This window comes from Phalacrocorax carbo, chromosome 11 (genome assembly GCF_963921805.1).
Source record: "Phalacrocorax carbo chromosome 11, bPhaCar2.1, whole genome shotgun sequence".
Lineage (NCBI taxonomy): Eukaryota > Metazoa > Chordata > Aves > Suliformes > Phalacrocoracidae > Phalacrocorax > Phalacrocorax carbo.
In genome coordinates, this window is record NC_087523.1 from 16,038,085 (window position 1) to 17,049,057 (window position 1,010,973).

At 42.7% G+C, this 1,010,973-nt stretch overlaps 11 protein-coding genes and 1 long non-coding RNA gene across 45 annotated transcripts; 5 read left to right on the plus strand and 7 right to left on the minus strand.

Moving 5' to 3' along the window:
• The first annotated feature begins 1,234 nt into the window (after positions 1 to 1,234).
• PASD1 (PAS domain containing repressor 1) lies at positions 1,235 to 97,370 on the plus strand. Of its 5 annotated transcripts, XM_064463205.1 has the most exons (23): positions 1,245 to 1,305; positions 51,998 to 52,045; positions 67,897 to 67,988; positions 69,494 to 69,550; positions 70,932 to 71,086; positions 71,871 to 71,962; positions 73,802 to 73,891; positions 74,950 to 75,070; positions 76,264 to 76,377; positions 77,061 to 77,179; positions 78,051 to 78,133; positions 81,860 to 81,966; positions 84,681 to 84,828; positions 86,941 to 87,022; positions 88,943 to 89,066; positions 89,849 to 89,958; positions 90,435 to 90,521; positions 91,462 to 91,620; positions 92,167 to 92,370; positions 93,229 to 93,431; positions 94,203 to 94,295; positions 94,776 to 94,983; positions 96,267 to 97,370. In XM_064463205.1, exons 4-23 carry the CDS (start codon positions 69,519 to 69,521, stop codon positions 96,435 to 96,437), a joined length of 2,502 nt encoding a protein of 833 aa, XP_064319275.1. In that variant the 5' UTR covers positions 1,245 to 1,305; positions 51,998 to 52,045; positions 67,897 to 67,988; positions 69,494 to 69,518; the 3' UTR covers positions 96,438 to 97,370. The 5 variants fall into 5 exon arrangements, with proteins under 5 accessions (XP_064319273.1, XP_064319276.1, XP_064319277.1 ...); XM_064463203.1 differs by lacking the exon at positions 51,998 to 52,045 and having other exon boundaries at positions 1,235 to 1,305; XM_064463206.1 differs by lacking the exon at positions 51,998 to 52,045 and having other exon boundaries at positions 1,235 to 1,305; positions 76,267 to 76,377.
• An 8,414-nt stretch (positions 97,371 to 105,784) lies between these two features.
• TBC1D8B (TBC1 domain family member 8B) lies at positions 105,785 to 146,916 on the minus strand. 4 transcript variants are annotated; one of them, XM_064463212.1, is made up of 22 exons: positions 146,880 to 146,916; positions 135,794 to 135,904; positions 135,558 to 135,615; positions 131,931 to 132,049; positions 131,306 to 131,531; positions 130,129 to 130,369; positions 128,466 to 128,673; positions 126,691 to 126,858; positions 125,208 to 125,357; positions 121,219 to 121,369; positions 119,615 to 119,829; positions 119,048 to 119,165; positions 118,057 to 118,342; positions 116,199 to 116,328; positions 111,111 to 111,209; positions 109,827 to 109,895; positions 109,372 to 109,612; positions 108,433 to 108,498; positions 108,045 to 108,128; positions 107,116 to 107,172; positions 106,704 to 106,804; positions 105,785 to 106,361 (listed from the first exon to the last, which is right to left on the minus strand). In XM_064463212.1, exons 2-22 carry the CDS (start codon positions 135,881 to 135,883, stop codon positions 105,951 to 105,953), a joined length of 3,288 nt encoding a protein of 1,095 aa, XP_064319282.1. In that variant the 5' UTR covers positions 135,884 to 135,904; positions 146,880 to 146,916; the 3' UTR covers positions 105,785 to 105,950. The 4 variants fall into 4 exon arrangements, with proteins under 4 accessions (XP_064319282.1, XP_064319281.1, XP_064319280.1 ...); XM_064463211.1 differs by lacking the exon at positions 146,880 to 146,916 and adding an exon at positions 146,708 to 146,841; XM_064463210.1 differs by lacking the exons at positions 135,558 to 135,615; positions 146,880 to 146,916 and adding an exon at positions 146,708 to 146,870 and having other exon boundaries at positions 106,704 to 106,801.
• Positions 146,917 to 151,764: 4,848 nt separating this feature from the next.
• On the minus strand, positions 151,765 to 193,144 carry RNF128 (ring finger protein 128). Of its 2 annotated transcripts, none has more exons than XM_064463214.1 (7): positions 192,721 to 193,144; positions 164,674 to 164,921; positions 158,211 to 158,282; positions 157,525 to 157,607; positions 155,610 to 155,706; positions 154,608 to 154,776; positions 151,765 to 153,152 (listed from the first exon to the last, which is right to left on the minus strand). In XM_064463214.1, exons 1-7 carry the CDS (start codon positions 193,127 to 193,129, stop codon positions 153,034 to 153,036), a joined length of 1,197 nt encoding a protein of 398 aa, XP_064319284.1. In that variant the 5' UTR covers positions 193,130 to 193,144; the 3' UTR covers positions 151,765 to 153,033. The 2 variants fall into 2 exon arrangements, with proteins under 2 accessions (XP_064319284.1, XP_064319283.1); XM_064463213.1 differs by lacking the exon at positions 192,721 to 193,144 and adding an exon at positions 182,703 to 183,218.
• A 1,147-nt stretch (positions 193,145 to 194,291) lies between these two features.
• On the minus strand, positions 194,292 to 222,604 carry RADX (RPA1 related single stranded DNA binding protein, X-linked). Of its 2 annotated transcripts, XM_064463217.1 has the most exons (15): positions 221,774 to 222,603; positions 220,834 to 220,976; positions 218,964 to 219,156; positions 215,622 to 215,730; positions 215,376 to 215,467; positions 215,159 to 215,281; positions 213,861 to 213,968; positions 212,068 to 212,235; positions 211,341 to 211,501; positions 210,673 to 210,836; positions 209,419 to 209,478; positions 204,073 to 204,152; positions 199,728 to 200,021; positions 198,242 to 198,424; positions 194,292 to 197,352 (listed from the first exon to the last, which is right to left on the minus strand). In XM_064463217.1, the coding sequence occupies exons 1-15, from the start codon at positions 222,348 to 222,350 to the stop codon at positions 197,207 to 197,209; spliced, it is 2,601 nt and encodes an 866-aa protein (XP_064319287.1). In that variant the 5' UTR covers positions 222,351 to 222,603; the 3' UTR covers positions 194,292 to 197,206. The 2 variants fall into 2 exon arrangements, with proteins under 2 accessions (XP_064319287.1, XP_064319288.1); XM_064463218.1 differs by lacking the exon at positions 212,068 to 212,235 and having other exon boundaries at positions 221,774 to 222,604.
• On the plus strand, positions 222,245 to 242,478 carry LOC135315370 (uncharacterized). Of its 3 annotated transcripts, none has more exons than XR_010374823.1 (6): positions 222,245 to 222,336; positions 232,899 to 233,042; positions 234,255 to 234,306; positions 235,879 to 236,015; positions 236,116 to 236,183; positions 239,023 to 242,478. It is a non-coding gene; the product is annotated as an uncharacterized LOC135315370 (long non-coding RNA). The 3 variants fall into 3 exon arrangements; XR_010374822.1 differs by lacking the exon at positions 236,116 to 236,183 and adding an exon at positions 238,773 to 238,891; XR_010374821.1 differs by lacking the exon at positions 236,116 to 236,183.
• Positions 232,193 to 336,904, minus strand: NRK (Nik related kinase). 2 transcript variants are annotated; one of them, XM_064463215.1, is made up of 31 exons: positions 336,597 to 336,904; positions 331,778 to 331,843; positions 302,102 to 302,158; positions 294,422 to 294,547; positions 293,522 to 293,632; positions 291,608 to 291,698; positions 289,406 to 289,536; positions 286,532 to 286,586; positions 284,242 to 284,320; positions 283,366 to 283,541; positions 281,535 to 281,607; positions 280,927 to 281,122; positions 279,885 to 280,049; positions 278,973 to 279,134; positions 275,286 to 275,438; positions 267,417 to 267,548; positions 266,514 to 266,581; positions 264,792 to 264,907; positions 261,813 to 261,910; positions 260,472 to 260,590; positions 256,660 to 256,753; positions 254,018 to 254,191; positions 253,060 to 253,189; positions 252,517 to 252,675; positions 250,756 to 250,899; positions 249,375 to 249,509; positions 247,237 to 247,337; positions 246,519 to 246,668; positions 243,113 to 243,272; positions 234,172 to 234,311; positions 232,193 to 233,349 (listed from the first exon to the last, which is right to left on the minus strand). In XM_064463215.1, exons 1-31 carry the CDS (start codon positions 336,651 to 336,653, stop codon positions 233,266 to 233,268), a joined length of 3,702 nt encoding a protein of 1,233 aa, XP_064319285.1. In that variant the 5' UTR covers positions 336,654 to 336,904; the 3' UTR covers positions 232,193 to 233,265. The 2 variants fall into 2 exon arrangements, with proteins under 2 accessions (XP_064319285.1, XP_064319286.1); XM_064463216.1 differs by lacking the exon at positions 275,286 to 275,438.
• A 20,796-nt stretch (positions 336,905 to 357,700) lies between these two features.
• Positions 357,701 to 752,807, minus strand: IL1RAPL2 (interleukin 1 receptor accessory protein like 2). Of its 9 annotated transcripts, none has more exons than XM_064463223.1 (11): positions 752,677 to 752,807; positions 739,919 to 740,019; positions 552,476 to 552,749; positions 537,445 to 537,631; positions 531,927 to 532,080; positions 470,814 to 470,888; positions 386,774 to 386,903; positions 380,309 to 380,454; positions 374,563 to 374,706; positions 370,182 to 370,352; positions 357,701 to 360,983 (listed from the first exon to the last, which is right to left on the minus strand). In XM_064463223.1, exons 2-11 carry the CDS (start codon positions 739,998 to 740,000, stop codon positions 360,286 to 360,288), a joined length of 2,061 nt encoding a protein of 686 aa, XP_064319293.1. In that variant the 5' UTR covers positions 740,001 to 740,019; positions 752,677 to 752,807; the 3' UTR covers positions 357,701 to 360,285. The 9 variants fall into 9 exon arrangements, with proteins under 9 accessions (XP_064319293.1, XP_064319290.1, XP_064319291.1 ...); XM_064463220.1 differs by lacking the exon at positions 752,677 to 752,807 and adding an exon at positions 752,048 to 752,394; XM_064463221.1 differs by lacking the exon at positions 752,677 to 752,807 and adding an exon at positions 751,660 to 751,892.
• COMMD5 (COMM domain containing 5) lies at positions 710,141 to 901,597 on the plus strand. 2 transcript variants are annotated; one of them, XM_064463230.1, is made up of 8 exons: positions 710,141 to 710,146; positions 882,951 to 883,117; positions 886,709 to 886,869; positions 888,000 to 888,028; positions 891,969 to 892,019; positions 895,944 to 896,039; positions 897,880 to 897,955; positions 901,078 to 901,597. In XM_064463230.1, coding segments are annotated over exons 1-8 (684 nt in total). In that variant the 5' UTR covers positions 710,141 to 710,144; the 3' UTR covers positions 901,180 to 901,597. The 2 variants fall into 2 exon arrangements, with proteins under 2 accessions (XP_064319300.1, XP_064319301.1); XM_064463231.1 differs by lacking the exon at positions 710,141 to 710,146 and having other exon boundaries at positions 882,715 to 883,117.
• On the plus strand, positions 836,809 to 846,111 carry ESX1 (ESX homeobox 1). Its single transcript, XM_064462733.1, has 5 exons — positions 836,809 to 836,911; positions 836,992 to 837,220; positions 837,303 to 837,348; positions 843,201 to 843,487; positions 844,721 to 846,111. Exons 1-5 carry the CDS (start codon positions 836,809 to 836,811, stop codon positions 844,944 to 844,946), a joined length of 891 nt encoding a protein of 296 aa, XP_064318803.1. The 3' UTR covers positions 844,947 to 846,111.
• FAM199X (family with sequence similarity 199, X-linked) lies at positions 869,727 to 882,685 on the minus strand. Its single transcript, XM_064463229.1, has 6 exons — positions 882,498 to 882,685; positions 879,490 to 879,709; positions 877,589 to 877,738; positions 877,090 to 877,251; positions 875,151 to 875,411; positions 869,727 to 874,250 (listed from the first exon to the last, which is right to left on the minus strand). The coding sequence occupies exons 1-6, from the start codon at positions 882,683 to 882,685 to the stop codon at positions 874,080 to 874,082; spliced, it is 1,152 nt and encodes a 383-aa protein (XP_064319299.1). The 3' UTR covers positions 869,727 to 874,079.
• Positions 901,598 to 908,733: 7,136 nt separating the features above from the next.
• Positions 908,734 to 929,781, plus strand: LONRF3 (LON peptidase N-terminal domain and ring finger 3). Of its 3 annotated transcripts, XM_064463245.1 has the most exons (12): positions 908,734 to 909,487; positions 910,512 to 910,630; positions 911,228 to 911,350; positions 913,526 to 913,681; positions 915,085 to 915,328; positions 915,993 to 916,083; positions 919,278 to 919,392; positions 920,411 to 920,532; positions 921,181 to 921,339; positions 922,388 to 922,550; positions 923,392 to 923,541; positions 924,266 to 929,781. In XM_064463245.1, the coding sequence occupies exons 1-12, from the start codon at positions 908,848 to 908,850 to the stop codon at positions 924,422 to 924,424; spliced, it is 2,241 nt and encodes a 746-aa protein (XP_064319315.1). In that variant the 5' UTR covers positions 908,734 to 908,847; the 3' UTR covers positions 924,425 to 929,781. The 3 variants fall into 3 exon arrangements, with proteins under 3 accessions (XP_064319315.1, XP_064319317.1, XP_064319316.1); XM_064463247.1 differs by lacking the exon at positions 921,181 to 921,339; XM_064463246.1 differs by lacking the exon at positions 913,526 to 913,681.
• A 17,224-nt stretch (positions 929,782 to 947,005) lies between these two features.
• On the minus strand, positions 947,006 to 1,005,907 carry KIAA1210 (KIAA1210 ortholog). 11 transcript variants are annotated; one of them, XM_064463235.1, is made up of 12 exons: positions 1,005,778 to 1,005,907; positions 976,510 to 976,586; positions 971,382 to 971,550; positions 966,955 to 967,084; positions 964,258 to 964,416; positions 963,143 to 963,208; positions 959,149 to 959,361; positions 957,949 to 958,051; positions 955,254 to 956,846; positions 954,336 to 954,487; positions 953,545 to 953,650; positions 947,006 to 949,198 (listed from the first exon to the last, which is right to left on the minus strand). In XM_064463235.1, exons 2-12 carry the CDS (start codon positions 976,574 to 976,576, stop codon positions 949,026 to 949,028), a joined length of 2,931 nt encoding a protein of 976 aa, XP_064319305.1. In that variant the 5' UTR covers positions 976,577 to 976,586; positions 1,005,778 to 1,005,907; the 3' UTR covers positions 947,006 to 949,025. The 11 variants fall into 11 exon arrangements, with proteins under 11 accessions (XP_064319305.1, XP_064319302.1, XP_064319304.1 ...); XM_064463232.1 differs by lacking the exon at positions 1,005,778 to 1,005,907 and adding an exon at positions 992,077 to 992,263; XM_064463234.1 differs by lacking the exon at positions 1,005,778 to 1,005,907 and adding an exon at positions 992,077 to 992,262 and having other exon boundaries at positions 955,269 to 956,846.
• Positions 1,005,908 to 1,010,973: the final 5,066 nt, after the last annotated feature.

A 1,010,973-nucleotide genomic window follows, 5' to 3' on the forward strand; every position in this document is an offset into this window, starting at 1 on the left:
CTTGCCTACCGTGATGGTTAAACTTTCATTGTCCAACTGATTTAGAGGCTACAACCTGTGTTTAAAGTTAGGCATCAGAGATGTAGTCCATAAAAACCCCTTCATGGTCTAGTCTCAGAGAAGACTGGCACCTGTTTGCTGCCCTGGCCTTAAACCCCATGTTCCCAGAAGGTCAATCACAAACAATACTGTGAGTTAAAAGTACTTGGTGGGAAAGGTATGAGGATAAATCCTCCAAAGCAATGTAAGACAGAGATATTTTTAGGCAGAAAGGTTTTCTCTTCCATAATGCTGTGGATTTTATTTTTTTTTAAGTGTTGCATACAGATTGTGACCAGCTCTAAAAAGTACTTAAAAAACCTATGACATTAGGTAGACTAAATTCTTTCCTATAGATTTTTGTTTAAAGCATACAGTAGAATTCATCAAGAGGTGTCATTCTGTTCATGTCTGTGCCAGTGGATCAGCCATCAGTGCAGAATTCATCTTTTTGTCTATGAAGCTGAATAAAATAAAGTTTTGAGTTTTCGTATTCTCAAATCTTTGCTATGTAGGTATTAGAAAATCTTTACTAAATACTGCTGTTCTACTGAAGTCTTTAAAGGAACCTCATCCAAAAGTTTTACTTTGCAGGTGAGATTCAATTCCCCAGTAATCTGGGACTCTGCTGCCATCCAGAATAAATTAATTAAAAAAATGTGCAGACATCAAAGAACATTAGTAAATTAAATTACCAGGGTTAGAAAGCTGCCATTACATCCCTAAAAATAGCTCATCTTGCAGGAAGGTGGCGTAATTTAAAATCAGTGGCACATAAAAGAAAAGAGGCCCTAATGACCATTTTGGGCAAGAGTGAGTCTTAGTGAATGTAGGTCTGGTTGTTCCAGACATTGAACATTTCTTGGAAACTGGGCCCTTTCCAGGTTTGGATGTCCTAAGCCACTTTTCAGAAGTTTAACGCTATTTGTCTCAAGTGAATCTGGCCACGGTGTACAATGCACACATGCAGAGTGTGTTCTGGAAATCCAGCTGGTCACTGATTGCTTGGCCTGCCCTGGACCGGGGGTTTATTGGAGGAATTTAGTTGTAAATAACATTTCCACTGTCTAGATCTTTATCGTTGTTAGAAGATAACTTACTCTGAAGGGGCCACTGATTGCATGTGAGCTACTGCTGGCTCTCACAAGCCGGCTGTGTTTACACAAGCTAGGGTTTGTTCCTGGAAAGTGGGAAGGTAGGCACTCTGCTTCCGCCAGCGCGCAGGGGGACAGCTCTGCAGCCTGGGCTCGTCTTGCTCGCTTCACGGTAAGTTCCAATTGGGCTCCACCAGAAGGTATTTCTGCAGCAGTTCTGTCAGTCTAACATCGTCCAGCTACCCATAAATGCAGGCTAAAGCTGATAATTTTGTTTGGGGTGGTTTTGGTTGGTTGTTTTGGGAGGGAAGTCTGGGGTGGTTTTGATCCTTTTGAGCTAGATGCTGTGGTTAAGGCTTCTTTGTAAAGATGCTAAACTAAGGAAGTTGATCCACGTTAGAAATAACATGGGTAACATATGCAATCTTGCCCCCTGCTGAATTAAAACTATTGAAACACAAAAGCTGTGAAAAGTAGACTGAATTTTCATCTTGCACAGCAGTACTTTGTTGAATAGGGATGAACCTGAGCACGAGCTCAAGTTTCACTACAGCATTCGCTGAATAAGGGGCTTCAGCTGTGTAGGGACTTCTCACACATACAGTCCCATTGCATTGCAATGCCAAAATGAAAAATTCACTTTGCATTCACCAGTGCTGAAATTTGGTGGTTACAATAGATTTGCATTGCAAACAGCTCAGTAACAATACACTGGGTGACAGTGCTGTTGAAACAGAAGATAGCGCTGGTGTTTGGAAACAGCTCACATATGGGAGAAAAAAAAAAAGCTGTTAAGACATTCTTTTGTGAAATAGCTCCTGAAAAAGCACTGAGCACACAGCAGTGTGTAGGAGAAGAAAAAAAGTGCATTAAGGCTTCTCTATCTGTTGCACAAGTCATCAAAACTTATGTAAATATGCCTTCTTATAAGCTGTATTTATCTTATTCATATAGAGGAATCAACAGAAAGGCTTCTGTCTTTCCTGAGCAGCAGTGGTGTAGGTGTGGAGTATAGTATTTTGATAAGTAGCATTACGTGTGTCCAAAAGCAATTCCCCATGACCATTACTTGGAAATTTAGACAAAATCCCAGACCCTCTAATCCAGGATGGTAATGCTATCTAACCTGTTTTTGAAAGACAGGTATGAGAGTCTGAGTAACAATTCAGTTTAAAATAATCTTCCTTTCTTTTTTTTTTTTTTTTCCACTTTTATGTGTCTCTGCATGTGCTTCAGCAGGAAGTCAACATGAGAAAAACAATGTATTAATAATGAGAAGGATACTAACAGATTGAAATTTCATGGGGTTTTAAGGATGAACCTCTGTCTGCTGACGTCAGAGGCAGCTTTGCCATTAACAAGGGTATTTAGTGACTGTGTAGTGTAACAGAGTGCAACTGCCTTAATGGACTAGAGTTACCTAAAAGGGCATTCTGTAAATGTCCATCAAGGTTCGACTGGGGTTCCTTGTGCATTTTATTGAGAGTAACTATGTTTTGGACAAGATAAAATATTTTTTAGAAATCTATCCATACGTGGAGTACTTTGGAAATTCACCTAAAGGTAAATGAGTAACAGACCCAATATTCCTAGGTTTCTAGTGCTGGAATGTTGAGAGCTTCTCTGAAGAAAAAGGGACTTTTTAATGTAATGTATGATGAGCTTTGCAGATGGTTTTGGATTTGGGCCATCCTTTCAGCCACTGACATAACCCTATGCTACAAACTTTAAACCTCCCAGAGAAAAACCTGAGGTCTTTGATGTTGTACCGAGATCCTCGGGTGCCACAGAGCTACTAGTGGCCACCATAACAGGGAGCCTGGCATCAGGCCTGTGAGGTTTATCCTGGCTGTCTCCTTACTGATGTGTTTGCCTGATGTTTGAACTCTTTGCAAGTTGGCTCAGGGGATCCTAGATTTTCAGCTCTGGAGCCCTGGAGAACAGAAGGGAGGCTCTTGGCTCCAGTGCCCTAAGCGGGTTGTCCTTTGTCCAGGACAGTGCATGTTATTTTTTCCCAAGCAAATATTTACTAAGTGCATGGGGGAGAGTTCGTATACAATTTGTTGGCATTATGTCAATACAGATTTGTTCTGTTGTGTGTTTTAGAAGTTTAATTAACATGAGCTTTGCAATATGTGCTGGAAAGTAAATAGCAGGCGCATCTTTATTTACTTGGCAGAAGAATAACACATCTTTAGAAGATACGAAAGCTTTTCCTAGTGCGTACAACTCTATTCACCAGTACCCTGCAGGCCATTCTGCAGCACGCACGCTTCTAGAATTCCCTGTAAGCCCAAATATCAGGCTGAGGGGAGACTTAAGTGCTGTACAAATCTTACGGTGAGCCTTTGCATGGGGGATGAGTTTCATCCTACCATCTGAACACCAAGCAGGCAGACCCAAGACCAAAGGAGATGATCGACTCCATCAGTTTGGCTCTTTTGCAGAGCCATTTATGGGAAACAGTTCAGATGCACAGGCTGATGCTGCTTTGTGGATTTTATCATGTTAGTGACCAAAATTATCCAACATGAGCAGAATACCGACAACTAAACAATTTTCATTTGGAAAGACTTCTTGGCTGAGAACTTGGCTGTCCACTGAATTATAAATCTTGGCCGGCAGCATTTTATAACAGGAGTCCTGATATAACCTTTAGCAGAGAATCACAGATGGCAACCATGTGAGAAGGCTACTGTGCTCTTAATGGCATCTGCATTGTAATCACCCCCATAAAAAGTGTCATATCCTGTGACTGATACATCATCCTCTGATATCTCATCCCTAAGGTCTGGTTCTGGGGCCTTGCAGATTATTTACACGTGAGGTTTCCATTGTGGAGTCCAAGGTTCAGGCTGATCGGTGGTGAAAAGTCACTGCCAGTGATGAGCTCTAGTTAGAGATAAGAAATCAAGACCTACTGGAGCTGTCAGACCTGGGAATGCTTTCTGAGATTTAACTTTTAACCATCTGAACAATGGGTCCTCATTAGCTTCCCTGGAATCACCAGCGTGCTCAGGGCCAGTTATAGGTGTATGCATCTTCAGGCCTTGGGCTCAGGTGGAAAAGGAGAAAAGCCCTTCTTTGGGAGAGTTCCTTCCACATCATCATATCCTGGCTCACAGGCAAGGTCTGTTTGCCCTAGACAGCATCCCCCAGCCTGCTGTAGACATTCTTGTGCTTCCTCTGGTCCTTTTGGCGTAGCATCTCACCTCTGGGATAACAATGTCATTGTACTCCCTGCTTTCCAAGAAAAGCTGTAATTGTTTCATAAGCGGCTAAAATAGGCATAGCCACTAACTTCGCTATTAACATAACATTTACAACAAAGACCAGATTTCTTGTTGGTGACTCGCCCTGTTGGGCTGAACTGAACACAAGAGTCAAACTTCTCTTACTTTTCTCAGTGCTTCTCCTGTTTGTGTGTAACTGACCTTTCCCCCTCCTTTGTTCCTATTCCTGTTCCTGGTTTGTTCTTTGAATATCATTTAAATGATGCTTAATGTGAATTAAATGCTATAGAAATGCTACTAAGTGTTCCTCTGTTCAGATTTGACAACTCCGTAATTCTAAGGCATCGGATTGCTAAACAGTCATCTAACACCCTGATACCATTAATAGTTTTCCAGGTTGTCATTCGAGAGAGGTAGAGTAGATGTATATTTTTTTCCAAGGTTATGCAAGAATAAGCATAATATTTGTTAATTGTCCCTCATATCCCCATACATGTTTACTGCTCTGCTACTGTGAATAGGTTATTACAGGCTTGTTTGTAGTCATCACCCGCACTTCGATAAAGAAATTGCAGTGGGTGATGTTTTTTCTCTGGACCTCTTTATAACTCTTCTTACATCTGCCTCCTGATTTTTCTCTGCCTATTGAAATTTCATGCATTCTGGGGGGGCTGGTTGCCCAGATGTTTTCATGACAATGGTGTCTTTATCATCAGGATTTCGTAATTAGGCAATTATTTTTTTACAATACAGTCATTCGAGGATTTTTGTGTAATAAGCAGTTAGATATTATCATCTGCTAGAAATGCATTTTCTGTGCAAGTATGGATTAGAATAGATTTTAATTTTACAATTTCAGAGATCTAAATTAGACATTGTAGTAAAGAAAAATGACTTTTTATGTGTATCAGAACATTTACTTTCGTGTTGTGCTTATGCCAGCTAGAGTGAAATACTTCCATATGTTTTTAGTCTTAGGTTAAGTTAAAACTGCTGGTAAAAGAGATGGTGGAAAACCAGTTTGTGATGATGCAAGAAAATGTAACTAGAATTTTTAAGATACTGCAGTGCCCTGTCCCCTCCTGCTCTGCAATAGGGAAGTCAAAGTGTCAACAGAAATAAAATCTTAGTCAGTCTGAGCCAGCTGGAAGGTGGAATAACTTCAAGACATTTCATTCTGATTATTTCAACTACTTCTTTTTGCATGTATCTGGAATGTTCGACCAAAAATTATTTCATTTCCACCTCTTCCTATTTTTTTTTTTTGTGTGTGTGTTTCAGCTGAGAGGTGCAATGGAAGAAATCACCTGCAAAAATTGGCATATTCCAGTAAAGAATCACTTCCCATTGTTTCCCTAAAGAGCTCCCTCTAATTTCTCTCACTCTGCCTTACTACTCTTGTTTTCCCTGATGTCCAGTAAAATATTAATCCTTTCAAATGTTAAGTCTGAATTTAGTGTTTCCGTTTATCTTTTACTTCCTCATGGCTAGTATTGAACACTGATTTCTAAAGATGTTCACAGAGGCAGATATAGTTTCAAGCAACACTGGATGGATATAATTTTCTGTTTCTGTGCTGCTTTTATTTCTAGCAGAAAACTGCCTGGAAACTTTACTCCTAGTCCATCTCCATTTGTGTTTTGATGGGAAAACTCACGATGGCTTTAGGCAAACAAAATTCTTTTGAGGATGTAGACAGTGTTTTGCTGAATTGGGGCCCCATTAAGCTCTCTGTGGTCCCGCAATGCCAGGGCTGTGCTGAGACACCCTGGCACTCATGGAAGTCTTGCAACTCTGATTTCTTTTTGCCAGGCTTCTGGATAGTTTTCCACTCGTGACTTCTGCCATACTCTGCAAAGGCCGCTCAATATCTCTCCACTAGCTCAAGTGAAATGTAGACTACCAAAACACCCAGCAAGTCTTCTTGCTCCTTTCTGCGTTAGCATTGATCCGATGATCCAGCTCTCTTCCTTTGCTCTGTCAGGAGAGTAGCAGTAGTATAACTGGCTTTTTTTTTTCCCCCTGGAAGTCCCAGGAATACAACATGAAAATAGATGATGTGAGACAAATACTAACTTTGTGGCTGGTGTTTGTTGCCTGACCCATTTGGGGACAGCAGGTGTTACGCGTGGACTGTCTCTGGATGATAAGTGCCACGGGTTGCCCCTTTTCTTGTCTGCACGCTACCAACACTGTATCCAGGTGCATTTCAACCAGTGATGCCACTTTTTTCATTAAAAAATGAAGAGAAACTCTAAGATGCAGGAGAAAATTCCCAGTACCCCAGGAGGTGCCCGGAGAAAAGGGATGCTGCATATCCTTGAGAATACATCTTTTCCTGCCGTATTTAGCAGTTCCCCGAGATCCTTCACTAACCTGAACAGAGGTGGCAAAGTGCATGAGAACGGGATCAACTTGGCTGCTCCTCGGATTGAAGAGAAGCCTGAGATGGGGGAGAGATCTGGGGGAGCAAAGAGGGGAAGAGGACGGCGGATGCCATCCCAGAGCTGGTGGGTGTTGATGTCTATTGCCCCGTTGAAGAGAGAACAGGCATGGAGAGCTATCGCAAGAGAGCAGCTTTTGCTGGTCACAGGGGTCCTCAAGTCTTCCCTGTCTGACTGAGCTATGTGGTCTCTGAATACCACATCAGGTCAGGTTGGAGTGAAAATAGCTAAAGCAGCACTACAGATATAAAACAGGTCTCCTTCATACAGTGTTCGCTCAGACAATTTCTTTACCTGTGGCTGTGATGCTGATGGTGGCACTCATGCTGTAGACAAAATTTGAGGTTGCTCTATATGTCAGCATGATGGACTCCTACGTCCAAACTCTGCTGCGTGAAGCATGCATGTTCAGACAGTGGCTTTCAATGACTTGAGGTTAGAAACCGCTCTCTGCATTCCTGTCTAACCTAAATGATTTTTGTGGCCGGAATGAAGTAAATGATGACCACATCTTGTCTAACTCTTCCCAGCCAGACCCACTATTTGCTCTAAGAAGTTAAGTAAGAGGTGACGTTGCAGTCTGAGCTAGGGGTGGCTTTCATGTTAGGTGGTGCTCAAAAAGTAGGTTACTGGGTCAGGAGCAGCAAGTTCTGACTGTTTGCCAGCTCGGCCTTTTTTTTTTCCCCCACAATGTTTATACTGCTGTGACCTGCCATGCTAAAATGAGTCTAAAATGAATGCAAGCAGTGCTTTAAAACAGTAAGATGTGTTTGAACTTGTCCTCCTGTACATGCATCAGATTATCCATTTGCAGGATGCTTGCATTATGGTGGCTTCCTTTTTAGAAATGAAAAGGAAACCTAATTGGAATCCAGTTGCTAGAAAAAAAGACCATCCTTCTTCTTAAATTATTACCTTGAAGTCAAAAAACTTTCTAAACTCACTGGAGAGTGCAGAGATGTGGGGTCACTCAGAATTCAGTACTGGAAGAATTTGCTGCCAGATCCGGCAACAGGTTAAAGAGGATCCCCTGGGACACCTGCAAAATTTGAATCTAACTCAGATGAGTGAATTTTGGAATAAAGAAGTTTTGATTCAGGCTCTGATCTGTTTGAAACACCCCCCAGCTGTTTGCACTCTTTGTCCAAAACTGGTTCCTCCACCCGCAGGCATTCTGTCCTTTTAAGCTTCCGCAAAGCCAGATCTCCTGATCGTGCTGCCGGGCATGCGGACGGAGGGCAGCTGCCGACGGGGTTGGATCCCCGAAGGAGAGCAAGGTGTGGGAAGCCTGACGGGGAATACAAAGAAGGCAATTACAGCCACCTTCCCAGCGAGAGCAAAGGGGCAGAAGGATTTTGGTTGGACTCAATGATCTTAAAGTTCTTTTCCAACCTAAATGCTTCTAGGATTCTATGATTCTATGATTGCAGAGGTGAAGCCGACTCACACTGCATGTGGGTTTGTACCTGCCCCGAGCATCAGGCCCCGCAGTGCCTCGTGTGCTGCATGGTGGCAGCCTGGGAGCAGGCTGCTTGTCGTGGTGCTGCCATAGTCTTCATCACCCAATGAGGGGAGCACGAAGGCAGCAGCAGCAGCTGCTTCATCAGCAGGGCTGGCACGAGCCCTTTCTGGGCCTGATCGCTCCAGAGGTCGCATCCAGCTGCCATTAACACCAGCAGCACACAGCAGGACTGCCCCAGCCTTGCAGTTGGGTGTATGATGTTACATCCAAAGGGAAATTCCTTCGGTGTTGGAGGCAAGCTTTCGCCTTGATCAGTGCCTCTGTGCCCAGGTTTCTACAGCCTGATTCTGCAGCCCCAGTTAAGTGCAAAGAGTGGAGTACAAAAGGGATGGGTGGCCTGGCTTCAAATATTTTAATAATCTCACCATTAAAAGTATTACTCGAAGCGAAGCCTCAGAATATGTTCAGTGGCTCACTGCCAAAGCTGACTTAAGAGGAAACTATGTAGGCCATTCAGCCAAGTGATTCATTGAGTTTTCAGTGCTTCTGAAAACTCATCTAAAAGAAATTAAAGAAAAAAAAAAGCAGGATTTGAAGAAAGATTGCACCTCGCAAAATCTCTCTCTTCAATCACAGAGCGCTTTCTGCTGCCAGACCAGATGTAGCAGGACAGAGAAAGAACAGCATCACTTAATGCTCCTCGCTGAGCTAAAATGGCATCTAATCACAATGCATCAGCAGCGCACCCAGAAAATGGTTCATGCAGCCTGCAAAGGCCACCCTCAGCACTATGGTTTTCACATGCCTCTTCATGTTTCTTGCCCTCAACTTGAAAATATCTGACTTTCTGCAACTGGAAGAAAAATATGTTGCTCAAAGAAGGGCGAGGTGGGTAACGCAGCTAATAAACCCACACGTCTCCATATCTCAAAGTAGGGATCAGCTCATTTTCTTACCATTTAATGAAACGCAAGTCAAACTCCAGCATCTCTTAGAAGACGTATTATTTATGAGAGAATATCAACCTCTCAGAGCTGTAAAGGTTCCCCACTGGTGACAGCTCAGCAGGGCCTCGGTTATCACCGCTGACTTACAGTTCCCTCTCTGCTGGCAATCAGTTCAGTGACTACCAGAGAATGTATGTTAAGCCTCACCCTGAAGACCCCAGTCCTGCAAGGTGCTGAGTGTTTGGCGTGGGAAGCAGCGCTACATGAGGCAGCGAGGAGGCGAACGCTGCATGCTCCCTTCTTTCTTAGAGGGCTGGATCAGATTCTTAGCTGATAAAAGTAGACGCAGCTCTGTCGCCTTCAGAGGAGCTATGCGGGTGTACTATGGAACAGAATCTGGCCAGGCGTCTATTTAGAAGCAAAAGCTCTAAAGCTTTAAGGAGAGGCATGCATTTAAAATGCAATATATCCAGCATTTGTTCTTGATGGCCTTGTTTCTTAGGGGATTGTATTGATGCTAACTTGGCCTGGAAGTTGACCTGTATGAAAATCCCTGTCTTTCTCTTGGGCACGAAGTCACTGGTGAGTGTGCAGTCATTGAGAGCTCAGTTCTGCCTTCCCCCTTCCCGTTGCAGGGTTAGCGAAGGAAGTGACGGTCTGTTGGTTAGAGAGCACTGCCACATCACACGTGCTCACTTCTGCTTGTGCCCTTGCTCTGCTTTGTTGTGTGATCTTATGCAAAGCCCGTAGCTGTGCTTGGCCTTGATTCCTCTCTCTGCAGAACGATGACAACAGCGCTATCTGAGTGCTTTTACCTAGACCTTTTTTGGGTGGAAAGCGACATGAAAGAGCAGCAATCTGTGTCTGTTCTTCATCCCTGCTGCACAAATAGCTCTCCAACCCAGCTTTGTCACTTCAACAGCTGTAGCATGAAAGTAAAAATATCAAAGCCTGATATAAGGGCTCCGCTTAGGAACTCGCAAACCATTATTATGGCAAAGGAATGCCCTAATAATACTCTGCTTCCAGTCAAAGAAAATACATATACTCTCTGTGTATGGGATTCTGACCTATGAATCTAGTTACACTTAATAAGATGTAACAGTTGCTCAGGGGCCTGATAATAGGATATAGAGTCCTTTATCTCCGTGTCGCGTGTTGAAATCCAGACCAGGCCATTAGCAATTAAAACGTCTTACCCTCTGAAGTCTGTCCAATGGCCTGTGCAAAATGAGGCTCAGGTCAGCAACCAGTGCATCAGTGCATAAACTTTGGGGGTTTCAGGTGCTTGGGGGTTTTTTTCTCTTTTCTTTTTTTCTTTTGAGGGGGGGAAGCATCTTTTGCAATCCCGATCCTGCCTTCATTAGCACCATGACCAGCTGTTTGTGGGCAGACAAGTGGCCAGGCAGGCATGGGCCTGTGGTTTTTTCTTTCCCTAAAGATGGTTTTCCAAATCAAAGCAGAAGTATGTTAGAGCAAGGCCCTTGGGAGAGCAGCCAGTACTGGCTCTACTCATACTGAGTTTGTTTTGGGACTAAATACACAGTCATGTTCTCTTGGCTTCTTAATACAGCAGCTATTTAGGAATATAAAAATAATAGCTTGTAAAGAATGATGCATGTCTTTCCTCTCTTTCTGTCTCTTGCATGAAAAATACCCCAAATATTTATTTTCAAGAATTATTTGAAAAATGGGAGAGAACGGAGAAAACCTATAGTTACTTTGGTTTCATTCAGACACAGACATGTTTGTATTCCATTAATTATGGTGCTGCTTTATATTATATATATCTTTCACATTTGTTTATACCTGGTAAGATCTTTTTTTCCCCCCATCTGAAAACACCTGATGAGTGTGAAAGGTTCCATAGTTACCATGTACCATGACAACGGCTGTGTCAAAGGAGGTATTTATTTTTCTGTCATCAAGACAAGGCCACAGTAATGTTCACACACAGATGTTTGTGTTTTAGAGAGTTTTATAGTAGCAAAGACCATTGTTACCAATGGCTGGTCAAGCACCGAATTCAAATTCCCTGCGAGCTGAACCCAGGTCTGTGACTTGCAGCTGTGGTTTGAGCAGTCCCCCTCTGAGCAGAGGGGAAGTATGGCTTATCAGGGCCCTGCAGCCCCATCTTCGTAGTCACGTGCCACCAAGTGAATCTGTCTGGTTCCTCTGCCACCCATGTCTGCCTCGCTGGGAACATCAAGGAGGATTCATGGCTGCCCTTTCTTGTAGGACTGGGAGCCCAGCACTGACCTCCCCAGACCACGGCCACATGAGAGCCAGCCTCCTGCCATGGTCCTCACCCAGCTCCAGAAGAAGGTCCTATCTCCAACACTTCCAGGCTTTTGTGAAACGTCACTGGGTTTGGAGGAAAATGGAAAGAGAAGGAGAGGACCCAACTGAACCCCAATTGCCTGGAATATGGTAGCAAAAACTGCCACTTTCAAGCAGCTCTTGAGCAATGTCATCCACAGTGAAGATCTCAGTCTTGGGAGATTCCTTCCCAGTGGAATTACTGCACTGGCAGGACATTGCTCCTCTTTCATCTGTTTTGAAAGATGCACCTACTCCCTGTCGTAGGTCCTAAGGAAAATTTGCCAAATGGAGTGCCAGAACACCAGGGCTGGGAATCTCCCACCTCCTTTTGCTCAGTATCTTTGGGAGTTTTGAATTATTTCATCAGCATTTATATCCCCTCTTAGACAACAACAGCATATCCATCAGCACAGCCTTTATCTAGTGAGAAGGAAATGCAAAGCAAAATCAGCGAGCCAGATCACTGACTGATGTGTATCATTGTTGGTCTGCTCCCAGTGCTTCACACCAATTAAAAGCATGGCATGGCAGTCCCCGCAGTGCTCCTTACTGGAGCTCCACAATTACTTACATGTTACCTTTTTGTCACCTCAGGATCTAAAATTTTCGCCCAGAGCCTGTCGCTTCATGACAGCCATTCTGGATGTGAGCTGGGGTTTCTCCCTTTCCAGGGCATATATAATACGTTGTGATGTTCCAAAAATTGGCAAGTGTTTTTTTTCTGTGTTTGTAAGGAGGACCCCTGTGATAACAAGGGAAGGCAATAGGTAATACAGCCTCCCTGAGTTTGCAGAGGGCAGTTTCTAACAAATTCCTTTGGGTCATCTCTTTATGTAAGCACTGTCCTGGTGTACCTGCCCTGAGCTCCCAGGGGCAGGGAGAAAGACCAGCTCACGTGCAGCACAATGACTGCTGGAGCTACATGAGCTGTTCTCATGTGAACAAATCCTGCCCTACCTTAGGGTCCCAGGAGGAACCATGCAGCCTCTCAGGCACGTTTGCAGGAATCAAGCTTGGTTCCAGCCTTGCTTAGTAGCTCAACGGCAGCCACACCAAATCTGTGCTGCTTCTACGCCAGCACCTTCATTGCCTCTGTACCTGGTCCTGTCCACCTCTGCCATCTGCTCCCCAGGTCTCTGCACTTGAAGTAGTTAAACCCTTTCAAGAAACCAAGTTGAGCCTGATCCAAAGATCCCAAGCAGCCATCAGCTCTGTTGCCTCCATCACCATGGCGTGGCTAATCCCAAACCCAGACTGACTGCCTGCAGGTACCTGAGATGATGCTGCTGAGTGATGCTCCTGGAGACACTAACAGTGCTGGTGGTCCTCACTGCTCAGAGCCCACAGGTGTCTGTGGTCCCACTACATCCATTTCCTCTCTGGTGTTTGAAGTGAGAGTCAGCTAACACCTGGAATAACTGGCCATGGCATAGGAGGTGGTTTGCAGAGTTTACATCAGAATATAATTAATATACCTGCAGGGAGAATTCTTCACAGAATATTTTTGTTTCAGATTTTGGAATGTGACAAAGGAGAAGAGATTGACAATCTCCACTTCGAATGAACTGGAGAATTTAACTTTATTCCCTTCTGGGTTCACTATCCACCTATCCATACAGACACCTCTAAGACTGCTCTTGTGTTTTTCCACTTTTGCATTTAATAGTCTGAGCTGATGATGGGTGGAGATGCCATTAAGATAAGCACCTGACCTATACATAGAAGGATCACAAGCATCCTCCTGGATGCCCCTAATAAAATTTTCAGCTCTTCTTAAAGAAGGAAGAGGACTGTGACACAGATCAAATCATCAGATCCTCACCAGCTCTTGGCCTGCTTACCTCTCTGCAGCTCCCCAGGTGCTTGGCAGTACTACTCCAGATGAATTAAGTGGACAAAGCCATGTTCTCTTAATTGCACCAAAATATGGGGGGTTTTTTGTTCTTATGAAAAGGAAGTGATCAAGGCAAATTAATTTTAGAGTAGGCTTTTTTGGCCACCACAGGGAGTGATTAACCTTTTAAATACTAGACTCGTAGAAAAGTCTTGAAAGCCCACAGGAGGCTGTCTCCACGCTTGTTGCTTATAACTATTTAATGGTCCCCCATGAAGCATCAAGTTAAGAAGGTTAGCTGGAAATTGGGCAAATCGGCCATTCTCAGGGACTGTTTGAACATGGTTGGGGCATTTAGTCACCTCAATCCCAGATTTGCCAAAGCCTGTAGCGATGGAGTGGTGAGCCCTGTGCTCTCTGCAGATGACTGAGCACAGCAAGCCCTGAACAGCCTCTTCCCTAGACTGTGCGCCAATGAAAACCAGTTTTATTTATATTTCATCGGAAACTACAGAAATCTTTCTCTTTTCTGCTCCTGCCTCTCACCCCTTTCAATTTGGTGTTACCTGATAACAAGGTTTGAAATGCGGTTGTTGCTACAGGGGAGATATTCAGGGAGACTGTGCAGCTTTGGGGGGCTGCAGCCTTGGATGCTGCACACAGGTGCTTTGCTTTTGGACCTGCGGTCAAGCCGACATGCAGCACCTCAGGGCTGCTGGAGCCATCCTCCTCCTGGCCTGAGGGGCCCTGACCACTTGTGGGATTTGTTGGCTGAGGAAGGGCTGTTAATTCCGGCTCCGTGGCTGAGTGCCCATAGGAAAAATGGTACAGTCCCTACCTGAAATGCCCCCTGTGATTTTGATGGTAGAGCTGCTTTCCCACACCTCCTGTCCTAGGCTGGTGGGTCATGCCCCTCTCTTGCTATTGCACTGCTGCCTTTTACCCTAGACTTGGCTGGGCTTCACCCAGCGATAAGTGGCTGTCTGTCCATCTGGATTTGTATTGCACTTTGGGTGTCCCTCAGCTGAAAGGCTCTATTTCAGTTTTATAGGAAATTATTTCATTCCTCCATCCTCTGTGGCTTGGGGTTTTCCGTAGGCAGGTCACTTGCTACTGCTTCTCTGACACAAGCAGCCAGGGGTTACTTAACTACCCACATCTCTCTAAAAATAGAAATCCATGGCTCCAAAATACTTAGACACATTTTAGTTATGTATACAGTAAGTTTTCTCCCAGCTATCCCAGTCTATTAATAACAGCTCCAAAGCCTTTGGTTTGCCTAAGCGTTTAGGAAAATTCACTTTTTCTAAACAGGGGCTGTTGGTATTTCTGTACTCTGAGATCAGAGCTGCCATCCTGCTCACAGGCTTGGTGGTGGAGAAGGGGTGTGTGGCTCATATACCCATTTCTTTCTTTCCTGTGGCCTGCTCTTCCCCGAGGAGCATGAAAGCATGAAGTGGGCCACGTCTTTTACTTACCCTTTTACTAAGAATTGATCACAGAGAAGGGGACAGGGAAGAATCAGAAATCAGGAATTTGGATATGCTCGAAAGTGTAGGAAATGGCAGAGAGAAAGAGGAAAAACAGCAGAGAAAAGAAAGCAGGGAAAGGTGCCTTTTTGTTGTGAAGGGATTAGCTGAGAGCCAGCTTTCAGATGCTTTTTAAATAAGGCATTCTCCTGGAAAATACAGATCCTGATCGATTATGAAACCCTCGGGGATTTTTGAGGTCAGAGCTCCCCCAGGAAAGGGGACAAATGAGACTCAGCAGCAGTGCCATTTGCAGATCATTTTGTTACTTTTCTGTGAGAAATGTGACCAAAAGATTTTGTGGAGTTTTGGTTTCAAGTAAAAATGTTCTTTTGTTATTTCTACATGTGGCCCATGAAAAACTAAAGACAAGTTTTTCTGAGGCTGGGTAACGAGGTTTGCCTTGCATGATTAATACGAACAATCATGCCTAGACGACATAGAGAGTTCCGGATCCACAGCAGGTGTGATTCGCACAGACCCTTCAGCTCACACTGGTGAGGGGCTGTCCTGAGCATCCTTCTGCCCTGCGGTATGTAGGTGCTACCTGTGGGTCATCTGCCACTTTTACCTTTCTGTGAGGCTCAGGCCATAAGCAGGGGAAGTTCTTCCTCTCCCTCTTGTTTTTCTGACACTTCCCTCTGCATCCTTCATAACATTTGCAGAAACCCAGCCCCGAGGTGTCCGCAGCCTGTGAGGTGCGAGTCTTCTGTGCAGAAGAATGGTCCTTCCTCTCTGGCGCTCCTTAATTCTCTGCTCGCAGCTCGAAAGGTTTAGCTGAGACACAGGTTGATTCCTGATGAACTGTGGAAATGCTGCCCTACCCATTTGTCTCAAGGTAACAATTCAGCCCCTGCTCTGGCTCTGCAGTCCTGATGCCTATTTGCATTTTTCTGTACATGGTTCTTTCCATTTCCACACACTAATCTTTCTTTGTTAAGACTCTACCCCACGCTGAACAGACAGGAGGCACAGATGGCTTGATGCAGGGGTTTTTTTTTTCTCTTTAATTTCTACAGTTCATTGAACAGCAGCAATGTTTAAGTTACATAAACCTTAAATATCTTTTATTTTCAATGGAAATCACACTTGCTTAGCCTAACCCTCCGCTAATCGCCTTGTGCTCGAGAACATTTCAACTTTATTTTCCCATGTAGCATTTGGTTGTGCTGAGGAAGGGGCGGCACTCCGTCCATGCTAGGAAATAATCTCAGGCTGGTTGGAAAAGGGAAGATTATTTTGTTCCCCTGGGGATAATTTTAGGACATCCTTTGGAAGTCTCTTCTCCTTGGCACTTCTTTAATCAGCGTGTATGCCAGCAGCGATCGACTTCAGCACCTGCTACGGAGTCTGCGTTTCAGACTTTTAACGTCCAGTCAATGGAGATACTTTGGGTACCTAGGTACTGTAGGTGAACACCTAAATTAGCATAGGGAGCATGGGCTTTGAGTGTATCCCTTCTCTTTGTTGCCAACAGGGACTTAAGAGGATGCAGCCCTGGGTTATGATGATCCTCTTGGGCTCAGGACAGCAGATGCCCAGGGCAGCACCACTCTGGATCTGGGCCAGTGCCCCAGTTAGGGTCCCTGCGCAGGCTTCCCCGGGCCATCCCTGCAAGGGGACCGCAGACAAGAGGGGAGGCAACCCGGCTGCTTGTACCGGCCTGCAGAGGGATGGGCAGTGTCCTCCATTTCAAAGCCAAATCTTAGCTCAGCCACGCGCTGCTTGCCAGCCAGGGCAGCGTGCTTCGGAGGCGGACCCAGTGTTTCGAATGTTGCTAGAATTCCTTGTAAAAAGTTACAGAATAGAGCAAAAATTTCCCCACATGCTTCATTGCTTCGCCAGTTGCAGGTTTCTCCCTGCGCCTGGTAGACTGAGGTGCTGTGGCAGTGACGTTGTTCTTGCATGGGGCGGGTGCCTGGGGCTGCTCTTTGCAGTGCTCCTCCTGTGTGCCCCCGCTCCCTGCTCGCTGAGCTGCCAGTAGTAATTGGGACACCTCATTATATTTTAGAAAGCTGGTTAGAGGTCTGATTTATAAAATACAGATCTGTCACACAGACAATGTAGATTTTTAATGTGCTCAGGCTTTAAAATAGTGTGTTTTGACTTTTTCCAAGGTTTCCTTTTTGGCAGCTCAATTGCAGTGCTCCCTACTGGGATTTATTTAAGGGGAAGAAGGGACATAATGTACTTACAAGTGTAAATGATGTATGTTTATTCCCCTGAAATGAGTAAGTGGCAAACCCAGAGGGTGAATAAGATAAGCTCGTCAGCTAGGTACTCTTAACTTTCTTTCCAGCATTTAAAATGAGGTTTGTACCTCCCTGTCAGTTCTGCCATATAATAATACCAGGTAGTCATGTAGCTTTTATACTAATCGCAGAGCGTGAAGGCACTTATCCTAGCTCCAACATACAGAGCCCATGAAAATGGGGTTGAAGGTATTTAATATCAATTATTGTATTTTCTATTTGTATTCAAAAATGGCCAGTTTTGTTATATAGGACAAATTCAAAATAGTTCAGCTGAAGTTGCGAAGCCCAGATTTACACCCTCACAAACACAAAATCAATCTCCCTCCAGAGTGTTCTCGGAAAGCTGACTCAAGTTTCTTGTTTCTAGATGAGTTTGCTTACATTATTTCAGATGAAAAATTTTACATATACAGAGAAAGAAAGAGAGGGAAGGAGAGTTCCTCTTTCCTACCTCACAGCCTCAAGAGGCTGGGCGAGATGGGGGCCCAGAGCTGGCTGCAGCCCACAGTATATGGGATGGGTCAGGATGCAGAGATGTGGGGACTGGACCCTGGCATGGTCCAAGATCATGATGCAGGTCCCGGTGCAGGACTGATCAGTCCTCCGTGCCGCTCATCCATTCATCCGAGCCAGCACAACGTGCTGCCCACTGCTGCCATCTCCAGCTCTGCAAAGAGTTTTCATGAGAAACCGTCTGTGTTTTAGCCACTGCCTGGTCACCACAGGGCTGCTCAGGCTCGGTTCCTTCTTCCATTCGCTCTGGAGCTCATTTCAGCTGTTGTGGCACAGTCTCTTTGTCAGTTTGAACTCTGCTTGTATCCTTTCCCTTCTGGGCTCAGAGATCCGTGTTTTGGCACATCCTCTTGAACAGCTTCAACCAAGTGTGAAGGGAGGCCGGGTGCTGATCCGCAGTGCTGCAGTGCCGAGGGATTCCTGGCAGCAGACGTGACCCTGCAGGTTCCCATACAGCTGCGTTTGCATCGAGGTTCAACTTACCCTTTTGTTAAGCATTAGGATCAGTCTGCAGCTCGGGGATGCATGTAACCTAGTCTTGCCTGGGACATGATGAACTTCTGTCCTTCTCAACTGGTTTGTAACTGCTGACTGAGGTCTATACTCCTTTCTGGCCAGTTTGCAGGAGATTGTTTTTTTCACATAGCGACCAGCCTATGAGTCCTCTTCGTCGGTTTTGATTTCAGTGCTGAAGGGTTCACATCGTCCCTGGTTACAAGAATGACGGTCATCATGCTCAGGGCCATATTTTCCCTTCTGGCCTGCCACAAACACATGAAATCCAGCACCAGGTTATGAAGAAGGGGTGACACTGAGTCCACAAAGTGCCTCCTCCTCCCATTCCCTGACCTGCACCAGCAGGATTAGCATTACTGGGTGGAAGGGGCTGGCAGAAGGGACCAGAGCCATCAGGCACAAGGGGACCTTCCCCTGAACCTCCCAGCATGAGGTTTAACCTGAGCCCAGCAGCAATAACTCCAGTCCTTACAGCTCTCCTGCTGCTGGAAGAAGACAAGGTCATGGATATAAGTAAAAGGTTTCTGTGGGTGGGTTGGGAGCTGATGATGGCAGAGAGTTCAGGTGTACCTCCAAAGGCTGCTCTCGCAGCTGGCTGCCCACCGTGAGCACGGTGCTGCTCCTCCAGCTCTCAGCTGGATTAACCACCAAAAATAATAACAGAAAAGTCTTCCACAGCCTCATTAGGTGCAGTCCCAAGGGTGCTGGTGGTGGTACAGTGATGCTCAGGAATGCCTTCAGCTCCCTTTTACAGCTCTCTGGGATATATGGATTGGTTTTTACCATCAACAACTGAGAAAGAGCTGCTGCATCTGGCTTTGCACTTCTTCAATCTTCATGGTTGCAGCTAATAGCCACTCCTGTCCCTGTACAGCTCACTGAGAATTTGATTAACAGATGACATATTTTGCTGCCAGGCCATCAGAGCAAGAGGAAAATGAAGATATTACCATCATTGTTGTTTGTTGTCTCTATGGCAGTGAAGATAATACCTGGGCCATGCTAAAGCCCACAAATTGCCTACTCCTTTTACCTGCTTCAAGATCTACCTCTACGCAGAAAAGACAGTGGAGGGAGAGAAGACACAAATTGTCCTGCTGCCTGCTGAAGCCCAGGCAAGAGGCTCGCCGTCTGGTGAGGGATACTCAGGTGGTACAAAGGCATTGCTTCCAGTAGTCTGCAGGCAAACTCTTTTGAAAGTTACTGGGCTTAAAAGTCCATGAACAAATATTCAGTTCTCTCCCCACTTTGTTGTTTATCTTCATAATTTATGTTAGGTAAACATAGAGAATTGTGATTAGAAACATACCGTAAACACCAAAAATCAAAAGAAATAAATGTAACTCAAGAAGGAAAGATCACAGCACAGCTGGGGCTGAATCTTGCCATCTTTTCCTTTCCCAGTCACATTTCTAAGTCCCCGCAAAAATATTGGGCTATTCATTAGTCAGATTGCTTCTCCTTTTCTAGGAAGCTGATGCAGGAAAGCAAGATGTTCCTTCCTTTTCCAAATTATAGAAGCAAAAAATGGTGTATTTGTGCAAGCTGACAAGTAAAGTTTTGCAAGACTGCTACTGCAAATACTGCTTGAAAAGAGACTCCAAGCCTTGGCCATATATATATATATATTTTAAGTTCATTACAATTTGAATACACAGCAGGACAGGTGCAATACACATTTCAAAATAAAATGCACCATCAAAGAACAATCTCCTGCCAATTGTAGAGGGGCTGTGGAGGTAACGAAGTAAACCCACTCGCAATTGTTCTTTTGCAGCAAGTGCTGGTACATTTTTAAGCTACTCAGAAGCCTGTTAAATAACTGGCCATCTTTTAAGCTCAGGCACCCTGTAGTGTAGGAGGCGAATAATTCTCAGGGGGGATTTAACACAGTTATGTAAAATAATCTGAAGCCATCCTGGTTGCTCCAGAAAGATTATAATTAAGCGGGGTTGTTTTTTTAATGTCTGCTATCATCAGTTGATTTTTCTTTGTAACAAAACAAAACAAAAATCTTGTTCTCATTTGTTTGAGAAGCAGTTTCTGTTCCTCTCACGAAGAGGAAGGGGGTTCGGATGTGCTGCTGAATGCACTGCTCTGAGTCTGGATATTTATGACACAGAATATCTTTTGAATAGTAATTTTAAACATCTGATTAATCTTCCATTCTGTTTGAGTAGAGAAGCACCATCATGCTGGGCTGGGTACAAAAGGTGCTCAGTACTCACTAACCAGCAGTCACCCTCTGCAAAGGCTTTCAAGCAAAATCCCTTGTGTCCATTTTCAGCCTTGCCAGTCAGGAGGTTGGCAACTGCTTAGCTAAAAGTTGGGGGACTAGATTTTTCTCCATAGGAGCCTGTGACAAGTAGATTTTCAAGCAACCATCCGGCATTCTAACGCATGTCTAGGATGCACACAGTGCAGCCTGCGCACCCTGCACGCACCGTGTCCCCGTGCTGGCCATCGCAGCCCTGTCCAGCGGGCAGCAAGGTGAGGATGGGACCTCTGGACCAAGCTGGACCTTCTGTACTTTGTTACGTTCTGGTTTAACCCATTTCTCTCCTCTCCCCCTCATCAAGTGTCTTCTGCTCCCTTGTTCACCCCTTTCCTCCACATGACACAATTTTTATATCCTGAATAAAATAGTTTTTATATTACCCTGGCTCTGTCATGGGTTACAGAGAAATGCCATCACCATGCCAGCTGGCTTTAGTGGGATTTTTGCTATCTGTGCCATTGCATTAGCTGCTACCCATGCTGTGCAGCTGCAGCTCTGAGAAGGAAACCCTCAGCTCATGTTTGGTAAGTTCCTAGCGAAGGCAGATAAGCCACCATGCTGCTGATGGCCTCCCACAGCTGCGTGGTTAAACCACAATGGCAGGAGTGGAGGGACCATTGTGGAATATATTAACCAGTACCCATTTTTTTTTATGAAGAGGGTGATATTTAGCAGGCCTGAATATCAGTGGTGCTGCCATTTTTTATTCCACTATAACTAAAGCAGAACTTGTCGCAGATGACTCTGTTTAGGGTTGTTTGGATGCCCTGCAATATGTTCACATGTTTTCCACTGCTGAATGAAAAGGAGAAAATGAGTATGATGCTTGCTGTAGGTGTCTGCCTTGCTTGCGGATGGTCTAGATTTCTGCATAGCTGCTTCTCTGTTACACGGGGCTTTCAGGTTTCACTATTGATTAGAGTGGTCGTTTTTCTAATTAAAAGAATTCCCAAGTCTAACTATTGACTTGGGCAGTAAATGTGCCGGGTTATTAAAGATAAGAGGCTTTAGTCAGAAAATATATTGCCCTCTCTTGCAAAAGAGGTCAGTGTAACTCGAGTAAACGCTGTCCTAAAAATCAGAAAACAAGCGAAGGAAACAAGAAAGTAGGAGCCAGGCAAATGCTGCTTATGTAATTACTGCAAAGCAAGTAGGACGGGGGGGACCAGGCAGTCGTGCTCGGCTTTTGCGTGCCCATTTCTCAGGGCAAAGTATGACTGCATGTGTGATTCGTGTTCCTTCTGTATGGGGGGGCTGATTTCACTCAGCAGAGGCTTTATGGTTAAAAAGAGAGCAAATGCGCTTGCCCGTCATGAAAAGACAGCGGTGGCAAAGTGTCTCCCGCTGGGATGAGCTTTCACAGGGCTTCAGTGTACAGCTGCTTGTGTCAAAGGGGGTTTTGAAGGTACATTTCATCCCCTTCTTTGAAATATTCCTTCTGTTCTCTTGATACACATCCCCAAAATACTACAACAGTGCAACCATTTCTGTTATGGAAAACAGAATTGCCTACAATGCGGCCGAAGTCACCTGGCAGCCACCCATGCCTTGCCCAACAAGCTGCTTGTCCATGGCAAGAGACGGGCCCTTCCATGCCATCTTCATTGGAGAGTCAGACCTGGAGTCTTTGAAGGAGCCTCTCTCCCTCCACGATTTCTAGAAACGAGCCTACACAATTAGCTGGGAGTAAGCAGTGAGCTCTTAAATAACTGAAGTCGGGTGAGATGAATCCTGCCCTGGGGAACCTTAATTCCTTAAGGTAATGCATAATTACCCTTGCTGGAAGTTGTTCACACCTTTGGACATAGGCCTTGTAATGTTTCTCAATGTGTAGTGGTAGTTACAGGATTTTCAATATTTTATTTGTATACTCACATCCGTCACCTGGGGAGGTGAAATTCCTGCCTGTAAGTGTCAATAGCCAGGTATGCTGCTGGGCAAACAGAAGTGAATGTGCATCAGCTATGGAGCTATAAACAGCCAGCCTCGGCACCCTTGGTGTAATTTGTAGCCCTGCTTGGTCTCAGGGCACATGAAGGCACTGGGCCGCTTTGATGCTGAACAAATGCAGAATAGAAAAGCAGTCAGGACCCGCAGGAGTGTCAAGCGTAAGACGGCGTGGGAGGCAGTGGGTGGATCCAGAGGGCGATGGGAGAAATGCAGGATAACCAGGCAGTCTAGCCAGGGTGGCTCCAAAGGGCCATGCTAAGCCTTTGTGGTACAGGTGGTTCAGAAGCCTGTGTGCTTCTGAAAAAGTCTTTCACACTTGACAGCAGTCAAGTGCTAACAAGATTGCTAACAATAAGATTTTGATAAACATGCACGCTTAGAAGGCCATACGTGGAAGAAGTAAATGTGTCTTTGGACCTGCTCTCTTCATGTCATTAACTGGACTTTTTTTTTCCCATTCTCCATCTCAATTTTTTCAATTTTCCTATGCTTTTAGAGAGCTTTTCCCTGCATCAGATGACTTTTTCCACTTCCTTGTATAAATTTTACCCTTGTCTCCAGTCCTGAAGTATTTATAGCTCAATGGCACACGTAACCATTGGGCATACAGTAATTTCTCTTTGAATACTTTCCATATCTCTCCTGTGTGCTTTTCCACCCACGCATGTTCCATTGGCTTATCCCGAAGGAGATCTTTATTCCTCCTTTATACTTTTGGTTTCTCTATTGTTTTTTTCATGCCTTTCTTCTTGATAGGTTGGGTGGTTTTGCACATCACAGAGCTTGAAAAAATTTTCCCTTCAGAGTCTTTCATTGAACCAAATCCTATTCATCTGATATGCACACAGACTAAAATTCAATCCTGAGTAAAAGCGACCTACCTGCTGCAGGGAACCTATTTTTGAAGAATTTTTGGGACAAAGGCCTTAGATTGGTCTCCACAGAGGAATTAACTTCACCCACAAAAGACTCCCACTGGCCACAGCACAGTTGTGACCTCTAAGGTTGTAACTGTATCTAGATATTTTTGTTGGGATTTTCTTTCCTATCATATTTTTGCACAAAAGCAGGATACTAAAATTCTGTTCTTTTCAAGTATTGACATAGTTTTTCTGATGAAAAAGTAAGAATAATGGTGATTCAAATTGTGCAGTTATTTTTTTCCTGGTTTTATTTAGACCTGTAAGGTAATACAAAGGGACTAGCTACCTGTGGCAAGCACATAGCATTTGTTTCAGTATGGACTGATACAGGGTCATGCTTCAGAGGACAAAGATGGGAAGGTAGGCTCACAGGATTGAAAGCAATGTCTCTGAACAAGACTTTAAGGGTTACAGTTAAATAGCCACAGTGCTGTAGTTAGAAGAAATACAACCAGAGATATTAAGTTATATTACTTCTATTATTTGGTGCTCATGGCAATGCTGATGCAAGCCTTCCTTTAATTCAAGAAGGATGATGAGAAGCTGCAAAGGACCAAGAGTGACAGAGAGACTGGAAAATGCATATGTTGGTGAAGGACCCCAAGACTTCCACCAGGTTGGCTTAACAAAGAAACGGTTTAGGGCTGACTCAGCTGCAGCCTAGAAGAAGTTAATATACCCAGGAAGGAACAGTATTAGTAGGGAGCTGTCCTGTTTAGCAGATAAAGGCATAATGAGAGTCAATGGCTAAAAGGTGAAGTTAGGAGAATTCCCAGATCATTTCAATTTGCACAGATCATTGTAGTTCATCAGGGATCAGAACAGATCACAGAATCGCAGAGCCTTGCATGCAGGGCAGTGCCAAGCCCAGACAGACTGACTTTCCGAAATGCCAGTGGCTAGCTCGGAGGTGCTCCAAGCCATGGACACTGGCAGCACCACCTCCTGTACCTCCATGCAAAGACAGCATGGAGTAGCCAGCAGTCGTGTGCCACACTAATTGGTGGCATATCACTGGTCTAACACTCTTTGTGTGCTTGAGCTTAGTTCGGGCAGGAATTAATCCAGGCATCATATGTCCTGCATTAATTCCCAGACCCCTAATGAGATGGCCAAGATAGATTTAGGTTATAGGAGCAATATTAGCCTTTATAAATGCTGCAAAGAAATATAACACTGTTTGGCCTGATTTTTCTAAGATAAAGTACACCAGGAATGAGTTGAAATTTGCTTAGCATTTCTGAAAATCAAGCCATAACTAATTAACCCCTGCACTCCTACATGCTTAATTTTTTTTACCACTTCATTTAAGAGAGGAAAAGAGAAACTTTAGGCTTCACAGAACTTTGCAATAAGTTTGTGACATCATCAGAACTCGGAAGATCCTGAATAATCTCCCCATCACTACTTCTTCCCTCTTTCTAATTAACTCAGCTTTTACTATCACCAATGCAACCTATGATAGAACGTAGACCATACGAGCTACAGGAACAAACCCCAAGAACACACCCAACCGCATTCCCGTTCAGAGCTGTGATAAGCCAGCCAGGAGCACATCCTGCCTTTAATTACACTGAAGAGGTCTTGGTGATTTGGTGTCCTACATCAGTATTAGGAAGCTTGGGCATTGAATTGCTATAAATCAAGAGCTTTGCTGCTCTCACAACAAGCCCAGTGGGAGCCTGACTTTCTCAAAGAGCTTAATTAAAGAGTGCTTATTGTCAGCTCACCCCTGTAGCCCATTAGAGCTCCGCAGAGATTTCTGTTCTCCAACATCATTGTGAAAAGTGGGACAGCCCTGGCTTCTTAGGAAGCTCTGTGTTCATAATCACTTCCTCACATGTCAATACGGTCCTGGTGATCTTATAGTCATGTTGCAATTAGTTGGTGCTAGGTGTGAACACGGCATATCTGAGTAACTGTTTATGGACATCCTATTGGCTAGACAGTTATTCAACACAGTCATAATTTTCCTCGTAGCTAGTACTTTCTCTGGCTGTATCTCAGTGTGCTTTGGAAAAGCAAGATTAATGTGTGACATTTCCCAAAAGCGCCTATTTTCTTTCCTCAGAAGTGTGTATGTCCTTGCCTTCTGATGAATGCAGCCCCTTGTGATTCACAGAGAGGGAGGAACCCAGGTTTCCGTGTCACAGAGGCCCTTCAAAACAGTACTCACTTTTGGCTTGAAATCCATGTCACTGTAGTTAAATGAATTATTCAGACCATAACCTCTGCTGGTTGGTAGAACCAGCTTCTGGGGTTTTTGTGTGCATCGGGGTGGTGTACTCAGGCACCCACCCATCTCATCCATCTTGAACGAGGGATTGGTATGTGCTTTAATATTGATAAACAGCCATCAGACTTTGAGTTGCACAGTTAGAAAAGCAGGTGGGAAGAGAGCAATAATGTTTTAGGCCTGTACCTGTGCTGTCCATTTGTGGTATTATCACTTATAGATGTGGAACCGAGAGGGTGGTGGTGTCGTCTGGGTTTGACTTGCACTACTCATGGTGCAGGGCCACTTGCAGTGCAGTTCCCAGGCTTGTCCCACCCTCTCCCTGAGCCGTGCAGAAGCTATCACGCACAGTCATTACCCACACGTGCCCCTGGAGTGTTGAGAGGGAGGTTTTCTGTTTGATTCAGAACGGACACTTCTCCACATCGCACAGGCACAAACGGTCACCTCCCTTTATGCTGGGCTCAGGCAGTGTGGCAGTGGGGCACATTCCACCGCTCTGCCAGGGGATTGCCCAACTTCTGGCTCTGCTGGCTAACCCACATCTCAAAGGAGCTCAGGGGACTCATTGATTCAGGTTTGTCCGTTACTAAGTCTTATCTCCCAATGCATTAATGAAGCCATCTTACTTCCAAATTCCAACCCAGAGAAGTCAGAGATGTTGGGAGGCTTTGAAGGAAATTTTGGACAGCAAAACTGAGAGGAAATCTCATGGGTCTAGAAGTTGTCCTTATTTTGCATGTCCTTCTTACAACTTTCTCATCCTTCATGATTGCAGCGATGAATCAATATAGTATTAATTTTAATTAAACTCTGGCCAACTAAATGTGCCAAGAAGATTAAGAAGCGAAGTGCAGGCTGTCATCCTGCCAGTGACATGCCAGTGCAGGCTGACCTCCTGGCCATTCCTAGAGCAAAGCTCACTTTAACGGAGCCATCTGATAGACAGGGAGTTCTTTGCAGTGATGCCACAAGGAAAAGACTCCTCTGACTGGGGTTCTTCACTATTACCGCAGTGTTTATGAACTTCCTATGGGTACTTGTGTCCTTCACTGTATAGTAAACAATCCATAGATTGCTTTAATCATATGCATCATCGTCGTCTTCATGACATCTGCTTTCCTACCCAGGGAAGTAAATGTTTGCAGCATCCTCATGGAGGAGGAGTTCATCCTAGAGACCAAATGGTCCTCGAAGGGAAGTTCTGCCTGTCAGCAAGTTATATATTGTAATATGCAAAGCTGGCAGTCACTTGCTTATGTCTCATGGCTCACGTGGTGGTTTGTCCAGAGTCCTCCACCCTGATGTTTCACTGTGATGTCTTTTGTGCAGATTCGGATCTGTCCAAACACAAATTCTATGACTGCCTTTTGGCGCAGGTGAAGAAACTGTGCAAACCCCACTATGCCCACACTCAGTCACTGGATGAAAACTCTCCTCTGGCTGCAGCCCTGACCAGCGGGCAGGCCAGAGGGCTGCAGAGCGTGCTGTGCAGTGCCTGAGCACCATGCTTTAAATGCCTGCAAAGTCAGGTGGCTTTCTGACATGAAACAAACCAGTTGTTTCCCTGCCACTCTGTGTACAGCAGATGCCGTGCCATAGTCTGTGACAGCTTTAGGTGTCAGCTGCAGCATGCTGGATTTGGGACCCAGCTGAGGATGGAGCAAGGGAAGTTCCACCCCTGGCATGGGACACCTGCCTGTGGCAGTCAGTGCCTGAGCAGGGCAGCTCAGGGAGGCAGGATTTCCCCACCTAGTGTAATAATTTTCCCCAGTGGAGCTGGGGAGCAGGCTTGATTCATCAGGCACGTGGACATGGAGGTTCCCAGACACCTGGCAAAGAGAAAGAAGATGTGGCTCCCATCATCTTGGCATGACAGTGATCCAGTTCTGCAGAGCAGGTGGGCTCGTGGTTTTTGGAGAAGGGACGTTAAGCAGCAGAAGTTCCTGAGCTGGCTCTGGTGGAGTATCCCCTAGGACAGTGCCCAGTGACTGAAGGGAGCAGCTTTTGAGCAACATGTGTAATGAGTGACGAAAATACAATTATCAGCTCATTTGAGCAATATAGTATATTTAGAGAAAGAGCCAGCCAAACCAAACCAGCCCATTTTATCAGGCCAAACCTCACTCTATTCTTCTGTTACCAGAGGAAAGGACGTTCCTCTGATCCAGTTGAGTTTTTAATGTCCAGTGATACTTCTTCTCTGCCAGTGCCTACAGTTCTGGTGTGCCATAGCGCTGCCTCCTCCACTGCGTATTTGGGCTGTTAGGGCCCAAAGAAGGGAACTGAGACCCCATGTATGGTCACACACACAAGTTATTGCCATGGAGAACCAGTATCATTCTTCTTCACATGTCTTTATCTAAAACTGCACTTTGTTGGTGGTGAAAATGCATTCAATAAGAAAACCAGAAGCAAATGGGTGTGGAACATAGCGAATAATATGAGGAAATTGAAGAGCAAAGGCACACTCATAGTTGCTATGAGGCTGACCCAAACAAGTACAGATCAAAATCCAAACTATTCCAGCAGCTCAAGTTTTTTTATTCAGAGACTACTCTCTTCCAAGCCCGGAATGCAAAGGTAGCTTTCTCTTGTTCGCTGTAATAGCTGTGGTAGTGGAGGCTGCATCTTCCTTTATTTTTGAGCCTTTATTGCAAGTGGATGACTGTGTTCCATAGATGCTGAAATCCAGAGGTGATGTAGGCTAGTGCTGTGTGCTTGATTGCCCTCCTGACCAATATATTTTGTGAATGTTATTGTTGAGTGTGTTAGTCATAGGTATGGCTGTGCCACATCTGGAGTTATTATCAATAGAAGAAAAGCCTACTTGTGCTGCTGGGTTATATAAAATGGGAAGAGCTTGAAACACATAGGGCAGTAGCACTGCCATTATCTTTTTAGCTTTATGCTTGTGTGAAGTAGGGATTTAAGATTGCACTTACATCAAAGGGCTGCAGGTATGAATTGAGGATACTGGGTTGAACTTCAGATTGAAGAACATTTAAGTTACTGAATTTCTACCTGAAAAGCAACTAATAAAATAAATGAAGGTAACTATGCATTGCCTGCAAAGTCTGAACTGTTTAAACAATAAGCAGTCATTTAGCTCAATTAGTTAAGGGCATTAATGATGGAAGCCTACATGTGGCGGGGCATCCAGCTCTGGGTGGAGTTGTTTTTTTTAACTAAACTTAACCTGTTTTTTATCCATCTGCAACTGGCATATGACAGCAATAATAGCAATAATAATAATAATAGCAACCTTGATAAGTGTCATAGGCCTGCTATGTTTTACCACAATTCACCCTAAAAGCCTTTTCTGTCCTGCAGAACCTTGTCCTGCAGCTATGGCAGAAGAGGTAATGTAATTTCTAATAATTATAGACTAGCGACAGAGTTCTTATTTCCAGTGAACTTCAAAAGAAGAGTTTTGTAGAGGACAATGATGAGTCTTAGAAATAGTAACTCCCATCTTCACAATGCTTTATCAGTGTTAGTAAGGGCTTCCCCATACAAGAATAGCTAAATAGCTATTATGATATCAGTTTTAATGGTGTGTTGAATTCTGAATACTTTTGCAATGAAAGCGCTGCGTTCAGTGTTATATTGTGGAGGTATTTTCTACATACCAATTTCAGGATTGGGTCTATTAGTTTTATTCTGGAATGGAGTGGATCAAATAACTGGAAAATGCATGCTCTGTTCTGAATGTACGAAATCTATTCTGCTTTAGTATCCTCTGTACTTTGTCACTGTTCATCTGATGCATTTAGGTCTCAACTCATCCTTTTAAAGAAGGATAATGTCAGGCTGCTCAAGACTGCCTACATTAGACTTCTCAGTCTTGGCTGACTGTGTCCCAAATTGAAGGATATTGATTAATTTTGACAGTTCCTGAAATATATTCCTGCATTAGAAATGAACCACATACTTGGCAAACTCGTGGTACTGTAGCAACACCTAGAAGTCCATTCTTTAAGGATAAAGAGTGAGAACAAAACTCCATTTAGCATGCTGGTAACAACAGGTGATAATAGTGTGGTACGTGGGAAACGATGTAAGACATTGATGGGCATGCACCAAATCCTGGCAGCACTGGAGGCAATGTGCTGCGCCCAGCGTACCTGCTGGCACGAGCCTCAGGGGTGTCTCCCCTCTCTCCTTAGGATGGGTATTCTAAAATCTCCAGAGCTCTCTCTATTGCATGCAACGTTTCACACACTTCTGCAGTTCCCTCAAATGAAACAATCAACCCCTTGAAGAGGTATGTATCCCCTTTCACTGCAAATCGGCAGATTTCCACCTGATGAACTGACTGAACAAGTTTCAAGCTCCTGGGCTTTACCGGTTCCTTTTCCCTGAAAAGACTGAAAACAGAAAGCTCTGCTGTATTTACCAGCCTTCAAATACAAAATGAAGATCTAAGAGCCTGAGTATACTAAAAGTTATGGTACTTCTTATCAATGCGCACCCAAAGCTACTCCTTCATCCCCACTTTAACCAGATTATCTATAATAGTAAGTAGGATAGAATTTTCCTCCTTATTTACTAAAATAATGCTGGCAAGAAAACCTTATTTTGCACTATCACTTCTCAGTCTAAAACACTTCTAGGCTAAATATATTCTTCTAAGATATATGCTTTGGGCATCTGTTTTCATGCTGCATTCTCTCTGCAAGCGGCACAGACGATGCCTTTCTTTGCCATCACTGTATGCAGCGTGGGTAGACCTGAGAAGAGAATTCTGCCTGAAGATTTCTGTTGTCTTTTCGTTCAGTCAAAGGATATAGCTCTAATTTCTCCCATTTGTAAATTGCACACAAAACACAGCATTACGCCTGGATGGAAATCTTGGTTATACCTTCTAAGCTATTCTAAAAAAACCACTCAGGCCTTGCAGTCCCAAAAAATTAAATCTAGTGCTCCCACATGCAAGGTAGCCTAAAAGGGTGTGCTTCTTCATAGCACACAGATATCGCCCCTGCACTCGTTACAGAAGAGAATTGATATTCATAAAGGCTTTAAAATTTTGCCCATTATGTGTTTTATGAGGACACAGGAGCAAAGGTCCCTTCTATTAGCATTCTGAGAGGGTTTCTAGAAAATGTAAGTTCTTTCACTGCCAGACTTCATGAAGGAAGGGACGCCTTTCCACTCCCTCTGGGAAGCATAAGCAATACCAATTTTTTAATCAAAAAATACCACCTGGTTGTTCAGCTTCATTTCTACTAGTGTCAGACTTATGCAAAGTTTAATATCGCACCTTTACAGGTCAACAGTGCATATTATTCCAAAAAGCTCTCCAAGGCAAATCTTTTCAGTCTTAGAGGTCATGTTCAAATTAGCCATCACGAGGAGGCAGTGAGTCCCACCCAAGCAGTTTTGCTCTGTCAAAAATGCAGTATTTGTTTCTAGCATTGCATTTGGGCTCTTGTCTCTTAGATCAATCAAAATGTTCATTTGCTTACAGTCATCTGAATGAGGAAAGGTCATGATACAGAGCCATTTGTATTTGTGAGCAGCAGAAAGGCTATGTAAAGGAGGAAATGATTCTTCCAGGGGTGGCAAATCAGGCAATATCTCGGATGCCTTCGCTCTTCCAGTCAGTGTCAGGATGAAGAGTCTGTCCTGTGGATATCCACATTTCCAGCACCCAGTATGCAGGATTCAAATGCTTTTACCTCTTTTTCCATTTATTGTGCAGTCTCTCAATGCTGCCACCTTTGTGAACAGGGGAAGCTGTGCGTTCAAACCACTGCTCCAACCTGGTCAAAGGAAAGCTTGCATTACTCCTGGTGCAGACATGGTTCTGAGGGTGTCCTGGATATTTGAAGTCCACTCTCAAGATAACTTGGTATGGGAAAGACCCATGTTGAAAAGAGTGGGCTCCACCTTCTCATCCAGAAAAGCAGCCCCAAAAAGAGCAAACAAAACATCCTTGGTTATTCTTACAATTCATGGGCAGAAGCTGGTCCCTGAAGTCCCTCGGACTGAAAATCTGAACAGTCAAAAGCAAACTAACTTCACAGAGAATAGCAATGCTCCCAGCTCCCTCCCCTCCCCAGGCTGTCAGCACCACCTGAGACTTATCTGGGTTGGGTCACAGCCAGCTTGCCCTCATTCAAGCCCTGATCCTGGCAAGAGAGTAGGTAAGCTGATGAACTGCTCCAGCCAGCTCCAGCAGCCGAGACCTGAAATAGAACCGTGCAGCTGAATGTTGACCATGCACGGGAAGATCTCCAGTGTCCTCGTGGAGGGAGGAGGAGGACACCTTGCCCAGAGATCATTTCATTGCTCTCTGGCCCCAGTATGTTTTGGTCAGTGATAGAAAAAGTGCCTGATGTCCACATGTGGGTTTTGCCTGTGGCAAGTAGGCAATTACTAAGTCAGTCGGTTCAGCCCCTCAAGCTGTAGGTCCTCCTTTTAGAGAAAACCTGCTGAAATGTAGAGGCTTGCCCATCCCCACCAGAGGCTGTCACTCTAACCTTATGTACCAAAGTCTGAAGATTTAAAAAAAAACACAACCCAAAACCGTAGTCTCACAATCACTAATCTGTCACGAAAGCTGCTTTTCAAAGAAGAGGACTGATCCGACTTCTGTGAAATTAAGATATACTCTCCCTGCTCTCAGGGGCTGTGATGAAACCCTGAGATGTGTGATGAGATGGGCAGGAGCAACGTGAGACCACGTGCTGCATCATCCCACCAGAAGGGCAGGAGTTGCAGGTCTGGTTGAATCAGGAGATCTCTCGCTCCAGCCCAGGCACCAGCAGCAGGTCTTGGGCGTACACGGGCAGGCAGCTGAAAGCATGTGCTTAATCATGGCTGGGCAATACTCCTTGCTTCCTCCTAACATAATGGTCTTGTTTTCAACCCCTCTTCTCCTTTGGTCCCATCACCCTCCCCAGGGGCAACTAGGCTCTCAGCACCATCCACCAGATGTGCTGAGTGACTGCAGCATCTATGCCGGGGTTCACCTGACAGGACCCAGAAATAGCGGGGTGGTGAGACACAGACAGCTATGCTTGCTGAGGATTTACAAAAGGCACGTGCAACAGGAACAGCCTGTTCCTTTCTCATCTTTAATAAGGAGTGGAGGTAACCTGGCCTCTAGAATGAAATTCTGATTTTTAGTGAAAAAAATAGTTGGGGCTTCTTATCGCTTTAAGCACTTTAATCTGTCTGCAGCTTTTTGTACTAGTTCTTCTACCTCAGACATTCCCAAGAGGTTTGTTCAATCTGATAACGCTTTGTTCACAAGAAGCTACATATTTATTTACTGAATTGAAGACAGCCAGAAGGATTTCTGAGCAGATACAAGCGTGTGAACAGCTAAGCAGAGACTATTACGACAGCTTGTGTAACAGCATGATTGACGGACAGGTAACATTTAGTCAGCTGCCTGCTTGGGGAGTTGGGATGGGGAGTGATTTGCCTCGGCACTTTCTGAGACGTGAAAATCACACAGGCTGCCCCTGCCAGGGGGGTCCCCCAAATTACTCTTCTTTTCCTCTTTACTGCAAAACTGATCTGTTCAGGGAATGTAAGTCTTTGCCCTTTCTAAGAAAACACGCAGAGATGGTGGGCAATCATGATGCAAAAGTGCACACCATGGGGATGGAAAAAACCCAGCCCTTCAATCTGAACTAAGGCCTGAAGTCACTGTTAATTCTTTGCAAAATTTACCACCTACAGAAACACGAAGGGTTAAAGCCACCAATCAGACAAAACGCTTTCTTGGCCACTATATTCAAATGAAGCATCTATGTGATTTATATTTGTCTGTTACTCAGCTGGGGCAGCACATGAACAGCGTTTCATAAGACGCTGTTAAAGGATACGTTGGCTCCTTGCAGTATGTATTGGATTCCACATCTTCAGAAACAATGTAAAATGCAAAACAAAAAAAAAAGAAAAATTTGGAAAGTAGATTATTGCCTCCATATACGCATGGAAAATAATTCAATTATGAAATGAAATGGCTGTACAGCACTGCCAAGAGGGCAAACAAATGAGAACTTAACCAAAAGGAGAAAATTGCCAGTCTTTCAGTGCATAACCATTTTGTTCTGAACAGCAGCAATTATGGAAATGTGCAGAAGACTGTTTCACTGATGATAAATCGGCAATATGTCAAGCAATATTTGAAGATTCATATTTAATTACTGTGACTGCACAAATTAAACAGTGGAAAAAATTGTCAATGCTGTTTTTTAAAGTAGAGAAATAGATCCAATGCCAAAAGCAACATAGTTAATGTTGGTAACTAAAAAAGAGTGTTTCCCTCTAGGCTAAACCTTGTGATAAAGGAGCGATGCCACTTATTTGTGCACTCTTGAACATGCCTGGCAAGGTTAAGAGGTAAATAGCCAGAATGATTATCATCTGGGCTGGTAATGGTTTTCCCAGCCACGTATTTACTATGAGCGCATTCTTCGTGTCCCAGGTTACTCATAATTCTTGATCACAATTTGCTGTGTTTTTTTTTTCCCTCCAGAAATCATTTTAGGGCAAATAACTTTAGAAAACTCCATGCTCCACTAGTGGCCAAGGCAGGACAGAGCTTCAATGAGTTCATATCGTTCAGTTGAGCGCATCCCAGCCACCTAACTTTGCGGCATTCCTCGGCCCTGTGCTCGCAGTCCGTGCCTGCTGGGGAGTGGCGGGTCTCTGCCCTAGCGAGCAGCACGCAGTTTGGCACGAGGCAGCCCGTCTGCCAAAGCGAAGCAGAAGCTTGCAGGGTATTTGGAGCTGTGGGTTGACCAGGGTGAACAAAGCAAGGACAGCGCGTGCTTTATTTCCGTGTGCGCAACTCAGATCAGCAGCAGCACGCATATCCCCTCCGTGCAAATGGGGAAGAATGTTTCCAGAAGCATCTTCTGGAACAAAATGTTACAGGGCATGTAATCCTTTCCTGCAGTGTGCTGGCTGGCACGGGGACTGCCTCCGTCCCCAAGCCTGCCTACAGCATCCAGCAGTCATGAGCCTCCAGTCACCAGCTACACCACAAACCAGGGTTCAAGTGAGAGCACTGTGGTGTGTCGCTCCTGTTTAATCAGAGATATGGATGCACTGAGCTTACTGAAGTTTTCCCCAGCAGCTGCTCTGCCCTGACGGTGCAGATTTTGGCTGCAGAGTTCACAGGGCCATCCTACCCTGTTGCTATTAGAGCTGGGCTCCTGTTACCCTCAGGTACCGGCCCAAGTGACGTGGGTGCAAATGCTAGTCCTGATACTGGTGTGCTGTGGGGCCTTACGGGAAACTTTTTCCCTGAATTGCTCATCTGTAAAATAAGCAGAGTATTATATTTTTTTTTGTAAGGATTACCTTTGCAAAGTACTTTCAGATGTAAAACTGAAAGGGCTATGTAAGAACCAAGTCATAAATAGTATTAGACACCGGGCAATATCCCACGTAAAATGCAGAAGAAGTAATCACAGTGCCTGAAAACCCCACACTGAATTGCCCTCAAGGACACAGAATTTTGTAGTATGTATGAATGGGAGCTGTTCCTTAAGCAGATGCTCTGTGTGAAGTGGATTGTGTGCCACGCTCTGCTGCAGTTGTCATGGCGAGTATTCATATTTCCCATAGCAACAGAACCAGTAAATAACTGCATAAAAAGCTGCATTAGGTGACCAGGGCACAAGTTAATTCTCTCATCGGCATCCTTAACTTGAGCACTCTTGTATAGATGAAAGACTCCACTGAAAAGCAAGCTTTTCCTTCGCTTTGTGACATGTTTCCTCTTCATAGTTTCATTATGATTCACCCACCGGTTGCTACGCTAGTGACACTATCTGCACCGTGTGCGTACTACTGCATGGTGTCTGAATTAACTGAAGGAGATGATGACAGGGCAGCAAACCCACAGCGAGTGCTGTTTTTGTAGCACTTCATGCAAGTGCTGTCTAATGCAGGTCAACCGAAGTTCTGCAAGTGAAAGGACTGAAGCTCTACAGGAAACAATGCACTTTTTTTAAAATTTATTTTTGGAGTCTCTCTCTCTTGTTTTTCCTCAGTTGAAATTACTCGTTATCCTGCAAACTAGCACCACCACCAGTGTTAAGGGATTTAATGTTAAACAGGCAGATGTATTAAATGGGCAAGCGGAGGATGAAAACTGGGGGAACTAGGAGATGCCACTATCACAGCAGTGATGCTCCAAAGCAGGACAGTCTTTCATTTTAATGAAAAGAAATTTGTTGTAAGCCAGCATTTTCCTAAACAGTGGTTTGCAGTGCTCTGAGAAGCCCTGGCCTCTGCTCTGCAGAGCCATGTTGTTCGTATTCTCTGCTGAATGCAAAATGGGGTACAAAGGTGGATGACAACCATGAGAAACACTGCAACGTGACAGAAGTTGGTTAGTGCAGAACAGCTAGGAACCATTTTCGGGGGGGGCGGGTGGGGAAAAGAAAGACAGAAAACCACCCAAACCTAAAACCTCCTTGTGCGCATCTGGCTGCCCACAAATGTGCTGGGAAGGTGCTGCTTGGCTTGCCACAGAAGATGGATGCTCCCCTGGAGTAGGATCACAGAGAGGGGTTTTTTGATGTGGAGAGGACCGGCGGGATCTGTTGCTAAGGCAGTCAGGGGTGCAATGGAGGGTCTTGTGGTCAGGATAGGGGTGGCAGTACTTAAGTGCCTGCATGGTCACTGCCATATTGGGGCCAAGAAAAGAGACAGCTGTCTGAAGAAAAAACATCCAATCCATTTCCCAGAGGTCTTGCTTCTGCAAAGTATGTCCCAAGCTTCATGACAAGCACATTCACTACACAGGTCCTCTCTCTGGTCCCAGCCCCTCATTCACAAGCCCTGACCAAAACTGATCTTGATATTCCTATTTAGACAAGAAAATTCCAACCGTCTTGCATATTCATTTCACATAGACACACAGAAATGTGATCAGTCACTTACAGCTGCATAATAGAAACTGATTTCACCAGGTCGGTCAGGGGTTTGTTTCCACTTATTAGGACTGACTTTTTGCAACACTCACTGCTTGTAGACAAAATGAGTCACATAATTCTAGTTTCTAGCATCATAGTCAATTCACTGATGTGTTCAGCACCTCCCCTGTGCCCATATAAACCATGTGCATTTCGGTGAGTAGAGAGTGCAGTAACATCCCACTCAGTTCTGAATATTTTTTGATACATTTCAGTATCATTTAGTGGTAAAACACAGTGATAAAGTCTCGCAGACTTGCATTTTAATGTTCTTCTGTTTAGGTGTGAGCACAGCAGCACAGTATCAGCAGCACATGATGCTTTGGGTCTATCCTTCTCCGAGGGTAAAATCTCTGTTTAAGATCAGGCCACTTGTTTTATGCATTCATGCATTTCTTTAGAAGGCTTCTCTGTTTTTAAAAAAGGCAGAAGGAAAACAGTGGAAGTTACTCAAGAAGCCTGTTGACTTTTGTGCACTTGGGATCAAGGACACACGTTTTCTTTCCTGCGTGTCCTAAAAGAGGTGTTTGGAGAGCTGTGCCCTGAGGCCTGTGCTCCGGGCTCCTGTCCTTTTGAGCATCTGGGTTGTGTTGACAGTGGTCCCTCGAGACACTCAGGCTGCTCAATTCTTCTAAAGAACCACTGGCACAGCTTGTACTTAGGAAACCACCGCTTGACTTTTATAATCTGGCTGCCTGTCAAACTATGCCCGGTCTTTCCTTGGTGGTTAAGTACGTACAACTGTTTGTGGTGAGTGAGTTTGCACGGTTTCAGATACATACACAGATATATATGTATTGTTTTTTCAGCCTTTGCCAATCAGGGTGTGGTGGAAGGACTGTCAACCCCGTGGTGTTCTAAATGCGAACACCCTGTCTGCTGTCTACTGAGGCTTCAACAGCCTTGATTTTAATGTCGTCTTGTACAAGCTGCAGAGCTGGGAAAGGACTGCACTGGTCACTTTGCCTTGGAAAGGAAGATTTTACTTTCCTTACAAAGTAAAATCAGGCAATAGCTTCTCTCAGCACCCTGTTGCACGTGGTTTTGCAGAGGGAGGTCTCTCCACCATCAAGGCTGCGCAGGGGGCGAGCGGGGCCACAGGAACTGCAGGACTTTGTGCCTGCAGGTCACAGCCATCCTAATGCCACTCTCCGTCCCAGTTACCCAGTTTCCGAAGGAGATTAGGATGTAGTTGGGAGCCCTCTGGCTGCAGACCAGACCAGGCAGAGCAAAGGAGGTGAATGTCAGTAGCTGGAAGACAGGTGGGAAGGTATGGATGGAGAGAGGTCCTGTCCCAGCCCAGCCTGCTAGGCCCTCCCAGCGCATGTCCTTTCTCACCTGCATGGGCAACGCGGGGGTCTGCTCAGACCCTGGGTTATAGTAGGAAGATCAGGTGACAAGGACAGCTTTCCCTCTGCCGTATTTGTCCAGGACCATTTCTTCTTCTCTTGGAGACATTGCTGCTCTAACCCATGATGTTGAAAACTCCATTGATGACAGCATTAACATCACATATGCTCTGAGTAAAGGCCAGAGAGGAGAAGTGGAAATTTTTCAGTGCAAGGAATAGCTGACCTGCAGAATTCCCAGCTACTATGTATGGGGTCAAGTAACTAAGAACAGGCAAGGAGCAGGGAGAAGCTTTAAAGTGTTACCACCTTGTATAAATAAAGCTTAGCAATAGCAGAAGTATTAATAGGAAATATCCATGTTTATCAATGTGGATTTACTGTGCTAATTAGTAACAACTGTGATTTATTAGGGAGGAGGCACTCACAGATGACGGACAGTAGTTCTCCAATGACTTGCCCATTCTTCCTCTGTGCGTCACCCATGGGTGATACTCCAGCTGTTGCCATTGCCTGCTGCTCCCTCTGCCCATTTGTCCTCTGACTGCTGAATTCAGGGGATTCGGGCCTTTAACATAATTATTATTAAGTTTCTATTTTATGTCTCTCTTCATGAGGCCCCTCAGTAGCTGATTATACTAATCAGAGGTGATTATTGCCTTTGCCCACTTAACCCATATTTAAATGCAGCAGCCTGAATTTGTCTTCAGCACAGTCTCCAGAAGATACAAACACAGCATCAAAGAAAATTAATTAATAGGTACATTATCCTATGGGATCAAGCAAAACTGTGGTCAAAGACCTTTAGAGTCAGTGTATACTCTCATGGAAGGATACAGGCAGAAGAAGGTAGCCATGTTCTTGTGTGTGCAAGGTTTTTCTCCCCCCTTCTTTGAGTTAGGCAGAATAACAGATCAGAAGAATACTTATCAGAAAATATTTTACTGCAGCTAAGAGAGAACAATTTTCCTTTATAAAAATACTAATTATTGTTGAAAGTATGATCAGCCACATTAAAAGTATCCTTTTATGCTTTTTCCTGGCCAGACCTCTGACTTGGGCACTTCTCAGCTTTTCAGATGAACACATTTATCTGGCCATGCTATTACTCCAGCACAAGGAAATACAGGGCCTTAGATAAACACAAAATTTGGATACCAATCTTGCCTCTACAAGAACCATATTAAACCATTTTCTACAAAAATAAGGTACTGGATGATGGAAATGAAACCATTCCAGTTGGCTCTCAAAAGCTTAGGTGAAATTTTGTCCTAAATGGTGATTAACTCATTTATATTCCTAATCCTTTTAAGCAGTTGCATAAAGATTCAAAGTCGCAGCCAGAGATGCTGGGTAGGACAGCAAGTAGCTCCTTCCAGCCCACAGGGATGCAAGATTTTATGCTAAGGGGGAAATCCTGTTCACACTGGAGTAAATGTGGTTTTTGCTCTGCCTTTAATGGAGTTTCCGTTCCTTTTTCTTAACTTAAACGAGAATGGGATTTTACCCATCTTCCCACATGATTGTGGTGCAAACCTGAATTTTATTTCTGAGTCTTTTTAAAGGGGAGAAATGAAGGTGAAACTGTACAAGCCCAGAGAACAGATGTATCTCCAGATAAAGGACTCTAATAACTGTAGGGTGTTGCCTGAAGCAGAGAGGCGAGCTCTAAGCAAACAGGCCCGGCAGTGCAGCGGCAATGCCAGCAGTGCTCCGGCAGCTGCTGCGAAGCCTGCCTGCAGTTCTCGTACAGGTGGCAGAGTTGTGCCTGGCCAAAATGCACTTCCTCCTCCGCACCGCAAGCGTAGGGGATGTTTGGGATGAGGAGGAGGTCATAACACCACAGAAAGGAAAGTGCACTGCTCTTTCCAGGACTTTTCAGTGAAGCATTAGAATTCACAAACATAAGGGTAGATAAAGGAATTGCAGGGACAGAGTTTCACATAGACAAACTCTTGGGCAGTATATTCTGACGTTGCAAGTAAGCGTGACTAAAATATTCCAGAAACTTCAACAATATTCTTTACATTAAATCCAATAATTATTTATTAATCTCCCAACTTTGATTTTGTTAAATAACCAATACTATAATTCAGAGGAAAGAATTTAATCCACAGAAAATTCTGCCCTCAGAGAAGATCAAAGTGAGCCCTGTGGTGTTAAGCACACACCTACAGCACTTGATGCTGAAAAAAAATTAAGTGCACGTTTCGGTCAGCCTATTCCTTCTTACTGGTTCCCATGCATTAACCTAAGCCTCTGCCTGAACATTTTCAGTGCCAGGATCAAGGAGATCTCCACACTGGGAGAGCAGAGGTCTGAAAACATAGCAAGCAAATGCAGGAGAACACCAGCAGGCTGTGCTGGCAATGCCAGCTCGCTCCTCTGCATCTCCCAGTGCTACAGTAAAAGACTGAAAGTCTCTTGGGTGATATAAATACGCAAGATAAGCACACACACTAGAACACAAAGGTGAAACGGCCCTGTTTATCAGGCACAATTAAAATCAATAGAGGATGACTAATAAAGAGGCAGTTTAAAATCTTTGCATGACAACAGCATTGTGCAATAGCACTGACACAATTAACGCCGTGTCCCTGCCTTGGACAGTGCCCGGAACGGGGTTCCCCGCCAGCCTCACCCCCACACTCTCATGGCAGGTGCTGGGTGGGCTCCACCGCTTCAGCTCTCCGCTCGCTGCCCCATTCCGGAGTCGCTGGGGAACCTACACAGAACCAGCCTCTTTGGATCGAGGCAAGGGTATTTTCTCCACTTTGCTGTCTCTGTTCTTCTTTATCCCTTTGGTTGACATTATCCAAAGCCTCGCCATTACTGCTGTGTGAAAAGCGAGAACATCATGTTGAATTTCTGGGCACACTCCGGCATGAGACGAAGCTGAGGTGCCTGATCCTGTACTGGAGCTGGTTCTCGACTTAGCACTGCGCAACACAAACACTTCCTGGCTATGAATTCTTGCAGTATGTAATTTAAATGCTAGTTTGGACAACCTTTTACTCTGGATGAAAGATTGTGCATGGGAGTGTGATCTTGCAAAATACAGCCCAAGCTATCCCTCTGTTTCTTTGTGTAATTGTTACTCCTTCATAGTGCCTGCCAGGCTGCAGGAATCTCTGGTGCGCTGGGTGAGTACAGCAGGGACAGGCTGGTTTATATATATATGTATATATCTTCTTCGTCGTTCGTATTTTCTGGGCAAAACCGTGTTTCTCTTGGCTTTATTGCTGCTGGCATGTCTTTGCAACACAGCATTGTTAAAAACTAATAATATAAATAAATCTGAGGCTATGCCAACTGTTGCAGAGCACAGCCAAAGATGCTCAGTGCTGCAGCTTTCTGAGCAGTGTGTGAATTTTGTGGCGTCAGAAATGTCTTTCCCCATTCTTTTTTAACTTTTGGAAGGATCTTAGTGGAGAGTGTGTTCTTCTAAACAAGATAATTAAAGTCATCAACATGAAAACTCTTTCAATATTGCTATAGGAAGAGTGGCCCCTGCGTTTGCCCAGCCTGCTGTCTCTACCTGCCAGGGGCTGCAGGACAGTTGGTTTAAATACTTCAAATAAAACATGATTGCTGGGTAGAAAACCATGTTACTGCAATTAATGTGTAAAGTGGTATTTCTGAGTGTGTTGCTTTATTAGAAGAGAATGTTGGTGCTGTTTGCTGTGCCTGCCAGGCTTGTGGGACGGGGGGTGGCCGTGGAAGTGTCCCAGGTGCAGACATGGCCAGGCAGTGCCAGCACACCCAGCCAGCTGCCAGCACAACCCGGGGCAACGGCTGTGGCACTTGGTTCCTCCAGGGGAAACCTGCCCCAGCCCAGCCCCTCTGGGGCAACATCCTACCTGCGCTGCCCACAGCATCCATCCACAGGTGCTTAATTGTAAGTGCCTCCGCTGCAGAATGCAGTATTCTCTTATTCTTGAGCTAATTCCCCAAATATGTATTTCCATGCCTACGTGCACAGGCAATGGCATCCTCTGAGTGACCGTCACTCGGGTGACGGGGCTGCACTGCCAGCTGCACTGCCAGCTGCAAAGACACACCTTAACTCAAGTTAAAAAAGGAGAGAAACGCTGCTTTCGATATGTGTTTGTATCTTGCCTGAAAGAGGACAAGCAAGAAGCATTTTTCCCACATGAACGAGGGAAGAGTTGCTGTGTTTCGTGTGATGAGGCTGCGTGCCTCAAAAACCTGCTCTCAGCAGGAAAATAAGATTGGCCACTTGTGGCAGTCAGCACAACCACGCTGTTTGCTTTGCCTCCGACAAGAAAGAAAATAAGAAATAGTAACTGCATGCAGAGTTGCCCTTTCTCTTGTCTTCATCAATAATAGCCGATGTTCCTCAGGGTTATTGCTGTAACAATGTCACTTCCCTTTCCTCAGTGGCACCAGGTTTATATTAAAAAGCCTTTTGTCCACTGTCCCCTTTTTGGTTCTGCTTTTGTCCCCTGTGCTGTGCTTTGGGGCACTGGCAAGTGCAGGGGACGGGGCCATGCAGGCAGGCTACCTGCCTGCTGCCTTCCCCTGGCAGAGGAAGGGCTACAAGAGGAACACGAATTTTGGCTGAGCAAAAAAAGCCAGTGGACAGGTATGCTGGCTGTGGGAAATGGCTGCTGGACAGGAGTGTGCTTCCAGGAGCAGCTCTCCTAGCATTACACAGGTTGAGGAGCAGCTTTCCAAGAGGAGTTGAAGGGGGGGGAAAAGAACCCTCAACCCCGCCAAAAAAAAATACCCACAAAAAACATCTAACTTGTTAGTAAGAGGGTGTGCACTTAGTTTTGGAAGGGGATTACATGATGCAGCTTGCAGCAGCCTGCGACCTGGGTCAGGCACCCAAGCGGTGCCCCAGCCCCACTTTCCCCCAGGTCACCCCAACTACGGCATAAAACACACGTTTCCCACAGCAGCACCCCAGTGAGCGCTAATCCCCTCCTGGTAGTACCTTGAGAAGAGAAAGGAGGAGGCTATACACCAGTCTGGATGTCACAGCTTTTGGTATCTACTGCTTCCAGAAACAAGAGAAGGATAAATCAAATCCCCGCAACCAGCATTACCTAATGGAACAAGTGAAAAGCGGCCGCACCTCCGGCCCGCCGGAGCTACCGTGGCCCGGCCGGCGGGGCCCGCTGCTCCTGCCTCCGGCTTGCCCCTCTCCCGGGGCTGGGCACGGCTCTTGTGCCGGGCAGGGGGGCAGGAGCAACCCACCGCTCCTGGAGAGGAGGGAAAATAGTTACGGTAGAGAAAGGGAAGAAAAAGAAAAAAAAAAAAAGAAAAAAAGTCGTACGAGGAAGGAAGCAGCAAATGTTAAATCAGTGACTCATGGTATGGGATGACTAATCCCGTCAAAGGACAGCTCGTGTCGGGCATGGAGTTGGTGCCGACCGCCTCGTGGGGAAAGCAGGAAGGCGGTGGGAGCCGGCAGGGGCAGCCCGGGCCGCGCCTCGCTCCCGCCGCAGGGCGCCCGGCAAACACCCCGGAGGGGAGGGCCGGTGCCCGGCCGGGCCGCCCGCTCAGCCCGGTGCCGTGGGGAGCGACGGCGGTGACCTGCTTTCCTCCGGCTCCTCCCGGCGGACGGCACCGCCGCTCCCCGCCGCCACCTGCCCTGCCCGGGCTCCGGGCGCGCCTGACTTCTGCGCCCCTCTTGCGCCCCTTCTGCGCGCCCGCGGGCTTCCCGCGCCGGCGGGGGGGGATGCGGGCGGGGAGCGATGCGGGCGAGCTGCCGGTGGCGGCGGCGGGGCGCGCAGGGAGGGAGGGACGGAGGGAGGGAGGGGAGGAGGAGGAGGAGGAGGAGGAGCGCGCCTGTGCAGTGCCGGGAGGACGGGCTCAGCCCCCCGCCGCCGCTGCCGCCGCGTTACACAACCGGCCGCCGCAATAGGCGAGTTTCCCAAGTCCCGCCGCAGCCCGCCGGCAGCCCGCACCCCCGTCCGCGCCCAGCCCTCCGCCGCCTGCCCTGCCCCCGGCCCTGCCCGCCCTCATGCCATGCCTGCTCCGGGCCCCGGGACCCCGCGGCGGGCGGTAACCCCTGGCGCCGGGGGAGCAGCGCGCCGGGGCTGGGCATGGCACTGAGAGCCGCGCCGGGACGCGCATCCTCCTGGACGGTACGTACCGCCCGGCGGCGGGGCCGCGGGGCGCGGGGGGGCGGGAGGGGGCGCCCCGCTCGGAGCCCACGCGGGGAGGGCTGCCGTGCGCCCCGGAGGAGCCCCCGCTGCGGGGCAGCCGCCGCTTCCCCCTGCCCTGGTCTCGCACTTCCAGGACGGTCCCACCTAAGTTTCGGAAAGGAAAATTTAGAGCCGCAACTTAAGTCGTCTGATTCCCATCCCTCCAAAAAAATCCGTGCAGGGGCAGGACGGGGACGGGACGTGTCGGTGGGTTTCCGTTGCAGGGGCGCGGCGGGGCGGGGGGGGTCCCCCGGTGATGCGTGCCGGGGGGGATGCGGGATGCGCGATGCGGGAGCGCGGCTGCATCCTGACGGCCAGGGAGCACCTTCCCCCCCCGGCTCGGGAACAGCCGCGGGGACTGAGCAGAGCCGAGAGCTGAGGGGTGTTCGGGTGGGCGGAGACCCATCTTGTGGAGGTTGACGCGGGCCCGATCGCAGTTTTCTCCTTCTGTCTCGAAGTTCTGTCGTTCTGGGAATGCGTTTGTCTGAAAACACGGTGGGAAAAAACCTCTGAAACCGAGTCCTGCACCTAAATATAGCATCTAAAATTCAGGTTGAAAAGTTACTCCTCCCACCAGGGTTATCGTGTAATTTGATTTTACAGACTGTTTATGTTATAAGCGGGGAACTATGAAGGCTTTAAAGTCCCCCACATGTTTCAGCTGTGAAACGATAACTCCAAGCCTTGCTCCTTAATGGCAGAAACTGCAAACTGATTGCTCTGGGTAGCTTGTGCTGGAAGCGCACTTCAAAGCTGAGCCTGGCATGATTCATAAATGAGGTGTCATATGTACTTTAGAGAGCACTTGTCCTTTGTACGGTGCCACAGTCCCCAAAGGCAGGCGGCTCCCGAGCCATCCGCAGAGCAGGTCCCTCCTGAGTGGGTTTTGGGGAAGTTGTGCACTGCGGTCTCTCTTTTTGAGGGCAGAACCGGCACCTAAGCGCCAACTAGCTTGGGTGAAGTTGTCTTCCTCAGCAGGGGAGTAGCCCTGGAGATAAAGTACCTGAAATCAGAGCTGTTAAAATGTCCCGTGCTTTCCCCGCCTGCGAGGGTGCAGTATAACCTGGGAGGGCAGGGTTATTTATTAGCCTGAGTTTATTTTGTCACGTGCAGCGAAAGCGGCAGTGCCGATTTAACTAATGGGATGAGACGTTCTGGTGTGTAGACAGGAAAATGTCAGGAGCAGCTTCATTTTTCGGCAGAATGACGGTGCTCCCCTGTCCTTACTTTGCTGGATCGCTGCTTGCTAATCCCTAGCTCTGGAAATGGAAATTTGGCTTAAAGAGACAGCTAGCTCTTCGTGGTTTTGATAGATAGGCTTTAAGGTCCTCATAGGTCCTAAGAACGTTGCCCGAAGCAGCAGATCGTTTCAGCAGTATGCAGTGCGAACCCCCGGTACTGAACAACCTACAGCATGTGCTGTTTTGCTTGGGAAGCGTAATTTTTATAAACTTCCTAGGCTGCAACACCTCTCTGTAATTACCCAGTCAGGAGAATACATTTGGATTTTTGGTTGTCTAGAAACTGTGTCTAAAAAAAGCTAATTTTCCTGTAATGTGCTAATCAGAGTAAACGCGAGTGTCAGCGATGCGTCGCAGAGGCACTGAGCGCCGTAAGGACAGCACTCGGGGCTCTGTCGCCGACGGAGTCCTGACAAACGCAGCGAGCGCTAATGAGGAGAGGAGGCTCAGGAGCTAAGCCAAACCTGGAAGTTTGTGTGGAAGGGGGACATCTGTATCTCTTGGGCTAAACAAGTTTGCTACTGAATCTTTATAATTTTGCTGGAAGATGTGACAGGAAAAATGCAAATGGCTTTAGGAGCAGTTGCTTACTGCGCATTTATTCTGTGCATTAGAGCTGTGGATTAGGGTTATTTGAGCTAGAGGAAAAAGTAAAATTGGTTTGAATTTTTTTTTATAAACTACAAACTTCAGTGAAATTTGGCAGTAAGGTATGTGATGGTTCCTGGTTTTTAGGCACTCAGACTATGTCTGTATTAAATGATTTTGCTGGTTTAAGACATGTATGAAGTGCTCAAAAATAGCTCAGGGTTAAAGATTAAAATTAGCAAATGAGTAGTTCATAATTAAAGTCTCATGGTGTTGGAAGCAGCATTACATGTCAGAGGTACTGGTATTGAATCCAATTTCTGCTCATTATTAGTATCAAAAAAATGGTAGGATGTCTTTACATTTTGGAGCTAGGGCTTGTCTATACACAGAAGTTGCATTGTTTTGCCTTAAATTACACAACCTCCCAAGATTCACATGTAATGATATAACAGTTTTGATGCCAACATAGCTCATCCCTTCAAGGCTGGGGGAATAAGCTACGCGCCTGTACCAGAGCAACTGAATCCAGGCTTGTGCTGGAACAGTTATGGATTCTAGTGGAATAATAGGGCTTTAACCAAAATAATAACCTATTAAAACCAAAATAGTATGGACCAGTCTTTGCTTGTATTGTTAAAATTATACACCTCTGTATCATTTTAGTTCCAAACCTCAGTTAAGTCAGTCAGGCAGGTACAAAAACTGTATTTGTTACCATATGGATGACACCCTTCTTTCATGGCAACCTTTGCTCACCAAAGGTCACGCTTTGCTTGATGTGCCCCACGTCGTCCCACTGCAATAGCGACTCTGCCCGTCGGCACAGCTGCAGCGGTGGGGCTCGCCTGGCGGCAGCCCTGCCATGCCTGTTCCATTCTGCTGCCCAGGCTGAGGCCATTTCTCTTTTTTCCGTATTTCTCCCCTGCTTTTGGTGCACGCATGAGCCCATGTGCCGAACGAGCAGTGCCCCTGTGCAGAAGCCCTCTGAAAGCCTCTTTATTATTACTCCAGTCCCACTTGAGCCCCAGTATCACATGAGGCCAAGGTGGTGGCAAGGCCTTGACAAGTGCTCCCTACACAGCTGGGCTTGCTGGCTGCACGTCTGCTCAGCCCCAGAAGCAGCAGATTCAGTCAAACCGCAGAGGTGTGTTCAATTAATGACAGACTTTGACCTACTTCATATTCCATTATTGGCTTTGGCCGTGTCTACATGGGGAGATTACACCAATTTAGTTTAAGTCTGTTTTTAAAGTGATTTGATTAACCTGATGTGACCTGCTGTAAGGACATTCTTACTTGGGTTTGAATGAACTTATTTTGGTTTGCATGAACTTATTTTGGTTTGAATGAACTTATTTGGGTTCAAATGAACTTATTTGGGCTCAGCCAAAACCCACACTTAGTCAATTTACACAGAACTGAAATTGGCTGTGCCTAAACTGAAAGGAGAACTGATGTCTCTAAATAATGACACAACTTTCTCATGAAAGCAGAACCTTCTGCAGAATCTGGAACAGAGTGTCATTACTAACAAATCTGCAGAGGACTGAAAGCAATTCATAGCAAAGTTAGAAAAAAGGAAAGAAAACAAGCAAAATTTAAATATCTTAGTGAGACAAACAGAGAAGTGCCCCTAACCCCACTGCTGGAGTACTGAAAGCAGTGGCACAAGGCCTGCACGGCTTGCAGCAAGGCTGTCCCATGGCTCTTCAGCTGCAGAAGAGGGGAAGCATTTGTGTCCTGTACATGAAGTCCCTATACAGTCAAAAAATAAAAAAGCGATGCAGGGAACTATAGGCCTGCTGATTTGAATGCAGTTACGCAGTGTCTCATGACGTATTTTGTAGGAAAGCATAATTAGACATGGAAATAATGAGGAAGCAGGCTAAATTACAACAAGATTTTATCGAAGATGGATTGTGCTGGACTAATCTAACATCTTTTTTTGTATAACAGATTATTTAGGTGGGGTAAGGCAGGAATGTAATTTATCTAAAGCCAAGCACTTGACACCATGCCCCACAGGACATTATTGCTTAAAATGAAGATGGTAGTTCGATACAAGAATTGAAAGGTGGAAAAGGAGCAGGCTAAGGAAAAGATACAACAGTTGCGTGCAAGTAAAGTTGTCTGAATGGAGAGAGGTATTCAAAGAAAGTCATCAGGATGGAGAGAGATTAGTGCTGTTGCTCCCTTGGGATGAGGCTTGCGCCTGTTGAATGGAGCTGCTCTGACCTGTGGGTAGGATTTGGGTGTGTGCCCAGGAGCTGTGCGGGATGACACAGAGTTGGGAGGTATTGTCAATATGGAGGGGGAGCATATTATCATATGAAAGGAATTCAGATGACTCTGTTGATTTGAGTGATAGAAATAAAATGACATTTAATAGTGCTGAGTGCAAAGTCATGCAAAGTTTTAAGCATGGAGACCAGTAACAAGAATTTCCAGTGTGAAACAGGACCTCGTCAGCTGTCTGTGACAGAAGGGAGAGATGTGGATGCACTGGCTGATCAGGAGATACCTGCAAGCAAGCGGTGAGATACAGCTGTGAAGGAGACTGATGACATCCTTGGATATCCGAGGAAAATAGTATCAGAAAATCAAGGAACTGTGATATTACCATTGTAAAAATGATCATGCAGAGCATCGGTACAAGAGCTTTCTGTTGCTCATGGAGTAGCCCATTGGGATTTCGCATAGCTCCAGACATCCCAGTCAGGAAAATGTTAAATTACAACAGTAGGAGGGCGAGAGAAGTGTTTACGCAAATGGACTGTCTATTTTATGAAGTGAGGTTAAAGAGCATAATTTGTTTAGCTCTGGACAGTTGAACAAATGAAGGGACAGGCTACAGTAGGTCTTTTTACACAGCGTTGGGGCTAAACAGCAAGAAGGCAGAAACTAAGTCAAAAAATAGCATCCGCACAAGATCAGATTGTCTAAGTTGGTCATGAATCAATTTGGATGGGAAATAAGAAGAAAGCTTCTAGCTACCTAAGGATTGAAGTTGTGTAATAGTCTTTCAATTAGGGTAGTTTTGAGATAGATCTTGATAATCTTATGAAAGAGATTATACAATTAAATTAGAGAGTTCCTGGAGATAGGAAATTAAGTTTGCAGAGTTAGTCCTTTGGCCTTCAGTACAGTCGTATTTTTAACATAGCGTTGAAAGGAGAATGCACCTGGTTTTGTTTGCACTATTAATCCCATGCATCAAGGCTTCTCCCAAGAATGCGAGCCAAGGCAAGAATGAATTTTTCCTATTGCTGCAGATTTGAATCTTCTTTTTCCCCATGCTTGCCTTCCTCTCAAGCACTAGACACTGAAAGTGTGCAGTGCAGAGGTTTCTTGTAGCATTAGACGGGCACAATTGCCTGCGTTTTTTTCTGGCGTGCTCCCTGGTTTAACCCGTTCATCAGATTTTGGGCCAGAGAGGCATTTTTCCTTCGGGTTGTGTTGCCAGTAACCATATTGAACTTCATGGTATGTTTTCTGGGATCTGTTGCTAGCACTGTTTAATGAACTTTGTGTGGATACAAGGACATGTGGTACTGGCAGTGATCTTCACCTGCTCTTCTCTGTGTCATAACACGGTTAAATCTTCTGTGCTTCTGATGTGTATCATAAGTTTATTGTAGGATGTGAGGACGTGTTTGGGGTTCCTGGTGCATCTTGGACAGTTGAAGAGAGGTTGTGAAGTAGCCATTAATAGTGTTGTTTTCCGAGACTGGAGTGCTGGGGTTAGTATCCCCACTGTTCCATTTCTACTTGATATTCCTAAATAAGTTGCAAAGCTGGACTTAAAATCAGCTCTGCTCTGGTGCTGATTGGAGCAAAAGTCTGTCAAGTGTACAGGATAATCTCTAGAAGAAAGAAGTAATTGCTGACCATTAGTGATGGAATTGTAATTTTTAAAACACAGTTTTGTTATAGGAAAGTTGAATGTATAATATACATTTTATTACAAGAAAGAGAGGAGGAAAGAAAAAGAATGACAGAGAACAAGCAGGCAAGCAAGAAGAAAAACAGCTTGACTTAGCCTGAAGCAGAGATCACGTACCTGATAAGCTGCCTGTAAAGAGAAATTGAAATATGGAAAGATGACAGTGCAGATGAGGATAATACTGAGATGGTAGAAGAGGAAGTGTGTTAACCAAACTCCACGGAGCTGTTGAAATGCATTGAATCATCTGACTGACTTGTATTCTTAAGCAAACGCAATTGTATAATTGATTAATTTGTCGACATTTCTTTAGCGCATAAAACTATGGTAACCAAAAGGCTCACTAAACATTGTCAGAGAGAACACTAAAATATATCTTTCCTTAGGAGGAGGAGAGGGAGGCAGAGGAGGACCTTGGAGCTCTAACTTGGAGGGCTGGCGCACACACACAAACACACACAAGCACACCCAGGAGAGTTGGAAACAGCCTCCTGTTGATGGTGGTGGAAGATGAGCATAAGATGGTTTGCTTGTGATGTACATGCTCTGGGTATGATCGAAGAGGTGACACTGGCTAACAACTGCCTTGAACACTAGTGCTGCCTGCCTTTTGCGGAGCAGATGGACTGGGGACAGCTATGCCACCCTCCTGCTGGGTCTCTAACAGCCAGGGGTCCTGAGCAGACAGGGAGAGCAAAGGGCTTCGTCTTCCCCACACCACTGCTCACATGGCGTGGAGGACTATGCCACCCTGCATGTCACCCTCCATCAGCTTCGGGGACCTCAGTCCTCCGGGGCTGCTTCTCAGGGACCTGTTGCATGAAATAGAAATGTGTGGGGTTTTGCACTGAGTACCCTGGGCTTGGCCAGTGCCCGTGTTGGACCTGCAGTTGTCACCTGCGCTGCTCTCTGCGCCCTGGCTCTGGGCAGGGATTTGGGCCAGCCCCTCTGTTCCCAACGGCAGTGTCACGGCTCAGCAGTCCCTTACGCTGGACCTCTGTCTCCCCATGATTTTTGTTCCCCTCACCTATGGGTGGTCTATAAGTCAATGTGAGGTGCTTTGTTGAATGGCAGCTATAGGCAGGTTGATTAATTGATTGACTAATAGATAAAAGCAAAGATATTTGTAGGTGTGTTTATTCTTGTTTACAAACTGCCCAAGCTTAGAAAGGATTTTCAAGTATGTAGCAATGTCAGGAATCATATCCATAAAAATGCTAATCTCCTCTCTTGCTTCATCTGTTCAGCCCACAAACACACGCATATACACATGCTTAAATGAAATTAATAAGGTTTGTTTGTTCTCTTCTGGGCTCAGCCTACTTTAATCTTGTTTTAACTCACAGCACAGCGTGGCTCATTGCTTCAGGACAATAAAGTTTTGACCATCAGCAACATATCAAATAAACAATTTTTCTGAGAAATAAATGAACAATAGATGAGCTGATAATAGCTCCCATTGCCATTCTTTTGCGTAGACGCGGCAGCATTATAGGAAGATTTTCAAGTGAACTCACAGGCTTTGTCTGAAGCGGGTGAAATGAACCCCTGACCATAATCAAGGCAAAGGTTGAACTTCCATGAACTTCTGTGCAGCGAGGACCTCTCCCAGAGTATCACCCAAAGAGAAAAATAAATGTCCATGGGAGTCAGCCCTTGGGTTTAGGCTGTTTCAGGCTCAATGGTACAAATGGCAAATATATTTTTATGTACAGAGGAGGGTGCTGTGTGTTTGGTCCACTGTTGGCTTGTCACAGCAAACACAGCAATTAGAGAGGCTGTAATAGCTGGGGAGGGTCACGCCCCTTGCTGAGGAAGTTTGGCCATAAACCTGTTTGTCCTGTCTCTGAGTGCAATGTACACTGGCACGATTTACAGTAAATTAAAAATATTCACTCTGATCAAGCTGTTTCCAATCACATTTTATTAAGTGTGTGTGTTGAGTGAGTCATGTGCAGTAAAAAGGTGGGACTTTGGTTGACTCCGCTACTGATGTATATATTAAAGATTAATATCAACAGTTTGCTTTTTCTCTCAAATAGAATAATTGGAATGGCTTCACTTTGGGGCAGGCTTTTAATGGAAGGGGCATAGTAGGAAGTATTAATAAAACAAACTCTTTGTGCTAATCTTAACACCTACATTTGCTGTTTAATCTTGCTTATTGCAGAGGGCTGAGGCTTGTCGTTAGTGGAGACAATGTGTTAACACAGAAAAAGTGAGTTACTTTATTTTCTTTCCATCATAAGCTCTGGGGTTAGCCTCCCACATAGCAGTGGTGATGTGGAGCTGTGTAATTGCAGAGGGAGTATACATTGGCCCTTGGGTGCCTGTCCTGGGACCGGCGGTTCTCATTGTTCATTCTGCTGGAGCATGGACTTCTGTGAAGCTAAATCACTTTCTTATCTGGGGCATCTTCACATCTCTTGGGACTTGGCTCTTCAACCACAAGACCTCCTGGTATCTGTGTCTCATCGGGCCTGGAAAAGAAGTCCATTATTTAGGGAAGTTTGCACAACTCAGGAACCCTTGCTGAAAATTTTAGTACGTGGGAAATTGTCTACAACTCTGTTTTTTTACTTTCTGGAAATAATTCAGAATTTGGAAGTAGAGAGTCTGAGAAGAAGGTTGTTAGGGTAGAAGAGTGTATATGATTCTGTAGTAGTCCCAGTATACTGTCTGGAAAGGGCAAAGACCCATTGCCTAAAATGGGAGAAGAATAAATGCAATGGACTCAAGTTGCCACTAAATCTTTTGGAAACAAGAAATGAGGCTGAATCAGAACTTTGTCTCGTGAGGGCACATGTTTTGAATCTTGAGCTGATGTCCTTATCTTGGGCATATAAAAAGGCAGCTAGTAGAGCTATCAAGATGTAGAATGTTAGACTGATTAGTTTGTTGGTAGTAGGCTGTTGTGACTAGAGCAGAATATCTGGTTTTGCTTGAGGGATGGAAAGAAGACTAACGCAAAGAATAACTTCTGTGTTTTGATTTTTTTTTTGAAGGAAAGCATATGAATATTAATAAGTGATCCAGCTGGAATAGCATCTTTCTTTAAAATTGTCCTTAGAGAGAGTGTATTATATTAACATGAATTTGATTGCACGGTAAGTAAGATTTTATAAATATAAATCATCATCTTATTTCAAAAGCTGCAGTGCCAAGGAAACTATTCTGGGATTTTCTAATATAGTCCAGTTTGAATTGTTTGAATAAGAAGAGATATCAGTGCATAAATCAGATAATGAGCTGCTTTACATAGAAGGCATAATGCCTATTTATGATGTATAGAAGTCCTAAGAGAGATGAATTGTCAGTTTAATCTTCTTTGGATTGTGTTTGAAATCTACTTTTATGAGGCATTCCTGACTGTTCCAGAGATTACTCTTCAGACACTTATATAGACTTCATTTATATTTTATTTCCAGCTCTACAAGGTCATTTGCAGGCAAATGTTCATTTTCTTCAGTTGTTTTTATTTGGTTCCTTGACCTTCAAGTAAAATTTGTAGTGATTACAGGTGTTGCCAAAGTTTTCTTCTTAGTTGCTCTTGTCAGAATTTAAAAAGCACTGTTATCTCGACAGATGCACCGTACCAGAAGGAGCAGTAATATGGATCATCTCCTTTGTCACTGGCATCTTTAACACAACGTTGCAATGCTGAAGAGCTTTGCAGTTGACCCGAGGGGGACAAAGATTTCTCCCTTGCTCTGTGTAGTAAAGAAGAGTACAGAGTTTGGAGCCATTGCGATAAATACATGTTTTTTCCTCCTTTTTTGTAAGTTCTTGTTTCCTGTGGAAAAGAGGATTGCTGGATGAATTAAATCAGATTAACTAAACATTAGATTTCTCTCTCTATTTCTAACAGTGGATTGGCATTGACTGTTTACCCATAAAACAGCTGGTTTTTGAGCAAAAATGTGGAATTTATTTTTGTGTCTTTCCTGACATGAACATAGTGTTTTATCAGGGAATCATCTCAATCAGCTTTACTAGCAGCTGATTTTCCTCCCAGCCTTGCAACACTTGCAGCATCTTCAATCAAAGCACCCTGATGGGGAAATGTTGCTGAAAGGATGACATGCAGTGCTGGAGTCTGGTAGAGCAGGATTGCTGTTCTGCATAGAGGAAGCAAACATCTGTGAGATATTAAAAACTTTTGACAGGGATAGGAAGATAATTCTCAAGATAATTCCACGTCAAGCTCTACTCTAACTTCTGTCTCCTGCCAGGCTTCCTAAGCCCTGGGTCATAAGGTTAAAGAAAATTGTGGGCTGATTGTGTCATCCTTCACCTGTAGATACAGAACTTCCCAATTGCAGTCAATTGCCACCGGACCCGGACAGCCTGTTGTCACCCTCCTATTAAGGACGACTGTTTCTGAAACATTAACATTCATGTCAGATCTAGATATGGATCAGCACAGGCTTAAATCATTGTCAGGAACAGATGTGAGATACCTAATCAGTTATTTCCTAAGGAAAATGAGTTTGATTGCATGAATAGATGTAAATATTTCATTCAGCAATTCAGCTACTGTGGCAATGGTAAACAAGCTTCTGAGGCTGAAGAGAAGCATTTTGTGGTACTGTACTTGATTTCTTATTCATTTAAACTTTAGCGTAGAAGAAAGCAGCTTAGGTACTTTGGATTACTTTTTGTGACAGCAATGATCATAACCAGGGGCTCACTCTGAAGGGAGCGAAACATGCTTAACGCTAATAAGCACGGCCAGCTTCATCCTGGTTTGCAACATGCAGCATTTGTCCACAGGATGAGCACAAAGCTGCAGATTTTGCCACTGCAACGTGATCATGGCACAGGAATTAATTTTGGGTTCAGTAGGATGACAACAGCCTAAGCACCAAAATGACCATCCTCTGCCTCGGTTTTGCACCTGCCCATCCAATGCCAAGCTTTGGTGGTGAGCGTAGTCCTTGGCTGGGAGTTGAGCCAGGACCAGGTGCCCTGTGCCCCTGTCGTGCAATTGCTATGCAATAACTCCACTGGCTCTTTGAAGCACTGGCTGTACATAAGCAATAATTAAGAACAAGGCTTTAATTTCTTGTTTGCTTTGCACTTCTCACTTGTTGAAAACAAAATTGAATTAAATTGGAAGAAACTTTAATGTTAAATCAGGATGGGTGTAATAGTAATTTCAGGGGATAGGAATTTTACTACTCATCTTTTGCAGAAGGGCTGATGGGAGGAAGAAAAGGAAGCAGGAAGTTAGCTTTTCTCTCTGCCTAACTGAATGTTCTCCCTGCTTCAGTTTTGGCTAAACTATTGTATAGTTTGCTTGTAATTTTTAGGAGACATGCACAAAAGCAGTGCGTGAAGGAAGGAGGTTGGGAGAACAGATGATATTTGCCTCTCGAACACGGTGTGAAATTCTGAGGAAAGTGGGACTGCCAGCTAAAGGTCATGGACATTTTTAACTTCTGCTGCTGGCTTCGTGCTACTGCGTAGATGTTTGTCAGGGATATTGCTGGCCTTGGTGGTATTACGTAGTCAGATTATCACAGAAACAAGCTCCCTTTTTACCCGTGTGGTTTTTATGCATGCACATTACAGTATGATTCTTTCCATCAGCTGGTTTTAATGTGTATTTTCTCGGCCAGCATAACTTTTTTTTGTTTTAAATACAGTATGGACATTTTTGGTATATGGATTACTGTTTGAGGTGCTTTGGTCAGGAAAGCTCTAGGTAATAAATTAATGTTTATCCTAATTCTGGAAAGCACAAATAAATCCTGTTGTTTTCACCCAAGAATTACACAGATGTTTGAGAAATGAGGCATGTGCCAATGGATCTGGCTAAATCAAGGGCCAAGCTTCTCAATGCTCTTTCCACTCTGTCCCAGGTGAGATGCGATCTCACACTGCAGCGTTTTCAGCTGGCCCAGTCTCTTACTCAAAAAACAGCGACCACAGATACCTCTAGGTACAGATCTGCTGTCCTTGTCAGCCACATCCATGCATCCAGGATTGCTCGGCAGGATGGCATGATCCGTCATTGCTGCCATTAACTACTTCGTAGAGGATAATTATCCTTCAAGAGAGATGGACAGAGCCTCTGTGAGGGCATGATAGCAGAAACGTTGCTGTTTGAGCCGTTCCCCTTTCCCCTGAGTCTCTGTGTTTACTCAGATCTTTTTCATATGAACATTATCTGGGAGGGACACATATTTTCAGGTCTTAAATAGTTAAGAAAAAAAAACCTCCAAGAGAATCCCCAAAGCGAAGTAGACATTCAGTTGTGCTGAGTCATATTTTGTTATTATGGATGATTATCCATCCAGCCATGCAAATAAACTGCAAGGGAAAAAAAGGATGTGCGTGAATATCTTATCTACGACAGAATGAGGCCTTGGGTCTTTGTGCATAATATGTGTAACAATAATGACCTAGTATGAAAGTGTTCCAGTGACTGACATATTTGCAGTCTAAAAAAGATAACAAAGTAATGAGAGAGAGATATCTGTGGATGTTTATCTTCTCTGTTCTTCTTTCTGAAGGAGAGTTTTGATTTCTCATTTTTCTAGTGCATATCAGTGGTATCATGCAGAATGATGAACATGATTGCAATTAATTGTTTAAATATTCTTTTATACCTGAGGCTTTCAAAACAAATAACCATCTTCTGGGGAGCTAGCTGAGAAGTGAGGTGGGCAAGCTAGTGCAAAAGAGAACATTGGATGTGAAGTTAAAAGTGCCTCAGAGAAGAGAAAGAGAAGTGGGTGGGGGGGTGTGTTTTAAAGAAGGAAAGAAACTGGTTGAATTATTAACAATACCAGTAACATAAGTGGCAGCAGTTCTTCCTAAAAAAAAATTTGTAAGCTTCAATAGTTCAAATCCAGCCTTGGTGTAACAGCAATGGAATTACACTTGGATCAACGTCTTTTCTGGTGCATAAGTCGTCTAGTGTTACTTAACGCAAATACTACAAATGAGCATGACTTTGTCCAAAATACGTTTGCTGACTATATTTATTATCTGTCTTCTTCACAGTAAACAAGAAGAGACATCTACAGAGAAGATTTGGTAGCCGTAGAAAATACTTTGCATCGTAGTGTCTAACTGGTGCCGTTATGAGCTATTCTCAGCTCAAAGAGCTGTTCTTTAGGGCAGCTGAGACACAAATGTATATTTGGTTTTGGGACCCTTTGCAACCGTATTATAGATTTGTAATGCAGGAAGTAAAACACTGAATGGAAAAGTGCACTTCAAGACAACTGTGAGTGATTTTGGAAATTCTGAGTAATGAGATGAGTTTTCTCACAATAATGCTCAAGTCCAGCCCTTAATCATACACTTGAAACAAGTGGGCTCAGGCCTTATGAAAGGTGTTTACTTATTCAGCTTTAAGGCACAGGCCAAGAAATAACTTGATCGGATTAGCCGGGTTTGAATAGGAACAGCAGCAAATAGAATCAAATGAGTGTGAACGATGCTGCTGTGCTTTCTATTAGAAAAATATCTGCCAGCTGCCGTTGTAGACTATAATCCTGCAAGATGCTGACGCCTCTGGTTCCCATTGCCCGAGGGAGCTGGGCCGGGGCACTTCAGGCGCCCGGCTCCCATTACTCACCTTAGTCAAACAATGGTTTTTCTCTGAAATCCTTCTTTTCCCTGTTATATAAAGGCTGGTTCTTTTCTACCTCCTCTTTCTTGAAAGGCTCTTGATGCTTACAGGGACTGGGTGCATTGCTGGTTATTCTCAGCTGCAAGATTACAGAGATGGCAGCGGTAAGGTCAGTGGGGCATGAACACGGCTCAGCTGGAGAGCAGATGTGAGCAGATCATTTAAGGAAAGCAGCTGAAATTCTCAGAGCCAAATGAGGATAAGACAAATTTTGAAATGTAAGGGCTTTGTTTAAATTCCTTTTGACTTATGTGCACATTATACCTGGAATGCTCCAAAATTAAACACACCAAGAGGGTAAAGAAATTTCTTATGCTTGAACTTGGATGCATGAAGCCAAAGATTGAATGAGGTCAGTTAGCTCAGCTGCAGTGAATCCTTTGATATTCATTCAATGTATAAGTAGCTAAAACTCTAAGTAAGCTTGCATGGGAGACTTTGAATTTTAACTACTAAAGCTCTCTATAATTTTCTCACAGGTCTTTTACATAGACTGGACATTAGGAAGCAGTTCTTTACTGAGAGGGTGGTCAAACACTGGAACAGGCTTCCTGGAGAGGTGGTCAATGCCCCGAGCCTGTAAGTGTTTAAGAGGCATTGGGACAATGCCTTTAATAACATGCTTTAACTTTTGATCATCCCTGAAGTGGTCAGGCAGTTGGACTAGATGATCGTTGTAGGTCCCTTCCAACTAAAGAGTCTGTTCTATAGGGCAGTTTTACTGTTCAGACATCTAGTGCTGTTCCACTTCTGCTGTAATACCACTGCAGGTCTCCTCAACCTGTTTTCTCATTTCTTCTGTCTCTGTGCGAGAAGTGAGAGGCAGGCTGGTTCTGGGAAATTCCACCATTTTGGCAGCCTTTGGGTTTGAGATTTGGGCTGAAGTCAAGAAGTTGAACTCTGAATCAGGAGCTGAATTCTCCTCTGGTATAGGGAGGCTTTCAGTCTGGTTCAGACCTATCTCTAATCCTTTTGTCGTAGTATTTCCTTTTTTTGAATAGCTTCCTTATGTATTGAGTTCCAGAAATTCCAGGCTGGTGATACACATGGGAAACAGATTGCAACAGAGAGCAGATTAAATTACTCAGGTCTAGGATTACTGATGCAGAACATTTTTTCTTCGTGTTGTTTGAAAAGGGAGAAGAGTCTTCCTTTTTTTTATTTATAGGAAGAAGTTTGAGATCAAATGACGCTGAGCTGCCCTTTCATTGGTCAGTCAGTGATCACCTGAGGAAAAAATAATGAACTGGGTTTTTTGCCCCCTCCTTCATTTGAAAATCTGTTCTTACCAGTGCTGCGTATTTAAGGGAGTTCTAAGACTATAGTCTGATGCTTCAGGAAGCTTATTTTAGGAAGGAAGACTTGACTGAGTGCCAGTAGACAGAGCTAATCATCAGGACATCTGGATTCACTTCTTAACTCTGCTGTGTGACCTTGGGTCAATGATTTAGGTCGAGCTTTTCCAAAATGTGCATTATTTGTAGGTGCTTATGCTGGGTTTCAACATTACTGAAAATTAGGCTGTAACTGTTTAAAATTCAGCTTCCCAAAACTGGGACACTCATAGAAAGAGACAGAAGTAAAATGTGTGCCCCTGTTTCCTCACTTGTACAACTAGGATACAACTGTGTTTATGGAGTGCGTTGAGGCTTCTTGATGTAAAAAACATTAGAGGAGAGCAAGGATGGCAGCAAACTGCTTGCAGAGCATCAGAAAGTACACATTGTTCAGCAGAAATCAAAGGACCCTGAACAAGAACCAGATTTCCCAGACCTCCCACTTTACCAGCCAAAGGGCTCCCCAGATCATGTAGAGGACCAAGCAGATCTAAGGAAGTGCAGAAATGACAGAGCCGAGGATAGCCGGCTATCTGCGAACGCTCTGTACAGCACCCAGCTGCCTTCCGTGTGTTGCCCAACAGCAGCGGAGGAGCAGCTGAGTTGCCCTTTCTTGGAGGGGGGATCCAGGGGCGTAGCACTGAGTGTGGGCAGGGCAGCGCAGGTGTAGCAAGCCGTGTGCTTCCAGGAGGCTCTGATCTGTGCCGCATACAGTCAGGCTGTGCGTGCCAGAAAGGGGCAGACCTATCTGTGCGGGTGTGAATCAACTATGCTAAACATCTGGTCATGGAGTGGAAGAGTCCTGATACTATCAGGCCCCTTTCATTAAATGGGCTAGGGAGTTGGCAGGCTCCTCTTGCTTTCACGGGTGATAGGAGTGTACATCACTTTCACAGGCACATCCTGACTGCAAGATCGACTGTGGTTGCTCTTGGGCTTTGAAGTGAGTTGAGACACATTTTTAGGGCAATGGCCAGGGAGTACTGTCCATAGACAGAAGATGTTTGAGTTTGAAAGAAAATCCTCCAGTCCACAAATAGCTCCCACCATCTGCTGGTCCTGCAGCCTGTGAGCAGGTGGACTTTGAAGCCAAGTCACACACAGCATTATTCTTCTCACCGCAGCTGAGCACTTTGGAAACGTTGTCCTGGAACCACCTAGGGCCCACCCTTACCCATTTCAAGGCCCCTGCTTTTAGTGTGCAAGGCAAGCAGCCCTCAGGCCTTATGAATTCAACCTCCAGCATAAGGAAACACGAAGCACAAGTGCTCATCTCCTCATCTGTACCATCCTCAAGCATCTCAAATGTACAAGACTGAGAAAGACAAAGAAGAAACAAAGCAAAAAATGCATTGTTTGAGGAGAAAAAGGAGAAAAAGGGAACAGCTACGGACATGAATGCTACTATTGCCTCTTTCAATGAACTGGTAGTTGCTGGGAGTGGTATCTGGCTGAGAAAAGTAGAGGAGAAGGTATTTAGTTTAATTAGCTGATTTTCTTTGTTGTCTGATGATTACACTTATTTGTGCACAGGGTGAGCACAAGGCATAAAAGTAGCTAGTTTAATGACACAAAGCCTTTATGTAGCTGTCTGCTTGGGATGAGTTTCACTTGTAGTAAATAGAAGAGAATAGGAATTACAAGAGGGATTTCAGGGTAAGACATCCAAAAAGACAGCTTTGACGTGTTTGTCCTAGTATCTACACAGTTGCCAAAACAAAATCTGAAACCGAAAAAGAACCCAATGACCTCACTTAATGCCATAAATACAGTTGATGCAAGCTATGTCCTCCTGGTGGGAGTAACACACAGCACCTCCCAGGGAGAAGCTCCAGCTGGTGATCCCTGAAAACGGAGCACAAGGCGTCAGGGTGCTCAGCACCCGCTTTATAGGCAGTTCCGCAGTAGGTGCGGAAGCCAACACTGTCGAGTTAGCAGAGGGTGTTGGTTTCTTTTAAAAATGTTCCTAACTGGTTTGTTCAGATAGTGGTGAAACTGCTCCAAACAAAACCCTGAAATTAGCCAGAATTTCAGCAGTAGATTTAGGGTCAGGTGTTGTCCGAATTGTTTAAGCTGCAGAATTAATATCATTGGGGTTTTTTTAGCTTGTTGAGCCACTCTTTTCATTGCTGAAACATATTGTGTTAACCTTCCCACACACACTCCCATCCTTCATGATCTGCCAGAGAAGTCAATATGATAGAAAGTGGCCTGAGGCATGAGAGAGGGAGCTCCGCTCACCTTCCCATTGCATGTACCCAGCAGGAATGGTTACTTAACTTCCAACATCAGGAGGTGAGCGGTGCAGGATGTCACCACTGCTTTCCTTGGTAGAAATAGCTCTGAGTATTTTTTTGCAAATTGCTCTGAAGTGAAACATGTGTTTATATATGTGTGTCTGTGCGCCCACCCACCCACACACACACATTCGCACCGTCAGGATCAGCCATAAGCAGAAGCAGAGCTTTAAGAGCATTCATATTTGCTGGAAATTTTGGAGAACATTCTGTTTAAAAGGCTTCTGACTGTTAGATTTCAATACTGCTGCCTTCTCTTTGGCTCTATGTGCCTTTCCTGGAAATAGTCCCATGAAAACACACATCTCAATTTCTTCTGAAGGATTAACTATGGACAACTACCTTTGCTCCCAGCCTACACGAGGGAAAACTATGTTATTATTTGAGGATTATTTGGCTCTATGTATGACTGAGTCAGGTGTGTTAAAGAACTGTTTATAGGTGTCGTGGTTTAGCCCCAGTCAGCAACCAAGCCCCACGCAGCCGCTCGCTCACTCCCCCCTCGTGGGACGGGGGAGAGAATCAGAAGAGTAAAAGTGAGGTAACTCATGGTTTGAGATAAAGACAGTTTAATGGGGAAAGCAGAAACTGTGCGCAGAAGCAAAGCAAAACAAGGAATTCACTCACTCCTTCCCACAGGCAGGCAGGTGTTCAGCCATCCCCAGGAAAGCAGGGCTCCATCACGTGTAACTGTGACTTGGGAAGACAAATGCCATCACTCCAAATGTCCCCTCTTCCTCCTTCTTCCCCAGCTCTATATGCTGAGCATGATGCCATGTGGTGTGGGACATCCCGTTGGTCAGTTGGGGTCAGCTGTCCCGGCTGTGTCCCCTCCCAGCTCCTTGTGCACCCGGCAGAGCACGGGGAGCTGAAAAAGTCCTTGACCAGTGTAAGTGCTACTTAGCAACAACTAAAACATCTCCGCATTATCACCGCTGTTTCCAGCAAAACTCCAAAACACAGCCCCATACCAGCTACTATGAAGAAATTTAACTCTATCCCAGCTGAAGCCAGGACAATAGGTTAGATGTCATCATTTCATACTGCAACACTATTTACCTTTCCTGTAGTAACTGAAGGGCTACAAATGAACACAGGTATTCATCCAAGACTGCAGAAGAAGTATTATTTGCATTTATGCATATATGCATTTTTGTCGTATGCTACTTGTGCCAGTTGAAGTGTAGTTTTGTACTACTTAAGGCTGTGAATCAGCAGTTCTGCCTTTTGCCATGTTTTGAGAGTTTTAAGGGGCTATTAGACAAATTGATGGAATTAATTAAATGCATGCCCTTCTTGTTACAGAAACTCTGGAGACATTTTAAATAATATGCTACAATGTTGTATCTTGTACCTACAAGGTTCAGTAATTTGCTGGAACAGAACAAACCTGGCCAGCTATTTTCTCCAGTATCTGACAAAAATCCTAGAGAACAAAATGTTCCAGTAATGGTCTTTTATTTTCAAGTGCCTGTTAGTTTTTAATCCTTTTCCCCCTTTCTTTTGTCAGAAAATGGCATATCCTGGTTTAAAAAAAAAACCAAAACCATCCAAAAAAACCAAACAAAAACCCAACACACCACCATTGTTCCTCCCTGTATCTTTCATTTCATTTCTATGCTGAATCACAGTGTTCTGATACAGCCTTTTTTATGGTGTAATTGTTTTGTATAATCCATTTTCTTTGGGCACCTCTTAGCTTCTGTCTGAAGCTGTTGCTGTTATAATGAATGTAGTCATAAATCTGTCACAGGTAACAAGCTGAATTTAGAGCTCAATAAACCAGGGGAGGGTATGCTGTAGATAAGTGAGTGCATTGAGATGCAGTAGGTACAATAGCGGTACAAAAAGTCCACTTCTGACAGATTAACAAAAGACGACAGAATATTTGGTTCCCTCACCGATTCGCCACCATTACCTACGTTCCAGTAAACAAAGATGCCATGTGAAAATATAGGTGCAGTCATGGCACATCACCTTGCCTTGACACCCCCAAAGAGTGAAGGTGTGTGTTAGCTGCCACAGATGAGTATGCTGTACTGGACCATTTCCCTCAGCCATCCCACAGTGGAGATGTAGGGTGGTGTTCCTGTGAAGGATGGAGCTGCACGGCTCTGCCGCTCAACTGAGGGGGATCCCAGTTCCTCCAAAGGGTCTGAAACTGGAATTAGGAGCTTTCAGGCAGGACAGGACCCAGTGCTCCTGGACCTGGACAAGGGTGGTGTGGGAGACAACTGTGCGGAAGACACCTGTCCGATCCCCACCAGCATGATCCCTAAGGCAGCGTGTCCCTAAACAGAATTTGGCAGTTGCACATGCCTCAGACCTGGGCAAGCCAAGAGTTCCCACAGTTAAATGGCTGACTGATTGTCAATACTGAGATCATGATAACATTTTTTTCTCTTTTGAGAAGAGGAAAGTGAAGAACGTGGAGAAGAAAAAGCAATGGAAAGATGAAGGCAGATGACATGAGAAACAACAGGATGGAGAGAAACCACATTCAAGAAAGATCCAATTCTCTGAATTGCAAACCAGTGGATGTTAAGTAAGGGGGATAAGTGAAAGAAGAGCAGGAAAGAGTGAAGAACAACAGAAGGCAAGGCATGGCAAGGAAAGGAGAGGGTACAATGCAAGCAGGAAAAAATGAGCTAGTAGGTCAAATAATGCAGAGATGCAACTCCTTTGCCACATCTGTTTTAGACTTCGCATTTCTGCGTCATGATTTCACGCTGGGCTGTGACGCGGTGGTGGCGAGGGACGGCCATGTGGGGTGCTCAGGCAGAGGGTAATGCTGAGGCCATACTGAGCAGCTACCGCTGCTGTTGCCTGCTTGCTCTGGTGCTGGGACAAAGCCTGCCCAGAAACATTTGTCCCAAAGGTGGGTAAGTTTGTCATCGAGCCAGCTCGGTGTAAGAGAAAGACCTTTGCAGCGGAGGGCAGTGAGAGCCGCTGCCGTGGCTTTCCTCCGTGCTCTGTGTGGCGGGCGAGTGTCCGGGTACTCAGCGGTGGGTGGTGCGGGACTGGTGGCAGGGCTTCGGTGGTCTGGTGCGTGAACAAAGGCAGTGATCACTTCTCTGCTAAACTGCCATAAAGATTCAGTGGCACTGTTTGGTTTTTCAAATGTCATTTACATTAGCATCTTATAATTGAATAGTAGCACTTCACTGAAAAGGTTAAATTCTGCCTTTTAAAAATTAAATCAGCTGTTCAGCTGCCAACTACAGTCATGCCCTCCTGTTGCCTCAAGAAGAATGAAACATTGGCATATTGACATATAAATCGTATTGCTGGAGAATGCATTAACTCTCTTATTTATGACTGCATTGTGCCACAAAGTGATGCATCTTGTAATTGAGGACTCTCTGCTGAATTAGTTGCATGTAAAATCTGTGGAAATTATTAGCACAGCACATTTCCATAATTAAAATAATTTCTACAGTATAGATTTGAAGACTCTCTAACTGCCGTACATTACTCAAATGCAAAATTTTATGAAAATTTAAATACAAGCACAACAAAGTTTTTATGGGTAGAGAATATTTTAAATTAGAGCAGTTGATATAGTTGGGAAAAGCAATCAAATTATCTGGGTTCAGGGACCCTTTCTAGGTGACCAGTGATCATTTATTTGTTGCTAATCACAAAGAAATGTGCAGCATTACACTGGTAGAGTGATCTTTGCCTTGCCATCAGTGACATAACCAAATAATTAAAATTAAAGCTATAACGAAGCATTCATAGGAACTGTTGGTTTCAGGGGATAATTCTTACTAATGTGATGTTCAATTAAGAATTATCCTAAGGTAATGTTAATATTTTGATGATTTGCAGCAAGCCAATAAATAAATGTTTTCTTTAGTCAAAAGTTTGTAGTTTTAGATAGCTCCTGAAGTCGTACAGTTCTGCAAAACAAAGAATTTTTTAAAAATACCCTCTCCCATTCTCTCTTCAGTAATTGAAAAAGTGCCAGAGTATTGCAGATAGCATGAAATAGTGCGTTAACTATTGGCTGTGTATCTGAGAAGTCCATTTGTCTTGTTAAGGCTGTCATACTACATTACCCTTTCTGTAACCCTGGAAACAACTTCAAATACTGTGATATTTGAAATGTCTAAAATATAAAATGCTATGAGTGTTTTTTCAGAATCCCTGTACAAGGGAAGAAAAAAATCTTTTCACTTCACAGAGGGCATTAAGCAATGATGGATGTGCAATTCTTTGTAAGAAAGCTGATCCTCACCTATTGCAGCTGGGGGTGAAAAATAGCGCTAGCAGCATGCTAATGATGCTAGCTGGCAACATGACAAGTGTCCTCTCCCTTTACCTGCCCATATAGTTCAGGAATCCTCTCTCCAAGTGTTGCAGGAGAGGATTTTCAGGAGGCAATAAATAAATTTTGATCCCTCTGGTTAATACAGTTAAGGTCAAAGCGATTCTGTCTGGAGCTATTTAAAATACTCTTAACATGCAGACATACTGCTGTCAGTAGTGCTAAGTGCCTTATCTTGCTGAGGAGTGTATACAACCCTTACGAAACTATTCTTAAGTATTCTGGTTACTATATTTAGCTCTGGCTCATAACAAGACAAAAAGCACTTAGCTAAATGTGGTCCTGAAGTGCTTAATCCAGTTAAGAATATTTTGTCCTTAGGTGTCTTCTACTAAGACTTTTTGTAGCTCACCATCCTGCTGCATCATGCAAGAAGCATGTGTGTTTGAGCCTGAGAGTTCTCTTACGGCCGTTTATTCTGCTACAGCCTTGAAGTCTGGTGTTGCCTGAGGACACCTCTCACATTCATTGGGGGTGTCCCACTGGGCCTGACCTGGGAAGTCTCATTCCTCTGCCCCTTACAGCTCACATCAGCCGTATGGCAGCGGGATGTGGTAGCGGCAGCTAGAGACTGGAGAATCTGGGCTTTGTTTCCCAGTTTAGACTCGGTGAGCAATAACTGGACTGTTGTCGCTCTCAGTGACCACAGCTTCCCTCAGCTTCCTGCTATTCAAGCTGTCTGGGAGGGCGGCCACATGTACAAGGTAGAAAACCTGTCAGGCTTCCCGGGAGTTTTCAGTTTTCATACGACCTATGGACAAGGCAGTGTGAAGGTTTCTGCAGAAAGCTTTGCACTAAAAGCTTGGGAAGAATCCTTTTGTTTGGCTGAATTTTTGCATACTTAAGCCCCTATAGAAAAAACATTTCCTGAAAAATCTTGATATTTTTTGAGCATTTTTAATAATTTAACCCATTGCTTTAAAAAGAATTTTCTTTGTACCATTGTATCTCTGCAATTATTACTAGTTAGCAAAATTTCTGTATGGGTCATTCCTCTAGCGGAGAAACAACTATATGATCTTGATAGAACAGCACTGACCAATGAGCAGCAGTGACTAAGATAAGCACCTCAGTTCTATGAAAGCTCAACAGGGTAACAAATAACATCACACGCTCCTTTTGAACTAGAATAAAAGCATGTAACTTGACCAGCATACGATGACAGAAGCCTAGTGAGATCGACTCTGTTTAAACTTGTTACGCAGGTGTTGTTGGCAGCTGCAGCTTCACTGGGGATATTGGGGGTTGTGTAAGATTTTCCCTGGAAATTCATGTCCCAAACTGAAAATGACCACTTCATCCCAACTGCAATTTTTACTGAATCACTTACCACTGAAACACGTTACGTATTTTATATGTTACTCCTGTACTTTGTCAGAAGGTTCAAGCCTCTTGCAGGTATCGTCCATATTACATTTACCACCCTATCACACTTTATCTGAGCCAATTTTTTTTTACCAAATGGACTGACGTAATTTCATTTAGCTGCAGTGAGCAGGAATGTGGCCTGTTGTCTCACGTCACTCACCTAAACCTCCTCTCAAAGTACTCTGACCATATCAGTGGTCAGGATCTGTGTTGTTCACCAGAGTTTGCAAATATGTAATCCTTGGTAGTGGCAACAAGTATTTTGGAGTATCTTGAGCTGACATGGGAACTAATGGTAACAGGAGAAACAGCCATGAACTGGCTCAAAGCAGGGAGGTCACTTCAAGGGCATTAAAAGCTTGTTAAATTTGGAAGCCCAGCATTTGACTGCTGTTGATACCACTGTCTGTCGTGGACAGTCTGGTTGCATCCGTATCCTTCCTGAGAATGAGGCTCCTCTGAAGCCAAACTAATTTCAACAGCGATGGTTTCAGAGGGGTGGGCACTGTGGTGTGGGTATAGTCAAGAGTTCAGGGTGTTCATTAGTAACCGTTTAAATTGGAAAAAAAAAAAGGAGACGTGTGTGTCCTGTCAGTCGCATACCTTAGTGGGAGGCCTTAAATCCATCCACAGGTGGGTGACTGTGGCTTGCACTGACTTTAGGTGATCATGTTCATCCCAAAGGAGGTTTTTAGTTGCAAGATTGGATAGATGAAGTATGGATCATACTTGCTGGTTTTCATAGCATGCATGCCAGGTAAACTGTCATACTTGGGAAGGACTCTGATCAATCCTCAGTGGCCCCACGCTAGTAGGGTCACTTCTCCACTCTGCTGGGCCACGGGGCTTTTTGGACACGGGAGGTCAAGCTGGCCTTCCCAGCCTTCTGCAGCAGCAGGCGGTGCACAGAGAGCCAGGAGCTCGAGAACATGGGCCAGCTCCCATTCCTGGAGGCTTTGCTGAGCTTTCACCAGTTACACCTGAGCATGTTTCTAATTTATGGTGGTAGACATTTTCAGCTTGAAGTGACTGCTGCTCTCTAGGCTGTCTTGTCTGCAACTGTGTTTTGACTGGGTTTGCTTTTCTTTCCAGGATTAATTTTTCTCCGTCTCTATTTACATGGTGATAAGAAGTGCTAATCCCACCCCATCAGTCTGGACTGATGAATCTGAGGAATAGAACAGGTAATTTTTATTTTGGCTCATAGCTTTCAGTGGCTGAAGCAGTGAGAACCAGCTCACTGCTGAGTGAGAACCCTCCCCATGGAGTACATTCCTATTCTGGGACAAAATTATTCATACAGTTTCTTCTGCCCAGGTCATAAGCAGGGAAAGAGATCCTTCCCCGGAGCAGGAAAGGGGGGTAAATTTTTGCAGCTTTTACTGTGAGCAGCGTCTTTGACTTCCTCTCAGTTGTGGGTGGTTTTATTTCGTGTTACTTTTAGACCCACCAAGTTTTTTTTGCTTGGAGTAGTCTCAAAGCAGGGAAAAACATTTGGATGTACCCACTGAAAAATGCCCCTTGGGTGGTGGGCAGGGTGGAGGGTTTTGCCAGCGAAAATGCTCTCTAGAGCTGGAGGTAGATTGGCGCTGATGCCAGGGATGGGTGAGATGTCCTCATTGGAGGTGTCTGAAGGAGAGGCACCCCAGCAGAGCTGACCCAGGTGATGCTGTGTGGGGTGATGGCAGCCAGCTTGCCTCCATCTGCCTGGCTCCCCGTCCCTTAGATTTAGCCCATCTGAGTCTCAGAAAGCAGGTCACCAGTGAAGAAGTTACCCTCATGTTGAATTCTCCATCATTTCACAGGGCTTGAAAGTACCATGTCCTTACTGGGAGTTGTTGCCAACTGTTATCCTTAGCTGTGCTGCAGGAAGTCAAGATAAAGCAAAGACAGCAGCCCACAATGACTGTTGTGGTGCAGGGACATATAGAACCCAGGGAACCCAGGTCACATTCCCTTCTTTTCACTGGTTAGTGCTGGAAGAGGAAGTTTTAACTTCAAGTCTTGAATCCCGATGGCAGGACACAGCTCAGGTGGTGTGGTGGAAGCCCACCAGTGCAAGCAGCAGTCATTAGCTGCAGGGTGCTTTGCATGAACCTGGCTATCTCATCATCTCCTAGGTGTCCTGATAGTACCCTGCTGTTGCCTAATACTAATCCTTTGGGGGATTAGCACAGTTTCCTTCTTCCCCCTGTGCCCTTCCACTGGGAAAGAAATCTCAGGTGCTTTTCAGGCATTGCAATGCTTGAAATCAACCAGCAGCCTGTTTGATTTCCCAAAACAGGACCAGGTGCAGTGCTGCCTGATACAGACATCAGAGTCAAATCGGCTTTCACATTTGCAGGGGAGATGCTGATTCCTGTGCAGAGTTCAGTACTTCGGCAGGGTTCCCCATCCTATGGCAGAGGGGAGTGCAAAGGCAGGCTGAGGGGCTGCTGCTTCTTAATGGTTTCCCTTAAGTCATGCTTATTGTAGCTGTATGTTTGGGCATATAGCAATAGTTTCACTTCTCAAGCCTCAGTAGCTGACAGAACAAGCAAGAAACTACATACCAAGAGTGGAGTTTGGGAAAGGGAAGATTGAAGCATTCAGGAGGTCATAAAATACAAACTAGCAAGCTCCATATTCTGATATACTCAACAAGATCAGGGAATATGTCTCAGTAAGTATGTCTGTCTTTTCCTTCCAGAGCCCTGTGTTGTGTAAACGAACTGATGGATGAAGATGAGAAGGACAGGGCAAAGAGGTATGAAGGGATGCACAGAGCATGAGAGTGGAAGCACTCTCGGGGAGAACTGTAAATACTGTGTTGTCCGATGCTTGAAAAAGTACTCGGGACCACTGATGTCAGAGGCAAAACCCCCATGCAGTTTACAGGCTCTGTATAGCAGACCACAAACAGCATAATTATGTCACCATTTTCAAGCTTTTCATAGTGTCTTTGACCACCCCTACAACGGGTTAATCAGATAAGCAGTCCTTAAATTATTTTGTTGTGCCCTCAGTCTTGTGTTATCCCATGGCTATTTATTATCTTGATGCAGGACTCCTGACCTCTGATTTTAATGACATCATGCAGTGCTGCCCACCTGGGGTAGAGTTCCCCGTGAAACTTAGAGAGCAGTCCTGCTTTAGCACAGGTATGAGTTAGCCTCCCTTCAGAGAAGCATTTGGCTCAGTTCTAATTAGTCATCACACATGACTGCCAAAACAGAGACGGCTGTGAATATAAATGCTGGATCTGAGAACCTCCAAATGCCAACCTGAATATGAATGGAAATGCTTTCTGGATACCACGCTCGGTCTAGATCACAGGAATCAAGTATCATCATGAATACACTTGTAATGAAAATTAATTACTACTGGAAGAGATTGTATGGAAATAGAGTTATCTCAAATATGAGCGTTGGAAAGAACATTTTGGAAGAAACTGTTTTTAATGGAGGGGAAAACCCTAATAAAACATTGTTAAATTGTATTAATGCAAGCTGGAAACTTGCCTGTGGTTTCCGCAGCCAGACTCTTAACATTCCCAGTTTCATATATCACAGCAGCAGATTTTCAAAACCAGATGCAAGAGCAGGTGCTTGACTTCATTCTGCAGTTGAGATGTCTCTGCATAGTATTGTATCTCTATAAGTTATTTTTGCAAGTACAAGTCAGGTAATAGGGAATCCTTTGCATTTTGAACTTTATATGTGTGTGTACTAACTGCAAAACAGAAGTTCATAAAAATGAGGTGGGCAAAACATGAGCACGTAGATGCCAGGACTTCTCTTACTAGAAGAATTTTGCCCATTACACTTTCATCTCATTATCACTATTTTTGAAACAATGGGACCTGCCGCTGAAATGTATGTAAGGATACACTCTTGCTCAAATGATCGTAAATAGTATTTGTTTCCTCCAGGTGTTCCTTGTTGGTGGTAAGCTCTGTTGCGCTGCAAGGCTCTAAGCCCCAGCAAGGCACTTACACCTGAGTCTCAATTTTAAGAAATGAGCAGGCCCAGCAGAGTTTAGATTCTTGTATTTAAAGTGTTTTACTGAGGCAGGGCCATTTACCTCTCCCTGGGTCGAGCTGTAGGTCCTTCATTTTGCTTAATGGTATTTATGTTTCTGTCACCCAGGGCATCACGCAACAAATCTGAAAAGAAGAGGAGAGACCAGTTCAATGTCCTCATTAAAGAGCTTTGCACGATGCTGCAGGGCCACGGCCACCCTCTCAAGATGGACAAGTCCACAATATTGCAGAGGACCATCGACTTCTTACAGAAACAGAAAGGTACTGGGGGGTGCTGGCCTGCTCCCATTGAAGGCACTAGCTCTGCATCTCTCCAGCAGCCAGTTTCCACTCAGAAGATGAAAACTGTTTTTTCCATGCAACTAAGGCCTCCAGAGAGGATATGAACCTAAGCAGGGGGCAGAATAAGGCATAGCAGTTGGCCTCAGGAAATGGACTAGGCTTGAATACAGTGATGACCAGTTAAACACAGATATACTTGAAAAGATGCAGTGCTGTATGCTTTTTAATGTAGCGACACAGCTCCATTTCCCTCGCTGGCCTCCACACCCCCTGGCACACTTTGTACGCTCTCAAACAGAGCACGAGGGAGGAAGAGCTGAGGAACAGCACGCACTACAAAAGCCAGGGGAAAGGTGTTTCTCTGCCCTGTTCCCAGGTCTCCTGGGGTAGGACATGGCTGGGTGCAGCCTGTTCTGCTGCCTGGGCACTCCCCCGAGCCTTCCTGAAACAGCTCCAGAGCCACGCACACCCTCTGCTCACGGTGATGCTCAGCCACTCTGAAATTAGCCCATTGACCTTAATTTTTGAAGGACTTCTTCAGACCTTCCAAAATGTCTCCTCTTCCTTTTCTTGATTTCTAATGCATTTGTATTGTGATGGCGTGGAAAATGACTGTTGCATACAAGAAGGCTTTGTGTGGAGAATGATCTGAGGATGTTTCCTCAGAAAGCCTCTTAACAGAAATCTAGTGTTACTTGAAAATGAAAAAAAAAAATTTCAACTAGCATGAGTCATGTTGCTTTTTTGATGTTTTCTCTTTAAGAAATCACAGCACAGACAGAAGCCTGTGAGATTAGACAAGACTGGAAGCCTTCATTTCTTAGCAACGAGGAGTTCACCCAGTTGATGTTAGAGGTAAGAAGACATTAAAGCTGCATAGATTAGTGAGGAGTAATCAGTTCAGTGTAGTAGTACAGGGATATAGTTCCTTTTCACCTGTAGGTCCCCATAATGTTAATGATTTCTACTCTGCTGGCACACATAATCCAAACCTGACAGGAACCAATGTTGTGATAAATGCTTTGCAGACACAGAATTAAAAATATGATTGCATCCTCTTAAAGATAAACAGCTTTTCGTTTAGGAATGAAGACCAATTTGGCCTGGTGAGAGAGAGGAGAAAGAGAATTTCCCTTCGCAGAAGAGCTGCTAGAGCTAGCAGTTTTAGCAAAAACTTGAAAGGACCTGGAAAAAACAGAGCAGCTCTCTTCCTCCCACATCCCATTAGCCAGGCAGCATTTACTTTGCTGCCTGTGCTGCTGCTAGCTCTGCGGTGCTGTACTTGTGATGTATCTTTTGCTTGGATTGCCTTTAAGTGCATTCAGGAGAACAGTTCTGATACTCTCACCTGCAAAAATGCTTAGCTGATCTAGAAACAGCCCATGAGCCTACCCTTTTTCCTTTCTTAAGGATGCTGCTTTGGGTTTGTGCTGCGTGCTGATCTGGCGAGGACATCTCCTACCCTGCGTGGGCAGCTGTTGCTCTTTGCCCCACCAAAATAAGGGTGTATGCTGGGCTGAGCTGGGAGGTGCTGCAGTGCCTTAGTTATTCTTTTTCATCAGGACGTCGTGACTCACCTCCCTGGAAAAGTCTGTTCGTTCTTTCTGGGAATTTTTCTCACCAAACAGGCTAGTTTGTTCTGGCTGAGTCAAAATAAATTCCCCCCTTAGAGGTGGCAGCAGAGAGAGAGCGCGCCCTTTAATAACCATTGGCTTGATGGACTATGTTAGACTATTGACCAGTTCACTTAAAATCAGTGTTTTCTTCCAGAGAGGGCTTATTTTCAGCAAAGGCGGAGTATGATGGTGAGGTGGGGAATAACTGGCTGTGTGGGAAGATGGTGAATGCTGCATCTTTGGCTCCCCGTAGCTAAGCTGCAGAGCAGCCTAACAGTATCTTTAGAAGAGTTGGCTTTGTGCATGGTGCTGACCAGAGATTAAGAGGTTAAACCTCCCAGACCTTGGTAAGTGTTAGAGAAGAACAGGGACAGACACTGGGTCAATGGTACAAAAAGATGCTGTGAAGAGTAGGGAGAGCACCCAAAGAAAAAAGCACGTGCTGTGACTTAAAAGGGACAGAGAACTTTGACTGTGGTACAGAAACTGTTGTGAATAAGAAGAGAAAACAAAAGAAACTTCAAAATTATTGTGTCACTAGCCTGACAAGTGAGTGCTATAAGCAAAACAAATAAGCCTTTAGATCTTGTCCGTATTGTCTATAAAATGCATTGTATAATTTTTCTGTTTGTGCTTATCCATCCATCTGCCGATCCATCTATCCACAATGCTGGGTTTGCCATGATGATATCTAACATCTCCTTACGCACCAAATTGGTTAACTATTGTGTAAGTCAGAACACATAATGAAGTGACTAAAGTCACCAGGATTGTGTGGGTGTAGAAATTTTAACCACCACTGTCTTGCTTCATGTTAAATAAATACACACTGGGTGAAAAATACAAGTCAATTTGATATTAATGAGCAAAGAAGAATATAAGAAGAATGTTGAATTAGACAGCATGTGTAATTCTTTTTTTTTTTTTTGCATTGAACTATCATTTCTGTAATTGTTTAATGTTTGTTTTAGGCCATTAGAAGTATCACCATAGAATAAATTAGCCTATTATATTTTAAGTTGTTCCCTTGCCTAATTCTTTTTATTTTTTTTTCTTTTTGCCTGCCTTTTGTCATTAGGCACTAGATGGCTTTCTCATTGCTCTTACCACCGATGGGATTATTATTTATGTATCTGATAGTGTTTCGTCTCTGCTTGGACACTTACCGGTAAGTTCTGACAACGCGATGTGTTGAAGAATCATTCCCCTGCCTCAACACAGCCCCGGCACTGCAGGGCTGGTTTTGTCCAAAAAGGCAACTGACTGTGGGTGGGAGAAAAACCAACAAAATCTTAGGGAGCTTTTCAAGCTCCTGTGAATAACAGATTCCCTGTCAGGGTCTGCAAGTTAGCTAAAAAGAACCTATGCAAAATCACTGTACTCGTAGCTCACCGCTTGGTAGCGCATCTGAAGGAGGGTCAGGGTAGTGCTTATCCCACCAGGTATATGGAAAATCTCGTGCTTGTGAAATCTGTGCATGCTGAAGCTCTTCTCAGATAATTTAAAGATTATTTCAGGACTGAGTGTATGCTCTTCTAATGTCATTGGGTTTTTTTCTACTTTGAGCCCACGGTCTTTAGCAACAAATATGTGGCCTCAGTTTTCTGGGAGAATCTCTAGGCATCAGTTAGCTGTTGGGTATAGAAATTTCTTCTGGGCCCTCGAAAACAGTAACTCTATGTGAGGGCAAATTTGAGCACACAGTTAACCTGGCTGAATGTCCTAGTGTGCAAAGAAACAAATACGTGCTGACATTTTGGTAGAACTCCTTTAGTCAGGATGTGTGGGTTTATCAGCACTGAAACGCTTGCAGGTTGAGCTGATTTGGCCAGATGTTCAGCCTAGAAGACAAATGGAGGATGTGAGGAGGAGCTCTCCCACTTCTGTCTTGTGTTTCTAAAGGGAAATGTTTACAATTTTAGTTTTTATTATATTTCTCATCATGTTGTATTCCTGTGGTACCAGGGGTTCTTTCCTAGCTTGCACCTGCTGAATTGAGGGGCAGCCTCTGGGATCCGTTCAACCTTTTGCAAATAGATAGCAACCCTGGGGTAAAATAACCTAAGGGTTATATTCTGCCCTAGATCCGTCTGCAGATTGACTGGGCTTCCTTGTCTTACGCATCCGCGCTAGACCGGCAGTGTCTGTGCTCTGCTGCGGGTTGAAAAGCCGTGTGGTTGTGTCAGGCTGTACTGCTGAACATGACAAAGCATTCTTTTGTATCAGTCAGATTTGGTGGACCAAAATATATTAAACTTTCTGCCTGAGCGGGAGCAGAGCGAGGTGTACAAGCTCCTTTCTCCACATGTGCTCATGACAGATCCTGTTGCAGCTGATTTTCTAAACGGTAAGCTCTGCTCTTGTCTGTCACTCAGGGAAATTTGCCAGAGGCAAACAGCTCCCAGGGGAGCCTGCACAGGGCTCTCCAGCTATTTAACTCTCCTGCCTGCCACTTCTGTTTTGCTGCAGTTAGTATTTCTGGGTTTTAATGCAGCACATCATCTAATGTTCCTACATGCTCCCAATATTTGGTCTTTGATACAGACTGCCAGTGTTTTACTGTCTGCTTTGTATCATAGGACAGTGAAGTAGTTGCCCTCATTAGATATTTTTCCCAGCGCAGGTTGCTGGACTGAGCCTGTGAAAGGAGTGAGGGGCTTGGGGGAAAGAAAAGGGTAGGAGAAATACCAAAGGGTTTTGGCAGTCTGTGTTCCTTTGGAAGCTTGCATGTCTCGGGACACCTGAGAAACCCAATATGTAACTTAAGCAACAGCATTCCTATCTGAACAGTCCACCCGGATCTCTACTGCTGGCTGCTGTCCCACTCTCAAAATGTCCCTTTGCCCCAGAAAATATCTCCAGCACCAGAGCAGGTAGCAGTGTCTTCCTAGCAGCCACGTTTCACCAATCCTGTGTTGAAAGCCCCCCTTCCCCGGTGGGTTCACCATGGCCAGGCAGTGCTAGCCTCCCCTCTCCACTGCCCTGTAAGCATCAGTGGGAACTGGGCAGCCCTCGCGCTCATGCTCTGCCCTGGGGTTGGTTTCCTTCTCACTGAAGACCACATAGCCTAATCCATGATGTTCAGACCTTGGGCTGAAAACTGAATAAGAGCTTGGCACAGTGCCCTCCACTGCTAATGGAATGGCTTAGGGTGACTTCAGTGCCCTTTGGATCTGGGTGCCACTGAGCAGTGCCAGAGCAGAGTACTGCAATATCACTTAACAGCTTTGCATGAAATCATTCATGCACAAAGTTAGGGGAAAATACTGCCGATGGGTGTTGCCAGGGCTTCACGCCCAGCGTAGTGGGGTGGCTGTAAAGCCATGGGAGGAAGGGTAAGAATACATTTCCTTAAGCAGAACCAGCTGATCATTGCTCCTAGTAGTTATATATTTACTTACAGGTACCAGGAGCATCCCAGCAGGGTGTACTCAGATACCTCAGCAGCAGGGTTGGTATAAACACCTAAATAGATTTGATATATGAAGTGCAGACTTCTAGTAACATTGTGTATGTCTCCCTCTCTTTCTCTTATTCCAGCAGAAAAACAAATAGAGTTTTGCTGCCATTTAGCAAGAGGCAGCTTAGATCCGAATGAACCCCTGATGTATGAATATGTGAAATTTGTAGTGGATTTTAAATATTTTACTCATGGTAAGTTACTGCTCCAGCCTATCTTTACCTCTCTACCTCTTTCCTTTAAATTGTGTGTTGATCTGTAGCCTCCTAAAGGCCTTGTTTCAGCTGAAAGTGCCCTGTAGTTGGCAGGGATGGAATGAGCTGTGGATATATTGGAGATATTTTTCATATAGAAGGGGGGGGGGGTTTCTTCTGTTAGTCAGAAGAGTGCACTCTTCTGTGTGCCATGCTTCAAGAAGTGATACCAGACTGATCCTACTTCCATTTGACCCACTGCCAATTGTAAAACAGCCTCTCTATATATAAATAACCAGTAAAATGTGCTATAAAATATGATGTTCTGTTTCACTTGTGGCAATCAAATTACACTTTTTGAAGATTAAATAGATTGAGAAACCTATAAAATCTTGAATCTTGCAAACGTTAAGTTGGAGAAAGGCTGACAATGAGATTGCACACTGTGAGCTGCTCAAAGCTGCCTTATGAAGCTTCCCTGCAAGCCAGGGGTAGGTGGTTACAACTGTGTAACTCAGAGCCTAAAGGGTCGTACTTTAAATGACACCAGCGTGTATCAGTGTGGCATCGCCTTGTGGGTAGGAGGAGTTTGTTGCTTGGGTTTCATCAGTCATTGTACCTGTCTTAACATGAAAAGAAAGCTCTCCTTCCTCTTCTTAAATAAATTGTCTGGTTGTGTCTAGTGCCTACACCCTCCTGTAATGGCTTTGAGTCAGCTATTGCACGAGCTTTCAGGTCAGCCACGGAGGAGCAGATTTGCCTCGTAGCAACTGTTCGTCTTGTCACACCGCAGTTCTTAAAGGTGAGAGCTCTGTGACTTCCCTTCTGTGTGGGGATCAGCTGGTGCTCAGTGGCAGAGCTGCACCAGTATGACGAGCTGTGTGCTCGGCTGTTGCAAGGGGAGCCACGTTGCAGCAGCCTCTCAAAGAGGGTGTTTGGCAGCACAGATTCTTTGTGTAAAGGGTCGGTAAATGAGAGAGGACATGGCTGTGTTTGTGAGTGGGAGATGATGTAAGTATGTATTTAGGAATGACGAGATATAAAGCGGGAGCTGCTTTTGAGAAGAGGCGGTTGTGTGGTGGGGTGTCTCAGAGCAGTCAGCCCAGGAAGCGCCAATACAAGGTGACCAGCTAAACCACTTGAAAAGTTGCAGCCTTTAAAGAAATACATCCCACCTCTCCTATGTGTAAGAAGGCCACCTACATCTTGAAACACTGAGAGCACCTTGCTTCATGGGCTCTTTCTGCTGGTCTATAAGTGCCCCATGGTGCAGTGCAGTGATGACAGGGACAACAACCGTAGGCGCTTCTCGCTTGGGAGAGCGTTAGCCAGCTCGGTTTGAGGCTGGACCTGGTGCTGGCATCCATCTTCAGATAGCAATATTTACAAAAAGCTGGGGAATTTTGCCTAAAGACTGCAAGATGAAGCCCTTGGACTATTTGTCCTAGCTCTGAAGTTCAGCTCAGGGTAAATTATTCATCCACTTTTCATCAGTTTAGGCATCTACAAAACAAGGCTTATATGTTCCTTGGAGGAAAATAGGTCAAGTGCTTTAAAAGCCATGTATTTTGCTAGTGTTTCTTATACCAAGAAAATGCATCCTTGGTCTTGTTAGAGGGCTCCTTTTGGTATTTCATAGACTTAAACATCTGAATGTGCCAACTATTTTGCAGGAACTCTGCAATGTTGAAGAGCCATGTGAAGAATTTACATCGAGGCATAGTTTGGAATGGAAGTTTTTATTCTTGGACCACAGGTAAGATTTGGTTTTTGTCACTGAAAAATAAATAAACTGTAGTTTAAAAATGGAAAACTTTGTGTAGGTATTGCCTGAGATCCCAAGTAGAATAGCTATAGTTAAATGCAACTGAGTAAGTAATAAAACTCTGAATTTATTTATAAGGCACCCTTAAATGCTTTGCTCTTTTCCCTATTTTAAGCAGGTAAGGAACCATATAAAACAGTGGGAAAAGGCTAGAAAAATGTCTAAGTTCACCAAGATATTAGGTCATTAAAACAGCAGTGTGGGTCCTGTTCCCTGTATTGGTTTAGCCCTTCTCTTTTCCAGCTACAGCTTCCAGGAATCCTTCTAAATATTTTACTCTGTCAATAAACTTTTGATTTTTCACCTTGAGAAATCATGGCATTTATAAAAAGAAAAGAAAAAGCAGTGGATTCGTTTATTTAATTGCAGATTTCTTTTTGACAATGCCATACGGTGGGCTAGGATTCAGCCTGGTGAATGAAACAGACTGGAACCACTTTATTAAGCTGATCAATATACGATTAATTTTCTTCAAAAGAAGCTGGAGGTTTTTGTTCGCTCTTTTGCTTCTCTGTATTTGACATGTACGCATAAGCACATAGCAAAATCCTACCCTTTCCATTGCACCAAGCTGTACAAAGGTAGCCATTACTGGGAATAGAAGACTAGTAAATAAGGCTGTAGGAAAATAATATTTGGGAGGAAAAAACCCTAAATATCACCTGCACATTTAGAGCAAGAAAGAGAGAGAGCAAATATAAAGGAATAATAACTTGCATTCACATAATTATCAAGAGTGTACCTCACACATGATACCTTGAAGCATGGAGGAACTGATCCTGTAACAGCCCCAGGTTGATGCTGTGTGGTTTGGGACAGTCGGCTTGTTATTCAGGTTGTCGAGGTCTTGTTCGAGTGACTTTCGTAGACTTCAATTGACCTGCCCAGCAATGCACATTTTCAGAATCGAGTGATCAATGTTAAGATCTGTAAAAGAGCCCATAGCCCCTTATTTCCCTGTCTGATGAAGTGAGCTGGTTTTCCAAAAGGCTGTGTCTCAGCAGCTCCTGTGAATAAGGCGAGCAGGAGCTGCTTTGAAATCTGTCAAAGAGTCTTTTGATGAATCTGGGTTATGACTCAGAGAGGAATCTTTCAGCGCTGGGTGCTTGCAGCCAGTCCAGTCCCACTGATATCCCTAGTGAGGAACCCATTGTTACTGAGAGTAAATTAAGCTGATGCAGATGCTGAGGCAGAATTTGTGACAGCCCTGGATGCGAGCAGTGAGCCCAGACCCAGGAAGGAGTGCAGGATCGTAGGGGTCGTCTCATTTAATCACCAATTCAAACCTCTCTCCAGCAGAGTCTGCAGGACGCTGTGAAATGTTGGTGGGTGTTTCGCTGTTTCTTGCTTATTTGTGTCAACTCACACCACCTGGCACTGAGGTGTGCCATCAGCAGGGGCAGAGGGTACCCAGAATGAGTTGGAATCAGGACCTTTGCTATTATGATGACAATATAAATTGGAGTAAAGATAGATAATGCGGAAAGCACTCCATAGATCTGGATAAACATTAGAAAACTAGGAAAAAAAGATCTGTATTCTGGGTCTACATGTATGTGTAGAGGAAGAAAACCTGACAACTTTGATAATGATCTATTTCTCTTCTGCACTGTAGTCCTCTCCTTATTTCCCTTCATTTGTTAAAAGACTGCACTCAAAAGGGTCTCTGAAGACTGTGCATTTCTATATGCACCGCGAGTTGCAGGCCTCAAGGCTGCAACTTAAGCTAACAAGACCCTTTTAAATTGTTCCACAAGCAAGGCAGCTTCTTGTCAAATGGCAGATGAGGAGGATTTTGTGGCTGCTTTCTCATTTAAAGCATTCTGGTGAAAGTCAGGAACGCACAATACTTTCCCGATCAGCTTAAATGTTTATCTGATGTGCATCTGAAAGACATTATTGTTTTGAATATAAGCATGTCATTAAAGATAGGAGAGACACTCGTGTGTTCTGCCAAAAAGACAGCAAGAAGTACACTTTAATAAATACACATATTATTACCATTAATAGAAATCTGGGTCACATGAGGAAAAGCAACACAGTGCTCTATGTAAAGTTATTTGAATAAATAAGGCTGTATTGTGGTGGAGACCACTGTGTACTAAGCGCACTCTGTTTCAAGACACTTGCCATCAGGGAGCGTGGAGGATTGGCTCTTCCAGCCAACCCCTTGTGCTGGGACTCAGGAGCTCCTGCTGAGACCTTGATCCTCCTGGGGCTGCTGTTGAGCAGATCCCTGGCTGTCCTTCCTCTTCCCCTGTTTCCCATTTGGTGCCAAACTGCTCGTGGTTGTGGGGGAGAGGTTATAGACCTGTCTGGGCTCTCTTTAGTTGAATATTCTATGCCCACCATGTCTCTCAAGAGTACAAATGTGGAGCTGGGCCGCTCAGCCAGGACACGGGAACTTCACATATTAATATCCAGAAGACCTAGGATCGATTCATCCAAAGCCAAATGTACTTGCACTTAAATAATTTTTGCTCATACACTTGGCCACTTTATGGCATTCACCTTCCTTAAGAGGGTCACTCCGCACACCAAGAGAAAGGCAGTGGGAGAGGCACAGTTGATAGGCAGTGACACCTTCAGACCGCCCCGGTTTTGAAACGTTAACCGTTTTGCTAACACACCGCTGCTTTATTCCTGAGGAACACGCTGAACTTGGCAGCTGAGCCTCATGCTGTCAGCACATCCAGCAGCCAAAACAAATAGGTGGAGCCAAATTAGCACAAGTCCAACCTCACAAAGTATGTGCAGTGCTTGAATTGGTGCAAGCAGGAGTGTACTTGGGTGCTAGGGGACAGAAGGTGGCCTGGTGATCCAGGGAGCAGAGGCAAAAATAGTGGTTTTTCTCCTCACATTTCAATATTGTTTCCTAATCAGAAGGTAGCAGGCTCTGGTGAAGACTGTGCATAACCTCAGTGTTGCTAGAACACCTGCTTAAAAAAAATCTCATATTTTGCCTAGAAAATGGAAAATCTAGAATTAGCAGCAGAATAGTCAGGTAAGTCATTGCAGTGTGCCCATCTAAATACTTCAATTCCCTCTCTACCTGCCGTAGAAATAACAGTCCTTAAAATCAGCCCCATGCCTATTCTTATCTTTACTACCAGCATAGAAATATTTTTTTTGCTGGTTATAATTTCCTAAGCTTTTCCTTTCCCAAAGTATTTGGGAACAATTACTTTTTCTTTTACCCAAGCTGGTCCTGACACTCATTGCAGCTTCCCACTTACTCTGTCTTCTGCAGTTACTACCCAGATGACATTTACATCCAACCTTCTGGATAATTTTACTCGAGCTCCAAGTTATTATGCACACAAACAGCCGTAGCGTTTCTCAAGCTATGTGTCTCACAAGCGTGCTTAATGAATTGAGTCACCTGCATACGTACATGCCTTTCTCTACACCCACATAATGAATAGGCTATGAAACAGTAAACACACACCTTTTCATTTTCTCAATTTTTACCTCTCCCTCGCTTTTTTTTTTTGCTTGTATATGAAAATACATTGTTGTGCATATGAAAATCCACTCCTCATTTCCCTGCCAAATGAACATACGAGATGGTTTTGGTTGCTTATATCGTAGTGTATCTGCCAGGATGCCGAAGTGTCAGGTTTTGTGCTCACTCTCTGCCCTTTGCTTCCCTCCTAGGGCTCCGCCTATTATAGGATATTTACCCTTTGAGGTTCTGGGAACGTCAGGGTATGATTACTACCACGCAGATGACCTGGAGCTCCTTGCTAGGTGCCATGAACACTGTAAGTTCCTCTCCCTCTGCAGCGCGTGCCTGTCTGAGCTCATTTGTCATTCATGCAAAACCTTTTGCTGTCGTCACAAAAGGCATCTTTATCTGGAGCACAAGGGAGTTCTCTCTTCCCATGACAGACTGTCATAGCGGATGCTTACCTGGGAGGTTCAATCCCTGCAGAATTCACTCAGCTCAGGAACTGTGTGCAGGTTTCCCATATTGGCAGATACCCTGTTTGAGCACAGGTTGGCTGAGAGTCAAATGAGATTAATAGATGGGAAGTCAGAACTTTATACCCCCTGCCCCCAGTTTGTGAGGGCAGCCCCAAACCCTGGGTGTTTTGTTGATTGTCACGGTTCACGGGGTCTTGCTGTTCCCTGAGCTCCGGAGTCAGCCAGGAGGCTCAGCTCACCAAAATGCCTTCTGAAAGCAACATTTGGATTGCCTGCCTGTGCAATTAGATTTTGTGAAGGTCACTTAACTATTAGTCAAATGCTTCTGGAGATTCAGACTTTTTTTTAATATAAAAGTATTGAATACATATTCCCTGTGGGTGAAGATGGCTCATTTTTGGTCAACCAGAAAGTAAAGCAAAAAATCAGAAAAGTCCAGATCAGGTTGATGTATGAACACCAGAGAATGTCCATGAAGTTCATCTTCATGAAAGGTGAAATATTGTGGCCTGCAAGAGCGCAGGAGGAGCCAGGTCAGAAGGAGCACTTAGCCCGAGTACGGCAGCAGTGCAGCCCGCTGCTGAAGCACCATGTCCTGTTGAAGGGCAAAAGGTGGCAGCAGGCATTGGTCTACTATTAATCAATGTGCTTTTCCTACCTGATGGGCATGTGAGATGTTTTATCCCTGAGACTGTATCTTTCCATTTTGTTACATGCACTTCAGACTGAGATACTGAGCTAGAATTAGGTCTGTCCTCCAGCTGGCTTGCCTTGCCAAGCACTGTAATGAAAAGGAACTGCACACTTTATAATAAGCATCTAGGTAATCAGATATTTTGCCAAGAAAACCTACTTATATGTTTCCTGTCGGGCAAGCTCTCTGCCTGTTTGTGTCTCTGCTATCTCTGTTTGAGGGTGTTTTGTCAAAAGGAAACAAGGACACACAAAGAGTGGAGAAAGGGGGATGCTGTAGCTGCTCTGAGATGCAGAGCAGCGCAATGCAGGGACGCCAAGAAGCTCCCCCAGCGCACTGGAGCTAGACAAGCTGCTTCATCTCTGAGTTGCAAACCACCCCCATCTCTACCACCTACCTTCTACCACGTAGACATATAGGACATTGAAGGACCTAGCAGAGAATGGAGAAAATGGCTTCTTCTCTGAATGTCAAGTTTCCCCACTCCACTCTCCCGATGGCTTTTCTGTCCTGCTCAAGGCAAAGCGCTGGTACAAAACAGGCAGCAGGGAAGCGAGTCGCCCGGCTGAGCACCGAAGGAAGCTGTGAAAGGGGCCAGACACAAGTTGTGTCAAGTGCAGCAAGGGTGTAGATGGGACTATTAAAGGAATATTTTAATTGCTTTCAAGTACAGTACTTTTTAGTGTTGTCGCTTAAAAGACCAGACAGAAATGAGCTACTTAACCAAATTATTTTCTTTTGGTAATACGTGTGTGCAGTTTGACGTAGACACTAACTGTATTGAGAGTGGGGTCTGTTCATTCTGCAGAGAATCTATTTAGTGATGTTCTACATCTCTGCTAGCCATGGATCCCCTCGAACATATTAAAAGAGTGTTTGCACAACACACCCGAAGGAAAGGATCTTTTAATCTTACTGTGCAGGGGGACAAAGTAAGTTGCTTCAGCAAATCTCTGCCAGGACTAGGAGCTGAGTGATCCCCAGCATAGCATGTTAGCCAGAAGACCTTCGCTACGTGCCTCATCTAAAGCCCATCACTGTTAATGGGATCGCTAAAGAAGTTAGTCCTGATATTTAACAAAATAGAGGTTTGCAGGTGAGTAAAAATACTTGGGTTAGTGTGGCTTGCTAAGTTCCTGTTTGTCAGGTTGACCGCTCTGGGCAGGCGTCTTGCCTGCTGTGAAGTGAAATGGGTTCGCTTAAACCACGTTTGTATTTTCCTTTGTATAATTATGGGTATTTTAAGTGAGCATGTTTCATTTTGCACTCCCAGCAGTCCAGGAACAATTAATGTGGTTATTTAATGTAGTTCCCCTCATTATGTTACAGTTGTATTACACCACTTGAGATTTTTCTGGACATACCCTGATAATGCATACTGGGTCTGGTGTATTTAGGTCATCTCTTGCAAGAAAACTCTCAGTTAAATTGCTGGAACTCCACTATCTTATTGTTTTGTGCCATTATTAGGACCCTGACTTCAAGCCCCCACTCTTTAAAATGCATTCTCATATATTTGAGAAAGACCAATACTTTGTTTAATGTTATTTATGCTTATTTCAGAGGAATCCACAAATAGTTATAAGAAAATAGCTAGTTATATAGTTATGCCAATTATTAGTTCTAAGAAGAATCTCGGAATAGCGAAGTGTACTTTCAGAAATCAGTAGCAGAAAAGAACACAACTAAAAGCTCAGTACGTGGCTGGGTATCATCTGTCATGTTTATAAAGCCGCAAGAGCCACTTCAGTGCAGTAGCAGACTGCAAGAGGACTACGGGACCAAGTGTTTCTTCTAATTGCTTTTGCACCATGAAGTTTCTGTTTGCTATAAATTGCCTTCTCTTTTGTTTAACAGTGATGCAGTTTGGAAAAGGGAAGTCCTGTTACTATCGGTTCCTGACCAAAGGCCAGCAGTGGATATGGCTGCAGACACACTACTACATCACCTACCACCAGTGGAATTCCAAACCCGAGTTCATCGTTTGCACGCACCTGGTAGTCAGGTAGGAGCAAGCCCCAGACACTTTACAACGTATGTCCCATGTGCTTATCCCTTATTTTTTTCTAGCTCTGTTTTGTGTTAGCCAAATATTTGCTTTGCATACTGACATGCTAAGATGGTATGTAATTCCATAAAACCATTACAACAGGGAACATGGGGAAAAGCATAATGTTTTCATTACTCTTTTTTTTTTTTTGCAACCGGGCCAAAGGCCTGGAAGCCACCGGGGGCCAAGTCTATCTGTGTGTTACATTCCCCTTTTATCTCTAGCGATGGCATGGCCGTAGGAAGAATTAAAGCTGTTAGGAATCAGACGGCTTTACGGGCATGAATGGGATCATACACCTCCTACAAAACCTTTTGGTCAGAGCTTTAAATATGTATGACTTGAAGTTAGCTGCTGTCCTGCTAGCCGTATTCCTCACCTGAAATCCAGCCCAGGATCCCCCCCTAGTGGGAAGCTGCTTGTGCTTGGTTGCAAACCCATGCTGCAAGGCAGTGCGCGTGTGGGACGCTCTGTGATAGGCACCTTCTGGAAGGGAATCTGCTTGATCACCACTGTCGTCTCAGAAAAGACTGTGTTAAGACTGAGAATATATTTACTGAAGGGCTGGAAAAATAGTGACATACTGGTTTGCTCTATTAACTTGAGTAAACATATTGCTCACTGCGGATTTCTTTACTGCCAGGAATCAATTTGAATTTTTTTCTGGTCCCCCTTTTCCATGTCAGACATCTGGAAGAACAAACACTAGTAAACTGGGGTATTCTGAAATACAGACTGAGAATCCCTTACACCTCTAAACAGGTGTAAGTGGTTAGAGCGGTGTGTGCTGATATAAAGTACATGCCAAGTGTTACTGTAAGCAAATGCTAGACAGAGGGATTGCTTCTGAGTTGTGTTGCTTCTGCCATCCTTCAGGGAATTCAGCTTCACTTTAAGCTCTGACTTTGTTGTGCATGAATTTGTTTCTTCTTTCTGCTTCCAGTACCTCTTAAATATAGTGATATAGTCCTAAATAGATTTTGAAATTCAGTTCTGTCTCATATAGTTGAGGTTTATAATATATTATTGAAACACACAAGTTAAAACATGATTTCAGGAAAATTCATTGCCTGCAATGGTGTGAGTTCAGTTCAGCAACTTCTCTTGCCTCCCACAAAGGTTATGGCCCATTAACATTTCAGCACCTTCAATTCTGGCACCTTTCAGTGCCCACAATCCACAAGCACTCAGAGAGTCTTTAAAACATCCTCTCCAATTTATCCCAATGGTAAATCATGTGGCATTGTTTACTGTAAATATTTTATTATTTAAGAGAAAAAATAGTAAGGAAAGCAAATACACACTTTTAGAGGCACATTCCTGGGGATTCCCGCACCCCGCAGCCGACGCCTGGGCAGCCGTCGGTTTGTGTTCAGAGCATCCGCCGGAGTGAGGGACGTTAGCGCTGATGTAGCACGCTGCACGGCGCCGCGCACCCGCAAAAGAGGGGACCCAACCTCCTGCTCCTCAGGGCACTGGCGTAGGTCTCGCTGAGCTGCCATACAACATGCAAAAAATTGACTCTTGATCATCAGCAGGCTAGAAAAGGAATGTACGTTTGCTCTGGCAGTTTACCTGCACAGAAGCTGTAGGAGCATTCTTCTGCCTGATTATGGAAAATGGGAATCTCCTTTCTTCGGAAAATTGTACTGAGGACAAAGGCACCCATTATGTCTTCAATAACCAAGTGTACTTTGCTTTTAAATTAGTTTTGCTTGAAGGTATCCAGGGCCAAAATTTTCAAAGGAGTATCTTCGTTTTTGCTTGGAATAATTAGTGCAATTAATCATATAGGCTCTGCAGTCCTGGCTGCAGTGGGAATGGGACACTGCCCGGTTGTTTCTAATCTGTGGATATTCAGCATATGCAGTTATTCACAGATTTCAAGGCTGTATGATGATGTTCCTCTAAGAACCTTGTATACGAGAGAGTGTGTGTGTGTGTGTGCGCGCGCGCGCTGTGCAAAGCTTGTGACTCAACAGGAAAAGTCCGTAGTGACCTGTGTGGTAGGATAGTTATCATAGAGTAAACAATATCCAGACTGAAAACCTGGATTTTTTTTTTCAGTTATGCGGAAGTTCGAGCTGAAAGAAGGCGAGATCTTGGCCTTGAAGAGTCGTCAATTGAACTGGCTTCCTCTTCTTTAAAGGTACCATGTCCCTTCACAGCTGAATGAGTAGGTGCTTAAGCCAAACTGTGTAATTGCTTACCAATCTTAGGAAAATATCTGTTCTTTCTTCTGCTTTTCCTTTACTCCCATCTCCTTCAAAACCTTCATTTGGGTTATGACTCAGGCAGACAAGAAGCCTTCCACTGCATGGCTCTAAACCACCCATCTTGGTTCAGGCATGTAACTGCGAATTCAGCAGCTGCATTGCTGTTCTGCTATTCATTATCTTTCTGAGACTGTTACACAAACAATAGGTTAAACCACCTCAGTTCAGAAGCAGAAAAGCAGAGCTGGAGCTGGAGGCTAGATTACTGTACCTGTCACCGTTCGTAAGGCGCAGAGGATCTGAGCACAGGGCAGTGCCATATGGTACCTCTTTTGTTAATGCCAACTCGTCACTGATACTCAGACAAAGATTGGAAGTGAAGGGAGAACACTTATTCCGGATTTCAGCTCTGTTTACACCATCGGGCAGGATTGCATCAAGTGTCGGATTGTGACCAGAGCAATAATTTCCGTGGCTTGAATCAGTCTGGCATTCCAACACACCTGCCCAATTAACAAGGTCATTTTAATTACTTTTAAGTTCTTCCTCTCAGTAGTTTACAGATAAGATCAGTAATCAAAGTAATTTCAAGTGGATTGTGTGTAATTATCATTCCATTAGCCTCATTGCTCTTCAGACATTATTTTATACAAGCCGTTTATGGGGTGTATAGAGGAAGCTGTCCCAGAGACCTTTTGCACTTGAGCAAGGACCGTTCTTGCAAACAGCTGCTTCTCTGTCACCACAGCACACTCTGTGTCTTTTTCCCCTCTCCACGTGAGAGCTGAGATATTTTTCTGCAGACTTTAAGCTGCCTCTGTAGATGTAAGGCAGCTGGAGGAGAGGCAGAGCAATCACTCCCATTGCTTGATCTCCTGGAGGGGAGCGGGAAGCTGGGGAGCTCCCTGGGAAGCATGGGGATGGTGGTGCCACAGCCAGTGTGGTCACCCACGTCTTGTAGGTGAAACAGTCTCCTACTGCCCAACAGTTATGGGCTGTTTGCCACAAACCATGTGCCAGGTGGCATCTGTCATTTTGGTGTGACAGACCCAAAGCTGTTAATGTTCCCCAGCGTAGGCTGTTCCCCTCTGCAGATGTGCAGCCAGGCTCCTGCCTAAAGCAGCCTGCCAGGAGCGACAGCTCCCCAGGGAGCGAGCGGCCAGCGGGGTTGCAGCTCTCAGCACTGCCGGTACCTGTCCCCAGCAGGAGCCATTTGCTGTAGGTTCTCCTAGAGCTGCAGCTGATGCCCCTGTGCCACTGGTCCCTGCCCCTTCCCAGCCATCTCTCTCCATCTCTGCAATGAACCATTCCCCAGCCAGCCCCTCCTGCCACCTTCGTTCCCTACCTCCGCCACTCTACCACTCCCCAGTGTGCCTCGGCCAACGAACTGTGACATCCCTGAAGAAATCAGGCAGAAGGAAGCCAATTATAAAAGCATATTTCCACTTGCACACAGCTCCGCGGGCAGGAGAGCAGGAGGGTGGCACGCCAGAGCGCGGGGCACAGGCAGCAATCCCCACAGCGTTTGCCTGACGTGCAGGGCACCCTTTTCACTGCCACTTGCTGCTATCAGATGGGTGTCCTGGGACAGAAATAACGCAAAATCTGGGGGTGCCTGGGGTGTGATACTGAGGGTCCTGTCTGCATGGAGATACCTGAAGGCATTAGGGTGAACATTGAGGGGCTGCCCAAATACTGCACTGGCTTTGGTGGTGTGGTGCTGCAGTGCTGGCCTTCTACACACCTCGTCTATTATTTTTTCTCTGCAAACAAGCAGTCGGTGAGGTGGAGGCCCCCTCTAGCGCTCTCCTCTCCTGCTGATGGTCTTGCCGCTTGTGCTTTGCTCCCCGCAGAGCCACAGCAGCTACCTGGACGTGGGGCAGTGTGGCAGCAGCCAGGATGCCAGCCGGGAGGGAGTGTCGCTGTCGTCCCACAGCTCCCGTCGCTCCTCACACACCGCCCTCTCCGACTCTGCGTGTAGGTGCCAGCGCGGCCGGGGCAGCCCAGCGCGGGGCGAGGAAGGGGCTGGAGGGCAGAGCGGCCTCCGGAATACCCGGGTTCGGCTGGGAGTTGACAGAGTCAGGGCGGGAAACGGGTGCTCAGCACTGGGACTGACGTGCTGTGCTGTAACAAGTTATGGTATGGCAACAGAGCCGCAGCCATGGGCTGCCTCCTCCCTCTTAGCCCACTGCCAAGGTGAGAGCAGCTTTCCCTCCGTTTGCTACCACCTAAGGGTTGTGGTGGTTTGCTGTGGCTCAGGGGACAGGAGGTGACTCGCTAAGCTGAATCAATGTGACCGAGCCCCGAACCTCACGGACAAAACTTTTATGATGGGGTAGTTTGGTCCCTGATGATAAACCCCTGCAGAAGGAGGGCAGAAGGCTGCCTGCCTTGCTGGCAGTTTCACGCATCTCCCACGAGTGTCCCCCCTGCCCCGGGGGCAGTAGCGAGGTGACCGCGGTGCCTGTGTGGGGCCTTGGGTAGGAGCTGACTCGGGGCTTTTCTTGAAATACTTGCCAGGGGAGAGTGGGAAAGCTCATCTGGAGACACCCATGGAGGGAAGGCTGAAACATCGGGGGCGTTAGCATCAGAAGGGAACCCGCGAGTCAGGCAGAGAGCCAGAGAGACCACAGGGGGGCAGTTTGGGGACCCAGTTTGCAGCGTTTGGGTCTCTGCTCATCTGTGTACACGGAGTTCAGGTTTGCCCAGGGTACCCAAGCACAGGTCTGCCATTTCACAGTAAACTGTCTCTTTTCCAGCTACGTCATCCACGCGGCACACGGACACCAGCACACCCACCCGGCCGTCGGTGCCGGGGGGGCAGGCAGAGAAGGCAGCCCTACGGCTGGCATCGGCTGGAAGCACTCAGGTCAGTGGTTCCTGCGAGCAAAAGCCTTTCTGATGCCGTAAAGAAATGAGCTCGGCAAACCTTGATCACACCCTCAGCAAGGCTGGGTCCCCACTGCTGAGTGTGCTGAGCCTGAGCGTGGGATTTCCTGGGGCTGTGGGGAATGCTGCTGGCCAGCTGAGCCGGCGGAGAGCTGCTAGAGGCTGCCTTCTTTTGGGGTTCAGTTTGCTCTTCCAGGCCAAACACCTTCTCACACCATGAGCCTGGTTTTCTTGGGGTTTGTACACATGAAATGACCTTTATCCAAAAATGGATACTGGCACCAAGGATTTGCAGTTAGCCAGGGGCGTGCAGGAGCTCAAATTCTCCCTTCAGACTCATCCTCAGATCACGTGGAGTTGCCCTGCACTTATTCATCACCAGTATGAGCTGGTATCTCACCAACTCGGCACTAGAGGTGCTATGGACCTACAGTAAGGCAAAGTTTTCATTTCTAGGCCATAGCAACTCCTCACGCCCCTGGTGAACACCTCCCTCAGCATCCCGCGGCTCAGCCGGCAGTCCCCTCTCAGCACGCTGTGATGGTACGTGGTTTATTTTTGTTAAACGCACTGGCATGGCCAGTCAGCAGGGCAGACTCGGTGGCTCCAGTTCACTGCTCTCACCTCCTTCCTGGCTGGTCCCAGTGTGGCAGCAAAGTTTCAGTGCCTTTTTTGTTGCTGTTACTGAGATTTACCTGCAAGCAAATTACTGCAACCACTTATTTCAGTGAGGAGACAGAGCATGTAGGACACCCAAGTAAACAGCTTAATAGAAGAAGGTTTACGTCTGTCAAAACCATTGGGGGCTGCTGAAGGCTCATCTCTGAATTGCTGGCAGCTAACGGCAGGCTGATACGGTGCTGAAGAGTTTTATTCGCCTGGTAGAAGTGGATGTCATGGAGGGTTTGAGTTAGGCCAGAAAAAGGAAAAAAAAAAAAAAGACAAGAAAAATGTGGGAGTCATAAACCATAACCATGAGGCCTGTGGAGTAAACGTTCAGACTATCATACAAGGATTGGAGGTGGCAAACATAGGTGTGAAGGATGTTCCCAGGGTGGGATTGCAACCCAGCTCAGGCCTGGCATTTGGCAAATATGATCAGCAGCACAACTGAAAACCCAGCCTGGAGGTGTGGCAAGGGTTAGCACACAGTGTCTGCCACAAAGCAGAAGTGGTCCGAAATCAGCAGGGTGTCACACTAAAGGGACAGGGGAGTCCCATGCCCAGACACTACACCTGCACAGAAATTGAACAGACGAAGATCTGGAGTGAAGCATTGAGTATGGGCCAGTTGTGCTGCTGCTCTGGAAGTACAATCGTACTTTGGTTAAATATGCAATTGCCATTTTTTGTCAGCATCACATTTTCTATGGCAAAAGCTGAAAAGCAGTCATTTTTCTGAAGGCAGCTCCATACTCATTCACTATGAATGTGAGTAGCAGGACTGGTCCTACCCAGTGATCTTGTTCTCTATTCCCCACAGCCGGTGTACCATTTCCCGACCCAGCTGGGGATGATGCATCAGCTGAAAGAGCAGCTGGAGGAGAGGACACGCATACTGCAAGCTGACATCAAGACGCAGCAAGAAGAGCTCCATGTCATCAAGGAGCAGCTCCAGCTAGTGCAGGACTCCAACCTGCAGGTACCCACTGCACCAGTGTTCCCAAACCCACAAACCATTTGCTTTTCCTTTGAGCACGTAGATCAGTAATAAAATTGTCAGTGGCAAAAGCATTTAGAAGCGAGTTGTGGATAAACTGGTAGATTGGCCTCAGATGTGGGAGTAGTGTCTCCTGAGACATGAGTGGTGTCAGTATCTGCTTAAGTATTGAATCAGTAATTTGCGTTATTTAGAAAAAAACAATCCCAAGCCAATCCGAAGTCCTCCTGCACATAAAGCTTGGTGGTTCGGTGGCTGGTTAGTGCTGCTGGATCCCCAGTGCCATCCCTGCAAAATGCAACAAGCATAATGGAGCTGGAATGGTCGCGGCTCTGAATAAATATTTGGGCACAGGCTAACATTTGGTTTTCTATTATTCATGGTTCACTTTGCCCCTGGATTTAGAGATGTTGCCACTACAGTGTTACATATGCTGATAGAGGCAGCCTGGGAGCCGGAGACAGTATCACCCAGGCCGTACAACCACGGTATGAGCTGCAACAACTCATATGTCTCCTTTATTCAAAGATGCTGATGCAGCAGCCGATCCCTGTCGTCTTTAACAATGTGCAGCACCCGAGCCCCAGGAGGCCGCCGGCACCGGGAACGCCCAGGCAGACCACAGCCAAGAAGTCACAACAGCAAGGCCTTGCGGGGATGAAGCACTACTGCGGCACCCACCTGCCCTCACCGCGCCAATTCCTCAGGGACCCCTGCGGCACGGCCGCACAGGTTGCTGGCTGCTTCTTTGTCTTCATCATCCCCTTTCCCAGCTTTTTAAATACTTGTCTGCCGTATCTCCCCACCCCGTGGTCCTGCATATCTCCTCTGCTGGTTTTACTCCATAGCTGGCATTACAAAATCAGTATCGAGAGTCAGTTGCGAATGCTGTCATCCAACTGTAAAAACTAAAAGCCGGGTAGGCTAAAAGCACCAAACCCTGGGGACCACTGGAGCCATCCTGGTGACCGGGGAGGAACTGAGTGGGAGGTCTGGGCTCTCGTTCGCTTCTGTTTGCGACGGGAACATGATGTTTGCTCGTAGCCAGCAAGAGTTGTGACTTTGTAACGTGGGGAGGTAGGCATAATTTTAAAAGATTAATTGTCTTCTGCCTGAGAAGTCTTGGAAGGCAGCTTTGAAAAACAAGTTCGTCATCACGACACCTAAATCCACTATGTAGATGTTCACATCTCCTTGGGAAAGAATTGAGGTGTCCAAAAGCAAAAACCACCAAAACTACTGCTTTAAAGGACAGCTGAGATTCTTTCCTTGGGGACTTCATTTTTACACTCCTCCTCCTCTCGTAAGCTGGTCTCTTCTCTCTTGAGCCTTGCATGCTCTTACCCTTGTACTCTGATTTCTCAGAGACCATCTGCTCCCACCGCTGGGGATCCCAGCACCTGCCATGCAGGGGCAATAAATGCAAACAAGACGGTCATCCTGAGTAGATGTACTGTTCCTACTGCTGTGTCCAGGGAGAATAGCCCGCTGTTCCTTCTCCTTTTCCCATCTGCATACTGGAAGCAATTATTTTAGCCCTCTATTAGGGAGCTTTAAAAACTTATGCGGGTGTCTATGTCTTCATTTCAGGTACAGCAGCAGCAGCAGCACCTAATGAGAGGAAACCAAGCCCAGCAAACGTGTGTGCCGGGGCAGATGAGCATTTCAGTGCCCCTCTACAACAACCCCGTGGTGTTTTCGCAAACACATCCCATCACAGTGGCTGCACAGGTGCCAGCTGACAGCAGCGAAAGGCAACCGCAGTCCGACTACAGCCAGGACAGGAGCCTCCGGTACAAACGCAGCCCTGCTGGGACCGGCCTGATGGCGGTGGTAGAAAATAGCAATACCTGGGTGGCGGGGAAGGCAGGCACAGCAGGGCTCGGCGGGGTGATGGTCTCTGGGTGCCAGAGCAAGGGCGTAGGGATGTTCCCTCCTGCAGAGAGCTGGGTTAGTGGAGAGCCCGGTGTGCGTGCAAGCAGGGTGCTGTGCACACCATGCCCCTCAGGGACCTGAAATACTTTTCTCTCCATATTTCCATAAATTATCCATATAGTTCAGTAACCGTTGGACATCTGCTGCTGTCAGAGGGACTGAACAGGAAAAACTGGCAGGGACAGCCTTTCCCAAAACTGTGTCTGCTTGCTCTGGAGCTCCCGAGTGTCTTTCTCCAGATAGGACAAGTGCCACGGCAAAACCATTTTTCTTTTATACAACACTGGAAACATTGTATAAAACATCTATAACTGCCCCAAATTATTCAGCCACCTTTCAGGGAGGTATCTTCAGCTGTTTTGAAATACTGTGTAAGGAAACAAGATAAACCCTAGAGATCTTACCATCTATAAAACATATTTCTTACATGAAAGCATTACCAAGTTTCAGCTCACCTCTGCAAGTGCATGAGACAAGGTGATAATAAGCATACTATTTCATTAGCTTTTTTCAGGGTGATGGTCTGCATGCTTTCAGGGAGGATTTTCAGGGATATGCTTTTAGAGACTGCCAGTCAGGAGTCCGGGCCTCTCCCTTCCCTGACCACCCTCTGTTTTTCTCCACCGCAGGATGCTGTTGGATCAGTCTATCCAAGCCATGATGCCCGCCACCAACGGCAGTGGCCAGTCCGCGCAGAGCAGTGCCAGCAGGCAGCAAGGAAAGTGAGTCTTGGCTGGCCCTTGTTTCCATGCAGTGTTTTATCAGGGCACTTTATGGTGCTGAAAATTACTTTGAAAAACTTGTATATGATCATGCAAACTCAGTCAGTCTCAGTCTTAAAAGAAACAAAAGCTCAGGTGGTTAGGAGAAAAAGTAATGAGAATATTTTTTAATTACAAAGAACTGTGTGATACCTAAAATGCTTTGAAAAAAAATTGTTTTAACCGTTTCCTGGATTTGTAAAGCTTAAAATCCCTAATCAAGTCATGGAGGAGATGTACAGCCTTAAAACCTTAGTCAGCTGCAGTTCCAGTCCATGCTTGATGGGGAGGCATAAGCCTGGGGCCTGCCTTCAGCAGGCTCTGCGTGGTTTGACAGACCCTGCTCCTGGCCGGTTCCTGCAGCACTTGGGCTCCCCAGGGCCTGCTCCTGTGGTGGGTCTGGGTTTGGGTTCTCACATCTTATTTTCCTCCTCGTGACAGATTCGTTGCAGAGCAGCAGATCTTGCCTCCCCCAATACAGATGCAACCGGTTACCTGTAGCACCATCCGACCTCCAGCCCCATCGCCCGTTTTCTCCCCGTCTCTGATGATCCCACACACCAGCTTCCCATCCCACCAGGCGAACACACCGGTTCATCTCCACCAGTGGCCACAGCAACAGGTTCAGCAGCACCGTCTCTACCTTCAGGTAATGGAGCTGGAACAGGTTTGCGAGGATGCACAAAGATGGCTTTGGGGTTGTGTTGGGTTTTTTGGCTAATCAAACCTGGTCAGTGCACACGCACGTCCTCCATGCCCGTTGTATCTGCACGTACCCAAGTGCTCAGCCTTTTTAGGCTGGCTCTGCACCGGTTCAAGGCCATATTTTCTAAGAAACTCAGTTATCACTTAGTGTCCAGAAGATATACCCAGTCTTCAAACGCAGCTTGTTGTCCAGAGGAACTCTGGTACAAATCTTGCTGTTGATGTGAAACATGATAAGGGATAAGCTCTTTTGAAAACATGCCTCCTGCTGTTATATCTCAGCACAGCAAGGTTTTTTATCAGCTGCCGTCACTGCTTTCTTTTAATAAAAGATTGTGTTTCACAACACAAATCTCTGGAGAAGGTGATTTTGGTTTTTCAAAGCACAGCTTCATTAGTGCATGCCAAACCAGTGACGCTGCCAAGGAGAGGGGTTGTTGAAACTAATAATTGTTTAGTAATGCACTCTCCAAGGCTTGCCTCCTTGGCAGGAGTGAGTTACGGTCCTCCAGGCAACGACGGTCGAAAACAAAGCAGGAGGAGTAGGTACAGCTGAAAGTAGCCATGCAGCAGGACTGGATTTAGAGCAAGGAATGCATTGTTGTTGTCAGCAAATGTGGGCGTGAGCTGACAGTACACAAGCACAGTACCCCACTTGGGGTACGTGTGCTCATGGACTGCACTGAAGTCCTGAGGACTAGCCATATGGACAGCAAAATGATGATGCTGGGGGAGATTAATAGCTCCAGAGCAACAGAAAACCAGGCTTTGGTGCCACAGTGCCTTTAACTGGGTGTGAACCAGCAAGTCCAGGCCTTTGGGATACCAGCCATGGGGTGGTACATGGACATGGTCACAATATGGCCTCTTAATTGGTTGCCTGAAGGTCCTTCCCATGGAAAATGGAAGTTGCATGTCCTGCAGATTTTACATCACATCCAAGGAGCTTTTGAAGGTCTCCATTCCTGCTGGGCTCCCTGTGGGACTGGTAGGACAGATGGGGCCTGCTACCCCTCCATACTCGCCAGGCATTGCTAGTTGTGCTGATGGCAGCACCAGCTTCCCAAGCCACTTGGCCACAACTTGTATCCTCAATGGGTGGGGGTTACCTGTAGGACTTGGTGCTCACGCTCCTGGGTATGAGCCTCAGCACCAGCCCTGCATCAAGAGAGGGAGCTGATGGGTGTTAGGGCAGGTCTGACTTGTCGGATTTGTGTCTCCCAACAGATGCAAGGTCCCGAGCCGGTGCCTGCGGGTCCGACACAGCGCATTTTCCAGCCCCCCAACACCTCGCAGCAGAACCCCCTGAGCTACTTCCTCCACCCGCAGCAGCAGAGCCGCCACGCGCAGGGCCAGGCCTGCAACCTGCCAGACCTGCCCGAGATGCAGCTGCCCTGAACGCCGGGTCCGGGAGGCAGGGACCACCATGGCTGCAGCTGCTCGGCGCCCTGGGCGCATGCGGAGGGGAGGACGACGCCGTCAGAGCACGGGATGGGTGAGGTCGGGCCCCACGGGGGAGGTGGTGGCTGGAGGGACGGTCCCCGCTGGGGACAGACGGCTCCGGGGCACCTTGTTGGTTGGGATTTCCACGCGGCCGGTCCGTGATGCTGCTCCAGCAGCCGTGCGTGCTCTTGCCCAGCACAGCAGTGCAACTGGGAGGCCATGGCTTTCTGGCTGCAGGGCGGTTATTTATCAGGTCGCCACGAACATTGCTTTGCAATGGAGAAAACCCTTTTCCATTCAGGACTTCAATGCTGAAAGTCACTGTGAATTTAGCCCAGCGTTTGGAGCACATACACAGACTGTACCGGTCCGCAGGACGCCGTTGCATTACCATGTACATAACTTCTTTCGCTGTAGTAGGTCCCTTGTGGATTTTTTTTTTCCTTTTTTCTATACCTCAGTCCCGCAACTTTTTGTTTTCCAGGAGATTGGATAATGCTGCTAATTTACATAACACCACTTTTGCCTGAATTTCTTACTGTTGTTATACCAGCTCACATCGCAGCTAAGATATTTGTCATATTTTATTTTGGTTAACAAGTGCAGATAAATTTATATGATTTTTACTCCCTGTAACCAAATATTTTTTAGGTTACAAAGAATCCTTACTCATTCTTTTTTTGATTGTTTTGTTTCAAGTGACGTAGTTGTATATGTTCCTATACATGAAGACAAACAAACAAGCATAGAACAGCATATGACGGCAAACTTTGTGGTTTTGCTGGGTCATGTTTCAATTTGGTGAACCTGATACGTATGGTCACAATGACACAAGCGTTGTTACAAGCCCATAGGGTCAGCAATAAATTGTATTTTTGTAAATTGTCACTTTTTAACTCTAAGTTTATATTTATGAATTGAGAAAACAGTTTATTCCTCAGTGGGTGTATAATTAAGTGTCCCTGCTGTTTGTGTCTTTCCAAAGGAAAAATGAAAATGTACATTTTTGAGGCATTAGTAGCTGAGTACTAACTTTGGGCACTGTTAGAGCCCGAATGAAGGAGATGGGTTAGGCCATTACTCTAAGTTTGCAAGAAAATGATTAGTTAGGGCTAGGTCCATCTAGCAGCAAACCTCCCTCTGGCAGTCAGAGCAAGGTGTAGGGACGGGTTAGTTCATAAACTCTGTTGAATCCAAGCAAAGCGTGCTTTTTTTGCCTTTTTTTTTTTTTTTTTTGCATTTGTTTGCTTTTTGTCTTGTGCAAGCCGCTTTCTTGGCTCTTTGCACCACTGCAGCAGCTCGACACTGGTGCTTACTGATGGCACAGCCTTTGGCACGAGTGACCCCAAGCAGCCCTGTGTTTCAAGAAAAGTGGGAAAGGTAGCATGCAAAAAAATAGGTATAGCTAATGGTACATATATCTATAGCTACAGCATTAGATATCTCTAGCTATTGCTGTATCTATAGCTAGCTCGCTTTCCCCCACCAGCCACGCACACTTTCTGCACGGCAGCACCAGGAGGATTTCACTAGCTTTGGGGCCAGGCGTGAGCGCGTGGGCTCAGTGGCACAGGGGCAGAAAAGCCTGACTGTTCCAGCCTGACTGAAACAGGTTCCTGCAGCCCGAGTTGCCCGGAGCGGTCAGGAACGAACCGGGAGCGCGACAGATCTGCCCCAAAGACGGGTTTTGTTTTGGCTGCGGCCTCCCTGCTGCCTGGCGTGACTCACGCCTGCCCCGGCCGTGCCCCGGCCCCCTTGCGCAAGGGGCTGTTTCCCACCCACCGGGTTTTTCCTGAGGAAGGGGACGGGGTTCTGATGTGCCGGGCTGCACGGGGTGGTGGTGGGAGGCCAGGCTGACGGAGCAGCGCGGCACCCGCGGCGGCCGGCAGCTTTCTCGGGACTGGTGCGAGGCACGGGGCTGCTTTGGGGTTTTGGCTGGGGCAGGGGTGGGCATGAGAATAAAAGCTGTGCAAGCCCCCAGCTTTCCCCAGGGCCCCTCCCTTGGCAAAAGCATCAGCACGGGTTGGCTTTGGCTGGGGTGTTTGGGCGCACACCTCCCGGGGATGCCAGCGGTGACGGATTGCGGCAGAGCAGGCAGAGGGGAGGTGCAGCCTCCTGGCCACGAGCAGTGTTTTGGGGAGCACAGTGGGCCGTAGCAGAGATGCAAGGAGGTGCCCGGCAGCCCTTACCCTTGGGGTTACAATATCGGGGCTAGTGCCTTGCGAGTGCAGCCCCTGGCTGGGGCCCAGCCGGCACACACAACCCCTGGGCACCAGGGGGGCTGAGCAGCTGCCGTGGGCACAGCCTGAACTGCCCCTCCCCATTTCAGACCCCTACAAGTAACTGTGGCTACAGCAGAGCCATGGGCCAGGCCCCCCTCACTGCTGGCAGTGGGACGTGGAGCACCGGCCTTTGCTGTATGATGTGGAGTGGAAATAACAGCCTCAACCCTTAGCTCTTAGAGCCCAGGTCCTGGGGAGAGTGGGGCGGGGGGGGGGTGTCTTTCCTGCCCCAGGCAGTTTGTGCTGCAGCATCACGTGAGGGGCTGTGGCAAGGGCCAGCACTGAGCCTTTGAGGTAGGATATTATTTTTTAGAAAGCACTATTACTTTTAGGGTCTCCCCTTCCCCATCCCAAGACAGTAGGGTTGCGCAGGAGGTGGAGCAGGAGGGGTTGCTGTATTTTTGGGGGGGGTGGTGGTTTGGTTTGTGGTTTGGTTCCCCCCCCAGCCTTGGTACATAACGTTAGGGGGAGGCAAGCACACACGTTTCTGTTAGGGCTCCACTGTTGTAGGCAGTCTGTGGCCTGCTGTGGCTGGCAGCAGGGAAAGGCCGTGCATCTCCCTGTTTTGCCCATTAAACCTGCATCTCCCCAGTGCACCACCACAGCTGTTCTGCAGTGCCCCGTCACCGTGCACGAGCCCAGCCGTGGCAGGTATGAATCAAATGTATCTCAGAGGAGGTGGTGGTTGGGGTCAGGGGCTTGGGGGGTGGTTTTTTTTGAACAGGCCTTGGTAGAAAGGGAGCCGAGGCAGAGTAGTTTTCTGGCATTGTTGTGGCTTCAAAAGCAAGTCCAGCAAAGAGGGTTGAGAAGGGGGTTGGGGGCAGCGGGCGTGCCGGATGGGGCTGTGCCATGGACACAGCCCTTCTGATGGCAGCGCTGGGCTGCACAGGGAGGGCGGGGGGGGGGTTGGTGGGGAGGTGCTGGCACCGCTGCCCCTGCTTGCAGCCTCTCTGGCAGGCGCACAGGAGGTTTGCAAGGTGTTTACATGTTAGATTGGCCTTGCTGAAACAAGAGATCTAAAAATGCACTTTATCATGTGCCCCTTATTCCCAGTGTCCACCCCAGCCGCTTGCCTAGCTGCGGGCGGGCGGTGGGTGGCTGCGTGGTCCCAGGCGCTGTTTTCCAGACATGCTCCAAAGGACAAAATCCCACAGTCCCTTTTTGGGGCTTGCTCGGTCCCTGCTCCGTCTGCCTCCAGGCTGGAGGAAAGCTGAGCCAGGCCATGGGATTTTTGCCTTACATTGTTGCTCACTCTCAAAAAAAAAAAAAGACGAATAAATAAATCTCTTTATTCAGGTTGATTTGTATTTGTTTACCTCGGTGTTAGCTATGACCTGTGTTTTTGGGACCCATTTGGAGCTGAGGGTTGCTGGCGGGTTTGGGTCACACACACCCCCAGGTGCTTACAGGAAACCACAAGCACAACTCAGTGGTGACAAGCAGAGGGTAGGAACGTGACAGATGCCGCCTGCGTTGGGACTGGGCTCCAGTGTCGGTGTTGACCTGTTAATGTTCTGAGGTCTTCTAGTACACAAGCACCTATATACTATCTCGCTCTCTCTTTCCAAATATATAGATATGCAGATATATATACTTTCAATATACATATATATATATGTGTATATCTATATATAAAAATATAGGCCACACAATTCCAGACCTCTGAAAACACAGGCAGCTTTAATTAATTAAGTCTTGCACTTTTAGCATATTTGTATGTATAAGCTAAAGCCTGGTGGGTATAATCAGGCTGGTTTGACAAACACAGTGAAAAGTTACTGTATATATTGTATATACTCCATGTAAAAAAAAATAAGAAACTAAGAAAAAATCTTAGAATTGAGTATAAATCTTGGTTTATTTTATATGATGTTGACTATAGATACATTTATAAATGTTATTATTCTTAAAAGTATTTTGTAATGGGAAAAAGGAAGTGTCTTATGAAGATGAACAGTAAAGATTTTATTCTTGTCTTGAATCTATGTCCCTGCACAGCTCCATTGACTGGGAGCCCGTGCATTTTGATGAGCTTTAAAGAGATTGTACATAGTATTTTAAAAGAAATAAAATACTACTTGTAAGACCTCTTTCCCAGATTGTGCTGTTGTTATTCCTGGGGTGGTGTGGGCCTGTTGGGGATCAGCAGCTGTGCCTTGCTCTCCAGGAAGCACAAGAGCATCAGCCATCGCCTATCCATGTGTATAAACAGCTGCCAGGCTGGGGCTCAGGAGTGACTGGGAGTTCCAGGACCCATGCCAGAGGCAATGGGGCAACACATAAGTTAGAACCAACAGTGCAACAGAGTCAGTGTAGACATGTCTGCACACTGCAAATCATAGCCTCATAGCATGGTTTGGGTTGGAAAGGGCCTTGAAGATAATCTAGTTTCACCCTGCCATGGGCAGGGACACCTGCCACTAGACCAGGTTGCTCAAAGCCCTATCCAGCCTGGCCTTGAATATTTCCAGGGATGGTGGGGCATCCACAACCTCTCTGGGCAACCCCCTCCAGTGCCTCACCACCATCATTGCAAAGAATTTATTCCTTACGGTACACCTAACTCTACCCTCTTTCAGTTTAAAGCCATTACCCTTTGTCCTAGCGCTACATGACTTTGTAAAAAGGTCCACTCCAGCTTTCAAGTAAATGTTTTAATTTGGATGCAAAACCCAAGTAACAGTACTCTTCCTGGGCTCACTCACTTGCTGGCTCAGCACTGACGCACGCTTAGGCCGTACACAGGCTAAACTAGTCCCAGGCTTCAAAATCTGGGTCTCTTCGGTTTGCTTCCACTTCTGGGGAGGTTGGTGTCCCAGCATGGTTTTTGGCTTGGTCCTTGCTTTGGAAGGCACTGACTCAATGTGGCTTTAACATGACCAATGCTCTTGAAAGAACTTCTGAAACAGGCCATCACAGGACATAAAAGTGCCTCAAACACAGGCATTTTCTTTTTTTTTTTTTAAGTGAAACGATTTTTTTATTTAACACCCCATTTGTCTTACAGTACTTCTGCATACAATACATTGTATAAAAAGCCAACCTGCCAACACAAACATGTGTTACCTTCTTGGTAAAGTGACAAAGCTATAGCAAAAAAAGACAAAATAGCCCGGTTTTTTGAAAACAGATTGGAATAGCTCTTTCTGGGTTAGTCCAGATAACAACTGCAATCGCAATCAAGACCCTTGTACGGTACAACTGGATGAGAAATTTCTAATAAGATCAACACACAGCTAGGTCTTAGTCACTATGGTAGTAAACGCTTCTAAAAATACCTTATTATCTAGCCATTAGTGATGAACAAGTGGTTTGTTTTAGGAACGGACAGAAACACAGCGTGGTTTTTTTGACTCATGTCACAGGGCCAATTTCCATGTCCCGGGAAATGCTACCAGCTGACCTGCACGCAGTTCTCCCCCATGGTGGAAAGGGCTCGTGGTTTTATCACCAGGAGTTGCGCTATTTCCTCACCTTGCGTGTTCAAGCGCTGACCTGGGTGCACAAGGGGTCAAGCGGCCAGCGCCTCGCGGCGGTCAGCGCTGCCACCATTCACCTGGAGCGCAGGGACCGGCGCCAGGCTCCCGGAGCGCGACTGCGGGAACATCGCAGCTCTGCTGGCCGTCAGCAGGTGTGACAAACCGCATCTCATGTGCACAGCAACGCTAATGGCCGGGCGACGAGCAAGGGCTGCGCAGGGCTCGCTGACAGCCACTGAGGAGGCTTCCGGGTTACCAGCCATGGCATAGCTGCCAGGTCACACCGGTGACACTGCAGCAAGTAGTGCAATTTTAAAACTGTATAAACAGCTTCGCTAGGTTTAGCAATCTCTACCCTACCTACGACTATGTTGTACTGAATGATGCACATTCATTTATTTCCTATGAATGAACCAAAAAAATGAAAAGCACAGATAACTTAATGAAAACTGTACAGGAAAAACAGAGAAACCATAGATACGTGAAATGACACATCAGTACTCACTTAACCGCGCTGCTTCCTGGTGGTGAATGAACTGCTCAGGGTTCAGAAACACTTCTAAACACTTGCCAGTTACAATGTGAATGGAAAGTCCCCCCCCTTGGGAGGCAGCTGAGTAATTCTGGGTCAGACTCTGCAACCGCCAAACTCGTTGCTAGCACTTCTGCTTAGTCCCCAGCCACATGTGGCAGCTGACCTCCTGCAACAGAAGTGTGCACACCCGCAGCGTCCTACGGCAACGTGATGTGAATCTGGGTTCATCTTTACATCACCAAGAACTTCAGATGGCCAAAAAGCTGTACCGCATGCAGATCTAAAGCCCTGCATAGTCAGGGACAGAAAGTCAAGGCATCACCCTTTGGGACCGAAGAGGAGGAAAGATTTGCTAGCCAGCCTATCCCCACAACGGGCAAGGGAAGGAAAGGAGCCAGACACTAACTCCAGAGCTACTCTGTCACAAGCAACACACGAGTGTCCCTCAGTGTTATGGCACACTGGAAGCAGCCCAGCAAACGCACCTCTGGGTCATGCCCCTTGGAAACAGCCCGCATTTGCTACATCTAGATGTCCCCAAAGGACCAGCCCGTGATCCACGTGCTCCAAAAGGAAGAACCTGCCACTTAGGCAGTTGCCCGAGTGCTGCTGGCCTGGTGGAAGCGGCCTTGCTCCACCCTCCGTCCTGCTGAGGGTGCCTGCTTGGCCGCTCTGACTAGTCTTGCTGGATCAACCTGCAGGGATGATTTAAAGACACTACCCTTTGGGGGAAAAAATAGAAACAAATTGAACAAAAGAATCTGTGCAGTTAATAAAAGTTAGTGTTCCCCTACATATCCTAACTTCTCACCTTAAATCTACTTTTAGATATATATATATATATATGCTGGTAATCTCTATACATAGATACAATAGCTGACAAGAGCTACTACATAACTGTTAATGGCTCTACAGTCTCTTGGATTGATACTAATAGAAAATGGCACTTTAAAAAGGCGCTCGGTTTTGCATAACCAAACCAAGTAATGTCACAAGGCTGTTGTATTTTGCAGGTTCCTTCATTAGAGTCTTCTGTACTTACACCTTGGCTCTCAACCAAAAAATGTCATTGAGTTTTTTAAGAATTTCATATCTCTGCGCTACCTTGCTTAGCAAATAGTTCATGGCTTTGACTACTTCCTGAAATTAGCAATATCCATCATAAACCTACAAAAGCTTTTCGGATGGGCAGCTGCATCTATTTTCATGGGGCTCCATTAATTTCAGCACAGCTATTTGCAGAAGAATTACTCACCGAGCAAACCTTATCTGAGTACATCCTGGACTAGAACAACAGTATCTGCTTTTTATTTCTAAAACAACATTAGGAAAACAGTGAGTAAATACATTTTAAAAATAACAGTGTTGCCCTACTTTGCCTCAGAAACATATCCATATGAGTGCATAAATTAGTTTTTATATTTTACGCATAAAAATACAGATCAGTATTATATTGTATCAAGTGTAATTACTTTGTGAAGGCTTCTGAAAAAAGCTTCCTCATTTCTCACATATATGACATAGTTTTGGAGTTACTGTTCATTCCGTAAAACTTTATTTTACATTAATACCTGAGAGTATGGGCGACAGTATAAGAAATAATTCATAAATTCATTGCTCCTGACCAAAACTGTATTCTCTAGAAGCAGCATCAATTTTCCATCAATTGCAATGATGGTATTTCACCAAGTGCTTGTAACATAAGTCAGAATTTAATTTTGTTCTTCATTCATATTAGTATTGCAAGAAAAGCCTCAGTGAATGACACCATCCCCGTTCTGCTTCTTTACAAAAAACGTGCACAGTATAAAAATAATGCTGCTCTGCGGAGAAAGATTGTCATACAGGCTTTAGAAACAGCCATTAGTTTGGCACAGACTCCCAGTTTGCTTTTTTTTTGTTGTTGTTAAAATACAAGCTCTTCCCCTCTTTCTCTAAACTCATTCTAGCACCAGCTACCAAAGGTTCAAGGTCAACATTTATCAGCATTAACGCTGGCAGAGCTTGCCTCCACAGGATCTTTACTATATCGTCTTTCATATATTAAAAATTTCAAGTCAGATTCCAGAGGGTTTTCTTGTTGCCATAAATCCTGGCAGATAGAAAATATTACAGCATCAGTATTCCAGAGAGCTGTGGAAAAGAAAGAACCACTAGGCTGAGGTGTGGACTCAGAGTAGGCAAAGGAGTAACAACTGCCATCTGTCCCTAGCAGTTCAAGTGTCAGCATTCAGCTAACTTGGAAGCAGCTAAAGATGGTATGCGCTGGGGCTTTCCAAACACAAGCAAAACTATACATTTCATCAACATGCTCCTAAGGAGCCAACAATGGCTCCTCTTGCACGATGAGTGACAACCACCACGTGGTCAGACAGGTTTAGCTGCTGCTTTCCTTTGCTTTCTACGCTCTACACCAGCTTTTGCATCCCTGTGCAGCCTGCATGACAAGCTTCCAGCCTTTCACCTGTATTTTAGGAGGATTGGTATGAAAATGGGAAAGAGAACTCATATATAGGCAGAGCCAGGAAAGCAGGAAACCAGTTGTTTGTTGCAAAAAATGAGACACGGGCTGGGAGAAGGCAGCCTGCAAACTGCCGACGGGGGGCTGGAATCTGCAGGAGTCGAGGACCGTCGGTAACACCAAAGCAGAGGAACTGAGAGCAGGGCAACTTTTTTCTCTAACTTCGTGCTCTACCTACCACAGCCTCTATTCTTAGTCTTCAACCTGCTTTGAGCCCAGTTCACATGCAAGTTTGGAAATAATTAAACTAACCTGGAAGCTGTCAATACTCCTTTTAAGTGAAAATGGCTGGAAGTCATTCCTTTTATCACAGTAATAGAAATGAACTTGGAGAGCACACACCGTAACAGTTGGCATTCAGATAGGTTTGCAACAGGTCACATTCAGTATTTCCAAGCAATGTTGCATATTTTAATAACATGGTAAAGACAGTTTATTATTCAGTCTTTTTTGGACTGAAACTTATGAACAATGCAAGAAAATGATTGTGCTTCGAACTATTTTTATTTACATTACATATCAGTAATCTGATATTTAAAGCTAACTCCCCAAAATCCATTCCCTATGTAAACACCAGACTCAATCTCCATAGCAACAACCTTCATTTGTAAGCGCTTTATATGGTTAATTCAGAGTCAATGGTAAAGACAATCACACTGTGGTTCTTGCTTTAAGTTGCAAATTTTTAGCACACTCTATTTTAACTTTTATGTCATGAGATTTCTCAAAAAATCTCACAAAGGCTGGCTCATTTAATAAGGATGCCAGAATCTGTTCAAAGGCAAATGACCATTCATGGTTTCCACTCAAACTCTGTGCTCTGCTGCTGTCAGTCTGCTCAGAGCTGCTTTCCTCCTGCCCTTTTCTGGGGATCTCAGCAGGCACCTCCATAACAGCAGCTGGACTTTCGACTGGTGATGTGGGACTCTGCAGTCTTCTCCCAACTTCTTCCATTTTCAGCAGGAGGCTGGTAACCACCGCTATAGCCCGATATAACAGTTCCTCCTCAGGATCCCCATGGAACAGATTGTACAGAGTTTTTGAGAACTGGATGAACTGAGACTACAGAGGGATATAGAGGAGACTATTCAGAGAACAGCAACACAACTGTTCTTTTCACTATACACTGTGACCTTAATCCAGTGCCTGCTGCTGCATGTGGTACAACTGCTCTAATGACAACATGGGCACAGACCAGCCCTGATAAACCTAAGTGTGTCTGAAAGTCCCTCTCTTCGTAAGCTTACAGTTACAGCAGTTCAAAAAAACCCCACAGTCTAATGATTAATGTGAAGGTCTGAAATTTAAGGGATCCTACAAATCCTTTAGAAAACTACTAATAGAACTTAAAGGATAAACAGCAGTCAAAAATAGACTTAAGTAAGACCCAGGCAGACAGTTTACCTGATTCATTCTTGGCAAATCCTTAATGTTTTCTTCTTTTTTAAGAAGTTCATCTTGCCATTGCTTCAGATATGCCTGAATATCAACTTTCCCCTTCCCTACTTGACAAAAAAAGAAAAGGGAAAAAAAACCAAAGTGAACAAGCAAGAACTAAGAGCTTCCCATGAGGGGCGATGAGCAAAAGAACTGGCATCCTCAATGTCATTCCTTCTCAACAGGGTGGTGGGGCCAAGGACTAAACAGGATCAGAGTTTACATTACCCTCTCACCCCCCCAGGACTGTACTTATAAAAGTGTATATAATGCTAGCACTATGCTAGAGATGATGTTACTCAGTATACTTTGTCACCACACACTTCCCCAGCTCTGCTTCCCCAAAAGACAGTTACCAAATGTCTCCAGGATTTGTTACCTTTTTCAGGGCTGCTCTTCAAAGAATCACTTTCAAGACTATCCCCAACAGATGAAACTTTAAAAGTTTAGGAGGAGAAAAAGAAGAAAGGGTTATTTATTTGAGAAAGGAGGACCAACGGTTCGTTTCCTTTTATCAAAAACTCCTTCCTTAAGGAGCAAGAACCTCACCGACCCCTATGTTCTCAACACAAATTAGGCCAAGAAGAAACATGATAAGATTTGCATACTTTCTATAAAAACAGAAGCCACCATGAGGCTGGAGATCACAAAAGAAAATGCAATCAGTTATATCAAATAAATAATCTTCAAAACATTCATGGCTCACGTCTTGAACAGTGGTGAGAACAGCACCCATGTACTACAGATAAGGTACTTCTGTATAGTTCCGAAAAGGATCTGTCTTCCAAAGAAGTAAAACAGCACAGCTTTCGAAACCAAATATTTTATCAACTCTGTAAACTTAGACCCTGCAAAACTTTTTTCAGCTTACTTCGTTTAAAATGGAAGCAAAGAATTTTGAAACACTTACTTATGGGTCTCAAAATAATTACAGATTTGGCTATTTTATTTCTTGAGGTGGGAAATACCATCCCTTTATGCCTTGAATGCAAAAATGAAATGGACGTCACTTCAACAATCACCGCAACAGGCTGCCCGCTATGCTGAAAAATGCTGACCAGATACACTCCCCTATTTCCACGTAAACACCCTTGGCCTTTGAATTCAATCATCAGACTAACTATCCACAAATTCTACTTTATTTACTTTATTGTACAGTACATCTTCGCCGAGGATTCTTGTTAACAGTGATACGATTTTCTGGATTTACTAGTCCTCAGAAAGAGCTCCCCATTTTTTACCATAAGATAATTAATAGATTCCTTATCATATTCTGCAGGCAAAACCTGGAGACACTCTGGAGCTTACCACTGAGCTGGCTGAAGTGGATCAGTTCTTCTTTTGAAAGATCACCACCTTTGGAAGGGCTCAGAGATTCTACTTCAGTAAAAGCTGCAATAAATAAATTAATGAAGTGGTTTTGGGGCTCCCAAGCATTACCAAAGCAGTGATAAAAAGCAAAAGCTTTGTACAGACAAATGGTCCCTATGAAGAGAAATGGTGTTAGAGCAGATTAAGAGTCCTTCCCAAAGAATACATCACTCTGGAAGAAACACACATCTATATTACAGCTATCGGACTGTACCGTAGCCAGGACTGGTGACAACAGGAGGAAAAGTAAAGCTAAGAAAAAAAACATGCAAAGATGATAAAAGCCAGGAACATCCCTCCCCAAATGCCACTGCCTCTCACTTACCTGGAGGTATGTGCAACTTAAAAAGAAGCTTGAGTTTGTCAGTGAAACTTCCATTATACATGGTATCTGTTAGAGGGAAGAGGCAAGACAGTCTGTTCAACCAGACCAAACTTTAAAACACCCCCTTAAACAAATACAACCTAGGGAAGTTGGAACTGGCCATGCCTCCTATCTAACATGGAATATAATTCAAGATGAAGCTTAAGGAAGGCAGTACCACCTGCAGCTGAGCCTGGGGTTTGCCAACGCTGAGGAAAGAACACTAATAATGCCTATGACTTACTAAAACAGTAAGTCCTGCACAGCACCAAAGAAATACAGCACTAATGTGTTCTCAGAATTTTCCCTCAAATTTTTGTTTCCTGAACAATATCACTTTGAAAACAAGATGAAGGGAACAGAATAGTAAGTGAAGAAAACTTTCAGTTCCCCAGAGATATAAGGCATTGGTCATCTTGCACGATCTCTGCATGAGATGGCTTAGTATGAGGAAGCATTTATCATCAGCCTAACAGGCTGGGCAATGAGATCATACTATTTCCTAATTTTCTGATATTTTGATGGTAAAGCCAGGAGATTCTCCAGAGGGTTAAAGTCTCAGAAAAGTTACTAGTTTGTAAAGTTTTGTGCTAGCTGTTCCATGGTGAAATACAGACAAGAAAATGAGAGCACTGTTCTGTAATGTAAAGCCTTTATCATTCACCTAAGTAGTGTAGCTCCCACTCTCAAACTTATAAATATACTTGGAGCATTTGGCTTGCCATTCCAACAGCCTTTGCATTTAATGTCACATGATAAAAACCAGACTATGTGACCCTCAGTTAAGAGGCTAGTCTCCTTCAGCTCTTCATATAGCGTAAGAAAGGTGATACACTCCAGGACTACTCCCATGATGGAGTTCCCATGTGAACGTGCTACATATATGTGCTGTTCTCATACCAAGAACACAGGCAAATTGTTTGAAGTTTATAAGGCAATCGGAGCTCTCATCCATCAGTCTGAATGTCCACAATGCAAGCGAGTCTCTGTTTGCACAGTGTGACCAGGGGCTCAGGAGATGACACAGAACCCTGAATTGCTGGCAATCAATCCGGTATTGGTCAAGATATGGCAGACTGGCATCGTGATGTTGCAAGACAGGACTATTTACATTCCAATAACAGGAAAGAAAGTGCTCCTTCTGCAAAGGAAAGATAAAATGTTAGGTTTTTCTGAAACAATGACTCTCTCTGGGTTAAAGTGTGGGCAGCTAACTACGTAATTTGATTTAAAGCTGATATGTAAAACATATGTTGAATCTAGCTTTTACCTCAATTTCTTAAAGCTATTTCACACCCATAACACAGTCCACCATTAAGATGGATGTTTGGTAAGTAAGGAAAACGGCTCATTACCTTGAATAATTCATAAAGTTCTTCAAGATCACTAGGACTGAATTTTACATCCTGAGACACAACACGTAACTGAAACAAAATCAAGAGAAAATTAATTAATGAGTCTTCCCTCTTTGGAACAAGCCCGTAGAATAAAGTTATGGGAGACTTAACCTTACATTAAAAGACACTGGTACTGGCATGTTACAATTAGGAGTAAGAATAGAATTTCTTTTTTAAAAGCAGTCAGAATATTATAGACTGAAAGAAATTATTTCTCCCAAAAAAGAGAACTTAAAGCTAGTCACATTACTTGCATACATAAAGCCTACACTATGAAAGCCAGGAGATAAAACTCAATTACTTATAATGATATACAGTATATACATTATATTCTATATTATATTATAATAATTATTAATAGAACCTATTATAATTATATTACTAGAATATACTATATATAACATTATATACCTTATAAACATATAGCTTTCTTTATAAAGGGCAAATGCATGTTCAGCTGAACCCTAATTTTTTCAATTAAAAAAAAAATTGTTCACAGGTTTTTAAAACAACGTTAGCTGCAAAACCAGGTTTTATCTTCACAATATGTATGTTTTGTAAAATGAAGTACAACAGTTACCATCTTAGCACAACCATCAGCATTTAGTATCAGTTGCTACAAGCCACGTTTACTACAGAAAGCAGCACCGCTTCTTAAATAGACTAGTGTTATCACCAGCACCTTGCAACCTCCATCTTCATTTAGGATTCTGAACTTAAAGGACAATATTGGCAGCTGAAGAGCTACCACTCCACGCACGCATTACCAGACACCCACACACACCACAGACAAAAAGCAACCCTTGTTGAGTGCAGTACAATGATCTCTTCAGTGGCATTTGGGATTGCTTTCTGGAGTAAAAATGCAGGTGATTGTTTTACTGTAGCACTGTGGACATTTTACAGTGCTCTATGTCTCTGAGAGAAACGCTTTAACAATTTAACTACAGCAGAGAGAAATATAGGTCAGCCTGTTCCAATCAATGCACAGCATCAGATATTGGCCAGCCTTTAGAAGTTGTCTGTGATGGTGTTACTTGTACCAAGACCAGAAGGTCGTGCTGTGATTCACAGACTGAAAACGTCATAGGCCAAACCTCAGTTAACAGACACCCTGCAGACGAGGAATTTCAGCATATAAAATTATATATTTGGCCCTGGAAAATGTAGCTCTTCTCAGAATTTCCCAAAAGGGAATGAATTTTGTCAGAGGGAAGGGTCTAGCTCTTCCAAGTCACTCACCACATTCTGCTTGGTCGTAGCTTCTAATGTCTGGATCACATACAGCCTGTTACTGCAGCGCATGCTCTCAACATCCTCATATCGAATATTGCCGTATCGCTAAGAAAAAAAGCATTGTTCCGTGAAATCAACTTGCTAGACAGATCTAAGCAGATATTTTTTTTCTTGCATTTAAGTACAACACAGGATAAGGGGACAAAGGAAAACCCCAGAAACTTTGAGCAAAAAATCATTCATTAGAGTACTAACATTCTCCCTTAACAGCGTAACTTTTAAAAGGGCAGGTGTTTCAAAGAGTGATGGAGAAAGAAGAAACTGAAGTAGTTCGTTTGACACTGTCTCCCACAGCATCCTCACAGGCGAGCTAGTGAGGTGTGGGTTGGATGAGTGGACAGTGAGGTGGACAGAGAACTGGCTCAGCAACAGAATTCAGAGGGTCATGATCAATGGAGCAAAGTCTGGATGGAGGCCTGTCACCAGCTGTGTTCCCCAGGGGTCTGTGCTGGGTCCAGTCCTGTTCAACATATTCATCACTGACCTGGATGAAGGGACAGAGCACACCCTAGCAAGTTTGCTCATGATACCAAGCTGAGAGGGGTGGCTGATGCACCAGAAGGCCGTGCTGCATCCAGCGAGACCTGGACAGGCTGGAGAGCTGGGCCGAGGGGAACCTCATGGAATTCAACAAGAGCAAGTGCAAGGTCCTGCCCCTGGGGAGGAACAACCCCATGCACCAGCACAGGCTGGGGGCTGAACTACTGGAAAGCAGCTCCACTGAGAAGGACCTGGGAGTGCTGGTGGGCAGCGAGGTGACCCTGAGCCAGCACTGTGCCCTTGGGGCCAAGGAGGCCAACAGTATCCTGGGATGCATTAAAAGGAGTGTGGCCAGCAGGTCGAGGGAGGTTATCCTCCCCCTCTACCCCACCCTTGTGAGGCCACACCTGGAGTGCTGTGTCCAGGTCTGGGCTCTCCAGTTCAAGAAGGACTGGGAACTGCTTGAGCAAGTCCAGCGGAGAGCTACCGAGACGATCAGGGGACTGGGGCATCTCCCTTATGAGGAAAGGCTGAGAGACCCTGGTTTGTTCAGCCTGGAGAAGAGAAGGCTGAGGGGGATCTCATCAATGCTTATAAATATCTAAAGGGTGGCTGTCAAGGGAATGGGGCCAGACTCTTTGCAGTGGTGCCCAATGACAGGCCAAGGGTCAATGGGCACAAGCTGGAACACGGGATGTTCCACCTCAATATGAGAAAAAAACCCTTCCCTGTGCAGGTGCCAGAGCAGGGGCGGCACAGGCTGCCCAGAGAGGCTGTGGAGTCCCTTCCCTGGAGACATTCACACCCTGCCTGAACGTGGTCCTGTGCCCCCTGCTCTGGGGGTGCCTGCTCAAGCAGGGGGGTTGGATGAGATGATCTCCAGAGCTCCCTTCCAGCCCCTGCCATTCTGTGATTCTGTGATTCACTGTGTAGGAAGACAAAGGAAGGGGTTTTTACTGCGTGCCAGCTCTATATCCATCTCTGCTATTGCATGGTGGCTACTACTGTAAGGCAGCAAATTCTAAGATGTGTATGTTGTCAGGGCTTGAAGTTCACTGTAGTTAACTCTAGAAATTAGCTGAAGTAATTCCTGAACCATTCCTAGCTACCTCTGGAATTTCTGGAGGACAGGGAAGGCATCTGAGCACTGGAGTAGAATAAATACATTTACCTTTAAAGAAAAGTGGGATAGTAGGCAAAAACTAGAAACAAAGAAGAGAAATCATGGAACAAATTATTAAACAATTAAAATCTAAATAGAAACAGGTAAGATAAATCAAAACATGCCAACATTCTTTATCAAGGTCATGTGAAATTGAATTAATTTCCTCATATCAGGCAATTCAGTCTACTGTGTAGAACTGAAACAGCAGATAGGATACATTTTTACTTCTGTAAGGTTTTTGACACTCTTCAGCAACACATGGAACCAAGAAGACATGGCCTACCCTTGGTCACCATGCACAATGTGCACAACTGCTTCTAATACCAAACTTTGAGAACAAACAAGTGATAAACAACCAAACTAGGCAGGATTTTCAGAAGTTTCTTCAGCAGTGTGTTTTGTTACCGTTTTCAGCAATGCACTTTAAACAAGATGTGACAAACTGCAACACAGTCATAAAGAGTCTGAGCACATAAGCTTTGAGGAAAGTTTAGAGGAAAGGGTTGTGCTGAATCTATAAAAAGGAAAGATCAGAGTTGAAAGGGTAAGTGATGAACAACCACCACCTAATAGCAACAAGGAACTGCAGAGAAAACTGCAACCTACTATCCTCAATAGCACTTTATAAGCATCCAAGGGGAACTATACTGAAAATAAGATATTTTCTGACAAGGAGAGAGAAACCCTACAATGGGCTAAACTTTTTGCAGATTCTCTTTTGTTGAAGAGTTTTAACAACATTAGACTTATTTCAAGGATGATCTGGGTGTATGCTGGACAGGGAGCTGAACTGGATGACCTGTTGAGTTCTCTTCCAGAACAGTATTTCTAATGTTCCTCTGAAGATCACTTGGAACAAAGAGGAAGCAGAAAGAACTTGCATCTCTGAATCATAGCTCATTCACTGGTCTGGTTTCTGGTCACTGATATTGTGCAATGGCCTCAGTAAGAATATAAAGAAGCTGTATAATCTCACTCTGAATTAGTGTGATGTGATAAAATGTTACACGTTCTTCCATTCCCTTGTTAAACATGACTTCTTCATACCTGATTAGACTGCTAAAGAATAAGACTTGCGTTTGTGCCTGAGTCATAAAGGCATGAAATTGAACATAATTTTAAAATTCAACTCCATATCTTTTCACATAATTTCGTTTATCTTGTGAACGCTCATGCGAAGCAACAGTATCACAGAGACGTCTCTGTTCACTTATTCATTATTTGTAACTAGACCTATCTGCAGAATGACAACTCTCCATTGCAGCAATCTTCCCATTTCAAAACTTCTTTTATTTTATTTCTACAGCAATATGAAAATAAAACCCTTTACCAGAACAGAACTGTGTTGAAATTAACTGTCTGGTCAAAATGGGAAGCAGAAAATTGACTCTCACTTTGTATCAGCAGTTCTCAAACAAGGGGTTGTGACACTCACCAGCACTGAAGAAATTCAGTTTCAACTGAAGATAAAAAATTGCATCCAAAAAGAAAGGGCTATGAGATAGAAATGGGGGTACAGGCCTAGGAATAGGGCTGTCAACTTGCAGGTGGGAGATTCAGGTTCAAGGATCTGCCCAAATCAATGTTCAAAAGCCATACCAAATCAGAGACTATTGCTTTGGTCCAGTCACCTGCCTGCAAAGGCACGGGAAAAATCATGGAATCATAGAATCATTAAGGTTGGAAGATGATCCTTGAGGCCTTAAGTCCAACCGTCAACCCAACACCCCCAGGCCTCCTAAACCACGTCCCGAACTGCCGCATCTACATGTTTTTTGAACACCTCCAGGGATGGTGACTCCACCACCTCCCTGGGCAGCCTGTTTCAGTGCCTGACCACTCTTTCAGTAAAGATATTTTCCCTAGTATCCAATCTAAACCTCCCCTGGTGCAACTTGAAGCTGTTTCCTCTCGTCCTATCGCTAGTCACCTGGGAGAAGAGACCAACCCCCAGCTCACTACAACTTCCTTTCAGGTAGCTGTAGAGAGCAACAGGGTCTCCCCTCAGTCTCCTCTTCTCCAGACTAAACAACTCCAGCTCCCTCAGCTGCTCCCCATCAGACTTGTTCTCCAAACCCTTCACCACCTTCGCTGCCCTTCTCTGGACACGCTCCAGCACCTCAATGAAGAAAGGAAGTTTCTTTTGCTTTGTCTTTCAGTAATGATTCCACCTCTGTGAAAGCATCAGTTTACACTTCAGAATACAATATACAGCACTTCATTATTCACCATCTCTGTTCTTTATTCTGCAAGTAGTCATCCTCACTATGAGATCTCACCATGACAAGGAAGAGTTTGCAACTCTTCTTGCAAGAACTTGAAGTGTTTTACAAACATGATACTTCAGTATAACATTCTTGTGAAACAATACTGATAGCAGGACAGACTTTTTATGTGATTAGCCCAATTCCATAAAGACACTTCAAGGGAACTTGAATTTCTGATTCTTGTCTTTGTTCATCCTACTAAAGTGGAAGCCCTCTTCTCAGTAAAAATCAAAAGACAGTTCCTAAATCCTATAAATTACAGTTAGTTGTTCTTTTCTGAGTCAAGGCCAGGACATTTTTCCAAGAGACATGTATTGTAGATCTCTCACTAGAAACATATAACTGAAAATCAGAAAAGAAAAAAAGTATAATACAGATAAAAGAAACAAGCTAATAGAAAAAACAAAATGCGAACAAATCTTTTCTCTCAGGTTGCCCTTCACTTCAGGTGGACTGAGCAGAACCCCATCTACAAATGCATTAATACCCTGATATAAATCATGCTAAGGAAGGAAACACCTCATGAAAATCTAAGGACAAAAGGCGGAGAAGCTAGACCTACTTCCTCCCCAGTGCAGAGCTGCAAAGCTAGGCGCTGCAGAAAAACTCACAAATTGAAAGAAAGAGTTAAAAATTCATAACTGGTCTTCCTCACCCAACACATCTCTGAACAGTCATTTAACCCCTACAATAAACTACTCAAGTACGCAGTTACCTGCACGGGTTGTTACATAGAATGTTACCACTATCTGCAACATGTAGTAATCAGTCTGAAATTAGTAAATGCAAGGGCTGTTTCTGCTCTACTTTGTCATTTAATTGACTTCTAATAAAGTGAATGAGGGATGGAATACATGACCTGTGATGAACCTAGGGAACGCCACTCAGGACAGCCTCACAAGCACATTGCTGGCAGATAAAAAGCCAAAACAATACAAAACCAAACCTACCCCATAACCTGTAAGATTTTCAGGGAGGCTTCACAAAATATAGAGCCCAATTTCTACCAATCTAGACAGACTTTCTACTCTTGTTTGTACAATGCAGCTGCACTATTTTAAGGTAGCCCATGCAACATAAAGACCACATGGGATGCAAAAACATACCCACAAGAACACATACTTCATTTGACTCTCGGATCAAATCAGTAATGTCCACTTTTGGGTGGTCACTCTTTGCATTGCTGAGGTTGGAGCCCTGCTGCACAGCTGGAGGCAAAGGACTGTCTTTGTTAGTGACACTGTCAAAAAATCTGCACAAAGCAAACACACGAGAAGTTATCAGGAACCAGTTTATCACAACAAAACTATAACATCAGCATCTCGTGAAGAAAAAGTGCATAGAGTATGGGAATAGCCAAGAATATCAGCATGACTAGAACAAATACGCCCTAATAGTAACAAAGATATACAAACATGGGAACCAGCTACCCAGAGAAGGCTGTAGAGCTTCCAACCCTGGAGTTCTTAAGACCCAGCTAGACCGTAACATGGCTGATGTGATCTAGTGCTAGCAGTAATCCTCTTTTGAGCGGGAAGTTAGACTAGAGACTTGCCAAGGTCCCTTCCACTCAGCATTCCCCCTGTTCTCTAATCCATCTAGCAAGGTTGTAACACATAACTGGGAGAGAGGAAGAGAGGCTTGTCCTGAACTGTGACTGAGGCAATCTTAATTCCCTTGATGCATAAGCCAAGACATGCCTGATCTGCACCTATTCATCACACCTACTTAACCAGCCTAAGCAGATCCATTATGGACGCTGGCCAATCCCCTTGCCAACACCAGGGACATGTTTCTACGGACTAATAGCTTCCTGTTTCTTGAGGAGAAGCAAACTACTGTAATAATTTTTTAAATATACCAGCATGCTGCAGGCTGGATTAACTGTGCAATAGAAGTGTTACAGCCAGAGAAAATGCTGAAAGCAAGAGTTCAAAAGGAGTTCATAATAATCTTCAGAATCTTGGGTGTCAAATGGAAACATCAGCTTGCTCGGTTCAAGTGAAAATTAAAATTTCACCACAATTCCAGACTTTAAATTTTAATATATTAAAACCAGGTGAATGTGCTCTTACTGTTAATTTTTTAAGTGTTAAATGTTTAAATGAGTACAGCTAGGTTCTACAATAAATACCAGGCCGCATGGTCTCTTATAACAAAAATTACATTTTCCTCATTAATTCTGTAGCTCCAACCCTATTCAAACATTTAAAAGTCTCACTAAAAGGAAATGCTTATTATCAGTTCTTAACAGTCATAACTTGGTGACTCCTACAGCACAGTCATTTTGCTGTTTTAATACTTTAATTTTTAATACATTTTTTAATTTTAATTTTTAATTTTAAGTTTTTAATACATTTTGCTGTGATACACAATCACAGCAGCAATAGCAGAACTTGGGTAGGTAGTGAAGCAAAACCTGCAACTGCTTGCAATACATCAGTTTAAAATGCACTTCATGTTGCACACTGGAATTTATTCTTCAAATGCTAATATAGAACAAACATCTGGTCATGATTGTCCTCATTGCATTTTTTATTGTCTTATTTCTATTTTAAGCCATTAGCAGCAGAGGAACCTGTAGCCTAAACTACAAGAACAGAGCTGTAGAATATGGTGTAAGTTGATGAACTGTTTGGAACAGTCTTAGTATGCTCTAATTACCTCATCATTAAGGAAAGCCACCTTCTATAAGTGACACACATTCCAGAAAAAAAAAAAAAAAGCATTGTTTTTACTTTAAAATACACCAAATGGCAATGGTTTTAGAAGAACTTCAGTGGAGGATGGGATTTTCAGAGGATCCAGGCACACTTTCCAGCCACCCCTTCCAGAATTTTTGCCCCAGATCAACACTTAATTCATCTGAAGCCTTTGGAAGTCTTGGCCAGATGTCTTCTCAGCTGCCCCAGAATGGCTTATCTATTTGCAGTTATAGCAGCTGCTACACAGCCTGTAAGAATAACAGTTCCACTGATACCTGTTGAGAACGGTGACTGCTTCGGCATCATCCTTGCAAGTCAGCAACTTCTCCATGTTGTATTCCAACACTGCCAGACCCAGCTGCAAGATTGCCTTTATTCCATCATAGAAGAAACAGTCCACCACGTTGACTGCACTTTCAATAGGCAGCACGCTGATAAAAAGGGTAAGGAACCAGGAGAGAGAGACCGAGGAGAAAAAAGTCATGTCCGTCATGTGGTCTGTCAACTGAGGCAGATGAACCTTGATGAGGTCCTCAAACACTGCCTGATCTACCAAGGCACCTGCAGGGAAAGGATAACAAAACCACCACCCAAATCTTAATACAGAGAAGCACACTTTTCTCAGAGCACCGGCCAGAAATCAAGCCCCTGTCCTAATACAACTTTGTGGTAAAAGCAAGCACAGGCCTAGCTGCGTGGAACCACCGGCTTCGCTCCCTACACCGGAAGCTATGGATGCTGTGCATAGGTCCAGAGCCTTGCTGCATGTTTTAAAGCATGTTAGCACTTCTGTGGGTGTGTGGCTACTTCCAGTGATTCTCCTGACAGCCAATACACACTCTCTGCAATTAGAAACTTCACGTCCAATTTTCTTCCAGCATATACATCTGCAAGTACTGAGTATGAGATCAAAGAGTAAGTCTGGACCTGGAGTAACTGTTTTTCCTTCATTTAAGCTCACTAAGTTTCAAACAGATAGTATGAATTGCAGTTATAATTAAAAAAAAAATGGTATAACAGTCTAATTGGCTACCTCCTGAGTAGTTACGCCTAGGGTAATGACAACATCTGCAAATCATATCCACTCCGGCTTAAGGAGGAGTCTTGGGACGTTCTCTGTAACTCCCATTTTCTACTTCACAATACTGAACCAAATGCAATGGTTTCTCTTCGCTGTTCAGCCTTCAGCTCATTCTTTACATTTGTTCTTAATGAATGGTCATTTACACTCAATTCTAGATAGATAAAAAGACAGACGGATGTTACCAATGATTCGACGATTGAAATAATCGGGTAGCATCCTTTCACACACAGCAACCAAAAGCCAGAATGCTTCCTCCTCTTTAGCATACAGCAGAAGTACTGATGTCAAAATATTCATTGCCTGTAACATTTAAATAGGAAAGGAAGCATTTATGAGGAAAGACTGTGAAAACACAACTGTTGTCATTTGCTAAAATTTGTATTTCTGAAAGCACTTTACAGCACATTTTAGAATGCTAGGATAACCTACAGCTGTATCTAGTATAAGACCTTTTCCTCTGTATTACTAAATACAGAGCATAGTATTTAAACTACATAAACATATTTTTAAGTGTCGAAAGTCTAGTAAGAATACAAAGGCATATATGAAGTCGACATGACAGCATTTATCAACAAATTCAAGTACAATGCAAAAACTCACGTTACACAGTGGGATGAAAACAAAGTAAGTGAACCACCGAGCAAGGAACCATTACATATTTATGTGATTGAATTTATGAGGCGCCACTATACAGCCATCATGAGCTAGTATGTAGACAACCAACACTAAGAGTCTCAAAACTGCTGTACCTGACAATATCCAATTTGGGGATTCCTGTATGCATAAGCTGTAAGAACTCTCCTGAGTGCAGAAATTCCTGTGTCACTTTGAAAAGCGGGATGCTCAGGTAAGGAGCGACGTAAATCTCGTTCAATTTCATCAGTAGCTAAAGTGCACGTTCCTAAGGACTTTTCCACCAACTCAGTGTAATAACCAGGGTTGGATGCCATATCGTTTACAGCACCTGCCAATACATTGTATTGCACCGTATTAGAGGACAACAATAAATATCTACATGATTGTCTGCAATTTGTACAAAAATTTTTGGTGACTACTGAAGTACCTCACGAATCTCCAGATGTTACTGCAGTAATGTATCAGAGTAATTCTACTGATATTAATGGAACTACTCTGAAATGAAAACAGAAAAGCAAAATAAAATAAGGGTTGGAGGAAATCTAAGTCACTTTCCATAACAAAGTTGATTTTTACTTACTTTTTTGATTCATTGCAGAGGGAGGGGAAAAAGCTTCCTTTCACCTACAATTTTGACCAAGTTTTCTGGCAAACACAATACCTTTCCATTTGTAGAGCTGGGAACAGATTAGAAAAACTAGGCAAAGGACTGATATTTACCTAACTAATTCAATAACTTCTACGTCAACACCTGCCAAGACAAAGATATCGGTCTGGTAACAGAAGCACAAATGCCTGTGTAAACGCTCAAAGGACACTAGCAAAGACAAATTCATGTCAGATGTCCTCAAAAGGAATGACCATAAGTAGGCTGAATGAAGAGTATAAAATATATTTGTTATGATAAACAGATCTTCCAGAACAGCAGGAAGCTCTGCTGGGGGGAACACAGTAAGTACAGATAGCAGATAAAGTCCTGGGTGGCTCCTCAAAATCTGCAGCTCATTTTCTGAATCTGACACAGGCTTCCTGCATGACCCTGATCAAGTCAGTGGCTGCTGCTTTTCTAAGTGTTTCAGGGAATAGGAATAGAAAGCACACAGATGTGTTGTAAAGCAGTGTCTTAATTCCCCGGGCCTCCATTTCCTCAAGTTAAGCGCTCTGACACAGGTGTGGTCTATAGAAGAAAGCCAAAAAAGCACATTCAGAGCTTTGGCAAAAGATCCCATATGTGTCAAAACAATTCCTGTACATCTACTCTTTAAACCAAGCAACAGCATATAGCAAAGAGCTGCCGATAACTGGGGCCAAATGCTCTGCCAGGAAAACTTTTTTTTTTTGGTGTCGGGTAACACTATTCTCTCAGAAAGCTTAAACAAAAACAATTGAAACGCAGTCCCACAAACATGCTTTTCTTTTTAGCAAGTAAAGAGGCTTTGCTGAAACTGACTGTCCCCTGGAACAGCATGTATTCTTATTGTTGTTTTTCAATTGAGTTTGTTGTAAAAGAAGCAGATGCAGGTTTAGTTTGAATCACTGCAAAACAAAATAATAGCCAAAATTATCCCGTTCATCACTTTGAAGCATCTTCCTTCAGAAAGATTTGGATAAATTGCCAGAGGTAAGAGCATTTTTGCCAGACTACGTTCAGTCAGTAACTAGAACATCCACACAGTGGAGTCCACAAAATAAATGAATTGTACTTGCTATGCAATACCTGAGAAGAGCAGCCAGAGCTCTCCTCTTAATGCCTCTGGGATCCCTCTTACAACAAGGTCTCGAGTCTTCTTTGTTCGAAACATACTGACACCATGTCCACGTTCAACAAAGAGGATGTTCCAGGACTGTTCTTTCATTTTTTCTTTCAACTATGAAAAGCAGAAGACAACAAGCATTACGTATACTGGAAGATTTTCCTCCTGCTTCAGAGAACAGAATCAAATTTTGCTCTCTGTTAGCAAATTGCTCTCTGAACCCAGGCAAACCTGCCGCCTCCGAACTTCACTTGAAGCCCCCCTGTTACTGTATTAAGACAGCAAACAATCACTCCCTTTCACCTTTATCAAGCCACTACGAAGTTCAACTTTCTCCTTACTTCCCACTTAAGTTACAGGTTACAACCCGTGAACAGCAATGACTGTATGGAAGCTGGATTTTCATTTTAAATTAAGTCATCACCATCTATTTATGTTTATTTTTCACTATTCTGCCAAACTTTTTTTTTTTTTTAATCAATAGATAAGCAGCCATATTTGTTACCTCTAGATTGATCCATTTGCAACTTTGACACCACATCAGCAAAAACTACATTATTATCAAAGGACCATGAAGTACTAGGGACTTAAAGGGAGTGAATGAAGCAGTAAAATAGCTAACCAGTGCAAGGTGCAACTGTGCAAATTCTCCTGAGGCATTCCAAAAATGCATTGCCAGCATAACGGATAAGAAAATGCAACATTTGATGCAATTCCTACGGCAAAAAATTAAACGTACAGTAAAACTTCCTGTTTTAAGATTCTTTTTCAGCTATTTCCATGTTTGTATGATACATGCAAACAAATCTGCTTATTATAACTTGGGCCAATTTTAACATATCCCATTTTTTGTCACTGCTTTGTTTCATGGAGCAGATCATCTTGAATACCATTATGTGGCATGTGCAGGACAACCAGGGGGTCGGGCTCAGCCAGCATGGGTTTACAAAAGGGAGGTCCTGCCTCACTAACCTGGTCTCCTTCTATGATAAGGTGACCCGCTTAGTGGATGAGGAGAAGGCTGTGGACATTGTCAACTTGGACTTTAGTAAGGCCTTTGACACTGCCTCCCACAGCATTCTCCTGGAGAAGCTGGCTGCTCACAGCTTAGACAAGTGCTCTCTGCGCTGGGTTAAAAACCGGCTGGACGGCCGAGCCCAGAGAGTGGTGGTGAATGGAGTCAAATCCAGTTGGTGGCCGGTCATGAGTGGGGTTCCCCAGGGCTCAGTGTTGGGGCTGGTCCTGTTTGATATCTTCACTGATGATCTGGATGAGGGGATTGAGTGCACCCTCAGTAAGTTTGCAGATGACACCAAGCTGGGTGGGAGTGTTGATCTGCTGGAGGGCAGGAAGGCCCTACAGAGGGACCTGGACAGGCTGGATCATTGGGCTGGAGCCAATGGTATGAGATTCAACAAGGTCAAATGCCAAGTCCTGCACTTGGGTCACAACCCCATGCAACACTACAGGCTTGGGGAGGAGTGGCTGGAGAGCTGCCTGGAGGAAAAGGACCTGGGGGTGCTGGCTGACAGCTGTCTGAACATGAGGCAGCAGTGTGCCCAGGTGGCCAAGGAGGCCAACAGCATCCTGGCTTGTGTCAGCAATGGTGTGGCCAGCAAGAGCAGGCCAGGGATGGTGCCCCTGTACTAAGGACTGGTGAGGCCGCACCTCGAATCCTGTGTTCAGTGTTGGGCCCCTCAGTACAAGAAGGACATTGAGGTCCTGGAGCGTGTCCAGAGAAGGGCAACAAAGTTGGTGAAGGGTCTAGAGAGCAAGTCTTATGAGGAGCAGCTGAGGGAGCTGGGGTTGTTTATCCTGGAGAAGAGGAGGCTGAGGGGAGCCTTACTGCTCTCTACAGCTACCTGAAAGGAGGTTGTAGCGAGGTGGGGGTCAGTCTCTTCTCCCTAGTAACAAGCAATCGGATGAGAGGAAATGGCCTCAAGCTGCGCCAAGGGAAGTTTAGGTTGGACATTAGAAAAAGCTTCTTCACCGAAAGGGTTGTCAAACATTGGAACAGGCTGCCCAGGGAGGTGGTTGAGTCTCCATCCCTGGAGGTATTTAAAAGAAGGGTAGACATGGTGCTTGAGGATATGGTTTAGTGGTGGAATCAGCCGGGATAGGTTAGCGGTTAGACTCAATGATCTTAGGGTCTTTTCCGACCTTAACGATTCTATGATTCCATAAACAGTGTAACATTTTCTTGGTAAAGGGTAAATCAATAGAAGAAGGAAAAAAGATGAAATTGAATAAAGCAGTAGAAAAAACAAGCAGGAAAAGCAGGGTGAAGAGAAGGTTCAGATTGCTTATGTGTGGTGGCAGGTGTCCCCTGTACTAATTTGAGAGCTCTAACAAACAAACTAAAAAAAAAAAGTATTTGGCCATGATGGTGCAATGAAATCAAGCAAGTGATTATTTGCAAAGTCAACTCACCATCACAGATACCTGCTTAATTATTCTGATAAATTAACCTACTTCAATTTCAATGTGTCTCTGAACTGTTCTTCGCTAACAACAATAAAAACGTAGTAATTCTGTAACAGATGAAATAATATCCCACAGAAACTCAACAGGCAGAGCAGGTTGCTTCCTTTTTTTGATTCATCATGCTTTGTTACATTATATTAGTTGACAGATTTGGAACAGAATGGCTATAAATGGTGGAAAGCACACAGATGAATGGCATGACATCAGTGTCATTCTCCCACATTTTCTCTATCTTTCCTTAGTTTATTTACATGAGCTTCAAATAGCACTAGGAGAGAATCAATCATCAGGCAAATTTGCAGAGGAATGAAGTCTAGTTCGATTAAGGAGGAGAACTAATAGCTAAAAACATTTATTCTCATATAGGTTTTACATTTAACCAAATATTTATCTATCAGATAGAATGTTTTTACAAACTAGCAATTTCTATCAACATAGAAGTCAGCATTGTATGCATCTGCGCTTCATTCAGTAGGACCAGCCATGTAAGTAAAACCAGAATGAAAACTGGCAAAAATTTCCCATTCAGACAAAATTGAAATTGCCGACATTTTACCTGCAGAGTAGGAGGTGGCACAGATAGTAGAAACATTAAAATAGATCCTATGTAAAGTACAAGATTACTAATAAACTATTGATTATGCACCTAAACCAAAATTCAAGTTCTCTGAAGCAAAGCAACTGATGCTCAGGTACTCCAACTGATGCAAGGCTCCAGGGCTGAGACAGGGTGAACTTTGCCACTGCATCTTCTGTACACAGCAGTAAGATTTAACATTGTTAAAGCAATTAAAGGGGCTGAAAGGAAAAGCAGATTTTGTCCACTTTTGTTCAACATACTATAAAAAGCAGAACTTAAAAAATCTGGATTCCCTTTTTTCCTGCCCAAAGGTTGTTTATTGTCTGATATTTCTAATATCAAAAATTCCATATCTTAATTTATGCAGTTCTGCTTAGAGAATTATTTTTAAAATAAAACCTTTCTGTCTTCTTGCACACACTATGGAGAAGCTAAATAGGATGTTCTACTGCAGAAACAATTGAAGAAACGTTCTCTGGAGCATAACTTTGTTAGACAGAAGTACAAAAGAATGAAGCACAGAAGAAATTAAGTCAACGTCTTGATAACATTCTCCTTGCTCCCAAAGAGTTTGTAGTGACTTTGTATCTTGACAATTCAGATAGATATGAAACATGCTCACTATCATAAAACAAAGAGCCAACTCTTCCCTGAGGGGTGGAAGAACAGGAGGAATTAGCTCCATGAAGATAAGGCATATTGTTATTAAACAAGATGAGCAGAAAATTGAATGGAGCCATGAAGAAGCACCCTATGGGCTCCAAATGCAGATGAAAGAAGATTGGCAAAGCCCCAGAGGAAATCACCAGCCTTACTGGAATACATTTTGAATATACTTCAGTCCTTTCCAATTAGATTCAAAAAACTGTTGGCCATTTTATCCCTTACCATTTTAGAGTCTAGATTCTCAGCATCCTGAGGATGGTAGACAGTCATTAGAGCTTCTGTACCGACAGTTTTGCTGTTATCTCTCTGTCCTGTCTTTGATGGTCCCACATCAAAATCCTTTGAAGTGTCAGAGGCAGAACTAGCTGCAACCTTGAAAAAAATTTAACAGTGGTAGTTATAAATGGCAAACAATCCTTCAAGAAGCATACTGATAGCAGAAATGGTTTGGTTCTAGACCATCATTGTTTATCATACTACGCTACAGGTACCAAATACAGACTTGTAAAACAAATGAAAACCAGCAATTCCTGCTCTGCACAGCTGGACTTTCAGGAGGCAGCACTTGAAAAAAAAACCCATCTCTACAGCCAAAAACTTAATTAGGAAGGGACAAATATTCATGATGAGAACTGTAATAGACAGGGAGGCCTGACCATCCATCACCACTGAAGCAAAAAAGAAAAAAACACCACCATTAATTTAAATGGAGCCATATATTGAACCATGCAGAAATGCTGAGAGCATTTAAAAACCAGCATTAGAACCTGGATTGTTTTTCAAAACTTGATGGAAAACAAAGTAACAGAACCCAAACCAGAATGCATTCACAGTAGCACCATTGTTTAACACATTCTCTGGCATATGGGCACAGAGTTATTTATTTTTCCACAGCTTAAAACCAGAGGTATGTGACTTAGCATGGTATGTCAATATAATGCAGATAAAACCCCAAATAAGGGAATCAAACGGGGAATGCCCCTGAGCAGCAGACCTTACAACTCAGGTCTCCCAGAGCTGTGCTGAACATTTCTGCTGATATCAAACTATCTTGCTTTTATTATTCATTTTTGCCTTTTAACCCCTAAGAATCAAAATCTCAAGGTAGAGATTTTCCTGATACACTGATCATTTTCTATGAAAAGGCATTTATTTGTATGCTTCTCCACTCCTAACAACTGTCACTTTAGAGGCTACTCCAGCTGATTCTATTTAAAATTTTTTTTTCAGAGGAAAATCTTCAGGGAAGAGGTACAGCAACTATAATAAGTAATGTTAGGGATGTTTTGTCATTGCTTTCTTATTTCTCATGCATGAAACTACACATACAGGTTTCTTCACATCTAGAAATAACCTTACAACCACTTCATCAACTTCCTTGGTCAAACAGCCAGCTGGCAAAAACTGACACAACTATACATAATTTTAGATCAGTCTGGTAGACTTTTGTTTTAATGAGAAGCGTCTGAAGGCAAGAGATGGGAATATGAGTTTTTAAAGAGGAAAAAAACCAATATTTAGACAACTTGAAATCTAGAGGTACAGCAGACATTGTTACCTATCTTGTGTCTAGATTCAGGCTTAAATATAAGTGTACTGCATTACACAGCAAAACATTGACAATGATAGGTAAACTCTTAGTAAGACTACATGGCCTTATTCCTAGGAGCAGGTACTAAGAAATTAGAATCAGCAAAGCAATTACCTCTGTATTTATGATGTGTTGTGGACTTGAAGTTGCATTGCATTTCATTCTGAGCTTTGCCACAAGCTGTTCGAAATCTCTAACCTCCGTGAAACGAAAAGCTGTTTTTCCTTTGGTACTAATGCTGACTCCTCTGTTGGCTGGATCTGCCTTATCCACCCCTGTGACCTACGGAAGCAACGATACATAAATTAGGCAAGAAATTTTACCAGCTTGCTTCTAAAGGAGAAAAGCCTGTTAAAAATACATGTGTACATAAAAGAGTGATATGAAGCACCACACAAGCAGAATTAGTAACCCAAGTAACAAACTCACTACTTTTAAAGCTCAGTGGTCTGCAGCTATTTTAGCACAAGGTAATAAGTACTATGCGATAGATTTCCGAGAGAGTGCCAAAAACCTTTGAAAAGTTTTTCCCAGTTCTGAGTGCTGAGCTTATTTGAAAATCTTGCCTCTTTCTATCTGCTGAAGCTGTTACCTTTTTTCTTACCATCCAAAAGCAGACAAAACATGGCTTTTGCAAGTAATCACATGAAACAAGTTTCAAAAGAATGAATTTCCACTGAGAATACCCTCTCAAAGACAGCTGTCATAACACATGACAGCTGGAGCTGATTTTAATTGCCATGATGGAACAGTTACAGATTAAAGCAGTTACGACACTTTAATAATGCAAGTACAAGTGAGACAATCATGAATAGCTGGACTGACTGCCATTGCTGATGGTTTTACATTACATAGGTAAAGAATGAAAGACCACTGAAATAAAGTAACTCTGCAGGACTGTAGAACAAATAGTGAGGGCCTGACAAACCACAGGAATAAATTCAGAGTCAGCTCCTTCAACACAGCCTGTTCTTGTTTTTCACAGGTTTTGGAAATCTCTATTGTTTGCCCACCTATTTATAGACGATCAAATAAATTGCTTTATCTGGGTGGGGAACACCAAATGTATTGCTGAAATGAGCTCATCTCACACCCCTATGTCAGGTGTCTTATGTCAGGCAGAATGTACAGAGTATGTAGAGCAATTACAGAACTTGGTTAATTTTTAGGCTATTGTAAAGTATGTCTGGGTGCTGATTAAAACCTTTAACACTGGAAAACCGAAATGTAGCAAAGTCCCAGATCATATGAAGTCAAGAGACAGATGGAGGAGGGTTTTTTCCCCAGAAGTTATTCCACAGTCTAGCTATAATACTCTAGAAATATGAACACTGTGTCCTTTACAACATGGTCCTTATTCAGTCTGTTGAGAATATTAGCTGTAATGGCATTAATACTTGTTCTCTGATCACTGTCAATGGATTTTCCTATAGACTTTTGAACAGACAGCCCTGCTCAACTGCTGCAAAAAGAATTGCACTACTGAGCTAGGAAAGAAACACGGCAGAGCGATTACTAACCTTCAAGATCCTCTGCTTTCTCCAATAGCTTACTTTTGATCTTGAGAATCTCTCATTAACACAACTTCAAGAATTAAGCATAAGCTTTTTCATTAAAAAAAAAGATGTTAAAAAATTTGGATTCTATACCCAGCTACAGAAATCAGAGTAAATAGAAAAGGGAAAGAGGATACAGGGAAGAAAGGTGAAACACAAAAGCAGTTCTATAAAACTACAAATAGAACTCCTACATGCATTATCGAAGGTAGGGGGAAACGTACGACATCATGTAAAGTAAGCAGATTCTAATGAAAATCTGCTAAACTGGCATTCAGCTACGCAAGTGCAAAACTTCTGGTATAACTGGCTCTGACTTGTAGTTTGCATTACCTCTCTTAATGGAATTATTACACTGCACAGGCTGCCATCCTGGCTAGCAAAACAGATGTAGTTTTCTGAAATGCACATTTTGCCATGGGTGTTGTAATGACTGAAAGGAACCCATAAAAAGCACTCATGAACTTCCTTCAAGGTCTCTTCTTTGGGCAGCCTGAAGAATGCACTGAACTGCTCACTGTGGGCGCGGCTCTCTAGGCCTCTAGATTCAAAACAAAACAAAAAACAGAGGGGAAGAGTAAAAAGAAAAAGTAAATTAGTTTAAAATGTCTTTACAAATACAAAAGTTAAAAATACCTTGGGAAATGACAGTAAAACATCATGCTCTCCCATAATCCATGGGGTTCATCTGGAGTGTTCAATGCTTTGCTTGAGGAGGCAACAAAGGGCAGGACCACACCTATCTATACACACCCACTTAACAAAATGTAAATACTTCACTAAGCAGGAACAGATCCAAGCATGTTCTTACACAGTAAAGCACTTAGCTAAATCAGGGCCTATAGGTAGTGCAGAAAAACATACTAATAGCCTAATCTGCGCTGTTTCCCCACCCATCAGAATAGTCCATTTAAACCTAAAGCAAGTTTTGGCTTGACAGAGGGTGAGTTAGCTAGAAATGTAGCACACGTTGTAAACACCTACCATGGGCTAGTTCTTCTCAGGTGACTGCCACCAGAAACAATATTTTGGTTGTAGAGCAATATCCCTCTCTAGTATTGCTACTCAACTGAGGTGTCAATTACCCAGGAAATACAATCGAAACCAGGTTTTATTATCAGTATACTATAAACTTAAATAGCTTTATTTTCTTAAATCATAGGTGCATGGAGCTTTAAGTAGGAACAATTATTAGAAGAATGCTTTATCATAATTTCTGAGTTGCAGATAGGTAACGTTTTCCAACAAAGATTTAGTCCCTTTACGTGAATTTAAATTACCTACAACAGACTTGCTTTTCCTGGTTACTTTTCACAGTAAATAGCTGTGGTCCACGTTTGAGTGAGAATTTGGACAGCTCTCTGAGGAAAAGGCAACATTTGCTTCAATAGAAACCAGAACTGAAGAGAAACAATAAAATTACTACAAGGAACCACCACACACCTTCCTTGAGAAGGAAGGACCTTAACTGTCAGGTTACTTACATACACATCTTTCCCACTGCCTAAAATACTGTCGTAAATAAGGAAAGCCATGCACCCACCTGCAACTCATTGATTTTATCTCCCATCTCCAGTGGCAGAAAAGCCATGCAGTTATTATTTACACATGCCTATTAAATGATTTATTCTCTACCTCCTCCTTCCTCATCAGGTCTCTTTGGAGACACTGCAGCTTCATTCTTGATTTTCTAATTGTAAATGCTGCTGGAACACCTTTTAAAAACAAAAACTACTAAAAAACTCATTGCTGAAGCCCTGCTCTGAAGGTTTGATCACTTCCTGCCTTCATATAGCCTTTTGATACTGCAAAGTAACAATAAATTACAATGCTTACATTGCTTTCATTCCAAATTTTAATGACACACTTCTTTAAGAGAACACCAGCTTTGCTGCTGGTGTGATATGGCATGTACCTCACTGAGACAAGGATTCTCTTCCCCTTTGCCTAAAAAAGTACTGGGCCTAGAGCAGACAGACTATAAGTAACATGTTACCTCTTGGTGATCTGCAGGGGGTCATGAAGGACTGGGTCATTTTCAAATGTCTCCTTGTCAAAAAGTCTCCTAACAGCATAGTTTGCCAGCTGCTCCATGAGAAGGAATGTTTCACTGATGTGCAAAAACATGGAAAAATAGTGATCTTCCCCACGGGAGCACACATGAATGCTCTCTGTCAGAATCACATTGGAAGTCTTCTCAAGTTTTGATATTTCATCCCAGGAGATAATAAGTTTTACTGAAAATACAAATATAAGCAGACGTGAGTAACTTCTTGTTAGCTGCTACCCTCCTATTAAAAAAGAAAAGTAGCAGTCAAGAGCACTAGTGAAATATAATTAAGCAATATAGTTAAATGATTACACACTTATAAAGGGCTACAAACTCACAAGCACAAAAAACGCCCTCTTCACAACCCCTATAAAATAATTCCATTAGAAATAATTTTATAGAAAAACATTTAAGACACACCATGTATGAAAACACAAGCTTACATCACCTCTTCTTTGCTCTCATGTAAAACTGCAAATTGCAAACAAACACCATCATATAAGCTACCCCACTTAACAGTTTACCAGTAGGCACTCTTAAAGTAAATCAGTCGTGTGTGGGCATTTAGAGGAACTGTGCCCATTAGCTATGACATTTCCCAATACAAATGAAAATTAGCTTAGAAAGGATCCCACCTACCTTATACTTTCTAGTTTTCACATAAATACAGTTATAGCTCGCACTATTAGAGGCATTAGTTTGCAAATTGCAAACTAATGTTACACAGGGGAAAAAAGATATGTGCAAATGTCATCAGCGCATAGTGCACCCGTGTGAAATATTAAGTCTGTGTGTGAAGAAATAACTCTAATCCTCACAGACTGAATTAATATGCAGCATGAACTAAAGATGACAGACAACTTTTAGTTACAGTCAACTGCAACAGGTCTGCCTTCTCTCTGAAGCTCATAGAGAGGAAGAAAACTAATGGCCATTGCGTAATAAGTTACACAAATGTATTCATTTCCATAAAGTATTTTATGTTTTCAGTTTTTTCTATTCTGTGTTGACATCTGCTCATGCAGCAAAATAGCTCCCTTAGGACATAGGAAGAATTCTTCCAAATCTGAAAGATAAACAGTAAAATGTGAAGGGACTAGGCTTAGTATCGAGGCTTACTTACTTTCTGCTCCCAGCAAAAACGAGTAAAAGCTAAGGAAGTTGGTACTAAGATAAAGCCATCCTTGACAGGGCACTCTGCCCTTCCAGTAACTGCATGAGTAATAGGTAACCAACTTCTCCTGCTCTGGTAATCCGAAACACTTTTCAAATTTCATAAGACCTTCACGAAACTTCTCAGGATCTTCTTCTTTTGTGAAAGAACCTTTTCCCTCTTCAGCAATCAAACCCTAAAACAAAAGAACCAGTTACTTTATATATGCATCCATGTGGGTGGGTGTCTTGTATGTACTGCATACATACTATCCTGTTAGGAGAACGTAAGTTTTAGAACAGGTAGTCTGAGGATCAAAACACAGGTCACAAATCAAATGTGCTGGTTTCAGACTCATCCACCAAGTTTCCCACACAACATAGGCAAGACACACATTCCCAGATCTCCTCTTCTGAAACAGACATTTTATTCACTTAGTCACAAGAATTCCTGGGCTAAACATTTAGTATATATAAAGTGAACTGTTGCATTATGATGCTGTCCTTTGATATTCTGAAGAGGACATGTTATTCGTGTACATTTAGAGAAAAAAATGCTTAGCCTTTCCCAATTATGTCATGTGATTGTTACTTACTCTTATCTTTCCCTGGACAAAGCTCGTAATATCTTCATTTGAATCAAACACTGACAATGTCTTCATAACATTGTGTTCTAACCAGTCCCAGTGTTCTGTTATTTCTTCTCTGCTGGACCCTGATTGAAAGAGAAAGTTAGTATTACTTAAAATTAGAACACACTTCAATCATTTCACTACAAATATTAATCAAGAGAATACTTCGCAAATTCCCAATTCACAAAGTAATTTAGATGCACAAGTCCAAATCACAAATCTCAAATTTATAGTCCAGCTCTTCTGCACACTAAAAATGATTTGGTGTACGTTAAAAATGTATACTGCTGTGTTTTTATCTTTCAAGCCCTTTACGCAGCTATATGTCTAGCCTTTACATCCAGGAATATCTCAGCTTTGTCAACGTTGTGTGGCTTAGTGCTGAAGCCTGACTTGGACTGACAGCTCCTTCAGCTCAGCAGTAGCTCCCCAGCATGGATGGCAGAGCATCGTTAGAACACTTCCAGTCCAATAGTCTAGAAGGTCCGAAATGTGAGATCAAATTCATGAGACTAAGAAGAAAATGAAAGCTGGGCCTTTGATATCCTCAGCTGTGATCACTGGTCCACAACAGTTTCCAGAGTAGGACTCCAAGGCTTAGACCTGCTGTGCAAAATCCCTTCTAACATGGGTAAGGGTGTAAAGAATACATCAACGTAACCAGGAAGGTAATGAAAATTTGCCTTTGGATACTTGAAACAACCATTTATGCTGCTTACAACAATCAATTGCTACTTACTTGTGCTCAGAATAGGTCATGATTTTATCTCAGTCTCCATCGAGTCACATTTTAACTATATTTCTAACCACGCTAAAGCTTAGGCAACCACTGTTCAGGAACCAATGTCATCCTACCTATAATAAAGTTCTGCTTATGCTGTAATTCCAAACAATACGTTGCTTTCATGCAGTTGCAGGCTTCTACAAGAGGAAAGAAGCACACCCCATATGGAAAACGTACACCAGAACTAACTCCTGATGCAGGAAAAAAGGCTCTCTGATTGATATAAGCTGAACGATCCTTGAAATAGTGTTTGGCACCACCAGAATTAGTTTTTCTTTTTTCTTCTGGACCCTCTGGGACCCAAATTAATGGGAATAAGGACTGTTTTCCTTCATTAGATATGTGCAAGAGGAGGAATAACTTAAAAAACCTGTGTTCAATAACCATAACGAATGTAGAAACCATAGAACTAAGATAAAATTCAATGTTCCAAGAATATAAATACTGCATTTTCAAACACCTTAGAGAGAAGTCAACCTTGTTACTTTATTTACTTTACACTGCTTTTTGATCTAGGTTTTAGAGATCTATCACCTACTATATGGTGAATGTCACTGCAACTTTATAGCAAAGAAAAACCTACCTCACCTGAACTTTCCAGAAATACATTTAGATTACTGGTCTACTTTAAATACAAAGGAATACTCTTACCTACTGGCTACTTTTATAATTAGAGAAATGCGGTAGGCCAGCTTCAAAACACTTATGATGATTCATCTCATTCTTTTCACATACTCAATTATAAATAATGCGAGAGGTAACAGGTAATAAGCAGAGATGATCCTAGTGAAACTACTAGAAAAGGTCCAGCAAATTCAATATTGAGTCAGTTCTTTCAAGCCAGGTGGCTCCCCATCAGAGGGTGGGAGACAGGGAGAGGGAAAGAATTTACATAGGTTTGCATAAAGGGATTCTAGAAAATAAAATAATTGGCAGTTTCATCCTCCACAGGAATACTCACAAATAAAATCAGTGTAATCACATACTACCAATACCCCTAAGCAAGACACCTTTACAAAGTAAATTGAGAAAAAAGAAATTGTTAAAGACTAATTAAACAACTTTCAATGGACTCCACAGAATTAAAGTTGCCTTGGGAATAAATAGCAGTTGTTCCAAATATGGTCAAATAGCTAGACTGCACTACACAAGGTGGATTTGCAACAACACTTTAAAAGATTACATGAAGAGTAATTAACATAGCAATTAAATTGCAAACAAATTATTTTTCTCAGACTACAGGTGTAGACCAATTATTTGAGTCATAGTGTGAATCAGAGGCACAGATGTGACACAATAAAGATGAAACTTTTTAATAAATATTTACATTATTTCGGAGCACTGTTTCAGATCCTTAATATGTAATAGAAGGAACAAAATGTAGTCTCTTCAATTTCTTCACAGAAGGAACAATGTGTTTCCTAGCACAAAGTACAACTACGTTATGAAGCCTTTTGTTTTAAAGTATACTTGCACAGCACAGAATTGATAGAAATTCAGTCCTAAGGTGAAGATTACCCTTCGTATTTTCCCAAGGGCTCACCTGAAGGCATTCAAATTCCCCAGAGTGTATTTCCAACATACTTACCAAAGTAACTTTCTGGTAGCCTGCCACCATCAGTTCTGACTTCTTCAGCAGCAGTCCTAAAATTTTATTTACTGCCAATTCACAAACTGTTCAAATTCTATCAGCTTTATAAGGCTGCCCTTTTAAAGTGACATGTAATGAATTACATTACATTGTTACTAAACAGTTCTCTCACTGACTACCGCCCTTCAGAGAAGTCCTTGCAGATCGTGAACAGGAACAGATCTCTGTATTTTGAAAGTAGCTAACTATATAGAAAACACAGCAAGAGGCACAATTTTTCATTTAAGGTGAAACAATGAAGATTCATAATAAAGCAATAACATCAAAATCCAATGTAACAACAGCATAGCACTTACTAGTGGCATTACTCACACATGTGTTTGCAGTATGGCAGATTTCCTGCAAAGCTCATTTTTGCCACAGGCAACTAAAAGGAAGGCCTAGAGCCTGGAGAAATCTAGATTGAGTCTTGTTTCTTTACAGAACGCTACTAATTAAAAAAAAATTAAAGCATGGAAAAATGAACTAAAATATATGGTTCTTTTTCACTGTAATTATAGATGTTTTCAGAGTTTTCAATAAGCCTAAAAAATAGATTAATTCCACAACAGTGACTTTTTAGCATTAGACCACATGACAATATTAATTAATTTCAATATAAAGACAAGACCATGCCTCAGAAGAAAAACCAATGATACATGTAAAGAATAAAAAACTCCTCTCAAGTTTTGGAATGGAGGTCTCTTTGGACACCCAGTAGTTAAGCAGCCTGTAGAAAGGAATCAAGACTTTATTTCCAGCAGAAGCTGCAAAACTTAAAATAAATAAAAAAAACACCACAACAAAGTAAACCCATGCATGCTATCAAAAAGCAAGCTCTAGGAAAAAATCACATACTCTGCTCTCAAGGTCAATTTTCATTTTCATTTCCTACTGATTAATAGCACAACATAAGAAAGAGAAAGACCTTCTTATGCTACGAGAGCAACAGATATGAGGAAAAATTCAGCTCTGACCATGCCTGGGAACCTGGCTCATTTTAACAAGCAAAGATAAAACAGAAGAAAATATTAGGATAAGCAACTCCTGTTATTCCTACCTACAGCACACTTAGTACTCCCAAGGGTCAACTATCATCCTAAACTGTGCCAAGTTACACCAGGAGAACAAAAGATTGTGCCTCTGTTATTCTAAGAGAACAACAAGGCTTTAGTACCTGATGGACTACTGCAGAAAGCAGGCAATCGAAGTTGTAATATATCCATAGACATATTCTGAAAAACCAAAACCACATACGACTGTCACTCACAGATTTGCAAATCATTTGAAACCATTCAGAGGTCATGGGAATGAACAGAGATGTGAGAGGATCAACCCAAAAATGGATCACATACTTTGTACCCTCATTTTTCACTTTACAAACTCAGTTAGCCTCTAAATCATAGTACATACCGCATGCAATGGACCAGTAGACTTGAGAGTCTGGTGTCTGATGCAGGATGCGAAATGGGGCGACTTTCGATGTAGAATCCAACACCGCATCTAATGTTCCCACGAGAAGACCTGTTGCATTCAAGAAAATGTATACAGCACAGTGAAACTAAGGTTTTGAAATGTATGCTCACTTCTGATTCCTTCCTTAGCGAATAGGAACGCCACCCAAGTAAGGACTAATGAATTCTGAGAAAATGAGAAGCACAAATGAGTAGGGCAAAACATGATCCCAGAGGAACCTCTTTGGGAGGTGATGATATTTTGATCCAGTAAAAGGCATTACAAACACAAAATGAGGATGAAGACGTTTTTTGAGATAACCCCCTTGGAAGCAATAGCCATGTAGGATGATAAACGAGAGGACAACCTGAAAAGCAACATGGTAGTTCCCAGCCTTCAGTAAGGACAAGCATTAATCGAACTACCTCTTAATTAGTCATTTACTGTTGCTCTGTTTTCCAGTCACAGGAAACAGCTCTTAGGAGACTGCAATTCCTTTATGTCTGATTTTTATGAAAATCCCACTGCTTTTACATGAGCATACCATACCGTACTTTCTGTACATACGAAAGTTTTGCTGCTCATACCACACTACAGCTAGAAAATGCCTGCCGTTCTTCATAAACAGTCTATGAGATGACTCCTACTTAAAGTATGGAACACTAATATTTCATCCTACCATCACATGCCTAAATATATTACATAAATTGCATTATTTCCATATAGATTATACATCCGGGATACAACAGCCGTGTCACCTCCCTGCCACTAAATATTGAATTAGCTCCTATTAAACAGAGTTCAGATCGAAATACACTAATTTCACTAATGAGACACACTTCATCTCTCCATAACTGGGGGCAAAATGTTTCCTGAGAAAATGAGTATGCATTTTATCTTGGCTGCCAAAACCATTCTTTCTGATAATAAAAATATTAGACAAGATATCTTAAAAGTTCCTTTCAAATCTAAGATGCAGGGAATTCTAAAAGAGGAAAAATGCATACACAGAAAATACAAGCTTTTGGATCCTGACGCACAAGTAAAACTTTCTTCTTTTTACAACACAAACAAAAATACAAGCAACAATATCTTATGCTTCCCTCCTGTATTTCCTATGTTTGTCATCCTTTTAACATAGCCACATAAATGCAAAATTCAACTAATGCAAAGCTACCAAAGCAATCACACAGAGGTTTTATTCTCCTACATAAGAATTGCAAAATAAGAGATGAGATTACCAAAAAAAATATGAGAGATGCAATTACCCATAGAGATGCTATAATGTCTGTTCCACAAACCTGCTGAAATCACGGATGCAAGGCATTCCCAAAAAGATGCTATTAGGGTAGAGAGCTTGTATGCAAAGTCAATATATCCCTTACAGTACCTCTAAGTATCTTTCCATGTTCAATGACAATGATCTTTTGATTCAGGTTTTTAACATTCCATAGAAGCATTAGATTTAGATAATTTCAAATGCATTCCTCAAAAATTATTTTAGAATTTTTAGCTTGCTTTCTGGTACTTTTTGTTCCACTTTCTCTCCATTACCCCTCCCAAATTCTGAAAAATAACAACTGTGAGAGAATACAAAAAAGCAAAGTAAGACAAAATTGAGAAGGCTAGACAATCATCCTCAGAACATGGTTTTCCTAAGGATACGCTTTCAGCATAGAGCCTGTGTGACTACCTTACTGTGGCTATTCAAGTTTCAGAAAGCTTTTGTTTATCTTAAAAAAATTTGAAGTGAATAATAGTGAAAAAAAAAACAAAACAAACAAAAAAAAAACCCCAAAGACCAGTACATTACATCAAAAATACCATCTTGTCTTGTCTGCTATTCATAGGTGTAAGGTACTGTTGGAAAGTTGAATTCTTCTGTAGTTTCTAACTGAAGTCAGACATTGAACAGATAACGTTTATGTCTGTTTAAAGAGCTTTGTCTTACTGAATGAGTCATAACACTGAGCTGATCTCACAGTGGGCTTCCCTTCAGCAAACATTTTATTATTTCATTCACAATTCTCCTAAAATCATTTTCTGCTATGATATACAGGACAAGGACATTAGGCACCATTTATAAGGCTAATGCAACTGCTCTGCTTGAGAGAATGATTACAACAGCGCACTAGAAAGCAGCACTCCTCAAAATGCCCCAACAGTTTCCATCTACTCGGAAGGTCATTAGAATTTAGACACGATAAACTGCATCACACTACTATCAGTCACTAGCAGTCCCGCTAGTCAATACTGCTTTGTCCACAAATGTGACATAGACTACAGGTTTGTGCTTAAGCTGATAAATACCCAGTACATTAAGAAATAATTCCACAGCTATGGCCACTGGCATAATTGTGAGGAATCAGCAGTCTCACCTTCTTACCCTAGTCCTGAAAGTACTCTAGGAGCTGTGAATTTTTTGAATACTGTATTATCAGTGAGGGGTTCCATAAGTACCAGTTGTGGGGTGCTTCTCAGCAAGCACTCCCTTTTATTGCTATTTCTCAATGGGAAATCAAGAATCCTGTTCACCCAGGCAAGTAAGACCGCTGCGGAACAGTTTGCTGGCACTCTGCTAACTCCATTCGCACAAGCCTACTGAAAAATGATTCACTTCCAGGGTTGCAGAGATGTAAAATTCACCTGTATAATGACAAAGATATTAACTGTAAAATAAAGGAGTAGGTCTCGGCCCAGACACTAGCATTATCTCCACAACAGAGGCAAGGGGAAAGAGCAGGTCAGGCCATACTTGCAATCCCTCACTAATGAAATGCAGCACGTGTAGCTCTCAAAGAACCAATTTTAGGGACAACCTACAGAAGGTTATATACTCTCATCTCTGCTCAGAGCCAGACCCCACAGTTTCTACTGGGGATTCCATCTAAACCATTCTCTTGCCTTACTCAGGGAATGACTTCAGCTGTAGATAGAAAAGTGATGCACATTTACATGGAGAAAGGGCTCTGCTTTTAGAAAACATTTGCAATTTCACAGCTACTTGAGTAAAACTACTGGGAAATATCCTAGATACTTAAATAAATAGGGTAAAATATCCCCAAAAAATAAAATAAAGGGCAAGGAATCCAGAACAGCTTTGAAATAAGGATGCGTTCTTCCCAAGAGCCTCTAAAACATTTGCTTAACAAAATATCAACATTAGCTGCAGAGGCATGCACCAAAACATATCAACAAGGAATTTTGCTCTCAGTTGTACCAATTTATAGCAATAAAGCCAATATGTTACATGAAAATAACCGCCCAGCATTTTGTCATTTGGGGCGTTGCTTTGTTCTTCTATATTTATTTCACCGCATACATCAAGAGAGTACTAATATTTGCCTTTTTTTTTTTTGTCCTTCTCAACCCACAATCTCAAAGATTTTTTTTCCTGAAATAGCTGTCAGTTACATCTTTTTTACTACTGACAATCATCTTTAATTTAAATACGTATTTCATACCCAGCAATCTGACTACTTCCCATCCTTTGTGGGATTAGTGTAATGTAGACAGAGTAATATAAGTTCCATTTTCCCGAGGAAGAATTGGAAGCAAAGAAAACATGCTGTTGTCTCTTTTTGAAAGAGCACTATTGTTCTGAAGCAAAGTTACCACAAGCCTGTTCTCTCCTCTAATGCATAACAGAACCTTTGAGGTCAATAATTAATTATATTAAAACTGGCTCAGAGAGCCTCCTGATTTGCTATATTAGAAGTGTTATGGGACACAAAATATTTATAAGACTGTAAGAGTCTCTTACAAACAGAAATGTTCTATTAGCACAGCACTGGTCAGACCTGTTGCACTAAGGATTTTGAGAAGTAGACACTTTGATGTACAATTGAGTTCTCACTCTTATTTTATTTACATCATCATAAAACGGAGCTGTCTGAAAATACTGTAAAAGCCTTCCCTGAGTGGCAACTGCAGGAAGTGATATTCTGCAGCTGCAGTCAGCTTCATTTCAGCAATAACTGCTCACTTCTACAATCTGAAGAATTCAAAGGCTAATCAGAGCAGAACCAAAGGAGGAAAAAAATACTGTAAAACAAGTAAGTTTGTGATAGACAGCTGTGGTGGGTTGGCGCTGGCTGGACACCAGGTGCCCACCAAAGCTTCTCTATCGCTCCCCCTCCTCAGCTGGACAGGGGAAAAAAAATATGATGAAAGGCTAATGGGTCGAGATAAGGACAGGGAGATCACCCAGCAGTTACTGTCACAGGCAAACCAGACCTGACTTGGGGAAATCAGTTTAATTTATTGCCAATCAAGTAGGGTAGGGTAATGAGACAATAAAGCCAAATCTTAAAACACCTTCACTCACTCCCTTCCTTCTTCCCAGGCCCAACTTCACTCCCGATTTCTCTGCCTCCTCCCACCCAAGCAGTGCAGGAGGACGGGGAATGGGGGTTGTGGTCATCACACATTGTCTCTGCTGCTCCCTCCTCGTCAGGGGAAGGACTCCTCACACTCTTCCCCTGCTCCAGTGTGGGGGCCCTCCCATGGGAGACAGTCCTCCATGAACTACTCCAACATGAGCCCTTCCCACAGGCTGCAGTTCTTCAGGAATTGCTCCAGCTGTGGGTCCCTTCCACGGGGTGCAGCCCTTCAGGAACAGACTGCTCCTGTGTGGGTCCCCCACAGGGCCACAGGTCCTGCCAGGAGCTGGTTCCAGCATGGGCTTCCCACAGGCCCAGAGCCTCCTTTGGGCATCCACCTGCTCTGGTGTGGTGTTCTCCACAGCTGCAGGTGGGTATCTGCTCCACTGCTAACCTCCATGGGCTGCAGGGTACAGCCTGCCTCACCATGGCCTTCACCACGGGCCGCAGGGGAATCTCTGCTGCTCCCCCTCATTCCTCACTGACCTTGGTGTCTGCAGGGCTGTTCCTCTCACATATTCTCACTCCTACCTCTGCTGCTGTTCCACCACAGGTCCCCCCCCACACCTTCTTAAATACGTTATCCCAGAGCCGCTACCACCATCACTGATGGGCTCAGCCTTGGCCAGCGGCGGGCCCGTCTTGGAGCCAGCTGGCATCAGCTCTGTCAGACATGGGGGAAGCTTCTGGCATCTTCTCACAGAAGCCACTCTTGCAGCCCCCCTCGACTACCAAAATCTTGCCACACAACCCCAATACAATAGCAAACATCCCTCATTTTGATCAGATATCTGCCAGACTTCAAGAGCCAAAACCATTTACAGGCATTCTAAGCTTTACACATGATTCTTAGGTACACAGAGTCCATATAACCCTACAGAGGATACCTCGCAGCAAGAAAGCTTAGAGCAACCTTAAGAGAGGTTTTAAATATCTATGTCCTAACAACTAAAATTTCCAGGTTTGAAGAAGTATAAACGTGAAGAATAAAAATAATGAACTTAAAATTATTTTTTTTAGTTGTTTTTGTACCATAAAGTCAACCCGTTAATAAATGGTGAACTAAAAAGAAGAAACTAGAAGGCAATGTAATATCTAGATACAACTGCAAGGAATAAAATCAATATGAATAGTATATGAAACATACAGATTTACTACAAAACTGAAAGCATAAGGAAGCAAAGACAAATTCAAGTATCCTAACTACACTTCAAATGGACTATATTTTTCAGCAAAACCTTTAAAAAAATATCAGAAGATGCAGGTCCATTGAAACCAAAACTACCAGAGTAACATAGCAGACGCTATGTAACTTCCGCGAAGGCTTCTCTGGGGCAGGATATAATCTCAGGGGAGAAACACATATCCAGAGTGAACTGTTGCCAAATTACAGTGCTGGAGACCCAAACTGTAAATCCCCTGTAAATATTTACTACAGTAAATATTTCTTTACAGAGACAGGATAAAGCTTGATTCTGTTACAGCAAATAGTTCTACACAGCATTTTGGTTCAGTTTTAAAAAAAAAAAAAAGACTGAAGGCCCAGTTTTCAGTAGATAAACTACAATACAAATACATACCATATAAACCATGAAAAGCAATCATCTCTGTGTATCTGATTTAAAATACATGAATGCCAACTCGTGAATAAGACCCTTTTCTCTATTTCCTTAAATTAAGCACAGATTTTTTTTTTGCTTAATTTTATTTCCCAATCACTTGATATCATGACTAAGAAACCTCAGCTTAATAAAATACTGAGCATGGGCTGAGATGCAAATATTCTTAGTCAACTGAGATGTAAAACAGGTTAGTTTAAGGCTTCAATAAAAAAAGATTTCATCTCCATTTACCATAAGTCAAGTACATTATGGTCAGTGGTTATGACTCAGGTAAGACAACGGTAACTCGTTAAACTAAGGTGTGTATCCAAACCCTTGTGTGGCAATCTATCTTGCCTATCCATGGCAATAAAGATATCCTTAAAAGAAGGGAAAATTAGAAGCACAACTCTGAAAAAAGGTAAGTATTAGTCTCCTTGGTAAGTACTGGTCTTCTTGGTAGGTACAAATAAAAGTATTGCAAATATCACAGCTCATCCTTAACTTTGCACCTGTACAGCTGAAAAGCTGCATAGCATGAACTGGGAAGTGTGTGCTGGCCATTTTCACACCTGTCATCCCCAAATGTAAATACGCTTCCTAACAGAGCAGTGTTCTTTGTGTCACAATTCTATGCACTGCAAAATAATCTTTGCTATAGCTGCTGAAAATAACATGCAGCAGAGATCATTTCAGATCTTTATTAATCTAGCGAGTTTTCCTTTTGATTCCTATCACAGCTGAGGACCTGCAGCAAGGCAAGCCACGCCAAAAGATCAGGGTGCTAAAACACCAGCAGGTATAAATGATTTCTGCCATTTATTCTACTACTGTGTATTTAGTGATGTCACAGCACAGACCTTTAAGTTTTGAAAAGGAAGCATCACCTTTGCTGCATATCAAGTCTAGCTACAGCACAAGTTTCCTCTCCTCTCCTGCAGTTCCTATCAAAATAAATTTCTTTAAGTTTGGACAAAGATCATCAAGTACTTTTTAAATTGGTCCACCAGGAAATTCTGTTAGAGACAAGGTCCTTGCCATTGACATCCACTACTTGGTAACACTTTAACAGTATTCCTTTTAACAGATACCAGATAAGCAAAATTTCCCCAGAACACACATACAAGCCTACCGCTGTCTCCCCTTTCTCCAAAACTCCTGTGCCTGTGAGCTAGCTAGCAACGGCACAGACAACAAGCTACGTCTTTTAAAGAGCAGGAATACCAGCAGGGGCCTTCTACAGATTCAGGATGGCAATAACTGCTGCAGGAAATTAAGGACTTGAAGAGTCAGGGGTTTTCCCTACCTTTCCTAGCACGGCACATAGAACATGCAGGGAAGACTAGTTCCAACCATGTATTTCATTGATAAGTTTTTCTCGCCTAACAGTTGCACTTTACTTAAGTTTCTCAAGCGGAAAGAGGCAAATTGAAGCAATGGAAGCAGAAAACAAATAATTTGTTTTCTGACATTTCAGTGATAGACTGGTATTTTATGACACCAAATACTCACTCATATAACTACTCCTGGAATACCCATCTCTTAATTAAGGTCCTGTCTAAACTATAACCAATGCAACATCTTTGTCGCCAGCATGCTTTATCTCACTAGACCTTGGTTATGGCACACGCATTCACAACACAGGTTTTGTGTCATCCTAACCGTGCTTCAGCCTAACTACGCCCTTAACAATACAGTCTTGGAAACCTGCATAGCTCTCCCACTGCAGCTCTGCAGAAGACAGAACAACCAGTGGTCACACAGCTGCATGGCCAGACATACTTTGGGACAGTCTATTGCATGCTGAACAATCAGATTTAGAACCAGTCAAACAGGTTACAGCATCTATGTCTTTAGGTGAGGCCTAAGAAACAAAAGAAAATGAAATGTAAAGGTAAGCAGGCAAATACCTGCAGGAAGAGGGCCAAGGCTAAGCAAAACCAGCACTAGATATTTCTGTCCATTTATATCCACACTAGTCAACTTGGAACTATGCTGCATGTGGACACAAGCTTTAAGAGCTCACTGTATCATCTACAGACTACAGACTGGTCCTGCTCTAACCGTCAGTCCAGAAAGGTCACACAAACAAATCCAACTGCAGCCTTCTTCCTAGACCTAGGACCGCACGCAGAATTCCCACCCTTCCTTTCAGGTAAATGTCTCTGCCGTCACCTCTCTTTTTTTTCTTCCTTGGTCTGTACCTTCTCTAGCTATTGGCTGTGTCCTCAAAACTCACATCTCCCCTCCTTAAAGCCTGTCTCACCAAGTGTACTCGTATATTCTTGGGAATCCTTTGCTACTGCCTCCTCAGCTAGTCCCCACTACTGCTATTCAAACCCCATAGCACTGTTCATCTTTCTTCCCACTCCTGTCTTGAGGCACTGCCCTTCTCGTCCCTCACGGCTTAGTCTTGCACTGCTGCCTGCTCCTCTCACTTGCAACTCCCCAGGCCCCCAGTGCTGCCAATCAGCTGTAGCCTTGTCTCAGCAGCACAAAAATTATGTTCAGGAGAACAAGATTTTACTTGGCACATTTGTGATGACCTCATAAGACAATAGCTGTTCACCATTTTTTACTACAGTAAGCGCTAACTTTCTCGAGTGGCACATAGCAATATAAAATCTAAATCACGCAAATTATGCCAGCTTATACCTGCAAGCACAAATGTAACTGCATTTTTTCCAGTTTTCTTGTTAATCTTTCTTAATCACAATTTTAATTCAATAAGATCTCACTCTTTTTGTTTCTGTCCAGTGAAAAACATCACTTGCACAGATGAAATCTGTATGAATCCAACATTATGAGAAAAGCTACAGAAATAAAATGTGTAATGCCACATTAAAAAAAAGCATTCTACAGGAACTATCCCATTCAAGTGTTTTTCCATGCTGTCAAATCACATCAAGGACACCTTCAACAAAAACCAAAGGGCACTCAGAGGCCCCAGCTGTCTGTCCAACCGTAAGCCTATGAGGATATTTTCACATGAACACCTAATTCTAGTTCCTATTGTTTCGCTTTAGTCACAGTTCTTAAATGAATTTTGTCACGCAGAAAGACAACCTTCACACCAGCTTAGCTTCCTTGGTTTCAAAAGATACCAGGGTAGAGAAAGGCCCACCTAGCCTGATGACGACAAGATTTCTAAGGTTGCAAAATAACACCCTTGGTTCTAAGCCGAAGCCTAATGTTATCTATCTACCTATAAATCTATGGTATCCCTACAAGAGAATGTGGGATTTTGTGATGCTTTCTTTTTACACTTTCCTCATGCCCTGCAAGTGGCTCCGATGCCAACGAAGAGTGCCCCACCTCCGAGAGTGCTATTTCTATATCTGAAATTCATCAGCCAAAAGTTTGGACTTTGTGATTTTGTCCAGTAGAATGAATAGATGTTTCAACAAGACAATTACACTTTGTGACGACACAATTAGAGAGAGCCTAGAAAACCCAGAGAGATGCAATTCATGCAAAACACCCAAGAACCATATCATAGAATCACAGAATGGTTTGGGTCAGAAAGGACCTTCAGAGGCCATCTAGTCCAACGCCCCTGGGGTGAGCAGGGACATCTTCAACTAGATCAGGTTGCTCAGAGCCCGATCCAACCTGACCATGAACATTTCCAGGGATGGGGCCTCTACAACCTGCCTGTGCCAGGGTTTCACCACCCTCATTGTAGAAATATTTTTCCTTATATCCAGTCTAAATCTACCCTCCTTTAGTTTAAAACCATTACCCCTTGTCCTGTCACAACAGGCCTTGCTAAAGAGGTTGCCCCCATCCTTCCTATAGTCCCCCTTTAAGCACTGAAAGGCCACAATAAGGTCCCCCTGGAGCCTTACCTTCTCCAGGATGAACAACCCCAACTCTCTCAGCCTGTCCTCGGAGAGGTGCTCTAGCTGTCGGATCATTGTCGTGGCCCTCCTCTGGACCCACCCATATCCCACCCAAGCATTTCTCCTTGACGGTGTCAATGACAGACACCACCAGACTATGAAGGAGTCAGTTCTAGTCTGAACAGCTACCACCACAACAGAGGTCTCAGTGGTAACCGGGGTCCCTGCAGCGTGTAAGGATATAAACAGGCAAGGATTAAAAATTGAAACTTGGCTCCATACCTTGAAGTTCTCATGAAATAAAGTTTATTATATGATGGTCAATGCCCTGTTACTTTCCTGAGCCACCCCTCCTGACAAGCTCCAAGAAATCACACCCTTGTTTTTAAAATAAGTGATCAGAAATCCCTGAGCAGGAGCTTATGTCAAGCAGCCGCAGCTGCATGCAAGAAAACGGATTTGGAAATGAGCATCTTGCCAAAGCAAGACACATCGTTCGCTTCTTCTGACGTCTCCTCTTCCAACAAGCTGCAAATCTGCCTCTGGCAGGGTGTCCGCCGGAGCAAAAGGCTGTTCAGCGAGTACCAAGTGCTGGCGTACGCCGACCTCAGCCCTACGAACGCCGGCAGCTGGCCCCGAGCAGCCCCCGGCCCTGCCAGCGGGCACATCCCCGCACGCGGGCGCCCTGCTGCCCGAGTGCCTGCGGGCCCCTTCCCACACCGAGCCTGCCGGAAACTTCGGCAAACCCGCCTCTTCCCGGTGGGATGGATGCCGTCTGAAATGCCTCCCTCGTGCAAGGGAAAAGGAGGGGGGTAAGGAGGAAAGAGAACCACAGGAGAAACCCCATGAAGGTCAAGGGCTCCAAAGCTCGCCCAGGCCCCCCCTCCTCCCTGCCCCTCTGAAGCAGGGGGTCCCAGGACAGGCAAAGGGCCATACTACACCCTCCAGCACTTCCCCCAGCCCCTGAGGGGCCCGCCCTGAGGCGGCCGAACCGCGGGGACACCCTGCCCCGGCCTCCGGGGGGGAGGTGGGGGTGGGGGGCCGTACCTGCCAGCCCGCCTCCGCCCTCCTCGCCGTAGCCCCGCCGCCTCTGCAGCACGAAGTACTGGTTGGAGCGCTCCTGCACCCACAGCTTGAGGGCATTTTTCAGCAGCACCTCCTCAGGCTTCAGCCACATCGCGGCAGCCCCCTCACTCCTCCTCCCCGCCGCCGCCCATACCCGCCGCGCCGCCGGGCCTCCCGCTCCCACGTACACAGCCCCGCTGCCAAGCGCCGCCGGCGGGGCGGGGGTGGGGGCGGGGGGGCCTGAGGCATGCTGGGAACTGTAGTCCTCGCGGCCAGCTGACCGCCCAGCGCCGCTGCCTCAGGACTACACCTCCCGTCGGGCCTTGCGCGCCCGCCCGCCTCCCGCGCTGTGAGGCCGCGGCCTGCCCGGCCCTCAGGGGCGGCTGCAGCGGGAAGGGAACGTGCCGGTTCAGCGCCCTGGGGCTCGCCCCGCGCGAGGAGGCTCCCTCTGTCCCACCGGCGCGGGGCGAGGCGCTGACTCCCGGCCCCAGCCTCGCTCCTGTCAGGCGGGGCCGCGGCAGGCCGGGACCCCCCGGCGGGCCTCCAGGTGCCCCTAAAACCCCTTCAGAAAGTGGCTCGGGGACTTTTTTTGTCCTCTCTGCTAACGAGAGAAGTCCCATTTTCAATTTTGGCCAAATGTTATTCCATTTTCAGCCCAGAAGACAGAAGGACGTCACCAGAGGCTTGGGTTGGCTTTTACATGCGTTTTCCTGGCGGCCCGGAGCCGGAGGCTGCAGCGGGGGGCTGGGGCGCAGCAAAACAGCACACGAGAAACCTGCCGCGCAAGGAAGGGAGCCGTGACCGCCGCCTCCGCCGACTGCAGCCCCCCAGTCCCAGCGCCCGTGTGTGTGTCCCCTCCCGGGTCGCAGGCCACGCCGGGAGCGGAGAGGCAGCCCCGCCAGCTGCGGAAGCAAGACATATGGTCAGCGTTGCCTGTTTACATTTCACGTTACAAAAAGACAATCTGCCTCATTGCTTCTATCACCCAACGCGATTCAGCGCTAATTTGGAACAGATGTTTTAGTTGCTTCAACTTGCTTGACTCATGGTCTCAGTATTTTCATGCTTTGTCTGCAAGAGCTTCAGCACTTGTCCTCAGTGACTAGCTCTTCAGATTATTTGCAGACTGACTTCACGAGCTGTTCTGTGCTAGAATAAATTAATCTAGCCTGTTAAGGAACAAGACAGCGGCTTTCATACTCATAGGGACTGCACTTGAGTATCTGCTCTTATTACTGTCTTCTGTTGCTGTCTCCTCCTGATTTAAAGCAGTTCTCCCACAGCCAGGTTTCAAAAAAAATCAGGTGCTGGAACTATTGCGCTACATGTACCTGGCAGCCGAGGGTTTCCCAAGTCTGTGGGACGACCTTGGGAATTGCTTTCCATGAGCACTGGTCAGCAGAGCTTAACTCCCAGCTCCCCACAAAGTCATGATCACAGCCACCCAACCACTCAATCCACCCATTATTGAGGCCCCTTCTCTTGCTGTTTCTTCTCCAATCTCTTCACTACATCCCAAGGAGCTCCAAACCTCTCCTTGATGCCTCCCACTTGAGAGCGCTTTGCTTCCTAAATGGTATCTTCTGGTGCTGACCGAAAACACAAACAAAAACCTTCCAGGAGAGGAAGCCCTACTGCCTCCTCTGCTCCAGGTTGTTGGTGCTGGGGACTTCTCAGAGTTACCGTCTTTTCCCACCTCCATGCACGATTCACTCCCGGTCCTGACACAATCTGTCATTCGGTACAAATGAAGCTAGCAGGACGTTCCCATTTCCCAGGAGCTTCTCTTCAGTTTGCTGTCCTGTTGAATCCTTCCCTTAGCACACTCTTTCCTGCATAATTGAGCTAAGATTTTTCAAGAATAATGCTTTATTGATTGTGTATCATACAAAAAATTCAGCAGAGAGTTGTTTAGACTCAGCCTCTACTTTGAGATCTTTCTAAAAAAAAAAGTAATTATGCACATCATGCACTAACACTAGGTTGCAAACATGGCACTATTGCTTTATCCTGTCTTCTTTTCATCCTTTCCGAGTCCCAAATGTACTTCACTACCAAAAATGCTTCTGCCAGCACTGGTCTATTTGCAAACAGAGGCACAGCGAGATTTTGCCAAGCACTCACAGGAAGATGTTTGGCAATGCCCGTCCAGTTCCAGCTGTGTAAGTAACTGCCTACCCAAAGGCACCAGCGTGAAAGAACCGAGCATGCAATCACATTTAACTCACTGGAAGGCTTCAAAACTGGGTGAATTGCACTGATATGAGACTTTTCCTTTTCTTCTAATCACTCACTGCACCACACCAAGAGAAGCTGTAGTATTAAAAAGTTTTACCTTTGGGACTAAATACAGACTTAACTAACACTAGTGGTGTTTTTACCTGTTTTCATAATGGAGTAGGAAGCAACAAGTTTCTGGTGCTTTACCGTTTCTAGAAAGGAAAAATGAATTAAAAGTCATTAGCCAGCACGCGCTAACACAGATAAAACATTAATGAGACAAGGCAAACAGCTAGACACACTAGCACATCGCTCCTCGTGAGGCAGTTTCTTCCATCCCCCACTTGACGTGACTGCGAGTAACAGATGTTAGTGGGTTCCTGGAGATTTACCAGCTGAACTGATAGAGTGATTCCTGCATGGATGCCGCTTCTCTAAGCATTCCCAGAGAGAGTGCTTACCATTTAATTTCCCCCAATTAGCCAAGCCCTTGGATGGGAAATACCTATTAAGGATCTAACACAGGTCTTCTAATTCCGATGCTAATTGTAAAGAGAGATGCCCTTGGCATTTCCAATCCAGAGCTTGGCTTTCCGCATCTCACACACACTGGACATGTTAGGACATGCGTTGCTTTCTTAAGTAAGATTCAAACTTTGTTAACTGGATAAAAATTTAACAGTAAAATGCTGCTGCTTGGAAAATGTCTCTTTTGTTTTCCTCTCCCTTGGTACAAGTCTTGAACATCTATCTTTTTTCCAGTTCCCTTGGGCACTGGATTCTTAACCAAATACTGTTAAGATGCAGAGCGCTCCTCTGTCAGCCTGGAGGAATTTATTTACAGGCACTGAAATTCTTTCTTAATCAGTGCACTATCATCCTACATCCTGATCAATGCGTTCTACAGCAACAGCGATCCCTTTAGTGCTGCAGAATTTTTCTTTCACTCTATTAGAGACCTCCTAGAAATGTTAAATTACTTCCCTCGACTAACCATAGCCAAGATTAGATGAACAGATAAATAACTATATAAATAAATGTTGGCTTCACTCTGCATAACCAACAGTTGAACAGAGCAGAGAATTACATAGTTGTTAATTCACAGTGGGTGAATATTGCAATTTGGTTTCAAGGTTTCCCCTAGAACCAAAAGTAAATCGTCAAAACCAGTAGATTTTCTTTCATCTATTCCAAAAGACCAGCCATTACACCCCTGCGGGAGTGGAACTCTGTTCATATCTCCACAGGAAAAGCACCAGTCTAAACCTGGCTGAAAAGGCAGGGCTACCTGCTGCGCTGGTGTATGTTAAACACCGAATTGAGTTACATTAAATCACACAGCCAAGATAAATGTGTATATTTATTCTGTCTGACTGTCAGGTCGTTTGACAAGTGCAGATCTTTCCATCTAAAGACTGAGATGGACTAAGTCTCTCCATTTTATGGGAAGAATCCAACTGCCCTTTTGATTCAAACTGCTTTTATATTTACAGCCCCTCATCAAAAGTCCTGTTTTTTGCAAGCAAAAGTCTCAGCTATAATTACATTTCTATAGGGATACCCAAAGATTTTCCTCAATATGAGAAAATTGTGTTCTTTTGATTTGGGATTTCAAACAAAACCCTGCTGCTGAAAGGCCTGGTTTACAAGAAAGCACAGTGATCCAGCACCAGGTGACAAGGCTTCCTCTCCTGCAGGGATTAAAAAAAGTGTTTCCCAGTCCCCCTTCGAGAGCATGCAAGCTTTTGAGTGAAGTGCCTAGATCAGAGCTTTCCTGGGGGAGAGAGAAATGACAGCAGCGAGTAAACACTTGGAGATGATGCTGGGACCTGTTCTGCTCTCTCTTTGGGCGCAGAATAATTGACATGTCTGTGAGAGTCAATGGGAATATTAAGAGTCAAGAGGCATGCATTTTAGCAACCATTACCACTTGTGGGCACAGAATCTCCAGCATCTTACATGCAAACATTAGCATATATAGAGTAAAATCCAAAACTATTGCACACTAACAGCAAGCTTACACTGCATTTCAGGAACGACCCCATCCCCAGGCACATTCCAGTTTGCCTCTTGCTTAGAGGAAAGAGCCCGTCGTGCCATAGCGCGCGCACACACACACACCACAGAGCCATTCCAGCCCGCAGAATCACCAGAAAAAAAGAAAAATCTGCTGCACAGTGATCTAAGCAGGGTGAGCTAAAGAAAGCTGCTATCCATGGAAACTTGAAAATACAAAGTGAGACCAGAGCTTTGAATTTTCTTTTAAGCAGGTAGAACTGTAGCAATGTTCTCAAAAGGGAGAAACTTCTGCAGAGTTCAGTGAAATAAGAAAATGTTTTTTTCACAGTCAGACAGCAACAGACCCGAGTTCAGTATCAAAGACTGTGTCTGTGAACTTCGCACACTTTCATTTTTAAACAGAAACCCTTGCATAGCTAATACTTACAAATAAATCTGCACACACAAGAACATGGCAGACTCGCAGGTCTGCCATGCGACCTGTCTGATCTGAAGAGTTCACGTAAGACCGCTTTATGCCAAGCATGCCTAGAAGAACAGTTCAGAGGTATATCAAGCAGCTCACTGAGCACACCCGAAGGTGCTTGGTTTTTCTTTTATATAGAGTACAGCTACTAGGCTTAAGCCTCAATGCAATTTCAATCCATGTAACAATTGCACCCTGCACATAATTAGCATTCCTTATTTGTATTAGTTTGAGCGAGCAAGGCTGGCTTCTTGCCCTCCCAAAACTGAATGAGGCAGATTCAGCATCTGTTTCCAAGTAAGAGCTGGTAATCAACATTTAATGTCAATCAGGGTCATGAAAATATAGTTTTATTTACATTTTCATATTCAAATTCAATACAAATCATGAAATATTTACAACAATTTTAATTGTACTATAGATAAGAAAATGCATCGCTTTTCCCCTCCAGATTCAATAGGCCTTTATTGTGGGCTTTAAGACAAAGCTCTGCTAACATTAGAAACAAGCTATAGATACAGAGATTAAAAAAAAAATAAAGTGCATCTGTAAGATGTCTGTAGTTACCTTCGCTGGACAAGGCCCTACCCTTCCTGTGGAGGCACCCAGTGTTCCTCCTCAACCCCAGTTCAACTCCCCACAGATGGCAGACAACTTCTCCAGTCATCTGTTCTGTTTACAGGACATCAACTCTCCCTGCAGCTTTAGCACACAGGCAAGACAATGCACAGCTATAGTCCCAACATTTTTCAGAGGCTGGGTCATTTTCTGAACAAAACACGAAGAATCTATCTTTTCATCTTTAGTTCAGTCTTCCTGAAGTCACCACAGACTCTCACAAAGCCAGGACTCTGGCATACGTATTGCTGGTGCTAGAGATGGTTATAACTCCAAAAATCATGGAGGATATTTCAGACTGTCTAATATTAACAGTTTTGAAAAGCTCATGCAATTGTTCCCTTTACAGTATTGTGCAAGTCAGATTTGGCCTGTCAACTTGAAGCTCTCTTTCTCCCCTTTAGGAATGTGTGGTTGGCAGGTTGGAGTTGAGAGGTAGAGAATAAATCAGTTTACTAGAGAACCAAAGACACTGCAGGCAAACTCCAGTTTGACAGGCATTAGTTTGTACTTTCTCCTATCAAATTAGTGCACCGAAATATTCAATACAGTCTTTCTTTAAACTAAACTGTCTGGTAAAGAAGTTTTAGACCAGATCATAATCTGTGTTTACAATGAAAATCCACTTGAATTAAAACAATAAACAAGAAAACCCAAGTCAAAACAATTCCCAGTAAAGAGAACTACAACAAAGAATCTTCTCCGTATTTAAATGGTTCAAACACTGAAGAGAAGCTTTGCTGAAGATGGAACTTCTGGTTTAGTGTTAGAATTGATGCTTTTATTTAAGACAGCTTTATCTGAAGAGTGCTAAAACTAAATTCCACATGGAAGATGCAGTTTTAAGAATGGCAAACCATACAATTATGATTTGAACAAGTCTTTGATCTCAGCATTGCCAAGGCAATATTTTTCTGCTACAGTCTTGCAATGTTTGGTACACACACGATGGCAGTACGCTTACTCCATGTTGCTGGGCACATTCTTATGACCTGACTTCATGAACTTGCGCCTCGTCTGCCTCAAAACTTGGGTTGTCAACGTGTGGAAGGACATTCACAGCTGAGGGTTGGGATTCATTGTATACAAGATGCATGTCATCATCTGTCCAGAACAAAACCGAAAGGAGACATATTAAGAAGTGTCATAGGCAAGCTTTACTTTAAAGCAAACCATGATTGCTTTATTTCCACAAGCCCACTGCAGTAGTCTTTTTCCAGCACTTTTCTTGCAGAGTGGGAAATCCAAGGCCACGCTCCAACTACCACTCGTTAGTTTGCAAGCCCATTCTTGATGCTACCTGCTGTTTCTAGAGGTATCCGCTCAGCTCTGGAGTTTACTTCTTACTAGTGCTGAGCAAGCCTAGGTTGTGTGCTCAAGCGGCAGAAGGCAGTGAGGCTTCAAAATCCAACTACAAGGCAAATGGCAATTCTCATGACTTTAGGGCTGCTTCAGACAGGCATCAAGAGAAACCTCCAGAGACTAGGTTCAGGATAAACTGTGGGACATAGGCTCATTCTGAGAGGAAGGCCTTCTCCCTGCAGACTAACCTTGTTAGGCTGACTTTAGTGTGCATCCTTGCCACTCAAAATGAAAATACATGAGGGCCTGAGCCATATAACTAATCCAGCATCACTTCAGTTGCTTATAGAGATGCAACTTCAACTTCTGCTGTTTAGCTTATAGCAAGTGTCCTCTTGCTCTACTGGAGTGGCCAAACAGGGCACTCCCGTACATGTCACTCATTGGAGCGTCATGGTCCACAAGTGGCAGGCAGCAAATCCCACACTTTCCTAACAGCTAGGCTTCCCCCAAGAAATCTAAGCAGACACAGCCAGAGCATCCCTTTCACCTCTAAACACTTCCCCACTTACTCTTCTTCCCAAGGCCATTCCACAATCCAGGGGACAGTTACTTTTGTTTGTTTACCTGGAACCTTTCAATTTTTAGAAATCAACAGGAACACTCAGCATCTGTGGCAAAGTTGAGCACTAAAAAGACATTTTCAATTAGTCTGCTCTTGTTCAAAAATATAAGGTATTTGGAAAAGCTGATTATCTTTTTGAATTAAAATTCTCTGAGAGTGTTCAAGGATGACTCAGCCTTGGCAAAGTCTGAAATTCGATTGAAGTATTTGTCATTTCTGTTTTGCATCATCTAAGCTAGAGTAGGACTGACTCCCCAAAAGTTCTCTGTAAGTAATTAACTACTTAATGCAGACAGATTTGGTGGCAGATACTCATTCATCCAAATGAAATCTCCAAAGAGACAGCAAGACGAGGGACGTCAGAAAAATCATTTTGGCCTTTAAGTAGTAAGCCTCTGATTTTCAACTACTCTTTTCATAGACTTCAATTTAATTCACATTGAAGTTGTGTTTCGTTTGAACACAAAGACCAAGTATCAGAGCCAAATACCAAAACAAAAGGGAAGATTAAATTTACCCTGAAAAACAAGGTATTCAGGTGCTGTGAGACGTTAAGGCAAACCCCCATAATTCACAGCATAAGCAACAAAGTGCAATGCAATCTAGAAAGACAGATGAAACAGCAGACATACTTTCTGATGGTGCATGTTCCTCCAGAACAGATTCGTCTCCTCCTTGTACAGAAGCATATCCAGATGATGCTGTTTCACTACGATTATCCTCTTCATTAACTGTAGAGACATTTGGTGTCCCACTGGATACTGTGGCTTGCACAGACTCGACCCCTTCTTCTGTATCCACCTTCATTAAAAAAAAGAGGAAATGGTTTGTAGGAGGCTGCATCTTTCCAGGACACTAGTGCCTGTGAGGACTGGAGTCTAGTGAACTTTTACCAAGAAAAAAAAAGACATTAAAAAAGCTGCTGTTAACCTCCAGCATCATAGGTGAAAAGCAGTTACTGCCTAACTGAGCAGGAAGTTCAGATGCAGCTTCTGTGTTCTTTGGCCCGCTCTTCCCTTTTACTGCCCAGTACCAGGAAAACAGATTCTTCCTTCTACTCAGTGCAGATCTCCCTCCCCCCAGGCAAACTCTGGTATACATTTTAGCTGGTCCAGGCAGTGTCAGGCATTGGCAACAGCATCTTCCCCTGACACCTGCCACTATGAGCAGTTGCAGAACACATCAGGAATTCTTTATGTATCCTAGGAAGTCATGTGGCTCCAGGAAAGCCATTCATGCTAACACAGTCACTTTTCAAGAACGGTGGGTACTTAGTAACTGAATAGAGGCTGGTTTCAGGGACAGTATGAGTTGTCAAAGTCTGCCTAAAGCTTTGAGAAACACCCTTAGCTGCAAGTGCAAGAGCTAAGAGCAATTCTTCAGTCGTGCATTACAATCAGTTTTGATTGACATCCTGCCCAAGGCTTTAGATGACACCAAGTCAGACCAGGTCAGCTGCAGGCTTTGCTAAAGGAGACACAGCAATCAGCCCTGCAGCATCTCACCACCGACATGGCTACGCCTGTGCTTATCACCTGCACTCTAGAGGTAGCATGAAATAACCCAATGTGTGATTACTACACTAGTGTAATACTGATAGCGGCACCTGGGACTAAGACAGACTACTGGCTTACCTCAAAACCCAAAGCTTTGAGTATGTTACATTTGCACATTGGGCATGTCCTGTGTTCCAGAAGCCAGGGGTCAATACAGTTCTTGTGGAAGAGATGGCTGGTGGAAGAAGATAACCAATAGTTAGGCTTCACACCTGGAAAACTGTTTATGCGACAGCCATGAAGGCTTATTTAGGAACACTGAGAATTTATTCATTCTAGAATGGATTACCTTATTTTGCCACAAGTTTCAGTTAAAAGTTATGGATAGTCAATCTTTCAACCTGCAGCTGGCTTATGTTCATTAGTATCTTCATACAACTTTCTAGAACTCAGCATTATCATCTTTGCCACATCAGTCTTAAGCTTTTAGAAAAAACCAAACCAACCTGCGTACAATACATACCCAGCTGATAATTAATACAAATATTGACCTCTCAACCTTAGCTTTAAGGTTAACTTCTGTCACGCAGATGCAGAGGGCTAAACAGCACTTGTTTCTGTTAAAACTACATAGAAAGATAAACTCATGGAGTTGTGCCCTAAAGATAAACTATACTCCCACACATTTACTTTGTCTATGCAGTCACTGTGTATTCCAAGGGGATATCTGGCAGGCTGTGTACTCAAGAAAGTAAATATATTTCAGCCATTACAGATGCAAATGTGTGCTTCTATGAAGACAGTTCCACAATGGGTCTGAATTAGGCCACAGTTTTAGGAGGATGACTTGAAATCGTGTAATCTGCCTGTTCCCTCAGCCTGAATAGAAATAGCAAGGCAGACAGGCACTGCTCAATATTAATCAGAACTCTATTATGAGACAAGTGCAGAGATCACTGCATCTAGTGCTCAGTATTCTATGCCCCAGTATGACACCAGGATTCTCCAATTCAGTCCACGTAACCAGCACCGCCTTCCAGCTGCACCAACATAATGTCTAGAGCACAACCTGAAACTTCCTTGATGCATGACTATTTTAAGTCCTTGGACTTAATACTGGTCTTGTGTACCTCTGCTACTATAAATGCCTTCAGTTTAACTATCTGGACAAGAATGCCTTCTGCAAATACACACATCCCAGATACTTAGCTACCACTGATGTGACTCACAGCATCATTTGATGGCTTGTTTCTTTCACGGATATAATTAAATGCTTTCAGCAAGTAGGGTCTCAGTGCAACACTGAGGTCAACCTCCAACATCAAGTATGTTCTCGCAGTAAACATAAGTTTAACTCATGTGAGAGAGAGTTTAATATTGTTCATACTGGCAGAGATCACTACTGGTGAAGATTATCAAGTACACGCAGTCATCTCAAGCTAGTGCCTCTTAGAGCTACACTTGGGCCAAAGAGGAATGAAACATTACAAATGTATGTGAAAATAGTCTCAGAGCAAAGCATAATGCAGCAAATTTGCATACAAAGAATACGTTCAGAAGTTACTCCCCTCAACCGAGTAAATCATGCTTTTTTTTTGGGGCAAGTTCATATCAAGATTAGCAGGGTTTATAGCGAAGTAATGAGAAGTCCAGTCTCCTATCAGCCAACCAGTAATCAGTACACTGAGTAACAAGAAATGGGCATAGTTTTGCCAGTTATCTGCAATTTAGAGGTAACATTCTTATACACCAGCAAAGGAAGAAGTCTTTAAAAAGCACCGGCATCCCCGGGAGAGGTACTGTCATTTGCCAAGTTGTATCTGTCAATCCACTCACAGGGGAAGTTATGAACACAAGCCGTTGGGGCACACTATGAATGTGTATTTACACGGTTCCTGTTGTTCAAAGCATTGTTTCACAGAGACTCGAGAATTCTTGCTGTGTAATGGCTTCATTAAAATTTGATCAGCTTTGTTAACACAGCAGAAGGAACAACCAGTAAGAGGCATTCTTCCAGATTGTGGATTAAGGGGCAGTTTGGAAGACAACTTACTTGCAAGTCAGAACACGCACTACTTCATTTGGCTTGTACGGCTCAATGCACACAACACAGCTATCTCCATCAGAACCAGTTTCCTAAAGCAGTGAAATGAATTTACAGTGTTAACAGACTTTTACAAGCTTCCTTTGAACTACAGACAGATTTCCTGCAGACAAAGGCATCTAAGGTAAAGTAATCTAGGATAGCTCCGGTACATAATCTTTTATATAAAACACATTGTGTGGATTACTCAGTCAAACTGACACTTTAACAGAAGCATTAGAAGTTTAATCCCATGGTTTAGAAGTCCAGTTGCAAACCATCACTGGTTTATTTGAGGCACTACTGTAGAGGTTTAGAAACTGCTACCTCCAGTTTTAGTTACAAAAATAGCAGCCAGGGCAGATGATTAGATATACTAGTTTACCTTTAAGCATCTATGCCAGCAAATTAGGACCTCTCACCTCATCAAGACTACAAGCCAGCAGCTAAAAAAATAATCTGATTTATGAGAATGTGCAAATTGGAAAGTCTTGCACCCCAGGGAAGGGCTTGGTCTGAAAGATGAACCATCTCTGCAACAGACGGTTACAGGCTCAGAGAGACTTCTGCAGCCCGCGCCAGTACTAAGGACCACTCTCAGGGTTCTGTGCGAAGGGTGCGTCATAACGCTCAGGGAATTATAGGATCAGTCATACCTTGTCCCCTTGCTTCAGGGTGCGCAGCTGTAACTGTTCAATGGCCTTCTTAGCCCTGGCCTTCAGTTGTCGCTGTAACAGAAAGCCGTCCTGGTTAGTCACAGTCATTTTTCTCTTAAGCGGTGGTTACTAATACCTACCAAGGTGCCTACTGCAAGCAGGCATCAGTTTTATAACCTAGATGTTACCCAAACAAGGCAAGTAAGCATGACCATGCTATTTAGAGACAACAGTTTCGGGACATACTGATGTGGTTATTGACTCTGGATTACATCCAGACAAGACATTTGCATATGCTTTGTTTTTACCTAACCTTTTCACAAAGCACAGGAATTTAAAGAGTTTCTTTGAGAATATGTAAGATAATACCTTGATCAGATTAGACCTAGCCAGAACAAACAGAAGCCTTCAAATTGACTTGGTGCAGAAGACTAACATCGAACGTTGAATCCAACAGTCCATAGTTTTAACTATTCACTTCCTGCCAGAAACTCACATCCTGATGAAAGGCGAGATTCTTTACCAATCAGCTCAGCTACCACCAACACACCCTGAACCAGTCCTCTGCCACAACTGCTTTACAGCATGTGCAAACAGCTCAGGAGCCTCCTAGCACTGACTGCTCCTGTCAAGTGGGGGAATGCAGTCTTATCTCAATATTGGTTCAAAGTAGCATGCACAAAGGAATCAAAACAAAAGAAAAAAAAAAGAAAAAAGTGGGACTTGGAGCTACTGCTCCCCCTCCCTGTGACACAAATCAAATGACCAGCCCCAGGTGGATTACAGGGCAGCTTTAATGAAAGCAGAGGAGGAAGCATTCCCCTTCGTGAAATAATTTGCTTGCTGCTCCCAGGATAGCAGGGCAGAGATGAGCACACAGCAGAAGCCCAGCTTGCCTGGCAACTGTGGCTGTCCAGCTGTCACTGCAAAGCATTTAACTAGCACAGAAGCCAACATCTCTGTTTAAAGGCTGCAGGTTGGTGCTGTTCCACTAGCACAAAGAATGACTGTCCTCTCCATTCCCAGGGCGCTTATGCCTGAGGCATATGTCCTGAGGCAATATCAGGCAGCTCTGGCAGTGCTGTCCCAACACAGCACTTACCTTGGGGACAAACTAGAGTCGAGTTTTGCAGCTAAGCAAAAATCCTCTTCCCAATTCAGCTGCTCAGGGCACTCACTAACCCTGTGCTGTTAGCTTCCCACCATTACTTCCCCTTATACATTTTAGCTCAGTTACAAGAACCTTTCCTGGGATGAAGGTGCGTTGCTGGTGGCACACGTACAGAAGGAACAAGTGGGTTGAGGGCTGCTGCTGACACCTAACAAACTCAGTGAGACTTGGTAATTCAAGTCTGCATAAGACTCCCAGTGCTGAAGCAGTTAATAGCAAACAAGTAGATTTTATGTGGTCCTCTGGAACCCTGTCAAACAGTTTTGGTGCAAAATGACCTATTTGTATGCCAGCATAGTTTTGGGGTCCTAAGATAGCATCAAAGTGCACACTTATGAATTTAATAGTTGATAGCTATCAACAGCCAAAGAGACACATACAATCCAAAGGTAAAGGATGCAAACAAGCTTTCAGGTATACTTTTTAGGAACAAGAACTAGTCAAGTTTTCTTTGAAGGCTGTAAAGTTCTTCTGCTGAAGATATCAATATGTTTCTGTATGTCACTTAAGGCTAACTTTAGAATGATGTTCCCCTTGTCAATGTTTCAGACTGAAGCCACAAAGAAGCAGCCACATACTCATCTCGGGAAACACTGAGGCCCCCCAAAGTTTTAGCAGCAAATGTGGTAACATCAACAGAGCAGAAATGCAGCAAAAGTAGCATTTCTCATATGTAGCCAGAACTATCTGTCACCACTACTTAGTATTAATTGAAAACTAAACTTTCTAGGAATATACTCCCTCACACAGTATCTAATCTACACACCTAATGTCAGGCCAAGCATATCAGACAGGACCCAACTGGCTGTATTGTTAATAATTTACTGAAACAATATTTTAAGTTTTGCCTGGGCACAAGTTTAATTGCTCTTCATTAAATGCACCAATGGCAAAGTCACCTTTAACATTGATTTTGATAAGTACAGCAGAACACCCCTCCGGGGGGATGGAGAAAAGTTGCAAGCGGAAGCTTTTTATTGAATAGCCTACCAGGAGATCCAGGATACTCGAGCTTGGAATGTCAAAGCATTTTGTGAAGCCAAGTTTTTCAAGCAAAACATTAAATGTTAATAATGTTAAAAGTCTAAAAGCCGCAAGCCAGCAAGTCTAGAAAAAATACCTAAGTTGAGGCAAGAAAAAAAAAAAAGAATCAAGATACTACAAAACAGGTCAGGTCCCAGCTCCTCAGTTCTCCCTAGTCCAATACTGCCAATCTCCAACCCTTTCTCTCTATGGATGCCTTCCTGGCACCCTGCGAGCACAGTCATGGCAATGCAGACTGGCAAGCTATATGGCTGTTAGGAACTCTGGCTTTTCCCCTGTAAGCTAAGGAAGTTCTTCCCCACAGGTAGCTGCTTGCCATGAAAACAGTTTTGAATTGTGGAAAGTTGAGCAACTCACCTCCTCCAAAGCCATTAATTAGGTAATTTCTCAGCTGCAACATCTAATCTTTATGAAATCAACGGTGGTGAAGACTTGAGCTTAAATTAGAAACCAGGCCACAGATAACATCACTGGCCCTTTTGCATTATTAAGAAAGGTTAAGACGCTGAGGAACTGAATTTGCCAGTTCTCCACTGACTAGAAAGGTCACGAGCCACCTACCACACTTGCCTTGTTTTTCCACCTTCTTGCTCACAGGCCTCACGATGCAGTAAGAGATCACAGAGGTCAGGACTTCAATTTCAAGCCCAGAAGAAAATATGCATTCAGATAAAAACTAGCAGCTTGTAAACAGTTTAGCTAGCTGGCTCATGAGGAAAAAGCTACTCAATTTTAATTCACAGTTAGGAGAGATGTTCTACTAAACTTATGTTTTCGCTTGGACCACAAGACAACATGACGGGCTCTTCTCAATAGTCACTCAACTTTTTAGAGAAACCCTTTGCACAGTTTTACATTACAGACTTGTATGCAATTCCTGCTCAAGCTGAGTGAGAGACAGCTGCTGCCTTCAGGAAAAGTCTGTGGAGGAAAACATGTTTAAAACCTGGGTTATGTGATCAAACCATCCAGAAAAAGGGCCTTCACCAGAAGCAGCAAGCAGTCATACCAAGTGCAGAAACTGTATTGGCAAACAGCAAAGTTAAAGGTACTCAACAGCCTGACTGTCTATAAAACAAGAGATTGCCTCAGAAAGCACTGAAGTCTGAAGATATTTCTCAAGCCAAAAGAAAAGGAAGAACATCTTGCCAATATAATAATACCTGGAAGCCATCCAGTTCAAGCAGGGGTTACTACTAGTCCCATGCACAAATGAAACACGTATCTAGCCAGGCTCTTGTTTTCAAGAAGCCTTTGTAGAAGAGAAAGCATCTAGAAAATGGTCTCCCCTCTTTCTGTTCTACCCCTTAGTAAGCAAGTGGGAATCAATCTTCATCACCCTTTTCAGTCCAGGGCAAGGGCTCTCCTGGGGCTGTGGCTCAGTCCACAAGAACAAGCCAAATCTTCAGCTTGTCTTTTTTATGTTCATGTACCTGAATAGCATCATTATCACATATCACAATTGCTCATCATAGCACTCAGAGCAATTCAAAAGTGTTTGTTTTTGTTCAAGCGGTAGACCGACACTTTAAAAGACTCCTCACAATAGCAATATAATCCCACAGGGAAAGTAAAAAAGCAGACAGATACTTTGAAGAGTAGTAACAGTGGGTAAAGGGATGCATTCAGAACAGCAGTTCACTGTAAAAGAGGGAAGATTAGTAATACTTAACTATCAACACACTGGACTGCTTCCTAAAGACACCCCCCCAAAAGAGTGTATAACCCTTCGACATCCATGCAATAAAGGAGACCAAACACACTCCTTTACTCCACCAAACACCAGACTGATGTCCAGGCAATCCAAGTTTCCAAAGGGCTGAACGATGTGAGGAAAGCTCCTCATGTACCATGTAAACTGGTAAGTTGTTTGACTAATATTCAGTATTTCATGGAGCCAAAGCACTTGCAAGTCTCAAACTTTAGCTGTACACTTAAAAGCCACTCAGCTAGCTAACAGGGAACACTGTAGCATCACCTTTTATAGTCCACTTTCACTAACAAGAACTTCCTTGTTATTCTTTGCTTATCTAATCATTGTGAGGTCAGTTTTTGATACCAGGGTATAAAAACAATTGAAAACAATTCTTGATTGTCTTGAGTTTCACTTTTATGAAACTGTACATTTTTACCCCCAGTAGCGGAGAAACTTTCTTCTAGTCTTATACTTTATAAAGCACTTTTTAAGGCTCCTTAATTTCAGTTCAGCTGAAACCACACAGAACTGGCATGTCATTTATCAATGTTATTTCTTCAGTCTACAGTAAAGCCCTCATGCACACAGAGCCCAAGATACAAAGAGTCTGTGAAGGTGCTAGCCAAGCAGACTGGATTTTCCCAGTACTGTCTACCACTGAAGCATTAATAACATTTGTAGCTTGTGGAAAGCCTGATAGCTCAGAATAGAGCTGGACTGCCACAACTGCTCTGTTAAATACCTTCAAAGGAGGGAAGATTTTCATGTGATTTGATAAACAGTGTCTTTTGGAGACCAGCTTCTAGGGCACCCAGTTTTTCCTGCCCAGGTTTGTTTAGTATTGAACAGAGTTCTCATACTAGGGTAGATGGCAGGGAACGAAAGAGAGAATTCATTGGCAGGAGACAGTGTGTATCTCTGTCCACAGATGTCAGCATCAAGTTACAGAGCTCCATGTCATCCCTCATGATCGCTACTACAGAGACTCCAGAGGACATCCAGGAGTGGCAGTGCTACATCTCACAGGCAGTTGACAACTTACAATACTGTTCTTTCAAACTATTCCCTTATTGTGTCCTCACACCACTTCCAGGTGTGGCATAACAACAGAACATGCAAATAGGCTGAAACAAAGCACTTAGAGGAGGTCTAGTCCAGAAGCTGAGGCAGATACAGCTCAGGTGAGGCACAAATACAGTTTCAGCTCACTGTTAGCTCTCTAGTCCCAGTATGGATATGGCCAGCTGGCCATCATCCACAAGATTACACTTAAACAACAGGATTTCAGAACACAAACTGGATGGAGTTAGGTTTTACTAGACTCTGATTACTAGAGAGAACCCAGCATTCAACTCTGGGAACATTGCTGTCAGTCACCCTAGCTAGTCTTTCTGCCTGCCAAGAACAACAACGGTTCATGTTAACATTTTAAAGAAGCCAGCCTTAAAATGTTACAGAAGCTTGAAACTGGCCTGAATTTCAACACCTGTGTCCAACTTCTGGCTTCATCAGCTTATTTCAGAAGGATCTTGCTCAAGGGGCCCAAAATCTCCAAGGCAGCCGAGAAGCTCAGTAGGGGAGGTCTTCTGCAATGGCACTTCTTTAGCTATCTAACCACTGACCCAGAGATAATTCACATACTCTGAACCCAGACAGAGAAAAGATGCTCGTGTTATTGCTATCTGTAGGAGAGAGCTCTGTAACAACACCTCTTTCAGAGTTCAGGGAGCTCCTGCAAGAAGCACTGCAAGTACCAATGGTCTCCTTTGCAAGATCCTGTTCCTGCCCATCACCTTTGACAGGCGGGATGCCAGGACCTTCTCACTTCTAAGGCTTTTGCTTAAGCCCTGAAGTAGCAGGTATAAAGCAGGTCTGATCACACTGAAGACAAAGCTGTAAGTACTAGTCCTATCAGCTCATCAGATTGTTGCAGAGAAAAGAGTTACTTGGAAACTTAACTCTGGAGCAACTCCCTGCCTGGGATTTAAAAAGAACACATTTTAACACTGCTGTTTTTTCCAACTTGTAATTGAGCCTCTCACTGCAATTCTCAGAAGGCTTTCAGTCAGAAAGCAGCTTTCAGCAAGCAGCAGTTTCCCAACTGGTGGTCTTTAGAGAGCTGGCCAGAGGCATGCACCATTTTGCAGACACATTTGCAGTCGTGTCTCACATCACAGCTAGCACATAGACAGTACTACGTGGGAAGTGTGAGGGTCAGCTATAAGCAGTTTAGCTCTCTCACCGCCTCCAATACATCAGCGTTACACCTGCACTGCAGCTCAGGGAGTAAAATTTGTGACAAAGTTAGCTAAACATGATCATTTGCTTTTTCCAGACAGTTTACTTCTGCAGTTTCTTTGGAAAGTTTTAAAGCTGTTTCAAGGTATCTCTTAGCATTTTGAGGATCACACTCCTTCCTGTGGAATGAACAAATTCAGTAATTTTGGTTCTCAGCCAGTATTTTGCCCACAAGATCCACAGCATGGAGGCTCAGGGGTGAGCGTGTGTATATATGTAACAAAACAAAAAACCAAGGGCATGCACAAACTCACCTGATTCTTGGACTGAGCCCTTGTGATCCTGAGTCTCCGAGCAGAATAAAAAATAAAGTAGCCCATGGTTGCTGCCGTGACAATGAAAAACGAGACCGAGATGAAGAAGATGGAGTACTGATTCATCCAAGGACCATGCTTTTTCCCCACTTCAATAACCATAGACACTTTCATGCCACTCTCAATCCGGTGTAAGATCTCCATGCCTTTCAGGTTGCTAATCATAATTGCAACGATGCTTTCAGCACCTGCAAAGGAAAGGGGAATCCATGCTCAGTTCCCAGGTGTGATATAAATCATTGTTTTAGATGTTCCAACTCAAGTGCTAAAGAACAGACTGAATTTCTAACTAGCATTTGCAGATTCAACATGAGCTGCTAGAGTGTCATCTCCATGCGCTTGTTCAGCTGAAAGGTATGTCTGATTACTTATGAGCTGCATAAGTGAACCACATTTAGATTTCGCTCCTCTCCATCGCACTCCTCACTCCTATATAGGACACACATTGTTGTTATTTTAGACTCAATACTTTGGCAATTTATGTTTTAACATGCCTTTGAACTACATGAAGTTAAAAACAAATCCTATACAGAGTGAGGTCACTAAGGATTGCGGTATCTCCAGGAGCTCAGGGATGCCAGGTACACAGCAGGTGGCTTAGGGACCCTTCCTGTAAGGGATCTGACTCCCTCCCTGCTCTGCTGCTACTTCTTAACACCTCTTTTCTGAATTGACAGTACTGCTGAGTACTTCCCCAGACACTGAGCAAAGCCATAGATCAGCCTTTACTTCTGTATTTTCAGGAGCAATCAAGAAACATTTGAGTGAAATTTGGTTGCACTATAAATGTTGTTGTGGGTTTCTAATGCAAATTCAGAGGGAAGCAAATATTGAAGTGTGCTTGGCTTTTAAACAGTTGGTGACAGATGGCACCCTCCATCCAGATTTTAACAACAGATTTTGTTTACTCAGTTGCACATCATGACAAGTCAGAGGAATCAATGGTTTTATGGTAAGACGACACTTCAAGCAACTCTGGTCACCAAATACAGACCAGAACAAAGCTGCTTTCATTTTGGTGACAAGCAAGTGCTTGAGGACACTTGATACTGTTTGCAGGAACGTCAGGCAGTCCCAATAAAACATAGAGGCATTTAGGAGGGGAAAAGAAAAAAAAAAAAGGAGAGAGGGAGATGAGTAAATTGTCACTGGCCTCTAAACTAAATACTAGCCAGTCAGGAATCTCACTGCATTAAAACATCAGCTGCACAACATTAATATTGATATTGCATGATGAAGGAATAAAAGGCTATTACAGAAGTGCTATTTTTAACTAACCTCCCAGCCAAACACTTTTTAACAGGAAGACCATTTTTTCCCCTCCATTAAAAGAAACCTTACCAAACATTCAGCTATCAAAAACCCTAGAATTAGTGTTAAACCACAAAGGCTCTCATTTGAGAAAGCGCTTATTAGTTTTCCAGCTTGTTCAAGTAATGCCTTTGATCCAAGATGGCCAAGCATGATGTCTAGCAACTCTGCTCAGTGTGACTAAACTCATCTTTTATTCAGAAACCTCCTGTAATGAGAAGAACATCACACAGAGGAGGTGTGGGCAAATCAGACAGACTGCAACTACTGTTGTTTCTGATGAACTAGGGCTTATACCTCAGTTATAAAATGAGCTGGAATCAGGTGTTAGGACCAAGTAAAGAATTAAGCGTGGGTCAAGTCAGAAGCCGAGACTTTCATAAACATGGAAGAAAATGTGGAAGAACAGGCTGTGACAACAAGAAAATAAAAAGCCTGCCAAAAAAAGCAAAAAAGCTCATTCTGCCTTATTCCCCTTCTGCATGTCTCACTAGTCAAATATAGCTTGTGGTTATGCGCAATGTGAGACATAGTGTAGGGATTCCTGTTAATGAAATGTCACCGTCAGCCTGCAAAACCACTTCAGCTACTAAGACACCAGCTGTGAACAAGTTTTACCCTTAAAGAAAAAAAAATAATGTTCCATTTAAGTTTCAGGCTAATCAGTTCACCAGGATGTCATTAGATGACAGATTGTTTATCCTGACACTTTTCCCCCCAGAGATTTCTCTCACAGTTTCAGCTCTGCTTTAGATAAACACACAAGTGGTCAGCTGGTGGCTTTGACACTGGAACACAAGCGAGAGCGCTGTTATTTCCATCAGCAATCCGCACTGTTTCCCCCCACCTCCCCAACCCCCCCCCAGCCTTGGAGCAAACTGCCACTGACGTACATCAGCATCCATCTTCAGTATTTTGTAATGCAAACTCTTAGGACCAACAATTAATTTCTAAAGGCAAGTACAGGTGAGCTAACTTGACATCACATGAATTTAACTAAATGCCTTGTGCCAACAACAGGGGAAAAGAATCCAGAAACCACCCTAATTTCTGGCCATCACTAGTACAGGAGTTTAGTCACTTCAGGATGTCCTTTTGGACAGGGACTAAACAAGGCTCTGGCACCATCACACGGGGCCTGTCATGGGGGCATCACCCACCATTCACCAGGTGAAAACTGGCAGGAAACAAGGCCTCCTTCACCTGCCAAGAGATTCAATGATGTATTATTAGCCTGAAGTTAAGACAGAAGTCCAGAATCCATGTTTAGGACTACTGCTGTGCTTCTGGACTAGAATCAGCTAGAATCACCCCCACCCAACACTCCCTGAGCTGTTAGATGGGTCCCATCATGACAGGTACTGAAACATATTACTGTGGCATGGAAACCACCAAACTAGACGGGGGCTCTTGACAGTGTTTGGGCATCTTAATGGAAATGAGCTATTTGAGTGCACATCTGCAGAGGTGTCTCAAGCATAGCAGCTGCCCTGAACTGTCAGCTTCCCCCCACCCCAAACTCCAGAAAAGCAGGAAGAAAGTCAGTTAGTTGTACATGGCAAAAGACTCACAGACACCCAAGTCCCTTGCCCAGGCGTCAGCTTTTGTGGTTCAGGTAAAGCTTTCTGTAACCGTTTTTAAGGGACATTAGAAGGTGAGATTAAGCTGCTGCCTGTTTAGTTAATAATAGGCTCATTACTAAACAGAAGCAAGACCTGTTTAAACATTTGCCAGCCCCTCTCTCATCTCCTGTGAAATTGGACAGGGAAAGTTATTCCAGTCTAGACAAATAGAATCTGCCTCTGTAGATGTGGAGTTTTGCAGAAGGTACCTCCCAAATCATAGGGCAGCACGCTGGTCAAAATCTGAAGGACGCTGTTTTGCAGCTACAGGTTGGCACAGACTAAGCACAAGAACTACAATGGTTTGTTGGGCTGGAGGAAGAGCTGGGACACAAGCACAGCTGGCACACAGAGAGAGTGCATGACTGGGATTAAAGTTTTACCTTCCTGTATCAGGTTTACTTAGATGCAGAATAGAGCTGCATCTATGCATACCAATATAAATACCTATATTAAAGTCTGCCCTGCAAAAACGTCACTTGTGCTGCCATTACACGTCTCTTCCCTGTAAACATGAAGTTACAGGTTTGGCAATCCAGCAGAGAAACGCGATGTGCAAGAGGTTCACAGAACTGGGACTATTAACTTTTGCACAGTAAACACCTGCTTTTTCACATTCATGAAGGGGATTACTGTAATCCAGTGCTACTCTTTGTGTGCTACAGATAAGCCTATTTTGAACCAAGCAAATTGTGGGTCCTGGAGAACTGTCACCCCACAATATTTAGCAGACTGCAATGTAATCTAATCAGTGCCTTCAAAGCAGTCATTTTTAGCTCAAACCCACAATCTGTTCATGCATTAAAGCACATCTAGGCAAGGATTAGATCTTGGGGCCAACCAAATCCCCTGCTTCAAAAACAAGGTATGCCAAAGCATTGCTTATCTGATTTAGATTAAGTGTACACGGTGTACAGGATAAGCAGAACTGTAGCATTCTGAGCCATCACATATGACTAAGTGCCCGAGGAGTAGGTCCCTGTGTGCCATTGCTAAGTGTGGTGGGACTCCATGGCATACATCAAGGCAACACTTGCATTGCAGATCCATGCTGGAGCACAGCGTTGATGCCTCCGAGGTCTCCGCATCTCTCACAGCTATCATCATAAACCCCCTCCTCACAGAAGCAGCTTGGAAGAGCTGTCACAGCGTGTCCAGGGTGAACAAAGCTGCAAGCTGATTCCCACAGGAGGTGGGATTTTCAGACTTGCCTAATTTTTGTCCTTCTTCCCCCATGCAAGTGAAGGAATGAGAAGCCTTAGCAGCTTAGAGGAACTACTTCCTTCCCAGGCATATTATAAGTACAATTACAACTTCCAGAAACACTATGATCAGGTTTCTCTAGGTGTAACAGGGATTATTTTTTTTTAATAAAAAGGGAGCTGTTTTTCCTTAGATACTGATTATTAATATCCAGTAATGAGCACTCCTTTCCCACTCCTCTTTTGGGACCCGTTGAAGTTGTCCAACCTTTCAGGTAGTTACAGTACAGCTTCCAGGTGGTCTGGAGTTCAAAATGTCAAGGAGATTCAGAGATTAAGGAATGCACCAGGTTTTGCAGTAATTAGAGGCTACATGACTGAAGGCTTCCTCCCCAGCCCCCAAAACTCACTACTATTAAAGCCTTTCTATAATAGAGAAGGAGAAAATAAAACATTGGAGGGGAACTATACTAGTGCTCCAGGTGGAGTAAATACAGCAGAGTAAGACTTAAAAGCCGAGACTACAGCCACAGTGTGCAGACTTACAGGAAGGTTCTGCCCACAAGAGACTCTGCAAGGGTGACACCGAGGTTGCTCGTGGTCTTGATTTGAAACCTGTACTACAGGGGAGCACAAGCAGGCCCCATCAGCCCTCCAAGAGCACAGCTGCTAGCTATATGTGTAAACATAACAGGCAGATTTCATCACCTGGGATGAAAGTTAAATGCTACCTTAACCATAATTAAAATTTATCCCTAGTGTCCTGCATCTCCAGCCTTGCAGCTGAGCTACTCACTGCATGAGAACATCAGAACAAGAATAGAGCACTGCCTAAGCTTCACCCATTGCTGCTTTCTCAGCAACTATCCCTTCCAAGACAGCTTTGGTAAGCAAATCTTCCCCTGAGGGGAGCAGGGTGTTGCTATAGCAGTGTGTTTTTCAAGGTAAATTCTGCTTCCTGGACACCAGTGCAGGTTCCTACAAGTTGAAACCACTCCACACACAGCAGCTGACTCCAGAGGACAAAAGGGTCCTCTTTGTGCATGCTGCTCTTCCTCAGAGCTCCAACCAGTTTGAAGCTGTTGCACTTTTAGATCTTTGCCTTTTCTTCCAAATCTTAGAAAAAAACCAACAAAACACACAAACCAACAACAACAACCAAAAAACTTTGCCCCTATCTTAAGCTTAACGTAGCTTTTGCATTGTGCATTTAATAAAACTGAAGCACAAGCTGGAAAGGGGAGGACAGAGAACACCTCCAGCAATTTAAATCTGCTGTGATAGCAAAACCCCCTCAAGTTATGAAGGCCACATTTCAGTTCCCCAGCTAATTAACTGCCAGAAAACAAGTTTAGTTTTAAGGAAACATTTTTCAGTGTTTGAATTTAAGGAATCTTTATTGTAATACCATGTTTCTTATTTACCACTTGAGTTTCATAACCAAGAAAACCAAACTGGCTCAGACCCCTAAACACAACACCAGCTTTCCAGCTGTATGCTCTTCTCTGGTGCAGCCCAGCACCTGACAGAAAATGTGCCTTCAAAACTTAAGTTAAAAATTCAGTTATGAAACCTGCCATCTCTGCACACTTTCCCTTCCTCTACCACTGGCTTCGATACCCCACCTAACATCAGAGAGTCCATTAATTCAGTCTAAGAGAAATGTTTAATGTTTTCTCTGCGCAATACTCTGAGGCAACACTGACAAATGCTGTGTATGTTTTTCCAACTCCTGTGAGGCCATAGCAAAGTGAATAATTAACTCCCAGCTGTTTGACAGCTTTGCATGTCATGGAAGCCAACTCAAGAACTCCAGCTCTAAGTCAGCTCCTCCAGCCTCACTTAAAATTGGTTTCTCAGCTCATTCAGGCATTGAAACTGTCTTGCATTGTTGAAACTTGATTCAAACCAACCAAATTCAGATTCAGTTAAGTCATGAAAGACCCTTTTATTTCAGCTTAAAGGCCTCAGTGTAACCTGGGGAAAGTTCTATAGATCTTTATTTCCTCAGATAGCAAAATCCAAACCCCTCTGATGTCTCTATCACCTTTACCAAGAACAGACAGTAAAACACCACAATGGGACCCTTTCCCCTTTGGGAGCGGACCCAGATACAACATAGGTGAAAACACTTGAAGTCAATAGTTTTATAGGCATTTTTAAGAAAGAAGGTATTAAACATGATAAGTAGGCAAGTTATTTCAGAACAAGGAAAAAGCTAGCATGCAACACATGTGCTCTAACATTTCAGATCCCATAATTCCCCCCCCCCTTCTGATGTCCAAAGCTCTGCATCATCATTAATCACGGTGAAATTAAGCACCCAGAGTTTTGCCAGTATTATTTCACTTTGTACAGACAGTGCCTTGTGCAACCCACACATCTGCCATGGCACAGCCGCAGCTTTCTCTCCCCGAGAGCCAGCACAGCACACCCCGTGGCTTACCAAACACTTCACTCAGGCATACCCATAAACAGTCTTTGGTCTTAGTGGCATCAGCAATCCACTTCAACAATGTAGAATCACAGAATAGAGTCATAGAATCATTAAGGTTGGAAAAGACCTCTAGGATCATCAAGTCCAACTGCCAACCCAACACCCCCAGGCCTCCTAAACCATGTCCTGAAGTGCCACGTCTACATATATTTTGAAAACCTCCAGGGAGGGTGACTCCACCACCTCTCTGGGCAGCCTGTTCCAATGCCTGACCACTCTTTCAGTAAAAAAAAATTTCCCAGTATCCAATCTAAACCTCCTGGAGCAGCTTCAGGCCATTTCCTCTTGTACTATCACTAGTAACTTGGGACAAGATACCAACACCCACCTCACTACAGCCTCCTTTCAGGTAGTTGCAGAGAGCGATAAGGTCTCCCCTTAGCTTCCTCTTCTCCAGAATAAACAACCCCAGCTCCCTCAGCTGCTCCTCATCAGACCTGCTCTCCAGACCCTTCACCAACTTTGTTGCCCTTCTCTGGACACGCTCCAGCACCTCAATGTCCTTCTTGTACTGAGGGGCCCAAAACTGAACACAGGATTCGAGGTGGGGCCTCACCAGGGCCGAGCATGAGGGCACCATCCCTGCCCTGCTCCTGCTGGCCACACCATTGCTGACACAAGCCAGGATGCTGTTGGCCTCCTCGGCCACCTAGGCATGCTGCTGCCTCATGTTCAGACAGCTGTCAACCAACACCCCCAGGGCCTTCTCCACCACGCAGCCACTCTTCCCTAAGCCTGTAGCGTTGCCTGGGGTTGTTGTGACCCAAGTGCAGGACCCGGCACTTGGCCTTGTTAACCTCATACAATTGGCCTCAGCCCATTGATCCAGCCAGTGCAGATCCATCTGTAGAGCCTTCCTACCCTCATGGAGATCAACACTCCCACCCAACCTGGTGTCATCTGCAAACTTATCTGAGGGTGCACTAAGTCTCCTCATCTAGATTATTGATTATATTAAACATCTATATATTATATAGATTATATTAAACAAGATGGGCCCCAAAACTGAGCCCCAGTGAACACTTCTCATGACCGGCCACCAACTGGATTTAGCTACATTCACCACAGCTCTCTGGGCCTGTTAAAGACTGAGGCAAAGACGGCGTTAAGTACCTCAGGCCTCTCCTCATCCTCAGTGGCACTGTTCCCCTCTGCATCCAATAGAGGATATTCTCCTTGGCTCACTTTTTGTTAACACATTTGTAAAAAAAATTTTTGTTAGCCCTTACAACAGTGGCCAGATTGAGCTCTATCTGGGCTTCTGCCTGTCACCAAAATCACCAGATTCTCTCTGCAAGACCTAACGAGATCCCCGTACTGTCCTTGAGTCGCAGGCCTCTTCTTCCAGAAGTGTTAAACTCTCCTTTTTTTCCCCTGAGTCTCAGCAAAAGCTCCCTGTTCACCTAGGCCAGTTGTCTTCCCCGCTGGTTCATTTTACAGCACACAGGGACAGCCTGCTCCTGCACCTCCAAGACTTCCATCTTGAAGAACGCCCAGCCTTCCTGGACCCCTTTGCCCTTCAGGACTGCCTCCCAAAGGACTCTCCCAACCAGTGCCCTGAACAGGCCAAAGTGTGCCCTTCGGCAGTCCATGACAGTGGTTTTGCTGACCCGCGTCCTTACTTCACCAAGAATTGAGAACTCTAATTTCATGGTCGCTAAGCCCAAGATGGCCTCCAACCGCCACATCTCCCACCAGTCCTTCTCTGTTTGTGAACAGGAGGTCAAGCGAGGCACTTCCCCTGGTAGGCTCACTTACCAGCTGTGTCAGGATGCTGTCTTCCACACACTCCAGGAACCTCCTGGACTGTTTCCTCTCTGCTATGTTGTATTTCCAGCAGACATCTGGTAAATTGAAGTCCCCCACAAGTACAAGGGCAACCGATTGTGAGAGTTCTGCCAGCTGCTTGTAGAATGCTTCACCTACCTCTTCATCATGGTTGGGTGGTCTATAATAGACCCCCAGCAGGATATCTGCCTTGTTGGCCTTTCCCCTCATCCTTACCTATAAGCACTCGACCTTATCATCACAATCACTGAGCTCTATGCAATCAAAACACTCCCTTAACATACAGAGCCACCCCACTGCCTCACTTTCCTTGCCCATCTCTTCTGAAGAGCTTATAGCCATCCATTGCAGCACTCTAGCCGTAAGAGTCATCCCACCATGTCTCTGTGATGGCGGCTAAGTCATAGCTATCCCGCTGCACAATGGCTTCCAGGTCCTTGTATTTGTTGCCCATGCTGTGTGCATTGGCACAGATGCACTTGAGTTGGGCTGTCCATTTCACACCCAGCCTTGGTATGGCACCCCTAGGCTCCTCTCTAGCGGGCCTGGCTATATCCCCTTCTCCCTCTGTGAACCTAGTTTAAAGCCCTCTTGATGAGCCCCACCAACACATGAGCAAGAATCCTTTTCCCCCCCCTTTGAGACAGCTGAACTCAATCTGCTGCCAGCATGCCTGGTGCCATGTAAACCTCCCCATGATCAAAATCCAGTGACACCAGCCTCTGAGCCATGTGTTAATCAGGTGAGTTTTCCTGTTCCTTTCAGTATTATTCTTCCCAGCCACTGAAAGGACTGAGGCAAAACACTGCCTGTGCTCCTGATCCTTCAACCCATCGCCCCAGTGTCCCAAAGTCCCTTTTGATCGCTTTTGGGCTTCCCTCTGCAACCTTATCGCTGCCCACCTGCACAACGACCAGCAGGCAGTAATCAGAGGTCTGCACCAGACCAAGGAGTTTACCAGTGACATGTCTGCCCCAGGCCCCAGGGAGGCAGCAGGCTTCCCTGTAGGGTGGGTCTGGTTGGCATATTAGGTCCTCTGTCCCCCTCAGAAGGGAATCACCTACAACAGTTACCATCCTTTTCTTCTTATCAGAGGCGGTGATAATGCGTGGGGATGACTGACCCTCCCTAGGCACCCCCCGGATGGACCTTCACCTACATCCTCATTTGCCTGGCTCTCAAGTTCCAGAGCCCCGTATCAGTTGTGTAAGGGCAGCTGGGAAGGTGAGGGAGGCCCGGAGGGGATTCACCCATCTCCTCAAGCAGGGACCTGTTTCCATTCCCCCCATCGCTTAGGTCCCCTCCTTCTGTTCAGTGGCAAGAGGGTAGGGGCCCCTTTTTTCCTTGTGGAGCCTCCATCCGCCACCTTGGCCCCAGGGATGGCAGGGTACAGCTCCACCAATTTATCTCCCTCTCACACTCCCTGATGCTCCTTAACCTTTCCACTCCCTCCCCTCAGCTCTGCCACCAGGCAGAGTACATCATTCCCCTGGACGCACTGCAGCTGCCCTCCCATACGCTCAGGCACCCCCTGCAGCTGGAGGCCTGGGCAGCTGCATGGTTGTGTGGGGCTCTGTCTGGGTCATCACATTCCTTCTGGCAATGGCTTTTGGGCAAGTCCTGGAGCGCGATGGCCACTAGCTGAGTCACCCTTTAGAGCCAGGAAGGGGGACTGTGCCCTGCCTGCACGAACCGCCAAGCTGCCATGCGAACAGCCGCACTACGCCCTGTTGGTACACCCTGCTCCTCACGCTCCCTGGGGGCTGCTCCTGCATGCAAGGGGCTTTGGCCGCCATCACCCGTGTCCCGGCCCACGCCAAGTCAGAGCTGCCACTCGCCAGGAGCTCACGCCTCCCCGCCCTGGGGAGGGCTGGGGTAGCCTCTCTCTCCCTGTGCTTTTGCCCTCATGGTTTTGCTGCTTTAAGAATGGTCCCCCGGCACAATCCTCCACTCTGGAGCTCTTCACCTTGGTGACTTCACCATATATTTTAACCTATTATCCAACTAACACTAAATTTTCCTTAGTATTCAACTGGGTTTTTAATATCAAAGAGAAACAGTTTCACAGAAGTCACTGGAGTGGGAAGGAAAGAATTACTGTACTGTTTCCTATCTGAAAGTTAAACATTATCTTTCCCTGAGTAGAAGGGGTTTTCTGACAGGCTAGCCATGGCTAGCTGATTGGAAGTTGTTTAATATCACCATGGCAGAATGAGTCAGAATAAAATTCATAATTTATCTGGTTTTTTTTTTAAATGATATCCTTTTTGTTTTATGAAGGAATTAAACACCAATTCAGCAGACAACAAGGAACTGTTTTCTTTGAATGCTTTAAAAGGACTGAGAAATGAAGGACGCATTAACAGATTAAAGGCTGCAGGCATTCTGCTACAGCTGAGCAAGTTCTGCCAGAGAACTACTACAGGATGAAGAATTTTGTTTTTAAAGAGCTTGTGTGATCTTGCAGAGAAGTCTTCAGATAATGCAGTCACACAAGAACTGTTCAAAATACCACAGCAGTAACCCATCACACACCCTTTCTGCAGCTATAGAAAGCCCCAGCTGACATGCTCAGAAGATGCAAAATGGAAGAAATTACTTTTTATTTTGATTGCTTCACATACAAGAAGAGCAAAAAGCATACTTTAGAGTTTGAATTCTGAAGGAAACGATAGTGATTCTGCTGTGGTTAAGGAGAACCTATCTGAAGACTCTTTAGAGATGAGATACAAACCCTGGCCTTGGTCAGATGGTGGCTGGATCTTTGCTGTTATCTACATGATGTGGTGCTTGCAGCACAGACAACCAGCACTAGCTGTGCCTTCAGCCTTAGTCAGAGGAGCTAGGACTATTTGCCTGGCATCCCTCCAACTGCCAACATCAGCAAAAGGCATCAGGAGATCAAGCCAGCTCCTGTACTCTGACATGAAAGACACTGTCAGTTGACTCTCCAACGATTTCTTACCAGATTAGTACACCTGGCTCTTCAGGCATGTAAGAATAATATTTACTACACTGTCTTTCAGGTTCAAAAATGAAAGACACAACATCTTGAATATACTTTATCTCACTGTATTGAAATAGTAAGAAACAGGATTTCTGGTGGTTATCAAACAGCTTGGTACAAGTTTAAGTTTACTGTTATCTGTTACAGTAGAACGGAAAATAAACTAACAGTGTACACAGCCTGAGCCAGTTATTACGGACATGATGTAATTCACCACAGATGAAAGCCAGCGCTGCACACAAAAGCCATTGTGTCTCAGCACCATGCTACAGACCCAAGGGCTATACCCAGCCTCAGAGAAGTACTATGAAACCAGATGCCTGCACGCTAGCTCTGCTCTCATCAATGGCACAATGTTGACCAAAAAAAAAAGTAACAATTGCTCTTGTCCACGTGCACAAGGGCAAGCCTTATCAGGAACACAGTCTGACCGAGCAGCACCTATCCCAGCGCTCATTCTCCATCACAGACACTGTCAGAGGAAACGTCATTCTCATGTCTTTATTGCCCTGCGATAAGCTCTCCCCTTTGCAAGAAGGGAGGGTGACTGAACTTACAGTTCCAGGAGCAATTTAAGCCTGGAAAAGCTGACATGTAGGTAGGCTTGTCCCTCCCTCTTCTCCCACTCTGCATGCTCTCCACCCCAAACATTACCTGGCACCAAGATAAAAGAATTGCTCACTTCCAGGCTACTTTGCAGTTATTTAAAGCAACAGTCCCTTATGATCCCAACTTTTTGGTTGAACTGTCTTCTTGCTCACACTATCAACTAAATTTAATGAAACCTACTTTCAGCTTGCTTTACTTGGCAGCTGGCACTAGGCCTGATCTCTTCCTCCTCAACATACAGGTCTTTCAAACTACAGAGGTAAACATTCAACAGCAAGACACTTGAAGAAGTAGCAAAAACTGGCAGGAGTACTCAGGAACAGGAAGCAATAGCCAGAGCTTTAAAAAGAAAATTAAAGGAAAAAAATAAAGAAAAAGGGAGAGGGAAGAAGGAGCATTACAGAGAAATTTAAAGATGACAGCAAGCCTTAGAAGATCCTCACCATGCTGAGGACAAAAGAGAGGGAAGCAGCAAAATTCCCTGTGCTAACTGGTGGTTGTGTTGTGCAAAAGTGACACCTATTTTTAAGAATTCATGCCCACCACAGTCTTTGCCTGGGAACACATACCACCACATGCTCCTCACCAACACTACATTTATTAATAGGACTACACTGCTTGGGAACTACCGCCCGTGTTTGTCTAGGGAGACTCTTCGGTGAGGTTGGCTTCCAGATCAGTCACCCAACAGTTACTGTGTGGATAAGGAAGATTTCTACACTAGGAAGTGTGGGGAAGCTTTGAAAAAGCAGGCTGAGTGTCTAAAGGAGCACATCAAGATCAAATGTAGTTTTACATGACAGGAGTTTCCATGGGTCCCCAGGGAATACTAGAGGTGGAAACCAACCTGCACTATTTAGTTTAAATAGTCTTAAAAGTTATTATTTGCCAAGGGAATCCAACAATTATCAGTCTTTTTTTCCCCCTCCTTTCCCCCCTGGGCCTTTAGGCTTATGTAAGTGCTGCCTGGCCCTAAATCTTAGAACATGAAATCATCCTTTAAAACAGCAGCCAAGACAGTACACTTAAGGGCACCAAGATGAATGAGCTCTGTAGGACAGCTCTCTTCACATGCTGTTTAGTCAGTGGCACTTGCAAGTGTAAAGTATCATCTTTCAATCTTGCAAACAGCATCTAAAACTCTCTGGAGAAACAGTGATCAACATTCCCTCATGAAAATTCTTCAGTGAATTTACTCAACAGCTTTCAGCCGTTTTGATTTAGTAAATACATTGCTTGCCCTCTTCAAATGAGATTGAGCTCACAGCTAATATCCCTTGCTCTCAACATACTGGTAGCGGTTAAGTGCTTACTGGAAACAAGTAAATTTGAGAAAGCTAATGATAAAATAATGCAAGTCAGCATGGTGTAAGCCAGAAGGCATCTGTCTGCAGAAAGACACCAGGTCACATATGATACAGCAGGAAACAGTGCTGAGTAGGGCTGCTGTTCGCTCACTGGCACATTCAAGACTGGAGGCAAACAAGCACCATCATTGTTTTAGGGCCATATGTCCCACACAATGAAGCCTCTTCCACCACAGCTGTCACTTAGGATTTTAATTCATCCTTCCACATTTCAGCAGCCCAGTAAACCCAAAGAGCAGGGGCACTGCACAGAGCTGTTCCACGCTATTTGTGGATTGGTGCCTACCCTGCAGTTTTCCATGGCACAGAGGTACCTAAATTAGACCAGAAAGTGCAAGGGCAGGGATCAGAAGTTGCCAGTAACATCAATTAGTCTATCCTGCTTCTCAGTGCCTCTCATGCTTGCTCACAGACAGCTGTGCTGTGGGCAACCCCAACGCACTGTTGCTCCCCCCCACCATACCCTGCAGGTGGGAGATCAGGGTCAGCATCCAGACTCCATGTACCATGGTCAGTTACCTGAATGCCACTATAGCTGTGACATTAATTTAAACCAGGCAACCAGGAGAACTGAACTGAGCACATAAAGACAAAGTTGCAGCACACGCACATCAAATAGCTATTCCTAAAGAGGTACAAACTCCAGGCACTACAGACTGCTAGTATAATCCAGGCACAGCAGATCATGTTCCATCTCAATAAGGAGCTGCTGATAGGAAGGGCTAAACAATCTGCAGAGGCTCACACCTTATGTGGCCAGGGAACATGGGAGAGCAAGTGTCACTAATTAGACCTTGCATCCTCATTCCTCACCTCAACTGTGCTCAGGGCAAGTCTTCACTCACTGCAGAGGCAAGGCGTGCTATTTGTTTATATAACATTTACAAAGCATCAGCACAGCCTGCCTTGGGATCACTATTCTGTCTGTCTTCAACGGGAAGAGTTTTACAGGTCACATCAGCCTTTTAATATCCTAGCGAAGTTTTTAGCTTGTTTCTAAAGATCACGCCTCACACAAAGCTGGAGCAGAGCACAATTACACACTTTTGCCATATACTACTTCCTCTAAGCATATGGGGATTAGCCTTCACCTCAGTGAAATTCCTGCAGAACAAGTTAAGTGGCAGTACTACATATTTAACCTTTCCTTCCCCTTTCACCCACTGATGCAAGTTTACACTTGGACCAGATCTTGTTAGCCTGAGACACGCCGTTACTCTTTTAGCCAGAATTATTTAGCTGTGTTCCCCCAGAATAAGCCCTCTGCAGATCAGGTGATGTGTTTCTCAAGGCTAGGTTACACGACAAGAGGGAAACCAAAGAAAATTATCACAGTAGCTTTCTGACCTGCAGAGAATCCTTCTTTATCAGCTGCAGGGAAATACTTAATACCAAAGAACACTTTCCATGGTTACCACCGTACCCTGACGCCAAAGCCACCTTCCAGCCTGGTTCTATCTTAAGTCAAGGTCCACCTTTAAAACAAACCAACTCTTGTCATGCACTTTTTCCCCACATGCTGCTGTTTTTCTCCAATCAAATGTCTGTTTCAGAAGGTCAATATAGATTACAGAGAGGTACAATTATAAGCACACAGAACTGTACTTTGAAACCCTGCTCAGCCTGCCACAGAGCGGTACCATCTTCTTAAAAGGAACACAACTGAAACTCAAGTTTGCTACCTGATATGGTTTTGTGCTTATAGAAGTACAAAGTAAATACTACTTTGGGCTCCATTAAATCCTTATCATTCTGTGTGTTAGGGAGGATTAGGCAGGATTTTATCATATCTGATTTGGCTATTTATCACATTCTGTTGGTTTTATTGCCAGGGTAGTTTTGTTTCTGGTGGTTGTTTTTTTGGGGTTTGTTTTTGTTACAAGTTGGCACACCAGAAAGTTTCTGCACGGAGCACTGATATAAGCAATAAAGAATTCATCCAACTAAACATGATGATTCTAAGAAAAGAAGTCTCTGGAAGCAGGATGACCAGGACAAACACTGCTGTCAAGTACAGGTACAGTTAAGTCTCTAAACAAGAAAGTTGCTTCAGAAGCCAAGCTTGACAGCCCCAGGAAAAGGCACACAGTACTTCTAAATACACCTGCATTCTCTTGCTAGCAAAGTTCTGCAAAGAAAAGCATGTTGTGCCATATGTTTTATCAAAGCCCACCCACGGGGATTGTCCTTCTCTGCCAGGCGGATGAGGGCTCCCATGCCCTGCTCCTGTGAGAGGAGCCCTGGGCACCACTGCAGGGCAGGTAGGAAGTGCTACCCCAGGCACCTCTGAGATGAGAAAGCCCTAAGGCTTACCTCCCCCTCACCCCAGCAAAGCCACCTCCTCCCAATTCCAACTGCCTCAGCTTGGAGGAAGTGCTCAGCCTTGTTTGGTTTCACTTGATGGCAAATGATGCCCCAGTTACAGCAGAAATGAAGCCAATTAGGAAACCCAGATTGTGAAGTCACCGTTAGCACAGCTACGGCCGTTACAGCCACAGCAGGAGTTGTAGTTGCACAACAAAATGTTCTTTAGAGAGCGGGGCTACAGAACAGTTAAGAGCATCCAGTGCCACCACTGAAGGCCAGAAGAGGAGACCCATCACAGTTCACACAAAGCACAGTTCAGCAAAGGGCAATCTGACCAGCTCCTACCTCAAAGTTTGAGCTCAGTCTACAGCACTGCATCTCAGAGAGAAACAAAAGGGAGGGTGGAACAGGAGAGAAAGTGAGGAACTAAAACAAGGACATGGAATAAAAGCAACAGCAGCAACCAGCTTAGCCCAGTAATTGTGCTAGGACATGGCAAGGAAATGTCACGGAGATGAAATAAGCGGTTTGACAGAAGCTGTCTTCTCTGAGAAGTCACTGTCCCGTTTGTCTGCAGTTCAGCTGGGAAGTTTCCACATGCCCTCGAGCCCATAACCCATCATGCAGGATAATCAGGACAGCTAGAGCCGCTCTGACATAAATCCCTCAGCAGAAAGATTAGAGGCAGCCTGGCAGAGGAGGGAGCTCCTCTCAGAGCAGATGGCTTATTTCTAGAGGCAGCTGCCAGCAAGATTAAGATGCTGTAGGTGTCCCAGTGGCCAGGGTAGAGGAGGGTGCAGGAGCACATATGCCTTCCTCTCAAGAACAGGTTCAGCAGGGACCTACCCAGGTCAGCAGTGCCCGAGAAGCTCCTCTGAGAGCTGCAGGGTTAGGCAGGCATGCAGAGAACAGGGCTCAGGGCAGGGATGCTACTGTCAGTTCAGCAGGAGGAACTTGCCCAGCGATAGCCAGATCTGGCAAGCATTTTTCAGCAGATGATCTGATTACACAAGAAACCTCTGCCTCAGAAAGGCCAGAGCCCATTCAGATTGTATGTTTTAAATTCTTAAAGCGGAGTACAGACCATCACACAGCTCATTAAGATTGCATTCAACGAACCTCCAGAGGCAGCTACTGTTTCCTTGTCTCACCTCCACCACTGACAGACAAAAATCCTCATCACCCTTGTCAGAGGGGTGCTGCAAGGATATAATTATTTTTTTGAACCAGTCAAAGCTTTAAGATTCACTATTCATTTTCACTATTGTATTTCTCTCTGGAAGACGCAGCTTCCCAAAGCAGTGCCACTTAACAGAATACCAACAGGCCACAAGGCACGTGCTCATCAACCCAACAGCTGGGCAGAGCCACCAAAGCCCTGTCCCACCACAGACAGGGCACCTGCTCCTGCTCTGACCAGCGGGCAGTTACGCAGCTTTCAGCCCAGGGCTGCTTCTTGGGAAACAGCGGCCTGAAATACAGCCAAGTCTCATTCTTCATTTGAAAGATGCGCGGTTTGGGGGAGAAACAAAACCCCAAACCAAACTACTGCTGGCAAATAGGAGGCTTTCTGCAGTGAGAGAAGAGGGACTCTGTCACCAGCCTCTGCAAAACAGAAACAACCTTTAAAGGGCTCCAGCCGCTTGTGTTAGAAGTGGCATTTTGCTGGTGAAAAGTTACCTGTGGAAAAGTCTCATATTCTGCCCGTTTCTGAGCTGGTTCGTATGCAGGACGTGGGGAAAAACTGTCTGTGAGTGTGGAAACCCAGCCTGTTTTGGGGCCCAGATCTGCTCCGCAGACTTCACAGGCTTCAAAAAACCCAGCATCCATCAACTCTGGGCGGCTTTCTGATCACACTAGAAACCCAAACAAACCCGAGGACAATCTTCTCACCTTCGCCCCACACACACCTGCACCCAGCCCAGCCAGGCCAGAAAGCTCAGGCAGCCGCCTGCTCGCCCTCAGCCCACAATAGCAGCCTCAGCTATCAGACAGCGTTACTCATTAATCAGAGAAAAAAATTCAACAGCAGCAGCGCCTTGAACAGGCCCGGCTAGTCCGGGCAGAAACTCTTTTCGTGTAGGAGAGCCAGAAAGAAATTCCACCAGTTCCCGAGCACCGCAGCTGGGGACGCTCAGCGAGGGGGAACCGGCGAGGGGGGGGGGGGGCTAACCCCGCGGCGGGCCCTGTTCCCGCGCCCCCGGCGGAGAGAGCAGGGACCCCCCCCCGGCCCCCCTCCCCCCGCCAGCCGGGGCTCACCGTGGTGGGACATGGGCAGCACGTCGTTGCCGGTGCCGCGGTAGTTGTAGATAACGGCGGCGGCGGCGCCGCGCTCTGCGGCCAGGCGGATCTTGTCGGCGAAGGAGCAGCCGCCGCCGCGCTGGATGAGGGCGAGCCAGCCCGGGGAGCTGCCGGGGCCGGGGCCCGGCGGGGGGGCCCCGCTGAAGTTGGTGCGGGCGCTGCAGGCGTTGAAGGAGTCGCTGCCGTCGGGCAGCACCAGCACCCCCGCGGCCGCCTGCAGCGGCGAGTCCTGCCCAAACAGGCCGCTCTCGCTCGCCTCCCAGCCGCTCCGGTTGCGGTCCGCGCCGTCCTCCCACGACACGTTCAGCCAGGCGCTCCACATCGCCGCCGCCGCCCCCACGCCCCCGCCGCCCCGGGGACCCGGCGGCGGGGCGGCGCAGAGCAGGGCGGCCAGCGCCAACAGCGCGGTCCCCAACGACATCCCGGCTCGGCTCGGCTCCGCTGCCGTCGCCGCCTAAAATCGCCGCCGCCGCCACCGCCCACGGGGGAGGAGCGGGGCCGCCCCCGCCGCGGCACGGCACGCCCCCCCCCCTTCCCCTGTGGAGAGGCCCCGGCCCCGCCGCAACCTCCCCCCGCAAACGGCGCCGGAGCGGGGACCCCGCGGGATGGGGGGGACACCGAGCGCTGCAGCCCCGACGGCGAGGGGGGTGGCTGTAGCGGGGGGTCCCCCGCCCCCGATCGTCTCCCAGGGCGGTGGGTCTCCCCCCCGGGTCGCTTCCCGGGGACGATGCGTGGGTCGCCTACCCGGTCACCTCGCAGAAGTCATGGCTCCTCCTGCCATCCCCTCTCTGGGGTGATGGGTGACCCCCCGGATCGCCCCGGGAAGGGCGGATCACCCCCTGCCATCACCTTCCAGCACAGGGGGTGACACTCCTCCGGGCTGCCCCCCCCCCCCCCCCCAGTCTGCCCCAGTGCCCGCAGCGGGCACAGCATCAGCGGTCGCGGCAGGAACCCCCTGAAGCACCCTGCAGCACCCCAGCACCAGCACCTGCCGCCCAGCCGTGACCCAGCCCGCTCTGCGCCGGTGAGTTAATATTTGCTGAACACTCAAGCAACACACGGTATCGGTCCTGCCTGAAATCAGTTTCTGGAGTACTAGGTTAGCTGTGTTAACTCACTGGCCGGTGTTCTCTGTGTCACTAGACAAACGCTATAAAACTTCCACTTGAACCAAAACCGTACTTTTCTATTTATGTATTAGTTGTGTTTGCATAGTTAATTATTATTTGATCTATGGAATTCGCAATGAAATGTCACGTTTCTCCAGGGCTCTGCAGTTACTCTTTGGGCAGCCAGTCTGCACGGAGAAGTCCCTCGCTCCGGCACAGGCATGTTTTTGCAAGGTTGCCCCACGTCGGGCTGCATGGGCGGAGCGCTCGCAGAACCGCTGCAAGCATGAGCATGACACGCTGCAGAGCCCCGCCAGGGAGCTGGGGGCAAGAAAGGAAGGTAACAGGAGAAACAAGGACACTTTGAGCTCCTCTTCTCCACAGAGCGCTCTGCGGATTGAGAGGCTCCCGTCAGCTGCTCTGCAGGGATTGCCCCCAGCGCCGGGAGCTGCACGAACACACCCCCGAAGGGCCCCGTCTCACTGCGTGCAGGCTGGGTCTCTGGATGGGAGCCCATCATTTAGAAGGGATTATTCCAGTGCAGTGATTACATGGCACAAGATCAGCTGCTGCCTGTGCAATCACCAGCAAAATTAGTGTTAACACAGAGTTAAACCCTTTCTGATACGAGTTGGCACGGCTTAGTTTTTAATTTTGGCTGATTCTGAATCCGTACGGCTGATAACTGGTAACTCGGCGCCAGTCTGTGGTGCACATTTTCCTTCACTTGTACCTCTGCTAAATGCAGGACAACGGCGTTACGCAGTCAAATGTGGGTTTGAATGACTACCTGAGGACTGGGGCTTCGAGACCAGCCCGCTCCACCTGCGTCCATCCCTGCCAGCACAGCAGCTACGGGTTTTGTTGCTCAGTAGCACAGGGTGATCGGCATTTGGTTTTGCTGCTGAAATAGCAGCATGCAGAGCAGGTAATGGAGAGCAGATGAAGCGATTCACTAAAGATCAATATTGCTAAGCACACAAAGCTTACTAAGTGAACCCTTTTGTCCTAATCTAAACAAACCTCTCATTTTCTCACTCCACCTCTGAGAACTTATTTCTACAGTAGCATCTCTAGCTATAATAAGAAGTATATCTGTAAGCAATCAGTGTGACGTGGTTTTGTTTTGAAACCTGTTGCATGTAGGTGCAGGGAAAAACTTATCTGAAAATACATCAACAAACTTTATGCAATGGACAGCAGCCAAACCGCCCAGCTGCAAGTGCCTCCAAAGCTTTGGGGATGTTTAGCTCTGGCATTTCCACTGAGACAAAACTGGACCAAAGACAAAGATTGGCACCTCCTTGGGATACAAAACTTCCTATAGTTCTGGGGAGTTGGAGTTTAAGGCTTAGCTGCCGTCTCTTACGCTTCCATGCATCACAGTTTGCAACATGATTATAAGAAAGCGCCGGCATGGGCGCAGCCGGTGCAGCTGCAGGTGCACAGGCAGCTCTGCGGCAGGCAGGCTGCCGGGGAGCCCACCTGCAGGGCGGCGAGGCTGCTCTCTGTTGGGGCACGGCTCCTCGACGGCTCCAGCCTGGCTTTGGGTGGTAGTAACGAACCTCACTGCTCTCCGGCAACTGTTGGGAAATGCGCACGCTGTCCAGGCTATCCCCTGGTGGCAAAAAGTCCACAACACAGTAATCTCACCAAAATGAACACGGAACCTAAACTTGACTTTCTCACCGTGCAGCGCAGAGAGCGATAATGAGAAACAGACTTGCTCTAAGTGTAACTGCGGACATTTCGCTGCCATGGCATTATTTTGGTAGCACGTTTCTGAGTCCTTGCTCAGTCAGTGTTTCCACACGCTTGAAAACAACCGAGCAAGCAAAGGGCAGGCACAAACGGAAAGCTTGTTCGCCGTGATTGAGGAATTTCACGGGCTAGCAAAGCAAAGGAAGCCGGGAGTTTGTATTGAGGCAAAAAAGCGGCAGCTTGTGCTGACGGTGGTCGGTCCTTCCGAGTAAATGCTGGAAGCCACCAGCCTTGCTTGGCTTGGCACGGAAGCCACGTGCAAGAGGCCAGCGGTCGCGGTGCGCCCCAGCACGGCTCGCGGCTCCTGCAGGCCAGCACCACCGAGAGGAGCCGCGCGAGGAGGCTGGGACAGTGTCAGAGCGCAGAGGGACACTGCAGCAGAGTTAAAACAATATGTTTTAAAACCAGCATGCCAGTTATACTATTTTAAGCTGCACATCTCACATTGAGAACTTTCTGGGCTCTCATTCATTAAATCTTCTTCCAGAATGATAATTAATAAACAGAGCTGCAGTTTGAAAATATGGTTTGTCTGATGGCTTCCAGCTCAGTTCCCTGCAATTCACAACAGAAAAGGTGTGTATTGAGTAGCAGTTAAAAACAGTCACTGCTACCAGGAAGCCTGAGGAGGGCTGACAGGGTATTTTGCTGGTTGGGTTTGTTTTTTTTTTTTTTCCTTCCTTTACATAAAAAACTGAGATATTATAGTTTGGAGAAAGCACGTTTTGGGGAAAGAGGCCAGACATTGTAGGGGCTGTGACACGTAGTACAACATATTAACAAGTAGCACAGCTTACTTTTGCTACATTTGCGAAAGCTTTCTAAAAGTTTCTGAAATTAAAAGCACTGGAGCCCATGTTAAACACAGGTGTGAAAATGATAGGGTAAGCAGCATTAATGAGCTGCCCCAAAAATCAGAAGCAGAATTACATCTAAAATAGGTACAGCATGAAGGCATTTCTGGCACAGATCTGATTTTTTTTTAACCTTAAAAGATTTTTGTTATTTAAAAACTTATACTGTATAATTTTGCTTTTCTTTTTTTTCCCCATGACTACTGTGGGTGGCTTCAAGTTCAGAAAGTAGGGCACAACTTCCAGATAAACAAAGTGAAATCCTGGGAACGCCGTCACTGCCTTCTACAGGGATGGACCCTATCATTATCTGGCGCTTTATCTTATTTGAGTAAATATTTAAACAGCTTTTTTCAAGATTAAAAAAATGCATATGCTATATGTTGCCTTTTAATGTCAAGCCAGATGGCTCAGGGTGTCCCGCTGATGAGGGACCTGTACATTTCTGTCCTCCAAAACTGCATTTGTTTCTTATTCAAGCACCCAGCTCTGGATCCCTGTCCTTGGAGAAAAGCTCACAAGGACACGAGAACAAAGCCTTACAGGAGCCAGCACTGAACCCTCCAAGCGCTGCGTATAGATCTGAACTGTCTCTGGGCCATCTCCACTGAACAACAAAGTGGAAAGGAGAAGCACTTACAAAAGTGGAAAAAACAATCAAAAAGAGCACCCTAAAATGAAACCCAGGACTGAAAGTCATGGGACAAAAAAAATCCATGAACAAACGTTACCCTGAATCACAAGTTAAAGACAACAGATGTTGCATTTCCTTATCCAAAACCAGCTCATGTCCATGACCAGCAACGGAAGGGGCTTGGGCAGGCGAGTTCCTCTAGCAGGCAACAGTGTGGGCTACAGCATCCTGAATTTTTAAGCTAGCTGAAAAATAATTGAGGTATGAGAATGGAGCTTGTGGTCCTTTGCCACTTTGCAAAGAGGACAGGCTCAGGCTGGAGGCAGCGCAGAGGCTGGAAACCTCTGCACCTCCTGCCTGTGGGGCTTAGGAGCTTCCAGGAGAATCTGAGGTGATCCCTGTGATTCGATGCAGAGGACACATGGAGGCTGCCAGTTCCAGCTAAGTTTCACTAGGAATCTGGGAGCTTGTTTGGCTCTAACACAACTAGGAAACTCCAGTCCACAGCTCTCTGCTCACTGGAAGTGGAAAAAAGTGTGCGTCAGATCGCCCCGTGCGCTGCCACTGAACGCTTTGCCTCGGCTAGGCAGATGTGCGCAAGAGTCCCCCGGTGCCAGGGAAGCAAACATTGTTTCTCCATATTTCTGGCACACTGGGACCAATTGTTGCTACAGTGCTGCTTGTGCCCTCTGCTGCCCCAGAGAATATGGGTAAAACACTGTCAGCAGAGAAGGGAGGTACAAAAGGGGCGGATGCTCATACACCGACCAAAGTTCGCATATGCTCTTCCTCCCATCAGAGACACCTGCAATTTCATGACATGATGTTTTCCATCTTTCTTTCATGTGATCCCAGGACAAGCCTTCTGCTGGTTTTCCACAGAAACAGAATCTGGGCTCCCCATATATGTTTGTCACCAAGTTTATGGATGAACAAGTGGGTCACAGTATGTAGTCACCTGCAATAAACCCAGTAATCGTCACATTGATTACTTTGGAAGCTAAACAAACATGCCAGCATGGTGAGGTCCTGGGCTTTGCTGGCTCCGTGTTCTGGAGCCTCTGCAGAATCCCAGACCTCAAGGCAGGCTTCTGGCAGCCTGTGCTCTGCAGAGGTGAGCACAGCCCGCAGGGGGTTTTATGGCTGCTCAAGAGCCTTTCTGGAAGGAAAACGCTGTCTGCTCTGGAGCTCGGACAGTCCAGCCTGGCTCGGAGCAGGGCAGCTGCAGACAGTGTCCGGCTGGGTTTTGAGCATCTCCAAACATGGAGACCGCACAACCTCTCTGGGTAAACTGCCACCCTCAGAGCAAAGAAGTTTTTTCTTACGTAATTTCTTGTTTGTGCCCGAAGCCTCTGGTTTTTTCACCGGGCACCACGGAGAGGAGTCTGGCTCCATCTTGTTTACCCTCCTTGGCCCCATCAGGAATTTGTACACACGGATGAGAACCACTCAAGCCCTCTCCAGACAGACCCGCCCCAGGTCTCCCAGCCTCTCCTTGCAGCGCCGGCTCCCACTGGTGATGGGCTGTGTGTTTCACCCTTCCTGCCGCTGCCCTCCCACCTCTCACTGCATCAAAGACGTGAAGCCACTTAGACAATAAATGGAGGAATTTAGTCTACGCTATGAGAACATTGACTTCATGGAGGCATCTGGGCGGCTGTTAGCAGAGCCACTTACTTCACAGGGAATAAATGAAAAGGGAAGTTCAGGGCATCTGCTTTGCATAGAGGTTAATTTGTTTTCACGTGCGGGTCCCACAAGCTGTTCAAAGCTAGGAGAGAGACCCTGGCTTTTTCTCTAGTAAATAGAGGAGATAACTCAAAATGTGTTGTACACCCAAAATGACTCCGAAGATCGAATAAGCAATCACACTTTGGAGAGTGAAGTTGGGGAACCTGAGCAAGATTTTATACCAGCCTTCAAAACAAAAGATAGGACCAAATTCCATTGTCAGGCATTTAGCCCACAAGTTTATAATAGGTGTTGCACCAACAGCTAATAAGATCATATCTCAAAATACTTCTGAGATAACAAAAGTTAGACTTTGAGGCTACAGAATGTCCTGGAAACAAGTTGCAAGGAAATGCAAATCCACAACTTTTTTTTTCTATTACTGCCAGGACTGTCCATTATTTCTATTGTACAGACAAACTGGGATATCTGCTTGCTCCTGTTGTACAACAGTGCTGCCAGGGCGCTGTTCTTCATGGGTCTTGGAGGCTTTAACCAGCAAGACACTTCTCTTTCACTGGGTCTTAGTAAATCCCTTGGATAAAACCTTTCAGACCACACTTGATGGTTTAGCTTAGCTGCTATATTGGACTAGTATCCAAACGGCAGCAATGTTGTTTTGCAATGGCAGTGTTTCATTTTGTTTTTATAGTCCTATCATCAGTCTCCTAATTTTTCCTGTTAACAAATGGGGAAAAAAGAGAAAAGCCACAGTGACAAGAGGATACAGCCCTCTGCCGGCCCGTGCCAGCACTGCTTACACAGCCTGGCCCCGACCAGCTGCTCCGTGACTTGCGGAGCCGTTACCCTGCCTCCCTCTGGGGTCTGGTGTCTGCTATTAAAAAAAGGAGCCCCAAAATACCTTGTTTACATTTGACTGTCCTTCCATTTCCTTATAAGTTTCAAGGAGCGGTGCTGGAAAAATGTTGTTACAGATGTTTATTCTATTTCCTTTCCAAAGAAAATCTAGTAAGTGCTGGAACTACTAAAAAGAGACAGTTTTCTTCTAGCAAAATCTTAATGTCTGTACCATTGGATCAATCTAACTTCATGTAAATAAGACACAAACACCTGCAGAAAATCTTTCATGTGGAAGATTTCCCACCAATGATTTTTTGTAATCCGAGAGGAATGGGGAAGTTGTTACTGATACCTTGACCTCTAAAATTTTCCATTGTAAAAAGCTATTGATGTATCAGTTTTATCTTATGTGTGTGTGTAACAACAAACCAATACCCAGTAACAGGTAAAACTGATGACAGACAAAAGGAACAGCGGTGCAGGATAAGGAAGGAGTCCCCGAGAGGGGAGTTTTTTCCTTTGTTCCTTCCCAGCACCTTTAAATTACCAACGTCTCCTGCACACCTGGACTTTGTCCAGAACAGATTATTTCATTGCTGTAAGGCTGAGCGGGTGTTTTACAGTGGCAAATGCATACATATTGTACTGTTGTAACAGAAAACAAGGTTGGCTGGAAAGCTCTATTGATTTTATGTTAAAGTCAGCAGGAAGGGAGAAGGATGGCGGGAAACTGCAGCCAAGGCCCCAGGGCCTAATAAATAACCAAGGTGATGGGATTCCTACAGCCCTGCACTGCAGCAGAGCAATACAGAGGGATGGCTGAAGATGCCAGGGCTGGCCCCAACCAAGGGCCGGCCAATAGCCCTGGAGGCTGCCACTCCTTGTTTAACCAGGAGCTCGCAGATCGCTGGCAGCAGCAGCAGGGCAAGTTTTTCTCTCGCTGCTCTGCCAAGAGGGCGCCTCCTCTCCAAAGGCCCCCTACCCAAATGGCAGGGTCTCCTCAGACCTCTCTGGGCGATGCCACCATTGGCAGATTCCAGCCAAACCAGAGATTTCCTTCCCCAGCCCTGTGAACAGCTCTACTGTAAAACAGTGAAGCATGTCCAAGTAGTCTCTTGCTCTAAGCGCTGTGCTGCAAAGACCACCCCTCTCCCAGGCCTTTCTGTCTTACCTAAACACTGTACGGCTCCACACTTTGCACTGAGGGAAACAGAGAGAGGATGCTTCTCTTATACTGGTTAGACGAAGCGCTCATCTCACTGCCCTCACTGTGTTTAACACACGTTGACTACTGCACTGATTTATAAACCCTCTTTGCCACCAAATAGATTGTAATAACCACTTTAGTCCTATAGGACAACTATAGGAAATAGTCCTATAAAAACAACAATTTGCCTTTGAGAAAACTAAATGAATTAAATTAAGAAAGATGGGACTTCAAGTCTCAAGAAATCCACTCTTAGGTGATATAGCTGTTGCTTTCAAGATTAAAAAAAAAAATCTGTTTAGTTTTGAAAAAAAAAATCTGAAAAATTAGGCTCTGCTTTCAGAGCTCATCCTAAATAATTATGTAATCTCTGGAGTCTGGTCTGTCGGGTTTGTGACATCGCTGTTACCCAGCGTGTCTAAACAAGGTTCCATCCCATTGTCCTCCGCTGACCACCGGGGCACAGGCCGCCCTGCTCCTGCCACGCTCACGCCTTGGGCCAGCTGGGGCCACCACCGCTCGCAAGAAACACAGCCGGCACTGATTCTGCACTAAATAAAGCCAGTACAATTCTTTCTTTATTCATCCAACGTTAGAATGAGCCAGCACGCTCCAAAACCAAATAAAAAAGACAAGTTAATCTGAAGCTTGACATGCCAGCCACTGAAGTCTAAACCATTTTCTCTGGAGGTAGAACAAAAGCTTTGGTTTACTGGCTACACATTTCCAGTAAAACGTTTAAGCTCCATTTGCAGACAGTAGCCCTGTCACGATATCAGGAGAGACCAAGCTGTCTGCATAGTGCAACAAGCCACCGCACTTTCATTGTCGTACAGCACTTTTTTTTTAGTGTTGTGCAATACCCTGCTGAGGATGCTTTTTTTGAAGGGGGGAGCTGAGCCTCACGCGATGGTTAGGTTTGTAAAGCACCTGTGATGCGCCTGCGGGCGGATCGCTGAGGCTCTGAGCCAGCCTGCTCAACAGCTGGTGTGGGCTGACTCCTCCAAAGTGCCCAGGGGCAGGTGCCACCGCTAGAAACTTCCTGAGGGGCTGATTGCGTGGGGATGCGATCAGTAAAACGCTGGCTCATCCCTGGATTAAAAATCGCTCAGTTTGCTCACAAAATCAGAGAAGCAAGACTTAAGCCCAAGGATTCCTAGCGCAGCTCCACCAGCTACCTTTCATGGAATAGCTATGCATATGTGTGCTGTGTACTAAAATGCTGATTAGACAGGTTGACCTGGAGGGACACGCACAGACATAAAAGCCAAGCGATACGGTATCACAGTTAGCTTTTCAGTTCTTCCCTAATGACAGATCCATAGCTATTACGGCCAGAGTGGGTGATTACAATCATTTTGTCTAACCTTTCATTAAGGAATTAGTAAATCCCAGAAGAGGATGAGATCAGCCATTATTCAGAAAGTATGAGAACAATTTGTGGGGGGGCAGGGGGGAATAAGCAAGATCTAGCTTGCAGTCTGCAAGGCATATACCTGTGCTGCAGGCACTTGCAGGTTCATTTGTGTCCTCTAACCTCAAAAAATAGACTAGTGACTTCAAAGCAGACACTATGGGTTTCTCTACATCACTGTCTAAAGTAATTTGTGTGCTGTACAAGTCAAAAATGGTACTAACCTCAGAGACTCACTGGTTTGGCTACACTGTACCAAGCTCAGAACATAACAGCAGACCGCTTATAACTAAGCCCTGAAGTCAAGACTCAAATTGCATAATACAGTCTTTCCCCCATTGAATTTCTTGATTAAAGCAACCAACACCCACAAACACAACTGCTTCCTTAGTGCCGTGCTGTGCTGCCCTGGACCAAACTTCAGAGAAATGACCAGGTTTCAGCGCTTCACGCAACGCTACTCACCCAGATGGGACATCAGGACGGTGCCATTGCCTGCTTCGGGCGCATTGTAGATCACAGCTGCTGCTGCACCCCTTCTGGCCGCCACCTTAATTTTTTCAGCAAAACTGCAATTGCCTCTTTTGATCAGTGCTATCCACGGCGGCTTTGTGACGGTGAACCAGGTGTCTCCATCGCAGGCTTGAAGGTTAGCAGGTTTAGGAATGCCCACAGTGCCCTGAGCACTCAGCAGGGGAGAATTTAATCCATAAAGGCCACATTCGCACTTCTCAGACACAGATCTGTTGCTAGTGCTGTTGAAATAGAATAAACTTAGGGAGGCTCTAACAGCAAACGCCTCCGTAGTCTTGAATAAAATACTAACAACCACCAGGAGACAGAAACACCTGAACATACCCCCCACTCGCCCCATCGCTTATTCGTATAAGCGCAAAATGTAGGTGCCTACAGGTATTTTCGGCTGGTGGTTGTTGTTCGCTCAGAGCTTGCTGAGGAGTTTGAAATTTCAGTTCCAGCAGGAACCTGACACCACTCGGGTACGCCCCTGATGTGTCAAGTGAGCTCTCTGGCGCGGGGGCCGGGGCAGGACACGCCTGCCTTTTGTGAGGCAGAGATGCAGACTGGGGGCCCTGCAAGCAACCCTTGGCCCGAACTCTCTGCTCCTTTTTCACAAAGCATCGTTCTCCCCCTCCTTCTCTCCCGCTACTGCACCAATTCTAGCTCTGATGATGCTTCCCAAGAGATTGTTCGAGCCCCTGGCTCCTATTTCAACCTGAATGTCACTTCAGAGGAGCAGGTCATCCTTCATTCAGTGATGTAAGCTCAGGCTTCTCGCGTCACAGCGCAGTCTGTGATATAATGACCGTGTTAAAAGGTCAAAAGTGGAGGGAGGGAGACATTGAAAAAAATGTACTCATCTTACAGACTAAGATAACCAAGTCATTCCCCACATTTCTCCTTCTGGATTCTTTCGGTCACGTACTCTGTCAGGTCCAGCTTGTTCTGGTGTTTCTAATGAACTGATTTCAACATTGATTTATACCAGAGCAAGAGATGGAGAATCCCCTGAACTGATCACAGAAGCAAACAGCCTCTTTCAGCCCATTTTCACGCTCTGGCTCACTTTCAAGATTCACACTGAGATGTTTGAATGACTGTCACACAACTGTCCATTTCTGGATGTAGGGTCCATAGAGTCTTTCTCTGAATTCAGTCAGTGTTGTATTCCGTAACAACCACTATCAACTCTTGTTTTCTTATATTAGAACAGAAAAATGAAAACCTTACTAATGTCAGAAGTCTGTAGTCCACAATGAAAATAAAGGACAAATTGTAAAGTCATCAAGACCTTTTCCCTGTTTTTCTGCAAAAGCCTTGCTGCACACAGTGCTGAAGGCCAAGAGAAGCAGCAATTGGTGGCATGTATTTTGTCAGAAGCTCGACCTAGTTCTCCTGTAAAGATTCTTTAAAAGAGTAAACATGACTGCAGAGAAGACTCTTGGAAAACTGAAATAGCTTTCAGAAGTGAAAAGGAAATGGAAAGAAATTGAAAGAAATAATCCAAGACATTTACATGTATCAATTCATTTATTTGCTTTCTCCAGTTTTCTATATCACATGAATTCGAAACTGATCTTGCCACTAAGATCTCTCACTTAGCAAGTTTTATATCCTCAGATGTACCGCTAGCTACATAGAGTTTACCTTCTTCTGCTTTTCTTTGAAATTAATGCTGGAAATACAAGAAACATGCAAATGCAAGAATTTAGAGTACAGTTCTTCGGTTAGGGAATGTGCTCTGACAGTATTTCACCCTCGGCAGTGGCAATACACAGCAGAAAGACAATTCCTATGACATTTTGCCGGAGTAAAGACTTTATACCTTGGTTTAACATGGCAAAATTAACATGTTTTGACAGACTCAGAATCAAAAATACATTGGTTTTATACTTGTGTCAGTAAACACCAAGTGAAATAAAACAGTAAGTAGTTTCTTTGCAGAGACGACCAGCCCTACAGTGCTGGTTTGGCAGGGAGGAGGGGGACGGTGGTGGAACCGTATATTAACACTGCAACACTTCAGAAACTGAAGTTGTCATATTAAGTTCAGCATAACTTACAGGGATGGCGTAAGTGCCTCTACAGAATGACCCAGAGTATTGAAATTCCAAGTCTACTATGGGCATTGAATGTTCTCTAGCTACACACAGAAAGCTTGTGCTTCTAGAGTTGGCACTTCGTTCTGCAGAAGCAAACATCTCTCCTTCCCCGCTTTCCCCATTAAAAATTTCAAACAACACTTCTCTAAAATAAAATTATATAAAGTCTTACATCCAAACCATTTTGAAATGTCTTTTAGAGTTAGGAAGTCCCAACATGGAGGATGAAATGATTAATGCTACATGTTTAAAGTGTACTAAGCAGTGCAATGCAGCCAACAGCCTGTGCTGCATTTCTGTTGCACGGGGTGGACGAAGTGGCTGAAAACAACTGAATAGAGTGGTTCTGCAACACTGTCAGCCACATCAGTCCTTTCATACAAAGATAATTAACTTTAAAAATTGCTTCTAGACATAAGGGTTTCATTAAAATTAGACTTCGATCTGAAGTATATCTAAATAAAAAATACTGGCTGACACAGTCAGCATGGCTCAGTTTGGTACACGAAGTGCTGGTGCTTATCTTTCTCACTCTAGAGCAATGGCCTCTAATCTTCACATACCCATAAGCAACAAAATTACACAAATAACGTATTGCAAGCTCTTCGCTGGCTGGTATGTTTTCATTTTGCCTTCTGCGGCAAGGTTACAATGTACTCTGAAAGGCATGGGTTGACAAACATTGCTCTAGAACTAATACTCTATGATGCATACAAAATATAAACATAAAATACATAGTCACATTTAATTAAGTTTCAGTCTGTGTGCAATTTAAGTTAAACTTTCCTCATTAGTACATTTTAAAACTGCAAACCACACTAGGGAGACAGAATAATTTCATCAATTTCTTTAGAATGTTAAGGCTTTTTATCTGAAGTTGCCTATGAACTCTAATAAAGACAGTTTCTCTTTCAGTTACCATCGATGGAAGTTTGGGTACAGAATTTAAGTACTTGAAGACAAAGTCCGCTGTCCCTTGGGCAGACGAATGAGCTACTAGTTGAAAGAGAGACTCCCCAGTTACCAACAGGCTGCTAAAACATGCCTAGAAGTTTTCCACAAAAGAATAATTCTGTCCCTATAAATTAACTCTGTGGGCTTTGGTCAATAATGGTACAATTCAATTGGCAAGCTTCCATAATTCAATCACTTCTTCTTGAAGAATTGAACTGAGACCAGCATTTCACATGGACAAGGTGACAATGTGTTCTAGCTCCTGCTTGAGAAAAATTTCCTAAGGATCCAGTTGTATAAATGATCTGAGGCTGTCTGACATGGGATGAAAAAGTGGGACTTGATCCTGAACTCAGCAGGAGCCAACTGCTACTTAGTATATAGGCAAAAAGGTGGCAGAATTTTACAGAGCCTCTTGCTTTTGTGGAGGTAGCAGCTTCTCGCAGCTGCTGAGCTCCTTCATGTACTCAGAACACTAAAAAGAGGATAGTGAAGATCAACAGGAAAAAACCTAATGGTGTGACAAACTGTGTATCCTGCCATGCTAAGCATTCCTTAAACACAGTTCTTTTGCAAAGCTAGAAGCAAGTTCAACTACCAAAGTTTCTTTTTTAAAATATTTCATTATTTTTTAATTAATAAATTAAATACATTAAAACTCTTTGGATGCTATACTCACTACCCAACGCCATATATACAAAAGCAGACATAACAACAGAGCAGTTGACCTTGCTCAGGTAGAAAGAACTGAAAGTGGCTTCTTGGATCACTGAGTCCAGTCCCAGGTGCTAAAGGCACTGTGGTATTTAATCCCTTTCACAAACACAGCTAATCCTCAAGCCTAAGGAGCAGTTAGGCTGCCCCTATCACCTCCCACTTAAAGATCACTATAGAACATATCAGAGCTCTAATCCTAAACATTTTTCTAATTTCCATCCTAAATTTATATCCCAGCCAGTTAACTCTTTTGCAGACATTGCCTTTAACATTGGGAAAGTCTGCCTCTCTTCTCAGTTCTCACCCTGATACATACATTTCCTGTGTATGTATGTGCACAGGCAGAGAGAGAGAGAGAGATGGCAGTCATACTCCTCAGTATCCTACCAAAATATAAGCTCACTGCATTGCCTATTCGTCCTTCTTGAACATAAGTGAGCAAGACATTGTGTAATCTTTTTCAAGACTGCCAAAAAATAAGGACAACAATCGTCCTTCTCGGTTACTCGGATGACCATTACAATTGCTCTAAGAATCATAACTTTATGTTTGTGTCTGCTACTTCTAGGAAAGTGCAATGTGTAGAGGGTGTATTCAAGTTACAGCAATTTTATTTCCCTCCTTTCAAAGAATATAAATTTGGAAAATAAGTTATTAAATTACACTGGATCCAGCACACCAGGCTCCACTGTCTTGTAGATTTTGCTCAGAAATACTTCCACCTTATCATCACCCAAGTGACAGATGTCCAAGATGCAGACAACATGTTTGCCGTCTAGATCCATTGCTGCTTTTATAATTTCATCTAGAAGTTAAGAAAAGGTGTTTTAATATACATACAGTAAAAAGGTATACTGAATTTACATTGTTTTCCATGCAGTAATGTGGATATGTTCAACCTTCTTTCAGTGAAAAAAATTCACTCTAATTATTTTAACAGAGTGCTGGCCTGCTGGGATTTTTATTTTTATTGGTAAATTCAATCATTAGAAATGACAGCACCAGAATTTAGATATGGAAAAGCTGAAATAAGCATTAAGCATTACTTAATCACTAGTGATTCTCAGATTTCATAGTATTATTCAAGTAGAAGTAAAGATGTATTTAAATAAAGTCAGATCTGTCTATATAAACATGCAGGAAGACACAATGCTTTAGTACTTTGCAGTGAGATACACAACAACAGTGTTCACCATAGTTGTTGTGAGGTGCCAGGAATTCAAAGCATAATCTGAAGGAAAATAATTCAATAGCAAACACCCCAGTTTATGGGTGCTGCAGGTTGCGTTGAAGACGCTGTTCAAAGTGACATCAGTGAAATGGATTGATTCCACTCTTATTGCAAAGCAGATCAAGCCAAATATTCACATGCTCAGGCACACGTGCTGACTTCTATGTCAGTGTAATTCTGCATCAACAAATAACTGTGAATACTATCTAGGTCACTTAGGAGTTTGTGGCTTGGATATTAAAATACTATCTTCAGAGTATGAGAACAGCTCCAGTAAAATTTGCCTTGAAAGTTCAGTATCACGACTAGTTACTGAACGTGGTTGCACAGAATTCACATATTTTTCACTGAAGAGGTGAACAACGTCTGACCTACAACAGAGATTTCCATAGAGGATGAGCTCTTGCATTGAAAGATAAAACAAGAACGATAAATGAGTAACGTCAGTGAAAGCCAGTCTCACTTGAAAGTGGAAACATGTCACGAAGCCTCCCATTGTTAGTGGCCGCCTGCTGACATGCAGAGATGCAACTCATACAAGACAATAATGTGTCATTTTGAATGTCTTCTAGCTGGAATAAGTGGGGGTCTTCAGGACAAAACAGTGGAAGAAATGCAACATCTATTGCTACATCGTGATTTATACCTGTTGAAAAAAAATTTAAGTTAGCAGAAAACTTCAGCCTATTAGCAAATTCATGCGCCACTTCTTCTTTCTTTTAAAAACCAAACTATTGCAGGCTGAGCACTGATTTTTCATTTACTTGCTCTTTGTCCATTAACTAATACCTGACATCTAAAAAGACATATCTATATATATCTGTATATCTATTTATACATACATTCAAATTGATATGACGTTATAACATACTACGATTTAGGCTAACAATGTTGTCAGCTCAGAAAATATTAAACCAACATTGGAAGCCATTTCATGCCCCTTTTTAACTTTATCGCTGCTACAAGGGCAGAGAAATTAATTTTACAACCAGTGTACCTATGCAGTATGCGGTGCAGTATTTGTGCTACTTTCGCCCTGAATATTATATTGTAAGTTCCAGGATTCTAACGACCGTAAATATTCAAACACCTTCTCTGCAAATGTCCCTTAACAAATAATGGAAACTTTTAAATTATAGGAACTTAACATGAGCATCGTTAAGCTAGGCAATTTTCTTCTCCTTTTAATGGGAAAACAAAATCAAACAGATTAATATCCCACAGGAATGCTAACAGATACACATCATCTTGCATGTTTATATTTTAACAAATAAAGACCAATCAACTGACGCTTTGTGCTAACCAGAAGCAGCAGAGTAGTTTATGAGCATGGCTGAAATACAGCCCTTAATTTTCTGGCATGGAAGAAAGGCACTTTAGGAGCAGCTGTACTCAAAAAACAACTCAATGAGACTAAATCTCAAAAGAAGCATTTATAGTTGTCCTTGTCCCTTTAAGAACACCAACTGGCTTCTGTTTAATACCTCTCCAGCAGGAAAGTCAGCTGACAATCAAGTGCAATTGAATAGTTTACTTCATTATGTCAGACTGGCTGAACTAGGGAACAAGGCCTACCTCTAATTGTAATAATCAATAGCTTAAGGACTACACACATTCTTCAAATGATACACATAAACCCATCACAAAACTGCAATTATATGAAATATGATACTAGAAATAAGATATTAAATAATCTCATTTATTGGTATTTTTTGAGAATTATGGCTTTCCAGATAAAAAATTATCCTAAATCATGATTAACAAAAACCTAACACGTCAATTATTTTTTTAAACTTCAAGAAATACTTAGAATTAAATGACTCATTTAGAGAAATCCATTCAGTTTCTGATGAACCTTCAAGTCATTCTCAAGTTAATACAGCAAAAAGCCGAGATCTTATACTGCCCTTGCTTAACCTTTTTTAGAAGGCGAGCTACCAAATACTTACCCAGAACTGTCACTTCGTAATACCCAAGGCCACTCGCACTTTTGAACTCATTGATATTTTTATCTGCTCTGGTTTCTTTTGGCTGGTGCACCGCTGCATGAAGGTTGTACTGTTGCATAAGTAAGTCTTTGTGCACATAATCAAATTTACGCGGGATGCTTTCTGGGAAAATTGTGCTGTGATGCAAATATTTCATTAACTTGTCTTTCACTTGTGCCCATAGGTCACTCTGCCATGAATCACAAGTTCTTCCAGTCTCTTCAGTTTCAGGTCTGTCACTCATTCCTTCTCGGTCTATTATAAACACAGAAAATACTTAGTTGCTTATGTCTAATAGAATTGTATCACTTCTCTGCCAGATGAGAAATATTTTCTTTAGAACCTGTCAACTAGGAAGACATGGCAGAATGGTCAAAACATACAACACAATGAATTAAACAAGGGTTGAAATGTGAGTAAACTGATAACCTTAGACACTAGACTTATAGTGAAAAGACTTATTTCACCACATGAAGAGCCTCATCATGGTTTGGTTTTGGAAAGCATGTAACTTGTTTAAAGAACAGCCAGAAATCATGAAAACAAGTTTAAATTGGTACAAGTGAAGGTAAACTTCTCCATCCCTTGCACAATAACGATATGCTTACATTGAAGACTACACTACGTTTAAAATTTCTTGCTATATTGTCAATGATAGCTCCATTCGTCCTTCCTGTCACATGTGATTTGAGGACTGTTAATGGTAAAAGCTTATATAACCATCGCTTCCAATTTTGAAGGCAAGTTTTAACCCCACCTTTTGAGTTTATCTAGAAGCTCATTTCAGAATATTCCCAGTATATCCTTGTATCTCCTCCATCTCCTGTGAAACAACTTCTCATCAAGTAGCCTTCTGAACTGAGTACATTATCCACCCAAACATTTCTCTGTGAACATTTTTTTTACTTTACTTCTTTTTAGTGTCATAAGTGCTATGATAGAGTATCGGGATGTTAAAAAAAAAATGAAGAAACCAGAATGTACACAGACAAACTTGACACAACATAGGCAAGAACATTCAACAAGGAAAATAAGCGTCTTGCTGCACTGAATTAGACAACAAAAAAAAGTTAAAGAAAATTGACATTAATACTGAAATGGAAAGCATGCTCTGGATTGCATAAAGCAGTCTGCAGTATTTTTCTCACAGAACTGGAATTCATCATATAAGGTAAAGGGGCACATGAAAGCTGCTACATGAAGAAATATTTTTCTCACCATTTTACTTGGAGAATTACAGTATTCTCTACACACATGAAGGCAATACTATACATTAGGCAAATAAAGTACAAAAAAGTTTCAGAATATAAGTAGTGGGATTAAAAAAATCCCTTTCTCTTTCTAAAACTTCAATCATGACTTTACTTTCCCCCCCTCAATATATCATTGGTGCTGTAATACGCTCATTACTAACTTAGCATAAGCAGACGTGTAATTAGGACAGCACAGCAGAAGCACACGCCACTGGTTTTTTAAGCAATAAGATGCTAAAACCTTTAACAATCTGACCACACTTTAGAAGAAAAATAATGCAAACGTTTGAACTCCTCTAGCTACAGGAGCCTCTTGGCAGCAAAGACACCTTTCTTTAAACCAATCAAAAATATAAAAATGGCTATCGTGAACATTTAAACACGTGGTTGCCCACAAAAAGCAACTGAGATGAACCCTATTTAGAGTTCAGTGAGCTGAAGGATTTTTTTAAATCTACTGTATAATACAGTATACAGCAGATTTTTTCTTGTAAAAATTAGAAGTTAATTTCGTCATCAGCCTGCACCATTACTATAAAATTTCTTTCTTGCAAACACTTTTGTTAGTGAATCTGCGTCAGTGCATTTCTGCTTTACAGTTATATTTCACGTTATCTTACAGCAGAGTCTGCAATCTTTTACTCCTCCTTTGTACCTCTTGCAAAAAACAGCACCTGGAGTAAATGAAATTCCAGTGAGTGAACCTGATCACAACACTGCCCGCGCCCTGCCCGCCCCGAGATACTTCAACATTTAAAAAACACTCCTTAATGATTTATTTTGTTTTGGATATTTCTATCAGCTCTTTTTATACATCTACCCAATGACTATTCAAAAAGTGTTACTTTGATGCAGGCTGCTACGACATGGAGCTGCTAAGAGACAGAAGTGTCAGCACCACTAATACATAAAGTTATAAAGGGAGGGGGCGGAAAATATAAAGTTCCCATAAATAGTTTCTAAAGGCAGCTAATGGCAGTTCCCTTTGCTGGTATTAAAAAACCCCCAAAGCTCTGCCTGGGACCATGGCAACAATACTATGAAGCTTAGAGTAACACTCTTCCATTTTATATGGTACCTATGACCTGCATATCAGTAAATGGAAAAGTAAGTATACGCTAGGTAAGTAATTGATATACAATCTCAGAATACTGAAAAAAAAAATCATCTTCAAAATCTGAAGGAACACAACACAGAAAAGTGTTCACTTTGATACATACACCATAATTAGTAGGCTTGTTAAGCAAAATATAAACATGCTGTTATTTAGATAAAACTAGCATCAACTAAACAATTAGTATTTTACATAAGACTAACAATATTGCCAGTAGGACTGACGTAATGTGAGAAAAAATATGTGCATATGTTTAGTAGCTACATTTACTAACATATTAATGTAATTATTGCATACTTACATTAAATGAAAGATTGGTTCATTTATTTTGGACTACACTCAAAATACCATCCAACTGAAGTTAAATAGGGTTTCACATGCAGTGACGAAGTACCAGTGTAAATGACATTTTAATTTGAGAGTATCTAAATATATCTGCATTATCTGGATCTAAACATATCTATATTTTAGATATAAATATCTAAATAAAACCATAAGTATCTAATGCAAGATTTCTTTACTACAGTTAAAAGATGAGGCATGTATTTCACTGTACATCTTCACTTTTTTTTTGACAACCAACCTTTTCAACCAACTCACTGAAACCACATACATGCATTCATTTTATGAGATCTACACGATATCGCAACAATTCTAGAGCAAGTAACAGTAACAGCACAATAAACACTACAGTTACCAGAAATAATTTCAGGTGAGAACACTCAATCTTATTTCTCATTTTAAAAAGCAACAAGAAATTTCTCCAAAGACTAACAACTAATAAAGTAATTAATTATCAAACTTGCTCATGGATATGGTTCTCCTACTTTTGAAGAACAGATCTCTACACAGTGGTTGCTCTTCCTCTGGAATAAAACTTCACCTTAAACAGTTCCCTGTACAAATTTTTCTCCAATTTGAAAGCTTCCTCATAGTTTCAGCCTCTTAATGCATTAAACATTTGGGAAAATTCAATGCAATTTCTATTGCTTTAAAGCAGCACAACGGAGTACATCGTCATCAGTAGGCTACAAAGAAAACCTATCAAGGTCATTACTACATTAAGATGAACTGCTGCCTTGCAAAAAGAAAATGATGGACAACGTTATACGTAATATAGCGACCCATAGAAGTAAATTGGCAGATATTAATGTTGGGACAGATACTAGTAGCAGACAAACTTTTAGATAAAATTACATGACTCAGTATATTCAGTCAGCTTTGAAAAGAGGAAAATGTCAAAATATTTGCATGAAATAAAAAACAGGCCAAGCTGCACATAATGGCAACAGTCAAATTAGACTCCTTCCTTCATCCAAACAGAGATATCAAGAAACTGCCCGCTGGGTTAAACCACAACATAACTGCATGGAACACAAATTTATTTTTCAATTGCAGACAAAGAAAGAAAAAATTATTAATATTAACTTAGAAAAATCCCTAAACCAAACACCATTCTTGTTACTGGCTTGAATGTTTCATCCATTTCCTCCCACATCATGTATTTGGTTTTTTAATTAGGTGCTTAGATAGTGTTGGGGCTACCTTCCCCAAGGGGACGATTTTATCACATGCAGATCACTATAGCAAGAAAACTGCCAACAGAAAATGTGAGGTCTTATGCTACTAAGTGCTTCTGAGGTGCAAAACTAACTTAACATCTGTATAAAGCAACACTGAGAATTTATGCCCCGTACTGGGAAACGGCCCAACACTGTCCTTCCAGCCACCCTTCAGAACATGTCAGGGACATGACTGAGCAGAATGACATTAACAATACGTTGCTACAGTGGCTCCTGAGAGGTTGATGCAGCCAGACGTACAGAAGAGCTGTCTTGACCAACAAGGGTTATAAGGATATCTTGGCTGCCTGTTTTGGACCTGAAGAGAAGTAGGCTAAAAGCTCCTGAGGTTAATGTAACAACTATTTGCAACATACCTGTGCAGTCCTGTAAACTGTCTGATACAGCCTGTCTGATTTTGTCTTGCACAAACTCTTCATGTTGAAATTCATCCAAGCTATAAAAAGAAAGTTTTATAGTGTATATATACTTAAAACCTATTTAACTTCAAACACTATGCAGCAAGAGCTCAGGCGATCATTTCTAGTGATAAATGATACAAGCTTGAATGAGTGAGCACTAGTACCTAGTTTCATATCACAAGACATGTAATATAGCAACTTGGCATAATGAGACCCACTACACTCAGTGTTGAAGAGCTTAGGACAAGAACTGCTGCGTTTCTTTGCGTTATGAAGTAGATTGGAAAGTATTTCACACTCAAAAATCAGTGTTTGTTGCCCTCTACTGGGCACCTACTGGAAACAGCATGTGCAACAGTAAAAGCTGAACATCACAGGTGGCCAACAGGTTTATTACTTCATTCTAAAAAACGGTTGCACAGTGTGTGCTGCCCTTTCATACCAGCACCCTTCAGCATTCAAAAACAAAAAATGAATGGAGCCGCATCATCACTCCAGAATCCAAAATGATAAATTCCAAATATGTATTTTCCTTTGGACATACTACCCTGTTTTAACAGTAATTTCAATCAAGCAAACTAGACTTTTGTCATGCTTTCATTTTTAACCACAAAATTTTGAATTAATGGTAAGCAAATATTCTCTAACACTCTCTAATGAATTACCTAGGATAATAAGCAGGAGAAAAATGTAACATATACTTTGCAGCCACAACATGGTAAAATAAGCTCTTAGGCCCATTTATTCCTTTCTTCTTTGCTCCATTCCTCTTATTATAAACTTACCATCATGTCTGAATAAACTTAGGAAAAAGACTATCTTGATTATCTTGCATCAAAAGCAGCAGAGACATAGGCAACACTTTGTTAAGGTACAATTAAAATTCCAGACTACCAAAGCAGTCACCAATAAAATATTGTAACTACAAATACACAGGGACAATATATAGAGAGTGAAAAAGGAATCAAAGACAAACATGCTGTTTAGTGGGACACTCTGTATTTCAATCATAAGGATCTACAGTTTCTTTTTCAATTTTTCCCATTTCATACTAGCACATGTCTTGAAAATTTCACGTCAATGTTTCATAACAAACAGAAAATATCTGAAATCTAGTGAAAAGATAACAGGAAATACATTGTGGTTTTTGAGAATGAAAGTACATTTTATGCAATGCACTATCACCATGGTGTGGGCTAAGTACTGGAGTGCCCTTCTTGTGATGTCCAACAACAAAAGTGTCTTCACTTAAGAAGCACAAACTGTGCAATTGAGGTTTCAGACCCCTAATTGTTGTAAACAAAAAAAGCTACCACAAAGGGAACTTTAAAACAGCTTGGACCTACTTGCTTCCCACCATCCACCCAAGCTTCTGAGCAGAGTTGTGTTGAAAATAGTGTTAAATGAAAATTTGTATGTGTTTCTATGTGACTTTGTAGTCCAAAGTATTCTTCAAATTTTGAGGCCCAGAGCAACCACAGAAAGATAGATGGAAAATGTCAGATCTAAGTTTATGCAGTGGTATTTTTATGTTTTCTGATGAAAGGTAGCAGGAAAGTTTGTCTCTTTCTAAAAATGATAATTCAGTAATTACATTGTGTTTCCTATGGTATTTCTAGATAAAAGCATGTTTCCATGAAAATAGTATCTTATGAAGAATTAATTCCTTTTACAAGAACCATCACGGAAAGTAATTATTGTGTATACATAAAAATAAATTAAACATTCGCATACCAGCTATACTAATACATTTTTCAAGCATTAGAAGACATTTTCAAAAGTATTAACAAAAGTAGTCTAATTAAAAATTAATGCCCACAAAACTAATTCATACTTTCGAGACAGACTTCTCAACAAGAAACATGAAAATCTAGCACAACGTTAGGAAAGGCTTGCTCAGAAATCATTGTGTCAGCTTAGATACATGCCAACTTCCCTCTTCATTAAAGCAGAGGATTAAACCAAGTCATACTGCTGACAAGTTGATATTATGGAAATAGTTTATTTTCCTTTTAAAATTGTCTAGTTTTCGAGGTAAGCTCTGATTTAGAGCTAGCAGAGCCTCTGAAAAATATGAAAATAACTTGTTACAATTTTTCCCAACAACTTCTTTCACAGATCTATAGCTGGGATGATTTCTCCTACCTGCCTGACATGTTATTCCTATAGGACTGCTTTGTGCTGGATGTGTGTACGAGCGTAACTTGAGCTAGGTTCCTAAGGGAAACCTACTTGTGCATACACACAGTTTATCTACTACTTTGCCAGCCAGTATGTCTGCAAGCCACCTGATATAACCCAAATCCTTCTGTTTACTGCAGTGTGCTGTGGCTGTTGTACACCAAAACACCCACATTCCTATTTTGCCCATGCCAGCTTTATGAGAACTTGTGCCGTGCCAAATCTGCTATTCCCAGCCTACATTCTGTAGACTCCCCTTTTCACAGATGTCCACTTGCAAAAAAGCCTTTATTCAATATTTCCAGATGCATTGGTATTCACCTTTTCAGTCTTTTTACTTTAAAATATTGTCAACAAAAATAACATTAATCAAAATAGATGGCAGGTGAATACTTTAAGAAAATACTGAGAAAATAAGCATGTCTTGTGCTTCACACCTATTTCCTAAGCACTGGGACTATATGGGATGAAAAAAACTAAGGAAGAAATAGTTACAACTTGTAGCAATGCTCAAATGATGCAAGGGATTAAAGTGCCTCAAAACAACAAAACAAAACACCCCACTCACTGAGACAACTGGTAAAAGCCTTATTTTATAGACTGGTTTGAAATGAACTTAACTGTCATGACACCATTATGGTATACCCATCTACCGCGCACATAACAGAGAATCCAAAGAGCCTTCCACAAAAATTTGACAAGCCTATACAAATGGATTGTTGATTCCTACCAATTTCTCCCTGAAAAAATCTGATTTATGTGAAAAAGGGGTCTGAAGGAAACATCAGATTCTGGGAAACTTTCAGTCATGCAAACCTCAAGCTGAATTTCCCCATATTGTAGAATCCCCATCCCTTAGATCTCATCAGAGGGAAAGGAAAAAGGAGAAAAGCATCTGAGTGATACAAACATTTAGAACTGAAACTGAAAGGATAGAAGTATACAAACAAGTTACTTGCAAGCAGCGTAGAGTGTGAGCACGTAGTGTACCAGCAACTCCATGCAGTGCTAAACTTCTAAAGATGAAAATGCTAAGAAAAACACCATGGGTTTTTCTTTTCACTTCCACATAAAAATAAGCCTTTCTGAAATTCCTGATCTTCCCCCATTCACAACAAACTAGCAATTAAACTACTTGGGGTATATTAAATGCTTAAAAGTACATTTATGTTGAATGTCTCTACTAGCAAGGATATACAGATCAACAATAACATTAAATTAACCAGTTTCCTCTTACCTTGTTCTTTCTGAAACCCTTAGTAATTAGATAAACAAGTTACCTCAGAAGTGTAGGAACTGAGGCTGGCAATAATGAACCTTAAAATAAACTTTTGCTGTTCAAAAACAAGAAAACCTTAAAAAATGCAACTACATGCTGAAAAACTGCACAAAATACTTGACACAAAATAATCTAAGAATATGTACTTCAAAATGTATCTCTACTGTTATTATTTCATCAATGTACTAAAATATTTCAATGAGAGCTGTCATTCTGCTACTTCTAAGCAACAGAACAAAAAAACAATGCAATTTTAAGGTATGTCAGGCTAACGCTCTCTTCTTCTCCAGTTGGGAGAATTCAGCACAACTTCATAGTTAATTACAGAAATACACAAGTTACCTTTTAATTATATAGAGTGAAACAGCTTTCCATAATCCAACACAGACTTTCTCCTCCTTTAGTTGGGGTTCTAGCACTAATGGCATAGAGTGGACACACAGGTAGCGAGGAGAGTAGCAGATTGAGAAAAGCAGAGAACAAAGTAAACATGCCTTAACTTTTTGCTTCATTTTTAAGAAATGGGGAGAAAACATTCTTCCCACCCTCCACCCCCGAGAAGAAATGGAACATTTCTCAGTAAGCGAAAGAAAACAGGATTCCTCATATTCCAAAACTCCTGATTCTCCTATGGATTTGTGCCACAAGTCCCTACAAGCTCCTGCACCACCTGCAGATATGCAACCCTAAAGCCACGGTGTCATGCTCTTAATGAGCTGCAAAACCAGGCAACCATTTTCCCTAGAAGATGCAGTACCTACCAAGAGGACCAGAGGGAAAAATAGACATGTGGCCTCAGGAGAGTCTCATTTATCCCACTGAAAAAAGTTTTGCAAATTAGCTTCCAATAAATGTTTTTCAAGAAAACAGGCATGCTTGTAGGGCAGTAATACTGGCAGAATGGCCAACAACTTATGATCAACTCCACCGTTACTACTGTTGCTGTATCCTTCGTACCATGATTCTTTGTTTTAGCAGGGAAGAAAGAGGTGCTAAAAGTAAACTAAGGTGGCAACTGAGGGGCATACATACTCAAGAGACAAGCCCAAATCACCGCTGCCGAAAATACCAAATATCTGAAGTTACTGAGACAAAAGAGTTCAAATAGCCAAGTTACCGAGCTGTGTTTGGAACAAGTGACAAGGATTCATGGCCCTTAAACAAAATGTATGAAGGAAAGTAGCTTTTTACCCCAAACTAGCAAATAACAACATTCACTCAGTTTTCTTAATAATTTCCCATTTGTAGTTATTGTATGAGGTTCCAGACTTGGATTTGAAACTCCTACCTGGATTTTTTTACAAAAATCCTACTCTGGATGCAGCCTGAGTTCAGTAAAGACTGAGTGTTAGGTAGTGGAAGGAGCCAAGTGGTTCTCAGGGAGAACTATACTTCCTATGTAGCACCAAGGATGATGCATAGCTCAACCACCACTAGCAAATCCATTAATGCTATTACATTGTTCACTCTGCTAATCAAGCATCCCTCCCCCTCCTACCTTTGACTTTCCTACTTAAACTGTCGTCTCTCTAAAACAAAGACTACATATATTACTTCGCTTACCGTGATGGACCCGTTACTATATATTCCCCAAGTAGCACTAGTATCAATATAAAAATACGTTTTAGTAACACACTTAAAATTACATTTTCAGAATAAAATAATCCAATATATTTCAACTAGAATCAACACAAAGGAAGCGAATAGAAAATATTAAACTTTACCCTGATCTATTCTTTCATTTCACTTCCATACAGATTCTTGACCTCTAAAAGTTTCACTTCAAATATCATCGTTTCATCACTGCAATTATTTAACATAAGAAACTTCACATGACTCACCCAAATTTTCTTCTTGCAGACCGTGTGAAATAGGGGTAAGGAATAACAGATGCACTTCCCCTTAAAGTAGAAAATTCACCATTATTTTGTTAAATGGAAATACACAAAGCAAAGAACATGCATGGTTTTTCTTTCAGGTGGAACAAACCTAAAACACTCAAACGTAGGAATTTTCCTTAATGAATGGAAATCCACTAACAAGTCTGCTGTAACACTGCCAAGACAGAACTTCTATTCACCAGGGTTTTCTTAGTCTTAAGTTTTCATTCAATCCTAATTATATTTCATCTCATTTCCGTCAAAATATTCTAAATACCCACCCTCTTCCCACATTACGACTTTTGGATGTGAAAAGTTGAGAGGAGAAATACACCCTTTACAGCATGAGAAATCCACTACACAACAACAACAACAAAATAAAGAGGACGCAACTGGGTAGATTTTTGCAACATTAAATCTGTCACTGTATACACCAAGCTTTTAATATTACATATGGGTACATTAGATTTTGCACAAACATTGCGAAAGGGCAATCTTATACAAGGTTACTCGTGAACCTAATACAGTTGTATCAGACAAGTTATTTTGTCTTATTCCATTTCCTTGTATCAGAGTGATACCCTGTGTCTATGTCTGACTACATGCAATACAATTTCACGAAATCCCATCAGAAGCAGAGCCATAGTTGTTCTGAGTCTTCAGGTTGGCACAAGATTACCATCTATTCGCTTTTCTGAAGGCAAGTTCTGGCTACATGCAGTACATTCCATTAACCAGAAAGGAAAAAATAAGGTATGTTTGAAATTAAGGAACAGGTATACCAGATCCTGATTCTGCATTTTCGCTGAAGAAATCTTATTTCCTCACACCACTGTAACTGTTGCTTGTTCCACGGCTATATCACTAGACTATATATGGTTTGGGTATTAAGTACTTTTATTTCACATCTATGAGATTAAAAACAAAGTAGCATAAATATTAATCAGAAGAGAGCATTGCATACCAGACACATGCTTTAATCAATCCTTCAATCCTGAACAGTATAACTGTCATCATCTGATGCTAGGAAAAGTACCTAACTACCTTTTAAAGATGAAATTATATATGCTTTTAAAGCTTTCTTATGTATTTTCTATGGCCTTGGCTCTAAACTGATTTCCATAATACTTTTTAGAAGATCCACTACATATTTATGAAGAGAGGTTACTGTTCTGCATCTGTATCTGATCTGCACGTATCTTTCTCTTGACTGACCTCTTTTTTGACGGTAGAGCTTGGTGCTGATGTTGTTCCCCAGGAGTGCAATGTGGCCCCAGAAAAGACTTAACTTTTTTATTTTGAAGGCTGGTGTTTTTTCCCTTGTGAACACAGTCTTCATTGGACATAGCAGAACTTTCAGGACACTGAGCAGTATCTTTCTGCAACAACAGTTTAATTGTTTAAGAGTTTCAAAGCACTTAAAGCTACTGCTTCCAACTCAAAAACCTGCAAGTTTTGAAGTAACTTTTAAAGGAACAGAACAATTTATCCTATCTTCTGGAAGTCATGTTACATGTAGCAGAAATTATCTTCTAATCATATGAATAAGATAAATTTTGCCTAGAAAGTGACAGTGAGTACGTTGCAGTAGTTGCCTCTCCCACATTCTAATTTACATTAGGTTATACAGTCAGTCAAACTAGTAACTTCTAAACAGTTATGTAGTTTCACAGAGGACTGTCATAACACTTTCAGAAAAGCACTAAATCATTGCTTTTGAAAATGTTCTAAATTATGACTTTCAAAAATTTGGCTCTCAAAATAGCAAATGAAGTTAACTGAGAAACGACATAACTAGGTTCTGAACTCAAGTGCAAAATTCTCCCTTCTAATTACAATCATAGTTGCTTAAGTGCTATAGCATTAATTCTCAAACACTGTACCTGAACAAGTTCCACTCCTGAGGCTTCTTCAGCCGCATCGCTACAGCTGATGTATCTTATGGCACTAATTATTCCCTGAACAGCGATGCGCTTGTGTTCTCTGTAGTGCAAGTCTTCAATCTCTTTCCCCGTTTCACCTATGGCTTTCAAAACTGATTCAACTGCAAAACAGAAATTTCCATAAGCAAGTTTTAAAGAAAGACAATACCAAAATGTCTGACCACAGGACTTGAAAGAAAAGATAATTTGTTACTAAATATTAAATTGATTTAAAATTACACTTTTGAAGAATTTTACATCTTTTTGGTGTTTATGTCACATGGAAAAAAAATTTAAACAGTAGACCTCTTCAGCTCACAAGCATCTGCACCATCAGATATCACAATTTCTGTTTCAGGTGAAATTTCTAATTCACTGCATTCTTCGGTATAAACTGTCTTTAATTCTGATTTACCAGAATATTCAGAGTAAAACTTCTGACCAATATGTAGCGCGTGTGAGCTGCTACAGTTCTCCTGCAGCTCATGGTGCCACGATACATTCTGTAAGATGAGGACTTGGCCTACCATACATTCAGTCATGAAAGGGAGTTTTTCTTAAATGGCATTACAAACTTGCATAATCACTAACAGTATCCATGTTGCTTTTTAACTGATGCTTTAAATGCTTGGAGAAAGACTGAACTGAAAAAGGCTGTAAATCTTGAAGATATTTGATGGTATGATACCTTTATTGTTTTTACAATATTTCAAAAAGTTATCTGGAGGTCGTGGAAAAGGATAATAGCCACCAATGACAGTTTTCTTCATTTGATCAGCTTCATTTTGTGTTTTAGTCCACTGAATGAAGTTTTTCACTTTGGTGTCCTTGGTGTATGGCTGGCCCTTGTGCCACCCTTTTAAAACAAAAATAATCAGGTATCAAAACCAAAGCAGGTTACTGTCATCTGTTCTCATCTTGAAACTATCCTGAACACTACGTAGAAAAAAAGAATTAAGAAAAACTGGGCTAGAGAATACAAAAAACATCTTTCCTCTAGTCAACAGTGTTTTATGAAATTAGTATATTGAATTCCTTGCCTAACACTGCATTTGACACTGAAATTTAACAGATGTTAAGTAACAGAAAAATAAAACAACTAGCAGGACTGCTACTAGAATACTTTCTCACAGGAGCATACAAAACAATAAAATGATCAGAAATGGTTTTATTAGCAGGAAAGAGCAAATAAACCATCTTCATAGGGTTCAGCAAAGATTGCTACTGACAGGTAATTGGCCAGGTATGTATTCACTGTTGGCTGGTTTAAAACCAAGATATGTACTAAATACCAGCTTTATCAAATAAATTGTATTCCAACCAGGTCTATGTCTAAGCTGTGAACTGAAACAGATCTTATCCAATGGTCTGCAATCTCCAGCTGTAGTTCTCATTTAGGACCCAGACAGACAGACAGATATAAAATGAACTAAAGTGGGGCGGAGGGAAGCTTAAGTATTTGAATAGAAAATTAAGCACAAAACATACTGAAAGAAACCAAAGGGAAAAAAACAACCTCTCAAACCCTTTATTTAGAAGTAAATTAAATCATTAGAAACCTATTAATAAAAAGACTAGCTTGCTTTGCTAGTCCAATTAAGCACAAAACACCCTACCCAGCTTGTCAGGAAAGACCATGTGGATCGAACTGACCATGTTCAGGTACCTTTCAGCACATATTTTTCTCTATTCCTACTTGTCAGTGGAAAGATTCAGACTGGGTGACTGATATGTTAGGAACACTGAAGAATGAGCTGGATAAACACAGGAAAGAGACACCTATTGCATCTTATACCCCCTTGCAATTTGGCCACTACATCACTCGCATGCGACACTGCTATAGTCTGCCTCCTGATTCAGGAGCAAATACACTGAACAGCTGTGCCTGGTGCTGCCTGGTGGTATACAGTGTACAGTATCACAGGGCCATAAAGAGTACCGTAACTGCGGATGGGAGTATTCAAACAAGACTATCTAGAAGGATTGCTCCTTCAATGCAGCCCAGCACCACATCCCTTCCCACACCACATCGTCTGCATAAGACCCTGTACATTGGGAAAGATGAAACATTATAGCTCTCCAAATATTTGGTGAAAAATATTAGCTAAGGTAAATTTAGGACAACTATACCTCCCCCCCCTTCTTTTTTTTTGTAAGAATGAAATCTGTAAGCCAGAAGAGATGCAAGTTATTTGTAACATTTTTAAGGAAGTGGTAATCTGCATTGCTACACTATCAATAGATTAAAACAGTCTGAAAAAATTAGTAAACATATGACTTAACCTAATAATACTTAGAAACTTTTCCTAAGATACACCCATTAACATCTCACAAGAATGCAACTGTGTTTCATTATTAATTCAAAGTCATTTCTGACAGGGGAACTAATACTACGCACTGATTATTTTGCTGTAAAATGAAAAAACCCTTGCCAAAGAAATCAAATGAGAACTAGATAAAACTGAAACTAGTTTAAATTACCTGTAATGAATATTTGACTTTCATTTGAAGTTGTAAGGTAAGTTGTGCTGGAAGGATTCTCAGTGAGGTCCCGTACCACTCTCATCTGTGTACACACCAAATATGTCACTAGAGGGAAAAAAAGATCTTCAGTTTTTTTCCTGATAATTCATTGATTTTAGAATGTCAAGACTGATGCACACTAAATTAATTTTATTAAGTGCTCTAAACAAGACATTTTAGTTCTTGACCCTACAAATGCTTCAGCACATACTGAGCCTCCATTATAAATTACAATATGGAGATGTAATTAAATTTTCAATTTAATAACTGTGCATGGGAATCTCAGCATACACATTAGGACTAAAACATGAGATACTTCATCAGATAGGATATCAATGAATGAAAGAGTAAAAACATGGCTATTAGATGGCTGTGTTTCTTAAGGATAAAAAGCATAAAATCATGGAAAGCACAAAAAATCATGACATGCCACTGCAAAATTTCTAAATAGAGTACAAAGTCACTCTTTTGTTAATATCTCAGTTAAACACTGGAATGTCATTCTTTGCCATTTCCCCAGAACACTCAAGATTGATGCAGCTGTAATCGTAACTGGGTTATACAGCTGGTCCTGCATCATATGATAGAAAAAAAATGCATGTGACACCAACCAGTGTTAATGGAAGGATGAGTGCTTGGAGGAGAAGAGAAAAGCAGCAAGAAGAAATATTTAAAGCTCTTAAAATTCTTAATTAAGGATTCTCCAGTTTGAAGTTTATCATTCTTAGCTCACATGCAATAACTAGCACAGCTGGGTGATGATCGCTGTTTGGCCAAAAAATATTTATTCAAAGAAATGAAGCTTTTCCACTTTCACTTCTCCCTTCCTCCAGTCCTCTTAAATTATTCCTGTCTATAAAAAAAAACCCAAACCCAAAAAACAACTTATTTACAGGACAAAAGAAGTAATAGATTTGACCAGCTGCCTCTTTCTTTGCCTTTGGTGCAAGAGATGTTGTCCTAGGTGCTTCACTTAAGTTTCTGTTGAAATTAATGAGATCAAACAAGCCCCAGGCCCAGCTGCCCATCTATTTGTTTAGACTAACTGGCAGACTGCAGTATGATAAGGGTTTCAAATACTTAAACTAATTTTTTTTTTTAAATTTATTTTAATTCCTGATCAGCTATTTTCTGTTTGAGGAGATAAACCATGGCAATTTTTTATTCAGTAGCAATTATACTCAGAATTTGAAATTAGCAACCAACTAGAAAAACACGATAAATAATTATGAAAAGTATTATAAAGAGATGAATACTTGGGTGAATATGCTCGAACACATCTGGCTGAGAAGTTGCAAACAATTCCAGTATGAATGGTTGGTCCGAGGTCCCATCAATGGCATGTGCCCAGCGATAGAGCCAGAAGTCTTCACCGTGTTCTAAATAAACAAATGTTAAGAAAAATGTATAAACATTTATTCAGAAAGTTAAAAAGTGTCTGGTAAATTCTGAAAGTCATATTTAGAGAAAAACCTCTCTTCCGTGCTCGTTCAGCCCTTCCTACAAATGTCACAAGACCAATAACATCACAGGAATGATTGTTTGGCAAGCCATCCAGTTCTGACCTAAAACCAAACCAGAACAAAAATGTGGGTATTTGTTAACAACAAAACATAAAGTTTTTCTCAGAAACTTTTCAAAATACATTTCCAATTGACGTTCAGTGTAATGTAGTGAAATTTGAGTTCCAGGTTGACAACCAACAAAATTCTATTTTACCTTGTGATAAACCGATATTTAACTTCAGGTAATCCCCACTCTGGCTTAACTGTTTCTTCTGGAATAATACTTATTTTAGTAGGAGGGTCTCGAACATTAAGGCTGATTTCTGACAAGGGAAAAATAAAAGTCACATTTAAGGTATAAATACCAATTTAAAAAAAACAACTTTAACAAAACCAACTACACAAAAAAAAAGGTAAAGTTTTGTAAATAAAGTGTTCCAACTTTGTCTCACTGCTTGTGAAATTATTAATCAATTCCTCTGACTATGTTTTCGGCAAAATAATGTAACGAATTCAGGTAAAGCATTCAACAATGCAATTTTATAATCCAAGCAATGTTAAACTTTCCAATTTCCTACATGTGCCAATTAGTCTGATCCAGACAGTTATTTTAAAAACCAGTAACAGAAACTAATACTACAATACTGATTAGGTATTAAGTACTTTTTACATTAGCTTCATTCTCGAATGTCACTAGGATCTAAAACTGACTTGCACATACTGGAGTAGAACAGAAAACAGAACTATCAGATGAGAACTTCTACATCTGATACCAGTTCAGGTAGTACTTAATATGATAAAAGTACACCATGGCCGTGGAGGAAAACAGAAGGTCTTCTCACGTCTATTCTATAGCACCTGGAAAATTTAGATGCTGAATAACAAACAAGGTGGAGCATTTGGGGAAGGCAGGGGGTTTGCAACCAGATAAAAAGTACAGAAGGAATGGCTTCAGCATCTCAAATACACAAGGTGGTACTCTATTGCCTTTCTCATAACAAGACAAATCTTGCTGGTAAAAGACAGATTCTGATGAAGTTTCTAGAAGATGCTTGGGTTTGGGTAAGGGGTTATTCAAATAATGCATCCAGAAAAGTAACTGAAGAGGTATAAATAATATATACAATCATTTATATAATTATGTCCAGCCCCTCACCCTAGTGGTGCAACATTTGGAAGGTGGTGTACTTGAAATCAGACCCTCTACTGAAGAATTTTCTTTTGGGTGCTGCTTTCTAGAAATGTATTTGGAGGACAATCATGGTTTTGCATATCGTGTTTTAGGACAGCATCTCAGACAAAATTCCTGAGAACAAAACTTTCCCGTACATCAAAACCATTTACCAGTTGTTTTGTCACTTTGAGATTAGATGAAAGTCATGTACTCAACTCAGGACTATATCCTAGAATGATTCAGAAGCTAAGGTCTGTCCAGGCTATTCGAAACAGCAGTTTTCATCAGTATCCCGTAAATTCAGAGATCTGTGAAATGCACACATTGCCTAGCAGTGGAGTTCAAGGTGTGGTACTGAGCTCCAAAGGTTTTAGGTCCTGAAACAGCACCTGTCAGCATGCCATACAATGCTGCAGCTGCAGACAGAAGCAAGCAATGCAGAACTCGCTTCGCAGAAATCTAGGAATATGCCAGAAGCATTCTGTCTTGCAAGAACTTTTAATTTGGACAGCCCTTTCCCTTGTGGCCTTGCTAACCCTTCAGATATGTTTTACAACATTTACAGATGGCTGTAAGGGAACGCTGGGAAGCTGGGATTTGATGGAATTACAAAATGGAAATAGATGATGAAAAAAGTAATTGTTACTTAAGTAATTCAGTGTAACTGATTGCTTTAACTAGCTAGCTGAACTTCTGGAGCACTCATTGTGCATGCTTAAAAAAAACATTGAAATATTGCCCCATATTGGGCATATACAGAAATATTTATGTTGACAGAGTGATTAGCAAGGCATTAAATTTCACTTCATCTGAACAAAAGAAAAAAACCAACAAACAAAACCATGCACCAGAAGTTGCATAAAATCGATTTCATAACTGATCTAGAAATTTTTTTGGTTATTCTGTTCTCTTTAGACTCTCTTCCTACAGGATATATGGGCATAAGATCCATCAGTGCATGGTATTATGTGCTTTGTAAGTTCATATGAAGACAAAATTCTGAGCTCTGTGCTGAGAAAAGAAATAAGATATTGTACACACATTGATATGAACTGAAGATCAGCAATTTCTGAAGTTTAGCTGCAGTCTGCAAATACACTATGGCACTTTACTATAGACTGACTTTTAATTCTTCCCTTACACACCTATTACCATGTACAGCCCACTGGCCTTGTTTTCCATTTTGATTTCTTCATTAACATTTCTACCCCAATAATGCTTGCAGAAATCAGTAGTGCAGTGTGAATGAGGTCATTAAAATGAAGTGATATTTGCCCACAGAGAAAGTTACCTCAGATGGCATATTTTGTTCTGTCCTTCTCCCATAGAAAGTTTTTGTGGCAATTATAATTGCTTTCAGGGCTGGCTTGTAATCATCATCAGCTTCCCTCACAAGCTTCCATTCCTGGCTACATGCTTCTCCCTCTTGCCAACTCACCACAAACACCTCAGACATTATGATCTGGTTTTAGGGCAAAGACGCATTAGGCAAGGAATACACTGCTTATAGCAGTGAAAATATTGTTTATTTCTGTGCACTGTAGCAACCCCATTAGGAAACTGTCACTGTTGATAAATTATACATACATCATCCTTCACTAACACACATATTTGCTTGTTTCAAGGTTATTTGAATTTTCTGAATGTTGGCTGTCCTTTTGTTCTGAGTATAAAAGCATAAGAAAGAATTAATGTTCTGCAAAGTAGGAGAGAGAAAGAAAAAAAAAATCAAATCCAGTTTGGAAGGGCTATTACTGTTACGTTGCAGCCTTTGTATTTCTGTAGCATAGCTTCTTTGAATATCTGTCACACTGAACAGCTGCAAGTAAGAAAATACTTTTACAGCCAAGGAATATCTTCATATATGCCCTCCCATGGTGCTGCTCTTGCAGCACAGGCAGCAGTCATCAATGCAACATTTTATTCAGTGGAGCTTTGCAGATACTTTGGGCCTTGACCATATACACTAAAATCTAAAGTCAGATTAGGCAACCGTGTGCTTCAATGACATGGAAGAAGGCATGAGCAGTGCACAAATGATACCTGTATTATTAATCAGAAAGTAGAATCAGATTAAAATTCAGTACCAGAGGCCCGTCTTTATGATCCCAGTACTTAAATCAGGGATTAGATTTTTATTTATTTTTTTCTTAAATAAAGGTTTTAACTAATTGTGGCAATAAACTCTGTAGACATGATCCTAATATAAACAGGAAACAGTAAGAACTTGGATGGTAATCCACCTTTCAAAGCTAATATTTAAGGATAAATACCTTATCAATTTGTCTCAGCAATGGATCACTTTCTATTTAATTTCTTTGAAGAGCTACCTTTTTACAGCTATATTTCATTGAATCAAAACAGGTTTCTGCAATACTTAACCAATTGTAGCAAATCTCTTCATCTGTGAATCCCCTGGGGTTGGCTGTGTTTTAAACGGGTAACTGGTTTTGATAGCATACTGCTCAAGAAGAAGTACCGTGCCAACCTTCATACTGTTATACCATTCAGGACATAATGAATTCCACAAAACCATTGACATCATGCCTGAACCATCAGCAACTTCAAAGTAAGCCTAAAGAAAAAAAAAAAGACAAAATACATTCATCTTTATTTATCATCACTCTGGTATTTATTTTGGATAATGCATCGGCTACTTGACCCATGAACAATTTCTCTGCTGATTACAAATAGATACAGAAAAACACAGTTCCAAAACTTGTATTGAATTCTACACTTGAAGAAACATTAAAACTCTTTCTTGAACATATTTAACACCTTATGTGTTTTTCCCCATTTCCCCCGTTTTCCTTATTCCAATTTCAATACAGAAATTATACGTCAACACTTGTTAGTTCGTTCTAACATTCCTAATCAGTCATGAAGCATACATCCTCAAAAGTAAACAAAAAAGAATTTTTTGTTATCCCAGCAGATTTTATCTAATAACAATACCCAATACATAACACCATCTAAAGAAGGAACGCATAAAGCAAAAAGCATGTAAAATCTGTCTCCTAACTTCTTCAGCTCTGGGTGTTGATTCTACAACTAATACCAGGAAATGTGACTGATGAACTGCCATGAAAGTGAGGAGTACCATCTAGACTGTCTACTGAGAAGCATCTCCAATAAAAAGACCCTCATTTATCTTCATGTGCAAAGGGAACAGAAACTTGGAATAAGAGACCGCAACAGCCCCTTTCATTAAGAAGTTTCACGCCTCTCTCCCCATAGAAGAATTCCTATGAGTTATTGGCGCTCTTTGTAAAGTGTTGCCCTCCTGTACAGGGTCTGGCTGGGACAGAGGTTATTTACTCTGTACCAGCCTGCATGGTGCCCTGTTTTAGATCTGTGACTAAAATAGCACTGATAGCACACCGATGTTTTAGCTGTTGCTGAACAGTGCTTGCACAGTGTCAGGGTTTTCCCTGTTCCTCGCTCTACCACCCCAGCCAGTAAGCTAGGGATGGGCAAGAGGCTGGGAGGGGACACAGTTGAGACAGCTGACCTGAACTGACCAAGGGGATATTCCATGCCACGTAACATCATGCTCAGATACAAAATGGGCTGCTAGTCTTCCCAAAGTACCCACTGTTCAGAGACTGGCTGGGCACTGGTCTGCTGGTGAGAGGTGGTGAGCCTTTGCATCACTAGTTTGCCTTTCCCCACCACCCCTTCACCATATTAAAACTGTCATCATCTCAACCCATGGGTTTTCCCTCACTTTTGCTCTTGCAATTCTCTCCCCCACCCCTCTGGAGAGGGCAGTGGAGAGCAAATGACCAACTGGTGAGTGCTTAGCTGCTGGCTGGGACCAAAACACCACACCTCCTGTCTCCACTTCCAAGAAGCTCTAGACAAAAATACCATGAGTAAGACACATTAGGAAAATCACTAAGACTTTTACAGTAAAACAACCTATCTGGAATTCACCAGGTGAGAGCACAGAGACCAGAAACATTCAGGCTGTTAAGCTATTAAAAAACTCCAAACGTTTTTTTTCTCTCCACAAAAAGCTCAGCTGAACTATAGTTACTGAATGACATCCACCAAAGTTTGTACATACGATCACTAGATTCACCATTTCCTGCTCGAAAGGGCTCAGCATTTTTGTAAAGGTAGCATTTTGAATATAAAGCAGCTACAACGTAAATCTTAACTTTATGTGTCTACTGCATGGGAATAATGATTTCCAAATATCCTACAGCTATTTGTTCAAGTGTTAACCTATGTATTTATCCCTCTTTACCTGATAAGGCATATCCAGTTTTTTGTCTGGTTTCCCGTAGTACCTTAGTCTAGATTTGTGCAGGACTCTCACAAGAAGTGGATGGAAGTGAACTCTGCTTCTCCAGGTCATTTCCAGCTGACCAAGAGAAGTCAGCTTGGAGACTAAGGGGGGGAAAAAAAAAAAAAAAGACGAAAAAATAGCATTCATGATTGAACGTTTAAGTTTTCAGAAGTGGACAGACCAAGACATCACATGCATTTTCTTAAATGTTTCTAACATTTAAAAAGGCTTAATTGATGATACTATTCACCATGAAATCCCGTTCTGAGCTGTCTACACACAGTATAGTTTTGTTTTGGTTTCCTTTTCTAATTGAAAAAGAGAGCGATGACACATGTAGAATGACACAGAAGTGTTGTCAGACGGGCAGAAGAGCTCCTACAAAAGACACAGGTGTCATCCCACAGGGCTCCTGCACAAGTCCTGCTCATTCCTCCCTCCTCACCAGGCTTCGTGGACTGGCCCAAGCATGCCAGCACTGGCTGTGTTTTAGGCAGCAGCTTCCAGGTGCCAGCTCCCAGTCCCACGGACTAGCCAACAGGCCGCTACTGGAACGTATGCTTTTGACACCTCAGAAGACTGGCTACAAGCACCACAGCTCCTTATTTTCAGTCAACCTTTCGTAAAGCCCAAAAAACCCTCTCGAAGCGACACGAAGGCGCAAACTGCGATAGGCAACAGCGCGTTTGCGATGGCACCCAACACAACCGGAGGGTCGTTTCTGACCGGGGCGCTCGGCCCCGCTGCTCAGGCGAGGTGAAGTGACCGCACCTCGTCACCTTCGCGGGCGCCTTGGGGTGGCTTCGGTAGCGCGGGCCTCCCCAGGGCGCTCCGGCTGCATGAGGCCGGCTTCCACCTACATCCCCTTTCCTCTACAGCCGCCTCCTTCTCCGCTTACCGTCGACGTCCACCTGCGCCTGGGGCTTGTCCGCCACCCACATGTCACCGTAGGGATCCTCATTGTTCCACAGCGGCAGGTAGTGCTTCTTCACCCCGCCGCGGAGGGGCGGCGGGCGGCGGCGGGGCGGCTCGACGGGGCTCCCGGCGCCCCCGACCCGCTCCAGCTCCTCCAGGCAGAGGAAGCCGTAGTTGAGGCGTTTCTCGTCGTACAGGTAGGAGCAGCGGGTGAGGCGCAGGCGCGCGCCGGCCCGCAGGTGCGCGCGCTGCACCAGGCCGTTGAGGCGCGGCGCCAGGTAGCAGCGCTCCTGGCAGGCGCCGTCCGCCAGCGTCACGTCGTACCAGTACTGCGGAGCGGCGGCGGGCGGCGGCGGCGCCTCGGCCAGGTACCGCTCCACCGCCACCACCGTGACGGCGGGCGGCTCCGCCGGGGCCACGCTCAGCTGGGAGGAGCCCCGCACTTCCTCAAAGACCCTCTGGAGCCAGGAGGCACCGCCGCTCGCCGCCGGCCCCGCCGCCCCCCGCCTCTCCTCGGCGGGGCAGGCGCTACCGCCGCGTTCCGGGGTAGGGTCCTGCATGACAGCTCGCTGGCGGCCCCTCCCACCGCGCCGCGCCGCCGAGGGCGAAAACCGGGGCCGCTGCTGGGGAGGGGGAGGGCGGCGGGAGACGGCGGCCTCGGCCTCCTGCTGCTGTCACGGGCTGAGCCAGGGTGCCGCCATGGCGCGCGGGGGGGCGGGGCTGCTGCGCGCGCGCGCTCGGCGTCCCATTCAAAGCTCCCAACGGTCGCGGAGGGGGAGGGGTGGAGCCGGCGGACCGTTGCGGGGGGGGGCGGGTGGGGGGGACAACGACCGGTGGCGGGAAGCCGGTGACAGGAAGGCGGCGGAGGCGGCGGGGAGAGCGGGCGCGGCGGGAGCGCGGGGGAGGAAGCGGGGGGGTGGTGGGAGGAGCGGCCGCCGGCCATAAATAGCAGGGGTCTCTGAAAGGTTTGGGGCACCCGCCCCCCTTCGGGGCGTCCCCGGGCGCGTCCCTCCCGTAGGCTGCCGCTGCTCGGCTGGGAGGAACGGGCGCGGGAGGGCCGTCGGTACGTCCGCCCCGGGGCCGACCTCGCCGCGGAGAGCCCCCGGCACTGCCCGCCTTCCGAACGACGCGGAGGCGCTTTATTCCCTCCTCCCGTGAGGGACTCTTTGCTGCACCTGCTCCTGATTCCGTTCTGATCTACTCATGATCCCTTCCACGTCGGCGTGGAGCATCGTGGCTTGTGTCGGGAATAGTGTGGCCAGCAGGAGCAGGGCAGGGATGGTGCCCCTGTGCTCGGCCCTGGTGAGGCCGCACCTCGAATGCTGGGTTCAGTTTTGGGCCCCTCAGTACAAGAAGGACATTGAGGTGCTGGAGCGTGTCCAGAGAAGGGCAACAAAGTTGGTGAAGGGTCTGGAGAGCTGGTCTGATGAGGAGCAGCTGAGGGAGCTGGGGTGGTTTATCCTGGAGAAGAGGAAGCTGAGGGGAGACCTTATCGCTCTCTGCAACTACCTGAAAGGAGGCTGTAGTGAGGTGGGTGTTGGTATCTTGTCCCAAGTTACTAGTGATAGTACAAGAGGAAATGGCCTGAAGATGCTCCAGGAGGTTTAGATTGGATATTGGGAATTTTTTTTTTACTGGAAGAGTGGTCAGGCATTGGAACAGGCTGCCCAGAGAGGTGGTGGAGTCACCCTCCCTGGAGGTTTTCAAAATATATGTAGACGTGGCACTTTGGGACATGGTTTAGGAGGCCTGGGGGTGTTGGGTTGGCAGTTGGACTTGATGATCCTAGAGGTCTTTTCCAACCTTAATGATTCTATGACTCTATGAATGCATTCCTAGGAATTGCAGTTGGAGGCATGTTGCACCAGCTCTAAAATTGTATTTACCTTTTTCATAGTTGTAGTGTGTCAGTAATCCTGGGTGTTTCTCCTCTGTTGTTTCCAACAGCAATATTTGAGCTTCCACCTATATGGGGAAATTCTTACTAGTGGTCCCTAAGCACGCAGCCTTACTTTCTTACTTCTCATCCCACTGCTGCTGTCAAGCTCATCCTATTTGTCTTTATGATACCATGATCTCTCATGATATTAATGAAACTTCTGAGGATTAAGAACTTTGTATTTAATACTTCATTAGCACTTGCTAATAGATGGGTTTTTTTCTGTCGGGGGAAACACTGGGCTATGAAGCAGCAGGACAGAGTGAGGAGAGAGGGATAAAGATAAAAGGGCAGGAAGAAAAGCAGTTTCCAGTATTTATAGTGTCACTGGTCCAGATAGACTTCGGAAATGCAGAAGACCAAAGTGGGGCTGTTGCTTAGGCACAGCTGCTTCACCCGCTGGGCCAGAAGCAGTTTGCCAAGCTCACGGCTTGGGAATGATTGTAGTCTTAGTCTGCTGCCTTTGCCACTGTGGAGCATTTGCCTTAGGGAAATTGGAAAACTTGTTGCTGGAATAATTTAAAACAGATTGAAAAACTACACAAGGGCCTTAAATCCAAGCCTTTTCTGGCCTTTAGACTGCCCTAGGAATGCTGTGAGTTTATGGATTTTATGTAACAGTGTACTCCTTAGAAAATTTAAAACTCCTCAGTCATTCTTCGTTTATATTGAAGCCAAGGTACTGAGTAAAACTTCAGTGTGGCATCTTTTTTTTTTCTCCCAGTAAACACATGATCTGTTGTGTAGACTGATAGAACAGCATTTACAATTCAAAAGATGAATGCGGCCCAAATACCTTTTTGCTGAGATTGCACAGGATGTGGCTTCACGTCACACACAAGCCTTACACAGGGAGCTGTGGCGTAGACTTTTTTCAGCTATTAAGTGGATTCGTAGGTACAGTGAAGAAATCTAAGGACTGTTCCCAGCTTCTCTCTGCTTCTGTCTGTGCTCGTGATATGACTTGGAGAAGTATTTTATTTATAGCAAAGGAAATTGTTACATGTACATCTGTTGTCAGAATTTTTTTATTCTTGTAAGTCACGATGGTTTCGGTCGTGAAAACAAGCTGTAGCTCTTGAGGAGTGATAATGGACTGATAATGGAGTTAATACTTTATAATTTTGGATAAATTTGTATGCATTGCAGTTTCAGATACAAGATAGTTCCCTTTCTTAGGAGCTTGCTCCTGTTACCTTCTTTCTCACCAGCAGAGGTCTGGCTAACATACCAGTTTCGAAACTGGAACAGGGTAGAACCTCTCTTGCTGACCACATGTCGACAGCACGTTTTAATGACTGGTTGTGCCTGTGAATTCCTGTGGATGTGGTTTCCCTGCTGTACCTTACCAGTGGGATGGATGTGATTGTATCAAAAATGGGAAGTTCAGAAACATCTGGAGAATCAGTATGGACTGCTGATGAGCCATCAGCAGATGGCTGTATCGGAATCACGAAAACTGAGCTCAGTGTGTTATGTTGAGTGGTTCCATCAGGGCACGTAAGAAGCTCTCTGAAGACAATATGATTTTTCATACCCCTATAGCTAAATGCACTGAGCTGTACCAGTGTCGACCTTGGGTAAATCAATACCTAGTCTCAAATTTTCAGACATAATTAGTAGCCAAGTATCTCAGTTTTTCTCTACAAGCACCTTAAGAAAAACAGCAGTTAGCCTCTACAGCAATGCTGGTGAGGAATGGGCTGTGCTGTATAGGGGGATGTTATTACATTCTGTTAAACATTACATTTAATATATGTTAGAGAAATAAAAGGCACAAAAGAGTAAAAGGTGATGCTGGAGATTTAAAAGAAAAACAGCTATTGTGCAAAACCATAAAGCTTACTGTTAAGCACAGTTGCTTGCCACAAAGTGTTTTGAGGACAAAAACAGCAAAGGCTTTCTAATACATTTCACCATTATCTCCTAGTTGCTTTTGTTAAATCAATCTAGAAAATATCAGTAAGCACTTAAATAATGCTAAAATAACAGTTGAGGTGATTGCCCAGCAGACCTCCTTTTGCCCTTTAATCAGCTCCATGCACTTTGAAAAGCAGTTCAAGAAAGTGGTGGGCTATCAGCAGGAAGATCTCTTACACTTTTATTATGTGGAACCTTGATTTACTGCACAGGTTTTAGAACCTATAGAAGCCTTTTTATATAGGTTGCAGGTTTGCTCATGTTTCATTTAACTTAAATATAGCTGTCTAAACATGGAACTGAACTTGTAAGCTAACTTTTATGATGGTCTTTGGAGAAGCAATTTCATTCCAGAGTGATTTGGTGCCATGAAAAAACCCTACTTTTAAATGTAAAACAAGTCTAAAATTAAAATGCCATTTCATTTGAGCTCCAATAGCAATAGATAATACAGAGCTGCTTACAGTTGATTTGATATATTATGTAACTTGCATTGTGTGTGCATGCGTGTGTGTAGCTGTACCTTACTGCCTAGCTCTATGGTTTGGCAAATAGTTGTAAAATAAAGAAGATACTTTAGTTTTTCCTATGATGAGAGAAAGCCTCAAATGCTTTTCACTTTGCACTGGCATTGTTTTGTTTACAAAAGTGTGTGTTGTGGTGGTGAGATACAAACTTTTATCTACAGCTTTAGGTGCAACATGGATAATACAACTTCATCAGGGCAATTCTACTGTCAAGTCACAGTAATTCTGAAGGGTCCTTAAGGTGAGGCAGGTGTCTGGCAGGGAGAGAGGAATTCTGCATGTTCCTTATCAGTGCCTGCTAATTCACGTCTCCCCTTCCTAGCTTTTTTTGGCTACCTTGCAGAGTCTAAAGAAATGGTTGCTTTTTTTATTATGTTGGATAAAATCTAGTGGCCGTCTCACTATTGCCTTTTTAGTACTGATAGGCTGATTTTGTGCAGCACCTCACAGAATGCAAAACACAAAAAAGATGCAGACTTAGAAGTGTATTGGGCTGGAACGAAGTGTGTGCATGAAGGAGGAGGAGGGGACAAAGTCAGTCATGTATTAGCTTGATCATGGCTGCTGCCTTATGAAAGGGCAAGTTAAAGCCAGGTCTTGTATGTTGAAACCTGTATGTCAGATAAAGTTGTTCTGGAGTCCCGTGTGCACCTCTTCTGTGACTTGCTTGTGTGCTGGAAGCCGTATCAGATGAATTAGTGTACGGATGGATGCTCCTGTGTCTCCAGGTGTGTTCAGTTTCTAGCAATTTGCAGCCTTCTGTTTCCTTAATAGTGTTTTAATTGAACAACTCAGGATAGGAAAGCAGCAGAGGATCATGAGCAAGACTAATTTTATTTTGTTGTAAGTTGAATTTTGCATGATAGTCACACAAATAAGTGCCATAGTTGGGCCCAGTTTGCTTTTTGTTTAGTCAGTATTTGCCACAGAATATTCCTCTACTAAGGGGAGGATGAGATGACTGCTCTTGATTGCTGGCACACCCCTGACTACATGGGTGTGCTGCCTACCTGCATGTCAGTCAGGGCCAGTGAGCAAGGGGTGGGCTGGGAGATTTTAGTTACTAGCCCATGTAATGCTTCTTCTGACATTCCTTACAGCACCTGCCACAGGGATCAAGCTTAGTATATGTATCAGCTAAAAATACAAATAATGTTTTAGTAGGAGCCTAGACATGGTAAATCAACCCCCAAACCTAGTAATTGCAGGTTAGACTTAGAATTGCCTTTATTTGCTCTCATCTCTGGGCTTTTTGTCCAGTTCTACTTTGCCTGCAGACTTCTAGCAGGTATTACTTGTTCCAATTTCAACAACTGTAGCTTCCTTTCCCACACTACCTTCAGTGCTGGTTTTTGGCTGGGCTATTGGGCCCGAGCCCAGAACTGCAACTGCAGAAAAATGTCTTTTTATGACCCGGCCATTCAGGCTGGGGCAACGTGCCTGCTACGAGTCTGGGAGACAGGCTTTGTGAGAGGTTATATTGAGCACATGTGAACATTCATTTTTTAACTCAGCCCAAAATTGAGAAGTCTTAATGGGGATGACAAATGAACTTCTCTTTTCACAGGAACAGTAAAAGGTGCAACGACCAGTTTATTCACTGTTTCTCATGTTCTGCTGCCTGAAACTTTTATAGAAGAGCCTGCCAGTCTGCTTATCTTTTTGGTTTTGGGTTGCTTTGGGTTTTTTTTCTTTTGTTTGTTTTGTGATGGGAGAAGTTTGTCTCTTTGTAAAAACAAACACAGACAAGACAAATACTGTCCCTAGTGTTTTTCCTGGAAACTGCAGAACCATGATGGTTAAAGTTGGGGGTGGGTGGGGTGGGTGGGAATGAACTGGTAATAGTTGATACAGAAGATGGAAACTGTAGCCTGCTCTGAAAAATCTGACATAATATTAGAAGCAAGGGGAAAAGCAGGCGCTTCAGAGGATCAGCACTTCTCACTGTACATGTTACTAACCTTTGGCAAGGTAACACACATCTACAATCAGAAAACAATAAAGGATCACGTCAAAAGAGTAAAAAAACCCTTGGGTCCTCACCTGCAGCTCTTTTCACATATATAGGGCTGGGTACAAAATTTTTCATGCTGGTTCTAGAAAACAATACTTCTCATTTGTTGTAGAAAGAATTTATCAAGATTAAGGACATCTCCCAATCCACTAATAAGGCGTTGATGACTCACTGTACTTTTTTATAGCAGAGACATCGGCGCAGACCTGAATCATAGGTGAAGCAGGAAGCCAGAACTCCTGCTCTTCTCTGGTTACTACAATTATTCATGCTTTTAAAGGATGTAAGGAAATAAAAAGGAGAGAAACTGTCCTGTCTAACAGACAGAATTGTACTGGAACTCAAGCCTGATATATTTCCTCTTTTGCTGGGGAGTGAAACTTATTTGAAGTGATTGGGGTGGTATAATCCAGGTGTTCTGAATTACTGAAGCTTAGAAATAACTTTTGATGGAAAGAACAATAATGACTGGCAAAGCTAAACTATCTACCCAAGCAACCATGATATCGTTAAACTTAAAATACAGATCCCACGCCATACATGAAATGCTGGAAACAAGATGCTCTGCTAGCTTAGAAGAGATGTAACATTGAGAGATAGTCTTCATTTAAAAAAAAAATTAAGAGAAATCTTGCCTCATGCCCTCACCCTTTCCAACTCCCAACACTGGCATAAACAGCAAATTTTCTAATTCTTACTTGTAAGTGGTACAGCTACAGTGTGCTATCACAGCTCCTGTTATGTGTAGCAATAAGTTTTATATGTGGCAAAAAAGACTGCATGAGCATACCTGAGAAAAAGTATGAGAACCTGTCATTCAGGCCAATACCTGTGCATAAAAGCCAGCTCTTGCAGTGTGAATGACTGCAAGCTCTCATTTCACTCTAGTTCCACTGCCCTCATCCCACTGGGTATTTCTGTAAAGAGAAAAGCAGAAGCTCAGCAATTCACTTGGGAAGCTCGTTAGCAGCAGGCACAGCACAGTGCTGCCTGTCCCCCTTACCCGCACTCCACCTAGGCTGAACTCCCACACTGTCACCTCAACATCTTTATCCACTGCAAGGAAATATATTCATTTTGTCTCTATAGGCAGATGTAGATGTTCCCCTAGGGATACTGACTGGATTTATGATGATGGCATTAGATGGGTGGGCAGTGAGGTAGATTACGAACTAGCTGAAGGGCAGAGCTCACAGGGTTGTGATGATCTCCAGAGGCCCCTTCCAACCCCCACCATTCTGTGATTTGGAAAACAACAACAAAGCTTTTACAAGACCGTATGCCAATATAACAGAATTTTACAAGCACAATACTAGTTTTGACTTTCAGAGTATTTTTTATTACCGTTTCAGCTGTAAAATTCCAACATTAGGGAACAATACAGAATGTACAGTACATAGCTTGCATTGTTCCCAGCTTTTAAAGTCATGTCAAGGTTCAGGCTGCAAAAGAGAGTTCACCATTCCTAAAATGAAAGCAGGCACATACAATACTAGCTTGCCGCAGTATTGGCACAATCTTGTTTGGCAAATACAACATTAGGAGCACCACCTGCCATTAGGATACTGCATGTACCAAAGGATTACGGACATGGATCCTTAACGTTCTGGCCCAATAGCATTTGTTCACATCAAAGTGACATCACTACAAAAACCACATTGTTAAGCAGTTCACTCCTTGGTTTTAAAAGTTAATGAAAGGGTACAGCTAGAGAAACACCTCACAACATGAAACTACAAATCTGATACACATTTTGCATAGTTACATTTATGTCAGGAAAAACTTGGATCTATGGAATTTTTTTTTTTCTTCCAGCCTTTGAATTTTTGCTTTGAGCTGAACTGTTGTTCAGAAGACTCTCTCATGCCCTCATAGGTCCCCGTCACTCCAGATACCTTTCAATTTCTTGGATTACTTTCTTTTCCTAAACATCTCTTTTTTTATTCCTCCTACAGCAATACACTATTCCAGACATCTACTCCCTCCCCTTTGACTACTCGTATTTATTTTGTTCAGCTTTTCCCTCCTCTTCAGTCACTTCCACTCTCTTCTGTTAGCCTTCTCAACATCCCTAGTCTCTTTCTCATCTTCAACCATTCTGATTTTCTCTTGATAAAGAGAAAAATGACACAGGGTTCTCCTTGTTGCATCCAGTTGCTATTCCTATTTGCAATACCACTTGAATCTTTTAAAAGCATTCACTTCTAAGGGCCTCATTCTTTCCACATTTACACATGGATGTAACCCAAATAATTCCAACGGTTTTACATGCCAAGTGTCAGATGAAAATCCAACCCTCTGCCTTGAATCGCAGCTGGAAATAAAAGAGAGCTAATAGAAGGAAACAGAATGAAAAATTAAAATCTCAATGCAACAGTGCACATTCCCTCTCTTGAACTTGCTTTTTTCCCCTCCCTCTTGGTATGGAGATAACATCTTTGCAGTGTGTCAACTTACTGTCACACTTTTCTGTTAGAATAATATTAAACAAGTTTGATCACATTTGCTTCTTTAATCTGTTGATAAGGTTTGTTTTAAATTCCCACTGTTCTCTGCTGAATTCTTTTTAACTAGTGCCTAGCATCAGGGGAAGAGTCTGCCTCTGACTTGTGACACCAAAATGGGAAAGGGAATAAATTCACATGCATCCCATGTAATGCCGAGGCTGCAGAGATGAGCACGCTTTAAAAAAATACTATAGGGCAGCCTGGATCACTGATTGCTTTATAGCACGAGCAGTTTGGCAAGCAAGGTTTGCACACCTACCAGGTACAAAATGAAAGCTGTTCTTTCTTCACAGTCTCTTAGACTTCAAGTCAAAAGCCAGTAAGTTGTATTTCTGATTGTCTGCAGATATTTTTTTTCCTGTAATTGTCTTTTGTCTGTTTCTGTTACAGGTTTGGGTTGGTTTGTTTTGGTTGGGGTTTTTTTGGTTGGTTTTTTTTTGGTGTTTTGGGTTTTTTTTTTGTGAAAGTTGAACAAAACAAGCCCACTGTTCGGTAGTGTAGGGAGCCAAGCCACGTTTTGCTCATTTGCCCCAGTCCTAGCACTGGCAACAGGTAGGAACGTTGCTCCAAATAGACAGAGACCTCCTGTTTTCACACAGCTCTGCCCCAGCACAGTATACCATACAGATTTTAAGTCTGCACACAGGCTGATTACTTGCATATATTAAGGACCACTTTGAGTATTTTAACTGCACACATTTTTTAGTATGGCCTTAGGCTTATTTTTCTGTAAATTAAAAGGAAAATACTTAAAAAAACAAAACAACAAAAAACCCCACAACAAAACATACATTTTGAGATAAGTTAGTGCTTGTGAAAAGTGCTAGGTTAATGGCTTTGGAAAGGGCAGTCCTCCACACAGCCAAAGAACATCGACAGCAAGAGCGTGGGCATCTCTGATCTGCCTGCAGCAGTTGAGGTGCCAGCACGGGGAAGGGGGTAGGAGGGTGATTAGCCCCTAGTTTAATTCTCTGCTGATATATACAAGGACACCAGTTCTGGAGCTGATGGTTGCAGTCTGAGCACCTGTCAGTCACAGCATGACTGCTAACACTAACTTAACCTGACATACTGCACAAAACAGCTACCAGTTTTAACAACTTGATTTGTCCCCTTCTTAGTCAACTTTGAATCATCAGCCTTGAGGTAGACGACCAGATATTCCAACACACTTTCCCTGCACCTTTCAGTATCACATATTTCAAGTAAAAAAAAAAAAATCTATTTTCAAACACTGTAAGTAGCAACTTCACTTTTGCCTACAGCATCATCCATACTGTGTCATGTCTAGAATGAGCTTTTTTGTACTACGTTTGATGCTTTACATTTTCAAAACACATCCAAAAATCAGCTAAATGAGGATTGCGTTAAACCCTACAATTTAATCATAGTATATGATTATATATAGTGTATATATATTATATCTGTATAGTTTTATGGCCAAGTTACAAGCCCCTGAGAACAGAGTTTATGCAGAAACACTGGCACCAATAACACTAGTGGATGCAGCTTTATTTAGATGTAATTAGCATAGAAAGCACCTGAAATTAATTATATTTTCTATTTATAACAGATTAACTCTTTGGACATTTTCATAACTATATTAAGAATACATTTGTTAATCTTAACATCCGTTGTGAAAAGATTATATTTACACACAAATACTTGAAGACTTGATGCTGAAAGAGCAAGAAGGGAAGAAAAGAAGGTGCCTGATCCTGTGCCCTTATATACATGGGTAGTGCCTTTAAATCCACTCATATGAGCGTGAGTCCCGTGTCTGAATAAAAGTTACGAGTTCAGATCCATAATGCTTTATGCAAATATGATTTTGACAAACTACTATTTAAACTATTTTTACAAATACATTCTACAGTAACTGTGTCTGTGGGCTCAGGCATCCAGCCCCAAGAGTCTGTCCCCTACCAGATGGGGCACATGTCTAAAAGTAGCTGCTTTTACAACTCTGCAGTGAAATGCACCTGCCTGCCTAGCACAGGAGACGATCCCTCAAGTGTTCCAGTCTGCGTTAGGCTGCATCATGAACAGTTGCTCTTTCACCGATTTTAAGTCTTGGACAAGTGATACAGGTGAACCAGGAACAGCTTGCTTAAAATGCAAAAAGAGCCAACCCCCATTCAAACTCAGGTAGGTTCCGGTTTGTCACCCAACTTGTCTGGGGTTTTTATTTCTACCTACAGATGCTGCTCTCCGAAAAAGAAAGAGTCTTCAGTTCAAGATAACAACTTTACATCATCTGTGAAAATGAAACCATACACTTTTTGGAGTACAGGAGCTTCTTATATTGGCTACATTCTTCATTAAAGTTCTTCTCGCCTAACACTGTGAGTACAATCTTGGTTTGCAACATATTTTAGAAGACAAACTAAACATGTTTGCAGTACTTCGAAAGGAAAATTGAATTCTTTCCAAACTGAAGGAGTATGAATTTTGTTAATGACGACAACATTTTTGTAGGTTAAAAGTGCAAATTTATGTATATTACCTCGGAGAATTGTACACTGCTACCTACAGGGAATTTTGAAGCATCCTTCATTTTGATGTGATTTACCAGTTGAATAGTACATTTTGACCAAGAGTCATAAAGTATATTTGACTGCTGCCGCCTGACTGTACAGATGCAAAGAACACCTTGAAAGGGAAAAGGAAAAAAGGGGAAAAAAAAAAAAAGATATGCTACTGTCAGTTTACATTTATGAGAATATTTTTACCCATACAGGAAATCTGAGAGAATGCCACAGTCCCAAATAGGAGGAGATAGCTATATCAGAAATCAATTTTAAAGTGAAACTGTGCTTGTGGTACAATTGGGATATATTTTTTGGCATATTTCTTTTCCTATTTGGAAAGACACAAGAGGACATTTTAAAATAATTAATCTAAGCAGTTTTGGGGCCCCAGTTTTCTAAATAAGTCAGTGGGACTAAGGAGGTTTCACAGAACATTTATCAAGAACTGCTATATGCAAGAAGTCACACTTGGTTATCCATCCTCTAGTGCCTGCACTATCTCAAATATTAGAGCGCTGGGGATTTTTTTCCCCATGATGGCTGCTCTGAATTGCCTGTAATTTCAGGAGACCAGGAGAGGCAGTTCTGTAGTCGGGCATTGTCGGGGCTGGCTCACTAGCCCTCCCCACTCCACCTGTTGTGCTGGAGTCTGGCCAGTTAGCAATGTTTGCATTTGTTACCACCTCTGATAGCAGTTAAGGTTGGGTGGAATAGAAGTTTTAACAGAGCTGGCCGAGGTAGGGTGGTGTGAAAGTGCAGAATATCCATAGTGATCTGTGGGGGTTTGTGGGGTCAGTGACTACATTTGGTTTGAATGGGGCAGTTTTACTCAGGTAAGAAATAACCAATGTAAAAACAAAGTTACAAAAATTAAATGGTGTTAGTGTCATAGTCAACTATTACTTATTTTTGTTAAATCACCACACTGTAATAATCACTGTACCTTGTCATTTCTTTCACATAGAAATTTTAGCTTCTGTGCTTTCTTGTGCATAAATACTCCTTCCAAATTTCCTGTTTCCACAGAGCGCAGTTCAATCGCCTTCTCTCCCCAGCCCATGACCTGATTAGATTGAAGGTAAGCTGAAAAAAAAAAAATTGATGCTATTTAACAGCTGAAAGACTGATTCTTGTCTCATTTATGTCAGTATGGATTTGAAACATTTCTCCTTGATAACAATGTATTCTGAATTATTTGTATTTTAAGTTTACACAAAAAGCCTTGGGAACAGTAACTAAATTTCAGTTTATCCTCTCAAACTTATTTTGGACTCTAGGCATAAATCTTAAGAATGCTACTGTTGTACCTTTTAGAATCACAAAAGGTTGGAGGAAACCTCTGAAGGGCATCTTGTTTAACCCCGGTCCCCAGGGCAGCACCAAATTAGACAGAGTTACTCAGGGCCTTGCCCAGACATGTTTTGATGGATGTTTCACAACCTCACTGAGCCTCTGCTGCAATGCCTCACTGCTTCCGAGGTTAAAAATTTCTTCTTAATACCTAGTTGGAACTTCTCTTGGTGCAACTCGTGCCCATTTTGCCTCTCATCCTTTCACTGTACATGTCTGAGAAAGTCTTGACTCTCTTCTCTATACCCCATTAAGAAGTTGGGTTTGTATTTACTGTGGAGTTCAGCTTAGTCTGAAACCTAAATACTTTTGAATCTGAGACTATGGCATGATTAATTTGGTGCCCTTAGCTATTTTCTTCCCATCGCTGGTTACATGCAGTATCTCCAAAACCAAAAGAACATCTCCAGCACTGTGGAAGCTGACTCTGTTACTCCCTTTAAATCTGGCCATTAGATGAGAAATTGGAATAGCAATGAAGGAGCTGCCACCACAGGTTTCAAATTAGGCACAGTTTCAGTGAACGCCCCCGATTAGTGCATGTATGGGCCTCCAAGGTAAAAACACATTAGCTATGCTCCATTGATAGCCAGTGCTCAGAAATTGTTGTTCTTGCTCAACTTTGAGCTGTTATTTCATTAGTCTGAGAATTCTGGTGCTCTGAAATGAGGTAGAGGGAAGGTGTGCATTTGTCTGGTTTTTAGCTTCAGTGGACAGTGCTTGCCTGCCCTACATTATTAGCACGAGCAATGTCTGCTCCTTAAAACCTTCCATGTTGATTTAGATTTTTGTCTAAAAATTAAACATTCAGAACACACTGATATAGGAAGCAGCAGCCCGTGATCCTACGAAGGACAGTACAAAATAAAGGCAATATGCCTGAGTGACTGTAGATCCTTCTAGTAGCTGTTGATTTAATATCAACTTGGAATCCTTGCTTTATAATTCTTGTCAGAACAAGTGTATGAAAATTATACCTCCTTGGAAACGTGTGTGGTTTGGCTGCAACGTTGCAATTTTAGTTCCCTCAAAGCCTACAAATTTCCCCTAAATCTGTTTAGTATACTTTCAGTTATTCTTTCTGCACACTGAAGGCTTCCCTGTCACTAGAGCTGAGAGCAAGAAAATTCTTTCCCAGTATCCCAGCCATGTGGAAAGGGGAAGAAACCATCCTGTTTGAAAAGCAAAACAGCAGTGAGCAACTGAGGATATGTGGGAGAAGAGTAGCGGGAGAGGGGTATTTTCTAAAAAGCAAACACCTGAAATAAATACATTTTTGAATCTTTTCTTTATGCTTCAGTTCCTAGGCTGTACAACAGGTCACTACTGCTGTAGGCTGTGAGGAAGACTGTCATTAACGTTTCTGAATTACTGCAGCAGCAGCATGACGAGCCACCAGGGCAGCACCCGTGCAATGTGCAGTTAGTATCTAAAAAGGTAGGTCCAGACCACACATAAGGTGAAGACGACAAAAATCATACAATACTCAGAAATTTGCTATTTTTTGTAACAACTGATGCCATGTTAACCTTTTCAGACTTCGCTTTTAAACACAACAGAGACAGAGGCACACTATGGTTCTGGGGGCATGGGACAGCGAGACAGGTGCGTATATATAAACAGCATGAAAGCGTTCTATGGCTATGCTGTTAAGTATAGGCCATACAGGTCCAGCAACAAAGACCTAATCCACTAATAAGTCTCCTTATCTTTTCCACCACATGAAATCTGCACTCAGGTTGTCAATATGCTGTGTCTGTATCAGCTGTACCCATGCCTTTGGCTGATTTCAATTTGATAGCATCCTTGTAGCTCTCAGTAACAGCTTAATTAGGCTCTGTTGCAATCTCTAGGTCATCTGGGATAGAAAGCCCTGGATGACTGGACCGCTACTGCTGTGTTCAGAAGAGCCCTGATCTCCAAGCAGTATGACAATAAGAACGTAATAAGACAGATATACCAAGTTTAGGCACTGATGCTGGCTGGCGGGCCAATATACTGAGAACTTGTCAGTTGACAATGGAAAATTTTAGTTGAAGTACAAGTAGCACAAAAACTCAATCTTGTAGCAGAATCAAAACACTCTTTCTCAGATTGCACCTGTGGAATAACCTGCCAACAAAAAGGCTCCATTATACTATTTATGGGCTTGTCCAGTTTTAAGGATTTATCCATACTTGGAAATTAACTTGGAGGATAGCAGGCTGTGAATTCAAAAGTCAGTACTGTGTCTTGATAATTCTCCATGTGGGAGCAGTTACAGGTGTTTCATGTGAAATGAATTGAGAGCAGATTAAATACTAAGAATAAAGTTGTCTTATTCAGGAACAAAAGCTCCTATTCCATGAACAACTTAGGAATAGTTATTTTGAGTCCACTTTCCACCTCAACGAACTTTAGACAAAAATACCCTCTGCTTCCAGCTGGCAACATATAAAGGTGTTTATATTACACCCAGTGCAAAGTTGTACTGGTTTCTAGCAACCCTAGACTTAGACAGCCACTCCGGTCCTTTGGACAGCAGCTCAGCAGAAAAGGCATATACTGGCTCAGGCTGATGGCGTGCCAATATTGCTTAAGGTGTTGGAACAAAGTTATTCGGAGTTACCTGAAGCTCCCCTGCTTCACCCAGATTACCACATATCTTAAAAGACCTACAGCTGTGCATGAGCTGTGGCTCTTGTTACACCATTTACACCAGAATTACTCCCCGGACACCAAAGAATGTATGCCATAAAATTAGAATAGCAAAGTGAGCTCAAAATCAGTTTCTTAACATCATGAAAGCATTAGCAATGCTCTAAACTTGGGGTAGGACTTGGTATTTCCTGTTTACACTGTGCATTAACATCAAGTTGAGTGGAGCCCCCATTCAGGGAAGTGACTGCTTCAAGGGGAAATAGCTGAGGGAGGTGGGAAAGGTGAAAGAAATTACTGAGCCACATTGGATCCATTAAATTCTATGAAGTGCCACTGACATGAGCTAATGATCTCAGTCTCACACCAGTAGCATACTCATAGTCTGAACGAGCCAACTGCACTTGGTGCCACAGAACGCAGGCACTGCTGCAATCTCACTTCCCTTCTTAACCCTTCTTCTCTTTTTTAAACCCTTCCCTTCAAAAATCCCTTTTCTGACCTCATGTACTGAATTTGGCTCACTGCCCTAAGCAGTTATTCCCATCTGACCTCTGCATAAGAGCAGAATCAGGCCAGTTTTTAGCAAAATATCATAAAATCAGGCTTTACTGATTAGTGTTACAGAAATAGGGCAGGAAAGGACCTTAATGCACCTTCTCTTCCATCCACATCTCTGTGCTACATCAGTATCACTTCTGACAGCTGTTTGTCTAACCTGACCTTAAAGACCTCTAGTGATGGAGACTCCAAAAATTCCCCAGGCAACTGATTTCAGATAAACCAAGAATTACAAAATGAACAAACTGAACAGAAATTAGAAGAGTCCAACCCACTTCTGTGTGCCCGAGTCATGATATCAAAATCCATTTCTTAGGGTAAAAGAGATGGTATGCTGCTTTACTGAATTCCTTTCTGGAGACATGTGCATGGGTGAAATTCAATGCAAAAAAGCTACTGACTCTTGCTTTTGTATGCATGTTTGAGAAAATTGCTTCAGGCAGGTATGCAGCTGGGCACGAACATTAGGAAGAGAATATCCAGTGATGACTTTGCTGACAGTAAAACATACCAGCTATCAGAGACCATATTGATCTTAAAACTGAGTACACTTAAACCCTTCTTTGGCCCTTCAGTCAAACCCAGTATGCTCTGTGAAATCACAACTTTTATTGGTTCCCCACTCTTTGGGGAACATGTGTTTATTCATTTATCTTTAGACAAATGGAAGGGAGGCGTACATGTTGAGGATTGGGAATGGAAATAACCCACAGAGATACCAACAGCGTCCTGTGATGTAGCAAAGCTTGTCCCAACTGAAATCCAGCCTCAAGCTCTCCAGTGCTGCTGCTGCTGATCACTGGTTAGGGGCTGATTAGCTACTTGCATGTACTTCTGTCTGCTGCTCATGCTTTAAAACTTACTGCCCCCAAAGTTAAAAAGTTTTGGGTAGGAAAACTGATGAAGGAGTCGGTATCTTACACAATTCTGTTAAAGAGTTTTACTGCTATTATTTGTGTTACCTGGATAGAAGTGGGTATATTTTTCTTCCTCCAGTCACAGCTGTGGAGAACTTCTACTAAATAAAAGGCTAGAGAGTCAAAAATCAGGAAGGAAAAAAATCCTAAGGCTGAATAAAGTCACAAATGGACAAGTTAAGAAACTGGCCATGGAAGGCAAGTGTTTTTCTGCTGTATGTTTTGGTTAGATTGCACTGGACAAAAGGCTCACCCATATACTTCCCTAACCGTCCCAAGCAAGCTAGGAATAAGTGATTGACTAAATCTTTTTTTTTTCCCCTAAACAGGTATGTTTCAAGGCATCTCTGTTCCAAAGCTGCTCTGATTCCAGTTGTTGCTCATGCCTTTGTAATTATTCTGGTAGAACTGACCACCCAACCCAGACGTGTGTCTGGGGTGACAGTTTGCTTGTTCCAATGCTTTTTGCTGTTTCCTGGAGAAAAAGTGCACAGGAGATCTGACCAACAGGAATCATTCAGATACGAGCAGGCATTTTCTGTGCATGAGCCAGACAGCAACCATTTGAAAAACTGGTGAGTATGTTGACAGAGCACTGAGGCAGTAATTTAACCACCTTTTGGTGACGCTGTCTGTTTCTCTACATAACATCCTTTTTGCTTCTAAAAAGAGCAAAGGAAATAAGGGCTTTTATTGGTTCCCCACTCTGGGAATATCCAGTTTTGTGCTAACCCTCCAAGAGTACATACTGCAAATGATTCATTCCTCACGCAAAAGGGCAAAAGTGCTCCCAAATCTTATTAACTTGATGTTTCTTAAACCCTTTTTTAATCCTGTTTTATAGAAAGAAAATATTACAGCTATGTTTGTATTTAGCCCTACATGTGCGAAATATCTTTCAGATTAAACATAGATAACTTCTACAATTTTAATTTCCCATGGGATTTGAGTTTCCTTTCCAATTTCTGATTAACAGATTGGTCACAGAGGTCCCAACTAAAAGACTGTGAGAGTAAGCTATATTTAGGTTCCCTGCCCTAAATCCATCAATTATAATACAAACTATTTTTTTTGTAGTCAAGATATTTTCGCCAACGACAAAAGTTTTCTTTCAAAATAATTGCTTAAAGAAATCAAGAAATGAGAAAAGGATGACTAGAGAGCACCACAAGGTAAACACAAGACCCTTCTACCCCTGAAACACAGGGTGAAAATTTTGAGATAAGCTCATACACACTTCAGGAGGTCTGAAATGGGTCTGGAAATTCCAGGAAAACGGGATCTCTTATGAATTTTTCAAGTTCCCCCAAAGTCTGGCCATGCAAATAACACAGTTATTCACACTTCTCTCATGAGAGTTAATGTTTTTGTCTGGACCCAAGAATTTCAAAGGATCAAGAAAATTAATAGGAGCCAGTGGGAAACAATTATTAAACTAATAGTTAACAGAGCTCTTTGTTTAAAGTTTGAGTTGTGTGTTGAGTTACAGGTTGGGTTAATTTGTTTTTAGTGGAAATGTGATTCCAATCAGAAGTCAAATTAATCTTGTACCACAAAGATTGACAATTCCTGTTCCAAAGAAATCCATAACTGAGATACTGGAAGTGCTGCAGCAGCAGCAGCAGCAAGGCAAGGGTGCTCAGGCTAACATATTGGAAAACTTTCAAATGACAACTGAGAGGGCCAGTTTGGAGGCTCCCTCCTGTCAGCTGTGGAATCCATGGTAGTGGAGACAACAGAAGAGACAGATACCTTTCCTTCCAGAGAAAACCTACACTGGGAGAAGTTCTACGAAGAGCTGGCTGTTTACTCAGCTCTCCTAACCTTACCATACAAAACATACAATCTAACTCACCCTCTGCTTCCTCAGCAGGGTGTTTCACTGTACCTGTCCCTGGCTGGGCACCACCTTCCTGTCTGGTGGTGCCCAGTTCTCTAGACTGACTACAGAGCAAATCTAAACTATTCACACAGACAAGACTCCTAACTTCTCTATAGTAAAATTCACCAGACAGAATGCCACCCTCAGAAGCATCTTCTCCATCCTCATCCTATTTAACTGCCCTAAAATACTGTAAAAAGACTGTTAGGCAATTTCATACTGATAGCTTTCCATGCAAGTGATTATCATAGTGGGGTGCTGAAAAACAGGAGAAATAGCTGCACGAGCACGTGGAAAGGCGAATGTCCAAATGGCATTCCTTCTATTATGATGTAATGAACCTTGAGAAATTGGGAATATAATGCCTAGCCGGAGGTGTACCAAAGGATGTTTTAAATTAGAGTAATTAACTGGCAGAAAAGCTCATACATTCAGCTGGTCCAAAGCGGTGAGGCTTTGTTCACTTCAGTGCCAGCTGGGTATGCACAAGGAAATTTTTACTGAAGTCAAGGCAGTGTAATTTCCAGGCCACAAGAATGCTTTACAAACCTATCTCTCATATCTGTGGGTTTGATGATTCAGTGCTTCCAGCAACATTAGGAAGAAAGACTTAAGCTCTCTCTGGTCCACTTCTGAGGCATTCCTGCGAACTCTATCTAGATTAAGTGAAAAAGCTTTGAGAGCAATCGGTGCCCAGTGACACAAACTGCAAACTTCCAAGCAGAAGTCGTAGATCGATGTGACCCTTCCTGTAACATCCCCTTTTCTAAAGCAGGATGTAAGAAAGCTCTTTGTTCCTTATATATCATCTGTCTTTGAAACACACTATCTAGTAACAGTGACTCTTTAGGACATAGCACACAGTGAGAATAATACAACTAGAAAAGCCTGTAATAGTTACAAATAACATCCACGGTTTAAAAAGTATTGAACATGAGATTAGGGTTAATCTCTGCAGGACACACATAAATGGATCTGATTTTAAAACTGTTTCTTCCCAAGGCAGGAAAAAGGAGTTCTAACCAATGAAGTACATGTGGGAAAACAAAGGAGAGTTTAAATATTTATGAAAATCATGTATCATACATGTACACTACAAGATAGGTAAGACATTACAGTTTGAAGAAAATGTTCATGTTAAGTAAGCTTGCTACTTTCAGTAAGGCCTAAGGAAGCACATCCCATAACAAAAGGCTTCTTGAAAGCTTCTGTCTCCTTCAGATAGCACTTGTCAGTGCAGCTTCCAATTATGTTCAATATTTCTCATTAGAACTCCTCTTACCCTGGCTGAGTAATTGCTTTTTGATTATTGATTATTTCTTATGGTGTTTCTGGCATTAATTTAGAGGGGATGTAAAATTTCAACATATCAAAGACAATTAGATATTCCTATGAAAAATAGGGAATTGATACATTTTAATTATGCCCTGTAGCTCTGAATATGGGCTGAAAATTGGAGATAGGGCTATTCAGTGAAGGGCAGGAAACACTACATAGTTACCTTATAACCTCATACCTGTTTTTTGAAACAAAATCAGTTTTGTTGCTGAATTTTATTGAAACAGTGCTAAAATAAGTTGTCTTGTAATGATTTGCGCTCCAGAGGTGGGCTTCTTGCCCGCAGTACTGTTAAAAACCCTCTACAAATGTTAAGCCTGGCATTTACTGAAGTGTGTTATTCTACTGATTTTAATGGACTTAAAACTACCCAGCTAGAAGTGGAAGGAGAAAGGTGAACATCCTTGGTTTTTCACTGTGGCATCCAGTTTCTGCCAAGCTAATAACATGCCTTTGTACAATCTAAATGTCTTGGGCTTTTTTTGTTTGTCGGTATGTTTGTTGTAAGATGCAGAAGAACAGGAGTGCGCCAGAAAAGGCAACAAATAATAAAACCAAAAATCTGCCTGTGTTGTTCTTGGTTTTCCCCACACTGTTAACTCCGAACCCTTTGGGAAAGGTGAAACAAACAGCTGTTCTGGCTACGATATGATCAGAATCTCCTCCTACAAAGCCAACTGCAAGCATGGGGAGATTGAGAATCTATTAGGAGTACACTGGGCTGGCAGCACTGTGAATTTAAGGTGATAAAATTAAGAGGCCATTTGACAGCGGTTACAGACCTCTTCAGCAACTGACCTCCCCACAGTTGTGATTTTTTTACATAAAATGCTACAGGCTATGAACAATCAAAGCAGGAAACTAGCACCTTTTCTGCCCTCTGTAATTCCGTCATTCTCTGTGACAACCGGTGGTAAGCTGCCTCCTCAGTGAAGCTTGGCTGTATAGTCAAGGTATGACGCAACAAACAGTGTGCCAAGAATACAAACTCCACGGTCCAAACGTGAAGACCCTATTGCAATCATGGGCTGTCTCAACACAAACATACATAAATCTGTTTACTCTTTACACATCTGGTTTGCTCAGAAGTTGTTTTATGTGCTGTAAGAACACTTTCATATGGATACAGACCTCATAAAGAAGTCAGGCTTCATCCAGCAGAATCTTATATTTAATAAAGTGCCATTTTTCATACATACCTACAGATGCTGGCATTTCCCCCCACTGTAAAACAGTCTCCTTTGTGAAATGCCCGTATATATCAATGTAGATGCCTTCATCTTCATAGGCGAGTAAGAGCTCCATTCCGCTGGTATTCGGGAGGATGATAATGGCATGTGGGCGAATAGTCCCCTGGATCTAGAATCATATTTTACTAAGGTTTATATCAGAATATGGACAGCAATTTTAAAGACTACATTGATCTAACTCACTTGGCAGAGCAATAAAGAGAACTGGCTCATGGAAAGTGAAAGAAACGCCTGTTTGCAGAAAGGCTGTATAGTTTGCTAGGTAGCCCCTGAAACAGGCTTTCTCCCCTCCTCCCCCCTTTGAATATGACAGTAGGTTCGCAAACAAATCAATGTTCAATATTTCACTTAATATTTACCACTATTAATTGCTTTCAAGAAGCCATGGAGCCACTGAGACACAATAATATTTACTTTCTCACTCACAAAACACTTGCATTATATAAACAGAAGAAAGGTGAAATAAATTTGAATTCACAATTATTTCAGAAGATGGAGGAAGGACAAAAGCTTCCACATTCCAGGAAATCAGTGCTTTCACTTTCCATGATATTTCCCTGTCCCCACTCACAAGCTAAAACCTGTAAATTTAACAATATTTACGGCAAGTTGAAAAGTTACCTGGACCTTTCAAATAAAAGCCACTCTCTGTCCTTCCCTTCCCACATCCTTCACTAAAAATATTCCCCATTTAAATGCTGTTCAGCGTACATTTTCTGCACACCACAGGAACAGTGCATTTCACTCACACAAATTATTTTAACAGCTGTTCAATGCACTAGAATCTCTCCCAGAAGCCAACATGTCCCAAGTGATAAAGTCTAAGTACACAACCATGAAGGTAGGGTTTTATAAAAGCGTTTTTGAAAGAAAAAAAAAGGACAGCCTTAAAAAAAAACAGTAACAAAGCATTTCCTTGTTTAAAGCGCTACTCAAAACAGGGTGTTAAATAGTAAATGAAACCACTACAATTAATATTTTTATAGAAGCGTATGACTGGAGTTGCTACACCATTTTCACAAGCCAGCGACACACAGATCTTTTTTTTTTTTTTTTCAAGCACATACATTTATGCACACCGTAAAGGCACAATGAACAGTAAAAGAAGCACTGAAGCTGTACTTGCCAAACTGAATACACCCAGGCCAACCACTTGACTCCGTGCCTCCGCAACAACTATCCGTAACACTAGAACGGGTATCCAGAGTCGCAGAGCAATTTTAATGCGTTGCCTTGGTACTCGCATGAGCGATCGAAGCAGGTAAGAGATGAAGAAAGAGGTGGGGAACCAGGAAAAGAAGCTACCAGAAAGCAAGAGTATCTAAAGTCAGCCTGTTAAAGTCTGGTCTGTTGCCACCACAAAGCTCCTTGAGAGAATTATCCAATTCTAGCAGATGCTCTTTAAGATAATAAAATACTGAAACCGACAGAGCCACCGTAGCAGCAGATCTATTCCAGGTCTAAGACCCTAAAGGGAAAATATATTTTTAGCCCATGCTAACTTTTGGTTGAAGAGCACACACCCAAATGGAGTCAGTCTTAAAGGTGCCCCACATATTCAGGACAGTCACCTGGGAAATCTCTCACATCAGGTACATAATTATATTTCCAGCCCGTTGGAAAACTAAAGCCTCTACAAAGGTTCACTTTTTTCTTTGCCTTTCTCATCTTGGGCAATTATGCTAATGATCTTTTTGAGAGGTCATTATTCACCTTGCTTAGCAACCAGCTTCCAGGGATGGTACACAGGCACCACGCTTAGATTTATACGCTGATGTGAATTTTTTCATAGTTGCATGGTTAACAAAGCTACTCATTGTCAGATTAAATAAACCCTCTAAAAAACCCAAATATTAAGTCCCTTAAGAAAAACCCAACAGAGAAAACCAGCACAAGCTGTAGCAGGTGATTCAACAGTTTGTTCTGAGCAGCTAGAAAAGTTACTTTAATTAAGAGAAGTTTGTAAGCAGCCATCCTCAAACATTGCGTCCATCAGAAACACAGGTCTGACAATTTGAAGGCTGCCGCTTGTCAGGGTGGCAGAGTGATCAAGTGGCTTGCACGGGAGGTGTGGGTTTGAAAACGTGGGGCTGAGCGTGGGGAAAAAGAAGTTAAAAAATAAAAGGGTTCAAGGCACAGGCTGCAACAGGCAGACCTGGGACGAGATTTCTTTGGACCTCCTGAGCGTAACTTTGGGAGACATTGCCTTGGGACAGGAGGCGGCCGTGGTACCCGGATGAGCTGACCCTCTGCCCCTGTGGAGCTCTGTTGACTTTAGGGAGGTTTTCAAGTGTGCACAGAGGTTTCCTTGCCAGGAGCCTCCCATCAGAGTGGAGCACGGGAACCTGCTAGTTTTCTGGACCTAAGCCCCCAGGTTTCTCTGGCATTTGGGACTCACAGCTTTGAAAAGAACTGTCTAGAACAGCTAAAAAATAAGCAGACAAACAAAAAGATTAAAACCATAGCACATAGACTTCCTGTCGGAGAGCCCCATGCCAGTCATTCACTTCTGCAGGGGAATTACTTTGCTGTTACCGGAGTTTAAGCAGGAACTTAGTGATCACCATCACCTCAATGAACAGATGCACAATGCAATAGGTACACATCAACCTGAAATCAACATCTTCATGCCAACTTCTTGACAATCTAATGAGAAAATCCTGAGGAAAATGTAAAAATTCCTTTGAATTTAAGGACTGATTTCACAGGCATCTGAATGTTAAAAAGATCAGCAAATTCATTTAGACTGCAAGTTGGGTTTCTGCAAAGTCATGACTGAAAGGAACTCACATTTTGCACACAGATCCTGGATCTATAATCACGTGAAACAAATGCAACTTTACTCCATGGTGAAGAAATTAGGATTATTTATGGGTGCACATGTATACCTGGCTCCTCTAGCTCCAGGTACTTATTGGTGCAAGATCTGCTTGCAGCAGATCAAGATTAAAATATATTGCAAGAATCTTGGTAATCCAAGCCAAATTTCAGTGATAATCTTGTTAGTAAGATTGAAAAGCACAGTGGCAGATTGTAAAAGTCACCTAAATTCATGTAGATATTATTGTGTCTTTGATTGCTTAAGTAGTCCTAAATTTCCAGAATCATCATCAGTTAAAAATAGTACTGTCCATACAACAGGCTTTCTGACATTAAAACATTAAAATTGATATTCTAAACATGATAAAAGCCTTTTAACAGAACTTCAGTGTTACAAAAGTATGTGAAAAGTGGTTTTCTATTAGCTGGCACACAATAATTATGTTTTGAAATACAGCACAACTCTTAACCTGATCATCAACATTATACAGCCCAAAGAACGGAGGCATTGACATAATTTTTTGGAGTGTCTTACGTGCGTTGGAAGGTACAGGTCATACACAGATCCAGAATCCACATCAATAGCGTGAAAGCCGACTACTGAGCCATATATGACTTTTAATCTTTGTCCATTTTCAACGGTCAGGTCAACTGACAGTGGTTTGTGATGGAGTGAGGTAAAGGACTGGAAGAAAAGAAATACAGTATATAGCACAATAAAGCTGTTGGCTTACAGATCTACATATATGATCTTAAGAATTTTCAAAACTCAAAAGTTAGAGAGCTATTTTTGTTGAATAGTGTGTTACATTTAAGGAGCTAAGTATCCGCCACCCACTGGGCTGCAAGGAGAGCTGGACAATTCACTTGTGTTTTGAAAAAACTCCAGATTCTAGAAGCAGACTGGGCAAAAATTAGGCTGAGTACCGTTCATGTTCAGTTGTCTCCTCTTTTGAGGGAAATTAGCATCAACTTTGTGAACTCAAATGTTCACAAGCTACAAATGTTGTTCCGCAAATGTTGGCTCAGCACTGAAACAAGATATTCACATCTAGTAGAATCAGGACTGTGACAGTTTTATGCCTGCCAGCTCCAATCTATGTCAAATGAGCTACACTTTCTTTAAAAGAATACTCATTTTATCTTTAACTAGAAATAAACATTATACAAAGCAACAAAAACCAAAAGCAAATCATGGATGAGAGGCAGCGAGAGACAGCGATCCATCTGAACCAAAGCGAAGTTTCACTTACCTTAAAAGCCATGAATTTGTGATAAGGCTTTGGAGCCCAAGCATAAACCTCCACTGAGTTTTTCAAAGCAATTACAAGGAATTTGATTCTCTCATATTTTACTGTAATACAAGAAGAACAATTCCTTAGGTACCAAACAGACACTTAAGTCAAAGACCATCTCATCACATTAAATAATTTCAACGGACTAGTTGTAGAGGTAGATGTTATCTAGCAAGGGAGACTAATGGATTCTGGACATCAGTGTTTGGTACCACCATTGACAATACCTTGACTGAAACCCTATAGTTCATTTATTCTCAGTAAAGCCAGATGACTGTTAACAACATTTATATATTGCTTTTCAGATATCTATTAAAAATATATATATATATCTTACTAGTCAGGAAAAAGGTCTTGACCCTGCAGCTAAGCCAGCCTGCTTTAAGTGTGAACACACAGCAATGTTGCTGGTTGTGAATAAGTGCTTTTGGAGGAATGGTGGTTGTCAGCTGAACAACTCAGTTACGCTCTGCAGGATGAATTTTCATTTCACTGTTCCTGTGTGGGGTTAAACCCCCAGGTGCTAGTGTGGGTAAAGGAATCCCGTGTTTCTGAGATGAGTAAGCATTTCAAAGACAAGCAATTTGTCTAAGTTGATAAGGTCCTGCTGGGCCCATCAAGAATAGATGAAGAATCAAGCACTGAAAATTCAGGCTTCTTTGCATGTTGTGTTTTCACTCTGCCAGAGACAAGCATGTGCTTTGGAAACAGAAGGCTATGGTATTGCATCCCAATGCATTCACCCTTCATTTTATATTCAGCGTCTGCTTGGCAGGGATTTTTAAAAGATGCAGGAGTTACACTGCTGAAGCAAGGTTTCTTTTCTGTGGGAGGAGGGCTTGATCGGCCCTTGCTGCTTACAAACGGAGCAGTTTGCACTGACCAAACATATAGCAGAGGCTTTAAGAGCGGATAGGGACGGGCACTTGTCGGGAAAATCTCACACAGTGAGAGAAAATAAAAAAAAACAACCCCAAACTCCACCAAAATGCAGAACAGCACATCCGTTTCCTCTTCTGCCTGGACAAATGGCTGTAAAATCAAAGGTCAAGATACAAGATTCACCAAGAGAAAAAAAAACCAGCAGCTGTTTTGTCAAAGACATAAGAGTGGATTGTCATATGTAAACACAGAAGCTCCTACCAAATGTTTGCCTAATTTTAGGATAATTATTTTTAAAAAAGAAACACCACCACACCAAACCCAAAGATGAGCAACTGAAGTGGAATATGTGGGTGCTTAGCTATAAACACAAAGAAAGTAACAACCCACATCTGTTTCACATTCTTTCTGGGATTTAACCCTTGCCACATTTAAAACCATGAGATAAAACAGCAAAAATAATGCAAGGTATTTATGAGCGCCAGCCGCCTCCTGCTCTCCTCTGTATCATTCCTCTATTTGACTTTGAAAAAAGTGCCACTTTCATGTTGCATCTTTCACCACAGCAAAACTTGTGCTATACATCACACCCCCTCACGCAGTTAAATGACAGAAACTATCACAATACTGATGCTCATCTTCAAGAATGAACTGCCTGAAAGCCAAATAAAAGCAAGATGGTTTATCAACTGCTATGGTAGCATTTCCAGTGTCTAAGTTTAAACAAAGTTATATTTACGTCTTTTACGATCTAGAGACAGGGAGGAGCTGCAGCACATCCAATCTGATCCAGCTATGGACGACATCCTACAAATATTATTTACTAGCACTCCACTAGTCCAGTTTCTCAGCAGTTACTCAGGGCCAGGAGAGGAGCTGAAGAGCGTGGAGATGGAAAACATCAGTCTAATTAAAACCTTATGTAACTACAGAGCTTTAAATCACTGACTGAGCAACACAGCAAGGCTGGCACTCCCTTCTTCCAGCCATCACAGGCAATACCCATAACATCACGTGGTAACTGCTGCAAGAAGAGATGCTACCTGCAATGACAGGGAGCAAAGCATCTGCCATGTAAAACAAGGAGGTTTGAAAGAACTCTGAGATATTCAAGCTTAATACAGTCCTGAAACAGAGCTGAAGAAAAATGCTGGTGTCACGAGATGCAAAAGGATGATTAAGCAGCTCTTCAAGGAATAAACAAAAGTCCTTACCGACTTTGTAGTGTACACAGCCTTCCAGGTCACCCACAGACACCCAGCCTTGCCGCTTCTCCACTTCTGGATCATTGCGCAAAATTTTATTTCTCAGCCATGATAAGTAATATACCCTCAACTTATTCTTCTTCCCTAGGATTTGGGGGGGGGGGGGAAGAAAAAAAGACATCACTCCAACTCACTGAAATACAAACTCTCCCACACTTCCAAAAAGCCAGAGTTTTGCGACCTTGAGTACAGCGGGTCTTTGGGCCTCATCAAGGTGAGAGAAGAGTTCAGCAGCACAAAAGAAAAGCCCTGTGTGATGGTGACACGCAGGAGGGAACTGGAACATGGGCAATTCTACGGCATTTGGCACACTCGCACTTACCTTCTGTCTCAAGCTTCCTGCAAGATTTTCACACCCAATGAAAATTCTTCCCTAAGGCCAAAGAACAGGTCTCTATAGACGCATGTATTATCAGAAATAATCACACTATCTGGCATTTACTCTTTGATGCGAAGGCAGGAACACAGGTATGGCCTACAATGGCCATTTTGAATAAGTGGCTCATTTAGTGCTAGTTAACTGCTAATCTTCATTACAAGTAGCTATTCTCTTTTGAATGCCTTTCCAGGTGAAAATTACTTTGTCATCTTTCACCTCAGTCCTTCTGTTGCTTTAGTTCGTAAGTACATATGGCCAACAACAGTCTGGGATCACAGGTTAGTCTAAAAGAGGAGGACTGTGTCACGTAAGAAACTGGACCTGGCAATAAGGGACAAACAGCTCTCACCATCACCTACCATGGCGAGCTACCACAAGGAGCTGCTGTTACTTGCTGGACCTACATCTTTCCCCTTGTTATGTACTAAGCATCCTTTGAGGTCACTCATCCATGGGGAATCGGGCCTCAGCACCTTGCAGGGCAGAGTCCAAACGTTTGCTGACAAACGTCAGCAGAGGTTGAAAACGCTACTCCATTTAATGTTACTGATGCTTTCACAGTATAGATTACTCTCATGTTACTGCTCGTGCATCTTGTTGAACACAGAATGGGGTTATTTAATGATATTTTAATAGAATTGCACTTAGGTAGTGGCTCACCCATCACAGGAACAAGCGAACAGACTGACAAACTGTAATATTTTAAGGATATGAAACACTTCATACTTCCTGCAAACCATTTTACACATTAACCAGGTAATGAAATATCCCAAAGCCTCTCTGAAATGAGAATGTAAATGTTTAAAAATTCAAGAGAGTTTTCCTATTAACAAGAATAACTGTCCTGTGATTTTCTTTAAGAGGAAATTCCTCAACCTAGTTTATAACCTAATTCTTTTTAATTGCTTCCAACCCCAATGCAGGTCAGATACTTTTAGACACTGAACTAACCTGATATAGTAATTAGCACATTGAGTCCTTCCAGAACATCCATTTGCTGGAATCGTCTCCTTGTAATCAGCGAATAAACTCTTCCTTGCCCACTTCTGTCCAGCAGCCACAACCCATTCTCTGTTCCCACCAGTAAATTTACTCCTGTTGATACACGGGGAAAAAATACTGCATAAATCACCAGAGATTCAGAAGCTGCTGAGTGTTCATTGTTTTGAGAACTGATTCTTACTTAGTCTCACCTAATGGTACCTGATAATATCTCTGTTGCTCTGTGGATGACCTCCCAGAAAAATGAATACAAAAAAAAGGACCTCACCATTACAGTTTTTACCCAGCAGAACACTTACACACCCACGTAACTTGAAGGATGAGCAGTTCTGCTGAAGTCAATGTTGATTTAAACAAAAAGGAAAATGTTTTGCAAACCTGAACTTGGAAAGTGTCTGTGAGCACTGCAAAAGTCCCAGTCCAGCACCACTCCACTGGCAACACAGGAGGTCCAACTAAATCATCTAAGGGTCTCTACTAAATTAAAAAAAAAAAAAATCCCTCTTTCCCCAAATACAGCTCAAATCACAGCAAGGCCAAACTTGTGGGAAGAAGGGCTTCTGTTACGAGGAAGTGGAGTGTTTGTTTGAAAATAGTCTGCGTTTTGCAAGAATGCATTCAAATGCTGAAGTAAAGGAGTGAATCCATCTGAAATCCAACTACTCCCAGGGAAGCGAAGGCTCCAGTGCATTGCTGACATCAGAGGATGTCAAAAACTGTGTTCAGCTGGCATGACAGCTACGCTTCCTAATCAGCAGGTTCTAAAGAAATGACATGAGGTATCCTGCTGTAACAAGCAACCTCCTCTACCGGCAATGCTCTGACGAGTACCTGGTGCTCTTCAGCCTCAACGCACATTTAATTACAGACCTTGCCACACAGCTCTGTTCTTAATTTAAAATCTTGGACTCCTCCAAACATACATTAAACAAAAATCTGTGAAGCTGTAAACTGGAAATCTACATTTCCTTTGGATAACGTTTAATATACTTCATTTTCCATTCCAGACTCAAAAAGTGAGGAGGAGTAAAAGGCTGGGTGAGTCCCACAGAATCCATCTATTCTGAAGTAGAAAGACTGTTACAACTCAAAAGATTAGCTAGAGTGAGACTGGGACATGGTCTACAGTCCTTGAAGACTGGCCTGACTACACTCACCTTTGTTTTACACCATGTGAAGCTGACCCTGTAAAAAGGGTGATCTAGCGAGGTTCTGAGTTAGCACTGACAGGAGCACCTAAGGAAGCCAAGCTTTTGGAAAGACTGATGTCTGACCCGCTTCAGATTGTTGGAATACCTAACACTCGTGACTACAAAAGGCTTCAGGTTTGGATTATTTCCACTGGGTCAGGGCTTAGTGCGGTCACCTGTACTCGTATGCAGCTAAGACAAGAGTAAGCATCGGGAGCTGCGTAAGTTACTAAAACATTTGCAACTTTTGGCTCTTCCAACGAGCAGTTTCAACGTGGTGCCAGATCAAAACGTTTTCTCATTCTGATGCACAAAATCCTTTGCAACCCTAAGTCGTCTGTTTGCCATCTTCCACCAGGAAGCGTCACGCGAGTGGCACAGGTATCTGCTCAGTGATCCACTCCAGGACATTCTGACAGGAGAGCTGCGATACAAGTGTGAAACCTGCCTGGCATATACTGCCAGCCTCTCCTGCTGCTGCCTTCCCTCCATACACATGCCCAAGTACTTCTGAGCTTACCCCACAAAGCAGCGCAAAGGACCTCCGAGTTGAATTTCTTCTTGTATTTACGGATTTCTGGACTGTCACTCTGTGGGCGGATATTCGTTGGGTTGACGTTGACAACGGAGCCCTTCCTTGCATTTTCTCTCCTGACAGGCTCAGGTTTTGCACTAGGTGCTAGAATGAAAGACACGTGCAATCATGAAAAATGTGAGTGTTTGGCTACATCTCACATTTGACCTGTTTATGGCAGAATGAAAGAAACCCAGAGGGGTGTGAAAACACCTCAGGAACATTACATAGCCAGAGAAAAAAAATGTACATCTGGAAAATTTCTCAGGCATTCCTGAGTAAGCACTGTGGTAACACAGCAGCAGGGTAGAGCAAGCCACATCTGGAAGAAGGGCAGAAGCAGTACAATGGAAATTCACAGCAACGTGGAGTTTCAGTTTCTGGAGATGTTACTGACGGTTTCCATTTTCAAGCAACAGGCTCTCCCTGCTCCCCCAAAAAAGAAGAAACCAGGAGTGGCATTTTATGAGAAGGGTAAAGCATACTCACGAGAACTACAGGAAGGTCCTACTGGACTGGTGGGAGGGGTGATTGGCAGAAGTCTAGGATCTATGAATGAAGTAAATGATGTTGTAGATGACGTACTGCTCTTTGAAGGTGTGCTTTCAGTGCTTGGGGTCTACAATGAAAAAACAAGAGCTGCTTCAGGGAGACGATGCTAGGGGAGCAGACAGCACAGAGCAACGCAGTGCCTCTGAGAAAGAAGTGTGCATGTGGCATAGTTAGACATGACGAACAGTCTCAAAGCAGTACATACACGGTACAAACTCAGCGACAGAAGAGAAGGCCCGAGCAGGGGGCCATGTCGGGATGCTTAGCCAGGCACTGCACTGAAATAACCAATCCCCAGAGGAAGAGCATGCCCATCACGCCCTGCTGTCCCATCTGGGGCATTGCTCAAATCTCTTTGCAGCCAGAGGGATGCTGTTGCCTCAAGCAAAGCAGTTTAGGAGGTGACCCCTGTCAGAGCTGTTATCTGCCTCCAGTGGCACACTTCTCCCCAGGAGACCCCTAGGCTCACAGTGTTGGGGTCCCTTTGGGGCTGCTGTGACACGCTGCCCCGGCCCCCGTGCACTCCCACCTGACACTTGGATGTCGGAAGGCCGGGGACAATGAGCAGAGGCCAACGAGAGTCCTGCATCGCTGACATGACGGATAAAGGAGCAGAGGGTACAAGACCTTCTAGCTTGTGTAAAAGGGGAGGAAAAAAAGGAAGGAAAGAAAAGGGAGCAGAGAGAGAGATGGGGGCAAACAAGTGGAGCAATATAATCTTTTGGGGAGCTCAAGATTTCTCTAGATAAAACTCAAAGAAAAGAAGGGATGTGGTGAAAAATCTCATCATAAAAAGAGGCAGGTAGATAAAAGTTAAAAGGCTCTCAATCTCAGGCTCCTAAGGGCTGGAGGAATATGATGGTACAATTCATTCAATCAGTAATTTATCTCTTACCTTATTCAGAGGTTTGTTCTGAGGTTCTTGGCTAGTCAGTGGCACTTTTGGCAGGTTCACAGAGGAGTCTGAGATTTGGCTTTGCTGGAGGAGATCTGGCAGGAGATAGTTCTGGTTGTTTATTCCCCAGAGGCCTTCTTGGGTGCTAGAAATTTGTTTCCCTAAAATCTGATCCTGTACGTGAGAACATACAGTTAAACTCCACATTTAGCGTTCTTCCAATGCACTACGCAACTCCTGTTAATTAGGACAATAAATAATGAGCATATGGGGAGGTGTACTCTGCATGATGCATCACGTAAAGACAAACGCTATGGAAATTTAAAATAAAAATTTAAATACAAAAAGTGTGTGGCAAACACCTGAGACCAACACTGGTTTCCACTCCTGAAGTGCTCCACAAATGTTCCTCATCAACAGTACCTCAACCACAGGTAAAGAAGCAACTTCATCCTCAGAGACACTTGAGACAGAATCAAATGACTTGTCCTGACATTACAGGTCTGACCTCTACCTACCACAGTCAGAAGCAGGTACTTCTTGGTTCTGGACCTGCATTTATTTCAAAGCCCCTTACCATTCATTTCATTGCTACTTTCCATTTACTAAATTAGAAAACCTTATTCTAGAATGATGACATTCAGTAGGATCCAGTATCAGCATTTCCAGTACAATGATGTTTGGTACTGCAGACCTCCTTACAGGATCCCACCAGCTTCAAGAAATACTTGTAAACTATGCAAGGGGTGAGGCGTGACACCAGCTCTCTCCCCAACAGCACAAAACACGGAGTCGGAGGTCGGTTTCTGGGATACATGGCTAGAAGCTTTGAGAGGAAAAAAAATGGGATGTCTAAGGCAAGTGGTGTCCCAGATGACGAGGGCACTGCAGAATGGTCTACCTCTGGCCGTGATCAGTCAGTGTACCTGAACACCATCGACACGGGAACGTAGAGGGTGACAGGAGCAAAGTGCTATGCTAGAAAATGCCTCCTGAATTACACAGAAGCAAAAAGCACCACCAAACTCAAGCAGCTTCTGGTGTGTTGGATTCAAGGCAAGTCTGTACATTGTGCTGACTTTGATAAACAACCTACTGAAATCAGATCAGCTTTTCTGAGCACTGGCCAAAATATGGAGAAAAAAAGAGTAGATAACTCTAAATAAAAGACATTTGCCTTTTAAAAGCCAAGTAATTGCCTAGAAATCCAAAACAAACCAAAACACACACGTCAGTATTTGAGATTAGGGAATCAAGCCCGTATAGGGCTTTTTTGTTCAGTTTTGAATCAGACTCAGTTGAACTGAACCAAACCCCCTTTTGAATCATTTGGGTAGTTCAGTACACCCTAACCACTTCAAACCAGTTCATGCTGCTGGGCCAGGGAAAGGGATGTTGGAATAAGTTGTGGTGACTCATGATGGCTGTGGTTGGTGAAACAGAGGTGGGAAGAATGGATACAATTCTCCGGGAGAAGGAGGGAGAAGACTGGAAGGCATCAGAGAGATTTGTGAGGAGAGGTGGCAGTCGTCTGTCTGTTCTCCCTCCTGCACTGCCCTCCCCAAACCCACCAGAAAATATGACCTCCACTCTTTTCCATCCTCTCTCATCCTCACTCTGAGCCTCAAAGACCCCATTCTTCTCCTTTTCCTCAAGCAGCCTAATTCCAACGCCAGGTTATCAAAGGGAAAGGGAAAGCACTGGGCTGGTTTTGCCACAGAAAAATACTGGGTTTGCCCCATTTATAATTCCCTGTCTGAAGCAGGGTCATTTCTCCTTGAGGGTGGTGGGAGGAAGGCAAAGAAGGACTCCCTCCCCAGTCAGGAAGGATGCCACTCTGGTCTGAAGCTTAGAAATCACACCAGAGGTAAGGAAAACTCCTTTTTCTTCCTAGCCCTGCCACAGCTCACGCTAGCAGCTCTGGGAAAAACACCAGTTTCACAGCAATTTATTTTCCCTATCTGTGAAATGAGAGTACACTCAGTAATATGTGAGAAGTGCTCTGATGCTGAGTGCAAGTCTTATTATTGCAATTTTTTTTTTGTTTTCAACCACAAAGAACATTGTTCTGCTTTGTCTGTCTTCGTCTTTTCTGCACTAATATTTATCACAGGGGAAAATCCACATGACTCGAAGTCTCTACTAGAAACTACAGCTGGGGAGTAACCACAACACGACATACGAGAAGACGTGTATTTTTGCTAAGCCAGTAGGGAAAGATGAAGTGGTTTTCCCCTCTTCTGGTAATATTTTAAATAGTAGGAGGTAGTTCTCTTTAAATTGGAATAAAAAAGGTCAAGATTTCTAAAAATAGCAACAATGCACACCAACAATAATCAACAGTATTGCTTTCTGCAACCTGCCCAGTGCCTTCAAGAAATATGTTGCCATCAGAAACTACTATCAGGTCAGTAACAAGGGCAAAGAAGCGCAATTTCATACCTAATTGTAAGCATTTTTATAGGAAGCACAAAACCTGAAACTACACAGTTTTTTCAAGGCTTATAGCTATAATTTGCAATGATAGAGCAGGACTTCAGAGTGAAAATGCTGCCAAGAAGAAATGGATACAGCGTTTATCATGCACATTAACGATCTGACGCCCCCCGCTGTACCCACCCCCTTACAAACGGCCAAATTACCTTCTGTTCTGCGACGGTGCTTTGGGGTTTCAGTTCAATTCCATCTGGTACTCTTGTCCTTGAGAAATCTGCCACTCTGCTGCTTAGCAGTTGCCTGGTAACAAACTTCAATTAATGAACAGAACTACTTCAGGGGGAAAAAAAAAAAAAGAGCCCAAAAAGCAAAAAGCAAACACCCCCACGTATACATGTTCAAAAGTGAGCATAATTAACATTCACTAGTTACACTTAAAGGTTCTTGTACAAAAGCAAGCTGATTAGTGTGTGGATGTGCCTGAACGGGCTTGAGCCTAAAGACCACTCACGCACGGCAGGAAGCTCGATGGAGAGCATCCCTTCATCTCCCTGCATTTCACCCATCATTTTTCAGACACTGCATAGCTCAGGCAAGCAAGAGCTGGTCCTTCAAACTGTCATTTCAGAAGCGTCTACTTCAAAACTTCTCCCGTCTTCCCTTGTACACTACACTCCAAGGTACAGTTGTGACCACCCTGCTCTCCAGAGAAAGAGCATCAGGTGCACGTGCAAGGGGGAGAGCCCCTGCTCCCCTACATGCTGGTATCGGGGACCTCTCTGCCAGTGCCTGCTGGGACATTTGTGGAACAACTTTTGTGGCTTGTTCCACTGGAATTTCATACTGTGAATCAGTCCCTGAAACATGGACATCCTCACCTTACATACAAAGAAACAAAGAAAACGTTGCCCAGTGCACATAGAGACAAGAGAATGTAGGAGCTGCTGGACTGGCTGGAGCCAAAAGCCCACCTAGCCCAGTATCCCATCTTCAACAGTGACCAAAAGCAGATACCTAAAGAAACAGTAAGAGCAAGGCAAGCATCTGTTGTGACACACCCCAGCATGCTATTGCTTCCTACACAACCAGCGGTATCTTTGCATTTTAAACTTTTTCACCCAAGTGGAACTGCCTCACACTTCTGTCAGCAAGGCTCTGGCCCCAATTCTGTGCATTTCCACCCCACGTTACTGATTTATTCCTGTAATTTATTTATATTCATTTATTTTTATTACTGTAAGCCTACTACGTTTCTGCCTCCTTTCCAGTAATTATAAAACCAACTGGATTCAGGATGCTGATGTGAAAAGCAACACCACAATGGCTGGGGCAGTGTAAAGGGTTGGTTTGATTTTTTTTTTTTAAAACATTGCCTACTGCAATAACAAATAAAGTTTGGTGAGAGAGCTACTGACTTAAGATGACTGTGAAGGAGCACAAGTTTTTGAGGTTTTTTTTGTTGTTTATTTTTTGGTTTTGAGTCATGTGTGTCTGTCCCCCCCTTCTATGGGAGGGATAAATATTTGCATACTAAACTTAGAAGGAATGGCAAGATATGGAATAGGAACAATGGTGAGCGTGAGGACCTGTTCTTACCAGGAAAGCAAGCAGCAGCTGATCTTAAATGATGTCAACCTCCCGCTTATTAGGGGGAGAAAGTCATTCCTAGCCAAGCACACACCTGCATCCACCTTGTTCAAATTTTGGTAGGGAACAGCATACAAAGAGCAGGGAGAGGAAACTGAACTACACAAAATGAGTCCCAGGAAACTCAGTGTATTAGGGGGACTGTGAATGCTGCAGGCATTGGAGGAAGCACTCTCAGAAAAGCAGGAGAAATTAGCGTCAATGGAATAGAAAGCCTATACAAGCAGGTAAGATGCTCGATCACATACGCTGACATCCCTAAAACAAAAACTCGATGTGCCTGAGGAAGAATTCTGGCTCATCTCACTGAAAAGAAAAACAAGAGCAGAAGTTGTTTTACTGGTGAAAGACAGCTGCCCTTAGTACTGGCTTCCTCAGAAATGAGCCTTCTCAGGGTGGTTAACAGGGTTCGTCCAAGAGAACACGAAGCTCTTTCTCTTGCATATATGCATAACCCAGGTATAGTCCTATTGGGCACCTCCATGAAAGCTGGAGCGTGGACATCAAAAGCTGTTCCACAGCCCAGGCAAGAACAAGAAAACACAGACTGTTTTCAACAGCCAACAAAGACTTGGCCCAAGGTGTCTCAGCCAAAGCCCGCACAGAAATACTCCTGCAGACTGCAAGGGGCTTCATGTCCTGCATTCACGTGCTTTAGGCAGCAAGAAAAACTAAAACCTTCACTTTATCCAGAATATGCAAAGTTTCAATGCTGGCTGCTCCCTTCACTTTGATCACTGTCTTTTTTGCTATTTACTTGGTAGTAATCAGGAGGTATTTCCCAGAGTATCTATCTCTTAATATAAATGATGTTCAGTTGAGGTGAAGGGACTTTGTTAATAGACAAGATTATACTTTTAATTTTACAGGAGTTCTTGCAGTGGCTGTGTGCACAGGAAGGCAAACCTGACAGGGATCATCTTGCTCATTCCACTTCTCTAGGGGCCGGTGGATCTCACACACAGAAGAGATGCAAATAACACATGCAGATTTCCAAAGGCAGTGATACCACTCCTTCAAATTGTTACCACATGCAACTATCACAGCAATCTAACACTTACACAGCAAAGTAATTTCTACAGGGCAAATCCGTATTTTTATGTAGAGACTTTCTGAGCTCTAGGATGAATTCTATGACCTAGAGTGAATAAAACTTTTTACAGATCAGAATAAGGTCGTTTGGAAGAGGAGCAGTAAGAGAAGAAAGGCATTACAGTAAAAAGACAGGTGTTTCAGGTGCACTGAATAAGCTACAAGATTTTTAACATTCTCCCTCCTCATCCCTCAGTTAATCTGAAAATGAACTTCAGAAATGCAAATCAGGAGCATATGCAGATGCAAAAACTCTACCTTCTTCAGAGCAGCACAGGGAAAGGACTGGTACCAGGCCAACGAAATAGTTTGCCAACAGTGCTACAAATCTGTGCATCTCTTCCTGAAGACTGACAAAACTGCATGTGCAGAAGAGCAAGAGCCCCATCCCAGAGAGCTCTGTAGCCCTGTCATGCACTTCAAAGTAAATCCTAGAACTTGAATTAAGCTGAAGTCTCTTTGCAAGCAATACCAAAAAAATAATTCTGTTTGCTGTTCTGAACAGCAGGGCTGGCCAACTGATCGCCTGGCTCTCTTTCACTTGGACTAGCATCCACACTCCATTATTTCTCAGCAGAATACACATTTTGCATGACAGGTAAAACACCACAAGATGTCAGTCCCAAAATCAACAAGAGAAACTGGAAAGCTAGAGAGAAACAGTTCAGGTGAGATCAGTTTGGTACAAGCCACAGCATCATCTGGCAACCACTGCAGTCATGCAAAACAATAATATTAAAAATACGGCAAATTTTACAAAACCAAATCCTGCTTACACTATCCCTGATTTATAAACAGCCCTGGTGAAGGAATCAGCCTTTCAGTGGTAATTTTTTCTGCCCGAATGAACAGACTATCTGAATACAAGGGTCGTGTTTGCCTTTTTTGCCACCATAACCTGTATTTTGCATGAACATGTACAGTTTTCTTTCCCTCTCCTTTTTTCTTTCAAAAATCCCATTTAAACATAGATCAATGTGAAGTAATCTCTATAAAAGCACTACCTATTGATATTCAGTTAAAACGAGACATTTCCTCATTGTCCCAGGGCAGCAAGTCATCAAAGCTTATTACACTGCATACATCTGATGGAGCAAACATTCACCCCTGGGATTTCATTATAGTGCGATTAAATTGCTTAATTACAACCGACATAAATGACTAAGAGTACCTTCAGAGGGAAGGTAGCATTTATGCATGCCAACTTTTTCCAGATATTTAGAAGTGTGTAATACAAAGGAAGAAAATAATGATATTTTTTTAAAAAAATCAAGCCAACCTTGTGTGGTTCATATCATCTTCATCACTGCTGCTGACTTCATCGCTTGATGAGGAATAGTCTGCTGCTTTTAATAATGAGTTGGCGCTGTCCTTTCCCCTAGCAAAGGAGCCTGGACTCTGAGTAAAGAAAACTCAGTTGATTTTTTTTTTCTCTCATGGGCTAAACAGCATGTGCAGTATTTTACTGTCCCAGCAAATACAGTTATTGTCAATTCCACACCAAAAAAGTTGATGCTTTCGTTGGTCCATCACCAGTGGGTATTTCACACAGGAAAGTGACCTAAGCCAAAACACCTGATTTTCCTAAAAGTGAAAGGCGACTAACTTTAGTCAGTACATTATTTTGAATCTCAAACGTTTATGAGTCAATCTTCGCACTTTGCTGGAGCACAGAAGTACTTCCTTTTTCGCATAAGAGCAGCAGTGCTCTGCACCAGGGCGAAAGGATTACACCGGCTTGAGTTTCATTCCAGCCCTGGAGTACCCTGAGGCTTGCGGGGCCGTGCCTGAGCTCAGGCTCTGCCTGTGCAGGCTGGGTACGAAGCACCTTTGGGCTGGAAAGGCAAGACCAACACAGCCATGGCTCACACCCACAGGGCAGTCGGACACCCCAGTCCTACGGGAGCTTGTATACGGGCCTCCCACATTATTGGCCACGGCCTAAATGCAGAGTTTTCTTCGAACCTCTGGTCCCTGACAAGCCGCGGGGGGCTGGGGACTCCAGCAAACTGCGGATGTCCCCTGCTGCCCTGCTCTGCAACCCCTGGAGCCACCCAGGCCTGCCTGAGAAGTTTTAAAATGCCAAGCATCCCACATACGAGCTCCTGCACAGGGCACCGTGAGCTCCAGTTGCCTGACAGGCATCCCTCTCCTCCCTCCCAAAACACCACTAAGGAAAAGAAGTGCCTCAGTAAATAAGACACAGGAGCAGCAATCACCCTTTCCATCAGCAGCATGTCAGCAAATGGAGAGCCAGGACAGTCTTGAGTGTGTCACAGCCTGGTAGCGCGTATTCTGGACTTCTGGGTTGCATGACAAGTGATCGATGACTTCTTGAAATATTAAAGACATACCCTTCCTTTCTAAAGATTTATCATCAGGCAGGTTCAGGAAAACTGAACTCTCTGCTGACAACCTGAGCTGGACACAAGTCAGACCTGGGCCGAAAGCTGATGAGATACATTAATGCGGCAGTAAGCTTGAGCCAGCCCCACACAGCCTCTCGGATGGACTCATTAGCTAGCAAACTCGAGCACCAACAGTGGAGCTGTCTGCATAGACATGCCTTAGTGAAAAGTATGAACAAATAAAAAATATAAGCAGATTTAAAAGAACCTACTGCAATCTGAAAAAGTTTCCCATCCAGGCCAGACTTCTTATGCAGCTGCAAGTGGTTCTGGGACAAAGGGTTCTCTGCCTTGGCCGGTCCTGGATTCCCTGAAAACAAAATTTTCCTTTTTAAATGCACGGGCAGCAGAGTGAGAGAAGAGACCAGTAAAGTCAAGCACATATAGTTACCACTCAAAGCAGACACCAGCCTCTGCTGACAAACTTCTTTTTTCTCTTTGTTGCAAAGGGAAATCTTTTCGCTCATTTCCCAGTGGTTCTGGATGCCACAATATTATGTATATAAATAGATCCTGGTGCAGTTTAATGCTGCAAGAGTGAGACAAGCAGACCAAAACCTTGACAGCATACTCCCACTACGCACCAGCAACAGATCCATGGACTGGAAGGCAGCTTGCAAGGGAAAAGGATGAGGGCATGCTAATCCTTTCCTCTGATCCTCATCTTGAGGAGAGACAGCTCATCATATCAGCAACTGCTGGATATATTCCAGCACTGAAGGTGCCCCCCAGCTATAATCCTGTGACTGCAGACAGAGGTCAGGGAGAGGGAACAGGAGCCTAGGCCCCTGATGCGCATTTTCACGAGCAAAAGTCACGGTCCCAAAATGTGGCCTTCATAAAACTGTTGCACAAAAACAGTCTTAAGGATCTGATTCTCTAAACCCAACTGGGCTGGGGGCAAACAGCTGCACTAAACTTCATTCATGAGCAGGGGGTCAAGCTAAAAGCAGAAGAGGATTCACCACTTTCCATGGCAGCACAAGGAGAACCATCTTCCAGTTCCTACTTCCCTTGGGGCACACGGAGCATCACTTCTCAGCTCCCACTTCCACTCCACACTGTGGGGAAGTAGGTAATAACAGACCACATTTTTGCGGAGAGAACTGGCCTCTGCCGCGGGCCAACTCAGTGTCGGGTGGCACCTCATGACACTCTGCCCAAGGTCAGCAAGGAAGCTGTGGCACTCTGCTTCCCTCCCAGGCGGCTTGGAGACCTACACTTGCCACCACGCTTGCACGGCTATTGAATACCCAAGCAAACAGGACTGGAGGAGCTGGAGTCCGTGTCCATGTGCTGATGCCTTGTTAGGAGGGATGCTTGCAAGTAAATAAGTGAATCTTCCCTTCAGTGCCCCCACTGCCCACAAAGCTACCTGGGAAAAGCAAAAGCAGCCTTGGAGAGATGCTGTCTCTGTACATAATTCCTGATGCAAGTGAAGGGAGGGAAAGCAGATGTGCCCTCACCCCGCCACTGGGACACAGTAGCCAGCTCAATGTCTATCTCGTTCAGCAATTTCTCCCATTACTATCCCACTGCTACCAACAGGACCCCTTGCAAGTTAAGTGAGGGGAATTCAAGCTCACACAAATCAGGATTTCTATCTGGTAATTTAGATAGCTTTATCACAACGGCTTCATATATTCATGCATTTTGCAAAGCTTTTAAGATTCAAAATTCCTTATTGGTCAATGAGTACCAAAGCAACTCAGCAGAAGTATTAGCTTCAAAGTATTTATAGCCCTTTCCTGCCCAATTCATTATCCCTGTGGGTTTGAGAAAGCAACAAACTCTTTCTGGAACACCATATGCCAGGACTAGCTGTAATTTAATGACACTTAAGAACCCAAGGAGACAGTTTAAACCACAAGGGTGGTTTTCTATTCTTTCCATTGCTGGTGAGGTTTTCATTTCCCCATGCCAAAATAGCACAGGAGTTACACATCACACAGACCTTGCAAAGTTGAGCTGGGCTGTTGCACATTGTTCATCTCTATGCTGTTATTCAAACACAAAATGACATAAGAGCAAAAAGAAACAAAACCCAAGCAGTTTAAAGCGTGCTTTGGATTTCTCTTGAAGCAAAGCTTCCTATTGTGTGCAGTTAGTGAAAGCAGAACTGGCTTGATTGTGTAAGTGTAATAAATAAGCAATTTGTTCTTAATTTATCAAGGGCTTGCAAATTAACGACGTGAGCCTCAGTTTAAAAATAAATGACCTCAACAGCTCACTGGTGTGGTTTCAGAACAATTTTAGCATCCACCCTGCTTTGCATTGGGTGTGATTCCCCACGTCCCCATCTTTAGCAGCTAACCTGGATGCAAAGCATTGTAACACACCACTGCTTTGAAAGAAGCTACACAAGAAATTGCCCTACAGTTGACCCACAGAAATTGCCCTTAGGAATAATAGAGGAATAAAGCTGTCCACTTCTGTTCCATGTCCCCATCTGCCAGAATCTCAGGTCGTGCCTCCTCAGGAACCAGAGTCTGCACTGCAAAAAAACCTGCACAACCATGAGCAAGCCCGCTGCGTTCCTACACCGCTACCAGCGAAACCAAGATAGCTTACAAAGTTGCACTTTGCTTAAAGTGGATGAGACTATCTCTACCTTTTAACTTCTTTTGCCTTTTTTTTTTTGTTCAGTTCCACTACCTTTCTGCAAATAAAAGAATATTGGAGGAATGTTTCATAAGGGGCTGTACAGAGCCTTACGCTTCCTTCAGCCAGTACATTATTAGAGTGCAGAAATATTAGTGTACAGCAACTGCTCATCTGTATCATCTTATCACTAGGCAATGCAAAAAAGCAGCATACGGTTATGCAAAAAAATGCCAATGGGTGCACATTAGTATTGAATTACATCTGCACGTCTGTAATGGCTCTGCTGAGTTTCAATGGTGTCAGTAAGCGTAACAGAAGTTATTTTTTTCAATTCTTAATTGAAGCAATTCAAATTTTCTATACAGATATATGTTCACGTCACTTTTTCACTCAAAAGAGGAAGTGTTTATATTTTAGCAGCATGGAACCATAAAATCCAGAGGGCTTTCAAAAGCCTATCATTAGAAGACATCACTGAACAAAACCCATCCCATTTGCAGTGCAGCACTTGACATACTGCAGAAGCTCGTTTCATGTGACAGGAATTTTGCACGTTTTGACTGATGAATCTTTGACTTAGGAATCACCTGAGGTGGACTGGCTGCTCTGATGAGATCCCATCTCCCACTGCTTGCTGCCAGGAGCGCTGCTGCTGCTGTTTAACTTCAGAGCATGTCCCCCAGGGGATGACTGATGAGTGTTACTAAATAGAAAGACAAAAAGCAGATCAGACTATCTTGTATACAGGAACACAGACTGGAACAGACCTCCTAGGCCACTGAATCGAGTTCCTTGCTGTTACTGCATGATGTAATACTGATAAACACAAACTTTATATTCATTGCTCCTCCAAGCAGGGCCACCTAGTAGTGACAGAAGAACATGGAGGGGACAGCTTCCTCTGGGCAGTCATTCTGGGAGATTACAGAGATTCCCTGATATTACAAAATATCCTACTATATGTACTTCTCCCTTGGCCTCTTCAGATCTGTGTCACTCCTGATTCCAAAATCTCATGGCTTTTACAAATAATGAAACCTGCTCCAGTACCCTCCCAGGAGATATATCATCACCCACTTATCAACGGAGAAAGGAACACAGTTCCTTTGGACAGTGAAACAAACTTGTGAAGTAAAACCGCAGCTCACCCAGAAAACCAGGCACAGAAGCCACTCACTTGTAACACTGTGGTTTACTTACCTGTTTCTTTTCCACTTTGCCTCCTATAATTCCTCAGTAGAGAGCAGTTAGGGCTTGACTTCACTCAAAAGTTATTTCAGATGATGTTTCTGACTCTGGCTCATCAGAAGTGCTGCACATTATTTTGTTATGTCAGCTAAATCTACTTCCCTTCCAAATCTCTCCAACTCTCATTTCCCACAGCATTATGTTCCCTGATTAGTCATCCTTTGGGGGATACCCTTTATCGCTGAGCTCTCTGCATCCTTGGTCTTTTCTCCTGGGATATGAAAAAGTACACTAGCCTTAAGGGCAGACTGCCAAAACAGTCAAGATACACCTACAGACAGCGTATTTGCCTGTTCAAGCTACTACCAGGCAAAACAAAGCTACAGGCACAAGCTTCACAAGCTACAATTATAAGTGCCTATACAGGGAGTTAGGGCCAGACCCTCGCTCACCAAAGTATCCGGGCATCTAACTCCCCTTGGAAACCAATGGAGCCAGTGCTGACGTAGAGCATCTGCAAGAGCATCCAGGCAGCCCTGACCAGCACCACTCCCACCTGCCATCATCCGTGCCAATAGGCTTGGATCTCAAGGAACCTGCACCTCCAGCAGCCACCCACTCCAATGTGGCGGGGAAGTAAAGCGTCACCAAATCACAAGAAGTTAAATGACTTCACAACGTGCTGCCCGTTAACTGGGAAATGGACACACAGCTTGCATGCAACCCACTCGGGCATGCCACATGGGCTGAACCACATGAAACAACTCATTGCAGATGGAACAGCACTTATGTATTAAAAATACTGCTTTCCACCAGAAGACAGAACTAGCTTGCGTGAAAAGGAGGAGGCTTGTTTCTCTTTAAATCGCTTATGTCAATCATTAAAAGGAAGCTGGCTCAGACACTTCCTTCACATTTAAGATCAGGAAGTTTGGTTAGTTATTTTTGTGGACAAACTGACTCAAAAGACAAAATAATTGTAACTGCTATTAAATGAGATATGAACCCATGTCAGTGTTGGTGTTACTGAGGTTATGGTTTTGTTTTTAATAAATTGGCTTTAGTTTTCCTAGTGACAATAAATCAGCATTAGTATAAACATAAAACACTTAAAACCTTACCTTGAAAGGCACCTCTGATGGCCAGGCTGATCCCTGCTGTAAAATTTAGAGGTTGTCCTTTCTGGAACCTTAAGGATTTAATCAAATGTTTTAAGGTTGCTACTGGTATTTTAGACTCAGTTAATAAACCTAATGCTTACCCTGTATCAATGCAAAAAATAAGACTAGCCAACATAAATGAATACAACTTCAGTGGGACCTGTGGAGAGGCCTTCCATGATATCAGTACTGGAAGCTGCAAGTCAGCAGCACGTGCTTCCAATTTGCTCCAAGCCTGTGCAATCTACCAGGGTGCAGACTGCAAGTGGTTTGCACCTTTCCCTAGAGTCAGCATTATTTTTGGTCAATATTTAAAGCAGACAGGGAAGAGCATCTGCAGTCACTTAATGCAGCTTTCCCTAGGTGGTGGATTACCTTATGTTGCTACCAAAGGGCTGGGGGAAGAGACACCCCGCCACCACCACCTGTGAAGTAATAAAAACAAATACGTACACGCGCGTGCACATACATACACATCCCCACACAAATATTCTTGTACTTGTTCTGAGAAATTCTCTAAAAGAGAAATACACCATCACCTGAAGTACACAAACTAATGAGCTTTTCTGCAACAAGCCAGATTTTTCACAGAAAGGGCAGCTACAGATAGTTGGTCTAATAAAAGCAGCGTATCTGCATTCACTGATCCCGCCGATATTATATACATATGCACAAACTCAGAGCACTGACCTGCTTATAAATTCGTACCTTCTTTCTAGATTACTGAGACCCAGTTAATGTACAAGCAATGAGATTTTCCACTGGGTTTCATGAAGCCCGGAGGATGGGTACTACACAGTGCAGGGGAACTGAGTGGAGTGCTATTAACCACCAACAGTGCCAAACACCCTGAGTTTCACATACCTTTGGGGGTGGTTCTTCGTTTGGACTCATGCTCCAGAATACATCATCCTGCACAGGACTGAGTGGTGCCGTCACCATATCTGACAGTGAACTGCTGTGGTACACATCCTTACTAGCCCGGAAATTTTCACACTTGAAACAAATGAAATACATGTTGAATTGTACTTCCCTGCCTCTATAACAGGTCCCAGTCTCAACAGGTGTCAATGGTTCTGTTTGGGAGATCAAATTTTTAGTAAACGTACAAGCAGGATTGTATTTGGATACAGCCCTACTCATCTTATTCCCTGTGAAGTTATTCCCTTCCAGCATATTAGCACGTTAGGCACAAATATTGCAAGGTGAAAGGTACAATAAACAGAAATAGTAAATACATCTATGTTGTACATATATCTCCCCTTCTTAAATCTAGGGAGAAGCTAACAGGTCATTGGTGATGCACAGCAAGCTAGTTAACTGGATGATGCAGGAATTACTGTTGAGTAAGTATATTTCATTCAAACCTGAGCAACACTTCCATTTCAGAATTTAGGTAGTATGATCCCTGGGGGAACCCACCTCCCCAAGTTAGACGTTGACTTCCAAACTAGTCTTTGCAAGCCCACCACCAACCTAGAGTCAATGGAGACAAACCACCAGCTGGAAGCACTTTCAACTCTCCAGTGATTATGAGGGTGCCCTGGCCCTCCTCTGTAACAGAATTTCAATTACTTGAAAGAAGGAAAAAAAAAAAAAAATCAAACTTGAGGATGCAGTAAGAAAGAAATAAGAAACTATACTCAGACTACACCTCATGGGTAGTCACGTCCAGGTGCTCCCATTGCAAATTAGGGTATCAAATTAGAACATTAGGATAGCAAATGCCCTAATCATGGCCATGGGCAGAGGGAGGGGAAGAAAACAAATCACTTCCTTACAAAGTCTTCATTCCAAGAGAACAACAAACAAGCAGTGTAAAACTCAAGTTACGATACTCAAAATTTGGTCCTCTGATTCTTTCTGTATTTAAAGGAAGAAAGAAAAAAAAAATTCTAAAAGAAGGTAAGGTCCCTTAATTTCTACATGCTAATGATCTATTACACCAGCATCTTCCAAAGGGGAAGAAAGGCAGAGATGTAAAAATGTCAACCAAAGGCACTGATCCTCCCTGAAATGTGAGATCCTCTTGGACACGAGACTGGGACAGAACACACAGAAACAGTGTGTGAGTGGGGCCCATCTTGAGGGATTGCTATGCTTGGACCAATTTGATGTTACAGAAACAGGGGAAAAAAATATTAGAGAAATGCCTGAAGCTATACCACTTTCTGCTTTATCTTGTCAGACCTCCCATGCAAAGCAACACCAGGGCTCTCCACATACACCCGCAGCTGGCAGGAACACCACAGGCCGGTGTCCTTCCCGCATCGGGAGGGAGCCCGTGCCCTGGCACGCTAACACACCTCTTCCTCAAACGCACGGCAAGGCCAACATCCCCACCACTTGCAGGCCTAAGAAAGAGGCCGGCAATTTTTGCCTGTGTCAAAGTTCAAACTGTTGTGTCCTGACTGAGTTACTGCAACTCAGATCAGAGGCAGCTGCAGCTCAGTTTCCCCAAAGAATGACTCAGATGAATATTTTATTGATTTATCAGCCCAAGTGTACAAAATTCTCCAGTTCCCCAGTCTTAAAAAGTAAAACACAGTTACTGAGAACTGCACACAGCTTTTCAATAATATGGTATGATTGTAAACTCCCTATAATGCTACAAGACTAATTATTTAATAGGAACAACATTCAAAAATCACTTAAATATTGACGGGTAGTAAATCTAAAGATAGTTAAAAATGCCAATCATCCATTCAAACAACTCAACACAACCTCCCTGACCAGCATGGCAAAGTCAACTGTTGAAAAACAGTCCTGAGAAGTTCACCTAGTTAAATATTCAGGTGCTTTTTCTGTCTTTTTGGGACAATATGCTCTGTTGACTCCCTTTAGAGAAAAACAGCTTCTTCAGCAGTTACAACAACTCATAATCCATGTCCTTTCATTTTGTCAAAATTACTTTTTTGTCTAACATGATTGTCACTAATAGTAGTTTTTAGTTAACCAGAATTATTTCAACAGCGAAGTGTTCCCCTGGAATGATTCAGCGTGGGTACAGGAATAGGTTTTATAGCAAGTGTATTATTATCAGAATATAGGAAGATTTTTTTTTCCTTGCAACTTTTTCAAGAAGATACTTACATTTCTTCCTAAATTCCAGCTTTTGAGTCCTGCAGACTATCAGCAAATTATTTGTGCTTAAGAGCACGGGTGAGCTATGCTGAGTCATGACATAAGTGACTGGATGAATCCAAACTCTGCAGACGGTACCTACACACTTTCCTTAGGAAGAGAGAGACCAGTACACCGGTTCCTTGTAAAGCCAAGAAGTGACGCCTGCTTTTGGGATGATTTCCATAGGACCTACAAGACCTCGCAATTCCACAGCAAGCCAAAAATGTCTCACATAATCCCCAAAGTCATAGTTTGATATTTCCCTTAAGTTTTAGAGATAAAATAATTTGTACTGGGGCCAAATTTTCAAAAAAAAACCCCACCTAACAATGATTTTAAACTACTCAGACTTGAGTCTTAAATTGTTTTAATTTAAAGAATATTTGAAAGAACAGCAGCTCCTCTCATGCATGGAAAGCACTGGTAGACCGAGTGTTACCTACTCCTTGTCTTCAAACCAGAAATGCACACCTAACAGAGCTCAGGAAAAGGACTCTCTGCTTCCTGAAATTATAACATAAGGTGATAGGGTACAAAAGACTGATTACTAGAGTTAGTTTAAGAAGATTTAGGAGCAAGAATTTTTAAAAAGTCAGGCCGCACTGCTTTTCGGAGGAAGCCTAAGTTACGAATTTGAACTGAATCTGCATACAGGGGGTAGATAAGCGCAACTGTCGTTACAAAACGGCATAAGTAGAAGGATTTTCTTAAACTTCTGAGCAGATCTGCTCTGGGATACTGGGTCAATCCATGACCTAATGCACAGCTAGTTCTTCTAATATTATTAGCTTTCTTGTTCTGTTTCAGCCACATTCCTCCAGACAATAGAGGAGATCTAGCTAGCAAATCCTACAGGAAAAGCATAGAGCCAATTAAAAAACACAAGTTCATTTCAGATGTGAGCTAAATTCCTCTGCTAGTCAGGCAGCAGGAGACGCTGGGCAGAGAAACAGACTCAGTGGCTTCGTTCAAGAAGTCTCTGTGAAATTCTGCAGGGGTCCCAGAATGGCTCATCCCACACCATCACAACCAGAGCGCTAGGTCTGCTGCGGCACTGCAGCAGACAAACCAGGAACAAAACAGGTGGAAATGGTACACTCTGATCTGGTAATATCTCACGCTTCCCTTTCCAGACAGATAGGATACAAGACACTGAGAAATCATGCTCCCTGCACCTCAGGGGCTGTGTTAAGATTTCTAGAGAAATAATTTTGAGAGAGATTTGGGCAACCAGGATGTGCCAAAAAATCTCACAGAATATGACAGTTTAAAATAAGAAGTCATTTTTGTCTGAGCAGAGCAGTGATGACAGATGATCCCTCTCTGACAAACCTGGCTGGAAGTTCTTCAGCATAGACATCTGTGATGAATTCAGCTTGCATTTTAATTCCTCAGTTCACTTTTATTTTAAATCAACAAGGCACCCACGTATCAAACTTCACAAGTATATTGCTGTGAGTCTTTTAATCTCCAGGTGTCTAACCGGCCCATCACTCATGTTGCCTTAACACTTCATACAGTTAATGCAGGCAGCTTATCCAAACATGCCGCTATTAGCATCAACAGCTGCTGCCAACCAGCAAAAGGAAACACAACCCTTCAGAGGATTTATAAATTACCCACTGAAGTTCATCTGGTCTCCATGCTAACACAGCAGGTAAAGACTGCAGATTGGCTTCTCCCTGTCCACATAGCCTCTAATCACCTGAAGCAGTGACTGGCGAGTGGGGAACAGGGCAGCTACCAGCAGAGAGTGAAATCACACGGTAACAACTGTGTATCACTTACTGCTATTATGCTTAAGTAACACCATCACTTTAAACAGCATAAAATTTTTATAGTGCAGTTTCCATCATGGAATGTGAAAGAGGTTGGTAAATACCGCTTCAGTCCTCACCACTCCCCTCGGCAGCTGGGAGAGGTACTACCAAACAGAGAAGCACCGACAGGGCAAAGGAATGAAGTGACTTGTCCGAGGTGACACCGCCAGCCTGGAACATAGCTCCTTTCATCCCAGGAGTACCATTTTAACAGGGCAGGACTATCCTCTATACAGCCACTGTGCTCCTGCAGAATCCCAAATGCCCTGCAATAAACTGTGGACTCTCCCACTTCTATTGCAGGGCTGAAATATTTGCCTCAAGGAAGCTGCCACCCCCTACCCAAGGCTAAGATACAAATGTCCTTCTTGTAGACCTTGCAACAGCTCTCCAGTGATTTGATGCTACAAGCCAGGCCATCAACTCAGCCGGTTAAAATACTCGTGACTTGAAATGACAAACAGGCCCTGGAAAAAAGGATGCGAGAAGATACACTAATATTTTCCCAGGTAAGAGCTAACAGGTGAAACAGGGCCTTTCCTCACCCAACAGCTGTCTATGGTGATTATTCCATCACCAAACAGCAACGTGAACAGAAAAGGCACTGGGAAGCTTTGATTTAAAGACGCTAACAGCCAGCTATTACCTGCCTCCCACAGACTCGCTCCACGGAGAAGAAAAGCAGAAGGATAGGGGAGAGCTGAGCCAGAGAGCCTGATCGGCGAGGACCCTGGCTCTTGGGGAAGGAGGAGCTACGGAGTGCTCTGTGAAGCACAGCCTGAGAAAAAGGCAGAACAGAAAAATGGTGCTATGAAGAGGGCCGACTCAGGACATGCTGAGCTTGGCACGGCCAGTATAGGGAGCTGCTAACGAGGGCATGGATTTTAAGGCAATTCCATATCTTGCTTTATAAGGCACTATCCATATCCTGCTGGGGGACTTCAACCACCCCGACATCTGCTAGAAAAGTAGCACGGTGAGCTGTAGGCAATCCAGGAGACTCCTGGAATGCATGGAGGATAACTTCTTAAGCCAGGTAATAGCCCAACCAGAGGGAATGTGATATTGGACCTGTTGGTCACCAACACAAGCAAGCTAATCGGTGATGTCAAGGTTGGAGGCAGCATGGGCTGCAGTGATCATGCACTGGTGGATTTTGTAGTCCTAAGGGATATGGGTCAGGCAAAGAGTAAAGTCAGGAGCCTGGATTTTAGGAAAGCAAACTTCCAGCTCTTCCTAGTGGCCTTCTGTAATGGAGTGACTACATCAGTGGACAAGGGAAGAGCTATGGATGTCATCTATCTGGACATGGTCCTCCACAACATCCTTCTCTCTAAATTGGATAGATATGGATTTGATGGGTGGACTGTTCGGTGGATGACAAATTGGCTGGATGGTCGCACCCAGAGGGTATTGGTTGATGGCTCAATATCCAGATGGAGATCAGTGACAAGTGAGGGGTCTGTTCTGGGACCAGTACTGTTTAATATCTTCATCAATGACATAGACAGTGGGATTGAGTGCACCCTCAGCAAGTTTGCAGATGACACCAAGCTGAGTGGTGCAGCTGACATGCCTGAGGGATGGGATGCCATCCAGAGGGACGTGGACAAGCTCAGGTGCAGCGTCCTGCACCTGGGTCGGGGCAACCCCCGATACCAATACAGGCTGGGGTTTGAAGGGATTGAGAGCAGTCCTATGGAGAAGGACTTGGGGTACTGGTGGATGAAAAGCTGGACATGAGCCAACAACGTGTGCTCACAGACCAGAAGGCCAACCGTATCCTGCACTGCATCCCCAGCAGCGTGGCCAGCAGCAGGTCGAGGGAGGGGATTCTGCCCCTCTGCTCTGCTCTGGTGAGACCCCACCTGCAGGGCTGCTTCCAGCTCTGGAGCCCTCAGCACAACAAGGACATGGAGCTGTTGGAGCAGGTCCAGAGGGGGCCACAAAAATGATCCGAGGGATGGAGCAGCTCCTCCTCTGAGGACAGGCTGAGAGAGCTGGGGTTGTTCAGCCTGGAGAAGGGAGGGCTGTGGGGAGACCTTATTGCGGCCTTTCAGTCCGTAAAAAGGGGCTTATAAAGAAAGATGGGGTCAAACTTTTTAGTAGGGCCTGTAGCAACAGGACAAGGGGTAATGGTTTTAAACTAAAAGAGGGTAGATTCAGACTAGATATAAGGAAGAACTTTTTTACAGTGAGGTGAAACACTGGCCCAGGCTCCCCAGAGAGGTGGTAGATGCCCCATTGCTGGAAACATTCAAGGTCAGGTTGGACGGGGCTCTGAGCAACCTAATCTAGTTGAAGATGTCCCTGCTCACTTCAGGGGGGTTGGAAGGTCCCTTCCAAACCAAGCCATTCTGTGATTCTACAATCTTCCATGCAGGATGTTTGCCAGAAGCTCATGCATGCCAAGCTTAACGAGCTTAAGAAAAGCTTGGAATAATACAACCTAACCTCATAGTAATAACCCATAATCAGAGGTAGCCTCAAAGAAGTACACAGGCTCACCCAGCTGCTAGGGCTTTGCGGTGAGGCAGCACAACATACTCTGAAAGCAGCTGAGCTGAAACTAATAACTCCTCCTCCTCTGCAGTCTGATCTTACTCCTTTAACTCCCAGATCCAATGCACAAGGAAGAGGCCACAACATGCCACAGTACGACACAAACAATACCTATGCCTGATCTGAGTGCAACTCTGCTGTGGGTCCCACTAGCTAAATCCCACAGAGCAATTGGAGAGATGGATCAAAAGTTGTATATCCATCCATCCACGAGTCCAGCACAAACTGAGAGCTGCCAAGAATAAAACAAGTGCTATGACTATATCCTTGTGAGGGGATGAATGGATGCACAAATGAAGTGTTATGGGGAACTGTAAAGGCAGTAAGATTATTCCTGCCACTGCATGTTTTCAAAGCAAGTGGAGATTTCCAGCTTAAATGGTCCGTGTTCACACTTCCAGTAGTTTATTCCATTTCAACTTGCTGTCTTATTTTTCTTCTGCTCACAGATGCTTACAGTCCCTTCAAAACAGAGTGGAGGGAAAAAATGTAACCGCAGTCTAAACTACTTATTTCATATACTATGAAAGAGTAGGATGTTGAAAGGAAGATGAGATTTTGGGCACACTGTGAGACCCCTGAATCACCTCTCCCCAGACTGGTAGGTACAGCAGGAACTGAGTTGTTTTGCAAGAAGGGTTCCAATGCAGAACTTTGAGTGCTTTCACGGTACCGGTACTGTTTAGGTACTGCTTCTAAAACTAATACTGAAATTTTTCAAGTCACAGACCTTCTGAGCTCTATCCACAGGCAAAATCTGCCCCTGCATCTGTCCTTATTGCATTTCCATATACTTCTAGATTATTTGATAAGATCACTAACAATCTTGCTTGTTTATATGGTCTTCAGGGACAAAAATTCTGGCTTTGTACTTGTTCTGTAAAGTGCCACATATTTATGGCACCATATAAATAATACATCATCCAGGGACTGCAACAGCACAGCCATTCAGGTTTTCAGTGAAAAATCTAAGAGTAATATCACGGAATCAGCGATCTGGCATCAAGTATATAAAAATAACTGTATTCTAACCCTGATCTGCAGTGCCTAAGTATAATTCCACATAGTACTTAGCAGTGTGTGGTGGCACAAAAAACCTCTGAGCCAGTTTGCACAGGCCTCAGTCCTTTGTGCCAGGAGCGAAGGGAATCAGGTTTCCAATGCACTGTTCTGCTTAGGAGCTACCCATGCTTTCTCCTCCCCATCCGGGGCAGCAGTACCATACCTGTACTAACACGGCTCTCTGTGGCGCGGGGGTGCAAGGGCTGGAACTGCTGCCAGATCCCATCCTGGCGTGTGGCGTGGCTTCGTGCCCCAGCACCGCTGGCCACTGGAGGGAAGGCTGGATGCTGTCGCTTTTCTTTTTTCTGTCCTCGGCCTGAGAAGGAGAAAAGCAGCAGCATGTTGCACACTGAGCCTCAGGCTTCGCAGCCTGGATGTTCTCCAACAGCAGCACGGTGTGCATTGACTCTGATGGGCCTCCCCATCAGGGAGAGGTCAGCCCTGGCACAATACGAACCAGTATTGCCTCTCCATTTGCAACCCTTCCTTTTCCATCAAGTTTCCCAACCGCAACAAGGAAAAGGGCCTGAGTTGCCGTCTGCTGTATTCCAGGCCATCCCATTCACTGCAGGCTGGGATTTTCGCCGGGAGGAGTCATCTGTCTGTATTTACTTATCTTTGACAACATGCAGCCTGTTTTGCTGTGCATTTATTACCCACTTCTACAACGTTGACATTGCTGCATGTTGCTTTCTACTTTAAATCGCTTTTAAGACTATCTTTTGGTATGTTACTTGCACTATGGAACAGACTAAGCAACACGATCTGGAAAGAATAAAGGTCCTTTTATTCCTGAGAAAATTGCTCATTATAAAAATCTTTATCCTAGGGTTTTGACCCCACTGCTCTTTCAAGTTTCATTCAACATGACTAATTCCCATTCTCTAGGTTAGATCTTTAGCATATCCTCCAGTTCAGGAGCCTAGAAACAGCTGTACATACTAAACTAGAGTTTAATGCCATAAATACACTCCGTTATCTGTGCCTGGGTGGGCATTCTTAATGGCATCTCTCACTATATCTGGATGTTTGTGCCTACATCAGGAAGGTAAGCATATTCTTAACACAGCCCAGGAAACTGCTGAGGAGATGGAAAATGATTCCACTTAGTCTCATAGATCTTGACTAGGGAAAAAAAGAACACCAAAAAAACCTCCACAAAAGAAACCTTATTAAAACAAGCAACCACAACCAAATACCATGAAATTCTAGCCCCAGTGAACTCCATCGTTACATTACTCTTGAGGCCAGATTTTCATTACTTGCAACTTCTAATAATGAAAGGCAAATCTTACCATAAGCAAGAAAGAAAATATAAAAATTAGAGTGGTTTCACTAAACTAGGTATGATAATTTACGTACTACCTCAGTGGCCAAAGGGTGCTTGCATGCAATATATTATGATCCAGGTGAAAACTCATGCAGCCAACACTCTTGTCTCCCAGAACTGATGCCAGCAGCCCCTATCCAGGCACTGAACTAGTGCAGCATCAAGCCTGAGCTTGGAGTCCTTGCCTCTCAGCTCATTAGCTCCAGTGCTGGCGGGACCAGACACACCACAGAGTGAGCCCACATCTGCACACAGCAGGGGAAACCTGCCCTGACCTGCCTGCGACAGGAGCAGTGCAATGGCGAAGATGAGGAACTCCCAAGAAAGGGTTCTGTGGCCCCAAACGTGGAACGTGAAGCTTTGGAGGGCTTTAGGGGGGGTTCAGTTTGTTTGTTTTTAATGCCTCAATGCAATGATAATTCTGGAGAGTTTTTTGTGTATCAATAACAGGTCCTGCAAATGCCAATGAGCCCTAAAAAGTATGTGAGCAAACTCGCTCCTGAGCGGGCTATTTCCATCCCTGTGTACATCTCTCCCAACACAGAAGCTAGCATCTCTTTGCCTGGTAAACCGGGAGAGATCAATACCAACAAGAACAAATTCACTGAGTTATCACTGGTAAACACAGTCAAAACTTTAAAGCATTTTTAAGTTGTTGTGAACAATTATGACTGCTGACATAATTATGAAGTCTCAAATGTCAACCAAAAAAATGCACCCGTGTACCACTAATTATGATTTTAGTGGAAGGATCTGTGACTTCCAAGACATTCTGAGACTAAATAAGTAATATTGTAAAATCATTTGCCCTTAAAACTAGAGTATATTATGGTAGCCGTAACAACAAGAGCCTTGTGCTGTGAACCTAAAGGGCAGGCAGCACTTTATCTGCAACTAGTGGTATTTTATTTCACCACTAAATTAAAAGTTAAATGACTGCACGCTAAATTCCGTAATACGTTTCACTCTGCTACAAAGGGGTCATTTACAAAACACATGCCAAAACCACAGATGAGTATTTAAGCTGACATTTTGCAGTTCTTTTGACTTCTAACTACAATGAAGTAGAAAAGAAAGTTAAATTAACTCAACTGAGTTGCATTTTCTCCCCACCCACCGAAAGCCTAGCAAAGGCAAAGCATTTCTGTTGACTTTGATGTTGTGTATTTAGCAAAAGCAGCTTACTCCTCTGTCCACACCCAATTTACTCCCCAGCTGAAATAAGACCCAGCCCTCCACCATCAAACAAATACTGATTTCAAGAGGAGTTCATTCAAATTTCGGTAATGATTTGTTTAACCAGTCAATGCAATAAAGCCTCTGAAGCTAGGGCATTTGGTTCTTTGACACTTAAGTTGTACTTCAAATAGAATTATTCTCCCGTTTTTACAAACTGCTACCCTAACCAGAAGCAATCTTTTGTTTTTCTGATTTCACAATGGCTGCTTAGCTGTTTGCAGACTCTCTTCAGTTACTAAAATTCTTCATTTCAACAATCCTAGCAGTTTCTTTTAACTGTTTATCAATATAGAAAATTGCAGCTAAGGGAACCAGCTGCAGCATCCATGCACACATGCACGCTCACACAGAGGTGACAAAGAGGGCACTTGCTCAAAGACTGCAGCAAGATGTTAAGAAGCAGTGCTCTGCATTCCTCCCGCATACATGTGCATGAGCTCTCCTCACGCCTTTGCCTGGGTATTTTGGGAAGATACTTTGCCGTGAATGCAGAGACCATCACATCCACTACTTACACACAGCCACCCAAGGAGGCACCTGTGAGCTGCTGAGATTTCTGACATCAATCCAGGCTTTAGTAACACAACAAATCACACCAGCTGTAGAACTGGGCTCACAAGTTGGGATTATAACATAAAGGAAAATAAGTGTGCTAGGAATGATGAGATAACATACGTGAAATGGACCCATAGCTTTTCACAATATGATAACAGTAAACAGAATGAGTTGGTGGGCAGAAATACTTTCAGAGTTAGCAAAAGAGTGACATGGGTTACAATCTTAATCAAGGACTACGTGTGGCTACCCCTGATCCATCGACTCTTACCTACCTAAAATCCTGGGAGACAACAAGAAAAGGCATTACAGCCTGACATTGGGGCACAGAGATCTGTGCTTGGGAGGCATGACACCATTCTGTGTCTGGGTCAATTTTATGAACCCTAAAATCAGACAAAGACATCTGTTAAGCCTTGATGATACTACCTTAATTCATTACTCTTTGGAAGACAAGCAAAAGACACCTGGTTGACCAGAAGGACCTTTTTTCCCCATTCACCAGTCAAACCCTTCTCTGAACACAAGTAGAAGTGACAGAGCAACCTCTCCTTTCCCTTACCCTCTACATTATTGGAAACCAAACACTACTGTAGCATAAGTGTGTAGTAAGACACAGGTCGAGCTCCAGATTTAGGTTTATAGATCAGCCTGTTCTCTGCTGCAGCATTACCACCGCATCATAAACTGGAAAGCACCAAAATGCTACATTGGCTGAGGTGGTACCTCTTTGCTTGTGCTGCTTGATGGAGGATGCACTGCTGAATGGGAACTCTTAGAAGGCTCCTTCTTCTTCTGCTTGTGGTCATGCTGGAGAGACAGCAGCTGTGTCTGATCTTTGGGGAGAGTTCGAGGCACCTTCCTGTTATGCTGCACATCTTCCACCTTCTGAAAACAGAGAGTGATGAACATCAGAGAGAAGAATGCCTTGGAGGACCAACCAAGCTGACCACTGGAAATACTGCCTTTTTAGAGAACAAAGCAAGCACAATTCCAGCAGGGCTGACAGAAAAGCCACAACCCTGAGCAATAGGAAGCATAAAGTGACCCCAAACACTCTGTTTGGCTATTGAGACAGCACATCAGAAAATCCTATTTCTTCCTTTGTACTTTTCCTAAAACCAGAGGGCTTTAATCAAACACCCCGTGCTTCTGTTTGATTACAAATCAGTCTGTTGCTGAAACATTAGAAAAACATTGTCGCCGAGGTGCCAGACTTGTCAATGAGACTTCAGCATTAAAATTAGCCTCTGCTCCATTTTTGTTTGTGAAAAATAAACGGTCCTGACTACAACCTGAACAGAAACTGGAGACTGGAGATTTAAGCTTAAGTTGAGCTGTTTCTGGAAGTTTTCAGGGTAAAGAAATTTTAAATCACATTGAAGTGATTGAAAACCATTCCAGCACAGAGAAATGGCAGGGACAGATGTGGGAGAGGCAGTAGGGTAAGGAAGACGATAAGTAACACATAAGTTAACTCAAAAGAAGGCTGAATCTGAAAACAAGAGGCAGTAAATGCATTTAAAAAGTCCCCCTCTGGTCTGTGACTCAGAGGATGCGAACACCCTCGGAACCGAGAAAGACATCAGCTACAGGAACAGGGAGCTGTGAATTGCCGTCAGTAAACACTTTTCTTACCTGCTTCTTTTCTGATTTCTTCTGTCCTTCTACTATGAACCGTTCATCTTCCACAGCCCTTTTGTCTTCTTTACACCTCTCCTCTTTCCTCTGAATGGCCTTAGCCTCTGGCCACCTCTGCTCACACTCCTGCTGCCTTTGTAGCTCCTGCTCTCGCCTCTGATGCTGGAAGAGAGCCAGGGAATAACATCGCACATTTTACTTTACTTCTGTACCCACCAATTACTTATGCCAGTGTTCATTAATCACAAGGCCTGTTTCCTGCTATGCTGTCACTGATAGGGGATACCTGATACACTGCACAGCAAAAGCAGACAGCCACAAGCTCCACCACGACGACTGCCAGACTTGAAGTGAAACCTTTGCCCTTTTGGCAGCCGAGGGCAGATTTGCCATTCATTTAAGCAGGCATGTGAGATCTCTGTGATGGCTGGCAGCTAATCTAATGACAAATGTCTTCCTGTCATTTTGAGATGGAAGGGTTTTTCCAGAGCCCCCCCGTTTTGCTGGAGCAGCACTTTGCTTCACAAATGCCAGCACCGGAGTGTTTGCACAATGCTTGAATTTCATGAGATGCTCATGAGAAGAGGCATGTTGGTTATTTAGCAATGCCTCCAACACCATGGTGTGTCAGACAGCTGAAAAGGCAGCAGCTATCTTGTAACATCTTAAACAGAAGCAGGGCCAGGACCCTGGATTGGACAGACAGACTCTGAGCTGGGCAATGCACATGAGAAAGAAATCAGGATCTCTCATCCCATCTGCCTGGGCTTGCACCACCGAACAAACTCAAGCAAAATGCCCTTCCTCTTCTGCTCCCAAAGCTCAGGGCAGGTTGTCAGCAGGAAACCGACAGAGCCCATTTAAAATAATTTAAAATCCTTGTGTTCAAAAGTGACAACAGTTCTCCCAAGGCTAAAGACTACAATCCAGGTCGTGCTGACAATTTAACACAGCCTTCTTGCCTTTCAAAGCCTACTCTCTACAGGCACATTTTTTATTTGTGATGAGACATGGAACAACAATACAAGCCAGTCCCTACATCCTCCAGCCGCCTCCTCTGCTCCTTCTGCTGCTCGATCCGTTTCTGCCGCTCTGTCAGCAGCTGCTTCTTGTATTTTTCCTGGTCCTTCAGCTGCTGCTGCTGGCGATGAGGGTCAGAACGGTTTTTGTTCTCCTGCTGCAGCCTCAGAAATTCACGGCGGAGAGTAGACTCCCCTGGTAGATTAACTATGGAGCTGAAACAGAGGGGAGGTTTCTGCATGACTAAACGTAACATTAAAGACAGAATACAAGGTGCACTGGGAACTGCTTGCTGTCCTGTGTTAGCAAATTAAGATGTTCTGATAATCTCCAGCATGTTGACTACGCATCCACACTTACTGTGCTACAAAACAGCCTGAAGCTGATTATTAGGTCTTTCATTTGAGAGTTCCCTCCCTCTTGCAGGGGAACTAAGAAGCAGCTTATTACAGACATCTTATACTCAGCCTCTGTATTTGATAGCTACAAAACAACTAAAGCTGCCAGAGGGGATACAGGAGATAAGGGATTCAGTGCAAGTTAAGAAAGCCATTCTGGCTGAGGAGGGCTGCCTTCAACGAGAACAGATGGGGCAGTTGAATTTCCCATTCCAGTAATAAAATTAACCTTGGTTCTCCTTCATCTTCATTCAGCTCATCATCTTCCTCCTCACTTCCACTGTAATCATAGTCCGTTTCTTCTAAAAAAGAGAATAAACAAACCCCAGTGGAGGATGCTGTTATTTAAGATACAATCTTGAACTTTGTTTCTGAGCACTGAACCTGAACTACATGTAGCTTAGCAGGAATTTAAAAGCCACAGGTCGCACTGGGAGGCTGAGGGGGGGTAAGATATCCACATATATAATTCAAAATCTAGTTCAGATAATATTTCAGGGCAGCCCCTTTACACACTCCCACCTTTTCCCTTGACTGACTGTATTGGTTTTGCAAAACTAACCTACTTCCATAATCTGAAATAAATTAGGCTAAACCCACAGAGAAATCCAACCCCGATAACAACATCAGCAGTTCTTCAGAAAGAAATTTAGATAGGACATAAAAGACTTGTACTGCCCTTCTCTGCTCTTGTATACCTGTTGTATGTCTAAGCTGAGGCATTCAGTAAATCCAGGTTTCCTTTTGTATTAATTAATTAAAAAAAAGAAACAGGGATAATAAATTGATGCTAGTTTTAGCACAGAGGTTCAGAAGAAGCTGATCCACGCTTTTAAAGTTCTCTGCAAGACTTACACAAAGGCAGCTTTAAGGGATAATTTCAAACTGGCCCTACTCTGCATTGCTGGCTATATGGGATGCTAAAGTGGGTCTTAATTTTTTTTTTAAGTCCCTGCCTTGAACTGTATAGTCTGACAATTTCACACTGTTCTCCCTTTCAGGGGAGCTTTGATTAGAAATAACACTTCTCAGGCAAAAATATAACTATCTATCAAGAAGCGATTGTTATCATTACACTTCCCGACCCCGCCCAAGGGCATTTGTGAGAAACTCTTACTTGCTATCTTTCCATTTGAATGTGCTTTGAGATTCATAGCTGAAAAGAAGCGGCAGAATTTGCAACTACTACTGGAGTCAGTAAATCTATGTTGCAACAGCAGTTTCATTTTAGGCACAAATATCCCTGTTGTCAAATCAGTACCTGGAGTTTATAAGTCACTTTCCGACTGTATAGTGCTTTCCGAGTTTGCCCTCATAGTCACTGATCTTCACAGTGCCCCTGACAGTATAAAATATATGGAAAAGGAAGAGGAGAGAGGGGGCAGGGAAAAATTGGTGGGCAACAGGCTATGGCTCTCTCTCCACTTTGCATAGCCCTTAGTCTGCTGCGCACAGGCATTTATACAAGTATCATCCTCACTCCAGCACTGCCTCTTCCAGCTTTTGCTCTGAAGAGTAAGTCTGGCATTTGGAAAAAACTCAGATTCTCTCTTTTTCTTCAACCACCATGTAAGCAGATGATTCATTATCCCCTTTCGTGTTTTGCTGGAGCTTGGAGGCCTTCTTGAGGTCTCTTTTGTGCACTCCACTGCAAAACGCTTCTGCCCCCAAAGAACTCGCAAGCTAAAATTACATGGAGATGCAACAGGTAAATTAAATGGACTGGGGACAGAGAGATTAACTAAAAGATCAGGAAACACTTGTTGAGTACTACTTAGATACTCAAGAAATTAGGGTCCTAGACTTGAACTCCTCGCTCACGTTAGCATTAGGGTTGCTCACAGTCAATCAGCGTCAGTGAGGCTCCAAAGACTTAAACCCACCATTAAGGACCTGGGCTTTGGCAGAGATCTTCAAAATGGCCCCACTGCTATCAGGGACAACACTTTCTCAGTTTTCCTGTTCTAGTATTTCAGTTGCATCCGCCTTGTAAGCTGCTGCCAAAATTGGAAGAGGACCTACTCTCTGCAGTGCCTTTTATTTTGTCTTTGCCATGTTACCCTTTTCTCCTTTTTTCTTCCTGGTCCTGTCCAGGTGGTCTTTCAGCATGATGCGCACTTGCCGTTCATTCTGCATGTCTCGGATGAAAGAATGCTTAAGCAAGGTTTCAGTGGACGGACGATGCAAATAATTTTTTACAAGGCAGCTTTCGACAAAGTTTAGGAATTTCTTTGACCTGAAAAAGACAGAAAAGTGGAGGAAAACAATAAACCTTTTCACCTTGTGCACCAAGCGCTACCCCCAAGTGATGGAAACCACTAGATTTGCAAGGTTTCCTTTTGCGCTGGAACTGCACGAGACAATTTGAGTCTTGCCACTGGTGTGCCGCCTGAGACCAGCACAGTGCTGAGGCCGAAGGATGGGGAACTCCACCTCAACCGCCCTCCAAGTGGAGTTACCCTGAATTTACATCTGGATCAAAAAACCACAATCTGGCCAACGCAACTTTTACAAAAATGCCCTGACCTTTTTGATATGGTAAAGATTTTCTTTATACACTTCATTTAAAAGACACACTAAGTCTCTGTAATCCACAGTGATTTCCATTAGCCCCACAATGTCCATGCAGCCTTCTGACAAAGCACTGACCCCAACTAGCCCATCTAAGCCTTGCCTGCCCCACAATTTCAGCCACCCGTGCCAAACTTTCACAACTGCAATGACTGCCGCAGTTCAGGCAGAGTTGAAAAGAAAGGTGTTGCTTCCCAAAGGTAAACTACATCTGCACCTGTGGCTTAACCCAGCACTAGAAACGTCCTAGGAAAGACTTCACAGATCACTGTAGGATTTAACAAGACCATTGTCTCCAGACAAGAGAGCTCAGAATCCTCCTAAGCCAAATGCAGCAAAAATACAGTTTTTACACATCTTTTTACCATTTTCTGGATTTCAACTTTGGGGGCGGGTTCCGTGGGATGAGGAAGAGCGCTCTCATGGGGTGCATGTCACACAGGGCTGCAAAGGAAACCACAAGCTATTGAAGGGTGCATGTCCCCGCCGTGTCCCTCCCACAGCCTAACCACGCTGACCCAGCTGGGCCAGGAGCCTGGTTCTCCCGACAGAGAGGAGCAGTCCTCCACAAACACTCCACTTCCAGCAGCACAGCATCCGCCGCAGAACCGCACTGTTAGTCAACAAAATTTGTACTGCAGCCAAGAAATAAAGTCTCTGAGCACACAGAAACCTTTCATGACAATATGCTGTTATTGCCAGTTAAAAGAGATTTGAAAGAAAGGCTGCATGGCAGGAACAAGTACAACTTTCTCCGTATTTTTTAATGTAAGGCTTCAGAAGGACATTAAAAAAAGCTCACCTTTCTAATACACCAAAGGGTGTTTTTGCATAAATAACAGAAAGTTGGGACTGAAATACTTATCTAGGTTATTATGTCTGGCTTGTGGTTCAGATAAATGATAAGCTAAATTTTAAACAAACTTAGCTACATCGTTCATGGCATAAGAGAAAATGCAGGATGAAGGAAACCTGATGCGAAGCGGAGAGCTCATGAACTGTGCAACTGGTACAGAGCGTAATAACTAAGCACACATTTCATCTATTCTGTGTTTCAGGAGTGTGAGCCCCATTATTAGACAATCTGCAACAGATTCTACTCATGCATTCAGACACTGGTTTCTCTCCAGCCCAATGTACTTCTCTTTAGCGTTACTGTTGTGGAAAGTTGAAGCTACAAAGAACACTGCAGAAGGTAAATACCATCACATCTCATCTATCGCAGGCATTTTGTATGGAATTATGAGTGTGCTCCATTGGTCATGAGAAATATCGAGTGTCAGAGGTCTTCCTTCACAAAACAGAGCTACTGAATGACAACTGATAAGAACTATGCGGAGGCTGATTTCTTATGATATATAGGTGTTCAGCAGTGACTCTCTTAATAGGAATGGACTTACAGCATTACAGAACTAGTAAAAGTGAGAAGGCTGTGGTCTGGTAAAGCCTTCACTGTCTTCTATTAATTCCTCTGCCTGCATCCACCTGCCGTCGTTTCTCACATCTGGGTTCTGGGTTTGAATTTTTTGTTTGTATTTTCAATAGCATGTGACACAGTGGCGTTGGGGGATAGAATAAGTCTGCTTTCTAGCTCTGGGTCCCAGACACTGTTGCACTACAGTAAATAAAACACAATGCAACAGAACAGAACCCATAGCATTTCCCTGCCAAAACTAGTGAAAACATGAAATACAAGTGGCATAGGGAATTAGCATGCAAAGCTACAAAGTCTCTCACAAAGAAGACTCCCCAGGGACTCATGTCTCAGGACTAAGCTTCAGCTAGGCTGAAGCACAGTGTCTGAAAGTGCTCCTGAACTCCAGCTGGCTCCGGAGCACTGCTGAAAACAAACCCTGATGGGAGAACAGCCAAGTGTGTTTCTTTTAAAAACACAGCCTACAAGCTCTCAAGCTCAGGCCAGAGTATAATTTATTTCATCTCCTGCGCTCTCAGCAGTGACCAGATACTCCATCACTTCACATCTGCTTCGCGGGCACTGGCGCAAAGCAACCGGTCCTCCGTGGAAACAAAAATGCACAAGGTCTTTGCATCCACGCTGCAGCCATGGATCTCTGCCCAACGGCTGCGAGAGGCTAACGGGATGAGGAAGGGGGACAGCTGGCAGGCGAGGGCAGGCTGTAAAGCTACAGCAATCTGCTGTCACGTTGAGAATGTGGTCATGGACCGAAGCCATTATGTGAGCAAATACAGTATCCTTCCCAAAACCTGTGAGAATCAAGTCAGTCCCAGAGTAAAACTCTAACCTTTAGGCCTAGCTTCTCCCACAGTCATATTTTTGCAGTGACCTAAACCCAAAGCCACCCTTGTCAATTTTTTCTGCTAAGGTGTAAATCACTTCTGCTTAGCTGTACCCTCAGGCAGTGATCAACAAGTGATGCTAGCAAGAGTTCGAAGAAAAAATTTTAGTTTCCCTAGGAAATGAAAGCAAGGAATCAAAATATAGACTTAAAGGGTCTAAAAGGAAGAGGAAGGCAGAAGAGCCCAAATAAGGAAAATTCATAGATTATTTTTAAAGATACAGCCAGAACCAGAATTCTGTACATCTGCACATTAGCCAAGCATGAGTTATTTTGACACATTACATTACATCTTCACAAAGCATAGACACCTCCACTTTTATACCAAATCACTTACGAGGAGCTCCTTCGGCCATTTCAATAGCAGTGATTCCCAGAGACCACAGGTCACTCTGCAGGAAAAGAAACATTGCACATTGCAACTTGCAGCATTCAAGCTTTGTTTTGTCTGGTTTTGTTTTCTCTTGGGTTTTTGGTTTTGGGTTTTTTTTTTGTTTGTTTTTACAGTTTCCCTAGATTTCTCCTGGATCAGGTCATTTTAGTTGGAGTGCCATACATTCTGCTCCCTCCCATTCCCTACTGAGCTTTTAGGAAATGTACTAACAGCCAGGAGCTTCCCATTTCCCATACAACTCTGAACAGCTGATTCATCATTTAAGCAGCCAGCCCCAAAATGCAGACCTTCTGCATTCAGAAAACAAGAGCCAGAATATAGCAGGCACCGTTTAAACATATGTTTTAAATCTTTTAATCTGTTCTCATGAGGCAGTGAGACACAGCAGTGCCTCACCCCCCGGCTCCTGGCCAAAAAAACTCTTGGTCTTAACGCTTATTTCAGAGCAGTCGTTGCTGAATTTCTGTGCTGATGGAACAGGAATTATAGTCAGGCCTTGGGGTCTGACTTTTTCTGCCTACAAAGTCTCCAGTCACATGTTTTTGGGCACATGAAAGGAGAGCGCATCACACAGGCAGATTTACGCCTCAGTATATGTTCAGCTCAGTTAACTTCCACTGGAGTTCCCTTTCTCAGCTCAGCTGGATGCTAAGGGCCAGGTTTTGATCATGGAAGGTAAATCGGAAATACTACCAGCGACTGCAAAAATTTTGCAGGTTTCCACCTGATTAATCATGTGCATTATCTTACTATTTTTGTGTCTAAATGTAGCCAAATTAGAGGCACGTGACCAAACCAACTTGCAGGGCTTCTCTAAAACTATCCTTTAAAAAAAGGGAGCGGCAGAAGACAAACCCTCAAAGATTAGAAGCAATATAGCATTACTTGAACAGGAGCTCATACCCAGCCTGGCACTTGAACTAAATTTGACTTTATCAGCTCAGCCTTCTCAGTCCAGCTGCCCTGAACTGCCTTACACAAGCTGAAAACCAGTTCGCATCACAGATTGAGGAGGGATTTTACAACAAAACTGGTGGGAATTTAAGAGATTCACAGTCCTGACTTGTTATTAAGCAAATGACTGAAAATTAGAAAAGTCTTCAAGGGGTAGTACTGCAGGTTTTGGGGACAATGGGAGAAACAACCAGGCTACAAAGAGTTTTTGTTTGGAGTTTCAAAGTGTGAGAGGCACACAGGTGAAAGGGAGGATAACAGCAGTGTTTCTACAGGTCAGTGTACGTAGATATTTTTACTAATTTGTTATAATCTTTCTCTCTTTTTTTAAATCATAGCTGGATCAGCAAGAAGTTACAGAGTGACTTCCTGCTACTTTGCTCATCATATCAGCTATAAATCTCTGTAGAAAAGACCGGCCCCATGCCACCTTCTGACTCATAGCCCTGTCTGCATAAGTGCTTCCAAAACCCTCCACTGATCCGTTTTAAACTACCATCTGCAGAATCTATTCAGAAGCAGAGATAAATGCGCACAGATGAACAGTGATTATTACTGAAGGCAAAGAAACCTCAAGAATTAGGGGTGTATGTTCCTATGCTTATATCTTCTGAAAAGTACACATCCTGAAAAGGAAAGAAACTGGGAGCAGGGAATGAAGACAAGAGATTAATTTCTTGAGGTTTCAGTAGAAGATTTCCATGGTATGAAAAATAAAATAAAATCCAAGAACATTCTTTGGTCGTGACTGACACTCACACAACGTGACCTCACTCTGCCAGAGCAGCGCAGAAGGTCTCAGCAAGGGAGAATCACAGCCTCCGAATAACTAGAAAATGGAAGCAATAACAGGTTCTTATAAGAAATATTTCTGAAGCCACAATCAGAATGAGAGGTGCAAAGTGACAACCAAGAGAGCATCTGAACAAGCGAGTGACTGGAGGGTCGCTCAGAAAGCCATCCCTGGAAAACATCCTGCATTATAAGTGACAACACCACTGGAAACAGGCCAGAGGACAAAGAATAAACTTCATAAGTCTCTGTGGAACAGCATCAGCATATTATAAGAGTTAGGAGGAGAACCAGAAAAAGTGCTGGATAGCTGTTCTTGGGCTCCCCAGTGCAAGGAAGTCATGGACATATCGGAGTGGGTGCAGTGAAGGGCCACAAAGATGTTTAAGGGGTTGGAATTCCCAGGCTCTGGGCTGAGAGAGATGGAAGTGTTCGGCCTGGAGAAGGGAAGGCTCAGAGGGATCTCATACATGCATAAAAACTCCTGATGAGAGGGGAGTAAAGAAGACCAAGCCACACTTATGAGCGATGGCCAGTGATGGGACAAGAAGGAATGGGCCTTCTCACTTCAGCCACCCTGCAAATGACCAGAAATCATTATGGGATGGGAAACCTCTTGCAGTCATATGCTCATAACTGAGTGAAGTGATACTAATTTTTGCCAATTAACTCAGGATTCACAGCTAAGTACAGAGTAGAACAGCCCTATCACAGAGGAGAGCAGTAACATGTCATAATAGTATTACACTACTTCAAGTATTCCTTCCAAATTTACCTCTTCCTTTCTTTTCTATCCTGACCTGCAATACCCATATATCAGGGGTTTTTTTTTGCATAGAAGTTCATGAAAGTGTATTTCATGTATTAACAATTCACAAAAAAATATTCATAACGAAACTCCATTCTTAAAAAGCCACCACCCACATATTACAAATACTTCTTATTAGTACAGTTCCAATAGTATCACTGTTCAAAAGGAGGGAAGTTTGAACTTTTCAAATGCAGCATTTGAGCAGGATTTCAACAATAACCTGCACGTTCTGCTACCTTATGCAGAGTTGTAATGCTTACTCTGTAATCGTATGTAGAATCTGGGTTCTCCTCACAAGCAATGACCTCAGGCGCCATCCAATACGGTGTGCCAATAAATGTGTTTCTTCTCCCAATAGTCCTATCCAGTTGAGCGCTTACACCAAAATCCACTGAAAAGCCAAGCAGAGGTAAAGAAATTAATGAGGTGTTGTATCCATGTGGCAGAGTGCTTGCTTGGTTACATTCATACTGTTTAGAATACCAAACCTTTGGGCTACAATGCGTATCAAATCTGAGTTCCTCCAGTACATCTTGTCCAATAGTTGAAATTTAACTGCCTTTTGGATCAAATAAACAGCATGCTAAATCTGGCAGGTTACAGCAGGCAGGAATTGCTCTAGGAAGACATTACAGAATAATCTATGCTTAATCTAAACACTACATTGAGTAGGACTTGAGGTCTTTAACTAGTATCTGAAAAGAAAAAATAGTATCCACAGACAAGGCGAATTTGGATGTATCCAGTATGGCCATTCGTGAAAGCTGGAAAGAACTATCACATCACTTCATTTTGAGGTGTTTGGAATAACTCCTTCCCTACATTCAAACACTACCTTAGAACAAGCTGGAGAGTATACCAGTTTATTCTGATCTTAGACTCATTATAATGACAGAATGTTGTGGTGCTCGTTGTGCTGAGAAGGGTGTTACTTTCGTCAGGATTGCACAGCAAAATGGTTTTGCTCAGATATGGAGAAGGGCCCACACAACCAATAATTATGCGATTGTATTTTTCTTTGAACAAACCTCTAAGATAAACTAATTGGATCCACTGGGCATAGACTTGAGTGCTGTTTACAGAGAAGACAAAATAGAAGGGAAAAGAAAGGACTGAAAGACAGCCCTATGGTTACCATCGGGGAACACATTTTCTCATTTATGTTACCTCACTGCAGATCATCTGTAAACTACAATCATTTGTGCTACTAAAATTTAATGTGCCTGTTCTGCAAACCTTCTCCAACAATAAGTTGGACCTGACCTTTGGGATCGTCATGTGCTCTGTGCTTCTGATGGGAAGTTATGCTGAAGTGGAACAGAACTGGACTAAGGACCTCTTGGGTTTCTAGCTTTTTTACTGTAAGACACATGAGCTAAATCTCTCTGGAAACAACTTTTTTTTTTTTTTTAAATTGTTATACTTAGTAAATCTGTTTTAACTTTACCCTGAGTTAGAAAGGTTTAACTTTCTTGTCAACCATGTGAAGAATGGTGGGAAGAGTAACTATACAAGACCGTAAACACACACAAATCCCCCATCTTGCCAGTTTTAAGAGGGAATAATTGAAAACTAGTACATACCTTTTAGAGACTACAAGCAAAATCCTGCCTTCAATTAATACAACAGCAAAACTCCCTTTGACTTCAGTGAAACGAGGATTTCGACATAAGGTTAAACCATAATGAGATTTGAAGTACTTAATTTTACTTGCTCCAGCCGAACATCCTACCCCACATCCACAGGCCATGTTTATTATTTTTGTTCTCCAATCCTACAGTGAATTCTTTCAGTTAAAGAGAGAGGGAGCATGAAGATCATCCCAAATACGAGAACTGCTCTCCTTGATACTGCTCCTTTAAATCATTGCCATGCATTCTTTGTGATGTCTTCCCAAAACATGAAAGACGTCCCCTCCTCAAGGGAGATACGTACTTGAGTTTAGTCTTAGGAAGTCAGAAGTTGTTAACACTGACATGTCACAGCTAGAAAAGGAAATTAGTAAACTCTCCGGCATTTATGACAGATGACTATTAGTAAGAGCTACCATTCAGTGGCAGCCCCGACGCACGAGTAATTTCACCTATTCTCATTTTTATTAAAATCTCTAATACCACTTCCCTTACAGAAATGGATTAGCATAATGTATTCCCCCGACTTTTTTATGTTGGAAGTCTTCGCACGCCAGGATCTGCTGTGAAGGCCTGATGGTGCTGTGACTTTCTAGACAGGTTCTGTGTTTAACTGCCCAGTAGTTGTACTTCCCACAGGCTGTGAGTGACATCCTTGCAGAACATGTCACGTTTTCAGCTCTTTCTACATGTCAGACACCTTATAAACACAAGCATCAATGCTACTTGACATATTTGTGGCTCTTAGGTTACTGAAGGTTACCTTTGAGACAAGATGGAAATCTTCACTTCTTATGCACAGGTTTCTAGCACACGTTTAAGGAAACTTACCCAGTTTTACTTCTGCATTTTCTGTGAGAAGGACATTCTGTCCTTTAATATCTCGATGGATAACATGGTGAGCATGAAGATGTGCCAAGCCCTAAAAGAAAACCAGACTTCCCTTATTCTTCCTTCCTATCATTATCATGAGCGTGGCATTGATGCCTTTTTACACTTTTACCCTTCTCAGACTTTATTCATAGGGAAAGTCCTTTAGATGTTACTAGCAACATGAAGACCCCAGTTTCAGGGAGGAAAGAGGACAACTGCAAGTTTGATTGTCGTCTTTACCCACAGGCCTGACAGTAGTGGAGCGTCTCTGAAGTCAAGGGTGAAGAGAACAAGGTAGCAATATTTTAAACTTCTGCCTCCCAGTCAAGGGATACCCCCTTATACTATGTGTTAAAAGCAAACAGAAGAGGGAGAGAGTGATGCAGAATGCTCTGTATGAGGACCAGTGACAGCAGCTGGTGGGCCACAGTGGCTTAAATTCTGCATTCAGCAAAACCGTACTCAATGGTAAGTGGACCACAGAAAGTTCAAAATACCACGTCAGACCTCTTTTTGAATGCAGCAAATGTTGTTTTCATTCAGCTAATATTTGCAATATTCTGCCTCCTCCTTCGTTCCAGAACTGTCTGTCGTTAAACGAGCATAGACATGAAGGGACACACTGAACTAAAACATTATAGTAAGCCAGGGGATGCTTCACTCAAAGACTCTGTAATATTAATGACTTCAAATAGAGCTTCCACCCAGCTTCTACATTTTCCAGAAGGAAACATAGTAAACCCATGTCCAACTTGGTCATTATGTTTTGAAAGAAGCATGATTAAATCCAATCTCTTGTTTTACACCAGCATGATGCTATTGTTTTCAGTTGCATGAGTGTAAAACAGATTTTTAACATAAATTTTTCGAATAGAGATATTACAGCCACACAACTGAAGGGCAACTTGAGCAGACCATTGAGATGATTTTTTGCAGAAGAGCTCTCCCCACACTCTCCAGCTGTAGTTATTACAATCTGCAGCCTAATGCCAAATCCTTGTAATATGGCCAATGTTCTCTACTGAGCACACTTCTCAACTTCTCTGCTCCAGAAGCAAAGATTTACCCCTATTCAAGCATTACTTTGGCATGCCATTTAAATTCCAGCTCCCAGAATACACATTTTTCTTACCATTATTTAGAAAAGCAGTAAAACTCCGTTACAAGGAAGACGGATCAGTAACTCTGTAATGGGTTTTGAATTTAGAATGACAGGTTCCAACATTTTTTTTTTCCCCCAGGCTAGTTCACTAGATTGCACTTGGGAATTGTTTCATCCTCTGTACTTTCCAGGAAGAAGAAAAAAGATTTTAAAAAAAGCCCTAAGCCTGCATAGAATTAAATATAGCCCCAAGAACTGTCTTGGGGAATATCGCCCCAGCAGGGCCAGCTTTAAGATTCTGGAATGCTGGTTAGTCAACATTGCTTCTAATAGTGCGGAAAAGAGGCCCCTGAGTGTGTGCAGGTAAAGGAATTATGAACAGAAAGATCTTACACAGCATGAAGAGCAATGAGCAGTAAGATCTCCTGATGTGAAGCACAGACTTACTGAGAACAAAATTTATTTACTTTTCTAAATGCCCAGAATCTGGACTCTCAGAAGATGGCTATTTGCCATAGGAAACAGGAATTTTCTGCTCTTCATGCAAAAAAAAAAAAAGGGATTAACTGCAGTAATATGCGATGTCAAGCAGCCACCATGCTGGCTCTTTGGGCTCTTCTGAAATCAAGGACCACAGCCCGTGAGCCCCGTGGGTCAAAACCTTCAAACGAACATCCTTGTAGCTCATTAGTGACCTGTGTTAGTGACCAAAGGCTTGGAAAGGCCTTTTTGTTGCAAATGAGCAACAAAGCTCTGTTGGCAGGACTCACCCTGAGAACCTCTCTGCAGATGTACGCAATCCAATCTTCCTTGAAACAGTTCCCTTTCGTCTTCTTCACGAGGTCAGTGACAGAGCCCGCACCGCAGTACTCCATCACCAGCTGCAGGAAGACAAACGCAATACACCTTTACCACAGCACTGACAGGGCGCCACAGAGATACCATGTGCAAACACCCACTCCACCACAGTCAAGGTGTGGCAAACTACATGCGCTCTTCCTGGATGCCAAGTGATATAAACTCTTATTTCCTGAATCACACACATTGCTGAATAAATAAAAAAACCTCAGAAAAAACCTCAGCAGTGCTCCTCTCCTACTGCAGTTTATGGGTACCTTTTATTTTATTTTTTTTTTAAGAAACTACAAAAATCAGAAAAACAAGTGCTAATAGCATGGAAAAACATGGGAATTTTTTCAAAATTCGAAATGTCTCATTTTGCTGCAGAGCTTCAAAAATCTTGCAGCCAAAAAAATTGGAGGATTCATTTTTCTTTGTTGCTTTATTGCCAATTCCTCTGTTGCCTTTTTTATTTTCCAAATGACAAAAGGAGAGGAAAGCAACAAGAGAAGAAGGGAAGAGGACAAGCTCTCTTTCACTTCTGTTATTAAAAAAAATTACAGAAATGTTTAGATTGGAAAAAAAAAGCTTGAACAACAAATCAGAATGACAGCACAAGTCACAAGCATCATAACATACTTTATACCCATCCTCAAAGGAAATCACAGAGGATGGAAGACATGTAGGGAGGAACAATTTTTCTCTTTTATATGTTATTCTCCAGAACAATGACTTCAGAGTTTCACTGAGACAGAGTCCAAGCCAGGCATACCATAGCTCTAAAGAAAGGAGCTGTAAATCTGATGAACAGAAGTGACATAAACACTTACCCAGAGCTGATCATCTTGGCCTGCAGGACTTTTCTTTACAAATGCACCATAATATGTAGCAATATTCCGGTGATGGGAGTACTTTTTTAGCATATTTATCTCCAGCTTGATTTCTTCCTCTTCATTCTGTAGCAAAAGAGAACAGAAGGCTCCTTAGGTGACCAGAGATCACTGAGCTCCAGGGCTGCCGGGCAACCTCGGTCTTTGGAGACTTTCCACACCCAGCTGGAACCAGCCCTGAGCAACCTGGTTTGATCCCATGGCTGACCCTGCTTTGAGCAGGAGGTTGGACCAGAGACCTCCTGAGGCTCCCTCCAACCTGAGGTATCCTGTGATTATGAGACTGCAACTGAAGGACCGGCTCTTAAACCAATGACTGAATTGTCCTGATCCATCAGCCTAGAACAATGAATCGCTACGGTTTGACCTAAAGAATCAAAAATGCCCTGATTTGGGTGTAACAATATCATATTGTCTCCTCAGGGGGCTTAGACAGGACCTATTACTCCCCCATTTGCAGTTTCTGTATGCAGTAATTTAGTCTTGGCGAAATTAACCAGATTCAAACAAAAATAAAAATATTCCTAACACTCCATTACTTAAATACTTGGAAAAGCACTTAGAGCACACATCAGCCAATTTGTCTTCCCAGTCCTGTGGAGGGTCTTGCTGAGAGGAAATCAAAGCCAAGGAGGAGGCAACTCGCCACAAATCAAACTCCAGAGCCAGTGCAGGGTGAGGATCTGCTCCTTCCTTCCAGTTGTGAGGCTACCCCACTGGGACCGTGGAGTTTTTTCCCCCCTTCCTAACACCATGCCATCAGTTAAGTGTCTGGCACGCTGGGGGCTAGCACGCCCCTAGGCATCTCCTTCCACTCACAAGCTAGCTCTGTTTTCCCACTGTCTTTGTTTCAATCTCTTCAGGGCAGAAGTTTTCTTCTGCCCAGTGCAGCACTGTGCACATTAAGACAACTAACGGAAATGCAAGTTTTAATAATTACAGTAGACATAAATGCCCTTTTTCAGAGAGAACTGTCTGATCTGAAGAGGTCCTCTCAGAGCTAGCCTGCTTGCTACGTTGCCACCAAGAGAAACTGTGTGCAATACCCAGTGAAAGGCATGTAGATTTTGCTGTCTCATTTGCTTTCATAGAAAACAAGTGGTGCTGCAAGGTATCCTTGCATCAGTTAAAAGGAGTACGACAAAGCTGAAAATTAATTTACCTTGCTGCAAAACATCCCAGTCAGCACTTACTAGCTGAAGGGGTAAAAAAAAGGTGGCAGCAAGAACAGCTCAGCCCCACAGAACATTTTTCTGCATGTTCCCCCTATTTTCCAGTAAGCGTTGCCATCGAAGCATTCCTTTGACCATTACTACAGACTGCTTACAAAACCAGCTGCATTGTTCTTTCTACCTGTAGCAAAACATCAAAGCCTGACAGGTTGAAGCCAAATTCCCTAAAGCATATGCATATGCATGCGTCTTATTAAACCCAACCAGACAAAAATCATTCCCAAGAGAAGAGAAGGGACCAGTAAGTTTTCCCCAATAACATCAATCCACAGGAGATATGTTACCAGACCAAAGCCTAAATGTCTTAAGCTTTAGGAAACGGGAAACATAAAATAACTCCACTTGAAGCAAAATGAGCCATATCAGGTTTCAGAACAGCCCTTTTGTAGAAGGCAGGCTCTCAAGCTGCACGCGTTACACTAGATATTTCTTTTATCTTTTGTTTGCAATTAAGGAGAAAGCGGGAAACTTAATCCTCAGCTTGATACAGCCCTGGACTGCTGTATGACTTAATTAGCAAGGGTAAAGAGGAGCCCGGGGCAGCATCTGGAGTCTCCAAGAGAAATCAGAGCCAACTCCCAGAAGGCATGCAGGAAATCCTCCATGAGCAATGTCTTATTTCTCTCTGCACGTGGCCAGGGCACAATCAAAGGGATCTGAGAGCTTGTGCTGATGCTTTCTGGGAGGGGAAACAAGGCTCTGCTCCCTTTTGGACTCCAAATAGTGCACGTGAAAGGGTGGAAACAGGCAGGTGAGGAGTCAGAGAATAAAAGACGGGAACCACCATCCTAGACCTGACCACGAGGGTCCTGTCACTGATAGGACTTTCTGGTAATGGATCTTTAGGGAAGAAAGGCAGAAAGTGGGACAAACAGGGAGGACTCCCTTCCTCTCCCTGCTGTCCCTCCTGCATCCTGCCCACTCCTTCTGCTAGGGCAACCAAACATGTGGAAAGGCAACATTAGTAAAGGTCTTCCCCAAATTACTTAAGATCTCTTCAGAACTTAAGGTTTTGGGGTTTTTTAACTCTGACCATCTGCACGAACTTTGCCCTGAAAAGCTTCCCTGCTGTGCCCTCAGCACCAGCTTGCAGCTTTCACAACGTTCCCCTCGGGGAGCAGGCTGGTCTCAACCACTTCCTCAGAACTATTGCCTCTTTTTCAGCTCCTCTTCCTTTGCCCAATTAATTTACTGGATGTTGGAACCATGCTGGCACAGCTCTCATCTAACGACTTTCTATTCCTCTGCAATCACACCTCCATGTTTTTAAAACAAAGATAAGCATGTGCCTGTTTGTGAACACAGCTGGAATACCAGGTAGGCTCTTCCACACCCACTGGCAAGAGCCATGCTGCACATGTGTAACACTCCTTTCCCATTACCAGCAAGATTATCCAATTCCTGCTTTATCTCATGTCCTCATCTATTTACCCAGAAGGCTGGAACCTGCTCCCTCCCTGCACCTGCCTCTTCTTCCCTTGCCCACGGAGGCAATTACCTCTCCTTGCACACTGCTGTACGCTGTTCAGGTGCAGAATGAGTATCTTGGGAAGACACTGCTTAGACTGGACAGTGGACTTCCCTGTTGAGCCCCACCACTGCTGAGCAGAAACCCTCTGAGCCTAACTCTTGCATCCTCCAAAGAGAGATGTGACTTCAAATATCAGTCAGTTTGTCAAGTAAAAGACAGCAGGTGGGCATTTCACAGACAAAGTACTGTCTTCCCAGTGTTGGAATGAGTTTTGGAAAAATTACTCTATTTCACATGGAGTAACCAAGGCAGAAGGGTAAATGTGAGTGATTCTGTCCCACAGGCCATGTCTGAGGCCCAGCCAGGAACTGAACCTGGACTTGCTAAGTCTCAGTGGTACATACATCCTTCAAGCAGTGTGACTGGGGACAAAAGCACCCTCAACTTCCCAGTGCATGCACATACTCAGGATTCCCACTTTCCACCACCCCTCTTGTCAGTGTTACCATTAGCCACATCTCCCAGGGGTCTAGAAACCTGCCCATAAATCATGCTGCTTAAGAAAAGGAAACAAGCTCGCAGATGTGCAGGTGCAAAAAGCTGTTTGCTTTCACAAACCAATGCGTTTCTGGGCACAGATGGCTGCATGCATAAAGATGACAGGTTCATGATCAAAGGCTATTTTTGAAGGCGTGGGCCTGTCTGCAATGACATTAGGAAGCAAAGAACTAGAAAGCACACGCCTCTGACCTCAAATGGAAACAAGATCATCAGCTGATAAGTACTCCATCAAGAGACCCCTTAGTATTGGGGCAGTTCTAATGACAAGTTTCTCATTTAAATGTTATTTTGCTATCTGGAAAGACTGAAAGCAATGACAGAAAGAGAATGACCTGCTGCACAAGAGCTCTTTGATCATCTGCACCAATCGCTGAAGAGAAAATCAGCAAGAATCCAATCTCTTTGCAAGGACTCTGCTTGTTTGGCACCATCAGATAACAGGAAGCAGAGCCTGTGTGAAGAGGCGCATGAGTGCACGTTGCCATCAGCTCCCCGTCAACCATTTCAAAGGGCTCCCCCCGCTCCCCCCGTAACATGACACAGAGGCACTTCCTGACAGATGTCCAGAGGATCCCGCAGTGACCACAGCATCCTGCTGCCGCTCTTAAGAAACAAGCCCGGGGCTGCAGCTCATGACTGCAAAGGGCAGATTTGCTCAGCTCTTGGGGTGCCCCAGATCTTAGAGCTGGGGCAATCACAGCTGGAGCTGGTCAGGGAATTTCTGATGAAATGATTTCTTGCTGGAGGAAAAAACCACAGATTTGGTGAAACAGAATCTTTTAGAAGAAATGTACTGGTTATGATAAAGCATTAGATGAATTACTTCTTAGGCTGCATTTTCTAGGGACAAAAACATGATGCTGGGGTAGCAAAGCCCACTGCAGAATATCCAAGTAGCAAGGAAGGAGCTCAGACCCCTAGGATACGAGATGTCCTTGTTCGATCCTATCCTCTCCCAAGTCAGACAACACTGACCTGTTACCAAGCAGGTTAGTGACCAAACCACCACCACCCTACACTGGCACGGGGCTCTGTCAAACTCAGCCACTGGAATTGCCTCACTTTGAATGAGAGAGATCACTGGAGGCTTGAACCAGGGAGTCCTCTAAGTAGGTACACAAATCACAAGGCCAATCCAGGCATTCAGCTCTTCTCCGTGTTTTGTGGCAACGGGCAAAGAGAAAAAGGCTGCATTTGTCTTGATTTTTTCTTAACCTACCTGTCTTCTACCACGTGAAATTTTCACTCCATAAGAACTGTTCCCTGTGCAGCACTAATCAGATCATATAACCACCCAAAGATGAAAATGGCCACAGGGACTAGGAGCCTCCTGCCTCACTCAAGCAGGTTTACCTTGACAGCTTCCATTTCTCACAAGCCAAACTCCATGTGAGATGTTGCTCCCAGGTGCAATTTATACATAGGACATCAGAGATGAGGATTTCAATATTTTAAAAACTTTATTTAATGCCTCGAGCTAGCTTTTCAAGACCAAAGGATCAGAAAATAACTTAAACTTGAGCAGACTAACAATGCAAGAGAAATACAGAATCCTTGACAGGCTCTGAATTTATGACACTGAAATTCTGAAGATTGAAAGGATTTCTACATCACAGTTAGGACCCACTACTGCTGTGAGAGGCTGCAGTAACCATATGGTATGAAGCAGAGAAAATCTATTGCTATTTCATGGGAGAACTGAGCCTCAGAGATGCCCTGGACATCAGCCTCAGCCGCTCCCATCCTCCTACCTACTACAACTGCAGAGCAGGAATGCATTGGCTTCAACCACCTCATCTACACTGCACTACAGGAGACCAGCAGCACGGTCCCTGGCCACACAGATCCGCTCAGGAGGCCAGCAGCAACCCCATTTCTAGCAGCCACGTGGCTTACCCCAAGCACTCTGGGAATTTGCACGAAGGTGTCTCAACAGCTCAGGACCGCAGCTGCCAACCCCACCCTGCCGCTGACACAGCTGTCCACAGCCCACTGTGCCGAAAGCAATCGGGGTTTACCGTAACACACCGAGCTGCGAGATGTGGTGGCTGAGGGGAGGACAACCCCAGGGCAGAAGAGACAGCTGCCGGAGGAACCGGCAGCTACTGGCAGCAACCGCCTGAATCACTCCTGCAGCGGTCTCCCAACATCTCACAGAGGCACTGCCGAGGGCCTGGAGGAAACCAGTGATAAAGCAGAGGACTGCATCCAGGTCTGCCAGCCTCTGCCCTAGCAGCGGGAACGCAGCCAACCCCACGTTAAGAGAGTGGAAATAATAACAGAAAGCCTTGCACTCACTCTGCACCATGGTCAGAAAGCAGAAACACTCAAGTACAGCTGAACTAGATTTGTTCAGGGTTTACTGGGGAAGAGGACCAGGGAAAACCCCTCCAGGTGGCTGCACCAACATGCTCACTACTAGTCAACTGTCAAACTGTCATGACTGCTTTCGCATTAAGTGACTCAACATGAAAACAGCATGATCTGTTATCATTGCCCCTCAAGCAATGGAACAGGTTCCCTAGTATGACACTGGCTCTCTAGCCTGCAAGGAAGCAGCAAATCAGACCTAAACAGCCTTTGTTCCCAGAATCATGCAAGCCTATCAATGTGAATTCCTGAAGCTGGACCACAAGGTTGTCCTCCATTTAAATTTTGTTTCCAGGCATTACTGGATGCTACAGTTTGTTGCTTACATACAAAGGAGACCATGTTATGTATAGCAGACGGAAGGAAATCTTTCCAAGGTTCCCTTCCTGCAGTTTTTGCTTCAATTGTTTCATCAAGGAAGGGACTGTCACTGGTGTTAACATGATGGCCCAAAGTGACATCTCTGGCCAGCCCTCATACACAGTTGACTAACTCAGCAAAGCATAAAAGCAGTCCATACAACAGCTCGGGATCACTTCTGAGTTCTTGCCAGGATTTGTCCTGTCAGCTTCTCTGTCAAAGCACGGAGGTGCTCTTATCTCAGGAGTCTGTCTGCAACCCAAACCCTACTCCCTCTCCCTTCCAAAATCCTGCAGCCTCAGGGTGACTGCCAATATTTAAAGGCAAAGCACCTGATGATGTACGTAGCTATAGAGCTAAAAGCAAAAATCTCACCAATGTAGTGTAGCACTTATTTAAAAAACACACCCTCCTCTGTGCACACAGAAAAGCAAAACTGGCAATTCAACTACACATGCATATTTTACAAGGTAGCAGTCATAGCCAAACTAGCCCTTAGACATGCTTTGTAAAAGCATTACAGTAGCATCTAAGTTCAAGAAACCAATGTGCAAATCAGACCACTTGCTGCTCAGGGCTGGGTTCCTACACCATCAGCAGAGAGAACTGTCCTGGGCCTGCTCTACGTGACAAGGCCCATGCAGACACCAACTTGTTCTGCTGTCGTCCAACACAATCAAAAGACGTATGAAGATGCAGACGAGGCTTGCTTGTGCTTGCCCAAAACACCACGTGTCGATGTACCTCTGGCAGGCTTGGCCCAGAGGACTTGGCCCTGTTTTTTAGTTCAGGCAATAGCCCTTCCGCAATATCACAAGAGGACTCTAGCTTGTGATTTTGGAGTTTTGTACTCCACATCTACGCTGCCAGAGTGACAGAATGGGGAGCTGGTCTTCAGTAAGACTAGGTGCATCCTACCAAACCACATCCTCCCAGTAAACTCGGGAAGAGAAAGCAGAGAGTCTCCCCAGCCGTTCTGGGGCTCAGGCTAATACGGTCTCAAGGAGGCAACCTGCTTCGCTACTGGCTGCGCTCTTAAAAGGAGACACGAAAATAATACTTAGCAACTTTTTCGACACCCTGTTCCAGCACTAACACTACAAATGTGAGCAGGGACAGTGCCAATTGAACCGTCTCCTTCTCTCATCTGTCAAACAACAATGAAAAAGTGCTACATTGGCATTTCTAACATGTTCCTGCTTGCTGGCTGTCAGGATAGCTACTCTGAAGAATGGCTGGCACGAGAGGGGAGAAGACTATGATGAAACACAGCAGGGGCAGTGCAGAGCTACAGGAAATCTTTTACTTGCTATCTCTTGAAACAAATAATCAACTAAGAAATAAGCAGGAAGAGGGCTCTCCTCTTTGTTATTATAGACCATCAAAACACACGGCAATGCGTTCCCGTATTGTCACCATTGGTCAGGTACAACTGTATTAACTGTAATTAACTGTATTAACACCTCTCAGTTCTTAATAAAACACAAGCCGGTGCGCAGGAACCATAATTTATACTTCTGGATCGCCTTTTTAAGTTATTCATAAGTTAAGTTATTCTCATAATCTGATTGTTTATTTTCCCTTGCACCTTGAAAACAACTTTTTTATTTTTGGTTCTGCACTCACCTCGGTAACATTCATCACTTTGATTGCTGCTAGCTGCCCAGTCTTAACATGGCGACCCTGTTAAGACAACAAAAGACTGTAAGTATAACATGAAGGCAAACTATGTACACAGTAACAAATTAGGCGTATAACAACTAGGCTTGAGTACTCGCTTTCAATCATGTATCAACACCCTTTCAGCAATACAAAACTACCAAGGTGAAGTTTGGTGATTTGTTATCAGACCCACACCCTTACCATGACCTGAAGTTCCCTGAGTTGCCTTTGCAGGGTTGAATTTCCCCCTTTAGCACAAAGCAAGCAGCAATGCTGGGAGACCTCTGCTGTCAGAGTACAACGTGGCGTGAGTTTATGGGTCTCCATCCAACTGCTGTTCTCCAAGCGTTACCGCCCCCAAGTCCCCTCTTGTGGGAAAGCTCAGCACAGGCCCCGGGTGACCTAACCAGAACAACCTTCTTGCCCTGCAATCCAGGGCTGGCGTGCGCTGGGGAAGCAAGGCGCTGGGTAGCTGGCACTGTCCCCACCTCCCCACCCCACATGTTCTGGCTCACCCCCGGGGTAAAGAGAAAACTCTGGGTTTCAGTATATCAATCTGGCAATCTGTACGGAGCTGCCAAGAAACCAAAGCTGTATGTACCTTCTTGTTTGTTCGTTTGGTTTTGGGTTTGGTGTATTTTTTTTTTTTTAAAAAAAGGACTTTTACTGTGAAATGCTTGGTTTTAAAAATTCTTATTGCAGCTGAGTTAACTATATCTCAGCTACCCCCAAAAAAACATGTGGAGGCTTTGTATTTAAAAGGTAATCTTCTGTGGTAGCGGGGAGGAACTCTCCCAGGGCTTTGACTGCATGTGTGCCCACATAAGTATATACGCTTCACTAGTGAAATGCCCACACCCCACAATCATTATTAAGCAACAGATAACTGGTAATTTTACACTAGGTAAGTGGCTAGTTTTTTAAAACAAAGCTAGGAAAAGGGAGGTAATAGGGAATAAAGCTATTAAAAGAGCAAACTTGATTCTGAGACTGACAAAATGTGGTTCACAAGAATGTATATTAGAAACACAACCAGGAAACCTGCTCTAAGTTGCATAGTTTTTTGGCTTGGTTAGATCAAGTTGCTCAACAGATGCTGTAGATGTAATGTTTTGCCATGATAACCAACACCAATCTCATACTGGAGGATGGTATCAAAAGATTTGTATGAAAAGTGGATTGGCTACACATCCTTACTCCTTACTTCCATCAAATGTTCGGAAGTGGGTTTGAAGCTTCAAGACTGCAATTTTGTTCCCGAAATAGTAGTGCCTGCAAAGCTGTATATCGAAATAACCAACTGACATCAGTTAAGTAAGCCATAGGAAATCAGGAAATCAAATATAAAATACTGCAGTTCGCAGACAAAATGATTTGCAGGTGCAATTTACACCTGCAAAATTAAAAGCTAGGTTGATATAATTTTAAAACCCATGTCCTATCTGCACAAAATTGTATATAAGTGTTATTTCTAAGACTAAGCAATTTTGCATCAAAGAAAAATGATTCCTCATTCTCAGTCGATATGTCACAGTCATGTTTTCTTTTACAGAAAACTAAATCCTGCTGAGTTTTTGTGTAAGTGTCCTCTTTCTGTGGAAGCACTCCCGGGATTGCAAAGCTTTTTCTCATAAACTAGAATGATAGGATTTATATACTATCCCAGACCTCAGGAAGAAGACAAACAGGGCACACCCTCACCCGGCCCACAGCGCACACACCACCGTGGCTGCGTGCAGATGGGCAGCGATGAGTGCTAGCCCAACAGATGCCGGTGTTTGGTCAGCATCCATCCCAGCTGACGTCAATCCCAGTTAACAAACTTCCTCCACACAGCAACAGCTCCTTTGTTGGAGGCCATTGTTTGCAAATGTTTCCAGGCATTGAATGTCTTGGCAATATAGCGAGAGAGGACCTTCCACAAAGTACAGTCATGCTAGACACGCTGGCACCCTAATTTAACTCCAGAGTTCGTCTGGAGTCAAGTACACTGGTAATTCCACGTCTCCAGCCACCCCATACAGCAGGCAACTAACCCATCCAAACAACAAGGCTCTCCTGGGCTGCCGTACATGCTGCAAGGGATGACATCAAGAACTAACACCGATTTTCATAATTACAGTAAGTCATGGAGAGGAGCTTCTTTACTGAAAAAATAAATCAATTGATACTAGGCTAGCACTGCACTTGCTACTGAATCTTCATAAGAATAAGGAAGGGGGAAAGGCTTGGCATTCAGTTTTGATTTCAAAGCATGATACCTGGTCAAAACCTCCCTCTGTATAACTGACATCCATTATTTTGCAGCCACAGTTATTTCCACTGGATGCAAACCTACTGCTCTCACTCACTTCTGCCGTTCCAAATGAGAATACTAAATCCCCCCAGAAAGGTTTGGAAAAATTAGCCTTTGTGGGAAAGAAAACAGCAAGCTCTTTTGTTTTGTGGGTCATGATTCACCTTTGCACAACAAACATGTCCCCGTTAACTGAAAAGCACAAATCGATCCTGCTCCCGCATTCCTAAAAGCTCCCATGCCTGCAACTGGGCTGACTGCTGGACAAGAGGAGCTTAGTCTGTGCAGAGAGGGCAGGATCATGGCTCGTGCTTGTCTCAGTGCCCTATCTTCCTCACACCGTGCAAAGTTGCTACTAGCTGGAGGGAAATACGTAGGCTCACATCCAACCATCCCCCTGCACAGGCTCACCTGCGATAAATACTCTCTCACTGGGTAACCCAGGCTTCACATGGAGTTAAATTCTGCTACATGCATTTCACACCCTTACCTTTTCTTAGACCTGTTTACCCTGGAAGAAAATAGAAAGTGGTTCAATCCACTAGAGAATCCAAACCCCTCTCAAGAGGCTGAAAGGAGCAGTAAAAACTCATTTCCTGTTGGTTTGCCCTAGTCCTCAACTCACAACCATTTATTGTCAACAACTGTTATCACACCTTTTGAAAAGGGTCTTCCATGTTTCTTGGTTGTATTAAGCTGGAGAACCTCATCTTTATATCTGCCTTTCATCAACTACCTAAAGGGGATGAATTAGTTTAAAAGTATGTATTTAAAAAAGTATCTTGGAAAGTTTAGCTAAATATGTATCTACAGCTATATAAAAACATTTTCATCATGAGATACTAATTTTACTGCTATCTTGGCAGATTTATTTTTGATTACACAGTTTTACATTTTCCCATAGTAAAGGATTCATCGTTATCAAAGAGCAATACATCTCGGAAGTCTCTGCACCTGCTAATGTATGCAACAAACAACGTGGCAAAATTACACAGCATGCACCATCATTTCTCCTTACCGCTGACATCATCCCAACACATGCAAATAAAACCTTTCCTTTAAATACTGCCAATGGAAAAGGTTCAGTCAGTGGACACAAAACAAGCAGAGAACACTGGAGACATTCTAAATTTTATTCCTTCTCCTCCCCCCAGCTTCACTATCTACTCAGTTAGCTACGAAAAAAAGGGGGCAGAAGCAAAGCCACCCACAGCCCACCCAAACACCAGCAGTCCCCGTAAGCAGCGGCTGCACACTGGCACCCTATGGAACTCGGCACCACCACCCAAAAAAAAGTGAGTGTGCTATTTGCAAGACTCCACGCTAGAAGGGCTGATGGTTTCAGAGGACATGTGTGTTCATAGGGAGAAGCACCATCAGTGACTGTGCAGGTTCTCCGAGCAGGGAAACGTGCTTCGCATTACGCTTGCTTTAATGCACAGACTGTGACTGTGCTGGCAGTCAGAACAAAAGTCACAGGTTTCTCTCCTTTACACTGGTTTTTCAAAGTGTTTCGAGTTCATTTTTCCTTGACATCTACAAAAGCAGTAAACATCCTGAACCCAGCGCTGGGCTTCTTGTTAACTTACTGAGACTAGTGCCTAAGTCAGGAAAGGTTTCAGGGCCTGGCCCCTTATTTTTTCGTTTATCAATAAATCTCAGAGGTTAGTCAGAGTTCATGGGAACTCACACATTGCTGCTTTTGCTGAAGCCACAGGCTTGAGCATGTTTGAACTGTTTCGAGAAAGGTGATGTTTTGATTTTTTGCTCCTAGGAGTAACTGGCTGTTTTAAATGTTTCCCAACCAAATGAGATCAACAGATGCATTTACTCCCAGTGACGAGACACACAGAAGTGTATCCTTTCTCATTTAATCCAAAACAAGGGGAGGAACAAGAGGCACTGCCCTCCCAGCCCTCAGTGCAATCCACCACTGCCCATCCTCTCCAGATCATTAAAGGGAATCAGCCTGTTGTAACTGAAGATCCTCCGTTGCATATTTCCTCAGAAACTGGACAGAGGGCAGGAATGGTCTGTGGGCCCATTTCCCTAATAAAAGGTTTCATCTTTTGCCCAAATGCTCAATTTGAGAGCAGGTTTCAACTCTGGCGAATGCAAGTCATCCATATTCCCATCCAAGAATTTAGCATTAAATGCTATCAAGCTCATACAGAGCTTAGACATGAACAATTCCAAAGCTCAATGACTTTCTAAAATTGAAGTTCTTTCCTACATTTTGATGAAGTATCCAAGCTGGAAGAAATTCTCCCATTGGCACTGAGTCCAGCTAAATTCCTTGTCTCCTCCAGACAATATTTCTGCATAAAGTCTGCTGCAGTTGCCAGTTAGTCACTACAGTAACTGTCAGCAAACCCAGAGCCAGCATTCACATTTTTCAAATCTGCATACTGCTCATTGCAGCCACATCTGTGGAAGATGCTTAATGCCAAAGATCTGGTTCTGATGAGTTCCAACCATGCATTATTTCTGCAGGGACACATAGGTGGAATAGGACAGATTGCTCAGTGTTATTTCTATTGGATATATATTTACCTTTTTAGCTCAGTTAGATAAAGGAACTGCTTATCTACGTCCTCTACTAGGGTCAAGATGTGTACTTTTCTATTTACATCAAACAAGAGTATCAGCATGAGTGGGCAAGCTATTAGCTGATAAAGGGGCTTTACATAAATTAAGTATATTTACAAAAAGACACATTCAGTCACGTGTAGCACCTTTTCCTGTTAGGTCCAAATAAAAATTTGGCGCAGTCCCGGGCTTGGGCCACGATTACAGCCAGAGACCCAAGACCCCAGTGACACACACCTGACATTGCATGTGACCCACAGCCTTATTGAGAGCTTGGTTTCACAGTTTCCCTCCCAAATCCTGCACAGCCCCCTCTTCCTAGGGGTGGCAAACAGCTCCCATCAGCTTCTCTCCCCACTTGTGATCCGACAGATTTGAAGTGGACAATTGCACGTCCAGATGATACAACCCAGCTGCCCTGTTCCAGTGCTGCACACCATGCCAAGGCGGCCCACGGCAGTCCCATCACTCGCTTCCTTTTTGGCAACAGGTGCTCATTAATGTCCACGTGTTTGAGTCTGATGTAGCTGTCCCCATTTAACCGCGGCAGGAAAAAGCACACGTGAAGGGCAGGGGCTGCCTGCTGCATGATACCAAGGCAGCATGAAGCTGGTGGTTTTGACTGTGCAAAAGTCCCCATTTGTGTCCTTGTGCTGTCTGCAACCAGAAGCACAGCCTCACTTTTCTCTCCCTTAAAAAGCAGCATTTTTGGCAAGGCTGTGAGGTGCGTATGTGCAGGGATACCTCCCAGGCGCCTCAGATGCTTGCCAGTTTGCACCTTTGTGCCCACACGGAGGGCAATTTCACATCGAACACGCTCTGCCATCAGGCACGCACACGCGCAGTTGCGCTTCGGCTGTGCGCTGGCACAAACAGTTCACATCATCTGCGCAAGGCTGCGGAACCCCCAGGTGACCCCTCACAGCACTGCCTGCCAGTGTGACCCAGAAAGCTGGCAGATACCACAGACTTAACTCTTGGGACCTTCTCTGGTTATTGAAGGTTTGTATTTGAAAGCAAGATCTGGCTGTTGGAGGTGGAGGACTTCAGAGCCCAGAGGACTTTCTCACCCAGAAGCATTTATTACAGGGTAACTGATGCAGGTTGCAGCCACCCGCCCTTCGGGAGTGGGGTGAAGGTACAGCTGATTCACTGCAAGCTCTTACTGAAAGTGAGCTTCAGCAAGCAGGTTTCCTGTTCAAAAGCCACTTATGATTTTCAAATTTTGAGCCCATCTTGGGTAAATCAGTGTGTGGCCTTGTGGTTGCTGGTAGACTGCCAGCTCAGCCTTCTGTGCCCTGAAGGATGGAACCCCACCCTTTTGCCCCTCTCCTCTCTACCCTTTCTATCCTGCTAACACAAGGAAAGCCTCTAAGAGACTATGCATCAAATGAACAATGCTCTACATAGGGATCCAGGAAATCCTATGTCCTATGCCACGTAACCTTAACAAAGTCATGATCTTTCTGTTTCCCCTTCCACCTACACAGGGCTTTCCCATTTAGACCCAGTTCTTCAGAAAAGATGAGCAACATTTGCTATCACCAGCCCCAGAACCAGCCTGGCAACACCAGCTTTGCCTGCTCACGCTGCAGGCGGGCAAGGGCAGCCTCCCATGCAGCCACGGTGTGTTCCCCAGAGCACGCCGGTGGGTTAGCATGGCAGGGAGGAGGACCACAAGAACATAAAACCTCAGATAGGCTGCTCTTGCACTGCCGCTTAGACACAGCCGCTGTTTTACAGCATATGGCTGCTCACAGCGGACGTCCTGCTGACCCTTGGCAGCTTGACTAACGCAAACCAGTGGACAGGGTTTGCACATCTGGGGCTGTAGCCTTTTGGTGCTGACAAGTGTCACCTGAGAAGCCAGTTTACAGGAGAGCTCTATGAGGAAGACCGGTCTGTAATCCTTGTCTCAGCAACTGGCACCATGTGAGATGACCCACTGTAGTCACGCTTGGGGCTCTTCAGCCAAAAATGCAGCAGTAACGCAAAACTTGCAACGGGACAGGAATAAATTCCAAGGAAGAAGCTATTAAGCGTTCGGAAGCTCACAGCTTGTTTTGTTAGTTAATGGTCTGAGGCAGAGCTCAGGTCAGTCATGAACTGAATATTAGCACTGGATTTCAGAAATTATCCATTTCATTGTAAACTATGACATATAATCCACACCAATTCTGCTAGTTTTAAAAAAATAAACACAAAAAACACACAAAACCCCCAACCCACCACAACAGGTCAGATAATTACTAGTTTCAGAAAGTCTTTTTTTTTTTCCTAAACCCCCCATCCAGGACACCAGCCAGGTGGGAGTGAGGCTATAATTTTGATTACAGCTTCAGCCTTTCAGTCATGCAACTCAGACTGCCAATAGCCTGCTTTGATCGACATTATAAAGTTTTGATGGCACTTCTGTCACAACGTCTCGGGATGTCTGTTGTATTTTGGGGCTCTAAATCAAAGAATTGCATCCCCCTAGAGCACCTCTTCTTTGAGATACTGGGAGATCTTGAGATTTGGAAGCCTGGGCCTTGTTCCAGGTCACCTCTACGGTAGCCCCCAGCTCCATCTCCCAGCTGGAGCACGCCCTCCTTCCCTTGTCAGTGATTGCTTTCATTCCAGCAGCGCAGGATGCAGGGACTTCTGTAAAACCACAACCCAGCTGCATTGCCTAAATGCTGACCATGTGGATGCAACACATTTGCACTTTCACCCCCACATCTGGCACCCAATTTCCAAACAGCCCTAGGTCTCACTCAAAACCACCTGGCCAGCATAGCCACATGTTGCATTTCCCCTTCCCTAGGCTCCATAAACACCCTCTTACAACGGCAACTGGAGAGCATTCTCTGCCACTAATTCTGTGCTATCGAGAGGAAGAGCACGCAGCAGACTGTAGCACCAGAACGAGCTCCTGAGATTACGGCTTCAGCAACATAAAGGTCCTCCGTTGCTCTCAGACTATCCAACATCGGACACCGCCAGTCAGTCCCTTAGGTTGTAAAGGGACTGCTTGACTGAGTTAGACTTAGCGTTGCTTTCAGAACTGACCATAGATATCTTCCTACCAGGGAAGACAATGTGTCACCTAAACACTACAAAATATGATCACCCTTGCCCACAGCTGGTCGTGGCAGTGAACAACATAAATATTAACACACTGTAAATAATCAAGACATGCTCTTCAAAGTTTATGGTTCTTTTTTTTTCCTATGTGCTAACTCCCACTTTACGATTAGATATGTTCTGTTAGCTAAGATTTACAATGTTCAGTATAGACCACACTATGAAGTTGAACACTACTTAGCATGCAACTTGGGTTGTAAAATATTAACAGTAGTGTCTGCACGTAAATATATAAAGAACAAAAGTTCATTAATAACACTCAGTGCACTCTAAGACAAAGCATGTTACAGTAATGAAGAAATTAGAGATATATGCTATGTATAGAGAACTGAAAAATTGTTCAAAAAAATAAAAATGTTACACTGCATTCCAAACAAAAAAGGATAATTTTGTAATGGTTAGCAAATTTATATAGCAAAAATGACTTGAATATTCAGTGAAGACCAAGCTCCTTTCCTCACAAACACCACTGCCCTATTTCTGTGCAGAACAGGTCACTCTATCCCTCCCATCGCTTCTCTCTCCCCACCTCATCTCAGAAGTGGGTAAGTATTTTGCCCTCACTCAAAGTGAAAATATTAGTTTTATAAAGTTTTTTAAAATTAAGTTTTAGACATCTCAGGGGTAAGACATTAAAAAAAAATCAGGAATTTCTCTCAGGGCCCCTATTCGTGTCACATGCTTAAACAAACAAACAAAAATATCACTGTAACTCATAACACTGTAGAAGACAACTAAGTTGGCCATGGTATAGGACGACTTCCCCTACACTAAAATAGCAACACATCAGCCAAGAAAAGAGATTAGAACATATAACTTCTATCAATCACATAAAATTCTACCCAAGTCCATGCTGGCTAGGAGGGAGGGATGAATAGGGGTCATTTCAATGGTATGGGATCAAACAACCTTGATCTCTGGAGGAAAATGACAGTTTTTCATCCCTACTGCAAGTGTCTGTACCGCAGCCCTCATGAACTGTAAAACCCAAGAGGCACCAGAAGCAGCTTTTCTGTCCAGATTTTTTTTTTCCCTTTCAGTTCCTATTTCCTCCCATTGTACAAGTGGAAACGCAGATTGTTTGCTTTGCTTAATGTTTGTCTGTCTCTGACTGCAAACCAGTGGGAAAAGAAAATGAAACAAAGGAACAAAGTCAAGCCCTTTCGCAAACATGTATTTGAATACCTACATTTTTGCAATATCAGTATGGTCAGTTGATCAGATTACCACCCCTACGCAAAACACGAACCACTCGGGGCATTTGTATACAACTGGACTAGAGATTGCTCTTTTGGGATTTTTGAAATCCGCTCCCAAAGAAGTCATTCACGTTGTGATTAGCAAGATCAAGCAAAGCACTACGCACTTTTGAAAATACCATGCAAGTCATACTATGAAGAAAGGAGGTTTGTCCTCTACTTATTTGAAATGGGTGGTGTCTGCAGGAGAACATCCCATATAACCTTCTGCAGCTCCAAACTCATTTGGAGGAATCTGGAAAGTACCCATTCCTGCAGCTTCTCCTTATTCAGCTAACATGCAGACATGATGCTTTAGATATCCTACTGCTATTTGAAGTTTCTGAACAATGTGCAAGAAGGAAGAGCAGGAGCATTCCTCCTGGGGCAGGTAAAATCACAGTGGCCCTTGGTGGGTAACAGCAGAACATCGAGAGCTGCAGCACACAGCGCAGCAGGCAGCTTGGAAAGCTAACTTTGGACTGCCACTGCTGCCATGCTCAGGGTCGACACTGGCTGGGAATACAAGGGGTTACCAAAGGCGTAGCTGCTCCTGGTGAAGGACCAAACTCCCATTGACTGTGACAGAGTTGGATCTCACCCAACCTGGTTTGTATCTGGAGATACTTCAGGAAGGTCTAAGGGGAAGACAAACACACTGAAGCTCTAGCTGTCCTCTGTTCGGAATGTTATCCAGGTGCTTCACTTCAGAGATAACTGCAAGGTCCCTGAACTCCCATGGCTTCTCATCACGCACCCAAAGCAAAGCATGCGCTTTGCCAAGTGGCCTGCATGGGAGCTGCTACCAGCAGGGAAAGAAAAGCGATGTTTTGGGGCCATACGTGGGTCAAGGAACAACTCGGACAGCAGCACAGTGAATGGGAGGAGAGGTCTGAAAAGCAGGCAGTGCAGTTATCCCCTTTTCCTCACACTATTTATTGTGAATAAATCCTGATTTCTCTGAGTCTAAATTTCAGTATTTGCACAAATATCAGTTTCAACAGCCTTGCCGCTCATCCTGGGCTTTGGCATTTGTCACGCCTCTTAACGTCTGTTGAAACACGCTGTTGGGCTTCCAGCCGCTGACATCCCATCACAGCTTGCTACCCCTGCCAGCGGCGCGGAGGCTTCGCAGACACAGGCAGTTCTCTTCTTCCAGTGGGTGCCGTGCCTTGGGCGTGCCTGGGCTGGCGGGTCTGCAGGCAGCCAGTAGCAGCAGGGACCCTGGCTGCCCAGCGTGGGGTGGCGGGGATGCAGCGCGGTGGGGATGAGGGGTGGCAGGGACGCAGGGCGTTTGCAGCCCCCGTGGCTGCTCTTGCTGTGAGCAGGAGGGTTGCAACAGCCTTGGCACGGGGCCAGTCCCGCTCAGCACCTGGGGAGCCCAACAGTGATTTATGACAAAAAAGGTCCACCGCGCTGAAAGTCTATTCATCCAGAAAAATAAACAGTTTAGGAAAAAGCCTCAGCCTTTGGAAGGGTCTCACTCAGCAGACCAGGGGCCATCAAGAAGCTAAGTCTAGGGAGAGGTACAAACCCCTCCACCCCAGTGAATTTTCACTGCCTGACTTATGTACGTCTGTTTACAGAAGTACAGGGTGCTAGAGAAAAATCTATACACAGCACATCTCTGCTGGATGAAGTCACAAGCAGTTAAATGTGTCCTGCCAGCCCCCATCCTGCTGAAAGGAAGTCAGGGCTGGACTGTACGAGGTCAGCTGATGGGTGGCCAGACTTTGGGAGCAGGAATCCCTCAAAGGAAGGGTTTTTTGGCTCACCATCACTATGAAGCTCTGAAGGTCAAGCTGCACACAGCAATTACAAACGTCAGGTTATGACAGCCATGTTTTAACTTTTTAAGTAATACAGCCTTCCCAGGCACATGCTAATAAGGAAAGGCTTTATTAGGTTTCTGTCCCACATCAACGTAACTTCATGAGCACATTAAGCTCTCAGCAATTTTATAACTGAACTTTTAAAAATCCTTCAGCATTCTTGTGAACAGTAAGTGTAATGTAGTTGAATTTTCTCTTGCATATAATGAAGAACATGGACAAGGTTCTGCATGGGTTAAAATTGTGTAGCTGGGTTTTTTTAAAAAGGCTTTAAGGCAGGGTACACAGCTTGGACTGCAAATTCCAGCCTAGACGGTGAGAGCTACAAACACCTTAAATGTGATTTACTTTTTCATTCCAGTTCTGCTGGTGTTTTTCTCACACAGATTGCAGTACCATGCGGGTATGCACCTCTCTGCTGATGACTGTGTGAGACAGTACATGTGGCACCACACAGGACAGCCCAATACTAACAACTGCCATTAAATGGGTTTTCCTTGGGGTCTCTGAGCCTTTCCTTCAGCACTTCATGGCAAATAACCTCCCTACAACTCTCTTCACCCGAAGAGGTGAGACCTGAAGTAAAAAACTCTACTGAGTACTGCTGTCAAGTTCAGAAGATCTGAGGTTTGCCTAGGGAAAAGGTCATAGTTTTCACACACATAATAGGTCTTCACAGAGCATTTAACCGAGGGAAAAAAAGAGCATCTACTCTCAGTGCCTTTTCATTTGGCTGTATTTGACGCATCCTCACCAAAAATAAAAAGGGAGTTAATGGACACAATTAGTCTGTGAGAAAATATATCAGTCTCCAGATTTCTGAATGAGCTCTGTAAGAGACGAACTACATGGCACCGATCTCGCAGCAGCAGTCAATTCCTATTTCCTTCCAAAATCCTACTGGCCAGATGGTCCACACAACTCAAGGGAAAATTACTTAAACATTTGGAAAGGCTTTCAGTATTAAGTTGGTCTCCAAAATGAAACCAGACTACCCTTCTAATTATTATTAAAAGTAAAGTATACCTTGCTTTTCTAATTCAATTTAGGCAGAGCCGTGCTTCCAAGTTCACTTTCCTAAAGAAAAAAATTCTGAATTCAAGATGAGCCTTGGTGCTATTTTTTTTTTTCTAAACTGATCGAATCAGCTTTGTACAGCAGAAGCCTGGCTGGCAAAGGTTCTCCTCTCCAGCAAACTACAGGTCAGGTGTGCAGTAATAGTTCCTGAATAGCTACAAGCACTTACTGTTCAATGCTCTGTCTTCCAATTTTCTGTACTACTTGCAGGGATTGAAGTCAATCGCAGCAGAGAGAGAAATGAACAGTGAACTCTTAAGAAAAAAAAAAACCACCCCTGCAGAATAATTTCAATAAAATGGCTAAACACATTACAGCTGAAGAACCACAGAGCCTTAAGCAATGTAGGCTAGCATAATTGCCAGCACGTACGAAGCAAAAGCAGCAGCTAACCGTTGGAAGAATTGGTCACAAATGGGACCAAGAGTTTCCTGCAATTAACCACTGAAGGGCTTTACCAGATTTTGAAACCCTCATCTCTTTGCCTTGCCTTGTTTAAACAACCCAAGTTCATGCCGTACAGTGTAAGATGAAGCAGTGCGCTACAGAGTGAACTATGCATTTGCCCCCCGCCCCGATGCACTGCTGGCCACGATTCCGAGCAGTTCCCCGCAGGACTTCCCACCAACAGCTACTGATGGTTCCTCCTAACGCTTGGGTTCTTGCATGCAATTCTGGCTCCACTGATGTCCACAGGAATTTCTGCTGTTGAATTTATTGGATCTGAATTTGCCCTGTAAAAGCTCAAGTTTCTCAAACAATACAAATCCCACTTTGCACCAAGTTTTCCACTGAAAAAGTGAGTGTATTCAATGCTTTCTCTGTTGGAGAAGGTGTGTTCACACTGATCCCATCACAGGTTTGAGCCAGAGCTGATGGAAGAAATTAACCTATGCCATTACTGCAGGGTGTCCATTGGTGTAAAAGTACCCGACAACCAGCTGCACTACTACTACCCAAAGCTCACTGCCTATTGGAAATAAGTCTCTTCATAAAGCTGCAGATGGAGGCCAGATGGAAACAGAGAACACTTGCTATTCTGATTCATTACAGATATATTTACATTCACAGCCATATAGATTTGACTGGATTCCTCTCATTCACGGCTGGTCAGTTGGTACATCACGGGAACCTTTCCCAGGCAACAACAGCATCTCTGTAAACTTGCACAACACCAAATACAATGGGGCCCAAGGTACCATGAAAAAAAGTGCATGCACATGCACACAAACGTAAATATTCAAAACCATAAAACTGAAATCCACTGGCCCAGCCCACGAAACCTTAGGTGTCAATGAAGCTGTACCAGAACCCCTCGTGATTCAGTCTCAAACCCAGTTCTCATCTTCCAAGCTCTGAGCTCTATCTGCTTCCTTTACCTAGTAACGGCAATAGCCACTCCAACCAGCTGCTTCGCATCACAAAGCGGCTGTCAAGCGCAAAAAACCAAAACAAACCAGCAAAACAACCTAAACATTCCACAAGGCATCCAGCTAATGGTAGAAACTTGCTGGAGAAATGTGGAGTAGCAAGTATCTGTTTTACACACATAACTGAAAGCTTTAAAAACTTGCATCTCTGTTTTAACATCTTCTACTTGTATTCACTTTAAAATTTACTCTAAAACTTTAACCATCCACAAGTTTCAAAATAACTTCCTTTTGCAGCTTCTTTGCTTATTCTGTCATCCACATCCAGATGCCAAAATACACCACCAACAGCTCATTGCTCCTTTGGATAAGTCTGGTAATACGCATCGGAGAAAAATTTCGCAGGGTCAGCTAAAACTCCACGGCATTGCCAATGCACATATTTAAATAACAGAAATTTAAATAACTAGGTCTCTATTTACAACAAAAGCATCTTAAAATAAAAACAGTAATCAAAGAGCATATGAAAACACCATACCAGAAAACCTACCTCCCAAGTGCTTTGTATTGCCTTGTAGTTTCTGAACCTTTAGGTTCAGGGAGGGACATGGGGTTACAGGGAATTGCAAGCTTTCCTCCACTATCAAAGGCAGAAGCTTAGCCAGGTTTCTTAAGAAAACAAGGTGCACATGATTGTGCTGCCCTTGCACCCAACCGTGTTTTAACCTGTCAGCCCGTTTCAACCAGAACTGACAGACAGATAGAAGTCTCAGAGATGATTCAATTCCCGCATGCTTTGTGAAAATTGGAGACAAACTCCCTTCCTCCAGAGAGGAGGGCTCCCGAGTGGGCTCTGCGGTTTCCCACCGCCGCCGCCTGCCAGCTGGCCAGCCAGGCAGCACGTAGCGATCTGCAGCCAGCCGTAGCACAGGCTGCTTCTTGCCCAAAGGGCAGCCGATAGCCACAGGCGGCAGCTGCTGAAGCGCCGGATCGCAGGGGGTGCCTATGGAGCGAGCGGGGGCCACGGGTGTACGTGCTCGCAGAGATCCTAAAGGACTCGCAGGATTCGGGACTGCTGAGGTCAGAGGTGGAAGACAGGATAAGAAAGGACAAATTTGCAAGCAACTGCGTTTTGTTAGTTTTACTATTTAGTTTTTCCTCAAAAGCCAGGAAGTTTAAACAACTTCGTAATTTACCTTGATATATAAACTCATCTCTCATCAGTGCTTGTATGCTACTTGCCTCTAGTCTTAGTAATAACATTGCAAAAGTGTTTTCATGTTTGCACCACCGAGGCTTACAGAAAATGTGTATTTTTGACATGTTTACTCAAGAAAACAACTATATTCAATAATAGAAGGGTTACAGAAAACCAAATACCTAACAAAAAAGGGTTCTGAAATGAGTCACTGAGCTACCGAGCCATCTTTAGGGATTGGCTCCCCAACAATGACCCTTATTTGCCATTTACTCTGTAATCAAATGAGTGCAAGGTGAGCATAAAGCACTAGCATGCCACTGTTAGCATTTTATATCCATTTTGAATAGATAAAACAAATGACATCATGTGCAAAGGACTGGAAAATAAAAAGGTTCCAAATAATTATTTTTGAAGACCTGGTTTGCACACATGGTTTGACCCAGTTTAATTAGAAATGTATTTCCAGCTCAGTTTTCTTAAGTGTGGACACCCTCACTGGCCTGCATCGGTTTTGTTCGGCATTTCTTTTTCATCGATTCAGCCACACTGGACATCATTTCCCAAAGTCCTCATCTTTTGCATAACTCCATCTCTGTCCATGCAGTTTCACAGTAGCTTTAACAGAAGAAGAAGGACATAAATGGGCATTTCCAAATAACTCACCATTAATTTCTGTTACCAGCTTTTTCTTCTTTTTAAAAGAGTTTGGTTTAGGAAAGTCAGCAATTAACACCAATTAAAAAGCTAATGGTGTACGCTTAATATTCATATATCTCATGATCGAATGAAAAAGGGGTTTTATCGCTAACTGGGACAGCAAATGTTAGCCACAGCCAGGGGCGGGTCCAGCTAGTGGTTCTGCCCTCACAGCAGTCATAGGCGAGAACATGTTTCTGGGGCAAGGCAACAACCTTCTACCTGCTAAAACTTCCTTTTGTTTTTGCCAAGGAAAAAAAAAGTCAAGAATAATAATATAAGAAGCTATTTTCTGCCAAACCTCAAGAGAGCTGCTGTTCTGCTTCATCACCAGCTCCAGGCACACACCCCGTTACGCAACGACACCAGCATCCCCGCAACCCAGCCCAGAGCGCGCCGATTAGAAATGCTACACCTCAGAAGCACACCCGCAGAAGAGAACGGCTACGCCGATGGCGGACGTGAATACGGCAAACACAATACAGGGAGGAAAAAAAACTAAATCCAGAGGTAAAGCCCTCTGTGTCGTCTCATGCATTTCAGACACTGCTTGCTAATAAAGGTTCCTTCAGCCAGTGCTGATGCAAAACATGGATCTCCTCCTCAGCAGTCAGAACAGAAGCCAGACGTGGCTTATCAGATCACAACTCCTGGAAACACACCTAGAGAAGTGCACAGTCAGCAGCCTGCCCCAGGGTGGGGAAAAATGCAGAAGCAACAGCTTCCCAGTCTCTCTTTCTGATCATGCTCCCAATTTTATAAGGGGATCCCTGGGAATGGAAATGCATCATGCAATCTCCAGGGACTTTTCGTATCACGCAATGACTATCAACAGTGAACAGCTGAGATAACAGGGCACTGTATAACGACATTCATGCTACTTGCTTGGCAATAAAGGAAGGGAAACCCATTGCTGGCATATGCTCCCATAAGCTGAGGGAACAACCCCTCTAGATGTTCAGGCAGTGTTTACACACAACAGGATTTAACCAGCCAGGCCCTCTGTTAATAATCACAGTTTATACAGCACAGCGTCATCTCCATCCCGAGCTCCACCGGCACCTACAACCCCCATCCGGTCCCGGTCCGGCTGCCATGGGAAGGCTCAGCACTGCCTCTGTCGCGAGGGCAGCAGAGCTGCCTGGAGACCCACAGTCGTGCCTGTCAGAGCTGGACTAGAAGCCCATCTCTGTAATATAAAGAATTACTCTATTTTAATATTAATAACATAAAAAGGGAGAGGTCTCCCAGAACTCTGTAATGTAAACAATGCAGGATACAGCAACCACAAAAGCTCAGAAAGCCAAGTTGTCTTTAATCCACTCACTATGACATCTGAAACCCATGTGCATGACAGATATGACAAGTGCCACGCAGGCTCCAAGCATCGCCCAGGCTGATAAGGCCATTTTCTTTGATTCCTGGTCAGAGAACTGTGTATTTGGGGGGAGCAAGAAGCCAAATGGCATTACACAACCTAACCAGGAATTTGTTGCGACCATTTGAACAGCCTCATGAACGCACTAGGTGCTTTGCAAACATATGCACAAACCTGATCACTCATGCACGTCAGTAGGTACAGATTCCTGTGCCAACATGAAAATACTCTAACTCCAACATGCAAGCCAAGGATACAGGCCAGGCAAAGTCTTCCACCAAGTGGGTACCTAGAAACTAACGTGATGCAAAGAAAGGAAGAGAGGAACATAGGAAAGGGTGAATGCTGAATCCTCTCTAACCTTTATTCTCCAGCCTGTGGGATCAGAGACCTGAGTTTCCAGCCTTTGTTTTGCTACTTCCTCCATTCAAAACATTTCTGACTGAAATCTTTCAAGTGTCCAAAAGAAAGGAAAGTTGGTGCAACTCTTTCTTCTTTCATCCCTTCTCCATTTTTCAGGCATATTTATGGAGAACAGGCTACAGTACACGTAGCTTCTCCAGATGCAACCTCTTTTTCTGCCAAGGAAACCGTCCCAGTTGGGCATCCTGCAATCTGCTATGCCCTATGCATGTGCACACCTACTCTACAGCATGTGAGCTGGCAGCTCACTCCATGTGGGAAACATCAGACCTTCTTAGGCTGATCTGCACATGCACAAAAAGCCCAATGTACCCTGAGTGCAGCACGTGCACTGGCACGTACCACCTCCACGATGTCCAAACCGTCCCGGGCTTCGCAACTGCTGGGTTCACTGGGCATACCCTGAGCCTCAAGTGTTAATTTGCCTGCCTGCAAAATCCCAGCAAAATCTGGCAAACTTCCACTGGGAGAGACGACAAAACATATTCTAATGTCTGGAAATAAATCACCCTTCATCAAAAAGGAATCCCACAGGAGGAATGGTCTGGCGCGCCCAAATCATGTATAGGTACTGCCTGTCCTCTTCTGCAGGGTGAATGCACACACAGGACCAGCTCCCACTGTGAGCAACTGATGAAAAACTGGAAGACTTCACCACAGCAATTTGATTTTCAGAGCAGCAGGGATACGCTGGTCCACAATACCTAACTGTACCCTCTGATATTAATAAAAGGCAATTGGATATCTGCTGCTATAACTTGGCTTCTGGAGGAAGAATGTTTGCAAGAAGTCTGTTACCATAAATATTTCATGTTAGACTAGAAAAAGCAAATATTAAAGTAAAAACATTTTTTTCCTGGCTCTTCCCTTTTTCCATATAACAAGAGAACATCACGGGCAATCTGTGTAAATAATACATTTGAGAGTCCATTATCTAAGCCATATGCATATTTATTTTATGTTGGTTTTGTTGCATATTTTAGTATAATTGTTCATAGGTTTAAAGCCAAGAGTGAAACAAGAGTAGACAAATCTAGTACAGCAGAAAGAATCAGTAAATTGGTTAGTCTTGTTATTTTTCAACACTAGGAAAAATCCATGCTAAAATTTAGCATAATAAAGAAGAAAGAAAATTCCTCAAGTTCAGTAAAATAAATATTTTCAGGAGGCCACCACACGCTTCTCTTATGCCAAAATGTCTCCACTTTTAACAATAGAAATAGAAAGAAAAAGAGCATCAAAGGTGCTCATATCAAATGTAGCAACTGCACAACTGTAGAGTCAGGACATAGAATTTAGTCAATTCCAGTATTCAGTAAACCTCAACAAAATGTCAGTATTTTGCCAACCGGTCTCGCTTTTAGTTGCAAACATTCCTCACGGAATGGAAAGTCAGAAGAAGTCACATTAATATTTGCATGCTTACTTGGCAATGGCAAATTATTTCAGTATGATGGTACCTTTTTCCCGGGCATGCAGTACTAATGACAATCTATGAAATATTAAACATCCTGCTAAACTAAAACGTATGTTCAAATGAAGCAAATGAAATGCAATGTTTTGACGTTTCTGAAACAAAGTTAGGAAACAAAAGCCAACTCATTTCTTAACATTCTCCCACTAACATTTCTGTTGAACTCAACATGTTTTGATTTGGGTGAAACTGTTTTCAAACAGCATGTTGCTCAGTAAGTGGCTGCTAACCAATTCTCACAAATCACCTCCGTAAGTACACTAATTCCTCTTAACCAGAGTCCCAAGATGCTTTAGAAAAACAAGGACTGCCTCCATTTTAATAGCAACAGTCATAGGGAGAGCTCCCCTTCCAGCAAATTCATGTGTTTTCAAGCAACGATGAGAGGCAGAGGCAGAACGTAAAGCTAGATCTGAACCGCAGCTGCCCACATCAACCCCTCTCTTACCTTTATGAAAAAGTATATTTCTTACACCATGGGAGCACCTAAAAAGCACTGCCACAGATCACACGCTAGCTATTACGTATTGGCTAATAGCGTTACTTGCGCAGGGCACTGAAAAGACCACAGTTTGCTACAAAGTATGTCTCCCAGATTGTTCACTCCCTAAGATCTCAGAAGTTACTGAAGTTTTATATTTTCATAGGCAAAAAGAAGGGGATGGGGAAGAAATGAACTTTGAAGAGGTGCTTCTAAAGCAAATCATAAAAAGCTTTCAGGAATCCCACTAAGTCAGTAGGTTACAAGGGCAGGATTATAACACACAAGGGCTTTAAAAAATAAAAACATCCTACAAACAGCTGAAAAATAGTTTCTTCTTTAATTTTATTCCCAAGATCCATATTCACAGATCTGCACAGGCCAGGAAAACTACTGCTGGCCAGCAGCCTGAGAACAGCTGAATACCAGACAGGAGAAGCACAATTTTAATCACATTTATGGATTTTACAACTGAAATTGGACATAACAATTTAAAATTACTTACTGGAAATTTCATTATGTCAGGACAAGGGGCTGACCCGCACCCGTGCCTACTGGCCGAGCAAGCTGTTTGACCCCAGATTTCCCCACAAATGCCTTGGGAGGGTGGGATCAACAATTGTCCCACCAGATTTTGCTGCTGTCCAAGCAGGCAGCTGCAGTCCGAATAGCTGTGCTACCACCAGACCCAGCCGTGCCTGGCTTTCAAGGCAGCAGGAGGATCACGGCTGGGCCAAATGGTGTTTTCCTCCAGAGCACCAGGACTGCGATGCCCCCAAGAAACTCACAGGAGCATGGTCACAGAGCCCTTTGTGAACCTGCGTGGCACTGGGAGGCATCACAAGATGTGCTCCCTGGAGGAGCTCTTCCCAGCAGCAAGCACAAAGACCACGCTGTTAGCGGCGCCGGTTGTGCTGCCAGCTCTGTTGGCTGGTTGTCCTAACCGCCCCTCTCGCCCTGTGCCCTGCACCTCACTTAGCCGGTGGTCCGCACAGTGCTGGCCCCTGTTATTTGTAGGGTGATTCAGAGAGCGTGGAAGAGGAGCTGCGGCAATCATCCACAGCAGCCGACCATGCCAGGGTAAAGCTGTGGGAACATCCCTCATGTTTCAGCACTTCCCATCCCCAGAGCTAAAAGTCTCGCTGCCTGACTTGGCAGACTTCTGTGCAACCTTTACACAGATATAAATCAGCATGTGGTTTGCACAACAGCAAATTACCAGGCCCACGACTTCACCTGAATAACAAACAGAAACAATTCTTTAATGCTATTTACTTCTGCTTGCTCCAGAAAAGCAACACAACAAAGGCCTTGCTACTGCCACAGGTTCGCTCCAGTCCTATCCCAAGCAGTGCCCTAAGCTCAAGTACCGAGCACACATGGAACCTTACCTGCACAAGCATGGTAGTGCTTTTAGCTGCCGGATGGCCTTCACAGGGCGAAAGTCCCATCTCTACAGCTACAACTCAGCAGCTGCTAATACAGTTGCTTCTTAGAGTGTTATTTCATCATGTGCCTACTCTCACACAAATCAGACTGACCAGGAGGAGTTAATGCAAGCTCACCTCTCTAGTGAAGATATTTAACTGAGGGCAAATTGAACTATAGATGCATTCTGCAGTTCAAGCAGACCAACATCCATTCTACTCAGAGGAGAAAAACCCACTAGAGACTGATCAGGTACTGGGGAAGATAGAAAAAAGTGAAAGCAGGGAAATCAGAGATAGGACAGAGCTCAGCGAGGCGCAAGCTCATGGTCACGGTGCCAATGCAACAGACACCCTAGCAGGAGATTTCAGAGTTCACGTGAAACAGGAGCTAAAGGGAACAGCTTTGCAGCGGTCCCACTGCGCACAACCACTGGTCTGTGCATGCTGGAAGTGCTGCACTATGCTCAACCCATGGAAAATATCGATCCATTACAGACCTCGGCAGGAGAGTTTGCCTCTTTGTGGGCTGACATTTCTGCTGCTGGATTTTCCAGCAACACCTGCAAAGCACTACTGCTGCAGGATTACTGGAGATCCCACTCAACACATAAGTAAAAAGCCTCCTTCAGAACAGGATCACAATTTAGATTTCCCAAACATATCCCAGAAACTATCTTTTGGTCCCCAAGATCTCATCCTGCAGGACTTAACTGTTTGGCCTAATGTAATGGACTTGTTGAATACTTGAAGAGCAAACTATAAAGCACTATTACGGATGATTGTATAAAAATGTGGGTCCCTCATGCGTAAGCAAATTCAAACACATTCTTCTGAAAAAAAAAAAACCAACAAATGCTGGATAAGTCCATGAAATACACATAACAATAGTAATAATAAAAAAAGACAGGCAGACTATCAATATTTTTAAGAAACCAAGTCATACATTCCTTTATTATGCTCTACTAGCTATAGTCCAGCAGTACGAAAGAGGGACTTTGAAAAACCGCACACGCATCCTTCAGGTCATTAAAGCAGACCTGGAAAGTACCATTCACATGGAGCTGCAAGAAAGCAGCACAGACATGGAGAAATGTGTGCTTGCAAGGCACTGAAGTTCTGCAATTCATTCATAAAAAGGTACAGTCACTAAAGCTAACCTGCAACAGGAGTCATCTCAAACATCTAGAAACAACATGCAAAATCTTTTGCAGTTTAAAATTAAGTAATACCCCGGTACTCGTTCATTGACTCCAATAGCTCATTATTACATGTCTGGGAGGTTTTCTGGACTGCAAATCAACAACTTCTCACAAGTTTTCCCCCAAACCCACTGACCTATTTTGAAGAAGAGATAACACACACAATTAAATAATTCTCAGCATGTCAGGTATTGTAAAACTCAGGCGTGCAAAACGCTGGTCACTCTGATGCATATCTCCTTGTAGGCATGATTCTGGGAGCTGCAGAGCACTCAGAGCATTGAAATCGACGTCACTAGTGAGGTGCTTGAAGTGTAGCAAAGTGCTTGAGCCGGGAATTAAAGATCTTGAACTATTTCCTACTGCGCTCATATTATCACCAGTGCATTTTTAGCACGTTCTCTTACCTTCAAAATAGCATGTCCCAGTGCCAACATCTGAAGTGTTATGCAACATGAGCTCAAAATGCCACCAGTTTGGGATGCAAATGCATTGCCCTCTCCCATATGGACATTCAGGTCCAAAACATGGAGGAGCTGGGAGCAGCAGGCCTGCCAACAAATTATTTGCAAGGATTTTACTATTCTCTAATGGTTGATATGGCACATCTAGTTATTGTACATTGCTCTGCTCAGTCGAAGAGCCTTTATTGTATACAAGCACTCCACAGCTGAGAGTTTTTTTCACATCCTTACTCTTCTATTTTTGATAAGCTAGTCTGACACTTAAGAATCTTAATTGAATTCCTCTGAAATATTCACTAACTAGAACCAGGACTTCACAATTTGCTAATTAGTTTCGCATGTATGATCCATTATTTTAAATTCCAGTGCTGAATATAGTTTGGCATTGCCATGCAAATGAGCAGGGAAGCCAAGATAAAAAACCACACACACCCCCACAAAAAAAGAAAAAACCCACCAAACAAAAAACCACACACACACTACTGATAAAATGCTCCTGGCTCTGACAACTAAATATACACAATACAGTACTAATTTTTTATATATATATATATATGTTTAAAATAAGTCATTCCCCTACTTTTTTTTTGTATTCTCCAAGTCAGTCACTGACAATCTAGTAGGCTGGATTGATAGTAGGTATGTTCTATCCACTGAGATCCACACATCCTGTACTCAGGGAAAGTCCTGTACTCAAATCAAGATTGGAAAAGACCTCTGGGAATATATGGTCCCACCTTCTGTTGACAGCAGAGCCTTAAGTTAGGTTATCCAAGACAATGTCAAACAGCGTTGGACATTTCCAGCCAGGGTGACTCCACCAGCACCCTGGGAAACCTATTCCAATGTTGACTTGTTCTCATGGTGAAGAATTTTTTTCTTACATACAGATGGAATTTCACCTGAGCAACCTGCACCTGGTTCCTCTTGTCCTGTGCATCCCTGTACTTCCATCTTCTGTACAATCCATCGTTGAAGCACCTGAAGACTGTGACTACATTGCCCTCAGCCTTCTCTTTCCTAGGCTGAAAAAAACCCAATTCCTTCAGCCTTTTCTTCTTCATGCATAAAGTTCTCCAACCCTCTAAATGTTTTGGTGGCCCTCTGCTGGATCCGCTCCAGTTTCCCAACGTCTCTGGAACTGGGGGAGCAGAGAGGGGACACACTATTCCAAGTGTGGCCTAACAAGAGCAGGGGGAAGCAATCACATCCCCTGATTTGCTTGCTACGCTCTTGCTGATGCAGCCCAAGGCACGGTTTGCCCTCGTTGCTGCAAAGATGCATTGCCACCTCCACATCCTTTCTGATGAGGGAGGAAAAGGACGATACGATGGTGTGGAATCTTAAGAGAAACATGCAGACATGTATAAAAGTGTATTTAGGAGCTGCAGGCAACTGAAAGAAGAGGAAGAAACTCATCTAGTAGTACGTGGACTTCACAGGTGTTATTAAAAAAATCAAAGGCACGAAGAAGCTAAATACTGAAACACCAAACCATGCCTCTCCAGTGTATCAATGATATTACAGCCATATACATTAAGCTTTCAAGGCAAGCCATTCATAAGCACCACAGCATTTCAGATCTTATTACAATGGCAGTAGCATATATTAAGCTCAGACTTATTCCTGAAAGAGATCCCTGTTGCCAGGATTAGCAGACAATCTCCATTATTTGTTTGCACCATTGAAGCAAAGATCTACGCAATGAGTTGTTGACTCCATCCAGTACACTGCAGCAATACTTCTTTATACACTGCTGCCTACAATAATTAACTAGTTTTTCATGTAGACAAGATAATCGGCTATGCTACCAAAAACCCAAATAAAGAAAATGAATAGACAAGCAAGCACTTCTACCAATCGCTAGTGAAACAGAAAATAGCTTTTTGTCATTTCCATAAAGAACAACTGATTTCCCCACTTGACTCATCAAAATCTCAGTGCCTTGAAGGCTACGATTGGCTTGAGGACTGTAACTGACCACGAATGATAACAAAATACCCCAAGACCACACAACATTTTTACTGTCTCTGCGGCAGTCTGGAGACTCTGAAATTGTCTTTCAGCCCCAAGACACATTCTTCAGAAGGTGGCCACTTCTGACCCACACCCAGGAGGGATGGTTTTGAATTTTTCAGCTTACCTTCCAGAAGTTCACCTTCTGGATTACACTGAACATAACTGTAATGTTTCTTACATTTAATGTTCCAGTAACTGCCTGAGGTGCTACCATCAATTAAGGGTTTCAATACAGTCCACAGACTTTAACACTTCATAACTTTGCACGGTCTTGTGATTCTTTCCACACAGTAACAAGTCTCAAAAAAAAAAAAAAAAAACAAACAACAAAACCCCAAAACCATGTTGGGTCTCCCTGCTCCTCCCTACTTGGTCTCAATTACTGCAGCCATCCATTCAATGAAATGAATTATGAAGAACTTAGCAGACTTTCAAATTTTTTAAGATAAACTGAAAAGTCATATTTATGCTTCACTAGGCTCCTGCCACTGTACATCAACAGTGGAGTAACTCATAACTCACGTCAAAAAATGAAGCATGATTCAGTGCCAAGAAGCAGCAGTATCATAAAACAAAAAACAAAACCCGCACAACCCCCCCAAAAAAAACCCCAAACACTCCCTTACTCAGACGTGTTTCCTTTTTGTACCCAGAGTCTTACATTACTACACAGAAATAAAAATATTAGCTGTGCAGAGCCACTACAGGAAGGCAGGGTTGCTTCCACGCTCTGCTAAGCCTCAGCAGCAGCACTGCTTTGTCTTCACCAGGTGCATTACCAGAAAGCCACTTCTTCCCTTTTGATGCTCACAGTCCCAAACCAGAGCTCTTCTGTTCCTCGTGCCTTTAGACTCCATTAAAGGTATGACCATTCTGCACAGACAGCAGCTGGCAAATGTGTCATGGTTTATCATCAGCCTGCAAGATCATACTCCAGAAAACATCAATCCCTGGAACTCGCCACAGACACTGACCTCTCACTCCCTAGGCCACTCAAAAATGCCGACCTCAGGAGGGGGCTAACCCTCATCATTAAGACAAAGGAAGTCAAAAGCCCTGGTCAGGTGCCTCTTGACATGAGGAAACAAGCAGGTTGCAGAGATGCCGCTGATGACCTCATTTGGCCTATGAAAACTTTTTTAGAGGATGAGGACTCTCAGAGCACAGCTGAATGAGTAGGATTAGAACCAATTCCTCTTCATCCTGATAGCTAAAAAACCAAAGCAGCTATAAACTGAGAGTCCTACAGTCTCTCCCAGAGCTCAAGAGCAATTGTCTGACCCAAACACTTCAAAAGTGGCACCCGCTTCCATTGCCCCATCTCTCCCTTTCCTTTTCCTTTCACCTATTAGAAAAATGACCCTGCACTGAAAATTAAAAGATAGAATATGCATTAGCAGGCTCCTACTGAAGACTCACCACTCAAATAATATGAAACTAACTGCTGAAGTCTCTGCAAAAAAAATATTTCACCCACCAAACTCACACTTTAGTTATTACTAAATGCACGCGCACACGCCCAGATACAGCTGTGCTACATCAAGAGCGGCACACGATCACTCTCCAGCTCTTCATAGCAATAGAGCCCAACTGTGGAAGGAAAGCAAGGCATCCATATAATTAAACTTCTGGAGGTAACAGGAGCAGGCAAAGGATTATTCAAATCACAACACTGTCAGGTCTCGACAGCCATACCTACATTGCAAGATACAGCCTCAATCTCACTAAGAGCAGCCCACATAGCCACAGACGTTGGCTTCACAATGCTTTCAAAGGTACCACCTCTAACAGCACACCGCGTGACCATAGCATAGCAACCACTAGCAAGTTAAAAAAAGATGGTATTTATAAGTCTCCTGGATCATTTTCTGCAATCCCAAACCACACTGATTCAAGCTTCCCCAGGCAGCCTGTAAAGGGGGGTTCCAACGCACCACGGCTGCAGCCCAGGGTGGAAGCAAAACCCAAGAACTTGTGGGTGACACCTTCAGCAATCTTGCTTCCTCCCAGATGCCACCAACAGTTAGGCAATGCATAAACAGTGCTCTGCCCTGCCTGAAGGTCCTTACTGATCAGCAGCTCTATATAAACCCAAAATCGCTGGCCCTCATACTTTGGAAAGCAACCCCACCCCCCCAGACAATCTTTATGTCCCTGGGCTTGAGGGTTCCCAGGAAGATGGGCAGCCCTTGCAAAAAGCAGTGCATGTGAAGTTCAGAAACTGCTCTGTCCCATACGCACTCAATGGAGATGGTGCATGGAGTGGACACAGTCTGACCTGCAGCACTTCAAAGTTCAGGAAACAAAGGCACAAAAGAGTAAACACTCATACTTCTGCAACCACCAGCAAATGCACTGCTTCCAACTGCCTTTGGGGAAGACTCTCTGCTACCACCTTCCATGGCATTATTGAGAATCACCTCTTACGTGGTACTGTTCTTCAGATTTCAGCTCCCGGAAGCCAGCAATTAGCTGAAAAACTCATCTGTCGCTTCAACAGATAATGAAGCCTAAGTCTCATGACTTCTCGGTACCATCTAATTTTTTTAATATCTAATTCATATTTTCCAAAAGCCTGAAGTTGCCAGTACTGACATATTTATGTCCCACTACTTCATAAGTTGTCAAAAAAATCTGCTAGCTTTTAGTCAGTTGTTATATGCAAATCCCAACTTTATAACATTTCTAGACAGCTCTAGCATTATCATGGGTACAATTTATACCCCCTCCATTTCATTTAAATAGACACTGAACTGGAACTGGTCTGCAATAATTCAGTATGAACAATACTCTCCTTCAATAAATCTGTTAAACATTGTTTTCCAAATCTAATGATGAATCCTCTAAATTTTATTTTCATTTTTATGGAGCTGCATATATTAAAGCATATAGCCTTATGAATCATCTTCACAGCCAACCAAGCAATTTAGTAATCTTGGACATAGTTTATTTAGCCTGAAATAAGCTTTGCTTTGATTATGTGCAAACTACTGTGTATCTATTTCTGAATGTACGGAAGATTCTGACACCTCTGGAGAATAAAAACATGCTCTAATGGCATGAGTACGTTATATGGATAACTGACATTACTTTATAACTTAAATATTTATGATCACAAGCCTATACTAGACAAACTGCACAATCATTCCAGCATTCCCTAATTCACTCCATCAGTCCTAGCATTATATAGATCGAAGGACATATTACACAGCAGTGAGAAAGAACAGTGAATACCACAGCCTAACTTTTTATGGTCACTTCAGAAGCAGTTGTTTTCATTGCAGCTGCCCTCCCTCAGAGAAAACAGACACGTGCTCTGGTTGCGAGGCCAGCACGAGGGAGGTACCACCTGAGTGCATTCAGCTGGTGCTCAGCATCTCCTGCAGAGGTAGAACCAAACACACTGGAGCTTTGGGCCATGTGAAAACTGTTCACAACAGACACCAAACTGACTGCCAGTTTGGAGCACACACACTTTGTATCTGTCCACCTCAGCTGTCATCATCTATCTTCTTCAGCTCCACGGCTCAGCAAAACTCCCTACGTTCAGCAGTCACATGTATTTATATGAACAAAGCCTTTGTTATGGGTGTGCTTGCCCAGAGCCAGGGTTACACCCAGTCCATCATCTCTCCATCGTGTGATGCGTGCGAACAAATCTTCCCCTCAGCCTTGAAAAACCCCATCTCTCAGGGCTTGCTTAGATGCTGCAGCTACTCCAAGTGCAGCATGAGCTGAGATTCGAATTGCCCATTATCCAGAGCTGTCAGACCATGGTCTCTTGCATGCTCAGTGGAGAGCAGCCTTTGGGTACACTTTTTAATGGTCATTGTTAGTATTTCTTACACGTTCTGGCAACTAACATTCTAGTGAACCACAGGATAGCTCAAAACATTTTCTTTTGCAGCAGAGAAGCAAACTATATTGCTCCTTCCTGCTTCTGCCATGATTAAGCAGCTGATTCACTCTCAACATCCTTAAAAGATGACTAGATTGAAATTTTTTCTCTCCCAATATAAAATAAACCCAGGCATGAAAAGAAAGGCAACTACTTCAGCTGCCATTTGGGAGCTTTAGCATCTTTTTACAGGTAGAAAACTGTGATTACACTGACAGCACCCGTGAATGTCTCCCGGTTTCTCATCTGTCCATGTGAACCCCTGAGCCTCTATTTTTCATTTAGTAGTACTGACCTCAGTATCTGAATGACAATCTCAGAAACAACACACTTAGTCACAGCAAGTGAGTTATATGAGAAAGATCCTGCTTCTGACACAAATAAATTAAAAGAATGTAGTATGGGAAAGCAGGAACTTCCCAGAACTGCTTCTGTAGAGGATTTTCCAGAATCTTTGAGAGAGTATCTATAGCTTCAAAGGGTAACCAAAATGTGATCACAGGAGATCTGCCAGAGGATGGACACTGAAACATAACACACATTCAATGCACCAGATTCAGAGAACAAACAGTCCTCCTGCATTTCTACATGGGGGGCCCACTTCTGCATTCCTCCTGCAACAGGGGATCAATGCAGAAAGAGCCTGCACTGATAAAAAGATGTGTCATGCAGGAGCTCATCAGCAGTGGGATCTGAGGGAGAAGCATGACCAGACAGCTTCCTCCAGTGCCGTTACCCTTCTGGTGTACCTCCAAGGTTCAGCAGCACGGCCTTTTCCTTCCTCTGTCTTCTTTCTCCAAACTGGAACAACGCAGACACTGTTCCCTATTTTATCATGTCTATTTTCTCTTCTTAGATCATTCTGAGGAAAGGCTTCACAGTGAAAGAGCACTTTTCTAGGCTAGTTCTATTAACTAAATATAGGTGTGCACTGCATTGCGTGCACAGCTTGTTATGGCAGACAACATTTAATTGCTGTGGTTTCCTGACTAGTAGTTCTGCTTTGATATCACAGCGACAAAAGTAATAATGGGAATAAAAACTTCATGGTCTGCCTGAAGAGCAGGATTAATTGACACCTCCGTCTTGAAGAGTCACTCAAGCCAGGCCAAATTTAGCCACCATTGATGTTAATTTGAGCCAGTCACCTATTAAATAGTTTTGAAGAAGAGAAAATAATCACAGGACAGAAAAACAGGGCAGAGGGAAGTCAGTATGAAAGCCAACACACTTATCTGACCTGTGGCAGCAAAGAAACGTGAAAACAGGGCAGAAGGAAGGGGTACAGAGTTTCAGGTGACACCATTTTGCATTGCACAGAAAAGACAGCAAGATAAAACAGGCTATTACTGGAACAATATCATCCACCTTCTTAAATGGTGCTCATTTCTGCTTTAGGAAAAACAGCTTTATGAAGAACAGCATCATAGATTAAAGATGCAACCAAACCTTATAGACTTGTCCATATGTCCCATTTCCAACAACCTGCACCAGTTCAAATATCCCCGCAGGGTCCTGCAAAAAGCAGAAGAAATAACAACATTATTTGCAGCAAAGCAACCACTTTATAATGGAGCATAACTGTACAAAATCAAAATGAAAACGTCTGTGGCATGCCTCCTCATGATCTGTATTGCACGCTAAAGGGGAAATAGCCAAGTAACAGTATAAGAAATACATTAATTTTAAAGTTTTCAGTCAAGTTGCTCAAAACTCTATACATAAAACAACTCGGTAGAGATTCATGCATGGCAACATGGCAGATACAACAAATAAATGGAGATGTGAAGAATACAAGAGATTCGGTTCAACAGTTCAACAGATTCAGTTTAGCAGAACAAGGAATAAACTCCAGGCTTCCTAAGCCTTAAAACGCTGAGCTAGCCTAGAGGCTAGGCTGCCGTTTTCTGCTATGAAACACTTAGCACTAGCAATGTAACAAAGGAAAGGACCTAAATAATAGAATTGAAAAATACTATACAAAGCACCTGAGCCCAATTACCTTACAAAAGGGAAATGTATCATCCCAGGCAATCTTAACACTACAGGTAGGCTGAGAATGCTCAATTGTCCTGTTCTGCAGACGTAAAGAGGTGAATTTGACTGATGTACCAGTCAATGTCTTGGCTTTGAACCCAAACTAGACTGCTGTTAATTTACACAAAAGATTCCTGTGTCAGGTGACCGGCGTACCATACCGCATCAGCCAACTTTCATCCTACTGGTTTAGCAACAGTTGCTCTAAAAGCAACCGCTGCAGATGTCCTCCTCCAGTAATGAGATGCTGCAGCCTTTCAGATATAGGAAGACCATCTTGTGGCAGGGCATGGGCAAGTAAATGTTCGCTCCTGCATGACTGAGCATGTTAAGAAATCTGTTGCTTCAGTTAAAACTCACTTGAGAGATCTATATAAAAAATACTAAGAACTCAGGAGACCAGTTTCTTGGTTTCTGGCTGAGCCATTTATCAGTCAGCTCATTTCTTGGGATGATATCATTGAGAGATTTATATAAAATATTATTAACACCATGTGTCAGTTTTACCACATCTGTTTCAGCAATCTGTCACATCAAGTGATGTCTATTGGTACTGCTGAGGGATGCGATACAGAAAAACATTATCTCAGAAGTACAATTTCTATGACCCTGGTTGCAAAACATCCTTTTTTTTAAGGTATAAAGCTACATCTCCACTCATATGTTAGTCTTTTAACATAAATAATGCTTTCTGCACATCTGATATGGAAACGTTTACTTAGGCAAAAATCCCATTGGAAACATACAGGCTTTTTTCTGATCACATTCTGCCTTTACTGGCACAACTGTCCTGATAAATGGCAATAGTTTTCACTGTCAGAGCAACACAGCACAGAATTCCACAACTGAAAGCACTAATGAGTTAATTTAGCTCTGCCTTTAAGTTAACGGAGTTTTAATCTTACACTTTCTGGATTGTCATCCTCAAGACTTTTTTTTTTCTTTTTTTTTTTTTTTAACAAAAACCTGATTAACAATGTATAAACCCCATCAAATCACTTACTTTTGACCTATGCACAGGCCAGCCTATGTCATTTCTTTTCTGTCTCTTATTTTTAAGACAAGGTAGTCAAGGCATGGCCTTCTAGACTTCAACCCCAATTCCAAAAGCCCTCACACAAAAGGAAATCAGTGGGACCACTCGTGTATGGAGCTAAGCACAGGCATAAGAATACAAAGACGCCAATGTTGCAAACAAAGCGCTTTGCTTCCTTCTCATTTCTTCATTTTTCATTTCCATAGTCCTGGATATGAACCATACACACTGCTTCAGCAGAGCTGAAGTCACCAACAATCCATCGCCACTGCTAAAGGAACACGTGGGTGCTACAAACCTCTGCCTCTCGCGCAACCTTCCCGGAGAGCTGTGCCTTGGGCTGCACGCAGTCCGTGCGGTAAAACACACGGCGACTCTCTGGGGAACTCTTCCAGACAAGGGTCTCCATGCACAACACCTACTGTACTCCGCAGGAGACACGAGCAGCACTCCATTTCCCCACCTCTTCTGCAGAAAGTAGCGCTGCTGAATTCAGAGGTGTCTAGAGTGTGCGGAAACCTAGAGGAACCTTAACTGCATTTTCCACTCAGAGTTTCCAGCTGTCCCTCTCACTTAAATGTGTGCTCTGTCCTCACTCTTCTTCTCCAAGCTTATTTATTACACACATAGAACAGTTTAATGTGCCTCAAAATCAGCTTCTCTACCTCTAATCAATTTCATTCTGATTTAGCACCCTAATAGCTTGCTTCTAAAGGTTTCAGACACTCTAGGAAAAACCCAAACAAGAATCTAAATAAATGTTAGCATTAACTTTAATATAGCAAAAATCCTACCGTGTCCTTGCTAGACAATTGAGCATTAATGTCTCAAGCCTCCGCAGCTCAGTGCGGCCAAACTACTTGGCCATCTCTCTTCTTCTAATCAGGACACCATAGTGAACCGAGCCTTGTTAAGAGTCATAAAGGATATTAATCTGGGCTCTGACTTTGGTCCTTGGATTGCCCTTGTTTGCTTGGACATCAGCATCAGCAGAATGACTGCATCATTCGCTGGCATTCTTCATGATGGGCCAATTTCTCAATTTTCTTGGAGTTAGGTATCATCGTTGATGTAGCACTTCCCCTCAGCTACCATTTAAGCCCCGTGGTCCATCTAACCCTTCACCAGCCAGCCCCTGCCAAATTTCTAGGTTCACTTTGACAGATGCCAAAATCCTGGCCTGAACATTCATCACTTTAAGGTTAATTACTGTAATGCACTGTACCATATGGTGGCCTTCTTGCTTTTCTGCAAGTCATCTGCAGAGTACTCAAAAGGCAAGAGCAAGGCTGCTGACCCAGAGGCACCCAGGCCACATCCATCTCCTCTGCAAGGCAGAATGAAAAACAACGCACACAGCAAGAGCCCAGCTGAAACACGCTTCTCTCAGTCTCTGCAGCTAAACAAGATACAGGTGTCTGAAGCTCAAGTTCTCTGCACCTCAGCACGTAATGCAGAGATCAGAGGCTTCTTCAGCATGTAACTGCCCCGATGAGCCCAGGGCAGAAGCACCCCAACAAGATGCTCCCACAACATTTAGAAACTACAGCCCAAACCACCTCTTTCCAGGAAAAGAGGAAAGCCTTGGCGAGCACCCATTCAGAGGGGAGGAAGGCCAGCTCGTGCAGTTTGAAGATGACCCCAATCACTACTGTGCCTCCCCCGCTGGCCACCCTGACCGCCACGAGGTTGGCAGGAGTGCAGCGCCAGGCAGTTCCCACTGGCCTGGGAACACCTGACAGGAGGCAAAGGTAAAGCCCCCATCTTTACCTAATTTCTAGAGCCCAGCCTCACCCGCCTTTCATTTCCCGGTAAGCACAAACCCCAAACTACGGCAGCTGACGTGCTGAAAAGGTTTCCTCTGAAAGGACACATTCATCCCTTCCCCTGTCAAGGCCAAAACTTGCCACGCTTACAGCCCCTGGGAGGTTTCTGCACTGGATGGTTTTGCCACAAAGCCCATTGTCTGGTTTGCAGCACTACTCTCTTTCAAACTTACGCTGGTTTCTTATCATTTATTTAAGAAGATAAGCTTCATCTGCTAAAGCACTGAAGAAGAGCCTCCATTATTTTGTCTTACACCCCTGAGCAGAACCAGGTCAAACTTCTGCTTGCCTCACCAACAGCCTTGTGCCATCTTCACAAACTTTGCTGTCTCTCCTGCCTTCCTTCTTTCTGCCTCTGGCCTGGAACACCCTCCTCGCCATGTGATTATTGCAAAGGCTTCTCCCAGCCCTCCTTTTTTTTTTTTTTTCTCTCTGATATTTTTAGAGTAGCTTGCTTTGGTTTCACTGTCTGGGGCTGACTGCTTTTTGCCGCAATTAAACTCTTCCCTCTTCTCCAGTCGAGAGTGCCCCAGAAAGAAACCTGCCTTGGTTGGACTGGGTCGATAGATGGTCAGCTTCTATGTGAAACAGCCAAGTAGAACTAAGGGGCAACACACACAGCCCTGTTAACTGTGGGTGTGAAGCACGAACAGTGAGGCTTTTAATGTGGCCAAAGTTTAGATTATGTTAAAAACCTAAAAACACAAGAGCATGATGATAAAAATTTGCAGTAAACTAGGTGAATGCTGACTTTTTTTAGCTTTGGGGATAAAAAAAAAAAAGCCCAAACCGCAACAAAAAACCACAAAAGCCAACACGCACACACCCACACCCATATTTTCTTCCAGAACATCCTAAATTCTCTCTTCTCTCCACAGCTCACAGCATTCACATCACCCCGGGAATGTCAGTGGGAATCGTCCGTGATCTTGGGAGGGGAGCGAACCTCCCCGGCGAGACACCCGCGGCAGGGCAGAGCCGCGCTCCCGTGGGACGGTCCCGCCAGCGAGGGGACCGCGACCTCCGGAGCCTGCGCGGAGCCGCGCTGCGGGCCGCCCCACGGCCCCCCGCGCCCGACGCACCGGCCGAGCCCGAGCCCCGCGGCCGCCGCCCCGCTCTCCCGGGCCACGCCGGCGGGACGCGGCCGGTGTCAGCGGCGCGGGTGTCCCACGCCGCTCCCCACGCGCGGCAGAGTGGGATAAGGGGGAAGAAAAATTAAACCCGGGTGAAGCCTTTGCAGACCCCAGCGGGGAGGCTGCGGGGGCGAGGAGCGGCCCCAAGCCCGGGGTGTGCGTCTGTGGATGCCTCACCGGGTATCCCCCCCCCCGCAGCCCCCACGCGGGACGCGCTCCCCGCCGCCCCTCCTTACCCGCAGCGCCGCCAGGTCGATGCCGTCCAGGCTGCGGGCGGCGCAGTCCCGGGCCATGGCGCTGCGCTCCGCCGCCCCGCACCGCCCCACGCCGCGCAGGACCGCGGCCGCCCCGAGCTAACGGTCCCGCGGGCGGCCCGCGGCGGCCCGGCCGTGCCCCGGCGAGCGCAGGAGGGCGGGCATGCCCGGCCCGGCCCGCCCGGAAAGCCCTCCCCGCTCGGCGGGCGCGGAGGCAGCCCCCGGGGCCGGGCCGCCGCCGCCACCGGCAACTTCCACGCAGCGGGTTCCTCGGGAAAAAGTTTGCGAGGAAGTGACGTGACGTGCCGGCGGGGGTCGGGGCCACCTGCCGCTGCCGGGGGCGGCCCCCACGCGCGCTTCCCCACCCCCCCCCCCACGCGCGGCGGGATTTGAAAAGCTCTGCCCCCCCCAACACCCCATACCCTACGCTCGCTCCCGACTACACCAGCGCGTGCACGCGCTCGCGTGTCCGTGTCGTGTCCTTCGTGTGTCCCGTCCCCCCCCCCCCCCCCCCCCCCTTCCCGTGCCGGAGCTGGCGGCGGGGCCACGCGAGGATCGGGTCCCCTTGCCCGAACCCTCGGCCGGGAATTGCAGCCGGGGCTGAAGGGGCGGCAGGAGGCAGGCGGTGGGAGAACCTGCGGGTCCCCGCGCTCCCACCCGGCCCAGGGCACGTGGGCTCTGCCACAGGGCTGAAGGACATCACAGCAGCCATAAAAAAAAAAAAGTAATAATAAAAGAAAACAAACCAAGAAACCAACCCAAACCTCAAAACCCCCAACAAACTACTTAAGAAAAAAAAAAAAAAAAGGAATACACACAAACACTTCTAGACCCTCTCCCTAAGGCGACAAGTGCTGCAAATACTGAGGTGATGGCAACGATCTCAGCTCAACCCAACCCCACGGTCCCATACGCAACAGGGGGCGACCGGCAGCGGTGAGTCCGTCAGGGTGCGGAGCGGGATGGCAACCCCCTTGGCCAGCCCGTCCCGAAGCGCTGCGGCGTGCTGCGGAAGGCGGCACATTGCTATAAACGCTGCTTTTCCATTGCAGATTCTTTCACCCTGTAATTATGACCGCAGAAAGAACATAGTGTATAACTCTATTGTGCTGGGGTGGAAGGACTTGGGGATATTTTTGGGCCTCGCACTTAAAGACAAAAAAAAAAAGCAAAAAACAAAAAAAACACCCAGAAAAACCAGTGGAAATGCACATTACTGAGATAACATCCTTAACTATTCCTCAGCGATGCGCAGGGACAGGACATTGTCCCCTCACAGAAAGCAAGCAAAGGGGATGAAATTCTGAATCAGTATTTTCACAGTCACAGCCGTGAAATCAAGTCAAAGTGGTCAAAGCATCTTTGGTGCCTATTAGCACACCACGGCAGACACAATGCCAGCAGCGGCGTGGCAGTGTTGTAATAAAAGCATTTGGCAATTTCCTTGAAAGAAATGCTGATGCATCATCCAACTTCAAAGTATTCTTTCAAAACAGCCCACGCTGGGCACATTAACTAAAGCGACCCTGGCTATTTGGTCTCCGTCCATCTGTAGGCCAACATAGTGATGCGCTGCTAAGAGGTTTTGAGGCCCATTGCTGCATTAAAGAGTAAATTTGTTGAAGAACTGAACGTACCCAACGCAGCTACGCGTGACGGGCAGAAATCCGCACATGGTGACGGCCCAGCCCAAGCCCCTCTCTGTGCCCAGCCCAGCTCCCCGCTCTCCCCTGGGCAACAGTTGGAAAATGCTGGCCCTCACGTCACCTTTGACAAAGCTAAGCCACAGTTTTGCTCCCCGTTATAGCCTTCCTGCCTTACATAAATCCATCATTAGCCTTTTTGCTTGTGTTATTTCTCACAATCCCTCTTTATCTCTCCTCTAACCTTCGGGGCTGTCCTTTGTCTCCTGCCACTTTCCACTTCCTTCCTGCTTCCCTGGTGAGAACTGGTGTGAAACTCCCGGCTGTTGTCTACCAAACGCCCTCTCTCTTGCTCCATCCCTTAGATTCTTTGCCAAAATTAATTCTACCTGCCTTGCTCGCCTCTGGTGAGTGCTCCAACCTGAGGATTAATTTCCATGTGACAGAAAGCTTTACCCAAAAATGATACGAAATCTGGTTTTAGAAGGATGAGATGGCTCGTAGTATTTCTGCAGGCATCTCTCAGTATCTCTTGGCTACATGCTTTTATGACCACCTTTCACTGTCTTCCCTCCACTGAACCCTGCTGCTGGCAGTTTCTGTGGATGCTCCAGTCCCATTTGCACCGTTGCGGGCAGAGCTTCGTAAGCGATTCTTCCCTTGCTGCTGAAGAAGGCAGCGCATCTTTTCCCCATGAAGGCCCTGCACGTCAAACAGAAGCAACACCTGGTTTTGTCACCGATATTCACAGCAGATCTGTTGAGGGTGAAAATGCCACCAGGACAAGGGTACTTTTCAGAGCAGAGCCAGATTTACAAGCCCAGAGTTCTTTGCCACCAGCCTGACGGCTGGTTCTGCCAAAACAGAAACTGCGCTCCAAGTGTCCCCCGTGGCCTCGAGCCCTGCCCCTGCTCTAGCGCTCCCCAAAGCACGACACAGACAGGGCGGCTGTGCTACAGCTGACTTGCAAGTGGGCTGTCACCCCTTGCTGCTCTGCACAAAGCCACGTAGCAGAATAACTCCCAGGAATCAGGAAATTCAATGCCTTAGTGCAACCTGACTGTTAATAAACTAGAAACCCACATTCACCTTAACAATAATAAAAAGTGAGCAGGTTCCCTTAAGAATAAATTTAAAAAACCCAACAACAACAAAACCAAACCAAAACATAACCCAAAATGCAACAAACACAAGAGACAACTGAATGCTATGAGTGCAGCTTTCCTCTCCAACAGCCGTAGTCAAGCTCCTGCAGTCAAATTCAGCAACCACAGACCTGAACATAAAAACATCTCAAATGTCTATGCGCATGCAAAGGATGTTTTGTATTAAAAGGGAAGTACAAGCACGAAGGGAGAAGAACTTCCTTTGTTTCAGCAAAGGAAATGCCATTGTACCCCAGAAGCATGGGCGAATTCTGAGCTCTGTCTGCATCCCACCCTCCCAAACGCAGATATGGGTCCATAATAGTACTACTAATAGGAACTACCCCTGCCAGATGTGACACTCGGCAAAGGAAGAGAGTGTTTAAAATTGAGGCTCAAATTGACACGCTAGCTTATTTCCTTTAGCTTATTTTTACGCTGGGGTCTCAGCTACAGGTGTGAAGCTGGCAGAGACAAAAAACCCAAAAGATAACTCATAAGAGAACAGGATTTCCACTCTGCAGGAAATAAACAGCTTCTTAAAATGTGGTTTCAGTCTGAATTGGATGAACTGACTCTTTTCAGAACTGTAAATTCAGAGAAATTATCATTCAGAAAAAGTCAGACACACAGGACCTTCTCCTTGAAATAAACCCCCTGATGCTGCTCAGGGAATCAACACCCCTGCCGCTTCCATGGCTGGGGAACAGCCAGGCTCAGCAGCTCATGCCACATCCGTGGCTCCAGAGCCAACCCTCTGTATATACTTCCCAGCATTTTCAGGATGATCCAAATCCCAGCTCTACGAGGAGCTCAGAAACCCCAAAGCTCAAGTTAGGCTCTCTGCTATAGAGGTAGGAGGCGAAACCCCCGCTTCGAGCTTTTTGGCTCCCCCGCTCCCAGCTCCACCGCAGAGCGCCAAAGCCCAGCCCCAGCACGCTGGCCTTCCCCAGGACTCCTCTCGGCAACGGCTCCCCAGCACTTGCTCCAGAGTCACACAGGATCACTGTAAAGACCAGCTCTCCTTAGCACCAAAAGATTTCCCCAAGTGATTTATTTTGCTAGAAGTTTTCTTACCTTCTGTAAGGAAACAGCATTCTGCCAGTGCCAGAGGTGCCTGATCAAATTGATGCAGACTGTAATGCTCAGACATCAGCACCTTTCTCCCAGAATAAGAATCCTTTACAAAATTCCCCATAAGTTTTGGTTTTTTTCATAAGACCTAGAGATCTTAGACATCTCTCTTGTTCTTTAGGGCACAGCCTTTAGCCGAGAGGCAGCCAAGTGACACAAAAGCCCATGAAATCTGCTTCTAACTACAGACTTCACCCTCCACTTCCAGAAGCTGGCTCGAAAAGGAAGGCTGATCTTTTTGCCTAATGCTTTCAGAAACCATTTTGTCCTCATTTGGTTGTACCAGAACCAGAAGATTACCAGCTGTTAAATGCTGATTACAGGAGAGTCCATGGGCGGCAATGGCCAGCATGGTACTAAGCCCAACATTCATCCATGAGTAGGGTCTCTTGGCCGCCACTTGAATTCATTACCATTTACAGCATCATTCTGGAAGTGATTTATTGTTACTAATGGTTTTTATGAAGTCCTGGAGTACAAAAAAAAAATCTTGATTTATTAGGCCAGCCACTAACTTTAAAGTTGTCCCCTTCCGTTTCCAATTACAGTGTAGCTTAGTACTGTGGGTGGCTTTGCTAGACTGTCAGGATCACGATTACACATTTAAAACTGGGTAGGATTGTATACAGCCCGGGTACGGCTCCACGCTGGCTTGGTGGCAGGCACACAATGCCAAGAGTGCTATGTGATGAACACAGAGAAGCAGAGAAGACTTCCGTCAGGTCACACTTTGGACAATACCAGTACGACTTAGCGCAGCTGCTGCAAAGATTCTTTGGGTTGCAGGAGAAAGATTTAAGTTTCAGGCCACGGACACCCAGCTACTTACATTCCAATTTAGTTAAAAGAGATGAACCACCAAACCCTCCCCCAACCCAATCCACTTCATAACTGCACTATTTCTGTGGCCCATCCCTGCAGTGCTTGCAAATCACAGTAAGATGTCTTTGTTTTCAATGGATTGTTGGATCAGGCTCTGAATATTTCTCATGCTTTCTCCCATTTGAACTAAAGAAAATTCCACTTCATTCCAAACACATTAAGGCTGGGCCAGAAAGTAATATTTAAACCCAAATCTCTCTTCAGATTTGCACTTTGCAGAGGCTGCTGCATTAGGATTGAGAGACGGGGTTACCACCTTGGGTAGACTGGGAATATGGGAAATCCAGACAGAGAAACCAAAACAGTAATTTCTTATACAATACTCAGTAGCACATACAGTAGTTTTCAGCTCTTTAAAAATTAAATAACTTTTTTCAGTTCCTGGCAGCCGTGCTAGTTCAGTTTCACAGGATATCCAAAATGAGACCAAACAGCTTCCTTCCCAAAGGATTCCTGAGCAGACAGGCAAGCTGGAAAAACTGCCTCTCACTCCTGTAATCACAGCCAGGATGTCCACCTCATTTCCCAGGGTAAAGCTTAAAATATAGGTCTCCCACAAAACTTGCATTAGTCCAAATGCCGCTCACTGGGACTCCTGCAGAATATTTTTTCTTTTCAGTTGCCCACAGACGAGCCTGCCCGAGGAAAGCGTGTCCCAGTGCGTTGCACAGAGAGCACGAGGAACCCTCTCCTTGCAGGACTGATAACCCTCTTTGGCTGCATGACCCATGACTTCACAGCATTGTTTCAGCACAGCACTTCAGAATTTCTCAAGAACGCTGCTGCTGGAAGTTTCCCGTTTCCCGTCAGCCCAGCACACATCCCTGCTATCCCTGACAACAGCCGCACAAACGCTTTCAGGGAGAAGAGACGTATTTTCTGGAATTATGATATTTTGCACTTCTGGCTTTTGGATTCTCAGTTCCAGCGCCAGCTGAATCCTCAGTTGTGACTGTGAGCCGTAATACACAAATCACACAGATAACTGTTTCCCAGTGTGAATGCGATTTCTATTACATTGTCTCCCCGTGAGACTTTTTCCTACTCAGATTTTCTTTCCTCTCCTACCTCACCGGGTATTTCACTCTGACTGCATGCCTAGCATCTGAATACCAGCGCAGTACCTCCACGCTATGGTAATACCGGTGCACAAAGGCTGGCTAGCAATTTTGCAAAGTTAAGAGCAAGAAGATTTACTGAAATAAATCTAACTCATACATTTTATATTACTATTGTATATTACTGTTGTGCAGCCATCTGCCTAGCTGTAAGTTTTTCCCTTCCCTCCCATCTTCTGCAAAGTTATTTCTTCATTCAAAGTGGCAACCATTTTAAACACTTTGCAAGGAACAGTAGCTATATGTTACTAGGTCATCAGATCCCAAAGGGGTTTATGAATACCATAATGAATTTCAGCCCAACATCTGTCTGCTCTCTGAAACAGATGCAATTATGGGAAAAAATAGCTGCTGCCTCTTCACAGGCAGATTTTTCAATAAAAAAACCCCAAATACAAAGAAAACTGACATAGCACAGTTTAATCGCTACCACATTGAATTTATCAGTCAAAATATCATGTGGCACGCTTTTTTTTTGTGTGCGTGTGTGTGTGTAAGCAAGACAAGTTGTGGTAACTTTCCTGGCAGACAGGCAGAGGTTTTTTGACTTTTAGAAAATCTTGCAGGCATGGTTTGGGTTTTGCCAATCAAATGCTAACCTTGGATGACTCAGACCACGGTTCCCTTTTATCCAAGCCACTGAAGTTGGTGGTTAGCTAAGTAGGAACTGATATCTGAATCACCCTTGGTTTGGAGGAATTGTCAGATAAAAGTCTTGGGAGCAGCGTGTTTGTTGGGTTTTTTGTTGCTCTCTTCCCCAAAGGGAAGAAAAAAATTCAACAGCTTTAAAAGTGGGGACACATTTCAGGATACTTTAAAAAAATTTTTTAAAAATCAACTTTATCCTGTCTTTTCAACCTTTTCAATGTCATGTGTCAGTCTGGGTACGTTATTCTCAGTAAATTAAACAGATTTTTTCAGTCATGTTACAAGCCTAACCTGTGCCTCACAAAATTACACAATTTTAACCTTGTCTTTAGCTACCAAAAAAAAAAAGCCTACCTCATTGCTCAAGTCCCAGTTACATATTTGCAGTTCCCAGACCCCCTGCTTCTCCTTTTCTTAGAGGAGGATATAAAAAAGGCAAAGAGGAACTGTAATTTATGAGCCCCATCTAGCCCTCTGGAACAAAACCTGCCCCATGACCTATTAAACATCTTCAAGGAAGTCTCCTCTATTCTCACTCCAATTTCTATTTAGTTCCAAGTTGCTTTTCATCTTCATAGTTTGTCAAGTTTGCACATTTCAAACACTCTTGGATACCCCAGCACAGTGCCTGAGCCTTTTAAATCCTCCTCTTTTCCTCAAGGGAAGTGTACCCCATCTTTGGGATGTTGCCTAATTTTTTATTTTTTTTTTTTTGGGGGGGGGGGGGTGCTGCTGGATGGGAAAGGCAAGGGGAAGCTCATTTCAGCCTTGAGCAACAGAGTCCTCTTCCAACACTAACTCATGACTAAGTCTATGCCTTTTCCTGTATATCCTTGCCAGTTCTATCTAAACATTCTCTATCTTTGTGTATTAATAACCGGCATATAACTTCCAGCCAAGTTTCAATTATGTCTGTAACACCACGCTCAGTCTGGTAACAGGCAACACGGCTCTCATGAGGGTCTGTCAGTACTCTCAGTGCACTTCACAGCGTATCTGGGAAAGCAGCGGGTAGGTGCACTCGCCTTGATATTGCTGCTGCACAGTGCAGCTGTCAGCTGAGACTGTAAACATTTTAAAAATTAAATTTGACAAGTTGTTCAGTGGCTTGGGAAGAATGGGAAGTCTCTGCACATCTGCCAGTCATTCACTGGTATTTAGTCATGGAAGTTTTGTGGGCAAGGAATGTGTTTGTGTATTCACTGCTTTTATTGATAACCTGGAAACAAATATCAAATAGTCGCTGCTAGTTCACAGAGGGCACAAGGAGGTAGTGTGGCAAAGCGGCACAGAGCTGCAGCACATAACACTTGTGGCTCAGTGACCTAAATCCATTTAAACAATACTCATCTTAATAGCAGCTCACGCCAGGTCACGTGCAAGCCCAGCCTGCGTGTGGTGGGCTGGATGGGCTGTGGCACAGACCCCCCTTCCCATGCCAGCCTGGCGGCACCCAGCACAGCCTGGACACTGCCCAGAGCACTGAATCCCAGCGGCACTCACAAACTACATAAACAGAGCAAATCTGTGGGAACACCTTGGTGCAATACTGTGGCAAAAGGGCTGATGGGATCACGGCTGCATAAGCAGAGAAGAAAGACTAGGGAAGGGACTTCACCTCCCATATGGCTTTGCTGAGATGGGTGCTGCAACAGCAGCTACAGCATCTTTCTAATAACGTGCAGAGCAGAAATGAAGACTTGGATTCGGTGCAAGGAAGTGGCACAAAAATTAACAACCGAGGACAAAATGGCTTACTGTGCCCATGTTGAACAGCTAAAGCTCTTACCTTATTAAAAAGAAAGGTGACTTGATATTTTCTCCTGAGGAGAAGACCGTGGGTATTTAATCACAAAAAAACACAATGAGAGCCAGTAGCTGAAGCAGAAACCAGACAGTAAAAAAAAACCCAAAACCAACAAAAAGAAACAAAGCACCACGTGTTAACAGACCTGTTGCTTTCCATTTCTCATGGGCCTCTTGCTTTCTGGTTCCCAGGGTAAGTGAAAGAGTTCTCAGACCTCCCCAAATTACAACTGCTTTCAACAGCCCCTCAGACTATTTCACTAGTCCAAAGTAACTGGTGAACAAGATGTCCTGACCATAGCAGCCTCTGCGCCACCCAGGAAATCCGTCCCCTCTGGAGGGCTGCCTGGCTGCTTTACAGTAGCTGAGTCCCAGCCATGCCCAGAACTGGCACCCTATAGCGCATTTGGGCTTAGCCTTCCAGCAGGGAGAATTGGGGATTTAAACCAGCTTCCCTTTTCACAGCAGCTTAAGTTCTTTAAGGAGTTTAGCTCCATAAACCAATTAAGCATCTTTAAGTCCTTGAGCTCTCATACCTTCTCCAAGCAGTTTGCATGCTTACATTGCTTTAAGGGGTGAAAGCTGATTTCATCTAGCTGAGACCTGAGCATCTTAAGAGGTCATGGGGCGAGCAATCCCAAGCAGAGTCAGTGAGTCTGGAATCCTCTGCAGACCAAATCTGGGGTGCTGCACTCCTGTGGCCTCATTTCTGCAAGCAAATTCTTACACGCTTGGAAAAGACCAACTTCACCTTCAATTCTTTGCTTTCCAGAAGCCCCAGTTCTAGGTTATGAAGTAACAGATTGCCCATGAGCTCATAAACTTTAAACACCAAGAGTGGGAGTAAAACAGCTATTACCCGCAGTTACGCATCCACTGTGGTAGCGTGGGCAGACATAACCGGTGTGTCACCCCCTCGAGCCCCATCCCAGCGCCTTGTCTGCCCTTCCTGTCCTTTTCCTTTGGATTAGTTAACACTAAAAGAAGGAGAACACTAATAGTCATGTGATATTTGACTATGAAAGCTTACAACCAAGTCTCTGAAGTACTGTTTTGGGGGATTTTTTTTTTAGTTGGTTGGGGTTTTTTGTTTGCTTGTTCATTCGTTTTGTGGTTTGTGTTGTGTTTTTGTTTTTTTTTTTTAACTAGACAAATCAGCAATATCTTGAAAGCCAGAAAATCACATCGTAAAGTTTTATGTGAATCTATCACCAGGCTTCTTTGTTTCCTGTAGGTTATATCCCACACAACTAGATGTATTTATACATAAAGTATCTAGATTTGCATTATATATATATAAATAAAATTACAGAATTTAGGAGATATGCAGTAATTTTCATAGACATTCTTTTTAAGTCAGCTAATAACTATACATCATTACGTTGTGTTAAAGTACAGTTTGTAACTAACTCCTGCACAGGAAAAGCAACTTGCTGCGGTAACAATGTGATTCTGTAAACAGTTGTGGATTAACATTCAGTGACCACTGAATCTTCTCTGTGATTAAAAATCCCCACCAGCTGCCCAAACAGCTTTTGTCAGTAAACTCTGCACCATTTTACAGCAATAAAAATACAGTTTGCCCACTCACTTGAGGTAAGTCATGTGCTTATGCCTGGAGAGGGGCCTTTATCGAGCGTTACGTGAAGGGCAGACCTGCTCCATTGCTCTGGAACTGCTACTGCTGTTGCTTCCTTACAAGGTGACCATCTCTGTTTCTTGTAGAACAGTGACAAATCATCCCAGAAAACACCCCATCCATCAGCTCTGCCTGCTCAGCACCGAGGTAGTGCCCTCTGCATTAGGTTCACCCGAGGAGGACATGGCACTGAGGCACAGCCCCTGGACCCTGAAGCACATCTGGGGGTGTTGGATCTTTGCACAGGCTTTCCAAAATGAGCCCTCTCCCAGTAAGGCACTTCGTGTAATTCATCACCTGAACCCAACTCATCAACAGGTCCAACTGTAGCTCTAACCATGAAACTTCCCAGCCTAAACCCCCCACAGACAGGAGGTATCTCAGCAGTTCCTCCCTCCCTGCAAACACCGGTGTTTCCCCCAAACACAGATGGTATTTCAAAAACTTACCTCACCTTTGATTCAAAATTCCCCAAGGCCACACAGCTCCTACTGAAGCATTTCCAGCATAACTGTGCCTGCCGGCTCAGACCGTACACCCTCATCACACCGCCAGCAGCACTGGCCCAGAGCCTCGAGCCCCAGGAGCGGGACCATACAACCACCTGCCCAAAGCTGAGCTCCCTCATCAGGCAGGGACCCAGCTGCCAGCAATCATGGGTGGTAAAGAAGGTCAACACAAGTGTGGCTGGTTTGCACAGATTTTTATACTCTGCCTCTTTGATAAAACCTTTACATGGGCCCCTTCCTTGAAGAGACAAAGTGGGGGTGTTTTTTTGTACAACTTGGGGGCCTACAGCAGTTGCAGCTGTCACTTGCATTTTGCAGCGTACCTGGCCTGCTGCAGCACAACAGGAGTCACAGCCGCACGCAGCAACACCCTCCACCATGGTCCATCACACTTCCTCCAAAGCTTTCTGCTCCATTAGTTTTAGGGCACCCCAGCTGTAACATGGAGGACAGCCCTTGCCAGACAGTTTCTCTTCCTCTGTGTGAGCACAGAGCTCCTGCACCCTGCCTGCCCTGTGCAGGAGGCTTGTGCTCACCCTGCGCGAGCAGAGCAGGAGCAGACCCCTAACCCTAAGCGCCCCCGGCCTGCAGCCGTGCCCTGCTCTGCACATGCTCTCGCTCAGGCACGAGCGCCCAGGGCGCTGCACGCCCCTGCGCCTTTGCAGAGCCTGCCCTGTGCCGTAGGCTGTCCGCCTTCCTGCTCCACCCTCAGGCCACCACCGCAGCTCCCACGACCCTGCGTGGGGCAAGCTGGCCCCTGCACGGCCCTGGCCACAGCCACCTCCTCCTGCCCGCGCTTCGGAGCAGAGCGCTGGCAAGCAGCCCGCACCAAGGCCCCGTGTGCTCCCGACCCACACGGGGACAGATCCTTGCAGAGACAGGCAGACCGCGACGCGGCAGCGGGAGGGTAGTGACGAGTTATTTCGTGGTTTTAGCCAGCCCAGCACTGCTCCCCTTTGGCCTTGGCCCCTGGCTGTGCTGAGCTGTTTGGGATGCAGTGGAGGCTGGCTCGTCAGCCTGGCTGTGCCGTAGCTTCCCCGGCACAGATCAACACCCTTGTTCTGTGCACTTTCCCGTCTTTAATCTGCTCTCTCAAACCAGAGGTGTTCCTTGTGGTGACTGTGAACATACACGCACACACTGTGGGTACACTCACACCTCTTCTGAGCTGCCTGCTTCATGCCAGCTCTTGCTGTGAGGCAGCAAGAGCTCTTCCTTTTTTTTCCTAGTGTTTTTTTTTTTAATTAAAAAATTAATTTAATAAATTTGATTAAAAAACAAACAAACAAACAAAACAAACAAACAAACAAAAAGTCAATGAACCAGGAGGACTTTCAGTTTAACTCTGCAATACTTGAACCCTTTTGTTCTTTTTGCTGGACTTGGGTTACCCTACAGAGATCACTTGTCTTCTTTCTTGTCCAGACATGTCTTCCTGCTCAGCCAGATAACAATTTGCTTTACTTTTGTGTGGTTGTACGAGTTTGTGTTGTCCCTTGACTTTTCTGTGAACAACGTAGCGAAGGTCGGTGTTGCGTATCCCCGCTCCCTCTCTCTTTTTGGCTTATTTTGATGATTCTCCCATACTGATGCTGCCTGTTTTTCCGGTTGTGTTTAATCCCCTTTGTGGCTACCTCCACTTTTCCAGTGCAGATGCTGGCATTCAACTGCCTGTTATCCTGTCCTAACTTCCATGTTACAACTGCTGGGAGGATAGTCAGAATTCATCTATCTTTTTTCTCTTTGCTGTGTCCCTTTGCATTGTTTATTCTTCATCTAGATTGGGAGGTCCTGCAAGTCCTTTCATGACTATTATTTTTTCCACATGTCCAAGCTCAAATTGAGCATTAGGACGCTTCCAGGGCTGATCCCTACTTGGCCAGCATTTCTATTGCATTTTTCTTTTTAACCTTTTGAGAGCATTTTCTGCAGTTTTGTCTTCCCAGCTGATCAGATGGGAAACCAGAGGCGGCAAGGAGGGCTCACGGGGGACCAGCCCCCAGGGTGACTCTGCACTGGAGATGTGCTGAGGCCCTTTGCAGAGGTGCAGGCTAGGCGAAAGGTAACCGAATTTTAGTTAGGCTGAAACCCAATTGCCATTGGGGTCAGGAGGGACAATTCTGGCCTCTGGGCAACATTAACTTCATGCTGTGACTTCCGTGGTCTTTCACAGTCCATCTGACTCTGGGAGGGTTTGGTTGGTTGGAGTGGGGAAGCATGGTTTCAGCTCACTTAAAATTTAGTGAAGTCCTTGATATCTTACCCATGTAAATCTGGCAGGGGGGAAGGTGGCATGGTTTTGTACTCCAGATGGCAAACTGAAAATACGGCTGGTAACTCCCCTCTGTGTTAGAAGGAGTCACAAGTTCTGCCAAGCCACATCACATTAACTATTCTAGTTACAAAAACACAGACCCTGTAGCTCACAGGTCTTTTTTTGTCCTCAGTAGAAGCTGTTGGATCAACTGAAGGCAAATGCTCAATGTTATTACAATCTCCCTTTTAAGCCGCTCAGATTAATGGAACAAGTTCTCATTCAGAGAAATCAGGTACAGATCCCTAGCAACTACACTCATTTGACTCTGCTTTTGAGTAGTACAAATTACAGCAGAATATCGTTATTAATTTCAGCTGCCCCCTGTTCTGGCAAATTATCATTCATCTCCCAAAATGGATATCTTAGCTGGAGACCTTTATTTTATCATCTTAGTGTAAAAAAAAATCCCCACTGCTTCCTCCCTCCAAATTAGCAGTCTGTGATTTCCCCGGGGAAGTCTGTCTTAGGTACAGTGCTATGACTTATGCTTGACTAATATCACCAAGACTAGACAGGGCACCAGCACATTTTTACCTTCCAACACATACCTGAAATCTCTCACCAGGTCCATGACTGCCTGCTCAGGAGTTAGTCACTTCCTCCATAGCCTGTAGGGAAAACAGCAAAGTTAAAGAAATGTTGCTTTATTTTAACAAAGCTTACCATCAGTGGCTCACTGCTCACACACGTGCTGAATTCATCTTACTCCATATGAAAACGTCCTAGGCTGCAGGCCAGGGTCTGATCGTGGTGTCCTTAGAGCCTTTGCCTGGTTTCTTGCGTTACCTGGTAAGCTCCTGAACTAACCAAGTACCATAAAATGTAATTTTTAAATATTACAGCACGCCTCACTGCCCCAGTGCTGCATTTCAAGCTGCCCGTAAGAAGCCTTTCCCTTCCCGCAGGCAGGGACTCATCTAGCACGGCTCAGTACAAAATACGAGTTAAACACGAAATCATCAGGAAAATGGTGTAGTGCCTGTGCAGGGTGGCTGACGGGTCAGCAGGGATACCCCCAGAGCGTGGTAAACCTGGTGAACACTAGAGAGGGCTGGGGCAAGGGAGGTCAGCCCAGGGGGAGGTTTCATTCCCGGTGGTGCCAGACAAAGCCGCACGGACACGCTGAGGCTGATGATTATCTGAGCTTGTTCTGCTTCAGCTACTTTGTGAAAACACAGCTTCCACATCACAATTTTTAAGTACTATTTAAGAAGCTAATAACTTGCTACAAGTTGGACTGGTCCTGACTAGGCTACCTGGTGACACTTTAGTCCCACTCCAAGATTGTAGCTTTGCCACCAGCGCCATTCCTGTGGTGTTCGCTGGCTCAGGGGGAGTAAGCCTTAGAAAATGGACACTTTGGTGAGGTTTTGGGTCCAGTGAGGCCTGGTGGAAATGTGTTTAAATGCAGTTACATCTTCTGCTGAGGAAGTGACGGTACTTGGAGCCCTGTGACCTGGACACTGGCCCCAGACAGGCGTCCCCGTGCCACCCCTTGAACACTGTACCTCTACCCTGCGGCGACTGGGAAATAATTCAGTCTTCGGGCTTGCTCTAGCCTCAGCCCCTTTGTTGAGCGAAGGGTAAAGGCTGCCAAAGGAGAGGTCCAAGCCTATCCACTAGGAATGGCCCCAAGATCAGCAAGTATTGTCACAGAGAAGTGACCGTCGGACGGCAGCAGCTTTGGGCGGGCAGCCCACGGCAGGGTGACGGGCGCTGCATTTCCCCGTTGTATGGGGGCTGCCAGCCCTGCAGGGCACTGTGTGAGATTGGTGTCAGCCATGTCGCGTGGACACCCTGGTTTCTGTCCTTCTGCCTACTCCTGCCTCAACTCCTGTCACTGCCCTGCACAAACCGCTGCATTTTCCCCTGACTCTTGGGGAGAGTTTGTGCTTTACAGTCTTACTCTAAAATAACAAGATGCAGGCTTCTAAAATCAGGAAGTTTCTCCGACAGGCTTCTGTGCTTCTGCTATAATCACTCCACATGCTCCTCTGACAATTTCTGTGACCTTATTTCGCAAAAAAAAACCCCAAAAAGAAGAAGAGACAACTCCCATCATCCCTCAAGTCTCAGTAGAGCCCTCCACACACTAAAGGAGAAGCAGAGGCTGCCAGCTCTCTATCTGGAGCTCTTCTTACACATGTTTGTTAACCCTCAGGGTATAATGGATGTTGAGAATTACTCTTTCGTAACATTTGTTTGGCTGCCAAAAAGGAAAAATGATTAGCAGCTCAAAGGTTACACTGCTGTATTTTACAAGAGAAGCCCTTGTCATGGGCTGCCTCTATTTTGCTGACTGTAGATGTGCCATCGTGATGCTCAGCTGCCTGCGGGGCACTGGGGTACTTTGCCCATCGGGCTGAGCCACTCCAGCTCTCTGTCCCCGTGGTGCAGCGTTGGAGATTTCCACTGCCACCCTGCAGATGCGTGTCCTCTCCTCCTCCCATGGACGGCAGCGCCCAGACCTCGCAGGTGGTGCCCAGACCTTGCAAGCAGCCTCCTAAGGCCTCATCTCCCACTTAATCTGTATGACTGTGACCAGCTTTACACTGTGCATAAAACACTCCCTGCTACAGGCAATGCTATTTCTATACTCTCTCCAGGGGCTTCAGTATCTTAAAGACAAGTAAGATGATGAGTTTATAAGATATAATTAATGGTTTAAGAAAGGGATTTAAAACATATTGCTGAGTTAATGACTACTGTTATTGTTCCCTTTATTAGCCCCTTACTAGCCTGTTTCCTGGGGGCTGAGCTGTTTGGATAGGATTTACCTCTCTTTGGAACCTGGGGAGCTCAGGAATTGGGTACCATGAACAGTTTGGTAGCCCTCTTGCAGGCCTCAGAGCAGGCTGCAGTGACCAGGAGAGGCTGAAGCCATCGCGTCCAAGCAGTGCCCATGCCCTGTGCATCCCCACCAGCTGCTGACATGGGCATGTCTTCTAGGCAGGCGGTTGTGGGCTCCAGCCCTCACGCACTCAGCTCCTGCCCTCTGTACTCCGAATCGCCGCTCCGTAGCACCTCTCAGATACGCTCACCCAGCCTCACTGCCTCTGCCACGACACTCTTCTTACAGGGCACTCGTGCCTGTACTGCACAGCTGGGGGAGCCTGCCAAGGACAAGCCAGGTCAACCAAGTTCATGAACATCCTCCTTTATTTTGCCATCTCAGGCTCCTCTCTTGTTCCACAATAAAGGGGCTGTTTTGAAGTCTCCGTGCACTAAGATGCAATATACCTGCATTGGCCTAGGCATTTTGCAAGGAGAAATTGTTCAGAAGGAGGCTGAAAACTTCTGGCCCTGGATGGAAGCCTTCCTCACAGACTGGCACTGTCATATCACAGATGCTTACTCTGTTCATTATGTTGATGGATCTTAGCAATAAAGTTTGAACTTTGTTCAGATTTTCCCCAAGTCTGGCAGTGTAAGAGCCAGAGTTCTGATCTGGGTTCAGAACTGGTTGTTAGGTACAAATTATCTGTCAGTCCAATTTTTTACCCCTCTACCTCCTTTTGCCAATAATTTGCTACAGCGCAGAGATTTCCTGTCATCTCGTCAGCCTGAGTCCTTCCAAAGTCACTTCATTGCCCAAGATTAGCTTCTGTCTTTTTAGTTCTCTGCAGTGAGCTGCTGATCCCACAGGGAAGCATCACGATTTGCTCTGGGAAAGCTCTCCTGTGCCCCCCAAAACAGCCACAGCGTGACCCACTTAAGGGACATTTAGTGGTTGGTTGTGCAGATTGGAACGATTGTTTTCTGTTGGTCAAGAGACGATGCGGCCCCAGAGCCAGGCCAGGGCAATATGCTGTGGTCGGTCTGGTCCAGGGAATATTATCTACTGGGCAAAGCTCCGGATTGGGAGACTGTAGGGCTGGCCCCAGCTCTGCCTTTGGTTTTTGGTAGGATCTCGGGCAAAACGGATCCTAATCCTGTTTTTCATTTGCTAAGGGGAGGATGAAAACATTTCCCCAGCAGAGTTAGGTGTTAGATTGTTTCATGATCATAAAGCCTTTGATATCCTTTAATCAAAGAGCTGTTAAGGGTTTTAAAGGTTGTTATCATTTGTGGAATAGATGTTAATTTTCTGTGCACAGTCTACACAGAATATGGACTCTAATGTTATTTGGGGACTAAGTATTAAATGTTCCCTTTTAGATGCTGGCAGAAGTTACCTTTAAGCCGCATACACACACTGATTATATTGTACTTTAAAAGCTTCTTCACATCTCATTAGACTTTCTCTTCTTGAGTCACCTCATAAGAAGCTAATTTACATTAAGCCTAGGTCACGTCAGGTCTGGATTTCTCATAAAAATATGTCTTGGTAGTAAAGAGCAAAGCCCCTTGTGCTCTCTGCATGAGAATCACTAATTCTCTCCTCCACATCATAAATTCCAGGGCATGTTCTGAATCACAAATAATTGGGATTTAGAAAGAAATGCGGTGCACAATTCTACCTTTGACAGTTTTCATTTCCACCTTGGCTTGCCTACTTTGCAAATCCCTCTATACAGTACAAACACAGTCTGAACTGGTGCTATATTCTCTAGGCATCGCCCAGCCAAATACTTGAGCCCACCCTGTCACGTGTGAGCACGGTGGCTACCCCACTGCGCTCAAACGTAGCCCCGTTGGTCTGCTAGCTCCGACAGCTTCAGCAGCAGCTGTTGGTGTTCCCACTCCAGCAAGCCACTTTGCATGCCCATAGTGGAAACTTGCAGCCAGGAAAACATTTACCACCCACTGCTGTGTACAAAGGAATTATTTTACAGTCTTAGAAGAAATTGCAAAACATGTTTAGAATAAAATACAGTGTTTTGTCTTTGTGTTTGTCCTGAAGAGAAGAAAGCTCTTAAAACCTTGTAAAGTCAATTACGCTCTATCAAAATGAATTAGAGGAGTTGTTTATAGAATACCTACTGTGAGAATCTGGCTCAGTTTGACAAACTGTATTTTTATTATTATTATTTATTTGCCTTCCTGCTTGGTCTGTAGCTGTACAATGATATTGCAATGAAGAGAAAATGCTGACAGGTCATGTTCTGCTTCCATTGGCAGTGCTACTGTTTTATATTTAAAAGACAAATATCCTGGCAAAGCTCGGTAACTTTTACTTTATGTTTTCTTTTTTTTTTTAGACTTTGTTTTATACCTCTTTGGTATAAACCTTATTAACCTTTGAATTTCTCCTGTGGCATTGAAATGATCAAATGGCTTATTGCAATAAGCATTGAAAAACTGTCCTTCCTTCACCATCACAAACACTTCATGTCATTTCTTTAGGGAAGCAAAGTACATTTCAGAGCACTGTTCTTTGTGTTTGCGAGAATGTGACGTGCCGTTACTTTCCATGTTCAAATTTTGCTTTCCTCCTGTAACAAAGTATTCAAAAATCCCATATTTTTAACATTTGCTGTGCTAACCAGTGCTGAAATGGAACTGTTTTAATCACTGTTATTTATGAAATTTCAGAACCTTAAATACCTTCAAGACCACGGAGGAAGCTACTTTTATGTATTTTTCATTATTTTATACGCAAATAGACCAATATTGGTTACATTAAATGACCATCGTCGCAATGTTCAGATACCCGTTTTCCTCCTGACCTGCATGAGGAAGCGCCCGTTGGCTCGCTGCCGCCTCGGTGCAGCTCTTCCAGCTCTGCTGCTCAGAGCAGTCATTATTTCTCACAGTCTTAACTAACTAATGTTGGTAAATACAAGAACTGAGGGCCAGGAATAATTCCATTGGGCTTTTGATAAGATCTGATTCCTGTGTTGCTTAAGTGCTTTGGAAAAACAGGCTCTGGCTGTGATTGCACTGCTCAGCAGACTGCAAGCCCCGGGGATGGTACCGATGAAAACCGATAGGGCACCCAGCAACCACATGTTGCAAGAGCTGCAGAACTGCTGTTGGGATAGTCCTAAACTGTAATGTTTAGTACCTACTTTCCTCCTGACTCTGGACCACGCTCATTGGAAATGTACATCTGGTGGAACAGGGCAACGGCAAAAGCGACCAGTTTGGTTTGCTGACATGCCGGAGCCAGCTGTCCTCTCCAGCAATGGGACCCACAGCACTGCAGTAACCGGTCACCTCACCCACCTCACCAGAGGTGATCTAGTAATGGATAATTTTAAAAATATCAAGACAAGGCTTCTGGAGCAAGTGAGCTGGCAAGAAATGATGTTTTTCTAGGGAACTTTGCCCAGCATCCATTGAACAGTGGACAAACATGATGCATTCATGCAAGAGCTGTCATTGTGCTGTACTGAATCAGCGTTTCTGCCTGGGAAACACTTGGACTCTGACTGCTCTCTTCTTCCCCTCCCTTCTTCACACTCTCCTCTTATTTCTTAGCGTCCCAGCAAATTTGCGGCCTTAGCACGAACCTCAAAGGGTGCACAAAAGAAGGGTGCACAAGAGAAGGTGCACGAAATGCTGCATGGAGGCAGAGGTTTCTTGCAGATAGTATTTCGAACCAAGCCGTCCCATGGCCACTGCCCATGGGGTAAGCTCCCAGTTGCCCAACTGGGACACAACGAAAAAAGCTGTTGTTCTCCCATCTACCATTGAGTTTCCAGGGAGATGTCACTGCCAGGCTAACAAGCACTGGGGTCTTTCTCTCTTGTAACCAGGACTGTGAGACCTGACAGCTGTTCTGCCATAACATTCGCATCTATTCAGAGACAAATTGCAAAAGCTGTTCTGAGGATCTCTGTAAGGGCACAATACTAAAGGCTGCTAAATGCCGTGATTTCTGGCACTGAAATACTCTTCCAGGCCCTTGCTTAGTAAAGTATTTCTCACTGAATTAAGGGGATTTTAAGTATGTGCTTATGCATTGGGATGAACAGAGAAAGCCTGTTGAATCAAAGGAACTACTGATAGCAGAGTAGAGCCCTTAAAGATCATGGGTTTTTTTCCCTAAAAGTTTCTGTTATTTATTCCCAAGCTCTTATCTTGTTTATAACAAAGAATGGACAAAATTCCTTTCCCAAGGCTGGATAGTCCTGGAGCATATCCGCACCAAACAGGGACAAAAATAAGCTTGATTTTAGGCAGATTAAATAAGCGAATGCGTCTTAGTCTCTTGACTGCTTTCTCTCCCTTTTGTCTTTTTTATTCCTCTGAACACAGTAAACCTAAGGTTTTATGGTCTTATCCAGTCTGCTGAATTTGATGGAACTCTTTCTGTTGACGTGAATGGGTTTTGGTGCAGGCCGGTAGGCAGAATACGACATTATCTTTATACAGGTTTCTCATCCACTGTCTAAAGAAATATTAATATATTAATTATTAAAACACTGGCCCAGCACACAGCCCCCAAGAACTGTCAGTATTCACACTACTTTGTTACTTAATTTAAGATTACCCGGTTTTCTCTCTAAACTTTCTTTAGGAACATAAAATCTATAGAAGCTGAATAGGTTTCCGATTTCTAACTCATTTTATACACATCCTTCAAACCATAATTGCTGCTGGAGCACATCACGCGCAAAGACACGCATACAAACAGTAGTTTCCAAACATTATAGTAAGCCATCTTTAAAACGAACGTGCCCCACATCAGAAGCCCCGTGCGGCTGCAATAAGGACGTTTGCTGCTTGTGCTGTTGTCACTGGGGAAGGCACAGCCTGAGAAGCCAGGGGTGGCAAGGGCTGCACAGTCACGCAAGCGAGATGCGGCACCAAGCAGTGTCAGGGTAGTGCCCCGGCCTCTTCCCCGATAAATCCAGCTGAATAAGTACACAGCTTTGGTGAGACAGCGGAAGGCAAAATGCCCTTATGCCCTTCTATTTCAGCTAATGAAGTTCGCATGAACGAGCTAGAACATTTTCACCACCAAGGCCCTGACCCAGCTGTCGCTGCTGCCAAGAAGGACCCCGCCGGAGGGTTGCTACAGAGGTGATTTTCACAGCGGGAGAAGCTCCCTGTCTCTGTGCCACCCAAGTCCCACTAACGGATGCATTTCACTGTTTGAGGGTTCTTTTTTCAGACCTTTAAGTGCTACCTACGGCAACTCTTGGCCTCTAGCATGTCGTACTGGTATTACATGAAACCAAGCCAACAAGAGGCCTCCTGTGCTCAGGCCCCCATCCCCATACTAAAAGCAGAGGGGTACAGGCGGTTCTGATTCATGTATATATTGTTGTAGTACTCAATATACACTTTGAAATCTTAAAGCAGATTGTGACTTGTCATCTATAACTAAAAGATATCAATACACAGACACACAATGTGCTTTTGCAAAATGACAGAAAAACTGTTCTTTTCATGTTACCTCAATGCAAACATGACCGCATTTTGCTTTTGAATAGCTACTGCTCTATGAGACGTATTATCATCAGGTAAATTAATTTGATACCCATATTTAGTCATTGTGAATAAAAAAAGCAGACCAGCTTGCATATGGGGTTTTTCTTTTTTTTGGAGTTTACATGCTTAATACAGAACTAGTAGGTTTAAAATCTCACTGAACATTCTATGTGAATTAACCAGATTCCAGAGTAATGTGGAAAGGAAAATAATGAAAAGTACAGCTTTTCATTTAAACATACGCACCTCTTTTCATGCAGGGTTTTCTTTTAGTTTTTTTTTTTCTCCTTTTTTTAAATTACACTTTGCATTAAAGAACATAGCCAGTGTAAACACAGTCTGTAACACTTATAAAACAGTGCAAATTTTGTAAATTTCTGGGAAGAGGTTGAAATACATATATTTATAATGGAGGTAAAATCACTTTCTCAGTAGAAAAATACTTATATTAAACACCTATATGTCTGGAACTTAACTTCACAAAAGAGCAAGTTATAGTCCTGTTCTGTGTAATAAATTAATATCTTTTCTGGAGTTCCATTTTCGGTGTTAGTGTCAAATGCATAATAATGCTAGAAAAACCAAGAGAAACATGTATTATTTAGAACCTTGTGAAAACCTTACAGATAACAGCTGGTGTAAGAGGGCACAGAATTAAGAACTGGGGAAAGAAGCAATGGAAAAATACCGACCTCTATGAATTATTGCACATTTGAGATCATTCTCATGGCCTTTGGGCCAATTCTGGATACTTTTAAGTCTTAGGTCAGTGTTTGTTTCCATTTGACTGTAGGCTACAATTTAGGAACCACTGCAAAATGTCAAGGATTTACCAAACTTGTTTGCTGATGAGACCACAGGCAGCTGAGCGCAGAGTGCTAACTTTTATTCATGCAATCAAAGAGAACAATGCTAAAAACAGACTGAAACACAGGCAAGATTGCCTGCCATAAAAATAGTTCTCGGAACTTGCTCCAGCAGATCTTATTGAGACAAAACTCTCATGTCTACTGTGATTTCATTAAAGCCATCCCAAAAACTGCAAAACTGGCTTCTGCCTTCATGATTTAGGGCTTTTTCCTTGAATACTGTTGTCTCCATGGTCTGACTCTGCAACCCTTAATCAACTGAGTAAGGAAATCGCCATGAAACATACTGGTCCAAAGAAAACTCAACTTACTGAGTAGTAATGCCTGATGCTGAGTACCTGTATAACCCTTCTCATCCACAAGCAGCAAGAATGCTTTCCATGACAGATAAATGACAGTATCCTATTTGACTGATGGGATCACTCGCATAAATGAGAAATGCAAGACCTTACCAGCTGCTTAAAAATATCACTTTTCACTAGTTGCACAGAGAGAAGAAATACTCCTGCTTCAGCCATGGTTAAAAGGTACATAAACTGACAGGTAGAGAAACGGAGAGAAAACTGTCTCAGGTGATTATCACTGCAATTGAAGTCAGACTACTAGCAAACCTGAATAATTTAGCACTTCATCTCTGAATATTGCTGTAGTAATTCTTTTCTATTGCTGATGTTCTCACAAAAAGGTTAATTCCAAATTGGAACTACAGATTTTTGGAAAAAAAAAATCATATGTAAAATTACATTGCCTTTGCTACAAATCTTAAAAGAGCTCAAGAGATAATAAGAAATTTCAAATTAATGAATTGAACAACAGTAAATTTATACTTAAACTGTTTAAAAAAAAGTCATTAAAAATCTGCAAAAAATTGTGAAATAATCTATAATCGACAGAAAAACTGTTTAAAATCCTCCTAAACATCTTCCGATACTATAGTAAGTTGTTTAATAAAACCACATTGCTAACCATTGACTAGAAATACAACATGCCTCAATAATAAAATGAAGAGATGCTGATGTGAGCAGGTGATCTATTCTGCAGCAACTGTTACTATGTACTTTATTGATAAAGCTTCATCTGCATTGTTTCAGCTGGTCATCTTCTAAAATGTATTCGTGAGACAATGTTACCGGGAAGGTTTCTTCCTCCTTCCTTTTGAGACGGATTCACCCCTTGTGGTCTGTGCAGGAGATAATAATTTTCGTAGCATGATTAGAATTTCAAACTGTACTGGAGTCTATGTGAAAAACCCAAGAACTTCCATGTATTTCAAATACTATTACTTAAATTTGTATGGACACTGGAGATCATATACAGTGACCTTTTATCCATCCCAGATTGTAAACCTACTGTAAAATGATGGGATGTGTTTTTTCTACCCCGCCCCCCGCCTCCCCCGGCCTTTTTAAAGAAGCAATAAAACTGTACATTAAAAGACAGGAAGGACATTACTGAGTTACAAAAGAATGCCCCCTTTGTCAATAATTTGTAAATGTAAACAAAAAAGTTCAGGTAGAAAAGCAAACAAGTGTGCCGCTGCTTTGAATATGTTTTCTCACCCCATGGGGTGAGGGCAAAGTTCTTTAAAACTGTGTCTTCATGGTGGTCATGAAGCATCTCAAAAAAGTCCTGGTCTTCACTACCAAATATCACTGGTGAAACTAAGCTCCTTTGCTGATAAAGGTAGCAATGGGTTGTTCCTGTGAAATTCTTGGGGATCCTTCATGGTATTGTTAAGAGGTAGCTGTCCATTTAGTAGTGTCAAAGGTATGTTACAGTATGTGTGATGGTTGCTTATGGAAGCTATTGGCAATGTCGCTGCTGACACATCATATTCGTATCCTCTGGAATAATGTCTCATTTGCACAGAGTCTGCTTGGTGGTAATCAGTTAAATCAGCCCGTGATTCTACCAACGTGGCAGAAGTGCCTGTGACGGCAAGAGAGGGTACAGTCTGGAGGTCTCCAAAAAGGCCCTGCTCTGCAGAATCCAGGACCTGATGCCGAGACACCACCTCCTTTTTCTTCCCTGGCATTTCAAAGACCAGGCGCTTCCAAAACTTAGAATTCAGTTTGCTGCTTTTTGGTCCTTTCCACTTGACCACTGAGAGAAGCTTGATGGTGTGCTTTAAAGATTCCACTTCGTGATAATTCACTTTCCCTTTTAATTCAGTACACTCAATCAAAATAACTTTGATTTCTCCACTGACTAGCATGTTATGGAGTCTGTTTTCCATCTCAAAAATACTCCATCCTCTCCTGAGAACATAGTCTGGAGTTAACACGATAATGAGTCTTCTGCTTTGTTCAACACATCTTGTGAGATCTTCAATGTAGGCTACAAATTATAGAAAGAGAGAAAGAGTAAAGAATAAAGAAGTCTATCGTATCAAAACATCAGGCTTGCAATCAACTATAACAAAATCCTACAGCTTACTGATCCGCACCGTTTAAGACAACGGGCGTTTCACAATATACTCCAATGAAAATAGGATCACAACATATTTCTATTTATGGAGTAAATATAGAAAACTCCTTAATAACACCCTCCATCCTTTACTGTTTTCCCTCTTCATCTCAACAGAATGACATTTACATAATATCCTCACTGTGTAGCTGCATTAGTGACTAAAAATACACTGTTCACTTACTGAAAAATATAGGTCAAAATCAATGTAATGTTTGTGTAAATTTTAACGTTAACGCTGGTTATGACTAACATCGCATTGAGGGAAGCACACTCTGCAAAGCAGTTCTTGTGTGTCGGATGCAAGGACATGAGGGTGCTGCAGGGTGTATGAACTGTAACTTGCAAGAGCTCAAAAAGAAATCAACCCTCATCACATGCAGAACTTGTGCTATTGCATAGAAGCATCATGGTAGCTCTTTCTTCTTTAGGTGTTGACCACAAAAGCATAATAACATTCTTTGTGGCCCAGTGGTCTGTTTTAATATCACAAACCCGTGCTTCTATGTACCCCGAGGCATTAACAGAAACTTCACAAGTGACAGGCACAAATGGAAAACTTAAAATATATTGGAGGTGTTTATTTGTTGAGACATTGGTGACAAAGGAAATAGTATTCTTCTTTTATTCATGCATGCCAAGTAGTTGCAAATGATCAGTGTAAGCAGAAGTGCCAGCCCCATCATTAGCTCCACAATGTCAGCTTATTGAACTACAAAATACTCTTGAAATACTCTTGAAGTTGGACTTGGTTCCCTGAGTTCCACTTGTCCCAAGGCAGGGAAGAGAAGCCAATTACACTGCTCTGACACGGAACAGGATGGGAAAGAGATCTACTTACAGACCTGATCCAAAACCCATTCAAATGAACAGACCTCAAGAAATTTCAATGGGTTTTGGGTCAAGACCAGGAAAATGAAATCATTTGAAAAAACCCACTAAGGTCAGACGGGTGCTCATTGGGCGCATAGCATTGTGATGGAGAGCTTAGAGAAAAGATATACATTTTTTTCTTTAACTACATGAACCTCTTGACCGTGCTACTTAGAATGTGCCGCCTGACAACAGAGCATGTGTTATAAATGAAGACTTGGACACAAGAGCTGCACAGAACAGATCTTTACTCAGCACAGGGCAGGGCCTCTCTTACACACACTGCCCTCTAGCAGGAACAACGATTACAAATAACATCATTAATCAACATCTGTTACTGCAAGACTCATTTTTATAGTCCCAGGCACCGTACCACAGCATGCTTATTCACACCACTTCCAGTAAAGTAAATAGCTACAAAATAGGCCAACAGGAACATTCTAAAATAGCTTATTTTCATGAGACTGAAGGCATAGTTAGCATCAAATCTGCCTTTACCAATGTTTTATTTCACCACTTAGCAGCAAGAAGAATTTCTTTCACAAATGGAAAAAAGAGGCAATTGCAAACATCCCACAGACACACAAAAATTTAAGACATACACATACATTACAAATGTCTATGCAACAATCCTGACTTTTAGTTAATGTTTTATGACTCTTTAATCATGCAGCATTTACAGTTTGGTTTTTTTTTCTCTTAAAATATTTTATGAGGAAAACCCCCACATTGCTTTGTGTGAAATAGTTACTCATTAATGAAAAAAATTCAACATTAAAATCCATGGGAGAGGCAGCAGAGAGGGGAGAGAATCATCAACAATGAGAAAATGATAAGCAGAACTGGTGAAACAAAACTTAAGGAAAGGTAGAAATGTTCAATACAATGGAAAGAGATTATCCCAATGTATCAACAGCTCAGACTCTTCATTTTCTTCCTTTCTTTCTGCTCCCAAAAAGAAAGAATTTAGGTGGGAAGCTTCATCATTAGAGGTTGAATCTGCAAGATACAGTAAAACAACAAACTATCATGCATCTTTCCCCGGACATATTCATCCCTCCTTCAAACAACTCAGAACACTGCTATGAACAAGACAGTTCTCTGCAGGACACAATACTGGTCAGTTCCACATATCCAGGTTAGTGCTAAGCACAGCCATGCATATAATATATGCATCCAATTAAAAAAGGACAACACACAAAAACACCAAACAAACAACAATACAAACAAAAAATCACTGCACTTCCATCTCTTCAAATATCCAGCAGCAATAAATTCAACAGCAAGAACCCAGCAATAATCCATTATACCATCTCAACCAAAAACTCACCAGACTTTGCTTTAGTCAAACAAGGAACGAGGTGGGAAGAAGACAGGAAAATTCCCTATTTTCTCAGATGGATACTTCTCCCCTCTGTGCCTCTCCCGTACTCTGGCATGCCCACCTTACTGACTGGATATTGCAACAAGTTAGAGCTTTCTACAGACGACTACACAGACACCTTGACAAATGACCGTGAGGTGCACCTTCACATTCCAAGTTTGCAGCTGGTTCACTGATAGACATGGCCAACGTAGAGGGGGTTTGCTGGTGCACTGAGGATAAAATACATTGTATTATAGGAAACCGGAATCCCAAATGAACAGGCAAATGCATCCAGCCATCTGGTCCAGAAGTACTTAGTACGCCAAGTAACTTCAGCTTGGGACTACTACTGAAGGTAGGAGACAACTTCCCTCGAGCATATGGTGCCACTGGGTGCACTCTACAATATGTCCAATGTGCACAACTTAAACCTGTCTGCCAGGAAAAGCATGGGGCGACAGATTCCTGTCTGTGGAAGTTCAAGCTTTATTTTTTCCAGTGGTACCAGACTGACTGCCTAAACCTGTGAGTTGCTAAATCACCCACCCTCCTTTCACTTCAGAATATGACACTGCTCAAAATACTGCAAGTTGAGTTGTCTGAAGTGTTCAGCCCACTAGAAGGTACGAAGCAATCTATATTGCAGTGTAGGATGGAGAAAGAGCTGTTTCCACCTTTCCAGTAAGCTAAGTAGTAATTGTCAGGCAATGGCTGTTTTGCTTTCAAGAAAAAAACTGAGCAGGGGTTTCAGGAATGACATCACTAACTAGGATCGACTGTAAGATTCCAGACCAACACATTTCCATCAGAGAAATATAATTTTGCTGAAACTTCACTTTCACTGCAGGAGGTGTCAACTTCAATAACATTTCATTGTGAGGGGAGAAAAAAAATCGCCTTGACAAAATCAGGATAAAATTATTCATTTTTTTATTCCCAAAGAATGTATTTTATCATAAACTAGTATGTAAAAAATAAAATATCAGTGTTAGATTTAGCCCACTTGATTTTATTGAAAGAGAACATTTTAAATTTGACCCTTTTTCCCCCCTTGAAACACCATTTTGCAATATGGCACAAAACCCATTTTCAAAATGGCAACATTTCCCATAGGTTAAAAAAAAGTTAGAATTATGAGTAGCTCTATCGGTACCTTACTTGCATCATGCCCAATGCAATGCCCAAGAAGGTATGGACAGCAAGAACTTTTGGGCTCATAAACATAGTTTTTGCATGGTTGCCCTTTAGTAATGAAGACAGATCACCTGACAGCGAATATGTGCTCACCAAACACTAGCAACGTGTAACGATGCTGAACTGCAGTTAGAATCACTGAAGAAGAGGAGTCCAAGGCATGCATCCCATTTGCAGTTAAATCATGCATAACTGCCTATTGAATCTTGAATGAGCTACACTAACCACAGGCTGGAAGGAAACCCAGACAACCTAATATGCAAGCAGACTGAGAGCAAGGAAATTAATGAACACCACGGACAGAGAGTTGCTTACACAAAGAAATGACTGACTAACCAGATTCAGATGTTCTGCAGAAGCAGTTGAGGGAGAGGAAAAGAACACCAGAAATCATATAAAGCCCTACGGATATTTTTGGGAAGCATGGTCTGCAACACCACAAGAACCAAAGAGTATCTACCATCAACCCCACACTGGCTGGTTCCTGGTACTCTGAAAATAACCAGGCTTTCTGCATTTGGCTATGTGACTATCATTTGAGAAAGTTATTTATAGAAGAATAATTCAGTCCTGGTTTCCTAACTGAATAGTTCCCAAACCCTAACTCTGATTACTTTATTATAACAAAAATGATTGCATGTCTTGCTTTTCCTATTTATTAACTATCTGTTGCTTCTGTTAGCTCAGACCAGAACAGCAGTGCAGCTGGAACTGCTGAAACACAGAGCAGAGTGATGGCCCCTCCCCAGAGAGGGCCCAGTCCCAGCATAGGCTAAGGGACGGCTGATGAGTTCAACATAAAGAAACAAATAATGCAGATCAGCATGACACACTGCTCTCTTATCATACCACTCTCTTAGCCATTGTCGGACTTTCTGTATTTGACATGAAAAAGGACAGAGGAATTAAGGAGAAGGAAAAGATGGTAGCTCTGGGGATGCCTCCTTGAAGACTGAAGCATCTGAAGTGGGTGATTTTGGTGAAATTGTTTTGATGATAGATGTTGGAATCAAAATTCTGGATATTCAGAATGAAAGATCCATAGACTCATACAGATTAGAAGGGGGCTCTGGAGGTCTCCAGGTCAATGCCCTGCCCAAAGCAGGACCAGCTAAGATTGCTCAGGGCCTTGTCCACTACAGTTTTGAAGATTGGAGGCTTCTCAGCATCTCTGGGTTCTGTTCCGGTGCCTGATCACCCTCATGGTGAGGAAAACTTTCCAAATGTTTAAACAGAATTTTCAGTGTTGCAACTTGTACCTGTGGCCTCTTGTTCAACAGCTATGCACCTCTGAGAAAAGTGTCTCCATCTTTGTGCTTTTCACTGGAAAGACAACAGTAAGATTCCTCCTTGGCTTTGTCAGCCTTTTCTTCAAGAAACACAGTTCTTTTGGGCTCTCCCCTTGTACTGTGTACCCCAGCTCCCTGACCAACTTGGTGGCCTTCAGTGGACTGTTACAGGGTAGCCAGCCTTGCTGGCTTTTGTCCATATTTCTTCCACTTTCAACTGTCATTCCTCTGTATCCCTGCTACCCCTGCCCATGCCTGGCATTAAGATTTGTACAGAGTAGACAACCAGGGACTTCTGAAAGGAGTTTGTGGAGCTGGGTACTCTATTCCCATTCTGCATAAACAGTGTCCCATACCTAATTTAGGCTCCTTGCGAACCCCAGGCACACAGTCCGACCAGGTTTTCTTCATCCAGGAAGCTGCAATTCACCAGGCACAAAACACGCAGATGGGCAGACAAAACTACAAAGTGCCAGAACCGCAATATTGACTGTTGGTTGCTTTTTATCACATGCCTTAGGTGCTCTCCTGTTGTGCTGACAACCTCTCATTTTCCAGGTAAAAGCAAAGATTTTTATTCCATCACCGTTGCTCTTTTCAGTTCCTGATCTCTATACCCTGGGCTGAGCTGGAGTGAATTGCTGGTGTTTTTTCAATCCTGTCAAGATCAAATGTACATATGCTTAGAGAGCAACTAGATGATGCTCTAATAGATTTGTATTGCTGGTATTAAAAAGCCAGCTTGACAGTTTTGACCTCTTCACTCTCCGGGTTGAAAATAATTTGCAGAAACCATGTGAGAAAAAGATCTTCCTCTGATGTAGTCCCAATTTTAGAAGAGTCAAGTGCAAATAGATCTTTCTCTCTGAGGACGCATCATCCTTAGCAAGGCAGAAAATGGCTCAAGTAGAAACATAACTAGTCCTATTTCCCCCCTCAACTATTCAGCCTCCTCAGGTCTCGTAACACTGAATTAAAAAGCTCACAGGGCTTGAGGGTCTGCTTGCTGTGGGAAAGGGTTTGTTAAAAAAGCCCTGAAAACTAATAGGGTGGAAAAAATGATAACTGCCAAGAAACTTTAGTAACAACTGCAACTGTATCTCAGGGCACTCAGTCTCCTTACACAGGCTAACATGTTCAATTATGCCTTAGTTACCTAGGCAGAAAGGTGTATGTGCTGTCAGCTTTGACAGAATGAAGAACACACACTCTGTTAAGACCAAAGAATATTCTTTAAGAAAGAATAGCTGCTATAGTACTTCCTATAATATGCAACTCAAATCCTGGGTTACAAACTTGGCCTTGCGGCTTACACAGCACACTGCACGTCATGTCTCTCTGCCGTATCGCCCCTCTCATCCTCCAGCCTGCATGGCCACAGGGGCTTCTGCATGAGTGAGAGCAGAGAAGCTGTGGCTGCCTGAGCCCTGCTTCTGTCTTGCCACTTCGTGTCTGTGCTACTCTCAGGCAGCACCATGAGTCACTGCAAAGGTCCTTGCTGGCACCGTGAGGTTGGCATCACCGAAGCCCTTGGCATCCTTCACAGTGGTTCTCCCACTAGGACAGAATACTCCACTGGGGTAACACTTGTATCCCAGCAGGGCACAAAAACCAATGCCTACTGCAAAACATGACTCAGCCCCATATGACCTGAAATCCACATGTCCGGGATCTGCTTCCCAACGGTGAGGAGATGGCCTCAGTCCCCACAGCCATCCCTTCTGTCCTCCTAGGGACAGCAACAGTTGCTCCATGGGCATCCCTGAAACAGACGGTCCTCAGTGCGGAGCCGAAATGCAGAGCTCAGATATGCAGCACAAAGGAGCTCACTGCTGGGTGCGCGCGTCCCAGCTAAGGCGCATCTGGCTGTAATCTCTCCCTTGGCTGCAGGGGACATGCAGAGCCTATCATAGCTTTTCCCCAGAGGTTAGATATGAACCAGCTGGACAAAAACATGATCGGACTTGTCCCTGAATTTTTCTGAAGTCAGCTTTTTAGTTTATTCAGAGAAGCGTGCAAGAAAGTTAATGAAATACTATTTAACAAATCTATTTTTTGCTTGCTCTCAAATCCAAGTAGCAGCTGTATATATTGCTTCATGCCAGGAAGCAAGCGCAATAATGCACACCCTCCTGTGGCAGCACCTTAAAATTGCAGAGATTATATGAAACCACCAGCCTTACAAAACACTTGCTGTACTAGTAGAATGGCACACATTTAAGTACACAAGATATAGAAGGAAACACATCAGAAGGGAAAGCATTACATTTCACTGAAAGTCATTTACACCAGAAGACAAGGAAATGCAGTACATGTGAGGAGAGATATTTCCTAAAATAAAAAAGATAACTGTGATCAAAATCCCATTTTTCTACAGAAATGTAATCTGAAGAGCTATATATTTTGTTATATCTACCACTTTATAAGATAGTCACTCTACATATATTATGTTTACCTCTAAAGTTTCTAGCAGGTCCATATCACATCGCACTGCCAGCTCTCTTCACTAAGCACTGTGTGTCACCAAGACTGGTGAGCGTTAGGCAGAACACAGCCACGTTCCATTTCTCCAGCACATCCAGAGAGCTTACAAATACAGGAGCCTGAGTCTTCCCTCCTTCCCCATCACCTCTCCCTCCCTCTTGCCCCCTCAAAGTGCCTTCTGCCATATCTTTTTCAAAGCTAAAGCATGCAAATCACACCCATTTCAGTTCCACATTTTAGTCTGCATTGTCATTATGTCTGATTAAGTGTTCTTGAGGCTCCACGTGTTAGAATCAGGCCCTTTCATAAGGTGAAGGAGTGAGTTTGAGAGGAAAAAAGACGTATTAAATCTGTGAATGTTCATAAATGAGAACTGACATTTTCAGGTACCCTACATTTTCAGAAGAGGTTTAATGAATACCCAAAGCGATGACAAGTATTTGCTGAGTGTCTGACTGACAAAAATAGACAAAAATAAAATACCATGCTGGCTGGTACAGCAATTGGAAAGAATAATTTAATTTCAGATTAATCTGTGCTTCAGTATAGTTATCATAGAAGGGCTAGCTTTAAACTCTTTAATTCACTTGTATAATTGCTATGCATAACTCTGGTATATTGTTGGATATGAAGCAACTACCTACAACAGTTCTGTGATTTTTAACACAAAAAGATGTATTTTCTCTTAATAGTGTCTAAAAATTTGGTACTACTTGCTTGTGCTGTCTGAAATAAGGCGGCTACAAGCCAAGTCCCCTTTCTGGAATGTGTCACTAAGGGAGTAAAACTCACACCTTGCAGAGGCAGGGGAAAAGGAATTGGGGAAGCAGCTCTAACCTAGGAGCTGCAAATGCACATGACAAATTCAAGCCACTACACGGGACTTTGCCCAATCTCTGACTCCTCTTTCCCAGTGGTACAGGATTCAGAGCTCTCTTTCCAGCTCCCTCAAATGTCAGAAGTAGGCTCCAGCTTCTGGGGCAGGCACTGGGGTTTGGCATCAGCAAGGCAGGAGTTTTAAGTCTTTTGGCACGCAGGTTGCTAATGCAGCCATGTTCTAGCTGTTTCGTGTTTGGGGACACCTGCTTCAGCACAGCCATTGCTTTGTTTTCTTCTTCATATTTCCTATACAGTAGCATATACAGAGATAAGTTCATCTTCTCTTCTAATATTTTTCAGGGAATTCATTTGTAGATAGAATTATTTTTTTTTTTAAAAGCTTATTTTTGACAACGGTAGCATTTCAAATAAATGACATATTAAAGCAAACATACTGTGTATTCAAAAGTCATCAACATGATGCATATGACTCTTGGTCTTTTTTGACTTGTCCAAAAATGAATTTGGAGGAAACTTGGTCAGCACTTGGTCAAAGCTCTAATGAAAAAATTGCACCTATACCATTAACTGGGAAACTATTGTAGCTATTTATGAAACTTTGAAGTTAGGAAAAAACCCCAAGAGACAATAGGAAAGATGACTTTTACCTGTAAAGCTGCTGTAGACAAATAATTACTGGAAAAATATAATAATCCCATTTTGAATGATAAAACAGAGACTACAAAATCGTTTTTGGAAGTTTCCTGTTTAGCTACCTGTGTCCGATGTAGAGATTTTGGTCCACAGTATTGCTTCCAGTACTGCAGCCTTCCCTGTAGGAAGGTCTAGCTCCTGCCTTCACTGAAATCAATAGCAGTTTTCTCTGATTTCAGCGTTGCAGGAACAAGCTTTAACCTGGAGCTTAAATTTGCATTAGTACTGAGGAAACTTCCAATCCTCACAACCACCTCCCATATCTAGTACTTATCACGCAGTCCAGGCCTTCATGACACATCAGAGAGAATTAAAGCCAGAAATACTTACTTCCACTAGGGATCAGGTCTCTGTCCGGAATGAAGAGCTTATATCCATAGTGCTTTTCTAGAACATCTGGCAGAATTTCAAGTGCAAACTGCTCTTCTTCATTATTATCACAATCTAATGCATCAGGATCCACTTTGGTGTATGAAAGATATGCATCATATTCTTTGTTGTCTGTAAGAAAACAAATTCATGTTCAGGCTGCTGTTTGCAGGAGCACTGCAAAGAACACAGGGAAGTACTAGGAAATTGTATTTATTCCTTGAAATGATCAAGCATTTAGTAACTCTGCTTCACGTGGTCAGTGTATACATTTCACTTCCGAAAAGATTGTGGGCAAAATTTTGACACAAATACTAAAGCTGGAACTTTTTATTTTAATTCTTTACGTATTGCTAATGGAAATTTTTTAACTCCTATGCCTCAAGGGTGCTATGATGATGAGGAAGTTTTGAGCTTGGAAAACTTTTTGAGCCTGGAAAACTTGGGAGGTTTTGAGGAAAGAAAATTTCCTTGCACAAATAATTGTGAGAAAATACATGTCTTAAAATAATACTGAATATGTAGAAAACAATGGCAAATACAAATAGTCCAAAGCATTTTTTTTTTTTTTCAGAAAATCTTGTCATTTTTAAAACTAATATCGTAATTTTAGAGGTCACCCAATCCAGGACATTTCAAATACTTGAGGCTCACAGTATGAGAGAGAGGAATAACTCCAAGAGCAAAAGGGGCGCAGGGGGAGACTTGCCCCTCCATTCTGCCTGCAGCTCAGGGCGGAGGCAAAGCCTCATCAAAAGGTGGAGGCAGGCAGTGGGGGACAGAGGGGACCCAGGCAATGCCACATGAAGACAGTGGGGCTGCAACACAGCGGTTTGGCTAGGAAGGGCAACGCTCCTCCCTCCTCCTCCTGAACCGCACTGGGGCTGGCCTCCAGCTCCCTGCATCTGAAACATGGAGCTAAGAGCTGGCGACTGTGCCAGGAACAGAACTGGCACCACTGTTGGGCTTGGGATCCATGCTGGGATCAGACTGTCTTAGTGACATTGCTCTTTGCTATTCCTCTACAGTAATGGAAAATAGTATTTTGAAAAAGTCAACCTTCAGCAATTCAGTCTCCAGGGAAGAGCACAGCTGCCATTATTTACAGAAAATGAAAAATCAAATAGTTAATGTTGTGAGGACAAAACTGCATGAATGGAGGATTGCTGAGTACCAATTATCTGTAAAGAATAGTGCACATGAAAGATAATAAAAGCAGTTAAAAATCATCAATATATTCTGATAAAAAGAAAAAATAGCTAATCGTAATACAATGCATTCCTTAATGACCTTGAAATGATGGTTACTTCCTTATAATTCTTGACACAAAGCCAAACCAGGAGGGTCAGAGCTACAGACAAAACGTGAATAATTATATGTCTGTAAAAGGCAATTTGCCTAGTGTCACCATAGCTGTATGGGAGGATGTCCACCTGGCTTGCTGATATTTCTCTGAAATCTACAGCACACAAAAATAGTGGTTACTGATGGAAAGATGACAGAAGAACAAACAGCAAAGAAATAAAGGCCAGTCAGCATTGGAGGCCTGTCCAAACCTGCTTCCCTGTCCGTAATGAAGCTCACAAAACCTTTTAAGAGAAGCAGCCACCAAGTGACCCGGGAAGCAAACATTCCTGCAAGCATTTGAGAGGTCTGCAAAGGCAGCAAAGCAAACCCCAGAGCATCGGCATGCCTGGTTATGAAGCAGCGTGAAAACTGCGCACGGATTGTGCGCAAGCAGTCCCTGAGCTCCCGGCCCCTTCCAGCCGCGTGGCTACAGCTGCCCTCTCCAGTCACCTCTATTCACACTGCAAGTAAGCAAGGCATAGACAGAACGAGTTCCCCCAGGCTCCTGTGAGTCTGTATGCTTGTGTTACATCGCTACGGTCTCAACTCCCTCTTCGCAAGCTTCACATACACAGGACACAGCAGAAGGAGCCAACCATGCTTGCCCGCCACTTGCTCTGTGTGCTTTGGATGAAGCACTGTCTGGAAGCATTTTCTAAAAGGCTTCCCTTAATCCTCAGTATCATTTTTTTTCTAAAAACAATGCTATGCACAGCTCAGGAAGTGAATGCATCCAACATTGCTTACAGAGGATATTTTTAGAAATAGAAATAAAGCAAATCTGTTGAGTTCCAAGTCTTCTATTTTAAATAAATACATGTATAAATGGAAAATGTCCCTGCAATTGCCTCTGTAGAGCTGACTGCCCATGGGAGCTCTCTATGTTCCCACTATAGCCTGCATAAGTAGAAAGAAACATCCCCATATACACTTTGACTTGAGTAACATTCTGCCTCCATCTTTGATTCTGCAGGATCAGAATAAGACACACAACTGCAATAGTTCTAAAATCATGCACTGGAAAAATAAAAGGTTGTTTTCAGAATTAACATGCACACAAAATCCCCTGCGTACTCATGGGGCTTCCTCTGCACAACTAGAAAATGAAATTGTTTCTTAAATTAAAAAGTGATTGAACCAAGGAAGTGACATGAATAAAAATGCAGCAGCTTCACACTGAAAACATGAGATAAAGGAATCAAAGCAATCTGGAGCTAGCACTTTGGGTCACTTTTTGTTGGTGTGAACCAGGGATGTTATGTTGGTATAATCCCAAGGTGTTAGAGGTAAATTACTTCCAAAACCACATAATATCACCCTTCACTTTCTTCTAGGTATAAGTACTGAGCAGTATTTTATAGTACCAAAACCGCATCATTTTAGGTTTTCCCACTCACACATGAAGAGGAATTTTCTTGACCTCTATTCCTGCTGTTTATCATAGAATCATAGAATCACAGAATGCCCTGAGTTAGAAGGGACCCACAAGGATCATCAAGTCCAGCTCCTGTCCCTGCACAGGACAACCCCAAACTCACACCATATCTCTGAGGGTGATGTCCAAGTGCTTGGAATATCGCCAGGCTGGTGTCGTGATGCCTCCCTGGGGAGCCTGTTCCAGGGCTCCACCACCCTCTGGGGGAAGAACCTTTTCCTAATATCCAACCTGACACTCCCCTGGCACATCTCCCTGCCATTCCCTCAGGTCCTGTTGCTGGATGCCAGAGGGAAGAGATCAGCGCCTGCCCCTCCTCCTCCCCTTGTGAGGAAGCTGCAGACCGTGATGAGGGCTGCCCTCAGCCTCCTCTGCTCCAGGCTGAGCAAACCAAGGCACTTCAGCATCTCCTCATATGGCTTCCCCTCTAAATCATTCCACATTCTAAAATCCCCTGGATGTCATTCCACCCGTTCTCCAAAACTCCTATGGATTTCATTGTAATGAAGAAGTTTCACACTGCAACAACCCAGTGTTAAACAGAAACACTTGTTATTTTGATAACAGTGAGGCTAACTGCTGGAAGTAACAGGCCTGTGCAACTGCACATTGTTTTGGCACAACAGGGGAAATGTGTTCCCTGCAATTTTTTTCAAACACATTATTGTTTCTTGATATACCATGCCAGACTGCAGTGTTGCAGTAGGCTACGAAAACCACCTGTGCTTGAATACTGTACTTTAGATCTTTAGCAGATACTAGTTATACGCATATTAATAACACAGTAATTATGCTATAATAGAAGCAGTAAGAACATAATAATAGGATTTAAAGCACTTGGATTTAGTTTACCATGGGTTACTGCAGCTTCATAGGAGCAGGAATGTTCTATATTCAGGAGAATTAAAGCTTCAATTTAAAAACACATGTTTAGCTTTAAGCACCAAACAGAATACATGCTAGTGAGAGGGAAGTGGGGGAAAACCACTGAAAAATAGCCTAGTTTATTCCTAAATATACTCTCCAGGCAAGCTGTACATTTCCACTAAGTTATTTACAGTCTCCCAATTAACTGATGTAACTAGTTAGGCTCAGTAACAATCACCTCTCACTAGTTACTGGAGTTAGTTGGAAGCCTGAAGACAACTCAGTGGAAATGTTCAATGAAAAATACCTGGTGAAAGGGCTGCCCACATAGAATATGGATCTCAGGAGAAGTGATCCTGGGTATATGTGGCACTGGGACACATGAACGTGAAGATTTCCCCTGAGGAATTGCTTCACAAATGACATTCAAGCCTCTGTAACAGACTCATGAACAATTCTGACTCCCATTTGCTTATGGCATGGCCCAGTGACATTTCAGTGAAAAGACTCATTGACTTCAGGGAGCTCTGGGAGTCTAAAGTCTTAGGGCTTTACACTGCTGAGTGCTTGTTAGTTTGAACTTAAACTCACAGCAGGTATCTTTTGGGATTCACTTCAATCTAGATGTTTCACTACTTTGGGCCTCTGAAATATTTCCATTACATATATTGAGTTTCCTGAGCAACTGCTTACCGTCAGCTGCTTCGTCTCCTCCAAAGTTCTGTCTGTAGAACAGCATTAACTCTATGTTGTAGCACTTATAGATGGTGACGAGCAAAATAAGCAGAAGAAGGATGGCTCCCAGTCCTCCAGCAAGCTCTATTTTGTAGATCAGATCTAAAATTAGCAAGGAAAGACAAAAAGGTTATGATCTTTCTGAGCTTTATTTGCTCTAATCCACTGTACAATTCCACATAAAACTGTGCAGCTTCCTGTTATAACCACTGTAACAGTAAGGATGCCTAATTTTTTTGTTCATTACCTATTACTTAACTTTACCCATTTACTCCATCTACTGCCCCTCTGAAATCACCATCCAGAATGCATTTGAGGCTATAATTGTAATTCTTCTACAAGGGAATTATGTAGTGATTTTACACGGAGGATTAATCAACTTTTAATGAGCTTGTAGAGTTTGCAACTTCTGTATTGGCAGAGCGCATCAAATGCTGTATGCAGCATGTGAGAATAGATATACTAGATATATTGTACCCCATTTTGGGAGGCTCTAGTCCCCCCAATAATATTAAACTTTGGTTTTATATTTGTGAAGCCAGTAGATGAGCTGATGTGACCTGCCAAGCCAGGACTTCAGCTGAATCACTGGAGAATGAACTGAGCATCCAGAATGCCCAAGACAATGTGAGAAGCCAGGAGGCTGCTAAGAGCCACTTTGTTTGAGTTGTGATGGCTACTAATGGAGTTCTCGCATGTTTGTTTACTACACATTATACTTGGATGAGAACTAGTGCTAGTTAAAATTTCCTACTGGGATGCTTTTGTTAGGAAACATCACAGGCAGCCTGCCTCAAAGAACTTCACAAATTCATCCAAATGCAATTATCCATCTTTTACAGCTGGGGAAACAGAGGCATAGAAAAGTGAAGCGACATGTTCAAGGTCATTCAGCAAACCATTGCCAGAACGGGATAAAAACCTTGAATACCAGTCCAGCGCTCTGCCTGATGTAAGACACTAACTTTAACAGTACTGCTCTTTAGCCTGAAATGTCCGCGGAACACAATATTGCTCATAACACCACTTGGCATATTACTTATCCATAAAAGACAAAAGATGACAATTTGACAATAGCTACCTCTAACAGCCTATATTAGTTTAGATAAGACGTCATGAAGATATTTGCTGCTGCGATAAATACAATGTGAAGATGTAAAAACTGTAACACTGGCAAGACAGTTTTCGTGATCTCTACGCTTCTAAAACTTAGGTCAGAAAAAAATACTGGTATGTCATTTGTGTCATTTTCAAGATAAAAAGCAAATTAGTCGTGTATCTTTTGGGGTTATTCTTGCCTTGCCGTGCCTTGTATTTCAATAATTAACATCAGATGTCAAGCTATTCCCAGTTTACAGTATCTCTGATGTCTGTCTGGTAAGAAGTCATGGACTATTAGATGGAAAAAGTCTATTATAATAGCTATTTAACCTCTCTGAGAACACAGGGAATTCATAGGACTTTCATTACACTGCATGATAGAGTTAGCATATGCTCTGGGGATAAATCTGGTCAAATGGAGAACAGAGTTGGTTAAAATCAATTTCTAGGGAAAAGATTTTGTTTGTACTGAATCTTTTTTGCTAGGAAAGCGAGATGATGGTAAAGCTGCCAACTTGGAAGGAGAGAAAATGCTGAGCTTTGATCACCTGCAGCCCACAAAAGAGCACAGACTTGTGTTCACTTGCAGAGGGAATGTCAGGGTATCGAGCAAAAACACAAAGTCTAGCTCAAAAAGCAAAATCGATCTGCTTTTGCATGTCCTGTATTTGTCCTACTGCCCCATAAACTCTCCTAGAGTCCAGATGTAAGGAGGCAGAAAGCCAAGGCTCTTGGGACCCTTACTTCCTTTCCAAAGTGGAGGCAACAGAGAAAAAAACAGAACATTCAGTTTTCTTGCCTACTCCAGCCCTTAGCCTCTGCCTCTGATTAACGCCTTACTCCTCAAGTGGTCATCACTGAGGTCAATAGGGAAGGCAGCATACTCAGCATTAGGAAAGGAGTTCAGTCTCGGCTCTGTGCTATAATAGTGACTGAAAATTAGTAAATAATAACCTTCTGAGAGTTTCTAATGTAAAATAATATAGAAGGGCTTAGCCAATACGTATCACAGAGGATTACGATCTTTAAAATACTAAAAGTCTCCTAAACACCCAATAAATGAGACAAATATATTTTAGAAGGTTCCTCATCATTTAGTACTATATCAGTATCAAAAAAACCCCAGATTCAGTTTCCTGCATGTCTTGAATAAAGACAGCCTCCTTGAAGTAAATGGTGAGCATACATCAGCATCATATTTACTGTTATCTATTCACTGCTTCTTTCCACTAAAAGCACAGCTTGATTTTATTCTGCAGTTCCTGACAAGTTATTAATGTTCCAGGTCAATTATATCATAGACTATGTAGACTTCAATCACTAAAATACCGGCCTGTTTTCATATTCATTTGAAGGGAATCCTGAACTATTTCCACAACTAAGGGACAAGCGGGTGTATATTGTGTTTCCATGTAATTTCAGCACCAAGCATGCTAGGACAGCATGGAGAAAAAAGAAAAGCAAACTCAGGATTGTCCAGAACTTATTTTTGAACTATTTGAAAGGAAATAACAATGTGGTCTTGAATTAAGTCAGTAAAGAAGAATGCGATAGCAGACAGGGGTATTCAGGTCTCAGGAGCGTGCTTGATTCTGTCTTTGTATGGGTAGCTTTGGGTATTTGAAACTGGATTTGGCTCTTTTTCAGTAAAAAAAAAAAAAATCCTAAATGATAATGCATGCTCTGGGGCTATCAGTGCACTGGTGCCGTACAGACAGCACTCTTGTGTTCTCCAAAAGCATTTGTGAGGACCGTACCACTAATACAGCAAAAGACTTCAACAGATTTTACCTTAAATAGTTGAACATTTCCTTTTTCTTCCATAAAGCAAAGTATGTGCTTAAAAACAACCACCTGATATCAAAGTAAAAACTAACTCTAGAAATTCTTATACTAGAGCTATGACTTGGATTTGGGGCTTATTCCTGTTTCTTATCCAAGCCTTCCCAGTTTAGCAGGACTCATGACTTACGCTCGCTTGTGTACACCTGACGTACTGCAGTCACACCTTTGAACAGAGGGCAGACATAACTTACAGCACTGTGACAAGCTGGAGACAAACTGGAGCTACGAGCACCTCTTGCCAAACAGGGGTAACGCAGCCCTTAGCAAGTAAGACTTTGGAGGGAGGGGGATTTCTCTGGCTGAGAGATCTGTGCTTCCTCTTTGCCTTTCCTAAGTGCCCCAGCATCTGGAAAGCTGCAGCACATTACAACAGGAACCCCTTCTTTGACACACACAAAGGATGCTGGTCAACAGCTTTCCACCAGTCCTGTCCTAAATCTTGTTGCAGGTCTGTAAATACAGTAGTATTTCCTGGCTCATGAATACTCTACAGTCAAATCCAAGCTGGAGAAAGCCAGGACAAGAAGTAATTACACCAAGTTGCAGAAAGGAAAAGTTTGGTCAAGTATTTATAAGGACTTAATAAATAACGAACAGGACAATGGGACAGGCAGTCAAAGGACACAGTGAAAATACTGTTATTTTAAATGACACTTTAATAGCTCGAAAATCAACTACTGAGAATGCCTGAGGGGAATATAAGCTTTCTACAGACACAGTGCAGAGAGAAATGAAATACTAGCTAAGAAGTGATCCTTTCCACCTCCAAATTCTGTATTCAGCAGTGCTTCTTCCATAATTTCAGCAGAGCTCTGAAATGTCTGCTTTTTCTTGTTATAAATAAACCTAACTTGTTATTCTAATATATGCAACACAGCTGAACATTTAACAGCGTCAACATAGATATACTTACTATCAGTTGTGTATTTATTAGGTTCAGTGGGTGGAAAGGTAGAAAACTTTTTGCACTGAAGAGGCTGAGCCTTCATCGTGATGACCAGATTCCTTAATTAAAGGTGTGACATCCTGCAGTTTAGATGTTGAATATACATCTGTGTGTGTGTTCCACATCACAGCTGTGGGCCCTTGATTCTCAGAGCGGTTTGCACCTTCCGTATTGTGTTTTATTCTTACCACTTAGCATAAAATATAACCTCTGCTATGCCCTTCTTTCTGGGAGGACATAAAACTCATGTACAGAGGAAACTGTGTAAGTAGGACTTGATTCAATTGATTTTAACAAGATTGCATACTGTACTTTCACTCATATAACCTGTGGGTCACATAAACGCATAGCAAAAAAAGAGGACATTGACCCAAAAGTCTCCCCTCTCTAGTAGCCTTTTTTTGTCCCAATACCACACCCCCCCATACCTTTCCTTTTACACAGATGATAGCCATGAAACACAGCACTTGGCATCCAGCAGGCCTTTAGGTGAACTGATGACTATGGACATTTTCCAGAACATCTAGAGAGGCCTGGGCTGGTTTTCCTGTTCTTCCACTTGGCTCTTAGTTCATTTGTCCCACGGCGATGTCTACCCTAGACTCAGAGGTCAACCTGCAGCACATTCAGGTACTAATAGTATATTTAGACCTTCTCCAAATGGTGACACTTTTGTGGGATTTAGCTGCAAGTGTTATGATGGAGAGCACTGGCTTTTTTAACTGACACTAACACTGCAATCCACAACCTCCTGAGAAGCATGTTCCTTGCCGTAGTGCTCTGAAAGCATACGAAGGACCGGAACAGCACTTGCAGATGTGCCTCGTGAAAATATTTCTTCTCCTCTTTTGGTAAATTAGTTTACAGCCAAGAACAACGACAGAAATCTGGACAATGTATTAACTCTTTAGTCAATCTCCCGTGCTGATGGCTCTGTAGTTTCATGTTACGTCTTTATCCCGAGTGTGTAATCTTCCTTTGCTTTCCCAACAGTTACTGCCTTATAGCTTTTGTACTACCTAACACACAGTATCTTAGAGAGATCACCATCAAATTTAAATGTCACCCTACTTATGAATAGGAGAGATATTTGAAAAAACAACATAAGAACTGTAATGAGATACTGTTACACTCCGCATGATAATGACCTCTACAAACAGAAGAGCATAGTAGCACCTTTTAATTTGGTGCATTCAAACGCAAATGGTTTCCTTCCTACTACAGATAACTTGTCAGTAGTGGTATTCCCAATTCCAGGTACAGTACCAAGCAAAGCAACCATGATCAGGTAATTCTCCATTGATTGTAGCTCCCGTTGCAATGTTTTCATTCCCGATGCAGTTAGAAATCAAAATGCATGGCAATTGTTCAAAGTTTTCAATTTAAACAGCAAAGCCAGGGAGTGGAGAAATGCGAGAACATCTGACTTCACTGCTGAGGTACACATTCTAAGAAATGCACATTTTAACTCCATCACACAACTACCTCTGCTCTAGTCAGTCAACTCTGGGTCAAATTCATAGGTTGTTTAAATCAAAATACTTCTACTGATTATATCGGTGCTTTATGGGTGACTGTATTCCAGGCAAGTGCATCACCTGCAAGACTGATTCACTAGGGACTAAAGAAAAAAATCATTAAGTTTTTTTTTCACAAATGGTAAACTGAAGCTGCACCACAAACTTACTTCAGCTCCAAGGAGGCACACAGGAGTCCAGCCTGGCTCAGAGAGGTCAGCAGGACCTTCACTACTGGCTGACCTGTTGCTGCTGAGGCAGGCAAGAGTACAGGTAATTAAATAAAGAGAATTACCTTTCTTGCGCAGAAGAACACTGGCATGTTTCCGTCCATTTCTATTTTCCACATGGCACGTATAGTTAGCCAGGTCTGCTTCCTCTACAGCATCAAAGATCAATGTCAATTCAACTTCTTTTTCTCCAAGATGTTCTCTGAGGAGCCTGAAAGGAAGGATACAGTCTTTGCTTAACGGAATTAATTCAGGTGGAAGATTCCCAAAAGAACCATGACTTGTCAGCACAAGATACACTGTTTTTCTGGACTCCACTCCTGGAGAAGGACTTATAAAGAGACTCAAAATGCCTCAGAGAGACTTCACAGAGGCATTTTCTCCCACCATGTCTGTAGCGAGGAGCTGAATCAAGTGCAAGAAGAATGGCTGCAAGTGCAACGGTTAGATGTGGCTTGTTTACCTCAGCTCCACCAGAATGAAATCCTAAAAACAACATTTCTTTTAAAAGAAGCAATAAATATTCACTCTCCAGAGAAGTAATACGCGCTACTAAGCCACCACTGAGCAAATTATAAGGCAATATTTTAAAGGCTGGGTATCGTGATATGTTTTAATGCAGTCTGGAAAACCAACGAAAGGAGCTGTGTTACTCTGTGGAATTTTCCTCTATTTTGGGGGGCTAGATCCTGACTTTAGAAGTGTCAAGAACAAGAGCTTTTTGCTACTTTGAGAAGACAGAGGAGACATGCAAAATCCTCACAAAGGAAACGGAAAGTTCTAGCAGACTTTCAGGCCAGAGGTAGTGTCTTTTCATGTCATTGTTCTAATGTGAATGTTAAAAAAAATGCAAAGTAAATGCAAGTGTTTTCTGATGCTGACATTAAGTCTAAAAATACAATGCCCTATTCTCTTGAAAGGCTTCTTATCAGTTGCTCAAGAAAAAGTTACCAGTCCTCTGAACAAGGAAATGTAACATCAGGTAAAAGCTACCAGATTCATTTGATCCTGGTAGTGTACTGCTGCATAATGTGTAAGGGATTAACATAAAACATGTGATGCCCTCGCAGCCACCTGTGAACTCACCATTGCACGTAGTACTTCAGTGACTCTTTCCTCTGAAAAACTAGCATACGGCACTAAGAGATAAAGCTATAAATAAGATCCAGGTTCACCAAACCCGAAATATTTTCTCCAGAGACTAAAGGGGGGCAACTGGGTACAAAGTCATTAACTAGAGCGCTCTTTGTGCTGGATGGGAACTGCTTCTGGAGAGCTTAAAATTTTTCAATAACAACAACAAACCCCAAACTTCTCTATTACAAACCAAAGGGGTTTTTTGAGTTTCCAATGCGCACACAAATTTTCTTACATGCTAATTTCATGTAACATGGAATTCCAAATCTTAAAACAAATCAGAAGAGAAGTATGAAGGCGTTGCACTAGACAATCAAAAATACAAGCCTGACTGCTATAACCCACATATTTACAGTAAGATTTCACATAGCACAAAGCCTTTAAAGGCTTGTGTGATCTGACAGAGCTCAGAAGACGTACCAGAGCATCCACAACAATTCAGCCTCCTTCACTATGGCTGCGTAACTTGCAAAAAAGCAAGTGCAAAACCATTAGTTTAAGAACAGGCATGTGTGTTGCATTTGGAAACTTGGATGGCATCTTTTTTTTTTGCTAATTGACTCTCATTTATTGTGTATTTTTGCATTTATTTTTTATTCTGGCCCTGAGTCCAAGTGATGAAAATAATGCAAGAAAGGCTGAATTTGCATCATTTCTGGCCAGAAAAGAAACCTCCCAAGACAGCCTGATCTGTTTGCAGACTCAAATCAGTCTAAATCATTGGGGTCAGACAAACCAATTCTCATTTACCTATGAATAGTCCATATTAGCGAAATATTTTAAACTCAAGAAAGTCTTTCTTCTCTGTTGGTAAACAATATGTTCCACAACTTTTGGCCTACAAATCGTGCTGCAAGGAACAAGTAAAATTATTAACAGCGAGGATATCTGGGACAATAATCTGGAGCACTGTGTGAATGTTCCGATTGTCTTATGTTTACTATAATCAGCATATTTTCCGCAGAAAAAAAATGAAGATAGATTAGAAGTAAGATAAACTATTATTCTGAATCTATTTAAAATAAAATAATCGACCCTTAACCTAAATTTAAATAATACATGATCAGCTAAAAAGCAGCTTTCATAAAAAAGAATATGCATTTGGACTGAGAATTTTTTTCAATTATTTTCATGCTAATTACAATCTTTAGAAAAAGAACTCTTTAGAACGGGATCTATCATGAAAATGCTGACAGACACTTAAACATTATGCTGGTAGCAAAGTGTAGAAAGCTTTTAGTGGTGTTAAACCTTTCATTCCTGCTTTTTTTCTTCTCTCTTTTCTTTCTTTTAACCAGTACTCTACTGCTAATGATGCATTATTGCCACAAAAATACACAGTTGGTCACCTACATTTTTTAATATGTATGCAGCCTTTAACTGATTGCATTTCGTAGTTGGTTCAGAGAACATTGAGCACAATATTCGGGGGGAAGAGAAGGAATACAGTATCAAGACGTAGGAGCTTAAAGCTGCAACAGTATTTGCTGCACACCCAGAGGATGAAGCTCTGCCCTATCTGGGCTGGGGGAAATTTTGCCAGCAATGCTGCCAACACATGCCAGCGCCCACAAGTTGAGAGAATAATGGCTCTTTTTTCTGGTTTGATGAACAAACTGTAAGAGTAATTACATCATTTAATACACAGGTAAACCAATGGTGCTTGACAGCTCACAACAAACAGGAGGGAGGGAGAGAAGAGGTGGGTGGAGTGAAGAAAAAAACCAAACAGTGCTTTCTTCTTCTTCAAGCTGAAGCATTTTATTTGATCTGAAACAAAACACTGTGTATACTGATTATTTTTCAGTTAAGAAAATATTAATTAAAAACAGAACTGTCATTTCAGAATACAAATGTTTTCTTTGAAAAATATTCACTGTTTCAGATTTTTCAAATTTTCTGTCATATTTTTCCAATGCATTTATGCACTAAGCTGAATCTGATATTAAAATACTTTTCCTTTGAAACCACATTTTCATAAAATTTTCAGGCTTTGTGTGATTACAGATGTAAAGGTCATAAGAAAGCTTCAGCTGGGTCTCTTTGAAAGACTGAGACATTAATTCCAAACCTTTACTGCCCTGCGTGCAAGTTGGGACTTATCAAAAAGGAAACTTTTATTCCATATATAGTTGAGGATTTGGACTTTGAACAGGGATATGAACACTAGTCCCTTCCTTCTGGTCCTTAACAGCTGTCTGTAGATGAAAGGAGAAATGTGTGTGTACATCCTAGAGGTCTTTTCCAACTTTAATGATTCTATGATAAGTACCTCTCCAAAGAATAGTTCAACTAAGAACATGGCACAGCAATCTTCCCACTCGTTTCCTGTACCATGTGTCTCATTCTCTGCCCAGAAATTGTCTACTTGAACAGTATGAGCTTTTCAGGAGAGGGCTGTCATTTCCATACTTCTCTGCAAAGTACCCAGCACATTAGACAGGCAGTGATGGTAATTCTGCCTCCCTCCCTCAGCATCCCCCCCTCAGAAGAATACAACATCCCCATCTCGTCTGAGCGTTTTGCAACCATTAGTTGACTTCTGTGGGTGAAAAGACAGAATGTAAAATTAATCAGCAGGAAGAAATAAGGCTGCAGTTCAGAATGTCTCCATTCACTTCTTTTCATGTCTTTAGAATGAGTTAAACTATTTCCACTTTAAAAATGGAGAAGAGAGGGAAAAAAAGGACAAACACGCTTTACAAGCTGAGCATTATGAGGCACCTGCAAACTGTTCAGCAGTGTTACCTGAAGAAGAAAAAGAAGCAACCCATAAGGTGGCTGGAAGAGTACAATTCATGCCTGGAAATAATTCTTTTCCATGGCAGAGAGACAGCGTTGAAATTTTCTGTGGGCTCCTTTGATAATTAGGTACAACTGACAACTCTGCAGGCAGGCTTAAAGACACTGATTCCTTCTTTAATAGCCTTGGTTCAATTTAAATGACATTTTTCTTACCGCTGTGAAAAACCCAGCTGGCAAGCAAAGCCTCTTTCTCCTTTTCCCCTATGCATGTCTACATTTGGGGATCTTAATTCAAGGGAAAGCAAGGAGGCAGGTTAGAGAGGGGGTCACTGCCTCCGAGTCCTGCAATGCTGATTAGTTACTTTTTATTATGAGGCTCTGTAACAAGATCTAGTAAATACCTAGAAGACCAGAGCTACACATATATTACTCATGGTGAAGTCTGCTTACCAAAAAACAGTTCCACAGGCTTGATTTTAACATAACTGCTCAAGTCACATGCATCCTTAATTCAGTGCTTTCATAAAAGCAGACTGACTGGTAACCATGCATGCTAGAGGATGCAAACTAGTGATGGATGTTTTGTACTCCCACACCACACTGATCTGCAAACCTAAACTTTCACTATATACCGCAAATCCAGCAACAATGGATGGGTACAGTCCAGGGTAAGGACAGCACCAAAAATTCAGAGCGCTACTAAATTTGTGAACTAATTCAAGATAGGGGATGCAGAGTTAAAATGTTAGATATCTGCCAAAGGAATGACCCATGGAGTATCTTGGTCTGGTAACAATTCCCAGTTACCTATAGTTTCTCAACATTAACAGAAACGGGCTGACAATACCATATAGAAGCAAACTGATGGGAAAAGCATGTAACCAGCAAGTTCACTGGGGCTCATCAAATTTGAAACATACATGACTTTTTTTGGAAGTACATCAATAAATATGACTGGGTGGAAGATGCAGGCTGGCTCAGGGCACTGACAGAACAGTTAGTGCTGCTTAGTTTCCCTGAAGCAGCATACCTGTAATGGCACACACAAGCAAGAGCTGGTACTGTGAAAAAAATAATTTGCAAAAAGTTACTACTGCAGTTGCCATAGCTACTTCTAAATGAAGAAAGGGATGGACTGTGGGATCACTGGTAATGATGCAGTAGGTTTTGGTAAATGCTATGTTTTTTATGCTGGCTCTGATGCACAGGAGATTAAGTACGTGATAAGTAGCATTATTGAAGAGAAGATTCACTGAATTGTGATGGGTCTGTAAACTGAGTCAAAGCATATTAACGGAGTGAGAAAAGAGAGTTGTCACAAAATTAATGTGAATCATGAATGTGTAATGAGATGGCACAATGAAGGACAAATACAGCTTTTTCAAACTCAATTTCACTAACAAATGCACATGAAGGAAAAGTTTTAAACTGTGCTAGGGCTGAAGAGCTCTTTAAATACAAACCTCAAATTGTCCTGATGCAGAGGAAGAACGTGACCAAAATCACTCTGCTCATATATATATACACACCAGAGAGGACACAATGTCGTTAAAAGCTGATTACTTGCAATGGCAGAAGTTTCCAATAATTGTATTTTGTGGTCAGAAGCCCAAAGAGGATTGTACGCTTAAAGCCATTCCGGCAATATATGACGAATTTTATCTGTCTGCAATTAAGGTACAGTATTAGGTCAGTTATTTTAGTGTATCTTAATAACTAGTGGCTAAATGGCTGAACTTCAAAGTATTGATCAAGTAATAAAGCAAAAGAATGTCTCTTTCTGCCTGCTCTCCAAAATCACTTTTACTAGAAACAAACAACTCAGAAATGAGACAAAAAAAAAAAAAATGCAATGGAAGGTGCAAAGACCTTGGTTTTCTTTATAATCTATATTCATTGTGTCTACAGGAGTTGGGACCACCTTGTCCATAGCATAACCATAGCTTAGTTTTTGCTCAAAGAGCTATTAATCAGGTAATTATTAAACAAGGAAGACAAGAAGATGCTGCTAGGTGCAAATTCCATTAAAGTTCATGGGGATACAGATGTTTGTTTTCTTTACAACTGGTACAGCAAATGATAACCAACACCTGGAACAAGCCAAGCACAAGTTGGATATGGGACATCCTCACACAACAACTCCCTTCTCTCCCTTAAGTGTTAAGCATGGAGGAAAAAATGCTTTGAAAGCCCTGGTTAAGGCATACCGAGAGCTATATCACAAGCAGACAACACATTCAGTAGAAGAGGGAAAGTATGGTGGCTTTGACAGGAGACCATTCATCTTTAAGATTAACACTGATGCTGAAATGAATGTCATCTTGCCAAGGACTGCCACAAGGGGCAGCTGCAGTGGATAGCATCATTTCCATGCAGGGCTAAAACCAACCCCCAGAACACTCAGACGCTTCAGCTACCGTCAGGGGAATTTGGTAACAGATTTTCAGGCACATAGATAGCTACTATGTCTTTAGAGTTTATTTGCTAGAAAGGAGAGGGAGCAACTCACACTGCCCTGGTTCCAAGTCATTCGTCACTCTCTAGACAGAAAATTATTTCCACTTCCAATTAAAAACATTTAAAAAAAACCAACCGAAAAGGCTTTTGGGATATATCACGTTTTTAACAGTAAATACTCCAAAAAGTACCTGACTTCGCCTTCTCTAATGTGACCTTCTAATTCTTCTATGAATTTTTCCCCTTTCATCCAGTAGATCATTGGGCCTGATTCTCCACTGAATCCAAAGAAAGCTTTGCAGGCCACAGTCAGAGGGTTTCCTGAGGACAAGAAGAAAAGAGAGGGTTAGACACTTTGTCATGGCTACTAGTGAGAGCATGATTATGAGAAATCTCAATGCCTAAGATTTAAATTGGGGGGGGGGGGGGGGATAAAAAAGAAGGAATAACTATAAACCATAGGAAAAATGGTGTTGTTGATTTGCAACTAAAGGAAATAGCTGTGAAATGAAACTCTGAGGTTACCCATCATTTCATTTTTCCCAGGAAGATACTACATGAACAATGAGAAGGTATGGAAATTGTGGCAACATAAGGTGATGTCAGATGGGTTGTTAAAAAGAAAGAGATGACTTCTTTGTCAGACTCCTGGGATCTCTACCAGGACTGGGGAGTGTGCCCTAAGAGGCAGGTAAATCAATGAACTTGCTTACTGCTGCCTACCCACGCATAAAAAAAGACACAGTAATAATTTCTTCCTCACTTAGATAGAAAGAAAATGTTAATGAAATCCTGGTAAGCTGTTCAGAGAGCTTTTAAAGATCCCCAAGTAATACATGATGCCAGGGAGCACCAATACCACTTATGTTACTGTCAACAGGCTTTTGGCAAAGGATCAAACTTCAAAGCATTACTCAAGCAACAGAGTAAAGAACACTGCCTTTCAGCTCTGCAAAAATCCAAGAGAAAGAAAATAAAACTTGTAAACTAATCACATTTATTTTCTCTCCAAGAATTCAGCATTTAGATGGGTTTTTGTTTGGCTACAGCTTTAGCTGTATTAGCTAGTCCAGGACTGTGCTTATACTGCCAGGACAGATGGTTGTCTGCCTGCAGAAGACAAAAAAAAAAAAAGAACAAAAAACCCAAAACAAAATAAAAAAACCAAAACCAAACAAGCCAGGAAATTCAGAAGCATGTCCATTCCCTTAGTATGCAAATACAGCTGCTGCACCCCACTTCTCTTTTCCTGTTTTACCCAGCACAGGTGGTCCAGGTTACAAAGCAGCTGTAGAGTCACCAACTAACATGGGAGGACAGACCTCATTTAACACCAGCGGAGACTCCTGCTGAATCTTCCAGGACTTGGATCAAGTATAGAAAGTCCAAATAATGCATTTTACTGTATTTGGAAGAAATGTTTTATTATGCTGGCCATTTTCAGTGCCAGCAGGAGATTCTTCCGACACAGAAATAGAACAGGCCTACACTTTTCAAAAAGGGCTAGTCATTTGGAGCACGTTGCTTGGTTGAGCATGGGCTCATGGTTTCATGCGATTGACTTACTGTGCCTTAATCTGTTACCTCTTGTCTGCTCAGCAGTGATAACTCGCTGTGTGCATACTCAGAGCATATCAATGCTGTGTGTTAAAGCATCTTTGCCTAAAACCCCAGAGCTGTCCTAAGTCAACTACTTGCACTTATCTATCCATTATTTCAGTGCCCAATTTAAGACATGTCAAAAGAGTCTGATTAGTCAGGAAGTGCAGCATTTCCAGCCACTGAAAAATCAGCCGCCTTCAAATTGTTTCCAAGTCAAGATCCAAAATTACAAGTCCTTTTGAAACATTGGGAAACAGCAAGAAAAGGTTTAAAGACTGCACTTCAGTCTCTGTTTCTCAAATAGCAAAAGACAAAAATGGAAAATGTTTATCCTGAAGATGTTTTACAGAATCTTTCATTATCTCCATATTCACTATGAACTCTGGTACCACAGCTGGCCACTGAACACGTGCTGATGCTGACAGATTATATACAACCCGCTCAAATATCCAAAATATAAGCAAGGGTGGATATTCACAGTTATCTGTGCACCCCACAACATTGACCACCATCCTAAGAGAGTTCTAAACTTCATTAATAATGAGAGTGAGAAACACTTCTAGGCAGACATTAAATTCCACTACAAGACAATATTGGAGCAGTCTGTTTCCTTCTACTCCTAACCCATCCACCCAGCACTGCGAGGCGCTGCGTGCCCTCCCCGGGTGGAGGGGAGAATTGGAGCCTCTGGCTCTACCCATCTCACATCCCCCTAACATGCTCAATGCCTGTGTGGTGTGAGGACGTCTGTGCCGCTTGCCCCAGAGTCGTGACAGGCATCTATTTAAATACCACTCAGTGATTCCTAGCATGTGGCTGCTTAGTCCATGTTTGATTTTAATGGAAAAAGACAACTGTGGCAATGTGAAAAAGAAAAGGGGTAGATGTGGCCTATCAGCATTGACAGTATATGCCTTTTTCCTGGCACACCGTGCTGGGCATTGTTACAGGCAAAATATATTAAAGGGTGTGATTTTCTTCAAACCAGTAGATTTTTACTTAAAAGACAAACTCTGAAGAATTGAAAATATTCCAAGGTGAGTCTAAGATTTCTACACATGCAGAGTAAATATCCTGAGGTAATACGTCTGGTCTGAAATAATAAGAAGTTTTCTATACAAATAGGAAAATCTAAAAAAACTAGCTGTTGGTACGCAGCTTCTGTAATACAAACAAACCCAATATAAAGCATCAGTAGCTACTGTGACAGCCTACACGCTCTGAACATGCCTGGGCAGATATATTTCCCAGCTTTGCCACCAGGGAAAAACAGCAGAATAAACTAATACCATCAAATTCAGAGCGAATTAGTATTTTCAGCTCAAAGTCTGGGACTGGCCACACCTGAAAAAAACCCATGGTCCGTCTTATCTGCAAATCCGTCACTGATCAGAGGGAGGTATAAGCAACTGTTTCTCATGGAACAACTAATTTTTATCTCAGTAGCAGAATGTTGCACATCTGGGTTGGGCTGATCTGTCCTGAGGTGGAAAGCGCTTGTGGCTTGATGACACTTCAAGGTCCCATCCACAGCCAAACTCTCACACACTGTTGTTCTACTCCTCTCACTCTTCTGTAGCTCTCTAAAGCAGCTTCTGGTTTATAACTCTCATCACTCCTTTGTGACTCTATAGGCAGGACAAACCCAGAAAAGGTAATGTTGGCTCTTCCTTGCAGAAACACTTTACCTTGCAGAAACAAGCAAGCCTCCATAAGGAAAGGAAGGAGGTTTCCCCTCTCCTACTACGTTAAGACACAGCTGGCCACAGCAGCAACCTGTTAGTACTGGTTTACAGGGAACTCCAACCAATTCCCATCCAGAAAAGAACATGGCATGTCTCATTGCCTTTCCCTGCAAATACGGAGATCCTAAAACTGCAGCTGAATTCCCTGGTTCCTAAATGTACACTTGAATGGGGAGAAACAGGCACTGACCATGGAAACTGACCTTTGCAGGTCCTGTTTCTGGGGCTGGCTTCAAGCCATGTGGTATCACACCGAGTCACAGTTCCAGGCAGAAGGAACTACAGGCAGTTTGTAACTCCAACAACTCATCTTGCGTAAGGCCCAAACTTTTGCATATCATTACTGCTATTCTGCAAGACACTAAGTAGTTCCACTACTAACTGTTCTTATTACGAAAAATTCCCCTTGCATCGTTTAATTAACAACAACAAAGTTCCTAGAATGAATGGTATCCTGAAAGTTTTCCATTTTCAAATGGTTTCTGTTTAAATCAGAAATTTCAGTTGCAATGTTACTTAATGAAATAATTTGCCAAGAAACAGAGAAAAACATTAGTGAGACTTCTAATGAATCAACACTTAAGAGAATGTTTTAAGAAACAAGGGAAAAAAGTAGAAAGCCTGCTTGTAGATATCACTTAATGTACTGCTTTGCTGGGGTCACCTTGCTACCGTAAAGCCTCAGGTTCCAGCAGAAGCCTCTGCTTTAGCTTTCTCCCCTACTCTGTCAATCAGGCAGGCTTGTTGCAAACTCCCAGCTGATAAGACACAACCGCTGGCAAAAGGAATGACTTTTATTGTTAAATCTTATTGTACATTTTTCACCTGACCATTTTCACTATAAATCTGTGTGAACTCTACCATACATTTTAGCAAATTTTTCCTGAAAATGAGAATTCCAGAGAAATGCAATTATTCAAGCAAAATAGCTGCCTGATGGAGGTAGGAGTACTGGCTAAGGATGGAAAAAGTGTCTGCAAAAGAGTTTAGCCAGGCGTGATTCTGAATGTGCTTACTGTGGGTCCAACATGCTTTGAAAAAGAATTGCAAATCCTGCAGCACAGTCTCTCTTGACGAAGGCACACTCCAAGCATCAAGTAAATAGAGCTTAAAATACCTAAAAGTTGTTTGGTCTTTTAAAAACTTAAGTGCCAAGGCTAGATGACTGACCAGCACGGAACACAAAAGCTGTTCACAGATCATAAGATCTGGCTTATGCCAAGGCATTTTTTCAGGGATTTTTTGGAAAATGCACATTGATTATTTGTTCTTTTTCAATCGTTTTGCACAAGTAGGTGTATTCTGTGGCTTATTTGCAAGCATCCATTCAAAGGTGCAACATGGGGTCCATATTCTTTAATGCTGACATTCTGCTGGTGCTCTGTTCCTCCAGCAAATCAGGCTTTCACTCCTGGAGTAAATCATCGCAGAGCAACCCCATCAAACAGCCAAAGTAACCTGTGAATCTTTGGGTGCTTTTTTTTTCTTCCTGTGGCTTGAAACATCAGTGTGTTTTCCAATTCTTTCACATTTTTGTGCCAGATAAAACACCACTCTCAACAGGCCTGAACTGAAGCATATGATCCTTCCAAGCTAATGGCAGAACTGACTGAAAGTGCCAATGGAAGACCTCTTTTTTTAACCAAGCAACATCAAAAGTCAATCCTGCTAGATTTACATCTTCAGCTCCACCTGGGTGTTAAAACCATTGACTGTAATATCATTATTTTTATCTATTTCAGAGCCAGATGCATAGAAAGGAAGACAGGTGCACTGCTGCCACCAAAAATCATTCCCTCACTCCAAGTCTCTTATCGATGCATATGCATCATGTAGCTCCTCTCCGATAACAGTGCCTATGTCTCTTTCCCTATAAGACTGACAGAGAAGTGTTTGCAGAGGAGCAGCTTCCCACTCTTGATGTATGCAGATGTTACACAGGCACTTCATGGGCTTTGTTTCTTCAGTTTGCTGAGACAGAGAACGAGAAAGGCAGGTTACTTATCACATCTCAGTAAGAGTATTCTACAGGTTGCCTGCAGAATCAAATCTTACTTTCCAGTCTGTGAGGTTTGCAAGGCAAATCAGCATGTCATTGACAAGAACATTATTGTTCTAATGTGCTTTACAAGTGCATGAAACTGGCCAAAGAGCAGCAGAGTGATTTAAATTCCCCTGGCAAGGCAGGCTGGATTGTATACAACCGTGAAGTAAAGAACACATTTCCTTTTCCTTCAGAAGGCCATCCTGGATAAGAAGATATGGGAGACAGAGCTTATGCCGGCAATTTATCCACAAAACAAATGCCAGGGGCAACACAGACCTTGACTCATGAAAAACAATCTCTGTGTGTGGTAGTTTCTATCTAGTTTGCAGAGAATGTCAATTTTCTCTAAGTCCTTTGCAAGGACATCCTCTGAGCTGTTCTCCTGTGCTCAGCAATAACAGGAAAAACCCCAAAGCACAACAAGGTGGTGCCGCCCAAACCAAACCATGGGTTTGGCTCAGCTGGCTGATGCTGAATGTTGGGCTGAGCTGCTGCCAGGGATGTGAGGATGGCAAATGTAGCAACGGTGTCCGCTCGAGGCCACTCTTGCAATCCTGTGGCTGAGCTGCTGAGCCACTGACCTCTGCGTAGGGCTCATCCACAACGGGATGATCTCCTGAAGACATCAGGAGGCATTTGGCAGGAGCAGCTAAGGACATGCTTTGGTTTTGCTCTTGTCACCCAGCACAGCTGATCACCTGGGTTTCCCAGTCCGCTCTCAGCACAGATCTAGGCACTGCAGTACCACTTCACATCAGGATCTTCGGATTCCGTTCCTATAATCTGCTAAGGCAGCACTAAATTTCTTCACAGATTTACCCCCTACTGAACTTGTACAGAGCTACAAAACCCCACAAAAACCTCAGGTACATTACCAACTCCCTCCTTTATTTTTCCCTGGCCATTTCCCTTCATTACTTGATCAAAGGTTCCATATATTGTTTAGTACAACAAGATTTATAAAGTCGACACCAATTACTCTACCTGGGCTTCTTTTTCCTCCTCTTTCACTTGGCTATTCTATAGAATACATGCCTAGCTGTGTGCTAAATCATGTTACCTCTGTTTAGGTGAATGTCTTATGGAGTTCAGTGACTAGTTTGAGCATTATTAGAACCAGTGAAAATAAAGCATAATCAAAACAAATTATTTTCTCTGAACAACAACAACAAAAAATTACAGAATATCCTGTAATGTTTCAAAACTCTATTCCAGCAGCCAGTAGATTCATGACTGGATATGATCCTTCCAAACATTTGCATAATTAAAGATCAGCCAGAAATTAATGGAAAGCATTTTAAATAAAATTAAGAAACCTGCTTTGGGTAGTGATAATAATTGCTTTAATAAGATAAATTTATAGCAAAATCAAACCTAAATAGCCTCCAGACATTTCAGATCAGTTTAAGAGCATTTACAAACGCACACCTTTTTTTCTTTTACTAGACTGCTTTATTCTCCAAGTTTCTACAAAGAAACAGACTAAAGGAGGTGCTCTTCCCCTAACTACGGCCCCGTGTTATGAACAGCATATGCTAGCCACTAAAATAATATTCTGGTAGCTGTATTGATAGGTAGGAAAAATAAATGGCAGCCGTACGTGACACACATGAAATTGGCTCTTCGCTCATATAAGAACTTTTTGACTACGGCAAGCCTTTGGCTGTCAGTAAAAAGAGCCCAGTAAAAACTTTGACAAGAAAAATGCAAAAGATCTTCAGATCTTGTTTTGTCCTCTGTAGTTTATGATCTTAATTCTAACTTACTTTCTTGGTCTGCTCTTATTTCTTATGCCCTGAAACATCACAAAACACACGGCCATGAGATATTTGTGCTTTTTTGTCTCACTCAAGTGAGCAAATGGCATATATAAAAAGTAGCATAAAAATAACACTGACTAACAGCAAGCAGCAAAACCCCAAACATGAAACAAAGCAATGAAGCCTCTAGACAGTTTGTTGCCAAGAACACAAGTCAATGCATATGCTGTCATTCTACACAGCCTCAACCATTTCTAATTTAAACAACACAGTCATGACCCACTGCAAACGCTGCTTGTAGGCTTGGCTATTGACCGCAGCTTTCACAAAAAGAGAAAAACAAAACAAAAATACACACAAGGCTGAAATGTTGCTGATAAAAATTTATCGGATGTTCCAAAAATGAATCAATCAAGGCAAAATCTCCTAGAGCAATGTTCTTCCAAAAGCACACCCAGAAAAACATTCCCCTGCCCCCACTAAAGTAAACCTCACCTAAATCCTGTAAAATCCTTCAGCCCAATTTCAGAACTGCCTTGGGGTCAGAATTTGAAGTCATTAGACTTTAGTCATTGAGAGCTCAGGTATAACTGAAAGTCAAGGATTTTAGTTTTTCAGTTATTCACCTACGATGAAGACAGATGCTTAGTGGGATTTCCAGAGGCAGCTTGACAGCTGCCTTGTGCTGACTTTAACTTGTGCTCAATGCTGAGGTCCTTCTGAAAATCTAATTTCTGTGCATTCTGAGGCACAGAAACATTGTTCAAGAGAAATCCCCTGAAGAGATAAAAACATCCCCTTGGTGGTAGGGTTCCAAGGGCTGGGGAAGCCCAATGGCAACAGAACAGTGACATCCAGACTAAGATGAATTAAACAGGGAATGAGATGGAACAAATCATGTTGCTATGGCCTGGCCAGGGCACAGGTATGGCCCCATGCTGTCGCAGCAATCATTTCTCTCTATTCTGATATTGCTTTTTAGTGTGACCAAAATAGGTAGTAACACACTGGTGTGTTGCTCTGAGAGAAGGGCAGGAAGGGAAAGATTATTCAGAGGGTCACTTGCTTTCTTAGGTCACTGTCCCATGGTGAGAAGGGGAAACAGCCAACCATTTGCTGAGGTACAAAGAGATGAACCATGAAGAGATGCTCCTGTCACCCCCCAGAGATCTGCTGGCTCAAGGGGAAGGTAAGGTCCTATCCCACACATTGCTGCTTCTTGCCAGCTTCAGGACTTTCCAACACTCCAACTTGCCCCTACATAAGATTTTCTATGACCATTCATGCCTCACATTTCAGATTCTTAAGCAAGTACAGCTTGATCTTGCCTCTCAAGGGAGAAAGAGGATGCAATCCAGCATCTCTTTCTAGAGAATAATCCGGCTTCATGTGAAGAAAGTGTATGGAGGGACCAACCTAACCAAGATCTGCTACCATCACTGTGGCCAAATTCTGAACCTTACTCACATGAGTATGTAATGGGTATCCAGTCGTACATCTTAGTGACCTCCTTTTTAGTACACAGAGGGGTACATTCAAGGTTGCTAAGGAAACCAGCTGTGGGCTGCAACAGACTACAGAAATTACCTAAACCTCTTCCAACTTCTGCATTGATTTTTCAACAGACAATGACTGTAGAATGGATAATTCTTCTTCACTTAGAAAGGACAAAGCACATGTGAAGTTACGCTTCATGCTATGGATGTCCTGTCCTATAAACAAGGTGAGACTCCTTGAAATAAATGTATACTTGAATATAAGGAGTCAGCTGGGGTATTTTCATACTCAGTTTGTGACTGTTTGCTCAAATCCTGCTTAGATTTTGTCAAACCCAGCTCATGCTAAGGCCTGATGTATGCTGGGAGAGCACCAGGTAGGCAGGACAGGTGGCCAGACAGCTAAAGTGCCATTATGCACCACTATCATCTGCAAATTGCTGCGTCCAGCAGCCATTATCTTTTGTCTGGCAGTTTCCTCAGAATCCACTAACTTATGGAACTGGTATAGACCAACCTCCAAGCTGGAGGGTGTAAAACATCAGTTTAGGCAAAAAGCTTTTGAAGCAGATCCAACAGCAGCTGGACTGCTGAGGCTTTCACGCTTCCCGGTGTGATACAGGGGATGCCGCAGCTTGACGGAGGAGGAAGGAAGGATGAGCACTCTCATCGTTGGCTAGGTAACTAATTCTTTTCTTTTGCTCATAGGTGCATGATATTAAGAGCTATGGGTTCTAAGTTCTGAAACCTTAGACCCTGAATGGTGAATAAATTAATTCACATGATAAACTAGTCTGGGCAAAAGAGGCTTGAGCCCTGTTTGTAATTTTTTTTCTGTTCTATTTCTTAATTAGCTCATTAAATAAAGCTTAAATCACAAAGTACATTGTCCTGTAAATTTGAAAGATCCGAACGGACTGTGACATCGGTTTCATATGAAGATACTAATGAAAAACCTAATTCTCCCTTAACAGCTTGCTAATATCTCCATAGTGCCCTGCAGCAGGTGTGTAGGGCCAGAAATGTTAGTGTGGTTAGTAAGGTCCAGAATAACACCCTGATGCACGTATTTTGATGTGAGCTAAGTCCTTTCCTCTCTCTGCTGCCATGCTTCTGACACAGCGCAGGAGAACTGGGTGGGAGGGCTAAGAAAAGGGGCCAGACACAAAAGGCAGTAACTGCTGCAACCTTCTGATTTCTCCAGCTCTCCTACCCTTCCTAAAATAAATGAAATGCAGTGCTGGGTCCTGGTCAAGGGGATGAAGAGACAGATATCAATCACCTCTGATAACAAATATAACCACAACTGTCACCTCACTTGGCCTCAGTTATGCAGGTGGCCTCTCATCCACAGGGGACAGGAGTTGCCGTGGCTCGTGATAACATGACGCAAGTTCCCACTTCCCCTGCACAAAGGAACGAGCAGGGACACAGCTACCGAGATCAGCCTGTACTCAAATGAGAATCTACAACTGATTGGTGTGCTTAAAACTCAGAAAATGCTCAAACATTTTGCTGAACAGGGAGAAGGTTCCCTATTGATTAAATTTAAGCACATATTTAAGTGCTATGCTGAGTAAGGGTAACAGTGAGTTCTAAATAAATACTGTATTTACGAAGAAGATTCAAAAAGAAAAACAACAGCCACAGAGCAACATTCTCTCCAACCTAACTCCAGTAAATAATTCCCATTTATTATTTACTTAAATTTAGAGATAAGGTACAGGGAGAGTAGGAAGGTAAAACACAGTTCAATACATACAACCTGTATTTTGCTTATTGAGTGAATTAATATTGTTCATCAGTTGCCCAATAAAGAATTTACAGGGAAGTTTAATCTCTTCTAATTTGCAAAAATTAAAGGAAACTTTTTTATTTGCCCTTACTGTTGAAAAAGAAAGTCGTCATTAAAAAAAAGTAACATTAAGGTGGATAGTATTTTAAAAAAAGTCAATCACAGAGAAAACTCACTGTTTTCCTTTTTTTTTTTCTTTTATTTTAAACCTTGGGTTAAGAATCTTTTAACCAAGACACAAGACCTAAAACAGGGACTTGTATTTTGGGTGTAAGAATTTAGCAATTAAGGATGTAAGAGTCCTAAGAAATGTTATAAATTCAGACAACTTCTCAGAGTTAAAACTACTCCTTTCTAAAGAGATACAGAGGCATCCCCTTGTACTCAGTAATCTGAGCCAAAATCTATCAGCTCAGGTAAGTGCCATGTTGAAGATGACCTTGGTTTTTTTTCTGACAGATGTGATTTACAGAAGTCAATAGACTAATTGCCCTAAACCTATTAGCAGCGAGGACTCTAAGCCTCTTGCCTTGCATTCTGTTGATAGCATTCACATTAACCACACATTAAATGTAATTTTAGTTGCACAGGAGTCTAATAATCTCAATTTTCCCAGGGTGAGTGCCAAACCATGAAGTCTGTAACTCAGAAGCTCTCAATTCTGGCACATTACGTTTTTTCCCCTCGAACTTTACACACAGTGAAGGCACAGCCTGTGGTTGCACCTTCCCCAAATGCACTTAATTCACCCTCATTCTCAACACTGCTGACTGACAGTGATTAAAAACGCTCCAAAAATCAAAAAACCACTTTGCTGGCCCAAGCAGAAACTCCTGCAAAGGGGAACTACTACCCTGTTTAAAGTCATGGTGATACAACATCACATGCTTGCAGGAAAGAGTGGGAATTTCAACACTTAGTGGAGAAATCATCCAAGGATTGCAAAACTCTGCTGGGTAAACAGGGAAGGAAAAACGTCTTTGCAAGGACTAACATTGGCCTTCTCCAGATCACAGCAAAGCACCCTTGAAGGAGGGTAACATTGTCTTTGGCTCACAATGTCAGAGGAGCAGGGGTCAGCTTTTGTGGACTCCTCTTCCAGGTTTGAAAGGGGGCAACTGTCTCCAGAGTAAGCTATAGATACAGACCCCTCTGAGTGGTACCAGCTTTACCCTGCTTGCCGCCAGCATGGAAAGCAGCAAAGCCCACATCTCATGTGCCTGTGGGACTACACTGGGAAAGAGGGGAGCACGGATTCACCCTAGGTGGTCCTTGGGGATTTCCCAGGTGGACATACCGCCTGGCTGTGGGCTCTCCACAGCTAAGGCAAATGGCAGAAAGAGGTCACACTGTGAGAGAATAGAGGTCTCAAAGCAAGAGATCCTCAGACCTCAGTGTGATATGGGAAACAAATGCAAGGATAAGAAACCTTTCTGAAATAATAAAAACCCCAAATCATAATAATAAATAAAGACTTTTACCTCCACCCCCTCCCCCCGCTCCCTCACCTCGTGGGGAGAGGGATGTCATGTCTTCTTAAGACTTACAAGAATATGTTATGAATTTGCATTTGAAATACATGGAGAAGAGAGAAGCCATATTGCTCCACTGTGGAGAACTCAGCATGAACTCCTTCCATTTAGGAGAGTCATGTAATCAGTTAATTCAAAGCAACCTCCTGAGAATTTAGTGTGAACCTACGTGATTGATCTTAAAAAGACCACTTGCTATTTGAGAAGAAAGAGGAATCAGGAAATAGGAGTCCTTCCTCTACCATGTGGGCAGAGCTGTCAGACCTGCAACACACAGCAGGCAAAGCACGAGTGAGCTACTGCCTGGCCCAGGTAAGAGCTCAAGCCTGCCCTTTACTCCAGCACGCTGTGAGCAGCCGCGCAAGAGCACTCAGCACACAAAGCTGGCTCCCACAGAAAGCAACTTTGATTTCATACAGTCCTGGAGCCTCGGAATACCCCGCCTCATGTCTTGCCCACAGTTGTGTTTGGATATAAGGCAGTATTTTAGAAGCTCAGAGCGGGATCTTAAAAAATACCCTCCTGAGAGAAAAGCTTTCCTCTTGGTTATTGCTTATCTCTTTTCTTAGCTGTGCTAGAGCTGAGAAATAAATTAAGCTGCTCCCTGCAAGATCTAATGTGAAACCATGGCCATTTCAGCGTCAAGATTGTTATCTGAGCTTTATTCTAGTGCCAGAAACCTTTATGTGGCCTTCACCTCTGAATTAACCAGAGAAGGTTACAGACTTGCTTTCCCCTCCCTTGGGAAAGCTCCTGCCACCATCCAAAATGATGCAAGGACCCAGGTAATTGTGATCATCTGGAAGTGTGATGGTCTAATCACACACAGATGTGCAGGAGCAAGACAAAGGACTGGCCTTTAGAGATGTGCATCTGCTACCTTGCAAAGCACTAAATAAAGCTGTGCCTGCAGCTGATAACAGGCTGAGGCAAACACCTGCCCCCAAAGTCTTGTGAATATTTCTTTTAAGGATATTTGAAGGGATGCTGCATATGTTCTCAAAAGCTCATGTAGCAATACAAAATAGAGACAAATACAACAGAAAAAGCCTGCTCTACCCCAGAATGGATTTCCAAATTCAGGAAAGCCACTATTGTTCTGTGTATAGGGCAACGTGGCCATGGCAGTGCTTTGCTGTTATCTCCCAGCCCAACACCCAGAGGAACACTGGCAGAAGGTACCCAGTTGTTGTGGTTTAGCCGCAGCCGGCAACTCACCCCCTCGCAGCCGCTCGCTCGCTCACTCCCCCACCGGCGGCATGGGGGAGAGAATCAGAAGGGTAAAGGTCATGGGTTGGGATAAGAGTAGTTTAATAATTAAAATAAAATAACAACAACAACAACGCAATGAAAAAGAGAATAATGAGAGAGGTGAAACCCGGGAAGGGGGAATGAACAACCCAAACCAACAGCACGTGAGGCAGCCGCCCACCTGATGCCGCCAGTCCCGAGCCCCAGCCGCCCCCCGCGCACCAACTGCTCCCGGTAATGCACTGGTCATGGTGTCACATGGCACGGAGCAAACGTCCCATTGGCCAGTCGGGGTCAGCTGTCCCGGCTGTGGCCCTGCCCCCCCAGCCTCCTGCCCAGTGGCAGAGCGCGGGGAGCTGGAGAGGCCCCTGGCTGCTGCAGGCGCTGCTCGGTGACACTGAGCCGCTGCTTAACGGCAACTAAAGCACCAACGTGCCATCGGCACCTCACCAGCTACAGGGAAGAGAATTAGCTCTATCCCAGCCAGAACCAGCACACCCGTGCTGGGTGATACCTGTCAGGAGTTGTTAGCTGCCCCAAGGGTCTGTTGCACTTGGAAGTCTTTTCTCTAGGTCTTTTTCTGCTGACTCTGCTGAGTATTAGAGACAGAAAAGGCCAGGTAAAATTTCCTTCTGTTTGGATAATTATCTTCTGTGCTACCTTGTTGACAACCAATGTGTCTGAATTAATTTTCTTCATTTCTCTGTCAAAAACATAATTACTTCCTTAGCTGATTCATTCTTCCTTGGGCTTGGGCTCAGAACAAGACACCACCTCAGGTCAGTTTGCCAGGAATCGTCTTGACTGAACTCTCTTCCCCTCAACCCTCAACTCCAGAGTCAGCCTTCCTAAAGACTGAATCTCCACCACTACATCTGTGCTGATTCGGTGATGAAAGCTTCTTTTCTTGGGTATAGTTTATGTACTCTGGGATTTCACTGGAGGCCTCTAATATTTTGCCTTATATACTACTGCTGCTGCATTTCAGCCTAGTATTTCTCAGCAACGTTTCTCTTTGCTGATTTGTACAGATAATGGGCAAGATGCACTTCTTAGCTTTGCCAGGTGGACCCTTCTTTGACAGAAAGCCTGCCTGGGGGGAGATGGAGATGGATATAGCATCTGAAAAATCCTTCCCATGCTGCAAAACTCAAACTGTGGTCAGAGCTGCCTAAAGAGCAGGGGAGGTGGGGCAGTGGTGAGAGAGGCTGAATCTTCACAGGTAAAGGAAGGATGCTGTCGGCTCTCGTCATGGGGAACAGGGCTGACTAGAGGCTTGTTGAGGAGAGCCTCAAAGCCGCACTCCCTTGGTAAGGTTAGGACAGATTTGTGCTCTGTGCTACCTATACCTGTGTCATTTCTCATTTCCCGCTAAGGATAAGCTCTCAGCCCAGCTCAGAGAGCGAGCACAGACCCCTGCAGAGCATTGTACTTCATGCCTCGCAGTGTGCTGAAAAACAGGCTCCCTGGGTAGTTATCAGCTAAACAGACCAAATAATACTCACTATTCCCAAATGCCAAACAAATTAGCTACACAGACAGTTCCATGCCCCTTCAGTCCCCCTAATGAAACCCACTTTAAAAGTCAGCTCTACACAGAAACGTGGCTCTATTTGCTAACAAGTTTGGGTTTTTTCTTTCTCTTCCAGTGAGTTGCTGTATTTTTCTCATTTTCCCAACAGACGGAAGACATTAAATACTTCTGTACTGACTCCTGTACCACTAGTTTTTCAGCCTTTTTAGATTTACTGTCCCCTATGCATTTTCTGTTGGAGCTGCTGACCTTCCCAGAGAGCCCTTGCCCCCGCTGACATAAAGGTACAGCCTAACACCCTTTCAGAGCCCTGAGGAGCAATCTGCCATGCTCCAGAGTTACCAGCCACTGCCTTGTGAAGTTACCTGCCAGCAGTACACATAGCGCTGCATTTGCTGAGATTACAGAGTATATGTAGCAGTTTACCGGGGATAGCTGTGGAAGGCAATCCCTTCCAGAAGACTGCTTCAAATGGGAGAGTAGTAAAAGGGCATTTCAATGAAACGAGAAATTAAACCTCAGCATAGGCAAATGTTTCCCTTGTGCCTGGCACAGATACATGAGGGGACAGGAAACGAGCCTTTTGGGCAGTGAAGGACCCACCTAGGAAAATAAAAATGACAGGTTGTGGCATCCTTAAAGATGCGTCAGGTGGCTCCTAACGCAGCCACCCCACACTACATCTGCTGGTCCTGGACCGCAGCGCTGCTGTTCCCAAGGTGTGGGGCTGCCACAGTGGAGGTCCTTGCCTATGCTTCACCAAAAAAGGCTCAAGTACAGTTTCAGCAGTGTAAGCAGTAGTATTACCAGAGGCCAGGGTTCCCTAGAGAAGCTGACTGGGGAGGGTTTCCCTTCAGCTGATGGTAAAAGGTGACAACAAGGTGTAGTTTCATGGGAGAAAAAGAGAAGCAAAATCTGCCCCACTTGCCAATGGAAATGTAAACGCATGGCTGGCAGTGCACTTGCTCTGTTCTGGCCCTGCAAGGGAAGATACAGCCAGGGAAACCCAGATGTCGCTGTCTGGCAGGATCGGCCATGCAATGGCAGCAGCATGTCTGCCCCTTGGGGCTGGCACTCCCATCTCTGCTGCCCACAAGCTCAGAGCAGCCCAGGGTGGTGGACGGTCCTTGGTCCAGCCACCATCTCCTGTCTCCCACCTTTACAGCTCACACTGCCCAACCCACGGACCCTGGGCTATCTGGGCTGCCGCCAGGCTTGGCAGGCACTTGAGCTAACGTGGCTTTTCTTAGGGGGTTAAAGAAACCTCAGCCCCACTGTGCACAACCACTGCTAAAGTAGGCCTGCCCCACTGGGAGAAGGGGTCTGCAGGGCCCATGGGGTCCCATCCAGCCTTGCTCCCTGAAACAGCCTGGCCTCTTTTTTGGTTGGCTTTAGATGCAAAGGAGACGACAATGTAACAGCCAGTTTGTGGGAGCTACTGATTGCTGGCACCCTGCACTTAGCTTTTGTCATGTCGAGTCATCTGCAAGCTGCTCAAAGCCTATGTGATGGTGCTTTTTGCTTGCTCAAATGTAAATGAAGTAAAAGCCAGGGTGACATGCACTGCTGTGCAGAGAAACAAATGCAGAGCCACAGAGTAGCATGTCCTCCTAATCTGAGGCCATGAGCTTCACCAGTGCCTGGGGAAAGGCTACTTCACAGAAAGGAATTTCACTTTGGACTAAATGAAGACAAGGTTTATGTAACCTCAAACCCAAAAGCAATCAAAGGAGTGTGAATGGGCCCACAGACGGTTGCTGCCCTGCTTTTGTCTATGTTTTCCCTTCTTCAGTTCCTGGCCACCCTGAAGCACTTCAGGCGGGGTGTTTACAAAGCAGAGTTCACTAACCCTGACGGTCACCTGCCTTTTGCACAAGCCAGCCCTGGTTCAGAGGCTCTGATCATGTGCTGTGAAACCTGAGCATCTGGCAGGGTGTAAGCAGGGCTTATCTGCTGGGCTGACAGCTTTGCCAATGGCTGGCGGACTGCGACAAAGCTGCAACCAGCTGCAGCGGGTACCGCAGACACCTGATGGTTTGTATCTATCCATACAGACGTGCCCAGCCTCTCTCTCTTTGTCTCTTTCTTTGTCTACCCCCATGTAAAGGGCAGGTGGCTTTTTGCACAGTTGTTTTAGTATGTCCCTCAACCTATGAAATGTGGGCTGGAGTAACTGAGAGAAATGCCAGAAGCCCAAGGATACTACGAGTCACTCCAGAGCATGATCTGACCCATTTTAGCTCAATCAAAAGTATCTTAACTCCCCCACAGCCCCATAGTCTTTCCAATATGCTAAATTTCTGGAAAAAATCTAGTTTTTCAGTGATTGCAAAGAATTTTCTTAAGAAAATGAAAATAGATGTTTACTCCTGAACAAAAAAATATGTTGTTTGCACTTTGGGACCACAGCTGAACAGAAAAGGAGAGAAGCCTTATGAGGACAGTTGAGGCAACAAAGCTTTTGGTTGCAAACAGACTTTGAATGGTAAGATCTCAAAACCATGATCACACTTTCAGTGGATTTGACTCCACATAAAAACCTGAGTAGTGAGACCTGCTGTAATCACAGGTGACAGATGGAACCGCCGTGAGTCATGCTAGTAGTTCACTTCCCATGCACAGACACACAGATGCAGTTGGCAGTTGATATTGGGTCCCTCCCAAGTGAAAATATGCTCAGATGTCTCCATCTTGAAAAAGAGAATAATAATAATAATCTCCCAAATATACTCATTTTAAACAGAAGAGATTCAATTTTCTTTTGTTCTATACCAGATGTGCTTCAGACATCCCAACTTGGTCTCTAAAGACTTCCCTGCCTACTAGGGTCTCCTAACTACTCATGAAAGCACGCTGGCTAAAAATTTTCTTCCTCCACATCACTAGTCACCAATGTGACCTTGTCATTTCCTTTCTGACACCTCTTCTTTTCCCCTGCCCTGTATCTCTGCAAAGTCTCATCTCTACAGCTTATTGCCATTGGCTACTAATGTGGAACAAAGTGCTCCCAATTTCAAACATAATGAAAACAAAATCAGTAACACAAATGAGAAAATTAACCATGGAAACCACTCTCCCAGGGTTGGCCAGGTTCTTTAGGTTCAACACCTGAATCTGCTTTACAGAAGCACACAGACTCCCCCTCTGCTGCTGTTCTTAATTTCCTCTGGAGTTTTTTCCACCAAATAATCTGCTCCCAAAGACAGAGGAAGAGCTTTGGGGTGAGTGCCAACCTGACAGATGCCCTGTACCCTCCTAAACAGCACAAAAGCACTGTTCTGCCCCCAAGATCTTCCTCACGTATACAGACAGGCACACCTCCATATCCCCCCAGCAGCCTAAGATCTGTTTTACAACAAGCAACAATTAGGAGACATGAATTATCCCCTCATTTTTTTCTGTTATATGCAAATGAGATGCACCTCTTTCCCCTGTTCCTGCTGGAATTCCAGCAAGCTGCTCTCACACCAGATTTTCACTTTAAAAAGCAATTTGTCTGTACGAGTGATGCTTAAATTTTAAAAGGTAGTGACTAGTGCTGGGATTTGGAATCTCAGTCCTGACCCGGGCACACCAAATCAGGCTGCTGCCTTCTTGAATTGAGGGTTGCTAGCCAAAACTCCATTTTGTGCCAACTGCTATTATTTAAAATTTTGAAGTGTTAGAAATGGCATCTCAGGAGGTGGGTCTAAAGACAGAGCCTGTGTTCAAGGGAACTTACGAAAGCACAGAAGCATTCAATGTCTTATTCACCCCTACAGCCATTTGGCTGTGACAGAGAAGGAAGACAAAAGCAAGCAGGTCTTCCTGTGGGACACTGTCCCTATCTTACCCAATGTTTCTACATCTCCTCGTTTTTCACCAGAGACCTTCCTCCTTCAAACTGTTGATGAAGTTTTGAAAGGGTCCCCACAGTGTCTCAGCAGGCAGACAGGGATTTGCTTACAAGCCACAGCCTCAGGAAATGATTATTGTAAAGGAGTTCAGGGAGGCATCTCAAACCTATGAAAGAACCAGCCTCCAAGGACAGGACATATCCATGCTTGGAAGCACATGGTAAACACTCTTAACCATAAACCAAGAGGTGATGAAGGAACTTAGGATCAATGATTCTTGTTTTAACAATTCTGTCAAGCAAGAAGAAAGGAGACCAGGGTACCACAGAAAACAGTGACTTCAAGAGCTGTGGAAAGAGCTCTTTAAGTCCCTGGAAACCAGAAAAAAACAAGCAAACTACTGAAGCACCAGTGTATTATCACCACTGCTGGTTCATCTTCTCATATTCCTTGATGGCCAAGAAATGATCTGGCATGGACTTGCACGGCCAACTGTATCAGCAGTCCCATAGGGCTGCTCCTTACCCCTTATCCATGCATGAGAGCAAAGAAGGGGAAAGCTCTGGGCTCTGCTTCAAAGCGAGAAGCAATTGCCTAGCTCCATTGGTTCAGGGGCTGCTTCTAACAGCTGCTATAAAATGCAACAAGGAAAAGCAAGTTCTGGCAGCATCACAGGAGGCTTTGCAACTATTATCTTTCCAAAGGAGCACCCACCTACTCTGTGAAATGTACTCTCTCCTTAGAGCAAGGGGTCCAGCCTCAGAGGACCTGGCCTTGTACTTCTGCCCTCATCTTGCAGAACAATGCACCATTCCTTACTTCTCGTCCCAAGTAAACTCACGCTTTTATCCCAGAGCAGTACACAGTTAATAAATTTGGCTAATAAATCCTTCAATTCTTTAAATGATGCCTTGCAGAAAATTATATTTTTATTAAAACAAAAGATAAAATTACATGAGAAAAAGTCTCACTCCAGCTGATAATCATAAAGCAGATGCAACATGCTTCAGAAGATTTGAAGATTACCTTCCAAGATTTGCAAGGCTTTGCACTTGACCTTGGCCCCAAGTCTACTATAGTAAATTTTGTACAGACATTAAATGTGCGCACACACACCTGCAACACACAAACACGTGTATATGGGAGCTTGAAGAACATACTTGATAACTTGCTTTTGACTGTTGCCTTCCCTCAAAAAAGCTGCAGAATGGGGACTAGGCACAGCTAAATCTCCTTCAATGAGAACCCTTTTGATACTGCGGTGTGCTGGTTTTGGCTGGGACAGAGTTAATTTTCTTTGCAGTAGCTAGTACGGGGCTGTGTTCTGGATTTGTGCTGGAAACAGTGTTGGTAACACAGGGATGTTTTCGTTCCAGCTGAGCGGGGCTTGCACAGAGCCAGGGCCTTTTCTGCCTCTCACCCCACCCCAACAGTGAGGGGCTGGAGGGGCACAAGGAGCTGGGAGGGGACACGGCCAGGACAGCTGACCCCAACTGACCCCACGGATGTCCCACACCACATGGCGTCATGCTCAGCATATAGAGCTGGGGGAAGAAGAGGGAAGGGGGGGATGTTCAGAGCAATGGGATTTGTCTTCCCAAGTCATGATTACATGCATGATGGAGCCCTGCTTTCCTGGGGATGGCTGAACCCCTGCCCATGGGAAGGAGAGAGTGAATTCCTTGTTTTACTTTGCTTGCGCATGCGGCTTCTGCTTTCCCTATTACACTGCCTTTATCTCAACCTGTGAGTTTTCTCACTTTTACCATTCCAATTCTCTCCCCCATCCCACCGGGGGGAGCGAGCGAGCAGCTGGGTGGGGCTTAGTTGTTGGCTGGGGTTAAACCACAATAAACTACTAAAGCAATACTGTAACATTTCATATATTCACTGCAGCCAAGAAATAAAGTCTCTGAGCACACAGGCTGAGAGAGTTGGGGTGGTTCATCCTAGAGAAGAGAAGGCTGCGGGGAGACATTATTGCAGCCTTTCAGTACTTAAAGGGGGACTGTAGGAAAGATGGGGGCAACCTCTTTAGCAAGGCCTGTTGTGACAGGATGAGGGGTAATGGTTTAAACTGAAGAAGGGTAGATTTAGACTGGATATAAAGAAAAAATTTTTTACGACAAGGGTGGTGAAACACTGGCCCGGGCTCCCCAGAGAGGTGCCCCATACCTAGAAACATTCCAGGTCAGGTCGGACGGGGCTCTGAGCAACCTGATCTAGTTGAAGATGTCCCTGCTCACTGCAGTGGGGGTGGACTAGATGACCTTTTAAAGGTCCCTTCCAACATAAACCATTCTATGATTCTATGACTTAATCTGTAAATGAATCAGAAAGTGCTTTCCCAAGGATGTGTGCTCCCATTACAATCTCAATAATTATCAAGCACTTTCTTTCCCCTTTGCAGTTTAAGGCGAGTCCTCCAAATGCCAACACACATGAGCCATTTGAAACACTGATCAAGTTAAGTACTCTTACATACATTTGCCAGATTAGGGTCCTAGATACTATAGTACTTTACAGTTTGAAAAAACAGTGATTTACTTGTTCACATTGTATTTTTGCAAGGAAACACAAATTTGAGCTTCATTTGTGCAAATACTGGGCTGTTCTGCACATTCCCAATGTTAGCTAGGACACTCGCTGATGTTGCACACTGCCTTGCTTATTTCCTTTAACAGCTGCAGATAGAGCAACCCTATTACTGCTGTGCTTTTTAAGACACTGACCTGAATTTTCCACACATTGTAGTGTAAAATGGGAATAATGGTGACAGTCTGTGAAATTACACAATGGGTAGAGAACAAGAACTGAGCATAGTGATGCTCATGTTGATTCAAAAAAAGAGGTCTTGGAAATCTGCAGGAGTCTACCACACAGTATGCTGCTTCTCTAAGCCAATATGATTCAAGCTGAAAACAGAACCTCTCTCCTGCTATTTAATCTCTGTTTTTTTACTAGCAACCACGAGTTCACTTGTCTAATGCTGGTTTGCTCCTCTGTTAGGTGCACTGGGCTTTCTGCAGGCATCATAGATTTTTAAGGCCAGAATGGGTCATCAAGACCATCTCTCCGTATCCCCACTCATAATGGTGTTCTTACTGATCCTTACACTGTGCCCATTAACTTGTGCTTTGGTGACAGTGTGTTTGTAAAGAGGCTGAGCATCTGTGTGACTGGGAATGAGAAATGCTCTGTAATCTCTGAACCGCTGCTCAGAAAAGCTGTGGTGTAAAACTGAAGACACAAAGGGAGCAGAGTGTGCCCTCAGCAGCTACCTCTCCTCCTCCTCCGTGGACTGGTTGGACAGCCTTGGGCATTCCCTTGGCACCACTACAGAATCAGCCCCTTTTTTTCAGATCTATGACTCCTTATTTTAGGGAGCTTGCAAGTAATGCATCTGTACCATCCTCTCCAGGGCTTGCAGATTTTTTAAGTGCTGGCTATATATTTTTTAAATTTTTTAAAATATGAAAAACAATGCCAAACTAATAAAGCATTCACATGCAAACCCTTTAGCTTATTTTATCTGTTCCTGGAGAAAATACTGCTGTGACAAAATATTTTCAAAGTACTGATTAGGAAGGTATAAATGATCTGCACTCTCTGTATTCAATAGTAAACATACTTTGGAAGAGAGGTACAGCTACATACTCGGACATTTAATATCATAAAGACCCTGCCCAGTCCCCAGCAGATATTTGTAAATTTGGCAAATCTCAGCACTGTGGGCAGGCTCTGCTCAAGAGAGAATGTAGCAGTGACAGGAAGGCTTTTGTCAGGATCAATTTACTTTGGCAAGAGGTATTTAAGAGGTCTTGCAGAAAATATTGTCCTGTTATAGATAGCTCTGGCTATGCCAGGAACTCTCTTGCATGTACTGCCCCCAAGGCAAGAAAGGCTTATGGCTTCTTTGTCCTCAGTAAGATAAAAATCATACCTAACATCCTTCTCTTCCCTCCTTTAGCACCCCCTCCTTCTGTACACTACCCCTAACCCACCTTAAAAAGAACTTTGGCAGAGTCATCTATCACTTTGAATATAAGAGCAGGTATTTCATGAAACTTAATAAAACTAATACCCATATTCTTCACCCAAACATAAAACATGATAGATATGGATTGGTTGCCATTTTTTATAGCATCTGCCCAGAGCACCAGTGGATATAAATTATGGTAAAGGGCAAACTGCAAGTTCTACATGACTTGGCTTGTAGTAATGAGAAACCAGTTCTGCACACAGTGTGTCACCAGAAGACATACTATTTTTCATAGTTATCATTAGTATCCATTAACTTCTTGTTGGAGGAATTTTCCATGTATTTAGCTATTTCTGTTCATCAGAGCCCTTGTTAACAATTCAAGCAGTTATGGTTGTTCAGTCAAAATCGAAGGCCAGTGACCAGTTATAACGATCCTTGTTTTTTTGAAATCTAATTTGCTTTTAAGAAAGGAAGAAAAGGGGAAAAGAAAAGGATCTTGCTGCTTTTGCAGTATGCATGATTTCTGTCATTCTAGCATTTCCCAGAGGTAGGTCTTTAAGTCCAAATAAGTTAGCTTTGTCTTTCTTGATGCGTTCATGCCTCCTGTTACATATGGTGGCAACATTCCTATCATAATGAGGAGTTAGAATGCCAGGCTCCGATTCTGTAACTGGGTGCTAGTGTGGGATGTGCAGAAGCCTAATACAGCCTCATCTAGGACTTAAAAAAGAGAAAATAAAAAAAAAAACAAGCAGAAAAAAAATTTTCTCATTTAGAGAGAACATGGCCTACGTGCAAATCACCACCACTTTGAGAGCTCCTCCTTTTTGCCTGAGATCGAGGAAAACAAGCTATTTCAATATGTTTTGACCCACTTCCATGAGCACATGGCTGTTACTTAACCACCTTGGGAAGCTGGCAGAAAGTCAATGCATTGCTGCCATGTTCTTCATAGCTAGTGCAAAAGTTTCACATAGACTTCTCTCAGCAGGGACCTTCCACCTGGGGGCAGGTGGGGGCATTTCAACCTCAATATTATGGGATTCTTTTTGGACCCAAATCCCCATAGTGCTGACCCAAGAGGACAAGTGCAAGCAATATACTGGGGTAAGCTAGACATGATTAAATCTGCTTGCTTCAGCAAGATTAAAAGGGATAGAAGGAGTCAAGTCAATCAGGCAGTGGTAGTCAAGTGCGGGCTGCTGCTAAGGCTACTTCTGACTGCAGGGAGCAGGAGGCTGCTCAGCATACAACTGCCTATCACTTATCTTAAAGATATCAGCCAAAACCCACACAGGCTTTTGATATTTACTGCAAGACAGACACAAGGCAGAAGAATTTCAAAGGGGACTGAAAAACCCAAGCAGAGACCAAGAGCCAAGAACCTGTCCCCAGCGCACTGCAAGGCTTCCCTCTCAAACCACAAGAACTTCCTGTTACAAGAACAGTGTCTGATTGAGTTTATACCATAGTTGGTGATTAATAAGAGCACACAGGGCAGGCTGGAGTCATTTCTCCATTTGCAATTCTTTCTCAACTTCTCACATTAGTTGAAAAACAAACCATTGTGTCCAAAGCAGAGAACAAGGGGAAGAGGCAGGCTGGGACAGCACCGTGCCTAGATCCTCCCTTACTGCTCTTGGGTACCTCAGACATGCACCCTTTCCTTCACCCACCTTACCAACACGGCCAGAGCTGGGGACAAGCTCCAGCCGAAGGGCAGAAACAACTTTGCTTTAAATTATATTCTCTGCTGAGCAGCCGATGACACGAGAGATTCAGAAGATGGAAAAGTGCCAATGCCAACTCTTGCAGTTGTATTGTGGGGCTCGGCTGTAATAGGTTTTGCACAGATTGGTGCTCTAATGCTTTGCCTCCTTGCGGCATGGGTTTAGAGGAGAATGTGAGGTTTTATACTGATGGTTATAGAGAAAATTGAAGTTCAATGATCTAATTCAAGTGTGATGAAGTGCCCAACAATGCCTGAAGACCATTCTGGCATTTATATATATTTTAAAACTATCTCATGTATTTTTGGAGCCTGTCTTCTGTTTTCTTTTAACTCTTTGGGTTGGCAATAGTAGAAAAGAATAATCCATGTTTCAGCTCCCTTCAAGGAAGTACAATTGGCAGAGAATTAGATCAGGTGCTCTTAGCTTAGGGTCGGGGAATGGTTCTAAGGAAGGAATCGTGACTGATCCCTCTCTCTTGATTGCAGGACTGGATGGCTGAGGATGAGGAATTCTTAGGGGGATTCATGCAAAGACAGTGTTTGTTGGGAAAATTACCACAAGCAACCCACACTGAAGTGTAATGCAATTTACTATCTAATCCAAACCGGAATGTGTGTTTTTTGAACATACTTCATTAGAATTCCCATGAAGCTGTTTTCCTAAAAGACTTCAATTTCTTAAATGCAGGCACTGTATTTCTTACAGGCCCAGAGAAAAGCAACAGCTCTACAGAGACCAGACGGATACATGTAAGGGTCAGAGAAGGAAAAGAGGGCCCTTTCTGTGCTTTCAGAAAAGCTCCTGGAGTGCATACAGCTTCTATGAGACATCCAGCTTCTTCCAAGAGGTATCACTAAGGCACTATTTGGGAATGTATTGATCGGTGGACATTTACAATGTTGTCAGTCCCAGACAAGATGACCTAAGATCAATTATTATATTGGGTACTGCTTACAAATGTCAGAGGCATTACTCAGGAAATTGATCTTGACTTTATGCAATTTAAAGATCAATAGAAACCAGCAAACAATTAGCAGGCTATTAGTAAGGGTGCACTGAGATTCTTATTGACAGTTCCCTTGGAATTTATGCACTCACAGATACACATACTGTGTTTACATACCTATCATCTATAGGCTATCTGTACCCTCACCAGATGCACACAGCTCGCACTGGCTTGCACAGCTGCTCCAGAGTCCCATCCCTTCTGTGATTTGGACCCGTCATTACTATTATTACCTCAGTACCATCATAAGCTTGTGCATGTTCTCCTTGGGGTACACAGGGATACACCAGCAGTGCTCAGCAGCTGCCTTTCTTAACAAGTGCTTCAGGAGCCCATTTATTACAAAATTTGATAAAGTCAGTCACTAGGGGACAAAAGAAAAACAGAATTCTGAATTGTTGTTACTCCAAAACACAAAATGATAGCAAATATGTTTGTGTTAGTGTCCTGAACTAATCCTGAAGTATAAAGAAGTCTAGGAAAGCACAGCATTTCTTATTTAATTGTGTTTGCGTCTTCAGAACTGACCTTTGCTATCAGAACCCTACCACCACCCCTACGAAGGAAGATGTTTCGGTTTGGGTTTTTTTTTTTGTCACACAACTCACAAGTGTCATTTTAAACCCCTGTCACGTCCCTGGCAGGTAGTGTTTGAGTAAACACAAAGCTGTCCACGGATTACCCGTATTTTCTTCCAGTCTGGCTACCTGTTGGATTGTAACTGCTTTCCTATCTCTAAACTGTCACTACTTTGAAAATTCTGCATTTCATCAGGGCCTTACTCTAAGAATAGAATTCTCAAAAGAATTTAGGAATGTAGAAAATGTAGCTTGATTTCCTTTTCTTCTCTTAAAGAAACTCGTTAGCTAGTTTAGCTGCCAGTGTTTTGAAAGCATATGACTGTCCAGTTGCAGATGAACAGAAACCTGATACCCAAACCTCTCAACTATGTTTAGAACCCCTTGCTCCCATTTTGATTGTTACAACTCCGCAAATCCCAAGAGTGAGGAACAAGATGAAAGGCCGCCTATGATTATTTATAGTTGCGTAAGTAACACCTGCTCAGTCACCTCATTCTCTCCCCACCTCCTTCCACTTAAGCACTTCAGTTTTAGTCTGAATAGCCTGGAGGAGGCTTGCAGAATAGTGAACGCCCATGGATACTGAAGATCGTCAGAAGTTCTGCCTGGGGTTTACTTGCAAGTGCTCTGCATTGCTAGCTTGAGAGCGGCTTGAAGTGACAGAGATAAGAAGGGATTTAGAAAATCTTCTTTATTGCCTTTCTGATCCAAAGCAGAATCACAGACAAGAAACTCCTCCGTTAGGCCTATTCGCACTTTCAGGGTGATGCTTTAGAGGTATCAAAAGAAGCAAATGGAAATATAGGTGAGCAACTCTACTTGGAGTCAAAAGAGGCTAACGGAAGGAGCAGGGGTGCTTTTTTGGACACAGTCTCTGAAAAACAAATGTCAAATCAAGTGACTGAAGCAAAAATACCACTGCTGCCTTACAGGCTATAGAGTCTTCCCATTTCCTTGCTGATTTGTCAGAAAAGCATTAATATTGAAGGATAGAAGCTAGTCCTCTAATGCACATGACCCAAACACAGAAAGTCATTTTGGGGGGTCTTCAGATGGGGGAAAAACTCATACTTCTTGGGGTAGAACAGAGAGATGAAGATTCAAAACTCAACAAGGACTTTAACTTTCTCACATCCAACTTACTTTTGCAAAGCGAGAGCCACTTATTCTCTTCCCTTGCCACTGACATTGCAACTGTCAAATGAATAAATAGTAATGTTTCAAAGGAACATCACACATTGGGAAGAGGGCATCAAGGAAATTAGAACACTGAGCAGGAGCCTGACTGTCACAGGAAGCATGTCAAGAAATGACTTTGTAACTCTGCCTGTGAATGCAGCTGTGCGGTCAGTAAATACTGGCACAGCCTTTTTCTTTTATTCCTACCGGCACAGCTGGCAAAGGAAGGGCTGCTAATTTAACAGATTCCTGCCAAGTACAGTAAGGGAAATAGCCCCATTTGTGGTGTCTGAGGATTTCGTTAGATGGCACTATGTTTTAAAGCCCCGAAAGACCTGTCTAATGAAGCCTATACACTCAGGTGTTGGTATGGGCAAGTTCTTTGATTTAAGTGTACTTGTCCTTTTGTTGAGTAAACAAGCTGTGCTTTTGCATTTTTGATGTGTGTGTAAAAGCAACATGATATGACATCCAAGCAGCTCCCATAGCATTGCTCACAATCTCTCTTGCAAGAGGAGCAGAAGGCATTAGTAGCACCTAGGAATAAATAAGAAAGAATCCTGCTGATGTGATCTACCCTGTGCCGAAAAAGTTAACATTCCTAGAGATTAAGCAGTCAATGATGTGACTCAGTGATTACATTTCAGCAAGTTGTGTGCAATTTCTTTGTATGCCAAATGTGGACTGGCTGACTGCAGCAAATTTAACTAAACTACTTGGCAGCATCCAGTGCTGAACAACACTTCTCTTTATTTCTGTGCAAAGGCACAGTCCAGCTCCCATTGTACCTGATAGGAACTCTCAGTGAATGCTATTTTATCTACTTAGCCAAATCCTCAATTTACCATCTTTGGTCAAGAATCTGTTAAAATTTCCTTAATTACGTAGCTAGTTCTGCTACAGTCACTGAGTCTTGAGATGTTGGTCTTGCCACCAGCTGAGAAAGGGATGCAGGCAGAACCCCTGGGAAGGCCAGGGAGAGGCCTTAGAGGAAGAATTCAAGTACCAGTATGTTCAGTTTGTCAGTAAGAGGATTAAAAAGCACCTACATTACAGTGTACAGGGATTTCACTTGGAAGAAATGCAAGACAGTGGAAGATTTCTTAGTACAGCAGAAAAAGCATTTCAAGAACCGAAAGGGGAAGCCAGAAAAGTTTTAATTGCAAATAAAACACCATTTTGAAACTGAATCTAAACAGCAATTGGAAGAAGCGAATCCAGGAAACAGTGGATTCTCCAGCTCTCAACACCTTGAGAGCAAGGCAAGCTGTCTTCCTGAACTATACAATTTCTTAAAAGATGCTGTGTTGGGCTCAACACAGGGGGTGACCTAAAATTTAATTGCCCATAATGCACATGAGATGAAATCAGGTGAACTAAAAATCCTGTCTCCTAAAGCTCTGTGAGTCTATGGACTAACGTTGATGGGATTACTTGCCTGAAAACTAGCCAAATCAATGAGAATTTGCATGACTGGGTCAATTTCTAGTGAAAACTCCTCCCTACAGATATCGTCTATGGGATATACCCCAGCTCAATGACACAAGGTGACCTACGGCTTAATTTAGAGGGAAACAGTAGCACTTGGGGACCTATGAAGACTTTTAGCAAAAAGTCTGTGGTCCTGTCCTGTCCCCCCAAATAATTTATCAGTTGCTCAGGGTGTTTTTGTTTTCTGCAGACTTTACTACCGAAGTGCTGTTTCCCAAATCTAATCTCAGCACTTTTTTCATATTTAGAATTTCACACATGTAATGAAATCTTCCTCATAACTCTGCACACATTGTTTGGTTTTATTCCTGTTTTACGGAAAGGAAGACACCCTATTACCCCTTAAATGTAGAGGTCACTAATAGGATTTAGGGAAAGGTTATTTTAGCAGTTTATCTGCAGAAGAAATGTTATTCAAGATACAAAACATGAAATTTCTTAAATTAGTTTTAGGTTAAGAGGAGAAACAAACAAATACAAAAGTGGTCCCCAGGCTTGAATGAAAACCTGCTTATCTGTAAATTGGCCCCTTTTCAGAGTTCTCTTGGCAGTTTTGGCCTGAGGGAAGGTCTAGAATGATATGGCTGCTTTCTCAGTAGAGCAGTAAGATTAATGGGACAGATTCTCATTTGCTGTTTATAGACCATTCTCTGGGACTTACACTATCTGAGGGTCTAGCCCAATATAATTTCACAAATCTGGATTTGACATAGACAAACCAATTCTTAAAGGGGAGGGTTTCATTTTAAAAGGGTCTGAACAACCTGATCCAGTTGAAGATGCCCCTGATCATTGCAGAGGGGTTGGACTAGACTTTTAAAGCTCCCTTCCAACAGAAACTATTCTATGACTCTACGATTTTGGCTGGTAATGCTAAAAACGGACATTTCCCCATCCTCCTCCTAGCAGCAGAAGGTAGTGGACATTTTGTGATTCATTTCTAATTCTGCAGTTCATCTGAGTCTGCTGTGCTGCTCTGAGAATGTCAGTCCAGCTCACACTGGCAATTATTCTGAACCAAGAGGACATCTTTAACGAGCCAGGACTCTACTGCTGACCTGTTTCCAACTCATTAATGCTTTTAAAGTCTTTGCCATCTTTCACTTCTGCATCAATTTCTTCACAGATGCACTTACTAGTACACATGGCACTTCGCTAACAAATGATATGGTGCACAGCTCTCAGCCTGGAGAGATCTTATTACAAAATTAAAGCCACACTTTAGAAGTGCGTTTGGAGTGACAGTCAACTCCATCAGTTCTTGACTGCTTATTAAATCAGCAGCACCTCAGTCAAAACCTGTGCAGTTGTCCAAGTCTATTACCATTTTTCACTGATGCCATACTATTCTAAAGACTTTCTTCTTTGCTCTTGAATAATTAACAATATCCTTGCAACATAAAAACAGCCATACTGGATCAGGCCAGAAGTTCATCTATCCTCCTATCATTTCTCTGACAGTGACTGGGATGAATGCCAAAGGAAAACAATGATCCTTCCCCTGAAACACACTTCATCCTTTCAGCAATCAGCATTATAAGGACTTCCTGAGCTGCAGGTTGCCTTACATTTCACAGCTGCTGATGGTAATACCCTACCAGCCTCTGTCCCAACCTGTTTTGACATGCTGAGCCTCTTCATAATAGTGTCTGGCAGCAGAATAATTTTATCATCTGAGATTGAAACCAATCAATTGCACATAAATGCCAATAACAGCATATATTATCACATATTTATCACATATTTGAACTAACTTTGACAATGATCATTCTCCCTGATTATATAACAGAAGCATAATAATTACCAAAATAGTTCTGATCTTGTCGCACACAAAAGTCAGCTTGTGACAAGACAGAAATAAACTTTTTCTGGGGGTTTAAAATTTATTTCCATAGTAATCTCCCTTGTTATCATCTATTTAATTGTGCTAAACATTATTAGACTGTAATTATTTGTACAGAGACTGAGTCATGTTTTCTCCAGTACCTGAATCCAGTTATATTTGATATGTGTTTTGCTGCCTGAAAGAATACTGAGTTTTGTTTCACATTTTTCCTGTATTTTGTAAAGTAGGTATCTTAAGCCTTCTGCAGGACAGGCACTCCTGGAGTTGTGGGCTATTACACAGCAAATCGCTCCTGGACTGAGTAAATGGTGATACAGCGCTGGCACTGTTACCCTGATGGGGCTGCTGAATTCCTGCAGTGTAAACCCAGGGGTGAGGTAAAAACTGCTTAGGACTCCTCCTCTGTAAATGTAGCTTTAAAACTAAGGGTTGTGTCCTGCCTGGACACACAGTAGTGCTCTAGAAAAACACATATCTCTTGAGGAATAGTTGAGATGGCCACAGTGCCTCTTGCTGGGAGCTCTGCCATGCAGAGCACCTCTGCAGAGACTGACCTTGCACTGGGGAAGAATGGAACATCCCAGGCAGCCTCAAAAGGGAAGGAGCTGGTTGAGAGTAAAACCCTGGGATGAAGGGTGGTTCGGTTATCCTGTGTGGGTCCTGTGCTTCCTCTAAGTCAAGCCACAAATCTAGGACACCTTCCCTAACAAGCCAAGGATGAGGGGAGTGAGTGCTGCTTCCCCTTGCTTCCTCTCCTACTTCCTGCACACCTACTCGGCGGAGGGCAAGAGACAAGACGGGCACACGTGAGTGATGAGGGAATAAGAAGAAATGCAGTTCCTCCCTACAGCCTGAACAGATTATATGTAATCAGGGCACTAAAGCTGTCACAAAGCAAATGTGCTACATTGGTTAAGATGTAAATCGTCTGCAGAGAATTACTTACAAATACAATAACAATAATTCACCAAGCAGGCAGGTGCAGTTGAAGGTGGAAACCACACTAGCACCAAAGCTTACCTGTCTCTCAGAGCTTTTACTGCCTGGATTTTGATGGTATTCCTATGCTGACATGGCTGGTGCTCTAAAATAGACACATGCTTTGTGAGAAGATTAATGGCATATTTATCCAAGAAGTGTCCTGGTAGCCGTCAGTGGCGAGTCTCTCATTCATCATGCTGTCCCCTATCGTAAAGGGAGTTCATCTATCCCACAGCATATTCCGATAACCTAGTAGCACTTTAAGCGTGCACTCTACCTATTGGAAATCATCAGCGAAAGACAGGTTTGTTGCCTCTTACCTCCATCAGCAGAGAGCTGCCATCACTTGCATTCAAGTTAATCTGCATGTCATTTGCAACACTCGGAGCCTAAGCGACCAAGGACAGAGCAGTTCCCGTGGAGGAACATGCTCCTGCTGCTTTCTCTGCAGGCCGACAGCTGCTATGTGTTTAGCTCTGCATTCCTGACACAGGACACACCGCCGTGCTAAAGTGGCATCCGTGGAGAGCCCATACAAGTCTCAGGTGCTGTTCCTCATTTTCTTCCTTGAAATGCAGGCGATTTATTATGTCTACACTAAGACCTAAAATTCTTAAATGATGTAGTGTCCCAAAACAAAGCCTTCCCACCATCAGATAGCAAGGGCAGCACCCAGTTTGCACAAGGTCAGACTGCTTGTCAGTCTAAAATCCCAAACACACTGCTGAAGACCTTCCCAGGGCCAAATACAATCAAAAACCAGAAATGCCTTGAAAGCTGTAAATGCTTTTGCTGATACCTTCCGTTCAGGGCTTCACGTGATTTTTATTCCATGCAAGAACAGCTTCCCCTGAAGTCCCTGTTCACCAGAGTGTTTAAAAGTATGTAAATTTTAAGTGCCAACGTCAATGGAGTACTTGCATGCTTAAAAGTCCTGCTAAACAGAGGCCTTGGGCTATGTCTCACTGCAAAAACAGGTCTCTCTCTACATCAAGACTCCTGTGCCAGGCCAGTTGCTTCAACATAAATGCTGCTGGTGGTATGGTACAAGAATTCTCACACTACTGCAATGAACAGAGGTCACCTTACTTCTGGACAAGGACTACACCACAACTATCTGGACTGAAGTAAAAGAAAGCATCAACTCTGGTGGGACTTTGCATGGACACTACTACAATAGGACAGTTCCCAGGTGTAGCAGGGTTGCAGCGCATCATTATTCCTTTTTGTGGTGGGATTGGCCCTCACCAGAGAAAACAGACTGAGTAGCTAAAAATGCCTGTCACTGATTTAACAAGGGAAGGAATGTGCCACAATCAAAAGTCTGTCAAATGTTTCTCCTCCAGAAATAAAAACTAAGAAATTACATCAGTGGGGAATTCTACAGATCTTCTCTGTATTACAATAGGATAACAGACAACTATAAAGCGAAACAGCCGTGAGAAAGAGAGGAAATGGTAAGAAATATGGGCGTCCTCCTTCCAATCAGAACGTAAATATTCCCTTAAACTGTAGGTAGAGATGGATGAATTTTCCCCAAGGGAAAAATAAAGCTAAAACTATTCATGAAATCCACCTGAATTTACCAGTTAGTCATCGCTTGAAATCTAAATAAAACAAACTTTATTTTCATTGGAATTCTGTAGGAGAAAAAGTCTTCTTATCAAACAGCAAGGAATGCACATTGGGAGGAAGCACACCATTCTCCCTGCAAATCAGTATGGGAGAAAGCCATGGATGCTCGTGGAGGTTTCTGGTGCTTTTTATGGACACACGAACCTGAAGCAGCACCCACCCATCCTGGCTGCTTCACTAACGAGGACCATGCCTGCACACCCACATCCTCCTCACTGCCGCTTCTGTGACAGTCTTGTCTCTGTGCCTCTTCCTTCTCTGTGTACAAACATCTTAGTGTCCAAAACAAGATCTGTCAGTTAGGCTTTAATATAGCTGCCTGCTAAACAAAGCTTCCCAAGGGTGTCCTCCTCCATTCCTTCATGAGCCTAAAAAAAACCAGTCCCTAAATCTGAGCTGAAATTAATTCCTTTTATCTTTTGCTTTAACTACTAACCTTAAAAAAAAGATAAAAATTATTTGGTCGCTTCTTTGTGGTGGGCAGCATCTTCTTATGTATTTGGACAATACCTTTTGTAATTGGATCTTGACTCATTATCAAAGAGCTTCCAGATACTCCCACAACACATACAAATTGCAGTCACAGAGAGCATCACCAAGACACGAAGGGTGCAAAGGCAAGTGCTTGAGAGCTGGGACTTATCTGCAAACTTAATACAGCCTCCTTGTGCAAGTGCAGCGCCAGACAGCCTAACTGCAAGTACCCATTATATTTTTTCCACAGAGCCACTGCCTCATGCACTGCACAGGATGAATGCTGTCCACGTAAAGAGCAGCTATTCAATATTTTGTTTTCTCCCCTTTGTTCATTGTGTGGTGCCATGCCTTATTTACTTCCCATCATTGAAACACTACTCAGAAGACAGAATTTAATAATTTCCTCCTCATCTTCTCTATGGAGTTAATCTCTCTAGTTTTCTAATGGCTTGACAAACAATAACAAATCTAATTTTCACAAGTAGGGTGTGTGTGCACTGAATTCAGTCCACAAAAAACTACCATGCATTACGCATAAGATCACTGCATGTTGGATTGAAAACTGCCTTGGGCAGTGATTTTTCCTTACGGTAAAGTGCCACACGTACCAATAAATCCATACAGAGCAGCTGTAACATTACACGATGTCTTAGTTTTTCTGAATACCATGCCACAAAAACCTGCATTAATGCCATTTAAAGAATACCTTTTAGAAATGAGAAATGATTTCCTGTTACTTACATGGGTACAGACAAGTCGATGGAGATGGGCTAGTGAGTAATGCACAGCCAAGAAGGGCCAGCGCCAGATCCAAATTCCCCTGAAGTCCAAGGAACGCACACTCTCCGGAGTAGCTGATCAGGCCCTAAAGGCTAACGGTGCAGTTTTTCTTGAGAACTGGCAAACTTTTTCAAAAGCATGTTTTCCACTAGCGGAGAGGTCCAGAGGCTTGTTTATGCAGGGTGGCCTGGTGGTCTCCGTTTTAAAAATCTTTTTTTTTGCAAGCCACAAAGAAATAATGCTATAGATTGCCAGGGATTTATAAATACCAGTGGTGTTAGCACCATTTTAATCACAGGATAAATGTAGTGCAAAACATGATTTTTAGGTAACAGCCTCTGTTCTGGATGAATGTTACAGACAAAATTCTCAGCAGGGTGATTTTGTAACCTCTTTGCAGAAACCATTTACAGTGTTTGATATATTTATATATGATACCTCAGAGAACACTTTTTTAGTGTCAAAGGAGAAAATCTTTTGCAGAGGGCTTGAGATATTGGTCAAACCTTGTTAATTAGTCAGGCTGTCAGCTTGTCAGATGAATTATGTGGTTTTGCAGGTAATAGCTCATTAACAAGAAATAGCTGCTGCTAATTATAACAAGGTCATGAAAGCAATATAATTCCAAATTTATGAAGGAATTAAAAATAATAAGGCAAGTGTCTTTTCATCTGAATGCAGATGAAATGAGTAGTAAAAGTCTTTTCTCAGTATAAAGTAGTTGGTTATGGTATTTGAAGTTATAGCTAGGTATCTCTTTTACTGGAAGATGAGATTAAATTAGAGAGGCCCCACTAATTTAACTTCACCCATTATTTGACCATGCATATTGATTTACAACAAGTACTACCCAGCCCTTACTAGTTATCCTCTTAATATTATTTTCTATGCCAAGACCTTTGTAAACAACCACGTGTGCAATTACATAATTTTGCTTTCCAGATTAGCTGGTAAACGGGTTTAACTGCCGCAAAATGTCATGTTTGTAATAAATTACTCTACTCTGCAATTTGGTTCAGCCTAAGGTAATGACAAATGTAACTTCTTTTGAACAAACAATTTACAATTTGCATGTAGGCAAATATTTGTATATTTAAATGTTCCTGGAAGCTTCTGTTTGACATCCTGGAACTAGCAATATTGACTTAGCACATAAAGGACGAAGTACTCGCATGAGTAAACTCCGCTTTTTGGGGGATGGAAACAAAAGTCATTCCAGTCCTCTCTTCTTCCTGCATGACACACTGCTTTTAAATATTGCTGAAGTCCACTGCCTAACCACTGCTCCCTTTTGCAGGGCAAAATTCTGGGTTGTGTTAAATCCCACAGGAAATTTGTTTTTGATTTCAGGAGGACACAAAATTATAATATCTTTTTATTATTTCATATCACATTTAATATCTTGCTGTGGCCACAATCATAGATACTCTTCTAAAATCCATGACTCCTGGGCAGCTTAACAGGTTACAGTCCCTAAATGTTTGCCTGGCCATCAGACAGATGTTACTACCCTGGTAACAGAGACGACAGAATAGGTGTCAAGTCCGTGATACTCTACCACATTTTACAGCCTGGCATATAACTTCACTTGTCCCCAGATTCCTTTACTTTAATAATACAGGCTGTGAATTGCACAGGCTGTTCTGTCCCCTCTTGCTGTGAGCTCTGTCTCCAGCACCGGTCAGCCTCGATCGCCCAGCATCAACAGACAAAGCTCGCAATTTGACAGAGCGCTCATTCTCACTCGTGAACCAAGAAGCGAGCCGTGCCCTGAACCATGCCTGCTGGCAGAAGAGAAGCAGGGCAGTGAATTAGAAAGATTGATACACAGCATAGAAAATTTTGGTCCACAAAACAGTCACTGGCTTCTTTTCTGCCAGACCTAACTGTGGGCAATGGTTTCTTCCTGGTGGCTAGTATGGGCAGAGAGGGAGTGCTAAAGCATTTTGAGAAGCAGTTTGTAATAATGTCTCAGTGACAAATTCCAGCAGAATTAGCACAACAAAAGGCAGCTGTTATATATATTTCCACTACTGAACTTAATATGACCTGAAGCAGCAAATTGGGACTTTTACTTTGCCTCACTGTTAAGGAAATTTCACAGCGATCTCCTGTACCTGAAGGTCTTCCACTATGTTGCCAAAACCCAAGGACAAGTCATTTCCTCTATGAAATGTGAACAGAAAGCAGTTTAAAATGTGGCCTGAAGTTCCAATCTGTAATATTTTTAACTACCCCTACTGAACACAGAATGGTTTCCCTGCCAAGGAACTCTGCAGGGCAACAAAGCAAAAGAATAGCTTGTTTTGTATAAAAATGGTAACGTTTTTAGAATATGGAACCCTACTGGATAGTTTTCCATGAGGATTAAAATGTCCGTTTGGAACACACAAGCCTCTAAAATGTTTCTCACAGTAGTTTAGATAATTGTTCATCTCTGTTGCTTTGGTGGGAAGTATTCCCACTGAATCGAGTCTGAAATGCTAGAACAAAGAAAGCTCATAAGCGCAACAGAAAAGCAGGCAGTGCGTGGATTTCAAAAACAAAAACAAAACTTGCTTTACCTCCTAGGAAAAGCTTTGCAGAAATGTGCTTAGTAAAAGTTGCAAAAAAATTACAGCTACACCAGCATTAGCAGCCAAGAAAGCCTCTTTACTTTTAAAGATGAAAAGGCAGATCCAATTTCAAATTACACTTGTTGCGGTGTGACATATATAACAAATAAATAAAAGGAAGGGATTGAATTCATCCCTGGACACCACACATGGTGCACATTTCCAAAGTGCTTTTCTTTGTACAACAAAACACAGCCGCATTTCAGTTGTTTGAAAGGCTACCTGGATTTGTAAGTTACTAAAATGGACAATAAACACTGATGTTCTCTGCCAGTGATGATTATCTCCAGTGCAACTAAGCTCCCAAATCAAATTGGGAAATTATTGTTCCTCCTGGTTATGCATCACGCTTCTTAAAGAAATTCAGTGCTTTACTTGCAAAACTTTGTTACATTTGAAGAATTATTCTCTAGGTAACTTTTTCCATTACCACATACCAAAAGAAGTTATGTAACTGGAAGCAATACCAATAAAACGAAAATACACGCTTTCCCTCTGTACTGCAGACCTACCACGGGGCACATCTTGTCGAAGCTGCACAAACTCCACAAAGCATTATCACTTATTCTGCTTACAGATCTATCTGCATCATGACTGACAGACCACCACTGCTGAGGTTTACATGTTCTCCAGGGCCAAACTGCCTTTTCTGGAGGTATCTCAAAGTTGAGGAGCTCAGCCTAAAGGAATTCACTCTCTGGATTTCACCCCAAACTGCTAAGCGCTGGAATCCCACTTCAGGCAAAACACTGTGTGTTTTGGGTTGTGCAACCAACAGGCGAAAGGTAAAAAGAAATGGGGAACAATTTACTTCAACATAAATGTTTGAGGCTTTTCCATTTCCTTAAGTTCCGCTTCTTGAGAGCAAACACCAATTCTGCCAACCAACAGTTTACAAATGCCATCCTGCATCCCTCAGCGCCCCCCGCCCCCGCCTGTGGAGGATCCTGCAATTTGCCTATAAAAGCAGAGCTCTGTTCCCAGCCAGAATCCCCCAAAAAGAGGCTTCAAAGACAGTGGCTTTCTACACTGGAAGTCAGATTAGGAAAATGCTCTTGGTTTCTCACCTAGTCAGTTTTACTGTATAAATAGCAACGTATTTATCACTGCTTTTATCACAATCCATCAAACTACCCCGAACCTACTAAAAACTGCTGTAGCACTATGAAGTGGAATGAACGAGTAGAAATAATTCTAGGTTTATTACTGAAGTGAGGGTTTTGTTTATACTTAAAAGCTCAGTCTCAATTTCATAAGTCAGAAGCCTGAAGCCATCAAACGTGGCAATTAAACATTTTTGGGAAAGAAGGCAAATGTAAATCAGAGATTGAAGAAGACATTTTGTAGAAAACACAGGGAGTTCCTAAGGATTTCTATTTGCTCTGGAATTTTTCATCTCAGCAGGACTATAAGCACCAAAAGTTTTAATGAACATTAACAAACTATAATTCATGTCTCTATTTCAACTGCACAGCCCGACTTCACATGAGATTTGGCAACTGAGTCCCAGGCTTGGCACCAATCTATCGCGTGCTCTCTGCTCCGTACGCTGCTCACCATCTGTCCAAGCAACAGCCGGAAAAGCTCCCCGTCACAGTCCTAGAGCGCTCTGAATTACACATGCTGCTTGCAGCTGCCCCCGACATGCTGGGACGAGGCGTGCATAGGCCAGCGCCGGCCTGAACCAAGCAGTTGGCTGATCCATCTCACATGTTTCCTACCAGAGTGCGGTTGGACCAAACCACTGCTGCAATATTGCTGGGAAGCCGTGACATCTTGTTTAATGCCTGATTACTTAAAACATTAAATGTGATGAAAGGAGGACCTGTATACGCCAAAAGGCAAGTGGGATGTATGACTTTCCATGAAGTTATGACCATCTTGCCAATTTTAAGGAATTCCTCATTAAGCATTTAATTTCACTGCTTTTTTTTTTATTTCCTGGAAAATGCAACTCCAGTAAAGATTTGATGTTTCCTTTAATTTATAACTTCATTTTGTACAGATACTACAGTGTGCTGGTATACCCACATAAACAGATGTACCATAGATTGTGTGGGTATACACTGATACTCAAGGGGAAGGAAAGGAAACTCAATCATAAGAGTTACAACCAATTGCCAAAGGACCACCAGTGTATAAATGATGTCGACTAAATTAATGGTAAGGATTCATCTAAAATGGCTCTGCCTGTGAAAAGTAGTAATAAATAACACAAACACCTAAATATATATGCACATGTACATATTTTACCTGGGAATTTCACAATCCACTAACACTAGCAATTATTTTTCCCACTTAAGGAATGACACAAGCAAAGCACAGAAGGATGCTCAACTTGTCTCATGGCCTAATGGATAAAAGCAAGACAGAGTAATGGAAATCTGGGTTTTACTCCTAGCTCTGCCACCAGCCTGCTGTGTGTCCTTGGACAAGTCTGTGGGTGCCAGTTTCCCCATCTGTAGAGCACTGGGCTCTGTGGAATCAGGCTCTGAGCTGGAGACACTGGAGCAGATTTACCCTGAGCCAACCTATCTTAGCACAGCTGGTGCTGAGCTGGAACTATGTCATCCATCTGGATTTTTCTTGCCCTTGCAGAATTGCCTGACTATCCCTGTGTCCTGCTCTGCAAGGCTCCCAGCAGAAGGCGCAGCATTTTGTGGGCTGAGCAATACAGAAATGCAGGACCAGCTTGAATCTGGTGCTGCTCCCAAACTAGAAACCTCGTCTGAAGCCTGGACAGTTGGGGAGCAAATACATTTACATCCAGATTGGCTTATTAGCTCTAACTCTGTGTGGACCATCCCAAAATCTGCACTGCCCCCAGCAGAAGCATTGAGCGTGTGCCCCCTAGACCTCCCCAGGCTCTTCACTGAGGAACCGCAGCACAGAAAAGCCCAGGCTGGCTCACCACATACCTCGGCTCCGTGCTGCACAAAAGCAGTGAGGCTGCATCCTACCCAGGCAAACCAGAGACCCAGCTCCATTTCTCTGCTTCCCTGCCACACAAATAAATGGCAGTGAATGTGATTATTTACCTCCTGCTGAGCCCTACAAATGCCATCAGAGAGAAGATGTATGGGTTTGAATTATTATACTGGAAGAAGGAATCTCTTTTCAGTGTCTCAAAACCTGAGTATCATACGCTATGTCCAAATGTGCTCTGTCAAAGCCTTCTTGCTTATTCATACCAGCAGTCCCATTGAAATCAATAAGGCAGACAAGATTTGGCCTGCTGTTACTAAGCTAGAAGCAAAGAGAATGTAATTTTCAAGGACTGTATTCACTGACTACAATGAATTAGTCTCCAGTGAACCTGCGCACATTTGGGTATTTTGTTTTATTGATGGCTTTAGAAGTTGTTAAACACCTGGTTCTTGCTACCTAAAAAGATTTAAAATAGACTATTTATGGAACAAAATAACTCATCATATGGATGAGTGGGGCCTTTGTGTGCTAACTAAGTAAAAGTTTGAGTACTTACAGAACGTAGCTGCAAACCTCCTACTAACTTCACAGCTTAAATCCGCAGGGATATGGCACAGAAACTCAGCATGGCCTTACCAACCAAGTTTTTAATCTCTTAATTTCTTCTTCCTCCCTGCATATATCCCTCGACCAAATTTTCAGCTTATACTTTGTACATGCAGAGTTCCCACTCTACTTCAATACTTAGTGAATATCACTAACAGAAAGAATTACTATACCAATAGAAATGGAGATTTTGAAGAAAATAATAATATGTTCTCATTAATAAATTAATTTCTGACTTTTATTTGGTTTATACTTAGGTGGACTCTCAAAACACATAAAGGCCAGCCAATCCTTCCTTAAATATCACCACGATTTAGCATCGCATCTTTTAGATGCTTTGAAAGTCACCACTTAATTATTCATTTTAAATATTCAATAGCATGTATCTAGGAACATTTTTCAGTCAGCTATATTGACATGCTCTGACAAGTGAATATAATAATGTTATTAACAGTCCAGCTGTGAAACAAAACCCTTAAATTCTCTAACTCCTGCCAGATAAGCAGTTATGTTTTGGCAGGTTTGGTGAGCTGCTTTGGCTTGCCCGTTATCCACTCATCTTCCTCCAACAGAAATATTAGGAGTCTTCAAAAACCACAAGACGTGTCTGTCTATTCATATCACTGTGAAGAGCCTATGCCACAAACTCATGAGCGTCTGAAGACCTGGACTTGGACTATTTCCTCTCTTTCAGTAAAATGCAAAAGCTAAGAGCAAAACTTTGAATCCAAAAGAACTCTTTACTGGTTTAAAACATATAGACAGAGTTGTCTAAATCATGGGGCAAGGGGATGTCAACTATCAGCATGAATGATTTTTCAGGTAGGACTGAGCCTTAAAAGTGGGTGCCCCATAGGAAGGGTTGCAAAGATGAACACTCATGCCATTTCTGTGGTCTGGAAATTCTGTGTGACTGCAAGATGAGTTTTGGATTTTTGTTTTTCCTTTTTTGTTTTCATCAATGACCTGGAAGCAAACACAGGATTACTTCCTGACATATTTGCAGGGGACATATTGAGGCTCAGTGACACACCATGAGGAGGACAAGCCAGTGAAAATTATGGGGATCATTGGCAAGCTGTGCCCAGTCGAAGTGCATTTTAATTAAGCCAAAAGCAAGACCTTTAGAAACAAGAAACGCAAATCTACTTGCAGGAAGGGGGATGCTTCTGCAATTCCAGAAAGGATCTGCGTTATTGTGAAGAACTATACACAGACATCTACACATACACACCAGCTCCCAGCATTATCTTAGCTGTATGAAAATGCTAATTTATTCCTTAAATTTTAATACCGAAGGGCAACAAGAAGTAGGGAGGTGTATACAGTACTTGTGAGACCCTGCGTTAGCACACAGCATGTTCATGTCTTGTCTTAGAAACAAATTGAGAGACTATAGAAAACAGCCCCAAAAACTTGACTACTGGAGAAAAATCCATCTAGTGAGACCACAGAAATCTCAATACATTTAGTTTATAAAAAAGAAGATTGACAAGTGACTAGTTTATACAGTGTAAGCACTTTCCCAGGGAGAAAACAAACACCGAGTACTTACAGCCTCTCTTCTTTAGCAGGGAAATTACACAAGAAGAACTAATAGCTGGGAACTGAAGCCTGACAAATTCATTTGGGAAACAAGGCATTACTTTTGAATGCTGAGCCAAGCAATATAGCGAGTTCTCCATTTCTTTACTTTTCAGTTGGAGAATGCCTTCGGAGACTAAGCATTTCACAGACACAAGTTCTTGGGTTCAGTCTGAGAGCACCAGGTAAACTCACAATCAGGGGATAAAACACAATGATCTTCCACTTTCTTCTGACCTGAAAGTAAATAAATTTATCCATGTACACAGACCTTTTGCAACTGTCAAAGGGATGTAATAGTTTCCTTCAATCATCAAACACTGCAGTGCAGTGATGGGGACGAATTTGCTACTGCCAGGAAGCGACACGTTTCACAATAACCAGACACGAAAATGGTCTGCCATCAGTGCTGCTGAGGGGACACGTTATATTAGCAAAGTTTTAATATTATACTGTGAAGGACAGCTCATTTAGTATTATTAATTCTTCCCTGGTGATATTTCCCACAACATCTCATTGGCAATTTCATGCTCTTCTCTGAACTAGATCTAGTTCCATTTAGGAGCCCTTAATGGGCTTCCCGAAACTGTTCATTCACTTTCGGCACAACAGAGACTTGCAATACTACTACAGATTGGCTCCACTGTCAATCAGCAACAGACACGATACTGCCAAATGCAGACAAAATCTACAGCATGCCACTATAGATAAGAAGGAAATCCCAAGCCCAAAAGCTCAACAAATTATATCGGTAAAACCTGCTTCAGTACTTGGGCAGCCTGTCTGTGACAAACACTATGAAAGATCCAAAAAGAAAGACTTGTGCCTGCATATGCATTAGGTAGCACCTCCCTGTGTTGGAAACCCTTTTAACTCATATCCATGTTGCCTTCGTAAATCATTAGGGATGTCCCTAAATTACCTCTCTTCAGCAACTTTAATTTATCCAAAGAAACCCTGATGGACTTAAAGGTGATTTTACATAAGTGAAAAATCCAGGCAGAATTCGGAATCAGGCTTGAAATAGGAAACAAGCACTCATTTTTAAATGAGACATTGCAAAAAGAGAAAAGAAACTAAATGAAACAGCATTGCCTCTGCAACATAAAACATGTTTTAATGTTCCAGCTCTGGTCACGTCTCCAAAAGCTTGTTAGCTGATGTTAGCTCCATTTGCAAAAAAACCCAAACAACACCAAAAACACAAACAAAAAAACCCCACCCTGTAACAAGCTGAGAGTTTGCTTACTCGTTTTGCCTTATTATTACATATAAAACCTGAAGAGAGGAGCTGCTCAAGCAGGCCTTAGACATTTCTCTGTCTACTATCAGCTGCTGGTAAGCAGAGTCACTGCAGTAACTGCAGTATGGCATGCTTCCCCATCCCAGGATTACTGCAGCATGTGATTGGCCACAAAATTCCTGAGGAGTGCTTACATTCCCCTGGATGAAGTGCCTGGATGAAGCTCAATACATCCCACGCCAACTCTGCAAACTCCATTTCAGTGATGCATGGGCTCTGGCAGGTCAAGAGCGTGTGCCAGGTGGAGATCCCTCATCCCTTGTGTGCATAGGAATAGTGTCATTGAGGACACCACCATAGGACCTGACAGGGTTTGGTCTCTCACAACACAGTTGTCACTGTAGCACCTGAGAATGAGACACTGAAGAATTCCTCTACTCCACGCAGCTCCTGAATCACACACTCTTGTGACTCTGGTCCTCACTAACTAGCTACTGGGACAACTGAATCAGATGACAAGAAGCAGAACGATGGTGCTCTGTACTAATTTAACATTTCTTCCTCCCTCCTTCAAGCACAGCAGAATTAGCCTCTTGTTACAGGAGCCAAAGCTACAGTTCATTTAACTAAAGTAAGATGAAGAGCACTCTACAGCAAACATGACCTAGCACTCTAAATGGAGAGGTACTCCTTCAATACAAGGTACTATAGGCACCTGCAGACTCTGTTAGAGAAAACTTTAGCATATGAGTTTTTGGAAAGCAGGAGGATACGTATTTACAAAGATAGGTTTCTAGTGAAATTGTATTAAAAATGCACCAAGTTTATTTTTATACAAATGGGTTTCCAAACAAAAGGTTAGTCTGCAGTTCATTAAATGAATTAATATATTTTTAAAGTGCTGAAGCTAGCCATCACTAGGATCATACAGTCTAGCCTCCAGTGTAACATAATGGTAGGATCTGGAAACAGAAAACACATAATCATTAGGGAAACTGCAAAAAGAAAAGAGCTACTCCATCTTTTGGGGGCTAAACCACAAGCAGTGGAAGCTCCTCTTGTATCAGGGGAAGGTTGCAGCCCTGAAAAGCTGTGGGTTTGTTTGGCTGATGGTGTCAGAAAGAGCTTTTTGTTTCCATGAAGTTAACATGGAATTGCAACACCAGACCCTCCTTCTGCAGGAAGTCCCTCCCTTGTGGGTGCACCCATGTCTCAGTCCCCATCCAGACCTCAACGATTACAGCCCACTGAAGGTTTAGTAGTAGTAGGTGAAACCCTTATGGTGTCTCAAAGCCCTGGCTGAAGATGGCCATGCATTGTATTCTAGGCCTCAGATTAGCTCTCCAGCTCTATTTGGCAAAGCACAAAGAAGCAGGTAGCAACAGAAAGTAGCCCCAGATTTGATAGGATATAAGCATACGCTCGAGAATTTAGCAATGGACTTCAGCACAACCTTTGCCAAACTGAGCCCTAAAATTTCAAATTTTACTGCCTTTGTCATTACGGCGAAGAGCTAACAGATTGCCTAACGCATCACGCACACCACCAGCAGCCTGCTCGCAGTCCCTCTTTAGCTCTGTGTTCTCTCCCTGTAAACCCGCACAACTTTGCGATTTCTAGGTAACTGGAAATTATCAGTGTATGGTACTTGGGGGAGGCAAAAAAAAAAAAAAGGAGAAAAAAAAAGAAAAAAGAAGGATTGGTTTGGAATATTTGGAATATAGGTGATAATCACAACTAGCATTCTAAGCTGGTTTTACTAGAAGAGAACAAGAGGATTTGACCTGAGCTGTTTCACCAGCACTAACTCACACAGAGAGTAGATAAAACAACAGATGTCCCCAAAGAGCTACAAAATGACCAGTATTTCCAGTACCCCCAAGCAATGATGGGATGCTATTTTTCCTCTGGAGGAATTAGGGTGGCAAACCAGCACCGAAATGGTTAAAAATGAGTTGGACTAAAGAAAGTGAGTTTCAGAAGTTCCTGGAGTAGGCAGATAAATTTAGCAACTACAATTCAAACAGCCATTGATTTCAGCAGGACAAGAATTAAACTCCCTGGTCACTGCCATTGTATTTTCTTCATCATTTTCCCTGCCCTTTAAAAGCCGAATTTTGTGATGTGTGCAATGGCCACGGCAGTAGTGAAAAGCGGTGTAAGGCTGTGACCTCAGATGGTCCATTTTGGCAGTGGCAGGAAGGTAGAGCAGATAGTTGTCTGACTTCTTCAGACGTGTCCCTAAAGCAGTATAATTTCTTTGGCTTCAGAGGTAGCAAAGGAAAACTATTTATAAGATTGACTGCTACTATTTCATCTATTTAATGTTGCTGATATAATGTCTCTACACATTTTGTGACTTGAGTTCTTATTTATGCTTGTAAATCTGTGCTTAACATTTTACATTATTACAGAAATAAGCTTCTTTGAAATGTTCTGCTATTTTTTATTTATTTTTATCAGAACATGCAAATCCTCACTGGCTTAGTTTCCAAGTGAACACATCAGTTCCCAACCCCTTTTTGCTTCTGAAATAATGGTTTTCTTTTCTGTGGCATTTTGCAAGTTGTTGTTTTTTCTTACAGCCTGGTCTTTTTGGGTTACTTGTAACGTGCCATCTCAAACTGCCTTACTGGTCACTCAGGAAGATGAATTCAGCAATTACAGGACTTGTCATTAGTAGACTGAGGCACTTCTGAACCACCTCTTTAATTACATACCAGAGTTGCCCAGGGCTCTGTTCTCTGCTAAGGCACCACATTCATGCAGAAGGTCACAAATAGCACCTGAATTCCTGTTCTTGCATCCTGTTGCAGGGGAATCACTACTGATGCCCAGCCACTGACTTTACCTCACCAGCCCTGTTCACATAAGCATGGCAGATGATTCTCCAACATGCTCTGGTCTGGAGCACGCATGAAGGCATCAGAAGAGCATAACCTGGCCCACCAGAATAATTGGTTTAAATTGGATTTGAGTTCCTCTCTAGCAGAGGGAAACAAACGCAGAACGACTAACTGTTCTGGCTACAGGATGTCATCCTGCACCATGTAAAACCAGGAAAAGGGTTTATTTTAACTGCCATTAGGATTAGATCAAGCCCACCATAGTCTGTCTTCAGGTCACCTGCTGCTTTTACTTATCCCAAGAAGGGGTCAGTGCCTTATTTCCCACGAGCAGCGGGATGTTAACAAATGAGTTACTGAAAAGACCCTACATCCAAAGCTATTATTTTTATTCTTTTCAGCAACTTCTGAATCAAACATGAGATTTTCAGTTCTCCCTTAAACTCTGGCAACAGGCTATATATCCCTCAATCTCTATCTCTGAGGAAATGATTTTTGTATAGCCTTAGCTCCCTTCTCCTTCCAGCCCTTTGAATAGCAAACCATAGTTAGTGTCTAAGAAATTTTTTTCTAGCTGTTGAAGGCTGCAGCTCACCATTTCTCTTTCTCAGGACCACTTATTTAGCAGCTCCCTTCCACCTACAGATTTCCTCTTTAACATTAGTCATATTTTTCTCTAGGGGGAATGATTTCAGAGGAGCTGTTCTTGACAGGAGAACAAATGTTTAAGACCTGAACCCATTACTTTTACATTCCTGGCAAGAATAAGAGTTCATAGTCACCTTTTGTAAAGCAAGAACTTAGATCTGACTTCCAAAAAGTAGAAAAGATGTTATAAAAGAAGAAAACGCCAGGAAGGATGCTTTTTCCTCTTTAGTCTCCTTATTCATTTAACTACAGCGCAACTCAATGCTTTGGAGATAAATTCTGGCAGCATCAAAACTCAAGCTCCCAGAATCCCTAATTTGCAAAACAGTGACGCACTAAATGGACAAACTGGAATTATGGAGTGCCACCAGCCAGCACAGTAGGCATTCATTTACATTACTCTAACATGAATTTAAATTAAGCAACACCTGATTATGCACATCCCAGTACACAATATTAATGCAGTGCTATTAATAACACTTATAAAGGTTTGGGCCAGCTAATTCAAAGATTCATCATAACAAAACACAGCATTTTGAACAACTCCAGGGTACATTTGTTAAAGTATCTGAGTGAATTAGTACTTGGTGTTCCATTGATTTTTCCCACAGATGTCTAAATCACTAATATATATTGCCAAACACCATGTGGCTATCGCATCCCAACACCAAGTAAAACACCAGGCACCCAGTTAGTCCTTTCAATTCAAGGAGCTGAGAGTGCCTGATTTTAAATCTATTTGAGGAGAGAAGTTAAACATGTGCTAACAACCTTTGCTGAGCAAGGAAGTGCTCTCCTCACTGTCAGGGAGTCCCTCTTGGTATGGTAGAACGAACACATAAAACAGGAGGGAAGTCAGGTCACACGTGCAATCCCAAAGGAGGTGAAACAGTTAATCTGAGGACATGCGGGGTTTGTGGCCTTTTGGTAAAATAACAATTTTATGATGTTTTCATATATCAATGCATACTCAACTTGGGATTGCTTATGCTCTTATCCGCAAAATATGAACTGTGTCAGGATGACTAATACTGGGTAGAGCATCCGGCTTGATATTTGAAGGTCTTCCAAAAAAAGAAAGGAGGTGCCAGTTGCCCTCCCCTCTGATCCTGTACTAGATAGTAGAGGCGAAGGATGCTCCACTACAGTCTCCAAGCTGTCCTGTCTTCCGGGAGCCTAAGCTGAACTGAGTGGTGGGCTCTGCCCTGGGTGTAGCTTCTGACTGCTGTCAGTCTTTTGCAGTTACAGCTGGCGAGGTCCTTCCCTGCCAACAGGATATGATGGCAGTTCTTCTAGTGGAAACGCAACTTTTATTGGCAAGTGCCCAGCAGTAAAAGTACCCAGTATTTTCACATTAGAACGATGCAGAACCAATGAGCTACTCCATAACAGTAAAGGATACTTTTCAGAATAATCAGACATAGTTTAGGGCTTCCGTTAGCACAAAAACATATTGCAATGTAGCAACCAATCAGTTGCCTCCTCATATCTTCCTCCATCTTTTAACTATCAAAATTTTTAGCACACATCTGACTCTGGGCAGCTTTTTTACATATTAGAAACCTGCTACAAGAAACCTTGGACACGGTACTTCTTCATTTTATTACAGCAGTGGTGAGAGAGCCATCTAAAGCCTCTTCATAACAGCAGTTGTGTCAGTCTGTGTAGTTTTTATCTACCCAGACAACTGCCACCACTACAAAAAAGAGGCTCAGGAAAGATGACATTGATTCTTTAAAGCTGACAGCTGTAAAACAAGGTTCTTAGGACTGCCTAAGAGAAAGACACCTCAAAGATTGGTGCACCCTAGTAATCAAATGAGTTGCATGTTTCTTTAATTTTCAGCTGTCTCTAGGCTTTTTCCTTACCCAGCACTGCATCTGAAAGCTGACTGATAGAGATTAGGTGCTACTCACAATTAAAGCTGCAGGAAAACTATAAAGATCCCATTTCCTTTGATGTCTCTCTCATTCTTTGAGCTTGTAATCAAAAGCCCATTTAGTAAGTTACAAATATCTAGACAATGATGATAGATCACCAAAAGCTTCATATCGCTGGGATTTAGTATAAGATGAAAGCCTGCAAGTAAGAAGGTTCAGATCCTTGTTATCGTACTTTACAAAATGCTTAAGTGCCCTCTACGTACATGTGCCTTGTCTCTAAGAGCCTACCTGGCCCGTTTGCTGTATGTTCTCCATGTCCTTGCCCTTTAAACGGTGATAAGGTATCAGGAGGACAGGGCAAAGAGATCTCACAGTGCCAGGCACCAGCCTGTGACTAAGATGACAGTGGCAAAGCCCAGGCAGTCTGATGAAGCATCCTCCCAGCAGACCACTGGCTGCCTTTCACTTCACATTGAAACTTCAAGAGAGGAGGGAGCTGAGAATCTGCAGACAGGCTGGGGAACAACAGTGCGGCAGGAGAATGGGGCACTTTGGGGAGTTGGTGCGTGGAGGCTGAGCTGTGGGGAAGGAAGATCAAGCCAGGACTGGAGCCACTTTTAAAGAGTGGGTACAAAACTCCTCTGGAGAACTGCAAGGGTGTGGAAAGGGTACAGCTGAGCGCTTGCCCTTGCTACCAAGAGACATTTATGACAGCAGCAGTTGTGCCACGTCTGTTGTTTTCCAGAGTCTTACAGCTCTGATTTTGAGTGGCATCTGACCTCTCCCAAATCCCCACCGCAGCAGTTCCCACCTCAGTGTGCTCATGGGAAAGTGCAACCTTCATGTGAAAGTGGAGAGGCTGAGGCTCAGACGCTCGAAATGCTACTGCAGACGTGGAGAGGGCCCCAAGGAGGGAATGATGAGGAGCAAGGAGAAAGCAGAGACCTAGTCTGGACCTGTGCGAGCCAAGGGGAGCTTTTTCCATCACCTTCCTCATGAGCAGGCTCTGGCCGGGCAGGTGAAGGACACAGAGTTGGAAAATTGGCTTGAAAATTTCTTACTTGCACTATTTTCCTAATTGCACTGTTTTCAACTACTTTTTATTAGTCACCCTCAGATGACACATCCAAGTCTATTTTGTTTTATGATTCTCTTGGGATGACCTAATCACATCAAAAATAGGGAGGTTGTTCATGTCTAATCAGATGGCTGTGTGATTAACTCATTCACAAGCATTTTAAAGGCAATTTTATAAAGGCATATAAAGGCCTTTGTCTCTCAACTTGAAAAGTCTATTTCAGTGTGTGTACACAGTCAGGCTGAGTCACTCCCTTTCTGCTAGTCAGCAAAAAGACATCCTATTATAGGACACTGAACTCTTATCTATTTGCTGGTTACATTTATAGTTCAGAAAGACTCCAATTATTTATTTATTTTTGCCTGCTGCACAGATTTAGTGCCTGGGGACAAACGAGCTAGGTGACACCAGTGTCAGGCCCGCCCAGAAACTATTTTTAAAAAACGGGCTTTTAAACCCAACTTCTTCCCATATAGAGGGGGCAGCATTGCATAGTGTTATCAAGAACTGGGGAGGCCTTGTTCCAAAGCGTAGGAGCTCAGGAAGAACTCATGCAGAGCCCAATCATGCCTCGTATCAAAACATTCTGTGCCTCTCCTATAAAATGGGGAGGGCAGCAGTTTCTCTGCCCTTGTCCATGTGTACGTACCATACCCTGCGCACTGGCATCTCAGTCCTGCATAAGGCTTTCAGGGCACTGGAAGCACTGAAATAGTTATTTGCACTACGGTAGCACTCAGAGCTCCCATCCCACTGTAGAACAGTAAAATATTAAGAATCCTGCTTTAACACGAAAATCCTTTTTTTAAAAAAAAACTTGTAAAAAAATTCTTCCTCCAGAAGAAAAATGGGTATAGCTATTCAATAGTGTTACACTACATTTTCCCCTGAGTTTTATAATATGACTGAGACTGTGGGTGAACAGCAGCACACAGATTCCAAAGGGAAGGCTTATGAATCTTAGTAAAAAACAAGTTTGATTATGAGCAGAATCAAAGTGCTTCCTGAGTCAGTAGCTCTGAGCTAAGTAAAGCAAACGTAAGGTATAATTCCGCTCCAGGTTATGATTAATTTTGTCATAAGGACAAAGACAAAACTTACACCCATTAAGTGAAAGTACTAGAACAAAACTTGACACTTAGCAGATTTAAAGTACAGATTTCCTAAATCCGTTTTTCATGATTATTATTCTTTAGAAGCTGATTTGGCAATGGCAGATGTCACCACTGTACAAATCTGGATACACATGCACAAATATCAGAAGATTTCTTAGGTCTCACTAAAAGTTGTCTACTGATGTGTGAAAAAGGAGGTTTGCTCCAAATATTTTTCAACATTTAAACCAAAACCAAATCGACTTACTACCAGAGTTAAACTGTAGCTCTCCACCACAGGGATTATCTGTAGCAAAAAATTCAAACAGGCCTTGACTTGCAAACATTTGGGTGCACGGGGGGCACGCGTACTCTGTGCAGTGCATACAGAGGTCTGAAGAACCATGCAGACAGATCAGAACTGAATGCAGCACAGCTGTCACCACATGGTTTAGTAACTCAGCTAATGCTGCTTCCCAAATTCAATCTCGCTTCTCAAGGTGGTGGTTGTATGACACTGCCAGGCTGTTCAGTGCTACCAGAGAGCCAAAAGCGCTCTGCTCTGCCTGGTGACCGCAGTTCTAGTATTAGGCATTCTCCTGTATGGTATGCTACAACATAAGGGACTGCGCCTTGTGGTCCCAGAGTCCCATTTTGGCTGGGCAGAGGAAAGGTGGGACCAGACCTCTCACTCTGTTGAGCTGCTCCACGTAGGCACTTCTAAGGCCCTCCTAGAGAAGACCAATTTTTAGATTAGCTGGGTGTAGATACAACCTTGAAAACACCACAGTTTGGGCTTTCTATTAACAACTTGCAGAAGCTTGCTGAGAAAAACTAATCTCAACCCATTCTTTCCTCTCTGTACCTATGGTTCCGTGCAGCTCACCACCCTGCCGTGCATGCCTGGTTAAACTAATAAGGTCCTACAAAAAGCATCTGCTATCCAGACTGCCGGACAGCACACTTCTTGTACAAGGTGCGCTTAATTTATGCTCAACAAGCAGTGCTGCTGAAATCACATAGGGCAACTCAGTGGTTCAAGTGAAGCATGGGGGCCTAAATAAATAAGGCTTTATCATTAACCTGTCAAAGAGGCCAGGTCCAAACCCCACTGAGGTCAAAAGAAAGATCTTATGATTTTAACAGGCTTTGAGTAAGTCCCCAAAAGCATTAGGCCATGCTAGCTATTGTCTCAGCACTTGTACACTGGGTATGCACAGCAGTAATAATACTATATTTCAGCTGTATTTGCATTAGCAGCATATCTATTTTGCAATAAAGGAACCTTCAACTTGTAAAAAGAAATTACTAGAAAAGTCAAAGTGTCTCCCCTCTGTTTAATAAATGTAAATTTATTTAGCACTAGTGAATGCAGTTTGTACTATCAATCTGCATGTGTAACTAAGACCAAAGAACAATTTTGAAGACTTTTCCTTACATTATTAAATTGCAATTTAATACTGGTAAAAGAAATTGGTAGAAGAAAACTGAAAACCAAGTCTCTTTATTGTGCAGGGGGGTGGGAGTGGTGCGGGGCATGGAAATCCCAAAGTCAAAACAGGATAACACAGAGCCCAACATGATACAGTTCGCAGGGAAGATGCTATTGTGTGCCATGTAAATGTCTTATAAGAGGATTTTCAAAAAGCACCTGTGCAATCTGAAGACTCTCTGGTTTCCATTGAAAAAATCAAGGATATTTGTACTTCTATAGCAATTGGATTTGCATTGAAAATCCCATCCCTCTCAGCCTGTGAGGTTCTCTGATAACAGTCTGTCTGATTTTTTTTTCTGCTCCACAAGTCCTGCCGTTCCTTTTACTATCATTAGCTAAAACCAATTCCTGCCAAGTAGTGTACTATCACCGACTTCTGACACAGGAGCTGATGTCTACAGCTATTTTCTTTTTTAATTCCATTTCTCTTTTTGCTGAGCTGCTTCATGCTGTTATTGTTATTCTCTTCAACAATGGAGGCAGGACTTTCTGTATCAATGCATAATAGGTTTGTTGCAATAATAAACAGTCTTCTCAAGACACCCCAGCTTCAATCAAATAAAAAGTACCCACTTCGGAAAGACAAAACCCAAAGGTGATTATTACCTGACTTGAAAGCAACAAAAAGAGGAGAAACAAATTGCTCACATGGGATTCAACTAATATTTAAAAGGTAAAAATGCAGGCAAGATTGATGCCATTTAAAATTTTACTGGTTCTAAATGAAGTCTTAGACATTTAAATTAAATGATGCATTTGTACACAGGAAATAGCTAAGATTAATAACACAATGAAGACGACAGCTCCTGCCACAGCAATAAAAGAAAGTTTCAAATGCAAACTACTGAATATTTAACTCTTGTGGAACTGATTTCAGTTTAAAAAGCTGGAGGAAGTATAACTGCATAGCAAATATCCTGAAGTTTACAGGGAACTCTGACCAAGGATGACAACCAGTGTTTACCAGGAAGGGAAAACGGACCACTTTGCTCCACACTGCTGGACATCTCCGTCCTGTCCTGGGAGGTCTTTCTAAACCAGGTGAGCCTGTGGCGCTGCCGTACCCGCAGCAGAGCGGAGCCAGGCTCACGATGCAACTGTGAGCAGCAGCCACAAAAGGAGTGCTTTTGAAAAAAATAGGTAATCCAGCTCAGGATTAACGACGACTGTGTAGCTGTGGAATTTATTCAACTAAATACAAGGCTGTCTGCCCTCAATCCAGCTTTCAAACAGTTTTTGGCTTTTGGCCCATTTCCACTTAAAGGCTATTTTTAAGATGATTTATCTCTCCCTTAATGAAGACAAGTCCATTTCCTCATCACAAAAATTTTCTTTACATGGCCAGTGGGAACATACTTTCTTAGTGCTGCAGAAACATCCCAGAGACTAATGGGATTCCGCAAATTCACACTGTCAAAGAAGGCAGCATTGCCAGGTTTGTTCTTATCTGCATTCATCAGGTATCTTGATTTGGCTCCAGACAACAGATCCACTGGTGAGTTAAATCACAACTAGCACTAGCTATTTTCTATCCTCTTCCTAGATCAGACACTGGGATGAGGTACTTCTCTGCAGAGAGGGTGAAAGCAAAAGTTTAAACCTGTTCTCTCCTACAGGTCACCTCTGGACCGTCTGTCAGTCTAACAGAGCTGTCTGTGCCACAGACCACAGTTGGTCTCTGCCTGGCCAGCTGGATCAGAGAGGTTGGATCCAATATTGTTTGCCCATGTAGGCAAGCCCCAAATAATGACAGCAAACATAACACCTGTGAGAGGCTGGGTGTTCATCTGCACTGTGAAGGGTTATAGCTTGGTCAAACTGAACAGATTTTTCTAGGCAATGCCAAATGATACATTCCTGAAATCCATGTTAACTTTCCTCTCCAACTAGCAAGTTTGTGTTTACAAAGCCCTAGTTAAACAGAACAGTTTATTTTGCTTTGCTCCCAGATACATCTGCATTGCTTGGATTTAAATTAATTGTTTTCCTGGGGCACACTCCCTCCAGATTGGGAAATTTGAGTTCAAAGATTACATTTTACCCAAATTAAATGAAGACAAATGAAAACAGTGTTTTACAGAGGAGAGTGTCCAGTAATCTTAATAAGACAACAATATGAGCACTGCTTATAAAGCAGAACATCTACTCTCACTTTTTAGCACTGCATAGTGAAGGTTAACACCCACAAAGCATATGCCAAATATGCTGTAGTTGGAAAGAACTAGTAACAAAAGTATAAGATTTCGTGTTGTTCCTTCACATCTGAAAGAAAATCATCCAGGACTTATTCCAGCTCTGGGGTAGGGGGGTGGGAGGATATCCATCACTTTGTCAGGTCATGCTGGACAGTCCTTGTTCTGTCAAATGAGCCAGGATACACTCTTGTTCCCAAGGCTGAGAGCCGAGTAAATGAGCCATGTTCCAATAAAACTGGTTGTGCTGCCCTCATAGATCGTAAACAAGTTCAACAAATTTAAAGTAATGAATTTGTCCTGGTTTGCAAATGCCAAATGTGGACTTTAAATCAGACAGCTACGAATGTATGATATGCCTTCTATGCTATCAGTGCAAATGTGTTGATAACATCAATTTTACACCAACTGTCCATACCATATTTGCAGATATCAGGAAAAAAAACCCAAACCCAAACCAGAGAAGACAAGGGAAAACTATGAAGTGATTGGCATTTCCATTAGCAAAATTTGAACCTGGACCCTAAGAGTCACATAGAACTGGGTTTCAGCACACACAAAGAAATAGTTCTGAGGTGGGCAAGTCATGTTTTGGACTGTTACCTGACAGCACAAGCTATATTCCATTTGCAGCTTTCAGATAAAGGCAGATAATAAGTGATATAACACTACATTCATGTGACCATGAACTCAGCTAGTGTTCTGTGAGTAGAAATTAGGGCTCTAGATCAGGCAGCCTCGGTATTTCTGAACAGGGTCTTTGTCTTAAACTTTCAAGGTCTGAAGAGATTCTTCAGTTATAGCACTCCCAGTGACGTTGCAATATACGGAAATAATGTGCCTCTGTGGCATGGAGGTGTTTAAAAATGGGATTTCTAAATGCTCTTAAGCTTTAAAAGTTCTGTCTGAATAAAGTACACCAATGTTTTCTGTAACAGTCCTGGCACTACCCACAAAGTACAGGAGATGCAGAAGAGGAACTTCTGCTGCTGTGCGTGAAGGCAAAACTACTGACATCAGTGGACCCTAAGTGAGATCAGCGTTCCAAAAAATGTACCCAGAGGCTCCATTTATCTACAGGACTCAGTCCTCAGGCATGCTTTCCCACATCAACCATACATATCTCTGGGGGTTTTTTTGATTGAGAGTAAGCTCACATACTCACTGGTCGGATAATTATTGGTTCATCTATAAGCGGTGATTAGATTTGTAAATCTAACTTGCAGCATCTAAATCACATGGGGAAATGATTTGAAAAACAAGCAGACTATTAGTGCCGTAAACCACTGAGCTGATTGGCACATTCTGAAAGCATTTTGCATAACGCTAATTCTTTGAAAGCAGTCATTTCTACAAGAAGCTGCCACTTGGCACAACGTTAAACCCTTCTGCTTTGCCTTGGGCTGTTAGCTGACTAAATGATCATTAATTCTTTGGAAATAAAAAATACCTCTGAGATTACCACTTTAATGTTGAAGGGAATCTATTTTGGTACAAGGAGTGCAGAGAAATATGATGCCAGTTTTCTGCAGTATTAATATTTCTAATTATCTTGAACACATATTTTAATGTCGTGGATATGGCCAGGATTTAAAAAAAAATAAAATATCTATTTGGGTTGCAATATACTTACTTAAGCATCTGCTCTGGCTAAGGCAGTCTCTAAACTCAGGTCATTGGTTCTCACAAGCTGCCACAGATTCAGTGCGCCAGATCTCACCCCCTACGCACTGAAAAGATCCCATAAATTTCCATGAACGTGTTCATAAGTTGGGATGTTGGACCCTAGGTCTTCGGTGCGCTAGCTATAACCATTACTAGAAAACCAAAGTCAAAACCTGCTTGTTCCACAAGGCCACAAGAAGCATGGAAGCAGGAGGATCCGTCCTACAGAGAAGGCAGATGTTTTACATGAGGAGAAGGGCTCATGAATGCTAGGGGTGCTCCACAGTGCATCACGCTGACTATTTGAAGAGAAGCACTTCCTCTTAGCCACACACTATATATATATGGGAGAGTTTTCGTGGTTTCAAGTAGCCAGATCTTACTTCTTGGGTGTAGGATGCTACTTGAACTTGTAGGCTTTGTGCAGGGGTGGTGGCACGGCAAGGTGCACAGGAAGAGACTGTGTTTCTCTCAGCTCCTCATTCCAGGGAAGGTCAGGATTTAGCCTTTCTCAATTTGAGTATAGTTCTCAGATACCTAAAATATAAAAACTTCTTTCTGGATTAAATCAAACAGACATCTCTAACTTTCTCAACTAATGCTACCGATGGCTTCCACAAATTTCACATTAAGATAAATACTTAAAGACATCATGACATGCCCAATCTGCAAGCATTTTCCACCTTGTTAAAATGAGATCAAAGTGACACATCAGTAGTTTGCCGTTGTGTTTTCTCATTATAACCAAAACCCTTTTTTTGTTACTTGTCACATCAGCTCGCTGGAACATTGATGTCATCAGTAGCTAATGGTTGATATAGTTGATTCCTTGAAAGTCATTGAGCATTCGTCAGTCTCCTTTGTTGCTTCAGGCTAATGAAATATGGCAGCTAAGACACAGGCATAATTATCCCATGAGTTGGCTGCACTTCTAAATTCACATAGTCTTTTTGTGCCTTTTCCAAGAAGTCTTTGTCAGACATTGCAGATGATTCAAAGACAGTTTGAGAAAGCTATCATCCCCTTCCCCAAGGGATTTCATCATCTGCAGATCAGCCTGTATCAAGTCAGAGATCTGGGCCCAGGTCCTTAGCAGGAATCTCAGCTCTACCACACCACCCTTGGCAGCAAGGGCACAGCAAGAGCACAGCAGCAGCGGTGTAGCAGTTATGTCCTAGTTTGAATGAAATGTTATGAATCTGAGTCCAAAGCTTTCCTCATCTTCTCACAGGCAGCAGAAGTGGGTCTGAGTGAAGGACACCACCACATTGGTGATCTTTTGCTACCTGGAGAGACTGCTGAGCTGCAGATATTTTGCAACTGACTGAAACTGGAGCTTGTTTCTTCAGAGTGGCTTCATCTCACTAACACTGATACCATCAATGCTACTCTGTGATCTTAAAACGTATTTAGCATAAAAATGAAAATAATCAGAGCCATGAAGTAATTGTTCCCTCCCCCATAACTCCTTAGAGTTTGCAAAGGACTGTTAGAAATTCAACACTTGCGTGAAACCTGCAGCAATCTTCTATGAAAGCATAACAACTATTTTTACCAATGTCATAAACTATTCAAAACAATATGGATTACCACCAAATCCCTTTACAGCTCTGCTCTCTGAAGTGCCAAATCTCCAAGGAGACACACATACCGTATTATCTACCACTTTCATGCAAAATGCTGGAAAATAGATGCCAGAGAAGAGAACAGGAACTATGTAATTAACAGTCACAGTGAAGTAAATGGGAGAAGTTAAATGAGGGGTGGCAGCTGGGCATACTCAAAGTTTCCACTTCGTTTTGAAATAAAGAACAAGCTTTTTATTTATAGGACAAAATTCTGACTCATGTTGCAATAACCTGAGGGTTGACCTTAGCCTCACTGATGTCAAAGGGACTGTCTTTTCTTCAATGTCCAGTGAGAAACACATCATGCCTGAGCAGGCAGGGCACCCAGCATGCATCAAAAAATGCTAACAGTTGGCAGACCTCCATATAGCCATGTACGCTGCACCCATCCACCCCTGAACCTATCTGCGTTTTCTGGTACATGCATGATCATTGCAAGCGTAATACTGTGGGATTCTGCCAGAGTAATAGCAACAGAATCTGACTTATTACATGGCAAGCAGGGAACTCAGCTGTTTAAAAAAGAATGAGGCAAACTAGGGTATCACCAAATAACTAACACCCAAGATTTGCCCTAATAAATCTGTGTATTACCAAACCCACTAAAGAGAAGCAAACTCCATGTGTTCAACACCACCTTCCCATTATTTTCCAGAAAAATAACGTAGAAATGCAGTTTACTCTAAATTATGATGGTATGAGAGATAGCTCTTTTCATGATCTGTCAGAGTGTAATATACATGACAAATGATATTGTGTCCCTTGGTAAAGGGCTTAGAAAAGAGTTAGTGGCTAAGATTATACTGAGGGATTCTAACTTCTGCCTTTATGGAGCATAACAGGGTTAGGCACCGTGGCATCTCAGCCAGTCAGAACTATGACAGCGACACAATGTATCGGATGACATCAAACCGGAAGATTTTCAGATAGGATCAAACTGGGACAACTGAAACAAAAGCAAAATATCAGAAAGCACCTGCAGAAAAGCTGCCTAACAGTATTCTAAACCACGTGAAACAGATGTGATGAGATTTGATTTTTAACATATTTACAGGAAAGACTTCAACATTTAAAAACAATGACAGTCTTTCATGCAGCAGCCTACAATAATTTCTCTGAGGCACGGAAGAGAATATCTGCTATAAGTACGAGTATTCACTAGTCCAGAAGAAGTATTACATATGTATTTTCCAACCATTACCTCTAGCAAAGCCTTATTTTAAAGGATAACTATTTTTCTCATGCTGCTATAGTATTAAACTCAGTGATGCTGAGTTATGTAATGGGGGACTGAAAAAACCAGAAGCCTGTATTTAGAAATACAGATAATCTATTTAGTGCACATAATTTAAGGAGTAATAGTCCAAATCTCTAAATCCATCTCTCCCAAGCATTTAAAGACTTTCAAGAAAATAAAGCCAATATCAGTTTCTTCCACCAGGAGCTGTTCAAAGCATACTTGGATAGAGAGGGCATTCAGAGCAGAGCGCAATGACGTTTGCAGTTCCTCTCCTTTCTTTGGCATGTTGATGCGCTGTGGCACAGATCATATGCCAATAATTTTCCAAGGGTTTCTTTATAGCCAGACATTTACTTTAAAAAAAAACAAACCCTGTCTTTACAGCCGAGAGTTGTGTCCCTTCCCAACTCCGCTGCTGATGTGATGCCTGCTGGGGACGGGAAAGAGGGTGGCAGGGCATGTGAACTGATTTTGGTGCAAGCTTGGCCTGGGGTGCATGGATGGACAACACCTTTTGGTTTAAAATGAAACAATAGCCTCTGGTTAAAGCCCAAGTCTGGGCTAGAAGTCACCAACACTGAAGGTCAAAAATAAGCAGACCAGATTTTAAAGGCTCTCCTCCTCCTTTCCCATATGCTCTGTTCTGGACTGTCAGCTGCTCTAGAATTCTCTCTCCCTCTGAAAAAAAACCTACCCATACAGCAAAAACCAACCAAACCAATACCACCTTCCCCAAGTATTTTGAAATCTCACAGCTCAAAGAAGAATGGGAACCAGACATCCCCAATGGAACTCTTTTCCCCACACCATCACATTTACGATGGAAACTTAAGAATCCTTTTCCAGAAAAGCTCGTGCAGCAGCAGCTGCCCACTTCCAGCTTTGTTACTACTGAGCTGAAATTGGGTGAATCGTCTCCAAAATTTTTCATGTCATTGAACTTTAATATCATTTGAGAATAACCACGCACTCCTATTGCATGATCCCTGTCCTTTATCTGAGTTGAAGTTAAGTAAAAGCATTTGCACTTTCCGCTTCTAACGAGCATGCAAGCTGGCTGGGGGGAAGCATGAAGGGGAACTTTCCGATTACTTCTGAGTGAGGATTATACAGATGAGACCATAAATAATATCAGAGCTATTGAAATGACCTGACAGGACAGTAAGATTTATTTCATAGTTTATCTGAACACTTTTGTGAGCGAGACGATGGAATGAAGCTTGAGCGTTCAATTTAATCCCTTCCTCCCTTTTCTATTGAGTCAGGAGATGTTTAAAGAAATTTATGTAGCTCTTTGAAAGTCAGAATTTTTAATAAGTGACACAGAAAAAATGATTACAGTGAGGAAAAGACGCAGATAACACAATACTGTACATAAGAAAAAAATGCCTTTGCAGTGACTTTCCCTATGAAGGCAGAGGGGCAGAAGTTATTTTTTCTGATTTATCCATACAGTTTCCTTAACCAAAGGAAGGAAAAAAAAGGGGGGGGGGGGGGGGGGGGGAAGAGAACCTCACTGTGGAAATGCAATATATGGATGCAGAACTTTACAGGGACACAGCGTACCTATATGAATATATGCATGTGAGATGGTGATCAGGTACGGACAGGCTGGGTATGCTGACTTACTGTCTGCTCAAAAGCAGAATCCGTTGCTCAGCTGTCCACGTGGACACACGGACAGTGGTGTAAAACGTCATTTCCATCAGTACCAGCTTTATCATTGACTTCACCTTTCACACTGACTTCTCAGCCTAAATCAAGGTGAGCAAAGCAGCTGAGAAAGTTTCATGAACTCCTACACAAAATGTTTTCAGGGTTGTGGGCACCTCCACTTAGAAGGACATTTCTCACTCTGAATCTTGACTTTTTTCACCAGTTAAGAGATGATTTTGAAATGGTTAAAACGCCAAGTTCATAGTATCACCCTCATTCACGTCAGATTTACTGTTGATTGCTAATTAAAAATTCACCTCAGATTTAAACAAATTGAGAATGATTTAGATTTAAATCTCATGTAACTGTAGTTTCGAACACTTACTTGCAAGCTAAATATCATATATACGCAGAAATCTGTTTCCAAGATTCTGCATGAAGCAGAAACAGCAATAATTCATCGCTAAAGGACAGCTAAAATATGCACTGCTTTGAATTCTTTCAATATTGTGCACAAGGGATTGGTGAAGACAATCAAGTGCCTTATGCTGCCTGGTTGTATGTATCAGATGGATAACAATAAAATAGAAAACAAAATCATTTAGAACCGTTTTAGGGCCATATGCTCAACTTCACAGGCAATAATCAACGATAACTATAATACTGCATGATTCAAGGCAAAGGGCTGGAGAGATAATCTGTGCTCATTAGGAAGAGTGTTACATAACTCACCACATAAACTCTTGCTGCCCTACTTGTGGCACAGCTTTATGCATTCCTCAAGAAACACACGTATGTGCGGACTCATCCCATTACATACACCCAATACAGATTAATTCAAACAGTCACACATACTTGCCAACAAATATGAAACGTAAGAAGAGTCAGGGTCTGCTATGAGTTTCAAGGTAATCCTGCCAGGTTTCAGGGAGTGGCGAGCATGGATGCCAGTGTTTGAATGTAATTGTAGGAAATTATTCACACTTTAATAAAACATATACATCTGAGTAAATGCCCAGGAAAAGAGACATACCCTATTTATGTACCTCATTTTTAGGACAGCTCTCCTGGGGCTGGACGCTAGGTAGAGATGTTTCTTAATTCTCTCACTTTTTCTTTTCTCTGTCTTCTTCTCCACTAGGACCTTTTCATTTTGCTTTTCTTCTCACTGGTAGGTGACGCAGCTTTCTGTTTCTCTCCTCCTGTCTTTCTGCCATTTCTTTTTTTCTTTCCCCCCAGACAGCTTTTTCCTTCCCTCCCTCCAACCCCTGCCCCACTTTTTATTTTATCTCCTCATATCTCTCACTTCCTTTCTCTCCTGCTGTTACATCATCCGCATTTCACTACCTTTTATATGCCACTCATCTCAGAATAGTTAAATTATACCAAAGAGACCCTGTACAGAACCCTCTTGGAGTCCCTGGAAAAGGAAGAATCCCTCAACACCATCATTTTCACAACTTTTAAAACATAATCATGATTTTTTGTGACATTTAGATGGTTTAACACTATCATTATGAATTCTTCATGTGAATCAAAGCCTACTTACTCTGAGTAGCACACGGAAAAGTTGACAACTAATATAGGTAAACAGAGAGTGGTGCTAAAAAAAGTGAACAGAAATACAGTTATGAAGGTCCCTGAAGAATGTATGGTTGACTAGCCATTGTCTTTATGGTTGGAGCTGCAGGTTACATTTAAACGAAATCCCTTTCAAGACTGTTAAACATTTGATTGTACGTAATTATTAAGCTTTAATTCCTTATCACTGGTTCTTCCTTTTTTTGGCTGGGAGAATTCCATTAAATCATATGATACATAGCCAATACAGCAACGGATGTAGGATGTTCTGAGTCTACATAACAGCATAATTGCCCTAATTTATTCTTAATAATGACAACTTGGTCATAATAAATTACCCCTTTTGTCTGAATACCCAATGACAGCACACTGCAGGCAAAGGGACAAGTTATTTGAATAAGGCAATGGCTCTGCTGAAGTTTGCATCATTTTCTCCAATAATGGAAATGTTGGGAAGTGGTAGGGGACAGGTTGGAAAAGCAGCAACTCACCTTGGGCAAAGTTCACTTGAAGCAAATAAAATTGGGTCATTAACAGCCTTGGATAAAATACCAGGGCCAGATTTAATGACTTCCCTGGCAGTTTGCCATACCTTTGAAAATGTGGCTCTCTACTTCTGAGAAATGGGGGAAAAGCATATTGCCTCCAGAGACATGACAGACTGATAACAGTACTATATGTCAAAGAAAGCCACAGCCTAAAATGGAACAATTAAAATTCAAGGAATTAAATGAGGAAAAAGCAGGTAAAAAAAAAAATATCTATGAGCATCTGTTTTCATTCTATCTGCAACCTGAAGCTGCAGACGACAGTAAAACCATCAGGTACAATGAACACATCCATTCCCGGTACAGCTATTTATGACCTCATCCTTCAGGTAGTACAGACCAAACTTGAGATTTACTAAACAGGATAAGGCTTTATAGGCTCCTAGGCAAGCCACAAGGTTTATATATTACTTTTTTCTTGTAAGAGGCAGAATCAGACCACGCACCTCTATTTCCTTGGGAATAGTTCAAAAAAATTTTCTTTTCTAAAATACAGAACAGAGGAAAAAAGCAGGTTATTCCGAATACTAGAAACAGCTAACCTTTACAGCCTATTTTCCTCTCCTACATTAAAATGATCCAAAATGGAATTTTCTAGCAGAAAATCAGACCTAACTGTATTACAACAACAACTTCTGGAATCAAATCCCTCTTTGCAGGCATTTAGGCATATGTAACTAGAGCTTAGCTCTTTATTTATAGAGAAATAAAACCAGAAATAGAGTCAGCACATAAAAAGCAAGCATAATCTGATATTTGTTTTGTGTAAACTCAGACCATCAAAGGGGGTTATTAAAACTATATGTTACTTCAGAATCTTCAAGTACAAGCACAGACAAGAAACTATCTTGGAATATAAGGTACCTTTGTATTGGCATAACTATGCAGCAGGGAGTCCACCGGCATAATTATTTGAATAACAAAAAAAAGAAAAACCCAACACCTTATCAAATCACACCTTTGCCACGCAGGTAAATCTCCCAGATTTCCAACAATTACAAGTTAGCTTGCAGCAAACAAAACTGGCAGTCTAGGAGATGTTTTGCAGTGGCATTCCATCGGTATATGAGCGCTGTTTTGTTCTGGAGTAAGACAATCACTCAGCCTCTGGGGTCTATACCTCAAACATACTCTGGTTTGACCAGTTAGCAGAAATGAGAAATTTTAGCCTGAATTGGACTGTTTTCTCTCATGTACTGTTCCTCTACAGAGTGTACTTGTAAAAAATAGAGCATTCCCTCAGAACTAACAATTTTAGACCAGGAATTTCACTGTGGCTATGTACCATGGCCCAGATCCTATTGACTTTGAAAGGGCTACAGATGCTCAAAACATTTTATAAATCAAGTCACTTCTATAACTACAGGCTAAAGAGCTTAACACCAGATACCCAGCTTCTTTCGAGACAACAGAAGGGCCCACTGATCTCCGACTTTCGACTCTCTCATTAAACAAGACACAGGATGAGTTCAGGCTACAGCATATCTTGAATTGAGCAAGGCTCAATTCTTGACTTAAGAATCAACGCTGATGGAGAGGATGTACTGCTTCATTACCTTTCCTGGTAAAAGCATGTGCTATAAGTCTAGCGTATACTCACCTACTGTCCACTCACAGTAATCAGATCTTGTTATACACTTCAGCTTAATAGATACAAGAGCTCTCCATCACCAAATTTCAATTCCCTCTATATGTAATTCCTGACTAAGCTATTTGGCACTGTGTTGAACACAGCAGCCACAGTTCCTAGGTCTTTTACTCTTCCCAGTTCTTTAGCCTTTCTTATAGGTCTCCCTTAATTGCTCCCCGTATACTCAGCTTCCCTGAAGTGGTAACAGCCAGACCTGGAAACTGTAGTGCTGTAAGGATCCCATCAAGATGCCAGATACGGAAATATCATTTCTCCAGTCCTACATGAGTGTCCTCCCTAGGGATTGTGTTAGTCCTTCTGGTCACTGTAGTGCTCCTGAAGCGCTTCCCAAGCAGACCCCCTCATCTTTTTTATGGCCTGTCCTCTTATGGCCATGACTAATTCAGCTGTTCTGAAATGCCTGCTCTCTGCTACATCCGTGTTACTAAGTAATGTACTGTCCCCATTTCAGTGGTAACTCAGGAACTAAGTCTTCCTCGCTATTGGCTTCTGAGGTTTTCACTAAAGTGTTCTCTAACTTTTCCCAATTCTTAGCCACACAGTCCTACAAACTGATTTGCCACATCACTTTTGTCAACACTGAATGTAGCTCCTTTAAAGCCACAGATTGGTTATCCTAATTTTGACACAGGTAATACAATTGGAACTTTTCAACAAAATTGATACAAAAAAGAATTTCTCAATTCAACAAAGCACCCCAGTGCTATTAAACATTTGGATGACAACAGTTTTGGAAGAGCAGTGGCTGGGGGCTCTCCTCTCTTCTCCCCTGACGATCTAACTTCTCTTGGGAGAGCAGACAAGGTAAGTACAAAATACCACTGGATGCTTCTGTGGAGCAGAGATCTACAGGGAAGGGGAGCAGCAGCTACTGAAACAGCTGGTGATCACTGACACCATCCAAATGTTGCACGACAATCAGACCAAACAATACTATGGAGTCTTATCATAAATCAAGCTCTCTGGGCAATGGGAGCAGAGACTACGGCGTAAGATGAAACACAGGCAATGTTATGATAGCATCAGTGACAAATAAAGCTGATATCATGCAGTATTTCTCATTTTTAGAAGGTTTTTTCACTCATTTTGGCTTTTCATATATCATGTGGAAATAAGATTGCCAAATCATAGGCCTTCTACACCTATTTAAACTCAACTAGCTTTTAGCACTCTGGTGTATTCCTCTTTGCTGCTCAGGATGAAGCTAACATATAAATCCCCTGCTAAGGATGTAGTACTTCAGGTAGATGTTTTATTGCTGACAAAGTGTGATTTCCAGCTTACTGTGATGTGAATGAAATGCAACACAATGGAACAACTCCCCCAGCCCTTAACTAATACAGAAAGGCTTCCCAATGGGTCATCCTCCTCCCCGCTGCAAAAACGTGGTCTGCAGAGACACCAGCCCATTTCCCATCCTGCTCTTTCATGGCTACAGCATCGACTGATACGCATCCATCAGAAACTGCTTCTAGGTTCTCAGAAGCAGCAAATGACGCCTCTGACAGATGGCTCCTCCTCCCGTCATCTGCTCTTAAAAAGGTTATAAACATGGATTTTAACACTCTCATCATGCAAATCATTCCCAACAGACTTCTATTCTATCGACTATGTTGAATTTAAGCCCACATGTGTACCATTCTTTTTCTTCTTGTTTATTACCCAGGTTTCTTGCATGGGTGTGTAAGCATTTAAAAAAAAACAAAACCTTTACATCCCCTGATGGCTTGATTAATTTTGTTCTTGACATCTTGATTTTTTGCTAAATGAGTGCTCGTTTGTTCTCTTTCCACCTTCCCTGTTTTGTAGCTATTTTAATGCCTGCTAGACTACTTCATTTATTCATCTTTGACTAGGGCTTATGAAGTCTTTGGATACGAGAAGCCCTCTGAGTCTCAAATTTCTACTGTTGTGGGGCTGAGCTTTGAAAGAGATCCCTGGCATTCATTTTCACAAGGAAAGTGCACATCTTTGGAACACAGCAGAGCTGCACAGAGACAGCTTTTCCTGATGTGCTCAAAGCAATCATACCAGTACATACAGCAGGAGGACATAACCTCAGCATTAGGCTGCTCGTAATTCAAAAGGCTGCAAGTTCGCATGCCTTAGGAAGTCACCCACATTAGTAGGCCGTGATAACTGGCAATACATGCACTTTCAGCTGTTTGCAAATGTGATGGTTTATTTAAATCTCCCTAAGGAAAAAAACCCAAACTAAACAAACAAACAAAAAAGAAAAAAAACGAAACCATCACCAACAGAAAACCAACACTGCAAGAGGATAAACAATGGTTTCTACTTACTAATATTCACTCTCTCTAGAAATGGCTCAGGGCACAGGAAGTCCACAAGTCCACAAAAAGGAAAAGACCAAACCCACAAGGTTGTGCAGTCCTTAACATACTGAATCACAAGACAGGCTGTGGAGTTCAAACACACCTTCTCTGCACTGAAACCTGCCAGAGTTAAGTAATACTAGAAGACACAGAGCTGTGGTGGAGAGGGAAAAAAAAAAATCCAGACTGGAGAATATACAGGGACAACATCATGAAGAAATATTTGTAACTCAGGCCTGATTCTCAGGGCATCGGTCAACGTTTTATTAACGTGCATGTCTTTTTTTTTTAATTCTCATTTAACACACAACTGGACAACAGAAATACATGAGGCTTTACACATCATACCGAACAGTTTTATTTTCCAAAGATTAAATGTACTATGATTGGCTGATAGAGCAAGAATGAATGAACATCGAGGGAATAAGTAAAAAGAAAAATTACCAAGTTTTTGACGGTGCAATTGTGTTTTCTCTTTGTGAACATCTGAGAGAAACATTAATTCATATTCTGAATGGGAAAAGGCAACTGAAACAGGTGGTCTATTACTGGATCCATTAAACAAGAGATTTATGCATTACATATCCATCTTGAGGCAATTAGGCTGATCATTTTTTTTCCTCTTTTATGGCTTCATTGAAAACTTCTGGCAATAAAGCAATTAAAAAGTAACTATCCAAGCATTTATCTAGGATATCAAAGACAACCAGCCTTTCTTTTATCAGAAAAAAGCTGCTTCACTTTCCATCCTTAGAAAGTACAAATTTAGAGGCAACATTCACTGTTAAGACAGTGACATAATGCTGCCATTGTCCAAAGTCTGAATGGTGAATGATGGGGTATGGACTTGCTAAATCATTGTTAGCTTTCTATTTTGGAAAATGATTCTTTTAAGTTTTACTTTAATCTCACAAGGCATGGGAACAGCAAGCGGAGAAATGAAGTTGCCATAAAATTAATCTTGAAGTAACCACCTTGCTTCACGTGCTGCAAGGGCACCTGCAGCTTTGGGTTTCTGCAGGCACCATCCTCACAGGTGAGCACAAAATCTTCAAGGAATAATGACTTTCAAAACTCAGGTTGATGTGACATCAGAGTCGGTCAGACACAAAAACATAAAAGGATGGCACCAGGAGTAAGATGCAGGTGTCACAAAGCTACGTTTTTAGAGGTGTTTCACATGACTGGTGGAAGCCGGTCTGTGACACAGGCCAACAGGCCCTACAGCCTCCTTCCCTCCCCCAAGAGGAGGTGACAGAAAAGGTATTTGTGGACTATAGTCCTGTCCTCCACAAAAAACACACTCATTTTGTAGGTTCTTTCCTAAATTTAACTACTGAATAAGCTGAAGTTAGTTCTGTCTGTCAGTAATTTAGATAATCCAGACACCAGGCACCTGCTGACTGGGAGCAGACTACAGAGACTGATATAGTTACTTCAGATGTAAGCACCTACCATGGCTGCAAGATTGTACCTGAGCATGGCCTGGAAGTGACTCTTTGGAAGTCCTAGAACAACACAGTTATTTACTCATCCTCTGTAGCAACAACTCCATCTACTTTACAAGATAATAGGAGATTCTTGTGCACATGTTGACTGCAGGGATTCAGGTGCTTGGTCAGGGCAGCGCAGGCACTAAGGGGGCCAAGCAGCTATGCAAATACTCAACTTTTCCTCTGCAAGCAAGATCTACAACTTGGTGACTTCTCTGAAAGTGGCAAGCAAAGAAGAAAAAAACAATGTTCAAAGAAGATTGAAACAAACAGAAGCCTGTTTAAGTGAGTTTTTTCTGCTCCTAGGAGCTGCCCTTCCCCTGCCCTCTTGCAGTATGACAAAAAGAAATGCTCTGTAACACAGAAGCTCTGAAAAGCAGGCCAGAAACAGTCTGAGATGAACAGTCTGAATATCACAGAGGTAAACTGGTTTCAGGCCTTTGGTTTGGTGCAATTAAACCAAGGAACCCAACCAGCCACATGCACCAGGTACGCCTTGCTAGTGCACAGGCACAGCTTTCTCTTTTAGGCCACTGAACAGTAGTTTTCTTCAGTTTGCTTTGTCCATCTGCTATGGATGATTGGAACCGCAATGTGGAAATCCCAAGCATCTGAAAGGTTTTAAGCTCAAACACCATCATCAAAGTCAAGTCCTATGATACCAGAAACTATACTTGCCACTTCCTGCAGTCTAGCTCACTCACTAATAAAAGACAAATGCAAAATTACTTAAATCACTTAAATTCCACTGGCTCAAAGGTGGAAAAGGTTCCAGCCATACCTATGTGTTTCATGATTTCCTTATACTCCTTAGGGATCATAAGCATTTAAGCGACCTAAGGATGGAAATCAAAAAAGCTTCAATGATTTTGGGTGCAACAGATGAATACAACTCTCCAACCCCACACACTGATATGTGCTAACAGCAAAGATCAGAAGTGTAGTTAAGCAGCAGACAAATGAAAGCCATTTTAATAATTTCAATATGGAATTTAAATTAACTGCAATTAAATGGTCTACAGAAAACAGGGACAGGTAAGATGATGTACACTGCCAAATTCATCAACATTTTGGTATTTTACCATAAGTCTCAATCTTTTTAAACTCTCCAGCTTCTCAAATCCTAACATAATGGATACTAAACCAGGAAGGGTCTTGAGAGATCAGCTCATCTCTCCCTAGCTCTCTGACGTAGCTCCCAAGGCTGGTCAACTATTAGTAAGCTAGCAACACCCATTTTCCTACTGCCACTCTGAGTAAATTATTACACAGTCTGTTCCCTATTGCATGGACAGCGAGAGGTGGGATGACCTGGAAAGCCAAAAATCGATTAACATGGGTACTATGGGATATACTGTCAGAAATGGAGAAGCTGGACAGTATTTTTCAAAGTGCAGTTCTAATAATTTACTTATAGGTAGAGTATAATCTACAGTTACAAGAAACAAAAGGCAAAAAACCTCTTGAGTCTGATAGGTAAGTCAGTCTTGTGATTTATAGATACCCAATTCATGACTTCTGAAAGCTGCTAATTCTGTGTGTCCTAAAAAGCGGTGTGCACAACCACACAACATTCTATAGGATTGACCACGCTACTAAAATCAGCAATTACAAACCACCTCTCTTTCAGTTCAGAGGTAGAGGGAGAGCTGAGCACACATTGCATACAGAGCTCTTGGTCTTGTTCCACCCTACATTAGATAAGTTCAGTAAGTTCTGGAAGTACTGCAGCACATTGTGAATGATGGATGAAATGAAAAATCTCTGCTCAGTGCACAGTGAGTAGCCAACTCCCTTCTGTGCTGCATCACTTGCTTTCAAGGTACTTAATATGCAACTTTGGTGAGAGACATTCAGAAAATCCCAGTGAGCCCAGCTGTCTCAAAAATAAAAATAGAACATTGCAATTTTGTCCCAGAGCTTCAGTTGTTTTTATTCAATTTTAATTTTATTTTTGCCTACCTCTATCCAGTGACCTCCCTTGTCACGGTGCATTACAGACTCAAACTTCTACCACTGCTGGTCGCTCAGTTACAGAAGAGGTTTAAGGGTCTGGTTGCTTCGTCACTCACTAAGCAGACAGAGTTTGCACTGTATGAATACTTCTTTTTGAAAATGTAATGTAAGAATGAATAAGTGGTGAATAATCAGCTCCATCACATTTTTTAATCAGGGGCCGCAGAAACATTGTTTTCCTAGCACTTTGGGTAGGTCGATTTCTATAAAACATAAATCAAACCACAAGCAGTTTGGATTGGATTGGCTTCCGCTGATCTGACTTATCATCAAATACAATCTGCTGGGCAGAAATGCCATGGAGGATGAAAGATTTGGGAATTGTATCTTGTTAACAAGCAGCACAGGTTGGCTCACAAAAATTTATGGCGAGGTTTAAGTCACAGCTTCACTTTTGCTGGGTTAGAAATTTGCTTCTCCCCAGCTATATCATTATGCTGCTTCAGGCTATTGGATTGGGTAGATGGTCAGCTACTTTACTGCTCCTGAAAGGTTAAAATTGCAAAAAATCGTGCTATTTCATTGCTTTGTCTCTCTAGTCCCTCACTTCTGCCTGCTTGTATCATCAATTTATTATTACTTGTAACAACTGCACAGCAGACTATATATTACTTATTACACGCATGGGCAGAGATCAGAAGAAGTTGCTTTACTCTTGTCTAAGTACAACGGCCTCTAGTTGTAACACCATTAGGAATGTTTAATAAGAAAAGCAATAAAACAGTTTAATAACTGAATCCACTTCCACTGCATCTCTACAGTTAGCAGTGGGGCAGGGAAGGAAGAAAAAAGGATTAGCTCTATCACCACTATTTCTCCCCCTGGGCCGTTTCCTTCTGTAATTTAGATTACATAGTGTAATAGTTTTATTTACTCTTTTATTGGCACTGTAAGGCTGTACACACAGCAATAGGCCTTTATACATAGAATTTAGATTGTTCTTCCTCAGGAAAATTTTGTATCTTTATTACTAGGTCTGGAATGTCAGTGACCGCAGTAAGTCTTCACTCCATATGCCAAGCTCTCTTCAAAGCCCGTAGGCAAACAGTGCAAGGAGCACATTTAGGACAATGGAAACATGTGATGCAAGGTTTGAACTGATCAGCTGCCCTAGCTCCTTTTAGCTGACACGGTGGTGCTGACTGCCAGGTGTCAGGACGATATTTCTGTTTCTCTCTCACCAGCATCCAACCCCACTAAAAAGGTTTGGGCACCTTTCTGGAGCCAATGTAAAAGTAATACCCACCCATGGGAACGCCCTGGGTGCTGCATTGATCCATCACTGTTTACCATTCAGCCAATGAGGTATTTCCGTAACACCTAGCTCTAAAAATGTATTTATTTTTATGTACATATCAAAGCCATGGCTGCTTTATTTGCTTGGACGGGAGGGCGGAACTGTTCCAGCAGACTTTCTATTTTCCACCAATTCCCTCAAGAAGGATATTAAGAGTAGAGAGCACAGCGGGTAATTCCCATCTCTGGGTGGAAAATGAGTCAGACTAGTTATGCAATAGAGGCTTTCACTGATTAAGAAGGATGCTATATTCAGGTAGACAACTGGCCAGAAACAGATGCTATTTGTGGGCATAACTGAGCATTAGCAAATTGGCTGTTTATTAAAACAGGTGTTTGTGGGGACTTACGTGTCTGACACTGCAGATGCAGCATTCTGCTGAGAGACAGCGTTAGAGAACATCGGTTTCCTCCCCAGTTACACTTATCCTTCAACTGAGTTGATGCAGGAACTAAATTAGATTCAACAGAGTCAGCATCGGCTTTGAAAACTGGTGATTTCAATCAGGGATATAGCAAGAAAATACAAGTTTTTACTCATGCCAGCTGTTCTGTTGCCCACTTTTGATCTCATAATCATTCATTATTGTCTGGTTAAAAAAAAAAACTGTATAAAAAAGTTTCTCTGGCTTCCATTAAAACAACAACAAAAAATCCCCACCAAACAACCCTCCACACACACACACTTCCAGAATTCCCAAAGTTCTAGACAAAATACACCCTATTCATACCACCAGAAACAGGAACACAAGGAAAGCAATGCCATCACAGATTGAAATTTAGCTAGTGTCAGACCAGGAACACTACATGTCACTATGAGTCCATGCATCCTTTCCTATAGGAGACATCATGCTTATTGACACTTGAGTGCTAGGTCTGTTTAAAGTTTTTATCATTTTGATGACGTTGGCAGCAGGCCATCAGATATTCTGAGTTTAAATTACATTCTGACAATTGTTTTCTATTCTGAGTCAAAATGAAAAAATTCTTGAACTTCCAGTGACAAGAAGATGCCAGGCCCTCTTCCTGACCTGCTTCTACCCAAAATTAGTATAAAAACAAAACAAAAAAAAAACCAACCCAAACCCACTTCATTTTGGAAATTTACATTATTGCATTATTTATTAATTTAAACGGTATACCACAGAGGCAGTAGTGTATAACAACATGGCAAATGTAATTTTTTGACACAACAAAAGACAACAAATATTCCATGTTTTTTGTAAACATGAAGCATGGCTGTTTCTTCACACCTCCTCTAGACAGAAGTACCTTTGCCTTGTCTTATAACAGGCTATCATGAACTAGACTGGGCCTGGGTATCTCAATGCTGTTTTAGCATCTCTGTTCACAATTTAGACCCTCAGCCACTCCCATTTGTCACTGAATCTTTGCTGTGCCAAAAGTCAACATACACCAAACTTCTGATAACAGAGCTCCCTAAATGCTTGCACTGTTGTTTCTGAATATGATGCACTTTTGAGATGGTTATGTAGGATCACAGTATCTCAATTCAACAACACTAATTGCCACAGAAATTCCCCAAAGCTCTCTCAAGCAAGTGATTTTTGTAATTTTAATTAACATGGTCTTAGAAACAAGATTAATGGCAACTCTGAAGGGGATTTCAGTACTTGAGACTGTAAGGTACGTAACTGTGGAACAGGAAACAAGACAATGATATACACCCACATTTACAAGTTAGAGGAGCCTTACACCACACAGGAAAAAAAAGAATCTGCAAGGTCAGTTTTGCAGAAACATTGGTAAAACACCTCACTACAGAGTTGGCACAGAATATTGTACAAGACAGGTGTCAACCAAGGACCTCATACAAACTTAGCACAGAAAACAAGATGCTTGCAAATTCCCAGAGAGGACTTATTGATGTCTCTTCTAGAGTAGCTATTCTAAAATAATTTAAGACAATCATGCCTGCTATTATACACTACATGATGTAATTCGCTTGGGGATTTCCTGGTTTTGTTACAGGCAAAACTATGGCTCATAACCCCCAAATGTTTGCTGATAATTTAGGTGTTTGAAATCACAAGTTTGTTAAAGTGTCTTCTGACTGAAGAGGCGTTTCATAAAAGAGAGGCCAGGCTGTGAAGGGATGTGCTGGACTGTGAGATGCTGGGATTTGAAATCCTGAAACTGAGAGAAGTAGTATGCTTGCCTGCATCTGAATAAACGCACAAATGCAACAGATCCCTTCTCAGAGGCCACGTGCCCACAATGCGAATGACAATTTGATATCTACACACCACTCCCTTTGCCAGATCTTATTTAGAAAAGCAAAACCGCAATCCTAAATAAATGCGCTTGGTCAATGATCCTTGGTAAAGCACATTTCTTATTGCACACAGTTCAATCTCTACAACTTCGTTTCCGAAGTGACTAAAGCATGAAAGGCAGATGAATTCAGATGAAATTAAACCACAAATATCTGCTGCACTTACAAATGAAACCCTCTGCTTACTCTATACACATCCACTTCATTGGGGCAAATGCTCAAATGTTCCAGCAAAGCAGTTTTCTGCCTGTAATGTTTATTAATATCAACAATTTAAATGATAGGCTGCAGAATATTATCTATAAATTTGATTTCAAATTCATCAATGCAGATCAGGAAATCATTAAAAAGAGTTAACAGTAATGTAATCAGGAAACAGAAAGCTTGATTTGATCAGCCTGCCCAATCTAAGCAGCTTTACTTTTCAAGTCCTGCATATTCAGGGCTTAGCAACAAACTATTCAAAATAGTGTGTCAAGTCCAGAAGCATTTAGAGAATGTATCCAAGGGAAGATCCACATGGACAATCTTTCCCTTCATAAAAAGAGACAAAATTCACAGAATTTACTCAGCTCACTATCAGTGAAAAAGCACACTTAACACACCAGGTTTTTTTAAGTGCATCTGAAGTATTTAAATTCTCAAGTCAAACCACCAAGCTTGATCAGAGAAACGTGGAAAACAGTTTGAGTTTGCAAAGAATTATGTAACACTTGGCCAGTAAAGCACGTAGCACCATTTGCAAACTTGCACTGAGATTATAGCAGTGGCATATGCAGTTCACTTACATTTTAGACTGTTAGATATAAATTGAAATTTACTTATGCCTTTTAATTAATGCAGTGTGCAAGCAAACCACTGAATTTTGTATTTGAGCAAGATAAAGCATTACTCAAAGTGTTTAATCCTACGCTCTTCTGAGCTAAAGTAACTACACACCTACCTGACTGTGCACCAAAGAAATCTCAGTGGATGTTTTCATGACTAATCACATTCATTTGTTCATGGGACCAGGGCCAAGCATGTTAAAATTAATAAGCTTCCCATATAGTATAAGCAGATAACAAAACCAGACTCAGCACTAGAAAGTTAGAGTCATCATTTACTGTGAGGCTGGTTTGTTAAACTAAAAATGTGTGGTAGAAAACAGTGTGCCTCTGCTACCTTTCCACAGATTACTGCTTTCAGTATTTTTACCTTCCAGCCAATTAGGGGTACTGAGAAGTCATGTAGTATGTGTCCTCAGTAGGCAATACAGGTATCTCTCCATTTCAAGAGAAATCTTGCTTTCACCCTCTTTCATTTGGTCTTCATTGGACTGAAATGTCTAACATGAGTACAGTAAATCAACCTAGTTTTAACGGTCAAAGTTCAATTACCTAATACAAGCTACTTGTGTCCGTAGGATAGAGACAAACGCAAGGGTATGGAGGATGAAGTTAAGAGCAACATTTATCAAACATGGATTAAATGAAGCAAAGATTTGGTGAGTAGAATTCCATCGCATTTCTTTTGAAGGACTATGACAGTTTTGATTTTCACGGCCTCTAAGATCATGACATTACGATGTTGAAATTTTAAGAAATAAAAATTATGCCATCACTCTTCATTTTCTGCACTGTTGCCTTTAGAACAGATTACAAAGTACAATTTTCTATTATTTTTCAGTGAAGAAGGAAAAATCATGAGAACAGTTCGTCTAGGTTTTAATCTTCACTGCCCACTGAACAGCAGCACTGTGATGCATGACCCTGACCTTTTGCAGCCCGGTATATTTTGACTGTTTGCCTACTCGGCTCCATCCCTACATTTTAGTGAGGCCGTAAACAAGAGATGTGGAATGGCATGCCCAGCAAATCACAGAATGCTGAAAAGGTCAAAATAGTAGCGCCGAATGTTTCTACTCTGTAATTTACAGAATATATGAGGCATTCACAGCCTAATAACTCATTCATATGACAAACACTGTAGAGAGAAAGTAAAATGGCAGAACATGAATTCCTTCCAGTGACAGTGTTTCTAACAAGCACAGAAAATGGTGCAAACTTTGCCCTGTGGCTCTCTTTTCTGGAACATTAATATTGCCTGACTTTCAATGCACAATAGCATATGTCGGTGGACTGTGCAGTCAAATGTCTGCATTTTCAGTCAGGCTCAGAACCCAAAAGGCAAGGTCCTTGAGAAAAAACTCCTGGCCAAAGCCTTCCCTGTCTCTACTCCTTCTCACCCTTCTCAGAGCATTTCCTCAATACCAGGCGATTTTGTTGTCACAACATTCCTGGAAAACAGAGAAGTACTATCCTCACTTTAAAAGATGACACACAGGCTCCTGGCCAAGGTCAGGAGAGCTACAGCACAACATATGGTAGTTGAAGTGATGGTTGCGTTTGTTAATGACAGCTTAGTCCTAGTGAGGTGCTAAAGATGTATGCCCTGGACACCCCCCCACAACAGTCACCACTTTCTCTGAAAGTTTTACTGGTACAAGATGATTTGAGGCATTCATCAATCATTAGAAGCAAGCTAACGCCCTTGGATGAATGCCATCAAACAACTGTAAGCCAGGACATGCTGGAGTGTTTCTTCTTTACTACTACTAAAAAGAACACGACAGATTTATCCAAAGTACTGCTGTTTCAAACCCGACTGCAAGGGTATCTATCTGACATCAATTCATCATTTTTTTCTATAAAGACAGTCTCATTTTGTCCTCAGAGTATATATAAAGATTGATCTAACGACAACTGAAATCAACATAAGCAATAAATAGTTTAAAGAATTAGAAAGGAAAAATTTGGAAAGTGCCACATCTTCCTTTCTAACATATCTGTGCCGATCCCATGGATCCCAATGGATGTAAAAACCACGGATCAGTAGCCAGAATTTGGCCTTCTCTTCTCCAGTCCATTAAAACAAAAGAAAGAAGAGCGCAAATAAGCTGTTCTCTGCTTCATAGATGTAAATCTGAATTAACCATACAAAAGGCAAAACAACTGTGGATTTACACCAGCCGAACAACAGATCCCAGCCTCAAGGCTCTGAAGTACAGCATTTCACCATTATCCCTGAGAGAAGCAGGGATATTAACAACGTACCAAATTAGCATCAAAGCATTAGCGGTAATACACTTAGGGTATTTAGGGAACTACTTCTAAACGTAAATGTCAGACAATTTGTCTCTAATATTTCCTGCAGATTAGTACAAAATGATTGTAATAGATGTAAATCCTGCCTCCTTTCATACAGGCACGTACAGCTGGAATAGCTGTGGAGCTGTGTCCCTTGTGCTGCAGAGGAAGGCAGGTCCTAAAGAAGATACCCACGGTTTCCCTTCATTTCCCAGTGAAAATTGCTCCTTTGTGTGTTTCTGTGCAGGCACATGAAGCTTTTGGTATTACAGTCTGCGCCGCTGGGAGGAAGAGATTTTCCAGCACGAGTCTGGGGGCATTTACACAGGAAGTCTCTAACTTCTTGAAAGGAGGGGAATAGTATATGAGGTTTGGTCTCCTGTGGGAAGAAAGGGGATCTCCCAGCTTATCTGTGGGAGGAGGTGGGTGCAGTGGAGAGCCCTGGATGGCTGGAAGAGGGTGTGGATGAGACAACAAGGAGGGTACCAGCTTGCTCCTCGAGAGCGCATCAGTGCATGGGGGTCTTGGCTGTGAGATGAAGGGGTGGTGTGGGGAGAACTGGGGATGGAAGGGATCAATTTTTTGCTAGTGTTGGGGTAGAGGAGACACCACATGCCTCCTCTCCCTCTAGTCCCATCTCCCCTCTGCTCTGCCACTCAGTTCACACAGGCCTAGAGTCCTGGTATGGGGGTAGGGGCTATTCCACCTGGACAGAGTAAGCCAGTAGGATATGATCTGGGGCAAAGCTTGTCACCCATCCCACACTCAAGTCTTGCACAAGGAAAGAGCAACTGAGTCTCTATGGACAACTTTCAGTCTCCTCTCTGTAGGGCACTCAGCGCACAATTTAACCACTTGGATGCGGCACCATAAGACACTACTCCACTTAAAGTACTATTACTTTTAATAACATTTACAGACTATTCTGACAGGAAAAGGAGGTGTGTCTTGAAAAGTTGGATTCTACAGAAAAAATGATATTGCTGATTATTATTGTATTTCCCAACCAGAAGAAATACAGTGTACATACAGGTAATGCCATCTCCTATCAAAGCTGTTTTTTATAAGGCTTTGGTTTCACATGCTTATGATTTTGTACTGATTGATCTGTTAGGTGAAATCAAAGCTGCAATATTAGTTAATTATCTTAATTAGAGATTTTTAATTTTGGAAGACAGGAAGGGGGAGGGATCTATGTCAAAAACATCAGGCATTCTCACAGAATGGGCAAAGAGAATAGGGATAAAAGACATTTCCTTCCTTCCGTTCTCCTTCTTTTCACCCTAAGAGAAGGGACATCCAATCTGATGGCCAATATTCTCTATACAAGACATTCCCAGGAAAATCCTCCAGAGTTTAGCCAGGCTATAAGCTTTCAGAAGAGTCAGTCTGAACATGTTCTGTGGCAACTCAGGCATCAGCTGCAGAAGCCCAGCACACCTCCATGCCCACATCTTGCTCCCACTGGCTCTGAGAACTTCTTGCAAATGTGTATTTGGGCTGCCACCACATTTCATACAGAGTGACAAGAGCTACAAATCTCAACACAAAATGAAGAAAAAAAAAAAAAAATCTGCAGTCCCATCTCCTCCTTGCCCTCTAAGCTTTAATTTCATCCTCCTCAGACATCCTTTTCTTGGTCTCAGCTACATCTTTCTCCCAATTCAGTCTCTTTGTTCACTCAGGGCCCATTTGGGTCACGTCACCTCTGATTCCTCCAGGTTTGTCTTTCTGTGCTGCCCCAGCTGAGCAGAAGGAGCAGGAGCAGCACAAGGAGAGAAGGCTACTGCCCTCAGAGAGGTGCAAAGCTCAGGATTTGACCCAGCTCACAGAAAGCCTCTGCTAAGCTCTAGGCTGGAGAATACCTGGTGGGAGTTGAGGGAAAGAAACGCAGAAGCGTAGCATGTAGCTACCCACATCTAAGATACCGGTTTTTCATACATGCCTGAGTAGATGTCATATGTGATCATTTAATTAAAGAGCAAATCAAAAGGCATGCACACAACACTCAAGCCCTGACCACAGAGGAGCATCAGTGCTCTTTTCACACTGAAAACACACTAATACAAATTCCTTCCCAAGTTCGCTTTCAAATCAATTGGTCTGTTCGAATTACTTTACAGTTCAAACTTTCTGTATTGTTTTTTGCCCAAGATCACCACCCTGTTCAACTAAAACATTTATGAAACATCTGTATTTTTAAATATGAAGAAAGCATGATTTAATCAACAAATCAGTAATGACAGACACTGCTGGATTGTCTTGAATGGACAACCTTGGTATGAAATTTACAATGAAATAGTCTCTGAAAGATCTGGCAGATTTATTTTTTAATCATTATTATTTATTTTTAAGAAGAGAAGTGGGGTCTCAATGAAAATTAAGACTGTGGACAGCGAATGCAGTATCTTAAAAACGTTAGCATAGGCATGGATTGTCACTTCTCAAATGACTCCTTCCAGACAGTGCTTCAAACAAAAAGGACCTTTTTTTTAAAAAAAAATATTTTCATTCTATTCCCATACCTGTCAGCAATGTAACTTTGTATATTCCCTTGCACTTGTTTTACAGTAGCTCTATTGATCTGCTTAATAACTAGTCCCAAGGAATTGCACTGCTAAATCTTCTAGGAACAAAATCTTTCTGACCAGGTCAGCTATTAGGAAAAATGAGAATCCTCATACGCTGCATGTTTTCTTTCCTCAGCATCTTTATAAGCAGAGAAACTACCATGACAGAAGTGAGTTAAACCCCTTGACATTTTCCCTGTTCAGCAAATGAATTAACATAGATGTTTCTTGTTTTGTTTTCTAAGACTGCTACATATCTTAAGTAAATGCCTGAAAAAAAAACTAGTGCACAGTTGAAAAGCAAATGATACATAAATGATATATTCAATTAATATAGACACAAACATGCAAACGTTCATTCTGGTCTCAACTAACTCATTCGTAAGGAAAAGACTAACTTAACATTGTAGTCACTGAAATACATGGTAAAGAGTTAATAGACAGACTTAGCTTCTATTTTGATATTGTATTTTTAACTTTTTTGATACTCTGTGGAATACACAAGTGTAAAGTAGCAGGCACGGTGCAAGCCAGATGACTCTGGGAGCTGCTTATACATAGACTAGCTAGATACAGCTCCTACAAGATCCCTCCAGACCCTTGTCCAGCCAAGAATCAGCAGAGCACAACCGTGACTCCTTTCTTCCACAAATGCTTATGCCCTGCCATGCTGCTTTTACACCAGCCAAGAGCTGGCAGTGCAATAACTCACAGCTACCCATCTATCAGTCAGCTTTTGGCTTCCTGTTGCTACCAGAACTGTGCAAAGGAGCTAGTTCAGAGAAGAAACCTACTCTGTAATCATGTAATCAAAACACAAAGGATTGGTTATCTTTCTTTCCACGTTCTCAAAGCACTAAGAGTGAACAAAGCTAGCTGGAAAAGAGTTTAAAAAATAAATCAAGAAATCAGCAGAGTGATGTACCAACAAGTCATCTTAAGACTTACAGCACAACATGCTCCACTTACTGTCAAGAACAGCTGTACGTGAAAATAGATAATAGATCTTTAAAACTTGCTGCACTACAGCCTCAAGACTTTTGACTGGGGTTTTGATCTTTACTTTTCTAAATCACATAAGGAGTTCTCTAACCTCAGGGATTTTATATGAACAATCCATAGACATGGTGAGGTTTATATGGTCAACCAAAGCAACAAGTTCCTGCTCTAAAAAAACACAACTACTTTGAATCACACTGGCATAAGCTTTAATAAATTCACATTCAGAGCTTTACATGGGAGACAGTCACATATTACAAACAGAGTTTGTAGGAGTACAGAGTCATGGCACAAAACTCTTCAAAAGCAATCTTAAGAGCCTTCTGCTAAAGCTACACCATCTCCTGAGCAGAAGACCTAATATGTATTTTGGCACATTCTATCAAATTTGATTTTAATGTCATGAAGACAACTCAGGGATATCTTTTTTCAGGAAGAACATGATATTATCAGATTCATGTAATATATTAGCAAAATCATATACTATATAGTGCAAATAACATTATTTATTAAAACAAGATATAATAAGATTTAATATGCTGCGTATTATGCAATCAAGAGCTATTATGACACTGACCCCAATGCAAAGAGATAAAGAGAAATATAAAGGGGTTTTAGGTCTGTTTTTATGAAAAGGAGGCAGCAAATGAAAAATAAGAAAAAATTCTGTCATTATTTTCTAGGTTGGCCCAGAGATGAAGTGATTAGGTGACCTGGTAAAGCATCTGAAACAGTGAAATTGCTTTGGACTATTTCTCCAGTCCTCTGGGATGCTCTTTTGTCCTCCTGCCAATGCTCCCCTCTCTGGCTCTGTTTCTCCAGCACAAGCAAATACAGAAAACAAGAAAGAAGCGAATTCCAGTTTCTGCTTCTCTCTAACCTTGACGAGGTTGGTTTTGATCTCTGTCACATTCCAAAGGAAAACAGAAAAAGCAAAAAGAACATTCATGCTCCTTAAGAAGAACAGGGGAGGCTCTGGGCCGTGTTTGAAGTCTGAAGGAACTCTTTTATCCACTGTCAAAAAGAATTGTGCATACCTATTTTCATTTGAATCTTCTTCTAAAAGCTGAAAGCCAAAAGGTGAATATTGAAGTCTGCAATCAGGTCAGATAAGCTGCTAAATAGTTAGGCCACTGCCTAGAGTTCTAGGAAGATTTTGCCTTGCGTTGTGCTAATCATTAAGGAAAAAGACAGTAAGCAATTATTAATCTCCTCTGCTTACAGAGCAAAGACAGCTATTTATTAAAGATTGGTTTTCCAATAGGATTCTGCAGAGATTATTTCAGATCAAGTAGATGGATTAAACTCCATTTCTTTTACAGTTTAGTGGCATGTTCATCCTTGCACAACCACTGAAAAAGCAGGTATATTGGGTCATTTGACTCCATGGGCTCAAGGCCCTATAAAACACAGAAACTTTGCTTTCATTTCTAATAAAATACTGAAGAGTGTCACTTGTTCAAAACTCCTAGGAGCTTAACAAGATTTCAAAAAAGTATTCCAGCAGATGACCTTACATACAACTTTCTCCTCCATTCCTTTGCTGCAACCAAATGATTTGCTTTCCTGCAAAGCTCTAGAACATGGTGGGTCTGCAGCATATTGCAGAGGTCAGCACAGCCTCCCAGCCCAAAGCTGCAGGTGGCCTCCACAAGATGAAGGTGCTCCCTGAAAATTTGATAGCTCTATCTGCCATTTCAAATCAAGAGGGAAATCAACAAACTTCACTGTGTGTTAAAGAATAAGTTCAGGTTCTTCCGTAAGCATGAATCTTTTACACATAATATGAAAATGGTTTAGTAGCAATAACCAAACTCATTAATATATCAGAAAAAAGCACCATATGTAAATTCCCTGATCTTAGGGGACAACTAATGGATTACATTCCAACATATAAAGATGCAAGATTCATATTTCCCACTAGGGATATTCCAAAATCCTATTACTGAGCCATATCTCCAAGGAGAGGAGGGTATTTGTTTGTTTTCATTCTTTTTAATCAAACCTCTTTTTAATCAGTCAGAACAAAATGTTTTCACGCAGGAAAAAAAGTAGAAATTCATTGCAAAAATAACAGAGTCCTGATGGAACAGGGGAACTTGGAAGAGAAAATGAACATGGAATAAAAATGCAGGAAACAAAGATGTGCACTCTTTGAGTGCCTTTATTACACCAATGTATGCAGGAACTGTTTGCTCCTAAAGGAAATCATTAGAAAGTAGACTTTTAAGAAGCTGGACCAGGAGATTCAATTCAGCCTTTTGGGCTGATCCAAACTTTGCTGACTGTGTTTTCCTGTTAATTCTGGTGGGCTTTTGACTATGGCTCCAGAGCCGTTTTGTGTTTTCCCCTTTTAGGGCCAATTTCTGTTCAGCTACAGACACGAGTCCTGTGGAGGGGAACCTGCACAGGCACATATGCAACTGTCTGCTGAATTCATCTGGCGCTGGCTGCTTCCCAGATCCACTTCCGTCTTCCCTGTGCAAGCCCTTACAGACTCCTGAGTCATTTCAGGTATATGAGAAAAAGCTAGCCTAAGATTAGCTAAGGTCACAAATGATTCATATTCTCACCACAATTCAACAATCACATTCAAGAACTCAAGCCCCATTTTCAAATACTTCACAGCATTTTAAGTGAATCACTGAAATTGTTAGGCACCTGGTTTAAGAACAAGGATGTGCCTTTGTACTCAGCTCAGGGACTCACTGTACCCAGCTCTAGGGTCTCACAAAAACAAACAGCTGTACCACAACATTATCAGGCCACTTAAAATGTTTCATTCTGATCTTGCTTGCCTTTAAACAGCATTCCACCACTGAATCCTAGCCAACTTTGGTATAAAAGGAAGAAGAGAGTCAAGCTCAAGAAGAGGGAAAACGCCACAGTTTCAGCAAGGAGTGAATAATCCACATCTGCAACACCTCTCGTAATTTAAGCTCATGGCACCACAGTTCTTAACAGCAACTCCAATTCTGCCTCTCAAAATTAGAAATCTATTTTCAAGTCACTGAAAAAACACCACTCAAACTTCAAAGCTGAGCCATTCTTTCAGCACCAAGATGCCCCACGGCTCCCCAAAGTTAGCAGAACACTCTAACATTAGAGTTTCTCAACATGAGAGAAAATACAGGCTGCCAGCTGAGATTCAGAGACGTGCATTCACAGAAGAATATATTACAGGAGTGAGAAAAGCACACAATAATTCTAGTCAAAAATCCTTTCTGGTAAGCATTCAGAACAACTTGAAAATGCACTGTTTTACATTAACTTTTAAAGGAATCAGCACTTCTTTTATGAGAATATTTGTCTTAGGGTGAACATCATCTGATCAATACAGTACTGACGTAGACATCTATTACTCTATCAATCATACATTAAAAAGAGCAGCAGCGCTTTATATTTAATACCCGGTGTAACCAATTAGTACCGCCATCCCCTGATGTTACACAAGGTCATTCTCTTAAATTGCCACGGCAGTAAATTCTACAGTTGTAAATGAGAAGCTGCAAATTAATTTGCATGTAATAACAGTACCACTAAACCTTTCTTACCACTTTCAGTTTTTCCCACCTGCTACCAGAGTGGAAGTTTAGGATCTATTATTCCCAGAAGGGGACTTACCCAGCTGGACATCTATAACAGTTGGCTGGTTCTCCATGGGGAACAATGGCTTTGGAGGTTTGTCTGTGAGTAAAGCTAGAAAAGAAAATGAGAAAGTGTAATGGAAAAATTGCTACCAATAACTGCAAAAGAAAAGCTCTGTCATGTAAGCAATTGAATGTTTGTACGCTTGATGGCATGTCAACATTTCTTACATGTTATGGCTGTACGCTGCCAATGTGTTAGTGCTTTCCTAGTGGCTGTGGTGGCCCACTGCTTCAGTGGAAATGAGCTATCTCAAGAATTGCATTTTTAATACAGGCAGCAAAACAAACTCCATTTCTCACTTCTAATCTACATATAATATCTAGATCAAGCATTTCAGATCCTCGCCTTGCAAAGTTAACACACTTAATTAATTTGAAATGCCAACCAAATCCATTTCAGTGTGACCAGTCCCAACATGGCTTTATGCTTGCCCAAAGCAGTATTTAGATGCTCAAAGAAAACTTGCACAGAATTTTGGCTGCTGAACCCCAGCAGCTTCACACCTAGCTTACATTCCCACCCAGCTGGGTGGGGCTCCTTGATGCTCTTCTCAAAGCCCCAGTGGGGACCCTGCTTTCTGCTAAACAGCAGTATCTCCATCTGAGAGCAGCCTGGCCCTACGAGGGGACTGCTCCAGCCTCTAGGACAGTCACAGATAATACTATCCCTGAAAAGCACAGCTACAGATGGAGACTTCATGACCTGGTTGAGAGTTCAGTGCCAGGCTGTGCAAATAGGTTTTGTAAGTTGGGACTAGCTTGAAGTAAGTGCCTGAGTATACCTGGAGATGGGAGAACTGTTTTTAATCAAATACAGCATCTTGTACCACACGAATTTAAACATTTCAAAATTACTTCAAAACTTTTCCAGTTAAAATTCATCACCTGAAATTATTTGATCTGAGTTTGTAAAATGAATTCGCATTTTTCAGTAGAAGACTAAGTCAAAATTGCGCTGACCTCCTCAGAAGCCTCAGCACTTACTGATTTGATAGGAAACAAGTCTACCCAGTTGTTTGGTAGCTCAAGCTGAGAGTTGTCCATGGCTGTGGCAGCAGGTCTCCCTGAATCAAGCAGAGGGAGCTTGAGCTCTACAAGCTCCTGGCCTATGCTCCCGGCTCAGCCTGAGCCACTGGCATGCTGGGAGGACATCTCCCCCATCACAGTCTGCTTCAGCATGAGTCAAAGGTTCAACACACCTTCTCTAGGGCTTTCAAACAAGCTGGCTAAGTGGCTGAAGCATGGGGGGAGCAGTCACGTGTTTCAGTAACGTGGCTCTGATAACCAGCTTTCAAATGACAGCTGCGTAAAGCTGGAGGTAGCTGAATTATTCTGCTACAAAAAAAAAAATCAGCAACCTACAAAATATTTCTGCATGCACATCTACAGAAAGTGACAAACTGTATTAAAGACATATCTGTTTGATTTTGCTTTACAGCTGACACTATTATTTTAAACTCCTTAAGAAATGACTATCAGCACAACCCACTTCCCCAGTCCCATTTAAATGAAAATGGAGTTCCTTCCACTGATGCTACAGCCACGCTTTGCTTATCACATGCCTATTATCACAAAACGGGCATTTTGGTAACAAGTCAGCAGCCAACATTTCAGATCAAAATCATGTGCGTTTGTAAGAACTCCTTGTACAGTTCACCCACAAGGACAACACAGGAATCTCCAAAGTGATTTAGACAACGTGTTATTAAGACTAAAACCACAAGCAGGGCTAAGAATGAAAGATATATGGGGAATTCTGTTAACGAGCAAAAATGTTCATCCAATGCAAAGTCACAAGACTGATCCAGAAGCAACATCAAGGCTACCTGTAGAGTCGCATTATTTGCGGATTAGTCTGAGTAGAAAATTTCTGTCAGAAACAAATAGTTAATTTGCTGTGCTAATGCACCTAAGTAATCTGAATGTCATTAGAGAATAAGAAGAAAGTACTGCCAAACCTACATGTGGAAGTACAGTCTAACTACTTGCTTTTTAAGGAATTTCAATCCTAACCACAGCTGAAAACTTCTAAGTAGGAGCTTTAGGCATCAAACCCAAGTGACTTTGGAATGCATTCCACTGATGATTTTTTAAGCAAGATATGCTTTTAAATTGCTAAAAGCTTCTGAGATGCTCGTCCTCATAAAATCCCACTGCATCCAAGGGGAGATGGATAACTATTTCTCCAGCTTCACCACAAATTCCACCCTAATTCAAACAGTAAGTTTCTCACTTGAAGGTCCCATCTGCTTCAAGCAAAGCTCATTCCCAGCACTCCAGGAAAAAAGTAAATTTTCCAGGAAGTCCTAATACGTTGATAGACAGAACATTTGGAAAGGGGGAACATGAAAGTCAGAGTATGTTTTCAGTAGTAACATTTTTCTGTTCAACATGTATAAAAGCTTTGCTTTTCTTATATTCTAATTCCTCACATGAAAAGACTGTCAATAAATCACTAAATCACAGAATGGTAGGTGTCAGAAGGGAGCTCTGGAGATCATCTCATCCAACCCCCCTGCTTGAGCAGGCACACCCAGAGCAGGGGGCACAGGACCACGTCCAGGTGGGGTGTGAATGTCTCCAGGGAAGGGACTCCACAGCCTCTCTGGGCAGCCTGTGCCACTGCTCTGGCACCCGCACGGGAAAGGAGTTTTTTCTCATATTGAGGTGGAACATCCCGTGTTCCAGCTTGTGCCCATTGACCCTTGGCCTGTCATTGGGCACCACTGAAAAGAGTCTGGCCCCATCCTCTTGACACCCACCCTCTAGATATTTACAGGTATTGATGAGATCCCCCCTCAGCCTTCTCTTCTCCTAGGCTGAACAAACCCAGGTCTCTCATCCTTTCCTCATAAGGGAGATGCCCCAGTCCCCTGATCATCTCGGTAGCTCTCCGCTGGACTTGCTCAAGCAGTTCCCAGTCCTTCTTGAACTGGAGAGCCCAGACCTGGACACAGCACTCCAGGTGTGGCCTCACAAGGGTGGGGTAGAGGGGGAGGATAACCTCCCTCGACCTGCTGGCCACACTCCTTTTAATGCACCCCAGGATACCATTGGCCTCCTTGGCCCCAAGGGCCTGGTGCTGGCTCAGGGTCACCTTGCTTCCCACCAGCACTCCCAGGGCCTTCTCAGCAGAGCCGCTTTCCAGTAGTTCAGCCCCCAGCCTGTCCTGGTGCGTGGGGTTGTTCCTCCCCAGGGGCAGGACCTTGCACTTGCTCTGGTTGAATTCCATGAGGTTCCCCTCGGCCCAGCCCTCCAGCCTGTCTAGGTCTCGCTGGATGGCAGCAGGGCCTTCTGGTGTGTCAGCCGCTCCTCCGAGTTTTGTATCATCAGTGAACCTGTGGAGGGTGCGCTCTGTCCCTTCATCCAGGTCAGTGATGAATATGTTGAATAAGACTAGAATCGGCACAGACCCCTGCACGTTAGCAAGAAGCAAGAGCCACTAGACTAGAATTACATTAGCTGAACTGCAATCCACTGCCAGCCATAAGCAGCACCTCTTCACAGGTATTGCTTGTCATTTTCTCTCAAGTCATCACAGAAAATTAGAGGTAGTGTTGTCTGGCCCAGGCAGCTGCTGAGGGGGAACCTCATCGCTTGAGTCACAACCTGACAATATTGCTTTCCTGCAATTTTGGTTTGGTTTCTTTATTGTTTTTTATACTGTCTAGGCAGACTTCCTCAGACCACATGCTAGAAGGAGACAGGAAAGGAAGTACTATAAAGGTATTAAAAATTCAACAATGTTCTTAACCACCTCTGTGCAACCGAGGTCAGTAACTTCTTAAATGACCCTAAGTCTCTAGAAAATGCATTTTAGCCTAGGAAGTGCACAATTTAGACTTCTTAAGAAGGTAACACGTTGGCCTGTATCTAAATGCAGGAGTACCCCAGACGCTCAGCACAGAGAGAAGAGAATGGCCGTTGCCAGAGACATGCAGCTATTTGCTGCAGCTTCCGCACAGGCCTGCTGCAAAATGTGCTTGAGGGAGTGGAAAGGTCACAGTGGCTGCAAAGGGAGTTTGGAATTTAGCCCCAGAACTAACAGATTAAGCCCTTTGTCCGGACCAGGCCAGAACAAGCAACACTCTCACTGACCCTTTACAGGACTCCTTCAGGAGACATTATGATGTGTTTAAAGCTCAGCACACACACAAGACCTCCTAAGTAAAGCGAAGGCTCAAATGCAGAAAGAGATCAGCTTGAGAATGCAACTGTAAACAACTTGATATACCAGGTAAATTTTGTTTTGGGTGGAAATCTGATTGGGGGGGAAGGGGGGAAGGGAAAAGCCCAAACCCCCCACCCCCCCACCCCCCACCCCCCAAACCTTTCATCTCAGTTGAGTGTGGTCCCTTGTACTTCATGGAGAGCCTCAGAGTTTTACTTTGCGGTAGGCTTTTGTTCCTACCTTTAGGCTTTTATTGTATTATTATTTTTCATCTCTGGTACTAAATTGTACTCTGTGTGCATTGTAGGATTTGGAGAAAGCTTGCTGGGGTAGCTGCATCCATGCTGTGCCAGCGTGCTTGGGCCTTCCTTGCTTAATGCTCTTTTCGTATCTTATTCCTACCTGCTCCCCTTCCAACCCAATCTGACCAGGGCTTCCCCGTTTCCCTTAGCATTGCTTGCAGACTTTGGATGTTTTCTAAATGTGCTCCTGCGTGTCACATTTTACATGGTTATATTTTACCATATTGTTCTTGGAGAGTAATCATTATAACGAACTGGCAGCCTGTCAGAGCTCTTCACATAGGAACTGAAATGGCCCAAAGGGATTTTAAGTCTAGAAGGCAATGAACTGCCCGCTCTTCAGTGTCATATGTGTTTACAGAAAACAAAAGCCATTCTTATTTTAGAGGTCAGACATCAGATCACTCATCTACCTTACGAAATTCACTTTTGGTCTTTCCTATACAGTAAGGCAGTACAAGATATTCTGAGCTACGAGGGATTCTAATTTTTCATGATCTCTGTACTTGCCCAAAGGCCATAAACAACCTTTATTCAAATTCCCATTCCTCTAAAAGAGTTTTCCTTAATTCTCAGAACAGTTTTATAGATGTGCAGCACTCTCATTTCCAGCCTTGCTAGAAGGGGGAGCATAACAAAAAGTTAATGCTGTCACTGTATCAACATGCCTTTAATAAAGCTAACAGTATTATGCATTCTCATCTAACTCTTACTTCACCTCCCAGAAAACCACTTTAAATTAAAACAATTAAATGCACTGCAAACATTCTTGCTGTTATTAAAGGTAGAGCAGTACTTCTGCAAAGAATCATAGAACGGCAGGGGCTGGAAGGGACCTCTGGAGATCATCTCATCCAACCCCCCTGCTTGAGCAGGCACACCCAGAGCAGGGGGCACAGGACCGCAGCCAGGAGGGGTCTGAATGTCTCCAGGGAAGGGACTCCACAGCCTCTCTGGGCAGCCTGTGCCACTGCTCTGGCACCCGCACAGGAGAGGAATTTGTCCTCGTATTGAGGTGGAACTTCCTGTGTTCCAACTTGTGCCCATTGACCCTTGGCCTGTCATTGGGCACCACTGAAAAGAGTCTGGCCCCATCCTCTTGACACCCACCCTCTAGACATTTACAGGTATTGATGAGATCCCCCCTCAGTCTTCTCTTCTCCTAGGCTGAACAAACCAGGGTGTCTCATCCTTTCCTCATAAGGGAGATGCTCCAGTCCCCTGATCATCTTGGTAGCTCTAATGTGAATATACCTCATTAACTGTCACAGGAAGAGCTGGGACAGATTTCCTCCCCAGGCCTGTTGGAACATGCCATGCCCCTGGGCTGCTCTAAGCAGCAATACTTACATGGTGAAGCCACTAGAACAAGGATGATACTAGCTCCCCAGAGCAACAATTCCTGCTGTCACATAGATAGGCCTACCTTTGCAAGATACTAGGTCTGACACTACAGCCCACTAAAGGGTTTCTCTGACTTTACTTGCCATTCTAGGATTTCATCCCATAAACAGGCTGGGACAGCTTCAGCTGCACTTGTTTATGCAGGTATCAGCTGATACAATACACTACTGAAATAAGACTGAGGAGGGTTCATACAGAGCTTCTGTGCTTTGTCCCAGGGTAACACCTGGGGCACCACTTGAAGTCACAGGTGCTGGATGACAAGCTGGAAAGTAATCTCTTTACCTAGAGGCACCTGGCAGTTAACGTGCCTCCCGCAATAGCTTGGTGGACATGGCCAGAGGCTGTTTAGCAGCCAGGCTGCTAGGAGACTGCATAAAGTGCTGTTTCCTCCTATGCTTATATCCACCCCATTAGAAAGTAATACACAAACTTTAAAACAATTATCAAGTTGTGTTATTTCAACAACATTTGTCATGGGTTTTTTCATGAGAGATTAAAGGCACAGTGTTGTACAAGTCAATATACTGATCCAATCCCCTGCAACTGTTCATCCAGGTGCATTTTCTTTCCCAGAACACGATACTTCTATTCTCTCTTTTGCAGAGGTACAAGGAATATATTGTCCCAGGAGAAGTGCCTCAGAAAAGCAGAGAAGAGACCTCCAAAAGATTTAGTCTTTCCAATTAGTTACGCAGTGATCTTTAGCAGACAAAGAAGAGCATGACTTGCTGCACAGGGCAGCATCTAGCTACCCACAGGACCAACTGAGGAAGACAAGAGCCTTGAAGGAGCAGCTCCTGCTTCTAAGTACCAGTGCAGCATAAGAACCTAGAGAGTCATTTTTTCCCACCACAGCCTTACTGTTTTATAAATGTCTCATTCCATATTCAAACATACATGACACACTAATGAGTTCTCCTGAAAAAGTGCAAAGCCATCGAAAACAAACAATCTTAGGATATCATTACTTAGGGATAAGCAATAATAACCAGTTAGAAAAACTAGCAGGCATCTCTATAAATACCAGTTCCTTCACAGTTTGCTATTTAACACAGCTCTATTTCCCTACGCTATTTCCTACCTTCCCCCTGCAGCAGCCTCAGTACTCTCCCCACTCCAGTCAGACTTCTTTTACAGCAGCCACAGTGAGAGCCAGACAGCCCAAGCTGTTGCTGTAACAAACGCAAGTATCTTACCACAATTTTTGAGTGGCTCAGCTAAACACAGCTTCTGAATTTAATGGAGATCACCTTCCCCCATGCCATGTAAAGGCATCTAAGCCAACAGGCATCACCTGTGCTCCACAGACCTGAATTGTAACCAGTGTGAACCCAGTCAGCACCACGGTCATGCACTGAAACCCAGCTGCTTGTCATTTGAAGGGCCACTTTTCTGTGAGTCAGCACAGCTGGAGTGTTTTCCAGACCAGATAACTCTTCTAGGGGAGATGAAGGCCCAAGGCTAAAAAAGTTAATTTACATGTGGCTAAGAACTGCTCAAATGCTGGGGAAGTTTTCTTCTTCTTCCTCAGGGTGCATAATGACTTCTCTTCTTGGGATAAGCACCCAAAGTACATTTGCTGTTCTCTAAGTTTGCTATTGATGTACCTCCTGGACATTTGTTCATGTAATTTGCAATGATGAAAGGAACAATTATACAAATATGTAGCAGAATGCAAGGAATCTAACAAAAATGTTTCAGGTCTTCTATGAGACAATTACATGCCAACCTACTTCCTTCAATCAAAGGATCTGGCATTTTCCCACCGTTAATTACCTCAGAGCCTCTAGTATCATTCAATCAAGAATCTGGCTAACCTTTTGACAGCAGAACCAATCTGTTTGAATAGCGTCCTCTGGGGCAAATAACAGCATGCCAAATTCTTAATCTGAAACTAGTTCATACCCGAAGTTAAGCTTTTGTTCACTCCTAGTTCAAATACACATGCTTCCAGGCATGGCTTAGATCTACTTTGGCATCTAAAAATCTTGGCAGTGACATTGCAACTTTCGCACCATAGATGAAGACAGAACTAACTGCGTGCAAATTGCTAAACCAATATGTTAACCAGAGGGCACGTGTTGCTAAGAGAAGCTCAGCATCACACCTTTTAAAAAATATGTACCTAATTCCCTATGGCTCATCTGAAATCCCAGCTGGTGCCAACAGATTTTTCAATGGCTGACAGTAAAATGCTTCAGGCCTGACCTGCTACTGCTTTGTCTTTTATGTTGCTGCTTACACCTAAGCAAATGTGTGAGCCAATTGTGCAGATGTAAATGAAAATGTGACAGCTATAGTCTTGCCTGCCAGGGACTGAACTGTGCACTTGCTGAGTTAGAAGCTTGTCTAAAGAGCCAAGGGTTCCCACCTGGACTTGCAATAAGTATACTTTGTGGACTGAGCCTCTAACACACATTTACCAGCAAGTCCCGCTACCAGATCAGAATGACTGCTTTTCATTTTCTTGGCACAGCAGCAAACTACCACACAAGGTGAGAAGCAGTGGAAAACCACATAAAGCAACTCATTCATAAAATGCAGCTTTGTGAGGCTGTGTTTATATGGGGACACCGTTCTCTAATTAGCTGTATTGTAGTGTGTTCTACCAGTCAGTCAAAACAGACTTTTCAGCATTCAGCTATTGTGCTGCCTTTCCTTCACCACAGTATCAAGCTGACAAAATGACTGCACCTCCATCCGTCATTTGCTGTAACAGAAATAAAGGCATTGCAACCAAATGTCAAGGGATAAAAGTCTCCACCTTTGAAGATAAACACTGAACGCTTATTCTCAATAAACTCAAACTCAGTAAACTCCGAACTTGTGTGGAAGCCAGGCGTTATTAACCAGTGACAGAGTTTTTCTCTATTATTACCATTCTCTAGTATTACCATTTGAGCAGGAAATGCATGTTTTGGGACAACAGGGTGAAATGATACAGCAACTGGGCGCCTCCCCCTCTGCCACCATCACCATGAATATGACTTTTTGAAAACTCTACCTAGGATCAAGAGTGCCTTAATGCACTGTTTGGTCTGCCTCTGTGGGACAACTTTCTGCAAGTTTAGTATTTTTATATTAGCAGTAAATAATTGGTATTCATCACATGAAGTCTTTTTATGACATAGAAAGAAGGGCAGCACAATCACAGTTTTAAGGAAGATGCTATGTCCATGCTGAAATGCAGCTCACAAGGGAAATGATTTTTGGGGCACTCAAATGCTCTTGGATCATTACTGGTGGTTTTGATTCTAACCCATTAAGCCCTCAATGACTTGGAACAGATCTATGTTTGACAGGTCACACTACTGGCACCAAGAAGAAGCTGGCCATGACTGTACCCCCTTGACTCTTAGAGCAGTCAAAATCCTAAACAACTAGCTGTGTCTGTCCTTTTCTTGCCAGCTTCTCTGACAGCTATGGCTGCAGGCATGACCATGCACCCACTGTAACTGTTTAAAACTTGTAACAGCAGCTGGTGATTCCATGTGTGAAATCACCTCTGAACAAGAAGTCTTGCTGCCAGTCTTCTCACCTAAGATGTCTTCAGATTCTGCACACGGGATGCTATCAGAGTGCACGGAGCTAGCCAAACTGCTTTGGAGAGAAGAGCAGGAGCATCAGGTACTAGATGAACTCAGGTGAATTCATGGAAATGTTAAGAAAAGCAGAAATTAATTAGATCTTGGGTTTTGGATCTTCTGGTTTTCAGATTTGTGCAGGACCTTCTTTCCCCTCCTTACAAGGCAACCAAGTCACGTAGGGCTCTACAAAATGAAATGGTGAGATTCTAGTGGGAATGAAGCAACAGAATACGACTTACGAGGACTCTGGTGAAGTGGATAGAAACAACGGCATAGATTGCACACTACGGGAGCACAGATGGCAAAATCCCATAAGGTGCCCATCACAAGATAATTACAATAGGGCTGAACACTTAACGCTACTGCAATATACATGTTAAATGCAGCTGACTGTTATACATCTCCTGGTGTGAAACTTTCAGTGACACTGACGGTATGGGTTTGGCAGTGCTGTCACTACAGTCATTGCAAGGTGGGTGCTGGAACGTAGAACTCTGTGTCAGCAGGTCTCTCACTGTTCTGATGCTATCAAGTCTCCTTGCTCCTACGGTTGCCAACACACCTTTCTTTTCACTGCATTTCTATATTTCACAGACTGGATTAGATTATGCATGACCATTTTATTCCTTCCTAAAAGTGGATCATGCAGCCTTCTTTTATGAAGCAAGCATGAATTTCCTCTGAAGGAGAGAAAAAAGTGTAATAAATTGTTACTAAGTGTAAATTACATTTCCCTGCATTATAATTCATTAAAATCTCAAATGGAGTGTGCTTTATTTAATGAACGGAGTGTATTTAACACAAAGGACACATAATTTCATCTGCACTCAAAATGTTTCTCTTGGACTCTTAGCAGAAATAAGATGCTTGAAATTACCCTCTATTTCAAGGAGATCTGCAAAGAACATTTTATGACATTTTATCTTTTGGCTTTTTAATTCTTTTTTCTTTCTGTCTTATAAAAAAGTAAAGAAGTGGTGACGGATGAAGCCAGATCCCATCATCCATCTTGAAGGGACAGCTGGAGACTTTGCATGCAAATGAAAGCTATCATTCTTGTCAACCTGAAGCCAGAGTACCAAAAGCCTGCAGTCCACGGCCAATTAATATTCCATGATCAATTTGACCACTCGTGCACAGTGAACTACTGCACCACAGCACAACCCCAGTAACATGAATTATCATGGAGTGGATTTTGTGTGTTGTTTTAATAAAACTCAAAGCAATCCATTATCCTCTGAAACTATAAACCTCATATTAAATGTAGACAGCGTACCAAAAGAGGATTATTGTGGACGATGAATGGCAGCTGAGCTAAATATTAAGCACCTATTGCACTAGATCTAGGAAACACAGTGGGTGCTTTCTGGGGGGGTGGGAGAAGACATCTCTGAGCTCAACAGCAGCCTCAAGCCAGTGCACACCACAACCTGGCAAAGGAGGAGCCAGTGTCATTTTGCCACCTCTCTTAGTTTGCTGTTTCAGACAACTACACGGCTCACCTGTGCCCTGAGACAGCCCTGAGTCATAACCTTTCTTACAGACCAAACATTCCTGTGCAGTTTTTCAAAGAAGAAAACAGAGCTACTGAAGATCAACATTAAAAATGTATTTCACTTGAAGTCTCAAAGGCAGTAGGCACCATTTAAAACTTGTACTTTGGACATGATTAGATGTTGTACAGTGTAACAGCTCAGCCTGCTTTGATGTTCAGCAGGACCATTACAATTTCAAAGCTGCCGTACAGCAAACAATTTTTAGATGGAATTTCAATTGTAAGTTTTTTAGGCTAACGACATTCACAAGTAAGAAACATGGAACTTCTGTTAAGTCATCTCTTGCCAATTGACTTCGCTCTGTAGGGGATTAATGAGTAGATTTCACCCTGCTCCATCCAGCCTATTAATTCTGATGCATTCTTTGGAGTAGCACCCTGGCTTCCAAAGCTTGCTACAATTATGAAAAATGTTACTATACTTGACAAGGAAAACCTTTTCATAAAACGTTTATGCAATATTTATGTAGGTACTTTGTCTCTAATTTGCCTTCAAAAGCTGCAGAATGTATTCCACCAGGTTTTGGTATTATTTTTTTCATTTTACCACTGAAGTTTTGAATTCTATTATTCACTAAGCACATGTAGCATTGTTCAGAAAAAACTGGGCTGAATCATGTCATTTTTGGTTGGATGAGCAGGAAAATGAACAAAAGCAGGCATAATACAAGCATGTAAGGAAATCATAGATACGCTCGCTACTGTTTATCCTGCCTCATGACCGAAGATCAAGAAAATGTAAATCTTCTGATGAAAGACAATGCTTTAAGAAATGAAGGAGACAGTTATCCCATGAAATTTGTCATCTTATTTGAGGCAAAGGATTTAAAAGAATTATCAAAAAAAGTCGCATCCATAGAAATCTCTGGCGGGACGACCCACTTTCAGAGTTGGCAGCACTGCCTTTCACCACTTTCATCGGAGTTTATACCAGCTGATGGGAAGCAGAATAGCCCCCTGAGGACCAGCATGGGACCTGAGCCTTTCAGTATCAGCTACTATCAAACACAGTGCAGTTTTCTGATCTGAGAATGCAATTTCTTTTTCATAAAATTACACCAAACATGCGCAAAGCACTGCCTCAAAGAAAGATGCTATGGGAAACTTCATAGCTTTGATAAAACAAGTTCCAGATAAATGATTCACATCCTAAGTCAGTGGGCACGCTCTCACTCCCATGCATCAGGTTTACAGGAGGCAACTAATCAACAATAAACACGTAATATTTTAAGACTAAAATATTACTTGAAAATGTTTAATGGTCAGTGGAGATGCAAAGAACGGCAGCAAACCTCCAAGGGGAACGTGACTAAAGGCTGCATAGAGAGTTCTACGTACAAACAGCACGAGGACAAATGTCATTCCAGCGCCCACTGGGGCATCTCTATGCACCGCTGTTGACAAGCCCAGTGATACGAAGCACAGCGGAGAGGAACAAATTAACTTCCCAGTGAAACAATTCAAAGACCTTGTGGCAACTCTAAAAGCAATGGAAAAGAGTGAAGACATGGCCAAAAAAATGTTTTTGGGACTGTACTTGTTTTGAATCTATGTGACCATTGCTAAGCACGCTGTCAGCCCACCAGACATTTTTATCAGAGGAGCATAAAACCAACTTGACAGCAGAGTAAGCGATGGATTGTGCTGTCCCACAGGTCAATTTGGGCATAGGTTATACTGTATGCAGCAGAAACTGCAGGAGGGCCTAGCTTCCAAATCCCCTGAAATGTGAGATTAAACAGTCCCACAGGCACTTCAAATGGCTGCAGATAAGGATTTAATCCTTCAGTGTATTTCCTCTATCCTTTATTAAAAGATGAAGATAATCTTTAAATCAAGAAAAAAATAGGAAAAAAAAAACAATGGAAAGAGCCAAAAAGCATCAAGGAGAGGGAGAGGAGAGGAGAGGGAGAGGAGGAGAGCACAGCTTCTACATTTCTCTGCTGTTCTCAGAGGGCCATTCATTACCCAGCTTGTAGGTTTTCTGCTTTTTTCCAGCAGCCAGATAGAAGTTTTTCACCAGGAATGTAATTTCTGAGAAATTTTTCATGAAACTGTGTCAGTTTGTTGTAACGAACCTCCCTGACACTTCATTTTCCTGTTGAAAGTGTCTTCTGTTTGTCATGTGTTGAAGCAATTTAAGATTTTGCTTTGACATTTTCAACAAGAGAACAAGACGAGTCAATCTGTTCTAGGTAGTAACTGCCATTACATTTAAACTACATCATTCAAATGAAACTCAACATACTATTTTGACTGCTATTTTATATTTTTTATATGATCATGTAGAACCACTGCCCCAGCTCATGGAACAATGTTCAAGCAGCAAAGTCATTTAAAGAAGACATCCCCCCCCAGATTTTCCAATAATTCCACCCTGAAACTTCCATTTCTTTCTGAAACAGCGTTCTCAAGTGGCAGCCTTCAGATGTGCTTTTATAAGGGGGAATTTTGGCTTTTATCCCAATGTAAAATGAAGGCAAAATCTGAGAAAAAAACACCAAAACTTCCTCCCAAATAAGAAATATAAATCTCTGACCATCTATAATACTTCATTCCCAAAGGATGGGATGTCTGGCTGATGGAGAAGCTGAGCACAAACTCAGCAGTGGCAGTGTAGGAAACAGGAAAGGCTGCATTACTTATCACATTCATCATACGGTGAGGGTGATAACCTGCCCCAGGTACTTGTGATTGTTTCACCTACCCCCATTTGAAAATTTTTCTCCATTTTATTGCCTGCTTTAAAATGTATTATGCACCATGTTCAGTCCTCTCCAATCAACATGTACATGTCCATCAACTCCTTCTGCACTATAGTTATCAATCGTGCTTTATTTATTACAGGAGAAAGATTATGTCTTGTCCATCAAGTCTTTCACTTCAATTCTAAAGTCCATTTTCTAGAAATGTAAGGCAACATTTTAAATTGAAATACATTAAATGCATAGTTAAAGAGAATGACAGTTTCTCAGGAGGTGAACAATATTTGGATAAATAATTACAGAACAAAGTATTTTAAAAGGGTAATATGAAGTTAATCTAAATACAGGATTACAAGTGGGAAATATTAACACCTTCTCTTCCAGATTTTAATTAATAGTTAAAGAAAATCTTTGTGTGTAAAAGCACACTTGTAAAATAGACACTCTATAAAGATCACTTATCTACAAATTATATGATATCATTGCTTTTTACAGGACCAGCGGATTACATAGAGAAAGGAAGGGCTGGGGTCTGGTTGTTGTTTGGGGGTTTTTTTTAGTAGTGAAAGCATGGTGGCATCATAAAAGGGTTGGATCACAGAAGCAAAACCACAATACAGCAGTAATGTTAGATACGTTTTTAAGGCACAATGTCTGTCTTACTGTGTTATTATTCTCAGATTGTGTCTAAAGACTACTTTTTGTACCATGCCTTTGTTGACTATTACCCATCCAGAGATGCATTACTGATATCACAACAAAAGGGAGTATTCAAATGCAACCGTGGGACTGGGCTCCATTGCAGCTAATACACCAAAGTCAGAGACCTCTCCCAGCCCTTGGTATTATTCTGCAATGATGTGCTTGCTTACCAAGGTGCTGTAAAGGGACCTCATATACTGTACTATAAATAGGCAATTTTGGCTGAATGCACGGTAGCACTATTTTTTATCTGCTCCAGAGCTGACATTTAGGGAATTCTGAGTTGTGGCTTCAATGCTTCTTTTCTCCTCCTACATACTCTCAAGTTAGTATATCTTTTTCTGTTGGTAAATAAGCACCTTTGTGTTCAAAAGTAGTCTAGTCCGGAGCTGCATAAACCAGTTAAATTATCATTAACACCGTATACTGATCTTGCAAGGAGTTGAAAACTCCAACACAGTTTCATATCAAAGCAATGGAGCTTTAAGCTTTTGCGTCTATGAATGATGAACAACATTACTTCAAATGACATCTTTTGTCAGAGTTGCTTGAGCTAAAGACAGAGTGAATCCATTTGTATAAATTGTGGCGTCGCTGCTGAAAGATTACAAAAATATATGGTGCTGTCCTTAAGTCTCAAACCATTAATATAGTTAAAATATGCCATCTTTTCCCAGGAAGAACTAGCAAGTCCTTAAAACACTATCATCAATCACGACTAATTCACTAAATATACAATTCCAACAGCAATAGAAAAAGAAAATACAGTATAGTATATCATCTGTCACTACATGAAAAATCTCTATTTTTCAATGGAAACTGCAAGTCAAGATTTCCAAGGTCTGTGATATAGATGGTTCATAACCGAATTCCTTTCCACTGGGATCAGTCCTTTGTTTGTTTTCTATTTGTCTGATAGATCCAAAGCTAGATATTTTTATCTGGAAAAGCAAACAAACATTAATTTCACCCCCAAGAAAATGTATGTCTGGATGCTATAGTTTAATCATTGAAGTACTTTAAAAGTTATCATCAATCAAATGGATTTCATAAAAGATATTTTGATTCCTCAAACCTATACATTAACTAATTTATTAGAATTATAAAGATTTTATACTGCCAGGGTGTCCAAAACCACTACAAGGTGTGGGCTAGGAGTCCACTGTACTGTACAAAAAGTTCCTGTGCGCTGGTACTATCTTGTTTGACTCAGATCATTGCCTTTTCTGTTGCATTCTCATCATGTTATGTCTTGGTTTGGAGCAATGAGCATTTCACTATGCAAGACTGAAGGTCATACTAACGAAAAGGAACACTAATGGGGTGAAAATTAATATCATGGGGACAGTAAATCATTCCTGGAATCTTATTTAATTGATCATTTTGTAGCTGACCTTGGTTCAGCGGAAGTCAATGGCAAAGCTTACATTTCTGTAGGTATGAACAGGATTGGGTCCTTCAAAGTATGGCATGTTTTATGAATGTTGAAGGTATCATATTTTACACTAGAATTTTCTTTATTACTTCTCAATACAAAACTTCACCAAGAGTGCCAAATTGCTGTATAAACACACCCCATAATACAGTACATTAATTTAATACGTGATACATTTTCCTGCTAGTAATATTAAACGTTGTCATTTTCAGTACACAGATGCCTAAAAGAGCAAATTTTCTCCCCCATCTTCCTCCTCAGTATTTTCCTCCCAGATTTTACAAACATGTCTATCACAAACTACCATCTCTCCATCTTTGGCTGGCAGCCTGACATTTCATTTAATAGTATGTGAACTACCTCTGAGGCAGGGTTCTCCGCGAGACCCAGCCCCCCGCAGCACAATGCCCGCAGCACTACGACAGAGGCTTTTGCAATAGGATTTATGCTTACTTGAAATGGAAACGAACCAACAAGGATTATTCTGCAGCCGTGTTTTTTAGCTTAAAGAACCTGACTTAACAGACTCTGATGTGAGTCATGAGAGAAGCAGGCAGCTCGGGGTCAGGAGTCTCTGCGCTCGCCTTGACCATGGTGGCTGAGGCAGATGCTGAGTTGAGCTGGCCAGGGCAGGCAAACTGGCTTGGAAGGAGCTTAGGCTGCGTCTGAGGAAACTTGCTCATTCTCTCTCTTCCCTCATGTTATCTTAACCAAAGAGATGTCACTGTCTCTTTTGTACATTGATCACTGTTAGTCATAACAAATAGGCTTTGATGAAGTGTTTTCAGAGGAGCACGTGTTTCTGGTGCTCATCTCTGCTGTATCAGCATATTTGGAGATCTGGATTGGGGCGAGTGGCATCCGCCAGGGAACGCTCAAAACCTCCAAATCTGCACTACTGTGGGAGCCAACAGCACAACTAAGTGTGCTCCTTCCATCTCCCTGATGGCATGCAGGCCCCCTTCCTCCTCCTTTCCATTTACCTCTGTCTCTTAGAAAGATGATTTACCAATACCATCCACTGAAACGTCTCCTTTGGGAAACAAGTATGAGGGATCCTAGGTGGGAACAGGAGAGGCACATACAGTACAACTGCAAGTACATGGGGGCTGTCAGAGATGCACTGAGATAAGCATACAGATTTGGTATGGGGCATTTCCTTGAGGGACTCTGTACAGGAAACTGAGATGCGAGACGTGGGCTTTGACAAGGTGCCCTTATGGGAGCAAGCTTTCTGCCACCAATGAAGCAGTGCTTTCCTCGTGCCCTAGGTAAAGGGCTAGTCTCGTATTAATCAGTGCATTTTGGACTGATGCAGGGGAAGCACAGTTTTAAGAGCAGGAAAAAACCCTCAGAACAGGAAACTTTCCAGCCTTAATCCCTCTAGTGAAGTAAATTTCATTCGGAGATGGTTCCTTTGAGAGACGAGGCTGCAGTCTCACAAGCGAGCACATTCAGGGCAAACAGAAGCTTTGGGCTGATTATTGTCATGCTGCTATTTATCTTGATCCTTTATGGTTTTAGACCCTCTTGACTTTCTGTGGTGTGAGTGGGATGACCCTGAGTGCTGGCACAGGAGCCTGCCACAGGGGAGAGTAAATTTGGCACCTGAATTCCAATCTCCCAAATTTTGGGGGTAATAATTTGGCAGTGAGGTATCTGATTGTTAGTGTTCATTTTTGCTGGTACTCTTGGCAAGCACATTTTTTCAATTCATAAATTTCATTACAAGTTTGGGTGTATTACAACTGTTCCCAAATCTCACCCCTCTCAAGTTTTAATTCCATTCTTTTTTTTCCACTTCTACATATTTGTTTGTTCTATTTAAAATACTAGAGTGAGAAAAAGCAGAAACTAGGAGTTTCCAATTATATTTTTCACAGTGTTTAAACACTGAGCAGTTCTTAGATACTCAAGATAGGAGCCCAGCTAATTTTTTCAGACAAATGGTTTATGAAGGAAAAGAAATGTGTTATTGGTTGCCTGAAACCATTTGTAAATTAATGTCAAATTCAGTTTTAGATAAAAAAACAATAAAAAGAAAGGAAGAATAATATACTCCTTCTCCCCAAATAGGAACACCTTGGTGTGACATTCTTCCTATATGAAACATAGTTATATATTTTTCTCCAGAAAATTATGACAAGATCTTTGAAGCATATTGAACTTCCTCTGATCTAAAACAAATAGACTAAGGAAGCTTGTAGGGAAAAAAAAGAAAAAAAATCACATCACTTCTTTTCCCAAAAATATTATATTTAACTACTGTACTGAGAAAATTGCTATACAGCACTTAACAAAGGCTCATCTTCCCTTTCCAAGGGTCTTAAAACCCCACACAGCTGAATTTCTACATAATTTCCCCAATGTGTCCTTTTATACCTTGCCATTAATTTGATTAATCTGGGTGTAGGGTTTCAGGATATTGAATTTGCCCTGGTTTTGCATAATTTCATATGATGCTTTCATTATTTCATTAAGCAACTGAATTGACTGAAATGACTTACATTTTCAACCTTCAGATTCAGGCAGATATAACTTCCTAATTTAAACTCATATTAGTTTTGAAAGCTTCTTTCACAGCTGTACCAGCTAGAGCCTTAACTTTTGATTTTGTTGTTTAAAAAAAACCCCAAAATTCTGGAGGAATCTGGGGAAAACCAAACTACTATCTGTATCTCCCATGTCACAACTTTCAAAGGAGGAGTTTCCCATCCCTCGCAGAACTCAGCTGTAGGTGTTTTTACACGAACTGTCTGTTCCTGCACAAGTAGGCTTCTTTTGGGTTGGCAGACTAAGGCCTCAAAGACAATGGAAGAGCTGTTCAAGATAGCATGCCTTGCAAGATATTATACTTCTCTGAATGAGGCTCAAGAAAACCCTGCACTGAAATCCAAAGCTATACAACAGACAAATTGATTTGAGGTATTGCCTGAACTGAAAGAGAAAATGGAAAATAAGCACAGAGATGAAGTTTGAGAGTTCCCTGTTCATGTCTCCAAATGTACAACCTGTTTTATAACAACATTTAATGTAGATGAGTGAACTTCTACTCTACTATGTGTTAAAGCTATGGCCAGGGGAAGAAGGAGTAAGAAAACTTGCAGGAGTATTTTGAGATTGGAACGAAGGGGAGTACTTCCTATCTCTGCTTGACAGATAATTTCTGCTCCTGAACACCATGGCACAGGGTTGCTCCATGCTCATATTGGCCCAAATGAAACTATAACTGCAACTGCAGCCACCATAGACTTAACACAGAAAATAAGCAACAAAACCAGCTTGTGAGCCAATGTCAGCCAAGACTGCCTGCCACGCAGCACCGTGCTCATGGCCTCTGTGAGAAAGGAGTCGTCAGCACACACTGAAGGGAAAGCTCCAGCTCCAGCAAGAAAGTTTCTGACAGAAACTCCAGAAGAACGGTCTGTTTTCCTTTGGCAGCCCCTCCCCAGCACCTCGTCAACTAGAGCATTAGGTTTTGTCTCTGTCCTAACCCTATCCGAAGCCTAAGCCTAGTCTTTAACTGAGCCTTAGCTCAAAGACCTGCAGCCATTGCATGTGCTTGACATTTAGCACAAGTGTAAATCACTTCCCTGTTCTGCAGAGACCTTGCTGGGCTGGACACGCACTTCATGTACTGCTGAAGTGTGTGGGGCACCCAAATGGTGACTCTCTTAGTTTCCTTTAATTTTTTTGTACATTTGAAAATTGTAAATCACCAGCTTCTAAAATGTGGGCATGTAAATGACTATTCCCAGGTTGAAATATGCGTGTGCTAAATCCTAGGTCAAGCTATTTTAAGTGGCACATTTATAATAGACCAATATGCAGCAGGAGCTTGACTCTGATACTAGCATGTCATACTAGCTATACTAGCATGACATACTAGGATGGCACGACTAAAGAAAAACAGACTTGCCATTCTCCTCCTCATTAGTGTTATTTCCCTCATGAGGTCACACAAAAGGCATAAGGCCCATTTCTATGGGGTAAAGAAGGCCATTACTTTGAACAGAACTAGACCCAACAATGCCGTACAATGCTCTGTCAAAGGATCTGGGGACAGGTAGGAAATGAACCCATCCTGGCTCTGCTGTAAATCTGGGTGACAGGTAGGAACACACAAGACAGGGTCATCCAAAAAGATCCACGATCTCTCCCCAATGTAAGCCATTACTTTCTGCTTGTCGATTCTTCTCTGAACCAAACAGAATGAGCAGAAGCAGAATGAAACGTCAGCTTGTGTCACTCATGAGCTATGAGCATGTCATAAACCATCTGTCTCTCTCTCACATGAAACTGTAAGGTCACAAGGATGGTCCAAATCACATTCACCTTCACTAGGAAAGCTCAGCATTTTATTTAAATGTCTATGCCCATTTGCTAGGACACATCTGTGGAACCCTTTTCCACATGGATCTTGACAGAAGGATCCAAAATTCATCAGAGTGCCTGTCATCTCCAGCCTGCACTGAAGATGACACTGAGAAGTGGTGTCCCGTCTTGGTGCTAGACAAGATGGCAGCCAGGTACAAGACCTGCACAGTTGAGTGCATTTACTCTGATGGAAACTGCACAGAAGTTCTCCCTGCTGAGGGCTCTGGTCGGCAGCTCTCCACAGTCATCCCAGACACCGAACTACTGCAGGCTGATCGAGGAATATTTTTGGTGCTATGTTCTTGACCCTGGTGTGCACCAGCCATAGTAAATGATATTGGCTTCTGTGCCTGGGGGCTGTGATGCCCTAAGTGGTAAATAACGATGATGGCCAGGCTTGCAAGTAATAAGTAAATATAATCCCACACTCAGATTAAACACTTCCAGATGTCCCTTGTATGTCATACATGCACAGAACACAACATGCCCTTAAACTGGTAACATCCCAAGCCTGGGCTTTGAACCTAGTGGCTCTTCATTTTGAAGCCCACTGCTTCTTCTTGAATAGCATGGTAAGATGCTCAGCTCCTAAATAAATAAATAAAGTTGGTGAGTTTGTATCATGTACTTCCATTCTCAGTTATTACAATGACTTTTGCTGTGAATTTTCCTCCTGCTGCTGTTTTTTCTTCACAAACAACGCCTCCTATTCTTCCACTTCCCAGTTAGCCTGAGACAATAGTTCATTCTCAGTCTCATCAGTGAGCACTGCCCATTTGTCAAGATCTTGCCCAACATTAAGCCCACCCCTCCAAGTCTCTGTAGCATTTTTAATTAATTGCTACTACACAACTGAAAATTAGCACGTTTTCTCACTATTCAGAAACCAGTGAAAATCAACACATTGCTAACGCTAGGGAAGGCTTGCTAAAAGGTTTCCCCGGTCCAATTGCTGCCTCAATGATCACTGATTCTTTAAAAAAAATCGTTCCATATACACAAAGCCAACAGTCTGTTAGCACAGCAGAGTCAAAGAGCCACAGCTGACAAACACCAGTTACTTTGCACTCCTATACTAATATTCCTCTTGTGTAAATGATTCACAATGAAGTCATGTTACACTCCTCTAATCTTGCTTCCTGAATGCAGACAAATGAAACAAGTACAATTTAGGACACAATTGCCAGGTTCGTATGTCAAAATCCTGACCCTAAGTAAGACGAACTTGGGCTGAATCGAGTGGTTGAGATGGTACTTCTGAGCTATTTCAAATGAAAATGATGGTTTTATATGTATATTGGGGGTACCTGTGTGTGGTTACAATCCTTTAATAGAACGTATATGAAAACCAACAACCTGTAAATGTCTTCTTTAAAATTAATCATTTTGAAAACTGGATGAAATTGATACCATTGAATAGCAGAAGGGGCAAGGACGTTTTATGAAAGTCTTTTTATGAATTTTAAATATGGCATAACTTCAAATATCATAAGTAACTATTATTATTATTAAAAAACTCAAACCATTTAACTCTGCAGTGAGAGTGATCTCAAGACCTAACACCCATGGTCTTGATATTTCTATTCTCCTCATGATTTTTGTTTAAAAGGAAGAAAAGACAATTTGGAAAATCTGCAATCTGTCTGTCCAAACAAAATGATTTATCTAAACCAGAAAATACATTACATTAACAGCTGCTTTCTCCTCTGTAAGAGTGGATAATCTCAGGTACAGTCACCCTGCCTCACAAAAGACTTTCATCGTAATATAATGCAATATCATCACCCCTCCACCTGCACAACAGCAGGAATAGGAAGAGGTGTAGTGCCTGACAATGTATGTTTATCTTATAACCAAATTTAACTTACTGATCCAATATTCATCTTTTGGTTGGAAATCCTCCTGTATTCAAATTTCTGATTCTTCAGGACAGCAGCTTTGTAGACCTTGCTCTCAATAAAAGAATATAAATAACTCTGCACACGGTTAAGTCGCACAAGCTGAACTGCTCTCATATAGCAGATGGAGGTTTCTGTCTTTTAACATAGCCTCATCAGATACCTGTGTGCAAGATCCAACGTTTTCCCCAAACACACCATTATTCAACCAATTTACAAGAAAAACATAGCCTTCTATCAGCTGGTCTTCCAGCCAGCACAGTAAAAAGCCAACACACTCATACTCTCTCCATGTAAGTACACATTGCAGATGCCACACCTCACCAGAGCTCAGGGGCTGGCACGTGCTGATGCTCATCCTTCCTGTCCAGCCAGGAGAGGCCAGGGGATGGAGACAGCACTGTCACCATCACATGGACACTTCGCTCAAGTGTTGGCAACTTGCTGCTGTGTCCTGTACAAACCTGTCTGGCTTCACTTGGCACCTTCTAGCCTCTGCTTTGTCTTTTTCAGTGACTGTCAGTGAGCCCTTCTATGTGAAAGCACCAAATACACCATCAGAAAGGCACCTTCCCAGTACTTTTGTCAGTAGAGAGATTAAATTCTCTCAATATAAAGCCCTTTCGACAGGCTCTTATCACCAGTCTCTTCCTGCCAACATCTGCCCTGATCACGCACCACGGAACCGCTGTAGCTCCATCGGCCCAGCACCACAACCTGCTTTCACCCCTGGTCCCCTGAAGGTGCTTCGGGTTTTTAGGATCTACTTTGTAGGTGCACCTGGCTCCCCTTCTTGCTGGGCACATCACTTTGTACCTGCTAGTGTTAAAACATATTCTGGTTTAATATACCCAGCTTGACAACTGGTCTGGATAATGCTGTGAATTTTTAATAAGATGAGGCCTGTTTTGATCAATAGGCGTTTTCTAAGAAAACAGGATCATAAATAAAACAAACTCAATTTTTAATAATAGAATTAACATCTAATGGAAACCCTAGCAAGGCAGGAGCAAAGCTGTTGTTATAACCCTTATTTTAAAGTCTTTATTGTCTTGGGAACTTCTGCTAAACAATTCTTGCCTGTATAATACATCTATTGCTTGTAGATTTTCACATCTCATGTCTCAACCTCCACTATTTTGGGAGGGCATTAGAAAGACCCTGCAGTACCTTTGGGAAGCTGGCAGTACATTTAATATTATTTACTTAGGCACACAATGCCCTGACCCAATTTCAGATCCCCACTAAGGAAAGGGCTCCCTGTACAGTGTCACACAGTGGGAACATTTGTAAGGAAGGACTATGGCAACAAAATCCTATTTGGAAATTCATCTTCACTTAAAAGAACAATGTTTCAGCTAAAGGATATCACTGGCACTGGAACAAGTGGCTATAATTGACCATGAATTCATTTATGCTATGAAGAAGTATTTTAATGACCAGAAAAGCGAGCATTTAGAATAGGCTTTGACTAAAGAAAGCAGAGGCAAACCGCCCTTAATTTTCATTTAAAACAACACTTACCAGCTTATAATATGAAATATTTGATGTGGTTATAAAAGAAATGACAGAAACAGATGACCTGGGAAGTCCCTGCCAAATGCTGTTCTTATTTTTACCAATAAAGAGAAGAGAGTCTTGCTGTAGGAAAAGAAGGAATTTGCAAACACTGGAAAGCAGCTTTTCATACCTTTACTATGTTGCCATTTGAAAGCAGACAAAACTTCTTGCTAAGTGGTAGAATCTCTTTTTCCATTAAAATGCTAATAGGAAGGTTAACTTCAGCTTAAAACCATTGCAAAAAAAAAAAAAAGCAGCATAAGCAAAAGAGTTTAGCTTGAGGTTATACTTTGGAAAAAACCCCCAAGTTTAAACTAAATGGGATTTCCACTGAGAAGAAAAATTCACTCAAACAGGAAAAAAAAACATGCAACAAAAACCAAAGTGGTGAGCAATTCTAATACCTGCATCTGCTTTTGTGGCACGACCATGGACTACTGTTTTCCTTTAAGAAACACAAATTCTGTAGCAAAAGCTAATGCCTCCTGAGGGGAAACATATCACATGGTAGCCTTGCCTTTTGGATACTGTAAAATTTACTAAAACATGTCACTCGCCTATCCCCGTGCTGTAAAGAGAGCACTGAGCAGTCCACGTGCTGATTTGCGTGGGCAGGCAGAGAACGAGTCCTTAAGGTCTGTGCAGGAATCAGCAGTACAACGGCTTGCAGAAGCTTTTGTACATGTTCTGCAGTATCTCAGAGATAAGGATCAAACTCCATAATGATATGCCTGTGTGGGTGATGAATGCACCTCCGCCTTCACTCTTTCATCTGAGAATTGGGGCTTTTATTTCATGCTCGATTACGCTGATGTTTGTTGACCAGCATAAGGGGAACATGCAGGCAGGTGAACATTTTGACTTAGCCAAAATTCAGCTGTGACTACCAAATGGCCTCATCCTTCACTGGTGCAGACACAGACTTAGAAGCTGGTTTCATACGGATAGCTTCCCCCATATTGAGCACATGCCCCTTCTTGCCCTTTTGACAAAGAATATTGCACGCAGTATAATGAGCGCCGGCCATGGAGCTGGGAATCCCTAATTATACAGTGCACATGAGCTGGTGCAATATTCCAGATTAAATAAGAATTTCAGACCTGAATACAGTCAAGGGTCAGAAGAAGGTAAAGGCGCAAGGAGGAAACATCTTAGTCCCAACTAATTTCCACTGTGCAGCCCTGAACTGCACATCCCTACTGGTCAGTAGGCAGTGGTTTCCAGTTTCATTTCATGAGCAATTGCATCAAAGCTACGTGAAAACTTGTTTTTCAAGCAAAGACCAGCCCGCAGCCTCCAACATTCTTAGATTTACACAAAATATGAAACCTGCTTGTAATGTGGCCTAAGTTCATTTCCATTTTACATCAGGGTCCCTTTTAGAATCTAGCTTTTATTCTGCAAGTAACAAAATGAGTGGAGAAAGGATTTCTTCTGAGGACTGCACTCAATATTTTCAGTTTTCTACATCTTTCCAGGAACAGAGGAATCTGCATTCACTGGTGCTAATTCTAGTCTGAGGAATCCAAATAGTAAAAGTTGTCTCAAGCTGGAACACAAGATGCAGTGATTTACACCAAAGTTCTATAAGCCTGGACCATAAGGAAGTTTTTATTTCAGGGATCTATCACAAAAGTGGGTGAGATAACGTTCAAATCTGAGAACGCAAACAATTGAGTCCAGTGCTGAGCAAGTATTTTCTACAGCATGAGGATGTCCTTGTAAAGATACAACACATCTCCTTGAGTTCAAAGTATTCCACATGCAGGAGGGAGGAAAATCAGCACGTTGTCAATATGAAGACTACAGAACTGAAAAACTAAAGTGCGCGCCCTGCTTTTCTTCACATTTTTGTGCAACTGCTATGCGAAAGGCTGTCTCTTCACTGTCATTCTGAGACTCTGCAAACACAAGCACTCTGGAGGGAGGCATTCTCTCAAGCTGTTTAAAATGGCAAAGTTCAGGTGCACATTGTAGTATGACAGCTAACCTCCCTGTGGACCAACAGAGAATGCAGCTGCGTAAAGTGGAGTAAAACTATGCCATGAAAACAGAGTTTGAGGAATTGAGCCCACCCTTTCTGGTGGGCTCTTACACACACCAAGTAAGTGTTACAGCATGACATGCAACATAATTTGGAGTTGGCTTAGATGCTCTTCAACCCCACAGATGAGAGATGTTACATACAGAACTAAGGAAACTCACAGTTTTCAGATGTATATATTTTACCTCAAAGCATAAGACAAACATGAATTCCCTCATTGGCTTTATTTTGGAACGATGGAATAGATGGAAGACTGAAGAAACATAATATGCAGTAACATCTGCCCTATCAGCTGTGACAGTGTGCAACTTTACGCCAATTTATAAAGCGACCTTCCCAATGGTTGCTGTAATTACAATATTACCAACAAGCATAAGACTACAAATAGCAAGAAGGTGTCATTCTGCTATGTCCAAACATTTTTCACAGACACAGGACAGAAGCCAGAATGAAAAACCCCACAATTTCAGAAGTGCCTTCCATAAGTGTTGCCTCTGCTAGTAAAACTGCAAGTAAATAAATAAATCCCTCTTTAAATACGTTTGACTTAAATTCTAAGAGACTATCCTGTATATTATTGTTAAACAATAACTTCCAAAAGATGATGAATGTGTTATCCAGCCAAAGTTGGACTCTTAATCCTTTTGGGTTTGTTTTGAAGGCTCACACAGAGCCTGTCTATTTCCATGGACTTTTTAATATATCATGATTGTCTGCAGGAGAACTGCAGCTGTAAATTCATAAAATAGTTTCTCAGAGTCCGGAATCAAGACATTAATATAACAGACAATGGTTTTGATTTTCTGCAATATTTTGGGTGCAGGGTCTTTCATACGTTTTAAAATCTAATATTTCAAAATGTCATTTCCTTGCCTAAGGACAGCACAGAGAATGACATTATTGACTCAGACAAACTGTGCGTTTGGATGTTATTCCTGTTAGTAAGTTTTTTACATTAATCTGCAACCTTTTTAAATGATCCAACTGTAAACAACTAACAGGATGTTCAAATTTCTAAGACCAAGGTACATTAAAATCAATTGTACAACTGTTGGTCACAATTCTACTGCCAAATAACTGGGCAACTCAGTACACTGAGTATTATTATGAAGAATTAAATGAGACTGACGTGATCACAGATTGCACACACACACATATACACACACCACCAAATCTCCATATATAGTGGAGTTCTCCTCGTGCTCCAGGTACCTTAAGTGCTTGAAAGGGTCTCAGGAGTAGAACCAATGACAGACAGAGAAATAAAAGCAGCTACATATATTATCATTGCTGCATTTTACTGAGGGCCAACAAATCTCCTCAACAGAAAATGGCAAGATACCCCAGAGACCATCTTTACCATTCCCCCAATCCAAGGGAGGATCAGCTCCACCTTCAACAATTCTCTACTACCACTGCTTTCTTAACAACTGTTGATCGAAACTTTTCTTCGATATTAAAATAAGATACTCAAGGCGTCATGGGGTCACTGTCTGAAATGTGCTTTGGAAGCCCGTTCTTTAATACTTCAGGCATTTTATACAAGCAAAGCTCAAGTATTCTCAAACTGAGCTGAGGTATTTAGCCCAAACTGAAGTACTCCAAGTGAGCTAATGCAAGTAAACATGCTCAGAATCAGATAGCACACATATCGTTAATCAAAACAAAAAAAATCATTAGGTGAGCATTGATTCTCCCATAACAAGAACAAAGTCAGAATGGACATGCATTGCCTTCTTCCCTTATCTTCTGACCTTACCCCCCCGCAATGTATCTCGGTGTGTGGTTTGTCTTATTTGCAATCGAACACACTGTTGTCTCATTTTCAACTTGGCATCCACTGTAACCGCCAGGCCCTTTCTAGCAGCCCTCTGTGCAGGAGTAAATTGCAATCTCTGAGATTGTTCACACACGGCCAAGCACTTTCAGCTCCCACTGGCACAAAACTACCTAAGTTTTTACTGAGATAAGGGTATCGGATTCCTGTAAGTTTGGGTTCACGGCATGTCAAGCGTTCCCCACCTTCCCTTAGGCAACTCCTGAAATGTCTTAATACTCTGAAATCTGTTTTCCCCTTCACACGACACTAACGAACAACTGGGAATGGTAGGTTCCCAATTAAGTGCCTTTCTTCATTAGAGATGCTTGAGAAAGGGCTTTAACTGTATTTTTGCAATGAATTAGCCATAATGGGAAATAGCTGAAACTTTTCCAATTATTGAACTTCTAAAAAGTTATCTGAGGGATAGGAACGTGTAGCTACATCATATTCAGTGATTAAGTACAATAGCTGGGTCAAATTACAATGGCAAAAGAGAAAGTTGGCTCGAGGCTTTCAAATCTCTGTTCTGTGGTCTTATGCCTAAGGCATATTTTTTCAGGTCTTATTAAAAGAAAACCCGTGAAGTATTTCCTGGAGGACTGCATCCTTATCTTATTCACAACAGTCTTCAGTTCAGGATTCATCATTTTTTAAATGGCAGGTGCTAATGTATTCTTTTATAATCTTTTTTTAATTATTATTATTATTTTACAAAACTCTGACTTTGTCCTGCACTGTGCTTAATTCTTTAGTTTCACTGTAAAAATGTTCTTAACTTATTAGATAGGCAATCATTAAGATGCAGAGTCTTCCTTTGACAGGAATTGTCCCTTGATGACACCTTTGCCTTAAATGTTAGACTATGATCTTAATTTCATGCACATACTTCTATTTCCAGAACAGAAAAGAGGTTCAGAAGGGATACAGCGAACCAGCTGTCTGCCCATTCTGCAAGATCATCTACTAATTAGCAGTCACTCCTGCATTAAGAGGATCTTTCAGTAACATTTTCTGTAAAACGCTGCAGCAAGTTACACTCATGCAGCAAGAACCAGCAAACAAGCAACGTGCAGAGAGCAGAGGCAGTACGCTATTCCGACCACTGCCTGGTTTGCCTCCGCAGCGTTTTCCACATCCAGCTGAAGCTGCTCAGTGCCAGAGGTTTATCTCACTTTGAAAACCGAAGGCATCTCACAGAAAGCTTCAAAGGAGAGCTTAAAAAGCACAGGTAACGTATAAATTTCTCCAAGATGCTGGCTACCTCACACTGATTTTCCTCTATTTTTTTTCCCTCTTTTTTCATTTCATTTGAAATCCCATGCTCCAGCAGTGACAGCACTAGAGCACACGCAATTGGAATATTCAGCACTGGAAGGAGCCAGTATGCACACACCAGGTTGCATCTTCATTCAGTTAGGGACTTCCAACTTGTAGCACAGAAATAATCTTTGAGAAATTGCCACAAATTGTCCTATTAATACAAAATTCAAGACCATGAGATTCCAGACTTATTTATCACTTTGGGCTGGAGAGTCAGCTGGAGCTAAGCAGCCTATCTCACCAGACTGTAATGGGAGCTACACTGATTTTCACCAGCATGGTTTAAGATAATGAACTAAAAACAACGGTTCAGTTGAGAGTAGGAAGAGTACATGCATCTGCATACATGCGAGCATTTGTGAGCGTCATATCTTGCCACTCTGATTTATGAGTTCTTTTGCACTAATGGGAATAAATGCATTATTCTGACTACTGAGGATAAAGCTCATAACTCACAACCATTCAGTTTATGTCTTAAAAAATATTTCATTGTCAAAATACCTTATGGACTATTTAAATCTGTATCACTCTGCATGCAGCATCTCAAAAAATAGTTTTGATAGGTACTGTGATTCTTCAGTAATTTAAATACCAAAACTATTTTAGACTTTGGTAGATAACCTTGAGAAATAACAGAGCATTATTTTTCAGACAAGTTCCGACCACCACGCAGTAAAATGGAATGCCCAGAGGTTAGCCGGTTTATAAGCAGTTGATTTCTTGTATTATTATTTTTTAAAATCTGTTTTTTTGTGAAATTATATTGCTCAAAATAAATTGTAAAACATACAAACTGTGATGTACAGCTCCATGACCAGACCATGGTTTACACAGTATATTAGAGAGATTAGAGATGGAAAGGTAAGCGAAATACTGATAAATTGGTACAAACCACGTTATGTACTGTGCAGTGAAAGAACGTAATTTTATTATTAAAGTTAGGATGGATATTGTATCACAAGGCTCTACAGATTTGTACACAATGTGATCAATATTAGTTGCAGGTACAGTGGATGCTTTTAAAAATGCTTTGCCATATGAACTAATTGCAAAGCGGCAGCAAAGCCCATACTGCCGCCGACGCCCTTGCCTGTGGAGGGGTCTCAGCATCTGACTGGTACGTGCCCTCCCTCACGCGGGTACGCACCAGATAAATAAGTGGAGTTCAGCACAGCATGGGAATACTGGAGCAATTGTACTGAGGCAAGCACACCCCGTGGATACGAAGCATGATTCCCACATGCCTGTCTTTGAATTTCACTATTTACTTAGATAAACCCTCCTGTTTAGAGAACAAGCGGCTAGGGGCCAATATGCAGAACTGAAGCTGAGGCCCCTTGAAGGCAGAAGTCCCACAGGATTTTAGCAAGAGAGAGATCTGACCTTTCTGCAAAATTAAAAAGTCCAGCCATATAATTTAATAGAGTTAAACTGCTCCAGAATGCCCCTCCACCATTTCAAAGCAATCTGCAAAATAAATGTGATTCTGGGGAGAAAATAATTTTTCTATGGGTATTATTTGAACAGAAGAAATTTTCTTGTTTTAAAAAATTGATGTACTGCTGGACAATAAAACGCAAATCATAAAGTATATATTTGGGGGGCATCTCTAGGCTCCATCCATAATGTAAGGAAGTAGAAAACAAGCAGTAAGCTGGCTAAACGACTTCAAAATTTATCACTGGGACTAAAATAATTGACTTACTATTCTGCTCTGCTCTGCAAAATGTATGTTAATGATATGCAAACCATAACGGTACTTGAGATGAACATATAACCCAAGGATTTCCTAACCAAGTATAGCTCAAACTGATGCTTCTCTCTTTTACTTTTTTCAGGCTTTTTGCCCCACTTCTTTTTCATGCAGCAAACCACTCTTAGTATGTCAGACTACCCATACTATGCTCTCTCTGCTTTTTCTTGGGAAAAGAAACCTCTTAAATCAAAGCTCTCACCAAGATATAAGTATCTCCCAGATCAGGATACCCATATCAAGAATATCCCCAACCCTCCCGCAAAGCAGTAATCTACATAATTTTGAGGAGTCCTACTGAAATGAATGCACTACGGCAAGGCAGAGCGCTACAGGAGGCTGAGCCTGCCTCCACCGGGGAGATACACGCAGGGAAATCCCACGCTTCCACACAATCCTGCTGACTGTGACACAGCAGCAGGGACATTTGGTGTCTCACCAAGCCCCGCCGTGTTATCAAAACAAATAGACACAAGTATTTAGGCTACAAATAAGACTAAAAACTAAGTTAGAGATTACACACACATTCTTCCCCTCTGCTTGTTCCAGTTGCCTTTCTCTGTGCAAAGATACCAGGACAGTGAAGCGCTGCTGCAGAGGTGCCCACTCTGGCCTGAGATGATTCTCCACTAGCACTGACCGAAAAACTGAGAATCAACTTCTCTACAATTCAGTTCATCACTATACTCCCAAGAGTGTCTATATTTGCATTTTACAGAGGAGAAAGGAGCACTACCCAGGTCAACGCACTGGAGCTGTAGCAGAGTGGGGTGGGAACACAGGTCTCAAAATGTTCAGTCTCCTAAGGTTTTGTTTGTTTTGATATGGATTAATGCTATAAAGCAAATCTGTCTCCCTGGAAAAGCCCTGTGTCATACCAGCAAGTCAGGCAAAAGGCTTGGCTTGGGTTCAGCCTCATCTCCTGGGGTATGTCCCAAAGCTAAGCAAGCACAGAGGGGGTTTACTCCTTACACTCAGTTCCCATGGGTTCCCCCTCCTGAGCCAGAAGCTGTGAGAGATACCATAACATGGTTCCTTAGTCATCACCAATGGGAACAGGTACAGGGCAATGGCTTGGGTTTTTGGTGAAATACAGGAACATCCCCACTGATTTAAAGCAGTGCTACAACCTTACAACCCATTTCCTATTGCCAGTTCTCCAGAAAACATTTCAGGTGTTAATGCTCTTTAAAGACCTTATAATATCCAATCCTATGACACAGCAAAAACCAGGACAGAATAAAGACAAGTGTGAAAAGCAATAAAAGTACTTCCTGCCATTTACAGAAAACAATTTTCTGAACAAAGTAGCTCTCTAGCAACAAAGTAATGAAATCATACAATATAATATGGAAAGAAATATCTTGGAAAGCTATGTTCAAACTAGTTACACAACTACAGGACAAAAAAGAAGTCTTGGGAACAGCATCTAGCAGAATCAAGAAATACACATGCAAAGCCACATAATATATATTAAAGTATCATCACTTATACTGACACGATTTCACGCTAAGAATTCCTTGGCAGCCAATTATTTATCATCAGAAATACAGCTTGCTTCTTGTGCTACAAATCTCAATTGACTCTAATAAGGAACTAATTAACAAAGATTAGCACCCTTTTTGTGTAACGAGCCACAAAGCCAATCAAGACAAGATGATAACAAGATGCAATCAAGAAGTATTAAAGACAACAAAATAGTGCCTAAGACTAGGGAGAAATATGCTGCAAGAAAAGAAATATCCAGCCACAGAGGAGTCTTCTTCCTAATTAATTGTTTGCTTCACATTTTAAAATATTCACTCAAATGTTGAAGAGAGGGCAAGGTTTGCTCTGACAATTGAGACCTGTGTTGAGTTACTGAGATTTCTGGACTCTAGTAAAATCTTTGTCCTGTTGTCATCCAACACCAGTAAGGGTCTTGCTGCCAGGGGACATAACGCACCTGCCTTGCGCTACCGTGCACACAGCTAAAGGACATACACTACAATTCACAGCCGAAGGCATTGGAGACAAGAACATCAGCCTCCTGGCTGTTCCTGTAATACACTCACTTTTGCCAACACCTTGGCATTTCCACCAATATCCATGCATTTCCATGGCCAGGTCCATATTGATGAGACAACATTTCACAAACAAAAAAAAAGGTTTTATTTAAAAGATTTTGATAGACTTTCTTGTCAATTAAATATGTATTTTTAAAAATGTAACGTCTCTTAATCTTGTGTAATTGTATGAGGCTGGGTTAAAACATAGCTGCTAATGTTAGGAGCTAAAACAATCCCAGTTGTAAAGAGTTCTTGAGTAACACCTAAAGCTTTTCTAAAAAGCAACATTCCAGTTTTGTTACAAATTTCTGTTAAAATGTAGATACAATAAAAAATGGGATACTTTCATACCTAGTCTGTATGAAAATATAAATCACTACAAAATAATTCACATTTGAATCTGAAAGTCATTTAATTACTTCTAAATGGAAATAAGATGGGAGTTAAAAGGCACTGTATTCACTTAAAGGCCTGCGATCACATCTGATCTCAATAGAACATCTCAATTCTTAAAGTATTTGCCCTGTAATAGCATTAACATTCAACTCACAAGACATACTTTATCAGCTTCCTTTGTTTCACCGAAAAGATGTTTCAGATTTCCATTCCCCTATCAAAACCCGAATGTAGTAACAGCCTGGCTTCTGTAATGAATTCTGCAGCAATCTGCTTGCTAAACCTACATTAAGACCCAAGCATGGAAAGATATATCGGATCTGAGATAAACCACACTGATGGCGATCACTGACTGCTGCCGTTCCTCCTCCCTGCCCTACCTGATCTTGGTGGGGCAGAAACAGGCAGTGGGAAGGCAGCCGTGCTGTTATTTACTAGGAAAGTGCAGAACCACTGCTGGTATAATATTTACCTGGGGTATTTTTAAGACAGATAAATTCTCTGCTTACATAGGATAGCAGAGCGGTTCCCAGTCCTGTTCATGGCTGGGACAGAGGGAGTGAGCAGCAGTGCCTTGTGCTGGTGCTGCCCACACCAAAGATCCAATAGCACTGGAAGGATCAGGCCAGCAACTGACCCACGTCCAGAATTGCAGGATGCCCATGCTTGGCAAGGTTGCCCACTGGCTATGCGCATCCTGCAGGCCTTCACACCTGCGAGCTAGAAAGAACTGCCCCCAGTCTCTGCGTCATCCACGCTGTCTGCTCAGGAGCCATCTGCTCTGGCCTCTTGTGCCCTAGCACTGATGTGACGTGCACTCCTGCCAGGCAAACACAGCCCCGCACCTGCTTTGTGGAACCTCCCACTCAACCTTTAAAGTTAAAAAAAGGGTTTCCTAGAGAAGGAGGCAGCTGTGGATTTTATCATAGGCCTGTCTCAAAATGAATAAATTACACACTATAATTTCATTATTATGCATACACCAAATTGCATAATGAGAGATCACTGCAGTAGTTCTGTAACTACAGAGGTAGCCAATGGTCAATGCAAGGTAATTAAAATAGACTCACAGGAAAAAAAGCACCTGAAGCAACCATACCGCAAATGAGAACAGAGAGCCACGTACAGCCTAGAACACCTGTAGACCAGAATGAGAGCACAGCCGCCTTTCCTGGCATGGCACTGCATGCAAGAGCTCATTTTAAAAAACTGCTATGCCTGGGTTCAAAAGCCTCTATTCTTTATGGCAAATAATGAAGCATTCTGTCTGAGTAAAGTTAGGCAGGTGCCAGAACGTGTGTAGGCTGACAGCTTGTATCGATGGAAATACTTCCACTCGGGATGCCTGTTTCTAAGCTTGCAGTATTTAGTCATCATGTTTTTGCATGCCTGCGTCTGTCTGCACGTGTACATGAAACTTCCCCTCTAAGTAAACACTGGGGAAGTGAAGAAATAATGCATCTATTCTCCTTGCTCACACAACTACAGAGAACATCTGGGGAAATGGAAAAAGCAAAACAAAATCCATAACCACGAAAAATGCCTGGAAAAAAAGCTATGGGTGGATGACATTGGGTGAGATCACTCATAAAAACAAAAAAGAAAACGTGCCCACCTCTTTCTCTTTGCCTTGCCTCCCCATGTCTGAGTGTGCTGGTTTTGCCTGGGACAGACTTAATTTTCTTCACAGCAGCTAGTATGGGGCTGTGTTATGGATTTGTGAGGGAAAGGCCATGGATCTTGTCTACCTGGACTTTAGAAAACCTGTCTGCATGGCTGAGCTCCGAGAGTTGTGGTGAATGGAGCTAAATCCAGCTGGCAGCCGGTCACGAGTGGGGTTGCCCAGGGCTCAGTGTTGGGGCCAGTATTGTTTAATCTTTATCAATGATCTGGATGAGGGGATTGAGTGCGCCCTCAGATAAGTTTGCAGATGACACCAAGTTGGGTGGGAGTGTTGATCTGCTCAAAGGTAGGAAGGCTCTGCAGAAGGACCTGGACAGGCTTGATCGATGGGCCAAGGCCAATTGTATGAGGTTTAAGAAGGCAGAGTCCTGCACTTGGGTCACAACAACCCCATGCAATGCTACAGGTTTGGGGAAGAACGGCTGGAAAGCTGCGCAGTGGAGAAGGACCTGGGGGTGTTGGTTGACAGCTGTCTGAACATGAGCCAGCAGCGTGGCCAGGTGGCCAAGAAGGCCAACAGCATCCTGGCTTGTATCAGGAATAGTGTGGCCGGCAGAAGCAGGGCAGGGATGGTGCCCCTGTGCTCAGCGCTGGTGAGGCCACACCTCGAATCCTGTGTTCAGTTTTGGGCCCCTCAGTACAAGAAGGACATTGAGGTGCTGGAGCGTGTCCAGAGAAGGGCAACGAAGCCGGGGAAGGGTCTGGGGAGCAAGTCTTATGAGGAGAGGTTGAGGGAGCTGGGTTTATTTAGTCTGGAGAAGAGGAGGCTGAGGGGAGACCTTACCGCTCTCTACAACTACCTGAAAGGAGGTTGTAGTGAGGTGGGTGTTGGTCTCTTCTCCCAGGTCACTAGCGATAGGACGAGAGGAATCGGACTCAAGCTGCTCCAGGGGAGGTTTAGATGGATATTAGGAAAAATGTCTTTACTGAAAGAGTGGTCAGGCATTGGAACAGGCTGCCCAGAGGGGTGGTAGAGTCACCATCCCTGGAGGTATTTAGAAGATGTGTAGACATGGCACTTCAGGGCATGGTTTAGGAGACATGGTAGTGTTGGGTTGACAGTTGGACTTGATGATCCTGGAGGTCTTTTCCAACCTTAATGATTTGATGATTCTATGATTACTGCTGAGCGGGGGCTTGCACAGAGCCAAGGCCCAACAGCCAGGGGCTGGGGGTGCACAAGGAGCTGGGAGGGGACACGGCTGGGACAGCTGACCCCAACTGACCCCAGGGATGTCCCACACCACATGATGTCATGCTCAGCATATCGAGCTGGGGGCAGAAGAGGGAAGGGGGGGATGTTCGGAGCAATGGGATTTGTCTTCCCAAGTCATGATTACGCGTGATGGAGCCCTGCTTTCCTGGGGATGGCTGAACCCCTGCCTGCCCATGGGAAGAAGGGAATTAATTCCTTGGTTTGTTTTGCTTGTGCACGTGCCTTTTGCTTTCCCTATTAAACTGTCTTAATCTCAACCCACGAGTTTTCTCACTTTTACCCTTCTGATTCTCCCCACCATGCCAGGAGGGAGAGTGAGTGGGTGGCTGTGTGGGGCTTTGTTGTCAGCTGAGGTTAAACCACAACACCGAGACCGTGTGGAGTGCTCCCTGCCTGAGATTTTATCATGTGTTTTCACTTCAGAGCTAGAAGTACACTTGCTGGATTTGCAGGCAAGCGGGCCTTCTCCAGCTACTGCCAAAACCTGCTGCCGCTCCTAATCCCATATTTCTCCTGTTCCTCTTCCCCCTCCCAGCCACAGGAAAGCTCTGTGACAGCTCTGGGGAGACAAAGTCTCTACCACAATAAGGCAGGATTGTCTGAGGGTAAGAAAATAAGCAGCATCTCTGCTGAGCTGCCCCAGCCACCAACATCCACATCTCCATGCCTGGCCTCCTGGGCCTGTTTGAGCAGCCTGTGTACAAAGGAAGAATAGGCTTCCATGTCTTATTTCCAAGAAAATCAGGTTTGGGATTTAGTCCCGCATGCACCTGTGATACCGTACCTTGCAAGCAGACAGAAAACATTACCTCTGTACACACGACTAGAAGCCAGACACACTGTAAAACGATATGTGGTACTGTGGAGAATAACAACTTCTTGCACATTATGGACAGGCTGTTAGGACTCACGGGGACTCTGGTTGAGCAACACAGTGAAAAACAAAAAAGTCTTGCAGTAATCAGAGGAGTGCTGATGGAGAGGCTGCAAGACGGCAGGACCAGACTGCTGCCACTTCCAGCACTGAGGAGAAAGCAGCTAGAAAAAAAAATTTCTTCACTAAAGACTGAAAAATAGCTTAATATAAAATCTAAAGGGCCAGAGGCAAATTTCATATTTCTTGCAGGTTGGGGAGGTAAGTGCACTCTGCTTGGACAATAGCAAATAACAGCGAGTAAACAGTAGATATTACTTGGGAATGTCTCACCAAATGCAATAGCACTTTCATCAGAAGCAAAGAAAAAAAATTGGACTTCACTGAGTGCTTCATTGAGTCCCTACAAGCTTTGGCCTCTTAACTGCATCAAAGCAAGGAGAAACCTGTAATTTCACAGATCACCTTTAAGGAAACTATTTTCAATTCCTGTAAATGAAATTAATACAGAAGTAACCCCAGGGGCAGGGGGACTCTGCAGAGACTTGGGATGGTGCTCTCTCATTTTGTGCAATCAAGATTAATGTCAGATGTTCCCAAAACCAGGAGAGACGCCAGCTACAATGCACGTCTCCAAGCCCTCTACATTCCTGACAATGGGTTAGGTCCATTTTTGCAAAGTCCAAATTTCTTGGATTTTCTTATAAATGGCATTTTTAAACACAGTTTTAAAAGCACTCTTAATCTGCAATCTGAAGCAAGCAGTCATAAACGGGGCTTTGACACTGTCTCTTCCATTGAAAAGATGATAATCCGAATGTCTAAAAATCTACCAATATAAAAGCAGTTCTTGAAATGGGGCAATTTCTCCTAGCAGCTACATTCCTGATATCTTTTCTATTATTTGAACCAGACTTCTTCTTGACGTTAACAAGAAATAATCACAAAAACAGATAAAGGGCAAACCAATACATTCCCTTCCTGTACACTGCTGACCAGGGTTTTTTAGTAGCTATAGTATATGTAATCTCTGCGCTCATTTAGAGGAGTGGCAAACTCTGCACCAACCAAAGAATGAGCTCAAGAGAATCACAGTAGCCTTCACAGTTCTCCAGTGTTTCTAGCAAACTGTAAGAGCAAAACAACCCTCACACCTCCTCCTCCACCCCTCAAAGTGCCACTGTCTACATAGCCACTGGGTAATGTATACACAAGCAGTAGGCAGCATGGTATATAAAGGACAAACTGCACCAGACCAATTTATTGCTCTTTGGCAGAATTATAACAGTAAAGGTAGGCGGCAACACAGGTGATAAATTCAGATGTTAGCAAAGTATCTGATATTGCACCTTAGAAATTAATTACGAAAATGTATAGAAACATCCCAAGAAATACATGCTGGCATGTAAGCTGAAATCTGGCTCCTAAGTTGGACGTAAAAGGGAGTTACAAACTCTGACCCCTGCCAGAAGGAAGAACAGTCCCTTACAGAGATGGTGCGTGGAGTGGGGCACACAGCATCAGGGAAGAAGGGCTCCTCCGAAGAGAAAAGTATGGTTGGTTCTTTATTGGTTTTGTACTTCCTATGTCTGTAAGTAATTTTTAAAATGACAGCTCAGTCTGTCACAGAATTGCCTGCAAGCCACTTGCTCAGGGAGGACTTTCAGGAAGTAAACAAAAAGAGCAGGATTCTGCAGTCCTGCCCGTCCATCCCCACCGCACCATTCAGGGAAGGCCAACGAGTCTCCATCAGGGCGGAGGTTTGTCCAGTGAAACTGCCAGAGGAAAGAGCTCCCTGAGCTAATCCCAAAAAACATAGCATGGCTATTACCTGAGCAAAACCTACTCCTCGCTCAGGAAGTTATTATGCCTTAAAAAGTGTGAATGTGGACACACAAATCATTGGGATTGGATTTGCAAACTCTTACCAGGTGAGGTAAGCTCTAAAGCTTCTAAAAATGAGAAACCTGAGCCATATAAAATCTCTTCAAAAGACCTATTTTTAAAGTATTTCCTATAAATTAATATTTTAACTCAGAAACTGCTTATGTGAGAATTATTTCTTATCTCAAGGCCCTTCAGCATGTCCAAATGGACAAATCCCTTTTGTCAGCTGAGCTCCATTACTCTCTTATGAACGAACGCCTCTGGGACGGATATAATAGATATAATTTTTAACAGCATATCTAGTCTGCTAATAAAATGATGCCAGACACTGTCTGCACAGAGATTTAACACCAGTAGGACTCTCCAGCAAATTTCTGCTCCTGTTGTGGTGGCTAACTTCCGAGTAGGTCTGAATCATATGGTTGTCATCCAGATCTTTTTATTCCCTAGGAAGAAAATAGCTAATATGGAACTACCTGAATAGAGCTGCCTTTCTAACAAGAGCGCTAATGTCACAGACACCATGATAAATAGACTCCTTGCTGTTATTTACCACAGTGTTACCTGGGATTTGTGTTACCCCCCAAGAAGCTGGGGGAGCCCAAGATCAGGTGCTGTGCAGCACGGTACCCTTCATTTCTAAACCTGAAGTGACAGGCCAAAACTGGAGGGTGCGCACCAATCCTCCTCACGCTCCCAGGTGACTGATTTAATGTCTCTGAATGCATCACCATTTTTCTGATTTCAGGAGAGACCTGAATTTGGTCTGATCTGTCTTAAAAGTGTTTGGATGCAGGACAAATACTGTAACACTTTACAGCAGTATATGGCCGCTATTCTTCCCCAGCTTCCATTTCTTAGGACTGGCATGAATAAGCTAGTTGAACGCTGTCCTGCTGGCATATTACCAATTATATAAGAGTTATTTGCTGGGGCATGGGCTTTCCTACAATCACCTCCACATTCCCAGCTAAAACACCCTCTGAGATTACATGATGACTTACCCAAACATGAAAACTTTTTTACCAAAGCCAAGCGCAGGAAGAATTAGGAGTTACAGCCCCAGTAGATAACAACAACTATTAATTTTGCTTCTATCCTACCTACACAATATTGGAAGTATGAATTCACCAGTTTCTCTGCACAAACAGCACGTATGCTTGAGCTTTTGTTGGGAGGGGAAATGACACACTCCAAATCTAATAACTTGTTCAAAGCCATGAGTTGAACGGGGTGAGCAGCAGAGCTGAAACCCTGAAGGTTTATGTTTTGGCAGCTTCAGATCTTCATGCAGAGACACCAATCAACCACAGTAAGGGAATACTGCTACTTGCAACCAGCTGTGACACATTTTTATCATCCAGGGACAACCACTAGTGGGGGACAAAGACTCATTCTCCACCAGTGTGGATTACATCTGCTGTAATGTACTGATCACAAGCACCTCAGTAAGAGATGAAGATTCATGTCCACTAAAAACAGAAGCACTTGCACCTTCAGGGAATGTTCAGATTCTTTCTTTAAATTTTTTTAGAGTTATTTAAATAATATTGAGGTAGATGCAGTGCAGGCTTTGTTACTGAAAGAGGCCCTTGCATTGAAACTCAATATCTTTTCAAGCTCTGTTTTACAGCACCAAGTGTGCAAATCCTTCACAGCTTTCTGTAGAGTTTGGAATGCAGACTCCCAGCAAAGCAAAAATGTAATAAGATACACAACTGCTCCTATATCTACGTGAAAAAGCAAAGCTGGCAAGTATGTATGTTAATTACAGGCTAAAAAGCTATATGACTTTCTTCAGATCAACTAGAATCTTACATTATTATTTTGAAGAGATGATTATGTGTCTGCTGTTAAAGGGAGTCACTAAATTACATTATTATTTAGCAGTCAGCAAATTCACAGAAAGTTGCATGTGCTGTAGGAGTACAACCAACATGACATGGGAGCAGTGACAGACATTATGTACATATTTATATTAAATTTCTTTCTGCACTAATGCCAGAACTCAGAGTGCTTTGAATTTCAATGACCACTAGCAAAGTTTTATATTTCATTAAGCTATTTTGTATTTCACTAAAAATATCCCTCTTTAATTAAAGGCCGTTGTTTTTCAAGGGCAACAGAACTAAAAATTTTCTTCCTTTTCCATCTGAATGTGAGATGAATTATAGCAGCCAGAAAGATTCTTGTTTGAAAGGAATTTTTGGTCTGCTCAGATCATAATGGAAATAACCCCCAAATCGTACAAGTGAATGTGCAACTTTAATAAAAGTGAACAAAATGTTTTCCCTGAGTTCCTTCCTTTATAAATAGATACTGTGATTTTCCAGACTGAATTCTCCACTACTAGTTCATCAACACATAATGGTTTCTAGGATGACCTGTATTATTGCCGCCTCCTCTTCTGAATGTGTTCTGCGGACAGGACTGGTGGTGTGCTTTAGAGATAACCACACTCCTCCCTCGGAGCTCTCACAGGCATTCCTGTAAATTAATGAATTTCTTACCTTTCCTTTCCCGGAGAGGAAGTGTGCAGCTGCCCCATACTTAAACTGAGATCTACCTGCGTAAAATCTCCAAAATCTGTAAATCTGGTTTGGTTTTAGGTACTCAGGCTGACCAACACTTCCTCCCTTATTCGCCTCACACCAAATGATGTAGCATCATGCAACCCTGAGGAATACATCAGTGCTAAGGGAACCATCTCAGGTGATGGAGCCCAAGATCCAAATGCCCTTTTAACCATACTTTGCATAATTACACATGTGATTTATAGTCAGAAAATTATTTCCTCCCCTTATTAACCTTGGTATTATCTTTAGCCAGCCAATTCCATACTGCACTTAAGCTTCTCATAGATCTTGTACCTAATACTTCCTGGACATCTCCCATACTTATAATGCGTTGTAATACAGAAAAAAGACTAATCCCAGTGATCTTGATTTTTACAATTGTCTTCTGAGAGCCATTATCGCCACGTCTTGTACAGAATTATGCAGTGTCTTATTGCTCCCCTATTTTTTCAAAATCAACAAAGCTTGCAAAAAACCTTTACTTTTTAACAGAAGGCTATTGATAGCAGAAAACAAGCAAAGAACTGCAGGAAGACGCGCAGGAGGAGTGTGGGTTACACCAGGGCATGCTCCATATCTAATGCAACAGTCTTTTGCTCCCAAATTGTTGTCTGAGGGTACTACTGTATGGGATTGCCACTTCCATGCAGTTTGATGGCACCGCACTTGGCAAGCAGCTTTGCAAAAGTTATTTAAAAGAAAAAAAAAAAAAGAGAGAGAGATAGTAACCCCAATACATGCCTGTCCCAGAAGAATGAAAAGCGAGAAGTGCCTCAAGTCAGAGCGGGATTCTCCAACAGGTGTTGAAATCAGAAATAAGTTACACCAGAGCTGAGCAACCATTTACTCATGTGTACTATCTTGTTAAGATATCACCTCTTCCTTCAAATCCAAGATCACATGCCCTACAATGACAGGGAACTTTTCCAAAATCTTTAGCTATTACATGCTCCCAGTGAAGAAAGTGTCTCAGCAGAAAGAAAAATTGAATCTCATTCAATAGCCTTCAAATTCCATAGACAGTTGTGGGGCTTATTTTTCCCTTGTTCTTACCCTTGCAGAATTAACTACTGACAAATTGAGCCCAGACTGTGTCCACATTATTAAGCAACACTTTGTTCAAGCTGTAGAGATTTATGTATCAGGTGTCCATATTAGGTACACCAAGTTAAAAAGCCAAGTATGTAACTGACTTATTGTTCTAGTCCTGTGTTTTGTTCCTGCTTTTCTCTTGACTCAATGGTAAAGTTCTGAGATAAGTTTGTTGTAGAAGTGATGGATGCCACCACTGTTAATTATTCCACCCATTACAAGACACAGTATAAATCTCTTTTTGTCTGGTGACTGTCGCACTGAATTTGTAGAGCACAAAAGACACTGCAGATCTGTGATATGGCTCTGTTCTTCTCATTACATAAGAGATAAAGATATGCATGCTTAATAAATACATTTATTTTAACAAGATGAAGATGTGCCTAATTCAAGTAGTAGCACTTTCTGAACAGTTTTTTCTTTATTACCATTATTACTTGGTACATGAGTACAAGACAAGTTTTATGTTCAACACAACCTTCACAACAGTGCATGGTTTTTTTGCCATTTGTGTTCCTAGTAGCTGCAGCTGAAAATGCCATTCAGAGATGAAACTGCTGCACAAGTACACTTTGTTCAATACAAGGGACAAACATTCATTTCTATCATCAGCTCTGTAAGAAAAGCTTCCTTATTCATAAGGTACTGATTCAGCATAAGTTTCCCATATACTTTCAAGTGTTTGGGATTAGAGGGCATTACAGAAAGTGACTGGATGTTTTACAACAGTGGTAGCTGCAGTGCTGTCACAGCTGGAAAAGCTGCGCTCTGACATGTGCCAGACTTGCATAGTCAGGCTGGAGGTGAACAGAGGCAGCCTTGGGAGATGGAAGGACCCTGCAAAGGTTTTCACATGCACCGCTTCTCTTATCCACTCCTGTTCTGCCAAAGTCTGTGTGACTGCCCTTAAGCATTGTGCTTAAACCTCATCGACTTCAAGGAGAATATAACACTTATGTTGTGCTGAACAGCAGCAGACAGTTTGTTAAGGGATGGTCAACAGCCTCATGCTTAATCTTGGTCCCATAGAAATTAATTAAGGCCCATGAGTACCCTCCTGACATTTCTGACTAAGGGACTTCAGAGTCAGAATCAAGACTAGAAAGCTCAAGCAGCTCATGAAGTGTTTCTCCACACACGCAGCTAAACCACCAGACAAGGAGGTAGAGAATGAGGAGCTCTGAGTAAACTCATGTGTGTAGCATCATTTTCACAATACACAACAAGACGTATGCGCATGCCTGCTCCTGGTATCCATGCATTCCCACCTCTACCTTTAAGATCCTCATATTTTTCTGCAGAGGTAAGAAGACAATCTGAAAATCAAATGAATAAATTATTTTGCTGTTAAGAATCAACTGTTTCCTCCCTTCTCCTCTTTGTTTACTTTTTGAATGAACCATTTAACATAAAATATATTTTTCATCTGCTAAATTCTTCAGGGGAATTTTTAAATGCTTAGGGATTTCACAACTGACTTCCATTTCAAAACTCAAAACTTGATTTGAACTTAATCCTGGATGAAGGCCTTTGCTGTGATATGCTTCCAAAATCATAACTATGAAATGAAGCAGCAAAGTAATTTGAGAATAGTTTACTCCTTGATAATTTTCACAGCTGGAACCGCATGTGTTTCTGTTTAGATGGGAACAAGGCATGGCTTGAAAAGCTTGCTCTCCACAGCAAAGGAAACAACACCCACCAAAACTTCACACTCTTCCACAGATATGGAAGCTCTTTTTTTGCCTGCTTCCCCTCACCTCTTACTTTTGTAACTCTTTAGCCTTTGCATCTGCACAGCTGTTCTCCAGCACTGCCACATATGTCTGAAATGGACCAAATGCTCAACTGTGCGCTGGTGGAAGACCACGGAGTACGACGCAAGTTACTTTGATTAACATTGATAGAAGCCAGACTGTTTATTTCAGATGCTTTGCCCCTCCAGTGACACAGGAGCGAGTGGCACACCCATCTAATTGCTATTAGATCAAAAACACTACCCTAGATAAAACCAGTTTAATATACATGTTTGCTTTTGAGTCCTAGATTTTTGCTACTGATGTTAACTGTCTAGAGTACCATCACCTTCATCTTGGGAAGTTGGCAAATACTCTTCTTTCAGTTTCATGTTATGATGGATTTCTTGCAAAGCATGTACTATTTACTCACTTGGTTACTTTTCTATCTCCTACACTTCTCACATTGCGTTTTGTCATTTTGAGTTTTCTTTGGTAGGCGCACATTAGCCCTTGTTACAACAGCTACAGCTATACATACACGTACACGGGTTGTGCTTCCACGCTAAGTCAGTGACTTACAAACCTTCCCCTTTCAGGCTGAAATTTCTCAGGGTTGATCAGAGGCCAGAGTTGATTTTGCTGTTGCCATCTTTGTTGCAAGAAAAATACCTGTTCAGATGCTCTTTGTCCTTTTTGAAGGTCAGAAAATCAAAACTAAGGTCAAATTTAGAAAAAATACTTTGAAAATATTCAAAGCCTAGCACCAGTTTCCCATTAATTTTATACCAATGTAACTATCAATTTCATTGATTATGTTCTTCACACAAACCAGTATACAGGATACCATAGCCAGCCCCCTTGCAGATCAGGTCTCAGCCTCCCACCTCTAATACAAATGACTGCTTTGAGAAAATCAAAATGAGGCTGTAAAAAACAACTTGCGCTCACATGTTTAATTTTAGCAGCTGCTCAGACAATGAGCCACTGTACATGTGTTTACACGATGCGATGGACCGCAGCACAGAGGGCTTTCAGCAAGCAGTGCCTGCATTAGCAGTGCAGAAGCACCCAGGCAGCCGGGGCGTGGGAGCTGTACCAGCCAGCCCACCGCACAGTGACGCAAGGATGCAGCACCATGTCAGCATGGTGGCATTTGCCCTTTCCCTTGGCACAGGCACCATGCCCTCTGACAGAGATGGAACAGAGCTACATTCCTCCACCACTTTATATTACATGCGCATCTTGCCTCCAGGACAACCCTCGGACTGACATACTGCACACACAACGATAACCCCATCGCTACAGCAGTGCATCTGTTATGTTGACAAATGAGCTTCATACAAGAAATTGCAGCCACATGCTTTCCAGTGACTCCATCTCTCCCCCAGTTCTTGCTCTGGCTAAAGGGAAAATAGCATTTAATATTTCAAAAGTGCTCCTGCCATGAAAGGGTTTATGACAAACACTTTAAATAATGATTTTAAATAGTAATTGGTGCACTAGGTCTTCAGACAAGAGAACAATCACTCTTGTTGTTACTTGTGTTATCTTGCAATGCCCTCTCCAGTGGCAAGGTCCTTGGCATATACGACAAGCCGCAAGCTGAATCTAAATGAACAGGAGCAACTTTTTAAACCCACCTCCATAATAAGCAACTGAGAATTAAATATAAAGGCCCTCGGTCAGTACAAAGCAGCACTGTCTCCTAGATTTTTACTGCTGATTTGTGCCAGTTGAGGTTCTGGATTATTTTAGGCACCTGTTTTAGCCTCCTCCTTCCAACTCTCCACCAAGTCTTTGGACTGATTTGGACTACTGAGGCTGGGTCACCAACTGCAGATGCCCTTTTGGAGACTCCCTCTTTCTCCCTCCACAACAATATAGCACAGCCTGGTTGTAAGTTCTCAGCTAGAAATGAAAGCATGCATTAGAATGAAGGAGAACCTCAAATGCAAACATGGAAACAATCTCTGCTTGGGTTTAACTTTTATTTGGTTGAGGTTGAATGGGCTCAGCTATGCAATAGATTTGAGAATTCAAATTACCACTTTCCATATTGCGGATGTTTCTCATGTCAGCTGGGATTTGAATATGCCTTATATTTAACAAACATAAGAACAACAAAAAGATTTGCTCTAATTTAGGCATCTTTGCTTGAAGATAAGGATGTGCGTTTTCATTTCCTGTTCTTATTTTCATAATGTAAACCCAGCAAGCTGTTATTCACCAAGCATGCTACCAACAGTGAAAGCAGAGAAAACGCAAATGTCTGTGAATTAAAGCAGAATCAGAGCAGTACAAGCACACTAAGCCAAAACCAATCTTATTTAAAGGATAGAAACATGCCACAAGGTGTCCAAATATAATTGATAATGTTCTTGAAATGTAGTATTTTTACCAAAATGGGCGCTCATCTGTTTTCCTTCATTGCCCAGAAAATTCAAACAAAAGAACAGCCTATAATGTTTAGATGAAAGTATACACGTTGCACAGTAACCTAGACTTTATTATCAATTTTTAAAAATATCACGTTTCAGCAATACTTTTCTATCCCACAGCTCAGATCTTTTCACCCAGATACTTCAAATGAAATCCTAACAAGTGAGGTTGGTCTTTTTGTAATGTTAGGGGAAAAAAAAAATAAAATCACTGTCTGTCATACTGGAAACATGAGAATGATTCAGAATCAAAGGAAGGGGATGTCATCAAAGGTCCTGGGAGATGATGAATAGCTTCAGGAAGGAAATGGGCTTTTTTAATGCACAGTTTAACATTGAGAATGAATGTAAATATCTAGCCAAGTTGTGCAGAGGGATGGAGGAGTTCAGGGAGAAGGAACACGGGAGAAGATACAATGTACACAGGAGGGTCTACAGCAGTATGCTGCAGACTGGGGGCTGAGTGGTTTCTTCCATGTTTTTCTCAAATTTTGACTGCCTGTCAAAGTAAACAGCCCCAATTATATTCAGCCGGATTGACATATACAGAGCTCAAGGCCGGGGAGAAGAATATTTCAATAAGCAGTTGAGTTACTGTAGGCATGAAGACATCAAGTTTTAGTCTTGCTTCCTCCTCCCCCTGACATTTTAAAATGTCAAGCTACTGTCCACATTGCTGCCTTATTTCCCACCTAGTCTTCAAGTGAGCAAAGGAAAGTTACCTGTTTACTGCATAAAAAGAACCACAGTATCACTGGAGATTTTAAAATGAGAAATATACAACCACAAAGTTGGGAGTAATGGCATAACTACAAGTCAGGAACTATAATGTGGTCAATTTAAAATTCTTATTTAAAAGACATAAGGTTGCAAATACCACAGACCCGGACAAATCGGTGAGGGCTCTGTGCTGGATGGGATCACACAGCACATCAAGCTCCTAGCTCCATTGATGGCTGCATTCAGTGTCAGGCAGCACTTGCTCCGCAGGGAGCTTCACTTGCATACCGGGGCAACTTACAAGTTCCTGTCACCTTCAGCTGAAACCCACACGTCAGCAGCAGAGCCAGCGAAGAGCACCTCATCTTAATGAACAAAGCTCTTCTCTTACACCAAAGAAAAGCTGGTGCAGCAATGCAATATTTAAACTCTACAAAGCCCTTATTAAATGTGACAGCAACAGCTGTAGCAGCTAGAGCACTGGTAGAACGAGTAAAAGAATTAAAGCCCTTCTGAGGGCTAGAAAAAGAAAAGAGGTACCATTTTAAATATTAAAATAAGGCCTAGGCTGATGAGGAATAGAGATACGGTGGCAGATAGCCAGACATCTTGGAGGTGCTGAAAGCCATTGCTCTGACCCTCCCACAACTTAATGAGAAGGAACCATCTTTAATTCTTTCCAGTCAATATCCTCTATATTAAACTAATATATATAATTGCCACTCTTATCTTCAGAGTATGATAGGTCACATTAACCTCTCCCCCATGTCATGAGCTCCAGCTGAAACAAGCCTCAGTATTTGCTTATGAAATACACAATTCCAGTTGTGATGCAGGACAGTGGATAGTGGGGAACAGAATTATTCACATTTGGGAAGTGGAGAAAAAGCAGAAATCAAAAATAAAACACAAAATGGGGCATTTTTCCATATGGGTAGAATGATACAACATGTACTTTTCAGATGTGCCCAGCTTCTCTGACTGATTTTCTGGAATGAATTGATAACTATCAAAACTAGCATTGATAACTATCCTTGAGGGAATGGTTGGAAATACTTCTGTGCTTTACGATACTGTTTCAGTTATGTTGGCATAATCTATAGGAACTTGAATTACCCTGTATGGGAAGCCACTAACATGGAAGAGAAATTTCTCTTCGATAAGTTTGTTTAAAACAAAGAATCCCAAGTGAATTAACTTCAGTATATGGGTAAACTATGAACCATTTCTTTGCATAGGCTGTATGAAACATGTTGAAGATGAGGACATAACAGACTTTGTCATTGCTGGAGGTGTAGGCACCACAATACTAACTGCTGAGCACCACCACCTTTCCAAACTGACCTCTCTACCATCTTTTCTACTCACTCCCAGACCGTGATCACAGTATTTCCTTCGAGTGCAGCTTCTTTGTCAAGTGATGGAAAAAGTCTTTTGGTTAGGAAAATGGAATTCTCTCCCTCTGGAGAACACCACAGAAAAGTTGCAGTTTATCCCAAGATGGAATTTTTGCTACGGAAGAACAAAGAATTTCATAAGGGGACAAATGCTAACATTCCTCTTTGACAAAACTCATTATTTTTTTCAGAAAACTCACATTTCTTCAGCAGCCTGAAGCTTTGCTTAGGTTCTTCACCAGTTTCAAACAGACTTTTTTATCAGAAAACTCAACCAAGTACCAAGGTCTTCATCTCTGACCGTCCAATCCTTCCCACAGTATCTCTGAGGCCCCTTCCTCTCACATTGTCACCCACACCATGATGAAAACCCCATTGAGTACCTCTCATTCCTATTTTATTTATGAATTAAGTTGTCTGTATTTCTGCAACATTCTGTGTTCCAAGAGAAGCACAACTGAAATGACATCTCTAAATCAGATCACTTTACTGCATAGTCATATGCACATATATGCAGATAACAATAATCTGCCTATATACAGTTGCTACAGCCACTTAGAGGTTACAGAGCTGTCAGAGCCCCAGCAGGGTCACCCCTCCCTTGTTCCAGATGCACCTCTTTTCCCATTTAGGAAGAAAAAGAAGCATGTTAGTGTATTCCAGAGAAGTCATAAGGGCATATACGGCTTACGGCAAATTGGCTCCTTCCCTGCCAGAAACTATAACCACTCATGGCCCAGGATGGGCAACTCAGCTATCCACAACTACTAATGTGATATGTACTCAATAAAAATGAAAAGCCATCTGGTGCTTGAATCTAGTCTGCTTTGATATAACCAGAGGCCTTTTATCATCTCAAGCCGTTATGAAATTATCTCAGACCAATTCCTGGCAGACAGGTACCCACACAAGAGAACCAGTACCAGCCAAGATAAAATAAAACCTGAGACCCCACAGACCACACTGCCCATTACTAGTAGAAACAGTCCTTTAGGTCCTCAGTTGGGCTATACCAGAAAAAAAATATAGGATAAGAATCCAAAGCTGCCTTACAAATTTACAACTATATTGTTCATTAATTTTACTGATAAATCATTTTGGTTTGCAACTCTGCCCTTTGCATTTCCTGAACTTTCTCAGAGTACTTCAGCCCGTAGGGCTTGTCATAAACAACACCTCTGAGAGCTTTTCATTTTAAGCCAAAGAAAAAGATGAAACGTTAAATCACTTACTGTTCCCTTCCCATTGTTTGCAAATTGATTTTATTTACCGAAACATGCTTGCATTGCAAGTCACCACATGAAAGTCTAATGTAACCTAGTAGTTACCTATCCTTTTGAAATAGACTGGAGTCATAAACACCTAAATACAAATTTAGTTGAATCCTTATTTTTCTCCTGCTTACAAGAGGTCAATCAATACTATCAAAGACAGAAAATAGCTTGGTTGGTCCTGATAAAAATTAAGAACATATATCCCATGCTGCTTCATGCTATTAAAGACAGACAGGGTACTTAACACACATACCATATTTTCGTATGACCTTTCAACTTAAAAATTGCAAGGCACAGAATCAACCTCAGTAAGTTACTGGCTTCAGTCTTCTGGTGAACTTCATAAGGGTAACAACAGAGCCTGAAGCAATACTACTACTGTCAGATCTCATAAGCTAAACAGGGTCAGGCCAAACAGGCACTTGAATAAGGCACCTTTGAGGACTATATAAGCGCAGCAAGAAATAATGCTGACAATTCAGTAGTGAGCTCTATTTCTTCCACAGCAGAACTTCTCACCTCAGATACTCAGCCACAAGTGCTATCCAGTATAAACCAGCTCCGAAAGGCATCGACATTGTGCTGAGAAAACACAACCCTAATCCCCAGCTAAAGTTACTACAGTTCTATTAAAATTTCTCCAGTCATTTCAAAGGAACTAGATAGTCATTGCTTCCTATACTCACAATTTTGTTATGAGACAAAACATTAGTCAAGATTTGCAGCGTTTCTCTGGGAGGGTGGGAAGGCTTCATTTTTAGTGCGTAAAGCAATCTGCTCACTCATGTGTATCTATTTTACTATTAGCAAAATGGTTTCAGGGGCAGCATTACTCCATGTCTGTGCATCTATCTGCCTATCTATTATTAATAAAGAAGAATGAGCACCCAGCCTACACTTTCATGATGAAGGAAGCCTCTTTTATATAGGAAATGAAAATGTACAGTTTATATCAGTGGCTGCACTCTACCTCGCTGTTGTGGGCAAAAAACCCACAGTCCTATCCTTTATACTAAATCACCTCCACTACTGAAAGCTCAACACACTTAGAGAATGTGGCTCAGCAGCTCCCAGAATAAAAGGCAATTCTTAAAGTGGGAGCTCATATCTGACATTTACAGTATATAGTAAGCAATTCAGCAAGCTACAGTTGCTGTGCACAATGACAGATCATTGGACAAATAAGCAACCGATAACAAGTGTGGAAGCCTTGGCTGCCCACATCAATAAATTAGACAATACCAAATAATCAATGCTACAAACTGCAAACTGCCGATTTACGGCTGAAGGGAAAAAAAACTACATGATGTTCAAGAACATCACAGAGAACTAGAGGGTATCACAGGTCAATAAAAACTAATGCTATTTGCCATTCTAATTACTTTGCATGTTCATGAGCTAGGAAGGCCGTTTGTGAAGCTGTAAGTAAAGCACCAAGAGTACTGAGACTATATATAATTCATAGACTGCAGCATATCGCTACATTTCTCATTGCCCTTAGAACTTGTACGTGCTGCAGGAAATATGGAGGTAATACTTAATGTTTATCTTCCAAACTCATTTTTCATGAGCCCTATATTAACAGGTCACTCTGGTGAATGGGAAAGTCATCAATCTGGATCATTTGAGGGGCAGAAAATGAAGGAGCTTTTATCCTTGCGGATATATTGCATTGTTACTTCAACAGTGACACAGTTCACACAGCAACCACGAATGGGCACGTGCATCCTTTAGATACTGTCCAGATCCTCAGCTTACCGACTTTGATGAGGTGCTCTTTAAACCATCGAGTTGGGTCAATTTATCAGGACCTTGCCGGGTGTCAGGTGAAAAAGAGATGTTAAAAGACAGAATGTGACTGGCTGTGTCACTTCTTCCAGGTAAATGGGCACCTGCATTGTATCTCGCTCTGGATTGTATTTTCCTGGTGACTCTTCGCAGGCACAGAAGTTCCTGCAGATTTATGTTGGGGTTTTTGCATGGTTGAACAAGGAACACTCTGAAAGAGGTAGAGAAATTGCTCCATTTTCCAAATGCGGTCAAAAGCAAACGGCCACATTTCTCTTTCTGGAGCACACTGGTTTGCCTGAGGTAGCTAGAAAAATTAAAGTCATTATAGAAATTACTGGCTATTAAGCGTGCTTTGACCACAGAAACATGCTTAGCTCTCTACAGCAGTTAATAGGATGCTGCTGGCCAGACATGTAACAAGTCAGAATCCGAATTAGAGGTTTAAGATAAATACTTTACTGTAAGAAACAGAAACCTAATATTTACAAAACAAGGACCTTGATAAAAATTAATACAAATCACATAAAATATATCAAAAGAAAACTCTAATTTTTGGCACTTCCTATATGTAGCTTTAAATAGACAGTTATTTCAGTAATGGTTTGAGAACCCAGCTGTGAAATTCATTTCCTGGTCTTTAAGTACTGTATTTGTCAGCACTTAACCCATTTCTGGCCTGGTTTCTGTCACAGAAAGGAAGGTTTCATTTAGAAAATCAAAATACTAGAAGATGCAATATATCATTTACATGAAAATGCAGCAGAGGAAATGCTACATACAGTATCTCCTACTAAAGGAGACTGACTAAAGGTCTTTTAAAGTTTGGGACTCTCAGTAAAAACTTAATTTGGACAGGTTTTCCTCTATCCTTTGCATTTAATGAAAAAGTGATTCCCTGACTGTGTCAAGATATTGCAAACAGGGAGAAGAGACGAAGTTTTGCTATGGAAATGTGTAAGTTATAGCAGCAGGAAATGTCTCTTCGGATATGATGTAAATGTTATATATTTTTACATGTCAACATTAGAAGGGAACAGGAAGGATCTTCTGTCCCCAAACAATCTGTAGTATCCCCCAGAAGTACAGAATTTCTGCAGACTTAGCTAATAACTACAGTTATTAGAACTGTAGTTACAAGCAAGCTGCTTTTCTCTTTGCCTTTTGTTTTTTGTAAGTATTTTCCCCCCAAGAATAGGTTTCTCTAGATTTTTCTTCATTTATTCTCTTTTGGACTCAAACACTGGTAAAAGTTCTGTTCCAAAAAAAATATTAAAAGGTGTTTTCCAGAAGGAATGAAGGCCCTGCTGCCTCTACCTCTACCTCTACAAATACTGTCCATTGCCCAATGGCATGTACTAACACCATGAATTAAAAAGGAAATATAAGTCACTGTGAAAATCTCACATGCTTATTACCCTTCCTAACTGCTTGCGCTATGTTTGATGAAAGTCTGAAAATGTGTACTTTATTTTGAGCTCAGCAGCTCTGGTCAGTTAATCATTATATCTTACCTTGTGACACTACTAGAGAATGATACCTAATGCCCAGTGCAGCGCACGGGCAGATGTCAGGGAAGCCACAGTGTGACCCCCATCTCCCTGTGTCCTCCTGAGGCCAAGGCATGAGATACGGCCTCACATCAGCCAAGGAAGTGGTGCAAACATCTATCATGCCCTTACTCTGGAAGCATTTTGCACAGTGATTTGCTGTCCGTATTACTAAGTAGAGGGGGGAGTTACAGCTTACAGATAAAAATAGCTTGTTAAGTACAAAATTGGGCTCTAAAGTAGAAAGCACCAATGTTCTCTGACTGCACTCCAGCAGCTCTCCATGAAGTTACGGAGAGCAGAAGTTGGGCCTTCGGCTGGAAACAGTACATTTCCTGCCAAGAGTGAGCTCTAGCCAGAGCACTCACATGGGATACGATGGGGGACAGGCACCCTAGGCCATATGTCGAGAGTGGAGAGGACTGCCAAACACTGAGAGTGAACTGAACATTGTTCATGGTGGGGAAAGAAGGGCTAAAGCTGCCAAGCTGGGAGAGAAAGGAAAGAAGGAAAAGCATGTTCCTGTGTCCAACAGCTGCTGACAGCTTCAACATCACTTTAGATGCGATACAATTCTGGTGAACACTAAATAGGGGAAATTTTTCATTTGGAGATGTGGAGCTAAAAAAAGAGCTCTCTAGAAGGAGCAGCTGTTTCCAGGAAAAGGGAAACAGCTCCAAATGCAGCAAACACTTCCCATCCCAGTCAGCATGCAGAAAACTCTGCTGAATACTTTAAGTTCATCCACTTTTATTCCTTAGCCACCTGTTTTTTTAACTGGTGTCTTATGTTGGCCCTGCTTTTATGTATATTCATTCCCATCTGCACACCAATATTCAGAGCTCAGTGACCTTTTAGAGCTAAAAGCAGGGGTTTTTTTGATAAGTAGCTATGTGCCGGTTTTGGCTGCGACAGAGTTAATTTTCTTTGCAGTAGCTAGTATGGGGCTGTGTTCTGGATTTGTGCTGGAAAATAACACAGGGGTGTTTCCATTCCTGCTGAGCAGGGCTCGCACAGAGCCAGGGCCTTTTCTGACTCTCACCCCGCCCCAACAGTGAGGAGGCTGGAGGGGCACAAGGAGCTGGGAGGGGACACGGCCAGGACAGCTGACCCCAACTGACCCCACGGATGTCCCACACCACATGGCGTCATGCTCAGCATATAGAGCTGGGGGAAGAAGAGGGAAGGGGGGGATGTTCAGAGCAATGGGATTTGTCTTCCCAAGTCACGATTACATGCATGATGGAGCCCTGCTTTCCTGGGGATGGCTGAACCCCTGCCTGCCCATGGGAAGGAGTGAGTGAATTCCTTGTTTTACTTTGCTTGCGCATGCGGCTTCTGCTTTCCCTATTACACTGTCTTAATCTCAACCCGTGAGTTTTCTCACTTTTACCATTCCAATTCTCTCCCCCATCCCACCGGGGGGAGCGAGCGAGCAGCTGGGTGGGGCTTAGTTGTTGGCTGGGGTTAAACCACAATAAACTACTAAAGCAATACTGTAACATTTCATATATTCACTGCAGATTACTAAACTGCTTGTGCCAAAACATAATGCCGTTGGGATAGAATTATAGTTAAATGTCTTCAGATTTTTAAGCAAATAACAATTCTTATATTTTACATTATAAAAGTAAATCCCTTACAATCACCTGAATTCCAAAGGACATGTTTCAGTGCAGTTCAAATAAGCTTTTAATTTATCTTAACACTTTTTGCTGTGGTCGTTCTGGAGACTGTCAACAGCCAAAAATGTTGTCAGTCATCATGTCATTTGTATGATTCTGTTGATAATACTTTACCTACTTTAAACTAATAAGGTTTAGGGTGCAATTACAGATTAATGCAGGTGTAAATTTGTACTGATCAGCACCCATTGATTCCTGGCAATGTGTCACTAGATTAGGCTACAAATAATGTAAAATAGCATACCCAGTTTAGAGGCTTAAAAATGTGCAAAAAAAGCAGCTACCACCAAACAGCGGATGTACATTTTAGCTCATATCCTCACTTTTTCTGTGGTAGCTTGCCTCTGTATGTCCCTAGAGCTGCCGGAGAGTATGACTAATCATTTGCATTTCAAAATCCAATTCACCCCCTTGGCTTAATAACAGCAAATCACCATCAATTGCTTGTGCTAATAAAGGGGTCCCAAACACACAAAAAAAATCTAGCAACAGCAGCAGGTGTAATTTGAAAAGTGGGCAATGTAATAAGGTTTGAAAGAATTTAACTGAAAAACTATGAGCAAAGAGTGAATTCAGGCAGAATCATTCAATCCATGTAACTGTGTGGAATAATTTGTCATTTATGATGGTCAAAACAAATATTGCTGCATAAATGACTTTTAGGAACAGCCAGGCATTTTAGCAGCCTATGAAGAATATGACAGAGAGTGAAGGAAACTTGGAGGATAAGGCTGCTGGACAGAGTGGCCCAGTAACTCCCGCACGTCACTGCAATCTATCACCAGCAGTTTATGAAGTTGGTCAGATGGGCAGCTTCTGCTATCAAACTGGAAAATAATTCACTGGTACAAGTTCACAAACCACCTCTTTTCACAGAGCGCAGAAGGAACAAGGCAACCTCTCCCACTAGCATAGCTGTCCATGGAAAAGCACATCCCTGCATGATAGCCCCATTTTCCAGGGGACACCTGGGACCTGAGAGCAGGGCTTGCTCCTCTCCCAGGGGGGTCAACCCTTTCCCAACCTCCAATGTACATCTGCTTACATCTTCTTCTAAGCCTGCATCCTTACAGACCAGTGTTCTAAAACTAAAAAAGAGTGCAGAACCAGCAGATAAACATAGCAGGTATTCTCCTTAATTGCACATTTTCATCCCAAAAGCTATTGAAACATTGCTTTGTATCAAGACAGAGTGAATTTGTTGATAGGGTTGGGGAAAGTGGGAGGTCGCCTAAATTGCCTTTCAAAACCGACATGACTTTTTATGCTTGGGTTTTCCTTTTTATCTGAATAATATAATTGTTCTTCAATAAACACTGGCATTAAAAATACTAATTAAAATGCTTGTGATTTCTGGTATTCCTGAATATCTGTAATTTTTCTAAAAACTAATAAATTCTGATATTGTTGATTATCTGTAACTTTATACTAGTATGCTCATCTTTTCTATGTGGGTGGACTCTAATTTATTATCTAATTAAAACCCAAGTTTCTGTTACATTTTTAGGCTTTAGAACCCTGGATCACATTTGATAATTTCTCTCATTTGTCCACAACAAAACTACCAAGAAGCAAAGTGAAAACATATATATATTATTTGTTTTTACATAGACTGAAGGGTTACATGTTACTTGCTAAGAGATAACGCTGTTGTCATGTTTCTTCAGCAAAAAAGGCTGACGAGACTTGTTTCACATCTGTCTGCATAATATAACAAACCCATGAAGAAAGAGTGATGAAAAAGCTGTTTTGTTGACAATCTATGATTGTTAAATGCACCCAAACACTAAGATTTAGGCAGTGCTCATTAGTGCTGTATTGTAGCTCAGGATTTTGTCCCTATAAATACTTTGTCATCAAAATATTTTCCGAATATATTCTAGGCTGCAAGCCTCTTCCTTACAACCCCAAAGAGCTATAGCCTCTGAAGCCTTTTATAATCTTAATCCCACTCGCCTGTACCTTAACCATCAAAGCTATATGAAAACATTACCAACCACATACAGTACTCCATGTGCAGTCAAACTACACGTTTCCACAAATGCCATTTTACCAGTTTGTTTTGTGCTCTTCTCATCTACTAATACAACCCAGATCTCTGTCTTTCTTATTGTGGCCAGGAGTTACATTGATGGCTTTCAGTTTCCATCTGTGACTCCAGAGATTTTTTTTCTTACAAATTATCTCATAGTAGCTAGTATCATGACTTAGTCACAGGTAGAAGAAAGGAAGCAGGAACGCCCCTTCTACCTCTAACTGAGCCACTGAGATCTTCGTTTGGGTCTGCACAAGTGAGAAGGCAAGCCTGGATCTGACGAAAGCAGTGCCTGGGGACCGGCACATGCTGTCCTTGCAGTTCCCTTGCACAGCCGCAGCCACTCAGGCAACTGCTCTGATGCTCTGGCACAGGAAGTTAAGGCAGCACCTTCTAATAGCTCTAATGACTTCACTGGAACTTTGCTTAAGTAATCGCTGGATAACTAATAAGAGCAGGGCTTTGCCCCTAATTAAAATTCTCACCTAGCAGACTCTACTTGAAATAAATGCTTAAGCAACACTAATATGAATACCAAATACACAGTCCTTCTTCACTTAGTCCACCACTGCTCTCTTGTCTGCAATTAACTTTGATCAGGCTGCCTTGTGGGATCACTTCTTCAGTAAAGCTGCTGCATTAGTCCTGGATATCATTAACTCTTCTGATTACCTTTTCCAACAGCAAGTTAAAATGGTGCTTCTGGCTCCTGCACCTTTAAACTTTCCTGAAGCCTTCTGTTATTCCCATTCCTGCTATGTCAACACTCCACTTATTCTGATTTCAAGTCTCACTCTTTAGATGCCCATACTGCATTTACCTATGAATATCAGTTATTTCATATCGCTACTTCCATAACTACCAGAATCTCCAAAAAGGACTTAAAACCTCACGTACCAGATTTGATTCAACTTTAAACAAACAAAGATCCTTGTCTTACAATCAAGAGATAAAGTAAATAACTGAATTGGCTTAACTGGCATTTCAAGTATTGTGTACTTTAGCAAATGCCTGAAAGACTACAGGGAATCTAACCCCGCCTCCTCTCTCTCCATGGCAGTGCAACTCTCCTTGCTTGAGGGAGATGTGGAGTTGCCTGTTTCACTTTCAGAATAACTCTTTAATAACAATTTCAGGTTACCATGGCTGCTAGCAGCAGCACACAGGGTCTTGCTGTTCAAAATCTTTACTGTTAGAGGAACTCAGGCACTTGCCAATAAATGCCAATTCAGGCACGTTAATATGTAACAGCATTAGAAACAGCATTAGAAAGTTCCTGCAAAAGAAAACAGTAGGCAAGATCCTTTTCTCCATATCTGCATTGCAGCACAGCAGAGACAACTCTACCACAGCTTTGCTGGTAAGCCTTCAGCAGTATTCGCTGCCAGTGATTTATAAAGACCAGCAGGTTCAGCAGCCTGAGCCCTGGTCCCAGCCTACCTCCTCCTGGTACAGTATTTTGATGAGAGCTCAGTTTTCAGACAGGTGAACAGTGTGGCCCAGTGCGACATCAATCCCACTACAAGAAAGGCACCACAAAGATGATTAAGGGACTGGAACATCTACCTTACAAGGAGAGGCTGAGAGAGCTGGGGTGGATTGGTCTGGAGAAAAGGAGGTTCATTGGGATCTTATCCATGTGTATAAACACCTGGTGGGAAGGTGTAAAGATGTAGCCAGACTGTTCTCAATGGTCCTCCGTGAAAAAAAATAAGAGGCAATGGGCACACAAAATGAAACAAAACAAATTCTGTTTAAATTTAAGAAAAATCTTTTTCACTGTGAGGATGGTTGAACGCGGTGGCAGCTTTGCCAAGAGAGGTAATAGGGTCTGCATTCTTAGAGATAATCAAAACCCAGCTGGGCACAGCCCTGGGCAGCCTGCTGTAGCTGGTTCTGCTTGAGCTGAGGGTTGGATGGGATGATTCCCAGAGGTGCCTCCAACCTAGATCTGCACTAGCCACAGGGAAAGCAAACTCTCAGGCTGTGTGTCAACAGCTACACCTGTACATAGTTTTCTTTCTGCCTCCCATGAGACTTATTCTTCCACAAAGTCCCTGAGTATGTCATGTACCTGCTCCCAGTCTGTGATCTGATCTGCCTCAGGACCCTCCACCCGACAGGGCCAGCCACACAACACAGGTAATTCACTGCTGGTTGTTGTATGAGTTTTCTTTGACCTCTCCCCCATAAAGATCTAAACCCACATGCATATAAAATTCACAAACTGAAACAAAACAGGAACGGGAGAAAGAAACTTGGTGAAGCACCAAGCTATAAGATAATATGCTTACATGGTTCTATGTATTACATTCGTAGTTCTAATCCATATTTTCAGGTCATCATCTACATAAACTTACTAGCCTATTCCAGGTATCTAGGGAGGTTCAACCAGCAAACTCATAACATCAGATATGTCTCCCAAAAACTTAAATCTACAAAAGGTGTTTACTAACATATGTGCTTTTATAAGCTAAAGGAAATTTAATAAAATAATTTCACACCAAATTACAAGGGGAACAATCTCCTGGTTCTCAAGCATTTTGCAAAAAGGAGAACATTTGCACAGTCCATATTTACATTTTTAACAATTCAGGTCATAAACATTTTAATAAAACAACTTTAATAGATACTATAGTTCATTTAGGACAAATTCATTAAATTGTCCTAAATTAAATTAAATTAAAAACCATGAATATACCACCACACTGTTCAAATAATGAAGAGAACACATGAGTTCTAGCAAGGTCACGATGAGAGGGAGAACACAGAATATCTGTTATCTGAAGAATATCCATCATGGGGAACTGAATTAGATGCATCTCATTTTCACTTTGTCACACTTAGTTCATATTCTGGTTGAAGAGCAGCATGCTACCTAGGACAGCAACTATCCACAGGGCAGGTATTACATCTTCATTTGACAGGTCTGGGGTCAGGTAGGTCAAATCAATACTTTAGAGCTCTGTCCATGGTCAAAAATGGACAATAAAGAATCAACATGATATATGAATCTGGCACAAAGGGAGAACAACTCATTTAAAATAAGGAATAAAGATAAGAAAAATGGATTTCAGTCAAAACAAAGGAAAGAATTGTATTTCAAGAACACATGAGAAATACTACATGGACTAATTCAGTTTCATATAAGAAAGTAGAATTCTACTTATCACCGCTATAAGTAGGACCCCATTTTAATCAGTATGTTGAAACACAGATGGGAAAATACATAACCATTTGTTGATACGGTTTTGTGTGAAAGGCTGAAAAAGCACTCAGCTTTTTCAGATACTTGCAAAGTTCCACAGACACTGAAGGCAAAATAATAACTATAGATGGCATGCTGTACAGTGGAATGGAAAGGAATCAGGAATATATTTGTAGGTAATACTATTTTACCAATTCATTTCTGGTACCTGACGGAAGGAGACAGAAAAATACTGTCAACTAGTAGATTACTACATGGAATCAGAAACACACGATGTATGATCTCCTGAGAATCGGGTTACTTTCCCCCTGACAGTCCAATGTTCCTAACTTCATTCTTGCAATGGGCTTTGCCACACTCTTCACTAAAGACAAACCCTAGATGAGAGAGGTTGATCATCATAAATTAAACTAAAGCTTAAAAATATGGAACAATCACTAAAAAAAAATTCAATTGCTCAAGGTGTCTCTTTTGGCTGTTTTATTCTAGCACAAACCTCACCAAAAGCCTGTTCTACAGCTTCAGTCAACATTCCCTCTGTTTAGCATTGAAGACAAAACTGGAGTCTGAATTACTTCCAGTATATAGGGAGGACTTAGGTACACCCTACCTTCTGCTTTATTACCAGCATTTCCAGGTTTTGTACAGAGCAAGAGGTAGATGTAGTCTTCTGTGGAATTTTATAAGATCTTGTTATAAATTTCCCCTAGTTTGGGACTGCTCGGCTATTGAGATTTGGTTTGGACTTACTTCTATCAAACAGAAGTAAGAAATGTGAAAAGAACTTTTTCTTATTATTTCAAAGCTTTATTTTTCCTATTGGCATAGAACAAAGATTCTTACCGGTAACCTTCAATTCAACTGTTCTTCGTATAAGCTTGCCTTCAAACTTCAGTTCACAGGTATAATTTCCTCCATCTTCTTCCTGGACTTCTTGTATTGAGAGAGTATTTCCCTTCTGAATTACAATGCTTCTCCACATTTTTGGTTTACATTCCTGCAGAAAAAAATCCATTGCCAAAATTACCCAGCGTGTATGACAGAAGACAGTGTTGTCTGATCAGATTTTCGTTATTATACATAGGTAAACAACCATCAATATATTTTGCAATTCAAATTCAAATATAATTTCAGAAAGTACAGAGACCTGAAACTGGAATTAAATTGAAGACAGAAATTAAACACAAATGTTTTATGGTTCACTAATTCCCACTGTATCACATGGGCCGTGTTTAATACGTGGTGCCCTGAAGCAATGGTTAAGTATCTTCTCTTTTTCATGATGAAAAACTGCCAAGACCTCTACTTTAGCATGGACCATTAAAATACATCTCGGTTTGAAGGGAGTAAGGGCAACATCTGTTAAGAGTTAGCCTGAAGGCAAACTTTACACACAGTCTCAGGCTAGAAGCATTTACCAACAGAAGAAAACAGGCAGAACAACAGCAGTTTTGTGAGCAAGAGAATTCAGGAAGCCTGGTTTCCTTATGGACTTGTTTCTCATCACTGGCTTCTTTGGCACCTGATGCACTCCGATTCAGCCTTTTCCCACCACTGGGCTCTTAGTAACATCACCCCCACGTGCACTCTCTGAGGGAATACATGGTACTGATGGCCTGCAACTCTCACTGACTTTGCCAGGCAGACCTTAGCTGATATCTGGCAGATTTAGGTTCATCATTACGAACTGTGGTCCTACTGGAATGGCATTTGAGTCCTTCTGTATAGTGTGTGATACCGTGCAAGAAGAGGCTCTCCCCTTCCTAACATTCTGTATCCTTGCAGCTACATCAGTCACTTTCCATGCTGACAGTGCTCATGACCGAATACCTCTTGGAATGCTCTGAACTAAAAGCATAGGCACAATCTTATCATTGTCCTTTTAAAATGGTACTTTAAGATTATATATAGATTATATATAATCTATATCTATATCTATAATCTATATCTATAATCTATATATATAATATATAGATTATATAAGATATATATAAGATTATAAGATTATATATATAAAGTTATCTCAATAACTTTAACATCAAGCCTGTTCTGCCTGCAAACAAAACCATGCTCTCCTCAGTTCTGTAAAACAGTAGTGCTCCCAACAGTTTGGGAGGCTCCGGCTAATTCTGTACCCAGAGCACACAAACCAACACAGGGCCCAAGTACCTTTAATGCCCCTCTATCCCTTCTCGTGAGGTGCCAACATGGAATAAGCTCTCAGACTGCAACTAATAATCTCGCATCAGTTACATCAGGCTCAGCAGCTTCAGAGATTCATGTAAATAGCCCACACGTATGCCCCATTTTCTGCTCGTCTGCAACAGCAGTGTCAGAAATACAGCAAACAAAATAGAACAAAGCTTTCTCTTAAGAAAACAACCAAACAAGAAAATGCATTGACTTGCATGACAAGAGATCAGAACGACACAAACACAATTTCTTCATGGGGCTCCATTCACATTCCAAATCCACAATGTCAGTTTCTAAATTAAAGGATAATAATAAAGAAATAAAAAAAAAGGGGACTGTGAGCTTTTGGCCTTGCACTTGAAAATGGAGTGCTGAAGCTTTTATCCCTATCCCTAGTACGCCAAATTCAGTTACAACATGTTTGAATACTGAAACTGTGCCATTCTACTGCAGGTAACTGAGTGTTCAGGTTATCTTTCTGTTTCCAAAGTACAGTCGTAAGGAAAGCGTAATCTTGTCTTGCATGTGGACTTTAGTTAACACTGATGACAGAGCATGATCAGAATGCAGATCCTATCTGCTGTGCTAAGAAGAATCAGAGCTTATTTTTGTTACTAAATTGCACTGAGTCGAGACTCACGCAGGACACAGACCTGAGCCAGAAAATGCCATTAAATCCTTTCTGATTTGCACTGAATTTTTCAGTCCTGTTTAAAGGTGCATCAACCCCTGACTTGGAGGAACTAAATCTGAACACTGGGCAAAGAATATGATTCCGTTCTATTCAATCCTAATTTAGAAGGAACACAATTCTGAGAATAAACAAAGTAAGCATATTTCAGATATGCACCCTGTTTACCTGCTAGAAGAATCTGAAAGTTTCCTTCTCTGGCCTATTTTTTCTCCTTAGACATCTTAAATATTTTGGGCTTTCCCCCCAATAATTAAGTTGTGCATTCTTATGCTTCTTTTTCTCTTCCTTGAAATTTAAGTGGCAGTACCTCAACAACTGTATTTTTCTGTAGGGTAGATAACAACTACCTGACCTGACATTTTGATTGTTTTCACAGCCCTTCCTTCATCCCAGTAGTAGAAAAGAGATGGTGGAAATGGATTAAGACTCCACATTCTAGATGTAATATGCCTTTTTCCTCTGCCAGCTGATTTTTGGTGAAACTGCTCTTACTGTTAAATCCCATTCATTCAATCATGCCTTGACACATACATTTATTTTAAAAAAATCCTTATACTTCTTGTCAAAACAGTTCTAAGAGGCGTAACAGAGCTGTGCGTATATCAATAGCATTAATCGTGGAAATCTTTAAAAATAAATATTTCATGCAGCATAATTCTAGCCAGAAGTGAAGTTCATACTACTGTTAAATCCTCATAGCAAATGTTTTATTACTTACCGGGTGTGTATGTGGAAATCTATTCAGGCATAATTATTTTAAGACTGTGTTTAAATTACAGTTAACTCCCTGTAAATTGATGCAATTATTGGCTCAGATTCATTAATCTCTCCACAGAAAGAAGCCTTCTGGAAGACAGGGTGAGTCCTGCACACAGTGGGCTTGCACCATTACTGTCTTGTCTGATGGTATGTCATCAGTCACAGGTCCAAACTCCCTGAGTACCAGTGAACTGGCAGGTTCTCATGAGCACAAGGATTTATCTTTTCAGCCAAAGGTATAAAGAAGGAACCTCAAGGACTTCCTCATATTTATCTTCTGTTCCATTTTGGTCAACTTACGCTCTCCTCCTGGATGAAAATCTTCTCTAAATATTTCATCATAATGAAAAGGAATTGCACCCAGTGCCTCTGGAGCAGATTTGCACAAGAAGATAGCTGATTACACCTGCATGTGCATGTCAAACTCAATCGCAAAGGTGGAGGGGAAAAACCTGAGGATTCAGTGGGCTGTGACTGGGAACAGATGCCTTCTTCAGAAAGCGGGAGTCAGATCCTAAAGTAGAACATCACTTTACACTATTCTTTGGGAGAAGGGACTGGCTTTTTGTTACACGTTGCCTCACAGACCATGATCCTAAGTCCCAGACTGTGGTTTGTAGGGGTTACCTCAGTACTCATCATATTATTTTGAAATCCAAGTAATTATATATTTTCTAGAAACTGGGTTTATGCTGTTTTGAATAGGCAGAATTCTATTAACAGTTATTCTGGTTTTCTTCTGTTCTTCTATTAATAGAGAATTAATGGAATATTAGAATATTTTTCCAAAACCCTGTTTCAGGAATAAATTTCAAGGGACAACCTGACATATATACCTTCCACATAACATTGATATTGACATCTCACATTACTGACTCAGGTCCAGATAACACAGGTGTTGTCTAAGTAGTGAACAGATAGCACGTTATCGTTAATCATGGATAAGGAGGTACATGTAGTAGGTTATTCCACTAATGTCTCCCTTCATTATCAAGCCAGACTAAGGGTTGTCAGCTTTGATTGTCTCACTGTTGCCGTCCAATCACATCACTACCGCTCAGTTTCACCACGGTGATGACTTGTCAGTCAGGTGTCACACTCCAGCCTGGTGTCACACAACCTGTGTATGCAACCCAGATAACGTGTGTGGGTATATGGAACAAAGACCCTTCCGTTCCCTTTCTTGGTCAGCACAAAGCATCACTGATGCAGGGTTGTACATGCACCTTCCTTAAACTGATTTCTGCTCCATAACAGCTGAAGATTATTCCTGCTGGACTATTTTTGCCACGTGCTCTTACAAATAAATGAGATGTTCAGTGATCTGGTGTTCAGTAACACCTAGGCAGGAGGGGCAAGAAACACCTTCTCTCTAGTACCCTCTACTTTCCAAGATTTCAGACTTAACTGAATACATATATTTTGTGTGTGAACAGCACTGAAGGTATCCACCCATACGCTGAGAGAAACAGCTTCAATGGCTGAAAGAAAAATTTTGTTTATACTAACAGTGGATTATGGCACATGTTTTGTTACTATAAAATAGAACATGTGAGAATTCTGTAAAAAATAGAAATACATGACAACTTTTATAATTGCTCTTTTCTGATGCAACCTGCTAAGGAGGAAAAAACCTGCAGCTCTGCACAAAATACTTATTTCACACAAAATAACTATCTTTAACTAATGCTATTAAGGTTGGCAAATAAAGCACTCAAAAGTTAGGATTCAACTAGTTTGTGTGTTTCTGTCTTTGTTACCTGAACCAAGTTTGTCCTAAACTCGTTCTGCCTTTATCCCTACAATCCAAACTCTACTTTCCACAGACCCCACGGAGCTCTCCCTCTTGCCCAACTATTTCTTGTTCCCTCTGACTCTCAGCTCTTTATTCTTTTTCACTGCTTCTTGCAGCAACTCATACTGGAGGGCTTTTCAAATATCAAACTTTGGTCCAAGTCCGGACAACAGGTAAAGATTACCAGACCCTGCTATGGTCTTGGTACCTGATGTCTGCCTGACAATCCATATTTTAGCCGTTCTTCTGTTTTCTTGGGGAGCTACAAAAACACATCATCAATACATCTGCTGCTGAAAGCGGTTGCAATTCTTGACAGGCCTTGGAGAAGGTACAGCCAGCCAAGGTACCTGCCAAGCAGTGAAAGTATCTAACAGACCTCAGTTAAAATTAACAGACCTCAGTAAAATTACTCAATGAACCTCAGCAAAAGTAAATGCATCTCTGTGAAATTACCCAGTGGACTTTGGTAAAAATTAACAAGCCTTGGTGAAATTACCCAACAGACTTCATAAAAATTAATTGGGTAGCACTGCTGAAGCTGGTGGTGCTGATACACCTTTGGCTCCATTGTAGGTTGCCTCCCTTTGTTTCTGCTACAGTATGAGGTAGGGAGACATCCCACTAAGGTGGAAACTGGTACAGAGGCACAGTGGTTTGGAAATGTGGTATTGCTGTTAGAGAAATCACGTGACCTCCTGTACAGAACATCCTCACTGATGCTGATTTCTGTTGGACAATGACTGTGCTGGGTAGTTTTGCCTGTACTTTAGTATTACTTCTGTAATACTGGGAGAGCATCCTCCAGAGCAGTCACAAACCACCGCGGGCTCAGAAAAGGCCATCTCTATGCCTCAGACTGAAAACAATGGAAGTTTTGTATAGTTTCACCACAATAGCAATAAGACAGCGATAGTTACCTTGTACCACACCACATCGGGCTCTTGACTGGCTGTTTTGTAATCCTCAATATCAGGACAGGAGATTGTCTTTCTCTTAGTGACTTCTGATTTTTCCAGATATCTGATCTTACTGTTGTAGCAAAGCCCGGATTCATTCTCAGCTACTGTCAAGGACATGGACACCTTCATGCAATATGTTGAGTTTCTGCAGGGACAGAAGGATATTTTCATTTATCCTGCCTCCTTTTTACCATGTTTGTTGCAGCACAGTAACTTTCTTTGTTATGCTGTCATCTTCACAAACACTTCAGCGACACATTCAAATAGTGACTGTCATGCTGTGCATTTCCAACACAGAGGAATTACTAGAAAATGTAAAGGCTGATTTCTCATTTACTGTGAAGACTCCTGTGGAAATTTTGTTAACAAGTGATCTAACCCAGCACAGCAGCTCTTCCAAGCCTGCAAGTCTATGAACCCAGGAACCTGTTGGCATCTCAACTGTTGGTCAGGATACACTGTCCCATTTCCTCTGTGTGTCACACACACTCCTCTCCCTCTTTCTCTCCCACCTTCAGGAGATTTCACTCCAGCATGCAGTGCTGTGCATTTGAGAAGAAGGGCTACATGTTGGATGTAAAAGCACATCATGCAGGAAGAATTCCTTCCCCTGAAGGAGGAGGAATATAAAATCCTATATAAATTCCATATAAAATGCTATATAAAATCCTACAGCATGTGATAATGTGGTGGGTTGACCTGGACCAGCTGCCAGCCACCCACCCAGCTGCTCTCTCACTCCCTGTCAACAGGATGAGAGGAGAAAATAAGATTAAAAATCTTGTGGGTTGAGATAAAGACAAGATAACTTACCAATTACCGTCATGGGCAAAACAGAGTCAACTTGGAAAAAATTATTTTAATTAATTGCAAATTAAAATAGGTTTGGATGGTGAGAAAGACAAAAAAGCTAAACTACATTCCCCTCACCTCCTTTTTTTACTCCTCTACCTCTCCCATCCCAAGTGGTGCAGAGGTGGGCAATGGGGGGTTGTGGTCTGTCCGTAACGGCTCCTCTCTGCACTCCTTCCTCCTCATATGTTCCCCTGCCCAGCGTGGGCCCACCATGGCTGCAGCTCCTGCCAAGAAAACCAGCTCCCCCAGGGTTTTTCCATGGGTGCAGGGGGTCTCTGCTTGGGCCTGGAGCCACTCCTCCCTCCCCCTGCCCACCCCTCGGTGTCTCAGGGCTGTGCCTCACACTTTTCCCCTCACCCCTCGCTGCCCGGCAGCGTTTTGCCCTTTCCTAAACACACTTCCCCTGAGGGGCTCGGCCGTGCCCTGCGGTGGGGCCACTGGAACCGGCCATGTCCGGCACGGGCAGCCCCTCAGCTCTCCTCAGAGGGGACCCTGCCGCCCCGCTGCCAGCCTGGGGGCACGGGCACCCAGTGTAGATACGTAAGAAGTCAGACTGCTGGTTACACGGATACATTTTGGCCTTAAAATCTTAAAAAATTTAATCCCTTAGCACTTCAAACCATTGCCTGCTCTATCACCAAAGAACCCTGACAAAGTTAAATCCAGGTAAGCAGATGGCAAGCTACACCTAGTTTTTCATAATATCAAGGTAGAATAAATACAACCAACCCAGCTCCCGTGCCTCATAATCATAAAAACGGGACTAAGTTAAATTCCTTCAGACTTGCATCTGTAACAGAGCTATCAGACACACAATGGAAATCTCCCAAACTGGCATTTGCCGTGGTGTTACTGTGAAGCATTTGCACTTTGCACAGGATTGTTGCAACCCAGAACATCAGCTTCTGCCCTTCATTAGTTGTGATGGCGAACAGAGCTCTTTAAAAGCAAACTACAAAGTACAAGAGACAGTGTAATGAGGCTTTTCCTCCCATCGCACATCATTTTGTCATTTTAACTGACTGCACCACAACTAAAAAAGCCTCGAGTAAAACTGACGTGCTGGGTGGCTACTCCCATCAAAGGGAGCTGTGGAGAGCTCTTGCAGCAGACAATGCCACTTTGCCACTGCCTCTTCCATCACAAACTGGTTTAGCTGAGGCAAGAGGGTGGCACAGCAGACCAAAACTGCCCTGGTCACCCAGAAAGTGATCCATCAGTCAAATCCTGACACTAATGATACCAGCCGCTTACTCCCTCCAATTAGACTCAAGACAATGCTTTTAATTAAAAAAAAAACAAACAAACCACACCAAAAAACAAACCAAAAGCCAACATTCTCCGTAACAAATCTTTTCTTATGCAGTGTTTCAACGTGTCACTCTGTCAAGTGAGCCTGTAGTTAGGAAGAAAATAAAAAGGTCTATAGGGACAATACATCACGGCTCTAAGCTTCACGCTAAACAAGAACTGGCAAAACTGTGCAAATGGTTTCTTGTCAAAGGTGTGCCATGAGCAGGTATTTGCAGAAGGAGGTATTTGCAAGGCAAATCAACAGGCAATCTTCAGAAACCTCCTTTTTTCAGCGCTGTTAGTGTTACGTATTCAGCAGAACCACAGACTTCCCCCTTCCTACCCACTCCTCTTCAAAATGCCACCTGTACATTTATGTACTAAAATCGGTGGGTATTTTCTCTGTCCCTCACCTCAAAGTGGAAAGGCTTACTTTGCACACTGCCATGATGAGTTTCAGTTGAGAGGCTATCAAAAAGTCTCATCCTCACAAACTGCACAAAATGTAATATTTTACCTGAAACAAAAGTCCTCTGGACATAAAAAATTGCATCATTTTGTATGGGCTTTTCAGAAATACTTATATGATTTAGGGAATAGAAGTCAACTTTCTCCCAAACTTCTTGCTTTTGAAAAGGATTACCGTTTTTTGTAGGTAGGAAGAAAACAAAACATATCTGGAAAGTTTCAATGCTTCCTGATACAGTACAGAAAATCCACAAGATATGGATACAACCACTAAGTATAATCAATAGTGATTAATCACTAATGATTATTTAACATTCCTGAACGACTACAAGTATTACTGAGTACAGATAAGATCACATGCTCTCAGTAATAATGATCCAGGCTAATCAAGAATAATGACTTTTAATAGTGTCCATTACTTGGTGTTATTTAATAGTGCTGTATTTTCTGCTAACAATCTTGCATTATTTAGATTGTATTTTGAGCAGCGCTGGAGGCTACTTCTATTTAAAATGCTTCCTGGAACCACGACCTAAAAATATAGTATCTTTTTCATTAGTTACAACTAGAATTGAGTAGAATTGAGAAAACTGAGTGCCTGGTGAGCACTCTCACTTTTGTTCTCACTCCATGACTAAGACAATAAAGCTATTCAGGCTCCTGATGAAGAAAGCCCTCACTAAGCCAACAGCAACAGACTCAAAAGCTTAATGAATGTTTCTTTACTTGCCACTCCCGTTAGTGCTACTGCTGGTAATTCAGAAAAGGGCTACTTCTGCAGGAATTGGAGTGAATGAAGCAGCAGCCTTCCTTTAACCTAGTCGGTTCAGGATACCAGTTATAATTCAGTCATGTGCAGAAAGAAACAGCAGTTCGATCAGCCTCATTGTTTTTCTCAATTTTGAGGCAGAAGGCTGGGAGCTGAAGTTTGCAGAAGACATGAGCCATTCCTCCCTGCGCTAGACAACCTGTTCCCCAGGATGGTATGGCTTTCACCACTCAGGCCTCTGAGCACGTGATGGGTCTGTGCTGCCTTTTTATTGGAGACTCCCAAGGCTACCATTTTTCTGTCAGCTCAGATGCAATGAGACAGCTTCCTAAAAAGATACATCCCCTCCGTTTTAACCAGAAGACTGCCATGGAATTGACCACGTTCGTTCTATGCAGGAATTTGTTAGTTTTTCTGCACAGAAAAAAACCCTTGTAATCTGAACTGCAATTTGCAGAAAAACATGTGTTTGGTTTCACTGGCACATGGGAACATGCTCTCTTCCCTCCCTTGTGGGGCCCAGGGCATAAAGGGGCTCTCTAGAAGGTGACAGCTGGAGGGAGAACTCAGGAAGGGGATCACAAAGCAGTTGATGGTCACTACAGAATTGTTTTTACCACCTGGGTAAACAGGCAGGAACATTATGGTGCTGGCAACCACACAGGTCACTGAGGGGTGGGAACTCAACCACAGAAGTCCCTCAGGAAGCCCACAGAGCTACTGTGCTGGGAGGGATCCAGTTCTTTCTTTCCAGGTGTTTTCAGGACCTCTGTGTCTGCAAGGGCTCTCCCTGATGAGCTGCATTTAAGTTGTTTATGGTAAGGGTCTTTTTAAATTTTTTTCTTTTTTTTTTAAGGGTGTGGAGAGTGTCAAGCACGAATCCTACATTTACTGCTTTTCTTTTTAAAGCTAAAGAGATGGCCTATGAATTATAAAAAGGAGGATCTGCTTTTCTTTTCAGTACATGGTCACAGAGCTTGGTGAGGGAGGTCAGTGCCCCCAGCAGTTTGCAAAGGAAAGGTTACGTGACTGTATTTAATGAGGAAAGGTGGAGCACACGATGAACAACAGATAACAATAGCAAAGCTGATAACCTGGGTTTGCTGACAGGATCAGTGGCTAAAAGGAACAAGAAAGAAGCATCTTCCAGGTGGATGAGGAAGATGCTGGAGGGCTTTCAGTGGTGATCTCAGTTGCATACAAGTAGAGAATATTGGAACCCAAATGAACCTGGCAGACTGCAGACAGACCACTTTCTGCATGTAAAGGAAATAAGCCCATGAGTCTGAAAGTGGGTCTTTTAATGGTTTGTCTTTTCTGAAAGGTTTCCAAACCACTCATTTTCCAGGGGAGTCGACTTCCAATGGTTTCCATTTCTATAGATGGTAGCAGTGGTCATATGGGGAACAAGAAGAGGGAAAGAAAGAAAGAAAGAAAGAAAGAATCACTCCATAGTACAAAAAAAAATTCAAGTGTCTTATGTTTTCACACGGAAACTAAGATGTAATTCCCTGTTTCAAGGGACTAGTTATAAACTGGGCCTACTCTCTCAACTGGAAATGTGAAGAAAGGTTTAGCTTTGCCAGAGCTCACAAAGCTGTTTCCTTTGTTCTGATGGCAAGGCATTTGCAATCCCCAGGCCACCTGGAACTGGCTCTGAACCACAAGCAGAAGCCAGCTCAGAATCCAATAGAAAACCACAGGGAAAACCAAGGGAGTTTAACAGGTCTCAAAACAAAAGCAAGCAAAATTTTGAGTTTGGCTTGACTTCGAAGCAAGGACAAGAGGGAAAAGGTGGGATATAAAGAAATGGATAAGAATGATATTTGAAATTGAAGTTCAATCCCTACATTATTTTTCATCTTGTTTTGGATTCAAGACAATTCATCAGCCCTAAGGATTAATTCAAATTAGAGGAAATATTTACAACTTTGGAAGAAACTTTTACCTTCGGCATTTGTGTTTCTGCTAGTGAGGGTGCTTTGTTAAAAGAGTCAAGTGAAATAATTTTGGTTTTAGTATGCACGGAACCTTCCCCCCCTTCATCAATTTTCATATAAAGAGGAAGGAGGCAGCAAAGTGGCCGAGTGCTTTATATCTACTAGATTGACAAAATCCCTAAATTTTAATTGCATATTTATACAAGAGGATTTGATTTTTTTTTTTTCTTGCAGGTTCATTTTTCATTATGTGTTGGGTTTTTATTACACTAAAGTTCTATGAATTTGGTCTCAGAACTAAGACTCCGGTGGCAGATAAAAAAGCTGGGAAGTGCTGTTACCAAAGCGGTGCTCAGGGAACAGCAGAGCTCAGACTTAGACCTCTCCCAATGCACCTAAACACGCTGGCTCTTCTAATGACATTTTCATTGGGTTACTGCAATACTCACTGCAGGAGTGTGTGGGCCAACTATCACATTCATCTTCGCTCGTTCTGAGTTAAAGCAATAGCAGCAATAACTACACCACCTGCTCTTTGTCCATCTGAAGGTCCACAGCAATTAATGCATTACCAGATCCACTACTACCTGCTATAAGAATGTGCTACGTTATTGGCTTTCAGACTTAACTGAGCATTTGATTGCTTTCCTCTCTCCTCATCAGAATTTTATAAATGTATTCCTGTCTAAATTTCACACTTCACATAACAGTTACCAAGCAGTTTCATTGGTTACTGAACTTGTTTCGCTCAGATCAATAAGGTCATGGTTTGCTGATCTGCTTAAGGAAAAATGAGTGATTTATTATCATTGGTTTTTTCAGATCACACAAATGTAACATCTTTCCTAAAAACAAATGGATTATTTCTTACTCTTTCAAGGTTTCATTCAAGTGCTAACTTACTTCTGGGTGACGACCACTGCTACACCTTTGGGGTCACTGTCTGGCAAACGTCAAATTCCTGCTTATGGTGTAAATCACTCTCAGAAGTTACGAATCACAGAACCTTCAAAGTTTTTGCATTTTTTCTTCTTATCAGTTTGTTAAGTGAGAGAGCAATGCCAGAAAAGGAAGAATTTGACAGGTGGCTGGCACTGCTGCAGTTGCTCCCTGAACCACAGGCCAAGTGGCACAGTGATTCTGCAGCTTGTGTGTGGGGTACCTGGCCTTGGCACAAATCCAAATATTCCTGTCTTGTATTTTGCTTGCTGTTATAACTGTAATTCTAATACCAACTCCTATGCATGATAAGGAGAAATCCTAACCCCATGGTACCTCTCCTTCAATGTCTGATTGGTTTTAAGATCGTACTAGTAAAAGAAAACAACATCTGGAAGTATGATCTCAGAAAGTGCTAAAACACTACCATGTTACGAACCAATGTTCTTGCATTATCTCTGCTTCCTTTGATCCTCCACCAGAGACCTGCATTGTGAATGCAGACAGAGGTACATTTAAGGCCTCATCACTCTCTAAGACTTTTCAGTCTTTCGGTACTTTTCTCCTAAGATTCAATCCCTACACACAACTCACTAGAAACAAGATGACAGTTTGAGCTTGACTAAAACATACTAGATGTCCCAGGGGTCCATGTTTTACAATAAAGAAAGGCTATACCATCACTATTCAAAAGAAACAACTCCTGAGCAAAGTCACTGGAAGGTAATTTTAAAAGGCTCACATTAATGACAGCTTGAAAAACAGCTGTCTAGGGATGTCTCCTCAAGTTAACCGTCAGGAATATAGTTCTCACCAGAGGGACTTAAAAGCAAGACCTGTACTCCTCACTGTGAGTTTAGTCCTGCTTAGGGAATTTTTAGGGTTTCTGGATACTGGGACAGAGAAGAAAAGATGTCCAGATCTGGCAGTTGGACAGTTTCTCACAGCTGGCTCTCTCTCACCAAAGCTTAGATCTAAGTTTAAATTAAAGTTGGACTTCAGCTAACATCCCTATTGAAAGGGAAACGTAACACCAAAATGTCAGGATGTGCCCAGTACGGTCAGTGATAACAGCCCGTAACAGCAAGGCCATGATTTAAAAATTCAGGGATAATCTCTAGTATGTTTCTTAAGTCTCTCTGAGAATAGTGACAGCCAGCCTGATTTGCACATGGTTAAGGGTCAGGAGGAGCTATTTCTTTTCTGGTTGCCTTCACGCACACATGCACTGGTCCTGCTGACCTCTGCATCATGGCAGAAGCAATTGAAAAACAAACAAATCAGCAGTCAGTCATTCCAACAGGGACTACTCAGGCACAGAGGGAAAATCTCCTAACATTTAAGTTGAGTAACATGGGTCAACAGTGTTTCTTGGGTTTGGTTTGGTTTGGGTTTTTTTTTAAGTCTTCAAAAATGTTAGTTATTAGAAATAAATATATGAAAGAATGAGATAGATAGATAGATAGATAGATAGATAGATAGATAGATAGATAGATAGATAGATAGATAGATAGATAGATAGACAGATAAGAAACGCAGAAGCCAAAAGAACACCAAATTATCTCAGCATATCACACCTAAGTTCATGAACTATCTGGTCTCTGTCAGCTTCAGCACATCCTGTTCCAGCAGAAGAAATCCTGTAATTGCCTAGGTTTGCTCTCAGGGAAAATTTCTCCCATGCCCTTAAGAATTACAAGGCAGCAAGCTGCCCTGAAGTTCACTACTGCAAATGACTAAGCCCTTTTCATTTATTTCCTACCAATTTTCTATTAGAACTCTGGATATTACTGTTAAATTATACTGTCTTACTGAAAAGCCCCATTACGAATGACATAAATCTGAGGCACAGGGACAACTGCTCCCAGGAAAGTATTAGGAAATCCCCTTCCAATAATTTTGCATTTGCAGTACCCTGTTTCTGAAAGCACTGAGTACTTTCTCCTTCATTTCTTCCAACCCACACAGCAGGTGAATTATTCTGTCTACTCCTCTCTGCTTCTTTTTTATGAGACATCTAGCACGCAACACACAAGTTGTATTCAGGATACCCATCACGGTTGTCTGCATTGCCAAACCTCCAGGATTTTGTTGCCTCCAGGAGTAGTAAAACCTGTGGAGTGCATCCTCCTTCATGCACGTAAGTCCTGTTTGTAGATGCAGTGAGGAAAAGCGATCCCCCCTCAGTTTGGGTATGGGCAACTGAGCACGTGAAGCAGAGGATCATTTATAATCTCACAGGGTATACAAGGAACGCTACCACGAAGAATCACAAAGTGACGTCCTTATGCCAACTTGCAATGAGAACTGTTTGAGTCCTGCAGCTGAGGCCTCCTGGCTGTGTCTGCCCTTCAGTGTTTGCCAGAAAAGAAAAAACTATCCTCCAGGATCACTTACCAAACACCAGCGTAACTGCCTATGGTTTTGTCACCTTGTACTTTGGGCATGATGGATTTCCTCAGGAAACCTTCCATTTGTCTGTCCACTCACAGGACACATACAACATTGTTCACGGACTTGTTATAGCCACAGTTGGCTAGGTGTGGGTTTCAGCAGGAGTGGTACCTGGGTAAGCACATTCTCCTACACTGTTATTTGGAGAACAGAAGGGAAATGTTGGAGAGGAGATGGGTGAGGAGGGCAGAACATCATCTCGGCAACAGGTCTCCCGCATGCAAAGTTGACTGCATGACAGAGCACCCGCTCCACTTTGCATCCCTTCTCTCCACCAGGCAAGGTTTGAAGCCCACCAGGGAAGGCACTTCTTCCACAAGCAACCAGTGACAGTGAGCTGAAACGTTACTGATGCACTGCAGCACATGGAGCTTTCACTATGACAATCTCTTTGGACTAGAAAGTAATGTCAGTTATTTTAAAGGTACCTAAAGCTGGAATTTTACTATTACAAAAACTGAAGGATATACAATATTCTCATTCTTGTGCATGCTGCTGCAACAGGGAAGTCACTGGATGCTCTCCAACCACAGAGCAACAGGGCTATTTCTGCTTGAAGGCCTGACTGTTCCTGCAGCTTCTCATCAACAGTAAACACTGGCTTCAGAAAGACAGAGGATGGATATTTTCTTCTAAAGCTTTAGAGAGGTAGAGTGAGTGAGCAGAAATATACATATCACCAGGCAAAAGAAACAAATCTTTTTTTCTGCAAGTGTAAGTGTCAAAAGAACAGATAGAACTGATTTCTCTCGATAAAGACAATGTCATCAAAATGATTTGCAGGAGCACCATCAGTTTTTACACAATTTTAGATAGAAAAGTAGAAGCATTCTGATTCTACTCTCCTCTGCATTTTGATAATGCCAAAACATTATATCTCAGTAAGTTAAATTTTATTTTATCATGAATCATACTGACTTTATACTGTATCTGCTCTAACACTATATTCAAGTATTGAATACCATATATCACAGGGATTTTGTTTATACAGTATCAGTCACTTTTAATGTGGGAAATGTCACACACTTTTAATGTGTGACATTTTATGTTAGTGCCATACAGAGCCTGGGAATACTACACCATGATGAATCCATGCTCTTGCTCTAAGCGTGAAATTTAGCTGGCTTCTACAGACATGCCTGGGACAGTACAGCCATGAAAGCTGATCATGTACTAGTGTGCAAGTCTGAGAGGTAACTATGAGACGTGTAATCCGTCAGCTACTTTGATGTGCTCCTCTTGGACATCTGACTGTTAAAGACACTGGCCCACTAGAAAGTGTCATCTTTGGATCTTGTCAGAGTAAGTCTATGGGAGAAAAAAAAGCATTTGCCAGAGAGCATATGGAAGGAGGTACACTATGACTAAACTGGAATTACAACACTGCGTTCAAAGTGATTTGAGATACAAAATCACCTTTGTCATGAACATCTGAGCACTGAATAAAGCCAAAGCACCTGAACATGAATCATTCTGTAATGAGAAGATATTGCCTCCAACAAAATGAATGACTATATTAAAACACATATCGCAAGAACCATGAGAGACGGCTACAGAGAAAGCAACCTTCCCCCTACACATTTTCACATCATGATTTAGTCCAACTTTCCTCTTTGGTTTCTGTTTGGACCTGAAAAAAACCTCCTCTTTCACTTGGAAGTCAGGCTCTCAGTGCTCAGAACAGTGGCGTAACTTCTCCGGGGACGATGAGTGCATGCCGCAGTCCAGGTTGCAAGCATTTGAGACAAGTTCCTCAGCCCTCCTAACACCCACTGAAGAGAAGGGACAAAGGTTATGCTGCAAATGAAGTTTTACTGACAGCCCCTTGAAGACGTCTAAATCTGATTTTGATTTGCTGGTCATGCGCTCCAAAGACATTCAGAAGCCTAAAGGCTTAAAATCTATTATCAGTCTATTTTATTACCGCTCAGAAAGTAACATCTCAGTATTTCACCAATGGCTCAGCAAAGGCTTGATTCTTCTGTGCGTGTCCATAGCAATCCTGCTCTCCATTAAGAACTGTGCAAATAGGGACAAAGTAAGGGAAAAGGGATACGCAGATTTCCTAACTTGATTTGTTGGCAGTTCTCTGGCATCAAATGCTGGTATTAAAGACCTACAGACTTATTGCCTCATAGGCATTCAAGGCCCTCACTCCCCTGTTATTCTGCATCCTGTACAAAAATCGAGGCTTAGCTCCATCAGCCAGTCTGGTGATCACAAACCTCTGCCTCCTGCTACCTCAGCACCCCCTCAAGGCCCAGAATTTCTACCCTCCTGATTCACATAATGGGAACTGAGTTATTTTATTTCACCAACAGCTAATTAACACTAAGTTTTACTGGTCTTGCTCATAAAGCGTTCATTCAGTACTTATTTCAGAGCTGGGCCCAGTTAGGAGAAAGGGCTCCAGGGGTGATCCCTGGCTGCGGACAAAGGTGAGGCTAAACTTTGCCAAGATTTCTTCCCTAGTTCATCTTCTCTTCTTTCATCAGGCTAAGAAGATCTAAGTAGGCCCCATTCTTCTTCCCTCTTTAAAAAAGAGGCTTTAACACAGAAAAACAAATGTATTTGTTTAGAGAGCAAAAGCAGCAAACAACCTGGCAACTGACTGTCTTACACAGTCAGAACTTTAAGGCCAGCCTGTGCATTTACATCTATTTTAGTTTCCAGGTCTGGTTTTGGTGCTCTCATCTCTGAATCCCTCAGTGAAGATTCTCCAATCCAGAGTGCTGATGCAAAAATCCCAGGGCACCAAACTTCTGTAACAGAAATGCTGACAGCTTTATCGGAAAGTAGCATTGGCGGGTGCTGGAAGATTAATGGCGTATCCAGGGCCTGTACTGCAAAGAGACCCCCAGAACACAGCATTTCCCTATCGGGCAGTAAAGTCACAATACTAATGTCCCAGCATTTATCTGGGAACTGTAACGAAACACACATCTATCAATTAGCCAGGATCCCTTTTGGATGTCACTGGATCTCCCTGATTTGGCACAGAAAAGGCACCCGAGAACAAAGCAGATCCATGGCATTCACATGGATTAGCTAACACAGCTCAACTCTGCATTCTTTTAAAAGTCCCTGCAGAATCAGGACCCCTTAATCTGTTACAGTCATGCTTAACGCTCGAGAAAAATACCACACCGGTTTGCTCTAAGTGTCAGCTCAATGTCAAAATGTATTGTGAGAAGAGAGAAGTAAATTTTAATGCAACAACAGTTTCCTCTTGTTATACACACACCCCCCCACACCTGGCTATGGAACAATGTCTAATTGGTTAATAAAGGAGAGGCAATATTTAAATTATGGTATCAGACCTCTTCAGCCTGGAGAAGTAATCTCTTTCATTAAGGCTGCTCTAACATTCAGTATTACGGGTTCATTTACAAAACAGACATTACAATTATTGAAATGACAATCCTGTATAAGAAGGAATTTATTAACACATTTAATTTTTACCCATCTCCAAATCAAGTCATATCAGCCTACCCTTCACCTGCTCATACCCACCCTTTTCAAGCAGCTTCTGAAAAATTCCTTCCAACTGCTTCAAAGATACTCATGCCTTGATCCTACAAGCACCCGTGAGCAACCAGAAAATGCAGCTTCTTCAAAAACAAGGTGTTTTTTTAGAATTGTGAAGAACCTTTTCAACAAATAGGAAATTCACTGAAATGTGCAGTTGCCATTTTCCCCATACAGTTTGCTTATTCGCCACCAGGAAAAAAGTAACAAGTTGGGGAAGAGTGAATGAGCATAGCTCTCACTATTGCCTGTGACGTCCCTTATGTATGACTTCCTAAAAACCCCTGGTGTTCAATTCCCTTCTCTCAGAGATGTTCCCAGCTCGAGAGCATGTCCCTTCTTTCAAACCATAAACAACTACTGGGACAGGGACCTCTTGTCCCCACTTAGCCTTAGGGTCACATCCAACCATCTCACTCCCTTGTGCTGTTTTGCATACGAATTCCAGACAGAAATTCTAAGGCAAGAGACTTGAAGTGGTTGAATGCAGCACACCACGGCCACTGGGACACACAAATGTGGGTTTTCACCCTTCGGGCAGCACAGGGAATTGCACCAGGGCTTCCCACATCCTTGATGAGTGGCTAGAAAGGCATCAATTTAGATGTGAATTGCTTCTGATTTTCTCTTGGAGAACCTAAATGAAAACCTCTTTGTTTAAATTGTTTTAAAAACTTAAAAATTTTTACGTTTATCTTGAATCAAAAGCACTTCCCTTCCCAATTGTTTTCACTCAGCTACCAAACCAAAAGACTCAATGATGCAGTGTTGCACACTGATGGACACAGGCACCTCCATTTCCACTGCACTGGGTTCTCTCTACCAGTCTCTATTCATTCAGTCTACAACAGAAGGCACTTGTAAAAGAAAACGTTAATGTTTCTAGAAAATAAAATAATATTCTAGAATTACTGCTCTCATTTGTGACCTCTTAATTCTCACAAAGCAGGTGATTCTGGTTAATGGCTAAAAAGCAAGCATCTGCTTATGCCCCTCCAAAAAATGGATTAATAAGGCTGAAATTACACAGATAGTGCTGTGGATAGTTTACCACAAAAGTGTGATCATATTTCAGGACATTACATCTAGCCCAATTTTAATGAAATTAAAATAAATTGCTATTGCTATTTCCTCAGCTATTTCAAGGCACCTATGATTTCATAAACAGTAACAGCAAGGATACATACCCAAATTTTTGGAAGAAATATAGTCTTTTATGTGTAACCACTATATATAAAATTCTGCACTCTGACATAAATCTGAAAAAGGCAAAAATATCTGTAGTTATATAAGAAAGTTCTAGCCAAAGCAGGAAAACTGACAAGGAAGATCTTACTGCTGTGTAATGCCTTGCAAGAAACATGCCACGTAGTTTTTATCTGAAAATGAGGAGAATGCATGAATTATTTAAGAACTTGTCCATTTTTTACCAAAACTACTTCGTCATGCAAATGAACAACGAGTTTTGAAATTTCCCGGAAAAAAGTATGTCCCAGAATTTGATCCAAGATCAATTCTTCATTGCTCACATAGGATTTGCATTAAAATTTCCAGAGTATTAAACTACTAACTTGATTACCACAACAGTGACTCCTTGTGAAAAAAATATAGCTCCCCTGAAACATGTAAATCACTGTCTTCCCATAACATTTCAAAATCACAGAGATCACATTACACCAAACCTGTGGCAGAGCAGCTAATAAAAGAATAAACTCCAAAGGCTGCAACACAGACTTAATAGTGACTTTGGCAGATGCGTCTGATATTTAAACTGGACGCTGGTCCCCAGTACAAATCACCACGCACCACAGCACAATCCTGGACTTCAGTAGCGCTCTTCAGGATCAAAATGGACTGAGGCAGCTGAGATGAGGCAGCAAGACTTAGCAGAGATGAAGAGAGAGCGAATTCTGGGCTCTGAACAGTGCTGTTACTTTGCTGCAAACATTTGATATTAAATTCATCAAACTTGGGTATAATTTCAGTATGGAACAGCAGACAAGCAAGCTTCATTCTCTGAAACTAAATAGTTTAAAACCGAATCATATCAAGTATCTATAAACTCCTTTTGATTCAAAACTGGATCATTTAAGGGATATTTATTCATCCATTCTTAAAGAGTCCCCCTTTTTTATCTCCTCATTTTAGGATGTGTGCTGACATCAACATACACATGATGGAAATCACAAGCTCCAGCAGACACTTAATTTAAGGCTCACCCAACAGTTCCAAAATACTTCTGAGACACGCATTTCAGTGCCTTACCAAACGAGGTCTGCTTAAATTTATGACAAATCATAACTGTATATCAAAATAAACATTTCTTGAAAACCAGACAGAACTGCAACTCCCCACGGCCTAACCCCATCAGAATAATTCAAACTGTGTCTACCTCTTGAATAACTCAGAGGACTTGAAAAAGAGCATTACTTAACCAAAATACTTCATGATTTAAGAAGGTTCTGATGGTTTATGGGAAATTAAGAATTTGCAAATGTTGGGCTTAAAAAAAAGTAATTAAGTGAAAGCACATGTTTAATTATAGCTATTGGAAAAGGTAACTGTAATTACTAGGGAAACTAATTTTGAGACAAAGCATTATGTGACATATATAATTATGAGAATAAAAATTATGAGTATATATTAACTGGAAGAATATCTTACTCCTGAGAACTAAATTTAAACTTTTTTTTTAACCAAGACAATCTATACATTCTTAGTTATACTTTAACACAATACCCACCTTAGAACACACGTGTAGAAACCACTGTCTTGCAACTCAACCGAGTGAAACCATATTGAATCTTCATCCTTGCTCATCCTAACTTCAGAAAATATAATGGGTTCTTCTAAATCTCCTTTGTTTTTGTACCACATAAGCCTAAGACCTGTGCTTTGGGCCATGCTATAATTAGTTCTGATATAGCTGTAGAAAAGGGCACATTTCACTCGGACTGGTTCACCTGCCAAAGCCATGTATGTCTTGAGATCCACTGACCAGTCAATGCAACCATCAACTGAAAGCAAAACAATAATAAAGAAATATTAGATACAAATATATTTTTCAAGATAGTGAAAGGCAGCTTGTGAAATGCAATGCAATGAATTAAAAGAAATGAACCTTTGTTTCATAGCAATGTGAAAAATCTGAAGCAGCTATTGGCAATTAAAGGGTTTTATACACCTTTTTTAGTTACACGTAAATGCGAATGTGCAGGCAATAAACAGAGCACCTTGGGCCAGCTCAATGCCATTTCTTTTGAATATCATTACTTTCATCCCCCAAACACTAATTCTTTCAGAAATAAACCAAGTGTTTTCACCTTAACTACTTGCCCCAGTAAATCAGTTTTGATTTGTTTAATTCCTTGTTGGAGGAAAATGTACGTTGCATTCTGATCCCCATCTTATCCCTTAAAATTTTCCATCCACCTCTGCTAATTAAGATACATAAAACAAACATGTAACAGATGTGACATTTATCATTTTCTTTTCAAGGCAGTTCCACACCGCTTTTTTTTTACCCTACAGCCTATTCAGACTGTAAAGATATGTATTATATACAACAGGATACAATTACAACACACTACCTAGGCAATGAAGCTTAATACAGGAATTGTACAAACACAAAAAGGGATCTTTTGGTGTTCTGCTTAGCAAAAACTTTTGAAACAGTTTTCTTGATATTTCACTTTAAGAACATATATCAGGCAGTTTAATAAAAGACTACTTCTCCTTAGAATATTTCTCCCATTATTTTAAATCATCTTAGTTACAATATAATCCTAGAACATGCATAGACATCAACATGCAACTCCCCCTCACATATCAGAGACCTTTTAATTAAATCTTTTTTATTGCTGGAAAAACTGTAAGCCTGAAAGACACCTAGGAATACAAGCAAAGAAAAAGACTGCCAAGGCAGATCATCAAGAAGCAAATATACTGCCTAAAATTAATAGCCTTGATGAATATGTAGCTTTTAGAATGTACTGATCATAACCAGCTACATATAAGTGGAACACCTTTACCCTTGATGTAGTTACCTCAAATTCAACCAAATAAAGTCCAAGTTTCCTCTGCATTTGCAGTATCAATTCTCAATCTAAGTGTTATTCTCATACACTCTTCATTTCATTTACATCTTCAACAGCATTCCCTCATTAAGTGACCGTTTTATTTACTTCCTAAACAAATGTAGTGAGCCAGAATTTCTACACATGGTGGAATACCAGATCTAGTCCAAATCATGTACTGAAGTATTTGTTCTCAGTGCATCCCCTCCAGGTTTATAACAATCTTCATGACCACCAAAGCTGCACACTATAACTCAAAAGTTCTCTTGCAGGACCCAATGAAATACTGCATGCACCTCTCTCTGCGATGGTGTTATCCAGACATGGGCAACCAGCAGCAGCGCTGGAAAAAGAACCCAAGTCTCCTAGTCCTGCAAACCCAGCCAATCCCCTTTTATTAAAGCCTGGTTCTCACATCATGAATTATTTTATATAGGTGGCTTTGAGGGCTTTTACATCAAGCGGGTATCAATGTACTCCCGCACAAAAGCTCTGTGTCTTTTTTAAGCCCTGCTCTTCAGGCTGGTGTGAATTTACAATTAGAGAGCAGTGCAGAGCTTTACAGTCACCTTCTCTCAGCAAGGAATGTGGAAGGCAACGCTAAGCTGGAGAGATGGCTTGTCCCTGTTCTCCAGGACATACAGGTATTCTCAAAGGCACCCTTCCTCATGTGCTTTAGCAAAGTCACGCAAGTCTAAGCAGGGGCGTAAGCTGAAATGAATAGGGCTGTCCAGAACTGGGATTTAGATCCAAACTAATTCAGCCAATCTAATTAATTCTGTCAGTCTTTTGTCAATCTAATCCTGTCATGTCATCTAATGCTTTTGAACCTGTGCTGGTTCAGCAAAGTTGAACTACAGTAAAGAATAACTGACATTCAGACACAAATGGAAAGCTTATGAGTCAAGCAGAAAGGTGCCAGTGTGTCATTCATTTCACGAGCAGAGCCACAATTAGGAAGAGTTGCAGAGTTAGGTACTGACCCAATACGGAAATCCAGCTTTGGAAGCTGAAAATGCCTCTGCTTCCAAAAAAATTTCCCCCATAGCCACACCAACTTGTCAAAGCACAGCTCAAACAAACACTGAGCACCCTTCAGTGGCATTCAACCTGCCTCATCGTCCATTTGGAAATTTATTCTCCCTTCTAGTGTGCACTTCTCTACTATTTTATTTTCAAAACTACAACTGCTGGAGTATACAAAGCACAGTGGAATAGATGAAAGACATTCGAATGGTAATTTACAGCCAGGTCATTAGAGTGGCTGAAACCCATCTCCAGCTGCTCCCAGCAGAGAAGATGACTGTGGGGCCGGTGCACGGCTGGCCATTGCCAGCACGCTGGTGGAAGCACTGGGAACGGTGACCTGACCCCAGCCCAGCACCAAAAAAATAAAAGAAGATATACCCTAGAGCTTTTCTTCCCATTAACAGTCTCCAGAAGAAAGCATTCCAGCAGCCAGCGGCGAGGCTGACCCCAACACAGCGAGCGCAGCGCAGGGGGAAGGTGCAGGCAGGCTGCCGGCCCATCACCCCTGCCTGCGCCGGCTGCTCCCCTGCAGCAGCTCGCTCCCCGCAGCATGCCAGGAGGTGGTAATTACGGAGAGGAGAGCATATCAGGAACGGAGTAACCATTCATTATAGGGTTGATGACATCTGTGGAGGGGAGAAGTCTCACAGAGCGCCTTGACTAAATCTTAATTATTGAAGAAAGACTAATCAAACAGGAGACGACACTTTCCCCTTGCTCTTTTTTTCTTGTTAAATACACAGTCAAGAATGTTTCCTCTAACAAAGCTGTAGAGGCTAAAATCTAGGTCAGGCTCCCCACGCTCTCATGGAAGCTGGAATTTTTCCTCTTGCCACACTGTCAGTCACTGGAGCGTGAGCATTGTTAGATCCGTTTGGAGCATTCTCCAAGCTGTCATTACAAATGACTGGAGCTGCTTAGGTGGAGTTTAGCACTCCATTACCCAGAACAAAGTTTGCTGTCATTTTTGTTGGGCTCGCTCTCAATACATAATATAATCAGGGTGATAAAAAAGAGAAAAATAATGGCATTAGAGAGAGGCACTTATTATATAATAAATGTATATACATCTTTCCTCTGCTACCCCATAATCAGCTGATCCTTAGTAAGTGCCTGACTGAAAGACCATTCAAATTAAATCCTGTCTATTGTGGGTGTATTTTAGACACTTTCAATAAAGACAATTATTTGAAATATTTTCTAAAATTTGGAGCATTGAGAGGATATAGAAAACATTGTCCCACTTTTAGCCCAGCTTCCTGAGGAAGAGGTTTGCCCATCTATCTGTCAGTCCCCCCACCCCGTTAGCGTCGCTTCTGACCCAACTGACTAAATTCAATCCTATTTCATAGAACATGAAAGCGTTCGGGTACACGAGAGCCCAACACGAGTGCAGGAGAGAGTCCCGATGCCCCCCCATGGGCAGGGAAACCCAGCAGCAGTTAATCACAGCGGGGCCCCACTGGGCCCATCCCAGTTATCTGTCCAGGCTAACTCAACCTGAGGAGATAGTGAACTAAAAATGAAGGTTTCAAAATTATTAAGGAAATTATAGATTAAGTTGGCTGACAATATGTTACTGTACTTTTATGTTAGCAGTCACCCAAACTGTGTACTGCATTTTCCTCCCCAACATTTCCTGGTAATTTCCCATTATTCTTATTTTAAATAAATGCAGTTGTCTAGGGAGTCTAGATGCATTTTAACATGAAGCATAATAATTTATGAGCAATTATAGAAGAGCATGTACATAGTCTCTGAATAATTTGTCTTTCTGCTTGCTGTCATATGAATAATTTTTTGCACTGCAAATCTGCCAGTAATAATTCTTGTAGGGATCTGTCACCTACAGCAATTTATATCATGGCATTGTTAAACATGTTAGCCTACCTTGTTACCTGAAAAGCTAATTTTAAATTGAAATAATCTACAAATAAATAATTAAAAATCATATACTAGCTAATGTATTAAATTTATTACTCCACAAAGCAAGCAATGCTTGTGACTGTAAATACACAGTCAGAAAAAAAAATTCTCTGACACAGGAGTTGTACTTTTATTTATATATTAGCCATTGAGCAGCAGAGTCCAGAAACTAATATGCATCATGCTTGGGGTTTGCAGACATGCAGCAATGACAGATGTACTCCATTAAGGAAGTCCAAAAAGGGATACAAATTTTTTAGACTTTTAAAGGGGAGAAATCAGTAACAGCCCATGAATTTTAGGCAACTTGGTATTTTCAGATCTTGATTCTGGAGAAAAGGGAACACACCCTACCTTTGAGCGAACACAGTAATGCCTTTAATAGCTTTGGCTGGATGTGATCTTCACAAGGGGTCAGGGTGTTAGATCAGGCTCACCATACATAACTGGTTTCACATCTCTGGCTCTGCTATGCTAATTCTGCTACGGTGCTTGCAGACCCCTGCCGGCATCTCATCACAGCCCGATGCTGCCGTATGAGACCTGTCTGTCAGCTGCGCCCAGGTGCGGTCCCCTGCCACCCTGCCTCCTCCTTCCTCCCCACACCATGAGCCGAGTCAGGGAGCTGAACCGCCTAAAAACTGACACCAACCACCACCCCCTACCCCTATTTGCGATTCTTTAAATACTCCAATATTCAGAGATACACTTGTTGGTCAGAGAACACATTTCAGACAAAACAGGCTATTGACCGCTTCACACACTCTTCAAAATCATGGATGTCACCTCGAACGGAAGGTAAGGTCTTTGCTTGTAGAGCTCCCTCGGCCTAGCTGACCTACCAAACTGGATGGTCAAAGGCCACTCTTACAACAATTAATAAAAATCCACTCTTGACATGGAAATCCACTTTCTGACATGGAAAGCAAGTTACCCAGTTTTACAGGGGAAAAGGAGAAGCTCACACTGGCAGTACTTCAGAAGAGAGCGGAGGGTGGCCTCCTCCAGCAGCAGGGGAGCCGATCTCAAATAGCAAGCAGGGAGGAAAGGAGAAGGAAGTTCAGGTAAAGTGTCTGTGATGTTTCTTTTCTGTGAGTTACTGTTTCACCCTTCTTTCAGTCAAGTGAACACTAGTTTTTGCCTCTGACTGTGCTCATATTTTAAACTGCATTTTAGGAAAAAATAAAATAGTTGGCCCCTGAGGGATATGGTAAATCAAAAAAAAATGTATCTGTTAGAAATGAAGACCACTTTAAAAACCACCTTTGATCTTGAGAAAAAAAACAAGTTTATCATGATTCAAGCTGGGTGAATTTTGCAATGTTTCTCCTACTACCCTGTTAACAACTTTAATTAAATAATTCATTTCTATCACAGTAACATCTAGATTCAGGAATCATCAACCAAGACTATTTTGCTGTAGAAACACAACATCTAAGAAGACAATCACTCACAGGCTTTGTAGATTCTCTGCTCTGATGTCCATTTTCTGAATGTTTCCTAGCAAGATTTACACCATTCAAACTTACTGGCGAACAAGCCTGGGACTTTGAAGACATGTAAAAGTGCAAATATTTCCAAATTCCTAAGTCAAATAATGATGAATGCAAAAAAATTTCCTTAGGTTTACCAACATACAAATATTTCTCCAAATCTGGCTCATAAATAAGGAAAAATGCATTTACTTATCCTTATATATTGGCTGAATTTTTTCCAAATTTTGATCAAAGCTTCGAATTTCTGTGAGATGGGCTAAAAGGTTTTTAAGACTTGTATATGCTTCACTTTTTTTGACCAGTTTTTCTCATGAGCCTCAGCTAAACAACCAAACTCAAATGTCAAATATTCCAGCCGAACACTCATCATTTCCTTCGATGTCAAACAAACTGTAAGTATATACTGCCAGAGGTCCAAATAACAACGGATTGCTCTGTCCTGACTTACGTATGCATATGGAGCCAGAAGCATTTTAGTCTTATATCGAAAATGCAAAACAAAGAACATACTAGTAGATCACCAATCCGTAAAATTCTCTAGGGAGAGCAAAAAACCAGCTTGGACCCTGAACAAATTCTCAGTTTCCAGGAGCGATGGCACATTAATGAGGTCGAGACTTAGAAATTATACTTGAAGAACAAATATGCTGAAGTAGTGTCAGTAGAAGTTACTGGACAGGCATTTCATCCTGTAGCAGTTGTCAGAGCCAGCTTTTCAGGTGGCACCTTATCACAGGGATTTTCGGGAATGCTTGCTGATGGAGGGAAGAGCAAATCACAGCTGGCAGGTTAGATTTTGCTGGAGACAGGGAGCTCTGAAACACATTCTGTGATGGAAAGGAAATCTCTGGTCTCATCATATTCTTTGCTACCTCTTCAAAGTCAGATGTTCCTGGAGACAGATGGACCTGAACTGAAGTGCCCTCCCAAAGCTGTACTCTTTGCTTTGAGCGGATTGCTCTGCTGAGCAAAGAGAAAGAGGAGGGCACTAAAGCAACTGTTTAAAATGCAGCATATTTACCCTAAAAATGAGTGATTGGTGACCTTGATCTCCTAATCACTTCAATATCTGGCAGGTTTTTAAAGAGGCTGTGTTGTAGTAAACAGTACAGAAATTGGAACTTATAAAGTGGTGTGGTTTGGTTTTGAATATTCAGTGTAATGCTTTGATTCTCCGTGGCTGTCACCATGTTAGAAAGCAATGTAAAAGGCACCTTGAAAATCAACAGCAGTAGAGCCAGGACATGAACAATAAAGAAAACATACTTCACGGCTTTACGCTGTTGCATATTTTGTGAAGTCCCAGACATGGGTTCAAGGACTGTGCCCCAGCCTGTCCTGCCTTCTCAGCCCCTCCTGCACCCCCTGTCCCCTGCCCTTCCTGCTGCAGCTCCCCTCCCGCACTGGGGCGGGCAGATCTGGAAGAGTTCTGGGAAAGTTCGTTTACAAAGCTTTTGCCTCTGCCCAGCCTCTGTCTTTGCTCCCACAGAAGTAAAGCCAAGTGGGTGATCTGCAGTGAACAAGTTATTTGAACAATTAAATTTCTTTTCTCGTTTGTGGATCTATAAATGAATCCCCATTTCTTCATAGTCAGCCATGAAATAATGTCAGTAAATTATTTTAAAGAAAAAGTATGTTGCTCTAGATTGGAGTGGCCAGATCAGTTACGTGACATTACGTCTGCCTCTTGGACTGAACAAGCAACAAAACTTTCCTGTTAAATACTAAAATTTGAATCCCATAAACAAATAATTCAGGCACCCAACAACCAGTGCAAACACAGGTATGAACTCAACAAAGACTGTAAATTAGCTGTTCACCCAGCTCTGAAACCCATCTGAGCTCAAATATTTTTTTTTCACGTAATGCCCACAAAATCTAGTAAATAAAAATACTTCCACTTTCTAAGCTCCAGAAAGGGGAAAAATAATTTTTTCTAACATCTTCTACAATTAATATTGCCATTTTTATTAGCTCTTTGAATTCCCAAGGAAGTCAATGAACAATGGAAAAGCACAAAGAGAGCTTTCCCAGCATCTCTGATACTTCTTTGGTGCACAGAACTACCTTTAGGCGAATTAGATAGAAAAAGAAAACAAGAAGAATCTGTATCTAAGAAAAGGGAGAATAATAACTGATTTAAGTAAAGAGTTAAACAGATTGAAAATATTCCGTTGCGTTTATAAATAAAAAATTTATCCTAAGAATATCCTAAGCAACACACTGAAAACACACTTTATACCTGAAGGTATACGCAATTAATATTTTAAGCGGTGTGGCTACACACAAGCTCTTTAAGGACACTGTCTGAGATGGTTTTACTATTCTCCAGCCAACCATATTAATCCACGGAGACTTTCACACACTTGCTGTTTTCAAGTCTTTAGCACCATGCAAACTTTGGGAACAAAGCTGAATTCATTTCAATAATTGATGAGTCTCTTTTCATTAGCTCCTTTGAATAAAGTTACTGAAGGTAAAGTAAATGGAAACTAGATTCCCAGATCAGGTAGTTGCAGTCTCAAGTAATCACACAATTAGGAAACTCTATATCCACCGCTTGTTATTCCCAGGAGGGAATTGTAGGAAAGAGCTGTAAGTAATAAGAATTTAAAATTAAAGAGAATGAAACTCTATTAACTTGCTGGTCCCTGTGGGGCAAAGGGACTGGTGTACATGCACAAGATTATTTTATTTTTCATGTGTTTTTCAAGTATGTGGACAGTTTGAGTTGGATTATCTGCTTTGAGGGCACAGTCCTCTTGAGTTTGGATTAGGTTAGGAAGACAGACTCCCTGTTGAATACACCAGACTAAATTAATTTCTTTTACGGTCTGCAGAGGGGAATCTTTGAGTGACACAGGCCTGCTGTGAGGGCTCTTACTACATCTCACTTGTGGCAGAGGAAGACTGCTCAACAGAAGAAAAGAGCAAGGAGACTATCAGAAGAGCGTAGGAATATTGCACTCCACCACAAGCGGAAAGCAGGACTCAGTTACTCCTGTGGATGAGCTACATCGTATTTGTGGAAGGTTTAAGCAATTATTCACTGCGACACTTCAGTATGGATATTTCTGGTAGTCCAAATTCCCCACTTACTGTGGGCAACTCACACCTGACCCACGTGCCTGCCTTGCCCGCGCAGCCAACCATGCTATCATGCAAGGCCTTTGAGCAGGAGCGCAGTCTCTGGGCCTCCAGGGGCCTCTTCCAACCTACCTGACCCCAATGACTTGGTCTTACCACCAACACAGCCCTTGCTGGTCACAATTTGCAGACACATAAAGGGAGCCTTTCTGACAAATGCTGTATCTGGGTGTGCATACTCACTACCCTACTCATTAATCATTTATCTTCTAGCTTACAAAGACGCAGTCAGTTCATCAGAAGATTACCAAATGCTTTACAAAACTAGTTCCCCATCATAAACACACTAGGTAGAATGAATCTTTTGGGTCTTGGACGTTTGCAAACTGCTTGACCACATTGCAGTGTTTAAAAAAAAGAGAAAGAAAAGAGAGAATGCACAAATCAGGACATGCTCATGAATAGAAAGGAACAAGTCAAGTTCATCTGAATTTACTTGCAATAAAAACCAGCCTTGGCCATTTGCTTTGTCTTTACACATTTACCTTTGGGTAGACATACTTACCATTTTACAATTGCTATGCCATTCCTCCTGTTATCTGGCACAGACAATTTCAGCTGCAGTGAGCCAATTACCATTTCCACTTGCATGACAGGTGGACCTTTGTTTGAAAAGGTTGTGACCCATGCTCTAACCTAGGTTGTAATTCGTCTTCTCATTTTAATTTATTAGCTGCACGTATGCAGCAGAATTTAAATAGGAAACTATCCTGACTGCAGAACACACCAAATTTCATTTCAGTAAAATGAACACTCACAAATCAAAATAATATTTGCTTTTATAGGACAACCATGAATGGAATTGTTAGAGGGTTATTTGACTAAAATGTGTCTGTAACTGATGAATTACGAAGTGCCTTCAAAATGAGATACTTTTAAACAGTAAATGTCATTCTTAAGACTTTTGTTTCTATTTAAAATAAACAAACATTCAGTTATCCTTATTGCAAGCTATTATATTTACATGTAAGAAAGAAAAATGAAAGACGATTGAAAAAGTAGCCATTACAAGATCTACCTGTGTTACAGATGCGTCTCTCAAGGTAAAGCAGCAAGCGGTAATGGAGCGCTGTGCTCCACAACACAGCATTGCACTTTTCTTTAGGTACACCTTTACCATTTACATGGTAAATTAAGTTTTCTAAAACCTGCCTATAACAACATCCTGCAGCACTGCACCCACCCACAGCTCCGCACACCCCAGTAATATATCTCCAGTGAAAACAAGGGCCATGTTTATGGGGCCAAATTCACTTTCATTTCTCAAACACAGACTGTGAAAAGGGGGCTGTGATAGCAGCCTCCCCCATCTGCCAGATCCCCCAAATCCCAACCCACTTCCAGAGCAGCTGTGAGCAGTGACCCTGGCTCCAGCACCGTGACTCCTCTCAGTCCCCTCTCAGGCTCCCATTCCCAGGGCCTCACTCCTGCCCAGCCCCAGCCCTGGTGATGGGCCTATGCTGGGGAGAGGGGCCATTTTGTTATCACCAGGGCCGCAGCTCCCCACACGGGCACGTTCCTGGAGACTTCACCTGCTTTCCAGTTATTTTCCCAAGTCTTGACTTGTAAGACTCAAACCAGGGCCAATGGGCCAACGTCCGACTGAAACCCCACAGAAACCAGCACTGCTTTGAGCTGACAAAAAGCAGCAACTCTTTATCTTTAAATAAGAACCATCATAAAGCAGACAGACCCAAAATCAGCCTGATTTACAGCCTTTTCCTCAGGCTTCCCTAACTTCATGAGCCAGAAACAAAACTGGCGGCAGGAACATTTCATTTATTAGTAAGCAAAAGCGACTAACTGCAAATACTTCATTACTAATACATCATTTGCTCAGAACAGCACAAAACAAACAGGTCTGTGTTTTATTCATGGGCCTCCTGTCATCCTCAATGGCCCCAACTCACTCTGCAAAACACGCAGCTGCCATGTGCTTCACCAAGCAGCATCCAAGACAGGGGCGGGAAGATGGAGAGATGTTTGAGCTCCGGGCTGAGGTGGGCAAAGATGGGAGTTGGGATGCGGGAGGGGAGCCAGGGAGCCCTTAGCACCTGAGGCCTTTCTTTGGACGACACCATGTCCTCCAGATGGGACACTCTGCTGCAGCCCCACCATCCATGAACTCGTTATTAAATCATCACAGCTCAACGTTAAAAGGCTCTGAAAAATCATCATAAAAGCCTCCACGTGAGCTACTGATCAACTAGAAAAATTACCTAACTGAAGTAACTTTTTAAATTAATGTCTCCCCACATGTACTGACTGGTTGCTCAACACTCAGTAAGCAATGTGGAGACTGCTCATTTTCTGTCGTGCTCCTGCCCACTCCCAGTTTCATGACCTTACCCCCAGCCATCATTTACTTTCCCAGCCCTGGGAACCGACTGCCATAACAGTTTGAGGGCAAGTGTTTAAGTAGTATTTTAAAATTATTAATACAACAAAGCTCTGAGGTGGCTACACCTGGATTGCCTTCTGTTGGGATCACCCCAAAGAAAACCAATATGTTTTCCACTTAGGAAACCATGTTTTAAAATATGGAAATCAGTACCTAAATTCTTAAACAGAAAAAAACTCACAGAGATTAGGGCAGACAGGACAGAAATATGAAGCTGGATACCTTCTTCTTCCATCCATCTTCTTCACAAAGAGCGTGCTCATTTCCAAGCCTGGCTGCAGTTATCTCAAGGAGTCTGAGGGGCTCCAACTGCTCAGTGCCCTGGGGACTCCCGTCCCCACTCCCCTCGACAGGCTTGGGGAGGGCTCCTGGCTCCCAGCTCAGGGCTGGGGCTCTCCTGCCCCCCGGTCCCCCATCCTTCCCTCACCACCCCTGCTAAATGCAAGCTGAATTCAGCAAATAGCGTTCAGTGGGAAAGCTAGGGATGAGGGGGAGGATTAATTTCGACAACAGTGTTGTGAGTGGATGCATTCCCAATTAAAAATGTTCTATTTAATTCAACCTAGTCAATTTAATTATTATTTTGACTTAAACTGAAAAAATAATAAAGATGACAGATTTTTCAGTTCAGAACAGACTGTCATCTGTCCAGCTCTACATCTGAAGGAAAACAACTGTTCCCAGCCAGAGGGGAAAAAACACACATGAGGCATGTGACCTCAGGGTAGGGATTTTGGGCTACAGACAGGGAAGTGAGGCGAGAGGTCTCCGACAGTATAACACAGGCTCCTGGGGCACAAAAAAAAGCACTTTACATCGGCTCTCATCAAGGTTAAAGCAGAATTTTATGGCAGCAAATCAGTCTTGTTTTCATAAGATACAAGGTCCAGCTTTAGAGGTGCTGATGATGTTCAACTCCCAGAGTGCCCTACACAACCTCTGCATCCTACAGCACTGGGTGCTGATCCTGCTGGGAGCACATCCCAACAGAAACCTCTCTTTCTGAAAGGAGGAGGGTAAAACGGAGAGGAAGTGTGTGAGGACCAGAGATATGAATCAGAAATAAAGAGATGCAGACATCATACAAACTATGTTAAGGGAATTGCTGACAAAGAGAAGTTCTTCAGAGATGAAAACACTGTTTTATTTCTCTTAAAAATAAGAGTATCACAAATGCAATCATATTTTTTCATGTGTCACTTGTGAAATATGATATTTCACTGTGAGGTTGACAGTGTAAGAAATGCAATTAGAATGATTTGCATATTAAAGACATTGTTATGTCTTCATTGTAAATATTTCCATCATGATGACTTTGAATAGAATCTTTGCAAACACAAATATAAATATCCTCATGCCAGATTTCACACAATCTGAAATCATGCTGTGTCAAGCTGTCAAATTTAAGAATTCTCTGAAGCCATTACAAATCTGATTTTAATCTCTCTAAAGACTGATCTGATTTTACATAATTGAAAATAACCACTGCTTGTAATGTGTTAATTTCGATGTGCAGTGAATAACATGGTGCCAGAACCCTTCCAGCCAACCACTATTTTGAAAAGCTGTGCCCAGTTTTCAATTTCCAGACTTCCCAGGGCTGCATAAACCTTTACAATGCATTTTTTTGCTATTGTGTAATACTAAATATTCCAAAGTATGTCACCAAAATTATGAGAATCTGATTTTTTTTTCCTCTTCCCTGGGGCTGATCAGTGTGTCTTCAGTAAGAAAGATAAACAAGTACAACCTCATTAACGAGCTACAAACTTGAGATAACAAAAGGCATCGCTAATAGCCCAGTTGCTATTGGTCTGCTTCTCTGTGTAGTAGCCTCCTGTTAGAAGAGACAAATCTACTCAGCAGGCATAAAGGCATAAAGGACCCTGCGCTTCTTTGCTTCTATTTGCATATATTCAAAAATAGTCTTGGCACTCTACAGAGCACAGATAACATACTTGAAGGGTGGGAGGAATGACAGCAGTGTCCCACTAGACCCAAATCAACAGCCATGCAAACACAGGCATGGACAGAGGGGACTGGGGTTACAGTCTTGAGTCTCAACAAAATTCACAAACTTTCACTGCACACACACGTACATAAATCAAAAGAATATGGTGCAGGAAAGAGTGACTTTCAACCTGTTTTTGCAAACTTTACATTAGCTGGGAAAGGATTTCTCAAACACCCGTACATCTCCAAACTTCGTGCAGGGAAGACCACTTACTTCTAAATGACAAGCGTAGGCTGCATGCAAAATATTCTGAATTTTTTGTTCTCTAAATTACTGTTAACCCAACATTATTCCTGCCTACCTTGGGTTTTTAAATGGAATTACATGTAGCCTGCAGCTTCAAATCTAAATGAAAAATGTAGCTCCAATTGAACCTTAGGAAAAAAAAAGGCAAAAGTTAATGAGATTTAAATTAGTAACAGCCAAAGCTTTCCCTTAAAGAAAACATTATCGATTTTAAAGAGCTACCAAATGAAAAAGAATGGCGCTCATTTAGACTTTGCATGAGCTACATTAGAGATTCATTTATAATAATAAATAAGGATGTGCTTTGCAGTGCAATGAATCAGCAAAATTTATGTACATATTTTTATGAGTTAACTACACATTCCTTAAGCCTTTAATCACAGTTTTGGGCAAATTGGTGATGGTAGGAAAGAAATTGCAGTTTCTAAGGCCCAGACCATCAAAGATAATTAAGTACCTATTCCCTATAAGAGTTAAACACCTACACAACTCTGGGGTTTATAATCTATTCTTCATTTGTAAAATGGAAATGGATACTGTTTCCCTCCATTCTTTATTAAACAATGTTTCTATTTTAAGTTCAAGTAACTAATTATTGGAAAAATTCTCCTCCTATGAATGCTCTGCGGTTTTTTATACCAGTAAGTACAAAAAATGAGTATTGCCAGGAGAAGGTATATATACACATTCTTTGCAAATTCCTTACATAGGTAGGAAATTTGTCAAGCTGTTGGTTTTCATATATTTTCATTCAAATACAATTTTATACAATCGCAAGATACTTCATCATATCAGTACAGCTCAGGAATATAATACTGTGCTCCTACGACATTTAAATATAGAACACTGGTGACCGTGCACAGGTAATTATCCAGTTGCACTTCCTCAGCTTAGCGAATCTGGTTACTTCTCTGAGAACTGCTAAGAAAACAGATGAAGTCCAAGGTCCTCCAAGCAAGTTTCAAATGGCTTTTAAAACTAAACTGCTTATATGAAAAGTAAGCATGCCTGGACCCAGTCCAAACAGAATTTCACCTAATAATTTATTAAAGTTCCAGACAAAATCGATCAGAACAAAAGGAACACACAGTTCATTTGCTGAGATACCTGAAAGTGCTAAAACTTTAAACTCTAGAAGCGGTCAAATTCCTTCTATCTCAGTCACTGAAACCAAGTTTGGTTGGGGGAACCCCAAGCCCCCAGCCTGGTTCTCCAGCTCCCACCCTGGTAGATGTCTGCTCAGATTCACTGCTCAAACGCACCTCCAAGGGCTGTCATGGTGCTACAAATGGGCAGACTGACCTTCATGTAGTATCGATGACAAAAGGTAGTGTGTAATGCCTCAGAAACTCTGAAGCTGAAATTTCTCCCACATACAGCAAAACCGGTAAGAAATGTAACTACAGTTCTCTCAATAAAGCAAGCAACACGTTCTTATGTCTCAAACTAAGCTGTGTGTGCCAAGATAATAGAGAACATGCAAAGGTCCCCCAGACAGTACCAACAAGTACCACAATCCCAGTACAGCACTGTTTTTGCAATGCAGTTCGCCAAGACATCATTTTACAGGGGAGATGATGCTTGTCAAAGCATGTCTAAACTGTTGGACTTCCTTTTTGCTTTGCTAAAGCAAAAGATAGATTTGCAGAGAGATGTATTTATTTTTAACAAAAAGCATTCATACACATTAATTTCACCTGCTACAAGACTGTGTCTTCATGAGATTCTTTAAAATAACTATATTAAATTTAATCTGCCTGTTTCGCAGAACTAAGTTACACCTGCCTATTTGTGAGCTGGCAGACTTCCTCCCCTACCTTCAGCATCCTGCTGTTCTCCACCTTCACATGATTTTGATCATCTTACCCACATCATCATTACAATTCGGAGCAGTAGTGCAGCTCAATCAAATCCCATCATTGTCCTCACCTCTCTCAGTTCAATCCACGAAGTGGTTTTTGGTGTATAGAAACTCCATTTCATCAGGAGGATATTATCTCAGAGGCTCCACTGCAGGTACACACACATGCACTCCCACCCCGAATGGCGACAAACACGCCTAAGTCAATGGTTGGGCTTCAGACAGCTCCAGAGCAGACATGAGGTTGGGAGATGTTCAATGCCAGCGATCAGCAGAATCCCGGGATTCAATCTGATTTCAAGCAACCCCCGACAAACCACATACCATTTAGATGTGGATGCTTCTGCCCCACATCCTTTGTTCTAATGATCTGCTCTTGCTGCACCAAATTACATGCTAACATAGATCTAGCCCAGGGTACCCTGCGATGGGAGTTTCTATTCATTTTGAAACTGATATGCTTCAGAACTCATGCATTAAAAGAAGAGCTCCCAGAGGGAAGCCAATTCTCAAATACATAATCTTTGGGAAGAACTTTTGGTGGAGAGAAGTAAATTATAATTGAAGTACACTAGATTGGTTTTGTACTTTGTTCTTCCTTTCTTTAATTATAAAGTAAATTAATAATCGTGAGCACTGTGTGTGTTTTTAACTATGGTATTCCCTAAGGCATAACAAAAAAAAATTGAAACTGCAGGAATTGCATCCTGGAATGGATCTTAAGGGAAGTAATTAATAAAACCTACTCTATCATTGCTTGTTTCTCTAAACTATATATTCTAGTAATGTTCAATAAAATTCCTTGAAGATCAACATAAGCCAGGCCTTTCTAGTCCATGCAAATGTGACCAGAGTACATTGTACATCAGGGAGATGCACCACAGAAGAACCGTGATGGCTTAGGAGAGTGATGTGGATGGGAATGGTCACTTCTGTAACCCCAGCTCTGGTTTAGATCTAAGCCGAAGGGACTAAGAATTACCAGTGGACAGGGGACATCAGCTGGCAGTTGAAACAGTCCTAAACTGAACAAAGACCTAAGCTAGGTCTGAGGGAAGCAATAAACAGCTGTTACTCACCCTGCTCCATAGTGGCTTTCACATCAAAATAAGCCTAAATTTTGAAATGTTTCTTCTGCTTTATACCACACTGTTTCTTTTCAGTCTTTTCATAGCTGATGCAGGGGTCACTTTCTGATGTATTATGGACCACATCTCAAGAAACCCTGATTTAAAGCCTGCTTCCCAGCAAACCAGTTTGTGTACAGCTCAGCCTCCTTTGACAGCGTGCAGCCTTGTTCTTCTTGTTAACATCCTCTAGATTTTAATTACTGCTGCCTACATTCAGTGAAGAAAGCTTAGCACATCGCCTCTGACTTCCAAACCTTTCACAAGCAACAGGCTTCCATGTGCTTTTTTTTTTTTTCTTTTTTTTTTTTCGCATGTCTCCTACAGGTTGGGGTTTTTTTTGCACTGTTTCAATCTGGAGAGTTTAACTAGGTTCATATGCACTTTGTACGCCACTAAAATCTTCAGAACTCGGACATTTAAAGTTTGCCTTCCTCCCCAGGAACCTTCACATGAGTGTTTGTTCTGTTTTAAACATTCTATTGGGAATTCCTACGAGCACCTTGCCCTTTCCTTTCTGCCTGCAGAAGGATTGTCGCTTTCATTGCGGGGAGACAAAACCTAAAAATAACCTGGTTGTATACACCCAAGCTTCCCTAGTGGAACGATGTACAAGAGACATGGTATTTCTTTGGGGATGGAAAAGACGGTGTTCACAAGGAGGTGGCTGATCATTCAACTATTCATTATGTCTGGAACTCTGAGTCTCTTTTAAGCTTTGACAAAAGTTTCATAGTCAGGTGAGACTAAGCGCTGTGCTTCAAACTAAAAGTGAAAGACAACCTCCCACAGAAAGTACCTGAAGATCATTTTTTCCAGCTTTGCCACGGCCAGGCTTTCTCCAGTCTTACTTCTCCCCATTTGGTGAAGGCTTTCTTAGGATGCCCTTCTCGAGGAGACAAAGTCTGCCCACCATTCAGAGGCAAGATTAATATGCTAACAAAATCCCTTGGCCATTAAAGATGTAGCTTCAACTCTGATTTGTTTTTGTTAGAAAAAATTATCTAGTACAGACTTTGTCAAAGAGCTTTGTTAACACTAACACTTGCAAAACAACTATGCTAATATGACATTTTCCATCCGCTTGTTCTTGTACTTTTATGTCACTTAGCAATGAACTACAGCAAATCCCTCCCAACCCCTAATATTTGCCCACGTGAGTATGTGGGAGGCCACTTTTTTACTACTTGTACTGAGCTGAGTTATTGTCATTTACATAGAGTACACCTGCACTTTAAACCTGACTAAATGTGCCATCTGGCCAATAGCCTTGTTGACACACTGTTGGTTTATTAAAAATGGTTATTATACTAGTAAACTAGTATGCTAGAAAAAAGCATTTTTGGAAAGTTCATTTCTACGCATGCAACATCTCCATGCTTTCATACAAAATACACCCTGGCCATCATCTGAGCACACAGAGCAGCTGTACCTCTTACTCCTAGTCTCAGCGTAGAAACCTGAATGAAGCTGAAAAGGGAAAGTCTTGGGGAACTCTGACAATTAAAAAAATCATATCTGGCTGTGACACTGAAACCACATTTAGAAAGGGGTCAAAATGGCCATCCTCTCTTAACTAGCATTTTTAAAATGCACAAGGGTTTTCAAAAAGCCTTAATTCTGCTGTTCAAGCATGCAAGTAAACTGGTACTCGTACAGCCACCAAGGTTTAGCCACACAGCACTTGGTCATCTCCTCTGTGTGATTATTATGCACATTCACCACTTAGCCTGCTGAATAAAAATCACAGGCCATGCCCAGAAGTTTATCAAACAGATAAAAATGGGCTTATCCCCAGGAGTATACAAGCTTGATAAGAAAAGTAGATAAAAGGAGGTAATAGTTATCCCTGTTTCCTAAAGAAAACAGAAATTTTGAAGCTCCAAGGCAAGAAAACATTTTCATACACAGTAACTCTTTAAGAAAGACACTGTTCAGACTGTTCCTGATGAAGGTAATGGTAGCGAAGGGATCTGAACACAAATCTGCAGTCCACAGCTTTCACTGCACGAGCATCCTGCTCATTGCTTGCTCAGTCTCCAGGTTAAAAAAGTAATAACAATCAAAATTAAACCTGGGCTGAAATCGTCAGCCTCTCGCATTAATTTCACCTCAGAGTTGTCAGAGTCCAAGAGCAGAGGCCACAATTTAGAATTACACCACAGGCGTCTCTGCTAAGCCCTGAGCACCGAAGGACCCCTGAACTGTGACAGAGCCCTCCTCAGAGGAGCTGTGTGCACCTAGCACCACCCATGGGCACCCCTCCCCATCAGCACCCAGAAGCTCCCTGAAGTTGTGGGTTTGCTCTGTGATGTGGTTGGGTTGGGTTGGGTTTTTTTCCATCTTGCCTCCCCACTTTTTCCCCCACCAGCTTTTCCGTTCCAATAGATGAACAAGAATGTTCTACCTGAACTTTTAACACCCCAGTCTGCTTCTGGAGACAGCTGGCTACACAAGTCTGCCTATTTATAACTATTTTTAAAATACAGATGAAAAGAGAGGCATTTAGATTAGAGGGGCTGGCTGAGGACTTGAAGTGCACTGTTTAAAAAATAAAAAGAAAAAACCGAGGAGCTATAGCTGACCAACTGCATCATTTATATATTTGATTTCCCTAACAGCTACTGTGATTCCTGAATTTAGCTTTCCTTCTCATTTATAAAAGCCTGTTTCTGATTGTACTCAAAATAACATTATTTGCTCCCTGGAAAGACCTGGTGCTGCCTTTCTTGACTTGTACCTTCTTTTCCACTCAGCCCCAGCTTTTACACAATACCTGCCCCAACAGCTCAGCAGTAAGATCTTGAGCATTCCTATTTCTATGGAGATGAGGTGAGGTCCACGTGGGGAAGCCATGTGACTCAAATACACGGCCCCAAACCATTCTGCAATAGACAGATGTCTGTAACATCATCACCAGGAGAGACACTGTGCTGCTAGCTGGACTGCAGCGGCGAGGGCGAGCCAGCCCATACAGAGATAACAGCGCTGTCACCCACGCGTGAGCCAGCGAGCAATGTTTAGTGCCATATGGCTGCATTACGTTGAGAGCGATCCTCATTAAGGGGACAGTGTGGCACTTGCTCTTATTCTCTGAACAGACAGAGCCCTAAAATGTCCAGGCTGTCAGTTCAGTAGGAAAGAAAAACTCACTTATTTGGCCAATTTCTTCACACAGTTTTTTATTTGTATTTCAAAGCTTTCATCCCCAAATCACATCAAAGGTCAAGCATCACTGCCTGTCCATTAAAAAAACAGTAACTGCATTCCACCCGTACCTGCAGTGCATTATATCCATGAAGGTATAGCTCAAAAAAGGTGAAGTTTTTCTACAAGTGCTATAAAAGATCCTTCATGCTACAGTGGAAAATCACTGATGTGCACTTTTCATGCAGCTAGTGGGTGAGCCAGCTGTGGTACAAACCTTCCATGGAGCCGGGACGCTTTGCAGGACTCCAGACAACTGCTCGTAGATCCCACAGAGTCAAGTTTATGGTTCAGGGGAAAGGTTGCCAAAAATTTTACTTGTGGCCACATTGAACGGGTGGCTTCTTCCAAACAGGCTGCTGTATCTCCGCATTTGTCACGGTGGAGTTCAAGGGCTGCAAGCCAGGTCTTCACATTTCACAGCAAGCTATTTGCAAAACTTTGCTTTCATTTGAAAGCAGGAGGAAACCTAATAAGCATCACCAATTGCTCTCGCTATCCTATTAGACCGCAGCACCAGCACGTGTGAAGCGGTGGCTTGTCTCGGCTGGCAGTGGTTCCTGGCCGTGCCCTGCAGGTTCGCTGCTTCCCCCACCCCACCCCGCTTCTCCTCCGACCCACGCTGCTCTCGCCTGTGCTTCAGAGCAGGCAGGAAAAAAAGCATCTTCTAAAAAAATCACGTTTTAAAAGGAAATGTATACCTGAGGTGATTAGTGACCCTGATTAAAGCTTAATTGCCTTTTTTTCACCTTGGCTCACTTAAAGTATGCGACAGCAGTCACGCAGTGCCAGGAGCCAGTGTAAACGGACACATAAAAGCCAGATTCCAGAATATTATGGTAACTGGCAAGATCTTTCCTCTTATTCTTACTTTTCCTGCTTTTTTTTTTTTTTTTTTTTTTACCTCCTGCAAGAAGTACCTAAGAGCAGCACCTGGGAGATCCTGCCTTCCCAGGATGGTCAGCCAAGGGGCAGGTGGCCCTGGGCAAGTTCCTCTGCAACCAGTTTGGGGGGGAACGTGAATCTCCAAGTTGTGCAGATGGTGAACCCCACTTGGCAGAGTGCCCTGGGTGTGCTGTGCCTACCTCCACAGCGGGGCACCATGTGGGCAATACTCCTCTTCTGGAGGACCCATTCTCCCCAGAAGAGCTTCAGAGGGCTGGTGCTGACAAAGGGAAACATACACGCAGGCATCTCTCTTTAATTGTCTTCTTTCCAGCAGCAGGGTGCAGGTATGAGTAGGAGAGCACACAGCAGGACCTCAAAGCAGCATCACCACTACAAATGCATGCTGCCTCTTAGCAGAGCCTCCCCGGTCCCGCTGCACAGCCCCGGCAGCCTGTGGGCATGCACAGCAGCGAGGAGGCTGCATGCCCCCGAGCACCACCCCCAGCGAAGGAGCAGTCTCAAGGGACACATACAGATACCGAGCCTTATAGGACAGCACCAAACTGCACACACATGGCTTTCAGATCCGCACTGCATGCTTTTAAACTTGCCACAGCTCTGACTTCAAATGCCCGTGATGCATTTACAAAAAGCTGAGCCTGGGAGCGCTGCCAAGGCACTGGGCTGCAGCGGGGCCGGTGCTGTCAGCACCACGTCCCCACACACCTCGTCAGCACGGGCCCCAGTAAGCAAGTGGGAAGGCTGAGGCTTCCCCTAACCAGACGCGGAGCAATCTCCTTGCACGGGCGTGATGATTTACAGCTTGAGCACCGTGCAGGGCTGGTCTTGTGTGGCAGCACTGACCCATGAGCAGCCAGTGGTTACATGGGCTCCTTCTGCTCGCCGAAGCAGAGAAAAGCCTACGGGGACTCTGCTTACTAGCCTCCCACAGCAGTCATCACACGGTCCCTCCGCATGCTCTAATCAATATTTAAATGATGGTGACAGCATTAGAGGTCATCCCCCATGCACTGATATGGTGCCTCCAGCCATCCCATCTGGCCAAGGTTTGAAGGAAAACGAAAAGATGAGCCTGGTACTGTATCTCAAAGGTCAGTAGGTTCAGGCACATTTGAAAGTTTAACTGAAGCTTTGTGGCAGGTCATCCCCCTATTTCCTGATGCGGAAACAATTTTATTTAATACTTCATTGAAATAACACACCGTTGCATAATACCCCCGACAGCAGACTTCAGTGCAAATCTGCCGCCCCAGACGGGTAAAGCTCCACCACAGCGTAATTAACAGACTGTGAATTAAAAGCTCTGTAACGTCCACCCGAAGCTGAGGCACCCATCCCTTCCCTTTCCGCATCGCTGCTGAAGCAAGGCAGCCGGACACTGCGCCGAGGCGCTGCCCTGCCGCGACCAGCCTGTGACCACTCAAACCTGCAGCCTCCCCGAGAAAGCCTCAGCAGGTCACCCCAGGCATGCCTTTCTGCTCGCTCCCGCTCTCACTGTTTCATCCGCAGTCACGGTGCAGTACATTACTGATGACACCACTACTGCAGTTTCCACTGTGAGGCACAATATGGCTTTCCCAAGAGCGGAGGTGGGAAACTGCGTTATGATAAAATGTTACGCTAGCTGCTCGGAGGCACCACGCCGCGAGGCTGCCCAAGTAACCACAATGGGGTAAAGTACCTTTCCCCTCTCAACACACAACAAAAGGCAGTGTCAAACATACCGTGCTCTGCCTATCGCTCAACCGCTGCAGGAGCGCCACACCTCCTGTATCCCCTGAGCCTGTGATGCCTGGCATGCAGGCAAGCCGAGAGGAGTGCCCCATTCTGGTATGTAAAACAGGAATACATCAGGAGGTTCCTTGCTCCTAATTCTGACTTTCTTGCTGGTCCTTACTTACTGTCTTCTTATTTTCCTGATTTCTGAGGTAGCACTTGCTTACACACAGAGAATCTCTGTCAGCTCTGCAAGAATTAGACCATTTGGGCTGAAAAGAAGGTCCCTGCTATGCACCAGGGACTTTGGGATACAGCAGGCGATGTCTATTCGTTCACCTTTCAGAAGAGGGGGCAGGAAAAGCAGAGAGAACAGAAGTGAAAAATGTTTCCCAAAACCAGTTTTGCCCAATAAATCACACCAGAAGTTTAAAAAGAAAAAAAAAAAGTGGCCACACTTCATTCATTCACATTTCATTGCCTGAATTTCACCTTGGAACTGCTTCCAGCTTGAACAAAGCCCTTGGCAAAAGCCTATGGTGTGTGGTGAGTTGAATCATCCAACATCAAGCTGCTGAAGACTGTGGAAAAATTCTTCTCCAAGACACCAAGAGCAGCAGCAGGCAGGGACCAGCATGACTCTCTGCGGCTGTCCCAGGACACCAGCCCCACAGCCAGCTGCACTCCCTCCAGCAAAATCACTGGGGCTGGGCGAGAGCATAAATGGCAAAGCCAGAGATGCCAAAAAGCAGCAGGGAGGGGAAGGATGGGAAGGACACTTCAGGGAGGCTCAGATTAAAGACTCAACGTCTGTTTTAAAGATGACTTTGAAGTAAGGCAGATGCTAAAAATCTGTGGATGGCTCAGAGTTTGTTTCTCAGCGAATGGCCACTCACCAGGACTCTCTGCCCACCACACACAGAGGCAGAACCCATCAGACAGCCAGACAATACACAGTTAACAAAAAGCATTCTCAACCACATTTATATTTTTACTCTGCTCATCAAATACAGTCAGAAATTAGATTTTTCCATCAAAGTGTTCAACTGCTACTTTTCTTACTCCAGACCAACAGAAAGTACGTATGAGGAGTCGCATTAGGTTTGTCCATCTTGGTCAGTTTTCGCTGACTGCAAAGAAGTAAGAGTTTGGTAAGACTTTGGTAAGACTTTTCTATTTGATGGGAAGACAGAATTTGGAGCCAGTCACTAACTACAGAGCAAGATCCACATTTTTAAGGTGGATGGCTCTACCTTTAAAAAACTGGAGGGCGAGCAGCTCACGGAAAGCCCTGCAGATTCCCATCAGCTTGAGGCACAGCAGTTTTGCCAGATATGAAGCCCAGACATGGATCTAAATGTCTCCAAAGATCAGATGTTTGCCTGCAGCTTTAAGGCACAGGGTGAGTTTCGAGGTTTCCAGCAGCCTGACTACGCAGATGGAACTATTTTTTCCTAATCAGAAAGTCTAACTGCAGCTTGCCACTGGCAAGCAGGCCTTGCTAGCCTTCTGTAAGAACGACTATGACCTTCCAGATACCGCACTGACGCCAGCATCAACATTTTTCACACTTCTCCATCACAACATTAAAACACGCCCGCATTATCTGCATACAGACACTCGTGGGAGCGAGCATTAAGCAGACTTTCACAAGATAGCACAGATTCAAACAGATGGACAGACCCTGGTTTTTAAGCTGTGCCATTCCACGGGGTTTCCTTTAGCCAATTTGATCACCTCCGAGGAAAGGAAGCTTTACACCTGATGCATCTGTGCTGAAAGACCCCCTGCCTTTAAAATGACTTTTCTGAGTGTTATTGGAAACAACAACATTAAGATAATGGCAAGACTGGCAGTGAGAAATTCACAGGGGATGCAAAATAAATGAAATCAATTAGTATTATAAATACAGGGCAAGTTTCACGTGTCTCATGTCAATTATTCATACTGAACTTTTGAGACTTTATTATTAACAGGTTTGTTTTGGCAAAAGCTATAAAAAAATGAATGGAAAAACCCAACAGTGCTATTTTAAACTTTTGCCATCACACTGCAGTTTACGTAGCTGCAAATAAAATGGAAGAATATTTTTATTAGCCATCAAATGGCTTAGCTAATACCAAGAGGCCTTTACTGAAGCAAAAATGTTGAACAAGCCTGCTTCACAGCAAGCCCAATTTTGATTTTCCCAATTAAACGAAGAACAATTCATACCCGTATATGGAAGTGGACGAGCTCTGTTTAAGTATCAGCTCTGGTGGAACGTGCATTAACCGAACACATCGGTTTTGAGGTCAGCTGTCATTCTTTCCAAATTGCTCCCTGAGCAGATCACAGAGCAGATGGAAAAGGCCAGTTTGACATGACTCTTTGGCTTAATTATAGCATTACGAAGACAGCATATGGAGTTGGTATGTACTGTAGAATTTTATCCAATAACTTTATTTCTCATAAAATCAGTGATCTGTTTCATTTGCTTTTACTTGATATTCACTAAGTACATCCACTGCAATTGAATTATTTTTACCTGTGCATTACTAGGTCAAGCTTTCTTAGCAAGTACAAGAGCTGTAAATTCACATTAATGTTCAAAGAATCGCAGAACTTCAATTCTCTATCAAGTACAAGATCTTTTCCAAAACATCCGTATTTAACTAATTCACTGTTTTCAGCACTAAATGTGTCAGATCCCTTGAGTTATCCTGTGACTGCTCAGAGACGAGCAATGCCAGACTGGTCTAGTGACAAAAAGTCTTTGTATTACATAGACTAACACCCCCCAAAGAATCATCTCACAGCATATGCCTGCCCATATGCACAACGCACCCACAACACAGTGCTATGCAAAGATAGCAAAAATAGGTCCAGTAGGAAGAACAGAACAGATAAAATCCCTCACACGCTACCTGGAAGCATGGATGGTTTAGCCTCTTAGCACAGCACTGCTCCATTTCGATATCCCTCGGTTTACAGAAACCACTGCAGTGTTCAAATCTGCAAAGTAATCACCTACCAACAAGAGATTTAATTCCTGATGCTGATTTTCTGTTGGAAATTTTTTTAGGAAAGGTGAACAGCAAATAAAATTGAAAACTGTTGTTCTGCCCTCTAAATACTGCAGTAATGTACGTTTTTATAACAGTTACCTATGTCAACAGTTCCATTTGCAACACTGAGAAACTGTTCAAGGTTCAGATGGGATATCAGGGTATGTTGTAGGTGCTGACATGATAAAATAAGAGAATGACCTGCCATCGTGGAAAGGCATACTTTAACTGGACCGCAATTATCACTAAAATTCCTCCAAGATCTATTAAGGCATAGAGGGTGCTTTGCAGCACTGGGTTGAACAGAATCCCCTATCACTGCCAAATGTATCAAAACCAGGAAGCAGGAAAATCTAACTCCTACTTGATTATTTTAATACCCTTCGGCTGTTTTCCTAAAAAGAGGGAATGGGAAAAGGACAGGGCTGTCAAATTGCAAGAGAAAGTGGTTAATTTCCACTGCCCTCTTTCTAAACAGTTCAGCTTTTTCCTGCTGGGCAGGAATAGAAGGTGGCAGCTGTTTGAAATGAGGAAGGGGGAAAAAAAACACCACCACCACAGAAAACTGTTGGGTTTCTATGATTTCTAAATAGGACTTTCAGGAAAAAGTTTAATTTTGTAATTTCATCATGAAATTGAAGAGAAAATAAGGATTTTGCTTCTTAAAAATGTTACCTTTGAAAACCAATTTTCGAACAAGATGATGTAATTTTTATTCACCTCTCAGCTCTTTGCTGTAATACAAAAGACTTCTAATGCAGCAACTTGCCCTGACAAAGCAGACTGTCAAAACCCCGTTGAGAACCTCTTCCCAAAGCTGACTTAGGACTCCCAAAACATCTTTGACACCTTTTGTTTATCACTTCACCTTTTGTAGAGACAAACACAATTCATATTTAAAAATAAGGGTGGAAAAAGACAAAACATAGAACCAAAAATGTAAGTTTGAAAACTCTCACTGCCTAAAACATTTAAATGCCTGACTTTAAGAGGCTGGTTTCTCACACTGCCACATTAACAAATGATCACCATCAACCTGCAGTTTAACCACTTACATTTATAATCTTAGTGCAAATAGATGGATGGTGGTTAATGGCTCTTCATTTGTTTCCTGGGCAAGAAACAGACCCTATTTCACCAACTGGCAAGGAGGTACAAGCTCTCTGAGGTGCCACAGAGTCTGTCTGCAGCTGCTCTCAATTCCTTCTCAGTGTTTTCAGTGTATCTCACATCTAGGACCCACTGCAGACCAGACCGTGTGTGGCAAGTGATGGGATCTGAACCCACAGCAAGCACAGCCCTGCTGCGAATTGGAACCAGGATCAAGTAACCGACAGAAGAATATCAAACAGGGAAACAAAATGAGGAACGAGTGCGGAGAAATAAATAGGAATCAAATGAGAATTTATGGATGCTCCTCACAAGGCACTCTCTCTGACTCACTTGATTCTTGCTGCACTCAGCCTCAAATGCATGTAAGCCCGCGCCTCAATATTTTCTCCAACCCTAAGGAAAAAAAGAAAATCCTCCTGTATTATTACAATTCCAAAACACAGAAATGTCTCCTCTTGATTCTTTTGAAGAGGTCAGTTTTGGCTGTTCCCTCTGCATCTACTCTGATATCCATGGAATCCATGCATAATGACAGAGTCACTATCCCACACAAAGAAAGCTGCAGTTGCTTGTGCCAATCACAAACACTCCGTCCTCTGACTCCCATCCTTACACAACCTAGAGAGTTAGAGAGGGGATGTGGAGCACCTATCTTCTGGGCCCCAGCAGGAGTAGCCTTTGGATTCAAGACGACTGGTCCTATTTTAGACGCCACCTCAAGCCCCAAATCTCATTAAAGCAACAAGCTCTCTGTAACTGGAGCCACCTGTGACCTCGTATTGAAACTCAAATCCAAAAATGCCCCAACTTTTGAAGGTACTACTTACTCAGTGTTGTAACTTCAATCCATTTTTATGTTTCCGCTAAGATTTACTTGACTTACATTAATACAGTTAAGGGTTACAGGTGGGGAGAGGGGGGAAGAAGAAATTGAGATATTTATGGCTGAGGCTTTTAAAAGATTTAGGTAACCAAATGTCCCTGGGAATTCCGAGCTTACAAAATCCAGTTCTATATACAGAGAGCTGCACACCCTCACAAGATCATACATTTCAGCATCCTTAGTACATATTTTAGCTATATTTTTAACATCCAATATTTAATGTTATAAAATTACTTTATTCTGTATAGCTTGTTGACATAAAAAAAAAATGCAACGTTCATGTAAGGGTTATCAAACTTTCATATACAAAACTTAGAAGGTTTCTTATTCACATTTGGCTTGGAGTAATTTTAAATCAGCCTGTTTCTATCCAAACAGCTTTGCACAATGAAGTGCATATCTGAAAGACAAACCACGGCCACACATTAACGACACACAACAGCAGTAAACCTGCAGTCAGTTCCAAGCACTGCAAGTTACAAACACACCTTGCAGAAGTGATCCCCCACACTATTACTCTCCAAGGGCAAATGGAAGCTTGAAAGAGGTCTCCTGAGAGATGCTTTTACAATCACTGCACAAAAGCACAGGTGAAAGGCAATTTTTCCCACAGGTGCATCTCGCAAGAAAAAATAATTCCTCCTTCATCTTGGGGACGCAGAACAGACTTTTAGATAACCTAAAATAGAAATTATTTGGGGCTATTTAAGCAAGAATAATATATTGCTTATACCTAACACCTAGCTGTTAGGATTAGGAGCCAAACAGCATTTTCACTACAATGAACTTTCAAGGCAAAATTGGAATGTTTCAACTTGACAAATATAAAAAACCATAGAGGAAAAAATGCCCACCTAGGTTTTAAATGATGTTTTAGATAACTCAGTTTGACACTTCAAAATACAGAATTTAGCTTGTGCTGCATCCTTCACAACAAGGAAGACACGCTACACAGGATATAAAAGATGAGGTTATCTGCTGTGCTACTACAGGCAGGACCTTGGTTCTGTTACCTCCTTATGTACGGCCTAATTAAATTGTCCTACAAGAACTTCCTTATTGGTAGAAAAGGCAAAATCATAGAATCACAGAAGCATTAAGGTTGGAAAAGACCTCTAGGATCATCAAGTCCAACCGTCAACCCAACACTACCATGTCTCCTAAACCATGCCCTGAAGTGCCACATCTACACCTGTTTTTTTAACACCCCCAGGGATGGCGAACCCACCACCTCCCTGGGCAGCCTGTTCCAATGCCTGACCACTCTTTCAGTAAAGACATTTTTCTTAATATCCAATCTAAACCTCCCCTGGAGCAGCTTGAGGCCATTTTCTCTCATTCTATTGCTTGTTTGCTGGGAGAAGAGACCAACCCCCACCTTGCTACAGCCTCCTTTCAGGCAGTTACAGGGAGCGATAAGGTCTCCCCTCAGCCTCCTCCTCTCCAGACTAAACACCCCCAGCTCCCTCAGCTGCTCCTTATAAGACCTGCTCTCCAGACCCTTCCCCAGCTCTGTTGCCCTTCTCTGGACACGCTCCAGCACCACAATATCCTTATTTCCCAATAGAAATATTTACACAAGAACTGGAGTCAGCTCTCCAAACCAGGCCACTTTGTTTCATGTGGAGCAGCACAGAGTGAAGTCCCCAGAGGTGGTCTGCGGGCGAGCTCAGCAGTGCCCAGTCTGCTGCAGGGTCCCTCATGGGGGTGACCTGGGCAGCAGTGCCAGAGGTAGGCAGGCAAAAGCAACCTGTAATGCCCGAGGTCCCCCTTATAGATGCATGAATAAAGATCTTGCAACTCAGACACTATTATAGGTGAAGACCATACAAAAAAAAAGACAGAGGGAAGATGCCAATGCAATGGTTTGACCGAACACACAACCGGTGAAGTCATAGCAAGATTGTCCGCTGAATTATTAAATACAATTTCCTGAAGTCTCCAACCATAATATTTTCAGTGCCTATTTAAAAAGTAAATAAATAAACAAAAAAAAAAGCAGCAAAGTGGATTTAACTGACATATAACAGAAGAGACGCTTTGTTCAGGTAACAAGTTCCCAGAGTAATATCCTCAACTCAGAAAACTGTACACAGTTCAATAAAACACAAAGGTGTTTTCTTAATGAGAAAAAAATATGTAGCTAATAGACTCATCTATAAAGGGTCTTTTCTGGGGTGGAGCAGGAAAAAGAAAGAAACTTTGGTCATCTCCAGTATTTGTCATAGAATCAATTTAAACATAATTAATGGTTTTCCTGCAGGCAGAGATTCTTGCAGGTACGCTGCCGACAGACTAATTTAACCTGCTCCAGACTCCGAGGATGACAGAATTCCTGGGGAAAATGCAGTAAGAAGTCTGTAACTACAGCATTATCATACATAAAGAAAAGTTCATGTATTGAGTAACTGTATTTTGGATATTTCTTTCTTATCATAAACTCTGGCTTACAGGCACAGGAACTCTACAAAGTGGCATCAGAAGCAGCAACCGAGCTGCACGCTCCTGGGGAATTCAGAGAAACAGTTTTCTAAAACTATCTCCTCGTCTTTAGATATGATATTCTCAGAGACTACCCGCTAATCTATGCAACTGGGAAAGTAGTGAGCAGAGAAGCAGGACGAATAAAGTAACTCTCCAACTTCTTACATTTCTTCAACAGAGAGCAAAACCTTTCTAGACTAAGTTTATCAGGGAATAAAATGCAGTTTCTTTTGAAGAGTTTTTAGGATAAAATATAATTTCTGGATCTTAATCGAGTCTCCACTGGGAACAGGAAGAATCTAAACAGTACAACAGAATTACTGCCAGTTAAAGCAACAGTTCAAATGTTAAACTTATCCCAAACACAGGCTCAGTGCCTCGCTTGGAGTGACTTGACCTGATTAAGGATTACACGTGTGAACAGAGATGTCATCAGCTCACCTCATCCAACATCCATTGAACAGTTAATAAATCTCCCAGCTGCTCTTTAGAAAAAAAGATCATAGTCAAAGCCTCCCAGTGAAAAAGATAAGTATCTAGATAACTTACTTAAATGTCAATCATCAACTCACTCAATTTTCCACTCTACTCCCATGGAAGCCCAGGGGAGTTTGCTATTGCTGCTATGATGAGGCCTTGCCCAGTGGGAGATACTCTGGAGCTGCCAGCCCACACTCTCACTCTCAGCTCTCTGGGTAGGTTATGCAGAAGACAAACGCATCATTGAGGTTGGCTCAATATTAGCAAAAAACCTTCACAGATGGAAAAACTTTATTAGGATAAAATCACCACAAATACATTGGCATTACATTAATCTTTTGGATAAAGTTTGATTTTCCCCTTTTTTACATTATGCAAATTATAGTCTGTGTAAATCTTAAGCCTTGATAACCTAAGATTCATTAATAATAATTTAGACACTTCTCGTAATTAAAATTACATGTCATCTGATTTCTGTCCATACTAAATCATCCAGCAAAAGCTTCCCTTCTCCCTATTACTCATGAACTGAGGGATGAAATTTTGCATGTTAGTTTGGTCCAGAGATGAAGTTGGTCAGACTACTTCAGAGATAAGGGGACAGCTGAAGATGGCTGAGTCACCAGTCAAAAACTCTCCCACTCCCATCACTTAGCTGAAGATCTAAGGTTGCAGAATTTCACGCTTTCCTGACCAAGCAAGGAAAAAGGTTTTATTTTCTGCTCCCACTTAGGACATGGGTCCTTCCTACCAAGGATAAGAAAAACCTAACAACAAAATACTGCTGCAGAGTTCAGTCTGAAAGAGTATATGGTTGTATGCGTGGAGTCATCCACCTCTGGAAAAAACACACAGAGGCAGGTTAGCAAATGTGACACCCACCTACTATAAGAAGGGCTGGAAGGAGGATCCAGGGAACTACAGGGCTGTCAGCCTGACCTCGGTGCTGGGGAAGGCTGTGGGCTGTGTAGATGTGGTGCTTAGGGACATGGTTTGCTGCTGGACATGGCAGCATTAGTTTTACAGTTGGACTTGATGATCTTAAGGATCTTTTCCAACCGAAATGATTCTATGATTCTATGATAATAAAAGTACTGTTCTGCAAAAATCTAGCATTTTCTATCCCTGTTTTCCTTACACACATATTGTCATTTACTGTTGTTTTTAACCAAGAGCACAAAGTTTTCATATTACACAGTGCAGCCAAATAAAACTGTTGGTATCTAACGGGAGGAATTCACTCTCTCGGGTGGATTTTCAGCATTAATGTTAGATTAGCGGTACTTGCCTAATTATCATGAAAGGATCACAAGGAAAACAATTCTGTAACAAAAGTTGTAATAGCTCATGTTAACAGGAAGACTATTGGAGATTATACTCATGTTTCAGGGTCTGATGCAGTCTGTAATGTTTACAGACCGGGGAGGGAGAGCGCTGCTTCCTGTAAGATTTTTTGCTTGATTCTCCACAAGATCTAATTCTGCCTCTTGGATCTCCAGTTTGAGCTTTTGTACCCAAATGCTTATCTAACCTTCCCAAAACAACTGCAGTGTTTAGATGACATAAATTTATCTGGAGATTTGCCTGGCGAGGATGAAAGATGATCTGCACCTCCCAGCTATTACTCATCTGTTACCAGTCCGATTGGCAACTCAGCCCTCCAAGAACCTTTACACACTTTTTCACCATCAAAACCCTATTCAGTGGCTTTTTGTAAACAAGTTTTTGCTCAAGTTTTGGAAACCCACACCCAAAACAAAAGCAGGGCTTCACTTTGGCAGAGTAAGCTAATACAGTGGTGATGAGTAAAGGGTGGGATGTGAAGAGTCAGGAGCAAGATCTGAGTCGGATGCTTGTGCCCAGAAGGGTTTGAAAGCCCACGTGGAAGAGGACCGTTCTGGAGGACTCTCAGGACTGCAGTCAGAGCCCAAATCAGAGCATCCCCATTTCAGTCCAAAAACAATCGTGCCTGAACTACTGAGTTCAAAGAGCTCCAGGTTCATTCTCACAAACAACTGCCATGATTTAAAGGGAATAATTTGCTCATTGGAGATGTTCTGAAGTTAAGGAGCTACCCCACATCCATGACTTTTACTCTGTGCTGGAAACAGAGTCTCTGAAGCTAAAATAATTTTTCTCCACAGCAGTTGGAGTTGAGGGCAGGGAGGATCATTACTGATGTACACCTCCGTCATTCTGGACTATTTCCAATTTTCAGCTCCTGTTCAGACCCCTTCATTCACCCTGAATTACTGACAACTGGAGGATAATTAGTCCATCATTGATTGGAAAAACTAGAAGGTTTTCTATATTTCCTTCCAATCAGTTAAGCTGGCACACGGTAGTACCTTATACCACAATTTTGCACTTCACTCTTATTAAGGTCTATCACCTCCTGTTTCTTAACACTAAGATACTGAACAATTCCTTGGCTTCATTCTAAAATAAAAGTTACATTTCATTTGAGCTGATGCCTTCCAGCCAACCTCTGCCAAATACAATTTGCTTAAAAATCTAAACCTATCCAGCTGGGGCTGGATAAGAAACTTGTGGCAAAAGCTTTATAAATAAATCTTGTACTCTTGCACTTAAAAAAAAAAAAATTTTTCACACAGAAACTAGAGAAAACCTGACTCCACATAACCAGAGGAGGCATTCAACTGTGTCAGTACACTCATCCAAAAGGTTCTGCTAATTAAAACCAAATGACTCCTTACAAATGGAGCAGCAGTTTAGCTGGGTTTGAGTAGGCAGCATGTGACTCTCTGCTTTCAGCTCCTGAAAATGTGACAGACATAACAGACAGACATTGAGTAAGAAGCCACTGCCTCCACAAGGCGCTGAGGGCCAAACTTCTATTTCCTTGTAATGGCACTGTGATTCTGAAACAGAGTATGAATGGGTTGGAGGTTTTTCTCCCTGAACGTACTTATAGACACATTAGAATTATTCTGATGGCCATCATCTATGGTCTTCTGATGGAGGAAATCCTCCACTGCGCTTCTTTCAAAAGCTGTATTTGGACCGATCTAACAAAAAACTTCAGATTTTAAACTCGGTGCTACAAATCTATCTTAACACGGTCAGAAAGCACTGAATGTGTTTAGAAGTCTTTCAGAATATTTATCATATGCTCAAGGTGTTCTTTTTGATGCCATGAATCATAAAGAAAAATCAGATCTCCCTTCCTCACACATGCTAGGCATGCCTCTGAAAGCACGTTTGATCCACCTAAAGCATAGCTGGTTAAAATACCGCAAGGATGACAATCATGTGAACTAGGGCAGGCAGCCTTAAAGTAGGGGCAATAACATCATCAGCTACTTATTAGGGTTTTCATAAAAAGGCTTGGAGTTCCTGTATAAATATCATTAACTTCTTATACATCAAGAAAACTGTTTCAGACCAAAACTCTTCTCAAGTAATTACACGTCACTGGTGACCATCCCTAGCATAAATTTCAGGTATTCAATGTCTCTCAATATTTAGTCGATCCGACAATTTGGTCAATCAAATATTTGACATTTAACAACAAGCTCTTGCTGTGCCCTGAAAGCTATATTGGAAAATATATTGATAGTGACACAAATAGGAAATAAATTCCATATTCTCCAAGATTTCAAAATTTTTCTTTTTGAAAAAGGAAGCTAGTTTTAAGAGAAAGCAAACTGAAAAAACCTTGAAAATTTAGGAGGTAGAATGGAGAAAAATAAAACTGCCTTTCATAAATAAAGTAATTTTTAATGAAAATTCCAGAGTCAACTTTCTATGAATCCTTTCAGACACCATAACAACTGATTGTTTAAAAAAGAACAGGAAAAAAACCCCACCCCAAAAACACCATTCAGTTGCACATGCTAATTTATAAAGCTCCAGCTGATCATCACTTCTGATCCTTACTAAACACTCAGCGTGTTAGATGTAGAGTGCTTTTGTCTTGTCTACTATCAAGTAAAAAGCACAGTTATTTGTTATCATTAGAGGCCTTGTAGAGATGCTTTGAGAGGCTCTCTTCTCCTGATGGAAGCCCATTTGGTGGAAAGAAAGGAAATCTGGGCTCTTGAACTTCATTGAGAAAGTTAAGTAGGCACCTATTGCACTACCTGGTGTATTTACAAAATGAGTTCATTAATCTATCACGTATAATTAGTCTTTTGTATGACTACAGAAAGGGAACAGGATAGCAAGGGTAGGAATTTATACCAGAAGCTTGATAATAAACTAGTAGTTCCTTTGCCTTCACAGGAGTTTCTGGAAAGCTCACGACACCAGCCCTCCTCCCAGAGAAGAGAGTAAAAAGCCTGGAGGTGATCCTGAGGAATAACTCCCATGTTAAGTCTAACTGGGATGGTGGTGGGTGAATATGCACGAATGTATGGGCTGAAGAGACTCTCTTTCCCAGGAATGAAATCTGAGGCCCAGGGAAAACTGAAGAGATGCAGAAGAAACCTGCAGACCAGAGCAGGTTTCCAGTAGTAAGGACCTGGCATTGCTGGCCCCCAGGCTGCTGCTTCAGCCTGTGACGTGGAGATACATGAGTACTAAGGGGCTACGTAGAGGCAAGTCACACCAGCCTACGCATAGCATGCACAAGGCAACACTAGTGGAAAGAATGCAGAGAGCCTCTGCCCCTCCATGAGAAAGGAGCTAGCCTGCTGCCAAGCTGCGGGGCCAGCAAGGAGAGAACCGCTCCCTGTCACAGCCAATCCTCTCAAGGGCTACAGTAAATAATTAACTTCCAAATTCAGAGAGGAAAATGGAGATGAGCACAAAGGACACCAAAGCTGTAGAGCTTGGTCAACCTCTTGCACTGTGTCACATTCATAAGCAATAACCCTTCTTCTGCACCAGACCAGCATACAGTACACCTCATCAACAGGTTCTGCTGGGTGCCAAGCTCAATATTGTCTCCTTCCCATGACAAGCAAGTTTGCACAGTGTGATTTTCTATCTGCCAGTCCTTCATTCTGGTCATGTCAAATAAAAAAAGCAAAAAAACATACCAACCACAAAGACCAAGCTATAACTGAAATACTGACAACATCCTAAATCAGATGTGACTGTGACCCACATCAGGAGGGGAAGAAACAGTAATTCATCCTGGCACGCAAATTAATTATCACACAGATTGATTATTGATTTTCTTGTGTTCGCTCTGATACCTTATGAAGTACACTCATTTCATGCAAACTTCTCACAGAAAGGCAGGCGTGGGCAGATCAAAAGCAGATGCAAACACACAGGTAGGTCAGGTCTCCGCTTCTGCAGAGGGGCAGGGCCAGGGGTAAATCCATCCATCCACAGCACTGAATCTCAGCATCAAGAGACTCATCTCTAGTCCCACTCATAAAGGCTGAATTCTTCAGTAATGACCTTCCAGTGAAGCAAACCGGCCCTTGCTAATAAAAGCAGTCAAATTGCCAAGGTCATTCCCGAGTCACTTCAGCTTCTTGACAGCTTCCTGCATTGGACAATAGGCTGAGCTCCCAGGAGTTATCTAACAGGACATTTTCTAATTATAGAATTAATTACTGCCACAAAATAAACAGCAGAGGCATGTCAGGCTGGAGGTAATGATTTGTACCATTAGCTCTTTCACATCAAATAAACATTTACAGCTGTTCTTGAACTGGGAATTCATAATATTAGAAGGTCCAACTGTCATCATCCCTGGAAAACCCTGCTGCTACAACAACCAAGTGAAAACTGTTTACATCTCACCTCTAAAATAGTACGAACACATGCCATTTTAATTGTTGACTTTCTTCAGCATGTTCTGGGTACTAAGGAAGCATCCTCACTGCAAAGGTTTTAGTCTCCTTTATTGTGTTTTGATTGGGTAACAAACTGGTTTCTAATGCACGATCACAGAGAAACTGCCTGTTCTTAAGACATGCCTATAGAGAAGTGTCGTAGTGATCAAGGAAAGTTCTTGTGGACATCATCCTGTTTGCTTGTGCACAGGGAAATAGCTACGGTGTCATTTCCAGCTCTTTGCGCAGCCACTACGATCGTCATCCTTACAGTGATAAAAGCAGCCTCTGAAGATGTTTGTGTCTAGCAAAAAACCTGTCAAAGACGAAGCATTAACAACCTCAGAAAGGGGCTAGCATATGAAAGGGCCTAATTTTGTGGTCTAAAACCAAACATGAATGAGCCAGCAAAAGCACTTACAAAGTTGCATAGCTTTAAGCATGAAACTTCTTGCTAGATTCAGCTACAATTCAACAGAACATTAACAGAACCTAAAATCAGGATTAGCCCTTGGTCTGTCATCATCCCTTCAAAACTGCCAGCACCCTGTGCCATGCTGTATTTCTCTCCAGATTCTCTGGATACCCCTTAGGGACACGAGGGCCAGTGTCTGGCAGAGCCTACCAGGTCCATCCAAAGTCACAGGCTGGGGGAACCCGGGATGGGCCATATTCTGCGTAGCTCATAGGAAGGGCTCAAATAGTGTCAAAGTAAGACCTTTTCCAGTTTAACAAGGAGAACTTTTGAACATTAGACAAGAGGTACCCAGTTTTCTTAATAGGTTGGCTGGGCTCCAGCACTTCTCTGAATTTGCAGTCTCCTTTCAGCCAGCTCTGACTACATCATTTTGGCTCGTATTTCCTCTCCCAGCAGCATGTCACCATGAGGATCATCCACAGCCTCTGCATTGAGAGCGAACCCTGTGCTCAGGGCCAGCAAGAACAGAGAGGCCTAGAGCTGGCTAATGGCAAGTGTGTGCGACACAAGGGCTGCTGTACAACCCTCAGCTAAAGGGGCTTCTTGCCTGGTAAGTAAGTCAGACTCCACCGACATCTGTCTTTCTTGTCCGGAAGCACCAGCTCTGTAAATCTTGTAAAACCAGCCTTTCTTGTGAGATTGCTAATAGCTGCTTCAGCAAGCACAGAAACACAGCAAGGAGCTGCTAGGTTTCAGCATCCCTGTGGGAAGCAGATCCCCCACAGCCCTGAGCACCCAGAGCAAGAAGCCAGGTTCAAGACCTAATGTCACACATTCCTGAAAGCGACAATGCCAAAGGTGACAAGGTATCCTCTGAAATAAACGATGGTAGTAATGACCAAAAATACAGAATATAATCCAAACCCACTTATTTCCGCTCCAATTTGACCTGCAAGTGTCTCTTTCCAGAATGGGTTGCAAAGTCTGGGAAAAATTGGAGAATTCAACCAATTTACAAACACGTTGAGGCCTTCGAGCTACAGTCAAACTGTGGATACATGTGAAAGGCGACAGCCTTGCTCTGTACAAGTGAATCAGTGCAGATGTATGCAAATTCTTCCAGTCATTTTTGTGACAACTTGCCTCAAAAGTTACCTTGACAACCTTATTGTCTCTGATGTCGCATAGCTGCCTGCTATAGGAAGGCTGTCTCATCTTTGAACTGCTCACTTAAACAGACTGGCTTGTTGAGGCAACATTGCCATTTAAGGCTTACAGAACGTGCACCAGTCTGCTGAGGACACTGGCAGTTATTTACAGCTCTACCACTGACAATGGCATTTGCAAAGACTGCAATTAAAAAATAGGTTCCTTTTATCAAAAAAAACCCCACATTAGTCAAAGAAACAAATTCTTCTGGGACCAGCACTTCTAAGAAATTCTGCTTTCTCCTGGATTCCTTGTGGTTGGACTCCATTGTGTTCCAGAAGGAGCAAGCTTGAATCAAAGCTTTCCATGTGGCTGCTGCACCCACCTCTCTCTCCTTCCAGTTTCCAGAAGTCTGATAATCAAGCTTGTCCTTCAGCCTCCTCCTCCATACCAGCCATTCATACCTCTACCTGGTACTCATTTGCATAGAACTGTAAGTGCCTGTAACACCTCCCTTGTCAAACTGAGGCAATGGTTTTTAAGTTACTGGGAAGAGGGGAAGGCGGAACAGCGAGGATATGCGTGCCCACACATGAGGTGACCATGTTATCCTCATTTCCTTAAGCAAGCAGGCTAAAAACAATCAGACAAACCACACTGAAAATATATAAACTCGTACTTTGTAGCTCAGGCATTCTGCACAGTGTCGGGGCAGAAAACCAAGTCAAACTCCCTGCAAAGCCAGGATATCTCATGTGAAACACCGGTGGAGAACACCAGTTTTTCAAAGCCAAAGCCCTCAGCAAGAACCTCCCAACAAGTGAAAAACAGACACGCTCTGAGCCCAAACCCCTCAGACCACAGGGGAGTCACCCATGCGCTGGACACCACTCAAAACCCCTGTGATGCACCAAAGCAAATACGGAGCAGATGCCTGAGGAGCTTGCAGCGCCGTGCTAAGCTCCCATGGAGAACCTACAACAGCTTAACTGCTACGAGCCTGAGAACAGCACATTACCCCAAATCCCTCCCACAAATGGACCCTTTAGGATTGAAGAATTAAATTAGGTACCCTAAATTAACCTACAAATCAACCACCAAGATGGGAATAACTAAGGAGTCCTGACTCCTTTTTCATTTAAATTATTTTGGACACAATTGACCTCAGACGCAAAGGTGCAGGTTTTGGGGAAGCACGTACTTGGTGAGAGGGGCTCGGTGCATTAACGATGGATATATGGATCAAACTAGTAGGTCTGCTTACGAAAAGTGATGAAGAGTAGAGTGCGCTTTTCCTGTTCTAGAGGAAAACATAAGTAATCTACTTAAATGAAAATCAATTTTAGATGTTCCTTTATTACACTTTATGGTCTGTGAAGTTCCTTTCTTTTCATGCTGTTACGTGAATGGTATGTAATTCCTACACTGGCGATAGATTTTCCTTTAGAAAAGTAGTGAAGGTCTTAACTTTTTAATACAAATTATTCCTCGGGAATCCTTAGCTGCTATTCAAGCAGTTTAATTCAAAGAGTCATATCTCTCATTCAGAAAACTTTAACTGACACTAATCAGACCCAGCTATTTTTATTATTAATGTACAACAATGCTAATCTGGTGTGACTAGAGCCTTTAGCCAGAGTATTAAGGGCTTCTTCTCCCTAAAGTGGTATTTAATAATAAAAAATTTACATTTTTGCATAATCTGCTTACGTGTGCTGCAACTGCTGAAGATTAGCTCCAGCATTTTATTCTCTTTTCTGATCCTCAGCACAGACATGCACATCCTAAAAATGAAACGACGCATGTTTGTGAGCTGATGGGGACCTGGTTTGGTGTGCTTGTCACAGATGCATCATGCATTACATGATAACTTGCAGTCCCTGTGATAATCCATGCACAAGCCTCAGCAGTTACACCATCATAAAACAGCTGACAATTTTCATGTCACTTTACGTTTTGAAAGATCCAACAAGGGCTGCACATGGCAGGTATGATTCTCTTAAACCGTACTAGCTTCACATCACCTTCTACAGGTAGGGCTGCACAAACCCAGCATCTGGCCTCTGTCCATAATGGTTTAAGCAGAGAAGGCAGCCAGCACAGCAGATGCTTGCACGGAAGGCTGATATATCAGTACATTGAATTAACCCGGGTACTTATTTTCTCAGTGACCAAAGTGTTACAAGTAGTAAACTTTAATCAGACGTTCAATACAAATTGCAGTTCAAGCATACTGAAGAGCCACAAAAACACTGAATTAGGCTGTGGAATAGCTTTATTTATCTTTGTTGGGTGTTGTTGCTGAAGTATAACCAGACTCATAAAATATCACCCACTCTACTCAAAAATAGGGCACAGAAATCCAACTCCCTTCACTGTTTGATTTTGACTAGTCAAAGGTAAGCAGCAGGCAACAGAGCTCTTGTGATGTCTGCAGGAATTATGCTTTTTGTACATAAGTTGTTCTCCCCTTGCAATATGCACTGATGCCTATTTTTGTTGCTGATCCCTTTTTAGCGCAGTTCAGAGCCACTCACTTCCAAGGGCAGTGAGCAACACAGCTGCTGTCCCCCTCCGAGCCACAGCAAGGCACAGAGTGAATCCTCTCTGCAGCTCTTGGAAACCAGCTGAATTGAAAGACAGACAAAATGCATCACAGACCAGAAAGAGATCTTGATCTCTGACATACAGCCTGACCTCAAATGAACTACATCAAGACCTGTACTAAGAAACTATTTAGAAAGCTCCTGGAAAGAGTATTTTTTTCAAGTCTCTTTCCAGATGCACACTTCAGACAGGTGCAGCCCCCCACCGCAGCGCTGCGTGCCTGCGGGTTAGGGGGAGCCTCCTTCCCATACGCCTTTCCACACGCTCACTGTGGGCAACACAGCGCAGCTGATGCGGGGGAAACCACCATTTTGCAAAATCACCAATTCCTCCAGGAGAGAGCAAAACAAACCAAAAAACCCCACAATAGCAGCTTTCCTGTAACACCAGAGGCAGGGCTGGAGCTGGAGCCGGAGCTGGAGCCGGAGCCGGGCCGGGGCCAGCCAGGGCTTGGCTCGCGCAGGGCCGTGCGGGGCAGCTGACGGAGCTTGGGGTGCTACCAGTCCCCAGCGGGGGCAAACGAAGACCCCAGCCCCCAGTCTCAGCAATCAGCTCACAGGAGCTTCCATGCAGCAGATTAAGCAGCTTGTAAATTCTCTTCCACTTTGCCCAAAACCAATTTCTGCCTAGAAATCTTTCTGCCTTGGGTTTTAAGGACTTTCCCCGCCCCCCCAATTAGTTTCAAAATTTTCTTTTTAGCTTTTTGTCCAGCTTTGAAACATGTTTCATTAATGCAAAGCAACTCAGAGAAAAGACCTTCTGAGCGAAAAATGAACAAGATTTCAGGTCACTGCATTAACACTGATAGCTTTGAAACAATAACTGTGCACCAGGTGCAGGGCAGGATATTTTGCTACACAGCTAATACAGCATAATACCGTGCCATTACCACAAAATCTAATTCAAGTTTATAGGGGTAAAAACCTAATTAATTTAATCCAAAGAGGCAAGAGATTTCTGTGTCTAAAATACACAGGAACGCTGACCCGCACTGCCAAATGCCAGGCAGCTGGCTGCAGCCGGGAGCTGGCACCCCCAGCCAGCCAGGTGGTGGCACCTTCATTTGAAGTTGTGCTTTCCCTTCTACATGCAGGCATGCTGGCTAGCTTTTTTAAAAGTGGGGTGAAAGGCCAGGCATGTTATGCAGCCACAAGCAGTTTTCTGAGCGTAATTCAGCTCTGGTCTATATTACCCCAGGATGGATGAAGGGTTTCGTTATTCCCCGCTGTCCCCCCTGCTCTGCCTTAGCCCCTATGTGACACTTGCTGAACCTCTGAAAACTATACCCTGCTACAGTATGAAAAAAATTGATGCTGCCCTACATTAACAAGTCAGGCTGTAAAGTGACATGTCAGGAGCTGTAAATGATAACTACATTACTACCTCGCACCTTATAAAGTTAAGGTGAACAGCGGTCCAACCCTGACAGGGCTCTGAAGCCTCCTGTCACTTGAGCTCCTCTGGTAAAGTCCTTTCTGCGGAGCATTAGCATCCCGTGTAAATGCAGCATGGCATTTCATCTCACATCAACAAGCAGGACTGACGGGGAAAACACTGGCTTTATGAGGAGAAAGCTTCCCGTGCTAATAAGATACAGCGTTTGAAACATTGATACATTTTTAATCATATTCTTTCAGTATTAATTTTGGCTAATGCAGTGTGACAGTCTCTAATATGATCAGTCTTTCATACCCTACTGGTGGCAACTAACACTAATTCAATATGATTCTTATGTGATGGGATGGGTGGAAAATTGTTGATGTGGTAAAAGAGCAAAGAAAAGCACCTTCTAGTAGACTTTTCAAGGACCAGATTCAGGCCTACCAGTAATTTTCAAACAATCAGATAATACCTCCTCAAATAAAGAAATACAGACCCAGATCAAGACATGTCTAGTTTTGGGTTTTTTTTTACCTTGTGCCAGATAAATACATCTAGAGCCTTTAATAACCCTTTATAAGGCAGCTTTATGAATTTGAAATTACTTTCATAATTCTTCCCAGTTCTTTTCAACCACCAGCACGGGACGTATTGTGGTAACTGCTAATACTGTATAGAGCAAACAGCTGCCTCTCCCCGCTTGCTATTTCAGAGCTTACATGTTCATGCTATTCCTCTTAACCACAGCTCTGCATCTTGGGATCATGTTTAATAGGCTCTCCAACATGAGCACCCTGTTCAGAGCCGCTGCTCTCCAGACACAGCTCTCCATCCAGGTAAGCACAAGCTACATTCTTATCCTGGGATGCATCACCTGATCTCCAAACTAGTTTAACAGAAATGAATCCAGTTTACCATGTTGACTGACTTCGCATCAATCATTATTTACAGCATTGCCAACATTTAATCCTTCTACAAACTAAATCAGAATAATTTTTTTACTTTCACTGAAAAATTGAAGAGTGGTAGGAAAGCACAGACCCTGCAGAATATCCCAGATGACTGTTACTTCTCATTAACTTTTGGTCCATTTGGAGGAAGGCAAAGCATTAGTACTTTTTTCATCTCTAAATCATTTCACACAGCTTGTGATCTGAAACATAGTCCTCCATTAATCTAAAGAATATATTGGAAAGAATTTTTTATTTTAACTTTGCAAATTAACCACAGCAAAGAATCCTTCACGCAGGACATCACATCGGCAAAGATGTCACATTACATTTAATTTAGTGAATACACTGAAGCAAGACGTCAGTATTTCAACACAGTTTCATCAGAGCAGAATCACTTGTGAAGGTATTGATGTAACTTTATAAATCCTGGGAGCATACAGAGCACCGGATTAATAAGCACAAGTATGCAATGCTTCGTATTTCTAACACTATCAAAACAATTATCTGGCATTGATATCTTATGTAGATAAAAAGGATGACCATAATAGCAATGCCCTTCCTATTCCTTTTTTTGTTTTATGCCATAGCAAAGAAACAAGAAGAAAACCCACCTAATACTGGTTATTGTCATAAGTTGTTCGCAGCCTAGGAAGACAGCAAATACTAATTAGCAATGGGACTAATGTTACTAAAGTAACAGGACCCTCCGCTTCTGCAGATTACAGAATGTTATTTTTTTGTTTTTCCCTGAATACAGCCCTTGCTGCATGAACAGAATCATTGTTCAGAAATCAGCTGGACAAAACTTACATTGACTGTAATGAGCTTTGGCTCAAATCCTGTGTTGATCTGGTTTAGCCCAAAATAAAACGGAGAAACACAAAGAACTCTTACGTCTGTACATGTGGCATTAAAGTCAGATTCAAAGACTCAAGTTCAACTGCTAAAGCCGATGTATGCCTCAGTGCTGTGGAGAGGAGATCTACTCATTGGTATAAACACTGAAGAGCTCCTTTTGAAAAGATTCTACTAATTTCTGCCATAGATTAAAATGAACAATGCCTCGATAATACATTTATTAGGAAAGCTGCAAATCACAGCCACATCTGCATTGCTCTTCAGGGAATAAAATCATACATCTACTGCGTTTCCTTATGAAGTATATAAATCTCTGCCTGACAGCAGAGAAAGATCTTTCCTTTTGCTTACCAGACCCCGCTAGTGCAGACAGCATGGCCAGGATTGTATTTTTAAATATTTGTAGTAATTAGCCAAATATACTGTCCACGTGGTCCTCTGTCTTTATGTACGTATGTAGTTTCCATTCTAAAATCTGACAGGCCATCACTCACCATCATCGCTCTTCTACTGAAACTTACGTCTACGCATCAATGCCTTCATTTCAATTGATTTAATTCTGCCTTGTACTTTCCCCCCGATGGACAGAGACTTCACATTTGTCTCCACGCCTTGGCCTTGCAGGGCTGTGTATGCCATTTAAAAATGCTTCCATGAATTTAACTGATTGTGAGCCACAGTAGAAGAACAGGAGCTTCAGATGACTGACCGATCAGAAGATGGCAGCCAGCAACACAGAACTACTCTTTCTTTTTATTATGAGAATACGCAGAAGTGCCATGCAGGCACAGCATCTAGCTGTGCTAGCTGCAACACAGCTGGGCAACTGGATGCGTAACCATGTTCCTCTAGCAGGATGAGACTTAAACCTATTGTAGAGACCTTCAGAACAGGCGTGAGGATGGGGGAAAGAAAAAGAAGCAGAGAATGAAATAAGATAAGAAAGCAGCACATACAGGTGATCTCATGAGTCTGCAAAGCCGACATGGCTCCAGGTCCCTGCTACTACGTAAAGGAAGAGTCATAGAAACTTCAGATGCTGAATTTTCCTAAATTAACCACTAAAAGGCAAGTTACATACTTCTTTAGAAGATCCTTTCAATGACACATCTGGGAACCAAGCAGTCCCGCACTCTAGTCTTCTGGGTCTTCTTGTTCCCTCCTGCAAAGTTAATAGCAGGAGTGAATAAGTTTTTAGGGTAGAAAGCCTCTTGTCCGTATGGCTGCTTGCCCACGGCATAGGATGCCAGGTAAGAAAATGTACCCAGCATGACTAACCCTGATGGCCCAAGGATGTAAAGGAAATAATATAAACTAGTAGAGAAAAATGCCTTAAAAACAGGCATTAAGCATAAAAGCCTACATAAGAAAAGAGCTGAGACTGGGCATGTTCTTTCACAATAAATTAATGTTAAAATATTGAGTGTTCTGAAAAGCAACAAGAAGTTTCACTCTTGATTTAACTGACTGTAACAACACATTAGTCACTCGAACTCCCACTCTCAGAAATGCTTTTTCACCCTCTGAAAAAAAGGTAATGAGAAAAAGATCAATTTTTTTTTTTATTTCTGAAGTTTCACTTAATTGTAATTTTTATTTGTCACCTCTAATTAGTGGGCACACAGAGTCTCTCTTGATATTCTCAAACATTTGGTCTCTCTTCGAAGAATGTTCTGGTGGCACCCTGGGATAAAGATGGCCCTTCATGGGCATCTACAGAGGAGCATGTCCAGCTTCAGAAGATGGTTGTTTTTCCCCACTTCAGTGGGAAACTTCAGACACAACTGAAAGAGGACAGAACACCATGGTACGCTAGATATGGATTACACCAGGTCAAGCGGCTGAAAACAGGCGTAGATGGAAATCTGAAGGATTTCAGAACAGGCTTTGCAGCCCCAGACAAGCATGACTCACCCAGAACCTCTGGACGGTAGAAAGCCGCTCCTTGGCAAAGCACAATATAAACCTCCTTCAAATATGTACATGCGCTGTGACAATAAAGATAAGGGCTCCAAGAGAGAGAGATCCGAAACAGCGATAGCTTTCAAATTCTGGGGTAATGCCTTTACGTTGTCTATTTTAGCAGATGGCTGCATTCCTGAGCCAAGCTGAAGGTAGTGTGTAAAGCCCACTTCTTCAGGCTTACCGAGACTGAAGAACTAAGATCTAAAATTAAGGATTTCGTTTCCCAAATCTTATGAGCCTGGAAACATTAAATCATCTGTAAGACTAGGCAGATTGGCCTTTCACACCATTTCTAGAAGGCCTGTAATTTGCTTGACAAGAAGCAGCTGAAAGCAAGTAATTGTGCGAATTACTGACAGCTCAGAAATCATTACGCAGAGTTCAGCCGGTTGTACCCTTCTATACCCCACAGGCAGCAAAGGTCGAACTGCACGGGCCTTGGGCCATCTCTGGCTGGCAATGGCTCCTGGCAGAGCGGGTTTCAAGTACTCCGCAGGGGGGCTGAGGGGGGGGGCTCAGCAGCCCCTAATTCTCACACCTTGAGACTCCTTTGATGTGCAAGAGCATGTTCAACTGCAACCAACGGCCCTGGTGCTCAGCTCTCTCTTACAAAGACTCATGTCAAAGCTGTCCCAGCCAGCGAGCAGATGCCAGCTGGGGTAAGAGGGGTCTGGATGAGGCCCCGCAGGAAAGGGGGCATCTTTGCATGCAAGCAGCAAAGAGCACTGCAAGCGCTGAAGCCAGGTGGCCTCACTGGACAAAGACCTCTTCTGCGTTTGCAAACCATCTTCAAAGGCAGGTGTCTCCTGGCAGAGCCACCCAGCAGCTAACGCTGGCGGAGCGCGTGCCCGTAAGCACTGCAGCCTCCAAAAAGTCCATTTGACATCACTTTCCCAAGTCTGTCAGTCCTCGAGCATTTACAGCAGGCAGTCTTCAGAGTTAACAGAATAAAATATAATGGCCTTCCTACAACATATTTACAAATATTTGTTTCACCATTCTAAAAATAGTGTTTTCAATCACCACCACTAAGATCATAATCTCAGCCTTTAAAGATCAATAAAATATTTATTTCCTTAAGTTAATACATTCTCCGTATTACACAGACTGCCAGTGTTTAATTTCCAAGAGCTCCATGTGAATATTGATATTTGAAGTATACAGACATAACTTTATTTACTGTAGAAAAGTATATTAATACTGATTTATTTAAACACTTTACCAAAAGCAGCAGTTCAGTTTAATCAAATACTGAAGTAATTGGGTTATGTTTGATTTTAAACTTTGAAAACCCAACTCTAAGATTTATCAAGGGCTGAATTTAGCAAAGTTATCATCATTAAAAATTGATATTATGTAGTGGGGCTACACTGGCTTCACTGGCAAGTCGCCAAGCAGCAGACCTTTTAAGAGACTAATTGTCCACGCCTGCGTAATTCCCAAAGCGCTCTGCACGGCGGGCCACTGGCTCACAAACGCCGAGTCAAACCGTGCCAAAAGCACCAGGAGGAAAATATTCCCCTATTACTGAATGGGGGAAGCACGCTGTTCTTTCATGATACCAAATCCGCACACGCCCCAGACGTTATGGTGATGCCAGTGAGCATGGTGCCCTCCCTGCTCCTTCCAGTCCTCACCCCAAAGATCAGTTGCTTCCTGATGGGGGAAGGAAAGGGGCAGACAAATTCCTGCAGTGAAGTGCCTGCAGAGAGCTGCGGGAAAAACCCGTGACTCCGAGCAGCTTGCCGAGTCCCTGGTGTATTTACCAGCTTTGATTGCTGTGGGATTTAGCAAGGCGAGGGGTGCTCCCACTGCCTCCCTCCAGGAAAACGTGCAGAGGTCAATTATTTAAATACCCTAAGCTCACTCATCTCAGCTTGAATGGAAGGGGTTAGGCAGAGCTCCTGTGAGCAGGAGCAGGGACCAGCTGGGAGCTGGGCAGACCCTCAGGTGCATCGCCAGCCCCCAGCAGCAGGGTCCAACACCTCCACCCATCCACGTGGATGGCCCCAGAAAGCCAAAGCATGGCAGAGAGTTGCAGTGCAGCCCAGGAGGCAGCACGGGCAGGGACATCTCACACTGGCACCGACCACCTCTCCGCTGGGGGCTGCATGAGGACGGGGACAGATAGATGTGCCACCGCATATGCACTCCCTGTGAGGTCTTGGACCTCTGGGGGGAACAGTGGCAAAGTCCCACCACCAAGAGGGAAAAAGGGTGGATAAAATGATTCTTGAGAATTTAAAGGAAATACTTCTTAACGAATACTGCTATTGAAATTTCCATATTGTTTGCCCTTTGTTTTCTGTTTTCCAAATCACTGAGGAGTTCACATCAATGCTAAGCACCTGGCTTCATCACCGTGGATCCTCCTCCCTGTTCCCTTACAGCTCCATGCCCATGGATACCTCCATCAGAGGTATTTTTGCTATGAGAGACCACACCTCAATAGCCAGTAGCTACCCCAAGGAGCAGATTCCCCATGTGTGCATTATCAGCCTAAATCCGTTACCTTCATTAGGGCCACATGTGACTTCCCTATGGTCTTGCTGCTGGACACCAGATCAGGATTTATCCTTACTTTTCCGAAGCAGACAAGGAGCTAGTTTGCACTACTCATCTGACAATCCCATACGTGGTACTGAAACTTCGAGGTCTATCTCTAATTATCAGCCCTCTTCTTTGCCTCTCCAAGACACGCTCCACGGGTGAGGACTGAATAATAATCCTCCAGTCCGTGACCCGTGGGGCACAACATAGTGCAGAGTCTGCGGTACAAACACAAGGAGCTGCCAAATTTAAATAAACAAAAGCTCTTGCTAGGAAAGGCTGATACAGACGCACTCACACTTAATTATTTTTAAAATCTTTTCTCAAGAGTGTAGGAACAAGAAAGCAGTGACAGCTGGAGGAAAACCACTACATCTAAACATTCAAAATAATCTTCTGGAAGGAAATCTGTCCCATTGAACTGAATTTTTCTCATGTTTAAAAAAAAAACTCTTGACAGAAGCAACCAAAATAGAAGACATCTAAAAAAGCTGAAATCCTTGTGACAGCTTGTCAGATTATTCTTCACCAATAAATGATCAGATCATTTGGGTTTGCACAGAGAGGTAAGTTCCTACACCTATATAAGCTAATTATTCCAGAATATGCATTTTAAGTGATACACTGTCCAAAAATCATTTTTCCCAGAACATCAACATTTTCCATAAGTGAAAACCTTTGAAAATGTTAGTAAGGACATGTGGAAATTAAAAAATGCCTACTCTCTCAGCTGAAGCTGAACGTATCATTCCACAACATCAGTTCAAAATGAAACACTTCCTCCCAATGATCCCCTCGAAGCGAGGAGCTGGGTTCACACCACTGGCCCTGCGAGCAAACCCCCCACAGGCGTCCAGCTGGCTGCTCACAGCCGGCTCAGGTAAGAGGTCTGGGCAAGACATGATCTGAAGTTATATGGTAAACTTTTGCACCCATGAATTCAGCTTTGCAGTACTCAGCCGCCCCGCAGGAGGAACATGCTGCTGACTCACAGGTCCTCCTTGCTCTGGCAGGGACCCAGGGCAGGTGGACAAAGATTGATGCAGTCTTCTCGATTTCAGAATAAGTAGCCTGGGACTCCCTGAAGTAGGAGCTGGATTCAGAGAACCATGTTAAGCAGATTTGACAGACCTATCCTCCATTAACTTATCCAATGAATTTTCAACCCCTCTATATATTTGGTCTTCATAACACACAGTACCAATGAGTTACACAACTTAATTTCATGTCTCATTTAAACATACTGCTTTTATTTATTTTAAACCTGTTGTCTCAGGCCTCATCAAGTGCCTTCTATTTTTTGTATCACGGGGAATGATAAATACTTGCTCTCTAGTCACCTTCTCAAGTCAGTTGTTCCTAGTGTCAAAGTTACTAAATCTAGGTCAATAATTTAAAGCAAATATTTACAGTTTTTTAGTGTACAAACTACAGACTGCATGCTCATGACAGTGAAGATAATGAGAATTCTGCTTGAGGAACTACAGATAAGACTACCAGATTTCTTGGCAGAATCAGTTTTGCCTTACTGAAACTGAATTTTAATGAAAAAGCCACATAAGCCCTAGGGAGGTTGTTAGAATGTGACCTGCAGCCCATGATTTGTGCCTACCTTTAATTAAACCTAATTAGCTTTCCTCTTGCAATATGGGTTTTGCACCCTACCTTCTTACGAGCTGTCTGTGCTATCTAAGGGTACCGCAAATTTCATGACTCACTGATACCAGAAAACAGATTCCAACTATTAATTTGCAAATTATGATGGCAAGAAAAACACACAAAATATCTGCTTCAAAATGTGCTCAACTGAGTCCATCAAATAGCTGAAGTCAAAATTTTATGATTGAAGGTGGTTTTAAATCTCATATGAAAGTTGCAATGAATCTTATATATTTTACTTGCAGTAATTTTTCCTACAGTTTAGGGAACCCACTTCACAGTGGCCTATTTGTACCAGCAAGCTAAATGAGCAAGCTTCAGTTAATATTGGAAAAATACTTAAATCTTTATGTAGGAAAGGATGACTTCTATTTCCACAAAGTTTTAGTAAATGAATCTGAACTTACACGAATTTCTTCCTTTATTCTCCTGGCAAACCCAGCCCAAAGCTGCAATAAGGCTCTGAGATATCCCATTTGCAGAGATCTTCATCATTTCTCTTAGTAACACTGTCTTGCCCTTTTTCCAAAAGCATCCATTCCCCACCTGACTGTAACCCAGCAGAGTGATCCCTCCCCAGCCCACTCCAGGCCATTTGCACTGTATTGCCCTAACAAAGATTAGGGTATTTGCATTGTATTATGCTAACAAAGGCGTAAGTGGCAAGTGAGGGCTCTCCACCCTCCTCTGCATCAAGGTGAATTTCAGCACAGATTATTATCCTGACAGCTCACATTTAAGACACATTATTGACCTCAGCAATGCTCATCTCCCTGCAGGAACCATGGCCATTAATGCAGTAACTAAAATGAAAAAGAAAAAAGACTTTTGAAAATCATGTCTCATCTTGTAAACATGAATGGATTTCAGGAGCTTTTAAAAGGTGTAACTATTAAAGATCAGTTCTAACAACTTCAAACGATCCACCATAATGCATTTCATAAAAACCTTTCAAGACCTTTTTAAAGTTCCTCCTCTTCCATCGTTAGAGCCCGTTGCTCCGAGAGCGCTGGAAGCTCAGTAGGTGGATTTCTGACATAAGGTCAAAAACTTTTTATGACCAACTATAGAGGTGGTTCAAAAGTAAGTGAAATATCGTTCTTTGAAAGAAGTTATCAATGGTGCCCTGCCTAGACAGGCTGGATGTACTCAGTGGTGCCCTGCAGGAGTCTTGTTTTGGAGTTTGGAGCCAGTTTTATTCCCCAAATCATTCTACACCTTCCCACACCACCCCCCGAAAAAAACAAAACAAAACAAAACAAAACAAAAAAACCCCAAAGAACCAAAACAAAAACCAAATAGAGAAATGAGGATGCTAAGCCCTCCCAAACACCTCTGCATAGCAGGGGATGGTCTGGCCCCACAGACATGAGGGCTTGAGCCATGTGTGGGTCTGCCCATGGGGCATCTCCACGCTCTCTCTTCCCCATCCGTAGTTACTCTCCCTCTTCTACCACCCTAGCAGAGTCAGCAGCCAGATTTTGGCTTCAAGCACCAGGTCTCTGGAAGCTGTGGAGGAAGAGGTGGAGGAGGAGGGGATGGACCAAGGCCAGGGCTCACAGCTGAGTCTACACAGTTGTGTCAGATAAAACCCAATGCGTGAGTTCATGGCCTGGTTTATAGACCAGGAGCGCTCTCAAACCCACTGTGCATGTTTGGACAAATGACTTTGCCTCTCCACATTTGTTTCCCAACATTTCCCCTCTCCATGAGACACTGAGCACTGATGACCCATTGTGGAATAGTGCAAGGTATTAACTTTGAGTATGAAAAGGCAAGTGTAAAACCCCTGCAAATCACTCTTTTTCCCTTGGAAGCGTGAAACTACTGGAATGGGAAATCCTTCCCTGAAATATCTCTGCACTCTGTTTGCTTTAACGATTCAATCTTTTGACCACCTTATGGTCCCCCAAATAAAATAAAAATAAATGGCCTCAAACTAAGTGCTGTGGGTTTTGTGTGTTAAGTTTCAAAACAATTTTAGCAGTTATAAAGAAGGAAATCCCTCCGTAGTAGGGGGGATGATTTAAAAAAATGCTGAAAGCACATCAATGATAATGACACAAATAACCATGCTCTAATTGACAATTCAGGAGGATTATGGAAAGGTATGGTAGCCATAGCTCCTTTTCTTATTGTTAGTGTTTCCTGCTCAAGCAGCTTCCAAAGTGCTGTGATATCTGCAATCTGGGTTCTTACTGGCCTTGGAAAACAAGGCACACCAAAATATGGGCAGGTAGAGGCAAGGCATCTAGTTCCGGTACTAATACAGCAAGAAAATTTATTGCATTAATTCTTCAAAGTTTCTTGATTTGGGGGCAGTCCTGAACTCTCAGCTCTGCTGGAACACATGCTAACACTACTCACATTTAATGACATTCAACATGCACAAACCCATTAAATTAGGGCAGGAATTTAAAAATCATTTAACGCTTCCTAGAACCAGTTTGCACAGACACCAGGTCCCTCAATACTGACCAGTCACCTCAAAAGCCAAAGGAGTCTGTGGCGGAGCACTGCTGAAACTTGTCTCCTTCCTTCCCTAGACTGAAAATTTTCTACCACCCTACAAAGCCTTAGCACCGCTTTCAAAAACTATTTTCAACAACCAAACAATGCCGCAACTCCATAAAAACACACTCAGCCATAAACAGCTTGCTTACAATTAAACAAAATCTGCTGCCAATGCTTTGCACTCATGTGCGAGAATCTCCCAGTGCTTTACAAACAACATTGCAGACTGTAACTCCCGTACCCTTTGTTTTGCTTTGTTTTCCTTAGGCATCTATCACCAGGATATTTAAGCATCCAACAGTTAAAGAAAACACTCAACAAATTATAAAAGGGAAAACAGATGAGAAAAACTAACAGTTTACCTGAGATTTCATAACAAGGACTAGGAATGAGATCTAGCAAGGTGATACTATGTGAACGGCTGATGTTGTGTTGCTGCTAAGCAGACAAATTGTTGGTACCTGCCTTAAGCCTCTGAGATGTCTCCACTGCAAAACAAGGGGGCAACACTCCAAAGCAGATCTGTGTGGCTTTAAAGCAGGTCCCCTTGACTTGCATTTAAGAGTCACCAATTTTTTCCCATTTGAAGACATAAAACTGAGTTTGCAGCCTACAGAACTAGTGCCTGGTCAGACAAGTCTGCCCTGTCCATGCTGTTGGCTTGGCCCAGGGACAGCTGCCCAGCCTCAGCTGCATTTGGCACTGAGTGGGACCAGAGCAGCACCCAGTGCCATAGCCCTGCCCCTCCTGTGTCCCACCGGCTCTGTTTGGCCGCCTTCTCTAGCTTAATGTCTAACCTGAGAGCTCAAGAACTCAGGTAAAGCATTTTTAAACACCTGTAACACAGAGGTGCAGTCGTGAGCTCCTGGGATACCTCTCCTGCGAGCTCTCATTCCAGTTTACTGATCCGGACAGCCCTTCCTTAGAGCTGTGCTTGACCAGCCCGTTCTTCACTGCTAACAACTGCAGGCCCTCCAGCAAGGAATAGCAACTGCACAAGTACATTAAAGCGCCTCGTTCTGCAGGTAGAAGGACACACAAACCTACTGGAGAGAGAAAAAAAAAAGCCAGAACCTGGAAAACTTCAGAGCTAATGCTTGGAAAAACCAAACAGCCCCAAAGCGCATTTTAATAAATCCTGCAAAGCAGATGGGAACAGCTCAGCAGAGTCTTTTAGAACTGTCACCGGGGAGAGATTTCTCTGACGAGGAGAGAAAACCCTCAGGATCCAAACAAGCAGATCTATGGGGCCATGTTCTCAGCTCCTGCAGACAGACAGGTTTCTCAGAAAAGGCAATATAAAAGATGTGCTTTATATTTAGTGCAAGTGATTTGGTATAGCATGTGCTCAACTGCCAGGTGACCAGCACGAAGAGAATTTTTCTAATCACCTCTTGTGCAAACCCAGCTCCAGCTCTTCCCCATGCATGTACCAACACCAGGAGTGAAGCTTTTGCAGCCTGCCTTACTTACGCCAAGGGATATTCTCAAATGGAAGCAGCAACAAGACACTCCTGGTTCAGTGTAAATACCATGAAGGCTTTTAAATACAGAACAGTGTTTTTTGATAATTTTTATGTTCTGAGCTCCTAATACTTTCCAAGCATAGAGTGCCACACACAATATATGGAAATGTATCATCTTTCACAGACCCTTTCCAAAGCTGCCTGTAAGACTACCCCACCGCGTTGAAAATAACTGATCAAACCAGTATCAACTCTCCCTATCCTGTATTTATTGAGCGTGTGAGACCCCATGTCTCAGGCCACGTAGCAGGATGGGGAGACAGCTGGCTGCTGGGACAGGGCAGATGGCAGCACTAGAGATACTTGCCCCCCACAAAGGCTCCTTGGTGGCCGCGAGCCCCACAGGCCCACTGCCATGGCCTCCGGGAGCCAGATGTGCCCCCTCCACAACATCTGGGAGCACCTCCCAGAACCATCATGACACAGGATGGGTAAGTCAGATGACAAAGCCACTCTGTGGTGACCCACAAGCAAAAAATCCTCAGCAGATGGTGGAGCTGAACGGTACCAGCAGTTTAGCTTTCCATGAAAGAGTACGTGTCGGGGGCTGGACTGGCACGCCTCTCGCCAGCACTGGCACAGCCAGAGACTGCTGTTTGCTTCACTCCTCCCTCTTCCCTTCGCTTGCAGTGAGACATTCGGCTGCTGCTCCTGTGTCAGAGGGTTCCTTTTTAAATGGGGAAGAGGGAAGAGTGATGCTGCTCCGTAAGAGGAACGCGCAATTAAAATAAAAAAAAAAGTTATTAAAAGTGTCTAGAAAATGATTCATATTTATTGACTACTTTGATCATTTAGACTTCGGTCATCCTTGTGAATATGCACTTGATTTTAACACTACTATCAGTACTTTTTAAAACTACGGCTGCCTAAATTGCTAAGACTAAATGAAAAGCTTGGAATGAAAAGCTTGTAAATTAAACATACAGCCATCTAACCCCCCTGCAAATGTATATAATTTAATATAATAGCACTGAAATAGCATTTCCTTCGCTCAAGTTAGTACTTACAAATCTAGATGGGTATAAAGGTTTCATTATCTAAATGATATGCTAACACTTTTTGAATTTCACAAATTATAAGTTAGCGGCAGCTTCTATTGTACTGCAACTCATTTCAGTATGAAATCACCTTGTACAGAAACCAGCAGTGGGGTTTCAATTATTTTTGGGAAACATCATGTATTTCCTAGAGTATGATTAAGTTTAATTTGATGCATTAAAAATAATCAATATTTAATTTTTGCCTAGTACTTCACAAGTGTTCTTCCTGGGGGTTTCCCAAAAAATTTTCATTAGCTAACGAGGCAATTCTACCATGAGAACGTTAGTCATTAGATGAGTCTAAGTAGTAAAGAAGCATCTGAAATCATACTGATCTTAATAGTTATTTCTGTCAAACAGATGGTCTATTGTTCATGTCTACACTTCCCTGACTTCTTAATTGCTAATGTACATGCTACTACTAATTGTACAGTACTAGTAAGCTCTGTACAGTAATAAATAGGTCAAAGTTTCTTTCAGACCTTAAGAGTTTTGGTTCTTATGGTTACAGCTTAATGAATCATCTACCAGCCACAGCACAGCTTTATGTTACACAACAAGACCACAGCAAGTCGAGAAGCAATTGCTTTGTCCTAACGTACAAAAAGGGACAACACTCAGCTCTGCAAGGAGGGAGGCTTGTGCTTGTCTGAGCGCTGAATGGGGCCCTCGGCAGGCAGCAGGAGGTGGTCAGTATGGCACTTCAGCTGAAGTTTGGGTTCTTCAGGTCCTACACCTTGTTTCTTTGTTCCTCCGCGGTAGCAGCGAGAGCTTATGGCCATGCACATCTTCTCCTGCCTGCTACGTTACCAGGGCTGACTGGCCATCATCTTCTCATGACACGAAAAGAAAATTAGTTTGTTGGACATGAAGGGCTTATACTTTAAAATATTGGTGCTTTAAACATCTAACATTTGTAAACCAAGCATCAGAAGTAAAAGCAGTTAAAAAGCTTCCCTGAGAAGACCAGGGAGAGAACTGTAGCAGCAAGGGAAACAGATGCTAAAAGCAACAAATCTAAGGCTACTCCAGCACATGGACGCTTAAGTAGAGATGCCCTTCGCAGTGAATTTTCCTACCTGAGCCACGTCTGGTTGCACAGCGCAGTACTCTACAGCTGTGCACTGTCATCCACCAGCGTCAGGTGGCTGCCAGAATAACTCAGTGGAGTCATTGTTTGCACTGAGCCAGAGCAGCAGTGCTAGGTTTAAAAATGTGAGGTAACTTTCAGAGACGTGTACATTTGCAATTCATGACTTCTTTTCACAGGCCTGGCTGCTTTTCAAAGAGGTTTAAAAACCAGATGTGGAAAATAAGATTGCTAAAATCATTTGGCAACTTAATAAAGGGGTGCTGCATGTTCCCAGGGTAGATTTGCAACAACAGAGCACAACAAACACATGAGAAAATGCTTTCAGGGCAAGGGGGAAAGGCTTAGAAAATATAGCATCATAGGAGAATGAAATATAATGTTTTGTTTACGTGATTTGGTTTTTCCATAAAGTATTTTTGTCTATCTTCATGTAAACATTTTTGAGAAGTTTAAATTCTTATTTTCTGGGAGGGGAAGGATCAATCTCAATTGCACGTGATTTCAGTTTTGAGTCCTGTTTATGTTGTCCTGTCTCGTTCCTAGATTAGGCACCATAATATACATTCCTAATACTACAAATAAGAACAATATGAAAGCTACAATTACTATTAATCATAGAATCATTCAGGTTGGAAAAGACCTCCAGGATCACCAAGTTCAACCGTCAACCCAACACACCCAGGCCTCCTAAACCATGCCCTAAAGTGCCACGTCTACACATCTTTTAAATACCTCGAGGGATGGCGACTCTACCACCCCTCTGGGCAGCCTGTTCCAATGCCTGACCACTCTTTCAGTAAAGACATTTTTCCTAATACCCATCTAAACCTCCCCTGGAGCAGCTTGAGGCCGATTCCTCTCGTCCTATCGCTAGTGACCTGGGAGAAGAGACCAACACCCCCCTCACTACAGCCTCCTTTCAGGCAGTTGTAGAGAGCGATAAGGTCTCCCCTCAGCCTCCTCTTTGCCAGACTAAACAACCCCAGCTCCCTCAACCTCTTGTCATAAGACCTGCTCTCCAGACCCTTCACCAGATTCGTTGCCCTTCTGTTATTTAGTAATATAAAAATAATTTGTAAACTGGGAGTAAAATTGGAACAACAATGCAAAAATCAAGAACAGAAAAAAAATCTCAGACAGCACTGGCTCTCAAACACAATGCAAAATCCTACTTGGTCAGGCCACCAGGTAACAGTGATTCGAGTACCACGAGATTCACCCTCAATTCAACCAACTCTGTCTGGACAAGCCACGCCACACTTCTCTGCCTCTATTTGCCATCCCAATACTTGGTTATATTTTTCTTTCTCTAGACATTTTTCCTGAAACATCAAACACAATGTGGAAACACATTTTACAACATACAACAGAAAATAATGGTAAGACATCTAGTGAAGAGCTTGAAAGGTTCCTGAGGGCTAGGCAATCTCCTGACATATGCAACTACAAAGCATGCTCGGCCCAAGGCAGCAGCTAAGAACAGACATCGCTTAGGCTCTGGGTATGGGAAAGGCAGAGAGAGGAGAGAGCTGCACCCATGTGGCTGGTCAAAACTCTGAGCTGTTAGAGCCAGTAAGAAGCTGCATTTCTGGAGCCCTCAGCCAAGTGGAGAGGCAACGGCAGTGGAGCCACCGCTTGGGCCCTCCTCCTCTTGGGAAGGGATGCAGCTGAGCACGAGGAGGGACCCACAGGCAGCCTGGGGAAGGGTGCAGGAGCTGCCTGCTCCCCACTCAGTGCCTGCAGGGATGCTGAGCACCCTCTGTGGGTGCAGCTGCTTTCCAGTGCCCTTCCTGAGACGAGAAGGGGAAGAGCAGCAGCTCCTTTGAGCAGTTTCCAGCCCACAGCTGAACACACTGACTTTAAAAGAAATAAAATATATTACTACAGGTGGCACTCAGGACAAAAGGACAACATCCACTGGGAAAAATGAACGCAAATCAACCAGAAAACCAAACCCAAGCTGTTGCTCACAGCCAAGCTACAAAGACCACCCTCCCAGACAGCAGTGCAGATCCCGTTATCTGCGGTACGTACAAGAATGGAAGTCACACTCAAAAACTCAGTGCATGAAATTATCAAACCCGCTTGGCAAAAGAAAGGGCTCAGCCCTCAGTGGGTATAAATTGGCACCACTGCCACCTCTGCAGCCCCATCTGTTCACACAGAACTGAAGACAGAAAACCATGAAAGCAAACACAGACATGCAAAATGCAAGAGAGAAGAAAGGAAATCTGCGTACTGCTGGAGAAGGGCTGCGGCGACCCCATCAGAGAGCTGGCTTGCCTTGAACTTCATGGGCAGGGTATAAACACTTGGTATTTAGAGAACAGCCTGAAATAGGAATGCTCTCCAGAGGTATTTTGCATGCCAATTAAATAGCCTAAGTTTATATCAAGATTATTGTCACCTATTTAATGGCTCATTGATTTTAGAAGCCATACCAATTTTCTCTTCCCTTTCCGTCAAGTTAGTTACAGCAATGACTAACCATAAAAATTAGATAACATGCTGAAATGTGATTTTAAAACATCTGTGCATTCAATATCTCTACTTTTAAGTGAGAGATAAGTTAATATCCCCCCTCCTTAGCCCACATCACCACCTTTGGCTCTGTGACTCCAAAGACAGAGCAAGACAAGTTAAATTAAACTGAGCATCATTTAACACCCCCCAAAAAGAAATCCTGGAAACTCTCAGCCATTTCTTCTGTGGTCCTTTGAAGCACCATGTAAATACACAAAGAGTCCAGTGTTTTTTCTAGCTGAACAGCTGAAGAGCTGGTTTCCAGGGAAAGGCTCCAGCCTCCTCTGGAACCATTTCTGAAAGATGCCTCAGAAACATGCATGCTCCAAACTGTCTCTGTGCCTGTCTCCACACCCCGCCTTCAGAACACGTCAAAAATCACGCCACCATAACATTTCCCATCAGATGAACACATGCACAACACCTGATTTTTCCAACATTGCATCCACTTACACATTTTTATTTAGAAAAAATGGAAAATATCTGGAAAATGCAAACAAAGCACCACTTCTCTGCATTTATCTAGCAGTAGGTTTCAATTTTTCATTTCAAGTAGACATTATTCAATCCACTAAACTTCTAACTGAAATATTTTAAAGAAAAATGAGAGAAAAAAATCTGAAGAACACACTGGAAGTTCACTCAAATCAAATATTCCAACAGAGAAAAAAAATATAATTTATTTAGCAAAGAAAGTTCTTACTGTTTTTTAATCTTATGCAGGGTACAAAAAACGTTAAAAATCTTTAAAACTTTTTCCCCCATAATAGAAAAAAAGTTTTTTCACACCAGGTTAGCAAATTTCACCCCCTTGATTCCCATTCCCCTTGCTACTGCTTCTACCTGCCTTACGGAATTGTTGTTTCCAAGTATTTGATTCAAGAATATTATGGGGTTTGGGGACCATGCAGAGGTATCCTGCCCCTATTTCTTCACAGCACTGTCTATCTACCCTCTCCCCAACCCAGCAGGGTTGCATAGGCTCACGTTAGCAGTGAATGTTCACTTCATATTTTCAGCTACGTTTCCAGCCAATGTAGAAAGCCCCCCAAAATTCAGTTGCAGCTGACCAGAAGGGAGATCACCAGCATTTCTGAGGTGTTGAAACCACAATTTCACTTCGCCTTCATTGTTCGAAGGCATTCCTTTTCTTCTGAAATATGGCATAACTTTATCTTAGAAAGAGTGCAGAGGGCACTGCCTGTGACACCTCAACCAGCAAATAAATCCATTCCTGAATTGGGTTTGCGTGTCAAGGTTTTGGTCATGGGGGGCTGCAGGAGTGGCTTCTGTGAGAAGATGCCAGAAGCTTCCCCCATGTCTGACAGAGCTGATGCCAGCTGGCTCCAAGACGGACCCGCCGCTGGCCAAGGCCGAGCCCATCAGCGATGGTGGTAGCGGCTCTGGGATAACGTATTCAAGAAGTGGGGGGAACCTGTGGTGGAACAGCAGTGGAGAGAAGGGTGAGAATATGTGAGAGGAACAGCCCTGCAGACACCAAGGTCAGTGAAGGAGGGGAGGATGCTCCAGGCACTGGAGCAGAGATTCCCCTGCAGCTTGTGATGAAGACCATGGTGAGGCAGGCTGCCCCCCTGCAGCCCATGGAGATTAATGGCACAGCAGATATCCACCTGCAGCCTGTGGAGGACCCCACACCGGAGCAGGGAAAGAGCAGGGAAGAGCATGAGAGGATAGGAGCAGCAGAGACAACATGTGATGACCTGACCACAACGCCCATTCCCCATCCCAGGGCACCACTCAGGGGGAGGAGGCAGAGAAAATCGGGAGTGAAGCAGAGCCCTGGTAGAAAGGAGGAATGGGGGAAAGGTGTTTTTAAGATTTGGTTTTTATTTTTCATTACTGTACTCTGATTTGATTGGTAATAAATTAAGCTAATTTCCCCAAGTTGAGTCTGTTTTGTCCATGACGGTAATTGCTGGGTGGTCTCTCCCTGTCCTTATCTCAACCCATGAATTTTTCTTTATATTTTCTCTCTCCTGTCCACCTGAGAAGGGGGAGTGATAGAGAAGCTTTGATGGGCACCTGGTATCCAGCCAGGGCCAATCCACCACAGTTCCCCAGTGGACACTGGAAACTTCATACCGGTAACACACCAGCACTTTACTGTCCATCTTTTTACATAGTTATCTCACATTACTGCTTTCACTCTGCAATAATCTCAATGTTTATTCCTTAATAATAAGCATCTTCTTGTCCTTGGCTATTTTTTGCATATCCTTGTTCAGATATGCTACCCTTTTTCTTTAACTCCCAATATTTTTATTGCTAGGTAACATGGGTGACCTTTGGGCATCTGTTCAAATATCTTTGAACACTTTTCTTACTCCCACCTGTGTCCTTTGTGGCGCTCTCATTTGATTTCATGTAATTATTTTCACAACTTCATCTGTCCCACAAAAATTGATTTTTAAAATTTCATTTTAGCAGCAACTAGTAGATCCACGTGATTATTCAAAAATGCTCAGTGGGCCTTCTTTCTTTTGCTGCACCTCCTTTCAGTACCCCAGGGCTGCAAATCACCCAGAGACAACTTCTCTGAAACAAAGCGTGAGTAGTTTTGCAGAACATCATCAGTTCAGAGCGCTGAACATCTCATACCCCAGCCGTGACTGTAACATATTAGCTGTTGACAACACAAATCCTTCACAACCTACACATGCCCTATCACAGACTTGTACAAAACCCATTTACAAATGAGCTACAGGCCAAAAGCTACTCATTAAATAATTTGGCAAATGCTCTTGAATTAAACTTAGAATACAGCTCTGCTCTTTCAGGCATTTCACATGCCCCCCAACCAAATCCATTTGATAAACGACTTATTATCCTAAGCTGCATTAAAATTCAATCTTGATTGTGATTATTACTGATTAAGTACTACTCAAACTGTACACTTCAATTCAGTACAGTATCTGTGACTCAGAAGATGAGCAGAGTGCCTGTTGCCCATGTCAGCATTAATACACACTCCAGACATGGCAACCAAAGTAAGTTCTAACTTGACATGTACAGCTTTTCAAGCAACTGGGCTTCATTACTTTCATAAAAATTGTGCAGCAATATTCACAATTTCAAAATTATTTAAGACCTTCTCTTAGCCACTCTTTAGTTCTAGAGCCGTGAGCCAGTTCATACCCCATCTTCACGTTCTCCGTACACACACCTCAGTTCTCCTGTTCCCAGGCTTATGGCTAAAAACACTTTGATCCTTCCTTTATCCTTCTGCTGTGAGTGGTATGTTCTAACTCCTGGAACTAACCTGAGTTTTAAAGCCCTGGACATACCAGCAGGGAAACCTATGGCTTGCAATCTCCAAAACATCTGGAAGACCAAGTAATGACAACTCCATGTAACATAGGAACTTCACTGCAGCCGAAAGAGCTGACACCACTGCAAAAGAGCATTTATAAAATGTAAAAGCAAAACACCGGCAAAATTCACAAATTAAAGCATAGAATGTGGTCCCCAGCCCTGCACACATGCCCATGCTCCACACGTTGGCCAAGGCTGTGTTCAGGTCATGAGGGTGAAGGCCCACAAGGGGCACAGAATCACTGAATGGTTGAGGTTGGAAGTGATCTCTGGAGGTCATCTGGTCTAACCCCCCTGCTCAGTCAGGGCCACCTAGAGGAGATTGCCCAGGACCATGTCCAGATGGCTTTTTAATATCTCCAAGGATGAGGAATCCACAACCTCTCTGGGCAGCCTGTGCCAATGCTCAGTCAGCCTCACACTAAAAAACTGTTTCTTGATGTCCAGAGAGACCCTCTGTTTCAGTTTGTGCCCATTGCCTCTGGTCCTGTCACTGGGCACCACTGGAAAGAGCCTGGCTCCATCCTCTCTGCACCTTCCCTTCAAGTATTTATATACATTGATAAGATCTCCCTGAGCCTCCTCTTCTCTAGGCTAAACAATCCCAGCTCCATCAGCCTTTCCTCATGTGAGGTGCCCCAGTCACTTCAGCATCTTTGTGGCCCTTTGTTGGACTCTCTCCGGTATGTCCATGTCTCTCTTGCACTGGGGAGTCCAGAACTGGGCACAGCACTCTGGGTGTGGCCTCACCAATGCTGAGCAGAGGGAAAGGATCATCGCCCTCAACCTTCTAGCAATGCTTCTCCTAATGCAGCCCAGGATATTCCAGCACATTTGCTGGCTCACAGTCAACTTGGTGTCCGCCAGGACCTTCAGGTCCTTTTCTGCAAAGCTGCTTTCCAGCTGGGCAGCATAAAGTGATGGATGATCAGGGTGAGCTCAAGGCTTTCACACATGAAAGGCCACATACCCTGCACACTGCAAATGAGCGTTTAGTTCAAAAGCATATATTTCATTTTGCTTACAGCCCTTGACCCAGATGGTCTGGGTAAGAACGGTCCCAGTTTACTGAATCACCTGCAACTTTGGTAAGACTTGTAGTAAGCTCTTTATCAGCCACTGTTTGCCTGCCTTTAAAATGTATATGTGGCCAAAATATGTGTTCGTGTTGAAGAATGAATCCACCCACTGCATTTGTTGACTATTGGTCTTTCATTACCTGTTGTACATCATGTAGATAAAATTAAATCCTCTGTGAACAAACTTCTTTGCAAATGTGAAATCAAAGCAAACAACATTAAGTTGAAACACAGCTGATAATGCAACATTAATTTCATTGCAAGGAAGAGGTTCAATCCTTGGTATTTGATTTTCTCTGAATAATAGATAGTACCTATTTACTAGACCTAGAAGTAAATAATTTTTCCAATTCTCTACTGGTAAAACACAGTAGCACATAATAGCATGATTTTGCCTTTGCTGTATGATTGAAAAGAGGGTCAGTATTTCAGTAATATTCTTGTTATCAATAAGGTTACTCAGCAGTCATGAAGCATAAGCTGAACATCCTGTGGCTCTGAAATGTTAAAACATATCATTCCAATCATTTTTCCACTCCTTGCTAAGTACCACTGCGACTCAGATTGCAGTGTCAGCTGCCTAGATAAGGATTATATAACCCAGGGAAAAAATAGCGTGAACATCTAACTGCAAGTCAGCATGAAAATAAATGACTCGAACATGGAAGAATTCAGATTTTGAGACTGGCACCGCAGGTCACGTCTGGGTCCATTTCTGTGCAAAAAATACATGTTTATTACCAAACGAGAAAAATATTTACATTAGCTTCTGCAAAGAACAGATATATTTCATTGAAATATTCAGCTCCCAGACTGTGGTGTCATCCAAGAAATAGTACAAATATTATCAACAGAAAATAGAGGTTTGGTAGCTCATAACAAAATTACAGCGCTTACAGTTTGTCCAAAAAATAATTGTGTAGAAAGGAAAGCAGTCAAAGCACAGCCAACACAAGAAATAAAAGTTGGAAATCCAGCACTACCAAGTTTTTAAAAAACTGAGAAAAAATTTTTTTTGAGAGGAAATTGTTCACAAATTACTTGAGACACACTCAAGCCACAGTATAGAAAAGACAACGAACACAGTTGTTTCCTCTGTCAAAAACCACCAGATGTTTTCAAATGTATATAAAAAGCAAATTTTAGAATGAGACAGGAAGCTGCTCAAAAAGCCCCACAGCCATTAGGATTAACCTGTGAAGCTGGTTATCAATACTGTTGCAAGCTCCAGAACAAAACTTAGGGCAGGGTAGTTACTTGTGCTGAAAATAAGGTCCTCGGCTCCACAGAGCAATTAAGTGCCACTGTCACAGTTGATTTCAACACTGAGTCTTTGACCACTGGTATTTATGCGTTTTCAGAACTGGAGGTTCTAGAGAACAACTGTATCTATAAATATATTGTTCTGAGCCAGGTGGGCATCACTGCTGAACCTTCCCAAGAACAGCAGCATACCCAAAAACAGCAAATCAGCTGGCAATGAAGATATACAGGAAGGTTGAAAGAGGGAGAGAAGAAAGCCTCAAAACCTCTTTCCCAGGAGTGGAGTAAAGGAAAAAAAAAATAAAGGAACAAGGAAGACAGGATTAAGGCACTGGAATTTAAACAGAGGTGTGGATGAATGGAGAGACTGGGAAGTGCCACCTTGGCACAGCAATATTTGTTTAGGGAAACAAAATGTTTACAGAACGTCTAATGGCTGTATTTAGTATTCGGATTAACCTTGTCCCCTAGAACAGTTTGACACTATCATTTACAGGCTGGTTATGTTCATATCCAAACCCACTAAAGTAGACTAAGTAGCTATGCCAAGCTGTAAGCCAGATGGGTAAGCAGGGGTTAACAGGCAGGAGGGGAGAGTGAAGTGGAGAGTAGAGAATTGAGGTGGACCCTGAAGGGACCTGGGATGCAGTAAATGGATTTGAGCAAGATGTTCAAGTCTTCAACTTCATTATGAGCTAATGAAAATCTAATATCAGGTAGCTCGCTGACAGCAATGTAAATCCTTCCAAGGATGAGGGAGAAACAGAGAAAGAATAATTTGCTCTGAGCTTTAAATCAATATGGAGTTTTCTTATTCATCGGTACATCGGGAAATGTCCTGCTCGTCTGATCACTGCAGCTGGGTGACAGCTCCCTTGGAGGCCATTAGGGACCTGGGGACTTCCCAACTACAGGTAGATGGACTAGTCTTTTCAAGAGCTTCTGAAGTGTACGGAGAGACAAGAAAGGCAAAGGCATATTTAGGAAACAACAATAAAGGAAACCACCTGAGTGAAGCCCAAACTACTAGCACTTCAGAGGCCTAAATGGCATGTAACACTAAATACGTTAAGAGCCTCTCAGAGAGCTGGTAGACTGGATCTTACCAGACACTGCTCTGAAGGGCAAACAGGAGCACAAGCGCTGGCTAATCTTCAGGGATTACCTCCATGGAGCACAAGCAAAGCCCATCCCAAAGTGCAGAAGCCAGCATGGCTGAACAGAGAACTCCAAACTGAGCTGGAAAGCAAAAAACAGCAAGGTCGGGTCAGGGACAGGCTGTCCAGGAAGAGAACAGAGGCACCTCCAGGCAGGCAGGGAGGGAATTAGAAAAGCCAAAGTCTCATGTTCCTTCCTAAACTCTGGGATTGCTTTCTATGGGAGTGTGCTGAAAGACTATAAAAGTTCAAAAAGAGATGGGAACAATTCATGGAAGAAGAGATGCCGCAAGGACTGTTACACTTACACACAAAGTCAACTCTTCTGATCTGGGAAGTCTCTAATGCACGAGTTGCTTGTGTCTAGGAGAATACTCTGGAAAAACTGCCACACATGCCATCTGCCTTCTCACCATCGCTCACATCTGTCCATTACTGGCCCCTGTCACGGGCAGAATACTGGGCAAGTGCAACCTGCCATCTGGCATGGTATAGTCATCCTCATGTCCTCTGGTCTGTGCTCCACTGCACTGTACCTGTACATGCTAGATTTGTATTTACTCACATTTGGAGGTCAGCCCCACCTTCCAGCACGAATATTTTTAAAAACAAAGATGACAGGAATTAGCACAGAAGGGAAAACATCTCTGTTCTCTGTTGAAAAAACATCAAGATCTCCTAAGATAGAGTAGCATGCCATCTGAAACAGTTTTTCCTCTGAAGCTGTTGACCTACTTTGTTAGCAATACAATTTCTTACAAATTTACTATATTATAACAGCTGTGTTCATGCTGTTCTAGTGTCAGCACTTCTATTCTAAACCCCATTTTTTACACACTTCCGTAATAACTCAGTTATAAAATTTGGGCAAAATGTGGCTCTCCACAAGCCTTTTCTTCTCCAGAGTATATTTGACCATCCGCAAAAATGCACCATTGCAAAATGCCAGATTGCCCACTTGGGGTTTGATTTATCCCCCAGAGCATGGCGGGACTCTGCATGAGGGTGGCTGGTGAAGACATCTGAGCCCATCCATGCCATGTGAAAAAAAAGATCTGCTCTTGTCATTGACAGGCTGTTGGCAGACATGTGGTGTGTGGTCCTGCACTGCTTGTTTGTATTCCCTGCGTGGGTTTGCACAGAGCCCGGCACCCCGCAGGGCAGCACGGAGCTGGCAAGGAGTGCTGCCCTGCAGTCATGTACCCGGAGTGGCCTGACAAAATCATGGGGTATGGTAAAGAAGGAGATCTTGGAAGCTCATAGCACTGAATGAAGGAAAGGTTTGGGCAGGAAAGGAGCAGCGGAGGATAAAACAGTGTAGGGAGGGAAAGAACAAAAGGAGAAGAGAGGGCAGTTTGGTTTCCTGTGCAGAGCCAGTACACTGTCAGTAGTGCTCCTGCAGGGCAGGAGCTGGGAATGAGGGAGGGGGACCTGACAGCTGTGCAGACAAAATGGCAAGAAGAAATCTATCTCACTGATTCAACTTTTTCTAATCAACACTGATTAGAAAAGCTTTGGCTTTTCTAATTTCCTCCCTGCCTGCCTGGGTGATGCCTCTGTGCTCCTCCAGGACAGCCCAACCCTGCCCCAACCTTGCTCATGGCCCTTCCGTAAGTTTTCCCTATTCTATTCTTTCTGATAAAAAGGCACCAAACCCACAGGAGATATTAAAGGTGCTAGAACAGCATAGGTCTACATGGTGACACAACAATGTTTCTCCAGTTTGTTCCCTATTTCTCTCCTAATAACCTGTAATGATCCGTTTGCTTTTCTACCTGCTACTGAGTCTAGCAGCCACGTTGTCACAGAGCTGTCTGCTATAGACCCACGTCTCACTCATGTACAGTAACCCTTTGCTTAGGCATGTCATGACAAGTAGCACAGACACTCTCATGCTACATCCACACAGCCACATCAGCGAGGTCCTGGTAGCAATGCTATCATCAATTAGTATCCATTTTCCCTCTTAGGAGGGCTCTTGGAGTTGCTCGCATCCCTGCACTAAAGCATGGCTGCTGGTGGTTCCCCGTGGGTCGCACCCCTCCCTAGCGCACGGCCTCCGTCGTGCAGTCCGTGGCGCTGGCTGGACACATCCCGAACAGGACACAACAACCGGGCAGAGGCTCCACGTGCACTTTTTCCCCAGAACACTTTCTCTAGCAATGCCCCCACCTGCCAGCACCGAACCCCAAAGGTGCTGTGCTCCAAAACTTCACCAAGGTGGAAATAAAATCCTTCCTCAATACATCCATGCCCATCCATCTTTTTTCCCCCCTGAAGTGTAATATACAATGTGGTTCCCACACCAGAGAGTCTCTTCCAGACATAAGACTTCTGCCATTGTTAAAGACATGACTTTCCAGCCCAGACTGTATTTTTCCCTTTCTGGACTCAATTCTGGAAGTCTCCAACCAGTCACTGGGCTCCAAACACCAGCAGCTTGTTTTTAGTAAGACCATCAGAAAACCTTAATTCGGAAGATAAGCAAACACTAAGTAATTACCATCTTTCATATAAAATACATCTTGAAAACTTTTTCTGTAAAAAGATTGAGTTTTACGCACAAGTGATGTCCTACTGAAATAAATGAAATTCTGTATCTGCAAAATTAGGCATGACCATGTCTGGAGGATTGTGCATTACAGTGATTCTCTTTGACTTCTTACAGTAAGGAATCTTGCTGTATAGTATGTTGATAAATTACAGAAGTTAGATTAAATTCTACAGTTCATTTTAAAACGCCAAAGAAAACCTTTTATCTGCTCCTACCTTCTTCAGATGCCATGACCAAGTGAAAGAATGCAGCTTTAGTCCATCAGTGGATCTTCCCAATTGCTACCTTAGCACATATGTGACAGCTGTCAATTCAGAAATAGTTTATCACAACAGAAAGATGACAGGGAACACTGAGTTGATACGATAGCAATGGCAAAAATTTGTTAAAGCGGGCATCCCTGTAGGAAATCGTTCCGCACTACAACAGATGGACAGTCGCTAGAGGAAACCATTAAAGTTTGAACTGTGGAAATTGGTTAAATTTTTCACAGATAAAAAGGATAGCAGATAAAAAGAAGCAACCTTTAGCAACCTTCTGGGGAGAGCCAGTCCTTTTATAGAGCGCAGGTACCTAGCAATAGCGCAGGAAAGGCACTAGGTTTTTCAGACACGCTGCTATATTGTAAAATGATTTTATGATCACTTTATCATATCCATATACCTCACAGATAGTACAGTCACGCAAGTGTCATAATTGCATAATTACTGCATTAATACACGCAGGCAGCAATTACGCAAATACCAGAGCTCTGAGCTGCAGGAGGGGGAGCTGCCGAGGGCACAGCCCGCGGGGCTGGCGGCCGGCGTCCCGCAGCCCCCGAGCACGGCCCAGCCCCGCAGCCCACCCCTGCCACCGGCACGTCGGCTGCAGGTCTGCCACAGAGCCCGGGAAGGTGATGGGTGCGTGAAGGGTGGGATTTTCCTCCTCTAATGCTTTAGCAGGAACTGGAGACACACTGTACTTTTAGCTATTCTGAAATATACCAGCTCACCCGAGATGAGGTGTGACCCATATGAAGATACAGACTTTCCTCTATATTTGGAAATTTTCAATGTCTCGAGAGATATATTAGCAACATATACAAATATTATATTTGTATATACAAAAGAGAAGCAAAGATTGACTCTTTAAACTGACCACCTCCAAAGTTCATATCCTTTCACACCAGCCCTTTATCCAGACAGCATTCACCAGGTCTGCTTCTTCACATTACTAAAATATATACCAGCACTGGGCAAAGAAAATTAAGATTTCCTAAGAAAACCTAACACTAGGAGAAATTCAAGGTGTACAAGCATTGTAGTGTGTCTGGGCTGCATTCCAAATGACAAGAGCTAAGACAGGGGATTGGGGAATTTTAAAAAGGCAAAACTTCACTGAGCTTCCTTTTGGGACCCATTTAAATGTGAAACGCGGGGACTGCAAACCTGTGGGAACCAGGGAACAGATGCCCAAGACATTCCCTCTTCTGAGGGTCTTTTTTCATAAAGAAAAAAAAAATCCCTTGGGCATCCACAGCAATATTTGTTTGAGGGAGAGCGTCGCAACAGCTGCATGCCTGAGCGCTGCGCAAAGCCGACTTGAGCACAGCTTGCCACAGCCTGCCTTACTCGCACAGTCCTGGGAATATGCTTGTTCTAATAAATGCTGTCAGTCTATGTATATTAAGACTTTCCTCTCTTTAAGCAAAAAACATAAGAAAGGATGAAGTAGCAATAGTCCAGCCAAGCAGGGGGCATCAGAAGCTGATGGGACTGAAAAGCTAACTTGGTACCAGCTCTGAATTTGATCTGAGACATCCTTCTGATCACTGATAAGAAATAAGGAAACTTCTCAGTCCTTGAAATACAATTCCTATTCTCTCCCCCAAAATACAATTCCTATTTTAAGACTGAATTGATCTTTAAAAAGCACAAACACTGTTTCTTTAGTCTTACCATACATTCCTGTGAAGTGCAAGAGCAACCAAATTAACTTCATAACACTGCGGTGGGATTTCCGGGGAAAGAAAAACAAATAAACAATATTGTTATGTGAAGATACATATTTTTTCATAAGATCTCTGCTGTCTGGGTGAGGATAACCGTGCTTCCAGCACGCTGTTCTCACTCATTTAATAACAGGATACAATTTTGGATTGTGTAGATGTTGACAGAAAGCAGAAGTGACAGAAAGCTCAGGAAGCTTTGCTTTTAGTATTTGCCGTTTGGAATGGAAATACTTGAAGAAAACCTCTAGGCTGAATAAAATCTGTCATTTGAACATCAAATAAAAATAAATAAACCCAGCTTTACCAGGCACTAGAAAAAAAAAAATCTATTTCCATTGTGAATTGCAATAATATCTGTTTTAGGCCTTTTCTGTTTCAGACATCTCATGAGTTCCCTTCTGCTTCGGGGATCCAGATACCCTGAGCCTGCCAAGTAACATAGCAGCGTTACCTCAAGTTATGTTAAACCACCTGCAAACCTGGAGTTTGAAGTCCAGAACCTGAAAACAAGACATGAGCAGGATTCGATGAAAATCCCAACTGGAGACCAACCCACAGAGACACGGAGCAGCATCAGCGCAGGCTCTCCTGACCATGGGCTTTGCTATGGCAATACGCAGCTGACTGGAGACAGCTCTGCTGCTTCTCCTATAAAACTTGTTTTATCTCCAAGACCAGCACCAGCCCTTAAAGCTGCAGGAAGATCCATCTATCTGATGAAACACAATGGATTAGTAAGGGTTAAAAACTAAATTCCTTATGCACTGAAGCATGCTGTTTTTTAAAGCCCTACAATCGTAATAGTTAATTCTGACAAACGCAGACTATTTAAGCGCTTAACTTTGATCATCTTGACTTTCTAAACTTAATTCCATAAATACACAAATGTGTATGTACCTTTTAGACAGAGGCAGTAATTACAGCTGACAGCTGTGAGAGCATTTTACAGGTTTCAGTAATAAACCTATCTATCCCTATTAAATATTAATACTCCATCTCTCCCTGTTCCCTATTATGTCATCAGTCACACCAGTTTTAGGAGGAAGGTCAGCAAAAACAAGATAATAAGATTTTTGTCATTTTTTTAAATACAGGCTGAGCAGTTTATAGATGTTAATAAAACCCCTGACAAGAGAAGCGCTATTTATTAACAGGACTGATGTACAAGCAGGAAAAAATACATAGAACATTTTCCTGCCTTAAATTTGTTTATCTATTGTATAAATATCAGAGGTCATATTTCAGGCAGGGTAGGAAGGACATTCAAAGGAAGGTGAAATGAAAATACACCCTGGTGCTGCTCCATGCTGCTAGCTCCCAGCCTCTCCCCAGGGACTCGGAGAAGCCTGCACTGAAAGCTGGTGCCACTCAGCGAGGCAGGACACTCGGGAGCCAGGCAGGGCTGCTTGAGTGGGAGTGTGTCATGACAAGGACTTCATTAAAAACTGCGATGCCACTGTTTCTCCCCATCTGTGGTTGAGAATGTACACAAGAGGTAGTCTTCCCAATCTGCCATAAACTCGAGTACCTTCAGCTGTCGTGTTTCTTTTAACCTCACCAATTATTTTCATGTTTTCCTAATCGAGAAAGATGACTCTGGTAAGTGTACGCACATACGATACCCACCGACACGGTGGATCATTTGCAAATATTATTTCCATTTTTTGACTTAATACAGTCTGGCACACAGCTCAGAAGCTGACTCACTTGACATCCAGACTTTTCTACTCAAAAAAATGCTGATTTGATAAAAATCAAGAAGTTTCAGAGGAATATACTTCCCACAAATTACTTCCAAACAGTTAAACTGAATGTGTCTTTTTATGTTTGAAATTTTTGAACTATCTATACAAATTTCAAGAAAACTCATACTATTAAGGACACTTCAGTTTCCTCTTCACCAGTCGTTTCACCCACATAACTTTCATATCATCCTTCTGAAGGTTAAAACAAAATACATTTTCAAGTTTCTTTTTCTGGGAATGTTAGCAAACGACTTTTCACTCCAATTTGGTTGACAACAAGAAGTTGGGAAACTTGGACTTGTTACTGGAATCTGAATTTTTTTAAAAAAAAAACCTAACTCTTGAGGAAGCAACCATTTATTTTTGGTTGCCAAATTTTACTGCTAGTCACAATTTTTTCCCCAGTTCAGTCTCTCCCCTACCTCCCCACCTTCCCCAACAGCCCTCCGGAGCCTGGGGAAAGGGCAGGCAGCCAAAAGTGGGGTTATTTTAGGTGCCAGACAGAGAACAGGGAAAGCTGAAATCCTCCAGTCATCTGTAAAATGCATTTTCAATCTGGGGAAAGGGAAAAACAAACACATCAACAGGTACTGCTTAAAAATGGAACTTTACCACTCCTACCCATAAACACACCAGCTAATCTTTTTCATTAGCTGGGTAAGCTCAGCCTTACAACGAGTTGCTTTCTATTTTCACTGATTCTGGCAGAAAACTCCTCAAGAACCTTCCACCTAAGTAATTACAAATTTTCTTTTAGTTTGTGCATAACCAAGTTACAACCTGTTATTCTTAGAGCAACTTTGCCTTTTTTCCCAGAATAGGTATTTCACTCCCAGATGTTAACTCCCCTAAGTATTAGCAATGGCAATTAAATCTTACAGGCTTCATTTTGCTCAAAGATGACTCTTCTGTCTCAATAGCGTCTCAACAGTATCTCAGTAGTAAGGCTTCTCACTGCCCTGATTATCCAAGTAACCCCCCTCTGCCGTCCAAGTTTTAAGGCATCTTTCTTGAACTTGATAACTGGCAGCATGCATGAGGCTCCAGAGCACAGAGCGCTCCACAGTTTTCAGACTTGTCCATTAAACCCGGCTTCTCTTCAGCCAGAATTAGCTTTGCTGATATGCAGCCCACAGAGTTTTCTCTTACTCCCAGATCTGTAGAACTCAAGCAACAGTGCTCACTACCTATGCTATACTATCTCGTATTTTATAGGGCTTTCTCTGATCACACCTAAATTTCTCTGCTCTCTCTGCTTAATGGTATGAAGTTTCCTTAGCCCTTCCAAAGCCTCTAAGTGATCTTTGGATTTCCTTCAGATCTCCTTTAAACTCCAGAGATGTAGAGTATTTCACCTTCAAGCTCCCCATTTCAGGCACATGGTATCTGTCCATACCTTTCACCAATTCATTAGTAGGGTTAGGATTGCAGGACCTACTTGTTTTGGTGTTTATCAATCTCTATTTGTTTTTTCCCTCCTTCTGCGAAGCACAAAAGTATCCTTTAAATCATAGAAGCCAAAACATAGGGGAAGTTTCCTCTTTTGGAAAGATGCCTGTTTTTGAATACACACACACATATATATAGATATTGTCCACACCACTTTGTTCTTTTTTATTATTAACTGAAAAACAGTTTTGACAACAAATTTTGAGTCAGCTTCAGTGCTTATTACTGGCTTCAATTTTCTTTTACTAGGGGATATAGTTCCATTAAATCAGTGTCTGCAAGATTGGAGTCCAGGAGAATTCCATCCTATTTCATGCTTCATTATGAAAGATTCATACAGCCCTACTCATCATGTTTCTACAGTCATCTACATCAACTTTAGCGTACTAAAATGTTGTACGGTATGAAGTGACACGTTGAAATGATCAGTCAAGTTCACTGGGCTTAACTACGCTGACAATGATATGTAATCTTACTTCGTTAGGGATAAAAGACATCCTAATCAGCATACAAGAGCAATCTTTATTGTGGTAATTAGCATTTACCAAATTGTAACATTAAGCTCAAAATGTTGAAAAGTGCCCTAGAGGCAGAAGTACAGGAGAGAGATCACCTACAGGCCACGGAGAATGGAAGCTGCCTTCGTGCTAGGAGACGCCCTGCAGTGATGTGAGTGAGCACCACATGCCTGAGCTTGCTTTCTACAGGGAATGGTGGTAATAGGATTAGTGTCTACAACATGACGTGTTAATAAACTGTCTCTCACAAACACACACACCCCCTACTCAAGAAAAAATAAAAAGACAAACCGAAGTCATTCCTGTGCAAGACAGACTGAATTATTTAACCAGTGCAAGAGGCACTTGGAAAGCAACACTCAAGAGCAGAGTTAAGTTCTTGGCCAAGTACAGCCTGGTACTTTATTTTACCTTGTTTTTCCACTGCATGTAAGATACCAACTGAGAAACACAAACCAGGACTGGAAGTAGAAGCTAACCATGGTACTAGCCAAAGTCCGTCAAACTAGGGCTATGTCATCAAATTCTTGATCTCCGGTTAACATTGTACGGCTGAACAACCTGCGTGTGGATGTGTGTATATGCACAGGGAAGGTTTAGGCTGGATATTAGGAAAAATTTCTTCATTAAAAATGTTAGCAAGCACTGGAACAGGCTGCCCAGGGATGTCACCATCCCTGGAGGTATTTAAAAGATGTGTAGATGTCGTGCTTAGGGACGTGGTTTAGTGGTGGGCTTGACAATGTTAGGTTAACAGTTGGACTTGGTGATCTTAAAGGTCTTTTCCAACCTAAATGATTCTATGATTCTATATGTGCATGTGTTAGTGTTTCAACAAAGTCTGACTCAGAAACCACTAGTCTGAAGGAAGTGCAGGTACCAGTGTAAATCCCCTCAGCCGCTCTCTGTAACACAGAGCAGTTAAGGCTTCTGAGAAAACCACTCGCAAGCTACAAATGGCCAGAACAGGAGGTTCTACAGCTTTGGTTTGGTTGTTTTTTTTAAAATCTTCATTCTGTCATCTTGTCTATGAGAGACTACCTGTGGTGGCTCCTACAGCAGATAACTCTATACAGTACTGACCTAGTACTGACATCAGATACCGACATATTCAAGAATTCTAGGAACATTCAGTTTCTTACTAGATTGATATCATTAGAGAAAGGAGATTGTTTACCTACCACAACTAATACTTTTATCACTCGTGCTATTTTGTGTTCCTGGTTTTGCTACCTTCCAGTGATCAACATTTTCATTTATACACTTGTGCCATTAATTTACTAGGAGCAAAACTTGAAAAGACCTCACTGGGGCTTCATTTGCATTTGATGGTTGCATTTAATAGCCCTGTGGGCTAAAAGCCAACGGATGAAAATTTCTAATTCATGATGGCAGGGGAGGATGTTAAATCCATTAGCATCAAAAAGAAATGACCAAGTGTCAAGACAGTTTTCACAGTTCCATTTCTGTCCTTTCAGACCAGTTAAAGCTCCCAGAATTAGGTTAGTCAATGGTGCAGACTAGTTCCTCGGTTAACATGTCCAATGGTGCTGTTGGACACTATGCACTGACTGTATCACTGCTATATCCAGTTACTGGAAATTTAAAAAACAAGCAAACCAAAAGATACACAATTAATTCTTTACACTTAAAAGCTCTTAATGAAAAAAAGAGAAAGTCTGTCTTTATCTTTTTTCCATTAAAAAAACAAGTGCACCCAAAAAAACCCGCATGAGATGAGGAGGATAGGTATTTTCTGTACTGTATCATTTGTCCTTCTCACTATCATGACACAGGAAAATTAAAGCAGCTTTGTAGCATTCTCAAACTTGACTAGATAAATCACAGGGTAAGCACAGGGCTTTATGATACTCCTCAGAGATCAGTCCCATAAGGTTGGCTGGATCCTCATCTCCTCCTCAGTCTCATTTTGACAAATCCTCCCTGCTGAACAAGCAGTCATTCCAGGCTGGCAGACTCACTGTTGCAGGTGTTAGTAAGATTTGACTTCAACCGTTTCAGTTCTTTCTAAATATTTACTCTTCTTCACTTTTCTCTATTAACTTCAATGATATGATAAACCTCCGCAAATGGTACAGCCAACCAGCATTCAAAAAAGGTCAGCTGAGGACCTCTGCAGAACATGCCTCAACATGAAGTGCAAGCAAGTAACTAGAAACACAGCAAAATCAGGTCCATTTTGCAAGTCTGATCTTGGAAGGCATTGGCTGTCCAGTTCTACAAGACTTGCGTTCTACAGGGTACTTGCTTTGGGAAAAGAAAAAGCCATGTGATTGGAACCAGGGCTAGTTCCAAAAAGAAAACACAGGAAATAAGAGAATCCTAACTCTGACATTCTTTTACTCATTAAGAAGCTAGAACAGTATTTTTGGCAGTCCTCTTGTATGCACTTGCTGTGCCCAGTAAGGGCATTTAGACTCTAAAGAGAAATATGAAAGAAGATAAATTACGAACAGTCTTCCTTCACTCCCCAAAATAACTGAAATCCATTTCAAAACAACAAAACAACCCTCAAAAATGTGGGTCAAAGAAATCACATTTAAAAAGTTTCACTTAATAGCAGCATTTTTCCTTCCAACCAAACTCCCAACTTTCGTCTTAGGCAATCTTAGACTCTTCACTCTATTAATAGCTTAATGCATGATAAATAATACATTATTCAAAAGGAACTTGTGCTTTCACATTTGGTACAAGACTTGCAAACTACTGGCACTGTCTTCCACTTGATTTCAAGTGACATGCCCGAAGTCTTTGCAAGGAAAAAGAAATCTGCCCATTCAAAACAGATACTGTCTCTGCCCAGCTGAATGCATCTTTTTCTTGCAACCAAAGAAAGAAGAAATACTATGTTAAAAATGTACTTCGAAGGGGAGGAGAGCACATAAAAAAGGATGAGGTGTCCCATTCAATTCGGGTCACACCACTTCCAAAAGGACATAGCAGAATTATGGAAGTTTCAAAGATGGGCAATAAAAATGATTGAAGTCATACTGATTCTTCTGTATCAGTAGAGCTTGAAGATGTTGAGACTTCTTAGATCAGAGAAGCAAAAGCAAAGGTAGAAATGACATGAAAATAAAAAAGACAATATGATAAAAGGTACAGCAAAGATAAATCAAGGTCTACCATTCAGTCTCTTTCATAAAGCAAGATCAAGGATATGTTCAACACTATGAGAAAGTTGCAAAACTGACACAACACATTATCCATCTGTGGAACTTAAGAGTACATGATATCATTAATGTCAAGAGTTCAGGCTGAATAAAAAAGCCAGATGGGTTATGCATGCACAGGTTCCAATGGCGTTTTAAAATTTTTTTCATTAATGTTCTAATCTGTCCAAATGAAACCCTTTTCTTAGTCTTTTAGAAGATAAATATCTTGGACTCTGATTCTGATACTGTCAAGAATACTCAATTTTCAGTTTATCAGGTGGCCAAACCACTTTTTATACAATCATAAAGCACAATACAACAGAAATTGAAACAAAACATTCTGATTTCACTGGTGTCAGTAATTCCATGACAAAATATCTGTATCTCATACTAAACTTTAAATATCTTTGTGGTCTACATTGGAGGAAAATAAATTTATAAATACTGGAATTTCAGAAGTGAGGCTTCCCTTCAGCTAGCACCTTTCCACAAATATTGTAAATATCAACACTTTCAGTGTGTCTTTAGTATGAGAATAACTCATGTTGCCAAGAACACTGACTGAAATAGTATCAAACATGAAGTAACTGCAAACACAAACAAGAAAACAAAATGGTGTGTACTAACAGCACCTGTTTTGGCAACGCATCTCTATTACAAAGCTAACAAGCCTTCCATGAGATCAGCTCAAGTTGGAAGGGGCCCATAACGATCAAGATACTGGGCATTCACTCATCCCTTAAATTAATATAATACACCTCAAGGCACTAGCCAATTTTAAACAACGTATGGGAGTAAACTTTTCCTATCTTCCACACTTCTCAGTTTACTAGGGAGCTCAGCACAGTTGTCGCCAGGAAGAGAAAGCCCTTCATGCCCGTGGTGGCAAGGGGAGACACATCCTCAGCCTACAGCTGCTTACGCACTACACTGACCGAGCTCCTCACAGGTCTGGAAACAACGCCTTGTTCGGTTAGTGAGGCTGCAGACACCACATCGTGGTAAAGCAGCTTCAGAAATCAGAGGCACACAGACACGTGTGACTATCCTGCAGTAGCTCCGAGCTAGGGAGCCTTCGAACAGGAAAGGAGATACCTGGTGGCAGCAGAGAGGAAGAGAAAGCCTATCCACAGGAGGAAACAGCAGGAATGTCACTGATATATCACGTTACATCTGTGTTACTATTTTCTTGTTGCTATGAGAATACAAGAGAAAGCGGTTCCCATTTTGTATTCAAAGACCCATGTAAAGTCCAGGTGTGAACAGCATCGTTTGTTTGCAGCCTATAATTTTCTCATCCAAGCAGTGTTAAATAGTTTTGTTGGGGGGAGGTATTAATAATATTCTGTTCTTTATTCGTATGTTAAAATTAGCTAACCTTCTACCTGCTCTGGAGAACATCCAAGAAAATCTAAAGCAATGACAAGCACTAACTTATCAGGGTAAAACAGACCTTTTTGCCCATATAATTAAAATTAACATACTAACTGGAGTACTCTTCATAGAGCTGATGTTATCTTGCTTTTTATGATGAGGCCATCTACAAAATTAATTCCATCATATTTAACTTGAGTGTCAAGAACAAGGCTTCAAAGCACTTTAGAGGAAACAGCTTTGAAAATTTTAGTAATGATTACAGGGGCAGCCTAGAAGTCCTTCCTTACCCTAATTAAACAACATTGCCTGCGTTCTCTGAGACAGGATCAGCGATGGAATGTAAATACTGGGATTTATGTTTTTTTAGTTGTATCAACACAGAAGAGTAGAAGAAAACACACAGGATACACTAGGCTGTGTTTGTACACTGATTTGAAGACTCATCATTTCAACCTGAAAGAAAATACGACTCCTCACATTTACTCAAACAATCATTGGCAGGAAGAAGCAGGTCTTGAAGAATGGACTCAGCACCACAAAAGTTCTACCAACACTTTATTTTTGTATTTCAATACATTGTTTGACGTTCTGCCTGAAGACTTAAACTGTGCAGGAATAAGTGTGCATACCTAGCTAGTGACTGCATTCCTGCTCACTCATCTTCAAAATTTAAACTCCTCCTCAATGTTCTCAGAGCTAAACCCTGTGAGTCCCTGTTCAGCAAGTGTTTTCTATAGTTTACGTACAATGATGACATAACAGACAAAGTAACATACAAAAATAAGAAAATGCCAATTTTCAGTCTCTAGGCTATTTTCCCTGAGCTATGAATAAAAGTTTGAAACTCAGGCTAAGTATCCACTGGAGACAGTTTCATGGCATCAGGGAAGAGCCATACAGAAAGGTTTGAACTAGCAGGTTTCCCAGAGTAACTACTTGGTTACAAATCCTTTCTTCCAAGCTGCAAGGGCCATTATGGTAATTTCTCCTAGAAATCTTGACATGGTTTGATTACATACATTCAAAGAGAATTAGCGTTCAGACTTATAGGAGCATGGACAGGGAGTTACTCTGTGTGCTCCCACTTCTATCAATCTTACTCAAGGCTCATAGAGATCAACTGAGAGAATCCACCTGACCTCAGAAACTTCTGAATCAGTCCCCTCAGTGCCTGCTAACAACATTCCAAAGATGCAGTTTTTGTTGAGAATCGGCTACTCAAAAGTAAATATATAAAGCTCTAAGTAGGCATATAAATATAGGGAAGGAATACTAAAGGGAAAGGCTATTTTCCCAGGAAGGTAGAGAAAGAAGAACTCTTAAGAAAAGCCACTTCAAAACAAAAAATATTTTCGCTCAGCACCATATTGTCTTAGCAAAGATCATTAAGTATTATTTGAGATGAGTGAAACAGAGAGGGGAAAATGTGTGTCCCAGATTTAGATGAAGACCGATGCTACTTGGAGAAGGCAGCACTGGAGGTAATTTGATGCAGCATCAAAACCTGTAGCAGCAGTTAGAAAGGGCTGATTAAAATTCAGATGCTGTAACCAGAGTGTGTGAAATGTAGAGCTACATAATTCATAAATAGAAAGCTACATTAAATAGCATTAAAGATCCTGCTTATGCAAAAGCAAAGACATACAGAATGGGTGCTAGCACGCTCAGTGTACGTACCAAGTCCCGGCTTCCCCTCGCAGTGCAGGTATGCATTTCCAGCGCACACCATACATCATCACAAACATGACTGCTTCAGCAGTGTGGGGAGAGGAGCTCTCTCATAGCAACAAGAACAAGGAAACATCAGCTGGAGGATGCCATGCAATTAACAGTTAAACATTGTGGGGAGCCTGGAGTTGCTACGGGTGGCGAGAAATTAATTCTTCAGGTTTAGCAGCAGATTCCTCTCTGCAGAGATGGCACCACTTCTGAAGGTTGCATACATCCGAGCACAGGGGTCAGCTCGGCACTAAGACAGCTGGTGCTGTACACACTTTCAAACTTGGCAAGTCATCCATTGCCATATAATCATTATTGCCAGGCATTTAATTTGGGATTAATGGAGAAAAAAATGGGCGCTAAACTGGAGCCAATACTATTATAAAGAAATAACAGGCCAAGTTCTTCAATGCAGTGACTCACCTTTACTGAGGTCAATGAAACTACATCAGCAGGAAATTTTGTCCCATTACAAGGATCTAAGCAAATAATTCATACTGAATCATTTATCTAATTAATATCAATGTTTCAGCATGAATGCTAAGAGGCTCCAAATTCTTCTCTTATTTTTATTTGCAGTTATTCACTGAATAATCCTTGCCCATGATACTGTTGTGAGATGTCCACAGAAGGGTGGGAGAATTTCTGACCTGTCCTCAAGGTTACATAGCATGTTTCTGTCCACCAGGAATACAAGACTTGGAAAGAAAAAGTTGGCTCCCATCATTATTCTGTGCTATTTGCTGGAAGGTCAATGCTTTTGTTTAAAAAATTTTGCCAGTGAATTGACTTAGTAAAGCGCTCAAAAGAAATGAACGCTACAAATTCCGTGAGAGAACACAAAACAAAGACCATTTACCACTGTTCCTCTATTGCTTATATTAAAAAACAGCTATGAGAAATAATCCCTTTTGGTTTCCCTTCTCTTAAAATAAATGCAGGGTTTTTGTAGGGATATGAATAATTGAATAACCCAGTGATTTATAGCTATTATATATTTATATATTCTCGCCCTCTGCTTTTTTTTTAATCAAAAGAGTCTGCAGAGATGAACTATTCAATGGATCTCTCTGCCATGCCCAAGGCTCATTTTTTGCCCAACTCGCCATATATGAGCAGCGTATTCATTAGAGTCATTGTTTTAAGAATGCCATTTCAGTGCTTCCTTTATTTCCTGGGGTGTCCCCTTGTTAAAAATCTTGAGAGCTGGTTCTCTTCATTCCCCCAGACATCTGTTTTTTGTTCAATTCCTTATGCTATTACACATCAGTATTTAACATTTGTACGGAGTTAATGTTTCAAGGCCCAGCTATGGCTGACACCATTCTGCCAGAAACTACAGCGATCAGAAAGCTCATCCCCATCCCAACTGTGATCACCGTGTAGAAGAGACACAGAAAACAACGTCCAGCACAGTCAAGGATGGAGCATGCTGCAACCGAAACAGGGCGGGGCAAACCTTAGTCCCGCAGGAGCATTTTGCCACACAAGGCATTTATCAAAGGTGCTGCTCAAAAGCTGCTGGGTGGCTTGTTCTGGAGTAACCAGAGTAACTGTGCTCGCCTGCAGAGTCATTAACTCTAGAAGGTACTTCAATCCTTTCTGAATTAAAAGGCTCAACAAAAATACCGTGTCATTAGGGAGAGCTGAATCAAGAAGTGAAAAACATCTCACCATTTTTTCTGGCTGCCAGTAGTCCGCAAAAGCTTTTCAAAAGATGTTGCTAAATGCTTCTCAAAACATTAATGTCAATACCAAAAACTGCTTGGAGTCGAGCACATGGTCACCAGTGTGTATTATCTGTCATTTGCTCATTTTCAAACCATGATATTTACGCTCTGCAAATACTCTGAGCACTTCTGGTTTGTCACAGCTGTCCTCTCTTGGAGAATTATCCTGCATTCACTGGGGCCGAGGCGGTAGGAGTTGAAGGATTTCTTCGCAAACATTTTGTGTTCTGCAAAAGCACAGCCCTTCTCCCTCTCTCATTTTAACAACAATTTGTTGACTGGTGGAAAACAAAAGGATTAAAAGCTGTCACGCTTCCAATTAAATGCTTTGGCCTTCTCTACCTTGCTTTTTAATAAGTGGTTCAGGAGCGCATTCCTTGTATACATTAGTGAATTTAATATTAGCTCTTAATGAACGAGTTATTGACAGCCAGGAATGAAAGCTGCAGAGAATAGAGGAAATTACTACAGAAACATAATTTGCCTTTCAAATCGCACATAAAAATAATGACAATAGCACACCAGTTTGTTTGTGTGTGTTTTACCTGTTTTCACTGATTAGTACATAAGCCGCTGCTATGCGTTACAAGGCCTGCTGTTTCTAACATATAAAGATCACTCTGCTAAGGTCAAACATCTTATTTTAAGCTGTTGAAGTTACTGTATTTAGCTCCAGAAGCCCTGCTTCCCACCTCCTACTTACTGACCTGAGAGGTCACCAGCCACAAACATCACATCCAACATCGAAAAAATCCCACCATCTGTGCCAAGTACGCTCAAAGACAACTAACATTTGTATTTTTCTTTCAGCATCAGAAGCCAACCCCTGCGATGGTTTCTTGCTTCATCACTTTCTGGGGCTTTGAAGACTCATCAGGACTGACGTAGAAACTCCTTTGTTCCCCTTCACCTTCAACTTAGCTTAACAGAGCACTCAGACTCATAATCCTCACACTCTTCTGAACAGGAAGAATTATTGAGGGTTAAGGAACAGCTGTCCCAGAGTAACCTTCATCATCAACCATGGCATCTGAATCACTCTGGGCACTTATTAAATGAAGAAGTGTGTAAGGAAGACAAAACCATCAAGAACAAACTTATTTTTATTTTTTTCCCCCCTCCCTTTATTCAGACAGAGAGGAATTCCAACAGTACTTCAGCAGACACATCTCACAATGCTTTCTTAATTGGCATTAACCAGTATTTCAGGAGGTAACATTTCACTAATTAAAAGAAAATCAGACGCAACTTATTATAGTCAGCTTACAGTAATAGTACCCTTCAGATTTTGGCAGTAATGAAGATAAAGCAATAATGCACTCAAATAATTGTTCCCCACAATTTTGAATCACTTGGGTAGCTATTAGCCTAAAGCACAATTGCGGCTCATTAGGACTCTCCAAATAATAGCTTAGAACAAAAGAGAGAAAGACTCCTCATACACAGACTCACATAGTTTGTCCAAAACACTGAAGTACTTGAATGAGATTAGAGTTGTGGCAAACATCATAGGTTTAAATGATTTAAGCCAGATAGAAATGTTCAGATTCTGTTCAAGCGGTGTCCTGCTACACCTCCTCTCTCCCTCCTACAACCTCTCCTTTTCCCCCAGCCTCTGCTTCCAGTTTTGCTTTGAATTTTCTCCAGTACTCCCATTATTCTTTCAGTGCCCTCTCCGAGGGAAAGCCACAGAGGAAGATGGACGTGAAACAAATCCCAAGCAGCTCCAGACAAAAGGATGAAGGAAGCAGGTGATGGAGGCACAAACAAGGAGCACAGCAGGGCTGTACAACGGTGAGAGAGTCTCACATCATTACTCCTCTTCCTTTCCAAGAAGCAACATATCTAAGGAAGTAGACAGATACCTTCTTGCAGGTAGAGCAACATTAGTGTTGCTAGTGGGACAAAACCTTCCAATGTGCTGCAGAAGCCCAAAGCAAACAGCAGGATCATTAGTATGATTATTCTCAGTGCTAGAAATTGAGTACTGCAGGATACAACACTTGTTGGAAGCAAATTAAAAAGGTAAAGTGAATGTCCAGCTTCATCAAGCCAGGCTATAATCATTATCTCCCAGGACCTAACAGAGATTATACCGATGGGTATCTCTATAAACCTACAAGAAACAGGGAATACCTTTTCCAGTCAATCAGTGGTAAACCCAGCAGAATATTGTCCAAGGGTGATCACCCTGGATCCCGCCCGATTTTCCTGCATTCCACTTTGGGAAGCTGCTGTCCTTTGTCTCTATTTGGTGGACAGGCAGAGCCACAGACCGATTAACTCCTTCCACTGAGGATGTGAAAAATTAGAGACGTTGGTTGTCCTGGAGGGCCTGAATCTAAAAGAAACTCTGAATGGGCTAAAAAGAGTAAGTCAAGAAAAGTATGCTTAATACCAAATCTGGCTGGGCTGTGCCACCTAACAACCCATCCACCCATATTTTTCAGCCAGCTCTAACGGAAACAAAGGCAGGAAAGTTTTGGCTCACTGAGGCAGAAGAGCTTACAGCAGAGAACACCAGAACAGTTAAAAAAATTTGATAGACCCTTTTATAACTAAAATCAGAATGATGCCGGGGGGGTCTGCAAAATCAGGAGGGTTGAGCAAAGAACAAAAGCAATACTGTGGACTGAAGGTCAGAGACCTGTGTTTCACACTCAGCTCTGATACAGTCTTCCTATGTGATCACAAGCAAAAAAAACTTGACCTGTCTGGGTCCCCAGGTCTTGGCTGCGCTTTCTCTACTTGCCCTGCAAGGACCGCAGCAGGGGTTCTCCCTGCCCAGCACATGGGCCAGCTCGTGATCTCAGTCAAGGTATTTGTACTGGAATGTAATAAAAACAATTAAAAAGTGACTGACTAATGCCAGCATTTTAATAGATTGGTCAACCAGTGTATAAGGAAATGAAATCTTCCTTTTCAGAAAGCACAGGGACCTTCAGCCACCAAGAAAGAGAACACATGTGAAGGGACTCACACACAGACAACTCCAGAACAAATTCTGTCATTAATATTCTCCTAGTCTGGTCTTGGCAAAAATTGATAAAAATGACAAATACACATGTCAAAACGGATGAAGAATTGCTGCACAAAAGTCCAGACCAGTTAATGTCCCAGAGCAAACAAAACTACCTGGAGTTATATCAGATAAAGGCTTAGATAAACCATTGTCAACAATAAAAAGAGTAATACAAAACATTTGGCTGGTGAACAAAACATACTTGGATTGGGAAAACATCAGTAGTCAAAATTGACTGGTATATAGATGTGTGCCACACAAGCTCTGCTCAGGACACCCAACTTGTCCCCCATCACCTGTCAAAGAAGGGCTGCAGGAAAACCATTTCCATAGCAGGATTTCTCTACTCATGCTTTGATCACTCAACATCACACTACTGGAAGAGGGATGATAAACTGTAAAAGTGCGTAACCTGATTGATGTAACTGAAGCTATCCCAGAGACATATTTTCTCCCAGTGCAGGTGGTAATGAGAAGGCAGATTGACTGATGAATCTTTGGGGAACCTTCTTCCACTGCGCTGGAACTGACTGCCATCAACTGCAGCCCACAAGAGAGGACAGGTGCGAAACAGCGCTACCCTGCCCACCTCTTCTATCAACAGAAGATGAAGCCGCTAACACCAATTTCAAGGCCACTGTTTTATCCTCCTATATGTCAGACGAATGAATGTAAGTAATTTTTATTTCTAGTTTACAGCACAAGACCCAGATGACCCGTGTCTGCCTATTACATCAAGGTAAAAAGGGGACACGTGAGTGTAAATAACCACAAAACCGGCCTCCTGCATGGCCAAAATTCTGGAGATACACCAAACGGCCAGGGAGGGGTATGTTACAGTACTGTTGAACAACAGAAATGAGTACGGATGGAAGTCTGTCATCTACCATAGAACACTGAATTTGTATACATTACATTTCTGCAAAAATACTTGTGACTATGTACAGGAATATTTTAAAGCAGCCACCAGTTTTAGCATGGTTTTAAATTCCCATTTCCCCCAACTTACAGGGACAAGGAACCCCTGCAGTTGTTATTCAAACAAAACCAAATAGAGAGGTTGACACATTTCTCTTTCCAGTCAACAGGTGAAACCTTATTGACTGCTTTGAAAGCCAGGATGTCAACCCAAACATTTTACTCTCTTTAAGGGAAACAGGAGTACAAAGGTAGGCTTTTATCAGGTACAACTTCTGCAAAACACCCTCTCCTTGCAGGGAAAGATGCAATGGAAAGGAAAACTAAAAAGGTCACATAAGCAAAACAAACACGTGTCCCTGTGGAGGAGTACAGAAGAGATCATCTTGTACTCACTGGGAGGCCGATAGGATTGTGGAAAAGGAGGAGCTGAGTTTTGCTGTATTATTCCTTGCTAAAGCCTATGTTGCATGCTTATCTTTGATTATCTCCTTCACATGACCTTATGGGGCAGAAAAAAAGGCCACCTAATGCATCTGCCTCATTTATTTTATATTTATTTACACACAAAACCTGTGGTTTAATTAATCTATTTTGACATTCTAGTCATCAGAGATAGCACTGGTGGTGATAAAAGGAGTACAGAATTGTTACAGACTGTTAAAGGAGTTAATATTCAGGATGATAATAAGACATTTGACCCATACCAAGAAGCAGCTAGCTCCCATCATATATCAAGGAGAAACACACTTGCTCTTTACTTGGTTGCAATAGTAATTGAGTCAAATGGTCTCTCTACTACTAACAAAAGAAAACTATAAAGATTCATAATTCATACAGATTATTTTATGCCTGTGACCCTGTACTTCTGGTGTAAGCATCTGATACACTAAAAATGAACAAGGTACTAAGCGCTGAAGCACAGGCTTGAGATGAACTGTTTTCGCCTGCATAGTATAATTAGCTTCATGCAGACACTTCCTAACAGCAGAACCCGCTTCCATCAGAAAAGAATAAATTCCTAACAGCAATTTGGTCTTTAATTAAAATCAGCTACCAAGATGTGTCTTAATTTGGGTCCTGTTCCCATGTTAAGCATAAAATAGACTAGAAGCCTTCGATTGTATGGGAGGTCAAGCACAGGGACTCATCCAGCATGCCCCACTGCACAGGTTTACTTCCAAAAGCAAAACAAAATTTTGTTTGTAAACAAAAAAGTAACATTAAAACAACTGTTGGAAATAACTGAGCTCTAAAGGCAGCTGCGGGGTTCACACCTGCGCCCCCCCTGAACCAGACTAGGAAAAAAGCTGAAACCATGGAGGGACCCAACCCGCAGCACCAACCCCTCACTCCCCTGCATGAAGACTAAATTTAAAGCCAGATTTGTAAAGCTCTTCAGGTGCCTAATTCCCGTCGATTTCATTGAACTGAGAATTCAATGGGAGTTAGGCACCTAAATAGCTCTCAGAAGAGATCTGAGAGATTTTTCTACATATTTTCCTGTTAGAAAATCAAGTAAGCAATGGATTTGGTTTTCTTAACCTGAAACAGACAGTATCTTTAAGGAAAATACTTCATATTTAGAGAAATCTATAGGCTGGTTCTCAGTCCCAAGGAAGTGATCTGTGTTTGATCTAGACAAGAAACTGCTGCACCTTGTACCTTTCTCCTCCTTGGTATCATTTCCCAACACACTCAATAAAAAAAAATTACTCAAGAGTTTGTTTCTTTGTCAGGATTAATAACATGTCAGGATTTTTCTTTCCACTCAGTTTCCTTATCCTATATCTTTTTTGTACAAACTCTTTCAAAATGAAAACAGAATTTTAGCTAAATATTAAAATAGTAAGCAAGTGCAGTTTCGTGTATGACAACAAAAACTTTACAGACTTCTTTAATGGTTACTTCATGAAAGAGCCTCTCTGACAGCTCACACAGTGGAGCAGGTGTGTATGTACAAGGAAAACAAACTTTAAAGAAAAGCATAAGAAAAAAGACAGGGTGGGAGAGAAAAGAACTATTTTACAGCTACTTCTGTCACACAGAAGAAAGTTGATTATCACTCTTTGATAAGGAAGAAGAAAGCTGTCTCATGCTTCTAAAGCGAAGACGGTATATAATTTCCCTTTAAGTTCTTTGACTTCCCCCCGCCCGAGCCTTTCTTATGCAAGGTTACACGCATATACAGCGAGCAATTGGGTTTCTGGCTCTTTTCAAAGCACATATTAGGATCTCTAAACTCCTGCAAGTGTCCTAAAGTAGACATCATATGAGAAAGCTTGCTAATTACCAGCGGTTCGTTGTAAAGGGAAAAATAGTCAAAGCAAAGAACAAGGAGTGGAGGCCTTCAACAAAACAGACTAGTCTGGGAAGGCACGCAGCTCTAACAGAGAGCGGTTCACCGCCTGTTTATTTTCAAAATCCCTCACATAGGCTGACATGACTATTCTCAATTCCCGCAGGGCATTTACAAAGACACCACTCCCAGTAAGATTCCCACAAAGCTGCCTAGGGGAATGAGGATGCGCATGTTTAAAGACTGAAAATACTGTGCTTCAATCAGCACTATGGCATGATCCAACTGGTCTTATCTCAAATCCCCACTCTCTCCTTATTTTACAGGTAATTAGTAAATGCTGTGCAAAACAAATTCCCCTTCCCTCTGAAACTCAAGCTTTACACAGCCCAGCTGCTTTTCTGAGTGATCTTCCCCTTAACAATATGCCCAGAGCACCAACACACCCACAGGTTTTGTTCCACAGCTTGTGGCTTTCTATTTTCCCTGGAACTCCATGCCAGGTTCAGTGCTGTAGCACAACAGCTGATCATCAATGACCTTCATCCCTGCTAGCCCTCTACTCCTGCAATTAAAATTGATTTTTCTCCTTCTTTCCATATAACAATCTCATGTGCTGCCTTTGCTTTACCATTAGACAATATAAAGTTGCACCCAGTGCAGAACATGTGAAATCAGACTTTTGTATAGTCCTGCTACCAGTCTCAGCAGCCAGCAAGGAAGCAATATGAAGGCAGCATGCAACTATCTGCCTCTACCCAAAACACCCCAGAACAGGCTGCTTTCAACTTACAGCAGCATACAAAGCAGGAGGGCTTGCCCAGTGGCTCTGTGAAACACAAAGACTAACTTGTATTGACCGGAGTCAGGAGCATTAAATGAGTTTTAATAATTAATCCTACAAGAAGCAAAGATTGAAGAACTATTAAGAACAGAACAAGCTATTAGTAGCCTATTGAAGGTACATTTTTTACACTCAAACACCCTGACTATCAGGAGGGACACAGGTCCTTCTCCTTAGATGATGAAGGAATCACAGGCAAATACTTTCCAAGATCTACATGACTCGTATGGCATGTTCTACAATCAGCTACACCAAGAGACAGCACCAGCAAATACAAGCATTTCACCTATGCAGAGGAGATGGTGTCCACACAGACTCTGGTAGACACAGACGAGAAGGTGCTCCTGTCCTCAGAGTCCAGCCTGTGATCAGCAAGCTTCTTCAGTCACCTCCAAAGATGTCCCACAACACTGGGGTGAAGAACCCCCTCAGCTCTCATGTCTGACCTCCTCTCCAGACCTCTGGAACTGGCCACTGCCCAGACCCTGAACTTTATCCCATTTCCCAGATATTCCATTAACTGTCAGAGGCTCATCCAGCTCTGCTGTAAAGCAGCTCTCCATGCCTGAACAGGCAGTCTCCTACTTCTGAGTTGAGACAAAGCATTAACCTCTCTTCTCTGCAGCACAGGATTTTATGTTCTTGTTACAAGAATGTTTTTGCTTTGTTTTAAGATAATTAGATCTACAAATCAATACAGTCCTCTTGAAGCAGCAATTACAACTGAAGAAAGATGGCTATTGGTAATACGGAAAGCCATTCAAGTAGTGGCTGTTACCTTGAAGGCGGTTTGTCACATTTTCAAGCGTAGCTATTAAATAATGATGCTTTTACTTGCCTTGTTATAAGGCCCCTTCTCCACAGAAAGAAAACACAATTCAATACTCTGCTACACAAAGAGGTATTACGCTCAGGAGCAGAGCCTTGAAAGCAAACAGTGTTTGTGGGAGAAATGTAGCACAGGGAAGGAGGAACAGAGATTAGGCTGAATTAAGAGAGCTGATCAGTCTACCAAAGTCATTCTGCTTCCTCCTGTAGACCAGTAAGAGTGTTACAACAGCTGGTGCATTGATCCATGTTAGGGAAATAAGTTAATTCTTTCATCATAATCTATGTTTGGCAGCGATAGGTTAGCAGTTAGACACAATGACCTTAAGGGTCTTCTCCAACCGTAACAATTCTATGGTTCTATGTTTCTCTCACCTTCATGGCCCTGGTTGTTAATATGAGGAGGAGGGTATAAGAGGATCAAAATACAAATGACACTCATAATTTAGGATTTTTTTAAAAGCCTGAAAAAATCAGCACCTATGTTTTGGAAGTGCTAAGCTTTATGTCTGGAGGGCTTATATTTCAGCTGGAAGCAAAAATTAAACATGGTAGAAGTTGAGAAATCTTTTCAATCTTCTTAAGAGAAAAGAAATTGAAAGCAATATACACTAAATAAATTTTACTACAGTAAAGCAGGAGGGATTAAGGGGGATTCTGCCTGTCCCCAAGTGACCAAGGTGCTTCTAAGCACATGCAATCTAGTTTCACCTAGGGACCATATCCCTTCTGTGTGCTGTTTGCATTTCCAGAGCATCCAACAGAAGGAGTGTTCTACAGTTCCTACATCACATGAATTAATTCATGCTTGATCTAAAACACCTTTAAAAAAAGACATCTCAGTTTGGAGATTCTGGTTGCCGGGGCATTGATGATCTTGTTGCACTGTTTGAACAGTGAATTACCCCACTGCCCTTTCCCCAGAGAAGTTGCAGCACACTTGCAGCAGCCAACATCGGACAAGATGGCAGGATGCATTACTGGGTTTTGCTGGTCATCAACACATTGAATAGAAGCCCTATAGGACAGCATGAAATTCAAGTACAAAATTAAGATTTTTAAATGTTCTGAAAATTTTGCCTTAAACAAACTCTAAGATGTGGTCAATCCCTCCAGAACTTTACAGATTTCTGAAGGACTTACCTCTGCAAAGAAGATAATTAGATGAGAACAGAATATCCTTGGGGATAAGAGATAATTTTGTTCACATACTGGAGTACCTGCAGTTAGAGCTTATTTTAACGATGGTTAGCAAACAGGAACTATTTTTGGAAAAAAGAAAAAAATCAGTTGCAAAACTGTGGTTTTCATTTCCACAAAAAGACAAGGGGAACATTCAAACCTCATTCTCCATTGCTTGTTTTGTTCCTGATTTAATACAAAACCCTTCCTTGGATTTGGAGACTCACTTCCACAGTGTCTTGTTCTGCTTTTACGACTCCATTAAGATCACGACTAGCTCTGCTTCACTCACCGAATGATCTCTTCTCTGCTCCCCTTGGCTAAAATGTCACTCCAGCGGGGCTGACCTTCAAATCTTTCAGCTTTAAAATAACTCGCTCAAAGTGGCAGTTTCATTTCCCATTTCATTTCCCATTGACTGAATAAAAGAAGTATCTGGGAGCAGGTTCTCAGATCCATTACTTTCCTGCACAAACACTGAACTCGGACTCAAAAGACTGAAGCCTGGTGGTCTGTTACAGTCGCGCATACATGGTCTACACACCTTCACCCCACTACACACTTTTTTTATTTCCCACTCCCACCAGGAGATCAGGAGCTCATTTACCTTCAGGCAGGCCCACAGAGCTAAATGACTGAAGAGCCCAGAAGCACTATATACAGGGAGTCTTTTTTAACCTCTTTTCACCCTATCAGCAACCCGTTCTTTTCCAAGCTTTACACTTCAGATGAAAATTAAGACAACTCACCCTACAACACGCAAAGGCAGACGATGATTTTGGATGCACTGACCATGCTGGTGTCCTCCTGCGGGCACCAGACCCTGCCTGTTTGTAAGGCATGAGCCACAGGAGAGTGTAGCTCTGGCACTGGTGCCGCACAGACTCGACTTCATCCCTGGTTCAAACAGCCCTCAGCTTTATGCTCAAGCCTCTCAGCCTGCCTATCTCCCAGACAGATGCCGCTACCCTTATGTAATTATCATAGTTATAAGAGAAACAGCATACAAGAACAAAGACTTCATTACTAGTTCTAATTAGCTTTAAGCTAAAGGGGATTTAACATAATTTTCTCCTCCAGTATGGATGTCAAGGGGGAAAAAAAGCCTTTTGTAACCATTTACCTAGTTTCAAGACAAGAAAATTTTGTAAATAGCCAGGGCTGAAGGAAAAGGAAGGCCTAAGATCTAAAGATATCTAAAGCTATTTTTAAGTCTATTGGTAAACACTTCTTCAAATAGTTTACATTAGTTAAGATTTCTTATTGAACAAAGAGCTTTATGACAGGCTTCAGCATCTACCAGAGCACCGCTCAGACGTTCACAACTATTTTTCCCCTAACAAAAGAGGTGGTAGCAGATGCTTCAAAAATAACTCATGCTTTTTCCTTCCTGATATTTTGGGGTTTCACAGTTTATGGTTGTTTTTGTGCCAGTTTCTTTTACTGTTCTAGGGTGTGAAAATGTGAATGTGCCCAGGCTTGAACTTACAGACACCAAATGAATCAATGAGGAGGGCAGCAAAGACATGATGCAGCTATGTGTAAGCTTATGACTTTGGCAGATCAAAGTACAGAGGCTGCTCCACTGCAGGACCTCCAAGACTGGTCATGCCATGACTTGACTGAAACCACCAGACCACCAGGCAACGTAAGCAGACAAAGTATTTCTACTTTCTAAAAAGTCTCAATACATTTTGCCTTCTCAAGTACTTCACTGACTTTGATGAAAAAAACGATGATACACTACATAAGAAAAAAAAATCCAAGGGACAATTACAGCATTGATCAGATTGTAATTCTTTGGGCAGGTATTACAAGTTATCATAGAATCACAGGATGCCCTGAGTTAGAAGGGACCCACAAGGGTCATTGAGTCCAGCTCCTGTCCCTGGGACAGCCCCAAACTCACACCATGCCTCTGAGGTCGTCATCCAAGTGCTTCTTGAATATCATCAGCCTTGATGCCGTGATGCCTCCCTGGGAGCCTGTGCCAGGGCTCCACCACCCTCTGGGGGAAGAACCTTTTCCTAATATCCAACCTGACCCTCCCCTGGCACATCTCCCTGCCATTCCCTCAGGTCCTATGTTCTCTTTAATAAGCTGAAGAGACTGAGATACTTGAGTTTCTGACTGTTTATTTCTATGATTGATTTTTAGGCCACCGACGTTGTATGTATGTACATAGTGACATGATGTCACCCTTGTTTTCCTGGAAAAAAGGAAAATAGCAGTTTTTCTAGTAGATGTATATATTTAGAAGACACAGTATTAAGCATTATTTTTATATCCCATTTCCTTTTATAAAATTATTTTGATATTCCTTCAGGGAAAATAGAATGGACTCAGACACCCTTCCAATGTGTGAAAAATACAGATTTTCAGTGTTACTTCATATAAATGTTTATGTTTGCTGTCAACATATGGACATGTGTAAAATTCAATGTTTGCTAAATATCAAGTATTTCACCCATGAAAATGGTAAAAAGCTAAATTTCTAGACCACAGCTTTGAAAAGTGACTGACTCATTTAAGAACACATTGATTTTCAGATCCTGATTGGTCCACAGACTCTGTGAACTGGCTCCTTTAAATCAGTCTATGCTCAGCGCCCGCAAAATGAAGCATCTCCCCCCAGAATTAATAACAGGTGGCTCAAAAATATATTGTTCCCAGGACTATAAACTGGCCTGAGATTAAACTTCCATTTGTCACTCATATTTTCCTTATTTTATGTTGTCTGAGACTTGTGAAAAAAACACTGGCTCAAAATATTCCCTGGTCTCCAGCATGGCAGATTACAATAGATGTGCATATAATCAAGGAAGACATGATGAGGTTCGCTGAGTTTCACAACATCGATAATCTCTTTTCGTCATGTAGACTTCACATCATAGTGACACCGAAAAACTCCCCAGCCAGGAGCTGCTCAAAATTTCAGACAGCATTTAAACCCCAATCCCCTCACTGAACACCTCTGCATACAAAGAGCACGCTGATTAGCACCATTGCAGATGCTCGAAGAGATGCTCACTTCATTTTTGTCAGCACCTTAAGCAAACAAAGCCACACACAAGGTATAGCCTGCTTTTCGGATTGGTCCCAGATTTTAACAGCCCAATTTGAAATCACTTCATTTTTGGAAGCACTGTGCACACTTTCTACCTAGTAAAGTCAAAAGAATCTTTCAAAGTCAGAATGACAGCATTTCTCTGAGCTTCCCTTGGCCCTTTCTTTCTCCTACACTTCGTAACAGGACTTTGCTTTTCTTGGAGGGCACACAGAAGTCTTTGCAAAGTCTCTGGCAAAATCACCTTTATCCATACAAAGCTTATTTTGTGCAACTCGCTCTCTGTTCATCTTTTTTCCCTCTTTCTCCCACTGCTCTTCTTGATAAAGAGTCAAATTAAAGTTCACTCAAGCAAAGATCCGGCAGAGGCGGCTGCTAGCCTCAGGCCAGTTTCCACTCCTGAGATTTACAAGGCAGCCACTTGGAGCTGATTATACACTTTCAACAACACATTTCTGACTTGACATTGGGTCGCATAAGAGTTCTAAATTTAAACCCCGCTGCATTATAGTGCAAGCAACATTCTGCCTTGCACGGACCCACTGTCCCTTCCCTGCCTACAGCCATCTCTGGCCTTCCCACACCTTCCCAGGCATCTCCACAGCCGCAGCACTCTGTCCCTTCATCCCCAGAGCCACACAGGTGTCTCTTAGACCCATGCCATGTGTGTAATATACTATAATTAAAACTCTGCTGCCTAAAAGAAATGCATGCTGTGAGTATAAATACAACATATTAATTCATACTATTACCTTATGTTTCCTCCCAGCAGGACATACTATTTTTAAACCCTCTAAAGCTCTGATTATAGCTCACCTAACAATAGTACCTAAATACTCAACACTCAGCATTTCCATAGCAGACACATACAGGCTCCTCTTCACTTGCCCAAGTCCATTAGAAAGCCAACCTCTGCTGAGATGCTGAACAGTTACTACACTTCAAGCACTCTAGTCTTTCCATAAGACATTTTTTCCAATTTATACAGACAGCTTAAGCATTAATCCACCCGTTTCTACCACCCAGGGCAGAACCCAGCCTTTAACACCGACCCTCCTCCTCAGTCACACAGACGGCTGCGATATGCCCGTTTTGCAGCCCTGGCACCCAGGCAACCCTGCACGGCAGCCCAGCCCGAACCGTGGGGGAGCACCGGGATAGAGCAGCCCCACGATTTGCTCTCCTGGGTTTGAACCCTGGGGCAGAGCAGCCCCACGAGCCGCTGCTGATTCTTGGCCAATATAGCAGGAAGGCAGGACTATCTGCTACATACCCTACTGTATCTCTAGCTCCTCTGGCTACTGCTTCAGGCTGCAGCAACACCTGCAACAGTATTAATCAATACTCATTATCTCCTATTAAAATGGTGCATAATCATCTGGCCAAGTTCATTCCTGGTATGAACAGACACAGCTTCAGTAAATTCAATACCGGTTACATCAGTTGATTGAAATTGGCATAGTGTGTCTGATCCTGCTTTACCTCACATCAGACTTCTCATGCTTTCTAAAAAGCTCTCACAAAATAAGGGTTGCATGCTTACTTTTATTTCTGGGGTGTTTTGGGGGGTTGGGTGTTAGGTTTTTTTAAACTATGCATATAGAGGAGAAAGGTCTGAAAAAAAATGTGGGCTCTAAACCCAAAGCAATTATGGAGGATTGCTCACTATTTTGTTTCCATCACGGCAGCTGGCTGATGATTCAGTAACCTCACTTCTATTTTACAAACAAGCTCTTGACTGAAGTTAAGCTTCAGATTCAATGGTAGCTTTGAAAGATGTTTGTCTTCTCAATTTTAACTGTCTGAAATTCATTAGAAAAATAAGGTCTTTACTATTGTGTCAATTAAATTGTTTTAAAGCTGAAAAATAAACTGTTCCTATTGCACTCATGTACCTGTGGAATCAAAGCGTGAATGCATTCAGGCCACAGAAGAGATACCAAAAAACAAACTGCACCCACACTTATGCCCCAATCACCTAACAGTTAAGTGCTTTTTGGAACTGAGATCTCACGTCAAACCTGAGTTAAACTGAACTCAAACGGGAGCACGGCTGTGATCACCCAGAGGATTTGGATTTGTTCATAATCAACTTAAATTACTGGCTGTTCATCCTGCAAATATTAACTATATATAATCTCCAGTTCACTTGCATATTGAGCTCTAACAAATATAACTCATTTTATATTACCTAGGTTACTCAAGCCAATTGAGATTTATGGTCTTTTTTACTTAACAGAATATTTGTCTCATCAGAAGCAATTACATTTTTATCATTACTTTTGGTGACTACACTAAACATGGTGGCATTTTAATTTTTAAAAGTCCTCAGTATTGCAAGGCTGCCAGCCTGTTGTTTTCTCATTAAATTTTTAAATACCCTAGTCCACAGCTTTACTGCTTTGCTTTACTGCAGTAAAAGATTTTTGCAAATTTAAGCCCACAGCATCCACTTCTACCTTCCTCCCCACCACTACAAACCTGCTACCTTAAAATTCCTATTTAGCCATGTTTGTGTTGAACAGGCACCACCTACAAGCAAGGTCTCCAGCGGGCGCTGGTTTGTTGGGTTCCTGCAGGACAATGCAAGACTACACAATAAATTACAGAGCAACACATTTTCAAATCACTGGGGTGGTCACCTTGGCTGTTTCATTGCCAAGAGCCTGTTTTCAGGTTGTGCAGCAGATGTGGGCATGGGCTTGCACAGACTCCCCGCCCTGGCCCAGGTGCAGGGCGTTCAGGCTCACCGCACCCGGAGGCAGCGGCAGGCTGCACAAGCCCACTACCCGCACTGACAGCACGTGCCCGCCGTGCTGGGCAGCAAGTCTGGGGCTGGGAGGGGTGGTTTATTGGGCTGGGGCCCCGGACCCCACTCTTAGCACAGATCCCACTCCTGCTCTGGGTATGATCTGCCTGCAAACACTGTTCTCCCATGTGCACGAGCCCACTGGGCTCAGACACAGAAAGGAACAGGGCTCAGCAGCTCTGACCCTTTCTATATCAAGCTTCCAGCTGGAACGCAGAGGGGCTGCCCAGGGGCGCAAAAGCTCTCCAGCAGCCAAAGATGACTCTGTGCTGTGTTTGACCCCTCTGCTGTGAGAGCTGACCAGTGCAGTTTAAAATCCAACATCAAAAGAGAACAGCTCTTGCTTGATGGCACACAGAGGTTACTTGTGGCAACACATGGATGTACAAAAACCAGATCCTGCTCCAGCCTCCTCAGGATTTCTGACCTTGCCACCACAGCCTGATGAGCCAGACAGTTCATCCCTGCCAGAAACCGCTCTTCCTTTTCAAGCCATTGTACCTGAGCCCAGGGCTGCACAGAAAGCCAACGCTTCAGTTCAGCTTGCTGCTGCTGCCCATGGGCTCACCCTGTGGGACTGAAGGACCTGGGGATGAGCAGGGCTCAGGTCAGAACAGCAGATCGTGGTGGAAGAAGGTGCCTGGGGAAGTGGGTTAAGAGCGAGCAGCACAGTTGATGGAGCAGGGCATTGCCTGGGCACACCACCCCAACCCCGCTGAACGTGCCATCAGACACGCACCCAACCCCTCTGGAAGAGGGAGGGAAATAATGATTTAGACGTGTCTCTGTCACTCAACCCTGAGCCAATGCTGCGGGAACACCTGCATGAACATAGGCTGTGCTGCAGGCTCACTGGGATAAACCTCACTGTCTTCACCAAACCACAGCAGGCAAAAAGTGGGACCCCAAATTTCCAGTGAGTCATGCCCTGCACAGCCTGAGCCAGCACACACTTGATAATCTAATGATTAGCAAGCTGGGCTAGGTTTAAACAACCCAAAAGCCAGCACTGTACCTTTGCAGTGTTAAGATAGCGTATTCTACAAGTGAACTATTGGGTTAACTCTGTCGAAATCCTGACTCACACAGCACCTGTGGCACACAGGTCAATGCCCATTTTTTCAGCACTATCACCGCTTCCCAGAGCAAGAGGAATCTCACTGTAAAACCACTCATTTTTTTTCACCAGGCGTGAGAAGTCAGTTCTTCACTCCAATATTCTGCGCTCTGTACTTAAATGGAGAAGTGGATGATTAATGCCTGTGCAAGAAATAGCAGGGTGAAAAATTGAAGAACATTTTGGAAACATGGGTTTGTTTTTAAGCTGTGATTACAGGAAATATATTAAAGATGAGTTTTCTGAAGGGATTGCAGCCCAGTCCTGAACTAGGCAATTTCCATTTTGGTAAACAGACAAAAATCTCCTCTGGAGTTAATACCCCAAAGTTTGACCCCTTAAACACTAAAATAAACGGATAGCACAGCCGAATGGGCTGAATGCAGACACACTGTGCTGAACATAACTCCAATCAAACCAGAGCAAAGTGCTTTATACCAGCTCTCAGTAGGGCACTCCCACCTCCAAATCCTTGTGCATAAGCTGAGGCACAGGCTCTGCCCCACCGCCCCGATGTCACCTACAATACCCGCTTTGCAGAGGCGTTTCTCCCATGCTGCCTGCCAATCTCCAGCTACATAAAATCTCTACTAAGACACCAATGGGAGGGACAGGAGCAGAAGCAATCTCCCATGCTACTGAAAATGAGAATGTACCCTAAAGCCATGGAGGAACTAACTCCTGTGTGCCAAGACCAGCAAACATAGCCAAGCATAAAGTAACCTTGTTCACACGTGCCATCAAAGAAAAGCGAGAGTTGTAACTTTACACACATTACCATCAATCCAGGCAGAAAGCTGTTTGTTTCTCACCTGGGATTCCAGTCTGCACCTCATCTACCCAGGAACAAGCTGAACCCTCAGTAGCAAAATCTCACAAATTCTAGCTTGCTGCATTAGTGCTTCATTTAAATGAAAAACTTAACTTTTAATATTTTTTTTTAAACTGAATTTAACCTGAATCTCAGCAAGGCAATCACCATAGCTCCTCTTCACTTTTACTTGCAATAATTGCAAGGAAGAGCTAAACAGGAAGATATGTGATGGACTGTAAGAGACCAGCAGCATCTCCAGTCAAGTCCAGTTACTGCAGATGGAAGAGGCCAGGGCCTGGTCCTCCCTGGGAGCTGGGTCTCCAAACAGCCACCTTGCTGTCCCTTGCGCTTGCCTCAGCCCCCACACCTGGCTCAGCTTGGTCTCTTGGAGAAAAAGCTGTGGGTTCAGCAGGTTTCCCAGCTGAAGGGCCTGAAGCAGTGATGGGCTGGGTGAGTAGCCTCTCAGTCAAATATAGTATGTCTCTCTTGGCTGTTGCTTGCACAGTCCCAGAGCATGAAATTCCCTCATCCCCTTAAAAAGCATTTAGTTGCCACAACTGCATATTTTCTACTACCAGGGAGCACCTTGGGGCTGCCCCACACAGCTTTATAGGGGGACACCTGTAAGGCACTGACACCCACAGGCCAAGAGCAGGTTAATCCAAGTTGCCCACACTGCTGGCATGGGGGACAGGACAGCCCAGACCTGTAGGAGAGACTCAAGGACCAGCTCCCAACATCGAGCCTCCAAAGCCAACAACCAGAGGTCTGATGCAATTAGCAGTTTGGGTCCGGGGCGGCCCCAAGGGCCGGGTTCAATGGCTGGAGGAATCTGAGCCAGTTGGTATTTCGGGCCCCAGGCTGGCTGATTACCCTCGCATGTCAAGGGGGAGCTGAATGGGTGTGCTCAGGCAATAAAAATTTACATTTTCTCCACTTGTGGAGGATGCTTCAGAATTGGTCTAACGAACAAGCCGTTGTGCAGAGGATATCAAAACCGAGAGCAACCTTCTGAATATGCAGCCTTTGACAGAGAGCCATAAGAAAAATATTCAGTAGCAATAAACTGCATGTTAAATAAATACCAGTAAAGCTTATAACAGAATTACAGACAAGCAATTCAACTTCTCTCAAGAGTCTTGCATACTTCAAGGAAAATATCTCCCAATTATCATAAAAAGCTATCTCCAATTTTCACAGTTCATCTATAATATGCTGATTGAGCATGTAAAATGTATGGCTCAGGTATTTTTGTATAATCAGCTGTAACCATATCCTCAAGTGTAATGACGAGCAATTGGAATAGCAAGACTAATACTTTAGCTATTTAAATTCAGATTGCCTGGTGTTTATACTAGTATTCCCAACAGAGAAAGGAAACAAAATATTTGAAACAAACAAGTATCTTCTCTGTAATATTAATCTTCTCTCATAACAGAGCCCTAGTGGAAAAACAGATTAATCAACAACAGAACAGTAACAGTCAGCGATGCAATTCTCTACATCAGGCTTTCAAGAATACGCAAAAGGCCAATGTGTGCAGGGAACAAATATTTCACATCTCTGGAAAAAAATAGCCCTAACCTCACTAAAGGTTCGCTACAGACACAAGGAAATAAGAAGGATTTGGTCAACAAACAAATGCGATGGCTCAGGAGGAAGCTGTGGGCAAGAGAGAAGTGCCTGCTGGAAGGGCCCAAAGCAGCACCCTTAGTCGGCCAGCCATGCTGCAGGGAACCAGCCATGCTGCAGGGCCACCTCGTTGCTTGCACAGATCTGACAGGTCCAGAGAAGGCTGCGGGATGCATGTTGCCTTACATGTGTTAGTCTGTCTTTATAGCAGCGCTGCCCCGGGAGCAAAGAAGGAACGAGACTTTCTAGGCATGGTACTTTCAGGTCTGCACCAAAAAATAGCTAGGGATAGCCAGAGAACCGGCACATGCAGGATCAGCTGTGTTTCAACGCATGATTGTAAAAACCCAAACGGCCTCAAGATGCCAAAGCCAGCTCCTGTATAAGCAGGCACTTTATTCATGGAGATGAAACGCCTGCTTAATAGAGTAGAAAATCTGGCAGAAGATTGCTGCATTCCCTAATAACCACGTCTGTGAAAAGATTGGGTTGAAATCAGCCTCTTAGCAAGCTATCAACCACTCTCATGACAAGGAGGTTGTACAAGTGCAAATGACCATTAGAAAACATTAACATTCAAGAAGAGAGTATCAGCAAATAACAAGCAACTGTTCAAACATCAACACTCCTCAGGAGTCACAAGGAACAGTTTTGGGAGCAACCCCGTATTCACACACCACAGCTCTGCAGAAAACCAAGGATACTCCTCGGTTTCGGCTCTTTGCTACTTGTCATCTGTAAAAAAATAAAGAGCCAACAGACATGAGAGACTGTAGACAAGTATCATGTAAAAGCGAAAATATGTCAATATAAGTTAAAACATTGATGTGAGGAGGTTTTACAGTTCAGCAGGCCCCCAGATGTTACTGTGTGCACACAGCTGTCTTCAATAACGTCAAAAAGCAAATAGTGTTGAAAAAGCACACAAACAGAGCCGTTAAGGGGGCCTATTCCCAAACACAGTGACGTTTCGTGGCAGAATGAACCCAATAACAGCAAAGTGAATAAGAAAGGCTAAAGAAAAGAAAAACCAAAGATGCGACATGAGGAGACATGGAGTGTATTTCTGTAACTGGAGGGCAGATACCATGTGTGGGTCTGGCTCCCAGTTTCAATGGGGCCGGGCTGAGCCACTCAAGAGCAGAGCTGGGCAGTTGACAGGGTCAAGACTCAAATTCTCCTCTAAAAGTTCAACTGCTTCAGGAGAAGAAAAACCTGGTTTAAAGGGAGAGGATATCATATGCCTGTTTGATTATTCATTTCACTGCTTGGATGCTTTAATTTCTTGCTAGGAAGTCATTTCTTGTTTGATTTTCTGCATGTTTCCAGGTGCTTAAACACTGGATAAAACATCTTTCTGGTTTCCCCCTCCCTTGTTTCTGTCCCTTTGGGCACTACCTCTCCGCTCAGACTCGCACTGTACCAACCTGTACATGAACTCTGGACAAGGCAACAATTTTGCTTCTGGAGTAATCACAAACACTTTCCCTACCAAGTAATCACATTGTATCCTGTTCAAAAGTCCAATGTCTCAGCAGCGTAATACTACTTTTAAATGGCAAAAAAAAAAGCAGTATTCAAACACTGCCAAAAATCAATATTTTGTGCCAACATATTCAGAAAGAAACTAATAATTTTTCAAAGAGAAATTTTAGAGGAAAAAGAAGTTGGAGGTTATTTGCACTTGTGCAATGGTTTTGTTCCATCCTGTGCCTCTCTAAATACGCAAGTTAAGGAAAAGAGAAGAAAACCTACATCATTTTTTCATTAAAAGGTTTGCCCCTAAAGCTGAAGCATCTTCCTACTTCTTTGTGTTTTGTCAGCTGGTGTGGGAGGCATATTATCCAAGAGTTAGGCACACATTTTGAAAAGGGAAAGAAAACAGGCAGGGTAGACAGTCCTGATGGAGAAAGAAGATACTTAAAGTTTCAAATGTAAGAGAGACACCAGATAGAAGAATCCCTTTCCTTTAGTTCTCCTGAGTGTTTCTCTCCCTGCTTCTCCTCAGCAGCCCCATTTCATGTTTGTTTATTTTTGAGTTTTTGAGAGAACAATTGCCTCAGAAATCAGTGGGAGTAATTCTAATCCTAACGTTAAACCTGTGCTTAAATACTTCCCTGGAGTCAGCCCTTTGCCACTGAGGTGATGAGAGGGCTCCTCACACTCTGCACGGAAGAATTGCTGGGACACAAAGAAAAGGAGAGGAGGAACCAATGTATTTTGCCACTAAGATTTCTGACACAGTGTTGCTTGTCCTTCACATTCACACCACCCTCCGCAGCCAAGCACAGAGCCGCCGGCCCCTTCTGCGCCGCACACAGATACTCCCGTCGCAGACTTGCAGAATCTGGGACGTGCACACGGCAGAACCACCTGAACACTGACATGCACACCACGTTTAAATCACCTTTGGATATGCAGCTCCTGTGCAACCTGAAGTCTAACAATATTAAATACCTGTAATAAATTGTCAGCCTGATCTTACATACCACTATATTAATGAACAAAACATGCAGCACACTGTAACAAACTGCAGAAAGACAAAGTATGAACTATGGAAAATATTTCTCTTTGTTCCCTACACAAGAGCATTAATTCAATAGTTCTTTAAAAATGGAACATAGCTGGCATAATCAAATAAATTATTAGAAGGCATATAAATCATTACCACCTAATATGACTACAACAAGATTCAATGCAATTTACAGATAAGCATGAGGAATGACTACTGTGTTTTACTGAATTAAAACTGGCAAAAGTTCTAAGAAGACAAACGATGTAAGATGACCCTACATTCATTTGCAAACTAAAAAGGCAGAAGCAAAGCAGCAGACAGATAAGTCTTACTTTTTCAACTATTTTGCAGCTTGCCCTGAAAACAAGGATTAATCATAATGTGGAAATTCTTTCATTTAATTAGAGATTGAGTGGGTGGGAATCTGGAGACAGACTAAAGCTGGATAGAAATTCTTAACACTTTTGCAAATGAGGTGTCCGGAACTGAGACAGGGATGTAGCCTTTCAGAAAGTCCAAATCCAGACTGCGATCTGGATTGCTCATGCTGGCCCTCATAATGTACTATTTACTCCCAGAAGGACATTTCCTTACAGAACATGCCTACTCTGCTCCCACAGGTGGTCTATATACCAAGGAGTTGGTTGCATGAGCTCTGCTTCACTTCCTGCAGGGGCTGGAAGAAAATATAACCAAAATCTGGTGCCAAAGCAGGGAACTGGAACAAGCAAGCAGCTCACCCCTTCACCAAGGCAGGCAGCTAAGCACAGCCTGGCAGAATGGCTTCTATCCTTTTCTTTGCCCCTGGGTTTCTCCATGACACTATTTAAGGTCCTTAAACCAAGACTTTCACAGACACCCACTCACCTTCTGGGTGTTCCATTTGCAACCACAGGGCCCAGTCTGCCATCTCCAATGATCCCATCAGCACCAGCTGCAGGAACGTAACAACAGATTCTGTGGGACTCCACCTCCCTGGCCTCGGCTTTCCCCATTAGGATGGGAAGGGGAGAATTGCAGCAGAGGTTTCTCAGGCTGCACAAAAGCTAAGAAGTTAATCGCCATTTACGCAGCATTACCCCAGTTACTGGGAATAATGCCGTGGAAAATCTTTGAGAAAATTGCTAATTCTGCCTAAGAGCACACACTGAACAGTCCCACACCAAGCAATAAGAATCCATAACACCCGTAAGATGCTTGTTACATCCAGATTAGTGCACTTTGCATCTATGGGATCTCTGTTTCTCTACTCCTCCCCACCTCTGACATGCACTTTGTTATAGTTCAGCTCTTGGAAGACCTTTTGCAGTGCTAAGAAGGGATTCAAAAATCAATGCAAATCCCAATGCTCTTCTGGAAGTCACTGGCCATTATTTCCTGCTCATCTCACCAAAACATTAGCCCTTTGCACTGAAAATCTGGATAGCCTTGAGCACTTTCCTGTTTTTGCTTCAGCTCTGGACTCAAAAAGAGTAGGACAAGAGCAGAGGATGTGTGAGATGAGAGTCTTCAGGTTTTTCAGTCCAAATCTCTTCTTTGGGGTTTACTATTGCTCTTTAGTTCATTTTGACACTGTCAAAAAGCAATCTCAGTTTCTAATCCAGGTTCAATATGGACTACTCACGTGCTTAAAAGCGAAGCACACATTGACCTGCTAGGGCAGGTGACAGCATTTCTCATCAGCTGATCTGAGGAATGAATCCCCAGGAACTGTGACCTTACCATAAACCCTAATCCCTTCCACTTCAAAGTCCCCTCGGATCCGGCCTTCTCTAGTAACAGATACACCTACACTGATGCTGCCACACCTAAACAGAGCAGCAAAGCTGACCAAAGCACTCTGCTCCAACCCGCCTCCTCCAGAAGAAATCGAGGGAAAACAGACTAATTTAAAAGAGGTAGTGGCCACATTGCTTGCTACAGAAATAAAAGGCACTCCTACATCACGGCAATGAGCCATCTAGAAAACCTAGACAGAACAGAGGAGATCAATACTTGCCTTAGGGACGATGAATAGCACACACACTGCATATTTATTTTAAGGACATACATACATACACATATAACCACATGCAACATCTTGTACAAAGAGTAAGATGACATGTACTTTTCTCTTAAATGCGAAAAAGATGTATTAATCCATCAGCACGGCTTGTTGCCTATGCAGTGTGGAGTAAACTGTCATGATACATCTCTCTTACTGGAGCCCTGCCATTCTCTTCTCAGAGTCCTTCAGCCCTGTTCATATTCGAAGGCCTTAGAAGTTTTATACAATTTTGCATGATCTAATCACGAGTTTGCAAACACTCCCAGAAATTTGGCAGTTACCATCACCAGCTTTAACTTAAGGGCTGTCTTTTTGCTCCATTGTTTTAGTTTTACAGGTTATTTCCAGTGCTCTGGTTTTATGCCTTACCTGCCATGTCCAATTAAAATATGGGGGAAGACTACCAAGAGACAAGCGTGCAATTTCAAACAAAGTTTAAAGCCAAGAGCTGACGGGGCTGGAGGTAGGGGGCTGGAAGAGGCAAAGAGAGGAGATAATTGTTTCTTTTCCCCTGGTTGCAGCTCCTCAGTTTCAAAAGCCCCTGGGTTTCAAAGCAGGGATGCAATCTTTTAAGTGCCTGTGCTGCTGCACTGCCTTCCTCTGTCTGTGACATGTGCAGTCACAGTATTGTAATGGAGCACAAAGCCCGGTTTTTAACGCAGACACTTGTGCTGGGGTCTGGATTTCTGCAGCTGACATGACTCTAGAGAACAGCTTTTATTCCAAATAAAAGCCAGAAAATGTTTCTTCTCTGCAAAGTATTTTAAGCAAGTAGGATCCACTGTAGCACAGCACATGCAAATAACTAAGACATAGCTATGAACTAGAAATCATAACAAGTTGATTACAGATTAAAGTGATGTACAGACACCTGCTGTAGGCTCACTATCCTGCTATTGCTTCACAGATTGCAACAAACTTTTATTGGTAGTGGAATTAACTTGACAGCTCTTTGGGGAGGAAGGGGTTTACGTACATCTATAACCTCAGCTCCTAAATAACCAAGCTCCAGAGTGTGCCACTTGCTGCTACTCCACATCACTGAAGCCCTGGACTAAGCATTTCAGAAAGCAGAATCCAAATCACTGTCAATCCTCTGCCATCCCACAGGAACAAAACTGACAGAGAGGACAGCAGCAATCTGAGAGGCCTTTCGTGAAAGCTTAAGGCACTGCTACAAACATCTGGGGGCACAGCACATCCCAGGTGCTGGGTGAAGGACCGTAGCTGAGGAGCAAAGCCCTTCCCAGATCATGATCCTCATGTACAGGCAGAGTTCATATTCACACTCACACTGAACAAGCCCCAAAATCAGCAGGTAAGTTGGACCCATTTCCATCTGCCTTTGCTGAAGCCAGGGGAGGATCAACCAACTACATATTATTCATCTATATTTTTATAGCGCTTGCTATGTGCTTCTTAAACAGTGAGTAAAGCTGAAAAGTCTTTCAGTTTATATGTACCTTCCTCCTTACCACTGGCTCACTCAATCGCTGATTTTGCTCAGGCTCCATCTGTGTGGAGCCGACATGCCCACCATGCCTTATGCCCACCTTGCTGCTCGCTCACATGCTCCTACGGGAAATTCCCCGGGGGAAGCTAGTGCAGCCAGCACTGCTGCATCAGCCAAATCAGCTGTAGAAGGATGGACTCCCATCTCAGTGGATAGAAAAAAGGATTTTAAAAAAAAGTCTGGCCAACTCATGCTAGTTAGCCATGGAGAACTTCCAGATAAACATTTTGACATGACGAGCTACAGCAGCGTGGCAACATTAGCAAAGGCAGCAACTCCTTGCAGACTGTGTGCTTTACTAGCTTCTGGTTCCATTTGAATGGCCTGCCTTCAAGTCCTACATAAACAGCAACCAGTAGGCTGTCTTAGTTCCTATGCAGCAAAGCAACACTTCCGAGCAGAAAGAGTTCAGATAACTTAGTTGACAAATCAGGTGTTCAGTGATACTGTGCCTCATCCTCCCTCCCATACTGCCGCCAGAGATAGATGCTCCCAACTGGGTGGGGGGCAACAGATGACGGCGAAGAACCACAAGCTCAAGAAGGCTCAGATCCACTAGGTTAACAGACCCAGTAAAAGTCAGACAGTTCGAAAACATTCAGCCCAAATACATCCTTCCCAAAGTTTGCAGTGCTCCTTTGGGGACTAAAAACAGTAATTCAGACCTGACTCTATGCTACAAACATTCCCAGCACAATTCGCCCGGTTTTACTTTGGGAAATTCAACATAACATCTCAACAACTAATTCCCAAACAGAATGTTTTTAAAACGTGGGTGATCTCAAGCGTGTGGAATCTTCCGAGAACTTCACAACATCCATATGTCAGATTTTTATATATAGGTGCTCCATACGGCATATGGATTGCATCACTCTTCACAGCTGCTGATAATAGTGTAAGAAAAAAAAGCAAAGAAAGCTTGGCTTTCCTACAGCTGAAGGACCAGGGCCATTTTTAAAATGTTCATCAAGATCCTACAGACAAGTTACCCTCTAAGGAGCCCAGCTCACACTATGACTGAGGCGCTTCAGCCAGTTGGGAACATTCTCACATTTTCTCCAAAATCCCCAAGACAAAACCCGTGACTACAGCGAGGGGCAGTGATTCTCACTACCTCGTTGAGCAGGGTGGGGAAGCAATTGAGAAGTTACCACTAGTCACAGTCTCTCATCTTCATCCTCTTCCACCCCAGCTGCACTTCAGTGAGCCAAGGGCAGGCATACCCCTGTCCCCTAGCTCTGCCTTTCCGGAAAGGCCTTGAGAAAAGAGCGAGCAAGTCCTTACCCATCCTTGCACCTTCTCGCCCTGGCAAACAGGGTCTTCTCTAAGAACTACATCAAAGAGCCTGGCCCCTCCCGCATGGCCAGGCACATTTTTCTAGCACTGACTTCTTCCACATTTCTCCTGACAGATCACTAACCTGGCACCAGCATCCCTGGCTCGTTCCCTTGCTGTTTTAAGCTCAGAACTATTTAATCAACAGGAATTGAACATACGTAGGGTTCTATGCCTGGAGAGAATTTTATTTTTATTACACACCAAAAAGGCATATTTCTGGTTTGTCAGGCAGGTTTCATTTACACAGGCTTGCAGCACTTGCACACAGCTCATTTTATTCTCAGCTTGCCTCCAGAGTGGCTGTAGGAGTACATCCATATGGTCAGGGCTTTACAGCTAAACTGGAAGTACCAAAACAGAGATGCAACTTTCATGCAGTTATATGCACTGCTTCACTTTCTACATTGGGAAGCACACACCATCTCACTCCCACTGCATCCGCGGAGAAACACGTGGTAGCAAAGAGGTCCGTGGCCAAGCAGCTCCTCTGCCTGTGAGAGCTGGGTGCTGCTGCTGCTCTGCCACTCGCACCGCACCGGCCTCGTGGGGCTCCTCAGGTGACACGAGCTTAACAGAGCTCCCTCAGCCACCAACCCAGAACTGCCAGAGAAACACTATCACCTTCTTTCAGCAACCTAAGGTACACAGGGCAAAATCAAAGAGATGGAGCCCCTACGACTCTCTGTCTCTTGAACCTCAGTGAGCGGGAATTGAAACTCTGCTGACCATCCCTCTCCAGCGATGGGTCCTGGGGAATAAGGAAGAGACCCCGGTTCGGTCATCAGGGTCGCCTGTGCAGATGCCCACATCACACAGCTGTAAGACTTTCCCAGACCAGGAGCAACAGGACTCTCCTGTGAGCAGATAATGGGACCAGGCATAAATGACACTAAGTTTCCTGTGCTGAAATGGCAAGAACGCATTGGTCTGGCTCCAACCTCTGTGCTGGATCCCACCTGCAGAGCTCAATTTCTCTAAGTGCAATAAAAGTCTTCCTATTTTTTAATAAGCTTGCATTTTTAATCACTTCATACATATATACGTGTGTGTGTGTGTGTATATATATCTCAAACCATAAAACCAATCTAATTTCTCAGCGAAGATTAAAAAATGGAAATACCTAAGACTGTATACCCACATCACAGGCCAGTTCAACTCCTAAGAACTTGAAGTTCAAAAATTCAAAGGAAGGAGTTTGATAAGCAAATTTAATGACTTTGCACAGACGTATCCACCTCCTTTTATACCACTTGTGATCAGGTGACGCTCACTCCTTGCTAGACTTTTTATGTACTTGCTCATTTGCATGCACTCCAGAATTACCCATTAAAGGCTGCCTTTTCTCGACAAATTTTTGCCTCTGATAAATGGCCAACTCCACTGGCCTGACTTCATGACAGTCCCTGGTCCTGACAACTCAACTTAATTAATCTATTTAATTTATTGATCAAGCCCATGGCAAAGGAGTATTCCCCATTAAATAGGATTTTTATCATCCTGAGTTATATGACTAAAGGCCTACCTAACATCTGAAATTTAGTTAGCAGCTGACACGCTGTCCATTCAAAAAGCCACCGATGAAAAAGAAGAGTTGGAGATTAAAAGTGATTTGATGATTTTAAATAATGACCAGCAGGTTAAGCTGTAAGTTGAACTATAGCCCAGTTGCCTATTTCACAAAAAAAATGCATTGCAAAGTAATAATAAATCCTTGAAAACCTATTCTGAAGACTGTCTCTACCATTGGACTACACTCCATTATATTTGTGTCACTTGTAGCAAACCAGAAAGTTCTATTTGTGCAAAATGTGACAATTATTTCACTGGGAAAGTGCAGGTTATTTACAATACTTCTTGGAGGACGTATTAATATGGATGTAAAACCTTGCGGTTAAAACATACAAGGAAGCAAACAACAGGCTTAAGCAGATAAAAGACCCATGTAGTCTTTAAATCTAAAATGAACAGATGACATCGAGGTGAAGGACATGCAGGTAAGTCAATTCCCCTGATGCCTAAGCCCCAAAGTGCTTCCCTTCTCTTTTACAAGCAAATAACCAGAAGCTGTTATAAACTTGCAGGAAATTATAAGCCTAACCAGCCAGACCAGAAAGCTGACATATCACACACCCTACACGTTAGCCGTACTATCTGTGATGCGACAGCTCTCCATACATCCACATCTGTTTGCAGAAATATGCAAATGAGGCTTAACTCTTGCAGTAGTCTAGCCACTGGAGGATAATTAGAATAAATGATGTTTCTATGCTAATTACTATTTGTGGTTTTGCTATAAAACTAATTTGGCCAGGGAAGTCTGACTGGACAGGTAGGGAGAGCTAGGTTAGACAAAGGATAAATGGTCTCATCATAATTGCATACAGTTTAATTTCTAGATATGAAGTAGAAATCCTCTTTTTATGCGATGCCAGTCATATCATTTTAGCACTAATATGTTGGATACTTTACAACAGTCGCTTCATTTCCTTGCTAATATATTTTTTAAATGATGACAAGCAGGATGAAAACATTTTATATAAATCTGCCCAGCATCCGAAACCACTTTAGCAGCAAGTTGGGGGAGAGACACCAATAGGTCAATGTGCGTATTTTCAGGATGTTTTCCATCAGCTTGTTTGGATCTACAGCTCTGTTCACTCCAGAAGGGCATCCGTATTCCCCCAGGACCCCTTATCGGTGGTCATACCTCCTCCTGCGAGGCAGGGAGCGTGGCAGCAGTCGCTGCTCTGCAGCCCCCGGAGACAGAGTCTGCAGGCGAACTGAGCAGTCTCATCCAGATGGAAAAATCAGATGACAATCTTTTTTTATCCCAGTCTTGAGTCTGTCTGACTCTGGCAGGTAGCAGTCTAGGCTAACACATTATTATGCTTAATTCCTTTTGCAGAGCAGAAACAAACTGTTACTATTTACCCTCACTGTGCAAGTTTACAAGGGACGGGTCCAGAGTCACACAGCATTTCCTTCCATCTCCCCCCGCCCGGACACCCTCCAACCCTTTGGCTGCTGCACCCACACCCGCGCCCTGTAGGACGAGCTTCACAGTCCCGAGGGCATGTCACTTCCCCGCCAGAAGGGCTCACTGGTGCCACGGCCCTCAGCTCCACAGTTTTCATTACAGACCACGGCAGCCGAGTTGCCTGCCCCAGCTACATCTCCGCCATCAAAAGACAGCATAGGCAGAGATGCAGGGGGATCCTTTGGTGGACGACCCCAACCCAAGCCCTCAGTGCTGAGGCTCCACAGCTCTGCCAAGCACTGGCCCTGTGGAGGCTGCTGGAGCTGGAGCTCCCGCTCACCGTGACCGTGTGCGCTCACAAGCACTATATTTAAAGAAAAAAGGAATGCATGTGCATATTGCAAGCAGTTCTCTCTCCAATTTGTCATCTCTGAACAGCTTTATCTCCTAATTAAAACCCACTCTGTTTCTAGTCTACAGGTTGAGATAAAGAGAGAGAAGGGTCTGGAAGCTGTTGTTCTGCAATGAGAATTTAACACATTGCAAATCACATCACAAACATCCAAAAGTGCATTTGATTGTCCGTGGGGGGTTTCTGCCCTTCGAGGCCACCAAATCACTCCTGACAACAAAGAACGTTCTGAAACTAACTTTGAAAGGTGTCTCTATCTTATTACAATGGAGGAAGCAAAAGGGACAGGTCACGCTTCTTTGCAGCATTGCTGTACCTGAGCGATGGAGGATGGATTCCTGCAGGACATTTGCACAGCTCCAGCACAGTGTGGGGGCCCGGAATCAGACACTGCCTCTTTTAGAGTAATTACATTTAAAGGCAGAGGTAGCAGGCCTTAATATGTGACAAATGCACGAGCATAACAACTGGATGTGGTCATATCACAATCCACGGGACACTGCTTTCCTGAAGAGGCAAAATTAATTGCTCCTCTCCATCCCTCCCCATTTCCCCCAAGCTTTGCTGAAGCAGCCCTGCGTGGACACAAATTATACAGCAGTAAGTGCATACTTATTAGCACACAGCTGACAACAGCCATCAAAATACTGCATCACAGTTATTCCAGTGGAACTACAATGAATATGCAGTGACAGACCCTGGCCCACATTTATACTGAAAAACCCTGCCCTGCTCCTCCTCTCAGCACACGCTTGTACATTCCCACGCCTGTTTTCTATAGATATTCCCGCCGAGCAGCAAGAGGTTGGTATTAGATGCAGCAGGGACTTTCTCTTTCACTACAGGCTCCCTCCTCAGAGCCAGGAGGAAGTCTGCTTGCCTTGTGGCAATTTAGCAAAGTGGGAAAACAGCATCTCTGTTATTACAGCACATACAAAGCACAAGTCACTAATTGCCTCTACTCACACTGCCGTAAACATTGACAATAACCCAGAATTCAAAGGCCTCACTGTTAGATGGAGCTCAAAGTGATTTATAAGACCTGAAACTGTCCCACAGCCAGGGCTTCAGCTTCAACCACAGCCTGCAAGTGCTCCTTCAGCAGAACCGACTTCTGGTGCCAGCTGAAACATGGGCACATTTGCGTCCGTGAGGAGGGAGGGTTGGGTGAATTTTCCATTGCAAGTTTCTCCTGCAGTATGCAAAGCTCCCTTACGCACAAGAGAAAATAAAATAACCCAGACCTAGGAATCAGGGAGACATGTCACTTCTTTGATGTTAATAAATGAGATATAAAAATAAAAAGGTGTAAACGGCTGTAGTCCTTACTCTGCCTCATTGTGTCAAGGGCAAGTTTGAGGTAAAGACTACACGCCATTACCACCTGCATCATGTATGAACATGGGAGACACTTCTTGTATGAAAACTTCTAACCCAAGGAAAAGGACAGAGTTCAAAGCTTGGTCCATCTCCAGTTCTCACAGTGGAGCCTGCTTTCTGCCAACAGGCAGAAGCAGCAATAGTTTTGTACCTCAGTGGTATTTAAAAGCAACCTAGATCCCTATATAACTTAAGTACACACTAAGTCAGGTGTTGCTCAGCTATCAGAAACTCTCCCAGTATTTCAGCTACTCGAGACAGTTTTGCAAGAGTATTCCAAGTTGTTAAAACTTTTGTTCTCCTGAATTCACATCACTGCAGTATACATAAAATTATTATTTTTAATTAAGATGATAAAACATTCTGAAGCAAGAGAAACATCCAATTTTTGTAATTAAAGTGATGCAGAAAAAATTGGCTAAATGGTTCCAGAACTGAATTTCACAATGGTTATGCCATTTAAAAGTTACAGAGCTTGGAAACTAGGTTGCACTTTTAAGAGATTCTTTAATAATTCAAGACCTTTCAAGGTCAGGGAAAAACCAGTGATACAGTGATTTGGCTTCTTGAAATTTAAGAGCTCTGCTCAGTTCTCACATATACATGCATATATATTCCAAGCATTACCATGGGATCTGCAACAGTCAGGGTCAACATGTCCAGTCAGTGTATACAGCCCACTACTGTGTACCCGCAGCTTGACTTCAAAGCATTGCTTTTTTTCATACTCAATTTGGTGTGCCCTTGACAACAGGGCCGGGGTAGGCTCCTCCCCCTCAAATTCAAGACAATGTATTATCCAGAAGCAGTTAGAATGACCAAAGTTTTTCTCCCTGGCTCCTCTGAAATGGGTATTCAGTAGTAGTTTTCTCAAGATCTGTTTTTCATTGTAGAAGTGTAACTTAGCTCTAAAGCCTATGGAACAGGAACCCCCTTTTTCAATACATCTGGATATCATTTAGCATAGGAGGGACCTGATCTTTAACTAAAGCCTTTCAGTGCTACTCCAAGAAAAACAGTAGTAGTACCTATTGACTGTCGAAAACCAGAAATAACTCCCCATTAACTGTCACTGAAGCACAGCTTCAGTTTGAGATTTGGTGGATTGAGTACTTGCATGGAAGAGTTCAACTCCCAAGCAATCAGTCAGACCATTGCAAAAGTCATTCAGAACAAGTAATAATACTCTTGAGAATTACAGAGCAAACAACTGCACTAGTAAGTATGAGCAAGAAAAAAAAGATTCTAATACTTCATGGAGAGATACAGAACAAAGTATTGCTCCTTATAATAGTGGGCTAAAATAAAATACACAGGTGGGCTACAGAAATTAACATTTTGACACTTTCACAGAAGCATTGGTCTAAGAAATAGGTGAGTGAAACCCCTTCTTCTCTTGCCACACGTAGCAACGTCTGCTTTGACAACTGGGTTTTGATTAAACCTTTCTTTCTTCTGCACTAATATACGTTGGCTGATCCCTGTTAGAAAAGGATCACTTTGAAAACAGTTTCTTAGAGTCTAAACATCAAAGCTGACATTTACGCAGTCAAATACCAATCCTTCAACTGTGTGTGGACACAGACTAGAAAAAGTGCTGGCATGCCCAAAAGCAAGTTGATATTCAAATTTAGACACATACTGATGGCAAATTACTGACACGACACCTTGCTCAATAAGGGACATCACTTTGCTTTCAAGCAGTTCCCTGCATAGCTGGATTCTCTGTTCTGCCTCCAAAGAGTTAAAACACAGGTGTGTGTCCCCTCTACCTGAGGTTGGAAAAAAGCTCACTCCTTTTAAAGACAGAACAACTAGAAAGCAATGGCACCAGGTACATAAAATCAGTGCAAATGCAAGTGGCACAATTCCAGCAGCTCCCTCTTTTCTGTCTCTTATCACAGAATTAAGAATACTGTCTGCGAGCTCTCTGTTGGTTAATTTGGTGTCTTTATACATTTTTAAAATGTAATTTCTGGTAGGTTTGTTTTTGCACTGATCTGTCAGTATGTTGTACATAAAATGACAATTCAAGTCTCAAGCTATCAGCCTCTTTCTGCCAAGTAACGAATAGCAGATGCTTAAAAAAGTCTTGTGGCATTCCAGAGAGCTAAAGGATAATGAATCACAGTCTCAGAAAAACTTAAAATTCTTTTCTCTTTCCCCACTTTCCTTTTTTATTCTCTCACCTTCCCCCCGGTCACTCACAGGAGGAGGTGAGGTCACAGGGCTCAAGAAATTAGAATTTTCATTTTTGAGTTTTAGCTAAGGGTTTTCAAGCACCAGCAAAACCTCATTTTCACTCTGCTCATCACATGGGGCTTTGTCATTAATTTGGACAAGATGTCAAAAGAGTAGAAAACAAGCTGTAACACCCTCTTCCAAGCCACTCTTTGCTGTTAGATTGAAAAGGCCAGGTTAAGAAAGGTGCTAATAAAATGTCAGCAGTGTTTCCCTTCTCTGTGTAAAACAAACTTGCTAGTGCTTAAGGAAAAGAATTAAGTTTTTAGAAGAACTATATCGAACCTACGTGTTAAGCTTCATTCCTTATTTTTAATTTCTTCTTTTGACACAGTAATTTTTAAAAGGTCTTTTTCAATTTAGGAGTCCTCTCCAATGCTTGGGACAATACGCAGGGAGAAACCATAACAAATTTTACTACAGCTACACCTGGAGAAAACAAGTACCATGTTGCACATTCAGGTAGTCTCTAGAAGAGCAGAAGGAGGATGAAACATCTGGCACTGTTTATCACATCTCTAAGGCAATGAAGTCTCAAGTGTTGAGATGATGCATACTAATACTGGAACCAAAACAAAAAAGCAAAACAAAAACAGCACAGCAACCTCCCATGTGTTAATAAAAAGGAAAAAAAAAAAAGTCCTTGTCATTCTGTCCTGGCAGTTATTTTTACTGTTGTTGTGCTCATCACTAATGCACTCAAATTAAACAAGAAGTTAGGCAGTGTCCTTTGTGGGATTTCACCATAGAGCATTTCCAAACCACAGCCTTTCCCACGCCTCGCAAAATCCCTCATACTTCATGACAGCAGCACCTTCAGCTAGGCCAAAAGCCCTAAGTGCTCCAGCTCCATCCCTCCCCCCAGCACCCAGCAAGCCCAGGGGTCTCGTCTGCCTCCCCTGGGCAGCCTACGTGGGGACAGGCAGGAGGGCCCGCAAGGACGCCTGAAGTCCAGCATTCTCAATAGACTGAGTCTGCTGAAGCAACGGACGTTTTCCCGCTTCTGACAACAAGTTTTAAATCCAGGTCTGTATTTTCATCTTTTTGACCTTGCCACAACAAATAAATAATTCATCCAGTTACTGAGATGGGACATCTTTGTCTTTTGAAGTCTGTGCACAGTTACATCCTGCGCTTAGAGCCCAGTTTGGGGGGGAAGAACACCTTTAATTGGGACTGAATGTAAACATCAGCTTATCAGTCAAATGTTGTCCTAAAAAAGGGTACACGTAATCAGATGCTTAAGTGATTCTTTCATCAGCCTCACAAGACCAAAGAACATGTGATGGAGAATGATGAGAGACAAGCCACTGAAGTGTCCCAAATACCTGGGACATTGCCTCACTACATAAAATGAAGGCAATCGGTTATTATCTGGCATCCCTAATGGATGCTGCCCCTGCCAAAGAAGCGGTCTTCAGAAGAGCAGTTTGCAAGCCTCATTTTAGCAATGAAATTCCTGACAGACACGAGAAGGTAAATGTCACACAGCCAGCCAGACTCCTGAAGGCCCCTTCCCTCGATGCTTTCAATAAATACATCCTCACTGCTATTTCTGTTTCATGGGAAGGATGTAAAATTCTGAAGCAGGGAAAACCTCCACCACTAGGACACGTTAGCAGGCTACGCGCCAGGCAGGCGGCTCGCCGCAGATGCAGGCAGGAGACCAGGGCCCCACAGCAGTGGCAGCTGAGAGCATTTCAAAGCAGATATAATCTATTAGGACGCTGGGTTGCTTGTCCCATCACTTCAGTGCAGAGCCGGCTACTGAGCCAGCTCAGGCTCAGGCACTGTTCCCAAAGAACTCACTGACCTGCTAAGGAAATAACAGAAGAAAGGCTAAAACCACCAAGGGAAGGACAGGAACAATTTCTATTTTTGTTTGAATCACCAACTTCATCAGTGGCACAAGTGCCCCAGGCTGGATGGAGCATATTTAAGTGCCGGCTCATGCAGGTGTCAAGCAGAATGAGGGAGAAGGTAACAGAAAAGGAAATGCCCGGGGTGCATGTGCTGGGCAGGCCAGGCGGCTGCAGGGAAGCAGGTTCCTGGCCCCTTGCCCACATAACACGTATCAGCACGTACACAGGGACGTGCACGAGTCAGCCAGGGAGCCACATGCAAGCAGTGTCCAACCAGCAAGAACAACCTCTATAACGAAAGCAAAACCTGGCACACAGAAAACAGGTTTTTATCATACAACTGTTGCTTGCTGGTAATTAATCGTTACAACTCAGCCCCAGATGGACCAAGACTGAAATGAGAAAGCTCAGCTTTCCTTCAGCACTTGCATACCACGTCATCATTGCCCCGCTCCAGTGTGGTTCTCTCGCACTGCCTGAGCTTTCCTCGATGTTGCTCAGTCTTCCTGATGTTAATGAAAGAATCTGTATATTAATTAAAGCTACCCAATGAGAACCAGTGTCCTGATGTGCATGTTTGAGTCAGGGGAGTTACAGGTAAAGATAAAAACCACTTTACAACAGTATGAAATGGAGTACTAAAAACAACAAAGAAAGGGAAGAATATGCAGATCACACAGTGGCTGGGTTTAGAAAAAAACCCAGGTGTTGTACAATAAAACCTCTGAGACAGTAAATAATTCAGATGTGATCAAAAAAGTACTCCAAGTGTCCATGCCAACGTGGGTGAAAGCTATCAGCAGCAGCAAAGGAACAACAGCACCTACTCACAGCAGCATCTGTACTGCTCTGAGGGAGCCCAACTGCACCAGGTCCCTGCCTCCCCACGGACGGGGCTGCTACTGCACAAGCGTTGCCACATGCTCCGTAAAGCTGCGTGTGCTCTGAGTAAGATCTTCAAACTCCAGGCTGAAGGGCAGATGTTTTACAGAAATCACCTTTCCTAAAAGAATTACAGAAATTACCCTTCACCTCCTGCTGAGGACTCTGAAGGGCGACTTGCACCCAAATCTGCGACCTCTCCAGCAAAACTCTGTGGATTTTGTCAGTTACCTTTCAGGACAATGGGGAAAACCTGGTCTGAAGTGGGTGTTGCTAATGCGAAACAGAAAGATCTCTTCCTCATGTAAGCTGAGGTGTGTTTTCTGTTTTAAAATTATTAATTCATAAAATCACAGAGCACTGATTCAAGACTACACCTTAGCCACCGCAAACGACCGCAGCAGGTTACCCAAGACCCAGGACAGCCCTGTCTGTGCCATCGCAGCCTACCAGGACAGATGCAGCACCCAGTTCTGCTGGTGGGAATTCACACCTGCCAGACCGCAGCCCACAAGGCTGAGCCACGGCTGCCCAGAACCCACGGGGACCCGTTATCTCTAAGTCAGGATTTGGGTCCCTGCTACATCCACTCAGAAAGGAAATAAGTAATTGAGAAGTGAGGTGATAGAGATTCTGGATACAGGAAGAAAAGTGCTGTGGAAATTCGAGAGGGAAAAGAAATTAGATCAAGGGAAGGGGAAGAAGAGGGGAAAATGGTTATTGCTGGCAATTTCATTGCAAATGTAGAGGTTCAAAATGTTTTATTCACCATTTCAAAAAACATCAAATTCTGTTGAACTTAATGATGAATAAAATATTAGCAGTTAACAACGTATCAATCTCTTTGGGAGGGAAGGATAACCTAAGCATTCTTGCAATAACAAATTACTGTGATGGGTTCAAATTTTCTGGAACTGGTTCCTCAAATGAATACACCATACGCACACGTACTCAGCAGAGAAAGTGAATCCCTAACCTTTTGAAAATTGAAGTTTCTAAATGGAAACTGTTTTTACAAGTTAGATACAAGGAAAAAAAGGGAGACGATGAAAAATTGAAGGGAGTCAAATTAACCTTTTTTGATCAATGACTTGTTTGTAGGGGTAGGCACATTTTTAAAGTTGTGAGATTTCTGATGTATGCAAGCCACCAAGGCTGGCATCAATAAAATGTGAAAATGAAGTATTTTTGTGTAGACTGCTTTTTAAAGCAAAACTATGCATTATTCATACAGAAGTCTGTCTACAATGACTGAAAGGCAGACTGGAAAGTCTAAAGGTTTAGACCCGGTTGAAAATTTAACACAAATCACATTACTGAAATGAGCTTTGATTAGTTCTGCAGAATACAGAAAATCCAGTCTCGCTCATCTATAGATGAATTTCTAATGTGCGCATTTCTAGGTCACAGCGTTCATACAAGTAACAAGACCCTCTTAGAGCAAGACACACCAAAGTTTCAGGAGAAGGAAAAAGCTGAACTTCACAGGAAAAACAACAAAATAACTCCACAAGTAATTGAGATGCTAAATATTGACAGCATACTTTTTTTTTTGTACAAGCTACCTTCTTAGACATTCATAACATCTGCTTTTATTACCCAGACTTCTACTTATCAGAACATGTAGGATGCTGCAAGTGATTTGAGCACTTGTCACAGCAAAGCGCACTCCACATCTGGGACAGGATGTCCGGAAGATATTGAAACATTAGTTCTCAATTTATCCCAGTGGTAAAGCAGAGTCCATGACTTCGATAGAACAAATTACCCCGCTGCAACTTGGTCTTCATTACCAGGCAGTACAGTGCAACAGGGCAGGTCTGTGGAGTGAAGCAGCAGGTGTTGAAGACCAAACCCCCACGTTTTATGCATTCTGACCATTATCATTCAGATCAGCACTAGTCTGGTCACGCAGACTGAACCCTGCTAGCAGTTAGTGTGAATCAGGCAAGCAATGGGAGCCCATCTTCATGTTTATCTTCATTGGAATGGAATTCAGCCCTGCACTGTGAGACCACCCTGCAGTGCAGGCCAAGCCTGGCAAGTGGGGACATGCAAGATTCACTTAAAAACACGCTCCTGATCCAAACTAAAAATGCTGACAGAAAGAATGTGGTTTTATTAAAAACTAGTTTCTAAAGATTACTTCACTATAACAACCACACCACATTCAGTATTTACCCATGTTTAAATATAAAGCATTTATTACTCTTTCCTGTTGAACTGTACTTTGCCAGAAGACCAGCTGATTGAGCTCCATGCAACAAAGTCAACTCGCTTCACTCCAGCATAATTTGGTTGTCAATTAATACTCTCACAGTTTCTCAATCTCTATTTAAGGAGCAAAACAAAAAAAAAGCAACCCAGATCAGAAAAAAAAAGTCTTCAAAACCTGCAGATAATACAAGATTTCATAGGGAAGAGGAAAAGAGCAAGAGGAAGCTGGAATATAAAAAAATGTCAAGAAGTGAGCTTGTACAATTTCAACAACATCCAGCTGCAATTCAACCCCTGCTTCAGCTGCAATCTCTAAATCGATCCAGATCTGCCTAGAAATGTTTGATTAGCTATATGGGCCTACAGTTATATATGACAAGTACAGAAAATAGCGGTTTCTATCTCTTTACTATTAATGTGGTTCAACTTTAAAACTTATTTACCTTGAAAGTACTTAAGGGATTGCAGTATTAATTATTTTTAAAGGACACTCAATGCAATTGGTAGCCCAGAATTGATGAGTATATAAAAATAAAGAAGAAGAATTAATTGGGGATCTTGGGAGCTTATTAAAATCTATTCTTGACTGAAAGTTCCTTGACTTTCTACTGCTTAACTTCTCTTGATGAGGCAACTGCATTTTTACTTTAAGATTACCATTTGGTAGAGAAAAAACCCAAAGTTTGAAGAAGTATACAAACCCATTTGCAATATAAATCGGCAGTTTTCCAAGGGAAAAGATTAGCAAGACTGGAAGCATTTATATCTCACACTGAAAGAGGGTCCAGTTCCGGTATGGCAAACCTCCTCGCAAAGTGCCACACTTAGCAGTGAATCTCGGGAGGCAAAGGGTCCATTCACAAGGATGCATTCCCAAAGGGAAGCGTCACCTCTGCCAGGATAACAGAAGCAGATAATTTTGCAGTACTACCCATCTCTCAGGTCGTGCACAAGGTGCGCAGGAAAGGAGAACCTCACCAGTCCAAACAGCCTTGTCCCCACGGGACTAGGGCTGCTCCCAGACTGGATGCAAGCTATAGGGAGGCTTAATGTGATGCCAAAGCTCAGCCTCTTCTCTTACAACAAGCAGAGACAGACGTGACTAGAGACACACGGGACAGGACATTCCTTCCAGAGACAGACGCAGGGGCTATACAGGACAGGGCTGTCCATACAGGTGATGTCTTTGCACTACCTACCTCAAGTCTGAGCAAGCTTCTTAAAAGCCTGCGTCAATCCCACATCTTCGAATAGCAAAATTCAGTGGGAAAAAGAATTGGGTAAATCTCGCACAGTATTGTGGAAAAACAGCTTTGACTGCGAACGCTATCAAAAGGTCTCTCTTTTTATCTCATCACCAGGTTATTTCAACACTTCTCCAGCCACAAAGCCCCAAGTGCCTTCTCAGTTTCTTGATATTAAAGCCATTGTCCATATTTCATTCAATGTTTAGGTTTATTGGAGTTTTTTTCCTCCCCACAGGCGCCATAATATGAACTTCAGAAGTTTCACAGCACAGCAAAACATTTATCAAAACCACCCCTTATTACCACTTCTTCCATGCTTTGCTAATTGCAAGGCCTCTGCCTTTGACTACATCGCTTTGCTCCTTTGTAGAAATCTCAGTTACACCACACAGACCAAGTGAATTAAGCATATGACCAAAGAATCGGGAAGCGCGAAGGGCCATGCCTGCCCACAAGGGGAGGAGGGCAGGATTCACCTGCAGCACCACAGGCTTTTTGATATTATTGCTGGTTTTTACAACTTCTTTGAACAAACCTCTGGTCTTTTATGGGAAGGAGAAAGCACCCGCCTTTCTCAACTAAACTCTAATCTCCCCAATCCTTGCAGTTTTAAGAGACTTTGGCCATTCTGTTTCCTTCAACTGCTGGAAATCTGCCTTATAGCAGTTAAGACAGTGGCTCTTTTAACAGTAAAAATATCAAATTAAATCAGAAGTCTAGAGCCCTGCTGCTTGCTGAGAAACCCCTCAGACCCACATCACAGGTCAGGGCTCCAGTCTCATGCAACACTCGCACAGCTGTTTTTATCGTAGGGGTTTTTTAAGTGTCACCACCCTCTGCTCCAGGACCTCCCTCCTTGCCTGAGGGAACACTTCACACATTCCCCAAGATTTCTTCCTCACAGTTTTTTTCCTAGTATTCATTTCTCTCCCTTCAACATCAGCTAAGTCCAAACCCCATGTCAGCAGCCACCTATTTGTCCATCCTCTCCTCCGCCCTCAGTGCAACTGCAGGACACATGGCATCAGTCTCTCACGGCCTTCCACGGCTGGTGCCTGGGCTGACAGAAGTGCCGGAAATCTCAATTTCCTCAAGGCACTCATCTGTTCCTTCTATTCCCTGGTAACAGCCAAGGAGACTTTTCACAGCCTTCATTTAAAACCCTCATACGCTCCCCAGCAATTTGTCCCTTTCACTTTCCATGCAGATTATCCCCAGAACACTTCTCTTAAGTGAACTACCTACCTTCTTCCACATCTTTGCCTTCTCTTCTTTAACCTTTTCTTCCAAATACAGGCAATATGCTGGCTGTCATTTTACACGGTGATGGGAAAATCTCCTTTAATACCTCCAGTGATAATATCCTTTTGGAAATCTCCCTACGTTTCCCACCCACTGCTAGAAAGAGAGGCAAGAAGAGTGGCTCCCTGACAGTGGACCTATAAAAGGTGCAAGGATCTTTTTTCCTTTCACTGTATTCGTAATAGGAATAAAACACTTGTAAAGTACCTGAAAGCAGAATTTATATTTCATAAGCAAAATATTTCTGCTCGGGATTAAAGCCGGAGGGTAAAGGGGGAAGCTGAATAATTTACCCTCAGCTGCTAAAAAAGGAATTTTTCTAACAAAAGATTTCACTGAATTTTCTCCTGCTCAATCTTCAAATCTGTTTCAAGTTTTCACCTATCCCAACAACTTCCCCTTCTCCCCCCCCCCCCCCCCCCCCCTTTTTTTTTAATTTGAAGACTCTAACAGACAGCAAAGGTAGATAATTCATGATGAGACACACTGGGCAAGCTTTTTTCCCCCCCCTTTTTTTTTTAATAAAGACACATAAGACAAGGCTGGATTGATGAATTATCCCATACCACTAAGTCAGATTTTAAGCACACATTTCTAAAGCACATAATAGTTGGAAGCCCATGGGAGACTCAGCTTATGCCTCGCATAAAGGTGCCTTTCTTGAGCACGCCGAATAAAGCCTTCCCTTACAGTTCCTGCTGAGAAACCTTTTCTTTCTCCTGCTGGTTGTCTTCTGCCAGGGAGGAAAGGCTACACAGCAAGACAAGGGCTGCTCCTCCCCAAATTTTTCTGGATTGTTTTAACAGGAAAACAAAGTCCTGGGGGTAAAATAGGTTGGTTGAAAAAAATACTTCCATTTTAATAAAAAAATGAAGTTTAAGTTTTGCCTAGATTCTACATGGGAGACAGACTAAGAACACAATTTTCTTACAGCACTAAGAGTCCATCAGAGCTCAATAGCTTTAATAAACACACACTGCACATGGTTAGAATGAGATCATCCTCCAGCAGGCTCCTTCCCCTGAGACCAGCCTCGTATTTTAACTTGAGATACAGTTATATTTCAAACCATGAAGCAAGCAAGCAGAGACCATCCTCCAAAACCCCTGCTAAGGGAAAGGGGGGCAAACGGTGATAAATCAGGATGAAGGTAAAGAGAGAAATAAGAAACTGAGTTGCCCTCTGGGAAATACATAATTACGTCTCTGAGTTCCTCTTCTAACCATAGACCCAAGGCAGACAGTTCAGGCAAAGCATTTGTAGCATGCACATAAGTTAGGCATCTAACCCTAAAGTTTTTAGATTTAGCATTAAAAAAAAAAAAAAGAAAGAAAGAAGTCCTGGGTGGGGGGAGAAGAAGCAGAAGAAAAAAGCCAACCCTGCTGCAGCAACGCTCCCTTCAGCATCTCCATGAAGCCAAAGGTTTCAGTAGCACCTATAGCAGAGCTCAGGGAATGATAATCACGCTGCTCCCTCAGACCACACATAGCAACAGAGGAGGGATGGGATGGGAGCAGAACTGACATTAGGCCAGACTTCAGCATGGATGGTTACCAAGAGCAGTAAGAGGAGAACCTGCTTGGAGAGAAGACAAATCTCCCTGGACTTGCAGGGGCAGAAACCACTAAAATTGAAGACTTGCTCCAGACAAGCTGCACCAGAGACTGAGGAAATAACCAAAGAAGGGACAGAAGTACAGCTAAAGTACACACTGGAGCCAAGCAAAGGCAGCAATCCTTCCAACCCTGGGTCTTTGCCAGTGACACAAGGCTTCACCTCAGGCTATGTTCAACCCTCAGCTTTCACAGGAAAGGGAGCAGACCTGTGACCGACACCAACCATGCACCACTGAAAGTCTAGTTGGCAAGTCCCCCACAGACCCGTAACCCAGCTTCACAGCTTGTTCATGTCAACCACTGGCTATTCACCAGTTCAGACAAGTAGGCAACACTGGCCTGGCCAGGATGCACAGGCAATGGGATTTAGCCCAGCTCCTCAGCTTGGCTCCACTAGCTCCCACCATGGCAGCACCAGACTAAATAAAAGCAACCCGACCCAGGAAAAGAGCCTCTCCAGAACACGACCGCCAAAATAGTGTGGGAGGGCCAACGGGGCAGACGTGGATCTATACTGTGAATGGCAACAGCAGCATCCCAGGATGACTGAGGCTGGAGGGATTTGTCGAGCCATGCCCCAGGCACCAACGTTTTCCAACGTGCAGCAGAGACCTTGGACTGCCAAGAATATCACAGCGGTAAATAAAATGAGAGCAAGCAAAGGAGTTTGTCTTGCTTTAACTTCAGCTCCTCGTTTTAACTTGAGAAAATTCAATTAGTTTTTACCCAGAAGCAGTTTAGCTGCCATTGTTGGCAATCAATGGTCCCTAAATGCTGAGAAACTGGCAACTGTTCAATGTGCTGGCAGAGAGGCTTTCCTAATTAAAGATGTCACTTTTCCAGCTAATTTAAGTCTGCCATCTCTTTAAAGTACCAATTGCCACAACAAAATATGAATAGGAAATTGACTTTCTGTGCATCTGTTTTTGCAAAATACTTCCTCCGAGTCATATGTTTCAGCTTAAATGGTTTAGGTCACTTGCTGGGAGGCAATGGCAGAGTTTTGTTCTGCCTCCCAAACAGTTCTTAAATCAAGAAAAATAAGTGGGGATTCAGTCATCTACGGGAATGAAGAAGGTATTTGTTGGCTTTCCCATCTTCAGTGAGTTGTACTGTATTCCATCTGATACTGTTTTGTTAGGATAAAAGAACAAGAAAGACAGCCCCACAGAATCAGTCTGCTTACCTAAACAGCTTCCACCGCACTACCTACTTATCCTCACAACAGCCCTAGGGATAGGGAAGTGCTGTTATTCCTTCTGGAAGGAAACATGGAGGCATAAGGCTGAGACACAAAGATCTGTAGATGTATAACTTCAACTGAAGTCAAATTTCTGATTCATGCTGTTTAGCTCCTTTCCACAATAGTAAATAACATACCATTCCTTTCTGAATCAAGCTATCCCAAGACCTTAGCCAACAGCACAAATACCTATGCACCTGTGAACAGAATTCCTAAATTCAGTAATGATGTCAACTTCTGCACAGAATCTAATGCAATCCCAGCTATGCTCACTCCAGTCCTTTCTGCCATGTCCCCAAACTCTGTGGCCCCTTAATCAGCGCCATTCTGGGACAGCCAAGGAAGGGAACACGAGTCCCAATGAGTCCCTGCCTTCATCAAAACAGTTTTTGAGCCCCCATGCTCCTCCTAATCTATTTTTATTTTATGGTCCATTTATGAATCTGCATAGAGCAAACCATACTATATGCACTGCTAATTCAGACACAGCAACAGAGCCCATGTCTAAACAAGTTTCCTTTATTCCCCAAACCCCCGACCAACAAAGCAGTTAAAATCAGGACTTGAAATCTTCCCCTTCCCTCCCACCCAAAGAACAGAAAGGACACTGAATTTTGGTTTTGCAGAATGCCTGATACAGCTAGGTAAGAGCCATTCTCTACTGAGTGCCAAGAGCAATAAAACCCTGATCTTCGACTGGGACTTTAGGTCTTATTACTGTACACTGAAGTTAAATTCAACATGGATGAGATGCATTCAACAACCAATGTCGTTACTCACATTAGTATTACTGACATGATGCTGTGTTTCATAAGCTTGGAAATACAGGCTGACTAGAATCGGTTAAACAGAAGCAAGTCATACATTATTTATAATTTATTAAAATTTATTTTAAAAATGCCTCTCCCACACCATCATTTGATCAGCTCTGTTTACAGTCTACAACTGTGGAGCAGAGGCACACAGCATTAATTAAGCCACCGGGCTCGCCCACCCCCAGGTATGACAGAATAGACCCACACTTCCTTCCTGAAATGGAAACCTCCTAACATTAGGTAGGAAGGGGGGAACGTTTTTTACTTAGCTCTCTTCTCTCTGCCAATGCAAGTTCAGCTATTCCCACTGCAGTACGCCCCTCCGTCTCTTCCTTGAGCTCAGGAAGGACTTCTGGTAGAGTGACAAAGTGTCTGGGAGCTGAAATAAGGGACTCTGTGCCACCCTAAGGAAAGAGCATGGATATATCCTTTCCTCACATCCAGTTCCCCACAAGGGAATTTCCTTGCACTCTACCTCCTCTTCTTACCTCAAAATGTGTTGGTTAAATTCGATAATACCAGTAGAGAATGGATTGGCTTGGAAGGGACCTTTAAAGATTATCTAGATCCAACCCCCCTGCCATGGGCAGGGACATCTTCCACTAGATCAGGTTGCTCAAAGCCCCATCCAACTTGGCCTTGAAGACTTCCAGGGTGCAACTGCAAAGCCAACCCCAAGTTATATGCAAATAGTTCCTCTAGGCTGTAAGAACGGTAAGATTTTTCCGAGCCTGGTTCAGCAATGTGGCCATTGTGCCCGGCTCCAGCCCTGGGGCTGGATGTGAACTCCATACCCCACAACCAAGGTCAATGAGGCTTTCTTTTTTTAAAATTAAGTCACAGAGTACTGGAATGAACGCTATGCAGAACTAATTTGTAAGCCCAGCCACAGTGGCTTTCTGTCTGCATATTTGTTGGTGAATTTCCTCCCCCCCCCCCGTCCATGTCTTCCCATCTTGTACAGGCACATCATGGCTGGAGTCAATACATGGACTGTCTGCCCCTACTCTGCCCCCTCCGAAGGAACAGTGCGCTTTCCACTTTCAACTCTCTCTCTAGAAACACAATTATTCTCATAAGTCACTGCGTAATCACAAAGTCATGCGAGAGAGGAACAGAGTTACCATCATGCTGGGGCACCTCCAGCCCTCACCCCCAGTACCTACAGCTGCTGCTCACACCAGCATCCACTGGTTACCTTCCCAGAGGGCTGCGGTGAAGGGCAGAGCTCAGCACACCTTGTGGGTGGCTCATACCCAATGTGGGACACACATAGCAGCTCTAATGGCGCCTCATGATCACACAGGAGGCTGCGGTGCAGGAAGGACAAAGCAGAGGGTGGCCCATGGCTCCTGCAGCCTCTGCCTTCCCCGGCGCTGCACAGGGCAGTGGTCACAGGGCGCTTGCACCCATCGGGACATGATACTGCCATCTGCAGGCATCCACCTCACAGACACAAACAATCCCAGGAGCAGCTTGCTGCAGGACAACATCCGAAGCCAAGCTTTTCCCAGGCTCTCCAAGAAGGTTGCTCTGAAGAGGAGGAGCCCAAGTGCCTGGCTCAGCCCACTGCTCCAGGGCAGAGCACTAATGTCCTCAGGTGGGAGGCAAAAGGAGTGCTGGAAATCAGGAATACAGCTATAAAAAAAAAAAAACCAGAAAATCAGGAATCTCTGCTCCTTATCAGACCTCCTAATTTCTCAGTCTATTAACACAAATGCAATATGGAAACATTCACCACCAGGAAAATAAAAAATCTTTACAACTTTATATGCATTCGCACATATATGCACATACAGTTTACAAGAATAACATGTTTAACTGTATATTTTACATAAGCACATTTCATTTTAACTCAGGGATATATCACACTTATTCCAAGTTATTTTGTGTACACAACAGCTGTGCACCGACACCTCCACGAGGAAACCTGCGGGGTACTGCTGCCTCCATCTACCTAAGTGCTAATGGAAAAATAACCTGCACAAATACATCTGTCAATGGACAGGAAACAACTTTGTCCCTTGAGGCAACAACCATGCTGTGCTTGGCTTTCCATGAACACATACAACTCATTTCCACCATAAAGGCTTTCCTTGTGTAGGTCTGCACTTGAGACAGTAACATGTCCAAACACATATGCATCCATGCCTGTTCCTCGCTCCACTGGCAAAGCAACACACGCTCACTGGTCCTCATTGTTCCCTTCCATTTCTTTCCATGTACTGGCACAGGTCTTGCCTTCACAAATCTGCTCTCCAAGCTCCCATCAGGTGGAAAGAGTCTCAGCAATGTTTTTTTTTTAATGCTGTCCTGTCACAGTCCAAAGCCCCATGCCATTAACAACATTTGGGAAAGGAGAGGAGGTTTATGCAGTTTCTGGAAAGGTTAAAGTAACCTCCACACTTTTATACTTGCCAGGGATTCTATAAATTATGACAACAATAAAAAGCAGCAAGAACAACATCCATACCTACATGGACAACCCCAAAGGATCTCACGTGCCATTGCTCAGGACAGAGCTGCTCCCCATCCTCTTGATAAAGGGAAAAAACAAAGCTTCCATCTTCTGACAAAACCCCGCTTCGCTTGGCTGCCATCGCACTGCATGCCCAGAGAGCACACGCACACACAGACCCCAGGAAGGAGTGAGAGGGATCAGATTATTTCTGTTTAAACATTCCTGGTTTAAAACTGTGGTTTGAAAGCTAAAGGGGAAGGGGGGGGGGAACAAAACACAACCGAAAACCACACTAAAAACCCAACACAAAAACCCCAGCATGGCTGCTGAGGGTGGCTTGTTCTCCAACCATCTGTGCTCCTGGCAGGAGCCGTTCTGCTCCTACACACTCTTCAGCACCTTCTGCTCCCTGAAGTGTTACACAACTGTACAGCGAAAGAAAATCAACAGAATTAACAAATCGCCAAGTACAGAATTACCGCTGTGGCTGAGTATGCCCATTAGTCTCCCATCACCCTGCCCGGGTGTTTGCTCCTCAGCACACGATGCAGGAGAACCCCAACACACGTCTCCCTTCTTCCTCTCCTTTCCCCCACCTCTCTTCCCCATCCAAATTACAATTCACTCTCCAAAGCCATAAATAACTCATTCTCGTGACCAGAATAACTGAGCTGCAACTCTGGAGACTCAAAAGCAGCAGCACCGCACTCCTGTCCTCCCCCCAGCTCTGCCGCATCCAGCTCTCCTCCATCCCGCCAGCTGCAGCGGCCGGCCGAGCTGGCTGCCCAACTGCAGTTAATTACTGATGTGCTGCACGACCTCAGGCAAATGACTTCACTTTGTTACATCTCCCTTGCTCCTTCACCCTTTCATCTTTTATATTAAGACTGCAAACTAGGAAACAAGTTGATCTCAGCTGTAGCCTATGGCTACTGATCTAATAAATAATTACTAATTACTTAGGAGAGCAGTGAAGAACAGCATAAAATTAAGTGATACTGTTGCTCCTAGCTCCCTCTCATTTCTACAGCTTATTTTCTGTGGATGAGCTTCTCTCCATCACTGGTTTTGGGTTTTTTGTTGTGCAAAGCTCATTGTATGCCCAAGTCTGGATCCATAATTTCCATATGTTCCACCATTTGGATTCAGGATCTAAAATTACCTTGGTTGCCACAAAAATAGGAGCTTACAATTCCCCTTTGCCTTGCAATTAGGTCTCTAAATCACTTAATCGTGGGAGCCAGATTTTCTAGTGGAGCTCATTCATAAGCAGAGTGAGCCAGCTGCAAAATATTTATCACCGTCCAAATTCTCTCAAATTTTCAGCATTTGGATCACAGGATTCTGTTCTGATCCAGGTCTAGGAGTAATGACAGAAAAATCATAGGAGGCCAGATAAATCAGAAATCATTTTCATCAGAAAGCACAGCTTCTCCTTCAGGAAGTGTTATGCTCTGCCAACTCTTGCACTGAAACTGTAATTTAATCCTTTAAACTTCTCTGTTCTGCAGATTGCAAGACTTGATATTGAAGGATGCTGAACAATGATTCTAACAATTAATTATACCTGTTTTGGTAATTAGCTAGCTGAAAACTTCATTGGCATGAAATTTATCAATCTGATCATTTAAGCACCTTCTTTGAAAGTCAAAAATTAGGAGCAGGCAACTGCAGAGTAAAATAGCCTCAAAATACTGTAAAGCAAGGAATATTTAATGCAAATTACTTTTTCCTCCTATATTCACCAATCTCAATAGTAATTTATAATAATTAACATTACAAGCCCATAAAGCAGTAGGTACCTCATGACAGGTGCTCAACAAGTACTAAAATAAGCAGTTCTGTCCTCACACTAAGCACTTATATTGTCAACAGCGCTCTTCTAACAAATGGTTGCATTTGTTATGCTTTCTTAAACAATTTTTTGCCAGAAGATCATAAACATCTAATAAAAATGTGTTTGTTTTTGAACTGGACCTAATTATCAGTTTTAAAAGCTAGTGACAACATATGTACTGGAACCCATTAGCAGGTTCTGCATAGAGAAGGTGACAGGGTGAAATATCAAAAATTACTTTGACGATTTATGAGATCATGTTCCACAGGAAATCAATGAGATTTAAGTGCTTGAAACCTAACTCTCTTTTCAAAGTGAGATTCGTATAATTTTTTTTAATCATTTGGATACCACAAAGAACACTGCACTCATCCCAACAAACCCCTCTTGCACTTGTGCCAAAGCTTTTTTTCCTCTGCATATGCAGAAGATACGAGTTAATAATGTGAAATACATTCCAGGTTTCAGCAACTCCAAATACTACAGTGAATTTCTGGGTAGGTGCAGAAATCAAACCGTGCACATCGCGCTGCAGAGCTGAGAAAGAGAACAATTATTTACTCACAGATCACAATCTGCTAGTCTACCTGGAGGATCACGGATTTTTAGGATCAACTAGTCATCAGCACCAACTTCTGTTTTGTCCATGTGTGTCAGAGACTTAATATCTTTTAAACATAATTTCTTTGTATTTATGACTGAATTACAGTTCAATAAGGCAGCCTACTGAATCATCACACTTCCTCAGGATAAAAATTCTGCAGGTTAACAGTACCTCCCTCCCCAAATATCCTTCAGGCAGCAATGAAAAATTAAGGAGGCTGCAGCGTGCTTATCGTGGTGACATGAGTTACCTCTCTGAACAGTTCTCAGTGCAAAGCAGGACAAGAGTCATAAGAGCCTTACAGGGGTGTGGGGGGGGAAGAGATATGTCAATTTATGTGTAATGTGCAGTAATGACTTGCTTGGCCACGTCAAAGAAATCATCTGGGCTTCCAAGTATCGATATCCATAGTAATAAAAGATAATAACTTCAGAAGACAAGGGAAACCTTGATTCACAAAACAGTGTTTCGAGGCTCTCAAGGACTTTCTGTGTGTAACTGAACATTTGCCTTAAATTAATAATCCTTTCTCAACTGCACAGCAGATCAGTTTCTGGCTACACAACACAGCTTTCCAAAAATGCTGGTTATTGTAGTAATGCTTCAAGAAATGAATATGCTAGCTGGTATTAGAAATCATAGGAGCATTATTTACCTCTATTGAATACTGATCTAGATGCTTAGCAAATAGAATGCAGCTTAATTAAGTGATTTTATCTAAGGAACTTTGATTTGATAATAAGTAGTTTAAATATCAGCTAGTATTTTCTTATTTCAAGCATTTCAATTATTATGAACAATAGAATGGGTGTTATTGCAATAGTAATTTCTCATGCCAGTGGAAAGGACTTTTAATATAAATTCATAATGACACCATTGTATAGACCTGATTCTAATCTGGGATGCATGCCGTGCATCTGAAATTGGTGTTCATGAATCATAACCTGGCTTCCTACTGTGGATACTGTTCCTGTTTCTGACATTTCTACCAAAAGCAACCAAGTAACACCAACTGCACACTGCCATCAGGGCTAGTGGTCCACGAGTGCAACGGCTGAAGTTTAAGCACTTCCATTTGTTCCATTAAGAGGTGGATCTACTTACTCATCTGTGTGCTTTGCTGGATCAAAGTCCATCTCTCTGGTAATGGAAATCACACATTTTCTGTGAGTTACATTAAAGACAAAGGGCTACAGGCAGTGTATAACACACACTGCCAGGGAGTGTGCAAAGCCAGACTGTTACCGGGGTCAGTACTGGCACCTTCCGCGCACACTGCCTTCACCTACTGGTATGTGACTGACCACTGGAGCAAGTCAGGACAGGACTGCACCCTAATTCAGAATAGTAACTGCTACACTTTGGACTCATGCTTGGAACGCATGCTGGGTGAATTCCGCAGGAAGAATTTAGCCAAAGGTATGGAGTTGTATGTCCTATATCCACACCACAGCTGATGGGGGAAACACCAATGGCTGCTCAGAATACAGGGGAGCTAGAGGAGGAACATTTGTATTCACAGTTCCACCACTGGAGATGGCAAGCAAGGGAGGAACTCTGGCCAACAACGCTCCCTTTGACTCTGGTGAAGTTTCACAAATAGCTCCTCTCCTAGAAAAAGGCCAAGCACAGCCCTGGCCAGTGGTGCCTGCAGGACTTCTGGACCTCCCCAGGATTCAGTGCTTCACAGAAAACATGTCTGCACGTGGGAGGCAGGAGCAGGTTGAGTAGGTGCTGGATGCCGTAGATTGAGAAATTTTCTGGTGCCTTCTGCACATGACTCACCAAGCAGCTCTTCACAGCTATCTTCTAATCATAAATCTGCAGGGCAGACCCCCTTTGGCTAACAACCCAGCTACCTGGTGGGAAAAAAGCCCACACCTGTCTCATCCTGCGTGTTGAAGTAGCAAATGCTCTCTTATTTGCAGAAATGGGACAATCATGGCAGCTTTTCCAGTTTTAGAACAAAATTTCAGTCTAAAAATAGCATGACAAATCACCATTGTAGTATCTCTGCTTTCCCAGACACGCAGCCATCCCAGAGCACCTGTCTTAGAGAGCTGCCCCAGCACGCTCCACAGTTTAGCCCATAGTCTGCAAATGAAAATTATTCTGTGTATTGAATACATACATTCTGCATATGTGTGTGTGTCTAGGCACATGCGTATTTCCATGCTAATACATCTGTATAATCCATCCTTTCTACATAGATTAAGCCAAACAGTGATCACAATGTGTTATTTAAATATCACCGGGGATTAGAAGGTTCAGAAAGACTCCAAACCCCATAAAGTGATGCTAAGCAGGATTACTTCCTGGCAGCGTGTGGGTACAAGTGTAAGCTGATTATACATTTTCATGACCTACATCAGCACACAAGGAAGAGCCACGGTCCTCCCCCTCCTCAGACAGAATCACATCAAACTGTATACTTCCCAGTGATAGATTCCAACTCACCTTCCTCCTTCCTTTCTCTTTAATGAACAAAAAGGAGAGAAAGACGAGAGATAGACTTCAGCAGCTGAAACAAGGTGGAACTGCTGAGCTATAGGAATAACCATAGTGTTGAGTCAATGGCATTCAAAGCACCAACAGCCAGGATCAATTGAAAAAAAGGTAAGGAGTGTGAATCTCAAGGTAGGTACAAGGTCAAAGCAGCTGGTGGGAGAAAGCTGAGCAATAGAGTCAAGGAGAGGGAAAAAAAAAAAAAAAAGAAATCCCACCAGAGACTATTCACATTCATAACATTCCTAGACTATTTGGCATCCTCCTGCCTACTTTCTGCTAATTTATACTGCTTACAACTAAAAAAAGGGAAGAAACACTGCTAATTATAACAAGGTGCTACATACCCAGACCAATGCCATTGCTATTCCTTACAGGTCAAGGGCAGAATCCTGTGTTACGCTGCTCAAAAGAGGCTAAATAATGCAATAACTCTGTTTGCAAAATCATACAAGCAAAACAAATGTCATTTTTCATGCACAGAGCAGTTACATTTCTTCACGCATATAATCTTCAATTATTAAAGAAACTGTGATGTCAAAAATAAAGCTGCCAAAACAATATGGGCTGAAGACAGCTTCTATATTCAGACTCACAACTCTTGTTTTACATGAAGGTTGTAATACAGGAATGCAGCACAAGAGCAGAAAGCAACATTAAGTGACCTGTGGTCTATACCCAGGTTACACAAAGGCCTTCAATGAACACCAGTGCTAATTTTCATTTAGACTCAGGTATGCTTGGGAGTGACAGAAACCACCCCCTCCAGCATTTATGGGGTTACAGGTTTTTTAGTGTTAGAGATGGAGCTGGTGTTGGACTATTTGTAACACAGTGTCCAGCCCTGCCAAAAAGGGTTCTAACATTAAAGTCAAAGGATAAAACGTGCTGGTTGCAGCATGTTTTCCTCTGCCCAGATTAAGAGCTGTTCAATAGAAGTATAATAGAATCTGTAAATCTACTCTCACTCAAGAGCAGTGTATCTGACACTGAAGATACAGAGCTGTCATAGTGGTGATAACCTGCACAATGAATAGTAGGCATCTAGGTATGGATAATGCATCATCTGACAGCATTAAAATTTAAAAATAAATAAAATAAATAAAAACTGGTCATACCACAGACTACCTTAAGCTTTACATTAAATAGGCATCGGTGGGTATTATCTGCTCCTCCTTTAAAAGCATGCTATAAACAATTTGTTTTAAAATTCTAATGTGTAATTAACACTCTCAGCCAGTGCCTGGCCCTACTTTGACACACAAGCCCACTGCCTCGGCAGTCGCACTGGTATACGCAGGGAATAGGTCCTGCTGCTGGCACACCAGCAAAGACCACATGCTCGCTGGACAGAGGGTTTGTGCAGCACACAGCCCTGCATCTGTGAATTGCCACATGCTGCTGCTCCTGCTGGACAAGATGCAATAACTGCCTGAATCTTACATTTGTCAAGTTTTTTCTTTTGCTTCAGTGAGTCTGCACAAACATCCCAGGAGCAGGATTTGGGGCTTTACACCTTTTCTCTTTAGCAAATCCTCCAAGACTGTTCTGTACATCCCCTCTCTTTAGCCCTCTCAACCCTGATACTTTCCACTGAAACAAACTCCCTCGCACTCCAAAGTCACACTCCTGCACGTTTGTCATAGGCACTCACCCCATTTCCTCTGCCAAAAGAGCTGGCCTTCCTCCAAAGCTGCAGCCCCCAAAAAAGTAACACACCCCTGCATTTGAGCAGCTGCTGTGTATTTCCACAACATCAGAAGGTTTCCCCTCCTCTACGACCCTAGGCTACCCACTGCAGTTGAACACCCCAGATGTTTTAGGGCCAGATCCTGCAATCTTAAATGCAGGCAAGACTCCTGTTACCATTTAGGCAAGTTTTACATTGCTAAGAAATGAGCTCTATGGGGATTTTAATTTCAGCAACACAGATGGACTCCAGAACCCTTCCCTCGGTTACCTCCTTATGCTACTGATGATTTCTAAGCGCAGACAAATCAGAGAAACAGAAATGAAAAGACTAACATCAGCACAAAGCACAGTAACACAGCACAGACCCAGTCCTGCAGCTCCTTCCAAATTCGGGCAAAGAATACCCAGCATAGACATGCTGAGAAAATGAACCGAAGAGAAGAAACCAGCCAGAAAATGCAAAGGGCCAATACAAGAAGAGGCTAAAATTTCAGAGCACCAATAGCCCAGACATAAAAATCCTCCACGTACAAAAACCTACAGCCTGGTTTCACCATTAAATATGTGACTGCATGTAATTACTACTCCAATGTTTATAGCTCCTTCAGCAGTCCCATCCTATTCAGCATTAGCTGCAGGTTCATTAAAATAGACTAATGCTACAGGTCTAACTTATGCAGCGCCTTGCAGAAGGAGAAGATAGAGATTTGAGCTGATTAAGACAGCATTTAACCCAGTAACTGTAGTGTAAAAAGGGACCAAAGGTTTGATCAACTGAATTAACAATTTCACTTTTGATCTAGCAGAGAGAAATCCACGAACATCAAAAGCAGGTTTTACTTAGACCCTTAATATCTGCAACTTGCCCTAAGACGTCAGCTCTTCTCACATATATCGGGCATAAATCACAAATCCTGTGATTACACCTGCCAAGACTCCTCTGAGGAGGAGTAGGATCACCACCTTTTTTCTAGGGAAAGGTGGTTCCTGCTGAATACATGTACAGAACAAATCAGCTAGGTATTGACCTATTTGGATGTCAAGTCATTAGTACAAATAGAAAACTTCAGAAACATTGGAGAAAAGAAAGAAAAAGACGCTTTGCAATAAAGGCAAGAAATGATCTGCACCTTAAACCATCATGCTCTTGTCAGAATGAGAAAATTTATGGAATATATCTAAGTGGCAGGATATTCAGATGCACCTCAAGCATAAACCGGGTAAGATGTTTTCGAACAACAGTTGAAACGGCAGGTGAAAATGCTGAGGGGGTCTCACCAAGATGAGGGGATGAGCCCGGGAGGAATGGGGCGCCAGGGCGTCACCAGCAGACTGACCGCCCGCACAGCGCCAGAGCACAGGCAGAGCTGACTCCCACACTCAGCCGGTCAGGCCAACCTCTGCCGACAGGGCATCGTTACTGGCATGCCTCGATACTGGCTGAAAAAGCCCCCAAAACACGACGATTGCCAAGGCATCAGCAACAGCACAGCACTGCCAGCTATGGCGGGGGCTTGACAGCATTCACAAAGGTAGTAATTTTCAGCCGTGGGCCCTGCTGGATGGACAGACAGATCTCGCTGGAAACCAAACCCTCAGTTAGCTAATTTAGAAGACAGGCAGGTGCACTCTGACAAATCCCTCCCCCACCACACGCGTGAGCGCATGCACACACGCACACCACAGATCTCAAGATATGCATGTGAAACACTGCTTTTCCCAGGATTTCTATTATTTTAGCTTTATAAATTATTGCTGTAAGTTAGTTTACAGCCTGCCAGTTGGCTGCATTTCAGAGCTGTTCCAGCCCACACAGCTAGATTTTTTTAAGGCACAGAAAACTGGGGGAAGGGGGGGGAGTCTAAACAATGCCATAATCTTGATGAAAGCTAAATAATCCCAATCCTTCCTTTTCTATTAGGAAAGAGCTGGTATGCTAATCCCACCATTCTAAGAGCTGGCAAATTTTGAAGGGAGATTTCAAGATGCCTTTATCTACCTCTCTCACCCTTAGCCTATTTTGTGCAACTTGAGCATTTGCTAGACTGGCACCAACAGACAGTCACTATCCCACTACGCTTCTTTTCATCACAAAGCTGGTTTCTCCAAACCAACTTTCCCCCTCCAATCCTTTCAGCTACAACTCTGACCCTCTGCCAACTAAACTAAGGGTTGATCCATTTTTTTGTAGTTGAGATATGGTAAGAAGATACCACAGCAGCCACTTTGCAAGGAAGGGGAGCACAGTTCAGAACAGTAACACTGATGTTGCAAATGACAGAACCTAATCCTCTTCTGTTATGCTTCATGAACCCTTCAAGACAAGAAGTGATTATTCGAAAGCGCTAGCACTTGAACATGGCCATCAAACACCAAGCACCTGCATGCACACTGCACATGCTGTTATCAGACAACACCACTGCCCCTAGAAGGCTACAAAGCACACAACACAAGACAAAAGTTATCTCCTCTTAAAAATGGCCCAGCATGGACATGCATGCTCTTTGTCGCAGATGAAAAACGCATGTGCTGCATCTTCAACACCAGAGTATCCTGACCATGGCCCAGGTGACAGACGTGATCCACAGGGCACCCAGAGGGGCTAAGACTCTTCCCTGGCATCTGACCTATGCTAAGCTGAGATCAGTCATGAAACCCAGGGCACAACAGCAGCCCCAGCCCATCTTCTGGCAGAATTTGTCCTAACTTACCCAATCTCTTCCATTTAATAACATTCTTCTCGCTAAGTAGAGGAAATTGGATTAAATGCTCCCCCCATCCCCCAGTTTTCTCCTTCCTGACCATCTCTTCATCTTCCAGGACAGTGGAAGATTCTCCCAGCCACTGCCTTAGACCCAGTACTTGCTGCTTCCCAACAGGCACCTTGATTCTGACACCTGATGGGCTCCATCCTCTCCCCTCTTGGCTCAAGGCAATCCCAGACTCCCACAATCCTACCACCACACACCTCCATAGCACAGTTTGATGCTCAGTACCTGCCTTGCTTAAAACCCTGTTTCCAAGCCAAGTTAACTGAAAATAGAAGCACAAGCAGAGATGGTGTTCAGACAGGCAGCCTGTATAGAGCATCACCATCATCCTCCTCCTGGGTCCGACCACATCACTTCCCTTGGATTTGCACTGGATCTGCTTCCTGAGACCTGTGCAATGCAAAGCCCTCCTGGTAACTCTAGCATCTCTCGGAGGCAATCCACAGTCCCCTGGGCCCACTTAGTCCCAGCTCAGCTAACTGCTGGCAGATCTTAGCCCTCATGTGCACCTAGAGATGCACCACCTCCAGCTGTGACTGACTTCTGTCTGTCAAGCATTGCTAAGCAGCAGGCAAAGGCTCCCCGCCTTCATCCCTCATTCCTTCCCATCCTCCTCAGTTATACATTTGACACTTTAAGCATTGGCTCTTGCTAGCCTAGGCAGGACTTGTGCACCTAAACCCTCCAGCCAACACTGCCAGACTCCAGCTCTCAACTCACCCCCCTCCCCGGCACAATGGCCGGCAGGGCAGAGCAGGCTCGCTGCAATGCTCGGTGAGCAGAGCTCTGCGTACCCGTTCCTCTCCACTGAGCACTGAAGCTGTATCAAAGGGGCTGGAGATAATGTTGTCAAAACTGTATCTTTGTGTCTGCAATGGAGTGCAGGCTCCTACTCACCCCTCTTTTTATTAGATAAAAATCCTTTCAAAATTGTAAATTAATGGCTATATGTCAGGCTTAGGGCCTTAAAGACCAGAGTAGAAATCCTAACAGGGTTTGTTCCAAATTTGCCTTGCTAGTAACAACCCTAAAGAAACAGCCAAATGAAGACAAATGCCATATTTTATTCCTACTGTTGATTTTTACTTTTTTATTTTATTGTAGAATATTTAGTTTCGAATGAAATATGAAATTCAGTGATTGGGAAGATTTTTAAAACTTAAAAAAAGCAGTAACAGATCTTAAACTTACTTTTTATGAGTATTTTTAGAACACTCTCCAAAACAACAGATCTGCAGCTCCCATGGTTGCCATTAAATGTCAGTATTTGACAGCTTCCATACAGTTATCTCTCAGACAACAGTTTCTGTCTGTAATTAGGACAATAACTGTTGTAAATCTCAAGTGGCTGTTGGTAAACAGTGGCATTTTAAAGGCAGGTTACTGAGGCGACTGAGGTCTGGAGGAGCAAGGTTTGACCAAAACACTGTGATGAAGTCTGGCCTCCTTTTTTTTTATAAAAAAAAAAAATTCCACCACCAAAACAGAAATCGGAAGTCAGTGAGATGGAAATGTGAATCAGTTAACTGATTCTCAAAGCCAGGTTTTTTTTTTATTATTGTTTACACAAGGCAAATTTTGCCAAAAGATTATTTACCCATTTAAGTTGGGGGTTTTTGCACAGGAATCCCACAGAGCCAAATGAAGATATTTCTCTTTCCTTGCAGCAGCTGGTCACGTATTTCCTCAGCAGCATTCATGGAGAAGCAAAGTCAGAGGAATCACAGGGTTTTTTTCCTGCTCCATCCTTTCTCCTTTCTGGTCATTTATTCCAAAATTGGAATAATCCAAATAAGTCCTCATCAGCAGACATATTTCTTAGCCTGCAAAATCTTGACATTTCGATGTGCTACCATTTCTCACTGGAACAAAATGGAATACACCTTTTTTCTGTCCCAGCAAGGAATAAATGTATATCGCATACGAGCATGAACCAGCAGACAACTGATACGGGACGTGTGGAAAAGGACATAGGGCTTTTGATCTTACCACTGCCCAGCTGCTCTCCAGCATCCCAGGAAAGTCTCTGGTCATCTCTAGTAGGGAAAACTGTCTCAGTATATTCATGTAGACCTGCTTACGCAGACATATGCAAACCTGCAACCGTATGGCCCTCACATTTCGTTCTTGTCTCCTCAGATGCAGCCTTCACCCTGGTAGCCAGACTCCAGTGTAGGCTGGCTGTGTTGTTATTCAGAAGCAGCAACGTGCTAGAAATTAGATGTTGTTAAACTTTAAAGTACAATGCACATTGTTTTCAGTATACTATGAAATCCTACCTAAAATTTAACATGTAAATATCCCACATCATCCACCTACAAGCTTCTCAAGCCTTGCCTGAAATACAAATTGAGGGCCAACACCTGTCCGTTGGTATAAGCTCCGAGCCTCAAGAGCTTTACAGAGGTATCTTTAATTTTTTTGGTGTACTTCAATGGGATTTTGTACTTTCACTTGTGACACCACAACTAAATTCAAATATATCAACAGAGCAGCAGCTAGGGCAATCAATTTCTTCTGATGCTCAGAAAGCAAAGGTATTTTACAATATAAGAACTAAGTCCCAATTTAATGACTCCTTGGTGTTCCTAAAAGAATTTTGAGGATGTATAAAAGAAAATATGCTGGACACGCTAATTGCATCTTCTGTCCTCAAAGACCAAAAGGGAAACCAATTATCACATACACTCAACAGGCTACCGCACCAAAATACCCATCAGCAAAAGGCAGCAGCTCCAGCAGCACAACAGCTTATGTCTGTTGTCTTTGCACAATCAGCAGCTGAAAAAAATGTTTGCTTGAAGAGACAGCACAGGAGGGAAAACACAAGTGAATACAGCTGGCATTTCAACCAGGGTTCATTGTCCACTGCAACTGAGGACAGGAGTTTTTTAAATTTTTTTTTTTAAAGAAATACACAAGAGGAAAAGGAAAGTTGTCTCCTCCCGAGCTACGCCCCATCCCTGCAGACCACAAACCCATTCAAGGACTTCTCTGAGTCATGGCCTGAATGTGTGCTTTCCCAGAGGAAAGGCACCAGGAGCAATCACATTAAAGCGAAGCCAGAAGAGAGAACGAGCTTTTTCACATGCTTCAATGGCTGATAGCACTTTCATTTCCATTTGGCCACCTGGTATTCAGCCCAACTCCTCTCCTGAAAGTCTCTAGAAAAATTAAAAGGGAGGAACAACATACTTCTGTGAGAAAGCAAGGAAAAGGGATTGCAGTGTTGCACAGATTCTAGTGAAGTCCCTTTTGAATGTAGTTGTGCTTCACAAGACGTAGCAATTAAGCAGCACTTGCAGAGCGGCTCCTTCTCCAACCCACACCAGCACCAGGGAGGACAGCAGCTGCCACTTCACCCCTGCTCAAGGTCTCCAGTCATGCAGGCAAAATTGAATTTTGCTGCCCATGGATCAAGCCTGGGTTTCTCCAGCTGGTAGGAGACACGTGAGGAGTCAGACTTGCTGTTCTTACTACTAGGGATGGGATAGCAGAGAGACCGTCAACAACAGCTGGTGCTGGGACCAAGCCATCTCCTCCATCACGCCTATGCCTTGCCCCATCCCTCAGACCCCAGCCTGGCTCTCCAGGGCTCTGGCACCAACGAGGAGGCAGCAGAGCAGCAGCTGCCAGGGCTGCCCCTGCCTGAAGCACCCTCCTGCTTTGCCCAGAGCTGCTGCTCTTTTCACACCTCTATCTAGCAAACCTGTAAAAAACCAGCACAACTCGAGAGGCACAGGAGGTGCCTCTCCACAGTGGAAAAGAAAACAAGAGGATCTCTCTTATAAGGTTAAGAATGTTCTCAAAGCAGTATTTTATTAGTCTTCCTAAAAAATGAGACATAATTGCTATGAATACAGTGTGAGCAAAGCAGGCAGAAGCTGGATCTATTATGAGTAGAAGCTTAAAACATTACAGCCAGCTCTTTAGGTCAAGAAATAGTTAATTTTGATGAGGAAAATGAAGTGTCCAGCTAGCTTTTGGACAAATCACGTATTTTATGAGAAGCATTGCAGTCCATTTGCTTTTAGTTTGTTCCAATGACTTGAAAACCCCAATTTTTTTTTTTATACACTAAAGAAACAAAAGATCTTGCCGGTGACAAACAAATACAAAAGAAAATCTATGAGAGCTGGCAAAGGGAGGAAGATGTAGAAATAATCGTACAAAGAACCAAGCACAACAGAAGTTAGTCTCTGTGCAAACCAGCAACCGCAGTTTCAGAAAACGTATGCAAAGGAGGAAGGAAGGGGGTGCAAGGTTGCCCTGGCCTGACAGGACACGCACCCCTTGGGCACACATCATAAGCCCTGCCAGAGGGAAGGCTGTGGAGAGCCACACATTCTGCTCCTGCAGGCAACTACATGCTCATGGACTTCAAGCTAAATTCAGCTCCAGCGCCAGCATCTCTTAGTTCCGGCAAGTTAACAGGCGGGCAGATTTGGTCCTGCTGACGTTAACATTAATGTTTTTCTCAAGCTAAAGTTTCCAGAGACTCCTGTACTGCTCTGCTTACATGCTACCTAATGGATGAGACAGCCCAGTCAAGGTGCCAGCACTGCTACGCTTTGTTTACAGGGCGGCAGATCCCAACATATTCCACAAAATCCTCCGAAGGCAAAGCTTTTTTTTTTTTTTTTTTTCTTTCAAATCTGTCATCACAGAGGGACACTTGCAGAGCAGATGTGCTTAGAAAGCATCAGCAAGCAAAGCGATTTTTCACTACTGCTGTGCCACTTTTGGACAGTGCAATGAATTCTGTAGCTTCCACATCCAGTTGGGTTTTGTTCTTTCAGAGATTTAAACTACTTGTTCTTTCCAACCACATGAAAACTTAGCAGTCTCAATCAGCTTAGATTAGCTGACTGGTTGCAGTAAAATTGTATTTTACAGAAACCAACAGACCCAAACATTCTTTATCCTTACCCTTAAATCTGATACAGGGCTTAAAATACTCTAACATCTCCAGAACATATAAAAACATGAGAGGTAGCCCACTGTCTGTAGTGAAAAGGCTCATTTCAATGGGTTCCATATCAGACAGCCACTTAAGTCCTGAGGCTGGCGGGCAGTGACCGACCCTACCAGACAAGGAGGTTACCTGAGCAGAGCTCATCTAGGCAGGACTTACTGGCTCAGCCTCAGCACCGTTCCCTGCATCCTTGCCAGCAGTGACATCTGGTCTTGACACTTCACCCTCAAGACACCCACCTCTTGTAGAGTCCAGATTTTTCTCTCTCACTTTCCTGGAGGTGAGCAATTCAGTATCTGGCTGAAGACCATTTTAAAACCTGCAGTACCTGAAGCTCTGTTACATAAAGCAAAACATTTGCTATAAAATTAGCACAACAAGCACAAGCATAAGCTAGATCTTTTTCTGCTAGATCTTTTTCTGTCTTATGATGAGATATAACACGGCAATAGCTTTCCCTCTAATGAGCACCTTCTGGAATCCTATCAGTGCTACAACTACCTGGAATGAGAGCCACCCCGAGCATGCATCTGCTGTCCTCTGTTAACTCACACACACCTTATTTTGAACGCTTATCAGAATACAGCCTAAGCAAAATAAAAACACCAGAGAGGCCTCTCCACTGAGTCCAACAGGCTCTGACAAAGACCACCTTTGCAATCAGGTAGTACTTCTCAGCACAAGCATCTTTATTTATATCCTAATACATGAAGTTTCATCAAAATTAATAGGTTTCTCTTAAGAAGAGTAAAAAGCAGTTCCACATTAGAGAAAGAGCTATAGGTAGGGAAATGAAGGTTTACATTTTCCTATCTGGCAGCCAGATTTGGAGGATTACCTTTTACCTTGAGGGTAATTTTTCAAGATAAAGCTGCCTCTCTCATTTTTTTGATCACAGAAGAGATGCTAAATTGCCACAGATGGCCATTTGTTTTCATTTTGTGTGTTTTACACAGTACATTTTATAGATTATAATAGTTAATTAAATGTAACAAATAAAATTAATTTCAAATTTTCAAATGTTGAGCCTGCTTAATCTTCACAACACACCATTACTGTCGGGGTAGCACAGTTTGAATAGGGGGGACAAGGTCCTTTGGCAGTTCCGTCACGGACCAGCTGCTGACTGCCAAGCAACTTCACGACCTGAAATTCAGAGGAGCTGACTGTCATCCGATGTACAGGGTGCTCAACATCAGATAATATCAGGCCCCTGGTTTCTTTGCAGTAAGAATAGTATTGCCTATTTATTTTACAAGGGCTTTTTCAGAACTGTTCATATTCATACATTGTTCTCTTCTTCTAAGCCATATTTGCAGTTTCTGTTATTCAAATGTACTTTCATGAAGGTGAAAGATAACAAATAGAGTCAGGCATGTGGTACTTCACAGGATAGAAATACAATTCACCTCACTATAAGAGGACTGCAATAGCATTTAAAAATGCCCTATTTGCAGAGTCAGCAAAACTATAGTTCTAAAGAAAACTTTCAAAATGAGCACTTAACCCACTCCCCCACAAGAGTGTTACTAGAGGGAAATAATGGAAATAAATGGAAAATAAAAATGCTACCCATAATGTACTGCACTACGTATTTCAGTTAGTGCTCTCCATATGCACATCTCTGATCTCCTTTAAGCTCAGAACTCAGTAAGATTTCCAAGCACTATCCCAAAAACTAAATTGGGTTTTAGAACTGCCACAATGATTTTTGTAGAGGCTGTGGCAGGGGTGGCATATAAGATGTTGGGAGTGCAGAAACGAGCTTGGGGGAAAGGCAACTGTGGTATCTTTTGCTCCTGGACAGCTGCTCAAGCCCAGGCTGCTATAGGCAATCCTGCAGCACTACCTAAGATCTAGGACTGCAACAACCCAGAATCTTTTTTTTTCCCCAGGTGGGAGAAGATTAAAAAAAACATACAGGGAAGGGTTTTTTAAATGTTAAGAAAGCAGTCTGTACATTATTAGAAAGCAAGAAGTAACAACAACAAAAAAAAATACAGCCCAGGTAACATGCTAACACTTGTTTGTCTCTCCATTGTGAATGAATAAATTTCAATATGAAGGTGCATTAAGTAGGAAAGAAATGTTGAAAGCACCACCCCTTCACCAACTGGAACTAACCTTGTCTTTTGCATTTTCCCAGAAATTAATGGGGACTGAGGGAAGGCGATGAGGAACACCGTATCTTCAGTAATGCACAGAGATCCTCTACCAGGGTAGGATGAAACCATCTACCATTCAAGATTTAACATCCATACTTGCCCATTCCTTGCTAACATGCCCTTTTTCCCTAATACCATCATTACTGGTGTGACCTTTCAAGCTCCCCATAGAATCTGTTCTTAATTCTTCTGACCACATCACCTCTAAATAGGACATGTAAAAAAAAAAGATATAAAGTTAAACCTTTTGCTATAGAGCTACTTTCTCTGTACATTACAATAAAACTCTACACCCTTCATTAGTGTTATTACTATATACATGAACTGTGAGCAAGATTTATAAAACACAGTGGGTTCCTCCAGGAGAAGGCTAGAAAGGGTTTTGTAAATTCATGAATTGCTGGCATTTGGAGCTGATATTTGAAAAAAATAGCTTGGGTTGGACGGGGGGGTGGTCTGTGCTTTGTTTGTTTGTTTTTGTCTGCTCTATAATTCTTCCATTAGACTAAAAGCTCAACAGCCCACAGGTTTTAGGGTACTATTTTGTTTTCAGCAAGACTAGAGCAAACAATGGAAGAAGAGCTTTATGAAGCTAGACCTATCCATTTGACCAGACATTCCAGTACTTCACTAGGACGGCAGATCCTGAACTTGAAACATTTCAACAGAGGCCAACTTTCAGAAAAAATTAACCCAAGACACTTAGCTACCAGCTACTTTTAAAAAGCTTCAACCTAGAAGTTTCCCACTCCCAGAAGAGCTGCATTCCATTCCCACTGGTGAGCAAAGCAGCCCAAGCCCCCCCAGCACTTGAACAGAAAAACATAGGAAGAACATAAACACGTTTGTAGAGAAGAAGGGAGGACCATCACGGCAAGATTCATTCTGGACTGTGTTCAAATTCTGGAACAAAAGCGGAGTGAGCACTTTAACCCCATCATTATGACTTTCCATGGATGCGGTCTTATATTTTTCCTCTTTCTTCTCTGAAAGAGGATGCATACATGCAGAAAGCCAACCTTCTTAAAATGGTATGATGTGCAGCACCACCGCTGGACTGCTACAAAGGTGACCATGAGTTCCTCATATGTGCCTTCCTCAAGATTTTCCAACAGCCATTAAGGTATGTGGGACAATGAGCCTGCTTCCGAAACTGCCCCCTACCAGTTTCATCACTCCTTACCCATTCCTACAATCTTCACATTCACAGAACTGCAGGGGCTGGAAGGGAGCTCTGGAGATCACCTTGTCCAACCCCCCTGCTTGAGCAGGCACACCCAGAGCAGGGGCACAGGAATGTGTCCAGGCGGGGTGTGAATGTCTCCAGGGAAGGGACTCCACAGCCTCTTGGGCAGCCTGTGCCACTGCTCTGGCACCCGCACAGGGAAGGGGTTTTTTCTCATATTGAGGTGGAACTTCCTGTGTTCCAACTTGTGCCCATTGACCCTTGGCCTGTCATTGGGCACCACTGAAAAGAGCCAAATCCTGTCACCCTGACACCCACCCTTTAGATATTTATAGGTATTTATGAAATCCCTCCTCAGCCTTCTCTTCTCCAGGCTGAACAAACCCAGGTCTCTCAGCCTTTCCTCATAAGGGAGATGCCCCAGTCCCCTGATCATCTCGGTAGCTCTCCGCTGGACTTGCTCAAGCAGTTCCCGGTCCTTCTTGAACTGAGGGGCCCAGACCTGGACACAGCACTCCAGATGTGGCCTCACTAGGGCGGAGTAGAGGGGGAGGATAACCTCCCTCAACCTGCTGGCCACACTCCTTTTAATGCACCCCAGGACACCGCTGGCTTCCTTGGCCCCAAGGGCACAGTGCTGGCTCAGGTGCTTGCTTCCCACCAGCACTCCCAGGGCCTTCTCAGCAGAGCCGCTTTCCAGTAGTTCAGCCCCCAGCCTGTGCTGGTGCGGGGGGTTGTTCCTCCCCAGGGGCAGGACCTTGCACTTGCTCTTGTTGAATTCCATGAGGTTCCCCTCGGCCCAGCTCTCCAGCCTGTCCAGGTGTCATTGGATGGCAGCACAGCCTTCTGGTATGTCAGCCACTCCTCCCAGATTGGTATCAACAGCGAACTTGCTGAGGTTACAGTCTATCCCATCATCCAGGTCATTGATGAATATGTTGAACAGGACTGGGCCCAGCACAGACCCCTGGGGAACACAGCTGGTGACAGGCCTCCATCCAGGCTCTGCTCTGTTGATCACGATCCTCTGAGTTCTGTTGTTGAACCAGTTCTCTGTCCACTTCACTGTCCACTCATCTAACCCACACTTCCTTAGCTTGCCTGTGAGGATGCTGTGGGAGACAGTGTCAAATGCCTTCAGCTGGACTTTCCAAATAACCTGTTGTGAATTTGATTTTCCACTGAACAAATACTTACATAATATTTGATGAATATTTTTCCTTATTCATTAAGCGTGATGAACACATCATGAAATTCTCCAACGTATTCATTATTCAATATTACTCAAACATTTTGTCGGCAAATAATTCTTGGTTTATAGGTCATTCGAATTGCAAATTGTAACTATTATAGTCATAGTTTGCCATTTATTTTTTAACATATGTAATTTATTTAACTTAAGTAATGCATACAGCCAATTTAATCAATGTGCAGTGAATTTCAATTCACGCATTTGGCTTTAATATTCTTAGTTACATAAATCATGCACTCAGGAAACTGAAAATAATAATATGGGACTTAAGTGAATAAATGGAACCACATGAAGTAGTTCCATGGAAAACATGAAAATAGTCACATGTAGAAGCAAATCTAAATTCACTTTCCAAATCATGTGAACATTTGCAACCCTCTTTTCCCCTTTCTAATTTACTCTGATACAGTTAATTTGTAACAAAACCATGCCAGAAGCTACAGCAGACATTGCCAGATTGCTTTCCACTTCCTCCTCTATATCCGTATTTAGGATATTAAATAACCCTGGTTGCTATTAGCTTTTCTTCATGCAGTATCTCAGAAGATATCTGACCACCACATATAGCAGAAGACCTTCAATTTCCACAGCATTTGGGAGGCAACTGCAATTAGTGGTTACCTGAATCGACCATAAATAGCCTAGGACAGCTCTAGTTACTTAATGCTTTTGATTTTGTTATAAGACCAGAGGTAAAACTATAATGAGGTTCAGTGAAAATAGGAAGTTGGTCCTCTGGGACTTATAATTGAAGTAAGTAGGCAGAAATTAAATGTTTATCTAGCAGATTCCTGTTTGTTCATGCTTTAATGAATACCTCCACCCATGCTTCTACTGCAGTTAGGGAACAGCCCGAATTAATCTGATCATCCTCCTTCAAGAAGGTGAGAACAAAAAAATAAAGAAGAAATAAATAAAGAAAAAAGTGTTGACTGTCAGCTTCATCTATTACCAGCATGACTTTTCCTTGTGAAAAGACCTTACCTGGAACTGGCAATTGACCAAAAACTGCACTACCTCCACAGCTCTGAGACTTCTTTAACTGAATCCAAGGCAGAAAACGCAGCACAACTATGCACAAGTATATGGAATAAGCTTATATGTGCTCACCATATCAATACATTGTACGGCCTACAAATGAGCAGATGATCTGGAAGCAAGAGCAAAGATATTCTGTCTTATATCATTGAAGTCAGATTTTAACAAAAACCACAGCCCTTGCCCTCTGTAGGTAAGTTTAGAAAGGGGTTTCAGACATACAAAATTGGTACTGAGATTCAAAGAGCTGGGTTAATCATGAGAAAAGAATCAGCCACAGAAAGTCTAGATCAAAAAATCTTGTGTTCCCTCCCCTCTTCTCTAGCTACAGAGCTGTTCAGATGTGCTAGGTTTTGCTTCAGACTGCTCTCCAGTTATTAGAGGATGCATGTTTCACAGATACGGCATCATATCCCAGACAGACCAACAAGTAAAAAATGTAACCACCACTGAACTGTTGAACCAGCATTTAAATGGACAAAATTGTGGCTACGCACATGAATCAAAATGGGCTATTTTGAGTGAAGCAGCAAAATAAAAGCAACTTCTTCAGTCAAGTTTTGTGCAGATTCATACAGATGCTGTTGTGTCTTGTGACAATGCCAAACAGTAATGACTTTCACACTGCTGTAGAATGTACAGGTGGTCAGTTCTGGAAGTAACATCCATTAGAAAGACAGATCCTCATGGATAAGTTCTTCTGATTACAATTACAGAAGGGAAAACAGACTCTGGAGGTTGCCCTGACATTGGGATTTTGGGTCTGAGGAGAAAGGCAGAGTAGAGAAGTTGAATGGCCCTTCCAAGGAATTACACAGGCAGTCAGGCCTGAAGAGGATTAGATGGGAAATGGCATTGTATAAGTACTCTGGTCATTTGGGTGAGAGTTCTTCAAAGGGTTCCAGACCAGTACATCCAGGGTAGATTCACCCAAATGTTAACCCACCCAAACTTACCATGTGAATGAGTTAGGTACAGCACTTCATAGCATGAACTCCACTGCAAGGGGATACAGAACTCACTAAACTCATTCCTAGATTTCAACACCCTAAATGTCTGTCCCTTCTCCAGGTGGTAGCGTCAATCTGCTGAAGCTCGTGCAGGTGGGTGAATGCCAAGGTGAGAAACAACCTGCACCTACCAGTTCTCACCCACAGTGCCCGGTTTGCAAAATGGGGAAGGAAGAACAGAAGCTTTTGTGAGCTGTTTGCACGAGGGATTTCACAAGAGCTCAAGAAGCCTTCTGCACAGGCCATTTTGTGCATCAATGGTCTGTTGTACCGACAAAAGCAAACTGGCCTTGCCTAATTCCCTCCACCAAATTCTCTACTAATGTACCCCCATTTTAAAGGCAGGCAGACAGACACGTGGCACAGAGGCAGCACAAGTGGAACCATCCTTTCTTTGCACTGTGGAACTGGACTTTAAATTGCAGTCCCTGCAAGCGTCTCCAAGGGTGGTGCTAGCCTACACTGCTATACAAATAAAGTATTTGTTACAAAGTCTGTCTTCCTTTTCCACTTGAATCTTTCTCCTCATTCTACATGACAAAATATGAAATCCTTACTAAATGCCCTGACACACTGAGTTGTTATTAACAAGCTTATTAGAGCTGTGAAACAGGATTTCCATTACATAAACCTCTTACTTTCCCCGGAGTACAAGAGAATACTATCCTAAGTATCTTATAATGCCCAGTGACCTACCTATTGCCTTGTAACAGAAGCAATCATATCTGATTTGCCCTTTATGAATTCTCCAGCTGTCTTGATTCATTAACATACTGTTAAGCGTTCCTTGTCTAGCAGTGAAAATGTCCTGCTCTCCCATCTCATAAGTAGCCTCTCTCCATTCAGCTCCTTGTTTAATCAATGCTAATTACATAGTCCTGTGATCACCTCCTGAAATTAGCACAAATGGTAACACGTTCTTTGATTGCCAATGTTTTTGTAAATGTTATATTAAAAAATAGCACTAAACAGCATAGACAAAATTTGTATTAGAACCATGTGTGCTGTTTCAAAATTCACAACAGGGATGGCATGCAGAGTGGGAGCCCACTGCCATTCACTTCAACTGATTCAATTAAACAGTGCACAAAGAAACACACCTACTTCCAGTGAGGAAAAGCGCTGGTGAGTCAAAACACAATCTACAGGGAGTATTAGCAATAAAAGAACATGACATTACAGCTGCAAATCCTCATTGTGTCATTTTTTAAGACCAAAAAAATTATTTAGTTATACCCTTATTAATTTAGCAATATTTGGAGATGAGGAAAGGAAAAAAACAGTGTAAGCAAATTTCAGACTGTTGGTCAGAGATTGCTCAAAACCAAGGCATTTGATGAAGACTGCTTCAAACTTCTAACTGTGCAGCATTGTGTAGCACCAGTCCCTGCATGGTACAAGAGCCGTAACCAAACAGCTCCTGTGAGAACTTACAAAAAAGGCTAGAACATGCCTGTATGGTACTGAAAGTCAAACCTCTACAAATTCCCATTACCCAACAGGAGCTAAATAACTAGAAAAATATAGGACAGGTCATTTCGATATACAATGAGATGGGAAATAAATGACTATCCAAGATACTAAGAAAAATGAATGAGGAATGAATTGTGTAACTGGGTCAAGCCATTAATTCCGAAAAGAACTGGGAGCCTGGTAGATAATTTAGAGTGATTGTCCCAGAAAAGAAGCAGCTTATTGGAGAAAGTTTTTATGAAAATGGTGTCTTAAATATTTTATTGTGAAATAATAAAACAAATTCCTGGGGGATGAGCAGCTCCATCAAAGATAGGGCCACTGAGGTGAGTGATTAACACACCTCAACCAAAGGCCCTACAGGATTCCCCCACCACCACCAAAAAAAAAAAAAAAGGTGTGGGGTGGGGAAGGAAAAGATGAAATCCCAATGCCTCTGAAGTCAGAGGCAAAATCCCAACTGGCTTCAATGTAGCCCAGTTCTCACCAACTGTCCAGTCAGATATTTCAAGTTTCCCCAGCCAAGTGCACTGCTGAGGACTAGTTCTGAGTCACAGCACCATTAAGATCCTCCTCTGTAGGATACAGATGGAAATTCATGACAAATTGATTCCGTTTCCTAATTTGACACTGGCCACCATTTCTGCACAGTCACTCTTCTACTCATTGCAGGAATGGGTAAAAAAAAGGAGAAAATATTATATGAAAATAATACATCCTTTCTCCCATCAGCTCTTATTCTTCCTTAATTTCTGTGTAAAGCTCTTTGAGACGGGAAACATCTTAGCAGATGTGCCAAAAACCAAGCACCATGAACCTTCAGACTAGTTTGGGTCCTCCATTTGTTGATAGCACACTTGCACATTTCTTATACACATGGCCTTACTTTTGTTCCGTTTTCAAAGGGAATACAAAACACAAAATACTGCAGTGCCAGAAAGCAGACCTAAAACCAAGCAGTCATCCTCATCTTCACAACGTTATTTTGCAGCACACGTGACTGACATTCAACATTAGAAATCCCTCTGCAAGGACCCTGAAACATCAGAGCAGTGTAGGTTATCTAAAACTAAGGAATTCGACTTAATTTTTTAAAGAACAAGTTGGATTACCTTCTGTTAGGTCTGGTCCAAGTAATATTTGTTCACCAGCTCACTGGAGGACCATTCTTTCTACCCTACAGTTTCTATAAAATTTTTTCTGAATGCTCAAGAATTCTGGATAAAAAGCAGGAACATGAAGACTCACTACTGTCAGCAGAACTTCAGAATTGTGCTGTAACAGATAGCATCAGAAATTTAAAAAAAAAAAAACACACTGACCAAATGCAGCTTCTGAATCAAGTACAAAGCTTCTTTGTCTCCACAGATCATCTAAGAGAAAGGCCAATCGATGGTTACTGCCGTACTACCCCATTTAATTTCTATCTGCAACATTATTACAGGTGAAAGCAGAAGCCTCAGGAAGGCCCACTGCTCCATCAGAGTGCAGTTCAGCAAAGAACTTCTGGAAGCTTTGAGCTCCTCATCTGCGCTCCAAGCACCTGCCAGAGCTTCCAGGTGTCCTCGTGAGCCAACCACACACAGCAGTGCCAACAACACACACAAAGCAGTTGTCACATGCAAATGACATCCAAGGGCTCTTTCTTTTAGTTCCCTAGTCTTCCGAAACAAGATGAAGACAGACAGAGGCAAAATATCACTTAACTAGAGAAACTGTTAGTGAGCAAGAGGTTATTTGTTGTGCAAGCAAGAACTGGCATGTGAATTTTAAACAGATGTAATGGTTAATTAATGCTTAATATTCCCTCACAGCATTGAAGATGTGAACTAATAACAATTCTGACCTCTTGTAAAGGACAATTCAGTGTCCAACACCATAATCATTTTACAAGGAACTCAAATACAAACCACCTTGAAGCTTTTGCTAAAGGGAAACGTAACCTTGGCCCCTGGACATGTCCACTGCAAGACTTCACACACCCATGGGACATGACAACCTGATGGGAGGAAGGCTCCACAGAACTGCACAATTCCGGTCCCCCATGACTGAGAAATTCACATTGAAAGGAGTGCTGGGAAGGATAATCTAGGAGACCAGGCAAACTGAGGTTCAATTTTACAAGATTAAGGTAGCAAAATAATTTACTCCTAAGCACACTGGGAGAAATCACCAGGGAGGCAAAAAAGCTGTTTACACAGTCCCAAGTAACCATGGGTACATTTGGGGTGGGAATGAGAAGGTGGTTTCCAGTTGTCAAAGCCTAGTGGTCTAAGGGAGCAGCAGTACTGGGAGCCTGAATCCAACCCAACTGCTTTCACAATACATCTTGATAAAATTAAGGGGAGTGCGTGACATGTTTGCCCACTGCAGCAGAGGACTTGATCCAAAAGCGTCCCTATCCCTCCACACACTCAGGCATCCAAGTGTCTAACACTCCTAATCTTCCCATTTCAATTAATTGGTTGCACACTACTATTTCCGAAAAGTATCAGCTCTTAAAGCCTCAGTATCTAGAGAAACAATTCTGTCATACTCTCAACACACGGATGTTTCTATGGTGACTTTCTAGCACTTCATTGGATTCCCTTTCCCAAACGCTCAGGGTACTCCCACACCACCTCACAATCCCAAACCCTAGGTAAACCAAAATTGAAAACTCAGTTTTTCTATACCCAAATGTAAAATCAAGCTCTAAAAATGCATTCACTGTATACCCACGCATGACACCTCCATGGCCTGAACATGTTCTAGGGCAATGCCGGATGATGCCACGTCATCCAACCAGTGGCAGTGACACAGTCAAAGCTATCTTTTGCTATATATACACCACGAGCTCACTTGAGCCTGGAATATCAGAGTATTTTGTCTTGAAATACCACCTTCTCCTGGAGCATTTATACTCACAGGCTGTTTGGAGATACTAGAGCATGGAGTCCACCTAAATATGGAATAACTACAAAAAAGACAAGCCTTCCTCCCTGCCTTCTCCCTTCTTTTATTTCTTAGTATACTCTCCCCTTTTTCTATTAAGAAACCCCTCCCTCCTCCTCAAGGACTCATTAACTTCTCTAAAATATCATTCTGACAAATGCCTTCTGAAAAGGCCAGTGCTGCCAGAACAACCTGAGACCCCACAAACATTCCCAGAACACTGACCTCGCAGAAGCCTATTCACCTACAACACTTGCACATTGTCAGTTGTCTGTTTTCCAGTCACTTAGTGATTTGTTGATAAGCAATTATCAGATCTTCCAGGGCCTGTGGAACAACTTACCCTTGTCTTCAGCTCACTGTTAGCTCTGAGACCTTGTGGATGGTAGTACAGGATAAAAAGCTTTCCCATCTGCCTGATCAAACAGCTGATAACCACAATTTACCCTGGCATATGCATGCGGGAACACATTCGGTGGTTCCCTCACTGTCTATTATTTTCTTAAGGGCCTAGAACATGAAAATATTTCTTGGAAACTCAGTACAGCCCCATGACTCACAAAGCCTTCACAGGTGCTTGTGAGCATTGCCAAACCAGGCCACCCTGTCTTCCTATGGCCCCTCTTTTTGCACATTAAAGATTAATACCTTACCTGTTACAGAATTCTGTTATTCTGTCTCCTTCCATCGTGGCACCAATACAGCTTCCAGCTGAGTTGAACACCCTGCTACAGATACTTTATTTTCAGTTTTGAATATTTTCTGGCAAAGGTAACATTAACAAAACAAAGGTTCTTGCAAGCAGCAGCTGTTGTGAGTAGTATATAGCCTGTGTAACTGCTTAAAGGAAACAATATAGACTGTTTCCTCTGGGAAATATGTATAAACAGAGAGGTCTCGGATGCGTAACTTCAATATGAATCTGAACCTAAGACTCCCCTTGCAGTCATTTGGGGATATTCCTGTTAAAAAAGGGTAGACTCTGCCTAGCAAGGCTCCAACCACAAACCTTCTCTCGACACACACAGCTTTCAACAAGCACAGCAGTCATTACAGCAAACGACCCTAGCCACTCCTCCCACACAACGCTCCACCTTGAGGCTTCTGTACAAGACACTTTTTAAGCAGTTTACCTTTTCAAGGGCTTGTTCATTTGTATACAAAACCACTCCTCTGTTTAAAACAACATCAGGGTTATGGGCCGGTCTCACAGTGTCACAGTGACTCAAAGGAAATCCTGATGCTCCGTGATTAACCCACACCACGGTGCTGGTCATTCCTGTATCTCCTAATGCACAGGACAGAGTGTCAGCTTCAATTTTGAAATTCTGTGATGCTGTCACTTTGTGTCACAGTGTTAAGTGGTTTTGATTATTTGATGTCAGCTCAGTTTACTTAAAGCATTCCCACTACTTGCATTTGCTTTCCATCAAAATGTGTCAGAAATCTCTTAGTAAGAACCATTCTTAACCCACAGGGCTTAGCAGGACCCAGCTGCAACCGCTGGTGGTCACAACATACAGTGTTACTCAGTAGGTTCACCAAGAATGGCTGTCCTCATCACAGCATCATTCCCACTGGAAGGAGTCTGGTCCTCAACAAACTCATTCCGGATAGCTTTTACTGGGAAGCGTTTCCAATGACCAGGGCTGCCCGTGCTGTGCATGACACAGGCAGCTGGCCATGTCGCTGGCTGCCCAGGCCTCCTCAGCCAGGCACAGGGTTTACTTTACCAGCACTGCACCCTTCACAAGGGAAACACTTCGCTTCAGGGTGTGACAAAACCTTGCTCAAGCATTGCCATGTTTTCAGTACAGTAATGGTACCAGGCAGCAATACTTTCTATTCACTTGCTTCATTATAAAAATGACATGGGGTTTTTTTGTGAAGATGGGTACTACAAGAGCTGGAGTCTCCCCTCAGATACATGCCCTAAAAATGAGAAGCAAGTGATGGTAATTGACTTTCAGCTTTTCTTCTCATTACACATTCATTTCTACAACCTGAATTCACTCTCCTCTGCTCAACCATGGAACATTAACAGCCTTCTCAGAGCATTCCAGAAGCAAGAAACATCAGGTAAAACGCACTCCCACTGACATCCAACTTCCCTGGACCATGAAAACCTTCACAGCAAAGTGATATGCTCTAGTACTGAACTTGAACACAAGCTGCAGAGTTAGATGAACGAATCACTGACCAACACCAAAATTATTAGGAAAATAAGTAATAATATGTTCCTTAAAGCTCTCCTGACTTTAAGTCCTGACCTTCCAGTGCACTGCTAGTGTTGATAAAGTTTCCTTTATGTCAAGGAAACTACATCCATTGTAAACCAATTCATGTATGATCAGAATCAGTCATCTGTGTTTTCAGGGTGATCCTAGACAAAAACTGAATGCCATTAGAACAGGATAGCTAAAGGAAGTCAACAGTGGAAAGCCTATGGAAAGTAGGAAATATTTTTTTTTTAAATAAAGTCAAGGTTAATTAAAGAATAACAGTGTTCTTAAGTTACTGAATTATTTAATTTACTCCGGAAACACCTGAATCATCATTAACACTATAAGGATCTCTTTGCATTAATTCATACCCAAATTCAAGGCTGTGCATTTTGGTAAGCTTCTTTCTTCCTGTTCATATTTGTACCCGATTAAACTTCAGTACAGGTGCATACGGGTTAGTAATCACATTTTTATATTTTGCATGCAGATTAGTCCTATTCGAATCTGCATAAATTTGTTATGCATCACTGCAAAAGTGAATGCTCAAGCAACTTTTATTTTTATCTAATCAAATCACTGCCTAATGAAAAATGAGCAACGGTGCACAAAGGTGCACTGGGGCGGACCCCAGGGTTCCCTGGGAACAGGAACATTTACCACTCAGTAGGGCTACCAGGTGCAGGTCTCTCCGGCCTCCTGGTCAAAGCCTGATCAGATCAGCCACATCCAAAATGCCAGGGTTAACCTTCTGCAAAAAGATTAAATCAATGTTTCCACCACAGGATGGACCCAGAAGGTGCTTCTACAGAACTCCTCACCTAAACCTTAGCGCAGTCAATTAAGACTTGGCAGACTACGATCGAAATCCCTCCTCCAGTATGGAAACGGACGAGCCTCTTGGCTTCCCTATACCTGAATTTTCTGGCTGTGCCATGAGCACCACATCCTTTCTTCTAAAGTGAGTAGCTGCAACAAGAGGAGCTGAACCTCAGGCAGAAAAACAGTTCATTTAATTAAACTGCCAGCAGTCACATTACACAGTGGTAGGTAATATTAAGCAGTTTACTCTGGAAGTAACAAGACAAAGCACACACCTTCCACCACTGAAATTGTATTAGACTGTTTTAAAAGAGACTCTGCAGTGAAATATACACAAACTGGCATGACTTCTTAATACTATTGCCAGGATCTAGTACAGAAACAAGTCTGCTGGTGGAGATAAAAGGATTTTTTTAAAGCAAAATGTAAAAGATGAAACCACTTGAAAATCTCAATCTGAAGCAGGCAACAGTGTCTGGATGACTTACAGTCCATATACTCCCTCATGTGTGCTCCTGCCTGTGCCCTCACCCTTCAGCCATCACAGATGTCAGAGTAGCTGATGGGTACAGCCCCAGCTCAAAAAGCACCATGGACAATAGTGAGAAAGCAGTTAAAAACTTGCACAAAGTGATTTCAGACCTAAACTTGAACAGAAGCCTTGGTCACTTCCAGGATCCACTTGTCCACACAGCAAAGGCCAGCAGCTGAGGAAGGAGATGGGTACAGAGCACTTGAGGAGTCCCTGGAGGGCACAAGGCACCCCACTCACCCATCCCACCCCCAGCTTATCATGCCGTACCTGGTCACCTCACAGCTTTAGGCAAATCTATCTTTCCTCATCCCAGGAGCTAAAGCAACACGGGTATTGGGATCTGCAAAATCTGTGTAAATTACCATGGGGCTGGAGTAAAGGAATCATAGCGCATTCACCTGAACAGCTGCAGCAGAAGCAAGAAAAGCTTGAACGGATATGGATATTATATCACACGCAGATCATTTTAACATCTGCCTCACTATGTAAGAGAACATTGTGCACCAATTTCATCTTCAAACTCACAAAAATTTTATGACCGTGCTGCCATCTCAGAAGCACACTCTGTTCATTTCCTATTTTGCAGCACAAAAAGCGAGGCAGAGCGGCTGCACCCTATTTCAAGTTCAAATCAGCAAGAGAGATGCTTAAGTAAAACAGCTACAGCAACATCAACACGCAGCTACACTTTCCATTCAGCTCCACTCCTTGGTATCTCTCTTCCACGAAAGGAAAGGAGGTCCCCGCAGGCCCAGTCCCCGCAGCAGCAGCACGGGGTCTATACGGTATCCTACAGGAGCAAAGCCCTGCAACATCCCTGCTCACAGGGCTCCCTCCTCCTCTATACCCCTCCCCACAGGCAAGCACCCACCACCGTAACTCCTTAATTGCCATTTCTTCTTGTTCCACATGAATTTCTTTAAGGGATTTTGAAAAGAGGAATTTGAAAAGAATTAAATCAAGGCTTAGGAACAAGCAGTAACTGGCAATAAACAAATTCCCCAAAGTATGAGAGAGTTTGTCCTCCGCACTCACAGCACATTTCAAGGTCAATTACACTCCCTAACGAACCGCTCAGCCACAGCCAGGCTGCGGGAGTTAGACCAGGCTGAAGAAAAGCACAAATAGCTCACGTTCATGCTTCTGCCAGGCTGAAATCAAAACTCATCCCTCTCCAGCAAGGAAGGCTCTGAACCTACGACAGAAGTTAAATGCAGCTCAACCCCTGTCTCGACAGCACAGCCATCCTGCTGCGCCCAACTGATCCTTCCAGAAACACTTTTTTCATTAATTTTTATTTTTTTCATTATGTTTCTACTTGCATTTCCTTTAAAAAGCATATCATAACCCTCTCCCGACTTTCCCATCTGCCACCCCCCACCTACCCACATCCTCCCAAGAAACACAAATATCACCACCAACTTTCTTAAAAATGCCACACATTGAGGTAACTGAAAACCAAATACTCTGTATTAAAATATTTATGGAATTTGGTCAAGAATAAAAAAATGAAAAAGCATTTTAGATATTTCTCTTCACTGATCTCTTCTCAGAGGATTCTTGCACTTTTTCAGCCTAATTTTTAGTCTCTGTAGACTTCAACAGACACATTGGTAACCTAAATTGGCCATCTGCACACAGTGACTGTCCTACCTACTCACCATGGAGCAGACAACTTTTTTCACTTTCATCACAGAAAATAATCTATTTCAGCAATCAAATCCACATGACTGAATATTTAAAACAAACAAAAACCAAAACAAAAAGCTCTGTATCATCACCACCAAACAATACAAACCTGTTTATCTTTCTGTGGGTCAGATGCTACACCCTGTCCACGGGCCATGGCCAGGCTGGGGAAACACAACCCTTAAGTGGTTGTACCTGCCACCCAGAACACAATTACTTCCCCCAGACTCTTACCACCTCATCAAGATTTATTGCATGCTGCTGGGCCATCAAAAATAGGTAACTTTTATCAGAAACCCCAGCATGTAACTGCTATACTTAATCCATTAATCTCGAATACATTTTAGAACAGTTTTCTTACTCTGTTATTTAAAAGGACTCGTGGATAAGAATCAGTTTTAGACCGACATACTACCTGAATCATTTACCAAGATAAAACATTTTTACTGATCGTCCCACTGCTATTCAATAGCAAAGTTATTGCACACATTTAAAAGCATTCCACTTTAGGGAAAACAGACCAGTATTAACACAAATGCATTAAGTCTAATTTTCATTATGGTTGAATAAAATGCCAAAAATGTATATAAACAACTTTAACAGCTCTAGTAAGCAATACTTGTTTTAAAAAAATCATTAAAAGGACATTTAATGCCCACACAATGAAATTAGCTTTTCCTTTTCTTTTTAATAAGGGTATGGCTTTCAAATTACCAGTTTGTCTTCACCTGCAATTTACACAGCAGTCAGATGAAAAGTGTCAAGTTTCTAAATACTGGAAACATTAGACATTTAAATTTTGTCATTAGCTCCATTGTTTTCAGCTACTGCAAGATCAGAGGTTACTAGAAGCCACCTCTTCCTCCTCATTGACAAACATTGGTATACAAAAATTTGTCAGAAAAAAAGCAAAATAAAACAAAAACACCCCAAACCCCAGAATACCAAATATGCTGTGAGGCAGCCAGAGCCAGTGAAGCGACAGGGTAAGCACTTACACTACCACGGCCAGGGAGTTTTCCTGCTGACTTAATTGAGGCCAGGATTTCAACCTACAGTATCTTCTTCTGCAATTTGAGGGATACTCTGATTAACTACAAATAATTAGCTAATTCTAAATGGCATAATCTTCTTTGTGCACGATGTTCTTTCTAAAAATGGATTAGCATGGGGTCTAATGCTGGAGCCTCTCTAGCTTTAAAGTATTACAGCACATCAATCTGAGCTCACAGCTAATTGGGACGGCTGCATCCCCTCAGCCAAATCCACTTGTTCTGCCCGTGCAGCAGGACCAGCAGGAGGGTGTACGGAGGGGCACGTGCCTGCCCGCCGCGTGTGCAAATTGAATGGCTTTTGTTGTGGCTAAAGCAATCGCTTTCTGCAGTGCTGATTTTTGGAAAGCCAGGCACAAGGGCATTCGACTGGACATCGCTGTTTAATAACCCCAGAGTCACAACTGCAGATGTCTACATTAACATGAGGTTTGAGAGAGTAGCAGATGGTTAGGAAGCTCTTACTGTGCAGGCCCTAAAGATTTCCAAAGGTAAAACAACAAGTAGCTTTTATGTATAAATGATACTCACCATATGGTAAGCATGATTGAAATTTTAAACAAAAAAATTATTACAGTTTGATCGAATAGAACCAAAACCAATTAAAAGTAAAGCTGAGCTTTTCAATAAAGATTAGAGCCAGTTTATATCAATAACATTAATGCTGCCAGAAAGGGGAGCAGGGCATACACCAGAAGAGCGTGTTCTTAGGTGCCAGGCATAAATCCCATTAAAATTCAGCTTGTTCCTTTGAAGATACACCCAAAGACGAGGCTGGCATTTCCAGGCAGCAAAATCAATAAACAGACATACAATCAATAGAAAAATCATATTTCATTGACATTAATTTATTACTCTATTAATTTATTGATTGTGATTATAGGCCATGATTACAGCCTGATTACAGGCTGCAAATAGGTACTTTTTAATATACATAAGCATTCCACAAAAATAAATAACAAATGACACGTGTGCTTCTCCAGTTGATCAGAGCACCTATGCACACATACGAAGGCAGGAAATTACTAGGTGTTCTTAATGAAAAACATAAATCACATTTGCTGGTTTTCAGAAAGAAACCTGAGAACATCCTCATCATCACTTTTGCTAAAGCATGGAGCTGTTGGTCACAAAAATGAAGATCACTGGAGGCTGAGGCTGCCCCGTCCTGACAGGCACCTGCAGCACCCCGCCAGCCAGCCAGGAGCTGGGAGGGCTTCTGCCAGCACCCCAGTACTGCCACCCCCCACTCCACACACGGGGAGGGGGCTGCCAGGCAAATGCCAGGCCCTGCTCCCTCCAGAAAGGGCCTCACAGCTAATGCGATGGCTTACGTCATCCTGCATCATGCATGGTCAGGCCAAAAGGCTAAAAGACCTCTGACCAGTGGGGTGACACCTATTGCTCTGTACCACTTCTAGCACTGAAAGAAACACCGCTCGGTTTGGTATTAACTTCACGCAGTAAAATCAAAATAGCCACCTGTGGATCACTAGGTTGTCTGCTGCCTCTTAAGGTAATAAGCAGTTAGATTACATGGCATCCCTCAATTCATTAAATTAAGCCCACTCAGCAGTACGCAGTCTGTCCCTCACAACTCTGGTAGTTTCCTGAATCCTGTCAGTCATTCTTTGCTTTGTCACAGGCCTGTGCTGAAAAACCACCTAAAATTCTGGTTTAACAAACTCAATCTCGTATTTTCATCGTCTTCAAGGTAGCTAGGCTTTCGCTGGATGTTACATGAGATAGTCACAGCAAAAGTCCAGAGCTAAGCACAATTCTGGTCCAGTACCATTACAAGCTCCCTGTTCTGCAGTGGATTGTCAACAAATCTTTGTATCTTCAGCAGGTCCAGTGCGAGTTGTGAGCGAACCTTGTGCATGTGATATGGAGCCTTTGCAGATAAATTCTGCTTTGATCTTTCAGGTTCGCTAGAAACCAAAGCAAAACCCAAGCGATGCGTATTAAATCCAGGGGAAAAATGTTTGCATACATGCACACACACACAGCACCCAGCCTCTTCTCCCGTCCTTATTTTTCCCCTACACCAACTCCCCAAACGCCAAAGCACAGCTCACATGGGTACATTGGCCAGTGATAATACAGGATTTAGAGGAAAACTCTACAAGGTTCCACTGGGCTATTCATTATACTGTGAAACACAGTCCCACTCCATGAAACACCAGCCCTGGAGAGGCTCTTTGCTATAGACTCAGGCCCCTTTCCAGGGCATAATTCCACTAGTCCCATGCTCTGAAATGGGGTCTCCAGGCAGTGCTGGAGACATCAGTCCAGGTAGTCAGTCCAGTACTGACAGGCGATGTGTTTTCCCTCTCCCAGTACCAGAGCAGATCGCCCATTCCCTACCCCTGTTCGGCACTGTCTGGGAGGGAGGCAGGACCACCCGGCTGGCCCGGTGGGATCCATGGCACAAGCATTTTGGGAGGCTGCAGCACCTGTGTTTGGCACTGGCAGCTAGAGGAGTTTCAGGTGCCTCCAAGACACCTCCTCCATCTTGTGTGCAGGGCACAGGAACTGAACTCGCTGTCTTGCTGTAGATAGGAGAGGGAATTGGCTTATAAACCATCCTCAGGGAAGACAGGGAGAAGCCAAAGTATGTTTTATTGATTCTCTCAGTTTTGAATGTAAGTGTATAAGCGATTTCAGCCTCCAGACATTTCTTAGTCACTGTTGACTTTTACATATTCTTTCTGGGATCAGAAAGTTCATTGTTTCTTTCTTTCCCCATGATGCATGGGGATAATGAGAGACAAGGAGCACTCAGAGGGCAAGCATCTAGCAACAAACTGTACCCAGGCCCAAGGCTGCTCTAAGAAATTTTTGTTGCTTTCATTTTAGTCCATGCTCCATTCATAGGAGCAGCTATTCCCACAGAAATACAGGTCATTGGGATAAACATTTTGCAGCAGTTTAGGGCTGAAGCAGAACATTAGGAACACATGCGTGTATATCTCTGGGGTTTGACAGATGGGGCACACTCGGTGTTACTAAATCCCATTCCCTTCCTTTCAAACAACCTGCAGTGAGTCACTGTTCCTCTATACCATCCCATCACAGTGTAAAAAACCTCTTCGTAGTAACACTGGCAACGAGTCACGCATCCTTCTCTCCGAGTAAGCACTATGTGGCAGGCGTATGCAGACAAACATAAAACCTTCTGCATAGGAAGCCATCATCCTTTGCTGCAAAGCTACTGCGGTAACCCAGAAGCAACTCCAACTCCTGAAGTGCTTTGTTCTGATGGGGACAAGCTTGCAACAAGTCACCACCACCCAGGCTGCCCATAATACTCCTGAAGAATTTCTAATTTCTCTCCCTAATTATCTCATTTGAAGGACTTAATACATTAATTGCAGACTTCCCCATCAGCTCATATACAAATCACCCAGCCACTCCACAGACCCCAAACTGTTTATTACTAGTCCATACTTTTGTAAAGACTGTGGGTTTCCCCATTAGCAGGTAGATACATCATGGTGAAACACACAGGATGCTCCCCAAAGATGGGCTCAGTCCTCTGCATAGGATTGAGCACGCGTGAGCCACCGCACTTACTAATTAATTGTTCCCCCACTACTGGGAGGAGACACCCACTATCAGAGCTCAGCTCCAAGATGCTGCTGTCCATCCTGATTTATATGCAGCAGAGTATTAAAGAAAATACACCATGAGGATTTTATATTTTTAATTATTTTATCACAGCCTTCACATACCCTTTTTTGGATATTATTACCCTGGAGAGTATGCTAACAACCTTAAGTTGCTGACTAATTAAGTTTTGGTATACTCCAAAGCCAGTTTTTGCACACTAATTAAATTTACAGGCAGTTAGATTTGACAGGTACTGTGGTATCTGCCAACCTGCCTTCATAATCAGTTAAATTATTACTTCTGAGGCAGCAGACCATCCCCAGGCAGGCAGGGAAGCACTCCGGCAGCAGAGCTGCCCCAGGAGAGCAGCAGCCAGGGACCCTGTGCTACGGCAGCCAGGGACACATGGGTGCTCTCTCCCTGGAACGCAGTGAGCTGCAGTGTTGGGGAGCCTTTTGAATCTCCACCCAGATCTGGCCCTTGAGGGACAGCAGAGGCCAGGCAGCAGATGGGCAGGGGGTGCCTCGCTTACCCCTCCTGCTACCCCAGCGATGGGCAGCAAAGCCCCCAGAGGCACAACTGCCTTGGACTGCAGTCGGCATTCCTCACCCCTGCTCTGGAGACTTGCGCCTCAGGGTAATTTCGAAAGGCAGGGCAAGCAGCGGGGCCCGTCAGATACCTGTCCCCAAAAGCCCCCTCGAGAGCGCTGGGCAGGCAGGCAGAGCCCGCACCACCAGAGCTGCCATTGCCACGCTGCTGTTTGAGATCGCAGCAGCCAGACAAATCCCCCAACTCCGCTCCCGCGCTATCACACCTCAGGCCCTCTGCAGACAAAACATTCATTTAGCAATCTATATAATTCACAATGTCAAACGCCTCTCTGATAGTTCCCTTAGGACAGCTGCTCTTGCTATTTCATCTGTTAAATATTTCCAGAACCCTAAAGTCCTCAGGGAGAAAAGCAGTTATTTTGACTAACTGCTCCTCCTCCTCAACTAGTTACTGTGTTAGCTTCCTCCCACTCAAACACCAGGAGTTGATTAAGACATATGGATTATCTCAACACTACCAAGAATTTCAATTTAGAGAGTGAAATATTGACATTCTTAATATCACATTCCTCTTTCACTCGGGAGCCCTTCCTCGCGTTGACACCAATCCCTGCTGAAACATGCCAGCATCGCAGAGACTGACTCAAGGGCTAGGCAGACGGCTTTTTTACATGGTTTTTGGTTGAAGTTGCAGATGGAGTCAACCCATCATGGTTTTCTTATTCCTACTGAGAAAACTACTTGCAAGTCGCTCTTATTTATGGAAATCTTTGGGTGATAAAAAGTATTAGTCAATTCCACATTAAATTTAGAATTTTGTTTTATGGTCTTCCTCCTTGTTTAAAAGATTATTTTGTAGCATGTTGGGCCTCTTTTCAGTGTAACAAAAAACCAACACACACAAAAGAAAAGCCATAAAGGAAAATTCTACACTTGGAAATCCCTCGTTTGGAAATCCTTCAGGAACACATCGAGCTTTAAAGTAAAATCTTATTTCCCATATGTAAAAGCTTTGAAAGCTTTGTTTTGTTCTAAGTAGAGGAAAGGACATGTTTTGTTTTGAAGCAGAACAGAAACTAAATTTAAAGTGCGCAAAGTTTCCTATTAAACAGAAATCCTGAGTTTGGACTGGCCCTGCAGGGATCCTGCGAGCTCCCAGAAAGCAGAACCACCAGTATCCTCATCCACTCTTGTTGGCATCTCATTTCACCAAGTTTCTATTTGAGATCGATGGCCTTAAGCTGTCACTCTGTATTTAACCAAGTCAAGAAGAAAATCAGAGTGAACCTCACTGACCTTTTACATCTCAAAGTACTGGGCACATGTATTTAAGTTAACAAAGTGTGAACTCATGAAATATCTCAAAATAAAACCACAAACTCTCAGACTCACGTTTAGATCAGTGTTCCATGACAAAGAAGCACTTTTAAAGGAAAAACATGGGAACTGCTGATGTGCCATTATGCACTTAATACATCACAACGTGCATTTACCAGCATCTGTAAAACTCAAAATTTCAGGACTTTTAGGAAGTTTAGGACAGGGCTGACCTCATAAGAGGACTCAAATAAGGCACAAAGAAGTGGAAGGAAACAGAATATAATTTTATGCTTTTGACAAATCATAAATAAGTAACCAGTAGGCAAAGGCATTATTTCAGGCAAGAGACAGCAGGGTTTTGCAAACCTCTGAAAACATGTGGTGTCAACCAGGATGATACCAGATGGGGAAAGGCTGCTATCCTTACTGGTAACCCTCAGCATCCTAGGCTTAAGGTCTTTGAAGACAGGAAGAAAAAAAATATATTTATATCGTGACAGCTACAGATTTTTGGAACAGGGAAGCTCTGAACAAGCATTAATTTAAATGTGCCAACATATAAAACAAATCATGGCCCAAAATGGGTTGTGCAGCTGCCACTCCCAAATACTCCATATGATTCAAGAGGAATAGTAACGGGAATAGTTTGGGGAAGGGAGATAACCCCAGAGACACTCTGTTCATCAGCAAGCCCCTTCACTCGTCAGCATTTTGAGACTTCCCTCAATTTAAGCAGTTTTAGTTAAGCCTGTTGCTCAGCAGTTCTCAAAGCAATGCCAACCTCATCTTTGTTTTTAATCAAACCTGTGTGAAGAACCCTCTATTTATTCTATATAAATACCCCCAAAAAACAAGGAATATGCACTCCTTTTTCAGAAACCAGAGTGACAGACAGAAGACGACGACCAGGAGATAACCTTATTTCAAATTAGTTGCAGCCACCACCAGTCTCCTGCACTCAGAACAAACTCATCCTACTGCCAAAGCTTTTTTACAGCTCTACCCCAACAAGGAGAGCTGTAGGCCCCAGAACTGCTTGTAGCTGACATTTCTAGTGCTCTGAGCCACCATTTCTGAGGCAGTCACACATGAAAGAGGCAAAAGTGATTGTGAGGCTTTATGTATTGATGCCAGCCATTGGTTTGGAGTCAGTGAACCAAGAGAAATACACATTGAGATGTACTGAAACAAACAAACCAGAAACAAGCCTGCGGCAAAGAAAAGAGGGTTTTATTTATTAATTATACTCTGGTTTTGGTTTCTGCCTTGAATAGCAGCTATATAATGAAATTCAGCAAGCACTCATCTCAGGTATTGCAGAAATGTGTAAGTCAGTCAAATGACCTCCCAGCATCAGGCTCAAAGTCTTCAAACACGAGGGAAGCTTGCTTGAGGCAAAGAACCAGCGTTCATCCTTACTTTGCTGATGCAAATCCTCTTTACCTTGAGAGCAGTCCCTCAGCTTCGGCAGTGCTGCCCGTGAGAGCAACGTGGCAAGACCTTTGCTCTCAAGTGCTGCCAACCTCCACCATGGCCCTGCTCGGCACCATCACAGGACGATGATGAGACACCCCCGGCAGAACTTACACCCGTCCCTGCCCAGCAGCAAACGACCCCTCTCAAGGGCAGGCGGAGAAGACTTGGGAGTCAGAGCTGCCAACTCAAACTCCAGCAGTTCAGCCCTGCTTTGGGCCAAGTGTGAGATGACAGAGAGCGAAGTCCAACAAAGTTGCGTTCCAGAAAGGGCTTCGCTTTCCGTATTCAGTACATTTCACTGAGACAAAACTGGTACTGGGCTGACAAGAGTATGACCCAGACAGCCTCTTTAGCTACATTACAATGACCCTGTGTATTTTTAATTGCAATATACCCGTATTTGTGTTTGCTGACAGCCTGAAGGGGCATACAACATTGCTCACGAAGGCAGGTGGGGATTCTAGAGCATCTTAAGCTCTGCAGGCACTACAGCATCTTTCAATGGGAAGAGAAGTTCTGCCCCGATGCCCCCTGCAGCCTACATGCATGCCGCAAAGCCTGCAACCTGAGCTTTCCCCTTGAACATGCTGAGCCAAGTCCCTGCTTCTGCAGGCTTCAAAAAACAAAAAAAAAACCCCACACAAAAAAACAACACACATCAATGTAGGCTGGAAACACAGGAGGAATTCAGTTGCTTTCCCAGCTTCTTTTTGTACTTAGAAGAGAGCTTTCTCTGTCCAACTGCTTGATATTTTCACTTCTAATCTCCTCAGCATCTCTTTGCTCTTCATTAAGCAAGACCATTTCTCTGGCACAAGCCCCCTCCCTTGGTCCACCAAACCCAGCTTTTCCCTCCACCTCTCACCAGTGCAGAGTTTGGAAGGATAAGAGTTTTACAAGTCCCATTGGGGTCCAATTCACAGGAGTTCCCAGGTGTTATATAAGCTGTTGTAAGCCCCAAAAGCTGCCAGAGTCCCCCAGTAAAAACCAGAGCCCTGTACACAGTGGGAGGACAATGGTGGCAGCCCAGGTTTGCTGCACGTGGATGAACAGAGGCTGGCTCTGCAGCCATTGAGGCCACCATAAATTTCAAAGGAATTTGGTCATCACTTGACAATTTTGCCATATAAGCTTTCTTCCCCCCGCTTCTACTCATTTTCCTTTTGTTCTGCAGTTCGTCACAACGTTTTTCAAAGAAAAAAGGTAAAAAAAAAAAAATAGGCAGCCCAGGCTCCAGGCTAGCTGGGAGCTGTTTGTTTACCTTGGTTAACATTGTGCTGAGCCAAAGCTCCTGTGTTCCCAGAGGCAAGCTCCCCTCCTCTCGCAAGGCATCATGAGGACATGGCCCAAGATTCAAACCCAGGCTGTGAGGAACAGTGCACTGAATGAACAACCCACTCTCCACAAATGCAGCAGCGCTTTTCTGTCCAGCTTCTGAGTCCTGGCAAAGCTAGTGGCTTTGCACTTTGCACTTTTCTCTCCTCCTCCTTCCTTCCCTCACCCATCATGCAAACGCACTCTTGCAAAGGACTTCAGCTACATTATTTCATGTAGTTTATAACATGCCTATTTTTTTGCTATGCAATGGTTAATCTTTTCGATAGTTGCAGTGAAGTAATCTACACTCCCAAAGCTTAGTGAGTACGTGCAGAAGCCCAGGAAACCCTATTTCCTGAGAAAGAGCTTACAGCAAAGAGAGAGGCAGCCTGTGAATGAGCCAGGTGCATCTCTAAGCATGCACGCAGGTCCTGCAAAGCTCTTATATTCCACTTGTTATGGTATCAGCCTTTCAGCGTATGCCATATGTACCAGGATGTAATACTGCATACTTAGTGTGTTTTTTTCCAGTTAGTACTGCGATTAAAGAAGAAACCCACCTCATTAGAAGTTTAAACCTCTAATTCTGAACACACACACATACACCGCTGTCTCTTTTAAAGAAGTCATCCTACTGATTTATTTTTTTTTACTTAGTTACTCCCATATGCAAGACTTCAAGTACAAGCATCCTCCAGCATAGAGAAACTACAACAGTTTAATAAAGCCCTATACACTATGGTGCATTTTATTATTTGAGAGCTTATGAACACAGATCAGCAGATGAGGAGGTACAACCTGCTAATTTAATGAAAACAAGCCCTTCCATCCTGGATGATTCTTCTTGCCCAGAAAAACAGCACATTTGTTTCCTCCCCAAGGGAAAAAGATAATTCCTCTTGTTAACAATAAGCTATAGCAACCAGCAAACAAATCTGAACTCGGCACTGGCAGCAGCTACCAGTGCATTTTAACAGTGCTCACTTTCTAGGCTGCCCGTCCCATCGCAGGATGGGGGAGAGGGGGCATGTGTGGGTTCGGGGCCTGTGAAAGGGCTTCCAGGTGACCCTCCGGTAGCTGCTCCCATAGGAGAGCCTCAGCTCTGCTCTCAGAAGGTGACACCACCAGAAGAAGAGAGATGAATAGCAACTCCTCTTCATTTAGGTGCTGGAATTTTAAGTAAAGCTCCCAAAACTCCCCAAGGCACACTGTTGCTTCCATCAAAGGAAGACAGTGAGTGTGACTGATAGTTTGATTTTCAGTGGCGCTTAGGTTCTGCAGCTCTCATCAACTGCAGTGCAAGTTGTAGGTACTCAAGGCCAAATCTTTTTTTAAAGAGTAGGTATTTTAAAATGTATTGCAGTCAACAAGAATTGGGAGCTACAGTTCTTTAAAGGCTACAAAGGCCTTCAGCACTTCTCAGAAGTCACATTGTGAATTGTTTCTTCTTTTCTCCCTAATGTTTTGCTTTCTGGTTCAGAAAAGATGACAGGAACACTGGAGACCCCGATTTCATTACAGAAATTAAAAAGAGAAGATATAACAAAATATGTCCTTGGAGAATAACACAAACAGTGCAGGGAGCCCAAGACAACGTACAAAACACAGGAAAAACCCACAGCCTCTCTAGAATGTTCATTTGCTTCCGTTTCCCACAGGTGAGGGGAAGCCACACCACCATTTCAAAAGCCCAATTTATCCCCTCTCAAAAATCACTGCAGTTAGAAGCAGACTTTAATTACTGCTAGAGAGATCTCTCAATAAAGTCCTCTCTTTGTCAGTACTGCAGAAATTAAATAGTAAAACTGCATTAACAATTAAGAGGTTTTGAAGTCTATTTGTTTACACAACAAGAATAGCTTTTACATTTCTAATTAGGCAGCTATTAACTAACATACAGAGAAATCATACCAGCATATGAAGTTTTGCTATCAGAACAATCTTGTTAAAAAGACAGCTTAAGATTTTACCAAAAACAACAAATTAATCATGATAATGTGTTTGTAGATCATAATGAATTCAAGGGGGGGGAGCTTTTTAAAAGTTCTTTGAATCAACATATTTTCTCTGTTGATGTCAGTGTTTTAACACAGGCTTCAGTAAGAGAAAAGCTTTTTCAAATTCTTCTGCCATTATTCTATATACGGAAATCTATGAGATACACTAAATTAAGTTAAAATTACATTATGCATAGTCATTCTTCCACTGTTACACAGGGAAAATAACTGCTCTAGTATTCAGAAGCTGCCAGAAAGTCTTTAACCCTTTCTGAGCAAACACAGCAGAGTAGATGCTTGCTGAGGTGTAACAGGTCAGAGACCCCAAGTCCAAGGAGACCTCAAGTGCTTTATCATCATTTTGCGATCTCCTGCAAAAGATATTTTCTTACACAGTTTTCCAATACAGTGCACCACCAGAGAATGTAACTTTGACATATGCACTTTTTTTGACCCTTTTTTGTCTGGTTAGAAATGTGGCTTGATGGACTGTTGTCAGTACAGTGAGACATAAAAGTTAACAGACCAAGGGCGCACATTAGTGGTGCTTCTGGAATAGCACTTGAGAGTAGCAACGTGCGACTGTGCCATCAAAGGCTATGGCAGAACGCAGCCATAATTTACAGTCTCACTCAGGGACTTAATTAATCCTTCCTGATTTTGGGGTCCTTTACAATCTGTAGGAGGCTGCTGTATTTTATTTTGCCAGCGAGCAACACAAACTACATTGACTTGGAGTCAAACTGCAAAAGTTGTAACCAAATGCAGACTAGATGACTAAATGTAGGAAGACAATTTATAACACATAGTAACAGAAAAATCACATTTCTCTAATTCCAGAAAACATGAACCTCAACTTCCCACATTCTGTTAAAAATCCTCTGCTCCCATGACTATTCCATTTAGATCAAATAAAATGGCTTGAATGAGGTAATGAACCTGGGGTGGAACAAACTTAGATTCCAGAAGACTTCTGCAGCTCCAGTGTGTGCTGAGAAAGATACCTGGCAAAGAGCTGTTGGTGGCCTTCGCTGGCCACAATCATGATGGGAAACAATGGAGATCGTCAGCCTGTTCTCTCCAACAACTCAGACTAACAGCTTTTTTGGCAGAGGCATCCTTCACACACCTGTGTTTGAGCACAATTCATTTGTTTTGAGACAAAACCAATTTGTTCTAGCTACTTAGGAGTATTCCTGCTTTTGCCTTACACAGGGAGAGGGTGATGCCACTGACATTTTAGCAGCATCCAACCATAATGCTCCAAGAACTATTGCGCAAACACTCATTACACAGCACTAGATCTTTCTATCCCAACAAATTATTTGTCTCAAAGAAGTACCTTTAAACACATATTTTATATCTATCTATATATATATTTGCTGCTGCAAACTGAACAGGACAGGACTGAGATGGCCGCTGAACAGGTGGTCAGGCAATCCCATGTCCTTTCTTGCAGAAATAAGTTAATTTGTGCATTCAGTCAGACAACTGCTGGAGAACGGTACCCAACTCACAGCGGAAGAATTATCAAGCAATCTTGATCCACAGTGTAGTTCTTAGCCACTCAAATCACCATAAGTCCATTAAAAGTTAATCACAAATTATATCAGTAAAATAGCTGTTTCTGAAATTTAAAAAAAATAGCCCTGCCAGGAATTGCAGCATTTCCGGTCTTCTGTACAAAGTGATCCCAATGACTACAAGTAATCTTAATTAACATTCTGAGAGATTAATATTTTATCGTTATCACTGTAAGTTCAAACAAGCACTTTAGGACAGGCTATGGCCCTCTAATTAGCACTACTAAAGTGTTCCTGGTCCTTCATAGAGCTGAAGCACTCAAGAGCTCCAGTCAAATAGAGAAGAGACAATGAGAACTTAGAGTTTAAATGAGTCAACAACTCCAACCTCAGAGGTAATTTTATCACCACACATACTTGACACAAAATAGCTGCTTATCGTATAGTCAAGTACTGGTTTACAATTTCGTTTAGCTTTCCAGTTGTAAAGGCTGTTTCATGGGCAAAGCTCAGCTGGAGACCACCATAGTTTTATTTCTTTATATCATATCTAATTGAGAAGGTTCCAAGGATAACTGTTGTTGAGAAGGGTATTGATTTGCTTCTGAGAATCTTAAAGATCCTTGAGGAATTGCAATTGGGAGTTCCCTCCAAAGGATTGCTCTTTGAAATAATAGTAGTGATGAATTACTTTTCTCTTGTGGGCTACAAAACTTCAATTAAAATTCAGATTTTGTATTTGGAAACAGTACTGTGGTATCCAAATGTATTAGCATTAACAGGCCTTTTCAAATGGATGCGCTGAAGGAATCCACGCAGCATGCCTCAATTCATCCTGCACTAAACTATTTGTTGACTGTTCAGTCAAACCACAGCCAAGGTGTCATTGTAGGGGAATTTCTGCTGCTCCGCCTACCATATTGACAGCCTTGACTTTTATTTTCATGAAGAACCAAGTCCCTAAAAAATCCACTGCCGTGCAACTTTCATCATGATACTATCTAGAAAAGGCAAAGATCCTTCATGGGAATCTACTGTGATACATTTATACTTCTCTCTCCACTTACCAACTGCAATGCCTGAGGTAAAAGCAGGAGAGGGAGCTGTCAGAGTCTACATCTACCAATAACTTGGGTTTTTCCGGCTTGTGTTCTCACCTCAGCAATTTGTGGCACACAAATTACACCGGCAGGGAAATTTCAGCTTCAAAATGCTTCAAATTTACAGAGTACAAACATCCATTAAGTACTCATTACTTAAATGATAATTGCTGTCCATTTGCATGCACAATTGTCACAGTCTAGAGGCAGGATACGTGCATGGGGACCTGCTCTGCAGCCATCTCGCATGCAGGGTCAATGGGAGCTTCCCTGCAGCAACTGCCAACACAACTGGGCACCATAATAAGAACTGTGTTGTTACCAGCTAAATAAGCAGCTCTGCTGCTTGATCCTGTGGGTTACGAGGTAATTAGCTTCTGAATAACTGAAATCAATGGATGTTTTTGCAGAATCACACCAAATAAGCAGAAGCTTGGCACACAGAAGGGAGAAACAGTCCCATTGCTACACAGTCCTGTTTGTTAATTCCTAGTTTAATTCCACCAACTTCAATAGCTTTACAGCACAAGAAAAAAAATACAGCCTCGGGTCACTAGTAAACCCTATCAAATTACACCGCAATTTGAAAGCTAAAATGAAGTACTGCTCTTTATTCTTTGACACCTTGACTTAAAAAGCCTTACTTCCAGAACTGCATACACTGCCACCTTTGAACAGTTTATGAAATCCCACTGTCAAACTCCTGAAATTTCCTTGGAAATCATGTCACTTGGTGCTTTCCTGTCCTTGTAAACCCCAAACCCTCCCCACTTCTCCATCAAGCCAAACCCATAATCAAGTAAACATTTTGAAGAGTTTTCTTCTAAAGCCTTAGTCTTTTACAGATACCCTCGCAAAAAGCCTTCCCAGTTCCCTCTGCACATCATCTACCCCATCCTCTCATCTCTCAATACACCACTAAGTTGTATTTCTACTTGCAGCCATCCTTAAATGACCTTGGAAACATTGAATCCCATTGCCCCAGAGCGGTAAGTACATTCCACTGTTTCTTCAAATTTTTCAGGTTCAAATATTTGAGTTCCACAAAATAAACCTTGTTTCATGATTGTTCTGCTCCCTCCAGTGCAGGCTGCGGAAAACACGCACACTACTAAGGATTGAACCTAAGCCCAAAGCAGGACGTAAACTGCATAGTTCCCTACCTCAGAGAGGATCAGCATGATTCAAAACACTTGTGTATCACTAAAGCAGCATGCAACTATTAAAATATTATTCTCAGACTACATCCTGTTCCTCAGTTACCTAGTCCAGGCTAGTGTTTTTAAAATACACTCCACAAAAACAAACATTAACTCAAAAAGATCTACCAGAATGGCACTGCAACTTGCACATATACAACAATGCAAACAACAGAACCATGCTTTTCAACAACAGCATACACTCAAATAACAGACAACCAATCTATCAGAAATTATAAACAGACTGAAGCAACAAAGTAAATTATATCCACTGAAAACACAAACAGCTCTGTTGAGGGCTGGGTGAAAAAACATGCACCAGAAGGATGTAACTAGCAGCTCTGCTTAAACCCCTCCTCAAAGAAGGTGTGAAATGCATAAAGTTTTCAGAGAATCAACAGAGGAAACATTGAATTCTTTCATTAGGAAGAGTTTATCACAGTTCATGACAAAAACATGCAAGCACTGATGGGAAAAGTAGCTCTAAACAATGTGTAATTACACAGAAGACCAAACTCTGTTTGGTAAAGAACAATGACCTGAGGGAGCCCGATTTCTTCCCCAGCCCAGTCTTAATGGTAAGCGTCTCTTAAACAGGAAAGCCAATATGCTTATGAATTCACAGATGGGGTGAGGAAGGAGAGTCTCACTGCTGATGGACAACGTTAATTATAAAATGGGCTCAGACCCTGCGCAGGCAAAAAGAAGAGACTGCCCAAGGAGGGATGGAGCAATTCTCCCTTCAGTGAGACACACGGGATGAGGAGCAGAGGGCGAGTCTGTCCTTTGAAAGTGAAGCCATGGCTTTTATCACGACTGGATTTACCCTACAGCCTTGAAGTTGGGAGACCCAAGCAGTACCTCTCCACGGCTGCACAGCCTCAGCTGCACTGGCAGGTTTGTTAGGAAGGAAGCCAGAGGTGCCCCTGCTCAGCCCCTGCAGGGTGGGGCTCCTTCCCACAGCAGTGCTGGCCTTCCTGGCTCCGCACTTTCTGTCTTCCCTGGTGGATGATTTCTTATTTTGCTATCCACTAGCATTTGCAGAGGGAACTCAACTCATTCAGAAAGTCTTGCTTTGAATAAACTGTTAACAAACCACATATAGAAAAACATCATAAGAACGAACAAAAAGCAAAAACCTATATATATTCCAAATAAAAATTGGGCTCTGAATACATCTCTCCCTCTAGGCAATTATATGGGTAAATTAGGAACTGAACAAATGAAATAGTTATTGTCATCCCATTCCTGCAATAGAATTTTTCCTTAAACAGTAAATTTGAGTATTTAACATAATCTATCTGCAGAAAAATGCGAAAACTCAATAAATTTATGGAAATACATTTACCTAATAATATTTACCAAATGACACTGTTCCCTCTGCTGCTTGTACCAAACTCAGTCACAGAGACTAAGGACAGGTTTGCCTTATTAATACAGCTCTCTGCCTGTGTATTTTAAATACCTTAGAGCACAGTACCATCTGTGTGTATTCTACTAATGAGCTACTTCTTAGACTGAGGAAGGCCAGCCAGCCAACACCGATTACTCAGATGGAGACTGCCTAATTTTTAAGCAATTAATGAGCTCCTCTCTCGCTCTACACAGAAGCTTCCTCTGGTTAATTCTCCTGGCATGTTACAGCATATCCTATCCTAAAGAATGTTTCTCAAAGAAGAAAATAAAAAAGAGGAACACAACACAGCCCAGTGCAATTCCTTAGAGCAGAGCCCAAACCTCACGTGTGGGACACAAGCTTGAGAAGTCCCTGCTGGGACCACCCTGAGCAAGGGCTGCACCACTGCTTCCCAGCAAAGCCGAGACAGGGAACAGCAAGGATGCTCAGCCCTCTCACTCGCTCTAAACTGTTTGGGGCGCTAAGACACCTTTACTAACACCTCAAAGGACAGACTGGAAGAGACAGCAGCATGCTTATACAAGACCTTTGATGGTTTTTATTCCCACTCACCTCCCAGTCATTTGGAAAAATCTGACACTGACTATCACCAAGTGCTGCACAGCCCCACAGCTGGGGATCACCGGCCGTCGATGCTGCATGCTCAAGGATCACTGAACACTTCGCAAGATGACTGACTGCTCTCATCTCGTCCCTTATCTGTCTGATGTGATTTTTAAAAGGTGAGCCTTAAGGGGCTATTAGATTATGCAAAAATAGAATTCCCTCTCCTGCCACTAAAAAATATTCTTAATAACCTAAACAAAGTTTAAGGAGATCAGAATTACCTTTTATAGCTCCCTGCTGGAAAGGGCTGTAGTAAAGCACAGAGTGAGTATTAAATTATCTCAGTAATTACCTTGATAATGCACAACTTTCACGTGCACAACAAAACCATTAAAGGAGATCTGATTTTCACAAGTATATTACATGTCACGATTCTGAAAGGGCAGCCCTATGTTCAAGAAAGGATGTGCTTGTCTTGCACAAACCTGAAAAACATGCCAACTCCAATCATAGCAGTGAAAGTATTAGAGGGGAGAGCTTTCACCCAGCAGCCTCCAGCAAGCAACACACTTGCCTCCCTTGAGGATGCTCATATTTACACACCAATAAGAGAATTAATGTAACATTTCAACTTGGTTTGACATTACCGAGCCATTCTACAACCACATTGTGGAATTTGTATTTTTTAAGTTCTCATGACCAATGTACCCAGCATTTCACTGCTGGGTGGGGGTGGAAATTGTTCCAAAAGACAACAACTGATTATTATAGCACATCAAGGGTCTTCCTCACTACATGATAAAACAAGTTGGTGACATATTCTGCAAGGGACTTCACACAAGAGCATGCTGGACAACCAACTGTTTGCATGGGATCTGTGTCCTCCAGAGAAAGCCATCAATTACAGCTCTTTATGAAGGATGGCAAAAGGAACAGTTCATTTGTAGACATTTCTAAAACAGGATTTAATAAAGATCCTTTCTTCATCGGTTGAGCTTTACACTTTCCCTGTGTAAAGTCCACAACAGTTGCAGCCAGGCATCCCAGGTGGCTGGATTTAGATTTCATCTCTCATGCACTAAGTCAGAGGCATGTGTTGCAGTTGGAACAAAACCACTTGCAATAAACACTGAACGGTAAAGAGCAAATTTAACCACCCAATCCAGATGAAAAACAAAAAATCATAATGCTGTAAATAACATGATGTAAAGTCATGGTGAATAAGAATTATGTTGACCTACATCAGAAGGCAGCCAAAAAGCTTCAGCTTTCAATCTGCTCCAAAAAAGCTGACATACTCCACTCCTAAGTGCAGTTTCCAGTGTAGTCCCCTGATTTGCCTAAAATTACAGATGTCATTTTGAATAGAAATATTACATCCAAAGTGTCATTAGTGATACACATCCTAATTTATTTCCTTATTCTTGATTGTCTAAAACCACCCCACTATGCACACCTCTTTGGCTTTATACAATGGGACAAGATTTTCAAGGTCACATCAAAAACGAGTAATAAATTCAAGGGCTCAAATTTACAATAATGATCATCTTGGCTTGAGTTTCAAATTTGCTTTTCTAAACCACAAGCACCAGAACAAACAGGCTTCAGAAATACTTCAAAATTGGTTTATTTTCTAAACAAAACATACTCTGTAATAGCACCCTGCAACTACAGAGGAAGAAGCAGGTCCAGAAGGTGGTCCCCCTTCACCAGGGAGGTCTGCCAGCGGGCAGTGCTGATGGCTGCAGATCCACCTCCAACCTGGGAACTGAGGAAAGCCTGCAGGATGACCTAGCTCCAAAGTGCTCTCACTCTCTCAGTTTTCAGATCTCCTCTGCAGGCAACCCAAGAGATTTGACTTGGCCAGCTGCTTCCCAGCAGGGAATCCCAGAAACAGTAGGGTCCTGACCACTATGTGTTCAAAGGCTTCCAGTTTCTTCATCCAACATCCATGTGAATGACATCAGAAGTCCTAGCATTCAGCTGCAACTCTTGAATGCCCCAGAGATACAGAGCCTGGGAATAACCCTGCCTTTGATTCACATTCAAGCAGTTTTCCATTGCTTATTAAATGTATCCATCTCAGGGAATTTACTTTTCAAAATGAAATTGTGTCACTGGAAAAGAAATTCTGATGAGCCCTATTCTGCAGAATGTGATTATATTTCTGCATTTTACCATTAGCTTAAAGACACCAGAACAATTATATCTCACATGACTCTTCCCCTTCCAGGCCCACCCACATATATGTTTTGCTGAACATGTAAGACAACAAAAGCATGCATGAAGTGGCTCTGCACATTGATCCAAATAACCTTAGGATCACAGAGTGCATCAGCAAAACAAAAACATAATGCTTAAATCCAAGAACAAACAATTCCTGTTGTCCTGTGAAAAATCTGATCTGCTATATGAACATCAGTCTTCACAGATATTAAGTCACTCCTATCTTCAAAATACCAGACAACATCCACTAACTCTCAAATAATAAAAAATAAATTTAAAAAGATAAGTCTATGAGACAACTTTGCACTCAAATTTTTGTATGTATTTGTACAGTGAGATGATAGGACCAGCATTTCTTTAAACAAACATGAACATCTGGGTAGACTATACACTGAGGTATCCTCAGATAGTTATTTTAAACTATTCACACATCTGATGACAGAACTCCAGTTCCTGGTATTGCTGAAAATCTAAAGGCAGCTACTAGGTAAGCAGAGATGGAGCCCAGAGTGGCTCAAATGCAGCTGACTGCCTGTAGAGTCACTGCAGTGTGCGCTCAACAGATGTTCTTTAGGCCAGAGGAGTAAATATATACACAGTTTTCTATAAACTTGGTTACCCAAGAGACTTGACTGGCATATCCAAGGCTCATGGTCCCTCAGGTATTCCATATGCCATTTTACAGTCTTAAGTGTTTTTCTTCTGCATCCCCCACTACGCACTGGGGGGACAGCTTGCAGCCAAGGCACACAACAGTCTTGTAACATCAAAAGGCAAAAGCTCTTAGCCTAAAACTAGTGCACAAAACCTAGTACAGCAGAATCTCTCTCCTCTTCCTCCTCCATTTCTAGCAACACATCACCTTATCTTCTACTGAAAAATAACAGAAGTTACAAACGCTTTTCCCTAGAACATGTATCCAAGGGCATAAAAGCACTTTCTAAGCACATGCTTATTTTAGCCTCAAAACTTCTCTAGGAGGTAGCACTGGTTTCCTCGTCCTTGCCTAAGGCAACATCAACTTAACAGAACAGAGGGAAACATTTTATTTGTGTTATTCCTCCACATCACCTTCAATGTGCTGGGCAACCTGAACATTGCTTCACCTCTGGATTATTTTCTACCATCTATAAAATGGGAATAACGATGATGCAAACATTAGAGACAAAAAGCACTTGTATTAAATATTATGGTAGCAGATGTTTACTAAAAACACCAAATAGTCCCATGAGACACTAAAAAAAAAAGCAACCCTGCCAAGGCAACAAAGCACAATTAGAATACTGAAAGTCAAACAAATACTACTGCCATCATGTTTCATGACCTCTACTACACGGCTCTAACAAAGGTTTAAACTGTACACATGGTTACTGGGTGCCTAAACAGCTCTACATCCCCCAGACACAAGCAAGCGTGACATAGAAAATACTGTACTTCTAACATTAGAAGGGAATTTGGGAACTTAGGCTTTCCCTTTTGCCCTGGTTCAAGCCTGTTCACTGAAAGGGCAGCTAAATTCATCAGGGGTACCACTTTCCCTGATGACGCCTCCTGCCCCAGAGGGGCTGGTACGTCATGTTAGCATTCAAGGTCTGATGCAGGTTCCCATTCCTCCCACTTCATTACAGCAACAGAAATGAGACAGCCAGATACAAACAAAAGGCACATGCCAGGTACTGCTATTGCCTCCAGTTTCTTTACTAAAAACCAGTGAACAACACTTACAGCTGCCTAGATCAAATGATCTACTTATTCAATTTCTATTTCATTTCTCATCTGGAATAATGGATACAGAAATCTCAGTAGATACCTTTTAAAGGAATACTGATCCCTCAAAGATGCAAACCAACTGTATCTGTCTTAAATTGAAGCGTCAACATCCCTTTCTCAAAAAAAAAAGAAAAAAGAGACTGGGAGTGAGTTTCCATAGGTCATATGCAGAACAACAGAGCTATGGTTTTGTCAGCCTCAAAGGTGGAGAAGGTTTAAAACAAGTCAAGCTAACAGAAATACCCCCAGGCTGCCTCCCTTCCTGCCTCCAATGAGAGACCACACGGGGGTGGGAGGGGACACAAGCAAAAAGGAACTGATGGCAGAGGACAGTGAGCACTGGCAGCCTGGTTACCATGTCTCCAAAAATCAAAGTGCTCAGGTCAGAAGCTTAACTTAGATTAAAGTCTCTGTCTTCAGCAGCAGAGCTGTATGTTTTCGTATCAGTATGTATTATATGTACTAAGCATGCTTCTTGAAGGAAATAATCAATTGGATTTGAAAGGGTTAGAGATTAATAAAGTGATAAAATGTACATTCTAGAGGTGACACTGCAGCTCAGATCAATTTTGCTTTCAAATCATAGGCAATAATTTATACTTTAGCGAGTTATAAAGTACTACAACAATCTCATGCAAGGCTATATACTAACGTTTGCACATACAGGCACTGCACTAAAAAGAATTCCTTCTTCACAGGTCAACAACTTGAAATACTTAACTCTGCACCTCCTGAAAAAGGAAACCTCTAATGTTTCCTTTATTATTTGCAAAACCAACTTCTCCAAACTTAAATGCCAAAAAATAACCAAAAATGCATCTTAATTCTCCTTTCTCTCATAGTGATCCCGGCATCTCCTACCTCACAATTTTACTACTTGCTGCTTTCACAGCTACATTCGAGGAGAAAACAAGTAAAAAAGTTTCTGATACAATGTGTCACAGGGACTAGCGATTTATAACTGAAATGCACTTCAAGAAGCAAGGTTCTGAAAGTAAAGTAGAAAAAGTTCTTTAAATTCAGTGGACAGAGATATGAGAATGTGTATTAATATTCATACTTAGTTCAATCTAAGGAGCCTGATTTACATTCCTTCAAATATATACAGCAGTCTGTAAAACTTGCCTTAAGCACATATTCAGGTTACAAAAACCTAAGCACGCTTCAGAATTGACCCAAATCTAAGCCATTACATCACAGATTCCCTACAGCTCCTGTAAGTCCATATCCCCCCAAGTTACTTCCTAGCCTCTGCATCACCAACCAATGTCCCAAACTGAGCAGACGTTCATCTCTAGGGCTAGGGAACATGCTGAGCTTGAAGACTGTGTTCCAGGTAAGTTTGCGGCTGTATTACTTATAATTTCATTTGAACATTAGGTGAGACAGACCTTCCAAAAATATTTTCACAAACAAGATGAAAAACAAGACGTGCCAGGACAACTTTCCCTGTCCCTCAGGACACTAAGTTTCAGAGTAAGAACACAAACCTAAAACTCACACTTCAGTAGAAATACTGAAATTAAGATTTCGCTTTAAATTTATATTTAGGGTCTTAAAGAAAACAAAGAGAAGACACCTCGATACATTAGTTTTTTCATGTGAAAAAAAACATTTTGGGGAGGTAAAAAAGTATTATTCAGTTAAAAGCATAGAGCTGGAAGATTTCTCAGTCATAACAGTATGTCTACTAGAGGTTCAGATAGTATTAATAAAGTCTTACATGCTGCAGCTAGATGTAGAACAGATATCCAAACCGCTAACATGATGCCCACTGCAAAAGTGGAAGATTATAGATTTTTAACTGAGGAAATGACATTTCTTTCATGCTTTGCTTGCTTCCCACTATCCCTAAAGAACCTACCTTTGTGATTTACTGCAGTTTGGAACAATTTAATTGTGTTCATTTATTTTATTCAGACACAGCTGCGGTTTCCCTTTTGGGAAAGGAATCTAGCTTTAATATTTAAGTATCAGCTCAATATTTTAATTGTTTTAATTATACATGAACTCATTTTAAACTAGTGTAATAGCTAAAAATTTGAGTGTTTAAATAAGTTCAATATTTAAATCCTGTCAGGTTGAGGTCACTAAAAAAAAAACCCCAAACCTCTAGCAGATTATTTCTTGTTGTTCTCTGTGCATCTCCCTTCCTCCCCACCAACAGACTGTCTAAATGCTGCCAGCTGTCAACCAGATAGGTCTGTCTAGCTGCAGTGCCACTTTCTGTCTAGAGAGGAAACCAAGGCTGAGTCTCCCCTAACGAGGTGCACAGACTACCAGTGCTTCACAGCTTACTTGCTGGTAGCCCCCCGAGACCTGACTGAGCACGGGAGCCTGGCTCCTCGCTTCCCGCTGATCCAAACTGAACAGATGGAGATCAGCCGTGAACCCGTGAGCAAACATGACCGTATGCAAGAGGGACTGTACATTCCTGCACTGATGACAGCTTAGAACAGCAGTTATCTCAATTTTTTGTTTGTTTGTTGGAGGTGTGAATAACTTAACATCTTCTGGGAGAAGTAAGAGATTAGTGTGCACTGATTAGTGTAGCCAAGCTCCTATTTCCTCTAGGACTGCACATTATTTGCAGGAAGTAAAAGCTGAAAGCCTCCTTTGCACCTCTCATATCTCAGAAATTGGGAGGGCTTATAGCCGTGCATTTTAAATCAGGGCAAGAAGTCAGCTCTTCAGGCAGATGCAATTGCAAACAAAAAGCAAATGGAGCTGTGAGTGCTTATCCTGCTGCTCCTCTAAGGGCCCACTCCAGCAGGAGCAATGGACTTTTAATTGTTGGGCTCCTCTAGGATACCCCACTCCAGACACAAATCCATGAATCACCTCTGAAGTACGAAAACCTCCACCTCCATGTACGTCGTGGCTTTCATGGCCAAAGTGATCAGGCAACACTAGAGGAAGATTGAGCAGAGAAGGGAGCAGAGGGAAATCCTAAGCTAGAGCAGCAACAACTAGTAGGAAAGCAAAGGGCTCCTGAAACACCTATAGCAGACTACAATAAGTTGTTGCATGACGTTTAAAGGCACAAAATATCAACCCAATAAGTTTTAAATGAATGTGTTAAAGCACTATGTCACAGCCACTACAACACAAGACTATTTGGCTATGGCCATACACAGCAAGGCGTGATGCTGTCAAGCCCTCTCTCTCCCAAGCCATGGGTGACAAAGTTGGATGCAGGTAGAGAGTGATGGGGTGGGTGAGAGATCAGAGACACACTCGCTCCTCTGGCACATGACTGCCTTTTGGGTGGTCCCAAGATGAAGAGGAAGAGAAGGAAGGCCAGAATACCAGAGCACATCCATCTGACATACTACAGCGCAGACACAAGACTCAGGCTCTGTAGCTTGGGGAACATACCAGTGCCAGGCCTGAGCTAATTAAGCCCTGTTAACCTGCAGAAAGACTACTACCAGCTTTGCAGCCTTGTAGAAACCTTGGGAATGTCTGCCCATGCTCCTTCACACAAGGTTGGCATGCCCTCTGGAGCCCTAGCATGCTGAGACAGGGTATTTCAGCTCAGCAGATAAATACAGCAACAATAAATGGCATCAATTATTCACTAATGGAATTATGTCTAGTAAGTCAAACTGAATCTATAATCTGAAAAATCTTTTACTGAAAAATTGCAATGATGTTTTAATTGGTTTTATATTCCCTGCTATGATTATTCAAAGCACTATATATAAAGGACTTGGGAAAAGAAGTCGATCAGATTAAAAGGAAATCACCTACCAGCTGGGAACCTAGCAGCTCCCACATCCTCCATTTATTTGTATAACCTCCACCTGTAAAATACCCTTTTTAGGGTATTGCTAAGGCTGCAGTCCCAGCATTAGCTGTTTGCTCAGTTTTACTTCTTAAAGCAGGCAAAAAGGACAACCTGCAGCTTACAAAAAAAGCTACTTAATATTAAGAAATGCTTGTGAAACCTAAGTCAACATTACATTCACACAAATGCTTGAGGCAAACTGTTCTGTTCCCACCACAAACAGCAATCATTACTCTATAGACATGACAGATTTCTTCTGGAGCATCTGGAAGTTGCTGCCTGTAACGAAGAATCTGACTAGCATAATTAAATTAGCTCACCCATTTTAATTATTTTGGCACCACATCTCAAGTGAGAAGCAGCCAAACAAATCTGTCTTGCTACAAGTTTCTATGTCAGTTTTGCAGCATTGCAAGGTACTCTAAAACCTATCTGTAGCCCTCACGTGCATTCCTCGTCTTCTCCAAACGGAAATATGGGACCTGAATCTATAACAGAGGGCAAGTAAAGGACATGAGACAAATCTTTCAGTTCTGTTTTTCTCTCCCCTTCCATGAGGACTGTTCCGCAAACTTTAATTCTATGCTTGCAACTGCAGCACCATTTCATCACCTTCTGTTTGACATCTCGGATCCTCCACTCCTGACCTCTAATGACTTTTGCCTGTTGTCCAGACCCTGTGTACTGTCTGCATTTGCTGTCTGAAGTTCTCATCCTCAACTTTCTCCCCTTGGGTTTCCATTCCTCGGCTTCGAAGGAATATTTTCCCACCAGCCTCTGAAGATGCCTTCCTAGCCAAACCCCATTACCTTTACGGCAACTCCAGTTTCACTGCAAATGCCCTTCTGGACATTCTGCCCCCTGTTTTGACTGCCTTGGTTTTAGTGATGCCTTTGCATTACCTGAAGACAACACCTCAACTTCTCATTGCTCCACCACAAGTCCTCTTCAACTCAGCTCTTTAGACTCTCTCTACGCCTTAAACAAGATATATTCTATTATGTGATATCACACACATTCTAGTCAACTTCATAATTGCTCTTGTACTTAACACTAATCACAATTCTGGCCATTCATGCAATAATTCCTCATATAGCTTGGAAAAATACCAGTCTGCATAAGTCAGCAAAGCCACCAATACCCTGATTTTGCTGGTTTATTGCCCACGTAGCCCAAATCTGTCTTTATCATCAGTGTCAGCACTTCCATGCACTGATTTGCACTGTTCCACATAACTGTCTCCACGATTTTCCTTCCCCTTTAACAGATGCTTACCAGCTTAGTTGTCCCCATACCAAGAGCCAGCAAGACCCAAGACTACAACATCCATTCAGAACACTGCTGCAGAGGTCCTGTCCACAGGGTGTCATTTGGGCAACCCATCCACTCCCCTCCTCGCTCTTGTCTGCAGCTAAAACAGTCTTCCTGCTTTCCAACATCCTGCTGTTTACACTGCAGCGCAGCTGCCCACAAATAACCATTAAATTACTTTCCCCATCCCACTCTCCTTTACCAAGACACCAGTAAAAAAACATCCTGAACTACAGCACCAGCACACTACAGCTACTGTCACCCCATTGAGCAACACGGCCTCATTGTTTCTTCATGCATTTGCCTAGCTGCCTTCATCCACTATCTTTGATCTTCAACTTAAACAGCAATACAAATAGTTAAAATTCAGAAGCCTCTGCAGCATCTGTTCCTTCACAACACATAACATTTAGTGAAGCTCCAAGGAATCAAACAACAGCCCTTCATACCTAAAGACCCCTTTCAGAAAGGGAGTCAAATTATCAATTTTGCTCCAAGTGCTGAAATCACAGAAACAGAAAATGTATTTCGCACACAACGTAGTGGAAAAAGGGGAAAATAAATCAATAGGTTGCTCCACACAGCAACCTAAAAATCAGCATGTATGACAGAATGAATATTGACGGTGAAAACCGACTACATGATCCTCTACTTGCAAAGAAACTACAATTTTACTTTATGCACATTTTTCCCCTTCATCTTATACTCAACATAGACCAACTCAATCAAATGAAAAGAAAAAGAACCACCTATTCACTAGTGGGTTATATTTAGCAATAGACAATCTAACATATTAAAGCATTTTTCCCACCAGTACTCAACCTGAACTGATAATGTCAACAGCTGCCAATAACACAAGACATTCTGCAGAGTCAAAGAAAGCAGATTGGGAAAAAAAAAACTCTAAAATATAATTAAAGGTAAACTACCAGCTGAATGATGCTATAACCACAGGCATGTTACTTCTACAGATGTGTACTTCTGATAAAGGAAATGCAAAGGCCACTCCTTGCAGCCAGGTGGTGTTGCCTGGCATCAGTGAATCAAAGCTGCTCAATTATACAGATTATGGATCTCATAGGGTTTCCCATCCAGGCCATTAATAGCAGTTTTGAAATAACAAGAACACCATCGCCCTTAGCAGAGTTTATATCTAGCTCCACTGTAGCCAAATCCTGATACCCATGACTGCTCTCACAGGGCAAACAGGGCTCAGGGTACAACCACCACAACAAAAGGCTGTAGACTAGTTCGATTTAGCAACATCCATTTATACTTTCTAGCCCAGCAGAAAGAATTCAACCGAGTATACGGTGGTTCCCAGAGTAACGCTTCCTAGCCTGGGATGTGACATCTAATTCTTTATAATAGATGGACTGACAACTTTTCCCCTCCGTTCCCAAGCAATGCAGAAATTAAACTTAAAACTGGCCACACCAACTAAAGTCAGTCATTTCTGTTTGTACCTGCATTGCTAAAAGTGTTGGCTGAAGACACTGAGGACAGTAAGATCAATGGAAGCCCTCACACTTGTATGTATAGCACACAACCAGTGGAGAAAAATGTTAAGTTAACACGCAAGTTTAAAAGCACAACATTTATCCTGCATCAGTTACCTGCCCACATACACAAGGCTCTAGAAGACTAACACTGTGCAACACTGCAGCTAACCGACTTGTCTGCCGAAAGTCCCTCCAAACTCACAGCTTACTTGAAAAAGGCAAACAGTCTCATGAAGTCACCCCCAAGGGGGCAGAGCTGCACAGACTAGCAGTCACTTCAGGCTCTAATATAGATGAAACATTATCCAGATCAACTGTCTATCCTGGAATTAGATACTGTAATGCTTCTTTGAAGTGTTCTGTTACTATTAGTGCGTTTCAAAAGCAGGTGTAAACATAAACCAATTCCCACTCCCTTCCACTGCCAGAATAATCAGAGATTATCTACCCAGGAAAGCTCTTCCCAGTTAACCCTATATATGATCACACATATGGCTGGCATGACTTTTTGGAAGATGCCCTTCCAATGTACAAAAAACATCATCCGGACTTAAAAGTCACCACAAACCACATCTACAGTTAAGAAAACCCCTTAGCATGAGTAAAAGATTGGATGTTAAAACAATGGCAAAGTCATTATTGCCTTCGTGGGTTTTCAATCAGACCTTGTCTTTTTTATTATTATTATTAATAAAAGAAAACATAAGGACACTTTTGAATAGCTTAAAGTCACATCAACAGAACATTATAGTGAAAAAATTCATCCTGTAACATCTGGCAAGCAAACCATGTTGGTTATGACTTTTTTTTTGTTTTCCAGAAGAGAACAAGTATATATGCAAAATAAAAAGCAGCCATCTAAAACGCTTGATTGCGCAAGCACTAGGTCCAGATTCAAAGGAAAAATAGTTTTCTGTGACTTACCAGAATTTCTCTTTGACACGAGCTTCAAATTCATGCTGACTACAGTACAGATCACAAGAACCAAGGGAACAAGAGGCTTCATCTTTCACTTTCCGTGACAGCTGAAATGCAAACATAGTATGAAGTCTGAATCACAGCTCTTCACTACAACAAAGCAGCAGCTACAGTTAAACATTTCTCAAAAAGCCATTACAGGGCAATGGCTTAATCTACTGACTTCTGGGTTTATTTTTATGCAGAGGTAGGAAAACATAATGGTTCAAAGTAACTGTCTATGAATAATTTATCTCTGACTATCATGCAAACAGGTTGTGTTTTTTACATGACACTTTGAAAATATTATTTTTCTTAAAAAAACCTCAAGACTTAACTGTTTATTTAAAATAGTATGGGTCTAATCTGGCAGATTTTTGTATGTTATTTAAGGCTGGAGACCCTGATGGTCATGAGTAGTTTTGTCTCATGCAGACAGACCACATGCTAAAAAAAACTTAACATTGTTCAGGAAAACACAGAGAGTAGGTTATTCATGCAATTTCTCTTAGCAACCTTGTTTTCCCACTGGTGACCTTGTAAAAGCTCCTACAATGAATTAATGCTATTCCAGAGATTTCTTCTGTAAAATGAGGTAAACACAGGTGAACAAAATTCAGAAATCAATGAATGCAGGTCTCAGGATTCTTATTAAAAAGATAAAATTAGTCTCTCCTGTGAACTTTACTACTGACTTTATATTAAGTACATTTTTAAAAAAAAGCAAAAATCTAATAAAAATTTGTATTTTTAATTTTATATAATTACCAGAACTAATTGTATATTCATTTACAAGATCGTTCAAGAAAACATAGCAAGAGCAAACTGAGGCTTCTTATCTGCACTTAAAAACAGGTAGAATGAATCTGAACTCAGCAAAGCCCATATCTCTCTCTCCTTCTGAAAGAGATATACTTAATTATAAGCTAGAGTCCTCAAATATATGCTTAGCTTGAAGTCACAGGCCTTTAGGTGGCTTGGTATATTTAGACTCCAGGAATTCAACTCTGTATCAGATACAGACTTTAGATCAGGACACTTTTTCTCAGATAAAGAGAGCAGTCATCGAAATCAGAATGAAATTATAATTTGCACCAAAAGATTCAGCAAACATTTTATAGCAGTTTATTTTAAACAGAAACACAAGAAACTACCACAAAACGAAGGCCAACAAAACCTTAAATGCTTACTGCATCCGCCTGCCCAGCCCGCTCAGAGGCACCCTCAGCTTCGGGGCCAACCAGCCCAGACCCCTGCAGCTCTGAACATTTGCCCAATGTGATAAACCAGCAAGAGGGTAAAATGTCCTGCAGTTCGCTGAAAATTATTCAGTTTAATTTGAGTTTATTACATCAAATATTCTTCCCCTGTAATTTTACTACCAGCCTACTGTTGTGTGAAGAAAATGTAAGGAACCATGTATAATCTTTTACACAATGGCAATTATGCTGCTATTCAATTATTTCAAAATTGCCACTTACAGCTGAAGTTTCCCCCCTCTCCCCTTACTGTACTGCGAGCTACAAATAGGCAGTGGATGTTTTTCCCCCCAGAATTTTATGTTCCCGGGGGCACTTTATGCCTATTGATTCCCCACGGTAACGACGCTAAAGGAGTTTTCAAGGAATAATATGCGCTGAAGGCTGCCTGACAGTGGTTAATGGCAGAATTAGTATTCATTCTTCCTTAACCTCTCCTTGGAGTACCAAAATCCTAAAACAAGCAAGGCCATCTTGACAAGAGAGCTTTAAAAAAAGTAATTGAACTAAATCTTTTGACAGATAATTGTAATGATGATGATTTGCTAGAATGATTTTCAAGTGTAGCTTTGCAAATTACTTTCTCCACTTTCCTCCCTTCAGTTGTTACAGCTGAAGTATGTAACTCCTAGGTCTTTCTTCATGTGCGTCCCTCCATCCCCACCCCAAATGAGCTATGCTGCATTAAATACACTTAAAAATTCAAAGCAACTTCTGCCAGTCAACATTCATGCTGAAGATAGGTGAAAATTCTTGGCTCTGTCAGCATTGATAGGAGTTTTGCTTTTTGAAGCCCTGGCCTCACCAAGTCATTCTCTGTTGCCTGCAAAAACCAGGAAAACACAGCAGGAAAAGGGCAAGAAACTACTCCACCACCCAGCCATTCACAACCTGGCCCAGAGCCTCAGCTTGTCACATCTGTTACAACACCATTGAAGCTGGCATGAAAATAGACATCAGAGTTTGAGGCGTCACCTTCACCATCCTAGACATCTAACAAGAAGAAGGTAGGATCAGCCACACCATTACGACCAGTGGGTCAGCTGGTTAGTGTCCTGAGACAGCACACAGCTATAGACAACAAGGCTGCTCAAACTGCCATACCATAAATGATTTTTTTTAAACATAAAATTTGACAAAGAATGCCGGGTACAGGATAAGAGTCAAGCAGTGAGAAGAGGGAAGGTTGGTATGTGTCCAGGAAATGTCTCTAAATTTGCTCAGAAGGAGATTTCTGGGGCTTAGCCTGCCAAGACTCCCATCGTGTTTCACAATGGGACCAGTCTTACCAGTCCCTCCTCCGGGCCATTTGCTCACCTGTCAGGCAGTGGGATGGACTCAAGACAGGCCTATGCTAGACCTACTAGCACTCTGGAAATGAATGAGTGGGGCAGTGTCTATGATCTGATGAAGAACATGAATAAAACTGTGCTAGCTTGAAGAGATATGAGATGAGATAAACCAGTTAGCATTCAATACCATTTCTCTATAATCAAGGCGTTTTCCTCCCAGCAGGGCTGATTTTGTCATTTGACAAACTTTCCCTTCACAGGCACTGAGCAGCATTTCCCTGAGGAGCTGCTTACTCTGATGCTGCTGACTCCAAGCAGCTGTGAGTCAGGGCTCACAGCTATAACAAGAAGCTAGTACTCTGCTGGGTACCCCTCACAAGAAGGGGTCTGAGTTCATTCCAAGAAGAGGAGATAATTCCAAGAAGAGTGAAAAAGACATCTTACTTAATAAGGATATAGAAATTCCAATTACAGCTAACTTGCCCAAGATCACCGAGAGGAGGGAAGAGAAACACAGAATAAAGTGCTTATTCAGAAGGCTGAAACAATCACTAGACAAGTTAATCCAGGCCTTGTTGCTTGTTGTGACCTGCCAGGTTGCATTTGTATTGAGGTAAATACAGGGAGGTTGCTACCATCAGAGGGAGAAATGTAGGAGAAGCAAGATTTCATCTCAATCATTCCACTGCTATCAAGGCCAGCCCTTCCCTCTTCATTCCATTTGATGCTACAGACCACAGCCTTCAGGCAGCTTTCCCAGTCTACTGTAAGTACCCAGCAACTACAAGGTGACCAGGCTGCAATGCAGCATAAATTCTGTTCTTCTAAGAGAAACCCTGACTCCCATATGATGCCTAATGCCCTTCACCTGTGTTGACAAACGTAGTTCTTTCTTCAGGGTCCTCGGAAGACAGGGCCTGGCAAATAGAGTCCCACTTTCTTCAGTACTGCCTGCTGTCCTTCCAGCACCCACTTCAGCTCACGTAGCTTCCCAGGTGCAAAAGAATTTCAACTAACAAGGTTAGAAAAAGCCACTTAGAAAAAAGAAAGAAACTGGAGCATTAATATTCTGCAGAAAACCCAGCACTGAGATTCCCAAGTTCCTGCTTTAAACATAATTTTGTTTTACTCTAATTTCTACCATGAGCTTTGTTTATGCAGTGTTCCTTTTTAAGGCAAAGCCAGAAAAGTGGTCCATGTGTCCACTCAGACACACATCTGTGGACAGACTGATTTGCTGACACACCGTGAGGCTCTGTAGGTTCTGATTTCTCCACAGAAGCTGCAATGCAGAAGGTGCTCATTAAAGAAAGCGGCCCACCTCTTTAGTGGTTTCAAATTGTCAGGTTTTGTTGCTCAGAAATCTCACAGAAATAAATCAGTTTTCACCCCACACAGAAAGGATGAAATGGCAACAGTAATTCTTTTGTTGTCTTTACAGTATGCTAGATGGTGACTTCTGTTCATTTCTTTTCAAACCACTTCCCCACTCCACTTCTTAAGGCTTTGAATTTTAATATGAACTCTCTCTCAGGTCTTCTCTTCTTTTGCCAACATGCCACACTTTGAGCTGTTTATTACTGAAAGATTTTCAGTCTACATAATATGCTGGATGGAAATAATCCTCTGTGGGCACCACTCCCTTTTTGTTGATACCTCAAACACAAACAAAACAATATTAAAGATGAGAGATCCATGCCAGTGCAAATAACGTATCTTCAGCTCTACTTGATATGGGTCATGAAGTGTTCTTCGCTCTGTTGCTCAATGAGCATCAAAGAATATTTCATTTTGCCTAATTCACTGTGCATCTTCACCATGATAACCAGCCACTTAAGTTGTCTAAATATGCAATGAGCATTAATGCTACAAGTCAGTGTGCATTCAGCATTCGTCTTGCTGGATTTGAGCTTCCATTGGGCTCAGATCCTAAACTCAAAGAACTAAATTCACATCTGGCTAACTCTCCTTGTTCAGCTGAAATGCTATAAAAAGTTTAAAACTGAGGCAAGCACGGAGGGGACCTGGCAGTGTTTGTGTTGCATGAACTGAAAGTAACCAGCAACAATGAGACAACATCTAAAATGTCTGGGATTATTACTGGCTCAACAGTACATCAGCAACATGAGAGCAATACTACAAGGAAAGACCAAGGTATCGTCCTGAGGAGGCAAAGGGAATCACAACTAAATACACAGAGCACCTGACAAGGTCACAACACCAATCTGTAATGATTACTCCAAAGGCCGCATGTCTGGGTGCAAAAGAAAAGGAACAAACTGTAAAACTCACAGATCTTTTGTGATGTGAAGGGGGTAAAGCTCAGAATCTCATCAGTTATTTCAGAAGAAACAAAGAGCATCACCCCTTAGGTGTGGTCTTGCTTGAAAGACTGTAATGCTTCCATTAAAAAGTTAAATACCTTCCAAATGGCAACCATAGAAGATATCAAGAGCAGCACCTTAAAGCTTCAAAAGGCATCTTAAAGTAAAACACCAAACGCAAAAAACAGGCTTCAGTGGCAGTCACAAAAGAAAATTACCATGGGTGGCCTCCACACAATAACTTCTCCCATTAACATTTCTGGCTGCAAAGAATAGAAGTGATTTTAGTCATGTTAAAGTGGCAATCAGACTCGACCCTATGAGCAAACTGCTGGTTTGCCCTGTAGAAAGAAAACCCTGTGAGCATGAACAGAAGAACCTTTTCCTGCAAGAACTTTCCAATCCAACAGCTGCCTAAAATAGTGCTCATTTGTGGCAAAAAAAAAAAAAAAAAAAAAGAAGAGCAGGAAATGGAAAAATCCCCTGAAATATTCCAAATACAGATAAAGATTCCAATATCTATAGGATCAAAATGCAGATAAAGATTCCAGTATCTATAGGATCAAAATGCTAAACAGAGGAGTTAGTGATGAACATATGATACAGGCACTCACCTAAATCTCCACTAAGAAAACTCAAGAAAAACCTGAGCAGCCCATCTTAACAGACTGATGAACCAGAAGGACTAGAACTACTCGGCACTGATTAGCAGATTGAGTACTATCAGCTCGCACTGCACACTGACCTCAATTCCCTAAGCGACTCACTCACACTGAATTCAAGTTCATTATATCTTCAAATTGGATTTTAAATCCGTGAATTGTACTCTTCCCTTATTGCAGCAACCCCTGAACTTGGAAATGCAGAAAGCAACTGTAAGGAGGAACAAGAAAAACAACACAGGAGTGGGAAAGTTAGCTATTATTTTTTAAGCCTCACGCCCAGCTGCACCATTAATGATGTACTGATTCAGCACTATCCTGGATTCTACAGAGAACTTTTGTTCCAGCCTTAACTTTGCAATATTCTAACTACACATCCCAGGATATATATGCTATGCTTGTCCAGTATCACAGCTTTTAAATTTTGAGCAGTCCAGGCCTTTTATAGACATCCAAAGTAAAATACGTGTTGTGGGAGGATTACAGCTGCACTTCAAGCCCTCATGGTTTATGAGGTCAACATAATGGATCTATTAATTTACAGCCTTTTTTTCCCCTAGAGTAGGGAGCTATTAATATTCTACATATATTTACTTCTGCAGATTGTGGTTTAATCAATACAGTACTTCAGGCAACATGAAGTACCATAGGCAATGTAAAGACTGTCAGACCCAGATAAGTTAGGTTTACAGAGTGGGGCTTAGCCTCTTACCACTCTGCAGAAGCACTTTAAAGATTACAGAAAGCCAGCTGGGGGAGAGAAGAAAATGGGAAGATGGTCTACACTTGGAAGGCTAAACATGTACACTAGTACTGGGGAAAGGGGAGTGATTTTAAGAATCAGCTTAAATCAGCCTAAGTCCTAGGGCTGGTGCAGTTACAGCAAGACTGCCCGCAAAGCAGAGTAAGCCACAGTAATCACAGGCACCCAAGGGGAAAGTGGAGCCCCAGCCACAGATGACCACATGTTCCCTTCCCAAGGCTGAGAAGGCCACTGGGCAGTGTCCCAGGATGGCAGACTTCTGGGCTGAGATGAACTCAGCAGCTTCTCTATCAGCCCAGCCAGCCCACCCTGAGCTGTAGAGAAGCTCCGCTCAGGAAAAAAAGGACTCTGAACCCTGCTTTTCAGCTCTCCAGGGGTAAAAAATCAAGTTGCTGATGACAACTCTTAGGCTTCAGAGTCTAATGCTGATCCGTTAATTCCAGAAAACCCATGGCTTCACCTGGCTCCAGCTCTTCAGTTGCTGATGCCCAGAGCAAACACCACTGCTCAGGTCATGGCCTTTTCCTCCTAAGTCCTTTAGACGCTCTTGCCAGTGATCACAGGTGTCCTCTACAGAGCCTCAACAAAAGCAGAAGACATTTCAGATTAAAAGAGATGAGAAAAGTCCATTCTCACCCGCACCAATTTCAAAACTCACTCACCACTCTTACATCAATAGGAAGTCTGTCCAATTCGCAGCAGCCTATGCAAGAGCATTATTAAGCCAAAAGATTAGATGCTTTGCTTCTTTCATACTCATACCAACCCTGCTCCCCAAGCAGCTTTTGTAGAAAAGCTATTAAAAATGGAGACAGAGACAGTTCAAAGAGAGGTCTCAATCCTGAAAGATAGTACACCCCTCCTCTTCCCCCCCACACTGCTTCTCTTGTTCCCCTTGTGTTCCTCAAGCTCATTACAGAAGTGCTCGGCACAAAACAGAACTAGATTTTAGACTGGGCTGCCATCTGCATGCTGAAACGTTCCCTGCTTTTATAGAGAAACTGCTTTTACAGCATCTTAAAACGGTCCTCTTTACAGGACCACACAGAAGATGGACTGCGGTTGTTACAAGTGTCAGCGTATTGACTTTATATCTGCTCCTATATACCTTCATATCTCTGCAGTATTTACACAATAACAATATTTGCACTATTCATGGCAAAGCTAGTCCACATTCACTCCTGCACGTTAAAGAAACAAGCGCTGACAGAACACAACTCTGCTTGCGATGTGTGTAGAATTTCATTCCTTGATCTCATTCACGGCCACATGCTTCCTTAACTAATACATAATGCTCAAAGGAGACAGAATTAACAGAAAAAGATGACATACCAGCTGTTACACTTCTTACAGAACACCCTTCCACAGTTTTCCACTTAGAAAACACAATTCCAGAGAAGGAAGACAGGGCACTTAGCTCTGCAAACAGCAAAGGACTATCTCATAGTACCTTAAAGTGATAAGCATATTCTTGATGAGGATTTATTTTCCCTTACATAACCAGAGGCTAGCCTTTCCCCCAATGTAATTTTCCAGATCTGTCTGGGTGAAAATAAGAATTTAATTAAGCAAGCAAACAACCCCCCCCAGAATCTGGGAATCATGAAAAACTGCTTAGAGAACATTACTTCCAGATATTTTGTGGAAATCCTGTAAACAATGGGGTTTTTTTCTGATGCAGGCCAAAATCAAATTAAAATACGTATTTTACATGCACTGGCATTGCTCTGCCACAGAGACATCCTTGTTAATGTAACTGTTACCTAAAGTAGTGGGTAGAGGGGTGGAAGGAAATCCCTTCTTGTAGTGCTTGGGATGGAAAGGGGCTGGGAAGGAAAGGATTAGCCAGACAACCCCTGCAGAAGTTTCTAATGCACAGTCTCTCTCACACCAGCTTTGTTACCAAACACAACACAACCCTCAGTCCTCCACCGATTCCAAGAGGGGCTTACCTAGGTCAAGTACCAGATGCAGGAGAAAACCCTGACCATCAAAGCTAGCAAAAAGATTCTCATTATTTTCAGCAAGGGCAAGATCTCTTCCCTTTATCTTCTTTTCAAGGCTGTTTAAAGGAAGATTTATTTTTAGTTGGACACCCTGAAAAGCAAATGGATCCTTAAAGTGCCTCCTTATTTTGTGATACAGTTTAAACATTCACTTCCCTTTCCAGCACTAAAGACCTCCTGATAAATATCTCAGGCTCACATTGTTTGAGGAGGGCTTAGAAACAAAGAGCAGAGACAGTTTCCCATACAGCCCTTTAAGGCTGTTTAATAGTTGTTCACAATTTAGCATCCCTTGATATTTTCAGCTTGAGTCTCAGTTTGAAATGAGAGATTACTCAGAGCCCGAATGTTTTGGAGAGCAGGAAAAGTCCATACATTATAAATGCTTTATTTGTACTTCTTATTGTGAGTACAAATTGTCAGCCTTCTCCCTCAGACACACAGGTCAACGCCACCAGCCCCAGCTTCGCACCTCAGCCAGCCCCTAGCCAGCCGGGATGACCAGCTACACAGGGCACAGATGTGCTCCTTGAAACTCTTCCTCCACCTCCAGTCCCACAAGGGCATCTCAACCCAGGACATACAAAATTTGGACCAAACAGCCTCTCTCTTCCAAATGCCACATAGAAGGCACTAGTCTCTTGAGCTTTAACTGAATAACTGCAACATGTATCCTTCTCTCCCTGGGAAGTGCCTGCCGACCGTCAGGGAACAAATTACCCTGCCCGTGCAAACTAACCAAATCCCTTTAGAGACCCATCCCAGCCAGAGAGCCTCACCTGGATGCTCCTGTCACCTCCAAGCAGGCAGGGCATCCCAAGGGGCACAGGTCTCACGTGTTGTCCCCATTTCCTCCCTGTGGCTCTCCAGCAGCCTACCTGCATCTCTGCTGGGTTCCTCACATGCTGCCCATTACTTCCACAGGAAACCAAAGGCAGCAGCTGCCCTGCACCACCAGAGACACACTCTCAAGCCCTCCATGGCTTGAGCTTACCATATGGTGGCAAGGCACAACACCCATGAGATCCTGAGCCCAGCAAGCACACTCCTTCCTACCTGCCGCCGCTTCCTCGCTCCTCTGCAGCCTCCTCTGGGCTTAAGGCTGTGAAGTCCAGCTTCTTCTGAGGCCCAGGCCTCCAGCCTCCATCAAATCAGGAAGCCTCCTCCTCCCTTTCTCACACCGCCGGTCCCTGCCTGATCAGAAGCGATCTGTGCCACAAGAACAGCCCTTCTGCTGAGCTCACCTTCTCCACACCAGCCTATGAATCCCTCCTGATCTTCTCAGGCTCTTTTTTGATCTGACTTCTGTTTGGGGAGTGGCCAGTCTCCCCATGCTGGTTTCCAACAGCTTCAGCTACTGCACTGCTTCAAAGGGCAGTCACTAGACTGGCAGCCCTGGAGATTAAAAGGCTTTCCATTGCTCTGCTCTGCAAGATATGAAGCAGTTCAGACAAAGCTGGCTGACACCACGTATGCACAGGGGCTCCAGCAGCTGAGTGGCATCCACTAAAATTGACTAAAGTTGGTTAAGTGCATTAATGTGGCACACCTGGTCTTTCTTCTCGTGTCTTGTGCAAGCAAATCTTCCTCCTTTCTCCCTCCCCACCCATTTTACTTCTAAAGCATCAATCACCAAACAATTTGAAGACAAACCTACTATGAGCTTCCAGGTACTGTGGAAGTAAAACGCTGGTTTGCAGAGAACTCTTGAGCCTTACAAATGGAACAATCAAAGATTCATCTCTCTCCTGTGCTCACTTGCAGCCCAAGCAGGTGAAGTGAGTAAAAGAAAGTCTAACATCCCTGCACATTCACAACTGCCCATCCCTCCCCAGTACCCAGGAGCAGGCCAGAAGCACATGCACGCCCACACACACAGGATATGTGCTTTCCAACATCCTCGGTCACCATCTAGAAAGCTTAAGCTCAGTAAAGGAAGGTCTCCCCTCACAAACTCGGATTTGGAGCATGTTGGAGGTGCAAGCTGCTGCCTAGCAACACAAGCACTCTGCAGGGAGGTCGGAGCATGCCCCCGTCCTCCCACTGCAAGAGGTCTCCTACACACAGAGAAACACCCTCAGAAGGACGAGATCCTTAATAGTTTCTTGGAAAGCCATCCTACACATCACCAATTGCAACCCCTGCTTAACCACAGACTTGCCAAATCCTGAAGAGCACTGCCTGTGCTTTGGTGAACTGCCGAAGTCTTTACTTCTCACATTTGCTGTGCGTGCATTACACCCCACTGGCTTATGAAGCCACAAACCCCAAATCCCAGCCTGTCCCCCCATCTCCTCCTCAGCCACTTATCTACTGCAAAGCAAGAACCTGACTCGCTGTCAGCCAGCTTCCCCCCAGTCTTACCTCCTGCCTTGGCTCTGAGCAAAGCTTTTCAGCCACCATGTCTTCCTCAAAGCTGGCCCACTCCCACCTCCAGAGGGAAGCCCCTTCCCATGCACTACACAGAAGCAGGGCAGGCAGTCACCTGCTCTTACAGCCGAGATATCTGACAAATATCGCAGACCGCCAGGCAGCTGCACAGTCTTATCCCTGCTAAGAAATAACATCCCCTTTCTAGCAGCGATAGCAAGCGTTTGGGGTGAGTGCCTCCCTCGGGCGTGAATGCAGCCACACTCACGCAGTGCCTGGGCACCCCGAAACAGCCCTTCCCCGCCACCCTTCCCCGCTCCTGCACACGCAGCGGCTCAGCTCGCTTGCACCGACCTCTAACAATTCTCTGAAAAACCTCAAACTACATGTACTGTGATGGTACTACTGTAACAACCACAAACCCCCACGCACTCTAAAAATATGATTTTTTAAAAAATAATCAGCATAAAAACAAGAGAGTGTAAACACTACAGAGGAGCATGAGAAAGTGCCAGTTCCTGCCAGGATGGGTTTCTCCTCAGGAAGAGAGCCTAAGTTTGGGTGCTAACCCACCAGGAGCAGAGGTTGCACAAAGCACACAGACCTTACCGTAACTTTGAGAAACTACAGCTTACAGCGTTTTCCACTAGAAACTTGAGATTCTTTGAATCTCAGCGGAGACAGCAGTCCAGGGACAGGGTCTTTAAAAATAGCCGCTTATTCAAGAACTCGAGGGAGGTTTCGTGCATCAGACCCCAAAAGAAACTAGGGAAAAGCCTTATTACCACAAAACTTTTGAAGGCAGCCAGAGATTTCTGAGTCGCCCAACGTTCAGGACGACGATGCCGCCCTGGTACCTCCGGTCAGTCAAGTCTCCAAACCGGCACCTTTTCAACAGGCTCCACCAAGCTGCAACACCCCAAAAAAACCAAGTCCTCGAGTATGTTTTTTTTAAACCCCCGGGCAATAACACTTTTCCCGGGAAGCCCCACCCGCGTTCGCGGCGCTGTGTGAGAGCCCCTCGATACTGACCGAGACCTCCCTGAGAGAAAGGAAACACTTTCGGCGCCTCCACAGCCGCAGGGCCCGATCCGGGAGGACGAGCGAAGCCGCCGCGGCAGCACGGACGGCCGCGGCCCCGAGCAGCCCACCCGCCCGGGGCGGGGAGCCGGAGCTGCGGGGGTCCCCGCCGGGAGCCCCCCGGGTGTGGCGGGACCCCCACGCTCCCTCCGACACCGCCGCCGCGGGTCTGAGGGAGGGACGCGGCAGCAGCTGCCCCGCAGCCCGTCCCGCGCACGGCGGGGGCGGCGCCGAGGGGATACCCGTTACACCCGAACTTTTCTTTTTTTTAGGGATGATTTTGCGGGGGGGAAAATAAAAAAGGAAAATGTGGGGAGAAGCGCCGCGCGGCAGGTCTTACCTCCTCGCCGGCTCCCCTCTAGGACTCCATGCCAGCACGGCCCCGTCCGAGGCGGGCGGGCTGGCTGCGGGCGCGCCCCCGCCGCGGAGGCGCTGGAAGCTGCGGCCGGCGGCGCCGCTGCGGGGGCGGTGCGGGGTGCCCGTCTGCGCGGAGCGCGGCTTCCCGCCGCCGCGGAGGAGCGGGCGCTGCCCCGCGTCGAGTTACGGCGGAGCGGCTGGCGGGGGGGTGGGGGGAGGAAACCGCCGTGAGAGGAGGGGAGGGAAGCCGTGAGGGGAGCGGAGCGGGACGGCGCTGCCCCCGCACCGCCACCGCCAGCCCCGCACGCGGCAGGTGCGCCCGCCCGCCCCGCGCAGCGAGACACCGCAGCGCCCCCTGGCGGCCGCGCCGCTGCCCGCCGCCCCCCGGCCCTCCCCGCCGCCCCGCACCGGGCCCCGGGCTGGCAAAATGCCGCCGCCGCAGCCCCTCACGCCCCGTACAGCCCGGCCCGGGAAGGGGCCGTCGGCACCGGCGAGGGGCCCGTGGGGCCGCGCACGCCGGCTGCTCTCGGCAGAGGAAACGGCCAAGGAACGTCCTGAGGAACAGAGGGAGCGCCAGCAAAGGGCTGTGGAAGTATGAGGAGGAGTCGGTACCGTCAAACCCGGTCCTGCAAGGCTCAGCTCAGAAAAGGCGACACTGAAGCGGCCCCGAGCTGGTACCAGCGTGCTGTGCCGGCGTACGGCCGCCACGCCTGGGGCCGGGCAGCCGAGGGGAACAGACCGAGGCCTCTCTCGGGGCACAGCCCCAGCCCCGGTGCCCTTCCTCCCGCTCCCCTCAGCCGCTGCTCCGGCCTCGGGCTGCCTGCACAGCTCGCCTCAGTTTCATTTCAGTGGAGAGAGGTGCAGCTCGTCCCAGGGGTTACAGCATTTGCGCTAAACTGGGAGAAGCCGCTTTCCAACCCACCGCACGTTTTCATATTGTCATTTGCACCAGGCTGCCTCAAACTGGACCAGGCTCAGTTTCTCTTCCCTAACTCTGCTTCTGACAGGACATATCCATGCTTTCTACAGCATGGTAGTGTTATTTTTAGTTTCCCTGTGCTGCTTTTTGTTCGCTTTTAAATATCTTAGAATAGCTCCAAGCAGAAAATAGTCTACTTCTGCATTTTGCCCAGATTCATAGGAGGACCCTGTTTAGTTAGGCATCTGTGATACAGGCAGAAAAATCATGGGCCAAATTTCTGCAGGTGCACTTCACGCTCATGTAAGCAACACAACTTTACAGTGCCGTTGCTTGGACGAACTTGTGCTGCGTCACAGGGTCACTCCTGCACGTGACCCCTGCGGGGCTGCAAACACCGAACAACGCAGCGGTGAGAAGCTCATAACCTAAACACACGAGCAGCGTCCAGCCAGCCAACAGGAAAACATCCTCCTCAGGAGACCCTCACCATAGAAGTTAGTGTCCCCTCAGCATCCTCCCCCCAGGCCAGGGCAGCGAAGAGCCAGATCCTGCTCAGTCACACACAGCCCACCTCAGCTATGCATCAGTGTCAGCATCTTTGCAATTATTTATGTCAACGCCAAGAAAACACTCGGCTCTGTCTTCAGGTCTTTATCGCATATGCAGAGCTGACAGAAACATTGTCTTGTTACCTACAAGCAAAGCAAATCTGAACTAGATGTCATACAGGGACAACAAAAGTAGCAGCATTTTTAGTCATTTCTCTGAGTATAACCTTCCTTTAAAGCCTCTTTTGACTTGAGGAGGTGCAGGGGACGAACGCCGAACAGCCGCTTTGTTCTGCAAGGTGAGGCCAAGAACAACCAAACACAACGACTTTTCGCAGTCTCAGCCATGGCAGGGGCGCTCAGGGGCACACAAGGTGTTCTTACATACAGTGAATGAGCAAAATTATTGTAGTGCAGGAATGTGGCAAAAAATTAATAAACTAGACCATTTTTACTGTCTGTATAAATATTTTAACTAATTAGAAAGAGTCAGTATGTTGCCAGGAAACCTTGCTTCTCCGTGCGACACGGACTTCTTCATCAAGATGTTAATACCTTTGCTGCAATTTATAACCTCTGACACTTCAGCTACTCTTTCATTTCTCCTGGCATGATTACAGTGTAAAAGTGCTATTTTTTAAATTATTTATCAAGTCACTTACTAAAGTCACTTTTTGGCTGAATTAAAAGATTAAAAACCTAGAAATAAAACATCCCATGGACTTTGAAATATACAGTTAGGTAAAGCTGCAGTTAATGATACCTTGGATTTATATTTGAACTTTAAATGAATAGATAAAGCAGTATCATTAGACATACTTCAGCATTATATAATAAGTCAAAAACCTTAATTATTATGCTACACTATATGAATGTATACATTATTCATAACAAGGAGGGGAATACACCACTGACTGAATTTTTTTAAAACTAATTTTTTTCCCCTTATTCTGATCTATTCTCAGCCCATTGTGGAAAATAATCCATTTCACAGACAAGAGTAATATGATATACAGCTGTCAGTCTTTAGGTAGGGTCAGTAGGAATGAAGAGAGGAGCATGGTATTAATGGAGTTGAATACAGAGCAGAAGAGATCAGCCTTCAGAGGAACTGTAGGAAGAGCCTGCCATGCACCAAGTCTTACAGTAATTCCTGATGTGCCACTAAAGAAGTAATGAGACCTGTTTTGGCCTTTGTTTCTGACCTTTTTTTTTTTTCCAAATGTGTGTGATAAAGCAGGCCAGGGGCCCCAGCTAAGACATCCCAGGTGCACTGTGTGTTGTAGATGCACATAGAAAGAACAGGGAATAATGCAGCTGACACTGATAAAAATGGGAGAGAGAAGTTATTCACACAGTCGTACCTGTCCATGCTAGGAAGGGATGTCCAAAGAGACTGATGAACTTGGGCAAAGTCAAGCAGTAAGTCTGTGGAGAGCCAGGAACTGAATGCCTCTTTCTGCTAACCAAATTATTTCTGCTAACCAAATTATTCTTTCTGCTAACCAAATTATTCCATGATGGGGTATTCTAGGGTTTTAATACAATGCCAGAGAATTCAGTGAAAAAGACTATTTTCCACTGACTTCAGTGAGCTTTGGAAGAGTCCCCAGAACACTTTCTTAATCAATTTTAATCAATCTGTGCACGGACTCACCCACATCCTTTACAATTAGATTGTGGCCAAACATCCTCTTCTGACTGCCACCAGCGGAGGTTCTCCTCCCAGCTGCTCTTTTCTCGTATGCCAAGGATCGATGGATCTGCTGGTTGAGTGCCTTGCACTCTGTCCTGCTTCAGTCAAATAAGATAGGTTTGTTTGAACTTTAAATAGCAGAAATGAAAGAGCTCCCAGCTGAGCAGCTTGCTTGTCAGAGCTGGGGTACAAAGTGAGCAGCCTCCAGCATGAATAGGGTAATTTGGGGGGCATAAATTGCCCTAATAAACCCTACCATTAACACAGCTAATTCCAAACGGGGCCATCCATGGCTGTGACCAGGAGACACCCAGTCTTGCCATGAACTTCTGCTTCTGAATCTACATGATTCTTACATCTTTCTTACTTGAATGGGAAGATAACAGGATGTGAGAATTTACACTCCATAAGTCCCGTTTATTGACTTTATGTCTAGTCTTTTGTACATAGCAGCACAGATTCAGGTCTGATCTTTGGGAAACATGGCCACACGTGGAAGCTATGCATGTGTGTGTCTATGCTTCTGCTCAGAAGGGACCCTGCAATGACCACCATAAGCAAGAGGAAATAAGGCTGAAATCTAAGTCCATCTCTCCAAAAACGTCATCAACCCTTCCCAGCAATTCATTTCAGCAAACAGTGATGCAAAGCTGGTAGGTAACCTGGCTGCAGCCAGGCACAAGCATCCAGCCTCCCTAAGACCAGGTGACAACGACAGACCTGCAGGGCTGCAAACCTGCAGATGCTGCAGAGCATCACCCACCCCCATGCTGCATCCACCATCCCTAGCCCCACCGCGTCCTGCTGCCCAGGGCCCTGTGCTCTCCCCAGGCTGATCTGCCAGCAGCACCCACATTGCTGGAGCAGAAAGAGGCGGAAGCGCTGATCCACAAGGATGTGAGATGCTGATGCTGCAACAGCAGAGCACGGAAGGGAGCTCATCACAGAGAGACTTGGCAGGGCTGCGTTTACACGGGACAAAAGCCAAAGCAAAGAGAGCCTGTTGCGAAAGGAATGAAGAGGACATCGGCGGCTGGATAAGACTGGATGAAGGATTAGCTACAGGAAGGAATAAATTGAAAAGGAGAGAATCCTGCCTGGCTGGCAGCAGCCATGATTCTGATCACCGCTTGTCAGGAGATAAACACAGAGCTGCATAGTAACGTATTTCCAGTTCAGCTCTGCAAAGAGGGAGTTTTAATAGGGTGCCAATTCCCTTCAGTTGGAGGGACTTGCACAATAACGTTACTGCTGTTGACTGAAGTTGCACACAGACAGTATAAAGCAGCAGTAAATGCCAAGGTTTCAAAAATGATTTTGCATCTGACGTTCTCCTGGGTTATTTCAAGTGAAAGATAAATGCACTATCTTCCAAACAGTAATCTTATTTGATACTAACAACATACACAAGTAGTTACATTTGGAATAGGGTAACTTCCTCACTTTTATGCTTGAGAGCTGAAGATAAAATTATTAAGCATTCTGCATGTACAGAGTGCAAGAGGAATGACTGCTCTGTGTAAGTATATGGATTGGAAAATAAGAATTCCCTTCCCCAAAGAATAACACGACAGGCTTACAGCAGAGGTAACATCTTCATGCAGTAAGCATTATATTTTTGTAAAAGAGTAAAAAGATACAGCATATTGACTATTTACCTGTCTGTCTTGACTGGCCAACAGCAGAAATAGAAGCACTGTTTGGGATTAATTAAAATCAGACACAAATCCTAACTTTGCCTTAGCCCAGGAAACAGCTATGAAGCTTGCTAGGGAAACTGCTCCAATGGAGAGCATTTTTCATGTGCAGAATAGTCTATGGAGCAGGAATGTAAAATCCACTAACAGATAGTGGAAATATGCTTCTGTTTCCCATTGGGAATTTCTCAGACCAGACTAAGACAAATGCTACCTTTGGCTGTTTATTTCACTTTTTGGTGGGAGAACAAATAATCAGCCAGAAAAAGGAGGGGGGGAGGAGGGGCGGGGAGTAAAAATAATCAGCACACACAAACACAGAAACTCTCATACTAGTGGTTTCTGTCCTCTGGACGGGATGTAGCTACACAATCAGTCCAGCAGTTCCGACACCTCTGGTGCGCACCAACAACATCCTAAAGCAGATCAGCCCCTAATAATAAAGTCTTCCATCAGCCCCTCATTCCTCCTCCCTTCATCCCCTTTCAGTTGTGCAGTAGCTGCCAGCAAAACTGTGGTTGGCAGAGACACAGGGACAAAAGATTAAATGCAGGTTGTGCTGCTTCTAACCTCTTGTGGGATTTAGAGAAGCTAATCAGCGTTGGATTCACTTGTATTCCACAGATCAGTTTTGTTTGGCAGTATCTAATCGTAATTGCAGAAATCCCACCGCAATACAGAGTTTGGCAAACTCATCTTGGAACACCTCATTTGGTGCAAACTTAGATTATATTTTAACTTCAATGGTAAGACATTACTGAGAGGATGACAAGCATGGTTAGTTTTAGATGCCACAAGCTGAGGAAAAAGAGGTAAGTTACCTAAAACGATCTCATCATATTTTGTAACTTTGTCCTCATAAAATGCAAATTTCTGCAAGTGGATGGTTTGAAAAACCTAGTTTAAAAAGTAAAAGGAAATAAAACCTAGAAATCAATAAATACTGATGTTGATCTTCTATGTTTTTCTATTACAGATTTCTTTTCCTCTCTCCATTTTTTTGCTGGTGCTTCTAGAAAATAAGAAATTAATACAGCACTTTCTTTACTTCTTTGTGTTTGTAGCACACAATAGAAGTTTTAAATCTGGTTGTGAAAACTGTCCTATTTTGCATTTCTGTTCTGCTCAGATTATCTTGTTTCAGGCAACAGAACAGAGCAAATTGTAACAATGAAGTGAAGGGTACAACAAATGGTCTGAAACTCTGGACTGAAGGCAAAATACCCCAAATTACTTTTCTGGAAGAAGCTACACAGATTGGGGGTAGCTTATATTTAGTTGAATAATGGATTTTCCAGGTGGGTTGGCAAAATGAAAAGAAAAATGTTGTTTCAGATGAAAATGAAATGGAGTTGCAGGGCAGGAGAGAAATGTGGTAAAAATAATAATAATCAACTTTAAGTGTTGTTTCATACCCTTGTTCACAGATAAATCACGTATTACACCTACATACCTGGATCATACTGTAAACAAGTGTCTCTTTCTCAAGTCGACCAGCACCATTACTAAAATGCAAAGTTCAAGGTTAAATTCTAGAGTCTGATCTTTTGGCTTCCCAGAAAGATAACTGGGCTCCAACTCCAGCAGAAGGACCAGGTTAGCCTGACATGCAGAAAGGGAGGATTTTGCTGTTCCCAGTCATGTCAGCACAAGGGCCCTCCCTGGCTCTGCACACTCACATGCTGCAGTCACTGACGGGCCTGCCAGAGAGTGTGGAAAGAGCCAAGCATGTTAAATGACCCATGCAGTGTAGCTACAGCAGCACAGCTCCCAGCTAGGGTAGCTCACACCAAGCTCCAGGTGGGGAGGGATGGAGAAGGGAGCTGCAGGAGCCTGGCTTGGCTCCTCTGAGCACAGCCCTCAGAGGCCAGAGGCATGGTGAAGAGACTTACATGCCAAGACGCTTTCTCAAGCCCTTATTTCACCTTGAAGGCAAGCATAGGCATACAGATCCTCTAGCTTTTATGCAACATAGTAGGTCCTTCATTCTTCTGAAATGCACACACATGAAATACATTTGGCAAGAGAAAGGTACTCCACAGTTACACACCTGTGCATCCATCCATTCACCAGGTAGACTGCTCCAGCGTGACCTGTTCGAGTAGTCTTCTAATTTATCACATCAGTAATTCAATTCTGATGTCAATATTTCAAGGTCTCTTTAAGCATCAGTGACAATATCCTATGAATGAGAGGGGGGAAAGTAGTCATATTGGTAACAGTCAACAAAGCAAAGATATGTTAAAATACTTTTTCCAGCCTCACCTGTTTTAATGCCTGGTAATAAACACTTTTCAGGACATTTGTTTTCAGGCTTTGTCATCCTCTGTTGTCCATGCATGGTAAGGGACTGTATTCCTCTCTTCCAGTACATCTGCGAAGAGAAACATTTACGGAAATAAAGGGATATGATTTAATTTCAGATTCAAAGACTGAACAGTGGCTTTCGATGTATCATTCTGCTGGTTTTGGCTGGGATAGAGTTAATTTTCTTTGCAGTAGCTAGTATGGGGCTGTGTTTTGGATTTGTGCTGGAAACAGTGGTGATAACACAGGGATGGTTTCGTTCCTGCTGAGCGGGGCTTGCACAGAGCCAAGGCCTTTTCTGCTTCTCACCCCACCCCACCAGCAAGGGGCTGGGGGTGCACAAGGAGCTGGGAGGGGACACGGCCAGGACAGCTGACCCCAGGGATGTCCCAGACCATACAGTGTCATGCTCAGGATATCGAGCTGGGGGAAGAAGACAGAAGGGCAGGACGTTCAGAATGATGGTGTTTTGTCTTTCCAAGTCACGATTATGCGTGATGGAGCCCTGCTTTCCTGGGGATGACTGAGCACCTGCCTGCACATGGGAGGGAGGGAATGAATTCCTTGTTTTGCTTTGCTTGCATACACAGCTTTTGCTTTACTTATTAAGCTGCCTTTATCTCAACCCATGAGTTTTCTCATTTATACCATTCTGATTCTCTCCCCATCCCACTGGTGGGGAGTGAGCGAGCGGCTGCGTGGGGCTGAGTTGCCGCCGGGGTTAAACCACAACATAGAACTTCCCATTCCTTCCTCTGCCTTATTGTCACCACAAATGTGCCGCATCTCAGACAGCAGAAGTAGTCCCCTAAGGGTGATGAACGCAATATATGATGTTCTCAAAAGTTGTCAGATCAAGGCTTATTAAAAATAAAAATTGTAGAGCAAGAATCAGCGTTCAGGGGCAGTCAGTCAGACGTCTGAATTATGTCCTGCCCTTAAAATATACAGTGGATAACAGTTTTTAAATGGTCCCTGTAAAACCTACTATGTGTACTGTACCTTGACATTAAGTCCACAGTAAAGTACTTACCTTCAGGATTCTCCCCATTTATAGGTCTTTTATTCTGCTTCAAACTAATCAGAGCAGCTGCTCCAGAATGTAAAAAGAAAAAAAAGGCAAACATATGATTTACTGCCAGACTCCCAGTGAGCAAAAGGCCACACACCCATCACTGCTGGCAAGCAAAAGCAAGCAAAAGAAAAATGATTCAGAGCAACAGAGGGAAGGCGAGAGGGAAGAAGGTGTGGGCTGAGCAGGGAGTTAGTATGCGATAGCTCATTAATGTGAATGTGTACAAGGCTAGTCTGACATCAGGGAGGTTGTTACAGGATTGCAATGGGATTATGGCATATATATTTATATACAGACAAAAGAGGCCATTAGCTTCAAAGAACCACTTATTTATCCCTTTCAGTAAAAAGCAGTGGGCCGCAAGCTCACAAAGCACATAGGCACCTTGCTCAGCTTTGATCTGTTGGCAGATCCAGACCAAAGTGCCTGAGCCCACCAACTGGGCCAGGAGGCAGCAAAGTCTCCTGCACAGGTGAGACTCCTCCCTACAGGCTCTTCACCCAGACACTGGTGACCGAGAGCAGGCTACTCAGTTACAACAGTCAGGATGCTTAAAACTGCACTTGATCCCGCACAACCTGGGAAGGAGAGACTGAGTATCTCTTGTCACTTCCAGGGGCAGCAGAATACCTTGGGGGTATTCGTCCAGCTTGATGTCCTTGCTGCAACAGAAGATCCTCAAAAACCAGCACGAGTTTCTTCTACTTACAAAGATTTTCCTTATGATTGCCTCAGGACTTACATCAGAGCTCAACTTTTGCTGACCCATTTCTTTATGAAATGATCCACTTACCTGCCATTCTGCACACCCAGATCAGAGGCTATTCCCTCTCCTCTCATTTGTGGGGAGGCTGAAAACAGTTTGCTTTTGCCTGTATATGAAGATCTGTAGTAGTTTAACCCCAGCGGCAACTCAGCCCCACGCAGCCGCTCGCTCACTCCCCACCAGTGGGATGGGGAGAGAATCAGAACGGTATAAATGAGAAAACTCATGGGTTGAGATAAAGGCAGCTTAATAAGTAAAGCAAAAGCTGTGTATGCAAGCAAAGCAAAACAAGGAATTCATTCCCTCCCTCCCATGGGCAGGCAGGTGCTCAGTCATCCCCAGGAAAGCAGGGCTCCATCACGCATAATCGTGACTTGGAAAGACAAAACACCATCATTCTGAACGTCCTGCCCTTCTGTCTTCTTCCCCCAGCTCGATATGCTGAGCATGACACTGTATGGTCTGGGACATCCCTGGGGTCAGCTGGGGTCAGCTGGGGTCAGCTGTCCTGGCCGTGTCCCCTCCCAGCTCCTTGTGTACCCCCAGCCCCTTGCTGGTGGGGTGGGGTGAGAAGCAGAAAAGGCCTTGGCTCTGTGCAAGCCCCGCTCAGCAGGAACAAAACCATCCCTGTGTTATCACCACTGTTTCCAGCACAAATCCAAAACACAGCCCCATACTAGCTACTGCAAAGAAAATTAACTCTATCCCAGCCAAAGCCAGCAGAAGATCTCTTCAGTTTCTTCTTAGAAAGTTCACTCTTGGCAGATTCTTCAGTTCCTGGCTGAACCTGACAGCTGATCACTAGCCCATTTTGAATAAGTGGCCACTGCAAAGCTGGGCCATTTCTGAGTAAGATTGTCTCTGAGGACTACAGGGATCCCTTAGCAAACAGCAGCACCTTTAGGCCTTACCTGTTCTGCCATAGGTCAGAAGTAACTATTCAGATTAGGGGTTGTGCCTTGGTTATTTATAAAACTGAAGATCTGAGCCACTAGGTCCACAGTGAACAAAGTAGGAAAAATTAAATATGGTTACAGAAACACAACTGGGAGCCACATCAATGCAGCTGTGAGCCCAGCTCAGGCAGGGGCTGAAATTCCTGGAGCCCCATTTCACACTGCCATGGGGCAATGCCATGGCTTCACTGTGCCCTGTGGATGTGTACTCGCCTTGCAGTGCATCCAGCCTGCAGCAAACCCAAAGGACATGAAAGCTCACCCAGGTGCTGCCGAGGATAGGTGTCTCTTGGGTTACTCCTCCAGTCTCCTCCAGTGTGACTTGTTTGCCCTTTGCTTACTGTCTGGCCCAAGCTGAGAACGGCTACAAACACTGCTGTGCCCCTGCTCTGGAGACGTCTCCCCCAACACTGGTGGTTCAGCCTGGTGAGGGAAAGCAGATTTGGCCCCTTCACGTGTCATCTCATGTTTTTTCAGTGGGAAATTTAGATTGCACATGTCTAATTAATGGAAAACAGGGATAAACAAGCAGATTGCTTACTTCAATTATGTGCACAGCGCCTGCAGGGTTACCCTTTAAAAATAACAAAGGAAGAAAACAGTCAAAATGGGTAAAAAGACACAGACAGGAGTATACAATCTGCAGCTTACCTTGATGACAACTAAAATCACCTCTCCGCCAAGAGTAAAAAGAGGGAGGTTATTCTTGGCAAATGAGTATAATCCAAAATTTTTCAGCCATCTGTAAATAATATTTACCTGAAGCAGCTTTACATAATTAAATGGCCTCCTTATGAGTGTTGCACAGACCCATCTGCGTAGAGGGGGAATAACTTGCTCAAAATAAAGACAGAGAAGGAAGGAAATCAGAAGCTCTCCATTAATTTATTTAAACTTCTCCCAGAGGCAATTTCTCCAGAATCCCCCAAATTCCATGAAGTCAAGCATCTCCTTCCCTTGCAGCTTAACTTACTGAAAGAAGCATTACCTGGACAAACAATCCTCTCTCTAAGCAGCTTAACAAGTTTGTGTAAATGTTTGAGCTGCTGTAAAGAGGCAAGAAAGTCATTCCATATCCTATTTAGAAAAGCAAACAATTTTCTTGTTATTTTGAGTCCCCCAACTATTTGCACTACCAAATGGATTACATGAATACTCTGGGGGAAGGCTATTTTGGGTGACATGACTCACATGTAGCAAAAGGTTCAAAACTGGGGTGAAAAGTGGTTTCCAATTCAGTAATTTTAATAACTAGATGCAAACCCAAGTCCTTTGAATAACTTGATTTGTATTTAGTAAGAGTGTTAGTGAAACTGATGATTAAATTTGATTGTTCAGCTGCATTCGAAAATTAAAGTGGGCAACAATGCCAGCACACTGAACTCCCCTGCTGGTCCTCTGTGTAAACTAACTGATTGTAAAACAAACACCAGAGCTCTTTCTGTTGCCTTCTGTATTCAGTAGATGCCCATGCTCACTACTAAGCAGGATTGCTTGAGATTTTTGGCATTTCACCTTCTGCCTCTTCATCTGGTTCTTGTTTTATTTTCCTAAGCACCTGTGGGAATATTTACCCCTTACAAAAGGAAAAAAAAAGCTAAAGCTACAAAAAATACAATAACTTTCTGTTCAAAGGTCTCTATGGGACTGAAGGAGTCCCACTGACCAAAATTTAGCTTTACAATAGCTTTAGAAGGAAGCACTCCACTAGCATTGCAGCTAGAGTTCCTCACTCAAAATAAACAGGAGGACCTTTACAGGTTTATACATGCATTTCAGTGACTGCATCAGAAATCTCCGGAGACAGACAAGATTCAGTTTTATTGCAGCCATCCAAACCCTGTCTGGGAAATAAACTTTTTACCTTATCAAATGCCCAGGTATTCCTGTGAAGCTGTGCACTGATCAGTGATCATCATCTCAGACTTAATTGTGTTAATAGGATGAAGCTAAATAAACTGCTAGCTTACAGTGAATATCTCTGGATCATTATTTGTATCTTCTCAGCCACAAAGGGGTTACATGGCTGGAAATAATTTAGTACCGAACACTCCAGGGAACCAAACACTCCAGAGAAAAATCTACCAGATGTGTTAATGGTTCTGCCCCCCAGCATAAGATGCACCTCAGAAAGATGATTTAGGAATAAGGTGTATGCAACATATGGTCAGGATGTACAGGCTTTCTTCTGACACACTAGCTGGTGTTTTAGTGACACCACAGATATGAGAACAGAGACTTTTGAGATGTAAGCAGCTCACACTGAGCTACAAATGACAAAAATCCTCCAGACAGGACCAGATTCCTGCCCTCCACCGAGCAGAGCCTGGCCCGCTGTGACACAGACTCCCCAGGGTTTGCAGACCGTACAGGAATGGAAATGGCTTAGGACCGTAGGATAATTCAGTCTGGAAATTACTTCAGGAGGTGTCTAGTCCAACCCTCTGCTCAAAGCAGGGTCAGCCATGCAGTCAGACCAGTCTACTCAGGGCTTTCAAGATCCCACTGGGATCTTGAAAAACTCCAAGCACAGAGAGCGCACAGCCTCCCTGGGCCCCTGTTCCACAGCTTCACTGTCTTCATAGGCAAAAAAAGAGCTTCCCTTATATCCACTCTTATCTGAAGTCATGCCCACTGTCTCTCATCCTTCCACCACGTAGTGCTATGAAAAGCCTGGCTCTGTCTCCTTGATGCTTCCTTATAGGTACTGAGAGGCTGCTACTGAGTCTCCCCAAAGCCATCTCTTTTCAGGCTGAACAAGCCTGGCTCCCTCAGCCTTTCACTACAGGGCAAGTGCTCCAGCTTCCAGCCATTTCGAGGGTCCTCTGCTAAAATCACTACAGTTTATTGACATCTTTCTTGAATTGGAGGGCCCAAAACTGGACATAGTATTCAAAATACCATCCAATAAGTGATGAGCAGAAAAGGATAATCAATTCCCTCGAACTACTGGCTATGCTTCTGGCAAATCGGATCCTCCACATACAAGACAGCCATCAATTCTGCTCTTCAGTGCAGTGAGGAATTGCCTATCAACATTATCAGACATCAGAGGTACATTTAGAAGTGGCCAGGCTCAGAGCTCAGTTGCATTGCTGGAGTGCTATTGCTACAGGAGAGCTTTTAATAAGGCCGTAGTCGAGATTTGCCAACAGTGGCAGTCTGAAGCGGTACATTCGCGATATCCCACATGGGACACAGGGAATGCATACAGCACGGTTACCTGAGCTACAGAGTTGCTTAACATGCACGGTGGCCATCTGTCCAGGATGTCTCATGTCTGGTAGTCCATGTTGCCGAACATGTAATAATCATCAGCCAAATCCGTAGGCCAAAAGGAAGCAACAGTTTTTGTCTGCCTAAATGAATACACCTGGTAGGCCTGGCTGTTTGCTTGGTAACTCTTAAGTGGAGTCAATGTTAATGTAACCAAGATCAGAATCTAGCCCTGGGTTTGTACAAGTCAATGCAAACTGCATCAAGTAGCTCGACCTACTTTTCTCCATGTATATGGAATTCATCCTTACTCTGCTGAGTTAGCACCAAGCCTATCCAATTCACTCAGGCTCCAGAGTCGCAGGTACAACTCAGTGCCATAAGATAACTAAATCACATGCGTGACTGGAATCCCCCCAGATAATATGAAGCATGCAAAAGAGATGCAATCAATTTTAGAACAAAGTAAAATCTGCAGTCATTTCTCCTACTTCCACTAATATCTAAAGATAAATAGTCATGCATTAAATATTGCCATCACTTTTGTTCCAGTGGTGAGAATCTTCTAGCAAGTACTAGAAAGCAAAAATAAACATCAAGTGCAACAACAATCATAAAAGAAAAAAGAAAAAACCAACACCTCACCTAGTACAGTACATTTGCATTCAGCACAGATTTTCCAGTCAGCTCCCTTTCCAACAGGAGAAAGGGTGAGTTTTGGCAACTCCATCAAGTGAACAGAACTAGAGGAAAGACAGATTCTTTTTTTGCCTTGGGAATCAGAATTTCATCATCTGTATCCCAAATACAAAGACAAATACGCCCTCCATTAGGTAGGCACAATATCCTCTGATAAAGAGAGTGAAACACGCTATACCAGAACAAATCAGGGAGCTCGCTTTCTTAAGCTAGCTGCTTCCAAGGGAAGTATAAAAAACAACCGCAAATTCAGTATTTCTGAGCCTGCACAGTCATTTCAAAGCACGTGGTTTAACAAGCCTCATCAACCTTTACCCTGCTTAGCACCTCTTAGCAGGCATAAGGGAAAGACATACAGTTTTGAAAGCTAAATGTTATACTTGGTATAGTCTTCACTTTACATTTTATAAGATTTTTGAAGGAAGTTGCCTGCTTCTGCTTCTGAAACACGGCCCCTTCTGATTTCTGGCTAAAACATGAAGTCAAATTGCTTTTAAATGAACTGAATAGATCTAATAATATCAGCAATATATCAGTATAATATCAGTAAAATATCAGTATAATATCAGTATATCTCATAACAACACAGGGTCCTGTGGGATTGAGATCTACAGGTTAAGTTTTGCTCAATATAAAAAGAATTAATTTATCCTTTCAAGCTGGTCAGCTTTGAGTTTCATTGAGCATCCTTTTTGTCCCTTTTGTGTACTGCAAACACACAGCGAGGAATAGCCCTGCTGACCCTCTCTGTGCCATTCATTATTATACATCCTTCTGTCACACTGCTGTTTATTAGTCTACACTTAGAATTAAGTGGGCTTTATCTTGCCTAATATTGTCTCAAATGAAAGTCCTCTTATGCCTGTAATTATTTCAGCTGCCCTTTTTGGCCCCTTTCACTTTCAGCTCTAGCCTTATTTGAAAGGAGAAGATTATTTTGCATCCGTTTCTCCAGCTGCAAAGGAGCAGTAATAAGGAGCCCTGAAACAGGAATATAGTAAGCAGGGAGGCTCCGTGTTATTAATATTTATTTCATGCTGGTATCTAGAGGCATCAGCCGAGCCAGAGTCCTATTGTGATAAGATACACAGCCATGTAGTATATGACAGTCGTTGCTCAAAGGACTGCATCATGAGGGATATAGGGATCTCGGAGAGGGAGAATTCATATTGCAAGTTTACTTGTCGAATGCAAACTCATTGCCTTTCAACTTCCCGGCAGATGCAGCCTGTGCTCGGTGAGAGCGTGGTGCATGTTTGATAATGAGAGCACGTATATTTCATCCCCAACAAAGGGAGCTGGTCCCTGCTGTCACAGATCCTCGATGCAACCTTTACCACAAAGCTACAAATAACCCCATCACAGCATCTACATCTGCACATGGTCAAAAAACAGCACTAGGCCATCACATATAAAAGAATTACAATGCTGGCAGTAGCAAAGGGCAGAAAAGCCTAGAAGTCCAGGGAGGAACCTGCCTGCTGAGCAGTCACAGAGAAGACAAACACAGACCCCATACTCACATGTAGCAGTCACTTTAAAGCATGAAACGTTTCAGTGACCAAAATTACTCCAATCCAGGCCCTGGGGAGAATATATTAGGTATTAAATGGCCTGTTCCCAGAAAATGCAGGTGCCCATATTGGTAATGTTTTCAGGGAGAGAACATTACAGAAGCATCAAGCAGACGAATAAAAAGTCCAAATCTCAGAAGGTGAAAATCAAAGCACCTAAATGACTTGGACACAACAGCCGGATCCTCCCAACCCCTGCTGCTTTGTGCTCACACCAGCTGTGTACGAGTGCCAGGACAAGCCATTTCAGTGCCTGAGCTCCTCTCTCTCCTCCCATCCAGCAGACAGTTCCTGCTCTGCATCCTCCCAGCCACCTCCTCCTAAAAGAGCCCTTTTGCCCTGTGCTGCAGGAGCTGCCTCCTGCTCACCTCCCTGCCCTAAGCTGGAGAGTCTGTGAGAGCCCCTGGAAACAGACAGGCATATATGTTTGCCTGCATTTCTTTACTGGGAACAGTTTGCTGTGAAACGGCCCTGTTACCACAGGAAAAGGCAGGATAGTTGCTATATATGCATAAAGGTGGCTCTACAGCAGCTCTGTTCACTGCGTACGTGACCTTTTTAGCAGAGGAAACAGGGCAAGGTCAAAAGGAGCACTTGGAAGTAGACAAACAGCTTCACCAGTGAGTATCTGGTCCCACGAGCATTCTTGCCCTTTGAGTACACAGCCAGAATTAAAGAGCAAAAACAGTGATGGAGGAGCTTCTTTAGGCATTAGAGGGCAGTAGCCAGCCCTTGATGTTTTTCTTTGATTAAGGGCATAATATTAGAACTAGTCACTTACCCAAGATGCAGGCAAGAACATTTTAACCAGTTACCACATGCTCAGACCTTACACCTGGTTTCCTTTAATGATTAAGGAAAAGGTTTTATCTCCCTTGCTAGATAGGTCAGCTGTCCACAATGATTACAGTGGTGACAACGCCCAGGTTATTCAAGGATCCTCCTCTTCCCCCCTGCCCATCCCTTTCTAATTCTCTTGCTGATTTTGGGCACTTCAGTCTTCTTCACCTGTGCTTATATTATACCACAGGCATATTTTTAAATGTGAAATATCATGTGGGTTCCTAATACACAACCAGAAATGGAACACAGGTAACTGCAAAGCTGCAGGTCAATTCCTGCAACATTTCAGGGTAAACAGAGCTTAATATGGTTTTAATACAATTACCCAATCATAAATTTATCTGATTCTTGGCCTTGCATTTGCATTTCACATGACATAGCCAAATAATCCAGGCAGACCATCAAAAACAGTAGTAGTGGGTATATTTGCCAGACATTCTGAAATGGGTCATCAACTTTAAAAATCCCAACTTACTGCAGACTTTGGGAGAGAGAAAGAATAGAGCAACTGCTGGATAAAAGCAGTACTTGTGCCATTAATAAGACATGGCACTGCAGTTAATTCTGTTTTAGAACAAATGCATTAAACATTTATTACACCAAATGTTAGTTTAAAACAATCATTAAAATCAATTTTCTCTCTGTCCACTGGAGATCAGTTATTCATCTAAAGTTGATGAAGCTTCCCTAATTTCAACATCATTATTTCTATGTGCACATAACAGAAGCCATTATATTTTAGATTCATATAGTAATGTTGTTCAATTTATGTCTCACACTTTCTATCTCCTGTTGCAAACCTTTACACTGATCATGAACGTTTCATTTAAAAATGAGTCTCTTAATGACCGTCTTCTGGAAATACCTGTACAGCATGTATGAGGGGGAAAAGTCAGCTTAGAGTAAGACACACAGACTGATTATTTCTGAGCCAAATCATTTCTGCTCTTTTCCTTTTCTTCAGACTTTAACTAGTCATTCATCATAGGTTTTTTTTGTACTTCGTTATTTGGCAAGCTATTAACTTCCCCTCCTAGCTGAAGGTGAGGAACTGGGCCCACATGTTTTCCCACACCTGTGTTATCCCCAGAGTATAATTCCAAAGGATCTAGAGGCTTGTCTACCTCTTGCTGGTGCCTGCTGGCACCACCGATGGCTGAGATCCCAGGGCGCCAGTTCGGCTAGCTGTTGGTCCCACACTGCCTTGCCAGCACGGAGGCTGAGGCAGCGAGCATCCCTGGTGCTGGCTGGGCTTTTCAGAAGACAAGCACAGGATGGGCAGGCTCAGGCACCGGGCTCTGCTGTTGCTGAGTACTGGACTAACTGGAAGACAGCAGGGATGACATCTTAATAATGACTACTGAAAAGGGCAACTGAAATCTTTACCTTTTAAAATACATTAATTTACAGTAATTAACATACATATCATCAGATTAGGACTAAGAAAATTGCTGCCATCTACTGCTGGAAAGAAATATGTGAATACTGAAAGCCTCTTCCAAAAACAAGTTACGAACTAGAATTACCTTGAGGAAGTATATGCCAAGTGCAAGCCTAGCTCTGAAAAGGGGGGTTGTCACACACGTGCAAGAGAGACACATCCCTGCAGTTTGGTGGTTGGGCTATCAGGCTGGCCAGACAGTCAGAGTGCTCTTCTTGCTCTGTAAGCAAACATTTCTCATTAATAGAGGAAGAGAAATAAGTAAGGCTAGCAGGCCTCTTTCACACTACACTGTACAGAGATGCACTTTAAATGCATCCTCCAGTGCCTGAACAACTCCTAGTTGTGACTTTCCATCAAAGGAATAATGGCTTAAACCTTGGGAAAATCTTTTACTTTGGATTCCCCCATTTGCTTAAAATTTAGTAGGCATTTTTCTCTCTCCTCCAAGTTCAGCTTTACTCATTTATAACAACTCACATGAGTTGGAGGGGATGAGGCAGTCTCCCATATGTCACTGCTGGTTTGGGAGAGGTTAATCTAGTAAAGGTGCTACGTTGTCAGGGATTCATAAATAAATTCTATACTGCTCTGCAGGGCTGGTATTCCTCATGAGAAAGGCAGAGAGAGAGACAGATCTTACAAGGGGAGGACATAACAGCCTGCAATAAGCTTATATTCATTCAAAGCTTTGTGGGGGGAGCAAAGAGTCCACAAACTGGAATTCCCATGTCCTTTTCCCAGTCCCTGTTCCCAATCCCTTTTCCCTTGTAATTCCTCTTTGCCATGGTCACTCTCAAACCCATACACATGTTTTGCACCAACAGCCTATTTTCCCTTCAAAGCATTTGCTTCAGGAGCCTCCTAATCCCTGCAACAGCAGTGCCTCTGGGGACTTTATTTCCTTGTACTTATATGAAAGCATATCCATCAACCTCCCTCACTCTCCCTAGCATGCTACTTCTTTAAAGGCTAATTTTTTCCACTTCATTTTCAAGCATGTTGTTGTCTTCACTGCACGTGCCCAGCAGCCTCAGGAATCCTGCCTGCTCTGCTCAGTCAAACACCCTCTGCCTAATTCTGTGCCCTTTGCCCCTGCTTGTGCTTTTGCTCAAAGATCACCATTTCAGCACTTCCTCCACCTCTGAACCTCCTTCCTCTGAACCAACTAACAAAAAATTATGAGAGACATCTTTGTTACACGATGAGATCCATGCAGTGGGTCCAATTCCTTTAAATGGGCCATTGTTTTGTTTGCTTTTCCAGAAAATTGCTCATCCAGGGCATGTTACTTTTGCCTTAGGTGAGCCCCACTGGCTTTAACATTTGCCCAATTTCCTCACGCTATTCTTTCTTCATGGTGAAGAGAGCAGGCAACATGTTTTATCTTTCTTCTGCAGCAACTACTACCTTTGCTGAGCACCAGGACACATGGCTGAGGCAGAGCACCTTTGACAGCAGTTTTCACAAAGTCACACCCAAGACTCTGTCCTACAAAAAAAAAAACCAACGTCAAATTTTCTCAGTTCAGCTCTGCAGCAATCTCCCCAGAGCAGCCACTGCTGTTCAGCTCTGTTGTGAGAGCAGAGATGCCACCACCCTTCTGCATGCGTGACTCCACTGGTAGTTCACAAGGAGGGGCCAGGCTGACAGAAAGGAATAAGACCAAATTAGACCTGAACTACAGGTCTGAACTACATATAATTTTCCATTTCCTCTTCTCAGAATCATTTTACTCTGTCTTGGACACAAAGCAGCTGAGAAACAGCACTTAAACCTCAGCCTAGACCTCAGAGCAGCAGTAATTAAAAGGGTGAAAAGCACTCATTTTCTTGAGTAGTTCTCTCTTTCACCTTTACACATCCCAGGTGCAGCACATTGATTCATGTCAGCAAGTAAGGACCACTCTTTAATCTCAAACACTTTCATTATATAGCTGATAGTCAAAAGCGTCTGAAATACCTAAAGCAGCCTCTCCATTCCCCACCCCCAGTGGCAAAAAGGGTTGGAAGAGAAGAATTAACAAAAAACCCAAACCACCTTCTGAAATATATTTCTACAAGTTTAGACAAAACCAGGCTCAGAAACAAGCATCAGAGATGGCAGCCACCTTCACATGCGTGCTGCCCTGGACCAATATGCTCTTCTGGGCCTCTCTCCTCCTGGCTCCTGAGATGCCTGACACAAGGCAATTAAGTCAGCTGCAGTTCGTGTTTAGAGAGAGAGAGGTAATCACCCCCCACCCAAAAATACAGCATTTACACAGGGGCATCACAGAATTAACAGAATAAACCCACCATCTGCAGTTTCCTCCAGACACTCCTAAGTGCGGGGGCTTAGGGCTGAGCATTGCAGCACCATCCAGCTGCAGCTGGGGACAGAAAATAAGGTTTACAACATGGCAAGGTTTGGCTTCCCATCTTCCCCCACCACAGACACTCCAGAAGGTGATGTTTCCCTCAGATAACTTGCCTGGGATGATTCAATGCAAGACAGCTGTTTCCAGCAAAAAGTCCATCCATCCAAGCCAGCTGAAAGCGCTGCCAGTGTCAGCTAAACCATGGCTTGAGCAGCAAATCGTTCCACCCAGCTAGGAAATCTTCCACTTCGCCTGTGAACTTGTACTCTCAGCACTAAAGAAACTGGTTAACTGAGCAGTCCCTGCTGTGCAGCTAGTCAACAGCTGGGCAGGTAAGAATCTACCCCTGTAAATACAGACAGATTTAAGCACGTGTTTAGCTTTTCTGAACCAAGACTCTGATGCATTTAAAAGGGAAAAAAAGCATTTCTTATCTGTATTTTCCTGACAGAACCAGGTGCCTGAATAATGTTTTCCCAGTAGGAGGAAACCATAGAAGGCTTTTTTCCTCTTAGGAAAACAGTCAACAGTGTTTCAGTGACACAGAAATCAGCCTAACAGAAGCGTTTATGTCAGGTTATCTTACACAGAGCATTTCAGCTGTATTATCCAGAGAAGAACATCTGTACAGTATTTGCCTGCCAGGAAAAAAAAGTCTCTACTGCATTTTCCCAAAAGAAAAATTTTTATAACCTTTTGCTGGCAGGGAAGCAATAATTATCCACATAGGAGCATACCATTAGAGTTCCCTTGACAACAATTTAGTTATTTATATATATTTGCCATGGAAGAAAAAAACCGTGATGAATGAAGTGGTGGGATTTCTTTTGCTAACAGAGCTACAGGGGAAGGAAAAAAAAAAAAAACAACAACAAGATGCAGCACAAATAGAGCACCTAAAAGTACAAATATCACAGCAAAGCAATCAGCTGTAGGACAACAGAGATGCTGCCAGGGACGTAGACCCAAACAAGGATGTGTGCAACCACAGCACTGAGGTGAGCACCTCACACCACAAAGTGTGACCCGCTCATAAAAAGCACATGGCTGGCACTGCCTCGCGTTTAACAGTGCTGTGTCTCCTTTGCCAGCCAGGATTCTTGCAGGAGCGCATGAAGGCTGGAGGAGAGGAAAAACAAGAAAGACACTCACAAAGTTAATTTCCAAGCTCTGCTGTGGCATTCTTCCCACTGATCTCCCTTTCAAGGGATCTTTAGAAGCTGACATGGTGCCAGAAATTATATATAAAACACAGTTTAACATACTCATTAATCTGAAAACAGGAGAACATCACAATTAATCACAAGGCTACCACTGTGGTGAGATGAAAGCAAACACCGATCTTAAATTTTTGCTTGCTTGTTTCCTTGTCTAGTTACTGCCATACGAGTCTCACTATGTAAGACTAGCTCTTTTATAAAAAGAGAGTGTTACAATGTTGGAGGTTCCTCTTGGATGAGCATCACTATTCAGTTTTTCAGCTTCCCCATGGATGTCTCTTTCTCCTGGCCTTCATCAGCTCTGGTAGATGTGCTCGTTGGTCAGGGGCTGGGTGGGTAGGAAAATAATTTATATCACTCTGGTGTCTTCACAGGCTTCACACAAAATTATTAAAATCAACTACTTTCAAGCCCCTTGGTAGAGAAGCCACCACGGGAACTTCTCTCCATGTAGCTAGAGGTGCTAGACATCGTCTTTCTGCATGTGCAATGTTCTGTCTTGCCTGTGCTTCTCTTCTCAGTATCCAGGGAGGTAATTTACTAACTTTGTTGGTGTAACAAAAGTGTTCAATATCCCCCTGGTTCTGGCACTGGGGAGTAAAGTATGACACGTGCAATTCCAGCACTACTGCCCCAATAGCCAGCCAAGCAAGCAAGGCCATGTCAGGGTTACACCTTATGATTTATCCAAGGCCATGGCTAACCTACGGGTACTTTACTGGTCTTGGCAACCAGCTCCTTTCAGAAGCTGAAATAAAGAGATTCCCAGAGCGCTGGATACTGTGGGGACACAGGTGTATCCTCACCATGGTCAAGAAGTTTCAGCATTTTGCTAGTGTCCCTTGGTTTTGGGTCTCCTTCAGGTACTCAGCTGGAAGAAAGAAAAGATGGTTTGAACCATTCAGATATTGGACACCAAATAGTCAATGATGCAAAAGCCTTGGGTCAGGGATATACCACAGCCCTGTCATAGGAGTGCTCTGATTATCAGGCTTTAGAAGTGCAGCCTCTTTTTCTTGGGCCCAGTGACTCCTGAATTCTTCTGCACAGCACCCAGCATGGGCTGTGCCATCTCCCTCCTGGAGGGCTGGGGACCACAGGGGGTCCTTCTGATGAAAGAGGAGGTGTAGGTTTGTTGCTACAAAGGAAGGAAGGGAGATGGAAGCTGAGCCTTCTCTCAGCACATCTCTGTCCCTAGGCTAGGTGTAAGGTAACATTTCCCAGCCTGCAAGGCACACCTTGGCAGCCAAGCACTACAAAGTGCAAATGCAGATGCCCACATACTACTACAAATAATTAATTCACTGAAGCAAAACATAGGCTATAAAAAGGACAAAAGAGATCTGTGACCAGTTGTTGTAGAAGATATAGGCAAGGACAGCTAAGTGCTGAGGCACCAGCCCTGTGGTAGAAGGCCAGGCTCTTGAGGTCCTTGCTGTTGTACAGTCCTGAGCCCTGATCCTGGAATCTCTACTGAGCGCCGCCTTATTCATGACAACAACATCTGATGGGAGCATTGCCTAAATAAGGGCTGTAGAACCAGGCTTGAAATTTCCACAAGAACATGATCATAACATTTGGCAGAATAATGTCTCACAGCTCCCCTAGATTATTTATACCTTTGATTCCTGCTAAAGTCTTGTCAAATGGGTATAGATTTATTATTTTAATTATCTCAAGCTTGTAGAGATTTAAACATCTGTTATAGGTGTTCAATAAGTATTAGAACAGCAATCAATTTTTGCTTAAACGGGAGTGATTCATGGTGCTCTGTGAATAGATAAAGTCACTATAGTCAATACTGGAAAGATACTTTGAAAGAAAGCAGGAGGCTCTTTTAATTAGCTTCTAATTAATTCTATTTAGGAAGTCTAGATGAAACATAACATTTAGGAACACTAAAAGTCATTTAATTACAGGATTTGGTGTGTTATCCTCAGATCATTCATTGCCAAAGCAGCAGTGCTTTCTGTTCTGTTTCCCACCAGGACAGCGTTTATGGATTATCTATACAACTTATGTTGAATATCCTCTGTCCCACATGGCTTTCCTGCTTATGTAATACATTTATCAGTTAGCAGTGATGGACCATTGGAAGAATTCAGCCCAGAGCTTTGCTTGATGTGATCTGAAACACCCTTGGGCATTAATTAACATTGGTAAAAATAAAAAAGGAGGAGGCTTCCAGGTTTGACTTGGCACAAAGGGCTCCATTAAAACAGCATGTCTTGTGGAGACCACAGATAGATCTTGGAGTACCAGGCTTTATGCCTTGCATCTATCCTGAGGTGAATAAAAGAGCATATAATAATAATATCAGGAGTATTGCAGAGATAGTGCTGAGAAGCCTAATGCTGGGCCTAAGCAAGGTAGAGGGACCAGCAGACAGTACTTGCTGAGTGGGAACCAAACAGGTTTCACAGGCCCAGCCCAAAAGACACCCAGGAGCTCACCAACCTCTCCAGTAGAGAGATCTCTGCTGTCACTGGGGCAAAGCCACTGAAGCCTCAGAGCTGTGACAAGCCACAAGAGGATGGGTAAATGGCATGTCTCTGCCTGTGCCTATATGCCACCTAGGTAGCCTTAGCTCAGCCACCATCACCTGGAGCTTCTCAGCTTGGGACAGCCCAGGTGTGTACACCACCACTGTGTCTTTTAAGGTCTCCCGCATTCCCTCTCTCCCACACAGGAACATTTCCATCCTGTTTGGACGTCATCTGTTTGGGATCTAGCCCAAAACAAAAAAAGGAGACTGATGCCAGAGAAGACTACTGAACTCCTGCTGCTACCTCCCAGCTCTATCCTGTCATTCATTACTGTCACTTTAGTGGCAGGCATTTTTACAGATGCTACCGAGGACCAGTGAAGAGCTGACATCCTGTCCCAAATGTGGCATGCAACAATCCTTTAAGAGGAATCTCACTGCACTGCATGCTACCGGCACAGCACAGATATAGTTAAACAGAAAAATGTCCCTCTTAAAATATTTTGAGCCACTGCCCTAGAAAGGAAAGGGAATAGGGCTTTGAAGGTAGCAAGGCTTCATTTAATGCAGAACACTGAAGTACCACAACAATAATAGATGCTTATCCATTCTTCCCCAGTCCGTCCTTGAAGAATTTTAAAGGATTAGAGAAGTGGAAGTTGAGACAACTAAGAAAGTGCAGAATGCAATGAAGACTGCAAGGATAATAATGGTCCTTTTTACCAAGTTTTATAAAAGAAAGAGATCTGCCTCAATATGTGTGCAAGAGAGACATATTCCTGCAATCTTCACAGTAAAATCTTGCCCTTATGGAATAGTACAAGGGAAATTTCAGCTTTAATTTTGGGAAATAAAGGAATTTATTCTAATTGCCATAGATTTCAAATCCGTCAGACCAAAGACACAAGTGATCTCAAATCCCTAGGAAATTAACAGTTCTTTTATGCCAGCCCTTGATGTTGCCTACCTGTAAGACAGAACAGCAGTTTTACCTTTCCAGAGTCAAACGTGACTCAAGGCTCCAAAAGATTTAAGCCCACGATTAAATCTGCCAGCTGAGGAGCTAACACAAACATTGTTACTATTTTGCTTACCAAGGGCAGTCTTAAATGAATTTTCAGGTGAGATTTAAGCTAAGGAGTAAAAATTTGTAGATAAGCATGCATCCCATGAAAAGGAGGCAGCAGGAAAATGTAAGAGCTGCTTATGGGAGAAATGGATGAATGGAGCATCAAGGCTCATCAAGTTAATGAGACAAAGCCAGACGGCTAAACAGAGAAGGTGTTTACTAGGATATCTGAAAGATGCACTGAGAAAAATAAATACCATAGATCTGATTGCTGTTCTCCAACAGAAACCAGACAGCTTAGCTCAAATTATCCCCAAAGGCAGTAATAGGAATAATATTCTCTTCTATACAACTGATTTTATCAGTTCCCAAACCTCAAAGTCAACCCCTCCTGCAATCGATAGACAAAGCCAATATTATTAGGAATCAGGATACAGATACAAGAACAAAGGCCAGCTACCAGTCTTAATAAATTCACCATCGGTTCCAAGAAAGCCTTTGGCTATGTATTGAATGGATGAAAATTAATACACTGGATTTGTCAATTGGTAGAAATTTAATACTGGATGTAAACCTCAAGTCTGTTCATTCTACAGAGTTACTGATCCAACACAAGTGCCTGTTTCACACCCTGCCACATCAGTGACATTCCCATGGGCTTCAGAGACTTCAGATGAAACCAGATGTACTATAGCACTCTGGAAAAAAGAGTAAGGAAAAGCTTGCTTCCTGTCATTCTTGAGATTCATTCCACAACTGTAGCCAGGACTCAGGGTGTTTCTAGCGCCAAACCTTGTTCATATTTTCCAAATAAACAAATTGCTAAAATGTGATCCAGAAGAAGAAGTATGGCTCTGAGGAAAAAATATAAAACAAAAGACATGTTTTCAGTGCTAGAAGCTCTATCCTGAGAGAGCACCAAAATTCCACTTCCATTAGTTTTTCCTGATTATGTATGATGCTCTGGGCACAGGAGCACAGAACCTTCATTTTTTAAAACCTCAGGCTGAGTTTGCAGGACCAGCAGTTTTGAAAAATATTACAAGACTGAGCAAATGTAACAGAGCTTATTGAGGGAAAAAAAAAGGTGGAACACTGTGGTATCATTTTTCTATTGCCTTTTTTAAAAGAACTGCACACAGTTTTGTTTTGTGGGTTTGTTGTTTTTTGTTTTCTTTTTTTTCCCAACTGAATCTAATTCTTCTAATTCAGGATCATAAAATCTAGTGAGAAAAAGAATCCTAAATTACGAAAGGCAAGAAACAAACTTTATACATAGCTGTACTGGTTATAGCAATTTCCGTAGTAATTATGTTATGCACATCACCTAATACCTTGTCTAAAGTGAATTCTCTACTTCATTTCAGTACCATCCTAGAAACATATATTTAAGAAGTTGTAAGAAGGAAACTACTGCCTTGGGGAGTCACACTTGCTACTGTGTTCTAAATCCTAAAACGACATTTCTAAGAAAGCGTATTTGCTTTTATGAGCAACATTATTAATTGAGAGCAGGAAACAAAACATGAAATGTTTATTGGTCTCATCTGCTGAGAAGAGGCAGGCACTATTTGTGCCCTCTGTCCACCCACACCCAGGAATTACTGAACTTGTTGATCAGTTTAATTTAAATTCAGCAAAAAGTGAGACATTCAAAAAGATATTAAGTTCCCATAAGTTTGGCAAGAGCAAACATATATAGGAGACAGAGTCATACTAAGGCACACAAAGCAAAAAGGAAAGCACCACAAACTTAATAAGAGAAGATAATATACCTGGGGGGCAAAAACCCCCCTATTCCAGTCCTATGCAGATCTCTATTGCCTAATGTAATTCAGACAAGAAGTCAGTCAACCCTACAGAAAAATTTGTTCACTGTATCCATCTTGTCACCTGGTAAAGAATACAGAAAATGCAGGTTAAAGACAATTCATGCTCTCAAGCTTATAATCTAGGTCAGTGATTTACTTAAGACAGTGTCACGAACCTTTTTCTTTCCCTGGCAATGCATGGGCCAAATGTGCACGGCTTCTGCCTTGCCTTGAGGTGTTGTGTTCCTGAATTAGCCGTTAGTGCTTTCAGTCAGCAATTCCAAATACCAATGACCGTGTGGGATATAAAGAAGCATCTGGTGGTTTCCACAGGAGCTGAGTTTATTTAGTGCCTCCCAAGGGCTTGTCTGCAGTGCCTACACTGGGGCCTTCAGTGGAGAAAACTTTTCCTGTTCTGCCTAATGAATGAGGCATTGAATCAATTAAGTTGTACTGAAATACAACCTAATTAGTAATGAATTAAGTTTGTGATCGCTGACTGTTGTGTAGCACCTCTTAATTTCAACACACTTTCACAGATTTGTCAACCCTTTCTCCATTTCTGGGGAAAAAAATCCTCAACTAAAGTAAAAAATTTGTAGCCTCATGAGGAAATAAAGCTAGTCAAAGGGCACAAAGAGCTAAAGTTCCCCCTCGCTACACACTGCTGAGAAGTGTATTATTACGTTATTGAAATGTACATTGATACATTACCTACATAAACATGCAGGTGCCTGACGTTTTAACTTATTAGCAGAAAGTACTTGCGGTGACATAAGGCTCAATCCTGCATTTCTGACAGATTTCCAGATCTCCCTGTGATGTTCAAAGGTATCAGCTGCAAACAGAATGCAAGATTAAGGGAGTACTGGCTTTGTCTTTAGGATCTCAAGTCACATTAGACACAACTAAGTCTGAGACTGAGCCCATACCTTGCGATAAAAGCAACACTGGACTGTTTGTGTGGATCACTTATCTGTTTTCCCAAGTCCTTTTTGTCTTCAGTCTCTGTTCTCTGAAAGAGAAAAGAGAAACATGCCTCTAAAGACTGGTGGGGAAGAATCACAGCTGTGAACAATAAGCGAGAAACATTTTCCCTAAGCACACCATGTACCTATGCAGCAGTCATTCAGTGTTTCTGCCTTTTGCTATGAAAAACAGAAAACAGATCAGCATCCAAGATACTTGTCTGAAGGGTTGGACACCCAACCTGAAGTCCTTCATGGCAGGGACTCAGACCCAAACCTGCCACCTTCCAGCCAAGTGCCACAGGTTCACCAGTTGCTCAGAGATGGACTTAGCTCTCTTCCAGAATCATGCCATGGCCTTGAATAATCTTCCCCATCAGGTGCCTGTAAAAGATCTTAACACCTATGCATTTGTCCAAAGCAGTTCACCAGATCCTGTGGTGCCTGATACACCCTGCATTCCCAAACTCCTTCCACTGGAAGCAGGGATGGGACCAACCGCTTTGCTGCGACCCTTTGGAATATTAGAGAGCTTGACTCATCCCCAAACCAAAACGACTCAAGGGTGGCATTCCTTCAGCATTAGATATCATTACCTAACCTAAGAAATATTTCAATAAGAAGCAAAACCCCATTGTGTCAGGTGCTGTTCAAATACAGGGCAGAGCATCTGCAGAGGAAAGTCAACAATCTCAGCAGATGAAGCACACAAGAGCCACAAGGAGAAATAACAACATAAGGGTGGGTAACATCCTTAGGGTTGCAGCAGAGAAGCTGCATACAGAACCCAGGTGTCCTGGCTCCCAGCCCTATGCTTACAGCACCACATCACTATGCCAGGCACACAGATGCTGCAGTTTTCAGCCTATCAGTCTTCCTGTCAGGTGTTACCTCAACCAACATGAAGTAAAGCTGCCATGGGTAACTTCTCCCAAATTTCTCTACTTTTTTTGGCCTTGCCAGTCTTGTTAGAAAGCAGTCACAAACACTGGTGCGTTGGGACCTTTCTGATTGCTTCTTTTCTCAGAGATTTTGCCGCATCTTGTTTTACTGCACATAAACAAACCTCATCCAATTACAGGTGAATATAAAAACACACACGCATAGCAGTTTTGGAGGGTGTTACACCTCCCCCCATCACTCCTAGCCTTGGGCTATCCATCAAGGATCATGCTAGATTGTTTCACACTCAGATAATTTAATTTAGTTCAAAATAGTCCTCACAGTGAAACGCGACTTTGAAAAAAACCAGTCGGCACACTGTTGTCAGGAAGCTTACCCTGAGTAACTTCTACTTCCAGGCAGCTTCCAAAACTCTCTCTTGACTCTGACAGCCAGCTATGCATAAGAGGAAACCAGCATCCAGAGAACACGGCTAAAATCAGAGAGGAAGGTTAAGAGAAAAAACAGCAGGAAAAAGAGATCACAGTTTAACATCCTAGTCTTCAAAGGCACTGCTGAGTTACAGGAGGTCTATAAATGCTCTTAGATGCTCTCTGAGAGAATAGGTCACTGGGAGGTTAGGGAGGGGAAGGAAACCTGATGAAAGATCAGCAAAATGAAGAAGGGCTGTAATTTCACCTAAGAGAGGAGCTCTGAGTTTGATGGAGGTGGCCGGGGCAGACACTACCACCCATCAGAACTTTTCTCCTTCCCTGTGGAGAACAGACAGATTTGTAAAAGCTCCACAATCTTCAGAAATTGTCTCATAATAAGGCACAACAATATCTGCTGCACAGCCAAGAAAGCAAGAGTTAAGGTTACCACAGTAACCTCCTTCCGAGAAGTTATGGCAGGGATTTTTCACAGGAGCTTGAAAAAGGAAGGGGCCCAAATCACACAGATAAAAAGTAACAGGAACTGAGTGCCTCACACCTCCCAGCTTTTCTTGAGGGAGGAATCCAATTAGCCATCCATAATAGGTCCATCTGGCCTTAGTCTATGAAGAGCCCTAGCCAACTATGTCTTGGCCTGAATCCTACAAGGACTCTCCTGGTGGAAGCAGCAGCTGATGGTGCTCTGAAATCTGTATGTATTTTTCTTCTGCTCCAGAATTTGCAAGCTTGGCCTGCAAAATTAGGTACCTTTAAAAAATGGACACAGCCCAAACTCTCAGGCTGGGGTACAGCACAGGGCCACCACGGAAGGAGGCCTGTAATCCTTCAATACTTTAGGGTCTTTAGCAAGACCATGATTATCTTATGACCAGACACAAGCTCACCAAAGGCTTTGCTTCTTCCTCTCTTCACTTGCTACTGTATGGCTGACCCTTTAAGCAGGATCTTAATAAACTACAGAAACTCAGTCCATGCTTCTTTCTCTAGAAGTTCACTATACAATAAAGTAAGGAGAAATCTGATTTAATTAGCTCTTCTTCCCACCCTACTATTGCTTCTTTCTCCTCATTTCTCAATCCTTTTTATTTTAATTAAGCATTTCTGATGTAGAAAATGAGGGTGAGGCTGGCAGAGAGGGATTGTGGTGGAAACATATGCTCAGGTGACAAGAAAGCTCTTTGAGACTCTTCCACACTCTACTAGAAGGCAAAAATGCAATGCAGACACCTACATGCTCCATATATTCCCAGGCTGAGATCTGCAGAGTACAAAGTCCCTCCCCACTGGCCTTGTGGAGGTGAGATAACATAGGGGCTACTTACACTGACTTGGCCCCACTTGAATTCTCCTTACCAGGGGAGAGCTCTAACTGGCCAAGCTAAGCCCTAATGCCTGAGCTCTACAGAAAAGCAAACAGCTGACTATTTAACCTGGCACATAATATTTCATAACATTCATTTATCCCTTACTCTGGATGTCAATCTGCATGCAGCAACTCAGGCAAGAAGTAAAAGGTTTATTTCAGGTGTATTCAGTAGTCTATGAAGATGTTGCTTCTTACGGCCTCGTGGGCCCCCCAGGGATCTCCCACCATCACATTACACTTTGTACACGGGCAAGAGAGGTAAGACTCCAGAAAGAGTGGGAACAAGATGCAAGATCAGGATGTAAGCAGTGACAATAAAAGCTAAATGAGGTAAATGTGCCAGTGCAAAGAACATTTGCTTTACTCCAAGGATGCAGTTCAGTACTTGCACAACAACACTGCGTTAAGTTATTGTGGCCAACATTAAAGCAAATTCGAATACAATTTCTTATGACAAAATACTATTGACATGCTTCACTACAGAGAGACCCAACTATACATCCCCTAGATCTCTCCATACTCCAGAGATATGGATATAAATGAGGGCTTATGGTAAAGGCCCACACATCTACACAGGCACCATCATGTGAAGAAGTGATTCTCTGTTTTGATATTCTAGCAAATGTTCTTCCCCTGAAGTGCAGGAAAGACACATGGTGAGGAACTTGTATAGAGCATATGGTGCTGAAATAGCAAGCTGATAAGTCTTTAACAGCTTTTGACAGTGGTAAAAGATCAATTATTGCACCATAAATATTAAAAAGTTCCTCCAGCCTTTCGCTGGAATGAATGTATATTTAAACATCAGTGTTTCCCTTTAATAGCAGCCAATTTGCCTCAGAATCTGAAAGTCATGCATCCCCACAAAGTTAAATTAAATGCTCGATTGCTGTATGTTTACATCTCCAGCTGCTAAAGAATAGGCCTAGCGTTTCCAGCACAAACTCCTGAAGCCACTGATGCTGCAGGCAACCTGAAAATGGCCCTTGGCCCTTTGGTAAAACTAAATGGTAATATGGAATTGCTGTTGCATTCCTTTCCCTTCCCTGTGATTACAAAGGTTTACAGCAAAAATAACCAAAGATGCCCCTGGAAAGTATTAGGCAAGAGGGGCTGATCTCCCAGATTGACTACTGTGCCGGCTGAGATGCCTAAGTGCAATGGGTTTTATTCTCTGAATTTCTTGACCCATGAGATTTCTGCCTTGGATTAACATACGAATGTGTATATACATACATGTGTGGGTGCATGTACAGACTCACACTTTTACTAACGTTGATTTTAATCATGAGGCAAATTGGCGGTCCCCTTTCAACAGTTCTCTGTGGAAAGTCACTGAGGTTAAACCATTATGATATAGGTTTGCTACTAAAATTAACACTATACATGGCATTTTTATGGAGACTTGATGACAGAACCTCATATAATGACCCTGGGGTCCTGTTCAAAGCAGCACTAAATGTAAATTGACACTGATCTGCACATCTTGGGTTTGGATCCAGAGCTAAATTGTCCTATTATGGTTCTGAAATTGTTCATATGGATCCACTGTTATTACTTAAGGGCAACATACCACAATAGCACATAAACTTCTTGCTCTGGAAAGCTTCCCATCTAAGGGAAGGTATCTTAGCATGCTTTGGGCTTTAAAAAAGTGCCCATCTCTGCTGACTGCTGTAGGTAGAGCTGATAAAAACTGTATGCATTATTTATACCAGTGGGATCATACAGTGATAGCAGTGAAGGTCAAGGCTCTTTTGTGCACTAATGGACAGACACTCACTTGCTGTGTGAACAGACAAAACCAACAGAGAGAGGGAAAAGGATGCAAAAGGTAATGAATTCATGAGTCCCAGCACAGCACTGCTGAAAAACTGAGTAGTTTCCTTGCTCCCAGGCCATCACCTGCCAGGCCAAATTACTGCTCTGCTTCTCACATGTTTCAATGCCTGTCCATATTTGGCTCTATGATCCAGACTCCCAACATGCCCTGAGGGCATGGCCAACCTCCACACAGCAAACCATCTCATGCACAGGTATTGTTTTCAGTGGAACATTTCTATCCACATTAGTGCTCTATATATGGTGATAAAAGCTCTACAACTTGATTAAAGCCAAGTAGGCCAATTAAAAATATCATATTAAGAATAAAGAAAAAAAGCTTAGATCAAACCTAGCATGGAATGGTGTGAAATCACACCTCCCTATATCAAATGCCACATATGTCACTGGGAATCACCTATTTTCCTCTCTCAACTGTTCTAGCTGGAATGACACACCTTGTCTTCAGGTCTTGCCCCCTCTCAGTGTGCTCAGGGTGGCAGCCATTGTCAATCAGCTGGATTTTCTTATCTTGGATGAATAAATTTAGCTTCCCCTTTCCTCTGTGTCATTTTGAGTACAGATCATTAGATAGCACAAGAGCTGTTGTTGGCCTTTGCGTCTTATCACTCAATGGCAACCTTGTCCAGCAGTCTTCAGTGTTCTCCTTTCTTAGCAATCATACTTATTGTAGTTGGAAATGCCATTCTGAAGTTAGATCCGTCTGCTCCTAAGCATCCTTAGCTCTACAGCCTTCTGTTCTTACCTTCAGGTCAGACCTGAGCCAAGGTTCAGATATGTCCTAGCAGACTGCGATGGTAGCAATTTGTACTGTTTTTTAATAAGTTCAGCCAGGGAAATTAACCTGCAGGGCAAAGTCAGAGAGCACATGATTAAAGACAGAACTACAGCAATCAGTAGCAGGTGGGGTAAGCTAAACAAAAGAGGAACTTATGAAGAAAAGTTAAAAATCATAGTGGTGCCCTTGGGAATGAAGTGACATGAAAATGCAAAGCTTAAACCTCCTTTCACATCCAACAGATGTCATCTATACCATTTGCATTAAAAGACCCCTTCATTGCAGAAGGGGCAATGCATGCTAGAAAAGACACCATCTGACTGATGGGCAGGTCAGCAGAAGAGAACAGAATCAAGCCAGTGATTGTCAACCTGCTCCAATGTGGGATGACCTCCATGAAGCAACTCCTCACAGCTGCTGAGGGTTCAGCCAACCCAAAGGCGAGAAGGGTGTTTGTAGCTAGCCTTCAGCAAATGACTGCTTGCAGAAACTACCGTGAGCTATTTACCACACAAAACAAGAAACTGAATATTGTAGGGGAGGAAGAAGAGAGAAGTCCCCAAGCACATTCAGAACAGCAAGAGAGGCAGTCTGGAGGCACAGAGTGAACATGGTATCTGTGAAGCTGCCTGGGACTACGCCTGGCTAAGCCTGGGTCTATTATCAGAGACCCTTAAGATGAATTCTCATTTCTTCAAAAACTAGGCACTTTTTCCCCTTCTCTAACATTTGTGTCATTTTAAAAAATGTTTATGCTTGTCTAACTCTGGGTAATTTATTTCTGCAATTTGGCTCTGTCTCAGTCCTAAGGGTATTTTTTTTGTTTGTTTGGGATTTTTAAATAGGATTTTGTGCTCACAGAGTATTTTTTTGAGATTGACAACCCCAGGAAATAAAAGTTTCCATTGAGAAGAGTGCCTGTGTCAGCCATGACAAGGCAAGTACTCTGCACTGTCTCCCCTCTGTTTCCCAAGGTGAGGACTGCATGCAGCAGAGCAGCAAGCAGGCCATGCTGTTTTCTGGTGTAGCAGACTACTGCTTCACTACCAAGAGCCAGGTCTACAAAGTGGATAGCAGTCCCGAAGGAACCAAAAGGAGACGAGTCACTGTGAACTGACGTCCCAACAAGCAGACATGCTAACTGGCGACTGTGATCCCAAACACCCAGAGGTGAAAAACATCTGTCAAGTTTTGATGGAAATCAGACAGATCCTGTGTTGATTAATCACTTGCTATAATCTATTAGCAACACTGAATAAACCTCGACATAGTTCAGCTTCCTTCATAGCGAGTCACAGTGCAGTGGGAAGGGAATAGAAACGCTCCCAGAGCAGAACAGATTCAGGGCTTACAAAACACCGAAGTCCCAGTTTTAATGGATTACAGGAATTTACCAAACATCAAACTCCACAGAAAAACAGACCACAGACTTATTAATTATGAATACACTTTAGTCAGTGTTAGCCAACCGGTTTGATAAGATTAGCCAAGGAGAGAGAAAGACAACATCAGTTCAGGAACAATATTTCTTCTTTGCCCAAATGTTAACCTCCATTGAGTTTTATACCCTATTACTCTCATTTTATTTCATATCACTTCACAGTGCTATAAATTTTCTTTTATGTTCATTTTCTTTACCATTTTGGATACCTTCTTTATTACAATGTCCTCTATACACAGTTCCATAGAAGCAGCTCAGTCCTTATAAAAACATAGCTATAATCTGCATGCCTCTGATTCGGTAGCTTTATTTCACACGTCTGCTTTAAAAGATGCCTATTTCTTGCCTTAATTTCAACAACAACAAAAACATGTATGCACCCTCTTTGTGGTTTATTAATCACAGACTAGTGCTTCCAATCCAAAGCTTGACACCTGCACACAGGTGTATAAAATAATGGAACTTCTAACAAGTTCAGCTGTGATTATATCTCTTGCTAAACTTGGCTAGTATTCAGGCTCACTATTAAATGCTTCTCTCTGCACTGTAGGTGTTTTTATTGCTAAAGCTGAGGAAATAGCAGGTAGCTCTAGCTCTGCAGAATGCCAAGCCTCCCCCGTACACAGCATCCCTGTTGGGACTGGGGCCCAGGCCTGAGAGGCTGATGGAAAGAGCCAACGAAATTCTTCCAGAAGGTGGGCAGATGTAAGGGAAGAATTTTTCTTCAGGACGTTCCCACTGTACCTAAAGAAAGTAACTGCAAGACCTGATGGAAAACATGTGCTTTGAAACTTACTTTAAAGCTAGAGCCATTTTCAATCCAACTTCAGAGCAAAGAATTGTAACATTCATCAAAAACCCTGTTCTAGTGGGCCATCCTCTTCATGGACAGCATAGCACAGGGAGGGGAGCAACTTCTCAGACGGATGAGCCACAAGAACAAACTCAATACCTTAAATCCCACCCAGAGAACTCTAGACAAGTAACACAGCTCATGGGCCATTAGTATTGCATCAACCCAGCAGCACCGTTACCCGTGCAGGCACTAGTCTGGGTTAGATACCCGTGCTAACTCAGGACCTGGATGGAAAGCAGCAGTGCTCTGATCAGCGCAAGGCCAAGGATGCTGAGTGTCGCAAGAGTGCCCACTCACAAGAGAAACAAAGCGCATACATCTTCAAATGAAAACGAGATCGGGGTGGGGCACTGTTGGTTTTATTGTTTCTTTTGGGGGTTGTTTTTTTTAAGGCTGACTCCAGCAAAACTATGCCCACTATAGGACAGGGAGCTTACTAACACAGTGCTACACTCTTACTGGCTTCAGTTTCTGGACTAACCTAGGCTGCAGATCAAAAAGTGAATGCAGCAGCAGCATCTCCAATGAATGAAAATACAGATGACGGCAAGGAGCACATCCAAGGCCATGGCTGCAAACTCCTGCACAGATCAAGCAACACCTGCTTAGCAAGAGCTACAACTCCACACAGCAAACTGTCATGTCCTATGGCAAGTGTCCACCTTTCACAGCAGGGCAGAAAGAAATCTTGCCACTTCTACTCTTTTCCCCAGCTTCCCAGCTACATTGCAGGATTATCTACATGAAGCTCTAGCCAGCTAGCTCTTACACCCTGCACATTGCCAACCTCTGGCACTGGTTCAAACAAAGAGGAAACAGAGGTGAAGTAATCAGTCTTCTAGTGACTCAAAACTGTTCTGTGCAGCTATATAACTTCCTAGAAATACTCAGTGCTGAAACTATTGGAAGAGTTGGGGTTTTTTTTCAAAAACACTACTTTGATCAAGATAATTTATGTAATTTCAGTTGTGGCAAAACTACCGGGTTTAGCAAATTGGAAAAAAAATGGACAAATCTTCCTTTTTATTTGGAAAAATTAATTCCCCATTTCATATAATTTTAGTACTCCCAAAGTCATCACTTCCAGAATATGAGGCATCATATTATAGTAAATGAAATATTTTCATTTCACACTTTAAATCATCAGCAGCAATTCTGAAACACCTTATCAAGATTACAGTGTCTCCTCCTGAGAAAGACTGACACAATTAGTGAGGCATTAACAGTGACTGTTACTAATGTGTCAGGCAACACTGTCTAACAAATAACAAAATGAACACGGAAAACAGAATAATGTGCAAAATAATATTTTCTAACTCCCTTTCAATTATAATTTTTTTTTAGTGGTGACTTAGTGCCTTTGGCATACATTGCAGGCCAGGCAGTTGGTGTGTGGCAGCCGTTGGGGATGAGGAGCATGACTTGAGGTTGGCACTGTAATCCTTCAGTAACTTATGAGAATTTAAGTCAACCTGCCATTATCTGCCAACCTGTGAACAGTTTCCCTGCTTCTTGTCATTGGCAGGGATGTCTCTTGTTAAAGATTGAAGATCATAATTTTTAGATTCCAAACCACCCAGCCAATGTAATTAACATTGCATGAGCCAAAAGTAATCAACCATCACTTTATGATGTTTTCTGGGTGTTTTTGTTGTTTTGGGTTTTGAATTTGTTTGGGGTTTTGCTTTTTTTTAAAAAAAAAAAAAAAAGTTGTGTGAGCATGTCCAGGAAAGTAAGGAAATAATATCTCTGCCTTGAACCAGTCAGGGGAAGCGCAGCCCTGTCTGTCAGGCATTTCAGTCTCAACTGCAGGGCTACAGTTCCTGACCTTCCCTTTAGCTCCAGCTGCAATATGTGCCAGACTGCACATTTCAGATGGGCACAAGTGGAGGTGTTAATGTCATGGAAATCAGACCTTGCAGGTCACCCAGCAAGGTCAGGGCAATGCCTATATTAATGAAAGGAGACCTGTGTGTGTACCACAACTCTTAATTCTTAAAGGAGTCTAAAATGTCAGTGGAAACATCCAAGCAAATAATACAAAGCACAGAAGATGAACCTGAGGCTGAGATGAGAAGGGATTTCAAGGAACAAGGTCCACAGGAAGGAAAGTTTCCCAAAAGTAGAGTAGGTTTGAAAGCAATACTAGTACTAATCCTAGAAATGGCACAGAATGAGGTAGACAGAAACTTCCTGTAGAAAACTGTTTCATCCAAAATACTCTATTAATGAAGTAAAAATACATTTTTCAAAACAGGTTTGACTTGAGCAAGTGAGGGCCACAGAAACCAAGGACCATGGCAAGCCAAGGTGACACTGAGTGTGTACGCAGAGGATGGGCCTACGTTCGGGAAACCAGGACTCCTTGCCACAAAAAGGGGTCCTGAATGACAAACAGGCAAGACCAGAGCCAGCAAGAGTAGCAACCTGAGTAAACAAGAGGAGGATGACAGAGCAGGGCAGCCTCAGCCACCAGCGGCACTGCCTTGACACGTGCCTGGCAGACACCCAAGAGCCTGCGGGGCCCATGGCTCGGAGCACGTTGCACAGAACGAGCCCCAGATCGCCAGACCCCCAAATACTCCTGCCTGTTTCATGGCTTCTGTCAGCAGTGGTGATACTGAAAAAGAGAAATGCATTTTGCCCAAAAGCAGTGTGGGCCAAGGGGAATAAATTTACAGTGACCTATTTCAGCATTTCCAAAATTATATTCTGCCAGGATATCCAGTTCACGGGAAGTGTCAAAATATTTGGTAGCAGTCTGATTCAAACTGAGACAAAATATAATTAAAAAAAAAAAAGTTGTTTTACAACATGGAAAATCTGCCTTTTGGCCAGCTCTAACTGATAGCCCAGTGTCAGCTCAAAAAACTAGGCATGTGTTACTTCCTTCTATTTTTCCCTTATTACACCGCAGAACTGTAAGAACAAGGGGGTAGCTTGCCTGTTAGGTTTCATTGGGCAAATATATATCTGTTCCCCATTTTCAATCAGCAGAATTAGCAGTCAATCAGTCAAGTTCTTTTCTAACATCATTGCAGAAAATGCAAAAGGTTCACATTTATTTTATATTTTACAGCAGCTAGGCCACCTTTAGAGATTTATGTCTTGCTTTCATGCTTTACAGCACTCCTTGAAACATTAGTAATATCATCTAGGCAGGAGCAATAAAACGCCAGGATCCTTTACCACATGCACCAAATCAAGTTTCTCAAGTGAAATATAGATTGAAGAAAGAAGTGTCGTGAGGAGCAGAATCAAATTCATCGCAGTTATACTCATGCTACCGATGTCCATATATTACACCCCTATGAGGCTAAACCAAGTGTTTCTTCTGAAAGATGCAAGGGTAGAAGTACAGCTTTGGATTTGCAACTAGACTGACACAGGGGTCTACATCTATTTTTAACATTACATAGTTTTATACTTTCTAACTCTGAACCAGCCTTTTTTTTTCAAATAATAATTTCTATCCTTTCTGTTCAAAGCCAACTGAAAGAAGACTTAATAAGACTGTAGGAAATGTGTATAGAGGAGGAATAACAGACTGATTTTAATCCTACTAATTAGTCAATGAAAAGATTCTAAATGAAAGACTGCAGATAACCTAATAGTCTTTTCAGTCTCTGTCTCGGATTCCCCAGATCTTGTGGGAGAATTAAATGTGAATTACAGCCACAGTCTGGTGATCACACTAGGTATTTATTTTCCAGACACTGTTGAAAAGAAACATTTACTTCAGCAGACTTTACTTCTGTGGACTTCTGAGCACCAAGCTGCACCAAGAAAAGACCTCCTCCTCTCTCAAACTAAGACACTTCATGACATTCTGACAAGACTAAGAGCACTTAATAAAAACATACTTTGTAGCCTCTGACATACTGTCAAAGAAGGGGAAAATACTTTAGTGCAATTGAGAATTGAATTCACAGTGTATTAAAACAAACAAGAATGAAATCAAACTGCCAGCAGAAGAATGACTTACATAAAATGCCTAATGGACAGAACTCGGGGTGCTGGTTGAATGCCATGATGTACATGCCAATCTTCATCCTTCAGGATGGACCAGCAGCAAAATACTTACCATGTTGCCCCTCTTGAAGATTTCTGCTTGCTGCCAAGCAGAATTTTAAAGCTTTTCGCTGTTACACTGACCTTGACAGCTGTCAAATAGGAGCCACCTCCTGCCAATAAGACTGTCCAAAAGGACGCACTGGTCAAAGCATTTTGTCCTTAGCTCACACTGCCACTTACTGCCTAGTGCTGTCCAGTTCCTTGCTCTTGTAAACCCCCTCTTCACACTCAAAAGTTAAATCACTTCTTCCTTAACACACAGAAGTCCAGGGAGACCAGAGCTCAGTATGCCTCCAAACCAACACATTTATTAAGACATACATTACTTCATTAATAGCTAGGTTAAAAATTACTGGTTGTCTATAGCCAAAACTCTCATGGAAACGAGGCCCCAGCCTTCCAGGAATGGTGCCTTCCACACACTGAAATGACAAATTTATAATGCAGAATGAGGTCTGAAACACAAGAACTCCTGTCCGCAAGAGGCTCTGCTGTGCCCTAGCTGGAGGGCTGATGAACAGATCCAACATGTTGCATGTGTTGAGAGGCCAACCGTGAGTCCCTGGCTTCAGGGAGGTGTGTTTTAGTATTTAGCAAGGTCCACACTGCAAATTCTCTCCTAACCCAGAATATCTGACCGAAAGCCTGCCCTTCACATGTCCAACCGCCGGTGTCCCCTGTCACATTGATCAAGTGATAGAGAGCAACAGCATTTGGTTGTTGATGGAGGCACATTCTAGGTGGGCTATGGTGTGCCCACCCACTACATGGCTAGGCATCATATAACACGTGCAGTACAGAGTAGGGGACGTTGGTGTTTAGCAAGAGATTTGTTGGCTGCCATGTAAGAGTACCCTGCTACGTGATTAACTGAAGCCACCAGGCAGGCTCCGCAGCACATTTTTCCCACTGAACAGGCTGTGAGCCTGGCCCCACATGCTGCCTTATGGCCAAACTGAGAAACTCACCCAAAAGTGAGCACTTCTGATGCTTGGGGAAAGGACCAGCCATGCAAACTACTCCCAAGAGGTTTCATTTTGAACCCATGCATATCTAGAAATCATGTTTTGCCTGCTCTCTGTACAGTGAAGATTAAGAGATCACAGTCAGCATGCATTGCTTTTTAGTGATCATCAGTGACAGTGATTTATGCTTTAATAGCGAATTCCCCATGAGTGCTTAATAATACACATTAAGCCCTAATAAATGTGTTTCCTGCAGGTTTAAGTGACTAACTCTATGATCTATTAGACTTGTCTCATAATACATACAATTTTTCCTGGTAACCATGGAAATTTCTAAAGAATTGGCAGCATCTGTGCCTGGAGCATTAAAGAAATATATTTTTACTGGTGGAATTTTGTACAAATTAATTCCAATCTTACATAGAAAATGTTAAATTTCATATTTTCTGTGAACATCTATTAGAAATATTCAGAACAAACACTTATAATCATTAAGAAAACTGAACTGTTAAATACTCCTCAAACATTATAACGTATCGTGTCAAGCTGCAGTATTATATTTTATTTTCTAGCTATTTTATCTGTTTCAGTTATACATTCACAGCACATAATATATTCTGTGTTATTCCCCATTCCTAATACTTTTATGTGTTGATCACTAAAGCAAAGTTTTAACATACAGCTGCTTTTAGTCAGCCTCTGTCAGAAACCCAAAAGATTCATTAATCTGGTGCTGAGGCTGAGTAGCAGGTCCAAACTTCACAAAGCTCCACTAATGTTTTGATCAGTCTGGACCAAAAGGGTATTTAAGAATCTCTCTGACAGCTAGAGGGAGGGAAATGATCTCTTTGAATGAAAAATCCAAATTCACTCAACTGGTAATGAAATTGCACTGAATATTGATTCAGGACTCTAATAAGCTCAGAAGTTCAAAGCAAGCCCTGGAAGGCAAATATTGCCTCCTCTTCCTTCAGACAAATCTGTAGTACTACCACAAGGTAGGATTTCACTTCATTCTATATATATAGGATTATAAAAGAGTTCTGAAAGCACTCCTGCAATCTCTCTCTCTCTCTCTCCTCTCCACTCCATGCCCCCTCCCCTGCATTTTTAAGCTGACAAATTTAACATCAACTAAATTTCAACCCAGAGCAGCACTTTAAAGTGATTTACATCTAAATGAATAGGCTTCTGTCTCCCTTTGGTTCTCAGAAAGTATGCAATTGCCTTTTTTTTTTTTTTTTCCACTAAACCAGACTAATCTGAGATTAATGGTCAGCTAAAGCTCATCCTTCATTCCTCCCAACCATGCCAGAGACATTAGTGACACCACAGCACTGGAGGAGAGTTACTCATGAGCAGCAGAAAAGGACTTCTTCATATTTTTGTAAATCACCTACCAAATTGTCTTTCCCCAGCAGATGATGGGGCAGGCTACACTAAGAAAGGGAAGGAAGAAAGTATTCTGGTGAGAGTTTTGCCTAAAGAAGGAGTTGCACATATGACATAATGATCAGAGGAGGGTTTCTAGTCGTTTGCTTTCCAGGCTGTAACTCACAAGAGCTGAGAGAGCCCAATGCCTCTATCTGGGTTAACTCTGGAGACTTCCTGGTGGCAGCAAGGGGACTGCCACCTCCATCTGCTCAGACAACTGTGATTTGTTGTATGCGGCCTCACATTCTGCACACTGGATAATACAAGAGGATCCCGTGCACTTAAAACTGAACTGATCACCTATTACAATGCTGGCAATGGGGAAGCGCATGGGGCTGTGACTGTGGAGGTCAAAGCTGTAATCTTGGCAAAGCATGTTGCTGTTTGGTATTTTAATTATCTACCTGTAAAGTAGGCATGAAGTCCATTGCAAAGTGCTGGTGAAAACACTAGGCACCACCTTGGAATCTTGCAGTTGCAGTTCAGTGCCACACTGACAGCTCACAGACTGCTTTCAGGCCATCCCAGCCTTATGCAGCCTGTGCTCCTCTCCCCAACACCCTGGTCATCATACAGGGGAGGCTTCATGCTGCTTTAGATCCGCTGCTTTTGTAGTAAAGTGTGCATTTCAGGCCATCACTGCTTGAAGTCCAATTAACCTTGTCTTTAATCAACAACACCTACTCCCATCCCTCTGGTCATTTGTGACAGATACCAGCCTCAACCTCCCCATCCTCCCCAGAAGGCATGCCCATATCTCTTCAGACCACCCTGAAGCTGCCACGCTCCAAAGAGCAGGGCACTTTCTCTCTCCTCTTTGAAAGCCCACCTCTGCATACAAATCCCTTATCCTGCCCTGTCTGTTAGGGTGATGACCTGCCACTACTCAGATGAGCTCCCCCAACTCTGAAGTCTAAAATACTATTCAGTGAGGAAGAGCTAGAGGCAGGGCGTGAGGAGCACAGGTACCACTTTGTAAGCCGCAAAGCATGTTGGAGCTTTTCATATTAGTCAGGTCTCCAGCCTCTAGGTGTCAAATAAATAAGAGCAAAATGTGTGCCTCTAACACTCTCTTTTCCTCCCACTTTCATGCTCTGTGAGGCTTTTTGCATCTTTTGCCCAGCCAGAAAGTCAGTGTCCTGGAGAAGACTAGCTGGTGGTTGCAGTTTGTGGTGAGACCGTCCCTGACCACGCTGAATAAATGTCTCAGAATGAAGCCTCAGAAATGACTTCTCAGAATATACTTGGTAACTGACAGGCAATTTAAGGCTTTTGCCTCCAAATCTTCCTTACTCTGGTGTAAAAGCTCTATGTGTTAACAATTGCCTCATTATTTGCTCTCACAAGAAAAAACCCTAAAGATTTCACAGGGAAAATAAGTCCTCTTGTTACAGCTCTGCCCAATCCAGCCAGGTGTGACAAGGCCGGTATTTCAGCAGATCATCTGCGCATTTGAGAATTGCTCATTGTTGTCAGAATGCCTTTTCTCCACTTTGCCTCCCTCTCTCTCGTAGTAAGAAGTCTGATTGTTTTCAACTGGCAAAATACTAAAACCTGCAGCTTGATCTCTATAGGAGACTCATTATAGCTCTCATTAGATGGTCTTTGATCTTCAGTAAAGAGAGAAGAGAGAAGAAAATATCTGGACTTTTGTGCTTGTCATTATAGCGTCATTGTTCCGTGTTACCAAAAAGGAGGTCAGTCTCACTCTACTATTCTCTTCAGTTGAAATTCAGAAAACAAAACCAACCCTGAGTATTCTTTCTTTTGTTCTTTAAGGGACTGAACACTACACAAAAACACGTTTTTAACCTTGATCTCTCAAACATGTCCTTCATACACCTCAAGGCAATGACCCTGACAGGTGATCACTTCCAGTTTTCCCGTATCTGAACATTGTATTGATCACTTGCTGGTGTACAAGTGCAGATCTGTATCCGTATCTACACAGACCTCAAAAAAGAAGGGAGAAAAAAGTACACACGATAGGGCAGCACAAAGATTTCACTGGTATGCACTCAGAAGAGTGACATTATTTATAGGCAGTGGACCTGAGTGGATTCTCAGGAAATCTTTGTATTGTGCAACACCCTCATGTATTCTGCATCTGCATCAGTGCTGGGAAGAAGACACAGGAGAGATGCCTCATACCAGTGCAGGCAACCATATCCCACAAACTTTCGCTTACAGGGTTAAATTTACTAATACTGATAGAGACACTGTGGAGGGGCCACTGGCAGCAGCAGAGTTGGAAGAAGGAAGCAGTAAGTGGGTGAACTGCTGCACCAGTACAAGCGTGAAATCTCAGCAGCTCTGCCCAGAATACAAGTTAGTACAGGATCTGGGCTTGGAAGCAGCAAATACATCTCATGAGTGCATCTAAACTTTGTTCACATGGATAAAAAGGGCTGTTTCTTCCTTTCCACCAGCTTTTTATACAACAACCAATCTGATTCCAAAAGCACTCAAAACTCCATGACTAGCACGTAGATCAGACCCTTTTCAGCAAAGCTTTGTTATTTGCTGCAAAGAGCTGGCCTGAAGTTCTTTGAAAACCATCTATTTAAACTCTGCCTAGCTGTAGCAGGACTATTAGGTTTTACAGTCACTAAGCTCATTCATGTGTGTCTGGTAGGCACATTGGCTACTTGGCTCTCTGTGTGCAGAGCTGGGTGCTTTAACAAAGCATTCAAATACAAACAAACCCCAACTATTTCTTCCTAGACCACAATCAGCAGAAAGATCAGCAGTATATGGTTAAAGATCCTCTGTCCCAAAGGACTGGGAATTTGGCTTGGCCAACGTTGGTGACTCCGGGCTGGAGAGGGGGAAGCACTTTCCCACCACGGCATCCTTACTGTCTGGGAAGCTTCAGAGCTGACACACGTGTCCCACTCCTGCTACCTTCTGTCCTCTGCTGGTAGTCACCATGTTTCACACTGCAGACTTCAGACAGACTGGTGATGCAGTGCAGTCACACCTTTAAATCCAGGAAGAGTCAGGCTTGGCTCTGGCTGCCAGCATCTCCCTCTCCACACAGCATGACACACCTCGCAGACCAGCACATGGTTCCCAATATGTCTATTGTTATAAGTCACTGCCCTTCGTGCATCAAGGATGTCACACGATAGGGCAAGTGAGGAGAATAGACAATTGAATTATGTCTTATGTCATGTGCTGAAACGGGATATTAATTATTGTAGAAGACACAGCAGGGACTGGGATAAAGGACCGAAAGGGACAGTTGTGTTACTGTGACCCATTCCCTGCTGATACCAGTACCTTGTCACATCTCTTTCTTCACCTGAACAAGCTCTATCTCAAGAGTAATTAGACTCTGGGAGGGCTGAGCCAGTTTTTGGGTGCATTGGCCCAAATCCACCAATACTCCGTAGCACTGGTACAGCAAATTGACATGTATGGATGTGACTTGTACCTGGTAAACAGCAAGGAACACAGCATGCTGCCAACTGCATATGTTCTCTCCATATAGATCAATATAGTCATTGGGAAAAAATACTTGCCAAATCCCTGGACGCAGCAGGAATATCAGGGTGAAAATGAGAGGGAAGCACTACCCACATAAACCAGGCAGAAAGCATCCCCCTACATGTCTGTTAATAGAGAAAAAAATCTTACTGCCAGGACTATCACAGGTTAAACCCTACATGCATCTCAGACAACGACTGCATCTTCAAGAGTTAGGTGTTGTCTGGACAAACACGGACCTTGCTTTGTAATGTCTGCTTTACTATTTCTCACAGTCTAGTTAGCTTCAGGATCCAGCCTCAGGCTTGAACTTCACAATCAGCAATTTCCAGCCTAGGTATCCTAGTAAACGTTAAGGTGCATGGACCTTAGAGGAGGAAAAGGCATATGTGGGCAGAGTCCAGGAACCAAACAATCCTGAAACTCAGTCTCAGCTCAGATTCATTTTCAGATTTTCCTTTACAATGTCTCATCTGATATATATTATGAGGGGTGGAGGAATCAATTTATACAAGGCCCAGGATATGGATTAACTGCTCTGTGATGACAGGTAGCATCTGGCATTTAAAGAACAGTAGCTCTACCTAACAATTTGTAAGGCCCTGATTGAAAGGATACTGTCTGAAACAAAAACTAAGCCATGGTGTAACAGTTGGGCACTGGAGGCAGAGATGTATGTCTTTGCCATAGCAGGGGTTTTAATTTTAACTTCTTGAACATTTCATTCTTTGTTACTGCCTTGCTTGAGACAACCACTTTCCTCTCTGTTTGTCCATCTGCAATTTCGCAGAGAAAGAAAAACGATCAGCAGCTTTTCTTTCATCACATACTTCGCATGAAACTAACTTCTCTGAATTCTCCTAGCACATACAATGTCCCTGCTGCTGCAAGATAAAATGTGTCACTGCTCCATCTGCTACTCATTTGCTGATGAGTCTGTATGGCAACATGCTGCTGAGCAGAATATTCCAAAGAAGAAGAAACTGCAGCCCAACAGATCTGGCTTTGACAGAGCTAGGGCCAGGTCTCATTAATCATTTTGCTGTGCTGCTTACAGTACCTAGTGGAATATTAGGACTGCCTCCCCGATTCAATATTTCATGGTACCGTCATACCATAGTTAGACAACTCCTCATTTGGTGCAGGAATGGAGAAACAGGCAGCAGGACGTTCTCAGTGCTAAATCATTCCTTATTTCAGTGCTGCTCTGATATTCATGGGCAAAAGTTCTTAGTTTTGGGGCAAGGAGTGATGACAATCCAGGTGCAGAATGTACCCAGTTGTCACCCTCCTCCATACTGTGTTAAAGTTATACCAGAAGATGCTGAAATTGTAAAACGCATGGTACTGAGGCATTGCCAGCTACTTTGGATTCCTGCCCAGTGCCTGCTTACCAAGGGTAAGTCTAACCCCATGTTTTGGATGAACAAACTACCCCTCAGCATCAGCCATGGAGCAAAATTCAGAGGAACATGGCAACAGATGTGCAACCTCTGGCCACACTCAGTAGAGGCTTCCCACCATGCAGAGACATTGACCAGGAGACTGGCTGGATCTACCACTGTTCTAGCAACAGCCAGAGAAATCTCCTGGGGATCAGCTCAGCCCCAGAGGAGAAATGCCTGCTTTCTTCTCTGGGCTTGCCCTACTAGGCACTGATTCACTAATGGAGGTAGGTAAACCTAAAGAACCTGGAGTGTCCCATCATCTGTCAGTCAGGTACACAGGCCCCATTAACATCACCTGGAGTGTGAAACATCCCACATCACCCTAAATGGCCCCCATTGAAATCAGCCCCATCAGTGTCCCATTGGCTTGGATTAAAAAAAAAAATATTGACTATGACACCTACATCTCTTCCCCTCTCCCCTTTCCCACCCTGCTCAGCACCCGGGAGACGCAGGGTTCTGCTCTCCTCCAGCAGCCCAGCTCACTGCCCAGCAGTCCTCTTACTCCATCCTCCTTATTCTCACCACAGCTCCCCCTCATCCTCACAGCTCACCACCACTGGGTGTCCTGAGATGTCTGAACCTGCAGAGCCCTTACTCAGACTCAAGGAGTGTAAGAAAATCTCCTTCTCCTCAGAGGGCAGATTGGAGAAGCAAAATAAATAGCTTTTCCATTCAGGTCATTCAAGTCTGACTGACTTGCCAGCCAGCTGTGTCTGAGTAAAGACTCCTCCATTACTTAGAGCCTGGGGAGGCCTCTGGTATCTCAAGAGCTCTTAACCTGTTTTTCCCCACAGAGGCAGCAATACACCCAGGACTGTGTCCTCTTTATATCAAAATAACTGGAAGGCACACGTTTGGGAAAAAAAAAAGTTTCCTAATAGCTATATCTGATTAAGTATATTTTGAAGATTTAAAAACAAAAAAGTCAAACTCTAAAAAAAATGTGTTATTCTATTTTTCAAAATAATTGAGGGGAGGAAATGATGATTATTTGCACTTCATTTTCATTTTTCAAACCAGCTGCAATCAAAGAAACACCTGATCTCTATTGAATTACAATATTGAATATTGAATTGAACCCTTAATGTACAGCTCTTTCCTGTACTTTACATAAATAATGTTGTTATAATACATGCCCAGTCACAAAGGATACGCAGACAGACAGATATAAGAAAAGTGAAGAATCTGAAAGCAAGGTGATAAGATTTTCAAGGCAGAAACACATTTTTCTACTTAACCATTGCCTAAGGATAACACTATTTGAAGCACAAAGACATGCAGCTCCTCATGTTTGATGAAAAGGTTTCTAAAAAAGAAGAGAAGAAGAAATTATGACATTTCCCTCCACTCTTTCTGATTTGAGGAGAAACCAAACATGCCTAAAGGGGAAGCAAGGCAGCTGTCTTAAGATATTTTGTGAAATTCAAGTTTTTGCTGAAAAACTGTGTGGTGAAGTTATAGTCCAGGTTGAAGTTGATAACACAGGATCCTTAAACTTAAAAAGTGAGGTATCTAAGACACCTGGTAAAGAAGAGCCCTAAAGGGGAATTGTCAAAGAGAAGCTGTTACAGTATGCTACAATTTCATTAAAAAGCTGACGATATGACAAAGGCAAACATCCCTCACAAATAGAGAAGTGTGAATAACTGATCTGTTTATATCAATGGTTCAGCTGGAGATAGAAAAAATACTTTAAGGACACCTAAAACAATTTATTTTAAAAATTTTTAAAAATATTTTTACATATAGAAATGTATATCTGTATATATATTCAATAAATGGTAACAATTTGTTTTGGCTTGAACTACTAATTTCAAGCCCAGATGATTTTGTTTCACTTTGCACTATTTCAAACAACAACAAAGAGTAGAATTTGCCAGCTGCACACTATCACAAAAGCAGCAAGACATCATATCTGTTAATTCACCTAGGGAAAGAAAAATCTAGAGAGAAAAGCAAAATCTGAAGACATATCCTTTCTCTAGATAGCTCAGAAGAGGGTTTCATATATGTTTATCAGGATAGTTTTTTAAGCACCAAGTTGTCTCTGGAGCAACTGAGTTATGTTGAAACTGGTCCACTTTGTAATCAACACTAGAAATTATTCCCCAAGTCTGCAACATTATTTTTAAACAGAAGTCAGGCATTATATGCCTGATTATATCCAGATTGTATCTGATTTTAAGTTGAATTTAACTTGATTCCAAGCAACATACCTATTTATAAATCCCAGCCTATTGAAATGGCGCCACTGCTGTCACTGTACATGGAGATGCTGCAGGACAAAGGAATCTCCATCTTAATCCGGAATCAGGACCACAAGCCTGTTTTGCAGGGCCTTGCCATTCCAAAAGCAACCTTGGCCACAGCTGGAAGTTTAGCTGTACCCTCCAGTGAGGACTAATACCATGAAGTTTGTCTCCTTGTCCTAGATCTCATGGCTGCCTCGCTATGCTGCTACCATCAGTCTGCTTCTGCAGTCATACTGTGATTTAACAGGCTCCTCCAAACCCTCCAAGGCAGCAAAAATCTAGCAGCAAGTATGTGAAAACTTCAAGACGCCATAACAAGGCAGGAGACAAGGCTAACCCTGGTACATTGAACAAAGCAGGTCAAGCAAATAAAGCTGCTCTGCAAGTCCTAATTGCTTATTACCAAGATGAAAAGGAGAGTGAATTTGGATGGCTATAAGCAGCAATGTCTTGTTACTATTCCTCCAAGCAATCACCCTTAGTCTTACCCATGGTCAGCAATTACCACACCAGCCTCACCCCCTCTGACACTCCCTTGGGAACTCATGTACTAACCACGCTTTCAGCCACGTGTTAAAAACTGCAGATGGCAGCGAATTTTGTTGGCTGGCCACTTAGTGGTTTTTTACAGAGAAGGGATATTTTGTGAAAGGAAGTCTTTCAAAAGTAGGAGAAATTAAGGGTATTTATAAAAATAACCAGAATCCTTCCCCAAGGCATTCTGAATATGACAATCCCAACAGCCTTAAGGTTCAATGTCAGCAATGCAAGGGTCTATGAAGCATTGAAAAGGCACATCCCTCTCTGTAATTAAAGGGTAGCTTCATTTCTGATGACTTCAGTGGACTGACAGTGAATACTTGATTAACTCAATATCCAGAGAACTACAAAAACTCATAACACCCCAGAAGAATCAAGCACTGACAAGGTGAAATGAAGGTGAAGGAATTTCAACCAAATGTTGAAAGGATGGAGAAGTTACCGTCAACTGGAAGCAGAGTTATACAGTCAGAAATGTTGAGCGCCGATAAAAATCGGTGATACTACCAACTCTCCACTACATCTAAAAGCATTTTAGGTTGGATGTGTGTTCTCACACCAGTGAGTGAATCCCTTGGTCTGTGTACTGTTTACCCCACATTCAGTTGTGTGCTACTTGTTTCTTCTCCCCATCCTCAACCATGAAAAATTGCTGGAAAAAGGCCTAATCTGTCTATGCTGTCTTTCAAAACTCAGTGTCAGCTACAGATATCTCAATGGTTGGGATTTATAGCAAAGAAACACCTCACAAAGAACAAGATGGGCTTCTAAGGAATAAGGCAAAGATGCCATGCTTTAGTTTAATAGATTTTTTTGAGAGCCATATACAACAAACAGTAGCCCCAGCATGAATCTAAGGCCAGCTGCATGAGTTACTATTGGTATCAGGAGCACTTCACTCAATCAGGAGCCAGGCATAAATTTGGGAGACATCTCCAAAAAAGACACAAAAAACCAAAACAAAACAAACCAACAAGCAAAAAAAGACAAAAACCCAAACCAAAAAAATTTAAAAAAAACCCAAAACACAACCTGGTAAACAGCTGTTTTCACTCTGGAAGTTAGTGGTGGGATCTTTCTGTAATCAACTGATGAGCAACCTCATCCAAGAACTTCCCCCAGAAAAGGAAAACTTATGTCAGTAGTGAAGGTTTTACTCTCTCAGACATTGCAATCCCAGGACAGTGAGAGTTCACCTCCATCGCCTCCATGGAGCCTGAGTAAATACCCTGTCTGACACCACAAAGGATCCTGTTTGCTTGCCTGCAAAGGGCCCATCAACATCCCAACCTCTGTCAGAGATGGGCTGGGGAAAATCATTTCATGGGTAATGGACCCAACCAGCTCTGTAGCCGTATCCTTGAGGACTTCCTGCCCCAACAGTGAAAAATCTGTCTCCTAGTAGCAGTCCTGCATTCACAGAAAACCGTTCTTTCCCCCCAAGTCTTTCTAAGGGTTCAAAATCTCATCTAGTCCTCAGTCAGAGCTGTAAGAGCTTTACAAATCCAAGAGAGAAACCCTTGCTTTCATACCTAATACAGTTGGCATCTAAACCTCACAAGCCCACTCACTCATTTGTTCCTCGTGCTCCCCAGCTGGGATCCACTGATCTGCTAATCTTTCAAGCTTGCAGCAGCCAAGGCACTACAACTGTACTTTCACCTAACTTATCAAGCTCCTTTTGCCTTGACCACAGCTTACACCAGCTTTCTTGCTTCCTTCCTCCTCTGTCCCTTCAGTCCTTGAGCCATCCTACAGGGTCTCATTAGATTAATAACATTGGAGGAAAAGGATTCCATTCTTGCAGGTTTTGCTGGAGTCTCCCTGGTTGCACAGAGGCCTTCCTGAAAACCTGGACTCACAGAGGAAATCCCAGTCACAACATGGTGCTTCAGCTTGAATCAAGAACAGCCAGTTGAATTCGTAACGTGTTCTTTCCATGCTAAACACACTTCTGTCCAGGGCATCACACATTCCAGCCTTCCCAGCAGGAATAGCTCAAGTTTATGTCTGGATTCCAACACCAGAAAGATCTCCAGCTCAGCTGCCACACGTCCACACATTCCTACCAGAGGCACTGAGCCACATGCTAAGCTGTGCAGAACACACTGAAGTCCAGTCTATTGGGAAGCTTCAGCTTGCCCTGTAGGGTGACCACACGTCTGAACATTCACAGCTCAGACATCCCTATGCCTGCAATACATGAAGTGACCAATTACTCTGCTCTTCCATGTCAGTAAGTCTGTCAGGCCTCATATTTTGCTTGCTGTGCCTGCAGAGGTTCTCTGTTCAAGAGAAATGCCTGCATGCTGATGCTACATGAAAATGCCACATGTGCTCTAACGCAAACCACAGGCTCTGGAGAGTCAGGGTCCCCTTGCTACTGTGGGGCTGAAAGGGCCAGTGCTCCTCCAGGAGCTTTGTGCAACCGAGCAGGCAGAGTGGCCACCCTCTGCTCTGCTTGCTCCCTGCCCTAGGCAACCGCGCGTTGTGCCCGTGCCTGGGGCCAGACCTTAGCAGGCCTCTTCCAGGTCTGGTTCTGTTCCTCCCTTCTCACAAACTTGTGAAGAAGTGAAATCTCAGCTGTCGGGGGGTTGGCGAGAGGAGCGGGGTTTCTAGGTGAGAAGAACAGGCCAAATGCTCTCTTTCTATCACCCTCCAATATGCCAGCTTCACAAACCTGCTGACAGTCCTTGAGAGCTGATGACATTTTTCAAAACATTGATAAAAATAGACAAGCACTTTCCCCCCACCATTGAAAAAACTCATCAACTAATTCCACAATTTCACAAAGCCCTTCTGCTCTTCACTCTTTCTTTGACCACCTTCACAGCCAGCTCTTTGCTATCAAAACATTTATGTAGACTCACCCCATTCCATAGTAAAAAAAAAAAACAAAACCAACAACAACAATAAAAAGCCCCTGTCTTCTAGAGAGCAGCAGAGACCCCAACTCATTAAGAGATGCTAACATCTTATTGACAACTCCCATACGTTGTAAATTCTGGTCCTGTCCCCTTACATACGAACTCCTAGTGCCTCCCCATGAAAAGATTTGCTTAAGTGAGAGTTTAATGTAATGATTTAACATAATGTAAATGAAGCCATTAGTACCTGTAACTAGCACTGGAAATAAAGTTAAGTGCCCATCAAGCACATAATTTCAAATTAAAAGGGAAAAGAAACATGTTTTTAAAAACATAATTCAAAAAGGAAAAAGAAACATGTTTTTAAAAACGTAATGCATAACTCATTGCTTATATCTTGGCTTGCTGTTAGAATACATTTGTTTTACATCCATTTCAGTTTAGCAACACTAATAAATCAGTTTATTTCTGTAACCTGAGTACATACACTTGCTATATATACACAATGTCCTTTGGCAATATGCAATAAATTGAACTGAATAAGTGTAATACCATTGTTTTTCTTTTTAAAGATATATTTATTTCTGTACTTCTTGTACTGATCCTTTAAAACCTATAATTAAGCCTCTGTCAGATGTAAATGTACCAAGATATTTATTCTAGAGGGGCAATCCAAACACTTTACATAAAGAGGGACTAATACGCCCATTATGAGCCATTAGTTGGCCTGGGAATAAATTTGCAAGATGGGAAGCATTTTGGCTCTTATTCAACTTGAACTTAATATACTTATATCCAGCATATGCCTAAGTCCCCTGCAGAACCAAATTTGTTGACCAGATTAGGGGCATGAAATGCAGCATCTTGAAGGATCAAACTCTCACAGATGAATGAAGTTCTCATGGCAAGTACTGTGATATGTGTGAATAATCGGGTATCACAAGAAGAGGAGAACCACACAGTTCTACTAGAACCCAAAATCCAAAGCAATTGAGATTGAACTCTTATGGGGGCTAGGTCTATCTATGAAATCCAGGCCTTCTTCCTAAGATCATCAGGAGTTAGCTTTGCTTTATGTGGCTCAGATTTTGAATAATTCCTCCTGTTTCCTATGTCCCTCCATATCCAAGTAGCTCTCCTCAGGCAAGACATAAATGGCATGAGACACACTCGCTCCTTGTTCCCTTTGCTAACTAAAGGCTCACCATGCTAAGCCAGAGTTGTACAGAGCATAATTCTGTAGAATTCATTCAACACACATGAATTCTGCTTTCCAGCTGAGACAAATGAAGCTTTAGAACCTTCCAAAAGACCTCCTCTGCAAGCAGAGGATGAAGTCAGCACTGCAAGAGTTATAGCTGAATTGCAGTTCTGCAACCTGATAGTGTCTTTGCATTCCTAGGATTAGCTGTATGTACTACCTAGCCTGCCCCAGCAAGTCCAAGAACATAGCTAAATCATTGACAGTGTTATCTCTCTTTAAAATAAAAGGTCACAAATAAAAGCTATCCATGCTGCAAGCTCACAAACCTGAATGCAATATTTTTCAGCTCCACATGAGCTGGTACCATATTCTGGAACTAAGGAAAATAAGGAAAGTCACGTTAGCGACTGAACAGCTATGAAGCTGGGGAGTCAAGGAGAGCCAGGAATACACCAAGACTGTCTTTTGGGCTAGAGAACCCTGGCTCCATTTGGATTCAGCTCTCAGTGCTTTATTTGGTTTTACTGATATTTTGGTATGTTCCTCAATATCATTGCATTCAGCTTATGTTGAACTGTATCTGCTATCGCTCCCTCTTTGATTCATCTACAACTGAGCAAGAGACTCAGAAGAAGGGAAAGAATAAAATGAGAGAGTTGTGATGTTGGAACATTATGATGCACAAAGTGTCATCATATAATTATTACAAGAAATACTTGTAAAAAACACTAAGTTAATATAAAGATTTTCTTAGTTGGAAAGAAACAGCAGGAAGTTAACACCTGGCCTCATTAATATGTATGTCAACCTGATTTCAAGATAAATAACAGCATTCATATAAACCATTTAATATAAAAGCAATCAGGCAGACACATACACGATCCAATTGATGCCAAGGTTTTAATTTAATGTTTAGATCACACTTTTAGCTGTTTAAATTGAGCATCAAAAATAAATAATAACCAAACATAAACGCTTACTTTAGATTTGATTTAATCTTCAAGAGATATACAGCCTGGCAGAGATGGTCAACAATTTGGGACTCATGGCAAAATTACCCCTAAAATCTAGGGGTTCTGTAATTTGAAGAGTTGTCTCCAGTTCATAGGAAACTAGATTATGGCTTCCACTTCTTCCCTCTTTATACCGAGACTACCCATATTTGTGTGAATTTCTTAAGCTTCCAGGATTAAGAAACTCTAAATATTCTTCGAAGTGGTCCCCCAGGAAGAAGATTCAGAAAACTCAAGAGATAAAAAAAAAAAAAAAAAGAGGTCCCAGGTCTCAATCAAATAAAAGCTTCAGTCTGCTCTCACATTCAGAGTATTAAGACCACAGTCAAGATGGACACAGTAGTATAATGTAAGGCTTAGTGTGCCCTCACCCAAGCAAGGACAGGCACGGACATGAAAGGAGACACTCCATCACTAAGACACAGCTTGCACCATTCTTTGGTTTCATCTACAGATCTTATTGTTGCACCCTCAGGTAAATGCTGAGTATCAAGAACTGCCAGGAAATCCAGGTGAGACCTAGAGCTATGGGCTTTGTCTTCAGGTCCTTGGTAGTTTAGCCCTCCATTCAAGGAGGGCTAATTTAATCAACCCAGTGGGCAGCCAGTGGGATGAGAGAGACAAGTGCTTCTGACTACTTGTGATATTCTGACCCAAGCAGAAGGGAAGCACTGCAGGTGTCAGGCATCCCTCCATTCCTGAGGCCTATCATTATATGGCCTGAAACCACAGAGCATGGCAGTGACAGTGAATCAGGCGGACCCACCCCCTTCTGTCTGTTACCTTCTTCAGGGATGGTATGTTCAGCATCACCTCTCCCCTCCTAGAGACTTTCCCATGGGAAGGATGACCAGCCAATAAAAAAGGAAACAGAATATATGTCACCTCAGAAGTTATCTACAGAAAAGCTATTCCTGCTCTTACTCTCATTCTCACCTCTTAGATTCTCATCTCCAGTGATAACATCCTGATAGCTTCCTTTGTCTCCTTCTTTGGTCCTTCTTTGAGAATAATCCTTATTTCATGTAACTACATTGTTATTTCAAGAGTAGAAATGAGTCCACTTTCTGTCTAGTCCCTCTGCTTCTGCTATGAGCTTTAGCTCACTCCAACTTGACACAACATCAGCTATATTCCAGTAGAAGACCCCCATCATCTCCAACCTTTGGTCTTCTCATTTGTTATGCTTTGACTACAACTACTTGGATTTCTATGATAGAGTCAGTGAAGAGATCCAGGAAAAGTCACAGCAGATATTATTCATGTCATAGTTAGCAGTTCTTCATTATTAAAATTCTATATTCAAAAAAGTCTCTCACCTTATGGCTTAATCAGAGAACAGATTTCATTTGCCTCCCCAAAGGCTCCTTGAATGTTTGTTTACAAATTCTGACTGTTCAATAAAATGCCCTTCTCCCTAAAAAAAAAAAAAGCCCAAAAAAACAACCAAACAAAAAAACCCACCAAAACAAAACAACCCAAACCACCTCTCATATAAGTAAAGTTTTTCTTCAGTGTTTTTGTGTTAAGTGACCTCAAATTAATTACTTGTATACTGACATAACACCTAACTGTATCCTGCTCCTACACACCCTGGCTCTAATATTTCTATCCTCATGCTTGCCATAAAATTCTTCTCTCCAGTTGAATAACTCAACAAATTGCTGTGATGTACATAACACAGGTAATAAAGAGCTGGCAAACTTCACATTCACATTAAGGTAGCCAGCTATCTCATAAGCTTTTGTTTAGCAATGATTGATAGACCATTATTAACAAGCAGAAGAAGATGCTGTAGCAAGTCATTTAGTCCCATTCCACTCATTGCTTATAGTCACTGAGGACAGATGAAGATCCATGGAGCACAGCTTGTCCATAAATAAGACTGTTTATATGAGCCCTCATTAACGCAAAGCAAACCACGTAATTACAAAATGAGCAATCAGAAGAGAAACTTCTGTGTGTGTTCTTGCACTGGAATGTTTGCAAATGCAATGCAAATCATCCTTGAAGCATCAACTCACCCAAAAAGAGTCGTAACTCACCACCTCCTTGGAATATTTTTTACAACTGTCCAGTTAGGCAAGACATTGCGATAAGGGCAGTCAATAAAAGCTGTCATGACAACAAACACTGAACCTATTCAGAAAGTTTGGGTAGCTCTCCAAACATTTTAATCAATTTTGTTTGATTAGCAAATGTATCACTTCCCCCTCGACAAACTTGGCCTGTGCACGCTATCAATCTGCATTGGGCAAAACAACCCCATCCCCAGGCGGAGGTGGAATGACGCAAGCTAGAGGTAATACTAACAGCACCAGCAGTACCTTAGAGCAGCCAGCCTGACAGAAGCACCAGTGGCCGTGCATCCAGTCTTCTCATGGATCCTAATTCTCCTGTCATACTGTGCCTCACCGTCACTAAGCACCAACCACAGTCCTAGTATAAACACTTCTTACGTAGGATCAGAGGCAAATAGCCTGAATTGGCACACTGGCTTTTTATTTTATTTTCCAGTTCCTTCACACCTCATGTCAGTACCACTTGTGTGTTTCTGTTACTGCTCTCAGAGCTACATTATCCCTGTGTGACGCTACAGCATCTAAGAATGATGTGTTTGCTCAGCCTCAGGCCATTAACTTTGGGAGACAGTCAGATCCATTTGATGCACTAGCTAAACATTGTATTTCTGAAGTCTGCATTAAAAAAATTATGGAAATCCCATTACATTGGATAGCTCGGAGTACTGCAATGTATTCAGTGCCAAGTGCTTATACACAGAAGAACAAGCAGATATTGGCCTAATTCTTGGCATGCTGAAAGCTGAGATACTCACATCCATTCCAAGCATATGACGCTGTGGATTTAGCTAGTGAGGAACAGCTCAGGAATAAGCTAACAAATGTAGGTCTTTTGCCTGGTCACAGTCATAGTCAGGCACTATTTCATTTCACTCTGCACAAATAAGTCTTTATTTGCTCGCCCAGAAACTTAAAGGGAAAGTTTACTATGCTGGATATTTCAGTCCATTTGACTAAAGCAGATTCATAGATTTCAGATGAGCAGGAATCTTTTGTATTGGCTCTTTCTTAACAATCTGTACTTGATTTGTGATGTGGACTACACACAATTTTCACTGTTGTCACTATTTTTTCATTCAAAACTGCAAGTTTTAATGAAAGATACAACATGAGAAAGGAAGTTTCCACTCAATTTTCCATATAATTTTTTGGGTGGGATATAGAATGGGCTGAACATACCCAAATGTAGTCTCAGAAAATAGTTAGAAAACGTCATATGCTCACTGCTGAGAGAAGCTCAGAATTGCCTGTGTAAGAGCACATCTTTATGTAGCAGACAGATGGATCTTGCCTTGCCCTTGAGTGCACAGGCACTTTAACTGCTACCAGCCCAGCAGCTGGAGAGCCTCAGGAGACAGCGCAGGAAAACAGAGGAAGGTAAAAGAGAGCTCTGACGGGTGGCTGCCTTCTTCATATCTTGTGTCAAATTAACTACTACATTACACCGCAGAGTTCTTTGTTCAAGGCTCCTAATACAGTCTGCAATCCATGGGCTAGGGCAGCCAGGTTAAAAACTGTGGCAGAGCTAAGGATGTATCCGGACCACTACTTCACATTAAAACTACAACACCTTAATTTTTGCTAGAATTTTACCTTGGGTTAACAGAGTAAAACACCCCAGTTTCCCTCAAAAAAGTAAGGTTGTGAGGAAAGGTATTCTCATTTAAGCTGCTCACCATGATAATTCAGAGCGAGAAATGCTTAGAAAGGGAGAACTAGAAAACAGCTGGTCCTTTTACTCTAAGGCATGGAAACAAAACTACTGCAGCCACGGCTGAGGAAGCAATACTAGACAGGAGCGATCCTACCTTCTTTTGTGCATACCTCCCAGCCAAGCACTTTATTGTTATGCCAGGATGGTTGGCCATAGATCCCGTCCCCTGCACTCTTCACAGCTTTCTGCATCTCCACTGCCTAGGGACAGAACAGTCCCTGCTTCCCCCAGAGAACAGAGCCTGCAAGTCTCTGTGCATAAATAGGACAAGGGAGAGCTTGCTTGTTTACTGCGGGCTAACAGGAGAATCAGGCTGGTGCTGGCCCTACTCTCACAGGCTGCCTTACATGTATAGATAGTCAAGGCCTCAGAAGATGCCCGTTATTGCTGAGTCTGGAGAGCAGCTCATTTTAGTCAGTAGCAGAGCTTTTAAAACAGAAATTCTTCATCAGCCAACCCTTCATCACTGGAAGATAACATCTCTTTCACCTGAAAGACAGACTTACGTAGTTCTGTCTTTCTGGTGACACTAATGAGCTAATCCCACTGCTCCAGGGATAGTTCACTCAGATCCCTCCAGCTGGCTTGCTTTAAACTGTCAACTGCTGGCTGCACCTCCCTAATACTGAGTTAAATCTTCTAGGGTAACACGTTCTCTATGCACTACGCTTCCTCTATTTGCTTCCCCTCTCCTCAGATCTTAACTTTATTCTCTAAACTTAGACCCACCACAGATCAGGCCATGAAGTGTCAGAGATCTCCTTAAATATGAGTTCTTTCTCTACCTCCCACATAACCCCCACCTGCCATCACCTCCCTGAATATAGTTACCTTCACTGTCTTCTCAATCCTTTACTCACACTCTGGTCTTTTACAGGCTCAGTAAGACACAGATCTACTTTGATATGTGGGTCCTGACATTTTTCATAAGATTCTATGCTTATTGTCTCCGAGTGACTCCAGATCAGGCATGTTCAGTTCATAAGTGGGGTGGGGGCAAGAGATCTAAACTGAGCCAAGTTTCTACCAGCTCAAGAGTTTGGCTGCTGTCCTGCTTTTCTCAAAAGGTTCTGCAGGATGAAGTGTGCATTTCGAACAGCTCCCTGCAGAAAAAGTACCACTGTTCTCTAACTTTGTCCACAGGACTGGCAGGGCCAAAATCCAATCCAAACTAAGTGCATCACTAAGGCCATTGGATCCGATTTCCATAGGCACAGGGAACAGATCCAGTGCAAATAACCATCATGCATTTACCAAAGCCCTCATGCTTGCCGTTCACAGGACTGTTTCACCCAGTGATTCTCTCATCCTGAGACTAGTTCCTAATCCCATCCATCTTCACGCCCTTTTAATGATGTTACCAAAACCATTGCTGACATTAAAAGCTGTCTATAGATAAAGTCCCCTCTGGCTTCCACATCTGGTGCCAACCTCTTCCTCAGCCTCTCCTTTCTGTCCCTTATCTCCTGTGTGTCATCTTCCATCAGTGGAGGCTACTGTTTTACTGGTGGCGCCTGCTAAACTGCCTTCCAAGTCATTGAGTAAAGCTGTAGGAGAGCAGCAACATACAAAGTTTTCATGGATCTTCATGTAAAAACTTAGCTCTTTTTTCTTTTGAGTAATGTCAAGACTTGCACATTGCATTTTTGCAATGTGGGATGGTGGGCCATTCTGAACGTGAGATCAGGATGTCATGAGATGCAAGTTCTTTATATTGCTAAACTGAAAACAGTTTTCCAAGCCACTGAGAACTAACCAAATCAGATGGAAACAAGAACTGCACAAGACACTCAGGGCAGACAGAAACAAGTGGCTTGTAGGTTCTGTGGTGTGCAACTATGTGCAAGGACTGTTTTGGGCTCAATGCTAAGGACATGATTCATGAAATGAGACTCCCTTGGACATAAAAGATGGACAATACAGACTGATATAAAGCTATAAAGAATTCCAGAGGCATATGGACACTAAAACATCAGGCACTGATATGACTGGCAAGATTGAAGTTATCAGCTGTGAAAAAATGAAAAGCAAAGCAAAGGGGTAAAAATAAATAAAAGATAATGTAAGATGTTCAGACAAATAATAATAAAAAATTCAAGTCCAGAAGGCACACGCGGTGCTACGATTGAAGCAGCCTGAATGGCTCAGAGGAATACAGCAGCCAGACTAATTTATTGAGATAGCAAAATGACATTTTCTAAAACAAGCTAAATTAATTATTTGCCTCAGCGCTCCCGAAGGAGAAAAGTAGCTGACAGAAAATGACATGTCATATAATTCTCAGGGTGACAAGGAGGAGAACTAGCGGAGATGCAAGGGCTGAGGCCTATATATCCCGCCTGTGCTGCTTGGCTGCCCAGGGCAAACCCTTTAGTTGATGAATACAGACAACACACCAATGACACGCCAGCAGTGCTCTGCGATGGGGAAGGGTTCTGTCTGATCATTTTCATGAAGCTCAAGACAGTCTCTAGGTCTGACCCTCCTTTGCCACATCCTTCATGTCTTCACTTCTGCCTGCACAAAGTGATGATGAAATTCTTTCAAATAAGAGTTCTCCTTTTTTCTTTGTGGCAGCTCAACACTCCCTGTTCACAGGTATAAATGTCTAGACAAGGTGCAAAGAAAAAATTCAGGCATGAACTCATTTCGCTATTTACAGGGAAACAGGTCAGAAGCCTTTTCCAAAGTCACATGAAATTAACAGTGCGGAGACCTGGCCATCGTCAAACTAGGTGCAGCCCCTGTGAGCTCTTGTTGCCTTGCTGCAGGGTGAAGGGGTTGCTGGCTTCCTGATACTGAAGGGACCTCAGTGTAAGACTGATTTCCAGAAAAAAAAATTTAGATCATAGTCAGTTTTTCTCTTAGCATCAATGTCAGCTCCATTTTTTCCTTTTCATAACTCACTTACATTACAAAATAGCTCCCCTTAGTGACTGAGGGTACCCATGCATGTATCCTGTGCAATGTGTTATAACCACTCTCTGTTACATGAATGCCTAGAGATTAGTGACTGCCTCCAAGAGCCTCTCTCCATCCCCCAGCCTCCAACCAAGTCAACAGTAATACTCCCATTGGAGGGAATTGCACCTGCAAGGACATGATATTGGAGGATTTACTTAGGTATAACCAACTTACCAGAGCTAAAACTGGGGTAAAGAAACTAATTTTGATTAATAAAGAGGGACACCTCAACCCACCAAAAAGCAGAATGCAAAATTCTTTGTCATGCTTTTCTGGATTTTAAGAACTACATTAATCTTTAAAGCTTGAGATGAAAACCAGTAAAACAAGACCTGCATATACACTTGGCATTGCTGTTGTTTTACTTTCCATAAGCATAGAAAGATTTTTGCATATCACAGTACACAGATAATGAGATTGCAAGGTGTAATGTTATGTAGAGTCATTAAGAAGTGGAATTACAGACAAGTCTTATCAAGATCTGTTTAACTGCATCGGGAGAGAAGTCTTGAAGTGATAACATACTTGCAGTGAAGCTCTTGGAAGCTGTAATAATCCAGAAATTGTCTGTTCTTCTTGCAAAAGTCTGACCAATTAATTTGTCAGCAGCACATTTTCTCCCTACAGTGAAGAAAACCACATTGTGTAGTATTATCATCATACACAATGCAAGCAGGTGTAGTTACATACAGAGAGATGAACTTAAGGGCCGGGGGAGGGAGGGGAATGGATAAGCTACAAAATTCCATAAACATATTTAAGCAAAAGAGACTAAAATGAGGCTGTTTGAATTCTCTCTTTTCAGATGTCAGTGAGTTGGAAGATCATGGCAATTGCTCACTTTAGACACACTCGAGAAGGTAATCAATAGAGGAGAGAGAGTAATAATGCAATTTAATTTAATATAAATAGACTGGGATAATAAATCTCTCTCTAAACTAAGAGATAAGTCCCTTCCCATTATGCTTCATTCTCTGCTTCTAAAACAGCATATGTGTGAGTCTCTGATGAAATATGAAAAGTGCAAAACTAAGCTACAGAGGTATGCGTAGAATTACACTTGAAATGCTACAACTAAGGAAGAGGTCATGCAAGACAAGGATAAATTTTTCCTCTTGACATTTTATAATGTTCTTTTAGCTTTGCAGAAATTGAATTGCACTACAAGCCTCACACAGCAACCAACATACCTGAATCTGTGATATCTTAGAACGATGCATTTTGGGGCATCTGTAGCAAACTCGTAAGAGACGAGGACGTTGTTCTAATTCCAAGTGACTAAAAACAATCTAGACCAAAGCGCCCATGTCAGCATGTAAATAATTACATATTCTGGCTTAGCCCAAAGCCTGTTGTCTTCACTGAACGACTCTTGTTGAATCACATGTTCTGTGAGTATTGAAACAATTTCTAAATTCCTATCCCAATATATCAAACACAAGTAACGTTTTCTGGACATGGTGTCTCTTAACTACGCTGAAGTTCTGGTCAGGAATAAACAAAGGGGGAATCATATTAGTGCAATGCAGAAAAATCTGCACATATTGCTTGGGGGATAGGAGAAAGGAAACAAAGTACACCTTCATTAGCCACAGGTCCTAAATTCCAAAGTCACAAGTAACAAAAAATTGTTTATTTACATTACATTTCAGAGCTGTAATCTTCATCTTACCCTAGGGGCAAGTGAAGCTGACTCCAATATGTATCAGAAGTTTGCAGGTGTAGGAAGGTATAGTAATCTCTAAAAAGAGATTACTCTAGGGCAGGCTGAGGAAGCAAAGAAGCCACGCTTCAACTGCACTATGTACAATGTAAATCATTCCAATACAAAAGGATCATTCAGGGATGAAGAAAGCACAAGAGACAGCTGGGACACAATACAGGACCACTGAAGTTATTGTTGTTTTGGAAGGTTTTAGGAAACAAGAAATTAAAATTCTGCTCCAAAGAGGTGCTGGGCCATCCTGGGGTTCAACACATTCAGATACCCTACAAGATCAGAAAAGCTTTGCATGCTTTTTTGCTAAAAAAAATCAGTGTCCAGGGAAGCGAGGTAGCTCTTGTTCCCAAAGAGGAAGAAGATTCTCTGAACTGATGTTTGTGCACAAAAATAGCTCTCAAACAAGATCAGCCAGACCCGAGGCTAATCAATAATTTCAGGATGGCAGTATGTAAGGGCACGTTGTGCTGGAGAGGAGTTGATCAATGCTTCATTATACTCTGGCACTCAATATCGGATGCTGCAGGATGCTCCTAGCTGCATCTATTAGAGTGTGGTGCTTTTTGCCACAACACAAAACTCTCAGTAAAAAGCCAAGAGGAAACGGAGTCCGTGGGTAACCTACTGGACTGTCAATGATTCTTGTCTCTGACATCTTCCCCGAGCCCTGTTGCTGTTTCAACTGTGCTAAGAGTTGCTTTGTAGCAAACTAGCTCCCTAAAAGCACAGTGACAAATTCTGGTCCTAGTTGTCCCCTCCAGCCCCATCTTGTGGATGAGGCAATGGAAGGAACCACAGAATCACAGAATGGTTTGGGTTGGAAGGGACCTTTAAAGGTCATCTAGTCCAACCCCCCTGCAATAAGCAGGGACATCTTCAACTAGATTAGGTTGCTCAGAGCCCCGTCCAACCTGACCTGGAATGTTTCCAGCAATGGGGCATCTACCACCTCTCTGGGCAACCTGGGCCAGTGTTTCACCACCCTCATCGTAAAACTTTTCTTTCTTATATCTAGTCTGAATCTACCCTTTTAGCTCAAAACCATTACCCCTTGTCCTATTTCTATAGGCCCTACTAAAAAGCTTCTCCCCATCTTTCTTATAGTCCCCCTTTAAGTATTGAGAGAGCACAGTAAGGTCTCCCCGCAGCCCTCCCTTCTCCAGGCTGAACAACCCCAGCTCTCTCAGCCTGTCCTCAGAGGAGGAGCTGCTCCATCCCTCGGATCATTTTTGTGGCCTCCTCTGGACCTGCTCCAACAGGTCCATGTCCTTGTTGTGCTGAGGGCTCAAGAGCTGGAAGCAGCCCTGCAGGTGGGGTCTCACCAGAGCAGAGCAGAGGGGCAGAATTGCCTCCCTCAACCTGCTGCTGGCCACACTGCTTTTGATGCAGTGCAGGATACGGTTGGCCTTCTGGTCTGTGAGCACACGTTGTTGGCTCATGTCCAGCTTTTCATCCACCAGTACCCCAAGTCCTTCTCTGCAGGGCTGCTCTCAAACCCTTCATCCCCCAGCCTGTGTTGGTACCGAGGGTTGCCCCGACCCAGGTGCAGGACCTTGCAGTTGGCCTTGTTGAACCTCTTGCCATGGAAACGCCATGACTGATCCTGTTGTCTTGCTTCCAACAGGATCAAGACACGAGCTAAAGGAAAAGTAAACTGAGGCAGCAAAAAGTGACCATCTTTTGTACCTTCTTTGCCTTGAACACACAGGAATTATGTTCTAGTTTCAGTCATAATCCCAGGTTCCCTAGAATTCTTGTAGCTTTTCCTCCAAAGCTCCCCAAGAGACCTGGCTGAGCAGCAGGTGAGAGGAGTTTCTGACAATGCACACTGGAAATGGGCACAGGAAAAAACAGCCAAAATAGCTCTGGTGAGGTTTACATACATGTCTGAGACTATGAACATGCAGGAGAATCTTACTTTACCCAAGAGCAGAGAGAATCCCAATTCCTAGACAAGATGATGTAGTGATAATTCCTGGCACCTTGACCCTCTCTCTGTCTTGGGACATATGTTAAACACTTCTCTGCACCTTTCTAGTAAAGTGTCTGGTTCTGACCTGAAACCAGTGCTGCAGGATTGCTGCTGGATCAGACAGTCTAGCTCTGTTTTCCCTGACTTTGGTCCAGCCTCACATCCACAGATCATAAAGATAACACAGAGATGAGAAGAACCTGAACCCATGATGCAGGGGACAGCACACAAAACAGCTGTCTCTTCCACAGCAGGGTTAGCTATGCAGTGGGCTCATTTTAGCAAGCCAGGTGCAATCCTCCATAATCTGGTGCCAGTTTCCTGCAGGTAGGGCACAAGCTCTTTTCTCATAGTCACTTCTCTGGCCATCACTGCATTTGGAGGACATTTCCTTCATTCCCTTAAGGCATTGGCACTGATGGAAAGTGTTTATAATCACCAATCTTCCACTATTATCCCACAACTTATTAGCAATTTCATTATCCAGGATGAAACAGGACCCCACTGAAAACAGCAGCTCCCAGCTATGTTGGTAGGAGAGGACAATGATGGATAGTTAGCCAGGGGAGTAGATGGTCCACCAAGGGAACCAGCACCCAAGCACTGGTTTGTAAAGCACCGCCAAACCATGGAGTGCAATGAAATAGTCAAAGTCCCCAAACCCACCTCAAGCATTCAAAACAAAGGAAACCATTCACTAATTTGTGTTAATTTAACACTGTCAGGGGACAGCAACTCTTCCACCATCTTGTTCTCCAGGGATACTTTGCTGGTTTGCCTACAGGAAGAGAGAAATACCTTCTATTGGCAAGCTCAGCTCCAGAAATCTTTCAGAGAAGCTGCTCTCCATGGGATAGGAGCAATTGCTCAGCGGCACAGACAAGGAATAAAACAGATTTCCATTTTGTTCTAACCATCAATGAGGAGGCACCAAGTTAAAACCTCAGGTTTCTTTCTGATACAAATTTAGGGCTCTGATGCACAAGCACTTTCAAGCTGAGTTGCAGCAGCTGAAGAGGTCAGGTATAAACCAGGAAGAAATGTTATTTCTTCAGTTGTTGCAGCCAGTTCCACACAGATTGTGAATTGGAGACTTTGGCCACTGCAGGTCCCAGTGTCGCATGTTCACAGGCTGGTATAAGTGGTGGTTTAAGTTACAAAACAGAGCTCCTCTGCAGAGGAGCAAGAGCTGGCTGGAAGTATTACCTCACACTAATCAGCACAAATTGCTGGGGTCATGTGTCCTCAGTGTCCTGGATTCTTCCAGCAAGTCAAAAGGATGCTGAGATCTTGACTGTTTGGCCACCTTTGAAAATAAGTAGTGTTGTGGAGTGCACAGGGATTTTTGAAAATGGATTTGATACACACGCAAAGCCTCCTGTGCTACCTACAGCCACATGCATCTGGGATTCAGAAGTTATTTCCTACCCTTCATGTCTGTTTGTCTGGGTGCCCAGTGGGTTCATTCTCAGTCTGAGGTGTCACCTCTGTAAGAGCTATTCTGTTAAACTTTATGTAAGGGTCACACCTGGATCCTACTAGACCAGTTATTTTTGCCTTTTTTGTCCTTGGACTTTCTGTAGAAACCAGATACAACATAGTGTTCATACAGACTAAGTAACACGCTGTCTAGATAGGGAAGGAAAGAGACATTCCATTCTTGATCTCTGTTCGTTTACTCTTGGGTTTTTTCTTAGCAACTACTAATATTTGATGTCTGAAACAAGTTAATTTCAGCTGCTTTCTCGGGATGCTGCAGAAAACAGTAACAAAGTTTTTGGAGATGAGTAAAGCTCCTGCAATCACAAAAAGCAGGTGGGCAGCAGCAGTGATGATTTTTTTTAATGCTGACAAAATACAAACCTACACGTGGAGCACCAAGAGCTCTGGCAACACATGGGCTCCAAAAGGAAAAGGGAGTTGGCACGCCGCAGTCCCACCTGTCACATGCAGCGGCAGCGGCATGGCCGGAGGGTGAGACCCAACAGCCAGCCTGGCCCCACTCCCCGCAGCTCAGCCATGGAGCCGGCACCCTGCCAGAGCAGCCCGAGGGCCGCGCTGGCAGGCACAGAAGAACAGAGCCGGGTGTTGCACAGGCCACGATTCCCAGAGCTAGCAATGGGGCTCATTGGAAGGAATGGTGGGACCTTCTGCTTTCTGAGGTCTTCATTGCCTGTCTGCTGTCACCATGAAGCTGAGAGCAGCACTGGGCTAATTCACGGGGAAATCCACGATGAGCTTCCATCGTGCATTAAAGCCCTGATACTAACTTAAGATCTTACAGCTCACTGATAGCATGACATTGGTGATCTACAGAAAGCAATCACTTGTGAGTACAGAGTATGTTTTACAGAGAATCCCACTTTACCCCTCCAGCCAGCGTGACTCTTGCCCTCTCACTCCACAGTGCCTCCTTATCTCCCTCCCTCCCACAGTTTCTCTGAGCACAACTCATGTTATGGGAAGAGAAGCTGCCCAGCCTGGAAGTTAAAACAATTAAGAACTTCAGTTGCCCCATGATATTAAAAAAGTGGACTCTGATTTATTGCAACCCATTCTCCGCCAGGCCAACAAATGACCCGACTCATCAAGGACCTATTCAAGCCAACAACATTTAACAATATTTCTTCCTTTTTTTCCCCTCCTCCCATTACAGGAGGCTTTGAGATGGCTCTGCACTTCTATGGCTGTTTGACAACTACAGGTAGCTGATCTGTGGCCATTACCTTGGAAGTAAGAGCTTCCAAGCCAGTCTGTGCCTTTGTGCACCTTAAGGTTTACCCTGCACCAAGTTTGTTGTGTTCAGGATATTAGATTCAGTCAGCTGCATTCAGCTGATCTCTCCCCTTACTGATGAACAAAAACATCTCCATATTCAACATTTTCATTAAATGCAATGGAATTCTCTAAGTCCAGCTCCCCTTTCAACACACTTTCACCCTCTCAAAAACAATGTTGGTCTCAAACAGCTGCAGGCAGTGTTACTAGTGTAACAGAGACCTGTTGTGTCTCTAGTAGGCTTCCCTGAAACAGGAATGCTGCCCCAGACAAACCTAATCAAGTCCTCCAGACCAGGACAACTACTAGCAAGCCCAGGAGAATCACAGTGTAATATGGCTGGGCAGAGCAGGACAAGGGCCGAGAGGAATGAAGGACTTCAGGCAATTGTGGGCAGCTGCCCAAGCGAGAGGGAGGGGGGCTGTGGCGCCTGGGGAAGGGAGAAAGACTGCTTAAGTCCACATGGAGCTCTCATCTGAAGGCGAAAGGTGTCCCATTCACTCCATGGAACAGTGCTAATGCGTTGTCAGACACAGGGGACAAAGGAGATTTACAACAGCGTGGCTGCGCTTGTTTAGCTGAAGTTAGAGAGGCACTGGCACTACCCACAACATACATGCCTAATCCTGACAAGGGGGCAGGAGGGAAGGCAAAAGAAGCTGGCATGCAGGCTGCATTTGAATTGGGTTAGCTCAAAGCCTGTAACTATGTTAAGGAAAAGCCGCACTGAAAATTCAACTGCATCCCTAAAATAAAATATAAGAACTGCTGGAGCCTAACTCCAATTGGTGAACTTCAAAGCAAAGGGATTTCCATCTTGTTTTAAGTTAAAAGTTCAATAGGCTCAACCCAGCTGCTTCCATAACCAAGCAGTGGCTTAATCCATCTGAGAGGGGTGCATAAAGCTGGCTTCTAACACATTGTTGTCCAGAGATCAACTGGCTCCAGTCCTTGAACCCACAGTAAATGCTTAATCTTGCATTTGAGCCCACAACCAAAGAAGTTCAGACAGTAAATCAAAAGGATTTCAAACACATTTTCTATTTTTATCAGCCAGAGGTTCAGCAAAATTTCTTCAGTGACATTTAAAAGTGAGATCTTTGCCATCCCACCAGGGCAGCATAAAAGTGCAAAAGCCAGTAGTTCCCTGGACAGAGAGACATGTGCCGTCATCTGAGCAGAAAACACCTGGCTCCCCTTAGGGTCTGTACACAACATCTGCAAGGCAAGGACCAGCCCTCCCCTTGGCCTGGCTGATGCCCTGTGTACATCTCCCAGGGAGGCATCAGGGAACTAGGAAAACCCACTGGTGAGACACACTCTGTTTTCAGGTACTTCTTTCTGGAGAGGGGAGATTTCTTTCTCCTGTTGTGTACATCTGGGGCAGGACTGGCCTGTCAGGAAGTATTTTGGCTTTGGGGTGGTTAGGTTTATACCACATATATCTCAGTGATCACTCAGCTGGCAAAGGGTGGCAGACCCCAGCTACAAATTTCTGTAATGCATCTGGACTCAAGACACAATGCTCGGTAGAGGCAGGCTGGCTAGCGGATCCTCTCCACTCCACCCACCTAGGGTGCAAGATGGGCATGCATGGGTGGGTTTCAGCCAGAAGCAAGTCACCTCTCTCAAGACATTCACTGTAACGTTTATGTGTGCAGAGGTTGTTCCAGCTTTCTGCCACTCCATCCCTCCACCTCCTGGACCTCCTCTGCACCCAAGCATGACTGATCTGCTCAGTGTCACTGTGAGTCGATAGGACTGGGCAGCTGAGCACATGTTGCTGCTACCATCTCACAGCCATTTGTGGGAATCTGTCAGCATCAGTACAATCAGGTTTGGGGAATTGCTATTTGTGTGCTAGCATGCTCCCCTCTCAAACATCGTTCCAATTCAGAGAAGTGGGTGTATTTTTGATGGGGGGATATAGTTGGATTCTCTCTTAGAATGCCTTTCTGTGCAGGAATTCGTTAACCTTACCAATCTTGCAGAATAAAGTAGCCTCTGCAACGCTTGCACCCATCTTATCAGTTGGCTCAAATAAAGAAAGTAAGCTTTGAGAACTTAAGCCCTTAATCATGGAGAACCCAAATGGCGTTTCAGGAAAATTCATTTTCTTGACTATTTTGACAGAAAGTCTTCACATAACTGAAGTGACACATCTGTTTGATGGATGCTGCCACAACACTCAGCCTTTTCACACTGAAGACGGATGGCTTCTAGAAATAGTTAAGCATCGTTCACCAAAGAATTGGGATCCCAGCTTCAACGGAATAAGCAGACCTTTCCTGCATCTACTAACTTCTGAAGCATTTCCTGGGCATAACAGACTCCAGCAGTGCCAAAGAGAGAAGGTCACTGCACAAAGAGAATCTCAGAGAAGCAGCAGGTACTAGCAGTAGCTAGCTTTGCTCACAGAGGTAAAATTACCTCCTAGAAAGATTTCCTTTAATTCCCCCAGGTCTGGGGTGAGTCTTAATTCAGAAGAATGGAGCAATGTTTATAAAACCATCACACCATTGAAATTAACAGGGTTGCTCCTAAACACAGCAGATTTGCAGAATGAGAACAATAATCGGTGTCTTATTTGGAGAGAGTTCTGAAAGGGGCAGGTTATTTTTCTTAGTGCCTGCCTCTGCTGTTATCTGCCCCTCGTGTCTCAGCACTACTTCTGCGTTCATCAGCAAGGCCAGTTAAAAATCGCCTGAACTGCCATTTGACCAAGTGCTTATCTGCACAACTGCACAACCCATACCATCAGTTAGGGAAAAACAATTTCCCCTGGCTACTAGAGACAGCCTAATTACCTAATCTGACAGGTTATTAATGGTTCAAGTCAACAAAAAGTATAACGGATGCTGATAAGCACAAGCTGCCTGGACATTTGGCACATACAAGCCAGCTAGAAATCACTCCTGTGAAAAGCTGCCACTGGCCACAGGACTAAATAGTCTGATCTCTCAGGGTTTCATTTAACAGGTCTATCAACATGATAAAGAGACAAACTAGCAAGTTTAGTCCATTAATGAGGACTGTGAAACAGCCTCACAGGATAAAAGATATTTATGTTGCAGGTTAATGTAAAAATAGATCTCAGCTTCACTTCTTTATAACTACAAGACCCTCCCCTTTTACAGGGCTACTTTGGGGACAAAAATCATGTTATTGTCCATACTAGGAAGGAGAGCAGGTCATATAAGGGTTGTCGAGCAAACAGGCAGAACAACTCAAGACAGAGCCATTTTATAAAAGCATTGTCTGCCCTCTCATAACTCACCACAAGTGCTGCACTGTTTCATAGGTCCGTTTTAAAGACCCAATTACTAGACTCACACGATCCCATCAGAATCTCGGGTTTTCATTTTAAAGAGGGAAAAGAGACAAAACCCTGCAGTTACTGAGGGCACTGCACATACATGTATCCTAAACAGCTCCAAGTCAGAAAGCATACAAAAAGAAAGTCATGCTATCACTTATTCATTGTCATCTCAGGGTCTTCCGGGCCACTCTGGTAACCATTTGGCACCCTTCTCCTGAGGTATAAATGCCTGGAGCTAGCAGCACTGAGGCCATTTAAGGATGAAGAGAAACAGATTTGTCCCATATGCTTCAACTTCTAGTTAGCACATTCCAACATGGACCACTGCTGGAACAACTGCACCACAAGGGCCAAAAGCAGCTCGCACCTCCAGCGCCCATGAGACAGGTTTTTCACAGACAGCTATTTAAGTTGGTTCATGGGTGGTGTGTTTTTTTTTAATTAAGCAGAACATTTTTCATTGTGTTTTGTCACTCCAATTCCCTGTGATATCTTTCATCCACCACTTCTGCATGTAGCCCACTTCTCAGCGTGAGCATCATCCTCTATTGATCATGCAGGAAAAGGGCTTAAGAGGGCTACCTGAGCAATCAATACTCCAGTATATCTTTTGTACATGTTTTGAGACACGTCCCATGATTAAGCAAAACTTTACACCACTAAATATTTATCTTTGTATCTCTGCAGATCCCCAGCAACATGACAGCAACACTTCAGAAAAAAGTCAAGAGGAAACACCTACCCACTTAAGTGCACCCTGGATAACATGTTTGACTGACACGTAACATGAAGGTATTTCAGTTCAGGATACTCCACATTTACAACAACTTACACTCCCTGAAAATAAAAGTCCTGGTGGCTCACTCAATGCTTGCATTGCTTAGAGCGCTTTAGGCCTAAAGCCCAGCTGCTAATCCAGATAAAGCAACTCTTGATTTCCTTGGATTTTTTTTCTATGCCAGCAGTAAAACTACAGATACCTACGTACTCATTCTGCAGCAAACTCAAATTCTTTGAACCACAGCAAAGGGAAATACAAAGCAATTTTGATTAGAACTGCCAAGAGATACCTCATGATACCTCTAGCCAACACCAATGGTTCATATTGTCCACAAGACGGTGATACTGGAGATTGCAGACATTGAATGGATTCAATTATGGCCAACAGAGAGGGCAAGTCATGATATAACCTGCAGGATGTTAATAGACTGCAATACTACTGTTTAGGCAGCAGTAAAAGGTGGCTTCCCTCTTCTAGCATCAGGCAAAACAACATGCCTCCCTTAAAACACTCCATAGGATGTTTGGAACACAGAAGGCTCAAGGAAAACAGTCCACTGCTGCCAGGCAGGTCCATCTGGCCAAAACACTTCCCCAACAGGCAGCTGTTGTGCTTAAAACATGTTTTCACAACCTTGACCGCCCATTTGAACACTGCAAAGGCAGCAGCTGACATTAAGGCAATTCAAAGAGGGTCTTCCCCTACCAAACACAACTGCAGACTTTTTTCATTAGGTGAAAAAAATTAGGCTGTGATACCATCATTGCTTAACACAAACTATTACTGGGCCAAAAAGGCAGTAATTCTATTGTGGTCAATTCAGTATCAATGAGCTAGACCTGTCTCTCTTTTGTTATAACTGTGTGACGCAACTCATCAGCTGTAACCACTACATAACTGCTCACCTGTCTGACGTTCCTCACTTGCCTCTCAGTAACTTCAATTAGGCTTTGCACCAGTTCATTACTGCAGAGCGCCTGGGGGTCCTGGAGGCTCCAGACACTCCCACATGTATGCACACATACAATAATGCTGCAGCCCATTGCAAAGATATGAAGCTTACTATGCACTGCCGGTGGAGTCCCCTTCAAACCCGGCTCCTGGCCCCACACGTAGCATTGCATAGTGCTCCACCATAAAGAAAAAAATAACAGTCAATTTTTCTATAGGTGCATAAACATTTCCAGCAATAAAAGCATTATCAAAAATGGTATTATGAAGTCCAGGAAAACACAACTTCTTTACACAGCATACAGAAACCTGCAGTAATCTGGGGTCCTGTTGTCTATTGCTATTCCTTTTCTCATTTCTAGAGTAATAATGCACAGAATTTCCACCAATGGGATAAGGATCTTCAAACTTCTACCTAAATGTTTTGTACGCTCTAAGGCCAAGAAAGCTAACAGGACACAAAATGAATGCATTTTGTGCGATTGGATTATAAACCTGAAGAAGACTTGAGAACATATAAAGGAAAAAATACACCAAATGGCATGAAGATCTACAGGAGGTGGCATAAAAATTTTAACCAGTATTAGGCAAATTGCCCTAACCTGTTCTTTCATGAGCATATGTAAAAAAAAAAAAATAAAATAAAATCGATCTACAGAGCATATGTGTAATGGTATTTCACCATTGTGCGCCTCCTGGCTGTTTGAAAGCTACAATACAGTATAGCATTTAGCCTTGCTTTAAAAAGCTATTTGCTTCAGGGCGGTGTTCTGATCTCAGAAAACCTTTTACTTTCATGCCATCTGAGGTAATGTCAAAACTCTCATTTAACTCTGTCACAAGATACTAAGGAAAGCAGACGCTCAGCTTCCCTCAGAGTTACGGACGGGTTTTTGCCAAACTTTTTTTCACATTTCTACAGCTACCACAAGAGGGAGCAAAGAGTTCACCTTCCTTAAATTCTCCGCTCCAAAGAGGAGGAACAGATACGCAGCTCGATGTTATCATTACCGCTGACCAAGTTCAGGCTAGGAGTTTACAATGTTTTTATACAGCTCATAGGTCCCCCGAAAATTAAAAGGGCCGGGTTCTTTTTGCCTTGAGAAAGGTGTCACCTCACATCCACACTGCACAGCTCTCTTCAAAGCCAGCAGATGCTGCAGAGCCCACCTGAGGAACAGACACAGAGCGATGCCACAGGCTGGTAAAACCAAGGCAATCCTGACAGAAAGAAACCTGCAGCTTCATCACAGCAGTGTGAGTGGGATGCTTGCAAGAAATTGATAAGCATGTCCAACCATGTTGGATATGCATGTGGGGACAGAGATGAGGAAAACTACACCCTTCTAACTGCACACACTGTTTTTAACTGCGGTGTACGGTCATTTCTTATTAAAACACTATGAGAAAATAGCTCCTTTAAAAAAAAGAAATCCCTCTAAACCTCTTCCACAGCATACATGACCACAAAGAGGGAACAATCTCTTTGTATAGAAGAGTCTTCCTGGTCATCCCACCCTTCTCCCTCTCCCTTTACCCCTTCCAAGCTCCCCCCAATCATCAAAACTCTTTTTAGGTTCTACTGTTATGAAACTGAATAGTTATAATGATGAGAGATTAATCTTAAATCCAGGCAGTTACAGGTTGCTGCTGAAATATGATGACACCACTGTTGAAAGCAACAGCTAAAATCCCATTCCCGCAGAGCAATCAAGCAGGTGCTTAAGCTCATTGACTTCCAATCTATAGCAGTTCTAACTACACCATTGTTTTACTATTTGATTTGATACCACTGGTATCAAACACAGCAAGTTAAATATCCTTACATGTTGTGGGATAAAGATGGACTAAATCCAGATGCAGATTTTCTAGGAGCGGAGAGGAGAACAGAACTGAGCCCTCTGCCTCACACTTACCTTCCACTTGGATAAGGTTACTTGGCTTCAGCTATCGAACCCTTTGCCCAGATCCAGGCTGCATTTGTGCCATCATTCACAATTAGTTTCCAACATGCGGATGAGGGGTTTGCTCAGCTCAGGTCTTAGCCACTTAGTTGTTCCCTTTTGATAATTTACTCCACTCCAACTCCACAAAGCTAATTACAGAGTAATTTTATACAGCCTTTCTGTTCAGAACTGGTTCATAAACTAGTGAAGTGACTAATAATTGCCACTATCTCTTCCATGCTTTCAATCTGCGGAACCAAGTCACCAACTCTTCACAATTTAAAACAACAAACAGGTGCCCTTTTGTTTCTGGTATCCCTGTGGAGTCCTGAGAGGTCAGCTTGGCTGTAGACCACAGTTATTTCCCTTTGATACTGCCAGCAGCTGTCACAAACACCATCAGTGGCAGACTCCAGTTGCTTGCTGTTACCAAGTGTGCTACAGTTCAGCATGACACCTTTTCAGTCAAATGCCGACCTGGCCCCATTCCCCTTGCGCTTGCACCGTTACAGATCAGAAGCAGAACTGCTGCGGTCAGAAAGGTGTGCAACGACCCCGTGCCCAGTCGGACCCCATACCTCGATAAATCCAGCAGAGGGAGTTCCCAAATCACCCTGGTACCAAACGCGGGGCTCTCCGACCCTTAAAAAGACAAGAACAAGTCAGAGAAGCAATCCACAAATCAATGCAGGAACCTCACTACAGCTACACGTGTTTTGTAGTAAACTTCTCAGCTATTAAGGAATAGCCATGAGCACACAGGCACACTAAAAGAAATTTGCTGCTACAGTTATGTCTGCTATAAAAATTTTTAGTGTATTAAAGTGGGTGCATTAAAGGGGTAGTCTGATAGTTCAGTCAATAAGGCTGAACAGGGGCAATCGCTCTGTATACACAGAACAGCCCACCGCCCTTCCTACATCACCCCAGCTCTCCGTGCCTCAGCTCTCCATGTAAGATGATGGCAGCAGCAAAAAGCGTTATAAAGAAATAGGATGAAGCAGCAATCACTTAATCCAGTTGTGGAAGAGTGAGACAGAGGTAACACAGGTTGCAGCAGAGCCTCCATTGCACATTACTAGGGAGTTCACATTCTTTGAAGTTTAATGACCTTGGTCCCCGTCTGTAAACACTGAAGTGAGTTGGAACTAGTCATAGTACCTGCAGTGTGTGGGAAGAACTGGGTATCTCCTTACCTGCGTAAAGGAACCCTGGAGGACCTCAGACAATACTGAAGAACAGATCTGGTAAAGACTTGTTTCTAAAGTAGTCATGGTAATTAACTCATACAGAAAAAAAATAATCAGAAACAGATTTTTTTCAGTGCTCATTTTGAAGCAAACCCAAGTTTATATTTAGAGGTTACAAAGGTAAAATGCTAAGTGTACATTACTTGGGTACAACCCATTTTATAATCATAAATGGGTAAACATCAAACATGAAGAATTTTAACCACACTTAGCTTTCCCAGAGATAATTTATTAGCAAAGTCCAATGCTTAGCAAAGGCAGTATGACTATTCCAATTTTATGTATGAATGAATGAGGCACAAAGATATGTTGTCCTGGTGGGCCAGGAAAGGAACCAGGAACATGGTCTTCCAAGTCTCGTCCAACATTCTGTCCAGTTAGCCCCTATACAAAGGAATTTTGAAAAAAAAGGAGTAATTTTCGCTCTAGGAATATGCAACCATGACAGAGGACTGACACCCCTCAGAACAAGTCAAAAAAGAATCCTTAAACACAGACATAAACTGGCTTGTTAATCTAGTATCTGGCACTTTGTCTTAAGGATGCCAAGAAAAAAAAATAATAATGAGTTGGTTTTATTTATCCTTGGACTTGTCGGCCCCTAGGCTTTACCAGGATTTTAAGTTTTTCTCCATAAATGCAAAGTCTACAAACTTTTAGAAGTTAAAACATATATTCTTTACCTTCCAGAAGAGATGAGAGCCTCATATAATTGTGACCCCAAAAGGGGTGGCTTCAGCAGACCCAGTAAATATTACAATATCATAACAGCACTGCTAGAGGTACCCATAAGGCAAAGAGCTCTCCATGTTTCACCTACAGGGTTTGAGAAATAGCGCATTAGAGCAGCTGCTGAAAGAACACATAGTACAGTATGTTTACGTTGCTCAAGGTCTCTCGCACAATATGTTACGAAATAATTTCAACAGAAACCTCTTACACCCTCTTACATGCCTGCCCTTCATGAACAATCTCTCCTTCAAGAACCAAATGCACAAAGGGAAGACTGCGGCTCTCACTTTATTTGCCTGCATAAAATAAAAGGCCTGCAGAGGGAGAAAGAACAGATCTGAAATTAGGACTGCAAACAGATTTGGATGGGGACACGACAGGGCATCTGCTCCAGGCTGGTTGGTCAGAATGAGCACAACAGCAGCATCCCCCAGCTCAACACAATGCCTCCTCCAGAGTTAGCCAGCATCACCCCAATTCTTATCTCATTTGTTTTCCAATTGATATTTTATTGTGCTCTTGAATATGCAGCACAGAAAGGGAAGCTGATTTGCCATGTATTGTGCACACATTTTTTTTCCAAGCAGTCAGGTATGCCTAATCAGCAAAAAGCACTTACATTATTTTCAGAAGTTATTAACTGAAATGGGAAACCAGCATGCTGTGATTCCATTACAAAAGAGTTACTGCACTCAAGTGCAGCTGGTATAATAAGTATCAATTGGCTTGAGAGAACCTAGCTATGCCAGCTAAGGCTCTGTCCTACAACGTTCAACCTTGCAGTTCCCCAGTATTTACAGGATTGCCATACACGACCTAGATCAAACACATAAAAAGAGAGGTGCTGATCTTCAAGTTCACCCAGATCTTCAGATAGCTGTGTGAAACAGAAATACAACGAGGTAGCAGTTCTATTATTAAGAATATGAAACAATCTGGAGAGGTACATTGGCATTAAAGATGTTCAGCACCTAGGACATCAACCAAAGTTGACTCAGAGCTCTCATCACAATCACTTCTGTTTTATCCAAGTTCTGCACTTAAGTCTCTAGTAAGAAGTCATCTTCTTTCTTCAAGCCAATAAAGATCCATGCTGAGCTGTCAGACTAACTCCTTGGACTTTCTTCAGGAATTTTTTCCTGGTAAACTCATCACATATTTTCTCAGAACTTTATTTCAATATAGATATAGACAGGCTTTGTTTTCTAAGCCTAAATACTAAAATTCATTAAAATATATTTATGTATTTAAAGCACTAAAGAATGCTGATGCACATAATCAATGTGCCCATAAAACAAACCAAGAAACATTTCAAGCACAGCAAATACCAGTCCCTCTCATGCAGTTGCACCTCTGCTGTCATCCACAAACATACACATATGCTTCCTTTCATCTTTCAAACACTTTGTGGACAAGGTGAGCTTTATGATTCATCTGCCACATTTCACTTTGTATGTGAACCAAAGAAAACCAAGAAAGCCATAGCAACAAGGTTGGTTAAACATGAAATGATGAAAGCGTCATTTCGATCACACTCTTTTAGGGCATTTTTCAATGGCACGAGGCAGCAACTACAACACAGTTTGTCCAGCTCATGACAAGACACAATACAACTCCAAAATACCAAGTCAAAAGTCTACTCAGCAGTGTAAATGTGACTTGCCTGAGGACATCCAAAAAATACAGATGTGTGGTGCATTGGGCTTGACTGGATGCTCAGTGCCCACCAAGCCGCTCTATCACTCCCCTCCTCAGCAGGATTGGGGGTGGAGAAAATAAGATGGGAAAGAACTTGTGGGTCAAGATAAAAGCAGTTTAATAAAGCAAAAGCAAAGGCCATTAGCGGAAGCAAAGGAACATAAAAGATTCATTCTCTACTTCCCATCAGCAGGAGACGTCCAGCCACCTCCCGGGAAGAAAGGCTTCAGTAGGCATAGAAGTTGCTCTGGAAGACAAATGTCATAATAACAAATGCCTCACCACCACCACCACCACATTTCTTTTAGCTTTTATTTCTAAGCAGACATCATATGATATGCAATCTCCCTTTGGTCGGTTTGGGTCAGCTGTCCTGGCTGTGTTCCCTCCCAAGATCTTGCTCACCCCCAGTCTACTGGCCTTTGGGATGCAGGGAGGAATGTTGGAGAGACAGCCTTGATGTTGTGGGAGCACTGCTCAGCAGCAGCCAAAACACTGGTGTGTTATCAACACCTTTCTAGCTACTGATAGAAAGCACAGCACTATGAGGGCTGCTATGTGGAAAATTAACTCCACCTCAGCCAGACCCAATACCATCTCACCCCTTACTCCTATTCCATACCAGTTGTGCCATGCTCAGGTCCCACATAATACATATATATATAGATATCTTCTGGCCATCCCATTGTATTTAATTCTAATTACTGAAATCCATTCTTACCAACACTTATAACTTATTCTACATACTTAAACCATCATTCTACCCAACATACAGATTTATATGTTCTCATTAACTCCTATCTCCTGTCCTTTAACAGATAGGTATTATTCTCCCATTCCATGGGTTTCCTTTGCTCCCCCAAATGTTCATAAGAACAGGCTAGGACTTAGGCCCCAGCTGTCAACATGGGTGCTCAGGACAGGAGAAGCAGCAAGTTCAACTGTTGGGCACCAACACCATCTTGGTTTGGGTCATCATTGCATTTGTCCAGTTCCTTGTGAAACACACTCTTCATCGGTTCAGGTCATTCCTGCTACATTACTTCCTACAACATACAACTCACACCACAACTTATTTTCCCCCCAGGGTTAAATTTCCTAGAGGCACACACCAGGTCTCTCCATCCTTCCACATTACCCACCAAGTACACCCAGGTACTTGAGTGAAGACAATCCCACGAATGAGTTTGCCTTTTTCTACAGGAGGCGCAATCCACATCGCCTTCCCCAGCCCCTTCCCGATGTGCACTACAGGGACCTTACCTCCTCCCACTGTATGTAGAGGTTTTGTCTGGGCAGGACCAGGACAGTTAGCAGATCCTCTGTTGTTAACCAGCCAAGTGGCTTCTGCTAAATTTATATCCCAGTGCTTCCATGCCCCGTTGCCAATATAGGCTTTAACAGTCCATTGTGCCTCTCAGTCTTTCCAGAGGCTTGTGGGTGACAGCGGGTGTGATACACCCACTCAACACTGTATTTCTTTGTCCAGGAGTTCATGAGGTTATTCTGGAAATTAGTCCCATTGTCTGGGTGCCACACTGGGTGCTAAAAAAGACCGTGGTGGGTTGACGCTGACTGGACACCAGATGGCCACCAAAGCTGCTCTATCACTCCCCCTCCTCAGCTGGACAGGAGGGAGAAAATATAATGAAAGGCTCATGGGTTGAGATAAGGACAGGGAGATCACTCAGCAATTACCGACACGGACAAACCAGACCTGACTCGGGGAAATTAATTTAATTTATTGCCAATCAAATCGGAGTAGGGTAATGAGACAATAAAACCAAATCTTAAAAACACTTTCCCCCCACTTCCCCATTCTTCCCAGGCTGAATTTACTCCTGATTTTCTCTACCTCCTCCCCATGGAGCCATGCAGGGGCAATGGGGGACGGGGGTCGTGGTCAGTTCATCACACGTTGTCTCTGCCACTCCTTCCTCCTCACACTGTTCCCCTGCTCCAGTGTGGGGTCCCTCCCACAGAAGACTAACTCCTCCAGCGCGGGTCCTTCCCACAGGCTGCAGTTCTTCACAGCTCCAGCTGTAGGTCCCTTCTGTGGGGTGCAGTCCTCCAGGAACAGGCTGCTCCAGTGTGGGTCCCCCCACGGGGTCACAAGTCCTACCAGCAAACCTGCTCCAGCATGGGCTCCTCTCTCCATGGGGCCAGGAGCCTGTTCCAGCGCAGGCTTCCCACGGGGTCACAGCCTCCTTTGGGCATCCACCTGCTCTGGTGTGGGGTCCTCCACAGGCTGCAGATGGGTATCTGCTCCACTGTTAACCTCCATGGGCCGCAGGGTACAGCCTGCCTCACCCTGCTCTTCACCATGGGCTGCAGGGGAATCTCTGCTCCTCTCCCTCCTTCTTCACTGACCTTGGTGTCTGCAGAGTTCTTCCTCTCACATACTCTCATCCCTCTGCTGCTGTTCCACCACATTTTTCCCCCCCTTCTTAAATACGTTACCCCAGAGCCGCTACCACCATCACTGATGGGCTCGGCTCTGGCCAGCAGTGGTTCCATCTTGGAGCCAGCTGGCATCAGCTCTTTCGGACATGGGGGAATCTTCTGGCATCTTCTCACAGAAGCCACCCCTGTAGCCCCGGACTACCAAAACCTTGCCACGCAAACCCACTACAAGATGAAAAGACTACCCTGTATCCTAGAAATAATGGTTATAATATTCTTGAAAATTTCCAGGTGTAACATTATTCACTTAATCATAAAACAGGAAGAGTGCTAGAAAACTGCCAACAAATAAAACAAAGCATCTTGGAGTCATGCGCAAAACCACAAAATAGGACTAACCTTCTCATCCAGCTATTTTTTGATTAAAAAAAAAATTATTTTTACCTCACTTTCTAAAGAGGAAACACAGTAAAACAAAATTGTAGAAGAAAAACAGCTCCCTAATAATGAGCTCTGCTGAGGGCGATACAGGAAAATACTTTTTGCAAAAACTGGCACGCGTCGATGGCTGCTGCTGAACAACAAGCAAGGAGATAATGGTGCTTTACCTGACGTTTGGGTTGTTCTTGGATTTGGTTTGTTTGGAACATAAAAGTAACAAAACTTATCCACTTTTGGCTCTGGGACATCCCATTGGTGTTCCTGGGCCTGCTCTCCAAGATTCCAGGGCTTCTCGCTGGGCAAAGAGGTTTGTGCAACTATAACCTGGGAAGGAAGCACATCACAGGGTATTCCATAACCAACAGATTCCTCAACAAGGTTCTGACAAAGCTTCTTGTGGCCAGAGGAAATTAGATCGCTCAAATCCTGTTTCCTGGAATTGAAAGAAACTGTATTATAGACATTTGGTCCATAGGATGCATAGAACCACTGTTCTTTCCACCACAAATGAGTTCCTAAGCCTTTGAACACAGATAAGGTCTTTAGTACATGAAACCAAAAGCTGCTAAAAATACAAAGCAAAGAAAACAACGGCAGTGCCCTACGATGTTGAACTATCAGGCAGTTTGTTAGAAAAAAAGTGACTAGAGAATTCTTAGAGTCACATAAGGAAGAGCAGGCAGGGGAGGGAAAAGAGGCCCATTTGGTCAAGGAGCATAGCATAGACAACCACACAAGCACAGACCCCATGTAATTCTTCAAAAGACAGCATAGCCAGTAGACTTCAGTGATTTAACCTTGGCTTGTGCAGGGCTGGCCTATGACCTCTGCACTGTACTCCTCCCAGTATCCTTATGATATGCTAGGAAATTTTTTCCATTTTCCACTATAACTGAATTGCATCCGCCCATTATTGCAGGTGATGGTGCATACTCTGAAAAATATATCATTTAAAAATGCTAAGTTTATCTACATTAATTTTTTATAATTCCCAAATGTTAATTTCTTACCGTAAAAGCTAACACACTTGAAGCACAAAACACACCTACCTTTACCAATCATTCAGAATGGTTTAGCAATAAACAGCTCAGAAGCAAACACAGCAACTGAAGAAACGTCGTGGGATCCAAATTCAAAAACTTTTGCACCTAGCAAAAGCGCTAGAGATGTGATTCAGACAGATTTTTCAGCCGCTCTATGGACCAGAGAGCCTTACAGTCGCTCCCAAAAGGCAAAGGCAATATGTGTACAATGCTTCCACTAACAGCACACGCGTCCTGGTTACCTGTCAGTAAAAGCAAAATTACGGTACAGTCACTTTAAACCATAGGTAACACACACCTGACTCTACATGAATATGGAGAAATTAAATATTTCATTTGGTTTGATCTGTATGGAAAAAAAAATCCTATATTTAACATAAGCTCTTCTGTGTCAGTGTTGGGTTCCCTCAGCCAAAGGCCCACACCACCCCGGGAATTTATGCAGCAGGAAGCCTTTGTCCCTAACGCAGGGTATGCTGTTTTCCTGCAGTATGTCAGGTAAACTCGTGGCAGACGGAGAACACAAAAAGTTTTCTCTCTCCATTCTGAGGTTAAGGGGTGCACTTGCCCAGCCCCCTGCCCCTCCAAAAGGCTAGAGATGGACCTTGCGTTTTCCACGCACATCTTGAAAAGGGAAGATGGCTTCAAATGTCGCTTCTCTAAAATGGCCCCAGCTGAAAACTACGGCCATGTGTGGGGACACAGGAGTTCCGTTACGTGACCTCTCTCCCCCTTCCTGTGCTCCCCTCAGCACTTACCACTACTATATGGCTCTGTGACATTAGTTCTCCTCTGGTGACGTGCTTCTACAAATATAAGTAGGACCTAACAAAGCCAAAGGGAGAAAAGGCAGTCTGAGGTTTGAAGCTGAGGGTCAGGATCCAAACAGGACAACAATCTGAGAAATGACAAGAAAACTCTATGTAAAAACCACTTTCTGTAAATGTTACCCTTAAATACAGTTGTCTCCTATAAAAGCAGCCTACTTTTTCAAGAGTTAGCATCAGTAAGTGCTTCCCCAAAGCTCCTCATGAAAGGTGCTGCAGGAACGGGTTCATGAAGGTATTGCTTCAGGCCAAACACAATTTTTTGCAGTGAAAGGAATAAAGTTGAGCACTGACTCAAGAGCCTTGCAGCAGAGCAGTGAGACAGCGAGGAGGTCTGTCAGTAACCAAAGAGAGAAGCACAAAACCGCTCATACAGCCCCAGTGAGGTAAGAGGCGAGGAAGACAAAAAAAAAAAATAATCATCTGTTTGTAGAGTACAATGCCAGAAGGAACCAAAAGATTATTCAAGCCAGACATCTGGTATAAGACAGGTCACAGATTCAGGAAGCATCTCTCCGCACTGACAGCCTTTATGTCTTCAGCTAAAATGTAAACCATCCAGCCTCGATGCAAAGACAGAGAAGCCAGAACTTCACCAGCTATGTTGTTTCAAAGGTTAGTTATAAACACACAGATTTTTAAATCTATGCCTCATTTCTACTCTACATTTGTCTGGCTTTGGCTTTCAGCCACTGGGGTTTGGATTTTATTTTTTTTTAAGCCCTTTGCTGCACTCTCTGTAAGACTTTCTAGAAACGGGTATTTTATTCTCATGCCCAAAATCTAGACGTCAGGATCGAATCATTTTGTCACCTAATTTATGTCAGTCTCTAGCAGTACACCACAGCGAGATCACAGAACTGCTGGAAGTCTGCGTAGGAAATAGTTTCCAGACCTCCCGTTGAGGAATCATCGCTGTAACAGCAACAACAACAGAATTCTCGAATCGAAGCGGAATCGAAGCTCTCCAGGGGAAAAGGCTGTGTCTTGCGTGGCTTTGTGCGCTTTCCCCGCGCTTGTCGGCACGCGGCGCTTCGCAAGGTCAGCCTTAAAAAGCCGAATTCAACAAGTTTAAGTTCGGCAGAAGCAATAGAGAGCCAAACCCTAGCGACCCGTAAGCGCTCCGTGGGCTCGGGCAGGTGCAGCAGCGCAGGGGGCACCGCCAGCCCCGACCCCGCAGCGGCAGCTCCCGCCGGGCCGGGCTCTCCCGCACGCCGGCGGACACCGCCACGACTTCAGCGCAGCCGCTCCAAAACCGTGCCCTCGAAGGAGGCTTTACAAAGTTACCGCCCGCCGGGAGCGGGGCCGAGCGGGCGGCTCCGGCCCGAGGGCACGGCACGGCCTGCGGGGCAGCGCCGACCGGCGGCTCCGCTCCCGCCCGCCCCGGGGGAGGCCGCCGGCGGCCCGGCCCCTGCGCGGCGAGCGGGGCCCGGCGCCTCCCACCCCCGGCCTTGACGCCAGCGCCTTAATGAAATGCTAATGCCGGGGCGCGGAGCCGGGCGCTGCCCGCGCCAATAAAACCCGGCGCGGCGCCGGGGCCCTGCCCGCCGCCAGCCCGCCGCTATGCAGAGCGCGACCCCCGCCGCCGCCCCGCCGCCCCTGCACCTCCTCACCTCCTACTTCATCGACAGCATCCTGGGCCGGGGCCCCGCGGCGGGGCGGCACGGTGAGGGGCGGCGCGGTGAGGGGCGGGCGGCGGCGCGCTCCCCCGCCGGCCCCGGTAACTCCCCGCTTCTTTCCCCTCAGGCGAGGAGAGCGCGGCGCCGCCGCGGCCCGGCCGAGCGCGCGCCCCCGCGGAAGAACCGGTGGCGGCGGCGCGGGGGGACCGGCCGGCCGGCGGGGCGGCAGCGGGCAGCGAGGGGCCGGCGCCGCTGAAGAGGAAGCAGCGGCGGTACCGCACCACGTTCAGCACCTTCCAGCTGGAGGAGCTGGAGCGCGCCTTCCGCAAGTCCCACTACCCCGACGTGTTCACCAGGTAACGGCCTCCGCCGGCGGGGACGGGGCGGCGGGCCGGGGCCGGGCGGGCGGCGGCGGCTAACGGTGTGCTGCCCCCGCAGAGAGGAGCTGGCCCTGCGCCTGGACCTGACGGAAGCCCGCGTACAGGTGAGTGCGGGGCCGCCTCGGCCGTCGAGCCGCTGGTGCCGGCGGACCCTGGGGGGACCCTCCCTGCCTCCCGCCGCGGCCTCCCCGGGGCCGAGCTTCAAAACCAGCCCGGGAGGGCTGAGGGCGGCTGGTAAAACAGCGCTTTATTCCCCCCGTTCCCCGGCTGGGGGAGAGGTTAATAGTGGGGGGCCGGGGGCCCTCCGCCTCGGTTAGTTCTTAAAGGACGGGGAAACCGGCGAGTTACCTCAGCGACGGGAAAACAACCTGCGACTTAAGAGACATTCCCAGATGCTCATTTATGCTGCCGTCTCCGTGGGTCTGAAGGCAGGTACCGTCTCTTCAGCTTTAAGACTATAAAAAGAGTATTAAAAAAAAAATCCGTTGGTTTACAGCAAATGAGGGGTTCTGTGCAGCATCCTAAGTTATTTACCTAGGCTTCAGAGAAGCTTACACCCTTTTCTTGCTCTAACTTAGCTCAATAAAACAGTCACACTTCTAAACGACTGGTTAAAACAAATGAAAGGTTAATTTGGCATTCATATGACAGTCGGGCACTGTCCGGGAGAATTTTATGGCCTAGCTGGGCTGCAATAATAGCAACGCCGGTAGAACTTCAGCATACAGAAACAGACACTAATCACCTCGCAGCCTGCCGTTCTCTTAAACCACGAATGACCCTAGTAGCTTTTCCTGACTCTAAGCACTCGTACTTAACAATACCCCTTAAGAAGCAGTTTCTCTGGATCCATCTCTTGTATAAGCTAGAAATCGCTTTTTATATAGAAAGATTAGCTTAAAAAAATGTTGTTTCAAAAGGTATGAAAGCTTTCAAAGTATTTTTAAGCTCAAAATGACAATGGTACTAAATTTGGCTTGTGCTGTGTATCGGATATTGACTGAACTACTGTTCCAGCACAGCTCTGGGTACGTGCATACTTGTGAAGGACTGAGAACGGGTGCAGCTGCTCAGCGTGACAGCCCTGCTTACTCCTGCAAAGCTTTGTCACTGTTGATGCCAGATCCTTGCTTATATATGTTGTCATTACTTCAGTCACTGGATCTGTGCTGGTTCACACTAGCTAATGTCTGTAAAGCTGTAAGTTTTTTAGCTTTTTATTTTAACATGCACCATCTTCAGAGAAGATCTTAGAAGTATGGACTTCATAATTGACTCATCTGAGAATAGCTGGATGTACTTTTCATCTCTCTTTTGTGGACTTGGAGGAAATTATGCCCTCCCCTTTCCCTACCACCAACGATCACTAAAACTTCTAGTCACTGAAATACCCCAATATCTGACAATTCCACATGGCATCTACCAGTGGAAAGGGCAGGGGTGACAAGCTGTTAACTTACCTGTTATTGTCACGTTTGCTTTGTGGGATACTCATTCCATTTGACCTCTGAAGGAATGGTGCATGGCATGGTGCATGGCAAAGAGGAACTCTTCTCCTTATGACTTCTCTGAAAAAAACTGAAATGTTCAGGTTTGATGTGGTCAAAAAGGAATTAACGAGCAAAATAGCAGAGTTGATGGATGCCCAGTGGATGGAAGGAACAGCAGAAAACTGTTCCTTGCACCTCCTTATTCCTTGTCAGCTCTTAACACAAGTCTCCTGGGCATGAGCACGCAGCCAGCACAGTTTGCTTAGGGTGAACTTCCCTTGCACAGCGACTCTGCCTGTGTAGATGTTCTTGTCCTATGGTAGATGGAAGACAACTTAGCCTGGACGGAAGAGGAAGCATGGGAACAGCTGCTATGCAGATGGTGATGTACTGTACTTAACAAGCTATCTTAACTCCCAAATACTTGCCTCGTATGCCCGTGTTCATAGTTGCTTCTGTGTGGTGTCCTGTGTGAAATGAAGACTTCCATGCCTCTCCCATGGTACCTGGCTGAACCAGTTGATGTGAAAAGTAGTATCTTTTTATTTACTCAAGTGTAAACCCAGGCAATTAATTAATCTTAACAAATGCAATCAGACAATTTCTTCACCTCAGTGTGTTTCCAGACTGAGGTCTGCTTCTCTGGGGAGAACCCTCTGTCAACCAGGTGGAATGGGTACCAGCTACTACACTGTCTCTCCCTCTTGCATTTTGAGTCTTACATGAAAATTAACAAATAAGAAAAAAACTGCCTATGAACATAGTCTCATTTCAGCATCACTTCAAAGAGATCCCACTCACCCAACCCCCATTATTTGCTTGTATAGAGGAAGGGAGGAGATAGCAGCAAGAATCTTTGTATTCTTCCTTACCTTGGGAAAGGGGTAGTCTAGCGTCTGCAAAACCTCTTCGTAATCTGAAGCCATGTTGGGATGCTCTTCGGTAGCATTTGCATCTGTTGTTGCCATTCCATTTCTCATAATTCATACTGTTAGCATGGAGGAAAGTAAGAAAATGTTAAAGGAATGTTTTATTTTTTTAATGTGAGGAGTGAAACATTACTTGGGTATTTCAGTACCATAAACTGCATCAGTGTTAAAACATTAGCTTACAAATAGAACTGATCTAAGCATCCTTGTCATATTTTCTGCTTAGGATCCTGTATTCAGCTACAGCAGAAGCACAATACTGTTAGTCACATCTATGAATCTTTTTATCATCATTAGCTATTACATCAATGAAATAGGATGCATTTTTAAAGAAAACTGCAGCAAGAAAGCTGTCAAATTTTACTTGCTCACCTCTTCCTTTTTAAAAGACCTAAATCTGTTGTCAAATATGTGTGGTGCTAGTAATTGCAAAAGTAATCTGGCTAATATTTAGCACCCAATTCAAACTCGATAGCTTAAAACTCATCTTTGAGTATTAAGCAATGCATTTTTTCCAAAGTATTTTACCACTGATGTTACAGTCATGTCATAAAAATCTTAAGATTGGCATAGCAGTTTCTGTAACATTTAGTTTGGCACTTTCAAATGTGTATGAAAATAGAGTAAAGGCAAGTTAAGCCTTTTATTGGAAGCAAAGGAAAACAAAAGGTTCAAGATGACTAATCTGAATGTTAATGACTATAATGTACGCACTGAATTTTGAAAGCTGTTTGTCACGTCAGTGTAAGGTATGAGGCATGCCTTTGCTCCTTTTATCTCTTGCATTGATGTGTTTGTACCAGTAAGGAACTGAAAGCCACGGTTTTTTCTAAAGGTAATTATTATATATCTATGCTGGTATTTCCTTCCAGTTTGATAAATACAAAGTCTGAGAGATGACTAAATAAGTTTGGTTGTGAACCCAAAATCACCTGAATCACCTGTAACATTAAAAAGTTATTTTGCAGACAAAGTGCATGTCTGAGTGATCAAATGGATTTGCTTTAGGACAGAGAAAGCAGAAAAGCAGACATCTCATTTCATGTTAGGCTTCTTTGTGAAGAACAGATTCAAGAACAATGCTAAGATTTAGGAAATTAATACCTTTGCAGCATTTGTTTTATCCTTTTTAAGAAAGGCTTCATCTGTATATCTGCAGTGTATGACGGTTCACTGCCTTTTTAATTGGATTTTATTTTCAGAGAAAACACCAACACCTTTGAGTTGGTGGTCTTCTCCTGTGAGATCTCAGCTAAGCTCCAGTTACAAATATTTGGGATTACCAGTTAACAGCGATTTAAAGCCATCTGATCCCAGTTCATTTTTCTTACCAGACCCCTGTCTTGGACAATACAGACCAAGTGTCTAGTCCTCACTGTTACGCAGGCATAGCCATTCAGTGGTTCAGATACTCCTTCATAAGACATCTGATCATTTAAAACCTGTGGTTGCTGGAGAAATGGCCAAAGAATGAGTCAGAGCACTCGACTTTTAAGTACCAACTTCAAAATTTTGATGTTCTGGCTTTTATTCTAAGGGCACCTCCCTCTACCGAGACTGCCTGGACAGTAAGACAGTCATGTGTTATGTACATAACCTGAGGGGTATCAATCCCTCCTCCAGGAGGACAGCACCTTCCCTGTAAAGATAATCTATTCAGTGAAAGGACTAGAGTAGTAATTCTTCAGCTGGCTCCTGAGAACCCCATAGCGAGTGCTTTGAAAGACCAAATTGTTACTGACATATACAAGGAAAATCAGACTCAGGACAGTGAGGCTGTGGCATGCTACAGCCTTCTGGTTTGGGTATCAGCACCCTGGCGTATGGAGGGCTTTCCTTCCAAACACGTTAAATACTATTTAAGCACCTGAAGGTAAGTTATATCACTGGAAATGGTTACATGGCATGCCTGAGATTAAAGCAAGCAGTGAAGCTGGGACCCCCCAAAACCTGATTTTCAGATGTGACACAATAGAAATTTAAAACTCTTCAAAAACATTTTTGACTGAAATATAATTGCAGATACAAAACGCAGCTATTAAAAAAAAATCATGCATCCATAAAATTTTTGTGTCCAAAGATTTGGTCATAATACAGATCTCTGTAGAATTTTACTATTGCAGAAATACTAATAGCAAAGGAATTACTATTTTTAGCATCTGTTGTAATTTTTTTGAGACTCAAATCTTTGCAATTTCATTTTATTATTTTAATTTGTTTTAGTGGCTTGCTAGATTCCTATTAAGTTATGTACATCGTATGGTAAAAGACCTTCATATTTGAAGTCTACCTTTGTCCTAAATCAGTAGTAAATTTCAGAAAGTCATAATTCTCTACAGGGTGGAAGTTGGTCTTTCCAACAACTCTTGTTCCTTGTGTTACCACTCTCTACTAAATATTGAATCATGATTAGTGCATTCAAGTATTATACATAGAATGTGCTTGCAAGCAGCTCACTGAATTTCAACAGTAGTTGTATACAAGACTGCTGAATGAGATTATGGGCCGCAGCTAATGCCTTTCTTCCAAATCCAGATCCAGTTCAGAATCTGCCTTCAGTGGCCTCCACTGCAGAGGGGGCTAGAAGACCTGAGCAGCTGAGTACATTGGGGTGTTGACTGTTCAACCTCAGCAGCATCCATTTTTAAATATCCTTGGTTTAGGTCTTCTCTCCCTTGTTTTAGAGCTGATGCTCTTCACTCTACTCTTTGCTACCATTGTGGGTCTGAAAGGTTCTGCTCAGTGAATGCTAAACAATAATGGTGTGAAGAGTCAAGTTGTCTGATCTGTAGCTTTGATTGACTAAAGTCTTTAAAAGATGTTTAATGGGCTAAAATAATTACTAGTCAGGCTCGAAGAGGCAATATACTCAATGGCTTACCACACAAAACCAATACTAGCTAAAGCCCCTTTAGGAACAGCTTGATACCCTGTTCTAATGCTGCTTGTCAGATTTTCTAGTTTAGTATTGGCTTTCACTGCAATTCAGTTAATCACTTTCATGTAACTATGTGCTCTGTGCATTCATGGTAGATAACAAAAGCTTCTTATTTTACTTCTGAATTCTCTGTATAAAAATGTATGGTCCAGCTATCAAGATAAAAAGCACACACCATATATTGGGCCTAGTTACTCTTATGATTAAGTTGCTTCCTGATGTATCTTTACAGAAATAGCCACCTCTTGAATGGCTTTGTTGAAATTTAATTTTCAATAAATAGCTTATGAAAGGAAGAATGATCATTTTTAATAACTGCCCATGAGTTCTCAGGTGATAGGTTTATAGATGACAATGGCTTTAAAACATGTGGGACTATTCAGTCAGAGCTAAAGAGTAGTCAAATTTACAATATTTATAACTGATTTATTTCGTAATAAACCCACTAAGGCATTTATGAATGGATCTTTAATGTTAAAGAAGTGGTTTTTGGTTTAACAGTAAATAATTTTGCAGCCTGTATCACTGCATGCAGTAGTAACTGGTAAGACAAACTGCAGAGTAAGTTTAGCTAATGCCTTTATAATTTCTTATTGAAGGTCTGGTTCCAAAACAGAAGGGCAAAGTGGAGGAAACGTGAAAAAAATGACATTCTGGGGACTGTTCCAGGAATCTCCTTAACGCACCCACTTGGTCTATTTTTGGATGTTCCACTGAGTCATTCTCCCCTCCTAGATCACACGTGGAGGTCAATGCCTCTTTCAACATTGGCTCTGCCACCCATGTCTCCAGCCTTTAGTCCTTCAACCATAGGGCCGTTCGGCCTCAGCAGCCTTACCTGGACTTCTCTCTTCAGAAATCCTATTCTAAATCCACATTTTGGAAGGTATAGAATTAATTTTTTTCTAAATATGAAAACTGTTAAAAAATGCTACATTTTTATTAGTTTGATACTCGCATGTCCTCACTAAACATGCTTCCATAGGTAAACAAACTTACTAAAGTGGGGTTAGTTCCTGTGTAGGATCACTTGACAGGAATAGCAAGATGTAGTTTTAAATCATGCTAGTAAAACCTTAACATGTAATTGCTGTTTGAAGAACGATTGTGCACACTTACTGACATTTTGGTCTCCCTGACCTCCAGTATTCACATAGACTGCTGTAACCTAGGTGGCTCCAGCTCCATACTTATCTCACAGACTGACACAGATTATACTCCATAAAGGTGATTTGACAGAGTAAAGGTGTTAGACATCTCTCAGGAGACCAGGAGCCTGGCTACATATGCAAGAGTGACAGCTCTAGAGAGAAAGAGAGAGATCTTCCTGATTCTTACGTGTCCTACTAAAAGCTGGTCCTTTTCCCTTGGCAGGTGATGTGCTCTCAACACATAGAGCAAGCCCACAGCTAGCCTCCTATTCTTTCTCTGTAGTCAGACACCTAGAACTCCAGCAATTCATTTCAGCTGAACCTGCTCTCTGGGCTTTCTTGCCTGGCAGCCTGAAATTTATCAGCAAAATGCTGCTGCTGCTCTAGTGCACCCCATGAGATAGAAAAAAAAGCGTGTGTGTGTGTACATATAATAGATGTAGAGAGAGAGCTAAAAAGAAGATAGTGCTCTCCTCTTGCTGAAATTATAGCCTGTGTCGTAGTTCCACATTAACAGACAGACAAATGCCGCTTTTCACATGGAATAACTTGCCTGAACAAATTGGCTGCATAAACAGCCACATAAATTGGTCCTTTTATGAGGTGGTTTACTGCTTTCACAGAACAGGCTGATCTACAGCATCCAAGGTTTGTTTAGAAAGGATTTAGCATTAGGAGTTAAGCAAATGGTTGCTGTTCTAGGTATCTGCATGCCATGTCTGATCATCTCTCATTTATTTTAGTTAAAAGTGTTTGGGTATTTGGCGGGGGGGGTGTTTAAGGGCAAGACACTATACTGCAATATAAAACTAAAATACATTCTGGAAAACAAAATGTACATTTGGAAGAAATTGGGAATTTTAGCACATTTTATCTGATACTTTGGGTGGGAGAAGTTGTGACTCTGTAAGTACTTGTTCTCCAAAACAATTCTTAAGTGGGATAATATTGACTTCTTTCAAATACAGGCTTCTCAATGCTTTAAATCCTCTCATGACAACAGCTTCAGTACTAATGAAAGCTCCTGGACTCCCGTCAGACCCTGCTCTTACTGCCTTCACTGATCCAGCAGCAGTTGAAAGGAAAACGTCAAGCATTGCAGCACTAAGACTCAAAGCGAAAGAACATTCAGCACAAATCCCTCAATTAAACCTCATCTCCAGTCTTACAAACACTAACAAAGAACTTTGTTAGGAGCTCTCCCACAGACTACAGCCACGGAGGGGAAAGTGAATGCCTTCTCCAATAAGTAGCTCCTGTTAGAGAGACACATTTTAAAAAAGAAAGAAAACACACGCACGCAGAGCCGTAGTTCCTTGCATCTTCAGTAATGGACTGAAAGGAAATAACCCCGCTAAAAATTGGTTTCCATCATCACAACATGAAATCAGGTAGCAAATTGGCTTTTGTAATTTCTGATGCAACAGAAATGGAAGCAGGAACTCTCTCATCTTTGTAATTCGGGCTAACATGAAGCCGAAGCTTTGAAATCCCCAAACTCATCAGATGCTAGTCCAACAGTTCAAAATTTTTGTAGGAATAACTTCAGTTTTCTAAGCAATTCTTAACTGATTCTCAGGAGGAATTCTTACATGCAGTACTTGAGACATGAGAATCAGTACACCGTTACTAACTTTGAGACCATGCTTCATGTTGAAGTGCAAATGCCAGTGAAATCTCGCATTTTAGACAGACTTAGCAGGAATGAGATGGGGACTATTTTCAGTATAGGCTTTTGATTCAGAACTAGGTTTGTATAAAGAGTACCTTGTTTCAAACTAGAAAAAAAAAATGTTTGCTTTATGTTCAGGGTGGCAATGTTTTAGTAATTAAAAAAAGTTTAACCTTTGTATATGAAAACTATCCTGTGAAAGTAGGTTATCGATGTGCAGTAAATTGTATGTAGTTCTCCATGTATGTACATACGTATTGATACGTAGCTCATAGCTGTAAATATGAGGTTGGTAAATACTTCTAGCACGATTACTGGCACATCTTACCAGACCAGTAAGTTAACAGATTACTTGTACATTTCCAGACATTTCACGCCTTGAGTAGATTCAGAATTTAAGTGAAAACTAAATGTGAAGTGTCAAATTCTTCCTTGGACTGATGTTGGAATGAGTGAACACAGAGGCCTTGCTGAGCAGGAGTCTACAGTTCATCAAAGTCCCAGACTCCCTTTCTGGCCTCAGACAGGTCATTTTAAAGTTTTTGCTGAACTTCCCCATCTGGGAAATGGGACTGAGAAGAACTCTCTCATCTATAGGTGTGATGCTTTACTGTAAAGTGAGGGTAAGTAGTATCCTCCTTCTGCAGCATACTCACCTACCTCACAGGGCTGTTGTGAGGACCTATTAAACAAACGTGACACTGTGCAAATGGTAGTTATACAAGTGCTAATTGTTGCTTAGCAATTACAAAAGATGGGCCAGCAGCTGTCTACACATGAAGATTACCCTTTCCACATCTAGCAGCGGCCCAAGCAAGCGCTGTTTCTGTCAGTTAATGGGACAACATGGAACTCCTCTTCCACTGATGCTTGCGTGGTTCCTCAAGACTATTCTCAAGCACTTATATTTACACTGAAACGGTTTTGTATCTTTTAGAACTTCTTTCTCAAGGTAGCTCTGGGACTACTCTTAAGACTACATAGATGCTTTCAAGGCTAGAGTTTGGAGTGCAGATCTCCAGCTACCTAACTGCTGCTTCTGTAGACTCCTCTGAGCTTGCACTTAGGTACGTGACAGAGAAAGCAGTTTTCTGGATCAGACAGATCTGTTTTCCATGTCCTCTGAAATACAGCTAGTTTTGACTGCTCTTGAGTCATAACGTACCACAAAACCGGAAGTATTTCTGGGTTCATAGATGTCATCATTAGCACAGGTAGGAGAAGGTGGTGGTATTTTACTGTTAGGAAAAGCAAGCTTTCTACCTAAGCTACGTTAGGTCTGTGCTGTGGGTCAAGCAGCAGGAGATTTGGGAAGCAATGTAACCACGACCTCTCACACAAAGTTTGAGTGTGTTTCTTCCACAACAGCTATTTGCTTCCACCAATCCACGCTCATGGCCCAGGCTGCCAACTGGCAGCCAACACAGTAGGCACTCAAGCACTGAGTTTGCTCCAAATTAACCTTTTAAGTAGGTTAAAAAAAAGGGCTTGAAAATTGTCATTACGCAACTCATGTTCTATGCTGTACAAGCTTCTGTGGCATCTTTCCTTGCCATCAGTGTTTCTTGCAAAGCAGGAAGGTTCCGCAGGAGGCTGCGTCACTGTTTCATTTAAAGTAGCAGAAACTGGCCTGCATTTGTCATGAGCCATTCAGAAGAAAACTGTGCAATAAAATAAAACAGGTATTTTTGTCAAATTATATTCCTAGGCAAATTCACCAGAAGCAGCATGTGGAAAAATAACTGCTGAAGGCTGTTTACTATATTGCATGAAATAGTAGGTCCTATGTCATCACCAAAATCTTCATCATTGACCACACAGCCACAGAGCGCTCTCTCAGTGTGGGGCTCAAACTCACAAGCTGAAATTCCCTTGATTTCAGCAGTTACATCAGAGCTAACTTTCCGCTACTATCAAAGTTTTTCCAATAGCTATGGACAGAAATAATTTCAGGGACAGCAATCAACACACAGAGGCAAGTGATTGCAGTCATTTGCACTATAGCCCATGCCAGGGCACAGAGCTGCCACCTCTACCCAGCGCACACAGCCACTTCAACACCACTCTGGGGACCGTAGGGTTGGACAGCGGTGTTGGCCCCCAAACCCTTGCCAGATTGATTTGGTCTTGCTTTTCCCTAATTCTTACAAGAGGGCACCCTTCCTCCAAGACACCTGCCTCACCTACTGAAAGCACAGCCAAGCACCTGCTTGGTACCACTCCCCTGCCACCGCAAGCTGGGGCCGCTGCTTCTCCTGACCTTGTTATACTGAGGCAGGGACAGCCTCCACTTTGGTGTATGTATATTTATGCCTGGTTCTGTGGCTTCACATCACTGTGGCCTATTTGATACACTACAGCATTGCAAAGGTAAGTACGTTGCCTGTTCTGTTACATTACTGATTAAGTCTACGGGGTTGGAGGAGATCCATTAGAGAGTACTGAAGGAACTGGAGGAAGTGCTCACCAAGCCACTCTCCATCATTTATCAGCAGCCCTGGCTAACTGAGGAGGTTCCAGTTGATGGGATGTTAGCAAATGTGATGCCCATCTACAAGGGCCAGGAGGATCTGGGGAGCTACAGGCCTGTCAGCCTGACCTCGGTGCTGAGGAAGGCTGCGGAGCAGGTCATCTTGAGTGCTATCACACAGCATGTACAGGATAACCAGGTGATCAGGCCCAGTCAGCATGGGTTTAGGAAAGGCAGGTCCTGCTTAACTAACCTGATCTTCTACAACAAGGTGACCTGCTTAGTAGTTGAGGGAAAGCCTGTGGATGTTGGTTACCTAGACTTCAGCAGAGCCTTTCACACCATTGCCCACACCATTCTCCTGGAAAAACTGGTGGCTCATGGCTTAGGCATATTCTTCATTGGGTAGAAAACTGGCTGGGTGGCCAGGCCCAAAGAGTTGTGGTGAATGAGTTAAATCCAGTTGGTGGCCGGTCACAAGCAGTGATCCCCAGGGCTCAGTTTTGGGGCTGGTTCTGTTTAATATCTTTATCAATGATCTGGATGAGGGGATCGAGTGCACCCTCAGATAAGTTTGCAGATGACACCAAGTTGGGCAGGAGCATTGATCTGCTCCAGGGTAGGAAGCCTCTGCAGAGGGACCTGGACAGGCTGGATCGATGGGCCAAGGCCAACTGTATGGGGCTCAACAAGGCCAAATGTCAGGTCCTATACTTTGGTCACACCAATGCCAGACAATGCTACAGGTTTGGGGAAGAGTGGCTGGAAAGCTGCCTGGTGGAGAAGGACCTGGGGGTGTTGGTTGACAGCCACCTGAACATGAGGCAGCAGTGTGCCCAGGTGGCCAAGGAGGCCAACAGCATCCTGGCTTGTATCAGGAATAGCGTGACCAGCAGGAGCAGGGCAGGGATGGTGCCCCTGTGCTCAGCGCTGGTGAGGCCACACATCAAATACTGGGTTCAGTTTTGGGCCCCTCGGTACAAGAAGGACCTTGAGGTGCTGGGGCGTGTCCAGAGAAGGGCAACAGAGCTGGGGAGGGGTCTGGAGAACAGTCTTACAAGGAGCAGCTGAGAGAACTGGGGGTGTTTAGTCTGGCAAAGAGGAGGCTGAGGGGAGACCTTATCGCTCTCTACAACTACCTAAAAGGAAGTTATAACAAGGAGGGGGTGTTGGTCACTTCTCACAAGTAACAAATGATAGGACTAGAGGAAATGGCCTCAAGCTGTGTCAAGGGAGGTTTAGATCAGATATTAGGAAACATTACTTCACCGAAGGGGTTATCAGGCATTGGAACAGGCTTCCCAGAGAAGTGGTTGAGTCACCATCCCTGGAGGTATTTAAGACATTTGGATGTGGCGCTTAGGGACATGGTTTTAGGGGTAGGCTTGGCAGTGTTAGGTTTACAGTTGGACTCAATGATCTTAAAGGTCTTTTCCAACCTATACAATTCTCTGTGATTCTGTGTGAAATAGGAGCTGCGATACCTGTGCCATTTGGGTGGAAGATGGTGTCTGCTATCAGTAGCATTTCCCCATGGGTAGAGGTAGAGAATACAGCTTACTGATGTTTCATCTGCTTTTAATTTGAAATGCATAGAGGTTTTCTTTAAGCTGATTTCATTTTTCTACTTTAATGAGTCCCTCCAAGAAATTTCCATTCTTTCATGGGAATTGAAAAACCAGGTGTGAGAGCTAACAATTTTATGAAAATAAATATGCAGGACAACACCTGAAATCAGCTTAGAAATCAGAGTGCGCCTGTAACCAAAATGTAACAAGATTTTTATGTTAATTATTGCTATCTTACAATGAAATATCACACCAAGGGGAGGTTTACTTATTCAGTCTATTTTAAATTTAAATATGGAAGCTTAATTACAAGATATTATGGACATATATCACATTTAAAAAAATGCTGGGGAGCATTTAGCTGAAAAACTTTCAGCCTAGTTTCATAGCTACACATGGGTCAACACGCTTACCACGAACCAAGCAGGGACATTTACTTTCCTGGCTTTTCTCAGAGCATTGAGAAAAGCAGCATCCCACATTCTAAACAGGCCAGCAATTTTACAGACAGCTTCTCACACTGAACATTGCAATTATTTCCTGACACTTTATCTTGCCTTATGCACTAAATTCTTTAGTCCTAATTTAGGCAAAGCCTGCACTGATCTGGATTAAGACTGCAGGATTTTACCCTATGCCTCTCTCCTGAATAAAGAATTGTTGCAGTTTAATTCTTTGGGTGACATCAAGATGGTTTTCTGGCATAGGTTTCAACTGAAGCAGGCCTGGAGCCCTGGTTGTTTTATTGGGTTTGTCTGGTTTTCCTGAAAGCCAAAATGTAGGGGAGGATTTTCAAAGCAGCACAGAATATCTGAATACACCCACACCCCCACTCACTTTCTATAGCCACTAGCTTACTGTGAAAAAACTCAATCTCCAAATTAAACCTCTTGACATTACTCTTCATGTCACAACTTTTTTAGGTGTTTTGCTGGAAGAATCTGTGGCATATTGGTATCTCTTCGAGAACTGGTCACAAATATTTCTGTTGGAGTGCTCGCATTTGGCTAAACTGTCAGGTTCAGTTTGTTGTCTGCCCCAACTTCAGTTCCGATAACATAGGCCGTTGGGTAAATTTCCGTATTTCCAGTGACATAATATCATCAGAACCTTGCCTACAAAGAAAGAGCAATTTTGTTGGGGGGGAAAAAAAGGAGAATAATAGGCCAGGTGTTTGAAGAAAAGACAAAGAAACAAGCACAGTAGGGTGTTCTGACTCACAAATCTGTATTGAGAAAGAAGTATTCATGAAGAAAATTAATTTAAGAAGTATGTAGTTCAGGTTTTGAGCCCATAAGTTCCTTTCAAAAACAGATTAGTGATTAAAAACTTTTTTAGTCTAGCAATCTCTTAAACAATTAGCACAGTAATTGGAAAGGGACTACAAATTCAAATCTAGATGGACATAAAAGAGTTTCCCCATAGAGCTTTGCCTTGGTTTTGTGGGTAACAGGCATGCACCTGCCTTTACCATCAGTGGGGCTGAAATGCTGAAGAAGTGCTCTGAATAGGGATACAAATGCCCCAAACAGTAATGCCATACAAATTACTTAATTCATGTAAAGTAGAAGTAATTGTATTGATTATGAATGTGTGAGTGACTCTTTTATTTCAAGTTATATGAGATGTAAACCACCAGCTTGCAATGGGGTCCTCACTGCAAATTTGCTAACCATAGGGTAGGATGTTACGTTTTTCCTTATTCTAACAATAAATCCGAATGCACTGCCACATAGAAACAAGAGATCTGCTGACTTTAATCTAAACCAGGTAAATAAGAATTTCTCTGTAAAAATGCTTCTCTCGTCCAGCCAGGTAATAATTTTGCCCCACTTGTTCATCCTGCAAAAGATGCCTGAAATCAAAGGAAAAGGAAGGTAAGGGAGAAATATCCCCAAACTTCAGATGTTTTTCCTCAAGGCAGAACTTTTTTTCCCCTTTTGCTATTATTGAGATTTTTAATAACTTGTTTATTTTCAACCCTGTCATTAAATGCCATGGATCACTAGATAAAACCTAGGCTGTCAAAAGAAAAGGAAAAAAAGGAAAAGAGGGAGAGATTGTGCACAGTGATCCCTAGCAATGCAATTATACATACCAGCAAATGACTGAGTTGTGGCTTCCCAGGAAGCTCTACGAACAAAATACACATAGGGAGAAGCATGTGATGATATGCACGCTGCCTGTACTTCACTTACTTAAGCTATACAACCACCCAAACTGCATTAAATGCAGTTAAGGACAAGGCAACTCTACATATGGATTACAACAAAATCAAGCTAGTGGGTTGTGTTACAAGTCCATGCTGATCTACACAAAGCCATCCCCTGCCCAGCGTGGGCCCTCCATGGCAGCGGTTCCTCTCAGGAAAACCAGCTCCCCCAGGGTTTTTCCATGGGTGCAGGGGGTCTCTGCTTGGGCCTGGAGCCACTCCTCCCTCCCCCTGCCCACCCCTTGGTGTCTCGGGGCTGTGTCTCACACTTTTCCCCTCACCCCTCGCTGCCCGGCAGCGTTTTGCCCTTTCCTAAACACACTTTCCCTGAGGGGCTCGGCCGTGCCCTGCGGTGGGGCCACTGGAACCGGCCATGTCCGGCACGGGCAGCCCCTCAGCTCTCCTCAGAGGGGACCCTGCCGCCCCGCTGCCAGCCTGGGGGCATGGGCAGCCAGCACAGTGATGAGTACTTACAAGAAGAGATGTGTCATAAGCTCATCTTTGCACCTAGAACTTCCCCATGGCTTAAGCAATACCTGACTTTAGCTAAGGCTGTTTCTTCTGCCTGAACAGAACCTGTCCGTTCACTACCTATACGCAACTTCCAGGTCTGGATGCTGTCCTGGACATCCCTCCTGCCCCATCCATCCCAGGTGATAGGGCTGTCCCCGCTGCAAATGAAGGAGCCACAGCACAAAGCAGCTAATCCATTCCTTCACAGCAGAGGCAGAGCACCTGCGAGAAGCCAGATCTCCCAGCTGCTTGTCCTGTCTTTGCCCCTTGGCCATGCTGCCCCCCACCCCCTAACATATTCGGTTTACTAAAAAAATGTGAGGTTAACCTTCAAGGATTGAAGATGTTCAGTTGAGCAGTATGCCAAGGCACAAGTCCTGGAAGGAACATAATATTCTCAGTTAATTTCATCTGTTGCCTGCAGCAACATTTCCTATTTTTCCAGAGAAGAATTGCTCTGCGACGGCTGGTGGAAAGTCACTGGAACACTGGGATGAGCTTGCAAAGTCACACTGACAGAGTAACAAAACTTTTACATTGAGAATATATATACTGAATGGGGGATTGCTGTTTTTTGTTGTTTGCTTTTTTTTATTTTAGAAAACCTCCCTAATCGGTAATGATCTGCAGAAAAACTAGGACAAAATACCTGATGTAGCTGTTACAGATAAAAACTTATGTCTTTGCTGTGAGCAGCCTAGTGACATTATTGTGAACTAAAGCAGAAGCAGTCAAGACAGCTTGAATTACAGTTTCATCTGGTTCAAAAGGGTTGCTAGTAAAATGTATTTAGGTGATCTGCTAAAGAAAAGAATACATTGCATTTTATAAGTACCCAGTCACAGCTAGAGATTTTGACAAAAGTTGACTTTCACACACAATTAAACAAAATAATTTCAGTTTTCTAGTTTCATAGAAGCTGATCCACAGACTGCCCTATCTCCAGGGTTATTTTGTACTGATAAAAAATCACGGGATTAATGTTTGTGAAAGAAGACAAGGAAGGACAGCATTATTATAGCCTGATTTTCTGTATATCCCGAAGTGAATATAAGACAAGAAGTGAAGGCAGCTGCAATGTTAATGTATGAGAAGAGCCTGGAGACACTCTCATCAGTAAGTTATCAGAACATCTAAGTCTTACCACTGTTAGTGCTCTCTCAAACCAAACTAGTAGAGAAGTTGCTGACTGCAGCCATAAAGTTTTCAGTTGATGTTGTAGCAGGGGTGCTGTAAGCGTTCACCTCCTTTGTACAGAGCTAAGCAAAGAGAGAGTGAAGGAGTGAGGGAGCTACATCTGGAAGATGGAGGAAGAGGTGGAAGAGATTGATACTCAGTTCCCAGCTCCACAGCAGGGTTTCTGCTTTGGGACTGTGGTGAGCGCACTGCTCTGAGCCCAGCCCTGGACATAGAAGAAATAACCTTCCCCAAGCAGAGTGGATGGCAAGTGCTAAGGACTGCCAAGACATGGCCTTTAAGGCAATAAAAGAGCAGCTCCAGGCATTACTAGAGCACGCACAAATTTCTCATTTAAAAATAATTCAATCTGCATCTCAATTTCTCATCCCATGTCCAGAAAAAGGCAGGAAAGAACCTCATTTATTGTTTCCAGCACAGACATGGCCATTACTGATGACTCTTACAGAACTTACAAATGTGCCATTTCAAGAACAGTTATTCTCAAAAACATTTAAGACAAAAATGCATGTCTATGCTGCAGTCAAATGCATGAAATTATTCGCAGCCTCAACACTGAAGCGTTCAGCAGTTTTGCTTGTGGAAGAACACTTGGATCAGAAAAATAAAAAATAGTGCAGGCCATTCAGATGTCTGTACAAATCCCAGTCCTGGGAGACTTAGACATGCATATCTAAGGATACCATACCTGACAATGAAAGGAAGCTTTGGTCATTGTAGCAAATCTAAAAGCACCCTCAAAATCCTCACTGTTACTACTTAAAAACTAGTTATTCACACCCTGCATTTGACTAGGTGGTCGCCATTCACTGTTAAATCTTCCTGGCATCCCCAACAAAACAGTGCTTTTTATGGGCAGTTCCTATACACTAGTAATGATCTAAAAGGAAGACATATTTCTAGACTGGAAAACAAACAAACAAAAGAACAAGAAGAACAAGAAAACACCTAGCTCCATGCATACCAGGCATCAAAGGCCTCAGCACCCTGCTGAATAAGAGCCATTGATCACTTCAGTTAGAGCTAAACCAGCTCAGTCTGTCAGTGAGAAGCACAAGAGAAGAATCTAACCATCCTGAACTGAGTCTTTCTGGCCCCACTGACATATAGCATTAATGGTACAGGGTTCAGAGGTGTTAATAATTACTGCCATACTTGTAGGAGTCAGAAAGTTTGTGGGTTTTTTTAATTGATGTATTCCCCACAATTTTGAAATTACTATTCACTGTAAGTATGTTTCGCCTGGAACTGCCCTTGTGCCAGGAAGCTAAGCCAACAGCCCACAACATTACCCTTCACTTCCAGAGCTTGCCAGCGTTACTTGGGGTTCTGGTTGTTTGCGGGTTTTTGAGTCCATTATTAATCACTTACATCATGCCTTGCAAAATGTACTTTTGTAAGTTATTTTCATAAACACAACTCAACTGAAATCATGGCAGCAAAACATAAACCTACAAAGCTACAGCCTTTGGTAATTCCTACGTTACCTACAGGGGAGAAGGATGGGGGTTGTAATAACAGAACATCGTTTCTTCTCTCCCTCTAAAGTTTGGAAGGTGTTACAGACTGCAGTTTGGCAGCTATACATCCAAAACAGACAGAAAATACTCTGTTCTCTGCTACTATTTCAATATGGAAAGGTCTCATACACAATGCAATAGATTCACAGCAGGTCCTTAGAAAATATTTTATCTTTAGTACCTTTGAGTAAACAGGGGACTTTAAAAGGAGAAAAATGAATACAACAAGCAATCCAAACAAATTTTGAAATAATTTCACGAATGGTTTCCCCTTCAGAAGGATAAAAAACTCTGGCTACTCTCTAAAACACTCAACTGATAGCTTACTTATTAGACAAAAATTAGTGTCTATTCAGCCATGAAAAAGACAAGCCATTATATACCATAAGAGAGATCAAACTGACATCAGCTACTGTATGTCTTGACACTGACTACATAATCAAAGTAAACTTTGCTATATGTGACTGATCTAACGTACCTGTCAGTTATCACCATCTCTGCTCAGATGAGTTTGTGTGTCACCTATATACATGGGACAAAACAAATAAATAAATTCCAATGTTATCTCTTCAAGCTGCTCACACAGTAAGGGAAGAGTGCTTAGTATTCTGTAATGGAGTTAGGAGTAATTTACTGAAAGATAATTTCTTTTGGACCTAAAATCTCCTGCCTCCTGTAGAGCAGACAAATAGAACTATCTAACAGGAAATGGGGCATGATAATACTGCTCTTTAAATAGAACTAACAAAATGGAAATACAATAGGCATTACAAAATATAGAGCTAACAGTTATCAAAACCTTTGATGTTTTTATAGCTATTTACTGCAAGGGATTGTATTAGCTGCTTCAGCCCATTTTAATACAAGAAAAGTTTAACATGTTTTTTTTAAAGCGCTAAAAAAAAAAGTTAAACCTCTGAAGTAGTACTCTAGGGTATCTAGGGAAACTGAGTATGAGGAGAGAAAGCCACTTCATTGATGAAATAACAAAGATTTGGCAATCAGCTCCAACAGTGGTGTACACAATAGACTATCGTTGTAATAGCACTGATGGTTTAATCATCCAGAACTAACCTTCCTGTATCTGGACAGAGATGCAGCAGGGTGCAAAGGCTGGGACACTCACCTGGGCTTGAAAGACTAATTCTACTTCTGACTCTGCCCCTGCAGCTCCACACACCTTAGACAAGACATTTCGTCCTTTTGCCACTTTGCCCTGTCTGCAACGCACAGTCTCCTTAAGGAGAGGAGCATCGCTCACCCCGCTACTTCACAGCGTCACCAGGATCCCGACGCTCAGCACTGCCGGAGCACAATCCCCAACGTAAGTCATTTCAGAAGTGATGGCCTAGGCCCCCTCTCAACTTGCAGGACTGGTCTTTCCTGGCACAGCTGGGAGGAGCGGAGTCAGCAGAAACAGCAGAACCAAGAATCAAGAAGCCCTTCTCATAGCAGCATTGCTTCTGTATCATATCTTCTCTGCTGCTCTCTGTGAAAAGGCACAGTTTTCAGACAACAGTAAGCTCTGTCATGGCATTGCAAATCCAATTCCTAAAGAGATCTAGTTCAGCTCACTTCTTTTACTACCCTTCCTGGCTTCTTTGCAGGAGATGCAGTCCATCCACTACTGCATAGCCAATAAATGACACAATGAAGCATTAATGCAGTAGACATTCTTGCTATAACAGGGGTGGGTTTTGGTTTTTCTTTTTCCTCACCTTCTCTTTAAGCCGTACTTTTAGCATCGGTTCCTGAACTTCAAAAGGAACAAAACAAGTCTGGTGGACTGGGAACTCCGCCATGGCTCCTTGCTCAGAGTGGTGTTGTGTTTAGGTTCTTCCTCATAAGAACTTGTCAGCTCCCGGCCAGTTTGCCAAACAACCTTCAGCACAGCTCACCTCTGCCCCTTCCCTACAGCCCCCAAAACAATAACCAAGGTCTTACTGGACAATTAAATTTGCTGAGTCGGTTTTTGGGGTCATTTTACCTTTTTTTTCTGCTTGATACATATACATTCCTTTCATAGTATTCCCTCTCAATTGCATCACTATAGCAAAATCATCTTGGTTCTGGCCTCGCTTTTGTCTTTTCTCTTCTGTCCTGGGCCCAGTGATACCTCTCTAACCTGAAAAGATAAATTATCCAAGAACAAAATTGTTGCTATAGTAGAAAGTGAAATGACTGCAGCTACCCAAACCCAGCTTTGCTCTGCATCCTAGGGTCAAATTCAATCTCCACCCACCAAGCATGCTGCTTTATAACAAAAGTTTCAGGGCACTCTGTGCTGAGCTTCTTTCCAGAGCATCTCTTTTGTCCTTTTGGTTGGTGTCACTTCCCTCTCAGGGACCTCTTCAGTACAACAAAATATTTATCAATGATGAATTCTCTGTGAAGTAGAAGAGGTGGGAAGATTCTCTTCAGTGGGAGATATTTTAAATATTTTACTTTCCAAGTAGCTCTGTGAATACAGGGAAGAAATACATAACTTAAACACAAGGAGTTACTGACCTAGAAGTGATTAGCATTAGCGTAAAGCTTTCAGACCCTTTTTCATCTTATTGATTCTAAGCAGAATAAATCCGTAAATGATAATAGGGCTCAATTTAAATTACCTACAGCAAGTGCTGCTTTTCAGCTCTCGTCAGACAATCATGCTGTTCAATCAGCTCCATTCTGTATGTACAAAGCAAATTAATGTGTATAAAACAGTCGTAACTCAGGGCAGTTTTCAACAAAAGAATCTTTTATGTAGCACACAACTGCCTTTTATTGACGTGCTTTTAATTGAACCTATAATGCTATGTCCATATTCTACATAATTATAGCAGAAAATACATATATCTTTCAAAATACTAACCATATCTTTCCCTTTGTAAAGTTTCCAGAAACTTTACTAGGGTAGAGAATCATGTTCTCAGTTAAGCCCAGATTTGTTTAGAAACACTAAAAGGGCCTGAGAAGACACTTCTGAGCATATCGCAGCCAAGCAACGTCTCAAGGACGATTCCATTAGCACACTGAATCAGCAAGGCCGGCTCCTCACTCCTTGAAGCCAGTCTGTAAACATGCCTCTCAAAAGCAAGTCAGAGGGCACTGCAGCATGTGACATCGATAAAGAAGCCTCCAGTCTGGAAGAGTTGTTTCTTAAGCAACTCTTTTCTGTTTCAAAAGGGATCTTTAGTGTGTCTTACTTTCTTTACTTGTGTTGCTCAGTTTAGCAGGAAACAGTAAGTCCCAGGAAGCCAGGATACTACTTCTTTAAAGGGTGAGCTCCTGGGACAACAGAACCAGCAATGGCAGAAAGCAAAGAATTAAAGGTGAACTCCGGCAAATACTTCTGGGTCAATCCAAGACATTTGCCCAGTGGGATTATCTTTGTGAGGGCAGCGATGCCAGGGTTAGAGAAGGTTACTTGCACTTGTCTCTGCCATTGCAACAGGAATGGCTTAAAGAGAGCTACTGGGGGGCTCTGCAGAGATGGAGGAGGAAGACAGGGCACAGGCCTTTTATTTCCATTTTGACATTGCAAGTCCAGACCTTGCTGTGGATAGGAAAAATCCTGTTGACAACTTCTACAGCCTTTGCAATAAAGCCTCAAGCTAAGACAACAGCACATATTCTTCTTTAAGAACAAACATGCCATACCATGGTAACCAGCAGCAAAGAGCAAATAAACCCAGGGCTAAAATCAACCACACTGTTGGCATCAATTTTAACATGGGTAGAACTCCACCACAAGGTTGTACGTTGACAGTTTGTCAGTTTTACTGCCAGACTCTTCTGGCAGGCCTGCGCTCCCTTGACTCTACGCACAAGACTCCTATCTAGTATTTTGCTTTAAACATTCTTCCTATTAACCAGTCACCCCAAACATAGATAAAGGTGACTGACGTGAACGCAGACACTCCTACATGCACGCAGACACAGCAAGCAGCTGGGAGCACCACACAGAAAGGCAAGTTCCTTAGCAGTAGACAAATACTTTTCCTGATGAACACACGCACAAAAGAAATCTGTAGTGTAAATGATTCAGCTACGCTTCCTGCTGTACGAACACACTTGCCTGGCATTCAGATGAGCAGCTGAAGTGTGCTAGCCAGTGCTCCCACCCAGTGCCACAGCTCTATACATGAGTGACCTTCTCTTCCTCTTTCTTCCCTTTTCCTTTCTAGAGAGTTTGTCAGGCACTGCAATTAAAGTCTGTGAACATGGGTGGAGTTAAAGTAAATGGATGTTTAATCTCTCTGGGGAAATATTTTAGAAGTGTACTGAGATGTATTTACTGAAGATTTCACTAATTCAAATAAATCAAGTTGAAATTACAGACTAGACTGGCTACTGTCAGTTTTCCGAAAACGCTTCCATTCAAGAAAAGCAAATAAAAATGGTGAGTTCATTTGTCCTTTGCTTTTTGAGTGGGAGCAGAGCTGACATTGACGTTGTGGTGAAAGACATTAGTATTTAACTACTTGAAGAAATTCACATTACCACAGTGTCCTTTTAAATTGCTGTACTTATGTTCGCCACATAAGTTGCTATTAGCAACTGTAAAAACAAAAAAACCCCTTATATTGCTGTCTTGAATATAGCAATGGTTTATTGTACTAAATTCTTTGGAGCTTTCTTCACTCAATATTTGAAATAAAATTAAAATGCTATCCCTGAAAAAGAACTATTTCTACCAAAGGATATATATTCTTTGCTGTAAAAACAGACTTTAAAAACTAATGTAGCTGACAAGTAATCTCCAAGTTTTATATCATCAAGTAAAACAAGTCCTTGTGAGAATACAGTCTTGCCCCTTAAAACTTCACTTTCCAGCTTTTAAGCTAAATAACAGCACATTGCTAAAATCCTTATATTGAAGTGATTTTGATTCCTCTGAAGCAGAATTCCTGTTTGCCCTCCAGTTCTGGTTTTTTTTGCATGTCACTTTTCCAAATTTGTATTACCATAAAGATCTAAAAGAGTAGGCTTTAGATGATATATATTTAAAGATGAAGCAAACTTTTATCTAGAACAGATCAAACACTTTAAGATAAGCTGTCATTAAATATTTAAGTAATGCTTCTCTAAGAATGAGTAAATCCGCTTGATGTTTAAGACAAAATAATTTTTTTAATGCCTGCTTTACTAAATAGGTAACCTGTCTAACGGTCAGGTTTGGCGGACAGAGCTTTCCCTTCAGTTAAACAACATACTAGTGAAATACCAAACAAAATACTAGTTCCTGAAATGGTCACACTCATCATTAACAACACAGAGTGACAACAGGGCTCAAATGAAAAAAAAAACAACCAACTGGCAACAGGCCAGTAGATTCACGTTCACCATACTCTTTACACAAAAGGATCAGATTAACAGCTCAAAGAAGAAAATGGCCAGTCTGGTAGTAGGGTAGTACTAAAGAAAGAGTAGATAAATAAGTCAGGAAGAAGGTTGGCAGGGCCCTGGTGAGCTCACAGCATCTTCAGTTTTCCCCTCTATGAACTGGGGCCATAACACCTCTTGGACTTGCAGGAATGAACACAGGATCAACCAGCTTCGGTGCTCTATGCATGCAACTTACTTAAGTCACATGCCTAACCCTATTTGAGTAACACAAGATAACCAAAAGCTTCAGAGGATGCAGTTCTTTCACTGGTATCATTAAGAAATGCTTACCTCTCTCACTGCCAATTTATATCTAAAAATTTTAGTCTCAAAACTCCTCTTTATTAAGTTTAAAGTTTATTGCCCTGCACCAGCACAAACACAGAATCCCTTGCACATGTTCCTTTAGGTTCCAATATGAATAATATCCTTTATGGTATTTTAGTCAGTGGGACACAGCCCTAATAAATAACCTTGGGTAAGGAACATAACTGTGACAAGAAGAGGAAAGGTCAGCTCTGAGTAGCAGTAGTTGTTCACATCACGTGCACCTAGCTAGGTGAGCTTGCCAGTTTGGAAGATGCTCTTCCCGCATCACTGCCAACACACTTCACTAAAAAAATGTAGTTAAGTATGCCTTCAGGAACAGGCTGAAATAGTGCAGAAGTGGGGCTTTCAGGTTTGACTTTAAAGCATCAAATCCTACTGTATGGAGTTAGACAGGGACCAAAACTTCTTTTTCTCTTCCACAAGCGCTCTTACCTAGACCACGTCCAAAAATATATTTTTTTTAAATTTTTAAACAATATAGCTGGCCTGAGGTTCTTCTTAACTTACTTATTTTTTCTGGCAGTACTGAAAAAGATCTGTCTAGGTTACTAGATCTTCCTGCTAAAGTTAATTTTTCTTGTCTCAGCAGAACAGATCCCAGATTTCCATACTTTTCTGCTTATAAAAACTGTTGTTTTCTTCTGGAACAGAGGACCTAGATTAGTTCAGTCATTACATTCATTTTTCTAATGCATTCCAGGTCTCTGGAGACAGGTGGTTCAGGACAGAGAGAGATAAATATAGCTGCTTCTCCATGGAGCATTCTGTTGCCTCAGGTTTCCAATTCCAAATTAAGTAGTTAATGATTTATGTATACACTGAGCATTAGCATCTTTGTGCCACGTTAGTCATCAGATCACAAGTGGCTCTAAAGAGGCTTTAGTCAAACAAATGAATATTAGGTTGAATGATTCAGCTTACTTCATGTAAACAGTTCCAGCATGGCCACATTGATCATCACTGAACTGCACAGAGGCAGCCTCAGTTGTAAGGTTAAAGAAAAAAACCAACACTGCCACAGAAGCAGCAGTTAGTCCTTACCTCTTTTTTAAAGTTTTGTCATGCTGATAACGCCCCTCTCCAGATGCATTATCCAAGGTTGCAAGCGTTCACCGTAGGTAGTGTTTTTATTAAAGCTTCACTGATGCCATTATGAAATTGCAGGACTGTGTCTCTTCCTTTAACGGTAACTTTCAGCTTCCATAGTCACAAGAAACCCTGGGCACATACCCTCTAAATCCATACCAGAGGCCAGCTATATTTATGCCAGCATGTAATTATTAATGATTATTTTTTTTAAGTAATTTCCTGCTGCAGAGATCTAACTCAGACTTTTTAGACACTGGGTAGGCAATACAGGGCAGGTGTGAATCCTTCATCCTCACTAAACTTTCTGGTTGTACATATTGCTCTTTAAACCGAAGTTTAATCTGAGAGTAGCTGGGTTGGGTGTGTTTTTTTTTTCTTTCTCAGATCTGATACTCAACATGAAACCTTTTATCACCTTAGCAATACACACAGATCAGCACAACCATCATTTTGGATAAGATAGCATCTAGCTGTATCACTGTGCGTAACTTAACCGTTTTCAGCCTTCAGTTACAGAGGTGGCTTGCTCTGCATCTGCCAGGTTTTGTTTTGCTAAGAATGTCTCGAGTCCCAAACAATATCAACAATCTCTGCTAGCGAGTAATTACATTTTTTTTTTCCTTTTCAGTACTGCCCTACATTATGCAGTCTGTTATTTCATTTTTATATTTCCTACATGTCAGAAAACATGAATTATATTGTGCCTTCTGCTGCTCTACTACATGGCACAAAAATATCTATATAGGCTATAATTAAGCTATTACCCCAATATTGGAATAATCACCAATACTACCTAATCAGGGCATATTTAGCCCAGCAAAGCCTTTTTGGACTTCTGTCACAAAATACAACATTCAGTTATTATAGCAGCAATCATCCAACTCTAAGTTTTGTTTCACTGGGAAACTTTTACAATGTTTTGTACCCTTAACACCCCCGTCCTTCTCCAGGCACGTTCACAGTGGGCATTTCTGTTATTCTGAAGCATGGTGCAAGCACGACTCACCTTCAGTCGTCACTTCTGGCAATGTGCAGAGGCCCTGGTTAAGCTTGCGGTGCCACAGTGCTGAGTGCAGCAGAGAGAAGTCTGGGGAAAGCAAGCCACGAGACATTAGGCATCTCCTTTCCAGACCTAGTGCTGTGTTTGCTGGACCAGGGAGGCAGATCCTCGCCACTATGACATTGTTGAATAAGGGATGCTATAAAAAAAAAAAAAACCAAACCCTAACATGTCGATTCCTGTTCTTGAGCAACACAAGTCTTAGCAAAGAACAGGATAGCTCCTTTCAGACTTTTTTTCTTTTGGGGGAGGGGATGCTGCAAGGGTTTACTGTTTCTTACCGTAAAGCAATTAAGAAAAGCTTTCTTAGCGACAATGACTACCACTTTCCATAAACACCCTTTAGCAGTGCGTTTTTCGAAGACCGTTCTGATGGCATCCAGCCAGAAATGCAGTGGTACATGGCAAAGCCAAGCATTCTAGTAGTGAGCAAGGGTTGGGTTTACTATGCAAAACATGAAGCAAAATAGTCTCAAAAGTAGAGTTAAGATTACTTGTTAACTTGCAGAGATGACCTTAAAAAGAAAAATTCAGAAGCAACTAAATACTGATTTTCAAGGTTAAATTAGTTTTGTTTTGCAGATGCAAGATCATTAGTGCAAATGGCTTGGCTTGACCAAGCAGAACAATTACGTTTCAAGGAAGGGAACGGGTTACCAAAAAAAAAACCAAACCAAATTTTTTGTTTTCTTTTTTGTCTATACTCTGCTTGAGGTAAACTGACATCATAGGTCCTTTAACAACGGTACTGTTCAGCTGTATTCCCAGTCCCACATTGACAACAAGGCAATTCTCCGAATGGAGAGAAGATAAATGGAGTTAATGCCAGTAAGCAAACATGACATTTTTGTTGTACTGTGATCATAGATGAGTCACTAAGTAAAATGATTAATCACAAATCAATGTTACTAGGCTCATTTAGAGATGATTCTCCCTTTGCAAAGCAAGTAGAAGCTCTAAATTTATAGGCTAATGCGTTTATTCTAGCCGTAGCAGTCTCGTTATTGGTCTTAAGCATCAGAGTCTGCAGGAAATTTGTGCGCAATTAAGCTAAAGCGATGACCTCCTTATACACATTTTGGCACTTTTTTATCTGATAGTGTGCTGTGCAAATATATAAATGAATTGAAGCATTACATAGAAATTACAGCTAATGCAATACTAAGAAAAATAGACATATACCAGAATTTTAATACATATGCCAATAAGGTATCTAGACCATAAATTACACTCATTTTATCAGTCTGCAAATGGGTTTATCAGTCCACAAATGGGTTTGTACTAAGATTTTAGACTGCTTCATTTTCGGTTGACTAACATTTGTAACTTCTACAAACAGTTTTACGATCTAAATTGTTTCAGGAGGAAGTGCCTGGATTTGTTGAGCGACATGTTTGTAAGTCATACACACACTGTGAATACTTTCTATTTGGTAAATAAATTTACCTTATTTAAATATTAAGCAGGAAAATCAAAATTCTTTCAAACTTCATAAAGGCTTGCTGTCTCCATGATGACTTTTTCTCACCTTGAATTTAATGAAAATAAATACTTGCATAGACTCATGCACATATCTTAATCTACCTACCGAATCTGTCGATATAAATTGTTTCTGGAGTGATCATCTCCAACCTACAAAGGGTAGTTTTCCAGGGCAAAAGATTGTGCCAGTCCTGGACATGATAGGCCCTGGATCTCTGTAACACCAGACAGGGACCATTTCAAAACAGAGCTGGCTGAATATCGAACATGATTTAAAGAACATTAAATAAATACATTACAATCTGATCAACTTTAGTGTTCAATTATGCTTTCAGAAGGGAGTCATTAGCTGACCATAATAAATATACTCGTGACTGTATGGGGAAAGTCATCTAGTCAGCACCATAATTCACAAGTTTTTAGACCCCCCCCCAACACACAATGTTTTTGCTCGGGTCAGCAATATTTCTAACACTAGGAATCACACAGCCATCTGGGAAACACAAGGTTTACACTGAGACTGCAGCTAGATTCTCCACAATTCTCCACAATGGGAGAGGAGTTGCCAAGCGGAACCATCCAAGAGTTGTGAAGTTCTAAGCAAAAATAATCTATAGTAACTGCCAATCAGCTTACACTGCTCTTGCCAGAAGGTACCAGCCAGGTAGTGAACACACTACCGTGCTCTGGCTTAGGAAAAAGGTCAAGTACATGGTCTTTGGACATGCACAACACTGTCTTGCATGTGGAGCATTTATTGCCCAAAGAATACACCTGTCATTAGCAGTTCTTGCTTACTCCATGTTCCTTGAGATAGTCATTCATGCATTACACCTTTAGAGATTTCTTGAACGCAGGAGACATCAAACCTACAAAGTAATCTAAACTGTCTGAAAGAAGCTGTCCACACATCAAAATTGGCCAGCTATTAAAATGAGCTTGTCTCAGCTCTTTCTTTGCTCCTATTATAAACAGTGGAAGGTGAAACACAACCCTGTGACCAATCTATTTGTTTCTACACTGATCAGAGAAAGCAAGGACTAGATCAACTGCCTTTAAACTAAGAATGGAAACAAATAACAAGAAATTAGAATTACCTGAATAACTAGGAGGGTCTACAATGAATTCAAAATACCTTTCCAGCAACTCCTGGGATGAACTGCCATGTTGTACTCGCTACTTACTGTTTTCAGGAAGTATATAGACAGGAACTAGGTGACAAGAAAAACAAGAGAGCTATGCAGACATTAACCGCTACATGTCACGTTCTAAAGCTCTTTACTCTGCAATCATGATTTAAAACTTCACTCCCTCCTTTCAAGATTATTTGGGCACACATTTTCCCTAGCGGAGATATCCTAGAATTAATGACTTCAGAATCTGCTACTGAGAGCCTGAGTAGGCAGCGTACCTTCACAGGAGCCACGTTACAGACAGACATCTATACAGATGCTAAACTGCTATTTTGAACTTGACACTGCAGCCTTCAGACCATTTGCTCTGTATTTTTCCATGTTTACAAGCCATCAATAAGGAGAGATAAGCAAAGCATTCACAAGTAACTTTACACCGTGGTCAGAGTGGAACTAACAACCCTTCAGATCAGCTCCCCATTTTCAAAGGAAAAGTGCATCTGAGCACCAAGTCACTGCAACTCTTCCACAGCAGCAGCAGCACACTGCTGCTAGACATAAGACAACTTATATTTTGATGATGTACCGGTATAATGCACCTCATTAAACTCAGATAGCAATATTTAACCAACTGGTATGATTAGAAGCGTCTTGTCTTCTTGCAAGGCCATGCTGTAGCAATCAGGAGAAAGGCAGTGCTTGTGCTTATGAAGTCCAGGATTCCACAAGTGCAAGGCCAATGACATCAGTTTTCCCAATGCTGAAGAAACAGCAGCCAAGTATGCTGTGAAGGTGAACCTCGCTGGGTCACAGGGTTTGCATGATGATGCTCTGTGAAAAGAACTCAGAACTGAGAGGATACTGCTTTTACTTACGGAAGCATGGCTAATGCAAGGACCAGACACACCGTTTCCAGCAAGCTGCCTCAGATCACCCTGCAACCAGCCGGCATGCCCAAGGCCTGCTGGCAGCAGTTTCCCAGCTGAACATGAGAAAGTATTTCTCTACTATAGTAACATGACAATTTTAAACTAAAGACCTTATAAGCCATACACTGAGCAAAGATTTGTCTAAATAAGTATTCCACCTGATGACTAGAACTTGTATTTCCCTTTGCATTTTGTTTTTTTTGACAGCTACTGACACAGAGATAGAAGAGGATGAGTCACTAGCATACCTGCACAACCACGTACGAGTGCTCAACGCCTTCGTAATTCTGCACAGGACCATTAAAAGCTTGACTTCCAAGAACGAACCTGAGATACCAGGGAGAACTCCTCACATGTTTTCTGCAGTTATAATATGCATTAGTGACCTTTTGAAAAGGTAGCAATAATTGCCAGACAAGTAGAGAGAAGGGGAAAAAAAGATAACTAGAGAACAGCTCCTGTTGAAGCAGTATTTTCCTTTGCTCCAAAAGAAGCCCCAAAGCCTTATTCAAATGTTATTATTAAAAAAAAATAAAGGTAGTCAAGCTACATCTTCTCTCCCCTGCCTCCCACCGACAGACAGGTATCTAACTTATGAGACAGCATGTTAAAAGCTGACTGTTTGTCTTCTACCATCACCTAACATTTTCAGCTGCAAAATTCTCAGCCCCCATTGAGGAAGGCTGAATTTGAAACAGAGACCAGGAAATTTAGAGCAGCAATGCAGTGTGCCTACAAAAGTTAACACTAAACAGGAACATGCTTCCATCTCTCAATTGCAATAAGCACTACCAGGCAGGAATTAGCAGTCACCACAAACAGAAAAAGCAATTTTTTTTTACCCTAGTCACTGAAATGTTATTATTGTAAAACTAACTCTTAACAGACACATTCCTCTTTCGAAAACAGCATAAGAGGAGAAGCAAATCCCCCTAGTATTTTTAATAGGACATAAAAGCATAAAGGAAAGCGTTGGCTTTCAGGTAGTCTCCCAGGCGAGCGAGGCGGCTACGGCGCTCCCTCTAGCGACACCGCACACGGGCGAGTGGCCGACCCGGCGGTCAAACCCCAGCAAAGCGGTGGTCAAACTCTAGATCCCAGCTACAGCAACACGAGTGCTTTTTTCGAGAAACTTTGTAGCAATACAGCAGGTCCTCCAACTGAAGGAGCATTAGAAAGACCCTACTGCCAAGGTGAATTATGACACTTCAGCCTCAGGAGCGTGGTCTGCGTTATGAGAAATAAGTTTTTACACCAGCAATGCTGGCAAGTGCAAGCCACTGCAGCATATAGAAAAGAGCATGAAACGAGATCACTGATCAGAAGTGTAGAGTTGAATTTAAATTTGATCTCAGCACCGGAGAAGCTATTTATGAGAGATGGATGTTCTGGAAGGAGGTAAAAAACCAAAAGCTTTCTCTCCAGTAAGACATGGGATACTTCAGAGCACACACAAAGGATCTCAGGAAACCTAACTGTAACTATTTCTACACTGGGACATGTTTGGACCAAGTGTACCATTCAGGCCAGCAGTAAGAGAGGGCTGAGGACAGCAAGATCATAGCCAATGCCATCTTCCCCTAACACTTTAGGAAAGGAAGTTCATAAATATTTTGCCAGCATGGAAATTTTGGTTCAGCTTGTGCCCAAATAGTGCTTGGCTATCAAATGAGACTCTCTCATCGCAGTGAAACTTGATGCTTTTCAGAGATAAATGAAGAAACATTTAAGGAGGTAATTAAGGGTTAATAAGAGACCCATAACATGCCATGTTTAGTTGTGACCATGACCTCGCTTGACAGATAGGCAGCTGTCTGCCAGGAGGTGTAACAACCATCCATACAACTGTTACCTCAGTAAAGGACTGCTGAAACAGGACTTACTGGGAAAGTTCACAAGTCCAAAGCACTGCAGATCAGTTCACCAGGATCCTGTGACTGAGAAAGCATAAGCATCAATATCCCTGCAGCTCCCTGGTGCTACGCAGGGAGTGTAAGGGAGCACACTACAAGCAACCACCACAACGCGTCAAGGACCTTGATAACATTTCAATTTGTTTTGCTGCAAAACACTCTGTGCTGTCACTCACCTTTGGGTGAAAACAGAAGAAAACCACAAACAGGTTGCTGAAGGCAAAGCAACACAAGAACAATAGCTTCTGCAGTCTCCCAGTTGCAGAATCTACAGTTAAAGGTCACTGACAGTTTGACAAGACTTGCTGTGACACGCAGTGTTTCTGCCCTCGTCTGTCCCTCTCCATCCCTCAATATCTACGGAAAGAGGCTGGGATGGTAACATTTCATCAGTTTTAACTTCTGTGTGTGATGAGAATCAACTTCCATAAGCGTTTGATGAGCCTTAGCTGGGATGAACAGGGCAGTTTAGATCCCTCAGAGGCTGCAGGAGACCTTCTGAACACTGAGGAAGACACCCTTATGACAGCTATTCTCAGGTTTTCAGAATTTTTCCGCTGGATTCCAAGGGGAAAAAGGAATTTTTGTAATATTACACTTGAAACTTCAGTATTGCAGAAGGCAAATTTGGTTCACAGACAACACAGAACATACAGGCTGGCAAGTGTCCTCGCTGTGGCCAACTCAAACACTGGTGATTGTAAAGCCATTGCCACCACCGTGTCCTTGCTGGTGCTGCGTGTCTTGGTGTGCATCGCTGGGACTCCGGGAATCCCTGAGCACACCTGCTTCTGCTGTAGCAAGTGAGACCTGGATTTACAATAGTGACACACAAGTGCCTGCAGGATGAACTGTGAGAGCGTGGTAGGTTGTCAGCTTGGAAGCCCTACTAGGGATTTTAAACATCACAGGATAGGTGGTGGTTTGATGGCTATGGGTACAGAGGGTGACAGCAGAAAGATTCAGAGTTATTGCTGGCAACAAAAGTGATCCCTATGCCCTCAGCTACACAGTACACAGCATATCTATAAAAAAAATGCTCTGGCACAGAAATCAAAGCTAAGGGCAGACAGCCTTCAGTACAAGGTCTTGGGCTGGATCGTTCACAACAAGTAATTGTTTTCCTGTGAAACAATTCTGATCAGATTTTGTGGACAACAAACCACACTAGTTAAAGAGGGACTGGTCTGCCTTCTGTCACAAGAACAGTTAACATGTGCCACTTTATTTGTACTCACTGCCTGAACAGTGAGTGTGCAACCCCTACATCGGAACCCCGCTGCTCTGAAGAAGACAGCACATAGTTTCATCAGAATATCTTTGCTATGTCATCAATTTTAATTCCAACCTGTACTTCAGTATGCATGTAACTATTTTCGAATACATTGAAAACTTGAAGTCAACAGCGTCAGCCACGAGCACTGCAGCTTTCAGTAAGTCCTTCACAACTTCAGAAAAATCTCTATAAACATTGTGGAAAGTAGATACAGAATGTACAGAGGACAGTTTTCTATACAAAAGTGCATTTTAGCAATAGAATTAGCAGAGAACCTGGGGAAAAAAAACGCTCTGTGTTTAAGCAGTACCATATACTCTAATCTATACCCCAATCTCTCCCCCCAAAAATTAAAAATTAAATTAAAAAAAAAAAAAATCAAACCCCCACTTTCCCCTTGCTTTGGTTATGAACTATATTCAAAGCTTCAACATTACAATTTTTTTTTAATTGAAGAATGTATTTGTAAATTGGAAATGTTTTGAAGTTAGCCAGATGAGAGAGAATGCAAGTATGATTAATCAGAGTTAATAGTCAATCCAGACAAGCTTTGAATATTGCTAGGATTTGCCCTTTGTAGCTTAATAAACTATTTTTGCAATCCTTAAATAGAAAATTGCATGTTGACTTGTCTTCTCTATGACCAAGAATGGTTTAATGTTCTGTAGCTTACCTGCCAATCGGTCTAACACCATTCACCACGAGAATCTGGCTTACAAGAATGAACTTCAAGAGCCCCCTAAAACAGTCAGGTTTATTAATATTTATAGACCAACATGTGAACTGATTTCAAAGCTGAAAGTGTTAAGAGAAAAGAAATGGCTTCAGGCCATTCAGCATAGATGAACAGTAAATATTGCCGTTTTTATGCTTCTATATTGTATATGCACCTCTGATGTAAATGCATGTGAATAAGTTCAAGCAGGTTGGTTGGTTTGTTTTTTCCCCAGAGAATGATCTTCACAGGTTTCAAACCACAATATAAGAACTAAAAGTTAAGCCCAGGAAAGTCTTGCGAAGACTCTTCTTGCTCTTCTTAGTGAGCGCCCCATACTGAGAATACTATAACCATCTTCTAAGCAGCTTCCCAGATAAAGAAAAATAGATAATATCTTAACAAAGGATGACATTAGATACACACACAAAAATGAGACAGGTTTGTCAGGCAGCTAGCTTTCTTCCTCATATTTAAAATCGTATTAGAAAAAGAATCTTCTCTATTGTTTACAGTCCTATTGCAATCAGACTTTCAGTGCTCCTTCTAAGCCTTTTTAGAGAAAAAGTTACCATGGAAGCAAACCGTTAACGTTACAGAGTGTAAACTGGTTACATTCATATTACAGTGGGTACAAAGCACCTAGATATACAGCTTCAGTACCGTGGAGCCATACAAAGATAAGCTTTTTCCTATTTGTCTCTATTTTGCTTTTAAGCTTGATATTTTTTATCTGTGAATAAAAAGCAGAGATTTTATTCTTTTTTGAAAAAGCACTAATAAGAATCCATGAGTCTGTTACTCTTCCTTATCTATCTGAGCCCAATAATCTGTAGATAACTTCCCGTAGAATGACGTGGTAGCCACGATGGCCAACACTCAAATCGACAAGACCAGGTTTAACTAAAATTCCTACTGTCTTGACTAATGCCACAGGTATCCAATGCAAATTCATAGAATCATAGACTCATTTAGGTTGGAAAAGACCTTTAAGATCATCGAGCCCAACTGTAAACCCAACACTGCCAAGTCCACCACTAAACCATGTCCCTAAGCACCACATCTACAGGTCTTTTAAATACCTCCAGGGACAGTGACTCAACCACTCCCCTGGGTAAGCAAACAGCATATTGCAGGGAAAGACAAGAATCTGAGAAAACCACCTCGTCCTTCAACAAAAGGAGTTTGTCATTAGTTCTCTCGAATCCCACAGCTACTTCAGGCCTGATTCTCTGAGATGCCAAGTACTCGGCAAAGACCACATTCAGGTAAGCCAGATGTTATTCTGCATTCTTAGCAGAACATTCAGAGTTTTGGATTCTTAGGTTATAAGCATCCTGGGACTACAATATTACAGAGCTATAAAATTATTACCATGGAACCCCTGGAAATCCACTCTTTTCTGTTGTTTTAACTGTCACACAAGTGACTGAAGTACCCAGCTGGAGATGACATACCACAATCAGCTACCGTGGCACACAGGATGTTTTCATCTAATGTAACAGATGAGCAACTGGACCATCTAATCACTTGGATTAAATTATTGTTACATGCTCAAACTAAGATTAAGAAATACTATCCTCCCTCATTTCACGACCTCTGGAAGCTAGTAGACAGGTGACTAAGAAGAACTGTTACCTCAAAATGAGGGGGTTTCTCTCAACAAAGCCTGAGGGATTTTGAACTCTGAAGAGCTGCTGAAACAGAATAAAGTGACACGCTTTCATGCTCCACCACTCTGAGATACTGCACCTTTCTTAAAATTAATTTCAGTGTCTCAATTCTCTACCCTATTAAGTGCGAATTTTTCTTCAGAAAAAAAAAAATCACATTTCAAAGTCACTGCAGAAAATAAAAGTTGTAACTGAACGGTGACAGTGTACACACAGTGAAATATTTCAGGATGAATTCAGCCATTATAGCCATGGTAAGTTGCAGGAATTCAACAACTGTACCCTGAAATTAGCTGAATTGACAGCAGTTCAATTTTTTGTTCCATCCAAGATATTTAAAAGAAGCTCCAGATTTAAGTCAATCTAAATTCTGAGGAACTTGTATACTCTTAAGAAGTTTTTGTTATTGTTCCTACTTGAAGAAGGGAGGCAACAACCAGCTATAGTGCAGTGCAAGCAAATACTGACAGGTAATGGTCACTTCTGGTTAGTGGCCAAATAACTGGCCATATGGGATAGCTAACACTCGCGTTTAAAATTACATTACATAGCTTTTAACCAGTCAATGGCCAAGTCTGGGTACCTGTTGTCTAGCAGCGGTAGCAGTGACTAAGTTCACACATACTAGTTTGACTATGGACCTCATTTATTTCTTATCAAAGGCCTTTCAGGACTACTGTTCAGGTATTTTACTGGTCAGTTTATTTTGAGGCTACAAGGAATGCCACTTCTGAAAGAAAAACACTTCAGCTGTCAGGGCTAGTAAGTCTGTGCAGGACATGCAAAATGAATATGTGTAGTCCTAGATAAAGTTGGTCATCCAATTCTGCAGGACTGGGCTGTATCCTGCTATTACAGGCGCCTGTGGCCACACTAAACTGCCAAACTCCTTAATTCACAAGAGCAAAATGAAAGTAATAATGCATCACGATAATGAGAAGTTACTTCTTAAACTTGGAAGTAGAAAATACTTTTATAATATTTTAAGTTTCCTGTTGAAGTTTAGAAGTATCATTTTTATCTCAGCTGTGGGGGGCAGGAGGTCTGTAACAAGTAGTTCCAAGATAATGACTTAAAAGTCACCTTACAGATTGTCACAATTAGGAAACAGGTTAAAACTACTTTTACCTCCCTGCCTGAAAGCCACAATCTTACCTCATCTTCTTAGCAAGAGAAATTTGAGAAAAGCCAACAGACAACAAACGGAGAATTCTGAAACACGTAATGGTGTAACAACCCACACAGAAGACACATCCTCAGCTAAACACACAATTAAAAAGCACAGTTGCGTTGATTAAGTTCTCTTGCCAACAACATGAATCTATTCAGACAAGCTTCTGGGGAAAAAAGCCACCAAAGCTGCGTGCCACTTGTTTGCACTTCTTTCTCCAGTAGTGTTTTTAAGTAGTGTCCTAGACAACTTAATTGCAGATTAGTGTACGTTCAATGCATAAAGATGTTTTTATTTTAATCTTTTCATAGCAATACTAGGGATGTACTAGTCAACCCTCAGTAGCAATCATACTACAAGATACTGAGCAGCAAAATAACTTTCTAAAGACTAAGCTTGCAAGTTGGTTTTTTGAATCCTAATTGCTCCCTAAAGAACTACATTAGCAGGCATTATTTGTGTTAGACTGCCTGTGTTAGAAGTCCTGCCTCTTGTTTTCTGTGTAGTTTAAATTGCAACTTCTAGAAAAGGATTTATCACAGTACCTTGATTTTGTATGATCCTAGAGCAAGACTGAAGAAAGCCCTATAGAGCTGAAGATTTTTTCCTCATGCTAAACAAGCTTCCTAATAATGGGAAAGGAAGGCAAAACAAGCCAAGTGTAATATTAACTCAAAGCTGGAAAAACCAAAAAGGCTGAAGCATAGTAACGCATGCTTAGTGTCATCCAAAAGCACCCCTAGACTTGTGTCTTGCAGGTAAGTTAGCATGGTAGGCAAGTTCAAGTGTCCTTAAAATTGTATCTATTCAGCAGCTTTTCAGAAGTCAGTTAAGTTTCTGAATCCTTTGTTGCAAAATTAGTCTCAAAAAGCTGAAGTTACTCAATACTTAGACCTTCTTTCCAAAATTACACTTGAGAAAAGATCTGGTTTACACTGTTAACACTAATCAAGATTTGGTCAAGAAATATATGTAAACAAGAAGGATAATACATTTAAGGCTTAGAAAGAACACTGATAAATTCACCCCTGTCACATTAAAACATCCACATCTCCTTCATGGTCCTCCTCAGTCACTTTTAAAGAGAGCACTTCTTCATTAAGAAATAATCCACTCAGTCTTTCCTTACGAGCTTGTCTTTGTTCTTTCAGCTGTCTCTTGCGTAAGGCCTTTTGCTGTAGCTTCCGTTGCTTGGAACGTTTCTGTCAAAATACAGACAAGACAAAATATAAGATTCTGTTCTGTAGATTAGAAACCACCTTTAAAGCTGACAAATACAAGGTAACCTCTAAAATAACACCTGCTCTAGAAAGTAACTAGAATGAATTCTCAGAGGTGGTGCAAACATGCATCCAAAATCGTATCTAGTGTTAAAACATCAAGGCCATTTACCACATCTGAGTTATGCGGCACAGCATCACCCTGGGATGTTGCACAGCTGCATCACTGATCTCAAGAATCCTTATTGCATGGGAAATGTTACAGTCTTACAAAAATGACCTGAGATGTTGAAAAGCAAGCAGGAACTGCTCCTCTCCTCCACACTTGACATTGAAATTATGGAAACAGGTGCCACAGTACTACTAGAGTTGAAACATGCTTCAGTAAGTCACTCCTCACCAAATAATCTCATGAAACATGTTGGAAGAATAAACCAAAAAAGATTCAAAAAGCCTGATGAAACTTCTAGTTGGGGAAAGAAAAACCTCAACCAAGACAGCCTTCACTCTCCAGAAATCTCCTAGATTAGGTAGATCAATCTTGAATAAATTTTTTTGGTAAAACTGTGTGTTCATTCAAAGAATCAAGTTAGATGCATAGGCCTTTATTCACCCCCCCCTCACCTTAATCTAAACAAAAGCATAGAAGATCTACAACATAGAAACATCAGGCTTTCCCTTAGAAGAGAAGTGATGGGAAGAGCACGAGTTTAAATTCCTTATGGTCATGTCAGAGGAAACAGCATTGGTTTAGCTAGATAACTTCAGCAGATCCTCAGTTACTAACCATGCTCCTTCAGTACAAATATCCCAGTTAAGATCACATAAGCAACATTAACAAGTCGGACAGTTAATACACATGTACATAATTAGAAACTTTACTTTTGAATCCCGGATTCTTTCTGCAGCGCTTGTGGACAAATTACTATCGCTATGCGCTCGACTCATGTTGGCACTGGAGTTTGAAGCAGAGTTTGCAATGCTAGAACCACTGCTGCTTGCTGAGCTGACCATGCTGGCACTGCTGCTGCTGGCACTGGCACCACTCACACCACTGGTACTTGCACAACTGTAGCTACTCCTCTTCCAGCCTTCCCTTGCAGACCGTTGACGAGGTCCATGTTCCTTGATATAGTTTCTCACCTTTAGAAGAGAGGCAGCAGAATTATTGAAGCCTGATAAATACTGTACTGAGATACTCCTTTTCATGGGAAAAACACCATTTGCCTACTAATAAAGATCAAGTTATTGTATCAGTTCAGTTTGTTTTAAAACATTTTGCTGTGGCTGCTTCAATCCCAAGCCATCTGGCAGTCGTCAAGAGAACTTAACTAAGAGCTAAGTTAATATTAACTTCATTACAGAAGGAAGAAAACTACGTAAGAGATTTTGGGGTTTTCTCCCCTCTCCTGCCCCTCAAGTTTTCTACTACATAATAGTAAATTATTGTAACACCAAACAGGAGTATCAGCCAAGTTCAGCTGAACTAAGTTGTTTACCTAATGTATCACAGCCCTTTATTTTGCTAGGTATATTCAAACAGCAGCAGCTGTGAGGAAAGCAGTACTTTTCTACTTTAAAACGATACTCACAAAGCGTTTGAAATACGAAATAGGCCAAGGCCATAAGAGCAGTGAATGTTTTCCGTTTTCAATCTTTATCTTCGTCATATTCACAAATGCAGAGTATCACTGAGGAGTCCAGCTTGTTTGGATACTGCATCTTTTCCCAACAACACATCACAATAGAACAAAGACTAAGACGATGTATCTACTGTACCAATCAGGTACCCTTCTTTGTTATAATCTGTATTTTTGTAACAATTTTAGAATGCCTTTTTCTACATCTCTTTTTACATGTCATTTTTGGTCTTCCCCGACAAATTCCAATCCTTTGGAGTCTTAACTCTTAATCCTTAAATTTTAAACTCTTAATCCCACTTAAAGAATTAAGTGGAAAATGAAAAAGGTATATTAAGGTACACAAACCATAGGATCGGTGCAGTCTGGGGTATCTGTTGGGCAGCCCTGCACTTGACTGCCATAGCTTGAGCAAGACAGTAAACCAAACCCACACCTCTGACCATGGAGCTAGGGTTATTTAGCCTGGTGAAGAGGAGGCCAAGAGGAGACCTTATCGCTTTCCACAGCTACCTGAAAGGAGGTTGTAGCGAGGAGGGTGTTGGCCTCTTCTTCCAGCTTACTAGTGATAGGACAAGAGGAAATGGCCTCAAGTTGTGCTAGAGGAGGTTTAGATTGGATACTAAGGAAAATTTGTGTGCTGAAAGAGTGGTCAGGCATTGGAACAGGCTGCCCAGGGAGGTGGTGGAGTCGCCATCCCTGGGGGTGTTCAAAAAAACGTGTAGACGGGGCACTTCAGGATGTTGTTTAGGAGGCCTGGGGGTGTTGGGTTGACGGTTGCACTTGATTATCTTAGAGGTCTTTTCCAACCTTAATGATTCTATGATTCTAAATGCTAGTTTATATTCAGTGAGCAAATTAAGATCCTCAACCAGCTGATGGTCATGAAATGGAATGCACTTTGTCATAAGCAGTACTGGGCCCACAGCATAACTCATTACACACACACACCAGCTTAGGCTTAACACATACTGAGGATACATAACCACAGCCTTTCATATAAAGCTTTAATACATACAATATGCTTTTGAACTCTGTTATTCCTCATTGACAATATTGTGCTCTAGTTTATCTCCCTGTATCTAATGATTCTGTATAAAAACTGATCACAACTCTGTAAGAGATTTTGTAAGACGTATCAGACGGTGAAACCCCAAAGATGTATACAAATCTTAACTCACCTGTTTCAGTTTTTCATCTGTGAGACAGTTCAATTCAATAATGAATTCACTATCTGTAGGTGATATCTGAGCAGTAGGATCAATAATTTTAATAATATCAAGTTGCTCTCGAAGGCCCATCTCTGTACTGACTTTGCGACTCAAATATTCAATATATTCAACCTAGGACCCAAAGAAAGGGAGGTCATTTTAAAGTATTGTTGATTCTAAATGACTGACAGAAAAGAGGACCAAAAGAATAAAGTGTGCCCAAATATCATATTTCCTACAATTCGAGCCTCACCAAGTATCCTCAAAAACTCAAGGTGAGAACCTGAGTACACATTAAACTGCCTACTACAGATGCAGAGGACAGGAAGGTTTAGTTTCAAGAGTCAAGCAGTATTGCGCAGGTCTACATTCACACCTACAGCAACCAGTGTGTCTTTTAAGATGTGGCACTAATTGAAAGTTCTTCTGTATATTACAGTTCTCACACAGGAAAAAAAGTCAGTTTCACCTGTTCATCATTTGTCATTGCACTCCATGGAAGTTCATCGAGATTCCTATGCTTGTTTTTCTTTTTTGGAAGCAGACAAGGAGAGCTCGGAATACTAGGTATCACATCAGAAAGTACATCACTCCCACTTGTAATGTCGCTGCCAGGCAACTTGTAGTATGCAAGAGAAAGAACAAAGCCTTAGAATACAGTAGGCAGATTTAAAGTCATTCTAACACTATTAACAATTCAAAACATGCCATCAAATTAGCAAAGCATGGCTTATCTATGCACTCTAACAACTTCTTAATAATTACTCGTAACCCTGCAGTACTCCTTTGAATATTCCAACAAAGAGCAAGTGCAAACTCAATTCACACTACTCTCTACTTATCAATCCTCTTTTTAAAAATCTGCATTTAAGAACACAGCAGAATGATGTGGCATTTCAATTGTTTCCCTCCTCCATCAGTGGCAACTGTCCATTACAATCCAAACCTAAATCTAAACCTCCCATTTTAAAGAATAAGTCTAGTTTAAGGAAAATAATTTCAAAGTAGCTTTGTAATTTATACCACACCCAAAATTACACAAGACAATTCACTTAAAATCACTGTCATTTTCCTGGAAGCAACTGCAGAACTTTAGCTGGCTTCATTTATACAACTGACATGTAATTTCTGAACGTGCTTCCAGTCAAAGCGTGACAGTTGGATTACTCATGCTCAGATTCTGCCAGATAAAAGCATAAAGAGCTACAAAAAAGTCTTTCCAAAATTCTACAAGTCCAAACATCTAGTATGTCTCTTAAAAAATGCTTGTTTTAAAAAACAAAGAACAATTTTAAAAAGCTAGTTACTAATCAAACACACTGCCCGCTAACTAAGACACGGGAAATTGATTCTTTTCAAAACAATCGCCAAGTTTATCAGGCACTTAGAATTTCACAACTCGGTGAAGCTCTGAACCTTTGGGATCCAGTCTGAGTTGTTCCTACAGGCTGCATTTTACAAATGCACTTGTAACTTCTGTAATACAATATACAGAGAGACTAGCGGTTCGACTAAACCAGCAAGAAGTTCAGAGCTAATATCAGTCCTTGTTATCTTAAGTTCATTTGCATGTGCCAGAACAGGTTGGCTTTCTTGAAATCAGTGTTTTCATTCCTTATCCTGCACTTAGGAGACTCTGTACATGCTTTGACTAAGCCTTATGAGAAAATTTAAAAGTATTCCTCGGTGTACTCTGAAGCGCCACATTTCCTATTGCAAAGTTATGTATACATTCACAGTTGATTTAAGTCTATAATATAAATAAGTCTATAATACATGAAAAGATCTGCATCTCACAATTGATGAGCAAAGACAACTACCACAAACAAGAGATACCTGAGCAGGACAGCATCCAGCACAGACTAAGGAAAAGCAGGATGTGATTCACCTTCACACTTTTCCCATCCTGGTGATAGAAAGTGAGCTCTGTACTCTCACTGTCACAGAAGAAAATGTAGAAATAGGCTGTGGCAAGAGCTTCTACGCTTTACCTAGGTGCTAGCTCCATTCCAAAGGAAGATTTAATATGACCAAATCACTGGAAGCAGACATCTATAATCAGATTTCATTAGCAGGGCAGATCCTCAGTACAAAGGATCTAAGCTCAGGGCTACAAGACACATTCTGGTGTCTGAAACTAAACTACCATAATGCGTAGGCATCCCTCTTTGAAGAGCTGACCTTCAGCCTCTCCTCCAGATTAAGAATACTGGAACAAAATGGAACAAAACATTTTCTTCTTTGCTGAAAATATCTGCTCTTACGTTCAGTAGCTACCAAGAAACAAATGTTGAGGACTTTTGAATCAAAGCTAAACCCAGCACTTAACAGCCTATACAAAATTCTACGTTTACAGTGGAACTATTTTACCTGCCATTCAAACTCACTGTCTGACCAATCCCAGTATGTGCTGATAGAAGACGAGACATCGCTGCAGACACTGCCCTCAGGGAACAAGTCAAAAGAGGTGAACTCCTGGTCATCCAACAGAGAGTAACAGTCATCTTGGTCACCAACTGAAACTGATGAGAACAGCTCCTCGCTGCACTCTGAGCTGGCTACGCTGGTTCCGCAAGACGTCAAGTTCCACCTGCAAAACAGGACAAAACAAATAGCAGTGAACATATTAGCATCATGTGTCCCGAAAAATGCCTACTTCTTTTAAGCCTCATAAAACTATCTCCACTTTGCTTGTCAGTAACATTATACATTGATTTTACTGAAGTTATAATTACATAAATCGAAATATTCTATTTAAAAATATTTTTAAAGGTCCATAAACAGCACCAAAGGGAACGCAACATTAAAAATGGCAAGGCAAAAATCCACATACAGTTAGTATATTTACACCTTTATTTTAATATATTAACGCTTTCCACCCCAGAGGTCTGATACCTGTAGTGTGTAAATTGTAGGGGTTTTTTTGGTTGGTTGGTTTTTTAAATACACTGAACTTAAAATATTATTTCCCATATGTTGGGATATTTAAACTTCCATGTAAAGTGAAATAAGCAAAACTAAGTAGTAAATCAATTGGACTTCAGGACAAATAAGAGTCAAAAAGAAATTCTACGTTGATAATGCCACACAAAACTAAGGCTTAATAGGGAAACGCATAATGAATATGCCCAAGGCTCCAATAGTCACTATTTTCATCTCTGAATGCCAAAAATATTGGATATGCTGTTGGAATGAGACAGTGCAAGATGGGAAAAGGACCTGTGTGAAAATGCTACCATTGCAAAATTAAACACTTTTTTCCCCTCATAATTTAATTTTAAAAGCTGGTTAATGTTGTTTCTAAAGGAAAGCAACTGAGGACTCAGACTTCACAGAACAGGGTTTTTACTCTAATGAGAGTAAGCCAGAATTTATCAAGTTCATGAAATTAGTCTTTGTATCTGGATTAATTTTACATATTGGTGAAAAGCAGGTTGATACAACTATGAGTCAGCACAGCACCACAATATGGCCAAAACAATTTGAAAAGGGCTTCTAAAATCCACCACACAAACCCATGCTCTCATCTCCTGTTCCCTCAGCCTATCCACTCCAGCGTGGCTAACTAGAACAGCATTCCGCTATCCAAGCACAGAAGCTGAGCAATGCCGTTGCCCAGAAAGGCTGGTCCTCACTGTCCTTCCTTAAGCCGCATACCAGGTTGGCTGAACATGCTTGCGATTAACTCACTCTCACATCTATCTGGCCAGCAGTGATTTTATCCAACATTAAACACATTTCAAAAACTTTTATTTTAGCAGACCCAGGAGATCTTGCGCTCCCTCCCTTTCTGCATCCCTTATACAGGTGCGATGTTTTACTGGTACAGACTTTTGTAGGCAGGGCAATCAATCGGTATAGAACAGGCTACAAGCATGGTGACGCAGCATGCTTTTAAATGTTGTGACAGTTTCAGTATTCACGGAATGTCGATGAAAGATAAGGGTAGACAAAGCTGCCAGACCTTCTAAACACAGGATGAGGTTCTACCACCAACCAACTATGCAGAGATACTCCATGTATGCAGGAGCACTGCAGGTACAGGCAGGCAGCCCTCACCTGCTCATACCTCGGGGGGACCTGCTGTCCTTGCTGGGGGCAACTCGATTAACAAGAAGTGGGAACTACATTAAAATTACTTGTAAGTTTAAAAAATAGAAAGCCTTATGCAAACGCCACAGATTGAGCCGTGCGTCTTTCATCAGTGCAAGACAGGGCACGTCCTTGCCCAGAGAAGTGAAATACCCACCCAAGATGCCTGGGTTACAAACCTGGGTTTGTAAAATGAGCAAGACTGAATAACACACTCCGGAAGTGAAAGGCAATACAAAGAGAAATGTAAAAAGTTAATTCAATACAATTTTGGTGAATATCACAAATTTATCTTACAGAAATGCTATGAATACATCTTACTGTTCATGTCACAATTAGGGTCTTACCATATAAGAGCTAGATCATTAAAATGTATCACATTTGATCAAGGCTCTTCAGGCTGAATCATTTAAGAATCTATAATAAAGAGCTTGCCCTCACAAATGACACTTTTAAAGCATAATTTCCATCTTTTCATACCATTTCATTGAAAGATTACCTTATTATTCACTCTTCATTATGGTGCAGTAGAGACACTAATAACCAGTAAAAGCACCTTGCAACTCTGCAACAGGAACTAAAACTACCCCATATGTATCTTCCAAGACTGAAATCTCAGGAATTGTTCTCAGAAAAAGCTATTGCTATATTCATGTTTAATACTACGCACAAATAAGTGGCAGAAGTAGGTTCTTAGACAAGCAGGACTCTTTGGTTGTGATTTTACAAGCACAACTGGAATTTCTTTATGGAGCTGCATTTGCATTTTTAGAATAGACCTTTTCTACAAATTACAGGCAGAATAATTTGCCTTTAATTAGTAGCATAGGATGGAAATGCTTCTGCAGGAATCGGTGCAGTCACCAAGCCTCCTGACTCATTCCAAACCTCTACAGGTTTGCTTGGCATCCGCACCGGGCCTGTTTTTGATTATTATAAGCACACCCCTCTCTCGTTGCCCACCCTACAGCGCTCAAAACCGCGTTTTAAGACATTCGGGAAGGAATAAATACATCTTAACAAGCGACCAAGCTCACGCTGATCCACAACCGTAACGCTATGAGCCAGGACCGGCCCCAGCTCGCAGGCAGCCCTGCCGAGGGATGTGCAAGCCAAGCGGGGGCGACCGGAGCAGGGTCGCAGCCCGACTCGCACCGGGCAGGGCAGCGGCGGGGAAGCGCGGCCCTCCCGCCCGGGGAGCTCCGGCCCCGCCGCCGCCCCGGCCCGGGCCCGCCGGGCGGGCAGCGGCTGGGGGTCGCCGCGGGTGTCCCCGCGGGTGGGCGGACCTGTTGGAGTGGAAGCGGTGGAGCGGGTCGGTGCGGTGGCAGGAGGAGAGCTGGCACCCGAAGTCGCTGACGTCCAGACAGCCCTCCTCGCTCAGGCTCAAGCTGCCGCCCCGCGGCGGGTGCTGGTGCGAGAGCGGCGGACACGGCTCCTCGGGGGCCAGGAACTTCTCGTACGGCTCCTCCGTCATGGCGGCGGGAAGGAGGAGGATGGAGGAAAAGGCGAGCGCCTCACGCACGCAGCGGCCGAGCCGCAGGCGCCGCCATAAGCCGCCGGTCCCGGGACGCGCCTCAGTCTCGCGGCGCGGCACCTTCCGGCGCCGGCCCTCCGCGCCGGGACGGCACAGCGCCCCCTGCCGCGGCGGAGGGCGCGGGGGCGCGACCCACGCGTGCCCGCCCCTTGCGTGGGGCGGTGCGTCTTGTCAGCGGCAAGCGGGGCCGTGCTGCCATGGCGGCGGCGGCGGCGGCGGTGGGGAAGGCCGCGGGGGCGGCCTACGGGCACGGCGAGAGCGGCGGGGGCCGCGGCGGCGGCTTCTTGGGGCCGCGGGTGCCGGCCGAGGTGGAGGCCATGGCCCGCGGCGTGCAAGATGTGGGGAAGGAGACCTTCCGGCGGCTCCTCAAAGGTAGGGCCCACGCGTGGGTTCGCCCTGCCCCGAGGCGGGGAGCCTCCGGCGTGAGCGCGGGAGGGTCGGGAGGGATTGCCCAGCCAGTCCTCGGGTGAGCCGCGGGTCCTGGGGCAGCCGGAGGGTCCGCGCTGCCCTGCCGCGCGTGGGCGGGGCTGCGGCTCGCCTGGGACGCGCCCCATCCCTTTCCGCGGCAGGAGGCTCAAGCTGAGGGTCCAACGCAACGACGGCGCTTCTCGGTTGTACTTTAAAATTCGGTAAAATCCGTGAGAATGGGGTACGGGCTTGTGCAGCGACGGACGGCCCCAAACTCGCACCGAGCGCGGTTAAAGTCCCTCCCCTCTCGCCCCTCAGCCCCGGAGCCAGCGCTCGGGTCGCCGTCGGGTCGTGTAGGGCCCGTGAAAGCCGGAGAGCCCGTGGGTATCCTCGTAACCTGCGGGAGGAAATAAAGGAGCCTCAGAGTGCAGGTGTCTCACGGGGGTCGGGGCTGTACGGTTGAAAACGCGCTGCCTATTTGATTTTTGTCTGTGAGGCGTCTCCCCGTGGTAAGGCAAGGCTGGTGAGATTTTTCTCGTGATGCCTTTGTCCGCCAAAATCAGAGTTACTGAGCTGAGTCAATTCTTGTACGGAAAATAATCGCAGAATAATCGCAGAGTTGGTTAGCAGAGCCAAAGACTGGCTTGTTTGTGGCCAGCTGCCGCGCAGCACGGCGTAGCGCTGCGGCCCTTGCGTGCGTGGTCTCTCAGCTAACTTCCTCTCAGGCTTTGTCTTCCTGATTTGAATCAACAAGGACTCAAGATATCTGGTGGCTGGTTTGTCTTTAAAGTGTTGCTGCACGGTGTCAGAAGCTGGGCAACATATCCACGCTTTCCTTATGATAATTGAAAGCGATAAAGCTACCTGTAGGCAGAGGCGTTTGGGACGAAGGCGAATGCAGGTGCTGAACCACGTTTGCTGCCTAGCGCAGGTGCAACGGGGACCGAAGAGTTATACCAGTGCCAGGAAGCCTGAGCGTCTCCTGAGCCCCATCAGGGTTCAGTTTTGGTGTAAATTACCAGCTACATTTAGGTGTGCAATAAATGCTTCCTACTGCAGGGGGAGCAAACAGCCCTTCCAGACCACCTGGAGCCAGGGCAGGTAGCCCTCCCGCACGGGTACACCCAGCATGCGCATCCCCGGAGCGATGGAGACTGCCTCCGGGTCATGCAGGGCTGGCAGAGATCCCCAGTTGTCTTCTGCTCTCGCTGGCTGCGACTGACAGCTGGCAGGGCAGCAGTTTTCCCTTTAAAGATTCAGTAGTCTTACATTCTGTTGAAATGCATCATGTCTTGAATCTAAATTGCTCTGGCACTGGCACCAAGTAATGTTTTTGAGGCTGTTGCTGATACTCTATAGCTAATCTAAAAAATTAGATGATGCTTCATATGCCTGCTCAGTTCATGATGTAAAAACTGCATATCCCATTATCTCGGGGTTGTATGGCCAGCGTTATTGTGGGCTCTGCTAAGCTGCAAGTGTACATTTGACACCACAAGCTGCTTCTACTAGGAGCAAAATGACCCAGCAGTGAGATTTTGTTGGGATGTTTTGGGTTATTCCTTTTCTTCTCCCTCAGATTAACTGTTGGAAATGTTGGTACAGCTGATATTTCTGAGTCCTCTGAGCTATACTGGGTAAAAAAGTCTTGTATTCTTGGGTAATGCAAATAGATTATAAAAGAAGACATGGATTTTAAAGCAGTGTTAGGGTTGGTGAGCAGAAAGAAGACCAGTATTCATAGAATGGTTTGGGTTGGAAGGGACCTTCAGGGTCCATCTAGTCCAACCCCCTGCAGTGAGCAGGGACATCTTCAACCAGATCAGGTCACTCAGAGCCCCGTCCAGCCTGGCCTTGAATGTTTCTAGGGATGGGGCATCCCCCACCTCTCTGGGCAACCTGGGCCAGTGTTTCACCACCCTTGTAAAAGAATTTTTCCTTATATCCAGTCTAAATCTACGCTCCTTCAGTTTAAACCATTATCCCTTGTCCTGTCACAACAGGCCTTGCTAAAGAGGTTGCCCCCATCGTTCCTACAGTCCCCCTTTAAGTACTGAAAGGCTGCAATAAGGTCTCGCCGCAGCCTTCTCTACTCCAGGCTGAACAATCCCAACTCTCTCAGCCTGTCCTCATCATTAAACCTGTCTAGTTAAAAACTAAAATCAACCTGTTGTCCTTTGAAGAGACAGATCAAAGCCATCTCTAAGCAGGTAAGTAGACAGCAACCTGTTTCCTGCTCCGTGTGTGACCTAGCAGGCAGGCCTCCGTGCTCATCTGTGTCTGCCGTTCCAGTGAACAGCCTTTTCTCAAAGTTGGTTTTGTTGTTGTAGAGCAGAGCCTTTTTCAGTCAGCGTGGAAAGCTTGGTACTAGCACCTTGCACGTCCTAGCTACTCTGTGTGAAATCTGCCGTGCATATAGTGCCAGGCAAATTCAGTCAGCCACGTGAATGGTCCAGGGCTTGCCTCTGAATTTGGAGTGCATTTAAAGTGTGAAAAGCAAAGAGAATTTTTTCAGAATGAGAAGACAGTAGCCAGTGGAACTCACCAAATGCCAAAAGGAAGGCTGGCAGTTTGATTAAAACCCTTCTTTTTTTATTTTTTCCTCAACCTTAGTATTAAGCTAATCTCTTAGTGTTGGCTTTCAGTAATACTTGCTGGCCATTTTTAACTTTTCATGTTTTATTCACAGCACTAAATGTGGCTCATTATAAACGACCAATCTAATGCCCCGATCCTGCAATGGCCCTGTGTCAGTAATCTTTTCTTCATCCACGGTGGGACTTCCTGTGGCTCCAGCAGCCCATCCAGACTGATCAGAGAGCAGGACAGAGGCTGACATGACAGCAGAGATTTATATAAGCCAGTGCATCTATGGAGAAAAGAATAACTGAATGATGAAGATTGAAATAAACCCCTACCAGTTATTAGCGTATACTACTGTATACACACTCTAATGCATAATGTATATAGTGCTGTGTGGGTTAACACTGATTTCCTTTAAAGTCTGTGCTTTCATCAGTTGTGCAAACTACAAGACTTGAAGGTTTAGTTTTGTCTCCTTGCTCATTTAATCCTTAGTCTCTGCTGACATTGCGAGATAAATTAATTCATGAAATGTTGGAGAACAGTGTCGAATTATTTACTCTCTCAGTCCTCTCTCATCCTGGGCATCAGAAGTGTAATTCAGCTGTGAGCAGACTTCTGATCTGCACAAGTTTGTTGATAGAAGCTCAGGTTGGATTTGGAATCATAAGCAATTAATTTTTGTATCTTTTTTGCATTATCCCACTGGAACAAATTCCAACAGTGTAAACATCTTCAATTTTACGATGCAAAAGCTTGATCCATTGAAGTTCTTTTGGTAAGGTGTTGTGAGGCTGACCCGTGGTGGTGGCTGATCACATGTATTTACAGAGACCTGAAGTGACAGTTTCACATCAGGAAAAATGGCAGTACATTGAGTCAAGTAAAATCATAGATGTGTTTTTGTTAATGTTCACAGTCTCCTGGCCTTCCTCTTTTTAAAGGGTTCTTGCTTTGCTTTCTTATTTACAGTCACTGTTAATGCATTGGAAGGGAAAGACTGCAAGGAATCTGTCAAGCTGATCGCAGAAAGCACTAATCTCTCAGAAGAGCAGCTTGCTTTCCTCATTTCTGGCATGTACACCCTTCTCCGAGAAGCGCTGAGACTCCCCTTATCAACTTTCAAACAAGAGGTAAGTTCTGGGAGTACTTGGAGTCCTGATAAGTTAAAAGCTACGTCAGATGTGAGTTACCATCTAAACCCTATTTGCTGAGGTGGGGAGCTGCACATAAAAATGTTGCTCCAAGTTGAAGTGGTTGGAAGAAGCTCTTAAAAATCTAGATCTTAATATTTTACTTGTTGGGTGGATTTAGAGTGAGCTTTTTGGAAAAACATTTAAGCTTTGGGAAAAAGATTCCTGTATCTTTTTCTGCTTCAGCGTCTTGTTTACTATGCATGCTGTTTTCACTTTTAAAGTAAAACCCCAGAGGAAGCCATTGTTTCATTGGCATCAACTCTCTCTCCTACCCTAACTGTGTTCACCCATACCGCTCATTTTGTCCACACTTCAAATTGTTCATATTTGTTTGTCTGCCTTTCTTCATACTTCAGCCATAGAGGAAGGAAGGTCTTATGGCCAGAACAACATCGTGGAAACTGGGAGAAAGTGCTGTTTCTGCCTAAACTGTGGATGTTCTGTGGATATGTGCATGTCTGCCATGGTCCCAACCCCTCTTCCTTCTTCATGGCTATTTTCTTTTCCTTTTCACGTTACTTCACCGTACATTTTTTCTCTTCTTATTTTATTTTTATTCAAACGAACTGCTTCTGGGCTTCCAGCACCACTCTCTTGTTTAAGATACTCTCTTCATATTTGCCCAGGCGTACTGGGAAAGCTCATATATTGCAGGAAACATAGTGAAAGTAAGCTTTTAGTATTTAAAGCTTATCTTTTACCACTTCCTTTCTGTTTAAACAAGTTGCTGCAAAACATATTTGAGAATAAGGGCACATAATTACTATAAAATTACTATAAAAGAAGAATATGGTCTGGATAACTACGTAAAAGAAATGGCAGGGATGTTGTTTTCAAAAATAAAGGTTTCCAAGAGATTTAGGTCTTTACAAGTAATTTCTCACAACTTGATTAAACACTTCGGGTAATTTTTCTCAATGTGTAACCTGTCACTTCGAAACTACTGGCACTCGAGACTAAAACTTTTGGGGAGAGATGCCAAGCAAGTAACCACTGTTAATTCACAAGGTAAGAAATTATCTTGCAAGACTATGTCCTGTAAAATTTCACCTCCCTTGTCTTTCTAGGTTTTTAAGGAAGACCTAAAGGAGCTCAGGTATGCCTCTTTATGCCTGGTTTTTAATCTGTTTGTTTTTCATAACTTTTACGTAACTACTTTCCCAAATCAACTTTTTTACACAACAAAGTTGGTATAAGAATTACCTGTAAATAACACATAAGAGATCTGTTGCCAAATGTCATGTGAAGCTAGAAGTAAAAAAAAAGCAGGTGTTGCGTAAGACTTGATTTAGCACTGAGCATGAGCAGTAAATTTCACATGCTGGCGAGATTGGTCTAATTTAGTCCGTAATGTAGGTTATGCAAATGTGAGTGACCTTCTCTCTGCCTGTCCCACCTTGCCCTGCGGTATTTTTTAACGTGTTTGGTAAGACAGTGGTAACATTTCAGATGCTAAGAAACTGCCCTACTTTTTATCTTCTTTGAAAGGCCAATGATATAATGCTCCTGCAATCAACCACCTTCTTCAGCTACGATCTCTCCTGCCCATTACCCAAGAAAGCATAGCGTTTGTTACGGACTGAGTCAAAATCTGCATCAGTCTGTTCAGAGTATCTCTGAATACAAGTTCATATCCTAAAAGCTAGATGTCAGATGCTAATAATCTTTATAGGTTTTCCCTTATTTCCATATGCAGTAGCAATGAGGGAGTAACAGCAGTTGATGTTTACATCATTGGAGAAACCTCTGCACCAAGACCCAATTATTTTAAAATACTAATTTCCCATAATTCTTAGCATTCAGATTGCTACCTAGGAGAAATAGATAGATACATTTCTAATTCTGTCTTTTTTCATCCTTATTTGTCCGTTAACCTGCAAATTGGCTTTCTCCCCAGACTGTTCTGCAGAGTAATAAGCGTAGGTTACTTTATGAGCAACTTCAGGCAAATGAAAGCTGCAGATTTAGACATGTAGTCGGAGTGTAATCGGTGAAAGGTATAATTGGGGCCACGATGAAAGGTGCCTTGCTAGTTGATACAATTTTGCCTGCAGCTCAGTGCTGGAGTTTGGCCTGCCTTTTGTATTATGAACTAAAATGCAAGCTGCTTCCTCTGCCACGTCATGGAGTTGACACCCAGGTTAAAGTAGGTCAGTAAGAAACTGATGAATTGCTTTTGACCCAGTGGGAGTTGGTGTTGTTTGAGGCACGCGCGGAATGTGTTTGGTGTGATTAAGGAATAATGAAGAGCACTAAGAGGAACATGCCGAGTTCTCTGGGAGTGGGTGAATATTCCTCTGTTGAGCAGTGGAGAAAGTTGGTGTACAGGAGTGCCAGGAGTCACTGGCTGGGCTGGCTGCGTACCCTGACTGTATCCTAGAAATGCAGGCTCCGAGGCCCCCGTCCTTGTTGTTCAACCACACTTTAATACCTTACACTTTTGTAGTTGTTGGGTTTTTTTGTCCTCACTTTATAGTTTATTCATGGAACTATGAAGATGCTTTTCAGTCTGGATGATCTTTTTATATCTTGATATATCTTTTTGATCTTGTTGTTCTGGTTAACATGACTGACATAGCAGCAATAGTTGGGGTAACCGCATTTGTGCTGCGTGCAGACTTGTATGTTTTATGTGCTGCTCGTTGCCACTATGGTCCCATGATTCTTACATTATTGGGACTCTTCCTAACTCCCGTCTCTGACAGTCTTATCTCCTGTGAGTAGCTCTCTTCACCTTGTAGCTAAACTTTTGGAAGACTAAATAGCTTATTCTGCTCTCATGCTAAATGAATTCTTAGTGAATTTGGTAGCACCTTTATCTTCAGATCCTATGGGAAATGTCATTTCCTGTTTCCCAATGCACTTGGGTTTGGAGGTGAAATACCTGCTCGTTTTTAAGGCGCTTACTAATGACATGCAGACACTTATCCTTCTGCAGTGACTGCTGTGGGCCATCATGTGCATGAAGAACACAGGGAACTGGTTGAACAGGAGTGTCTTGGCATTATTGGCACCTGGTGTTTGGGCAGGTGTTTTGCATTTTAAGGCAGAAAAATGGCTTATTTCCCCCCACCCCCTGGGTTTTTTTTTTCCTGTGCCTTCTTTTAAAAGGTTTGAGCTCTGAGCCAGGTTACCTTTTTTTATTCCACTTCTGCATTCTAGTTTTTTACCTTCAGTGAAGCTGAACATTGGACTAATTCTACCCATATGAAGTCTTGTAATTTTCAATTTCCTGGTGATGCATCTGGTCTTAGCTTCTAGTTTTGGTGGAGAGAGAGGCTGGCAGATGTGGCCAATTCTGATTAACTAGATCAGTACTACTGGTTTCACAGGGTTGCCATTCTGTATCCCCTATTTCTTGGCCTGACTGGCTGAGCCAGTGAGAATAAATTCACTCCAAATTGTAGGTGCTGTTTTTTCCCCTCCTCTCAGGTAGTTTAATAACTTTATGGCTCAGGCCAGTAACATGGGATTGAGACATCCTCACCCCTTTTTCCTTGCTCTTTGAGTCCCTTCCTCGGAATGTTCCTTCAAAAACTGATTGCAGTCTGTAGCTCAGGCCTGAGCGTACCATGTTCTGTGTCTGATCTGCTTAGCACGTGGCTGGCCTTGTGTCAGCTGCTTGAGCCAGGAACAGAATTTTCGTCAATATCATTTACTGCACAGCAAAAATAATGCAAGCTCGAAGGTAGCATTAATGCCTCTGGTTTAGTAACGCTTGCTCTTACGGTCAGGCAAACATTGTGATAGGTATCGTAACAATCATATTGCAAGCCCCTGTCTCCAGCTTTTCCACTCCATACAGAGGAGACTCAGTCACCATTAGGATGGGTTAAGTGAGACACTTGCATGGAAAGTATAAGTCACGTTTGCAGAAACAGAGTCGTCTCTTCTGGAAGAAAGAAAGGCATATGCAGCCAACAAACCACTGTCTAGTCCCTCCTCCTCACTTCCCAGTTTGCCTCAGATAACCACCTTGCTAATACGAAATCAGTTTTATCCAGCACCATTTAAGAATGTGTTTTAAACCCACTTCTTCCATTAAGGATTCAAGCTCTAATAACTGCTGTTTCATCTTCCCACTGTGTGAGTTGATGAGTTGTTTTTTCTCCCATCATTAGACACTGTAAGCCCTTTAGGACAGGTAACTTCCATGTTTGCTTTGATTTTTCTTTGATGTACCGCTGTGTCTCTCAAGCCACTGGTGAGTAATGTCTCTGGGAACTGATTCATGTTGAGTGCTGGATTTTACTGTGGCAGCAGTGGTAGTTACTTCTGCCACTTGTCCAACCTGCCTCTCGGTAGGAGGTTACAGTCCCTGTGGCAAAGGCAGCCAAATGGATAGCGTTTGCTCCACAGACTTTGCAATTCACTGCCTGATATATTGAACTGAAAATCAACAGTAGCTTGTTTGTAAGGCAACAACAGCATTGGAGGAATGGTTAAGTAGTGGAGAGGCATACAGTGGATGGAGCATGAGTTAGTCGATTCAACCAGTTATTATGGTCCCCGTCAAATTTATGCTTGTCCCCCCTCCCCATGTTAAAGTATGCTACTTCTGTAAGTAATCTTAGCTACAGGGGCCTCTGTTTTTACTTCTGAGGGAGCAATCCATTCTGTCTTCTTTTCCTTACACTTCAGGTGAAAGTGAAATGAAATGTGTAGGTTTGGGATCTTTGAAAGCACACATTGCTGGCCCACCTTCTGCACTTGTCAGAGCCATCAGTAAAACTTTCCTTGACTTTACTGAGAGAAGTTAAGCAAATAATCTTCTGAAACTCACTGTTGCCATACTAGGTAGGACAGGAAGATGTAATACAGTTCTTAGAGTTCTTCATATAAAAACATAGGCTGTCCTTTTTGAATCAATACTGAAGTGCTTACATAAGAGCTGATGGCAATTTTAAGCAATGTAAGATGGAAGATGTTGACACGTTTTTTTGTGTACTATAATTTTATTTATTTTTTTTTTAGCTAAGGCCGTATATTTGTAGTTATAAAACACTTAACTATTTTGTATTGCTCATCTCTTTAAGGATACCAGAAGATTTCATCGTGGACTTTTCCAATATAGTCTTTGGTAACAGGTCAGTATATTCATGTATCATGCCTTGTGCAGCCAGCAGGACAAGATTTGTCCCATTATTTTGATTCAAGATAGCATGATGTCCATCATGCAAGGCTAAGGCTTTCATGTCAATTTTCAATTTTTCTGTGATTATCACCCATCAGTTTTTATAATGCTCTATAGACTCTGTAAGGTGCATTAATACCTACAGGTGAAAAATGCATTGCAGAGTGAAGCATTTTTATCATCATCATCATTGCGAATTGGAGCAAAAGTGGAAAACTGAGAGGCAACCTATATGTGTCTTTTACATGCTGTGGCTTGTGGAAGCTTTCTCAGATAGCATTTAATCAAGCCTTAATGTAGAGTTGAATTGGGAATTCTCGCTGGGTGACTTGATGACATGTATGAGATATCAAATGCTCTGCTAGCTGTAATTCATAATCTAAGCAGTATACCTCTGTAGCTCCAGAGGAAGTACTAAATCAGGAACTTTTTGAGCAGCCTATCTCTTTTGTCCATTCTAGGGGTTCCTTTTTTCTGTATGGTTCTCTGCTCAACCATATTTAGCTTATTCTACATCTAGAAATTGCTTGAACCTTTTGCATCTGCAAAACTTTCTGTGAAACTTGAGGTCACTCAGCACATAGCATCACTAACCTAATGGTGCTCCAAATATTCTGCATGGAATCCTGATAATCATAGTTGTGGTATTTCAGTTACCCTCAAGAGGGTCTGAATGCTGCTACCAAAGTTAAAAAATATTTTTCATTTCCTTGGTTAAGATCTTGGCTTAAAGCTGAAGGTTCTTGGAGTAAAAATAAATTCAGCCTTCTCATCTCTTCTTTGCTCTTCTGTTTGAATTATAGGTGTTAAGAATGTAAAATTCATGGTTGCAAAGTGGAAATATTGTTTGCAGTGGAGAAAGAAGATAAATTTAGATGTCATTTGAAGCATGCATGATTGTCTGTTTTCTACTGTGAAATCACGATGCTGGAAAATTTAGCTTTTTCTCATTTCGAAAGCTGTGATTATCCAGTGTAATCTTACTCTGTGTTTTGAGACCAGAGAAGAGCACCTCAGATTTGATTTCTAGACAGATCTGCTTTTATAACCTTAAATGTAACACTGAATCATACATACGCTTATTGAGTTGTAAATATATATAATTATGATGGTAAGAGAAGTATTAGCATCTGATCAAAAATTCAGTATGATCAAAAAAATCCATTTTTAATACTTTTCCTGGCATCTCTTCCTATTTTTGCAATTTCGTTCACTAAACAACAGCTCTGAAGTACTGGAAATTTGACATTTGTATTTCTGTGTCCCCACAATTCCATCACGCTATATAGACTGAATGGAAAGAAAAACTTGCCAAATTGGCACCATCAAATAACTGCATGAAATCAAAACTTTTAAGGGGAAGGATAACACTAACTTCCATGTTTGAATGTCTACAATAAAGTACTGCATTGTTTTAAGTAATGTAGCTTTAGTTTCTACCAGGAGGGTGCATTCTGTGTGCCATTTGTCAGCATTTCACACATACCAATCTATTCATTCTCCCTGTTCAGGGGCCCGCTAGGCATGTCTTGTTGTGTGCATAGGGAACCATCCAGAATTTGTCTTTAGTTTTGACAGTTAGGTCAGCTGCTGCTCCAGATTCTCTAATCTTTCATTTGTGAGTGCTCTTCTGTTGCATCCTTTTGCAGATTATGTTCTTGACATCAGGTGTATCGTCCCTTCCATGTATAATTTGGATGGTCTCTCGCTGATCCATGGCGCTTTTCTTGTTCAAACTGCCATCTTCTGCATTACGTCCTGACAGTATATTGCAGCTGGCACAGAGTGTTTACAGAATATAATTATAGTCTATAGGTTTTGGATATAGGATCCATTGAGTCTTCTCTGCTCCATTTTGCTATTCCACTTAAAAATCAATGGCTTGATTAATGACCTGTATGGTTTGTGTATGTATGTTGGTGACTATGCACATTCTGTCATCCTTACAGGATTCTTGCCATTCCAGTTGTGATCTTGTCCAAGCTGAGAATGTGCTGACAGAAGATTAAACTAAGCTATAAAAGCCACGACTCTTTCTGAGGGAATGGTACTGAAGTGCAGTCCTGACCAGAACTAAAGCTTTGTGGTTTGGCCACAGAAATGCCATAGCTTAACGATACTCAGAAGCTTTCCCTCTGTTTGGGCATTGCTGACCTTTCCCACCACAGCTGACTAGAACATGCTCCTGTTTTCTCTACTCTTTCTTCCCCCAGAATGCTGGTGCTGCACTGAATAGACTATCTTCCATTGATGGGAGTTAGCATGTCTTAAGGAAGCAGTAGCCGTGTGGCTATTTTTAGGCATTCCCCAAATTAAGCAATACCCTGGCAGCAGCTCGCCACTGAGGGAAAGGCCTGTTCTACTGTTTAATCCTGCTAATGACCATTCTAGACTCCAGCTCCTCATGGTTGCACCCAGCTGTGGTGACCTACTTCCTATCCAGCAGTTGACAGTAAGAACCAGCTGATCTATTTTTTTCTGCTCATTCCTTTATCATACTATTAGGAATGTGTGTCACTTCTGACACTACTCCACCCCCTCCAAAAAAGGATAAGTTCTTTCTTATATTGCCTTTGCTAAATGCAAGAGTATTGGAGGATCTCAGCCTGTCAGTCCTGTGTACCTTATCAAATCATGAATCTTTCTGGGCAGTTTCTAAAGGCTACAGCTAACTTGCACACAAGAGTCTGAGTACAGGTGTTAGGCTATCTTTCCTACAGTCCTTGATTTGCTCAGAGAGGATTCGTTTCTGATGTAAAGGCTGTAATGAGATTACGCCTAGCACCATGGATAAAGGATGTAACGTTTTTTATCCTGCCCTTAGCGGAAGTACTGGAGTAGCTTTGAAATGCCCCATGTCTCAAAGTTATTTACGGTACAAGTAGTGAAAAAAGAAAAAAAAAAAGAAAAAAAGTAGGTAACACAAAGTCCATACTAGCTCCCAAATGGACCAGATGAGTTACCTCATTCTGAAGGTACTTCTGCAGATACTTCTGAAGATACTTCTAAAAATGGGTGGTGGGTATGTCTTTGTATCAGATTTGGCTTATGTACTTACCCAGAGCTCAAGATTCTGTCAAAATTGTAAAGGTCATCAACCATCTGCAGTTGTATACAGCTGTCAACTGTATAGCTGTATTTCCTCACAGAAATAAACTGAGGCTGATCGGCCTGACTCTTCCTGCAATGTGAGTAAAAAACGAAGCCCTTGGCTTCTTACACATTAGACTAGACAAAAATCTTGAAGGTTGTGCTGGAGTTGGCAGTGAACATTATGTAAGGAACTTAGAGCTTGTAAATTATGTTGAATTAGTAAGAACCACTGTGAGATTTTTTTTTAAAGTATGCTTCAAAGTACACACTAATATTATTATATTTTAAAACATTGCTGCTCGCTAATACTTAGATGCTTTCTGCTGAAGGAGCACAGTGATCTTATTCCAACATTTTTGCTCAAGGCATCTGTCTTGGTCCTGCCTGCTTGTTCCTATTGGATCTGCATGAAGGTAAAAATATAGATGTAGATCCCTTTCTATGCCTCACAAGTGTGTACAACTGAAATAACAGATATGCCAGCCACCACAATGACTCTAACTCAACTTTGTAGTGACATCAGTTTACTGGAACTACACAGAGTCACTTGGTCTCTTTTTTTTTAATGTGGACCATAGTTAAGCACTGGAAAAGTGGGTAATCTGAGCACAGCTGTCTTAAATACACAAAACCTCTGCTCATTCGGAGCTCTCTAAATAAGGATAGATGTAGGAGAGAAACTGGTTCCGGACAGGTTTGTTCTGAGGAATCTTGTTTTCTCTTTAGATTCTTGTTTCTTTTATGAATTTGCATTTCAGTCTCCCATTTCTGATTTGCTCTGTAGGCGTCCTGCTTCCGAAGGCACAGCTCTGATACAAGGAAGTAGGCTGCCAAGTGTCCAGGACTTCAGGTGGAGAGTGGATGTAGCTATATCCACAAGGTATAAAAGAGAACCCTGCGTGACCCTACAAATTATTTTGCCCAAGGTGAAACTGATTTCTTGTGCTGCTTAAAAATGTTAACGGTGTTAAAAAGTGTCTTGCTGTTAAGGATTGGCATGTAGCATTAAACGGTAAGATACAGAGGGGTGTTTCTGAGCAGTCAAGTCAGTTTATACACTGGTTGCTGCTGCTAACATGGGCCTGCTAACAGGCTGCCGCCTTCATCTTCTACTAATGATGCTTTTTAGGCTCCTTATTTGTTTTGATCTCTAAGGCCTCTGTGCTAGAAACTTTTCACTCGAAGTTTGAGTCTCAATATTTTGAAACTTGAGGAGCTGATACAACTCCACAGGTCCTCAGAGATGATGGAGTAAATTAGATGGATTAAGCCTCACACAACCAGCCAAGCTCTCAGTTTCACTGGAGCAGGGGAGGGAAATCATCTCTTCAACTTCCCAAGTAGACTACAATGTGTATTTGCACATGTTAGATAAAATTACTTTCCATCACCTGTAGAGTCTACTATAGATTCTACAGAGAAAGGGTTCAGAACAGCACCTTTACACTGCCATAGTTACACACTTGGTCATTGATCTACCTCCTAGTTTCTTTCACAGAACAGGAGTAAAAGCCTTTGTGATCATCCTGGCTGTGCCTGCAGTGAATAGCTTCTTGCCATCTGCCACAGCAGAGGCAGCTGGGGGATGGATCTTTGCCTAGAGCCAGAAGGAAACAGAAACCTGTTGTCTGTGCTGTTCCTGGTCTTTGTCTGGTTCTAACCAAGACAGACCAGGGTGAAAGAAATTGGAAGATGATCCAGTATTTGTCAGTAGTGTAAATTGTTAGCATGAGTGACTTGATACCACATTCATGAATAGCTGCATCAGAGGGAGAGTACAGTCTCTTTGCTGCCATAGCTGACGTGCATGTGGGTAATCAATCAGGGATAGTCTTCCAGAAATCAAGAAAAAAGGCTCCTAAGTGAAAATTGTAACGGCTATGAGTTACTAGGTCAGGTGACTCTCAGATGAACAGTGCTATAAGCACCACACAGGTATCGCTATGCAGAAAAAAAACAGTACCTGTAAGAGAGCAAAATGTACAGATAAACATCCTCGAGCACAATGCTTGCAAGCTGCAGGCAAATCCTATGATTCGTTTTCCAAACAACACATGAGCAATACATTATCCTTTTCTATTTTCCTTCCTCTTATTTTCCTTTCCAGTCAACCTTCCCCTGGGATTTCTTGTTTATCATCCAGCAACAGCCTCTGCAAAGAGCTATGGCTTCTGGCTGAAGCGCCTGTCAGTACCTGAGCAGGCTTTAGCAACACCGTTTGATGGAAGCTGAACAAGAATGACTCATTTCCCCTCTCTGGGTCATGAAATAAAATAACAACCCACAAATTTAGGATGAAGACTGGAAGAGCTTGATTCCCCAAATGAGATGGCAGTTGAAAGTATGGAGGGATGGAAAGGATTAATGCGATATGGTAAACTGCATAAGAAAACTGTGCATTTTTACTATCAGTACTTGATCAGCTCTTATCCCTATCATAGTTCCACTAAATTGATTATTATGTAAAATGAAAATGCTCCTAAACTTGCAGTTACTAAACTATTGAAAAAATTGTTAGTCTCAATATGGAGGTAAATTGGACGGGACTCCTATGTTCGTGAGTTTCCAGCCAGTCAGGTGCAGGTCTCTCTGATTACTCGTGTTCTACTCACGTTCTATGTAAATCCTACATGAACATCTTAAATTGTTAATGTACAATCCTGTACTCATCACACTGCCAATGTCTGTTGTTGTAATACTAATAATGTAAATAATTTCAGTTCACTGGCCCGTGCACTTCAACCATCCATTCTAATGATGATGAAGCTTTCAGATGGGACAGCTCATCGCTTTGAAGTAAGTCTGATTGCCATAATAAATAAAAAAGAAACCACTTGAAGTTCTTTGTAGGAAGTTGAATTACTATTTAAAATATTAAAGCTTTTGTAAAAAGTGCATTATCATTGCTTGGTTTGCTTTGGAATTGTTCATGTTCAGTGTAGCTGCACACAATGTATAATGAAACGCCAACCAAACCTGTTTCATACCTTGTTCCTACACACATTTTGCTGAAACCTCATTTGTTAGAAGAATGTTAGTTACTGAAAAGCACTGTTGCATAATGTCTTTTTTGATTAAAAATCATGGTTTTGTTATCAGCTATAACCTTCAGACCTGATGGTGGCTGTTGAGGGCAGAAAAATTACTGGGGTAGTTTATATAATGTATGTTACACTTCTAAACCTCCTACAATTGGTAGAGAATGGTAACGTTCTCTTCTGTGGCAGAGGTAGTTTTATTCTTTTTGTCCAGTACATTTCTTGCTGCTAGAAGGAAAGAAAAAAAACCTCATCGCTTTTCACGTCAGAATTAGTCAGTGGCAGTATTTATGACACCATACATAAAGGCTTGCCAGAAGGTGGCATAAATTCTCCCGTATTTTTAACCTTTGAAAAGGAATGCTATTTGTTCTAAAAATAACATGGTGGTGCATACAGGAATTCAGTGCACAGCAGGCATTGTTACATTTCAACTCTGCAAAAGGTTTTGGCTTCAGTTCATGTGTTAGTAGTAGTCTGGAGGAAGCACTGAAGCACTGTGGGTTGAAAGAGGAGGACTGATTCTACTGTTAGAACGTTTGTCATGATTTAGCTGGGATAAAGTTAATTTTCTTCACTGCAGCTGGCATAGTGCTGTGCTTTGGACTTAGTATGAAAATAATATTGATAACACACCGATATTTTAGTTGTTGCTGGGTAGTGCTTATGCTAGTCAAGGACTTTTCTAGCTTCCCATGCTCTGCCAGGTGCACAAGAAGCTGGGAGGGGAGGGGACACAGCTAAGACGGTGGATTCAAACTGGCCAAGGGTTATTCCATGTCATGTAACGTCATGCCCAGTATGTTAACTGGGAGGAGCGGGCCAGGGGAGGCAGGCAGCAGTCACGGCTCAGGGACTGGCAGCCTTGGTCAGTGGGTGGTGAGCGGTTGTATCGTTTGTGGTTTTGGTTTTTTCCCTTTTCCTTATAATATCATTATTATTATCATTGTTATTTTATTCTAATTATTAAACTGTTCTTATCTCAACCCACAAGTTGTTTTTTCTTTTGCTTTCACTCTTCCGATTCTCTCCCCGAACCCACAGGGGTGGGGGGAGTGAACGAGCGGCTGCATGGTGTTCAGTTGCTGACTGGGGCTGAACCACAACAATGCTTCACGAGTAGTATTGAGGAAGGCACGAGATCTGTGCTACATTGCAAAGTGTTGAGGCTGTCACGTCACAGGGGATTAAATTCACCCCTCTGTGGACAGTGCTGCTCAGAGCATCCCTTACACTCTTTTCGAGGTCTTCCATGGAACTTAAATGATGCCATGGACTTCAAGTTAACCCCTTACAACGGGGTAAGTTTCACTTGCGAGAATAAAAACTAGCATGTATTCTTTACTGTTTAGATTTGGGGCTTTGTTTCCTGGTGTATAATGCCAAGTCTTGGTCTTGGTAGCATTGTTCCTGATTGTTTTGGTTTTAGTTTTTTTTTGTTGTAAGTCGGTCAAAGACCCTTTGCTATTCTGCAGTGGAGATGTGTTGGTGTGCCTGCTGAGTATATACAGAAGTGTGGATATCTGATAGCAAGCAACATGCTTCTCTTAGAATCACCTCCTTGCTGCTGCTGCTTAGATCTGAAGGGCCCAGGTCTGGCTGAAACACTATTTCTGTACTTGATGAGTGATCTTCCCACAGTTAGTAGATCTTTGGGATAAACCTGTGTTTTGGTTCAAGGTACCACGTGCAAGCAAATATAGGCCTCAGCTCTTCAGATTCCTTTCATTCAGGCACGTTCAGAATGTCCTGTCTAACTAACAGGGCTTAGGTAAGATGGTGAGTCTAGAAGATAATTCCATTATGAATAGTTTTAAAATGTGTATGCCACAGGGAGAAGCTATGCTCTGGTCTCTTGGGTTTGGTTTGGTTTTTTAATCACAGTGTGATTTCTGACAATGAAGATTTTTTTTTTTTTTAAAGCAATGGGAATTGCAGCATTTCGAGTCTTGTTGTATATATGTCAAAAGTGAAGAGGACGTAATGCCTTTTTATGCACTTCTGATGCATATGGAAAATGCAAATCAGATGTTGGATTCTTCTCACATAATTGATATCTGTGCTACAGTAGGCAGAAGGATGACAAGGGACTTTGTCAAAAGAACTATGTGTCTTCAGTGTAGTCAAAGAAGTAGAGTAAATTAGGCAGTACACTGCAGAGCAGCCTGGGCCTAGCTGGACTGCTGTTGGTAGCACATGTGTTTGTGCACAGCACTAACATTGATCTGTGTCACCCAGTCTGTGCCTGTGCTCAGTTGCTGTTCTCTGCCTTAACTGGTAATAGGTTTCCATCCATTTGGCTTCTCAGGCTTGAAATGCTAAAGGAAAGTCCATGAGTCTCCTGCACAGTTGAAAATGTTTTGTATATTTAATCAAAATCTTTTGCCTTCCATGTATAGACAGTACCCAGTCCTCTGTGCTGTTGAGGTTGCTGCCAAGTCTCATGCTTTGAGGCTCAATTACTTTATCCTGCAAGTCTGGACAAGCAGAATATCTGGAATTTGTTGCTTGAGAATTCTCTAGGATCCACAACCTTCCAAGTGTCTTTACCATTCCTTCTAATCCATGACTCTCTTAATTTACCACAGCAGCCATCAGTTTACCTTCTGGAGGACTTCACTTCTCACATCAGGCGGTATAGAAAATGTACTATGTTATTGTTATTTCTGGTTTTTCCCACTCTCCTTTTTCACCCAGATGATTTAGTTGAATTAATTGAATGTTATTAACCTCAAATCCTTTGTCTTAAGTCTTAAAAAAAAAAAAAAAAAAAGAGGGATTCGGATGACACTGTGGAATGTTCCCTATCCATACGCATGCCCTAGTCCTAGTCAAAGTTCCTAAGATGTTTCATGTTTTCTAACCTGAATATTGTTTCAGGTGCCAGTTGCAAAGTTTCAAGAACTGAGATACAATGTTGCCCTTATACTGAAGGAAATGAACGATTTGGAGAAAAGGAGCATACTGAAGATCCAGGACTGAACACTTTTAAATTGGGAGTTTACAGAACAGATCTGAAACCCTTAGTGTTTTGCGAATGGCAAAGCAGGGAACCATCACCACTTTGCGTCTCTGAACTGCAATGTAGCATTTATGATGTCTGTTATGATGTAAATACTTTTTCAATTCAAGTCTTAAAAGGACAAGCTCTTTTTGTAAGACTTAGGAAAACAAAAAAAAAAAATCTATGAAAAAGTATAATGCTGTTTGCGAGCATTTTTGCATGATTCATCAAAACAGTTTTTTAAATAACTGTCTTAATAGGTGTGAGAGTCACTTATTTCTGATTATGATTCATCACACTAATTATTTTTGAAAGCCTGCTACCAGAAGTGCCGTCAATGTGTATCATAAGAAGGCTCTGCAATATCTCAAATAAAAAATAAAATTAAAAAACCCCCACTCCTGCGCTCTAGTATGACAAATGTGAACGTGAGTTTTGCATAAGTAAAACTGCCGTCTGGCTTCTCACTAATCAACTGAGGTATAGCTACTGATATTTAAAGGATAATTTTAAAGAAAATTGGAAGTCTGTGCATCAAGAAAGAAGTATCCACTGAGCTTCCAGAACTAACTCTGTGGAAGTGGAAAGGTTGATGAGAATGGGCTAAATAGCAGTAATCTCATGGATTTCTAACTGGAAATGCCTGACTCTTGTTTCATGTACAGTTCCTGCATGTTCAGTTTGAATGGAATCTGACATTACTGGGCAGAAACCTCTGGCACTGTGATGATAGCAGACAGCTTGTAGACTGCTACAGCTGTATAGTCATTAATAGTGCAAGTCAGACCCCAGGATGAAGAGGCTGTGTACAGCCTGCCAGATGAAAGTCACAGGTATGAGGATATCCAAACCCCCAGGTCAAGAAAACAGTTCAGCGCAGGCCAATGTTCCTGAAATGGTCAGGCAGCCCCTGAAGTGGTCAGGCAGTTGGATTGGATGATCATTGTAGGTCCCTTTCAACTGAAATAGCCTATTCTAAGTTACTTCTTTGCCCCATGAGTAAACCTTGGAACAACTCCCTTAACTTGAAGCACATGTTTTAAGTCTCATTTAAATGCTGTGGGACCACAAGTATGTCCCTAAGAGTTTTGCCAAGAAGGGATGCATTCCTCAATCATTGCCTCCACAAGTTTTCCCCCAGCAGCAAAGATATGGAGTAACGGCCCAAAGACATCAGAGGCCATGGGCCATAGAACGATAGGATTTATCTGGCTGTCAAAGGTAGTTCAGAAGGCACGTGCTTTCTAACACCACCATTGTTAAGCATTGGCTTATCCTACCTGCCTTCAGGGTTTCTATCTCAGTAGTATCACCCGTAATTCTTTCTCTCATTTTTCATGATTGTAGAACTTGCCTTTATCTTCCTCACTCCCCACAGAAAACTACTGAAATTAAAATCATGGATTCAGGAGGCCTTTTACACTCCCACAGATGTGTAGGAAAGGATGACTTGGCTGTTGGATTTTAAGAATCACAACAAGCATAAGACGACCTCATTGTCATACTTCTTAAGAGGAGACTTTTTTGACTGTAGCCCATACCAATCTGAAGACAGCTATCTGTGCAAGAATATGTCCTGTAGTTTCAAATAAACCTATCAGCTGTGATTTCAAACTCTTCACAAGCTGCGTGTTTCATTTGCTTTGTAGGCTACTCATCAATAACTTCCAGGTTTGATCCATACTGCATTGTAGCTACTGTGTTCAAGTCACACCAAAGCATATGAAGAGGAATTAGCTCCTATAACTTCAAATGCATTAATGTGACGTTTTCTTTTTGGTTTTGCTTTGTGAAGCTTGTTCATCTTTCTGGAATTACATTATCACAAGCTATAAAACAAAACATACATTCTTATGCTCCCTGTTATAACCTTTCCCTTCTGAATGTTTAGGTCTACATGGTTTCAAATAGGAAGGTATCTCACTTGAGACCATAAATGAAGTCTTTTCAGACAAACAGAACACTGCATGGGTGTAAAATGACCCATTGTTCAAGACATTTGCCAAGTACTTTTATACTGGTCGGAGTAGAAGAATCCATACACACCTTTACCTTCCAGACAGAATATGTTCATTCAGTTGTCCTCCTGTAACAACAGTTGTCCATGTTCTCCAAAAATGGAAAAGCTTCCTGACTGTTTTTCCTCGTGTTCTCCTAGAGGGGTGATGGTCCCCTTAGTCTCAAGTTTGTCTTGCCACACATTAAGCAGGGGTTTACTGTAACTGGATGGTTATCATGCACACTGAGGGGTACTTAAACATGGGATTTTCATTCCTCTGTTAATTTGGGTTTTCCTTCTGACAGATTAGCTTTCCAGTAAAGCAGCAGTTGTTCCCAAAATGGCTACTGGGAGTGACTAGTGGATAGTTCCACAGTTGTGATAAAATATGAGCCTTCAAATTATTGTTAGGCTTCTCAGAACTTTGTGATGAATTATGTGTTAAATATTTGTTAAATGCTGAAATCTCTTCTTACTTTGCAATTAAAATATTCTGGAATTTGGATTCCACTGAATCTGTATTTCTGTCTGTATTTCCCCTTTCGTTCCAATACAGAACAAAAGTAACTCAGAATCTGGGTATGTCTGCACAGAAATTATTTTACCCAACTCATTCTAAGTTTGGTTATGCTTCAAGGACACACTCTGAGTCCCCCTTTCTGTACCACGTGGTGAAAGATACAGCTTGAATGCGATGCTCGCTTTGTCGGTCCCAAGGTCTTGCTGAGCTGATCACTAGTCAATCATCTACTAGGAAGGTAGGAGGTTTGTGTGGGAAGGGCACTGGTTTTTTTCTTATTACACACTGTCCATGGAACAATAGGTAACAAGGACCTTTCACAGGTTCTATTGGGAGTTTTCCCTGAAAAACAAACCCCAGCGATGCAGGTGCTTTCTCTATTTGATGGTGCCATGTTTAGGCTGAACAATGTATTTGTGAATGTCTTAATTCTAGCAATTTTCTAGCCATGGCATATGAACATCAATTTCTCCATTACACCTTTTCTTTAATTTCCTTTATACTATATGGAACATTACGCCTTTTCTTTAAAGACGAATGTGTTAAAACATATTTAAAATAGAATTTGAACTTGATTGGTTTGCAATGTAAGTCGTGTGTGTAATAGCAGAAATGCCCAGTGCATGCAGGAGTAGTCACAGTAGACAGAATGCAAAAGAAGAGTTAAAAAGAGTTGCCAGAAGTCATTCAGAGATTCAGTGGCAAAATAACAGAAGAACTCGTCTTCACTTCCTGTTCTCTAACCTGACGTTAGCACAGCTTCCGGACGTAATGGTCAGACCTCCCTCTTTTTTTTTTTTTTAATTGGCTCAACTCCATGGGCCATCAGTCCAAATCTGTTCTTGCCCATGGACTATTACAGTGTGTGCAGAGCACTGGAAAATAAAAAGCCATCTGTGGCTGTATTTTTTATGTGACTTCTCACATCCCGACTTCCAGTAGGGAAGGAGCTCCGTCAGCATGACTAGCAGGGCAGAATTTCACACTTGGGTTGGTTGAGTTTGAGAGGGGAAAGAAACAGGTTTGTTGGTTGGTTTTGTGGTCTCAAAGCGTGACATAGATTATAGCTCCAGAAGAAGGATGAAGAACGTAGTTGTGCTCTCATACTGCCTGTTATGCCAGCCATTAACTGCTGGAAGATCAGTATTGTGCTCATTGTCATTAAAAGGAAGAAATTAAACCTCCCTTTGTAGAAAAATCATACAAGGGAGATGTGCTTTTGCAGAATGAGTCACATCCTAGCTTTAACTTCTTCTGTTTAAGTGAAGGGTAAATCCGTTCTTGATCTCATGAACAATGCGGGTAGGTAGGGGGTTGCTTTTTTTTTTTAATCTTTTTCTTTTTTTGTTTTCTAATCAAGTGCACCTCATGACCCACTGGTGCTCCAAATCCATGAATATATGTATGAATGTATGAAAACTCCACTTTCAGGCTGTGTTATATAAAAACACCCAGCATATCTAGACTGAGTACATACATTCAGTTTACACAGCTGTTTTTGCTAAAGCAGTCTTTGCAGAGCCGGGCCTGATGTCAGAATCAAATATTTTGTAGTTGCTTGACTTGTAGTGATCAGTATCTTGGCTTTAAAATATTTTGCCATTAGTGACTGTATGGCTCGCTCTGTACCTGTCACACCCCACAAAGTACCTGCATGTACCAAACACTGCACACACCAGGAACTAGCAGAGGTGGAGCCAGCTGGTTTTTCCCCTAAGAGGTCAAGAGTTGTTGCCCATAGGCCATCCATGATAAAGTCTTAACTGTTTTCTGGCCTCGGATAAAGGTCTGTGTTCTGAACCCTCCTATGCATGCAGCTTCCACCACGGGAGTGGTTCATAAGTGCAGCTGCCCTTTTCTCTTGAAATGGTTCAGCCACATCCCTGCTGGTGTCAGAGAATTCCCAGAAGTATATTTCACAGTGCTTTTTTGAGACTCGTTTCAGTCCTGAGCGATCAGACTGTCAGCTAGCCCCGTGGTTGCTTTCGTACATTGTAAATACAAACTGTGGAAGTTCCTTTCAGAGCACAAATGCTGATAATCTATTTCCATTCCCTACCTTGCATTCATGTGCTGCTATAAACCTTTCCTTTATACCATGATTTATCTCTTTAAGTGTCTGCTATGTAACTATGTAAATATGGGTGGCGTATCCCTGACAGAGAGACTGTCATTGCATTGCTACTGGTAACCAGTGGTTATGTCACTTTCCCTCGCTTGAACGGGCTTTGACTCACAGTGGTTTTCAGGACAATGGTTATAAAATAACACACTGAGCCGTTGCCGAGACTATAGTTTTGCAACAGAGACAACTGTCGACCTCAGGGCTACAAGAAAACATTTTTTCTTTGCTTTTCTTTTTTTTTTTTTTTTTTTTGTTAAGGGTTTTGTTCTTTTATTGTATGAGTTTTTATTGCATGGAAGTTTGGAAAACAAGAGGTCTATGTTACCAAGCTTGAGTCTGGAGGGAAAACCCCATATTTCTGAGCACAAACTATAATTCTTTCTAACTGTTCTGAAGCATTGCTTAATGGAAATTTTAAGTTATTCAATTGTCCTACCTTTCTTTGAATTATTTGATGGTGGGCTGTGCTATACTTTGGATTGTTGTCTGACTTAAGTGATGGCAGAAAGAATTACTGAGTTGTGGAGCCTCCTTCTCTGGAAATATTCAGACTCTGCCTGGATGCGTTCCTGTGCCCCCTGCTCTGGGTGTGCCGGCTCAAGCACGGGGGTTGGACAAGATGATCTCCAGAGATCCCTTCTGACCCCTGCCTTTCTGTGATTCTGTGAATTAACCTTTTTATTTTTCTAATTAAAGGACTTGCCTGGGAACAATGGTTTAATGTTGGGGGTTTTTTTCAGATTGAAGAGCCCTAAAGACGGGGCCAAATTTTTGGCAGGTGCAAAATGTCTTAGCACCATAGGAATCAAAGACAATTGAAGGGTCTGATGGCTGGCTTCTGTTTCCAGGTATATATCTGACTTTCTGTATAAGCTTAAGGATTGCCTACACATGGACACATAAACCTCACAAAATTAGCCCTCATTATTAATTTAAAGTGTATATTATTAAGAATTAAGATCTGGAATTTAAGTGGCTCTAAATTAGTTTTTCCACTTTAAATCTAAATTCAGATGAAGTTTCTCAAGTCTGCTCTCTAATCAAAGTCTTACAAAAGTCATGTTACCTCTCCTTTCTTCCAGCTTTTGTCCCATCCATTCAAACCCCACAGGCAGGCCTGTCCCTTAATACTTGCTTAGCTTACACAGTCTAAGCTGGTGAGTCCAGGCACTTCTGTAAGTAAGAAATGGGAAACTGATTCCTTCATCCCCTCTCTTGAGCTTTGTGAGGAAGCCAAGAGTATCAGTAGTAGGATATCCTCAGAAATTTCAATTATGCAGTGGATTTGAATACAGTGTAGAAAGGGCCCTATATTTTTAGAGTATTTGAAAATATATGCATACATATCACAGATATTTCTGTAACTGTAGATCTGTTTAAAACTGTAAATAAAAAAATCAGACAACTTTTAAAGCAACTGCTTCTATTCTGTGGTAGCACAGGTCATTTTCTCCCTAGGCTACGTTTAGCACAAAGAGTTCCACAATCAGTGTGATCCTTTCGTATAATGAAAATTGATGGGAATGTGCAGGCTGAGGCAGTCAACACAGTCTTAAATAAAACATACATCATAAGGCATGTGCATTTCTTATCTAGAACGTGGCATGGACAGGCATAGCTATGCAATGTGCCACACTGCATGACCAAATAAACACATTTTCTTTCTCATGTTTGGCTTACTTGTCCTAAAAGCATGATTACCTGACGTTAATATAGCTTCACTACTATGTAGATTGGCTTAAAGAGATTAACTGTATAACTACAGCCTTTAACATACCCGTTCTAGCAGGAAATGGCATTTTTGTTTTTTAAAATCACTTTGGACCGCTACTACTTCTGTATTACCTCAGGTACCAAGACACCAAACCCAGGAATTAATTCAGTTTCTCACCGTGGTGTCACTGTAGCCCAGCGGGTCAAACGTAACTTTAAGCACAGCCTAATCGGGCTGCCCGGTGGGAAGCGGCTCCCCGCCATGTGCCTTCCCTCGCCGCACGGCGCTGCCAAACCCAACGGCGCCCGCGGAGGAACGCGGCCCGGGCCGGGCTCCCGGGGAGGCGGGCGAGTGCCGCCGGGTTCCGGCTGTGCCTGACACCTACCGCGGCGGACAGCGGCGGCGGGCGGTGTCGGACCGTGTCCGGCGGGACTCACACCGGCGCAGCGCGACCCGGCCACCGCTGACAGGGCTCCCGCTGCTGACTGTCTGACCGGGCGCCCGCCGCTGGTTGACTGACTGACTCGGCGCCCGCTGCTGACTGGGAACCCGCCGCTGGCTGACTGACGGACTGGGAGCACGCCGCTTGCTGACTGACGGACGGACTCGGCGCCCGCCGCTGGCTGACTGACGGGGCGCCCATTGCTGACTGGCTGGCTGACAGAGCTCCCGACGCTGGCTGACTGACTGACTGGATGCCCGTTGCAGACTGAGCGCCCGCCGCTGACTGACAGGGTGCTCGCCACTGACTCGGCGCCTGCCACTGACTGACTGAACGCCCGCCGCTGACTGACTTGGCGCCCGCGGCTGACACACTGGGAACCTGCCACTGGCTGACTGACGGGGTACCCGCCGCTGCCTGACTGACTGGGCGCCCGCCGCTGACGGGGCGCCCCTGTCCCTGACCCTCCTCCCCTCTCCTTTCCTCTCCCGGCCCGGGGCCCGATAGCCCACCACGGCCGTCCCGCGTGGGCAGCGCCGGCTTCCCGCCGCCCTTGCGGGATCTCGGCTGGGGCTCGGGGCGGCGGGCGGCCCCCCTCAGCAGCCCGGGGGCCGCTATCGGCGCGTTACAAAACCGCCTGGTTTTGTAACAACCTGCGGGCGCTGCCCAATGAGCGCCGCCGCCCGGCGTCACGTGCCCTCCTTTATATAAGCGGGCGGCGGCGGCGGGGCGCTCCCGGCGCGGGGCGGCAGCAGCAGCATGGGCCGGCGGGGCCGCGCCGCGCCCGCGCCTCCGCGCCCCGCCGCCGCCGCCCCGCACCGCTGAGCGCCGGCTCCCCCCGCCGTCATGGGCTCCCACCTGCCGCCGCAGCAGCAGCAGCAGCGCCCGGAGCCCCAGCTGGTGCTGCAGCTGGCGGCCGGAGCTCTGCAAGCGCAGAACTTGGAGCTGTCGGGCGGCGGCCTGGGGCCCGAGTGGCAGGTGCTGCTCGGGCGGGCCGACGCGCTGGCCTACGGCGGGCGGCTGCACGAAGCCCTGCCGCTCTACCAGCTGGCGTCCCGCCACCAGCAGCTGCGGGCCGAGCAGCTGGAGAAGCTGGTGGAGTGCCTGGCGCAGAGCGTCCGGATCAAAGAGGGGCTGCCCGCCGCCGGGAACGGCTCCCCGCAGCCCCGCGAATGGGACGTCTTCAGGTGCCGCAAATGCCAGGGCTTCCTCTTCGAGCCCGTTTCCTTGCCTTGCGGACACACGTTCTGCAAAAAGTGCCTGGAGAGGGACCGGGCGGCCGAGTCCCGCTGCGTGCTGTGCAAGGAGGAGGGCGGCGCGGCGGCCGGGCAGCTCCCGCGGGTCAATGTCATCCTCAGCAACCTGCTGGCCAAGTGGTTCCCCTGCCAAGTGAAGGCTTCGCAGCTCAGGCACGAAGGGAACCTCTTGTACAAGGAGAAGAAGCTACAAGCCGCCCTGCAGAAGTACAACGAAGCGGTCAGCCTAGGTAACGGGCTCCCGCTCCCCAGCGCGGTGGGCGGCCGGGTCCCGGGCGGGGGGAGGGGGGGTGTCCCGGGGGAGAGTCCCGGGGACGGACGGGGACGGAGGAGGGCTCTTCGTTCCGCGGTGAAACTGGGTCAGGAGAGCAGCGGTTGCGTAAGCCGGAGCCTGCGGTCCGGCCGGGCTCCCCCCCGCCGGCGCCGTTGTGTAACCGGCGGAGGCAGGCGGGAGCGGGCCGCCCGGCCCGGGGCCCCCCGCCGCTCCCCGGCAGGAAGGGCTCTCGGCGGGAGGCTCCGCCGGGCGCGGGAGCCGCTCCGCTCAGCGCCCGTGCGGGGCGGCCCGTGCGGGGTCCCGCCCGCCCCGTGCCCGTGGACCCCCGCACGGGCCGTGCGGGGGAACTTCTCGTGAGGAAAAGCAGCAAACCCTGCACGCAGGGAACAGAAACTAAAGGTGTTGCGGGTAAGTGTTTCACTTAAATGGGAGTACTCCACGCAAAAACATACACCCTTAATCGGGTGCATACTACGGCTTGATGCTACAGCACGCGGCGCGTGTAACTAGGAGATTGCTTTGTCTGCACTGCCGTGGTGTTATCTGATTCTTCTAGTTGTCACTTGTTTTCCTGCCGTGAGCTACGGCACGGAAAGGTCCTTGTGTACTGTTTAAAAACTTTGATGCTAAAGATTTTGAAACTCCTCCCCACAGGATGACAGAATTCCTCTTGCCACCTTAAATGTCTCTTCTATGTTTCTACCAACCATCTGATCCTCAGTCAGAGCTGGTAATTTATTGTGTGAGCGTCTCAGCATTTATTTATGCAATGTTCTCTGCAGTTATATAATATGCGGCTGGCATTTTCTTTGGAGTTGCCCAAAGAGGTTTCCATCAGTATTTAAAAACTGGATATTCTGTGGGTTATTACAACTCGGAAGCACCAACATGTGGGGTTTTTAAATAAAAAATTACAGAATAAAGCTTATGTAACTAATTTTTCATTTACTTCAATTAACCAATTATTCTATTTCCTGCAGCTCCCAATGACCACTTACTATACAGCAACCGGTCCCAGATTAACTCTACTTTGAAAGCTTGTGAAGATGCACTGCGTGATGCAGAAACAGCGTGCAGGCTACAGCCATACTGGTTGAAAGTAAGTTCTCACTCCAGGTGTACTTTGTTTTAAAACCTTGATACTGCCCCGCATAGTAAACTGCTAAAATAGTCAGACAGCTGAATCTGAGGGGAGCTGTAAGTCCTGTAACTTCTCAGACTCCTGTGATTTACAGACATTTAACCATGATATTCTTCAGCTTCCTGGGGTGAAGAAAGAGAGCGATAATCCTGGAGGATGAGCCAGTGCTATTGTCTTTGTCCTGGATGAATCTCAAATTCCTGAACTCTAAAAATTGAATGCTGTGCTTGTATCATTCTGTAAGGATGTAATGACTATTATAGGAAACTAATGTAGGGGAAGGTGATTTCTCCAAGATCAGTTGGGCTCAGGTGCTGTGAGAATCATTTGCTTGAGTTAAAGAATATCCCAGTTCTATCTGTAATAGTTTTGAGGACTACTGTGGTTAAAAACCCAGGCACTGGTGGTGTCTAAGTGTAAGAGATAGTTATAGTGATTCTCCCTGCCTAACTACTTCTTCTCTGGAAAGATCTTTTGTAATTTCATCTTGGTTTTATTGCATGTTCTCATGACAAACGAACAAAAGCCGCAGCTATGGATGTGTTTCATTTGCAGGGTCACCTAAGGAAAGGACAAGCATTAGCTAATCTGGGGAAAACAGAAGAAGCTTTAAGAGAGTTTCTATTCTGCCTTGCTCTAGATACTGGGAACAAGACAGCCAAGTCTGAGGCGCAAAAGGTGAGTTTCCTAAATCATCTGGAACTGCATTAATGTTTTCAGTGGCCTTTGATAAAGGAGGATAAGAATTTTTCTTCTCTTTTCCTCTCTCTCATTACTGTGAAGAGCTGGATGCAGAGATATAACCAGACTGTTGTTTAAACTTGAGTTATGTGTATTGCTTACTTGAAGATAGGGAGGTAGCAAGAACATGTCCTCAGCAAGGCACTATGTGGAAACAGTTACTCATAGTGTTAGCATCAGCAAATTTGAAGTAAAACTGAATCGTTAATAATTGCCACCCACAGATGATTGTGATCCCCTATAGTCAAATTTCTAATCTGTTTCCAAGTTTGGCAATGTATTACCAACGACAGAGTGCAGAAGAGGGGGAGTTGCTTTTGAATGCTGTATCAGGCCATGGACTGGCAGAATGCAACACGCAGCACCCATCAAGCTCCACTTGGGAGCAGCAGCTCTCTTCCTACTGCCGGTCGTGCTGCGCTATCAGTGTGTGAAGGAGGTGTGAAAGGAAGCAGTCAACAAAAGAAGAGCTGTTTAAAATAGTTTTTAAAGGTTGCTAATAATTAATGCTAAATAAGCGACGGAATGGGTCTGCAGTGAGGCTTTTTTCAGTATCAGCCTAAGATGTGCTGTGTGGATTCTTAAATGGTTTCTGCGAAGCCTGCTCTGTTTTGCACACCCATCAAATCTCAGATTTCCCGTGAATCGGTGTTTGCACATTTGACCTTTTTTTGTTGTTGTAGCTGAAAGGCTCACTGTCACAGTAATAGCTCATGGTAATAAAAATGTAATAGTCCTATTTTCCTTGTACTCGATTTTCTTTCATGGCAGTGCATTCATGGTTTTTTCCATCACCGTTGGGATGGGAACTTCTGGGTTAGTGTGCTGTAATATGTAAGGCTTCCTAAAAGCACAATAGAATTCTTACAGTACAGCACTGTTCATGAAGGTAACTGAGAGAGTGGAACCTGGATGGCTGTAGCACAATCAGATTTTTATCTCGCTTTGTATATGGTTGAGATTTCCACCTCCTGTGAGTTTTTTGTCACCGATACTTTTGGTTGGTTGTTTTTTCCCAGTGCGTTCCATGCAGTCTTTCACTGTCATTATGTCATGATTTGTTCTCATAGTCATGCTGGGAGACTTCCTGTGCAGTACAGCAAGAAGAGCAGGAACAAACAGATATGTTTCTAAATTCAGACTCCAAATAGCCTTATCCAAGACACCTAATTTCTGAGCAGTGGGGTTCTGAGAAAAACTAGGCTGCTTATGACTGAGAGAATTACTCATGCACTCATCAGACACAGAGTTCATCCATGACGCAATATTCTACTGGGTCATTTCCATAGCTGTTTGCATAATAATGGCATACTACATTTTACCAAATTCTTCTGGTGCAGCTGTGATGTTCTGGGTGTATTAACTGTCCATGTTAGTTTTGACATAGTGTGATCCTGTGGAATCCTTTTTGGCTTTAAAAAGAAATCTTAGCTGTCATGTGGCTTTCTCAGGCATGAACAGGATCACCGTAGTAGTATGTTGAAATTAGTTTTTGAAGTTTGAATCTTCCATTCGGCTCTGTTTCTTTCCTTAAATAATCATTTGACAAGCTATGCTGTACAAGTGGCTACAAACTACTACTTGATACAAATTCATTTATTTTCTGATAGCAAATGGAGAAACAGCATTTTTCTAGTGCTTACTCTTTTTTTTGTATTCTCACATTGTAAGCTGTAGCTATTTAATTCACTTTTATCAGATGTTTACGGAACTTAACTTGGATTAAACCTGTGAGATGAGTGCTTTCTGTACTAGTAAACTCCAGTGAAAGCTTCTGATGTGCAGTAAAAAACATATTTAAGAAAGGTGTTAGTAATTTCTGGTGAGCTCTGAACTGCAGGACAAGAGGACGAAGGCGTGTGTGTCACATCACAGAGAATGGTTAATATCTTTATGGGCTTATTTAACTCTGACAATGTCTCCTGCTGTCTTGTTTGGCCTATATTGCATTAGCTCTTGCACTTCTTTTTGTTCTTACCCTGGTCTAAAGGGCTTTTTAAATGGTTTTAACAAAATCAAGGATGCGTCTTTCAGCTATTCCCTTACTTGCTTTTTCATTTAGAGGTTGCAAGGAAGGAACTAAGCAGTGAAGTATTCTGTTTTATATCACAGCTTCTACTTAGTTTGTTTTCACTCATCCCGGGAAATGCTCAGGAACACTTACCTGATATCCTGCAGCTGTTGTCACATCACTCTAGATTAAAGGGGAATCTCCTAAATTCAGTGGGATCTGGAGGCACCAGCCATAACCTACAAAGGTTGCTCAAGGTAAAGATCAAGTCTGATGTGTGGTTCTTAATCTGTTGTGTGTTTTATGTTCACATTGGGAAGCCTTCTTTCCTTTTCACCTCTGGGAGATTGGAGGATACACTCTTCTCAGATTTTTACTGAGTTTCAGAACATACAAAACAACGTCAACTTATTGAAGCCTCTTTATCTGACTTCTTTTTCTTTACTAGAAGTCCTCTGCTGTTCTGATAAATTTTATGCCAGAATTGAGAGGGTACTGTTCCTGTAACTGTCTTTAGCTCTTCCAAGTAGTTGGTAGTGGGAAAGGGCCTCTGAAGATTGGATTGAGATACCCTCAGAAGCTGTGAAATGCTAAAATCTAGGGTTTCAGCTTGAACAGTAACTGATGATGTCAGTGAAAAGATCATCCTCATTCAGATTCTGGATGCTGCTTAGAGGTCATTGTAGAGTTATATAAGATGTATTAGCTATTCCATAAGTTTGGTTTTACAGCCATAGTTTTGTAAATGACTGTAGACGTTTACATTCGTGGCTTTGTAAAGACCACTTTTGTTTTGCTGAAACCTGAACTTTGAGGATAGGTTTTGCATATATTGTGTATGTAGGAGAAAACTTCACTAGTCCTTACGAACAAAAATGGTGGGTTTTGAGCAGCCTTGTTGAGACTGATAAGGACAATCAGTGACATTGCCTGCTGGAAAGGCAGATGTTAGGATATTCTGAAAAAAAATCCTTTTGTATGACCCTTTTATGAAGTCATCTGAGGGACAGTTTGCTCATCTTTCTGCATGTTACACATCACCACAGCTCCTGATCACAATCCACAGTATCTGCTTTCAGGTTCATCTGGGGAGTTGATGTGACAAGCTGATGGGTGATGTCCTGTGTAATGGCTGCTCCCAGGTTGTTCTGTAGCCATAATGGGATAAAGAATGATTGGTTTATCCTTTGCAAAAGAAATCTGTCTTGCTGAAGGAAGCTCTGTGCATTTTATGTTATAAATTTTGTGTGTTTATACTGCTTCCTTAAAATAAACTCGTATTGTTTTCATTGTTTGGGTGATACATCATTATTATACAAACAATATGCATTTTTCCGTAGGTTAAGTGATAACAATTTATTTAACCTGAGATCTAGCCACATTTCTGGCTGAATCAAGTTTCAACACCAAGCTATAAAGCAGCACATAAGGGCTGAAAATATTCAGTGCCATGGCGGTGTGGGGGGTGGAAGGGGCGCAGAAATATTCACTGTTGTTCATTAAGATCAGGCCCTGACACAGCAGTTCTCAAACTGTTGCTTCTTGACCTACAAAGTCCTTCCTGGTGATCGATAATATTAAAGACTTGTGACAGGTTTGGGGTTTTTTCCTTACCGAGTTGTTGGAATAGTGGTCTAATGTCAGTCCTTTCTTCACGCAGGTAAATGTGGAACAGAAAAAGGGTTTGCCCGTTCAAGAGGAACCAAATGTAACTACTTCTGATACTTTGAGGAAGTCTATACAAATTACAGAGAGCAGAAAGGACTGCTCAGAGGAGGAGAACAAACTCAGCGCCACACCAGAGTCTGCCTTTCTCATTTCTGAGAAGCGCAGCCTCATGAAAAGGAAATGCTGCTCAGAGGAGCTGCGAAATGCTGAGGTACCCTGCAAACTGATGAAGAAAGGTATGCTTAATTATGCACAGGATAAGTTCCTTGGCATGCCATCTGTGGAAATTTTGCTTTCATAAAATTTAGAGGAAGAGGTGCCAAATTACACTTTTGGCTTTTATATTTCCTCTTTAGCCTAATCAGGGCATGATGTGGGGGAAAAAAAAAAGTTAGTCTAAAAGGGGGCTAAGAAGGTTGGGTCAAGTGTTTGGTGTTCCTTCAAAGATTCAGAGCTCTGCTGATAACGTTGTGCATGGTCTTAGCGCTTTTTGGGTCAGTTAAGTTTGTTGAAAAGCACAAATTCTATTTGGTCATGATAATTGGCCTTGTTTTCATGCTGTGGCATGTGTTTACAATGGTATGACAGAAGAATTTGTCTCACTTTAGACTTCCAACACTAATAAAAAATATTTTTACATTAATTGTTAATGCAAGGCTATATTCAACCCTCTGTAAGTGGGTATAATGTCACCAAAATTAAGGGGAGGTATGCTGATTTGTGCCAAAGCTGAATCTGATGCTTTGCATGGAAATGATTGTAATGATGGTTAATGGTTCGGTAACTTGCAAGTAAATACAACGCACATTTAAATATTGGACGCTGCTTGTAGATATACAGAATACTGTTGTGTTTACATAGTTCTGTTCAATCACACTGTAATGTGGTTTTTATTGATAGATACAGTTGATACTAAGGGAAATAGTACTGGACAACATATTCCATTTGAATTTGTGGATCCGTCAGATTTGGACTGCTCCCTGTGTATGAGGTATCCATTGTTTTCTTGTGAATGTCTGTAGCTTTTAAGACACATCCTTCCTTCTTATGACCTAGAGATTTTCTAGCTTTCTTGGTCCTTATTTTTCTCTCTGGCTTGAAATTAGCTTCTATTGTAATTGTTACTCCAACGATGTATTTGTAGACCTTTGGTTCTGAACACCACTGATGAACAGGAACTTTTGGATGTGCTCTGGGCTAGTGATTGTTTGGGAAAGGACACGTGAGCTCATGTAAGGGTTAAGCGTGTTAGTGAAGGTGTCTGAAAGATTTCCTCTCACCACTTACACGTGCCACCCACTGACACACATAGTGCACAAAACCACAGTTTGTCCTCTAGAATTTGTAGAGCTGTTTATGATGTTATACAATGCACAAAATAGCTAAAGAAACCACATCCTATGAATATTGCAAGGTTGCATGTAAAATGCTGTGGTGCTGCTACTGCATATTTTTCCTTTACTGCTTTAGAGGTGTGTTCCTTAGTTTATTAAAGCGATCGCTACACTTGCTGGATGATCTTTTCTTCCAGTTAAATAACAAGAGTTATTCTTGGGGAAAGCAATGACTTGATAAAAACAGTACGAGTTGTCAACTGCATCTATTTTACTGCTTGTTTTGTAATAATATTTTAATTTCAGCAAATATACATGTGGGGTTTTGTTACCTTTAGTAACAAAGAGTTACTAGTAACTAGTAATTACTGATCTTTTTAGAAAGAAATATTGGGGAATGTGTTTCACAGGGGTCTTGACCTCTGCAGTGAGTGTTGCTTAGGTTTGTCTTTACTTACTCAGATTTATCAATAATGTATTTTGGGGTTAGCCTTGCACTATATTTTAAATTCTTAAATAGCAGATAGCCTCTTCATGGGATTCTTTCCAAAGGCCTGTGTCTGGATAAATGTGGATTTGCTTTTTGTTGTTTGTATACTGAGAGGGGGCTTCAGTTTATTTCAAACTGAAATCTTTGGGGGAACAACTGCATTGTTGTTTGATTTACTTCTGCTTGGAATAAATCAGATCTGCCCCCTCTCCCTCTGCCTACAGCTGAAACATGCTCCAAAAGTTTACACAGCTGTCAAAACACTTGATACTGCTAAGAGCAAAACTTTCCTCTAACAGAAAGCCACACAATTGGTCTTAGCTGGTTTTAATGAGTCTCTGTGTTTTTGATCGTTATGTCCACAAAACATTTTGCAGATGTTTTTAATAAAATTATTAGCCCTACTTCTTCATCCCCTCTTAAATAAGAAACAGCCAGATTACAATACATTTGTAAAGGAATTAGCTCAAGGATTGCTGGTTCACTTACAGTATAGAGGATGTTGATGCTGATCTTGTAATTGCAATCACAAATACCAGCCTTGCATCTAGAAGGATGTTAGCTTTGTAACATCACTGCAACAATGATGGCTTGTGCGAAGGGAAACTGTCACAAGATCTTCTTGCTATTAATCCAGATGGATCATAATTATTTCCTGCCATGTTCTTCAGAAGTGTTTTAGGGATTTGGATCTTGAGATACTTTGGACTAATTACCTAGTAACCTACTGACCTGTTCACAATTAACTGCAGGAGCTGTTATTAACCTATTTGTCTGATGGAGCGGCCAAAATGTCCTTTGTTTGCTCCAGCAGCAAGCAGAAAATAAAAAATAATAGTCAAAGCAACATACGGGTGAGAAATGAAGGAGCATTACTCAGCAGGAGTGGATATTTAGTTTCTGCTGTTACAATAGCTTGAAGTCATGAGAAATCTTGGTGCATAGTGTTTCTTTCTGCAAGTTGTGAGGCTGGCCAGGTCTCCCTAGAGTTGCTAGGAAAAAGCTGCTGCTGGCTTCAGTGAGAGCTAGAGCAGAATCATGCCTTTTAACAGGAATTTCTTGTCTTTATGCTAACATTTCACATCAAGTAAGTCACTGCTAAGTAATTAATATGCAAACCAGTTCTTACTGAAACATATTGTAGATTTTAGTATTTCACATAGTTCAAAGCAGCAAAGTAGCCTTGGTGCGGTGAGGTTTCTGCTCACTAAACAATTAACAAGGGTTTTCAGTTATACTGTCAAGTGTGTTAAGATAGGTGTGGTATTTTAGATACTTCTTCATACGTTTCCTTGCTTAAATGTCAATATTTATAGTAACTAATGACATTTAATAAACTGGCTATGGCAATCTTGTTAAGAGCCAATTATGTTCTTAAATATAATCATCTTTTTAAAGATGCTAATAAATGTGTGTTTACCTATTTCTAATTTCCACTTTAATAATAGTATTCTGCTTTGATAAACTAATATTTCAAAGTAAACTTAGTAACTTAAATTATAATTGGATTAATATTTGAGACCCTAAAATGCTTAGACAGTCTGTTGTAAAATATACTATATGCCAAATAACCTAATGTCCAGTTTTGAATGTTTTCTATTAAAGAACACTTTTTATTATTTACATGTCTTTGAGGTACTTACTGGCAAGGAAACATCACTTTGCACTATCACATAATCATAAAGAAGTAAAAAAATCCCTGCATGAAAATAATTGTCACAGAGTTACTTGAAACAGGTAAAGATTACAAACTGTGATACTTTGAAGACTTGGCGGTATATATTTAATATTTTTTCTAGGTGAAACATGAATCTGATGTCACTTATTTTCCAGAAAAGCAGTCATCTGAAGGTTAAAAACTGTCTATTCCAACAACACTGTTTTCCAAGTCCACGTTAGAGTTGGCGGTAATACAGTTTATTGTAATCACTTATGTGGGCTATTAGTGCAAATAGCTATTTTGTGCTTAGCTTTACACATAAAAGTAATCACATGATTTCCACAGTAACAGTTGTGCAAGTATTGCTCAACTTCATTAGAAAAGTTAGACAGCCCAACTTCTGCTTCTATTTATGGCTCACATAGAGGAAAATTAAACCCTGGCTTGTTGGAAGTCAGTGACAATATTCTCCCTCACGTTCACTGAAATCAGGGCTGCCTTTCACATTAGGTGGCAATGCACAAGTCTGTAAGCTGAATAAATATTAAAGTTGGTTGAAGAAATGAAAAGCAAGGAACAACTTTATCCCTGGCGAGTCAGTACTTAAATTAGGGAATGAATACAGCTTTTTTCGGTAACAGCTTTTTCTTTTACTTTGATACATGATGCTGTCTGTCTGGTTTGGGATTTTTCCAATCCAGGCTCTTCTATGAACCTGTCACTACACCTTGTGGACACACCTTCTGTCTCAAATGTCTTGAGAGATGCCTGGATCACAACCCAAAATGTCCCCTGTGCAAGGAAGGGCTCTCAGAGGTAATGATGCTTGGATTTTCTCTGCATAAATTCAAGGGCACAGGATAGGAAGGAAGGGCACCTTCAGAAACCTTTATCTCCCAACTCAAAAGAAATATTACATAACTTAAAAAAAAATGTGATAATGTGATTTTTTTGTTGTTGTTGTTGTCTTAGAGTTAGAAAGCATGGATGGTCTTCTCTGTTCAAACTTTAGGGCCAGACCTGTCCTCGAAAATCTGGGGAAGGAAGGGAAATCACCTGCAGATTGTCTAAGATAATGCCCATAACACAGAATAGATCAATAAACATCTTTTCAGTGCCAATGCAATATGTATAAGAAAATGGAGCTAACAGATTGCTACCTTGTGTATAGGCACCAATAAACTGAAATGGTACCCTGGGATGCATTAAAAGGAGTGTGGCCAGCAGATCGAGAGAGGTTATCCTCCCCCTCTGCTCTACCCTAGTGAGGCCCTATTTGGAGTACTGCGTCCAGTTCTGGGGCCCCCAGTTCAAGAAGGACAGGGAACTGCTCAAGAGAGTCTAGCGGAAAGCTACCAAGATGAGCAGGGGACTGGAGCATCTCCCTTATGAGGAAAGGCTGAGAGACCCTGGTTTGTTCAGCCTGGAGAAGAGAAGGCTGAGGGGGGATCTCATCAATGCCTATAAATATCTAAAGGGTGGGTGTCAGGACGATGGGGCCAGACTCTTTTCAGTGGTGCCCAATGCCAGGCCAAGGGTCAACGGGCACAAGTTGGAACACAGGAAGTTCTACCTGAATATGAAAAAAAAAAATCCTTCCCTGTGTGGGTGCCAGAGCAGGGGCACAGGCTGCCCAGAGAGGCTGTGGGGTCCCTTCCCTGGAGACATTCACACCCCGCCTGGATGCGGTCCTGTGCCCCTGCTCTGGGTGTGCCTGCTCAAGCAGGGGGTTGGATGAGATGATCTCCAGAGGTCCCTTCCAGCCCCTGCTGTTCTGTGATTCTGTGAAATGCTAGACATGATCTATAATGGCTTGTGTGTGTTTTTACTGCAGTGCTTGGCTATGAGGAAATACTGTAAAACAGTACTAATGGAGGAGTTAATAGCTAGATATCTTCCAGAGGAACTCACTGAAAGAAGAAAGATTTATGAAGAGGAAATAGCAGAGCTTTCCAAGTATGTAATCCCTTTATGTAAAATCCAGTCCAATACTACTGCTGTTAGCTGATGAGTGGCTTCTGCTGCTGTGGAACTTGAGCTAAGGTGCTGACTGAGAAGCTTCTTTCTTGGTATTATGTGCTTTCAAAGAGAGCAGCATCCAGGTGAAATTGTGCTTTGAGTTAGCATAACAACTGGACACTGCGAAACAATGAACAGAAGTAGATGAAATCCAGAAGGTTGCTTTATAAACAGAGTATAAAGCAATTTAGTTGCATTCTGTGGCCCTCCGTGAAAGCCACAGTGAGACAATAGGTGGAAGTAGTCTCATAGACTGGGGGTTGGAATGTACTGGGTAGGGAAGAAATGGGATTAAGGAAAATAAAGTAAATAAAAGCAATAATAGAGATGCATTAATGTTCTCACTAGCAAAACCAGAAAGCCGAACTAAAAATTCTTCTGCTAGTAAGTGCTATATCACTTTCCATAATATCTAGTCAATTAAGGGGAAAAACAATTTTAGTTTTTACTTACTCCATTAAGACTTTTATCATTTCTATTTAAAGATATAATAATTTTAAAGAATGTTATTGCATAAAATGTATTTTATACCTTCTCAGTACTTTGGTAAAATGTCACATCAGATTTGTCCTTTCTTTCTTACAGCCTAAATAAGAATGTTCCCATATTTGTCTGCACAATGGCTTATCCTACAGTCCCGTGCCCTTTGCACATCTTTGAGCCGTGTTATCGCCTGATGATTCGAAGGTGCATGGAGACTGGCACCAAACAGTTCGGGATGTGCATCAGTGACCCTGTAAAAGGGTGAGTGAGCAGCATGCTCAGACTGTGTGATCTCCCCACTTAGTCTGGAGCAAGTCTCACTGGGGAGTTGCAGAAAGGTTCATGGCTGTAATACGCATGATAGTTTCCCAGTAAATTTTATTCCTCATCATGCTGGTTGAAGACGTTGAGAAGACTCAAGTTTCTCTCTTGAGCACTTAGAATCTGACTAATGTGTCTGCCCATTTTTCTTGAAACACAATAACTAGTGTGTATTTTACAAAGTTGAGCTGCAGACCTCTTGTAATACATGAAAAGGAAGGGTATTTTCTACTGGTTTGAAATCTGTCAAATGCTTTTGCACAAGAAATCAAATAGAAATGGCAGTAAGGTGTGTTGGCGGGTTTCGTTTTTTTAAATTATAAAAAGAATAGCTAAGCTATTGGGATACGTTTTATACCCTTGCTGTTTTGAATGTAGAGGCCATAGAGATACAACAGGACCTTCATAAGGACCGGCTGAGCATTTGCATTCAGCCATTTACAGTCAGTCTTAGGTAATTTGATCTTAATGTCTGTCTCTATTTAGCTTTCCTCCCTTCTTTTTATGGTGTATGCCTACAGGGTATATACCATATATACACCGTAAAAAGTATGATGTACACAAAATACACCTACAAAGTAAAATCTGCTGAAATTGTGGGAAAATGTTTTTCTTTATTGGTTTCATAGTCCTTCCATAATTCTAATATTCTCAATTGCACTTCTTCTTCTGTATAAATTGACTGAACTTATTAGGATTGTGGAGAAAGTGTGCTTCTGAGCCGTATAACTTTCAATTTCATAAGATGTTCCCCATATTCCAAAACATGCAATTTGTACTAATCAGATTAGACAGCCTGAATCTTCCTGATAGTTTTGAAAACAATTGTGGAATAGTTTGAACTACAGCAGGTCAGTACTATGAACAATAGAAATGAGCTGACACTGGTAAATACCTTTGTGGTAGGGACTGGCTGTAGGGCAGTTCTGTGGAACTAAGGGTGGAGAGAATAAGACTTGTTTACTTGCTTTTGTTCTGATTTCAATAGGTTTGCAGATTATGGCTGCATTCTGGAGATAAGAAACGTTGAATTCTTTGCTGATGGTCGCTCTGTTGTAGACAGCATTGGCAAGAGGAGATTTAAGGTGATACAGCACAGCCAGCGTGATGGCTATAATACAGCGGATATTGAGTACATTGAGGATCAAAAGGTAAATTTAGAAGTATTAAAACGTTACATTCTAAGCACGTATGTTTTCAGTGAGTTCCTTTTTGTAGAACAGTTTCTAGTAAAACAAATTTGTGATATTTACTAACCTCTCATGGCTGAAGGTGGGAAGCATTATACTTACCACAATCATGGGCACACACACTGCCTGTATACTGAAGAGTGGTTTTCCTAGAGGTTTTTAGCAGAAGACAAAACTAAGCGAATCCAGGAGGAGATCTTACCACTCTTCTAGACAGAATAGCTGCAGTTTGGGGGGGGGGGGGGGGGGAAGGGGAACCTGTCCCATTTGCATGGAGCCAATTAGAAAACTCCCATTCAGGTAAGAAGGGGGAGGATTGGGTCCACTACACCTTCAAAACTATTTACGTTAATTCTTATTAAAAAATATACATATATAGGCAGTGAAACTATTCTGGATTATGTATGGGCTTTTGGTATACAATGGGAAGATAAAATGTCTACTCTGAGAGTCTGCTACTAACTTAAAAAAAAAGCTTTGCATAACCTTTTCTTCTGTATTGTATCATGTTTATGTAAAGGTTTTTTCATGTAGCAATCCAGAAAGTACTTGTTCTGCAAATAGGTATCTTTGGTTTAGAATTAAAGGGTAAGAAAGTGAGGGATTTGATAGATGGGGGTGGGGACAGGAGAACAGAGGACACCAAACTAGCTTTCAGATTTATCCCAGAACTCCCTTGGCATCTTTTCTTTCTTTTCCTTTCCCCAGCCCACCCCAGAAAATCCTGAGAACTAATGCCTTGCTTTCCCCAACATGGAGACTGAACTAACAGTAACCTTCCCCCTCTCTTCACTCCTTTCAGGTGCAAGGACAAGAGTACGCCGCATTACTGGTTCTCCATGATTCTGTCTATGATCAGGCGTATATGTGGTTTAACTCCCTCAAGCAAGCACTCAAAAGTCGAATTCTCAGCCATTTTGGTCCTATGCCAGCTAAGGATCCTGACCCACAGGTATCCAGAATCAGTGGCTTTTGTAACATATGTAACTTTTGGAGACAGAAATAGCAGGGATATCCGATAAGCTGGGAGACATTGTATTTTAAGATGAAAATATGAATACTTTTCATTTATCCTGCATAAGTATCTAAGTAACATTGTCATATACCAGTGGTAGCACGGTAGTGAGCAAAAAGCTCTTATTTAATGATGGTAACTTTGAGACAACTAAACCAGCTGTATTAATTCCAGGAGCCTTCAGTATCTTTTTGCCCACTCTACTTCCCCAATTAAATGACTGAGAAAAAATAGACAAGAAGAAACTTGGTTCTCTTGAACAAAGACTGCAAATGGTAGGGATCCTAAAATAACAATATAACAACAGAAACTAAATATGGAGTAGTGTCATAAAGTCTGAAGAAAGGAGGCAGGAATCCCAAAGAACTTGGTCAATAATAGCACAGAAACAATATATTCTAGAAGGCCCAACCTGTAAACTCGTGCTAGAAATAGAAAAGCATCTTGCTTCTGCCTTCAACACCCTACTTTTAGGAAAGGTGCAACTTGGTTGTAATTTGTTTCAAGCTAACCTGTAATCACAAGCCATTAGGTTGGATATGAAGTGACCTGCTTGCTAGATTGCTATCAAAATACTGTGGTTTCAAAGTTAAATCTTGAAAATCAAGACCTTACCATCTATATGTATCCTAACTTCTATTCTTTTTTCCCCTTATTGCAGGCTAACCCTAATGGGCCAGCCTGGTGCTGGTGGGTCCTAGCTGTCCTTCCACTTGAGAACAGAGCTCAGCTCCCTTTCCTTGCCATGAAATCCCTCAAAGACCGCTTGAATGGCATCAGACGTGTCCTTACATTCATGTCTCGTACAAGATCACGGTGATGGTGAGAAGGAGAGCTGAGAAGTCTCCCACAGTATTTGACTGTAGACTGTCTCTTGTAACTTCATCTAACTGCAATAATGTCTTACAGATTTGGGTGTCAGGATGTTTCAAGCCTGAATTTCCAAGAAAATGAGTTATAAAGAGCAAGGGATGTTTATGGATACTTCAATAGTTTCCATTTGGAACTTTGAGATGATCATTCAAATCACTGCACTGCTAAATTAATAACAAATGTGATAGAACAAAAAGTGATCTTGTTTGCCATAAACCTTTTAAAAAGCTTAAGAGGTTTTTTAATTTATTTTATTTTTATTTTTTTAGTGGATAAAGGATAAACTGTGCAGTTTAATGTGAAGCAGAAATAATAATGTTAATGCATTATTTCAGTGAACTGCAGAGTCTTTTATTACAAATGGTTCAGGGTTTATACAGCATTGTGTAAAATAATGTTCACGACTTCCGTTTGATAATTTATTTTTGCACTATGATTTTTTGTTTCAAAATGTATATTATTTATGTGTTCATTCTCTAAAGGAAAGTGAGCTGCTCTATTTATAGTGTTTTTATCCTGTGTTTGACTGGGGGCAAAATGATGATTCTAGCAGTGCACAAGCAACTGCTTTGATAATTTTTTTTTAGATATTTGTGTTCAAATACTTTGAATGTTTTTCTACTTATCTCCAGTTCTACTGTAGCCTAAGAAGAATTCCCCTCCCCGCCCCGAAACAGCCTGCCGTGAAGTCTTTGAATACACAGATTATGTCTGAGATAATTTAAGCACAGTTGTTGGAGCTTGATCCTATGCTTGCAACTAGGTTCTCGATATCACAGAACAGTCAAGTGTGTGCTTAACCTTAAGCATGAGTGATTAAGTGCTTGGGTAAATTCAAGTCTTGATCAGTTGATGTCAGTGGGAATTGGCCATAGTGGTGACAGAAGGATCTATCCCCTAATTTTACACAGAACAGAGAATAACTTGGAGTTGAATTTATATCTGAACCCTTTTTTGCAAGGATGGATAATGGCTACAAACAACTGCAAAGAATGAGCCACAATATTTGAAAAGTGGCTTCTCCTAAAGAAAACTGGAAGTACTGGTATCATTTCATTGTAGGTTACTACATAGATTTTTTTTTTTACATCAACTCTTCTTGCTGTTAAGATCAGTTTTATTTCTTTTAATTGTTTGGTGGGGTTTGGCTTTGGAGTGTGTGTATGTGGCGGGGAGGAGGGAGTTATTTTGAACTGTAGGACTCAGAGGGCAGTTTGTGTCACATAAGAAGGAATATGTTGTAATAAATGTTATTTATTTCACCCCAATCTTCAGGTTTTCTGTTAGCTTCAAAAGCCTACCCAGCCATTGCATTTCTCCTAAGAGATTGGGTAGCATTGCTAATAATAGCTAACTCCGAAGGAAAACAAGTAAATTTTAGCATGATTACTTCTAGCTATAAACCAGGTAAAAATAGGGCAGAAATGAGAATAGGAAGTATCTTGGGTTTGATTTTTTTTTTTAAATCAACAGTTCATATACCTGTTTTGCTGCTTTTATTGCTCTCAGCGTACCAGCTTCTGGGACTGATCTTGCCTCCATCTAACTTTGACTTTCACTGATTTCAATGTGAGCAGAACTAGGCCTTTTATTCTATTATTTTCCTTTTCAGTGGCAAAAAATAGATTGAATTGAGAATGTTCCAGAATGCTACAAATTTCTTTGTTATTTTTACCCACGATAGCACTCTTTGGCATCCCATGCCTTTATGGAAAAATTCAGTAGAATTTAATATCAATTTTACATGTGCTCTTCCATCATCATCTCATCAGAAATATTTATTAGTTGAAAGTAACTTCTGTACTGTTAAGTTTCCATAGAACTACCTTTGTTCCCTCTCGTGTTAAATTCTGTAGAACTTTTCCGTAAGGGTACCAAAGAAACGAATGGAAGACAAGCGTGTTTCAACCTTGTGAGGCAAATGAAATATGTATCCTGCGTTTGCATTGAGCTACTCTAGAAATGCTATCACTTATTTCTATACTGCTACATCGCCGCACTTCTTCCATAGGTGGAACTTCACATGCTTCTCTGTAAACAATGTATAGGAATACATACATGTTCTGAACAATAACAAGTGTGTGGTGGCTGACACCTGCTGTGGCATTTGTCTTCATAAGTCCGTAATGAAGTGATTTCTACTTGTTTTGAAGTGAAGCTGCGTTAAATGCAATTCTTCCTTATACCATTATATATTATTCCATAACATAAGGGGCCCATATTGCTCCCATACAAAAAAGCTGTCACTTTGTTACTCTTACCTGTGAGAAAACGACCTTAAATATCTATTTTAAACTGCTTTCTCACTGATCATTGTTCTTTCTTCCTGCATGCTATGTCTTCTCCATACTCATAGTCTGCCTATTTTGTTGATTTAGAAGTTGGCGTGGAAAAAGTCCTTGATTTTAAAGGTGAATGTTGTCTTTTCTATTAGCCTTGAGTAAAGCTGCCAGAACTTCCTAAGCAGAAACTTGTGTACATGCCCTATATCATGAACTCCCAGTGCATTTGCTGCAACCTGGAAACACAGGAACTGCTGCATGTGATGCATACAGTTGATCTGCATATGCACAACAAATCGAACACCTCAAGAAGGTTCATCTGTACACGTACAGTAGCATTCTGTCTGGGACTGCTCTATGGCCACACATCCTAGGTTAATGTCTAAAGTCTGCAAATTCCATCAGAAGGAAAAAAAAGTTGAGCAACAGATTTGCTAGAGAACACAAACCTGTCTGGGAAAAGCTGGACAAGGAGCAGCCTTAGCCTTTAGTGAGTTGAGACAGTAAAGTTTTAGTAATGAGGTTTAAAAACAAAAAATCTTCTAGTTATGCCACAGTATTGCTAATTTTTTTGAGTTGTATTAATCAGTACAAGGATGTAAATGCAACATTTATTAAAAGCATGAATAAACAGCTGAACAGATTTAAAAAAAACTTCTCTTTAATTATAGAAATGGCATTGATCAGATGAAATACTAACTGGGGGAGTATTTTATTTAAGCTTCTCACATTTTTCTAGACATCAAACCCAGTCCCATAACCAGTCTTGCTCAGCTGTTTGAGTCATGATTTTTTTTTTTTAAACTCTCATTCCCCATGTGGCCAGAAGTATTGAAGTGTGAGGGCTTAAGTAATGCATCGGCTTCTGACTAGTTCTTCAAAGAAGTCAATGCTCATTGAGCCTAGATCATTGAGTTAGGGTTACTAAAATCAATAGGTTTTTTTATTTATAAGGAAATGGGATCAGTCCCCCTTTAGTAAAAAAGAAAGTGGGGGGATGCAAAAAGCAAGTCTTCTGTAATGGGGGCAGAGAGGGAACCAAGAACAGGTCAAACTGTAAGTGCCAGTCTGCTGGGCAATATCACCTAAACATCTCCCAGAGACTTCTTGAAGGTTTTACCCTTGCATTTCTAAGATATGGCTTTGTTAATGTGAAATCTCTTTTCTGTAAAAAGTATTTAACAAAATACATTAAAATAAATAACAAAGACTGGCTGTATCACCTTTCCAAATCTCTGTATATATATATGTTATATGGCTTCTAATTAAAATAAGTCAGAAGTGTTCTGCAGGAAGTAATACTAATTTTTCATTCCCTTATCTAGGCAGACTTACAACACTCAGAATAACTTTTCTTTGTCTTATGCTCCTTCATCTAGCAATAACTTAAGGGGATATGTTGCCATGAAAATGGCTGTTTTCTTGGCTAGCGTGGCTTGGTTAAAAGTAACCCTGAGACAGGACTGGATTAATCAGGAAAAATGAAACCTGACAGTGAACGCCGACACAGTTGTGACAAGTAGTTCAGTAGCTGTAATAATGGTGAGATAGGCCATTATCATGCTAAGTCTTAAGTGATGTTCTGGTGTTAGTTGTAAAAGTTCCTCTTGATTTTTCTTACTTTAAGTGCTTCCATTACCTTGTAGCAATAAGAGATACCGGCTGTCATAATGAGTAGCTGACCTATTGCTTGGCCTTTCCTTCTGTCCTGTGTGACTATTTACTGACAGGACACCTGAACCACGGATTTCTTAATCCAAAGATTATTTTAATCTAAAAAAAATCATGTGGATTTGGATGTAGCAGGTCTGGCTTAATCTGTGCTGTAGAGAAAAAGCTTTATAAAATTAAGTTTTTATTTAGATGGTCTTTTAATGATTTCTACTTGGTGCTGAAGTTTTACTGGTGTTTAATGAAAGACAGGAGTTATATTTAAATGCAGTGTTCAGGAATGGAGAACATGTTCACAAACTCTGATTTCAAAAAAGTGTAAATCAACTCCTTGGTTTTTGTACATAAAAACCCAATGGAACTGTATGTACTTAGGGTAGTGCTCCTCATTCCCCCGAGTCCTACATCAGATGCTTAGTTCTCATTTAACGTCAGCTTCACGACCTAACTTGTAACTGGTGCAGCACATAGTTTAGGATCTGGGGTCTATTCCAAAGCTCAGTAAATCAAAGTCTTACAGCTACAGAAAAATGGTAGTTTCAGCAAAGTCACTATTTTGAAACACTTTGCTAAATAAATATTGTCTGGATACAAGAAACTAATCTGCTTAGACAGGATTAAAATGGTGGATAATAAAGAACTGAACTATTACATTGACTTACTCATCCAGGTATCATGTGAAGTGCTTACTAATCTTGGAGTTTCATAAGGTCTAAAGTAACCCTCACATAGAAGTGCCTGTATTCTGTTATTGCCATTCTTGAGCTTTTTAATAGAGTCATAGCCATATATTTTATAAATAAACATATGCACCTTTAAATCTTCACATTCAACTTGCAGAACAAAGGTTTACAGAGCAGAAGTGTAGCAAAAACAATGTAATAGCTTCTGTAATTCCCTGGTGAGGAATGGGAGAAGTACAAAAACGAGGAGCAAAAGACTGTCTGTGTAAGATGTCTTAATTTGGCACCATATACTTGTCCAATTTAATTCCATCAAGCTATGTGGTTACAAGAGTGCCAGAAATATATCAAGCCATTTGAAATAAAAAGTTTTGTGGACTTGTATATTCCATTTGTTTGTAAAACATCCTTTTGTGCACTGTAATGAACTTGAAATGAAACTTAAGTTATACTCTCATATCACTGAGCAGAGTGCTGTTCAGCTACCTCTACGTAAGGTTGAAGTAATTTGTTTTATCCGGATTTGTTCACATCGTCACATAAAAATATTTTTTAAAAAAATCATAGTCCAAAGAACCTGTATGTGTTTGTAGATGTACTTATAACTATGTTGTACCAACAAGTCTGTGTGGAGAGTTGTTTGCTAATTAAAATTTTTGTGTTCTTTACTCTTTGGCTTGCATAACAAAGAACAGAGATGAAAAAACATTACACGTGAGGTGCTTTTTTAGGTGCTTTAAATAAAGGAGCAAAGAACAAATCCTAGATCCTGCAGTCACACAACAACACTTGATGGGAAGGAACCAAACCACAGAAGTGAAGTTGTCCAAACCTCATCACTTGCAAAGGACGGCAGGTGCTTTTCTCCTCTTTGCTGTAGTAAAGTGAGAATAATGGGAGCTGAAGAGGGCCTGGCTTACAGCACTACCATGCCCTTCTCTGGACTTCGGTACCTCTCATGCATTGCTGTTTGCTTTACAGGATTCTCTGATTTAAAAATGTAACCAGGGATACCTCTTCATTTACTGTCTCAGGCAAGAATGATTCCTAGCTGCATCTGTGAGGCAGTGAAAGGCCTATTGTTAGTGAAGGCCCTTTAACAAGAAGTTCCATAGGATTTTCAAAGTCCTTAACTTTATAGAAAAAGCTAGATAATAGTTCTATTCATAAACCTAAGATTGAGAGGAGTGACTCCATATCTTATGCTACTAAAAATGTGCAAGAGTTGCTGAAATTTTAAAATGTTCCATATCTATGGGCTGCTCCTTTTCTCCTTTTGCCTTGTCATTTAAGCAAGACAGGGTGTGCTTGTGATTTGCTGCTGAAAAGTCCCAACCACCTCTGCTATCAGAGCCTGCCTTGCTGCTCTCTTACATAAGCTTGCTCAGGCCCTGTATTTATTTTAGAATGCAGGGCACAGGCTAAGACTGTATATGGTAAGCCAACAACTAATTAAGTAAGTCAAGACTGCTGTTTTCTGTAGCAAAATACATTCATGTCTGAGTAGAGGAAGTGTTTTGGTTGAAGTGCTTTTCTGTCAGGAAATAGTAAATAGTCAAAGCTGAAGCTTTGCTTGGGAACATGTTGATTTAAACTATTCCTTTTAAGTCATGACTTCAGTTTTGGAAGCTTTAAGAATGGTTATTAAAAAAAAGTGGTGTTTAGATGCAGCATAAAGCAGAGAAAATTTAAACCAAATATAGGTTACCAAATCATTTTCCAACTACTTGCTCACTGTTCTCACTTTATAACAGTGTACCTACACAGATTTATTCAAATGATATTTGAAATATTCTGAAGTCATCTACACTTACATAATGCTTCATATTAAAATGATCATCCAAAACTGTTAACAATCTCTATCATGTAAAGCAGTTCAAGAGAAACTACTTATTCCAGTCAGCCTTTGCTTCCCAGTATAGTTCCCTGACACAGGAACCTGCACTGACCTCTCTGGGACTTGGATCAGGACTGCGTGCCGTCCTGAGCAAAGGGAAGGGCGTGCCACGCCGTGGCTCCTGGCTCTTACCTGCCCCAGGTCTGAAAATTCCCTTGTTCAGCTGTAATAGGCTTTTTTAGTCTGTGAATGCAATGCCACGAAGTCCTGGAACATCTCTTAATGTGCTGTGTTTTTCTGTGTGACTGAGTGAAAGAGTATGGTAACATTTTTATTCTCAAAAGATGTAGCTGACTTCTTAATTTGACAGTTATTTAGCCTCTGCTGTAGCAGCCGTGGATTGCCTGGTCCTTACTCCGTGCTACGCAGAGCCAGTAACAATCTAAGGTATGCTATCTGTCATCCTCTTGGCCACATGTACAGATGAAGGAAGAATAGAAACTGCATTACTGAACTATTGCTGGGCTGGGCTTGGGTTTTAAATATATATTTCTAATTTTCAAACAGATTCTTACCAGCAGGCACTAATACCAAGTCCTCCAAACGCTACGCAATAGAAGAACAGATTAAGTCATGCTTACTAGTAAATAGTAATGTCGTCAGGCCTTTACCAGAAATCATGTTTTTGACTAACCAGATAAATTTTATATTGATACCAAAAATTTATATACACAAAGGCTGCCTGAAAAAAACAGAGCACTGACATAAAGAGCAAGATTTGCTATAAAGACTAGCCTTCAGCTGCCACATGCTGAACCTCTTATGATAGGAACACATACATCTTACGATAGGATGGCTTTCAAGTTGTTAAAGCAGAAAAATTACTGGCTGAATCTATGTAATGAAAGCCTGCGTATGCTGTCAAGACTGGTTTTATGCCAGTGTAACGTCTTTTGTTTCAGGAGATCTGCTCTTGATTTATAATGCCATAAATGAAAGGAGTATTAAGCTATTTATGTAAGTGACTTTATTTATATAACTGACTTATGCTGTATTATGCGATGGAAAAGAAAAACAAGCACATGCCTATTTTTGTGTTTTCTATGAGCTACAGAAAGATTTTGTAAAAGCAATGCTAGTAATAAACAGTTTTCTCTATATGACATATTAGAAATTCAGTCTCATCCACATGGAGGTTTTATCACGAGCAGAATACATGGGAATAGATGGCACACTAATGTGGAAGGATTTTAGCAAGTCTGCAGACAGTCTAGAAAATGTGAGTGCTGAACATCACCATTTAGACTGTAAGTTAGTTCAACGAAGCAATTGTTATTCAGGCCCTTCCTCGGATGAGTCAATGATTTGTACTGTGACTATCAGTACTGAATGTACCATCTAAAATTCATTTTGAAAGATTACTGAAGCATTAATGATTTTAAAGTGATTTCTACAAGTTGTTTTTTTTTTATCAATGAGAAGCCCAAGCACTACCAAGGCTAAAGCGCATACACACGGATTTCCAGCATAGCGGAATTAGGGTTTTTTCCCACATGCTTTTACATTGTTTTTTACTCCTTAGTGAATGATGACTATATAATATTTAGAAAATCAGGGTCAGTAGAGTAAATGTTTCTGTAGCAATTTGGCAGCCACACCTTTCACAACTCATAAAGTCACTACTGGAAAGGCACAAGTGGGTCACAGAAGTGCATCGTGGGATGCTGCTTTCCAGTTATGCAACCAGGGTAACTAAAGGTTAGAGCAAGCACTTGAATAACGAGCTTTTTGCCAGAAAGAGTAGAACAGAAAAACAGAGTGTTTTTAAATGCTGGCTCTGAGCAGCAGCCGCCTAACGTGTCTAGTTAGGAGTCATCAAACCAAAATAGAACCGGATGCGTCAGAACTTTGAAGAATGGCAATTCAACATCCCAAAGAAAAATACATCTGCTTGTATTCCAAAAGCAGATCCTACCGGTTCTCTCATTGCGATAGATGATACTCAAGCTGTTTGCAGCACGCTGCTCAGCTTTTTCTCCCAGCCCACTGTAACCGGCTTTATCACTCATCCCTTATCTTTTTACTTTCCCCATCATCCAGCAACATTTTCAGCTTTAAGGAATTCCACGGATTGCCTCCGGTCTCTTTCCTGCTTCTATGTATATGCTACTGGATTGCCTCTAATAAATATAATTATTGCAGAATTCCTACCTAACTCCTGACAGAGGAAAGAAGAGAGAAAGGAAGTTGTGTTTCCACATACAAAGATTTTCCAAGGTTCGTAGGGCCAGGACCATGGCCCAAGGACATCAACTAACAAATAACTCCCATCAAGTTTGGGGATATTAGTTACAAAAACTGAACACTATTAAAAAGAGACTAAATAAATGGTGTGCTTTTAATCACAATTACATATCCTGTTACAGCTGCACACCAGATAAATATATTAATCAAAATGACCTCATTTTAGGCATGCGTAGCAGTGTGTTACATAACCATGTTAAGTATGCTATTTTATTTCCCTCCCGCCAAGGAGAAATGGTGTTTGTCTTACAAGAGTTCCAAATAAGTCTGGTTATAAAGTGACGGGGAAAAGAACAGGAGGGAGAGACGAAAGTGAGAGAATTAATAAGCAAAAATGACTCATTCCCCGAGCGCAGAGGTGATGTTACACTCCACTTAAATCTCAGTTGCTCTACAGGAAGCTAATGTTGTCACCAGCAGTCTCAGTATTCCTAACATGGCCAACATTTCTCAAGATGGGAAAAACAGATGTGGTACAAGGATGGAAACTACGTCTTTTCAGACCTCATCATTTCACAGCATTCCTGTTTTGTTTTCAAAGCTGCTTGCAAAGGCTGCCTCCATAAACAAGGAGCTTGCAGAATCCCCCGCCATTCCTTTTTCGTTGCTCACTTCTTGGGTGAAAAGTGGTGTTCAATTAATTCTTTTCTAGTGCTACTAATGACACTTTAAACAAGCTCAAAAGCACCCTTAAAAGTAGCATACATCCCCCCACACGCGTAACAAGGCTGAGACTCATCTAGATTTATACTGCACTACAGAATAAAGGACCAAGAGGCGTACATTTTTCCAATATAAGATCACTCAGCCAGAGAACTCTGATAAGTGCTGAAAATGTGAAAAACAAATGGCAGGGTATGCATTTCCCATTTGCTCAATACACACACATAAAAGAAACACTGTGTAGGCTTCACTGCAGCATACCAGTGCGTCCAAAACTCAAAGGTTAGTTACATAAATGATAAGGCGTGGGCTTAAATGCTTCATTCAGCTTGTTAATTACTTGCTTTGTGGCCTGAGCCAATGTTCTGAAACAGGTTCATCCAATATTGTGTTGCTTCCTCTGCATTTTCATTTAGTGTATTAAGCTGAAGTGCTGGGAACAATTTGTTGCAATACCTAGCAAGAGTCTGTTTTCTTTTCAAGCAATTTACAGAACAAACTTACTCAGACTAATCCACAGATGCTCTTTAAATGTCCTCGCTATTTCAGAAAATTATGGAATTTAATTCTTAGTGCATTCTCTTTAAATAAGGGAACTGCTGGCTGCATAAACTTCTATGTATTATCAGCATATGTTTTGAGGGGTCCTTCTTTGTGTTCTTTTTACCCTACACATCCAACACGGGGAAATGAATGTCGGTGTGTTAGAAGACTCTCAAAATAACATGCTTAATATGTCACTGGCAAAAAACTAGTAGAAGTTGTGTTTTAATAGTAGATGGAAGTTCTTCCACATTTAATTCAGTTAACTGGGATACTTAGTTGATGAGGGTCTTCTTTAATGACACAGCTACAAACAAGCTTTCGTTATTGAACAGCCTATCCTCAGACAGACAGACAGACAGACCACTGATCTACTCCATGAGATGCGAAGGCAGAAACTGGAGATTTAGAATTCTTTACCTCTGTGGAAATAAATCATATCGTATTTGGAACAAACTGTAGTTTTAACAAGAGATACCTCATCAAGATTGTACCTGGGAGCCCCATCTAAGATCTATGACAAACAACAAGAATTTGTTTTAAAACTGCATAACTTGCCTTGTTTTCACCAGTGTACACTTGCAGACATCTTGATTCCTAACTCAGGCATGGGCTAAGCAGCCTACTGAGACTTTGAATTTAACAGCTACACAGAAGTGGAAGCAAACTGAATGCAAACGTTTCAGAAGATTTGCCTACCAGCATTTCAAAAGACTGCAATGAATATCCTTCCAACCTCACCTTTCTATTTCTACAGGAAGGCTCCATCTTTTTCCTCTATGATAAGGATGCCACTTAGAGACTTCTGAGTCAGAAATGCAAAGTAGTGTTTGGATTTGAATTACAAGGCAAAAATACGGAGTTTGACTGAAACAGAGATCTCGCCCAGTCCATAATATGGACCAACTGCAAAATATAGATTGCAGCTGCAAATCTGGGGTGAAGCTGTCTGGCAGTATGCGCTGCTATGTGAAGGGTGATGAGATTATCGTACTGCCACTCTACGTATAACCTTCTTTCCACAACATTCTTCAGCTTTTTCAGGAGTATTACTTCTGAGGTTGCACATTCCCGTTGGCTCTGCATATCATATTCTTTTCCCTACTTGTACTGGCTTGCTTTACTTTCCACATTTCGTTATTTCCTGCCCATGGGCCATATCTTATCATTTCATCAATATTTCATCAGAATGACTCCCTGCTGGAATCAGTATGGATTTCTGCTTAAAAATTGATACTGCAATATGGCCCCACATTTCTATCCTTGTGCACCTGTTCTTCTTGAGTTACAGTCCCTCTATGTCTTAATGCCTCCATTCTTCACACGGCTCAGAACACCAGAGTATTCTGAACCGTACTTGAACTATCAAATGAATACAATTTCTCTGTTAGAACATGTATAAAAATGCCTCTTCTGTTAGCAAGTGTGACTCAACCACACTATTTAGCTGATTTCACTACACACCACTTTTGTCTTCAGGCTAAACATTGTTTCTTCAAATTGAAGATGAAAACTGCATTAAATATAGGCCACAGATGTTCAGGATGCAGAGAACAAAAATATAGGTTTCATAACTTGACAGTTATGCAACCAGTTGCTTTCCTCGTATTAAAACGAACATTAAATTTTATGCTCCTTTAATCTAAACACAAATAAACCTATAAGGTGTCCTTAAAATGGTGAGACTTAAAGAAAGATGTTTCTGATCTATTTTAATAATTGATAATATTTTCCTCAAGAGGTTAATTGTTTTCTAATTTAATGTCAGATCCCCAAATACTCAGACATCCAGTTCTCCGTTGCATTAATGAGACATCTAAATAACTCCGAGGATATCAGCCTAAATTTTGTCGCAGATCTGGTAAAGGCAAGACTATTTTAAAATAGAGTCATTTTATATAAATGTTATTTACCTTACCTACTGAATCTCATTTAAAGTGTCTACCCTGACAGTCAAAGTCCTCTCTGGGACTGGCTGCACGACACCCTGCAGCAGTGAAACTCTCACCTAATACAGCACAGTCATGCAAGAGACAAAATTTTTAGAGCAGCTGAATCTAGACTAAGGAATTTAATCCCTCAGCAGATAAAAATGATCAGGGGACTAAGCACTTTCTGTACTTACATAAAAATCCTTATCTTCAACTTAGCTTCCCTCTAGTAAATCACACACATTAATTCTCTCATGCAAAAATAAAGCAGCAAACCAAACAAGTTGTTCTGTTTGCTGACTGTAAATGGAGACAGAACACGAAAATAAGAGAATGTTCTTCTTACAACTATTTATACTTCTAGCCTGGTCTTTCACAGAAGCTTCACTTAAAATATGATACTGCCTGTCCATCATCTCTGAGAAGTTTTGAACCAGGTGGCTGATTTTTAACCTTTTTTTTTTTTTTGAGATTTCTACCACCCTCCTTCCAGATGTGAAACTGCCAGCCAGTCATACACCCGCACCCCCCCCACCCTACACACACAGCAAGGAGGTGGTGAGCTTCCAGGTGGCTCTGGACCAGCTGCAACGTGGAGTGGACAGCACAAGTGACGGCAGGACAGATGCGGTGGGAAATATGGAAGAGAAGGTACACAACTGTGTATGAGCAAAATTCTTCAGTTACAGCATTCACAAAATTAACCTCTTAAATATTCAGGAGACACTTGAATACGTCGGCAGTATGAGCGCAGTTCACAGAATCAGAAATACAAACTGAAAGGCTTCCTAGGTATTTAGAAGATTTTTTTAAACTAAGGCCCAAAGCACTACCTTAATAATAAAAACAGTAACAACCAAATGCAGAATAGGACGACAACAGGTTTGCCCAGAGTCAGTAAAGGCAGCTGTTCCCAAAACAAGTCATTTTTCTTCATGAATGAGATAGGCCATGTAGGTATCCGAGTTAGTATTTTACATCACAGTGTGCATATGCAGAACAGGACCGCTTTTATTTTTAAGCTAAAGAAGTTTATTTCGCACACAACACAGAGCCTCGCACTACCCTTTGCAGCCATTTTAGAAGCAGAATTGCACTTTGGAGCATGCAGATAAGAAGAGCTAAAAGCCTAAGAGTTCTTAGAACAAAATCCACGTAAACATCTACAGAGCTCTTGACCCTTTTACAATGTCTGAGGAACTGGATACCTACATGAACACAACACTTAATAAACTTGAATTACAGCTGCTGGTGTAAAACCCTAATGTGTGTCTGTTCATTCTGGGTCCCCACGGCCTTGCAAGGCAAAATCAGCTGTTCCCAACCCCTGAAGAAAATCTTCATTAATCTCTTCTAAGAATCTGACACAAGTCGGTTGGGTTTGTCAGGTTCAGCTAAGCTGCATCAGTCAGGTCACACAAGTCAAGAATACAGTTTTACTGGTAACTCAGAAAGAGAGAGACAGAGAGATGGTTGTTTTAAACCCCCTACAATAGCCAGGCTGGATCTGGCAGGCCAGTTCCTCTCCACAGCACAAAGCAAGCTTCTCACAGTTTCTAAATGAAGCACAAAGTCCTTAATGCAGTTACTAAATGAGAAGTGGCATCTCAGTGGGCTGCCTCAGTGGATTAATTTTAAGTGCATAATTCAATATAGACCCACATAAACCTTTATGAATAGAAGTAGAGGTTATATAAGCATGTTCTTACAGCATATACTGCAAATTTAAAGGCCAGTTTGAGTATAAATCAACTCTATCTTTTATTAATATTTTCACCTTCCCATTGGTTCATTTCTCTAGCAAATGTGTTAATCAGATTACTTTCCTCACTCATACATTGAGATGCCTAAAATAAAAACAGCATTTCATTGCTAGAGACCAACTTTTCTCCTCAATCCTTTAAAGAAAAGTATATGTCAGGCTTGTCCTGTGGAGGCAGGTTGCACCAGTGACAGTTCAGCAAAGGCACTGAGTGCAAACCCATCATTTCACATTGGTCAAAGTTAAACATCCACAAGTCCTGCAGAGACCTGCATGTCTCACAAAGCCTTGCCTCACAAGAGCAGAAAAGATGCTAGACAAGTTCTACAAAAAGCCAGTGTTAGGAGGCAAACTTGCAGCCCTTTTATGGCCCAGGAAACACCCTTGGGCAAGTTTAACAAGGCATCAGGTAAGAGCAAAGTAGGACATCTCCTAAAAACAAGGCAAAAGCTCTGTGTGTACTCCCTGCCTTCTTTGGAGCCAAAAAACACACACACTCCTCAGGGAAACTAGAATGGAAATCAGCTTCCTATTTTCAGACCTTCCTAGCTAGACAAAATGGGGTTGCCAGCTTTAGACACTGGTACTTCGCTACTTCTGCTACAATAAATGGTCACAGGGTCGTCAGTTTAGCTATCATTTCTGTGCTTTAAGCATACAGCTGTTAACTGATCAATTCAAAGACTTCAGAAAGCCAAAATAATTTAAGACCTACCTCAAAACTATTTTTCCTGTGGTGGATGAACCATTTCCCATAAATCAATTTCTTCCAAACCAATAACGATATGCTTCACTGCACTACAAACAAAACCAAACAAACAAACAGATTAGTTTGATGATCCCAGAAATACAAAGATAGTAATCTTTTTAGCCAGGGATTAATATTGCCTTCAAGCAAGGTAAATCCCATGTCCACTGAACTCCAGTTTTGCAAAACTAATTAGCAGCTTCACCAGTTTAAAAATATGTCCAAAGCATTACTACAATTTATTATTAAACATAATCAGATTAATTAAAGTCAGAATGTCAGGCTTGGGCTATTAGTAGAAATATTTATGATTACATGTTGATAGCAGCAGCTATTCTGTATATTAACAGACTTGAGTCCAGAATGAACATAGTTTATAACAGTTAGAAAATGGCACAGGTTTAAAAACAAAAACAACCCTCCAAATATCCCCAAGCTTTGAGGGAGTTCGGATCCAGATCTGGACCAGAGCAGTGCATCTGAATTACAGTTCCACAACACACAGTGCCAAAATCTTAATTTGTATACTTGCTGAACTTTACATCTAGCTCAAAATGTAGCTTTCTGTCTTGGGTCCGCCATCAATGTAAACATAAATTAAGAACATGCTGTGAATGACTGTGGAAATGCCTACGCTGTGTTTTGTGGGGAGACGGGGGTTTGCTCTGCTTTCTCTCAGGCGGACGTTAGTCGGCTCTAACTTAAAAGCCGTTACGCCACAGGCACTGCGTTACATCAGTAATGCTGTACAGCAGGGGACAGGGGGTGACACCCAGCCTGGTGCCAACTCACAGCCCCGCAGCTTTGAACATGAGCCGAGTTAGCCGTGGTCAGCCTGTGAAATCTCCCACCTTGTGAAAGTCCAGTGGAAGAAATGACTGCAGTGACATCGAGGAACATAAAGAAGCCAATAAAATATTATTTTTAGTAAGAAGTCAAGTTCTGAAAGGGCTACCTAGGAAACACAGATATTCAACCATTTTTTCAGTGTAGACTATCAGACAGTGTGAATTTGGGGCAATTTCCCCCAACTTCAGCATAGTTCTGGCATAACTAGGAGGAGACTTGACCCCAAATTATCTACGGAGATTTATTTTTGAGCAATGCAGAAGCCAAAATGGCCATTATCATCTTATTTAGACCAAACTAATTCCATTTGCTTTACTAGATTTGTTCCTGTCTGACAGAGCTGTTCCTGAGATCTGAAAGGAAGCCCAACCTGCCACTTAGCACCAAAATCCTTGTTATTTTACATTTCTTTAGAAAATTGCATAAAGTCTGTTGTTGTTTAAACCACTCCCTGAAAGAAAAAATCTTTGCTGCAGTACTGTGGTTACAGACCCAGATAAAAACAAATGTCTAGCAAAATTATCAGTTCTGTCTGGAAAATTGTTGGGTTTATCTGCTCAGTCAATATAAAACTGTGCACGCACGCTTCTAAAATTCCCATTATTAAACAGAGTGAGAAGACTGAGAAGCTGCCTGTCCAAGGCAAAGAAACCAGATGTTCCAGCAGCTCTGGCTCTGGACACCGCCAGCATTGAACTGAGTTCACATGGCAAAAGCTATGGGAATTTCATTTTGAAGACAAGGTTATTGCAATGGTATATGCAATGGTCTTGGTTTCATCAGCACAGCAAGGGAAACACTAGGGCAGAGTAAATAAACGTCAAGGCTCTGCACCTGCGAGATGGCAGCCGCCTGCAGAGTGCCTGCAGGAAGCCAAGCCGCTGATCTCAGCTGGGGACAGCACGGGCAGCACCTGGGCAGCACAGGCACTGCCACCTTCCCGCGGCAGCAGAGCTCAAGGCTGGCTCAGACTCTGAGATGCTGGTATCCCCAGCAGCCCCTGGCACAGGGCTGGGGCTGGATGTGCCAACCCCCTGGCTCACCCCATTGCACCCAAGCCAGGTGTCAGCACTGGGCAGAGAAGGTGAAGCAGGGAGGGGAAAAGGCTCTGGCGCACCTGAAGTCTCCACAGAGGTGTCCAGGCATCCCACTGCTCCGTCCCAGCTCCCTCTGCTATGCCATTAGCTTTCCAGGGATACAAACTGTCTTTCTAAAGGAGTGGCAATACTCTAAAATGAATTAGTCATGACAGTACATCTGTATCATCTCAGTTTTGAGCCACTGCCTTCAAAGGAGAAATCCATAAGAAAAAGGATGGAATAAGATACAAACCAGCATTAACAAATTACATTCCCACTTCATTCCAGTCAATTCCAGTGACTTCGGTGAACTTACAAATGAGACCATCACTACATGTGAACTGAACGCATTGGGCCAAATCAGTGGCATGCAGTCATACGGCCACCTGTGCTTTAGGAAACCCACTGAACCAAATTAATTAAATGTGCTATGAAAGACACCAGAGATCACGTCTGGATGATGACTGGCAGCAGCTGACTCATGAGAGTCCCTAAACTGAAGCTGCACAAACATTCCCCTTGCTGTATTACAGTAGGGAGTTTCTGTCTGAAAGTAAAGCAAAATGTTCTGTAGAGCTGGGTGCCTGTTGGCATGGATGCAGGCATGCTCCATGGAGCCGTGGCTCTTCATTTGGATTTAAAAGACTCTCAGAAGTGACTTATCAAACTTGGCTTTAGGGAAGATGCATTTGCTTGGAACTTCTGACTGACATCATCAGACCCTTCAGATAACACTATCTGGGGAGGCATTACCTAGGGATAAGTGAAGACCTTCACACCCCGCAAGTCTAAGTCAAACACATTTCCTAGAGGTGTTAGACTGATCGCAGCCCCAGAGCCACACCAACCTGGCTACTAGACTTGGATTCCTAGGAGCAAGAGGTAACACCCAACCTTCCCCCCATCCAAGGGTAGTTGGACTCCACATTGCAACATTACACTTTGTCACAACAGCCCGTGCCATTTTAACCCCTGAGTTATATTGCTTGGATTTGCACGACATGATTGACTATCAAAAAAATAATGCACTTAAACATCTCTTCAAAGGGGCCAAACCTGATTTCCACTGGGGCCAGTCAAGAACAGGACTAGACATGTAGTCTACCTTTCAACAGACCACACATGGTCAGTCCAAGCTCTGGCCCATGCTAGATCCATGCAGAATTTGGGCTTTAGTAGCAAGTCATGCTCTGAAACAAATAAATACCAAGTAAAAAGTGATGTTGATTCTTCTACCATTTTACATGCAATGTACATATTCCCAGTTATTATTTTACCACAATATGCAGTACTTCCTCCAGCCAAATCTCTTATTTTATAAACAATGTAAAGTAAGGAGACAGTTATTTTTATAAGGGATCATACCACTAAGAATGCTTATGTAATATATTGTCCCGTCAAAATGGAAAAAAAAAACCAACCCAAAACATAAAACGAGGCTCTGTCCTGATTTCCTTTCATGCAAGTACCGATCAGGTCACTCCTCTTTGCATAGAATCCCTTTTACCAATGAAATCCTCTAATAAAACAGATGCATCTTCCTCTTCTTTGAAATATGTATGATTCAGGATCCAAACTGAGTAAATGCCTCTTGCAAGTAAAACACAGCTCTAGTTTAATGTAGATATGTCCTAATTTGTACATCTAGCTGTGACAGAAAAGTCACTTTATTTACTCCTGCATGAATAAAACATACTTCCTCAGCTCACAAAGTCCAGTGAAGTTATTTCATCCCACGCGCACACCTGGCTAAATGCTGCACCTTTTTTGGGGCAAACCACCCTTCCATTGCTTCCCAAAGACTGTCCCTTTACTCCATTTGCCCACGTCACCAATGACGTAGGTATGTAGCCCAGCAGGAACCACGCACTCGCTAGGAGTCAGCCAGCAACATCTCTTCCTGCTCTGATAGCTCTCAACAGTGCTGATGACATCATTAGGGAAGGCTGCTGCATGTAATTTAAACTCTATGGAAACACAGCACAGCCCCAGGACTTCGACCCCTTTCCATACATTGCTGCATTTGCTACAGTGAACTTGTGTAATTTGGAAAAAAGTTACCTCAGTGCCACGAAAACATATTCCTGAGCAATGTGGAAAGCTTCTAATTTTAAAGCAGGCAACCTCGCTCTTCTCTGTTGGAAAAATACCTGTAAATCAAAACTAGTTTGGATCCAGAATGGTACAATGGGGAACATGTAATGAAGTATTAGCTTCACAAAGTAGGTTATGGTGAACTTTGAACAAGGTAGTGTTTCCAGTATTGATAGGTATGTGATCTTGGACTTGTCAGCTTTTCATTAGTTTTCTGTGAAATATGGCTGACTACAAAATGGGTTAAGTAAAAAGTGCTTTTGATCCCACAAATGAAAAGTAAGAGTGCTTAGAGAGAGCAGTTACGGCTTTTTAACAGAACTATTCCAAGGCAGATAGAAGAAAGGCTGGAACGAGAATTTCAGGTACCAAACAACCTTTTCTATTTAGGTTATTTATGTCAATCAGTCTCTTCTTGCTGCCTTTTCATTTTTGCATCATACAAAATGATATAAAATACTCCACACCTCAGCCATTTTCATATGTGTTGCTTGTTTAGTGACTAACTTGGTTTACATATCAGTCTAAGAATTGACAGTTAATAATCCTGTGTAGATAATCTGCCTCTAGATTTTTCTTTTTAACTGCCTCTAAAAAATAAACAACTATTAAAATAGCTTATTTTCAAATCTCTCCTAGCACAATAAGAATAATAACAGCATCTCACATATTCTAAAGGCAATAATCTGCCCCTCAAGTCAGGGGAAGCTGCTAAACTTTGGCTTAGCTCACTTCTGAGAAGCTGCATTTTAACGCACAGATCATACAGCACTTCCATTTAAAATGTTGCACTGCTGTGGACTTGACCAGCAGGTCACAACATGCTTTGGGCTGCAGTGCAGTCAGGATGCTCACCTGCTTAATGTGGTTCAGAATAAGGAATGACGTCTGGCAACAAAGCGTTACCTCTCCTGGACCAAATAAAGTAGAAATGCACGGACTGCAACAAATGAAAGAAGGAAAGAAAAAAGCTGCAGATGGCAGTGGGCATCTCTGACGTGTTTCCACTCATTTACAAGAACATACGAAGTTCTGCCTCCTCCTGTGCAGAGAGAAGAGATGCATGAAGAGCTTCGCTACTTAAAGGCCCCTTTCAGTACCTCTCCTTGGGCTTAGACACATCCCACTGTGGAAGGGTAATTTGAATTGTAGCACCCCACTCAAAGCCTTTAGTTTCTCAACTTGAACTGTCATTCTTCCCTAGTCATTCACCTTCACCCAGCCATGCCCCTTCATACAAAATACCCAAAACACCCATGGAATTACCCAAGCCATCTTTTTGTTCTGGGCAGATGCATGCTTTTGTGTTCCAAGATCAGAATTTACAGTTTATTTCACCTGCCTACTTCCATAAAAGACATTAAAGAGCACCGTCAGTGAAAAACAGAGGTTTCAGTCAAACTCTACACCAAGAACTAACCCAGACCGAAACAATGATAGCCTGTAACAAATATTGATGCTTTGGGTGCAATACTTCCTGACAACATAGAAGAGACAGAATGCAGCGACTACAGCAAGCAAGAAATCAAGGTCAGAATCCTAAACAGATGGTCAGATTTCCCAAATATGAGAGATTCCACATCATCACTACTAACATTTTTGTGATGGTTGATGAGACAATTTTGTCAAATATTATAACCAGGATAAATCTCTAACAAAAACGTAGATAGGCTGACACACACTAGAGAAAAAGACAGAGATGTCTGCCTTACTTATTAGGCTGCTAATCACATCTCTCATTACCAGTATCCTTCAGATGTGTCACCTCCCAGTTGCAGTTCTAAAGGACAAAGTATCTTCACAGGCTAATATCTTTCCTGTATTGATCTCAAAAGCACTTAACAGAGCAGGTGGCACAAACTCAGGAATTACAGCTTTTCTAAGCAGTGAACTTCTACTAGAATACTTCAGAACAAATCGCATTTAATATTTTAGACTACAGCACTTGAAAGACATAATGTAATACTAGTTAGGGGGCCCTCCCTATCCAAACTTTCTAATGTAAAAGGGGCTAGTGGTTAGTGTGTTCAATATGGTTAGTCTTTCCTCATTATTCTAAGACTTTCCTTCTAAGTATGGTAATTGAAATGAGTATTGGCTCCTCAGTTATATCTGCATTTTAGAATTTATCCTTTGGGTCTATTTAAGGAGATGTGTACACAAGATTCTTGTAATAAAAGTGTTGTCAGAGTTGTGCTAGAGCAGAAGCGCGTAGCTTTGGAAATTTTGGAGTCTTTTTCTGTCATTTAAACTGACTCATTCCCTCTTGTCCACAAACCCACTTAATTACAAGTAGATTCCCAGATGAATGGTAACATAACAGATTCTCTTTTAGCCCAAGTCTTTACAGCTCACTGCTACAGCGAAAGGAACCTCCATAACCTACAACTAGGTGCATGTCAAGTTGCTGTTCGTCTCTCTAATCTTTTCTGTAAAATCATCAGATTCTACATCTGGCTGGGATAAAGGTCAACCTCTAGCCAGGTATAGGCTGTTCTAAGCAGCAGAGTAAAAACGCCAAACTGCAGTGCCCTTTTTGGACACGTTCACCTATCTTCCCGCGTGGCCCCACTGCAGGACGGAATTCACCAGGTAACCTACCTTTCCCCATCGTCGTCACCAATTCTCAGGGCCTTCTTGGAACAACAAGGTGAAGTATTTTTTCCATACTTTATAGCTCCAAACACTCCATCAAATCATGAACAGAAATACACCTCTCTTTCAGGCCTCTCTGCGTTAATGGAATAATGCATAATTCTCTGGATTAATAAAAGCCTCCAGTCTCCTTACTGTCGTAGTGCACATATGAATGCATACTGAAATCTGCTTTCTGTAATACCAAGAACCCTTCTGCGCTCCTCAGGGATGGCACTAGCACCCTCTGCTGTCACACAGCAGCACCAAAGTCAGCTGAAAGCCCAGTCAGGGTTTCAGCTTTCTGAAGAGAGCTTTCTGAGAGAGGCTGCTTTCTAGATCCTCCACTAAAGATCTTGAGCCATAAAACCTCACAATGACATTCTGCAATGAACTTAGCACTTCAAGACAGCTTATTTTCAAAGACAGTGACTGTGTCTAGAAATAATCACCCCAAATGAGCTTCTTAGTTACTTGCACTGATTGAACACCTGAAAACTACACTAGGAACACAGGAAATCAAAGCTGTGCTAACAGAGCTATCAACTTCTATAAATGCATCAATAAATCACTGATATTTCAATGTTTGTCTTAAAACCCCATCTTCTAAACTCTTGTGATTACATGAGACTCAGTTTTGATTTTTTCTCTACGTGCTTTTTGTTCTCTTGGTTGCAGAGAGAAAATTGTAAACATTAATTTCAAAAATCCAGAGAGCAAGTAAGTTTCAAATGTAACATAGAATCATTAAGGTTGGAAAAGGCCTTTAAGATCATTGAGTCCAACTGTAAACCTAACACTGCAAAGTCCACCACTAAACCATGTCCCTAAGCACCACATCTACATGGCTTTTCAATACCTCCAGGGATGGTGACTCAACCACCTCTCTGGGCAGCCTGTTCCAATGCCTGACAACCCTTCTGGTGAAGAAATTTTTCCTAATATCCAATCTAAACCTCCCCTGGCGCAAATAGAGGCTATTTCCTCTCATCCTACCACTATTAACTTGGGAGAAGAGGCTGACCCCCACCTCGCTACAACCTCCTCTCAGGTAGTTGTAGAGAGTGATAAGGTCTCCCCTCAGCCCCCTCTTCTCTGGGCTGAACACCCCCAGTTCCCTCAACCTCTCCTCATACACAAGTCTCGTGTTTTTCTTCTTTTCTAAAGTGACCCCAAAATATCTTACAGCAGCTGACTGGCGATACCAAAACACATTCAAATGAGTATTTACAAGGCTTCCTGCAACCACAAGTGCCAGCCTTCAAGCCAACCCTGTACTGAAGGAGCAATAACTCCAGAACCGTCAGCTCTCTGGTGATGTTTTACACTTTTAAATAACTAGATTTAGAAAAGTTCATTAGTCTGACCAGCTGTGTTGATCAGTCCTAGGCCACGCAAAATCACCTTAAAACAAGATCTATGCAGTATATCCACATATAGAGTCTATATTGACCACAAAGACCTCTTTTTATTTTTTCCAAAATGAATGAAGGCCATCTATCACTATTCTTTTCCCAGGAATTCTGTCATCATCACTGGCAACAGCATTTAATTGTAAACCAAATACGGGAATGAAATACAAAAGGGGTTCCTTCAAGACAAGGATTACAAAAACATATATACATACCAAACATAAAAGACAGAAACAATATTAAGATCAAAAGCAAACACAGGGAAGGAGAGATTATAGTATCATTTGCAGTACTTTGGGTGAAGGATCACAATCCACACTAATAAAAAGAGAAGAGAGTTTGCTGAATATAGAAATTTTACATGGGGTCAGTAAACTTGTGATGGGATGGCAGCTGTACAAAACTTCAGGAATCAAAGCTGAGTATGTTCATTTACATTACACTCAAACATTTTGGAGAAATACAAACGTTTCAGTTCTTTGTAAGAGAAGATATGCTTCCTAAAATGGAGAAAAACAAGTAGTAAAACAGGCATGGATTACCAAGCCAATGTGAAACTCTTACTCTTTCCAGCATTAGTACAAAATAAACAGTATCTATAGCTTCAGTGAGGCTACTCAGGTGAGTAAGTTTTCACTTTTCACCCATATTAAAAAAAATTAAAATAAAATCACAGTGTAGCTCCTAATCAATACTGTGTTCAAACTGCAAGAGCTACATATTAAATCCAGGCCAAGGCTGGAAGATTAAATCTTGCTTGAGCTGATCTGAATCCAAATTTTTTGTTTTGCAGTTAATCCTATCAATAGATAATATTTTCCTTAAAAAGACCTACCACCTTTCTAGCTAAAAACTGTCCATTGGCCAAGTACAGCTGTAAACAAAATCTACAAAAATATGCAATGCTGCAAAAACTGAAAAGGACCACTAAGTGCCACTGCCACTTAAGCCACTAACATCATTTTACAAAGCTTCTTTTTCAAATGTCTGCTCCCTTCAAAGTCAACAGCAAAATTTCCGTCAACTTAAGTGACCGCAAGGCCAGGCCCTGAGAGAATAATCCTTTCTCAGCTGCACATTCTTAGACTGATGTTGAGTTACTGGTTAAAGACTGATGAGGCAAGGAGGAAAGAAGACACCCCTTTTATCACTAGTATTAGATACACCTGACTACATACATGGAGAATGGAGTGGCATTTGTTGAAAACAAGATGCCACTTTCTACGTGGCAAATAGTTCCCATCACCAACACACTATTTAAGAGAGACAACTGGCTGACAGATCTCACAAAAACTAAAACACTATTTGCCATAATTAAAGGACTTTTGTTTTTAGAATGCCCAAATTATCCCAGATTTCCAAAGGTGTAACCAAAAGCAGAGTATATGCTAGAGTGTGGTGGTTTTCTAGTGCATGGGAGAGAACAGAAGTGGCTCTGGGCCATTCCAGCAGTCATCAATGAGCAAAGCACAAGACCCACAGCATTGTGACCTCAAACCACCAAAAGCCAGAATTACTCCAACTCACAATGCTGTTCAGATCCTATAGCTATCACAGAACAGATCCATTAACAATCAGAAGCCAAGTCAGACTGCCCATCCCAGAGCATTAGAGAAAGAAGTGTGATGACATCAATGCCCATGAGTCATGATGTGTCAGTGCCCAGCTTTATATCTATTTTAGAGCATACACTAATTTCTTAGCCAAAGTCACATTGCACAAAATACTGTACAGTCTGCAGAAACTTTAAAACCATATTTTGTAAGGGAAATGTTTCAAACGCCTGAAGCATGTCTTCTTCGAACATTGCTGTCAAATGTGTAAGGATATAACAAATTTATCAAGTTTTCCTAGTATTTGGTAGTAGGAAATGCTCGGCTTCCTAATACTTAAAATTAAGCCTGCGATGGCATTTCTTCATCATGTATTTACATACAACGGTCCAATCAAAAGTTTTAAGGCTCTTATTTCTCAAAAAAATCATCACAGTAAAGAAGTGATTAAATGGAGCTAACGCAGCTATTGGCAAGACAAAGAAAGATGCTCGTGTCATTTGCTATTGTACAATCTGGGGCATTTCACTCCATGCTTTGGCTTTCTTCTTGGCCAGGGATAGCCACGGTGGTTCAGCAGGGCTGCATGGTGTCATTGGCAGGTTAGAGGAGTGTCTTGCTTCCTTTTCAACAGCAGGAATCACAGATGCTTCCTGAGCAATAGGTCCAACTTTACCTGCCAACAACAAGATATCCATCACTCATCAGAAGGCTAGAGAGTTAAAAACTCACTTTCTGCCAATAATATTTCCTTCTCCCTAAAGCAATTGTTTTACAGCCCAGAATGTTTGTGACTCAAAAGTGAGTCAGAGGAATTGTTAAAACTGGGTAGCTAGCACTGCCTGGTCCAGCTACAACACTGGGGAAGACTAGCTATTGCAATGGAAAACTGATACTAAGCTGTTAGGGAATAATCTGACCATAAAGGAATCTTCTCCTCAGTCCCAACAGCCAGTGTCTAAGCCCTGATAAACGAAGAAGTTCTTCAAAATTCTTCAAGCACGTGCAGACTATAGCCCCAGTTATTTCTATCATTCATATTCTTGGCTAACTCATTTCTTAACCTTTTCAAACTCTGAATTTCCATGACAGTGCACAGCAAGAAGTTCCACAGGCTTATTCTGCTCTATATGTGCAAGAAAATCTAGGAATAAGACTCCTCAGTATGCAGGAAAATGGAAACATAATATCTGCAGGGCAAGGATCACCCCAGGCTTGCTGTGGGGTTAAAAGCAACTGGTATATGTTTTTCAACACTCAGAAGTCTTAAAGACTTTTTTTTCAGCAATATTATTAAATATTAGGTAGGGATCAAACCAGTGCTTTATGTTCTTGGACTTGTGAGCCAAGAAGGTGGGATTCTGGTAGGGCTAGGTGTTCCTCTTCATGCAGCCTAACACAAGCCTGTCATCTTCACAAAGGGTGGAAGAATATAGATGATAACACTCCTTGTAGGGCTTTGAGTTATTATTTAGAAAAGGCCTCCTCTATCCATCTTGTTTGAAAATTTTCAAGATTAGTGTCTTCAGACTGGCACCCTGGAATGGGCCTTCACAGAATTCAGCTCTGAACAGATGTAGCTCTCATTTCTTGAGACATGTTTCACAAGTCCCTCAACATTGTGTGCTCTCTCCACCCATTTCAACCCAGGCAATACTTAATTTCTGTGTGTATGTCAAACTGAGAAACTTCAGACTTTCTCATATTTGATTAGTCTGTGTGTGGCATGTGGCAGGCATGATGAGGCTGCTGTGCTCCAGCACAAGAACAGAGGCCACATGGGGATGTGAGCAATGTTAAGTAAAAGAAGCTTGATCTTGCTCGCACTGAAATCAATGGAAAGTGTCCTTTAGCTCCATCAGTCACACTCCTGAGCAAAGCCAAAGAAGTTCCCTATCTCCACTTAGGAAGTCTCTGGTCTTTAAAAATCCTGGCTCATTGTTATTTCTTGCAGGAGGCAAGCTACACTTAGGAATACTGGAGGAAGTATACTATCCATTAAAAACAGGCTGCAGCTCTACATACACTGTAAATTTTTCAGAAGTATCTAAGGTGATGTAGGAATTTAATTGTTACTGAAATTTTGATTTTGTAAATGAATTTTCTCACTTTGGGAGACTTCCTTCTTTGTAATAAGTAAACGCAAGTCTAAAGCCCTTTGCATGCTCTCAACAGCACATGGTAAAACAAAACCAAAAACGGTGGCTCATGACTATTTGAGGGAAGACTGGCTTTGGGACAAACCTTACCATGCTTAGGGTGAAGTGGGAGAGAGAACAGGCAAGCTAAGTGCGGGTCGACAGCTGGCTGAACACGAGCCAGCAGCGTGCCCAGGTGGCCAAGAAGGCCAACAGCATCCTGGCTTGTCTCAGGAATAGTGTGGCCGGCAGGAGTAGGGAAGTGATCGCTTCCCTGTGCTCGGCACTGGTGAGGCCACACCTTGAATACTGGGTTTAGTTTTGGGCCCCTCAGGACAAGAAGGTCATTGAGGGCTGGAGCGTGTCCAGAGAAGGGCAGCAAAGCTGGGGAAGGGTCTGGGGAGCAAGTCTGATGAGGAGCAGCTGAGGGAGCTGGGGGTGTTTAGGCCAGAGAAGAGGGGCTGAGGGGAGGCCTTATCATTCTCTACAACTACCTGAGAGGAGGTTGTAGCGAGGTGGGGGTCAGCCTCTTCTCCCAAGTTAATAGTGATAGGATGAGAGGAAATAGCCTCTATTTGTGCCAGGGGAGGTTTAGATTGGATATTAGGAAAAATTTCTTCACCAGAAGGGTTGTCAGGCATTGGAACAGGCTGCCCAGAGAGGTGGTTGAGTCACCATCCCTGGAGGTATTGAAAAGCCATGTAGATGTGGTGCTTAGGGACATGGTTTAGTGGTGGACTTTGCAGTGTTAGGTTTACAGTTGGACTCAATGATCTTAAAGGCCTTTTCCAACCTAAAGGATTCTACGATTCTAAGTAATCTTTCCTTGGTTATGACATGGGCTGCCATGCAGCAGTAACAAAACAATCACACTCAGTAAAGTAAGGATCTGATTTCTTGGAATTCTCTTCGAAAATTAGCTGACCTTGAGCTGTCCTGGCTCCTGCTGTTGTGTGCAGGATGTATGCATTGCACAGAAAACCTCAACCATCCATCAAGAAGACTGCTAACAGTTAACAATCCAAAAAGCGTGATCCAAATTAATAACTCCTATGGATATTAAATCTACATCCTTTCCACCATCAGCACCTTCAACTAGACCAATAGCTGGCTGTGCTAATGGGAACCAAATCAGAGGAGAGTTTACATTTGGTATTCCCAATTTCCTACTGATTTTCTCACAGTACTGAACATCTCCTAAACAATAGGGCATGGTTTTCTGAGCAGTAGGGAAGTAGTGTTCTCCTTAAACATCAGAGCTCTTTGTGATATTCAGGGAGTGGAAGACTAGAATATGCCTGCACTCTCCCTGGAGCGGAGGAAACAGTCATTGGATGTCAGGAAAATAGGCCAATTCTTGGGAAGAGGTGATGCAGAAAAACTTGTTGTTCTGCTGCAAGGACCACAAGTGGTGTAAATTCTAGTAAACGAGTAGCAGAGTGCTTTGTAGAGTTCTGAATTTTGAATGAGGGCTGCTAGGCTTCCAAGGTTCAGATGATTCAACACACACAAATCCAGTCCATTTGTGCAAGCCCTTCAAAGGAAGGCCTTCTAATCTGAGCAAAAATCTTGGCCTGTTTACATTTTGTCTCTCACTTTGCAACTAAAACCATAAGACAAAGCTGGCCTGTAAAAGAATCCTTTTTAGAAACTATTGTATTTTAACCACACACACACAAACTGGCAACTGACATCAGAGCCTCTGTGTTGGTGCACATCCTCAGCTGGTCAGCTACCTGTAGTAAGGGAGAAAGCTTATTTTGTAGGACCTGTAGATTAAAAACCGGATAACAGCTCTATAAACATCTACTATAGGGAGCAGGCACAGAGCTACCCCCTAATAACTCTAATACAACAATTCTGGATGCTGGTAGATTAAAAGGGGAAAGTGGCCGGGTGCACGCACTCTCTCTAGACAGCTCTCTTACAGACAGTGTCAGCAACAGGACCCTGGAATGGAAAAGCCACTGCTCTGACACAGTGGGGTGTCTCTTATCTTCCTAGGCAGTATCTGAAATCAATAGCTTTCAGCTAGCACAATATGCTTTTACAGCTGAAGAACTGGCTTATCTATATCTAGCTGGAGCATGTCTCTGAGGTTTAGCATCACACTGAGTAAGCAGGGAGGGATAAGCTGCAGCCCAGCAGTAGCCTTGGAAGAGGTATGTGAGTCACGATGTCTGAGTCACACTCTTCCCCTGCATCTTTCTTATAGACAATCACAGCTAACAGGGCAGGAGAGGGGCCATCAGGCCTCTGTGTTCACCTGAGGGTGGAACTGACTTTACCTAAATTATTCTTGATAAGTGTTTGTCTATTAAACACATCTAGCAATGGCAACTGCACATACTCTGTAAGCAACCTATGCTATTCCACACTTCGCCACTCTTGTTGTTAGAAAGTATTTCTTAATGTCTAAGCTAAACCTCCCCTGGTGCATTTTAAGCTCATACAGGGCATAAACACCAGTCTTGTCCTCTGCAGCAAATGAAGTTGTCTTCTCTAGACTAAACAACTCCACTCCCATCAGTATTTCCTGGCTGACTGGAGGTCTAGAAGACCTGACCTTTTTTGCTGCTCTCTTCTGGACACTCTCCAACTTCAGCTGCTGTTCTTTAGTACTGACCTTTGCCAGTAATAAATCATCACACTGTTTATATGCCATGCCATGAACTGGCAGTGGAGATAAAAGCTCCTCACTTGCTTTCTCTGCAGAGTGAGCAAGCCAATACGCTGACTTATAGGAAAACTACAGTCTGAAGAGGCCTTATATAAAGTGTGCTGATTATCAAAAAGGTAGCTATCTCCCCCCATTACCTGCCACCCACACCACTTACTGGTGTAAACTGTAGCCACAATATAAAGATGTAAAGAAAAAGAATACCCGCTGCAGCAGACACACTGGTCTTCATTTGCATTTTCTTGTCCTGAGGGCTCAAGCAGGAAGGCTTATTCTTCTTCAGTATGTTCTCACTAGCACAGATCCCGTGCTACAAAGGGAGAGAAAAAAAGAATATAACTAAGAAACCTGCTAGCCACTGGCACTCATAAAGCTCGCCCTGGCAACATCCCTAAACTTGACTGTGGAAATGTAACAAAAGCCAGACAAGGATGGTTGGGGACATCCTGTGGGAGGGAGGGAGAAGGCAAGGAACACAGCTGCTACGAATACAGGGTTACTTCACATCCAGGCAAATTATCCTCTCTCTCTTACGGATGGGGAATTGAAGACCTTGCCCACACTGCACAAGAAGCTTGTACAAGAGTCAGTGGAAAAGCCAGACTTTCAGTACGCAGCCTCCAGAGCAGAGCAGTGAATGCAGCCTGTAAGTCGCTAACAGTGAGGAAGCTAGTGCAACTCACAGCAGCTCTTGGGCTACATAAATACATTCTGGGCAACAGGAAAGCTCAGAAAAAGTTCAGGTTTGAGTAGTGTAAAGGAACATATAGGAGGATCCAGCTCTCAAACTGACCACTGTGACAGTATAGTCATGCACGTTTGCTCACTTGCATCAGTTGTCTGTCTCAATACATTTTAGAGGCCAGTCCTGAAACTCTCTCTTTGAATAGTGCTCACAATGTGCCTCCCATGAAGATGATATTGAACAGTTTGCAAAAGTACCCACGCAATCTGGTGCAGGATTCACACCCATGCAACATTACTTGGTACTCTACCTCCTCTTGATCGACTTTGGTCAAAGCTTTGTCTTCAGTTTTATGTTCTTTGGCAAGAGGGTGGTCCTGGAAACCCTTTTGTTTTAGTTTTGCCATGGACACCCAAGCTGGTTCAGAGGAAGCAGTTTCCAAATGTTGAGAGGAGACTTTTTCTACAAAAGAAGCATTTTTGAAGTAAAGAAGGGATTTAGGTCAAGTCAGGCTAAAGCTAGTGTTTTGTGTTTTAAATCCTTCAGCATCTGTAACACCCTTTGAACACTGCAGAGATAAAATTACCTTCCCTGATAATTTTGTCCTTGGCAATAGCTGTTTCTCTGTTTATTCTGGAGTTTTTGACCTGACTCTGCTTCCATTTAAGTCAATGGCAGAACGCCCACTGAGATCATTGTGAACCGGATTTTGCCTTTGAAACAACATCCTTACACTGCAGATTAAATGAGTATGATAACCATTATTTTTTCATGTAGGCAGTAAAATACAGGCTGCCTTTTCGCTTTTTAAATATTTTAAATGAAGTGATTGTGGAAAATAGTAGAAAAAATAATCACACTTAATGCAACTCCTACTTAAGGTTTGAGTGGCTGCAGTCTGGAAAATTAACCACAAAACAGCAGCAAGTTTTAAAAAGCTGTGTTTAAACTCCAACTATATGCACAAGTACGCCATAACAAAATGTTTGAGAGGCCCCTAAGCTATTACTCTGTTGTTATTCTTGCTGGAACACACCCCTCATTAAGATAAGCCAAGAATTCTCTTGACTGGCCAAATCATCAAGCCAATTAAATTACGGCGCCGACGAACTCAAGGCTGAATTTGGTCCTTGTCAAGAGGATGTTTATCATTTGTTTGCCACTCTGCCACGGTTCTTATATGACCACTGTTTTCTGCAATGTTTGGATAAAAATACAGCATAAATACCTGAAAGTTCATTACCATTTTGCTTCTTTGCCACTTCTTCTGATACTGTCTTAGGAGGATTTTTGTCTTCTAGGAGATCTGTTTTTTTAACAAATGATTTTGTGCTGCCAGGAAGGCCTAGAGGTTGCTTCCCAGTGCCCACCAATTTCTGATCCTCCTTGACTGAAGCAGAAGAAGCAGTGGGAACAGATGAGGGGATCAGCTTTGGAGACTCAGCACGGCTTTCATTCTGGTATTTTAGTAAAGAAGATGTTCTCCTCAGTCTGACCCCAAATGGGTTTTCAACATTTTGTGCTTCATGGTCAGCCAGCTCCACAGAGGAATTCAAATGCAAATCACTGTCCTTACAGTCTCGATCAAATCTGTCTGAGCTGGTTTTTGCTGATTTCTGGATGACTGCATCAAAACTTGTGTGTTCTTTTGTCACTCCTTCAAACAACTCTGGTCTTATAGGGGACGTTGGGGAACTTCTGGTATAGGAATCTTCCTTTGAATTTGAACCCCCCGAGAGAGATCTTTGCCATGCTGGTGCGATGGTAAATCTGACTGGTTTAGCAGAAGCAGTCTTCAGTGGACTTTTTACATTTTCACCTGAAGATCGACTGTCTCCCCCTGTTTTTCTGTGAGAAGTTGTACTGCTTATCTGGTACTCCTTACTGTCATCATCAGAAGAGATATTACTCTTCAAGCCAGCCAAACTTGAAGAGGCAAGACATCCAATGGAAAGTCTTTCAGAAATGTATGATGTGTTGGCCTGTTGACTGCCTTGGTTAGCCTTTGAAGCAGAAACAGCTTCTGCTTTAAAAGATACTTCCGATTTACTGGGAGGTAGCATGCAACCTGCTTCCAAGACAGATGCGGCAGTGTCTATTTTTTTTTCTGCATTGCCTTTGGACAACTGAAATTCCATTATTTCGCAAGTTTCTTTGTCATTTCTTGTTACTGAACTGTTTGCAGGCTTCAAAACAGCCACTGCCTTGATGTCAGGAGAAGACTCTGAATCAACTACTGCAACCTGTGAAGTGCTTGGTGCAGTATCTGAGACAGTGTGGTTGGAATGATTCTCAGTAGTACCCAAGCAGGCTTCTACATTGCCAATAAACAGTGGATCCCCCTTTTCCTGGTCTTTGATGTTTTGGTCCACAGAATTTACTGAGGACCTTTGTGCAACATTTCCCAATATATCTATGCCTTCTGTTTTCACACCACTACTAAACAAGTCAGCTGCTAGTATGTCTGGAAACACAACAGCTTCTCCTTCAATTTGTCGCAAGTTTGGAAGTCCAGGTATTTCAGTATAGGTATTTTGCTGATGTAATTTCAATTCATCGGCAGGCTCATCTGAACAGTATGACGCTTCTGCACTGTGGTGTTCCTCCACATTCACTGGAGAAGGCTCAGGTGTCAGAAGGGGTGCAGCTGCTTTATAGTGACGGTCCATGTCTGGAAGACATGCGTCCTCTTGCAACAAAGCACAACAATCTTCTGCCACAAGTGTGGAATCACGAGAGTCACAGGCAGCGTCAATGGGACTTTTTACAACGGGCATCTCCTTAGAACCCTTTGCGCAATGTCCCACCTGGGCTGATAATCCTATATTAAACATAGGAGAAAAACGTGCACTTAAAGGTTACAACTGAAGCACCATCTGTATCTGTAATTCATTCCAGATAGTGTGGTCATTTAGCATAAGTTCCCCATGTCTGGCCACCATTGTCTGAAAAATAAGGCTGCTAAAAGCATATTTAGAAATGGGCTGTCCAAGCGGGGAGACTAGTAAAGTTTTTAGTTTGAGCATACCTAATCCCGGGAATGACTGAAAGTTGTTGTTGTCTGCTTAGGGTGTAACAAATAAGTTGCTGTTTATTTCTTTTGAGTGCATATCCCTGGTTGTAAGACTACTAGCCAGATTTCCCTAGACATTTCTTCATGTGTATGCCTAGAAAGACCATCTAGAATGATCTGGAGGATTTTCTGTATTTAAGCAGAACATCTCAGCATCAGGTAGCTCTGCTTCCTACAGCTCCAGCAGGGTGCTGAACATCTGGATAGCTTAGACGTGTCTGCACATGCAGTAACTCTGAAGTGCAACAGCATCAGGTCCTCAGTTTGCCCTGATGACAAAGTGCCAGCATTCCCTCTACACTACAGCATTACCGTCAGCCAGTGCATTTGTAACACAGTGCTAAAGAGAAGAGTCTTTGGTGCTGTTTTGGAGAAATTTCATTTGTTTTTACAATTTACAATTACAATTGTGTTACTACTGGCCATTAGCTGTTATTCAAACTATAAGGGGGGAGGTGGCAAAGGAAGATCTAGTAAACACAAGCCAATTAAAGTCACTTTACACACATCATGGATACAATACTGAGGTTAAGGTTTTTCTGAGTTTCACGGAACTCAGATCCCCAGTCAGTGAGATCTAGCCAACTGTGTAGCACAAGTACTTCTGAACATGGTACTTTCACCTCCTGTAATCTTTTAATGCTGCCCTCAAAGTTCACCATTTCAGCACCACTGTGTTGAGTGGAGTACATGACTTTTTGCACCATAACACTTCAGCAGCCAGGATTGGTTTTATGATATAAAACCAAAAGATGCCTAGTTTGAGAGGACTTACAATTCAGATAGGTCCTGTCAGCCTTATGTAGAAGAATTCAAGCACCCAAAGTAGCAATACATAAGTCTGCATTACCTTCCCAATCACTTTTATGCTGGCCACTCTCAATTAATTCTGTTGAATTTCCCTTCTTTTCTGGAGCTGCAGGAAGAGACGCTTCATTTTCCAGCTGTTCCACCTAATGAGGTGCAATAAGACCTTTTAATTAAAGAATAATGTACAAAATTGTATTTTATACACACACACGTTTATGAATACTCAAAACATAGACACAATCCCCCCATCCTGTAATTTACCAACACTGTGGGTAATGTATTATTCCAATTAAGAACCTAGAAATCATTCATGTTTAAAATACCAAAGGCAGCCCACTGATCTCTGTTAAATCTGAAACATTCTGGGATTGACATATTCTGAGTGAATGAGTATATTTCTAAAACATCATCCAAGCTACCTGGGAGCATAGAACAGACAAAGCCAGAGACATTATCCTCACTTCTGTTATCTCTGATTGACACTCCACAATTAGCTTTTCTCCTTCAGCACTGTAGTTGTACCAGCTGCAGCACAAAGAATATCCAGCCAAGATGCTGTAGGGCCCAAGTTTCCAAGAAAACCTCATTCTGCATTACACTCATCCTGAATTTCTTGCTGCCTTCCCCTCATCCTGCCTTCTCAGGGCAGGGCACTTCTAACTCCAGGACAGATTTTCATGCATGATTCTCTGACGGAGAGGGAAACGTGCAGTACAGAAGCATTACTCCTTATTTCTGTCACACTCCAGCTCAACAGCCTTTTCTGTCTGGTGAACTTCATCTTCACAATGTGTTTCCTAGAATCCAGGATGAGAAACATCTCATCCTAATTTCCCACGTGCAGAGCCATATTCCTTCCCAAAGTCCTTCAGTCTTTCCTTTCACATAAAAGAATTAAGTTAAAGCTAATCTGAAATCACAGAAATAGACTCAGGCTTCTTTAAAACTGAAAACTAGTTTTTCAAACAAAAGGAATGTTTTTACAAATTATGTGTAACCCACAACCTTTTTGGCTAAACAATGAAAAACTAAATTTGCACTTTTCTTCAGCTCCCATGATATTGAAGTTTTCTGGGTATTTTTTGTTGGGTTAGTTGGTGTAAAATAGGTGGTTTCCCTTCTTCCAGTGGAAGAACAAAAAAAGTAAAGGAATGTGGATAGGAAAGAAAAAAATATGGGGAAAAAAAAATTTCACATCCATTTCCTTCTGCGCAGTGATTCTTTTCCAGAAAACACTTACCTGGGGAGTTTGCTGACTCTTGTTGGTAAAGCCTTTCTGTTTCCGCGGGTTTATGGCAATCCTGTGCCTGGCTGCTGAGGTGTCCAGGCAGCCGAGGGGACTGGCAGGGATGGTGAAGTCAACGGGAAGGAAGCTGCTGCCTCGTGAGCCGGGAGGCCCCTGAGCGGCAGAGGATGAAGGACTGATGGGCCTGGAGGAAGCTCCAGAAGGTACCTGTAAAACACATACACATCTCTGACACAATTCATTTGCTAGCTCTTTCCATTTCAGAAGCCTGAAACGGCTGTATTTTTGGACATAAATCCTCACTTAAAATGCACAGCTAATGTCACCTCTGCATAGAGGTTACTCAGTTCTGTGTTCAGGTGTATGCTACACGGAAGTGAGAAATACCTGTCTCTGTCTCTCCCACAGTAAGAGCCTCAGCTGCTGCCTTCCCAGTTCTTATCTGAAAAATCATTTGCAATATATATATGCACCAGCAGGAGACACTGGTGCAGTTTTTACAGCTGCCTCTTCATCCCAATAATGTGACTCATTGAAGGAATATGTTATTAAAAAGTCACAAAAGTAGCATGGATACTTGTTCCTTGTTATCTCTATTTCTAAGAAAGTTACCATAGCCACTTTGCTCTTTTAATATCCACTCTCCCAGAAAAATCAAATGCTTCTCTCCAACAAGTATCCTGGAACTATCTCCCAGACAGCAACGCTGCTCTGGAGAACGAAACAGCATAACCTTTTGATCGCAGGATGCTATCAAAAAAACCAAAGGGTTCACAGAAGTGTTTGTAGAAAAACCCCTCAACACACAGTTCAGCTGGTTTTGTTACTGTTTTGAAATGTAGAGCAGACTTTCTGGAACACTGCAAAATCTCACAGACATGTCAAACAAACTCCATTCAGTATAACATACCTGCTATTTTAGCTTCGGCCATAAAGTTAGGTAAAACACAGCCATTTAACTGTGCTTGGCACTCAGGTTTTAGTTTTGTTTAAGCTTAGGATATAACACAGGAATTAAAACACTTTTGCTGATGAGATTTAATGATAATGAAAGCATCGTCCCATCTGATCTTGTCTAGGTACATTGCTTTGTGTTTAAGGTGGCTAAAATAAATTTCCTTATTCTCCATTGAATTTTTTTAGTTCCTAGATCTGAAATAAACCACAACAGCATGTACTATGACAGATACAGACTCTTCTCATGAGAAATTTACACATTGTGAAAGAGAGAAAGAACACGGCTAGTAAATAAGCAAATTATTGTTGTAATTCTACAAGATCAATGATAAACCTGTAAGGATCACTTGCAAAAACAGTAACGTTGTTACTCATTTCTACATACAAATTCTTCTGCCTTTCAATTACAAAATTACAGTTGTGCTTATTTAATATAAAAACACCTGAAGCTAGTATCTGAGCTACTGCTGTACATAAATGGCAAATTCCTTACTCCACTGAGGATTCAGGATATTTTTTTCTCTGAGCACTGACTGCCAGTTAGTATCTTCTCTCAAAGACAGTGGAGTGGACACAGGATTTCCACACCAAGTTTAAGTGTAAGATAAATTTGGTGTTTGTTAGTTATTGCAGTTACAGGATCCTGCACAAGGGAATACTGCGGTTAGAAGGCCCATTTCCGAAAGAGTGTTTGTGCCAAAGCACTGGCCTCAGCCCCACAAGCTGAGACACTGTTTTGCTTTTAATCAGTCCAGGTTGAAGATGCCAACAAGGAAGTTAGATTTCCGTAAAGGCTATCTGGCAAAGGCAGGGTAATGGTGGTTAACGTCTCTGTGAAGTCACTTGCTGCTCGCTTTGAGTGATAGCTTCACATTCAGCTTTAGATTAGTCAGAAAGTGAGTATTTATAAATGTGGAGGTCACTGAGAAGTTACATGGGTGACACGTCAGGGTTTCACACAGAAGTGACAGCAGCATGAAACTCTTGGAAAAGCCAGTGAAGCAGCACAAGGCAAAGAAATTAAGTAACTGTCATCTGCAGCAAGATGAATACAATAGTAAAATGTAAACCACTATACTGGGTGTAACTTCATATAGCTTAGGATCAAATCCTCTTTTCCTTTACTAAATATACAATATTGTTAAATGGAATAACTGGTGTATATTTCTTGGTGCTTTTCACAATTTTCCTCATCTTAGAAATGAGATTATTCAGTTTAACTACTTGTGTTCTGCTAGCTCACATCCTGGTATTACATAAATAGTTTCAAAAACTACTGAAAAAAATTATTATTTAGGACAAGGTTTTTTATTTTAGATCAACATATTGGCAAGATTTCTGCTAAGCCAAACTACTGACTAAGAAAAATATTTGGGTAAAGGAACATACATGGTACTGTAAAGAAGACAGCCAGATTCCTAGTGAGTTGGGGAGAAAAAGGAAGAGCCTTTAAATGGGGAATTCTGTGCAATATAAAAGAAAGAAAAAAAATTCTCCTGTCCCTGCCTGTCTTTCTCAAAGCAGATGAGGTTGTAAGACTGAAAGAGCTCAAAGACTTCAGAACTGGACAGAAAAGGGCTTTTGCGTTATTAGGACAAAACAGTATGCAGGCTTACAAAATGGAGCATTTCAGTCAAAATACAAAATGGGAGATGAGTTAATAAAATATACATTAAAGTAATGATAAAATACATACAAGAAGTTATTAAAATAATGACAACCCAAGTTACCTAGATCACTTGGGCCTCCAGAGTTGTGTGATTAGTAGTCTACTACAAGGGGGAGACATAGCTTTATCTTTCTATCCATAAAGCAAAAGATCTATGAACGACCAGGCAGGAGAGTGTCTGATCTCAACCATGGACAGAAAAGTTGAGCTGGTCTTGTGCAAAGTTTGCTCTCTGCCTCTGAGAAGGCTGGCCAAAGAGGAAGTGAATGGGAAAGCTTCCTCAGCAGTGGGGTCGGCACTAACTGTTTGACCCACAAGATATTGCCCTGGCTGCTAAAGGCCGCATTTACCAGTAAGGAATCTTCTAGGTCCCCTGTTACTTCCCCTTTACTTGTGGGCTATTCTCAGTTTTACAAAGGGTTAAATTGTGTTCTCTCTCATGAGCTTCTCAACCAGGGATTCTGTACAGAGAACTGCAAAGCCTGGGCCAAAATGGCCCATGGCTGTTCTGGACCCATAAATATTCCCAATAGCAAGGGCTATCCCATGAGTCAAAATCAGCCCTGTTGGAGTGGTGGCTGCCTTTGTCACTGGCATTTGAAGACCCCATATGCTGTGGTCTGACTGGTCTTTCAGACATTATATTGATGCTGGAGAAAACCAACATAAGCAAATCTTGCAGGCCTGCCTTGAAAACATGAGATGGGCAGGAACTCAACTCAGCTTCAAGTAGCAGGGACAGTCAAGGTGAAGGTCCCTCAGCTCCAAAAATATTACCTCTGTAAATTTTGCTGAGCTGGTCAAGGAATAGACTGTGTTGGTCTGACAGCAGAACCTGCTGCTGCTGCTGGTCATGTATCATCCAAAGAAAACTACAAATGAACACAGGCCTTTTCCTGTGCAATGCCTAGCATCAGAAAGGGCTGATCCTGCAATTGTTTCCCACGATAAGAGAGATGCATGACATTGCTCACAAGTCACTGCTAATGGGCAGGTATTATTAAGCTATTACTGCTGTTGGCTATTGGGGCCCTGGAACATGGAATTGGAATTGAAGTGCTTTGCCTTGTCCAATTTTCTGTTGTGTAACTTTCAGATTCATACTGTGTCACAGAGCTGACTATACTGTTCACACAAACCACTTACCAGTAGATTTCTGCCTCTATTTATTTTGTTCTTATTCAAAAATATGAGAGAGGTACATTTTCAGTATCATTCACATCACTCTGGACTGTTCATGAATTGTTTGCTCGGATATATTGTACCCAGAATAGATTTAAAAAAAAAATTATGGTACTGGCTCCATACAGACCACACATGCTGTCTCAGGAAAGTTTATTAGCAGGAAAAGTAGCTTTTTACCTGTTCATCTTCACTGTCTGTCCCACCTAAACTCAAAGAGCTATGACGCTGAACAGGGTTGGAGGACTGTGGGATAAAATAAGGAAGAGGGTAAGTCAAGGGAAGTATCACATTGAATTATCTGGGACTGGATATCCAGTGCTAAATATGAGAAAACACAAGAGGAAAGATAAAGGAAGGGTCACTGAGTCCCTGCCTCACAGAGCAGGTTTCATTTGTTCACGGGGGATCAAACATAAAGTAGGGGAGCTTTATCCTGCTATGAGATATGCCATGAAGGTTGACCACATGAGGCAATACATTTTATAAAGTTATTTTGGCTTGTTGTTTTAAGATCTTCAAATTTACAAATACTCACATGCTCACTGAAGTCCAAAACACTGCATTTGCTATGAGAAGGCAATTCCTAAGAAAGAAAATAACCCAAACCCGCTCTGAGACCCATCAGGACCTGTTCTCCTCAGACTCAGGGTTGTCACTTTCCTGTCAATTCAACTAATATTGCCCTGGTTTTGAGTTATTCCATTCCAAAACCAGTAATTGTTTAAGATTCTTTTGCAGTCCTCATTATTTTTGTTTTGTTCACTAGCTTTAAAACACCCAAAAACTCTTCCCCTTTCACAGGTGCAGGAAACTGCCAATCTCTCCAGCTCTTTGAAGCTGGAACACATGGGAAGTTTGTTTGTGCAGTGTGAGTATCCCAGCTTGTTCTTGGACTGGAAGTGGAACAGTCACAGTAATACAACATTCACCCATGAATAATTCACTTTTTATGCTTTCTGCCTTACAGACCTACCAGGAAAGACTGCCTTGCCCAAAGGCACTGAGAGCTGTCATATCAACTGAATTTCTCTCCTCTTTGCCTAATGATATCGGTCACAACTGCCCCTGCACTAGTCTACATAAAAGCATAGAAAATTGTACTCAAAGGGGTATTTATAAGGCCACTTCCTAGGTATCCCTCACAGCGACAAGTCCATGATCCACCTAGGTAATTTGTTCTAGTTCTGACTGATCTGTATCATCAGATTTTACCACAAGCAAGCAAAAAGGTCTTCCCTTCTCCTTTTATCTTTTCTATACGGGTGGTCACTAAAGTGACATAACAATTATACCTTGCTTGGTGAATCTGTCAGAACTTCATGAAGGGTTGAAATTTCAGGAGGGCTTCTAGGTAAACCATCATCTTCAGAAACAGCACCCGCATCTTCCAGTTTCTTTCCAGTTATAACAAGAGGAGGCGATCCAAGTCTGATGTTCTGCTGCAACTGAAGCTGTCGTTTAAAAGTAATTTAGAATGTAGGCTTCCAATGGCATTATTTATAGGGACCATTTTGGACACTTTTACCCCAGTTGCTTCCATCAGGCATGCAGAAGCTCTTAGTTAACAGAAATACTTGAAGAAACAGACCATTTATAGAAAATTACCATTAATAAAATTTTATTTAGTGACATTCATGAAGGACCCATCATTAGAACTGGCTTCGGTACAAAATTAAAACCAACATCAATCTTATTCAATGAGTTGCCAAAGACAGAAATTTCACCATTCCAGAAAATTTACTGCAGGTTAACTCACTTTAAATTTAAAACTTTAAAAATTAAAGATTTAAGTATTCTTTAAACAACTCCATGTATCCGGATGTCCCAAATAGTCACACAAAGTATTGTCAGTCAGCAGTTCCCAGCCCCAGGTTTATGTGTCAGCTTTCCTTCACAAAGCCTTTCCAAATATTGAGAGCTTGTCACCACCCTCTTCTGCACAAGCAGCTGAGTCTCACTTTTTATACAAAGACAATTTAATTCAATTTCTGGTCCACCCTAATGAATTGCTTGGTAATTTTCCCCAACATCACATCCTGGTCATGTCTACAGCAAAAGTGATAATGGCAGCCAGGGACTACTTTGTTTGTAAAGGAGTATGGGGATTCTTTTCCAAGATTGCACAAAAGAATGCTCTGGCAGGCCCTGACCCTAGAAAGATAAAACAAAGTCTGCAACCTCACAAGCAGCCAGATGTTCCCTCAAACTAAAAAAGTTCAGATCTCAGGAAACACCATTACTAAAATTCTTGGCTTAAGTCTGTCAGCTATGTCAAAGCTGGAATAGAAACAAGGTCTGAACAGAAACTTTGTCTTTCAACTAAAAACGTCTTAACTGAATTTTCCCAAGATAAATATGCAGACCTGTTTTTTCTGTTTCTTTGTCTATTAAACCAGATTGGGAAATTCTAGGCCTAATTCTGTGCTCTCCTGCAAGCTATGCATTCATTTGTATCTCTGTAAAATGATCTAAATAGCTGCCATTCTTATTCAGCAAGATTCACTTGGAATGTAATTCCTATAGATCTAACAGCCACACAGGGTAGTACAATGTCACACTTTAATCCACCAGTCCCCCATTTCCAACAGCTTTCTTGCCCTCTTACCCACAACAATCAAAGAAGCATCAGCAATATAATCTGCAAAAGCAGGACTGATGACAAACTGCATAAGGATTGCGATATATGGGCAAAATGAGACATACAACATACCAGTACACTTCATGGGAATGAAAATACAGACAGTTTTGCTCTTTCCTCTTTTCACAACTTCCCATCTTTGATTTGTTAAATAATCACATGCGACTGCAAAGTGTTGTAGGGGAAACTCTGAATTTAGTCTGTCTTCTGCTGGTAGAAGTTAATTTACATTGCTAAGAAAATAACAGCTTTTATCAGTGCTCGGCTTTTATTCTGATGAGAGTCAAGCTCACAGAAAAAGGCTGTCTTAAAAGACTATAAAAATAGTGCTGGTAGTATTACGTTACCATGCAAGAGGATGGATGGATGGATGGATGGATGGATGGATGGATGGATGGATGGAGAGAAGGCACAGGGGACCGGAGATAACATTAAAGAGCTTTTTTTTCCCCCAACAAAGTTCTATCATATATAAACATGATTTCTTCTGCTACTCCTATTGTTATGCAAAAAATACCCTGAATTGAAGCTTAGCCTATTTTGCGGTCTTACAGAGGAGCAAGTCCCTCTGTGCATCTTGTATTACTTAACATGTGATGCAATTGTGTTTTGCAAGATGAAGCTCACACTGAGCAAAGGAAGAATTTCAATGGCCTTTGGCTGCCTTATCAACGGTTTGTTTTCAGTCTCTGGAAAAATCTTAAACTTTTATCTCAGTGCTCTGAGCTGGACAGTTATTTAACTGCAATTAATATAACCAGCAGTTGACAAGGGAGCTGTCAAGGAGGGTTCAGTATGTGCCTTGGAAGAAGGAAATGACTGAGCAGAATACCATATCCTTTGTGGGCAGAGAGAAGAATAATGATAAAAATAAAGCTGTCACTAAGCATGCCCTGACATATCCATCATCCCACACACTTACACAGCTGCTGCTGCTAGCATGTACAGTGAAAGCATCATAGCCAGAATTGCCAAACAGAATAACATACGAATAGAAGTGTAAGGGACACACTACAATATAAATAAATGGCCTTAACCCAAAAGCAGTAGCTATGAAGTAAAAAATGGAGATCCCATTGGAAGATGACATGGTCATTAAGGAAAGTTTCCAAGAGTCCATGAACCAGATTCATGTCACTTGCACACTATGAGACCTGGCCAAGGCTGAAAGTACTAGGACTGCTCAAAAGATGCCACTTCTAAGAGGCAGGACAGATCCAAAAGTAGTAAATCTAGCTTTGGACACTTTAGTCAACAAAGCCTTAAGGCACACAGCAGAGGAATCAAGCAGAGTTTCCTACGAGACAGCTAATATCAAGCAGCATCATGAATGAGGGGAAGATGTTCTCACCTGCAAAGTTTTCACTCTTCCAGGTATGTTTTCCTGAGACAACGTGCCACCTGCCACATTTCCCGGTGCAGACTCAAAAATGAAGACACTGTCATGGGACAAGGCTTTGTTTCCCATGCTTCCTTTGGGCCTGGGAAGGAAGGAAGAGTGGTCAATCCACTGGGTACAGCCCTCCAACACTTCCCTGTACTACTTCACCAATGCAGAGGGATCATAAAGAGGCTAGGGTGGGATGCATCTCACTTAACTTCAGATTTCTGCATGCTAGTTGTCTAGGGGAGTCACTGCTAGCTCCTTTCATACTCAGAAGGGAGGAAGAAACACTTTTTAGGATGCTGATCAAATGCAGACGTCTCTTTTCATATGTTCTCAGCACCTGCATTGAACACACAGGCCAGTCTCTGTAGACTAGAGTGGGAGTCCAGGGCGATTAGGTCAGATGCTGAGACTTAGTTGGATGCATGCCACCCTGAGAGATGTCTACAGTGCAGAGAGGTGTGAGAGAAGTCTCCCTGCCCTCCTTTGGTGGGAATTGGCCTAGCATAAGACATTCAGGATACAACCCTTGCAGCCTGGTTTGTGTCTTACCTGCCAAAGATTGTGGATTATTTTTCCGCTTCTTGCAAACATGGGCAGAAAATGTAATTCCACTACATTAACAAACTTGATTCAAATCTGTTCAGGTCTAGCAATAAAAACAGTTCTGTTCAGCTGTATCATGAACATCACCAGATCCCAAGCATATTTAAAAAATGTAGATGGGACAAGTGTCCACGGCCACAGTTACATATCTATCCATGGCCAAGTTAAAGTACCCAGGCAAGATATTCCTGCTCTGCTCCTGTGCTCACTGGGTGGTCAGCTGTTACCTGAGTTGTAATCAACTGAGGTTGATTGGGGTTGGGCTATTAGGTTGTGCAGGGCAAATTTTGCAGTTGGGTGGCACAACAGGGAAGGTTCCAAATCATTTATTCACCAAGTTCCACCAGTATAGGCAGGCACTGTCTGTACATTACTTTGTCCAAAACACCACAAGGATGGCCTCTACCAGGATTTCATTCTAGCACTTAACTGGAAAACAACAGAGAATACTCTCATGTTGTCGGCTGCCAGCCTCATAACCCACAAGTTACAAGGATTCCTTGGCTCAGCTGCTGTGCAGGCAATGCTCGTTACCTCTGAAAGTTTGACTCTGGTAACAGGGGATGATTAGGAATAGAACTCTGACAAAGAAAATCCAGTAAGTCTAACACACTTCTGCAAGAAAATCAAATAGAAGAGGTCTCTGCTATTTGCCTAACCCCAGGTTCTCTGTTTGTTTAGAAGAAAGCCCTGAAAGACTGCGAACTTCCATAAAGTAAATACACCATGTTAAAAATACCAAACAAATGACTTTTTTTCTTCTTGCATCTGCCTTCTTTACATCTCCGGAGACAAGATATCCTTTGTCTACCTGACTAACCCTCCTGTTGCCCCAAAGTTGTACTCAATCAGTATACAGTTATGCCAAGTCTCACAATAGAGCAAAAGAGTTTTCTCTGTTTATGTTGTGTTTTAGACAATCTGAGCTCTTTCTCTCACAGCACAGGTCACAGTTCATGCTTCCTCCCATTATATGAAATAGTTCATGTCTGTGTTGGTTTAGAGGACAGCAGTTCTACACACAAGTGAGGCACTTGCCTTATTTCATCATTAGAGTGAATGAACTCACTCATCCCATCTTTTTGTACGCTTAATTTTAGAGTCCTTTTCAGCGTGAAAGACACTCTATATGGGCAAGACATAGTTTTGCTGCATTCAGACAGCGTGTGTCATGCAACTTCTATTTACTGTAACGTATATTCATTATTATTAGTTGGCATAAATAAAATAAAATATTTACTGCAAAGAATGCACGTGCATTAGGTTGTGGGCATTTCCTCACTTCCTTTACTTGGAAGTTTTAGCAATAAGAACTTAGGTTTCCTTGTTCTTGAGTCTGCCAGTAAAAGATCTGTTTGTTTCTTTCTCACTCTGCATATGTATCCTATTGCTTGCAAGAGAATTACTGTATTTTCTTCTGGCAGTCACAAAAAGAGTATTGGATTAAATACAGAATTAACTACAGCTTTAGTACAGATGAGTGTCTTATGTGCAAATAAATATACATTCATGTGTAATTCCAGGTAGCGTATTTATATTTGGTGCTGATGCTGAAGATGCACTGTTAACTAAACCCCTAGATGTTTTAGCCACTGTATCTCCGCACTTATTTCCCTATACAAATGCTCACTTCATTCATGTGTAGCAACACCTGAGCTGCCATGACTGAGGAAATGATGGGACTCTACAGCCACCAATAAAGCTGCTCTTAAACTCATCAGGGCCCCTGCTGTCTTCCACTCCGTACTGCTGCAGCCTCACTCCTTTTATCAGTGTTTGAGGTAGGGAGAAGAAAGGTGACATCTATGTAAGGTCTTTTATCCTTTTGATGATACAGACAACAAGTCATCTATGGTACATGCTTTAACTTTGGCATTAAGGTTTTTCCATTTCTATTCAAAACTCATGCCTCTCTGAAGATAGAGTGGCACATAATGCTCCCTTCCCCTTCACAGATGCCCAGTCTTATTGATTCCCCACAGCCCCTTAACATCTGGGCACACCCCTTTGGCTGTTACAAGAAGCATCTGGCACATCTAGGGGTTTGGTCTCTGGTCAGTATTCAAAAAAGTTAAATTTTAAAAAGATTACATGGTTTAAAAAAAAAAAAAAAAGGAAAAAAAGAAAACCAGTGCTTCTGCTAAAGAGCAAACAAACAGCAGCATTGTTCTAAGATTGGATTTGATATTCTGCATGCTAGAAATTGCAAAGCTTAGGGCCCTGCTATAAACTCTTCACAAGCGGTATTTCCACTGGCTTTCAGGATCAGGTTTTCCAAAGGATTATGTTGTTCAGTCTCCCTAGGTACTTACAAATCGTGCTTATGCCATGCAGGGTCTGGACATGATAGGGTTTTCAAGTAGCACAAACATATCCTCTAATTTTTTTGGATAGTCCATCTAATCCTATCTCTAAGGGAAAAAACAGAAGGGTTTTACTCACTTCCTGATCTCTGATCTTGCAAAACTTTACTCACTAGAGGATAGTGCTGAGGTAAACAGCAATTGGACTTGAAGTACTTGGTTAAGGGCAAGAGTTTGCACCCACACTGTCTCTGGAGCAGACAGCTGATTTTCAGCCAGATCTCTCCTATGGGCTGATGGGGTAAGCTCCTGTTCCTAAGCTTTTTGGGCTGGGTTAACTCAGTCACTTTAATTCCCCTTACCCCAGGGGACTGGTTGTGTGGTCACTTATTCTGTTGCTGTTATGCTAACAAACAAAATAACAAGATTGTTGTTTCATTCCCAGATCATTTCCATGATACAGTTGCATAAACACAACAGAGAGTGTGGGGAAAGGTGGGGCAAGGAGGAGCAAGCACCCAGGAGGAAATAACATCTATAAGCTGTTCCACCAGAAGAAACAGCATCTGCAGCTCCACAGCCCAAGGCCTAGAGTAATCCAAAGAGGGGCCTGGCTGACTAGCTAACAGAGGAGTACAAAGAGGGCGGGGAGCTGGAAAACAGCCAAATTATAGGTTGCCAGATACCAATCCATGACACCCCTGGCAAGGGACAGAGCCATGTTTCAGAGGGTTGTCCCACCCCACATTCAGAGAGGAGCAATGGAAGTGATATGTAGCTTGATGATCTAAGGTTATCAGTGAAGCACTCTTAGCAGTGCAAACTAGTAGCTTGTGTTACGCTAACCAAAAAAAAAAGGACAAGTTTTGGAACTAACATCAATCAGGGATCTGAGAATTGCTGTGGACACACCTTAAGGACTTGCAAACCTCACTCACATGCACAGCCCTTCAAGGGTAGCTGACACAAAGCTGGAGGCCTTCAGTTGTTATCCATACCTAAATGGCTACGCAAGAAAGTTAAAGCAGCAATATCATACTGATAATACACCAAAAATACTTCCTTCCCTTTACCCCAGCCATGACGGAGGGTACCATTTTTGCTAAAAAACAGCAACTCAACTTCACACGTATTCTCTGTACTAGCACTACTCAATCATCATCCTTTTGTAAAGTTGCTGCTCATCAGACCTTCCAAGACAGATTTCAGGCATTAAAACCAATCAAAACAATCTGGGCTATCTGCAGTTTTAGACTGAGGTTGGATCACCCCTGCCCCTGGCTGCCCTCCCCCTCCTCTGCAGGCTGACTTTTGAAGCACTAGCAAAGAAAGAGGAAATTGCTGGAATTCCTTCATCAGCATTAAGGCTTGTTTTGCACAAACTTGGACAGAGGTTGCTCCTAAGGGGCCAACTCACGCTTTCATCCTACTGCTGTGAACAGTCCGCTTTTATTTATTTATTTTCCTTCCCCACCAGCTTACCCAGCCTCCTTTGGTAAATGAAGTGCAGTAGTGTCGAGCACAGAGATGCTGACATCGCTGCTGGACTGGCTAGGTTTTAAATTACTCTCCCCCCTGGGAGGTGGAGGCTCTTTCCTTTTCTTCTTGGCAAAGAAGTTCTTGAAAGTCTGAAATTTGGATTTTTTCTTTCCTGCAACAGGAGAAAAATGAAAATTTATGGAAGATGGAGGTGTTGCTTAGCTTGGAGAATGTTATCTCTTAAATTCTGGAGGAAGACTCAAAGCTCGAGCAGCCCATTCAGCTTTAGTCAGCTCCTTTGTAAATAATTCAGTGCCTGAGCCCAGTGAAAGGTGAAGCTGCAGTTCTTATATTTGCTGCCTATAAAGCAACACTGGCATTAAGCTGACAATAGTGGTGCCTACTAAGGTTCCAGTTAATGAAAAATACACCTTATATAATGTATCTACCTTCAGCTGAACAGTGACCATGCCAATCATACTCGATATATTTTCAATTAAAAAACTGGTATCAATGTCTAACTCTTATTGTTCTTTACTTAGCTCAGTTTAGTTCTGCTTTCTCTTTACTCAGTGCTGTAAGGAGACAACACCTGAAGGATATTCAACATTTGGCAAAAAGATTGAAACTGGGTTTTAGAGTTTATAAACTCTAAAACCAAAACACCCGTTTCCACATTAAACCACTGCCCCCACATAAAATCAACAACTCCTCCACGGGCAATGGAGCAAACTTAATTTAAGACACTGCCCTGCATGACATGAAACCCCCAAACACAGCAGTCCTGAGAACACAATTAGAAATCTATTAATCTGATTTAAGATTTTCCATTGTCCAAATGAAAAGAAACAAAAAAGAACAAAATAAACCATATAAAACATCACTGACTTCTTTCATTTTTTAATAACCTAAGATACTTTAACATTCTTATTTATGTTTTCTTTCAGCACACAAGTGCTGCATTTTGCTACTGACCCTTACATTAAGGGGTCAGTTTGGAGTGGTTTGGGCCAAACTATTGTACTAAGACCCCTGTGACTGACTTAAATACATATGCAGTGCAATAGCATCACTGCATATCTGAGCCAAATTCATTGTTCAAATAATACTTTACAGCAGCTGGCATAATAAATGCCCACAGCTGGAGGATTCCTTCATAAGCAAGGCATTATTTCAACACAATTATTGTCTTCTCCCAGCAATGATTTAGTTGGCAATGCTCTTTCTCAACGTGTGCCCTGTACGTGTAGGGATCTCTGCCAATGGGCCTTATCTGGGCTGAAACTGTGCCACCACGCAGCTGCGTCAGACAGTAGCCACTTTGAGAAATAAACAATGATACTGAGATATACTCACCCTGTCTCCTCCCTGCTCTCAAGACCAGTGCCAGCACCACACATCAGGACATACAAGGATGCTGCTACACTGTCCGGCACAGACTGATGAAACGGCTACCTCTCCACAGAGCAGTAGCAGCCAGGGAAGATGTGCACATTGCTTTTCAAGTGACTTGGGCTGTTACTGAGACCAAATTATCTTTCAAACCATGCAGAGCAAAACTATCAGTGGAATCCCACTCATCTGAATAATAATGGGATGTGGACACCTCTATGGAAGGCTTATCAGTGGAATATCTTTTTATCTTCCACTGCTGTTTATCAGGCAGTAAGTGAATGAGATAGTCATAGAAAACATAGAGGTTATATTGCCTGCCCCAGACTACAGAGCTGACCCCAAGGCTTTTGGATTTTTTAAGACTCTCACAGGACTCCATAAGTTTCATGCTGTGCCCAGAGCATGAGCTGGTAAGAGAGGACAGGTCACGCAGCAACCAGAAGACCATAGTGCCTCTCAAATAAAACAGCATGTTGAGCGTCCTTTAGAGAGTTTTTAGAAATGCCTCGCTACCATTACTGCTGTTCATATCAGCAATTAGACAATGTATATGGTATTCCCTCAGGAAACTTGTCAATGTTTAGTTGGTTTATTTTAGATGAGGAAAACAAAATATTAAAAAGTTTCATGAAAGCAGTGCCCCAAAATTATCAATTCAGCAATGTCTGCTAACACAGTCCAGTGACTCAAAGAACAAAATGGCAGACTTTGCTGCATGCAGAGAGCTCTGCAACTTAAAGGCTGTCTAAATGAAAAACAAGGACATTGTCATGTACACTGGTCAGCTGATAGTGGTATGGATGGAAAGCGAGTTTTATTCTAGTGCTAGTGTTACTGATGAGCTTAATTAGATGCTGGTATTTCCAGAGAGCCAGAGGAATGTTATAAAAAAAAAAAAAAACAAACAAAAAAAAAACCCAAAAGCAAAAAAAAAAAAAGTGATGCTAAGGACATTTAAGAGAAACAGACATAAGTCCTACCACAAGGATAACATTGCCAAGGGTCTACTCCAAATACTAGTTTAGATCAGAAGTGGTGCTAACTTTAGAATGGAAAGGATTTGCAAACGCTGCCAATGAATAAACCTCAGCTGGCCCAGGATGACACTTGGGTATCACTGTGCAACAGAGAGTCCTCTGATGCAGACACATCAGTTACTGCAGTGCCTTCTCTAGCCTCTGATTTATTACGGATGTGCAGGGCACACCCCCTCCAGCAAGAACTCCTCTTCAGCTGCGCTCTGCTCTGCTGCATGCCTTCAGCTGTTTCAGATGAATGACAAAACAGTAAGCTTCCCTGCAGTTCCAGAAGATGGGCACTTGCCATATTATTACGCCAAAAAGATAAAATCACTACTAGACACTTAGTGCTGCATGCAGACAAAAACCGTGGGACTGCTCTATGTGAGAGCATTTGGCAATAAAGATACAGTTCAGAAAGACAGTGTCCATATTCATTTCCGGCTGTGAACAGTTGTGTGCTGGTTTTGCACACTGTTAAAAGGATGCCACAGTTAATTTAAAGGTGCCTACATTTCAGTGCACTGTGAAGTAGCCCAGCATGTCACTAGAGCTCTCTATGATGCTTGAACTAACAATATACAAGAAGATATTATTACTTAAAATGGAAAAAATTCATTGCATAACAAAAATCCAGTCAAAGCAAGGAAAGAAAATCCAAGCTCAGACAAATATGCCTGTTTCCCCTTCACCCACTGATGAATAATGACTCATGATTTTTGTATTCTTATGGTTACCAATCTTCAATTTTATGGCATTAAAAATAAATTATTAAATTTAAAGGCAACTGCCCTAAAAAGCAAAAGCCTTCCCAAAAATCAGTTGCTTATGCTAACTATGATTTAGCCCACTGTAACAGAAAAGTAAGCATTTCACTTTCTCTGTAAAGTTTGTTTATTCTGTATTTTTTACTGTTGGTGTCCTGCCTGTTTCATTGTTTCTCCTGTGCACAGAGAGAATTAATGCATATCTTGCTACTCTTTGCATCATTCTTTCCTATAACAAGATAGAAAAGAAAAAGATGCTTTATCCAGTGCCAAACTGAGACTGTAAAAAGCATAAGTAACATCTGATTTGGGAGTTCAATTATCATATTTAAATTTAAACATTATTTTGGGGATCTTCCATGCTCTCTGACTTCCTAAGGGGAATTCAGGACACAATTTCCGTTTTTAACTCAAATCCAAGGACTAGATCCTTTCACCAATAAAAACACGTGATTAAAAAAAAACCCCACAGACAAGATTCTCAGAAAATACCATTATTCTAGCTTCATGAAAAATACCTGATATTGCCAGAAAGGCAATTAAATAATGGCATTCACCAAGGCTAACATTGGGTGCTGAAAGTTTTTGGACAGTGACTTGGTTACTGCCATCAAGAAGGAGCAGCATGCACCGGAAGCCCTCTACTACTAGTCAGACAATAAGGTAAACCTCAAGAAATCGATCTAATTGACTAGTCTGTGAAGGCTGGGAATTTCATGCTCCTAAAGCCTTTACATCACAAGGCAATTAAAGCTATGAGGAGGAAGAGGTGAGGCAATCTTACATTACACGGGAAGTAAACAAAAGATCAGATCCTAAAATGGCTTTACCTGGGTCCAGTAAAGTATCTCTTGAATACTTCAGGAATAGTGCAGAAGCCTTTAACTTTTTAAAATTTTGGTTCAGTTACAGACATAAATATTCCTGGTGGTTTTAGAGCCAACACTTAAGACAGCAAGCCATCTCCTGCCTTCCCTGTCACTGGGTCAGAATTTGGTCCATTTTCTGAATCCTCTAGTGAACCAGAGTACAAAATTTGCATGCGTGGGTTACACACAAGTTCACCAGTGTGTCACGGACAGCACTGGACTATGTGGTAAACTAGATTATAAATTTAAGAAACCAGCCACTGCTGAGCATCCATCATTACACTTTGTTCACCCCTATCTATCTGCCATGCAGAGTTCAACTAACAGTCACTTTGCCATTTGCTTCCCTCTTCTACCAATATTCTGATGGTGGCAAATATACTTCTAAAGGATAAAGCAAGATGACCTTTTGAAACACAAGCATGTAAGATGATTGCGAGACATTAGCCAAAGAAAAGAAAAAAAATCAAGTGATATGACAGTCATTTCTCCTGAAATGCCTCAGCCATGAGGCTGTTCTTCATATGCACCTATCTCCTCAAGAAGTTGGAACACTGGCAAAGGGGTTTTCCTTTAATTAAGCAACTCTTTGGGATAAGTAAGATATTTTCATTTCTTGCCTATTATTCCATTCCCTCATGCCTGTTTGTGTCAGCCCATGCCACCAGATTAAAGATTAAGTAACAAATGATTGCGTGTGACCAGAAGCAGAGAATGAGGCTGCTGTGGGGGTACTGATACAGCTCCCCCAGACAGAGGCTGGCTAACAGGCTCAGCTCCCAGCTCTGTAGGATCCATCAACGCAGGCACAACAATCAGCCCATCAAGCTCTAACGTCCTGTTTTTGAAAATCCAAGCCAGAATTGGAAAAGAATATCCTCTGTATGGCTACAACTCTATAGTACTGCACATTAAAAGGTCCTTCCCGTAATATTGCCAGCTCACAAAACCACACAGAATTTGTTTTTACACTACAAAAACAAAAAAAATACTGCAGAACAAGTCACTACTGACCCCCCAACCTAAAGAAAATAGATCTTGACTTCCAAACCAGCTATACATTCAGAGACCAACGGCTTACCTGTGCACTCTTCAACATTCTCTCCTGTTTCAGGTGACTGTGTGATCTCTGTTGGCCCCGTAGCCATGATATAGTCACTGAAATACAGATTAAAGCATCAGTTAAATTTTAGTCCACCTTCCCAGCAGAAGTCCCACCCAGCACGAAGAAAGAGCATGGCTGGATCCTTTCTGAAGCTGCATACCCAAATGCTTACCACAAACATGGCTTGCACACTTCTCTGCACTTTGGCCACAGAACTTTTCATCATTTTTCAGTAACACTTATTTTTCTCCAACCAAAGCTAACAAAGGAGACTAATTTCTTTCAGTACCTCTCTCTTTTTAGGAAACCAGGATCAAAGTTTGCATTAATGAAAGATGTCATTAAACTTGCTCAGCAAAGACTGTAATGCTTCCCAGTCTCAGAATAATGAACCTTTATGATTGCTACAGACTGACAGCACCATGCTACTGTAAAAAATATCTTAAGTAAGTGCTCTGCTGCCAAAGGTTCATGAATTACAGCATCCTCACAGCAGGCACCAGGCTAATCTGTCAGCATTATTAAAATTAGTTAAGCATCAGCACTGAAGCATCATCCTAGGCTATGCTACATTTGTGGAAACCAATAGATCAAATTTATTTTGCATCCAGTGCAATCAGCTTTTAGCCACAAGCTTTGAAACCTTATCGCAAGCAGGGCTATTGATCAACCAAATTAGCTGATGGCATCATCTTCCTCCCCAATGAAAACAAAAGTTCAGCCTAGTTTTAAGATCATTCAATGTTAACTGGCTACACTTTGTATTTTCCAAGACTCCTAAATGGGTGTCTGCCGGAGACAAAGGAATTAAGCAGCAGACCACAAGAGTTACAGCACAAATGTCAAGCAACAATGGAAATGTGACAGTTTAGCAGGGCAGCTCATAAATACTGTCCTTTGTTATGGAAGATACCTACGTGATACATTTACATAGTTAGCAGTTCCAATATGCTGTGTCAGGACTTAAAGAATAAGAAATCTTTACAAACAAATGAAAACACCCAGAAACAAATTCTGCTCCCTTTTCTGCATAGATCTCATCTAACTATTTTCCACCTCAAAGTGGAAACAATACTGACAAGTATCTCAACAGCAAGCAAGATTATGATTCCATACTAATTTGGCCAATCAGTAAACTATTCACCCACACATTCTATAATCTGTCATGCCCAAAAGTACTGGGACTTTCCTATGAGTGCACATCCTCAAATAACCTTAAAAGATAAGGTGCAGAGGCAGAGATGCAAAACCAGAGGCAGAGGTGATGGGACTGTCAAAAAAAAAAAAAAAAAGAAAGGAGCAGATCATGAAGGCAAAATGAGCCGGGCTCCTGTGAAAAAACAGACTGTGGAGTAAGCTTTCCTTGTACTGGCCACACAAACATGCAAACTGCCATGCTGCTGCACTGTAGACAGAAATGGAGGAGATAGACTGCAGTTTTCTTCTGTCTTGCAACAGATCATCTGTTACAGTGAACACAGGAGTGCATTAACACACTATAGTTCCAAACAATCTCAACTCGCTAAAAATCAATAAGTCATTGCAGCGACCTGAACTGATTATACGTTTTCTAAATAAGATGCACCAAGGATATTTTGCAACAATTGTTAGACAATATCGAGAAGCAACAAAAAAATAAGACTTTTAAAATTTTCCCTTTGAGATGATCATAACTCAACTCTTCTCCCTTTTTTCCCTGTGTCTCATGAATTAGCCATGAAAATGTCTGCATTTCTGCATATTTTGATTAAAGTGGTCATCAGCAGACTTTCTCATAGACTCCTCCTCTGTAATAAAAAGAAATTAAGTTCCAATTTTCCCCCTCAGCTTTATACACCATGCATTTGATTACGTTAGATTTTTCTTGACAGAAAGGGAAATACATTTGAAATAAAACATCAAGAAAGCACTCAACAAATTTACAAGGACAACCTGGCAAGTCCCCAGACTTGAGCTTATTTTCACAGAACATGAATGGGCCTGACATTTGGCTCATTTAAACCTCTAACTTCTGCTTTACCCACCTTCAATAAATTCAAAGCAAGAGAAAACGCTGCTTTCAGATCCAGCTTTGTTTTCACTGGCTCTACATTTATTTAAATTACTCAGCCATCTCAGCTGCTCACTCAGAATCCTTCCAGCCTTTGGAGATACTTTGACTGCTGCGTTTATTACAACTGCAAGCACTTATTTCCAATTGGTATATCTTTTATACAAGTAGAACTGTAATTGCAAAGCAGTTCAGCTCAGAGGCAGTCTCTTCACAGTCAAATCAGCTCCTGCATTAATTTGATTTTATAGCTGAGTTCTCTGGGGCATATGGAGGTCAAGTGTCAATTGCAAATGTGTCCCATTTAGGGCCTAATGGCTTGGTCCCTTTGCATATATCACCATAGTATCAGGTTTTCCAGTGAACTCAAAAGCGATTTGAGGTGAGGGAAACCATCACAGATTTTTCCAAGCTTTAAGTTAGCAAGTATTTAATTTACAAGAAAAGAAAAAAATATATATACAGCAAGTGTTAGTTCCATCATTAAAAGCTTGATGACATACCTGAAAGAAAGTTAGCAATTAGATGACACTTAGACTTCAAATTCTGGTGGCAGTGAGTTGTACTTTACAGAGAACAGCTAGCAAACGCTCTGGCAACAAACCCTAACCTAGAGACCAATGTAATGGAAAAAAAAAAAAAGAGGACAAAACCCCATCAATACAAATACATGTGAGTGCACAGGCATTAACTGATCGAACCTTCAGACATTCACCACTTCCAGGCCTTAATGACAGCTGACAGACGCAGTGTCAGGGTGTATCAATACCATGTACATCCAGTTCAATCAGCTGTACTAACCATGTGCACCCTGTGAGCTTTCCCAGAGCATTACGCCATTAGAGGCAAAGTTTTAAACAAATACTGTACGCGTATTGATTTTTCATTATAAAAATATCAAGTTAAATAAATGGAGCAGTATTTGGAACAGTATTTCTGTTACTCTTCAGACTAGGATATGCTAGAGGACAGCTGGGAGAAGGAGCTCCCAGAAAGATGAAGGAGACCATCTCCTCAGCAGGGGAGCGATCAAGGCAGAGCAGCAACAGACTGACAGCTATGGCCAGCCAAAGCAGTAGAGTTGTCAAGTCCCAGCTACTGTTTGTTTCCCACTAGATGTGGAACAGTGGGCACATTTCCCCCGCCTACAACTTTCTAATCATGTTCTTAATGCTCTCTCAAACAGCATTTGCAATCCCTGCATATGCACAGACCTTCTGCTGCAAAGGTACAGTACAAACAAGATGCTGAGTCTCTGCTAGACACCTTAAAAGCCAGGCCTGGCCCTGCCCAGCAAGTCCACTGCAGCAATTCCTGCGTAAAGCCAAGGAAAAGACTGAAAGCTTACTGAGAGCAGCAAGGATTGACTACACAGTACTCACCTCTCCTTGCACAGGGCAATGGGCTGGATTATTACACCTATGAATTAATTAATTACTTGTGAACAGTGAAGCGGCTTCCTATACAGCTGCAATCACAACAATAAACCTGACATTACTGGACGCTACTTACATTGCCAGGGTGTATCTTAAAGCAATGAAAGTCCTACAAAGTTTCAGGGCTTGCTTTACGTTCAAAGCAGGCAATGGGACCTAGTAGCAATCATCACTTCCTACCTGGTTTGATGGTTTAGATCTAGGCTCCCTGCTATCCCACACAAAATTCCATTAATAACCCTACTGTGCTGCACTCACTTGGAGCTCTTCAACTCACTGAATGAACTAATGAGTCGTAAGTGAAAAAAGAGATCTCCAGGAACAGGAGAAATACCCTTGTTTGCCTTTTACAAACTGGGGCAACTGGACAGATATTTGGAGTGCTCTACGGGTGGGCAGTGATAGGGTGAAAGAAATGAAGTCCCAGGGTGGTGTTCTGACCATTCCCTTTTCCCATCTGAGTACAGTACTGAGTACTACATCATAGGGGGGTGAATGCTAAAAGACAATTCCCTTTCATTGCTTGGTTTGTGTATTTAAGGACTCCTGGGAAGATAACATTGTACAGGACTCAAGTTTCCTGCATTTAACAAAGGCCCAAGACAAACAGAAATGCTTTCTGCTCAGCCTCAGAAAAAGGACACAGCCTCCTTGCTGACTCTCCAGTGGAGCAGAAGACTTGGAGACTGCACAGCAAGCAAGTTCCTACCCCACCTTTAGTGTTTCCTCAGCTTCAGTCCCAAGCTTCTGTATAAGCATTACGGAAGGCCTTGTGACAGAGAGATCAAAGGAGATGCTGAACCTTGACAACCTCTCTCCTAAAAAATAAATGCTTCAGGAAATAAAGACTCAAGAATACGAGGCACTGCATTCAGTTAGCATCTTCGTAGCCTACAGAAGACAGACAATGGCAAGCAGCCAAGAGAAAGAGGTGAAATTTTTACCTGGAGCTTTTAAAGTCCTATTTCCTTCAGGATACAAAAATTATTTGAAATCGAACTTATGCTCCAGATTTCAGGACACACACTTTGCACAGCAATATAGATCAGCATAGAGAAACGCATGCCCTTCGTCTGGTCCTCTAGGCCACCACCCTGCAGCCAGCCCCTCCCCAGGACACACTTCAGGCTACTGAAGGACCTCAGAGAAAGCCCCTCTATTGCTCCTGAGCACTAAGTTTAAAAAAAACCACAGAACACAGGATGGTTTAGTTCAGATTACATTCTGCAGCAAAAGGTGACTGACAGGTTAAATTTTTACTCTCTCTTATTAAAGCACATTATAGAGGACTTTGTTCTGAAAAAACGTGGTTGACTGCTTTTGTCTCTGGGAACCCTGCAAGCTAACTACGAATGAACTTGTTAATCCAATGACAGTAAAGGAAGTAAAGTTTACTGTCTGCAACTCCATGGAACAGGATATTCAGAGTCAATCATAAAGCAATAGCAGAGCTAGCAAGATTTCTATTCAATTTTCACATCCCTTAAGCATATCAGAAACCCAACAAACAATGCTCCCTTTGCTCCCCTTGCAATGAGCTGAGTGAACTGCACTTCAAGGTTCATGTTCAGGGAACATGTTGAATAGTAGTGTGGGATCCCGCAAACAACTTTGATGAAACAGGGTATGACCCAACACGACAGCAGGAACTGGGATCTGACCCTGCACAGCTGATCCCTTTATACTCTTCCAGAGCATAGTGTTTTTAGGATGAAATTCCCAGGTTTATTTGCCAGCCCGTAGCTGGTATGTCCCTTGCCAGACTGTGACTGTTTTAGATCGGCATAAGAGAATAGCACGAACAGCAGTTTACATTAGGACTCTTGCTACTGCCTCCCCCCCGATAACAGTGAGGGGAGGAGTTTACAAAGTTAATGAATATTGCTTTTGCACTTTTCATGGCAGGAGGGAGAGTTTAAGAAAGTTTAAGGACCTTTTCCAAAGATCACAAATAATACAGCAATAGCAGCCATCAGGAAGTCTGGATAAGCAACTAGATAACATTTAATATCAATAAAATACTCTTCCCCAGGATCAAGTAGGGTGTCATAATTCCCCATAGCAACAGACAACATTCAGTTCCTACCCTTGAGGAGAGATCCAGAGCAAATGACCGTTCACATAAAGAGATCTATTCAGAGCTTTCACACTTTGCATTCAGACAACAACCCTTCACCACCCTCTGTCTCCACACCTTGGCTTCTCCAAGAAGGCTTGCTAGAAGACAGGTCCCAATGTGCTGAATTCTTTTTACCTACAATCTGCTTTGAGAAGCCTCTGTCTGACAGCAATTCTGAAAGATTTCTGCTATTCAGCAGTGCCTGAAGCATTATGTGCTGCCCTCCCAGCGAGTGTGTGTGTAACACTAATGGAAAGCAGCTGGTGGGCTGAAGCTGACTTAAAAAAAAAAGTAACAGGAGGAAATGCCTTTCATACAGTCACACAGGCTTAGTCTGTAATTGTGTGAGAAGCCAGAAGTATAAGAAGGGGGAAGGGCAAATGAGACAAAAACATTCATAAGCTACTACAGAAAACAGTGGAAATGCACTCTGTTACCAGTCCAGTATCCGAGAGAGCAAATGCCTCTGTCCCCTGCATCCTGCCCCATCTCCCTCTCGGCAGTCACATCATTTGCTAAGTCACTGCAGAACAGTCTCCCTGCATATGGGGACACAAATGCAGCATACATGCGGAGACCTGTGTTACCTTAAACCTGAGGCAGGTACCAGTAGCAGAGCAGCTGTTAGTCTGTACTCAAGAGGCCAAACTGAAGTCCAAGCTACCATAGCTTTGCAATACTTGGCACCCATGTCAGACAGATTAACCTGTTTTGGACATGCCACTTCAAGCTGCCCTCATACACCTAATTACTCTGCAGTCCTTATTAGCGTGACCTTGTGGAGATGCTATCAGTGTGAGGATCTCCACTGCAAGTTTGTATCTCCTTAGACAATAGAGCAAATAGCTACCTGTTTGCCAAAAGCTAAGTAAAATTTTTCTGAATAGTACGTCCCTGATAATAATCTGCCACAGTTTTTCCAGTGCATTTTCTGGTCTGCACAAATGAGGAGAAATGTGATAGACCTTTGCTCAAAACAAAACTGGCAATAACATAGTCATGACCTAAGCACACATGAAAGCTCAGTTAATATTTTGGGCCCAGACTGCCTCCATTTTAAAGGAATGTACATTAAATGACCCAGCTGAATCGCACCATTTGGCATTAGTGTAGGAATAAGTCAGTGCTTTTCCCATATAGTAATTCTTTTTCTTTACACTACCGCAACAGGGAAATTTCAGGAAACAGCTGGAATGAGGATCTTCTTCCACTCTTCCTAAAAAGAAGTAAAAGAAGCAGCAGAGTCATCCAGCAATGCTATGGAGCTAGTACATTGCCCGTGGTAGGAGATATTCTCAGATCTACTTGACACGGATACATTTGGAGTAGTTGGGACAGAGGGGGAATGTGCATTTAAAAAAATCAACAACCATGAACCAAAGGCTGCCTTTGCCAGTTCGGGAGCTACACGCAGTAAGCCTTACTGCTTTTGGAAACAGTTTCAAGAGCAAAGAAACAGATGTCAAGCCACTATCACTAAACAGCAGACATGCCTTATGCCAGCAGAGTCGAGATGTCAAGAGAGTAAAATACTGGAATAAAAGTAAAGCTTACTGTCTCTGCCTCTTCATGTGGCAAATTCAACAAATACGTGTAATATTCCACCTCAGACTTGGGTGGTGGGCATATATGGCCACCGTTTTCTAATTTGTATGTATGATTTTTACCCCCTCTCCAAATTCCTAATTAATTTTGTTCCACCTGTGGCCTCCCAGCATAAAGTTAGATGACTGATACCTGACCTGTAGCATGCAGAGCCCTGGGAGTCCATGGGCTGCTTTGCAGGGATCAGCAAAAGGCAGCTGAGAAAAGGAGTTTGCCATCAGCTAGTTTCAACATGCTCTATAGGGGCTTGAAAAACTATGTGTCTGAGAAAACTCCATGGAAATTGCCAATATCTGCAAACCGTGAAGGTGACAATTATTAGTTTAGACAGTAAAATCTTTGAGATAGAGCTCATCTTTTAAACATATCCTAGCAGATGGAGACTACTGGGCTGGAACCTGGGAGAATTGCCTAATTTTCCTGGCTCTATCACTGGATAAGAGGGCAAATTACTGAATTGCTGACAGTAGCTGAGTTATTTATCACTCAGCCTTGAGTTTCTTTACCTGTGGAATCAAGTTGGTCACACTGAATGCCTAGAAAGCTTAACGAGCCCTATGGAGGAGCTAAGCACTACCTCTGCTATGGGAGACCCGCATGCTGGAATCGTACCAATTGACACTGCTAGCAAGTGCTACCGCTACACAAAAGATAAATAACCAAAACCATAAAATTTCACAAGAGTAGCCTGCATATCTGCCATGCCCCTGTATTTGAGTCTCACACTGATTTCCAAGATCTTATTCTCACAAAATGTGAAGAATCATTACATCCTGGGCCTGAAAGAAAGAGTATGGAGACATTTTTACCAAATTAAGCAGTCTGAATATTGCAGAGGAAATGAGGCTGAAACAATAGTGAACTGGATGCCAGAACTGAAACATGGGACTAGGCTATGTCTAAAGCTTTCCTTTTTTTTAAGTTTTTTTCCAAATCAGTCACTTATCCCTCAATTTGTGGGTTGAAGAGCAGCTTAAGGATGGGAAAAAATAATTAAAAAAAAAATAAATCTTCAGATAGATCAAATTTCCCAGGACATCTTTCTTCCAAGAGGAGATGATATGGATTTTTAATGCTTGAGAATTCAAAGTGCCCTGAAAAAAAAAAAGGAGAGGCTAACAGAAATTTCCAGGGTGAACTGTGTTACAAATTTTCACTCTGAAGATCAAACTGTCATAAAAACAGTCAGCCATCTTCTGGCTCTAAGAAAGCAAATAAATTACAGGCTTTGTGGTCTCAGAGGCTGCCTTTGGCAGGAAGCTCAGGAAACCTCTCTTCATGTGAAGTCCCAAAACCTAGTTGGGGCAACATCTACTGCCTGTACACACACAAAAATAAAAACGAGGCCAGCTCCCTCCTATGTTGAAACATTCTGTGCCTGGCTGGCTAAACCCCCTGAGCTCCCACTGCCTGTGGGTATTTCTAGAATTCAGACCTCATTTTGGCTGCTGATCAAGGAAGACCTGGGGTGGCTTCCACGCTCGCAGAAGGAGCTCTTCTGGAGCTCTGTGTGGAGCTTGAGGGTCTCCCTTCTTTTGCTCTAAAGGAAGCCTCCTGCTGTCCCTGCTCTTCTCTCCTGGCTGCTCTCTCTGGACCCTCAAGTTAGGTAGCTTCTGAAGTACACTTGGTCTTGAACTGGACTGGAGGACTGTTAGAGCCAAGGGAGATCATGCATGTGCTTAAAGCAGTCCCTGAGCCATTTCTGTCCCCCAGGCATTTACTGACTTTTCTCTTTAGTATGAGCAACCACTAAAAAGGGATCCTACTTCTCTGGGATTCCAGACTCAAATACCTCTCTAAAATAGGATCATCTAAAATAAGATTATCTGAGCTAATGTTGTTTTGCACCAACGGAATATCAAGCTATAGTCAACCATGTTTTGAAGAAGGCAGTATGGTAGCATCAGGGAGCAGAGAGGGTACGTGATGGTAGAAAAACCCAGGAGGGTGACACCAAACACAACAAGGGCTGCACGATTAGGTACTGACAAGTAGGCAATGGGGATGGGGAGGCGGGAGATCAGATGGAGACAGACATTCTGTAAGGTCTTCACAGGCCAAGGCTGCAAGAAAGGAATCAATAAGACAATTGGCATTTTTGGAAGGAAAGCAATGAATTTTCAACTTCTGGAACATACTCTTCACTAAACTGAGATGATGGAAAGCAGTTTGACTGCTAGAGTGAACCAGCAAACCGTTCCTCTGCACCTCTGTCAGATCTGTATTTTCCCATGTCTGCGCTGTAATTCTGAGCTAGAGCATTCAAATACATCTCATTTTCATCCCAACTACTGTGTGGATCAGAACTGCATTGTTAGATGAGTGATACAAGGCCTGGCAAAAGCGCAGTTACATATTTCTGAGAATGAATAAGCATAAATGAATTAATTATGAATAAAAGTCAAACATTTAGTTCACTAATTAGCACCAGATCCTTGAAACTCAGAGGCCAAAAGAAACAACCACCACAAAAATCTGAAGCTGGAATGCTGCCTTAGCTCTGGCTGGATGGTTTAAAAGCAAAATCAGGCAGCTTTGTCTGTGCAGCCAAGTTACCCTGCTCTGACTGGGAGTGCTACAATCCCCTCTAACAGCCACAGAGATACCAATGTGCTGTAGCATGGTGACAGGATACGACAGACCACAGAATCCTTGGTACCTGTACACCTATATGAATGCAGCAGCACACACCAGTACAACGATACTGTTAAAAAATGAATAATGATGTATGTGGCCCAGCTCTCAGCTCCTCCATGTACATCGTGCTGGAAATGTTGAGCTATTAGCACAACTCTGACTGTTAACGCAGTGATGAACAGTGACAGCTCAGCATCTGCAAGCAAAATCAGTCAGGAGAGAACCTGACTCATTTTTTGCTTTTGTTTAAACAGTGATTCCCACAATGGAGCCTTGGAGAGCCACCTGCTATCTTGATGCAAATAATTACAAACAATGTAACAGCAAGATTAAAAAAAAATCAAAAAATCTCCAGTTAGTATTTGCTGTATTCAAAATACCGCTTAAAACTCCTTGATCCATAATAGTTACACCAACCTTGACACTCAAACAGATTTAATGCAGAACTATAAGCTTGGATCATGTTAGAGCAGAGCACCTTGTGTTCAACTGTTTTCTTACAGCAGCAAACCTTAGGAGAAATTTGGAAGGGAAAAAAATCAACCTTGGAATTACCTTGGGATTTTTTCCTGTTTCCCCACAGACAGACTTATCTCAGATTTTCGTAAGTTTGGCTGGTAATCAGCTCTAGCTGCCCTGCGCCAGCTCAGGTAGGTTATCTACTGAAGTACAGCTTGGACTTACTACATTTTTGTCACACATAACTATAGCCAGATTTCACCTTCTAAAGCCAATTCTAGGCCTTCACATCACAGCTATTGAACTTTCTAGACCTCTGTACAAGGAGAAAATGGCAAATTAAATCCCTCCAGTTGGCTGTAAGGGCACAGAGCTAGACACTTTGAGCAGCAGAAGTTTCTGTATAAGAAGAGAACACAAGGCAAAATTATGACAAGATGTTTTCATGGCTCAGTCTCACAAAATAATGTAAACAAAAAAACCTGACAGCCAAATGGTGCAGAAGAGCAAGAATCACATTCAGCAGACTGTCCCAAACCAAGCAGCTTCTGCTCCAGTGCAAGAGAATTAGGACAGGCAGCATTAGAGGTGCACATCTGTCCAATACTCAGCACACTGGAAATAGGGAGAGGGCCGTTCTGCTGAAAGCAAACAAACAGGCATACCCGCTTGGAATTCCTCTGCCTACGGCCAGCAAATGCGCCACATCACTGTGGCTGCTAAAACAAACACCATCCAGAAAGAAGCACGGACAGACCGAGGAGGACTGGGAGACTTGGAGTGACTCAGTGGTGTATTAAGCCAGAGCTGAACTTCTTGCACAGAGGTGAGTCAAATGTAATGAATCAACAAAGATAAATAGTTGATCTTTTTATTTATAATACAGCACCATTATACTAACTGTGCTCAACTGCCTGCAGTGCCATGGCTCTGCCACCTCCCGACTGCTTTTGTTCACCCTCTACTATTCGCGAGTAAGAAATCAGGACTTAAGCCTGCACACATTTAATACCAGACACAGCACTGAATGATCCCTGTGGGCTGAAATCAAAATGCTCACAAGTGTCCCAATACTGTGTATAATTGCCACACACAGAAACATGCTCATAGGTCGTGTATTGAAAGATTCCCCTGAGAGACTCACGATGCCCAGGGAGTCCTTTTACCTCAGCTCACCCTCTATGACTTGGACCCAGCTGGGAGGGCTCTCCACTTTCCACAAAAGCACATCCCTTCTCCTCTTCAGTGCTTTGCCTCTTGCAACCTCTGTAAGCCACTTCCTGAAAGCCGGTATTGTCACCCCTGTGTGGATCCAGGGATTGCCTCTGCACTGGTGAACTTGCTTTGCTGGGCAGGAACCATGTTTCATCCTCAGATGTTTTAATCTCAAAAAAAACCACTGAAAAACTATTACTGAGTGATTCTTGCCCTTGTTGTGAAATATTGTGTTAAAGTGGTATATGATAAAGACAGGTAAAGAACCATATTTCAGGATATCCAAGTGTTCACAGGAAGCATTTCACCTCACCAGAATTCACCAGCCACACAGACAGAGCCCTCAGATCACCATGGGACTGCGACACTGGCTCTGCCGCAGCTCCCAGGCAGCGCACACTGACTCCACAGCCACACGGCCTCCTGATAGCTGCCAGCCCCACTGAGGCAATGGACCGCTGCTGAGCCAAGCCCAGGTGTGCTGGGGCATGCCACAGGCAGGGAGAGCCAGGGAACTCAGTATCTCACTTTAAACAGCCTGTGAGTCCTGAAGAGATGCTCCATGTCTAAAATTGTGCCAAAGAGCCAAGCATCGTGTACTGCAGACAGTCAGTAAACACAGCTACTCAAGACCCCACGGCTATTTCATGCCTCCAAAAAGTGAGAGGCCACAGGAGGCAAATGAGCTGCTAACAGAGAAGAGCCAACAGTTCTGAACTGCCCCGTTCCCCACAGTGCCAAGTTGCTACTTCAGTAGCAGTTGGTGGACCTTTAAATCACTTCCAATTCACTTGCTAGTGTCCAAGCTAAGACAGCAGCTGCTTGCCGTGGATGGGGAACCACAGGCTCTAAGGACCCCGTGCAGATATAAAAGCTGTAAAAAGTGTATACGAACCAAGGACAAAGGGACTTCTGGCACTCCTTCCACTGTCCTCTGTGGACCTCCCTAGCAAGAGGGCTTGGGGCGAGGGTGCAGGAGGCAGTGAACAGACATCTCAGCTTAGTTGGTTATCCATCAGGTGGACAGCACTATATTGTCTTTGCATTAATCCCAGTAAACACCAAAATCTCTTCCTGACACTCATCTGAACAGGCAACAACACAAGCTACAGCAACAGCACCTAATCTAGAAAACACGTTTTACTCAATTGCATGGTCATAACATCATTTTACATTTGCAATGACTTTTGTCTAAAGCAATCTAAAAATACATTGAAAATTATACTGATGTATCTCTTGGTAAACTTGCTTTACCCAAATGGTGAACTTGTTTGCAGGGTAAGATTGCACGTCAGCATTTTTTGACAATTTTGGACTATAAGAAAAGAATACAATATCCCACTGGAAGTGCAGAGCTTGGCATAGCAGAAGGCATTCAAATTGAGATATGTCCATAATTCTAGGATTGCTTGTGAAAGGCACCATGAAATCCTGAGTGACCACATTAAGTACAGACCAGTTAAATACATTTCCTTATAGTCTGTTATAGAAACCAGTTCTGAGCTGGCATGCAAACTTTCAGCCAAATATTTTATATAGCTTCTAACACACTATATTTGTCTTTGGAAATTGGCAGTTTGCGTTGACCATCAGTGACCCTTACTATTCAAGCAACCACATTTTCAGCTCATAACTGTGTATTTGGCTAGTGCCAAAAACTGAGCGACATGAAAATATTCCTCCATAGGCTTTAGAAAACTTCATCATATCTGTCCAAATCTAATATTTTTTTCTGACAACATACTAGGACCAAGCACAACAAAACTTTGCAACAAGGATGATGATCTACAAACTTACTGGAAGAACAATTTAAGACTATTTGGGTTGCAGATGCTGGTTAAAGAGAAATATGAAAGCAACCTACAACTTTTATTTCAGCGGAATAGCAGCCAAGATTGGGGCTGTGATGAGAAATTACCTGGATTAGGCTTTGGGCTTTCTTTTTTCTAACATGACATCTCATAAAAGAACATTAACAAAGCACAGGGACAGGACTCTGCAGAAAGATCAGATTCAGCCATACATTATTGCACTGTACCAAAGCAGAGCCTTTGCTTCCCCTTGGCAAAATGTGGGGAAGCAAAGGTAAATATGACAGCAGCACAGCAGGACACTACCCAAAGCGGCTTTTAAAAGTGCTTTAGCTGGCCAAGCAGCTCAAAACTCTGGACCCCTTTCCCAGTGCCAGCGGCAGGTTTTATGGCCTGCACTGAGCTCTCTGCCGCTGTGGCTAAATCCCTACTGGTACCCAAGCTGATTGTTTAAAACATGAAAGTAATTTCATTCCAAAATAGTTTTCATTCAGAAAGCAAACTAACTCCTACAGGTCGAACGACCACATGAGGATTTGGGGAAGCTGTTCCAATGATCCATTTGTCCAGAAAGACAAACACTTCATGTCAAACTCCAAACAAATTTCATCCAAAATTAATCTCAGGCTAAAAACATCACTGTTACTGCAATTGGTGTCTTAGACTCATTTTAATTGCCAATAATCACAGCCAAAGCAGCATATAAAATTTGTAAAGACTGCAAAGTATTAACAGTTGCACTAATCCACTTGGGAACACATCACAGAGCTGAAATTACAGGTTGAGAAATATAATCTGTATATATATTAAGTATAGAGACCTAAATGAAGAATAACAAGAAAGAAGAATTTGTTGAAATAAAAAAAACTCTGTTCCTCATAAATCAGGCGGACATCCACCAGGAAAGAAGAGATCACATTCCACATGACAGAAGCTTCACCTGCTCAGCCTTTATAACTTCTCTCAGACTTCCAAGTTTCTTTTACCTGCATCAGATGCTGGAGGATTTGGGGGAAAAACAACCCAGCATAAATCAAACAATGTAAACAGATTTTTTTTGGTCAATTCAAGTGCCAATCCTCCTACCTTCATCACGACACTGTCTCAGCCGTTTTGCTAGTTCTGATCACATCCTCCCCCTTTATCTAAGGCAGGCTTACTTTCCAAATATTAATTCCCTCTCACAGACACTGTTACAAATTTCAAAGCACAGAAAGACTCAATATGGGATGGAAATGCTAACGGAAATCCAATAGGAATTGTGTGCCTTTGAAAATGCACATTTCCAGCAGAATAATGTGAGACAAACTGTTGGTATGAGGGAAAAGGAGAAAGGATGAATTGCCAGCCTCACTTTTGTACTATTTTTTCCCCTCTGCTAACGAGGACTTACCCATACATTTAACTATCAGCATTCACATCTTAAGCCTCAAGACACAACTTTGCTTGCCTTTCACTGTGCATTTTCACTCTCTGAAATCCCATACTATATGCAGGAATAGAGCCCTCTACAGTCTGCTGATGCAAAACATTAGCAAAAACCACTACTCGATTTTTGCAGCAGAAAATTTTGTTCCATTCCTTAGCAGGGAGAATGTCAAAACAAAAACAGAATGCATCTTCATGGGGGTTTAAAGCACAAGTACTAACATGCACTGTCCCATTCTCTTCTCCCTTTACAGTCTGCTCCAACAGAATATGTCTGAAGCAATAAAAAATATTTCTTCTAAATACAACCAAATCTCTCAACAGGGAGTGATTACAGAAAAAACCTCAGGTTGCTTATACAAAAACTGAGCACATCAAGTTCTCAGAGAACATTTACTGCCAGATTTCTAGATGAACATTTTTTAAAAGCTTGTGTGCACTTGTGTATTTCTCATTTTTATGTGTTAATATATAAACAATATAGCTAATCGATAAGGAAGAGGACATTTTTCTTCTTGCTATAATGAGACAGGAAAAGGTTCTTAATTCCTTCTTCAATATTTCATGTTTATACCTCTGAAGGAAAAAAAACATGACCAATTTTCACCAATTTGGTATTTCAGCCAGGATTGATTTTTTGCACTTTTTTACTCAGAGTGGTACTTCAGTCTCAAGGCATAAGCATTTTGTTCAGTGCTGCTGCTGAAATACAACAAAGACAAAATTTCAAAGCACCCACTAGGGTCAGCTCACTTTGGAAAGGTGGCTCGGCATGGCACTTACTTTTTACTTTTCAGGCAACCGTAGAATCCAGCCATGGTCCTTCCCTGGAGGCGTGTGTGCATTTAATTCATCCTTGTGTGTGAATGCCAGCACAAAGATTCTGCAGCTTCGTACCCTGCTCACTAAATGCCCACACACACGCACAAGAAAGCCAGCATGCCGATGCAATTACTAGCCAGATAAAGTTCCTGATCTGAGGCCCTCAGACTCTGCTGAACTGGGTCCAAGGAGGGCTGTGCCTGTTCCATAAATGGTTATGAATTGTTAACTCCCCCTTTTCCTGCCTCCTTCCAGCTCTTGGTAAGCACAGCATCCTAAGTGTAAAATACCATATGGCATTTGATTCTGTCTCCATGTGGGACTAATGAGAGGCTTGGTTGTAATTAGGATATGAAGAAGCCCTGAGGAGATTAATTGTTATTTTTTAGACAGAAAAAGGCTACACAAAATACTTGCAACATCTTTGAAATACCACTAAAAACTGTAGTCATTCTCCAGCACATAGGGGTGCACGGGACCTTCCAGAGCAGGCGTTATCCCCATCTCACTGTAAATCACGATCTATTCTAACAAGCTATTCTGCACATTAACAGAAAAAAAACCCTATCCCTGCAATATGCAAGGTCAGGCAAAAAGTTCTGGAGTTTAAAGTAGCCAGGTCACACATATGAGAAAAATACTGCCTGGTGATGCCCTCTGACAATATACTAACAGTTGTTACTCACTACCACAACTAAGGAGGCCCCCACTGGGTTGTGGGAGGAGGAAAATGGCTATGGTTTAATGCTGGGGAACATAAACCTCAAGCAGCTTCATTCACAGGGGTGAACAAAACCCTGGGTACAATATAGTTGCACGCATTTCTGACATTATATTGCATCAAATTCATGTGGAAATGAATCCGCATCATGGCTGTTAATGACCTCTGTTGAGGTAAAAGCAGAGGGGTATTGCAAGACCCTGCTTGCGCTGCCCACACACAACTACGGAGTATCAGCAGCCAGTAACAAAGTGTTAGCCTGCTCCTGGAGTTGCATGTCTTCGTAAGAATCTTAGCTCTTGATCAAAGAAAAGGCATGTATATTTAAACATAGTAAGTTCATAACTCTCATAATTGCAAAGGAAAGATTTACACTAATTTCTAAAAGATCAGAAGAAAAGCACATTTATTTGTATTTCTCAGCTAGTACATAATATTTGAATCACAGAATGGTAGGGGTTGGGAGGGACCTCTGAAGATCATCTTGTCCAACCCCCTATATATTTGGGTCTAGCAAGCCAGTAAGAGGGAGTAAATGAGTATACTCTGTATGAGTTCTTCTTAAAGGTGTTGAGTAGCAAGACCAGATCTAAGGTGGAGCAGTTCTTCTGGAATACTAGGAACAAAATATTTTATGTTAACACCTTTCCCATAAGAGAGACATGAAGTTTGAGAAATGGACCTCTGGTGATGAGTCCCACAACTGCTACAGCAGTTTCAAAACAGCACAGAACTTTGAAATCTATGAACGATCAACTCCATTTCTCTATTTTCTATAAAGCCCCGTACACAAAGGAAAGTCATGACACAAATAATAAATGACAGCAAGTGCAAGGGCCATTGCACACAGGAACCAAATCATATTCTAGTCTAGCTTCCCACTTAGCCTCTACAAGCATCCAACTTCAGTGCCATCTACAGAAGAACTGCAAATTAAACCTGACCTCAAGCAGACACACTTTGTCTCTCTTGGAAAAAGACAAAGAAGCAAAAATACGGTAACACTAGTTGAAGTTTTACCCAAATGAGTTTCACTGTTGTCCTGAATTACTGCATTTGTCCAATGACTTTGTGCTGAACTCCTAATCCTAACAGAAAAAGGCTGGCTAGAGAGCATTAGTCTCCACCCATCAGAGAAAGCCCGCAGAAGAAAAAAGAGTCAAAATCAAGGCTCTGATTATTGGGTAACAACCACCAAGAAGGAATTCCTGGAGATTACTGGAGAAACCTCCTGACTGTTTTAATGTACAAAACCTTGGACGTAGGATTGCATCTGAAATCTGCCTGGCATTTAGTTCAGAAAATGCTGCCAACAGAAACATTTACAGTAAGAAATGAAGGAGACCTCATGAGAAATCCTCATTTGTATTTAAATGCAAGAAAGATCAAATGGCCTTCCAGTGGGAAGGCCCAATCGCTAAAGCCAGTGGAAGGGTGTAATCCTGATGGCTTTGGAAGAATTTCATCACTTTAACTGCTGCAGAATAGAGCCCACAAGCTGCAAAAGATCAGATTTTTTGCTAACATGAAGCAGATTCCCTGTCTCCTAACCTCCTCAGATGGTTTGCCTTCAGAATATGTTTCCCTTCATTATTCTTTTTTCTTTCATGTACTTTTGTCTTGAAGTTACTTACTTGAACATGCAAATCTTCATCTGTTGGGATTCAGGTCAAACATAGTCCTGTTCCCAGGCACTTGCAGTTTAGCAACACACATTGCACGATCGAGAAACCCCCTTACTTTCCAAGAAGCACAGACTAGTAAACAGTCATTACAAATAATTTCCCCACCTCAGGATTTAATCCTTTTTAATTCTCTATTTTCACATTAGTCTCCCGGCCACTTCATGGTAGCATTTATTATTCACTGCTCTGCCTCTTTATCACTAGCACAGCTCCAAATGGCTACACACTGAGCTTTTTGGGTACAGATCGGAAATCTTAGATGTTAATAAGTATCATGGCTCTACAGCCCCAGGTAAGCCAGTGTAAGTAAGCAGTTATGTACTGTATCCCAGGTCTGACAGCCGAACAGTCACTGCACTGACATTAGCTCTTCACTTGTCATGTGCTAAAGCAAATGGGCCGCTCCAGTGCCAGTTAATGAATTAAAGCTGTTTTTAGCTTGGAAAGTAGATGAACACCAAATAAATAACCACAGAATACAGACTTTGGCAAAGTAAAGATGGTTCTTTAAAGACAGGGAAGACAGCAAGTTTAAACACCTGGAAGTTGGATCAGATCTAGATTTCCTTTAAAGTTTGTGGCTTGGCTTGATTGAAATAGCCCAGTCTAGGCCCACTTTAATTTGAAAATTATGGCCTTCCTCACTGACTTCTCCAAACTCACTGTCACTGCTTTCCCTCATCAGCCCAACATTGCACCACCAATTGCACCATTGCACCAAAGTAACCCTGTCAGTGTCTGGACATCAAATGAGGTATCTGAAGCAAATCCAGCAGAATCCAAGTCTAGCTTCCAGTCTCCTATCTTTACCAATGAAGCCCAGGTTAATTGAGAACTTTCAGACTAGATTCCATGCCACGCTTGATCTTGCCCAAGTATTTCTAAAAATGTGCTGTTCCAGCTGAATTGCATGTAAAGCACTCCTTCATTATAACCTGGAATAAACCCTGCACAGAAATCTAACCTAACATTGCAAGTCACTCTTCCCATACCACAATTTTCTCTGCATCTGGCAAGTGGATTGTTTACCTGTGTGCTAACATAAATGTGACTCTCAGGAAACGCTTTCCTGGAAGCAGAAACGGATTCAGCTTTATTACAAGTGAGATTCCCAAGCTGGCAAATGGGCCTGGCTTGGAAATTTTCACTGAAAACCCTTCAATACTAATGAAAACTAAACATGCCTCACTGTTAAAAGCTGCAGTATTAGAGCTTTAAGCACACACAGTTAGAATCAAACACAGTACTCTGCAGAAAACAAAGAAGGGGAAATAAGAGGATTTCTGCCTTGCAGAGTTTTTACATCCATCTGTGATTAATATTAGGAGGAAAATGAGGGTCAAAGCCTATCTCTGAAACTGAAAGTAGAGAGTGTAGTCAAGGGCCTCTAACTACGCACTGTATCAGCTTTCTATTCATGCATATAAGCCTGAAGAATTTGCCCTGATACTTGCTCTGGAGTCTAATTACCGTATGTTGCTCTAATTATGTCTATTTTTACACTTTGTGTACAATGTGTGGGATTTGGGGGATTTTTGTTGTCACTCTCTGTTAGAGGATTTCATGCAAGCTCCTTCAATAAAAAGAATATTTCAAAGAAAGCAGCAATAAATATAATCTCTTTGATTCCAGCGTTTGGTAATTCTGAGTCTGAATCATTTCTTGCAGTTTACCACAAACACACGGTCTTCACCTCTGAGGAAGGAGCGAAGATAAACTTCAGTGTAGGGTACCCAGTGCATTACTGAATTCGAAAATATGGCTAAAAATATACTGGTATGCTAAATCTGTCCTTTGTGTCCCCACAGTAAAACGTGAACTCTTCCTGGATTATCTGGAGATGAAGGTCAGGCCATGTGTCATTCAAAAGGTAATTTCCCCTAGATTTGCAACAGGATCACAGTTGTAACCTCAGACTTCAGTGTCAGAAAATATCAGTTGCCAAATAAATAATACAGATAAAGAGATAGAAGGGTTTGTTTGCCATTTTACAAATCTACAAGGATTTATTTGCATATAAATATGTCATTTATTTACAGAGAAAGTAACAGCATCCCTGTATACACCGACAATGTGGCCAGGATGTGCTGCCTCTTATGTGTCTTCTTTTTTCATCATAAATCTAAAATCTAAGTTTTTAATTATTCTGAATGAAAAACAGATTATTTTTGACATAGTGAAAGAGCTTGGTATTTCCTATGAAAATACTAGCATGGTCAATATTTTATATGCTGGGAAACAGTGCTTCATTTATCGGGGGGGTAGTGCAGAAGCTGGACAGAAGATCTCTATTTCTACATATTCTGACTTAAGACAATACCATATTAAAAAATATTACTTTCCAACAACACAACTTTTCCTTCTTGGTGTCCAGGCAGGCACCAATAAACAAGACCATCTGGAAAGAAATGTGAGAACACAGTATGTAGCTACAGGCACATGGACCAGTGCCTAGTTTAGTTGTCGAACCTAAGAGGTAACAGTTACTGAGTCTAAACAAATATCCTGAGATGATGTGAACAATGAATTGAGTTTTCTACACCCCAAGCTTCCCAAATTCCCCTCTAGGGATAGATCCACTCAACGTCCTTGCAACACTCTTGCCAAGCTCCCTTGGAGACAGGTCAGACCAACTTTGCCACTAATGCTTGTGCTGTGAATAGCAATCAAGTTTAATGACTTCCCATGTATATTAGTTTTGCACTAATGTAGGCCCACCTCTTCAACAGAACTACTCCTGATTTGTTTGTACAGGTATAAGCAAGAGGAGAACCAGGGACTCACACATCTGGAATAATATTCCTAAATCCATCAACATCCTGTATTTCAACTGCAACTGAAATAAAAATTCAAAAGTGAAGGTCATCTCTGATACCATCTCACTGGCTGTCAACTGAAGTAATAATACAGGAAATCACAGAAGCGCAGTTCTAGGGAAAAGGCTGTCTGACTCCAGTCTCTGCAAACACAAGGCTAAAGATAAAGTGACCATTAACCTTCAAAGAAGGCCAGTGAGGTCCCAGAATGTCCTGCCTGCAGGCTTTATTGCTCTAAGGGGAAATGAACAGAAAAATAAAAGTCAAAACTGCATACTCGTGACATTTAAGTCAAATTAGCAGGCAATGGTAACATCTCGCTTTCTTCATTAGCTTTCGTCTGTATAAAGGCACAAATACAGCACCTGGTTCATTCTACAAACTGAAAAATAAGTAGAAAGTATTGAGTAATAATAAATTTACTCCTACCACTTGATATCTGCAAGATTAATCGCAAGCACCAGACCTGTGCCCCTCTGCACAGAATATAACATTACTCCATACTGCAGACACAGCTGGGAGAACTGAGGCAGAGTAATTCAGTGACCATTCCAGTAACCATAAACTGCAACTGAACCCAAGTTCCTGGTGCCTGGAACTGTGTTTGAGAGTCTTTCCCCATCCTCCCTCACTCAATAAGGGCAGCCAGAAAGACCCTACAAGAATAGGCACCCTATAAATATCCGAGATAACTTTAAGTTCGTTAGCCAGCCTTCAGCCGTGGGAACTCTTACAGGATCACTGGCATCAAAATGCTAAGTTAAATTAGAAATCAATGTCTGCACTACATGAGTTGGCCCGGCCTGTCCAGAGTTTTAAAACCACCACATAATAAAAAATACCTCATACTGAGCCAATTTCACCAGAACAGACCCATAGCACAGCAGAGTCCTTACACAGCAGCCCAACGCATTACTCAGTTCAAGTTCTGGGAATCTTTAAATATCCCAGTGTGTTCCCAATTGTCTCTTAAATATGCTGGAGCTGTTCCCATCATAAGGGGAAGGGAAAATATCTAATAAATTTCCAGAGGCAGGAAATAAGCTAATTGCAGAAGAATTTTACCTAAAACTGTTGAATAAACTACAGTCCTGTGTCATTAAGTCACATAATCACATGCTTAAACTGGATCTCTGCTTGGTCCTTCCCATTTCAAACAGTGCAACCACAGACCTGGGAGTACACTTAAGTGATGCAGGGAGCTGACGGGTCTATCTGTTAACCCAGGATCAGTGCTATCTGAAAAAGCTACAGTTATAACAAACTTAAGTCCATTGCTTTAGGATCTTCCTGCTTTACCATGGGGTTAGGGGATACCTACAGCTTTCCTAGGATAAATGCCACTCTCAGCCTCCCCACTCCAGCCCCTATTGCTAGCCTTCAAACAGAACATACCTGAGATCCACTGGTATTGCCTTCCAGTATTGAACCCTTGCTACTAAGTGGTTCCTTCCATCTAGGTAGTTTCCATACCGTGAAATACCAGCCAACGCTGCAGGTCCAAAGATGAAGAGGAGCAGTTGTCACCATTCACCATGCAGCTGAAAAGTCACCTACCCCTTCTACATGTTTTATCAGCACCTACACAAAAATACAGCCTCAGATCCTCTCATGAAACAGCCCCTTTGGATATAACATAAAGGCTAATATAGCTGAAACTGTCTGGCATGATACTAACTGAGTCCTAAAGGGACTTATGTAGCGCCTGAAGATAACCTAGTGTGAAGTCGAAATATTAGCTACGCTTGTTCTGAACTTAGAGAGCTCCCTTTGGTCATGAAAACACTAAGCAAGCCCTCCATCTACTGAGGACTATTTATACATAATGTGTATAAGACTAGATAGTATTTAAAAGCAACAACAGGTTGATGACCTAAGTTACAAGATGGATTTGCACTGCTTTCTTGATTACACAATACCTATATGTAATATTTTCTCACTGCAGATGAGATTTAATATTTGACGAAGGCAGCTGTAACTAAGTACAAACGCTGAACAGTGATAAGGCTTCTGGATTATTTTCCTAGATTGTGCAAAGTCTTCTCACCATGAATTCATATGTAATTGCTAAATATAATGGGATGTTAGTAAAAAACATCCAAAGGAAATGCCATTGAACGTTCCAGAATAACCACTGGTCATCAGTAAAAATGGTATTAGCGATGATATGGGCAAGCTTTTATTTTGATCAGAATCAGTTACAAAAACAGGAAAAATGTTACCTCTGAAGAGTCCCATACACACCACAAATGTAACACCCCTTCCACCAAAATGAAAACCTGTTCAAAATCTGAAATATTTTTCCTTTGGAGGAATGAGGGCACATGATTGTGCTGATGCTGTGTAACGTATAGTAGGATAAAATCTAAGTCACACCCTATGACTGTTTTTATCCATCTTGTAACTGCAGAATGAAGAGCAGTGGCAATGGTCATAGTCTGAGGGCCAGCAGAGCAGAAGAAATGTGATCATCAGAATCAGAGCATGTAAATTGCTTGTATTCCTTTTTTTCCTCTAATCCAATCAACAAAAGTTGTGGTGGTATTGTTTATAACGTAGTTTCTTCAGACTCATGGCCGCCTTGCTCTTTTTTTTCCTCTTTCCTCTATTTAACAAGGTTTTACACTGCTTCACATTAAAAAGATAATCTAAAACCTTCTGCATAGCCTAGAAGCTTGACAAACCAACTAAAGCAAGAACTGCAGAGATAAACAATAGTCTTTCCTTGACTGAGATTTCTTGCTTTAAGCTGATTTATTGTAAGAACCTTAACACTTTAATGTATTTTCTTGTACAATAAGATATCATTTTTAATTATTGCAGAACCCACAGCTTTAGGAGTTTAACTCTCATTAAACCCACTCTTCAGCCAACACAGTAGCAACAAAGTGATAATGTATGAAAGATAGATCCAAAAAAGAAAATAAGCATTAAAAAAATAAATACCCAAAGAAGTACATGCTGGTAGTTAACAACAGGTGTATAAACAGTCTAATGTTCTTCTGCTCACTGTATTGCTCTTGAAGTCTTAAGAGCAGGCAAATGCACTGTGGTTTTCAAACTTATTCTGATGTGGAATAGCCGTATGCTGTGTCTCTTTCAAAGGACCAAAATCTTTAAAAATGTAAAGATTTATGCATCTGTAAATAAGGTCTGTCTTAATATATCTGTAAAGAAAGAACAAAGGATTTTGGAGAGAACTTCCATTGGTATTGTACACAAGGCAATTCTGAAATGGCATCTCCAGCTGCGTTTACTCTCCTAACGCACAGGATTTCTATGGCCCATTCTCTGTAACATTGTGTTCACATCTCCCTTTTTTTTAAACTAAGATTTAAAGAGTCAATTATAAAATCCACAAGCTCCCTATGAGGTGTTAAATCATTTGCTGGCAGACTCAAATATAACATATAGGTTGAAAAAGCAACAAAATCAAGCAAGCACCGTTCATACATGCTCCCTGCTTGTAGTTTCCATACTTGTAGTATGTTCCTGGGTAATTATACTATGGGTCTATAGGTCAAATTAATAGAGAAACTCTTGGACCATTTCTCAAACGTCAAGTAAACCACACAGCCTACCTCCCCTGCTTCCTTTCCCTCACTCTTTCACTTCCTCCTATGGAGATAATGAAATATATAATATACAAAAACAGAGGATAAATTCAGGAGAACTCAGAAATCCTGACTCTGCTTTGAAAGAAAGAAAATGGGATGAGCGATTGTGTCTTCTCTAAACTCTCCCCCTCCTGTCATTACCAGTGCTTAGGAACATACGAAGAGTTTCTTGAACCACAGAGAAAATTTATTCTGACATTGGAAGGAAGAGCCTTAGACCCCTGTTATCTGGCTGCAGTCGTGTGCAGCAAGTCAGCAACAGGCCTGGGAAAGGATGCTGGTTTGACAGACACCATGATCCAGGGTGAGACAAATGCCCCCATATTGCGTGGTAAGGGCTGCAGCTCCAACTCTCCTAAGCTAGGAATCTTAAAAAAAAAGTCTTGGCACTCAAAAGAGCAAAGACTGGCAAAGAACCAGGCAAAGTACAGCAGCATTAACCCCTTCTGTGCTGGAAGGTATCTTTCCCACTTAACCTCGTGGAATACAAAAGCAATCTTCTTGTAAAGTGTAAACTGGAGAAAGGAAAGGACACTCTTAACTACACTTAACTACACTCTTAACTACTCTTAACTACAAGCTACTGTGATATTTTCTGTCAAATTATAGCAATAATATTTAACAGACTTCAATGAATGATGGCAACCTCTTCTTACCAGTAAATATCAACTAAATTTAAGAAATGCACATTTAGCAGAAAGAAGAAAGGGCTGGAACAGCAGATGAAAAGCCAAGAAATGGCACTCAAAGCAGCAGAGGCTGTATAACTCCTTGACATACCATTTTGCTGAGGTTAGCTCTAAAGAGAGCATCAAAGTTGTAAGCAAAATAAGTATGTGCACTAACCTCCATTTTCCCCCGCAGGCTTTTAAGCAGCAATTTTAAAAGAAGCTGTGTAATAAGATCCTCATTACTTCCTACAGTTTTAAGAGCTGAGAGTAGTGCAGCCACCCCAAATTCAGCATTCCTGAGTCAGCAAAACTATGTGATGGCTTAAACAAGTGGCTATACTGGAAATAACAGTTGGTGCTCTCTTCTTTTTCAGTTTCTGAATCATTAAAGATCCTGCTTTCTTGTGGCCAAGTATGTATTTTGACAGTTTGGCCTGCTTTTGGTTGGTCAGAAACTGTTCAGGGTCTTGTGTGATCACTTGGCTGTGTGAGCTATGACCTGATGAGATCTCATGAGATTTAGGGGGGGAACCGCAACAGTCAGCAGGAGTGAGGGAGGAACAGTAGTTAAAGCGATCCTTGTTAATAACATCAGCTGCAAATCTCAGTGTCTGCTCTTCGCCAAAGAGGTGGTTTCAAGTTCTAACCTGTAGCACTCATTCCAATGCATGTATAAACTGTCAACTAAAGATATGGAGATAAACCTCTCCAGACGGAGAGAAATCCATTTAGCTTTATTCTTAAACAACACAATAGATGGACCTTAAATAGACAGAAGAATCAGCACAGAAACTCATCTGAGGGAATGATGAGGAGACAGGACTACATTCCCACTAAAAACAATGTCAAGAAACAAAATCTCATGCAATGTTTTTTAATTAATTTAGGATAAACTGATGAAATTCAAATGGCATCTATGCTTGTGGTACTGGCATTGCTTTTGAAAGCCATTTTAAACTTTAAGAGGATGTACATGTATTTGTGTACGCATGACTCAACATGATGCTGGTTGGATTCCAATAAAGTCAAGCCGCCGATTCTTGAGCTTGGGCCATATCCAGAGCTCATTAAAATCAATGACAGTCTTTCCACTGAGTTCAACTCTTCCTACCACAGCCTAGGCTTGCAGTTTGATGTACAACAGGGACTACGGTCATGCTGCTTTGTCCCCTGTTTGACTTACTGCACAGCCTGACATTTATGTTACATAACAGAAGATATTGAGACCAACCACACCACGTACGCTGCCCACAGCACAAACATAAGGATTACTGAAAATCCTCAGGGGAAAAAAAAAAGTAAAATCAACTCCCTGGTTTGCTAAACTAATGTGTCCTTTCTTTTTGTTTTTAGAGAAAAGGTTCATAAAAATAAATACGAATTAATCTCTAACACACTTCAACAGTATCAGATACAGTAAGCATTTTGGTCAAAGCTGTAGTGGATTTTAGCAGAGATTAAGCAGTAACGATTAAAGATGTGTTTGTTGGTATTAAATGTATCAGACTCCCACGTACACGAAGTATTGCTCACTGAGTGCCCATTTTCACAGCTGTTAAAAAATGAGTAATATCTTAGCCCTTCTCTTAATGCTTATGCATGATCCCAGTATTCACACGTGCAGCTAGTGCTTTCTTGTGAAATATTCTGAGTAACTGTTGGACTCAAATTTGCTTATAATCTAAACAAATGGGCCTGCATTAAGCAGGTCTTTGGGACAAGTACGATTTCTCATTTCTTCTTTGACTGTCATACATCTTCTAGTAAAAGGAAACATAGCTGTGCATTTGTCTGCAGCAAGTTCTCTGACTGGTAAATTAAGACACATTTGAAGTGAGAACAAATATTAACTCTGAAATAGAAGCCAATACCAGCAAAACTTAAGTTGTAAAACTTAACTTTTGCTGGTTAAGTCTGCGCTTACTGGCTCCCGAGAAGACTAAAAAGAAGTCTAAAAGGGGATCTACTTCCCAAATGGCTGAATACAGCCAAAAACCTAAGCTGTGGGTTCCAAAGGACAGAAAGTTTTGAGTCACCAAATCTGCACCAGGCATATCTTTGCAGTCACAGGAATCTGTGACATTTCATTTTCAGAAAACTCCCATCAAATCTTTGATGGGAGCACGAGCAATCAGCTTAAGTGGAAAAGTCTTCTAACACACAATGATCGAAAAAACCCTTTTGGTTCATGTAACATCCATGTAACTCAGTTTTGCATAGTAGAAAAAGCATTTATATACATACATAATTGCATAAATCTATACATATAATAAATTTGAGTCAGTCATAAAGTCCAAAGAAAGAAGAAGTGCCTTGCACTTTCTTATACTATAGTAAGAACCAAACCGTCTTTGAATTCTGCAGATATGGGCCCAAATTCTCTGTTGGGCTGGACAGTTCCAGAATCCTTGCAAACCTCACACCCCACCCGTGAAAAAGGGCCGCATGTATTTATGACTATGTAGGAGCTCAGTCTGGAGAAATGTAACTGTATTGATCTTGTGATAAGTCATCTACTGACATTCTTTAGAAACAGATGAGCAATTTCACTAAGTCAGTGTAACTTCTCAGGTGCAATATTCTTCGCAAATTGGCCTGAAGCACTAACAATGTACTGGTCTGTACATTATATAGCTAGAAGTCCAAACTATGAACAACCGATCAACCAAACAGGCAAAAGGTGCTTCAATGCCCATGGAAACACTGGACTGATTTTTCATTGTATTTGTTTTATAACAGCAAGACATATATATATTTGCATTTCTCATCTTATAATGTATCTGCAAAGATACTGCGGTCCTAATTATCATTTATTATATTGTGTTAGAGAAATAGAAAACTCACGTTCATGTTCATGAAGCTGTTAATAAAAGATAATGTCACCAAACGCGCCTTTCTGTTTTAAAGGTTCCTAACAATATACTTCAAGTTACCCGTAACCTCCTTCAGTTTCCACCAAATATCAGAACACCACCACGAAGTGTAAAAGATCTACAGTGAGTGTAATCCCGAGCAGTCAGAATATGGGTACTAGGCTACCTCCTTCCAGTTCTCCAATCTGGTACACCAGGTCTGAAATTAATAAAACCCCAAGAAAATCTGCATCAGACAAGCCTGATGATAGCCTGGTTCTAGGCAGAGGAATCCACTCACACAGAGTCCATGGGATATGGTGCAAAGACACAGCACAGTGACTGGAAGGGGAAAGGGACATTTCGAATGACATTTCCAAGACAGCTGTTAGATTGGACTACAGAAAAGACCAGAGGTGGTTTGCTGGGGATCTCGGATACTCTGTGCTCATGCCCTGCCTGCAGCTTGTTACCTTGATGAAAGCACTTGCCCTTACATGAGCACTCCTACTTGCACAAGGATAGTTATCATAGGAAATTCATTAAAGTTGCTACATAAGTAAAGCCTTAATGGCTTTACTCCTGCATACAGTTGTTTGTAAGGTCAGTCTCTTTAAACTAAGGAGTGTATCAGCAATAAATAATGAAAGAAATAACACGGTGGGTGCCTTTGCATTATACTACAGGTAATGGGTCTGATCTGCTCCCTTTACAAGACACTACTTCTCTCACGTCACCACCGCATACTTGCTCCGAGATCACACGGATTCTCCCAGTCCCCAACACCAGTGTTAAGACTTTGCGTCTGGGAGACAGCCAGCAACTCCACTAACAACGCAAGAGACAAAATAAAGTCCAGCGCGCATTAATAACCGTGACTGCTCCGCTTAACTGACACAGGTTAATGGTTTTAGGGCATAAAACGTAGCGGTGTGACACCGAAAGCCTGTCGGTGAGGGTGCCAGTTCGGCCCGACAGACCCCACGTTCGCAGCGAGCGGACGTCGGCCAGCTGCCGGCCAACACTATCCCGAAGCCGGAACAAAGAGCGCACCGCGGAGAGATGCGCCGCCCGTTGCGCCGCGCAGTCCCGCTACCGCCAAGCGCCGGGGGTTCCGCGCCTGCAAAGCCCGACCCGAGGAGCTCCGAGGAGCTCCGCTGTCCCCGGCACGGCCCCGCTCCGCCGCCGCCCCGGGGCCCGGAGGGCGGGGGCAGCGGGCGGGAGCCCTCCTCCCGCGGGGGCAGCGGGCAGGGACCCCCCCCCCCGGGCCGTCCCCCCGGCCCGCCCCGTCCCTACTCACCGCCCGCTCCGCTCCGCGCCCGCCGCCCGGGGCGGCCCCGCCGCCGCGCCCCCGGGGCTGCAGCGGCAGGTACCAGGCCCCACCTCCCACGCACCGTGTGGCAGCGGGGGCGCGGTCCCGCGTGGGAGCGAGAGAGCGGGGGGGGGCAGGAGGAGGAGGAGGGGGAGGAGCAGAGGCACCCCGAAGGGCCGGGGGGCGGTGGCGGACGTTCCCCGCGGGAAGGCGGGGCGGGTGGAGGGAGCCCCTCTTTACCAGACAGATGTTTTCTGCAAACCAGCTCTCAAAACTCTAGTCGGTCCCTCCCACACCCCAGCCTTACATAGGGACTTGATATTCAGCTAACCTGGGGCTACTTTCAGAGCCCAATGTATTAGCAGGTACGTTTTCAGTTTGGGGATTTATCCGTGAAGACAGAGCATCTGTGGGCTGGCAAAGAAGGTTCAGTTTTTGTAGCCAGAGACACTTTGTCACCTTCAATAATTTGACTATAAAAAGGTTAAGAAGTGAACCTCTGCAGGCATTCAGAAAACCCAAGAAGTCACTGAAAAGCTGACCACGCCGGGCACTGCCCAGCAGCGCAGCAGGCCGCTCTGCCTCTGCCAGAAAGGTGCGCCTGGCCTGGGAAACCACATTAAATAGAATGGAGGTTTTTGATATTGCAGGAATTGTGGCTCGTTCTTTCACCTTCATGGGGTGGGGAGGCTGGGCTCTCTCCAAGGCTTCCTGGGCTTTCCCAGGATTTGGTGACCGTGGAATCTTGCAGACTCAGACCTGGGAGTCCTGTAACAATTCAGCTGTGTAAGGCAAGCCTACGGCAAGAAGGTAGTGGGAATTTAATGGATTATCTTGTCAATGATTACAAATATCTAAAGGGTGGGTGTCAAGAGGATGGGACTGGACTCTTCGGTGGTGCCCAACGTCAGCACAAGGGGCAATGGGTACAAGCAGGAACACGGGAAGTTCCACTTAAATATGAGAAAAAACTTATTTCCTGTGCGGACGCCAGAGTAGTGGCACAGGCTGCCCAGAGAGGCTGTGGAGTCATTCAAAACCCATGTGAATGCGGTCCTGTGCCCCCTGCTCTGGGTATGCCCGCTCAGGTGGGACGTAGTGATCTCCAGAGGTCCCTTCTAACCCCTGCCATTCTGTGATTCCAGGATTCTGTCATTCTGGGAGTGCTGCCTTAGTGTGTTGAAAATTGGATTCCACCGGATCACTACTTAGCAGTCTAGGTTTATGTCAAACCAAGCACGACTGAGATGTCTTCAACCGTTAAATAAAATCAGAAAACCAAAGATAAAAGGAGCCATTTGTGGAAGTGTATCTAATCTAAATAGACACCTAGATGATTTTGGAAAACAAGCGATATGCCTTCCACATGGCTGTCTTCTGCTGCCGCTTTCTTCTTTTTACTCAGTCACCCCCATCTTGCCTGTGCTGCTATGGATTTGACCACCTAGCTAGACAGACCAAAGAAAGGCACCAAAAGCACTCTTCGTAATCAGCTAGGGGTGTTAGAAGCAGATTTCAGCTAAATAAACTCAAACTGAGATAAGGATCCATGTCTATCTTGTCGTATTTCTGCAACTAAAATGTGGTTTCCACCTAGAAAACACTACCATCCCAGTTTATTGATAGCTCCCTTTTTCTGACCTTGAAATCTATTAACATTGAAGTTGGTTGTCAATTCACATTGAAACAGACTGCTCTGCTCTGAGGTAGAACGAGCACTCCATCATAGTGGCAGAGAAATAACAGGCTCAACTTCAGGGATATAGTGACACAAGTGAAGACGGTTCATGCATTCCAAATTCAAAGTGGATGTCTCCAGTGTAAGTAAAAATTGGTCCTTTTGAGGAACCCACGTACCTGCCACAGATACCATTTCCCTTCCGACACTGACAGAGCAGAGATAACATTTCCTATTCCCTCTAACAGTGCTACTGATTGACTCAACCTGTGAATGCACCAGGTTTCCTTCATGTCATCCAGTTATTTCGATACATAAAACCCTCCTGGCTCATCAGACCTGTAAGCAAATCTAAGGAGTTATTTTCAGGAAGTCATGGATTTTATTTTTCAGTGTCAATCAGTGTGCTTTCTAGGGATACTGAAACAGTTACATCGCAAGAATCACATGCAGAAGTGTGTGTTTTCTTTTTTCCTTGCCTCTTCCAGAAGTATCTACAGCTTGTCCAGATTGTTTTTGACACCTGCTGCTTTTCAAAAAACAAGCCCATACTGAGAATTCACACCCAGATTTTCATCTCCAAAACTTCCTAGTGTAGTTGCTGTACATACTGACCAAGCAAGCTTTTTTGTCACAGTGACTGGCAGTCCTGTTCAGCATGAACAAATCGAAAACCATACTCCTGGCAGCCTAAAAGAGAAGCAAGCAAGGGGGAAGATGAGGCGGGGGGGGGGGCAGGGGCCAGATTTTACTTGCGAGCTCACATCAGTATGTTCCCGAGGAACGCAATTCTCCAGCATGAGCAGACTCTTCCTTTCCAACCCCCCTCTCTGACACGTTTTCTAAAACTTGGTAAAAATTCCCATCTGGAACTGATTTATGCTGCAGATGTTTACACATAGATCTCCAGGAATGACAGGATCTTGATAGCCTTCAGCATAGTGTCATCTTCACATTGCAAAGTTCTTTCTTCTAGCACTTAGCTGGGTGAAGGACACAGCTAGAAAGTCAGAAGATGCAACTGAAAAACAGAAATGTGACAGAGATGGAAATAAAAACTAAAAAAAAAAAGTCCAGCAGAAAGATGGTTGATGCTCTTGATCTGAGGACTAGATGTAATTCAGGGCATTTCTAGGTCAGGTGCCTGCTCCACACCTGGAACAGACCCACTCTAACAACAGCTTAATGTATGCCTGCAGCCAGTGTTAGGAGTACACTTGACTTACTGGACCTCTGCAGTTTAGGGAGGGGTTCTGTTTTCTTGACATAGGTAGGCACTGGACAGTAAAAGAAGAGTGAGATTACAGCTCCTCATCATTCCGATCTTTTTCCTTTCTAGTGAGTTAAATTATTTGAGGGGAGGGGGAGAGAAAAAAAGGAGGGACAAGTAATATCCATATTACACCAGCTGTGAGAAACAGGCAGGTCTGATGGAGCTTGCCTAAGTAAATTTATTGGATGCTCTCACATAATATGTTGTCTCTCTCTAGAGGGCTTGAATTCCTTCTGTCCCTGTAAGGCATGTTTAATCTTGCTTTTTAGTTTCTTTATTTAGTTTCCTGAAAAGTCTACAGATTCCAAGAGGCCGTTGGACCACGAGGCAAAAAACTCTCTATGGCTGCTACTTGATGTTACAAGCTGTTTGTAATGCAATCCTGTGGTGCTTTGCTGAGGTCTCTCAAATACTCGTGTGGGAGTTACAAACCAGACTTTAGGCCGGACAGTAAAAATCTAACTTGCCAGTGGTTTTATTCATCACCAGTTCTCAGAAAGCTCAGAGACTAAAATACCTCATCTCTGCTTCAGAAACCCTGGGTCGAATAAAAGACAGCAATAGTTCCAGGTGACCACCAGCTTTGGGATTCTCCTCACAAGTCATGTAAATTAGGCATCAGTATCTTTGCAAACTTCTGAGAACTTTCTTGCAGTCATAGTTTCAATTAAAATTGTCGGTCAGGTAAGTTAGAGAAAAGAATTCCTGTGGAAGGCTTCCAAAGGAACAATGAGAGGCTGTGAGGACCAAAAGCAACTTGGCAACAATGGTCCCAGTGTACTGGCCAAGGTAAAGCGTATGATGGGGAACCCAGGCAAAGGACACTTTGTTTAGAAGCATTAAATATGCTCTAAAAGATTGATTAAATCTACTGGACGAGTTCCAAAGTGGAAATGTAGCAGTAAGAAGAATGCTGAGGTGTGATAGAGCTAATTTTGCTTCATCACCAACAGATTTATGCTGGTTATCAGAAAAAACAAGTAGGAATACTTTAAAACTGTTTGAACTACACTGATTTGCAAGGATATGGAAATTAGCTGAGTTCCAATGTTTTCTTCAATTAATAAGAAGACTGCATTATATTAGAACAGTTTTATCAATACATCTCATACATGTTGTTAACAAAATGGTTTCAAGGAAGAAACCATTGTAGTCTATAGAACGGAGGGGAAAACCTTGGGGGAACACAGCTAATGCCTATGGTATTTAACTGGAGCTGGGGCCAACTCCATTCTGACTAGAACCTCATTTCCAGTTAAAGGAATTGCCAAGTAAGCTTGCTAGTGAGAGATGTATAACAACGGGTTCATTAATTTAGATAATTCTGACTGATGTATCATAATTTTCTGTATGCCCATTTATTTCTAAATAGCTGTTCTTATTTTTTTCTTAAGTAAGATGCATTTTTTGATATGCTGCAAGGTGAAAAAAGAGCTTGAAGTTGGGCATCCGTAACTTGCAGTACCAGTGCTTGCATGGCAGATAACTTGAGATTCTATCAATCTTGGCAATGTTTCCTGGCCCTTTTTTATCTAAGAATGAACTGTTCTTGGGCGGTTTCTCTAGGATACTAGGCATAAACAGAACTTCTTCTTCCCCTCCCTTCAGTGTCTGGTTCACGGTCAAATTCAGGGTTGGGGTTGTTTTGGGGTCTGGATTTTTTCCTCTCTCTTGTACAAAATTTATTGTAAAAATGAAAGAAAGTTCTCCCCCCAAATTTCTGGTTTTTCTATACCTATTCCTCTATCATGTAATATCAGTATAAGGAAGTCGAATAGTGTCATATTTACACTGAGCAGGATTAACTGCCATCTAGGTAATACAGCTCCTAGTTTGAACAATTATAAAGTTTCAGACATTTATCTAGTATCCTAAGTAGGGTCAAAACCCAGACCAACTTTATTACCAAATACAAATCTCAGTCATCAGATCAAGGAAACGAGTTTTTCAAGTTACACAGCAGGCGGAAGCAAAAGTCAGTGTATACCTTGAAATGACAGATCAAGGTCCAAGTGCTGATCAATAAAACAAGGAGCTTCCCAAATCAGACAGCAGGTGGAACCAAACACCCTACCTTGCAAGAGCCAACATGTTTAAACACCTTAGTACTGAGAGGTCCTGAGCATATCTCAAAGGGCAAAACTCTTTATCAGTAGCCCCGGTGGCACAGAGTTAAGATTTTCCTAACACTGAGAATTAGAAAGTAAATGAAATGCACTGCTTTCGATTTTAT

Excerpts from the sequence above, each read along its gene's own strand:
- PASD1 (XM_064463203.1), top strand. The coding sequence starts at position 69,519 with ATGGATGAAGATGAGAAGGACAGGGCAAAGAG. Across the intron at positions 87,023-88,942 it reads TGGCTTCCTCTTCTTTAAAG|AGCCACAGCAGCTACCTGGA; the intron begins GTACCATGTCCC and ends TGCTCCCCGCAG. Across the intron at positions 94,984-96,266 it reads AGCACCGTCTCTACCTTCAG|ATGCAAGGTCCCGAGCCGGT; the intron begins GTAATGGAGCTG and ends GTCTCCCAACAG.
- TBC1D8B (XM_064463209.1), bottom strand. The coding sequence starts at position 146,837 with ATGTGGCTGAAGCCTGAGGAGGTGCTGCTGAAAAATGCCCTCAAGCTG. Across the intron at positions 121,370-125,207 it reads AGAATCTAGACTCTAAAATG|TTGAAAGAAAAAATGAAAGA; the intron begins GTAAGGGATAAA and ends TGCTTTTCATAG. Across the intron at positions 119,166-119,614 it reads CCCAAATTGGATATTGTCAG|GCAATGAATATTTTGACATC; the intron begins GTACAGCAGTTT and ends TAAATGTTACAG.
- RNF128 (XM_064463213.1), bottom strand. The coding sequence starts at position 183,165 with ATGTCGTTGGGGACCGCGCTGTTGGCGCTGGCCGCCCTGCTCTGCGCC. Across the intron at positions 164,922-182,702 it reads GCTGCCCATGTCCCACCACG|GTGCTGAAAGCATCGTTGCA; the intron begins GTGAGCCCCGGC and ends TTTCCTTTGCAG. Across the intron at positions 153,153-154,607 it reads GGAACATGCACCATCAGAAA|ATGATGACATGCATCTTGTA; the intron begins GTATGTCTGCTG and ends TGTTCTGGACAG.
- RADX (XM_064463217.1), bottom strand. The coding sequence starts at position 222,350 with ATGCAGGACCCTACCCCGGAACGCGGCGGTAGCGCCTGCCCCGCCGAG. Across the intron at positions 219,157-220,833 it reads AACTGGATATGCCTTATCAG|GCTTACTTTGAAGTTGCTGA; the intron begins GTAAAGAGGGAT and ends TTTTTTCTTTAG. Across the intron at positions 210,837-211,340 it reads CAGGAGTGGAACTTGTTCAG|AAAGATACTGCTCAGTGTCC; the intron begins GTACAGTGTTTG and ends CTGTTGTTGCAG.
- NRK (XM_064463215.1), bottom strand. The coding sequence starts at position 336,653 with ATGGCCCGGGACTGCGCCGCCCGCAGCCTGGACGGCATCGACCTGGCG. Across the intron at positions 289,537-291,607 it reads AAATGCAGAAGTAAAACTGG|TGGATTTTGGTGTAAGCGCT; the intron begins GTAAGTTTCCTT and ends TTGGCTTTTCAG. Across the intron at positions 249,510-250,755 it reads TGTGCTAATTACTATATCAG|GGAAGAAGAATAAGTTGAGG; the intron begins GTTAGTTCAGTG and ends CCCAAATCCTAG.
- IL1RAPL2 (XM_064463223.1), bottom strand. The coding sequence starts at position 740,000 with ATGAAGCCTCTTGTTCCCTTGGTTCTTGTGATCTGTACTGTAGTCAGC. Across the intron at positions 552,750-739,918 it reads CGTGTCAAAGAGAAATTCTG|TTGATGGTTGCATTGACTGG; the intron begins GTAAGTCACAGA and ends TTTTGCTTTCAG. Across the intron at positions 380,455-386,773 it reads ATTAGAGAAGGCGAAGTCAG|GCTCCTCAGAGAACATCTTG; the intron begins GTACTTTTTGGA and ends CCTTCCTTTCAG.
- ESX1 (XM_064462733.1), top strand. The coding sequence starts at position 836,809 with ATGCAGAGCGCGACCCCCGCCGCCGCCCCGCCGCCCCTGCACCTCCTC. Across the intron at positions 836,912-836,991 it reads CCCCGCGGCGGGGCGGCACG|GCGAGGAGAGCGCGGCGCCG; the intron begins GTGAGGGGCGGC and ends CTTTCCCCTCAG. Across the intron at positions 843,488-844,720 it reads CTAAATCCACATTTTGGAAG|GCTTCTCAATGCTTTAAATC; the intron begins GTATAGAATTAA and ends TTTCAAATACAG.
- FAM199X (XM_064463229.1), bottom strand. The coding sequence starts at position 882,685 with ATGACGGAGGAGCCGTACGAGAAGTTCCTGGCCCCCGAGGAGCCGTGT. Across the intron at positions 875,412-877,089 it reads CAGATGAAAAACTGAAACAG|GTGAGAAACTATATCAAGGA; the intron begins GTGAGTTAAGAT and ends TCTCTTCTAAAG. Across the intron at positions 874,251-875,150 it reads AAAGAATCCGGGATTCAAAA|AAACGTTCCAAGCAACGGAA; the intron begins GTAAAGTTTCTA and ends GTATTTTGACAG.
- COMMD5 (XM_064463231.1), top strand. The coding sequence starts at position 882,943 with ATGGCGGCGGCGGCGGCGGCGGTGGGGAAGGCCGCGGGGGCGGCCTAC. Across the intron at positions 886,870-887,999 it reads TATCAACTTTCAAACAAGAG|GTTTTTAAGGAAGACCTAAA; the intron begins GTAAGTTCTGGG and ends TTGTCTTTCTAG. Across the intron at positions 897,956-901,077 it reads GGACAGCTCATCGCTTTGAA|GTGCCAGTTGCAAAGTTTCA; the intron begins GTAAGTCTGATT and ends ATATTGTTTCAG.
- LONRF3 (XM_064463245.1), top strand. The coding sequence starts at position 908,848 with ATGGGCTCCCACCTGCCGCCGCAGCAGCAGCAGCAGCGCCCGGAGCCC. Across the intron at positions 922,551-923,391 it reads AGTACATTGAGGATCAAAAG|GTGCAAGGACAAGAGTACGC; the intron begins GTAAATTTAGAA and ends CACTCCTTTCAG. Across the intron at positions 923,542-924,265 it reads CTAAGGATCCTGACCCACAG|GCTAACCCTAATGGGCCAGC; the intron begins GTATCCAGAATC and ends CCCTTATTGCAG.
- KIAA1210 (XM_064463232.1), bottom strand. The coding sequence starts at position 992,138 with ATGCACACACGCCTCCAGGGAAGGACCATGGCTGGATTCTACGGTTGC. Across the intron at positions 963,209-964,257 it reads TGACAGATTCACCAAGCAAG|TCCTCCAACCCTGTTCAGCG; the intron begins GTATAATTGTTA and ends TTTATCCCACAG. Across the intron at positions 949,199-953,544 it reads CAGTGTGTCTGCTGCAGCGG|GTAAAGTTGGACCTATTGCT; the intron begins GTATTCTTTTTC and ends TGTTGTTGGCAG.